Here is a 1,119,266-nt window from a genome sequence, read left to right on the forward strand (position 1 = left end):
CCTGCTCTGTTTGAACTGCTGTTTTCAAATTACCCTGTTGTCCTTTCCTGTGAATATCTGTTGGCTTTTTTGGGGTCTGCTGTTTTCAGGTGTGTCAGAGGCCCCAGTGTTTCGCTCTGCTCTCTCCCACACAAATGCTGACACCATGCCAGTCTTTTAACTGTTGGTGGTTTGTCCCCACTCACTTGTTTTTGGATTCATGGGGATACCTTGTCATGTCATTTTGTAATTGTTGGAAATGCTGTTGATGGGATTTTGGCTTTGCTGTCTAGTTGTTCTGTTTTTATGAGAGAATTGGGTGAGATTCAAAAACTATATAATCATCGTTGTTCCAGAATCCTGTGCTTTGTTTTTATGATGTACAAATACAGAAAAGTGTACAGTAGAAAACAAACTCACCCATTAGTGAATTTTAGTGTATGTAAATTATACATCAATAAAGTTGATTTTAGATGTTAAAAACAAAATTTAAGTGTTAGCTCCACTATCCAGAGATAACCATTCTTAACATATTGACATAGTTCCTTCCAAGATATCTACAATGATTGTGTATTTTACCTTACCAATACTGTTAATTTGTTTATTTTAGGGAAATATTTTTTCTTCAAAGATAAAGTAAATGTCAAACGATACAAATATGTCTTTCCAAAATTAATAATCTCCTTCTTCTCTCCAATCCCACTGGCCCCAGGTAAACAATGTTAGCAATTTGGTAGATGTATTTCCATTTTTTCTCCATGCTCATGCTCATAGGAATATAGAAATCACAAACAGTGATTCGATATTTCTATACATTTCAAAATGATCACCATAAGTCTAGTTGTCACCCATCACCATACAAAGATATTATATAATCATTGACTATATTCCCCTCATGGTACATTTCATACCTGTGACTCATTTATTTTGTAACTGAAAGTTTGTACCTCTTAATCTTCCTTACCTATTTCTCTCCTTTCCTGACCCTCGTCCCCTCTGGCAACTACCTGTTTATTCTCTGTATCTGTAACTCTGTTTCTATTTAGTTATGTCTGTTCCTTTGTTTTGTTTTTTAGATTCCATGTATAAGTGAAATCATATAGTATTTGTCTTTCTCTGTCTGATTTATTTCACTTAGCATAATACCCTCTAGGTCCTTCCATGTTGTCACAAATGGCAAGATTTTCATTTTTTTATGGCTGAAAATATTCCATTGTATATAATATACACCACATCTTCTTTATCCATTCACCTATTGATGGACACTGAAGTTGCTTTCATATCTTGGCTAATGTGAATAATGCTGCTATGAACATGAGGGTGCATACATCTTTTTGAGTTAGTACTTTCATTTTCTTTGGATAGATACCCAGAAGTAGAATTGCTGGATCATATGGTAGTTCTATTTTTAATTTTTTGAGGAATCTCCATACTGTTTTCTACAGTGGCTGCACCAATTTACATTCACCAGCAGTGCACGAGGATTCCCTATTCTCCACATCCTCACCAACACTTGTTACTCATTGTCTTTTTGATAATAACGATTCTGACAGGTGTGAGGTGATATCTCATTATGGTTTTGATTTGCTTTTCCCTGATAATTACTGATGTTGAGCCTCCTTTTATGTACCTATTGGCCATCTGTTTATCTTCTTCAGAAAAATGTCTATTCAGGTCCTCTGCCCATTTTTTAATCAGGTTGGTTGTTTTTTTGATGTAGACTTTATGCGTTCTTTATATATTTTGGATATTAACCCTTGTCAGATATATTGTTTGCAAATATCTTCTCCCATTCAGTAGGCAGCCTTTTTGTTTTGTTGATAGTTTCCTTCACTGTGCAAAAGCTTTTAGTGTGATGTAGTCCCATTTGTTTATTTTTGCTTTTGTTTCCCTTGCCTGAGGAGACATATCCAAAAAAAATATTACTAAGACCGATGTCAAAGAGGGTACTGCCTGTGTTTTCTTCTAGAAGTTTTATGGTTTTAGGTCTTACATTTAAGTCTTTAATCCATTTTGAGTTCATTTTTGTATGTGGTGTGAGAAAGTAGTCCAATTTGATTCTTTTGCATGTAGCTGTCCAGTTTTCACATCACCATTTATTGAAGAGGCTGTCTTTTCCCCATTGTATATTCTTGATTCCTTTGTTGCAGTTTAATTGCTCACATAAGTTTGGGTTGATGGGCTCTCTATTCTGTTCAATTGATCTGTTTTTGTGTCGATACCATACTGCTTTGATTACTGTAGCTTTGTAATATAGTTTGAAACCAGGGAGTGTGATACCTCTTGTTTTGTTTTCCTTGGATTGTTTTGGCTATTCGGGGACTTTTGTGTTTCCATACAAATTTTAGAATTGTTTGATCTAGTTCTGTGAAAAATGCCATTGGTATTTTGATAGGGATTACATTGAATCTGTAGATTGGCTTGAGTAGTGTGGTCATTTTAACAATATTAATTATTTCAGTTCATGAGCACAGTATATCTCTCCATCTCTCTGTAACATCTTCAACTTCTTTCATCAGTACCTTTATATTTTTCCATAGTTCTAAAACTATAGTTTTATAGTTTTCTGAATACAGATCTTTTACTTCCTTAGTTAGATTTATTCCCAGGTAGTTTATTCTATTTGATGTGATTGTGAATGGGATTGTTTTCTTAATTTCTCTTTCTGATAATTCATGTTAGTGTATAGAAATGCAACAGATTTCTGTATATTAATTTTGTATCTTGTAACTACCCTTTAACATTTTTTGTAAAACTGGTTTCATGGTGCCAAACTCTTTTAGCTTTTGCTTATCTGTAAAACTTGAGCTCGCCTTCAAATCTGAATGAAAGCCTTTGGGTAGTACATTCCTGGTTGTATGTTTTTTTCCTTTTCATCACTATAATTATATCATGCCCCTCCCTTCTGGCCTGCAGAATTTCTGCTGAAAAGTCAGCTGATAGCCTTATGGGATTTCCCTTGTATATAACTTGTTGTTTTTCCCTTGCTGTTATTTTTAAATTAATTTATTTATTATTTTTATTTTTTAAAATATATTTATTTATTTATTTATTTATTTATTTTTGGCCTGCGTTGGGTCTTTGTTGCTGTGCGCAGGCTTTCTCTAGCTGTGGCAAGCAGGGGCTACTCTTCATTGCAGTGAGCAGGCTTCTCATTACTGTGGGTTCTCTGTTGCAGAGCATGGGCTGTAGGCACGTGGGCTTCAGGCACGCGGGCTTCAGTAGTTGTGGCTCACAGGCTCTAGAGCACAAGCTCAGTAGTTGTGGCACACGGGCTTAGTTGCTCCATGGCATGTGGGATCTTCCCAGACCAGGGCTCGAACCCATGTCCCCTGCATTGGCAGGCGGATTCTTAACCACTGCGCCACCAGGGAAGTCCTCCCTTGCTGTTTCTAATATTCCTTCTTTATCTTTAATTTTGGCTATTTTAATTACAGTATGTCTTGGTATGGTCCTCTTTGGGTTGATCTTATTTGGGATTCTCTGTGCTTCCTGGACCTGGATGTCTGTTTCCTCTCCCAAGTTAGGGAAGTTTTCAGCTATTATGTCTTCAGATATGTTCTCTGTACGTTTCTCTCTCTCTTCTCCTTCTGGGACCTTTATAATGTGAATGTTAGTATGCTTGATGTTTTCCCAGAGGTCTCTTAAACTGTCTTCATTTTTTAAAATTCTTTTTTCTTTTTTTCTGATCAGCTTGAGTGATTTCCACTACTCTGTCTTCCAGTTTGCTGATCTGTTCCTCTGTATCATTTAATCTACCGTTGATTCCTTCTAGTGTTATTTTTTATTTCAGTTATTGTATTCTTTCAGCTCTGTTTTGTTCTTCTTTATATTTTCTAACTCTTTGTTAAAAACTTCTAACTTCTCACTCTGTTCATCCATTCTTCTCCTGAGTTCTTTGAGAATCTTTATGAGTATTGCCTTAAACTCTTTATTGGTAAATTGCTTATCTCCACTTAAATTAGTTTTTCTTCTGGCGTTTCATCTTATTGCTTCATTTGGAACATATTCCATTGTTGCCTCATTTTACCTAACTTGCTGTTTTTATTTCTATGTGTTTGGTAAGTTGTTTATGTTTCCCAATCTTGAAGAAGTGACCTTATGTAGGAAATGTCCTTTGGGGCCCAGCAGCACACTCCCCTTTGGTCACCAGAGCTATATGCTTTGGGGTTGCTCTCTATATGTGCTGCGTGGGTCCTTTTGTTGTGTCTGGCTGACTACTTTGGGTGCATTGGTAGACATGGCTGGTCCCTGGTCTGGTTGGTTGCCAGGCCCTGCCTTGTGTGGAGGCTGCCAGCTGCTGGTGGTTGGGGCCGGGTCCTGGCTGCAGCTGCCTACATGGCCAGGGGAATCCCAGTCCTGGTGCCAGCCCACAGGTTGGTAGAGCCAGGTCCTGGTGTGACGGGCTACAGGGCTGGGGTTCTCAGAGCTCATGTCAGACTGCTGATGGGCAGGACTGTAGCCTGGAGGGAGGTTCAGGGACTGTTGTTGGCCTGCTGGTGGGAAGGGCCAATTCCTGACATGGCTGGCTGCAGGGTCTGGAGTGACCTGGAGCTGGTGATGGCCTGCTGGTGGGTGAGGCCAGGTCGCAGAGCTAGTGCCAGCCTTCTGGTGGTCAGGGCTGGGTCTAATGGCTAACTGCAAGGGGCCCAGGGCTAATGCTGGTACACTAGTGGGAAGGTCTGGGTCCTGGACCCCCTGGTATGTGGGGCCAGGTCCCCAGGCAGCTGGGGACTCAGGGGGTCCTAGCGCAACTAGCCTGCTGGTGAGTGGGACTGTGTCCTCATTCAGCTAAGTGCTTGGCCTGGGACATCCCAGGATGGGTGCCAACTGGCTGGTGGGCAGGGCCAGGGCCGGCACTAATAAGCTAGAAGGAAGATTCCAAAATGGTCCTTACCACCACCAGTGTCCTTGTGGTGGGATGCACTCCCAAAAACAGCTGCTGCCAGCATCTATGTCCCCAGGGTGAGTTTCAGTTGCCTCCTGCCTCTCTGGGAGGCTCTCTGAGATCAGCAAGTGGGTCTGACCCTCTCAAATCACTGCTTCTGCCCTGGGTCTCGGAGTATGTGAGATTTTGTGAGTGCCCTTTAAGAGTGGAGTCTATTTCCTACATCCCTCTGGCTCTCCCAAAAGCAAGCCCTGCTGGTCTTCAAAGCCAAATGTTCTGGGGGCTTGTCTTCCTGATGCAGGATCCCCTGGCCTGGGGAGTCTGATGTGGGGCCTGGACCCCTTGCTTCTTAGGGAAAACCTCTGCAATTATAATTATCCTCCTGTTTGTGGGTTGCCCACCCAGGGGTATGGGTCTTGACTATACCCCCATCTCCCCCTCTCTACCCCTCCTGTCTCATTGTGGTTCCTTCCTTATATTTTTAGCTGTAGAAGATCTTTTCCACTAGTTCTGAGGTCACTTTCATGGATAGTTGCTCTATAAATGTTGCAGTTTTGATGTGCTTGTGGGAGGAGGTGAGCTCAGGGTCTTCGTACTCTGCCATCCTGGCCACATCCCCCATTGGGGTTCTTAATGGAAAATAATCAGTTGAGAAGGATCGACATTTTTATATTAAATTTTCCCTTCTAGAAATACAGTTTACCTTTCCATAGTCATTTCTTGATCTTTAAAGTAAGATTTCATCTTTTTCCTTATATAAACCATGGACTTTAAGTTTAATACTTTTTACTAATGTTGTCAACATAATTCACTATATCAATAAAATAAGGGAGAGAACCCATAAGATTGTATCAATAGATACCCCAAAGTAGCACTGTGTGAAAATCAGCCGCCATTCCTAATAAAACTCTATGCAAAATAGGAATAGAAATAGAAATTGTAAACATAACAGTGTCTATTTGCCAAAAACCAGCAACAAACACATTAACTGCTGAAGTATTCAAATTAAGAACTAGACCAGGGGACTTCCCTGGCAGTCCAGTGGTTAAGATTCCACACTTCTACTGCAGGGGACGCCGGTTCAATCCCTGGTCTGGGAACTAAGATCCCGAATGCTGCAGGCCGTGGCCAAAAAAAAAAAGAACTAGAGAGGGAAGTCTACTGTTAGCATAAATATTCAACGTTATTTTGAAGATTTTATCTGATTTATTTATTCATTCAACAAATGTTTATTGAGTGTTTGCTATGAACTGTTTTAGGCAAACAGTCTATAGAGTAGTGAATAAAATTCTTGCCTTTGTGGAGCTTATAGATGAAGCAATGAGACAATAAAGTGGAAAGAGTGGCATAAATATTTGAAAAGAAGAGATAAAATTATTTATACTTTCAAATATGATTGTACTTCTAGAAATCCTAATCAATTAAAAACTATAAAAATTTATAAGAGAATTTAATAAAGTGACTGATAAAAAATAAAGGTACACAAGCTTTTGAGAGTAGCAATGACCAGTGAAATAGACATGATTAAAATATCCCACTTATTGAAGTATTTTTTATTCATACTCACAGATTCACTGTATTTAAGAGTCCTAAATTTAAAAGAGCAAGCAGATGTTCACAACACATGCTCTCCCCAAACAACTCGGCCTGACCCATCCCATTCAGAGCACCCCTCATGCTGTGAAAGCTCATCTCCTGGAGTGCCCAGAAGAAAAGCCAACTATTTGCACAGTCAGTTCTATTGCCTCTGTTCTTTGTGTTGGGGGGCCCATAGCTTGTGTATTAAATTAAGACTATGCAGACTATGACCTGCTGAATGAAGAGGCACAAACCACCCACATAGGTTAACAGGTAGCTCCTTCAGCATCTGTGCTCACAATTTGGGGAAGTAAAACCCTGGGGTCGTTTTGACTGAAGGCACGGTCTCAGTCCACTCACACAAAGGGAGTCGCAAGACATTACTTACAGTTCCCAGAAACAGGGGGCAACAGGGGCATGCACAATGAACCAGGGAAAGGTCAGTTCTCTGTCCCACATCACAAACAAGCAAGACATAGAGAGCAAGGTAGCAAGCAAGGGGCAGAGGTCACCAACTTTGTGGACCTCAACTCTAAGTGGTTATTTTAAAAGATTCCTACCAACTAGAGTAATGAAAATAAAAACAAAAATAAACAAATGGGACCTAATTAAACTTAAAAGCTTTTGCACAGCAAAGGAAACCATAAACAAAACGAAAAGACAACCCACAGAATGGGAGAAAATATTTGCAAATGAAGCAACCTACAAGAGATTAATCTCCAAAATATACAAACAGCTCATGCAGCTCAACATCAAAAAAACAAACAACCCAATCAAAAAATGGGCAGAAGATCTAAATAGACATTTCTCCAAGGAAGACACAGATGGCCAAGAGGCACATGAAAAGATGCTCAACATCACTAATTATCAGAGAAATGCAAATCAAAACTGACTGGTATCACCTCACACCAGTCAGAATGGCCATTGCCAAAAAATCTGCAAACAATGAATGCTGGAGACTGTGTGGAGAAAAGGGAACCCTCCTACACTGTTGGTTGGAAGGTAAATTGGTACAGCCACTATGGAGAACAGTGTGGAGGTTCCTTAAAAAACTAAAAATAGAGCTACCATATGATCCAGCAATCCCACTCCTGGGCATATACCCAGAGAAAACCATAATTTGAAAAGATACATGTACCCCAATGTTCGTTGCAGCACTCTTTACAATAGCCAGGTCATGGAAGCAGCCTAAATGCCCATCGACAGAGGAATGGATAAAGAAGAAGTGGTACATATATACAATGGAATATTACTCAGCCATAAAAAGGAACTAAATTGAGTCATTTGTTGAGACGTGGACGGATCTAGAGACTGTCATACAGAGTGAAGTAAGTCAGAAAGAGAAAAACAAATATCGTATATTAACGCATGTAGTTGGAACCTAGAAAAATGGTACAGATGAGCCAGTTTGCAGGGCAGAAGTTGAGACACAGATGTAGAGAACAGACGTATGGACACCAAGGGGGGAAAACCGCAGTGGGGTGGGGATGGTGGTGTGCTGAATTGGGCGATTGGGATTGACATGTATACACTGATGTGTATAAAATTGATGACTGATAAGAAAAAAAAAAAAGAAGTCAGGGCAAAATCTGAAAAATGAACCCATAAACAAACTAGTTTGATAGCCCATGACTAAGAGGGACCACAGGGGCTTATTTGTAAAAAAGAAAAAAAAAAAGTTAAAGATGAAAATATCCTTTCTCCAAATCCCAGCCAGCAATAGCTGTACTAGCTCTTTTACATTTTTTGCCTGTCTGACAAGGTGGAGTGTGATATCTCATTGTTACTTTAAATTGCATTTCCTGGACTAATGGTGAATTTAAGCATCTTTTCATTATTTCTTGGCAGAAAATTTTCTCCTCTCTGCATTGTTTATTCATATTGTTTGTTCATTCTTATATTGACTTAATTTATAAGAGCTTTTGATATATTATGGATATTAATCCATTGTCTGCTTGGAGTATTCTTTCTTTCTTTCTGGCCACGCCGTGTGGCTTGCAGGATCTTAGTTCCCAACCATGGATCGAACCTGGCCCTGACAGTGAAACCGCTGAGTCCTAACCACTGGACTGCCAGGGAATTCCCTGTTTATTCTTTAGGATCATTTTATCCAATTAAAAAAAAAACACCAGGACTTCCCTGGTGGCGCAGTGGTTAAGAATCCACCTGCCAATGCAGGGGACACAGGTTCGAGCCCTGGTCCGGGAAGATCCCACATGCTGCGGAACAACTAAGCCCATGTGCCACAACTACTGAAACCCATGCGCCTAGAGCCCGTGCTCCGCAACAAGAGAAACCACTGCAATGAGAAGCCTGTGCACCGCAATGAAGAGTAGTCCCCGCTCGCCGCACCTAGCGAAAGCCCGTGCGCAGCAATGAAGACCCAATGCGGCCAAACATAAATAAATAAATGATTTTTTAAAAACTTAAAAAAAGCCCACCAAATCATATTGGGATTCTAATTGAATCTAATTGAAATTGAAATTACATTAAATATATACATTAATTTTGGGAGAATTAATATTTTATGATAGTAAATAAATTCCTAAAACATGATTCAAACCGGTAAAGGAAATGATTGATAAATTTGATATCAAAATTTAAAAAAATTTTATGACCCAAGATACTATTACAAAGTAAAATATAAGTGACAGGGAAACAAATACACTATATAAAGAACTAGAATTCAGAACACTTTTACATATCAATAGGAAAAACATAACCAATCCTAAGAAAACAAGGAAATAATATAAATAACAATGTATAGGAAAGACATCCAAATGATAAATTAAAATATAAAAGATCCTCACTTAACAAAATACAAGTTAAAATATTGAGATACTATTTTTTCACCAATAAGATTATCAGAAATGAATTATTTGGCAATATCAACTGTTGGAGAAGGTATGGCGAAAGGTACTTTTATAGACTGCTGATAGGGAGTCTACGTTGAAGCAGGCACCTTGAAAACAACTTGTTAGCATCTAATAAAATTGAAAAATATACATGCTAACTGACTGTATGACCTATAGACAATCACACATATGCACAAGGAAACAGGTTCAAGGATGTTTATTGGAGCATTATTTGTAATAGCAAAAAATTGGAAACCATCTAAATGCCCATCAAAGGGGAAATGAATAAAGTAAATACAATGTATTATTACAAATAAACACTATAAGGTGGCTAAAGAGAAAGAACCTAACATATAACACATTGTTGTGTGAAAAGGGCAAACCACAGAATGATATGAATGGTGTGATACCATTTGTGTTAATTTAAACACACGAAATACACTAGGCATGTATATATAATGGGCTAATGGGCTCATGATGGCGGTTGAAAGTGACTGTTACATAATCTTATTTATAATGACACTCCAGGGCAAAATTCAAGGAATCTCTGAAAAATGTCCAAGCAATAAAAGATTTGGAAATTCCCTGGTGGTCCAGTGATTAGGACTCCACGCTTCCACTGCAGGGGGCAAGGGTTCAATCCCTGGTGGGGAATTAAGATCACACAAGCCACGTGGCACAGTCCAAAACAAAAACAAACAAACAAAAAAGATCAAGAAAATCTGCCAATCAAAATGGAATTAAAGCAGAAAGTATGCTTTGCTGGAGTGAGGGGAATAACTTGGTCCCTGGAGAGGAAAATAGAGTTGGAAGAAGTTATATGCGATTTTTGCTTTACTGTAATTTTTTTAAAAGAATATAATTATTGCTGCTGTAATTAATTTTTAAGGTGTACATAAGACTTTTGGTTTTAAGATGGTAAAGCAAGAACGTCTTATCCTAAAAATCTTAGAATTTGGAGGCAATGGCTACCTTGAAAGGCTGGGCTGAGATGGACGTGCTGAAAATTCTGATTTAAATATAAACAGGATCACCAGGGATCACTAGATATTTGAGGAAAGGCTCCAACATGAAAGAGAAAGAAATCCCCCTCCTCAATCAAACAGAAAAATATATCTCACCATTCCTATGTATATATACTCAAGAGAAATGAAAACATATGTCCAGAGGAAAACTAGTTCACAAATGTTCATAGTAACATTATTCATAGTCGCTAAAAAGTGGAAACAACCCATATGTCAATCAACTGATGAATGGATAAACAAAATGTGGTATAGCCAAACAATGGAATATTATTTGGACATGAAATATAATGAAGTACTAATGCATGCTACAACGTGGGTGGACCTTGAAATCATCGTGCAAAGTGAAATAAGCCAGACACAGAAGGCCACATATTATATGGTTCCATTTATATAAAATGTCCAGAAAAAACAAATCTATATATGAGCGGCTGCCTAGGGCTGGGGGTGGAGAATGGAAAGTGGCTGCTAATGGATATTATTTTCTTTTTGAGATTATGAAAATATTCTAAAATTAAATTGTGTTGATGATTGCATCGCCTGTGAATATACTAAAAACCACTGAACTGTACACTTTATTTATTTGTTTTTTTCAGACTTAAGACTTTTATTTTTTCACACCCAAGCAAGCCTGGGCAGTTGACTCATCCTGCCCCCAAACCCCCTACCCTTCATAATGAGAAGAAATATTTACTTTCACTCCACGGGTCAGGGAGTACCTAAGCTTTGGCGGCGGCCTTGTAATGGGTCAGAGTGCGGGCGGAAGGGTCAGTGGCGCTAGTGCACCTGGGCATCCAGTAATGAGGCAGCCAGTAGGCGCAGCCCGGGTAGTGACGTTCAAAGATCTGACGGTAGTAATAGCCTTCTTTCATTTTGGGAGTACTGACGGGAAATTTGGGGCTGCGCTTGCCATCGCTGCATCATCAACCTGATGGTCAATGTACTCCTGTGAAGTCCTAAACCAGGAATTCTTAACTGAGGTTATTCCATCACTGAAGGCTTCTTTTGGTCGCCAGAGAATCTCTTTAGGTATCAGATTGGAGTCCTCACACGTCTCTCTCAGGAGATGTTTTTCTATCCCGTTCTTGGGGGTTCTCATATCTGGTGGCAGAGACAAGTAATAGGAAGAAAATCGATGATCCAGGAAGGGGACTCTCAGTTCAAGGCCATGGGCAGCAGTAGTTGATCTGCTCAGAGAACATCAAACAAATAGAGTTCCTTCAGAAGCCGCTCACTCTCCTCCTCGGCCTTCTCAGGGGAAGGAGCCTTGTGAAAATATATGTAACCCTGTGTAAGTTCATCTGAACCTTCTCCAGAGAAGATCACTACGCTATCCGTGTTCTTCCGAATGTACTTCGAAATTAAGTACATACCTACTGAAGCACGGACTGTTGTAATATCATAATATCAAGGAAATATCAAGGTAAATGTAATATTTCCTTGATGTAATATCAAGGAAAATATGACTTCATCCAGGACCTGAATGCCTTCCTCAGAGTTAAAGAGGACTTCATGGTGTTCGCTCCCAATATGCTTTGCCACCTTTCTAGCAGCTGGTAAATCGGGACTGTCTTCCATGCCAATCGCAAATGTCTGGAGAGGATACTGTACTTGGGCCTCTTTTAGCTGCTTCAACAGGATGGCAGCAACCAAACTGGAATCCAAGCCACCTGATAAAAGGCAGCCAATCCTTCTGTCCATCATCAAACGTTTCTTAATGGCATTGTCAAAAAGGATTCGTAGGTTGTTCTTCACAGTTTCTATCTCAAAACCTGGGAAGTTTCTCCACGCTGTCATACAGGGCATGCAGAGGTTCATCTCTACAGTGATGATATTTAACCATTTCCACTGATGCTACTTTGCCATTTGGCTTTAAATCCAAAACTTTATAGTGTCCTGGGAGAAAAAGCTCCACTTTTAAAAAAGGAGTCATAGAGTGCTTCAAGGTAATGAGACCTTTAGCTTCTGAACACACGGCCAAAAATCCATCTTCTGTCCCGTCTTTAAACAAAGGTCTGACTCCATAGGTATCTCTGCCCAAGAACACTTTCTTATTGGCAGTATCCAGTAAAATAAATGCAAATACCCCATCCAACATACAAACTGTTTGCTCAATTCCTCCTTTGTCATAAAGATGAAAGATTATCTCACCATCCACTTTGGTCTGGTATTCAAATTCAAAACGGTGTTGCAGCTTCTTATGGTTGTAGATTTCACCGTCGTAACAGAGCCACAAGTAAGGATATTTCTTCACTCGAATTGGCTGCATTCCAAACAGCTGGTCAACCACCGGCAACCAGTGAAATCCAAAGCAGCAGTTGGTGTATCCATTGACATTCTCAAAAAGAAATGCATCTGGACCTCTGTGTGCAATCTTCATAGCACTCAGACACTGAACAGAAAGGCAGTCGTCGCTGCCAAAGAGGGCCCAAAAGCCACACATGGTGCAATGGAGCTATGGGCTCTCTCCAAGTGACTTATTCAAATACGATCAAAGAAATTCTGGGCTCCAGCGGGGTGGGCGGGTGGGCGAGCGTGAGGTGAGCAGGCTGCGACTTGCAGTCTCTGTACACTTTAAATGGATTAATTTTATGGTATGTGAATTATATCTCAATAAAGCTGTTTTATAAAGTCAACTAAAAGGAAGCAAAGAATTTGGAGAGCAAAGGGGAAAGCTTCAGCCCTCCTCCTTTCATGTTTGGAACAAGCCCTTCAAAAATCCTACTTCAGAGAACTTATCTCTGCAGCCACATTAGTTGCTTCTGATGCCTTACTATTTTCATTCTCACTAAGATAATTTATGATCTAATTACTAGGCTTTATTTCAGTGACTGTCCTTCTCTTCTGAGTCACTCTCTTTTTTAGGGTCCCTGGCCTTGAGACAGTTCTCTCTATGAACCTTATGAAATGTTCCCTTTTCAGGCCTGCTTGGGCCCAAAATTAGTCTTAGAAAATATAAACCATATCTGTTTATTGTAAAAAAGTAAAATTAAATTAAAAATACAGAAATATACAAAGTAAAGGGAATTCCCTGGCAGTCCAGTGGTTAGGATTCCGTGTTTCCGCTGCAGGGCTCACAGGTTTTATCCCTGGTCGGGGAATTAGGATGACTGTAAGCCACACGGTGTGGCCAAAAAAAACCAACCAAACAAATAAACAAACATAAATATACAAAGTAAAAACTATTCGTAGTGAGGTGGATGGACCTAGACACTGTCATACAGAGTGAAGTAAGTCAGAAAGAGAAAAACAAATACCGTATGCTAACACATATATATGGAATCTAAAAAAAAAAAAAAAAAAAGGTCATGAAGAACCTAGGGGCAGGACGAGAATAAAGACGCAGACCTACTAGAGAATGGACTTGAGGATACGGGGAGGGGGAATGGTAAGCTGGGACAAAGTGAGAGATTTGCATGGACATATATACACTACCAAACGTAAAATAGGTAGTTAGTGGGAAACAGCCGCATAGCACAGGGAGATCAGCTCGGTGCTTTGTGACCACCTAGAGGGGTGGGATAGGGAGGGTGGGAGGGAGGGAGACGCAAGGAGGAAGAGATATGGGGACATATGTATATGTATAACTGATTCACTTTGTTATAAAGCAGAAACGAACACACCATTGTAAAGCAATTACACTCCAATAAAGATGTTAAAAAAAAAACCAAACAACTATTCAGTTTCACTCTTCCCGAGAAGTAACCTTCACTTACATTTTGTTGTGCCTTTCTAGACTGCTTTTGTCCACATGCAAACAAAGAGTTGTTTACTTAAAAAAAAAAAAAGGAAAAAAAATAGAATCATATTGCACAGACAGTACGGCAGCCTGCTTTTGCACTCAAATATCTTGACTCTCCTTCCATGCCAGCATGTATGGTCTACTTTCTTTGTTGTGATTACTTCACAGTATTCCACAACACAGATATATCATGAATTGGTTTTCTTTTTTTTTTTTTTAATTTATTTATTTTATTTATTTTTATTTTTGACTGAGCTGGGTCTTTTTTTTTTTTTTTTAGTCATCTATTTTATGCACATCACTGTATACATGTCAATCCCAATCGCCCAATTCATCACACCCCCACCCCCACCCCCACCCGCCACTTTCCCCACTTGGTGTCCATACATTTGTTTTCTACATCTGTGTCTCAATTTCTGCCCTGAAAACCAGTTCATCTGTACCATTTTTCTAGGTTCCACATATATGCGTTAATATACAATATTTGTTTTTCTCTTTCTGACTTACTTCTCTCTGTATGACAGTCTCTAGATCCATCCACGTCTCAACAAATGACCCAATTTCGTTCCTTTTTATAGCTGAGTAATATTCCATTGTATATATGTACCACTTCTTCTTTATCCATTTGTCTGTCGATGGGCATTTAGGTTGCTTCCATGACGTGGCTATTGTAAATAGTGCTGCAATGAACATTGGGGTGCATGTGTCTTTTTGAATTACGATTTTCTCTGGGTATATGCCCAGTAGTGGGATTGCTGGGTCATATGGTAATTCTATTTTTAGTTTTTTAAGGAACCTCCACACTGTTCTCCATAGTGGCTGTATCAATTTACATTCCCACCAACAGGGCAAGAGGGTTCCCTTTTCTCCACACCCTCTCCAGCATTTGTTGTCTGTAGATTTTCTGATGATGCCCATTCAAACTGGTGTGAGGTGATACCTCATTGTAGTTTTGATTTGCATTTCTCTAATAATTAGTGATGTTGAGCAGAGTTTCATGTGCTTCTTGGCCAACTGTATGTCTTCTTTGGAGAAATGTCTATTTAGGTCTTCTGCCCATTTTTGGATTGGGGTGTTTGTTTCTTTAATATTGAGCTGCATGAGCTGCTTATATATTTTGGAGATTAATCCTTTGTCCGTTGATTCATTTGCGAATATTTTCTCCCATTCTGAGGGTTGTCTTTTCGTCTTGCTTATGGTTTCCTTTGCTGTGCAAAAGCTTTGAAGTTTCTTTAGGTCCCATTTGTTTATTTTTGTTTTTATTTCCATTATTCTAGGAGGTGGATCAAAAAAGATCTTGCTGTGATTTATGTCAAAGAGTGTTCTTCCTATGTTTTCCTCTAAGAGTTTTACAGTGTCTGGTCTTACATTTAGGTCTCGAATCCATTTTGAGTTTATTTTTGTGTAGGGTGTTAGGGAGTGTTCTAATTTCATTCTTTTACATGTAGCTGTCCAGTTTTCCCAGCACCACTTATTGAAGAGACTGTCTTTTCTCCATTGTATATCTTTGCCTCCTTTGTCATAGATTAGTTGACCATAGGTGCGTGGGTTTATCTCTGGGCTTTCTATCTTGTTCCATTGATCTATGTTTCTGGTTTTGTGCCAGTACCATATTGTCTTGATTACTGTAGCTTTGTAGTATAGTCTGAAGTCAGGGAGTCTGATTCCTCCAGCTCCGTTTTTTTCCCTCAAGACTGCTTTGGCTATTTGGGGTCTTTTGTGTCTCCATACAAATTTTAAGATGATTTGTTCTAGTTCTGTAAAAAATGCCATTGGTAATTTGATAGGGATTGCACTGAATCTGTAGATTGCTTTGGGTAGTATAGTCATTTTCACAATATTGATTCTTCCAATCCAGGAACATGGTATATCTCTCCATCTGTTGGTATCATCTTTAATTTCTTTCATCAGTGTCTTATAGTTTTCTGCATACACATCTTTTGTCTCCCTAGGTAGGTTTATTCCTAGATATTTTATTCTTTTTGTTGAAATGGTAAATGGGAGTGTTTCCATACTTTCTCTTTCAGATTTTTCATCATTAGTGTATAGGAATGCAAGAGATTTCTGTGCATTAATTTTGTATCCTGCAACTTTACCAAATTCATTGATTAGCTCTAGTAGTTTTCTGGTGGCATTTTTAGGATTCTCTATGTATAGTATCATGTCATCTGCAAACAGTGACAGTTTTACTTCTTCTTTTCCAATTTGTATTCCTTTTATTTCTTTTCCTTCTCTGATTGCTGTGGCTAGGACTTCCAAAACTATGTTGAATAATAGTGGTGAGAGTGGACATCCTTGTCTCGTTCCTGAACTTATAGGAAATGCTTTCAGTTTTTCACCATTGAGAATGATGTTTGCTGTGGGTTTGTTGTATATGGCCTTTATTATGTTGAGGTAGGTTCCCTCTATGCCCACTTTCTGGAGAGTTTTTATCATAAATGGGTGTTGAATTTTGTCAAAAGCTTTTTCTGCATCTATTGAGATGATCATATGGCTTTTATTCTTCAATTTGTTAATATGGTGTATCACATTGATTGGTTTGCGTATATTGAAGAATCGTTGCATCCCTGGGATAAAGCCCACTTGATCATGGTGTATCATCCTTTTAATGTGTTATTGGATTCTCTTTGCTAGTATTTTGTTGAGGATTTTTGCATCTATATCATCAGTGATATTGGTCTGTAATTTTCTTTTTTTGTAGTGTCTTTGTCTGGTTTTGGTATCGGGGTGATGGTGGCCTCATAGAATGAGTTTGGGAGTGTTCCTTCCTCTGCAATTTTTTGGAAGAGTTTGAGAGGGATGGGTGTTAGCTCTTCTCTAAATGTTTGATAGAATTCACCTGTGAAACCATCTGGTCCTGGACTTTTGTTTGTTGGAAGATTTTTAATCACAGTTTCAATTTCATTACTTGTGATTGGTCTGTTCATATTTTCTATTTCTTCCTGGTTCAGTCTTGGAAGGTCACTAAACCTTTCTAAGAATTTGTCCGTTTCTTCCAGGTTGTCCATTTTATTGGCATAGAGTTGCTTGTAGTAGTCTCTTAGGATGCTTTGTATTTCTGCGGTGTCTGTTGTAACTTCTCCTTTTTCATTTCTAATTTTATTGATTTGAGTCCTCTCCCTCTTTTTCTTGATGAGTCTGGCTAATGGTTTATCAATTTTGTTTATCTTCTCAAAGAACCAGCTTTTAGTTTTATTGATCTTTGCTATTGTTTTCTTTGTTTCTATTTCATTTATTTCTGCTCTGATCTTTGTGATTTCTTTCCTTCTGCTAACTTTGGGTTTTGTTTGTTCTTCTTTCTCTAGTTCCTTTAGGTGGAAGGTTAGATTGTTTACCTGAGATTTTTCTTGTTTCTTGAGGTAGGCTTGTATAGCTATAAACTTCCCTCTTAGAACTGCTTTTGCTGCATCCCATAGGTTTTGGATCGTCGTGTTTTCATTGTCATTTGTCTCTAGGTATTTTTTGATTTCCTCTTTGATTTCTTCAGTGATCTCTTGGTTATTTAGTAACGTATTGTTTAGCCTCCATGTGTTTGTCTTTTTTACGTTTTTTTCCCTGTAATTCATTTCTAATCTCATAGCATTGTGGTCAGAAAAGATGCTTGATATGATTTCAATTTTCTTAAATTTACTGAGGCTTGATTTGTGACCCAAGATGTGATCTATCCTGGAGAATGTTCCGTGCGCACTTGAGAAGAAAGTGTAATCTGCTGTTTTTGGATGGAATGTCCTATAAATATCAATTAAATCTATTTGGTCTATTGTGTCATTTAAAGCTTCTGTTTCCTTATTTATTTTCATTTTGGATGATCTGTCCATTGGTGTAAGTGAGGTGTTAAAGTCCTCCACTATTACTGTGTTACTGTCGATTTCCTCTTTTATAGCTGTTAGCAGTTGCCCTATGTATTGAGGTGCTCCTATGTTGGGTGCATATATATTTATAATTGTTATGTCTTCTTCTTGGATTCATCCCTTGATCATTATGTAGTGTCCTTCCTTGTCTCTTGTAACATTCTTTATTTTAAAGTCTATTTTATCTGATATGAGTATAGCTACTCCAGCTTTCTTTTGATTTCCATTTGCATGGAATATCTTTTTCCAGCCCCTCACTTTCAGTCTGTATGTGTCCCTAGGTCTGAAGTGGGTCTCTTGTAGACAGCATATAGATGGGTCTTGTTTTTGTATCCATTCAGCAAGCCTGTGTCTTTTGGTTGGAGCATTTAATCCATTCACGTTTAAGGTAATTATCGATATGTATGTTCCTATGACCATTGTCTTAATTGTTTTGCGTTTGTTTTTGTAGGTCCTTTTCTTCTCTTGTGTTTCCCAGTTAGGGAAGTTCCTTTAGCATTTGTTGTAGAGCTGGTTTGGTGGTGCTGAATTCTCTTGGCTTTTGCTTGTCTGTAAAGGTTTTGATTTCTCCATCGAATCTGAATGAGATCCTTGCTGGGTAGAGTAATCTTGGTTGTAGGTTCTTCCCTTTCATCACTTTAAGTATATCATGCCACTCCCTTCTGGCTTGTAGAGTTTCTGCTGAGAAATCAGCTGTTAACCTTATGGGAGTTCCCTTGTATGTTATTTGTCATTTTTCCCTTGCTTCTTTCAATAATTTTTCTTTGTCTTTAATTTTGCCAATTTGATTACTATGTGTCTCAGCATGTTTCTCCTTGGGTTTATCCTGTGTGGGACTCGCTGTGCTTCCTGGACTTGGGTGGCTATTTCCTTTCCCATGTTAGGGAAGTTTTCGACTATAATCTCTTCAAATATTTTCTCGGATCCTTTCTCTCTCTCTTCTCCTTCTGGAACCCCTATAATGCAAATGTTGTTGTGTTTAATGTTGTCCCAGAGGTCTCTTAGGCTGTCTTCATTTCTTTTCATTCTTTTTTCTTTATTCTGTTCCGCAGCAGTGAATTCCACCATTCTGTCTTCCAGGTCACTTATCCGTTTTTCTGCCTCAGTTATTCTGCTATTGATTCCTTCTAGTATAGTTTTCATTTCAGTTATTGTATTGTTCATCTTTGTTTGTTTGTTCTTTAATTCTTCTAGGTCTTTGTTAAACTTTTCTTGCATCTTCTCGATCTTTGCCTCCATTCTTTTTCCGAGGTCCTGGATCATCTTCACTATCATTATTCTGAATTCTTTTTCTGGAAGGTTACCTATCTCCACTTCATTTAGTTGTTTTTCTGGAGTTTTATCTTGTTCCTTCATCTGGTACATAACCCTCTGCCTTTTCATCTTGTCTATCTTTCTGTGAATATGGTTTTTGTTCCACAGGCTGCAGGATTGTAGTTCTTCTTGCTTCTGCTGTCTACCCTCTGGTGGATGAGGCTATCTAAGAGGCTTCTGTAAGCTTCCTGATGGGAGGGACTGGTGGTAGGTAGAGCTGACTGTTGCTCTGGTGGGCAGAGCTCAGTAAAACTTTAATCCGCTTGACTGTTGATGGGTGGGGCTGGGTTCCCTCCCTGTTGGTTGTTTTGCCTGAGGCAACCCAACACTGGAGCCTACCTGGGCTCTTTGGTGGGGCTAATGACAGACTCTGGGAGTGCTCACGCCAAGGAGTACTTCCCAGGACTTCTGCTGCCAGTGTCCTTGTCCCCACAGTGTCAGTTCTGTATTTCTTAAAAGTCTCTTCTTTGCATCCCTTAGAGCATCCTGTCACTTTCAAGATCACGGTGCCACTTAACTTTCTCTGCCTTTCCGGATCTCCCAGAGAGCACCTGCAGGTCCCCAAATTGCAGCCAATAATGTTTCGGATCCTCAGGGAATACAGCCTTTTCCTGGGGGCCGCTGAAGAGCCCCTCTCCTGAGAGTACCACAGGTCTTCCTGGGACACCTCCATCCTCTCTACACAGCCATCTGTAAGCTTGGCCCAGGAGAATGTGTAGGGGACCTGCGGGTCTCAGCCAGCAGTGCAGTGCAAGTCCACATCCTCCAAACAGGCCACCTTCACCTCCCAGGCGGGAGGCGCCACGCTGCAGGCGCAGCTCAGGAGCAGGAGCTGGAGGCCGCGCGCCATCGCTGAGGGCTGCCCGCCTGGGACCGTGGTGCATGCCTCCACTTGTAGCTGCACCCCACCTGCGCTTCATTGTGCTTTTGTTTGCATTTCCCTGATGATGAGTGATGCTGAGCACCTTTTCATGTGCCTGTTGGCCACCTGTATGTCTTCTTTGGAAAAGTGTCTATTCAGATTCTTTGCCCATTTATTAATCAGATTGTTTGGTTTTTTGCAGTTAAGTTGTATGAGCTTTTTATAAATTTTGGACATTAACCTCTTATCAGATAGATAATTTACAAGTATTTTCTCCCATTCCATAGGTTACCTTTTCATTCTGATGGTTTCTTTCTCTGTGCAATAGTTCATTTCTTCTTACTGCTGCAATCTACCATGGTGTGATGTACCACAGTTTATGTAATCACATACTGCCGAACATCTGGATTGTTTCTGACTAGTTTTTGGCTCTTACAAATAAAACTGGTATAAACATTCCTGTACTGTTTTCATTTTTGCAACTGAGCCCGAGGCTGTCACTGGTATTTATGACTTTCCTCTGTTGCTTCTCATTCCTTTGTCTTAATAATAGCTAACATTTATAGAGTGTTTACTACATGCCAGACCCTGTTCTATGTGTTTTATAAGTATTACTCAATTCTCAAAATAACGATTTGAGATATCAACTATTATTATCCCCATTTTACAGGTGTGGAAACTAAAGTAGACACAGGTACACAGCCAGCATGTGTTAGCACTCAGATTTAAATCCAGGTAGTCTGGTACCAGAGCTCAGGCTCTAAACCACTATGTTATACAGCCAGGACTTAAGATGGTTGGGTTCTTTTCTTATGGAGTGACTGAAACCTTCACTCCTGGAGGATAACTAGCTTTTATCTTGCTTCTGCTGGTTTAGTCTTCTGTTAACTTTAACCATTGGACATGATGGTATAAGATATCCCTGGGGTGCCGCTGGGTTGCACACATCCTCCTCTCTTTCCCTGCTGTGTAACAGTAACCTTATTTTCTCTAAATCATCAGGATCAATCATCCCAGCTAACATCTTATTCCCCTTCTTTGCCTGTTTACTCAATGGCTTAAAAAGCCCCAAATGGCCAGGTCTCTGTCTCAGGTTCCACTGCAATGGGCCTATTGGTGTCTCCTCTTTGTGGAAGCAAACATCCTTGGGATACCAAACCTCTAAACCAGCAGAGCCCAGAGTCATGGGGCTACACACAAAAATGTTGTGAATAGGTTATTAGGTGTAGTAGTGAGAGGCCCCGCTCCCACCTCTATCTCTCTCTTCCTGGGGCCACCATGTATCCTGGCTGAGAGAGAAATGGTGCCATAGAATGGCTGCTGGTTCAGAGCATACACTGCACTCCACTCTGTGGTCAGCACTCCATTCTCAGAAGGTTTTGCCATAACTCAGTCTCTACAAAGCCAACTGCTTCTGAGGGATGGAGTACATAAGATCCATGACTCCCATGGGCCCTTCCAGGGTAAAGAACATGGACTCTGGAGCCAAACTGTTTAGATTCATATATTGGCCTCACCACTCACTTACCTACTGTGACTTTGAGCCATTTACAAAACTTCTCTGTAACTCAGTTTCCTTATCTGTAAAATGGAGATAATAATGGTATTTAGCTTAATATGGTTTCTGTGAAGATTAGATGAGCCAATGAAACGGAGGAGGACCCTATGGTCCTTCCCCACCATGTCCTCCACCTTCCTCTTGTCTGTGGAAAATCTTAGCCAAAGAATAAGTTTAGTCAGAGAAGTGAGACATGCAGAAGCAAAGAAAAGCAGTCAAACAGGACAAAACAATAATAGTTTAGTCCATAAGCAAAGTCAAGGACCTTTAGTTCCTTCTCAAAGGCTATAGATAACATTCAGAGCCACATCCTGTGAGCTGTCTTGTAGATACTGAAACCCCCACCAGGTGCAAGAAGTTAACTACATGATGACCAGACTGTAGCCATGACATAAGATGCCACAATTCCAAGAATTGGCCTCAAGGAAATGGGAACAAACCAACCCTGGAGCTGAAGATTAACTGTACTTAAGACAATCTAAGGACTTCCCTGGTGGTCCAGTGGGTAAAGACTCCACTCTCCCAATGCAGGGAGCCCGGGTTCGATCCCTGGTCCAGGAACTAGATCCCGCATGCATACTGCAACAAAGATCCCACATGCCGTAACTAAGACCAGGCGGAGCCAAAATAATAAATAAATAATAAATATATTTTTAAAAATCAAGACGATGCCGGTCAGACCACCACATGACCAATTTCAAGATGACTGTCAGAGCTGACTGCGCTGTTTCTGCATGTAGCCCCTCCCTACATCTATAAAAGCTCTTGCCCACTGATTGTCAGTGGGGGTGGGGGGGAGGGGGAGGGGAGGGGGAGGGGGAATCCACCCTACCCCCCGGTTGCCAGCTTCCAAAATAAAGCAAAATTTCCTTTCCACCAACTTGCCTCTTTATGGGCTTTTGAGCACTGAGCAGCTGGACCCCACTTTTGGTTACACTAATACTTGCAGAGCACTTCACGTGCTAGACACTGTCAACACTCTTTCACTGTACAGTGAGATCTTGGTCAGAAGCCACGCGTGTGGGGAGCCACGATAGCGTATGAGGCATCTGGAATGTCCACAGATGGTGGGGGGGGGAGATGGATGGGAGTAGGGAAAATAAATCCATGGCTTAAAATGCGTAATTGCCTTCTAGAGAGAACAAATTTCTGCCCCTTCCTTATTGGAAGAGAGCTAACATAAGCACCCTTCATCAAGTAGGTGGGCTGAATTGGTAGCTTTTGTGGGCCAAGCTGACCTTCAGCAGTAGCCCCCACTAGGTCTGACTTGGTAAGGGGAGGTCCATCCTGTGAAGACCACATACAGCCTGTGTCCTTGCCACCACAGCTGTTTGGTTCATAGAATGTCTCAGGGAGAAACAGAATGACATCCATAAAGCAGGTTCACATTACCCATCTGACCACCAGGAGCAGCCTCTAGGGAGACAGCCTTATGATGGTGAGTGGCTATACTAGACACAAATATTCTTGTGTTCTGGGGCCCTCCTAAGAGGTCCATTCACAAGACTTCTTCCCAAACCTCTTTTCCCCAACCCTCTGATTTTGTTCCATCTGAGTTTGTCCACCCAGCCAAATCACTGGCCTTGCACATGAATCAGTATAGATCCTCTGTGTCTTCTCCCAAAAGAGCCAATGATGTATTCTACTTAAAATTTTGCCCATTGGAGGATTTTCTTTCTCCATTAACTTCCAGGACCATCTCTCAGAAGGGCTTTATTATTATTTTTTTTAATAAAGAGGCATTTATTAATTATGTACAATTTAAGAAAAAGGCCACCGAGTCTCTAGATTTGAAAGTAAATATCTTATAAAATTCCAGGGAATTCCTTGGCGGTCGGTGGTTAAGTCTCCGCACTTCCACTGCAGGGGGTCCGGGTCCCATCCCTAGTCGGAGAAATAAGATCCCACAAGCCACGTGGCTCAGCCAAAATAAATAAATGAATAAATAAATAAATAAAGCTCCATCAAAAAAAAAAAAATTCCATGTTAAAAACTTCTGTTTTCCTAAGGGTTAAAACATTTTTTAATTGTGGTAAAAAACCTATAACATTAAATTTACTGTCTTAACCATTTATTTTTTTTTTATTTTTTAAATTTATTTTATTTTATGTTTTTAATGCTACTCTTGTCTGCTTACATTCTTTTTTTATGTATGTATGTATGTATGTATGTATGGCTGTGTTGGGTCTTCGTTTCTGTGCGAGGGCTTTCTCTAGTTGTGGCAAGCGGGGGCCACTCTTCTTTGCGGTGCGGGGGCCACTCTTCATCGCGGTGCACAGGCCTCTCACTATCGCGGCCTCTCGTTGCTGAGCACAGGCTCCAGACGCACAGGCTCAGTAATTGTGGCTCATGGGCCGAGTTGCTCCGCGGCATGTGGGATCTTCCCAGACCAGGGCTCGAACCCGTGTCCCCTGCATTGGCAGGCAGACTCTCAACCACTGCGCCACCAGGGAAGCCCCAACCATTTTTAAATGTACAGTTCAATAGTGTTAAGTATATTCACGTTGTTGTGCAATAGATCTCTAGAATTTTTTCTCAGAAGGGCTTTGTTACCGCAATAATAACAGGAACACTTAGTGCATGTACTATTCGAAGAGTTTTACATACATTAAGTTATTTAATTTTTAAAGCAACCTACGAGGGTAGGTATTTTTATTATTTCTCTTTTAGAGATAAGGAAACAGAGGTTCAGAGGGATTAAAACACTTGCCCAAATTCATATAGCTAGGAACTAGTGGAACCAGAATTCAAATACAGGCAGTCTGGTTCTAGAATTCTTCTATTAATCTTTTTTTTTTAACTGTGGTGGTTTTTTTTAACCATTTTTAAAAATTTAAGTATAGTTCATTTACAATGTTGTGTTAGTTTCAGGTATACGACAAAGTGATTCAGTTTTACATATACATATATATATATATTCTTTTTCAGATTCTTTTCCATTATAGGTTATTACAAGATATTGAATACAGTTCCCTGTGCTATACAGTAGTACCTTGTTTATCTATTTAGAATTCTTGCTGTTAATCTCTTAATAATAAGCCACTTCTGGCTGGTGATGGTGTATGGTGCAGAGCCAGTCTCCTGCAATCCAAGCTGGAATTTTTTTTGTAATATTTATTTATTTATTTGGCTGCGTTGGGTCATAGTTGCGGCACACGGGATCTTTGTTATGGCACGCGGGATCCTTCATTGCGGCGTGCGGGCTTCTCTCTAGTTGTGGCGCTCGGGCTCTAGAGCCACGGGCTCAGTAGTTGCAGCACACAGGCTTAGTTGCCCCGCAGCATGTGGGATCTTAGTTCCCCGACCAGGGATTGAACCCGCGTGCCCTGCATCGGAAGGCAGATTCTTAACCACTGGACCACCAGGGAAGTCCCCTGGAATTTTTTTTTTGTTTCCAGTGTCTTCATGCCTAACTTCTCCTGAAGCCACTGGAGTGGACTGAGGGAGGAGAGGTTATTTAGCAAGATATGGCAAGCTAGAAGGCACACCAGGGCATTCTGTGGCTCCTTTCTGCCTTTAGGATACTATCAGGCTCCAGCCAGCTCTATTTGAAGATGAGGAGCACCGGGGCTTGTGAGACCCTGGGCTGGCTAGGTGGATCAGATAATCCTCAGTTCATAAGGGGCTTGGCCCTATGTTTGGTTTCTACTGAGATCCAGAAACTCACAAGAAGCTATTTCTCAAGAGAAGAACTGTTACTTGCTGAAGTTGGCTGGGCCTCACCACCGCTTTGGGCCACCCTGAGGACTCTCCTTCTGGGACTTGCTTGCCACAGTCTCTAAGATCACCCCAGTATGTCAAGCACCACTGGATCCCCTGAGTCATAAGGCCCCAGTGACAGATGTGCCTGAACTGCAGCCAGGAGCAGCTGGAGAGCCTTTCCTTTTCTGAAACCCCATTCTCAGAACGCTGCTTCTGCCCCTCAAATTTCAAGTGCAGCCCTGGCACCACCACCATCATGGGACCCTGGGAGCTTCTGTAGCATGCTACCTGCCCAAACACTTGCGTGCCTCCCGCATCAACCAAAGCCCACTCCCCACTGTCCCTATTTCTCTGTGTCACAGTCCTCCTTCGGCACAGCTGGCTGTCCAAGACCGAGTCACATGCTTGCTCCCAGCTGCAAGGGGACCTGGGACAGTGAGTATCTGGTCTTTTGGTTCCGGAAGTGGTTGGTGGGTTCTGTCTCCCACCAAACTTAAAAAGAGATGTATGTGCTGGCCAGACCCAAACCATAAAACACAAAAACAACCTATCCCAAGGAGCTGTGAAGATTATATGATTTACTACGTTATTATAGTGTAGGAGTCACAGGCACAGAGTCTAACGCCAACTGCCTGGGTTCACTTCCTGGGCTCTGCCGCTCACTAGCTGTATGACTTTGTCAAGTTACTTCCCTTTGGTATGTGTAACTCCCTTATCTGTCAAGTGGACATGAGAGTGCTCATTTCACAGGGTTGTTGTGGCGATTAAACATACAGAGCGTGTAAAGAGCTTAGAGAAGTACCTGGCACAGGTAAGCTTCTATATGAGGCATGTGGTTCATGTCTCTTTCTTTGTCTTTAAGTCCTTAAAACAGCACCAAGGGCTTATTAAGTGTTTAATAAGTAATGGCTGTTGTTGTTATTGTCATTATTACCTGTGTCTTGCCTACTTGTCCAGGTATGTCTCTAGACTACATCCTAAAAGTGGAATTCCTAGGTAAAATGGTACACACAGTTTAACTTTTGATAGGTAGTGACAAATTGCATTTTGTTAATAAGGCACCAACCGGTACTCTCACCAATCCTGAATGAGCATGCCCTTTTCCTCCTGTCTCACCAATACTGGATTTTAACCTTTAAAAGTTTTGCTCTTGGGCTTCCCTGGTGGCACAGTGGTTGAGAATCTGCCTGCTAACGCAGGGGACACGGGTTCGAGCCCTGGTCTGGGAGGATCCCACGTGCCGCGGAGCAACTAGGCCCGTGAGCCACAACTACTGAGCCTGCGCGTCTGGAGCCTGTGCCCTGCAACAAGAGGGGCCGCGACAGTGAAAGGCCCGTGCACCACGATGAAGAGTGGCCCCCGCTTGCCACAACTAGAGAAAGCCCTCGTGCAGAAACGAAGACCCAACACAGCCAAAAATTAATTAATTAATTAATTAATTAATTAAGTTCCTCTTTAAAAAAAAAAAAGTTTTGCTCTTCTAATAAGAAACTGTGTTATTGTATTCTTTCATTATTTCAATTTTTAAATTACGTACGTATTTCAAGCTTACTATAAAAATTTTAAAACTCCATAACTGGGGAATTCCCTGGCAGTCCAGTGGTTAGGACTTGGCACTTTCACTGCCAAGGGTGCAGGTTCAATCCCTGGTCGGGAAACTAAGATCCCACAAGCTGTGTGACGCAGCCAAATAAAAAAATTTTTAATTAAAAAAATAAAAATAGGGACTTCCTTGGTGGCACAGTGGTTGAGAATCCGCCTGCCAATGCTGGGGACTGGAGTTCAAGCCCTGGTTCAGGAAGATCCCACATGCCGCGGAGAAACTAAGCCCGTGAGCCACAACTACTGAGCCCACGTGCCACAACTGCTGAAGCCTGCGCGCCTAGAGCCCGTGCTCCGCAACAAGAGAAGCTACCGCAATGAGAAGCCCGCGCACCACAACAAAGAGTGGCCCCTGCTTGCTGCAACTAGAGAAAGACTGCATGCAGCAACGATAACCCAATGCAACCAAAAATAAATAAATACATAAATTTATTTTAAAAAATTAAAAAACGTAATTGATATGTAATGTGAAAAATAAAAATTGCTCCCTATAATCCAAGTCCTCAGAGGTAACCACTGTCAGTTACATTTGGTATGTTTGGTATAATAAAGGATGATTTATCTCTACAAATCCTTTTTTAGGAACATATAAATATACATAGATATAATTTAAACATATATAATTTAAACTAGTTTAATATAAATTAAATTAATTTAAACAATTAATTAAATGGTTTAATTTTATATATAGTTTTAATTAAATGAGATTATACTATTTTTTGTTTTTTACCCCTTGACCATATTCCTTGGATATCCTTCCACATCAGTATATACAAAACTGTACATTATGACTGCCTGGTGTTCCATATTATTGATGTTACATAACATATTTAACCATTTCCCCTACTGATTGTTTCCAACTTCTTGCTATTACAAACAATGTTGCAATGAACATTCTATTCACATATGTGTGTGCTTGTCTATATTGCATACTCGTCTTTCCACAGAGCAGATCACTAAAATGGATTTCCCTTTAAAATGTTGCTAGGTATAGCTAAATTGCCTTCTTAAAATGTTCACCATTTTATACTCGTGCCAATAAAATACAAGCATGACCTTTTCACCACAGTCCTTCCAACCCTGAATATTATCAGTCTTTTTTTAAAATTTATTTATTTATTTATTTATTTTTGGCTGTGTTGGGTCTTCGTTTCTGTGCAAGGGCTTTCTCTAGTTGTGGCAAGCGGGGGCCACTCTTCATCGCGATGCACAGGCCTCTCACTATCGTGGCCTCTCTTGTTGAGGAGCACAGGCTCCAGACGCGCAGGCTCAGTAATTGTGGCTCACGGGCTTAGTTGCTCCGTGGCATGTGGGATCTTCCCAGACCAGGGCTCGAACCCCTGTCCCCTGCATTGGCAGGCGGATTCTCAACCACTGCGCCACCAGGGAAGCCCTATCAGTCTTTTTATTTTTGAAAATCATGTCATATTGTTGTTTTAACAAGCATTTCTCTGATTACTAATGAGATTGGGTAACTCTTTTTATGTTTATAAAGCCATTTATCTTTCATTTTCATATTCTTGGCACATTTTTCTGTTGCACTGTCTTTTTCTAATTGATTTGTTAGAGATTTTGGATCTTGGGAGCAATCATTGTTTTTCAGTTTAAGCCTTTTAAACTTCGGTTGACTTTTGACAAGCTGAGACAGGAACTCTCAAAGTATTCATTTCCCAAATAGCAATTATTAGTATTTCTACACATGGCTGTGACCCTGGGGAGATCCTAGTGGAAACAGCAGCTTAGATATGGTGTATGGAAGACACAGAATCCAGGATATGCATGAAGACTTTTTCCCAGGCCTCCCTCTGATTCCAAGTAGAACTGAGGACGTCTCCCCAAACCCTGGGACTCCTGCCTTTCTGGGGCACTGGGAGAAGTATACCCTACCTTCTTCCCAGTCAGCATCTGGGTGCCAAGGTGAGAAAGCAGAGGCCCTGGGCTCTGAAGGGAAGGAGAGGATTTGTTCCTGCCTGTCCTGAGTCTTAGTAGAGAAACTGTGACTCAGGAATATGACTCCAGGGACCAAAGGTCCTTCCAGCCTCAAATGGAAGGGCTTTTATTTTCCTTTGGATATTTTATTTACAGTATTGTAACGTGTCCAAAATGAAGACTTGATTAGGGGGTTTGATGGCTTAATTTGGGCCATTAACCAAGACTGATGCAATTCTTTCTTCCCAGGCTCTTAACTGAAAGGGTGCAAGCCAAGTGGGCCTCTGTAAAGGTGGAGATGATCGCATTAAAACCATTTTATGGCTCTTGTCTCAGCTCTTCTGGAGCCAGTCCTGGCACGGGAGGAAGGCTGTAGGGCAGGGGGGAGTGTGATGGCAAACTTTCACCTGTGTCCCTATAATCGACGTTACCTTTTCTAGACTACATAACTGGTTTTCAAACCCACTTCACCTTTTCTTCTTGTAGATTAGATGTATCACAAGATACATAATATCTGTTCTAGTCAGACTCTTCATTTAAACAGAAAATCAAGTCTTCAGTAGGCAGAGGTTAAAGAGATTAGGTTATAGAGATTTAAGAGATTTATTTTTTTAAGCATTTTAAAAATTTATTTTATTTATTTATTTATTTATTTATTTATTTTTGGCTGCGTTGGGTCTTCGTTGCTGCGTGCGGGCTTTCTCTAGTTGCGGCGAGCGGGGACTACTCTTTGTTGTGGTGCGCAGGCTTCTCATTGAGGTGGCTTCTCTTGTTGCAGAGCACAGGCTCTAGGCTCGCGGGCTTCAGTAGTTGTGGCACGTGGGCTCAGTAGTTGTGGTGCACAGGCTTAGTTGCTCTGTGGCATGTGGGATCTTCCCGGACCAGGCTCGAACCTGTGTCCCCTGCATTGGTAGGCGGATTCTCAACCACTGCACCACCCAGGAAGCCCCTAAGAGATTTATTGAGAAAGTCAACGGACAGTTATGGACCATCTAGATCTTGATGCAAATAAACTGTAAAACGAAAACTTACGAGACAATGGGGGAAATTTGAACACTGATTTAATATTTGATAATAGTAAAGATGTATTAATTTGTTTAGCTGTGATTATGGTATTGTGGTTTTTAAAAAAGAATTCTTATCTTGAAGGGATGCATACTGAAATATTAATTTAAGAAATAATATAATGTCTAGAGTTTGCTGCAAAAAAAATCCAAGGTAGAGGGAGGCTGGGAGGTATAGTTGAAACAAGATGGATTATGAGCTGAGTTTTATTGAAGGTGGATGGTGTACCTGTGTGTTCGTTATACTATTCACTCTACTTTTGTATTTATTGAAATTTTCCAGAATGAGAGAGAGAGAGGCGATCTCTCTATCTCACTTTCTATTCTTGTCTTCTCTCTCAAGAGATAGGGGTAAAATAGTTAAGGTAACAGTTGCTTTTAAAGCACTTTCTTTCCCCTCTTTAGCGTCTCCCTTGCTCTTGCGTTAGACCAGTAGCCACTCCTCAGCACTGCCCACTGGGAGGCATGCATCTGACCACACTGCTAAAATCCTAGTGGCTTAACACCCCAGGGGTAATCCCTGCTCAGAGGTGAGAAGAGGCCATCACATAACAGAAAGACATAAACTGCTGGTGGTGAAGTTTCAGGCATCAGCGGCAGGCCAGAAGGGAGGCTATTTCTGAGTGGATTAGAGGTGGGGAGGAAGCCCTCTCAAATTATGCCCTTTGTGGGAAGCCCTGGCAGAGGGCATTGTTGTTTTTTCTTTATTTCTCTTCTCTGAGCTTCCCTGTTGCTCTGAGCAGCAGGCCCTGAATTCAGCATTGTTCAGAGATGGGGAGGTGCTGTGAGATGAGCACGAGCAACTGGATTGAATTAGTAAAACTTTGTTTCCTTAAGGTGAGATGAAGAAGAAAGCTACTTGCCTCTCCAGGTGTGCTGTGGGCCGTGCCTGAGCCATTTCCTAGAGTGCAGTGCCCAGCCTGGCACCAGTCACGCCTGGTAATGGGTTCTCAGTAAACGCTACTCTCTTCCTCTGAGGGCATGGAGTTGGCCTATTAAAACAATGAGAGGGCTTCCCTGGTGGCGCAGTGGTTGAGAATCTGCCTGCTAATGCAGGGGACATGGCTTCGAGCCCTGGTCTGGGAAGATCCCACATGCCGTGGAGCAACTAGGCCCGTGAGCCACAACTACTGAGCCTGCACGTCTGGAGCCTGTGCTTCGCAGCAAGAGAGGCCGCGATAGTGAGAGGCCCGCGCACCGCGATGAAGAGTGGCCCCCGGTCGCCGCAACTAGAGAAAGCCCTTGCACAGAAACGAAGACCCAACACAGCCAAAAATAAAAATTAAAAAAAAAAAAAAAGTCACTCAACACATATTTAAAAAACAAAACAAAACAAGGAGAAATGAGCAGGCCAGGGCTCAGAAATCCTGAGCAGGCCAAAACTTCAACCTGTCTAGCCAGTTCTGCTTCAGGCCGCCGCAGGCTGCTACCTTATGCACTACAGGCATTTTTGTATACGTTTGTGTGTTCTTGCTTCTTAGTTTGCTTACGCTGTTCGTTTGCACGCAAACCTGTACGTGTATATACCAGACAACCCTTTCGAATGTTGTACTCTCAGTCACCCTTGCACTATCTTCCTTCCTTCCTAGCAGTTATATGAAATGATCTTATTTATTTATACATTTACTTGATTATTGGCTGTCTCCCTTAGAATGTCATCTCTTTGATGGCAGAAACTTTGTCTTGTTCACCACTTTGCCTACCAAAACAGGGCTCCAGAAATGTTTGTGGAGATTGAATGAGTGAATGACCATGCACATGTGTGTCTTCAAAGGAGAGGGCAGACAGGTTGGTGGGACAGCTGCTGGGTGAAGGGCCCAGGGCCAGTCCTTCTCCCTAGCATGGGCTCCCACTGTGGCCCTGACTGCACTGCACTGATCTTCCATCCTGCTTTTCTTTTCTTCCTCTCTTCCTTCCTCTCTTCCTTCCTCTCTTCCTTCCTCCCTTCCTTCCTTCCTTTCTTTCTTTCTTTCCCTCTCTCTCTCTCTCAATATATATATGTTTTGTTTTGTTTTAATACCTTTATTTGGTGTTTGGTTACAGAAGTAATACATGCTTTTTTTTTTGTTTTTGGCCGTGCCACACAACTTGTGGGATCTTAGTTCCCCGACCAGGGCTTGAACCCGGGCCACTGCAGTGACAGCGCAGAGTCCTAACCACTGGACCACCAGGGAATTCCCCATGCTTTTTATCTTTTAAAATTCAGAAGTATATAAAGAAAAAGTGGAAAATCATCCCCTTCCTTCCATTGCGTCTCTCCAGAGGTAACCACGGCTGGCGCTTAGATGTACCTGCTCCCAGTCTTTCCCAGAGCACAGGGGGGTCTCCGCCACTCCCCCTACCAAGACCGCACAGCTGCAAGCTGGAGACATCTGCTTCCTCACTCCTCTCCCCCTTTCAGAGAAGAAGTCTCTCTGTTCCGAGGTTTCCAAGAAACAAAACGTCACAGCTTTCCACGTTCCTTCTGGTTCTTCTCTCCCCACCCTCCTCCTCCTGAAACCAAACAAAGCAAAACAAAACACAAAAACGCCAAGGATGGATTAGAGAAACTGCGAGCTCCAGAGTCAGGCGCACCTGGGTGGAAATCCTGCTCTGCCATCTGTCAGAGGCCTTGGCCCTCTCTGAGCCTCAGTTTCTTCATGAGTGAAAGGAGGGTGCCTTACTTACAAGACTGGGTGGTGTCAAGGATTAAACTGGGTGCTGCAGGCAAGGGCTAGTGCACGGGAGGTGGTTTCACAAGTTAATTTTCCTTTCTCCCCATTATCACTCTGGGGCGGACTTTGACTGCTTCCCTGTCATTTTTGTTTTGCTAGAGATGAAGAACACCAAGTTTTTTGTTTTTTCTTTCTCTCTTTCTTTTTTTTTTTTTTTAACACATCAAGTTATTCTTAGAGACTCTGACTTCATCATCTCCTCTACTTTCCCTTAGCTGGGTTTAGTCCTTCTTCCCTCACTTCCCCATTTCCCCATCAGTGATCTCAGGGCCTGTTTAAAGAGGCTGAGGGTGGAAGAAAAGGGGGAACCATAAGCGCCCTGCGCCCTCCCTGTGCAGCTGAGATTCCAGGACCCACCGTGGCCATGAGAACCCACTTCCTGTTTGTGGAGGCCCAGCCAAAGTTCAGGCAGCGGTTACATAATCGCCTGGCTGTCCAACTGTCAACCTGATAACCTATCGCCTCTAATACTTAACTGTGCTTCTCTAGGGCTTAAAAGGAACAGAAGGAACGTGGGCCACAACCACCCCGCCAGCCTTCCCAAGCACCTTGCTTCAGGCTGGGGGGTGCCCGGCGTCGGGGCGCCGTGCAGGGCCTCCCTGGTTAGCAGATCTGAGCTGAAGTCCAACTCACACAACTCTGGTTGGCCTCTGGCTAGGGAAGGGCAGCCCTAAAATTCCTGAGAAGCAGCATTAGGGATGCTCAGGAGACCCATGCTGATGGGGGTGCTGTTCACGGTGGAAGCCCAAGCCCTGCTCATGTCAAAAGAAGCAAGTATACCATGGGCGCTTCTCTGTTATCAGCCTGAACCCTGACCCTGGACTCCCTCCACCTGCAGCCTGGATTGGGACAGCTTTCCCCAGCACCCTGCAGGCTCTGGAGTAAGAATTCTGGAAGAAAGCCACAGCAGGAGGTTAGGGGTGCCAAAGAGGAGCTGCAGGGACCTGCCAGATCAGAGCCACAGGACATGAAAGAACTTGCAGTCAGTGACAGAGTCTGGAACAGCTCTGAAGTAACAACTTCTTTGGACTTACGAACTTTTGATAAGAGGGTCTTGGGGATAGGGTTTCTTTCTCTTTCAGATCTTGGATGTTGGGCTACCTGAAGCCAAAAAGTAGAAGAGTAGAGAGGAGGTAGGTGATGGAGACCTCAGGAGGAGGAGGGCCAGAGAGATTAGGTAGGGTGAGTGGAGACAGCCAGGAGGCAGGAAGCTGGCAAAGGCAAAGAAGCAGCCCTCAGGGGCCACCCCTGTGGGGCAGCTGCACCCATGAGGCTCACTTTGATAGCTGCCTGGCTGACAGTACAATGGCGAGGGTATAGAAGTAGGAAAGAGCCAAGAGGGGTTGCGTGACACTGGGGATGAGGGGATAAGGGAGGACCCCTGCCCTGGGCAGCCACAGGGCATCTTCCTCTGTGGGCAAATGATCCCTCATCCATGGGAACCAGGAGGACAGAAACCCATCACACTGAAGCCCAGGTTTGCTCTCCTTCCCTCCACTCTGGTTTGGAAACCTCGTGGCTCTTTTCTACTGGCAATCTCAAGCCCAAAGTTTGTTCCTTTCACTATCCAATAAAAACTTCACCCCAGAGCTTTCATCCAAGGAGATGAAAGTGGCTTCTGTGGACCAGAGCCAGCAGGCTCCTAGAAGAGTGGGGCAGGGGTTTGAGGAAAGAGGGCACCCTCGGCTTCAAGATGGAGAGCAAGTTGTGTGGGTCCCCTTGTCCAGCTCCCTGGATGAGGGCAGCCCCAGAGAAAGTTAAAGGGATCAGGCCTCAACCCTGCCTCAGCTCTTCAGCAAGTAGTTGTCATTTGCCTGAGGGGCTGGGACACTATATGAGCAGGCTCAGCAGTCATGGAATTCTCCAGGTGGAGGACTCTTTCCTGGATAGATGGAGAGCCTGAGTTTTATGGCTTGTCAGGGTCAGCTAGGGACAGTGGCATCAGGCTGGGCTACCCTTGGGCGCTTCTACCCTGCCCTGGGGAGCTATCGAGGCACCAGGCTGGGAGAAGAGGGGGAGGCGCTCCACTTTCACCTTCTGAGGTTTATAAGGGTAGTAGAGGGTAATAATGGCACTGCCAACTTTCCTTCCTCTTCAAAGCTCAAGAGGATGGGTCTGGAGAAAGTGGAACCTGGACACACAACCCTGACCTGGCTCCTGTCAGGGCAGCTGTGGCAGGAAGACATGGGTGAGCAGTCCTTGGGGAACATGTTTGTCTGGAATAGGAAGGCAGTCTTAGGAGAGAGCTGACCCTGGCTGTGGATGCAGGAGCAAATGGGCCCACAGCCCTCGGTGCCCCTAAATGCCAAGAGATAGGTCCAAGTACAGAGATGAGCACTTAGAGACCAGGAACTTGGCACATACACACTCACGCAAACACACACACATACACACACACACAGGCACACACGCACGTGCCCTCACAGGCATAAATATTCTGGCAGGCACACACTCAGGAACACACCGACGTGCACAGGCACACATACATACACAAGCACAGGTTTTTACACACAAGCATCCTCACACAGGCACACAGACACAGATACACACTCATGCAGGCACATGCATAAAAGTACACACACAGGAAACACCCAGGTACACAGGAGCAAGCACACACAAATGCACATGCCCAGGCACCCACTCCACTAAAGAGAAACGTGCGCAGGCACAGCATATATCTGCACATGCACACGCTCCTGCGCACACACACTTGTACACACATACAAGCACACAGCCAGTAACTCAAACACAGCCGCCCAGGCCACTTGAGAGCGCCCTGCCCAGGAACTATCCATCATCCACTCCGGGCGGCGGCCGGGCCCTCCCCCTGCCCCGCCCACCCCCAGTTGGTGGTATAAATTCCGTCCCTTTGCCCCTTCCCCGCACAGCCTGCCTCGGACACCAGCACAGCCCTCCGTCTCTGCCCACTCCTGGCAGACCCGTCGGGAGCAAAGCGCACCAGCAAGCAGCATGGGTAAGGAGGGGGGCGTCTGACAACCGTCCGCTGACCACCAATGGCCCACCCCGCAGGAAGTGACAGAAAACCTGGAGGGGGAGCTGGTTAGGGGAGGGAGCGCCAGGCTCCGCTCCACCGGCCCCGCCCCACCCCCACCCCTGCATTTCCCAGCTTAGCCGAAGTACTGGAGGCGTCTGGGAAGGAAGGCAGAGGGACTGCTGGGAAAGGTGACTTTGGGCTCCCCGCCGACCTCCGTTCCCCAGCTGCAGCCTGCGGCCAGGGAGCCTTTCTGCAGCTGAGAAAATAAGGGTAGGGGTACTTAGGAGGAGCTCTATGTCTCTGTCTGTTACCGTAGGAGACAGACAACCCTGATTTCAGCCCTAAGCCAACTTCTTACTGCAGGGAGTAGGGAACCCAGGCCTTTGTGGCCAGGTTGCTCTTTAGCTACCCTGCCCCACCAATCACTTTGGGAGGGAAATCAGGGAGCCCCCCTCTCTCGGGGTGGGAGAGGGGCTGTTTCAGTGCCTCCCACCCTCTCAGTCCGCCAAGTCCTCCTACCCCCTCATCCATGGACTCCTGGATGTCAGGCTGAGGAAGAGTCTGGGTCTGGCTGGGAGTATCGAGGTCCTTGCCCCCTGTGGATCTGGGTCTTTTCTGGCAGAATGCCCAACAAACCAGCCTGGCCTTGGGAAAACCCAACGAGCTTTCCCTGGGCTCATCTCAAACCCAAAGGCATTCAGAGATCTTGCTTGAGACGCTTAAGACAGGGGGAATGTTCCCCCAGAAAGAGGACTGACGCTCAGTGGGGCCTGAGTGGCACGCAGGGCCTGACCCTGACTCTCAGAAATGCTGTGCAGGATGCGGCAGTTAGGGTCTGGGATGGGGAGATGGTGCTGAGGGGCAATACCTCCTTCACACACCTCTTTCATACCTTTACTTCTCTCTCAGTCTCTGATTTTGCAGATTTTGCATCTCTGTCTTGATGTCTCGGAGTTTTGAATCTCCTTCCCCTCCGCCTCACCTCCTGTGCCAAACCCTGACACAGCTTGGTTGTATAGCACAAGTCTCCTTAATTCCTTTGGACTGGACCTCACCGTGTCCCATCCCAGCCCCAGCCCTCTCTCTGGGCACCAGGCACTGCCTGGGATTTCTGGCACAGCGCTACCCGTATTTATACAACACCTCTCACTTATAAAAGAACTTCTGAATACTTTGTCTTATTTGGCCTTCATAGCCACTTAGAGAAGAAGGTAAGATATTACCCCTTTTAGGCGAACACAGGGGAGAAAATGGAGAGAGTAGATGTCACACCTGGACCTTGACACCACGCTTCTGGACTCTAAAATGCTGTTGATGCCTCTCAGCCTCCTAAGTCACTTGGCTGCTGCAAGTAGGGGGACCTGGCTCCCTGGCTGAGGGCCTGAGCCCAGACACCAGTGGAGGCTCGATTCTGGGGCAGTAGCCAGACTGGCCATGGGACCAGGCAGGGAGGCAGTGTCAAGTCCTGTGAACTCCACTCCGGGATTTCTTTCGGCCTACAGCTCCCTCTGTTTATTCCTCAGCCCTTCCTCCTGGTTAGGCCCCAAATCCTGATGCTTAATGCCTGGTGGCAGCCCTCCTTCTCAGCGACTGACTTTGGTTCCTGACTTTGGTCCTGTAGATCCACGTGGCTTCTCTTGCCAGACTTCAGGGGACAAGGAGGGCCACTTCCTATAGCTCTGGTGGGTGGGCCTCTGAGTTTTCCAGGGTTGGGCCAAACAACTTGCTTTACAGATAAAGGAGGTGGATGGGGCCCACCCAGGGGTAGAAACTGGTCTAAGGACATTCAGTTAGTATCAGTCCTGCAGCCTTGAACTTCAGCCTCCTATCCCTTACCAGACCCTTGGTTATATAACCCAGGCTCTAGCCAGCAGCCTGGGGTCAGGACCCAGAGGGGAGGGAAGCAGGAAGTGTTCCACCTCCTGGTTTAGATAACTTTCAGTGAAAGGAGCTGAACAGGCACCACCGTCACTCCCTGATGGCTGTTCCTTAAGAACAGCCAGGGTTTATGGGCTCCTACCATGCAAGTACAAAGCTGCACACTTGACTGCAGCTTCTTGTTTATTTCTCATAAAAGCCCATTGTGGTATTCTTATTACCCTCTTTTTACAGATGATGTGGAAACTGAGGCCAGGGAGGTTAGGTGATTTGCCTAAGCTCCCATGGCTAGTCAGTGACCAGCTGGGATTGGGGCCCAAGTCAATGTCATAACCACTGCACCACACCGCCTCCCCTGCACTCACCCTTCTCCTGCCTCCCCTGGGTCCTGCTCAAGGGTCTGTGCACCTTCAGGTCATAGCTCTGCAGCTCTTCCTGCCATACCCACACACTCATCAGGGTTTTGAGGGTCTGGAGGGGACCTGAGACAGTGCCTCTGCCTTGGCCGGTGGCGGGCCGGTGGTTTGGGGGGCTCGGGTTGCAGCATGTGAGGAAGGAGACTTCACCCTCCAGAGCGCGGTGCGGCCAGCATGCCCCATTGTTTCCACAGCTACGGAATGTGGGAAGTGTGGACCTGGCTACCCTTCACCTCTGGAGGCCATGAAAGGTAAGTGTGAGAAGACTGAGAGCCAGCACCCCCAGGAGTAGGCAAGCCAGTGCCTGCTACCGATTCCACTGCTGACACACACCCTGCCTTGCCCCGGCCCTTGTCCCCACCCCGCCCACCCCACCGCCTGCTTTCTGCCCTCTAGGACCCAGGGAGGAGATTGTCTACCTGCCCTGTATCTACCGAAACACGAACACTGAGGCCCCGGATTATCTGGCCACTGTGGACGTTGACCCCAAGTCTCCCCAGTATTGCCAGGTGAGGTGGGGCTTGGGCACCAGAGGACCCTCAGACCCCTCCTCTAGCCCTGGCCCTGGCAGTGCCCTTTCCCTGCTCCATCCTTCTTCACCCTCCCTGGGTATGGTTGTTCAGGCTGTTCACTGCACAAGGGCACCCCCAACCCATGGGCGAGGGCAGTGCTGAAAATGAAGTCTGTGCTGTGCTGCCAAGATGAAGTGGGTCCAGAGGGCCCCTTCTCCGAAAGCGCACAGAGGCGTGGTCTGGGTGAGCACCACCCCTGCCCGCTCTCCTATCCTAGGTCATCCATCGGCTGCCCATGCCCCACCTGAAGGACGAGCTGCATCACTCAGGGTGGAACACCTGCAGCAGCTGCTTCGGGGACAGCACCAAGTCGCGCACCAAGCTGCTGCTGCCCAGTCTCATCTCCTCCCGAATTTATGTGGTGGATGTGGGCACCGAGCCCCGCGCTCCGAAGCTGCACAAGGCACGTCCTCTGCCCTAGCCAGCTCTGGGCCCCTAATATGCCCGCCACCCAGGGCAGCCTGTGAGCAAGGAAGCCGGCCCTAAAGCAGCTCCCTCCAGCTCTTGTGCAGGGTCGGGGCTCAACAGCAGCGAGTGGGGCTAGACTTTGGAGGAGAGTTACCAGATGTGCTGGGTCATCATCACCCAGGGGCACCACAGGGGAGGAAGGAGGCTCTCGTTTTTCACTCCGAGCTGGAGAAGGAGCCATTTCTGCCCCAGCCGGTTAGGAGCCCAGGGCCTCCCTTAGGCGGGAGCCTCTGATCCTTCCTTTCAACACTTTGTTGAGTGCCTTCTTTGTGCTAGGCACTCAGTGCTGGGCGCTGGTGATACAAAGTTGACACTGGCATCCTCCCAGCCTGGGAGGAGCTTATGGTCTCAAAGGGCTGTGAGTGCCCTCAAGACAGGCAGGGTGAGAGAAGTCCATGTTTTCTGCTGGGGAGTTATCAGTCTCTGTGACGCCCCTGCTGCTCTGCAGACTCAGCCTTTGCCATATTCCTGCAGGGAAAATTGTGTCTATGTTTCAGAGGAAAAGAGGGCAGGGTCAGTAGGTAGAAGTGTGGGAGGGGAGGAGTAAGGAGTGGGGACTCCTGGCCCTGTATGATTCTGACACCATTCCTTACCCTCTCCAGGTTGTTGAGCCCAAGGACATCCATGCCAAGTGTGACCTGGGCTACCTCCACACCACCCACTGCCTGGCCAGTGGGGAGGTGATGATCAGTTCCTTGGGAGACCCCAAGGGCAATGGCAAAGGTACCTGCCAGCATTGTAGGCACATCTGTGAGGGAAGCAGATCCCAAACTGAGGGAGGGATGGAATGACCTTCCAGGGAGACCCAGAGGGCGGAGTCTCATCCAATATTTAAACTATAGTCAAGTAACTTCAGTTGTTTCAATTATTTTTATGAAGGTGAGCCTTGAATGATGAATTCACTTACAAGTTATAGTCAGAACTGTCTGCCGTGGGAAATGTGAGCAAATACAGACATGGCCCCAGAAAACACATGCATTTAATATCGGCCTTCGTGAATTCATGAGCAAATCTCACAGTCCTTGAGATCCTTAATTGTCACAGCTACTTTCTCATTTATGTTATGATCAGAGCTTTCACATAAAGTGTCTACTATGTGCCAGACACAACCTATGAGATAGATGCTACTGTGATCCCTGTGTTACAGATTAGGAAGCTGGGGCACAGACTGGCTAAGTAATTTACCCGAAGTCAGCCAGCTGTTAAGTCACAGAGCTGGAACTCAAGCCCAGCAACATGGCTCCAGAATCTATGTCCTAATCACCATGCTGTGCTGCTTCTCTCCCAGCCTTACGTATTTCACCAGAACTCCCCATCCAAGGGCTTGGAGTGAAGTATCAGTTAAGGTCATCCAGTTAAGGTTACTGCATTAGACTCTATTTAACTGCTTTTTCCAGGAGATGGGATGCATGACATTCCTAGATTTAAGAACACTTAGGAGTAGACATCTACTTACATTTGCAAAGAAGTGGCAAGGTGTCATGACATACTCAGCTAGGGAAAAACATAGTGGGCATTCGTGTTGAATTACAAATAATTTTCTCTCTAAAAAAAATGGAGTGAGTGAGCAGAATGGAGTCTAGACTCTGGCAGGAACCCTACCCTGAAAGTAGGAGGCTAGGCAAAGGAAGCACAGGGTAAAGAGTCCCAGAAGATCTTGGCTCAAGGGAGGAAAAATTTACCCTGTGGTCTGGGAGAGGGATGAACTTGATGGGAGGTAGGGGCACCAGAGTAAGTCCCCACCTCTCACCCGGCCCTCTGGGTGGGACCCTTTGGACAGGTGTCCAAATTCAGCTCCTGAATTTAAGGATCTGGCAAACCCAGTGGGAGGAGGGGCACCAGGCAATGGGCTTGGAGCCTCTTGGACAGGCCTGGGGGTGAGGGCTGGGTGCGGGTCGCACTTCCACCAACTCTACCTACCACCCTACTTCCTTCCCTGCTCAGGGGGTTTTGTGCTGCTGGATGGAGAGACGTTTGAGGTGAAGGGCACGTGGGAGCGGCCTGGAGGTGCTGCGCCTATGGGCTATGACTTCTGGTACCAGCCTCGACACAATGTCATGGTCAGCACTGAATGGGCAGCTCCCAATGTCTTACAAGATGGCTTCAACCCCGCTGATGTTGAGGCGGGTGAGAATCCCCCACTACCCGCGGGCTGGCAGGAGCCTGGTCACACAAACCCCTGCTCTCTATTCCAAACCCCTACTCTCCAGCCCTCTAGCTTCCCTCTTGTGGACCCCAGACTCTTGGGGTGATGATATAGGATGTGCTGAGCGCTCTGACTTGCTCAAGTGTCTCTCTGATCCCTCCAACCCATTTTTCAACCTTCTCCCCTGTGCTGTGCCCCAGCCTTGGCCCATGCCCTCCCGCCCCGATCCTGATTCCACCTTCCGGCTGCATCCCCACCCCAGGGCTGTATGGGAACCACTTACATGTGTGGGACTGGCAGCGCCATGAGAGGGTGCAGACCCTGACTCTACAGGACGGCCTCATCCCCCTGGAGATCCGCTTCCTGCACAACCCGGCCGCTGATCAGGGCTTCGTGGGCTGTGCCCTCAGCTCCAACATCCAGCGCTTCTATAAGAATGAGGTGACGTGCGCTCCGGCCCTCTCCTCCTGGCAGTCCTGTCAGCGCTCTGCCCAGCTTCCATAGCCATGACGCTCCCTTCTCCCTAGGAGTGACCCAGGCCTCCTCTGCCGGGCTCCACCAACCCAGCCTTCCCAGGAATAAAAAACAAGACCACCTGCCCTGCCTGTCTCCTCTCAGCCCTAGGCTAATTTCTCCCTAAGCCCTAACTGGCTATATTGATTTATTCATTCATTCAAAAAATATTTAGTGAGTCAGGCACTGTGTTAGGTGCTGGGAATACAGTGGTGAAGCAGACATGATCCCTGCCTTAAGGGGTTTGCATGGAGGTTAGACCCTAGTGGCAAGAAGGCCCTGCATCTACTCTCTCCCTGTAGACTGTATGCCCTGGGGAGACCCAGATCTGACACTCATCGCCCAGCTCTGACGGGCTCACCTCTCTGCCTCTTGACCCCAATGCAGGGAGGTACTTGGTCAGTGGAGAAGGTGATCCAGGTGCCCCCCAAGAAAGTGAAGGGCTGGATGCTGCCTGAAATGCCAGGTGAGTGCTCAGGGGAGTGTGGGAATCGGAAGGTTGATTCTCAGGCTGGGGAACAAGCGTCTTAAGGTGCCTCTGAACTGCAACCCCCCACCCAGGCCTGATCACTGACATCCTGCTGTCCCTGGACGACCGCTTCCTCTACTTCAGCAACTGGCTGCATGGGGATCTGCGGCAGTATGACATCTCTGACCCGCAGAGGCCCCGCCTCACGGGACAGGTGGGTCCTAGCAGGATGGAGAGGAAAGGAGGGAGGAAGTAGAAGTCTGGGCATGAGCTGGAGGGTATGAACTGGCTGGGGGATGATAAGGGAGGTGCAGGAAAAGCAAAGATGGGGGCTGAGGGATGGTTCGGGCCAGGACCATGGGGAATCGTGGCTAGACGCGGGGAACGTGAGGGAGTGAGGTTCTCTTCCTGCAACGTCCTTACCTCCCGCCACTGTCCTCCTTTATGCCCTGCACCTCCCCACCCAGCTCTTCCTCGGGGGCAGCATTGTTAAGGGAGGCCCCGTGCAGGTGCTGGAGGACCAGGAGCTAAACTCCCAGCCAGAACCCCTGGTGGTCAAGGTGAGGATCTCTCCGCCTGCTCACGGGCCCCTCAGACCCGTGCTGGAGAAGTATGGGGGAGGGGGCTGGGCAGCCGCTGAGCACGTCCTTGGGGTTTGGGTGGTGCCACTGATTCCCGCCTAGGATCTGTATGTAACCCTGGGGTCTGACCCCTGGTTTTCCCAAGGGGAAACAAGTGGCCGGAGGCCCTCAGATGATCCAGCTTAGCCTGGATGGGAAGCGTCTCTACGTCACCACGTCGCTGTACAGTGCCTGGGACAAGCAGTTTTACCCTGATCTCATCAGGTAAGAAGTAGACAGCCTGGGCTCCCCTCCCAGAGGGGTTTGGCTTTCTGAAGACTCCTTGGCTCCACTTCCAGACTCTGCTCCCTCCTCAGGAACCCCTCTCCCTGCCCTCACACTTACCTAATTCTTGGGGGAAGGGGATGGGCCCCCTCTGACCTCTTTCTTCTCCCTCCTGTTTCTACCAGGGAAGGCTCTGTGATGCTGCAGATCGATGTAGACACAGTAAAGGGAGGGCTGAAGTTGAACCCCAACTTCCTGGTAGACTTTGGGAAGGAGCCCCTCGGCCCAGCCCTGGCCCATGAGCTCCGCTACCCTGGGGGCGACTGCAGCTCTGACATCTGGCTCTGAAGTCCGCTCCTCCTAGCCCCACTCCACATCCTGCGCCCTCACTTCTGCAGGGACCCGGCTTCACTCTGCTCTCTCAGTCCCCGACCCTTGGCAGCTTGTCCTCCCAAAGCCAAACTCAGGCTGTTGAAACGAATTGAGCCGTGTCTCTATCTAACCACCAATGCTGCAAGCTGCTCACTGAGCTCTTGGAAATTATTTCACTAAGAAATAAACTGGTGAAACTTTTCCTGAGATCACCTTGTCTTTCGGGGCACCGGGCCTATGACTCCTCCTCTGCTGACCCTCTGTATCTTGCACGGGAAAGTCCTGAAGAGGACCAGGGGGTGGGATGGTTATGATGACTAGTTCATACCAGTGATCACAGCACGATGCTAAGGGTGCCAGAATCTCACTTTTATGGCCAGACAGAACCTGAAGATTTTGGAGGTGGTCGTCGCAAGGAGAGCTGACAGGAAGGAAGCTGTCAATCAGTGTTCCTAAACTTTTTTTTTTTTTTTTTAACTCATGCTTTCTTTTAATGAACCTAAAATCTCACCCACCACCCCCAGGAGAATGTAATGTGCCCCCTCACACACAGGAGATACCCTAGACCCCTGACGTAGATGGTGCCATCAGTTGAACACACTGTTCTGAGGAGGTTAGGTGTGTCACCTCCTACCTGGAAGACAGGAACACGACGGGGCAGGAGGGCTGGGAACATCAAGGTAACCAACCCAACACACTAGGCCCTGGCATTCTTGTCTCCTCACCTGGACAGTGTTTTAGAACCTTGCCCAAATCAGAGATGCCTCCTTTCTCTGCACTAAGTCTTTAGTTGTTTATAAGAGGAATGGGATGGAAGTTTCAGGAACCTAAGAGACAGCAGCCAAGCAGTAATTCTAAGGTAATTTTTTTTTAAATTTTATTTATTTATTTTTGGCTGCGTTGGGTCTTTGTCGCTGTGCGCGGGCTTTCTCTAGTTGCGGTGAGCAGGGGCTACTCTTCGCTGCCGTGCGCAGGCTTCTCACTGCGGTGGCTTCTCTTGTTGCGGAGCACGGGCTCTAGGCACGCGGGCTCCAGTAGTTGTGGCACATGGGCTCAGTAGTTGTGGCTCGTGGGCTTTAGACCACAGGCTCCGTAGTTGTAGTGCACAGGCTTAGTTGCTCCATGGCATGTGGGATCTTCCCGGACCAGGGCTTGAACCCATGTCCCCTGCATTGGCAGGCAGATTCCTAACCACTGCGCCACCAGGGAAGCCCCCAAGCAGTAATTCTATTGATTCCTTTACTCTCTACCCAAGACAGTACCAAGCAACATTCAGGTATTAATCTACATTCTTTTCAGTCTTCCGCAAAGGTGTCTTTGTTTTAAACACTGGAGCAATCTAAGACCCCCGAGATGGCCAGGTCCCCCCAAGAATGTATTACACTTTCTTTCCCTTTGAGGTCTTTAAACATGCCCCCTGAAACATTTACCTCAACTCAAGTCCTGATTCCCTCCCGCTGCCTTACCTGCCATCTGGGCCAGGCTGCCATATCCCTGGGAAAGCCCTTCTTCCCTGACAGCTCCGGGTTAGGGGCCTCCTGCACTTTACCTCAGCATGAACATATGTCACATTATATTGAAAATCCCTGCTTCCTCCCAATACCCAGCTTGGATAGTAGCACATAGTGTGCCTTAATGAATAAGTGACTATAAAAGATGATTAAGTTACAGGGAGCCTTGGGATTTACTGGGTCTTAACAGAAGTCTATCCTAGGTTTCTACCCTGTTCTTTTCAATAACGAAACTTCTTCAGAAAGAATTTGCCTTGGGATAAGCAAATAGTTGATGAGGAAACATCCTTTACAAAATTTCAGCTAGTAGACAGGAATGCATGGTCCTGGTGAGTCACCACCCCAGCACCCCAGGTGGTTAGGCCCCGGGGATCCGGCCTTGTGGGGAGGGGTAGCCACTAGCTCCCCCAGTGTGTGAAAGCCTGTGGGAGCTGGATTCCACGTCCTCTCATTCCCCGGGACATCAACCACTGCCCCTAAATCGATGCCCCCAACCCCAAAGCCCCCCAACCTGATGCAAACATAAAACGAAAAAGACAACCAACCAACCAAACAACAACAACAAAGAATTTCAGCTAGTAAATTCAGAAGGAGTGACAGAATTTGGATAGTACCAATTTGTAACCTCTAATGACAATTGGATCCAGGCAATGATCATCAGTGGCTGCTAAAACCATTCAATGAAAGACTGAAATGGGGCTTCATAATGCATAGATCAGGCGACAAAACCTGAATACACTATTCAATCTTTACGTCACGAAAAGCATACCTCCTGTGATGCAATAGGAAGTACACAGCACCACCTATGAAGTATTCTTGCCAAAAAGCCAAAATTAATCTGATGAAGCCTGCAGAGCTCACAATCAGTTTACAGGAAATACAGGAGACAGAAGAACAAGTTTTAAAAACACTATAAAGGTGAAATCATAAAAATGCAGAATGTGGGAAATTCTATAGAGCAAATGACCAGTTTCCTCAACAAATAAATAGAGAGAGAGAGAGAGAGCGTATAGATTAGAAAGGTTTAAGAAACATCAACCAAAACCAAATGTAATGCAATGTGCGGCCCTTGCTGATACTGATTTGAACATATCAACAGAAGAGTAGCCCCCACTCGCCGCAACTAGAGAAAGCCCATGCACAGCAACAAAGACCCAACGCAGTCAAAAACAAAGTAAATAAATTTAAAAAATATATATTAGTAGGCAATGTATAATAGTGCTTAAGAGCAAATTCTGAATCCAGGCAGCCCAGTTCAGATCCTAACTCCATCACTTACTGTGTAAACTTGGGCAAATTATTAATCTCTCAGTCTCCTTATCTGTAAAATGGGGATAATCTATCAGATTATCCTATCTGATAGAGTTGCTACAAGATAAAAAGGTAACATATGTGAGGCCCTTAGAACAATCCTCAGCACATGTTAAGCTCTATATCAATATTTGCTGTTATGATGATGCTTATCAGACAATTTTTATTGTTACTTCTCAGGGCAAGGACCATTGTACGTTATTCAGCTTTGTATCCCCAGCTCTTAGCATAACACCTGGCATAAATGAATAGTCAGTTGCCTGTTTTTCCCATCTCTAGCCTCCCCGGCCTCCCCACTCAACCTCACCTTTCTACAGTGCTGTCAAAATAATCTCCCTTACATAGCTATGATACTTTTTCTCCCTTTGCTAAAGCTTCCACTTATTCTCTGCCACCTGCAAATTCCTATGCCAGCATAATTTACCCCAAATTCTTTTTCCAGTTAAAGTGCTCTATATTCCCCTTCATACCAAACAGTGGTGTTTGGGGTATCTTTCCATCAGTCTATACCCATATTTGTATCTGAGCACCTGCAAATCTATGCAGTCTAGGGCAGTGTTCAAGAGAATGGGCTCTGGGACTTCCCTGGTGGTACAGTAGTTAAGAATCCACCTGCCAATGCAGGCTACATGGGTTCGAGCCCTGGTCTGGGAAGATCCCACATGCCACGGAACAACTAAGCCCGTGTGCCACAACTACTGAGCCCACGTGCTGCAACTACTGAAGCCCGTGCACCTAAAGCCCGAGCTCCGCAACAAGAGAAGCCACCCAATAAGAAGCCTGCGCACCACAACAAAGAGTAGCCCCCGCTCAACGCAACTAGAGAAAGCCCGCGCACAGCAGCTCGCAGCAATGAAGACCCAACGCAGCCAAAAATAAATAAATAAAATAAATAAATTTATTTTAAAAAAAGAGAGAGAGAATGGGCTCCGAAGGCAGACTGTCTGACTTTGGATCCTGATTCCAGCACTAATTACAATGTAACTGTGGACAGGTCCCTTCACCTCTCCAAATCTGTTTCCTTGTCTGTAAAATGGAGGCAATAATAGTTCCTACTTCAAACCGAGGTGTTTAACATTTGGTCTGCTATCTGGCACATAGTTAACAAATAAATTTTAGCTGTTATTAGAAAACCTTCCTGCCAGTATATCCTTATTTCCCCAACTCCGTGATCCTCTGGGTTCCCCCGCTACCCACAGAAGCTGGTAGTAGGGAAATGGAAGCTGCAAAGGGCGATGGTCATGAAATCAGGCAACACTCTTGTCCGCTTTACAAAAGCACAATGACGATGCGACTGGAGAACTATAATTCAGGACTATAAATATACTGATAGTTTTGGGTGTAACATATCTGCTGTGCAAAACAAAATACTGTACTCCATTCAAAGGGTGGTTACCCTTGAGTCTGTGACCTCTGAAATTAGATGCACCGCTTGGTCTGTTCCTGCATTTTTCATGGCAGAGGGTTCATTGCTTTCATCTGATTCATGACCTTAAAAAGCCTTAACTAAGAGAGTGAAGAACCCTTGACCTTTCAGTACAATGTTCTCTGAGGAGAAAAAATTCATGTGGGCGTCCAGCACCCCCTGGGGAAGTCAGTCGAAATTCCAGTGTTCACTGACTACAGAACTTTGGGGATGCAAAGGCATTAGCAACTCTTTGGAAGGAGATAAGGTACACTCGGGAAACCTAGGAACACTACGGGAACTTTAGCTTAATGTGGTACAGCTACTGAGGTTTGGCGGCCTCCATCAATGAGGAATGTGAGCCCGTGTTTGCAGGTTTCTTGTTAGTGTCTTCATGCGTGTTGGCTGGTGAGGGCTGGGGGGAATGGTTCAACTTGTTTTTCATCAAAAGGGGATAATGTGAGCTTACAGCGAACTTCCATCACTACTACCTATAATTTTCTAGTTATTTTATCATCCATTGACTCTTTTCTTCCAGTAGCTCTGACGACCGAAGGCAAAACTGAAACACGGAAGGAGAAAGCAAAAGCAAAGAAAGCTCCAAAAGGAGGCGAGCACCCGGTCTTTCGTCCTGCGGTCCCTTTAAGAGAAGAACCTCTTGGGACCGGCAGTCCTAACCGACCCCAGTTTTAACCGAAACCTAACCCGGACTTCCCCCTCTTGACTCAAATAAGACCAACTTTGGATTTTCCCTCCCCTATTGACCAATCAGATTCTGTTACCAGGCAGACTTTAGCTGCCGCCGGTGCGAGCCCGGCGCCTTCTGTCTCCGGGTGGCAGCAACAACCAATGGTAGAACAGGCCGTCCGAGTATCTAGGCAGATCGGGGCTGTTCCAGCCATTCAGAAAAAAGAAAATAAAGCAACGCACGAGCCCGCTGGGCCAGGACCGTGGGGCTGGGCTGGAGTGAAGGTGGCTGCGAGGTAGTTTCTCTTTCTCCCTTACCTTTATTGTTGCTTGTGTTGGAAGGCGACTGTTCAAAGGTAGGGAGGGCGCAATATGAGTTGGGAGGAGAGCAGAAAAAGATTTTGGCTGTATTTTCAACTGCTTCTTCACCCATGTGCACGTGCCCCGAATCTGGGACCCCATTCCCCCAGCCGGGTTTCCTACGCCCAGCCCAGGAGTTCCGCTACCCTGAACCCCTCACTTTGCAGCAACGCGGGATTGAATGGAGGGGGAAGGGAGGGAGGTGGGGGCGCGCATCAGGATGGGATGTTGAGGGAGATGACGTAGGGGCCGGCGACGTGGGGAGGGGAGCTGCGGGGGAAGCCGTGGCGAGATTAAGTAATGAGAACTTGGGCCCAGTTTTTTCCAAGCCTGGAAGGGCAGAAAATGTTCGTATCCTTTCTGACCTCCCAGGCAAATTCAGTGGTGAGGAGCATATTAGAGAATTAAACAACTTTGTCTTGTGGTTGTTATTGTTGTTTTTGAGGGGAAGGAGGGCAGTATGGGGTCAGAGGCAGAAATGAAATTTTCTTTCTAACGTGGATTCCCAATCCCCCCTATCTCTTCCTTTACAGTTTTCCACATTTAGGAGACTGCAGAAAGGTGGGGCAGATAGAATGGAGATGGCAAAGATCTCTGGGTATATATGGCCCTGGAGAAGTAATGGAATAATTTCTAATTTTTGGAGAAGGCGAGTTTTAGAAAAAGACCACTGGGGAAATTTGGAGGCTTTCTTTCTGTTTTTCCATCTTTCTGGGTAGAGAGATGAGGAGTGCCCTGGGGCCTTGGGGGGGTGCAGGGAGGGAAGTTAAATCTTCTTGTCCTGTCTTCTCCCAACTCCAGCCCTCATGCCGGGATGGCAGAAGATGAACCTGATGCTAAGAGCCCAAAAACTGGGGGAAGGGCCCCCTCAGGTAGTGCTGAGGCAGGGGAACCCACCACCCTCCTTCAGAGGCTCCGAGGTACCATTTCGTAAGTACTCATCACCACCTCTAAACCTCGTTCCGGACCTGGGGATAGATCCCTGTAGCACTTCACTTCCTCTGTAGATGATCTCCCCCTCCCAAGCAAGTGCATCTGAACAGGGGAGATTCTTAATCATGGTAACAGTTCTTGAGCACCTGCTAGGCTTTTCAGACCTCTTCCTCTCCCTGGCAATCAGACATAGGGATGGGGAAAAATCTTGTGCATGACCTCCAGCTTTCTCCTCTTCTCCACAGCAAGGCCGTGCAGAACAAAGTAGAGGGAATCCTGGTGAGTATTCTGGGGAAGAGGGCAACAGGGAGATAGAATTGGTGGGAGATGAGGATGGTGAGGATATGGGTAAGAAAGGTTTATGCGAGTCAGTGTTGTCTACCCTGTCAGAAGATAATTGGCCTTGCAACTTGCTATCACTTTGACCTTGAGCATCTCACTTCATCTCTGTGACTTCTTGTGTAGAAGCCCAATAGAAATAAAATCAGGTGATCCCCTCCACTCCCCTTCTCACCTTGGTAGCTCCTAAGGGCTCCTCAGGGTACAGTGAATGCAAAACCTCAAATCATTTCTAAGGTCCTTTGTCAGCCTGCCAGTCACTAAGTCAGCTGGACTTTTTAGTAAGCATCAGTGGGTCCTACCTTGGGTCCTTCTTGGCCTTATTATTTCTCCTGCCTCTGTTCCTCCCTACCTCAGCAAGATGTACAGAAATTCTCAGACAACGACAAGCTGTATCTCTACCTTCAGCTCCCCTCAGGGCCCAGTACTGGAGACAAAAGGTAGGTTTGGTGCTAGAATTTTAGATATCAGAGGTTCTGATTCTTAAAGAAAGGCTCCCTAAAAAGGGGCAGGGTGAATAGGAATCCTCATAACAGTATCCTTAGTGGGGAAGAAAAGTCCCTGACCTGCCTTGGTTTACCAGGGAAAGGTGGATTCTGGATGAACTGATTCAGTCCAGCACTACTGAGGTGATAATCTGGATAGAACCAGGGCAACTGTTGGGATGTTAGTAATACATGTCTCTTTTACTTCTCTTGCAGCTCAGAGCCAAGTACACTCAGCAATGAGGAGTACATGTATGCTTATAGGTGGATCCGCAACCACCTAGAAGAGCATACTGACACCTGCCTGCCAAAACAAAGTGTTTACGATGCCTATCGGTGGGTGGATGGGGGGTGGGTGGGATGATGGGCATAGGGCTACCCCCTCATCCCTGGAGAGCTCCCTGCCTTGACAGAGCCTGACTTCTTAAAGGGTTTCCCAACCTTCATCCCCAGGGACCCTCTGAACCCACTCCCAAACCTCCTTCTCTGAGTATCTTCCCACTCTGTCCCCCACGCACTCAGGAAGTACTGTGAGAGTCTCGCCTGTTGCCGCCCACTCAGCACAGCCAACTTTGGCAAAATCATCAGAGAGATCTTCCCTGACATCAAAGCCCGAAGGCTTGGTGGCCGGGGCCAGTCCAAGTATCCTTGACTGGAGAGGTTGTGCTAGAGGACCTGGGGAGGAAAACTTAGTATGTGAAGAGACAGGACTGGAAACAGCCTAACCTTCCTAAGGGGCTTGGAGACCCCCATGTGTTGGTTGCCCCTTAACTTAAACGTCAGATATTGCTACAGTGGCATACGAAGGAAGACCTTGGTATCTATGCCGCCCTTGCCCGGACTTGACCTAAAGGGCTCTGAGAGTGTAAGTAACAACCCTCCAACTGCACTCTTCTCTCCAAGGTAGAAGTCAGAGGACTTGGGGAGACGTTTTGAGGCCTGACCCAGCCTAGGTCATTCTGCACACAGTTTCTGGGTATATAGAACATGCCCTTCTGCCTACCCTACTGCTGAGGCAGAGGAGGGAGAGAATTTGTGGGTTTCTGGGATGGGTTGATAGAGGCTACTCCCATCCCTAGTCTGGTCTTACTTATGGTCAACACTGTGTCTGAGAGGGGTGGAGGGTCCTTTGTTCAGAGTGTGATTGGGCATGTCCTTCCCCCCTGCAGCCAGAAATGGGCCCAGAAGTAACCCCAGCACCTCGGGATGAACTGGTTGAAGCAGCCTGTGCCCTGACCTGTGACTGGGCAGAGCGAATCCTGAAACGGTCCTTCAGTTCCATCGTTGAGGTCGCCCGCTTCCTGCTGCAGCAGCATCTCATCTCTGCCCGCTCTGCACACGCCAATGTGCTCAAGGCTATGGGGCTTGCTGGTGAGTGGACCCCTTCTTATGTTCTGAGAAACCCTCAGCCACTTTCAACATCAAAGGCCCTCCCACATCCTAGGATAGAGACACCTTGGATTTGCCTTCTATTCCTAGAGAGCCTTCTGGGACATACCTTAGACCACCTTCTTTCCCCTGCCTCTACCAGTCAGTCAATCAGAATCGCCTCCCTCCTCCATTCTGTTTCCTCCTCACCTTGTTACCTTTTCTGGCACCTCTGCAGAAGAGGATGAACATGCCCCTCGGGAACGGTCATCTAAATCCAAGAATGGTGTAGAGAATCTGGAGGGCGGAGCCCATAAGAGACCAGAGAGACAGGCCCAGGTAAGGAAGTTGATGCCCTTGACCTTGCTCCCCTGGGTTGGGGGTTTAGTATATCCTTCCACCAGTGGATCCAGTACTTTTTCACCTCCTGTGTCTATTTTTCCTCCACTGTCCAGTCTTCCCACTTTTTGTGTTCTTCTCTTTACTTTTTAGCCTCCTAAGGAGCTGGACCCCCGGGCTGGGGCTGGACCCCCAGCACGCGGCGAGCGAAAGAAGAGTGTAGTGGAGAGCCCAGCGCCAGCAGCCAATAACCCACAGGTTAATGCCCTAGTGGCCCGGCTGCCTCTGCTTCTCCCTCGGGCCCCTCGCTCACTTATTCCACCAATCCGAGTCTCTCCACCCGTCCTGGCCCCCAAGCTTTCTTCAAGCACTCTGAAAATGGCTACACTGCCTCTGCCCCCTAGAGCTGGGGGACCCCAAGCAGCTGTGCCCATCATTAACATGATCTTACCAACTGTTCCTGCTTTGCCTGGACCTGGACCCGGGCCTGGGCCTGGGCAGGCTCCACCTGGGGGGCTCACTCAGCCGAGGGGCACAGAGAACAGGGAAGTGGGCATAGGTGGTGAGCTGGGACCCCATGACAAGGGTGTGAAGAGGACAGCTGAAGTACCTGTGAGTGAGGCCAGTGGGCAGGACCCACCAGCTAAAGCAACAAAGCAGGATATAGAGGATACAGGAAGTGATGCCAAAAGAAAACGGGGGCGCCCTCGAAAAAAATCAGGTGGAAGTAGGGAAAGGAATTCTACCCCTGACAAGTCAGCAGCTGCCGTGGACTCTGCCCAGTCCTCAAGGTTACCACTGGAGACGTGGGCCTCTGGAGGGGAAGGCAACTCAGCTGGAGGGTCAGAGAGGCCAGGGCCAATGGGAGAGGCTGAGAAGGAGATGCTTGCCCAAGGTCAGGAGGATGGTGCTGTTTCCAGAGGAGGAAGGGGCCCCAGTTCCCGGCATGCCAAAGAAGCAGAAGATAAAATTCCTCCTGTCACCCCGAAAGTGAGTGTCATCAAGGGCAGTAGAAGCCAAAAGGAGGCTCTTCATTTGGTCAAGGAAGAGGTAGACACTGCAGCACAGGGTAATAAAGACTTAAAGGGGCATGTGCTTCAAAGCTCCTTACCCCATGAGTGAAAAGACCCCAAAGCAACACCCCCATGTTAGGTATGTGGGGAAGAGTGCTATGTTAACTCTACCTGTCTGCCTAGTAGAGGCCCTTCTTTGCACTTGCTTCTCACTTGGCTCTTCATTCTCTTCTGTATAGACAGCTGAGGCACCCTGTCTTGCATAGTGCCTGGTTCTTGCCTCTTACCTTTCCAGCTCAACACCCTTGGCTTTAGAGTCACTAATAAATCTGTAGTGACCATCTTACCTGGATCCCTGTGCTATCCTGTGGAAATACAGGGATGGAGTATGATGAATGTATAGGTTAGGCATCTTTCAATTTTAAATCATAGAAAACCTAACTCAAACTGGCTTAAAAATAAAAATGTATTGGCTCATGTGACTGGAAAGTCCAGAGGTAGTGCTGGCTCCAGCACTAAAGCTGATCCAATGGCTCAGTATGTCTCTAAATACCTGATTGATTTTCTTCCCCTACTGTTCTACCTTCTGTAGGATCAAGCCTGGTCCACCTCATGGCTGCCAGCACTCCTAGGATTACATATTTTCCTCATTTATGTCCAGCCAGAAAGAGAGGGCATCTTTGTGCCAGGAATCCTAGCAAAAGCCCTAAGATTCACTCTGGTTAGGCCAGCCTGGGTCACATGCCTGCCCCTAACCAGTCACTGTAGCCAGGAGTTTGGTAAATGCTAATTTGCTTATTTATTCTACATCATGGACTGTACCTTTCGAAAAAAGGGCAGGATCAGCCTCCTTAGAATCACATAGATCTCTAAATGGAAACTGGGAGTGGGGAGTTCCTGGGGAGACAGCTGACACCTAGCCACTGCTATGAAGTACCTGTGGTTTTAGCTTGCTAGGCTGAGATCAGCTATACCTGCTTCCTCTTTTCCAAATAGTCTTGCATTTTCCTTACTGCAGCTATAATCTCTTTCATCTTGTTCCAGTCTCAGAAGGAATGAGAGGGAAATCATTCTTCTTTAGGGACTATCTCTTTAGTCTCATTTAGATGACAATCCCCTTTCTTTACATCTCAGAGATGGATATCCTTCCTTTTCCTGTTTCCGAATTTTAGTTTCTACTCATTCCTGCTTCCCTGTCCCCCACCCTACTGCTCTTTCACCATGTAGAGTGAAAGATTTACTCCCTAGTCGTTTTATTAAATTCATTCTGTATCCACCAGGTGTCAGTCTCTTGTCATGTATGTGTCAGGACTTAGCCAGGATTGTAGGGCTTAGGCTATGTGTATGGAAGGGGGTAGCTGCGCATATCAGGGAGCACCAGTAGGAAGGGAATCCAGGTATGTATTTGGAAAAAGCAGTAAACCAGCTGATATTACTTGAGGACCTACTGTGTCTTTTGCATAGGGTAGCTTCTGTCAGGGATTCTCAGTTTTCTTTCAGGGAGCCTTCATTCATTTGTTCATTTATTTCCACCATTGCAGATTTTTAAAAATTATAATATGTAATGTTTGATATCTATAAAGAATATATTTAAAATGGATAAATTATGAAGCATAATAATTAAATGATCCATCACCCAATTTGTACATTAAAACATTAGAAATACCACTGAATTTCTTGTGTTCTTCCCCTATCCTATCCTTCTGCCTCTCCCTAGAGGTAACCACTATCCTTAATTTCGTGTTTATTAATTACCTGCCATATATATATATATATATATATATATATATATAGCCTTTCCATATATGTAGATATTCTTTAAAAATGTATTGTTCAGTTTTGCTTTTTAGCTTTACAAAATTTTATTCCCTAATACTCCCCTGTGGTTTGCTTTTTTATTTCACGTAACATTATTTCTAAGACTCATCCATGTTGTAGATAGCTATTATTCGTTCGTTTTTATCCATATAATATTTCAAGTGCATAAACCACAATTTACCCATCCACCTATCAGTGGACATTTGGGTTCCCAGTTTTTTGCTGTTACAAATAATGCTGCTACTAACATTCTTGTACAGGTTAGTGCCTTTGTTTTTATCATTTATTTACTTATTTATTTATTGGCCGTGTTGGGTCTTCATTGCTGTGCACGGGCTTCCTCTAGTTGTGGTGAGCAGGGGCTACTCCTCGTTGCAGTGCACGGGCTTCTCATTGCAGTGGCGCTGAGGAGCACAGGCTCTAGGCATGCGGGCTTCAGTAGTTGTGGTGCACGGGCTCTAGAGCACAGGCTGAGTAGTTGTGGCGCATGGGCTTAGTTGCTCCACGGCAAGTGGGATCTTCCTGGACCAGGGGTCAAACCTGTGTCCCCTGCATTGGCAGGCAGATTCTTAACCACCGTGCCACCAGCGAAGTCCCAGTGCCTTTGTTTTTAGTAAGATTTCTAAGGTTTCTAAGATGGTTCCTTTGGTCTGTACACCCTCTGAGTTGGAGACTGTTCCCTCTTGTCTCATTCTCTAAAAGGGTTTACATCAGATTGAAATGAACCGTCCCTTGAAATTTTGATAAAACTTACTTGGTAAGCCCTCTGAACCTGGCATTTCTTTGTGGGAAATATTTTAACTATTGATTTAATTTCTTTAATAATTATAGGCTATTTGGGCTTTCTATTTCTTCTTGAGTCTATTTAGGTAAAATGTTTTTCTAGAATTTTGTGCATTTTATGTCATTTTTTTAAAATGAAATTTCTTCCATGTTCCTTTTTGCCTCTGCTCCCTGGGTAGTTGTGTCCTCCTTTACATTTCTTCTGTTTACTTGCGCCTTCTTTTATCCCCCCTTGACCAGCTACACCAGAAATTTATTTTACTTGTCTGATTTTAGCTGCCACTTTGGGCTTTGTTGATCCTCTGCCTTATATATTTGTTTTCTACTTCATTAATTGTGGATCTTATCTATAGTATTTCCTTCTGCTTTCTTTAGATTTAATTTTAGGTTCTTTTACAACATCTTAATTTTAATCTTAATTTTTATCTAATTAATTTTCAAGCTGTCTTTTTTCTAAGCTTTTAAAGACCCACTTCCCTATATTCTCCAAATTTTTCTGTTTAAAGTATTTAAATTATTACTTAGTTCTAAGAATATTTAAATTACCTTTATGACTTTTTTGATTCATGATTTAGAAAAGTTTTATAAATTTCTAAAATCTGGATATTTAAAATTTTATCTTTTTGATATTGATTTTCAGTTTAATCATTTGTGCTCAGAAAATGTGGTCTCTATGATACCAATTCTTTGAAATTTGTTGGGAGTGTTATTTTATATTCTGTAACTTATCTTGGATGTCTAAATCTGTTTTGTTGTTTTCTGCTGACTCCTGTCCATGGCAGCTTATTTCCTTGTATATTTTGTATTTTTGTATTTTGAGCTCCTATTTTGAGCTCTTAATCTTAGATTAAGATTCCTTAATCTAAGGGAATCCAGTAGGCCTAAATTGGGTGTACTTTCCTCCAGAGAGGATATGCATTTGTTTCTGCCAGGAGACAAAGGGTGCTCCTTACCTGGGACTGTGTTAGCCCCTTCAAGAGTCCCTATTTGGGCTTCCCTGGTGGTGCAGTGGTTAAGAATTTGCCTGCCAATGCAGGGGACACGGGTTCGAGCTCTGGTCCAGGAAGATCCCACATGCTGCGGAATAACTAAGCCCGCGAGCCACAACTACTGAGCCCGCGTGCCTAGAGCCCGAGCTCCGCAACAAAAGAAGCCACCGCAATAAGAAGCCTGCACACCACAATGAAGAGTAGCCCCCGCTCGCCGCAACTAGAGAAAGACCACGCGCAGCAACGGAGACCCAACGCAGCCAAAAATGAATAAAATAAAATAAAATCTATCTTTTAAAAAAAAAAAAAGGGTCCCGATTTAATTCAGGAGTCCCAGGTTTTCTCCCCTGCTTTGGCCAGGCCCAGGGCTTAGCCTGTGTTCACAATAATGATACTGGCATTTGTCCCCAGGGCAAGCCAGCTTCTCCTACTGCACATTACTCATCCTTCATAAGGTTTCAGCTCAATGTTATTTTTCCTTCCTCTAGTGATCTCTTCTACTTTCTGATGAGGCCAGCGATGTGCTAAACATTATGTTTGCTGTAATTTATCCAGGATCCAGTTGTATTCTAATGGGGCAGCCCTTTTTCTTCTCCATGCTGCCAGAAGTAGGAGTCCATTACTGTGGTTTTGACATTTCCCTTCTTGTTTTTTAAGGCCTAGGTATTTGTTGGAAGCTAGTTGACTTAGGCACTGTCTTCAAGTCAATAGTGATCATAGCACAGTGTGAGTTATGTTAGCAGTAAGCACAGAGAGCTATGGGAGCCCAGAGGAATAGCATATAGATCAGAAATGACTTCCTAGTAGAGGTGGGTAGGACAAGTCTAATTGATAAAGCAAGGACAGAACAACAGAAGACATATGGTAAAAAGAGCTAAATCATGATACTCATTCTGCTGCATAAGAGGTGTAAATTCAAAGAGATTGAGTAATTTGGGAAGGCTTCATGGAAAAGGTAGGCTTGAGTTAAGCCTTTAAGGTAAGTAGAGCTTAAATAGGTAAAAAAGAGGAGGGCATTCCAGGAAAAGCAGGGGTTTGGGGATAAGGGACGTGAGCAAAGACATGGCAGTACAACCCAGTAAAGAGACCTGGCAGAAGGGATGTGTGTGAACAAGAGTGAGAAACTGGAAGGAGAAACTGGATGAAGAACACACAAACATTGAATGAATGGTTGAAAGTTATCCGTTGATTGAATGAATGAATGAATGAAAGGTATGAAGTCTGCATTAGAGGATGGAGGAACTGAAGTCAAATAGAACCAGCCAGGCAGCTGTTGCCATTATCCATGTGGGAGGAGATGAGGGACTGGACCAGGCTGCTGACATGTTAGAGATCATAGGCATATGGAAAGATAAACCACTGGTGCTAGAATAGATAGAAGCATCCAAAGAAATATTGCCCTCACCATGATTGGGTTTGGGGATGTATCCATTCACTTAGGGAGTCCAGACCACTGGATGATTTTGAGATTTACATGAATATTAAGGGGCTTTTAAGTAGCCTATTTTAAATCTTTACCCTATTTTAAAAATCTAACATGAAACAAGTTACTCTTCTGTAGTTCAGGCAATCTTCAGTTTATTAGATGAAGGGCTAAACTAAGGGTTTGGGGACTGCCTACTGCTTCCTCTGTACCATTCCCTATTCTCTCCCCAATACCCTGTTCCCCACTCCCATTGTTGTCTTTTTTCATTTTAGCCCTATTATAAATTGTTAGAGGTAATTTATAATTTACTAAAATTTGAAATAATCTTTTGCTATTAAACCAAGTCAAACTCAATATGTTTAGTCTATGGCCTCAAATAAATGAATTTATTGTTTATTTTTGTGGGCAACAATCAATTTTCTTAATAAAATCAAAGCAAATACCACATGCTAAACAGAGGAATTAATGTCATTATATATTTGTCTAAGTGTTTTGTCTCATGTTGTGGTTCATCAGTAGGCCTAAGTCCTTTGTCTAGGATCATCCTGCTGGCTGTATCCTATGAGGTAAAGCTAATCTTAATATATATATATATATATATAAAACGCAGTATTTCTTAAGAAATGTTCATGAAGAGGCATTTGCTTACTGGAAAGAGCATGAATTCAGTTCAAATCTTAGCTTTACCAGTTTCCATATGATTTTGAACACTTAGTCCAGTTTTTTCAAACTGGAATCAAAAATAGATCGCGACTCATTAGTGGGTGGTGAAACTGATTTAGCAGGATGCAAAACAGTGTTTTTAAGAAGTGAAATAGAATAGAAAATATCAGCATGCATTGCCTATAGTAAGGGTAAGTATTGTTTCATGAAACTTTTATTTCAGTGAAGACATGTGTATGTGCTCTTCAGTGGTCCTGATTATAAAATCTATTTCTTATTGTGGGTTGAAGTAAAACAGTTTCAAAAAACAATGACTTAACCATTCTGAAGCTCAGTCTCCATAAAATAAAATCTCTTTCACAGGGTTTTAGTGAGGAATAAATGAGGTAACGTTTGTATTCATACACAGTAGGAGCCCCCAAGCAATAACTGCTAGTAGCTTCTTTTTCTTTTCTCTGAAAAAAAGCCCATAATATCTATGGTTCAGGAGAAAAATTACTCTTTATAATTTCTTTAACCATAGGGGTGTTTAAAATATAACTGGAGCTGGGTCCTCTAGTTTTACCAACTTTTGATGAAGAAGCCAACTTCTTTCCCCAGTTTGATGACATTTAAGTAAATAAATGACATTCCTTGACCCTGTTGGTACTTTCCTGCCCTCACACCCCAAGGTGCCACATGCGTACATGCTTTCCCACCAAAGTAAGAGGCTTCACGTGCATACATGACAGTATGGGGTTCCTATAGGGTCACCATGTACATGGGTCATCCATGAACAACCATCTATACCTGTAGCAGCTTCCTGGGACCTAAGATAGAGGTAAGTGGTGCTTTTTTTCTATCGAAAGAGAATCTAAAAAATAGTTTCAGTGTGGTGAGGAATTTTAGAGAATATTATAAATGTTATGCTTTTAAATTAAATATGGGAAACAGAATAGCATTCAGTTTTATAATCTGACAATTAAGGAGACAGGAGAAAAGAAGAAAAGCAAACAGGAAGGGAGGGGAATAATTTAGTCAAAACATTTGTTTGTAAATATTCTTATTAATTCATTTAAGAAAGATAACTATTTTCCCAGAACAACTACGACAACAAACAATCAGACAATTGGCCCTGTTCTGCATTTTTGGAAATCTCTCTAATGCTTGACTGGATTCTCGTATCTGCTTCTGCATTCAATCTGTTGCTGTATCAACAAATATAAACATTTTTTCCTGTGGTAGAAACTAAGGATACAGCTAGGATACAAAGATAAATCCTTTCCTGCCTTGAGGAACTCAGACTAGAGGAGGTTGGAGACCCAGAAATAGAGGGAAACAAAGAAAATTCCAAAAGAAGGCAGAAAGACAAAGTCATAAAGAGATGCACAGAAATTTACACATAAGAGCCCTTAGAGCTATAAACACAGAAAACTTGAAACAAAATCTTCTACCTAATAATACGGTGTGTGTGTGTGTATGGGGTGGGGGTGGGTCTCAGTTAATAAAGGACTTATAACTGCTGTAGCTACAAAAAGTTCCTACTTGAAGTTTGAACAGAGATGTTACTGGAAAATAAAAAACTTCCTACTATAAAAAGTAAGGTGGTCACATATCTTTTTACAATGTTTCAAAAAGCCGGCTTACAGCCCTTGGGATCCCTATCCCTTGAGGGGATGGATGTGTGACATTTTAAACTCTAGGGTAAAGCAGGGTCATCACCTCTCCGTACTTGCCAGACAGCTGACTGGGAGCTGGCCAAGAGCTGCTAGGCCTGACAGATGGACTGGTGATTCCCCACTCCAGATGAGCGGTGACAAATTTAAACTATCTTTGGCACTCTTGGCCTCTTTCTCTGCTCATCTTTCATTACTGTACTCCTGATTTAACCTAGCTTATCAACTTGTCCTCCCATGATATGAGCAAATTCCCTTCAGGATGCTCTCTCCTCTTTTTTCTTTGGCTGGATCATTTCTAGCAACTTTTCTTTGTGCTGGCTCACAGTATTTTTGAGAAACCTTTCATTCATTCATTCATTCATCATATACAGAGTGGCCTTCTGTATTAACAATGTGTTCCTTCAGCAATCAGGTACCCCATTTGTTCTACTTTTGTACATACTGCATGTTTTACAGAGGTATTTTCAAGCTATTAATCTTTATTCGGCCTCCCAAACACTGAAGCAGTGACCCTCTTTCCTTTCGTCATCTATCCTATATTATTGTCCCAATAATAGTAATATAGTACTATGTATAGTAGTAACCTGTACTCTCTTTTAATCCTCACAAAATCCTGTAAAGTGTCAATATTCTTGGATCCACTTTGCAGACATAGAAACGGAGGTTCACAGAGGTTAAATCAGTCATTCCAAATCAAACAGCCTTTAAGTGGCAGGGAAGGTGGCATCCAGGATCTGGGCTCAAACAACTAGCCCCAGTGTAGAATATTAAGTAAGGCCCTATGAGGGTTGGGACAGAGGTTCTGACGTAAAGGGTTCCTAGTCAATAAGCTATCTGATAAATACACAAAACCAACACCATAAGTCCATTTGCGGGGCATATTTTTTATTTGTTTAGTTTTATATGGTTTTGTTTTGTTTGGAAGGCGTGATTATGCCCTCCACGCTTTTGTCATTTCACTCACCTCTCCCGACCTGGCCCTGTTCAGCCCCTCCCTGGCTGGATCGAGGTCCGGAGGCTGGAGGCCAAAGGCTGCCCAGGCAGGTGGTGACCTCGGAGGCAGAACCGCCGCCTCGAGTCGCGCCGCTAACGGCGAAAGACTGACGCGGTTGGACCGCGCCATTCCCCAAGCGATAAGGGGCGTAATCTTGGCATCATCCTTAAAGATGAGTAGGAAAAGGATAGTGAAGGTGACTATCTTCCCCGCCTGCCCTTTGTCTTTCTGCTGTCCAGCTGGATCCCCAGCGTCCATCCCCTGACCTGATTTACTAAAGAAATCGAGTGGAATAACGGAGGGGGAAAGCCATTGATTGCAATTACGGTAACTCGGTTGCTAAGCCGAACGGGCTCATTTACATATAATTTGCATGCTCCTGTGCTTACTTAAGTACGCGATAAGTCTGCACTCCTCTAACAGGGCACCCACGCCCACCTGCCACACTGCCGCTCACTGCTCTAGGCCGGGAGCCCCTTCCCCTTATCCAGCAAATTTTACTTCCCTTTCGGCTTCCTTAGCCTCGCAAACGCTGCCTCTTAGGTCCGCCTCCCAAAGATTGGCCCCTCCTCCCACCCGTAAGCTCCTCCCTCCGTCTTCTCCTCCCTCCCCAGCTGCCAAATCTCTCTTCCCCGCCCCCTTCTCTATTTCTGAACAGGCATGTTCCAGGCAGCTCACCCGACTCCCTAGATTACTATGGGATCGGTAGGGTCCTGAGCGTCGGAGAAGCAAGAAAGCATAGCCCACGAAGAAGGGCCTGAACTCAGAAGAAAAATCGAGATCTGCTGGGGATTTTTTTTTTTTTTTTTTTTTTTTTTGGTCTTGGTTGTGCGAGGGAGGAAGAGAAAGTTGTGAGGCCCGGTCGAAAGTGAGGCAGCGCGAAGGCCCCCTCAGGCGGCGCCGAGGGCAGCCCCGGCAGCCGGGGCCTGGTGCAGCCGCCGCGGCCGCTGTCAGGGAAGCGCAGGCGGCCAATGGAACCCGGGAGCTGCCGCTGCTGCTGAGGCGGCGGTGTCGGCAGCCCGACCCCGACCGCCCGCACCCCCTCCGCCGGGGTCCCCCGGAGGTGAGCTGCTCCTACCCCGTGAGTGCCCCCTGCTCTGTGTGTGAAGGGGCCCCTCTCCCACCCTGTCCCGCACAGCGTCCCCCGCCCCCACACCTGGGTTTGACTACAAAACTGCCCTCCCGGTGGCAGCTGCACCCCGGGTTCCTTCTCCACCCTTTCTTCCCAAGCCTGGGGTCCTCCTCTGCTTTTTGGCTTCCTCTTCTGTTTAGCTCCTCCCTCTGCCCGGGGATTCCCCCCTCCCTCACTCTTATCCCTGTTGCCTCCGTCCCGAATTATTTTAAGTCGTCAACCCTTTCCACATCACGACGCCTTTTATAATGTCCATCCTTGTTTGTCTTTCCTCGTTGTCTGTGCTCCAGCCCCGAATCTTTCCCATGGCCTCCGCCTTTACCCCTTTTCCTATTTTGTCCCTTTCCTCCGATGTCTCTATGCCACCCCAGCACTGGGTTCCCTTTTCCCTGATCTAAAGATTGTGGCCCTCTCTTCCTCTGCTGCTTCGGATTCCGTTACCTCACTGCCAGCCACCCACCCAGCTCCTGGCTTCCAAGAATTGTCTATTCCCTTCTCCTTAAGGCATCTAGGCTCTCACCATCATTCCCAAAGTACTACTTACAGTCTCCTTTGACCTTAAGCCTTACCCTTCTTCTCTGGAGTGCTTTATGATTCCTGTAACTTTCTTTAGCTTCCCTCTACCCTTCCTCAATTCCCCCAACCTCTGGAGGTTTGTTCCTGTAGAAGAGAGATCTGACAGTGCCTCTTCCCATTCAGGATTTCCAACTTCGACACCTCCCTCGAGTTTAAAGGGTTTTGCTGATCCTTGTGACACTTGGTTCTGTTTTCCTTATGGTCTTTACGTGTTCTCTGTCATACTCTTTACCTTTACATACCACTGATTTCTGGATCAGCTAAACCTTGAGCTAAGAAGAAAATGTGTTGGGAGGAGAGGGAGCCTCAGCTGTCTCAGGCTTTTCTCTGGACAGAAGGGTGTTTCTGAAGGATGGAGCAAGTTTAAAAGAAGTTCCTATCAGACTACACTTTGTTGGAGGAACGAACAGTCCTGCATGGAAACTGAATGAGGTTGTGAGAAATTTTGTTTTGGATTATTTAATTTTAGGCTTGTCTTAAAGGGATCACAGAATAGAGTCTCCTCCCACTCCTAAGAGGAATCAGTTTACTGTCTGTGGCTTCACTAGAATGGTTTTGGTTGATTCCTTAAGAGTTTAGGCCTGGAGTGGGGTTGGTCAGGGGGTAACTGGGAAAAGGAACATGAGACAATGGAAAGAGCTTGTATATTCAGAATCAGGACTCCTGAGTTCAGCATGTGACTTCCTCACTTGACCTTTAGAGTGACTTTTTTTGGGAAAATGGTCCACTCTGTAGGCATCAGGGTAGTAATAGGCTTATAGCAGGATGTGGGTTGGGGGAAAAAATTAGACTTAATTATTTGTTTACAAAACATTCTGGGTTCCTCAGACACAAGGTATTTATGAGTAGTGATTTAGTTGTTCTGATAATTTTCTTTCATTCTGGTCTCTCTGTTGGGCCTTTCTAGTCTTACAACCATTGGAGTAAATCAGTTTGAAAGACAGGCTCCAGGCCAGCTTCTTTCATCTGCCTTGCTTTTTTCCGCCACAGCTGTAAGTTGCTGACCACCTTTGCTGTTCCTCTTGTACTTGAACCATAACTCCAGATTCTGTAGATGGAAAGTATGTTTGTGGGAAAGTCCTTTGAAGAAACTGGCTGGAAAAGAAAACTTGGAGTGAGTTAGGACTTAGGAAACTAGTTGCTTCCTTGTATGCCATGTCTCTTGGCCTGCGATAGCAAAGAGGGCATATGAAGTTCCATTCATCTTCCTACTCTAGGCTTGTTTGAAAGTAATCATGCTACCTCATCCCACTTCTCCCTTTGTCTCCCTCCTCGTTAGCCAGTGTCCAATCTCATAATTCCCCTTTTTAGGAGCAGCTTCACTCCTTGGAAGCACCCCCAAAGAGAAGTCATATTTCCCCTAGTTTCCCTGCTTCCTTCTCAGAGCTGGGTCCACACTGCATGAGAACATGTTTGTTGAATGCCATCTAAAGCAGCAAATTGAGATTCTTTGATTTGGGGAAGAAGTTTGAGAGGGACCTCTCAGTAACTGGCATGAGACAAGAGAGGGCCTAGTTCAAGTGCATTTGGAGCTTGCAGCAGGAAGGAACAATTCAGAGAGAGGTGAGTGTACAGGTTGCTTTCTTTGCCATCTGTCTGTTACAGCAGGGGCTCCCAGAGCTGGCTTGGGCTGTCTGGCTGGAATCTGCTTATACCAGCTCTATAGCCCTGAACAGAATTTCAGCCTGATTCAATATTGACTTAACTACCCAGAGACCACTGCTCTCCCTACCCTCGTGTTGGTAGCTTGAGAATGCCCTCTCCCCTGATGCCACCCTGCCTTGGGGCCTTGGGTAAGTGTTTACCTGGTTCCTGGTAGGGCTTGAGCCTGTTTGGCTGCTCGGCTCTTTGTTTCTACAAGGAGAAGGTTGTACTCAATCTCCATTTTTACCGTTAAGGTTAAGGGGGAAAGGTGAGCTCAGACCTCCTTAAAGAAAGGTTTGAATTAAACCTTGAGATGTGAGGAGGAAATTCTCAACCACAGAACAGGCAGCTTAGGATGATTAGGAGTCTCTTTAGAAGAGCAACTTCTTTTTAAAAATTACTACTAAAGGCATACATGCATTTGAACAAATCCAATTGTACTTAAAGAGTTTATGATGAAAATCAATACTTCCTTTCCCTTCATCCCTACTCCTAGAGTTAACGTGTTAATTATTTCAGTGTTTCTCTCTGACAGTTATTGCCATAACCTTAGATAAAATGCTTGTGCCTTTGTTTCTTGGTTTATTAATTGTTACAAAAGAAGATTGCGCTTTAGAAGATTCATACCTCTTGCTTATATATTGTCATTTTTATTTCTACTGGAAGCCTGTGTAACTTTTTTTTTTTTTTGGCTGCGTTGGGTCTTCGTTGCGGTGTGCAGGCTTCTCACTGCGGTGGCTTCTCTTGTTGCGGAGCACGGGCTCTAGGCGTGCAGGCTTCAGTAGTTGTGGCACTTAGGCTCAGTAAGTAGTTGTGGTTCACGGGCTCTAGAGCACAGGCTCAGTAGTTGTGGCACACGGGCATAGTTGCTCTGCAGCATGTGGGATCTTCCCAGACCAGGGCTCGAACCCGTGCCCCTGCATTGACAGGCGGATTCTTAACCACTGCACCACCAGAGAAGTCCCCTGTGTAACTTTAAATAACATATTTGAATCTTCTGTTCTTTCCATTAACTTTTAATAACCTCTCTTAACTATCTACCTTGTAGGATGAAGATATTGGCTCCACTACTCTTTTTTCCAATTCACATGATCCATCTCAAAGGGGTCTTTTTTTTTTTTCAAAGTGATCTTTTAAAAGGAAGTGGAAAATTGAGCTCACCTCTCTGCTTGGAGGCAGAGCACTAAATTAGATGATCTCTTAAGGGTCATTCTATGAAAATACAGAAACGTATAAAAACGTGAGGATTGATCTGAAGCAATTGTATTTATCTAGTTCATGGAAAAAGATTTTAAGAAGGGAATGGTGATTAACTGAGTGAGGAAATTGATTTGGGGCTCTTTATATCCTGTCCTACCAGAAACCAATCCACCAAGTCCTTTAACGGAGGCCATGGAGGGTTGTTTGCCTAGAATCTTTTGAGGTGATGAGAGGCGGGAAGCCACGTTAAGTGATAGCATTCCCTTCCCCCAGAGTCTTCTGCAGACATTTACTTAAATGCTCAGTCACAGAACACATGCATATGTACCCTCTCTGTCCTCTCTCACTGCTGCTGTTCTCTGCTTTGCCCTGAACAACCCTCTGATGCTCAGCTGAAGATTCCCTGCATTGCCCAGACATAACGTGTGGAGCCAGTCGGTTGTCAACATGCCCCCCACCCCCCCCACACACCCCTTTCCTAGAAGCCAGCTGCTAGTCCGGGGCGGGGTCGGCCTCTTCAGTTCCCTTCCAGTCTCCCTGGAAGGCCAGTTTAGGCTCCCAGTGTGAAATGTGGAGCCTCAGTTTTCTGAATGTCCTTGAGAGCCATAGGAGTCATTTGATACTAAAGGTTTGGATTTCCTTCTCTCGTGTTTTTCTTGTTCTCTGACTTATAAGGGGAAGGGTGGTGAATACAGAAACTGTTTCTTCCTTTTTTGCTTTCTAGTCCTTTCTCTCTCTTTAGAATAGTTACTGGGGCTTCCCTGGTGGCGCAGTGGTTGAGAATCTGCTTGCCAATGCAGGAGACACGGGTTCGAGCCCTGGTCTGGGAAGATCCCACATGCCGTGGAGCAACTAGGCCCGTGAGCCACAACTACTGAGCCTGCGTGTCTGGAGCCTGTGCTCCGCAACAAGAGAGGCCGTGATAGTGAGAGGCCCGCGCACCGCAATGAAGAGTGGCCCCGGCTCGCTGCAACTAGAGAAAGCCCTCGCACAGAAACGAAGACCCAACACAGCCAAAAATAAAAATAAATAAATAAAAATTTTTTTAAAAAAATAGTAAATATATATTAAAAAAAAAAAAGTTGGGTACTCTGCCCGTTTTAAAAAAAAAAGAATAGTTACTTATCAAAGCTATATTTTCTTTGCATTTGAAAATGAATGAATTGATGTTGAGGACCATTTCTGGATTTAGGTTTGGAAGAATCCATTTTTTATTTCTTATTGCCTAAATTGCCAAAACAACCTAAATTTCCTTCAACTCCTCCTTTTCCCCATGACTTGCTTCAGATGCCGGCAGTTCCTGAGGCTCAGAAAGGCCAGGAGGGAGGCCTAGCTCCAGTTTGGTAGTTTCTAGTGGCAGAGCTGCCTATACCGGAGAGGAGTTTGGTTTTCCTCCTTCTCTTGACATTGTCTGTTCCCTGGAGAGTAGAGGCTGCCAAACTGGGGACCTGTTCTCTTCAGCGGGAAGTCCCCTGAATACTGTGATGTGGGATTTCTAACTGAGCCCTGGAAAAAAAAAAATGATGGTCTCCTTTCCTTCCTTCCTGGTGCCAGTAATAATCCCAATTGTGACCATTTCCAAATTTTCTGTGTTTCCTAGTGAAGTCTGAGATGCTGTTTGTGGAGAATGTCTGAACTTCATTTCCCTTGCAAGTTTTGAAAAGTGGATTTTTAGGAGCTTTTGGTGACTTGGAAGTCTCTGGAGTAGAGGAAAAAAGAAAAATGTGCCAAGCCTAGAGAGATTGAGAAAAAAGAGTTGGTTGTATAAAGTGATTGAGGTTGTTGTGTGAGTTTCTAAGCAGACCTAAAAGGTAGTGGTCCCAGTTGAATTTGAGTGACCCTCTGGTGCAGAGTGTCCTACAAAGGTGCAGCAGGGAATGACTAAAGCTTCATTCTTATTATTCCTGTGCAACCCATAGTTGCGAGTAGAGACAGATCCGCACAGGCAGCCATGCTGGTTCTGCTGCTCAGAGGGCACTGCCTAATTTGGGAGAGGGCATAGTGAAAGAGTTGCCACCTTTTTGCTGATCCCAAGCTCAAAACTGCATCAAAGAAATTAAATTTGGGGTTGAACTTCTTGCTTGACAGAGTTGGGAGAAAGATAAACCAAAGTAGCCATTTTTGATGCTTTCTGAGAACTTGAGTTCCCCATCTGTCTTCCTGCAAAACTTTAGTGGTTGACTGCTAGGAGTCAGGGAGCTGTACTATATAATGTTGGGCAAATGAAGGTAACCTTGAGTCTTAACATTTCAGAGGTGCAAGAAGAGGCACTGGAAGAGTGGCAGTGGAAACCATGGCTTTGCAGAGTGACTAGAGAATCTGTATCTTGAGCCTCCTTCCACTTACCCAAAGTATATGCACCCAGGTTGACTAGTGTCAAAGCTGATGTCACTATCAGTTGGAAATTACCTGCATTCCAGCTCCACAGCTGCTTCTGCCTTCCTCTTGCTCATGCTCTTGAGTGTGTCTTAGATTCACTCTATTTGTATTTTTGTGAAGAGGCCTCTGAGTCCATTGCTGACTGCAGCCAGACTCCGGAGCTGGGTTGATCTGACATTAACAGTGTGCCTCTCCCAGTCCTTGCTTTGAAATTTCCTCCTGTTCTGCACTGATTCTCCTGATTTGGATTTGGTGAGGCTCTGAAGAATCATTCTAGAAAAGCAATGGCTTTTATCAACAGTGTTCTCTCACTGACTTTCCTTCTGAGAGTCCCTCCAGAGAGGGATTCTTGGTTATGTGCTTCCTGCCCCTCCCTGTTCTTTGGACATTCTAGACACATGAGTTCCAGCCTGATATCTTTTTGCCTTCTCACAGCCCCTCCAGTTCTTGGAGTGTGTGTATGAGAATGGGGAAAGTAGTGTTGGGATAATTGTTTTGGAAGAGTCTCAAGTAACGAGTATTAACTACAATTCACTTCCCTTATAAACAACATGTGTGTGTGCACATGCATTGTTTACTAACCTTTTAGGTGATTAGGATTCAACTAGCATTTGTTAAGTACTACTGTGTGCCAGGGACTGTGTTAGATCCTTTTACACACATAAAGTTATTTATTCTACACAGCAATAATAAGAAGTAGATATGTTTTTCCCATTTTGCAGTTGAGGAAACTGAAACTCAGAAGATACGTGGTTTGTATAAGTTTACACATCTCATAATGGCAGAGCCAGGATTTTGAACCTCAGCCTATTTGACTCCAAGTTCAGGAGTTTTTCCACTATCCTTCAGCTGCCACAGCACTTGAGAAAGGGAGAATGATGTCATGAAGTCAGACGAACAGAGAAATGGCACACTTCAGCAGGGATGATTGTTGTTTTAGAGCTTTTTCTTCTCAGTGAAGCCTGGTGTGGTATTTGCTGGGCCTTATTTCTTGGGAACTTTGAGTCTAAAAGGGAAGGTAAGAAAGTATCTGTAACTAGAAAAATACATCCAGATTTTAACACTAAATAAAGGTGAGATGTTCAGGACCAGTGTATGGAGTGTTATATGAGTAAGAAAATACAGTTCAAAGAGGAAAAGGAAAAGGTTATTGGCAGGCATTTAAAGGGAGATATGGAGATAGAAAAGCATTTGAAGAGTTGGGGACAAGGGAATTAAAACCAGAATTGCTTCCCAGTCTACCTGAAGAATTTGTAAACCTATATGAACAAAACACATATAAAGCAGCATTCTGCAAATACAAGTTAAGAATAGAGGCTAAGCTGAGTAAGTAAGTGCAGAAGGAATGAAGAGTAACGTAGCAATCAGAAGTGGAGGGAGGTAGTCAGGGAAAGCTTCCTGGGAGGAGAGGACTTTTCATCTGATTTTGAATGAGTCCAGGAAGGCATAGAGAGAGGAGGTGCCAGGGAAGATTTCATGGTGAAGGGAAGACCTGAGGATGGCACCACTAACCAGTGTGTGTACGTGTCTCCCTTTCTGTTCCTTTCTCCCTCCCTCCTTCCTTCCGTAGCCTGGAAGCTCGAAGTCTGGCTGTGGCCATGGGAGACACGGTAGTGGAGCCTGCCCCGCTGAAGCCAACTTCTGAGCCCACTCCTGGCCCATCAGGGAACAATGGGGGCTCCTTGCTAAGTGTCATCACGGAGGGGGTCGGGGAACTATCAGTGATTGACCCTGAGGTGGCCCAGAAGGCCTGCCAGGAGGTGCTGGAGAAAGTCAAGCTTTTGCATGGAGGCGTGGCCATCTCTAGCAGAGGCACTCCACTGGAGTTGGTCAATGGGGATGGTGTGGACAGTGAGATCCGTTGCCTGGACGACCCACCCTCCCAGATAAGGGAGGAGGAAGATGAGATGGGGGCCACGGTGGCCTCGGGCACAGCCAAGGGAGCAAGAAGGCGGCGGCAGAACAACTCAGCCAAACAGTCTTGGCTGCTGAGGCTGTTTGAGTCAAAACTATTTGACATCTCCATGGCCATTTCATACCTGTATAACTCCAAGGAGCCTGGGGTGCAAGCGTACATCGGCAACCGGCTCTTCTGCTTTCGTAATGAGGACGTGGACTTCTATCTGCCCCAGTTGCTTAACATGTACATTCACATGGATGAGGACGTGGGTGATGCCATCAAGCCCTACATCGTCCACCGTTGCCGCCAGAGCATTAACTTTTCTCTCCAGTGTGCCCTGTTGCTGGGGGCCTACTCTTCAGACATGCACATTTCCACTCAACGACACTCCCGCGGGACCAAGCTACGGAAGCTGATCCTCTCAGATGAGCTGAAGCCAGCTCACCGAAAGAGGGAGCTGCCCTCCTTGAGCCCAGCCCCTGACACAGGGCTGTCTCCCTCTAAAAGGACTCACCAGCGCTCTAAGTCAGATGCCACCGCCAGCATAAGTCTCAGCAGCAACCTGAAACGAACAGCCAGCAATCCTAAAGTGGAGAATGAGGATGAGGTAAAATTCCCGGGAGGGCCAGGGGTAAGCAAGGCGGCGTGGAGACAGGATGTCTGACATAGGGTTACTCTGTCCTTTTCTCTCCGTCCCTCTGTTTCATTTCATCGATAAAAGCATGGAATGTTAGAATGGAAAAAGACCTTAGAATTCATGTATTCCAGCTGCCTCATTTTACAAAGGAAGAACTCGGAGACCCAGAGAGATAAAGTGACTTTCCTCAGGTCATATAGCTAACAGCAAGGCTGATACTCCTGACTCTGTCCAATGTGTTTTTACTAAACTGCACTGCCATTCTCTTACTGAGAACTGTGGCAGAGACCCTCCCCAGCCTGACTTGAAACCTGGGCTATCTACCAGGACCTCGCAGAGCAGCAACCATGGGGGAGGAGAAGGGACCCTGTGTGTGAATTTTGTGTGTGCTGGGGGAGGGGAGATGTTAAGTAGAACCTCAGCTTCATTCTCCTAGCCACTCCTCCTCATAATCCTTCTCGCCCACTCCCTGAAGATCCTGCTGTTTGTTGACATAAGGGTAAGGTTCATTCCCTATCATTGAGGCATCTGCAGAATGCCCTCCCACCTGCCTTTCCTTGGGGGAAAGGATGTCTTGCTTGTCTTTTTCCCATATCATTTGGGAGAAGCACAAAAGGAAGAGGGAAGCAGTCCTGGTAATAGAGTAAATCTTGGGCATACCCAGTGTCTAGTCAAGGACCTGAAACCTAAAGAAGAGAAAGCAGCAGTCAGGGTATCCCATTTAGGATATAGAGCAGGGATGAGATAAGCACATCAGTAGGTTATACCCACCTTTCATTCCATATCTGGACAGATAGCAGGGGAAGTTGCCCGGTGGACAACCAGTAGTATCAGTGACCTGATGTCCCAGCCAGACAATGGTGCCCCAGTCCCCACCCCACCCCCGACTCACCACCAGCCACGCTCCCATCCTGTCTGCCAGCCTAGCCTAGGAAAGAAGGGAGAAAAGAACGAGGAATTTGCATTGTTGGAAAATGCATATAGTTGTGCTGGCATCTGCCTCTGTGGGGGCACATAACCCACCCACGTTTTTGATACAGTGGGACTTCTTTCAACTAGAGAGAGGTCAGAGTGACTAGGGAAGGGAAAAGGCAAGAGCAGGGGAGACTACAGAGCCTGGTCTCTCTGGAAATTCGGTATTTTATTATGAGAATAATAGTGAAGCTAAAGGTACTAACATTTATTGAGCACTTACTACGTGCCAAGCATCATGTCAAATACTTTACGTTTAATCCTCACAACACCCCTAAGAGACAGGTATTATTTTACCATTGAGGAAACAGCTTAGAGCGGTTAGATGATTTGCCCCAGGTCTCTCAACCAGTGCATATCAGACCAGGCCTCAGCTGTCAGAGTCCATATGGGGAAGAACAGCCTAGGCCTTAGCCATGAAGGTTTCCACATCCATGCACAGGCAGAGCCCAAGTGTTCTCAGAACCAGAATAGACCATTTTCATTTCTGGTTGAGCTTGGCAGGGCAGCCCAGGGTCATGAAGGGAGGCTGTTGCACAGCAAGAAGAATCATCCAGAGCCGGTGGGACTAAGGTCGTGAAGTGTTCGGGAGCTCCTCCTCTTGGGGTATCAGAGGGAGCCTGTATCAGTATGAGTGGGAGCAGCTGCAAGTGAATCCCTTGGTGCCTCTTGGCTTTTCTCTGTAGGCATTTTGTAGTTCTCATCTTAGGACCAGAAAAACTGAGGCCTCTGGCTTTTCTTACTCTGTGTTGGTCCTCAGTCCCTCTTCCTTGCATCTAACTCCTGCCAAGGGTGGGATTTGGGGTGATGCTGAGACACAGTTATTCTGTGAGTGCTTAAATCCTCTAGGTTGGCTTCTCCAGCTGCCATTCTTCCCAACCTGGCTCCTTTATCTTGGGTCAGTAGATCCAGGAAAGGGAGGAGATACCACGTCCCCAGGCACTCCCATGTTATCTGATGCTGGCAGAAAGAGACACCTGAATCCACTGTGGCTCCTCAGGAAATGTGAGAGTGAGAGTCACCAGGAGTCTAAGCGTTGGAGTCTTCAGCACAGAGGTCTCTCCAAACCCCTTTGGCATTTTGAGGATACATCTTTCAAGACCTTTGTCTCCCAAATACCAAGGGAATTGTTTTTCTTTCTTTCTAATACTCCTTCTCCCTGTCATGCAACATTTATTCACTCAACATATAGCTCTTGAGCTTGTATACTGTGTGGAGCCCTGCACTAGAGGCAGTGGAGGATGTAGGATAAAATGCTGTCCTTCACTCCAGGAACTTACAAGGTAGTATGGAGAGCGCATTAACTAGGAAATTGTTTACTTTGTGACTCTTGATTTTGTATCCTGAAACTTTACTGAATTTATTAGTTCTAACAGTTTCTTGGTGGAGCTTGTGACTCTCTGGAAATGTTGATTCCTGCATGTGAGGAGGAAGTATACAGCTTCCTAAAACAAAACATAATTATCTCAGGTCTGAGCAGAGACTCCAGAAGGAGAGACACACCGCTCCCCATCTCTCGCTTTCCCGTGGGTTCGGAGTTTAATCCTACCCTCCTGCCACCAGTAGGGAAGCTCTGGAGGGTGAAGAGAGGCCTCAGAGAAAAGGCCCAGGTGCTCATATAAGTCTCTTCCTGCCTGGGGTATCCCTACAGAGTTCTTCTCTGCCCAGATCTCGCAGAAGGTTGTTTTCTTTTAATGAGAAATCCTTTACACTCTTCCCTACATTCAGAGGGCTCTAGCACTGATTCCTTCCATCTTCCGCCATTCCCCACCCCTCCAAGCCCACTCCTTCAAAGCAGTTTCTCTCAGTCTAGTCAGGGAACTCTGTTCAGGCAGTTTTGCAGTTGTAACCAAATGGTAAATATTCTGGCGTAGGGTTGGGGGTGCAGGGGGCAGTAATTTAGCTGCTAGCCCCACACCCCACATAATGATACTTGTAGATCAGCTTTGTCTTCTCAGGGCTATAACCTTTGTACAGAGAAATATGCTGCATATCACACTGTAAGCCCCAGCAGGCCTTTCAGCCTAATAGAGTGTGATGTCAGCTTCTTGGCCTCAAGCTTTTCTCCTTGGAGCTGACTCAGTTTGAGTGACTCAAGCCTACAGAGTAGGAGAGAGGAGCAGGTCATGATATACCTCCCTTCCCCCAAGGCTGTTAATGAGTCAGGACCGTCCTGTCTGTAGGAGAGTCAGCTGGAGCGTGGCTCATGGAACCAATATCCTGCCTGCTGTTCCTTCCCCACCCAGCTCATGAGTAAAAATTGAACCAGTAAGTGACCATAGCCTCTAGCATCCTCACTGCCTCAATTCTCCTTCCCACCCCTGCCCAAAGCAGTTGTTGCCTTGGGAGAGTGTTCGGCTTGGCTTCTCCCTCAAAGTGCCCCTCTCCCTAGGTTCTTCAAAGAAAGACCTGACTAGAGGACCTCCAGCTAGAATAGAACTTAAACCGTGGAATTAAGTAGATGCTTGAAACGCGGATTGCAGAGTAGCTCAGTGACCACTGCCCTCCTGCCCTGGGAGTTCCCGGGACTTTGTCTCTCAAGTCCAGGCCCCTCCCTTGCTGCACATTTGTGCACACATACTGCCCCTTCTTCCTGCTCTGGGAGACCTTGGTGGACAGAACCCAGGATGGGCCTGTGCACGAGCTGCAGCAGAGCCGCTGAATGAGCTTCAGGACCGGCCCTTTCCCCTGTTTTGCTTACAGACACCAGTAAGACATAGGAATGGGGTGAGGTTTAGCTAAATCCCCTGGGCTGGGACTAGGACAGCTGCTGCTGGTCAGCTACTCAGCTTTCTCAGATGGATTCAGCTGGTACCTGGCTCCCCAACTTATGTCAAAAAAATTGTAATTTATTGAGTATCATGTGAAATACCCTGATAGGAAGCCTACAGAAGTTTGGTAGGTAAGAAAGTTATTCATCCTTAACTCCCAGCAGCATCTAGCCCAGAAGTTTCATGCTCATGGGTCCATGGTATCCCTTGTCACATGATTGAAGGTTGGGATTAGGTTTCCCAGGGTGATAATGAGGCTGATTAGAGAGGAGATGTACCTGGCACTGAAAGTTTAGCTCTTCTGCTTCCTCCTTGACGTTTCCAAGAAGCTGGAGGAACATGGGATTTCCAGCGTGGGGGCCATGAAGCTTGTTAAAGTCAGTCTCTCGATGGTGGTCTCCGTGGAGAAGGGGTTGGTTGCGAGCATGTGAGTGGATGAAGAGAAAGCAGGGAAGCTTGGCAGCGTGGTTACCTCCCTGAGGGATCCAGCTTCCGGATTTGTCCCAGAAGGAAGACTTGTGCAGGCAAGAAGAGAAGGGAAGAAAGTGAAAAGCAGAGGACAGTGTCTCTTCAACCCTTCTGACCTCAGGGTTTGCACTAGCCTTCCAGCATCTTCCACAGGTGTCAAGATTCTGGACAAGTGGCATTTGTGGGTTGACTTTCTTTCATTAAAGCAGAAAGGTAGAGCTACACAAGAGAAGCAGTTATGATCCAAGTTGGAGCTAAATTCTTTGCCTTTGTCTCTCTCCCTTCCCTCCCCGCCCCCTCCTTCTCCCCTTGCCCTCCGGCCCTTTCCCAGGAGCTCTCCTCCAGCACCGAGAGTATTGATATTTCATTCAGTTCCGTAAGTGGGGCCAGGCTGGGACTGGGTGGCAGGCTCCCCCCATGGCCGCATTTCCTCTCCGTCCCCAGGTCTTCTGAGTCCCCAGGCCAAGGCTGGAGTTAAAAGGTGCCTTTTCTTCCTGGGACATCAGCTCCTCCCTCCCAGGCCTCCCAGACCTGGAGGAGCCCCTGCTGTTTATTGCCAGTGCTCTGAGCCCAGGCTGAGTGGGGCTCAGCTGATCCTTCTCCCAGAGACAGCCGGGGTGCAGTGCAACTCAGCCCCCAGCTCCTGGGTCTCCAGAGCGAACAGCTGGGAGGGAGGGAGAGTTTATCCCTGGACTGGAGCCGAAAACTGCTTGGCAGGAAACCCTGAGGATCCTGTTTCTCCCACCCAGAACCCTTTCCCCATGGCTTCTGCCATCAGACCATCAAATACTTATTCAGTGTCTTCCAAATGCTAGGCCCTGTGCTGGGTGAGCTGACTCGAAAAGCAAACAGGATTTGGCCTGAAGGAAAGTTTTGCCTCCCCACAGCCAGTTTTCTTTTTAACTTCAACCACATTTCTTCCAGGTCTGAGTTCTTCCCTTTCCCAGCTCACTGCCCATGATGTTCCTTAATCCTCATTCTCCTTTCTTGTTCCCTCTGAACTAACCCCTGACCCTCTGGTCCCACAGGGTCTCGGACCTTGTTGCTGGGCAGAGACGTGAGAGGAAATGCTGGACCCTCTGGGAGTTTGGATGACTTTTTTACACTTTATTTTTGATTTGTCTACCCAATCAGTTTGTTCTGTGCTGATCCCCTTTCAATCATGATTCCTATCTCCTCCCATGTGGCTGTGCCTCTCTCTCGAGGCCTGGGGTCATGTTTCCAACATGCTGACGTAACTTAGGGGCCCCCGACCCAAATGCTGAAGTGAGGATGGGAAGGAATTCTTTTGTTTCTAATCTGAGATAACTATGAATTGTTTGGGGTGGAGGGTCCTTGGGACCGTGACCATTTGCCACCTGAGTGGATGGATTAGGAGATAAGGATGAACGAAGGAGTGAGTCTCCAAATTTCCTTTTCCTTTCTTTCTCTTTCTCTATTAAGCCCCTGGGATATTTCCAGGGACCACAGAGGTCTAGTTCTATTGTCTTCCTGTCTTTATCTCTGTTCAACCCTGCCTCCCAAAGCATTCCTGACTGATTCAGACACCCTGTTTTTCATTATTGTATGGGGACCTGAGCCAGCCTGCTGTGGGGTAGAGGCTGAGAGATGAGCCGCTCCTTTGAACCCTGGCTCTGTGCACATGCAGAGGTGGGCATGGCACTGCCCAGCTCTCAAAAGAAGTTCTTTTTTGCAGTGTGAGGGAGTGAGGGTAGAAATTCTCACTCAGGAAACTAAGCAAGATACAGAGAGGGAGAGAAGCCTGGTGAGTGAAATACTACTGTTACTATAAGAGGAAGAGATACTGTTCGTATCTAGGTGAGGAGAGATGGAACGGGGTGGCTATCCTGATAAAATGCCCCTTACGGTAGAAGGACTTAGGCTGGGAAAAGAGCCCTTCTTCCTGTCTAGCTGAGTCCATCTTTTTCCCCACCCCCGCCTTACTCCCTAGACTGACTTTGCCCTTTCTGAGAATGAAGCGCCCAACGTGGGCAGCCAGCCTCACAGGAGGGAGCTAATATGGGGAGCCTAGTCCCTGAGAGGTAGGGGAAGAGGATCTGAGGAGGATTCACTGAAAAAGACAGGTCTTGAGGGCCCTCATCAGGGGCTGAAAGGAGCTGTTGTTTTCTCCACCCACCTGCCCACCCCTACCTCCCTCCATCTGCTTTTTCTTTCCCCACTGACTGTTCCCTCATTAGGGCAAAGTCAGCTCATCCTTCCCTCATCCCCTGCATGTGCATTGACCCACTGTGAGAGATTGTGGGGTGGACGGGGATGCCGTGGAAAGCAACAGAAGTCACTTATGGATTGAGTCCTCCTTTGAAAGGGGAGATCCTGACTCGCCATTCCCCTCCTTAGCCTTGTGGGCCCTGGTGGAGACCCAGCCCAAGCACCCAGGTGGGGAGAGGGACAGCCTCATTCTTGAGATGGGCGAAGCACTTCAGGTGTAAGCAGCATTTCTCTCTGCATCCCTGGCTGACCTCTCTGGATGTCATCCCCCCACCCATCTTGAAGCCTTGGGACAGTTTCTCAGAACCTCAAGTCCAAGAGAAGAGGGGTGCACCTGGTGACCTGGATTCACACATCCCCCCCTTACCCTCAAGAAGTAGCCTGTGGAGGACTGTGCTGGCTTTTCCACCTGTTCCCAATTCAAGTTGACAGGGGTGGGTGGGATCTCCTACGAGGGCCTAAAGGTAGCTCCTTCCCTGGTGTTCTAGAGACACTGAGACTCCTGCCCTGCATGGCCAGGAGTGACTGGGCCACTTTTTTCTATGGTTTCTTCACTATCTTTTACTTCACCCCAACCCCCTGTAGCCCGTCAGACTGGCTCCCGAGCGAGAATTCATCAAGTCCCTGATGGCGATTGGCAAGCGGCTGGCCACGCTCCCCACCAAGGAACAGAAAACACAGCGGCTGATCTCAGAGCTCTCCCTGCTCAACCATAAGCTCCCTGCCCGAGTCTGGCTGCCCACTGCTGGCTTTGACCACCACGTGGTCCGCGTGCCCCACACCCAGGCTGTTGTCCTCAACTCTAAGGACAAGGTAGGTGGGCTCTGGCCCAAACCATTCCCCTCATCTGACTCTACTCCTGTCGTTGTCCGGGGTGTGTGTATGTGCCCAGGGGTGCCCCACCAGCATCCTAGACTCCCTCCATAGCTCACGTGCACGTGTCAGCCTTGACTTCACCTGAGTACTGTTGTGATTCCCAGGGCCCTCCTGTCCCCATTCTTGGGCTTTGTTTTTCTGGATCAAAGAGGCCTGATCTTTTCAGCTTGCCTCTTGCCATGTCTCAGGAGAGAGCCGCTCTCCTCCCCTCCTTACAGTCCTTTTGGTAGCTCTTCTCCAGCCCTTCTGTAACTCTTAGGCTTTCCAGGTACAGCAACAATGAGAGTAGAGAAATCTTTGTTTCTAAGACCTTTTCTGATCACAGTGGGCAGGGAGAAGGAGAGAATTAGCTAAATTAGTCTGCTGGTTGAAATGAGCACTAATGGTTCAGATTTTTTTCCCAGAAGACGTATTGAAGATTAGAATCCTGCTTGGAATGGTGCCCAACTTTTTCCCAGTCTTTTTGTCTGTTTTTAGGACAAGCCCACAGAGGCATTCAGGCCTCTCTGAATGGGTGGTAATTGATGGTTTGGAATGGTTTTGCCCCGGTGCATTATCTATACATTTTGAAGCTCAGCTGAAACATTTTAAAGACCTGCGTACTCTCTCAGCCAAATTCTTTTTTTTTTTTTTTTAAGACAGTGATGTAACAGTTTTATTTTTAAAATATCAATATTTACATGACACCAGAAAGTATATACTTTGGCAAGTAACTTCTCATGAAAAATTTTAGCTGTCAACTTAAAACTGAGGGGATACATGATTTTTCAGAATACTTTTAGGAAGTACATAAGCAGAATAATGTGTGGACCACTGCTTTACAAGACTGTGTCCTGTTCAGTTTGGGCGACACCTCTTGTAGTAGAACCACCTGGGGAAGGTGGACACCTTTTAAAAAATGCAGATTCCTGGGCTCCAGCCCCAGGCTGAGTTACTAGATTTGGGTTGGGCCCCAAGTAAGTCAGTTTTCAACATGCACCCCAGGTGGTTCTCATGCAAACCAACATTTAAGAAGCACTATTTCCAGGGAAAAAACTAGTATTTTACAGTATTTCAGCCATGGCTGAAGAGGGTAACACCTCAGGTATGTTTTTGATTAAGGAGAGAACTCAAAGACGCTAAGAATTGGAGCTCACAAAGTAGCAGCACCCATAGGATAAGTTCCTGCCCTAAATATGGCATTCCTGCTGCCAGGGGACTGATGGATTCAGGTTGGAGCAGGAGTGGGCAGCAGGAAGAACCGTGTTAGCAGAGTTGAGGTTTGGGGGGAACAGTGGTGGAGGTAAGTTGCAAATACTGCTCTCACTTACCCCCAGGCTCCCTACCTGATCTATGTGGAAGTCCTCGAATGTGAAAACTTCGACACCACCAACGTCCCCGCCCGGATCCCGGAGAACCGAATTCGTAGCACCCGGTCGGTAGAGAACCTGCCCGAATGCGGCATCACCCACGAGCAGCGGGCAGGCAGCTTCAGCACTGTGCCCAACTATGACAACGATGATGAGGCCTGGTCGGTGGATGACATAGGCGAGCTGCAGGTGGAGGTGAGGGAGCTGCAAGGGCACAGCACCTATTCTGGAACTTTCAGTGTATTTGAGACAACACAGCACACCCTGAGACAGGCTGAAGCAAGTACCCAAATGAGTGCCGTAGGTAGTGACAGGTGTGAGAGGGGACAGCTCTGAACAGCTCTAGTCTGGAACAGATTCAGGTGGAGCTCGTTTTCCTGCAAGAAGAATTTAGGCCTACTGTAAGAAGGAACTTCTAAGCCCAGGGGAGTGTGAAAAATTTAATCAAAATATATATTGAACACCTGCGATATAAAGTTGTCTTAGGAACGCAGAGAAGAATCAGTCATACATTCATTCATTCAAGGAATGTTTATGGAGGGCCTTCTTTGTGCCAGCCCTGAGTGCTGTGTGCTAGTAAACAAGGCTTGGCCCCTGCCTGCAAGGGGCTTATGAGCTAATAGGAGAGAGAACGAAGCCAGTCAGCAGGTAGATGTAGTGTGGTGTGATCCAGGTTGTGCTGGAGAGGATGGGGTGTCATGGGAGCACCTGAGGGTGGAGGTAGCACTTATTCCAGACTTGGGGTTGGACATGCCCCAAAAGATTTCCTGGAGGAAATAATATCTCAGCTGAGGCCTGAAGGTAGGTAGGAATTAGCTGTACAGAGTATTCCAGGCAGAGGAGACAGCAAGTGCAAAGACTGGAAGACATGAGAGAGCTTGGCCCCTTTTAAGAATAGAAAGAAATTTTGTGTGGCTGTGATGTGTGGTCGTGAGATGACGAGGTGGTGAAGAATGAGGCTGGAGAGGCCGTCATGGGCCAGATTGTAAGAAGGATCCTGTAAACTGTGGAAAGAAACCTGGATTTTGTTCTGGGGTTGTAGGGATCCAGAGCAGGATTTTATTAGAGCTGTAGCACAACCAGATTTCACTTTGTGAAAAGGCAGACTCTCTGTACTTGAGCTTACAGTCCAAATGGGGAGACTGGATGCAGACATTTAAGAAAAAAATCTATGTATAAGATACACAACAAGGCAATGTGCAGTAAGTGATCAATGGGGTTAAGGAGAAATGCACTTGTACAAAGGAAAGAGTAAAGAAGGGACTTGATATGGACCTTGGGGTCTGGTAGAGTATTTTATAGTTAGAGAGAGATGGGGAGATAAGACTGAATGGCTTAGGTTGAAGAAATGCTCAGAGGAACCTAGCCTGGAGAGGTTCTGTTCTGGACCCTAAGGGAGAATGCATCCCTGGCCTTGGGGAGCTCTCAATATAAGGCTGAAAATTCAGCTTTCTGTGATGGTCATGGCAGTGGTTTGCAAACTTGAGTGCATTCGAAGTCTTCTGGAGAACTTGTTAGAAATTCAGACTTCCAGATCCCATTCCCAGTAATTCTAATTCAGATTGATGGTGGGGTTTGGGATCTGCATTTTAGCAGCACTCCAGGTAATTCTGATGCAGGTAGTTGACACATTGAAAAACACTGCTAGAGGATCTGTGTGCGGGGTAGGGGGGGTGCCTAGGCAGTTTGGGGTCCAAGTGGTCGGGATGGTGCGTAACCAGGGGAGGCTTTTTGGAGCAGGGTTTGGAAGGGAGGACTGATCGTGTCGTGGAGATGGCAGCACACAGGGTGATCTGAGGAGGAGGTGAAAGAGGCAACCCCTGTGCTCAGCGCTTCTGACCTGCAGTCCCCTGCTCTCCCCAGCTCCCTGAAGTGCACACCAACAGCTGTGACAACATCTCCCAGTTCTCCGTGGACAGCATCACCAGCCAAGAGAGCAAGGAGCCTGTGTTCATTGCAGCAGGTGACATCCGGTATGGCCAGACCATGTTGCCCGTCATTTTTCATCCCTCTCTTAGGCACTGCCTATCTCTTTGTCCCCTTCCTGTCTGTCAACCTGTATCTTTCTCTCTTCTCTCTCCTTACTCTGTCCTTGTCCTGAGGCCACCAAACTTGAGGCGTTGAAGGTGTGGGTTGAGAAATTACTGGGCTACTACAGAAAGAAGTTAAATTTTAAAAGGACTCTAAAGGAATGAAAGCACCAGAGGAAAGAATTACAACAGCGTTTCCCAGAGTGGGTCTGAGGACACACATGTCAGAATCCAGGGAGAGGGAGGAGATCTTGTTGGAAATGCAGATGCGGGAGCCACACCTGTTCTGAATGCAGAATCTTGGTAGGAGAATGGGCAGGGCCTGGTAATCTGCATTGAACATGATTACAAACCACCAGGTTAGCAAAAAGATATCAGTGGTGTGTTTCCTTCCATGAGTCTCTCTCAGCCCAGGTTTCTATCTCTGTGTGCCCAGAATCAAGAAAACAGTGCAGGAAACGCTGGCATAGACAGGGACATGAGGATCTGGGGTAACTCCTCCAAGCAAATGATATAGTTTCTTCCTGCTAGACGGCGCCTTTCGGAGCAGCTGGCTCACACCCCCACAGCCTTCAAACGAGACCCAGAAGACCCTTCTGCAGTTGCTCTCAAAGAGCCCTGGCAGGAGAAAGTGCGGTGAGTTGGGTGGGGTCCACCATCCATATTGTCTCTCAGCCCACCACCCACCGCAAAATCCATCAGGCCCCCAGGCGGTCTGAGTCCTTACCTTGTCAGGAGTTTGATTTGGATTTTTGATAGAAGCCGTGTCTCTGTCCTCAACCTGGCATCACCCTTTGACATCTTTTTGCTTCTCTTCACAGGCGCATTAGAGAGGGCTCCCCCTATGGCCATCTCCCCAATTGGCGGCTCCTGTCAGTCATTGTCAAGTGTGGGGATGACCTTCGGCAGGAGCTGCTGGCCTTCCAGGTGTTGAAGCAACTGCAGGTAAGAGAAGGGAGCGAGAAAGAAGGGAAACTCAGCCCATCTGCAGGCCACCTGAGGTGATCACTCAGGTCCTTCTGCAGGGAGCTCTGCTGGGGACCATCTTCCTGCCCAGGTCTAAGTTGGATTTACGTTAAACTAAGCTGGTGCTCCTACCAGGAAGTACAGCCCCGGGAGCAGCTCCACAGCGACCTCTTGTGGCCCTTTTGTGACTGGCACCTGTTCTGATCACTGATCGGAACTCCCAACTGATTTGCAGCAAGTGGGTTGCAGTGGGCTGAGATGTCAATCCCTGACCCCCAGGTTAGTTGCCTACAAGCAACTTCACCTGTTTAATCAGTTCTTTATATAAATATTTTCATTTTCTGGAGAAACTTTCTCTGACCCTAAATCCTTTTTGGTCTTTTTCCCTGTTCTTTCAACTTGGGTTAATAGCTCCCACTCACCCAGCTTGGGAGGTGACAGCGAGGTTTCCTCTTCTCCCTCCCGTTTTTGGACATCTCTATGAGATACCTTTTCCCACATGCCACCTGTGTCTTGTCAGACCCTGGACTCCGTTCAAAACTTCCTGGTTCTCAGTGGGATCGGGGGTTTTACTCACTTGGTGGCCTAGAATTCAAAGCCACTAAAGATGGGAACTGTCCAAGGTTGGGGACAGAGGGGAATTTAGCCTCCTCCCCCCATTTAGAGAGTCACAATGCCTCTGTGTTTTCTCACAGTCCATTTGGGAACAGGAGCGAGTACCCCTGTGGATCAAGCCATACAAGATTCTTGTGATTTCGGCCGACAGTGGCATGATTGAACCAGTGGTCAATGCTGTGTCTATCCACCAGGTGAAGAAACAGTCACAGCTCTCCTTGCTCGATTACTTCCTGCAGGAGCATGGCAGTTACACTACTGAGGCATTCCTCAGTGCCCAGCGCAATTTTGTGCAGAGTTGTGCTGGCTACTGCTTGGTCTGCTACCTGCTGCAAGTCAAGGACAGGTAGGTGAATTCCTGTCCCTCGTCCTAACCTTTTCTTCAGGGTTCCCTCTGTCCTTTCATTTATTCATCACGACCTTCCATTGCCAAAATGTAAAGATGAAACAAACAACATATTTTAAGCAGAGACAGACACGTTCATGTGCCATTAAGGCTAGGAGGCAGACTGACAAGTACCGGGGTAAGGGCCAAAGAAGTGAAGGATTTATGCGAGGAGCAAGGGTTTGAGCAAGCAGGGTCTTGAAGGACGAATGGGAATGAGGACAGAGAAAGCTGTGGGGGAAGGATGTCCCAGGCAGAGGAAACCGCTCGAGGTGATTAAAGCTTGGGCCACACTGCATGGCACAGTAGGAGCAGTGACGTCAGATAAGTTGAGGCCAGATTAGTGGGGCCTTCTTATGAGGCTGAGGAGTTTTATTCTGCAGGCAGAGGGAATGCCATGATCCAGTCTGTGTTGAGTGAATGTGCCCTTTGGCACTGTGGGTGAGGTTGGATGTAAGTGGGCCTTTGCAGTGAAGCTAGAGGTAATGAGGCCTGGCCTGAGGGCAGTGGTGGTGACTGACGGCAGAAAGGAGCAGATGGATGTGAGAGACGTGGTGGACACAGAGTTGAAACCCCCAGCCCTAAACGCTCCTCCTTGTTCCAACATATGATTTCCAAACTCTTAAGTATCTGTTGTTTTGCCCAGAGCTGTCATTTCTCTCGATATCATGTGACCTTTATGAAGCTCAACTTCGCATATAGATGAACAACATACCATACAAAGATAATTACACCCTTGAGGCTCTGCTTTTTAAGACTGTCTCCAGACAGTGACTCAGGGTCAATACCTAGAATGCTCCTGTGAGTTGTGCCTCTCCGAGGGCGTAGGGCAGCTGTCCTGGGAAGGCACTAATTCAGTGGCCTGTGCTTCCAGTGATATGGCAGCACATTAAGATCAGCTAAACAGAGCCGCTTATCAGAAATCTAGCATCTATTAAGTGCCTATGATGGCCTAACATTCTTTTTTTTTTTTTAATTGACGTATAGTTGATTTGCAATATTGTGTTAGTTTCAGGTGTATAGCAAAGTGATTCAGGTATACACACACACACACACACACACACATATACACATATATTCTTTTTCAGATTCTTTTCCATTATAGGTTTATAAAAGATATTGACTACACTTCCCGGTGCTATACAGTAAATCCTTGCTGTTTATTTTATTATTTTTTTTTTTAAATTTATTTATTTATTTTATTATTTGGCTGCATTGGGTCCTCACTGCTGCGCGTGGGCTTTCTTTTAGTTGCAGCGAGCAGGGGCTACTCTTCACTGCGGTGTGTGGGCTTCTCATTGCGGTGGTTTCTCTTGTTGCGGAGCACAGGTTCTAGGTGCGTGGGCTTCAGTAGTTGTGGCACGCGGGCTCAGTAGTTGTGGCACGCAGGCTCTAGAGCGCAGGCTCAGTAGTTGGGGCAAACAGGCTTAGTTGCTTCCACGGCATGTGGGATCTTCCCGGACCAGGGCTCGAACATGTATCCCCTGCATTGGCAGGCGGATTCTTAACCACTGCACCACCAGGGAAGCCCCTGTTTATTTTATGTATGGTAGTGTGTATCTGTTAATCCCATACTCCTAATTTATCGCCCCCTTCCCCTTTGGTAATCATAAATTTGTTTTCTGTGTCTGTGAGTCTGTTTCTGTTTTGTGATAAGTTCATTTGTATTAGTTTTTTAGATTCCACATAGAAGTGATACCACATAATATTTGTCTTTCTGTCTGACTTACTTCATTTAGTATGATGATCTCTAGGTCCATCCCTGTTGCTGCAAATGGCATTATTTCGTTCTTTTTTGTGGCTGAGTAATATTCCATTTGTGTGTGTGTGTGTGTGTGTGTATGTGTGTGTGTGTGTGTGTGTGTGTGTGTATACATACACACATACACACCACATCTTATTTATCCATTGATCTGTTGATGGACATTTAGGTTGCTTCCTTGCCTTGGCTATTGTAAATAATGCTGCAGTGAACATTGAGGTGCATGTGTCTTTTTTTTTTCCTTTTAATTAATTAATTTATTTATTTTCGGCTGCATTGGGCCTTCGTTGCTGAGCGTGGGCTTTCTCTAGTTGCTGCGAGCGGGGGCTACTCTTCGTTGCGGTGCGTGGGCTTCTCATTGCAGTGGCTTCTCTTATTGTGGAGCACGGCGTCTAGGCATGTGAGCTTCAGTAGTTGTGGCTCACCAGCTCTAGAGCTCAGGCTCAGTAGTTGTGGCACATGGGCTTAGTTGCTCCGCGGCATGTGGGATCTTCCCGGACCAGGGCTTGAACCCATGTCCCCTGCATTGGCAGGCAGATTCTTAACCACTGCACCACCAGGGAAGTCCAGTGCATGTATCTTTTCTTTTCTTTTTTTTTTTATAATTTTTATTTTTATTTTTATTTATTTATGGCTGTGTTGGGTCTTCGTTTCTGTGCGAGGGCTTTCTCTAGTTGTGGCAAGTGGGGGCCACTCTTCATCGCGGTGCGCGGGCCTCTCACTATCGCGGCCTCTCTTGTTGCAGAGCACAGGCTCCAGACGCGCAGGCTCAGTAATTGCGGCTCACGGGCCCAGTTGCTCCGCGGCATGTGGGATCTTCCCAGACCAGGGCACGAACCCGTGTCCCCAGCATTGGCAGGCAGAATTAGAGTTTTTGTCTTTTCCGGATACAGCCCAGGAGGGGGATTGCTGGATCATATGATAACTCTAATTTTAGGGGTTTTTTTTTTATAGTTTTATTTTATTTTATTTTATTTTTTATTTACTTATTTTTGGCTGTGTTGGGTCTTCTTTGCTGCACATGGGCTTTCTCTAGTTGTGGTGAGCGGGGGCTACTCTTTGCTGCAGTGCACGTGCTTCTCACTGTGGTGGCTTCTCTTTGATGTGGAACACGGGCTCTAGGGTGTGCAGACTTCAGTAATTGTGGCACACAGGCTCAGTAGTTGTGGCATGCAGGGTCAGTAGTTGTGGCGCACGGGCTTCGTTGCTCCAGGGCATGTGGGATCTTCCAGGACCAGGGATTGAACCCGTGTCCCCTGCTTTGGCAGGCGGATTCTTAACCACTGTGCCACCAGGGAAGTCCTAATTTTAGTTTTTTAAGGAACCTCCATACTGTTTTCCATAGTGGCTCCACCAATTTACATTCCCTTTTCTCCACACCCTCTCCAGCATTTATTATTTGTAGACTTTTTAATGATGGCCATTCTGACTGGTATGAGGTGTTACCTTATTTTGGTTTTGATTTGCATTTCTCTAATAATTAGCAATGTTGAGCATCTTTTCACGGGCCTGTTTGGCCTGACATTCTTATACTGAAACCAGATGAAAATGCTGTCAGACAGGTGTTTCCTCAGGAGGGAAATAAGTAAGGGTCAGGGAACTTTCAGAACCTGTGCTCCTTCCACCCTGCCAGCCTTACAGATAAAGCCAGCAGAGGCTTTGCATTTGAGGACTGAGGGAAATGTCATTATTTATAAGGAATCTGGTTGCAAGCTTTAGACTGTCCCTAAAGAGTCAGCATTTGGAACCCAGGGCCCAGAGAGTCTGGAGCCTGAACCCCCTGGGTTGAGTAAGTGGAGGCAGGGAAGCAGGTGCTAGTCAGGCCTCTGGGCTTTTCCTTAGGAGACTAATATATTTGGAAGATGGGAGTCCATCCTTTAAAAGGGGGAGAGGGGGACAGGCAGCTGGTAAACCTTTCATAACTCAAAAAAGAGTAGATGTAGTCAAGTCATGAATGGACTCATCCACTGGAGAGAAGTGGCAGCAGTGAAGGGGGCCCCAAGCTGGAAGCAGTTGAAGGTCTCCTTAACTGCTTCAGAATGAGTCCCCCGTAGCTTTGCGGCTGGAGCTAACTCCAGCACTTAAGGAGAGAGAGAAACTGCCTCTCACTGGCCTGGGACCTTGGCCAAGTAAGTCAGTTTTCCTCTCAGGGCCTCTGTTTCCTCACCTCTCACCTGTAAAATGAGAGGCTGGACTAGGACATCTAGAACTTTCTGGCTTTCAAGATTGTGTGTGTTGCTAAATTTGTCATGCTTTCCCAGAGGGGGAGGACTCGGGTGGGACTGGGTTCTCCCTCTGTCCCCTGTCTTTTGGCCAGTCAGACCAACCCCAGAGAAGGTGGCCTCAGACCGTGAGCTCTTAGCCTAACAAAGCCTCTGTTGACACTGAGGAGGTCTGTTATGGGCCAGGCCTCACATGCTTTGCATGTTAATTGTTCCTCTTTCGACTGGCCATTCATGTCGGAATCACAGAGACCTAGGATTTATCTCCCTTTAACTGTTCTTCCAGCAGCTAGCCTGTAGGAATTGCCTCCTGAGAATTTTTTTACATAAGTGGTTTTACCAGATAGTTAAAACTGACTCCTCGAAGCCCCACACTATTTCACATTTAAACTCCACTCAGCCTGGGATCTCTGCTCCCTTCCGTTGGGGTGGGGCTTCTGATATGCAATGGGCCGATAGGAATTACAAACAGAACACAAGGTAATTAAGTTGTGACTGGAGGCCTCCCCCTAAGCCAAGGGCTTGGCCTCTGTAACGTTGGTTGGAGCGCAGAGGCCTTCTTTCCTAGCTTCCCAGTTCTCTGCTAGATTGGGATTGGCTTGGGTGCTTAGAATCACAATTACTGGGAAATTTGGATAATCTTAACCTATTTTATTAAGCTCTTAATGATAGCAAATGAGACCCCACAGGCTTTGTTAGCAGTTTACTTTTCTGATTTCCTTTCTTCTCATTGCTAGCTTTGGGTTCTAGGAGGTTGGACCCAGAGTTATAGGCAGCAGGAAATGTGGCAGGGCCCTCGCCTGGTGTCATGTGGCCAGTGTGTTGCAGCTTGAAGCTCCCACCTCAGTGGGACTTACTACTGCCTCTTCCTCTCCTCTGCCCCCTCCTCAGACACAATGGGAATATCCTGTTGGACGCAGAAGGCCACATCATCCACATCGACTTTGGCTTCATCCTGTCCAGCTCACCCCGAAACCTGGGCTTTGAGACATCAGCCTTTAAGCTGACCACAGAGTTTGTAGACGTGAGTCAGGAAGGAGAGTTGCCTCACTGTGTTCTTTCTGTCGTGGGATGGGGAGCTGATGGGCTCCCCCCAAATGGGGACAAACAGAACAGATATGGCAATAAGTCAGGGTGAGGTTGGATGTCCTGGGAGGCTTCCTGCCTGATAAGAGTTGGGGAAGTAACGGAGTTTGGCACGTTTGCCCAAGGGAGGAAGTTCTGACACTGAGCCCCTTTGCGCACACAGCTCTCTCCTCTCCTCCCAGGTGATGGGCGGCCTGGATGGCGACATGTTCAACTACTACAAGATGCTGATGCTGCAGGGGCTGATTGCTGCCCGGAAACACATGGATAAGGTGGTGCAGATTGTGGAGATCATGCAGCAAGGTGGGGCTGGGGAGAAGCCAGGCGTTCGGATAGGGCGGTACCCATAGTGCCCCGGGATTCCCACTTACATTGGGGCCCTGGGGCATGGAACCTCCAGAAAGTTGATTACACCTCAAGACTGGGGGTGGGGCCTCCCAGAGGGTTTCCAGCTCTTGATCCGGTGCCCTGTTTCTCCTTTGGCACATTCCTCCTGATTCCTGACAGAGCTAGTCCTGGGGGTGGGAGGGCGAGGCAGCAGAAACTACGTCCTAGGCGCACTCAGGGGAAGAACAGTCCCAGCTCCAGCCTCCTGGTCCCTTCTCATCTCCCCGCCCCTTGTTTAACTTCCATCGCTCAGCTCTTCACCAGCTCAGGTGTTTTCAGTCATTGGCCTTTGACCTCTGATTGCCCTCTCCTCAGACCCCTTCCCTGTCCCAATACTCACCCCTTCTGCTCTGAGCCGAGATGGGTTCCTCTCTCATCTTTATCTACTTTCACTGCTGTTTCCTCACGGCCTTGCCATCTACAGTCTTTTGTCCAGGATCCCTGGGCCCTCGTCCCCATTTCCTCAAGGCTGTGGTGTCCACCCGGTCTGAGCTGCCAGTCTCCTCCTCCCCATCCCTGCCCCCACCCCACAGGTTGTCGCCGTTGCTCAGGAGCATCCCCGTCTGGCCCCGTGATGACGGTGGCCCAGGTCATCTGTGAGTGTCAGACGTAGCGTAGGCAGAGGCCTGCAACCAGATAAGTGCCCAGTTCAGGGCCCATTCCCTGGACTCTTCCCAGCCTTCCCTCTGGGTCCTAAGGCTGCTCCTTCCGCCCTTACTGGGGGAGATGTGTTGGCCCTCTGCCCTCGTGCCCTCACCTAGAGGGGCTTAGGATTGTGGGATAAAGAAGGGCTCAAGAAGGGCCTCCTAACAATTCTCCCTTCTCTGCCCAAGCAGAACCGCATCCACACTTGTCAGGGATCTCTCTGAGGTGGGAGGGAAGGGGCACCTTAGATACCCCGGCTCTGCACTGGCTACGGCGGCTGTTACCACTGCCGCTCCCTCCTTTCCATCCGTGACCCTGTTCCCTTGCTGCTGCCCCCAGGTTCTCAGCTTCCTTGCTTCCATGGCTCCAGTACCATCCGCAACCTCAAGGAGAGGTTCCACATGAGCATGACTGAGGAGCAGCTCCAGCTGCTGGTGGAGCAGATGGTGGACGGCAGCATGCGGTCTATCACCACCAAACTCTACGATGGCTTCCAGTACCTCACCAACGGCATCATGTGACATCCTCCTTCTCAGGCCCCGGAGCAGTGGGGGATTCAGGGGACCCTCCCTGGGAAGGCCCTTGTCAGAGAAACCCTAAACCAGGAAGCCCTACCCACCCAGCCATCCACCAAGGGAAATGGAAGGCAAGAAATACAGAGGATCATGTGGTAACTGTAGAGCTTGCCAGGGGGGTTGGGAGAACCAGCCGTGGGGTCCAGACTTGCTGGGGCTTCCCTGCTGCACCCCGCCAGCTGTGTCAGTATTACCACCTGACAGACTCCAGGGCTCACTGCCCTCCAGAGAACAGAAGTGATAAATGTGAGGGACACTGGGGCCTTTCTTCTCCTCACTAGGGTTTGAGAGGTTTTTTCCGCAGGCCATCCTCTTAATGTGTCCTGGGTCCCAGGAAGGAGAAAAGAGTAGGTTCTTGGTACTAAGGACTTGATCCTGTGGTTGGCCTTCGGCCATGCTGCTGCCCAACTCTGTCACCTCCCAGGGACTGACCCCTAGCCCGAGTTCCCCTTGGTAGGTGGGCTTTGGCATAGGGTCCTGCACTTGCTGAGGTTCCCCATCCCAGGAGTGAGGAAGGGAATGATCACAGCCCCTCCAGTCTGAGGGTATTGGCCTAGCCATGGGGAATTCCTTGCCCTTATCCCTTCCCCACACCCAGGGAAATAGCTCTGTTTTTTATTTTTAATTTTTGTTTGAAATAAAGTCCTTAGTTAGCCATCTGTGTCATTTCTGAGTTGTATTTCTTTTCAGGGGTAGGGAGTGAACAGATGCCTCAGTGTCCAGGATACAAACGGCACCACACAGAACGAGGTGGAGGAAGATAGATTGCTTTTTCCCTGCCTGTCTCGGTCAATACCACCTCTTCCCTGAAGAAGGGCCTTCCCAGCTTTGTCACTCACCCCCTCCCAGACACGTCCACATTGTCTAAGTAAGTCACATAAAAAGAGGAGCTTGAATGGGGATTAAACCACGAGCAGTTTTAATGGTCTGGTTTTCTCCTTCCCATTTCCCCCAGTTTGTTAGTATTATTATTACTACAAGAATAAAGGATTCCTGAGAGCCTGTCCCCTCCTCTCCCTGGGACCCCCTTGACAGGACTCATCTCCACCAACCCCCCTCCCCCCCCCCGATTTCTGGGGGAAAAAAAAAAAGATAAGTGAAAGGCACTGCAGGGGTGGAGGGCTTGAGTGCCAGGGAGTCTGCGGGGGGGCACTAGGGCAAGGCCAGGGCTGCCATCTGTGCCCACAGGGGTTGAGGAGAGTGCCCCTGACCACCCCAGCATTGGGCCTTCCCGTCCTCCCACACCCCCCGTCCCACATGGGGGGCTGCAGCAAGAAAATAATTAGTGTTGGGCTCAGAAAAAAGGAATGGAGGACCCACTCTACTAGGACCCAAGGGCCAAACCCAAGGCAGGGACCTCAAATAACTACCATTCTCAAAAGCTTGTCCTTGGGGGCTAGCGGGAGAGGAGTTGAACAAAACATGAATTCTAATGGAACTCCCCAGCCCAGGGACCAGGCGGCAGCAGTGACCCAGGCTCCCAAGGAAGAGGGAAGGGGCTAGTGAGTCCAGGCCTGGGCCCTAGTTGTCCCCACTGCCCCCTTGCCGAGCCCTGATGAACGCCATGCCATGTGTGCGGAAATGGGTCTTGAGGTTGAGAGGGCTGTCGCAGCTCTTGCCACAGACCTTACATGTCAGTGGGCCTCCAGAAGCTGGCAAGGGTGAATCTCCCCCCTCTGGGTCAGACCTGGAAGGAGGGGGGGCTTCTTCCTCCCCATCCCCCAGGCCCAGGGCACTGGCACTCCCCACACCCCGTTTCTTCTTGTGGCTGATGAAACGGTGCCGGCTCAGGGAGCCAGGGGAGGCGAAGCACAAGCCGCAGTCGAGGCACTGCTGGGCGCCGCCATCCACCCTCAACCCCACCATGAGGCTCTGCTCCGCTGAGCTGCTGCTCCGGTAGCGCAGGGGGCCGTGGCCTCCCGCCGCGGGGCCGCCCCTGGGGGACTTGGCTGGAGGTGTCGTGCTGTCAGGCTCCTCACTGCAAGAGTCAGAGGACTGGCGGCGTTTCCGTCCCGGCCCCTGGAGAAGAGAGTGAAGAAACTGGGCCTCCCCGTCAGCCCCCACCGTCCCTGGCACCCCTGCCCAGCTTCCTGAGGCCTCGGCTATAACCGCGCAGGCTCCCGCTCCCACGGCCCTCACGCAGCAGCATGGGCCTCCGCCTACCTGGGCTCTGGCACCAGGGCCCCGAGCCAGGGCGCTCCCCCGGCCAGGGGACTGGGCCCCGAGCGGCAAGCCGTGCCGGACCTGGACGTGTTTCTCCAGGATCAGGCGGCTGCTGAAGGTGCGTTTTCCCTCTGTGCAATACCTAAAGGGGAGAGCGGGCGGGGTGGGCTCCAGCGGCACAGCCCAAAGACCAAGGCTCGTGGCTTGAGCAGAGGGAGGCCTCAACCGTCAGTCCACTCAGACCTAAGAGGCAGGTGGGAAGGTATTTTGGGGAACCAGGGTTGGGGGCACCCTGCCGGACAGAAAAGAGAAAGGGGGTGAGGGGGTAAGGGTTACCTGCATGGGTAAACTCGCTTGATACCCTCGTGATTGACCCTGACGTGGCGCCTCAGGCTGGGGGCGGAGCAGAAGGAGCGCTCACACAGGCGACAGGGAAACTTCTTCACTGACTAGGAGAACAGGGGTTGGGGGGTCTCAGAGCCAGGCTCCACGCAGGACCCCATCCCCACTGCCACACAGGTCAATCCCAATGCTGCCCCTCCAGCCCATCCTGCTCCCCGGGGGCACCCCACTCACCTTGCCATGCTCCTTCTTCATGTGGCCCACATACTCGTCACGCTCAGGGAACCAGGAGTGACAAAGGCCACAGGTCCAGCCTCCAGGGCCCCCACCCCCGCCCTTGACGCCTTTGCTCCCCAGTTCTCGCCGGGGCCGTTTGGTTGGGCGAGGGGGCTCAGGGGAGCTGGGCAGTTCTTCCTCTTCTGAGGATGAAGAAGATTCCTCAGTAGGGGCAGCTGCTCCTCCCCGAGACACAGCCAGCTCCTCAGGCTCAGTCTTGGGGGTCAGAAGGGCACCCCCGGCCCCTTTCCCAGGAGTCTCCTCCCCCGAGCGCCCAGACTGATGGGTGTTCTGTGAGAGGGAGACAAGGGGGGATGGCTGGTGTGGGGGAGGGCCTGGCTTTGCCAGAGTCCCGGCTTCTCCCCTGCTCCCACTTCCGGAGGGGTCCCCGGTCAACACAGCGGAGCACCCTGCCTCCGTCCCTCGACTCCTGTACCTTGAGATGTTCCAGCATGGTCCTTTTTTGGGCAAAAAGCAGAGGACAAGATGGGCACTTAAAGACGCTGACACGCTGGGGCAGCAAGTGCTGGTCGAAGTGCGAGGAGAGGAGGGGCTTGTGAGTGAAGACTGTGTCACACATGGCGCACTTGTAGATCATCCTGGGCGGGTGGAGAAGACAGTGCAGACATCCTGCCCCATCGAGGCCCAGCCCCCCCACCCGCCCCTCCTCACGCTCCCTCCCCAGGTCTCACTTGGCCTGCTGCGTGTGGAAGCTGGGATGCTGGGTGTAGAGGTGGGCGTGGGCGCTGGGTGCAGACTTGAAGGCCATGGGGCAGATGGGGCACTTGTGGAAAACCTCGCAGTGTGACGTCTGGATGTGGGACTTGATGGAGTTCACACCCCCAAACACCACTGCACAGCTGGGGCACCTTGGGGAGTAAGCAGGAGGCGCCGTGGTGAGCTGGGGGCATCTCCACGGCCACCTCCAGCCCCACACTCCTTCTCGGGGACTGGGTGGACCCTAAGAAGCTCATCAGCGGTGGAACACGAGCCAGTGGAGGAAGGAGGGAGCTGCAGTACCCAGTTCCCCAAGGGAGGCCTGCGGAGGCAGAGAGGCAGAGCTGATGCTCCGGAGGGGGCCCCGCTTGCTCCCTCTGCGTGGGGAACGAAGGGAAGGCAGAGAGCGCTCTGGCTGCATCTGCTAACACACCAGGGCTGAGTGATTCAACAGGAGACGGGGCTCAACACCGTGAGAGGCCATCTGAAAGGCTGGTCCCAGGAGCCATGAGACCACCAAGTACAGGAGGAAAAGTGTTGAGAGACTATGGGGAGGAGAGGTGGGAGGCACCTGTATCCTACGCGGCGAGAGAAATGCAGACAGGCCTCCCGGAGGTGGGTCTGAAAATTGGCTTGCAGAAAGTTGCCCCCACACTCCGGGCAGACGTGGGGAGGCCGGTTCTTATGCATGCGCTGGTGGGCACTGAAGCTGCAGCGATTGGGGAGCATCATGGGGCAGGTTGGGCACACCTGTCGAGGGGGTTGAAACCAGGTGAGTCTGTGAGGATTGGCCTGTCCCCCACTCCTTCTCCTAACCAAGTCCCCACACCTTCCTAGATCCTGTCCTCGTGGCATCTGGCTGTCCCCGTCCCAGGGAGGGGCTGGGAAAGGTAACTCACATTGCTGGTGGCGCCAGGGGCGGGGGGCCCGAGCTGCTGGAAGTGGGTAGCCATGCCGGCCTTGTCCCGGCACTGCTCCTTGCACTCCAGGCAGCGGAAGCAGGTGTAAGCAGAGGTGGCCGGGGCGGCAGGCGGCTCAGCTGAGAGTGGCAGCACAGGGGCCTCAGCGGCAACTGCAGTAACGGCGGAGGAGGTGACGGCCCCGTCACCCTTGCCCAAGGCAGGCAAGGCTGGAGGTCCGAGGGCAGGTGGGACAGCCAGCAGGGGCGTGATGTCCGGCTGCCCCACCATCTGGTCCAGGGCCACCGGCCTCATGACCAGGTGCGAGCACTGCATGACGAGCCCCTTGTCCTTGTGCTCACGGGCGTGCAGCAGCAGGCTGCACTTGTTGAAGAAGACTAGGCGGCGGGCGCAGTGGTTGCAGGTGACCTCGATGCGCATGCTCCGGCGGTCATAGTGTCGCGCCAGGCTCTTCTCCAACGAGAAGGCGTCCCCACACTCGAGGCAGCGGTAGCCCGTGGGCGGCAGGGCCAGCCCGGCCTCAGCCGGTGGACTCAGGTTTGGCCGGTAGGCAGGCAGCAAGTTCTTGCTGTTGAGGATCTTGTTGAAGGCCTCCACCAGGCTGGACTGGGTCCGTGAGATCACGGTGCCACCCCCTGCCCCCGGCCCAGTGGCCGGCTTAGAGGGCTGCACCATCACCACCGAGGCACCGTTCACCTTCTGCCCCCCAGCCCCCAGCCCTGCCCTCCCCTCAGCCTTGGGCAGCGCTTGGGGCACTAGACCCAGCACATTCTTAGCCATCGTCTTAGGGCTGGGGGCAGTGCCTCCAGGCAGAACCACGGCTTTGCGGGCCACACTGGCTGCCATCAGCATGGCAGTGCTTGCATTCTGGATGGTGGCCACGGGCAGCACGGTGCCCTTTAGCCTCGTGCCATCACCCAGCTGGACACTCACCACCTTTGGACCCTCAGGGGTCGGGGTTGCGGGGGACAGCTTCAGGAGGCTAGCCTCTGCCAGGAAGCCCCGTTCAGGCAAGGGGGCAGGGGGATCAGGGTCTGAGGGGACCCGGGTTACAGTCCTTGTGATATTCCCGCAGGATGTTTTAATGGTCTTAATCCGTACCTTGAGGGGCCTAGAGGAGCTGGAGGAGGCAGGGGAGTCATTGCTGTCCTCATCTGCAGCCTCGGCTCCACTAGAGGGACTCTGGGGACTTCCTGGGGGAGACTTGTCCACTGGTCCCTCGTCCTCTTCTTCCTTTAGGGGCTGACAGCTGGGCACTTTAGGGGAGGCAAGAGGGCTCTGGTGCCCTGGAGACTTCTTGAAGAAGGACACCCCTGCAACCCGGGAAGGGGAGACACTGGCAGGGACGCCCGTGGCCTCAGGGCTAGAGCCTGAGCCTGAGCCTGGTAGGCTCTGGGGATGAAGAGGGCTGCAGCTTTCCTGCTTCAAGGCCCCCAGCAGTGGGGGAGAACCAGGGGGCAGCAGGGCTGGGCCATTCTCCCGGGCCAGCTCAAAGGGAGAGGAGAAAGGAGGTGGGGTCAGGGCCCCTTCCCGAGGTGGGGAGGGCGCAGAGGGAGGAAGGGGATCGGGGTGCTCCCCTGGCTCAGGCCCAAAATGAGCAAAGAGGTCCAGGGGAGCTTTGCCTTCCATGGATTTTTCTTTCCAGGTACCCCCACTGGGAGGAGCTGGAGAGTGCGGGGTTCCTGGAAGGGATGGCTCAGGGCCCCCAAAACCATTTTGCATTAGACGAGGTCCCATAGACCCTTCCTTAGTCACTCCCCCAGCCCGGGCCCCTTCCCCTCCTGAACTCCCAGCCAGGGACTCCGACTGCTCAGGACACACAGTGTTCTTGACAATGACGCTGACTGCCGAGACGTCTGGCGGTGGCAGGCCATGGTCAGAGGCCTGGGCGGGCAACCCAGGGCCATCCCCGGCAGCCACTGCTGTTGCTGCTCCAGATTCACCTCCTACACTGGGTTCTGGCTTCCCTGAGCCTCCTGGCCCCTCATTTTCTTCTGGCCCAGAGTGGATGGCTTCATTTGCATCAATGTCGGGGATGTCAAAGGCAGCAAGCAGGTCATCAAAATCAGGGGTCTTCATGTCCCCCATGGCAACAGGTCCCAGACCTGAGGAAAACAGGAAAAAGAGGGAGAAACTGAGACCTCTGGAAGCAGGAACACTGGACCTCCTCCCTCAAGATCTCCAAATTCATCTGCTCTCAGAACCCACGCACACTCTGACTTGGGTACACCTCCACCATAGGGCAAATCCTAGAGAGCTGGTGGAGGCACCTGTTTTGCCAAACCCTAAAATTGAAAGGAATGTAGTATGCACATTCCAGGGAGGACACCAAGATCCAGAGAAAGCAAAGGAAAAGAGACTTCTCAGAAATACAGATAAAAGAGACTTCCCTGGTGGTCCAGCGGTAAAGAATCCACCTTCCAACGCAGGGGACACGGGTTTGATCCCTGGTCAGGGAACTAAGATCCCACATGCCCTGGGGGCAACTAAGCCCGCGCGCCACAAATACTGAGCTTGTACGCCTCAACTAGAGATCCTGCAGGCCGCAAACTGCAGAGCCCACGTTTTCTGGAACCCGCGCACCACAACTACAGAGCCCACGCGCCCTGGAGCCTGCGTGCCACAACTAGAGAGCAGCCCACGCACCGCAACGAAAGATACTACATGCCTCAACGAAGATCCCGCATGCCGCGACTAAGACCTGACGCAGCCAAAAATAAATAAAATAAAATAAAATAAATACAGATAAGAGATAAGGGAGTAGAGATGGAGGGAGTTCAGTGAGCATCTTAGTTGAAACCACTTCAACCCCTCCTGTGCCCAGCACAGAATCAATTAATCAATACTACTATTAAGGAGGAGGATGTACATGATGCTCTAGGTTTAAGGGCTCATTCATGGCAGCATGGGATCCATTCATATTCTTCATGGATCTTCTGGGGGTCCAGAGATCTGAAAGGCCATGTGTACAAAGGGGCATGTGACTTAAGACAAGATGTAAGAATTGATTCTAGTTCCAGCCTTATCAATGGCCTGCTGTATAAGCAAGTTACTCCACCGCCTTACTTTTGCTGTCTGAAAGAGGGGATAAGTAATCTATATATCATAGGGTTGTTCTGAGCATGATATGAATCATAAATGTGAGAGCCAGAACCCAGAGTATGATTTATTATTACAGCTAGGACAACAAGGATATGCCAGGCCGAAAAGGAGCTGGGAGGGAATAAGCACTGGAAATCTAGGGTTGGGGTCAGAGACAAGAGCCAGGGGTCATGTAAGCTCAAGTCTGGGCCACTTGGGGTCATTAATGGCACCTGGAGATCTAGCTTGGTTAAGAGGGAGAAGTGGGCTCAGGGAAGTTACCCAAGAGACCAAGATGGAAAGAATAAGACACAGGAACAGAAAGAGACGAAAAGAAGAAATGGGAAAACCATAACAGCAGTCTGGTCACAAGGGCCCCAGCCTAGGCCTCTCCTGTCACAAACACCTGCTGCTCGCTCACCTACCTTCCCAAGAGTGCCTGGCCCTCCCCTAGCCAACCCCTCCTCCTTCCCTCCCTCCCTCCTTCTCCATCTTGCTCTCTCAGGGCTAAAACTCCAGGGTATGCGCTTATCCAGCACAGCTGCCACAACGGGGAAAAGCCAGGCCCCTCACCCCTGTCATTTCTGCTCTGAGCTCCTCACCCCAGTTTATCCCCAACTCACACTCCTCATCCTTTTCATTTTCCCTTGGCAACAGTGGCCCAGGAAGTCTCACCCAACCCCCATCTGTCCCAGTACAAAAAAAAAAAAGTCCCACAAGACTTATGTGGCACTAAACCAACAAGAAGGCCAGCCTAGAGCTTGTGGGGAACCCAGGTGTGTTCCCTACCCATTTCTTCCAAGTGTTTCTATACCTAGGAAGAAGCAACTGAAGAAGTCTCTTTCCCTCCACATTCCCTGCCCACAAGGCAAGCCATTTCCCAGGGCCAATTCTCTCACCTCTTTCCAGCCTTTAGACTGTAACTGGAGATAGTCCCAGCAGGTGGCAGCTGGCATTGCTGGGACCAAGATGGGGGTGGAGGGAGAGGGTACCAACTACAGGAAGAACGAAAGGGGAGTGCTCCTCTCATCCCCCTCTACTTAATTTACAGGATCTGGGTTTAAACAAAGCCCTCCGCCCCTTGCCTCTGCCCAGCTGGATCGCTAGGGCCCTCCCCTGGCCGGCTCCCTCCCGACCCCGAGACCAAAGCTACCTTCCGCTCAGGCCCTCAGAAAAGTGGGCTGGTGGAGCACAGATCAGTGGGGACTATGAGCAAACATCTGCAAACTTGCCTCCCCCAAGCAACTCCCCCTTTGGCGTCCAAGTGACTTAGAGGTCATCGGAGAGCCAGGAGCAGACAGTAGATCAAGCAGCGGAGCTCAAGGCCGAAGAGGCTTCCCCGCCCCACGGCTCAGGCCTTTCTGCGGCTGCTGCGCCCTGTCTCTTGGGCTCCAGCCCCCCTCCTTCCCTCTGTTCTTCCCCAAAAGCCAAAGGAAGGGGCTGAACAGGAAGAGGGTGAACTGGCCTGGGTCGGGTGGGGGCTCCGCGTCCCTTTCCCTGGCCCGGGGCCTGCTGCGCAGAGGAGGGCGAGGGGCCGGCGGCCGGGGGCGATTAGGCTGCCGCCAAGCTGGGCAGCGGCCGGAATTAAGTCCCTGCCATCTGCCGATGACCGGCGCGGGGAGCATGTCCAGGGTTGCGGAAAGGGGGCGGGGTGTACATGGGAGAAGCCAGAGGGGAAACTGAGGCGCGCCGCGCTTTTCTAGCTCTCACCAGCGTGCTAAGGGAAGAACGGGCCTTGGCCAGGCCAGGCCCTCGGGGAGCTGCCGCGCAGCACCTCCCGGCCCAAAACTACACCGGAGCAGGGGAGGCGTGGAAAGAGAGAAGTGGGGAGGGGACAGTTTTTGCCAGACTCGCAGCTCTCCAGCCGGGGTCCGTCCCAACTCCGACCTCCTCCCCTCCCTCCCTGCGCAGCGCAGCCTCCTCCCCTCGAGGGCTCCCGAGGCTCTCTCGAGACTGGGGAGGAATCGGAAGGCACGCCGCGGCCTGGGGCACGAGCCTGGGTCCCGTCCGGGCCCGGACGCTGACCCGTGCCCAGTCGGGGTGCAGGCTCCGCTCCGGCCTGGCCCAGTTCCCCCGCCCCCACCCCCGGACACGGACACCATTTTAGGTCGCGACATCCCGCAGCTTCCAGTCCCCGGGCCGCGCTTCGGACGCCTCTCGGGCTGGGGGCGCCAGGAGTTGGGGACCCCGACCCCCCCCTCCACGTTTACCCTGCTAGGGGCTGTGCTTTCAACAGGCTAGGAGTTTCGCCCACGGGCCCCAAGGAATGGAGGCGACGTCGGGGCCCCGGTAGAAGCCATCCCGGGGGGCGGCGCGGCGAGGGGGGTAGTTGACCAAGTGGGGGAGGGGCGGGGGTATTTACCCGCCCCCCCAGGGGGCGGGGCCAAAGGCGGGTATTTACCCCAGGCACGCTTACTTGTTCCGCTCCCCGTGCGGGCCGAGACCCGGCGGTCTCTTCCCTGCTCCGGTCGCTGCCGCCGCCGCCGTCGCCGCCGCCGCCCTCCCCACGACCGCCGCTACTTCCTGCTTCTCTCCCGGTTCAGCCTCCCCCTCCCTCAGCTCCTTTCGCGTTCCAGGTCTGGGCTGCCCGCTTTCGCACTCGCCATTGGCCAATACCCCCATCGTTCAGTACTGCGCCCCGCCCAGCTCCATACTGGGTTGGTCTTAAGTACTGCCGCTCGGAAACAGCTCCGCACAGGCTTCCCAGCCTCATTGGGCAAGAAGCCTAGTCCTTCTGGAGATGCTTCTTCCCATTGGTTGCGCCGGGGCCCACTGCCCCATCTGTGCATCTCAAAAATGATTGGCCTCCGCCACTGTCGTTTAAAAAGAAGCCAGTCTGATTCCCTTTCCTACCGGAGGCGGTGACTATCCCAGGTGCGTCTCCGCCCCCTCACTCCCTATTGGCCGCGATCCCTGAAGCCTGCAGTTCACTTATGCAAATTTAGAGAACTCTCTGCTTCTATTTGTTGGGCAGGTTGAGGAGAACCGCGTTGGCCCCGAGTGGAGCCCGGATGTGTTGATCCATTTGCGGTGTTTTCTCAAGCTAAACCCCAATGTCAGTCATGCCGTGCAGAAGTCACAGAATGGGACGTCACCGAAAGCATCACGTCATCTGGTTGACCATTTCCTCGCGGTTTTCCCACTGCCTAAATCGTCATATAATCTGAATGGATGGGGTCCTCGCACGGGCTAGCTCCTGGGCCATGGCGTCACCCACTGCTCCTCCCTCTGCAGGAGGGCTTGTAGCGGGGGCGGGATTTGGAGTGTGGAAGGCACCGGCACCTGAAGCCTGGGACGGGCTTGCAGACCGGAAGTAGGGGAGAGGTGACGTTAGTGTGCTGGCGTGGCCTGGGCCATTTCCAAAGGGATCTTAAAGCGGCATTGTGGAACGCTTCCTAAGCACGGAGATGGGGGAGGGGGAAACCCGCCCCGTGTCCATTACCCATTTAAGAGTTCTCCTTTCCCCGCCCCCAGCACGGGGTAGGGGGTGGAGTCGAGGCCGGTTTTCCCGCGCTTTGTTGCCCCGCCCCCTGGAGGCGGGGGAAGGGGAGGGGATGCTAGGAAATTGAGTTACCTTGATACTCTCTAATCCGCAAGCGCTTGCAGAATTCGTCTGCAAGTCCAGCGTGCCAGCTTTCGCACACCCTAGCCGGCCGGCGAGCCTGCACATCCTGCCTTGCACACAGCCGCTGACAACCTGGATGTTGTTATTAAGGTGGTTCTGTTACCCTGTCCAGGACCCCTGGACCCCGGACACTCTGGCGCGCCCTGAGAGTTTTCGTGGGTAATAGCGACTGTATTGAGGTGTGAATCAGAACCTCTGGATGGGAATATTGGGGCCACCACTTATCACATGGTTCCATCGGGCAAGTCGTTCAACCTCCCCGAACCAGTTTTCTCATGTATAAAATTGGGATCATAATGCCCACCAGACATAATTGTGAGGATTTCAAGCGTTTAGAATGTAAAAGTGCTTTGTAAAGCGTTGGGGAAATGGGATTAGTGCTCCCCTTTCCGGCGCCGTCTTTCTCAAGGTTGCCTGCAATTGCTCCAGCGCACGGCGCCTCGTCCACCTCTGAACAACTAACTAGAATCGCATACTGGATGTAGCCAACCGGCATTTCATTCTCATCTCCTTCTCTGAGTCTTCCTGTATGGAGCCATAATTACTACTCATATACACGTACTATGTGTGGGACCTATTATGAGAATTTATGTATAGTAACTCATTTAATCGCTACCAAAACCCTGTGAGGGAAGTGCTATTATTAGCTCCATTTTACTGAGCAGGAAACTGGCACAGACAGGTTCGGTTAGGTCACTTGCCCAAGGTCGAAGGCAGTGGAGTTGAAATTCTTAGAGTGCAGACAGCTAAACACTTTTTCACATATTCCCTTGCCAGGAGGGTTCTGGATAGGTTTGTTCTTCAATTAGATACACTAATTGTATTCAAGAAATATTTTAGTTCAACTAATACTTCTTGAGCACAGTCTATAAGACACTGTTGTGGGCACTGGGGATACAGCAGTGAACAGAACAGACAAGAATCCCTGTCCTTGTGACACATACATTCCTGTGGACAAGACAATAAATATGGTAAGTGAAAAATATACAGAACCATGTAAGAAATTGCCGAGGAGAAAAATAAAGCAGGGCTATCAAGCCATGAAAAGACATGGAAGAACTTTAAATGCACATTGCTAAGTGAAAGAAGCTAATCTGAAAGGGCTATATACTGTATGATTCCAACTATGTGACATTCTGGAAAAGTCAAAACTATGGAAACAATAAAAAGATCAGTATTTGCTAAGGTTTTGGATGGAGGGAGGGATGAACGGGTGGAGTATAGGGGATTTTTAGTGTAGTAAAACTATTCTTGGGACTTCCCTGGTGGCGCAGTGGTTAAGAATCCACCTGCCAATGCAGGGTACACGGGTTCCATCCCTGGTCCAGGAAGATCCCACATGCCACGGAGCAACTAAGCCCATGTGCCACAACTACTGGGCCCGCGCACCTAGAGCCCGTGGTCCGCAACAAGAGAAACCACTGCAATGAGAAGCCCGCACACCGCAATGAAGAGTAACCCCCGCTCATAACGAGAAAAAGCACGCAGCAGCAAAAATCCAAGGCAGCCAAAAATAAATTATTAATTAAAAAAAAAACTCTTCTTTATGACACTGTAATAGTTGTTACATGACATTATACATTTGTCAAAAGCCCTAGCGTAAGAAATGGACTTTAGTTAATAATGTACCAATATTGATTCATTAATTGTAACAAATGTACCACTAATACAAGATGTTAATAACAGGAGAAACTAAGGGAAAGGAAGCATATGGAAACTCTGTAATTTCTGCTCAACTTTTCTATAACCTAAAACTGCTCTTAGAAATAAAGTCTATTAATTTTTTTTAAATGTGAAAAAGCAAAGCAGGGAAGGAGGACAAGACGTGTGAGGAGGGGTGCAATTTTAGACAGGGTAGACAGTGAAGGCCTTTCTGAGAAGGTGGCATTTAAGTAAAGACTGAAAAGTTGTGAATGAGCCATGCAGGTATCTGGGACAAGAACATACCAGGAAGAGGGAACAACTACAAGGTTTTGAGGTGGGAGCATTTTCCAGAGAGGTAAGGGGGTGGGAGGAGTGGATCAGATCATGGGATGCTTAGGGGGTTAATGGAAGGACTTTGGCTTTCTCTCAAAGTACGATGGGAAGGTGACAAATGACATGGTGGCCTGACTTACCTTTTTTTTTAAATAAATAAATTTATTTATTTATTTATTTATTTATTTTTGGCTGTGTTGGGTCTTCGTTGCTTTGCACGGGCTCTCTCTAGTTGTGGCGAACGGAGGCTACTCTTCATTGTGGTGCGGTGTGCGGGCTTCTCATTGCAGTGGCCTCTCCTGTTGCGGAGCACGGGCTCTAGGCATGTGGGCTCAGTAGTTGTGGCACGCAGGCTCAGTAGTTGTGGCTCACAGGCTCCAGAGTGCAGGCTCAGTAGTTGTGTCGCATGGGCTTAGTTGCTCCGTGGCATGTGGGATCTTCCTGGACCAGGGATGGAACCCGTGTCCCCTGCATTGGCAGGCGGATTCTTAACCACTGCACCACCAGGGAAGTCTCCTCACTTACCTTTTAAAAGGGTAGGATGTGGGGTACAAGAAAAAGAAACTCAAAGCTTTGGGGCCTGAGGAAGTAGAAGAATGATGTTACCATTTCCTCAGCTGGGAAGACTGCAGGAGAAGCAGGTTCTGGGGTAAGTTCAGCAGCTCAACATATATATATATATATATATATACTTGAGAGATATAAATTTGAGTGTCATCAGCTTTTAGAAAGTATTTAAAATCTGGATCTTTACACTAACAATGAAATATCAGAAAGAGAAAGTAAAAAAAAATCCCTTTTAAAGTCACATCAAAAAAATAAAAATAAAATACTTAAGAATAAACGTGACCAAGGAGGTGAAAGACTTATATGCTGAAAACCATAAAACAATAAAGGAAACTGAAGATGATTCAAAGAAATGGAAAGATATCCCATACTCTTGATTGGAATAATTAATATTGTTAAAATGGCCATACTACCCAAAGCAATCTATAGATTTAATGCAATCCCTATCAAATTAAGCATGACATTTTTCACAGAACTAGAACAAACAATCCTAAAATGTATATGGAACCATAAAAGATTCAGAATTGCCAAAGCAATCCTGAGGAAAAAGAAAAGAGCTGGAGGCATAACCCTCCCAGATTTCAGTCAATACTACAAAGTTACAGTAATCAAAACAGCATGATATTGGCACAAAAACAGACATATATATCAATGGAACAGAATAGAGAGCCCAGCAATAAACCCCCATACCTACGGTCAATTAATCTTCCACAAAGGAGGCAAGAGTATACAATATGCAACACCACCTTCTCTTCAGTAAGTGGTGTTGGGAAAGCTGGACAGCTGCATGTAAATCAATGAAGTTAGAACACACCCTCACACCATACACAAAAATAAACTCAAAATGGCTTAAAGACTTAAATATAAGACATGACACCATAAAAATCCTAGAAGAGAACAGAGGCAAAACATTCTCTGTCATAAATCTTACCAATGTTTTCTTAGGTCAGTCTCCTAAGGCAGTAGAAATAAAAGCAAAAATAAACAAATGGGACCTAATCAAACTGATGAGCTTTTGCACAGCAAAGGAAACCATAAACAAAATGAAAAGACAACCTACAGACTGGGAGAAAATATTTGCAAATGATGCAACTGACAAGGGTTTAATTTCCAAAATATACAAATAGCTCATACAACTCAATAACAAAAAAACAAACAACCCAATCCAAAAAATGGACGGAAGACCTAAATAGACATTTCTCCAAAGAAAACATACAGACGGCCAACAGGCACTTGAAAAGATGCTCAACATTGCTAATTACAGAAATGCAAATCAAAGCTATAATGAGGTACCACCTCACACTGGTCAGAATAGCTGTCATTAAAAAGTCTACAGGGACTTCCCTGGTGGCACAGTGGATAAGATTTCACGCTCCCAATGCAGGGGGCCCAGGTTCGATCCCTGGTCAGGGAACTAGATCCCACACGCATGTCACAACTAAGAATTCGCATGCCACAACTAAGGAGCCCGCATGCCACAACTAAGGAGCCTGCCTGCCACAACGAAGGAGCCCATGTGCTGCAACTAAGGAGCCGGCGATTCATGACTAAGACCTGGTGCAACCAAAATAAATAAATAAATAATTATTTTAAAAATGTTTACAAATAACCGATGGAGAGGGTGCAAAAAAAAGGGAACTCTCCTACACTGTTGGTCGGAATGTAAATTGGTGCAGCCACTATGGAAAACAGTATGGAGGTTCCTCAAAAATCTAAAAATAGAGTTGCCATATGATCCAGCAATCTCACTTCCAGACATATATCCAGACAAAACTATAATTTGAAAAGATACATACACTCCAGTGTTCATAGCAGCACAATTTAAAATAGCCAAGACATGGAAGCAACCTAAATGTCCATCGACAGATAAATGGATAAAGAAGATGTGATATTAAAAAAAAGATGTGGTGTATATATGTATATATATATAAAATGAAATAATGCCATTTGCAGCAACACGGATGGACCTAGAGATTATCATACTAAGTGAAGTGCCAAAGAGAGAAAGACAAATACCATATGATATCACTTATATGTGGAATCTAAAATATGACAGAAATGAACTTATTTACAAAACAGAAACAGACTCACAGACATGGAAAACAAAGTTATGGTTACCAAAGGGGAAAGGGAGTGGGGGAGGGATAAATCTGGAGTTTGGGATTAGCAGATACAAACTATTATATACAAAGTAGATAAACAACAAGAATTTACTGTATAGCACAGGGAACCATATTCAGTATCCTGTAGTAAACCATAATGGAAAAGAATATGAAAAAGAATATATGTATAATATAAATACTATATATGTATATAACTGAAGCACTTTGCTGTACACCAGAAACTAACACATTGTAAATCAACCATACTTTAATAAAAAAATAAAATAAGGGCTTCCCTGGTGGCGCAGTGGTTGGGAGTCTGCCTGCCAATGCAGGGCACACGGGTTCGAGCCCTGGTCTGGGAAGATTCCACATGCCGCGGAGCAGCTGGGTCCGTGAGCCACAACTACTGAGCCTGCGCGTCTGGAGCCTGTGCTCCGCAACAAGAGAGGCCGCGTTAATGAGAGGCCCGCGCACCGCGATGAAGAGTGGCCCCCACTTGCCGCAACTGGAGAGGGCCCCCGCACAGGGGCGAGGACCCAACACAGCCAAAAATAAATAAACAAATAAATTAATTTAAAAAAAATAAAAAATAAAAAAATAATAAAATAAAATAAAATAAAAATCTGGGTCAGAGTGGATGAGATTACCAAGGGAATGTAGAGAAAAAGTCCAAGGACTGAGCCATGGGGAACTCTAAAGTTTAAAGGTCAGGGAGGTGAACAGAATCAGTAAAGGAGACTGAGAAAGATCAAAGAGGAAGGAGGGAACCAGGAAAGGGTTGTGTCCTTGAAGTCAAATAAAGAATGTTTCAAGGAGGAGGAAAGAATAATGACCTGTCAGATGCCACTAGAAGATCAAATAAGATGAAGCCTGAGAACTGACCAATGAATTAAGCCAAATGGAGGTCATGGGTGATCATGATAAGAACAGATTAGGTGGATTGAGGGCAACAAAAACTTGCCTGTAGTGGGTTCAAAAGAATGGACTAGGGGTTGCAAAAAAATTTTTTTAAAAAAGGAGACAGTGACTATAGACAATTTTTTCAAAGGAGGGAAGGTAAGAAATGGGGTGGTAACTGGAGGAAAAAGACAGGAAAGGACTATTTCAAGATGAAGAAATTGCAGTATGTTAGTACACTGGTAGAAAAGATCCTGTAGAGAGGAAAAACTGACATTGCAGTAAAGAGACAGAGAAAATTTCCTGGAGCCAAGTGCTTAAAAAGGTGAAGGGTGGGGTCTAGTTCACAAATAGAGGAACATGGATAGTTCACCCATAATAAAGGACAGAAGGCAGAGTAAGTGGACATGGTGAGGAAGCTGTGGAAGGTCTCTCAGTATTGTCACAGTTGGTATTGTCACAGCTAAAGAAACAAGATCATCCCCTAAGAGCTCATGAGGATGATGAAGGAACTAGAGATCTGAGGAGAGAGAAGGTAGGAAATAGGCATTCAGGAGAGAGGAATGAACTGGGAGACGGAGCAGCCAGGGGGTTAGAAGGCTCATTTACAAGGATATTGAAATCAAGAATTATAACAGGAGTTGTGTAGGAGAGAGTGACAGAGTGGGGTGAGGGCAGTAGATGGCTGCAACAAGGAGTGGCGGTGGGTGGTATAATCATGTGTGCGCGCGCATTCCTGGCTCCACAAAGCTTCCCTCTTAGCTTTTCCCACACAATAGTTACTACTATTCTGCTTCTACCACCATTGACTTGTTTTGCCTGTTCTTGAACTTCTTATAAAAGAAATTGTAATATATAATTTTTGTGTATCTAGCTTCTTTCAACATTTTGTTTGTGAGATCTAATCATGTTATAGTATTAGTTTTTTTCTCTTTTTATTGCTATGTATTATTTCATTTCATGAATAAACCACAATTTATCCATTCTACTGTTGATTGTATCCAGTTTTTGGCTGTAAAACTACTATGGGGACTTCCCCGGCGGTCCAGTGCTTAAGGCTCTGTGCTTCCACTGCAGGGGGTGCGGGTTCGATCCCTGGTTGGGGAAATAAGATCCCACAAGCCACGTGGCATGGTCAAAAACAACAACAAAAAAAGTAAAAACTACTATGAACATTTTTGTATCTCTATTTTGATGGACAGGTGCACTAATTTTTCCTGAGTATATACTCAAGTATAGTGGGTCTAGATATGTATGTCTCCTTTGACTAAGTAGTACCAGCTTTCCTAAGTGTTCCAGTTTATACTCCCACCAGCAATTTATGAGTGTTCCAGTTGTCCTACAGTATCTTCACCAACACTTGGCATTGTCAATCCTTTTAGTTTTAGGTATTTTGGTGAGTATGTTGTGGTATTTCATTGCGGTTTTCATTTGTATTACCCTGATGAAAAATGATGTTAAGCACCTTTTCATAACTCTTATTGGCCATTTGTATCATCTCTTTTATAAAGTGCTTTGTCCAGGATTTTTTTGTTGTTTTGTTGTTGTTTTGTTGTTGTTGTTTGGCCTCACCTTGCAGGCATGCGAGATCTTAGTTCCCCACCCAGGGATTGACCCTGCATCCCCCTGCAGTGGAAGCTCAGAGTCTTAACCACTTCCCTGGACAAAGCCAGGAAAGTCCATTTTGTTTGTTTGTTTTTGTTTTATCTTGTTTTGCTTATTGATTTGTAGTTTTTTATATATTATTGACACAAGTCCTTTGTTAAGAATGTTAATTCCAGATATTTTCTTCCAGTCTGTCGCTTGCCTTTCTGCTTTCTTAGTGATGTTTTTTGGTGAACATAAATTCTTAATTTTTTTGGTGTGGTGAAATTCACATAATATAAAATTAACATTTTAAAGTGAACGACTGAGTAACATTTAGCATATTCATATTGCTGTGTAACCACCACATCTATCTAGTTCCAAAACATTTTCGTCACCCCAGAAGGACACGCCATACCCATTAAGCAGTTGTTCCCATTCCCCAGCCTCCCAGCCCTTGGCAACCACCAACCTCTGTTCTGTTTCTATAGATTTAACTATCTAGATATTTCATACAAATGGAATCTTACAATATATGACCTTTTAAGTCTGGTTTCTTTCATTTAGCAGAATGTTTTCCAAGTTCATCCAAGAAGTTCTTAATTTTGTTCTTGTTCTTGTTGTCACTTTGGGCCATGCCTGGCAGGCATGCGGGATCTTAGCTCCCCGACCAGGCAGTGACCCCGCGTCCCCTGCAGTGGAAGCGCAGAGTCCTAACCACTGCCAGGGAAGTCCCAGAAGTTTTTAATTTTAATAAAGCTCAATTTATCAACCTTTCTCTTAAGGTTAGTGTTTTTCATGTCCTGGTTAAGGTCAAGAAACTTTTTTTTCCCCAGAAGCCTTATTTGTTTTACTTTTTTTTTTTTTTTAATATATATATATATATATTTTTTGTTGTTGTTGTTGTTGGCTGTGTTGGGTCTTCGTTTCTGTGCGAGGGCTTTCTCTAGTTGCGGCAAGCGGGGGCCACTCTTCATCGCGGTGCGCCGGCCTCTCACTATCGCGGCCTCTCTTGTTGCGGAGCACAGGCTCCAGACGCGCAGGCTCAGTAATTGTGGCTCACGGGCCTAGTTGCTCCGCGGCATGTGGGATCTTCCCAGACCAGGGCTCGAACCCGTGTCCCCTGCATTGGCAGGCAGATTCCCAACCACTGCGCCACCAGGGAAGCCCTGTTTTACTTTTCACGTTTAGGTTTACGACCTATTGCTTTTTCGGTTTTTTGGTTTTTATTTTTTGTTTTCACATTTTTGGTTTTTATTGGAGTATAATTGCTTTGCAATGTTGTATTAGTTTCTGGTGTACAACAAAGTGAATCAGCTATATGTATACATATATCCCCATATCGCCTCCCTCTTGAACCTCCCTCCTACCCTCCCTATCCCACCCCTCTAGGTCGTCACAAAGCATTGAGTTGATATCCCTGTGTGACGTATTGTGAATTAATGTTTGAATACGGTGTGAGGTTAAGGATCAAAGTTCATTTTTCCCCCAAGTGCATATTCACCACTTATTGAAAAGACCAACCTCTCCCCCACTGAATTGCAATGGAGCAGTATTGTGTTCTTTTTCTTTTTAAATAAATGGTGTTTTGGGGGGTGGTTTGCGGGGCCATGCTATGCAGCTTGCGGGATCTTAGTTCCCCAACCAGGGATTGAACCCGTGCCCCCTGCAGTGGAAGTGCAAAGTCCTAACCACTGGACCACCAAGGAACTCCCAGTATTGTGTTCTTGAACTGGATAGTTCCAGTAACCTCCTGATAGCCTCCCAGCTTTCTGATTGTGGCCAAGATCAGCCTACCAGACAGACTGGTTCTGCCATGTTCTGAGAATTATTCATGGAAGTCCAGAGTAGAGCCCCTCTCGTACAGCCCTTCTAACAACTTTGTAAACATCTAATTCAATAAATCCCCTTCTCCTTAAAATATCTAGACTGGATGTTGTTTATGGTACTGAACCCTGACCAATCAAGCCCTCACAGTTGTTTGTCCTCAGTGCTGTTGGTGGCATATATTATTGCCTGGAGCTTAAATTTATCTTATTCATTTCCCCAGCAGCTGCCTTGTTAAAGGTAGATGGGACTGTGGCAACAAAGAAGGGAAAAGCTTTCCTGTGGTTTATTTTATTTATTTATTTTTGGCTGCGTTGGGTCTTCGTTGCTGCACGTGGGCTTTCTCTAGTTGCGGCGAGCAGGGGCTACTCTTCGTTGCGGTGCACGGGCTTCTCATTGCAATGGCTTCTCTTGTTGCAGAGCACAGGCTCTAGGTGCACAGGCTTCAGTAGTTGTGGCACGTGGGCTCGAGAGCGCAGGCTCAGTAGTTGTGGCGCACGGGCTTAGTTGCTCTGCAGCATGTGGGATCTTCCCAGACCAGGGCTTGAACCCGTGTCCCCTGCATTGGCAGGTGGATTCTTAACCACTGCGCCACCAGGGAAGCTCCTGTGGTTTATTTTAAATTGTTGCTACCTAAGGGAAAACCGAGGCACTGAAACTACCATATGTGCGTGTACAGAGTCCAACAAAAGTCCCTTCAGCCCACTAGACAACACTCTCATTCAGGTAGGCTTACTCTTCAGAAACTAGAAGTCCTTACACCCCCAACTCTAACACTCCCTCTCCAATCCACACCCTCTCCCTATGTGACCTCAGACACAAACATTTATCACCTTGGCCTAACAACTCTGCATCACTCACTTAGATCTTCCACCTGAGTTCCAGAGCGCCACTGGAAATACCACAGACACTTCCAAGGCCCCACAATGAGAACCAAATTCACTGCTTTATACCAAACATTCTCTTGTTCCTGGACTTGCATCTCAGGGAAACTTAGCACCACTAACCCGCACACAGAAACCTGAGAGCTGTCTTTTACTCATCCCTCTTCCTTATCCCCTGTGATGACCAAGGCTTGTCCATTCCACCTCCTTAATATCTCTCAAATCCACCCCTCAAGCCCACGACCACAACCTTATTCCAGCCGCCATCATATCTAGCCTGGTGGTTTGCAACAGTTTCCTCATTCTTGCCCCATCCCAAATGAAATTTTTTTCTATCAAACAAAGCTAATCATATTCAAATGCTTAAAACGCTTCACTCTCTCCAATTGCCTGCATGATAAAAGTCCAAACTCCTTGGCATGTATGATGGTGAAATATAGACATTTTACATCAACAAAAACAGAGAGTTTACTACCAACATATCTTCACAATAAGAAGTGTACAGGATTTTCTTCCAGAAGAATAAAAATTATCCCAGAAAGAAGATCTGTGAAGTAAACATTTGTGAAAAAAAAAAATTAGTAAAGTCAGGAGTAAATCTAAATCAACACTGCTTATATATGACAATAGTGATAATATCTGATTTACGTGGTTTAAAAACAAGACAGATTTTGGGGGTATAGAGGGTACATTGTATACACTTATTTATTTTTGTTCCTTTCTGAAATCTACTGAAATGACGATAAAGAGATTTTTTTGTCCCAAAGACAAAGAGAATGGAAAAGACAACAACAGTGTAATATCAGATGCTAAAAAAGCAGATGAATGTGTGTGACTGACTAGAGAGATCAAAGAGAACTGAATTCTAAGTCTAAGTCAGTGGGCAAAGCTGAAAAACAAGCTGATTACACTGCAGATGCAGAACCCCCATGATTATCAGGAATCAGCAACGCCAGATACCTCTGAAGGGGATGGTAAATGTGGGATGAAAAACAGGAGAATTATTTGAAAATCTGTTTAAGGAAGGGTGTATCCCTGGTCCACACAGCAATTTGACAGCCCCTTCTCCACCATAGCAGAAACCTGGAAATTTATGCTCCAGAGAGGGCAGGAATATTATTCTAAAAACAGGAGGACTGAAAGAACATTTACATCCTATATTCTGAGAACCCCAGCCCTTTCCCCCAGCTCAGTACCCAGAACACTAGCAATCAGAACTATAGTCTCCAAGCAGGAGACTGGAATAGGTTTGCTTTGGAGAATCTGATCTAAGGATACTTACACTGGGGGTTCCCCCAGGAAAAGACCTGGCTAGATCATCCTACAGAGAACCTTACAGCTAACAGCTCCCCAAAAAGGCTCAAAAATATTGTCTCCCACACACCCTGAGAAAGTAAAACGTACCCGTGACTGAGACAGTGCAATTCTGGCCTGCCATTCATCAAGCTGGGATAATAGACACAGAAAGCCAGTAAAGTTAACAAGAAACACTATTTTCCCCAAGCTATGCAGCAGTAAAATTCATAACGACCCCTTTCTGTGACTACTGCTCCCTTACTCACTGAAAAACTTTGTTCTCTAAAATCATAAACTATAAAAAAACATTGCTCTTTGAAAGCATATCAGTAAGAATGAATCATTCTTCTTTTGCCTGAAGGATCCAAGTCACATTGAGACAGAGAAGCAGCCTTGATTTACAGCCCAGGTGCAGAGCTTTAGACAAGGGATTTCTGGACACAGTATTCTACAACAGTGTTTACTTCATAGTCCAGACCTGATATTAACCTCTTTACACAGATCCCTATTTACTTTGAACCTCTAAGAACACTGCTTCATTTAAATTTCACCTAAGCTTCACCCTTGCCCCCAATCCTGCAGCACACATATCTTTTCCACTGTTTTGTGAGATCCTCACATTTCGCCTGGTCTGTGATCTCCCTCACTGCCACAGGCCAATAAGCCCATCCTGATCGTTGGCTGGTTGGGCTAGAACAACTCTCTCAAAGAAAACTGGAGGCTTTGGTCCACCAAAGCAAGAGTAAACCAAGAAGGAAGTCCAGTGGAATATGGGAAATAGGATGCAACACAGAGAAGAAGCCAGGAGAATCCCCAGGATGAGAGTGAAGGGGGATCACAGGAGAAAGTAAGATTGACTGATGCTTTCAGAGGAGATCCAGGCAGTTGGAGAAGAGTTTGGGGTCAATTAGTAATAGCTAGAGAACGAAAAGCATTTCAAGGAAGAGAAGGTATCATATTGACTCATCTATGAATATCATTTGCATAGTCAAAATAATGTAAATTCTGAATAGTCCTTTAACCAAAATTGTTACATAATTATGTAACAATTATGGGAAAACAATTATGGGAAAATGGGGGAGGGAGGAGGAGGATTGAAACAGCTGAGTCCTTATCTTCCATTTTAGAAATCAGTGCATAATACTATTAAGTAAAAAATCAAGTAGTCACTATATGTTATATAGAGACATGAAAAGAGATAATTAATAAAATACCAGGTACAAGATTTGAAGGTGGTTGCTTCTAGGTAGGAGGAAATGGGGAGTGTGGGCCAGGACGTGTTGTTTACAAGTATTATAACTGTTTAACTCCAAATTATGTGCATATATAACTAAAAACAAAAACAAAACTAAAATAGGAAAACATAGAAATAAAATCTTGAGCATAACTGCATATTGGTTGGAAGGGACTGATTAAAGTTATTCTAATGTTTTTGTTTTGATATATTAATTGATTTTTTTTTTTTTTTTTCCCCACACAGTGCTGCCTGCGGGATCTTAGTTCCCCGACCAGGAATTGAACCTGTGCACCCTGCAGTGGAAGCGCGGAATCCTAACCACTGGACCGCCAAGGAATTCCCTTAATTAATTTTGATTGTTAAATGTTCATGTTAAAATTTTTAATTTAAATATTAATGGAACCAGAGTGTGTACTTTCCAAACATGTAAGAAGAAAAAAAAGAATAAGGTGTGAAAAACCTCAAATAGTCCAAAAGAAGACAAGAAAGGGGAAAAATAAGAGAAAAATCTGGACAGATTAAAAGCACCAAATTTTTTTTGTAGAAATGAATCCAGTGATAACATAATCACAACCAATATAAATGGAGTAAATTCTCCAGTCAAAATACAGAGTTTGTTAGACTAAATAAAAATTAATATCCAGCTATATGTCGGTTACAAGAGATATAACTAAAACATAAGAAAAAAGGTTAAAAGTAAAAGAACAGAAAACATATATGTGCCAGGCAAATACTAAACAAACAAAAAAAACCTTGTGTAGATATATTAATATTAGATAAAATAAAATTTATGACTAGAAGTATGAACTAGAGATAAAAAGACCTGCCACATTGATATGTTTTAATTCACCACGAAGACATAATTATAAACCTATATTTCTTTTTTTTTTTAATATTTATTTATTTATTTGGTTGTGCCGGGTCTTAGACACAGCACGTGGGCTCCTTAGTTGCGAACTCTTTATTTATTTATTTATTTATTTATTTATTTATTTATTTTTGGCTGTGTTGGGTCTTCGTTTCTGTGAGAGGGCTTTCTCCAGTTGCGGCAAGCGAGGGCCACTCTTCATCACAGTGCGCGGGCCTCTCACTGTCGCGGCCTCTCTTGTTGTGGAGCACAGGCTCCAGACGCGCAGGCTCAGTAGTTGTGGCTCACGGGCCCAGTTGCTCTGCGGCATGTGGGATCTTCCCAGACCAGGGCTCGAACCCGTGTCCCCTGCATTGGCAGGCAGATTCTCAACCACTGCGCCACCAGGGAAGCCCAAAACCTATATTTCTTAATGATACAGCTTCAAATTTATAAAGAAAAACTGTCAGAACTCCCAGGAGAAATTGACAAATCCACTACAATTGTGGGAAATTTTAACATGTTTCCCTCAGTTAATTGATGGATCAAGAAAAAAAAGTGTTTTTCAGTAAGGTTATAGGAGATTTGAACAACACAGGTAAAGGTTTGGCATATTGAACTTATCTAAAACCCTGCAGCCAATAATTGGGAGCACATATTCTTTTCTTGTACACATACAACATTTTAAACAGATTTATTGAGGTACAACTGACATACAATACGCTGCATGTATTTAAAATGCACAATATGATAAGTTTTGATACATCCATGAAATCATCACCACCATCAAGATAATGAACATACTCATCAACCCCAAAAGTTTACTCAGGCCCCTGTTATCTCAGGTGGCAGCATAACCCGCTTAAATATTACATATACCACCTCTTGCAGCTAATTGTGACCATGTGACTACATTCTAACTATGTATGTAAACATAAAAAAGATGTGAGTAGCGTTTGCTGGATGGATCTTTCAGAAAACTCCTTGAAGGAAGGTCAGACATCTGGCATATACTCTCTTTAATTCTTTAGTCCTTTTTTCCCATCTCCCCTCTTTCTGTTTCCTGTCTAGAGCGATGATCGAAGGATCTTTTGATTTGGAGGCACACTGAGGATGGAAGCCACAGGCTAAGGACTGTAGAGAGACAGTTACAGGGAGTCTGAGAACCTGATGAATCCCTGGGGACATTACGTCAGCCCTGAGCTGTCTACACCCAGACTTTATCACCTGTCAGGAAAAACTAACTTCCATCTAGTTTATGTCTCTGCTATTTCCAGTCTCTGTAACAGACATAAATGCAATCCAAGTTGATACATAGTTGGTACTAGAAGTGGGGTAGTGCCTTAACAGTTTCTAGAATGTGGCATTAGTTTAGGGGAAGTTTGTTGGGCAAGTGTGTAGGGAGGATCCACTCCTTTGCAGCCTGGAAAGCTGGCAACCCTCAGGATTTGCAAACCACTTGGTCAAATGGTTGCTCATCGTATCTTAGAAAGCCATTAAGAAGGGCTTCCCTGGTGGCACAGTGGTTAAGAATCCGCCTGCCATTGCAGGGGACACAGGTTCAAATGGAAGCTGTTCAGAATGGTAGCTGCTAAATAGTCACCCCGCCAGGATCTAACACTGTGGACCCAACCCTTTCTCAAGCACCTTCTGTTAAGAGGTCTGTGCCTACCCAGTGCAAGACTCCCAGCAAAGGCCAGATTAACAATGTTATCTTCCCCTTCAAACCCTGGGGAGTAGTTAGGGAAGATGGTCAGAGCACAGAAACCAACATGCAGAATATGAATTTTTAGGGCTAAAATGATGTGTAAGATCTTTGGCCATAGTAACTCATGCTTAAGAATTGACTGGAAGCTTACTAATTATTTTAGGAAGCTATGTTAACAAAAACACACACACAAAACCCATATCTGGCCTGCAACAGCTATGGCTGTAAGCTAAAACATCCTGAACCTCCTACACAGAAGTGGCTCCCTCTAGAGGTGCTGCCAAAGCTGTGTAGCCCTTAAAGTGGGTGTCACCCACAGGGGCCTGTTCAGATGGGCCATGAGGGATCATGGACAAGAAACAACCTCCCTGAGGACAGAGCAAGGGACCATGGGAAACTGAGGATTTTCCCAGGGGGCAGAACCAGGGGAAGCCAGATAGACCAACCAAGGAACTTACTCCTGTGTTGGGGCAGGTGGTCCTTGACCCCCAGATCTGATATACACTGTTGTTCTGGTTATCTATTGCCACCTCAAAATTTAGTGGATTAAAATAACAATTATTTGTTGGGACCTAATCAAACTTACAAGCTTTTGCACAGCAAAGGAAGCCATTAAAAAAAAAAAAAAAAAAAAAAAAGGACAACCTACAGAATGGGAGAGAGTATTTGCAAATGATGCAATGAACAAGGGCTTAATCTCCAAAATATACAAACAGCTTATATAACTCAACAACAAAAAAACAAATAACTGAGGCTTCCCTGGTGGCACAGTGGTTGGGAGTCCGCCTGCCAAAGCAGGGGACACGGGTTCGAGCCCTGGTCCAGGAGGATCCCACATGCCCCAGAGCAACTAGGCCCGTGCGCCACAACTACTGGGGCCTGAGTGCCTGGAGCCCATGCTCTGCAACAAGAGAAGCCACCACAATGAGAAGCCCACGCACCACAACGAAGAGTAGCCCCTGCTCGAGGCAGCTAGAGAAAGCCAGTGCGCAGCAACGAAGACCAAATGCAGCCAAAAATAAAATAAATAAAACAAACAAACAACCCAATCGAAAAATGGGCAGAAGATCTTAATAGATATTTCTCCAAAGAAGACATACAGATGGCCAGTAGGCACATGAAACGATGCTCAACGTCACTAATTATTAGAGAAATGCAAATCAGAGCTACAATGAGGTACCACCTCACACCAGTAAGAATGGCCATCACTAAAAAGCCTACAAGGGACTTCCCTGGTGGCTCAGTGGTTAAGAATCTGCCTGCCAATGCAAGGGACACGGGTTCAAGCCCTGGTCCGGGAAGATCCCACATGCCGTGGAGCAACTAAGCCCGTGCACCACAACTACTGAGCCTGCGCTCTAGAGCCCACGAGCCACAACTACTGAGCCCATGTGCCACAACTACTGAAGCCCGTGCACCTAGAGCCCATGCTCTGCAATAAGAGAAGTCACCACAATGAGAAGCCCTCGCACCGCAACGAAGAGTAGCCCCAGCTTGCCGCAACTAGAGAAAGCCTGCACGCAGCAACGAAGACCCAACGCGGCCAAAAATAAATAAATTAAATAAATAAAAATTCTATGGATAACAAATACTGGAGAGGGTGTGGAGAGAAGGGAACCCTCCTACACTGTTGGTGGAAATGTAACTTGGTGCAGCCATTATGGAAAACAGTATGGAGGTTCCTCAGAAAACTAAAAATAGAATTACCATATGATTCAGCAATCCCACTCCTGGGCATATACCTGAACGAGACTTTAATTCAAAAAGATACATGCACCCCTATGATGATAGCAGCATTATTCACAATAGCCAAGACATGGAAACAACCTAAATGTCCACTGACAGAGGAATGGATAAAGAAGATGTGGTACCTATATACAGTGAAATACTCCTCAGCCATAAGAAAGAACAAAATAATGCCAATTGCAGCAACATGGATACAACTAAAGATTATCATACTAAGTGAAGTAAGTCAGAAAGTGAAAGACGAATACCATATCACATCACTTACATGTGGAATCTAAAATGCGGCACAAATGAACCTATCTATAAAACAGGAACAGACTCACAGACATAGGGATCAGACTTGTTGTTGCCAAGGCAGGGAGGGAGGGAGGGAGATGGATGGGCTGGGAATTTGGGATTAGTAGATGCAAACTATTATATTTTTTTAAAATTTTATTTAATTAATTATTTTTTTAATTTTTGGCTGCGTTGGGTCTTCCTTGCTGCGCGCGGGCTTTCTCTAGTTGTGGCGAACGGGGGCTACTCTTCATTGTGGAGCACAGGCTCTAGGTGCACGGGCTTCAGTAGTTGTGGTACACGGGCTCAGCAGTTGTGGCACATGGGCTCAGTAGTTGTGGCTCGCAGGCTTTAGAGAACAGGCTCAGTAGCTGTTGCACACGGGCTTAGTTGCTCCGCAGCATGTGGAATCTCCCCGGACCAGGGCTTGAACCTGTGTCCCCTGCATTGGCAGGGGGATTCCTAACCACTGCACCACCAGGGAAGCTCACAAACTATTACATTTAGAATGGATAAACAACAAGGTCCTACTGTACAGTACAGGGAACTATATCCAATCTCCTGGGATAAACCATAATGGAAAAGAATATTTAAAAAAAGAATGTCTATATGTATAAAACTGAGTCACTTTGCTGTTCAGCAGAGACTGGCACAACATTGTAAACCAACTATACTTCAATTTTTAAAAATAACAATTATTTGTTATCCCCACAGTTCCTTTGGCTCCAGAGGGCTTCGTTGGGCACTCTGGCTCAGGGTATCTCATGTGATTATAGTTACAGAGCTGAAGCTGGAGCAGCTAGGGGCTGACTGGGCATCTCACTTTCTTCATATATTCTCGGAGCTTCTCAGTGGCTCTCTGTGTAGGCAAATTTGGGTTTCCTCACAAGATGGTGGCCTCAGGCCAGTTGGAATGCTAACTTAGGGGGTCCCAGCATAAGTGTTCCAGCAAACGAGGCAGAAGCTGCATTGCCTTTCAGGACCTAGCCTCAGAGGCTATAGAGCATTACTTCCTCTGTGTTCTACTGGTCAAGCAGCCACTGGCACATCCAGGTTCAAGGGATGAGAACATACACAAGCCACTCAATGGTCAATAGATTAGTGACTAGTGACTGCTGGGTGTTTCCTAGGCTTTCATTTTCTGAATGAGAGTTTTGCTTGTGGTTGACATTTCCTGTTCCACCATTGTATATCAGGTGTGTTGGGGGCTGACAATTTGTCTTTGGTTTATAGTTTACCGGACCACAAAGAGCCACGTGAGGAACTGATAGATTTTGAGTAGCTGAAGGGATGTACTGCTGCACAGTTTGGTGGTTATCTATCTAAACTCCATTCTCCTCTTCTTCCTCAATAAAACAATTCTTATATTTCCCACATTCCCTTGCATCTAAGAGTGGTCATGTGAGAAAATTCTGGCCAATGAGATGTCAGCCAAAGTTGTTGGATGAGACATCCAAGAAGGCTTTTTAAAAGGGGGCCAAAAAGCTGATATTGATCCTCTTCTGCCCTTTCCCCTTTCCTCCTGATTTCTGTCTGGAATGCAGATATGAAAGCTGGAGCCCCATTCAGTCACCTTGGACCATGAGTTAACCTTAAGAATGAAAACCACAGTCTGAGAATGGTGATACAAATAGATAGAATGGTGATAGAGATAGAGATAAAGAGGTAGAGAATGGTGATAGAGATAGATGGGCTCTGTTGATGATGGAGCTACTGTGAACTACTTACCCATGGACATTCTTTACACAAAAGAAAAATAAAACTCCAGTCTTATTTCTGGTCTCCATTATTAGCAGCTAAATGCAGTTTCTACCTTAGACAGTATGTCTTCCTCACTTGATTATCCAAAGCAGGGGCTCCTTTGGTTTCACTCATTATTTTTATTCCCTGAAACTTACATAGAATCTGGCACAGAGTAGGCACTCAATAAATGCTGATTGAATGAATGCCTAGCACTTTAAGTTGTAGCTGATTTATTTAACTGTCTGGGTTTGATAAGGTGCAAAGAATCTCCCCCCACCCTATCTTGCCATCAACTGCTGCCTTCAACCCTGCTCTGTCAGCAGGCTTCCCCACCCTGGAACACATTTCTCAAGTACACCTCATGGTTTTCTTGTCATTTTCATGGAATACAAGTCTTGAACAGTCCAGTTTTAAAATTACAGTCTTATATTCAATTCCCAGGTCACACCCCCCCAGCTCAGGTTGGACCCACAGCCCAGAGACCTGAAATGGCAAAGGATGGGGGGTACCTTTATCTTCGCTCTTCTTCCACCCTCCCTCCACTTCCTGCCTCTGGCTTCTAGAGGGCTGGAATGGTGGGAGAAAGGAAAAAGGGTAATTTTATATGACCAAGGCTGTTAGAACCTTCTGTATGACAGGTGCCTAAGTTCTGGCTTTCTCTTCGGGGGTGGTATTTGAGGAGACTCACGGGGCCTCCACACTGCATAGTCCTTGATGTCTGCAGTGCATCTCCAATTGACATCTTGCACAGTACCCTGAGCTTCTAGCCCACAGTACCTTGCCATTAGAGTCTTCTTGCCCTGCAGGGGTCTCTCTTGGACAGGGTCCCATCTAGATGGTTAAAGCCCAGGTACTTTCTATGATGTCCTCTTGGCCCATGAGAAACTCCCACATCCTTCCCATGCCAGGTGCTGGAAGTACAGGCTGCTCTTGAGCAGTGCTGTTCCAGGGCCAGGCTCCTGTCAATCTCTAATATGCCCCATTCACCAAACTATCAGCATATACTCATCTCTATGTTCATATGCATCTCCCAAATGCCAGTAAACTCATGTCAGTTTCTCCAAAACTCTCTCACAGTGCTTTGCTTGAGCTCTGTAGCAGCACTAGGACAATAATTCCATTACACAAGAATCATCCAGCCAAGGACTGAGTTACCTGCAAGCACCTGCAATCTCTTGGTACTCTCCTTACTTGGTCTGTAGCCTCTGCTCACCTACCTAAGAATGAGGAAGGGGAAATAACAATGCATTACAGAACAGACCAAAAACCTTATCTCCGTAACTCTCCATTCCCTTGTCAATATTCTCATTTATAGAGGCTGAAGATGATGATAAGGGACCATCATTGTTAGAGGAGTTGTTCTCTTTTGTCTGTCCAGTAAAGTCTTTCTCTACAATGTGGAGTACCTACATGCTCTTCTCTCCTTGAGGACTTAGCTCAAACTCTAAGACAACAAGAAAAATCTCTTTGAACATCATGTTACACATGCACTACCAACTTTAATTTTTACAACCATGTCATGAGTTAGAGAAAAAAGGTAATTAAGACTTAAGGAGGTAGGAACTTCTGGTTAAACATGGTGGATTGAGCACACACATTTATCTCTGCTTCATCCAGAAACCACATCAAAATGAGAGTAAGGAAATTTAAAAACATAGAGGAGAAGATGAGAGATGTAATTTTGAAAAATGGAAAGTCATATGCGTAAAGTTTTAAATCCTTAAGTTTGAATATTTTCCATTCTACTCATGAGGTAGGGAGTGGAAAACCAAACAGGAATAAAATAATTGGAGTCTTAGAACTTGTAAAGACTTTAAAGATTAAAAGTTCTTTGTCCTCTGGAAGCAGGGGCAAGGGGACTGAAAATTCCTTTTTGGGGATAATGATTGGCCCAGGAGACAAAGTTTACAGGAGCTAGAAGACTGATCTCTCCCTCACCCACCACACAGTGAGTCACCCCCAGCTGACCATCTCTGGTACCTCCACGGGGCTTCCAGGCAGCTCTTTTGGACCTCATGCTTAAGTTGGAACAGACAGCCAAGGCTCGCCGGAGAGTTGAAGGCAGCCTCAAACATAAAAAGTCAGAAGCCAAAAGAAAAGGAACCTGGAGGGTAATGAAGGGACCAGAAGAAAATGTCCAAAAAACTGCAATTAATATCTTCAGAAATCAAGAGAAGATATTGCACCCATGATAAAAGAAAGGATGCTATTTTTAAAAGGAACATTCAGAAAATAATAAAGACTTGTGCTCGCTTTGGCAGCACATATACTAAAGTTGGAACGGTACAGAGACGATAAGCATGGCCCCTGCACAAGGATGACACGTAAATTCGTGAAGTGTTCCAAATTTTTTTTTTTAAAGGAAGAGAAAGTGAGGCAAGCGGACCCAAGGCCTGGGGTTGGCTGATGGTATGGAGTAGTTGCCATTTCTCACTAGCTGATGGCATTTTATTTTATTTTATTTTATTTTATTTTATTTTATTTATTTATTTAATTTTATTTATTTATTTTTTTGGCTGCGTTTGGTCTTCGCTGCTGTGCGTGGGCTTTCTCTAGTTGCGGTGAGTGGGGGTTACTCTTCGTTGTGCTGCATGGGCTTCTCATTGCAGTGGCTTCTCTTGTTGCGGAGCACAGGCTCTAGGCACACGGGCTTCAGTAGTTGTGGCACGTGGGCTCTGTAGTTGTGGTGCACGGGCTTAGTTGCTCCGCGGCATATGGGATCTTCCGGAACCAGGGATCAAACCTGTGTCCCCTTCATTGGCGGGCGGATTCTTAACCACTGCACCACCAGGGAAGTCCCTGTTCCATATTTTTTGTATAACTGATTCACTTTGCTGTACACCTGAAACTAATACAACACTTAAATCAACTATACTCCAATAAAAATTTTTTAAAAAAGAAAATAATAAAGACTTCTTGGAAATTAAAAATAAGAAGTGAGAAACTTCCCTGGCAGTCCAGTGGTTAACACTCCACCCTTCCACTGCAGGGGGCATGGGTTCGATACCTGGTCAGGGAACTAAGATCCCATATGTCTGTCCAGCCAAAAATAAATAAATAAATAAATAAAATAAATAAAAATAAAAATATGGAAGTGGAGGGAATTCCCTGGCAGTCCAGTGGTTAAGACGCGGCACTTTCACTGCGTGGGCTGAGTTCGATCCCTGATCAAGTAACTAAGATTCCCACAAGCTGCACGGCATGGGCGAAAAAAACGAAGGAAAAAAATGGAAGTAGAAGTTAGTAATTTAATAAAAAAGATTCTAAGATAAAGTTGAAGAAATATCCTGGAGAGTAGAATAAAAATACAAAGAAATAGAAAATATGAAATAAATGTAAGAAAATAAGAGGTTCAGTCTAGGAGACAGAATATCTGGGTAAAAGGAGTTATAGAAAGAGAGAAGAAATAAAATAGCCAGTGGGAAAATTATTAAAGAAATAATTCAATAACAACTTCCTGCACTGAAGGACATGAGTTTCCAGATTGAAAGGGCCCATTAAATGCCCAGCACATTAAATTTAAAAAAACAAAGAAAAATTTTAAAAAATCAAACACCCAAGGGATTTTCATCATGTAATTTTAGAGTAAATATTAAGAGCAACTTCTAAAGTTTTCCAGAGAGAAAATCAGGTTGCATACAAAAGATACTCAGTTGCATATTCAGAATGGCATTGGATTTAATAATACTCCTAAAAACTAGAAAACAAGGGACAATGCCCTCAAAATTCTAAACAAACATTATTTTTAATCTAAAATTGTATACTCCGCCAAGATGTTTTCAGGCATGCAAAGACAGGAAATTTGCTTTCTGGGCTCCCTTCCTCAGGAAGCTAGTGGATGATGAATTCCACTAACACAGAGCATGAAACCAGGGAAAATCAGAACATGGTATCTAGGAGACAGAGGATCCACACAGAAGAGAAACAAAGGGATTCCCTGGATGACGGTGTAGGGAAGAGCCAGGACAACTTTGCAGCAGGCCTCATGCAACCAGCCAGATTGGAACAGAAGGCCATCACATGAGGTCATCAGGCTACCTACTTTGTTTGACAAATTTGAGAGGTTTACACTTCTAACAGAGGAAATGAAAATGAAACAAAGAAACAAAAGAGCCCAAGGCAATTATAAATTCTGGGAAAAACAAAACTGTGCATCAGAGTCAAATTTAATAGTGGCTTAATAGTGAACAGAGTTTACATAGTCATAATTATACAAACAGTAAATACCAATTTACCCAAAAATCATTGTCTACTATTGGAAGAGGGGATGAGTGTTGCATGTGGAGTAAAGAGCTAAATCCCAATCTTCTATCGTAAAAAGCGTACTAAGTGAACTAGGGGTTTTATTGATTTTATTACCAAAATTTACAAAGCAACATTTCCTAAAAGCAGTAGGTTGGAGAAGTTTATTTTGTTTCTGATGAGCTATAGGTTTAGGTTTTTTTCTCAAAAAACTGCAGATGGGCTTCCCTAGCGGTCCAGTGGTTAAGACTCTGCCCTCCCAGTGCAGGGGGCACGCGTTCAAATCCTGTTTGGGGAACTAAGATCCCACATGCTGTAGCAGCATGGCCAAAAAAAAATTAAATAAATAAATAAATAAAATGCGCAAAAAATGCTGAAATTTCCTACATCTATTATAGAATTTCATTGAGGTCTCTCTCTATATACATTAAAAGCAGCTATTAGAATTGTATAGGGAATTCCCTGGCGGTCCAGTGGTTAGGACTCCACACTTTCACTGCCAAGGGCACGGGTTCAATTCCTGGTCAGGAAAATAAGATCCAGGAAGCCTCGCAGCCAAAAAAAAAAGGAAGTGCATAAATTGTCATTCATCTCTCACACAATATGAAAACAGTGTTATCTCTGAAACAGCCTAAGTCGGTTTTACTTGTGATGGTGATTAAAAATGCAGATTAATTACCCCACCCAAGATGTACTGAACCAGTATATCTCTGAGAACCAGAAGTGACATATGACTGCATCTCCCAATGATTGTTAGGTGTCCTAATGGAATCTATTAGAAAAACACATTTTGGATTACTCTAATGTGTTTTCACATTATAATAATTTATTTTGCATCAAATTTGTCCTCTCAGGATAGGAAGTTACTTTCCTCATAACTCTGAGGTGCATAAAGTGTTGATTCTATCAATATTTCAAACAATACCTCATTCTGTTGTTTCATCATTATAGTCTTAACTCATTTGTCATATAGCTCTGATTTCTCTATCCTGACTTATCAGATAATGGCCTTGTGTTTTATTCATATTTTAACTCCATTCCATTCTCAGGAATGTCAGTAAAAGAATATCTCATGGGACTTCCCTGGTGGTGCAGTGGTTAAGAATCCGCCTGCCAATGCAGGGGACATGGGTTCGAGCCCTGGTCCAGGAAGATCTCACATGCCACGGAGCAACTAAGCCTGTGTGCCACAACTACTGAGCCTGCGCTCTAGAGCCCTCACACCACAACTACTGAGTCCACGCGCTGCAACTACTGAAGCCCGTGCGCCTAGAGCCTGTGCGCCGCAACAAAGAGAAGCCACCGCAATGAGAAGCCCATGCACCGCTACAAAGAGTAGCCCCTGCTCGCCGCAACTAGAGAAAGCCTGCACGCAGCAACGAAGACCCAACGCAGCCATAAATAAATAAATTTATTTTAAAAAAAGAATATCTCACAAGTATTGTCAAAATATGACATTGTAGTATAAAATAAAATCTGAGGAAAAATGTATTTTATAAAACTATATGAAAATTGACCAAACAAGGAAACAATAAAGACTAAAAAATAATGAGCTAATTGCCAATTTAAGAAGGTAAAAAAAAAACAGCAGAGTAAACCCAAAGAAAATGGGAGCGTATAATAGAATTCCAGGCTGATGTTTATTTTCCATCAAGACTTTACATACAATTCCAATGTGGTTTTGTATCTATTGTTGCCAATTAGAAGCCTGTTGTCCAACCTTCTTTTTTTCTTTTCTCTTTTTTCTTTTCTTTTCTTTTCCTTCCTTCCTTCCTTCTTTCCTTCCTTCCTTCCTTCCTTCCTTCCTTCCTTCCTTCCTTCCTTTCTTTCATAGATAATCTTTTCATGACTCTAATGTGTGTAGGGGGATGATAAGAGAGGATGAATTTGGGGTATTTTGAGGTAAAAAGGACAGGACTTCAACATTGCTTAGCAGTAAGGATGGAAGAAAAGAGAAAAACAAAAGATGATTCACCCCCTTAGAAAAAAACGAAAACAAGAACAGGCAAGGGCATGGGGAAGAAGATGGGTTGGGTGTTGTGGGACATTTAATTAAAAATTCCTGTATCTGGATGGCTCTATGGATTTGAAACTCTGGAATGCATTTTGACCTATAGGCTGAAGCTACAAATGCAGACGTCAGCAGCATAAAAAAATGACGGATGTTGGAGATCCAGAGAATGAGATGTTGGGGATGTTGAGAGAGAGAGGGCATAGAGTGAGAAGTAAGAAAGCCCAGGATGGAACTCCCAAGGAATACTAATGTTTAAGGAAAAAGCAGAGAAAGAGGAGCCTGAAAAGAAAGTTGAAATAGAGGGGCCAAAAAATGGGGGTGGAGAGTGGAGAGAGTGCCATCACGGAAACCAGGAGAAGAAGCAAGTTTCAAGAAGAAAATGCTTAACAGGGCCACATGCTATGGAGAGAGCAAGCAAGATAAGGGTTAGAGTCGATAAGGAGGATGTCACTGGTGACCTTGGCAAGAGAGGTTTCTTCAGGGATGCAGGAGGTGGAGGAAGAGCGATTGTAACGGGCTGAGGGGTGAGCAGAAGGTTTGGAGGTGGAGAAGACTGCTCTTTGGAATAGCGGAGATGTGAAAAAGAAAGAGACCGGGGGAATTCGCTGGCAGTCCAGTGGTTAGGACTCCATGCTTTCACTGCCGAGGGCCCGGGTTCAATCCCTGGTCAGGGAACTAAGATCCCACAAGCCTCACAGCATGGCAAAAAAAATAAAAAGAGAGAGAAAGAGACAGGGTGGTGGCTGAAAAAAGGAGTGGGGGATTTGATTGTCTCTTTTTAAAAATTTTTTATTGAAGTATAGTTGATTTACAACGTTGTGTTAGTTTCGGGTGTACAGCAAAGTGAATCAGTTATACATATACATATATCTACTCTTTTTTTTTTTTTTAAAGATTCTTTTCCCATATAGGCCATTACGGAGTATTGAGCAGAGCTCTCTGTGCTATACAGCAGGTTCTTGTTTGTTATCTATTCTTATATAGATATATATATATATATATGTATAGTAGTGTGTATACGTCAATCTCAGTCTCCCAATTTATCCCTCCCCCCCATCCCCCGGTAACCATAAGTCTGTTTTCTACATCCGTGACTCTACTTCTGTTTTGTAAATAAGTTCAGTTGTACCCTTTTTTTTAGATTCCACATATAAACGATATCTTATGATATTTGTCTTTCTGTGTCTGACTTACTTCACTCAGTATGACAATCTCTAGGTCCATCCATGTTGGTGCAAATGGAATTATTTTGTTCTTTTTCATGGTTTAGTAATATTCCATTGTATATGTACCACATCTTCTTTATCCATTCCTCTACTGATGGACATTTAGGTTGCTTCCATGTCCTGGTTATTATAAATAGTGCTGCAATGAGCACTGGGGTGCATGTATCTTTTTGAATTATGGTTTTCTCTAGTATATGCCCAGGAGTGGAATTGCTGGATCATATGGTAGTTCTATTCTTAGTTTTTTAAGGAAACTCCATACTGTTCTCCATAGTGGCTGTACCAATTACATTCCCACCAACAGTGTAAGAGGGTTCCCTTTTCTCCACACCCTCTCTGGCATTTATTGTTTGTAGATTTTTTGATGATGGCCATTCTGACCAGTGTGAGGTGATACCTCATTGTTGTTTTGATTTGCATTTCTCTAATAATTAGTGATGAAGAGCATCTTTTCATGTGCTTTTGACCATCTGTATGTCTTCTTTGGAGAAATGTCTATTTAGATCTTTTTTACTTGGGTAATTTGTTTTTTTGATACTGAGCTGCATGAGCTGTTTGTATATTTTGGAGATGAATCATTTGTCGGTTGCTTCATTTGCAAATATTTTCTCCCATTCTGAGGGTTGTCTTTTTGTTTTGTTTATGGTTTCCTTTGCTATGCAAAATCTTTTAAGTTTAATTAGATCCCATTTGTTTATATTTGTTTTTATTTTCATTACTCTAGGAGGTGGGTCAAAAAAGATCTTGTCAAAGAGTGTTCTGCCTATGTTTTCCTCTAAGAGTTTTATAATGTTCGGCTTTACATTTAGGTCTTTAATCCGTTTTGAGGTTATTTTTGTGTACTGTGTTAGGGAGTGTTCTAATTTCATTCTTTTACATGTAGCTGTCCAGTTTTCCCAGAACCACTTATTGAAGAGACTGTCTTTTCTCCATTGTATATTCTTGCCTCCTTTATCATAGATTAGGTTACCATAGGTGTGTGGCTTTATCTTTGGGCTTTCTATCCTGTTCCATTGATCTATATTTCTGTTTTTGTGCCAGTACCATACTGTTTTGATTACTGTAGCTTTGTAGTATAGTCTGAGGTCAGGGAGCCGGATTCCTCCAGCTCCATCTTTTTTAAAGAATTTTTTAAATTAATTAATTTATTTATATATTTTGGCTGCATTGGGTCTTCATTGCTGTGCGTGGGCTTTCTCTAGTTGCGGTGAGCGGAGGCTACTCTTCGTTGCTGTGTGTGGGCTTCTCATTGCGGTGGCTTCTCTTGTTGCGGAACACAGGCTCTAGGTGCGCAGGCTTCAGTAGTTGTGGCATGAGGGCTCAGTAATTGTGTCTCGCGAGCTCTAGAGCACAGGCTCAGCAGTTGTGGTGCACTAGCTTAGTTGCTCCATGGCATGTGGGATCCTCCCAGACCAGGGACTGAACCCGTGTCCCCTGCATGGGCAGGCAGATTCCTAACCATTGTGTCACCAGGGAAGTCCCGGTGATTTTATTTTTGAAAGACAACATGTGAGCTTTTCTGATTACAAAAGTAGTTACATATTCTTTTCATGCAACTCAGAAAGCACAGAAAGGACTTCCTTGGTGGTCCAGTGGTAAAGAATACACCTTACAATGCAGGGGACGCGGGTTCAATCCTTTGTCAGGGAACTAAGATCCCACATGCCGCGGGCAACTAAGCCCCTGCGTCGCAACTACTGAGCTTGTGCACCTCAACTAGAGAGCCCACGTGCCGCAAACTGCAGAGCCCACGTGCTCTGGAGCCTGTGCACCACAACTAGAGAAGAGAAAACCCACACGCCACAACTAGAGAGAAGCCCGCGTGCCGCAACGAAAGATCCTGTGTGCCGCAACTAAGACCAGATGTAGCCAAAAATAAATAATAAATAAACCTTAAAAAAAAAAAGCTCAGAAAAGTGAAAAGAATAGACAATTCTTCTATAAGCCCAGTTGACAGAGGTGACATCATCCTTATGTGATGGTCCTTTAATTCACCTACATGTATTTGAATAAAAATTGGCAACTTTGAAGGATGCTTGTTTCATTTCATACATCATGAGCATTTTCCCTTTCCATAAATAACCTATAATATTTTTGTTATTATGAAGGAAATATTCATTGTAAAATAAAACATCAACCAGCAAAGTATAAAGTCTCAGGTAAGGTTATTGATAGCATGGACTTGATGTGTACATGCCAAGTGGAAAGCACTGGCAGAGCAGATGCTGAAGACAGAAGAGACAGGAGAGAGGACATAACTGCTGCCAGGAGCGGCTGGAGGAGGTGGGAGGGGAGGGGTTCAGACTTCCTGAGGGCCTTGCTTCCCTCTGTAATGGTGACATCTTCTGCTGAGAGTGACAGGGGAGTAAAGGAAGGTGTGATGAAGTCGTTGCGGCAGGGAAGTGGTGAGAGGGCTGCTGATAATGGGAAATAGCTGTTTTGTGGTGGCTCACATTCCAGTGAGATAGACTGGGTTTTGGTCTTGGTTCTGACCCCTAATTAGCTAAGCGTCCTTGCTCAAATGACTTAACCTCTCTGAACCTGACAAGTTCAGATGCAAAAGCTGAAAAGGTAGATGGTTGAGAACCAATCCATGCTTGGGGTTTAGCCGGGCAAGTGCGGGGTAAAACGGAGCTGGGGAGATGAAGTTATTGGCAAGATAGTGCTTTAAATGATAGGTTATGAGGTCTTTGCTCCTTACAGATGGAAACTAAGCAAGGAAGAAGCTACCAGTAAAAGAAATTTAATTCAAAGAAGTAAAGTTATTTTTACATGTTTCCCTGGACTACAAAAGTAACATTCTGGGGCTTCCCTGGTGGCGCAGTGGTTGAGAATCTGCCTGCCAATGCAGGGGATGCGGGTTCGAGCCCTGGTCTGGGAAGATCCCACATGCCGCGGAGCAACTCGGCCCGTGAGCCACAATTACTGAGCCTGCGTGTCTGGAGCCTGTGCTTGGCAATGAGAGGCCCGCGCACCGCGATGAAGAGTGGCCCCCGCACCGTTATGAAGAGTGGCCCCCGCTTGCCACAACTAGAGAAAGCCCTCGCACAGAAACGAAGACCCAACACAGCCATACATACATACATACATACATACATACATTAAAAAAAAGAATGTAAGCAGACAAGAATAGCATTAAAAAAAAAAAAAAAAGTAACATTCTGAAACATTTTCAAACATTCATAAAAGCAACACCTCCCCCCAAATCTGGGTTTCTATCCTCCAGAAATAAATACTAAGACATTTTCACCTCTGTCTTGGCAGGCCTCGTGTTAATCTTGGAAACAATAGGTATAATTAAACATTTAAGTGTCACCCATGCTCTGCAGCCCAGGCCTCAGGAGCAGAAACTGACAGCCTACTTTTCTTTTATCAACAGGTTACAAAGGCCAGAGAAAAAAACCATACTGAACAGATTAGGTCCAAGGTGGTGGACAAAGTAGGCTAAAGGTTGCTGCTTTCCTTGCCTTGATTCATCTCTGTGTTTCCCTACCAACCCCTGAGAACTGAAGGACACTTGCCCTGATTTATCTGTGTTTGCTTCAAATGTACCTGGTATTTGGCAGAGATGCTTTGCAGCTGTACTTTGAGAGATACAGTGGTCAGCCGCCCCCCAAACCAAATCTGAATTGACCTCAGCAACCCACCTGCGTAGATGAAACCTGAAGGAGTCCGAGTGTTACCTCTGCTTCACTACCCTGCTAAGATCTCCACCCAAAGGGGGCATTTGCACTTTACCAGAACAGTTTATGCCATGTGCAAAGGAATGTGGAAGACTGCACATGCCACGGCTGCCCCTGAAAATCCCTGCCCCTTTCCTAGAGCCCTGATGACTGTCTGCCTCCTAACCCTTAAAATTCCCTTACACCCCTCCCTTTAGGTAGAAGGTGCTTTTAGAACCCCCCTTCTCTGTTCTCTGGCCATTGCATAAAAGCCTGTCTTGCTTGCACCAAACTCAGTTTCATTATTGGCCACTCGAACTTGAGCAGGAAAGAAGACCTTGAATAGCCAGGGGGACTTGGGTTCAGCTAGGGCCCCAAGAGGAGAGGTTTGTGTCTAATTCAGTCGCAAGAGCATGGATTCTGCAGCCAAACTTCCTGGGTACTGTCCTCTGCTCCATCACTCCCAGGCTGTAGAACGGTTCTCAGACTTTTTGGTCTTAGGATGTCTTTACCCTCTTAAAAACTGAAGATTCCCAAGAGCTTTTGTTTACATAAATCATATATATTGATATTTACTATATTAGAAACTAAAACAGAAAATTTTAAATATTAATCCATTAAGAAATAGCAACCATAAACCTATTACATGTTAACATAATTCAGTTTTCATGAAAAATAACTATATTTTCCAAAACAAAAATGTAATGAGAAGGATACACTGTTTTACATTTTTGCAAGTCTCTTTAACAGAATATAGCTGGATTCTCATATCTGTGTCTGCATTCAGTCTGTTGCAAAATGTTGCTGTAAATCCAGCCTCACAAATATGTTGTTAAAAAAGGGAGGAATATTTCAAAACCCTTTTCCAACAGCTGTGGATACTTTTGATACTACACCAAACCTTGATACACAGTAGTTTCTAAAAGATTAGTCACAATGTGGAATCCAAAACCGTATCAGTGAACTTTTTGCAATCTGTTACATTTGAATCCATTGCTTTTTTTTTTTTTTGCATTTGAAATGGATTATTTGGAGAATATTGGTTCACTGCATAATGCAGATCTTCCTAATGTTGGCACATGACAATATACAATTTTGATACATAATATAAATTAATATCCATCTAAAAGATTTTGAGAATGTCAAGTTCACTGTGGCACACGTAAGTTTTCCAAAATTCAAAATTTCACTCGAGAACTCAAATTTCATCACAGACAACAAAAACTGTAGTTGTTTTTCCTGAAATGAGGCTCACTTCATTTATTTTTGAGACAGTGTTTGCCAAACATCCAAGTCTGAGTAACCATAGCTTGTCTGGCAGTTGTTCAAGTAAAGATGTTATTCTGTGAAAAAGTGGCTAGTTCATCTCACGACTCAAAAAGCCGCACAAGCGCCCTTCCCCAGGTCAATCACTGTACTCCAGGATGCGGCCAAGTGCTCTATGGGTATTTCCCACTTTACCTCAGACATATTAAGTATGTAAACACAAGGGCTGAGATTTAATACAATTAATTTGTTTTAACGCTTCATCACGGACAGTTTTTGTGTTTTTTCAAGCCAGGAGTGTATGGGGGTGACGGACACAATGACCGCCAGCACAGCGTGGTGCCATCGCCTTGGATTCGTGCTAAGGCACCAACACTTTTACCCCCACTGCTTTGGCATCAGTGCCAGTGTCAACGCAGTGGAAGAGGCGAATAACATCATGGCATAGTATTATTATGAAAATAGTTTTGACCTCACAAACCCCCTGAAAGGGTCTTGGGGACCCTTAGGGGTTCACAGACCACACTGTCAGAACCATCACTGTAGAGTAAGTTACCTACCTTCTCTGGCTTTCAGTTTCCTTATTTATAAAACAGAACTAATAATGCTACAGCTAGCTCTTAGGGTTGTTGTGAAAGCTAAATGATTTAAAACATGAAAAGCATTTAGAATAGTCCCTGGCACATTGTGTTACACAAGCATTTGCTAATATTATAATCATATATGCAATGCCATTAAATGTTCTTCCAAAATAAATTTATTGATAGTGTATTATTCCATAATAATGTAACGTAATTGTTGGATATTACGTTGTTTTCATTTTTTCATCACCCTTGTACATGTCTTTGGCACATCACTGATTATTTAGAGTAAGTTCCTGAAGTGGAATTGCCCAGAGTACACACATTTTTCACAGTACTGTTGAAAAGCATACATGGAGTATTAATGTGGGAGATCTGAAAAGAGAGAGGTCCATGGGCCAAGTGAGTATTTGACTCCGGCAGGGAGCATTTCTTAAGGTGGACATGATCCAGGGTATTGCCGTTGAGTACAAAAGATTATGAACTGTGATGATGATCTCTGAATTGGAAGAGGCCAAGGTGTTGGCTGAGTCATCCTTGAACACTGAAGTCACCCAGTTGGTATGCAGAGGACCAGAGACTGGGACACAGGTCCCACCATGACTCGATGGGCAGACTTCGCCAGAACATGATTTTGCTGGGGAACTACTCACAAGCCCAGGAAAGCCAAAGTGACCAATATCTTTATAACCAACACCTATAAAAGATTCCCAAGCCCTAGATGATGAGACATTTCTTTCAAGTAATATTTGATTCAAAACAAAACTAGTCTCCCCCTAAAATTTAGACACAAGCATTTACAAATTCATTATTCAGAAATGGAACTCATCCAATATGAATATAATGTAAGCACAAAGTAGGTTTTCTAGCTTCATTTGGTGGAAGCTTGTTTACATTCAGGCTTTAAGGTCTGACTTCAGGATACTGGAAAAGAAATTCATGGAATCTTGGCCCAGGCAGAAGTAGTAGTACAGTGAGGGCTTCCCTGGTGGTGCAGTGGTTGAGAATCCACCTGCCAATGCAGGGGACACAGGTTCGAAACCTGGTCTGGGAAGATTCCACATGCTGCGGAGCAACTAAACCCATGCACCACAACTACTGAGCCTGCGCTCTAGAGCCCGCGAGCCACAACTACTGAGCCCGCGTGCCTAGAGCCCGGGCTCCGCAACAAGAGAAGCCACCGCAATGAGAAGCCTGTGCACCACAATGAAGAGTAGTCCCCACTCACTGCAACTAGAGAAAGCCCGTGTGCAGCAACGAAGACCCAAAAAAAAAAAGTAGTACAGTGAAAGGAGGGTTTTTTTTCCAATAAACAATGCCATAAGAAATGGTTTTCCATATTAAAAAATTGAAATTGGATCCCTTTCTCAGTGTACACAGAAATCAATTCTAGATGGAATAAGGAATTTCTATGTGAAAGGCAAAACCATAGAACTTTCAAAAGAAAACAATTATTTTTCTGACCTAGGGAAGAGTGTGCTGGATGCAGAAACACTAACCTTGAAAGAAAAGATTGAGAAATTTGACATTAAATTTAAGAATTTTGGTCACTAAAGGATACCTTTAAAAAAGGTGAAAAGAGGGCTTCCCTGGTGGCACAGTGGTTAAGAATCCGCCTGCCAATGCAGGGGACACGGGTTCGAGCCCTGGTCCAGGAAGATCCCACGTGCCGTGGAGCAACTAAGCCCATGCGCCACTACTGAACCCGCGCACCTAGAGCCCGCGAGCCACAACTACTGAGCCCGTGCACCTACAGCCCGTGCTCTGCAACAAGAGAAGCCACTGCAATGAGAAGCCTGCGCACCGCAATGAAGAGTAGCCCCCACTTGCCGCAACTAGAGAAAGCCCTTGCATAGAAACGAAGACCCAACACAGCCATAAATTAATTAATTAATTAATTAAAAGAAAAAAAAAAAAGAGACCATGAGTTATCATTTTATCCTCACCAGTTTGGAAGAAATTAAGAACTTTTAATGATCCTAAGGGCTGGAAAGGATGTGGTCGATAGGAATTCTTATACTGCAGGAAGGAGTGCAAATTCATACAACCACTTTGAAAAACAATTCAGCATTATCCTGTAAAGTATCCTAAAGAAACTCTTGTACAGGTGCATCCAGAGAGGTGTACGAAAAATTCCACTGTGATCCTGTTGGCAATTGAAAAATAACTGGAAGCAATGCCAGATCCATGCACAGGAAAATGGAGAGATTGTAGAATATTCACATAATATATATACAACCATGAAATATGAACACGCAGCAGCTTTGTGCAGCAACTCTGATGAACCTCAGAAACAAAACATTTGTTAAAAAAGCAAGTCCTGGAAGTCTCACAGTATAAAACTATTTTTAAATTTTTTTTGGCCATGCCACTCAGCCTGTGGGAGCTCAGTTCCCCGATGAGGGATTGAACCCGGGCCCCAGCTGTGAAAGCGCCGAGTCCTAACCACTGGACCACCAGAGAATTCCCTAAAACTATTTTTTATAAAGCTCAAACACATACAAAACTAAACATTCTCGTCAGAAATCTTTATGTACACGAGAAAACTGTGAAGGGGAAAAAATAATAAATGTGAAATTCAAGATAATAGTTATGTCTGAGGAGGCTGTAAAGAGGTGGGTTCAAGAAGGCATAGGTGAGGGAGGAGATATGGGAACATATGTATATGTATAACTGATTCACTCTGTTATAAAGCAGAAACTAACACACCATTGTAAAGCAATCATACTCCAATAAAGATGTTAAAAAAAAAAAAAGGCATAGGTATGCGACAAGGTGTTAGGAGTATTCCAGCTCTTACATTGAGTGGTTTCAGATATGTCAGTTTTCTTACACTTCACAATTTATATATAGGTTAAGTATTTTATGTGTAAAATATTATTTACCTCTTCAAATATAATAAACAAAGGGGGAGATTATGTGAATTGTGCATTCTAGTCCATGCCCCACAAAAAAACCTTCCTCTAAATTTGGTGCTCCAAGGAGACACATGTTTCTCCTTCACAGACCCCACCTTGTAAAAGTCAGGCCTCAAAGATCCCTGACCTCTGGTGTTGACTGTTGCCGACTTTTCCACCTCCATCTCCTGCCACTCGCCCAACCGGTCCCTGAGTGACACAGTGGCTCCGCGCCAGCAGCACACACTGGTCCTGCGGGCTGGGGGCAGCCCCATCTCCTGCTCGCTGGCTGATGAGGGCTCAAACGTTGCCTCCAGGAGCCTTCCCGGAGCCTGCAAGGGTTTGGCGCTCTCTCCTCATCATTTCCACAGTGCCTGTTCAGGCCTCTCTTTGGGCACTTATTAGACGCAGGTAACTGCTCATTTACAGGCTGGCCCTTCCGGTTTATACATATGGGGAAGGAGCTGGAGAGATAACAAGTGATACAGCAAACAAGGCCAGAGGCCAGTACTGTTTTCTATTCACCTCTGTGGCCCCAGTGCCTAGCACAAGTGGCTCTCAGCAAAGTTTCTCCTAAGGAAGGATTGTCAGGGGTGGAGATGGGCGGAAGGGGAATGGTCACACTCAAAGCTACCGTTGTTTGAAGCAAAAAAGAAAAAAAGTTGCCAAGCTTTATTTAGGTTGCAGTGGTCACAGACAGCACATCTAACTCTCTACCCCACCCCGCCCCACTCGGCCCCGCACAGGCTCGGCTCCCTTTTCCCTCCAGTCTCACTTCTTGTCCTCCTCCTTCTTGTCCTTCTTGCCATCCTTGGTGGCCTGGGAGGCCAGGGAGCCCATGGCATTTCGAATGGCCTCATTGTTGGGATCCACGCCTGGAAGGTTCTCCAGGACACTCTGAAGGAACTCGGGGTCCTGCATCACATCATAATCATCCTCCTCCTGAAAAAGGGCGGTGTCAGCTCGGGGCAGCGGGGGTAGGCTGGCCGGGGAGCAAGCAAGTGTAAGAGACGGGAGCGCACCTGACCGGGGGTGGAGGGCACCTCTGGCCAAGGATAGGAAGGAGGATTTGGGAAGATACCCAGCGCCTATACACAGTATGAACTCAAACATTTATTTTAGTTTAATTTTTCGGCCCCACTGGCGCGGCTTGCGAGATCTTAGTTCCCCGACCAGGGATCAAACCCAGGTCCCCGGCAGTGAAAGTGTCAAGTCCTAACCACTGGACCACCAGAGAAGTCCCCCAAACATTTATTACTGATCAATTAGAGGAGAAGCCTGAGAACTTTGCTTTCTGAGCTCAAAGGATAAAAATAGATGCCATCACCTTTAGGTTTCCTGCTGTCAGACACCCACTCCCCCCCCTTTTTTTTTCCTGGACCCTTTTTTCACCCTCCTGGGAAGATGATAACACTGAGTATTGTCCAGACTGCTCCCACCAGCAAGGAAGGAAAATTACAAAATACTAGGACACCTCTCCAACTCTGGCCACTAGCATTCTTGCCTTAGCAAGGTTGACACACAAGAAATGTACATCCATGTGTTTCTTTCCTTCTGCTCCTGCAAGAGCTCATCTATGAAACCCCAAGAGAGGAATGGTCCCAGGCCTAGTGGGCTGAGGATCTGAACACAAGGGGATTTTAAGCCTGATGGGGCAGGGAGTTATTGCTGGCCCTCACCTTGGTGGGCTCAGATGTGTCCATGGCTGAACTGGCGTCAATGTCAGCTGATTCTGCCTGGCCAAATTCTGAGGAAAAGAGGTCAGTCCATTCAGTTTCATGTCCTCATCAAATCTCTCTGCCTCAGCACGACCACCCAGGTTCTGGCTCACCTGCACCCTGTAGGGACATCTGCATCGCATATGCAATCTGTTCTTCCTCGGTCATACTGCTTAGGTCAGGGAGCCCGGTGCGGCCAAACTCCTGCTGGCTGATGGTCATCTTCAGCAGGGCATCGTCCGAGTCTGGGAAAAGGGAGAGAGCGGCGGGGTGGAACCACGCCATACTCCACAAAGACCCACCCCCAAGCCCACGTGTTCCCACACTGCCAGACCCCCCACCCCCATCTACACCAGGCCTCCACTGAGCACCCCACAGTCCCGGGACTTCAGATTCCACCTCTTTCACCTTCAGTCCCCGTCGTAGCGATTCCGGCCTCAGCGGCAGAGGCGGCAGCTGCCCGCCGCGCCTCCTCCTCCTGCCGCTGCCGCTGCTCTTCCATAGAAACACGAAGGGCCTGGCCAAGGGCAGGGAAAGTCAGACATTCTCCGGCCCTGGGCGCTGGGGAAGGCAGCTGGGGAAGGCAGCTGAGGGGTGGGAACAGACCGTAAAGGGGGAGCTTCTGGTTTATACACATGGGGAAGGGGCTGGAGAGATAACAGGTGATACAGCAAAAAAGGACGGACTTGGGAGAAGCCTGGGGTTGAACGGGGAGAAGCGAACAAGAGAGAGTCTGACATTGGTGCCCCTAGAGATCAGATAGAACTGTGGGGAAGAGGGACCAAGAGGGGGTCTGGGAAAACGAGCAAGGGTATTAGGACTGTCTAGCCCTAGAGAAGCTATGTGCCGTGTGGGCCAGTAGAGGAGGACAAAGAAGGTCCCCTGAGGTCAACGTCTGCTCACCAAGGCCAGCTCAGGATCAGCACTGGGATCCACTCCAAATTCAAAGTCACTGGCACCCAGACCCAGCATGGCACCGCCTTCCCCAGCCAGAATCGGAGAACTGATGAGGGCATCAGCCAAGCTGGGCCCAGGAGGCACTGTCACCAGATGAGAACCTGTTCCATCTTTGCCATTCAATGTGTTTACAAAGGCGGTCAGCTTTTCTGTGTTCACCTCCTGGGGAGGGAAGAATATAGGAGGCTCTCCTTCTCGCCCTGCTCCCCATTCTCTGCCATGTCAGCTCCTGTCTGTAGCTACTCTCCCACATGCAGACACTCCTCTGGGTAAGGACTGTTCTCTGTTTACAACCACAGCAGTCAGTGCCCCCCGATCGGTCCTTACTCACCTCTTCCCCAAAATTGATAATGTCAACATTTACTTTCTCCTTCTTGAGGCGTTTAGCCAGTTTCACCAGCTGGGAGGAAGGGGAGAGAAATAAGGAAATCTATTCCGTACCATGATGGGCGATGACACACCTCACAAAAGCATACAGGAACTGGTAGACCTCTCCTAGATCCCCCGACAGAAACACTGAGTTCTGCACATCCTCCTTTCCCCAAAGTGATGAACCCAACGCCTCTCTGGCTCTCCTAAGGGCCAACAGACCCCATTCCCAAACATGTGGTGCCCAAATTCCCCAGCTACCACCTGGACTCACATCCTTCTCATTGTCCTCCACGGGGCTTCCCACAAAGGCAATGATTCGCATCTTGTGATTCTTGCCCTGTCGGTGCTTCAGGGCCAGCTTGAAAAGGAAGAGGAAGTTGCTGGAGTCAGCCAGAGGAATCACCCAGCTCTTTCCTGTTACTCTGTTCTTTTTCTTATGGCTTCTGTGTACCTCGAGCCTACCATCATGCTCACACCAGGTCTAAACCCCCTCCTACACCCTTCCCTTCTTGCTGTGCCTCTCTGTGGCTAAGGAAGAGGGGTTAATTCTCAATTCTAGGGATGTTTCCCTTCATGATCTTCACCGATCCTGGGATTCATCCCATCATATCCTTTCTACTCCTTTCTCTAGGTCACCTCTCCTCCCTTGCGCTGGTTCTAGCTCAAGAGTCCAGGGGAAAAATGAACAAGGGTGGAGGCAGAAGCCCAGAGCAAGGAGGAACCACCAAAGGGATCCAGCAGGACTCACATGGGCCACGCGGATGCCAGTGCAGAAGGTGATCTTGCCCTTGGGTTGGACAGTGTGGAGCTTAGACAGGATGCGGCCGGTGTCAGGGGTGAGTGTGGTCAGCACTTCACAGTCACTGGGATGTGGGGAAAGCACCTTCTGTGATTTCAGGTCAGGACAAGTGCCTCCAAACTGTGCTTGACTAATCTTTTCTTTAGGGACCTTGATAATAACTGTAATCTTTATTTTTCTTAATCAAATATCTAGTGTTTAGAGAGTGGATCTTATAAGTTCTCATCACAAGGAAAAAAATTTGTAACTATGTGAGACATGGGTATTAATTAAACTTACTGTGGTGATCATTTTGCAATATACACATTTCTCAAATCATTATCTTGTACACCTTGAACTTCATGTCAATTATATCTCAATAAAACTAGAGAAAAACATCTAGTGTTTAGACATGAAACACAGAAAATAAGAAGTGGTTGATTTTGTGAGAAACTTGCCCTCTTCCTCCCAATATTACCCCCAACCTCTCTCATGCTACTTTGCTCTCAGAGCCCTGGGAATCCTCTACAATAGCTGGATGCTCCTTCTTATCTCTCCTACCCTCTCCATTTCTAGACCCATTTTCTAGCTAATAACACGTATACCGGGATGGGTGGTCACTCATTTGAGGATTATCAGTTCCTAAAACAAATCACTTTTGGGGTAATAGGCTGTGTGATATACGCCCTGGGGCTCTGACCCAAAACCGCTTTTTACTGCCTTTAAAATACACTGTGGGAACTTCCCTGGCGGTCCAGTGGTTAAGACTCCACGCTTCCACTAGAAGGGGCACGGGCTTGATCCCCGGTCAGGGAACTAAGATCCCACATGCTGCGCAGTACATCCAGAAAAAAGAAAAAATACACCGTGAAATTTTACCCCAGGAGATTTAGCTTCATAACTATATTAAATTCAGGTTAATATTAAAAACTAGTTGCTGTTTATATTTATACTGAACAGTGAAGAAGGTAGTCTAGGAAGTTCTCACGGAAGCCTCATGGAATCTACAAAAGGGTAGCAACCTGGGCACCACAGTGGGTCACATACAGGAAACACCCCCACCTCCCCCAAACCCCTCCTGCTCTGCCCCACGTACTTGGCCAGTGTGATGAGGCCCACGTTGTTCTCAGGGTTGCTACGGGTCTTGGAGTGACAGACTATGTTGACGGCATCCTGCTGGGCCTGTAGCCGGGTGGGTAGGAAGTCCCCGTTCCGCATATACTCGCTGTTGTCCACGCTGTCAGATTAGGGTGAAGGAGGAGAGAGAAGACACACTGCAGGATCTCTCTGAGACATGCTCTCCAGTTCCAGGGACCCCCACCTCCTTCAACAACTCTCCCGTGAGGGGCACCGTGGTGTATGGCAGCGGCTCTCAGTCTTTGCGGAACAGAGAATCACCTGCAATCTTTTTTCTTTTTCTTTTCTTTTTATGCAGATGACCAAGCCTTCTTCTAGACTTACTGCCTCAAAATAACCAAAGGAGGAAAAACTTTTTAAGTCTCCACAAGTGATAATGTAAGTACCCAAGGCTGCGAGCTACTAATGTACCACAACCACCTTCTTAGAGGGTGCATTAAGTGTTATTAATCATGGTCATGGAGGAACATGCTGTCTGCTATTAAAATAGGAGTATTCCAAAGGTAGGCAATGAAGAGGGCAACTTAAAAATATTTGTAAAATATTTGTAAAATAACACACACTTGGCAGCACTGAGTGCAGGAAGGCACAATGTAATTATCTGGTTAAATGTTTAACAGCTTTGGCAGCTGGACTGAACTGCAAAAATGAGGTTTCATAGATTTGGGGGTCTCGCCTATACTCTCCCTGCAATTTTTCACAATCGCGAAGAATCCAAATAACATGAAATACAAGGGCCAGCTTCCTGGAGACCAAAAGAAGGCAGGTAAGTGAAGCAGTTATATACACCCCAGCAGAGAATCAATTCTTGATGAACTGAGGTCCCTTAGAACTCTAAAAGGAAGCAGTGTCCTCGATGTGACACCTCATTTCTATTGGCAAGCAATATATGGGCTTGGGGGCAATTTTTTTCTTTAGTATCCTTTGCCTGGGAATAAATACAAATCAAAAATGACGAAGAGAGGTAATTAAGAAGCTACTGGAAGACAAGTAGAAAGGGAGGGAAGGGCACTGTTCAGGCACAGGCTCAAATCTCCACTCTGCTACTTACTTGTTCTGAGATCCTGAGGAAGCTACTTAATTTCTCTAAGGTCCAGTTACCTCATCTGTAAAATGGGTTTTATTATACCTACACTCATACGGTTGCTAGGAGGATTAAATGCATGGAAAGCACTTAGCACAGTGCCTAACAGTAAGCATGAAACACAGACTAGTTCTTATAGTGGAAATTCAATCTATATAAAGGAGGTCAAGGGCAGACTCTACTGACCATGCATTACATTCTTTTTTCCCTGAAACACCGTTTCCAATTACTTTCCCAGCAGGGAAGTAACTGCCTTTCCAGCTTCAAATACAGCAGGTGAGTCCAAATATAAAAACAATGGAAGCTTTGAGGATCATCCAGATGGAATAGCTACTAAGTATAAAGACTGTGGGCAAGACCAGCGGATGGATGAGGGCTGGAAGGAAGGTGTCAGAGGAAGAAGGGGGGGCCTGAGAGGGAGGGAGAACCCACAGTGCAGAACATGGCGGTAGTTCTCACACTGTCATGTGTGCATCAGAACCACTTGGAGGATGAAGGTGGTGCTGGTAGTGTTAAAAACACAGATGCCTTCACAACTATGTATGCATCCCTAAAAAGTGCGCTGTTTAGTTTTCCCAATGTTGAACTTTATATGAATGGAATAACATATGTATTTCCTGTGACTACTTTTGTGCAACGGTATGTTATTTTTCCCAACAAAAATTCATATCAAAAAGGGCTTACGATATTATCCAGCTATTCCATAAAGCCTTCATTTAAAAAAAGAATACAGATGCCTAAACTTCCCTGGCTGGGTGTCTGATTCAGCAGATCGAGAGTAGAGTCAAATATACACAATTTTTTAATAAGCTCCTCCAGAGAATTCTGATGCACAGCAAAGCATGAGAAAAGGAGTGGCTCTCATCGTTATTCTAAGGCTGGGCTAGTACAATAGGCCACCAATACGTCTCTCTGGACCTAATCTTTCCTCCTATACATCAAGCCAGATCAATATTCTTAAATTCCATTTTGTATACAGCTCTGCCTCGACCAACCTCAGAACTTTTTCAGTAGTCCTGTACTGAAGGGTACAGGACGGAACTCAACCTCCTCAGCCTGACACTTCTGGTCTTCTACCTGGTTGTATCTACCTTTCTCTAAAAAAATGGAACTACCTTAAACCAACAACCTAATAATAAAGTCATTAGTCTATTTCCTACTTCCTAAACATGCCCTGATAATTTACACTTCAGCAGCTTTCTTTATGCCCTTCTCCCTACCCGTAATGGCCTCTCCTTAACATTTGTCTAAGTCCCTTCAAGGTCCCTCTTAATTCTTTCTTGAGGACTCCTCAAGTCCATGGCAACTAACAGATGTACAGTGCTGTACAGTTTATAGTCCACCATGACCTACATTTTGCCTACCTGTGCTACAAGTAGATGTTACTATTATATCTCATTTTATAGATAAAGTGAGAGATTTACTACGTTCTCAAGAACATGCAGCTGGTAAGTACTAAAAACACAGGTTTTTGGATTCCAAACCTGTCCTCTTTCTACTCTTTAACATGCTCTCTCCCACAGGCTGCCATATTTAGCAAATGAAAATATAGGACTCCCAGTTAAATTTGAATTTCAGATAAACAATAACTTTTTAGTATAAGTATATCCCACGCAATATTTGTGACATACTTATAGCCACTTTTTGATATTAAAAACTACTGTTTATGTGAAATTCAAATTTAACTGGGCATCCAACATGTTATCTGGCAACGCTATCCTCCTGGCAAAAAGAAAACTCCTAGGTGTCTGTTCCATGCAATTGGAGATTTGTGTGTGTTTGTGTACTATTCTGTTTTCATTCTATGCTCACACTTAGAAGAAACTCTTGAAACCTTGCAAAAGTTTGGTCCTCAGCTTCTAATCTGACTCCCAATAGCTACTCAGCCAAGTCTGAGACTGATGAAGAGAGCTAGCTCACTGGATAAAAGCCTCTGTGTCAGATAATCCTGGGTTTAAACCTTGGCTTCACCACTTAATTAGATGTATGACTTTGTATAAGTCATTTAAAATTGCCAAGACTTGGTATCCTCATCTGCAAAAGGAAGCGATGTTTACCTTGAAGTACTGCGAGGTTTAAGGCAGATAAAGTAAATTAAATGTCTGACACTTCGAAAACAATCTATAAAGAGTACCTCTGAAGATGATACAGGGGAAGGCAATGGAGTTAGAGACGAGTGAATGGGGCGGGGAAGGGATTTATCATCTCTCTTTTTAACATCCATCATTCTGAAAAGAAGAGAGGAGGACAGAAGACTATCACGATGAGTCCGAGAAGTGGGACTCTGGCTAAGACAGGCCTGGGCTGGGCTAGAGAAGACAAAGCTGGAATAGAGAAAGGCAGCAAGGCCGATCAATGACTGTCCGCGGATTGAGGGTTAAGGGGAGTACCCCGGGCCTGTCCTCCGGGAACTACCTCCGGGGCCCCAGGATGACTCAGGGAGTCGATGGGGCTCCTTCCCTCCCAGCCCAAGGCCTCATCTCGCCCATCAGGCGCGCTCACCCACCCGAGGCCCGCCCGGCCTCCGAGCTACACGCGCCCCCGACCCAGTCCCGCTCCCCACGGGGGCCCGAGGTAGCTACTCACCAAACCATAGTGCTTTCCAACACCATCTTGCCGCCTTCCTCCCTCCCAGACCGGTTCTCCTGGACCACCTAACAACAACTCCTCCAATTGGCCAAGCGCTCATCACCAATCACTGGTCTCAGCTCCACCAGCTGGTTCCGCCTCCATCCTCCGCGTTGCGTTCTGGGAGTTGTAGGCGCCGCCAAAATAAAAGGGACGTTTGGGGCGGGGGGGGATATTGGGGAAGAGGCGAGATAACCTGAAAAAGAGGGTCCCACCTCCACCTGCCCTGACGTTCAGGTTTTCTGGTGGGGTTCCCTGCCGACAGGATCTAAGAGAAGCTGTGGAGGAACCTTTGAAAGTTCTGTGGCTATGTCTGTTCCAGCAACAGCATTTTAAAAAAGTGGTGGGATGACTAGTGACTTTCCAGCTCACTCTGTTCCCCATGGCACTTTGTTCATCAAACTACTAAGCCCTTATGCCCCTGAATTGCATTTGCTTGTGTATCTATCTTTCCCACTGCATTAAGGCAGGAAAGGTGGCAATCTCTGCTATCCCTGAGTCCACTACATAGCCTGACACATGGTAGGAATGCAGGAAAAGTTTGACGAATCAATAATTTTAACTAATCTCCCAAAGAATGGGAGACAACCTAGTCAACGGTTTTGGTTTCTTAATTAAGAATTACATTAAAAAATGCCTTGGCTGGGAATTTCCTGTCGGTCCAGTGGTTAGGACTCTGCGCTTCCACTGCAGAGGGCATGGGGTCCATCCCTGGTCAGGGAAGTAAGATCCCACATGCCACCGCGCGGCCAAAAATAAGATAAACAAATAAATGCCTTGGCTTACCTTCCCTTACACACACACACACACACACACACATCAAAAGTAAAACCGGAAATTCCAGGTCTCTATCTTGAAGGAAGCGGGGAAAGGAGCGGGGGACCAAGGCATGACTACAGAGATGGTAGATAGTAGATGGAGATGGCAAGTGTGTTGTAGATATTACCTAAATGTTGGTAAAGTTTTAACGGATATGTTCAAAAGTTATTGGTAACCATCACAGCTGGTATGAGTTAAATCTCTGTATCACTAGAGAAAAACAAAAAACAAAAAAAACCTGTCACTATAACCATAGACAGGATAGTAGACAGGAAAGGGAAGAAAAATAAGAAAGCACAGAAAAATAATTAGTGACAAGTTCAAACATAAACAAAATATTTTAAAAACAAGACAAGAATTACATTTTTTTGAAAAGGAGCTACACGATGTAGAGAACTTGGAAGGGAACAAAATAAAGTCTGCTCTTGTGGAGCTTGTATTCTATGGGGAAGGCAGATAATAAACCAATAAGTAAATATATTGTCAAATGATAAAACTAGGATGGATGTGTTTTCTTTTTTATATAAACAGAATATTAGGGAAGACTTACAGTTGAAAAGAGACCTGAAGGATACCTGGGGGAAAGAGAAAGTGCAAATGCCCTGAGGCAAGAGTGTACTTAAGACCATGAAGGCTGGAGTAGAGGGAGAGAGAGAGAAGAAATGAGGCCAGAGAGGCAAAGGGAGTGGAAAGGTTGAATCATGTACAGTCACAAAGATTATTTTAAGGACTCTGAGATAGGAGCTGTTGGAAATTTTCAGAAGAGGCTCACTCTGGCTGCTGCATTGAGAACAGACTGTGGGGGAAAAGAACAGGATATAGACCAGTTAGGAGACTGCTTCAGTGATCAGGTATGCTGGTGGCTTATTGTAGGGCGGTAACAAGACGTGAAAATAGTGACATATGGATGGATTTTGAGTATGTCATACGATACAGAACTTAGAAAATTTGCCAGTGGATTTGTTGGAGGATGTAAGAAACGGGAGTGTTAAGGAAAACACTAGAGTTGATTCTAAGCAACTAGAAGAATGGAGGCACTATTTCTGAAGATGGGCTAGGAGGGGCAGGAACCAGAAATTTAGCTTTGGACATATTAGATTTAAGATGCCTATTAGACACCTAAATGGAGATGTCAGGTAAGTGGGTAGATATATGAGTTTGCAGTTCAGAAAAAAGATCTGGGCTGGAGATAGCAATTTGGGAGTTTTTAGCTGATCATGAGGTGACCAGGGGTGTTTGACAAATTATACAGGGCCTTTAAAACTTCAAAACATTACCTAGGGAGTGAATGTAGACTAAAAGAAAGGGGCCTATGGTTGAGCCCTGGACATTTCAACATTTAGAGGTTAGAGAGGAAAGGAGGAACCAGAAAAGCGGATGGAGATGGAGCAGTGCAGCACTTTGGTAAGGACAACCGGGAGAAAACACGTAGTATCCCAGAAGCTAGACGAAGAAAATATTTCAAAGAGTAATAAACTGTCAGATGCTGCTGACATGTCAAGTAAGATGAGGACTGATATATTTAGCAACACTGAGGTCATCAGTGACCTTAATAAAAGATGTTTTGGTTGGGTGGTCGGGGTAAAAACTTGGAGTGAGTACAAGAGAGATTGGGGTCAAAAAAAACTATCTGTAAAAATTCACTTCGGGACTTCCCTGGTGGTCCAGGGGTTAGGACTCTGCACTTTCACTGCCGAGGGCACGGGTTCGATCCCTGGTCAGGGAACTAAGATCCCACAAGCCGCGCACAGCGCAGCCACAAAAAATTCATTTGTAAGACAATTGGCTAACATTGACCGCTGACTGGGTATTATTATGGAATTATCAATTTTTAAAGGCATGATAATGTTATGTTTAAAAAGAGCCCTTATCTCTTGAGTTATATATTGAGGTATTTATGCATGAACGGATATGATGTCTGGGATTTATTTTAATTTAATCCTTTGGAGGTGCAGAGAGAAAGGAGGGGTGGGGTAGAAAGTATACATAAAACAGATTGGCCTTATTTATGTTGACAATTATTGAAGCTGGGTGATGCATACATGTCAGTTTCCTATACTGTACTTTTGGTTTGGAAATTTCCATAATAAAATTTTTTTTTAAAAGTAAAAAAAAGAGGAGAAATTAGAAATAGCTCATGCTTTTTAATGAACTTTTAAGAAATAATTTTACAGGAGATGATATTGAACTGTTTTTGTGTCTTTGAAAAACTAAAGAATGAAGAGCTTGTTTTTTTTTTTTTTTTTAAAAACAAGACGTCCCTTTATTTATTTATTTTTTTGGCTGTGCCATGCAGCTTGTGATATCTTAGTTCCCCAACCAGGGATCAAACCCGGGCCCCCCGCAGTGGAAGCGCAGAGTCCTAAACCTGGACCACCAGGGAATTCCCAAGAATGAACAGGATAATCTGAAATCTATTTTAACTGGCTAATCTTTGTTTAAAGAGTGAATGAGGGGCTTCTCTGGTGGCGCAGTGGTTAAGAATCCGCCTGCCAATGCAGGGGACACGGGTTCGAGCCCTGGTCCGGGAAGATCCCACATGCCGCGGAGCAACTAAGCCTGTGCACCACAACTACTGAGCCTGCGCTCTAGAGCCCACGAGCCACATCTACTGAAGCCCGCGTGCCTAGAGCCCATGCTCTGCAACAAGAGAAGCCACCGCAATGAGAAGCCCGTGCACCACAACAAAGAGTAGCCCCCGCTCGCCACAACCAGAGAAAGCCCACGCGCAGCAACAAAGACCCAACGCAGCCATAAATAAATAAATAAATTTATATTAAAAAAAAAAAAGAGTGAATGAGACTCCAACTGCGGTGAGTAACTTTCAGAATAGCTGAGATTGACATGCTTAAGAGTAAAACATTAGACCAGGATTTCCAGCTTTATAATCCTATGGTTTTGATTTCCCTCATTTTTGGAACAGGCCCTACTTGCGTCTGAATACAGATGGCAGGGTACAGCTGTAGAATAAGTAGTAGCTGCTACCCACCACTAGAGGGACCCTCTGACCATCTAGTGCACCCACTCAGCAGCTGCCTGAGTATATGTTGAAGAGTGACGAGGTATGCAAAAGCTTTGAAGTTTCATTAGGTCCCATTTGTTTATTTTTATTTCCATTTCTCTAGGAGGTGGGTCAAAAAGGGTCTTGCTGTGATTTATGTCATAGAGTGTTCTGCCTATGTTTTCCTCTAAGAGTTTTATAGTGTCTGGCCTTACATTTAGGTCTTTAATCCATTTTGAGCTTATTTTTGTGTATGGTGTTAGGGAGTGTTCTAATTTCATTCTTTTACATGTAGCTGTCCAGTTTTCCCAGCACCACCTATTAAAGAGGCTGTCTTTTCTCCATTGTATATTCTTGCCTCCTTTATCAAAAATAAAGTGACCTTATGTGCATGGGTTTATCTCTGGGCTTTCTATCCTGTTCCATTGATCTATATTTCTGTTTTTGTGCCAGTACCATACTGTCTTGATTACTGTAGCTTTGTAGTATAGTCTGAAGTCAGGGAGCCTGATTCCTCCAGCTCCATTTTTCTTTCTCAAGATTGCTTTGGCTATCCAGGGTCAGTTTTTGCACAGCAAAGGAAAACATAAACAAGATGAAAAGACAACCCTCAGAATGGGAGAAAATATTTGCAAAATATTTGCAAATTTTGGATTAATCTCCAAAATTTACAAACAGCTCATGCAGCTCAATATAAAAAAAAACAAACAACCCAATCCAAAAATGGGCAGAAGACCTAAATAGACATTTCTCCAAAGAAGATATCTATATTGCCAACAAACACATGGAAGGATGCTCAACATCACTAATCATTAGAGAAATGCAAATCAAAACTACAATGAGGTATCAACTCACACCAGTCAGAATGGCCATCATCAAAAAATCTACAAACAATAAATGCTGGAGAGGGTGTGGAGAAAAGGGAATCCTCTTGCACAGTGGGTGGCAATGTAAATTGATACAGCCACTATGCAGAACAGTATGGAGGTTCCTTAAAAAACTAAAAATAGGACTACCATACGACCCAGCAATCCCACTACTGAGAAAGCCATAATTCAAAAAGAGTCATGTACCACAATGTTCACTGCAGCTCTATTTACAATAGCCAGGACATGGAAGCAACCTAAGTGTCCATCGACAGATGAATGGATAAAGATGTGGCACATATATACAATGGAATATTACTCAGCCATAAAAAGAAATGAAACTGAGTTATTTGTAGTGAGGTGGATGGACCTAGTGTCTGTCACACAGAGTGAAGTCAGAAAGAGAAAAACAAATACCGTATGCTAACCCATATATATGGAATCTAAAAAAAAATGGTTATAAAGAACCTAGGGTCAGGACAGGAATAAAGACGCAGACCTACTAGAGAATGGACCTGAGGACAGTGGGAGGGGGCAGGGTAAGCTGGGACAAAGTGAGAGAGTGGCATTGACATATACACACTACCAAATGTAAAATCGATAGCTAGTGGGAAGCAGCAGCATAGCACAGGGAGATCAGCTCGGCGCTTTGTGACCACCTAGAGGGGTGGGATAGGGAGGGTGGGAGGGAGGGAGATGCAAGAGGGAAGAGATATGGGGATATATGTATATGTATAGCTGATTCACTTTGTTATAAAGCAGAAACTAACACGCCATTGTAAAGCAATTATACTCCAATAAAGATTTTTTTTTTTTTTTAAAAAGAGTGACGAGGTAAGGGTAGCAGAAAGATCATTTTTTTTCCCTACCACATGTTCAGATTCAATTCCTTTTTGGGAAAAAGTCTTCTCCTTACCCAGCCTAAAGGAGGGCTGAGCCTGTGGCTTAAACTCAAATTCAAAACTTTTGAGAATACCCAATTCCTCCTTTATTCCAATTACTTGTTCTATCATAAAGTTGTTTTCCTTTTTATTACCATCACAATTCTCTCCCTTCCTCTCCCGTTGATACCACCACCATCCTAGACGCAGATCACCTCACACCTAAATTATTACAATCTAAACTGTCTGCTTTTTCTATCCACTGTGATAGAACTTTGTCAACAGATTAGTTTCGGAATTTTGTTTTGATCGTGTCCCACTTAGGGACAATAACGTTCTATGCTTCCCCATTGCCTACAGTTTAAAATAAAAATCCCTCAGCTTGTATCAGTCAGGGTTTCCAGTGTTGCCTCCACCTATACTTATTCCAATATTCTGACTCAGTTCTCCCTCCACCATTGCTTTCACCATGATCTCTTCCTTGTTCTCTAAAACAGATCATTCTCATACCTCTAGGCCCTTGTGCTCAAGTGAAACTTTCCCCAACACTTCAGGCCCACAATAACCTCTAATCTTCTTCGACCTTTATACTCTGTATCACTCTTTCAGAGAACTGAAATCCTTAACTGTATCACGTCTAACATGTTGTTTTTGTGTGCACGTATGTGTGTGCTCCTCCTGGACACTATAAACCCTTGAAGGTCAATTACTTCTTTTGACCTTCCACTGCCCCATGCAGTCATGGCTCTTGCTCATTAGCTGCTGCACAAATATTTGTAGAATGACCTTAACAAGGTATGGAATAGTGGTGTGGAAAGGAACATTATTTAGTTTGTTTCTCTCCAAATCTCCCCCATCGCCTTAGAACATCCCTTTTTGTCTAGTTTCCCATTCCAGTAAAATAGCCTAAGCTCAACCTCACAGAAGAGAAAAACACATAGCTGAGGAAAACAGTCTCTATGCTTTTCTAGGAGTGACAGACACCTGGGGCCAGGTCAAGGGAAGGAAAGGCAGAGAATCCTAGGGCCAACCAATCTCAAGCTTGCTTTTCCCACTGTCCCTCTCCTTTTCTCCTAAACCTGAGTAGAATTTTGAGCTTTGGATCCCCAAATCCCTAGGCAACAGACCCACATTAATTCCCTTCCTAGTCATTCACAGCTTTTCCTTGTCAAGTTTAAGTTGTTAAGATGGAGGAGGTGACCAGAAGGTAACGAATGAAGCCACTTCTCTCAGCCTGAGTTAGACCGAAGCTGGAGTGAGGAAAAACTGGAAAGGATGCATTTGTTTCAGGGTAACATGAACAAAACTGAGCCTGAGGTAGGTGGGTGGAGCAGATGGTATACGAGAAAGAACCAGGAAGTAGCAAGAAGTCTAAATAACTGATGAAAGTTTAATACATTAAAACCAGGTATTTATCACTTTTATATTGTATTTGCCATTTCTGAACAATACAAAGTAGAGGCAAATAGTGACACTTCATAAAAATGTTGATTCCCCATTCCCTTCCCTAAGACCCAGCCTCCCTCAAATATTCCCTCCCACCCCCTACAGAACTCTGTCCTGAATAAAACACTTAAATACATCATAAATAGTAAATTATGAAAAAAAAAAATAGCAAGAATTGTTTCTTTTCTTCTTGTAAAAAAGAACATGGCAGCAAAGACAGGCAGCCAGAAACTGGCTGGGGGTGTCTAATATAGACAGTTACTCGGGGTATGAGCTAACCTACTATCAAGGCAGGGTGGGACGGAGAGGGGACAGGATGGGGATTCAACAATCTGCCTGAGATGCCAGGCCCCCTTCTTCCCCTGACAGGGGTAGGAGGATCAGATGGAGAACATGGGGAGGAGAGGGATTACACAGCCCCCGTTTCCACGTTCTCTGCATGAAGAGAGGCGGCAGGGCATGTGGCACAGCAATGACCTCACTAAGGCAAGAATCTGCTGGCTCTCCATGAGTTTAAGAGAATATTCTCTAGCCTCACAGTTATGGACTACCTGTTAAACAGACACAGGTGTCCCCTTCTCCATCTCAGCTCCACGAACAGCAGAACACTGTTGGAAAAGGTGGTAAGAGCAAGGAAGAAATCTCCTTTGGAGAAGAATCTAAAATTCATTTGATAAGTCTTCATATTTAGAAAAACAAGCAGAATACATTTCAAATTGCAAAACAGTAATAATCATTATGGCCTGGCCATGAGTAGGGTCCTGCCTAGGAAGGGTTCTGACCTTTTAGCCCTATGACTGCCCCACTGTTTAACAAAAGGGGTAAAGATTACCCCACGTCCCACTCTCTCCATTCCTTCAGCTTTCAGAAATTCATTAAGAGAGGAGGAGTTAAAGAGGAGCCGCTCCTGGCAGAGCAGCTTCTGTTTCTCAAACACCAGGGCTCTTCTGAGGGAACCCTATGAATACGCATCTCTCCAATACTTATGGAGTTTTGATCTGAAACTGTCTGGCTTGAAATTGTGTGCTATTTTTCTTTTCCTTTTTTAAGGAACCAAAAGAAGGCGGCTGGGAGGTGGTTAAACACCCTTACCCCCCAAAAAAACTTTACAAAGATTACAGGGGTCTTCTTCCACAGAAAAAGAGCTAAGGTCGGGATAATGTACCAGCCGGTCTGTCCTGAGGAAATTAAGAGTCCAGCTCCTGGTGAAAGGTAGATGAGGGGGAAGAAAACCACCAAGTCCAGCAACCCCACTTCCAATAGGAAGAATGGGGGTTTGAAAACAATTCAGTTGTGGAAGCAAGGCTGGCTAGTTGAAAACTTGTGCCACCAGCTCAGGAGTACAGAGGATGCTGCTGTCCTCAACTGTCCGAGGCACTAACGCCCATTCATGAGGAAGGGGAAGTAGAAGAGGTTCTTCTTCAGGGAGGAGACGGAGAGCTCCCTTAGCCTCCATTACATTTTTTTTGATGACCAAGAAAAAGAAAACTCAGCATTGCTGGGTCAAGGGCTGACATCTTGGGATCACAGAGATGGTAGAATCTTGCTCCAGGTCTTCCGAGGATTTTTGTTCACTGAAAAGGGAAAGGGTTTAAAGTTAAGGATGTGCAATATGAGACAAGGAGGCAGGAAAGGAATTCAAGTTTCCTTCTAGTTCAGTCTCAGCTTCCAAGTACAAGGTATCAGAAACAAAAATTTTGAAAAGTAAGATTTAGGGGGGCACCCAGTCCCCCTAACCCTGCCAATTACTTTGTTGCTCCACTCCATCAGTGATGCTCTTTATACCCTTCCAAAGCATCCACCTCCCCCACATCCCAGACACTTACATGGATGAACTCTGACTCTGGAACTTCATGCTTTTCCAAGAGGGTTGAGCTAACAGGAGGGGGAAAAAAATGGAGGCAGAAAGAATTAGTAAATAAATGAGAAAAGGGACTCTCAGGTCAAATCTCATACTGCTTCTCCATTTCACTGGGAATCAATTTAGGATTCAAAAAGAAGGGGCTAAGAAGCTACTAGATTCCGAAGCACATTGTTTTAATTAACTATTTACTTTCTTGTCTTGACTTCTATAAAATATTTCCTAACACCCTCCTCTACCTTCTTCAATCCCCAGGTGTGGTAGGCACCCAATGAACACTGCAGCCTGATAGTCATGCCATTGTGTAATTTTCTCCTCTTTAGTGTGGGCTGAACTTAGTGACTTTCTTCTAGTGAACAGAATGCACCACAGGAGATGTAAAGTCAATTCTGAGATTAGGCTACAAAAAGACTATAGCTTCCTCTTGGGCACCTGCTCTCTCACTTGTTTGCTCTGAGGAAGCTAGCTGCCATGCAGTGAGCTGCCTTATGGAAAGGACCATGTGACAAGGAACTGAGGGAACTGGCCAACAGCCAACAAAGAACTGAGCCCTTAGCCCAACAGCCTACAAGAAACTGAATCCTGCCAACAACCATATAGATAAGCTTGGAAGCTGATCCTCCCCTGGGCGAGCCTTCAGATGAGACCACACTGCTGGCTAATAGCTTCACTGTAACCTCCTGAGAGACTTTAAGCCAAAGGCACCCAGCTAAGCCACACCCAGATTCTTAAGCTACATTAAATCTGAGATAATAATGTTTGTTGTTTTTAGCTGCTAAAATTTGGGGTAATTTGTCACACAATAGATAATATATATTTTTGTACCTGGAAGTGAAGTGCTGCTGTAATAAAAATCTAAAATGTGGAAGTGGCTTTGGAAGAGGGAACTGGGTTTGCGGACAGTTTTAGTGAAAGTTTAAAAGTGCCCTGAATATACTGTAGAATTCTGGACTTTAAGGGGATTGCCAGTAAGGGCTTAAAGTGAAAAAAATCTTATTAAAAATTGAAGGAAAGGGGATCTTTGCAATGTAGTGGAACAACGTTTAGCAACAGTGTCATCTACAGTTACACGAAAAGTAGACTACGTGCCTAATGAACTGGGTGATCTGGCTAGGGAGATTTCTAAACCAAGTGTTGAAGGTGCCACCTGGTTTCTTCTTAATGCTTATAGTTAAAATATGAGAGAAGAAAAATAATTTCAGGGAAGGACTATTAAACAAAAAGAAGCCAAGACTTGATGGTTTTGAAAATTCTGAGCCTCTCCAGATAGCAAATAATGCTAAAATTAAGAAATGGATAAAATCTAAGGCACTGCCAGGAAAATGTGGTCTACAGATGAAGCCAAGGGTATGACTGTAAAACATCTGTTAAGAACTCAAAGTACTATTCAGTCATACAAAAAGCGATTCAAAAGATTAAGGGTATGTCTCTCAGATCCTCTCAACTTAACAGGATCTCTAAGAAGCATAGAGCTTATCAAGAAGGAATTTGTGGAGTGGCTTCTGTCTAATAGCGTGAATCCCAATGAGATTCATAGGAGGCCCACAAAATCTTTGAGGGTATTAGAGCAGCAGAAACATTGTCCTGCTTGGGCTAAAAGGGACAGAAATAGTACACAATGAAAAGAGACCACTGGATCCCCAAAATTCTGGCAAGAAGCAGGCCGAGAAAATTACTCAGCTGCAAACACATTGTAGTTTTCATGAAAAAGGAAGACTCAGAAGGCAAAACCAAGAGTCCAAAAGGTAGAGCCAAGAGCCACGAATTATTCTCATGCTTTGAGACCTGATAAAAGAAACTCCAACATTTGCTGGATTTTACACTAGCTATGGATCAGACTCCTCTGTGCCTCCCGTTCTGCCTTTTTTATACAGGAATGTGTAAAGAGGTTGTCTGTTGTTTGTCTCATCATTGTATGCTGGGTGTGTGGGGAGAAGATAGCCTGTCTCTTTAGTGTCACAGGTCCACAGTGATCGCTGCTTCCTGATACACTCTTAGGTAATTCATTCCTCAAGTGTGGGCTAGATTAAGTGACTAGAATGCAGAATAGGAGATTTGGTTATGAAAGACTGTGGCTTCTGCTTAGGTGCATGTACTGTCACTTGCTCATGCTAAGGGAAGCGAGCTGCCATGTTCTTAGTTGTCCTATGGAGGGGCTCATGTGGCAAAGAACTGAGGGAGGCCCCCAGAAAACAGCCAGCAAGAAACTAAGACCCTCAGTCCAGCAACTCACCAGAAACTGAATCCTGTCAAAAACCACATAAATGAGCTTAGAAGTGAAGCCTCTCAGTTGAGCCTTCAGATGAGCCTATAGCCCTGGACAAAGAGCTTCACTATCATGAAAGACCTTGCGCCAGAGGACCCAGTTAAGCTGCACCCAGATTTCTAACTCACAGAAACTATGACATATGTTTGTTATTTTAAGTCACTAAGTTCTGGGGTAATATATTATGATGTAATAGATGATTAACACACCAAAACCAAAATTAAATCACAATCTTTACACTGGATCCTTTTGAAAGGTTAACTGTTCACTGTCTTCAGTGCCTGGGAATCTTTCCAGCCTTAAATCCTAAGCTAAGAATTCTCACTTAACTCACCAGGAGATGAAGCATTAGTTGGGGTATTTTGATTGAATACCAGAAAAGTCTGTACATAAAGACTTCCCACCACCCCCTAAAAATGCAGAGATGTTGATACACTTTTCCAAATCACTAAAGATGAGCTCTTAGGAAGATGAACATGCAAAAATCTAGCGAAGAGCAAAAGACAAACAATAGTCTCTGGAAAAAACAGAATTATGGAGGTTCTCAAGGACCTGAAGAGGGAGATGAGAAGATTACATGGAGAAAGGGGCCAAGGAACCAACCTTGTAGTTAGCATTTGCAAAGTCTCTCCAACTACAGGTGAGAAATAGGGGTCAGGAATAGTCGAGACCTCACTGATTTTCTCTAAAGGTGGAGTCTGAGGTAAAACATCAGGACGACCGAAGTGGACGCCTGGAAAAAAGAAAGGGGAAGAAAATCAATAAATAAAAAAGAAGAGAAAAGGGGGTGGGGAAAATATAGGAAAAAATATATAGCAACTTGGATTTTCGTGGACAGGAACGGGGAGTAGAGGTCCTAAGCAGACAAGGACTCAGAAGGAAGGGAGGGAGTGCCCCATCACACGGGGACCCCAACCCTGGCGCTGACCTGGCTCCACTTCCGCCTTTGTTGTCACTTGTGCCTTGTGTTCCCCAGAGACCGATGGCTGGTAAGTTACGCAGGAGTTGCCGCTGGGGCCTGCTCGCCGAGAGAAAGATGAGCCAGACCGAAACTTTTTGGAAGGAGAGGGCTTCACTTCAAAAGGGAAAGAGAGAGCCTACTTAGCACCCACCTCAGAAACCGTCACCAAGACATAGATACAACTTGCTAGCGTCCCCAACACAAACCCAAAGTTGTTCCTCTGCAAAGCAGGAAAAGGGGTTAATGTCAACAAAGATGGGCTCTATGAACTACTCTTCAGAGGAGGGGGCATCTCAGTCCACTTCACTTTGGAAAAGAAGCAGAGAACCTAGAGGAAAGGAGACACATATCTCTCCCCTCCTACATACAACCTCAATGGTTTTGCTTCCGCCTGATGACATGTCTCCTATTCTGTAATTCCTTTGTTCTTTAATAGTATCCTTCAGTTAAACCAGACAAAGATGACCCTTTCACTCTATATCCCTGTAGCACTTACACACACAGCACGATGGTGATACTTTACACTTGTTTATATATCACTTTGAAAAGACTTCGAAAGGATTTTTCCATGTTTCTTAAGACTGTTTGGCATGCCTAAGTCCGCTCTGCCTCACCGAGGGACAACTGATGCCTATGATGAGGAGACAGAGATGGGAAGGAGGAGCTGGAATTTGCCAGTGGCAGCAGCGTGAAAGGTTTGGAAAGAAGAACATTGGCACTTCCCAACCAAGAAAGTTGAGGGAAGAGACTAAGAACAACTGCTAAGCAGAAATGAATAAGTGCTTCTCCAACCTTTTGATCCTAATCTAAGAACTTCCTGGCCTTGGGGATATGGTAATATTCTTGCCTATCTCTGTCCATAAAAGTCCAGCTTTGCCTATCTCAGCCTGTGGCATGGGTCCTACACCCACAACTAAACATTTTTACAACCCCACCATTTTCTCAGAAATGCCCCTCCCCTCAATGACACATGTAGGGATTGCCAGGGGGAAAGCAGCAACTTGGAAACAACTGAGACAGACAAAGTGACCGACATAAGAATGGGCAGCAGCTCTCACGGGATGTGGGTAGAGTAGGAGAAGCCTCTGGCTTTGGCAATTCCCTGACAGAGGTGTCCTGCCCCCCATCTCTTGAAGTAAGGGAGCCATTGGAGGGTCATCTGGCAGAAGCCACTTACAGGGGATCTTCTTGAACACTGTAGTGCACATGAAGCGCTGGAACCGTTCGGCGTAGAAGCTTGGGCGATGCACTGATACGGTGTCCTGCAGAGCAAAAGAGATAGCTGCAGGGTTAGAGAGCAGGAGGCCCAGCAAGAGGATCTCTAGTCCAAGGGCCGTTTTTCCCTAGGCTGAGACCCTAGCAGAAGGGTAGAACCCACAAATGAAATAAGGTAAGAGGAAACTGAGGGGGCAAATCAGAAGTGAGAGAGGCAGAAAGAGGAGAGCCTCTAGCTGACTGCTACTCACCCCATCATGTACCAGAGCTTTCCAAGAGTGCTCCAACTTCTTAACAAACCTGCCAAGAAAAATGTATATCATGCATTCACATTAAATGAATGACCTTATAGTTTTCTACTTTACAGAGTTAAAAGAACAATCACGGGAGCAAAGAGAGAGACCGGGAAAGCACCCCCACTATTATGCTGGCTTTCCAAAGAACAGACAGGGTAGTGCTTATTCCACATGGAGATCGAAGCTGTTTCTAGATAAGTCGATTATTGCCCCCCTCAGAAAGGGGTAGTCAATATGTCCCGGCAAGTCAGGGACAAGAATATTTATTGTAAAAGGGGAGCTGGAGAGACAGATGGGCAAACCTGGAAGGGGGCCAAGTACTGTCCAGTCCTCATTAGTACCTGAAACCTTACAGGAGCAAAACTGGGGTCTAACATGTCCAGCTCTTCCTTCACTACCACTCCACTGCCTGAATTCCACAGGCTAATACTTTTCACAGAACACAGTGATCCTCTTGTTTTTCCTCCATGGAAAGGAGGGATGTGTTTCCAGCTGTATCCTAATGTAGAGTATGACTCATCTCACAGGTTTTCCACAAAAAGCCAGAGAGATGGCGTTTCTACCCTGGTGCTTCTAAGGACTGACTCAGCTTTCCACAGAGGTGTATGCTATGTTTGGGGAGATGGTGGGATAAGGAAGCCAACAGACAGGCATAATCAGGAAATAAAAAACCATCTGAAACCCAATGAGGCAAGCAGCCAGACTGCAACTTACTCTTCTTGCTTCAGGAAGAATTTGGTGACACCCATCTAAAAGAGCAATGTGAGTAAATCTACATCCACTCTGCCCCTAGGATCTATATGCTCCTCACCTGTAAGACTGCAGAATGTCAATGATCCCAATATAAAGCAGCAGCCTTTCCCCTTTACTATTCCGGGCCGGGATGCCACCCATACTGGGGAAGACAAGAAGGAAAGAGTAAGAAAATCTTTTGTCTAGCAGGCAGAGGTTTCTGCTAACCTCAAATCAGATCAGGACATGTAACTGAGACCTAAGCATAGTTAGAAGTCTCATCTTCCATAAACTGGGGAAGAGTGAGAGACTTCGCCCAGCCCCACCCACTTTGGCTTATGTATTATAACCTCTTTCTCTCCAAATCTCACCTGCCTGCTTCTCCCACCCCAAATTCACGGGAGAATCTAAAAATCACCCCTACTCAGCAATTTTAGGAATACTCTCCCAATTAACTCTAAACTTCCTTAGTACTCTACTCTTTTTTTTTTTTTTGGCTGCGCTGCAAGGCTTGTGGGATCTTAGTTCCCTGATCAGGGATCGAACTGGGGCTCTCAGCAGTGAAAGCATGGAGTCCTAACCACTGGACCGCCCGGGAATTCCTCCCCAGTACTTTCATATTTTAATTTATGCCCACTGAGACACTCTTCTGGAGAGTCATGGTAAAGAATACTTTAAAATGAAACCACTTAAAAGACATTTGATACTTTAGTAACTACACTTCCTTGATCCATGATGGTAACAAAGACACCTTCCATAAAGAAGTCTATAATAAATTGTTTTTGATGAAGTTCTAATATAATTTGCAGGCGTGCATCTAAGACTCTGAGTGAACATTTTTTTAAAAGTCTTGGACTTCCCTGGTGGCGCAGTAGTTAAGAAACTGCCTGCCAATGCAGGGAACACGGGTTCGATCCCTAGTCTGGGAAGATCCCACATGCTGCGAAGCAACTAAGCCCATGTGCCACAACTACTGAGTCTACACTCTAGAGGCCATAAGCCACAACTACTGAGCCCACGTGCCACAACTACTGAAGCCCATGCACTCTAGGGGCCCACATGCTGCAACTACTGAGCCTACATGCTGCAACTGCCGAAGCTCACACGCCTAGAGCCGGTGCTCCGCAACAAGAGAAGCCACCGCAATGAGAAGCCCGTGCACCACAACGAAGAGTAGCTCCCATTCGCCGCAACTAGAGAAAGCCCGTGCACAGCAACGAAGACCAAATGCAGCCAAAAGTAAATTAAAAAAAAAAAAAAAAAAAGGTCTCAGGACTTCCCTGGTGGTGCAGTGGTTAAGAATCTGCCTTCCAATGCAGAGGACATGGGTTCGACCCCTGTTCAGGGAACTAGATCCCACATGCATGCCTCAACTAAGAGTTTGCATGCCACAACTAAGGAGCCCACCAGCCGCAACTAAGGAGCACACATGCCGCAACTAAAGGAGCCAGTGAACCGCAACTAAGGAGCCAGCAAGCCGCAACTAAGGAGCCTGCCTGCCACAACTGAGACTCAGTGCAACCAAAAATAAAAAATAAATAAAATAAAAATAAAATAACAACAACAACAAAAAGAAATATGTTTGTTTAAAACTAAATAAGTAAATAAATAAATAAAATTCAAAAAAAAAGAAGTCTCTTAATTTTGAATAGTTCTCCTTCCCAGATGTACAAATCCCAAATTTAAGACATCTTCCTTTCCTTTTACATTCTTAGGAAAGCTCATCCTATAGTTCTGTAAGCATTAATGCTATTGACTTAACTGCTGAATAAAGGCTACTCCTTCTCAGAAGCTGCGTCCCTCCCTCAAGAAAAAGTGCTCTGAGCCTATACACTCCTTCCCAGCGCCCGAGTCCACTCACTGGTCATCAGTCTCCATGGTGCCACCTCGTCGAGCCTCGCCCTGGATAGATTCCATGGCTGTGGAATAGAGAGCCTTTTGGGGGGCTGGTCTACGAGTGTCAGTTGAATATTGTGCTTCATTGCCTAAAGGCTCTCGTTGTGCATGATCTATGTTATGGATTGACACCAGGAGGCTATAGTCCATTATCTTGAAGCTCTGCAGCACCTAATGGAAGGAAAAAACATGATCTGAGCCTTGGGAGGTACGAGAATCTTTTTTCAGGACCTCACAGCTTTCCTGATCTAATTGTTCTTGATAGTGAACCTCCAGAGCTAACCACAGGATTATCCTTTGCTCCTCCTACTCCTTGGAGAACAGTACATTGACCTCCTCTGGTCACCCTTCACTGATATCCCTTCAGCTTTCCTTCACCAGAGTACATACAAATTAGGCCACGGCCTAGCCCACAAGATCCTCTTTGTTTGTTCTTTCCTTGTATCTCTTCATGAAAAGAACATTATATTCTCAATGAAAGAAGAAACACATATCTGAGCTCTAAAAAATCCACAAGGAGGGTCTGGTAAAAGTAAACTTTGTGACAGAGCAGATCTGTGGCAGGTCCTTATATGGCTAGCTTCACTTCAGTTCATTATTTGCTGAATCCCTACCATCTGTAGGCACTGTGCCTGCTTATGTGGATACAAAGATACGTAAGAGAGCTTCTGTCCTCATGGATATTATAATTTAGAAAGGGAAACTAATGTAAAAATAAATACAATACAGTCTACTATGTGTAACAATGGAAGTGCATACATGATTGAGGAATACTACAGAGACGTACATAAATAGGTTTATGAGGGATCGATTAGAGAGAAAATACGTGCAAGTAAATAAAGGAAGGAAAGAAGAATGCCAAGGCCTGGAAGCATGAAACAGCAGGCTACGTGCAGGGAGGTATAATCTGGTGTTGCTAGAACATAAAATGCAAAGGCTAGGTGTTTGGCACATGAGAGAGGATGGTAGGGGCAAGAAATGACAGGCCTGATGTGTCATATTAAGGAGCCTGGATTGTTTCCTACAGTTCTCAACCTTGTATATTTCCACCAGTTCCAGTAGCTCACTTTGGGGGTTTTGGTAGGTGGATAGAGTAAGGGATAAAGAGAGTTCAGGACTGATTCTTATGTGTGGTTTGAAAAACCTCTCTGCTCCACCAAGTCTCCAGTCCTCACAACCAAAAGAGCCAAACTAAAATAGGCATTATCCTGGAAGTAGATGCAGAGTAAGCAAAGAAAGGCAAGGATGGATAACATCATGGACTGAATAGAAGATGACAATCCTACAAAAGCAGTTTGCAAAAAAAAAAAACAAAAACAAAAAAAAAGGTGAAAAAATCAGTAGGGAAAGATGTCACAAAAACCAACTGATGTTGAGAAAGTGGAATCAATCAACTGTCAAACACTGCAGAAAATTCAAGGAAGGACTGAGAAGTACTCTCTATTCGGCATCTAGGTGGTCATTGGAGAGAGCAGTTCAGTTGAAGTGGTGAGGGCAAAAGCCAGGACACAGTGGGTTGAGGCAGGAACAGGAGAAGAGAAAGGGAAAAGAGAAATGGAGGCATCATTAAATGAAGACATTGAAAAACATTCTCCTAATCTTAAAATAAAAAAGAGATAAACTTGTTTGTATATAGATAGAAAACAGTCAGTTGAGGCTGAAGCCAGAGGTGGGAAAGGAAGTAAGTGATGAAGCAGGATCCTAGAGAAACAGGAGGAAATGGATCTAGGTCACAAAGGGACTGACCTGGAATAATCGACCAAGTTGCGAAGAAAATATAGATTAAGGATGGTTAAGTGTAGATCCATTTATAAAGTGATGATGGGGGCAGGACAAAGGGATGGTACAGAATAGAAAGTTGAGGTAGTTTGTTGAGAAACAAGGCTGGGGGGATGAGAGTCAGAAAACTGTTTGAAGAGAGTGCCAATCATGTGCAATCTCTGGGAGGAACAGGAAATGGATTGATGAGGAATACTGAGGGCCCAGGTAGGGCTGGATATCATAAATCTGTAGAGATGCCAGTAAACACAGTTGTGTGATTTTTTTCAGCAGCACTCAGCTTCTAAGTTATAAATTTGGATTTGGCAGACAGGACCAAAAACTGAGCAATGGTGATGCTGGTATGAAAATAAGGAGAATGTATGCTTATGAGGCCCAGGACAGGTAGCAGGTAGAGAAAAAAAAGACAGGGGAGGGGAGTTAGACAAACGGGGAGAAAGTAAAAATGTAAAGGCATAAATGATCTAATATAAAAGTTATTTTAAATGAAGTCTGGCACAGATGGAGCTAAGGAACAGAGTCCCGTCTCCCACAGATTAGATGCCTAAGAATGACCAAGCTGTTTTAGAGTCTGAGATTTCTGGTGCCTGAGAGAGAAGGAAATATGACAAACTCACCAAACAGTCGCGCTGCAGGGTCTTGCACAGAGCATTGTACATATCGGCATCCAAAAAGAGACCATCAGGGATGTCTTGTAAGAAGTCCAGGTCTTTAAGGGTGGGGAGAGGCTTGTCTCGCTCTTTTTGGGAAGCCCGCCTTTTGTAGGTTGAGCCCTTGAGGTCATATTTGATATGCATCTTGACTGACCGTGGTAAGAGATTGTTCATCACCACAATTCGAATGTTCTTGCCACCTGCCTGCACACAGTACAGTCCATAGAACTTAGGCAGCAAAGTCCGAGGGTTCTGGTTGAGGTTCTGAGGGCAAGAAAGTAAAAAGAAGTAGAAGAGCAAGTTAGCTGATTTTCAATAAAACTCAAGGGCAAAAGCTGTCACCCCGCTTCCTTTGTCTGTTACATGGGATTCAGATACAATCTGCCCATAAGCCCACATTACATTTGTTTAAAATTTCCCAATGTATCTATCTCAATAATGAGATCACCACCAAGCCAAGTGGCAGGCCTACAATATAGTAAGCAGTCAGGATACTAAACATATGATGAACATGTTCCTTCAGAGAGGTTTAAGAGAAGACAGCACTGAAAAAGACTTAATGCTTAGCCTTCTGTATAGTATATTCTTGTGAGTATGAAAGGAGGCAAAGGAGAGTTCCCTAACTTCTCCAGAACCTCCAAGAGGTATCAGTCAGAGTAAGAAAAAATACAGTATTATCAAGGGAAGTAACCAACCTCATACTCTACTCTAGGAGCTGGACTAAGAATGGAAAGCAGAATCATCATTGAATAAAAACAAAATAAACAAATGGGACCTAATTAAACTTAGAAGCTTTCGCACAGCAAAGGAAACCATCAACAAAATGAAGAGAAAGCCCAAAAAATGGGAGAAAATATTTGCAAATGAAGTGACAGACAAGTGATTTTTCTCCAAAATATACAAACAGCTCATGCAGCTCAGTAAAAAAAAAAAAAAACAACCCAATCAAAAAATGGGTAGAAGATATAGACATTTCTCCAAAGAAGACATACAGATGTCCAAAAAGCACATGAAAAGATGCTCAACATCACTAATTATTAGAGAAATGCAAATCAAAACTACAATGGGGTATCACCGCACACTGGTCAGAATGGCCATCATCAAAAAATCTACAAACAATAAATGCTGGAGAGGGTGTGGAGAAAAGGGAACCCTCCTACACTGTTGGTGGGAATGTAAATTGGTACAGCCACTATGGAGAACAGTATGGAGATTCATTAAAAAACTAAAAATAGAGCTACCATATGATCCAGCAATTCCACTCCTGGGCATATATCCAGAAAAAACCATAATTCGAAAGGATACATGCACTCCAATGTTCTTTGCAGCCCTATTTACAACAGCCAGGACATCGAAGCAACCTAAATGTCCATCAACAGAGGAATGGATAAAGAAGATGTGGTACATATATACAATGGAATATTACTCAGCCATAAAAAAGAATGAAATAATGCCATTTGCAGCGACATGGATGGACCTAGAGATTGTCATACTGAGTGAAAGTAAGTCAGACAGAGAAAAATAAATATCATATGTTATCACTTATATGTGGAATTTAAAAAAATGGTACAAATGAACCTATTTACAAAACAGAAGTTGAGTCACTGATGTAGAAAACAAACTTGTGGTTACCAGGGGGAAAAGGCAGGGGGATAAACTGGGAGACTGGGATTGACATACACACACTATTATACACAGAACGGATAATTAATAAGAACCAACTGAATAGCACAGGGAACTCTATTCAATACTCTGTAATATGGGAATAGAATCTAAAAAAAGTGGATATATGTGTATGTACAACTGACTCACTTTGCTTGCTGTACAGCAGAAACAAAACACTGTAAATCAACTATACTCCAATAAAAAAAAATTTTTTTTTAAATCATCATTGAATCTTGTCGTTGGGTAGCAGGGTCTAAGCTAAAAACACTTAAAATGGGACAGATAAACAAAACCCCCTTTAGCCATAGAGAGACAAAAGAGATGGGAAAAGCACAAAGATGAACTACGTTTCTATGACAGAAGTGCTGACATTGTTTTGTCCCCCTGATGGCAGCCTCCCCAGCTTGTCCTGGAGTGGAGTGGGCAGCTCAGGCAGCCAGTGCTCCTGGTCCTCTCACCATGTAGTATCCTGGAAGCAGCTTCTGCAGAAACTCCGCCTCTTTGTGCTGGACTGTTTTAATGATGAATTCATCATCACTGGACACATAGAAGAGGGAACCACTAGCCCCAGAGTTGCAGAGTTCAATCAGCGGCTCATTGCAGAGGGAGTACTGGGCCCAGAGAAAAGAGAGCAAGAGGTTCAGAGATACAAGGGCATGCCCAACCAGAAATCAACTACAGATGCAATTCTATTCTAAAGGAAAACTAGAGCAAGAGTGTGGAGAGAGGGTCTTCCTTTGGAAGTATCCCTCTGATACTGGAGTCCCACAGTTCTGAAATCTGGAAGCTTACCAAGTAATCATCAGGGCGGATACCAAATAACTCCCGAAAGTAGCGGAAGGCAACAGGTGCATAGGTCTTGAACCGAAAGTCATTGTAGTGATGAGCAGGAGTCAGGTTGCTCCCTTCACTGTGGGGTTAAACAGAAGAAGCCATAACTTACCAGTCCCTGTAATTTAGGGAGTCCACACCCTGGAAGGACACTCAGTCACCCAGAGGCAGGTCAATACACCCCTCCTGAGAGAACCAAAGGGACTGGATGAGTCAGTTACATAATGGGACAAGGCGCAACATGGGGATTAAGACATGGGCACAGGGAATCGTATTACCTCCTCCCGATGCACTAAATTGTTTTTGAGGGCTCAGTCCACAGGCCAGAGGCTCATGGAAACATCCAAAGGAGAGCATGTGCTCTTCAAATTCTCCAGTCCCCATATCACCCTGATTAAAATCAGGTTAAGGATTGGATGCATGCCTAAATTAGACATGAACCCTAAAATGCCCTGATGATGATATAAAAAAGCCACATTTTCTAGGACATTCCCCTGAACATTAACCTCTGTACCTCGGGAAGAAGATACTCTCCACCACATAGAAGTCTTGCATGAGGACATCCCGCTCTGGTTTGGTACTCAGGCTCCCCACAGTGTGAGTAATGCCTAACTGGATGGCACCTTTTAAAGCTGATGAGGTTGTCTGAGAAACAAGAGGAAAGTTTCTAGTATTAAATCTGATCATAGCAATAAAAACTCAGGAGAGAAGAACCAGAAGCAACACCGGAGAGCAAATGCCTTTCTAGTAGTTCAGACTGAACTGGGGCAATCCAGTTTCCCCATCCCCACACTCTACATGGCAGTTAAGCCTGCAAAGATTGGAAGAGCATGAAGATACAGAGTAGCAAAGTGGGGACTCTCTAAACAAGGTGTTCCCTCCTATCCACATCTATATCTGGAAGATACATTGTACTGAGAGAACAATCCTAGGTCTCACTCCAAAGGTTCCTGCCCCCAGAGTATATGGAGTCCTCCAAACATTTTATTCATCTGATACAGAATGTAACTAAAATTAACTGATACTCTGATTCACTGCCTAGCTACTGAAGCTCAGTTCTCTCAGGCAAGGCCTGACTGGCGTTCCAAGGACAACTGAGTGGCAAAAAAAGCTCCTAACTGAAGAAGAAAGCCTGAAAGATTCAAATTATTTCTGAGAGAAGTATTTAGATTTAAAATTACCATACTATGGTCAAAACACAAATATAAGAGCCCCACTCTTACAACCCAGGATTTCAATGTCATGGTAAAATGTCGTATTATCTAGTTCTGTGCTGTCCAATATAGTAGCTACTAGCCACACTCGGCTATTTAATTTTAAGTTAAAGTTAATTTAATTTAAAAATCATTTCTTCAGTCTTACTAGCCACATTCAGGTATGATTAGTGGCTATCACACTGGATAACACAGATATAGCACATTTCAATCACTGTAGAAAGTTCTATTGGACAATTTTGTTCTAATTGATTTCCCTTATCCCCAAACCTCACCAAATATTACTTGTATCAATATTCTACCTAGTCCTCATTGGGCATTAAAGTTATAACTAGGGACTTCCCTGGTGGTCCAGTGGTTAAGAATCCGCCTTCCAATGCAGGGGATGCAGGTTCGATCCCTGGTCGGGGAACTAAGATCCCACATGCCATGGGGCAACTAAGCCCGTGCGCTCTGAAGCCCATGTGCCACAACTAGAGAGAAGCCTGTGAGCCGCAACGAAGTGCCCGCACACCACAACGAAAGATACCGTGTGCCACAGCGAAACCCGACGCAGCCAAATAAATAAATATTTTTAAAAATAAGAATAGGGATTTCCCTGGTGGCACACTGGCTGAGAATCCACCTGCCAATGCAGGGGACACGGGTTTGAGCCCTGGTCCAGGAAGATTCCACGTGCCGTGAAGCAACTAAGCCCATGCACCACAACTACTGAGCCCGCGCACCACAACTACTGAAGCCCACACGCCTCGAGCCTGTGCTCTGCAACAAGAGAAGCCACTGCAGTGAGAAGCCCGCACACTGCAACGAAGAGTAGCCCCTGCTTACCACAGCTAGAGAAAGCCCATGCACAGCAACGAAGACCCAACGCGGCCAAAATAAAGTTTAACACTTTAAAATAAACTTTAAAAAAAATTTAAAAATAAGAATATTTTTAAAAAATAAATAAAATTATAACAAATTTTTTAAGTGCTTGCCTCTCCAATTAGACTAGAAACTCATCTTTCTGTCTCAGTGTTCAGCACATAAAAAGAGCTCAATAAATGTCTGTTTAATTGACATGGGCCTCAGAGCCCATTCCCAGGGAGAGTCAGGTCCCTGACTGAGAATGAGTCAGTCCACCTCTATCACTTCGGACAATGCAATAAAGACAGAGAACAAACACAAGAAAAATTTACATGGGCTAGACAAGGTATAGATGCCAAATAGGAGGTTGAACACTGTACCCCAGGAAACCTAAGCATCTCCAATTAGTCCAGAACTGGGGAATTGGGTCACTCCAGGATGCTTCTCTCCTGTTTTCTCTTCACCAGTTCAATTTTCTCTTCTTGGCTATTACTACTATCTTTCCAATCCATTTGATATCTCTAGCTCAAAATCCGGTGTTCTAGGCCCTATTCACCAACTGAAACTACAATCTTAAAAAAAACAACCCCATGGACTTCCCTGGTGGTCCACTGGGTAAGACTCCATGCTCCCAATGCAGGGGGCCCGGGTTCGATCCCTGGGCGGGGAACTAGATCCCTCATGCATGCCACAACTGAGAGTCCACATGCCGCAACTAAGAGCCTGCATGCCACAACTAAGAGCCAGCATGTCACAATTAAGAGTCCACATGCCACAACTAAGAGTCCACATGCCACAACTAAGAGTCCACATGCCGCAACTAAGAAACCCACAAGCTGCAACTAAAGATCCCACATGCTGCAATGAAGACTCTGCATGCCACAACTAAGACCCAGCACAGACAAAAAAAATAAAACCAAAACAAAATATACACACACACAAAGAAAAATTCTTGACCTGCTGTCTATCTCTGTATCACCAAGCTGAATGGGATCCAGCCTTCACTTTATGTACATCCAGCACAAGAGACATGGTTCCCTAAAGCTAGGTAAGAACGGCCTTGGGGGCTTATTACATGTTTATATCTAACAGGAAAACACAATTTCTTCAGCTCAGTGAAAAAGCATCCAACACCAGATTTGTTCATTAAGAACATTCTCATTTAAACACATATACAGGGACTTCCTTGGTGGCACGGTGGATAAGAATCCGACTGCCAATGTAGGGTACACGGGTTCCATCCCTGGTCCGGGAAGATCCCACATGCCACAGAGCAACTAAGTCTGTATGCCACAACTACTGAGCCCACGTGCCACAACTACTGAAGCCTGCATGCCTAGAGCCCATGCTCTGCAACAAGAGAAGCCACCACAATGAGAAGTCCATGCACCGCAATGAAGAGTAGCCCCCTGCTTGCTGCAACTAGAGAAAGCTGGCGAGCAGCAACAAAGATCCAACTCAGCCAAAAACAAAAACAAAAACAAACAAAACGAAAAACACATATACAGGGCTTCCCTGGTGGCACAGTGGTTAAGAATCTGCCTGCCAATGCAGGGGACACGGGTTAGAGCCCTGGTCCGGGAATATCCCACATACTGCAGAGCAACTAAGCCCGTGCGCCACAACTACTGAGCCTGTGCTCTAGAGCCCATGAGCCACAACTACTGAGCCCGTGCGCCACAACTACTGAAGCCTGCGCGTCTAAAGCCCGTGTTCCGCAACAAGAGAAACCACCGCAATAAGAAGCCCGCGCACCGCAACGAAGAGTAGCTCCCACTCGTCACAACTAGAGAAAGCCCGCGCGCAGCAACGAAGAGCCAACGCAGCCAAAGATTAAATAAATAAATAAATAAATTTATAAAACAAAACAAAACCCATATATACAGATGGGAAATTATTGACCCTTTGTGAAGTAAATTCTAAAGTTCAAGTTGCAGGGCTTCCCTAGTGGCACAGTGGTTGGGAATCCGCCTGCCAATGCAGGGGACATGGGTTCGAGCCCTGGTCTGGAAGGATCCCACATGCCGCGGAGCAACTGTGCCCATGTGCCATGGCTACCGAGCCTGCGCTCTGGAGTCGCGAGCTACAGCTACTGAGCCGCGTACCACAACTGCTGGGGCCATGCGCCTGGAGCCCATGCTCCACAGCAGGAGAGGCCACCGCAGTGAGAGGCCCACGCGCCGCAGCGAAGAGTGGTCCCCGCTCGCCGTAACTAGGGAAAGCCCGCGCGCAGCAACGAAGACCCAACACAGCCAAAAATAAATAAAAATAAAATAAATAAATTAAATTTATAAAAAATAAATAAATAAAGTTCAAGTTGTATGATGGCTATTGTGCAAAGGTTTAGCGTATGAAGAAATGGGATGGAATGTGGAGAATAATATCAAGGAGACAGAACTATCCCTTCCTGGAGTAAGATGAATGGGTTTCACCCAGACACACCTTTTTATATGTTGTCTCTCCTGAGGAATCAACACCTCGGTGTCCTATTTTCTTCATGGACATGCTAGAGGCATAAGGCACCTAGAATAAGAAGAGTCAAGATTAGTACATGATTCCCACGTAACACACCAAACAGCTATCACGATGGTAAATCAAAAAAAACAAAACATGCAACACACCCTTTTTAGGTTAAGAACATTTTATAAAATCTTCAGAAGATCCCTCCCATGCAAACACACAGCTATAGTGTTGCTCCCCAAAGAACTAAACTGACTAAAAGAACACGAAGAAAACTCCAAAGGACACATATTTCACCTTTGGTTCTCAGAAAGATGACACAGAAAATTAAAATGATTATCATTAAAGAAAAGCAGAAACAGGAGAAGTAAGCAATAGCAGCCCCAGAAAAAATGAAAGACCCTCAGTTTACAAAAGCAAGACAGAAGCAGAGCTCCACAGATCCAGCTTCCTTTCAGAAACTACTACCCCTCTAATATTCAACCCGACCTGAACACTATTTGTTCAAACTGAATTCACCAGCAGAAATGATCTAGCCACTGGCAAATGCAAGTACTGCAAGCCCAAGTATTAAAAGGCTGTGGCAATAAGATGAATCCTCTAAGATAAGGGCCTCAGTGCCTCAAAGAGATTCCTGAGAATGTGGTATGGCTTTGTTTTCTACTCGCATACATCACAGCATCTGAAAAAAGGAAGAAGTAAAACCAGTGGAGCAGAGGCTAGAAGGCTATTCTCCACAGCCAAGATGCCAGCACAACAGACATGAAGGTATTCTTCATGATGTCGATACTCAAGTTAACAAGCCAGAAGGCAAAAAGACTACTGAAAATAGCATGCTACCATCTTAAAGCCTGATGATATTTAAGTTCTACTCTTCTTGCTAAGACCCTCAGTGCCAGAAAACCCTCAGTATATAACCTGACAGATCTTGGAAGATGTTCTGAGAAAAAAGCCTAAAATCCTACACCAAAATGGTCCGCACTCTGAGGCCCCGTCACAAAACCCAGGAGAGATGCAAGAAGTAAAAAGAGGAATGGGAAATACTCTGTGGGAAGAAAATTAAGCAAATACAAGATACTCTGCACAAAAGAGAAAAACTTAGAATATCAACAGCTTCAGTACGGTTAAAAGAAGTTCGCCACATTCACTGAAGCTACGCAATCAGGAGGTATTAACAGCAAAACAAGAGAATGAGCTTTAGTGTCAGACTGGCTTTGAATCCTAACCTTATTAATTACAGGACCTTGGGCAAGCTATAGAACCTCTGATCTTCACTTTTTCATCTATAAAACATGGATAACAACAGTACCTACACTCATAGAGGCTCTCTGCAGGATTAAATAAGAATACCTATAAAGAGCATTTAGGTACTTCACTCTTTGGTACATTAAAAAAAAGCTCAGCGGCTTCCCTGGTGGCGCAGTGGTTGGGAGTCCGCCTGCCAACGCAGGGGTCAAGCCCTGGTCCAGGAAGATCCTGCGTGCCGTGGAGCAACTGGGCCCGTGCGCCACAACTTCTGAGTCTGCCCTCTGGAGCCCGTGAGCCACAACTGCTGAGCCTGCGTGCTGCAATTGCTGAGGCCCGCGCGCCTGGAGCCCGTGCTCCACGACGGGAGAGGCCACCACATTGAGAAGCCCGCGCACTGCAGCGAGAAGTAGCCCCCACTCACCGCAACCAGAGAGAGCCTGCGTGCAGCAACGAAGACCCAAGAGATCCAAAAATAAATAAATAAAATAAATAAATTTAAAACATTAAAAAAAGAGCTCAGTAAATCTGAGCTATTATTAATATTCATAATAAACTGTGACAAAAGTAGAGTTGTATAATTACTAGCCTACCAAAGAGATGTGAGAACCCTACCTAGATTCCAAGACCCAAGTAGGGGGAAAATAAGGATGTTACAAACAGGTATCCTTCTATTCCAGAATTAAGGTTTTAGAACCATTGTATCAATATAAAACTCACCTCAGATGCCATGGGTCTCTTGATTCCAGATGCTGTGAAAAAAAAATAAACAAACACAACCATAAGTGTATACACACACTCACATGATCTCTATCAAGCACACTGAAACAATCAGGATTTGAGTCACACTAAACCTGACAATGAGCTCCTGCCTCTTGCTCATTGATACCATATCCTTTTGGATAGGGATTTTAAACGTCCCTTCTTTTTCCTCCTCCATACTCACAGAGCCCTTATGCATATTCCGTTCTCATTCTAGTCCTTTTTCTTACACAAGTGTTCATATTTTCTCTAGGAAATATATCTGTTCTTGATACATTTAACCATCAGAGCCAGAGGGTCTCATGTGATACCATGGCTGAAAGAGAAAGGGTGTAAGAGATACCTAAGACTTATTGGACAGCCTGGGCTTGATTAATAATTTTTCCTGTAGAGCTAAAAGGGTAGGTACTCTTAGAGCATATCTATGGTGCTTTATACTTCTACTAATTATTTCAGAAAAAAGGTAAAGAGTTGGTCTATGGAAGCTTTATTTACAGTAGCCAAGATATGGAAGCAACCTTAAGTGTCCATCAACAGATGAATGGATAAAGCAGCTGTGGTGTGTTTGTGTGTGTGTGTGTGTGTGTGTGTGTGTGTATACACATACATATTTATGCAAATGGAATATTACTCAGTCATAGAAAAGAATGAAATTCTGCCATCTGCAACAACGTGGATGTCCCTAGAGGGTATTATGCTTAGTGAAATAAGTCAGAGAAAAACAAATACTCTATGTTATCACTTATATGTGGAATCTAAAAAATAAAACAGATGAATGTATATAACAAAACAGAAACAGACTCACAGATATAGAAAACTAGTGGTTACCAGTGGGGAGGGAAAAGGGGGGAGGGACAAGCTAGGGGTAGGGGATTAAGAGACACAAACTACTGTGTATAAAATAAATAAGCAACAAGGATATATTGTACAGCACAGTGAAATATAGCCATTATTGTGTAATAACTTTAAATGGAGTATCATCTATAAAAATATTGAATAACTACATTGTACATCTAAAACTAATATATTATTATAAATCAACTATTCTTCAATTTTTAAAAAAAGTTGATCTATGGAGATGAGGAGGCTAAGGATGGGAAAATGCAATGTCAAAAAAATGGAAAAGCATAGAGTACAGGCAGAATCTGATTCTACATCCTTCCATCCTCATCTTGACTGCTGCTGTAAAAGCAACAGGAATTTGTTGGTGTGTACTTACTAAATATATAATCAGTGGAGATGTGTAAGATAAGTGTGTAGTTAAATCTCATAAATATTATGACTTTTATCCATTTAAATGCAGAAGATTTCAAGAATAAGTATGTTTAGAAAGTGACTAAAAGACCATTATCTATAGAAAAATACTCTAAAAGGTTAAATCAATTCTTAAGGGTCTGCGATCCCTATAACTTTCATCCATGATCACATTGGAAACATGGAGACAGAACTTTCTCTCCTTCATATTGAAGAATGTTGGCCTTTTTTCTTCAAAGACTACTGATATATTACTTTGATCTAGTTCTAAAGAATTCAAAATGAATAAAGATTAGCCATATTAAAGAAAATTAAAAAGAAGAATCCAATTCGGACGAATCCTCAATAATACCTGAGTAGGAAGACCCCAGTTCTGGTCCATATGTAAGGTTTAATGGTAAAACAGCAGCAGAGACAAGATGGGCTTAAACGGCAATCAGGTAAAGCTCTAATTACTATTGTTTAAGACCAACGATCAAGGGCCCTAAGAATTTCAGAATATAGCTGGGCTCAGAGGAGAGATTGTGGTAGACCCTAGTAGTACAAAGGCCACAGACTAAGCATTTCTGGTACCAAAAAGCAGAGCAGCAAATTTCCTTCCCCATAGTGAGTCAGAGTAGCAAAATTATGGGGAACAGATGGTTTTCATTCCTCTTCTCAAAAAAGGAGGTAAGGGAAATGTCATCTAGCTGTTAGGAAGATGTGCTGCATAAAATGGCCCAGAAAATTAGAAAAACAGCAGAGCCCAATAATCTATGCTTTTTGCAGGATGCTTCATCTTCAGTCAGGTCAAGTTCAGGTAGGTGAAAGACCATTTTAGAACTGGAACCCTAAGCTAAAGCTTCCAAGGAACAATAAGCCAGGACGAGTCAGATTTATGATTAAAACTGTTACTGACTTAAAACCTTTTAGACAAGAGCCAACATGCTGAGCTATTTAAAAATCAGAAGACCTGGGTTCAAATCCCTGTTACATCAGGTAAACTGTTCTCTATATTTAACTAAAAAAAGAGGAACCATATTAGAAGATTTATGTAAAGATTAGATAAGACAAACTAAATCAGGGACTTCCCTGGTGGTCCAGTGGTTTAAAATCCGTCTTGCAATGCAGGGATGCTGGTTCAATCCCTGGTCAAGGAACTAAGATCCCACATGCCATGGGGCAACTAAGCCCGTGTGCTGCGACTACTGAGCCCCCACGCTCTGGAGCCAGGGTGCCACAACTAGAGAGAAGCCCACGTGCTGCAATGAAAGATCCTGCGTGCTGCAACTAAGACCCACCCAACGCAGCCCAAAAAAAGATAAACTAAATCAAAGTACTTCATGGACTACAACGTGCTATACAAATATGTTGTCATATGTGAATTTTTTTTTTTTAAAGAAACCACAGACAGTGCAAGACGGTTTCTTTTTTTTTTAATTTTTTTAAAATTTATTTTATTTATTTAGGCTGTGTTGGGTCTTCGTTACTGCATGCAGGCTTTCTCTCGTTGCAGCGAGCAGGGGCTACTCTTTGTCGTGGTGTACATGCTTCTCTTTGTGGTGGCTTCCCGTGTTACGGAGCACAGGCTCTAAGCACGCAGGCTTCAGTAGTTGTGGCACACGGGCTCAGTAGTTGTAGCTTGCGGGCTCTAGAGCGCAGGCTCAGTAGTTGTGGCGCACGGGCTTAGTTGCTCCGCAGCATGTGGGATCTTCCTGGACCAGGGATCGAACACGTGTCCCCTGCACTGGCGGGCAGATTCTTAACCACTGCGCCACCAGGGAAGCCCCATATGTGATTTCTAATGCAAGAGTAAAGCTGGGCCCCCAGGAAGGTTTAATGTTCAATCACCTAGACCTTCATGAAATTCTAATTAGCACCTTAAAGTTCTTGGCTCCTCCCCAAACCCTCAGCCTACGCCTCCCCCCAACATAACCTGTGCAAGTGTACAGGCAACTGTAGAATTAGTAAGTCTCAATAAGGAAATCAGTATGCTTTCAGTTGAGAAGACAACACTGATTCTGGACTCCTTGGTCAGTACCTGGCTTATCCCTTCCTCTTTTACCCCAGAGGAAGGGGTTTGGAGAGAGCTGGCAGAACCAAGAGCCAACATCCAGTCCTAGGCTGACAGTCTCTCCTAGAACATAACCTCTTCTGCATGCAAGGAGTCACCGGACCAAGTTAAACAATGGAGAAAAAAAAGCAGGTAAGTGATTTCAAGGCAGAGAGTAGGTCTGGGGCTTTCTTACTCCCTAAAAAGTTCTACTTTGCTACCTTTCCTAGTTTTATCACACAAACACATAGCTCTAGGGCTGCTACCCTCTTACAAAGTACCCAGAATGAGGGTGGGAGGACTTCACTCAGTGGAATATGGTGCCAATTACTTAGCTATCTGCAACTGCAAAGCTTGGATTAATCCCAAGAACACTATAGCTGAAGCAGTTGGATGGATATTGGGGTCTAAATAATAATAATCAGAACAAGTAACACGGGGAGGAGAATCAGGACCCAAGACTTACTCTCTTCCTTGTCTGAAGTTTTGCCCCTAGGGCACAGGTCAGAGCTCCAACCTCCCAAAGAAGAATGGACAGGAATAGAAGAGTATCTAGAGAATTTTATCAATGTTGCTGTAACACCCAGCTTGTTCCAGAAGAAACCCAATGAAGAGCAGAGTGATATTTCAGGGAAGCAGGTACCATCTGCTAAGGCTTGACCATTTGGCCCAAGGCTCTGCCAATGAGAAACTGCCTACTGAGACTGAAGAGTCACCAGCACTGTACCTGTTCATCTCATAATCAAGCTTTCTCTTCAGAAGGAAGAGGAGGAGCAGAAACAGAGGAAGAGGTGGGAGGAGGACAGAGGGGGGAGGAGAAGTGAGGAAAAAAAAGAGAGAAAAGAAAAGAATACCAACTCAGCATGGCAACACCCGGCTTAGCAATGCCATCCAGCCAATGTTTAAGGAAAACGAGAGTCACCCTTATGGATAAGACTAGAATGTTATTCAACAGAAAGTTTGTTTTAGCATCTGTGTGAAAAATGATCTCTGATAAGTATATACTATCATCTTATAATCCCCATATCCACGATCCATATGTATCATCCTCTTTTTGGGTGGGGAAACTGAGAATAGGGCAGAGTTCCAATGTTAAATTTCCTCTTCCTCAGGGAAAAACGTTTCCATAGTTTGTTTCCTTCATGACTATGTAACTCCTACTTATTAACAGGCCCTAGACCAAGAAGCATTCTAAACAACCAGCTAATGTTGCTCTACTGGAAGCAAAAAATAAAGCCATGACAAACAGGCTGCCTCAGAAAAATAATGGCTCAAATAACTTAATTCTGAGTGGCTCAATAGATGATATAGAGCTAACCATGGTGATTTCAAGCCCTAGTTCCTCTGCAGAAAGATGGAAATGTAAAAGACCTAGAGGACATTATCAAGGATCAAGGTACAAAACTGTACTCAATTACATATTTACTAAAAAAAGACTGACTTGTTGTTCACCAAAAATATTAATAAATAAAAGACCTAGAGGAGCAAGGGTGTACTAACTTTGGGAATTTTTTTAAAATTCTGACCGGAGCAGGTTCAATCTGGCTGAAATTTATAGATATTAAATGAAAGTTGATTTTTAAATAGAACAAGTTGAGAACTTAGTTCCTTCAGCCACATATGAACCTACTTGCCCATTTTCAAGCAAATAAATCAATAACAATTTATATTAAGAAAAAAATCATTCAGCAAGGGCCTTTGAAATTTTAATCTAATCTTATTTATAAGTAAAAGTACAGAGCATAAGGGATGTGCTCAAAATCACAGAGCAAAGGCAGTGACAGAGCCAGAACTGGAATCCATATTCCTAAGCCCCAGTTCAACTCTCTTTCTTCTAAACTATCTTTTGTTTTCAATTTCCTGGCCACTTGGAGTCTAGGTAGGACAAGAAACCAAGGGAACTAGAATACTTTTACAAACTAAATAAATCTCAGAATTGCTAATGGACAATATGAACACATATTTTCTTCCCTTGAGGTATTTCCTTCCCTTCCATTTTCACTGATAAGAGGATTAAGAGCAGAGACCTCCTCCTTCAGTTCCTCTCAATGAAATGAATAACAACACTCTGTTCCTCCAGCAACAGTCATCAATGTCACTGGCAAAAACAGTAGGAAAGTATCTTTCATTTCTTTTAGTGAGATTATCCTTGTTCTGAATCAGACAATGCCAGTATTCTAGAGGAGCAGAAGCTATCTTTCAAGTCTGATACTTGAAAGAGCAGTTTCACAGATGTTAAGGTCCTCACTAGCAGTAGAAAGTACCTTTTTGTCTTTGTAATAAGACATGAACAACTTTAACAGAGAGAGAGAGAAAAAAAAAGTTTTTAATTCATCTCAGATTGGAGTTTTCTTTTTGGTGTAAGTGGAACCATGTCTTGCTCTGATTAAAAGCATAAGGGTTACAATCATTGAATTTGCAACGACAAAAAGAGGGCATCTGATGGGCACTCTTGTGTCAGTGATCTTGGAATTGACTGCAGAATCAGTTACCAATCCTTGGCAAAAATCCACATTAACTTCTAAAATATTTTCTTAAAGAATGATCAATAACTCCACATATTATGCACGGAGGAGCTCAGAATTTGGCTGCTTTTTTAAGACAGCTAAAGTCAGAAGGGGAAGTTCCCTTCTGCACTGTTCTTTTGTTGAACAACAAATATTTAATCTGGTTTAAAGTCAAGTTAGCTCACAAACAGACTTTCAGATTAGTGAGAGAGCAATAAGGTATAGTGGGTAGGAATGTGGGCTCTGAAACCAGAACACCTAGGTTGGCTAGATTTGAATACTAGATCTACCATTTACAACTAGGTAACTTTGGACAAGTTGGTTAAAATGCTCTAGGCCTTGGTTACCTCATCCATAAAATGGACATATAATAACATGTATTTCATAGGGTTGTTATGAGAATTAAATAAGTCCTGTATAGCACCTAACATGTAATAAATGCTCTATAAATACTAGCAATTATTACTACTATCATTGTGAATTATGAAACCCCATCTACAGGATGGGAAGGGTCAGGGGAAATGAGAGGTACAACAGAAAGGGAAAAGAAAAAGAGACTCATTTACTGAAACAAAAGGAAATGGAGTTATGGGAAGACTTCGAGGGAGACAAAAGATAGTGAACTGATTCATTTCATACTGTGGAACTGTGAGAAAAGAAGTTTCTGTGTTAAGACAGCATCTTTTTTGGAGAGGACAGAGGGGAATGGGAGCTAAAGTGAAATAATGCTTGCAAGACATCCACAGCCTTCTCAGAAGGCCATGCACTACTACTAAAAAAAAGTCTGCAATTGTTATGGGGAAGAGGAGTTGGCTGCTAGTAACTGCAAGGAGCTCATGCTTCTTCAGCACAAATACACATCGGTTCTACCTCTCTTACGGTTGACCCCACAGCACAGAAAGTTGAAACCTAAATGAGGAAAAACAGAAAATTATCACTTACTTCTGGGGTTCTACCTGCTTAACAGCAGAATAAGCACAGTTAAAAAAAAAACAAAAACAAAAACAAAACACACAACAACTCTAAAGTTTAAAATTATGAACAGGACCTGACCTGATGACCCCCAGCACCATACTGTGAAATGTTAGATGATTTTCTGCAGTTCTAGGTAAATGTCAAAAAAAAAGAGACAGAAGGAGAAGCTCAGGCAGAAAAATTCCAGGAAGAAAAAAAAAAAGAAAAAAGAAAAATTCCAGGAGTGATCACAAAACTTGTAACCCAAACAATTTCACACTGGAGTGATTTCAGATTGGCAAAAAAATTCCAGGTATAAAGCTCCTTGCATGCAGGCTTCTATCCTTTTAAAAAAGACTGTGTATACATTTTACTTGACTGTCTTCCACTTGTGACAGCAATTTGGTAATATCTAGCAAAAAGCCTTAAAAACAAATATGTACCATTTGTCCCACAAGTGGGAATTTATCCTAAGGAAATAATTAGTCAAGTGGACAAAGACATATATACAAAGATATTTATTGTAGCACTGTACATAATAACTATAATTGGGTAGATATAATGGGAAAGGATCTAAATGAACAATATAGGTGACGTAAGTTGTAGTGCAGTCATAAAATGGACTAGTATACAACCATTATTTTTATGTGTAGGATAAAATCCATTATTTTTATGGATAGGATGTCACAATAAATTGTTGAATGGAAAAAGGTAAAAAATTACATAATGCAATATTTTTCTAAAACACTTACCTATAAAGTCACATGTATTTATACACATAGAAAAGGTCCAAAAGATTATATACCAGAATGTTAAAATATGACTATACTGGATAGTGGGATTAAGTTGATATTGTAAGTTTAAGTTTCTATTTTTCCTTATCTATATAAATTTTCTGTAACAAATAATTAGATAATTTAACAATTAAAGGAAAGAGATACACACGGATGGCTTTATTATCTTTCTCTGTTTTATAACCATTTTTCCCAGTAAACTAGTGCTCAACAGTCCCACACATACAGACCACCATCAATCCCCTCCCCACACATTAACTCAAGCTCATTACAACATATTATGCTGCTGCAGAGATAGAGGAAAAATGTGAAAAGATGTCTAGAAACCTGCTGACAACTCCAAGCTACAAATAAGCATGACTCCTATACACTCCCTCCCATTCTTTATTATTACTTTGAGATGCCTATACAACCTGAAACAAACCTGTATCAGCACATATAAGAGGTTCCCTCTGAAGAATTTACCTTTCATATCCGTCAGAATATCAATTTTCTCCTATAAAACAGGTATACCTAATTTCAGCAGATCTCCTGGATACTTGAAAAATAAAGATCTAGCCTCAAAATTATCAAAATTAGCTGAGAAATCTTTAATGTTACTAAAATAATTTCACAACAGCTGAACTAGCCAAGTCAAGTGCCTAAGTGGAAACAACCCAATCAATTCCTGCTAAAATACAAATTTGAATCATCATACCATGTCACAGAAAATTTTTCTGAGTAACTCTGTACTGGTCTCAAGGAAGCACTCCATTTTGGTCCTTGGCCCCACCCTAAATTGTGTTTGTGATGAAAAAGGTAACCGAAGGCCTTAAAAGAGGAGATAATTGAAACAAAGATATTTTCAGACACTAAATAGCTCCAAAATATGAGTTGTTGTTCCCCTCCCCCCCCCCACCCCCGCTCTCAGTGTGTGGAACAAAACAGAGTTGGCCTTAATACCAGAGCCTCTCCCAGTGCTTTCAGAGCAGAAGCATTTCCGTCGGAGATGAGATGACATCATCTACCAGATGAGAAACTAAGAGGCAGTCTGTGACTGACTTCAATGTTTGAAGTACTCATATAATTTTGGGAGGCTAGAAGTTGGCCAGATGTGCATTCCTCAGACGAGTTTTGCCTGAACAGGTCATAGAGAAGCAATTCCAGAGACCTACCAACACTACTACAAAAATGTGTCAATAATTCTTATATAAAGCAGAAAGAGACAAGCAGACTTTTTGGAAGCAAAATGCTAATTCTTAGAGGGTCTCCTGGTTGATAATATTGAGAGCCAGAGATTTCAAAAGGAAAAAAAAAAAAAGCAAAAGCAAAAACCTGCACAAAATACAAGTCATCAGCCCAGCTGTTTGCTGGACTATCTCAAACAAGTTCTCTGGTCCTCTTTAACTTGAAATACTGAATTTTAATTATACCACTGCATGTAGGAGGCATAATATGATATCCAAATGAAAATACTCACAAATATGTCTGAAGTGTCAGCCTACCTAATGAGAAGTACTGCTGAGCACACAGCTCTAAGAGATAGTGTTAAAAGGAAAAAAAGAAAAGGCACTATTACTATGCCCTCAATAAGAACTAAACCAAGCCAATTAAGAAAACCAAGCCACATCTTAGAGAAGAGCTAAATTTTATTTCCTAGCAGGTGTCAATTTTTCCTAAGGATCTTCTAGAAAAAATGAGAAAGGCAAGGATGCCTTAGAAACAAAAGCTCAAAAGCAGTTTGATCTACCAGTCCTGGGGTCAGCTGAGAGCCAACCTGGCTCAGCTAAGAGCCAACTAAGTAAGTAGCAAGGAATGAGCCGCAAATTTACTAAGACCCATCTTGACAACATACAGATTTTATGCAAAGTCTTTGCCACTATTAACAATGTCTTTGAATCTCACTTTCCTAATTTGGAAAATGAGAGGGTTAAATTAAAATATCTCTACATTTCACTCTAGTGATAATTTTTTTTTTTTCATTTATTTATCTTTGGCTGCATTGGGTCTTCGTTGCTGCGTGCAGGCTTTCTCTAGTTGTGGTGAGCGGGGGCTGCTCTTCATTGTGGTGCGTGGGCTTCGCATTGCAGTGCTTGTTGCAGAGCACGGGCTCTAGGTGCACAGGCTTCAGTAGTTGTGGCACACAGGCTCAGTAGTTGGGGCTCGCGGGCTCTAGAGCGCAGGCTCAGTAGTTGTGGCACATGGGCTTAGTTGCTCCATGGCACATGGGATCTTCCCAGACCAGGGCTAGAACCCATGTCCCCTGCATTGGCAGGCGGATTCTTAACCACTGCGCCACCAGGGAAGCCCTAGTGATAAATTTTTGCTTCTAGTTCTATAAGCCAAATTTCACGGTTCGCAGGCCTCAAATATGTATCTCTTAGCAGCAAAATTTTGGTTGAAATTTGTGAAAAAAATCTGAGTCCTTCTTTAAAAGACCTGAGTCTCCTGGATAAGCCAACCCACAGCCAAGAAGCAGTTGAGATTTCTGGCAGATCACCACCTCCCAATTCTATTTCCAAACCTGGTTCTAACTATCTTGAAAAAAAGCAGTGGATATTGCTGGCTTAGAATGTACATATTTGAGCCGAGAAAGTAAGTTAAATGATATCATAATGAGCATAAATTACCTCAACAATGCACTTCAATCACCTCCCAGACACTAATGCAAGAAACTAAGAGATATGGCCAAGTTACTTCTCTGCCATCCCTTTTATACAGGTTCTTGTCAATGACAACTTGGAGTTTACCAGGGATGTTTACCTACACTGTGCACAGAAAAGCTAATATACTCTAAGCTATTTATATATCCCTAAAATAAAAAAAAAAAACCTCTTCCCATTCTCTTCCTGTAACTTCCCTTTGCCCACTCCCCATCAACATTACTGATCCTTTGGGATAGTGCTTACTCTTGGTTAACTCCATATTGCTCAGTTTAGTACACAAGGCAAATAATAAGATATATGGAACTCCCTACAAGGAATCTGCCCTTCTCTCTTTTTACCAGTCTTCTTCAGACTCCAACAATAAGGTGACTTTTTGGGAATCAGATATTTAAAAATTAATACATATTGTATCAGCCATTATAAACAAACAGACTAATTTCACAGGAGGCGAAAGAAAAATGATCAATAACAAAGTTTAAAAAGATGGAGGAGTTGAGGGAAAAAAGTTCACGTCAAACAAAAAAACAGTAAAAGAAACAACAGAAGCTCATAGAAGATATGAATGAAACAGAACCAACACATATGTAGAAACTAAACAATGTTCTCTTTTGATAGGAAAGGGTGGAGAAGTGAAGCGCAACAGGGGAAATGAACTAGGAAGGGGTTTCCTCTAGGAAACACCATCAGTCCAAACACTCTCTCTCTGAGACTGAATGATGGGCTGGGGTTTGGAACACAGAGAAACAGAGATTCTCTCTGCCGAGCTATCAGAAACAGCATACTTCCTGAAGCATACTTGTATCCTTGATCAAGAGGATACACCCAGTAAAAAGAAGAGAGAAGAAACTGACAACTGTGGTCTTTTTGCTTTCTTCATGTCAAGTAAGAATATCCCAAAATTCTAGGAAAGAAAATATCCAGCTTAAAGGACAAAATACTCCCCCACACTTTCCTTCTCCCCAGTTCTGAATGTGGCCTGGTGTTATCGCTGTTGTTCACTTCACAGGCTATAGTTTCCATTATTTATTATCAAAGAAAAATAGACTGATAAAATATTTAACAGCTAGTAGCTAGCACATATTTAAGCAAAGTTATTAATCAGAACAGTTTTATATCAAACCAGAACAGCACACAGAAATTATCAAACAAAACATAATATGTATTTTGATATTCAAAGCTAACTTATAAGTACACATAACCAATTAATATCAGATATTGGATACCTAATAAGTCTATATAATTATACTTGACAGTGGGCTTGAGCAGCCATGGCAGAAATAAATGGATAATTAAAAACAATGACATTCTAATGTCAGTTTTGCAGCAGAATCTACCAAGGGGACAAAAGAAAAAAGGAGGGGGTCGGTGGGTGTAAACCCTCTGCGGAGAAAGCAAAAAGAAAAATCTCTCCCTACTTAGAAAATACCAATCAAAACGAAACCTGGTGATATTCCGCCTACATGGCATTCTGTTCTATCTTTACATTTCCAAATTTCAGTTTCTCACTCCAATAAAGTGGCGTAAGTTGCTTTATTTTTCACTAGTATGGAAGAATTGAAGGGAAAGAGATCAGTCTACAAATGGCCTACACTGTACCAAAGAACACAGACAAAAAACCCCTACCATTTGGAGTTATCAGATTACAGCATACATTTACTGGTGGAGCTCTGCTGGGAAGAACAAAGCCACCAGAATCACGGACTGATAAGACTGGCTCTACTACAAAAGTTCCAAGCAAAAATCTTCTCTCCTGTGTCTTCCAGGATCTCCCTCAGTAGTTAAGGGAAAGTCAGAAAAGGAGCTGTAAAAGTTACCTCCAAATCATTTGTGCTCATGATAAAACCATTTGGTGATGTGTGACAATTTCAGAAATGTTCTGGTCTGAAGCAAAAGGAGCTATAGGTTCATGATCTTCTAAGGTTTCAAGTGCTTTTTCTTAGGGGAGTCACACATGATTTTATCACACAGCTCTTATTTCAGGGGAGCAAAGGACACCTCAACGCTCTAACTTTACTTTTTAACTCCTCCACTAACTTCAAATCAAGTCTCCAAAACAAAAACTCTTGACTCCCTTCCTGGTGGTAAAAAGGGGACTCAGTGGCTGAATTTCAAACTCTTGACGGACTAGTCAAACTGCAGACAGGGGGCTCTCTTACACTGGTGTGACAAATGGTCACACTGTCAACAGCACCTTATCAGGGCTGATTTTATTTTTTAAGTGGTGCCACTGTCCAAATAATGAGGATAGGAGGTAAAGGAAGAGAAGGAATACATTTCCTTTAACACATGAAACAGCTGACAGCAAACTGCATCACCTTTTCTTAACCAAAGTTTAAGAACAAGCACATGATAATGGCTGCTGTAAACTGATATTCATTTATAATTGCCTCCCTCCCACAAATCCAAACATGGTAATTACTCCACTGGGAAAAGATCTCTCAGACATCTCTCAAATATCTCTCAGAGTGAATGCTTTGCTCTACCTTCTGTATTTCACTCGTCAGCAGCTTAAAAGACCAGCTCTCGCTTAATGGTGAAATAATAGAGACAGAGGTTTAATACTGGCAGGGAACAACTGTCCTAAATTACCTGCCCTTCCTAATTTGAATGCCAAAAGATTTTGAGCCTCCAAAGGTTATGAGTGACTTATCTAAAACATCAATTTGTCCCTGAATCCTGACATTCTTATTCTGTATCCACTTTCAACACTGCCAGAGAATCTTGCCTTTAGGATTTCAGTTTCACCAATATTTGAGTTCAGCTAAACACCTAAGTACAGTAACTTGGTTTTAGGATGATTAAAACACAAACACACACAGTCCTACCTTGAATTTCTACAAAGCTAGCCTTTAACAATTTAGGAAATCATAAACCATTGTTTATTCCTGCCAATGTCTTAATTCCCCTGGTACCATCCCGACAGAGCACCACTCCCCTCCAATCACAAATAAAACACATTCTCAGTAGCCTTTTTTGCATCAGAATCAAACATCTTATCCTCTTCAAAAACATATCCTTGAAATGAAATATTCTATTAAATTAAATTCAGTAAGCCAAAACCTAAGTGAGCATGCAGATACACCAAAAAGTCAACACTGCATATCCACACACGATAATCCCATGTTTTCAGAAATATTTATGAGAATTTTTCTTAATTTCTTAATCCATTTCAGTATTTGCCAAAGAAGCAGAAAAGGAGGGTGTTAAGAAACAAAAGTAAAAAAAGGAATCTAAGCTATTTATTTTTAGTCATTTTTATATCTTGACTTCACATATGAACACAGTAGAGCCAAGGAGCTGTAAAGTCCACTAAAATCTAATATTTGATTTTCTGGTGAAAACACAATAGCAAAAAACACTTATTCAATCTGAATTACATCCTGCTAGTCCTCGGATCTGGCAGGAAATATAAAAACATACAAAAATATCAAATAGTGACATCTAAAATAGATAGTAGGACTTCCCTGGTGGCGCAGTGATTAAGAATCCGCCTGACAATGCAGGGGACACGGGTTCGAGCCCTGGTCCGGGAAGATCCCACGTGCCGCGGAGCAACTAAGCCCGTGCGCCACAACTACTGAGCCTGCGCTCTAGAGCCCGCGACCCACAACTACTGAAGCCTGTGCGCCTAGAGATCGTGCTCCGCAACAAGAGAAGCCACCGCAATGAGAAGCCCGCGCATTGCCAACGAAGAGTAGCCCCCGCTCGCCGTAACTAGAGAAAGCCCGCGCGCAGCAACAAAGACCCAAGGCAGCCGAAAATAAAAAATAAATTAATTAAAAAAAAAAAAAAGATCAACCTGGTTTCTAATCCCTGATTTGATAGTTAAGTCTGTTTAATGACTGTACACAACAATTCTTCTTTCAGCAGTGGGGGAGGGGGAGAAGAGGCTTTAAATTGAGGAGCTACTGTATTAAAAACACTGTCATTTTAACTTTATTCTTCTTCACATTTAGAATGCAACATGAGTTGTTCTGGCCTACTAATCCTTTATAGGAAAGGTAAAAATCACCTCTCAAGAAATTAAAAATAGATGTACATAAATAAAACTGCAGTTTGGAAAAAGATATTTGTGACCAAATATTTGCTCATCTGAACTGGAATATTAAAGGTGGAACCCTCTATTTAGTCAACTCAAAATGGGAAGGATGCAATCCCAGGCCTAAGGAAATGTCAATGTCTCAGGTAAAGCATCCATCATCTGGCAGCCTCTCCTGTTCACAGTGTAGAGGCAACAGTCACTGTGGAACCCCAGACATTTCTGATGGAAGCTCTAGAACAGTTTCTGACTCAAACTACCCCCCCTACCCCCCCCCCCACACAAACCCCAACACCACACATTTTCCCTCCTACACACAATCTGTTGCTTTTCTCGTGGGCTCCTCAGCCCTCCCTCAATCTTCAATAGTTTCTAACCACTTTGAGCTATATTCCCTGGCTCCCTTCTCCAAGTGCCAATGTCGTGCCTAATCATTCCTCCAGTCCATCTCCTATTATGCAATATTCGCCACAGCACTGAGAGCCACCCCCACCCCATCCTTCTCAGGCCTAATTCCCAGCATCACCTCCCTCAACCTTTACTGCAATTCGAGACGCCATCGTTCCGCCTTCTCTATCTGTTTTCAGGGTCTTTTAGCCCTGATTTTCCACATTCCTCAGGTTTTCTTCAAAACCTCCCATTCCTTCCCAAAGTTGGGCAGTCTAGAGATGGGAGTCTCCAAAGGAGAATGTTTGATAAAATGTGTACGTGTATCTGTGCGAGCGCACGCGTGTTTGCGGGCGGGGGGCACGAAGTGAGAAGGAATGACGCATTAGGGGAAGGCTCTGACGAAAAAGACGGCTCCAATAACTCCCACCCCCAACAAAATCCACAATTCCCTAACTCCCCAGCAATGGAAAGCGTCCCATAACGCTTCCATACCTTTTAAGTCCCATGCCTTCTCTTCCACAGTTTCATCCGATTAATCCCGCAATCAACTTGGTTTCTACCTGCCTCTCACACTACGTAATTCCTCCCTACTTATGAAGCCTCCATTTACTCTACTCCCTTCGGTTCCCTTTCTGTTGCCTTCCTACCCCCACCGTCAATCTCCATCCCTTCCTAACCCTACTCCTTCAAAGCCCTCAACCCGGTCTCCTCGAAGCCAGCCAATGTTCCTGACAGCTTCCCTTTTCTCAGTCAAATCCATCCGTTCCTCACACTCCCCCCGCCAGCTCAGAAAGCTAGGAAAGCCTAGTCCTCTGTCCTCCTTACCGGCAACGACTCGGACATCCCCAACTACAGGTGCCCTTCCTGGGTCTCGCTCTTCCTCCCATCGCACAGCTGTCAACAGCCCCCAGCCCACGCTCCGCCCTGATTACCTGAAGACGAGGTGCAGGGAGGGACCCCGGAATCCGCGGATGAAAACCCGACCGCCGACGACCCAGAAGAGGCCGACGCCATCTTGGCAGCCCCCTCCCCCTCAGCGGCCTCGCTCCCTTTCAATCCTCTTCCTCTTCTCCGAGTCGAATCTTCCCCACGTCTCTTCACAGAACCCGCGTTCTGCGGGCCACCTCCCCGCCCCCTCTCTCAGATACGTCGCGCCGGCTCCGGGACCAACTCAGGGCCGCACCATTCGGCGGGCATGGGGGAGAACTCTTGTCTCGCACCCTCTCCGCAACTTTAACCGCTTTCCGCGGGAGCTACTTTCCCCTTTCACAACAGAGGAAGCTCAAGCCAGCTGCCGGGACCCCGCGTCCGGACCAAACCACACCTAAAAGAACAGGGTGGGGAGTGAGAAGTCCCAGCGGAGCGAATGCCCCCTCCCCCTCCTCCCTAGCCACAGCCTGTTTATCGCCCAACCCCACCGCTCCACTCCCGGTGGCCAAGGCAATCCAGGCATCGCGCATGCGCCCAACCTTCTCCACGGCCTATCCCATCCAATGGGGGAGGAGGGAGGTCCCCAGAGAAATCAAGCCAATCAGGAGGCTGCTCCTGATCACATGACGCGGGTCCCTCGCGCCCTAACAAATCCAAGGGTCGAAGACGGCGCGCCCCTGTCTACGGTGCCTCGGTGAGTAAATCTACGTTCGACTCTTTGACGGGACTAGGTTGCGAAGTCTGAGCAGGGGATCAGAGTACGCGGGGCTGACCCTTTCAGTTCACAGCCCAGGAAGAACTCCCGATAGAAGCGCCGGTGTCAAGTCAAAGACGTTAAACAGTCGAATATCACAAAACATCACATTCCACCAAGTATTCTTCCGGCTTTACTGCCTTGTTTACCATTTAGTTTAACATGCGTGCATGTCTTGCCTTCCTCTGAATGACATTCGAAACAGATCTACACTTTGCCTCAAACGCAATACTGGGCACAGTGATTGAGTTGAGTAAATATTTGATAAATGAACGAATAACGCCCATTTATTTGATAAATGGACAGGAATAAAGACCTGTCCAAAAGGGCCACGGAAGGCGATCAGAAACCTAACACAATCTTCCTGTGATCCAAGCCCTTAGCCTCTCTCAGTTACCTATGCTCCAAAGGGCATGGAGACTCAGAGAAATTCCCCATTCTAGTCTAGTCTTCGTACTAACCCCGCTCAATTTTAACAAAATACCCTGGAGATTATGAACCCTGATGGGGATATGAAGACCTGACTCTCTCTGAACAGACTGTAAGCTGCTAGAGAGCAAGGACTGTGTTTCACCCTTGTATCTCCAGCTCCTCCCATGACGTAAGTCTGTACATAGTAGGGGCTCAATAATTATTCGTGGAATGAATAAATGAAGAGGAATGGAGGGAAAATCCTAGGTATTGCAGCCCCCAACATGGGCCTGGTTATCCTCTATCCGGATGTCTTCTGGGTCTTCGAGAGGGAACATAGGACCTGAACGTCCAGAAAATATCTCCAAGCATTTACCTCTGCCTTCTACCCCCTGCCTCATCAAGATCTAAAATAATTGTTTCCCTGCTGCCACCTGCTGGGTTATTCATCTTCCTTTAGGTCCTGAAGGTAGCCAAACTTCAAATGCTTGGATTACCACTTATAGCATAGCAGTGGGATTGTGTAACATTGAAGTATTTTATGATTCTGATTTTAAAATTGGAAATAGACCAATAAAACCCTGACTTACCAAGGCGGTAAGTCAACAGGGGAATCTTCTCCCTCGGATTTGATCTATGAATTAGATTTCAGCCCTCCTGAAAGAAGAGACCCCTGTTTTGTAGCTTCTTAGGCGTTTTTGTTTCTCCTTTACATACCAGAAAATAGCTACTGTTACTCCTACCACCTTGTATTATGTCAGTCTGTTTGCTTGTTCGTCTCCCTCATAAGACTGTGAACATTTCAGGGCAAAGATTACATCTTATCCATTTTTATATCTCAGACATCTAGAATAGTGCCTGGCACAGAGCAGGTGCCTAGTACATGCTCCTGAATATATGAATAGATGAAGGCAAAATTCAAAAACTGGGGCTAGGGGTGTTTTCCATATTTTCCCCAAAACCTTGTCTTTGCCTCCACTCCCAGTCAATCCCTGGGGTGGCCTCTGAGTCATAGAGCCACTCTTCCCCAGTAACATTCCTGGCATAGCAGTACTGGGGTGACGTGGCAGGGTGTGGAAGCAGGGGCAGAACAGCACACATTGGCTTGGTGTCCCCAAGGAAATGCAAAAGGGAGTTCACCAATATATCCTTTAGAAAGGGGGGTGGCAATCTGCTGATCTCAAAATAGAGCCACACATACAGACTTGAAGAAAATAGTGTATACACAGACACACACAAACACACACAGCCTTACTAAAGTGACCTTCGTGTCTTAGGACAGTTCCTAACGTCAAAATGGAGTGGCTAGGTCAACATAGAGGCAAAATAAGAGGATGGGTATCTTATTCACTCAATTAGTCATTATTTCATTCATTCATTGAATTAGCATTATTTAGCCTCAACTACATCCTAGGCACTATGGGAATTCCTGGTATACACAGATGAAGATAAAGTCCCTGGCCTCAAAAAGATCACAGATTAATGAGAAAGACAGACACAGAAATGATTAGAATAAAACATAATAGGTGCCATCACAGAGTATGCACAAATGCTGTGTTTTGAAAACCATATTTTCAGAATAAAAAATGGGAAGAGGGCTTCCCTGGTGGCGCAGTGGTTAAGAATCCACCTGCCAATGCAGGGGACACGGGTTCGATCCCTGGTCCGGGAAGATCCCACATGCCGCGGAGCAACTAAACTCGTGCGCCACAACTACTGAGCCTGTGCTCTAGAGCCCGTGAGCCACAACTACTGAGCCCGCGTGCCGCAACTATTGAAGCCCACGTGCCTAGAGCCCGTGCTCCACAACGAGAGAAGCCACCGCAATGAGAAGCCTGTGCACTGCAACAATGAGTAGCCCCTGCTCGCTGCAACTAGAGAAAGCCCGCGTGCAGCAACGAAAACCCAACAGAGCCAAAAATAAATAAATAAAATAAATTTATAAAAAAAAAATGGGAAGAGAAGTTGATACACTTTTTTTAAATTAATTTTTATTGGAGTATATTTGCTTTACAATGTTGTGTTAGTTTCTGCTGTACAGCAAAGTGAATCGGTTATACACATACATACATCCACTCTTTTTTAGATTTCCTTCCCATTTAGGTCACCACAGAGCATTGAGTAGAGTTCCCTGTGCTATACATAGGTTCTCATTAGTTATCTATTTTATGTATAGTAGTGTATATATGTCAATCCCAGTCTCCCAATTCATCCCACCTCTCTCCTTCCCTCCTTGGTAACCATAAGTTTGTTTGCTACATCTGTAACTTTATTTCTGCTTTGCAAATAAGTTCAGCTGTACCATTTTTCTAGATTCCACATATAAGTGATATACCATATTTGTCTTTCTTTTTTTGACTTACTTCACTCTGTATGACAATCTCTAGGTCCATGCATGTCGCTGTGAATGGCATTATTTTGATACATTCTTTTTTTTAATATTTATTTATTTATATTTTATTTGGCTGCCTCAGGTCTTAGTTGCGGTACACAGGATCTTCGTTGCCGCGTGTGGGCTCTTAGTTGCGGCATGTGGGATCTAGTTCCCTGACCAGGGATCGAACCCTGGGCCCACTGCATTGGGAGTGTGGAGACTTAGCCACTGGACCACCAGGGAAGTCCTGATACATTCTTGATAATACCACAAACTATTTGAGATTGGAACTATTCCCGAGGATTTAGGAGGCATGATCACAAGGGTTATAGGAGCTGTGACTGGGAAGAGAGAAATGGGTGTTGAGAAGACTCCACTGTCCTATAGAATTGGAATTTTGCCAGATAGACAAGAAAGGAAAGAGATTTTAAGGACAAGGAAAAGCATGGAGGCACGACAGTGAATTGGTGTCAGGGAAATGATGCTAGAATAGGATGATGTGGCAGGAGTCGAGGCTATGAAAGGCAGGGAGAGGCTAAATTATGAAGGACCTTGAGTGCCATGTGAATAATTATCACCTAGGGACTTCGCTGGTGGCGCAGTGGTTAAGACTCCACGCTCCCAATGCAGGGGGCCCAGGTTTGATCCCTGGTCAGGGAACTAGATCCCACATGCATGCCGCAACTAAGAGTTCACATGCCGCAACTAAGAGTTCACATGCCGCAACTAGGAGCCGGCAAGCTGCAACTAAGGAGGCTGCCTGACACAACTAAGACCCAGAGCAACCAGATAAATACAAAAAAATTAATAATTATCACCTACTAAACATCTATGTGCTTACTAAATACTGTGCTAAGCAGTTTACAAGGATTACATTTCTTAATCTTCTCAACCACCTTAAAGGGTAGGTATTATTATTAGTCCCACTTTACAGATGAGAAAACTGAAATTCAGCGGGGTAAAGCAACTTGTCCAAAGTCACACAGCTAGAAGACCTTAAGCTCAAACGCAAACTCAGGTCTGGCTGGCTCTAAAGCTGTGCTCTTAACCACACTACTATTCTGCCACAAGGATTTTGGACTTTATCCTGTAGTTGACGGGGAGCCATTAAAGATTTTTGAGCAGAAGAGTGACAAAATCTGGGTTTTTAGAAAGGTTTCTACTGACAGCAGAGTGGAAACGTACTGGAGCAGAGGGAGACTGACCTCTTCTAAATGAAAATTTCTACACTCCCAAATTCTGTACTTGGGGTAGTGGGGCTCCTGGTGTCACCGAGTGGAGTCATTCCACAGCCCAGATGGGCGCGCGAACTGGGGCGAGGAGCTTGGGGTGGTCTCTACGCAGGAGTGGGCGGGGCTGAAGCTTTGAGAAGGCCTAGGGGATGGGACTAGGAGCCTGTCGACGCTCTGCTACTTCTGCCTGTAGGCGACCGGCTTCCGCCGCCCGCCCGCAGGTAGTGGTGTCGAGCCCCGAGCCCAGAGAACGGTGCTGGGTGAGGGGCTGCTGGTGGCGACGCAGTTCGTGTAGGCCATATGAGCTTGGCTGGGGGTCGGGCCCCCCGGAAGACCGCGGGGAACCGGCTTTCTGGGCTCCTGGAGGCAGAGGAGGAAGATGAGTTCTACCAGACGACTTATGGGGGTTTCACAGAGGTAAGAGCCGGGCCCAGGAAGAGGGAGGGAAGAAAGGTAAAAGGAGTCCTGACGAAGGGAGAAACCTCGGACAAAGAAGGGAGCGGGGAAGAGAGAGGAGCCCTGGTAGCTGATCCTCGAGATGGGGGGATAAACTGGAGTCCTAGAAGGGGAGCCCTGGATGGGTTTGGAGGGGTCAGGAATGGTGAAGCTGTCCAGAGGACCCGAGAGTGTGGCTGAAACCTACTGTGTATTTCCCCAGTTGTGTCACTCAGTGCACTTTTGACGTGTCTAGCATACGCCAGGCACATCGTAGTCACGCGGTATATACTCGTTGGCCCACTACCTGGTTATTAACGTGAAGTATAGAAAGGAACCTCTCAAAAAAAAATTAGAGGGACTTAGCCTACTCCTTTTTCAGCTTTCAAATCTCGTTGTATAGATGTCTTAGATAACCGTTCCTTGGCTATCCAAAAAAGTGTCCCCGTATATTTCCTTCGTAAAACATATTTCAATTTGTAATTAGATTTGGTTTGCTTATTTGCTTATACTTTACCATTAGATTGTAAGCTCTGTAAGGTCAGAGGTGGTCTGTTTTGTTCAACAGTATATGTCCAGTGTCTGGATTGAGTTGGCACTTGTTAAATTTTTATTGATTGAATCTATCCATTCTTCAATGTTTTAAGCGCCTAGAGCAAGCCAATCACCGTGACAGGCTCTATGGAAACAGAATTAAAAACACCTCTTTATCTTTACATATTCCAGACTCCAGTGGGGGAATTAGCTGAGTTAACAGTCAGTTAAAATATTGTGTGATAAGAAGTAAAATAAGTGTTAAGCATAGGGTGCTGTGGTAACACATGGGAGCCAGAGTTGTTGTTTGGGATGGACATCCCTGGGGGACATGATGTTTAAGCTGAGGACAGTATGAAAAGTAGGTCTTGGGTGGATGAAGAGCCGTAGGACTGGAAGCAGGTAGAGGAGGAAGGTTAGTCCCGCGAGGGGGTGGGGCACAATATGTAAAGGCACTGAGATCCTTGTCTGGAACTCTCACATCTATTCTCATTCTCCAGGCCATGAAGGAGAATACAAGTTAGAGGGAGTAGGCATGGGCCAGATCCTGTACAGCCTTGTGAGCCATGTTAAGGAGTTTTGCTCTTCGTTCAAAGGACTGAGAAGATTATTTCATGATCAGATTTGTACTTTAGAAAGATCACTCTGTAATGAGGAAAATTATTTGAAGGAGGCAGTGGAAGTGGAGAAACATGGATAGGAGGGGTCAAGAGAAATTAAGGAAATAGAATCCACAGGAGTTGGTGACTGATTAGGAATCATTACTTACACAGCCCTGACCAATTAGTTTAAAATAGAATCTTCTCATCCCTCCTTCAAAAGCCATTTTCCTATTCCTGTCATTTTACGAGTCGTTATTTAATATGTACCCTTTGTGCTTCCAAAAAGGATTTAAGGAGGCTTACCATATAAACAAAAAGTAGGAACAGTAAAAATAGAGACAGATCAGAAGTAATTGTAGCAGGAGCCTCTGCTAAAATGGTAATAGCAGTTGATATTAAATTTAGCTGTGACTCTCCTGGCAGCCAAATCCTGAATTTCTTTTTTTAGTAAGAAAGAAGCATATAAGTTCTTTAAGAGAGATAAACTTATTCAGCATTAAACCTAGGAAGAATTGTATCCTTATATATAAAGTAACAGGGGTTTGGTAGATGATGTAAAAATATACTCTTATCTAGTCATGTCTCTTAATGACCCTCGATAAAAGCCAAAGGAATGGTAGTAAATACGTAACTTAGTGAAAGCATTTCAATTGGGCACTAAGCTAATGTGTAGTTGAACTACTACCCTCTGGTGATTTGACTTAATACCAGGTCAGGGCTGAGGGGATTAATGTGTTCCCAGGTTGTCTTTCACAAACATCAGTTGGGAGGAAATGATGGTCATCAGTGCAAGACTGAACGCTGGCTGGCTTGGAGTGTCAACTGTCTGTGTTATTTGCTTACTTTGGCACCATGTGTACCAAGATTAGCCCATTAATCTCATCATTGATTGAAGAGAAAGCCACATGTTTGAGGTGCAGCCCCACCCAATTAACTCTCCTGTCCCCAACTGGTTTTTTTTCCTCTTTCCTTTCCAGTGTGGCTGCCGTTTTAGCCCTAGCTTGTATCTCCTCAGGCCTTGGCTCTACTCCATGTTCTCTACTCCAGCGCATCCGACCACCTCCAGAGCTTTCTGAAACACCCCTTGTATACAGTTTTCCCCTCCCCCCAAATCTTCGGTGGCTTCCCATTATAGATAGTAGTAGTACCCAACTATTTTTCTGTCCCAACTCACCTGAGGAATGAGACATATTTCTCAGTAACTTTAGTTTACTTCAACAGTGATTATCAATGCTGGGACAAGTAAGGAGAGGGAGAGGATTGAGAATCACTGGCCTGCAAGTTAAAGTCATAAGTTTATTAGCCTGACACTTAAGTTTTTCTACAGATTGAATACAACCTTCTTTTCAAATCTTGTAGCTCTATAGGGCAATCAGTTAATGTTGGAAGGAGGCTGTACTGGAGCCAAAAGCAGTCAGCTAGGAAGACTTCTTGCCAGAGACAAACCTTCTGCTTTACTTAAGTCTAAATGCTTATTCTATCAACATGTTATACACATTCTTGCTTCTGAATCTTTGTTCCTGCCACTTGATCTGCCCATGATTCCTTCTCCCTCTTGGTTATCTAAATACTACCAGTATTTTAAACCATGGCTCAAGTCCTCTTCATTCTTTAGAGTCTAAACAGGGTTTAGTAAACTACAACCTGCTGGCTGAATCTGGCCCTTTACAGAAAAAGTTTGCCAGCCCTTGTTCTAAAGGAATAAACTCTAAAGTTTAGACCTTCCCAGTCCACCTATTCATAGCAGGTGTACCTTCCTCTGAACACCTGTAACATTTTATTGCCTTTGGTAGTTTATATGTTGCCTTGTATTAAAACTTCCTTTTATAATTATGCTGTGACATCTACTAGACTGTGAGACCCCTGAAGGTAGAGATCAAACCATATGCTTTTGTACCCCAGCACTTAACACAGTGTGCTACAGGAGAAGGGCAATCAATTAATGTTAGAAGGGGTGGTGCTGGAGCCATCAGCTAGGAAAGCTTCTTGCCTGAGGCAAATGAAAGGTTGGGATGGGAAGGAGAGTGGGGCAGCCATTATCAATAAGCAGAGGGATTCTGTTCCTCCTGGAGGGACATTAATAACTGATGCCAGTGAGAACCTCATCTCCCTATGTCCTCAGGAATCAGGAGATGATGAGTATCAAGGGGACCAGTCAGACACAGAGGATGAGGTGGACTCTGACTTTGACATCGACGAAGGGGATGAACCATCCAGTGATGGAGAAGCAGAAGAGCCGAGAAGGAAGCGCCGAGTAGTCACCAAAGCATATAAGGTGCAGGGGAGGCCTGGTTTTCTTGGACTTCCTTAATTTGTAGTCTCCCTTTCATCAGGTCCCAGTTGTCCCCACACCAATCTCATTTTCTACTGTGCTGGTTTTCTCTTCCTAAGATCTTCATCTTTCTTCTATTTCTTCTCTTCCCTGGTGTCTGATTCCAATCTGTCCCCAGGAGCCCCTGAAGAGCTTGAGGCCTCGAAAGGTCAGCACCCCAGCTGGTAGCTCTCAGAAGACCCGAGAAGAGAAGGCATTGCTTCCACTAGAACTACAGGATGATGGCTCTGACAGTGAGTGGGGATGTTTGGGTCAACTGACAAAATTGAAATATGGTGATAAAGTATTGTATTAGTGTTAAGTTTACTGAAGTTGGTAACTGTACTATGGGTATGTAAGGACAATTCTTATTCTTAGGAAATATACACCGAGTATTTAGGGGAAGAGAGCCATGATGTGTGCAACTTAACTCACAGGTTATTCAGAAAACACACACACACACACACACACACACACACACAGAATGCAAATAGGGCAAAATATTAACAGGTGATCTGGTAAAGGATACATGGGTGTTCTTTGTACTATTCTTACAAATTTTTTGTAAGTTTGACATGATTTCCAAACAAAAAGTTTTAAAATTAAAAAAAAAAAATACAGAGGAGGTAGACATGAATTCAAAGATTTCTCCCTCTCTTATTTTCTTCCCAGGTCGGAAGTCCATGCGGCAATCTACAGCTGAGCACACACGACAAACATTCCTTCGGGTACAAGAGAGGCAAGGCCAGTCACGGCGGCGAAAGGGGCCCCACTGTGAGCGGCCACTGACCCAGGAGGAGCTGCTCAGGGAGGCCAAGATCACAGAGGAGCTCAACTTACGTTCACTGGGTCAGTCTGGTTTTCAGAACAGTGGGTAGAGGGGCTAAGGAGCATGAGAAAAACTGAGACCTGGAGGACCCAAAGAACTGGAAAGATGGAGATTTGGGACAAGGGAATCAGAAGAAAGAAATGGGGAGAGTAAGTGATTAGGAGCAAGGAAGTAAGCAGTTATGAGGGCTCTGAAGAACAAGTTATACTGAAGTACTTTGGTCTAAAATAAGAATCATACAGAACTCAGTTCAGATCCTAGTTCTGCTGTTCATTTGCTGTAAGACTGCAGGCAAATTACTTGCAACCTACTTGCATCTTTCTCTCCTTGTTCACAAAATGGGGTGATGATGCCTACTTTAATGATCGTGAGAATTAGAAATTGAGTAGAATCAGTCAGTTCATGGGATACATTGCTATAAAGTAAGAATTCTTTAAAGTCTCTTCAGTTTATGTGCTATTGGGCACACAGTCATGTATGGTAACATATTGTACAAAAGCATACATTTCTTTGAAGGATGGTGAGGATTCTCAGATCACGAGAGGTACGTGAGAAATTGAGGGAACAGCAGATTTCGTACCTCCCATCACATGCTCACTCTGGGGCATACTTTCATTGAGTGAAACAACAGGTGAAATCTCCTACAATATTTAATTTGTTATTTCTCTCTCTCTGAATCTGTCTCTTTTTTGACTAAGCACATATAATTGAACGTGTATAACCCAAATACAATTTCACTGTGGAGTAGAAGATTGTTTACCCAGAATATCTGGACCCAACTCATTTCAGTTTAATGATAGTTTTGAAATTTAGATAACTTAACTCCAGAAGACCACAATGACTGAGAAAAGATTTAATTCATTTCCAACATTTTCAGGATGTATTCTCGTGACATTTTTTTTTTAATATATTAGCTTTAAAATGGGAAATATAATCTCTGTCTGTATAATGGCAATGCCGTGCTTTAAAACAGTAGCTATCTCTTAAAACATATAAATGAGAACCATCACAAATAACATGGTCACTTGCTGTCACTGTAATTACAATCTGTATCCTTTGACTACATTGATTGTTTCAGGCCACTGTAAAGAGAGTGATTCCCAGGCTTCTGATATCGGTAACTGACGTAGGAGATCCTGGAGGGGCTTGTTTGGCAGGAGAAGAAATAATAAGTTCATTTTTGAACATGTTGGATTTGAAGTGTCTATGGGCAATTCATGCAGTGCTGAGAAGTCAGTTAAACACACAAATCTGATGCTTGGACAAGATATCTGGGCTAGAAATATAAATTCGGAAGTTTTAGAATATGGATGGTAATTGACATGGGAGTGGATGAGATTACCCAGGGAGAAAGCATAGAGGGAGAAGAGTAGACAGAGGCTCAAGAAGGTCCTGCAGACACTAAAATGTAATGGTCTCCTATAAGAGGAGGAGCTTAGAAAAGAATATGAGGAGTGGCCAGAGAGTGGGAAACTCCAGGAGAGTTTGTCATAAGAGCACTAAGGAAAGAGACTGTTACAAGAGAGTAGTTGCTGAGAGCTGCTGAGACACCAGTGAAGAAAACTGAGAAGTGTCCATTGGTTTTGGTGACATGGAGGTCAGAGATGACCTTAACACTTTTTGGGGACCAAGCCATTTGGAAGTTGGTTGGGAAGCCAGACTTCTAAAATTTGGCCATGAAGGGTAGGAGAGGGAACATCAAAGATTGGAGAGTGTGTATTTTTGGTGAGATGCAACTGAAAGAATTTAAAGACAGAAAAGAAAGAAAGGATTGTTAGTAGTGTAGGGTTTTGGAGAAATGGGAGGCGGGGTGGGAGCTAGGGCATGGGTGGAAGAATTGGCCTCCATTAAGAGGAAGGAAGGAAGGGTGGCTCATAGTTGTAGGGTTGTAAATCCAGAGCAGGACAGTGCAGTAGTTTTCATCTGATGTCTTTTAGGCACTGTCATCTCTCAGGTGTTGGGAATAGAGTTGGAAGCTTGAGAGTGAAGACTGTTTGAAATAGTTGTGGAGATAGGATCATCTGCTGGTGTTGGCGGGTCTGTTGAAGTTTGGGACCATGAATTTCTGGGGTTCCACTCTACCTATTGTGTAACTTTTCTCCAGTAGCACTCAGCAATCCAGGTCTGGGCGAGGGAGTTTAGACTGACAAGAGAATGACTGATAGATTGAGGAACCTAAGCTCGATTTTAAAAGGAAAACAAGGGACTTCCCTGGCGGTCCAGCGGTTAAGACTCCGCGCTTCCATTGCAGGGGGCACGGGTTCGATCCCTGGTTGGGGAACTAAGATCCCCCATGCTGTGCTGTGCGGCCAAAAAATAAATAAAACAGAGGGTTTAAATTAATAAATAAATAACAAGGATAATGAAGGCTGGAAGGGGTGATAGATAGAATGAAGAGATATTCAGGTATTAGAAGTACTGAAGAACTAGAAGAACAGAAGTATCTAGAGTGTGGAGCAAAGAGACCTGAAGTGTGGGGCCCAGTAGGACACAGGCACATCCTGCCCAGGATGTGGGAGAATAATCAGCCTCTACCAGAGGAGAGTGGTGGCCTCCGTGGATGACAGGTTTCCCGTAAGGCAAGTTTTGGAAGGCATGCTGAGTGAGGAAATTGAGGAAATAGATGAGTTGGCTGATTATAGAGCAGGAGTTACAGAGGATACAGGGAAGTGTTCGAGAGAAGGGTTGGAAGGTTGGCTCAAGAGAAAGAAAGCAATATTACCAACCAGAATTCAAGTACAAAAGAGGTTAAATCACTGGGGGTGTGGGGGGGGCGGGAGGTGTGTAGTCCAGAGGACTCTTCTGCTCTTACTCTATCTAGAGGATTGTGTTCACAGTACCACGTTTAAGGAGGACAAAGGGACCAGGAGTATTTAGATCTGTTTATACATTAACAAATCTTTATTGAATTCCTGTAACGTGTGGAATGCCATGTGACCGTGATAATGTATAAGTAATATGAGTCACAGTCACTGCCCTTAAGGAAGAGACATATCTACCAACAATGAACTGCCATAGAGCAGTGTCACCGGGTCCAGCCAGGGCAACTGTGGTGAACTAGAGAGGAGTGCCTGAAAGGAGGAGCAGTTACTCAGCTCAGCTAATCGTTGCCCTGTGAGAATACAGACACAGGGTTGCCAGATTTTCTTGTTATTTTTAAAAGGGACCAGAAATCTCTGTATTTAAATGTAATTTCCTGACTTTTAAATGTCAGCAACTAATTCAAAATTTTCTTTAAAACGCTATACAAATCAAGCAGAACACGTAAGGGGGCTGCCATCTTGCAGCCTCTGCCATAGACTGTGATAAGTACAGGAATAGAAGAGTATTTTAGGCACAGGGGTGGCAAAGGAGGGAGTGACTCAGAACCATGTTGTATGAGGAATGGTTCAGTGGAAGGGGTGTTGTGATCAGCCTGGAGAGAGACGGACACTAATTTCTTTCTTTTTTTTTTTTTAATTGGGGTATAGTTGCTTTACAATGTTAGTTTCTGCTGTACAGAGAAGTGAATCAGCTATATGTATACATATATCCCCTCTTTTTTGGATTTCCTTCCCATTTAGGTCACCACAGAGCATTATGTAGAGTTCCCTATGCTATACAGCAGGGTCTCATTAGTTATCTATTTTATACATATTAGTGTATATATGTCAATCCCAATCTCCCAATTCATCCCACCTCCCCCTTTCCCCCCTTGATGTCCATACATTTGTTCTCTACGTCTGTGTCTCTATTTCTGCTTTGCAAACAGGTTCATCTGTACCATTTTTCTAGATTCCACATATATGTGTTAACATACGGTATTTGTTTTTCTCTTTCTGACTTACTTCACTCTGTATGACAGTCTCTAGGTCCATCCACGTCTCTACAAAAGACCCAATTTCGTTCCTTTTTATGGCTGAGTAATATTCCAGTGCATTTATATACCACATCTTTATCCATTCATCTGTTGATGGACGCTTAGGTTGCTTCCATGACCTGGTTATTGTAAATAGTGCTGCAGTGAACATTGGAATGCGTGTGTCTTTTTGAATTATGGTTTTCTCAGGGTATATGCCCAGTAGTGGGATTGCTGGGTCATATGATAATTCTATTTTTAATTTTTTAAGGAACTTCCATACTGTTCTCCATAGTGGCTGTATCAATTTACATTCCCACCAACAGTGCAAGAGGGTTCCCTTTTCTCCACACCCTCTCCAGCATTTATTGTTTGTAGATTTTTTGATAATGGCCATTCTGACCGGTGGGAGGTGATACCTCATTGTAGTTTTGATTTGCATTTCTCTAATAATTAGTGATGTTGAGCATCTTTTCATGTGCCTCTCGGCCATCTGTATGTTTTCTTTGGAGAAATGTCTATATAGGTCTTCCACCCATTTTTTGATTGGGGTGTTTGTTTTTTTGATATTGAGCTGCATGAGCTGTTTGTATATTTTGGAGATTAATCCCTTGTCTGTTGCTTCGTGGACACTAATTTCAACTATTTAAAGGACTGTCAAGTGGAAGACAGGTTAGACTTGTGTCCCTTATGGCCTTAAAAGGTAAAAACAGTGTCAACAGGAAGTATGTTTCAGCTCAAAATGGGAAAGAACTCTAATGATTAGAGATGCCTGAAGATGCAGTGTGCTGCCTTGGATGGGAGCAAGTTGACAGGGCAGTAACGGAGGGGTATCTGGGGAAATGAGTAGGCTCTTCATCAAAGGGTCCCTTTCAACTCTGAAGTCCTACAGTTCTGAGTGGGTGAGGAACCAAGTGGACCTAAGAAATGATGAGCAGAGAGGATGTCAAGAGGGGCAAGCAGAAAGCTTATGAAATGGCGGATGCTTGAGGGCCTTAGAGGACTTTCCTGATTGGCTTGGGTAGGCAGTGACTAGACAGCCAGGAAGATAAGAGACTGTAGGACAGAACTGGGGTTTGGGAAGACGGGAATTGACCATCCCCTCATTCCTTCCTGAAGAGACATATGAGCGGCTTGAGGCTGACAAAAAGAAGCAGGTCCACAAGAAGCGGAAGTGCCCTGGGCCCATAATCACCTACCATTCAGTGACAGTGCCACTAGTTGGGGAGCCAGGCCCTAAAGAAGAGAATGTCGACGTAGAAGGGTGAGTGAGTGAACCTCAAGGGGAGAAGAGGAGTGTGGTTTCTCCCTTCTGTATTCAGCTTGTATTCCCTCAGCCCCATCTCACTTGCTTTCCTCACACAGCTCTCTAACACCTGAGTATCTTTCAGATTCCTCTTCCTGTCATCTCCTATTTCTCTTTTAGCCTCTCTCTTCTCCTTTTCTGTTTTTCCATCCGGCTCTGCTTTGTTTTGTTCTGTCACTTAATAGATTCTCTCAGAATGTTGCCACCCACTGCCTCCTCCTCTTTCCTCACCTGTCTGATCTCTTTCTTTATCAGTTTTCTCTCCTCAGCTTTTTTTAATTTTAAAATTATTTATTTATTTGGCTGCGCTCAGTCTTAGTTGCGGTGTGCATGCGGGATCTAGTTCCCTGACCGGGGATCGAACCCAGGCCCCCCTGCATTGGGAGAGAGGAGTCTTAACCACTGGACCACCAGGGAAGTCCCTCGGCTCTTTGTGTTTTTCTCTGTCTTTTCCCTCAGACTTGATCCTGCTCCCACAGCTTCTGCATTGACACCCCGTGCTGGGACTGGACCCGTCATCCCTCCTGCTCGCTGCTCACGTACCTTCATCACTTTTAGTGATGATGCGACGTTTGAGGAATGGTTTCCCCAAGGGCGGCCTCCAAAGGTCCCTGTTCGGGAGGTCTGCCCAGTGACCCATCGCCCAGCCCTGTACCGGGACCCTGTTACAGACATACCCTACGCCACTGCTCGAGCCTTCAAGATCATCCGTGAGGCCTACAAGAAGTACATCACTGCCCACGGACTGCCGCCCACTGCTTCAGCCCTGGGCCCTGGCCCACCACCTCCTGAGCCCCTCCCTGGCTCTGGGCCCCGAGCCTTGCGCCAGAAAATTGTCATCAAATGAAGGGATGTCTAGTCCTTAGAAACCTCTTTCCTGTCCTAACTTGGGGCTCTTAAGTTAGGGCTCTTAAGAAGCCTGCTTCTCCCCTTTGTCATGCTGGTCTTTGTCCAGCCCTTCTCTGTATTTCTTTCCCTATCTTTTCCCCTAGTTCCTACTGCTTTTGTTTGTGTTTTTTAATCTAATAAAATAGAAAGATCCCTTTTGTCTGGTGTCTAATCTAGGTTGTGAGCAAAAAGTATTTGTGAATGAGTATATATGGGCCTTTATATTTGTTTAATAGCATTTGTTATGAGTTGCCCTTTTTACTTATTTATTTTTTTAAGGGTTATTTTTATTTTTTGGCCGTGCTGCGTGGCTTGTGGGATCTTAGTTCCCTGACCAGGGATTGACCCTAAGCCTTCAGCAGTGAAAGCGCCGAGTCCTAACCGTTGGACTGCCAGGCAATTCCTAGAGTTGCCCTTTTTGAATTGTAAAATATTCATTCCTCTAACAGTTTATAAACACCTTAAAATTAGACACCAAAACAAAATCCTTATCCTCACCTTTATATCTCTGTATAGTCACTGCTTTGAATATAGCAGGCACCAAATAAGTAGGAACTGTGTGATTCTCATAGAACTCCAGTTTCTAGGACTCGGGCTTGTATGAAGGGGAGGAGGTGCCATGGCTCTTAGTGGCCACTAGAGGCTCTCAGGGCTGGGCAGGGTATGGGGGCTGTGTATATGTGATCTCCCACTACCCCCACCTGGCCAGAGCTAAAATAATAAAATGCTGAGCTCACTGTTCCCCCACCCTCTCCCCCGTCACTGGGCTCCTCCTGCTGCCAGGACAGTGCTCCTGTAGAACAGACAGACCAACCGACAGAAGGGGAGGTGAGAACGGAGGTGGCCACCAGGACTGGTAGGTGGGGAAGGCAGGGGCCTCACGGGTCAGAGCCTGGTGGGAGATGGGAGGAGAAGAGTGGCTCCTACTGGGAATGAAATGGAGTGTGTGCCTCTGTCACTCAGCATGTTTCTGCCGCTGTCTTGTGTTCTCCTGTAACTGTAGGTTACGTTGTCAATGTAAGTATCTCACACATTCTCTGAATCTTTCATATTCAGCATGGTGTGTATGTGTGGCTTGTGTTTATTTTTCACATTGTAAAAGATCATGCGAGTTTAATCCTCTCACTGTTTTTAGAGAAACTTTATCCCATTTAGAAGGCATTTCCCACCCATTAGACTGGTGTCACCTTCCTGTCCAAAGCCAGGGACAAATTATGGGAACTCAGTACCTGCTTCTAAGGCCGTACCACCCTTCCCCCAACCTGGAAGTCCCCCAGCTCCTCTGAGCCCTTGCTTTGCCTTAGGATTTAGAATTTTAGCAAACAGTGAAATCTTGATCCAACGCAATAAAAGAGGACATGAGGGTAGAGTCAGAGCACTGTCTTTTCCCCCCTGCAATCCTCCTTGCTTTCTTAAACCAGTTTAGGAAAACTGGATTATGGGGAAGAGAGGAGGAATTTCCCTGAAGCTCTCTGCCTGCCCCCCTTCCTTTCAATAGGAGCTGGGCTTGGGGCCAGCTGTGCTTGCAGGGCTCCTGGCAGCTGTGCTAGGGCAAGAGGCACGGACAGTCGAGGTAATAGGGGAGAGGTACTGCCAGGGTTTCTTATACGCTGGGGAAGGCAAATTCAGCCTGGATGTCTGGTATCCCCGTCCGGAGTGGGTGGAAGCTGTGGGAGCCAGAAGGAGGCTCTGGTCCTAGCCGAGCAACCTAACCTTCCCCCGTCTTCCCATGCCCAACTAGGCCTGTCCTCCAAGGCAACCAGTTTATTGTTCTGCCCCACTGACCTGTCTCTCTGTGTCCCTACTGCGTCCATGTACATCTTTCCATCGTCCAACCACTTTCCCCATGTACCCCAGGCTCCGTGAGTGCCACACTGTGGGGAGGGGGTGGGGGCCGTCATGTCATCGTATCAGAAGGAACTGGAGAAATACAGAGACATAGATGAAGATGAGATCCTAAGGACCTTGAGCCCCGAGGAGCTAGAGCAGCTGGACTGCGAGCTACAGGAGATGGACCCCGAGGTAGGGGCTCTAGCACAGTGTACCAGGGGCAGTCCCCACGCATTTGGGAAGGGTGTGGGGCCCTGCGTGACTGAGACCAGGGCTATCTATAGGGCCTGGAGTCCCAAGAGGGTCAGGGGAATGGTGTCTGGAGATGTTTTAGGGAGGCTTGGAGGTGCCCCAGGTCAGAGGGGAGGTCTGACTTGCTCCCCAAAACTCATCCCTAAGAACATGCTCCTGCCAGCTGGACTAAGACAACGTGACCAGACAAAGAAGAGCCCAACGGGGCCGCTGGACCGAGAGGCCCTTTTGCAGTACCTGGAACAGCAGGCACTAGAGGTCAAAGAGCGTGATGACTTGGTTCCCTACACAGGCGAGAAGAAGGGTATGGAGACACTAACATCCATGCCTCCCAGAACCCAAATGGTTGTCTCTCAAATGTCCCCTCCAGCTTCCCTCTCACCTTCCAGCTCCTAGCTGCCCAGGGACTCAGCTGCCTACACCTGCATGCCAGCTTGCACTCTTCAGCTCTTAGACGAGATCAAGGGGACCCAGGAGTCCTGAGCTTGTAGAGGACTCAGGCTTTACAGTGGCTCCTAGTGACCCAGCATTCCACCTCCTGGAGAAGGAAAGGAATCTGGAGGCCAGGATCTTAGGAGAAATGACCTGTATCTGAACCATCCTCATCTCCCCATCAGGGAAACCCTACATTCAGCCCAAGAGAGAAATTCCAGCCCAGGAGCAGATCACTCTGGAGCCTGAGCTGGAGGAGGCACTGGCCCATGCCACAGATGCTGAGATGTGTGATCTAGCAGGTGGGCAGCTGCGGGAAGTTGAGGAGTTGGGAAGATCTGGGGCAGGGGCTCCTAACCATGGCATGGGGCTAGCAGGGAAGGCCCTGAACCAGGATGTGGACGTTTTTGAGAAAGCCTCAGGCAGTGGTTTTAAATTTTTCTTACTTGTTTATGTATGTATTCACTCATCTTTAAATTTAATAAGTTAACAACTCTAGGGCAATTTTACAGGGATTATAAGGCAAAACTATTCTGGCTGAAAACAGGAGGGTCTGACAGACTCCCTCACCCTGTAGTGTCTCCTTAGGGATCTTCCCTTAGCCCTGTCTCAATGTTTTAAAAACCACTGCCTTACGCAGTTTAATGGAAGGGACCCCTAGGACCAAGGGAGAGTGGAAGAGTTCAGGCTTCAAAAATGCAACAGATTCAGAATGAGGTCGGTGGGGGCCCTGGAACAAGTCCATTTTTCTCATTCCCTGTCTCCCCTCTGCCTACTCTCTCCAGCCATTCTGGGCATGTACACACTGATGAGCAACAAGCAATACTATGATGCTATCTGCAGCGGAGAAATCTGCAACACTGAAGGCATTAGCAGTGAGTGTGTTTGGGAGCATGGCACCCAGGGCTCTTGGCAGGCAGTCCCAGAGTCTGAGCAAAGGTAGCAAAGGGTGAAACAGGTGAATCAGGGAGAGGACATGATGCATAAGTCATGAGAACCAATGGGGAGGAGATTGTGGGGGACATGTTGGGGTTTCCTTCCTGCCCTCACCCACCAGGTGTGGTGCAGCCTGACAAGTATAAGCCAGTGCCAGATGAACCCCCAAATCCCACAAACATCGAGGAGATACTGAAGAGTGTTCGAAGCAATGACAAGGAGCTGGAGGAGGTGAACCTCAATAATATCCAGGTATCTGACCCCCATCCTCTAAGCAATAGCACTGGGATAACTCTGCTGACATGTGTGAGTCCCCTAGCCCACCATCCCCTATTCCCCTTTGATAGGACATCCCGATACCCATGCTAACTGAGCTGTGTGAAGCAATGAAGACAAATACCCATGTCCGGAGCTTCAGTCTGGTGGCCACAAGGAGTGGTGACCCCATTGCCAATGTAAGGCTAGTTGACATCCCTAGCCCTCTCCCTGCACCCTGACATGCCCCGCTGGCAGGGCTGACATAAAGGGTTGTGCTGGGGGTGCTATTCCCATCATGCTCTCTTAGGGGAGCCCTGCTGGAGACTCCTACCCTCAGTCCTATGACTCACCGCTCTGAAATCCTCAGCTCATCTTCCTGAAGAGCCACAACCCTCCTACCCACGCCAACTGCACCGCACACTTAATCTCCCTGCTTTCCTTGCTACCTACTCCCACACCTGCCTCCCTCAAGCCCCACCCACAGCTCAAGGACTCTTCCCCAAGAGCTGTGTTTCCCTCTTGCTCCTGTTCTGTCTCTCCTCAGTCATCTGTGAAACTGTCCCCTAATGCTAACCCAAGTTCCTACTACCCAGGCGGTGGCTGACATGTTGCGTGAGAATCGTAGCCTCCAGAGCCTGAACATTGAATCCAACTTCATTAGCAGCACAGGGCTCATGGCTGTGCTGAAGGCAGTTCGGGAGAATGCCACACTCACCGAGCTCCGCGTAGACAACCAGGTCAGCATTCCCTTCTCCTGGTCTTTGCAGTCAGCTAACACTCACTGAGCCTCCTCCCTGAGGCAGCCACTGGGGCAGGATCTCATCTGATCTTGTTTGAACTCTCCTCTTCTTTGTCCCTATGAGGGGAGCCAAGGCAGCGCCTCTCATCACCCACTCTGGAGAAACAAGCCTTTTGACCTCCCAAAGGGTCGGTGGTCTAGGACTGTGAACAACCCAGACAGGGTGGGTGACAGTTTCCATCTCTCCTTCCCCCAGCGCCAGTGGCCTGGCGACGCAGTGGAGATGGAGATGGCCACCGTGCTTGAACAGTGCCCCTCCATTGTCCGCTTTGGCTACCACTTTACACAGCAGGGGCCACGAACTCGGGCAGCCCAGGCCATGACCCGGAACAATGAACTGCGTGAGTAGCTGCAGACGTGGTGTGTGGGGGAGAGGGCACGTAGCTGCAGAAGCTGGTGGATGCTCCTGAAAGCTGACTTAGTGACTAACAGCCTGGGGTGCTGCCAAAGTGACTCACATGAGCAGCTCAAACCCCATAGGTGATCCGAAAGTAGACAGAAAAGCTCCTCTGCCCAAATATACCAGGAGAGAGGCGGAGGGAAGCTACACATACCTGTTTGGGGGAATGATATTTTTATTTGCTGCATTGTTTCTTATTTTGTTAATGTGAGGGGGGAAGGGCATGTTTGGTGGCCTAAAACATTACCTCTTTGTGAGTCTGGCCAAGGAACTAGAAAGAAGAAGAGCACCTTTGCAGGAAGCAAGAGATGGGATAATGACTTGTGTTTACTCTTCTTCCTTTACAGGTCGCCAGCAAAAGAAGAGATAACACTACCCTTCCCTTTACCAACTAGAGCTCGGAGCCCTAAAAGCTTAAATCCTCATCTTGTAAATAAAGGCCCTTCTGTCCGCTCTGCCTGCCTCCTTCCTTGGGCTTTGGGGTGGAAATCTTGGCGCTAACCCCCAAGGGTTACTGCCAGTTCATCAGGGGATTATTTATACTCTGGGCATCAGCAGGCAGGGAGGTTCAAGTTACCAGCAGGAGGTGGGGGAGCTCCCTCCCTTGGTGTTCCCCATAACCCTGCCAATGCCTTTAGTCTCTTCTACTTTCACAGGGTGGCCAGCCCTCGCCCTGTTTCTTGACATGTCCGGCCCCTCCCCCCGAACGCCTACCCACAACCCCCATGTTATTTGAAGGAGGAAAGGACTTTGCATGGAGGTGGAGAAGAAGGCAGAAAACATGAAGGGCAAAAACCTCCTTCTGACAGACTTATTAATAGGGCACCGGGCTGCATGCAGCTGACGCTTGGCATGACTTTGGTAGAAGGTGGGGGAGGGGTTAGAAGTATGGGGAGCTGTGTACATTGCAGAGAAGAACTGGCTGGGCTGAGAAGGTACAGATCTGAAATCCTGAAACAAGGAGCCAGACTCAAGGAAAGTTAGGCTCCCAGCACCCGCTCTAGTTTATTTGTGAACTGAACGGGGAAAGAGGGTGTCAGTCCAAGGGGAGATCAGGGGGTTCCTCTTCATCAGAGTCAAACTCAACATTTTCATCTTTTACCCATCGACCTCGTCCATCTGGGATCCATCCAGAGCTGGAAACATCAGAAAAAATAGAATTGGTCAGGAAAGGAAGTTTATTAAGAAATTAGTGGGGATAAGTAAAAACACTTGAGAAGCTTTGAAAAAAGGAGGGTCAGAGAGAAAAGGGGAAATCTGAGGAAAGTGATTCTGCATACTCACCTTCGAAGGGTGAGGTAATGATCCAGGGCCCGTCTTCTTGTGGGGCTCATAGGTGCAGGAGATGAGACAGTTGCTGATTCCTTGGTCTGTGAGCCAGCCTCAGGCTCAGGTTCTCTACTGATCTTCCCACTTTGGGGTTCAACCTCTGGGGGTGGCAAAGGGGAACGAGAGACAGAGGGACGAAGGGCTTCTGGTCTGTGTAGAGAAGAATCAAAGTCTGTAAAAGCAGTAAAGTAAAGGGCCAAATCTCCTGTGACTCTCAACCCCTTAAAGCAGTGCTTCCTAAACTGTGTTCCTCAAAATATTAATAAGCGTTCTGCATAAAAAGGATTTTGGGATCCAGTGAATTTAGGAAAGGCTAAGTTAACTTTTTTAAGGTTTTTTTTTTTTTTTAATCTTAAGACTTTGTAGAGCCCTTAAAATACACTAATATTACTATTCTTCAAATAGGATTACAAAGCACCACTTCCCAAACTTTTTTTTTAATTACAAGATTCTTTTTCCTGCCTGAAATACAAGGTAACACTTCCAGAACACTAGTATTTCTCAGATTACAATTAGGAAAACGATCACTTTAGAGCCATCTATCTCCTGTCCCTCCCTGTCTCTGGCTTTCCCACCCCACACACCTGTACTTCCGGCGGCAGCAACTGTTATAGTGAGGAGCTCTGTGCAGAGCACTCTGGGTGATAAGTCGAGTCTGGGTTAACAGAGGAGCCTGGCATGGAGATGGGAGACAGAGTCAGAGCCTTCAGAGCTAGAAAGAAGCCAAAGCCCTTCAAGCCTAAGGTGTGCAGCACAGACCTGCCTGGAACACAACCTCCCCACTCTGATTACCTCCGCTTTGGTCTCTTCCCTCCTCAGTTCATTCTGCTCTCTTGGATTCTGCTCCATGCCCTTTCCCGGCTGCTTGCCATAGAAAAGCTGCAGGCCTGAGGAGAAAGGGGAAGAGAATTAAAAGCAGAGCACCAAGGGTGGTCTGAAGAGATTTTAAGGGTTCATTCTCCATCCTCTGTCTTCTCCCAAACTTACTGGACAGATGTTTCTTGCCTGCACGGTGGGCAGTCAGCATGGCCAGAGTGTCCAGTACAGGTCGATGGGGACATATGGCACAAGCAAAGCTGGGGAGGAGGAAAGAAGAAGATAACTGGCCCCAGAGTAGTGGAGTCTTGGCCATAGGTCCCACCCCGTCCTAGCACTCCTTTCCAAAGCCCAACTCCCAAGTCTCCCAATGTCCACCAACCACATCCCTGTCGCTCACTCCTAGCTAAAGAATCCTAGATACTCCCGCTCTCCTCCTTAATAACAAAAGTTTGTTGGGCATCCCTGGTGGCACAGTGGTTGAGAGTCCACCTGCCAATGCAGGGGACACGGGTTCGAGCCCTGGTCCAGGAAGATCCCACATGCCACAGAGCAACTAAGCCTGTGCGCCACAACTACTGAGCCTGCGCTCTAGAGCCCGCGAGCCACAACTACTGAAGCCCGCGCACTTAGAGCCTGTGCTCCGCAACAAGAGAAGCCACCACAGTGAGAAGCCCGCGCACCACAACAAAGAGTAGCCCCCGCTCGCCGCAACTAGAGAAAGCCCGTGGGCAGCAACAAAGACCCAACGCAGCCAAAAAAAAAAAAAAAAAAGTTTATTGAGCCTCTAACCGCAGAACCCTTAGGCTTGATCCACTCCTCGCCCTCACCGTCCATCCCGTAGCATCAGCGCCTCATCCTCTGGGATATAACTGGCCAGCAGATCCCCAACTCTTCGTTTCTGCAAGATATAGGGGAAGAAGTCCGGACGGGATAAAAGTGAAACGATAGGGACGAGGACTCAAAGGGAATAAAGACCATGGGGAGAGCAGAGATCTGGGGCGAAGAAGGGGTCAACAGCAGCTCTAGTGGTCTGGCTCCCTCCGCACCACCCCCCACCAGTTGTTGTCACAGCAACAAAACAGCTCCTTCACAGCCTTCAGTGGGCAGGTGAAGCTGCTCCAGACGCTCTTCTCTCGCGCTTACTTTGAGCACATTGAGTTGACTCCAATCATCCCCTTCCCTCTTGAAAGACATCACGACTGTGAGCCCCAGAAATGTTCAATTCTACGGCTCCGCCTTCGCCACTCCTTTCAGGCCACCGTAGAGAGAGTGGGACTGCTTCCTTCCTTCCTGTCTCTTTCCGGTTGGCCCCCTTACTTCCGGGGACGCTCTTCCATGCATGCACTGCGCGATCCCGGAAGCCCGCCCCTTGCCTGCGGATGGGGACTGCATTTCCTATGGTGCCCTGCGACCCCGCCGGCGCGGAGCCTTTAGGGAAATGAAGTCTTTTTTTTCAAAGAACTTGCCGCCGGGCTGGATACAGGCCCCTGCATCTTGACAGATTCGAGGGTTTGGAGGGACAAGAACCTGGATGTGGAGCCCGAATTTGAGGGTGTGACTAATTTGATGCGGAGGGTACCTTTGAGGATCGCTGAGGGGAAAGTGTGCTGTAGACTCTCGCTTTCATCACGCGCTTCTCCTGCGGCCACAGCCCACCTGGGGTGGGCCTGATTTGTTCCTGACCCTAGCAAGCCCACCCCGGGACGGGGCGGAGACGGGGTGTTGTGGGACCGGGAGGTCGGGCTGTCGGACCTAGGGGCAAACTGAGCTGAGTGTTGAGGAGGCTGTCTAGAATTCAAAGGTCAGAGTTCAATGTCGCGAGTTGTTGTGGGGAATCGAAAGTCGGAGGGGTGCTAAGGAGAGACTCAGGTAGGGACTGAATAGTCGGAGTACAGATTGGTGGGAAAGGGGCTTGGAGGGAGGAGAAGCGAGGGCTGAGAGGTCGCGTAGTGCCTGGGGAGGCGGGGAGACTTAGGACAGAAGACTGAAGGGGAAAGGAATCCTCTAAGTCTTAGAGACCCCGGGCCCGTCACTATTGGTCACTTAGACGGGCCTCCCGCAGTTGCAACCCCAGTTGTCCGCAGGGTGAGGAGATGGCTTCTCCCTCTAGACAGGCCCCCCTTGGTGGGTCAGGACTGCTTCAAGGGAGCCGGGCTCGTTCTTATGGAAGCCTGGTGCAGTCTGCCTGCTCCCCGGTGAGGGAAAGACGCCTGGAGCATCAGTTGGCGCCCGGAGACACCCTGGCTGGACTAGCGCTCAAATACGGGGTGACGGTGAGTCTAACAGGATTGGGACGCAGACACCCACTTAGAAGAGACTTACTCCTCATGAGAAGGTAGTGGCCCTCTAGGCAACTTCCCCTGAAATTTTCTTAATTGTGTTTAAATTAACTAATTGTGATAAATTAATTGTGATGTAAGTCTGGTCCACCTTTGTCTTTTGGTTTGTGTTCCCATCTCAGTGTTACACTGTCTGGTTGGGACAAATCCTGTCCCACTATCCCAGTGGAGGGGAGCAACTCCTAGTTCTTACGCCAGTCACTATACTAAAGATTTTACATCTATTAGCCCATTTGATCCTCATATCGCTATCAAGCACACAATTATTGTCCCCTTTTTACAGATGAAGAAACCGAGACTTAGATTGGTTAACCAGTTTGACCAAGGTCAAATAACTAAAGTGTTGAAGTGAAAATTCAAACAGGTCTGTCTGACTCCAAAGCTTGTACTGTTAACCACATAACCACATAGAAACATTCATTGAGAGTGATTAAACATTTACAGCAAACAATGGAGAGCTAATTTTTAGTCCTAAGTTCCCTACGTGCCTGTCTCTTCTTGTTCTTTTTTCCTCAATGCTCTGCCCTCTTCTTTTCCGGAAGGTGGCCTGCTTGGTACAAAACAGGTACTCTCTATGCCAAGCATTTCAGCTCCTGCATAGGGTGTATTTGGTAGGTGTAAAAATACATTGTTTTAAAGTTGATAAAGGTTGGGTTTTTTTTTTTCCATATCCTGTTGAATTTAGCCAACATTTTAATGCTTGGTATGTTTAAAGCACTATGGTAACCACCTTGGGAGACAGAAACATAAATAAAGTGTATAGTTGCTGCCCTCATGTAATTTACAGTCTAGTGAGATATGGACAGGGACACAAATAATGATTGTAGGTGACAGAATGTGGTGAGTTCGTAGAGGTGTTAACAAAGAGGGGGAAGTCAGGAAAGAATGATTTTTATTTGGAAGGGGACATCAGTGCAGATTTTAAGGGAGCCATCGCAATGGGCCTTGAAAGACTTGGACATTCTTTCCTCTATGCTTCTCTCTATAAACCTATGTAATCCAGTGGTTTACACCTTTTACATCTTTGTCTCTCCGGTAGCCTGTACTCTCTTTAAGGGACAGAACTATTTCCTTTCAATTTTATATCTCTAGAGCCTGGCATAGTCCCCAGCACATAAAAGCTTAATAGATGTTTTTTGAATGAATGAAATTATGGCTAATATTTCCACACATGGAGATTTGGGAGTATAGTAAAGTGAACATTTCAAGTAGAGGGATGGCCTAAACAAAGGAAGTAGATGTGAAAGTACTGAGCAATGCTTTCATCCCAGCAGAGGCTCAGAGGCCATGCAATGAAGGAAACTGTGCTGCTAGTGAATCAACAATTTTTTTGGAGGTTTTCTTACAGCCCTGTACCTTTCTGAGTACAGAAAACCTCTGTAGTCTAGTGAAGAAGAGTTTTAGGTTCTGGCCTCATTCTGCTGCTTACTAGCTGAGTGACTGAATAGTCAATCACTTCCCCTGTTTGGGGCCTCAGTTTCTTATCATTTGTAAAATGAGGAAGACGTATTAAATTAAAAACTTAGATAAATCAATTACCTAAGTTATTACCTACCTGTCATTTAAGGAACACTTAGTATGCGCCAAGCCCTATATATTATCTCATATTTCTCTGTAAATCTTTATGAGGTAGATGTAACTATTTCCATTTAAAGGTAAGGAATATCACTGTGTTGTACATCTGAAACTAATAAAATATTGTAAGTCAATTATACTTCAATAAAAATAAAATTTTAAAGATAAGGAGACTGAAGCTTAGAGAGATAATTTGCCATAGACTATATACAACTAGTCTAATTAGTAGAGCTAGGATTCAGACCAGGTTGTCTCATTCTAAAATCCTCACTTTGAATTGCTCTATTAAACTAACTAGATTCTAATGACCTTTCTAGCTCTTGGCTCGATGGAAGTGGAACAATGTCCCCTTATATGGTACTTCTAGGAAATAATAAAAGCAACAGAAAAGGACCTAGGATATTATCAAGACAAAAGAGACCTACGATATTATCTAGGCAAAATAAAATGAATAGCATCAAAGCACTTGGTGAAGAAAAAGTACAAAACTGCAAGCCATTTTTAACTTTTTTTTATTGTTCAGATCAATCCAATTTTATTTTTAAACTCATTATAGCATAAGATTTTATAAGTCAACTTTATTATAGTAGCCTTGCCCTGGAGTGGAAACAGCTTTGATATTTGACAGATACAAGAATTATGATTTCCCAAACTGGTGCCATTATGGGATGAATTTTTAGTAAAACTGGCTGCCTGGCCTCGGATAATAAAATACTGACATACTGTGTCTGTGGTTCCTATATTTTATTATCTAGTTTATTTACTCATAAAGCATTAATGAGCCTCTGGTGTGTGCCAAGTTTGTGCGATGCTGAGGGGTGCGTTAGGCATACAGAGACAGCAAGTCACCAACCCTGCCCTTAAAGGACTCACAGTTTGGGCAAGACAAATATGCAGAGATGAATAACAATATAATAGGGTAGGTATTATTACAGCAATATTTACAGTATGCATTGGGAGCCCTGAAGAAGATAACACAAAGGGAATGAGAGTTGATGAGAAGTTTTCCAGGCAGAGAAGGGAGTAGTGGAGAAACATTCCAGGCAGATAAAGACACAAAAGTGTGAAAGATCATGAAATGTTGGAAGAAAAAAAGTTCAGGATGGCAAAATGTATAAGTGGCAGAAGAAGGGAGGTGTGGGTGGACTTCCTATGACAGCTAGATTGAGAATGCCCTCGAATGCTAGTTTGGAATTTTTTTTTTTGGCCGCACCACGTGGCTTGTGAGATCTTAGTTCCCCGACCAGGGATCGAACCCGGGCCCTGTGAGTGAAAGTGCTGAGTCCTAACCACTGGACTGCCAGAGAAGTCCTGCTAATTTGGATTTTATCTCTGAGCCAATGAGGAGCCATAGAAGGTTTATAAGCAAGGTAGTGGGTTGGGGCTTTACTGGTGGCACAGTGGTTAAGAATCCGCCTGCCAATGCAGGGGACACAGGTTCGAGCCCTGGTCCGGGAAGATCCCATGTGCCACGGAGCAACTAAGCCCGTGTGCCACAACTACTGAGCCTGCGCTGCTCTAGAGCCCACGAGTTACAACTACTGAGCCTGCGTGCCGCAACTACTGAAGCCCGCGCGCCTAGAGCCCATGCTCCACAACAAGAGAAGCCACCGCAGTGAGAAGAGTTCACGCACTGCAGTGAAGAGTAGCCCCCGCTCACCACAACTAGAGAAAGCCTGCGGACAGCAACGAAGACCGAACACAGCCAAAAATAAATAGATAAATAAATTTATAAAAAACAAAACAAAAAACTGTTACAATACCCAGATGAGAAATCTTGAGAGTCTCTTCTAAGTCAATGGCAGTGAATGTGAAGATGAGACCAGATGTGAGAGATTTTTGCAGCATTTTTGTTGACCTGTTAGGTATGGATCATGAAAGAAAAGTATGAGTTAAGGATGACATTGATATTTCTACCTTGGGAGGCAGGTAGATATAGATGGTGATGTCAGTCACTATGTTCAGTGATGAATAAATAGGTACTAAATAAATATTTGATCAGTGAAATTATTAACATAATAAGAAAAGCATCCCTGGAAGGAGTAAAAAGGCCCAGAATTCTAGTTCTAGCTCTGTCAATAACTTGCTAGGCAAGTAACTTAACCTCTCTGAACCTCAGTTCCTTCATCTTTAACAGTAGTTAAAGTGAGGTCCAGGGACCCCTAAGGGGGTCCCTAAGACTCTGTAGGGATCCACAAGGTCAAAACAATTTTCATGGTAATAATAACAAGACTTTATTTGTCTTTTTTATTCTCATGAGTGTACTGTGTTTTCCAGAGGCTATGTGACATGTGATATTGCAGCAGATGCATGTAGAGGTAGATATGAAAATCCTGTTGTCTTCCATTAAGTCGGACATTAAAGTGATTTAAAAAAATATAAAACAATGCCTCTGTTCTTGCTACATGTTTGTTGTTTTTGTTTTGGAAAATATAGTTATTTTTCATCAAAATATTTATGTTAATATGTCATGGAAGTGTTTTTAAATTTTTTCAGTTTTAATTTTATAATACCTTAAATATTGATAGATGTGATCAACATAAGTAAAAGCTTTTTTCCTCAATAATTTTTTAAAATGTAAAAGGGCCCTAAGACCAAAAAGTATGAAAGCTACTGATTAATAAAATAGGGATAATATCAGCCCACTGTAGTTTTGGTTGTTATAGGGTCAGATAAGACTTTGTACAATCACTTTAAAAAGCATGAGGTGCTATACAAATGTAAGATGGATTGTATTACTGTCATTAACTGTGGTGATTTTTTTTAAAGATGGAACAGATTAAGCGTGCAAACCGCCTTTATACTAATGACTCGATCTTCCTGAAGAAAACCCTCTACATCCCCATCCTGACAGAGCCCAGAGACCTGTTCAATGGTTTGGATTCTGAGGAAGAGAAGGATGGAGAGGAAGAGGTACAGCCAAGTAAGGATGAAGTTGGGCCACATTCAGCTGAGAGGAAGAAACAAGAGACAGGTTCGGGACGTGCCAATGGTGAAGTCCTTCCCACACCTGGCCAGGAGCCCCCCATTCATGACCTCTCTGCCTCTGATTTCCTTAAGAAGCTTGATTCACAGATCAGCTTGTCAAAGAAGGCTGCTGCCCAGAAGCTGAAAAAGGGGGAAAGTGGGTGAGTCTTGAATGAGTCCTTTTAAGTCCCTCCATAGACTCTGTTCCCCCAACCGTACCTGACCAGACACAAAGTAAGTAATTCCAGTGTCAGCAGAAGCAAGGTGAAACCTTTCCCTCAGGTGGCCACAAGACAATGAGCAGAGCCTGTGGCTGCTGAAATGGGTAGAGGCACTGGGTAATGGTTCTGTGTTCTCAGTGGAGTGAAATAGTTGACTGTTGTTACTGCTCTGATGTTCCATGAAGGAGCATTAGGATTAGGATTTATCCAGAGGGTACTGAGACCCCATCTTAAGGCAACCAGCTCATGTATATTAGAGAAGGACAGCTTCCCACATACTTCTTCACTCAGCCTAGTCTCAGCCTCTTCCCTTGATCTGTTGCTCTTTCCCCCTTTCCTCACCTGCAGGATACCTGGGGAGGATTCAGGTCTTCACCTGAGCTCTCCTCGGATGCAGCAACGAGCAGTCCTAGGTCCCGTGCCGCTGACCCGGACCTCTCGGACCCGGACACTTCGGGACCAGGAGGATGAAATCTTCAAACTCTGATGTCTCCACAACTGATTGAGAGAAGCCAGATGTTGAAGGAGCAGCTTGAGGGAGAGAGGAGCCTGAGGTGAGGCTCGGGAACATGGCCTCCCAGCCCACCTCCCTTACTTCTGCCATCTTCCGAGCCTTCTTGTCTGTCAAGAGTTCCTTGGTCTGGAGCAGTTCTATTGGCAAGGATAGGGGATGGGAAATAGACCCCTTCTCAGTTCTGGGGCTGAATCTAGAGTTGTCCTTTAGATTCAAAAGGCTCTTTTAACATCCCTGCTGCCTTTCCCATCCCTTTCACCATTCCTTGGCCTTAGAGCAGGGAGGCAAGGACTCTCACAGCCCCGAACTTCCTCCCCATCTCCAACTATGTTACCTAATTTATTTGGTGCTATATTGAAATATTATTTATTTGCTATATCTTATTCTTTCCCACTATTAGCTGAAAAATGGGATTTCTATAGCCCTGGGATGAGGGGAACCCAGGAACAGTAAGTGAGCCAGTGACTTCTGGCCCACCTTCCCCACCTTCGTAGCCAGCCATGTTACTGAGAATGGGCAATCAGTGATCTAGCCCCGCTGCAGGGAACGGCAGACTGTGCCTCGCCCCCAATCTCGAATGAAAGAATTTGGGCTCAGTCTTGACTAACCAGGTCACTATAACTTTTTCACAACTCTTGCTCTGAGGAAAAAACAGTGATGTAGGGTCCTGAACTCTCCATGCCACCAGTTCACCCTTCTAATCTGCTCCTCTGTTCAGCCTGTGTGAGGCTAAGGGATGGAAGAAGAATTGCTGTGGAGTTTGAAGAGGAGGACAGTTGTGGAAGTCTTTTTCTTATATCCTTTCCCGACCAGAGCCTATTGATCTATGTCTTGCTCCTCAATGCATATTTATTTGCAATTTGTAGCACTGATCTGCGGTACAGTTTTTTTGAGTTTCTTAAACAGAAGAAGTAGGCAAGGGAACCCCGGTGATGCTGGAAATATGCCTCAGTCTCCTGCATGGAAATGGTGAGAGGTGAGATGAGTGGTGTTTATATACCTCTTTCCTCTGTGATGATCATGAGATACAAGAAGCTGGAGAGATTAAACATTGAGCCCTGTGCATGTTTTAATAGTTTTATTTCCTCTGTGAGACTCTCCCCTGCCCTAGCCCCTTCTTCCTGCCCTCTGGAGCAGAGTCTCTGGTATCTGTCCAGACTCTGCCTAGAGCTGAAGGTCTAGGATGTCTCTAAAGGCTCCCTGCGCCCCCTGTCCTTAGTGTCCCCAGAGGAGTTAGATGGGCTATGCCCTCTTCCCCTGGTTCTGAGGGGAGGGGGCTTCCCTGTTTGAAAGGTCCCTTGTGGGGAAAATAGAGATCCAAGTTTCGCTTCATCTTTTTCAGGCAGCTTTGTTTCCTGTCTTGGGGCTGGAGTAGGAGAGAGGCCTCAACCCTCAGCATTGCTTCTTCTCCACCAGCAGTTGGGGGTGGGGTGGTCTCAGAGTCACAGGCACTCTTGGGAAAGACTGAAACCTGAGGGTTGAAAAGCATTAGTGCAGATGAGCAGGGTTAGAAAGCCCATTATCTGTTGTTTTCTCAGTCAGCCATTTTGCCAAGAAGGAACATGCTGGGGTCAGGGCTCTCAGAGCTTCCCCTCATCCAGCAGCTTCCTGAGCCCATCACAGATCTTGCCAAGGTGCTGAGTGTAGTCAGGCCCGTAGAGGGCTGTGAGCAGGCCTGGGTCAGAGAAGTGATCGAACACGTGGCGGATGCGGCCATGTGACTTGGGTGTGAGGTGGTGCTCCACCAGCTCCAGCAGCATATCCCGGCACTCGCTCAGCAGGCCGGCCAGCACAGCAGCCTCAAAGGTGAAGTCCACCTCGCCGAAGCTGAGCGCGGTCATGGCGCCCTGCTGCAGCTTCTGGCGAAAGCGGGTAGCCAAGGCCAGCTCGCTGGGGCTGAAGCAGCCACTGCGGTGCAGCACGGCCACCTTGACAGCCACCTTGATCAGGTCCTTGATAACCCGCTGGGCCTGGGGCCTGCTGTGTGTGTATTCTTTGGACACACGGTAGAGCTCATCTAACACCTCGCTGCTCGTCTCATCGATGAAGAGATGAGCCACAGACCGACCTGCCATCTTACTCAGTAGCTTCTTCTCTGCTTGCAGCGCCAGACTCTTTGAACTGAAGGACTCCATGATTCCTAGGGAAGGGTTAGATGGGGGGGTATGTGGTCATAGTCACTAGAAGAAAGGCCACAGGCTTCCTTAGAGAGAAATGGCTTTTCCCCTTTCTGTCTCTTTGGTTTCTATCTCATCTTCATCTTTGTTTGTCATCTTTCTCCCCCTGGGCCCCCTCAGTCCTCTGTGCTTTGTTCCCATTTTTTCTCCTTTTGTACTGTAGGAAATCATGATCTCTAAAACCAGAGGAGCAGTAATAGCTTTGGCTAGAGGAATGAGGGCACACCGGATGCTAGCGCACCACAAGTTAAGACCTTAGGGGAAGTAGGCTGTTGCTACTACAGTGGAGAAGATAAAGCTTACCTGGCAGATAGTTCTCACAGCTGCCATTTTTGGACACTGACTGGGTACCGTACATCTATGAGGTGTAGGTATTACTATCCTTGTTTTACAGCTGAGCAAACTGAGGCTTACGTTAAATAATTTACCCAAGGTCAAACACAACTGTTTCTCTGACTCCAAAAGCCCATGTCAGCTAGTGTGCTGTACTGCCTTTAAAGATGTGAGAAATATAGGGGTCCTGGGAGTCCTGATAAAAATAATAATGAACATTTATTGAGAACCTACTATGTGCCAAGTGCTTTATCTCAGTCTTCCCAACCCTTTGTAAGGTAGGTATCCCCAATTTGCAACGAGAAAAATGAAACTAAGAAAAATTAAGCAACTTGGCTAAAGTCACTAGCAAATGATAAAAGTGGGCTTTGAACCATATAATCCAGAGAAGCCTCCCTCCCTTGGAATGCTCTCAATGAGGTTGAAGCACACTGAGGAATCGTGAGAAACAAGCACCTCAAGACAGTCCTAGAGGTCTCAGGTCCTCTGCTGGGACTGTGCTGAGGACCTCCTGGTGGCACATCAGCTGCAAGTATCCAGGGCGCTCTCCCCATGGTCTTCGCCTGTGGTGGTTCTGCTTGTTTTGCTTCTTACTTCCCCCTCCCCTGCTCTGCAGGATGTGGCCCTGACCGCAGTGAGGAGCAGCCTTGCCCTCTCCCCCAAACAAAATAGGAGTCTGAAGAAGCAGGGGAGGTGGGTAACTGGGAGGAGGGGTGCCTCTCCCCCAGCTGAATTGGTCCAGTGGGAATCTGGAACCTTGCTCTGCTCCCGGCTTTGCCTGGGGCTTTCTGGACCACGCTCTACATCCGGAAGAGGAGATTGCTCCATGTGAGCCTTCCTTCCTCCTTGGCCTTCCTGCTACCCAGCTCTCCACTGCCCCCGTTACCATCTCACGTTTTGTCCACTGTCCTCTCCCCCTCTCCGTGTTTCAGTCTCCTGTTTTCTCTTGTCTGAGTCCTGCCCTGTGGTCCTCTGGCCATGCTCTCCTGCTGGCCCTTACGTCTACCTCCATGTCTCCTAAGATCTCCTTGCATCTCTCAGTGGTCTGTCACATACCCTTATCCACCGCCGTCCCTCAGCCCTGCCCCCACCCAAACCAAACTATGTCTTTCTGAGGCTGCCTGGACCCAGGAAGAACTGAGCTGGACCTCCCCACTGGGGGCTCAAGAATTCTATCAAATGAGAGTCTCACGATATGGAAAGCTCAGGCTGACAGAGCTAGGACTCTTCTGCCACCATCACCCCTAAAGCCTACCCTTCTGTCATTGCCCGGTCCCTCACCTGCTGCGCCCTGGGTGCCAGTCTTGCCTTGGATGTTCCGGGAGAGCTGACAGAATGGAGAAGCTCCTAAGTGAGAGGCCCTTTGGCCTGGCCCCACCCCCAAGCCCCGCCTACCTACTCTGTGCTCAACCTCCCGTTCATCACACTGTCACCGAGAAGGTCTATGACCCCGACAGCCTCCTAGAAATAAAAGGTCAAAAGGAATAGCACTCTGTAGGAAATAGTCTTGATTCTTTGAGGTGAGGAAGAGGAATTGTACATCTCCTGCTCCCAAGTTGTCTGCCTCTTTCTATCCTTGCTGCCCAGTTCCTTGAGATCTTGTTCTCCTTATATGTCTGTGGTAATGGGGGAAAATGTTAAGTACAGATTGCTGGGGTGGGGGGTCCGTGGGGAAAGTTCTGAAGATTGAACTGAACTTAGACTGGAGACACCAGAAGCAAATTAGAGATCAGGAGGTCGGAGTGTGTCCCTGGAGTCTCCAGGGATGGGTGGTGCTGTGGGGCGACATTACCACGAGCATACGCTTTCAGTGTCTGGCTGGGTAAGGGGGTCCCCACCCTTAATACTTAAGAGAGACGAAGGTGCTGGGATCAGGGCTGCCGAACTAGATATGACCAGCAGGTGTCAGCACATCATTGAACCACTAGAGGCAGCGCTCTCACTGTGCTTTATAGCTGCTAACAGGTTACAAGAATGAAGGTAGTGCTCGCTTCTGCAGCACATATACTAATCTCACCCCAGTCAGAATGGCCATCCTCAAAAAATCTACAAACAATAAATGCTGGAGAGGGTGTGGAGAAAAGGGAACCCTCTTGCACTGTTGGTGGGAATGTAAATTGATACAGCCACTATGGAGAACAGTATGGAGGTTCCTTAAAAAACTAAAAATAGAACTACCATACGACCCAGCAATCCCACTACTGGGCATATACCCAGAGAAAACCATAATTCAAAAAGAGTCATCTACCACAATGTTCATTGCAGCTCTATTTACAATAGCCAGGACATGGAAACAACCTAAGTGTCCATCGACAGATGAATGGATAAAGAAGATGTGGCACATATATACAATGGAATACTACTCAGCCATAAAAAGAAACAAAATGGAGTTATTTGTAGTGAGGTGGATGGACCTAGAGTCTGTCATACAGAGTGAAGTAAGTCAGAAAGAGAAAAATACCTTATGCTAACACATATATATGGAATCTAAAAAAAAAGAAAAAAGAAAAAAATGGTCATGAAGAACCTAGGGGCAAGACAGGAATAAAGACACAGACCTACTAGAGAATGGACTTGAGGACACGGGGAGGGGGAAGGGTAAGCTGGGACAAAGTGAGAGAGTGGCATGGACATATACACACTACCAAATGTAAAATAGATAGCTAGTGGGAAGCAGCGCATAGCACAGGGAGATTAGCTCAGTGCTTTGTGACCACCTAGAGGGATGGGATAGGGAGGGTGGGAGGGAGAGGCAAGAGGGAGGAGATATGGGAATATATGTATATGTATAGCTGATTCACTTTGTTATAAAGCAGAAACTAACACACCATTGTAAAGCAATTATAGTCCAATAAAGATGTTAAAAAAAAAAAAAAAAAAGAATGAAGGTAAGGGACTTCCCTGGTGGCGCAGTGGTTAAGAATCCACCTGCCAATGCAGGGAACATGGGTTTGAGCCCTGGTCCGGGAAGATCCCACATGTCGCGGAGCAACTAAGCCCACGAGCCACAACTACTGAGCCCGCGTTCCACAGCTACTGAAGCCCGAGCGCCTAGAGCCCATGCTCGGCAACAAGAGAAGCCACCGCAATGAACAGTAGCCCCGGCTCGCCGCAACTAGAGAAAGCCCATGTGCAGCAATGAAGACCCAATGCAGCCAAAAATAAATAAATGTGTAAAAAGAAGTTTGTTTGTTTTTTTTACAAAGAATCTTACGGGGACTTCCCTGGCAGTCCAGTGGTTAAGACTCCGCGCTTCCAAAAAAAAAGACCCCGTGCTTCCAACGCAGAGGGTGCAGGTTCAGTTCTGGTCAGGGAACTAAGATCTCACATGCCTCGCTAGCTAAGACCCCACATGCCCACACGGCCAAAAAAAAAAAAAGAAATGTGCTTACATTTATCTCCCAGCCTGGTCAGGGAGATAAATGTAAGCACACATAACTGTAATACAAGTCAAATGATGTCATTAGCTATAACAGAAGTTTAAGGAATTATGAGAGTAAAGAGAAATTTAGATTATTTCTGATAGGAGGGCTGAAGAGGTGGACTTAGAAGGATGGATTTAACTACTTACTAGGCAGAGTGTGGAAGAAATGCTTCTGCTTCCCAGATAATGGAGATAAGCATAAGCCATAGAGCAAACAAAGATAATACAGGGCATGTTCAGGAAGTGGTGATTTATTCTGTATGACTGGAGCATAGGTTGTTTGAAAGAGAAGTGAAGAAGGAAAAAGACCAGATCATGAAAGCCTTTAAGGGAGTTGCTCAACACTTCAGACTTTTGCTGTAGACAGTAGGGAGACATTAAAGGTTTTTGATCGGGGGAGTGAAATCATTAGCCCAGTGGGACTAGGTTAGAGGCTTCAGCGAAATTTTAGCTGAGGAAAGGGCATGCTTAAAAGGAAGTGATCACTGGTATAGCTTGCTTAAGCACAGTATGAGAACCAGTGAGAGACCTTGAGAGCTGGTGGTTTTATAAGAAGTTCTAACAGAAAGGGAAGAATTGGAACAGTGTCCGGTTGTGAAAAGTTGAAGAGTAAAGATTGAAGTTCAGAAGTGGAGGCAGTCAGCATACCAGTGACTCCAAAACCATTGGTTCTCCTCCTTGGAGACAGTGATTGGGTCTTGGCTCCTTTCTTATTCCCACCTCTCTCAGCCCAGGTTCCAGAGCTGAGGGTCCTTGATACAACTTGGATTGGGAAATGTTAACAACTCCTTTAAGGAGTATGGTGGTAAAGGGATGAAGAGAAATGGAAATGTAGCTTAAGGGGATGGGGAACTGGATTGACAGAGGGACTATTTTTAGTTTGGAGTTCGAGGACATTTGTAGGCTGAAAGGAAGGAGCCAGTGGAAAGGGAGGCTTAGAAAATGCAAAGGAGAGGTAATGTTTATGGAGCGAGGTGTGGGGGCAGATGGAGAAGAATGGACTGCGAGTTCAGGGGAGGGAAGCGAGAGGAAAGAACTGGAGCTGGCATTTGTTGGGTGCACTCTGCTAGATGTTATATAAATCTCTCACTTCATCCTCTGATACCTTTATGAACTAAATGTCACTATCTCCTTTTCGCTGATGAAAAAGACTGAGGCTTAAAGAGGTTAGATAACCTGTTCCCAAATTAGAGAGCTAATAAATGGCAGACTGAGGACTTGTGTGATTTCCAAGCCTATGCTTTTTCTGACAACTACCTCACAAGGTTAGGAGGTAATAACTTCAACCTTATAATGAATGTGGCAGCATTCTATTCCTATACGCTCTATTAATTCACTGATCACACACTCAAGGAACAATAGTAGGTGGCACTACCAAAATCACAGGAAAAGTAAAAGTCCTTTTTAAAAGAAATAGATAATCTAATTGGATAATAAGAAGAGGAATTAACATACAAGAAGATGCAAATACAGTAATACCTTCTGAATCCAGAATTCTGCTACCAGCTCCTTACCTGTTTACCTCTCCAGCTTTGCCTTATACTCTGTTCTAGCTGTGCTGTAATCCTCTCAGCTCCTCCAATATACATCGTGGTTGGCTTCTCTCTCCCCCTCTCCTTCTCCCTCTTCCTGTACTCTGGACTTTCCCACTTCTTGTGTCTCTGCCTGGAACTTTCTCCCCATGCATACCTCTGCCCTGCCTGGTTAATTCCCACCCATCCTTCAGGTCTCAGCTGGAAAGTCATCTGAAGCCATCATGACTGTGAAGCCATAGTGACTCCCTAAACTACACAGCACCCCTATATTCCATAGTCCTGTAGAACCGCATACCTCCCTTATCATGATAATTACTCTTTATTGTAATTTGTGATTTTATTAACTGCCTCCCTACTAGGCTGTAAACTCCATGAGGGCAGGGGTTATGCTTTAGCGCCTGGCACTACTGTGCTCAATAAATATTTGCTGAAAGAAGAAATTCAAAACACATCCAATAACCAGGAGATAAGGGGGAAATGGTAGGAACATAACAGTCACATGCAATAATGTTCGTTTGTTTCACTCATGTGGAAGTCTTTCTTTTATTTTCTCTTAATCTATACCCATTTCTAGTAATCTTCTCTGAACCCACAGCATATAATTAGCAGCAAGTTAAAAGAGGAAAGAGGAGCTTTTAGAAGCAAGAACACTGATAACAATGAGAATTAACACAAATAACAAGGGAAGAGAAGGAAAACAAAAAAGCTGACAATTGAAAATTGCAGCATTTTTGGCCATGTGGAGAAGAAGCAAACAGTATTAACTACATATATTCTAGACTTTGGGGTCCTCACTATTTACCTGGACAATTAAGTTTACAGTGCTTCCTCTGAGTAAGCAAAAATCTGGTTAAATGATGTCTTGAATGTGTGAAACACTTTGAGATTTACAAAACATTTCACCTACATTATCTTACTTCATCTTGTGAGTAAGCAGGCAGGTAAAGTGTCCACTCACAGGTGACAGACTCTGCCTTAGAGATAAAGTGGTTTATCTTACAAGGTCAGTCAGGGTCTTAATGACTCCTGGTTGTGGTCTTTCCACTATATAATCCACAGGAAATTAACAATATCTTTTTGAATAATCCCTATTTGAAACAGTTAACATGAAAATGTTTTGCACTTAATTTGGTAAAATCAAACTATCTGGAAAAATACTCAGAATGGAACATTCCTATGTTTCTGCTCAGCTGAGGTTTTACCATTGTTAGGATCAGTACTCTCATATCAGTTCAGAAAGAGAAAGTTCAGTGTGATCTGAAGCAGTTAAGCAAGACTTCAGCCTGACATAGCTGGAGGTAGCTTTCATCTTTGGTGCATTTATTTCTTCCTCTATTTACTATATGCCAGGCATTATGACTTAAGTGCTGGGAATACAAAGATAAAAGACAAGCTTCCTGTCCTTAGACTAAGTGGTAAGTACCTATGAACAATCCAAATGGAAGTATCCAATAAGCAATTATAAAAGTGAGTTTAGAGCTCAGGAGAAAGACTGAGATTGAATATCTATAAAGTTTATGGGGAGCCACATATAAATAGTTACTATAACTGTTGGTGCAGATTTTCTTGACCGGTGAGGGTATGTAGAGCAAGAAGAGGTAGCTAAGGACATGACCTAGGAAACACCAACATTTAAGGAGAGGTCAGAAAGGCTGAGAAAGAGAGGCCACATCAATAGAAGTGAAGCCATTCATTCATTTATAAAATGTATCTATTAAGTCCCTAGTCTTTGTTGAAAGAAAGAAGGACTCAGGAGCCAAAAGAGGAGAGTATTTCAAGGAAGGAAGGGTCAACAGGGCCAAATGCCATAAAGAGGGCCAAAGGATAAAGACTGAAGAGAGCTGTTCATTGAATGTGACAAGGAGGTCATTAGTGGCCTGGATGAGAACAATCTCAGTGGAGTGATGGGGGGCCAAAACGAAAATGATTGAGAAGGGGGAAAAATGGGTACAGCAAGAATAGATGACTCTACAAATTTAGCTGTGAAGGAAAGAGAGAAATTGAGTGTTGACTAAATACAAGCAAGGATTAAGAGAAAGTTTAGAATTTTTTTTCTTTTCATCATGGGAGATATTTGAGCATGTGTATATGCAGAAGGGAAGATGTCAGTAGAAAAGGAGAGATTAGAAATAAAGGAAGGAGAAAGTATTTGAAGACATGTGGCATAAAGCACCTAAGTAGGAGATACAGAGTCAGATTTGTTCAACCATGTGTTACTAGTTAACAGCTGCAATGTGCCAGGCACTGTGCTAACTGCAAAGGATAACTGCGGTGAGAGAGACAAGACAGCTGGGCCCTGTGTGGATGGAGCTTAGAGTAAAGCAGAAAGGTGAACCTTAGACAAGCAGTACAGACGCCCCACCTGCTGGGATGAGAGAGATGTGAGAATGCAGCTAAGTGCATCTCTAGAGGGCAAAATGTTGGTGGGATGCTCACTTTATTATCTCTATTTTTCTCTGAAGATGGATGTGGGTTCTGCTAAGATGAGCAAGGAAGCTGTGAGGAAAGGAACTTGAGAAAGGATTTGACACAGCTACTTGTAGGGGTTGGGAGAGGGTAATTTTCCAAGCTTGGAGATCCTGAATTTATTAAAGGCTCCAATCTGTGGGACTGTGATTTTCTCCAGAAGACCCTGGGGAGTAGGATTTGTCCTTTGAAACAGCTCTAAGACTCTTCCATTTCTTTCCATACCCAATGCCACCATCCTTGTCTCACTGCTTCTCTCCCCTCATCCTTGAACCTTCCTGTTTTCTTACCAGAAGGTCTCCTTATCTTGCTAAGATAAAGCATTTTGACAGTAACACCTTTATTCAAGAACTCGAAATGATGTCCTTTTCCTATCAAATTTTTTAACCTACTCACCTTGGTATTCCAGGTCTTCCATAGTTTGTCTCCCTCTTCCCCTGTCCTCTGCTTCTAACTAGTATCTCTCTTACGTATCAGTCACACAGGCCCTTTTGCTATCCATGCTTCAGGCTCCATGTTCACCAAGTAAAAGCTTTTGCTGAAACTACATTCTTTGGAAGATTTTCTCCTTTCTTTTGCACCAAGCCAACTCCCACCAAAGTTCTCCCGGCCTCCATGATAAAATGTATCCAACATCTTTCCCTGCAGTTATTATGAAGAGCACTTATTGTCTTTTCTTTCATTTATGAATTATATTCAATGTAGCTTTGGGGGGGGCTTTTTTTTTTTGAGACTTGGTATTGTTTTTTTTTTTAATTAATTAATTTTATTTATTTACTTTTGGCTGCATTGGGTCTTCATTGGTGCACAAGGGCTTTCTCTAGATGTGGCGAGTGGGGGCTACTCCTCATTGCGGTGCATTGGCTTCTCATTGCATTGGCTTCTCGTTGTGGAGCACAGGCGTGGGCTTCAGTAGTTGTGGCACGAGGTCTCAGTAGTTGTGGCGCACAGGCTTAGTTGCTCCGCGGCATGTGTGATCTTCCCAGACCAGGGCTCGAACCGGTGTCCCCTGCATTGGCAGGCGGATTCTTAACCACTGCACCACCAGGGAAGTCCCTTGGTATTGCTTTTTAATCATTTAGTACATGTAAGTCTTGTTTTAGTTCAAATGGTCATTTTCTTAAAGACTGGGACTACATCTCACAGTGGTTTGTATTTGAAGTAAGTGCTTAATATGTATTGGATTGAATTGAGATTTTAGTTGGGCCCTAAAACTTTAAGTGAGTTATACCTTAATCCCCATTCACTAATCTATTCAATAAGCACATATTTTAATACCTAAGCCCTGTGCTAGGAGCTGGGGACATTTCTTTCAATCTCTGAGTGCCTCTATATTTTGAGGTGTCTTTCTCCCAAAAACCTCTTTCCAGCCTTTAAACAGCCCCGACTGACCACTGAACCTTGGACCCAAGACCCCTCTGCAGTTATCTTTGTGTAAGTATTGTTCCATTGTTTCTGATTCTGTTTATCTCATTGCTTCACCTTCCATTTCTGTCTCTGTGATTGTGTGTGTATATGTCTATATCTCTTGCTTACTTTGGGGCTTAGCCCAGTCAGTGATGCTACCCACCCTGATCTCAGTCCATTAAAGACTGTCCAGAAGTAGCAAACCCCTGCCCCTCTTTTCCTTCAGTCCAGAGACCGGGCCATGTTTGTGTGTGTGTGTGTGGGGGGGTGCCTGCTTAGATAAAACTATCCAATAATGTCAATGTCTCCCATGCCACCCACTATCCTAGGAATTTTGAGAACGTCTTTTGTCCCAGTCCCCACACAGGGAAGAATCTTAGCAGGTGGGAGCCAAGCAGTGATGTTTGAAGTAGCCTCATTCTTCCTCCCCACTGACATTCCTGGAATCAAAGGGTCTTTATGGAGGGTGGGGATGGAGAAGGAGCAGTTAGTTCTGCTGTTTGGAGGGATGTCCAGGGCCCTCTGAGGAAAGATGGGACATCACTAATCCTTGTCTGCGGGGCAGTAAGTCTGTGTGGTGTTGGGGCAGCTGGTTATTTTCCCTCTTTCAGGTCTCCGTGTTGCTCCTCTTTCTGTGTGACTCTGAGTCAGTTGGTCCCGATCTCCACATCTCTCTTTTGGTTTCAGCCCCACTCACCTGTCCTCTTCCATCAACCAACATCCTCACTGCTGGCCACCCTGGCTTCCTGGCTCCTTAGTTCCTAGCCAACTGGCCCAACCCCATCTTGCTTTGACAGTAGGGGTGGGAGGGGAGATGATGGGGATAAGGAAAACTTCCTAGCGACATCTTCCTTTCCCTTCCCAGGCCTCAAGTCTTCAAGTGCATGCTAGGCCTCCCTTATCTGGGGCAGGATGAACCAGAGGAGGCACATGGGAAGAAATAAAGGGGTTGATTTAAAAAGAGTAGAGAGGAGGAACAGAGGTTTGCGGGCAGAGTAGGGGAGAGGTGTACCCAGGAGCAGGGTAGCCAAAGCCATTGGAGAGGAGAAAGGAGGGAGGGAGGGTCACGCCGGCTCTGACAGCCCAGCCCAGCCGAGGTCCTCGGGTTTCCTGTCTCTCCTCCCAGCTGCTGTTCCTTCCTCTCTTGTTGTGAGATTTCTCCCCAGGGCCTCTCCATGTTAAAGCGTGTGACCCCCTCCTCTGTCCGGGTCTCAGCGACTGTCCGTGGATCTCGCGCCTGGCTTTGGTCTCCAGCTCAACCTCCCGGCCAGGCCTTCTCGGTGGGCGGTGCTCCCGGCGTCCCTCCTCCTCCGAGGGCTATTGGTGGAGAGGTGTCGAGAAGGCGGTGTCTAGCCGGCCTCCGAGAGCCGGATTAGTTGTGCAGACCCCGAGGCGGGCCGGAGGCGGGTCCGGCCAGGAGGCGGGCGGGGCGGCTGGGGCCCGGCCCAGAGCTCCGGGCGGTCGCATTGTTTTCCTCCGCGGAGCCGCGGCGGGAGTGGGGTTTGCGACTGGGATCCAGGGCTCACCCGACCTGACAGCGCCCGGGAGCCCAGATCCAAGCTCCATCCAATTCAGACGTTCATCACGTCTCGCTAGAGCCCCAGCCACCGATTGCGAACTCGGCGCGGTGCGCGGCCGCTGCCCGCCCGCTGAGATCTCTATTCCACTGACCCGGATCTCGGAGCAAGTACCCCGGAGCAGGGCTGGGGCTGCAGGGCGTCGGGGAGGATCGGGGCGCCTAAGGCTGGGGGCAAGCTTCCGAAGTGCCAGAGGGACCCGCCTGGGAGGGTGCCAGAGCGATGTGTGCTTGGTTGACGGAGAGGGTCAGCGGAGTTGGGGTGCGTGGAGGGAAGAGGGGACCGTGGCCAAGCCCCGTCACGGGACTGTGGGGCTCAGGGTCTGGGCACCTCTTGCGACCCGGCTTCTCTGAGTCGCATCCCTTGGATTGGGGAGCGCGAAAGGAATTATTTGAGGCGCGCACCGTACAGAGGGTGGAAAACCTGGTCTCTTTCCTCTCCAGCAGAGAAATTAAGGCTTCGAGACCCGTGGAGAACTGGACCCTCTCGTTGCCCCTGCAGGGATGGGAAGGGGAACACGTCGTTCCAGACTTTGGTGTTACAGCTGCACCTCTGTCCTTGTGCAAGCGGGAGTCTGAGCACCTCCCAGGGGGTTGGCTTGGGCATAGAGTCGGGAATGGGGCCCCTGAGAAACACCAGTCCTAGTGCCCATATCCTTCCTTCTTCACCCCACTCGCCCTGGGGCTTTGTTAGACCGAGGTCTCCCAAGGAGGAGAGCCCAGCTGGTGACTGCATCTCGAGCCCGCGGTCCCCGCTCAGCCCTGGCCCCAGGCCCGCCCTCATCGGTTCCAAGCCTCTGGCCCTGTTTCCCTGGCCTCGGAGACCCGCCTCCACTCCCCAACCCCCGCTCCCATCCCCATTCGGTCTGCGCCTGCAGGCCCCTCCAGCCCCTCCTCCCGCTAACGTGGCTCTGGGACCCGGTCCCGGCCCAGACTCTCCTACCCGCCCCTCTCGGAGCCCCAGATCCAGTGAGGGGGAGACACGTAGAGCCCCTGGCCTCAGGCCCACCTCATGCGAGGCTCTAGACACCTGGATTATCCTCGTTGGGGACTGGGTGGGAGGGAGGGTAGGTAGCAAGCCTGGGGCTGAGAGCTAAGGGTGGGGGGCAACTGTCTTGGAGAAGGGAACGTGCCCGTTCCGTGAGGCTCCTTGGCGCGCCCCCCGCTCCTTAGAGGAAGGTGGACTGGGGCGGGCGACCAGCCCGAGGGCTTCCTGCTATTGTCCCCCGCCCAGTCTCCCCTTCTCCATCCCTTCCCCAGCCCCCGCTAGAATCTGGCTTTGACCCGGGCCACTCCCCAGAGGTGGCTGCGGGGCCAGGAGGAGACAGAAGGGCTGTTTCCTCTTCCCAGCAAGGGGAGAACCTAGGAAGGGGAGAAAGAGCCGGCCAGGCCTCCCCCATTCGCTCCAGAGGGGGGGTATGAAGCAGCTGGGATTGGTCCCGGCAGGGTAAGCCTTTCCCCAAGCCAGGGGTCGGATGGGGGCCGCTCAGATGCTGCTCCCTAAAATCAGCTATGGGAAGCCCCCTTAAAGATATGTCATAGTTAAGTCTAGGGGGCCAATGCAATGGCCAACCAAGTGTTTTTAGAGGCTGGACTAATCCAGTCTAAGGTGGGGGGCAGGGTGGAGAGAGACTGGGTGGGAGGGAGGCAGGGACTGCTCTCTGGGAAGAAGGAAGGGGCTGGGGGTGCTTGCTATCAGAGCATTTTGCCTAGAAATGAAGAGCATGCAAATGAGATGCAAATTAGCCTCTATTGTCCCCAGCTAGGGAGCTTTTGCTAAGAAGGCTGCTGGATTCTGAAGGTTTTAATGTGGGAGTGGTCGTCATGCCCTCCAAACTCTCCCAGTCACCCCTTTTCCCAAGACTGGTCCTGCAGTTCCAGGAGTTTCTGGGTAGGGGCCAGCACCAGCCCCTGCCCTCACATCTCTGGGCATGAAGCAGCCAGCGCCTTTGTAATTAAGCTCAATGTCAATGTGCCCCCGACTTCCAGGGCAGCATCTCCCCTACCCTAGCCTCATTAGACTTCTCCTGAATGTTCACATTCACTTTTATTGGATGTGGTAAGGAGGTATAGCTCAGCCTCTTCCCTCCTTCTGTCCCTTCTTCCATCAGGTCAGAGGTCTCCTATCCCCCTCAAACCCCCACAGGAGTCACCACCCCAGGTAAGGAAAGGGCAACAGCTCCTGAGGGCAGCGGATGGAAACAGGCATGGCCTGGGAGCAGAAAGAGGGTCTGACTGTCCTCCCCACTTGCCTGAAACTGAAGTTGTTTCCTGGGTGAAGATACCAGTTGCCCAGGGCAACCTGTGGGGGAGGGGGCAGGAGGGGGTGGATAGGAGACAAGCTGTGTCCCTTTCTCTTCCCCTGGGAGCACCAACATCCAGGAACATGGGGCGGGGGTGGCAGAGGGAGGCTTGGCCTTTCAGCACCAGAGGGTCTTTAGCTAGCTGACTGCTCTGCCCCTGGGGAGGGGGTCATCGTTAGGTGCTCCTACCCCTTCCCTTCCTCCAGCTCTCTTGGGACCCCATCTGGCGTCAGCCTCCCCACCAGTGACGCTGGATTGTGGGTGGGGTACACGTGGGTCCGGGCTCCGAGAGTGGAGTTGTTGGATGGAATGGGCTAAGCCTGGAAGCCCAGGGTCTCTTCTTTAGGGGACATGGCGGGACAGGCAACTAAGGATTAGTGAAGGATGACTGTCTGTTCACAGAAAGGAAGGAGTCTCACCCTTCCTGGCCTGATTTCCCGAGCCTACTCAGCCCTTCACTTCAACTTCAGGGGAAGGCAGGAAGCTGGTGTACACCTCCCACTGTGGGTTCCAGCCAGGGTCAGCTTGGCTGGGGGAGGCTGATGGAGGCTGATGGGTGGGAAGGAGGGCTGTCTCACCGTCCCTTCCACCATATCTATCTTTTCCTGGACTTTGGGCTACAATCGCCTGGCTGTCATTGAATTATTTATATTTTCATTCCAAGGCAGTCCGAAGAGGGAAGGGAAGGGAAGGAGAGACATGTTCAGCCATATCTCCTCACCAGTATAGCCCCTTCTATGCCTGGCTCCTAATAGCGGGTGGGTCTGCTCTTCCCCACATTAAGCACATGCAGTGGTTCTTAGGAGTCAGGGAGGGAACAGGGGGCTAGGGAGGCTGGGAGGGGGCACAGTGGTCGGGCAGACAGCTGCGGCCAGAGCTAAATTTAGCCTCTGATCTGGCTTTGATGCAGATTCATTTTTGGCTAAGACAGCCCCCCTCCCCCACTCCCCTCCCTACTCACTCAGCTTCTCCCTAGCAATGGGAAGGGCCCCAGAAGCGTGAGCTTAGACCAGGACAAAGACCCCTAGGCTGCCTCCCCAACTCTGTTCTTCCTCAACCCTAGACAATGATGGCTGCTTCGCAGCTGCCTCTACCAGGGCACAGCGCCTAAATTGCTCCCGGGTGCCATGGGGGTCCGGGAGGGAGGGGGGAGGCAGACATGGTGCCCTCTTCCTCCTCCCCAGTGCCAAGGAGTCACTATTTATAATTTTAAGGCTTCAGTGTCTAATTATAGCTGAGAAGAGGTTAGCAAGAGGGGGGCCAGGAGGTGTCACCTACTGAATGTCCCAGGCCCAGTCAGGAGAGAGGAGAAAAGGTTGAGTGAGAAGGCTGGGAGGGGGAGCAGGCGGGTTCTGTCCTTACCTGGGGTCATGCTGGCAGGCTTCGTACCAGCCAGTTTGGGCCAGTTGGACAGGGAAGGGCCTTGAGTGACAGTGACAGCTGGCTGGGACTGAGGCAGTGCCAGAGAGAGGGTTCTTCTCCCTACTGCACTGGGTCTTCTGGGGATAGACCTGGGAAGGAGTCCTCCTGCTTCAAAAGGTGGAGGAAATTTGACCCCTTCCCCCACTTTTCTGTCTTCCCTTTCAGGGCCAGCATATGGGTGAGGGGGCACCCCCTGGGGCCTGAGCTGCCCCACACAGGATGCCCCGTGCCCCCCGCTTCATGCCCTTGCTGCTACTGCTGTTGCTGCTGTCACTTCCCCACACCCAGGCTGCCTTTCCCCAGGACCCCCTCCCTCTGCTGACCTCTGACCTGCAAGGTGAGTGCTTGGTACCTCGCCCCCTCTATATGAGCTCAGCACTCAGTCTTGGCAGGTAGACAGACACTGAGACCCCGTGTGTGGGTGGCAAGGTGCAGGAAGGCTCTCAGTCTCAAGGAAGCTAAGAGCCTGACCAGAAAAGGGGAGAAGACAGGTAGAGTGAGCTGGCACCTCAGGTCAGTCACTTCTCCTCTGTGGGCCTACTTCCTTCACTTCCAGGCAGCATTGTTCAGTGATAAAGAATGTGGACTCTCGGCCAGACCAAACCTTAGCAGGTTTGAATCCCTGCTAAGCTGCTCACTAGCTGTGTGAGCTCTTCAAGTTATTTAACCTTTCTTTGCCTCAGTCTCCTCATCTGCAAAATGAAGATAGTCATAGTATTTTACCGGGAATTCCCTGGCGGTCCAATGGTTAGGACTCGGTGCTTTCACTGTGGTGGCCCGGGTTCAATCCCTGGTTGGGGAACTAAGATCCTGCAACCCATGCAGTGCAGCCGAAAAAAAAAAAAAAAAAAAAAATTACTAATAATAGTATTCTACCTCATAGAGTTATTTAGGGATTAAATGAGGTAATACAGGTAAAGTTCTGAGAACACTGTCTGGCACAAAGTAAATGATTTATATATGTTTGCTATTATTATTAGCTACAAAAGGAAGGCTTGAGACTAATTCAGTGGTTTCCAACACCTCTTGCCTCCCTTTCCACCACGTTATCACTACCAAGTCTAGGTCCCACCATGAGGGAAACCACCAGCCAACTTTTTCTGAGAAGGACCTTTATCTGTTTGCAGGTTCCTGTTATATATGCAGGATTTAGAGTAAATTTAAGGACGAAGGAATGGCAGTTAGGTTATTGGGAGTAACTGTTGGGGGATAGATAAGAGCAGCAAACACATGTGCCAGACATGGTACGAAGCACCATGTGAATGTTAAATCATCTCTCTCTGAACTCTGGGGTCCCTTTGAACGCTGATGACTGTGGTTTCCGTGATCAGGCCAGGTGGATGCTGGAGTTGGTCAGAGGAGGCAGAAACCTTGGAGGGCTGAGGTGGCCTGTGAAGAGCCTTGAGGGGAGGGTGCAAAGAGAGGGCTGGGAGAAATGGGGTGAGTAAATGGTCCACATGGGACAGTGTACAATGTGGGAGTGAAAGGGAATTGCTAGCCCTAAGGCAGTTCCAAGAAGGGGTTGGGCTCAATTCTGGAGTCAGACAGACCTGGATATCAATTGGGGTGCCTGCCACTTCCAAGCTAAACGAGCTGTGCAAATTTCTTAATGGCTTTAAGCCTCAGGTTCCTCATCTGTAAGATGGGGCCAATGTTAGTACCTGCCTCATAGGGTTGTTGTCTAAAGTGAGACAATGCATCTAACCTGCTAACATAGTGCTTGGCAGAGGTTAAGTGCTCAGAGTTAGCTGGTATTACATTTATTAATAGCCTTATTAATAGCTTTATTAATACCTCACAACTCATCTCACATATCCATTTTACGTCCTGTGGCTGGGTTTCATCTGGTTGGCGAGGGTGTTGAGGGAGTACGTGGTATTCTGGCTGGTCCTCAGCACCCACCTCTCTGTGCCTTCTAGGTATTTCCCCATTATCCTGGTTCCGGGGCCTGGAGGATGATGCTGTGGTGGCAGAACTTGGGCTGGACTTTCAGAGATTCCTGACCTTGAACCGGACCTTGCTAGTGGCTGCCCGGTAAACTGGCTGTGGCACCACTGTGGGGCTGACAGGCCTGCTCCTGGGCAGGCATGGGACCTGTGTGGCCACTGCAACATCTTGCAGGGGACACGTGCAGGTGTATAAGCCATGGGACGTGGGAATGCTAGGACCCAGAGCACAACTGCCAGGTTGTGGAGTCAGGGGGAGGAGAGAGGGCACTGTTTGTCCCTGAGCAGCTGAGCACGGGCAAGGTGGGAGGCTCAGGAGTTCGGGTGGGGATCCATGGCTTGGCTCTGATCCCTCCTTGCCTGTCTCTTCAGGGATCACGTTTTCTCCTTCGATCTTCAAGCCCAAGAAGAAGGGGAGGGGCTAGTGCCCAACAAGGTGAGGGGCTGTGTGGGAGGAGGTTGAGGCATGGAGATGAGGCTGGGAAAGGTCTAACCGGGATCAAGTGGGTAGGTAGAAGACTCCAGGAGGAGCCATAATGTGAGGTGGTTCCAGGTTGCCCCATGATTTTTCCCCTTCTACTTCTCCCTCCAGTATCTAACATGGAGGAGTCAAGACATGGAGAACTGTGCCGTGCGGGGAAAGCTGACGGTGAGGAGTGGGATGAGAATCTTGAGGGAAGGAGATGACCCTGCCTCCAGGCTCTGTCTAAGTGGCCCTCCACTGTGCCCACTTCCCCCCCCCACTTCTCTCATCTTGGTCCACAGAGGAAAATGTACAGGAAAGGGAGTTCATGATTTTTAGCTTCTTTCACACACCTCACACAAAAGGAAAGTGAGGCTCTGAGAGGCCAAAGAACTTGCCCAAGGCCACAGGACTAGGAGTAGATAGCTTAGTTGGGACTTTACCCCACACTGCTCTACCTGGCTCAAGTGGAGTAGCCCTACTTCCTGTGACCCCCCCACCCCATCCCAGTCCCAGGCAGCCCTGTCACTGACCGAGAATTTTGGATTTTCTAGGACGAGTGCTACAACTACATTCGTGTTCTCGTTCCCTGGGACTCCCAGACACTCCTTGCCTGTGGAACGAACTCATTCAGCCCCGTGTGCCGCAGCTATGGGGTACAAAGGCGAGGGCGGGGCATCAGGACTGGAGTGGGAGAAGAACCCAAGCTGGGCAATCAGTTCAGTGGGGATGGACCAGCAGGGGTAGGGGAACAGGAGTGCCCAGAGTGGAGGGGTCCGGAAGGGGTGGAGCGAGGAGGCAAGGGGACACGAGGAAGTGGGCTATGGAGCCAGACTCGCGACACCCCAAGGGTTCCAGGAACCTGTTTCCTCTGCCTCCAGATAACTTCGCTGCAGCAGGAGGGTGAGGAGCTGAGTGGGCAGGCTCGATGCCCCTTTGATGCCACCCAGTCCAACGTGGCCGTCTTTGCAGGTGTGCACCTGGGCATGTGAGCAGCAGGCATGTGGCTGGAGGGAACTCCCACGTTAGCCCCTTTCCTAATTTGGTCTTTCCCCCATGCTCCTGAGTGGAGGGTGAAGGTAGGGGCCAGGGTCAGGCCAAGGGAGGGGTGTGGGAGGTCCAAGAAGAGCCAAGATACGGATCCCTGAGCCCTCCCCTGACCCCACCCTACCCCTCCAGAGGGCAGCCTGTACTCAGCCACAGCTGCGGACTTCCAGGCCAGTGACGCTGTGGTTTACAGAAGCCTTGGGCCTCAGCCCCCACTCCGCTCCGCCAAGTACGACTCCAAGTGGCTCCGAGGTCAGGGCGGGCCTAGGGCAGGGAGGCTGCTCTTGGGGAGGAGGTGCAGGGGGCGGTCGATGGCAGGCAGATGGTGGTAGTGGTGAGCATGTATGCAGAGGGGAGAGGCTGTGGGGGGCCAGGAGCTTCTGAACAGGTGTAGTTTCTCTTCCGTACCTTTCCTCTCACTCCCCCTTCAGAGCCACACTTTGTCCACGCTTTGGAGCATGGAGACCATGTCTACTTTTTCTTCCGAGAAGTCTCTGTGGAGGACGCCCGGCTGGGGAGGGTAAGGAAGTGGGCACCAGGGGTGGGTAGCTAGAGGGCTCTGCTGGATGGTGAGGAGCCAGTCATTCAGGGGAGAGCGCCTGGCCCTAACCTCCACAACGCAATCCCCTGGACTCTGAGGCCCCAACTTGGAGTAGCCCCCAGGCCTCTGCCCCCGCATCCTGCTAGGTCCCTCACCTTGACCCACATTGACCGACCACACCCTTCCTTTGCTGTGCCCCTAACATTTGTCTCTTGGTGCTCTAACTCACCACATTGCTCTCACCCTGCTGGCCCTGGGGTTCTCTCTCACCGTTCTCCTCATCTCCGACTCTCCCCCACACAGGTGCAGTTCTCCCGTGTGGCCCGTGTGTGTAAGCGTGACATGGGCGGCTCACCTCGGGCCTTGGACCGCCACTGGACATCCTTCCTGAAGCTGCGGCTCAACTGCTCTGTCCCTGGGGACTCTACCTTCTATTTTGACGTCTTACAGGCCTTGACAGGGCCTGTGAACTTGTATGGCCGCTCTGCTCTCTTTGGGGTCTTCACCACCCAGACCAATAGGTTGGTACCAGACTAACCAATGTGGCCCAATCTGTCCCCTGCCCCACCAGCATCCAAGTTCCTCTCTCAACGCCTATTGATGAGGGCAGTGAGCAGAAGCTCCATTCAAAGCCAGTTTGCTGTTCTGCCCACCGTTTTTCTCCTAGCGCGGCCCCCAGGGGCTGCCCCACCCTCTCAGTCTCCGCCCTAATACGGTATATGAAGGGGAGCCGCCATGTCTTACCTAGGAGGAACTGTGCTGTCCCTTCCCACACCTAGCCCACATCCTTTTCTGGCTCCCTCAGCATCCCCGGCTCTGCGGTCTGTGCCTTCTACCTGGATGATATTGAGCGTGGGTTTGAGGGAAAGTTCAAGGAGCAGAGGAGTCTGGATGGGGCCTGGACCCCTGTGTCTGAGGACAGGGTCCCCTCCCCCAGGTACGCAGGGTGGGGGTGGCCTTTGTGGAGGTAGAAACAAGCAGTGTGTGCTCCCCAAATGGGATTATGAGAAGTGGGCAAGGTGTCCAAGGCCTGGGGAGGGGGCTGTAGCGGGTTGGCAGCAGGGAAGGGAAGCAGTAGTGTGAATGTCTGTGCGTAGGCAGAACAAGGGTTACCAATCATGTTTGGGAGCAGTGGGTAGCTGGTGGTCACAGAGCCTAACTAAGCCCCAGCTCCCTGTCCTAAGGCTCCCTCTCCCTTTGTGTCCACCAGGCCAGGATCCTGTGCAGGAGTAGGTGTGGCTGCATTGTTCCCCTCTTCTCGAGACCTCCCTGATGATGTCCTGACCTTCATCAAGGCTCACCCACTCCTGGACCCTGCCGTGCCGCCTGCCACCCATCAGCCTCTGCTCACCCTCACCAGCAGGTATGGGGCTAGAAAATGCTGACCACTGCCTTCCCCCCACCAGCCACTCTCTTTCCCTGACCCCACCATGTAAATCATATTGGTAGGAGGAAGAACCCGTGAAAGTGGAAGGGAGAGAGCTAAGAAGGAAACACTGGGCTGGGGGAAGGGTAGAGAAGGGGGTACCCAGACACATGTGCTGTCCTTGAAACACTCAAGCTTCCACTGGTCAGGTTGTCCTGACCTGAGGCCTATCCCTCCAGGGCCCTACTGACCCAGGTAGCTGTGGATGGCATGGCTGGTCCCTACAGTAATACCACAGTCCTGTTCCTTGGCTCCAACGATGGGACAGTGCTGAAGGTGCTGCCCCCATGGGGGCAATCTGGGGGCCCTGAGCCCATTCTGTTGGAAGAGATCGATGCCTACAGCCCCTCCCGGTGAGCCCTTTGTCCAGCAGGCCCCCTGCAGAGCAGGGATGGGATGTGAAGTGGTAGATGGGGATATGGGGATGGGGTGGGGACTCCCAATATTGGAAGTTGTGGGGAAGAGAGAGGGCCTTGGCGAGAAGCTGGACACTGTGTTGGGGCAGAGTAGCCCTGTGAGTTGTACTCAGTTGCTTGTATGCCTCCCCCCCTTCTGTTCTTTAACTCACCCAGGGAAAAAGGAGCCTCATCTGCTCCATCTCAGACTCCTTCTGGCCTCACCCTAGGTGCAGTGGGAAGCGGGCAGCCCAAACAGCACGGCGGGTCATAGGGCTGGAGCTGGACACTGAAGGTCACAGGCTCTTTGTGGCTTTTTCTGGCTGTGTCATCTACCTCCCTCTCAGTCGATGTGCCCGGCATGGGGCCTGTCGGAGGTGAGAGGGACCTGAGGTCAGGCCCTGCCTGGGTGGGCTCTCTGGGCCTGCAGGCACACAGGAACACAGGCATTGTGGGTGGCAGGGAAACGCAGGGGATGGTTTGGGGCTGGGTATCTCAAGCATTCTGCAGGTGGGCAGTAACCAGGGACTGGACTAGGGATTGGGGTGGATAGGATGGGAGTATCAGGCTAAGAGCCTCCTGCAAGCCAGGGTGAGAGTGGAAGAGGTAGGGGAATGGAATGTGATTAGGGTGGAGAGGGTCCCAGCCTCACATGACTCAGTTTTCCCTAGGAGCTGTCTGGCTTCTCAGGACCCATACTGTGGATGGGATAGCTCCAGAGGCTGTGTGGATATCAGGGGACCTGGTGGGTAAGTGAGAGGCTCCTGGATCTCCTGAGGAGAAAGTTCCCCACTAAGAGAGGAAGTTGAGGGCTAGGGTGGGGGATGGGGGCAAGATGTATACCTGCACTGAGCCACCTCCATTTCCTCCTAGGATTGATGTGCATCCAGCTGGGAACCAGGAATCCATGGAGCATGATGACTGCCAAGGTAAACAGAAGGGGCAGGGGTAGCTGTAGCCATTGTCGCGCATGGCTCTGATGGCCATAGACACCATCCCAGCTGTGGGCTTTTGTCTTTCTCTCCTTCTGTGGTACAGTCATGCCCATCGGTTCTTCATGAAGCTTCCCTCTGCCCCCATCTTTACCCTCTCTCTCCCTTTTTCATAGATGGAGCTACTGGGAGTCAGTCTGGCACAGGGGATTCTGCTTATGGTGAGTTCTATTGTCCCAACTTCACCTTGCTCAGCCCACACTCACCCAAGTCTGTGCCCCATGGCAGCAGCAGACCAGCACCCTGGACACCCTGAGAGAGTCTCAGAAAAGGGTTAGCATCCTCCAAATACCTAGCATATAGCTCAGTGCTTGGCACATAATAGGGTGCTTAATAGATAGTTTTTGAACAAATAAATGAAAGAATGCCTTGCATGGTGAGCCCTTCCCCATTTCCAGAGGAAAATGAAGGCTGCAGTTCTGGACCTTTGGGCTCCAAAGGGGGTGTGGGGACCCACTGAATGGGTATCAGAGGTGGAGAGCAGGAGCCTCACTGGCTCTGACCTGGTCTCTGTTACCAGTGCTTCTGAGTCCTGGCCCTTCCCCTGAGACCCCAAGCCCCCCCAGTGATGCCCACCCCCGGCCCCAGTCTTCCACTCTTGGAGCTCACACTCAGGGTAAGGGGGCTGGCTGGGAGGGACAGGAGTGAAGTGTGGGGCTGCTGATTCTTGAAGAATTCTAAGCCCCTCCCTGATCGCTGTTTGGTGCTCACTAATAACGCCTGTTTGGATCCTCCCCTCCCAGCCCCGCCTCCCTCAGCACGGGCAGAGTTTTGCAGTTGCTCTTGGCATGGCTACAGGGGCCAGAGCTGGGATGGGGACTCCCCAGGCCCAAGCTCTAGCTTGCGTGTGAAAGGTAGTTCGGTGGGTTGTGTGTGTTGAGGGGTCAGGGGAGGTGGTGACTCCTGAAGAGGGTCAAAGCTGCGTTGGAGCTAAGCAGCAGCAGGAGAGAGGCGACACTTCAGAACCTGCCATCCCGCTGGCCTACCTTCGCTGAGCCTCCCTCCTTCCTCTCGGTCGGCAGGCGTGCGACGGGACCTCCCGCCAGCCTCAGTCTCCCGCTCCGTCCCCATCCCACTCCTCCTGGCCTGTGTGGCCGCAGCCTTCGCCCTGGGCGCCTCGGTCTCTGGCCTCCTGGTCTCCTGCGCTTGTCGCCGCGCCCACAGACGTCGGAGCAAGGATATCGAGACTGCGGGGCTCCCGCGCCCTCTCTCCCTTCGCAGCTTGGCCCGTCTGCACGGGGCGGGCCCAGAGCCGCAGCCAACGTCCAAGGACGGAGAGGGGGCACAGACACCCCAGCTTTACACCACCTTCCTGCCTCCTCCCGAGGGCGTACCCCCGCCGGAGCTGGCCTGCCTGCCCACCCCGGAGTCCACGCCGGAGCTGCCGGTCAAGCACCTCCGCCACGCCGGGGGTCCCTGGGAGTGGAACCAGAACGGGAACAACGCCAAGGAGGGCCGGGGCCGCGCCCGGGGCGGCAACACGGCGGGCGGCCCCGCGCCGCGCGTGCTGGTGAGGCCGCCGCCGCCCGGCTGTCCCGGGCAAGCCGTGGAAGTCACCACCCTGGAGGAACTGCTGCGCTACCTGCACGGCCCGCAGCCGCCCAGGAAGGAGGCCGAGCCCCCGGCCGCCGCCCCTTTCACCTCGCGGGCGCTGCCGCCCGAGCCCGCCCCCGCCCCCACCCTCTTTGCCGGCCCCAGCCTGCTCCCCCGGGACTGTGCAACGCCTCGGAGGCTGGACGTGCCCCCGGAGGGCAAGCGCCCGGCCCCCGCCACCCGGCCTGCTCTCTCCGCCCCAGCTCCCCGGCTCGGGGTGGGCGGCAGCCGGAGGTTGCCCTTCTCCACGCACCGTGCACCCCCCGCGCTGCTCACCCGCGTCCCCTCGGGAGGCCCCTCCAGGTACTCCGGGGGTGCCGGGAGACACCTCCTGTACCTGGGCCGGCCTGAGGGGCACCGGGGCCGCGCCCTGAAGAGGGTGGACGTCGAGAAGCCCCAGGTGCCCCTGAAGCCTCCCCTCGTCGGGCCTTCCTCGCAGCCGGCCGTCCCTACTGGCAACCATTTTAACTTTTAAAGGGAGCTGCTCCAAGGCCTCAAATGGGACCCTCGAGGCCCATGCCCTCAAAGGCCGTGAGCGTGGACGCATGTCCAAGGACAGGTCACCTCCCTCTCTCCTTGTTCCACACCTCCAGCCTTCCTGGACTCTGAGAGTCTCCCGGGGTCCCTGCCCGCCCCGGGTTTATTTATTGACTGCCGACTGTCTTTCCCCCTGTCCTCGAGAGAGGAGTGGGAGGTGAGAAGCTCGCCCCCTCAGTGAGCCAGCTTTTCGGGGGGAACTGGCACACTCCCACTCCCCCACCTCCCTCAGCCAAGCTGCCTTAACTCGCCCCTCCGAGCCTCCAGAGACTGGGCCCCGGGCGGGCCGCACGGCGGACGGACGGGGCTGCGCCACGCCCGTTGTGTACAGAGTCCTCGGGCCTCCTGGGACGTGCCTCCTCCTACTGTGTAGGAGCCTCCCCTTCCCAATACAGCTGTGTCCCCGAGCCGCTGCCTGACTTTACTCGCGGAGGGGGCGGGGCGGGAGTCGGTCGGCTGCTCTGAGCCCTTTTTCTCCAGAATCTCTGCCTTCAACTTGGCCTTGAGCTCTCTCCCGAATAATTGGGATGGCTGCGCTCCCACCGGGGTTAATCAGGAAAGATTTCCTGAAGCAGGCAAGCTAAGAAATGGTGCGTGGAGATGAACCAGGGCCCAGGAGACCCCGGCTAGAATTTAGGTGGGGTTAGGGAGGGTACTCCGAGCACGTTTCTGGACCGAGATAAGAGGGACTTTTTCGTAGAATGCTCTGGGGTGGGGGGAGGGTATTTTTGGAGAAATAAAATGAAGCTGCAGCGTAAGTGACTTTAGTGTCGCATCAGGAAATCTTGTCATAAAGGGAATTTGGCTGGAAAAACCTGGGTCGCAAGAGGGGTAGGCTGCAAAAAAAACCCCAGCAAAGTCCTGGTGAAGTTAGGGGTTTGCCCCAGCAGTTCCCTCAGGAGCACTTCCCCTTCGCGGAGCCAGAGGGGTGCCGAGAAGCGTATTTTATTGCACGCATGCGTAGCCTCCTCTCCCGGACTCCCGGGCCGCACTCCAGCCCCGCGCGCGGAAGATCAGCTAGCTTGTGTCGTGAGGTTCCTCTGGCCCGGGCTGGGTGCAGATACCTGTCCGTTACTCCCGAGGGCCAATGAGAGGGACGAACAGGACGGCCTGCCCCGCCCACTACCTGGAGCTAAAGACGCTTAAGGCCTCGCGCGGGCGGTGGCTGCTTTTGCGGCTTTACAAGTCTGGTTTTTACCGGCGCGTGGCGGGGATATCCACCGGGTTGGAGCCCTAGGCCGCCCTGCCGCTGGCGCCGCCTGGAGGCCAGACCACGCCTTGCAGCTAAGGAAGCCTCGCCAGTTCCTCTCCCGGTTTTTTGCCTAAAAGCCCTCGGCAGGAATCCGCTGGGAACAGTTTGAAGAACCCTGAGATGGTTTCTAGCTCCGCCCTTTACTGCTTGTGATCCTGCCTAGTCAAAGCTCTACCCTAAGCCTCTGTTTCCTCACCTGAAAAATGGGGTTGAGAGGCTCAAGAACGATAATGTACGTGAAAACCCTTTCTAAAGGAGAAAACATGGTATCTTGTGAGATGGTGGTTCCTTCAAACTCACCTTGGGCTGTTATTCCTAACTTTGCGATCTGCTTCTACTCAGCAATCCGTTTCCCTTTGTATCCTTACAAACTTCGTTTATAGATTTTACCCTCAAGGTTTTAAAATGCCCTCTGAACACTTCTCATACATCGGATAGCTTGTTCCACCAAATTTGGCTGTCCTCCAGAGTCTACCCTCTTTCTGCTTGGAGCTTGTTTCACCGGGCTGGAGAGGTCCTTTAGATCTCAATTTTTTCTCTCACTGGATGCCTTACTTAAACCGAGATACTTTGAAATCATTGCTAGTTGCTAGATAGTGGAGGAGAGAAAGGAAGAAGTAAAGAATCTTTCCAGTCGCCTGACTTCATTATCCTTTTCAAACCAAGCCAGGACAAAGAAAAATTCTAAGACTGCAACCTTTCATAGCCCTCTAAGGGCCAAGTCTCACAGATACTTCAGTTCTTGCCCTGATGGTGGTCACAAAGGGGTAAAAGATCCTCAGGTTTAACTGTAGACCCAAAAGAGAAGTACAATAGAAATTTAACCTTGTGACTCTGCAGGAAGCAGCAATTTACAGGTTAAAGTCCTGGTTTCAGTTTAATTGTAAAGGATGTTCATTTATTCGTATTTCTAAACTATGGGGACTTTCCTGGTGGTCCAGTGGTTAAGAATCCGCTTTCCAGTGCAGGGGACGCTGGTACAATCCCTGGTAGGGGAACTAAGATCCCACATGCTGTGGGGCAACTAAGCCCGTGTGGCAACGAAAGATCCCGCCTGCGGCAACTAAGACCTGACGCAGCCAAAAATAAATAAATATTAACAGACAAACAAAAACACTATGGCAACTTCTCTAGCCAAGAATGCCTAAGCTGGACTCTCAGAACCTTCTCAGGGCTAGTGAAAGCAACTATGTTGCAGTGAGAGCAACAGTCCTTGGACTCCGCCACTTAATAATTTTATGGGTGACCTTGGCAATTCCACTAACCTCTCCGCGCCTCAATTTCTTTTGTAAAGTATGGAAAGAACATATGCCAACATGGGGTTTATAAAGCACCATATAAATATATACGCTTAAATTAAGTGCTTTGTGGGAAATGGTTATTTGCCCAAAATAGACTATTAAGAATGCAATTCATTAGCACTCATCCTGAAACACCTCATCCTGACAGAGTAGTGAATAATAAATTAGGGATAAACTGAAAGAAATTATTATCACTGTCAACACAGGGATAAACATGATCCTAACCCAGGAATCTGCTGATAGTCTTTTTTTTTTTTTAATAATTTACTTTATTTATTTTTGGCTGTGTTGGGTCTTCGTTGCTGCTGCATTCAGGCTTTCTCTAGTTGCGGTGAGCGGGGGCTACTCTTCTTTGTGGTGCACGGGCTTCTCATTGCGGTGGCTTCTCTTACTGCTGAGCATGGGCTCTAGGCACGCAGGCTTCAGTAGTTGTGGCTTGCGGGCTCTAGAGCGCAGGCTCGGTAGTTGTGGCACACGGGCTTAGCTGCTCCGCAGCATGTGGGATCTTCACGGACCAGGGCTCGAACCCGTGTCCCCTGCATTGGCAGGCGGATTCTTAACTACTCTGCCACCAGGGAAGCCCTGATAGTCTTTTTCTAAAATTAGGATATTAGCTCAGACTTTGTCTTTAGAAAAAACAGAATGTACCAACAGGATAAAGTTATCATCCTGAGGGATTTCTAAGCTGATTTCTCAGAGGTATCCTGGGAGGTTATGGAGAAACCAGGGCCCCAGGAGGCAGAGTCCATCAGCTTGTATAAAGCTTTGGGGACCTGAAACAGAGAAGGTTCCACAGTTGCAAAGCTTGAAAAGCTGTTCAGCATCTTGGGTTCTTTGGTAGCTAAGTCCCAGGGGCCTGAGCTATTATTATCTCTCAGATTTATGTCTCCTTGATGCTACTACCCCACACTTGGGAACCACACAGGTATGAGTCACTCCCTGTTACTTAATCCAGCAGTTGACCCTTCAGAACTGTTGACTCATAAGAATTTAAGGTCACATGTATGAGAGTAAGATTGAAGTACATGGATAAAATATGAAGTCTATGAATCCAAAAGATCACCTATCTTCACCAGGTGCATTAGGGTCCCAACAGAAAATAGTTGACATGCTCAAAATAATGAAGGGCTACTTTTAAAAAGTGTTGGCAAGGGATAGGTCAGTAACTGGAGGCTAGTAACAGCCTTACACCTGAAAGGACAAAGGGAGGTAATGGCTACTGAGACTTGGAAGGAGAGATTGCACTGAGTGGAGCAGTGGCCTTTAATCAAAGGATACAGCTAGGTCCAGGTGACCCCAAGGGAGGGAACCTGGGAAATCAATACACTGATTTCAGTCTTTTCTCTCCATCCCGTCTCCTGCCCAGAGCTCCCTACTGACTGAATCCAACTGGAAGCCAAAGCACAGGGAACCCGTTGATGAAATTCATACAGGTTAGCCTCCCAGGATAGAGAACGAGATACAGGAAGGAGGAAAGTGATCTAAAGGAAAGACAGAAGAATCCAGCACACCATCCATTTCCTGCAACAGAGGTTATCTTTGACTCTCCTTGCTCAAGTGTTGCTGACCAGCAGCTTTATGGAGATGCCTCCTGAATTAGTTCTGAAGCAAAACTTAATTTGGGGATTTTGCTAGAAAGGCTGCTTGGAGAATTTACTTCTCTCCAGTTTCTTAACTGCAATTTGAGATGAATTAAGCTGCCCAAAGTCAAGTGAGACGGTATTGTGACTAAAGGACAAACTACAGAGGAAAAAACGCTACTAACTCTATGTAGAAACTGTAGTTTTAGAAAGAAAAAAAAATTTTTAAGCTGAGGGACTTGGGGCAAAGTCACAGCCGTTTTTTTAATATCTATATACTGAAGATAATACACACCTTGCAAGATAGGTATGTTTGTGTGCATGCAAAGTTCCTAGCTCACTGACTGACACGTAGCACAAACTAAAAGCATGTTATTATTTATGATATTGGCCTCTAAAATATCATTTTACTTTACAGTAAGAACTTTCTTAAACTTTAGGACTGTTTATGGTAGCAGAGTGCAGCCCCACACAGGGCTCAGGGGTCCCCTATAGTCTAAACTTACTGTTAGCTATCAGACATCTTGCATAAACTCCTACATAGGTGTAATTATCACTAGGCTGCTCCCACTTCAACCTTCTCTTGTATTTTCTACCTACTGATCTTGGAGTAGAGGGCTCACTTTCACAGAGAGAGAAAATCTTAGGCAAGTTACCCTAGTTCATGGTTTTTTCCATCATTTAAGAATATTTACCCTTCAGAGAACTCTAGGTTCCTATCTCTCCAATTCCCTTCCAACTTTCCCATATGCCTGATGATTTTTCTCACTAGGATTTTTTTTTAATTTTTGGCTGCACTGGGTCTTTGTTGCTACATGCGGGCTTTCTCTAGTTGTGGTGAGCGGGGGCTACTCTTCGTTGCGGTGCGTGGGCTTCTCATTGCGGTGGCTTCTCTTGTTGCAGAGCACAGGCTCTAGGCGTGCAGGTTTCAGTAGTTGTGGCACGTGGGCTCAGTAATTGTGGCTCCTGGGCTCTAGAGCGCAGGCTCAGTAGTTGTGGCGCACGGGCTTAGTTGCTCCGCGGCATGTGGGATCTTCCCGGACCAGGGCTTGAACCCATGTCCCCTGCATTGGCACGTGGATTTTTAACCACTGCGCCACCAGGGAAGCCCTCTCGCTAGGATTTTAATTCAACACTTTCAGTTCTTTGCTTCTCAAGGCTTTCTGAGTTCCTGCTCTTTTTCTCTCAGCAGAGCAAAGACCATATATACATTTATGAGGTACCTGCCAGATGTACCTTATAGTTAATATGTACACAGTATTGTTTACCAAAAAGCAATTATCCACATGCAGCCTAGTACATGGTAAGTGTTCAATTTCCTAAATATTGACTTTGAGAGCTTACCTGGAGATTCTAATGTTGAACACTGATACTTATTATATGTCCTTGACTTTGGTATTACCCTCCTTTATTTATTTATTTTAAATTTATTAATTTTATTTATTTATTTATTTTTGGCTGTGTTGGGTCTTCGTTGCTGTGCGCGGGCTTTCTCTAGTTGCGGCGAGCGGGGGGCTACTCTTCGTTGCAGTGCGCAGGCTTCTCACTGTGGTGGCTTCTCTTGTCGTGGAGCAGGGACTCTAGGCACGCGGGCTTCAGTAGTTGTGGTGCGCAGGCTCTAGAGCGCAGGCTCAGTAGTTGTGGCGCACGGGCTTAGTTGCTCTGCGGCATGTGGGATCTTCCCGGACCAGGGCTCAAACCCGTGTCCCCTGCATTGGCACGTGGATTCTTAACCACTGCGCCACCAGGGAAGCCCTACCCTCCTTTATCTGAGAAAGGCATCTTTATTGCCAATGGAGCAGCTTTTGAGAACACTATACACTAGACTAGAACACCCAAGTAGCCAGCCAGGTGGGTCTGTTCAACCCTGGCTATCAACAGGGATTGCGCCACAACCAGACTGCTACTCATATTTACTTAATAAATATGTGCTGAATTAGACTGAGATAACAACAAGCACCTTATTAACTAAGAGTAGCTTAGAAGCCAGCAGAGCAAATGCACTATGTCCAAGCCTCCCTGGGCCTGATGTTCTTCCCGCACCCCGCCCCTTATCTTGGCATTGACTTTACACAAGGCACAGAATCATTTACTTCAGCTACTATTCTCCTCTCTTGGTGGTTTGCTTTTAGGGAAGGGAGTGGGGGATAAAAGAAGGAAAGAAGATGCAAATTAATAAGCCAGTCAAAAGTTCTCTCCATTCTCACTTCTTACCTCAACTTGCTCTGCCTGTTAAGAATACCAGCTGACGAGTAGCTAGATAAGGAAAAGGTAGAGAGTGTGAATGGGTCAGAAGAAGGCACCAAGAGGGGAAAGAAGATGCCCCCCACAAAACCACCCTCCCACTGCTCCACCCTCATTAGCTCAGTAGGATGGGGAAAACTTGCTCTTAAGGATTATCTGTGACCAGGGAGTAGATACAATTTTTGCCCAGGAGACGGAAAAAATTTCAATGACACCTGAAATGGTAAGACTTTGACATTTTAGTAAGAAACATTTTTTTATTTTAAATGATAGTACAAAAATTGTATATATAATATAGATCTGTATAGGTGTACATACACACAAATGCTCACACACACACACACACACAAACTTGCTCATCAGAATCAAACCCTATTTAATTAAAATCCTAAATAAAAAAGAGAAGTATACTTAAGTTTTCTTAAAACATACTGTACATAAAGCTGTCAGACAACCTGAAAAACTGAAGATGTTTTGAGAAGAAGCTAGGCACCCCACCTACCCTTTCTCTGCTCCCCCCAACACAAATGGCCTTGGCAGAAGGACAGTACACAGGGCAAAGCCAGAGAAGGGAGCTGCTGCTATCATTACTGTTGATAGAGCAAGATGCCTGAAACCAACTAGGAAGCACAGGATATCGGGTATGACCTAGATTAATTCTCAGAAACAAACCACTTAAGAATAAACAGAAAATATGTGGTAGGGAAGGAGGGGAACAGAAAGAGGAAAGACAAGGCCCATAGATTAGAAATGACCTATTAATTAAATTCTAGTGCCTGGGAAAGACTCAATGAGATAAGAACAATGGGGTCACAGACGCAGAAGTAGTTAGAGGGGAAAGGGGAGGAGAGAGACAGGGAATCACAATTTCCTGCCATTAACAAGCCAAATTGCTATGTAGTAGTCTGGAGTCTAGGGATATCACCCCACCTCCTAATCTTAAGAGAGGCTTTAAAAAAAAAAAAAGGCAGCACCAGAGGTTTAAAGCTACTTAATTCAAATTCACATCCTTCTTGCTCCTGGTCTCTTGTTAAATATATTGGCATAGGAAATAGAGTACTAACTCAGAAGGAGAAAAGATCACATAAAGTGGAAATAGATAAGAGCCTAGAGCAGCACATAGGCGGTCTTAAGATGTATTCCATTCTAAAGCTCCTTTTCTGGCCATACAGAGATGTCTATATAACAAGTAGAGAACAGGAGGCCATTCTCCAACAAATCTGGACAAAAACCGATTCCCACTCAATATTAAACTTCTGGGAATAGTTCACTATATGCCTCATGTCTTCTAGCTCTGGGGGTCCATAATGTTGTTTGTTAGGAAAGAGCCACAGAAGCTTTCTCAAAATGATCATTCCTTCAAAGGCTGAGATGTCTAAACTGGGAAGCAGATGTATAGAATGTCTGCTCCTTCTGCCATGGAACTTTATCTAGGGTTTCTTTCCTTTTCAGAGGTGTAAGAAATTATACAAATGCCAGTCAAAACAGCTACCATAGGAGCTGAAAGGAGGTTTGCTCTGTGGAAAGGCAGCTCCATCTCTACCCCTGACCCTGCTCTGAATCTTTCAGTTTACGCGATGTCATCACACTGTATGCTAAAGAAATCTCTGCAAAGCTAGGTACTAGCTCTCCCTAGGGCCTCACTCCTCAGGTTTCTCATTACTGCCTGTTGAGCATGCCTCTCAGAAAAAGGGCCAAAGTAATGCTTTTTCTTCCTCAGTGCCTTTACTCAATTGAAAGAAACCCTCTCTAATGTTTTTAATGAAATAAAAATATTTCCAGCTTTTACCAGGTACTTTAGAGTTGAACCTCAAATAAACAAAGAGAAAAGTGGGAAAATTCATATGTATTTATAAACATACACAATATATACATGCAGCAAAGGGGTGTTAAAAATGCCCTGGTCACAAAACACCTAACTTCAACGGGAGAGCCCTCTGTTAAATTCATTCCTTTTACAGCAATATAAAGAAAGAAAGTCATTTTGCATGCCACAGATTTCTAATATTACTAAGCAGACATAAACATTTTAATAATGCAGTGCTAAGGCTGAAAAAGGGGGAGAAGCAAAGGCAAAAATTACGAAACACAGATCTGACAGAGAAAAAGAACATCTTTTAAGGTGCTGAGTTCAATATACAGAAAACCTAAAGCCAAGTTCTCCCATATTTCAATTAAGAGACCTCAACTCTGGCATTACAATTAAGGGATCCCACAGAGGTAATGATAGGAAGGGAATGTACATTTATACATCTGTAAGTAATTTCCCTGAAGCCAGGAACAAGAACAGAAATATTAAGATTTATTTCTTTCTCCTTTTTAGGGGAAAGCTTAAAACTAAAATGTAAATGTAGGGTCTAATATTCCTATATTAATACTGATATTATTAAAGCAGCTTTATTTTAAAGTAGGCAATCATCCTAGGCTTCAGGTTTCTCCTGCTCAAGTACCATCTCTGAACCATTTGTCTGTTTGATTCTCTGTAATCCAACCTTACCAATAAGCCAGTTGGAATCCCCAAACCCAGAAGATATAGCAACATTTTTCCAACTTCCATGGCTGATCCAGAAAAATACGCAAAATCATACAACGGTACTGCCATTCATGTCTTTAATATTTAATCTAACTACTTCAAGGGATCCTGACCTACCGTTCTCTCTATGACAATACAATTAGAGATCAAGTCCTATTTCCCTTCTCTGGGATGCTAAAAGGTCTATTCCAAGTAAATAAAAACAAATGCCCTTTTGCTACCCACCCCTTTCTAGACATTTCCCTTCTCTCTCTCCCTATCCCAACCCCCCCTTTAACTCCCTATCTCAGAGACCCCATCATCAAAAATGACTTGGGCTGTATTAGATATTTTACTGGGTGGGAATGATAGGCTCTTACAAAAAAAGAATAATAAGAAACTCTAAACAGTTCCCCCAAACAGTAGGGACTCTGTATGCTCAGAAGGGAGTGTTGGATGGAAACTCCCTGCCCTCAATCAGAAGCTACCTCAGAGAGTGAGGTGGTTGGGGCCTGCATATTTTCTACACAGTTAACCTCCACTCCCTTAACAGGAAAGAATAAAAGAAGGAATTAAAGTCAATGTATGCACCAAGAACACACACAAAACACATCTAAAATAACACTTGGTCCCTCTATAGTTAAGCTAAAGCTTTGAAATGGCACACAATAGCAGCTTATTGTTAGCACCTGATTCACAAAGGGACTCAGAAAAAGGAAAAATACTGCAAACAGAAATAGGACGATTTGACAGCAGATACCACAATTTTACCCTCTCCCTTACCTAGGCTGCTCCACTGCATTTCTCCATCATCCCCAACAGTGCAGACTAATCTCTGATCATCCGGGAAGTGCTTAGTACTTGGTCCATGGAGAAAACCTAGCTACGGTGGCCCACAGCCAAGATTAATTTCAAAACTGATATTTTTGGGCCTTCCTGGTGGCACAGTGGTTAAGAATCAGCCTGCCAACACAGGGGACATGGGTTCAAGCTCTGGTCCAGGAAGATCCCACATGCCGCAGAGCAACTAAGCCCGTGCGCCACAACTACTGAACCTGCGCTCTAGAGCCCGCAAGCCACAACTACTGAGCCCACGTGCTGCAACCACTGAAGCCTGCGCACCTAGAGCCCGTGCTCCACAACAAAGGAAGCCACCGCAATGAGAAGCCCGTGCGCCGCAACGAAGAGTAGCCCCCGCTCGCCTCAACTAGAGAAAGCCCGCGCACATCAACAAAGACCCAACGCAGCCAAAATAAATAAATAAATAAATTTAAAAAAACAAACAAAAAAAACTGATATTTTTGTCTATAAACCTCTAATAGCCAATTCTGTTTGTTAAATTTGGTTTGGGGAGTTATGTTTTCAGTCTATTTTGAGCCCCAAATGATTCTGCACCTCTGGAAAACTGCAGCAAATTACTTCACTAATCAAGGTAAACAGAACCATGTTAACTGTCACATTTTATTCCAAATTAAAAATGTATGTTTTCCCCGTGATTGATAATTAAGAAAACCATATTCTAAACAGTCATTCAAATGTTTACTTGGCACAGCTCCCTCTGGTTGCTTCTAATTTACAACAAAGCAAGCAAGCAAGCAAGTCCAGGATGATGACCTCTCCATAACCTCTCTCTCTCCATCCGTATTCCCTTTTTTTTTAAAAAAACTCCAAGAAATCCCAGCAATGAAATACTTTCAAAAGTATATAGGCAAAGGGAGCAGGCATAGTGGGAGAGAAGACAGTAAGGTGACGAAGCATCTGGTCAGAATCTTTGGTTCCTTACATTACGGCACTGGTAGTTCTCACTCCCTCTGCCAGCACACACTGAGCACCTATAAGGCACAAAAGCTCTGCACAAGGCCCGACCTTAAGGAAACAGAGCGATTTACTCAACCCAAATAAGATGGAGAAAGCTATACAACGTCCTCAGCATTCATCTCTCCCCCTGTCTTTTCTTGCATATGAGAGGATACCACGTAAGTTCCACAGAAAGGCACACTTAGAAAACTCAACAAAGTTTTATAAAATTAAAAAGTTGATATTAAAGCTTGACATTACATAAATAAATGGTTGGAAGCAAGTTGTTCTGACAACAGACTACCCTCCTGATTGCAATTTCATAAAATCCAGCCAGAGCAAAGTTGGTATCTCAGGATCAGATTGTTTCCTAACCCCACGAGCCTCTTTCTGGCCACTTTCCAGCACTGCAGAGGCACAGCCTGGAGGATTTTGGATTTATATACACTTCTCTCCTTTCCAGTTTTTAAAAATTCTATTTCAGTTTCTTAAACTGGCATCTGAGCTATGGACACACAATGGATGCAAATTTAGTCAGGCAATCACACATTTCTTTTCAGTGAAATTAACTCAGGATAGTGGGGAGTGCCTGCCCGCTCCTTCGGAAGTGGAATATATTTCTTTCTCTTCCCCAAAACTTGCGTCTAATCCCTCCTCCCAATTAGGTTTCTCCTCTAACAGGTACACATCATAAACCTAAGGCAAAGTTTCAGGTCACTTGATGGTACAACTATAATATTAAAGGCTCTGGGTGTGTCCATATTAGGGATATTATTTTAAAATCTTTTGATAGAAAGTCAGTTATTTAAAAAACAATCAATCTGCAACATCCAGGATTCTTTTACCTCTATGCTTCAAGCAATGATGTGAGCTGAGAAATTTGGTCCTTATTCTTTTGGTCCCTCAGAAGACTTGTTCCCTAAATTTGGCTTTGAATTTTCCAGTTGCATAGAGAGCCTTCCTGAGCCCAAACTCTGTACCCTGCTATAGTTTTCTTCTTTAGGACATTCTTAATTTTTATACAATGTTTGTCCTTAGTATTTTCTTTTAAAAAGAGGAAAAAGATGGACACAGCACAAGCTGTGGCCCTTGCACATTAAGTTGAAACAGTTTCCATGGAAACTCCAGTATGAGGCTCTGTGGTCCCTACTGCTCCAGTCATTTCTGTCTCTCTCTCCTCCATCTCCCCCTCTGTAACTACTACAGCATCTACCTCAGCCACCTCTTCAACCATGGTGAAATCAACTCCATTGGGCTGTTGTCGGGCCATGGCCTCTAGCTTGAGGCGGTACTGTTCTGCCTCCTGCTCTTTCTTTAGGAGCTGGTGTCGGTATTCCTGGGCTCTTCGATTAGCCTCCTGGAGTTGCTGCTGAAGTAGCTCTCTTTCAGTGCCTTCCTGTAAAAGTAAACCACCACAGGTAAGAATTCCTGAGAGTAGACAAAAAAAGAAGGGTTTGGGCCTTGAAAGTTCTGGCTTTTGAATCTTTGCCTTCTCTTCTCTCCACCACTGCTAAAAACATTACCTTGCTTTCCTCCACACTGTTTGTCATCTCTTCTATCCTTGGTTTCTTAGTCAGTGGCAATTTCTCTGCTTCTTCTGCCTCTTCTTCAATGACAGTCTCCTCTGCAACCTGACCAGCAGGTACAGTTAGAACTATAAGCCAAAGGACACCAATTGGAGGTGATGAATACATAGTAAAACAAAGAGACTTTGCTTACTTTGAATCAGACAATAAACTAAAATATAGGGCTTCCCTGGTGGCGCAGTGGTTAAGAATCCACCTGCCGATGCAGGGGACACGGGCTCAAGCCCTGGTCTGGGAAGATCCCACATGCCACGGAGCAACTAAGCCCGTGCTCCACAACTACTGAGCCTGCGCTCTAGAGGCTGTGAGCCACAACTACTGAAGCCCATCCACCTAGAGCCCGTGCTCTGCAACAAGAGAGGCTACCGCAATGAGAAACCCATGCACCGCAATGAAGAGTAACCCCTGCTCACCGCAACTAGAGAAAGCCCGCACACAGCAACAAAGACCCAACGCAGCCAAAAAAAAAAAAAAAAAATCATCTAAACTAAAATATATTCTCTGATATCTCACTGTTCATATCTCTTTGGATTTTAGAATCAACAGGCAAGGCATGGCTTTACAGAGAGAAACCAAAAAGATTAGAGGCACTAAGAAGACCTCAGAAAGGAAGGGTGAAGATTTGCAGGTTTGGAAGCCATGCAGTTAAGACCCAACTCTGAGGCTTTTATATAGAAATGTCTAACTGTAGATCAGAAGCTGTGACCACTTAGCTTACAATTCTGCAGGAATAACTTATCTAAAGTAGGTCTGATATCTTAAATAAGAATTTTGAGAAACCTTTCATGAAAGCAGTTTGCCATTAGCTGTGTCTAATTTAACGATTTCTCTTATAGATAAGTGAGAAAAGGGTCAACACACATATGCACACAACACACATGATGCACTACACACCTATCCGAATGGCTAAAATTAAAAAAAAAAAATAGTGATACCACCAAACGCTGGCAAGAATGTGGGAAACTGGATTATTAATAAATTGCTGGTGGAAATGTAAAATGGTACAGTCACTGTAGAAAATAATTTGGCAGTGTTTTATAAAAGTAAACATGCATTTACCATATGACCCGGAAATTTTACTTTTGGAAATTTACCCCAAAATTGAAAACTTATGTTCCCATACAACCTGTACATGATTGATCATAACAGCTTTACTCAGATATAGCCAAAACCTGGAGACAGATTAAGTAGGTAAATGGTTAAACAAACTATGGTACATCCATACCATGGAATACTACTCAGCAATAAAAAGAAATGAACTATTGATACAAACATAAACTTGGATAGACCTTAAGGGAATTATGCTGAGAGAAAAAAGCCAATCTCAAAAGGCTATATACTGTATGATTCCATTTATATAACATTCTTGAAATGACAAAAGTATAAAGATAGAGAACAGATGAGTGAGTTAGTGGTTGCCAGTGGTTAGGAATGAGGTGGGAAGGGAAGTGGCTATAACACAAGGGATACAGAGTAGCACAAGGAATCTTGGTGATGGAACTGTTTTGTATCTCAGCTTTGGTGGTGCTCATGCATTAAATTGCATAGAACACAAACTCACAAATGAATGCATATAAAACTGGAAAAAATCTCAATAAGGTTGGTGGATTGTACCAATGTCAATTTCCCATCTGTAATATTGTACTAGAGTTATACAAAATGTTACCATTGGGAGAAACTGGGTGATAGGTATACGGGATCTTTCTGTATTACTTCTTACAACTACACATGAATGAATATATGATTATCTCAAAATAAAAAGTTAAAATTATACTTAGGTTTTAGGATACATTACGATTTTTGTTTAAAGCAGATTTACCTAGTTATTTGTTTTGGTTGATTTTAAGATTAGCTAGTATTCCTTGAACACTCATCAACTGATAGCAGTAGAAAGCAGCTTGGATATCTGCTAAGTGGAAATGGAAATTCTGTCTGGGATTAAAAATTTCTTACAATTAATTCACAAAATTTCAGCTCTCCTTCTTTGGGCCTGGTTAAATGCATCTGTAAAAAGTAGTGTAGTGGACTTCCCTGGTGGCGCAGTGGTTAAGAATTCGCCTGTCAAGGCAGGGGACACGGGTCTGAGCCCTGGTCAGGGACGATCCCACATGCTGCGGAGCAACTAAGCCCGTGCACCACAACTACTGAGCCTGCACTCTAGAGCCCGTGAGCCACAACTACTGAACCCGTGTGCCACAACTACTGAAGCCCATGCGCCTAGAGCCCGTGCTCTGGGCTCAATGAGAAACCCTGCACACTGCAACGAAAAGTAGCCCCCGCTCGCCGCAACTAGAGAAAGCCCGCATGCAGCAACAAAGACCCAACGCAGCCAAAAATAAATAAATAAGTAATTTTTTTAAAAAAAATTTAAAAAAAAGTAGTGTAGTTTATCTAGGCAAAACCTCAAATTTTATTTTTTCCTTAAAACAACTTCATTCTCATTTATTTAACTCCATTACAAGCAGAGTCTCTCACTTACTCAATGAGCCCCCCAAAACTTTAAATGATAATCATGTCCACAAAAATATCAGTGGTATATTTCCAAATAAAGCTCCAAGAACTTACGATACCAAAGCCTGAATTATAAAGGTTTAATTTCTACTCTTTCTTCCCATACTGCAAAGATCCATCAACTCAAATATTTTGAAAATTATAAAATCCCCATAATTATTTAGGCCAAGTCAAAATTTTGATGACACAAAAGGTAATTATACCAACCCTCTTTCTCCAGCATTTCTGAGGAATGAAGTTGTAATGATTAGTTTCTTTCTTTTTTCAAAAAAAATTTACTTATGTATTTTTTGAATAAGTAATACATTCACATGGTTCAAAGATTAAAAGCGATAAAAGCATATACATTGAAAAGCTTCCTATCCATCCCTAGCTACCCAGGTGCCCTGCCACAAGGAAACCAATGTTATCACTGTTGTTTCTGAATGTTCTTCCAGAGATAGTCTAAGTCTACGAACATATTAGCAAATATACATATATTTCCCTTTTTAAAAAATACAAATGTAGCATACTCTACACACCCCTGCATCTTGCTCTTGTCACTTAATATATTTTGGAGATCAGACCATACTTGTATACAAGAATCTTCCTCATTGTTTTTTATAGCTGCATAGTATTCCATTGCATGGGTGGGGTGTATCATAATTTATTTATCCAGTTCCTTAATGACTTCTACTTAGGTTCTTTTTAATCTCTGATGATTACAAATAATGCTGTAATGAACAATTTAGTATATATGTCATTTCTGTGTGTGTGAATATAAATTCATAGAAAAATAACTTTTTAGCCAAAAGGTATATGCATCTTCAATACTGATATATATTGACAGTTTGCTCTTCAGAGGATGCAGTAATTTACACTCTCACCAGTGGTTTATAAGACTGCCTGTTTCCCCATACCCTTGACAATATAGTGTTTTAATGGTATCTTGCTGCAGTATTTATTTATATTTCTCTTGCATGAAAGAAGTAGGTTGAATGTATTTTCCTATTTTTAAGAACCATCAGTATTTTCTTTTCTGTGAACTACTAGTTGACATTATTTGCTCTTTCTTCCACCAGATTATTGGTTTTACTCACAGATTTTATATATATTAGGAGAATTAGCCTTTGCCAGCCTGGCTTCTGTTTCTTTTCCTTTTTCAGAGCTTCTTTGTCCCATCTGGCATCTGGCTTTCTCCCATTCCCACTACTTGCCTTAATGCCTCTTTTTTTTTTTTTTTTTTTTTGGCCATACCACGTGGCATGTGGGATCTTAGTTCCCCAACCAGGGATTGAACCCGCGCCCCCTGCACTGGAAGTGCGGAGTCTTAACTACTGGACCGCCAGGGAAGTCCCCCTAATGCCTCATTTTTAGAGGTGTGTTGAGTGTCTAAAGTATCTTTTAATAAACAATTGTCTAAATGGTATAACTCACCTTGCTGTCCATCTTGCATAGTTACAATAAATGGCTGGCCAATGCCTCCAGTAGGGATTGCAGTTTGGATATTACCCAGAGGGACTCCATCGGTCACTATGGTGATGACCCTCTGGCCTCCACTCCCCACCACTTGCTGGATTGATGAGTCAACAGAATTTCCTTCTATGATTTCCTCTGAATTAGCTACAGATGACAAAAGGAAACATAACATTTCAGCTTTAAAAAAAATAGGAGTATAGTAATTTCAGCCCCCTTAAAACTGATAATATCAGGGATAGAAAAACTTGAAAAAAAAAGTTAGATTCAACAGTTCACAAAAGCAAGCTCCTGTAAACAATGCTAAGTCAGAGGCGAAAAGAAAACAGGGAGGGCTTCCCTGGTGGCGCAGTGGTTAAGAATCCGCCTGCTAATGCAGGGGAGATGGGTTCAAGCCCGGGAAGATCCCACATGCTGCGGAGCAACTAAGCCTGTGTACCACAACTACTGAGCCTGCGTGCCACAACTACTGAAGCCTGCGAGCCTAGAGCCCGTACTCCGCAACGAGAAGCCACCGCAAAGCCTGTGCACCGCAATGAAAAGTAGCCCCCGCTCGCCACAACTAGACAAAGCCCGCACACAGCAATGATAGACCCAACACAGCCAAAAATAATATAAATAAAAATAAATTAAAAATTTTTTTTAAAAAAGAAAGAAAACAGGGAATGCATTAGAACAGTATTTTCTAAAATGTCTTCAGGGACTTCCCTGGTGGTGCAGTGGTTAAGAATCCGCCTGCCCATGCAGGGAACACGGGTTCGAGCCCTGGTCCAGGAGGATCCCACATGCCGCGGAGCAACTAAACCCATGTGTCACAACTACCGAAGCCCGCACGCCTAGAGCCCGTGCTCCGCAGCAAGAGAGGCCACCGCAGTGAGAAGCCCGTGCACCCCAACGAAGAGCAGCCCCCGCTCGCCGCAACTAGAGAAAGCCCAGGCACAGCAACGAAGACCCAACAAAGCCAAAAATAAAAATAAATAAATAAATAAAATGTCTTCATTGACATGTTAGCTTTCACTAAAGATAGGTTCTACGTACAAATACATTTTCAAAATGCTCGTTTAAATATGCTTAAATTTTTGTGTTTGTTTATTTTGTAGGAAGTATCAGAGACCCTAATAGACTAATGAGCATTGTGACTCTCTAATATAAAATAAGATATGCTGAGTTTCCCAAACATATTTTATCTCGGAACTCCTTTTTCAGAAAGCATCTTGAAAGTCTAAATAACTTTAGAGAGCTTAGAAAAGTAACTATAAATTAGAGTAGATCTATTTCTATAAGAAATAAAGGCATTTAATAGTGAATTAACAAAATAATATGTCAAGAAGTCAAAACACTGAAGAAGTCTGATAGACAAAAATAGTAGATGGCTTCTCTCATCTGACACATCAACAATAACATTAACAGCAATGACACTACGTGCCAGGTACTTTCTAAGAGCTTTACACGTATCATGTTGAATAAAGAATTCCAGTTTGGTTAGTCAGTATCCCCAATAACTATTAGGGGAAACAGCTCCTACCACTATGAAATTTCTATATCTAAAGAGTCACAAGTAGAACTTTGCAATAAGTGGGGTAGGGACTATCCATATGAGACACATTCAGGCAGTTCAGTGGAAATAGAGCATTCACACCTCTTAGAAACAAAGAACAGTTAAATGTTATAGCTGAAAGGACCCTGACAGGTAATCTAATCCAACCATCATGTCAGAGATGAGGAGACTGAGACCTGGAGAAGTTAAATGATTTAACCAACATCAAAGAACAAATCAAAAGAATAACAAGCACAAGTTTAATACATTGCTTTTTCCTCTGCCATGCTGTTCACTCATACACATCTGAGTAGAGATCTTTATGATTGTTGCCAGTTGGAAAAATAGGATTGGAGGAATGTTCTCAGCATCCAAATGTCAACAGCAGAAAGAAATCAACAATCTGCTTTCATTTATGATGGAGCAGACTGCCAGAGGTTTCCAGAAAGATTCCTAAATGACTATTTAGCCTTACCTATGACTATTTGTCCCCTACCTATATGAAGCCTTAAGTCTTTTCCCTGTGGGTCACTAGCTCTGGCTAAGTGACCTGAAACCTTTCTGTTTTAAAATAAGAAGGGCACTATACATTATGTATCTTCACAAATCCACTGGAAATGCCAAAATAACATCTCCAGTGAAAATAAAAGCAAGCCAACCTGAGGTACAAAGAATATAAAAATGAGCGAGGTAGCAGTCCCATGTATTTTGATGCTTTAATACAAGATATTTAGGCTGCTATTTTGAATCATTCTATGATAGCATCAGACAAAACATAACATAGAGTATTTCCAAAACTCTGCTAATATAAGACTAAACATTTCAATCTGATGCAACTGGAGTCAGGGTAAACAAACTTGAAGCTGCAAAACTACAAAGGAATAACTTAGTCATTCTCTGATATTATTCAGCTGACTGATTATATCACTTAGCGATTTTTCTTTCTGATGCTCAATGACTCTACATCCCTTTATCCTAGCTGTCTCTAACCATAATTCTTTAACATTTCATGCAAATTAAATCTGCTGGAGATTCAAAAGCAAAAGAAGAAATGGTGATTCACCCAGCAGATATCCCTTACCTACCTGTGGCTCTGTGTGAGTTGCAGAGGGGGGCTGATGCCTCAGCAAGAGCTGCAAGGGTGGCCAGCACTGAGGTGGTAGAATTTGAGAAGTGTACTGTTGAGGAGGCATGGGGGTCACCTATTTCGGTAAAAAAGGCAAATGAGGTCCAGCGGAGAGAATAAATGGAGATGAACTAAAAATGTCTTATTAAATCAAAACCTCAGCTTTTCACTCTAATGTGCTTAATCTTGCTCTCTAATACAAACTTACAAAAACCAATTATCATGGTGTTAAAACTCTTTTAAGGTTTAAAGTCTTCCCTTTAAAGTGGATTAAGGTAATATGCTTGGTATAGGGCCACACTACATTCCCTTCATTTGATCATTCTCTTGGCATTGCCAATGCTGAGCATCAGTAGCTAACAGACCAGGAGTGCCACCCACTCCCTAGGCTGGCTATGCAGAGCTCTCCTTGGCAGCAGGCAGTAAGCGTACAAAGCATGCCTCACCCCAGACTAAGCAGTGGTGAGGGAATAGGCCCCTCCTGGGCTTTACTCAACCATGCTACTTCTATTCATCAGCTAGAGAGGTGAGAAGACTAGGACTGACCTCAAGTGCAAAAACATTAAAAACCTGAAGTTTCACATATTGAATGTCAAAGGCTAAACAATTACCTACTTTACTTACTTCAGTTATGTCATGATGTGCTTTTAAAAAACAATTTGTTCATAACCTTTTTCTCTTGTATCTGTGTGATATCCTTACAGCTAAGTTCCAAGAGGGAAGTGTATTAGATCTGGCAATAGGCACTCCTAACTTTATGAACTGAAAGTATTACTCAACAGTTTTGCATAAATCAAACTTTTATAACATGAATTTCATTTCCCTAAGTCTTTCACTATAATTTCAGAGATACTTATTGTACCAGTTGTGAATTAATTGCTTCTTGGCTGCAGATCCACTCTTCTTTGCCATATCTTGTGATACTGAAGCTGGACCCCCATAAATATTTCTTGTCATCTGGCATGAGATTAAGTTTTGTCATACAGAAGTAGCGGCTGCTCCCCATACTGGCTATTCCTGTTTTCTTTAGAGTTCTCCTCCGCTCGCGGTAGTTACTCCACTGTTACTAACAAGTGTTTATAAATTAAGTTTATAAGCTTATAAATTATATACTTATATATATATATTTTTATCATATATGTATAATAAAATAGATATATTTATTTTATATGTATAATAAAATTACGTATAATAAAACTACACCATATGTAGCTTTGTCTCCTGACTGAAATGTGACTGATACACTTATTTTCTTCTTAAATGTGCTCTTTTTTTTTTCTTAATTTCATTTATTTTATTTTTGGCTGCATTGGGTCTTCACTGCTGCACGCAGGCTTTCTCTAGTTGTGGCAAGTGGGGGTTACGCTTTGTTGCGGTGCGCAGGCTTCTCAATGTGGTGGCTTCTCTTGATGCGGAGCGTGGGCTCTAGGTGTGCAGGCTCAGTAGTTGTGGCTCACGGGCTTAGGTGCTCGGCGGCATGTGGGATCTTCCCGGATCAGGGCTTGAACCCATGTCCCCTGCATTGGCAGGCGGATACCTAACCACTGTGCCACCAGGGAAGCCCTAAATGTACTCTTAAGTTCTTCTACTACTATGCTTAAAAAAAGTCAATTATCTGTAAAATACTTAAAAAAAACTTAAAGTCCTTTTCTGATATGATTAATCTAGTTAGTTTAACTGGTTTATAAATTTAAATTTCAGAAGATTTTTCCATAAAAAGGTGGATTACTTGTATAATACACATAGCTGCAAACTATCTTTTTTTTTAATTAATTAATTAATTAATTTATTTATTTATTTATGGCTGTGTTGGGTCTTCGTTTCTGTGCGAGGGCTCTCTCCAGTTGTGGCAAGTGGGGGCCACTCTTCATCGCGGTGCGCGGGCCTCTCACTATCGCGGCCTCTCTTGTTGCGGAGCACAGGCTCCAGACGCGCAGGCTCAGTAACTGTGGCTCACGGGCCCAGTTGCTCCACGGCATGTGGGATCTTCCCAGACCAGGGCTTGAACCCATGTCCCCTGCATTGGCAGGCAGATTCTCAACCACGGCGCCACCAGGGAAGCCCTGCAAACTATCTTACTCAAAGCTTTTGGATGACGACTGTGGGAGTGAAGATAAGGGTAGAGATAGTAATGATATCCTTATTTTAATTTCTCATAAAATACTCAGGGAACCAAATGGTCTGAGTAGAACACAGTGCTTGACCTCTAGAAAGGAGCCTGTGTCTATCTAATGACTTCAGTAAGAGCAAGATTCAGCTATAGCCTATACTCTAATTTTCCTGCTTAGTTCATGTTTTTCTTATCACTCAGACTATCGTACCAAGTGCTGACATAAAACTCAGAGATGAAACAAACAAGGAACAAGCAATTTTCAGATATATGCCTCATGGAGGTTGGAATATATGTGACAATAAGTCACTAACAATAAAAAAAAAAGGCTGTTATTATTTTACCACAGTTAAAACACACACATACACACACAGACACACACACAAGCAACGCTGTTATAATTAAAGTTCTAGGACAGGGCTTCTTTGGTGGCACAATGGTTAAGAATCCGCCTGCCAATGCAGGGGACACGGGTTCAAGCCGTAGTCTGGGAAGATCCCACATGCCACGGAGCAACTAAGCCCGTGCGCCACAGCTACTGAGCCTGCGCTCTAGAGGCCTCGAGCCACAACTACTGAGCCCGCGAGCCACAACTACTGAAGCCCGCACGCCTAGAGCCCGTGCTCCGCAACAAGAGAAGCCACTGCAATGAGAAGCCCACGCACCGCAACCAAGAGTAGCCCCCGCTCGCCACAACTAGAGAAAGCCTGCGCACAGCAACAAAGACACAATGCAGCCAAAAATAAAAATAAATAAATTTATTAAAAAAAAAAAAAAAGTTCTAGGACAAACATCAGGTAGGCCACCAAGCTAAAGGAGAATACCTGGGTAGAACTGCTTCATGAGAAAGGCATTATATACTTCTTAGCATATAATGATTCCAACCTAAGGGTGCTCTCCCTTTGATTCAAACATAATGACTCACCCAACTTCCCCTCAATAGCAAAATGAAGAACTTACGTGAAAAATTACGTTTAGTATTCTGACATATACAGTTGAAACTGAAGAGATGATGCAAATTACCTCTTTAGACTTACCCCAGGGAGTTCTAGGAAAATAAAGTACTTTATTGTTAAATAATGTTAATTCCTTCATTCTCTTTCATATAAGACCCCCACATCAAATAAAGTGAAATGTGCACGGTTGCTCTTGTTTTTGGAAGGGAAATGGCATTGTTAGTGACAACTTTTTACCTATTCAGAATGAGGCTTATATAAATAAATAAGCTCTTCAGACCAGGATTTAGGGTAGTGTGCTATGGTTGGCTAGGCAACCTCAGCAAACTAGATCCAGAAAAATTAAGTAACTTGCCCAGGGTCATGCAGCTAGTAAATGTCAGAGCCCAGATTAGAACCTAATTATTAGATTCCAAAGCCTGTACTCTTTATGAACCAACATAAGGCAATTTATATTTGATTTTGGAGTGCATCTTATGATTCTACAGAAACAGGAAATTCATCTTCATAACTTTGTTTTGCTCTGATTAATGTTTAAATTAGTCTGCCTTCCCAAATCACTGCAGTTTGATGGTGGCACTGATGACTGATATCTTTAGTCACAAATGGAAAATTGAAAGCAAACTTTATAATCTGGATTTTGCTATCAAAAATAATCCACCGGGCTTCCCTGGTGGCGCAGTGGTTGAGAGTCTGCCTGTCAATGCAGGGGACACGGGTTCGAGCCCTGGTCTGGGAAGATCCCACATGCCGCGGAGCAACTGGGCCCATGAGCCACAATTACTGAGCCTGCGCGTCTGGAGCCTGTGCTCCACAACAAGAGAGGCCGCAACAGTGAGAGGCCCGCGCACCGCGATGAAGAGTGGCCCCCCCTTGCCACAACTGGAGAAAGCCCTCGCACAGAAACGAAGACCCAACACAGCCAAAAATAAATAAAAACATCTGATTGTCTTTAAAAAAAAAAAATAATAATCCACCAAGGAGTTCCCTGGCAGTCCAGTGGTTAAGACTCCGGGCTTCCAATGCAGGGGGCATGGGTTCAATCCCTGGTCGGGGAACTAAGATCCCACATGGTGTGGGGCGCAGTAAAAAAAAAAATCCACCAAAATGATAATCCTAGGATACTTTCAGTTAATTCTTTTTTTTTTTTTTTTAAGGTCTTTTCAGTTAATTCTTTTTTTTTTTTTTTTTTTTTAAGTATACAATTCCCTATCCTCTCTCAGGTGGTTTGTTTCGTTTTGTTTCAAGGAAATTTCTATATCCTACTCCAGACCTGATACGTTGGACCTTCAGGGAATAGACTCTAGGAATCTGTATTTTTATTTATTTATTTATTTACTTATGGCTGTGTTGGGTCTTTGTTTCTGTGCGAGGGCTTTCTCTAGTTGCGGCAAGTGGGGGCCACTCTTCGTCGCGGTGCGCGGGCCTCTCATTATCGTGGCCTCTCTTGTTGCGGAGCACAGGCCCCAGACGCGCAGGCTCAGTAGTTGTGGCTCACGGGCCTAGTTGCTCCGCGGCATGTGGGATCTTCCCAGACCAGGGCTCGAACCCGTGTCCCCTGCATTGACAGGCAGACTCTCAACCACTGCGCCACCAGGGAAGCCCCAGTTAATTCTTAAAAATATTACTGGATGATGGGAAACAAGAGGCCTGCCCCGCCATTCAGGAAAAGAAAATCCTTTAACCCAGTTCAATAACACAACCTGAATTTGGCTTATAACTTTTCTCCTTTTATCTGCACTGATTAAACATCAGATAGGCCAATCCCCTAAAGGGGAATAGCTAGGTAGAAACGCTTCATGAGTAAGATGACACTGGAGAGATCAGCTCTAATTATGTGACGGTTTAGCAATTTCAATTTGCCGTTATCAACATACAGAAGAGAGAAAGAAGAGTAGGTTTGCCAAAAGCAACAGGACAAGCATGATATAGGTCCATGGGAATCAAGGCTAAGAATCTCTATCCTGAATGTCTTCAACTTTGCTTATCATTCCAGATAAGAATCTGGAGAATTTCAGTAGTTAGACTAAAGACTTAACTCTAGTTCTTTTTATTCAATACGTGTTTGTGAACGTATAACTTTATTGGCTTCTACAAACTTTTGGATTAAAAAAGCACTTGTTCTAATCAGTGTGGCCTGAACCACAACAAATCCAAATGGCTGTGAATATTCTGATTACAGTGATTTTAAACAAGTTGATAGTTTACAAAATGAAGGTGACTACTGCCCCCTTGTGGGCATGATGGACTAAACCTTCACTGAGAAGTTATACTTCCACTTAACATTAGCTATTATTGAAGCCCTACTATAAAATGGGTACTGAAATACAAAATCTCAATCTCACAACAACCTCATAAAGTAGATTATTATATACCAATTTTATATATGAGTACAGAAGGCTTAGAGAAGTAATTTTTCCAAGGTCAAGCATCTTAGTCAAGTAATAAATCAGTATTTGAAAGCAGTTCTGAATGCAAAATTCTAGGTATAGTGTGTATATGTTCTTTCTATTTTACAATGCCTCTCAATAATAATACCTCATTCAAGATCTTCCTTTGATATTTTACAAACTTAACTATGAATACAGTTGCGTATTTTTAAATGAAAGTCAGAAACAGAAAAAGAAACCAAGAGTCAGTAGGAAAATTTATTTAAATGAGGACACAAGTTCCTTCATTGTAAAACAAGTATTTGTAAGGAGATGTTGAAAATAAACTCAATTTGCTCCTTTTTATTTTTATTTTTTAAAAATTTTTATTAGAGTATAGTTGATTTATAATGTTGTATTAGTTTCTGCTGTACAGCAAAGTGGATTTGCTCCTTTTTAGATAGATATTTTTGTTAAAAACATACACGTCTCAAAAGATCAACACCAAGTGCTTTTCTTTGCTATTTTGTTGTTATATATGTTCTCAAGAACAAATCAAGACTCTTACACTTTAGTCAAATAATCACATGTACCTCTTTTATATCAACATTCCAACAACCATTTATGTTTATTCTGCTTTGTTACTGCCTTAGACTATAAATATTTAACTATTTTCCTTAGCAGTACCATATTAAAGCACCCGTACATTTTCATTTTGGGGTCAGACATAACCCTTCAACAGATTAATCTGTAGAATATTTTACTTTTAACACAGCAAACACTTATGTACAATCCCAATGTATGATTTTCCCTTCCCCTAGAAAGAATAAGTGCATTAGCTTTTAAATCTATTATAAATCTTCCATTTGGGGAATACCTTAATAAAGGAGTGGGTATCAGACAGGGTACCTATTCATCTCATAAGAAAACCTGTAATTCTGTTCATTTAAGTCTAAAATAAATGTCACATTATCAGAACATTACCTGAGGTTGTTTTGGTGCTGGCTGAAGAAACAAGGCTTGCAAGGTTGACAACTTCTCCTGACGTGAAGATGAATGGGGTACCCATAGTCACAGGGTTGGCTCTCTCAGGATTAGCATTCACCTGATTCTGCATTGCTTCCTATAAAACAATGCAAGATATTTCAAAGTCAGAACACTTACTAACCAGCCTTAGTTATACAGTTACTGAACAGCCCCCCCCACAATGCTCTGTCAAGCAGAACTAGTTCCGGCGCACAATGTCCCAGGGACCTCACAGTTCTCATTAAGACGACTGTTTTTTCTCAGACCAGGGCAACAGAGACGTTAGATTGCTTTCCCAAGCTTATCTCTACTTTAGAAAAAAAAAAAAAAGGCGTTATTATTTGCAAAAACTTCTAGACAATTCACTTAACCTCTCTGGATATTGGTTTTTAATTTGAAAAATAAAGGGGGTGGCCTAAAAAGTAATTTCCAGCACTAATATTCTATGATCAATTATGTACAGCACAATGTGCTAGCTGGAGATCCCTGCAGAGAATCTACAGAGAACAATATTCTCCAGAGTTTTGTCCAACTACTTATTCCATTCTGCCATTGAAGAAATCCCTAAGAGAATATATAACAAGCAAATAAATGAGTGCCGGATTTTAAAGTCTAGTTCCATATGCTGCACTTCTGCTTCTAGAGATATCTGCACAATTTCGGTATAAAGATGCTTATCTTTATTTTATTTTTTTACTTTCATAAGCAGTTTTCTACAAACATGATCACTACTAAAAAAAAGTCGAATTATAAAAGGGCTCTAAACAAGGAATTGAAAGTTGAAGAGAATAACCAGTCTATAGGGAACCATTTCAGAAAAAACCAACCAACCAACCAACCACTGATAATACAGTAGAAATGGCTATTTTTTTACATATAATTATCCCCTTGCTAAGAGCTTCAATTGAAACGGATTATCCATTCTCTGATTACTGTAAAATTCCTTCTTGAATCTGCCCCTCTACCCTCCATTATCACTACCTTAATTCAAGCCTTCATTGGCTCTTGCCTGGCCTAATGAAGGTCTTCGGCATTAAGTGTCTTCTCTCTCAAGTCTGTACCACACTCCAAAGAATCATCGTTTTAAAAAATCTTATCATATCAATTCTCTACTTAAAAGCTTCTATTGGATCCCCCTTGCCCACAAAATAGTCCATACTCTTTTGCATGCCATCTAACAACCCTATGTTCAGAACTCAGCCTCTCAAGCCTTAGCTCCTGCCACTCCCAAACTCTGCTTCTCTTGCCCAATCTCTGGTCACAGAACTACTTACTCCTTCCTGAATATTCCATGTCCTTTCCCACCTCTGTGTCTTTGATTTGCTTTTTCTAGCCTAGAATATCATTTTCTCACATCTCTGCCTACTACTCCTTCAAAACTCAGTTCAGAGTCTACATATACTTTAATCCTTGCCTTAAGCATTATCAATACTCCCTCCTGTAACACTTCCTAGGTATCTGTTTACCACCATAGTATTGTAATGCTTTATATCTTGTCTTTACCTTCATCATACTGTAAACACTCCAAGGACAGGGCTATGTCCTATTAATCTTTGTATCTCTCATCCTGTTATTTCCTGCTATACCAGTGCTGGCTTAGGAAATCAATGGATGATATCATCACAGCTGATTTTTAATTCTGAGATGGCTTCCTTATGACTCAATATGCTTTAGAGCTATGTACTACCTCACAAGAGCTGATGTATATTCATAAAATATAAAGAGGATTTTAATATTATCCCAAGTCAAGTTTAATTAGAAAGGGAAATTTTCATGGAGAAAAAAACATTCTAAAGCCAAATAAAGCTTATTTTTGTACTGGCCACAACATTGTTCTTCAATCACCATGAATAATTCAGGGCCTTATAGAATATTATTATTATTTTTAAAGATACTAATGACACTGAGTCACAAGATTGAGACATAGTGGAAGTACTACTTTGATAAGATAGAGAAAATTCAGTTTTGATTCAGTTCCTACAAAAAATCCTTAACTTCAACTGAAGTATACTGTGGTGTATAAAAAGAACAGGACCTGAAGGATGACCAGAATCTCAGCATTGTTTTTCTCCAGGGCTATGTCAAAGGCAGATTTATCAAACTTGCTGAAAGCATGGACATCAGCTCCATATTTGATAAGTAGCTCTACAACATCTCGATGGTGGTGCTCTGTGGCCCAGTGCAAAGCTGTCATCTTCAGCATGTCCTTGGCATTCACATCTGCACCATTCTGTCACAGAAAAGTAATTTTTTTCAAAGAGACACTGGTTACAGTAGCACAGGTGCAATATCCCATCACCATATACAGAGGATTTCCATAGAGATTACACATATTCAAATTTAGAAATGTTTAAGAAATATCAAAGGGAAAAACATGTCTCCTGAATTCAAATTCTCCTGAATGCTGATAGACACAATGCCTTAAATGAAAGGACCTTTTAAGGACATAATTGGAAATTATAACAGATGGGAGAGGAAGGGGAAAAGAACAGATTTTTGTTGCATTTATTAACAGAGAGCTGAGTGCCTGAAAAAATAGGCATAAGACCAGAGAACACCTGCAGAAGAAAAATGAAGAAAGATCAATAAAGTCTGTTTAGCCTTTAAAAAATTAGAAAATAAAATCCTCATAGCCATGATGACTCTTGAAAGAGAGGCAATTCAATGCTATAAACTGTCCTAAACTTAATCTTTCCCAACCTAGTTTCCTACCACCTGTTTAAGTAAAAAAACAGGGAGGTATTTGTCTTTCTTACAATATAGACCCCTCACTCTTCTTGCTTTACCCTAACAAGTAGTTCCACGATGTGTGCATGTCCATCAGCTGCAGCCATGTGCAAGGGAGTCCTGTCCACTTTGGTCCGGGCATCCCTGCTAACGCCTGCTCGAAGGAGCACTTCTGCTGTGGAATAATGACCATACTGGGCTGCAAGGTGGAGGGGTGATGTTCCAAGCTGTGGGAAAATAATACTCATTTAATATCAACTGTGTGCAGAGTCCTAAATCATTACTGGAGGGATACAAATGAACAACAGGTGACGCCTAGGTTCCTGTCCTTGGAGAGAGAATCTGGCTGGACAGATAAGCTGAAGAAATTATTTCATTAAAATTAATACACTAATGGACAAATAAATATACAACCAATTAAAGAAGCGCTAAGTATAATGGATTTAAGTCAGGTGGACTTACCAGGTAAAATTCCATAAAGGGTATGATTTTTAAATAGGGCTTAGAAGAAGGTTAAAAAAAATGGATAGAAAAGAGCATTCTGAGTCAGGGATAAAGGAAAGGGATAGGCAAGTTCAAAACAATTCTAGGAAAAGGGCAGAGACTAGAAAGTTACATGTGAAATTTAGGGTACAAATTTAATTGGTTGAAATAGAAGTTTGTTACCACAGTAAAGCAAAGCAAAAAGACTGATAAGATGAAGTGCCTCCTACCCACACCCGCAGAAAAAAATAGCAATTGTGTGTCAATAGCAATAAGCAAGTCTGTATCATCTCAAAGTAAGTCTTGTTACTAATCACAGTTATCTATCAGCATCCATTTTGGCCAGAGATGTATTCCTTTCTCGTGTTATGCTCTCTATTTTAAAACCTATTTCGTTTATTCTTTGCTTTTCATATATTCACTCTCTTTACCTGATTGGATTTAATTCACATTGCTCTTTTCAGGTCTATTTATAGAAATGCTAATCTCATGGGTTTCCTTTCTTCCTTTTTGTGAAGTTCTAAGAAACTGCTGGCCTCTAAAGTTATGAATTAATCACCCCAAAATAGAGGACAGTGCTTATCGAATTGTTAAAATTAGGCAATGCTTACAAAATCTATGAATGCTAAGCAAGCCCATGTTATAACCTGGACCTGGATCTTCTGACACTCTGCTCTCCAAGTTGACTGTCTGAACTCATGAAATTACACCTTCCTCTTTAATGTTTTTTAACAGTGGTAAAGGAAACAAAATGGCTAGACTATTCCTTATTAATGAGGACATTTTAGAGAAAAGGAAACAAGGAGTTTCATTAGTTTAGAAATGCACTCAGTATACTGATTTTGTTCAATTTCTAGCTAATTACAGCCTATAACCCAAGTACACTCCAGGCAGAAGTAAACCTTTAGAAAATACTCTAAAAAAACATTATAGAAAATCACAAGTATATAGTATCTTACAATTACCACCCATATATCCACAGGAGATTCTTTCAATTTGGAAAACTAAAAGAAAAGGAAAACCACATATTCAGATGAGGCAAAGAAAATGAAATGCTTGTAAGGAGACTGAGTCAGAAAGAGAATGAAGAAAAATCAATACAGACTGTTTAGCCTTTAAGAAAAAGGTTGGTAACAGCGCACGCTGGGAATAATTAAGAGAGCTTACCCAGTCTGTGGTGAATGGGGCACCATTTGCCATCAATGTTCTCACTTCATCATCTTGGCCTTTTCTTGCTGCTTCTAGCAACCTCTTCCCCAAGTCCACCAAAGACATCTTTATGCATAGGAACACAAATTTTTGGGAAGCTGTCACTCAAACACAAGGAAAGCTGCCTGTAAAATGTTTTTAGAAGACCTCTTGTGTATGTATGTTTTTAGCAGACCTCTTGTATATATGTAAGATATTCTCAAGCGGACTATCTGATAAGGCACTTCTTTTCTACTTCATCTAACACAAACAGTCAGATATTTGGGAAGTTTCAGGCCCTAAACCACAGTTCCCTCACTTTCAATCTCCAGAAAAATACTTTGGAAATATGTGAAACACATTACTGCCTTTCTAGCTTAAGGAATCAATAAAACAGCATTTCACCCCTTTGAAACAACCATGGGTAGAAATAGTATGTTACAACAAAAAATGAATAGATAAACCAAGGATATTGAAACTCAGGTACATGGCAGACACTTTTTCAAAAATGAACAGAGACGTCACTGCACCTGTTGGAGGTGTCTCAGCAACACCTAGAGTTTTTTTTAAACAAAGTCATCAGCTTGGCCAGATTACATACTTTGTTTAAAAGTATAGTTATAAAAAAAAAAAGTATAGTTATGTCTAAAATCATTATAGCTTTTCACTTAATAATGTGGGCATTATTAAATCTTTGTGAAAGCTCGTAGTAAAAAAAGCATCTCAGTAGGAGAGATTTTTTTATTCCCTGTAAAAGGCATGTAGCCAACTCTCAGTTATTTAGGGTAAAAGAAAAAACAAAACTGTTGCTAAACACATGAAATCAAAGGTAATGGTGGAGATTAAGTCTGAAGAGCATGCAAAATGGTCATTTAAATGGATGGTTACTGGGACTTCCCTGGTGGCGCAGTGGTTAAGAATCCCCCTGCTAATGCAGGGGACACGGGTTTGATCCCTGGTCCAGGAAGGTCCCACATGCCGCGGAGCAACTAAGCCCGTGTGCCACAACTACTGAGCCTGCGCTCTAGAGCCCATGAGCCACAACTACCGAAGCCCGTGCGCCTAGAGCCCGTGCTCCGCAACAAGAGAAGCCACGACAATGAGAAGCCCGCCCACTGCAACAAAGACTAGCCCCTGCTCGCCGCAAATAGAGAAAGCCCTCGGGCAGCAACGGAGACCCGTTGCAGCGCCCCCCCACCGCCCCCCCCCCCAAAATGATAGTTACTGTAAATTAGAAACTGGCCTGGGTATAAAGGATACCCAGGATAGTGAGAAGTTCCTATATGCAATGTAGAATTGTCTGAATGGTATATAATCACCACTCACTACAAATCTTCCAACCAATGAGGAAACGGCTATTCTTGATAAATTTAATTTTTATTATCTGTTTCCTTTCATCTTGTACTGCTTTGTCCATATTGTAAAAAGTAATTTCTCATTAAAAAAATGAACAAAGAGAGTCTGCCATTTCAAGGAAGACAATCGGCAGTATTTACTGCCAATTATCAATTATAATTTCAGCTTCCATGCAAAAAACAGAATTTTGGGAATATCCACCACCATGAGTTGATAGCTTACTACAAACTTTTCTCATAAAAGTAGTGGTGATACTAATGAATGTGATTTTTTATATTGTATAAAATGCATCAACATTTGGAGGATGGGAATTATTTGGTGAACCAATATTTTTCAAATGACCGATGCATGTTACAAAATCATGCTCAGGTAAAAAGATTCGTTCAAAGTGAGAGCAGATCAATGGGTTTTAAGGTAATCAAGTATAAAACATTCATTGACATGGTTTCAGATTCCTCACTGCAACTAACTTTTAAGAAATTGCCACTTGTTGAGTTTTTGTGTAACATCAAAGAATATCCACAATTACCTGAACAAGCTATTAAAATACTCCTCCTTTCTCCAAGTACATATTGCAAAAGACTGAATGTAGAATAGATATGAAAATAAGGAATACATATGAAAATTATTAAGCCAGAAGTTAAAGAGATTTGCAAAAATATAAAACAATGCCATTCTTTTTTTTTTGGCCGTGCTTGTGGGATCTTAGTTCCCCCCGGCCAGGGATTGAACCCAGACAGTGAAAGCGCCAAGTCCTAACCACTGGACTGCCAGGTAATTCCCAAACAATGTCATTCTTCTCACTATTTCTTTAACTTGGAAGTTATTTACTTTCATAAAATTTTGTTATTTATGTTAACATGTAATGGATTTATTATTATATTTTAATTAACATTTAACAATTAATTTCTAAACAGTAAACAGCAATAGATACAGCAGATTGGAGTCCTTAATAATTTTTAAGAATATTAAAACATGAAAACCAAAAATTTTGAGAATCATCTAGCCACTATGTGATTTAGATTTATTTTATTTAATATTCCAATCTATATCATAGAATATTGTGCTCAAACATGGGTATCCAGGAGACCACCAGGGGAGTTTATTCAAAATGAATATATAGTCCAGGCCCTGTGACTGGACTGGAGCAGAGGATGAATTTTAATAGTGTGAAAGTCTATAACCTGATCTAAGTTTTTACGACTTAAGAAAATGTTACAGAAAAAATGATAGCATACCCTTCTTACAGAAAACTTATATTTGCATTCCTCCATGGTTATCTTTCTTTTAAAATATCAAACCTGCCTTTCAATTTAGTTATTACTATTTATTTATTTATTTATTTATTTATGGCTGTGTTGGGTCTTCGTTGCTGTACGCAGGCTTTCTCTAGTTGCGGCGAGCGGGGGCTACTCTTCCTTGCGGTGCTCGGGCTTCTCACTGCAGTGGCTTCTCTTGTTGTGGAGCACGGGCTCTAGGCACGCGGGCTCAGTAGTTGTGGCTCCTGGGCTCTAGAGTGCAGGTTCAGTGGTTGTGGCGCACGGGCTTAGTTGCTCCGCGGTATGTGGGATCTTCCCGGACCAGGGCTCGAACCCGTGTCCCGTGCACTGGCAGGTGGATTCTTAACCACTGCTCCACCAGGGAAGTCCCTACTAATAGTTTTCGTTTTTGGCTGCACCCATGCCCGCCGTTGTGGAAGCGCAGTCTTAACCACTGGACTGCCAGGGAAGTCCCAACTAATAGTTTAAAACAAGAACAAACATTGTTAATCAACTATACTCCAATATAAAATAAAAAGTTAAAAAAAAACAAAAAACAAAAAATAAACTGACAGAAACAGTGACAAAAAAATAAGAACAAAATTTTAGGTGGTTCATTAGCAGAAATGACTCTCACATTTTCTCAAATTATACTATATATAAAAAGTATATCACCAAGACCTAAACACCTCTACTGGGAATTCCCTGACGGTCCAGTGGTTAGGACTTGGCGCTTTCACTGCCGGGGCCAGGGTTCAATCCCTGGTTGGGGAACTAAGATCCCACCAGCGCACAAGGCGTGGCCAAAAAAAGAAAAGGAAAGTCATAGAATGTCCTTTTCCCGAGATGTTTTCAAAAGAGAGATGAGAGAGGAAAGTCCTCCTGGGAAGGGGGAGTAGAATAAGATGATGTCAGCTGGCTCAAGGAAATCTGTGAGAATAGGAGAAAGCTAACGGGAAGGAGAAATGGAAGCGAAGAATCCATGATCTGACGACTTTTTTTCTTCTTTTTCTATTGCACACGTCCCCACTGGGCCGCCAGCTGTATAAACAACTGTGCAAGAACTGGAGGCGGGGCCCTTACTGCTCTTGCTCAGTTTACTGAGCTCACTAATAATCTTTAGGCTATTACTGGGGTCAGAGAATTAGGGTCTCCGTTTTCTCCTCTATCACAACTCATCCCGTGCCTCACAGCGATGTTCTGTCTTTCTGGAAGAAGGGGCAGGGAGCCACGGTCTCAGCCTAGGGGGCAGCCCCCGGTACGGGCTCCGCGCTGCCCCCTAGTGGTCACCTCTGTGGCCTTGGTTTCCCTCGGTCCAGCTCCCCAGCCCCAGGTCTTACACCCACCCCGTTCTTCACCTCCTCCCAGTCCCCTCCCCTTCCTCCCGGCAGCATCCCCTTCCTCTCCTTCCCCCAGCCGCCCCCGCTCTGGTGAAGGGGCACCGCTCAGTCTGCACCCAGAAGTCCGGGGCTGGGCTGGGAAGCGGTGCAAATTTTCAAGGCAGTCTCCCTCCCAGCCGTGACACCCCCCGATTCCACGCATCTCTTCTTCCCCCTCACCTCCTCGTCCGGGACGCTGCCGGCTGTGTTTTCACCGAGCCCGCCAGTTTGGTCCTGTTTCCTTCTCTAGTTAAGACTCCCTGTCACTGACGGTTACTTTTTGACCTTTTCACATATGCATATTTTGGGGGCCTTTAACCCCCCCCTCGCGGAGAAATGGAGGCAGCAAAATGGCGGACCCGGAAGTGCAGACTCGGAGAATATAATTTCTGGCGGAGGAATCTATGAAGAGAAAACGATTAGAAAACCCACATTTGCATTCAGAAAGAAGGGTGGTGTACCCCAGAGGCTCATTTTCTATGCTCGGAAGGGCTTTGAGATAAAATAGTGTGTATCCGAGACATTTTAGACAGGACTATTTAGCGAGGCGGAGGATTATCGATTACGTGTCTTATAGTTCCGGCAGGGGACGGACCCGATGGTTTGTTTTGGCGCCAAGAACCCCGCAAACCGCTGAGAAATCGGATTCTGCATCGGTCCTGCTCTCTTGGCTGTTTTTAGGGGGCCACCCTTAGGGTTGATGAGAAAACCCTATTTCTCTGTCTCAACCTCGGGTGAAGATGTTTGGGACATTGCTGGCTTTGCGCCATGAATTGAGCTCTGGTGCCGGACGGCCACATTTCCAGATACAGCCTTAATATAAGGAGCCCAGAGCCAAGCTGTCAGCGCGAATATTGAAACAACGGCGTCATTTCTTTGTGGGGGGCCTGGAAGAGGATGGAGCATGAGTTTGCAAATCCATTTGGGTACTTTATTTACCAAACAGTTGATTCCCATCTCCACCCACCGTTCTCCTTGAACTAAAGGACAGCGAGAAGTCGGGAAGGAAGACCTTCAAAAATAAGTAAAAATAGAGGACATATCACTGCTCCACGCTTTATTCGATTTTGGCTTTTGTCGTTGATGGTGGGCCTTTCAAAGTCTACGGGGAAGATTTACATGATTCCTCCTTCTCTGGATTTCTTTCTTTTTTTGTAATTTATTTTATTGTAGTTGATTTACGATGTTGTGTTAATTTCTGCTGTACAGCAAAGTGATTCAATTGTACATATATATTTTTTATATTCTTTTCTATTCTGGTTTATCACAGGATATTGAATATAGTTCCCTGTGCTATACAGTGGGACCTTGTTGTTTATCCATTCTATATAGTTTGCATCTGCTAATCCCAAACTACTAATCCACCCCTTTTCTGAATTTCTCTAGATCCTGTTCATGTACTTTAAAGGACTTACGGCATACTGCCCAAATTGGTATTTGCAGCTTCCCTTTTTGAGGGTCAAAATCATTGTCTCATTCTTGTTTACAACCTCTCTGTTGTCCGACTCTGTCTCATATAGTAGGCACCCATAAACTACTTGTAAATTAGTACAAATAGTTTTTTTTTTTTTTTTTAATGAGGTGAGTTATAAGTAAGCAGATAATGTATTTGGGTTAATTCGTTTATTTTGTTAGGCACCCAGGCTGAGATAATTCAGTGCAGATTTAATGCCATAGGTGCCTTCTGAGGCATCTGGAATTGTTACCTCAAATACGTTGGTAGTCAGTGGGCAAGCACAAGAGTGGTTGGTTACAGCTTTCTCCCAAAATACTTTAAATAATTTTAAGCTGATTTCACCCTTGTTATCTATCTGTTCAACCTGAAATTCATCATTTTAATGTATAAAGGCTACTCAAACCCTCCTCAAAGTTGAATATTAGATAAAATATATAAGCTGAACTTGGAAGCAAGGCTAATTTTTGAGATCTATACTGCTTCCTTGTGAAGAGAGAAAACTAGAATCCAGTCCTGGGATTGAATGTCTTTATTAAAGAAGTGATTAAGTGGCAGCACAAATCAGCAGCAATAATTTCGGAAGGAGTGGAGACAAGGTGTAGGGTCAGAGTTGATTGTTCATTTCATGGTATCAAGGTAGCTGAAGAACTGTGCCTGAGGCCCATTTGATCATTCATTATTCTACATTGCAAATGCAGGAGGGCAAAACTCAAATACTAAGGACCAAACCCTACTACGCCTTTTAGAAACTGCATAAAACCCTACAAATTATCATAATAGTCAGCAGGATTGCCTCTTAAGATTTGAAATCCCAGTGGTTTTCCCTCAGCTAGAGTTTTCAGCCCACAGGAGCAAAATTGTAAGGTAAGCTTGAAGAAGGAAAACCCTTTTGAGAGAGCATAGCTATTTCTGAAATGATTCAGTGCTTTCCCCTATTGTCATCTCCCATGATGTATTATTTCCCCTTGTTTTAAACCTTTATCCCCAATTTCTCTGAGAAAAAGAGTGTATTACAAGAAGGAGCAGGATCGCCTTAGCCTTTTAGAGATCCTACAGTCTTATAGCAGGTAATCTCAAACTAAAACTTACAGGGTTTTCATCAACCCTTGAAGAAATATTTGTGTTTACTGGCCTGGAGCAAGAAATTAGGAAGGTTTGAGCAATCTCTGAAGCTGATTAAAATGAAGTAAAAAAAAAATCAGTCCTCCATTTTGCACTCCATACTACTCTCTGGTGCCGTCATCAGGCCTGTTTTCTGGAATTAATATCTGGGGGGAGGAAAGGAATCCCTGTGACCCAATACTCCATTGCTTGAACCCTTTACTTTGTGGCTTGATGGTTTTTGAGAGAAACTGATAAGAAAGAAAAATAGATAGATAAATTAAATAAATAAATAAATAAATAAATAAATCACAACTCTGGCAGATTCATCAGCACCACCTCAACACAATAGAGGGGAGAGAGCAAGACTGATAGGGTAAAAGGGTGGAAAGGAGGGGCTTGAAAGGGCAGGAAAGGAGGGCAAGGTGGTGGGAGAGAGGTCTTGGGCTTAGAGCAAGTCCAATTCAAAGGAGTGGATGCTGGCAATGGGAGCTCTCCAAAAGTTGAAGGTGCTGTACTCGAGGAGGGCATCGCCTTCAGGGTTCTTCTCCTGCTCTGCTCCGGTTGCTTGCCCCGTCGTTTTGCCAACGCTGCTGTCCTTGATCTTGTAGGTGGACGTATCTGACAGACCCAGGCCTTCCAGCTCCGACAGATCCAGTTCTGGAATGGGCATCCTCCAGAAAAGAAAGGAGCTGTACTGGCTACTCACAGGGTCCCTCATAACTTCCTAGAAAGAAACCACTTATCAGTCTTCGTGGTATTGCCACCTCTTTGCGGCCCATGGCCTTTCCTTACTGAGAAACTTTACATCCCCATTTGCCTCTGTACATAATCCAAGTTCCCTAGGACAAGCTTCAGGAATCTTCCTCTATTACCATTTTCTACCATTTCCTAACTCCTCCCCATCTTGGAATGACTTATTTACTGCCTACTGCTTGGGTCTGGTTTTCAAGGCCTTCCAGAATCTGGCCCCATTCTTCCTAGCAGTAGTACGTTCTCTGCTACAGCTATGCTTATTCCTGTCTTTCTTAACTCTCTCCACTCTCCACCTTAAAATACTATCGAAGTTTCAAGACTCCATTCAAGTCCCTAGAGGAATCTTTCCCCTGAACTCTTACTATATTTCATATTCTTGATTTCTTCCTGCCTTTGGTTTAATAGGTCATGGTACCTCTGAAAAGAGTTTCCATGATTTTTCTACTTTCTGTTTTCCTCCCTGCTTTCTAAACCCTACTGTAAACTCACCTCTTCCTGGACATCCTTAAACTTACTCAGCTCCATCTACCCTATTTCTTCCAGTATCTCCCACAATGCCTGTAGAGTTTTACCTGACTATATCAGTTTGGGGTTACAGATCACTGTTACATGTCTTGTATAGGGATAATCTTATCTCCTTCAAGGAACTGAGAGTTTCCCCAAGGGTAAAAACCAGTCTACTTTGTACCTTCTTCACAAGTGCTGGGCTTTAAACACAAAAAACACTCAAGGCTGCTGACTAATTTTCCCTTAGTATTTAATACAATGAATACCTTGCCACTCTCATTTATAACCCCACAGATAAACCTTAACAGCCCATCTATTTCTCTCTAGCCTACCTCCCCTTCAGAACAAAATGCAGGTGCTAAAAGAATTTTCCTATGCCATAACAGGATCGCTTCTCTGACCCAGTGCTAGAATACACCTGATGATAGAGCAAATGGATTGGAAATTTCGGGTAAGGAAAGTAAAGTTTAGATTCGAAGGAGAAAATCTTTTAACAGAATTAGATACTTTTCCATGTTTTAATGAGTACTTCTCTCACCTTTCCTGCCCGTTCCACCCACACCCTGAACTTAGCCTATTATACCTCCCTGCAGCCTCCACCCTGCTGCTTACTAACCAAGGGAAGGGGCAAGAAGCATTAGTTGAAATGTTCCCAAAGGAGCAGAAAGAACATTCCACTGCCTCCAAAAATAGAACCCCCATTTCACAAGGCCTTCCTCCAACAGAGTCCATTGGCTCTCGCCAGGCCTTGAGACTCCTAAATAGTGGCCTTAAATAGGTTCCACAATGCCCCCATATAATGTGGCAGAAAAAGTAGGCCTTAATCTAGAATTCAGTTATGTGTGAGTGTAGGGGCTTTAGGAATGGTAAGTGGGTAGACTAGGATGTTTTTAATGTTAGAGTTACTCTTTTTCTTCTTAGGTTCAAGCTCCAAAATAAACCCTGGGAACTGAGCATTACTCAGCAGACAAGCTGCTTAAAAGGAGGGTAATTCGGGGGCTGGAAAAGGGTGGGGGAGCATGTTGAAAAGGTGAGGTCATCATCCTATGATATTCAGCCCTGATCATCTCCACAGTAATTTGCAGAGGCAAGTGCACAGAAAGCTACAAAAAATGTTGTTCCTATCAACCAGCCAACCCTGGCTTAGTCTGGGACTGTAGAGATTGTAAGAAGCAAACCTTAGGCGTCAGCAGCATTACTGACTTCTTCCCATGGGGATTTTTTTAAACTAACAGTACTAGTTGTTTCCCAATCTAGCTGGCTTCTTTTATATCCCCTCCCTTACCAGTCCCCTCCAGAGTGAGCTTAGTATAATGCTGGGCACATAATAGGCTCTTTAAAAAATAGAATCATAGGGGGGAAAAAAAAGCATAGAATTTTAAAACTAGAAAACACCTTAGAAATTATCCAGTCAGTTTGGATAGGGTCTCATAATTTCCAGTCTGATTCTTTTTTGATGTGTTGTACATAGATAGTTGCCTGCAGCTTTTTATAATCCTATACCAATATTCTCAAAACTTGCAAGAATTTTTAGTTCCTGAAGAACAGATATTCAGTGGGTTAAGTGTGATTCTGATATGAATGGTGAAAATGCAAAAGGCAGAAGAGAGGAAGATAGGATCTGAGAAAGGGAAAAAGCTCTTTGACAAACTGACTTCTTTTCTTCAATCAGTATATGTATAAAAACAGTCCAAACAATTCTGAGTGTCTGGCAGAGCTTCTCTTGCAATTAAAAAAGGTAAAGGAAATTGTACAAAATATTAACTTAAGGCCCAAAATCTCTAGCCATGCCATTGATTCAGAGACATGTACAGAGTACCAAATGCATTTCGGAAAGGCACTCAATCAAGTATATACAGCATTTAAAATCAAGTCAAGAACATTGACTGCACCGAAAATTGACGCTAAAATACCCGAACATTTTAAATTTAACATAGTATGGATTTAATTCCCAAATACCCAAATTTTGCACAGGGTCCCTTTTCAGCTAGCTTTCTCTTCCCCAAATATTTTCTACCCATAGCTCATCTATCTTTATATCTCTCATTTACTTATCTTAAAGGGCTTGGACAGTGCCTTGTACCACAATATATGTTCAATAAATGCTTCCCACTATCCTTCATTTTAAATTATTCAGGTATTTTAGGCAAAGGTAATTTCTAAATATCACTGTCTAGTCTTAGAGATACACAATTAGCAAATACATAGCATAAAGTGGCTCTCTCTGAGCCACACAGACACGCCCAGATACCCTTTGTCCAGATCCTCAGTGGGACTCTAGGGCCTACCCAACAGGGCCTTGCTGTGTCATGCTGCCACTGTAGAGGGGAGGACAAGGGATGGTGGTGGAGGGGAATGGAACCTCTCTGGCATCTCATTATATGTGTCTCATTCTGCTGCAAATAAGCATTCCTTTTCCAGAATCTGCCCCCATACCTAGCTCTTGTGGACTGTACTGATTTCAATATGGGATCAGGCAGTTCTCCAGCACAGAAGCCCTTACCTTCCTACCTCAAACTGCCTCTTTCTTTGGAGAAAAGGTTTGGGAATGGGAGAAGGAGACTGTTAAAAGAAAGATCAGGATTAATCTCAATATTATCTCAATATTATCGCATATCTCTCCCTCCAAACTCCTTCCTATGGAGACAAATAAGTTTGGGGTGAGGGTAGACACATCAGTGGAACACAACAGAAAACATTTGAAAATACAGGGAAGTAGAGGCTAGAGTGGTACAGCAGGACTAGAGATTCATCAAAAACCTGGAAGAACAAATTGACAGCTTGAAAAGGAAGATGTAGATTACTAAACTGAAGATAATAAAATTAATAATTTTATTATCTTCAGGACAATAAGTTATAGGCAAACTGACAATTGAAATAAGGAGATAAATGCTGAGAAATAACTACATGTAAAATGTTAGAAATTAATATCTGTGTAAAGGATTATAAGGCATGGATGGAGATCTTAGCAAAGATGTAAAACGGTGAACAAATAACTACCTATTGTTCACAGCGCCGCCTTCGCTTCTCTTGAACTGTACCCCAACCCCATCCTCATTTGGGGTCTTCAACCTAACTAGAAGCACCTACTATCTTTTCTGCCCCTTGCCGCCGCCCCGGTTTCGTTTACCTGTTATCAGTGAATTATTAGCGTGTTCCAAAGATGGAGGGAGTACTTCGGGGGCTCCGACGTCTGCTCTGGGCTGGAGAACAAGAAAGCTGTTGGGGCTTTGACGGCTTTGTCTTCTCACCCCCTCTCTGTTCGGTGACTGAGTCAGTCTGCTCAGTCTCCCCCTGCAATGCAGCCCCTCCTAAGAATGGCGGAAGGACTCCCCGCCCCCTCCCGGCCTGACTCGGCTAATTCAAATGATAGGTTCCAGAACACTTGAGGGAGGGAGACAGGACTAAAGCATCTCCGTAGGCTTATTGGTCTGATTCCCGAGCTCTTCCAGCTCCCCCGTGCAGACTGAGGGTGTAATGAATGAGTAGTTAATTGTCCTCTAATTTTAGGTGTATGGATTAAAAATCTTGACTCTAGACAACGTGGAGAAGAGGAGTGTCCCTTTATTCCCCAATTTAAGGATTTCAGGTTACCCGAAGTGTTTTTGAGATCACAAAAATTTTCCCTCCGTCCCTCCCGATTTGCCTTCCCACCCTCACAATGGGTAAATAAACCTAGCCCTATTGCATTTGCGGTAGGGCACAGGAACATCGGGGATGCGTGTGCTTCTGCCAATCTCTGAACTAGGTGGGGGGCCGGAGGATTTAGGGGCTCCGCTTCCTTTCGCCCCGCAACGCCTGACGCGCAAACGGAACGCACGATTCTGGAGAGTCCAGCTTCGGTGCCAGGCCTTCCTCGAGGGTCCGCTTTCCCGGGTTTTCCCGGCAGGGGCGGCGGCCCTCGGGGGCTTCCGAGGCCCCTCCCACGTCCCTCCGTCGTGCAGCGCCACCTCAGTCCAGAGCGGGGCTGTGCGCCCGGCTCCCAGCCGGACGGGTTTCGTAATCGCGTCGCGGCCGTTTCCGCCCTCAGCCAGCCGCACCTCTGCCGCTCCGCCCTCGGCTCCCCCACCGCGCCGAGGAGCGAGCCCGGGAACCCCACGCTGGCGGGCACCGAGCGGGAGCCCCCCACCAGCTGGCGCCGGACGCCTGGATGCCGGAGCAGAGCAGGTGAGGCCTCGGGCTCGGTCCCTCGGCCCGTGCGCCCCGCCTGCCCAGTCAGGCGGAGGCGCACCGGATGCTGGGGGTGGGGGAGGAGGGCGTCCACGGCTGTCGAGATGCTGGGTCGGTGGCGAAAGGGGTGCGCCGGCTGAGGAGCCGTCCCTGTCCGTGCTCCGGCGGTGCGCAGGTGAGGCCGGTGAAGAGCAGAAGGGAAGACGGGTCTGGAGTGTTGGGGGGGAGACGGGAGGTGGGAAGAAGGTCTCTTTTGAGACTCACCAACCTCGGTGCTGGCGTGTGCCAGCAAACTGAAGCAGAGCTGGTCCGGGAAGGTCTAAATCTGAGACAAGCAGCCACGCCAGACAGTGACAAAGTCGGAAAGATTCACAGAGAGGCCCAATGTTAGTTCAGCCTTGGGAGGAGCAGAGAATTTCTGGGTAGAGTCCGGGGGTGGGCAGAAATGGAGCCTATGTGACTGAACCTATTGGGCAGGGGGAGCTGAGGGCCTAGCCCTGTTTCCTCTTAAGCCTCCACAGGACCTTGCCTGGGGAAGGGCACGGTCGGTGCTGGGGCAAATGCCTGTCACTTGACTGAAAGTTGGGGGCCACCCCCACTTCTCCAGAGCCCCGCAGCAGCCCTCATGTCTGGAGGTCTCCATAGGGGACCAGCTGCAGCCCTGGGCTCAAAGCCAGAATTGCCCGCTCCATTTTCTCAATTCTCTTTCTCTTTCTCTCCAGCTGCTTCTTGTGAAGGCTTGTCAGGCAGCGGGTAGGAGGCCTTGGGGCTGGAGTCAGCGGGACCGGGAAAACCGGTTTGGGGCTAGAACAGGACCAGGGAACTACCTCTGTACATCCTTCCTCCCTGGAACCTTTCTCCCATCCATTCTCCTGCTCACTCCCCAATAGTTTTAAAGCTCTTAAGCTCTACTGTGACCTTGGTGTCTTTTCCAGCTCTGTATTTCACCCTTCCTACTTGGGACTCAGGCCCAGGTCACAGCACTACTTGGCTGTCAGGGTATGGCCTTATACGATCTAATCCTGACCCCTCCTACTGTTTACCCAGCCCTTCTCCTTCGTTGTGGAGTTGAAATAGCGTGTAGTGGGTTCAGGTGCCTCTTCTTCCTGGGCTGACCACTTGAGGACTTCATTTTTCCTCAACCCACTCTTCTCTAGATATTTTAAAGGAGAGTGGCAGCCAATCACTCTTACTTCCTTTTCTGGCCTGTTCCCCTCCCCCCTCACCACCACCACCACCACCACCACCACATTCACCCTGCCCAGTCTTCTCCTCACGCTGACCCCACCCCCAGGTTTCAGAGACCCTTATGTCCTGTGTCCTAGGGAATGGAATTTCCTGGTCACTTCTCATCATCATTGGTCATTTCATGCCAAGTCCCACACACACACTTTCCCTCCACCCAGCCCTGGCCAGGTCCCTGGAAAAGGAACAGAAACGTCCTTGTTCCCTCCACTGCCCCTTTCCCTCTCTCCTCCTCCCCCTCTTCTCTCCTTTTCCCTCCCACCATCCACTTCTGTTCACTCAGCTTTGAGCAAGGAGGGTGTTGGGGGAGAGTCCAGTCTCAGTACAGCGTGTCTGGTAGTGTTGGGGGTTTCCTCTGATTCTTCATTGTTTTCTTCATCCCCTTCCACCCCCCCCCCCAACCCTTACCACCCAACACCACCACCATCACGACAAACCCTGTGACTGACTGACTTCCCCACTGACCACAGCTCCCCTCTCTGGACAGCCGTGTTCTGACTTCCGCCCTGTCTCATTACTCCTCCCCTCCAGTGGTGGGAAGGGAAGTAAGAGAAAGCCTGGACTCTCGGGTCCTTCCATCCCTCAGAAGCTGTGTCACAGTGTTTGTGTGATCTCATCTCAAGGCTGAGAAAAAACCCTCTCAGTTCTTAGATCAGTGTAGGGTGCCAGAGCATCAGGGTTCCAATCTTGGAGGGAGGGGAGATTCCTATTCAGGCTAAAGTGTAATGTGCATGAAACTGCCCTGTTTGGAATCTTTGAGGTTGGTTGTATTATAGGACTAGGGGAATGCAGTGAAAATAGAGGAAACCTATATGTGCCCTACCCTGGCTGGCAGTAATGAAGAGGGGAGGAAGTTCTTCCTTGGACACTAATGCTGTTGGGAAGTTCCTCATGTCTGGTTGGCTGATGAAGATTGGGGGTGGAAGTGGTAAGGAGGGAAGAGAGAACAGGTCACAGCATGAGGGGAGGAGGGAGGGAGGGAGGCCCAGGCCCTATGGGGTGTGAGACAGAGCAGAGTGGCACGACAGGACATGTGAAGAGGGTGGGGAGGCTGGAAAAAGATTCCTCATGGGACAGAAGATACCTGGCACGTGTACCCACAACCTGTGCACAGATGATCTCCACAAGACACACACATGGTGATAGGGTCATGCCACATATGTGCAAACAGAGGTGCACACAGAGGAGTGCATTGATACAGAACACAGATAAAACAGTGTAGGCAGCCCTCAGGAAGGATCTCAAGGTCAAGTAATAAACTGCTAAATGGCTTCTGGGAGGGGTTGGATCTCAGTTGAGGGAAATGAGGAGGAACAAGGGCAGGGAACGGAGAGGGAAGAAATTCCTCACTGTAGAAAGTCTTAGGTTCCAACCTGCTGCAGTTGGTCACCTAGGACCTAGGTAGTCAAGGCCTCTCTTGGTCTTAAAGAAAATCTAGGTGTTCAGAGTAAGGTAAGGAAAAAGGGAGGGTCAGGGGTGGAGGCCTTGTTTGTGAGAACAAAAAACCACCATTTCCTCTTCAAAGTCACTTAAATGCCCCTCCCCTTCTGCCTTAAACCAAGGGAGAAGGGAGGTGGAGCTTGTAGCACCCCCAAACTTTGCTCATTTCTGCCAGTATCATTTAGTCCCCTCCCATCCTCTCTTCCTAGCTTCCAGCCCCCTTCCTCTCCCCTCCGTGGGTACCAGCAGCTACTGTTCCTTAACCCTTTGGTGCCCTTTTGGTTCTTTGCCTTTCTCTGAGAGTCAGACTTCGAGGTTCTTATGTTTGGAGAAGGTTAGTGTTGGTTGTAGGACTAGGGCCTTTACAGGGGAGCAAGAAGATATGGGCTCCTCAGGAGCCTTCTCAAAGAGTGGGGGAGTGGAGATTTCTCATTAACTTTTCTTCTCTCTTTACTTTCTGCTCATCCAGGGTTCCAGGTCTGTGGAAGACATAACCTTGTACCTGCTTGCCCACGCCACTCTCCGACCTTGCTAGTCTCTCAGGGTCTGAGACACTGACCTTCAGCGCTCAGCTTAAGGGCTCCGAGGACTCCACTTTCTCTAGACCTGTCCAGCTGAGTAAACCCAGGGTGTTGTTACACCTGAGGGGAGTGAGGAGTGGGCGGTCAAGGCACCAGAGCAAGAGCCCTCTGGGGCCTCAGGCAGAGGCGTGAAACTGGAACCATCGGGGAACATGAGTGAATTTTGGCACAAACTGGGCTGCTGTGTGGTAGAGAAACCCCAGCCGGTAAGTCTCCCCCACCCCACCCCAACACACAGAAACCAGTTACCGTATACTGGGACGTAGATACGTCAGTCTAAGATCCGCCGTCTAAAAAGCACACTTCTTGCCTCCTTCTCTGTCAGGATAGCTTCTATGGCCTGGCAGGTGTGTACATGGAATGAAGGGGACTGGGTGAGGGAGGAAGTGAACAGTCCTAGCTATCACTTCTTTTTCCCGTCCATTTTGAGTTGGACAGGGGTTGTAGGTGGAGCTTAATACCTGTCAGTTTTCCCCACTGTTTCCTTATCAGCCAGAGGTGACTTTGACATGTCCTTTCTTTGTCCAGTGTTCACTCTGCAGGCCACTGCCCTTACCACCCTGCCTGTGTCCTCTCTCTGTTTGTGTTGTTCTAACCTTGCCTTTCATACCCTAGTGATTTCCCTGCTATAATGCCGTATCCCCTTTCCCACCAGGCCCTTAGCTCGTCCCTTAGTGGTTTTCAACTCTTTTCCCTTTCTCCACTGTGACGTAACTCCCTGTCTTCTCCAATCAGAAGAAGAAGAGGAGACGGATTGACCGGACCATGATTGGGGAACCAATGAATTTTGTCCACCTGACTCACATTGGCTCTGGGGAGATGGGTGCCGGAGATGGACTTGGCATGGTAACAAGGGAATGGGGAGAGGTTGATATGAGGTTGTGGGCTAGAACTGTGCCCTTTTTTGAAAGTTTAAGCTGAGGGCATAACAGAATACTCGATGGGAAGCAAGAAGCTAGGATTCTAGTCCTGGTCACAGGCTGCATAAATCTGAGATCTGACATTTCAAGTCTCTGGCCTAGGCTCCCTCATCTTTACAATTAGCAGATTGTTCTTCATTGGATGGAGGATATATATACTTAATAGTTACTTGGAGGGCTTTTTTCCAAAAACCATAACCCTTCCTTCTATTAATTAAGAACTGCTGTCTCAGCGCCACAGTAAGTCATATTGTGGTTGGGAGTGTTGGGACAGGGAAAAGGCTGAGCACCTCTATCCTAAGTAATGTTTAATATGCATTTCTGCTCTCAAAATAAGGGAAATGGGCTTGGAGGTAGTGAAGGAATCTTTTCACCAGTTATGAAACACAGATAAATATGGGAGAGTCCTTTGTGAGAGAATCTTACTAGTAAAAGACCCACTTTGTCTCATCCTCATGAAGGTCATTGTGAAGGGAGGCATTGAGACTTCCCTTGGAGGAATAGAGATTAGTTTTAACCTTTTCAGATTGATTTTATTGTCAAGGAGATGGGGTCAACCTCTTCCCCGGAGGGCACAGGGGAGCTCTTTTACCATGCCATATGAAGATTTAGGAGAGGGTCTCACATGTGCTTTTTCACAGACAGGTGCAGTTCAGGAGCAGATGAGATCCAAGGGAAACCGAGACAGACCGTGGAGCAATTCTAGGGGCTTGTAGCTCCAATACGACTGGTGAGTGATTAGAGAAACCCATCCAACACCTCCAGCCCCCTGCCTCAGAACCGTGATCCTCTGCAAGAATGGAAAGTGAAGGGAGGAAGAAAGAATTAGAATGGAAGAGTCAAAAATGTAGGATCCAGAAAAGCAGAGAGAAAGGAATGTGCAGACAGATAGAAATAGAAAAAAAGAGCGCACTGTGGAAATAGTTAAGTGTGAACCAGGTGGTACCCTCTCCCTAAGGTTTTCTTCGAGGCTAATCTTCCTTCTTCTCTTTTTCCTTTAATCAGGTTCTGCTGTGTGTCCAGCCTTCACCCTGTCCAGCCCAGAAGAGATGCCGGCCCTACCAGTTTCCCTCCTAGAATCAGTAACCCCAGGGCCCCTCTTTTCCCTATCTGTCTAATAGTGCCTCAAATGGCTTGGGGGCTGGACTCCCTCTACTCCCTCTGGCTGTAGCCCCTCCTGGAGATGGGGTCAAGGCAGCAGGACTGACCAAGTGACTACTGGTTGGCCAGAAGGAGCTCAGCTGAAGCCCTGGACACTATCAGATCTGAGATAGGAGTTTTCTGGGAACTTGGAATGAGTTCCCTTCTCCTGAATGACGGTCTAGGTGCCATATGTTTTTAAACTCTTAACCTGGAACTCCTTAAATGTGGTGGGTAGGTGAGATTACCAAAGCTGAAGCCGGCTTTGCTAAGAAGCTCCCTACCTCCCTGCCCTTATCTTTCGTCCTGGAATGAACTGAAGCAGACGTCAAGCAGGGTCTGGGAGGGTGACCACTGGCTAGTCTACTTTTTCTCTTTAGATCTCAGACTTGAAACTCAGTCCCTCAGTATCTGTCTGCCGATACCAGGGTCTTTCTCTAGGTAGGCCTCTAACCCTATGTTTCTGTAGCATTGCTGGCTCCCTAAGATCTTTCCCTTTTTTTTTTAAATTAATTAAAAATTCAATTTAAGATGAGTTCTCTTAATTACCCCCATCCTGCTACTACCTCTATCCTTAACCCCATCCCTGTCAGGAGCCTTATTGTTTCCCACTGGATAAGAGTTAAGAGGTGGGTCTTAACCTGAAGTCTTGGGGATCTGCCCTCTGCCCACCTCCCCGCTGGCCTAGAGAGCAAGAAGAGGGATCTTGGAGAGAAACCCAGAATGCAGCAAAACTAGGAGTTATGTCTCAGGGTAGACTTACTGATCACTGAGAATGGGAGTGGTGGTGAAATAAATAGGTTGAAAACAATCATCCTTGAGTGATCTTAAGATTCTCCGGCATGAGAGCCGGAAGACCTCTAGAGCAAGTTTTCTCAAACTAGGCACTTTTGACATTTTGGGCTGGATAATTCTTGGTAGTGAGGGACTGTCCTGTGCATTATAGGATGTTTAGCAGCATACCTGGCCCACCCTAGTTATAACAACAAAAAATGTCCCCACATATGGCCAAATGTCTCCGAGGGGGCAAAATCACCCCCAGTTGAGAGCCACTGCGCTATAGAGTCGAGATATTTTTCTCTCAGATGATTTCTACTTGTTCATCCTAAGCCTGAGTCATGGATGAACTAGGGCCCTGTGTAAAGTAGGTTCAATAAGGCTGCACATAATCTCCAAACACTTCTTTATTGTGTGTTGCTTGTGCTTGCATGGGTTCATGTCTCTGTGATGGACGTGTACTGTGCTTCTCCATCCTTATGCTCCCTGGAGGAGGGGTTCCTGCAGTGTGGAGACATGAACAGGGTATGGGGGGATTGGGGAAGGGAGGGAGTGAAAAACAGTAGAGCTATAGATACCCCAGCTTATCCTCCCCAAATTTTAAGCTCTGTTTCTGTGCCCTAGTCCTAGAACCAGACACAAATAAGACTCAGGGAGTTTTGTCTGAAGACCAGGTCCCACTGCCCACCTGGCTGAAGAGTCTGCTTTAGGTGGGAAAATAATGTAGGAGTAGTAGGGTCTTTAGGCATTTTCAGTTTTCTCAGGTGTTTTGTTCTGGCCCCTTCCTTGCAGGGTGATTAGGAGGGCAGAACAGATGAGCTCCTGCCTGCTCTGAGATGAGAAGGCGGAGGTCTCATTAGCTCAGTAACAGGAAGAATCCTGTTTAATGGTAGTGGGGGTCAGGAATGTGAGAACTAAGATCCACTCTGCTGATTCCACCATCCATCCAGTTTGCCCCCACCTATAGTGACTGAGGTTCTAATTTCAGTGTATTTCCTGCAGATTTTTTTTTTAGTGTTTAAGCTTGGTTATAGAGATACATTCCCAATGTACTCAATTCCAGTCTAGCTAGTTGCTCTGAAAGTAGCTCATCTTGTTGGCCTAAAGTAGCTGAATAGCCTGAGGGTTATACTAGATCTAAAGGGTTAACAGGATAGGGCAGAAAGATGGGGGAACTCCTGGAATCTCCGGTCACCCTGATCTTGAGCCTTATTGTACTGCCTATTCTTTTCTTTTTGGCTACGCCACGCGGCACGTGGGATCTTAGTTCCCAGGCCAGGGATGGAACCCACACCCCCTGCAGTGGAAGCAGGAGTCTCAACCACTGGACGGCCAGGGAAGTCCCTCTACTGCCTATTCTTTAGACACAATCTTTTCTTTGGTGCTCTCTCACCTTTAGCTACCTTCTGTAATGTGTATGCTACCATCACTTTAACAATATTTAGAGTGATGGGAATGGGTTTGAGAGTCATAATTTATATTAAAAATTGTTGGACTTTTAAATACATTTTCAAATAAAAAAAGTTTAAGCAAAATAGTCCCAGAGTAATCACTACAGGTGTGTGTTGGGTTAAAGGGTAGACGTGGTTAATGAAGGCAACTCCTAGAAAGTGGCTGTCATGGAATTTTGTGCCAACCTTGCCCTTTCTGAGGAGAGAAGGCCAAGTGTCGTGAAGGCAAGGAGAAGATAACCATCACCTCCCAAGGGCTCAACTCATTGTTCTTCCTGTTCCTTTTTCTTGGCATTCATCTGAGATTTTTCAAGTCTTTAAAGAAGTACTTGTTTAAAAACAACTTTGGAAATGAAGAAGATGAGCAATATCAACATTTTTATCCTGGGGGACAGTGGAAGGGACCAAGCCAGATGCTGCTAGTACACAGTTCAGTCTTAAGGTTCAAGAGATTTATGGTCTCCCCTCCCTCAGGTACCTCTGTAGAAAGACACAAGACCAAAAAATGTTTTTTTTTTCTAGTTTTGTTTTTCTGTACTAAAAATATCCAGTGGGTGCTGGGATTGAAAGGGGAAGAGAGGTTGAGATGCTGACACCTCCTCTTGTGGTTGAAGTGGCCATTACCTCCGATTTCTGTTTATCTGGGTAAGGAAACAAAATAGAGAAAAGGGAAAATATAACCACATCCATATTCTTTTCCCCTCCTTGCCTCATCTCCCTCTCCCCACAAACCCTCATTCCGTTAACACTGCTGCCCACTATTTATGCTTCTTTTTTATATTGAATAATGGTATTAGACACAGCAAGGAGAGAGACGAAAACAGAAACTGACAGAATGACCAAGTATATATTTTATTGTCCTTCTCCTTTCCCCAAAGGTCCTGTCATCCTGAGACCTTGAGAATATTTTATCAGGTCGATCAGGAACTTTGGTAGCTCTTTTGGTGAAGTAGAGGACTATCCTTCCCTGAGAATTCTTAAGTTTCTGGGAATAATCCCAGGAGGACAGTTCTTTGGGTTAGTAGTGGTTAAGAGCATTGGCACTAGTGTCAAACAAACCTGGTTTAAATCCTGCTGTGACTCCACTACTTACTAACTTTGTAAACCCCCTGTTTCTTCATCTGTAAAGTGGTAATAATAATACCATAGAGTTGTTGTGAGGACTGATCCAGGTAGAGTGCACATAAGAAGACCTCAGATATTGGCAGCTGTTACTGTTAAGCTGCGTTAATAAGCTGAAAACTACGAAATCTTCCACATCCATCAACTATCTCCACATCAAGAGTTCTTTATATATCTACAATCTTAACAGTTTGGTCAATAATCATCTAATGACCTACATGTTGCCTAATAGCCAAACAGCAGTTGCTCAAGAAATGATAGGTGGAATCAATGGCTAACAATAATGTGAATAACCAATGCATTTTATGAATCAATAACCAAACATAAGCAACAGTTCACGCAGACACACTGGCTGGCTTAGCAACAGGGTTCTGGATATCAGGACTTTTCAGATGCCTTAACAAAGATGCTGGCTCATCACTAGACACTTACTGGTTGCATCTCTGTGAACACTGTAGACAGACTGTTCCAAATATCCTCCAGCCCAGTCCGGACCCTTTTCCAAAAAGCAAGGGCTGGGTTGGGCCTGAGACTGGGGATGAAGGGGGTGGGTCTGAGTCGGCTGACTAGTGGGGGAAAGGGAGTAGTGGTGGTGGCCCTGGTGGTGGTCTGAGTGGTGCAGCTGGTGTCAGGACAGAGACCTGCATCGAGGGGGCACTCCTCCCGCTCGCGGTTGCAGGGGCACTGGTGGTAGGTGCAGGGCCGGTGCTCAGTGCGGAGTTGGCTCAGCGCCCCAACTCGCAGGCGCCCCGAAAGGCCACGCAGTTTCCCGGCTCGGGTCCGGCTCATGGTGCCGGACTTGCAGTGGCAGTGCCACGGGCCCCAGGGCATCAGCACCAGCCGCAGATCCTCGGGAGCTGGCATGGCTGTGGGCGAGGGCGGTGGCCACTGGTTCCGGGTGGACCGTGCTGTTGACCACTGGTTCAGGGTAGTGTCGGAGAGCAGCTGGTCCACGTTAGCCTTCCAGGTGGAGGGCCGCTGGCTTGAACTCATCCTGATTTCGGAATCCTGGTCATTCGCTGTAAACCCTGGGCTAGGCCCCCCAGGTGTACTGGAAGTCGTATTGTGAGTCTCCAACTCGGTGTTATTCTTTCTGGCGTAAATCACAACCCCCTCTTCCAAAGACCCATCCTCCTCCGCCGACAAACGCGACCGGCTACCTGTGGACACCGTGGAGGCCAAGAGCTCGGCAGCGGCCGGGCCTGCCAGGCTGTCGGCCACGGCCACGACGTCGTCCTCATCCTCCATTGTTACCCTCATCTTCTGGGAAACAACGCTCCGGGTGCTCCGGGCGGTGGTCCGGTAGCTGCGGGTCATAGGGCCCCCGAAGCGGAGACTGTTCCGCGGCATCGCGGTCGAAGTCAAGCCTTCGGCCCCCGCCGCCCGGGGCCCCAGACTCAGCAGCAGGGCGCAAAGCAGCGCGCCGGCGGCGGGGACCATGGGGCTGGACGGTGTGGGGCTGGGAGGGAGGCCAGTGAGGAAGGCCGGGGCTCCCACCTTCTCTCCCTCCCTTCGGCTCTCGACCCACCGGGTCGTTAGAACCGAGGCCCGCGGGGGAGGGGAGGGGGGCTCTGACGCGCGCGCCACGCCCCTCCCCCAGGCCCTCTCCCCCCGGGTCAGCTCCGGCAGGCCCAGGGGCTCAGCTGAAAATCCCAGGGAACTTCTGCAGCAAGAACTCCTGTGCCAGAACCGACAGACGGATTGTGATGCAAGGGGCTGGGGAAAGAGTAGTACACTTCCTCGGCGCGGCGCTTGAATCTCTCATCGCAGTTTATTAATCACTACAGATCTGAATTTACTAAAGAGGACAAAATACAGGTTTTGAAAATGCCCCTCCCCAGGCTCACAGGCAGCAGATGAGACTACTGAAGGAAAGAGGGAAACAGAATGGCTCGTCAACATTTAGGGCACTGACTCCTGGCTCCCAGCAGGAGCCCTGCCCTCCCCATCCACCCCTCACCTTCACAGACTGCTAGAATACCCCAGGTGGAAAGGATCTCAGACTCAAAGAGAGGAGGTTATTTGCCCAAGGTTCTACAGCTAAAGCAGCACAGCTTTGCACTGTCCTATATAAAATGCCACAACATGCACCCCTCCAGCTGAAATGAAAGTCACCCAGCACATCAGGTTCCCAACCTCAGAGCCCTGCTTTGAAGTCAGGGTCATGGAAGGAACGACATCCCATTGAGATGTGAAGATCCAGTGGTACGGGATTGAGGATGAGTTGATTTACAAAACAGCTCAGATGTTTCAGGGTTTAGGGTGTAAGCAGATCAATATCTTTGCTTGGTTCTTAAGCTCATTATTCCAGTCCTATGCTAGGTCCCTCCTGAGCCATGGAGATCCTGGTCCAGCCTAGGAGAAAGAGAGGGGAAAAAAGTGGTAAAGGAGCAGACTGGGTTTTACTCGGGGGTTTAGGGAGAGAAGCCAGGTGAACTGGAAGAGGTAGATTAGATGCTTGGGTCGGTCATCATGTAGGATCCTTTGCTCTCTAGCAACCCTCCCCCACTGGATATTCTCTCCTATTCACTGCCAACATATCCCTTCTTAATTTCTAGGGCTGGTCTGAATTTCCTCTAAATTCTGTGCTGTGATTACTCCTTTATTCCTTGATGCACTTATAGGATTAATTTTTTCCATTTGTTCTTGTTGGATACAGTAGTGTCCTGCATGTATGGAGTCTTCCCAGATACACTGAAGCCTCTGAAAGCAGAGCCTCTGTCTTTTAGTTCCTTTGTTCCAACAAGGCATTAAGAAAGTGGGAGTTGGCTCTTACACATCCCATCCCAAACTTTTATCCTTAAGCCAGGACTCACCGTCTGACAGCTTCTGGGATGTGGACCTGATCCAAGGAGATGAGTTGGGCCAGCTCTCCAAGGCTATTCAGAAAACGGATCTTCCGTGTGAACTTGGAACTAAAAAGAGAGGATCAACCAAGTGTGTTTTATATGGGGAAGAGGGCTCCTGGAGATCCTTACAAAGGGAAACATAATAAGTAGAGAGTGGTTAAGGCTAGAAAGAGTCAGGGTGGGGCAAGAAGTTCTTAATCTTGATTGTGAAAATGGGGAGAGCGGAAACGGGGTCTTTGTCCCCCAAGCTAGTACCTGATGAAGGGCCGAAGCAGTGTCAGGAATGCCTTCACATACCATGTAGCATGGACAACCACCAGGGCATGCAGGTTTTTCCGGAGCCTGAAGAAGAACATGAGACCATTCCACTCTCCTTCCACCTTCATGCCTGAAGATCAGGTGGAGCTACCTTCTGTACTTTAACTTCCTTCCCTTCTTCTCTAATTTCTAGATTTCTCTGATAGTTGGGTCGAATCCCCATTCCTTTAACTGCAATCTCAGCTCCATCCATCTTGCTTAGCCTCCTCATTTTTAGGAAACTCTCTTCTTGGAATACCTAAGCCTGGCCTTCTCTACCCCACTTCTTTCCTGTGCCCTACGCTCCCATAGTTCCTTTTGTATACTCCTCCATCCCTCCATGATCAGGTGAAGACCAATGAGGAGAAAAAAAAAGGAACAAGAAGAGAAAAGTGAGCAAATGGAAGACGGAGGGAAGAAAGGAAACAAGAAAAGGGATATCAAGGAAAAAAGGCATAAGGGTCAGGGATGAAGGCAGACAAGAAAAGAAGACAATGGAGATGTGAAAAGTGAAATAAATGGCAAGACTATGAGAAAAGGAAGGGCTGCCTTCCATGTGCCAGGCAATGCGCCATGTTGATTTGATTCAAATACTCAGTGGCAAAGGTATTATCATTGACATTTTACAGAGAAGGAAACTGAGTCCCAGAAAGTTAAGTGACTTGTCCACAGTTATAAAGGTAGTAAGTGATAAAGGCAAGATTTGAAACTAGATTTCCATGACTCCAAGAGAGGACAGAAGATAGGAGAGGCTTGGAAAGGGGTATAGAGGGACAAAGAAAAGTGGAAGAGGGAGTTCCCTGGTGGCTAAGTGGTTAGGATTCCGGACTTTCACTGACAGGGCCCCGGTTCAATCCCTGGTCAGGGAACTGAGATCCTGCAAACCACATGGCGCGGTCAAAAAAAAAGTGGAAGAGATTGAATGGAAGAAAGTATGGAAAGATGGAAAAGAAAAAGATAAGATAGAGCATGGTAGCCCTCTTGTCCTAGAGGCTCACCGCCGATCCAGGGTGTGGTAACACTGGCGTATCCAGCTCAGAGGTGGAACTTGGGCCCTACTTGTGCCTCCACTCAGGTGAACAAGCAGATAATTTTCAGCTATCAGCAGCTCCAGGGTACCCACCATATACCTGGGGAGATGAAATTGTCAGGGAAGGTATGCGTTTGGGGTTGTGGGGAGTGAGAGGCACATTACTGTAGACTCTACAATCAGTTACTGATCAGAGAAGGGGTTCTTTTGAATGTTTCCCTCTCTAACATCCACTCTGGAGCACTTTAAGCCTTCCACCTCACCTAAACAAGTGTTCCATGACATAGGTGTAGTCGGGGATGCTGCTTCTGGGTAGATAACAGGAAGCAAAGAGGATGACAACATTGAGGCCATCACCATGGTAGCCTGGGGAGGAGAAGGGGAAAACTCATTCAGTCAACAAATAAGTATTGATGGACAGTACATCTGTTTAGGTTGAGAGACTCTGAGGGTCTCTAGAAGTTGCAGGAAGGATTCTGAACCCATAACTGAATTTCCAGCTTCGGCATTTTACTTAAGAAGTCACAGTTCTTACCCCTCCATTACCTCCATGAGATAGGACTTTCTTATAGGGCTCAATGACGGTCATGTCCACTCGCTGCTCCCGCTGTCCTGTTCGGAACACCCTCCAGCAATGACCGTCTTCTCCAGCCACATCCCACATACAACCCTGGCCCAGCCTTTCAGCTGCCTCACTGGCCCCCAGGCCCTCTGCCTGGGGCAGCTCATCTAAAAAAGAGGGATGGGGAAGGATCAACAAGGCAGAATACATACCTTCAGTATCTTGTAAGTTCCTCAGATTCTTAGAGTTTATTACCTCAACATCTAATTCCTCATTTTTTACCCATGACTCTAGCCCTAGTTTGTCCGATCAACCCAACCCCTTGCTGGTTTCTCTTTCCTGTGACTCATTATCTTCACTTTTTCACTAGACAATGGCCTGGAGGTAACCTTACACTATGGTAGGTTGATGGCCCTTGCCATTTTTCCAGATTCTTTCTGCCCATGCTTTTCCTTCCTTGGGTGAGCTTGTTTATTCCCATGTCTTCAATTACTGCCAGTAAGGCGATGATTCCTTTCTAACCCAGACTTCTCTCCTACCACCAGACCCATATCCCTAAATGCCTAGAGTGGACATCACTATTTTGTGTTTCTCTGTCATCTCCAAGTCACCAGACTCCAAATGCAACTCAAACTCATTCTCTTCCTCCTCTCTCTCATATTCTTTCTTGATGAATGACACCATCCATCTAGTTTCCTGAGAGAGAAAACTCTTTGTCAACAGAGACTCTTTCTTCTCTACCAGCCGTCAAGCCAACAGGACCCCAGATCCTCCTCCATCTATCTCCATTATATCCTTTTATCATTCTTTCCACTATTAGTGTCCCGGTACAGGTTCTGAGCCTTTCTCATCTGGCCTTAGTACTAGCCTCCTAACTCGTCTCCCTGCCTCTTGTCTGTTTTCCTCCAGTCTACCCTTTACACCACTGCTGGAGCAAGGTTTCTTTTCTTCTCTCCCTTTTTCACTCAAATGGCAATATACATAAAATACAATATACTATACTCACTAATTTTGCATGATCTTTCCATAGAAATAAAAAGAACTGCTTCATCTTAAAAAATAGTGCCTAGTATTTAGTATTCCATGGTATGGATGTACTGTAATATTGTAGAACTAACATCCTATTTATGGACCTTTAGGTTGTTTTCAATCTTTTGAAAGCCATCAAATCTGATCATGTTAGTCCCTTGATTAAAACCATTCAAGGGACTCCCCATTGCCTACAGGATAAAATCTAAACTCAATGTGGCAGCAAGGACCTCCATGATTTAACCCTTGCCTACTTAACAGTCTTTTGTCATTCTCTCTTCACCTCCCAGCCACAGAATATATATTATATTCTGTGATATAATAATATATATTTTGGTTTTGTTCCTGGCTTCTAAAACAGCTCCTGATGATAAAGGTAAAAGAGGTATCTTTTCCTATTCATAACAAGCCCCTTTCAACCACAGAAGTTTATGTTAATGAGGTGACTTTGGAAAACTTCTGTGGATGAGTGGCTGGTTGCCAGGCCAACCAACCACATGATTAGAGGTTTGGAACTTTTACCCTCTGACCTCTGAGGAGGGGAGAGAGACTGGAGGTTGTGCTAAATCACTAATGGTCAGTGATTCAATCAATCATACCTACATATGAAGCCTCCATAAAAAAAACCCTAACTGAAGGGGTTCTGAGAGGTTCTGCGTTGGTGAACACATGGAGGTGCTGGGAGGGTGGTGCACCCACGGAGCTCCACACCCCCTTTCATATAACTTGTCCTATGTATTGCTTCCTTCTGGTTGTTCCTGATCTGTATCCTCTTATAATAAACCTGTAATCTAGTAAGTAAACTGTTTCCCCAAGTTCTGTGAGCTGTTTTAGCACATTATCAAAACTGAGGAGGGGGTGGCAGGCACCTCTGATTTATCACCTGTCAGTCAGAAGCACAGGTGACAACCTGGACGTGTGATTGGTGTCTGAAGTCTGGGGCAGTCTTGTGGGTGAGCCCTTAACCTGTGGTGTCTGTGCTAACTCCAGTTAAGTGTCGTGACTGAATTGTAGGACACCCAATTTGTGTCTGGAGAGTTGGAGAATTGGTTGGTGTGGGGAAAACCCATACATTTGGTGTCAAAAGTGCTGTGAGTAGAGAAGAAACAAAGTTTTCCTTAATACCTAAATAGTCATACTTAATACTCTGAATTCCCCACCATGCCATGCTATTGCCCAATTTGCTTCTTCCACCTAGAATGCCTCTCCAATTACCTGATAAGCTCAGAATGGCATCCTCTGTGAAGTCTTTCTTAACACCTCTCAGGTGGAACTGACCTTTGCCTTCTCCCTGCTTACACTGTACCCTATACACATGTAGATCATAACCTTTAACTGCATTTATTTGTGTATGTGTTTATTTCATACTAAACAGAGAATTCCCTGAGGGTAGGGATTATCTTATTCATCTTTATAACTCAGTTCTAGCTCAATGATAGCAATGTAACAGCTATTCAATAAAATTTCCCTCAATAAATGAAGTACCCCCTTCTCCCCCTATACTGACTACTCTCACATTGGACCAATAAGCTCTACCTTTCCATTCTGAGGAAATTTTGCTGGTCTTACCTCTTGGTCCCCCCTTATTAGTTCTAACTTCAGTCCCATTAAATCCATCCTGAGCTTTTTTAACACTGGCCTCTACTTCTACCAGCTCAGTCTTCAGCTTTCTTTCCCACCTTCCCGTTCAAATTCATGTCCACTGTCCAGCTGCTCCGAGTCTGAAGGTGTCTCCAACTCGTCTACCTCCAGGTCAGAACTGCCATCAGGAGAGGAAGGTACAGAGTGGGTGGGAGAAGCTCCGTTATCTCCAGGCCCCTTAGTCAGATTCAGTCGCAACTCTGGGGCACAAAGACGCTTACGCATGGGGCGCTGGCCACACGGGGCTAAAGTGTTGGGGGTTCCTGGGTTTGGAGGAGGGAAAAAAAAAGAAGAGAAAGATGGGTTTGTGTTGGTGGGGGATACTAGAATTCCTGTCTATGTAAGTGATAATATGGTGTGAATTCTAAAGAAGGACTAACACGGGACATTTGGGAAGTAGAACTGCAAAGGGATAGGGTGGCATAACCCTTCCCTGGACCAGAATCAGGGAGGCCTGGGTTCTAATTTACGTACCTGCCTGTGAGTCTCTTTCAGGATTATGAGGATCTCCAGAAGGGTCAGCCTCTTCAGGAAGCAATCTAGAGGGGAAAAGATGAAAAGGGGGAAGAAATATAGGCTAAAGGCATTAAGCTGGTATCAACTTATCAATTCCATCTCCCCGCCATGATGTTATCACCTCTTCTTTATTTTCCCCACCTCTTTCCTTCAAGTCCCAGTTTACCATCGCTGCCCTCCATTTGTGACCAGCCCTCCCTTTTCCCAGCCTCGCTCATACTTCCTCACCTAGGGAATTCTTCATCCTGCCAGTCTTCCTTCAGCTCCAGTTCCTCAAGTCTCAAGGATGCTCCTAGTACAGCTGTTTCTGCATTCTCCCCGACCCTATAGATAGTCTCCCAGAAAAAAAGATTATTATGAGACAAACCAGGCAGTGTCTTAAGGGAACTGGAATGAAGAGCAGTAATGAAGGTACAGAGCAGAGGGCAGGCCTTAAAAAGAAGTCAGATCTCTTGTCTCCTAGATGTTTCTACCACCTTCACCACTTGTTAGAAAGCCATCACCCCTAGTTGGGTTTAGGAGCAGAGCAGGCATGGAAGGTAAAGCTAATTATTTTTACCTGTTGGCAGTTGCTCCACCTGCACAGTAGGGGTGAGAGGTATTTCACATTACAATTGGCTGGAACCCGACAGACCTGCCCAGCTGTCACTGGGCAAAGTTGGGGAAGATGTCACCTAGTCAGGCCTGCCTTTCCTCCACCACACTAGGGAGTGGTGAGGGGAAACCATGGCAGAGGGGTAGGGGAAGAAGGTAAGGAGGAAGAGAGATTTGCTGGGAAGGAGAACCTGGACCTTAATTTAGTTCTGGGTCAGCTTTCCTGATGGCCATTCTGGAGGGTGGGTATTAGAAAGCGGAAAACGGGGCAGATTTATCAAAAACAAAACATAGAAACTTCCTTAAAAAAAAAAAAAAAGCAATAGGGAATTATCCTGGAATCCCTTGTTCCCTAATTCCCATACCTCACTGATATTTCCTACCTAAAGCCACCTCCATCCCTTCTCTGCAAATTAATTCTCTTACAGTCTTATCTCCTCTAGGAACCCGAGATTTGACTTGGAAAGAGCTGGATGGTGGGAAAGTCCCTTAAGACTATTCACTCCTTGTTTCCAATCAAGTTAGCCAGCGTCTTCCTTACCTGAGATCTAATGTCTTTTCTCCTTCCTCTTGTACAGTTCCCATCTTCAGAAGTCTTCCTGTCGCCTTTAAACACTTGGAGTTGTCGGGGAGCCGGATATCTCAGCTCCCCAACACGTCTGTATCCCCTTATTCTGTCTCAGCTGTTGTTGCTCTTGCCTCCAAGGAGGAGGGAAGGGTGGAAGGCAGGTAAGTAACCTCACCTTCAAACAGGTTTTGCCACCTCCCTTCCCAAGAAGCAGGTTTGCACAAAAGAGAAACCATGCCTATTGGGGCGGGTTCTGGGGAGGAGACTACATATTCTAAAGCGGCTAGTCTTGGGTGAGTCGAGGAAGGCAATTTTCTAGACTCCTTAAAACCTTCTGGAAGCTGCTTTAAAAAAAAAAAGTAATGGTAGCAACCATTTTAGTTTTAAGACTATCGTGGGCCTACTTTTCAAGCATAAGCAAAATCAAGGACACAGAAGTATGTTATAAAGAGGGTTCTGGAAGAAACAAACTAAAGGAAAGGCTGAGGATGAGGGGAGACATAAGACTGTTGCTCCTTATTCCCAAAAAGAGTCAACAGAAGGAAGACAGTAAGTACAGCAGAAAGAAGGGAAATGAATCTTGAGGAGGTTAAAACAATTATCAGAGGGAAAGGCCTGATTATAGTTGTAAAAAGAGACAATAAGGCCCCAAACAGGAAAAAAGTATTTAATACTTTAACAAAATGCAAAATAAAAGTACCCAAGTTACACAACATAAATTCCTTTGGTTCAGTAATCACGCCACTATTTTACCTTCCAATGGCTACAAACATCCCCTCAAAGTCAAGTCAGTTTCCCTCATATGAAGACATCATGCCAAAACCATCACATACCCCACTGTTCAGCGAAACTGTTGAAAACGTACAGGGAACAGAGCTGTGGGGTAGGAAAAGGGGGAACAGGTTGGTCTGAAGAGAAAAGGGAGACTCTACACATGCAGAACAAGTCAGTGGAAGGGAGCTCTTTGCTGGGTCACCATGGTATGAATCATACCCCTGTACATGCTACATGAGGCTGAGTACCTTGGTACACAATCACAAATAAACAGACAATTCAGTGACCCTGAGCATTCCCAGGGAAACAGAAACAAACAAACAAACAAAAAACCAGAGAAGCGGAGGCAAGAAAGGACGGTGTGGCAACAGGCAGATCACAGAAACCAGGGAACATCAGTTTTGCAGATGGGGAAATGAGATCTAGAGGAGTGAGTGTCTGGACAAAAGACACACAGTTTATGGCACTCGGTATGAACTCCATGTTTCCTTCTACTATGCTCAAGGAGAAAATTAGATGGATAAGAAATCGACAGAGCCGGGGGTCTCATTGTAGTTCTACTGTCTTTTGCGAAGAGTGCCCATGAGGTCTTAAGGCTTTCCCAGGTGTCTCCTGAACTCTCAAGAACAAGGGGTCTTCTGGGTCTCTTCAGGGTCCCTGTGGTTCTGAGACAGAGGGATCCAAAGAAACTGAGAGCCAGGCCAGCTGATCAGGACAGAAGATAATAGCCTCCAATCTGCTCCCAAACAATCCTGAAACAGTCACAATAAGCTCAGAATAGAAATTCAGCAAACTGGGAATCAGACACCATCACCTAATTGGGGGCAGAAAGAGGAGTCATGGAGGTGAAAATCAACTAAAGGCTAAAAACTGGAAGAAGCTAAAAGTAGGTATTGTGTTCAATAAATACTTGAATTCATAAGAAAATAAATGAACACTGGAGACAATGAATGTTTGGTTCCATAAGAAATACTGGTTCTGTTAAAAAGCCTGACTTAGGGCACTTTTGGGGTATACATTCTTTCTGTGCCACTCTGCTGGAACTGTGTATGTTATTACATCATGACCCTGGCAAATGGAATAGAGGAGAGTCAGTGCAGATTTAAGGAGTTAAATTAAATAATAAAATTTGTTTGATTGGTAGACTGTGGGGAAAAGGTAGAAAGCCAGCTCAGCTTTCCTTTACTTCTTTCTCCTCCTAGGTTTATGATAACAGTATACCAGATCCTGGAACAATGAAGACAAAATTGCTGAAACATCTCAAAACATGCATTCAGGTGGTTCAAACAATCTCTCTCACTTGCCCCTCCCCTCCCAACAGTCATTTCTTGGACTGGGAGGCAGTGGTAGATTCTGACAGCGAGATCTGACTACATTTCTCAAAGATGACCTCGGCTGAGAATTTCGGCAGCCCCTGATCCAGAGGGCACTCATCCACCAGGCTGTTCATGGGTGTGGGGGGCAGTGGAGGCTCCTCCTCATCTTGACTCAGTCCAGGAATCAGGGAGTTACCTGCCCTGTCCAATTCCTTGTCTACCTGCTCCCTGGACACACCCTCTGTCTCAGGCTGTCCTGAAGGGATGTTCGTGGAGTCAAAATATGCTGACAGGGCTTCCTGGAGCAGAGGCAGAAGTTTCTTTCGAGAGACCTGGGTGTTGCCTTGAAGATAGGCTTGGAGGTTAGGGTGGATGCTTGGGGCAGGGGTCAGCTTCAGGGACGGAGAGTGGGAGCGTTCCAGGACTCCACAGACCTAAAAAGGAGACAAGATGGGGAGGTGGTACATAAGGTGGTGAAGCAAAAAGCTGAGACTTCTAAGAGACTTCTCTTATAGAGGAGAAAAAATATATTTTTTAAATTAAGTCATCCAGGGTTGTTTTATTGCTTACAACAAAGGCACATCAGCTAATACACATAGTATTTTAGAAACAGAAGAAACATTTGAGATGATATATTTCATTTTATTAATAAGTAGACCAAAGCCCAGAGAGATTAAGTGCCTTGAATGTAGACGATGGTAGAGTCTGAACCAGAACCTGGGATTCCCAGCTCCTAGGATACTGTTATTTCCAAGGGTATTCCTGTGCTCAAAAACTTGAACTCTATCCTTAGCTGAAATGGGACAAGCATCTACTATACTGAGGTCAGGAGAACAATACAGGCAGAAAGAATAAATAGATCAAGTGGGGGTGGGAAGTATGCCAGGCATCATGCCACGTCTGGCCATTTTCAAATATTAATTTCCTCATTTAATCCTCACAACTACCTTACAGTTTGGTATTACTATTACCTTCATTTACAGGTAGGGAAACTGAGGATTAGATTAGGTAACTTGCTGAAGGTCAAGTTTTTTTTTTTTTTTTTTGAATTTTATTTATTTTTTATACAGCAGGTTCTTGTTAATTATCTATTTTATACATATTAGTGTATATATGTCAATCCCAATCTCCCAATTCATCCCACCACCACCTCGCCCCTGCTGTCCCCCCTTGGTGTCCATACGTTTGTTCTCGACATCTGTGTCTCTATTTCTGCCTTGCAAACCAGTTCATCTGTACCATTTTTCTAGATTCCACATATATGTGTTAACATACGGTATTTGTTTTTCTCTTTCTGACTTACTTCACTCTGTATGACAGTCTCTAGGTCCATCCGTGTCTCTACAAATGACCCAGTTTTGTTCCTTTTTATGGCTGAGTAATATTCCATTGTATATATGTATCACATCTTCTGTATCCATTCATCTGTCGATGGACACTTAGGTTGCTTCCATGACCTGGCTATTGTAAGTAGTGCTGCAATGAACACTGGGGTGCATGTGTCTTTTTGAATTACGGTTTTCTCTGGGTATATGCTCAGTAGTGGAATTGCTGGGTCATATGGTAATTCTATGTTTAGTTTTTTAAGGAACCTCCATACTGTTCTCCATAGTGGCTGTATCAATTTACATTCCCACCAACAGTGCAAGAGGGTTCCCTTTTCTCCACACCCTCTCCAGCATTTGTTGTTTGTAGATTTTCTGATGATGCCCATTCTAACCGGTGTGAGGTAATACCTCATTGTAGTTTTGATCTGCATTTCTCTAATGATTAGTGATGTTGAGCAGCTTTTCAAGTGCTTCTTGGCCATCTGTATGTCTTCTTTGGAGAAATGTCTATTTAGCTCTTCTGCCCATTTTTGGATTGGGTAGTTTGTTTTTTTAATATTGAGCTGCATGCACTGTTTATATATTTTGGAGATTAATCCTTTGTCCATTGATTCATTTGCAAATATTTTCTCCCATTCTGAGGGTTGTCTTTTCGTCTTGTTTACAGTTTCCTTTGCTGTGCAAAAGCTTTTAAGTTTCATTAGGTCCCATTTGTTTATTTTTGTTTTTATTTCCATTACTCTAGGAGGTGGATCAAAAAAGATCTTGCTGTGATTTATGTCAAAGAGTGTTCTTCCTATGTTTTCCTCTAAGAGTTTTATAGTGTCCCGTCTTACATTTAGGAATCTAATCCATTTTGAGTTTTTTTTTGTGTATGGTGTTAGGGAGTGTCCTAATTTCATTCTTTTACATGTAGCTGTCCAGTTTTCCCAGCACCACTTATTGAAGAGACTGTCTTTTCTCCATCGTATATCCTTGCCTCCTTTGTCATAGATTAGTTGACCATAGGTGCGTAGGTTTATCTCTGGGCTTTCTGTCTTGTTCCATTGATCTATGTTTCTGCTTTTTTGCCAGTACCATATTGTCTTGATTACTGTAGCTTTGTAGTATAGTCTGAAGTCAGGGAGTCTGATTCCTCCAGCTCCATTCTTTTGCCTCAAGACTGCTTTGGCTATTCGGGGTCTTTTGTGTCTCCATACAAATTTTAAGGTGATTTGTTCTAGCTCCATAAAAAATGCCATTGGTAATTTGATAGGGATTGCATTGAATCTGTAGATTGCTTTGGGTAGTAGAGTCATTTTCACAATGTTGATTCTTCCAATCCAAGAACATGGTATATCTCTCCACCTGTTGGTATCATCTTTAATTTCTTTCATCAGTGTCTTATAGTTTTCTGCATACAGGTCTTTTGTCTCCCTAGGTAGGTTTATTCCTAGGTATTTTATTCTTTTTGTTGTAATGGTAAATGGGATTGTTTCCTTAATTTCTCTTTCAGATTTTGCATCATTAGTGTATAGGAATGCAAGAGATTTCTGTGCATTAATTTTGTATCCTGCAACTTTACCAAATTCATTGATTAGCTCTAGTAATTTTCTGGTGGCATCTTTAGGATTCTCTATGTACAGTATCATGTCATCTGCAAACAGTGACAGGTTTACTTCTTCTTTTCCAATTTGTATTCCTTTTATTTCTTTTTCTTCTCTGATTGCCGTGGCTAGGGCTTCCAAAACTATGTTGAATAATAGTGGCGAGAGTGGACGTCCTTATCTTGTTCCTGATCTTAGAGGAAATACTTCCAGTTTTTCACCATTGAGAGTGATGTTTGCTGTGGGTTTGTCATATATGGCCTTTATTATGTTGAGGTAGGTTCCCTCTATGCCCACTTTCTGGAGAGTTTTTTATCATAAATCGGTGTTGAATTTTGTCAAAAACTTTTTCTGCATCTATTGAGATGATCGTATGGTTTTTATTCTTCAATTTGTTAATATGGTGTATCACATTGATTGATTTGCGTATACTGAAGAATCCTTGCATCCCTGGGATAAATCCCACTTGATCATGGTGTATGACCTTTTAGTGTGTTGTTGGATTCTGTTTGCTAGTATTTTGTTGAGGAGTTTTGCATCTATATTCATCAGTGATATTGGTCTGTAATTTTCTTTTTTTGTAGCATCTTTGTCTGGTTTTGGTATCAGGGTGATGGTGGCCTCATAGAATGAGTTTGGGAGTGTTCCTTCCTCTGCAATTTTTGGGAAGAGTTTGAGAAGGATGGGTGTTAGCTCTTCTCTAAATGTTTGATAGAATTCACCTGTGAAGCCATCTGGTCCTGGACTTTTGTTTGTTGTAAGATTTTTAATCACAGTTTCAATTTCATTACTTCTGATTGGTCTGTTCATATTTTCTATTTCTTCCTGGTTCAGTCTCGGAAGGCTACATCTTTCTAAGAATTTGTCCATTTCTTCCAGGTTGTCCATTTTATTGGCGCAGAGTTGCCTGTAGTAGTCTCTTATGATGCTTTGTATTTCTGCGATGTCCGCTGTAACCTCTTTTTCATTTCTAATTTTGTTTTTTTTAAATTTATTTAATTTATTTATTTTTGGCTGCGTTGTATCTTCGTTGCTGCAAGTGGGCTTTCTCTAGTTGCAGCAAGTGGGGGCTACTCTTCGTTGTGGTGCGTGGGCTTCTCATTGTGGTGGCTTCTCTTGTTGCAAAGCACAGGCTCTAGGCACGTGGGCTTCAGTAGTTGTGGCACATGGGTTCAGTAATTGTGGCTTGTGGCCTCTAGAGCACAGGCTCAGCAGTTGTGGTGCACGGGCTTAGTTGCTCTGTGGTATGTGGGATCTTCCTGGAGCAGGGATCAAACCCTGCACTGGCAGATGGATTCTTTTTTTATTTTTTATTTATTTTTTCTTATTAGTCATCCATTTTATACACATCAATGTATACATGTCAATCCCAATCTCCCAATTCATCACACCACAACCCCCACCCCCCCGCCGCTTTCCCCCCATGGTGTCCACACGTTTTTTCTCTACCTCTGTGTCTCAATTTCTGCTCTGCAAACCAGTTCATCTGTACCATTTTCTACAGTCCACATATATGCGTTAATACATGATATTTGTTTTTCTCTTTCTGACTTACTTCACTCTGTATGACAGTCTCCAGATGCATCTACGTCTCTACAAATGACCCAATTTCATTCCTTTTTAATGGCTGAGTAATATTCCATTGTATATATGTGCCACATCTTCTTTATCCATTCGTCTGTCGGTGGGCATTTATGGCAGGTGGATTCTTAACCACTGCTCCACCAGGGAAGTCCCTCATTTCTAATTTTATTGATTTGAGTCCTCTTCCTCTTTTTCTTGATGAGTCTGGCTAAAGGTTTATCAATTTTATTTTCTCAAAGAACCAGCTTTTAGTTTTATTGATCTTTGCTATTGTTTTCTTTGTTTTTATTTCATTTATTTCTGCTCTGATCTTTTTCTTTCCTTCTACTAACTTTGGCTTTTGCTTGTTCTTCTTTCTCTAGCTCCTTTAGGTGTAAGGTTAGATTGATTACTTGAGATTTTTCTTGTTTCTTGAGGTAGTATTGTATTGCTATAAACTTCCCTCTTAGAACTGCTTTTGCTGCATCCCACAGGTTTTGGATCGTCATGTTTTCATTGTCATTTGTATCTAGGTATTTTTTGATTTCCTCCTTGATTTCTTCAGTGATCTCTTGGTTATTTAGTAACGTATTGTTAAGCCTCCATGTGTTTGTGTTTTTTACATTTTTTTCCCTGTAACTTATTTCTAATGTCATACTGTTGTGGTCGGAAAAGATGCTTGATATGATTTCAATTTTCTTAAATTTACCGAGGCTTGATTTGTAACTCAAGGTGTGATCTATCCTGGAGAATGTTCTGTGTGCACTTGAGAAGGAAGTATAATCTGCTGTTTTCGAATGGAATGTCCTATAAATATCAATTAAATCTATCTGGTCTAGTGTGTCATTTAAAGCTGTGTTTCCTTATTAATTTTCTGTCTGGATGATCCGTCCATTGGTGTAAGGGAGGTGTTAAAGTCGCCCACTATTATTGTGTTACTGTCGATTTTCTCTTTTATAGCTGTTAGCATTTGCCTTATGTATTTAGGTGCTCCTATGTTGGGTGCATATATATCTATAATTGTTTTATCTTCTTCTTAGATTGATCCCTTGATCATTATGTAGTGTTCTTCCTTGTCTCTTGTAACATTCCTTATTTTAAAGTCTATTTTATCTGATATGAGTATTGCTACTCCAGCTTTCTTCTGATTTCCATTTGCATGGAATATCTTTTTCCATCCCCTCACTTTCAGTCTGTATGTGTCCCTAGGTCTGAAATGGGTCTCTTGTAGATAGCATATATATGGGTCTTGTTTTTGTATCCATTCAGTGAGCCTGTGTCTTTTGGTTGGAGCATTTAATCCATTCACATTTAAGGTAATTATCGATATGTATGTTCCTATTACCATTTTCTTAATTGTTTTGGGTTTGTTTCTGTAGGTCCTTTTCCTCTCTTGTGTTTCCCACTTAGAGAAATTCCTTTAGCGTTTGTTGTAGAGCTGGTTTGGTGGTGCTGAATTCTCTTAGCTTTTGCTCATCTGTAAAGCTTTTGATTTCTCCATCGAATCTGAATGAGATCCTTGCCGGATAGAGTAATCTTGGTTGTAGGTTCTTCCCTTTCATCATTTTAAATACATCGTGCCACTCCCTTGTTGCTTGTGGAGTTTCTGCTGAGAAATCAGCTGTTAAGCTTACGGGAGTTCCCTTGTATGTTATTTGTCATTTTTCCCTTGTTGTGTTTAATAGTTTTTCTTTGTCTTTAATTCTTGTCAGTTTGATTACTATGTGTCGCCAAAGGTCAAGTTTGAATGAAACAAAGCTGATACTTGAACTCAGGTCTGTCATCAGAGCTGGTGTTCTAAATTCCTATATTATACTATTCCTAACAAAGGAGGATGAGAGGAAATGGTAGGGCAGACCGTGAAAAGAGGACTACCATTTCCCAGCACAGAGGCAGCCCGGGCAATGGTAGAGTTATCAGATACCTACAGAGTTCCAGAGGGACCATGGTGGGGAGAAGGAGGGGAGATTTCGGAAGGTGGGGAGAGGTACTTCTTACGGTCAAAGCACCCTTTCCTTCATGACATGATTAGTAAGAGAACATTGTGCCCAGCAATGAACCTTACATATGATATTATGTTTAATGATTACATCACACTAATTAGTAGGTGGTAATATGACATTTACAGAATCAGAAGTCAACTGACTTGCCTTTGGTCAAAGAGCAAGTAAGTGGCAAATCTGGGACAGAAAAGCCTATCTATCTGCCTTTAAAAGCTGTAGTTCTTTCCACAATGCCAAACTACTTTCCACTGAATGAAATTACATTTGCTTCCTGGAGGAGAAGATAAAGGCAAAGAGAGGTGGGAAGGGGCAGACATACCTTTTATGCACAAAAAAGATTATCCAGCTGTATTCAGACCAGTCTTCAGCAGTCCTCACTGCTAAGAAATCCGAAGAATCCCTGGACTGCCTTAAGTCCACTTTTAAATTCTTCCCTGGGCTTATCAGTAACCAACAGAGGAAAAGAAAGGGGAGGAGGTGGGAAAGGTGGCCAAATGGAAGATCAGGGAAAAAAAACAAACCTGCTCCTAGACCACTTCTCTACAGAGTTAGCACAAACTGGTTAAGTAGTAGAAAAGGTTTCTCGTCTGTTTCCAATTTTCAAGGCAATAAGGTAAAAAGAAAGGAATTGATTTTCAGGGGTGAGGAATTAATGATTAAACCAAAGATCAAGTTTTAACTCCAGATTTATAACACGTCCTTTTAACCTGAGTTCAATTCCTTCTAAGTAGGAATTGTGTCTCCAGTTCTCTTTGGAATCTCCCTTTCTCAACAAGAGTATGATTAAGGATATTCACACATAGAGAGAATGGAAAAAAGCGGGTAGTGGAGATTCTGGAAACAGATCAAGGACCTCTGGATAAATACAAGAATGAAGGAGAGGTCTTTACAGCACAGGACAGTGCGTATAGGCAGAACTCTGTAGGGTCCTGAGGCTGGAGAAGGGACAGGGACTCACCGTCACTCGGAGTGCTGCGTGGGGACAGAAAACTGCCAACTGCCGCACTGGCTCATTGTAAGTGTTGAAAAAGATAGTCATGGCGACCAGGGCATCGTAGCTGTGAGCCTGGCAGAAGGCATGGAGATCTGCAATGAGGCCAGACCTCTGCAGAAAGGCCTAAAACAGAAGAAATGGACAGGGATGAGGGCTGCCGCTGGATCCTCATTATCTCCCTCAACAGAAGATGCTTATGAAGGGTTTCTTTGCATGTTAACCTGGGACTTGTACTCCATAAAAAAGGTATCTAATGTTTACTCTGTGCTATTTATGTGCTAGAAGGCAATATATAGAATGAGGAGAATGAGCCTTTCTATGAGGCCATTCTATGAGCCTCACAGAGTGAGGCTTCGGGCTCAGACAGAATTGGTTTGAAAATCAGCTCTGTTACCTATCAGCTATATGATCAAGGATCCCTGGACTTAAGTTTCCTCATCTGTAAAATGAGGATAAATCATTTACCAAACTTGATTGTTTTAAGAATTAAAAAATGATAATGTACACAATGTGCCTGGTATGTCCAAGGCTATCCTGCTCTTGCAATCAATCAAGCAAGGTCTCTACCTTGAGGGTATTTTTATTCTAAAACAGAACAAGGGCGCATACAAATAAGTACAGACACATGACAACTGCATCCTTGGCTCTTCATTCTTTGTCTATCTATCTATATTCTTCTCCAAAATCTCACGCAGTATTTCCTCCAATGAATAATACTACCAGCTGCTTTAGATCAGGGTTTTTCTTTATCCTTAGCATTTCTAATGAGTCAATTTGTACTATGATTATGGTACTCGGCAAGCCTTTTGTGTTCTTATGTTTGGTTACCAAACTAGGTTATAAGTAGCAAGGGAAGAGGCCATGCTATTCTGTTTCAGTTAATTATTTAGTAAAAATTTTTACATGTTATTTAGGAGAAAGCTGTGCAGTCTATGAGAGTACGTGTTCAGATCAGTTGAATGATTTAAACCAATAAGATATGGAACCAGGTATTAAAATACCACTATCAGGGTTATATTCACTCACCCATTTGACAAAATTCACTGAGCATCCACTATGTGCCAGGCATTGTCAAAGGTGCTGGAGATACAGCAGAAACAAAAGAAATAGGGTCTCTGCTCTTGTGGAGCTGATAAACTAGCAGAGGAATATAGACAATAAACAAGGAAACCATGAAACATCATTATTTCAGTGTGCTAAGTGCTATGAAGAAAACAAAATGGGAATTCCCTGGCAGTCCAGTGGTTAGGACTCCGTACTTCCACTGCAGGGGGCCCAGGTTCAATCCCTGGTTAGGGAACTAAGATCCCACAAGCTGCATGTACAAAAAAAGAAGTAATATTTAGAGATTTTTGAGCACGGAGGATATTACTTTAGTTAGGGTGGTCAGGAAAAACCTCTTAAAAGAGAAGACACCTGAGCTAAGTCCTGAATGAAAAGAGGGAGCCAGCTCTGCAAAAGGAGTGCAAAAGCTCTGAGTTGAGAGCTTAGAGTGAACTTAATGGTTCTGAAAAACAGAAAGAAAACTGGGGTGGCTACAGTACTGTGAGTGTAGGAATGGGGCTGGAATGAAGAAGAAGTCAGAGAAAAGGACAAAGGCCTGATAAAGGAGGGCCCTATAAACCACTGTAAGGCCTTTAGATTTTATTAGAAGTGCAATGAAAAGGCAGTAAAGGGAGGGGGCCAATAGGATCTGACATATCTTTTTTTTTTTATCTCAGTTCCCTGACCAGGGACTGAACCCAGGCCACAGCAGTGAAAGCGTTGAGTCCTAACCACTAGACCACCAGGTTACTCCCCTCGATCTGACATGTCTTAAAGAGATCACTCTGGCTGCTGTGGGGAGAACAGTTTGCAGGGGTCAAAAGTGGAGGCAGGGAAACCAGCATGGGCGCCATTACAGTAGTGCAGTGAGAGACGATGGACTGTGGAGTAGAGATGGAGAAAAGGAGGGGTAAGATACATTTTGGAGGTGAGCCAGGAGTGAGGGGCAAAGTTACATACAAAACTAAAGGTTTTCTCTCTCCACCCACAACTACATCTTGCTCTTACCTCCAAATCCATATATATTGCACTAATGGCCACCTTAGTGCCTTGTCTGGAGATGGTCTTCTGGTCCTTTCTCAGCATCTGCTCTGTGGTCAGTCCTAGAAAGTGGATGTGAGACTAAGGGTGAAACAAAAGAACCAAGAGAACCCAGGGTCCCAAGACCAGGAAGGTGAGGACACCAAGACAGGTCAAGGAAGAGGAAAAACACAGCCTCTCTTTGGGGCAATGAACAGGGCTAGTAACTCAGGATGTAATTATATAATAGAAATTTATTTATTCATTTAAAATAATATTTATTTATTTATTTTGGCTGCACCGGGTCTTAGTTGTGGCATGCAGGATCTTCATTGTGGCATGCATGTGGGATCTAGTTCCCCGACCAGGGATCGAACCCGGGCCTTCTGCATTGGGAGCGTGGAGTCTTACCCACTGAACCACCAGGGAAGTCCCAATAGAAATTTACTCTAAATAAAAAATTACTTTCGATTACTGGGTCACAATAGGTACCTTTAGAGCAAGGGACTCTGGGGAGAAGGGTAAATGGAAGAAGAGAGGCTTTTATTCCTGATTTTCCCCATTCTGTGTTGCTTTACTTTTCTAAAAGTACAAGTGGGACCTCTCTTTTTTTTTTTTTTTTACGTCAACAGGTGGTAGCTGGGTAACAAATCATGGAAGTTTTTTTGTTCTCTTCCTTCGTCCTTTGTATATTCACCCTAAATGTTTCTTCTGCTTCCCTAACTATTTATCTAGATCTCACTCTGATAATTCAGTAGAGTTGGCCCTCTGTATCCACAGGCTTCACATTCACGGATAAGGAGGGCCGACTGTATTCATTATACTATGCCATTTTATGTAAGGGGCTTGAGTATCCGAGGATTTTGGTATCTGTGGGGGATCCTGGAACCAATTCTCTGCAGATACCAAGGGACGACTGTATTCCCTCAGCATACTTTATTTATATGTCTATATTCTCTAATTAGACTGGAAACCTCTGAGACTCTTAATATATTCCTTCTCATCCACCCAATAGCCAGGATAGAACAATCCAGTAAATGACTGATTAATTCATGATCAGATTCACACACTACCTAGCTTCTTTCTGGTATAAAGCTTAAATCATTATGAACGCTCTGAAATTGTTTTGATGGTATTCAAGAACATAACGAACAAGGCTTTTGTCCACCAGTTTAACACTTCATACCTGATACATCAAACTTTGCTTTTTGCAGAGAATCAAAGATATCGTTTCTGTTGGGCAGATCTGGGAAGAGGGCCTCTAGTTTCTCCACATACCGGTTGTCCTTTAGGGTTGCCTTTCCAATTTTAAGGTCCATGTTCACACAGTCCAGGATGATTGCTCCTGTGGAGAAGGAGGATGGCAGAACTCAAATCCTGTGGCCTCCATGCCTGACAACTAGAACACACATAACCCTCAAATCAAATGGACACAACACCAAAGGAGACTGTATGGCAACTCACTGAAGACAAAACAAACTGGGACAATGTCCTGAGTAAGACAGCCCAAATCCAAACTAAAATGTAGGCAGGGAAATGGGGAAAAGGTAGAAAGGAAGTGTAAATATCTCAATTCTTGGAGATTTTGAAACCTAGTCAGAGAGAGATGACCTCTCTTCCATAGGCCAAATTCCAGCTGGAAGAGATAGTCTAATCCAATTCTCTCTCTCTTTCTCTTTCTTTTTTTTTTACAAATGGAGAAAATAAGAACAAAAAAGGTTAAGAGATTTGCTCAAGGTCATATAACTACTTCCTGGGCAGAAATGGTATTAGAATTCATTTCCTGCTTCTTTGGCTAGTCCTCTTTCCATTATACAATGCTACTAATAGGCAGCTTCTAGGTCTGTTGTTCTGTGCTTCCTTTCTGCTTTCTCCAACAAAGTATTCCACAGGCCTCCAAAGGACAAAGTATCCCACAGCCTTTTTAATGCCTAACTGCCCCCTGAAAGAATCCCCTCCCTCATATCTACTAAATGGCTTTGAGAGGGTGTGGTCAGGCTGGAAGAGTCTAGACTTCTCCACTTTCCCTTCTCTGGCATGGGAATAAAGGAACTAATCAGGTCCCAACCCCCAAGCCACCCTCACCATGAAGAAGGGCTGCAGTTTGCCTGTCCAAGATCTCTGGTGCCCTCTGCAGGATTCTCTCGGCCACCAGGGTAGCGCAGGACCCCACCAGCTCAACTGAAACATGGCAGGGAGGGCAGTGTTTCTGATCGATGGGCCGATGGTCTAGCACCTCTGCTACTGCCTCCTCTAAGGCTGCGTCACTTCTGTGTGGGAAAGGGGGGAGGTGTGGGGGAAAAGAGAAAGAAAGATAGGTAGGGGCACTCCAGCTGCACCTTACTCATGAAGAAAACAGACATCTTAGGCAGACACTTAGACCTTTGATCACTTCTACCTCTGCCTCACTTCTCTCAGTTCTTCTCTTAAATATTATAACTGAAGCCATCTTTAAACATCGTATAGGTGAATTTGATGAAGTATCTGCTACCAGTATCTCACCCACATATTTGATATCCTTTAGGGTTGTCTTTCCAGTTGACACCTGGACACCCAACATCTAAATCTCTCCTGTTCCCTCAATTCACTTAATATCCAAATTTCATGCAGGTCATCTGTGGCTTCTGGCTCAATTCCCATCCATTCCCTCCTTTCCAACCCTCTGCTGCTGCCTTATTCTTGGCCCTCAACCTCTCTCATCTGAACTACTCCAATAGTTCCTTAACCAAACACCTCTTCCAGTGCCCTCCTAAACTGTCCTCCATAAGACTACCTGAAAGATCATTTGAAAAATGCAAATTTGGTTCTGCTAGGATCTGGAATAAATAGAATTAACAATAGTTCCTCACTGCTCAAAATAAAGTCTAATCTCCTTGGCAAGGCCTACAAGATCTCCATGATCTGGCCCCTGCCTACCTCTCTAGTCTTATCTTTTTTATGTCCTACTCCTCCCTCATATTTTATGTTCCAGTTATGCAAAACAAATCTCAGTTCTCCCAACTCACCATGCTATTTCATACCTGCCTGCGTTTTGCTTTTCTTAACTACCTCAACTCCTCATTCACCAAGCAAATACCTAGTCTTTCAAGACTGAGATCAAGGATCAACTCCATTAGGAAACCTTTCCTGACACTCCCCTCTACTCTCCTCTTGCATATTTAACCACTCCATCCTGCATGTAACTACTGTCCCCTAGAGTGACGGTCACCACTTACCTCTAACACCCATTACAATGACCTGTTTACCTAGTTCCCTCCTCTGACTGACAGCTTCTTGAGAGCAGAGATTCTACCTCACCTTCGTCCTCTAAATAGAAATTTATTAGTGAGCGAGTGGATAGATGGGTTATTACCCTTAGGCTGTCCTCTGTCAACGTCCTGCTATAACCAGTGTGCTTAAGGAAAAAATATTCATATTACTATTAGCAGGAGCCAGACACACTTGGGAAGGTCTTGTACTTGTATTGCTTTGTTGGCAGTTTTTTTCCAGTCCTAAATTAGGGATGGGATTATCATAGATGTGTACGTTTGTTAAATAGCATTAAAGAGATATTGCTTTATGGAGGAAATGATCTTGCTAACTTTTTAAAAGTTAAAAATGCAGTTGTAACCATTATTCAAAGGTTTCTATTGTAATAAATCTGCCATGAAATCTTAAAACAATGATACCAAAGGTAGATTTACAATATTTCTGAGTTATCCTTTAGTTTGAACTCTCCATGTTTCTATTTCTTTTTATTACTTGTATAACTAGAGAACTGACAATATTTTGTATTGTCTTTCTATATCTGATATCATCCATCAACAATGCTTAGCCTGTGAGATCCTGTGAGAAAACATTCTTTCTTCTACCCTTTAAAAACCTTACTCATCACAGCCCAGGGCACATGGTAAGTATCAGCTTAACTTTCTTCCACTTACTTGGGTAAGACATGATGGTCAACAAGGATGAGGGTGAGCTGGCCAGCCTGCTGCAATGCATGGAGGTCAATCTCATCCCGGAAAATCAAGAGGGACTCTGGAATGTGAGTCTTCTGAAGGAAGAAGACATTGTCACCTCGTAGAGGTAGCTCAGAACGTTTTATATTTAAAACTGGCACAAAGACTTCTTCAGCCTCAGTTGTCTAGAGAGGAAAGTGAAAAGAAGGTATGGCTATGTTATGTAATAGGACAGGAAAAGTCACAAGACTATTGGGACCAAGGGAGACATGATCTTGGGTAAGTTACTGCCTTCCTCAAAGCCGCAGTTACCCAGTCTTATCAAAATAAAAGGATGACTCTTGCCCTCTCTCCTTCTTAGCAATAGCACGAAGGTCAACAAGACAACTCATGGAAAAGACCTACTTCTAGATGCTGGAGAGAAGGCAATATCAGTCCTCCAGAGCTGACATGGGCATGAGGAACATACACAGACCACTGATACCCATAAGGAATTCAATAATTAACTGTTTGAATATTGTTTTATAGTTTACAAATTCTTCAAAATACATTTGTTCATTTGATCCTCACAGCAACACTGCAAAATATTACCATTTCAGATTTTATAGGTGGTGACAGGAGACTCAGCAAAGTTCAGGGATCTGACTTACCCAAGGCTAAATGCTGTTAAGTAGCAGAGCTGGGTCTTGAATCCAAATCTTTTCATTTTAAGGCACTCTGTTCCTAGGTACTCACCTTTGCCAGATAAAAAGCCAGGGCGAGAGCTGACACCATGGAGTCCAAGTCACAGGCTTCATTTCCCAGCACAACATGTATGGGTCGGGACTCCTAGAGAGGCAGGACAGTGGGAAATTAACAGAAGCATCTCTATCCATTTCCTGTTACCTTATACTCATGTAGGGCTGCACACACATCCTCTCACTGATCTCCACAGAGGAGGTAGGTCATATAGTCTTATGGGTCCTCATTTCATGGATAAGGATATTAGCTAAGAGGGCATAAGTGTTTTAGCTAAGCTTTAAGCATTCCACGCATATCTAGTTAGTGGAAAAGTGCTCCTTCCTCTCTACTACACTGTCTCCTTGAATGTTAACTTTCAGAAGAACAGCAGTAAATCATTCTCTGATTCTTATGCTTCTTTGGGCACTTGGGGAGAAGTCAAAAGTAAAGCATCTGGGATAGCTGATGTATTCAAACCGTATCAACCCTGGTTTGTACTTTTCCCCCATTTTTAAAATAGGGAAAAGAATCCTTGCACTTCTAAATCATGAGAATAGGTGAACAGACTTTGAAAATAAAGGTAAAAGTAAGATCCAGTCCATTATTTAGATATCTAGTCCATGAAAACTCCCCCTACCCAGAGGAGCTTCAACCATAACCAGATATAAACAACACTCTCACACCCAAGAAACAGACACTTTCTGCAGCAGGTTCAGATTAAAGCAAGAACAGTTGCTGCTGCTGCTGGAACTTTTATTTTTAAAGCTTTGGAAAGTTTCTGCTGATAAGAACTCTGAGGAGGGAGGCATATCTGTCGTTATTATTAATCTTGTTCCCTTGCATCTCCCTACCAGAATTTTAAATAAAATTCATTAAAACCTAAAGGTGCCCACAATAGCAAAGAGAGGGGTTTTGTTTTGAAATATCTATTGAGTGTGCCATGTATTAAAAAAATTTTTTTTCGGCTGCGTTGGGTCTCTGTTGCTGTGTGAGGGCTTCCTCTAGTTGCGGCAAGCAGGGGCTACTCTTCATTGCGGTGCTTGGGCTTCTCATTGTGGTGGCTTCTCTAGTCATGGAGCACGGGCTCTAGGCGCACGGGCTCAGTAGTTGTGGCGCGCGGGCTCCAGAGCGCAGGCTCAGTAGTTGTGGCGCACGGGCTTTGTTGCTCTGTGGCATGTGGGATCTTCCCGGCCCAGGAATTGAACCCGTGTCCCCTGCATTGGCAGGCGGATTCTTAACCACTGCACCGCCAGGGAAGTCCCCCATGTACTGTTCTAATATTTTTACATGCATTAGCTAATCATTTAATCCTCAAAACAACCCAAGGGGTAGGCACTGTAAGAATTATTATTTCATCCCCAGTAGAAGCATTTGGCCAGGTGGAATGAGACTATACAGTCCATGGCTCGGCTTAGGCACAAGGATTCTATCTTACCAGTTTACTTTTGAATTTCTATCTCAGCCTACTCCTGAAAGAGAGGAAGGAATAAGAGAGACGAAAGTGACACACTAGTTTCTTGATTTCAGCACGGGGCTGCTGTCCTGTGCATTGCACGGTGTGTGGCAGAATCCCCCAAACTCCACCCACTAGATGCTAGCAGCACCTCCAGTCATGGCAATCAAAAATGTCTCCAGACTTTGCCAAATATTCCCTGCGGCGCAAAGTCACCCCCAGTTGAGAACTACTGGGTTACAGAAAGGTGAAAATCCACTCTGGCTTCTTCAATCAGGGAAGATTTGCTAGATAGAAGAGTTTAGAAAAGTGGGAAAGGTGTTCAGAGGAGTAAAACATAACAAGGAACAGTTTATCAAGTAATGTAACTTTAGGAAAAAAGAGAATCTAGGAGAACCTAGAATCATCTTCCTTGTATTGGCTGTTACCTACTCCCCTCACTTGCCCAGAAAGCCAAAGCCAGAAAGGGACAATTTTAGAAGACTTCTGGTGGTATAAATTGTCCTATCTCGTAACTAGAAAGGTTTTTATTTTTAAACCACCCTCTTCTCCATCTCCTACTCCCATCCCTAGAGAGAAGGACAAAAGGCAGAGGTTATCTATCAAGGTTTTGGGCAAAGGGCCTCTGGGGAAAGTCTGCCCTTAGGTTCTCCCCTGTGCCCATTTCTCTAAGCCTATTTCAAGAGGGTGGCAGCCAAGACCCATTCATACTGAACAGCATGGGAGTGGGAAGATTCTTTTCAATATTAAACTCTTTGCCAACACAATATGAGAATTCTGTACCCAAGACCCAAGGCCTATATTAACTCCTCTGACTTGCAATTCGTCCTCCTGATACCAGAGAAGGCCCTTCTGTTTCCTGGATACCAAGAACTGCCCAGATGGCTGTGGACCAAAGTGGCAACAAAGCACTTGAGATAAGTGGCTGCTGAGATAACTTGATCACTGAAGCAGTAAGGGAGGGCACCATGTTCTCTAGAGAGGGAACTATACAAACATGAGAGGCCATATGGCCCTGACTCTGGAGAATAAAGGGAAGAGAAACAGAGAAAAGGCAGAGCAAGGGGGAGAGGCCTATTGCTGGGCTTGAAGAGGCCCTCGGAGAATCTTTCCAAAACTCATGTTAATGCTGTTTCATTCCAAGTGGCAGCCGAATCAGGATCAGTCAGATCCCCAGCACCAAGAGAAGATAAAGCAGAAAAGCAGAAAGTAGGGACCAAATGCAACTTCATGGCTCTGAGGGGGGGAGAAATGACCCCCAGAGGAAGGTGAATAACTAATCCCTTGTGCTCAGTCAAGCTCAGAGAACGACCAAAAGGAACTAACACGAAAGGAATACTCTGGGACTTTCAGCAAATCTTGGAACAGGAACAACCAAGGGAGGTGGTGGCATTCCTTTCCCCTGTCAGCACCCACCACTACCCCACCCTGACTGGTCCATTTGCCACCCACAATACATGACGTGCACATTCCCAGCTCTGTCCTTTGCACTATTTGTTCTTCTCTGTCTGAAAGCAGCAGAACTGCCATTTGAAAAGACCACAGACTGGAGCTGAATCTCAGCTCTGCTTCATGTTGTGGGACTTTGGCCTCTCTAAGCCTCTTTTTTCCTCATATAAAAATAAGGATACTACTGTAACCAATTTCATGAAGTTGTTATGAGGATTAAATGAGATCGCACACAAGAGCCTACTCTGTAGTAGTACAGATGAGCTCCCTTCCGTCTTCTCCTTTCTCTAGCCCTTGCTGTCCAGTCAAGCCCGACCGAAAGCCCCTTCTCTCTGTGAAGCCTTCCCTGCACCTGGGCCACAGCAGTCTCTTCCCCTGCACTTCCAGCTTCTGGCACTTGGGATTCTCATACAGAACTTAACTATTACCTTAAGGAGCTCGCTATCTTTTCATGGGCATGTATCACAAATCCTTAACGTAGCATACAAGTTAGGTGACTATATACTTTGTTGTTCAAACCAGTACACTTTTGAGAATGAAAAGGGGTGCATTTAATGATTGTGTCTCAATAAACTGACTGTCCTGGGCAAGTCGGGTATATGGATGCCTAACTTACAAGGTACCATTCTCCTCTTCGTTTAGGAAAAACATGTGTTAACTCTTAACCCCCACCCCATCCCCCACTAGCTGAAAGCACAAGCTTCAGTTTTCTGACCATCAGAGGAAGAGTTCAGGGCAAATATAGCTATACTTAGAGCATAAGGAAACCTGAGCTGCCAATGGAAGAAATACAATCTGACAGCCACCAGTAGATATAAATTTTTTTCTTCTTTTAAAAAACCTGGGGCTTCCCTGGTGGAGCAGTGGTTAAGAAGCCGCCTGCCAATGCAGGGGACACGGGTTCGAGCCCTGGTCCGGGAAGGTCCCACATGCCACGGAGCAACTAAGCCCATGTGCCACAACTACTGAGCCTGCGCTCTAGAGCCCGTGAGCCACAACTACTGAGCTTGCGTGCCACAACTACTGAAGCCTGCGAGCCTAGAGCCCGTGCTCCGCAACGAGAAGCCACTGCAATGAGAAGCCCGCACAGCACAACGAAGAGTAGCTCCCACTCACAACTAGAGAAAGTCCACGTGCAGCAACAAAGACCCAACGCAGCCAAAACAAAACAAAACAACCCAAAAAACAAAGAAAAACCCACTAGCTGAAATGACTGTATCCTGATGTTCTTTGTGGCCTCAACATGGGGGGAGAGGGGATGGGTTTCAGGGCTGGCAAAGCCAACCACTTCCCTTCCAAGGCTGCATATGGTCTGATGCCTACTCTACAAATTAGTTAATGAGGGAGAAATAAAAAAAGGAGACAAGGAGCCAGAGATAGAGAAGCCTTCCCAGCAGGGAAAATGGGACTGACTGATACTGATGCAAGGACTGCAAATTTCTAAGGATAGTCAGCCACTCCTGATTCCTGCCTCATTCCTGAGAAGTGCAGACAACACAGATTATGCAAAGCTTCTGGATGAACACCTAAACTTGAATGCAGCCCCACCCTGAGCAAAGATTGTTTTTTCCCTACTAAAAGTGAAAGATGACTCACCATGAATAGGACATTAAGTTAAACAGGATTTCTTGTAAATGGAACAACCTACTATCATTGTGGCAGAGACTGTAGAAAATTTCTCTGGTATCAAAAGCTGAAAATATGGTATCAGCAGGAGAGGTGGCTGGTTTATCAGCTGTTTCTGTCTTGTGTAAAAGGCAAGCATTCACAATTTCCTAAAACTTATATGTGGTTTAATAGCAACACTCAAACTTAATAGTGTCTCTGTCTAAATCATGTCTTTCTTTACACAAGAAACAACAGTGTGGCCTCTGGGGAATTGGATAGGGAGAAGAAAAAGGATCTTTTTCTTTTTCTAATTTCATATCCTTTTTGTATTAACATTTTTCCCTATGTACATTTACTACTTCTATAATTAAAAGCAATCTAAATTGTTGGTGTCCACCTGTATGTCCTGCCACCAGTTCACCCACTAACATTGCTAGAGTCTAATTTTCTCATTTCTCCTGGCCCCGGCCAGGTTGTGTGGTAAGAGCGCTAAGATATGACCTCACCTTCACAAGTTCACAAGTTTGGAAAAAGGAAGATCTAGATCTTGCTCCTTGGGGGATGAATGCAGACAGAGAAAGGTCAGGATATCAGTAATACTGAAAAAATCCAGTATTTTTCAGCTTCATATTCCTGAGGAAGATATACTCTTAAGCTGGGGCACTTCTGGAGGGTAGATGTTGTAGTCTAGATGCACGCAATGAAATGCTATCTGGTGAGGTTTCAGGTTCAAGGACTCTTTACCAAATGGTGGAAAACAGACTGGTCATTTGGGTTATTGGGGGAAACAAAATCCAACTTCTTGGCCCTTGGAATGGTGCCACAAAGACTCTATATTAGTCCTCCAATGAGTTCCCTGTGGTGGAAATCAGAGGTAACCAAAATGAATTGGTCCCAAATTGCCTTATGCATTAAAACAACTTTCCCCAAATTTGTATTTCACAAGGAAAAATTTGGTGTAATTGGTGTTAAAATTGAACTTCACCCCTATTCTTCAGGTGAGGACATTCATTTATGACAGCAGCTGAGTCTGCAGGAGGAATTCGGTGACTTTTAGGATTTGTTAAAGACCAGAATCTTATCGCCCAGGGGAGTTTGTAGAGTTTAAGATATTTAAAAGGGAAACAAAGTCAACCATCTGTCTAGGTTTCTCCAGCGGCAGTGTAACTTGAAGTAGTGGGGGCCAGGTGACCTCCTGGAGCCTCTCTCTGGCCAGCTTTTTGCTGCTAACTGCGGATAGCGGCTTAAGGCTGCATGACCAGTCAGCAAGGCTGCGAGATTCCAACTGGCTCAGAGAGTACCAAAAATAAGCCACAAAGCATTCAGGAGTCATGCTTATAGTTTTGATTCCAAACACACTTTGTGCTTATCCAGTCCAGGCCATGGATTTTTATGTAATTTGTGTGTGTTAAGGCCAATGAAGAAAACTGGAGGCAAAGGAATGCAAGTTGTCGTCAACAGACATGCCTGCTGTATTGTGTGTGTTTACCTTAAAAACAGATTTAAAGCAAAACACCACGACCATTTTTAATTCAGAATGAGTTAGGCCCACCAGACAGAAACCGCCGTTCAGAGGCAACAAAGCCGTGGGCACAGCTTCCCTCGTACCCCCGGGGTTCACCAGTGGGCCAGGGAGGCCTCGTGAGCGGAGAACTGAAAGAGGGGCGGTGAGAAAGGAACAAATACACCTCGCGCAGGCACAGCTCCGATCCTTCTGACGGAACTGACCCAGCGGCAGCGAGCAGCGGCTCAGAGGCAGGACCCAGACCCACAATTCCGCCTCCCCGCTCTCGGGCAGACCCCAAAGGCAGGAGCCCCCAGCTCAGGAGTGGGGTGACCGAGCAGCATTCCCACTCTCAAGGGCTAGGTTCTCGTTCCTCACTCCTCAGGCCCCAAGCCTGATCAGATCCCAAGCCCCCACCCCACAATTCCGCGTTCCCTCCACATAGACCCTCGGAGCTCCCCAGGTCCCACATCTTCGTCCTTCCGGAACCCCCGGATCCATTCCTTACGATCACAGACAGGGGTCCGTTACCTGCAGAGCAGCTCGACAACCCTGCAGATAGTCCTCCATGGTGAAGCCCAAGGTGTGCCACCGCCCCTCGCCGCGGAGAGGTTAACTGGCGAATGAGCCCCGCCCCGGGTTCAGGGGCTTGAGGCGAGTCGGGAGGTGGGACTCGAACCCGCCACACAGCGACTCGGCCCGGACCCCGGGAGGAAGTGCGTAAGCAAGGGCCCCGGGAGTCCGACGTCGCCCCGCCCCCAGCGGCGGAGGCCGAGTTCTGCGCCCAGGGACTCACGGGAGGAGCGAAGTGGGGGCCGGAGGCGCGAAATGGGGCGTGGTGAAGGGCGTCCTGGGAAATGTAGTCTCGAAGCGCCGAAATGGCCCCAAGAATTGAGGGAAGGAGAATTTTCTGAGATCACAAGTGTGTATGTGTCACATAACCTATCTTTGTGGCATCTGAACTTTCCCTCTTGAGTCAGGCTAAGTATAGCATCTTTCCGTATATTACACCGCCCATCTGGTTGACATCTTAAATTACACCGGGCAAAAACAGCTCTTCATCTCTCTCTCGAATTCTCTTCCTTACCAAACTGACCCATTGCCACCAACTGCGTGATTATCCATGTTATAAAAACATTAGAATAGTCTTTGACCTCTCTTCTTTACTTAATACCTACAGTCTCTCGCCAACTCCTGCTGCTTCTTTTCTGTAGCCTGTTTTTTTCTACAGCGTCGGCAAATGTCTCATTCCTTTCCTGGACTGTTGTAACCTGGGTTCTTTGCTCCCTGCCTCCCTCATTGTTCCAACTGCTCTTTCAGCCTTCGGAGTTGCTTGAAGTTTCATCCTGCGGCAGCCCTGTACGTAGAGCTTGGAGGGCCCTTCGGAACGTAGAGTAGGGTTCCAGCCTCCTTTAACTGGCACCTTCCAGCCCCAGGGTAGTGCAGAGTACTGCAAATAAAGATATTCTCATCATCAAACGTTCCCCCATTTATTAACCCATCCCTTTATTTCCTACCACCAGTCTCACACCAGCTTTTCCTGCTCCCCAAGCTAGGAATTGAGAGGAGGTGACAGATGAGAAGCTGAGGCCCGTGGTGGGAACAAGGACTAGAGCACAGGGGTGTTGGATCTCCTGCTTGCTCAGCTAGTTTTCTCCCTGCTGCACTCTTCCCTAGAGCCTGGGGCTTCTTCCACACCTTCTGCATTACCCAGGCACAGCCCAACCGGTTTCATTTCTAGACTAAAAAAATGATACGGTAAGGACTTGGAAGGGATCGGGATTTTTTCACTTTATTGAATAAATATGGAAATATCACGCTCTTTGGCCCTGCTTCTGTGGATCCAGGGCAAAGGACTGCCATGCCCGGGGAGATCCAACAAGCTGCTGCTGTCCAGCCCTGCTCCTCCCCACTCTGCAAGGGCCCTTGCTCTTCCCTATTCTCACCAGAGAGGCACAAGTGCTCAGTCCCTTCCAGCGGCAGGCGGAGGGAAGAGAAAGGGTCTGTTGTTTTTCTCTCCTTGTTTCTCTCCCTCACTGCTGATCACCAAGCTGCTGACCAGGTCAGAAAGCCCTAATGGAAATCCTCCAGTGCTGGGCAGGCTCCTCCTCCTTTGGGGAGCTTGTCCTTGACTGATTTTTCTTTGTCCTGATGGGAAAAAAGAGAGAGAGAGAAAGAAGAAAAAAGAAAACCCACAAACTTCCTTTGAAAACCAGCTTGTAGACAGGGCCTGGAGCGCACGCCCTAGACTCGGCGACTCAGAAACCCCGAAGACGCTCTGAGCGACCTGGGAGCACCTGGGCTGCACCCCTGCCTGCCTGCACCCTCCTCCAGTGCCCCCCGGTCGTGGGCGTGAGTCCGGAAGTAGCCACAATCCAGCCAGGACCGCCGCTCGTAAACCTGGGTAAACCTGTATAAGCTCTGGCGTTGACAGCTGGAAGGCAGCTGGGACTGTGGCGGCGCCCCTCCCTGTACCCACCTCCGCCATCGCATTGCCAGAGTTGAACACCCTTCTAAGTCCTGGAACAGCACCCACTTCTGTAAGGTAAAAACTGTTTTAACCATTTCCTTCGCCTTTTCTCCTAACCCCCACTGCTCTTTTTCCTCTCCAGCTCTGGGGAGGTGACACTGGCTGTCCTTCCACCTTGGATCTCTTTAAGTCTGGATTTCGAGCGGAGCTCAGGCAGGAGTATGTAAAAGAGATGCTGCTTGGTCCCTACACTTCCTCCTTTTAATGACACCTTCCCCCTCTCCCTTGCTAGCAAGTAGACAGGGCACTGTGGTTGCCTTATTCTGAGGGGAAAATCTACATCATTAGTTGCATGAAGATTTGGGTCAGAGTGAGAGGGAGATTAGAGTGGGGCAGTCAGCACTTGAGGGGAGAGTAAAGTTCCTGGGGAGCCAGGGCAGGGGGCGAGGGTGTCTTCTTGAAGCTACATACCCGGTTTATATGCTTCTTCCAACTTTTGGCTATTTACTGCCTCTGGCTATAGGGAGGGGCCAGGGCTGTTTTGACTCCCTTACCGCCACCAGAGGATAATTCCAGCTGGAGAGAAAGTGTAGGACTTGAGTTAAGAAAAGAGGAAAAGCATGAAATCCTGATTTGTTTGAGTACCTATGAGTCTCAGAGTCTCTCCTGCTCTGAAATACTCCATGCCCAACCCACCAGGCGTGCTCCCTGTAGAGTGGAACTCCTCCATCACACTTCTGGCCCCTCTTCTGAAGCCTTAGCCCACTTAGCTTTTTGCCCAGATTCTCTGAGACCCAGCTCCCTCTGGTATCCAGCTCCTGGGTTCTTTTGGCCCACTGGCCTGGCCAACTAGTGGCCCAACCCCCGCTTAATTATTGATCATTTCTGGCATTGGACAGAAAAGCTAAGAAATAAGTGCTGTTTTTCTCCAAGCTTTTAAAAAAGTGTCCCAGGCTCTGGTTTCTGCTTCTAAGACTCATCCTAAGTGTCATTTGGGAAGGGAGGAAAAAAGGAGAGAGAGGAAAAAAAAAGCATAAGGCCTGCAGGCAATTTTTGCTACTATGATTCTAAATCAACAACATGTAAATGAGATGCAGCTAGCATAAATTATATTCGAATCAGGAGGATGATCAATTTGGGTGACTAGGCTTATTTCGGTGACTTTTCTGTTCCTCAACTTCACCCCCCAGGCTTTACCCTAGCCCTAAATTCCTGCCGGATTGCAAAAGGAAGCATGGTCTCAGGTTAGGAGGAAGCAAGAGAAAAGATTTCTAACAAGTTTAATTTCTCCCCCTTTCTCACCCTGATCAAGGGGGCGAGGGGAGTAAGGAGGTTGAAGGGAGATGTCTTCCAGGGGGCAGGGTTTGTGGCTTTTTATTATCTACGATCCATGGTGTTAATTAAATGTCTATGCTTAGCGCTGGTAGTGAGCGGGTTAAACAGGTCCAGAGTTGACATCTAAAATGACCTAGATGGGAATAGATGGAAAGAACATATGCACAGGTAGAGGAGTGGAGACGGAGCATTTTTTGTTTTACAGAAATCAATAATCAGTATTTTCATATTCCATGTAGTGGGCAAGAGAGTATCTCTGGGTTTGGGCAGTTTTTGGAGCATAGAGGACCTGAGGAGACGTCACTATCCCAACTCTAGCTGTCAAGAGAAACTTACTGGAAGAATGGGGTCGGGTGGGATGTGTGTGTGTGTGTGTGTGTGTGTTTTGTACGTCTAATCTGAAATTACTTATCAGAACCGATCTCTGATTCAAGTCCCCAGGGCCTGCATTTCCCCTCTCCAGCCTACAGGAAGCTCCTCCCAGGATCTTTTTGTTGTGGTTTGCGATTGTGTAAAGCTGGAGTTGTGAAGGTGGAGTCCTTTGAGGAGAGAGACTTCTTTCTCACCAGTGTTTCTCCTTTAGGGGCATGGTACTGACTCTCTTTATTCTTCACCCCAAGCACTATATGACTGTTCATCTTTTTGCCCTTGGGATGAGGCAGAGAGAAGATGGCCCTAAAGATATAAGCCATTTGTGCTCAGGATGTTTCCTGAACAGCCAAGGGACAGGGTTCGGGTAGGGTAGAGGAATTACTCTCATTCTGGCTATGGTGGGGTTTACTGACATGATGCCTATTACAGGGTGAGCTAAAGATCACTGTATTAATAATCATTAGTATAGTTTTAACATTTCTTTCTCCTCCTCTTTTTCTTCTTTCTCCTTTTACCCGCCCTTTCTGTCTTGTCTCCATTCCTTGTCCTTCCTGTTTTAGGGAAGCTGACGCCACCCAATGTCTTCAGTCTCACCGGAATCATCCCCCCCAAGCCTGAAAGTCCTGTACCCTTGTTGGTCCTATCTGGTCACAGCAAGTTAGAGGTGAAAGAGCCTGGCCTGGGGCCCTTCTGTTTACCCCAAAGCTGTACTACCTGTAGCCAGGAGTGGCTAACAGACGCTAACCGAGCCTTTTGCACTACATTCCTTTTCCAAGACTTTTCTGGCTCTGTTTGCGTTCCAGCCCAATGATTTCCTTCTTATTGGATCGTTCTCTCTTTTGCACATCAAGCCTAGATTAAGCCAGTCCCTGAGGACAGTAAAGTCCTTTGGTGGCCCTCAGTTGACCCCTCCTGACCATGGAACACAATCAGCCTGAGCATCCAGTCCGTGGTGAGGCCAGGACTGCAGAGGTGGTCAGCCCTGAAAACCACGAGGTCCTGTCAGAACCCAATGAGCCCCCTCAGGACAAGGATGCCGAAGAGGCTGCTGGGGCAGCTGGAGAACAGGAGCCAGTAGATGAAGCTTTGCTGCCGGCCCAGGGCCAGGATAACCTCGAGTCTCCTCCACCTGATGCTAGCTCAAGCCAACAAGGGCCAGCCCAGGGGACACAGCCTGAGGTAGAGACAGTGGGGGCCTGCTCCTGGCCCCAAGAGCTTCCCCAGTCCCCCAGGTCCCGACAACCTGAGCTAGACTTCTACTGTGTAAAGTGGATCCCCTGGAAGGGAGAACGGACACCCATCATCACCCAGAGCACTAACGGCCCTTGCCCTCTCATCGCCATCATGAACATCCTTTTTCTTCAGTGGAAGGTAAGAGAGAGCTTGGATGGGGGCTCAGAAAACCTTGATCATTCTGATTTTCTCAAACCAAACTTTCCAGATTATTCTTCCTATTTCTCCAGCTTGAACAAATGAGATAAGATATTCGTAAAAACAAAACAAAACAATTATCTGTCCTACTCCTCTGTCTTCTACTGTCTAGCAAATGGGAATGCCTTGCAGTTTTCCACATTCATTCCCTTGCTCCAGTTGCAAGCCTTTCTTTTCCACCACACCTGACTGCTGGACAACCCCTGCCCTCCCCCTGCCTTTCTGTGGGTTCCTCCTTCAGTGCTCCATGAAGGAAAGCACACACCTGGCTAACACTTTGATCACTCTTTGCCTCCAGGTGAAGCTGCCACCTCAGAAGGAAGTGATCACATCAGATGAGCTCATGGCCCATCTTGGTGAGTGACGGGGCCTTGAAGAGCAATTACCCAAAAGCTTCCAGTGCTATCTACTCAGCCAGAAATCCAGAGTGTTGAGGGACTCCCCATTCGGGGATCTTATGTGGCAGGGAAGGTAAAGATCTGTGGGGCTTCTCTGCAAGGCTGGGGAATGAAAATGAAAAGTCAAGGTGTCAGGAGTCCTGGGTTGTCACCCCAATTCTTCCCTTAGCTTTCACATGTGACCTTGCGTGTACCCTTCACCTTTGTGGGCCCATTTCTTCCTCTGAGAAACTAAGGCCCTTTGCATCTCTGAAAATCTGTGGTTCTGTGACATTACCTCCATTCTCCTGAAGAAGAGGAAGCAGCTTTTGGGACTGTTGGCAGGGTAAGCTGATAAGGAATCCTGTCTTGTAGGAGACTGCCTTCTGTCCATCAAACCCCAGGAGAAGTCAGAAGGACTTCAGCTTAATTTTCAGCAGGTGAGGCGAAAGGTCTGTGGACATGGGGGTTTGCAGGCTTATAAGGGGACACCCAGGCTATTAAGAGAGGCCTTTCTGATGCTTCTCAGGAGGGTTCCTTGAACCATAATTTCTTTCTGCAGGAGGGGGAGGGTGTATCTCTGCCCTAGAAAATATGTTCATTTACATAAGATAAAGAAGGGTTGAGACAAGGGAGGAATTTCCATTGTAAGAGAACACCAGGGAAGAAAAGCAACAAGATTAAAATTTTTTTTTTTTTTCCTGGAGGTGGGAGTAGAGTGGGGGGAGGGGAGGCTAGAATATCCATCATTTTCTTTTTTTTTCCAGTTTTACTGGGATTTAATTGACATATAACACTGTGTAAGGTTCTTTTTTTCCATTTTATTTTGTTTTTTAAATTGAAGTATAGTTGATTTATAATATTGTGTTAGTTTCAGGTGTACAGAGTAGTGATTCAGTATTTTGCACATTATATTCCATAATAGGTTATTATAAGATACTAGGTATAATTCCATGTGCTATACAGTATATCCTTGTTGTTTACCTATAGCACTGTGTAAGTTTAAAATATACAATGTGTTGATTTGATCTATCCATTATTTTCTTTTCTACCCCAGAATGTGGACGATGCAATGACAGTGCTGCCTAAACTGGCCACAGGTCTGGATGTCAATGTGCGATTCACAGGTGTCTCTGATTTTGAGTATACACCTGAGTGCAGCGTCTTTGACCTACTAGGCGTACCTCTGTACCATGGCTGGCTTGTTGATCCACAGGTGAGGGTAGGGGGCGCAAGTGAGACTCAGTCAGCTCAAGCTGAGAGAGAAGCAAAATTTTGTGTGGAGGGGTTTAGGGAGGTAGGGAGTAGATTGGCTTGGGAGGGGATTAGGGCTTAGAGGCTGGATCCAGTGCAGAATTCCTTTAATTTTCACCTTTTTGGGGGGTAACATTCAAATACAAGCAAACAATATGGAAATAGGTCAATTCTTCAGACCTCAAAAGTTTCAGGAAGCTTTGGTCGTAGGGTTGCCGTCCTTGTGGGCTTGCTTCATTTCCTTCCTGAAAAAGATCTCCATTTTTTTGATACCACCCCACCCCGCTGCTCATGCAGAGTCCTGAGGCTGTGAGTGCAGTTGGGAAACTGAGTTACAACCAACTGGTAGAGAAGATCATCACCTGCAAGCACTCCAGTGACACCAACCTCGTGACAGAAGGTGACCTCCCTCCCTTCTCTTCTGTGGATCTTATGTGGAGGGAATGATGGCTACTTAGGTTTAGTATTTATTGTCTGTCTCCCCACCATCATGTCCCACTAGAATGTGAGCTCCATGAGAGGGAGTTTGGGGAATTGTCTATTTAGATCACTGACGTATCCCCCGGTACCTAGTGCGATGCCTGGCAAAAAGTAGCTGCTCAGTTAGAATCTGTTGAATGAATGAATACAGCCAGGCTTCAAGGAAGCGATTTCGCAAGGTGGGACTGACCCCTAGGGCTTTGACAGGGGCTCTCTGGATGATCCTACCGTGGACTTTGCATTTAAGCCACCCGCCCCCCCCTTTCTTGTGCCCTGCTGCCAGGCCTGATTGCAGAGCAGTTCCTGGAGACCACCGCCGCACAGCTGACCTACCATGGTCTGTGTGAGCTAACAACAGCTGCCAAGGAGGGCGAACTTAGCGTCTTTTTCCGGAACAACCACTTTAGCACTATGACTAAGCACAAGGTGATGAGGGTTTAGGAGGTGGGGGGTTGGAGTGCTGTCATTCCCTCATGCCTTTTTCTTCTGGGTCAGTGTTTCAGTCAGGATAAAGTAGCTTAAGCTGTGATAACAAATGACCCCTGACTCCCTGTGGTTTACCGCAACAAAGGTTTATTTCTTTTTTCAAAAAAATATTTATCTATCTATTTATTTATTTATTTTGGCTGTGCTGGTCTTAGTTGCGGCACACGGGATCTTCGTTGCAGCATGCAGACTTCTTAGTTGCGGTATGCGGACTCTTAGTTGCGGCATGTGTTCGGGATCTAGTTCCCCGACCAGGCATCAAACCCGAACCCCCTGCATTGGGAGCACGGAGTCTTACCCACTGGACCACCAGGGGAGTCCCCAAAGGTTTATTTCTCACTCATGTTGCACGTCCGCTGCAGATTGGCTGCAGCTCTGTCCCACATCATCTTCACTCTGGGGCCCAGGCTGACAAAACAGCCTTTATCTGGAACATAGGAGGGGAAAGTGCGGGGGTGGGGAACACACCGCACGCGTGCTTTTAGTGCTTCTGCCTGGAAATGACAATGTCAGTTCTGCTAACATCTCACTGGCCAGAGCGAGCCATAAGGAGTAAGCGTGCCATCAGTGGGACAAGAAAGTGTAAATCCTCTCCCAGGAAGGGGCAGTGGAATTTTTGAACAATACTATAGTTTTCCAAAGCTAAAAATTGTCTAAGCTCTCTAGGAATTGAGTAGAAGAGGGAAAGGTCTTTGGTTCTCAAAGGATTTATCCTTATAAACATCAGGCGAGCCCAGAGAACCATGGGAAGTAGGGTAGGAAGCAGGGTCGTATGCGGGACTTTAGCCCGAGGACTCCATGTTTGACCACAGTGACCACCATACTCACATCCAGCTGACCACGACTCAGACAGCCCTTCCTTCTCCCCACAGCCGCGCATATTTATAAAAGATCCCCATCCCCACACTGACACGTTCCAGCTAGCACACCGATTGATTCCAATGGTCTCTGTGCATCTCAGATAGGTGCCTCTGTCACCTGTCCCACCAATGCACTTTGTCCTCCTCTTTGCAGGGTCACTTGTACCTACTGGTCACCGACCAGGGCTTTCTACAGGAGGAGCAAGTGGTGTGGGAGAGCCTGCACAACGTGGACGGAGACAGCTGTTTCTGTGACTCTGACTTTCACCTAAGTCACTCCCTAGGCAAGGGACCTGGAGCAGAAGGTGGGAGTGGCTCCCCAGAAAAGCAGCGGCAGGTGGACCAGGTGTGTGGGGCCTCTGGGGAGGGTGCAGAGAGCATGTCCGCCTCAGAGAGCTTCTTGCCACAGGTGCGAGCTGCCTGCATCTTATTATCTAGAGACTGTGACGTATGACAGCCATGCCCCTCTCCTCTCTGTTACCTTTCGGACCATCTCAGCACTTGGTGTGTATTCTCTGGCACCAGAGGTAAAATACTTGGCTGTCTGTGTTGCTCTGGAGGAGAAGGAACTGGAGAATTGGAAGGATGAGGAAAGGCTGCTTTTGTTGTTGTCGTTATTTATTTATTTATTTTTTTGGCCACACAGCTTGTGGGATCTTAGTTCCCTGACCAGGGATTGAACCCGTGCCCCCTGCCAGTGGAAGCTCAGAGTCCTAACCACTGGACTGCCAGGGAACTCCCAGGAAAGGCTGGTTTGGAAACCTAAACGCAGCCTGGACATCCCCCCGCCCCAGCCTCCCTCACCACCCCTGTCCTTTCCCCTCTCCAGGACTACCTGATCGCCTTGTCCCTGCAGCAGCAGCCGTCGCAAGGCACATTGGGTCTTAGCGACCTGGAGCTGGCCCAACAACTTCAGCAAGAGGAGTACCAACAGCACCAAGCCGCCCAGCCCGCGGGAGCACGGGCCCTGTCACCGCAGGTGGGTCTGCTCCCCCTGCCCTTAGCGCTGCCCCTCCAGCGTTCCCACATCCCTGGCGTGCCACTCCTGCTTCCCCTGGTCCGGACACTTGTTATTCCTGCCATGTCTCTTCACGGTTTCCCTCACGGCCTTTCTCCTGTCTGTCCCTCTCCCCTGGGTCCCTTCCTGTCTTTCTCTCCCCACTGCCCCTCCCAATCCTGACCCTGCTTCCATCTAGAGTCTCTGTCCTGGGCTCTTCCACAGTTGATGGGTGACCAACTGTTAAATCTGATACAGGGGAGAGGAGCTGCATTTGGACGCCCAGCTGCCGAGCGTCGGCAAAGGCCGAAGCAAGAGTCCGACTGTGTCCTCCTGTAGCCCCGCTCAGTGCCAGGCTGCCTTGCCTCCGCTTTCAGAGGCTGGGGCTATTTTGCTTGCTCCCCAGCTCAACTTGAGATATGCAGGGTAACTTATTTATGGGACGTTGGGGATCAGAGCAGGCAGTAAATGCCAAGGTCAGACTTGGTGACGTCTTTGCCCTCACGTGCTGCCTCCTCTTCCTCCCAACCATCCCGGGCAACATTGGGGTTGGTGGGGTGAGGATTTCTGATTCCCAACTCCCTTTCCCCAGAATAGTCACATTAATATACAGACTCAGGCTCCAGGGTGAGGTCCCTGTCTAGAACCCATCTCCCCTACTTTCTGCTCCTGCAGGCCCACCCGTATCCATCCATTTGTTTCAGGGTTTAATTTTGGGTTTCTATCTCCATTATTTGTAATGCCTTCCTAGGGGTTTGGAAATAAAACTTCTTTCCTGAGGTCTGTTGTTTGCCTTACCCTGCAGCTATGGGGTTAAGTATTTGACTCAGTTGAGGAATGCAAAAAGGGGGAGGGGGAGGTAAAAAGATGTGAAGGGGTGGCCTGTCATTTCTAATACAAGCAGCAGGGGGAGCCAAAGCCTGCTTTTTCCTTTTTTGTTTTTTATCTGTTTTCGATAGGTCTTCTTTTGGAAGTAGTACTATAATTTGGGAGGTGGGTTTCCAAGTTCCTGCTTTGGACAGATGAATTTGGGGATTGTGCACCCTGCTAACCCAATCTTCCCATGCAGGGGAGGGGTAGCTTGATCCTCTGCTTGCTTCTCAGGTCATACAGATGGTCCTTTGCTACCTCTAACCATTTCTGACCTCATTGTGGTTCCTGGTTCTCAATTATTTTACCTGAAATTTCCTGGGGAAGAGAGATTAATGGCGGTGAGGGGAGACACCGAGGGGAGGGGGGTTGTTGACAACTGCAGTCTAGAGCCTCAAACAGGACTCCTGTTGAATATCCAAGTGCACATGAAAGGCACCTCCAGCTTCAAGGCCTCCTCCCAGCCCATGTCCTGCTCCACCCAAACTTCAATCAGGGAACACAAATGACAGTGAAGCTTGCCAAAAGAATCCAAATATCAGTGAGATGTGCTGGCCAGAATACGGAAAGAATGAGTAGAGCAGAAACTATCAAAGAGATCCCATTATCGCATACCCAAGACAGAGCTAGGGGACCCAGGTGCAGACATCACTTTGAGATGAGGGAAATTAAGGGATTTAAGAGGAACTTCGAGTTCCAGACTCCACAAGAAGCTGGAACATGTGGTGCTCAAGTGAGGGGTTATCTTATTTGGAGGCCCAGCTGGTCTCCTGCAGGCTCAGCCATCCATGGGAATCTCAGATCCTTGAAGGTCATGTGGGGATGAGGCCTCAAAGGTCTTCAGCCCTGCACAGGGCTAGTAGGGCTGACCGGCAGTTGCCTTTCACTGCATTCTGCAGACAAGAAAGTCAAGTATTAGAAAGACCCACCACCACTATGGCTCAGGTACTCTGTCCTCTCCCTCGTGCTGGCCCAGAGCTTGTGTGGTGCCTGGAGTCCTGCACTAAATTCACCAAGGACCCATGAGTTCTCCAGGACGTGACTATGCTCCACTGTGCGCAGTGTGGAGGTTAGGGGTGAAGCTCCGGGGCTCCAGGTTAAGAACCAGCGAAGTCTCACCTGGAGGGAAGAGTAGAGGGACTTCCCAAATTTCTTTTTGAACTCAACTCGGATACTTAAAAGATCAGTCTCACTTCGAGAAATAAGGATGCGCATCAGGACTTGGTAATTGTCTCAGTTTCCTGGTGGAGGAAGAAACAGAATGTGGATGTGGTGGTAGTGACATTCTCACAGAGTAGGGATTGGACCGCATGGTGAATTATTCTAGAGAGTGTTGGTGAGGAGAGAGTCAAGGAAAAGAGAAATATGCATTATGTGAGGGTAAAAGTTATCTGTCCATCCTCATAGGAGATGATGTGGCAGGAAAGATCGGTTGCTGTGGGGAATATTACTGGAATATTACTTGTTCCATCCATGTCTTTCCTGGCCCTGCCACTAGCTTAGAGCCTCGCTCCAAGGGCAGGTACTCAAGAAAAGATAGAGGAGACTGGCTACCTATAAAGACTTACAGCATGAGGAATTTCCCTAGTGGCGCAGTGGTTAAGAATCCGCCTGCCAGTGCAGGGGACACGGGTTCGAGCCCTGGTCCGGGAAGGTCCCACATGCAGAGCAACTAAGCCCATGTGCCACAACTACTGAGCCCACATGCCACAACTACTGAAGCCTGCACGCCTAGAGCCCGCGCTCCGCAACAAGAGAAGCCACCGCAATGAGAAGCCCGTGCACCACAATGAAGAGTAGCTCCCGCTCCCCACAACCAGAGAAAGACTGCATGCAGCAACAAAGACTCAATGCAGCAAAAAAAAAAAAAAATCTTAAAAAAAAAAAAAAAGATTTACAGCATGAAATCCAGAAAGACTGTTTTTAACTTACAAGTTCGAGAAAGTCCAAGGAGGATACACCCACCCTGTCCTTAAACTGAGTTGATGGGGCTCTGATAGGGAGCAGGGTCATGTGACTTCCCGTTCTGATCCTGACCTACCAGGGTCGTCTTATTATCCTCATCTTTATACATCAGTTTCTCCTGGTTGGACCCCTGGGGTTCAGCATCATTGTCCTTCTCTCATTCCTGCACCAGGCCTCTTGCCTTTTGGTTAAAGATGGTAATGGAGGGTTCAGTTTAGAAATAATAGAGATATAGTACATATTCAAATCATGAGCTATAACTGATTATAATAAAATATTTTGGGGACTTCCCTGGTGGTCCAGTGGCTAAGACTCTACAATCCCAATGCAGGGGGCCCAGGTTCGATCCCTGGTCAGGGAACTAGATCCTGCATACTGCAACTAAGACCCAGTGCAGCCAAATAAATAAATAAATGTTTTTTTTTTAAAAAAAGAAAGAAATGTTAAAAAAAATTTTTTTTTGGTTGCAAAAAACCTGTTTGTGTCATGAGCTGTGCACTGGTGCTGTCATCATTTCCTATTATCCTCTTTTTCAGAGTTTTCTCAGTCACTTGACTCCTGAGACCCTTCCCAGAACTGCCTGAAACCTACACTTAGGGCAGCCCCATAGATCATAAACTCCCACAAAGAAACCAAAAAAAAAAGATGAAGTGAATACAGGATGCTATATTTTATTTGGACTCATTCATTACCTAATTGTCAGTGGGCCTGATGGCTACTCTTTGTTTTTTTTTCACTTTAAATTAAATTTAATTAATTAATTAATTTTTTGGCTGTGGCTTGTGGGATTTTAGTTCCCCGACCAGGGATGGAACCCAGGCCCTCAGCAGTGAGAACACGGAGCCCTAACTACTGGACCGCCAGGGAATTCCCTGATGGCTACTCTTTTGAATTCCATGTATCATTGGTTTTATGTTGTGATGAAGACTGCCAAATGCTTCCCAGTATCCATTCTTCCCTTCTTCCAACTCTTGTTACTCCTTAGTTATAGAATTGGGGTAGGAGTCACTCATTAACTGAATATTCCCAATGGTGTACAAGTACCCTCTACACCAAACCTATATCAAACATAATTCTTGTCTTGTTACTTGAGAATATATTTGGCATCTCATACTACCCTAGGATCTTTATAATGAACCTTCATTTTATGGTTCAGATTGGTCTGAATTTGTCCTGAATCAGCTGTCATTTAAAGGTCATTTTTCTGAATAAATATTCATCACAATTATGTTTTCACATTTCTCTCATAAAAGAATAGTTTGGAAGTGTCTTGATTGAGTTTTTCCTTTTTAAAAATTTGTTCAGAAAAATAGGCCTGTATTATTTTTTGACTCCTACTTCTAAGATAAATCCGGCATTTACATCCAGGAGTCTAGGTCCTGTAATCCAAATACTTTACAATCATTTACTGCTGTGGTATAAGTTTGTTTTTATGACAGGAATTTAGATAACCACAACTCTTCAAATGAATCTTAGTGTTCACTCATTATAATAGTACAGGCTTTATTGGATGAGTACAGTAATCTACTGTCAAAATGGAAATCTCTGGATGATAAAATAAATGCTTCTATGTACTGTCTTGAATAGCTGTTAACAGGCATGATGGTTTCTCAACCAGTATACAAAAAGCTATTCCATCTTCAAATTTTTGGTGAGCTTTTTTATTTATAGGTTTTTGGGGACAGTTGTACTAGGAGACCTAGCTCAACGAGCACAATGACCGGATTCTGTTTACGAAATTACTCAAACCAAGATCACCAATTTAAGTTTGGATAACACGGAACAAAGTCTGACCAGTGTGGAGAAAGGTGGTCTTGGGTGCCAAGAGTACGCTATAGCTTATAGGATAGACCAACACCTATGATATAGACCAGGAATTGATACATGGCAGTTACATGTCCTATAGGATCATTATGTGTATTGTAGGAGACTAGGTGACTTAATAGCTGTGTGACCTTGGGCAAGGTATTTAACCTCTCTGTACTTCAGTTTTTTCATCTATAAAACAAGGATGTGAGTGTGGATGTGAGGATTCACTGAAACGTGTAATGTGCTCGGCATAGGCCCTGGCACAAAAGGAGCCCCTAAGAAATGGTGGCTCTTTTGTTATTTTTTCTAGTGTTATCACCATCCTCATTCTGGCAACTGAATCCATATCTGTATTTGGCCACCTAGACATTAATTGGGCCAAAAATTTTAGCTTTGGTGCCCTGGTGGGTCAACTAACCTATCTCTAACCACAGCTCACTCCTCTACTCTTGACAAGACAGTTTGTAAACCTAGGAAAAGAGAGCTGCTCTATGTTTACAAAATAATATGAGATTGTTACATCAGCAGCAGTGTGAAACTTCCTCTCTCGTGCCCAGGAGATACTCTATTGAGTATCGTCAGTTCCTCCTTCCGGGCTCCTTCTCGGTCTACAGACTGGTTTCTAAAAGGTAATATGCCCAAGTGCAGAGGGAAGGGGCTCACCTTGGCCTGCAATGGCCCTCAGCAGCCTCTGCACATCCTTGTCTATACTGAAGCTCAAGAAGGTTCTGAGGGTGCCCCAAGCTGCAGTCTGTAAGAGCACGGGGGTACCAGAGTCTGCCCGTTCCCCAGTGCCCCGGCCAGGCCTTGGGCATGGCCTCAGGGCCAGCTCTCCCTTTCCTATTCCCCGTCCCACCCCCCAGCCCCTGTGCTGACGTAATAAAAAAAAAGATTCCTACAATCCCAGCAGCGCCTACCGTGTTGGCAAGGCCTAGGTGGCTGAAGATCTCCTGAGCCAGGGATAGTCCCATCTTCCCGCTGGTCACAGACATGGTGCGACTGGATGCCCTGGGGGGGAGGGACACAGGAGCCAATTCAGGGGAACGTCCCAGCCTTTCTGGGCCGCTTTATGACCCCAGGTCCGGGAGCCTGGACTCCCTTTACCCATTCTTTTCCCTTGTTGCAGAAAAAAAGAACAACCTGCTTGGCAGGTTTGGGAGCCCAAGTGGGCTTGCCTCCACCTTCCCCACCACTCACCATCCTTCCGGAAGCAAGTTTGATCAGGGGTGCTGCTAGAACTAGCACCAAACAAACCCTCCCAGACTCTAGGGTTGGTCCCAAGGCTCCCCAGCCCTTGGTCTGAGGTGGATGATCCCCTTTTGAGGTCACCTCCCTTCCTTCCATGGCCTGGCTGGGTATTCCTGGGGTAGTGTAAGGGAGGCGAGGCGAGGCAGAGGGATTAAGTATGTGCGGCGGGAGGTAACAGCATCTTCCCCCACCTTCAGCCCCAGCCTCCAAGTAAGCCCCCCGCCCTGCCCACAGAGCTTCCACCACTGTGCGCCTTTCACCCTCGGAGTCTCCAGCTGGGATCTTTAGGTCAGCAGGTGCAGTCTCTGAGCTGATATGAGTATGTGTTCTTGTGGGTACATGGGGGCCTGGAGAAGGAAGCAGGCACTCATGTTAGAAAAGGAAAACTCCTTTCTCCCTCGCTCAAGTGATCAACAAGTTCCTCCCTCCCCCCCGAGCCCCAGCATGAGAGCCCAGGTCCAGTGCTTACCAGAGGTGCTGGGGGTGAAGTGGGTGTCCTCAGAGCCCGGCAGCGCACCGTGTATGGGCACCAGCTCCTGTGTGGCCTGTACAGGGGAGGGTGTGTGTGCAGCCCAAGCTGAACAGCCGGTCAGAGGACCTCTCCAGCAGACCAGCCCAGCTATCCTCTCAGCCCCTCCCAAATGCGGGAGAGGACCAGGCTGCACAAGGTCCCACGTGCCAACACCTCCCTACCCAGCATCTCTCCTCCCAGGAACTGGCCTTAACCCATGCGGAGAACTCCGCTGACCTCTCAGCAGCTCAGCCCCGACACAGGAGGCTTTGTGCACTGCCGTCCCGGCGGGGCCAGGTGGGACCACAGAAGCCCAGTCTCTAAGTCCAGCTTCTGACCTGGCTCTGCCTCTGACTCCAGCTCCCTGGAAAGGGGGGTGGGGGGTGCAGGTCAGACAGGCTCCAGGCTGATTTGGAGGCTGGTACGGAAAAACCTGTTGGGGCACATACCAGCAGGGCACCCCAGCCTGCATCCCAGAGGGGTATTAGAGCAGTAGCGAGCGGGAGTGATTGGAAGAGAGTAGTAGAGTGAGGAGGCGGGGGGAGGGGACTGTGTAAATCTTCAGGGAAGGAAGGGCACAGGTATTCCGGGGATAGGAGCAGCTCAGAGTCAAGAGAGAAAAATGCACAGGGTGTTCCCTGTGGGCAGAAGCACCATGCTTCCAAAAGGCAACAGGGAGATGAAAGAGGCTCCCTGGGTCCCTGTGTCTTAGATTCCTTGTGTTGCCTTTTGGCCGCCAGGGCTGTTTTAGCTGCAGGTGATGCAACCCCAGCAGCTGGGCTGGAGGCTGTCTGTGCACAGAGCAGCAGGTAAACAGTCTTGGGGAGCCTCAGGGGCCCCTGAGTAGACACGTACTCGAATCTCACAGCCAACTCCCTAGGGTCTGGGAGCAGTCTCCTTCCTGCTGCCCTAGACAGGTCTGCTGGGGGCTGGGCACAGAAGCCAGAGACCTGTCTCCATTCCTCTGTCGCTCTCCCACCCTAGGAAGGTCCTCACTGGTTTTCTGAGGAGGGACCGGCAGCTCTTCCTCAGAGCAGACCAGGCCTAAGGAGATGCTATAAAGGGAGATTTCCACGGTGGCAATCACTGCTTCTCACTTTTCTTTCCTGTTAAAGTGGAAAACACGCACCAATTTTTGCTGGAGAATGTGGGTTCAGTCCCAGCTCTGCCACTTGTTATGTTCTGCAACCTCAGCTAGTCACTTCAGGTCTCTATCATGTCTCTGTTTCTTTTTCTTTTTTTTGGCCATGCCACGTGGCATGCGGGATCTTCCCTGACCAGGGATCGAACCTGTGCCCCCTGCGTTGGGTTCGCAGAGTCTTAACCATTGGATCGCCAGGAAAGTCCCTCTGTTTTCTTTACCTGAAAAAAAAAAAAGGGAATATTGGGAGAAGATGAAGTGTGGGGGGGTGGGGATGGGGAGGGGGAATCCTGGGGCACCTGAGAATAGGCTTCCTGGGAGGATTAAATGAGGTAATATGTGTGATGGCATTTGGCAGAGAAAAGTGCCTTGTAAATTAGGGTTGCCTGATTTAGTAAATACAACACATAATTTGTTAGTATTAAGTATGACCCATATATTTCATAGGATATACTATGCTAATAAGTTACTTGTTGTTTGTCTGAAATTGTAATTTAACTGAGCATCCTATATTTTACCTGGCAACCTGAAAAATGGGATGCAGTTTCAGCATGGTGATTAAAAGCAAAGGTTCTGAAGCCAGGTTCCTTAGACTTAGAATTCTGGTCTGCTGTGTGACCTTGGCAACCACCTTAACCTTTCTGTGCTCAGTTTCCTCCTTGTCAAAATGGAGATAATAACAGTGTTTATATTATAGGCTATTGTGAGAATTAAATAAATTAATACATGTAAAGCACTTTAGAAGAGTGCTGGGCACAGAATGGTAGGTACACATGTCAAAATGTTAACTAATATGTAATAATTAATATTGTTATGTTATTTTATAGAGATAACTGTTATTAGCATCTCCCTAAGAATTCCAACCTTGGCTCTCTTCTGCAACTTCTTTCTTGCCAATCCCCAATCTGGCCACAAGAGGCCATCGAAACCCACTGAGAGAGAGCCTCGAGACCCCTGGCGGCCACTTGAGGTCTCTGAGGCTCTGGCTCCACCCACAGATATCCAGGGGCTCTCTTGGCCCACTTGTTGGGAAGTGCAGTCTCCCGAGGACATCAGGTTACTAGGTGAACTTGGTGGGCAGGCAGGGTCGGGGAAGAGCCTCAGGTAGACATCTACGCAAGCAACCCTGCTGAGACAGACCTCAGGACACATGCAGGAGACTTCTAGGCTGGGTTACCGTAGTACAGCGGCTCCACAGCCAGGGTCCCTGTGCCTTTGGTTTTCTGTACCCTTCAGAATCTCTTTTGGGCGCACGTTCCAAGTAGGCTAAGGGGGAAATGAAGGGCGAGAGAGGGCTCCTGTTTCCGCAGTCCAAACCTCTGCAAGGTACTGCTGGCTGACCTGCAAGGCTGAATCCTGAATTTGGAGGCAGAAGAGTGGTCCCAGTTGCCTAGGAGTGTGTGTGTGATGTGTTCACAAATGCTCGCCTGAAGCTGGTGGAATCTCACTCCTTTTGTCCCTGGGTTTTGTTTTGTTCAACTCCAGGGCCAGATTGAGGTTGTTTTCAGATTTACTAAATCACCCTCCACCCACGTGCTCTAAATTTTAGAATTTCAGAGTTGGAGGAGATCTTAGGGATGACCTGGTCTACCACCCTCTTGTTACTGACTCAAGGAAGCTGAGTGACTTCCAGAGCCCGTAGTGTTAGAACCAGAATCCAGGTCTCCTAACTTTTCAGTGTTTTCCTCATCACTCAGATGAGGGTGTCGACTGAAAAAAAACGCACAACATAAAAGTTGAGAATTATGTTTTATTTGGCAGACAATACTGAGGGCTTAAGCCTGGGACGCAGCCTCTCAGACAGCTCTGGGGGACTGCTCTGAAGAGGTGAGGGAGGAGCAGGATATATAGGAGTTTTGTAACAAGAACCAGGCAGTCAGAATATCAAAAGAGGGACTTCCCTGGTGGCGCAGTGGTTAAGAATCCTCCTGCCAATGCAGGGGACATGGGTTCGAGCCGTGGTCTGGGAAGATCCCACATGCTTCGGAGCAACTAAGCCCGTGTGCCACAACTACTGAGGCTGCGCTCTAGAGCCTGCGAGCCACAGCTACTGAGCCTGCGTGGCGCAACTACTGAAGCCCGCGTGCCTAGAGCCCGTGCTGCGCAACAAGAGAAGCCACCACAATGAGAAGCCTGCGCACCGCAACGAAGACCCAACGCAGACAAATAAATAAATAATTAATTAAATTTATTTAAAAAAAAAAGAATATCAAAAGATTACTGTTCATTAAAGAAAATAAGACATGTCAAGTTAATGAATTTAGCACTTTTCTATGTATGGAAAGATGCAAAAGTCTGGGCTCACTGAAATCATTCCTCTGATATGTATCTCAGCTATCTGGGGCCAGTATCCTGTGTTTTCCCATCCTGAGTCTCCTCAGGGTGCATTGTTGGGGGTGTGTGTGTGGCTGCAGTGGCTGATAGCTTGATGGTGGGCATCCCGTTTCCGTCCTGAGTTCTCTCAGGATTCACTGTCAGGGCAGCTGTAATGTGATGCCTTTTCTCTTTTTAAAAATTATTTATTTATTTATTTGGCTGCGTCGGGTCTTAGTTGAGGCATGCAGGATCTTCGTTGCGGTACGTGGGATCCAGTTCCCTGGCCAGGGATCGAACCCAGGCCGCCTGCATTGGGAGCTCAGAGTCTTAGCCACTGGACCGCCAGGGAAGTCCCTGTAACGTGATGTCTTGCTGGCTGCAACATCCTTTGTTTACTGATATGGCAGGCAACATTTTTTCATTCACAAGGGCATGGCTGACTTGGGGTCCCTCTTAGTGGAATGCAGGAGGATAAGCAGTAAGTAACATACAGAGTCTTAGCTGTTGACTCATGAAAACTTGTTCAACTCTAAGTCCATATTGCTTTTCTGCAAATACTTTGCATTGCATGGTTTCAGAATACATAGAAACTCCTCCTGGCCATTTTTCCTCTTGCTATAAAACTTTTTCTCCCCAGAATTCCTGGCACCTCAATCCCTCTGCTCACGTACTAGCCATGCTCTACTCTTTTATCCAAATAGGTTTCTGTGTTGCACGAGCCGGCCTGACCTGGGAAGACCAAGATCCACTTTCCACAACTGGGGTCCATGTCTTTGCCTGTCCCAGATACCTAAATCCCAGGCCAAAGGCCTAGTTGTGTCCTCAGCCTCGCCTCCGGACACCTCAGCAGCCCATACAGAGGAAGTGAGTCACAACAAGGCGGGCAGCTTGGGGCACTGTGGGCGTGGCCATGCCAGCCCAGGGTGGTGGGGGATGGGTCAGAGTGATCTAAATCTCTTGGTCCAAAACAGGCAGAGAGAGAGAGAGAGAGAGAGAGAGAGAGAGAGAGAGAGAGAGAGAGAGGGAGAGAGGGAGAGAGAGTGTGTGTGTGTGTGTGTGTGTGTGTGTGTTTGTGTTTCTAAACTGGTAGCATCATTCTAATGCTGCCTGAGGCCGTTTCCCTTTCTCCATCCACCTTCTCCTTTGTCTCCTGGGGGAGGGGTACACCCTCTTATCTTTATTTTTCAGGCCTTGTCTATTCAGCTTCTGCCCCAAACTTCCCCTCCCACTGCTATCTTAAAAGAAAGTTAACTGGTCTTCAGTTCTCTGAGGAATCATTTAAAAAGTCTGGTGAGGACTTGGGAAAGTCTAGGAAAAACGCCCGAGAAAAGGGTTCAGAAACTAAAGGAGGGGCGCCAAGTAGGACAGACATGGGGAGGGGGAAGAGGGGTACCCAAAGTTTAGCTGGGGCCCTAAGAGGAGACACTGGAACCCTGCTGGAAAAGGGAATCTGGGAAGGGCACTCAAGACAGATAGAGGGGACTTAGGAATTGGAAGGCAAAGGAAGGGGGGGTAGAAAGATATGATATGCTAATAAAGTTCAGCCTGGGGCAAAGAAATTAAGGGCTGGAGGGGTTGCTGGGAACTGGAAAATCAGGCAAGTCTGGGGCTGAAAAAAGGCTGGAGAGTCCCCTGGGTACCGGTTCAGGGGGCGAGGGGCCAGGGGCCAGGGGGTGGACCAAGTCTCATTTCCCCAATGTAGGCCTGGGCCGGGGGTCCCACTGCAAAGAGCAAAGGAAAAGTTTGTAAGTCAGTCAGCCTCTGCCTCTCTACCTCTCCAGATAGCGTCTTAAGCGAGGGCCAAGCTCTCAAACTGGATTAGTGGGAGGTCACATTCTTTCCTAAGAGAACTGTCAAAGCACCTGAACTTGTCTAGATAAACCATGAAACAAGCTACTGTCACAGGTTCTAACGGTGACAGTATAAAAACGCCATTTCATTAAGGTAAAAAAATAAGTTACCTCTACTAGGCGGGCTCTCTCTCTAAACAAACCCTCGAACACATCTTAGTCACACTCTGTCCTCATTAGGAATCAAGGCCAGTTTTCTAGGATAAACATGTTGCCTCTTCATGAAACATCAGTTTTACCAGTCCAAGGGAAAAACATTTTAAAACATGACTTTGAATACGGATAAACGTGGTCTAGATTTAAAACTCAAATACATTTTACACAACAAAAGTTGGGGTTTGGCTCCTTCAGAGTCTGCTACTGTAGGTTATGTGTGCCACTGGGGGTAGGTTTTACAGCACTTGGGTGGAAACGCTGTGAGTTTTAAGGCAGGTCTTGGGTGGGGGACGCCCTAGGGGTCGCAGGCTCTGCGCTGGGAAGGGCAGCCGATTCTCGAGGGTCCGCAGCCTGGGTCGGCCCTGGAGAGGTGCTCGGCCTCGGCGCGCGGCACTTGGGATGGATTCGCAGAGGCTGTGCCGGCCGGGAGCCGGGGAGCCCCCCTCCCTCCGCTGCCCAGTGGGGCTGGAGGGGGGGAAGTGTGGCAATCGGTCGGGCAGAGAATTGGGGGCCGCAGCCGGGCGGAGGTCGAGGACCTCAGTTGGGGGCGGGCGGAGTGGTGCAGCGGCCCGACCGCTCCGCGCCCCGATCCCCGGGCACCTCGCGGGTCTGTCCCAGGGTGCCCCGGGACTACAGCGCACCTCTAACGGAGAGACTGGGAGAGTCCCCACACTGCCCGCCCTCATCGGGGACTTCTCCCCCAGTGCGGTGATTCTACTGGGCTAGGCCGCCGGCCGGGCGCCGCGAGGGCTCGGGTCCTCGCCTCGGGCTCCGCCGCCCGCCCCGGGCCGCGGGCCGGGAAGGGGGCGGTGGCAGGCGGCGGGGGCTGGGCGCGGCTGTCCCGCGCCGAGGCCCCGGTCCCGCCGCCCGCCCTCCTTTCCCCTTTCGTCGCCGGGCCGCAGGCCCACGCCCAGTCTCCCGGCTCCTGTGTTGCTCGCGGCCTTTCTTTCCCGGGCTGCCTGGGCTCGCTCTCAGCTCGGCTAGGCTCGGCGGGCGGGGGGAGGAGGAGGGAGGAGGGAGGGAGGAGGGAGGGAGGGAGGAGGGAGCGGGCAGGCGGGCGGGCGGAAGGGGGAGGAGGGAGGGAGCTGGCAGGCGGGCGGGCGGAAGGGGGAGGAGAGGAGTGAGCGGAGCCAGTCCGGAGGGGGCACGGAGCTCGGACGAGAGGAGAGACGGAGCAGCGGCTCCCGGCCCGGCCAGCTCCGCGACGCCGCTGCCGCCGCCGCCGCCGCCGCCGCCGCCGAGTGAGTCGGGACGGCCTCCCGGGACCCCGAGGCGCCGCGCGCAGGGGTGGGGCGGGACGCGGCGCGGAAAAAGTTGGGAGAACTGGGGGCCCGCGAGGACGCGGCTCCACGGACAGGGCCGGCGGGGAAGGCAGCGGGCCGAGGAGGGGAGAGGGGCCCGGGCGCGGGGCGCCGCAGCTGGCTCGGGGCCTCTGCCGGGCGCGCTCATGGCGGCGGGCCTGGGGGAGGGCGGGCCGGAGCGCCTCGCGGGAGCGGCCGGGCCCCCAGCGCCGTCCGAGGGCAGGCTGGCCGTGCGCCTGGGCGTCCCCGGGCGCGCCGCCCCGAGCCCGGAGGAGCCCTCCTGGGCAACAGGTAGGGGCCGGGAGGTGGGGACGCGGGGCTGCTCGCGGACAGCCGAGCCCCAGGCGCCCCTTTGTCGCGGAGTAGGCAGCTCCGGTGACCACTTGCATGAGAGCCCCCTGCCTGGCTGCGGGCCCGCGGCGTGGCCCCTGGCCCGGAGGGTCCCGTGGCTATAGAGTGGGAGGAGAGTGGAGGGTCTTGCTTTTTCTTACCGGTTCACTGTGCCCACTCCGGGAGGGAGGTCAGAGCGTCCATGTGCTTAACGGGAAACAGGAAGGTGCGGCTCTGAGTGTCTATCCCGGCCCCCCAAGGCTAAGGCTCTTATACCGTTATGGGGTGTGTGGCTGCGGTCCGTGGGAGCTGCTGGTGAAACTGGTTTTCTGGGCCTCACCTCCTGGCTAATTTTTGGCCCGGAAGCTCTCTGGTGAGTAGGTTAATTGCATGTGTGTGATGATAGTCTTTGGTCTCAGCTTAGGGGTTCACTTCCCAAGCCAGGTTCTTGGCATCAAAATCTGGTCTGTCACCTGAGTAGCCAGGTCCAGGAAGCATGGGGTTCTGAGGATCCTGAGCAATGGATTGAGCCCCTCTTTCCAGAGAATTGAATCAGGGAAGGCTTCCAGCAGGCAATCACTCCCTCCCACATCTGTGTTGGAAGGGTTGCTGTCCCGTACCAGAGTCGAGGTGACTGGGCCCGATGTGGGTGGCTCACAGTGCTTGTGATGGGACTCCTAAGGGTAAGGGCTTGTCTGCAGCCTCCTCCCGCTGGGCCTGGCCCTAACCATACAGTGACCTGCACACCCTCTGTTTTGAAGAGAGAGAGTTCCTTGTCTGCCGTGATACCCCACAATCCACTCCCTTCACTGGGGCCTCTGGCCAGCTTTCCCCCTGGGAAGGAGGGCCACTTTCCCCTGTCACTAGCCACAGGCTGGCTGATCCTTTACTGTGCCTTCTGCACACACCCCCTCCCACCCCCCATCTTCCTCTTCCACCTGCCCCTGGGGGCTGTAGTCTCATGCAGTATTTGGGTGTGTTGGGGCCTCTGGTGGGGCAGCCCAGAAAAACGAAAATTTTGGGACCTATACTGCAGCCTGGAGCAATGACACACCTCTTCTTGGCTTCATCCATTGCTCACTGCCTTCTAGTTCATGACCTGCTGTCGCTCCCTGAAAAAGTTTTCAACAAGGAGGACTATTCAGGTCCTCTTTCACTTCTTTTTTGTAGTCCCTCAGGCTTCAGTGGAAGCTGGGAGTCTGTGGGACCCTCTCTTTGTCACTCTCTCTTCCCTTACTTACTGATCCTGTTATATTTTCCTCAATTATTCCTCCAACCTGAGAGCTGCTGGGACCGTTATCACATTGAGTCTGTGAGATCCCTTCGTCCCAGACTCAAACTTCTGCCCTCCTAGCCAGCTGGGTCTACAAGCCCCCATGGGGACTTTCTGCCCCTTTTCATCCATTGGTGAGGGTCTGGGATAGGTCAGTCAGAGTTGGGGCAAAAGTTGGGGGCTGGGCGGAGCCCTGTTCAAGTTGCTGGTAATCCAGTGCCCACGAAATCCCCGCTCTGCTGGCCCCTCTCCAGCCTGTGCCTCAGAAAATGGTGTCTGGGTCTCTGGGGCAGAATGTGTGTCTGTGAGAGAGAGAGAGACAGAGAGATACACACACACCCTATTGTCTTGTCGTGTGTGTGGGAGTAAATTCTGTAAGTGGAAAAATATCTATAGGTGTGATTTTCTCCACCAGGAGATTAAGTAACGTGACCCAGAAAAGCAGGGTTGTCTCCCTATCCTGAGGGAACATCCCCTTTTCTTGACCCAGCTTTTTGTTTGTGGGATCCCTTTACTTGGCTGGGTGTGCCAGGGATGCCACTGGGAGCAGACTGATTGGTTCTGTGGGGAAGTGTAAATGAGGCCGGCTGGGAGCCCCTGTTGTGTTCCCTTCCCCCTCACATGGAGTCAGAAGTCCTGACCCTGCTGAATCTGGTGCCTCTCCCTGCTGGGCTAGGCCCTGGGGGGTGACGGGCAGGGCTGGGGCAGTTGCTCCTCTGCTAATGGAAGTACTGGGTGGCAAGGGAGGGCTATGGTCACAGACAGCCTGAAACCCACGTGTGAGAGAGCCCTCGTTCAGAATTTGCCTCTCTGAACTCCTGACACATCATGCCCTCCTGCTCACACCATCTTCCACTCTCCTTGCTTGGAGCAGGAAGGGGACAGGTGCTGTCTTGTGCTGGGGTTGAGATCTTGTCCAGGCGCTTGCCCTTGACCTCTCTCTGACCCTCTGCCTACTTCCCCAGCTCCTCACCTTCTTTGTAGGGATCAGACTGGCATAAGACATTCCTGGACCCCAGGAATCAGTGAGAGGGGCTCCACTCATACCCTCCAGGACCCCAGCCAGCCCTCTGAATCTTTAATCCTCAAAATATCTGTGATGAGAGAAACTTCCCTGCCGGTTTCCACTGACCGAAAACCGGGTCAGGGATGGGACCCAATTTCTAGGCCTGACAGTGCCCTTGGCTTTAAACCTCAATGCAGGAGAAGTTGGGCTCCAAGAGATATAGCAGTGAGGTAGGTGACTGGGGCAGGTCTATTTCCTCACCTCCAATCAAGCTAAGCAAAAAAGTTGGAAAAGAAGAGCCAGAGGTGTGCCACCACATCTAGGCATTCTGCCTTGTCCCTTCTCGACTAAATTTTTTACAACTTCTCTCCAGGAGAAGGGTGTGTGTGCGCACGCCTGGTTGCGTGGGAAGAGTTCTACTGTGGATAATTGTGTTTTAATTTTGTTCAGTTCAAAAGACTTCCATCTCTTTAACTAATTAAGTATTTCTTCTGGCTGAGGTGGAGGGGGAAGGGGCAGTACCCTCAGGAGCTGAGGCCTGGAATATGTGTGTGTGTGTGTGTGTGTGTGTGTGTGTGTGTGTGTGTGTGTGTTGCTGGGGGCGGGTGGAGCTGAAGCTCCTTTACTGTCGGTGCTGACCTACGAGAGAGCAGTGACCAGGAGTGGGGACAAGAGGGTAAAGTCCTTGAGCTGGAATACAGACCCGTGACAGGCTGAGAGGGATTTCGCAAGTGCTTCTGTGGTGGGTGGGGGCGGAGCCGTCAGAGGAGCAGCCCAGCTCAGCTGTGATATGATCAGCCTTCAGCTGGAGAGCAGCACCAATTGGTCTCCAGTTCACAGCAGAGAACAATCTCCCAACTCTCTTTCCTCCCTGACACCTTCCTTCTGTGTCAGCTTTTAGTCTCAAGGCCAGCCTGGATACCACCCACCGAGCCTCCCTCCTGGGAGGACGAGGGGTCGGGAGCCTGGCAGATTTGCCCTTGTCATCCTACTGGGTTCACTGCTGAGTCCCAGGACTGCCAGGTGTTGTGTGGTCCCAGCATCACTGTCTCTTCAGGATCATCTAGCTGCTTCTCTCAGCTCCAAGCAGCTGCTGTCCCCGCTTGGGCCCCAGATCATTCCCTTATTCATTCAGGTATTCAAGTAGTCACTAACACCCTGTAGATCCTTTCTCTTTCAGTGGAGGAAAGGGGGGAGGCGGGGGAAAGCAGCAGCTCTTTCCTAGCTGAGGGTATTTGTGATGGGTGTTCCCCACGCAGACTAGTATTTTATTTTCTAGATGAGCCTTAATAAGAAATAGCTCCTAATTCTACCAGCTGTCTTAGTCTGCTGTCTCGACTCTCTGTCCCCCAATTCCTGACTCCCTGAAGCCTTGTCTTCATTTTGTTTCTGAGGATAGGCTTCAGATAGGGCTCTTCTGCCTTATGTTTAGGAACTGGATGGCTTGGCATGGGGTATTAATCTTGTGTGCAATATTTTGATGTCCATTGATTGTCCTGGAGCTCAGCATTCTTTGGGAGCATAATTTTGCTTTACTCAGGCCTCTTAATTTTCCCTAAGACCTGCTGCCTCAGTGGGTTATAGGGAAGGAGGAGGAAGGGTTTGCCCCAACCCTGCAATCCTTTCTTGGGCTTCCCTGGCAAGGAAGCTTCCAGTTATGGGTTGCTTGGGGGCACTAGGGGGAGGCTGGAGAGTGCGGGGAAGGGAGGATGCCTCTGACTTTAGTTAAGATTGTTGGCTACAGCTTCTAGGGCCAGATCCCGCCTGTCCTCCACATGAGGATAGCAAAATGATGGAGAGACCCCAAGATTCTTAAGTCTAGGGAATCAGGACTTCTACGGGGTGTTAGCATCACCTTTGGTTGATGTGCATAGTAAATGTTAGAACTGGAAAGCCACCATATTTCGGATGGGGAAACTGATTTGTCCACACGGCCAGGACCAAAACCCAGGGCTTGAGTCTTTGCCCCTGCTCTTTCTGTTAACACTGAAAATTTTCATCTGTCTCTTCTTGCACTGCTGCCTGCTTTGATGCCCTCTACCTTCCCCTTCCTCACTCAGGATGCTCCAGACCTTATATGACTACTTCTGGTGGGAACGGCTGTGGCTCCCTGTGAACTTAACCTGGGCTGATCTAGAAGACCGAGATGGACGTGTCTACGCCAAAGCCTCAGACCTCTATATCACTCTACCCCTGGCCTTGCTCTTCCTCATCATTCGATACTTCTTTGAGCTGTGAGCATACCAACATACCCCTATGCCTTCCCTGGCTGCCAGCCACACAGTTTCTTGTACTTCAAGTTTGTCTCTTGCTGTTTAATTGGTCCTGGACCCTGGTGTTCTCACCACCCAGGTCCCTGCCTACTGTGTGCCCCCCACTGAAGGCAGCATTGTCTTTCTGAGGGCTCAGCACCCCCAGGCCCTTTCCTTCAATGGTTATTTGTTCTCACCCTCCACCCGCCTGGTCGCTAGTGAACACAGGCAGCTTTGTCAGCTATGGGCAGCCCAAGGCAGCCAGAGAGGGGGTTGCCGGGAAACTGAGGCCCAGGATAAAGTTGTCTGAGCTTGCAGTCCCACCCCGCCAGCCCCCTAGCTTAGGGGCTACGAGGAGACTGAGGTGCTTCAAGAGATCCCGACGGTCCTCACTCATATCCCTTCCCCAGTTACGTGGCTACACCACTGGCTGCCCTCCTGAATGTAAAAGAGAAAACTCGGCTGCGGGCACCTCTCAACCCCACTTTGGAGCATTTCTACCTGACCAGTGGCAAGCAGCCCAAACAGGTATGAGCTGCAGACCCTGTTCTGGGAGTTAAGAGTTCTGGTGGGGAGTGAGGAGGAGATAGGGTTGGGATGCCAGCTCTGGTGGCGGAAGAGATGGGAAGGCAGTGGGGGCAACTTGGGTCATTACTGGCAGAGGGTGGGGTGCTGCTGAGTTCTGAAGCGGAGTGTAATGGGCTTCTTCACTACACTCAGGCAGAGGTAGAGCTTCTGTCACGGCAGAGCGGGCTCTCTGGCCGCCAGGTAGAGCGCTGGTTCCGCCGCCGCCGCAACCAGGACCGGCCCAGTCTCCTCAAGAAGTTCCGAGAAGCAAGGTAGGGGAGGTTGGAGCAAGAGAAACTGGGTGGCAGAGGAAGGTCTGATGTATTTTGCTGGGAGGGGTGGGTCATAGCTGTATGCAGGGAGATTATACCCGGCTGAGGAGGGAAATTTGGTTATTAATATCCGTGAGAGGGTATCTGGAGGGAGGTACTTGGGGGTTGGTTGGAGGGCTGTGCCATTCTCCCACCCCTCTCTCCTAGCTATTTCTGCTTCCTCTTCCAGCTGGAGATTCACGTTTTACCTGATTGCTTTCATTGCCGGCATGGCTGTCATTGTAGACGTGAGTGGGGATTCCTGGGAGGTGGGAGTAGATTCTCTGGCAAGGTGGGATGAGGCCACAGAATTTGGGTCCTTCCTCCTTTAACCTCTCACCATCTCTCTGCAGAAACCCTGGTTCTATGACATGAGGAAAGTTTGGGAGGGATATCCCATACAGGTACGAGATGGGTCCCGATTCCTTACACGGGGTGATTAAGAGAACCAGTGTAGGATAGGATTAGGACATACACATTCATGTGAAGAGATGATCTCGGAACATGTGACAGAAAGGACTGGAGTCATGGTGCTAAACATAACCTCAGGTTCTGGGAGGGCTGGGTTTGGAGAGGTGAGACCCTTGAGTCCAGTTGCTCTGGGGTCCCTTACCTTCCTCTTTTCTCTCCCCTCTCCCAGAGCCTCATCCCTTCCCAGTATTGGTACTACATGATTGAACTGTCTTTCTACTGGTCCCTGCTCTTCAGCATTGCTTCTGATGTCAAGCGAAAGGTGGGTCAAGGGGCTGTGCCATTAAGCCTAGGAGCCAAAATGAAGCCCTGGGATGAATAGCCTCCCCTTTGACTTCTGGGTGCTTTGGATGGAGTTGTGGGATAAGTAGAATTAAAGGTGAGGGGGAGGAAGAATGTAGGCTAGGGACCAGGAAAAGGTCCTCTGGAGGCTGCATCTTTTCTACAGGATTTCAAGGAACAGATCATCCACCACGTGGCCACCATCATCCTCATTAGCTTCTCCTGGTTTGCCAGTTACGTCCGAGCAGGGACTCTTATCATGGCTCTGCATGACTCTTCTGACTACCTGTTAGAGGTCAGGATTTCTGGGCATTTCTTCAAGCCTAGAGACCCTGGTGCAGGTTCTTCTGTCCCTCTATCCATTTTCGGTGGGGTGGGGGTGGGGGGGTAGTGGTTGGGGGGGGGGTGGATGTTCCTGGGATCAAGAAGCTGGGGGCACAGAGCCAGTGTGGTAACTGGGGCGTACATATGAACGTATACGGGAGAGTCAGGAGCTCATGATGGATGGGGGCTATCTACACAGTCAGCCAAGATGTTTAACTATGCGGGATGGAAAAACACCTGCAACAACATCTTCATCGTCTTCGCCATTGTCTTCATCATCACCCGACTGGTCATCCTGCCCTTCTGGTGAGTAGGAGGCCACACTATAGTCCTGTTTTCAAGAAATCAGGAGTCTCCCCGCTCTGCACCCACATTTTCAATCCTCCATCTTAATCCCTTCTTTTCTGTGTTCACAGTTCTTGTCTCTCCCTTTTCATCCCAAGGATCCTGCACTGCACCCTGGTGTACCCACTGGAGCTCTATCCGGCCTTCTTTGGCTATTACTTCTTCAATTTCATGATGGGAGTGCTACAGCTGCTGCATATCTTCTGGGCCTACCTCATTTTGCGCATGGCCCACAAGTTCATAACTGGAAAGGTGAAGCTTCTGTCCCCATTGTGTAGGCCCTACTCCCCTCAACTCTAGTACTGCCCAAATTCCCTTCCCGTATCAGCAACCCTCTAAAAACTACTGTGGGGCCCTGGGTGTAGCTGGAAAAAGCCTACGGAGAGAGGCAGTCCTTAGGGGTTTGTAACCCTTCCCATCCCTTTCCACAGCTGGTAGAAGATGAACGCAGTGACCGGGAAGAAACAGAGAGCTCAGAGGGGGAGGAGGCTGCAGCTGGGGGAGGAGCAAAGAGCCGGCCCCTAGCCAACGGCCACCCCATCCTCAATAACAACCATCGTAAGAATGACTGAACCGTTGTCCCTGCTGCCCCTCAGATTAAAGCATAAAGCCAAGGAACTACCCCACTCTCCCCACAGGGTCGCCTGAAGTTCTGGGGAGAAAGGAGGAAGCAAGAGGAGGGTGTTCTCTGTGCCCCCACCCCTGCTGCTTTTTCACCCAGTTGCCTTTAAACCAAATGCTAACCAGCCTATCCCCAGGGAAGGGGAGGCTGGTTATATCCTTGTTAGAGGGGGGGATGGTCTTATTTTCCTCTCTACTTTCCAAGTTGTCCTTTCTATTGCTTTCGAGACCTTTCCTCAGCTCCGGGGGTGGGTGTCACAACTCACATTCCTTATTCTTCAGAATCTGGCCCTAGCTGTCTGCCTTTGACTCCCGGACCTCCAGAGCCAGGGTCGTGCCTTACTGTCCCACCCGTGGGCCTCATTCTGCCAAAGTTGGACCAAGGCTCACCTTTCTATTCTCCCTAACTTGGACCAGAAACCAAAGCTGAGCTTTTAACTTTTTCCCTCCTAAGATACAAATGAACTTGAGCGTAGGAGGGTGCACATGACCCTTATCCTACCTCTGCCAAAAAGTGGGGGCCACAATGGGGACTGTTCAGACAGTCTTTTGTTACTTCTCTGCCAGCTGTCCCTGTAGTCACAGGTCCAAGACCTTACTGCCTCCTTTCTCTGGCCTCTTTCCCTAGGCTAGCTGGTTTGGAATAGAATGGCAACTAGTTCTAATTTTTATTTATTAAACATTTGGGGTTTTGGTTTTAAAGCCAGAATTACAGCTAGCGCCTGGCATTTCAGCAGAGGGACCACTTCAGACCAAAATGTACTGTTAATGGTTTTTTTAATTAAAATATATTAAAGATTAAGTAAAACATGGCAACAAGTGTTTGAGACTCTTAAGAACTGAGAAGAGGGATCAACTAAATAAACTAAGGTAGTCTTCCTCATGCCTTCCTCACAGTTATGTAACATTTAAAAATTTCAGATGGCAAGTAAGAAAAAGCAAAAGTAGAGAAAGGTCAAGATTAATGACAGCTGCCCACTGGGAAGGATGGGGGCAAAACAGATCTTTCATCAAAAGACCCAGAATTGGGAGCTGAGGGAGAGAAATCAAATCACAATCTTAGTTTTAACATCTTGTTAAAAGACTTTCAAGAAACAATACAAACCAGGGATAATAAAATACACAGCCCTCATTCTAGGAATAAAGTCTGTTAGAAGCATGAACACGTGAACAAACGTAGGATGGGAGGGGTGAGCAACAGGAGGACTGAAGGGATGTCAGGCCCAGCTTAGAGTGGTGACGTCTCCCACCTCTACGCCTCAGGAGGTGGGGAGGGGCCCTGCCTGCTAGCACCACAGTGGAAGGGGTCTCCTGATCCAGAACCCCCATTTCTATCTACTAGGAGCTGGGGGAGTAGCCAGACTAGAGACTTGGGGGTCAGAATTCATCAGTCAGGAAGACCCAGTTCCTGAGGAAAGGGCAGTTCAGGAAGGGTTGGGAAGGTTAGGAAGAAGGCTGTCCTCTAAAGAAGACGCCCTCTGCATTCGATGGCCCCACAGCAGCAAAGCAGCTCCTTGCCCTCCACGCTGCCCACCTCGTAGTTGTAGTCCCAGGTGAGTTCTGTCCCAGCCCGGATTCTCCTGAAGAGGAAGAAAAGGAAGGAGTGTGGTGAAACAGCAGATAACCCAGGCACCTGGGGTGACTGAGCATGCAGGTGGCGCTGGATCACAGATGGAGGAGCGGCCCTTCAAATTTCTGTAGTCCTTGCCCCTCCCCAACCTTGGGCTTCTTTTCCTACCCAACCATCCCCTTCCCTGACTCCCTCTTACTTGCTGGCAAAGAAGGCCACCCATGGGAAGCGAAGATCATGAGTATCCACGAAGACATTCTGGACAAACAGGTTGGGGCTGCAGCTGTGCTATAGGGTTAAGGACAGATTCAAATAAGAACTAAGGAAACAGAATCTGGCTTTGTGGGGTGAGTGAGAGTTGGATGAAAACAATGCCATTTGATCCTCCCCATCACAACAGAGAAGTTTTGAAAGATCCTTTGAGATCAAGAATTTATAACAAGAAAAGGTGGGTTTATATAGTTGTGTTAGAAGAACTAGAAATGTGAGGACCATGGGATTATCAGCACATACAGGTAAGGGAAAGGGGTCTCACGTTGAGGTAGCGGCCCAGGTTGCCTTCAAGCTTGGCATCGATGATGTAGCAAGACTCCTCCCCATCGTAGAACTGGCGTGTGTTCTTACGAACAGGTGCACTCTCCCCCTTTTCCACGGATGCCATGTTGGTTGATTTAATGGCAATCCCATGGGTTGATTTAAGAGCAAAACCCCGGGTTGATTTTACTGCCACTTGGCGCTTCATTGGACCTGGACAGGAAGGAGAATGGGGTTAGGCCTGTCCTGCCTCATGACTGGACATTCTACTTCCATTTTTATCCCACCCAGGGCAGCTCAGGAATACCAATAAGCTGGGACTCTGAGGCAAAGAGCCTAGGTGGCATTTTTTTCAAGCAGGATTAGATCTGCTGGATAAAGGAGCTGAGGGAAAAGACTAGGGAACTGGGAAGAAGAGAGGGAAGGGATGTGTCAAACATTGATATTAACAGTTTAGGTGGGAGTCAGGGAGTCCTCCCAGAGATGCTTCAACTCTCAGGATCTGAATTTTCCCTCGAACTGGTTCTTTCCTACTACCCCCCAAATTCTTCCAGACTACCAGACATGTTCTTCTTGTCCTCAAAGTCATCGCCTTCAGAGCCAGAGGAGATAGTCTGGATATCATCACTGTCAACGGCTGTGGCTGAAGTCTGACCAGCAGTGGGCTTTCGGCTGGTCCCACTTTCCCCCTCACTTTCTGTGCTGCTGGACAGTGTCAGGATGTCCTGGGGAAGCGGAAGGGTGAAAAGAAGGAATAAGGGTAAATGGAGAGGGCCCTTTTGAATCCCTGCTTTTACCTATGGTTACGCAGAAAGGGGCTCAGACTACAGCAAGATTAGATGCTGGGTGAAGGAAAATGAGGCAGGAAGTCAAGGCAGAGAAATAAGATATGTAACAGTAATTATGGTGACAGACTTGATGAGGTGAGAATGTTCCTTTACTCAGACTCTGAATAAAACAGAAGGCTGGGTAAGGTACAGCTTGAGAAAGGTCACTTACGTCAGGGTTTGACTGAGCAGAGGCCATGAGTCGTCGGCTCTGATGCATGCTAGTCTTACTTGGTGGGCGGCGAAGTCCTTCAGCCTTCACGGGACAAGGATTGTAACCATAATTTCGAGAGCTTTCAGTAACTCTGATGGGAGAGGAAGACATGAGAGGGGTCAGGTTACTGGCAGTTTCTTAGGCTACTTCTGTAGGCTTTAGAGAAGGTAGACTTGGAAAAAGGTCAAAGAGAGAGGCACTTACATTGACATCTTGTTTCGGTCATCAGGGTCCTGGAAAAGAGAGCAAGTGAAGGGTTAAATGTTTTCATGGTCCTGGATAACAAACCCAACGATGACAGACTTCACCTCAAATGACCTCCAAAGACATTAGCCAGTAAGAGGTACACTATCTAAAGTGGGGTGTGTGTGAAGAAATTACTCTGCAAGTTAAGAGTAACAATCATTCTCATCAGAAAGCCCCCCTGGGAGGGGTCTTTAACCCTTCCCAACAATAGGGCATTAATGTACACGGAAAACACCATGGGCAGAATCTTACGAGGACAAGGGACAGTTCACCACCTGTAATGTGCTAAATTTCAACATCATTAAAAATACACGTACGATCAATTCTTGTAAGATCATTCTACTATACAATTCACGTAAGATCATTCTACTGTAATAAAAGAAAGCAATGATGTAGATAACTTGAAATAGCAATTAAAAAAATTACTTATAAACCCTTCACTTTGGAATAAATCAGATACTTTCCCCCCAGCAGGCTGATTTTAAAATAATTTGGTTCTTTAAACCAACACTAGGAATGTATTAGGGGTAGGTTAATCAGATTTGCCACAGAAATATCCATCAAGTAAATAATCTGCATGTGAAGACTCATGAGGGAATTCCCTGGCGGTCCAGTGGTTAGAACTCCACGCTTCCACTGCAGGGGGCACAGGTTTGATATCTGGTCAGGGAACTAAGATCCCGCAAGCCGCGTGGCACGGCCAAAAAAAAAAAAAGACCCATGGTGAGACTACATTGTAACCACAAAAAAGTTATACAAAAGCCACAATTCTCAAGAGTTTCCTGCCACTGCTTACCTCTTTCTTGGGCTGCTTGATGTCTCCCTCATCCTTGAAGCCCAGCCCTGAGGTGGAAGCCTTCTCAGCCTCCCCTCTGCCTCCCCCAGCGTGACCTTCCCCACCTTCACTAGTTTTGAAGGATGAACGGCTATCAGAGTCAGCAAAGCCACCTTCACTGACACTATTGCAGCTCAACCACGAGGCCACTTTGTTCTTGGGTGTCTCTTCAGAGGAAGGTGGATTGCAGCCACCTACAGGTATCGATGGAGGGACAGGAACACGTGGGGGCCCAAGGTCTGGGGGGCGAGAGTCCTTGGAAGGCATCTCAGACAATCCATTCTCCTTCTGGCCCCGGGTCTGCCGCCGGGTAGCATAGCTGCGCCACACCGAGCTGGTGCTGAAGTCCTCATCCTTACAGAAGTTATCATCTGAGCTATCGTCATTGGACTCTTCGGGGTCCTCTGTACCGCTGTTGCCGTCTTCCTGGTCCTTCAAGTCTACACCACTGCTGTCAGAGGAACAGGGGGCATCACTCTCATATCCTTCCTTGAAGTTCTCCACGCTCTCGATATGGTCCAGATTGGCAAAATACTCATCACCCATTTCCAGGCCCTCCTTGTCGGCAAAGTCATCTGTCAGGATTTTGCCTGGGAATGAAGAGAAAGACCTTCTAGGGTTATGAGGTGCTTTTAGAAAGAATAAAGTTCATTCCATCAATATCCAGCCCACCAGCAAAGAGAGTCAAATCGCCTCCATTATGGTGTCTCATTTCTCTTTGATGATACCTCCTTCTTAGTGTCTTAACTATGAGAGTAAAGGGAACTTACTATAGTTTTAAATCTTGCCCTTTCTGCCATCCCATTCTTCCTCTTTACTTTGTTTACCAAAAGAGAGTTCTTCAGTTATGCTAAATCTCTGGGTGGAGTGGAGTGATGTGGGAAAAAATGACACACTGGACTCTACTATCATGTCTCTCTGCTGAAACATCATGTCCACAATTTCATCCCTTTTTGTTCTCATCCTCCTGAAGCACTTTTGTCCCTTCTTGATCCACCCAGACAGGCACATCGCTCATGTTCTTTATAGAAGAAAATCCTGGCTTCCCCTCCCCCAGTTCACATGTTAAGCATTCTTAAGTTCAACTTGTCTATGATTCAATGTCCCACCATGTCCTAACCCCAGAAAGCAACCCTTTCATTTCATCACCAACCTGCATAAATACAGACAAAGGAGCCTTTGGCAATGTCATCCAAGCAGCGGATACCCCAGCCCTTGTTCTGGGTCTTGAAGAGCTGCAGTCGAACCTGCAGTCCATGCTGAACCAACCGGTTTGTGCACATGTTTGGGTCACATTTGCAGCGTTTGTTACACTCATAAACTCTGGGAGGAGGTCACAATAAAATCAATCATAACACGATCACTAGAGCATCCATTACATCCACAGAACTTTTATAATTTTTAAGGTGTCATCATTTATCAGGTAATGATCTAAATGAGCAGACTTACTGAACTGTCTATGCTCTTTGATTCATTTGGGAATATAGCCCAAAGAAATAACTCAGAAGGGGGAAAAGTGACTGATACAGATATTTATAGCACTACAGATAGTAACAGTGAATGACAGAATGCCTAACAACTGGAGAAAAGCTAAGCAAACTATGAGGTGAATATGGATTCAGAGCCATTAACATAAGTCAATTTGTAGAAATAGATACATAAAATAAACACATTTAAGGGACTTCCCTGGTGGTCCAGTGGTTAAGAATCCACCTTACAAGGCAGGGAACGCAGGTTCAATCCCTGGTTAGGGAACTAAGATCCCACGTGCTGCGGGGCAACTAAGCCTGCGCACCACAACTACTGAGCTCGCGCACCTCAACTAGAGCTCATGTGCCACCAACTACAGAGCCCACGCGCCCTGGAGCCTGTGTGCCACAACTAGAGAAAGAAAAAAACCCTGCACGCCACAACTAGAGAGAAGTCTATGTGCTGCTACAAAGAGCCCATGCGCTGCAACTAAGACCCGATGCAGCCAAAAATAAATGAAAATAAATAAATCTTAAAAAAAAAAAGAAACAAAACATCTTTGTTAGGTCCCTTAAAACCCCACCGGGGTTGGGAAGGTATTAGCGCTCATATCCTCTGTTTAGAGCTGATAAAACAGGATCAGCTTGGAAGCAACAAGGCCAGAATTTGAACTCAGGTCTAACCACCACATGAGATTTTCAGAGTAGCTATACTGAGTATCATTCATTCATTCATTCAACAAAATTTGAATGGTTACTATATGCCATACACTGGGTAAATCAGCTGCTGGTGATACAATGGTGAGCAAGAGAGACAAGGTTCCTGCCCTCATGGAGATTACCTTCTAGCAGAAAAGAGAACAAAAACAAGTCAACAAATAAAATAAAGTTGTCACAGATACTAAAGGACACACTCTCAATGAGAGAATTAAGGGAGTGAAAATGACCTAGTTTTAGAGTGACCAGGAAAGGCTTCTCTGAGGAGGTGAGATTAAAGCTGAGAACTCAAGGTTAAAGAAGATAATCATGCAAACAACGGTGGAAGGATGCCCAGAAGAGGGCACAGTACGTACAAAGCCTCTTGAGGTAGGCTGGCAAACACTGGGTGAACTGGATCCGGGCACTGAAGAATATCAGTGTGGTTGGAACAGTTTTCGAAGTAGAGAGATAGGAAGGGGCCAGATAGTACATTGTCTTGTGATCCAAGATTAAGAGTTAGAATAATATCCAAAGTGCAGTGGAAAGCTTTTAAAGAGTTTTAAGCAGGGGAGTGACATATTTGTGGTTATTTGAAAATATTCTTATGAAACATTTCAAACATGTAAAAAAGATATAATGAACAGGAACCTACTACTCAGCATTATCAAATCTAAGTGTTGTTAAAAGATTCAATTTTCTTTGTTTATAATTAAAACATAAATGATACAATGCAGCTAAAGCTAACAGGTGTCTTTTCCTTTGTTTAGTTTTCAATATGCACTCAGCTCAAATTTATGTCCTGATTTTCCCAGTAGTCTCAATCTCCTCTGAAGATACTCAAACCCATCAGGTTTTCTATCAAACCCCCTTTCCCAGAAGTCTCTCCTGCAGCCAAATCTGACCTGCTCTGACACTGGCTGTTCTCTACATCTGGTGCACAGCTGTCAGCCTGGAAGCCCCCCTGACTTCCCTATCATGTGGGATTCCCCTCACTCCTCTTTTGAGCTGGAGCCTCTGTTTCCTGGATCAGTATATGCCTTCTTCTCTCTTGTCTTTTTCCCCCATTTTAGTAAACATTTCCAGTAATTTTCTGAGAGGGAAAATAATGGAAAATTTTGAGGTATTTCATGTCTAAAAAATGTCTTTAGGGACTCCCCTGGTGGCGCAGTGGTTAACAATCTGCCTGCCAATGCAGGAGACAAAGGTTTGATCCCTGGTCCGGGAAGATCCCACATGCCACGGAGCAACTAAGCCCATGTGCCACAACTACTGAGCCTGTGCTCTAGAGCCCACAAGCCACAACTATTGAGCCCACGAGCCCTAGAGCCCGCACACCTCAACTACCGAAGCCTACGCACTCTAAGGCCCACGTGCCACAACTACTGAGCCTGCGTGCTGCAACAATTGAAGCCCGCGTGTGTAGAGTCTGCGCTCCGCAACAAAAGAAGCCTGCGCAACACAATGAAGAGTAGCCCCCGCTCGCCACAACTAGAGAAAGCCTGTGTGCAGCAACGAAGACCCAACGCAGCCAAAACCAAATAAATTAAAAAAAAAAAAAAAAAAAAGGCTTTAGCCTACTTTAACCAACAACTGATAGCTTTCCTGGGTTTAGAACTCTAGGTTAGAAATAATTTTCCTTAGAATTCTGAACAGATTCCTAATTGCCATCTAGCTTCCAATGTTATTTTGAGAAGGCCGAAGTCACTTTGAATTCTTTTCTTTTTTTTTTTGAATTCTTGTTTCTTTTGTGGTCTCTTTCTCTTCTCTAGAAGGTTTTAGTATTTTCTTTTTGTCCTCAGTGTTCTGCGGACACAACGATCACATTTTATCATCATGTGTTTTAGTGGGGATCTATTTTCATCCGTTATGCTAGGACCTGATTGGCCTTTTCACTTTGGAAACACAGTCCCTTCCATTATGGGAAAACATCTGAATTATTTCACTGATGATTCTTTCCTTTTCTGTCCTCTCTGTTAATTATGTATCTTGAGCACTAGGCTAATTAGTTCACATATTCATATAGACTCAGCTTACCACATTATATCCCACTTTTTTCACTGTCCTCCTCTTTCCCTGATCTGTCCTTCTCAATCTCACATGCTGGCTCCACCTCCTCTGCTCAATTTCTAGTTGGAGAGCCCAGGGCTTACTCTGTGCCCCTTCTCTTTTCTATTATCAATATTCTCTCTAGATGAACTCGTCCAGGCTTTAACTACCACTCCTGAGCTGATGACTCCTAATTCTTTATGCCCAATCCTTACACTTCTCTTCAGAAGTCTCAATGCCTTTTTTTCTTAAAAAAAAAAAAAATTAAATAAATAAATTTATTTGGCTGCGTTGGGTCTTTGTTGCTGCGCGCAGGCTTTCTCTAGTTGCAGCGAGTGGGGGCTACTCTTTGTTGCGGTGTGCGGGCTTCTCATTGTGGTGGCTTCTCTTGTTGCTGAGCACGGGCTCTAGGCTCACGGGTTTCAGTAGTTGTGGCACATGGTCTCAGTAGTTGTGGCTCACAGGCTCTAGAGTGCCAGCTCAGTAGTTGTGGCACATGGGCTTAGTTGCTCTGCGGCATGTGGGATCTTCCTGGGGCAGGGCTCGAACCTGTGTCCCCTGCACTGGCAGCCGGATTCTTAACCACTGCTCCACCAGGGAAGTCCTCAATGCCTTCTTGACATTTCCACTTGGGTTGCCTGACGGGCATCTCAGACTTAACATGGCCAGAACAGAAGCTGAATTTTACTCAGACCTGACACTCTAGCTCTAGTCTTCCATCTCGGTAAAAAGCACCAGCATCCACTTAGTTGCTCAAGTATAAAATTTAGGACTTGTCCTTGATTCTGTTCTTTCCCTCCCATTCCGCAATCTATGAAGTTCTGCAGCTCTGCCTCCAAGTGCATCCCCAAGTGTATCCGCTTTCATCTCTACTGCCACCTTCATTCTAGTACAAGCCCCAGCAACCACCACTTCTTACCTATGGTTCCTGAAAGTATCTAATTGGTCTACCAAATTCTACTTTTGCTGCCCTAAAGACTTATTTTTCATAGAGAAGTCAGAGTAATCTTTGAAAGGCAGATCACATCATTTGCCTGCTTAAAATTCTCTAACAGCTTCCCATCACATCATGAATTTGACTCTAATTTTTATTCTGATTTACAAAGTCCTATATAATCAGGTCTCCTCTCTGAACACATCTTGCTTGCCAGAGTAAACCACAATCTGTTAGAATAATCGTACAGCTCTGAAATCAAGGTGATCTTTTACTGCAACAAAAAATTGCTAGATACTATTCAATCATTATATGTATTCATTTCGAGGAAAGCTCAAGGAAGAAACATGTGCTGGGAATTCAGTAACTAAGGCTTAATTGATAAAATGTCTGTATCAGTTATCCTATTTTTGGCTCCAATTTTTAGAATTCTGATGGTTGTTACAAGCACAGAAAAACAAGAATTCAGTCTCTGAGGTGCTTCACTTTCCCCTGACTACTTACCCTGTGGGCAGACACTCTTCTAGTCTCTTGTACTGGTAGCCAGAGTTAGGGTTGATTTGGCCGCCTGGGGTGCAGGCTGTAGCCTGGATAGTTAGCTGATGGCAGGCACACTTAGACCTGTATAAAATAGAAGGGTACAACAGCTACAGCTGTGAGACTTTCTTTAGAGGCAGGAAGTTACTACTGATAAAAGGATGGTGATAAAGTAGTGAAATTTCTTTTTCTTTTTGCATACATGTAAATGAGAAAGGAAAAGACAGTAAGAATATGACAGAGTGAGAATAAGATAAAGAGACAGAGAACAAAACAAGTGGCAACCAAAAGCATAATGGAGGGAAGCAAAAGAAAAGGAGAATCAGAGAAACGAACATAAGACACATGCACCCAAGGTTAAGCTGTGGGGCCCCAGCCTCTCAGTCTCATAGTTTTCATGGAGGCCTTATGGCAGGAGCTCCAGCTAAGGAGGTAAAGGGAGGTAAGGAAAGGAGGAGTGCAGTATAAGGCACAGAAGTGGAAAGAAAGACAATCACAACAAAGTTGGAGGCATGGCCAGCAATTCCTTAACCAACTCACTTGTCCCGGCACCCATCTTTGCAGTCACAGCCAACCAGAAATTCAGGGCCTGTGTTAATGAAAACACCCTTGCCCGGGATTCGTTCCTTGCTGTAGGCCACCTGAGGTGGGGGAGTTGTGTCAATCTCATTGACACAGGACAGAGGAACATCTTCCTTCCCATAGGTGATGTCCAAAATATAGTAAAAAGGCTTATAGGGCTGAAACTTTCGGTCCACAAGAACATATGGATCCAAACAGAACATCTCCAGGAAGAGGAAGTCACAGCCAGTCTCAAAAAGGTAGCGCTCAATCTCTTGCATTGTCCGAAGGCAGAGGCCACAGGGTGTCTTATAGATAACATGAAAGCCCATCTTGCGGTTAACTCGGCGCCGGGCTGTCATCCGCCGGAAGTCATATAGTAGTGGGACTAGGAGAGGGTTCTTGCCCCGATACTGCTCATTTCTCATAGGTCTGACTCGAGACAGACAAGTATAGCTGCAGACATGAGGTAAGTAGAAAAGCTTCTCCATGGGGGCGCGGTAGGAGGGCTCTGCCGGGGCCCGCTCCAGCATGCCATGGAAGGCTGGGGGTGCTGGGGGAGCTGGTGGTGCTGGGGCAGAGGTTGTGGATCCTAAAGGTGATCTGCAAATGAGATGCAAGAATTCAGATAAGAAAGCAATAGCACCTCTCTGGTGTACACTTAGCCCATCAGCTGGCTCAACCACTTCTCTAACCTTTCAAATAGCTGTCCTCTTAAAGCTAAAGATGATACAAGAAAGTCAAATTTCCCCTTGCCTTACTAAACCTGGACAATGACACGCTCTGGTTACTCTTCAGTGACTGATAATATCTCTATTTCAACAGCATACATTTTCCTAAAATTTTTTTGCCTGTGACTTATGGAAGTAGAGTCCAGTCTTCTACTAATGCTAGTTTTTCCTGCTATGTGTCCTATAAATGCCCTGACTCCCATGATTCAAGGAAAGAGGCTACAGAGTTCCCTTTCTATTGTATCAATGATGACACCATATTCAATAAGCAATCTTAACAAATGACTTTCTGGTGATTGTATTTTTAGGCACCTAGTTTCTAATTCAATTATTTTTACATTCTGTTTCCTGGAAACGTCCAAGGTTAAAGCTTCCTTTTCAAGTTCAAACTTCTCACCATCATAATCTTAACTAGACCCCTTGTGGCCAAGGAACCTCCCTATACAGTGACCACTCAGTCCACACTGCCAACACCCCCAACAGAGAGCCTGAGATTTTCTCACCTATGTGTCTGACTGATCCCAGGTTTCCCACCAGGGGCATTTTCACTGAGTGCAGGGGATGTAGGGGAGGAATGACCAGAGCCCACAGATCCTGGCCGGAAGGATGTGCTTTTTTTGGCTACCTGCTTCCGAGATTGGGCAAGCTGGCTTTCCAAGCTTCTAGGAGATTAGAGATCATATAGTAAGGGATACAGAAAATACAATATGAAAGAAACCGGCGAAAAAGAAGGAATAGCACTCACTCACTGTCACCTGCCTGGGGAGACAGAGGTGGACCAGGTGGGGCAGGTGGGGCAGGTGGGGCAGGTGGAGCTGTAGGCTGAGGGGGCTCCACTGGCTTGAACTGGGTGCCAGTACTGGTCAGATCCTGAGTGTACTGGACCACGGGACCTTTGCTCCTCACAGCACCTATAGGAAAAAGGAAATTGACCATTGAGAAGATAAAAGCTGTGTCATTTATATTCATGCACACATCTAATCCTCAATTTATATAATCTAAAAAAGCAACAATGGAAACATTTTGACTAAGTGCTAAGACTGTCGGATCTCACTATTTACACCAATGAGTGGGAATATTGGCACAGGCTGACTTTTACTTAAATAACAAGATTTTATCTTCCTGCCTCAGACGATTTACATTAGTAATTATGTTATACTTTGGTAAAATTTTTCAAAAACGCATTCTTCGATCAACTAATGTTGTCAGGAAAAATTAACCAGAAAGTATGCCAGGAATATATAAAAACAAAAACAAAACCGGTTTGGGCTTTAAAAAAATTGACCACAGATAACACACAAAGCATATAATCTTCACGTGGATAACAGAGGTAATTACTACCAACAATACCCCTAACCTAAGCCAGTTGTTTCAGATTTTTATGTGTTTTTTAGAACAAATCAGAGCCATATAGCATGTGGAGGCAGCATCACAACTCCATCACCACTACTGGAAACAATTCAGGGCACATGTCCTGCTTTCAGTGAGTCAGTAGTGTCATCCTGGCAAACAAAGGATATAGCCATTGTACATACACCCCTTTGCTGGTCTGTCCATTTCTTCCTTCTCCCAGGGTATCTTTCAGGACATACCCATATTTGGACGTGTCCTGAGCTGTCCGCCTTGCTTCTTCTCTAGTGCAGAGGCTGAGGATGTCTTCATGCTGAACATGGGCTCCAGCCGTGTGGAGCCTCGATAGATCCATTCACATCTTTTGTCATCCTGGGGGATTGGGAGGAAGGAAAAGTGGCGGGGGGAGTGGGTTAAAGGCTAGAATCTACACCGCCGCTTGTGAAGAATATATACTATGTGCCTCCCTTGGGCGAAATCTCTCTGATGAGCCCTGAATTCCCTATCTATTCAATAAACTTATGTGCCAGGCTCCATGACAGGCATCAGGAATTCAACGACAACAAAAAACAAAAAAAAACCCCCAAAACAAAAACACATACATTCCTTGTGTAAAAAATTATAAGAGGGATAGATGTTTATATGAGTATAAGAAGTGTAACAAGGATCATAAGGCCTTAGGATCAAAGGGCTGAAATAGTTCAGACAAGAAATATAATTCTAAGAAAGGCATGAGACAGAAGAAAAGGATAGGTATAGAAGATCTAAGAGTTAAACTGGGCCTTGAAAGATCATTAAGATCTTGAATTCACTGATCCTTCTTTTTTGTCCCACTATGCTCTCAAAGCCCTAACCCTGGCAAACAGAACTAGCCGCCTTCTCTGTACCTACATGCATTGTGGATACTCCTGGAGAAAAACAAAAACACTGTCATGCAGATTAGTGTCATAATTAAATTCAGGGAAATTATTTTTAATAACCACTCATACAGGAACCAAAAAAGAGATAAAGTAAAATTTGACCCAAAACAGCAAGAACAGGTAAGCGGGTTAGAAAGAGGAAAACTATGGCATTTCTACAAAATCATCATCATTATTGCCTCTTATGCTCCCCCATCTCACCCATATCCCTGCCTCTAAAACTCTAGGGAAGAAGAGTACCAGGAAGAGGATCCTGACTAGGCTGCCGTCCACCTCCTCAACTCGGGACTTCCACCACGTGCCTTCCCACTCAGTCTTGATAAGCTGTCCACTCTTGAGCAAAACCATGGGGCGGTTGGGGTAAGCAGTGATATACTCCTCTATGAAGTCTCGGCAGGAGATGTCTTCTATGTCCTCCCAAGTCTTTTTCACTGTCCCAAGGAAGAAGTAGGGCTGAGAGAGGGCAGGTAGGGCATGTCTTGATAGGGGAAAATGGTTGGCAAGGAGACGTTTGGTATTTTTCAGGTTGGGAGGGAGAGAAAAAATAAACGAAGAAATCATAACCTCAAGGGAAGCAAAACCAAGATCACCTAAAAGTATTGAACCTAATGTGTAGATATACACTCAAATCAAGTAAATACTAGATAAGCAATATGAAAACATAGGTGAGGCACTAATTTCATAAAAATGGATGTTTCTTCTTAGGAAAAGTCAAGTGGAAATTCTTGCTAACTTGGTAAGTCTAAAGGTAAATCAAAAAGAATCAGGTGGCACCATGAAATTGATTTAAAAAAACCTGTCCTTCCTTCTCATGCTCTATCAGGCTTTTAAGGGACCCTGAATGTATTTACTGCCATGTTATGTGGAAACACAGCCATGTTAGTTGACTCTTCTGCAATTAAAAACAGTCGCTTCTGTTAAGAGTCTCTCCCAAGCCAGAGTCACAAGTATAGAGGACACTATGAAGCCCCCATCTAATACAGCTTCTATAGAAAGCACCATGAGAAAGTGCTATGAAAGCACTATGCAGACTACAGATTTATACAAATGTTAGATTAAGCATGAGACTAGGAAAGAAGTAATATCTTCTCAAACCTAAATCACTCAGAAATGAAATCAAAAGACATCTACAATATGAGCATCCACTCAAGGTCAGTCATGATCTTCTAGTGTCTGACTCTTTGGCTGCAAAGACCCAGCACTAGAGATGAGCAAATAAAACTGCAACTCTCAAAGGACATTAATCAAACTTATCCTCTTTGAGACTAAAGCACCAAAAACATTAGGGCCTTTTAATTGGTTGTCTTAAGAAGAAATACAAGGTAAAGGAGGAAATGGATAGAACTAAGGAAGAAAGGAGGGACACTCACGTGGCCGGCAAATGGGATACAGTTCAGACTGTGTAACATAGGAAGCGTAGCCATCATCAAAGAAAATGAGAAACCTATAAGGAAAGAGTGATGGTAGAAAGATTGGGGGTTATGATATTTAACATGACCGACAGAAATTATCTTATCATAGCTTCCACGCCTCTGGATCACAAACAGGACACACTCCAGGGAAGATGTTTGGGGCACTACTTTCTTCCTACTATTCTCTCTTCCCACCCCAAGAGTTAAGAATTCTCCCTTAGGTTAGCAGATGCAAACTATTACATATAGAATGGATAAACAATAAGGTCCTACTGTATGGCACAGGGAACTATATTTAATATCTTGTGATAAACCATAATGGAAAAGAATATTAGAATTCTCCCTTAATCTAACCAACATATCCCCACTTTCCCCAAAGTTATTTATTCTCATTACACTGTCGGATTCCTACACTGCTGAAAAACATTTAGTCTCCATTTCTTCCTTCTATATGTATTCTCTATTCCCCCTAACCATTAATCAATCTGAATTATTCTCCCCTACCTAGTTTTCTCCTTGAGAAAAGGAGAAAAAAGGGGTGGGGGGGGGGAAGCGAGAAAGAATCATCCACATGACTCCATGGCAAAGAAAGCGTTTCTGGCCACTGGGGACTAAGAACACAAAAGCTAATTGTAAGATCTGGACTGTGGCTTGAACAGGGCAGGTGCTGTGCTCCCGGCTCCCACTCTCTTTACAATCCTCTGTCCAGGTACCTGAGCTTGTTTTTGACGTTTGGTGTCTCAGCTACAATGCCAGCGTAGAGCCAGACCTGATTCCCATCTTTGTATTTGGCCACTACTCGACTGCCCACATACAGCTTGTCAGCAGGAGGGTGGTAATCATAGGCAATATGGTTCCCTGACAGAAGACTCTTTCCTTTGTTGTCAAATTTCACCTTGTACTTCTTTCCTGGCCCTGAGTAAAAGGGAAAGATAAACAAAAAATTTTAAAAACCATCAGTTTCTGTGTGAATCCTGGTTGCTACGTGAGAGACAAAAGGCAAGGCTATGGGGAAAAGAAACAATCAGCATTGGAGACCTGCAGGTTGTCTTTCATTAGTTCTTCCTCTAGCTTGAACATACCAACCGTCTGGATGGCAATAAGGGTGCCTTTGTGCCACGTCTTAGTTCTCTTCTTGCCCAGAATGCGCATGCTAACTACCAGGTCACCATCTTTACTCAATTCTCCAGACATTTGACTCAAGGTTCCTAGGAAGAAAGCATAAAGAGATATGGCATAGACTGGGGAAAGAATGGAAAAATAAAGAGAGTACTGGGTTATTGGGGCAAGTGGGGTAATCTTTTGATCCTTAGCCACTTTTACTGCTCTCTTGGCCAAGGGCAGAAATGTAAGACACAGCCGAATCAACTGTTTATGCTAACACGAAAAACTTGAATTGAAATTCACATGTAACTCAAGACCATCTCACTTTAACCAAATATTTCCAACTCCTTATTAATAACATTAATTACCACTCATTAAATGCCACATAGCATTTTATAAAACATTTTCCTGGGAGGGATCTCTTAACAGCCACACTCTACAAACAAAGCTTCCCTCAGACCTCTTTTTAAGGGTTTGAGTTACTCTCTTCTCTTTAACCTTCATCTGGAAGAAGAAATCATGAGCATGGAGCTAAAAAGGTATTTGGACAAAGCCATCACACAGTTGAAAACCAGCAGACAAAAGACTTAAGCCAAGGGACTTCCCCGGTGGTCCAGTGGTTAGGACTCCGCACTTTCACTGCCGTGGGCCTAGGTTCAATACCTGGTTGGGGAACTAAGATCCCGTAAGCTATTCAGCGGGGGGAGAAAAGACAAGCAGACAGCAAGGAAAATCTGTGGTGTTAAAAGAACCAAACAGAGGTGGAGAAGGATTCTGAAATGCTAAAACAAAGCCAGTTATCCATGAAATCTCTGTGTAGGATTTCACGCCCGCACCTATACCAAGGTGCCTCCTGACTCTAACCTTTGTGTAGATCCTGGGAACTGCTCTTCTTGTTGACAGCATCCATGAACTTCTGGACATCTTGAGCTGACTTTCTTAAGGCAGCCATAGCTTCACGGAGCTGTAAGGAAGGGGATGAGGGAAACAAGTTTTAAAATAGTAGCACCGGTTCTTTTTTAACATCTTTATTGGAATATAATTGCTTTACAATGTTGTGTTAGTTTCTGCTGTACAACAAAGTGAATCAGTTGTATGTATACATATATCGCCATATCCCCTCCCTCTTGCGTCTCCCTCCCACACTCCCTATCCCCCCCCACCAGGTGGTCACAAAGCACCAAGCTGATCTCCCTGTGCAATGCAGCTGCTTCCCACTAGCCATCTATTTTACATTTGGTAGGGTATGTATGTCAATGCCACTCTCTCACTTCATCCCAGTTTACCCTTCCCCCTCCCTGTGTCCTCACGTCCATTCTCTACGTCTGCGTCTTTACTCCTGTCCTGACCCTAGGTTCATCAGAACCATTTTTTTTTTTTTTAGATTCCATATATATGTGTTGGCATACAGTATTTGTTTTTCTCTTTCTGATTTACTTCACTCTGTATGACAGACTCTAGGTCCACCCGCCTCACTACAAATAACTCGATTTCGTTTCTTTTTATGGCTGAGTAATATTCCATTGTATATATGTAGCACCAGTTCTCGAGAATAAGAACTTGTCTTTTAAAAAGCAAAATAGAATGAGTTATGTTTAGAAGCTTATAGTTACTTTATCAGGCAAAACCTGCCCTTTCTTACAAATCTCGTTCAGAAATCAGCTTTAGGAAGCTATCCTTGATTAATTTAACTGCCAAATTCTACATTCATATAGCACTCAGTGCATGCATCTATAAGAAACTTTTGCATTCTTTTAACACCTATTAGAGAACTGCAACCCATAGGGCTGATTATGAAGGGTGAATGATAATATGCTGATGGCTGAACTGACTGAATGGTCAGGCCAGAAGTTTCTCCCATTTTCAGTGTCTTATCTCTCACCCTTCTCTTACCCATCCCAACTTACCTTCTGGTCTTTTGGAGTTCTGCTCCCAGCATCACCTACAGATGAGAAAAACTCTGAGTGTAAGGGACTTACACATAAGAATTTCCAAGAAATCAAGAACTAAGCTACTTAACAGGATTACCATGGAAACATTATTGGTAACAACTGAAAACTAGATATAGATATACATATCTATGTGAAAGTACCAAAAGCATTCAGAAAGATACACAGCAAATAGGTAACAGTGCTTACCTGGGGATAAAGTACTGGGACAGGTGATATTCTGTGGGATTTGGGGTTTTCAAATATTTGAATTCTTTTTTTAAAAATTTATTTGTTTATTTTTATTTTTTGGCTGTGTTGGGTCTTCGTTGCTATGCGCGGCCTTTCTCTAGTTGCGGCGAGCGGGGGCTACTCTTCGTTGCGGTGCATGGGCTTCTCATTGTGGTGGCTTCTCTTGTTGAGGAGTACAGGCTCTAGGCACTTGGGCTTCAGTAGTTGTGGCACACGGGCTCAGGAGTTGTGGCTCGCGGGCTCTAGAGCACAAGCTCAGCAGTTGTGGCACATGGGCTTAGTTGCTCCACGGCATGTGGGATCTTCCCAGACCAGGGCTCGAACCCGTGTCCCCTGCATTGGCAGGTGGATTCTTAACCACTGCACCACCAGGGAAGCCCAAATATTTGAATTCTTATAACAATAATTTATTTATGGGTTATTTGCATGATTTGAAAAATGAAATATAGTCAGTGAATTAAGCAAAAATGTTTCTTCTTGAGTAGTGCTGTCCAACAGAACTTCCTGCCATGATAAACATGTTCTGTATCTACACTGTCCAATATGTTAAAATTTGGCTACTAAGCACGTGAAATGAATTTTAAATTTTACTAAAAAATTTTTAAAAATCAGGTATAATTCACATACCAAGAAATTTACCCATTTAAAATGTTTAATTCAGTGGTTTTTAGTGTATTCACAAGGTTGTACAACCACCACCACTATCTAATTCTAGAACATTTTCATCACCCTGAAAAGAAACCCCACTAACGAGTATGGGGTTTCTTTTCGGAGTGATGAAAATACCCATTAGCACTCACTCCCCATTCCACCCTTCCCACAACCCCCAGCAACCATTAATCTACTTTGTGTCTCTATGGATTTGCCTATTCTGGATATTTCATATAAACGGAGTCATATTATATGTGGTGCATCATATCAGATTCATGTATGTTGCAACATTTATCAGCACTTCATTCCTTTATATGATTGAATAATATTCCATTGTATGGCTATGCCATATTTTATTTATCCATTCATCAGTTGATGGACATTTGGGTTGTTTCCGCTTTTTGGCTGTTATGAATAATGTTGATAGGCACACTTGAGTATCAGTTTTTATGTGGGCATATGTTCTCATTTCTCTTGGGTATATGGCTAGGAGTGGAATTGCTAGGCCATAAGATTTAACCTTTTGGGGAACTGAAAGATTTGTCCAAACTGGCTGTACCATTTTACATTCCCACAAGCAATTTAGAGGGTTCCAATTTCTCCACATCCTTGTCAACACTTATTACTGTCTATCTTTTTAACTACAGCTATCCTAATAAGTATAAAGTAGTTTTGACTTGCCTTTCCTTAACAACTAATGATGTTGAACATCTTTTCATATACTTATTGGTCATTTTCACATCTTCTTTGAAGAAATATCTATTCAAATCTTTTGCCCATTTTTAATTGGGTCATTTGTCGTTTTACTCTTGAGTTGTAAGAGTTCTTTATACATTCTGGAAAATACTAGGCTTCACATTTCACATAATTTATTTTTTTATTTTTGGCCACACCACGTGGCTTGCGGGATCTTAGTTCCCTGACCAGGGATTGAACCTGGGCCCTTGGCAGTGAAAGTGTGGAGTTCTAACCACTGGACTGCCAGGGAATTCCCACATTTCACATAATTTAAATAGCCATATGTGGATAGTGGCTACTGTATCGTACAGTGAAATTTTAGATATTTATAACATATATTTAAAAATGGGGGGACTTCCTTGGTGGTCCAATGGTTAAGAATCCGCCTTCCAACGCAGGGGACGCAGGTTTGATCCTGGTCGGGGAACTAAGATCCCACATGCTGTGGAGCAACTAAACCTGCACACTGCAACTACTGAGCCTGTGTGCTCTGTAGCCCACACACAACTAGAGAGAAGCCCGCACACTGTGACGAAAGATCCTGCATGCTGCAATGAAGATCCCATGAGCCACAACTAAGACCTGACGCAGCCAAATAATAAATTAAAAAAAAAAAGGAAGGCAATGGTGGTAATCATTTTGCAATAAACATACATATCAAATCATTATGTCTTATACCTTAAACTAATACTGTATTATTTGTCAATTATATCTCAATAAAACTGGGGGGGGGGAGTAGCAAAAATAAATAAATAAAAACAAAAATGGAAAGCAATGTAAATTTCTGAAAATAACAAAAATAGTTAAATAAACTACAACATATCTAAATGAGGTTCATAAAGAATCTTCAATAACGCGAGGCAATGCTAATGATATATATTAAGTTTTAAAAGTTAGGATACGAAATTATTTATTTGATATGAACTCAACCTTGGAGAGAATACACAGACACACCTGTCCATGTGCACACATTCCTCAAAGAACTGTGACTATGGCATATGATTAATACCTGTTATCTTAGAACTCCACAACTGTAAAAGGCTTCAAAACACATGTTCTATATTTGAGGACAAATTAAGGAAGAACGGTTATTAATCTTGCAGGGATTTTTACCTTTAAAATGTATTTAGATACATTCATGTGGTAAAAAATTCAAACATTATAAACGGACACACAATCAAAAATAAGTCTCCCTCCCACCCCTGCTTCTCGTTACTTGCCTCAGAAATAACCAATATTAACAGTATCTTTTGCAGCCAAAGATATTCTGCAAAGTTACATATGTATTCTAGCCTGCCTTCATCCTTTTACTCACACTCAACATGCAGTTTTTTTTAATATATTTATTTATTTATGTATGTATGTATGTATGTATGTCTGTCTGCACTGGGTCTTTGTTGCTGCGTGCAGGCTTTCTCTATTTGTGGCAAGCGGGGGTTACTCTTTGTTGCAGTGCGCGGGTTTCTCATTGCAATGACTTCTCTTGTTGTGGAGCATGGGCTCTAGGTGCGTGGGCTTCAGTAGTTGTGGCACACAGGCTCAGTAGTTGTGGCTCGCGGGCTCTAGAGCACAGGCTCAGGAGTTGTGGCGCATGGGCTTAGTTGCTCCATGGCATGTGGGATCTTCCCAGACCAGGGCTCGAACCCGTGTCCTCTGCATTGGCAGGCAGATTCTTTATTTATTTATTTATTTATGGCTGTGTTGGGTCTTCGTTTCTGTGCGAGGGTTTTCTCCAGTTGCGGCAAGCGGGGGCCACTCTTCATCGCGGTGCGCGGGCTTCTCACTATCGCGGCCTCTCTTGTTGCGGAGCACAGGCTCCAGACACGCAGGCTCAGTAATTGTGGCTCACGGGCTTAGTTGCTCCGCGGCATGTGGAATCTTCCCAGACCAGGGCTCGAACCCGTGTCCCCTGCATTGGCAGGCAGATTCTCAACCACTGCACCACCAGGGAAGCCCAACAGGCAGATTCTTAACCACTGCGCCACCAGGGAAGTCCCAACATGCAGTTTTTTTGTTTTTATTTTTGGCTGCATTGGGTCTTAGCTGCAGCATGCAGGATCTTTGTTGTGGCATGCAGGATCTTTCGTTACGGTGCGTGGGCTCTTCGTTGTGGCACACGGGATGGCACACGGGATTCTCTAGTTGTGGTGCACAGGCTCCAGAGCGTGCATGCTCTAGAGCTCGTGGGCTCTGTAGTTTGCGGCATGTGGGCTCTCTGGTTGAGGCGCACAGGCTTAGCTGCCCCACGGCATGTGGGATCTTAGTTCCCCAACCAGGGATTGAACCTGCATCCCCTGCATTGGAAGGCGTATTCTTAACCACTGGACCACCAGGGAAGTCCCCTTCATGCAGTTTTTATGTTGCTTTTTATCTCCACCCTTAAAATAACTAGGAAAGTATTCCCTATCAGGACCTACAAATCTGATTCTTTTTTCCCCCAATTTTTTTTATTGTGGCAAAATACACATAACACAGAATTTACCACCTTAACCATTTTTAAGTGCACAGTTCAGTGGTATTAAGTACATTCATGTCACTGTGCAACTATTACCATCAGTCATCTCCAGAACTCTAAGTCACCAAGTTAAGACATGAGGAACAGGACAGAGGGAGCATGAGGGAGTATAGTCATCTGCATGAAAGGTCTGACAAAATGGCCAGCTTTGCTAAATATAAGCAGAAACTTTACACCAATAAATTAAATACTTAAGAAAAAATATAAATTACTAGAAAATTACAAGTTACCAAATCTGACTCAAAGAAATAGAAAAGCTTTGCGCAAAGTAAATAGATTCCTAGATGGCTTCACAGGCAAATTCTATCAAACACTCAAGGGATACATAATTCCAATTTTGCAAACACTTCCCAAAAACTAAAAGGAGAAATACTGCCTATTCCATTCTACAAGGCCACCAAAATCTCAATATTGAAATCACAGAAGGGCAGTAGCAAAAAAAAAAAAAATTATAGGCCTATCTCTGTTATAAAAGTGAAGATGCAAAAATCCTAAATATCAGCACAACAAATCCAGAAATGTTTAAAAAAGATATATTTAGTTGGAGTCATCCAAGGACTATAAGGTTGGAAAACTTAGTGATTTAAAGAAAAATATCCACATAATAATTTTACTAGATATATAAGGTATGTTCAATAAAATCAACATCTACTCATGATAAAAACTCCCAGCAAACTAAGAATACGGGACAAGTTCTATTACCTGACAAATGACATCTTCGAAAACCTGTAACAAGCTATCAGCCTTAATAGTATAAGATGAAAACATGCCCTTTAAAACAAGCCACAAGGGCCGCTCTCGCCTTCTGAGATGGCCCACACTCTGTCTGTGGACTGTGTTTCTCTCTACATAAATCCACTTCTTACCTATCAAAAACAAAACAACCAAAAAAAACCACCAAACAAGCCACAAGACAAGGAAGTCCTTGTCATCATCATCACTCCCATTTAACATTATAATAAAGGTCTTAGCTGGTGAAATATGACAAGAAAAACAAGACTTATCTGCCATAAGTATAGGAAAGGAGGAAAAACTGCAATTATTTTCAGATGACAGTCTACATAGAAAACTTAAATGAAATCATAGAAATAAAAATTTAGTAAGATTGCCAGATACAAAAATCTATATGCAAAAGTCAACTGCATGTCTATATACCAGCAGCAACTAGTTGGAAATGTATTTTCTTAAAAAAGATATTTTTTGTGGCTACTGAAAATGGTAGTTGGGAATAAATCTGACAAAAGACGTGCAAGCTTTCCGCGGAGAAAATTAATCAACTCTCCTGAAAAATGTTAAGGACTACATAAATGATCTTTGTATAGGAGAGTCAAATACTATGAATTTATCAACTCTTCCTAAATTGATCTTGTGATAATGTCAATGGTTTGGGAGTTCTTATTGGTGGGGGGGGGGGAAATGGGGAACATGACAAGCTAACTCTCAAATATAAATATAAGCACAACAGGTGAAAAAGAACCAAGACATCTGTGAAGAAGAACAAGAAACTGAGGTTACTAGAGTTAAAAGATATTATAAAGCCACAGTGATAGGCTCTATAGAAACAGGAGGAAATGACAGACCAGTGAAACAGAACAGAAAGTCCAGAAACAAACCCACACAAATATATGGAAATAATTTATGATAGAGTAGGCAATGTAAATCAACAGGAGGGGATGCATTTCAATAATGGTGCTGGAAAACTGTTTAAGAACAACATAAAAAAAGAAAATACCTTGAATATTACACAAAAAATAAATTCCATTTGGAATTCAGACTTAAATGTGAAAGACAAAACTATGAAACTTTCAAAGGCAATGTAAGACCTTTATAGACTCAGGGCAGTAAGGATATAAAAAGCAATGACCATAAAAGAAAATGTTAATGTTAGAACTTCTGTTTATTAACAAATAACATAAAAAGTAAAGACAAAACATAAGCTTGGAGTGATATGTGCATTTTATAACTGCAAAGGATTAGTAATTATAATTATAGGAATAATAGGTAGACTTCCTATGAATTAAAAAAAAGTTGAGCAAATGAGCAAGATACATGAACAGACATAAAAAAGAAAACCTACAGATGACTCACAAACACATGAAAAGATTCCCAAGTTCATCTGTAGACAGGGAAATCAAATTTTAAAATGACAGTGCTAAGTGTTGTCAAGGATGTGGAACACAGGCCACTCTCAGCCACTGGTGGTATAAATATAAATTGGCACAACCACTTTGGAAAGCTGTTTGGTCACTAATTATCCAGTAAGGTTGAAAATTCCATATCCTATCTTACAGTACCCTAGGATATCCTAAAAAGATTCTTGCACATGTGCATCAAGAATCATTTACAAGAATATTTAGGGCATTATTTACAATTGCAAAAAAACTGAAAACAAATGAAATGTCAACTCTTCAGAGACTAGATAAACTGTGGCATATTCACATAATGGAACACCATACTGCAGTAGCAACTGAACCAAGCATCACACATCAGCATGATGTTGAAGAAGTCATTGAAGAATGCATACAGTGTCTAAGATTCCATTTATACAGTTCAAAAATAGGCAAAACTACAGCACTTCTGGTAATAGTGATGTGACAAGATTGGACAATCCCCCTATGCAGAAAACAAGTATAAAACCAGACAAAATTGTCAAAAGCAATCATTTCAGGATATCCCTGGTGGTGCAGTGGTTAAGAATCCCCTTGCCAATGCATGGGATTGATCCCTGGTCCGGGAAGATCCCACACGCCGCAGAGCAACTAAGCCCGTGCACCACAACTACTGAGCCTGAGCTCTAGAGCCCGCGAGCCACAACTACTGAGCCCACGCACCGCAACTACTGAAGCCTGTGCGCCTAGCGCCCGTGCTCTGCAACAAGAGAAGCCACCACAGTGAGAAGCCCATGCACTGCAATGAAGAGTAGCCCCTGCTCGCTGCAACTAGAGGAAGTCTGTGTGCAGCAACGAAGACCCAATGTAGCCAAAAAATTTAAAAAAAAATCATTTTAGGACACTGGAAATTTGACCAAAGGCAAACAATAGATTGATAAGTATTCCTGAAAAACTGCTAAAGCTTCTGGTAACAAAGGTGGGAGTCTATGGATCTCTTGCCTGGGGCAGCTCCCATCCCTGCTCCACCTCTAGCTTGGTGGGCAAAAACTGTAGCTTTATCACTGAGGTGCTAGCCGTAACAAGCAGCTTTGCTAATTTGAGGTTGTAGCTCTTGTTTAGGGTAAGCAGCAAACCAGTAAATTTAACGAGGAGATTCTGAAAATGAGAGAGCCACAGACAGGCTTAGATAAATTCTCTATACATTTTTGGGTAACTGCTAAAATATGCATACGCAAAGAGGACCCAAGAGTGCCTGGTTAAAAATGAAACCCAAGGTCAAAGAAAAAAATCACAAAGGAAATTAAAATTTATGAGTTACATGAAAATGAAAATTCAACATATAAAAATTTATGAGATGCAGCAAAGCAATGCTCAGAGGGAAATTTATAGCTTTAAATGTTTATATTAGAAAGGAAGAAAGGTCTAAAGTCAATAGTCTCAGCTTTGACTTTAAGAAACTAGAAAAAGAAGAGCAAATGAAACCCAAAAAAAGTGGAAGGAAGAAAATAGAGATCAGAGTAGAAATCGATGAAATAGAAAAGAGAAACAGTAGCAAAAATAAATCAATGAATCCCCAATACTGGTTCCTTGTAAAAGAACAAAAATTGATAAACCTGTATCTAGACTAATCAAGAAAAAAAAGAGGAGATCTAAATAACCAATATCAGGAATGAACGGGACATCACTACAGAACCTATAGAAATTAAAAAGGATCATAAGGGAATACTATGAACAACTTTATGGCAATAATTTAGACAACTTTGATAAAGTGAACAAATTCCTAGAAAGACACAAATGAACAAAATCAACTTGAGAAGAAATAGAAAATCTAAATAGATATATCAGGTAAAGAAAATGGATTAGTGATTATATTAAAATAGATATATCAGGTAAAGAAAATGGATTAGTGATTTATCTCCCCACGATAAATTCAATGTGATATCCTGGATTGGATCCTGGAACAGAAAAAGTCCACAAATTGAATAAAGTCTGGAGTTTAGATAAAAGTAATGTACCAATGTTTGTTTCTTAGTTTTGACCAATATATACCATGGTAACATTAACATTAGAAGAAACTGGTGAAAGGTATGCAGGAACTCTCTATTACCTTTGCAATTTTTCCATAAATCTAAAATGATTCCAAACTAAAAAGCTTATTTTAAAAAAATCTTTCCACAAAGAAAAGTCCAGGCCAAGATGGTCTCATTGCTTAATTTATCAAACATTTAAGGAAGAAATAATACCATTCCACACAACTCAGTGGAAGGAACACCTCCCAACTCATCTTATAAGGCCCATATTACCTGCTACCAAAGCCAAAGATATCACAATAAAACTACAAACCAATAGCCCTCAAACATATGTGCAAAAATTGTTAAAACATCTGCAAATCCAATACAGCAACATATAAAAAGGATTATACACTAAGACAAAGTGGGGGGTGGGGATGCGAGAGTTATTCCAGGAACAAAAGATTGGTTTAACATATAAAAAATAATTATTGTAATACATCCTATTAATAGGATAAAGGACAAAAGCCATATGATCACCTGAGGACAACAGAGAAAAAGTAGCTGACAAAATCTGAAATCGAATCCAGCTATTATAAAAACTCTCAGCAAACTAGGAATAGAAGCAACTTCTCTCAACCCGATAAAGGATACCTACAGCTCACATCATAATTAATGCCTAAACATAAAATGCTTCCCTGATAAAATCAGGAACAAGGAAAGGATGTCTGCTCTTTTTTCAACATCATACTGGAGGTTCTAGCAAGCATAATAAGGCAAGGGAAAAACACAAGACATCTAGATTAGAAAGGAAGAAGTAAAATGACTATTTGCAGACAGCATGGTCTAATACATAGAAAATCCTAAGGGAGCCACAAAAAACTTCTAGTAAACTGTTAAGCTGATGCTAAAATTTATTTGGATTATATATGAAATACAAATGAATTTGGAGGACTTTCACTAAGTGATTTTAATACTTACTGTAAAGCTACAGTAATTAAGACAGTGTGGTGCTGGTATAAAAATAAACATTTAGTTCAATGTGACCCTCAAATACAACATATGGCCAGCTGATTTTTGACAAGGATACCAAAAGAATAGTCTTTTCAACAAATGGTGGTGGAACAACTGGATAGCCATAAGCAAAACAAACCAACCAACTACCCTCAACTCTTACGTTAAGAATTTTTATTCTTCAAAAGACACCATTAAGAAAATGAAAAGACCACATCTGGGAAAATGTTTGTAAAATAGATCTGATAAATGAATTGTACCTAAAGTATAATAAGTCAGAAGACTTATATATTGATTTAGAAAAGTCAATAATAAAAAAAACCCCAATTTTTTAAAAAAGGCAAAACGATTTGAATAGATATTTCCTCAAAGAACATACATAAATGGCAAATAAGTATGTGAAAAGATGCTCAATGTCTTTAGGAACATGCAAACTACAATCACAATGTGAGGGAGTCCCCTAGTGGCCTAATGGTTAGGATTCCGGCTTCCACTGCTGTGGCCTGGGTTCAGTCCCTGGTTGGAGAACAGAGATCCCACAAGCCATGCAGCATGGCCAAAAAAAAAAAAAGCTACAATCCCACTTTGCTAGTGGGAATGTAAAATGATATGGCCACTTTGGAAAACACAATAGCGGTTTCTTAAAAACTCAAACATACACTTACCTAAGACTTAGCAATTCCACTCCTAGGTGGAGTATCCAACAGACATGAAACATAACGTGGACATTAAGACTTACACACTAGGGACTTCCCTGGTGGCGCAGTGGTTAAGAATCCACCTGCCAATGCAGGAGGCACGGGTTTGATCCCTGGTCCGGGAAGATCCCAAGTCGCACGGGGCAACCAAGCCCATGCGCCACAACTACTGAGCCTGCGCTCTACAGCCTGCGAGCCACAACTACTGAGCCTGTGTGTCACAACTACTGAAGCCCGTGTGCCTAGAGAGCCTGTGCTCCACAACACAGAAAAGCCACCACAATGAGAAGCCCGCATACTGCAACAAAGAGTAGCTCCCGCTCGCCGCAACTAGAGAAAGCCCGTGCGCAGCAATGAAGACCCAACACAGCCAAAAATAAATTAATAAACTAAAAACAAACAAACAAAAAACTGTTAAAGAATAGACAAAACCAAATAATCTGTTTTGAGATATATACATAGGTGCTAATGCCACCTATAAAGAAAAGCAAGGGAATTCAGAATACAGGTTACATAGAATGGGGAAAGGAGAATAATTCAATCAGGAAGTAGCAAGAAGTGAAAATCTATGATATCAATACTAACAATCTTCTATTTTTTTTTTCTGTAACAGACAAGTCCAACAGTTAGGAATATGGAGTTAGTGAGAATGGTTTCTCCTCTCTTTTATCTTCTATTTGCTCATCTTCCCACGTTTCAATTTTAATCCTGAGACTTTCCTGTCCATAGCCTCATCTCTTACCTGAATCAATACTGAGGACATCATCATCTTCATCAGGAATCTCAATTATTTCTGTAGGCCGGGAAGCTTCATCTTCAGAGCTACTGTCCCGGTACTGTAGTCCCAGTTTGGAGTAAAAGTCCTTCACCAAAGACTCACAATTAGTCACTGCCCTAATATTGGAACACACGTAGAAAAGGTCAAAGCCAGCAGAAGCAGGTGTAAAAGCTATTAGAATTTATATATATTTCAGTATACACTGACCTCTATTTAAACAGGCCATATTCCAAAGAGTTTCTGTTTTGAATTTTAAATGCTTATCCCATAGAAAAATGTTTAAATAGTGGTTTCCAGACTAGTTCTTCAAAAATCCAAAATAAGCCCAAAGCACGGTCCTTTCAACCTTACCTCATTATTTACCTTGTTGTTATTTGGAAATATGTTCTAAGTGACAACTAGGGCAGGAGAAACAAATCTTCTGGGCGTTTAGGAGTAGAAACAGGGCTCTAGGAACTTATTAAAGCTTCTCAGTTACATAAAACAGCAAGTCTTTATAATATGCACTCCCTAGATGATTCTACTAAGAAAACAAAACAATTGCTCTGAAGTAGAGTGAAGTATAAAGAAGGGGAAGGGAGTCAAGACTTGGACTCCCCTACTGTTGAGCATATTAGCCTCTGATAGATGAATATTATATTATATGGGTGGTTGTGAGGTCAGATTATGGTCCTTAACCCTTGAGGAAGAGTAAGGTTCTACATATCTGTACCTTCTAAAGTACAAAGTGCACAATGTCATGAACAATTATACTACTTTAAAAATGTCTGCCAATAGGTAGATTTCCTCCTATTTCCTACGTGGTTCTTACCTGGATGCATCATCAAAGAGCTGGTCAACATGGGCCACCTCGGATTCCTTCTGTATTACCCACGTCTCCAACTCTGCTAGCTGCTTCTTGCGCTGCTGTATACAGTCCATCTTTTCCAGTTCGTCATCAATGAACTGCCGAAGTTCCTCCATAGAGATACCCAGCTCCTCAACCACTGCTTGTTGCAGCTCTGCAATCTCTTCAGACTCCACTGCAGCTGTTGCTGCATCCAAACCAATGCACCCAGGGAGGGAGGACATACTGTTGTCCTCTACATGGAGCAGGAAACTAGAATTACTTTTGGAGTTATTATGACTGCAATAGAGAATTTCAGTCCCCTAATAAAACTCATTCCTACTCCGCTACTTGTTACTCAAATATACGTAGTTAGGTTTAATTCTATATTCTCTTTCCCCATTCTCCAGTATCTGAAGCTGAGATTTTGTAGAGTTCTCATCTCCTGTAGGCTATAGACTATCGGCCTGAATAAAATGTAAAAGTTTGAGAGGGCACGGAAGACATATATTATGCAACAGGGAGCTACCGAAAATAATGTTTTAGGAAACTGAAGAGAACCAATTTATTGAGGAAGATATTTCTGTGGTCTGTGTTCTTTAACTGACTAATGAGATAAATCTTTGTTTGCACGCTCTGCCTAATTTGAACAAATACTCCCCACCTGGAGGGGAGGGTTTGGTCTACAACTCCCTAATTCGTTGTTTTCTCTTTAATTACTTTTCCCCTTACATTACTTTGCTTTTGTGTGGAAATTTCCTGTTTGAAAAGTCTATAATACTTAAGGACACAAAAGCTTGCAGCAGAGGTTTCCCCAAAGTAAAAGGAAATAAAGCAATTTGGGAATAAAAACGTGGCTACCTAAAATCGACAATTCAAATACTCCCACATACAACTTACATTGGTGTTAACTGCTTTTTCGATCAAACGGTTAAAGCAAAACTGATGCCATAACGCCGTGCGACCCCAGCGCCAGTTCTCACTGCCTCCATTTTTCTTTGGCCCACACACCGCCCCACCCCCGCGCTATCCATTTTAGGGGTGCGTCCCACCCACCCGCAAAGCCAGCTCAACCCCGCCCCCGCTAGTCTCCCGGGGAAGACCTCCTTCCCACCCTCGCCCGACCTCCTACCACAAACAAAACAGTCCATACAAGCCCTTGGTCTCCAAATACCTCAATTAACAGTATTTCCCACACCTCCCAGCTTCCAGCTATGATGGCTCTTTCTCACCAACCAGAGCCCAGACTCACGACTCAGGGGTCGGCCTCGGTAGGAAAGAACGAAACCAAAGGGAAAAGGGAGCAGGGGGAGGGGAAGAAGCGTGAGGGAGGGAAGGGGAAGCCAAAAAAAAAAAAAAAAAAAAAAAGACGCCGGAAGCAAACCTGAGGTGCCGTTCCGGTTGTCGCGACGGTAGCCTGACGGGGTCAAACCCAAAGGTGCAGGGCGCCCCTCAAAGGCTGGGCAAACTCAGGCGAGTACGCATGCGTCGAGGCAGAGCCTTCCAGGGCACACGTGAGAAACGGCTGGCCGGGTAAAGTGGGCGTGGCCTAGAGTATATTACAGAAGCTCCGCCTCTTCCACCACCCCCAACTGGTGGCAGCAATACTAAGTTTATTGTGTAAAGGCTCAGTTGGCAAACACTCTTAGGTTTAGAATTGTTTCTCACTTTTACTTGAGTTTGTTTTATTACGTAAGTTGTACAAATTGTAACAAGTCGAATATTAAGATGTAATAAAAATATGAAAATTTCCTCTCCACCCCATCACTTAACCATCCCTTGCTCCTTTGAGATAAAACAGCTTACTTTTCTAGGCTTGGGTGTACAAGGTCAAACATGTGGATTTTTTTGTTATGTTTTGTTTTCATTTAACATGTGGACATCACATGAAGTCAATAAAAAGGATAAAAGTTGTCTTTTTAACAGTTGCATAATATTTCATAATATGGCTAAACCATATTTAGGAATTTAGATTGTTTTCAATTTTTAGGCACTACAAATAACTCAACAATAAACATTAACATCCGTTTGCTGTAGTACTTTAATTTCTGTGAAAGAGATTCCCCAAAATGGAATCTGAGTAAAAAAATAATGTACTTTCTCCCATTTTTATTAGGATCTGCTGTCAAATTACTTTTCAAAAGGTTGAAACAATTTTTACTTCCACTAGCAAATCTGTGAAAGTATCTCTTCCCCCACACCCTCATTAGGACTATTTGTTAACTATTTATTAAAAATATTTATTTAGGGGGCTTCCCTGGTGGCACAGTGGTTGAGAGTCTGCCTGCCAATGCAGGGGACACGGGTTCGAGCCCTGGTCTGGGAGGATCCCACATGCCGCGGAGCAACTGGGCCCGTGAGCCACAACTACTGAGCCTGTGTGTCTGGAGCCTGTGCTCCGCAACAAGAGAGGCCGCGACGGTGAGAGGCCCGCGCACCGCGATGAAGAGTGGCCCCCACTCGCCGCAACTGGAGGAAGCCCTCGCACAGAAACGAAGACCCAACACAGCCAAAAATAAATAAATAAATTAAAAAAACTATTTATTTGGTTGCACCAGGTCTTAGTTGCGGCAGGTGGGCTCCTTAGTTGTGGCATGCGAACTCTTAGTTGCTGCATGCATGTGGGATCTAGCTCCCTGACCAGAGATTGAACCCAGGCTCCCTGCATTGGGAGCACGGAGTCCTATCCACTGCGTCACCAGGGAAGTCCCTGGTAACTGTTTAGTTTTTAAGAATTTGATATGTGTTTAAATAGTATCTGTATCAGGATAGACTATGCTACGTGCAGAAACAACTCCAAAAGCTTAAAACAAAAACACATATTACTTGCTCACACCGCATAATCATCTCTAGAAAGTTGACAGTGGAGCTCTGCTCATGATAGCTACTCAGAAACCCAGGCTGATGAGCTGTCTTGCCAAAAGGAGAGAACACTAGAGGGTCTCACGTTGGCAATTACAGTGACTCAGGACACTTTAATTTTCACCTCATTGGCTTGAATGAGTCATAAGGCCCTACCCAAACACAAGGGGGCCAGGAAGAACAGTCACGTCTCATCTCTGGAAGGAGGGAGAAGCAGATGTATTTGATGAATCAGCACTATTGACTACCACAGACTCTCATTATTGCTTTAATTTGTTCAGCTATATTTACACTAACTGCATCTAACTTCATCTAAAAAGTATAAAACAGAACCTCCTTCCTTTTTTTTTTTTTGGCCGTGCCGCATGCATGTGGGATCTTAGTTTCCCAACTAGGGATAGAACCCGTGCCCGCAGCATTGGAAGCCTGGAGTGTTAACAACTGGACCACCAGGGAAGTCCCCAGAACCTGCTCTGTAAGACTGGAAATAGGCCCTGAGCAGCCGGGATCATCAGAGTTTTTAAAATCCTCTCCTGGTAACCACACTTTCACCTATGCTCATATCACCTGCCCACCAGTTTCCTGGGACCACGCTAAGTGCCTATTTCTAATTGTTAAGACACCAGGAATTGAGGTACAGAGAAATAAATGTCTCCTCTAGATATTTGAAATTCAGAATATTCCAGACTCCCCTCATGATCGTATTATTTTCTAACCTGAGCTAGAAATTTTAGACATATTACTCCTTATAAAACACACACACACACACACACACACACACACACACACACACACACACACGATATCTATTGAGTGTTTACTTCATACCAGGCACTGTTCTAAGCACTTTACAGTCATTAATTTAATGCTCATAATAATCCTATGAGGTAGGAACTATTATTATTGTCTCCTTTTTTTAAATTAAATTTTTAAAACTGAGGTATAATTGACTTACAACGTTATGTTAGTTCCAGGTGTATCAAATAATTTTTTTGATATTTGTGTATATTGCAAAATGATCACCAAAATAATTCTAGTTAACATGCTACCATACATAATTTTTTCTTGTGATGAGAAATTTTATGATTTTTTTTCTTAGCAACTTTCAAATATGCAATACAGTATTATTAACTATAGTTGCCATGCTGTATATTACATCACCATGACTTCTTTATTTTATAACTAGAAGTTTGTACCTTTCAACTCCCTTCACCCATTTCACCTAACCCCCCCCCGCCCCGACCCCCACCATGTCTGGAAACCATCAATTTGTTCTCTGTACAAATTGGTTTTTGGTGGTCTTTTTTTTTTTTTATGATTCCACATATAAATGAGATTATACAGTATTTATCTTTCTCTGTCTGAATTACTTCACTTAGCATTATGCCCTCAGATCCATTCATATTGTCTCAAATGGCAAGATTTCATCCATTTTTATGGGTGAATAACATTCCATTGTATATATTATTGTCTCTTTTTTTATGGATGAGAAAACTGAGGCACAGAATTAAATAAATTTCCCAAAGCCACAAAGTTAAAAAGTGTCAGAGCACGGCAGTTTGGCCTTACAGCTTGTGGTTTTAAACCTTTATACAATACAGCTTGTTTATCCTAGCTTATGAATGCTTTTTATATCTTTTCCTCCTTTCTTTTCCTATTCTACTGCCTTTATTTTGTTCTTCTTTCTTTCTATTTTTTTTTGGACACACCACGCAGCATGTGGGATCTTAGTTCCCCAACCAGGGATTGAACCCGCGCCCCTTGCATTGAAAGCCTAGAGTCTTAACCACTGGACCACCAGGGAAGTCCCCTAGATCTTATTTCTTGCCAGGACAAAATAGTCTCCTAATTGATAGGCCTTATTGTAGATCAGTTCTATCAGTAGCTCTGATCATGTCACTCCCCTGCTTTAAAACTGTTTTCTTTATGTTTAAACTTTACAGTATAAAATTTGAGGCTCTTCATAATTTGGCCCCAATTTACCTCTCAGGCCGTGTTTCCCATTTCTCCTTTCACACGCCTGATTATGTGCTATTTACCCAACAAGTTTATGCATTTCACTTATATATCTTCATACTTTTGTTTACTGTGATCTATATCCTGGAATGACCCTTCCCTTTCTGTTGGTGAAATATTAATTCTCTAAGGTCCAACTCAAATGTCTTCTCTGTGAAGTTTTCATAGACCAGCAGTTGTCAAACTTTAGTATGTATCAGAATCACCCGGAGGGCTTGTTAAACCACAGATTGCTGTCCCCACACCACACTTGGAGTAGGTCTGGGTGGAGTCTGAGAATTTGCATGTCTAAGATTTTCCCAGTTGATGCCCATGCCATTGGTACTGGGACCAGAGTTTAAGAATCATTGTTCTAGGGACTTCCCTGGTGGCACAGTGGTTAAGAATCTGCCTGCCAATGCAGGAGACACGGGTTCAATCCCTGGTCCGGGAAGATCCCACATGCCGCAGAGCAACTAAGCCCCTGCCCCGCAACTACTGAGCCTGCGCTCTAGAGCCTGCATGCCACAACTACTGAGCCTGCGAGCCACAACTACTGAAGCCCGCGCGCCTGGAGTCCATACTCTGCAAGAAGAGAAGCCACCGCAATGAAAAGTGCACGCACCACAAGGAAGAGTACGCCCTGATCACTGCAATTAGAGAAAGCCCATGCACAGCAACAAAGCCCCAACACAGCCAAAAAAAAAAAAATCATTGTTCTAGACCATCATTTACCCCCTGCAGAATTAACTCTTGCCTCTGTTCTTCTGTTACCTTAGTTCCTTTCCACTTGTCTGTTATCTGTGTATGTGTGTTTCCTCTGCTGGTTTGAGATCATCTCAAGACTGAGTTCCTATCTTAATCATCTTTCCCCTAGCAACTGACCTATTGCCCCGTACATGCGGTGCTCTGTAATGTGTGATGATTAAAGGGAAATCTTTGCTCTGCCCTGATTATGTTTCTATTAGTTAGATTCCTTCAGCTTTCTGATGTGTGTGTGGGTGGGCTGGGGGTGGAAATGAGGAATGGGGATGTTGAAGAGAAACAGGGGCTATTTGGAGCATCACATTCCAGTCTGATTTCTTCATTGCCCTGAGGAGGTGAAGTGATCAGTTCAGTAGATCAGCAGTGGGACTCAGGGAAGTGTCTTCTAAGGACTTGTTGCTAAACATGCAATCATGGAGCCTGCTAGAGAACCTAAATCTCTGGCCCCACTCCGGATGTACTGAATCAGAATCTGAATTTTAATAAGACCTCCAAGTAATTTGTTTGCTCACTAAAATTTGAGAAGCACTATAGGAAAGGCAGGTTTGAGCTGTATAATCCTTTCCAGGGCAATATTTAGGGAGCCAAGCTCTGGCTTCGTTTTTGTTAAGTATTGAAGACTAACTCTTGTCAGAGATGATGAGGCCCTGATATAAATGACTCACATTATTAAAATTTACAAATTATTGAAGTAGACAGCTTATTGTCAGCTTAATAATATGAAGTAATAAATAACTGATACACCAATTGGAATGCTCATGTTGGTGTGCTCAGCATATTCACTCCTGTAATCTATTGTGATATGTTGAAAAATCACAACCATATGCTACTTAGTACTTGATCATGAGAAATCATAGTATGGGGGCCAGAACCTTGGAATGCCAAATGATCCTTTCCTTGGAGACAGACTTGGGGGAAATTAGATCATAATCTGAAGGTTACTGTGTGATCTCAGAATCAAAACAAAGGAACATAGGGATTAAAAACTCAGAGGGTTTCAGGCATCAGGAAAGTATTGTAAAGGAGCAAAATGGGGTGAGTGAGGACTGTGGTCACCTGGGAAATACGTGTCTCACCTACAGGGAGCAGTTGATGATATTTAGCTCTAGCTAATTTTTGTCCTGTGTGACACATACAATGCTGCCAGATCTCCAATTTTTCAAGTGAACTTAAAAACCCATATTTTTTTTTAATGAAAGCTTCTGAGTTTTGAATATTGACAACTAATTCAAAAATTTTGTAAATTCTGCAATACTCTGAATCAGCATTCAAATTCTAGGAATTAAAATACATACCCTCGAAATGACATACAGTGCTAAATTATCTTCTGCAACATTGTTTGAAATAACAAAATATTTAGAAACAAAATAAATTTTCATCAGCAAGGGTTGGTTAAACAAACTATGGCACACCGAAACAGGGGCATACTTTTCAGCTGTGTTTTTAAAAAAAGGCTAAGGAATCTCTTTGTGTATTAATATGAAGTGATCTTTAAGATACTTTATTAAATGAGAAAAACAAGTGCAGAACATGGTATACACCATGCTATTAGTTGTTAAATAATAGTAAAAATATACATTTTTATACATATACATAAAATATCACTGGATGGATACCTAAGAAATTAACAGTGGTTGTCTCTGAAGAGGGCAAATGGAAGGGTGGGGGACAAGAGTGAGAGTAAGAGTTTTTACAGTACACCATTTTATACCTTTTGATTTTTGAAACATGAAAATAGATAGTTTATTCAAAAATATTACTTTAAAAATAAAAAGAAAAGAAGAATGTCTGGAAAGATACACATATATGCAAAAACAAACTACTTTAATTGCAGTTACCTCTAGAAAGAAGGATTGGGAAACAAGGCAATGTCTAGGAACTTTCTGCATTTTTATCCTTAGGTAATGATTGAAAAAAATTTTTTTTATTATGTGCATTTGTTACTTTTACAATAATAATTTTAAAATGTCAACTCAAAAAGCAAATACAAAACCCAACACACAACCACACACGCTTTGTAGATTACACTGGAGGGGGTCTGGCCCAATAAAACTTCTTTGCAGACCCACTGGATTTCTAAGCCGCCAGTTTAAGGTAAGTGAAAGGAATGTTTAAGGACACCAGATTAACAGAGGTAATGTGGGCAATAAAACCAGACAGACCCAAGGTCTGTGGGCTGCAGCTCCCTGAATGTCCACACCAAGGACTATCTGGCTACTGAGCCTAGAAATACTCAGCTGTCCAATGGCTAATTGCCTTCTTTCCTGAACAGCATTCACACTGGCCCTGTGTGAGTTTGCCTTGGGTTGCTCCTCTTTTTCTGCTTCCACATATGATCCATTTCTTCTGACTGATGCATTTTTTTTTTCCCTTGGATAGGTTACTGGAGAAAGTAGGATAACAATCAAACCTGTCACTCTCTAGTGACTATATATGGATGCTCTCATTAACCATGTGTTTGTCTTGCATTTTATTTTAGAAGGCGGAGAAAAGGTTAATTTCTGAGCTTCTGGAGGGGAACACATGTAACCCTCAAGTACTGCTTCAATCTTAATCTGCTTTCATTTTACCCTGACCTGCACCTTGCCCTGAATTTCTTTTCATCCAATAAGGGTACAATCATCTCTTTCTCTCTTTCTCCAGTTTAACCAATACAGCACCATCTGTTCTGGTGAAGGCAAAGTCTAGTATCTCCAGTGGAAGGCTCCAGTTTCCCTGCCTCCATTTTCAAATAATCCTGAGCATTTACTCAGGCCAAGCAGGGGGGCAGCCCTGCTTCCAGGAATCAGGAACACAGACAATTATCAAGTCTCTGCTAACAGTGCATGGCTAGAGTTATGTCTCCATACCATTTCGTATTGCTGCTAAAGCCTGGTTCAGCATGGTCCCAAGGATACAAGTCTCCTCTGAAGTGACTGCATGCTGGTACAAGTCCCTGCACAAGCCCAAGTGATGCCCCACACTTAGATTCCAAGGTTATGACTCTCTTAGTTCACATTCCTGTGCGAGGTCACTGTTGCCTAGAACATTTGGCCAGCCTGGCTGGACTTGAGAGCTTTAGTCTCTATTACTTACTGTGCTAGAACCAATTCTCTTCAGCCAAACCTGTGTTGAGCCTTGGTCAGTGGCCTAGATGCCTCCTTTCCTTCTAGTGAATTGTCTTATAGACTTTCCTGCCGGTTAGCCCTAGTTCACTCTACCAAATTTCCGTAACTTCAGACTTTGGAGAGTAGGCATTATGATTTCCTTCTCTTTTCTCTTAAAAGGTCCCTGGGATGCTGATTGTGACACTCATCATCATCATCATCATCATCATGTATTATATATTAACTTCCTGTGACTGCCATAACAAATTATCATAAACTAGGTGGCTTAAAACAATAGAATTTTGTCTCAGAGTTCTGGAGCCTGGAAGTCCAAAATCAAGGTGTTGGCAGGGCTGCACTCCCTCCAAAGGCTCTGGGGAGAATACTTCCTTGCCTCTTCCAGCTTCTGATGGCTCCCACCAAGGATTCTTTAGCTGTGGTTGCAGAACTCCAATCTCTGCTCTCATCTTCACATGACCTTTTCATCTCTCTCTCTCTCTCTCTCTGTGTCTTCTCTTCTGTCTTTTATAAAGACACTTGTCGTTGGATTTAGGGCTCACCCCACTAATCCAGGTTGAGTTCATCTTGAGATCCTTAACTTTCCATCTGCAAAGACCCTTTATCCAAATAAGGTCACATTCATAGATTTCAGGGGTAAGGACATGGACATATCATTTTGAAGGCCTCTTTTCAACCCACTAGATGTTATTTTATAAATGAGCAAATGAGGAAATGTAGGCTGAGGGAGATTAAGGGGCTCACCCAAGGCAAATTTGTTCCCCTCTACCACAGAGCTCTGCCTGCTTGAGAAGGGCATCAGCTTTTTTTTTTTGGCTGCGTTGGGTCTTCGTTGCTGCGCACGGGCTTTCTCTAGTTGCAGCGAGTGGGGGCTACTCTCCGTTGTGGTGCATGGTCTTTTCATTGCGGTGGCTTCTCTTGTTGAGGAGCTCGGGGTCTAGGCGCATGGGCTTCAGTAGCTGTGGCTCGCGGGCTCTAGGTGCGCGGGCTCAGTAGTTGTGGCGCATGGCTTAGTTGTTCCGCGGCACGTGGGATCTTCCCGGACCAGGGCTTGAACCCGCGACCCCTGCACTGGCAGGCAGATTCTCAACCACTGTGCCACCAGGGAAGCCCCAGGGCATCACCTTTTATAAAACCTCACACACTAAAAAGGTCCTGTAAGACTCTTCCCTTATAAGGTTCCTGCTGGCCTTATATTTGCATAACTAAAGGGACTTCCTAGGGCCACCTCTAGGAGGGCTTCTAGTTTTAGATGCACCTTACCAAGCATCATGATATTATATTACATTACCTCATAAAATTATGGCCAACTGTCTTATCTTAAGAATATTAGATACTGGAGGATTGAAACCCATGGCCTTATTTTAATCAATAAGTTCAACCTGTCTCTGTCCCACTTTGGTAACTATTTTCCTGAATAGGAACAACACAGACTGGCTTGTGTTTCATCCTTGTTATTATTCTCAACTTAACCTCATGTGCCTATTGTGGAATGCAAGAGTGAGAAGGCTGAGAAATAGGGAGGTGAAATAATAAAAAGTCTGTTTCATAAATGTCTGTATAAAAGATTTCAAATCTCCTGTGAAGGGAGGTCTACCAGGCTTTTTCATAGTTCAGCTCAGAGATGGTTCTGTGGTTGTAGAGCTGACCTTATAGGGATTCTTCACCAACTTGGCACACCGAAAAATCATCACCATTAGGAACAAAAAAAGAAGAAGAACAAAGGCAATGGCAAAGCCTTTGTCTACATCAACACTGCTGGACAGGCTTGAATCATCCATGAGAACACACACCTCTTTACCCTTGTCCAGCTGTAGCTACTTCCTCAGGAATGTCTTCAGATTTGTCATATTCCTAGGCAAAAAAGGATAAAACAAGTTTACTGGTTTGTATATGTATATATGTATTTTCTTAATAATGCTATGTTGAAACCAGAGGGTTTTCAAAAAAAAAATTAGCAAGATTTATTTGAGGCACTTGTGAAACTGATAACATTAGTATAGGTGACCTTCAAGAAATACACACATGCAAGATCGGAAGAAATACTCCAAGGCAAAACATGAGCAATTATGTGTATCTCAGAAATCAACTGGGGCTTCCTTGCTCTGTTAAATCCAGGTAAAATTGTCTTGAACACCCCAATTCTGTGTGAAGTTCAAATCGTTCTCTAATATTTATTCAAATTCTGAGTACTTACTCTAGGTAATTTCTTGTAGAGTCTAAACTTATTAGGTATGAACATAAAATTGTTTTATTTTTTCTAATCACTATGTTTGTGCTGTCATTCCCATGTCTTAATTAAAAATCAGGTATGTTGCAGAAGTGATCAGGTTCAGTTATTAAAACTTAATCGGACTTCCCTGGTGGTCCAGTGGTTAAGAACCTGAGCTTCCAATGCACGTGGTGTGGGTTCAATCCCTGGTCAGGGAACTAAGATCCTACATGCCATGTGGTGCAGCAAAAAAACCCCAAAAAACAAAAAACAAAAGACAGCTTAATCCACCAAAACAATACTGAAAAGAACAAAGTCAGAGGACTCCCTCTTCTCAATTTCAAAACTCACCATAAAGCTACAGTTATTGAGATAGTGTCGTATTGGCATAAGGATAGACATATAGATCAATGGAATAGAACTGAGAGTACAGAAATAAACTCATATATGTATTGTCAACTGATTTTTGAGAAGGGTGCCAATACCATTCAATGAGGAAAGAAAACAAATGGTGCTTGGACAACTGAATAGCCATATGCAAAAGAATGAAGTTGGATCCTTTCTTCACACCATATATAAATATTAACTCAAAATAGATCAAAGACCCAAATGTAAGAACTAAAACTATAAAACTCAGAAGAAAAAAAAGGAGTAAATTTTCATAACTTTGGATTTGGCAAAGAATTTTTAGATATGACATCAAAATCACAGGCAACAAAAGAAAAAAAATAGATAAATTGGACTTCTTCAAAATTTAAAACTTTTGAGCTTCAAAAGACACTATCACGAAAGTGAAAAAACCCACACAATGGAAGAAAATTTTCGCAAATCTTATATCTGATAAGAGATTTGTATCTAGAATATCTAAAGTATTCTTACAACTAAATAATAAGACAACCCAATTAAAAATTGGGCAAAGGATGTGAACAGATATTTCTGTAAGGAAGATATACAAATGGCCGATAAGTACATGAAAAAATGCTCAACATCATTAGTCATGGGGAATTACTAATCAAGAGGCATAAAGTTTCAGTGAAGCAAGATGGATAAACCCTAGAGATCTGCTGTATGACATTGTACGTGTAGTTAATGATAATGTATCATACACTTAAAAATTTGTTAAGAAGGTATATCTCATGTTAAGTGTTCTTACCATAGTAAAACAAAATTTGAAAAAAGAAAGAAAGAAAAGAGGTTGGCTGAAGAAGCCTGTGGCAGTAGAGAAGAAGGCAGTGTTGAGATTGAATTGATCAAGGGGAATTTTTTTTTTCTTGAGGACCAGATATGGACCACAGAGAGGGACCAGCCTGGGGGTCACATAAAAGAGGATCTAGCCCAACAGAGCTTCCTGCTAAGATGATGGTTACCTTAATAGAAAATGGCTGGAGGTAAACTCGGATTCAGCATTGTAAAGACCAGTCAGAGGAGAAACATTGACCTGGAGGGATCTGCAGTTAGATAACCCTAGTGAGCTCATGAAAAGCACATCATGAGAGAAAGAGCCCTGAACATTATCCAAGCCTAGAGAGAAAAAATGCCGATAGATTTGTTGTGAAAACTGGTTTAATGGGACTTTTGATGACACATAGAGAAAGCTAAAATATTGTTTTATAAAAGATTAATTGGGATGGTGAGGAACTAAATTGCTCTGTGAAAGAATATCAAGAATTGCGTTCATAATGGGCAGAGTTGTACCTTGGCAGAGAATTGTAAGGAAGTGTTCCTAAACTGAAGATGAGAGAAAAACTAGTCTGGTAGCTGGAAAATGGGGGAAGACTGGTAGATATTTGTACCGTCTTTAAGATATGTATCTCATTTACGTATGTATTACATTCTTTATGTGCCTTATCCTTTCTACAGTGCTCTTTCAGGGCAGGGTCATGTGTATTTTTGCGTTCCACATTTCAGTGGCTTATCACGCTCTACCTCTGTCAATATCCTTTTGGGCCTACTTTCCAAATATGCCTCAGATCAATTCCCTTTTCTTTATCCCTATGGCCACCCCTGTGCTCTAGGCCACCAAATGCCAGACACCTGCAAATACTCTCTGATCTCCTGAAAACACTCTTATTCTCCTCCAAACCACAAAGCAATCTTTAACAAATGTAAATCAATCAGTCTTCTGATTAAAATCCTTCAGCAGCTTCCCACTGTCTTCAAACTTCTTGATGGGGTTTCAAGGCTGTCCACGATTTGGTCTCATCTTGTTTCTTGCCACTCTCTTCTTTGTACTTTTTTACCCAGCAGTGCTGGGCTTCTCACAGTTCCATGAGTTTTGCATGATCCTCGTTTGCCTCCATGCCTTTTCTATTAACATTATCTTTGCATTACTCCCATCCTTCTATATTCAACTTTTAGGCCTTAGCTTAAATGTTAATTTCCTAGGGAGATATTCTAGTAACATTCACTATAGTTTATTATCGTTAGTTTCTGTCTAGTCTCATAAAACAGTAATCCTACATGAGACTAAAGACCCTATATAATTTGTTTTTTTATCTAAAAGTCTGGCATACATTAGATGTTCAATAAGTATCTGTTCAATGAATGACCGTAATACTACACTTTGCAAAAGTGAGCATGTAAAGATGCTCATTGAATGAATGAATGACTTTGAGAATGTGGCATTGAATTAAGAAAGGAGAAGACTGTTGCTGATGTAAAAGGATAGTGTTAGCTGAGTGGTAAAGAAGGAATCCAGACTTCAGTGGATTAAGCAGGAAAGGGCAGTGAGGAAATGAAGACACCACGATTTTAAATAGTTTATGAGGAGTTCAACTAGGAAAGAAAGAATAGCAGCTAAAAGCCTATTGCAGAATCAAACGAGGGATTCCTTTTCAAAGGCAGAATGGAAAGGTATCAGGTAGGATGTGTTTGGTTGCAAGACACAGAAAAGTCCACTTAAGTGAGATTAAATAATACATGAAATTTATTGACTTATAAGACTGAAGTCCAGAGTAAGGATAACTTTAGGTATGGTTGGATCCAGAGATTCAAGGCGTTATCAGGGTTCTGCCTTTTTATGTCTACCTTTCTTCTATGTTGATTTTATACCGAGGCTGGCTTTCCTGTTGTAACAAGAATGGCTCCAGAAAATCCAGACCTCACATATTCCCCTTTCATATTATCTCCTCTTCATCAATTCCAGAGGAAGAAAGAACACTTTTAAATCAGTCAGGATTTTTGTTTGCAAGCGATAGAAACAGGGTTTCCTTTACTTAAGCAAAAAAGGGTATTTATTATAAAGAGATCAGGTGACTTCCAGAATCAAGCAGAAGGAGAACTGGTCCTATAAAACAAGCAGAAACCAAGAGAGGCCAGGCATTGAGAACCACAGCCAAGGTCAGCACAGGAAAAGTCTGGTTAGGGCACTGTCGGCACTGGATACTACCACCACTGGACACTGCTGTTGCTGAGCACTGCTGCTACCGTCATTGGATACTGCTGCCTCTGCCATGCCTGAATTATAAATTGTGTCATCTTTGTGTCATTCAATATTCCAGACCCTGGCTGGAGCATCCGACTGGTCAAGGCTGAGTCATGCCCCAGCACTTTAGCCACCACAGGGTGGAAGAGGGAATATTTGGTATCTCTAGGCACTGTAATGAAAATGATGTTCTGCCTCTCACAGACTCACATAAAGGAAGATTTCCGTCAAGTAAGAAGAGGTTTTGGATGTTGAGCAGACAAAAAATGACAAACATCTATTTTTCGGTCTTGGCCCCAATCCAACTATATGCTGTTTATAAGAGACTCACCTAAAATTTAAAGGCATAAAAACATTGAAAGTAAAATGTATACTAAGTAAATACTCACCAAAAGAAAACTGAGGTGCTGTATTAATGTCAGACAAAATAGACCTTAAGACCAGAAGCATTATTAGGGATACAGAGGAATAACATTACGATGAAGGGCAAAATTCAGTAGGAAGATGTAACAGTTCTAAATTGTATGCACCTAATAAAATAGTCTCAAGAGAAATAAGAAAACAATAGGACTATAGGGAGAAATTGATAAAAATTGTAGTGGATAATAAACACATTCTTCTCAATGATTGATAGGTCAACTAGACAGAAATCAGTGAAGATATAGAATATTTGATTAATACAATTAACAAGCTTGATTTATAGAACCAGGCATTCAACACTGAGCAAACTCATACTTTTCCATATATTGTTTAATCACATTTGAGTTGGCTTTGGGGGTTTTTTTGGTAATGTGAAACTAAAAACATCCTAATTCCATGTATTAAATCCCTTTCTGCTTAGAATAGCTAGAATGGTTTCTGTTCTCTGCAAGTTAGCCTTGATGGATATAGATACCAAGCTGAGTTTATCCCAGAAGTAGAAGTGTAGCATGTATATATATATATATAAACCATATGAATACGTCAGTTGTTGCAGAAAAAGCATTTGATAAATTTCAATACTAATATAAAATGCCCATATTAATATTCTTAGCAAAATAGGGGTAGAAGGGAACACCTTTAACCCAATAAAGGTACCACCAACAACAAAAAATGTATAGCAAATATCCTACTTAATGGTCAAAAGTTGAAAGATTTTCCTTTTAAAATCAGGAACAAGACAAAGATGTTCACTAGCTTCACTTTATTCAACATCATTCTGGAGGTTCTAGCCAGTGCAGTAAAATAAGATAAAGAAAGAAAAAAAAGAAAAAAGAAATAAAGATTTAAAAGGAAAAAACAAAAATGTTCATTATTCACAGATGTCATTTCCTTCAGAATAGTCTACAGAAAATATGAGAAATAGGCAATTTAGCAAGGTGTCTGGATGAGATACACAAGTCAATTGCATTTCTAAATGCCAGTAACAAACAATAAGCAAATGTAATTTAAAAAAGACACCGTTGGGAATTCCCTAGCGGTCCAGTGGTTAGGACTCAGCGCTTTCACTGCCGTGGCCCAGGTTCAATCCCTGGTCGGGGAACTAAGATCTTGCAAGCCATGTGACGTGGTCAAAGAAAAAACACAACAACACATTATTTACAATAGCATAAGAATATATAAGGTATTTAAAAATAAATCTAAGAAAAGTTGAGCAGGACCTGTTTGGAAGAAATTATCAAACTTTACTGAAAGTCATTAAAAACACCTAAGTAAATAGAGAGATATGCCATATTTATGGATTCAACATGGTAGAACTGTTAATTCCAACTCTCCCCAAATTAACCTTTAGAGGCAGTGTAACTCCACCAAAATCCCATCAGGGTTTTTTGAGAAAACTGACAAACTGATTTTCTTAATTGTGTATGGGAGCTCACAGGCCCAAGAATTAAAAAGACATTCTAAAGAAGAAGAATAGGGTGGGGAGATTTCCCATATCAGTTATTAAGGTCTATTACAGAGCTATGGTATTTTTTTTTAAATAAATTTATTTATTTATTTATTTTTGGCTGTGTTGGGTCTTGTGTGAGGGCTTTCTCCAGTTGCGCGAGCGGGGGCCACTCTTCATCGCGGTGCGCGGGCCTATCACTGTCGCAGCCTGTCCCGTTGCGGAGCACAGGCTCCAGACGCGCAGGCTCAGTAGTTGTGGCTCACGGGCTTAAGTTGCTCCGCGGCATGTGGGATCTTCCCAGACCAGGGCTCGAACCCGTGTACCCTGCATTGGCAGGCGGATTCTTAACCACTGCACCACCAGGGAAGCCTGCTATAGCATTTTTGACATGGGGTATATGTGCATGTGTAGATAATAGACCATTTGAGCAGACTAGAAAGCCCAGAAACAAATTGCACATTTAGGGAAACTTGAGTTATAACAGAATGGGCATTTTTGACTGCAGAAAAAGAATGGACTATTTAATAAGTGATACTGGAAAATAGGATATCGATTTTAAAAAACACATCTATGGTCAAGAGCAAACTTTAAAAGGTTTAGAAGAAAATACAGAATGTTTTTATGACCTCAGGATAGGAAAAGATCTCTTAAACCAGACACAAATGGCACAACATATATTTTAAAAGATGGATAAGTTTAACTTCAGAGTTAAGAACTCCTGATCACCACAGACACGATAAAGTAAGTTAAAATACAAATCACAAACTCGGAGAAACATATTTCTAAAAAAGGATTAGTATCCAAAGTTAGAAAAATAACTCCTCCAACTGAATAAGTAAAGGACAAATAATAGGAAAATTAGCAAAAGACATGAACTGGCGTTAAAAAAAAGAAACATTAAAGGTACAAAAATATATGAAAAGGTGTTCAAGTTCACTAGTAATCATTGAAATACAGATATTATTTTTTTATCCACTAGATTGGTAGACATTAAGAAGTCTGATAATACAAAGTGTTGGCAAGGATGTAACTCATGCAAAGTTCTTATACACTCACTGCCCATCAGTGGTATCGAAGTACAAATTGATAAAAATCCCCTGTAGAAAACCATTTAGCATTACCTCGTAAAGTTGAATATACATATTCTCCACAACCCAACAATTCCACTCCCGTGTATATACCAGGAGAAATATAAAAGAATGCTACTGTGGCATTGTACATACAAGCAAAAACCAAACAACTCAAATGACCACAGCCTGGAGAATTATCACAAAAATTATGGTATAGTCACAATCGAATATTATAAAGCAGTGAAAAGAATGAGTGAACGAACTAGAGTTGCATCCAATAATATGGGTGACTCTTAGAAACATATTAGTGAGTGAAAGAAGCAAATTACAGAACATTGCATACATTATTATATTATTTTTATAAATCTCAAAATAAAACACTATTTACAATAACAATACACTATTTAGGGATGCATACCTATGTGATAAATCTATTTTTGAAAAAGCAAAGGAGGGATTTCCCTGGCAGTCCAGTGGTTGAGACTTGACGCTTTCACTGCTGTGGCCCGGGTGCACAGCCAAAAAAAAAGAAAAAGCAAAGGAGTGATATAGAAAATTCATGATAATGATCACTTCTGGGAGGGAGGCAGGAAGATGATTTAAAGGAAAGAACACACAGGTAGATGCACTGAAATGGTAATGCTATATGTTTTAAACTGGGCCATGGGTTCATAACAGTTCATTTATTACTATGTTTCATAACTAATATGTTACATATCTTCTTTTGAATGTATCAAGGGACTTCCCTGGTGGTCCAGTGGGTAAAACTTCCCGCTCCCAACGGAGGGGTCATGGGTTTGATTCCTGGTCGGGGAACTAGATCCTGCATGCTGCAACTAAGAAGCCCACATGCCACAACTAAGGATCCTGCACGCCCCAACGAAGATCCTGTGTGCAGCAACTAAGACCCGGCGCAGCCAAAATAAATAAATAAATATTAAAAAAAAGTATTAGGCTTGATGAAGGCAGGGAAAAGAACAATTTTCCTGCACTGCAAGTATATTATCAGAAATCAAAAATTCTTTGGCATACAGAACTCATTGGCTCCAGAGATCACTATGTGTTCGTGGGGGTGTCCTCTGAAGAGCCGAAGAGGGACCAGCTTAGAGAGAGCTCATTGGAAATTCTTGCTTGCCCGTGCAATTCTTGGTTTTGGAGGGGCAAAGGGCTTTCCTTCCAGATAAGTCAATCCCCAATGAGAACAATTCAATAGCAGTCATGAAATATAAGATGGTAGTGGAGAACATGAATTCTGTAGTCAGTCCCTCTGGATTTGGATCCTGGCTCTAATAAAGCTTGGTGATCCTGAGCAAGTTACTTAACTTTTTAGAGCCTTGGTTTCCTCATCTGTAAAATGGGGATAATAATACAATAATCGTATGACGCAGATGTTGAAATTAAATAAATAAGTGTATGTAGAACACAGCACAGTGCCTGGCACTTAACAACTGCTATATAAGTGTTCGCTATTATTATCCTCTCTGAGTTTACTATGTTCCTCATTTCTTGCACCTTTTCTCTTGCTATGGAGTGTCTGGAAGTCAATGCTGTTTTACTTTTTCATTCAAGTGGAGTTCTAGAGCAAACTCTTCCCATATCACAGTTGTGCTGTATTGATAGTGTGTAACAGCAGCAGAGAGGGGAGGCTAAGAAGTTCCACAGTTCAAAGTGCTGACAACTACTCTGGGTTACATATGGTTCATTTGGTGCTAGAAATGCAATAGATATTCAATGTATGATATGACTTGAAGAAAGGATTCCAGTTTAAGCTTAGCCTGTGTGTGTCCCAGAATTTAAGTGTCAAAACAAGTCTTGGGACTTCCCTGGTGGTGCAATGGATAAGAATCCACCTGCCAATGCGGGGGATGCGGCTTTGAGCCCTGTTCTGGGAAGATCCCACATGCCGCGGAGCAACTAAGCCTGTGCACCACAACTACTGAGCCTGCACTCTACAGCCCGCAAGCCACAACTACTGAGCCCACGTGCCACAGCTACTGAAGCCCGTGCACCTAGAGCCCGTGCTCCATAACAAGAGAAGCCACCACAAGGAGAAGCCCGCACATGGCAATGAAGAGTAGCCCCCGCTCACCACAAACTAGAGAAAGCCCGGCGCAGCAACGAAGACCCAACATAGCCAAAAATAAATAAAATTAAATCTTTAAAACAAACAAAAAAACAAGTCTTTATGATGGTTGGGAATTGGTCTTCCAGACATCTGGTTTATTTCTAACTAGAAATTTCCCTGGTGAAAAATTCATCCTAAGGGAAGAAATAGTCTAGGTTGTGGGTTTAGCTAGAGTCAGAGCAGAGGTAATATTCTGACAATACAGTCTCTATGAGGCAAAGTGTTTTTTGACCCACCTCCCCTGAGTTCACTCAAACCTCAGTCCTAGGGTATGGGAGAGTCAAGAAATTCTCCTTTATCATTGCTCTTGTCACTTTATTTTACCTACAGACTTGTGTGGTTTGGGAACTAGAGATTGCAAACAGATCTGTCTCTATTACTATATGAACTCTATCAACTTTCAATTTGCTTTCAGTGCACCATTTACCATTTAATAAGTAAAGCACAAAAACTAGGTTCTGTGGGCATAAAAAGATACGTAGCATAACAAGGCCTGATTTCTGTCTTTAGGAAACCTACAGTCTGGTATGGGAGATGACATATCCATACAACTATGACACCGGTATTAGAATGATAAATGCCAGAACAGAAGGTAGTGGGCCTCTATGAAATTGTCTGCCCCACACTTCCCCTCCTGTCCATCCATATGGCTATTGTGAGAGCTGCCGTGTTCTGACATGGCTCCACCATGCTGGCTGCCACAGTTCAGCAGTCTGGGGTAGACATCCAAGCTGGGCCAAAGCTCTTCTCTTGAATTTTTGTAACTGGAATGGGAAATGCATCCTAGCACTTACTGGGTATTCAATATGTACTTGCTGATAACTGAGTTGTAGTGAGAAAAGCAATTTCATTGCAGTTTTAATACCATGCCTGTGTCTTTATCCATTTGTATATACCTCAGATGTCACTTTCTAGATATATTTCTTTACTATCTCATTACATTTGCAGGCATGTACCTTCTCTTTATCCATTACAGTCCCTCAAAAAGGTCATATTATTTTACCCTGGTACTTACATATCTCACTAGACCCTTTACAGTCTGGATAGTTCATAATTTTCCAACTTCTCTCCGTTATTGCGTTTCAAGAGACTTGTGTTTCTATCATTTATTCTCCTTACTACAGATTTCTAGCTATGATTTTATATACTATGTAAACCATCTCCATTTTATAAAGTTAAAGAGAAAAATAAAGAAAAATATATACCTCCTGAATGAAAATAAATAATTCCAAAGCAATCGCTGATAAAAGTGTGAAAGGAACCCAAAGGGAAGAATCAGGAAGGTTTCACTGAAGAGGCAAATACCTGAATTGAATTGAGGCCTGAGAATGAGTAGGAGTTTACCGAGCTGATAAAAGTGGGAAAGGGGAGAAGCAGGAGAGAAGATATTTCAAGTACAAACATGAAAGTTTAAGGGAGGACAGCATAGTATGTTTGAGAAACAGTCAGTGTTCAGTAAGTATTTGAGATGTATTCTCCCACCGAATGGGCAGAAGCAGTATCCTAGGGGCCTTATATGTCACTTTAAAGACTCTGGACTCAACTTTGCAATCAGTGGGGAGCCATTAAAAGCTTTTAAGCATGGAAATTATACCATTAGATGGTGGTTTTAGAAATATTAGACTGGCAGGAATGTGGAGGGTGCATGAGACAACAATTAACCTGAAATTCTTCCATTAATATGAGCTTCTAGAGGGCAAAAATCTAAAAGTTTTTGGTTTTTTTTTTTTGTGACTTCTCGCAACATAGATTAACACAGTGCCCACACCTAGTAGGAAATGTTTGTTGATGTAGAGACTCCAGTGTCAGAAGGAACACTCTGCTTCTGTTGGGTGATGAGAATGGACAGGATGACCCTTGTCTGATTAACAAACTCAGCTGGGGTAGGATTAGTCACAGAAGTCTTTCTACAAGTGATGGTCAAGCTCAATCTGGAGTAAGGAAAGTACACTCCAGATGAAGGAACAGTGATAGAGACAAGGAAGCATGGGAACTTGTGGGGAAATACTGCTTAATTCAGTATGTTGGAGCTGACAATACATGAAAATGAAAGGTATAAAATCATAGAATCTCAGAGTTGGAAGGAACCTTTAAAAGTAATCTTGTCGCATCAGCCTTCTAATCATTCCTGCAAAGCCCCTGAGGGTAGGGTGAATTTAAAGGTACTGGTGTGGCTTATGCTCAGGAGGCAAAAACATGGGACTGAAGTTTAGGCGTAAAGAAGAGCGAGATCTTTAGAGCTGATAGTCACCCAAGGACAGGATAGTTGAATCACAGGAGTAGATGAGATGGTCAAAGTAGAATTAGAAACAAGGGAATGTCTGCATTTATGGTGGAGGAAGGAGGTCAAGGAACCACAGATGGAATAGTTACAAGTAGGAAAACTAGAAGACATGAGAGAATTTCAGGTAGGGGGCGGTTTGCAAACAGCCTTGTATGCTACAGAGGGACGGATAACCTTCAATGTCTGGAAATTTGAAAACATCAAGTTATCTTTGATTCTTCTTCTCCTCCAATTAAATCTGAATTCCTGAACTTTGAATCAAAGTTCTCTAGTTTACTTATTCAAACTTCTCACTCATAGCTGCCAAATTTCAACAAACTAATTTTGCCCCTGTTAGGCTATCTTTCCTCTCTCTCCCTTAAAAAGTAAAACACGGGCTTCCCTGGTGGCGCAGTGGTTGAGAATCTGCCTCCTAATTCAGGGGACACGGGTTCGAGCCCTGGTCTGGGAAAATCCCACATGCCGCGGAGCAACTAGGCCCGTGAGCCACAACTACTGAGCCTGCGCGTCTGGAGCCTGTGCTCCGCAACAAGAGAGGCTGCGATAGTGAAAAGGCCCGCGCACCGCGATGAAGAGTGGCCCCCGCTTGCTGCAACTAGAGGAAGCCCTCGCACAGAAACGAAGACCCAACACAGCCAAAAATAAATATAAAAATAAATAAATAAATAAAAGAGCCTTCCCTAAATTAAAAAAAAAAAAAAAGAAAGAAAAGCAGCTTCATTATTAAAAAAAAAAAAGTAAAACCCATTCTTATTGAAAAGAGAAAAGAAAAAGGATGATGTTCTTTTGGTTTCAAGTATGACGTATGTTCTTGGCTCTTATTTTCAAATGTAAGGATCTGATCCAGGTTTTATAGGGTCTGAAGTTTATACAAGTTGGAGGTCTCTCTTTAAGAAAAAGAAAACAAGATTTTTAATACAAAATTAGGTTTAAAGTTTTTAGAATGGGAAAAGATCACAATAAATTATTGGAGACTTGGATATTCAGTTTCCATTCTTCTGAAAACCCTTAGATAAAATAGCTTTTCTTGACAGATACAAATGACAGATAAAGTGGTAAATTCAAGATCTGTTTTCCAAAGATAAGAACTGCCTTAGAATTTTTGAAAGTAGCACTTAAGTTCCTGTTTTGTTTGGGTTGAATAGCAGCACTGCTCGGGACTAGCATAGGGAAAAAGAGGTAGGGCCTGAATCTATTGGTTTATGTAAAATTTGGTCTTGCTAAAGTAAGAAACAGAATAACCGTACTTACTTACAGATCTATAGCAATGTCAGTCCCTCTTTCACTTAACACTTTCCAGAAAGATCAATCACCTTCTCCTTTCCTTGTGTTCTCTTCCCAAGTCATTTAATTTTTCCCATCTGTAGTGCCCTATATTTCTTAAAAAAAACCCAAAAAACAAAAAACCCAAAACTTAAAAAGACCCAGATTCTTTCATGGCCATAAGTTTAGTCTGAAGGGAGAGGTGATGGTGAAGAAATACAATAATGAAGCTTTCTTAACGATAATCCCTAAAATCAAAGACTTCCTCTAGCTAATAGGACTAACAGAAGTTCCCCCTAATTTGCCTCAAACACGACTGTGCCCAAGACATCCCTTCTCAAATGAAAATTTCGCTTTTCAAAAAATCTCTAAGGAAGAAAAGCTCTTTACTTCCCTCAGTCATTTCCCTAGTATTCCCCAAGCTTGTAGAAAGGTGTTATTCAATTCAGAAGAATTGTTGGAATTATTCCCATAAAAACTTTACCAGGAAGGCAATACAGGTAGTTATTTACCTTTTGAGAGAGTGATATCCAAAGCTGGCTGTTGATAGGGCAGTCTCCTCCTACTCAAGCACTGTCTCTTGGCAGCCTCTCCTCTTTTCATCAACCCCTTCTTACAAAAGGAGAGTGGTTGGTGGCTCTCTCCCTTCCCCACTCCCACACTGAACTCAGAAGCATCATGAATAGTTCAACTAAAACAGGATCAAGTTTCAGACACTCCCATATTGAGTGAGAAAATGATCCCACTAGATTAAATTGGAGCCTAGATCAGTAGAAGTATATTTCCACAACTCTGCTAGGGCTGGGGCAGCCAAGGTTAATGGCTCAAGTAATACCTTTTAAGTAGGATCACATGGGTGGTAGAAGTTGGGTCAGTAGCCAGCTTCTTTGGTCTCTGCGATGATTCTCTGCACTAGTAGCATAACCTGAGAAATTGTTAGAAATGTGAATTCTTGAACCCCCATTCCAGCTTTAATGAATCAGGAACTTTGGAGGTGTCAGCACCTGTGTTTTAACCAGCCCTTCTAGGTGACTGCAATGTATGCTCAAGTTTGAGAATTACTTGCCAACAAGAACAGTGAAGCTCTAAAATCTCCCCTTTTCCTCAAAAAGAATTTACTTAGGACATTTGGATCAGAAAAGTCAAAACTATTTCACTTAGCATTAGTTATTATACATGTACATATACTTCAAATGCAAAATTTACTACTATTTCCTCTAAGGTTTTATTTGGTTCATTTAAAAAAACTTCCATAGGATGTGTGTGCATGTGTGTGTGCGTTTGTGTGTGTGTGTGTGTGTGTGTGTATGCTTATAAGTATACAGAATATTTCTGGAGGGATGCACTCCAGGGCTTCAAGGTGAGAATTGGGTGGCTTATATTGTACCATGGGCATATCATGTAGTCAAAATTAATTTGTTTCAATTAGACAAAATTTTAAACTATCATCACACCTTAAAAAAGTAACTCTCCTGAAAGATGTGCTATATTTATTAAATATTTACTGAATGCCTACTGTGTGTCAATCACTGTGCTGGATCCTCAGGACAGAATGGAGAATGAGGTATAGTCCCAGCCCCCAAACTTTTATTTTCCCAGGTAACACTAATTATAGCGATTAAAAAATATTTTCAGTTTCCAAATTTCTCTTGCCCTTGACCATACCATTTCAAATTGTGTGAAGGAACTGAGGGAAGGCAAGGGTATTATCCCTTTCTTTCCAGGAAAAACTAAAGCCTGAAACAAAACCACTCACTATAATAGGTACCATCTATTTAGTGATGGACCTTAAAACAAAATTGTTATATCTTTCTGTTTTGCATAATTATAAATGTAATGTAAAGTCATAGTACATTCAAACATTACAGAGATACACACCAAAAGATAGAAATCTCCTATTAATCCCACTCTCTAGAGATATACTGTTAACAGTTTGGTGGATTTCTCCAGCTTCAATTTCTATATTTACCATAATTTATTATTATTTACAAAATAATACTTACTTTATGCTTTTTCATTTAACAGTATATCTTGGACATCTTTCCATTTTAATACATATAAATCCATTTCATTCTTTTTAATGGCTGTTGAGCACGCAGGTATTCCATTACATAGATATCCCATGGTCCATTTTCTCTATAAATAGGCATTTGGGCTGTCTCAAATTTCTTCTTTTTTTAATTAATTAATTAATTTGTTTCTGGCTGCATTGGGTCTGCGTTGCTGCACACAGACTTTCTCTAGTTGTGGTGAGCGGGGGCTACTCTTCGTTGCAGTGCGTGGGCTTCTCATTGCGGTGGCTTCTCTTGTTGCGGAGCACGGGCTCTAGGCGCGCGGGCTTCAGTACTTGTGGAACGCAGGCTTCAGTACTTGTGGCTCACAGGCTCTAGAGCGCAGGCTCAGTAATTGTGGTGCGCAGGCTTAGTTGCTCCGTGGCATCTTGCTTTGTGGGATCTTCCCGGACCAGCATTGGCAGGCGGATTCTTAACTGCTGCGCCGCCAGGGAAGTCCCTCGAATTTATTATTATTATACCAACATTGCAATGGATATCCTGTACATATATCTCTGGGTACTTGTGGAAATATTTTGTGGGCTACATTCCTCAAAATATTAGAAATATAAATGCTGGGTTACAGGATATGAACATCCAGAATTTTAATAGGTATTGCCAAATTACACACCAAAACGGTTATAGCAATTTATGCTTCATTCTTGTTTTTTTAAGTGTCACCAATATAGATTACTTTCAATCTCTGAATACTTGTCCATCTAATAGGCAAAAAATAATATCTTATTTTCTTAAAAACTTACATTTCCCTAAATACTATGGTATTTGAAGTTCTATTGTTTGAACATCTTTTGTAGATTTCCTGTAACCTATCCTTTCCCTTCTTTTAACTGGGCTATTCATCTTTCACTTACTGATTTGAAGAATATATGTATTCTTATATATTCTTTTATATATATATATATATATATATATATACATATACATATATATTAAAATATATTTTTACTTATAACTTTTTTTGATTTGTGCTTTTCCTCATTCCTATCCTCTACCACTCCCAATCCCTCATTTTTGAATCTGCTCTTTATCAACATCAGCTTCCAGAATTCAACCTCTTTTCTCAGCCCAATAACCTCTTTCTGGCTTCTCTTGTTTCCCTGAGCAGTCTCACCCCCTTCCACACACTTGTAAACTGTACTTCTTCTGCAGCTCTAGAATCTTCCATTCCCAAGATACTGATCTAATTTGTCAGTCATTTCTCCAATTCTGGGTAAATTGCTCTGTTTCCTTTCTTTCCTCAGGCTTCTGAGTATTGGCAGAGAAAGTAATAACAATGCTCCATAGTTTCACAAAACTTTATGCCTTCTCACTTTGGGCCCTCAGAGCATTTGACAATCTTTGTATTCATACTTTTTTATCCATACACTTTCTAACCAATTGCCTACAGCTGTACGGCTGCAACCAACACCATTTCTACCTCTTATTCTCAGTGGAAGTTTCAGCTATTATTTCTCTTTGAGAATTGAAGCCATTGCACATGAGTTGTCAATTTCTCTTTCTTCTAGTTCAAAATGTTTATACATTTTCAGTAAAAGGATGCCTTGATTTTTATGAGAGTAACACTTCCGCATGCAGCCCAACCTATCTCCTGGTCCCTACTAAGATCAGTCTTAGTTGTATTCTTGAGCACGTATATTTTATTGCATTTTTAAATTGTACTTTTCATTTGCCCCTTTCCACAAGCTCAGTCTATAGACATATTTTTATATGTCTACCCCTACCCTATGCCTCACCCCAAACTAACGTTTGATTATATTCTCTTAATTGCCATATTTCTTGAGAAAATGGAGTATGCTAACAACCTGCCTGTATTTACTCACTTTCTATTCACGTCTCACTCATCTGAACTATGGGTTTCACTCCTTCTACTTCCCTTAGGTTTGTTCATCTTCATCTCTGAACATATGATGCTGTTGCTCAAACTCTTTTATCTTGAAATTCCTTTGGCTTCCATTGCCCTGTTCTTTCCAGGTTGCCTCTTCCTTCTTCCATAACCTGAAACAGGCATTTTTTTGTTTTTTAATTGAAGTACAGTTGATTTACAATGTTGTATTAGTTTCTGATGTACAGCAAAGTGATTCTGCTATACATACATATATATATATATATTCTTTCTCATATTCTTTTCCATTATGGTTTATTACAGGATATTGAATAGAGTTCCCTGTGCTATACAGTGGGACCTTGTTGTTTATCTATGTTATATATAATAGTTTGTATCTGCTACTCTCAAACTCCTAATTTCTCTCTCCTCCCTTTCCCGTTTGGTAACCATAAGTTTGTTTTCTATGTCTGTGAGTCTGTTGCTGTTTTGTAAATAAGTTCATTTGTATCATATCTTAGATTCCACATATATGTGTTATCATATGATATTTGTCTTTCTCTTTCTGAATTACCTCAGTATGATAACCGCTAGGTTCATTCGTGTTGCTGCAAATGGTATTATTTCATTCTTTTTTTTATGACTGAGTAGTATTCCATTGTATGTATATACCACATGTTCTTTGTTCATTCATCTGTTGATGGACATTTAGGTTGCTTCCATGTCTTGGCTACTGTAAATAGTGCCGCTATGAACATTGGGATGCATGTATCTTCTCGAATTATAGCTTTGTCTGGTTATATACCCAGGAGTGGGATTACTGGATAATATGGCAACTCTTAGCTTTTTAAGTAACCCCAATACTGTTTTCCATAGTGGCTGTACCAATTTACATTCCCACCAACAATGTAGGAGGGTTTCCTTTTCTCCACACCCTCTCCAGCATTTATTATTTGTAGACTTTTTAATGATGGCCATTCTGACTGGTGTGAGGTGATACCTCATTGTAGATTTGATTTGCATTTCTCTAATAATTAGCGAAGTTGAGGATATTTTCATGTGTCTATTGGCCATCTGCATGTCTTCTTTGGAGAAATGTGAATTTAGGTCTTCTGCCCATTTTTGACTGGGTTCTTTTTTGTTATTGAGTTGTATGAGTTGTTTGTATATTTTGGAAATTAAGCCCTTGTTGGTCGCATTGTTTGCAAATATTTTCTACCATTCCATAGGTTGTTGTTTCATTTTGTTTATGGTTTCCTTTTCTGTGCAAAAGCTTATAAGTTTGATTAGGTCCCATTTGTTTATTTTTGCTTGTATTTCTATTGCCTTGGGAGACTGACATAAGAAAATGTTGCTACAATTTACATCAGAGAATGTTTTGCTTATGTTCTCTTCTCGGAGTTTTATGGTGTCATGTCTTATTAAATATATTTAAGTCTTTAAGCCATTTTAAGTTTATTTTTGTGTAGGGTGTGAAGGAGTGTTCTAATGTCATTGATTTACTTGTGACTGTAACAGGCATTTCTTGAGGTGTTCTTTGTGTCCTTTTTCTTACCTGTTTTAGTTTTTGTGCTATCATCCCTGCAACCACAAGTCTCTTGTTGCTGATGCACAAATTTAGGTCTAGGTCTTGTCCTCTCTTTTGCGCAGATGTCCTGTAATTCCGTATGCTTAATAAGCATTTTTACCTGGTTTTCCTACCAACCAATCTAACAACTGAACTTCAACTGAACAAATCTGAACTTCCAGTTAGCATCTGTCTCTGTCATTGATATCATCCAAAAGACTTCTTTGACATCACAGCTTCCTTTCATTCCATATACAATTACATGGTAGGCCTTGTTGATTATTCTGTCACAACAGTATTTGGGGCAATCATTTTCTTTTCAGTTCCATTGACCTATGTCAAGTCCTTGTAATTTCTCCCCTGGATTTCTGCAGAAGTAGAATCCACCTAAGTGGATTTCCTGCTTCTAGTCTCTCCCCTCCCCGAAATAACCTGGATCAGTGTTCCTTAAAATCTTAACTTCGAGAAGTAGTATTTCCAGATAAAAGATGAATATTTTTAATTATAAATATGTCACATGCAATATTTAGAACACACTGATACTAAAAAATTATTTGTTGTTTATCTGAAATTCAAATTGACTGGCCAGCTTATATTTTTATTAGCTAAATCTGGCAACTCTATCCGGAGAGACTAAGTAAAACTGATGTATCTGCAGACCACCATTTTAAGTAATTTAAAAAACTGGCTTACCATGAACTTACCAAAAAACTTGTGATAGTTAAAAATTTAATAGTAGTAATGGTGGCCTCCCATCAAGCCTCTTAGATAGCCTCAACCACCAGAGGGCAGTCAGCAGAAACAAGAAAAACTACAATCCTGCAGCCTGTGGACCAAAAACCACAGTTACAGAAAGATAGACAAGATGAAAAGGCAGAGGGCTATGTACCAGATGAAGGAACAAGAAAAAACCCCAGAAAAACAACTAAATGAAGTGGAGATAGGCAACCTTCCAGAAAAAGAGTTCAGAATAATGATAGTGAAGATGATCCAGGACCTCAGAATAAGAATGGAGGCAAAGATTGAGAAGATGCAAGAAATGATTAACAAAGACCTAGAAGAATTAAAGAACAAACAAACAGAGATGACCAATACAATAACTGAAATGAAAACTACACTAGAAGGAATCAAGAGCAGAATAACTGAGGCAGAAGAACGGATAAGTGACCTGGAAGACAGAATGGTGGAATTCACTGCTGCGGAACAGACTAAAGAAAAAAGAATGAAAAGAAATGAAGACAGCCTAAGAGACCTCTGGGACAACATTAAACGCAACAACATTCGCATTATAGGTGTCCCAGAAGGTGAAGAGAGAGAGAAAGGACCAGAGAAAATATTTGAAGAGATTATAGTCAAAAACTTCCCTAACATGGGAAAGGAAATAGCCACCCAAGTCCAGGAAGCGCAGAGAGTCCCATACAGGATAAACCCAAGGAGAAACACGCCGAGACACATAGTAATCAAAGTGGCAAAAATTAAAGACAAAGAAAAATTATTGAAAGCAGCAAGGGAAAAACGACAAATAACATACAAGGGAACTCCCATAAGGTTAACAGCTGATTTCTCAGCAGAAACTCTGCAAGACAGAAGGGAGTGGCATGATATACTTAAAGTGATGAAAGGGAAGAACCTACAACCAAGATTACTCTACCCGGCAAGGATCTCATTTAGATTTGATGGAGAAATCAAAAGCTTTACAGACAAGCAAAAGCTAAGAGAATTCAGCACCACCAAACCAGCTCTACAACAAATGCTAAAGGAACTTCTCTAAGTGGGAAACACAAGAGAAGAAAGGACTTACAAAAACAAACCCAAAACAATTAAGAAAATGGTCATAGGAACATACATATCGATAATTACCTTAAACGTGAATGTATTAAATGCCCCAACCAAAAGACATAGACTGGCTGAATGGATACAAAAACAAGACCCAGATTTATGCTGTCTACAAGAGACCCACTTTAGACCTAGGGACACATACAGACTGAAAGTGAGGGGATGGAAAAAGATATTCCATGCAAATGGAAATCAAAAGAAAGCTGGAGTAGCTATACTCATATCAGATAAAATAGACTTTAAAATAAAGAATGTTACAAGAGACAAGGAAGGACACTACATAATGATCAAGGGATCAATCCAAGAAGAAGATATAACAATTATAAATATATATGCACCCAACATAGGAGCACCTCAATACATAAGGCAACTGCTAACAGCTATAAAAGAGGAAATCGACAGTAACACAATCATAGTGGGGGACTTTAACACCTCACTTACACCAGTGGACAGATCATCCAAAATGAAAATAAATAAGGAAACAGAAGCTTTAAATGACACAATAGACCAGATAGATTTAATTGATATTTATAGGACATTCCATCCAAAAACAGCAGATTACACGTTCTTCTCAAGTGCGCACGGAACATTCTCCAGGATAGATCACATCTTGGGTCACAAATCCAGCCTCAGTAAATTTAAGAAAATTGAGATCATATCAAGCATCTTTTCTGACCACAAGGCTATGAAATTAGAAATGAATTACAGGGGAAAAAACGTAAAAAACACAAACACATGGAGGCTAAACAATACGTTACTAAATAACCAAGAGATCACTGAAGAAATCAAAGAGGAAATCAAAAAATACCTAGAGACAACTGACAATGAAAACACGACAATCCAAAAGCTATGGAATGCAGCAAAAGCAGTTCTAAGAGGAAAATTTACAGCCAAACAAGCCTACCTCAAGAAACAAGAAAAACCTCAAATAAACAATCCAACCTTACACCTAAAGGAACGAGAGAAAGAAGAACAAACAAAACCCAAAGTTAGCAGAAGGAAAGAAATCATAAAGATCAGAGCAGAAATAAATGAAATAGAAACAAAGAAAACAATAGCAAAGATCAATAAAACTAAAAGCTGGTTCTTTGAGAAGATAAACAAAATTGATAAACCATTAGCCAGACTCATCAAGAAAAAGAGGGAGAGGACTCAAATCAATAAAATTAGAAATGATAAAGGAGAAGTTACAACAGACACTGCGGAAATACAAAGCATCCTAAGAGACTACTACAAGCAACTCTATGCCAATAAAATGGACAACCTGGAAGAAATGGACAAATTCTTAGAAAGGTATAACCTTCCAAGACTGAACCAGGAAGAAACAGAAAATATGAACAGACCAATCACAAGTAATGAAATTGAAACTGTGATTAAAAATCTTCCAACAAACAAAAGTCCAGGACCAGATGGCTTCACAGGTGAATTCTATCAAACATTTAGAGAAGAGCTAATACCCATCCTTCTCAAACTCTTCCAAAAAATTGCAGAGGAAGGAACACTCCCAAACTCATTCTATGAGGCCACCATCACCCTGATACCAAAACCAGACAAAGACACTACAAAAAAAGAAAATTACAGACCAATATCACTCATGAATATAGATGCAAAAATCCTCAACAAAATACTAGCAAACAGAATCCAACAACACATTAAAAGGATCATACACCACGATCAAGTGGGATTTATCCCAGGGATGCAAGGATTCTTCAATATACGCAAATCAATCAATGTGATACACCATATTAACGAATTGAAGAAGAAAAACCATATGATCATCTCAATAGATGCAGAAAAAGCTTTTGACAAAATTCAACACCCATTTATGATAAAAACTCTCCAGAAAGTGGGCATAGAGGGAACCTACCTCAACATAATAAAGGCCATATATGACAAACCCACAGCAAACATCATTCTCAATGGTGAAAAACTGAAAGCATTTCCTCTAAGATCAGGAATGAGACAAGGATGTCCACTCTCACCACTATTATTCAACATAGTTCTGGAAGTCCTAGCCACGGCAATCAGAGAAGAAAAAGAAATAAAGGAATACAAATTGGAAAAGAAGAAGTAAAACTGTCACTGTTTGCGGATGACATGATACTATACATAGAGAATCCTAAAACTGCCACCAGAAAACTGCTAGAGCTAATTAATGAATATGGTAACGTTGCAGGATACAAAATTAATGCACAGAAATCTCTTGCATTCCTATACACTAATGATGAAAAATCTGAAAGAGAAATTATGGAAACACTCCCATTTACCATTGCAACAAAAAGAATAAAATACCTAGGAATAAACCTACCTAGGGAGACAAAAGACCTGTATGCAGAAAACTATAAGACACTGATGAAAGAAATTAAAGATGATACCAACAGATGGAGAGATATACCATGTTCTTGGATTGGAAGAATCAACATTGTGAAAATGACTCTACTACCCAAAGCAATCTACAGATTCAATGCAATCCCTATCAAATTACCAATGGCATTTTTTATGGAGCTAGAACAAATCACCTTAAAATTTGTATGGAGACACAAAAGACCCCGAATAGCCAAAGCAGTCTTGAGGCAAAAGAATGGAGCTGGAGGAATCAGACTCCCTGACTTCAGACTATACTACAAAGCTACAGTAATCAAGACAATATGGTACTGGCACAAAAACAGAAACATAGATCAATGGAACAAGATAGAAAGCCCAGAGATTAACCCACGCACCTATGGTCAACTAATCTATGACAAAGGAGGCAAGGATATACAATGGAGAAAAGACAGTCTCTTCAATAAGTGGTGCTGGGAAAACTGGACAGCTACATGTAAAAGAATGAAATTAGAATACTCCCTAACACCATACACAAAAATAAACTCAAAATGGATTAGAGACCTAAATATAAGACTGGACACTATAAAACTCTTAGAGGAAAACATAGGAAGAACACTCTTTGACATAAATCACAGCAAGATCTTTTTTGATCCACCTCCTAGAGTAATGGAAATAAAAACAAAAATAAACAAATGGGACCTAATGAAACTTCAAAGCTTTTGCACAGCAAAGGAAACCATAAACAAGACAAAAGACAACCCTCAGAGTGGGAGAAAATATTTGCACATGAAACAACAGACAAAGGATTAATCTCCAAAATATATAAACAGCTCATTCAGCTCAATATTAAAGAAACAAACACCCCAATCCAAAAATGGGCAGAAGACCTAAATAAACATTTCTCCAAAGAAGACATACAGACGGCCACAAAGCACATGAAAAGATGCTCAACATCACTAATTATTAGAGAAATGCAAATCAAAACTACAATGAGGTATCACCTCACTCCTGTTAGAATGGGCATCATCAGAAAATCTACAAACAACAAATGCTGGAGAGGGTGTGGAGAAAAGGGAACCCTCTTGCACTGTTGGTGAGAATGTAAATTGATACAGCCACTATGGAGAACAATATGGAGGTTCCTTAAAAAACTAAAAATAGAATTACCATATCACCCAGCAATCCCACTACTGGGCATGTACCCAGAGAAAACCGTAATTCAAAAAGACACATGCACCCGAATGTTCATTGCAGCACTATTTACAATAGCCAGGTCATGGAAGCAACCTAAATGCCCATCAACGGACGAATGGATAAAGAAGATGTGGTACATATATACAATGGAATATTACTCAGCCATAAAAAGGAACGAAATTGAGTCATTTGTTGAGAAGTGGATGGATCTAGAGACTGTCATACAGAGTGAAGTAAGTCAGAAAGAGAAAAACAAATATCGTATATTAATGCATGTATGTGGAACCTAGAAAAATGGTACAGATTAGCTGGTTTGCAGGGCAGAAGTTGAGACACAGATGTAGAGAATGGACATGTGGACACCAAGGGGGGAAAACTGCGGTGGGGTGGGTATGGTGGTGTGCTGAACTGGGCGATTGGGATTGACATGTATACACTGATGTGTATAAAATTGATGCCTAATAAGAACCTGCAGTATAAACAAACAAACAAAACAACTAATACTAAACTTTCATTGGGGTATTTGTATGGAAATATGTTAATATAAATGTTTCAGACATTACATGAAATTTCTAAAAATCTTATATTTGTATTTGTATGGAAAAAAAATAGTAGTAATGGTAACTGTTTAATATTGGCAAGCTGAAAACACGTGCAATAGGGCAGGTTTCACAATCGACTTCTTAATTTTTATTTCTACTAAAATTAGAAAATCTAAATGCACAATGAGCTTGTCAGATATTGCAATGAGTGTTTGGTGGCTACTAGATAATTCTGAACAGTTGAATCTAGCAAGGATCTAGCGTCATGGGGAGCTTCTAATTGAAGACAGCTTTTAGTAGTGTTAGATCCTAAGTAGAAGAGCATATGGCAACCTAAAAAACTGAAGATTTCAATTTGGGAAAGAGTAGTTGTATTCAATTGCATGGATTGCATTCAGCTCTGAAAAGCATTTTTTCCATACAGTTGCAACATTTGGATGTGGTTGAAAATATGTTGAATAATGTGTCATCCATTTTTTTCTCTTAATAAGAAAGAAAATTATCATGTATTGGGAAATAATAAACTCCTGGCAGTAAAGGCATTTGCATAAAAGTCTCGTTTTCTTACAAAATCCTGATACTTTGTTCTTTTTTAAAAAAAATTAATTTATTTATTTTTGGCTGCGTTGGGTCTTTGTTGCTGCGCACAGGCTTTCTCCAGTTGCAGAGAGGGGGCGGTACTCTTCGTTGCGGTGCATGGGCTTCTCATTGCGGTGGCTTCTCTTGTTGCGGAGCACAGGCTCTAGGCGCGTGGGCTTCAGTAGTTGTGGCTTGCGGGCTCTAGAGTGCAGGCTCAGTAGTTGTGGCACACGGGCTTAATTGCTCCACAGCATGTGGGATCTTCCCGCACTAGGGCTTGAACCCGTGTCCCCTGCATTGGCAGGGGGATTCTTAACCACTGCGCCACCAGGGAAGTCCCGAAAAATCCTGATACTTTGTTCTTAACATTAAAAATATGGCATTTAGAATTTCAAGTAATAATTCAGGTTAATAAAAGTAATGAAAATGTTGCTCAGATAAGCCATTTGAACAAGCCTACTTGGAAAAATTAAAATAGTTTTTGTTAGCATTATCTGTATAGTAAAGAAGGGATTTTTACTCCAGCCCTTATTTAGAAACTTGTGAGAGCACCTTCCCCATTACTGGCCTCCATATTTTATTGTGGAAAAAGCAGTGTTCTAACAGTTGCCTGTTTCTTCTCAATGATTATGCTTACTGGCTGCTATTACTATATACATAGTGATATATTTACAGTTTACACTACTTTGTTATATGTTGAATCAGAATCAGGAGAAATATTGTTTGACTACCAATGTTCTCTGAATAAAACACGAAGTGGGCTGACATTTCGCTTATTGTAGGAATAATATCCTTTGTACACCCAAAGCTACAACCCCATCAGTTTTGATCATAAGCTACCTTTTTCAGATTTTCTCATACCTCTCAAAATAATTTTTTAAGTGAAAATTTTTCTAAATGAAAATGTCTTCTTCTATAACCTGAATTTTTAATGATAAACCAAACAGGAAGTTTCTGGGCATTTTTCCTTGTGTACCACATATACACTGTGAAATGATTCATATTGTGTACATCAGTGTGTCCACTCGTAAGATAAACGTCTGTTTAGCAAGTACAGGGTGATACTGCCCTTTCATGTTGTATACCATGATTTTGTATGATATTGATATTTGATTAGGGATTTTTGCCAATAGCTTGTTATACTTTCTCCAAGCAAAATATTTATTATTAACTGTGTAGCTAGTTGCACCAAGTTATCTCTGAAACAAAGTGACCTTTACCATTTTTTTTAAAAATGAGGGATATAACTTGATCATTTTTTATCCACAAGTTCATCTATTTCATTCTGGAAAACATTACTTTGCTTTTATTCCAGAATAATACATTTCTTGGCAATGAGGTTATTGTATTTGGGTCAAAACTGACTTGAAGGCTTTGATGGCTTTCCAAGTCATTGACAAAATTTCCTGACAGTCGAGGTGTAGTGGGCAAGGGACAAATGGATGCTAGCCCAATAAAATCCAATTTTTAGATCTTCATAGTTGTACTTCCTATTTACTGTTTATTTGTTTATTTTTTGTTGCTTGGATCAACTTACCACATTTAAAGCCACATAATAATTCATATTCTATATCTGCACTGCAGTCTTGTTTAATAGCTAGCTACCTTTAATACGTAATTTGAATTGAAGTACTTGTTACCTTTATTCACCACTACTTCTAATGCTTCAATGTACTTCATTTGAGTGAATGATTTTTCTCTTTTTGGTGAATTGGAAATATAACACAACAAAATGGTAACAAAGAAAAATTTAATTTTAACAAATGTAAACAATAATATACAAATTATGTTAAAATACCTTGGCTGAGATAAACTATACTGATAACTAAATGAGAGAAATGGATCTGTGTAATCTTTGTAGTACATATACAACCTACAAGAATTCAAAGATGCTCAATAGCATAATGGGATTTCTGTTAAAATTAGAATAAATGTATGTTAGACAATTTGTGAAAGATGTGTGAAAAGGTAGTACACTGTAGTGCTAAAACAGGGGGATGGGTGGAATATATTCCCAGAGTCAGCCTTCTTCAGTTTGCCTCCCGCACCACTACTTACCAGCTGGGTGTCCCTTGCTTAACCTCTTTGCTTCTGTTTCCTTATCTGCAAAATGTAAATAATAGAATCTACCTCACAGTGTTGTTATGAGGATTAAATGAGTAAGTACTTATAAAGCAGTGTGGACAGTGTCTGGCTCGAAGTGCTCAATGCTTCCTATTATTAGAAAATAAATCTGTGCAATCATCTTACCACTTCTCTACTAAAAACCCGTCACTATGTCCCTATCGTTGATCAAAGGAAGTTATCCCACTCTTAATCAAAATACATTGCCTCCTGTTTAGGCTGTCGGTATCTCCCCTACCAGACATTAAGCGCCCAGATCCTCTTACACTACCAGTTCTATAGCAGGCATTCAAAACTTGCTGAACTTTTTCCCACCAGGGACAAAGGTCCTTAAAAGAGGGAAAAACTAGAAAGGATTACAAATCACTAAGTGAAGTTTAAGCAGTAGGGCACCTAAAGAAGATTTACAAAACAAATCATCTGCAGAGTGGCCAACCAGGCGAATCCACCACCCTGCGAAGCTTTTTAGTAAAATTATTTTTCACTGACGTCACTCGATCGCTGACCTCTAAGGTAGAAGAGGCGGAATTAGAAAGACAGCTGGACTTCTTCCTCGCCCTCCCTCCTCCACTGGACAGGCTGGCGGCTCCGTGGCCAGCCCTGCTTCTGGTCGACTTGCGATTCCATTGGTCAGTTTTCCCGAGGAGGCTGGCCTTGGGGCTGACCCCGCCCCCTCTAGGGGCGGGTCTCTCCGTCGTAGGGGCTGGGGACGGTGGGGCGGGGGGGCGGTTGCTGCAGCCGCCATCTTGGATTCCGCGGTAGCGTTGGCGGCAGTACGGCGCCGCGTCTGGGGAGTGGCTCTCCCCTCCCCCTCCCCCCGGTTCCTTGGCGGTGGCTCCTCCCACTGGGGGGGGGTGCGGCGGCGGTGGCATCTACAGCTATGGCGGCGACTACTGCTAACCCTGGTGAGGAGACGGAGGACTGGGGTGCCTCTCAAGGAGGAGGGGCTGAAGGGGTTGGCAACTGGGTAGACCCAGCGCTGAGGGGCCGTAGTTGCGCCTGAGGGCGCTGGGACGCGCGGGGGTGGCTACGGGGCGGTGGGGGAGGGGAGTGACCTGGGGGAGGGGCCCGCCCCTGGGGAACAGGGGAGACCCGAGGTGGAGGGAGGGAGCAGGCGGGTGGGAGTTGGGGATTCCTTGCCCCGAGTTCTGTTCGAGCAGCTGTCCGTGCGGGGCTGGCCCACCTCCACTCTTGTGGCGGCGTTCTGGTGTGCGTTGTGGTCCTCTTTCAGCCTTCTGCCCACTGTGGACCTGCTTGATGCCGAATAACTGTGGGCAGTGTGGCTCGTTTTACTTTAAAAGTAGTTGGTACTCATAGGACCACGTTGCTGTTTAGCTGAGGTGTTACTTCCAAACGTTTAGATTTTAAATTTTAAAAATCTTTGAATTCATACTCAGTTTCTTAAAATAAAAAAGCTGTACCTCCTCCCTCCCTACCGAGGGCTATCCTTTGAAACTTGTGTTTATGTATTAAGAGGTGCCTCTAGTGTCATTAGCTGCTGAAGGCAGAGGTTTGTGTAATGTTTGAGTTACAGGATAGATCTTGCCAACAGCAAGCATCCAGGACCCAGATTTAAATCTTGTTAGGTGGGTCAAGGCAGTTCCCATTCTTTAAGAAAAGTTCAGTTCATGCTATTTCTCAATGAACATCTCTTCTAAAGTGGGAGCTTGAACGTTAAAAATCTAGTCAGTCATGTCTAAAAGATGGAATGGGGTGTAGTGCAGCAGGTCTAGACAGATCAGGTCTTCAAATTCCTAGTCCCAGTCCTCTTTCCAGTACATTACAGTTATTTCTCCCTAGGAAGTATTTCATTTTAGGGATCCTAGTTTACTTTGCTGACCTTGGCTATTTCCCAGAAATCCCTATCTTTGATAGCCTTAAAAAAGAAGTGAGAGGTGGGGGTGAATAACTTGAAAATATGGTAGTGGGAAGGATTCACTGCTCTTCCCTTGTTAAAACTTAAATTGGATTTTTTTCGTGTCTCTGAAAGGCAGTAGTATTTTACAATACTCAGCTTTTGCTATTACAATTGAGTCACTGAAATTTACTGTCTTTCCTACCATGTTTCTGGGAACAGACCTATTTAAAGAAGTTAATTTGTCACATGTCAATATCATATTTTTAAATCTTTTAAATTTTTTAAGAGGAAAAGGAGATAAAGTTAATGGCTAAAATTGCATTGCAGGAAGTGCTGAGTGATGGAATAAAATCGGAAAGATGCTATTATTATGGCAGACCTGACCTTGAAGTAAAATAACCTGTTAACTAGGGAGTAAATAAACAAGATTTTAAACTGATAACACATTGCAAAATACTTATATAACCCTAGTCAAGTTGCAAAGCATTTCTCCTATTAAGAGGTGGCCTGGGTAAACAAGTTTAGTGCATATGTCAGAAGCTTTTTTCCCAGCAGCGTGGGTGGGGTTGCTTTATTTTGTTTTGTTTTTTAAACAACAGTAACCAGAATGACAATCTCTTGACCACATTTTCATTAGCTGATCAATATCAACTTAAATCTGTAAGCAGAAAATAACATTCATTTGTGCAGAATCCTTGCTTATGATGAAACAGTTACTTTGTTTATTGCCCTTTGTCAGCCTGCTTCTGCAATTTTTAGGGTTCTTTTTTGATGTTGGATAATTCTCCCATCTCTTCCAAGTTATTGATCCCAAGTTCAACACATGATAATTAAATTAGAAAGTGCATTTTCCTCCTTCAATTCTCGTTTTGCCCCTTTGTATCAAAAGGAAGAGATGATAGCTGCATTGTGGAGTTTTGGTAGCCTGTTGCATTTTGGGAAGTGAGGACCATAAATGTAGGGACACAGGGTGGAAATGAACTGTGCTCAGTGAAAAGAAAGTAAATGGTTTTCAGGTCAGAATTCTTTGTTGCATGGTCAAACCTTTTCTCCTTAGAGTCATTTTAGGGACTAGGGACATCAGACTGATTTCTTTGAGTTTTTTCTACTTTGTCATTTTGCTAGTTAAGTTTCCCTATGGTTCTTGTTTGTTCTGTCCTCACATACGTCTGCAAAGAATTTTGGTAATAATTATTTAACTCTTCTAAGCTTCATTTAAGTTAATCCTTAGTGTTAATAACAATACTTGATGATCATTTTGGTTGTATTTAGAGTTTGATTTAGAGACTGTTGGTGGCCCTTCAGGGTCTTGCAGGGGACCTGGTTCCTTTGCATTTTTCTCTATGTCTTAACATGGTGCTGGATCAAAAGAAGAGTAAGATATGGTTTATACTCCACAATCTAAGAGTTATGTTTAAGTAATAGTTCTAATGTGGTGGTGGCTTTTTTCTGCGTAATTGATAATTCTTCATATTCTATTATTTTTCACTAATTCTACTTACCATTGGCAAGTAGAAGTGAGTGGGTAGGTGGTCCATGAAGTCTTAGGCTATATCTTTCTTGTCTATGGAATACTAAAAATTTTGAGAAACATTTAAAAAATTGCATGTGTGATTTGTAATGCATTGGCTAAGGCACTGTTTGGGAACAGATTAGTTATTTGATTTATAATTCAGTATTCAAACCAGAGATGTGAATGAATTTTTAGGAGAGCAGTTTTCTCCTCCCTTGATTCTGGTCTCTTTCCCAGGGACCTCTTTTTGTGGTATTAGGTACCATTTATTGTGGGTAGAGAATGGGTAGAAGGCAAAGGAAGGAACACTTGTTTGGGTTTGTAAGGCTGACACTTAGGAAAACTTTTTTTTTTTCACATAATTTTTACTTCCATAAATTACAGTTTTTAAAGCATCAATTAGCAGAATTCTTACCCATTACCTTTACTTAACCTTTTTCAGATACGGGAAAATAGGAATTTATGCAGTATAAAATTACGATGCCAAGATACTTTAAAAATTATATTGTATTGCAAAAACCTATTTCAAAAGTGTTTAAATATAGTTTACTAATTCAGCAATTGAAATACAATTAACATTTTTGAAAAAGAACCTTAATCCATATACTTTTTATGCTGTTCGAATTGTGGCACCAAACTGAATCTTTTCTGTTTTTTTAGAAATTAAGAAGTAGATACTTCTGCATTCTTGGAACTTTAGTTTTCTTGTTGTTTTGAAATAGTGGTCTCTCACTTTAGTTTTTTGCATTCCAGCCCTACTCCTCTACTCAAACAATCCAGTAACAGATGAGAATACGTTGTTCCATGGATGTTTTGTGAAAGTCTTTTGTGGTTGTCTGCTATGGATGACTTTCTTCCAAGGCAGTAACAATAGGGATTTCCACAGTACCAAGTGGTGGTTGATCTTCAAAAAACTAAATTGCAACACTCAAGGAAACTAAACATTTTTTTCCTTGATTTTACTTAGGTTATGACATTTGGAGCATATTTAGTTTCAAAACCAGTAAAATTTGAATCCTTAATTGTAGAAACTGTCTTTGGAACCATCTTTTTTTTTTTTTCCCTTCAGGCTATTTACAATATTTATTTTAAATGTTAATTCCCTGGCGGTATAGTCCTGTATAGAGGTGCAAGGGTGACATTTCTGTCAGTGCTATCCAGTGTCTCTGTGGTTGTATAGCTGATCTTATTTAGATGTAACAGTAAAGGAATACATTTAAAGCTCTTGTGAAATGCAAGGCCTGAGCTCAGTGGAGTCTATTTGGGCCCATCATCCACACCCAGTGATAGGCCCTGCCTGTACAGCCATCTGTTTTTAAGAATGCTGCCTAATATGCTCTGATGATTTCAATAAGTAGACATCAACGAATGTTGAAGTTGGATTCAAGATAACTCCTATCATTTTACATGTAAGAAAACAAACCTAGAGAGAGGAACTGGCACATTTAGTAAACATCTATTAAGTTCTTACTACATGCCAGGCTACACTTTCCTGTTTTGTTGGCTATTCTGTATGTTAGAAACCATCTCTTAGTTTCCAAATAAATTCTCTAAATTTGCATCTCTTTTCATCATTTCTTCGTTTTGTATTTGTCCCTTCACATTTTCTCTGTAGTTGAGTAGACAAACTAAGTTTATGACTTTAACAACTTAATTAGAATTTAAGTTCCATGAGAATAGGACCTTTACCTCCCTTGTTCACGACAGCACCCTACTGCTCTCAGGGGTGCCTAGTATGTAGGACTACAGTTCAGTAAATGTTTGTTGAATAAATGAATGTTGTAAAACCTGGCATTGGAGGTTCATATCTTTATGCACTGTTAATATGAAAATACCTTTGAAAGTATAACACTAATTAAGCCATTAACATCATGAATTAATTTATAATAGCTAACAATAATTATATGCCAGATATTGTTCTAAATATATTATCTCACTTAATATTCATATATTTATCTCATTTAATCTTTTTCTTTAAAAAAATTATTTATTTTTTTAATTTTAGCTGCGTCTGGTCTTAGTTGTGGCGCGCAGACTCCAGAGCACACGGGCTCAGTAGTTGTGGCATGTGGACTCTCTAGTTGTGGTGTGGAGGCTCAGTAGTTGTGGCATGCGGACTTAGTTGCCCTGCAGCATGTGGGATCTTAGTTGCCTGACCAGGGGTCGAACCTGGGTCCCCTGCATTGGAAGGTGGATTCTTAATCGTTGGACCACCAGGGAAGTCCCCTCATTTAATCTTTACAAGACTCCCATGAGGTATATATTAATATTCTTGTTTTCAGATGAGGAAACTAAGGCACAGAGTGAATAATTAGTTTGTCTGAAGTCACATAGCTAGTAGGGGGTAGAGACAGTTTTTTTTAGGGGGTGGGTAGAGACATTTTGATTGCTGGCAGTCCATCTACACAGTCACATTTTTTTTTATAGGAGTTTTTTTTTCTTTTTTTAAATTAAAATATAGTTGATGTACAATATTATATGTTTCAGGTGTACAACATAGTGATTCACAATTTTAAAGGTTATATTCCATTTATAGTTATTATTAAATATTGGCTGTATGCCCTTTGTTGTACTATAGATCCTTGTAGCTTATTTATTTTATATATAGTAGTTTGTAGCTCTTAATCCTCTACCCTTATCTTGTCCCTCCCCTCTTCCCTCTCCCTGCCAATAACCACTAGTTTGTTTCTATATCTGTGAGTCTGTTTCTTGTTTCTTACATTCAGGAGTATGTTTTATTTTTTAGATTACACATATAAGTGATATCATACACTGTTTGTCTTTCTCTGACTTATTTCACTTAACATAATACCCTCCAAGTCCATCCATGTTTTTGCAAATGGCAAAATTTCATTCTTTTTTATGGCTGAATAGTATTCCATTGTATATATGTACTACATCTTCTTTATCCATTTGTCTGTTGATGGACACTTAGGTTGCTTCCATATCTTGGCAGTTGTAAATAATGCTGCTGTGAACATTGGAGTACAAGTATCTTTTCGAATTAGTTTTTTTTTTTTTTTTTTGGATAAATTCCCCCGAGTGGGATTGCTGGGTCATATGGTAGTTTTATTTTTAGTCTTTTTTGGGAAACCTCCATACTGTTTTGCACAGTGGCTACGCCATTTTACATTTCCACTAACAGTGTCTGAGGATTCCCATTTTTCCACATCCTCACCCACATTTATTATTTGTGGTCTTTACACAGTCAGTATTCTTAATTACTAAGTTATAAGACTTTCTCCATTGTGACTTAAAGTCACTTCCTACAGAAATGTGGCACAATGGATACTTTTTGAGGAGGAGGAGGGTGGGGTATTGTCTTTTTTAGTAGATGAAGAAGGTGAAATACTTCATCGGACAGCCAGGATGGCACAGTTGCTTGGATGGAGAAGTGAGTGCAAGGTGCTGAAAAAGTTGCTGGAAGAGTGTTGCAGTTCCTAAAATCTTTTCTATAACTTCTTGTATTCTTTCTTCATAGTTGTTTTTCAGCTCTTTAAATAACTTTTACTGGAATCCTTAACTCTTACTGGAATCCTTCTCCTAGTTCTTCATATCCCATAATTGTCCCTTTTTGATGAACTTCTTGAATTTGGCTTCAGAGACACTGCATTGCTTGTTCTTTCTCACTGGCTCTTCCTTCTTTGTTCCTTAGTCCTGCTCATTTTCTTTTTCTTGTTCATTATGCTTCTCCTTTTCTAGTCTCACTCCTGGGACTGGAACTCTTAATTGATTAATTAATTAGTAAGCCAATCAACTTCCTTCATTTCTATTTGCCCACCTACCTGCCACAATTAAACATTTATTTGGTAACTACTGTATCTCCTTCCCTTCATTTATCTTTTATATATTGAAGACTCTCTAAAATTTTTATTCCTGTCTTCTTACATAAGCTTTTTTTCCTGTATTTTCATCTATTTAAAAAAACCTCTATTTGAATAAGTGTAACATGTTATTTTTACATATATGGTCACCAGTATTTCCTTCAGATCTGCTGACCTTCCTAACTTTTCTGTATCTTTTGTGACTATTGCAGTTTTTCCAGTTCCCCAGGCTAAGCAATTAGATGTGTTTGGATTCTTTTATGTATTTATCTGATTGTTATCACATCTTGTTTTTTTTGCATTTTTAAACATATAAGGATATTAAAACATATAAAACATTTTAACAATATAAACTATATACCAAAAAAGATGTATTTATTAATTTTTTAAAATTGATTTTTATTGGATTATAGTTGATTTACAATGTTGTATTAGTTTCTGCTGTACAGCAAAGTGTATCAGTTATACATATACGTATATGTACTCTTTTTTAGATTCTTTTCCCATATAAGTCATTACAGAGTATTGAGTATAGTTCCCTGTGCTATTCAGTAGGTTCTTAATTAGTTATCTGTTTTATATATAGTAGTGTGTATATGTCAGTCCTAATCTCCCAAACTATTCTTCTCCCCCTTTCCCCCTTGGTAACCATAAGTTTGTTTTCTACATCTGTGACTCTTAAAATAGATTTATTTAAACATATATATGTTAAAAATTATTTTAATAAAAATTACCCATGCATATATTTAATGACTTAGTTTTACATGATTTGTTATAAAAACAGCAGTCCTCTACCCCCTTCTCTCAGCTCCTTCTCCCCAATGACATCCATTTTTATTTCTTTTAACCAAACTTTTAACTTTTGATTAAATAAAATGTCCCAGAAGTAAAAGGCAAGAGTTTTCAAATTGAAGGAGCCAGAACAATGAATGAAAAACTCACCCACTCAAGGCACATTATTATGAAATTTCAGTATCAGATACAAAGAGTATCCTATAAGCTCCAGAGAGAAGAAAATTGCTCAGTTAAAAATAAGAAGGAATCAGATTAGTTTTGCTTCTCAGTAGTCACACTGGAAGATAGATGACAATGGAGCAATGCCTTCAAAATTCTGAAGGAAAGTTATCTCCAACTTAGAACTCCATACCTAGGCAAACTATCAGTTAGTGAAGTGGAAGAAAGATATTTTCACATACCCAAGGTCTCCCTTATACTCTTTCTCAGGAACTTACTAGGGGATGAGCTTTACCAATAGGCGAGAGTAAACCAAGAAAGAGGAAACATGGAATACAGGAAAGAAGCAGTACAACAGGATACGTCCATTTTGCATACATTGCTGTTAGTTTCCCTGTTTTCAGTATCGTAACCTCACTTTTAAATTTGCCTGGTGTTCCCCAGTCCAGAGGACCTCTGGTTTACACTCTCCAGAGAATAAATCAGTTTTTTGACTGGGTGGTGGAGGGGCATTTTCCCTGCTGGAAGAGACAGGGAGAGGATCTGGGAATCCATCTGCTGCTTAAACAGATATCAAATTAATCCTTTTTATTTTAGCTTAGCTTTTGCCCTGCCTTCTACACCCCCCACCTCATTTTTGATTAGTCTAATTAGTTTCCCTGCTTCTATTCAAATTTTAAATCTGTCAAATTAATCTTTTAATTTACATTTTCTTCTTGTCACTCTGACTTAATATATTTTGTCTTTCAGTTGCTTATTGAATCAGATTTAAGATTTCATCTTGGCATTCAAGGCCTTCTTACAGTTGGCTAGCATTTGACATCTTATATTTTCTCCTGAATACAGACTCTATGCTCTTTATAGGCCTGTTTCCCTACAGCTCCTCACAGCTATGTTCATACCTCCCTTTATGATTTGCTCATGTTCTTTTGTCTATGTGGAATGCCTTTTTCCTTTTCTTTAGTTTTTCTGAAGTCCAGCTTGACCTACTTTTCTGAAACTTCCTGGCTGGCTGTCTGGCTGGCTGGTGGCTTTATTTCCTTTAGTTTTTCCTTCCCATTGAGTACCTTCTCTGTGCTAGGGACTGTGTCAGACCTTAATTTAAACCATCTCAATTATCTTTTTTTTCTCTAAATTTCTCTAACCTTTAGATCCCATAAAAACCTATTATTGAAAGTATGGAATTTATTTTTTATGGGAAAATTTTTTTTTTCTTAGGGTAGTTACATATATTAGCTATTTAAAATTTAACTAGAAAAAGTTAATAGTAATAACATATAAAGTAAACTCAGTCTTACTAATAATAGAGAAATCCACATCAAACCAACAATGATAATCATTTTATACCTGGAAAATTAGTAAAAATTTGAAGATTGCTAAGGTCCAGTGCTGTTGGAGGTATGGATAATTTGATACCATTGGTGAGGTTCTTAATTGATATGACCTTTTTGGAGGGTAATGGACAGTTTTAAATGTGCTCCTTTAGATCCAGCGAGTCATTTTTAGAAATTTTTTAGTTGTAGGTAATACTGGCATCTTTGCTTAAAGATATACAAGGATGTTCATTGAAACAAATGTCGTAAATGTGTACTTTTGTACTATGAAATACTGTGTAACTTAAAAAGAATGAGCTAACAGTGTTTATTGACATGATATACCTTCCAAGATACATTGTTAATTGAAAAAAATAAAAGTTTCAGAATAAATATAATATGGTCCCTCTCCTTTGTTATGTAAAAATTGCTAAAACCCTGTAATATATGGTGTATAGGAAAAGGTCTGGAAGGATTCATATCAAAATGTTAACAGCAGTTTCCCATGGGGGAAGTTGGGGTATATGTGTGGAGGATTTTACTTTTGACTGTTTGCTTCTGTGTTGTTTGCGTATTTTTAGAGACGTCTACATCTGATTTTCTGTATATCCATATTTTAATATATTACTTTTGTAATGTAAAAATTAGTAATGGCAAAACCAGTTAAAAAATTGGTGGTCAATATATTTTTACAAAGCTACTATTTAAGGCGTACTTTACAATGTGTCAGGCACTATTCACATGCAGTATCTAATTTAATCTTCCCCAAAGGTAGGTACTGTTATTAGCTACATTTTACAGATAAACCCTGAGAGATTAAATAATTTGCCCAAGGTCATATGTAGTAAGTGGTAACCTAAGGATTGGAATCTAGATTTATCTCACTTTAGAGTTTGAGCTGTGTTCTCTCAGATTTTCAACGCATGCCACAAACATAGACACATGCACATAAATTTTCTTTTTAAAAAATTGGGATCATGCATTTTCTGATTGTAAAAGTAATATATGTTTAATGTAAAAGAGAAAACGAAATGGATATGTAGAAAATCAAATATAGGAGTCTCTAAATGCCATCCCATAGATAACCACTGTTAATAGTTTATTGTGTAACATTTGCTCGCTCCATTCTAGCCATGATGTCATCCACACCATTTCTAGAACTTAGGCATGCTCTCACCTCTGGGTCTTTGCACTCTGCCTGGAATGCATTTCTCCCAGATACGTGCATGGTTTGTTCCTTTACCTCCTTCTGACCTTTCCTTAAATGTTAACCTTTTCAGCGAGGTCTTCCCTCAATATCTAAAATTGCTTGAACCTTTATGTATTTCTGAGTTGACTCCCCTAGTTTATTTTTCTCCACATTTATCACTATATAACATATTGTTAGGTCAAACCAAATGAAATGACTATCCATTTTTTACCTATAAAATGTCAGTTTCATATTATCAACCCATTTTATATTTTAATCATTTCTCAATTTATCTTTCTCTTCCACTAACATGTAAAAAAAAAGTTAGGATTTTTGTTTCTTTTATTTATTGTTTTATCTCTAGGGCCTGCAACAATGCCTGGCATATAATAGGCATGCAGTAAATAGAAATGCATTCTTCCAGGCTTTTGTTATGCATATAAACTTTATAAAGGATTATATTATATATAATTTTCTGTAGCTTATTTTTCCATAATCATATATGGTGAATAACTTTCCATCTCAATGATATAGATCCACCTCAAAAATTTTTTTTATATATTGAAATTTTTTTATTGTGGCAAAATACACATAAAATTTGCCTTTTTATGCAGCTCAATAACAAAAAAACAAACAACCCAATCCAAAAATGGGCAGAAGACCTAAACAGACATTTCTCCAAAGAAGATATACAGATTGCCAACACACACATGAAAGAATGCTCAACATCATTAATCATTAGAGAAATGCAAATCAAAACTACAATGAGATATCATCTCACACCGGTCAGAATGGCCATCATCAAAAAATCTAGAAACAATAAATGCTGGAGAGGGTGTGGAGAAAAGGGAACACTCTTGCACTGTTGGTGGGAATGTAAATTGATACAGCCACTATGGAGAACAGTATGGAGGTTCCTTAAAAAACTAAAAATAGAACTACCATACGACCCAGCAATCCCACTACTGGGCATATACCCTGAGAAAACCGTAATTCAAAAAGAGTCATGTACCAAAATGTTCATTGCAGCTCTATTTACAATAGCCAGGACGTGGAAGCAACCTAAGTGTCCATCATCGGATGAATGGATAAAGAAGATGTGGCACATATATACAATGGAATATTACTCAGCCATAAAAAGAAATGAAATGGAGGTATTTGTAGTGAGGTGGATGGAGTTAGAGTCTGTCATACAGAGTGAAGTAAGTCAGAAAGAGAAAAACAAATACAGTATGCTAACACATATATATGGAATCTAAGGGAAAAAAAAAAGTCATGAAGAACCTAGTGGCAAGACGGGAATAAAGACACAGACCTACTAGAGAATGGACTTGAGGATATGGGGAGGGGGAGGGGTAAGATGTGACAGGGTGAGAGAGTGGCATGGACATATATACACTACAAAATGTAAAATAGATAGCTAGTGGGAAGCAGCCGCATAGCACAGGGAGATCAGCTCGGTGCTTTGTGACCACCTAGAGGGGTGGGATAGGGAGGGTGGGAGGGAGGGAGATGCAAGAGGGAAGAGATATGGGAACATATGTATATGTATAACTGATTCACTTTGTTATAAAGCAGAAACTAACACACCATTGTAAAGCAATTATACTCCAATAAAGATGTTTAAAAAAAATTATTTAAAAAAAAATTTGCGGGCTTCCCTGGTGGCGCAGTGGTTGACAATCTGCCTGCCGATGCAGGGGACGCGGGTTCGAGCCCTGGTCTGGGAGGATCCCGTGTGCCGCGGAGCGACTGGGCCCGTGAGCCACGGCTGCTGAGCCTGCGCGTCTGGAGCCTGTGCTCCGCAGCGGGAGGGGCCGCGACGGTGAGAGGCCCGTGCACCGCGGTGAGGAGTGGCCCCCGCTTGCTGCAACTGGAGGGGGCCCTCGCGCGGAGACGAGGACCCAACACAGCCAAAAAATAAATTAAAAAAAAAAAATTTGCCTTTTTAACTTTTAAAAAGTTTATTTATATTAACAATTTAAAAACAATTTTTATTTTATTTATTTATTTTTGGCTGTGTCGGGTCTTTGTTGCTGCACACGGGCTTTCTCTAGTTGCAGTGAGCGGGGGCCACTCTTTGCTGTGGTGCGCGGGCCTCCCATCGCGGTGACCTCTCCTGTTGTGGAGCCTGGGCTCTAGGCACACGAGCTCGGTAGTTGTGGCTCATGGGCTCTCGAGCGCAGGCTCAGTAGTTGTGGCGCATGGGCTTAGTTGCTCTGCGGCATGTGGGATCCTCCCGGACCAAGGACCAGGGAACCCATGTCCCCCACATTGTCAGGCAGACTCTTATCCACTGCACCACCAGGGAAGCCCCTAAAATTTATTTTTAATTGAAGTATAGCTGAATTACAGTGTTGTGTTAATCACTGATGTACAGCAAAATGACTCAGTTATACCTATATATGTACATCTTTTTCATATTCTTTTTAACTATTTTTAAGTGTACAGGTCAGTGGCATTAGTATAGTCACATTGTTGTGCAGCCGTCACCACCATCCACCTCCAGAACTTTTTCATCTTGGAAAATTAAAACTCTGTACCTATTAAACAATTACTTCTTGTTCCCCAGTCCCTCCAGCCCACCCCGCCATTCTACACTCTGTGAATCTGACGATTCTAGGTACCTTATATAAGTGGAATCCTGTAGTAGTCATCTTTTTGTGACTGGATTATTTCACTTAGCATAATATTTTCAAGGTTCATCCATGTTGTAGCATGTTGCAGAATTTCCTTCTTTTTAAAGGCTGAATAGTATTCCATTGGATGTATATGCTACATATTTTAAAATCCATTCATCTTGATCAACACTGTGTTGCTTCTTCCTCTTGGCTATTGTGACTAATGCTGCTTTGAACATGGGTGTTGTACAAGTGTCTCTTCAAGACCCTGCTTTCAAATTTCAGTTCTTTTTAGTATATGCCCAGAAGTGGAATTACTGGATTATATATTCATTCTAGTTTTAATTTTTTGAGGAATTTCCATACTATTCTCAATAGTGGCTGCAGCTTTTACATTCCTACCAAAAGTGTACAAGAGTTTCAATTCCCTCACATCCTTGTTAACACATATTATTATTTTTTTTCTTTTTCATGGTGGCCATCCTAATGGGTGCAAGGTGATATCTCAGTGTAGTTTTGATTTGCATTTCTCTAATGATTAGTGATGTTAGGCATCTTTTCATGTGCTTATTGGCCATTTGTATATTTTCTTTGGAGAAACATATGTTCAAGTCCTTTGTCCATTTTTTAAATAGGTTGTCTTTTTTTGTTGTTGTTGAGACATAGGAGTTCTTTATGTATTCTGGATTTTAATCTCATAACATATATGGTTCACAACTGTTTTCTCCCATTCTGTGGGTTGCCTTTTTACTTTGTTGATACAGTGTTCTTTGATGCACAAAATTTCTAATTTCAATGAAGTCCAATTTATCTATTTTTTACTTTTGTTGCTTGTGCTTTTGATATATCCAAGAAATTGCCACATCCAGTGTCATGAAGCTTTTTCCCTATGTTTTCTTCTATGAGTTGCATAGTTTTCGCTCTTACATTTAGGTCTTTGATCCACTTTGAGTTAATTTTTGTATATGAGGTAATGTAAGGAAGGATACAACTTCATTTTTTTTAACATGTGGGTATCCAGTTTTCCCAGCACCATTTGTTGAAAAGATTATCCTTTCCCCATTGAACGGTTGTGACACCCTTGTTGAAAATCGTTTGACCGTATATGTGAGGGTTTATTTCTGGGCTCTGTATTCTATTCTGTTGGTCTATGTGTCTGTCTTTATGCCAGTGTCACACTATTTTGATTACTGTAGCTTTGTGATGCATCAACATTTTAACGGTGAGTATTTGAGTACTCTCTTTGTCCAGTATTAAAGGCAGTTATAATGCTGGGGCATGGAACAAAAGACATGCATAAAAGAGGTTTTGTATTTTGAGTTTAGATGCAGTTTATTATAAATATAATTTGGAGGTAGGTTTTAGGAATAATAAGTAAAATATTAAAAAACACATCCAGGACTTCCCTGGTGGCACAGTGGTTGGGAGTCTGCCTGCCGGTGCAGGGGACATGGGTTCGATCCCTGGCCCGGGAGGATCCCACATGCTGCGGAGCAGCTGGGCCCGTGTGCCATGACTGCTGAGCCTGCGCTCTAGAGCCCGAGAGCCACAACTACTGAGCCCCTGCACCTAGAGCCGGTGCTCCGCAGCGGGAGAGGCCACAGCAATGAGAGGCCCGTGCACCACAGGGAAGAGTGGTCCCCGCTCCCCACAACTGGAGAGGGCCCGCGTGTAGCAGCAAAGACACAGCGCAGCCAAAAATAAAAATGAGTGAATAAATAAATAGGTTTATGAAAAAAAGAAAACACATCCAAAGTGGTTCATATTTTATACAAGGTAGGAATATGATGAATTATTGTTAACAACATTTCTTTTTGAACATTTCATTATCTATTCAACTTTTAATGCTTCGTTTATCATTTCTGTTTTCCTCATTCATGTTTTCAATGACTTAGTTTTATATTATTTCTCCTATTTCAGGAAAGGAAGTCACATTTAGAGGTAGCTTTTTAAAAAATTATTTATTTATTTATTTGGCTGTGCTGGGTCTTAGTTGCAGCACGTGGGATCTTCATTGCCATGTGCAGGATCTTTTTTGCAGCATGCGGGATCTTTAGGTGCAGTATGCGGGATCTAGTTCCCTGACCAGGGATCGAACCTGGGCCCCCTGCATTAGGAGTGCGGAGTCTTCACCACTGGACCATGAGGGAAGTCCCAAGAAGTAGCTTTTCTATAAATTTGGGAGACTGTGTTGACTGACTAAAATATTTACTATTTTTCTGTAATTTCTGTCAAGTTATGATTTTAATAGAAGGTGCTTAGATTCGGTGCACTAAGAATACTCCTTAACTGTGCTACACTTAACATCACACTAAGTTCCTCTTCCATTTAAAAGGAGCTAATCTTAGTAAGTTAAATCTAGAGTATGTTAAAAGAATCATACATCATTATTATATTAGGTCCTTAGGCCTGTAGTGCCAAATTACCACAAACTAGAGGGCTTAAAACAACAGAAATTTATTCTCTTGCAGCTCTGGAGACTCAACGTCCGAAATGAAGATATTGGCTGGTTAGGTTCCCTCTTTTTTAGCTTGTAGACACATCACTCCAGTCTCTGTATCCAAATGTCTGTCTCATTGCTTTTATAAAAACAGCAGTCATTGGATTTAGAGCCCATCCTAAGATCTCCGTCTTCACTAATTATATCTTCAGAGACCCTATTTCCAAGTAAGGTCACATTCTGAGTCTCTGTGGACATGCATTTTTACACTCTTCAGCCCACTACAATTTATTGAGCAAGATTTATTCCAGGAACTCAAGGATCGGTCACCCTGAGAAAACCTATATACTTTGTGTCATTAACAAACTAAAGGGGGAAAAATGATTGTATCAATAAATGCTTTATAAAAACAGTTGTTTCTGATTTTAAAAAGTCCATTCCTGATTTTTTTAAAAAAAGACTATTAAATCAGAATATGGGAATTCCTGGGCGGTCCAGTGGTTAAGACTTGGTGCTTTGCTGTCACTGCTGTGGGCCTGGGTTCAATCCCTGGTCAGGGAACTAAGATCCCACAAGCTGCATGGCGTGGCCAAAAAAAAAAAGTGAATAAATAAAGAGATTCTTAACCTTTTGTATCACGTGGACCCCTATGACTGGTGACATCTGTTGAACCCTTCTTCAACCTCATTGGGTCATTGTGGGAATAAAGGAGAGGCACACAAGTTGCCCAGCACAGTGCCTGGCACACAGTGAGGGCTTAGAAAAAAATAAGTTATTATTATCACTGATTATCCATGCACTCACTGTAAAGGCAAGGAGTAACACTTTTGCTTCGAGGCTTCAAAAGTTCTTATCACACTTTTTGTGTTGCATCCATGACTAAATAAAAACCTCCTCTGGTCTGGGCCAAGTTGGAGACCCTGGTGAGGGGCAGAAAGACTTGCACATGGGAGGAAACTCTGGTGAGCTGGTGGGGCAGGTCCCTAGGCCCCCAGGTCACCCTGGCATGCAGCTTGCTCTCCCTGTTGAACCCATAGAATGTTGTTCAGAGTGTAAATAACACTACATAGTATTATGAAAAATCAATTCTATTAAAAATATAGTTATCAAAATATAAAAAACTACAGATTTGTAATACAAAAATTAATGTTTCTTCTTTATTAACACAATAAATAAGATGTAGTGACAAGTCTAATAATTGCCATATTCTCAAAGTAGTATTGAATGTAGCAGTAATTCTAGATATCCATAATAACCGTCATGTGATATCTGATTTTATTGATGACAAAATCACAGATACTGCTAAAATTACTGTGTTTTACTGTACTTTCATGATTGAAGGAAATGCTAAATTTCAGTTAGAGATTAATGAAAGTAAAGAAAGAAAATTGTTCTTCATCCAAGTTTACCAGTGGATTTTATCCCTTGACCCACAGATTAAGAACCCTTGCAATAATGCAGTAAGAGAAGGAAACTAAATACTAGTGTAAATATTGAGTAAAGAAAGGTAAAATAATCATTCCTTGCAGATAATGTGATTGTATATTAAGAAAGTCCAATAGGGACTTCCCTGGTGGCACAGTGGTTAAGAATCCACCTGCCAGTGCAGGGGACACGGGTTCGAGCCCTGGTCTGGGAAGATCCCACATGCCGCGGAGCAACTAAGCCTGTGTACCACAACTACTGAGCCTGCACTCTAGAGCCTGCGAGCCACAACTACTGAGCCCATGTGCCACAACTACTGAAGCCCGCATGCCTAGAGCCCATGCTCCACAACAAGAGAAGCCACTGCAATGAGAAGCCCACACACCGCAATGAAGAGTAGCCCCCGCTGGACACAACTAGAGAAAGCCCGTGTGCAATGAAGACCCAATGCAGCCAAAAATAAATAAATAAATAAATAAAGTCCAATAAACTAAATGCTTTTAGATAAGGTAATTTAGTAAAGTTATTTGAGTACAATATAAACACACTGAAGTCAATAGCTTTCTCTTATTCTAGCAATAACCAGTTAGAAGTTGAAATGGAAAAGATTTCATTCACAGTAGTATTAAGAGCTCTAAAATACCTAAAAATAATATAACAAGAAAGATGTAAGACATGTGAAGAAAACTGTAAAATTTTATTAAAGGACATTAGGAAATGTCTGAATAATATTCCTAGATGATGAAATGCAATATCATGCTACTGGTCCCTCAAAATTATTATATAAATTTAATGTAATTGAATTAACCTCAAGCGTTTTTTTGTTGTTAGAACTTTATATAGGGGCTTCCCTGGTGGCGCAGTGGTTGAGAATCTGCCTGCTAATGCAGGGGACATGGGTTCGAGCCCTGGTCTGGGAAGATCCCACATGCCACGGAGTGGCTGGGCCCGTCAGCCACAACTACTGAGCCTGCGCGTCTGGAGCCTGTGCCCCGCAACGGGAGGGGCCGCGATAGTGAAAGGCCCGCGCACCGCGATGAAGAGCGGTCCCCGCACCGCGATGAAGAGTGGCCCCCGCTTGCCGCAACTGGAGAAAGCCCTCGCACGAACCGAAGACCCAACACAGCCAAAATAAATAAATAAATAAATAAATAAAGTAGCTATAAAAAAAAAAAAAAAAAGGGTGTTACATTTAAAAAAAAAAAAAAGAACTTTATATAGATTTTAAAGTTCAAAAGGAGGATGAAGTATATGACATTAAAAGGTTTTTAAAACTTTTAAACTTTCTTTTGAGATGATTTTATATTCATATTCAATTATGAGAAATAATACAGAGATCCCCTACCCTTAGCCCAGTTTCCCCCAGTGGTTGTACCTTGCAAAACTGTAGTGTAATATCATGACCAGGATATTGACATTGGTACAGTCAAGATACAGAATACTTCTATCATTGCAAGGGTCCCTTGTGGTGCCCTTTTAAAGCAACACCCACGTTCCTCATACTTCCACCCTCTCCTTAATCCCCAGAAGCTACTAACCTGTTCTCTATTTCTATAATTTTGTTATTTCAAGAATGTTCTACAAATGGAATTGTACAGTGTGTAGCCTTTTGCAGTTGGCTTTTTTCATTCACCGTGATACTCTGGAGATTCATCCAGGTTCTGTGTATCAGTAGTTCACTTCTTTTTGTTGCTGAGTAGGGGTATATATATCAGTTTAACCATTTACTTGTTGAAGGACATCTGGATTTTTCCTCCAGTTTTTGGCTATTACAAATAAAAGCACTATAAATATTTGTGTACAGGTTTTTGTATGAATGTAAGTCTTCATTTTTCTGGGATATATACCCACAAGTGCAGTGCTGGATTGTATGTTAATTGCATGTTTAGTTTTTAAAGAAACTCCCATACTGTTTCCCGAAGTGGCTGCACTATATTATATTCTCACCAGCAGTGTATAAGTGATCTTTTTCTGTATCCTTCCCAGCATTTGGTATTTATTATTATTTTTTTTTAGCCATTATGATAGGTATGTAGTGCATCTTATTGTGGCTTTAATTTGCATTTCCCTCTTGGCTAATGATGTTGAACATCTTTTCATATGCTTATTTACCATTTGTGTGTCTTCTTTGGTAAAATGTCTGTTCAAGACTGCTTTTTTACTGTTGAGCTTTGAGAGTTCTTTTTATATTCTAGATACAAGTCCTTTGTCCTTTGTTGCAATGTTTTTCCCACTCTGTAACTTGTCTTTTGATCCTCTCACAGTCTTTCACAGAGCAAAAGTTTTTAATTTCGGTGATGTCCAATTTACCAGTTTTTCCTTTCATGGATCTTGCTTATGGTACCAAGTCTGAGAACTCTTTGACTAGCCCCTAGATCCTGAAGATTTTCTCCTATTTTTTAAAAAATTTATTTTACTTTATTTATTTTTGGCTGTGTTGGGTCTTCATTGCTGCGCGCGGGCTTTCTCTAGTTCCAGCGAGCAGGGGCTACTCTTCTTTGCTGTGCACGGGCTTCTTATGCGGTGGCTTCTCTTGTTGCGGAGCACAGGCTCTAGGTGCACAGGCTTCAGTAGTTGTGGCACATGGGCTCAGTAGTTGTGGCTCACGGGCTCTAGAGTGCAGGCTCAGTAGTTGTGGCACACGGGCTTAATTGCTCCGCAGCATGTGGGATCTTCCCAGAGCAGGGATCGAACCCGTGTCCCCTGCACTGGCAGGCGGATTCTTAACCACCGCACCACCAGGGAAGTCCATCTCCTGTGGTTTTTTCTAAAAGTTACATAGTTACACTTTACATATAAGTCCATGATCCATTTTGATTAATTTTTGTATAAGGGGTCAAGGTTCATTTTTTTGCCTATGGATGTCTAGTTGCTCTAGCACCATTGAAAAGGCTATCTTTCCTCCATTGAATTGCTTTTTCACTTTTGTCAAAATCATTTGGGCATATTTGTGTGGGTCTGTTTCTGGGTTCCATTGATCTACGTGTCTGTCCCTTTGCCAGGGCCACACAGTCTTAATTGCTGTAGCTATATTAGAAGTCTTTCAGGTAGACTCTTTTCTCCCACTTTTTCTTTGTTTTAGCTATTATAGTTTCCTTACCTTCCTGTATAAATTTTAGAATGGTCATGTTTAATTTTCTAAAAAATTTTTTAGTTGAAAAAATTTTGTTTATACAATTAGTTTTTATTTATTTTTATTTTTGGCTCCGTTGGGTCTTCGCTGCTGTGCGCGGGCTTTCTCCAGTTGCGGCGAACAGGGGCTACTCTTCATTGCAGTGCACGGGCTTCTCATTGCGGTGGCTTCTCTTGTTGTGGAGCATGGGCTCTAGGCATGCGGGCTTCAGTAGTTGAGGCACGTGGGCTCAGTAGTTGTGGCTTGTGGGCTTAGTTGCTCTGTGGCATGTGGGATCTTCCTGGTCCAGGGATTGAACCTGTGTCCCCTGCATTGGCAGGCGGATTCTTAACCACTGTGTCACCAGGGAAGTCCCTAGAATGGTCATGTTTATATCTTCAAAAACATCTGGGTAGAATTTTGATAGGAATTGCATTAAACCTGTTTATCAGTTTGAAGAGAATTGACATCTTTTGTTGAGTCTTCCAATCCATGAACATGGTATGTCTCTCCATTTATTTAGGTCTTTGATTCTTTGATCAGCATTCTTTCAGCATACAAATCTTGTGCCTGTTTGATAGATTTACACTTAAATATTTTTTCTATTTTGAAGTGGTTATGAATGGTTTTATATTTTAAATTTTGATGCCCATGTGTTAATTGCTAGTATATAGAAACACAATTGATTTTTGTATATTAATTTTATATACTGCAACTTTGTTGAATTCACTTATTTGTTCTAGGAAGGTTTTTTTGTTTATTTTGGTAGATTCCTTAGGATTTTCTAGAAAGACAATCATGTAATCTGCAAATGGGGACAGTTTTATTTTTTCCTTTCTGATCTGTATGCCTTCTATTTCCTTTTCCTGCACTTTTGCACAGGCTAGAACTTCCCACACTATGTTTAAATAAGTGATGAGAGTGAACATTTTTTCCTAGTTCCCAAATCTTAGGGAGAAAACATTGTCTTTCACCATTAAGTATAATATTAGCAGCAGTTTTTTTTTTTCTTTCTTTCTTTTTGTAGATACTTTTATCAAGGTGAGGACATTTCACTTTATTTTAATTTTTCTATGTTTTTATCAGAATGGGTATTGAATTTTAGCAAATACTTTTTATGCATAGGCTGATATGATCATGTTATTTTTCTTCTTAGCCAATTAATATGTTGATTGATTTTAAGTATTGAACAAGTTTACTTCCCTTGAATAAAACACATATGGTCACGTTGTATAGTTCTTTTGCGTATTGCTAAATTCTGTTTGCTAGAATTGCTAAATTTTATTTACTAATATTTTGTTAAGGATTTTTGCATCAATTTTCATGAGGAACATTGATCTCTAGTTTTTGTTTTGTTTTTATACTGTCTTTGTCTGGTTTTTGTATCAGGGTAATACCAGCTTCAAAAGATGAATTGGTAAGTGTCCCCTTCCTCAAATAGTTTCTGGAGGAGATTGTGTAGCATTGCTGTTAGTTCTTTAAATGTTGGTAGAATTCTCCAGTGAAATCACTGGAAAAAATTCTAGACCTAAAAATTTTTTTTTTTTGAGAGTGCTTAAATTATGAATTCAGTTTTCTAATAGGTATGAGGCCGTTCATATCACCTATTTTGTGTTTGGACAGTTGTTTTAGTTTGTATTTTTTAAGGAATTGATCGTTTTGGTCTAAGTTGTCAAATTTATGTGTGTAAGTTTTAGTATTCCTAATTATCTCTTAGATTTCTTCAGGGTCTCTAGTGATATCCCTGGGGTTTTTTTTCCTGATTTTGGTAGTTTGTGTGTTGTTTGTCTTGCTAGAGGTTTGTCAATTTTATTGATCTATTTAAAGAACTCTTTGTTTTATTTTTAAATTGTTCTTCTGTTTTAAAATTTTATTATTTTGTGTTTTCTATTATTTCCTTCCTTTTGCTTCCTTTGGGTTTATTTATTTATTTATTTATTTATCCTAGGTTCTTGAGGTGGAAGTTTAAATGATTTATTTGACTTTTCCTCTTTTCTAATATAGCATTTTAGTGACTATAGCTTTTGGGGTGTCCCACAAACTTTGCCATCTTGTAATTTCATTTAAAGTTTTTTTAAAAAATAAATTTATTTATTTATTTATTTTTGGCTGTGTTGGGTCTTCGTTGCTGTACATGGGCTTTCTCTAGTTGCAGCGAGTGGGGGCTGCTCTTCGTTGTAGTGCATGAGCTTTTCATGCAGTGGCTTCTTGTGTTGTGGAGCACGGGCTCTAGGCACACAGGCTTCACTAGTTGTGGCACGTGGGCTCAGCAGTTGTGGCTTGTGGGCTGTAGAGCGCAGGTTCAGTAGTTGTGGTGCACGGGCTTAGTTGCTCTGCGGCATGTGGGATCTTCCCGGACCAGGACTTGAACCTGTGTCCCCTGCATTGGCAGGCGGATTCTTAACCACTGCGCCATGAGGGAAGTCCTCATTTTAATTTTAGTTCACTGTACTTTTTATTCCCTTTGAGGCTTCCTCTTTGACTGATTATTTAGAAATGTGTTATTTAGTGTCCAAGTGAATGGAGATTTTCCTGTTATCTTTCTGTTACTGATTTCTAAATAGTTTGATTCCACTGTGGTTGGAGAATCCAATCTATGATTATTTTATTTATTTATTTGTTTTTAAAATTTTTGGCCGCACTGGGTCTTTCTTGCAGTGTGTGGGCTCTTTGTTGCGGGCTTCTCTCTAGTTGTGGGCTCAAGAGCACGTGGGCTCAGTAGTTGTGGCATGCAGGCTTCTCTCCAGTTGTGGCTCGCAGTTTTGGTTGCCCCGTGGCATGTGGGATCTTAGTTCCCCGACCAGGGATCGAAGCCGCATCCCCTGCATTGGAAGGTGGATTCTTAACCACTGGACCACCAGGGAATTCCCGCAATTCTTTTATACTTGTTGAGGTTTGTTGAAAGGCCCAGGATATGGTCTGTCTTGGTATATGTTCTGGAGACACTTGAAAAGAATGTTTATCTGCTGTTGTTGGATGTAGTGTTTTTATAAATGTTAATTGGACCCTGTTGATTGAGGTATCATTGAGAACTTCTATAACTTTGCTGATTTTCTTTTAAGTTTTTTTTAATACTTAACTTATTTTATTTTTGGCTGTGTTGAGTCTTAGTTGAGGTATGCGGGATCTTTGTTGGCGGCATGCAGGATCCTCCCCTGTGGCGTGGACTCCTCGTTGTGGTGCGCGAGCTTCTCTGTAGTTGTGGCATGTGGGCTGCAGAGTATGTGGGCTCTGTAGTTGTGGTGTGCGGGCTCCAGAGCGTGTGGGCTCTATAGTTTGCGGCACGCAGGCTCTCTAGTTGTGGCCCGCATGCTTAGAAGTTGCAGCGTGCAGGCTTAGTTGCCCCGCAGCATGCGGGATCTTAGTTCCCTGACCAGGGATCGAACCCACGTCCCCTGTATTGGAAGGTGGATTCTTAACCTCTGGACCACCAGGGAAGTCCCTGTTTAGCTATTCTTTTAGGATAGGTCTGCTGGTGACAAATCCTCCTTAGTTTTCCATCATCAGAGAAGGTATTGATTTCCCACTCATTTCTTAAACTTTTTTTTAATTTTTAAAACTTTTAAAAATTTTATTTATTTATTTTTGGCTGAAGCAGAAGTAGTATATGACATTTAATAAGAAAATTTTGTAAAATAAATTAATGGAGAGTGGAGGACTTTCCTATTAGATAATTCAAATGTACTATAAAGCTGTTGTTATCAAACATGTTCAGTATTGACATAGGAGCTGGAAAATATATTAATACAGAATAAAAGTATAGAAAGAGATCAATTATTTGTAGACACCTAAAAGTAAAGTAAAGTAAGTAAAGTAGTAAAGTAAAAGTAAAAGTAAAGTAGTAAAGGAGTCATTTCCGATAAGTGGGGAAAGGATGGATTATCTCATAAATGATATTAGAATAATTATCTAACCATGTATAAGAAAATAATCAGAGTCCTGCCTTGTGCCAGGTAGGCATAAGTGGTAAATTCCAGATGGATTAAAAATCTAAATGTGAAACACAAAAGTATTTTAAGAAAATATAGAAATAATCTCGAGGGTGGGGAGCTTTTCTAGGTAAGACAGAAATCCCAGAATTATTTAGGAAAACACTGATAACTTTTACAGCATAAAATTGTGAAATGTTATATATTTAAAGGCTAAGGTAGGTGATGAAAAAATATTTGTAATACATAACAGTCATATATTATCCTTTATATATTGATATTCTTTAATATCGTTTATATACTGATAGATATTACAAATTCATTAGAAAAAGATATTCAATATAAAAATATCAAATATATGAAGAGTCACCTCATTGATTTCAGATGACTAATGTAAAAAGATATAAGAATTAAAACAAATACTGTACCATTTTTACCTGTCAGGTTTGGTGAAATTAAAAAGTATAATATGCAGTCCTGGTGAGGGAAATAGGTACTCTCATATCCTGTTAGTGGGAGCAAAAATTGTAGCAGGCTTTTTGGAACATAATTAGCCATGACCAAATGTGCCTGTTTTTGAGCAGAGAGATAGGTGTATATAATCTGAGGGAAAAAATAAGAAATAAAATGAGCTCAACTTAAAAAAAACCACATTTATTTATTTATTTATTTGACTGCACTGGGTCTTCGTTGCAGCACGCAGGATCTTCGTTGTGGCATGTGGGATCTAGTTCTCTGACCAGGGATCGAACCCGGGCCCCCTGCATTGGGAGTGCAGAGTCTTTACCACTGGACCACCAGGGAAGTCCCTGGTGGGGACTGGTAGTCCCTCTATATAATTTTTTTTGAGTATTGGAATTTAGGTGATTTTTTTATTTTGGGTTTTTTTGTATTTTCCAAAAAAAGTAAATCAGAGGAGCTAAGTTATATATACTTGTTGCATGAGTGAAATATGTAAACCAATTTGTGTGTGTGTTTTAGATTAATATTATGTCACTATTACCAGCTTTTAAAAGAGAAGGCTATAGAATGTAGTACTACCTCTTCCAAACTGTATTAAGTTGGGGGAACTGAAGTGTAAGGACATCTTTTCCCAGGGTAAGAATTCAAGAAAAGCAGTCTGGACGTGAGCATTTTTGGGTTTTCTAGCAAACTCCTGAGATTTTATCCATAGCTTGAGCCTTTCTTCTAGCCAGTTTGATGATGATGATGATGATAAGCAAGGACAATCTTTTTAAAATCTGTATTTCTGTTTTTCTCTGACAGAAATGACATCAGATGTACCATCACTGGGTCCAGCCATTGCCTCTGGAAACCCTGGGCCTGGGATTCAAGGTGGAGGAGCCATTGTCCAGAGGGCTATTAAGCGGCGACCAGGGTGAGTTTGAGCGTAGTATGTTACAAACGTCTCTCCTTTAAACCAGCCTGATTTTGTTAGTCGCTGAACCATCTGTTCCTAACCCTCTCACTTCTTCTGGCTACTTACTACACTCCTATCAGATAACTTTCTTTAGTCCCAAGATTTTTCTCTGTATTGAATTGATTTTTTTATCTTAGTTTCTTAGGAGCAGTTTTGTTTTTTTAAAACAAAAATCTCTAAGAGGTAAAGGACTCTGGCTAAGCCCAAAGATTTCACCATTGCTGAGAAAATTTCACTGCTTTCATTAAGCTTTGTATCTGCATTCTCAAAATTTTTTTGGTAGGCCTTTTTTTTTTTGGCTGCGTTGGGTCTTCGTTGCTGCACATGGGCTTTCTCTAGTTGCGGCAGGCAAGGGCTACTCTTCGTAGCGATGCATGGGCTTCTCATTGCAGTGGCTTCTCTTGTTGCACAGCACGGGCTGTAGGTGTGTAGGCGTCAGTAGTTGCAGCACACGGGCTTAATAGTTGCGGCGCAAGGGCTCTAGGGCACGTGGGCTTCAGTAGTTGTGGTGCTCAGGCTCCGTAGTGGTGGCTTGTGGGCCCTAGAGCGCAGGCTCAGTAGTTGTGGTGCACGGGCTTAGTTGCTCCGCGGCATGTGGGATCTTCCCAGACCAGGGATCGAACCTATGTCCCCTGCATTGGCAGGTGGATTCTTAACCACTGTGCCACCAGGGAAGTCCCTGGTAGGCTTTTTACTTTTCTGAATTTAGAGAATGCTGAACTGTAGAATATGTCTCCTTTAAGTTATTGATACGTTGCCTTGTTTGGAACCTAGAGTCCATTCAGTTCCAAAATTATTTATTAGATGCCTCATTAGTGTAAGTCATTGTGGCGATTGCTACTAGGATACAAAGGTAAATAAGGCACAGTCTTCGTCTTTTAGTTGCTTATGTTCTGAAAGGGATAATCATTACACACATAAATATAATTCAAGATAGAATACGCCAGGTTTGCTAAGAAAGGAACAAATACACTGCTGTGTGTTTCAGTGTATGGAAATACCACCATTGGTTGGTAGAAATTGGGAAAGGCTTCAGAAAAGAGGTTGCTTTAGAAAGGCCTGGAAGAATGGGTAGTATTTTACCTACTTTTTAAAGCATTAAAGTATTGAATTTTTTTTCTTTCTTTTGCTTTTAATAATTATGTAGCTAGTGTTATAACTAGTCTTTAAGTTTCCTCTTACCAGTAGTAATGCAAGAGTGATCCCTGGGTTAAGGTGTTAACATGAGTAACATATTAAGACTTGCTATGTCTCCAAGAGCTTTATACATTTTAACTCATTTATTGAGGTAGCTGGTGAATAAGTAACTTACCCAAGGTTTTAAAGCTAGTAAGTGGAAGATCTATGATATGAACCTTGGGAGGTTAGCTTTATTGTCTACTCTCTTAAACACAGTGTTATGGTTATATATAATAGCAAACAATTAGAAGCAGTATTATCAAAATTAGGGGATTGGTTGAGAAAGTTGTATTGAAAATGTACAGAAAATATATTAGAAGTGACAAATATGTATTGGTACAGAAAAATGTTTACAGTATATTGAGAAAAGAGGTTACAGGGGCTTACCTGGTGGCGCAGTGGTTAAGAATCCGCCTGCCAATGCAGGGGACACGGGTTCAAGCCCTGTCCGGAAGATCCCACATGCCACGGAGCAACTAAGCCCGTGTGCCACAACTACTGAGCCTGCGCTCTAGAGCCCGCGAGCCACAACAACTGAAGCCCATGTGCCACAACTACTGAAGCCTGCGTGCCTAGAGCCTGTGCTCTGCAACAAGAGAAGCCACCACAATGAGAAGCCCTCGCACCACAACGAAGAGTAGCCCCCGCTCACCGCAACTAGAGAAAGGCACACAGCAACGGAAGACCCAATGCAGCCAATAAATAAATAAATAAATAAAATAAAGAAATATATTTTTTAAAAAAAGAATAAAATTAAAAAAAAGAGGTTACAGTGTATGTAATATACCAACTCTATCAGAAAGAAATACATAAATAACGTGTGCATAGCAAAAAAACTGAAAGGATACTCATCAGATGTATGGGTGATGGGATTATGGGTGATTTATTTTTTCTTTTGTTTTTAGTTATTTCTAGATATTCTGAAGTGAGTGTGTTTTATTGATAATCAGGAAAATATATTAAAATAAATAATATACATTTTTTAAAAGAAAGATTGGAAAATATAGAAAGAAGACTAACAGAGCAATAATCCTACTACCCAAAGTCATCTCCCATCAGTTTTTTTAGTGTAATTACTTCATTCTTTATTCTATATGTAGATTTCTTTAAATAGTTATAATCATATAATTATGTAGGTTTATATAGCCTGGTCTTTTCACCTAATTGTATAAAATAACCTTTTTTCCATATTGTTACATATGCTATAGAAACATAATTTAAAATACTTACATAGAGGGGATGTACTTAATTGCTATTTTGGGACACTTAAACTGTTTTGAAGATTTGCTGTTATATGTAATGCTTAATGAATATCTTTGTACATAAATTTTTTTCTCTGAGTTATTTCTTTAGGATAGATTCTTAGAAATGGAGTTATTGGGTAAATAGGTAGACTTTGACAGGTGATCTGGGGCTACAGAGAGGAAGAGGAATGGACACTTTCAGGGTTGATGCTATGTACTTTATATATAACCCATTTAGAGGCCCATAATATCAGGTTATCACACTAGTAGAGATCATTGGGTTAAGGTGGTAACATGAGTAGTGTTTTAGTTTAATGGAGTACAGAAATTAATAGGAGATTGGCCTGTCTCGTTACCTATAATGTTGCCTAATCCCTTGAAATGAAAGTCACCTCTGCTTTCACTAAACATTTAAAGCTTAGTGATTGTGCTCTCCATATGACGCTTTCTCATTCTCACTTGTATATTTATTTGTCTAGGCAAAGAATCCCTTGAGGGCAAGTCTTTTGTTTTCACCTCATCTAGTACAGTATCCGGAATGTAGCATATATTACATGTTCATTAGGTGAATGAAGGAGAGAAACATTATTTAACAACCTTCGGGGAATCCCCTGTTGGTTCAGTGGTTAGAACTCCGCGCTTTCACTGCTGAGGGCACGGGTTCAATCCTGGGTTCAGTCCCTGGGAACTAAGATCCCACAAGCTGTGCAGCACAGCCAAAAAACAACCAACCAACCAACCAGCCACCCTCCAGAGGTCTTAAAATCACTCCCTATGGAACATCACTGTTTTGAGAGATGTTTCAGAGAGCTTAACATAGCCTAAAGCAGACTATAGAAGTGAAAAACGGACCTGAATTATTCATATTAATTTTTTCTTGTCTTTTTGAGTTGATCCTGCTCCTTTTGTAGAGGTTGTACTGTGATGTAAAACTTTGGCAAAGGTGGATTGCTACCCTAGGAAAATGAAAGGTAGCAATAGGTATTCCTTTTTGATTGGCCAATTTCTTTGCCCAGTTTGGTACAACAAGGAAGAGGTAATATAGCTTTACTTATTCCACTTCCTCTTTTCCTTCTTCCATCTGAGTGGGTGTTCAGATAGCTTGTGGATTTAGAATTTTAATTTTTTTAATGTTCTGCATTTTCAATAAGCTTATAATATTTTTTGTTGGCTTTCCCCAGATTGGATTTTGATGATGATGGAGAAGGGAACAGTAAATTTTTGAGGTAAGATCTTAAAAAACTTTCTCTAGATTTCTGATATTAAAAATTAGTTCATTATCTTTATATTTCTGACTCATAATATTTTTGTCTTTAGGCCTAAGGAGAGTGCTTCATCCTAAAACTAAAATTACCTATTATATTATACCCCATAAAATTTTCAAGCATTCTGGTAATAGCTCCAGAGGAAAGAGCTCAATGAGGGGAGAGCAGAGAATTTACAAGACCCTCTGTATCAGTTATCTATTGTTGTGTGGCTTAAAAAGAACAATGATTTATTATTTCTCACAATTCTGTGGATTGGTTAGATGGTTATTCTGCTGATCTTGCCTAGACTCACTCATAAGACTGCATTCAGCTGCCTTGTCAGCTGGGAACTGGACTCAGCTGATAAGGCTGGGTATCTCTTTCTTTGTGGTCTTTTATCCTTAAGGAGGGCAGACTGAGTGTCTTTACATGGTGATGGCTGCAATCCAAAGGGCAAGTCCCAGTCTAAATGCTTATCAAGCTATTGCTTTGGATTGACATTTGCTGTTGTCCTATTGGCTAAAGCAAGTCATGTGTCCGAGTCCTGATTCAGTACACGATGGTGCTACACCAGGTAGTGAATACTGCAAAGTGTAATTAGTTTGGGGGTCATTAATGTACTAATCTTTCATGCCCTCTAATACTCATTGACTTCTCCTACAGAGCAGGAATTGGAATTTGTATCCTTGAGTAGTGAATCTTCTGGAGAACTGAAAATGGACTTTTCAATATATTGATGAAGGAGTTCTTTCAGAGAAGGGAAATTTTATTTTTGCTTATGACCAGTTACTTGGCTTTGTTTTTAAGTAAGGAAAGCAATAAGAGTCAAAGAATGGAAGATAACCTTGACTGCAACCTGCCTTTTTTCTTTTCAAATTTGAAAATATTACCTAGGTAGTGTCTACATTGCAGAATAACAAATATTTGAGAAATAAATAAAGGAGCCCTGTTTTTTAAACAATTTATTTTATTATGTGAGCGCCCAGGCTTCATTATTTGTTTGTTTTATTAACTAAGTTCTTAAAAAAATATAAACATTATTTTGCAAAATTTTTAAACAGTGCAAAGTTATATGTAATGAAAGTACATCTTCCCTCACTTCAGACCTTCAGAATCCTTCCCCTTAGACAATTATAGTTTCCAGTTTATTAAGTATCCTTCTAGAAATATTCAGTGCATATGTAAGTGTATTTAAATGCACGTATATGTGTGCACATACACACACTCATTATCTCCTCAGGTTTTGTTTTTACACAGAGGATGCCCATATTGTAAACTGCTTGCCATTGTTTAGTTTTATATTGCTTAGTTTAGTCAGTTACATCTATCTGTGTGTCTTTTTTTATTATTGTTGTTGTTTTTGCAATGTTTAAAGTGAAAGCTTGTGTTTCTAGCTACTGCCTAGTCGCAGAACACTGCCATATATTCTTGAAAACAACAACCATGATTTGGCCACCATAAAGAGGTAGTTGCAAAATATTGGAGAAAGCAGTTCTCCAAGAGAGCTCTTGAGACTTAATGAGTGTCAACAAATGTGAAGAGGGGTAGAGATTTCAATTTCTGTTCAAGAATAGACTTTTTTCATACAGTTCCATTGGGAATTCCTCCAATTAGGAACCCCTAATTATAATGATAAATACTGTTAGTGGAACTGTGTTGTGCATATGAATGGGATAGAGGTAAACGCTAGTCTTATTTATACCTATCAGTTAGCTCTATCCCTGAGTCATTGCTTCCATTTCCACAAAATCTGGTAGTCACAAACTATATGCAAATTTTAAAAGGTTTATTTGTCTTTTCCCCAACCATAAAAAAAAGGTTTTCATAATTCATCTTACCAAGTAGGTCATTATGCCCAAGTGAGGCATCACCAATTTTTTTTATTTGACCATCAGTACTTTTTTTTTTGGCCTCACAGCTTGTGGGATCTTAGTTCCCCAACCAGGGATCGAACCCATGTCTCCTGCAGTGGAAGCGTGGAGTCCTAACCATTGGGCCGCCAGGGAATTCCCAGTAAATTTTTTTTTTTTTTAATTGGAATTCTCCACTTTGGTCAATGAGTGAAAGTCTTATTTGCATTGTATCTGTAAATCAATATTAAATCTCCTTGGTGGATGAAAGCTGTAATTTATTACCTCTTTTCATCACTTTGTTCAAGTGTCATTTTTTTAAAAAATTTATTTATTTAATTTATTTATTTTTGGCTGCATTGGGTCTTCATTGCTGTGCGTGGGCTTTCTCTAGTTGCGGCGAGCGGGGGCTACTCTTCATTGTGGTGCACATGCTTCTCATTGCAGTGGCTTCTCTTGTTGCAGAGCACAGGCTATAGGCATGCGGGCTTCAGTAGTTGTGGCACATGGGATCTACTAACTAACTAACTACTGATAGTTGTGGCTCGTGGGCTCGAGAGTGCAGGCTCGGTAGTTGTGGCACACAGGTTTAGTTGCTCTGCGGCATGTGAGATCTTCCGGGACCAGGGCTCGAACCTGTGCCCCCTGTGTTGACAGGCAGATTCTTAACCACTGTGCAACCAGTGAAGTCCCAAGTGTCATTTTGTTATATTCTCCAGACAACATCTATAAAATAATTTTTAAGAATATGAAGGCTTTGAAATTCTAGGTATAATATCAGAGTTGCTAGTATCTAAAATAATGCTTCTCAAATTCAAACAAATGCATGTACAAATCTGCCAGGGGTTCTTGATAAGATAAAGATTATAATTCATTAGGTCTGTGGTAGTGCCCAAGATTCTGCATTCTAATAGATTACTAAGTGATGCTGCTGCTTCTGGTCCACTGACCACACTTTGAGTAGCAAATATCTGGAAGATTCATTCTTGAGATTCAAAATTAATATGAAAGGACTTCCGTGGTAGTGCAGTGGTTAAGAATCTGCCTGCCAATGCAGGGAACACTGGTTCAAGCCCTGGTCCGGGAAAATCCCACATGCCGCGGAGCAACTAAGCCTGTGCGCTGCAGCTACTGAGCCCACGTGCCACAACTACTGAAGCCTGCGTGCTTAGAGCCTGTGCTCCGCGACAAGAGAAGCCACTACAGTGAGAAACCCACACACTGCAATGAAAAGTAGCCCCTGCTAGCCGCAACTACAGAAAGCCTGTGCACAGCAACGAAGACCCAACGCAGCCAAAAGTAAATTGAAACAAACAAACAAACAAACAAAATTAATATGTAAATTATAGGTCTCTTTTTTTCAGCTTAGATCACTGTTTTCATTAAAAGTTTGTAGCATCTGATTTACAGTATATTTTGTGTCTTAGAAACCCTTTGTCCTTGAGCCCAAATTCCACCATACCTCCATGTTTGCCCGTCGTTCTACTTCTGCTTTCCAGTTATTTTCAAAAATTTTGAAAATTCTTGGGGTCAAATTAGTTGAGGATTTATAGCCTGCGAAGGAGCAGTATAAATTCTGGCTGTAATTTTTAAAAATTTATTTATTTATTTATTTATTTATGGCTGCGTGGGGTCTTTGTTGCTGCTCGCGGGCTTTTCTCTAGTTGCGGCGAGCGGGGGCTACTCTTCGTTGCAGTGCGTGGGCTTCTCATTGAGGTGGCTTCTCTTGTTGCGGAGCATGGGCTCTAGGCATGTGGGCTTCAGTAGTTGTGGCTTGCGGGCTCTAGAGCGCAGGCTCAGTAGTTGTGGGGCACGGGCTTAGTTGCTCTGCGGCATGTGGGATCTTCCCGGACCACAGCTCGAATCCGTGTCCCCTGCATTGGCAGGCGGATTCTCAACCACTGCGCCACCAGGGAAGCCCTGGCTGTAATTTAATAACTGGTTTAACTGCAAATTTTGTGAGTCTTACATATCTCCCAAAAGCTCTTTCTGCCCAAAGTTGATAGGTCTTTGCTATATCCTGTGACAGTGAGTGAGAAGAGGAAAATTTAGATCATCCAGAGAGTAGAGTAATGTTTTCAGAGTTAGGTTTTCCTCCTTCAACACATCCTCCTTTGCGGTTTCTGTAGTAGTAAACAAGATTTATCAGCTTATTAAATAGAAGTTGTTGAGATGAATGGATTGTGTTTCCTTAATCAAAGAGGTATAAAGTTCATTGTTTAAATCATAATTTAAGACTCTTAGAAACTTTTGCACATCAAAGGAAACAGAGTGAAAAGGTAACCCATGGAATGGAAGAACGTATTTGCCAGTCCTATATCTGTTAAGGGGTTAATTTCCATGATACTTGAAGAACTCCTGCAACTCAATAACAAAAAAACAACCTGATTAAAAAATGGGCAAAGGACTTTTAATAGACATTTCTCCAAAGAAGATATACAAATGGCCAAAAAGCATATGGAAAGATGCTCATGATCACTAATCAGAGAAATGTAAATCAAAACCACAATGAGTAGGCCATTAGGCTGGCCACCATCAAAAAACCTGGAAAATAACAAGTGTTGGTGAGGATATGGGGGAATTGGAACTCTTGTGTACTGTGGGTGGGAATGTAAAATGGTGCGGCCACTTTGGAAAACAGTATGGAGGTTCCTTGAAACATTAAAAACAGAATTATATGATCCAGCAGTGCCACTTCTGGTTATATATCCAAAAGAATTGAAAGCAGGATCTTGGAGAGATATTTGCACACTTATGTTCACTGCCCGATTTTTCACAGTAGCTCAGAGGTGGAAGCACCCCAAATATCCATTGACAAATGAATAGATAAAGAAATGTGGTATATACAGCTAGTGGAATATTATTCAGCCTTAAAAAAGAAGGAAATTCCATCACATAGTACAACATGGATGAACCTTGAGGACATTATACTAAATGAAATGAGCCAGTCACAAAAAGATAAATACTGTATGATTTCACTTATATGAGGATCTAAAGTAGCCGAAATCAGAGAGACAGAAAGTAGAATGGTGGTTGCCAGGAGCTGGGCGTGGGATGGAGGTGGGGAGAGTGGGAAGATGGTGTTCAGTAGCTATAGAATTTCAGTTTTTCAAGGTGAAAAAGTTCTAGAGATATTTTGTACAACAGTGTGAATATATTGTAGTTAGCACTACCAAATTGTACACTTAAAAATGGTTAAGATGGTAAATTTTGTGTTACACGTTTTTTGCCATAATTAATGAAAAACAAAAACAAAACAATCTCTAACCTCAGTGGTGTTGACAGGGTAGTCAGCTGTGCCCTCATGAGATCATCATCTTTTTTTGGAATGTCTGATAAGTAAGAGTAAAGGACACTTTAGAAACCAGACAAATAATAGTCATGGGTTTTTAAGTTCTGTGGGATGCTGTTATTAGCTCTATTGCTTTGTGATGCCTTTTCATTGGCTTTTTTTTGTTGAATATTTTTTATCCCTTTCTAGTTTTCCTTTCAGAGTGAAATAGATATAACAAGTGTAATGCCTTGGACTAAGCCCCTTTTTTTCTCCTTCAGGTGTGATGACGATCAGATGTCTAATGATAAGGAGCGGTTTGCCAGGTAATGTAGTAGAGCATCTTGGTCCTTGTCGTGGGACCAGGCGATTCAAAAATACTGAGTTTTAATTTTATCTCAATGAGAGTTAATTTCTCTATCCAGTCTGTTTCTTCTTCTGAAAGCTGGTGAAACTTAGTATTACACTTGTTGTTTACGTTCGGGTAACAGGGCTTCAGACTTACAGCTTCAAACTAATGGTATATTTTACACAGTGTTTTTATGTATGTGATAGATATCTATACAGTGTGCTTGCTGGGTGTCCACAGGGACACAAACAATATGAATTTCTTTGTTGCATTTATTATTAAGTGGATCTACAAAATCTGTATAGATAATGGTTTTATTCTTTTAAAAATAACAGCAAAGAAATGATTTATGTGAAGACTGGAGTTTTTATTGAAAAAAATATGTTTATCTGTCAAGAGGATGAAAAATACTTTGCTTTATTAAACAGATCCTTCTCAAGTCAAATATTGGTTTATTTTTAGAAAGTTTATTCTATATATTATTAAGTAGTAAATTATTTGTTTTTTAAAAATCGAGTTTGCAGCCATCTCAGAAAAGTGAATAATCCAAAATCCAGTGCTTAACTAATAAGCACTTACTATTTATTCATTGCTGATACTGCTGGTCTGGGGCCCATACATTGAGAAAAATTGATGTAGAGGGCTAAGAAATATCAGTCAGAGTAGTTTAAAACTACTCTGAAGCAGTGAGATGCCATCATAAGCTTTGAATGAGATGCTACTATATAAAATGCATATGGGATTTTTCTCTAGTAGCATTATATAGGACTGATTAAACAGAAGCACTGTAGTCAGGGAGGTAGATAGGAGGCTACTGAAATAATAAGACAGTGATAAAATCGTGAGGGCCTGGGCTAGAATGGTGGCAATGACAGTAGGAAAGGAGTGGATTTAAGAGGTTTTTGAAGAATTTGTTTATCGAAGTAGATACTTGTAAACATTTTAGGATGTGAACCATCTCTAAAATGAGAAGTTAATAATAGGGATCTGGGGAGTAGTTTTTCAAAAGCTGCATTAGAAAGTGAAGCCATCAAATAGTAGTGGTGGTACAGGTTCACAGTCTCTTGACTGAAATTCCTAAAAGCTATGAAAACATGAACTGAACTGTTTTAGCCTTCATTTGTCTTGCTTAATGTGAATATTTATACATTCATGTATTTCACTTGGAAATATTAGAGTGTAAGGGATTATGGATCTGTAGGGGTAGGAGTAGTAATAGGAATTTTAGATATTTAACTGTCAAACAAAAGAACTCATTTCTTTTTCTTTTCTTTTTTCTTTTTGGCCACACTGTGTGGCTTGTGGGATCTTAGTTTGCTGACCAGGGGTTGAACCCGTGCCCTCAGCAGTGAAAGTGCAGAGTCCTAACCACTGGACTGCCAGGGAATTCCCAGAACTCATTTCTTTTAAGATATGATTTGTTAAGCTAGTTCACCTCACATATCCTCCTTCGGAATTCAGTTAGAGGGTCTTCAGAAGCTTAAATGAATTTTCCCAACTTTTTGAAAAAATGATTTGTAGTTTGTTAAGGAATTATAACAACCCAGTGAACATGAAACTTCACTTAATATCACTGTTTTCTTTCTCTTCTGGTCAGTATGCATAAGTTTTCACATGGTTCTTATCATTACTATGTTATTTTTTGTCTCTCTCTCTCTTTTTTTTTTTCCTGCTGGCCATTTTTTAGAAACTTTCCCATATATTGATAAAGTCATTATACTTGTCATTTTTTTTTAAATTAATTAATTAATTAATTTATTTATTTTATTTATGGCTGTGTTGGGTCTTCGTTTCTGTGTGAGGGCTTTCTCTAGTTGTGGGAAGCGGGAGCCATTCTTCATCACGGTGTGCGGGCCTCTCACTATCGCGGCCTCTCTTGTTGCGGAGCACAGGCTCCAGACGCGCAGGCTCAGTAATTGTGGCTCACGGGCCTAGTTGCTCTGCGGCATGTGGGATCTTCCCAGACCAGGGCTCGAACCCGTGTCCCCTGCATTAGCAGGCAGATTCTCAACCACTGTGCCACCAGGGAAGCCCTATACTTGTCATTTTTAATAACTAGTCTTTCAGCCTGTTATGTCATACTTAGACTTTTTTTCTTACTCTATTTATTGTTAATCTCTTTATATTTATATATATATTTAAGATGGAATTGATTACTGATAAACTGGTCTACCAACACCTTATTTCTTCAGTTGCCACCAACCCTTATAGTATTTTAGTTATCCAGAGAAATTTAGTGATAATCTTTGTAGCCCACTCCAGGGAAGGGGGAGTTGGTACTAGGATCCGGCAATGTTATGGCTTTATTGCAGAGAAATGGGAAAGTGACTGAATAGAAATTTACTACTTTAGGATCAAATCATTGATAGGGGATATATCAGAAACTTAGCTCTTAGTTTTATTTATGTAATTTCTCCAGTGAAGCTGTTGGGCTATTTTGTCTGTGAGTGAATGTGTGCTGTATGTGTGTTATAGAAAGATTGTGATCACTTGTTTGACATTCTTATCATGATTTACTGTTTGATTTTTTTTCATTACAGAATAGCATATGTGGATATCATTTTCTTTTCAGATTGGGAGCAGTGTGTGAGAATGGTATTCCCTTGTTTGTTTATTGTTCAAACTGTATATCCTTGGTTTCTACAGAGAATGATTGGCTTTCTGTGCTCAGATTATGTTAATTTATAATGAATATTGGCCTTGCTTTTATGTTGACCTTTGTCCTGTAAGTTACTTTTTCTTAATCCTAACAGATGGCTTTGTAGAGTTACAGGCAAGGTTCTTGTCCATATTTCCATTTTCCCCTCTCTTCTCTGCATCTGTTCTATTTCTTTTCTTTCCTTCCCTTCCCTTTTTTTTCTGTCCCTTCCCTCTCTCCTTCCATTCCTCCCTCCCTTCCTTTCTTCCTTCCTCTCTCTTCCCTTCTTCCCTTCCTCCCTCTCTCCCTTCCTTCCTTCCTTCTTTCTTTTTATTTTACTTTTAGCTTAGTTCGTTAATTCTGTTTTTAGGTCGGATGATGAGCAGAGCTCTGCGGATAAGGAGAGACTCGCCAGGTAGGAGAACAGTGTCTTTTGGCATGATGAAGCAGATCATGCTGCTTTTTCTATCCTTTTTCTTATTCTGCTCTTTTCTTCCCCTTTCTCTTCGTGTTTTTCCTTGTCTGTGGCAAGAGAGGACAAGATTTTTAGAAGTTTGTGTGTAACAGGAACTTTGGCTTCCCCCATCAGAAAGTGGGTGGTTGAGGGAACTTTACTTAGGAATTTAAGAAATTGCTATTAGTTTTTATCGATTTCTCTTTTCATCTTTATCTTAGCACTAAGTGTCACAGAATAAAAAGCTTTCAGAAACCGTGCAGCTGTGCCAGTTGGTGCTTTAGCAGGGAAATACTCCTTTATCAGAAAACCAATAAATATATCTGTGTTTGCAATTAGTTCCCAGTCTTTAGGCCTCAGTATTTACTCCACACCTCTCTAGAAGGCTCACCCTTATTTTCCTATGTAGACTCACAGCCTAGATTACTTTGTCTCGGCAGTACTGGTGTTGCTTTGGTGCTTGAATCTTTTGTGTTTCCCAGAAAAGCTTAGCAGCCTAGATGTGGCTATTTAAAAGATCAGCCTTATGGATTTCAGTGTCAGAAATCTGTCAGATACTAGGAAAATGGGTGCTTTATGTTTGAGCGTAGAATTTTATGTTTCTCAGGCAAAGTAACTAAATGTGAATCTATGTTGTGAGACCTTTTCAGTAAAGGAGACTATGGAGTTCTCTTTGGAGACTGTTGTCGATAATGTAGAAATACTGTGGAAGAAATGTTGTGCCCAAATTTTCCTGTTTTTTGGTCTCTGTGATTTGGGATGACTCAGTAGGAGATAGATCACTAATACCAGTACCAGTTTTTATTACTTCCCCCCTCTTACCTACCATTTCCTCTTTCAGCTGGGCCACAAGCTCATTTTGCTGCCATTTCAATTTATGGCCTCCTACGAACTCTTTCACTCTTCATAAAACTGATTGGTGTGGTATGGTGGGAAGAACATTGCATTCATTGGGAATGAGGGCAGCCCTTAGAAGAGTCAATTAGCTGCTTGACCTTAGTTTGCTCTTATCATTAAAAAAGAGATTTATGTTAGATTTGTTGTGTTCTTTTTGTTTTGGCAGAGAACTTTTGTTCCTATAGAATCCTTAAGTAGTAATAGAAGTCAATAAAAAAGACAAAAGCAAAGCTGCTCAAGTAAAAACAGTAATGTAGCATGTTGTTTGGGTCTCTCCTTGAAGCAGTCCCATAGAAGACACTGAGGAACTATTAGGCTTTCCAGAAATCCAGTTTGAAAACTACTGGATTATTATTTTTAACGATGATATTCTGTTTGATTTTGAGGAAGTCATTATTGGAGATATGTTCTACTTACCCTGGTGAGATCCAGATTGTATGTTTTCCGGTCTTTAAACATCTTCCTGTCCACTTCCTCCTATTCTCCAGTTCACTTTGTCCCAAATTGGGCGCCCATGAGGGACCTCTAGTAGATGGTATCTTACAAATCTCATGAGCTCAGTGTACTGGCACCACATCCAGATAGAGAAGGTAGGGCTTTGTGCATTAGTGGGACAAGTAAAACTTCCAATTCTGCCGTCTAGTGTTGAGAATAAGACAGATGTTTAGAACAAACAGCATTTTATATACCAAGGGAATCTATACTATCAATTCTTGTATCAGCTGTTGAGCAACATAATTATGTTGGAAAAAATTGGTCATTTTATGTTTTCAGCCTTTAAAAAGTTGAATTGGTAGACATGAAATCAGCCAAGCTGCTTTCGACATTTTTTAAGACTGTCATTTCTTAAAACACATTTTGTGCTGAGGGAGTGGTAATTTACATAGGAAGTGAAGTTTCCAGGAGTTAGAATTGCTGGTATCTGCTTGTACCCTGTCTGCCTCATTAGTTTCTATTCCATACTTGCTCTGCATGAGAAGTTTGGCAAACCTTACTTTAACTTCTGAGACTTAAGCATCACTAAATCTAAATACCACATTTCTTCAGCAGCTCACTTGGTATTCATATCTCTCTCCCAGCTCCCAAATGGCCAGATGTGACCACCTGGATGGGGCTTCTCCTCTCTCTCTCTCCATGCAGGGAAAATCATAGTGAAATTGAACGGCGCCGACGGAACAAGATGACAGCCTACATAACAGAACTGTCAGACATGGTACCCACCTGTAGTGCCCTGGCTCGAAAACCAGACAAGCTAACCATCTTACGCATGGCGGTTTCTCACATGAAGTCCTTGCGAGGAACTGGCAACACATCCACTGATGGCACCTACAAGCCGTCTTTCCTCACTGATCAGGTCTCTGGGAAGCACAGCTGAGAGAGTCTAGAATCTTTTGAAGGTTTTGATCTTTTTGGGGTAGATGACCATAATCCTGAATAGCGCATTATACTGGGAGTCAGAGCAGAGCTGAGTCTGTAGTTACTTATTTATTTATTAATTTATTTATTTAATTTATTTTTCGACTGCTTTGGGTCTTCGTTGCTGCACGCAGGCTTTTTCTAGTTGCGGCGAGCAGGGACTACTCTTAGTTGTGGTGCTCAGGCTTCTCATTGCAGTGGCTTCTCTTGTTGTGGAGCATGGGCTCTAGGAGCGCGGGCTTCAGTAGTTGTGGCTCGCGGGCTCAGTAGTTGTGGTTTGCAGGCTCTAGAGAACAGGCTCAGTAGTTGTGGCACATGGGCTTAGTTGCTCCACAGCATATGGGATCTTCCCGGACTAGGGCTCAAACCCGTGTCCCCTGTATTGGCAGGCAGATTCTTAACCACTGTGCCACTAGGGAAGTCCCTGTAGATTCTTTAAAGCACAAGAATTCCACTCTGAAGGAAATATTCAGACCATGGGAAAGTGAGTTTTGATCCCTGACTATACCATTTATTAGCTTTGGAGCAGTGAGAAGTAGAGAAGAATTGTGAAAGCTATTTAGCAAAACTTATAGGTACTTTAGAACTGTACTCATGAAGAACAGTGGAATCGCAGGGAGAAGAGATGACTGTGTCCATGAACCAGTCCTTTTCCTTGGCTTTAGGGTTGTAGAAGATGGAAGGAATCTATTTTTTATTCTGGAAGCAGCTTCCAGTTTTAGTGATACAAGGAGTCTAATAGGAAGTTGTTGTTGCTTAGAAATGTGCTCTGTTACATTTGATGCACTATGAGAAAAATAGAGAAGGCAAAAACATTTCCAGCCTTTCAGGAACTCAGTCTGAATATGAATATGTGAGTGGTAGGATACACACATAAGTGAAAAATGATAGGAAATGGGTACGGAGAAGAAATGCCTTAAAAAAACTTATTAATAATTTATATAGGATTAGATATGTGTGTGTGTATATATATATATATACTAGAGGGATAGCTAAAGTGAATAGAATGGCCAGGCCTGAGTGAGAATAGTCAGCAAAAACTTCAAAGAGTAAGGAAGCCATGTTGTGTTTTATTAAAAATAACACTTGGTTATTGCAGAAAAATTTGTAAAATATAGGAAGTATAGGTAAGAAAAAATTGACCTATGATGCCGTGCTTTTATTCAGAGGATTAGAAGGAAAGAAAGAATATAATTTGGAAGAAAGCAATAAGAATTTTCCAAATAGGATGGTCTATATGAAAGTACATATAGCACAGATTTTATATATATGTACATTGAAATAGCTAATCAGTTTGTTCTAACAGAATACATACAGATACTGATTCAACAAACTCCAGTAATGCACATTTTGTAAGCTAACCAGCTGCTTTGTGCTATTAGAAATGTAAAGAATGGTAAGAGATAGTCACTGGTAGAAACAGACATGTAAGTAAATCAATCATAATATAAACACAGAATCAGTTTTGTATCAGAAGGAGGTACAATAATAAGTCCTGTAGAAGTGCAAATATGGAAAGCGAAGAATAGGGGAATAGTGTTGTAAATATTGGAAATAACTTGATCAAAAGCATAGTGAGAATAATCAGGTTATTCAAGGAAAATCAGGTAGTTTAGCATGCCTTGGGAGATGGTAATAGAAAAGTAGGCTGGGACCTGATGATGGAATATTTAGGTGTTATGTTAAATAATTTAGATTTTAATTTTTAGGCAATGGGGAGCTATAAAAAATGTGGTAGCATTTTAAGGATGGATTGGAGACAGTGAAAGCAGGAAGACCATTTGACTTGGCATGAGATGACTAGGACAGTGACATTGTATTTGAAAATAGAATTGATAAAACTGAGTTACCCCTGGAGTGTGAGAAAAAGGAGTTAGAGTTTTGAGGCCTGTATCCTGAGAGGAAGGGGATACTGTTAATCAAGAAAGGGAATGCTAGAAGAGCACAGAGGATTGTTTTCGAAGGGGGAAATGACAGGTTTTGAGATGTTGAAATTGAATTGCTGGTAAAATGTCTATTTGGAGATGCTTAATAGATTTTAGGCAAGTCTAGGCATATAGATTTGGGTATCATTTCTTAGTGGAAGAGTGGATATGATTTCTCAGGGAGAGAGTATGGAATAGAGAAGAGAACTTAAGATAGAACCTTGGAAATGCCTACACTTGAGACTTGAACAAAGGAAAGGGAATCTGAAACAGAGAAGGCACATTTGGAAAGGAAGTATAAGTTGGAGTGCAGTGTCATAGAAGCTAGGGAGAAATAAAATTTAAAGGATAAAATGAACAACACTATCAGATATGCAGTGAGATTGAGTAAAATGATATGGACTCAGGAAAGGGGACTTGAGTTGGCAGTTAGGAATACATTAGTAACCTGAAAAAACATGAATGTAGTGGTTTAGAGTGAAGATTGCAGTGGGTTTGAGAAATAAGTGAAAAGTAAGAGAGTAGAGCCAGTGAGTGTAACATTACTCTTAATTTAGGCTCGGCGCTGAAAGATGAATTGGGCAAAGTTGAGGGAAGTTTTGTATATAATTGAGAAAACTTGATCATGTTTAAGATCTGAGGGGAGGGACTTCCCTCGTGGCGCAGTGGTTAAGAATCCACCTGCCAGTGCAGAGGACACAGGTTTGAGCCCTCGTCCAGGAAGATCCCACATGCTGCGGAGCAACTAAGCCCGTGCGCCACAACTACTGAGTCTGCGCTTTAGAGCCCATGACCCACAATGACTGAAGCCCGTGCGCCAAGAGCCCGTGCTCCGCAACAAGAGAAGCCACCGCAATGAGAAGCCCGCGCACCACAACGAAGAGTAACCCCCGCTCGCCACAACTAGAGAAAGCCCGCGTACAGCAACGAAGGCCCAACGCAGCCAAAAATAAATAAATAAATAAATGTATTTTTTAAAAAAAAAGATCTGAGGGGAAAGAGAGAGAAAAACGCATATATTTGTAGAGCAAGATCCTAAAAAGAGACCAGAGAGAGTGAGATCAAGAACTCAATTATTTATTTATTTTAAAAATAATTTTTAAAAATTTATTTATTTATTTAATTTATTTATTTTTGGCTGTGTTGGGTCTTCATTGCTGTGTGCGGTCTTTCTCTAGTTGTGGAGAGTGGGGGCTACTCTTTGTTGCGGTGCGCGGGCTTCTCATTGCGGTGGCTTTTCTTGTGGCGGAGCATGGGCTCTAGGCACGCGGGCTTCAGTAGTTGTGGCGAGCGGGCTCTAGAGCGCAGGCTCAGTAGTTGTGGCACATGGGCTTCATTGCTCCGCAGCATGTGGGAACTTCCCGGACCAGGGCTTGAACCCGTGTCCCCTGCATTGGCAGGCGGACTCTTAACCACTGTGCCACCCGGGAAGCCCAAGAACTCAATTATTGTTAATGGTAAGCCTTTTTATTCCCTGTCTTGAGTTCTAAGGTAAAGAGGAGGAGATGGATAGTGACATAGACACATTGAGGAAATACCTATTGGAAAAAACTCTCTTGTCAGTGAAGGCAGTTACATTTAGGTTGCAAAGCCGTGCCTGTGGATTAGACAGAAGCGAGCAATTACTTATGGAGAGATACATATGGCCTGAAGTGTCTTACTTCTTTCCATGAATAATATTTGGTTTTTCAAAAGAGTTCAGAATTAACTTGTATTTCTCTTCCTTGGGCAGGAACTGAAACATTTGATCTTGGAGGCAGCAGATGGCTTTCTGTTTATTGTCTCATGTGAGACAGGCCGGGTGGTATATGTCTCTGACTCAGTGACCCCTGTTTTGAACCAGCCGCAGTCTGAATGGTTTGGTAGCACACTCTATGATCAGGTGCACCCAGATGATGTGGACAAACTTCGTGAGCAGCTTTCCACTTCGGAAAATGCCTTGACAGGTATGAGTTAATGTGGAAGGAAAATGAATGGCAAATTCTTTATTCTTTTTTTTTCTGAGATAGAAGAGGTGTTTTAACTCTTAAATTTTTTGATTGAATCTGGCAAAACTTTTAGAATTTTCTCCTTTAATGAATATAATCTGTTCTTTTTATCCATATGCAGGTAATATATTTTGTAGCTCATCTTTAGAAAATGTTTCATTAGTGACAATGCTCGTAAAAAGTTTACTTTGATCTTAATATTAGTGTAAATACACAGTAAAGGCCAAGCCTACAATAACCCCCACCCTCACCCCTCCAGCCATTCCAGAAGAATGAAATTATCCATGTTTCTGTCTCATTTGTATGGGTAAATACCTGGTATTTTTTCTACCCAGTTGTGCTTGGCTTTGGCTTGGTATTAGGTTCTATGATAGTAGATTTTTATTTTTAGAGGGGAATGATTATCAGTGTATAAGGTGTTTTTTTTGTATTTATACTATCTTTCTGTATTGTTTTTGCCCCCACCTCCATCCCCCATTTAATGTTATTCAGTCCTTTTGCCCTAAGGAAACAAGTCACATCTGCTCCTAAGTGATCTAGAAAAAATTTTAATGTGGAAGCAGATTAAAACTGGTAATTAAAATAAAATCCATTATGGTCATATTAATGTTGGTATTTAGCTTTCATTTATGTTTTTATGGATTTCATTTTTCTAGTTCTTCTTTTTCCCAAAAGTTCCCACTGGTTTCTATATAATAAAGGGAGGAACAATTTTAGCATGAGACAGATGGGTGTTTCTGTAGCATATAAAATTATTTGTTATTAAACCAGTGGCATTCACTGCATGCGTGTGTGTGCGCGTGCATACGCACATGCATGCGTGTTTATAAAAATAATCAGACCTAAGGATGTAGCCTTGCTCTTGCTTGCCAACTTTACCTACTTCTACTCCTGTCTTGCCTTGCAGAAAGTTATTTCCAGTGCTTTGAACTGAAGAGTAAGATTCACTGATGGGAATTGAGGTGTTTTAGGCTTGAAAAAAATCCATCTCCTACTTGGTTTATTCTCTTATAAGCAAGGAGATTGAAGAGCATGAATAGGCTACTTACTTTTCTTTGCCTGCAGTATCTCTCTCTCCCTCTTCCCCACACACAAGAATGTACTCCAGACTGTTCTTCACATCCTTCTTCAGGGCGTATCCTTGATTTGAAGACTGGAACAGTGAAAAAGGAAGGTCAACAGTCTTCCATGAGGATGTGTATGGGCTCAAGGAGATCTTTTATTTGCCGTATGAGGTGAGTGTCAGGATGAGGATTGTGATTTGCCATAGGAAGAATTAAGAGCTGAGGGTTTGATTTCTGGTCAGAGGAGTTAAACTTCTAAATCCAAGCTCCAGTTAGATTAAATTTAGCTCTCAAGACCCACGTGAGTTGTAACACAGAATAAAGTGTTAAGGAAACTAACATTCACTGAACTCCTCCTATGCCAAACATTATGATAGGTGCTTTATGTCTGTCATCTCATTTCCCACAACTGCCCAATAGGGTAGAATTCATGGTTACTATTTTGCTGATTTAAAAAAAAAAAAAAAAGACTCAAAGAAATTGACTTCCCAGGATTACACAGATAATGTTTGATACAGGATTTTATTTTAATCCATAGTAGTCGGATGCCAGTACCTATTTTTTTTCCCAGTATATCACGAGGCAACATCCATATACTCAGACCATTTCTGCACCCCTCCTTTTTTTGTAGAAATTTAAGACTTTATTATGTCTTTCACTTAATATTTAGCATTAATAAATTATATACTATACATTTTAGGATTCTGAAGAAAGGATGGTGATACTTTTCTTCACAGCTAGAGAAAACACCTCTTAAAGTCACAAAATAAATTCAGGTTGTATAATGGAAATTGACTACATTGTACGAGAGGATGCTTCTTAGAAATGATGAATAGGATATTAAGAAAGGTTTCCTGGGGGAGTTACAAAATTGAATATTATGTGGCTTAGTGGTTTAGAGTAGTTTCTGGACCCAGACTACTGGATTTATCACTTATCTTTTGAGACCTTGAGCAGATTAAATGACTGCTTTGTGTTTGCTTTTTTAAAAAAATATTTATTTATTTATTTATTTATTTTTGGCTGCGTCGGGTCTTAGTTGCAGCGCATGAGCTCTTCGTTGCAGTGCGTGGGCTTCTCTCTATTTGTGGTGTGCAGGCTCCAGAGCACATGGGCTCAGTAGTTGTGACGTGTGGGCTCTCTGGTTGTGGTGCGCGGGCTCCAGAGCGGGTGGTCTCAGTAGTTGTGGCTCACAGGCTTAGTTGCTCCATGGCATCTGGGATCTTAGTTCCCTGATGAGGGATCGAACCTGCATCTCCTGCATTGGAAGGCAGATTCTTAACCACTGGACCACCAAGGAGGTCCCCCTGCTTTGTGTTTTTATTTCTTCATCTAATATTGGGAGTTATATCAACCTCATAAAGTTGTTATAGGATTAGATGAATAAATATATGTAAAGATGCTTAAAATAGTGCATGACACATTTAAAATTCTATGTAAATTTTATTTATTATTATTAAAGAAGTGAAAGAAAGAAAGTAGAGAGGATGGGAGAGAGTGTCGCAATATGTGGACATGGCTAATGCAAAGACATAGGCAGGAGCAAAATAAATAATAACGAAATATAGCAAATAGATTGTGTTGCAGCATAGTGCTGGAGTCAACAAACCACAACTCTTTGTTTGTAAATAAATCTTTATTAGAACATAGCCATGCCCATTTGTTCACATACTGTCTATGGCTGCTTTTGTGCTATAATAGCAGAGTTGACTAGTTACAACAGATTGTATGGCCCACAAAGCTGAAAATATTTACTGTCTGGTCATTTACAGAAAAAGTATACTAACCCCTGGTGTAGAGAATCTCTGCATTTGCAGAGCATGTAGAACATTTTGACTTAAAACTCTGGGACAGTTACAAGTTTTAGAAATACCAAACCTGACTTCTTTATCCTTCCTTGTTAGGAGCATTGTTACCAATTTTCTTTGTCAAGTTGTATTCAGAGCTTGTTATCTGGCTGTTAACTGATGGAAGCTTCTTTGATAGTGTAGTGCAACTTTTTTTTTAATTTATTTTTTTATTGAAGTATAGTTGAATTACAATGTTGTGTTAATTACTGCTGTACAGCAAAGTGACTCAGTTATACATATATATATTCTTTTTCATATTCTTTTCCATTATAGTTTATCACAGGATATTGAATATAGTTCTCTGTGCTATACAGTAGGACCTTGTTGTTTATCCATTCTACATATACCAGTTTGCATCTGCTAATCCCAGACTCCCAATCCAGTCCTCTCCTACCTCCCTCCCCCTTGGCAACCTCCAGTCTGTTCTCTATGTCCCTGATTCTGTTTCTGTTTCATAGATAGGTTCATTTGTGTCATATTTTGGATTCCACATATAGGTGATGTCATATGGTATTTGTCTTTTTCTGTTTTACTTCACTTAATATGATGATCTCTAGTTGCATCCATGTTGCTGCAAATGGCATTATTTCATTCTTTTTTGTGGCTGAGTAGTATTCCATTGTATATATGTACCACATCTTCTTTATCCATTGTTCTTTCAGTGGACATTTAGGTTGTTTCCATGTCTTGGCTATTGTGAAAAGTGCTGCTGTGAACATAGGGGTGCATGTATAATACCTTTTTGAATTATAGTTTTGTCTGGATATATTCCCAGGAGTGGGATTGCTAGATCATATGGTAATTCTATTTTTAGTTTTCTGAGGAACCTCCATACTGTTTTCCACAGTGGCTGCACCAACTTACATTCCCACCAACAGTGTAGGAGGGTTCCCTTTTCTCCATACCCTCTCCAGCATTTGTTATTTGTAGACATTTTAATGATGGCCATTCTAACCGGCATGAAGTGGTACCTCATTGTAGTTTTGATTTGCATTTCTCTAATAATTAGCGATGTTGAGCATCTTTTCATGTGCCTATTGGCCATCTGTATTTCTTCTTTGGAGAAGTGTCTCTTTAAGTCTTCTGCCCATTTTTCCATTGGGGTGTTTGTTTTTTTGTTGAGTTGTATGAATGATAGTGCAACTTAATTGCTTTTAATCTCTCTGTTCATTGAAACAGGTGTGGCAGTAGCGCTGTGGACCCAGTCTCCATGAATAGACTGAGCTTTGTGAGAAACAGATGCAGGTGAGATCCTAAGCTGTAAAAAAAAAAAACCAAAGGGATGGCCAAGTACCTTTAGAGATCGTCACATTTTCAACTATTTTACTATCATACTTCCTTCAGCAGCCCTCACCCTCATCCCTCACTTCCCAGTTACTTTTTTTCTGGCAATATTTTCCTGAACTTCTAAAGCTTTTGCTCATCCTGTTTAAGGAAGTTATGCTACCACTTTACCTATTGATACTTTCTTCCTGCTGCAGTACCTTTCAGTTGCTTTACTTTGGCAAAGGTAAAAAATATGCTGGTCACTTTTGGGTGGGAAAGGTCCAAGTACAGTCATCCTGTTTTATAAACACCCAAGAGCCTAAAGTTAAAGGTACTAAGCCAGCATTGCCTTTTAAATGTTACTGGGTAGGGTTTTCTCCTCACACCTGTAATTTTTCTAGGAATGGACTTGGCTCTGTGAAGGATGGGGAACCTCATTTCGTGGTGGTCCACTGCACAGGCTATATCAAGGCCTGGCCCCCAGCAGGTAGGAAAGTTGAATAGTGACTTCTTCCTGGGTGCAGCAAGTTCCTCACAGAGTCCAAGAAAGTTAGCTAATATTTATCATGTACCTGTAGTATATGAAATGTACTTTGGTATAAACTGTAATAGGAAAGAAAAAGTGGACTCCTTCCCTTCCTTTATGGATCTTATATTCCAGTTAGGGAGATGGATTACTCAGACTTAAAAATGATTTGGTGATGGCTGTGTCACAGAATGTAGTTTTTAAATGTCCAAATAGTAATGTATACTGAATACCTGTATCTAAGTATTTGTGTGCAAAGAAGCAGTTGACATTGAATGCAGTTGATTTGGGAAAGTTTTCTAAAGTAGGAGCAAGACTTGGATGGAGAAGGGGGGAAATGGCTTGGTTGTAGTAACTTGTAAAGGGGATATTCTCTGCAAAGACTTTAAATCAGGATGTGAGCAGATTAATTTTACTAGAACTTGAAGTCAAAAAGGGAATGTGAGAAAAGTGGTTGGGGTACAAGGATCAGCCTTTTAACCTGGCTTGTCAGAATTTCCAAATCGTAGCAACTTTATTACCTCCCTGCTGGCTAAGTGTGCCTGGGAAGTGGGGGTTGTAGGGAGATAGAAACTAAGAGAGGCAAGGTGGTGTATTTTGGTAAGAGGTTAAACTTTGGATTTGGAAAAACCTGGGTTTGATTCTGGCATTGTTATTTATTAGTGATATAACTTAGGGTAAGTTGCTTGACTTTTATGGGGAAAAAAACCACTCAATTTTCTCATCTATAATTTAGAGATAATATAACCCATATAGAGTTATTGTGAGGATTAGATTTAATGTAAGAAAAACACCCAGCCTAGTGCCTGGCATATGGTAGGCACCCAATAAATGGTAGTTAAATGTAATTAAGAAAAATTAATTTTAAGTCGTAATGAAGTTTGAACTTTTTAGTTTATATACTGTATAAACCATGCATTTGAGATATACATGATCTTTTATACTTCTGTGTAGCTCTCAAAGAAATACTATTTTTCTTGGTAAAAAGAAGAAAAATATGCAAAGAGTAGAGGGAAAATGCAACCTTCTTCCCTTTCCACATAAACATTGAAACACTAGCTTGTCTCTTTTCCAAAAGACATAAATAACTATTGGTGTTTGGTTTAATTTCATTTTTGGTTGTTTGCTTACTTTGAAAGTCACAGGTTAGGCAAGACATCCGTTCTCTGCCTGTGATATGGTCACAGAGTAAATGGCTGTCTTCATATGTATTTGGTTTGGCCAGCATAGTCTTTTAGAATACTTTGAGTGGGACCTGTACTCTGCAGTTTATTATAATTAATGTGAGTATAATATATGAATTAATATATATAAAAGTACTTAAAATAGTACCTGATATATATGGTAAGTTCTTTGGGTTGTTTACCTTTATTCTTATCTTTCAGCAGTCTGTATTGTTTCATACCTAGTCTCTTCATACCTGCATGTGTTTTAAATCTTTACATATCTGACTTTTGAAGGCAATTTAGTTTGAGATACCTGTTAAACCTTTTAACTTCACCTTCCTGAAGGTGTCTCCCTCCCAGATGATGACCCAGAGGCTGGCCAGGGGAGCAAGTTTTGCCTAGTGGCTATTGGCAGACTACAGGCAAGTATGAATTTTCCACATCTATATCACCCATTTTCAGTGGGAGAAAATCTCCTTCAGGATGTGTTCATGTTATTTTTTCTTTTACTCTCTGAATACAAATGAAGAATTCCGAAAAACTCTGAATATTTTGAGGAATATGGTATTCATAGTTAACATTGCTTCTCTTGGATTTAGCAGAAGCTGAAGAGAGTGAGAGAGAGAGATCTTTTCCTCTTTCATACTTTTAGCTTTGCAGTGCTGAATTTTCTATTTCCAACTAATTTCTTTTGCTCCTATACAATAGCAGAGAGATCTTTTCATTTTTCATTACATGACTAACAGTAGAGAATTGGAATTATTTTGATTCTCCTTATAAAAACAGATGTTTCTTGGTTACTTGGGAGTATAATTTTCCAATCTGAATAATGAATACCACCTAGCTAAATGAAAGTAAGTGGGTTTTAGGTTGAATGAATTATTATCTTTCTTTACAAAGTTCGTGAAGAATACATGTGTAGGGAATGGAGCTAGGCCTCATGCCCTATCTGTAATGATCACTTTTTCCTTTCTGGATGGGTTGTGAAAGTTTAGAAATTCCTAAAATTGGAAACCTGGTGGGAAATACGTCTGTAAAGAATGGTGTCATTTTATCTCATTTTTATCTCTTTTCTTTCAGGTAACTAGTTCTCCCAACTGTACAGACATGAGTAATGTTTGTCAACCAACAGAGTTCATCTCTCGACACAATATTGAGGGAATCTTCACTTTTGTGGATCATCGCTGTGTGGCTACTGTTGGCTACCAACCACAGGTGAGGAGCTGGAGCTATTACACCACTGATATTTAGGCCTCTGTTTTCCCTTTGCTATGCTGAGATTATTCAATCATATAATTCCAGAGATAGCCAAAACATGTCAGCCCCAATTCAGAAAAAGAGATGATCCTAGTCTGTTGATAGCTAAATATAATTTCAGCTTCCTACCAAGGTTATCATCTGATCTAGAAAAATATGGCTTGTGAAACCAGGCTGGAGCAGCAGGTACAAATATGTATTTCTTTTTTGTTAGTGATATTAATACAGATAATGATACAAAAGTGCTCATTTTAACTAGTTATAATGATATGGCCACCTTTAGGTGATTCATAATCATCTAGTTGCATAGTAACCCATAAAGTATGCAAATTTAGCACCAGTTATTATGATTTATTTAGATATCTCATTCAGCAGACCAGGTAACTATGTCTGAATTGAGAAACAAGTCATTATATAAACTTTCAAAATTATAGCTGCCAGGAGGGACTTCTGTAAAGAGGTTGGTGAAAAAGAGATCTTGAAAAAGGAGAACAAAGTCAGAGAGCATTTACACTACCTGATGCAACACCTGTTGTAAAGCTGTTGTTACCAACACAGCGTGGTGTTGGTGTAGGAATAGTTACATAGATCAGTAGATGAGAATCGAGTCTGTTCTCATATTTATGGTCAACTGATTTTCAACAAAGATGCCAAGACAATTCAAGGGGAAAAGAAGCTTTTCCAATAGATGGTGACGGAACAGTTGGATACTCATAGGCAAAACAAAACAAAAAGAACTTAGACTCTTACCTCACACCGTACACAGAAATCAACTTGAAGATATAAAGGTGTAAGTGCCAAAGTTATAAAACTTCTAGAAGAAAATAGGATAAAATCTTTGTGATCTTGAGTTAGGCAAAGATTTTTTTTTTTGGCCACATTGTGCAGCTTGCAGGATCTTAATTCCCCCACCAGGGATTGAACCCAGGCCACAGCAGTGAAAGCGCCACGTCCTAACGACTGGACTGCCAGGGAATTCCCTAGGCAAAGATTTTTTATATGACACTAAAAGCATGATTCACAAAAGAAAAAATTTGGTAAGTTGGGTTTCATAAAAGTTAAAATTTGCCCTCTTAAAAGGGCATCATTAAGAAAGTGAAAAGGCCAGCCACAAATTGGGAGAAAATATTTGTAAATCATATATCTGAAAAAGGATTTGTATCCAGACTAAAGAACTCTTAGAACTCATTAAGACAACCAGCCAGTAAAAAAGGGGCACAAGATTTGAATAGACATTTCACCAAAGAAACAATATGAATGGCATATAAATAGTTGCTCGTCATTAGGAAAGTACAGATTAAAGCCACAATGAGATACCACTATATGCCCATTAGAATGGCTATCATCAAAAAGTATTGGCAAGAACATGGAGAAACAGAACCTTCATATATTGTTAGTAGATAAGTAAAATGGTATAACTACTTCGGAAAACCATTTTGGCAGTTTCTTAAAAAGTTAAACATACACTTACCCTACAAATTAGCAATTCCACTCCTAAGTATTTACCTAAGAGAAATGAAAACATGTTCACACAAAGATTTATACACAGATGTTCATATCTGTATTATTCATAATAGCCAAAAAGTGGAATGTCCATTAACTAGTGAGTGGATACACACTGTGGTATATCCATGTTAGAATACTTATGAGCAATAAAAGGGATATACTATTGATACATGGAACAACATAGATGAACTTGAAAAATATTGTGTTAAATGAAAGAAGCCAGACACAGAAGACTACCTATTGTATGATTCCATTTGTATAGAGAAGGCAAAACTAAAGAAGCAGAAGCAGATCAGTGGTTGGCCAAGGGATTAGAAGCAGGGATTGACTACAAACGGGCAGAAGGGAACTTTTGGGTGCAGTGGACATGTTCTCAAACTGAATTGTGATAATGGTTGTACAACTGTATAGATTTATTATAGGTCATCAAATTAGAATTATAAAATTCATTAAGAATGAGTGAGTTTATCTAAATTATACCTCAAATCTGTAAAAAATTCAGTTAAAATAAATGTACAATATCCTGAAAAAGAAGAATGCTCTAGAGGTCAGTTGTTTAGCAGATTCCATCTTTTTTTGTTTATCTTTTTTTTCCCCCCCTCCACTCTTATCCATAATCCTAGGATAAAAGCAAGAGAAATGAAATCCAAGTCCCCTGCTAATGGCCCAGGAAAGTTAGATGATCATAAAAGTGTCAATTTTACTCTTCTTTTTCTCTTTTAGGAACTCTTAGGAAAGAATATTGTAGAATTCTGTCATCCTGAAGACCAGCAGCTTCTAAGAGACAGCTTCCAACAGGTAACTTTTTTTCCTGGTTTGGATTGGAATAGTATTTTAATCTAATATCTATTACTACATTCATTCCACAAATATTTATTGACTGCTGATTAATCGAGTACTGTGGCAGGTCCTGCAGTTTTATGTTCTTTAGTACTTAGCTTGTATTTTTAAGAAACAGAAAAGGACCAGTACTTTGAAACTATGGATAATGTTCAAGGTATTTTTGTTTGGCTTTGGCTACTCAGTGTCTTATATCCAAGGGGCTGTCTTTAAAGTATTTAAAATATTCTACACTTCACTGAACAGTGGATAGTAGTTGAAAAATTCATTTGACGGTTCTTTTATAGATAAGTGAAAGTTGGCTCTTAATTGTAAGCAAACTCTTAATTTCAGGCCCTAGATCCTGAAAACATCTGGTGAATTTAATTTCAGGACAGACTTGGCTTTAGATAGTAGCTCTTACTTTATATTAGACTGGTTAATTTTCCTCTTTAAGCCTCAGTAGTGTTTTTACTGATACAATGGGTATATAAGATAAAGCATTTAAAGCACAAAGCCCAACTTCTAGAGGAAATCAGACAATGGCAGTAAAAAGTCTCTCTGTCTCTCTAATTCCTCAGCATCACCTGTTCCATCCACTCACATTCCATGTATGGGTAGTCTTTTTTTTTTTTGTATGTGTAGTCTTAGAAAAGCTATTCTGACTTCTGTTGAAACCATTCAAAGCTAAGGACGTGGACTTCTGGCAGTGCGAGAAGATGTTGTACAGTATATTTTAAATCCATGAAATTCATAATTCTGATGCTTTGGGCCACAGAGTATCACTTTATCACTTCTAGAAAAATGTTTATTCCAAAGCAATGGGCCATATATACACTCTGTAATCTCATGGTTTTTATTCTGACATCAGTTGCTGCTATGATACTAGAGTACAGAAGCAAAGGTATTTTTTAATGTGCAGACTAGTTGCTGCTTACTAGTTACTGATTTCTAGATTTTGATGTTTCTTAAGTCTAGATGGATTTGTATTTCTTTTTGCTTTTCAGTACATAAATTTAGTTGCTATTTCTAATGAAGGTTGTTTTCCTCTTTTTTTTTTCCTTCCCATTTTGGTTCTTGTCGTGCTTTGTTTCACATTTGATTTTTTAAAGTTTTATTTATGTATTTTAAATGTGCCATTTTATTATTGCTAAGTGAAGTATGTCCCGTTTTCTGTTATAATTATTTCTCAGGCAGATTGTAATGTCAGCAGTTACTGCCACACTCTTGTCAACTTAAACACAAATGTTATCACTTAACTTTTTCTTAAAAAGCAATTTAAAGTGTAGGTATTTTGAATTACTGGGCTTATACTTCATTGGCATGGATATGTACAGTAATAATCAGGTTTCAAATCCAGTACTTAGTTTGTATACAAATGTAATGATGTTCATTGTGCATATGTTATACAGTGAGCACATGTAAGTATTAAAGACTACTTATTATTGTTTAAATGTAGATGTTCATATCTCATTTCTTTTTTATAATGTTAAATAAATGTTGTTCTTAAAAAAAGAAAAAAACACATAGCCTAGTGCTTGACATATAGTAAGTACCAAATAAATGTTAGCTGCTAATATTATTTTTTTTACTGTTAAGGAGGGGGTTCAAAATATTATTTTCTGTTCTTTGAGGTTAGAAACTAAAATGATCTAAAATTGCTTTCTTTTAAAAAATAAAAGTAAAACAAAACTAAAGCCAACTTAGTTTTATTTATAGAAACCTTCATGGGTGCTATGAAAGCAGAAATTCTCAGGCTTGGCAGAAAAAGCTAGGATTGAGGGGCAACATGTAAGCTATGTTCAGTGTCATTAAACTTATAAACTAGTAAATTTGCTAGATCAGTGTATCTTTAAGGGACTTTCCAAAGGAAGTGGGGAAAGGTAGTCTTTTCTCTCCTGGAATAATTGTTACTCCTGTTTGATATTGACAAGAGTGGTTAGATAGCTTGGGACTCTGAGAAGAAACATGATAAATATACCTCCTTATTGTTTAGTCACTTATTTTTACTCCCCAAAACAACCAAATGTTGTTTTGTTAGTAACACTGCAAGAGACTGTTACTTCAAGGACAGTGACACAAGGATCTTAAGGTTGGTAAATGTCTAAAGAAAATTTTTTGTGGGTTTCAACTGATAGCATGAAAACTTTTTCAGGTGGTGAAGTTAAAAGGCCAGGTGCTATCTGTCATGTTCCGGTTTCGGTCTAAGAACCGAGAATGGCTCTGGATGAGAACCAGCTCTTTTACTTTCCAGAACCCTTACTCAGATGAAATTGAGTACATCATCTGTACCAACACCAATGTGAAGTATGTACCATAAAGACCTTTTCCAATGTTGGGATTTCTCACGGGCCAAGTCTGCTTAGCCTTATCAGGTTACCTCCTCTTCTACTTTTCTAGTAGTAAACACCATTATTTCTTCATCTTCCAACTTCTTAGAATTTGGGGTAGTTCATCCAGGTAGAGTAAAATTTTTTTTAATTTAATTTTTTACTGGAGTATAGTTGATTTATACAGGTAGAGTAAAATTTTAACAAACAGTAGCTTAGAGACTAGATTCTGAAATGTGAAGGGTTTGGTCAGTTGACCTTTGAACAACATGAGTTTGAACTGTGTGGGTCCACTTATATGCAGATTTTTTTCAATAGTAAATGCTACAGTACTACGTGATCTGCATATACGGAGGGCCGACTATAAGTTATACTCAGATTTTCGACTGCTCAGAGTGTCGGTGCCCCTAACCCCCATGTTGTTCAAGGGTCAACTGTATTTCAACTTTATGTTTCAACCCTTTCTAGAAAGGATTTTGTTTTATACACCCGTTTATTACTCTAGTCTGACAGGAATTTTTTCTAGAGCAGGTATCTGCAAACTTTCTGTAAAAGACCAGATACTAAATATTTTAGCATTGTGGGGCATACAGTCTCTATTGCAGCTTCTCAATTCTGCTGTTATAGCACAAAAACAGTTCTAGACAAATGAAATGAATAAAGATGGCTGTGTTCCAGTAAACTTTTATTTACAAAAACAGGCAATGGACTGGATTTGGCCCATGGACCATAGTTTGCTTTTAGAGCATAGCTATATTCACTCTTTTGTTAGCTTCTCTTTCTCTGTTCCTTGATTCTTTTCTCTTTGAACTTTCTCAGCTTTGTAAGAAACAATTTTATTAAAATAGATTTCATATACCATACAGTTTACTCATTTAAAGTGTACAATTTCTTAAGTATGTCACAGGGTTGTGCAAGTATTACCACACACACACAAAAAACTATTACCTCCAAAGAAATCCTGTACTAATTAACGGTCATCCTCCCCAAGCCCTATGTAACAACTATTCTATTCTGTGTCTCTATAAATTTGCCTGTTCTTATAAATGGAAACATATAATATATGGTTCTTTTGTGACTGGGCCTCTTTCACTTAGTATAATATTTTAAGGATCATCCATGTTGTAGCATGTATCTGTACTTCATTTCTTTTTATTGCCAAATAATATTGCTTTGTATTGGTATACCACATTTTGTTTATCCATTCATCAGTTGATGGATATTGAGTTGTTTACACTTTCTGGCTACTAAGAATGCTGCTATGAACATTTGTGTACTAGTTTTTGTGTGGATATGTTTTTATTCTCTTTGGTGTACACCTAGGAGTAGAATTGCTGGGTCACATGGTGACTCTATGTTTAATCTTTTGAGGAACTCCCAAACTGTTTTCCAAAGCTGCTGTACCATTTTACATTCTCATCAGTAATGTATGAGGGTTCCAGCTTCTCCACATTCTTGCTGTCTTTTTTTATTGTACCCATCCTAGTGGGTGTTGGTTGTCAAGGTACTTCTTTTCCATTTAATCTATCTGTGTAGAATTGGCCTTAAACCCATGTGTGAAGATCTGATTATAAATAATTAGCCAAGTGTGAATAATATCGGTGACAACATTGAGTCTCTGTCCTCCAATTCAACTTTTAGGGCTTGTAAAGTTTAGTTCTTTGCTAATTAATTTTAGTATAACAGAGTGGATTCAGTTAGAAATTTTCATTAACTTAGGACTCAGGTCATTGTAGTTTTTTGGGTTTTTGATTTTGTATCTTTATATTACAAAACAACAACTGTTTTGTGTTTCTGTTTTGCTTAAATTTTGAAATGTTTAAGTCTTTTTAAGAAGTTGTTTCTGGAAATAATGGCTTTCCCCATTTTTGCATACTACAGTTTTTCCCACTACAGTAAGTTTTAGTTGAGTCTTAATATTTTATTTTGTAATAAATACTCTTTGTAGAAAATTCGGAAAGTATTGAAAATAGTAAAGAGAAGGAAAAAAATTCTCACTATCCAGAAATAGTCTTTGTTAATGTTTCATTGTGTATTTTCAGTTTTTTACTTACGCTTTTTTTAAAACACAATATATGGATATACAACATATACATACACACATCCACAACGACTAGGTATTGAATACCTGGAAGGAGTTAGAGCCCAAACAGGATGAACTCTTGTTCCATAGGACATAGTTTCTGTTTGTACCATGTTTTCTGTAGTGTGAATTATTTGCTGAATCTGAAGTTACAGGTTATCGTAGGATTGGACTTGAAAGGGGAATTTATCAGTGATTACCCCATGTACAGGTGAATCTATAATGTCTTAGGTACAAACAGAGTCAGATACTTTTTGTTTCTTTGTTCTCTCTACTCTTCATTTTCCTAGGAACTCTAGCCAGGAACCACGGCCTACACTGCCCAACGCAATCCAGAGGCCACAGCTAGGTCCCACAGCTAATTTATCCCTGGAGATGGGCTCAGGGCAGCTGGCACCCAGGTGAGAAATGGTCGAAGAATCATTTATTGAGCAGTGACTAGCCTGCGGTGGTGGCCGTATACAGTCCCACTTTTTTGTTTATTTGTTTGTTTTAAGCCCTTTCCCCAGATTCTTTTTAAAAATCTCTTTTCCCGTTTCTCTCTTTACTTGCCTTTAACATACAGGCAGCAGCAACAGCAAACAGAATTGGATGTGGTACCAGGAAGAGATGGACTAGCCAGCTACAATCATTCCCAGGTTAGTGTGTCTTCTTTGAAGGATGGTGAGCATTTTCTTAAGAAGTATCCCCGAGAGCCAGTTAGAGTATATGTGTATCTTTACATGAGTTTTAGGGTTATTGAGTTGTCATGTTAAACCTTCTTGTTTATCATTGTATTTCCACAGGTTTCTGTTCAGCCTGTGACAACCACAGGGCCAGAACACAGCAAGCCCCTCGAGAAGTCAGAGGGTCTATTTGCCCAAGATAGAGATCCAAGATTTTCAGAAATCTACTCCAACATCAATACGGGTATGTTTCTTCCTTATTCTTATTTTAAATTCTCATTTTCATCACTTACTGATGGGCCTACAATTGCCCAATCAGTAGTCTCCCAGTATATTTCCATTTAATTCTAATACCTCATGCGTAAATAGGAACTTGCTGAACTAATATACTACAGCCCTTTGACTGGCCCTCCCCCAACTCCTTTTGGTCCACAGATCAGAGTAAAGGCATCTCCTCCAGCACTGTCCCTGCCACCCAACAGTTATTCTCCCAGGGCAACACATTCCCTCCTACCTCCCGGCCGGCAGAGAATTTCAGGTGAGCCCCATATGTATGTGCTGCTTTACATGGCAACTGAGGGATTCAGTTACTGGATCCAAGTTTTATTCTTCCCTAGCTTTCTCTGGTTATTTCAGACAAAGCAGTGGAACTTGTAGGCCTAGGATGAGACAAGCTTGCTTTTCTTCCTCCTTTTTCTTTGCACCTGTCCTGTTGCGATGTTCTAGGTTCCATCTCTGTGTGTCCTGATCAGTGTGTGACTGTCAGTCTTTCTTGTCTTTTCCAAATTCTGTTATCAAGTTTTCCTTGACCCCAGGGAGTCAAGGGAATCTAGGTATAGCACTAGATTGTCCTGTGATTCCTAGATTCTGTGATAAATGCACCTTTTTAATCCTTACCTCACTATTTGTTCACTCCTAGAAATAGTGGTCTGGCCCCTCCTGTAACCATTGTCCAGCCATCAGCTTCTGCAGGGCAGATGTTGGCCCAGATTTCTCGCCACTCCAATCCTACCCAGGGAGCAGCCCCAGCTTGGACCCCTAGCACCCGCCCAGGCTTCTCTGCCCAGGTAAACCTTCTCATCTGTCCCTTTTGTCTGTCCCTTGTGTATTTTTTGTTTGTTTGTTAGGCTTTTCTACATATGTAAAATTATTGCTGTCTGTCTTAGACATCTTCTTTCCACCCCTCCCATCCCCTTCCTTCCAATTTTTATCTTTATTGGGAGCAGCTAGGTAATTAAAAACCATAGATAATACAAACATCTCAGAGTCCATGGTTTTCACATTCACCTTAAATCAAAATTGGTCACAAACATCTTGAACAGGTTTCAGTTTCAGATTTGTTTTGGAGTAGATTCTGAGAAGTTTCCACTTTGGTTAGGGCTACAAAATACAGGAACAAAGGAGAAAATTAATCACTAATTTATACACAGTGATATCTATTTACCAAAAAAAAAAATTGTGTTGAAAAATCCTCATATAGTATATATGTGTATATATAAAATATATGTTAAGGCTAAAGCTAATGTCCTGTCATATGTTGATATATACTTATATTGCATAAGTAATATCTTAAATAAAAAAGCCAAAACCAGAAGTAAGCTCCAGAATTGTTATATGCAGTATGACCTCATTGTATAAAAAATGCATAGGAAAATAAAAACTGGAAGAAGTTATCCAAAAATGTTAACCATGGGTCTTTGGTGGTAGAATTATGGATGATTATTTCCTTTTTATTTTCCTTCCTTTTGAAAATATCCCACAGTGCATATGCATTACTACTGTAGTGAGAAAAATGTTTAGTTACCAAAAAAAAAAAAACATCATTAGGAACAAACAAATGTGGTACAGACTAAATAAAATGATACAAAGTGTTTTTTCTCTATATATAATGCTATACTATTATTAATACCTCTAGTTTTTGTATAACGTTACAGTTTATAAAATGCTTTCGTTTAAGTCATTTTCGTTTAATTCTCACAACTCTAAACGTGTACTATTACTAATCCCATAGTTCTTTGTTTTTTGCAATTTATCACAAGTGTTTAAAAATAGTGTCAAGGGAGATTGGGAGTTAATTGGAAGAAATATACAATGGGATATAAGTAATGAGCTTGGCTCAAAAGAATCCAGTGATTGACAGAGGTAATGTTAACTCTCACAGGAATGGCCTGTGCAATAATGTTAATGTTCCATTTGCTCTCTACCCCTTTCTTTCTTTTAGCAGGTGGCTACCCAGGCTACAGCCAAGACTCGTTCTTCCCAATTTGGTGTAGGCAACTTTCAGACTCCATCCTCCTTCAGCCCCATGTCCCTCCCTGGAGCTTCCACTGCATCACCTGGTGCCGCTGCCTACCCAAGTCTCACCAATCGTGGATCCAACTTTGGTGAGTTCAGACTAGGAGAAAAATCACACCACTAAAGAGAAAGGATTTTGGGCTTCCCTGGTGGCGCAGTGGTTAAGAGTCCGCCTGCCAATGCAGGGGACACGGGTTCGAGCCCTGGTCCGGGAAGATCCCACATGCCGCGGAGCAACTAAGCCCATGGGCCACAACTACTGAGCCTGCGCTCTAGAGCCCACAAGCCACAACTACTGAAGCCCGCGCGCCTAGAGCCCGTGCTCCACAGCAAAGAGAAGCCACTGCAATGAGAAGCCCATGCACCACAACGAAGAGTAGCCCCCGCTCGTCGCAACTGGAGAAAGCCTGTGCGCAGCAATGAAGACCCAACGCAGCCAAATATAAATAAATAAAATAAATAAATTTATTTTTAAAAAAAGAGAGAGAAAGGATTTTGTAGTTAAAATGGCTTGCTTTTGTCACGGCTGTACTGACCTAATTATAGGAAAATGCAAGGTGACAGTCCATTTGGAATATAAAACCTACCCACATGAAAAAGACTTTAGCACATATAACAAAAAGCATGTAAAGTATTATACATTTAATAATATGCAAGTATAGTCTGAATGAGCAAAGGACTCTTTGGAAAGGGTACCTAGAGAAGAAAAATGAATCTGGGACCAGGGTTTGAAATAGAAGAGGCATTGATTTGCAGAAAGAAGGGCAGAAAGTATCTGGGTAAAATTAATGATTTGCATGTGATAATGTGCTAGTTTCTCCTCTCTAGTGGAGTTAGCAGATTGAAGTTGTTTATTCTTCCTTGCTGTATTTTTAGCTCCTGAGACTGGACAGACTGCAGGACAATTCCAGACACGGACAGCAGAGGGTGTGAGTGTCTGGCCACAGTGGCAGGGCCAGCAGCCTCATCATCGTTCAACTTCTAATGAGCAACATGTTCAACAGCCATCAGCACAGCAACCTGGCCAGCCAGAGGTCTTCCAGGTGAGAGGGTGAACAGACTTCAGAAAACCAGAAACTGGGGGAGAGTCAGGGAGGAGAGACAGAGAAGAAAGCATGCATGGATTCAGGTGTTTGATTGAGGTTAGTAAGAAGAGAAGAAAAGAGTCAAGACATATAGGAATAGATGTCATTAATTGAAAAGATTGTGAACTTAGTGTGCTGCACAGTCTTTAACCAGACCATCATTAGTGATGTGAAGCGCCATGTGAAGACATCAAAAAAAGTAATTTTGACCCATTCACGGAGAACCATGTACCCACTTGATAGTACTTTAGGTATAAAAATACTGAATACAGCTATTAAGGTCTATTTACATACATCCTGAGGGGACTGCAAGAGTCAGTGGAGTAATCTCAGGTGGGACAAAGGAGGAGCTTAGTTTAAAACACAGGTTGAAAGAAGGCAAAACAAGGTTTTGGTGGAAAACATAATAGGATAAGAGATATTCCATATGTATCCAGAGGGGGGTTTTATGAAATGTGACAAACAGATTTTTCTCCTTTTGAAAATACTGAGGTCTAGAAAAGAGGGAAAATGTGGAACTGTAGGAGGAAGACAGAGAAGGAACTAGGAAAAAAGGTTGTCATCTAAAGGAGTCAGTGTTGCTGGGAGTAAGGAAGACTAAGAGAACTCAGCGCAGCAGAAACTCTCTGGGGCCAGAGATGACAGTTCAGGGGAATGTTGGGAGGCAGCTTGATAAATGTAAAGGATCAAGGTGTGTGACCCAAACTTATTCTTTTTCTCTTATTAGGAGATGCTGTCCATGCTGGGAGACCAGAGCAACAGTTACAACAATGAAGAATTTCCTGATCTAACTATGTTTCCCTCCTTTTCAGAATAGAACTATTGGGGTGAGGATAAGGGGTGGGGGAGAAAAAAAAAAGATCACCATTTGTTTTTAAAAAGCAAATCTTTCTATAAACAGAATAAAAGTTCCTCTCCCTTCCCTTCCCTCACCCCTGATGTATACCCCCTTTTCCTTCTGACCTTTCCCTTGTCTTCCTTGTTTCTCTCTGAGATAACATTTATAGAAGAAATGGAGTGAATCCTCAAGGCTTTGGGGACCCTTTGAAAAATTGAGACTGGATAAGGTTAAGAATGCCTTTCCTTATGTCTCCTGACCAGAAATTTTGTGCACAGATGATTTGTGCTGGGTCAAGGGGCAGGTTAGAGAACCTGGCATCCACTATTTGCCTTGGATACTATGGCTTATTTCTGGAAAGAAATTCTGAATAAGGTGGAGGAGGGGAGAAATGTCCTCATGTTTGAGGACCATGAAACATGGTAGGTATACATGGGGCTTTAGGAAGTGAGCATAGGCTCTTTCTGCTGCCTGTGAGCAATTCCTCTGGAAAGAAACATGAGTAAGGAAGTGTGAGAGAGAGAGGGAAAGAGAGTGTGTGTGTGTGTGTGTGTGTGTGTGTGTGTGCATGCATGCATGTGCACATATGTGTGCATGAGCACGTGCACGTTTGTTTCTGTGTTTCTTTCTCCCTATTGGGGAGTTATGCAAAATTTGTCCCAGATTTTGTCTTTCTTTGTGTTTTTTAAAGAGTCCTAAGGAGTTAACTCTTCCATGTATTTTCCACTTAGTATTGCAGCCAAAGAGTATTTAAATAAATGTCTTTGCTGCACTTATATCTATGCCCAGCCAATAGGCAACTATAAGCAAATATATAAAGTCTTCTATTGAAATCGTTGGTCTCTCATCGAACACATATAGTGATAAAGCTGGGTCATTCCTGCTTTTGGTGCTCTCACCTTATATGGAAGATCTGCAAACATTACAGAAGTAGGCTGGCAAGATAAACACTTTTAGAAACCCCCTACTTGGCCGTAAGGATAATGCTGCATTTTTCTGTCAGAATCACATATGATGTGTGTTCTGTAGAGGTTATATATGCACGGAAACTCAACTTCTTGGATTAGCAGTCCCAGTGAAAATCCTCACTGGTGGAGTTTAAACCAAATACCAAGCCTTCTTGCAAAGTAACCTCTTTCATCCCATTCTCAAAGTATCCAGTCTGCAGGAAACGGAGATTTAGGTCTCTTCTGGGCCTATAGTTCTTTCCTCTTTGCTCCCTTTCCAATCTTGAGATTGGATTTTGCTTTATAGTACAAGTGTAATAAATCCATGTGATAAATGGGACCTGGACTCCCATCCCAACAGGGTCACTGAGCAATTAACTATAGCCATATAAACGCGGATACAGGTTACTACTCTCACTCTTTACCTTCCTCAGGTAACAGCCATGTGTATCGGCCTTTTTTTGTTTATTTGTTTGGCTCGGGCCAGTATCTTAAGTGCAAGATTGAATAAGAAGACATACTAAATGTAGCCATAGGGGACTGAGGAACATAGGTGGCCTTGGAGAGGCTGAAAGAATGTCATTAGGTTTCCCTCCCTTTTGTCTCCAATCTGGTGCCAGGTAGTGGAGTGGAAAAGGAGACAGTTTATTTTTTTATTCTATGTGCACACATACAATATACATATATATTTATATCACAGTTTAAGAAACCAAAAAGTTGAGTTTCCAATGAAATCCTTGTTTTTTAATAATCAGCTGTTTTTAAATGTGATCAGGACTATAATATTGTACAGTTATTATAGGGCTTCTGGGGAAGGGGAGGGGCGGGAGAAGATGCTCTGGGGGTTTTGTTTCTGCTTTTCCTTCAGGGTTTTATTTTTGATTGTTTTTTTTTTTTTCCTTGTTGGCCGTTTCTGTACTGCTGGCATCTGTGCTGAGCCTTACAGTGGCGAAAATAATGACATGTAGCAAAGATTTTAAAACAAAATATTTTTTCCTTTTGTAAACTTTCCTGTGTTGTGTGATCTTGATTGCGGCTTTATTATTCCCTCCCAGCTCATAAACAACAAACAGCCACAACTAGTTGAATCCATAGCTTGCGCTTCAAATATACAAACATAAAGCACAGTATGTCTATAATTTCAGGAATCAGAAATCATAGGGCTCTGATCACTCAGCATTCCTTGGTTGTCCTCCTGATCTTGACTCATTCTGAGTAAAATCATCAGAGACATCTGACCATGGGATGGGGGGTGGGGGATTGCTCAAGTCCTTGGGAGAGGGGGTAAGTTGGGACTTGAGACCAAGAGGGCACTTCTGGATTTAAAGGAATTAGGGATGGGGAAATTTAAACTATTCAGGTCTAGACCTAGTTTCCCTCTAGGACAATGTGTTTCATTAGGAAATTTTAAAAACCCATTAGCATAAGCCTGTGTTCTTGAGGGTCTATGTGTGTAATCCAGCTAGAAACTGACTCTAGATGCCATGTGTTATCCTTTTTGTTCCAAGGACCCCTTTTCCTCTTCCCACACATCTGTTTATGGAAGAAAATGTTTGGGGTTGTGGTTTAGGGACTGAACTAGATTCTTATGATCTGTCACATGCCTGGATGTTGAGGGAAGCATTTGGTGAAGCTCATATGACTGGACCTGGATCGGGGATTTTAATAATTGAGACATAATGTTCATCAGGCATCCCACCATCTGAGAGTTTTAGCAACAAAGAAGTCACATGTGAATTTGTCAGTGCTTATGGCATTGATTCAAGTGCTGTCATGAATAACCAGGAATACTGTTTCTGGTTACTTTTAGAACTGGTTTCATCTGGACTTTTCTGGGTGTATCCTTCCTCAGCAAAACCATGTTAGTCTGGGAAAGATATTCCCCTGCCTGGAAGCAATGACAACTTTTAGTCAACACGTTTATAAAATACAAATGATTTTGGAGGCTGTGACTTCCCTTACATACTTTTTTCTAGCCTTTTGTGTTCATTTCCTCATCCCTCATGTGAGGGTCAGACATATTGGAAAACTGAGGTTTCAAAGTTGGAGAGATGAATAATAACAGGAAAGGGGCTGGGAAAATTGTAATCCACCAGCGTAATAAATAATATTTTGTCCACGAAAGAGAAGGTAAGCCACAACTTGGATAATATGTACTGAGGTCTTTTTTTGTCTGCTCTCAAAGGCAGGCAGCCACGTGAAACTAAATACCTAACAACACTCTGCCCTGGCACACATGCTCCACATGCACACGCAGAAAGGATGCAAATCTGCTGCCTCCTTCCCTCCTCCCTAATCCCCCTCTCTTAGCATTTCTATTTCCACTGCCCTCCCCATCCAAATTTTCCAGCCAACAGCTGGAGTTGACTTCCGCAATCCTGGTGGAATAAATCCAGCACCCCTAGTCATCCGCCCACATTATCCACACTTCTCTGCTGAGACGAGCCCAGAGAACAGATCCCCATCAGCAGGTAACATTTTCAACTTCCTAGGTCTTTTAGCTTCTCATTCCTTTCAGTTCTCCATTTTTAGGAATATTAGGAATGTAGTGACTTGGGGATCAAAATGAACTTTATAGGCTTTGCAGATGAAAACAGTGATGCCCTTCTTAGGTTATTTCCTGGCTAAGTAAAATCTGCCTGGAAATCTTTAGGACTCCTTTTATGGTTTGTGTGTAGGTATACATGGTTATTAGTGAAAGCAAAGAATATAGGGCATCCTTTACCCATCCCTCAAGGAGTGACCTCTCAAGGTTGGTTTTTTTTTGGAGGGGGGGTGCGGGGGTGGGTGTGCAGGTACCAAAAGGGTTAACTTACTAGCCAGGAGGAGGAGTGGTGCAGGGAGGTGGTAGCTCAGTAAGGTCTTCCTACTGTTTGAGACATCCCAAAGCCCTTAACACTCCAGATATTAAATGTCCTCCTGGACATTTTGCCACTTTGCAAAGATTACACAAAAATGGACTATAAATTCAAAAATTATGCAAGCTGTGTGACTTGATGCAGACTAACTTGCTCTTAAAATGGAGGGCATGAAATTAGCAAGACACTGTGAGAAGTGGATGAAGCTAGAGTAAACTGAAAAGCTGTGTATCTAACAATCACAGAACATTGCTTTTCTGTCTTACATTCTTCTAACAAACTTTGGTTCTGAGGCTTTTTGTCCCGTGAGGCAGTCACAGAGGTTTTGTGGGTTTTTTGGTCAGAAAAAGAAAGAAAAACTTTCCTGCCCACAGCAGCTGGTTGAGATTAGGACAGTTTCCTGCCTGAGGAAGGAGCAGGAAGAGAAAGGAGGAAGAAATGCATAAGAAGACTGAGGAGACAGTAAACATCTCATAGTTAGAGAATAGGAAATGCTGTCAAGTTTTCCGTTGTCCTCTCCTGGCAAGATCAGGAGAAGTATCAGAATTTAGGCAAGGAACAAAAGAATGCCTTGAAGAAATGATCAGGAAGCAAAACTTAGCTGAAAAATCTCTCCTTTGTGTATTCTCTGACCCCACTCATCCCACCCTGCACTTACCTTGTCTATCTCCTCCAAGTCTGCTGGGGACACTGGAGCAGACAGGTGCTGTCCCATCCTGACTGTCCATTTTCTACCCCATTTCTGGTTATCTGTGCAAGTGTATCTGTGTGTGTGTGTGTGTGTGTGTGTGTGTGTGTGTGTGTGTGTGTAATCTCCCTAGGTCAAAATACTTGTAACCAGATGTATCAGCATCCCACCCAAACCCAGAACCCTCCTGACTATCACTGTTTTTATCATATGGAAGTCATCCTCAGTCTCTGTCTACCTTCCTTATAAAGCCTAGTTTTCCTCTGCCTCGTGGTCCAGAGGAAGGCGTTCTTAACTTCGGGTTCATGAACTCCCCAGAATTATTGTGTGTGCATTCATTTTTCTGGTGAGAGGGACTATAGTGGGTTGAAAATTTTTATTAGCTTGTCATGGGAGTCTATGTGTCCCAAAGGTTAAGAACCACCTGTCTGAGAATATGGTTCCAGCTATTTCCTCATCCCAAGCCAGGTTAGGAACCTCTGGGCAAATAGAAGAGTGTCCCCTAATTATCCCCTTCTCCAGGATGTGGGGGCTCAAGGTTCTACTACTGCTGCCTGTGGTGAGCCTTGCTCTGTACCCCGAAGAGATGCTGAACACCCAGTGGGAGCTATGGAAGAAGACCTACAGAAAGCAGTATAACAGCAAGGTGCCTGGGAACCTGGAGGGGAACATGGTGGGAGGGCTGGAACCTGAGACATCTAATCCTAGCTTCCAGACTCCCTTCTTCAACCCCAATACTTTAACCACTACAACCAAGCAAACCTGCCCCTGGTCCCTAACTGTTAACATATACTTTCCATTACTACTCCTCAATTCACCCTCCATCAAGTCCTATCCTTCCTTTTCTTCATAACTGTCTTATATTTCTCTTTTGGGAAGCCTTCTCAGATTAATGCTATTAATCCGTAAGCAATTTTTTTCCTATATGTCTCTCCAGAGCTTTGCATTCTATTATTTGTTTTATATATTTCTTTTGCATGCTCTTAATAATCCCATGGTCAGTTCCCCAACTAGATTATAAACCCTCTATGATTGTAAATTTAATATCTTCTAGAAACCTCCACAGTATTATGTAGATAACTTTGTACATAGGACACAGTCTATGCCAATACTGACAATGCTCTGTTTAGGTGGATGAAATCTCTCGGCGTTTAATTTGGGAAAAAAACCTGAAGCATATTTCCATCCATAATCTTGAGGCCTCTCTTGGTGTCCATACATATGAACTGGCCATGAACCACTTGGGGGATATGGTAAGTTGATCCTTAGCTCCTGGTCTACCTGCCCTGTTTGTCTTGGTTCCCTGCTTATGCCTGGCCTCTTTCTTCTTTGTCCCAGACCAGTGAAGAAGTGGTTCAGAAGATGACTGGACTCAAAATACCCCCCTCTCATTCCCGCAGTAATGACACCCTCTATATCCCAGACTGGGAAGGCAGCCCAGACTCTATTGATTATCGGAAGAAGGGATATGTTACTCCTGTCAAAAACCAGGTACCCTTCTTTCTCTTGGGTGTGGGTATGGAAACTGGCATGACCTCTCCCTTCTGCTTCTTTGTTCTTAAGGTAGGAGGGCATCAGGAAAAGAGGGCAAAGAATTAAGTTACCTCTCCCCCTGCTAAGAGAATAAAGTCTATTCTGTTATTTAACTCATCATCTGTTTTTGTAGATTTAGGTTATTTCTGTTTTTTCTTCTCTACAAAGTGTTGCTGTAAGCACCTGTGTGCATATATTTTTGTGAATATGTACAAATATTTATGCAAAGCCAATCCCAAAATTGGAATCAGTAGGTCACAGAATCCTTTCCAAAAAAGTTTGTACAATCTTACATTCTTACCAGCATGAGAATGTAAGTTTTCCCACAACCTTAACAAGGCTGATTTATCCACCAGATGAACACTTGATTTAACATTCATTCAACAAACACATTTTTTTCAGAACCTACCAGATATAGTGCTAGGCAGTAGAGATTCAAGATGACTAAGACATAACCTGTGTCCTCAAGAAATCCCCAATCTTAAAAAATAGAACAGGAAAGAAAGAAAAATGTATAATCTAGCTGAACAAACACTAATAATAATAGCTAGCACTTTTTGAGAGATTATTATTACACACAATAATTCATCCTTTACATGAATTAACTTTTTAAATTCTCATGATTCCATTAAGTATATTGTTATTATCCACAATTTATACAGAAAGAAAGGTACAGAGAGGTTTAGTAATTTACCCAAGGTTACACATCTAGTGCATTGCAAAACCAGTACAGATGGTCCCCGGCTCCTGATGGTTCACCTTATGATTTTTTGACTTCATGATGGTGTGAAAGTGATAGGCATTCCATAGAAACTGTACTTCAAATTTTGAACTTTGATCTTTTCCCAGGCTAGCGATATGTGGTACGAAACCTTTTCTTGATGTTGGCCTGTGGTAGAGAGCAGCTGCTCCCAGTCAGCCACATGATCTGATCATGAGGGTAAACAACCAGTACACTTACAACCATTCTGTTTTTCACTTTCAGTACAGTATTCAATAAATTACATGAGATATGCAACACTGGATTATAAAATAGGCTTTGTGTTAGATGATTTTACCCAACTGAAGGCTAACGTAAGTGCACTGAGCACATTTAAGGTAGGCTAGGCTAAGTTTTGATGTTCAGTAGGTTAGGGGTGTTAAATGCATTTTCGACTTACTATATTTTCAATTTATGATGGATTCATTGGAGGAAGAGCTGTACTCTGCTTTACTACAGCTAATGGTAACAATAGTAACAACAGTTATCAATAGCAACAATAGCAATAGAACACTGAAACAAAGGTTAAATGAAGGGAAATAGGAAGACTTCACAGCAAAGGGGACAGGTGCTGGAATTTATAAAACATGGAATTTCATCAGGCAGGTAGAAGGAAGAAACAAAAAGTGTGAACAGCAATGACTGATAGTTTCTCTGTTATGCCTCTCAGGGTCAGTGTGGTTCCTGTTGGGCTTTTAGCTCTGTGGGTGCCCTGGAGGGCCAACTCAAGAAGAAAACTGGCAAACTCTTAAATCTGAGTCCACAGAACCTGGTGGATTGTGTGTCTGAGAATGATGGCTGCGGAGGGGGCTACATGACCAATGCCTTCCAGTATGTGCAGAAGAACCGGGGCATTGACTCTGAAGATGCCTACCCGTATGTGGGACAGGTGAGACTGTCCCGTGCGGTCATACAGCTCTGTAATGGCTCCTCCTTCCCCAGCATGACATTTTGTACCGGAAACAAGTCCAGAAATCTTGTTTTCTGTTACCCTATCCAGCCTTCTTGATGGGATAATTTCCCACAGAAGGCCAAGAAGATTCCCACAGTCTGGGAGAATTTGGGGAGCTTAGGCTACCATGGTTCCTATCTGCCTCTCTGCCCTGAAGAAAAAACAGAGGACAGGTTATCCCATACATCTCTGAGTCGGTCTCTGTAACTCTCTGCTCAACTCCTCCACTCCCATCACAAATCTCCAAGCCCACCATGCTAATTTCATGAATCACTTGGCCTTATTTTGTATGATCTCAGTGTGGGTTTGGGGAACATTTAAGCAAATTATGTAAGTTAACATGCTAACATGTATAAAATGAGAGAAAAAGCAAGTTGCTTCATATTTATTGCAGTTTTAGAGATCAACTCACTTCCTCCTATAAGGTCCTTTAGTAATAGGAAGATCTTTCTTATCTAAAAGGAAGAAGATCTGAGGGCTTTTTATATACATGGGGTTGATAGATAATATAATGTGGGGCCTTTGCAATAAGAGCCTTTGAAGCAGGGATAACAGGTCTGAGTAATACAAATGGTGGCTACCATGTGCTAAGCCATGTACTTAGTGCATGTTCTCATTTAATCCTCATAAAAGCCCTGTAAGGTACCCTTATCCTCACTTTATAGTTGAGGACATTGACACTTAAGGAGATATAGTAGCATATTCAAACTCACACCTCTAGTTATGTAGCAGAGCCAAGATCTATCTATTGGATCTGTTTATCTGCTGCAAACATTCCCGGGCATGTCTTCTGTGCACATGTACAAGAATTTCTTTACCCGAATATAATATCTAGGAACAGAATTGTCTGAGTCTTGGGGTATGTGCATCTTCCTCTCTACTAGATAATGTCAAATTGTTTACCAAAGTGTTTGGAAAAATTTGTATTTCCCACCTGCACAGTATAAGAAATCCTATTGATTCATCTCTTCATTGGTATGCTTATCTGGCCATTTGCATTTCTTCTTCAGTGAATTGACTGTTTATATCTTTTCCCATCTTTAATTAGGTTGTGTTCTCTTTCTTACTGATTTTTAGGAATTTAAAAAAGATATTTGGATACTAATACTATGTGTGTTGTGAGTCTATTTTTCTTTTCATTCTCTTTATGATGTCTTTCAATCCAGAAAAGTTCTTAATTTTAGTGTAGAAAAATTATTAATTTTTTTTCCTTTGCAATTTGTGCCTTTAAAAAATCCAGTAACAACGAGTTTTATTTATTCGTGTTTAGTCATCTGAAATGGTATCCCCTGCAACAAAAATGCTTATTAATGTAAATGACTGAACAGATCCATTTTACTGGATACTCAGCAACCTACATAGTAATGTCACTTCAGCACATCATCGTGACATTGGCCACATCAAAACTACTGCATTTCATAAATGTCATGCCATTAGTATTCCATGTTATGGTTTCTTTAGCTGTCAGGTAAGTAAGTCAGAGAAGTTGGAGGTTGTGTGTGGAAAGCTTTTTCTTTACTCTGTGTACAGTTCTCAGAACTGCTGGGTCCCCAGTCCATATTTGACCCTGGGGCTGCTGCCGTAAGGTGCAGCACACTGAAGCTGTCCTAAAAGGTTAGCTTTTGAATTCTGAGTACATCAGGCCAGTCAGTGAGATAACCTGGGCGTGGCAAAATATTCTTTTTAAAACTGTCAAATATTCTTCTGACAACTTTTTGTTGTCACTTGACATCAAAAAAATTAAACACATCCTAACAGTGTATACAAAAAAACAGATTCATGTTTATAACTTTTTTCATATTGATTAATCCAGGCAACCAATTTAAAGGGTTGTCTAACTATATTAAAAACATAACTTAAATATTATTAGAGCTAGTAGTTGATCACTTATCCATTGACAGCTTGCATCATTTATTCAGTACTATATTAACCAGTTTGTTGAGAGACAGTTTAATAACTCAGAAACTCTGAATAATTTAAAGGAAAATTACATAACATTTGAAACCCTATTTTGGAATAGAAGGAGCAATTGACTTATAATCTCTGTTCTCCTACCCCCTCAAATGATCTCGTCAGCATTTTAGAGAAATGTGCAATGATTTTGGTCTCATAATCAATTAAAATGAAGAATTAGCCGTATAAGACATGTGTTCCATTTTTAACATTCTGAATCTTGGACAACTGTTCTCTTTTCTACTTTACAGTTTTAAAAAGCAGTTATTGTCCAAAACTGAAAGAACTTCTTATATGAACGTGTAAATGAATGGAAGGAGGTAAAGAAAAACAAAATTAAAAAAAAGAAGAGATCTGATAGGGCAGCAGCCAGATAATGCAGTAATTTAAGTTCATTCCAGCCATAATGCAGGTTATTTTTACTTTAAATTATCATCACGTGGTATCCTTCCAAATCCATTCCCTAGATATTTTATTTTACTTGCAGATCTATGCAATTTTTGGCACTAGGAGGCATCAAGGGTTTGGATCATATGGCAGATAACAAAGGAATCTTGAGAAATTATTAAGACAGGAGACTACTGTAATCTTAGAATATCATGTCAACTCCTGCCATTATTGTTAATATTTAGATAACGTATTCTTGTAGATGCAACTTTAGGGTTTTGAAGGGGTAGTCTGTAGGAAAATGAACTGCCAAAAAGAATACACCGCCTTGATGTGGGTTCCCATTAGATTCCATAATTGTGGCTTGACAATGAAACATATCATCGTTAACTAGACCTGCAAAACATAACATTGGAAATTCACAGACTAAATTGCTAAGTTCTTTATTAATTTGTTTTAGTGTCATGTTATGTGCTTTTATCTCATGAGAGCACAAGGGTCCAGCCAAAACTCTTTGCCTGTTATGTGTGCATGGGACCAAGGTCCTCCCTCTAGCTGGGTCTTGGCCTTGGCCTTCTCCCCACACAGCAGCTGCTGCCTCCCTGCCTACTGAGGATCACACATACTACATTGCCGGAAGATGATTTGTGCTTTTAAAAAAATCTTATTTCAGAAATCTTTCTCTACCCTGAGGTAGAAATAAAAAATATTCTCTTTTTTAAGTTTTACAGTGTTTCCTTTCACATTTATGTTTTAACCACCTGGAGCTGATTTTTGTGTACGGTACAAGGTATCCACTTTTCATATTCTTTTTTTTTTAATTAATTTATTTATTTTTGGCTGTGTTGGGTCTTCGTTTCTGTGCGAGGGCTTTCCCCAGTTGTGGCAAGCAGGGGCCACTCTTCATCGCGGTGCGCGGGCCTCTCACCATCGCGGCCTCTCTTGTTGCGGAGCACAGGCTCCAGACACGCAGGCTCAGCAACTGTGGCTCACGGGCCCAGCTGCTCCGCGGCATGTGGGATCTTCCCAGACCAGGGCTCGAACCCGCGTCCCCTGCATTGGCAGGCAGATTCTCAACCACTGCGCCACCAGGGAAGCCCCATATTCTTTTTTTTATAGTTTCTAAAATGGTGAGGAGAGAACAGACCCTTTCTAGAGACTCTAGTCTGCTGCCCCTGTTAGTGCACTGACATCGCCCAAAACATTGGCAGAATTCCTCACTCACTGATTCGCTGCCTGTTGCTTAGTCCTAGTCCTATTTCAACCTGTTTTTTCCAGGATGAAAGTTGTATGTACAACCCAACAGGCAAGGCAGCTAAGTGCAGAGGGTACAGAGAGATCCCTGAGGGAAATGAAAAAGCCCTGAAGAGGGCAGTGGCCCGAGTGGGACCCGTCTCTGTGGCCATTGATGCAAGCCTGACCTCCTTCCAGTTTTACAGAAAAGGTAAGGCACTATTCCTGTGGAGCACAATCAACCTTCTCTTATGACGTGGGCTGGGCAGCTTCTCGAAGGGTACTGAGCATTTTCAGTACTTGTTTCCATAAAGACTGAGTCTGCCAGGGAGAAACAGCTGCCACAGCACAGAGCATCTCTGTCGTAAGCCCGCCTGACTGGGATGGCATTCTACAGAGGGTCTCCTAGAGTGGGAGACCCCACAGGGCGACCCTTGTATTGCAGAAAGCTTCACCTTGATAGTTTGTTTCCTAGGTGTGTATTACGATGAAAACTGCAATAGCGATAATCTGAACCATGCCGTTTTGGCAGTGGGATACGGGATCCAGAAGGGAAACAAGCACTGGATAATTAAAAACAGGTAATGATGAGAACACTACATGTCATCCTCTTAACACTTACCCTCAACTCCAACTTCCCAATATTTCTTTCTTTCTCGTAAATCAAGAGAAAGTTTTCTCAGGTGTTTCAATTCTACCTTCCCAATCAGAGGCTATTAATTCTAACATTTAACGACCAGACAAGAGTACTAAAGGTATGTGTTGGGCAGCTGCTATATGTTCAAGGTGCTTAGTCACATACACAAACACATGAGCAGATGTCTGCCTTCAGTGATCTCATAGCCCCCTAAGAAAGACAGACCTAGCTAATGAGAACATAAAGTAGCACCAAGAACCAGCAGGAGCTTTGGAATTATGTTTTTTTCTTTCTTTTCTCTCTAATGTGATTGATTTTTTAGGGAGGTTTCCATCATCAGTCTGTCTATAAGCAGTAGGGTACAGTATAAACAAAGTAAAAGTTTAATATCCTCTTGTGCATCTTTTTGCCCTTCCAGATACACTTAGGATAGACATATATAAGAACTGGCCAAAGATTTTGAAGGCTGTGAAGAGAAATGCTTTTCAGAAAGTAGATATGAGCAACAACAACAAAAATTAGTGTTTCCCTCTCTATTATTGGGAACAAATAAAACTACACGTTATTAGTAGTTGGCTCCCCATTTCTCTTTAGCCCCTTGTGACTTTGTAGGGGAGCAGATTTAGGGTAGTTATTCTTTTTCTTTCCTAATTGGTCAACACCAGGCTAGCAGCAGCACTGATTAAATTTTCTGTCCTTGGTGCCCTCCAAAGAGCAGGGGTCCTAGACTCTGGGGAGTGCACAGGCCAATGCAGTAGTATAACCAAGTTGGGTTTGCTGCCTGGAGGGCTGGCAGGATAGAATGTAAGGCTGGGAGTTGCTTCAAACCTGAAGCAACTTTTTATATCACAGTCCCAATTAAGAGTGAACCTGAGCACCTTTCTAAGAGGATGTTCCTTCTCCCACAGCTTCTGTCTTGTGTTCTCCCTTTCTCGACTCCCAGCCCAAGCACTTACCCTGTCCTTTCTTGATCAAGTGCCAAGAGAGCTGGGAAGAATAAAGGACACACCTAGGCAGGATCAGGATCATTGGGGACCCCTGGAGAAGGGAACGGTGGAAGGGTAAAGGTCTTAAGTAAAATGTACCGGGTAACTGGTGAATTTTCTTGTTGGGGAAAAAGGACAGAAAGCTCATGAAAACAATTTAGGAAGATGTATAGACCAATCTTCCCTCTCTCTGTCTCTCTCTGTCTCTGTCTTTGTCTACCTATATCTAATCTTCCAGTCTCTCCACTTGTCTCCTTAGCAATCTCATCAATTCTCATAGCTTCATTCATTTCTTCTGTGAAACCAAGATCACCAGCTTCAGCCTCTCTTGCCTCTTTCTTATGCTCTAGACTCACGTTTTCAAGATTACTCTTCATAAAACACAAGTTGAATGATTTTACTCTCCCAATCAGAAAACTTCAGTGTCTCCTCTACTATCATGGGCCAGAGTCAAACTCTTTAGCCTGGCAGTAAAGATCACTCAACCTGATCTCCCACTACACCCTGTCAAGCACCCTGTTTTTCAGCTACATGATCCTAACACATGTCCCATGCTTTCCTGCCTCTGTTACTCATTTCACACTCCCCTGCTGGCTTCCATTTCCACAGGTCCAAATTCTATCCACCTTTGGGCTCAGCTCAAATGCCACCTTTTTTGTTAAGCCCTTTTTGATCCCCTTGGTCAGAAGCAATTTCTCCTATAGCACTATGTCTCCATTTCTTGACTTTAAACTGTTTAAAGGTAAAAACTGTCTTATTCATTTTTGTAAAACATTGGTACCTATACTCAGGTACAATACTCAGTAAATGTTTTATTGAATAAACTGAGGGTACTAAGTATTTTCCTTGCTTGGTCCTACAGCTGGGGAGAAAACTGGGGAAACAAAGGCTATATCCTCATGGCCCGGAATAAGAACAACGCTTGTGGCATTGCCAACCTGGCCAGCTTCCCCAAGATGTGACTTCAGCCAGCCAACCCCATCCTGCTCTTCCATTCCTTCCACAATGGTGCAACATACTGATATACCTTGGAAGGGAATTGGTGTGCCTTTCTTGAAGAAGATGTAATGATACAGAGATTGTCTGTTCAGTTTCCATGTTTGTTTGTGCTTCAAGTGACACTCCTACTACTTTTCTTCTCTCCACCCGAGGTCTTTATTTTTTCATTAGAAATAGGAAATTTCCCTAACAGGTATGCATTCTTAGGCTAAGAGATGTGACCACAGCCTGCCCAGACTGTGTTGTCCTGGGGCCAATGCTGTGTAAATAGAGGCTAGAGATCTTCAGCTAGGCTACATTGTCATTCACAGGGACTAGTTAGCTTTAACCACTCTAGAGGACTAAGGTGACCTGACTTCTCAGTCTCCACATTTACTTCTATATCTTCAAGGTAGAAATTCCACCCCATTAATAAATCTATTCATAAATCTTTGGTACAAGGTTACATGATACAACAAATGTGTTTTGTTTTTCCTTCTTTGCATTTATAAAGTAAACTGTATTTATCGCTTATCTCTAATTTAATAAATAGCTATTTAGTAAACATTCATTTTGTGTCAGATACCATGCTAGGTGCTGGAGACAAAAAGATGAACAAAACATATTCCTTATATGTGATGTGCTCACAGTTTGTCTGGAGATTCTGTTGCATAAACAATTTGTCCTAATTCATTTATTTGTTCATTCCTTCAACCAACATTTTTATTATTTTTTTAATAGATCTTTATTGGAGTAGAATTGCTTCACAATACTGTGTTAGTTTCTGTTGTACAACAAAGTGAATCAGCCATATGCATACATATATCCCCATATCCCCTCCCTCTTGAGCCTCCCTCTCACCCTCCCTATCCCACCCCTCTAGGTCTTTGCAAAGCACCAAGCTGATCTCCCTGTGCTATGCTGCTGCTTCCCACTAGCTATCTATTTTACATTTGGTAGTGTATATATGTCGATGCTACTCTCACTTCACCCCAGCTTCCCCCTCTCCCGCTGTGTCCTCAAGTCCATTCTCTATGTCTACGTTTTTATTCCTGCCCTGCAGGTTCATCAGTGAGATGAACATTTTTTTTTTTTTTTTAGATTCCATATATATGTGTTAGCATATGGTATTTGTTTTTCTCTTTTTGACTTCACTCTGTCTGACAGACTCTAGGTCCATCCACCTCACTACAAATAACTCAATTTCATTTCTTTCTATGGCTGAGTAATATTCCATGTATATATGTGCCACATCTTCTTTATCCATTCATCTGCTGATGGACATTTACAACCAACATTTTTAAAGTGCTTACTCAGTATTAAGAATTGTACTGAGACTGGTTCAAGATGGTGGAGTAGAAGGACGTGCGCTCACTCCCTCTTGCGAGAGCACCGGAATCACAACTAACTGCTGAACAATCACGGGCAGGAAGACAGCGGAACTCACCAAAAAAGATACCCCACATCCAAAGACAAAGGAGAAGCCGCAATAAGACGGTATCAAGAGCTGCACTGGGGTCTAAAGATTCTTGCCAACCGCTCCTGTTCCTTTTCCCATTACCCTTCAGAAGCATTGACCCCCAGTAACTGTCTTGCACTTCTAATTCCCTCTTGGTGTCTGCTTCTTGGAGGACCTGAACAGACATAGCCTATAAATAACAGAAGACTAGTATCTAGAATGTATATGTAAAAACAAACAAACTACAGATTGATGAGATAAAAACAAATAACTCAATAGAAAATTAGGCAAAAGATACAAACAGGCAATCCACAGAAGAAATCTAAAAAGCCAATGAATACAGGAAAAGATGCCTGATCTCATAGAGAAAGCCAGGGAATCGCAACGAAAACCCAAAGCAGCCGAAAAAACAAATAAATAAATAAATATATTAAAAAAAAAAAAGATGAGAAAGTACTTACCCATCTTTAGAGACTTTCCCACACGTGCATAAGGAGACACACAGAAGAATACATTGCAGAATTACTTGAAAGAGGAAAAGAACCTAGAACAATCTAAATGTCCAGCAAGAGAAAAATGGATGAATACACTGTGAAACAGATACGCTACGGAATATCATGCTGCTGTGAAAACAAATAAGCCACAGCAAAAATTTCCACGTGGAATGGAAGTGAAAAACTGACTTTTGGCTGTGAAAAGTCCTAATAACATATACTTTATTTATCTTGAAAAGTTACAAAAAAAGAGAGAGAAGTTAAAAAAAAAGAAAAGAGAGAGACTTGTTTATCCTCTAGTCTACAGGAAGTAAGTTGACAAGTACTTTTGATGTGATTTGTCTTGGCCACACTAGCTGCTGATGGAGACTAATTATGATTTTGTAAATCTTTCATCTATTAAAAACAGACAGAAAAGTGTAAAAAAAAAAAGAATTATACTAAGTTTCAGGGATTAAATGGATATAAAAAGATTTCAATATTTAATTCTATCTGTATGGGGACCAGATTAAGTGACACATGAACCTAGGTCTTGAAAAATATCTTAAGGCCCTTTCTGAGGTTCTGGAACCTAAAATATTGCTGTCACCAAAAGAAGAAATTGAAACTCTTTATAATGATTCCCAAGCAGTATCAATTCTAAAATAACTTAGCTGGCTAATAATAAATCAGCACAACTGGTTTTGCCATTTTTCACAGAATGTTTATTGAGCATCTGTTATTACCACTAGAAAGAGTTCACATTTATTGAATGCTTACCATGTGTCAGGCGCTACTTTATTTCTTGCTGTGCAAAAATTATTTATTTTTGTGTGTCAGTATTTATTACCATGTGGTAAGCAGTGTATTTAAAGCTACCAGGATGAAACAAATTAGTAAGACATGGCCCTGACTTCTATGAATGTTATAGACTAGTGACAGACATATAAACAACTGATATCAATATTATTAATAATATCAACCATAATAAAATAAATATGAATTATGGAAGCTCAGGAGTGAGTCATTCTTAATCGATTTTAGATGTGGTTTCATTGAAAACAGCTTTGAAAAATCTCAGTGAGCAGAGAAGACTAGGGATTGGGGTGGATGAGGGATTGGAGAGATTTGGGTTGGGGGTGAGGAGTAGGGTTAGGGGAGGGAGGTCGGCATATCAGGCTGAAGGTTCTGGGTGAACAAAGGCACCAAGAGAGCTGTGTGTGTGAATGGTAAGGGCTGCAGTGGCTCTAAATATAGGGTGCTAACACATATACATGGTAGAGCTGAGGACAGAAAGTAGGTTGGAGGTGAGTCCTGGAAGGCCTTGAAAGCCTCTCATGTCCCTAGAAGTTCATATTTTATTTTATAGACACTCAGGCATTTAGTAGGCATCAACTATTTTTTAGTAGGAGAAAGACACTATCAGATCTATATTTTAGCAATATTCCTCTGGCAGTGGTATAAAGAAAAAATAACAGATGAAGAACAAAATGGAGATGCAAGAAATTGGTAAGTCAACGTTTAGGAGACACTGCACATACTCTATTTCGTCTCAAAGAAAGAATACTTAATGGAAGAATGACTCCTGAACTTTTTTGAAGCTTGGGTATGGATTTGGCAGATTGGGAGATGTAAAATGGTATTCAGATACAAAGAACAGTATACTGAAATGTGTAGCATGAGAGACCACATTCGATAATCTGCAAGTAGTTTTTGTTGAGCTTTGTAAAGACCAAAGACAAGCTTGAGAGATGTCTGACTTCCAACTAGGCAAATTTACACATTTCTATTATTTTTATTTTTATTTTTTTTGTCTTTCTGCATAAAGAACATCCCTTAGAACTTCCTTTTGTATGGATATGTGGGCAACAAATTTATTTCATTCCTGTATGTATTTGGGTTTATTTCTAGATTTTCTATTCTGGTACATCAATATGTATATCTATCCTTGACCAGTATCACACATTTATAATGTTTTAATATCTAGTCAGGTTAGTCTTCCCCTTATTACTCTCTTTTTTTAGATTTTTTCCTGAAGATTCTTGCTTTTTATTTTTTCCATGTGATCTATTGAATTAGCTTGTCAAGTTGTCTAAAATTCTGCTGGTATTTTTATTTGGATGACATTAAATTTATATCTTTAATTAGGGAAAATTGACCTCTTTATACTATTGAACCTTCCTATCTAAGAATAAGAGGTGCCTTTATATTTTGTCAAGTATTCTTTTGTGCCCTTCTTATAGATATTGCCCATTTCTTGCTAACCTCTTCTCTAGGGAGTTTATCTTTTATTATTTTTGCAGTTTAAATGGGGTCTTTTCCAATATAATTTCTAATTGGATGTATATTTGAAAGCTATTGATTTCTATTATATTAGTTTTTGTACTCAGCTACCTTACTTTGAATTCTCTTTTGGTTTATACATTTTTCAGTTGATTCTTTTGATTTTTTTTTTTTTTGAGTATGTAAGCATATCATCCACAGAGGTAAATTTTACCTTTTTCTTTCTCATTTTTACCTCTAATTTCTTTCTTGTCTGTTTGCATTAGGTAGTATCTCCAAAATGATGCTAAGTGATAGAATTGATAGGTCTTGACTTAGAAATATGATTATTTTTATAGATGCATGAAATTCCCTTATAAAAATGTATATAATTTATTTACTTAAACTCCAATAAATGAATATCTATATTATTTCCAGTGTTCTCAGTTACAAATTATTCTGTAATTAATGATTGATATTTTGACACAAAGAAGTTTTAAAATTATTGTAAATCAAATCTGTTATTACATATTTTTTATTTCTTTCATAATAACAATATTAGGTAACATTTATTGAGCTTAACTATGCAGCCCATACTGTGTTAAATGCTTTACGTATCCTTATTATTGCCATTCTACAGATATCAAATAGCTCCCCCAAGGTAACCTAGCTAGTAAGAGGCTGAGCCAGGAAGCAGACCACGTCTTTTTTGTTTTTCTCTCTTTTTATATATTTTATTATTTATTTTTATTTTTAACTTGGTTATAGAATATTTTAAACATATATATGAAAGGAGAAAGAGAGTAGTAAAGTGAAGCGCCACATACCCATCATCTAGTGTTAACAATTATCAACATTTTCCAGTCTTGTTTCATCTATCCCTCCTCATTTTTTTTCAGTATTTTAAAGCAAATCCCGGATATTACTTTACTCATATAATGAGGGATTATGTGTAATCCTTCATTATACATCTCTGAGTGAGAAATTTTTTAATATAACCACCATGCCATTAGCACATCCAACAAAATTAATAATTATTTCTTAATATCATTTAATATTTAGTCCATTTAAAAGCCTCTCCTATTGTTTAAGGTGTCTTTTTACTGTTCGTTTACTCAAATTAGTATCCAAACAGTTTTACACATCGCATTTAGTTGTTAAGTCTACTGTATTCTTTGACAGTCACCTCCTCACCCTACACTCCCCCAAAACACACATACTTTTTTTTCCCTTGTAATTGATTTCATGGAGAAGCCAGGTTATTTGTCCAGTAGACTGTCTCATGCTCTGGATTTGGCCGATTGCTTGCTCTTTCTGAATCCAAGGTCCTAGTGCTCTTAGCTACCACAATATACTCTATTTCTCATTATCCTTCATAGATGTTGTGAGGAGTAAATGAAAACTTACAAGTGACAGCCCAGTAACTTTTTAAAATTTAATTTAATTTATTTATTTTTGGCTGCTTTGGGTCTTCCTTGCTGCGCGTGGGCTTTCTCTAGTTGTGGTGTGCGGGCTTCTCATTGCGGTGGCTTCTCTTGTTGCAGAGCATGGGCTCTAGGCACACGGGCTTCAGTAGTTGTGGCATGCAGGCTCAAGTAGTTGTGGCTTGCAGGCTCTAGAGCGCAGGCTCAGTAGTTGTGGCATACGGGCTTAGTTGCTCTGTGGCACGTGGAATCTTCCTGGACCAGGGATTGAACCCGTGTCCCCTGCACTGGCAGGCGGATTCTTAAGCACTGCACCACCAGGGAAGACCAGCCCATTAACTTGTAGTGGCACAGGTATTATAATACTCCTGGCCAATTTTATTTTTTTACAGTACATATCCTTTTTTGCTGAACCTTCAGGCTCTAATGCCCTTGAAAAGCCTTTATGAGTCAATGACAGCCTTCATAATACTTACAAACTAAGTTTGTCCACAGACTTCAGGAATCTAATTCTTCACCTCTGGACATTTATAGCCTAAGGTCTGCTTTCCTGTGTCGACTTAAAGAAAAACACACAAGGTAAAAGTTGTGAGTTAAGTTTTATTCAGGGAACTTACTGAGGACCATAGCCTGGGAAATAGCCTCTCAGTAGCTCTGAGGGGACTGCTCCAAAGAGAAAGGGGGAGGAGCCAATATGTATATGATTTTTTTTGGCTGGAAAATACATGTAGTCAAGCATACATCTTGGTAAAAGATTACTGCAAATCACAAAGAACAGATATCTCAAGTTAATTATTTTAGTGCTTTTCTATACATGGAAGATGCAAGAATCTGGGGACATTGAAATTCTTGCTTAGCTATGCATCTTAACTATCTGTTAAGCACAGAATGTTTCATCCTATTTTTCCCATCCTGAATTCCCCTCAGGGAGCACTGTTGGTGGGAGGGCCACTGCACTGGGTTACCATTTAACCCTTTGTGTAATGGGATAATGAGCGACACTCTTTGTTCTTTTTGTTTACACCTGAGACTCTACATGTGGATTTAACAGAGCAAAGATGCTATGCTTTTGTAGATAACAGAAAATTCTAAGGAATTAACTGAAAAATTATTAGAACTAATAAATGAGCTCAGCAAAGTTGCAGGGTACAAGATCACTATACAAAAATCAATTTGATCTCTATACAGTAGCAGAACAAACTGAAAATGAAATTAAGGCAATTCCATTTACTATAGCATCAAAAAGAATAAAATACTTAGGAACAAATTTGAAGAAGTGCAACAAACTTCAGTTATAAAATAAATAAGTCATGGGTGATCTCAGAGAGGCAGCAGTGAGTGGTGGCTCAAAGCGAGATCTTAATTCCCTGCCCAGGAATTGAACCTGGGTAGCCTGGATGAAAACCGGGAATCCTAGCCACCAGACCAGCAAGGGCTAGAGGCTAGAAGCTATTTTTCTCTGGCTCTTGCCCCCAGTGAAAAATGCATTTCTCATGGAGGTAAAAAAACTGTAAAAACAGGTACAAAGTTTATTATTAGAGACATAGCACAACAACAAGTGGGAAAGCACACAGAGAAACAGTTTGTTTAGTTAAGATAGAAGCAAGGCAGAGATGCCCACCCGGAGAGAAAGGGTGTGGGCATCCTCCCTGATCAGGAGGAGCGCAGTAAAGAGGCTATTAAGTCATTTATATAGGGCAGTTCTTCGGGGTCTTTGTCTTCCTTCTGGCCGATCGTCTTGTTTTTGTCCCCCCTGGCTAATTTGTTTCAGGACCCTCCCCCTAGGTGCGCATATACCTCTCAGCCTAGATGGATCTCGATGAAAAGGCATCTGGGAGAAGCAAGACTCATTATGGCCTGGCGTTGTCCCCGGACTTTTGACCCCCCCAAGGAGCCTTTCTGCGCATGTATAGTGTCTCCCTTGCCCCAAGGAGAGGGGGGAAGCTGAGACTCTTGATCCTTTACTCAATCGAGGTTTTGCCCCTCTTTGTTAGTGCCATGACTGTTATCTTAAGGTGTCCACAAGAGACAAAGCCTGGCTATCTACCCTGTTTCTGTTGTTACTTCCATTTTGGAGGGCAAACAGGAGGCTGATTGTAAATGCCTAACCTGGAGCCCACCTACCTCCTGTCTCAGGAAATGCAAACAGGAGGCTAATAGTAAGTGTCCGACCTGAAGCTCGTCTTTTTATCGCCGCAAGAAATGTAAATAGGAGGCCAGTTGTAAATGTCTAACCTGGAGCCCATCTATCTCCTGCCTCATGGGGATGTAATGTACAGCATGACAGCTATAGTTAATAATACCGTATTGCATATTTGGAAGTTGCTAAGAAAGTAGGTCTTAAAAGTTTTCATCACTAGAAAAAAAATTCTGTAACTGTATATGGTGATGGATGTTAACTAGATTTATTGTGGTGATAATTTTGCAATCCATACAGATGCTGAATCATTACGTTGTACACCTGAAACTAATATAATGTTGTTTGTCAATTATACCTCAATAAAAAAAAAAAGAAAGAAAAAAAAGTGCAAAACTTATACTCTGAAAACTACAAAACACTGTTGGAAAGAAATTCAGAAGACCTAAATAAATGGAAAGACATTGCATGTTCATGGACTACAAGATAATATTAAGATGTCAATACTCCCCCAAATTGATCTATAGGTTCAAAACAATCCCTATCAAAATCCTAGCTGGCTTCGCTCTCGTGGTTCCTCTGGGGAAATAAGGATGAAGCAGGGAGCGGGGCGATTGCGCAGGGGGCGGATCCAGCCGTGGCTTCTGCCACCGCCGCCACCACCATCTCCGTGCTCGTGGCGTGGGAAAGGAGGTGTGAATCCGGGGCGCGAGCCGGCGGCGGCGCCGCTGCTGCAGGGTCGGCGAAGGGAAGGCGATGGCGGATACAGATACACTCAACATCGACTGCATCATCCAACGGCCGCTGAAAGTGAGAGGGTCCAAGCCTGGTAAGAATATGTAGCTACAGGAGAATGAAATCAGAGGACTGTGCTTAAAGTCTGGGGAGATCTTTCTCAGTCAGCCTATCCTACTAGAACTTGAAGCACCGCTCAAAATATGTGGTGATATCCATGGGCAATACTATGAGTTGCTTCGCCTTTTTAAGTATGGTGGTTTCCCGCCAGAAAGCAATTACCTGTTTCTTGGGGACTATGTGGGCAGGGGAAAGTCTCATTGGAGACTATCTGCCTCTTACTGGCTTACAAAATCAAATATTCCGAGAATTTTTTTCTTCTTAGAGGAAACCATGAATGTGCCAGCATCAATAGAATTTATGGATTTTATGATGAATGTAAAAGAAGATATAACATTAAACTATGGAAAACTTTCACAGACTGCTTTAACTGTTTACGGATAGCAGCCTTGGTGCATGAGAAAATATTCTGCTGTCATGGAGGTTTATCACCAGATCTTCAGTCTATGGAGCATATTCGGAGAATTATTCGACCAACTGATGTACCAGATCAAGGTCTTCCTTGTGATCTTTTGTGGTCTGATGCCAATAAAGGTGCCTTAGGCTGGGGTGAAAATGACAGAGGAGTGTTCACATTTGGTGCAGAAGTGGTTGCAAAATTTCTCCATAAGCATGATTTAGATCTTATATGTAGAGCACATTCGGTGGTTAAAGATGGATATGAATTTTTTGCAAAGAGGCAGTTGGTCACTCTGTTTTCTGCACCCGATTATTGTGGAGAGTTTGACGATGCAGGTGCCATGATGAGTGTGGTTGAAACACTAATGTGTTCTTTTCAGATTTTAAAGCCTGCAGAGAAAAAGAAGCCGGATGCCACGAGACCCGTAACACCTCTGAGAGGTATGATCACAAAGCAAGCAAAGAAATAGATGTCATTTTGACACTCTCTGTTGGGACTTATAACATATAGTATATAACCTTCATTTTTAAAACTGTAATGTGTGTTGGTCAGCTTGTTCAAATAGTGTTTGTGGCCCCGCCCTCTTCCATTTTTGGCTTAATAAATGGTATTTGCTGGTTATAACAGCAAATGACTCTCCACTCCCAAGGAAAAATGTTTTGTTTTGTTTAGTTCTCTGTTCCTTTTGCAAACAACTTTAATGAAGGTGTTAAAGCTGTACACCCCAGGACAGTTTATCCTGTCTAAGGGGTGAGTGTACAACTGATCTTTTTTTAATTCAGTACAGCCCATGAATAATGTAAATGTTCATTTTCTTTAGGATATAAAGAGGGCCCTAGGGTGCCCAATCTGTACCTGTTATTGTCATAAAATGCATACTATTGGATAAAAAAAAAATCCTAGCTGGCTTCTTTGTAGGAATTGACATGCTGACCCTAAAATTCATATGAATATTAAAGAGATCCAGAATAGCCAAAACAATCTTGAAAAAGAATAGAGTTGAAAGAATAAAGTTCTTGAAAAAGAATATACTTCCCAATTTCAAAACTTACTACAAACCAACATAGTAACCAAGACCGTGTATTACTGGCCTAAGGATAGATTTATAGATCAATGGAATAGAATTAAGAATACAGAAATAAACTTTTATTTATGTTCAGTTGAGTTTCGACAAGGGTGCCAAGACAATATGACAGGGAAAGGAATAGTCTTTTCAACAAATGGTGCTGGGACAACTGGATGACAACATGTAAAAGAATGAATTTGGAATGGTACCTCACACCATATATAAAAATTAATTCAAAATGGTTTAAGAAAACTAAATATAAGAGCTAAAACTATAAAACTCTTAGGAAAAAACATAGGGTCTTCCTGACCTTGTCTTAGACATGACACCACCAGTACAAGCAACAACAAAATAAATTGGACTTCATCAAAATTTAGAACTTTTGTGCATTAAAGTGTCTCAAGTGAGACACTTAAAGTGACTCAAGAGAGTCAAAAGACAACCCACAAAATAAGAGAAAATGTCTGCAAATCATATATCTGATTTTAAAAGTAATATCCAGAATATATAAAGAGCTACAACTCAAAAAACCCAATGCAAAAATGGGCAAAGGATTTGAACAGACTTTTTTCCAAAGATGGACAAAGATAGTCAATAAGCACGTGAAAATATGCTCATCGCTAGCCTTTAGAGAAATGCAAATCATAACCACGATGAGATTATCACTTCACACCCATTATGGTGGCTATTACAAAAAAAGCAAAAAATAGCAAGTGTGGGAAGGATGTGGAAAAATTGGAACTCTGGTACATTGCTGGTGGGAACATAAAGTGGTGCAACTGTTGTGGTTTTGAAGGTTCCCCGAAAAGTTAAACATAGAATTACCTTTTTTTTTTTTTGCCATGCTGCTGGGCTTGTGGGATCCAATTCTCCAACCAGGGACTGAACCCCGGCCTTTGGCAGGAGAGCATGGAGTCCTAACCATTGGACCGCCAGGGAATTCCCTATCAAATTACAATATTGATCTAGCAATTTCACTCCTAGATACACATCCAAAAGAATTGAAAACATAGACTCAGACAGATACTTGTACACCAATGTTCTTAGCAGCATAATTCACAATAGCCAAAAGGTAGAAACAATCAAAGTGTTCATCAACAGATGAATGGATTAACAAAATGTGGTATATACACACAATGGAATATTATTCAGCCTTAAAAAGGAATGAAGTGTTGATACCTACTACAACATGGAAGAACAGTGCAAACATAAGTGAAATAAGCCAAACGCAAAAGGACAAATGATTACACTTACATGAGACATTTAAAATAGACTAATTCATAGAGACAGAAAGTAGAATAGATTAGAGGTATTACCAGGGGCTGGGTGGGGGCAAAATGGGGAGTTATTTCTCAAATTTTCTGTTTGGAATGATGAACAATTTCTAAATGAGGGAGGTTATGAGTATGTGGGGGTGAGGAGTATATTGGAACTCTTTGTAGTTTCAGCTCAATTTTGCTGTGAACCTAGAACTATTCTAAAAAATAAAGTCTATTTTTTTTTTAAAAAAAGTTCTGGAAATAGACTGTGGCAATAATTATACAATATTGTGAATGTACTTAATGCCACTTAATTGTATACTTAAAAATAGCTAAAATGGTAAATTTTATGTTATGTATTTTTTACTACAATAAAAAAAAGAACCAAAGAGAGAAGTTCTAGTAACTAGTTAAAGCTTTATTATCTAGCCATGTGATTTTGAATTAAACATTGCTCCATGTTTAATAACAACTGTTTTGTTGTTATTCCTGTCTTCTCTGCTTCTCTTACAATCCATATTAGAAAATTCTGTCCCTCTGTCTTCAAAATATAATATGAATCTGGCCATGTCTTTACCTCCACCACAACACACACCCTCCACCCCCATCACTTCTCCCCTGGATTCTGTGGTAGGACTCCTAACTTCCCTACTTCCACGCTACACTCCCTCTACTGTAGGCACACTGTAGTCTATTCTCTGGACAGCAAGCAGGTCATATCACTCCCCTGTGCAAAGCCCTTCCATCATACATTCATTTATTTAACATGCTAGACTGTTCTGGGACAGTGACAAAAATCCATGACCTCATGGAGCTTATACTTTAGTGAATTTAGAATATAATACAAAATTCTTAAGTGACCTACAAGTATGATCTGGTTCCAGCTTACCTCTCTGACTTCATTTTAGCCCATGGCCCTGTGGAGAGCATTTCTCTAAACAAGATTAGAATTCTGTTGGAAAGGAAGTAAGGGGTGAATGGTTGTTAAAAACTGTTCATACCTACATTAAAAAGTGCTTACCAAAGTCCCCTCCCCAGTGAGACAACCCAGGGCCTTATCTGGTTCCTGTGTTCAGCTCCAAGACCAGAATTTTTGGCTAATATATATAGTCTTCCTCGTCAAGTTGGGATATGGCCCCTTGAGGCCTGGCAACCTAAAACTTAAGTTATCTATATCTAAGCTATCTTAAAAATGATGGAGAAGAAGAAATAGTATAATTACAGTGAAAGTCTAATTCTGGAAAAGGGAGAATGGATGAAAAAATAGTACACAGTTATCATTGATCCATAGCATACATTATACCAACTAGGCAGGAATACGGAAGACTCCCTCCCTGGGGGTGGAGTGAGTTTCTTGGCCAGCCAATTGGGAACCTCCAAATTTGTTCTCTGTGGGAATCTTCCTTATTGCCACCATGGCCCCTGTTTTTTCCTGCTAGATAGATGGTCTTGCTTGTCCTTATTCTCCATGGCTATGCCAGAGGTGGGCATGGGGCAAATGCCTTTTCTGGAGATGGACTACTCAACTTTAGCTGTGGTACAAGTTGGGAGCCTAGAAAGGCAATAGACTGCTAGGCTTAGGGATTCTTTGGCACTACAGTTTCTATGACAGCTCAGTAGCCTTTGGTTCAGTTCCTTCTGCTAGTTCCCACAGCCAAAGATTTTTTTCCTAGTCTCTGTAGCCAGAAGGATACAAAGCCCTGATGGGCTAACCTTGGGACCTACACGTACCACTGGAGCTAGGGAAGAATGTTGCTTCTCTCTTAATCCCATGAGTGTGTGTGGGGGGGAGTTCCCCATTTTAAAATCAGGATGTTATTGCCACAAGAAGGGGAAATGGAGGCTAGGTGGCAAATAATGTACACTTAAAGACATGCTTTAGCTCAAGTGTTCTCCACCTCTATAGAGAAGACTGATGTTCACATTTGTGACACATTTCCATGGGTACACTCACAAAATAATGTCAGTCTCTGGTAGCTATCTATAAACCCCCCTTTCTTCTCCCAGAAAGCATATTGGAATGTACCTATATCAGAGTGATGTTATTACAGAGATAACCTTAATCTCCTCTAATTTTTAAATGTATCATTTGCAAATTTTGGCACTTTATTATTACTAACAAATTTCTTGTGACTTACCTTGTGTCACCTTGTTGTGACACAAGTGTGTCACAATTGTTATACATTTGTTGGGGGAAGGGTCTTATCTGTGGCACCCCAGTACTCCTGAGTTATGTCTTGTTTTGATCTCTTAGTAAAATTAACCTTCCTTCTTTGAGCACATGGTGCCACATGACAGAGAGAGGCACCCAGGATAATGGGGGATGTCTACTGGGATCAAATATTTCCAGAATAATGCACCAAGCAGATAATCTATACAGAAAGTATTAGAAATACTGTATGTTTTCAGTTAAAACATTCCTATCTTTCCCAATGTTTCAAGAATCCTATTTTCTTTCTTCAGAAAATGTAAACTAGATAATTAATTAATTTTCTAGTCTCCTATACTCTATTAAGGGTGTTCTTCACCTCACCTTTGTGTACTTCTTGGGCAAAAGGGTCAGTAACAAGCGACCTATCTTAACTATAGAAATAATGTACGTTATTAAATTCCCAGCACAAAGTTAGTCACTTGGGTAAATTAACAGAGAGTAAAACTAGCATCAGTATCATCCTGAAATTCAGAGTCCTTTTCTTTAAGATCAAGTAAGATTGTTCCTCAAAGAAACTTGAAACAGCTAACTTTCAGGGTGCATAAGCCTGAGAGATGGTGACTTTAAAACCTGGAGAAGGGGGATTTCCCTGGTGGCACAGTGGTTAAGAATCTGCCTGCCAATGCAAGGGACACGGGTTCAAGCCCTGGCCCAGGAAGATCCTACATGCCGCAGAGTAACTAAGCCCGTGAGCCACAACTACTGAGCTCGCATGCCACAACTACTGAAGCCTGCACGCCTAGAGCCCATGCTCCCAACAAGAGAAGCCACCACAATGAGAAGCCTGCACACCGCAACAAAGAGTAGACCCTGCTCACCGTAACCAGAGAAAGCCCGTGTACAGCAACAAAGACCCAATGCAGCCAAAAATAATAATAAATAATAAAATAAATTAATTTAAAAAAACCTGGAGAAGGCACTAGGCTTCCTTATTTGGCTTTCATTTTCCTTTTCGACATCATTCAGGAAATGTTTCCTCATCTGTGATGGAAGGGAGGCAGCATTCTAGAGAAGATTAAGTACTGTACTATTGCAGATTTCCTCTTTTAAAAAAAATCTCTAGTTAAATTTGCAACAGCAAGTTTGCCCCATTTCAAAGGAAACTAATGTGCAAAAATCCAATTTACAGGTTTAAAATGTTGCAGAATGAGTTTTAATTTTATGAAAGGCACTAAGTGTACCTGAGGATAGACTATATAATGATGTGTTCCCCTAATGTTTTTAAATACTGTAGTATGATTGTTTACAGACTTTTATATACGAAGAGGAGAGCAAAAGAAGCAGAGAAACCTAAGGTTAAAGCCTTAGAAGCCATGGCCGAATGGGTGATGAATCAGAAGTGAAGATAAAACATGTAGAAGATTATAATTAGAAAATTAATCCAATAAATATTTATTTGTTTTTGCCTAAACATGTATTAAACAGAACAATACAAAGATAAGTAAGACAGGATCCTTTATTCTCAAGTCAGCTGGTGAGATGAAACCATCTTATGTGATACAAATAGAGAATAAGTTCAAAACTGCATGGTACAATTTGTTTCTTAAAAGTATATAGAATATATGTGTATGTATAACTGAATCACTTTGCTGTACACCTGAAACTAACACAACACTGTAAATCAAATATACTCTAATATAAAATAAAAATTAAATTTAAAAAAGTATATAGAAATGGAAGATGGTGAGGTAGTCAGAGAAGACTGGGAAAGGCGATACTTGAAGTAGAACTTGCAAGGTAGAGAGGCCAAGGAACAGAGAGAGTCATTTCAGAAAGACACGAATGACCGTGCAATGTGGGGGCCCAAGAAACCAGTTTGACTACAACAGAGGGTGAAAGTTTATAAAAATCTACTCTATATTGAATAAAGTGCCTAAGGATGGGCCAGATTATGGGGAAATGCAACAGGCAACAGAAAGCATTTGTAGAAAATAGCTTGATAAAATGTGGTGTTTTTTATTTTATTTATTTATTTTTGGCTGCGTTGGGTCTTCATTGCTGCGCAGGCTTTCTCTAGTTGCTGCGAGCGGGGTCTACTCTTTGTTGCGGTGCACAGGCTTCTCATTGCATGGCTTCTCTTTGTTGCAGAGCACGGGCTATAGGCGCGTGGGCTTCACTAGTTGTGGCACATGGGCTCAGCAGTTGTGGCTCGCAGGCTCTAGAGCACAGGCTCAGTAGTTGTGGTGCACAGGCTTAGTTGCTCTGAGGCATGTGGGATCTTCCCGGACCAGGGCTTGAACCTGTGTCCCCTGAATTGGCAGGCGGATTCTTAACCACTGCGCCACCAGTGAAGTCCCTAAAAATGTGTTTTAAGAGAACAATTTGGCAGTGATGTACAGGATGAGATTGCAAGGTAGATTGGATTGAAGGCTGTTGAAATAATTTAAATCTTGTCAGTAAATATTTATTGAGCGCCTACTAACTATATCATTGCATTCTATACTGTGGAGGATACAAAGAAGAGTAAGATATACATAACTCCTGTACTTAAGGGGCCAACAGGTAGATTTGTATGACAAAGACATAAATTAGGTAGAGAATTCAGAGGATGATTTTTCTGGTCTCAGAATCTTTGAGTTTGCCATAAGAGAGCCTCAAAGTACTGTAGAGGCTCAAAAAGAGACATTAAGCTGGGGATAAAGAAAGGTTTTTTTGAAAGAGGTATCTTTTGAGATGGGCCATGAAGAAGGAACAGGATTTCAAGAGACAGCGATGAGGGAAGGAAATTCCAGACAGTGGGAAGCAAAATCATTCTGTTGCGAAAGTACTACTTTAAAACTGGGTTCAATCCCAGGTCAGCAACCAGTTCTGTCCTCTTGAACAAACTATACAGCCTCTCAGAACTTTAATTTCCCCTCTGTAAAATGAGGATAATAATTGTCCTACCTCACAGTGTTGTAAAGATTAAATAATAATATATAAAGAGTATAACACGCTCGCTGGCATATAATTGGTGCATCCAACAAATGTTAGCTAAGACTGTTATAATAATAAAGTGAGTAAAAAGTGCAGAGGATAATAAGCATAAATGTCTTGGAAACATGAAGAAAACTACCTACTTTGAGTGTAAGATTTATGTGAGGATAGTTGTCTTGGTCTGTTCGGACTGCTATAACAAAATACCATAAACTGGGTGGCTTATAAATGACAGAAATTTATTTCTCACAGTTGTGGAGGCTGGGAAGTCTAAGATCAAGACACTGGCAGATTCAGTGTCTGCTGAGGCCCCCTTCCTGGTTCACAGATGCCTGTCTTTTCGCTGTGTCCTCACATGATGGAAAGGCCAAGGGAGCTCTCTAGGCCGGAACTGTTCAACATAAGCCTGCAATGGGTTGTCATATTAGAAAGAAAAGAATCTATTAAAGAGCACTAATCTCATGCCAAACACAGAGACTCAGGACTCAGAAGCCAATTTGAATGTTTTCGCTGACCAAAGATGGGACAATATGAATATCAATAAGGATAAAACTGCATTGAATTGAAGCACATAAAATTTGGTTAAATCCATGAATTCATAATGATACAAGAAAAACTCAATGGTTTTGCAATGTATGGACCTTATTTGGATCTCAATAATTCAAACAAACCATTTTTTTAAATGTATAAGATAGGGAAATGTAAATACTGACATGTTTGAGGACATTAAGAAATTATTGTTAATTTATTTTAGATGTAATAATGGTATTGGGGTTTTATTTATTTCAGAGTCTTTATCTTTTAGAGATACACACTGGAATATTTACATGTGAAAGAATCTGATATCTAGTATTTGGTTCAAAATAATCTGGATAGTGGGATGGTAAATAAAGGAAGACTGGCCACGTATTGATAATTATTGAAACAGGATAATGGTCTCATGGGTGTTCATTTTGCTATTATTGCTCCCATTTACCATTGCAACAAAAAGAATAAAATACCTAGGAATAAACCTACCTAAGAAGACAAAAGACCTGTATGCAGAAAACTATAAGACACTGATGAAAGAAATTAAAGAAGATACAAACAGATGGAGAGATATACCATGTTCTTGGATTGGAAGAATCAACATTGTGAAAATGACTATACTACCAAAGCAATCTACAGATTCAATGCAATCCCTGTCAAACTACCAATGGCACTTTTCACAGAACTAGAACAAAAAATTTTACAATTTGTATGGAAACAAAAAAGACCCTGAATAGCAAAAGCAATCTTGAGAAAGAAAAACGGAGCTGGAGGAATCAGGCTCCCTGACTTCAGACTATACTACAAAGCCACAGTAATCAAGACAATATGGTACTGGCACAGAAACAGAAATATAGATCAATGGAACAGGATAGAAAACCCAGAGATAAACCCACACACATATGGTCACCTTATCTTTGATAAAGGAGGCAAGAATATACAATGGAGAAAAGACAACCTCTTTAATAGGTGATGCTGGGAAAACTGGACAGCTACATGTAAAAGAATGAAATTAGAACACTCCCTAACACCATACACAAAAATAAACTCAAAATGGATCAAAGACCTAAATGTAAGACTGGACACTATAAAACTCTTAGAGGAAAACATAGGCAGAACACTCTATGACATAAATCACAGCAAGATCCTTTTTGACTCACCTCCTAGAGAAATGGAAATAAAAACAAAAATAAACAAATGGGACCTAATGAAACTTAAAAGCTTTTGCACAGCAAAGGAAACCATAAACAAGCTGAAAAGACAACCCTCAGAATGGGAGAAAATATTTGCAAATGAATCAACTGACAAAGGATTAATCTCCAAAATATACAAGCAGCTCATGGAGCTCAATATCAAAAAACAAACAAACAACCCAATCAAAAAATTGGTGGAAGACCTAAATAGACATTTCTCCAAAGAAATATACAGATTACCAACAAACATGAAAAGATGCTCAGCATCACTAATCATTAGAGATATGCAAATCAAAACCACAATGAGTTATCACCACACACCAGTCAGAATGGCTATCATCAAAAAATCTACAAACAATAAATGCTGGAGAGGGTATGGAGAAAAGGGAACCCTCTTGCGCTGTTGGTGGGAATGTAAATTGATACAGCCACTATGGAGAACAGTATGGAGGTTCCTTAAAAAACTAAAAATAGAACTACCATATGACACAGCAATCCCACTACTGGGCATATACCCTGAGAAAACCATAATTCAAAAAGAGACATGTACCCCAATGTTCATTGCAGCACTATTTACAATAGCCAGGACATGGTACCAACCTAAATGTCCATTGACAGATGAATGGATAAAGAAGATGTGGCACATATATACAATGGAATATTACTCAGCCATAAAAAGAAACGAAATTGAGTTATTTGTAGTGAGGTGGATGGACCTAGAGTCTGTCATACAGAGTGAAGTAAGTCAGAAAGAGAAAAACAAATACCGTATGCTAACATATATATATGGAATCTAAAAAAAAAATGGCTCTGATGAACCTAGGGGCAGGACAGGAATAAAGACACAGACGTAGAGAATGGACTTAAGGACACGGGGAGGGGGAAGGGTAAGCTGGGACAAAGTGAGAGCGTGGCATGGACATATATATACACTACCAAATGTAAAATAGCTAGCTAGGTGGAAGCAGCCGCAGAGCACCGGGAGATCACCTCGGTGCTTTGTGACCACCTAGAGGGGTGGGAGGGAGATGCAAGAGGGAGGGGATATGGGGATATATGTATACATATAGCTGATTCACTTTGTTATACAGCAGAAGCTAACACAACATTGTAAAGCAATTATACTCCAGTAAAGATGTTAAAAAAATTTTTTTCCATAATAAAAATCTTTTTTTAAAAAAAGCTAGATGGGGGACTTCCCTGGTGGTCCAGTGGGTAAGACTCTGTGCTCCCAATGCAGGGGGCCTGGGTTCAATCCCTGGTCGGGGAACTAGATCCCACATGCATGCCACAACTTAGTTCGCATGTTGCAACTAAGAGTCCGCATGCCTCAACTGAGAGTCCACATGCCACAGTGAAGATCCTGGGTGCTGCAACTAAGACCCAGCGCAGCCAAAATAAATAAATAAATAAATAAATAAATAAATATCTTTTAAAAAATAAATAAAAAAATAAAAATAAAAAAGCTAGATGGCCACAAACATGAAAATGTCTGCTACAGGTAAGAATATTCAACATTGTAATGATACCAAGTCTCCACAAATTCATCTATGTGTGTGTGTATTAAACTTTATTTATAATACATATAGTAATTTAATATAAATATATCAATTTAAATAAAAACTCTGACAGAATTTTTCAGGAAGCTTGATAAACTGATTTGTAAAACTCATATGGAAAAGTTAACAGGCACAAAATGTTAAGACAACTTTGAAAAAGAAGAACAAACATAGGAGTGACAGGGGTGACTTACTTACCCTATTAGACATCGAGACATATTCAAAGCTATTTTAATTAAAATTGTGTGGTATTGAAGGGGCAACAGATTAGAAAAACAGATCAGTGGGCTCAGAAACTGACCCATGTATAAATGGGAATTCTCATCTGGGTGAGAATTAGGCAACAGTAGATCATGGATGAGTTGTGTTAAAAAGAATGAAGTGGTTTTTCCTAGTAAATCATGGAGGAAGCTGGGATTTCAGGAACTTAATCCTAATCTCTTCATAGCTAAAGTTTTCCATCTGAAAATTGTTGTTTCTAGATAAAGCGAATGATCAAAATGATGAAAAATAAAAGGGTAAACGTGTACTGGTGTTATTTTGCTGAGTTTTTTCTACTGATCTCCTCTATTGGGGGCTCTTTTTGATGGTTTACTGCACCCGCTTTATCTCCAAAACTGCAGCAAGAAAGCCAGAGGTAGCAAATCTAGTTAGATTTTAAATGAAAGTGAAATGAAAGTTCACTTCCTCTTTGTGGATACCTCATGTGACAAGTTCCAATTTCTTTATAAAGTCACTTTAACTGAAGTCTCTTTGCTGCCTTTGAAATCTTTGGAGAGAGCCCACCATCAAGCATTCTTAGTATGGGAGCACCTGCTGGTTCTATCATGTATGTACTGTCTGTTCTTTTTCTCGTACTTGGTCCTTAAATCCTTCATTTGTGTTTTTAGCTTGCTCTGCCTGCCAGGTTTTACATCGCTTGTTTCAGGAAGTAAACTAAAAAATCATTGTTGCTCAATTTGCCTCTTCTTTTTTTGACTAAAAAGAGTCTGTTTTTGAAAAGTTAATGTCTGCTTAAACATCTAAAGCCTGAGGCGGACACATAGCTTTCTTTGGAATATAATTTGAAGATATACATGGTTAAAAATCCAGCTGTTTTGAATGAAAAAGAAGTGGAAAAGAAAGTAGAATCCAGTTTGAGGGAGTTAGTCACTGAATTTCTGTTAAAGTCTCTTTGTATTAAATATAGAAGTGGTGTTTTCAAAAGCAGTTAACCTCTTCTTTTGAAATAGATATTTTGATTTTTAGGGGAAAAAAGAGGTTAAAAGGTAAAAATGATCCAAGGATGGGAAAGCAATACACAGGAGTTGTCTTTTAACTGTCTCTGAAGGTTGTGGATAGACCAGTTAAGAGGAGCTCATGTATTCAAAAATTATGAAGACAAACTGATTTTTCAAAGGTATGCCTTCTTCTTAAGGATTTTTTTTTTTTTTTCTGGAAAGGAGGAAAGAGGATTTCCCTTGGTTAGATTTGTTGTCAAATCCTGTAAAGTCTCTGCTTCCTCATCTCCACATCCCCCCAAACTTAGATGTAAATTTGGCTTACCAGATACCAGGAAACTTTTTGAAAATCACTTTTACAGTGCTACTAAGAATTGGGAGTGGTATTTCAGACAAAAATCTGCAGTTACTCCCTGTCACTATATAATCCAGAAAGTTTCCTGCATAATTCTGCTTTGTAATATTCCGTCCCTTTGACAGACTCTGCATTCCTACTTTTTATTGTGAAAAAAATATGGTCACAATAGATGCAGCTAACAGCTACTCTTCCTATGTTACCTTTCCTTTAACAGAATGAAATGGCTGGTGTGGGCGCTCCTGCTGTGCTCCTCTGTGATGGCACAACAGCACAGAGACTCCACTCTGGATCATCACTGGAATCTCTGGAAGAAAACCTATGGGAAACAATACAAGGAACAGGTAGATGGGCTGCCACTTGAGCAATTTGCTTTTACTCAAGTACCCTACATATTGTGACAAGCAGTGTTTTCAATAAATGTTACACACTCCTCTCTTGCCAAATTCTGTTCTTGGTACTAGAGATACATCAGGAAACAAAATAAAGTTCCTGTTGTTGTTTTTTTTTTAAATATATTTATTTATTTTAGGCTGCGTTGGGTCTTTGTTGCTGTGCACGGGCTTTCTCTAGTTGTGGCGAGTGGGGGCTTCTCTTCGTTGCAGTGCGTGGGCTTCTCATTGCGGTGGCTTCTCTTGTTGCGGAGCACGGCTTCTTGGCGCACGGGCTTCAGTAGTTGTGGCATGTGGGGTCAGTAGTTGTGGCTCACGGGCTCTAGAGCTCAGGCTCAGTAGTTGTGGCACACGGGCTTAGTTGCTCCGCAGCATGTGGGATCTCCCTGGACCAGAGCTCGAACCCGTAACCCCTGCATTGGCAGGCAGATCCTTAACCACGGTGCCACCAGAGACGTCCCAAAGTTCCTGTTTTTATGGAGCTTATATCCTAAAAGGAGAGACAGGAAAGAAGTAGAGAAAAATAAAGCAAAGCATGGGGGGGTAGGAAGGGTCCTGTGTGATGGCTGTGAGGGGTTGGGAGTGATTATTTTATACATATGATAGAAAGGTCAGGGAAGCCTTCACCTGTAAGGTGACATTTGAGCAGAGAATGGATAGAAGTCAGGGAGCAAGCAAAGTAGAAAACTGGAGTGAAAGTCCCAGGCCAAGAGGGAAGGAGTGCATGTTTGAGGAACAAAAAAGGCCTCTTTCAGTCCCTGGCATAGAGAAGCACTGGCAGATATTATTTCTTGACTCTCACTTCCCAGTTTGTACTTTTATTTTTATTTCAAAACATACTTCTTGATTGATTTTAAGATTTTAACCCTGGTGCTTCAAATAACTAAGTCCTATAACTGTATAATATTTCTGAGTTTGTAAGCAAGGATTATATATTTACTTATTTGATGTATGGTTTTTGTATGAAAATGCTCTGAGTTGTTTTCTTAGTGATGAATTTCACCCTCACCCACTCCCCTTTAGGACCAGACCTCTAATTTCAACATTAACTAGAGTTAGATGTGCAGTTAGCACCACTCTTTGGTTAAATGAATATTATCTCGCTTTTTAATGATTCTAGTCCATCAGGAGGAATGAAAATGACTTTTGATTAGTATCCTACCATTAAAATGTATCTCAAAGTTCTCTTCTTTTTTTTCTTTTCTATACTTCATTAGATTTATTTTTTTCTTTATTTCATTTTTTCCCTCTAGTGGTTTGGAAGTATATCTGTACATGTCCGTTACTGGGGTAACAGTAAAATCTTGCTCCAAGACAGAGGGACTGCATCCAGACTTACTACCTTGAACCAGGGCCTAGGCCTGTGTTCTAATACTCAATGAAATGAGGCAGAAAAGAGTTATTGCTGACTGCTCATTGGGCTACAGCTTGTCGTAAATTCCGGCTTTGGGGGTGGAGGTGAGGGTCAGCGATTCTAGGAGGCACCATGTACATTGCATTCTATGTAAATGAAGTTCCTGGAGGGCAACAAAATCAACAGTCTGAATATGAATTCACTCTGGATAAAATTAGGATAATAGGACCAAAATTATTTTTAAAACTATGTATAATGGAATAACATCTGCATGAATGAACAAGAAATTGTGAAATGTATTAGAAATCCAATTAGAAATCTCAGAAATGAAAGAATATAGTCATTGAAATAAGAACTCAATAAAAGGGATAAACTCCAGACTAGAAAGAGCTGGATAGAATCAGCAATCTGAAAGATAGTACTGAGGCTTTCATCAAGAAGGCAGCACACAAAAATAAAAAGGAGAAACTGAAAATGCAGGTAAAGAGATGAAAGAGAGTTTGTGGCTCCATCTCATGGAATGGTGTAGAAGCAATATTTGAAGAGATACTGGTTGAAAATTTTCCATATATGAAAAAAAATGTTCCTGAGTCCTCCAGTCAAAAGTGCTTTCCAATTAAAAGTACCCAGGAGAGGAAAATAAAGAAACCCACACCCACAAACACGTAATGAAGCTGCAAAACATCAAAGAGAAAGGAAATCGCAAAAGTTACCAAAGTTAAAAACATTACAACAATTAGATTGACAACAGACCTCTAATCTGCAATAATAGATATCAGAAGACAATGGAGAAATATCTTCAAATAACTGAATAAAAAGAGCTAGAAATTTATAATCAGCTAAACTATTTTTCAAGAGTGAGAGAAAAAAAGAAAATATTTTAAAAAGGCCTATAATGATTAAGTGAGTTTACCACTTACAAAGGATATACTTCAACAAACTGCAATTTCTAAAAAAAACTTTTTAGCAAATTGAGGAAGTTCATTGTGTATATCTAAAATGATATTAATCACCATCAGAGCAATTAAGAGGAAGAGTTAAGATTAGTGTGCAATTTTACCAGTTATATTGGATATATTCATTTATTTGCATGCTCCCAAACAGATCCACACTTAATAGGATGCTTCATAATATGTTTATTTTCATTATTGAACACATTTTTGAAGGGTTCAGTATTACTATGTTCTTTTTCCTTATATTTTAGAATGAGGAAGTAGCACGGCGTCTCATCTGGGAAAAGAATCTAAAAACTGTGATGCTTCACAATCTGGAGCATTCAATGGGAATGCATTCATATGATCTAGGCATGAACCACCTGGGAGACATGGTAGGTAAATTATAAATAATCCTATTTTCATCTCTGGGTAAACAGGATTTCTGTCTCCCCAAAGGCAATTTGAAGGTAAACAACAAAGGAGTGTTTTCTGTATGTGTATAAAATTAGAAAACAGAATTTAAGGACATAAGAATTTGTACAGATTCCTTGTTTGGTCCTACTGTGATCACTTTCCTTAACAAATCCCTTCTTTAAAGGAGTAGACCACTGTTATTTTTATTTTTATTAATTCTAGAAAGCATTGCCTAAAGGCTACTCAAAATATTTTAGAATAAGTTACCATAGTTATGTAAGTCTGAATTGATAATTTAATATGGTCCACCTGCTTTCTTAATGGGGGAGTGTGGGTATTTAATATCACAAATAATCTCCCATTAGTTATTAGATTCTGTTCTACCCTACAAGACTTTTTCACTGTGGCCAAAATTAAGAGTCATAGTACCCCTTGGAAGGGAACACCCTAAGTAGATTAAATGCAGGAATCTCTTTTATAATTCTTTCTCACAAGGAAAACCAGTTTAGTCCACTTTTTAGACAACCCTTTTATAAAATTCTGCCTTGCTTTGAACCAAAAATCTGCCTCTCTGTAACCTAGTTTTTATCATTTTCTTCTCCTCCTTCCCAATGCCTAACTGGGATGCTAATGGCAAAGTGTAAGACTAAAGAGACCCAGATAATTCACCTACCAGATAGTTACCTATGTTAGTCACAGCTACCACTTGTTTCTCTCAGTTGTTAAATATATTCACAGTTACGGTTATCAGGATATTGAAAAGAAGGGTATAAGTAAAAGGAGCTATGTATATATCTTTGTAGACCAGTGAAGAAGTGATAACTTTGATGAGTTCCCTGAGAGTTCCCAGCCAATGGCAGAGAAATGTCACTTACAAGTCAAACCCTAATCAGAAATTGCCTGATTCTCTGGACTGGAGAGAGAAGGGTTGTGTTACTGAAGTGAAATACCAGGTGAGTATTGTCATCCCAGGCCTCTGTACCCCAGATCGAGATCTCTCTTCCTTAAATACTGAGTCTAGCTACGTAATCTGGCAGTGAATCTCATAGTCCCTTAGGTCCCTTTCTAAGTTTGTTTGCTATTCTTGTCTTCCCAACTACATTGTGAGCTCCTGAAGGGCCAGGACCACATATGATACTTTTTGTATTCCCCACAGTGCTGAGAACATCAAAGGTTACAGCCATCAAGATTAGACTAAGCAAAAAACTGAATTAAGCAAATAGGTCTTTAAGACAGACCTTTGGTGTTCATGCTATCCATCAACTGCACTGGACCCTCCACCAAGCCAATTACTTGAGAAATAGTATCATCTGTGTGAGAGAATTTCGATCAGGAAGTTTATTCCTCCATCTCACTTATGAATTTCAGGGTTGAAGGAGAGGAAAAACTAGAGCTAAGAGTGGCCTGTAAATTGTAGTGGTCAAGTTAATTCATGACTAGGCTTACGTTGTTAGAATAAGAAATATGGACTTTATAAATTTGTTCCTATGTTTTTGTATTTCCTTTAATTTGCTTGTAAAAAAAAAAAAAAAAGAAAGAAAGCTACAAAATCCTAAATTAGTTAGGGATAACTAAGGATAAAACACATGTATCACCTTAGAGGTCAGGATAAGGGAAAAGAATCAGTGTCCTGAGCAGCTGCCCCGGCTTGTGACCAAAGAAGAATAGAAAAGTTAAGAAGTGAATGATACTGCTAATCTCTTATTCTTTTCCACCTAGATATTCTTCTTTCAACTAGTTTTGAGTTTCTTACTGGAGCTTCCCTAAAACAAAAGTATAAGAAGACCCAATAAACTACATACCTAAGTGTTAACTATAAATAATTTAATGAGATCCTTTCTCTGAGTGCTTGCATTTTAGGGGGTGATTTTGCTTTGACCAAAAGCAAATTGAATTTGCTTCCTTACACTAGAGAGCAGAGTGGGATGAGGTGGAGAGAGAGAGAACAATTATGATGTGGCTTAGAACACTCTGTACCTTTTTAAACTAAAGCAACTTTGTGTTTTTCTGTTTGTTTATGCTTCCCTGTAAAATATCTTATGACCAAAAAAATTCTATAGCTAAAAATGTCTGAAAAATGCTAACCTTATGTTTCAGGCATTATTTGGCAGGAGGAAGAGTATTTTAGGTCAAGGGAATCATCCCAGTTCCTCTCAAAAATCACTTTACTATTAGCGTTTATCTCCCTTACTATGGGGTGAAAATAGCTGGGATTTGGTACATGCTCAGTAAGTACTGTCTCTTAATATATTTGAATATGGCAATTATGCTCTGAGCTCAGCCATTCGTAAATATTTATTAAGGTCAGACCTTGCCCAGAGAACAATCAAGTATTTAGTCTTCATTGCCATGGCCTAAGGGAAGAGGAAACTGTAGTGGGGGGAGCTCTTCCTGGAACTGCTGAAAGTGCTGACATGTTGAGAGTTGCCCAGTTTGTGTTATGGAAGTCATCCTTACTGACTCTGTGATTGCCCTTGTGACTTTGTCTCTGTTTTAGGGTTCCTGTGGTGCTTGTTGGGCTTTCAGTGCTGTGGGAGCCCTGGAAGCACAAGTGAAGCTGAAAACAGGAAAGCTGGTGTCTCTGAGTGCACAGAACCTGGTGGATTGCTCAAATGAAAAATATGGGAATAAAGGCTGCAATGGTGGCTTCATGACAGAGGCTTTCCAATATATCATTGATAACAACGGCATCGATTCAGACGCTTCCTATCCCTACAAAGCCATGGTGTGCCACAAGCAAACTTTTTGTGCTGCCCCTTGACCTCATGCTATCCCTCCAACTCACTGTACTAAACTTATCACCAAGCCAATTGCTTGAGAAGCAGTGCTGCTTGGTGTGTGTGTGTGTGTGTGTGTGTGTGTCTGTATGAGAGAGAGAGAGAGAGAGAGAGAGAGAATGAACCTCCATCAAGAATTCTTAAATTCTCAAGAGTTCTCTTTCTTATGCAGCAGCCTGCTTAATTTATCAGTGGCACAATGATTTTTAAACAAGCAAGCAGAGTTCATGATTAAAAATAGATTTTCAGGGACTTCCATGGTCCAGTGGTTGAGAATCCGCCTGCCAATGCAGGGTACATGGGTTCGAGCCCTGGTCCAGGAAGATCCCACGTGCCACGGAGCAACTAAGCCCGTGCACCACAACGACTGAGCCTATGCTCTGGAGCCTGCGAGCCACAACTACTGAGCCTGCATGCCACAACTACTGAAGCCCATGCTCCTAGAGCCCATGCACTGCAACAAAGAGTAGCCCCCGCTCGCCGCAACTAGAGAAAGCCCACGTGCAGCAATGAAGACCCAACGCAGCCAAAAATAATAATAATACAAATAAATTAATTATTAAAAAAAAGATTTTCAGCAAAACTTCCTTAAAATTCTTTCTGTATATCTGCCTGGTATTTAAACTTTTTTGTCCCACAACCTCCTATCCTCAACCTTATTCTCAGATCAGCAACCATCTTTCTTCTACCTACTAAAAAGCTAAATAATGCTCTCCTCCTCCTCACAGGTTCATCACACTTTTCTGTCCATATGACAGAAAATTTAGAAAAGATAAAAAAATCATTCAAAAACTTCTTACCTTAACCGCTATTTTTTTTGGTTTATTTCTTTCAAGTTCTTTTTCCTTTTAAGCATTTTAAAAACATAGTTGTATATACAACAAACATGAATTTGTAAACTCCCCTTTCTCACTTGAAATATGGTGTTTTTAAACCAATATTTAAACTGCAGATCATTTTTTTTAAGACTGGTTTATTATGTTTTGATTCAAATTTGTTATAGTTAGATTTTTGTTTTGAGACTTGTTATGGCATTTAAAAAAAATTATGTTATTTATTTATTTATTTATTTGCTGTGTGGGCTTTCTCTAGTTGCGGCGAGCGGGGGCTACTCTTCATTGTGGTGCGCGGGCTTCTCGTTGCAGTGGCTTCTCTTGTTGCAGAGCACGGGCTCTAGACGCACGGGCTTCAGTAGTTGCAGCTCGTGGACTCAGTAGTTGTGGCTCACGGGCTTAGTTGCTCCACGGCATGTGGGATCTTCCTGGACCAGGGATTAAACCCGTGTCCTGCACTGACAGGCGGATTCTTAACCACTGTGCCACCAGGGAAGTCCCTAAACTGCAGATCATCTTGCAGGTATTATACCATCAAAAAGATCTTAAAGCTCTAGTCTCGAGTCTTGATGTAGTATGCCCCTAACAATCCACCTTAGAGTCTGAGAGACATTACCCTGGCAAATTTGCACATATGAAGATGTATACAATTTAAAGCAATAGAACGGTTCTGTATTTCCTGTGTTATTGGTGAAACATAGAACTATTAGGGTTTGGAAGATTTTATTTTTCTTTCTTTAAAAGGAAGAAGGAGCCTTAGACACTTGAAAAGACTAAATGAGGAAAGAAAGCATATTTGAAATCCAGACTTAGGATACTGTCGATTTATAAAGGAAATTGAAGTATACTTCTTTATCTGATTTATCCTTTTTCCACAGGATGAAAAGTGCCAGTATGATGCAAAAAATCGAGCTGCCACGTGTTCAAGATATATTGAACTTCCCTTCGGCAGTGAAGATGCCTTAAAAGAAGCTGTGGCCAACAAAGGACCTGTGTCTGTTGCTATAGATGCACGCCATTCTTCTTTCTTCCTCTACAGAAGTGGTAAAAATCCAGACATGTTATCCTCGTGCTTTATACTGCCCTTGCACCATAAGAAAGAATATTCTTCTTCCCCATTACTATGCCTCTGGATGCTTAGATTAGGTTAAACGGAATCCTCCACCTCATATCATTTCATATACATATTTTTATACCCAGTTCTAATTAGTAAAGTAACAGTTGTCAAAATTTACTAAGAGTACAGGCCAGGTACTATGCTAAATTCTTTCTGTGCATTATCTCATTTAATCCTTACAATAGCCCTATTTTACAGATGAAAAAACTAAGTCTTATGTTAGCTTGCCTAAAGTCATACAGTCTGCAAGTGGTCAGCTGGAATTAGAAACTGTGCTGCCTGACTCCAGAGCCTGAGCTCCTAGCTGCTGTAGCCGCTGTGGAGCGTAGGTGCAACACAGTAGTGTACAAGGAGGGCGCCCACTAAGGGTAGAGCATTGTATTAGACAAACTAGAAGGTTATCATCTTTTTTTTTTTTTTAAACCTCACCTTAAAGATCATTTAATTTAGTAAAGGATGAAAATGTATAGAACAAACAATTTAGGAATATATACATAGAAATACAACAATATAAGTTAAAAAATAATTAGAAAAAGGTGGCAGTTCATCAAAGAAGATTTCTGAGGGAACTGTGATTAGACTGATGCCAAACTTGACTAAACAAACAAACAAACAAAACAACAACAACAACAAAAATCCCTGACAAATACAGCATTGATGGCAAAGAATCATGAACTCTAAATAGTTTAAATGTGAGAGTATATGTTCCTGACATATACCCAAAACAGTCTAATAAAATAGCATTTTCAAATGTCCTTCATTGCCACACATCACTTACTCTTTTGCTCTACCCATATTTTATTCTCAGGTGTCTACTATGACCCCTTGTGTACTCAGGCTGTGAATCATGGTGTACTGGTGATTGGCTATGGTAACCTTAACGGGAGAGACTACTGGCTTGTGAAAAACAGGTACTCACACTTTAATGTATATTTAAATAAAATCAGGAATTTGAGGGAGCCTCAACCAATGCTTTCTTGTGATTATGATGATGATCATCATGATATTGAAAATGGTGAATATTTATAGCTTCTTATAAAGTGACATTTTAAATTACTCAGAATTCTTCACTTCCTATTCTGCGGTCAGCACTTAGTTTTCATGATTTATCTTCTACAATACTTCTCTGATCATTCCTTGTTGGTCTCCTTTATGAATACCCATTCCTCTGCTTAGCCCCCAGTCGTTGGTCTTTCCTCCAGGGCCCCATCCTCTGCCCATTACTCTTCTTATTCTACATCTTTCTTGGATACAATCATTCCATTCTTATGATTTCAGCTCTAACTATATGCTGATGGCTTTCAGATCTCTAGCTCTAGCTCTGACCTCTGCCCTGAACTTCAGACATATTTATCTGGACACGTGCACTTCCACGTATCTTAGTTTCTCCAAATTCAGTATGTCCAGGGAACCCAGTACCCTCCCTACCATTTCGTTCCTTCTCAGGACTTCCCATCTCACTAAAAGGCAACACCACACAACATAGTTACCCAATTAGATACTATGGATTTGTCTTAGATCCTCCAGACCCAATCAAGCAACAAGTTGAACTAATTTTACCTCATATCTGTCCTTGATTCTGCCCCCTCTCCATTTCTTCTATTATTGTTCTAGTTGAGACATCTCTTGCCTGGACTCTCCCTGTAGCCATCTAACTGGTTTCCTTTACTCTTTCTTTTTCTTTTTTAATTAAAAAAATTTTTAAATTATTTTATACAATTTTTAAAGGTTACTTTCCATTTACAGTTATTACAAAATATTGGCTATATTCCCTGGCTTGTACAATACACCCTTGAGCCTATCTTACACCCAATACTTAGTACCGCCCACTCCCCCACCCTGCCACTGGTAACCACTACTTTGTTCTCTATATCTGTGAGTCTGCTTCTTTTATGTTATACTCACTAGTTTATTGTATTTTTTAGATTCTACATATAAGCAATATCATACAGTATTTATTTTTCTGTCTGCCTTATTTCATTTAGCATAATGTCCTCCAAGTCCATCCACGTTGCTGCAAATGGCAAAATTTTCATTCTTTTTTATGGCTGAGTGGTATTCCATTATATATATACCACATCTTCTTTATCCATTCATCTGTTGATGGACACTTAGGTTGTTTCCATGTCTTGGCTGTTATAAATAATGCTGCTATGAACATTCGGGTGCATGTATCTTTTTGAATTAGTGTTTTTGTTTTTTGTTTTGGATATATACCCAGGTCTCCTTTACTCTTAAATCTATCTTTTATACTGCTTCCAATCTGGTTTGTCTAAAATATAAGTCTGGGCTTATACCTCTTATACTTAGTACCATTCATTGTGAGATGAATGTTCCCTAGTAGAAACGATGAGTCGCTATGTCTGGTCCCTACCTGCCTTGCCAGCCCCAATTCCTGGCACTTGTCTCACATTTTTCATTCTCGTTATATGGAAACATACACAGTTATAGTTCCCATACATATCATTTTACCTTTAATATCTTCATATCTTGGTTATGCTGGCCCCTCTGCCTGAAACATCCTTTCTCCTCACTTGGTTTAGTCCTCCTTTCCCTTCAAAACCAGCTCAGGCATTATCTATACCAGAAAGTTTTCCCTAAATTCTTGGGCTAGGCAAAATGTCTTTTTTTCTATGCTCCTAAAATATCCTATGCATACTGGAATATTTTACACATTATATTTAAATTGTATGTTCACCTAACTATCACTCCAATGTTCTGTATGTGCCTTTGGGGCAGAGATTATGTTTTGTCTTTGAATCCTCAGCACAGTATGTGGCACCTAACAGCCCCTCAACACATGAATTAGCTGACATCCATAAAACCCACAAACAAAAGTAATGTAGCTTTCAGAGGGAAAAAAAGAGGAAATATGAAGAGTTGAGACTTAAACGTGTCTGAAGTTTCTCCTTGTATTAGTTTTCCAGGGCTCCCATAACAAAGTATCACAAACTGAGTGGCTTAAACAACAGAAATTTATTGTCTCACAGTTCTAGAGGCTAGAAGTCAGAAGGGCTGTCACTTTCCTCTAGCTTCTGAAGTTTTGCTGGCAATCTTTGGTTTTCCTTGGCTTGTAGAAGCATCACCTGATCTCTGCCTTCATTTCCACATGACATTCTCCCTGTGTGCATGTGTATTTCTGTCCAATGTTCTCTTTTTATAAGACCAGTCATATTGGATTAGGGCCCACCCTAATGACCTGTTCTTGGCTAATTATATCTGCAATGCTTCTATTTCCAAATAAGGTCACATTCTGAAGTATTGGGAGTTAGGGTTCCAACATATTAATTTGTAAGGGACACAATTCAACCCATAACCCCCCTCAAATCTTTACTGGAAGTACCTAGTCTACAAATCATAAATAAACAAACAAAAAGTTACTTTCCTATCTTCTTCATGTTGTGGCCCACAAAGATGATGATATTTGCATGGCCCATTGGGAAAGTAGTTGAGGTGATTAATATCTTGGTTCATTTATAACCCGTTCATGGTACTGATCAGCTTGGGTCTAGACCGGTGATAACTTTTTTAAATGGAGCAATACTTTCACTTATATATATATCTTGTTTACTCCCTACAGTAGGTATTGTAAATCCTCTTCTCTATTGAAGTTTCTTCTTGAAGATTATATATCTTATGGGGTTTTAATTCAAAACATCTTCTTAGCACTTACTAATTTAACAAGCATTTTCTAGGCATCTACAATGTGACAGACATTATCTAGGCCTTGGAAATACAAAAATTAATGAGAAATCATCCTATCCTGTAAGGGCTCAAAGTCCACTTGGGAATTAGATATATTTTTAAGCAATAAAATACAACACATCATGGTATAATGTGTCTAAATGGCTATGGGGCCATAGAGGAGATGCCTAACTGCTTAAAGCTCCAGAGAGAAGGCACTACTTGCACCAAGTTTTCAGATGAATGGAACTGCTCATGTGTTGGAGGAGGGAAGTAAGTTGCCCAATGACCCAAAAAGGATATGCAATGGCACAGAAATGTGAGAGACTTCTCTGCTTTATAAACTCTCTATTGCATTTAGTTCTATGACATCTATGACATATCACTTTCCTGGCTTGTTTTGCTATATCAGCTTTAGCCTCATTTCTTAGGTTATTTTCTTCCACCTGTCCCTTACACTCTAGCTCTAGCCATGCCAAAGCAAACTCCTCTGATCCTTGAGCTTCATCTATCGCCATTATGTGCATGATACCCAGTTCACAATTTCTAAAAATTACCTTTCTACTAAGCAGCAGACTTCTATGTCCAACTTCCAACTTTAGCTCTACTTTAAAAATCAAAATTCCCCACCCACCTGCCCTACTTCCACTTACAGCACATACACACACACACACACACACACACACATTCTCTCTCTCTCTCACTCAACAAATCTAAAATCAAATTCCCCCTCTCCCTATCCCAATTTGCCCTATATCCCCCATCCATGAAAATGACTTCAGAGTAAGTTCAAGGGAAAATTATTCTCTATTTTGAGTAATACATCATCATCTTCAGATCATCAAGGCCTTGGTATCATCTTGGGCTCTTCCTTCTCTCCCTAAACCCACACAGCCCTGTCCTTTAAGCCTCTGCATCATACTTTATATGTATTTTCTCTTTTCCATTCCTAATGACATTAATTCAGATTCTCTTCTCACCCAGCTATGGAAGTATCTTCTTAAAATATGTATCATCCAAACCCAAGGTCAAAATTCTAAACAGTCTACCATTTTCGTCAAAATAAAGTCCAAACTCCTGGCCAGGCATTCAAGGGTCTCCACTAGGTAGCTTCCAACATAGCCTTTTACACTTTTCTTCCACTATATTCTCATGTACCCATACTCACACTCTGGCCGCAGCAAACTACTTTCTCATCATTCTTTAAGTTTAGAGACACTTAGCTATTTCTTTTCTCTTCTATTTTTTCTAATGATGTTTTCTTTAATTAATTAATTTTTGGCTGCATTGGGTCTTCGTTGCTGTGCACGGGCTTTCTCTAGTTGCGGCGAGCGGGGGCTACTCTTCGTTGTGGTGCACGGGCTTATTGCGGTGGCTTCTCTTGTTGAGGAGCATGGGCTCTAGGTGCAGGCTTCAGTAGTTGTGGCACAAGGGCTCAGTAGTTGTGGCTCGTGGGCTCTAGAGCGCAGGCTCAGTAGTTGTGGTGCACGGGCTTAGTTGCTCCAAGGCATGTGGGATCTTCCCAGACTAGGGCTCGAACCCGTGTCCCCTGCATTGACAGGCATTGCACCACCAGGGAAGCCCTACTTAGCTATTTCTAATTTGTTACTTGTGCCGTTTCATCTTTCTGAAATGCCCTTAAAGCCCATTGCCGCCTACAGAAACCCCACTGTCTGTGGTGAAATGGGCACCCTTATACATTCTGGTGGAAGAGTAAAGTTTTACAATCCTTCTTGAAAGCAGTTTGATAATATGAATCAGGAACTTTTTAACTGTTCATATTCTTCATCCAATTATTTCCATTTCTTGGAATCTATATGAAGAAAATAATCCTAAATTTGGGGCAAACTTCACACCTGACTTATGTAAATTGTAGCATTCTTCTCCTTTAATAGTGAAAACTAGTAAGCAAACAAAAATGCCTAACAATAGAAATAGTGTTAAATAAATTATGACATAATCAGTCCATGTGTCAGAAATTATATTTATTCAGACCATTATTAATAACCTAATAAAATACTTGGAATATATGTTTAAATGAAAAAATACATATAAATACAACATTTATATACAGTATAAGTATTAAGTTTAAAATAGTATACACCATTTCTCTGATATATGTTATACTAAAGGACCAGAAGGAATTATACCAAATGTTAATAATGGTTGTCCTTGGGACCTCCCTGTCAGTCCAGTGGTTAAGACTCTGCACTTCCACTGCAGGGGGCATGGGTTTGATCCCTGGTCAGGGAACTAAGATCCCACATGCCACAGCTTGGCCCCCCAAAAAAAAAATCTAATCTAGGATCCCACCTGCCCCGTGGCACAGCAAAAAAAAAAAAAAAAAAAAGGTTGTCTTTGTCTGCCTATACGTATTTTCAAAATTGTCTTTAACAAACCACTTATTACTTTTAAAATGAAAAAAAAAACCTTAAAAAAATCATTAAAATCCTATTCATTCTTCAAAAAACACCTACCTCAAATGCTATCTCTTCCATACCCCATTCATTTACTCAGAATTGTTTCTCTAACTTCTAAGCTTTAGCAATGCTTTATAAATTCTCTTATAGCATTTAACAAATTGTACCTTCTGTTATAGCTATTTCTATAAATCATGTTCCATTCACTAAAATATAAACTCCTCAAAGGTAGAACAGTCTCTTGTTCATTTTTGCATCTTTGTTCATACATTGATTCAACAAACATATATTAGTACCTACCGTGTGCCAAGCACAGCGCTAGGCAATGAAAAATACAGCCTTCCTATCATCCTTCAAGATACTCATAGTTTAATACGTAGAGTCAAGGAAACAGGTGTGTGCATGTACAGACCATCACAATAGAATGTAATAAATGCTAAGATGGAGGTATGCATCCGTTGCAGTGGAAGCACAGAATAAGAGTACCTGGCATAGCCTGGGGAGTCTGGGAGGGCCTTTTAGCCAGATTATTTGACTGAATCTTGAAGGATGAGAAAGAAATAACCAGACGAAAAAGGGCAATCAGAACAGAGGAAGGTAAATGTGCCAAAGTCTAGAACTGAGAGAAAGTAAATGAGTTAAGGGAACTGCATGTTCTTTTATAAAGGTAGTAGTATAAGAAGCCTGTTAGAGAGAGATGTGAGATAGGAAGGGAACAAATTATGAATGACCACAGCGATTCTGGCACTAAATCCCAGCAAGGACAGATTGGATATGTTCATGAATTCCAGGCTCCACAGAGGTTGACTCAAGCAAAACCCTCTTATATTATCAAACTTGTTCTTAATGATTTCTTAAAAGGTTAGATTCTATGTCATTCCAGTGCTACCAAGTTAACCTTAAGTAAAAGAATGTGGAGTCTTCCTCTATTTGGCCTCTTCTTTTTTATCTTCCTTTTGTTTATGCTTAATCTTCTTGGTATATATATAACACTGATCCAATGTCCCTGAATTTTTCTACCTTTCTGTACGTGAGTATTTAGCTTCTTTTTATAATACAGTATAGCATAGCAAGTAAAAGCATTTACTTTGAAGCCAGGCAGAACTTGCTTAGAATCCTAGCTCCTTAACTGTCCGTGTGACCTTAGGCAGATTATTTAATATCTTTAACTTTCAATTTTCCCATTTGTAAAATGGGAATAATAGTTTCAAGATTACTATAAGGATTTAACAAGATAATGTATGTAAAACACTTAGCACATAGTGTCTGGCACATAATATGTCCAATAAATCATAGTTATTATTTCTATTATTATTCCTCCTTTGAAGCTCTATAAAGAGAATACAATCTAATGCAGAAAACTATGCCCTTAGTAACATCCCAACCGTAAATGCAGCTAGAAGTTTTACAGAATGCTTTCAGAATGTCTAGCATATAAGCAAATGATTTAATACCAGGCATAACTGAGTAAAAATTATTTTATGGGGACCAAAATAATGCAAAATACCTTATTATACAACACTCTGATGGTTTGACTTAATTCAGGAATAAAACTAGAGCATCTAAGTGAGGAATGATGAACTACATATTTTTCAGGGACATCTCCCTAAATATTAGGCAGTAGAGATTTTGAGGTTAAACTATCTAGAAGATCCTTAAGTATTTGGATAGTCTATGTTGCCAATGATGGGCAGATCTATAAATTTAGAAAGCTAGCTGAGCTAGAGATACAACGGCTATGTACTTAGAAAAGTTTAGGAGCCTAAACTTGGTCAGAAGGCCACCCCAGTCTAAGGGACTGCCCACAAGATGGGCCAAGATTGTCTTTGCAAAAAAAAGGGAGGAGTTTAATTTAACATACAGATCAATGAGTAATGAAGGCTCCACAGTTACTGGGCATGAGACAACTTTGGCCTGAGGAAAACATATTAAAGATGTTAACTATGTGCCCATTAGAACCTTAAACACACACACACACACCCGCATGCATGCACACACACATACACAACCATGCATGCAAACACACACACCAAAAAACTAAGTAAGCACCCAGGACCCCTTTAAGCAATATCTGGTGAACTCTCTAAAATAAACAGTTGCAAAATAGATGGGCCTCTAGGTCATGCAGTAAGTTGATGGATTGGGTTGGGGGTGGGTACAGAAATGACTCTTCTTCATCCATAAGTGGCATTAAGTTATTAAAATATAAGTTAGGGGGCTTCCCTGGTGGCACAGTGGTTGACAATCTGCCTGCCAATGCAGGGGACACGGGTTCGAGCCCTGGTCTGGGAAGATCCCACATGCCGCGGAGCAACTAGGCCCGTGTGCCACAATTACTGAGCCTGCGCGTCTGGAGCCTGTGCTCTGCAACAAGAGAGGCCACCATAGTGAGAGGCCCGTGCACCGCGATGAGGAGTGGCCCCCACTTGCCACAGCTGGAGAGGGCCCTCGCACAGAAACGAGGACCCAACACAGCCAAAAATAAATTAATTAATTAATTTTAAAAAATTTCAATTTGCCAAGTGCCATATTTAAAAAAAAAAATGTATATATATATATATAAGTTAGAAGAAAGAACATATTCCATTTTCCTTCACTGAAAACTGTTGAATGATCTCTCAAGAGAGCCTGATTTTTTTTTTTTGGCTGCATTGGGTCTTTGTTGCTGCACGCGGGCTTTTCTCTAGTTGTGGCAAGCGGGGGCTACTCTTCGTTGCAGTGAGCGGGCTTCTCATTGCGGTGGCTTCTCTTGTTGCAGAGCACGGGCTCTAGGCGAGCGGGCTTCAGTAGTTCCGGCATGTGGGCTCAGCAGTTGTGGTTCACGGGCTCTAGAGCGCAGGCTCAGTAGTTGTGGCACACGGGCTTAGTTGCTCGGCGGCATGTGGGATCTTCCCAGACCAGGGCTGGAACCTGTGTCCCCTGCATTGGCAGATGGATTCTATTTTTTTTTTATTTTTAAATTTAATTTTATTTATTTTTTTATACAGCAGGTTCTTATTAGTCATCAGTTTTATACGCATCAGTGTATACATGTCAATCCCAATTGCCCAATTCATCACACCACCACCCCTACCCACCGCCGCTTTCCCCCCTTGGTGTCCATACGTTTGTTCTCTACATCTGTGTCTCAACTTCTGCCCTGCAAACAAGTTCATCTGTACCATTTTTCTAGGTTCCACAAACATGCGTTAATATACGGTATTTGTTTTTCTCTTTCTGACTTACTTCACTCTGTATGACAGTCTCTAGATCCATCCACGTCTCAACAAATGACCCAATTTCATTCCTTTTTATGGCTGAGTAATATTCCATTGTATATATGTACCACAACTTCTTTATCCATTCATCTGTTGATGGGCATTTAGGTTGCTTCCATGACCTGGCTATTGTAAATAGTGCTGCAATGAACATTGGGGTGCATGTGTCTTTTTGAATTATGGTTTTCTCTGGGTATATGCCCAGTAGTGGGATTGCTGGATCACATGGTAATTCTATTTTTAGTTTTTTAAGGAATCTCCATACTGTTCTCCATAGTGGCTGTATCAATTTACATTCCCACCAACAGTGCAAGAGGGTTCCCTTTTCTCCACGCCCTCTCCAGCATTTGTTGTTTGTAGGTTTTCTGATGATGCCCATTCTAACTGGCGTGAGGTGATACCTCATTGTTGTTTTGATTTGCATTTCTCTAATAATTAGTGATGTTGAGCAGCTTTTCATGTGCTTCGTGGCCATCTGTATGTCTTCTTTGGAGAAATGTCTATTTAGGTCTTCTGCCCATTTTTGGATTGGGTAGTTTGTTTTTTTAATATTGAGCTGCATGCACTGTTTATATATTTTGGAGATTAATCCTTTGTCCATTGATTCATTTGCAAATATTTTCTCCCATTCTGAGGGTTGTCTTTTCGTCTTGTTTATAGTTTCCTTTGCTGTGCAAAAGCTTTTAAGTTTCATTAGGTCCCATTTGTTTATTTTTGTTTTTATTTCCATTACTCTAGGAGGTGGATCAAAAAAGATCTTGCTGTGATTTATGTCAAAGAGTGTTCTTCCTATGTTTTCCTCTAAGAGTTTTATAGTGTCCCATCTTACATTTAGGAATCTAATCCATTTTGAGGTTTTTTTTGTGTATGGTGTTAGGGAGTGTCCTAATTTCATTCTTTTACATGTAGCTGTCCAGTTTTCCCAGCACCACTTATTGAAGAGACTGTCTTTTCTCCATCGTATATTCTTGCCTCCTTTGTCATAGATTAGTTGACCATAGGTGCGTAGGTTTATCTCTGGGCTTTCTGTCTTGTTCCATTGATCTATGTTTCTGCTTTTTTGCCAGTACCATATTGTCTTGATTACTGTAGCTTTGTAGCATAGTCTGAAGTCAGGGAGTCTGATTCCTCCAGCTCCGTTTTTTTCCCTCAAGACTGCTTTGGCTATTCGGGGTCTTTTGTGTCTCCATAGAAATATTAAGATTTTTTGTTCTAGTTCCGTAAAAAATGCCATTGGTAATTTGATAGGGATTGCATTGAATGTGTAGATTGCTTTGGGTAGTATAGTCATTTTCACAATATTGATTCTTCCAATCCAAGAACATGGTATATCTCTCCACCTGTTGGTATCATCTTTAATTTCTTTCATCAGTGTCTTATAGTTTTCTGCATACAGGTCTTTTGTCTCCCTAGGTAGGTTTATTCCTAGGTATTTTATTCTTTTTGTTGTAATGGTAAATGGGATTGTTTCCTTAATTTCTCTTTCAGATTTTTCATCATTAGTGTATAGGAATGCAAGAGATTTCTGTGCATTAATTTTGTATCCTGCAACTTTACCAAATTCATTGATTAGCTCTAGTAATTTTCTGGTGGCATCTTTAGGATTCTCTATGTACAGTATCATGTCATCTGCAAACAGTGACAGGTTTACTTCTTCTTTTCCAATTTGTATTCCTTTTATTTCTTTTTCTTCTCTGATTGCCGTGGCTAGGACTTCCAGAACTATGTTGAATAATAGCGGTGAGAGTGGACATCCTTGTGTTGTTCCTGATCTTAGAGGAAATGCTTTCAGTTTTTCACCATTGAGAATGATGTTTGCTGTGGGTTTGTTGTATATGGCCTTTATTATGTTGAGGTAGGTTCCCTCTATGCCCACTTTCTGGAGAGTTTTTTTCATAAATGGGTGTTGAATTTTGTCAAAAGCTTTTTCTGCATCTATTGAGATGATCATATGGTTTTTATCCTTCAATTTGTTAATATGATGTATCACATTGATTGATTTGCGTATATTGAAGAAGCCTTGAATCCTAGGATAAATCCCACTTGATCATGGTGTATGATCCTTTTAATATGTTGTTGGATTCTGTTTGCTAGTATTTTGTTGAGGATTTTTGCATCTATATTCATCAGTGATATTGGTCTGTAATTTTCTTTTTTTGTAGTATCTTTGTCTGCTTTTGGTATCAGGGTGATGGTGGCCTCATAGAATGTGTTTGGGAGTGTGCCTTCCTCTGCAATTTTTTGGAAGAGTTTGAGAAGGATGGGTGTTAGCTTTTCTCTAAATGTTTGATAGAATTCACCTGTGAAGCCATCTGGTCCTGGACTTTTGTTTGTTGGAAGATTTTTAATCACAGTTTCAATTTCATTACTTGTGATTGGTCTGTTCATATTTTCTGTTTCTTCCTGGTTCAGTCTTGGAAGGTTATACCTTTCTAAGAATTTGTCCATTTCTTCCAGGTTGTCCATTTTATTGGCATAGAGTTGCTTGTAGTAGTCTCTTAGGATGCTTTGTATTTCTGCAGTGTCTGTTGTAACTTCTCCTTTATCATTTCTAATTTTATTGATTTGAGTCCTCTCCCTCTTTTTCTTGATGAGTCTGGCTAATGGTTTATCAATTTCGTTTATCTTCTCAAAGAACCAGCTTTTAGTTTTATTGATCTTTGCTATTGTTTTCTTTGTTTCTATTTCATTTATTTCTGCTCTGATCTTTATGATTTCTTTCCTTCTGCTAACTTTGGGTTTTGTTTGTTCTTCTTTCTCTCGTTCCTTTAGGTGTAAGGTTGGATTGTTTATTTGAGGTTTTTCTTGTTTCTTGAGGTAGGCTTGTTTGGCTGTAAATTTTCCTCTTAGAACTGCTTTTGCTGCATTCCATAGCTTTTGGATTGTCGTGTTTTCATTGTCAGTTGTCTCTAGGTATTTTTTGATTTCCTCTTTGATTTCTTCAGTGATCTCTTGGTTATTTAGTAACGTATTGTTTAGCCTCCATGTGTTTGTGTTTTTTACGTTTTTTCCCCTGTAATTCATTTCTAATTTCATAGCCTTGTGGTCAGAAAAGATGCTTGATATGATCTCAATTTTCTTAAATTTACTGAGGCTGGATTTGTGACCCAAGATGTGATCTATCCTGGAGAATGTTCCATGCGCACTTGAGAAGAAAGTGTAATCTGTTGTTTTTGGATGGAATGTCCTATAAATATCAATTAAATCTATCTGGTCTATTGTGTCATTTAAAGCTTGTGTTTCCTTATTTATTTTCATTTTGGATGATCTGTTCATTGGTGTAAGTGAGGTGTTAAAGTCCCCCACTATTATTGTGTTACTGTTGATTTCCTCTTTTATAGCTGTTAGCAGTTGCCTTATGTATTGAGGTGCTCCTATGTTGGGTGCATTCATATTTACCATTGTTATGTCTTCTTCTTGGATTGTTCCCTTGATCATTATGTAGTGTCCTTCCTTGTCTCTTGTAACATTCTTTATTTTAAAGTCTATTTTATCTGATATGAGTATTGCTTCTCCAGCTTTCTTTTGATTTCCATTTGCATGGAATATCTTTTTCCATCCCCTCACTTTCAGTCTGTATGTGTCCCTAGGTCTGAAGTGGGTCTCTTGTAGACAGCATATATATGGGTCTTGTTTTTGTATCCATTCAGCCAGTCTGTGTCTTTTGGTTGGAGCATTTAATCCATTCACGTTTAAGGTAATTATCGATATGTATGTTCCTATGACCATTTTCTTAATTGTTTTGGGTTTGTTTTTGTAGGTCCTTTTCTTCTCTTGTGTTTCCCACTTAGAGAAGTTCCTTTAGCATTTGTTGTAGAGCTGGTTTGGTGGCGCTGAATTCTTTCAGCTTTTGCTTCTCTGTAAAACTTTTGATTTCTCCATCGAATCTGAATGAGATCCTTGCCAGGTAGAGTAATCTTGGTTGTAGGTTCTTCCCTTTCATCACTTTAAATATGTCATGCCACTCCCTTCTGGCTTGTAGAGTTTCTGCTGAGAAATCAGCTGTTAGCCTTATGGGAGTTCCCTTGTATGTTATTTGTCATTTTTCCCTTGCTGCTTTCAATAATTTTTCTTTGTCTTTAATTTTTGCCACTTTGATTACTATGTGTCTCGGCGTGTTTCTCCTTGGGTTTATCCTGTATGGGACTTGCTGTGCTTCCTGGACTTGGGTGGCTATTTCCTTTCCCATGTTAGGGAAGTTTTCGACTATAATCTCTTCAAATATTTTCTTGGGTCCTTTCTCTCTCTCTTCTCCTTCTGGGACCCCTATAATGTGAATGTTGTTGGGTTTAATGTTGTCCAGAGGTCTCTTAGGCTGTCTTCATTTCTTTTCATTCTTTTTTCTTTATTCTGTTCCACAGCAGTGAATTCCACCATTCTGTCTTCCAGGTCACTTATCCGTTCTTCTGCCTCAGTTATTCTGCTATTGATTCCTTCTAGTGTAGTTTTCATTTCAGTTATTGTGTTGTTCATCTCTGTTTGTTTGTTCTTTAATTCTTCTAGATCTTTGTTAAACATTTCTTGCATCTTCTATATCTTTGCCTCCATTCTTTTTCTGAGGTCCTGGATCATCTTCACTATCATTATTCTGAATTCTTTTTCTGGAAGGTTGCCTATCTCCACTTCATTTAGTTGTTTTTCTGGGGTTTTATCTTGTTCCTTTGTCTGGTACATAGCCCTCTGCCTTTTCATCTTGTCTATCTTTCTGTGAATGTGGTTTTTGTTCCACAGGCTGCAGGATTGTAGTTCTTCTTGCTTCTGCTCGCCCTGTAGCCTACTAGTGTTGGAGGTTCTCCTGCAGAGGCAGGGGGTGGCTGTGGCTCACTGCAGGGACAAGGACACTGGCAGCAGAAGTTCTGGGAAGTACTCCTTGGCGTGAGCCCTCCCAGAGTCTGGCAGGTGGATTCTTAACCACTGTGCCACCAGGGAAGCCCGAGCCTGATCTTAAAGTAGAGTTAGGGTAAACGTTTTATACTAAACCTTATAGGAATTTATATTAAATTCATACATACTGCCTCTTCTCCATGGAATCGAAGGCTGAAAAAAAGATGTAAAAAGAAAAAAGTTGTAGCCTAGTGGTTTTCCTTAGAGATTTCTCTATAAAGAGATTAAGAGGGCTTTCCTGGTGGCGCAGTGGTTAAGAATCCGCCTGCCAATGCAGGGGACACGGGTTCGAGCCCTGGTCCGGGAAGATCCCACATGCCGCGGAGCCACTAAGCCCGTGCGCCACAACTACTGAGCCTGCGCTCTAGAGCCTGCGAGCCACAACTACTGAAGCCCGTGTGCCACAACTACTGAAGCCCGCGTGCCTAGAGCCACTGCTCCACAACAAGAGCAGCCACCGCAATGAGAAGCCTGCACACCACAACAAGAGTAGCCCCCACTCTCAGCAGCTAGAGAAAACCCACGTGCAGCAGCGAAGACCCAATGCAGCCAAAAATTAAATAACTGGGAAAAAAAAGAGATTAAGAATGTGCATATTGGTTTATAACTCAGAACAGGTATTTATTACACCACTTCATTGAAATCACTCTTGCCGAGATTGCCACTCACTTCCATCTTGCCTCATTAAACAGTTTTCAAAGTCTCACCTTACCTGTCCTCTTAACATTTGATATATAATTACTCTCTCCTTTCTGAAACACTCTTTATTTGACTTTCAGGGGACCACATTCTCCTGGTTTTCTTCCTGCTCTACTTCTCAGTCTCCTGAGTTCCTTAGTTCCTTTTATTACTTCTTGCTTATAAATATTAGACTGCCCCAGGCCTCAGTTCCCCCTCTCTCTAGGCTTACTCCTTAAGTAATCTCATTTAGTCTCATGGTTTTAAATACCAGGTATGTGTTGATGACTCTCATCTTTGTATCTTTAGCCCTAATCTCTCCCCTGAGCTCCAGATTCCACGTCCAGCAGTCTACCAGCTGTGTGTCTACAGGTCTCTTTAACTTAACATGTTCAAAATAGAACTCTTGACTCCCTGCTACTGCCCCAATTTTCCCCATCTTAGTAAATGCCAACAGCACTTACCCCAGGCCAAAAAACATTGGAGCCATCTCTTCTTTCTTCATATGATACCCTACATCTAAACCATCAGCAAATCCTGTCATTTCTACCATCATTAAATTATCCCAAACCTTATCACTTCTCAATATCTCTACTGTTACCACTCTAGTTCAAGCCACTGTCCATCTCTCTTTGTCTATTGCAGTAAATCTCCCAACTGATAATCACTTTCCCTCTTATTTGCCTATAGTCAATCCTCTACACTGTAGCCAGAATGAGCTTTTTTAAATCAGAAAGCAGATGTTATTACTCTTCTACTCCAAACCCTCTAATAGCTTTCCTTCACACTCAGAATAAGACCCATGTCTGTTAAAAGCAGGACATTATCTGGTTTCAGCCTGCCTCTCCAACCACCTCTCCAATTGCTTTCCCCTCTCTCACTGAGATCTAGGTACACTAGCCTTGTTGTTGTTTCCCAGACACACCAAGCTTATTCCCAGCTCTTTTCCCAGATTTTTGTATCACTTGCACCTTCAGTTTACTTAGCTCTTTGCTCAAATATTTCCTCAGATAAGCATCCCCTGACTACACCATCTAAAATGTAGCCCATGGGACTTCCCTAGCGGTCCAGTGGTTAGAACTCTGCGCTTTCACTGCTGGGCCCCGGTTCGATCACTGGTTGGGGAACTAAGATCCTGCAAGCCGCACGGCATGGCCAAAAAATAAAATAAATTAAAAAAAAAAAAATGTAGCCCGGATTCCCAACACTCTGTATCCCCTTACCCTTTATTTTTCTTTATAGTACTTATCATATCATATCATATCATATTATGTATTTCTTTGTTTATTATATGTTTCCCATATAGAATGCATAGGCTTTAAAAAGACTTTGTCTACCTTGTTTAGTTCCATAATCCTAACGCCTAGAATAGTGTCTGGCACAGCCTAAGAAGTTCAAGGCTGCAATTTATTACAAAGGAAATTGGCATATATTTTAGAAGGAATATCTAATAAGTTAGTAGTCTATAATATGCAGGGAGAATGTAGGGGGACAAACCATCTTGCTTTGTCACTGAGTAAGGGGTTTCCCAGGCCATAGGACTTTATTTTTAAAACCAGGACAATCCTAGGGAAAGTGGAACTGTTGGTCACCCTAGAAAAACACTACATACTTTTAAAGGGGATGGACTTGAGTCAAATCAGATGGACTTATACTTGGATAAGAACAAAAATAGCTACCTCTACTTGTTGAGCATTTACTACAGACACTGTGCAAGCACTTTAAATACATTTTCTCATTTAATTTTTAAGGTAATCTATGAGATAGGCATTTTATCCCCATAACACAGAATAGGAAACTCCTGATACTAAGAGAGTTAAGAAACTTGCCCAGAATTGAACAGTTTGAGTGAAAGGGCTATAGAGTTGATAAAAATAAACAACTTGGTAAGGACTGGAATGAGCATTTGGAACTGAACTTGAACAGTTCTGAAGACAAGAATTTGTCCTCAAATATTTATTTAGCTTGAGATTTTTAATCAGCTGTATTTTTAAAAGGAGGGTTAGCAGTACTCCGCCAAAAAAGAGGTCTGGGATCTACAAAGTTTGGGCCAGTTGATCTCGTCCAGATACTGAGTGGGATCTGGGACTCCTAGCTCTCACTGACTGAGTTCATATTACTACTCCTAAGAGCCTCAATTCAACTTTCATTACCAGAACTTAGGTCTAAACTCAGCTTATCTAAAAATTTTTACCTTGTTTTTAGGCAGTGAAATAACTATATAGTAACATATAGCAATATACTAATTATATAAGATCCTGGATGTTCTGGTTTGAATTTCATTCCCCATACTACCTCTCTCACAGGAAGATAGTATAAAAGTTAGAGTAGGCTTTGGAATAAAACAACCCTAGATTTGAACCCTTGATTCACAATTAACCATCTGTGTGACTTTGGGCAAGCCACTTTACCTCTGCCAGTTTTTCTCTTTAGTAAAAAGAAGATAATACCTACCTCACAGGATGATGATTAAATGAGATAATATATGTTAAGCTGCTTAGCACAGAGTAAGTGCTCAATAAGTGGTGGCTATTGCTATTAATAATAATAGCTTAGCCAGAATTTATTATCGCTTTTGCTTATCAAACCGGATACTAAAAAAGCACTGCATCCATTGATGAGAGGTGACAGCGGAGTTTGGATTTTTTTCTCAAGGTGTTGGTGAGGCATTAAAGGATTTTGAGCAGGGGAGTGGCAATAAATGAAAGGAATCAAAAAAGGAGCCCAGGGAATTCCCTGGAGGTCCAGTGGTTAGGACTTGGCGCTTTCACTGCTGAGGGCCCTGGTTCAATTGCTGGTCAATCCCGTAAGACGCTTGGTGCGGCCAAAAAAAAATAAAGAAGGAGCCCATAAGAGAGTTTAAGAAAGAGTGACCAGAGAGAGAAGAGAAAATCAGGACACAGTAGTGTCTTAAAGCCAAGAGAGAAGTGAGGTGAGAGTAGACAACTGTGTTAAATGGTACAAGAGAGAGAGAAATAAGACCGGAAGAGTCCAGTGAATGGCTGATACATAGAACATTTAAGGCCTATTGAAGCACAGTTGTTTTAAATTATGCCACTTGTCTTCTTCCAATAGTCCAGCATTTCTTAGTTTCTCCACTGCATGCAAAAACACAACCTTCCTTTGAGTTCTGAGCAGAAGTTTGCAATGGCTTCCCTCTGACTATGGACTTAAACAAGTTCCTCAGTCTGCTGTCCTAAGCTCTGCACAATATGGCCCCAAACCAACTTTCTATCTTCTTTTCACACTACTCCCCTAAAGATGTTCAGTTTTCCCTTCAACTAAATTTCCTGCTGCTCTCCAAATACAAACACAGTATTTCATGCTTTTATTTGTATACTAGTTATAGCACAATTCATACAGAATATGAATTCTGCCTCATAATTATTTGTACACCTACAATTATAAAATCTCACAATCATAAAAGACTTCACAAGTCATTTCTCTTACAAGAATTTTGTCAATTTTTTCACTAGTATGTGAAAAAGGGAGAAAAAAGAATATTTTGGTAAATCTTTCATAGATCTAAATTTATTTGTCTCAAAGGACTATACTTAAATTAGAGGTTATGTCCTCTTAAGTTTTGTTTTTGGTGTTAAAATGTCCTTTCTTTTACAATTTGATGGTGATAATAAAGGGTTTTGTTTTTTTTAATGTCTGTACTTGCTAACTTAAAAACTGGTAACCTTATGTCAATCTGCAAAATTTTTTGAAATTCTCAAAGTCCATGAAATGAAAAAGTGAGGAACCATTGATCTCCTCTAACCCTTATCTGACCCATGAATTCCCCCTGCAACATCTCTGACAAGTTATGTAAATCTCTAATTGAACACTTCCAGTGCCAGGGAGCTCATCTTCTCCCAAGGTAGCATATTCCATTTTTTACAGCTTTAACTATGAGCAAGTCTTACCTTATCTCAGCTCCACTTCCAGGTCAAAAAGGTGTTTGAGAGCTGCTCTTTTTTGAGAATCCCCTGCCCTGTGCCTTTTCCATAGTGGTCTATAAAAAATCTTTCTTAATTGACACTCTCTAAAGAAATTGAAGTTTGACAGGAAATCATCACCTATGATCCTATTATGCAAAAACACTTAAAGATGGGGTCTTGGAAAGGATAATAAAACTCTTTCCCTGCAGAAATAGGAGGATTTAAAGGTTTAGGATGGACCTTATATTGTTTTCCTTAGGTATTAAATCTATTCATTAATATAACATTAAAACCTACCAAACCATCCTTTGAAAATTGCCTAAAAGCCCTGGGGAAATTATTATATTATTTTGTTCCAACTGTATTTTACAGCTTTTCATATATAATCTCTTTAGGAGAAAAGCAATCTAAGAGATAAAAAGTTGATAATGTGATTTGATTATATTCATTTGTAATTTTGTGTTACTTCTTTTTCTAAAGCTGGGGCCTCAACTTTGGTGAACAAGGATATATACGGATGGCAAGAAATATTGGAAATCACTGTGGGATTGCTAGTTATCCCTCTTACCCGGAAATCTAGAGGACCTCTTTGTTTTATAACAATTCAAGAAAGAAGAAACACTTTCTCACAATTTATTTTTACCTGCTGTAACCAGTAGAAATGTGTGTCATGATCAATGTATACTTACTGTACTAACAGAATATATAGTTTGATTCATCTACTTTTTTAACTTTGCAAATCTTGGGGAAAAGTTTGCTAAGTAAATTAATAATGTACTATAGATATAACTATGAAAATTGGTCAACCTGAGATAATCTGTCATGTTTGTCATTGTCTTATTTTATTTGTCCTTTTAAGTCCCCTGATATCCTGCTGAACCTCGATGGCATATAGATGCTTAATAAATAACTGCCTTTTCAACTTTGTATCATTACCATGAGGCAGGAGACAGATGGGCCCCCGGGGCAAATGGTTTGAGTTCTTTCCTTGTGGACTGATACTCTGACAAGGGAATAACAGGACAATTGAGAGAGGAGGCTGGGCCCTGCCCAGATAGAAGATAAGAGACCACATATTTCTCATTCCTGAAGTCAGGAGACCTCCCCAACTACACATGCGCAGAAAGCCTCCTTGGAGGTCAAAAGGAGAGTGATGCCAAGTGGCCAAATCTACCCATAGACCTCTTCGGTAGAATCCATCTTGGCTAAGAGATGTGCATGCACACATGGGAAAATCCTGAGCTATACCAAATTCAGACTTTGAACCAGGCAAATCAAAATGATTTGCCAAAGGAAACCTGGAAAAAATGCCACATATAAGTGATTTAAACTGCCACCAGGGTGCGACTCTTTCTGCGCCCGCTCGTGTGTCTATCCACAAGTACTGTACTTTTTTCTCCAAATTAATACTTGTTTCACCACTTTCCATCTTTGCGGGAATACTTTTTCTGCAAAGCCTTAGGGCCCGGGCCTTTCACTGACAGTGCCTAAGATTCGGTGCTCTCACCGCTGCGACCCGACCTCAATCACTGGCCTGGAACCAAAACCCTGCTTCAAGCCGTTGCAGGCCGAGGCCACCCGAGATCAACCACATACCATTCTTTCCTTATTCTTAGGTAACTATTATAATCTATCATGAAAATCTAAATTGTAGTATGCTGGTGATATGCTATGGCAACTTTTTTTTAATAGATCTTTAACGGAGTATAATTGCTTCACAATACTGTGTTAGTTTCTGTTGTACACCAAAATGAATCAGCCATATGCATACATATGTCCCCATATTCCCACTCTCTTGAACCTCCCTCCCACCCTCCCTATCCCACCCCTCTAGGACATCGCAAAGCACTGAGCTGATCTCCCTGTGCTATGCTGCTTCTTCCCACTAGCTAACTACTTTATATTTGGTAGTGCATATATGTCGATGCTATTCTCACTTCGCCCCAGCTTCCCCCTCCCACCCCGTGTCCTCAAGTCCATTATCTATGTCTACATCTTTATTCCTGCCCTGCAACTAGGTTCATCAGTACCATTTTTTTTTATATTCCATATATATGCATTAGCATATGGTATTTGTTTTTCTCTTTCTGACTTATTTCACTCTGTATGACAGACTCTAGGTCCATCCACCTCACTACAAATAACTCAATTTCATTTATTTTTATGGCTGAGTAATATTCCATTGAATATATGTGCCACACCCTCTTTATCCATTCATCTGTCGATGAACATTTAGGTTGGTTCCATGTCCTGGCTACTGTAAATAGTGCTGCAATGAACATTGGGGTGCATGTATCTTTTTGAATTATGGTTTTCTCTGGGTATATGCCGAGTAGTGGGATTGCTGGGTCATATGGTAGTTCTATTTTTAGTTTTTAAAGGAAGCTCCATACTGTTTTCCATAGCGGTTGTATCAATTTACATTCTCACCAACAGTGCAGGAAGATTCCCTTTTCACCACAACCTTTCCAGCATTTATTGTTTCTAGATTTTTTGATAATGGCCACCTGACCAGCGTTAGGTGATACCTCATTGTAGTTTTGAATTGCATTTCTCTAATAATTAGTGATGCTGAGCATCTTTTCATGTGCCTCTTGGCCATCTGTATGTCTTCCTTGGAGAAATGTCTATTTACGTCTTCTACCCATTTTTTAATTGGATTGTTTGTTTTTTTGATATTGAGCTCCATGAGCTGTTTGTATATTTTGGAGATTAATCCTTTGTCTGTTGTTTCATGTGCAAATATTTTCTCCCACTCTGAGGGTTGTCTTTTGTCTTGTTTATGGTTTCCTTTGCTGTGCAAAAGCTTTTAAGTTTCATGAGGTCCCATTTGTTTATTTTTTGTTTTTATTTCCATTACTCTAGGAGGTGGGTCAAAAAAGATCTTGCTGTGATTTATGTCAAAGAGTGTTTTTCCTATGTTTTCCTCTAAGAGTTTTATAGTGTCCAGTCTTACATTTAGGTCTTTAATCCATTTTGAGTTTATTTTTGTGTATGGTGTTAGGAAGTGTTCTAATTTCTTTTTTTTTTTTTTTCACACACACACACTGTATTTTATTTTTACAAGAGATAAATAGACTGACACCAAGCATTGTACATGGATGACCACAACAAAAGGAACAATGATTGCAATTACCAAACAAGAAACACACTCATACTATGTCATAATATTGACATTCAGTCCAGTAATCCTCCACTGTAACAGCTCCTTTACTTTGCAGTGAAAATTGTTTTGTATATTCTTTGCCTCTGAGTCCTAGTGGGATTTTTTTTTTTAATTCAAACAGAAAGTCACAAAAATTATACTCATCCTCATCAGTTCACTCAGTCCCATGTAATTAATATTTTTTTTATCTTGATCTTTTGTTAGCACTTTTATGACTTCATCAGTTTTTCATTAGAGTTCTGAAAATGCTTATTCATTCAGTTCAGCAGTACAGTCAGTTACCAGAAACCTGTACTTGTCAGAGTCTTTTCCTTGAATTTCTTGAAGATGAAACCCTTTTATAGGAACATATTTGCAAAAGCATCAGAGTACACCCAGAACTGTCTGTAAATGACAAAAGACTTAAAAATGACCACTGTTAAAGATTTGATGAAAGTTCAAAATAATGCAGTTGACAAGAAAATTAGTTATTTTTGAGATATACATTTTAAAGTAATAACTAGGATTATTCCTTATAACATTATACCAGAACATATAAGATTTTTAGAAATTTCATGTAATGTCTGAAACATTTATATTAACATATTTCCATACAAATAACCCAATGAAAGTTTAGTTGTTTTGTTTGTTTGTTTTTTTATACTGCAGGTTCTTATTAGTCATCAATTTCATACACATCAGTGTATACATGTCAATCCCAATCGCCCAATTCAGCACACCACCATCCCCACCCCACCGCAGTTTTCCCCCCTTGGTGTCCATATGTCTGTTCTCTACATCTGTGTCTCAACTTCTGCCCTGCAAATCGGCTCATCTGTACCATTTTTCTAGGTTCCACATACATGCGTTAATATACGATATTTGTTTTTCTCTTTCTGACTTACTTCACTCTGTATGACAGTCTCTAGATCCATCCACTTCTCAACAAATGACTCAATTTCTTTCCTTTTTATGGCTGAGTAATATTCCATTGTATATATGTACCACAACTTCTTTATCCATTCGTCCGTTGATGGGCATTTAGGTTGCTTCCATGACCTGGCTATTGTAAATAGTGCTGCAATGAACATTCGGGTGCATGTGTCTTTTTGAATTACGGTTTTCTCTGGGTATATGCCCAGTAGTGGGATTGCTGGGTGATATGGTAATTCTATTTTTAGTTTTTTAAGGAACCTCCATATTGTTCTCCATAGTGGCTGTATCAATTTACATTCTCACCAACAGTGCAAGAGGGTTCCTTTTTCTCCACACCCTCTCCAGCATTTGTTGTTCGTAGATTTTCTGATGATGCCCATTCTAACTGGTGTGAGGTGATACCTCATTGTAGTTTTGATTTGCATTTCTCTAATAATTAGTGATGTTGAGCATCTTTTCATGTGCTTCGTGGCCGTCTGTATGTCTTCTTTGGAGAAATGTTTATTTAGGTCTTCTGCCCATTTTTGGATTGGGGTGTTTGTTTCTTTAATATTGAGCTGAATGAGCTGTTTATATATTTTGGAGATTAATCCTTTGTCTGTTGTTTCATGTGCAAATATTTTCTCCCACTCTGAGGGTTGTCTTTTGTCTTGTTTATGGTTTCCTTTGCTGTGCAAAAGCTTTTAAGTTTCATGAGGTCCCATTTGTTTATTTTTTGTTTTTATTTCCATTACTCTAGGAGGTGGGTCAAAAAAGATCTTGCTGTGATTTATGTCAAAGAGTGTTTTTCCTATGTTTTCCTCTAAGTGTTTTACAGTGTCCAGTCTTACATTTAGGTCTTTAATCCATTTTGAGTTTATTTTTGTGTATGGTGTTAGGAAGTGTTCTAATTTCATTCTTTTACATGTAGCCATCCAGGTTTCCCAGCACCACTTATTGAAGAGGCTGTCTTTTCTCCATTGTATGTTCATGCCTCCTTTGTCATAAATTAGGTGACCATATGTGCATGGGTTTATCTCTGGGCATTCTAACCTATACCATTGATCTATATTTCTATTTCTGTGCCAGTACCATACTGTCTTGATTACTGTAGCTTTGTGGTCTAGTTTGAAGTTGGGGAGTCTGATTCCTCCAATTCCGTTTTTCTTTCTCAAGATTGCTTTGGCTATTCGGGGTCTTTTGTGTTTCCATACGAATTGTAAAATTTTTTGTTCTAATTCTCTGAAGAATACCAAAGAATTCTGTGAAGAATGCCATAGTTTGATAGGGATTGCATTGGGTAGTATAGTCATTTTCACAATACTGACTCTTCCATTCCAAGAACATGGTATATTTCTCCATCTGTTTATGTCATCTTTGATTTCTTTCATCAGTGTTTTATAGTTTTCTGAGTACAAGTCTTTCACTTCCTTAGGTGGGTTTATTCCTAGGTATTTTATTCTTTTTGTTGCGATGGTAAATGGGATTGTTTCCTTAATTTCTCTTTCAGATTTTTCATCATTAGTGTATAGGAATGCAAGAGATTTCTGTGCATTAATTTCGTATCCTGAAACCTTACCAAATTCATTGATTAGCTCTAGTAGTTTTCTGGTGGCATCTTTAGGATTTTCTATGTATAGTATCATGTCATCTGCAAACAGTGACAGTTTTATTTCTTTTCCAATTTGTATTCCTTTTATTTCTTTTTCTTCTCTGATTGCCGTGGATAAGACTTCCAAAACTATGCTGAATAAGAGTGGCGAGAGCTGACATCTTTGTCTTGTTCCTGATCTTAGTGGAAATGCTTTCAGTTTTTCACCATTGAGTATGATGCTTGCTGTGGGTTTGTCATATATGGCCTTTATTATGTTGAGGTAGGTTCCCTCTATGCCCATTTTCTGGAGAGTTTTTATCATAAATTCATGTTGAATTTTGTCAAAAGCTTTTTCTGCATCTATTGAGATGATCATATGGTTTCTATTCCTTAATCTGTTAGTGTGGTGTATCACATTGACTGATTTACATATATTGAAGAATCCTTGCATCCCTGGGATAAATCCCACTTGATCATGGTGAATGATCCTTTTAATGTGTTGTTGGATTCTGTTTGTTAGTATTTTGTTGAGGATTTTTGCATCTATATTCATCAGTGATATCAGTCTTCCCTCCAAAGCCTCCTCCAGGCCGCGTGGGTCCTAGGGGCATAAGAGGGAGGCTGAGGAGATCAGGAGAGGCAGGCAGAAGGGGCCCTCTGGGAGGAGCAGGAGAGGAGTGGAGGGTGTTTGCCCCGCCCACTGGAGCCCAAGAAGCCTGCTGGGCTCCCAGGTGAGGTCCCCCACCCTCTGAGACCAGGGGTGGGGGATACACCTGGGCCCCTTCTGTTCCTGTTGAGCCTATGCCCCACCCCCCCACAGCCCCTAGCCCCTTTTCCAGCCTTGTGGGTCCTAAGCATAGGCCCCGCCCACCACCCAAACCTCACCCTTGCTTAGGCCCTGCCCTCCACAGCCAAGCCTTTCCCCCCCTTTTTTTTTCCCTCCTCCTCTTTTTTACTGTTGTGGTACTGTTTTACCTCCTGGTTTTTGATTCATCTATATTTTAATTTTTATATTGTTTCTAACATATCTGTTAGTTTCCTAGTCTAATTTTGTTTTTTACTTTGGTATCGTTCTCTTTTTTTTTTTGCTGCCCCACACAGCTTGCAGGATCTTGGTTCATGAGCTGGGGGTGGGGCCGAAGCTCCTGTGGTGGGAGCTCTGTGTCTGAAACACTGGACTAACAGAGAACTTCAGATCCCAGGGACTATTCATCAGAGTGAGGTCTCAAGGAGGTCCTCATCTCTGCACCAAGACCCAGCTCTTCCCAACAGCTTACAAACTCCAGTGTTGGAAGCCTCAGGCCAAACAACCAGGAAGAGAAGAACACAATCCCACTCATAAAAGAAAAAAGAAAGAAAGAAAGAAAAATGAGATGGAAAAAAAAATATGTTACAGATGAAGGAGTAAGGTAAAAACCTACAAGACCAAATAAATGAAGAGGTAATAGGCAATCTACCTGAAAAACAATTCAGAGTAATGATAGTAAAGATGACCCACAATCTCAGAAATAAAATGGAGGCACAGATTGAGAAAATACAAGAAATGTTTAACAAACATCTAGAAGAACTAAAGAACAAACAAACTGAGGTGAACAACACAAAAACTGAAACGAAAATACACTAGAAGGAATCAATAACAGAATAACTGAGGCAGAAGAATGAATAAGTGAGCTGGAAGACAAAATGGTGGAAATAACTGCTGAGGAGCAGAATAAAGAAAAAATAATGAAAAGAATTAAAGACAATCTCAGAGACCTCTGGGACAACACTAAACGCACGAACATTCGAATTATAGGGGTCCCAGAAGAAGAAGAGAAAAAGAAAGGGTCTGAAAAATATTTCAAGAGATTATAGGTGAAAAATTCCCTAACCTGGGAAAGGAAATAGTTACCCAAGTCCAGGAAGCACAGAGAATCCCATACAGGATAAACCCTAGGAAAAACACACCAAGACACATATTAATCAAACTAATAAAAATTAAATTCAAAGAAAAAATATTAAAAGCAGCAAGGATAAAACAAAAAGTAACATACAAGGGAATCTCCATAACGTTATCAGCTGATATTTCAGCAGAAACTCTGCAGGTCAGAAGGGAGTGGCAGGATATACTTAAAGTGATGAAAGAAAAAAACCTACAACCAAGATTACTCTACCCAGCAAGGATCTCATTCAGATTCGATGGAGAAATCAAAAGTTTTTCAGACAAGCAAAAACTAAGAGAATTCAGCACCACCAAACGAGCTTTACCACAAATGCTAAAGAAACTTCTCTAGTCTGGAAACACAAGAGATGAAAAAGACCCACAAAAACAAACCCAAAACAACTAAGAAAATGGTAATAGGAACATACATATGGATAATAACCTTGAATGTAAATGGATTAAATGCCCCAACCAAAAGACACAGACTGGCTGAATGGATACAAAAACAAGACCCATATATATGCTGTCTACAAGAGACCCACTTCAGACCTAGGGACACATACAGACTGAAAGTGAAGGGATGGAAAAAGATATTCCATGCAAATGGAAATCAAAAGAAAGCTGAGTAGCAATACTCGTATCAGATAAAAGAAACTTTAAAATAAAGACTGTTACAATGGATAAGGAGGGACACTACATAATGATCAAGGGATCAATCCAAGAAGAAGATATAACAATTATAAATGTTTATGCACCCAACATAGGAGCACCTCAATACATAAGGCAAATGCTAACAACCATGAAAGGAGAAATCGACAGTAACACAATAATAGTAGGGGACCCACTTACACCAATGGACAGATCATCCAAACAGAAAATAAATAAGGAAACACAAGCTTTAAATGACACAATAGACCAGATAGATTTAACTGGTATTTATAGAACATTCCACCCAAAGTGGCAGAATACACTTTCTTCTCAAGTGCACATGGAACATTCTCCAGTATAGATCACATCTTGTGTCACAAATCAAGCCTCGGAAAATTTAAGAAAATTGAAGTTGTATCAAGCATCTTTTCTGACCACAACGCTATGAGATTGGAAATCAATTACAGGAAAAAAACTGTAAAAAACACAAATACATGGAGGCCAAACAGTGCCCTACTACATAACCAAGAGATCACTGAAGGAATCAAAGAAGAAATAAAAAAATACATAGAAACAAATAACAATGAAAACACAATGACCCAAAATCTATGGGATGCAGCAAAAGCAGTTCTAACAGGGAAGTTTATAGCAATTCAATCTCACCTCAAGAAACAAGAAAAATCTCAAATAAACTATCTAACCCTACACTTAAAACAACTAGAGAAAGAAGAACAAAGAAAACCCAAAGTCAGTAGAAGGAAAGAAATCATAAAGATCAGAGAATAAATAAATGAAATGGAAACGAAGAAAACAATAGCAAAGATCAATACAACTAAAAGCTGCTTCTTTGAGAAGATAAACAAAATTGATAAACCCTTAGCCAGAATCTTCAAGAAAAAAAAGGGAGAGGATGCAAATCAATAAAATTAGAAATGAAAAAGAAGAAATCACAACTGACACTGCAGAAATACAAAGGATTATAAGAGACTACTACAAACAACTATATGCCAATAAAATGGACAACCATGAAGAAATGGACAAATTCTCGGAAAGGTACAGTTTTCCAAGACTGAACCAGGAAGAATTAGAAAATATAAACAGGGCTTCCCTGGTGGCGCAGTAGTTAAGAGTCCTCCTGCTAATGCAGGGGACACAGGTTTGAGCCCTGGTCCGGGAAGATCCCACATGCCGCGGAGTGGCTAGGCCTGTGCGCCAAAACTACTGAGCCTGCGTGACACAACTACTGAGGCCCACGTGCCTGGAGCCTGTGCTCCACAACAGGGGAGGCCACTGTAATGGGGGCCCCACCCACCGCAGGGAGGAATGGCCCCCGCTCGCCGCAACTGGGGAGGGCCCGCATGCAACAACAAAGAGCCAACACAGCCAAAAAAATAAAAAAATAAATAAAATAAATTAAAAAAAAAAAGAAAAGCATTAAAAAAAAATATATATATATATATCTTAAAAATGTATATATGTAAACAGACCTATCACAAGTAATGAAATTGAAACTGTGATTAAACATCTTCCAACAAACAAAATTCCAGGACCAGATGGCTTCACAGGTGAATTCTATCAAACATTTAGAGAAGAGCTAACACTGATCCTTCTCAAACTCTTCCAAAAAATTGCAGAGGGAGAAACACTCCCAAAGTCATTCTATAAAGCCACCATCACCCTGATACCAAAACCAGAAAAAGACATCACAAAAAAAGAAAATTATAGACCAATATAACTGATGAACACAGATGCAAAAATCCTGAACAAAATACTAGCAAACAGAATCCAAGAACATATTAAAAGGATCATATACCATGATCAAGTGGGATTTATCCCAGGGATGCAAGGATTCTTCAATATACACAAATCAATCAATGTGATACATCACATGCTATGGCAACTTTTTTTTAAATACATTTATTTATTTATTTATTTATTTTTGACTGCATTGGGTCTTCGTTGCTGCACGCAGGCTTTCTCTAGTTGCAGCAAGCAGGGGCTACTCTTTCGTTGTGGTGCGCAGGCTTCCCATTGCGGTGGCTTCTCTTTGTTATGGAGCACGGGCTGTAGGCACACAGGCTCAGTAGTTGTGGCGCACGGGCTTAGTTGCTCCACGACACGTGGGATCTTCCCGTCCCAGGGCTTGAACCCATGTCCCCTGCATTGGCAGGTGGATTCTTAACCACTGCACACTATGGCAAGTTTAATGGAAGAAACTATTAGGTTATTCATGTCCTGAGATTGTATCTTTTCACATAAAAGGATTCAGTAAATGTTTTTAAATAAATGATGTCAAAGTAGACACATGCTAAAGAGACAATCTGTTTTCAAGCGCTTTGTAATAATTATTTTAATGATCAACAATAATTATACTAATTCAAAGTATTTTTACCTAGTCATTAGCAATTGGCCAGTACCTTCTGGGGACAAATTATTAGTCAACCTGAAAAAATAACCAAACTGCATTTCTTTAAAAATATTCCATTACTCATATTTTTATGAGTAATTCAGATTGATATTCCTCACAACTGCTCTAGATTAGTAGACAGGTTCTGAAGAGGTAGCAGGAATTTTAAATTTTATAAGTTCATGTCTATGACATGAAAAATGTATGGGATGATGTCATTAATATATCTTAAACTGAACTTAAACTAATTTTACTATCTTTGGTTCCCTTTCCACAAAGTACATTTTAAAGAACAAGAATTGCTCACTATAAAAACATGGTAATAATATATGAATATCATCAAAAGTGTAGAGAAACATTGTAGTTAAAAAGTATTTAGTTGGACTTCCCTGGTGGCACAGTGGTTAAGAATCTGCCTGCCAACACAGAGCACACGGGTTCAATCCCTGGTCTGGTAAGATCCCACACGCCGTGGAGCAACCAAGCCCGTGTGCCACAACTACTGAGCCCACGTGCCACAACTACTGAAGCTCGTGCACCTACAGCCCATGCCCCACAACAAGAGAAGCCACTGCAATGAGAAGCCCACACACCACAACGAAGAGTAGCCCCCACTAGCCACAACTAGAGAAAGCCCGTGCACCACAGCGGAGACCCAATGCAGACAAAATAAATAAATTAATTAAATTAAATTAAAATAAAAAGTATTTAGTTGATTATTCTTTAATTTTTATTTCGCCCACAATTTTTCAAGCACTGTAAATGGAACAAAAACATAGGTTCTTAACCTTTGTCAGTCTCATTAAGCCTATGGACACCTTCTCAGAATAATGTTTTTAAATCCATAAAATAAAACGCATAGAATTACAAAGGATGCTGATTATATTGAAATACAGTTATTAAAATTTTTAAATATAACTTTGTGTTATAGTAATAAACATGTTTCTTTTTTTTTCAAGAATGCTTTCACCTTTATTTTTCTTGATATACTCAAGATATAGACATTTCATCCACAAACAGGGTTAAGTGACGTGTGTATGTTTTACATAAACTGGAGGCACAACCATGGCTAAAATAACACTTGGCTCAGCAACTTACATCACTGAGAAGGATACTGGGAAGTTCATCATAAACATGCTTCTTTAAAAATGCATTAAATAACAAGAGTTAATAACTATCTTAAATTTGAAATAGTGACAAGTATAAATGATATTTGAAGATACCTGAAAAAACTGTAATGTGATACAAAAATATCTGAGTTTTCTTTGGGTGATAGAATTACAAGTATTGCTAATATTACTGTGGTTTATGAACTATGTTCAGAATTGAAGGAAATGCTTTCAGTTAGAGGTTAATGAAAATAAAGATGTTATTGTTTTCCCCATAAAAATCCACAGATTTTCTGAATTATATCCATGGATCCTTTAGGAATCCGTGGATCCCAGGTGAAGAAACTCTGAACTAGTAAGTAGAATAATGAAATATTTAACAAAAATCTTTATTGTATGTCTAACATAAGGAGAAATTTTTAGCCATAAGTAATTTCAAACTTACAGAAATAAGAAGCCTTTTTTAAAAAATAAAATAGTTTATACAAAAAATAAAATAAAATAAAAATGTTAAATCAAAAAAGAAATTTTAAAAAAGTCTTACTCTGGAAACTATATAGGATGATTTGAAGAAAATAAAAAGAAGAATACTAGCTTGAAGGTATTACAGCAAGTATACGCGTGGTGCTAAAACCCTGGACAAATTTTGTAACTGTGAAAAAAAGGAAAAAATTTACAAACAAATCAAAAACAAAGAGCAAATCTGGGAGACACCATAGAAGTTGACAAAACTTTTAACTGGATAAAAAAAAGGTAAAGAAACAAGAGGACTTAAACATTCCGGAACTAGGAGTCCACTGGACAATGCCATTAAAAACATATAAGACTCTTTGGGGCTATTCGGACCCCGAATAGCCAAAGCAGTCTTGAGGGAAGAAAATGGAGCTGGAGGAATCAGACTCCCTGACTTCACCCTATACTACAAAGCTACAGTAACTAAGACAATATGGTACTGGCACAAAAACAGAAATATAGATCAATGGAACAGGATAGAAAGCCCAGAGATAAACCCATGCACCTATGGTCAACTAATCTATGACAAAGGAGGCAAGGATATACAATGGAGAAAAGACAGTCTCTTCAATAAGTGGTGCTGGGAAAACTGGACAACTACATGTAAAAGAATGAAATTAGGACACTCCCTAACACCATAAACAAAAATAAACTCAAAATGGATTAAGACGTAGATGTAAGACTGGACACTATAAAACTCTTAGAGGAAAACATAGGAAGAACACTCTTTGACATAAATCACAGCAAGATCTTTTTTGATCCACCTCTTAGAATAATGGAAATAAAAATAAAAATAAACAAATGGGACCTAATGAAACTTCAAAGCTTTTGCAAAGCAAAGGAAACTACAAACAAGATGAAAAGACAACCCTCAGAATGGGAGAAAATATTTGCAAATGAATCAACAAAGGATTAATCTCCAAAATATATAAACAGTGCATGCAGCTCAATATTAAAAAAACAGACAACCCAATCCAAAAGTGGGCAGAAGAGCTAAATAGACATTTCTCCAAAGAAGACATACAGATGTCCAATAAGCACATGAAAAACTGCTCAACATCACTAATTATTAGAGAAATGCAAATCAAAACTACAATGAGGTATCACCTCACACCAGTTAGAATGGGCATCATCAGAAAATCTACAAACAACAAATGCTGGAGAGGGTGTGGAGAAAAGGTAATCCTCCTACACTGTTGGTAGGAATGTAAAGTGATACAGCCACTATGGAGAACAGTATGGAGGTTCCTTAAAAAACTAAAAATAGAACTACCATATGACCCAGCAATCCCACTACTGGGCATATACCCAGAGAAAACCATAATTCAAAAAGACACATGCACCCCAATGTTCATTGCAGCACTATTTACAATAGCCAGGTCATGGAAGCAACCTAAATGCCCATCAACAGGTGAATGGATAAAGAAGATGTGGTACATATATACAATAGAATATTACTCAGCCATAAAAAGGAATGAAATTGGGTCATTTGTAGAGACTGTCATGCAGAGTGAAGTAAATCAGAAAGAGAAAAACAAATATCATATATTAACACATATATGTGGAACCTAGAAAAATGGTACAGATGAACCGGTTTGCAGGGCAGAAATTGAGACACAGATGTAGAGAACAAACGTATGGACACCAAGGGGGGAAAGCCGTGGGGGGTGGGGGTGGTGGTGGGGGTGGTGGTGTGATGAATTGGGAGATTGGGATTGACATGTATACGCTGATGTGTATAAAATTGATGACTAATAAGGACCTGCTGTACAAAAAAATAAATAAAATTAAATTAAAAAAAATTTTTTTAAACCCTGCTGTATAAAAAAATAAATTAAATTAAATTAAAAAAAACAACAACATATAAGAGACTCCCTCTTGCGAGAACACCAGAATCACAACTAACTGGTGAACAGTCATCCACAGGAAGACACTGGAACTCACCAAAAAAGATACCCCACATCCAAAGACAAAGGAGAAGCCGCAATGAAACGGTAGGAGGGACGCAATCACAATAAAATCAAATCCCATAACCACTGGGTGGGTGACTCACAAACTGGAGAACAATTATACCACATAAGTCCACCCACTGGAGTGAAGGTTCTGAGCCCCACGTCAGGCTTCCCAACCTGCGGATCCGGCAACGGGAGGAGGAATTCCTAGAGAATCAGACTTCGAAGCCTAGTGGGATTTGACTGCAGGACTTCGACAGGACTGGGGGAAACAGAGACTCCACTCTTGGAGGGCACACACAAAGTAGTGCGTGCATTGGGATCCAAGGGAAGGAGCAGTGACCCCATAGGAGACTGAACCAGACCTACCTCTTAGTGTTGGGGGGTCTCCTGCAGAGGCAGAGGGCGGCTGTGGCTCACCGTGGGGACAAGGACACTGGCAGCAGAAGTCCTGGGAAGTACTCTTTGGAGTCCTTCCTATTGGACTCTGCTCCCTCTCAGGGCATGAGAACTCCCCATTCTGATCTCCCAACTCTATTTAATTGAGGTTTCTGTTTAATTATTTACAAAACTTTAAGTGTAAGGGAAATATGAAGCAAAATAAATAGACCAGGGGATTTTCACTATTTTTGACCCTGAAAACAGGGTTCTGGTCTTCATTCCTCTCCTAATTGACTCTGGGAAAATCTTTTCATATCTGGGGTGGCTGTTTTCTAACTGGTAATGCAGACATACCAAAGTTTATGAGTAATTAATATATGTCTACACTACTAACACAACTTATTTGCATATATAACAATCTGCAAACTAAGAAGTTTGTATTACTAGACAATCTCCAACTACCTACCAGCTCTGAGTTTATTATTTTGCTTCTAAATGAGACATTAATTACAGTAAAGCTAACACTGTCCCCACAGACATAGCACAGTGGAAACATCTAGGTAGGAGACTGCTAGGGCAGCTGGTTTCCTGAAGACACAGGAACTGTGAAGCGTGAATGCAGTATGTGGTAGATCCAATAACAAAATCAAAAGTTAGAAAATAATCAGAAATTAATTTGACTAATTAAATGGCCGTTGAGAACACTTTGGTCACTGTAAGACGGCTATGTATATCGGGAATGCTTAGCACATGCAATTAACCTTCCCCCGCTGATATGCGGCTTTTCTGGCTGAGACGAGTCCTTCAGGCTCTCGGGGTTCCCAGCGCACCTTGCGCTGCTCTTGGCGGGAAAGGTGACCCCGACCAAAGGTCAAAAGGCTACTGTCTCGCCTCCGCTGGCTACCGTTGAAGGAAGGCGCAAGCGCATTGGGCAAAGCGCGTGCCACGTCGTGCCTCTCTCCTGGTCGCTGCCGCCGGACCCTCAGACGTTACGTAATACATGTTTGTTTTCTTTATTTCCTTTCTTTCCCTTTTCTTTTATTCTTTTGCTTTTTAATGTCTTTTCCTGTTACCTCCCACCTACTTTTAAGTTTCTTAACGTCTTAACGGCGAAACATTCGGGGGAGGGGGAAAATGTGTACCTACTTATTTTTCACAGAGGTTCTTGAGAATAGGTGAGTTCTGGCCTCTGGTCCAGAATTATCAGGATAAATTTAAATGTTTACAGTAAATAGACTCTTCTGTGAAGTCTTCTAGATGAATTGTCTGGTTAAGAAAGATAAAATTGGAACCAAAAATATCGAAACTTATTTCAAAATATCAAAGAATTGAGAAATCAAAATCAGTCCAAAATATCTAGAATATTTTCTGTTGTTCTTTTATTGTTGTTCCACAGAATAAGACAATGTGTTATATCCAGAGCCATGCTCAAGTTCCGGGGAGGAAAGTTAACCTGATTTGGTCATTTTGAAACTACAAATTTAAAACAAAGATTAAAAGATTATTTTAAAGGATTTGGCAGGGGTAGTTTTTCATTACCTACTTGTGCAATGTTGTCAATGTTTGAATACTGTGAAGAAAAATAGAAGATTTTGCTTTTTTAAAAAGGTCTTTTAAAGAGCTTTCTTAATAACCCTTTTATGTGAGGGTTGCTAGTCAAAGGGTTTAAAATTAGCACTTTACTCAAAAGAGTTCTATAGCAAAATGAATCTGTTTTCAAAGATTCCATTTTAAGTTAAAAAACATCCTGTCATTTGGTCACATAAAATTCTTTCTGACTTTACATATAATAAACCAAATTAGTGATAAAAATAAGATCTGAAGTTAAAGCTTGTATTTGTGTCACAAGGTTGAATTAAAGAAAATACTTTATCAGAGGATGGCCACTGCACAATTGCAGAGAATCTCCATGGTATGATTTCTTGTATTTTTTTATAATCTTGTATTGTACTATATTTTGATTTAGCTAATTTTATTGTTTCTTGAAGTCTCAACTATTTTTATGTTTGAAAGTTAGAGTCAACTCTTTGAGGGTTTAATGATATCAGTAAACTCAATGTTTTAAGAAATGAAGATATTTGCTAAACTAAGTTGAATTAGTGGAGAATTCTATTGGATGCTTGATGCATTGTATTAAATTGCTGGTTCAAATTCAGTTCACATTAGGTATCAATGAATGCTATTAGGTTCCTTTGATGAAATTATCACTCATGCAGTCCGCTCCTAGAAAATGAATTTTTATGCCCCACAGGCAAACATAAAATTGTCTTCCCTTCACAGATCTTGCATTACAGTTACCTGTGTTAAACCCAGTCAGTGACTAAAGAGAAAATCAGTGTTATCTATCCATGTATTATGCAGTTACAGACAGTTAACCTGCAAGGGATTTCTAACACGATTCTTAAGCATTTTTTGCATGTTACCTTTAGGCTGCTACCCTGCAAACACCCTCACATTTTAGAAGCCACTCTGATTTTGGGGGGACTACTAACTGCTATGGTTAAAAATTCTTTGGGAAAGTACCATGCTTATGCAAAAAATTAGATCTACTTTTTTTTTTAATGAATATCATTTTTGTAACATATAATTATGCTACTTTATAATTCTTTATTTTAGTTATTTATTTTTGGCTGTGTTAGGTCTTCGTTTCTGTGCGAGGGCTTTCTCTAGTTGCGGAGAGCGGGGGCCACTCTTCATCGCGGTGCGCGGGCCTCTCACTGTCGCAGCCTCTCTTGTTGCGGAGCACAGGCTCCAGACGCGCAGGCTCAGTAGTTGTGGCTCACGGGCCTAGTTGCTCCGCGGCACGTGGGATCTTCCCAGACCAGGGCTCGAACCCGTGTCCCCTGAATTGGCAGGCAGATTCTCAACCACTGCACCACCAGGGAAGCCCTAGATCTACTTTTAAGTTCAGGAAGACTGTATTTTTAGTAAATCTAAATAAAATGTTTTAATTTCCCTTGAATTTAGAGTGCGTTGGTATTTCCCAGTAAGATGTCAACTGAGCAGCAGTCTTTAATGTTAGTGAAGAGGCTTCTAGCAGTTTCAATATCCTGCATCACGTATTTGAGAGGAATATTCCCAGAATGTGCTTATGGAACAAGATACCTAGATGGTAATATAATGTTAATTTAAAGACTTTCTTTAAAGATGTTATTTTTATTTTGGCTTGCTCTAAAATGATAATTTTTGACTTAGGGATTTTGTTTTTATAATAACAGCTTTATTGAGATATGATTCGCATATTTAACAATTCACTCATTTAAAGTGCACAATTCATTGATTTTGGGTATATTCACCACAGTCAGTTTTAGAACATTTCATCACCTTAAAAGGAAACCCCATACCCATTAAGTCACTCTCCACTTCCCCCACTTCCCAGTCCTAGGCAACCACCGATCTGCTTTCTGTCTTTATGGATTTGCCTATTCTAGCCATTTCAAATAAATGAAATCATACAATATGTGGTCCTTTGTGACTGGCTTCTTTCACTTGGCATAATGTTGTTAAGGTTCATCCATTTTGTAGCATGGATTAGTACTTCATTTTTTATGGCTGAATAATATTCCATTATATGAATATACCACATTTTATTTATCCACTCATCAATTGATGAACATTGGGTTGTTTCCACTTTTTGGCATTATAAATAATGCCACATTCCTGTACAAGTTTTTGTGTGGACATCTAAGTGATTTTTTTAAAAAGTATATTCAATACCTTTGAAAGCACTTAACATAAAAATTTCCCTTAATCTCTCAAGTATAATATCACCTGACATTATTCTTATAATGATGAAGTAAATAGTAAAAACATCCTATTTATAACCTCCTACAGTGGTAGTGTATGTTCTTGTGTTATTTTAAAGAAGTAAAAGTAATGGAGCCAGTTTATACTATAATAATAACTTATTGCCTAGCACATAATGTATACCTAACATTGTACACCAACTCTGTGGGCAATATGTTAAGCACCATGTTATGTATGATATCTTGTTAGTTCACATTACAGACCTATGAGTTAGATATTATTCCTATTTTTCTGATAAGGAACCTGAGACTGAGAGATCTCGTCCTTTCCTCTATATTACTTGTTGCTTCCTTACAGGGCTCTGATAGCCTGTTAACTTCTTGGCCTTTTACAAGTATTTTACTGGGATAAGAGTCCATAGCAAATATGCTAAGACTCTTGGATAACAATGGCATGAAAGTGTTATATCTAAGTTTCTATAGTTTTTGTTTATTTTTTATTTTTTTAAAAATTTATTTATTTATTTATTTATTTATTTATGGCTGTGTTGGGTCTTCGTTTCTGTGCGAGGGCTTTCTCTAGTTGCAGCAAGCGGAGGCCACTCTTCATCGCGGTGCGCGGGCCTCTTCACTATCGCGGCCTCTCTTGTTGCATCATTATGATGCCATTTTATAATAAGGATAAAAAGATTATTTGTTTCCACGTAAACTTTCTTCCTTTAATTATATTAACATCAATCATCTGGAAGTTAATTGCCATTAATAATAAACCTGTAATACACAGCTGAAGAAAATAATCTTCATTTAAATTTCTAGTTGTTTGCTAATCTTTTTTTTTTTTTTTTAAATGCAAAGGCAGACTTTTCTACACATGACTTTTTTTTTTTTTTAATAAATTTATTTATTTATTTTATTTTTGGCTGTGTTGGGTCTTCGTTTCTGTGCGAGGGCTTTCTCCAGTTCTGGCAAGCGGGGGCCACTCTTCATCGCGGTGCGCGGGCCTCTCACTGCCGCGGCCTCTCCCATTGCGGAGCACAGGCTCCAGACGCGCAGGCTCAGCAGTTGTGGCTCACGGGCCCAGCCGCTCTGCGGCACGTGGGATCTTCCCAGACCAGGGCTCGAACCCATGTGCCCGGCATTGGCAGGCAGATTCTCAACCACTGCGCCACTAAGGAAGCCCTGTTTGCTAATCTTAAGTAGCTCTATATTTATATCATTATTTTTGCATTTAGATCTGTATGTCAAAATTCTGAGAGAAGATAAGAATTGTCCAGGATCTACACAGTTAGTGAAGTGGTAAGTGAAATACCTAATGAAAGAAAATTATTTTTTCTTAAATCACATTTTTTTGTGCCTTGGATACCTTTAAGTGTTTAACCCAGTTTTAGTGATTCCCTCTTTAACTCTGGATACCATTTTTGCAGGTCTTTGGATTTTTGCATTAAAATTTTACTTTATTTCATGCTCCATGTGAGCAGGCTTCACTTTCCTATTATTGTTCCTCACAAATAGCTGCCAGATATTTTCTATCTTCCTTTCCTTCCATCCCCTATTGACATTTTATATTTCTGCCACATTGTTTTATTATTTTAAGCTAGTTAATAAGAAGGAAGCTTTAATAATAAAACTGTGTATTATTTAGTAATGAGATAATATGGAGACTTATTAAAAGAACTATTTTCTGGAAGTGCGTTCAGTCTAAAAATGAATCCTTGATTATTTTTTAGGATGTTAGGATGCTATGATGCTTTACAGAAAAAATATGTAAGTCGGTATCTCTTTATCCTTTTTTTCTACAGTTTATATTCTACAAATGTAACAGCCATTACATGTAGTAAAAGATTAACTTAAACTAACTTGGGCATAAGCCAGTCCAAAGCTGAAAATTTGAATATTTTAAAGACTGATTTTCAACTCATTTAAAGCAAACAGAATTAATACTTTACAGATTTTGCCAAGTTTTGGTTGTTAACACTCATTTGTATTAATAACGCATATTAACTTACAAAAACTTAATGAATTAAAAAGTCTTTTAAAATAGTTTATTCATTAGTTTCACATGCCTTCTATAATCATGTTTTTACTAATAATTTAATAAATTATTTCTTCATGAGAGTTCAGAAATAAATTTACATGTAGTCTAGGTTAAATTGTGACAAGCCTTTTTGTATACTTACTTAGCTTATGTTTGTATCAACATATACAAAGAAGTCCAACTCTAAAATAAATTATGAAAAAGATAAAATTTTATACATGGTCACCAACCTCCCTCATTAAGACATTATGTATTTAATATTCATTAAATATTGAGTGCCTGCTCTGTGCTAGGCACGTATTCTAGGTAGGATCTGGGTAAGCTAACAATGGTCAACAAGACAAAGAGTGTCCCTTCTATAATGGGAAAATAGTCAATAAAACAAGGAAATTAGATAACATCCAATAGTGTTAACTGCCATTAACATTTTAAGAAAAAGTATGTGGCAAATGGAGAGATGGGATAACTTTAGATAGGGTAGTCTGAGGAGCTTCTCTGAGGGGGTGATATTTAAGCTGAGACTTGAATTAGAAGAAACCAGCTAGGCACTGATTTTGGGAGAATATTCCTGACAGAGCAGCAAATGCAAAGAGTTGGAGTGGGGTTTGGAGAGTTCAAGGAACAAACAGAAGGCCAGAATGATTAGAGTGTGATGAGCAGCGCAAGAGAGCGGCAGGAGATGAACCTGTGGAGATGGACAGGGCCAGAGCATTCAGAACTGTGTAGGTAAAGAGTTTGGATTTTGGGACTTCCCTGGAGGTCCAGTGGTTAAGACTTTGCTTTCCAATGCAGTGGGTGCGGGTTCAATCCCTGATCAGGGAGCTAAGATCTCACATGCCTCAGGGCCAAAAAACCAAAACATAAAACAGAAGCAATATTGTAACAAATTCAATGAAGAGTTTAAAAATGGTCCACATCAAAAAAATAAAAAGTATTTAAACAAAAAAGAGTTTGGATTTTATTTTAGGTGTAAATAAAGGCCATTTGAAGGTTTTGAGTAGAACTGTAACATCATTTGATTTATATTCTAAATTAAAAGAAAAATCACTCTGAACTACTATTTAGAGAATGTACTGTAGAAGAAGAATAAGATTGGAATTAAGGAGAATGGCACTTAATCCATTACTACAGTACTGATAAAAAATAATGGTGGCTTAGACCAGGATGGCAAAGGAGAAAAATGAGAAGATTCAGGATATATCTGGCAGAACTGACTGGACTTGTTGACGATTGGTTCTGGAGTATAAGGAAAAGATCCAAATCAAGGATGACTCAGATTATGGCAGATTACTTGAGTGAATGATTTCCTGTGATTCTCTTTTCCTATAGTCTCCAAAGCCTCTTCCCTTTACTAAATGAGCAGGGCCCTGAACTCTCTTTTTTCTCTTTTCAAAATCAGTTCTCATACTGGTAATATTTAATGTGTTATTTCACAATATATATTTTCCTTGTAACTGGCAGTAATGCCCCTGTTTGCTTAAGTTAGTGATATGAATTTCAGCCTTCAGTAAGTCAACTAGAAATAGATATTTTGGGGAATAGAGAAAGATATCTGAGGTATTGCTTTACCTGCATCATATGAAGTCTATTTAATGCAAGATTATTTTTATTAGGAATAAATTTGAAATAGGACAAAGAATTCTTATGGTCCATCATGCAAAAATATTTTATAGAATAAAAATAAGATTTTTATAAACTACTATGTATAAAATAAATAAGCTGTAAGGATATATTGTATAGCACAGGGAATATAGCCAATATTTTATAATAACTATAAATGGAGTATAACCTTTAAAAATTGTGAGTCACTATGTTGTATACCTGAAACATAATATTTAAACTATGATAATAAAAATTTAATTAATTTTAAAAAATAATAAGATTTTTGTTCTTTGTTATGTTTCAGCTAAGGATGGTTGTTCTAGCTGTAAGTATTTTTAAATTGTATATTCTTTTTTAAAGACTGTCAAATTCAGCCTTGCTTAATTAAATAACATTAAAACCACCTATTGATCATGTCACTTGATACAAACTACTGATCTATTCAATGGAAAAGTAGCGAATATTTTGAGGGGGTCATTTTGTATTTTGTTTTACTGAATTCATTTACTATTTTAGTCTAAATATCCAATTTAGTTCTCCTTGAATACTTAGCCTCTACAATTTACTAAATTGTAAATTATTTTTAAATAGGTATACACTAATCCAGAAGACCCTCAGGTAAGTATGCTTAAGTTAGTAAAAAAAACATAATGCCAAAAAAAAAAAACCATAATGCCTCTAATATCTATAAGTAACATAAAAATATAATATAATAATATCCAGTGCTTTTAACTTTGCTTTTATCAATGCACTTTCACATATATTTTCAAAATTTGAACCTCATAAAGACTTTTTTGAGGTAAGACAGGGCTTGTATTGTTATCTTTAAACAGATTAATACACTTACTACAAGAGAGATTACGTGACTGAGCCTAGGCCACAAAGACAAACCATTAGAAATAACCTAAATCTCCTGACTTCTGGTTCTTTGCAATATTTTTTAATTATATTTTTTTTAGAATTATAGAATGTTTGAGTTTGAGAAAAATAAGATACTCATCCTTAATCTTTGAATATTCACCCCAATCCAGTCACATCTACCTGTTCATCTGACAATCAAAGGAAAGAAAGGGTTATAATAAATGAAAGGGAAAACCAGAGGACAAGAAACAAAGGGGAAAGATCTACTGAGTGCTTACTATTCCTAGGCTCTGTTCTTTGGGGTTTCATGTGCATTATCTCCTTTATTCATTATAACCATCATGAGGTAATATATCATTATCATATCCACTTTATAGATGAGGAAACCTAGATACAAGGTTTCCTGTGTAAGGTCATAGTGGCAGAACCAGAATTTGGACCTAAGAAGACCAGTTCATGATCTGAGTGCTTACCCATTACACTATAGCTGTTACAATATAGTGTTTCATTCAGTCATGGAGAAGCAGATTTTTAAAAAAGAAAGAGAAAGCTAACCCCATCCCTAAGTGAGCAATGGAATATAAAGAAAGCAATAAAAGTATTAGAGCTTCAAGAGAGCTAGGAATGTCTTTTCTTTGATACTACAAATTAAGCCTACAATTAATGCTTAATATATGCCCATGGTGACAAAATCATATGGGCAAAGGCTATGAATTATTTGATTGTTCAGAAACTAACTGTTCAGAAAGTGTACAGAAAATGTACATGTGAAGATGTTTTATAGTTGCACATTTTTTCTTTCAGTAAAAGAGCAACATTGCTGATGCACTAATATTTATTGAATGCTTAGTGTGCCAGATACTTTATTAAGGGCTGTATATAAATTATCCCATTTGATAAATATTCATAGGCACCAATGAGATAGGTACTATTTTCAACCCCTTTTATTAGCTGGGGAAACTGAGACTTAGGAGGCTTAAATGACTTGCTGTGGTTACCAAGGATTGAAGCCCTGTGCTTAGCCATTCTGTTAGAGGAAGAGATGTGCTGCCTCCCTCACCTGCCTGCTGAGTTCCTTCTCTCTGGTATATAAAACATACATTGCAATGACTGGGGGAATAACTATCTCTCCAACACTGAAGCCCCAAATCCCAGACCCTGGGAATTGACTATTAGGACTGGAAAGTTTCAATGAACGAATAGGGATTAACATGCAGAAAAAATTATTAAATAAATGGTGAGTCATACAAAAGCTATATATAGCTACTTGGCCACAGGTACTGTATATCAGATTCATAACTGCAGTATTTTCTATTTAAGACAATTTCAGAATGTTACCAGTTTAAATTCAAGTACACCAGTAATGGACCAATCATGGACTTCATGAGGTATTGTTCTATAGTTTTCTTTTTGTATTACAGATTACCACTTACTAATATTAATACTATATACCTAAACTTCAGGAATAATTCTGAAACTTCTCAAACATCCCCAATTAACCATCAAGGATACAAAATATCCTTGGAGTGGCTGCAAGCCAGAATTCTGTGGCTAATTATATACTGTTTTGATTGTGAAACAGAGCCAAAGAGTAGGAAAGCGACTGTATGCTTAAGTGATTAGAAATACAATAAAGGGCTTCCCTGGTGGCGCAGTGGTTAAGAATCCACCTGACAATGCAGGGGACACGGGTTCGAGCCCTGGTCCACAAAGATCCCACATGCCGTGGAGCAACTAAGCCTGTGCGCCACAACTACTGAGCCTGTGTTCTAGAGCCCGTGGGCCACAACTGCTGAGCCCGCGTGCCACAACTGCTGAAGCCTGCATGCCTAGAGCCTGTGTTCCACAAGAGAATCCACCGCAATGAGAAGCCCATGCACCACAACGAGGAGGAGCCCCCGCTCGCCGCAACTAGAGAAAGCCCGCACGCAGCAATGAAGACCCAGTGCAGCCAAAAATAAAATAAATAAATTTTTAAAAATTAAAAAAAAAAGAAATACAATAAAAGTCCATCATTTGTTTCCTTTAAACATCTTGTATAAAATGCATATTAATTTAATATATGTAAATTAGTTTATAATAATAATATTAACAGTGATATTAATTTTTATAATAGTGGCATTAAAACACATTATATCACCATTTTTAACTTAACAACTTAATGCTTTAATGGGAATAAGAATCTCAAGTAGTAAAATGTGGAGTTATGTTATTAGAAGCCATGGGTGCTATAAAAGAAATTAATGTGATTCTCTTCCAGTAAAAACCAAATCAGTGAATCTAGTATGTCATCTGCTGACACCAAGAAAGCAAGTATTCTTCTCATTCGCAAGATTTATGTTCTAATGCAAAATCTGGGACCTTTACCTAATGATGTTTGTTTGACCATGAAACTTTTTTACTACGATGAAGGTACTATTTCCAGTTCATCCTGTTTCAGTTGGTATCTGTATATTTTCTTGTCATTGAAACAGTTTCCATCCCAAATGTTTGTAAGCACCTAAATTGTTATATATATTTTCGAAATTATAAAATTTACATTTAATATCAGTATTTGAAAAAATATACACAACTTCTCCAGTGGTCTGAACATGTCCACGTGAAGTTCAACCTCATTCATAACTAAGGAAGTGAAGCAATGAGATACCATTTTTCAGTTATCGGATCAGTAAAACTTGTAAAATCATTGTTGGCAAGGGTGTGGGGGTAAGCAGGTACTTTTGTATACTCTTGAGGGAATGTATATAGGTGCCATGTAACATTTTAAGAGAACAGTTTGGCAGTATCAAAATTTGGCACATTCTCTTTAATACAGAAATTCTGTAGCTAGAAGAGTATCTTGGGAATATACTTAGACAAACTTGCAAGGTTATATGTTTATGAGGATATTCATAATGTATTGGTTAAACTAGGAACAAACTGGAAACAACCTTGAGTTGTTTATTGGAGGACTGAGTAAATAAATTATGGTGCATCTATATAGTAGTGCTGTGCAAGCTATTTAAAAGAATGTGCTGATAAATTGTTATCCAAAAAATATTAAAAACAGATTAAAAAGTGATGTTAAAGGGCTTCCCTGGTGGCGCAGTGGTTAAGAATCTGCCTGCCAATGCAGGGGACACAGGTTTGAGCCCTGGCCCGGGCAGATCCCACATGCCGCGGAGCAACTAAGCCCGTGCGCCACAACTACTGAAGCCCGCGCGCCGTGCTCCGCAATAAGAGAAGCCACTGCAATGAGAAGCCCGCGCACCGCAACGAAGACCCAACGCAGCCAAAAATAAAAATAAATAAATTTTTTTAAAAAAGTGATGTTAAAAACAGCTAGGTACAGAAGAGTATGACCTCGTTTGTGTTTTTTAAGGAGATATACATGTATTAATTATATAATGTAAATATTTATTATATATTTATTATATAAATATATAACATATTATATACTTTACATGCATCGTATCTTCTAGAAGAACATAAAGCATCAACAATAATAACTAACATTTATTGAATACTTACTCTGTGCCAGTTCTGTTCTGAGCATTTTACAGACTTTAATACCACAGTGACCCTATGAGGTAGGTACTAGTATTTACCCCACTTGACAGATGAGAAAACCAAATCAAGGATGACAAGTAGTTTCCTCAAGGTCACACAGTCAGTCAAGTGTAGGGAAAAAAGTTTACCTTTAAGGAATAAAATAGGAACTTGGAGATAGTAGGAGAGTGATTTTTACTTTTTATTATATGTCCTTCTATACTATTTGAAATTTCTTTAATCTGCATATATTTTATAATAATAAAAACTAATGTATTTTCTTCAATTTCATGAACAGCACAGTTTATACTTACTTTTCTGCAGTTACACCCCCAGATTACCAACCTCCTGGTTTTAAGGATGGTGATTGTGAAGGAGTGATATTTGAAGGGGAGCCTATGTACTTAAATGTGGGAGAAGTCCCAACACCTTTTCACACCTTCAAAGTAAAAGTGACCACTGAGAAAGAACGAATGGAAAATATTGATTCAGCTATATTATCACTAAAACAATTAAAAACACCACTTCAAAAAATTCTCATGGACAAAGATGATTTTGAAGATGAACAGGAGCATTACGTAAGTGTAAGTATATTCAAAGAGTTATGAAGAACAATAGTAATGAATGTTTGATTCAATTCTGAGGACTTTAATAGCTATAAATATTTATTACAATCATAAACTCAAGTTTGGAAGGGACCTTAAAGAAGGTTAAGGTTTGTGGTTTTAAAGCTTTTTACCTGGATGCAAACAACATTATTCTCAGAAATTTAAAACACAACTATTGTAAATGAAGTAAGGAATGGTCCTGGAGGCCCAGCCACTCACCACCTCACCTACCCTCATGGTGGACTCTGAGGAAACCCCTTGGTCTGGAGCGTAATTTGAAAACCACGGAATTCCCTGGTGGTCCAGTGTTTAGGACTCAGTGCTTTCACTGCCAGGGCCTGGTTTCAGTCCCTGGTTGGGGAACTAAGATCCCGTGGCGTGGCCAAAAAAAAAAAGAAAAGAAGACCACTGAACTACTCCAATCCCCCAACTAATGCTGGAATCTTTTCTACCATACAACACCCCTGTTAAGTGCTCATGCTTGAATTTCTTCAGGGCCTGGAAGGTCAGTGTCCTGAAGCAGCCTGGAAGTTCCTGGAAGGCAGGAAAAGTGTCTTATTCATCTTTTTAATCCTCCTGTCCCTAACGCTTAGATTTTTTTTTTTTTTACAGTTTTAAAATTCTTTCGTAGTTACATGTTTCATTAATCGTGTCTGAGAAAAGTCATTGATTTTCATTTTGTAAGCATTATTTTGTAAGGACAAGATACAGTGACAACTTCCAAGCTTTTTGCATATCAGAGCTGAAACTGAAATTATCTCCATAATTGAATTTTCACTTCTTATTTGTAATAAGTTTATCCTTAGGAGGATACTTTCATAGTGTTTGATCACAGATGAGTTTGGGCATTGCTATCACTCAATAACGTTAAGCATCTGTCCTAACGCTTAGATTTACGGAATGCATTCTCCGTATTGGTTGAATGAATGGATGAATTGAAGTATAAAAAAAGCTTTTTTTGTTATAGCCTCACTCCCAGAAAATCTTTCATCATTAATACAATTGTTCTTTAATCTCATCTTTGTTGTTTTCTCTTGTCTCATTTTATTCTAAATTATGACCACAGTTCTTATGTATAGAGACTGACTATTCTGATTTAGGCTCTGTGGCCACATCCTTACAAGTAGAAAATTCAGTTTTTAACGAATTCAGTCAAAGAAGAAGGAATCTTCTTCCTAAAACCTAAATCCCAGTCTTGCCTTATAAACAAATATGGCTGGGATTTATGAAGTGTTCTTTAAAATATTTAAAGCTCTTTGACAAATGTCACAAAGGGAATAATAATTATAGACATTAAACCTTTGCTATTTCTACCATACCATAACTGTGCTTATCCTTCCCCAACTCCCTGAAGAGGGTTGGGTCATATTCAGAGTTTATGCTAATATCTATACAGAAATTCCAGAGCTACAGAAGTGGTAGCTTGTTGTGTGACCATGTCTAATTCAGTGCTCTCAAACAATAGTAAGATCTAAGTGTTCTTAGAACCATCATACATTTTTGAGAAAGTTGTATATTTTTATCATCTGCCTTAAAGCAACCCTGCAAAGTAAAAAAAATAGGATTTTATACTTTGGATAAATAAGTTGCCTTATTATAGTAATTATAGGGCCACTTTATTTCTAGCAAGTGTAAGGTCGTTGTAGTGTTATGTTATATTTAACCTTCACATAAAACAAATTTGTTCATAAATATTCTACCCAGTTGTTTTAGTTTCTTTTTGAAATGTGTCCATTTTCTCCTTCATGTAATTATGTAGGGTGATTTTGACATTGAAACTAAAAGGGAAGAGCAGAAAAAAAACCCTGGATCTTCTGAACTTGGAGGTGAGGAGTTAATGAAAATGTAAATTAATTCACTTCCAATTCAATTTTATACCATTTTAACTTTTTTTTTTTTTTAACAGAACCAGGTGTAGTTTGTGAAGAAGATGAAACTATGAGGTCTAAAGAAAGTCCAGATCTTTCAATTTCTCATTCTCAGGTATAAATTTGACAGTTCTATCTCACTTCTAATTTGATTTTTTTCAAAAGAAAGGTGCTTACATGCTTATTTAGTTATTTCTCAGATTTTCTTATATTCTAGGTCTTTTAGAAGAAAATTAGGTATTAAGAATGCTTATTAATAAAATTCGAGAATTATACGTTGAAAAGTTTTGAGTATATTATTGGTTGATTTGTTTAGTAATGAACGTAAATACTGTTCAGAGAATCTCAGAATTTCAGGCTAAATAAAATCTTAAGCAATTATTAACTCCACCACCCTTTGTATTTACAAATGGACTATATAATACATTTTTGTTGCCTTGGAGCAGAACATGTTTAATTTTGTTTTCTACACACAGTAAAATACTGAAACAACATTTAGATAAAATCAACATGAAAATAATGGGACTGATGGTTGTCTGCCTTCCTTTGCGCAGCCCTTCTCCAATGGGGGTGGGCTGAAGTTCTTATCTTCTGGAAGAGTGGTGCCTAGTGATAATTTGGGACTTTCTGAATTCAGTGAATGGTCAATTGTGTACAGTGTCAGTTTCACTATCTTTACCTTTGCACTTTTTATGACAGTAAGAACCAACACAAAATTATTGGTTTTCATTAACTCAACATAGCAAGACCCTAAATTTTATGTGATTGAATTTTTGACCCCCATTATTGTTATGAAAAACTTTTATTATATTATTTTATGTGGTTTTGTGTAATTATTTTCTTTTCTAGGTTGAGCAGTTAGTCAGTAAAACATCTGAACTTGATGTGTCTGAAAGCAAAACAAGAAGTGGAAAAATCTTTCAGAATAAAATGGTAAAAGCATCTCTTTAGATTTGTTTTTCATTCTAACCTTGTAATTTCCCCCCATATTTGAGTTTATTTTGCTTTTAATACTTCATTTATTGGACCAACGTTTGGTAAGCACATACTATGTGTCAGGTACTTTACTAGGTGCTGGAGGTGTAACTTGCTCTTAGATGAAAGTCTAGTAATTGGAGGTCAACAAGCAGTGATACAGGGCCATAATAGCAGTCTGAATAGGCTACATAGAGGCACAAAAGAAAGAATGGTTAATTTTACTGAAGGTACAATAGAGAGCGGAGGGACTTCCCTGGTGGCGCAGTGGCTAAGAATCCGCCTGCCAATGCATGGGACACAGGTTCGAGCCCTGGTCCAGGAAGATCCCACATGCCCCAGAGCAACTAAGCCCGTGCACCACAACTACTGAGCCTACGCTCTAGAGCCCGCGAGCCACAACTACTGAAGCCCACATGCCTAGAACCCATGCTCTGCAACAAGAAAAGCCACCCTAATGGAAAGCCCGCGTGCCACAACGAAGAGTAGCCCCCACTTGCCCCAACTAGAGAAAGCCCACGTGCAGCAATGAAGACCCAACGCAGCCAAAAATAAATAAATTTATTTTTTTAAAAAATAGAAAGGGGAATCCAGGAAAGGCTTTGAAAAGTGATGCTATCATCCAGACTCCCAAGGAAATTTCCTAGAACACCAAACTGTTCCCATGTTCTATCTTGTAAATGGACTATCTTGTTAATAAGACATTAAAAATGACTGTTTTATGTATATCTTACATAAAGTGAATCTCTTATTTTTTAAGAAAAAAACCCCTACTGCTTTATTTTAGTTTTTGGTATGAGTTGTACTGAATAGAAATCTGTATTTTATTTAGACCCTTAAGTTACTCTCAAAGGTTCAGAAGTGAAGAAAAAGCATTCTGTAAAATGTAAGGAAACAAATAGCACACTCTAACAGTGGTATGCTGGAGCATTTGTTTCCAACTCTTTATTCAGTGACATCATGTTGACAGCTTGAAACTGGACATGATGAGAGTATTCATAGCATGGAAATCAGCAAATGCCTCAACTCAGGATTTCTTTCTCCCAGAGAACTGTTTGTTAAACATTTACCAGAACACCACTGATGATAGTGCCATTTTTAGGTATCCTTTTTTTTTTAATTAATTTATTTATTTTTGGCTGTGTTGGATCTTCGTTGCTGTGTGCGGGCTTCTCATTGTCGTGGCTTCTCCTGTTGCGGAGCACGGGCTCTAGGCACGCAGGCTTCAGTAGTTGTGGCACGTGGGCTCAGTACTTGTGGCTTGCGGGCTCTAGAGCGCAGGCTCAGTAGTTGTGGCGCACAGGCTTAGTGGCTCTGCAGTATGTGGGATCTTCCTGGGCCAGGGCTCGAAACCGTGTCCCCTGCATTGACAGGCAGATTCTTAACCACTGCGCCACCAGGGAAGCCCCTAGGTATCCTTTTTTTCCACATTCTCGATGGGAAGTTAGAACTGGTAGAAGGCAGCATTCAAACTAGTGTGCTGAGAAAAGCAAGAGATAAAAGAATTTCAAAAATTACTACCTCTAGCAGCAAAATGTTCTTCCTAGGCAGCTTCTTTAGGATGAGTATCCTTTACTATCCTTTACTCCACCAAAGTACTCCTGTATTTGACAATAATGACTGAATTATGGTTAGAAAAGGGCAGGAAATGAAAATATTTAATAATATATATACTAAGGAAGTTATCATTGAAAAGTGCATTTCAAGCATCAGAAAATAAGTATGTACTTTTAGAGAATAATACTATGACAGCTAATAATTTGTCACCATCTAATATTCATTTTAAAAACTGCATATGTAGCATTATTCACAATAGCCAAAAGGTGGGGAAAAAAACCTAAATGTTTGTAACAGATGAATGGATAAACAAAATGTGGTATTTATACAGTAGACTATTATTATTCAGCCATAAAAAGGAATGAAGTACCAGTATGTGCTACAACTTGGATGAACCTTAAAATCATTATGTTAAGTGAAAGAACCCAGTCACACACACACACACACACACACACACACACACTCTCTCTCTCTCTCTCTCTCTCTCTCTCTCTCTATATATATATATATATATATATTATATGGTTCCATTTATATGAAAGTCCAGAATAGGGATTTGTATAGAAACAGAAGGTCTTAATGCTGGTGGGAGGATGGGGGAATAGGGGAGTGATAGCTATAAGGGTACAGGATTCCTTTTTGGAGGATGAAAGTGCTGTAAAATTGACTGTGGTGATGGTTGCACAACTCTGTGAATATACTTAAAATCACTGAATTTTGTACACTTTTAAATGGATGAATTGTATGGTATCTGAATTATATCGCAGTAAAGTTGTTTTTTTAAAAACCGCATATAGCTGCCTGCGGTTGAAAAAGCATGTTGGTTGTTCTTTGAGAAAAAACCAATTAGTAATTATTCTATCTTTGTGCAGGCTAATGGAAATCAACAAGTAAAATCTTCTAAGGAAAATCGGAAGAGAAGTCAGCTTAAATCTGCGAAAACAGTAAGTCTTATAATAATATATAGGCTGAATAAAATAGCAAGTATCAGAATATCATTACTATAGATTAAATTTAATGATAAATATGATTATATTCCTGGATATACCTCAGAGCTCTGGTACCCAAATCTTGTTTAAATATATTTGATTCTAAAAAATGGGGTGATTTTAAAATAAAATATGCTATGTGGTTTATTAATTTTTCCATGTAAACATTTACTATCTTATTCCATGAATGATTTGAAATAGTTGGAGGAATTTATAAAATAAAAATCAATGTCAGGGGACTTCCCTGGTGGCGCAGTGGTTAAGAATCCGCCTGCCAATTCAGGGGACACAGGTTTGATCCCTGGTCCGGGAAGATCCCACATGCCGCAGACCAACTAGGTCCATGCGCCACAACTACTGAGCCTGCACTCTAGAGCCCGCGTGCCACAACTACTGAAGCCCGCACGCCTAGAGCCTGTGCTCCGCAACAAGAGAAGCCACTGCAATGAGAAGCCCACACACCGCAACTAGAGAAAGCCCACGCGCAGCAACAAAGACCCAATGCAGCCAAGAATAAATAAAAATAAAATAAAATTTTAGGGCTTCCCTGGTGGCGCAGTGGTTGAGAATCTGCCTGCCAATTCAGGGGACATGGGTTCGAGCCCTGGTCTGGGAAGATCCCACATGCCGCGGAGCAGCTGGGCCCGTGAGCCACAATTACTGAGCCTGCGCATCTGGAGCCTGTTCTCCGCAACAAGAGAGGCCGCGATAGTGAGAGGCCCGCGCACCGCGATGAAGAGTGGCCCCCACTTGCCGCAACTAGAGAAAGCCCTCGCACAGAAACGAAGACCCAACACTGCCAAAAATAAAATAAGTAAATAAATAATAAAAAAAAAGAAAGAGTGGCCCCCACTTGCCGCAACTAGAGAAAAAGCCCTCGCACAGAAACGAAGACCCAACACAGCCTAAATAAATTAATTAATATTTTAAAAAATGGAGTATCATTAATAATAACTAAGTATTAAAAATGCTAAATAAAATAAAATAAAATAAAATTTTAAAAGATCTATGTCAGGAAAAATATGAATAGAATGAGAAAATGAGAGTACAAGAATATTCAGGCCATTTTATTTATATAGAATTAAAATTGGGCCACAGATTTGATCTGAGCTTTCTAGAGAAAGTAGAAACAAGATAAGTTACCAAATCCACATGTTCTCTAATAATATAGCATCTCCTCCTAGTACCTTAGAAGAAAGAAAATTTTCTTGACCTAAATCTTGTAACAGTTGTCTTATATTTGGAACCTTATTTTACCAAATCAGATAATGTATTTGTCATTTCTGAGATAAATATTTATATTTTTTCAACCAGAATTTTTATTATTAGTAGTAGGTTAAAATTAGATAACTGAAAACTTAAGATTATTTTTAGAAATCAAGTGTTAAAGGGGTAATCTCAAAAATATACTAGTTGGTTAATACTGTTTTCAATTTATATATCTTAAGAAGGGAATGGAATAACCTGATATATTAGGTTCTTTAATTTTTTCCCCAGTATATTAAGCCTTGATTTTTTTCTGCAAAATCATAATCCAATTTGTATCATTAGTGAGTTTTACCAGAAAAATAAAACTTTGATAACTCAGAATCTTGTTAGCAATTTTCCTAATTCACCCTCCCATTCATTCAAGGGTGCATTGAATTTCTAAAATCTATCAGGCACTGCTAAAGCACCATATACAAAAACAAAACATGATTTAAATCTTACATGATGCCAAAGTGGAATGTTTCTCTATTTGCTGCTCATTTTTTAATCTTTCCCCCCTCATTCCCCTCAAAATATTTTACTATTTTGAGAACATAATGTCAAATCTATCTTTCTAACTACTCCAACATCCCTAATGAAAATCTTATACTTTGTAAGGCTATACTTTCAGCAGCCATCAGGATATATAAATATGTCAATAATAAAATTTACCTACTTTTAGAGGACCCAGCTAGCGTATCTTAGGAAATGGTATGTTAGTTACAATTTTTTAAAAGAAGAAAGGAAAGAAGGAAGCAAGGGAGGGCCCTCAGAGACATGAAAAAGCTCGAAATTTAAAGACATTTAAACTGGAAAGTATCTATTCTTAGTAGTTGTTTTCTTTTGACAGGTCCTTCATCACTTTGATTCTTCTAGTCAAGAGTCAGTGCCAAAAAGAAGAAAGTTTAGTGAACCAAAGAAAAATACATAAAAAAATTTTTTTCTGCATGTTTGCAAAGTTCTTCACAACATTTAAAGGACATTATATTACTGTTTTAAGGTGTGTTTGCCCTACCTCTGAAAACTTACATGTAGTCTTAAGCAGTTAGTACACTAAAATTAATCCTTAGCTGACTATCATATTGTGATCCTTAATCTTATCTGAGACAAACTCAGGAGAACTTTTGAGTAAAAAGTACCAGTGTCATAATTTATTCTGTGAATTATCTACTCAATATTGATCTATCTTCCATTTTGGTGGACACTTCCTTTTAACATATATTAACGTTTAAGGTCCTCTAAAGCCATTTTTTGAAGTAAATAATGTTTATTTTGGTATTAACTTTTGATAGTAATTCACTTTTTACTTATGTTAAAACTATACAATTTAACTGGCTATGTCTGTCATGTTATTAAAACAATGTTCTTCAGTACTTTGATATAGTGTATTAACATGATAATATATAATGTACAATTAAAAAGTGGTGCTTTAACTTTTTTAACATTTTTTACTACAAGACAAAATGATTTTAAAGTCTGGCATTTTTGGCAGCATAAATAAAATATTGTTCAGCATCTAGATTCTTTCATGGCTTCCAATTTTTATTTAAATAGCAGAAAATTTTTAGGCACTAATTTTGAGATCATTTCAGTAGATGTTACTTTGCAAGAGTTGAGCACACTTTCTAGAACTTCTGAGTGGTAGTGAAAGATACTGTGCTTTTAGTGAGAAACCTGGGACCCAGTTCCAGACTTGACTGTTTTCTGTGCTCTAGAAAAGGAAAGCTTAAAACTTGGTCTGTTTGCCTCTTGCATTTTCAGCAGCCATATTCTAAAAACATACATTATCCATGGGCTTGCCAGTAACAAGCACTAATAGAGAATGTTAGAATGAATGCTATGGTAGAAATGTGCCTATCCTGTTTAATGTAAACCAAGTAAATGTCCACAAACTGACCCAGATCGGGTTTTTCTGGAACAGGAAAGTTAGGGATAAGCTAATTGTCGAAAACAACCAATTTTTAAATGTTTATGTATTCTTAGCTCTATTGGATCCCAACCCGTCTCACCTAATTGTCACAGTATACACTGCTACAGTAACACACCTGCTACACTGAGGTTGACCAACAGAAATCTTTGTAGATCGGCAGCTGGTGATAGCTCACTGAACGCTTTGATTGGCCGGTTTAATGGGGGTGGGGAGCGCAGCCCTCTTTCCTTTCTCTACCAAGGTTCCTTCATTGGATTCACCAGCTGTCAGGTTGAGCCCAAACCTGCCTCCTTTTGGTGGTGTTTGTCTGGATCGCAACGCAATAGCCGGGCGGGGGGAGAGCCTCCCCTCGTAAGCTCCGATTGGCTGAACTCAACCTTGGAGGTTTCTGATTGGTCCAATGAAGAAACACCAAGGTAGGTTGCCTAGTGATCCTGAGGAAGCTGATGTGTTATTCCTTCTCTGCATCGAAGGATCAGGAAGTTTGTTCTCTCTGCGTGGCTGAGAAGTTTTTCACCTACTCGGACGGGGGTGGGGGGTGGGGGTGGGGACAGGTGTCCCCCTGAAATAGAGCGCAAGCTGCAGCCTGAGTTTGGCCGTAACCCAGGAAGTAACGTCAGGTAAGCAACGGGGGAAATATCAATACATTTTCTAACGTCGAAAAAAAAAAAAAACCTCCAAATTTTTCATTTTGTGGGGAGAGGGAGGTTTTTATTTATTTAATTTTGGGACCCTTGGGAGTTTTTTTTCAAATAGGGTCTTTAGTAAATGTCCAAGGGCGATTAATTTTTCAAAGAAAATGCCCCATTATTTTTTTGCCCTGAAGATTTAGTTTCTTGGACTGGATTAGGATATAAGCTCTATTCACGGTGCCAGATAGGGTTAGTGCCCTTAAGCATTTATTTCATGCTTCTCTTCCTCTTTCACTCTTCTTCCCACCTCCCGCCAAGAATTATTTGAAATATAGCCTTGTACAAAGAATCTTTTGTAAGTCACTTCATTTGTATTTCTTTTTTAAATGTTTACATGCATTTCTGAGTATTCATTTTAATCGGTATATATTTATCGAGCAGTTACAACGTTAAAGACATTGTGCTAGTTGCTATGGAGAATATAAAAACCCAAGAAGACAATATCCCTGCCCTCAAGAAGTTTACAGTTGAGAGGCAGCCATACCAAAAGAAAGACTATAATAAATACTTTAAAGGAAGTAAGTATAAATAAAGTTGTGTGAAAGTACAGCTGAGGAGAGACCTATTCTGGCTGTGGGACATAGGGGTAATGGAGAAGCAGATTCACTGAAGGCTTTACAGTGAGTCCTCAATAGGACTTTGAAGAATGTGTAGAATTTAGAAAGGAAGGGAAAAGGGAGAGAAATCCAGCCTGTACAAAGGAGAGAGGTGGAAGGCATGGACATGTTTGAGAAATGGTTTAACAGTACATAATTGGGAGTAATGGAAGATGTTGTAGAAGATAGAATGGGATCCAGTCACAGAGGCTCTTGAATGCATTCTTTTGATCTTGAAAAAGCTATTTTCAATAATTGCTGATTTAAAATATTTATTGTATTTCATCTTAAAAAATGACATTTAGATTTATCTAAAGTATGCTAACTTTAAACTTTATCACACATGGTAGTGCAATTTCTCTTGACTGTAGATTTTTAAAACAACTATAGTGCATGGTATAAAAGGGCTTGTGCTCTGATTTTTTTTGTACTTGAGAAAGAATCTGCTAATCTTTTAACATTCTCTTGCCAGTGCTTTTTGTTGCCAGCTGTTTGTGTATTTGCAAGGTGGCTAGCCTAGGGATAGAGATGAAAGTTTTCTAGCTATATGGAATTACTACACACGATCTTCTGAGTGTTATCCTCTAGACTGGTAATCTCCAAAGTGAATGCATGAAATGAGTCATTAGGGTTTGGGAAGGAAATATTGGAACATATATTTCTATTTAGTTTTTCTTAATTTTTTTAACTTTTTTTTGTATGTTTTATAATGAACTTGAATATTTATAGAAATTGCACATAAATTACTGTATGCTTTTTGGAGCTGGATGCTCACAATTTTTTGCTGTTCCATATTATTTAACTTGGGGAGAATCCATTTTGTGAAAGGATCACAATGATTATGTGATTAGGTTATGCACAAGAAATCAGCAGGCTTAAAAGTCGGTCCTTTCTACTGGTCTTTAGAATTAATGATTTGATTTCTTGTCAATGCCTCCAGTGGAGTTCAACCTATTGTACTTTGGAAAAGATATTGTTATCCACGTAATTTTTTCTGGTCATTACTCTTTCCTTTATTTAAGTTTGTAAATATTTCTTACCTGTATACATTTTTAGTATGCATGTATGAATATCTAGATGTTTATTTACATAAGCACACATATAGATATTTTTTCATCACCCCCTCCAGAGACAGGTAAGAATGACCACTTTAACTCACCGGGCCCGTCGTACAGAAGTAGGGAAGAACTCTGAAAAGAAGGTGGAAAGTGAGGAAGACGCTAATCAAGACAGAAGTCAAGACAATGAGGACACTGAAGACTCTAAGGATATCCGCCTCACGCTTATGGAAGAAGTATTGCTCCTGGGACTAAAAGATAAAGAGGTAATGCAATTGGATTTGCTAGACTGTCTCAAAGACTTAAATATTGGAATGTTTTTAGGAAGTAATCTGATAAAATATTTTCATTAATACTAAATTGGCCTTAGAATTGTGCTTCAGCCATCTGGGGGATGGGGGAGTTTGGGAGTGTGGTTGATACTTGGAGGGTAAAATCCAGAAGTATAATTACTTGAAGTATAATTTAATTACAAAATTACTCCAGAATTTTAGAAGATATAACACAGTGTAAAGTGTTTGTACTTGTAGTTTCCCAAGTGAGATTGATGGTGAAATAACCTCTTATTAAACTAAGAAAGAGGGCTCACACATTGAAGTCTTCTTGAGTTTTGGGGAGAAAAGTCTTTTAAATGAGAAGACAAGGAACATGTATGATTAGCTGTCTTACAAAAATAAACAGGGGTTGGTTTCTTATAATACAGTAAGAATAACTTTTATTCTATACTGTGTGTCTTTATTTTTATTTTTATTAGTGGTTTTGAACAAGCAGAACAGCTATTTTTTAAAAAAATATTTATTTATTTATTTGGCTGTGCCGGGTCTTAGTTGCAGCATGTGGGATCTTTGTTGCCACGTGCAGGTTTTCGTTGCCGCGTGCGGGATCTTTAGTTGAGGGCACGTGGGATCTTTAATTGCAGCATGAAAACCTAAGTTGTGGCCTGTGGGATCTAGTTCCCTGACCAGGAACCTGGGCCCCTTGCACTGGGAGCGAGGAGTCTTAACCACTGGACCACCAGGGAAGTCCCTCTATTCTGTGGATTTTTAGAAGTTAAATATCAACAATTGATGAGGATTATTTTAGAAAATGTTTTAAAATTAATTACAGCTTTCCCTTTTCTTCTAATTTTTCCCTTATTAACAGAACATCTATTTTATAATGAAATTAGTGGAGATAGCAAATCTTGTGATACAACCAAATATTTTCTTGGCTTTTCTACTAGTAGTATACATTATCCTTCACTTGTCATTTAACTTTTTATTGTGTTTTCCCATCACTTTCTTCGCTAATGAAGAGGTTATAAAAATATACAAATAGGGGCTTCCCTGGTGGTCCAGTGGTTAAGACTCCACGCTTCCAAAGTAGGGGGCGAGGGTTTGATCCCTGGTTGGGGAACTAAGATCCCACATACTGTACAGTGCAGCCAAAAAAAAAAAGGATATACAAATAATATTTTAAACAATCTACTTCCTTTTTAAGAAGACTTTGGTGAGTACAAAAAGAGGCATATTTATTATTGGCCTCAGTTTTGAAAACTTATCAAATTAAAATGTTACTTTATATTAAAAAAATACTAAATGTGGCTTTTAGCATTGTTCTTAGAAATGAATTGGTTACATACATCTAGTAATATCTCTTCTTTTCTACATTGACTCCTCAACTTGAGAATACCCTTATTTTATTTTAGTTTAGTTTAGTTTTTCTTTACCACTTTTCCCTTCTCTGATTTTTGTCATGTCAAATTACCAACTTGAACAGAAATTACAAGACTTGTTATAGCCTGTGTATTATTAAAACTAACGTTAGAGACATGCCCATGTGTACTTGGCCAAGATGCAAATATATCATAAAATCTTGCCCGGAAGTATATTTTCCTGTTTGCTGAGAAGGTTGGTGAGGCTCTAGTTTTATAAAAGTCAAATAAATGAAAAAGCAAAACTGACTCTCTAAGAGAAAGTCAGAGTAGGTCTGAAGATTAGGTGGTATAAATACTATTTTGAGATGTTTACACGGTGCCTAGGAAACATTCACTCACTAAAACAGAAGAGCATATTAGATCTAAAAAGCTGTTTTGTTTGTTTTAGTTTTGAATAGGAATGATTAATTTCCTGCTGAACCTAGGTACTAGAATTTTTGCTTCTGTTCTGTAGCGAAACTGCCTTTGGACTTCTCTTTGTGTGTTTCTAAATTTATAATAGTTAATATAAACTTAAGGAAATAGGATAAAAAAAGGAGCTTGTTTAGAGCTATGATCATAGTACGTATTCAACATATTGGTGAAATACTGTATAAAGACGGGCAGATAATATCCACCTTTTGAATTGTTTGAATTTTATTTTTGGAGATAGCTGATAAATTAAGTTTTTAGCTTTCAGTTGGCTCAGAAAGAATGAGAAATGATAAATCCTTAGGCGTACATAAATAGGAGAGGTCAAACCTTCTGATTTATTAAAGTAGTAATAGTTGCTCCAAAATGCCAGTTACATAACTTTCTCTAAAAAATACTACATTGATTTCCAGCTCAACTTATTTTCTTCTTATCTCTCAAACCACTTGTTGATTTATTTAATCAATGTTTAATGTGTTTAGCATTATACAAATACTAAGGTAAATATAAAGTAGTATAATATATTGTCCCTGTCCTCCAGAAACTTGCATTCTAGCTGGGGAAACAAATAATACGTCTTTTTAAAAATTAAGTAACCCAAAGCTCCATCAACAGAAGAGTGGATAAAAATGAATCATTCATTTATTTAAATGAGTATAAATATATTTTCTATATAGAATGGAAATGAACATTGTTACAAAACATGTATGATTCTCATATATGTTCAATAAAGGAAGCCAGACACAAAAGAATACATATTGTATGATTATGTGTATATAAAATTCAAAAAACTAAACTATGGTATCTGGGATTGCATATTTAGGTGGTAAAATATACAGAAAAGCAAGAAGGGGATTACCATAGTTGTTAGAGTAGTGACGAGCAGGGGAGGAGGGGAGTTTTAGTGATTAGACAAGAGCATGAAGGGGTTTCTGGGTGCTAACAGTTTTCTGTTTCTCTACTTGGGGAAAGTTTCATGGATATGCACTTAGGGATAAATCATTGAGCTTTTCACTTTTGTGTACTCTTCTGTGTGTGCATTATATTTCACAATTCAAAAGATTTTTAAAGAAGTAAATGACAACTAAAAAACAGCAAGTGTTACCAAGTTAGAACAGTAAGAGCAGAGGAAGTTGGAGGGAGGAGAGATCATCATAAGTGGGAATAATCTGGGGAAGAACAGAAGGCAGTAAAACCAGCTGGGCCTGTAAGAACGGATAGGATTTACATAAATGGAAGAAGGGAAGGGAACACATTCTGGATGAGTGAGCAAAGGTTTCATAAGCTTGATGAATTTGGGAGATAATTGAGTACCAGTATGACTGAAGTAGATGGTGTTCTTAGAAAACCGTGAGATTCAGAATTGACAAATTAGACTCGGATCAGAGTAGGAATGATTTTAAGTGCCAGGCGAGACTTAGACTCTTTCCTTTAAGTAAAAGGGGATCAGCCTGATGAAAACAGCAATGTCCATTTCATTTTTGTATCCAATTGAAGAATATTTTTGCTCTATGTTCTTTGTGAATATATGTTTTGGTATGTATGTAATTTCTTGTTTTTTCATGGTTTATTTGTGACATGTCAAAAAAAAAAAAAAAGCCAATGTTAAACTTTGCATCCCAATGTCTCAAAGTTAACTTTTGCTGAAGAGTTTCATAAAGTTTTCAGTATAGAACCTAATGCTATAATTTTTTAAATTATGTTTTAAAAAGCCTATACGTAGAAAATAACATAATGACACTAATATTTCAAGAATTGTAGGCCTAGAAAAAAATGACAGCAGGTCATATAGTCAGATTGCTTGTGAAATATTACTGTCATCCTTTCTTAAGAGTCTTCTGAGTAGTAGCTGCCACAGACTGGTTTAAAATATTAAGCTTCATTGTCTTGTGAAATAATCAAGAAATTTTTATGTTGAAGAGTCTAACCTTTCAAATACGTTTAAAATTATATGTTACCTCAGTTCAATAACACTGACCTCAACTGAGAAAATTAAACTTGAGCACCAGCCTGACCAAAATAAAATAGATTTATTTCCTGTTGAAATCAAGATCCTGTTTATTTGTCATTATTGCCTTTGTTAAGAGTTTTGATATAGATATTTGTATTGATTCATGGACAGTTAATGCTTTAATTAAATTGCTAATATATTTAAAACTTGTTCTTTATGAAAATCTTTATAATTAAGTTACCTGTAAGAGGAGTGAACCTACTAATGCTTTTGACTTTTGGCCATAATCTTTTAAATTTGGGTAGTGTTTTTTAACCCTCTTCCCTTCCTTGCAAAGCTCTTGCTTAATAATGCCATTTATTGAGTGCTTACTAAGCACTGTGACATAAAAGCTTTTCACCATATTTCTCATGTCACTGGAGTAAAAATCGACAAGAAGTGTTGTTCATTGGTATTAGGGAAATATATTTTCATTCATTTGTTTAGTCACCAAAAATTTATTGAATGTCTCATATATGTCAAGTGCTGAATATTAGAAGAGAACAAAAACAATAGTCCCTGCTTTTGAGATTATTTATAGTCTAGTGGCCTGGGGATGGCTGGAGAAGTTAGGAGGGGGTCAGGAAAGTCAGCGGACTGTTGGAGTACAGTGCGATATATGCATAACTATGTTCTGAGTACTGAGGGAACAAAGAAAGACACCTAACTTGGATGGGTGTGGAAAGTAGTAGGTGGGAGAGGGAAGGAGAAGAGATACTGGGAAAGACTTCTGGGATGGGATAACTCTTAACCTGAATTCTGAAGATAAGCAGAGTTAGTCTGTGAAGAGAGACAGTTTCTAGGAAAAAAGAACATGAGCTGGATGTTTGTAATAATTTCAGTGATTTGCAGCTGGAAAAATCACAAATATTTGAAAGCATCCCATCTCCTTTAAATGAACTCAGATGTTTTGAAACAAGTACCAGAGCTGGACATCCAGTTGTGTGTTTTATTGTTTAACTTTTCAAAAATTGTGAAATATAGCACATCCAAAAAAGTGTATAAAACACATATGTAAAATTTAACAAGCAATTTTAAAGCAAACATTCATGTAACCACCATCAATAGAACATTGTCAGAATCCTGGAGGCATCATCTTGTGCCCTTCCCTAATCACATGCTGTCCTACCTCCCTGTAGTTTTAACATGTGTATATATCCCTAAACAATATATTTTAGTTTTGCCTGTTTTTAAACTTTATGTTTTAGGATTAATACTGTCATGTATTCTTTTGTCCAATATGTTTGAAATTCATCCATGTTGTTGCATATAATTTAATTCAGTTTATTGCAATATAGTATTTCATTATATGAATATATGACCATTCATTCTACTGGTAGATGGATATTCAGGAGTCCATTATGAATAGTGCTGCTAACAATATTCTTGTACTTACCAACTATGTTCTTTCAAACAATGTCACCGTACATATATAAAAATGATAAATCAAACTGAATAAAACTTTCATTTTAAATTATAAATATAAAATATGTTAATGCTATGCTTTTCAAGCTTACTAATGATCCTTCATCAGTTATAATTTACTCATTGTAATTTATTAGTGATGGGAGATTGGAAGTGCAAACATTTTTGAAGCTGGTAAAAAAAATCTCAGTGAACAATCAGTAAGTTAAAAAAAAAATCAGTCACAATAAGTCAGTACACAACTTGTGGATGAATGGCTATAGATGGAGAAAATTGCTCCTCTTTGAAAGTTGCTGAGTTCTAAAACATTTTATTAAAATCAAAAGATTAAAAGCATAATTTATAATTTAGGTCACAACCTGGTCTTTTAGTTTCCTGATAGCACAAAATGAACAATAAATCTCTTGTCACTAGTATTGCCATTGTGAATAGGGCAAGTGTATCAGAAAGACTCGTTTGTCAGGTTTTGTGGTTTTTATTAACACAGGCTGTTATTAAAAAAGAAAAAGTTTTGTTTTTCTTTTTTAAAATTATATCTAGTCATATAACCGCAAAGAATTATTTACTATTGGTACAAAAGGAAATAAACTGCGAGACCAATGTCCTATTTTAACAGTAGGAAAATATAGTTTAAGCTGTTTCATTGAGAGCCTGCCTCTCTGTATGCTCCCCCAACCACCAGTTGCACACTGTTGTCTTCTAAAATATCTGGTATTGATATTAAGACAAAATCCTGTCTTGCTTAAATTTGGACTTTTGGCAGTAACCACTGACTCTGTAAACTTGATGGGAGCCATTTCATCTCTTTTCTCTCCCTCTTCATATTTTATTAGTATAACATAGAGTTTTCAAAACATTTTGCACTTTCTCTTGCTTGATCCTGCAAGGCAAATATTATCCTCTCTTTATGGGAGTCAAAGTTAAACTGGCCAATAAATTGTGGAATTTATGTTCAAACCAAACATAAGTATACTAAAATGTTTTAATTCTCTTCTCATTTCGTTTTCTGTATATTCTGTAACTATTTTCTTTGTTGTTACCATGGGGATTACATTTAACATCCTAAAGTTATAACACTTTAATTTGAATTTATACCAACTTAACTTGAATAAAATAGGAAAACTCTGCCTCTGTATAGCTCTATCCCACCCCTTTTAGTTCTTGATGTTACAGAATTAGATCTTTATACATTTGTGCCCCGAAAGTTAAACTAATTATGATGCATTAGTCTCTTAAATTATGTACAAAACAGAATGTAGAGTAACAAACCAAAGTTATACTAACTTTATCGTTTTTAGACTAATGTTTTAAAGTGTATTAGTCTCAAAAAAAAGAAAGTATATACCTCATTGGGAAAAAAAATAATAAAGTGTATTAGTCTCTTAAATCATGTAGAAAACAAAAAATGGAGTTACAAACCATTTTTACTATAATACTAGCTTTTGTAATTGCCCATATGTTTACCTTTACTGACATCTTTATTTCTTCATACTGCTTTGGGTTACTGTCCAGTGTCCTTTCTTTTGTACCTGTAGGACTCTCTTTAGCATTTCTTGCAGGGCAGGCCTAGTGGTAAAGACTCCCTGAGTTTTTGTTTATCTGGGAATGTCTTAATTTCTCCTTCACTTTCGAAAGATAGTGTTGCCAGATATAGAATTCTTGGTTGACAGGTTTGTTGGGGTTTTTTTCTCTTTTAGCATTTTGAATATATCAGCTCATTGCCTTCTGGCCTCCAAAGTTTCTGATGAGAAATTTGTTGACAATCTTATTGAGCATCTCTTGTATGGGACAAGTGGCTTATCTTCTGTTGCTTTCAAGATCTCTCTTTGTCTTTGACTTTCAACAGTTTGATTTTAATGTGACTCAGTGTGCGTCTCTTTGAGTTCATCCTATTTGGAGTTCATTTAGCTTTTGGATATTTATATGTATATCTTTCATCAAACTTGGGAAGTTTTTGGCCATTATTTCTTCAAATAATCTCTCTGCCCCTTTTGCTCTCTCTTCTGGAAGGCCCAAAATGTGTACGTTGGTTTACTTTTGTTGATATCCCACAGTTCCCTAGGATCTGTTCATTATTCTTCAATCTTTTTTCTTTCTGTTCCTCAGACTCAATAATTTCAGTTTGTCCTGTCTCCAAGTTTGTTAATTCTTTTGTCTGCTCAAATCTTCCTTTGAATCCCTCTAGTAAATTTTTTTATTTCAGTTATTATACTTTCAGCTCCAGAATTCCTTTTTGGTTTCTTTTTAGGTTTTCTGCCTCTTTACCGATATTTCCATTTTGTTCATACATCATTTTCCTGACTTTCTCCACATCTTCCTTTAGTTCTTTGCGAATCTTTAAAATAGTTGTTTTAAAGTCTTTGTCTACTAGGTCTGCCATCTGGTCTTTCTGGGACAGTTTCTGTCATTTTTTTTTTTCCTTTGAGTCGGCATACTGAACAGTTTCTTTATATGTCTTATGATTTTTTTGACTGAAAATTAGACATTTGAATCTAATGATATGGTAACTCTGGAAATCAGATTATGCCCCTTACCCAGAGTTTCCTGGTTTTTGTTTTGTTTTGTCTTTATTTTTTTCAGATTTATTTAGGTATAACTGACAAAATTGTAAAATATTTAAAATATATAACGTGATGATTTGATATATGTATACATTGCGATAAGATTCCCCCCATCATGTTAATTAACACATCCATCACCTAACATATATTTACCTTTGTGTGTGTGTGAGAGAGAACAATTATGATCTATTCTTTTAGCAGATTTCAGCTGTACAATACAGTGTTATCAGATACACATCACCATATATAAAATAAACAAGTATTTACTGTAACAACGCAGGGAACTATATTCAGCATCTGTAATAACCTATAATAGAAAAGAATCAGAAAAAAAGAATATATCTATCTATATCTATCTATCTATCTATATCTATATATCAATCTATCTATCTAACCGAATCACTTTGTTGTATACCTGCAACTAACACAATATTGTAAATCAACTCTACTTAAAAAAAGAAAAAGTAGATAGCAATACAGTGTTATCAACTATAGTCACCACATTAGACCCTCAAACCTTATTCATCATGTAACTGAAAGTTTGTACCCTTTTACCAACCTCTCCCTATTTCCCCCCACCCCCCAGTCCCTGGCAAACATTTTTCTACTTTCTGTTTCTAGGAGCTCAGATTTTTTAGATTTTACATGTAAGTGATACTATGCAATGTTTGTCTTTCTCTCTGGCTTATTTCACCTCCAGGTGAAATATCTCCAGGGCATAATGCCCTCCAGATTCTTCCATGTTGTCACAAATGTCAGGATTTCTGTCTTTTTTAAGACTGAGTAACATTTTTTTTCCTTGATCCATTTATCCATTGATGGATACTTAGATTGTTTCTGTACTTTGGCTACTGTGAAAAATGCTGCAATAAACATGACAATACAGATATCTCTGAAATAATGATTTTTTTTCCTTTGGATGTACACCCAGAAATGGGGTTGTTAGATCATATGGTAGTTCTATTTTTAATTTCTTGAGAAACCTCCATACTGTTTTCCATAGTGACTGTACCAGTTTACGTTCCCACCAACAGTGTACAAAGTTTCCCTTTTATCCACATTCTTGCTAGCATTTGTTATCTCTTATCTTTTTGATAATACCATCCTAACAGGTATGAAGCATTATCTCATTGTGGTTTTGATTTGTATTTCCCTGATGATTAATGATGTTGAGCACCTTTTCCTATACCTTTCGGTCACTTACATGTTTTCTTTGGAAAAATGTCTGTTCCGGTCCTTTGCCCATTTTTAAATTGGGTTATTTGGTTTTTTGCTGTTGAGTTATTAATATGTGTGTCCCTTGTGTATTTTAGATATTAATCACTTATTGGATATGTGGTTTGTAAATATTTTCTCCCATTCCATGTGTTGCTTTTTCATTTTATTGATGGTTTCCTTTGCTGTGCAGAAGCTTTTTAGTTTGATGTAGTCCTGCTTGTTGATTTTTTTGCTTTTGTTGCTTGTACTTTTGGTGTCAAGTCCAAAAAAAACATTGCCAAGACCAATGTCAAGGAGCTTACTCTGTTTTCTTCTTGTAGTTTTACTGTTTCAGGAGTTACGGTCAAGTCTAATCCGTTTTGAGTTGATTTTTGTGTATGGTGTAATGCTTTTTTTTTTTTTTTAAATTGTTGTAGGCTATTTTTGTGCTGAGGATCAGCCTAAAGTGTAAAATTAAGGTCTTCTCAAGTCTTTTCTGAGCCTGTGCCTTTCCTTGGGCATTTACAATAACCTTCTAATTTCCCCTGTGTATGTAGTTACTTTTGAATGTCCTAGTCTTTGGTATCTGGCTCCAAAAAGAGGGGAAAGGAAAATGAAGAGGAGGGAAAAAGCATAAGCCCTTTAAATCACCTGGAAGTCACCAGAAGGGGAAGGGCTTGCAGCAAACCAGGGAGGTTACAATAATGGCCTCTGTGTCTGCACTTCCATGATCAGAATGCAGATCCCTGATATCTGATATTTGGAGGACAGAGTCCTTATTGCCCACCCTAGATCCTAGTAGGGGCATGTAAGCTGCTCTAAGAACATATGCATAGCTGCCTGCCATGGGGTGAGGGGATGGGAGATGGGTAGCCTCTGCTAAACTAAGATTTGAAATTGACTGGAATTAACTGTAATTTATGATTCACATCTTCCCCTGGAAGTTGCAAGCCTTCGGTAGCCTCCAGAGTTCCAAAATAGTTATGTCAGACAGATTCTACTGATACAGTTGTTGTCTAGGTGGGAAGACAAATTTCTGGTGCTTCCTACTCTGCAACTTCCCAGAATCCCCACATTTGTTTTTTATATATTCCTACCATGTTACTGTCCCCATAGTTTGTTTTAATTTAAATTCTACATTTCCTTTCAAAGCCTATCACAAATCAAACAGTGATCTTTCCATTCTCTAAATTCCCTTGCGTTTATCATACATCTCAATGTGATTATTTACTGCATTTTCTAATTTTCTTATGGGCAGTGTTTAAAGACACAGGCTTTGGGGGCTTCCCTGGTGGTGCAGTGGTTAGGAATCCGCCTGCCAGTGCAGGGGACATGGGTTCGAGCCCTGGTCCGGGAAGATCCCACATGCCGCGGGACAACTAAGCCCGTGCGCTACAACTACTGAGCCTGTGCTCTAGAGCCCACGAGCCACAACTACTGAGCCCGTGCACCGCAACTACTGAGCCCGCATGCCTGGAGCCCGTGCTCTGCAACAGGAGAAGCCACTGCAATGAGAAGCCCATGCACCGCAACAAAGAGTAGTAGCCCCCACTCGCTGCAACTAGAGAAAGCCTGCATGCAGCAATGAAGACCCAGTGTGGCCAAAAATAAATAAATAAATTTATTTTTTAAAAAAAAACAACACAGGCTTTGGAAGCAGACATAGCTACATTAAAGTGCAAAGTCTACCACTTACTAAATATTTGACTTGGCCTCGGTTTCCACATTATTTCCTTATACTCATTTTATAGAGAAAATAATATTGACTTCATAGTGCTATTGTAAGAATTAAATTACTTCTATAAAATGTTTAAATCAACCTGACACATATAAATACTCAATAAATAATAAACAAAGTGAACTGAAATAAGTCAGACAAAAGATACTGCATGATCTCACCTATATGAAGAATTAAAAAAAAAACAAAACTCATAGACACATAGAACAGATTGATGGTTGCCAGAGGTAGGGATTGGGGGTGGGTAGGTGAAATGAGTGAAGGTAATCAAAAAGGTACAAACTTCCAGTTATAAAATAAGTCCTGGAGAAGTAATCTTTGGCATGGTAGCTATAGTTAATAATACTGTATTGTATATATTAAAGTTGCTGAGAGTAGATATTAAAAGTTCTCATCACAAGAAAAAATTTGTAGTTAACTATGTTTGATGATGGATGTTAAGTAGATTTATTGTGAGGATCATTTCACAATATATACATATATAGAATCATGTTGTACACCTGAAACTAATATAAAGTTATATGTCAATTATATCAATAAAAAATAATAGCCATATAAATTTATAATTAAAAAATTGGGAAGTAAAGGAATAAAGATGGGAGAAAGCATAGGAGAAATATTAACTTTTATTTTTTATAGTAAGAGGTCAATTAGATGTTGTCTAATATTGAAACATTTACTTTAAACAAAAAACTCAACCTCTTAATCTAATTTCTTAACCTTAGAAATGAGTCTTTTAGGAAAATCTCTTGTAATAAGGAAATGTTTGAAGTTCAGTAATTCCTTCAGTTTCAGTTCATTTTCTTTTTATGTTAAATTTAAGTAAAATTATATTTATTACATTTTACTTTAAAAATAGCACATGTAGTATGATTTACTCCATTTTTTTAAAATGTTGAGTGTAATGTTACTTGAATTTGACATAAAAGGGAAATTGAGGTTAAACTGAATATTGCTTTTCTTCATCACAAGATATCATTTACTAAAAGACCCCACTAAGGTTAAAAAAGAGCTTATGAAAAAAATAAGACTATGTGTGGACCTTGTTTGGCTCCTAATTCAAACAAACCAGGTATTCTAAAAATGCATTAAACAATTGATGGAATTTGAACGCTTACTGAATATTTGATAGTATTAAGGAATTATTAATTTTTTTAGGTGTGAAGTATTGCATTTTTTTTCCTTCATCTCTTGGAGAGATTATTGTAATATTTTATGGATGATATGTTTCAGCGGCTGGGATTTGCACTGAAATAATCTGGAGTTGGGGTGAGAGGTATAGATGAAAGATTGTACTGGTAGCTATTGAAGCTAGATGATGGATACATAGAGGTTAATAATCTCTATAGTTTGTGTATGTTTAGAAATGTTAAACCAAAAATGTGTTTAGAAAATGGTGTTGGAGTCATGTTTTCTTAAACCACATGATTCCAATTTAGGCAATATCCTATTGACTCCCTGTTATGAAAGATTAAGAAATTACCTCTCTCACAGTTTCTTTTACTTCTACTCCCCAGTATTTTATGAAAATTTATAGTGTATATGTTCTGTTCCATAATTTACACAAAGCTGTTCTATGAAAGGAAGCCCCACAACTGGGGTGGGGGGAGAAGCAGATGGGAAAATTGGTGGGTATGAGAGAAGATATGTGTATTGCATATATAAAGAAAAATCTGGTTTTACATACACCAAAATGATGATAAGATGATAGAATTTATGAGCAATTTTTATTTTATTTTTTATGATTCTTTTTTTCTTTCCATATTTTCTAAAATATATGTATATTACTTTTTAATCAGGGAGAAAAGATCTATTTGAAGACAAAAGATATATCTGCATTTACCTAGTTTGGCTCTTCTGAGGTTTGAACATACCATAAATGCCTTTATGTGTTTCTAAATCTATTTTAAATCATTTGAGGAGTTGTAGGGAAGTAGATTTAGTGCCTTACACACATTTTCAGATTTTTTACTCCCCCTTTTCAACTTTCTTTGGATGGTGTGTAGCAATGAAAATTCCATTTTCTCATAAGTAACAGATTGTGGGAAAAGAAAGGCATGTAAGTTACTGTTACTGTTTTTGGTGCTACAATCATTTAAAAATTTTTTAGAATAAAAAATTGAGTACATTTTTACTGGCCAAAATGAGATTTAAAGCTTATGTAGAAATATTCAAAGATTACCAGTTACTTTCCTTTATTTTGGATTTCCTTTTCACTGACAAGGCATTTCCATGTTGTTTTTATTTTCTGAACTTTTGATAGTGGTTTTTATTTTAAAAAGGGCACAGGGGGAGTTCCCTGGTGGCCTAGTGATTAGGATTCCTGGCTTTCACGGCTTGAGAAATTGTATCCATTTGTCTAGGTTTATAATCCATTCTTCACAATCATGCTGAAATCATCTGTTAAACCAGAATAACATCCAGGTCACAGTTCCTTATTCCCCATTATGATTAAGCAGAGTGAGCTTTTGTTAATGCTTAATCTCTTTTCTAAAATGTCTCTTTTGACTTGGATGGACCTAGTGACTGTCATACACAGGGAAGTAAGTCAGAAAGAGAAAAACAAATATCACATATTAATGCATATATTTGGAATCTGAAAAAATTGGTATAGATGATCCTATTTACAAAGCAGAAATAGAGACACAGACCTAGAGAACAAACGTATGGATACCAAGGTGGAAGGTGGGGGAATGAATTGGGAGATTGGGACTGACATATAGTATAGCACAGGGAACTCTACTCAGTGCTCTGTGGTGACCTAAATGAGAAGGAAATCCAAAAAAGAGGGGATATATGTATACGTATAGCTGATTCACTTTGCTGTACAGTATAAGCTAACACAATATTGTAAAGCAACTATACTCCAATAAAAATAAATAAATAAAATGTCTCTTTTGGATCTGTGGACATAGAAATATTAATTGGAGTTAGAATGAATCACATTAATTTATAAAAGAGGAATTTAGATCAAATCCTGGAAGCCACTCTTTTTATAGAGCACTTCAAAGGAAAATAGTAAATTAACTCTTCTTAAAGTAATTTTTTAGAGGAAAAAAATGAATTAAAATTCGTTTTGCTTGTAAAACTTCTTTTTTCTTGTATAATTTTTGATAACCCTGGAGATCATCATGCAGACATTGGGCTTTGGAACTGGGCATATAGAAAAGGCTTCAAGAAGAAACAGTAAAATTCTTTCTCTCATGGAAAGTGAAGCAATTTTTATGTTGAATCCTCAGATTTGGTCGGGGAGAAACATTTTTTTTTCAGTGTAGATAATTTGGAAAAATTAGAAAACCACTTTTTTGGTTGGTTTGTAGACAGTATTTTACATAATTGTGATAATCCTGAATATACAATTATGTATTTGCCTGTTTTTCATTCAAATTTATCATAAGGATTTTCGAACCATATTTTTTAAAACTCCTTTTAATGATGCTTTAAGTTTCTTTGCTTTCTTTCCTCTTTTTACCCCAAGCAGGCAACTTTAAAATCTTTAACCTTCATTGTTGTTATAAAGTGTGTCTTTAAAAAGGTTTGAATAACGAATACTTCACTAGGCAGAAATTCAGTGCAAAGTGTTGACTGTCTGAATTTATTGAAACCTTATTGTCCAACCTTTTACAAGAATAAAATAGCATTATAAAAAATTTCTATATGTATAATCTTTGACTCAAAAATTTCTTCTGGGAATTTATTCAACAGAAATACACATACAAATGAATATTTCTTTATAGCATTTTTTTTTATAATGGCAAAAATTTGTAAGCAACCGATACATACATCAGTAAGGACTTGGGTAGATAAACTATAGTGCATTTAGGGGCTTCCCTCGTGGCGCAGTTTTTGAGAATCTGCCTGCCAATGCAGGGGACACAGGTTCGAGCCATGGTCCAGGAAGATCCCACATGCCATGGAGCAACTAAGCCCGTGCACCACAACTGCTGAGCCTGCGCTCTAGAGCCTGCGAGCCACAACTGCTGAAACCCGTGAGCCTTGAGCCCGTGCTCCGCAACAGGAGAAGCCACTGCAATGAGAAGCCCGTGCACCGCAACGAAGAGTAGCCCCCGCTCACCGCAACTAGAGAAAGCCCATACACAGCAACGAAGACCCAACGCAGTCAAAAATAACTAAATAAATTTACTAACAAAAACAAAAAACTATAGTGCATCTAAAATGCAGTACTATGCAGTCGTAACAATGATTGAGGTAGCTCTGTGTTTAGTGATGTGGAAAGATATCCAAAATAATAGCTAAGTGGAAAAGTTGCCACTCAATATGATCTTATTTCTGTATGTAATATTAACAAATATATAATAGACTATGTATGTAAAATCTAGAAAATGTCCACTAAACTGTTATGTGGAGGTGATAAGATTATAGGAGACTTTTACTTTCTAAATTATACATTTCTAAAATACGATCTTTTTTTTTTTGACAATCATCTATTACGTTTATAATCAAGACAAAAAAAAAATCTACTATCCAAAGATCTCATTCTGCCAATTCTCCAATAGTCTCTATTGGTCATGAAGTAGTGTGCAATTTTGGTATTTTTAGTAGATCCTAAAATTTTTCTTTTTCTCTTTTCCTTCATGTATATAGCCTTTGGTAATTAAATTTAATGACTGAATGCTGAATTTCAGTATACATGTGCTAGATCATCCTGCATACTAAAGCAGTGGCCCTTTAACACAGCATCTTTATTATAGATGGTTTGAGAATTTACCAAGACAGCTCCATATATTTAGAGCAAAATGGACTTACAGTTATAATCATTTTTAAAACTCTTCATGTGTACTTTTATACTTTTTTCTATTATGGCATATGATTCAATAAAAAGAAAGTTAAAAAACATTTGAAGAGTTTTATATAATATGAGATACTATGATGGGGAAAGGTAATATTGAAAAACATACAGTTTATACATCCTGGTCTCCATTGCTTCTTTTCTTTTTTTTTTTTTAATTCATTTTTGGCTGCCTTGGGTCTTCATTGCTGCGCACGGGCTTTCTCTAGTTGCGGCAAGTGGGGGCTACTCTTCCTAGCGGTGCGCCAGCTTCTCATTGTGGTGGCTTCTCTTGTTGCTCTAGGCGTGTGGGCTTCAGTAGTTGTGGCACGTGGGCTCAGTAGTTGTGGCTCACGAGCTCTAGAACGCAGGCTCAGTAGTTGTGGCACACAGGCTTAGTTGCTCCACAGCATTTGGGATCATCCCAGACCAGGGCTCGAACCCATGCCCCCTGCATTGGCAGGCAGATTCTTAACCACTGCGCCACCAGGGAAGCATCCATTGCTTCTTTATTTGCAGTGATTCTCATTTATAGTTCTGTCGACAGTCTGACATCATTGTTACTGAAACAGAAATTATATGGTCAGGCAGAAATGAAAAAACAAGAAAAACTTTCCTCTAATTGCTTTAATACTGGCTGAAATGTTTGCACACCTGTTGAGATTCATAAAGTCACCAGGATTATATAAAAGTTATGCCTAAGTATATTATATATTGTAAAATAAAGTTATAGTTTAACCTTCATGAGGCAGCTAACTTGTATAAACCAAGTATTAATGGGGAAAAAAAAAGGCTTACTGCCTCCTTAAAGAGGAGTTACAAGTATTACTCCTGAAGTAGCCACAAGGCAGGCAGTGGAGAGAATTAATCCCAGCTTTTAGTCTAAGATCAGGCCCTCAGGAAATTTGGATATGTCTAGGGATGCTTATGATTCAAGCTGACCTTTTGCCAGGTTAACATATTTACTCTGAATCATAAATTTATGCTTTCAAAAAACATTTATTGATAAATACTGTATATCACTCTCTCCCTAAGGAGTTTATAGTCTACTGAGGACAAGCAGTTGGTTGCAATGTGATATAATAAATGATAGGGGAGAAGTAGACACACACACACACACCCAGGTGAGGAATCTAACCCAGAGGATGGAGTGGAGGGAAAGATAATATTGGAGAAGGTGACATGGAAGATGTGACCCTTGTACTCAATCCTTAAGAACAAGGAGGAGTTGAGTAAAGAAGAGTATTGGTTCTTCTAGACAGAGTGAACTGTGTGTGCAAAGGCCAGTAGGCAAAAAAGATGCATTAAGAGTACTTAACATGGTTCCAGAAAGCTGGGGCATAGTGTTCTAGGGGAAAGAAGCCAGAGAGAGACTAGTAAGCAGCCTCCTGATTTAAGTGCTATTACTAAAAAATTTGGATTTGACTGGGAGGAGCATTTGAAATATTTTTAAGCAGAAGGGAAGGGAGTTATATGATTAGCTTTGAGCTTAAAGATCATCCTGGCTGTGGGAAAAATGGAATTAGAAGACCTCTACTTCTGGCAGTATAGTGGTAAGACTTAATTTTTCCTTTGGAATGGAAAGGAAATCTTCAGGGCCCCCAAACAAACACCAAAATTAAAATCCTAGACTTGAGCGAAAAACAAACATGAAAACCAGATTGCTCTGGGGCAAATTACCAGATCAGTCCAGAGATTCAGGAATTAGGTGGTCAGCAGTAAACTTTTGGGTTGAAATAAAATGGAGAAGCTAGGTTTAAACGTGGTCCCTGTTGTGTGGCAGTCTCCCAGTCCCACCATGCCTTACTCTCAGCAGAAGCAAGTGCAGATCTTCCTCTCTAGAGGAAGATATCCTCAATTTAGGCCTCCAGAATCTCATAGATTCAAAAAAAATTAAATATGGACCTCTTAATCAAATATCATCAAACATACAAAGAAAAATACACGTGAGAAAGAATCAGCAGAAATAACAAATAACAGGTCATTCAAAGACCTTAGATATTAAAATGATCAACCAATATGAAGTATCTATGATATTTTTAAAGAAATATAAGAATCACAAAATGAACAAGAAGAAATGATCACAAATGACCAGGCAAATGTGAAAAATAACTAAATAAAACTTTTAGAGATGAAAAATAGTTGAAATCAAAATCTCAGGGATAGTTTAACATATTAAATATAAATGGAGAGAGTACATTGGAAGCCAGATAGGAACTAACTCTTGTGAAATCAATATAGAGACAAAGGAAAATGGAAAATATAAAGGAGAGATTAAAAGACATGGAGGTTAGAATAAGAAAGATTGAAAGAAAGAAAAAAGGAAATGAAGGAAAGCCAAAATTCTTAGAGATAAGAATTGAGAATTTTTGAGAAGTAAAAAATGAACGTACAGACACAGGAAGCATATTACCAAACAGGACGCGTAAGTTCACACACAGTCATGTTGTAGTCAAACTGCAAAACACCAAGAGAGAAAACCTTAAAGAACCTAAAAGAAAAAAGACAAATCGCCTACCACAATCAATAAGAGTGATAGATTTCTCACTGCAACAATGGAAGTTAGGAGGGCATAATATCTTCAATGTGATAAAGAGAAAACTATCAACCTAGAATTTTATGTCCAGAGAAGCAGTATTTTAAAAACAATGGTAAAATAAAGATATTTCATATAAACAAAATAGAGTTTGCCTCCAACAGACTTTCATTTAAGGAAATTCTACTTTAGGAGGAAGGAAAATGGTACCAGAAAGGAGGTCTGAGATGGAAGAAGGAATGGTGAGCAAAGAATTTGGTAAGCAACTGAGTAAATCTAGACAAGGGCTACCTCTATAAAATAATGATGATGCTAATAATGATGTCTAATTTGTGAGGTTAAAAAAAAGATAAAATATTGGCAAACTAGGAGAGTGATAAATATATTGATTTGTTTTAATAATAAATTAGATCTTGTATGAATTTTAAATGATCATGCATGTTAAAATTTCAAAGATAACTTCCTAAAGAAAAGTGAATGTATAACTTCCAAATCAATAAAGAGGAAAACTGGAATTTTTAAAAGGTGTTTTTTAATTCTTTGCCACCACTTAGCTTTGTGACCTCTATCATATTACATAACCTCCATAAGCCTTAATTTCCTCATCTTTAAAATGTGGATAATAGTAATACCTCCCTTATAAGATTGTTGTGAAGATGTAATCATATAGTGCATGCAAAAAAGCTTAGCACAAATCTACTGCATAATAAGTGTTCAAAAAATATTAGACATTACTGTTATTACTAGTGACTTAGTCTTGGTGATGCTTTAAAGCCATGCTAGAATCTGCCAACATCACACCCACCTTCTCTCCAGTGAGAGGGAATGCTACACACAAAGATAGCTAGAGTGTTAAACAGTTCTGATAACACCGATGGGTCTTCCTTGTGTTAATCATAACTCCTTGTTCAGAACGTTCAGAATTTAATATTGCCTTTCAATAAAAAGTTCAGAGCATCAAGGCTTTCCACAGCCTAGCCCAACCAACTTGATCTCATGAGTTCTCTTTAAATTCTTGAGTTAAATCTGTAAACATATTTGAGGTCTCCTTCCTTGACACTTTTGCTTGGAACGCCCTTTTGAAGAAGAGGTAAAATTTGGATGACTTCCTTCATCTGGAAAATCCACCCTCTCTGCTAAATTCAACCTGTTCTTCAAACCCCAGCTCAAGTCCCGTAAGAGTTTCTGACTACTCTAGCCCAAAAGTGATTTATAATTTGAAAAGCTATCATCTAAACCAAACTTCCGGGACTTCCCTGGTGGCGCAGCGGTTAAGAATCCACCTGCCAGTGCAGGGGACACGGGTTTGAGCCCTGGTCAGGGAAGATCCCACATGCTTCGGAGCAACTAAACCTGTGCGCCACAACTACTGAGTCTGCACTCTAGAGCCCGCAAGCCACAACTACTGAGCCTGCGTGCCACAACTACTGAAGCCCACATGTCTAGAGCCCGTGCTTCACAACAAGAGAAGCCACTGCAATGAAGCCCACGTACCACAACGAAGGGCAGCCCCCGCTCTCCACAACTAGAGAAAGCCTGCGCACAGCAATGAAGGCCCAATGCAACCAATAAATAAATAAATAAATTGATTGATTAATTAAAAATAAACAAATAAGCCAAACTTCCTATAGTGATTTATGCCTGTCTCTTCTACTCCATTTTCGGTTGAGCTTTTATTTAAATTTTATATTATCACAGAAAATTTTCCTGGAGTTTGCATGGTCTTTCCAGCTACATTTTCAGCTCCTTAAGACAGTGGCTATTAACTATATACCTTTGTATTCCCTATAGTTCCTAGGGAAGAGAAACTAACATTTAAGTGCCTATGATATGCCAGCTACTATACTAAATGGTTTCTTATCTATATCTCACTTATTCCTCACAATAAACTTATAAAGATAGATATCAGTGCCCCCATTTTACAGATGAGGACATTGCACTTGAGAAAGGCTAAGTAACATACCCAAGGCACTTAACTAGTCAGTGGCAGAGCTGACTACACCACCCATCAAAATAGCTTGCAAATAATACATATCTTGGAGGCGTAAAAGGCTCAAATGATTTATACATTTTTCTACCTGACTTAATTTGTATCCCACTCTGAAATTTAGAGTGTCATGGAAACAGATTTCAAAGAAGACAAAAGTCTTCTCAAAAATTAAAATTTGACATGCCAGTTGTTAACTAACAGCCAAACCATAGGAATTCACAAAGACCTTGAAGTTAGACAGAAAGTCATACTTTGGGGCAGGAGGGTTAGATTAAGGGACTTAAAGAGATTTTTTTCATTTATTTTATACGTTGCCTTGAGTTCATGTAATGTGAAGTGAAATGAATCACACAACAAAGTGGACCATTCTTTGGGTGCTTGATGCAAGTCCATATCCCTTTCAGAACATTCTTTCTCTTCTCTTTTCCCCTTTCCTAGGGTTACACATCTTTCTGGAATGACTGCATATCATCTGGCCTGCGAGGGGGCATCCTGATAGAGCTGGCCATGCGAGGTCGAATCTATCTAGAACCCCCCACCATGCGTAAGAAGCGACTACTAGACAGAAAGGTAGAGCGTCCTCTGCGAACATCCTCTTATGAAAGGGCAGATACCAACAGTCCATTTCGGATGAATAGGAAGATTTGAGTAGTGAGACAATATAAATATCACTTATTCAGTTGTCCCATTGTCTAGCAGGTTTAATTATCCTGTAGCAGAGAAAGAAATCCAAGTATCCATGGTCAAAAGAGTTATAAGAAATTCATGATTTTGTCTTCCATTTTTATGCAGAAAAATCACATTTAGGGTGGTGTTGATTATTTTTCTCTCTATATCTGTACCTATAATATTATGAAATAGAGTATTGTGTATGAAGAGGCAAACATGTGGGTCAGGTGCAGTCTTTACTTAACTCTGGTCATCCTCAGATAACCATTCAATTTCCCTCCTTCCAAGTATTTTGCAAGTTCTCTCTAGCTTATGAGGTATACCGCTCTCTCCATTTTCTTACTACTCATTTTTTCCACTCACAACTTCACTGTCATACTCAGCACTCTACTGAAACTACATTCTTAGGTGTCACCAGCTAATTTTCAGTCTTCAATTTATTTTTCTCTTTTAACCTATATGTGGTGTTCAACACTTTTGACTACCTCTTACTTGAAACTTTCTGTTCTTTTTAAAAAATATTTATTTATTTTTATTTATTTATTTGGCTGCGTCGTGTCTTAGTTGCGGCATGCGGGATCCTCTTGGCAGCGTGCGGGCTTCTCTAATTGTGGTGCATAGGCTTCTCTCTAGTTGTGGCACGTGGGCTCAGTAGTTGCAGCACACGGACTTAATTGCCCCACAGCATGTGGGATCTTAGTTCCACGACCAGGGATCAAACCTGCATCCCCTGCATTGGAAGGTGGATTCTTAACCACTGGACCACCAGCAAAGTCCTATCTGTTCTTGACCTTTGTTATATTACATCCTCTTGCTTCTCTGGCTGTACCCTATTTCCTTTACTTTTCCATTCCTTAACATCTAAGTCTCAGTTTGTATCACTTTGTATAACTTTTGGAGATATCATTTACTTTTACAGCTTCATCTATCACCCCCATGATATATTAACTCCCAAATTTCTAGGTCTGTCTTCTTTTAACACCCCCAGGAACATAGTTAAGTATTGTCCAGACATTTCAACTTGGCTATCCCGTATCAGTTAAAACCAAACTTCATCAACTTTTCCTGACTTTCCTATCCTTATTAATTGTTTCACAAGTTGGTTTTCCAGGCTCAAAGAGTTATTATTGAATCTTTTCTCCATTATCATTTATATCCAGTTTGTCATTGGGGCCCACTTCAAATGTTTTTTTTTTTTATCTCCCTATTATCACCCCATACTAGATTTTAAATTCCTGAGGACAGAGAAAATATGTTATGCTGCTTTGCATTTCCTATGACTTAACCAATAATATATGTATAGCATATTGAATAACTTTAATTTGAATGAAGTATATCAACCAGGGTCTCTTGTTTCTTCTTTTCTGAAAGGTACTACTAAAGTCAGACAGCCCAACGGGTGATGTTTTACTGGATGAAACTCTAAAACACATCAAAGCAACTGAACCCACAGAAACTGTCCAAACATGGATAGAGCTACTCACTGGTAAGATGACTCAGAATGATTTAAAAATCCCACATTTTATAATTTTTATCCTACTGTTAAGGTTGGGAGAAGAAGTATAGAAGGTCAGCGTGCTGCATAAGATATATATGGTTCACTGTTTAACTGTACTAATGAGGGACAAAAAAGACACGATTAATCAGTACATAAAGTTTTCCAAAGCTTCATCTTACCTCTGTCCACCTCATAAGCTCACAAGAAATTTTTTAACAACCATGTTGATGTATAATTCACATACCATACAGTTGACCCATTTAAAGTATACAATTAAATGGATTTTAGTATATTCACACAATTGTGCAACCATCATCACAACCTAAGTTTAGAACATTTTTATCGTCCCCAAAATAAACCCCATACTCATTAGCAGTTTTCCCCACATTTCCCCAACCCTCCTGCCCAGCTACAGGCAACCACTAATCTACGTTCTATCTCTGTAGATTTGCCTATTCTGGATATTCCATATAAACGAAATCATACAACTTATGGTTTTTTGTGACTAACTTCCGAGGATAATATTTTCAAGGTTCATCCATGTTGTGGCATGTATTAGCACTTCATTCCTTCTTTTCTCAAGGGCAAGTTCAAAAACTTTAATATGAATAATCAAGCCTAAGGCATAATATTTTAGGAGAATATTCCACAGGACACTTTGAGATCACAGCCAGTGTCACCTTCTGGAACAATTTTTTTAACTGAAGTTTTTATTGAGACATTTGTATATTCACATGCAGTTGTAAGAAATAATACAGAAAGATCCCTTTATATGCTTTGTCCAGAATCCGCCACTGGTAACATTTCTCAAAATTTTAATATATGACAACCAGGATACTGAAATTGATACAATCCACCAATCTTATTAGAATTTCCCCTATTTTTTTTTTTTTTTTGCCCACACTGCATAGCATGCAGAATCTTAGTTCCCCAACCAAGGATCAAGCTTGTGTCCCCTGCAATGGAAGTGCAGAGTCTTAACCACTGGACCACCAGGGAAGTCCCAAGAATTTCCCCAGTTTTAATTTGACTCCTTTTTATTGCCAAATAATATTTCATTGTATGGTTATACAACTTTAATTACTTATTCATCAGTTGATGGACATTTCAGTTATTTCCACTTTTGGGCTATTATGAATAGCGCTGCTATGAACATTCATAGACAAGTTTTTGTGTGGACATGTTTTAACTTTGGGGGTGTATATAGTTAACTTTTTATTGTGGTAAAATATACGTATTTATTATCTTAATCATAAGTGTACAATTCAGTGACATTAAATACAGGCACAGTGTTATATAACCATCACTTCTCTCTACACTCAAAGCTTTCACATCATCGCAAACACCCCTCTTCCTCCCTCCCCTCATTCCATCTACTTTCTGTCTCTACGAATTTGCCTGTACTAAGTAACTCATATAAGTGGAATCATATAATATTTCTCCTTCTATGTCTGGCTTATTTCACTAAGCATGTTTTCAAAGTCCATTCATTTTGTAGCATACATCAAAATCTCATTCCTTTTTATGGTTGAATAACATTCTACTGTATGAGTATACCACATTTTGTTCATTTCATCTGTTGATGGACACTTGGGTGTTTCCATCTTTTGGCTATTGTGGATAATGCTGCTGTGAACATTTTTGTACATATATCTGTTCAAGTCACTGCTTTCCATTCTTTTGGATGTATATCTTGGAGTAGAATTACTGGGTATGTGATAGTTCAATGTTTTGAGAAACCACCAAACTGTTTTCTACAGAGGCTGCACTCTTTTACACTCTTACCAGCCAAGTGTGAAGGTTGCAGTTTCTCCACATCCTCATCAGCACTTTTTAATATTCTAATTTTTGTTTTGTTTTGTTTTTAATTATAGCCATCCTAGTAGGTGTGAAGTGGTATCTCACTGTGGTTTTGATTTGCATTTCCCTAATGATTAATGATGTTGAGCATCTTTTCATGGACCATTTATATATCTTCTTTGGAGAAATGTCTATTCAAGTCCTTTGCCCATTTTTGAATTGGCTTCTGTTGTTGTTGTTGAGCTTTAGAAGCTCTTTCTATATTCTAGATAGTAATCCCTTATCAGATATATGATTTGCAAATATTTTCTCTCATTCTGTAAGTTATCTCTTCACTTTATTGATAATAACTCTTGATGTACAAAAGTTCTTAATTTTGATGAAGTCCAACTTATCTACTTGTTGCCTGTACTTTTGGTGTCATATCCATGAAATCTTTGCCAAATCTAATGTCATAAAGATTTTCCCCAGTGCTTTCTTCTAAAAGTTTTATAGTTTTAGTTCTTAAATTTGGTTCTTTGATCCATTTTGACTTAATTTTTGTATATGATGTAAGGTAAAGGTTCAGCTTCATTCTTTTGCATGTGGATATGCAGTTTCTCAGAACCATTTGTTAAAAATACTATTCTTTCCCCCTTGAATGGTGTTGGCAGCCTTGTTGAAAAATCAGTTGACCATATCTGTGAGGGTTTATTTCTGGGCTCTCTATTCTATTGCATTAATCTGTATGTTTGTCCTTATGCCAGTACCATACTGTTTTACTTACTGTAGCTTTGTAGTAAGTTTTGAAGTTGGGTAACTATGAGTCCACTAACTTTATTCTTCTTTTTCAAGTTATTTTGGCTGTTCTGGGTCCCTTGCAATTCCATATGAATTTGAGGATCAGCTTTTCCACTTTTGTGGAAAAGACTGTTAGAATTTGATAGGGATTGTGTTGAACCTGTAGATCTCTTTGGGTGGTATTGCCATTTTAACAGTGTTAAGTCTTCCTGTCCATTAAAAGAAGCTCAGGCTGTCTTTCCATTATTTATGTCTTCTTTAATTTCTTTCAGCAGTGTTTTATAGTTTTCAGAGTACAAATCTTCCACCTCCCTGGTTAGACTTATTCCTAAATATTTAATTTTCTTCGACACTACTATAAATGAGATTGCTTTCTTAATTTCATTTTCAGATTATTCATTTCTGATATATAGAAACAACTGATTTTTTGTGTGTTCATCTTGTACCCTGCAACTTAGCTGAGTTTATTAGCTCTAGTAGCTTTTTGCGTACTTCGGGGGATTTTCTATGTATAGGGTTATGTCATCTGCAAACAGAGATAGTTTTAGTTTTTCCTTTACAATTTAGATGCCTTTAATTTTTTCTTTCTTGTCTACTAGCTCTGGCCAGAACTTCCAGTAAATTGTTGAATAGCAGTGGTGAAAGCAGGCATCCTTGTCTTTCTTGTTCCTTGACCTTTGGGGGATCTTTCAGCCTTTTACCATTGAATATGTTATTAGCTGTGAGGTTTTCATAAATACTCTTTATCATGTTGAGGAATTTTTCTTTTATTCCTAGTTTCCTAGAAGCTTTTATCCTGAAATGGTGTTTGTTTTTCTCAAGTTGCTTTTCTGAGTCAAGTGAGACGATCATGTGGGGTTTTTTCCATTCTATTAAATGATGTATTACATTGTTTGACTTTTTATTGAGATATAATTGGCATAAACATTATATTAATTTCAGGTGTACATCATATTGATTCGATATTTGTACATATTATGAAATGATCACCACAATAAGTCTAGTTAGCATCCATCATCACTCATAGTTTTTTTTTTCTTGTGTGAGAACTTTAAAAAAAAAATTATTTATTTATTTATGTATTTATTTGGCTGCACCGGGTCTTAGTTGCAGCACGTGGGATCTTCATTGCTGCATGCAGGATCTTCGTTGCGGCATATGGGACCTTTTAGTTGTGGCAAGTAGGATCTTTAGTTGTGGCATGTGAGCTCTTAGTTGTGGCATGCGGGATCTAGTTCTCCGACCAGGGATCTAACCCAGGCCCCCTGCATTGGGAGCATGGAGTCTTAACCACTGGACCACCAGGGAAGTCCTGAGAACTTTTAAGATCTGTTTTCTTAGAACTTTCAAATATATAATACAGTGTTATTAACTATAGTCACCATGCTGTACATTACATCCCCAGGATTTATTTATTTTCTAACTAGAATTTTGTATCTTTTGATCTCCTTCACCCATTCTGGCATTCTCCCCCTCCCTGCCCCTAGCAACTACCAATCTGTTCTCTGTATCTATGATTTTGGAATTTTTTGTTTTTGTTTTAGATTCCACATATAAGTGAGATCATATAGTATTTGTCTTTCTCTGTCTGACTTTTTTTTTTTATAGGTTTATGCAGGCATTCAGCCTCACTTATTTATTTTATTTTATTTTTTAAAAAATATTTATTTATTTATTTGGTTGTGCCGGGTCTTTGTTGCAGCAGGCAGGCTCCTTAGTTGCAGCTCACAGGCTCCTTAGTTGCGGCTCGAGGGCTCCTTAGTTGCAGCATGTAACTCTGAGTTGTGGCATGCATGTGGGATCTAGTTCCCTGACCAGGGATTGAACCCAGGCCCCCTGCGTTGGGAGCACGGAGTCTTCACCACTACCACCAGGGAAGTCCCTCTGTCTGACTTACTTCACTTAGCATAATGCCCTCAAGGTCCATCCAGGTTGTTATGAATGGCAAGATTTCCTGTTTTTTATGGTTGAATAATATTCTATTGTATGTATATGTGTGCATATATGTATGTGTGTGGTGTGTGTATATACATATACCACATTTTCTTTATCCATTCATCCATAATTGATATTTAAGTTGCTTCCATGTCTTGGCTATTATAAATAATGCTGCAGTGAACATGGGGTGCATATATCTTTTCAATTCTACTCAGAAGTAGAATTACTAGATTATATGGTAGTTGTAATTTTAATTTTTTGAGAAACCTTTATACTGTTTTCTTTTTTTTAATTAAAAAAATTTATTTTATTTTATTTATTTTTTTGGCTACATTGGGTCTTCATTGCTGCACGTGGGCTTTCTCTAGTTGCGGTGAGTGGGGGCTACTTTTCGTTGCAGTGCATGGACTTCTCATTGCAGTGGCTTCTCTTGTTGCGGAGCACGGGCTCTAGGCACGCGGGCTTCAGTAGTTGTGGCATGCGGGCTCAGTAATTGTGGCTCACGGGCTGTAGAGCACAGGCTCAGTAGTTGTGGCACACGGGCTTAGGTACTCTGCGACATGTGGGATCTTCCCAGACCAGGGATTAAACCCATGTGCCCTGCATTGGCAGGCAGATTCTCAACCACTGCACCACCAGGGAAGTCCTATACTGTTTTCTGTAGTGACTGGGCCAATTTACATGTTCACTAACAGTGCACAAGGGTTCCCTTTTCTCTGTATCCTCACCAACAGTTGTTATTTTTGGTCTTTTTAATATTAGCCATCTTAACAAATGTGTAGTGTTATCGCACTATGGTTTTGATTTGCATTTCCTTGATGATTAGTGATGTTGAGCGCGTTTTCATGTGTCTTTTGGCCATTTATATGTCTTCTTTAGAAAAATGTCTATTCAGATCCTCAGTCCATTTGATTTTCTGTTACATTCCTGGGATAAATTTTACTTGATCAAGGTGAATAATCATTTTATTATGCTGTTGGATTCAATTTGCTAATATTTTATTAAGAATTTTGCATGTATATTCATAAGACTTATTGGTCTGTAACTTTCTTTTCTTGTGATTTTTTTTTAAATTTATTAATTTATTATTTATTTTTGGCTGCATTGGGTCTTTGCTGCTGTGCACGGGCTTTCTCTAGTTACATTGAGTGGGGGCTACTCTTCGTAGCAATTCACAGGCTTCTCATTGCGGTGGCTTCTCTTGTTGTGGAGCACAGGCTCTAGGCACACAGGCTTCAGTAGTTGTGGCACACGGACTCAGTAGTTGTGGCTTATGAGCTGGGCTTAGTTGCTCCACGGCACATGGGATCTTCCCGGACCAGGGCTCGAACCCGTGTCCCCTGCATTGACAGGCAGATTCTTAACCACTGTGCCACCAGTGAAGTCCTCTTGTGATGTCTTTATCTGGCTCTAGTATCAGGATAATCCTTGCCTCACAGAATGAGTTAGGAGGTGTTCCCTCTTCAGTTTTTTGGAAGACTTTGAGAAGGATTTGTGTTAATTCTTGTTTAAATGTTAGGTAGAATTCACTGATGAAGCCATCTGGTCCAGGACTTTTCTTTTTGGGGAGGTTTTTGATTACTGATTTCATCTTTTTACTTGCTATAAATCTGTTGAAATTTTCTATTTCATCATCAGTCAGTTTAGATAATTTGAGTGTTTCAGGGAATTTGTCCATTTCGCTGAAGAAATTTGTCCATTTCTTCTAGGTTATGTAATTTGTTGGCTTACCATTATTCATAGTATTCTCTTATAATCCTTTTTTTAATCTCTGCAAGGTCAGTTGTAATGTCCCCACTTTAATTTCTCATTTTAGTTGTTTGTATCTTTTGTCTTTTTCTTTGGCAGTCTACCTAAAGGTTTGTGAATTTTGTTGATCTTTTCAAAAAACCAACTCTTTGTTTCTTTGGTCTTCTTTGTTGTTTTTCTGATCTCTCTTTTTGTTCATCTCTTCTCTAATCTTTATTTCGTTCCTTCTGTTAGCTTTGGGTTTACTTTGCTCTTCTTTTTCTAGTCCATTAAAGTGTAAAGTTAGGTGATTGATTTGAGACTTACTTTTTTAATTTAGGCATTTACAGTTATAAATTTCCCTCTGAGCACTGCTTTCACTCTATCCCATACATTTTAGTGCATTGTGTTTTCATCCATTTCTAAGTATTTTCTAATTTCCCTGTAATTTCTTCTTTGACCCATTGGTTGTTTAAGCTTGTTTAATTTACACATATAGGCAAATTTTCATTTTCCTTCTTTTACTGATTTCTAATTTCATCCCATTGTGGTCAGAGGAGATACTTTGTATGTATCTTTTGAAATCTATTGAGATTTATTTTATGGCCTAACAAGTGGTCTGTCCTGGAGAATGTGCCATGTACACTTGAGAAGAATGTGTATTCTGCTGTTAGGTGGAGTGTTCTGTATATGTCTGTTAGGCTTAGTGAGTTTATTATGTTGTTGAAATCTTCTATTTTTAAATTATTTTCTGTCTACTTGATCTAAGCCTCATTGAAAGTGGGGTGTTATAAAACTGTCTACTTCTGACTGTTCTGTCCATTTTGCTTCATATATTTTGAGTCTGTTCTTAGGAGTGTAAATATTTATACTTGTTATATCTTCTTGTTGTACTGAACCTTTTATTAATATATCATGTCTTTCTCTGTCTCTTTTACCTTATATGATTTTAAATCTATTTTGTCCAAAATTAGTATAGCCACCCCTGCTGTCTTTTGGTTACTATTTGAATGGAATATCTTTTTCCATCCATTCACTTTCAGCCTATCTGTGTCCTTTGATCTAAAGTGAATCTCTCATAGCATATAATTGGATCATGTTTTTTAACCCATTCTGCCAATTTGTTTTGTTATTATTAAATAGTTTAATCCATTTACATTTAAAGTAATTACTGATAAGGAGACAGTTAATTCTGCCATTTTGCTATTTGTTTTCTTTTTTTAATAAAAAAAATTTTTTTTAATTAATTTTTTTTTATTTATTTTATTTTTGGCTGCATTTGGTCTTCATTGCTGCACACAGGCTTTCTTTAGTTGTGGCGAGCGGGGGCTACTCTTCGTTGTGGCACACGAGCTTCTCATTGCAGTGGCTTCTCTTGTTGTGGATCATGGGCTCTAGGCCCATAGGCTTCAGTAGTTGTGGCACACAGACTCAGTAGTTGTGGCTCACAGGCTCTAGAGTGCAGGCTCAGTAGTTGTGGCACACGGGCTTAGTTGCTCCACGGCATGTGGGATCTTCCCGAACCAGGACTTGAACCCGTGTCCCCTGCATTGGCAGGCTGATTCTTAACCACTGCATCACTAGGGAAGCCCCAGCTATTTGTTTTCCATTACTATATGGCCTATAGATTTTTGTCCTCATTTCCCGCATTACTGTCTTGCTTTATGTTTGGTTGATTTTTTGTAGTGAAACATTTTCATTCCCCTCTCATTTTCTTTTGTGTATATTCTATAGACATTTTCTTTATTGTACCATGGGGATTACATTTAACATCCTAAAGTTAATGACAACCTAATCTGAATTTATACCAACTTAACTTCAATAACACAAAAACTGTTCCTATATAGCTTCGTTCCACTCTGTCTGTTTTGATGTCACAGATTATACCTTTATAAATTGTGTGACCAATAATATAGATTAATAATTGTTTTTTAATGCATTTGTCTTTTAAAGTATATAGAACATAAAAAAATGGAGTTATGAAACAAAATTAGTTTTTATGGTTGTCCCTGTATTTAGCCTTTATTGGATATCTTTATTTCTTCATACTGCTTCAAGTTACTTCTAGCTTCCCTTCATTTCAACCTGCAGCACTCCTTTTTAGCATTTCTCGTAGGGCAAGTCTAGTGGTAACAAACTTCCTCAGTTTTTGTTTATCTGGGAAAGTCTTAATTTCACTTTTGAAGGACACTTTTTCTGGATATAGAATTCTCAGGTGACAGATTTTTTTTCTTTCAGCTCTTTGAATATATCAGCCCACTGTCTTCTAGCCTCCAAAGTTTCTGATGAGAAGTCTGGTGATAATCTTATTGAAGACACCTTGTGTGTGACAACTCACTTCTTTCTTCCTGCTTTCAAGATTCTTTATCTTTGTAAACTACATATAATGCTGGTGAGGGTGTGGAGAAAAAGGAACCCTCCTACACTGTTGGTAGGATTGCAAATTGGTGCAGCCACTATGGAGAACAGTATGGCGTTTCCTTAAAAAACTAAAAATAGAGTTACCATACAATCCATCAATCACATTCCTGGGCATATATCTGAGAAAACTCTAATTCAAAAACATACATGCACCCCAATGTTCATAGCAGCACTATTTACAATAGCCAAGACATGGAAGCAACCTAAATGTCCATCAACAGCTGATGAATGGATAAAGAAGATGTGGTATATATACACAATGGAACATTACTCAGCCATAAAAAAGAATGACATAATGCCATCTGCATCAACATGGATGGACCTAGAGATTATCATATTAAGTGAAGTAACTCAGACAGAGAAAGACAAATATCATATGATATCACTTATATGTAGAATCTAAAAAAAAAATGATACAAATGAACTATTTATAAAACAGAAATAGACTCACACATAGAAAACAAACTTATGGTTACCAAAGTGGATAGCGGAGGCAGGGTGTGGGGGAGATAAATTAGGAGTTTGGGATTAACATATACACACCATTATATATAAAATAGATAAACAACAAGAACCTACTGTATAGCACAGGGAACTATATTCAATATATCATAATAACCTATAATGGAAAAGAATCTGAAAAAAGAATATAGGTATATACATGTAACTGAATCACTGTGCTCTATACCTGAAACAAACACAACATTGTAAATTAACTATACTTCAATTTTAAAAATGGTTTAAAAAAAGATTATTTATCTTTGGCTTTCAATAGTTTGATTATGATGTGTCTCAGATGGATGTTTTAGTCAACATTGAGCTCATTAAGCTTCTTAGATTTGTAGATTCGTGTCTTTCATGAAATTTGGAAAGTTTTCAGCCATTAGTTTTTCAAATATTTTTTCTGCCCTTTTTTCTCTCTCTTCTCCTCTGGGATTCCTACAATGAAAATATTTGTCCGTTTGGTGGTGTCTCAGAGGTCCCTTAGGGCTCCATTCACTTTTTTTTTTTTTTTTTTTAATAAGAGGCTCTTTTTTTTTTTTAATTTATTTATTTATTTATGGCTGTGTTGGGTCTTCATTTCTGTGCGAGGGCTTTCTCTAGTTGTGGCAAGCGGGGGCCACTCTTCATCGCGGTGCGCGGGCCTCTCACTGTCGCGGCCTCTCTTGTTGCGGAGCACAGGCTCCAGACGCGCAGGCTCAGTAGCTGTGGCGCACGGGCCCAGTTGCTCCGCGGCATGTGGGATCTTCCCAGACCAGGGCTCGAACCCGTGTCCGCTGCATTGGCAGGCAGATTCCCAACCACTGCGCCACCAGGGAAGCCCTCCATTCACTTTTTTTGCTGTTGTTCCCCAGACTTTATTACTTCAGTTGTCCTATCTTCAAATTTGCTAATTCTTTCTTCTGCCTGCTTAAATCTGTTTTTGAACCCGTATAGTGTATTCTTCATTTTAGTTATTGTATTTAAGCTCCAGACTTTCTTTTTGGTTCCTTTTTATAATTTCTATCTCTTTATTGGTATTCTAATTTTGTTCATACATCATTTTCCTGTCTTTGTCCATGTCTTCCTTTAGCTATTTGCTAAAGGAAGCATCATAAAGGAACAACTCTAAGTCAGTTGTTTTCAAGTCTTTGTCTAGTAAACTTGACACCTGGACTTCCTCAAGTGCAAATTATGTCATTTTCTTTTTTTCCTTTTAATGGGCCATACCTTTCTCCTTCTCTATATGCCTTGTGATTTTTGTTGTTGTTGTTGAAAACTGGACATTTAATCTTATAATGTGGTACCTCTGGAAAACAGATTTTCCCCATCCCCCAGGCTTTGCTGTTTTTGTTTTTGTTTTTTCCTGAGGTTACACCTTTTCTTGAGCAAGCACAGTGGCTTTCTATAATACTGTGTACATGTAGTTGTTTTTGAATGTAAAAAAACAAAAAGCTGCTTTTTTAAATCCCCTGGAAGCTGCTTCAGCTGGTGGGAATTGGGACAATAGCAGCCTTTAGCTGCATGTCAGCCATCAGAAGCTGCAATCCATAATCAGAACACTGATCCTGATATTTCAGAGACAAGGTCCTTATTGCCCACCCTGACTCAAACAAGCTACACCAAAACAACAGATTGCTCTCCCCACAGCTGCCTATCGTAGGGCTGGGGGCTGAGTAGTCACTACTGCACTGAAGGCTGAAATCGACTGATATTAACCACAATTTGCCAGCCTAGCCTTTCCCTGGAACCTACAAGTGTTCACAGAAACTCCAGAGTTCCAAAAATAGTTGTTTCAGACAGATTCTACTAGTATAATTATTGTCTAGGTGGAGAGATGAGTTTCTGGTGTTTGTTACTCTGCCATTGTCCCAGATGTAATATCTCAGTGATTAACATTTTAAAGACCCTTATCGGGCTTCCCTGGTGGAGCCATGGTTAAGAATCCACCTGCCAATGCAGGGGACACGGGTTTGAGCCCTGGTCTGGGAAGATCCCACATGCCGCGGAGAAACTAAGCCCATGAGCCACAAGTACTGAGCCTGAGCTCTAGAGCCTGCCAGCCATAACTACTGAGCCCATGTGCCACAACTACTTAAGCTCGCACACCTAGAGCCCGTGCTCCACAGCAAGAGAAGCCACTGCAATGAGAAGCCCGTGCACCGCAACAAAGAGTAGCCCCCGCTTGCTGCAACTAGAGGAAGCCTGGGCACAGCAACAAAGACCCAACTCAGGCATTAATTAATTAATTAATTAATTAATTAATTTAAAAGACCCTTATCAACTATACCCAGTTTTTCTTTAGGGCCCACTTCAAATATTATTTTTGTGTCCCCACTTTCACCTCATTCTAGATTGTAAATTTCTTGAGGACAGAAATAGGGACTGTTTTTCAAAGTGGCTATACTGTTTTACATTCCCACCACCAGTGTGTGAGAGTTTCAATTCCTCCACATCCTCGTCAATACTTGTTATTCTCTGCCTTTGTAATTTTATTTTAGCCATCCTAGTGAGTATATAGTGGTATGGCATTGTGATTTTTATTTGCAATCCCCTAATGACTAATGATGTTGAGCATGTTTATATGTGCTTATTGGCCATTTGTATATCTTCTTTGGAGAATTGTCTATTCAGATCCTTTGCCCATTTTTAAATTGGATTTGCTTTTTACTATTGAGTTGTACTGTTAAAATGTGTTCTAAATACAAATCTTTTCAGATACATGATTTGCAAAATTTTTCTCCCATTTTGTGGGTTGTCTTTTCAGTTTCTTGATTGTGTCCTTTGAAGCATAAAAGTTTTTGATTTTGATACATTTCAACTAATCTTTTTTTTCTTTTGTTGCTTGTAATTTTGTTATAATATCTAAGAAACCATTGCCTAACCCAACATCATAAAAATTTATTCCCATATTTTCTTCTAGGAGTTATATAGCTTTAGCTCTTTCATTTGTGTCTATTATCCTTTTTGAGATTAATTGTTGTATATGATGTGAGGTAGGGCTCTAATGTCATTCTTTTGCATGAAGATATATATACAGTTGTCCTACCGCTATTGTTAAAAAGACTGTTTCCCCCATGAACTGTCATGGTACCATTGTCAGAAATCATTTGACCATAAATGTATGGGTTTATTTCTGGACTCTTCCACTGATCTATATGTCTGTCATTATGCCAGTACCACACTTCTCGATTGTTGTAGCTTTGTAGTAATTTTGAAATCAGGAAGTGTGAGTCTTCCAACTTTGTTCTTTTTCAGGATTATTTTGGCCATTCTGGGTCCTTTGCATTTCCATATGAATTTTGGGATCAACTTGTCAATTTCTGCAATAAAGCAAGCTAGGATTTTGATAGCGATTGTGTTGAATCTGTAAATCAATTTGGGGAATAGTGAGTGATATCTTAATAATATTAAGTCTTCCAATGCATGAACATGGGATAGCTTTTCATTTATTTAGATCTTTAATTTCAACGATATTTTGTAATTTTCAGTATACATGTCTTATACTTCTTTTGTTAAATTTATTCCTAAGTATTTTCTTTTTGATGCTCTTGTAAATGTAGTTGTTTTCTTAATTTCTTTTTCAGGTTGTTCATTGTTAATATATAGAAGTTAAGTTCATTTTTGAGTATTAATCTTGTATCCTGAAACCTTGCTGTACTTATTAGCTGTAATACTTTTAAAGCAGATTTCTTAGATTTTTCTGTACACAAGATCATGTCATCTGAAAATAAAAATAGTTTAACTTGTTCTTGTCTAATCTGGATGCCTTTTATTTCTTTTTCTTACCTAATTACCCTGGCTAGAACCTTCAGTACAGTGCTGAATAGGAGTGATGAGAATGACTTCCTTGTCTTATCCCTGATCTTAGAAGGACAACATTCAGTCTTTCCGCATTAAGTATTATGCTAGCTGTACGTTTTTCACAAATTCCCTCTATCAAGTTGAGAAAGTTTCTGTCTATTCCTAGCTTGTGGAGTGTTTTTATCATGTAAGGGTGTTGGATTTTATCAAATGCTTTTTTTTGTGTCTATTGAGATGATCACTTCGTTTTTGCTTTTTACTCTATTGACATGACATATTACTTGATTTTTATATTTTAAAGCAACCTTGCATTTCTGGTTTAAGTCCCCCTGATCATATTACATAGTTTGGGAGGGTTTTTTGTTTCTTTTCTTTTATTTATTTATTTATTTTTGGCTGCATTGGGTCTTCGTTGCTGCATGTGGGCTTTCTCTAGTTGTGGCGAGCAGGGGCTGCTCTTCGTTGCAGTGCGCGGGCTTCTCATTGTGGTGGATTCTCTTGTTGCAGAGCATGGGCTCTAGGAGCACAGGCTTCAGTAGTTGTGGCACGCGGGCTCAGTAGTTGTGGCTCATGGGCTCTAGAGTGCAGGCTCAGTAGTTGTGGCACACGGGCTTAGTTGCTCCACAGCATGTGGGATCTTCCCATACCAGGGTGTGAACCTGTGTCCCCTGCATTGGCAGGCGGATTCTTAACCACTGCGCCACCAGGGAAGTCCCATTTTTTTTGTTTTTTGTTTGTTTTTTCCTTCAGCCTCGCCACGCAGCTTTCAGGATCTTAGTTCCCTGACCAGGGATTGAACCCACACCCTTGGCAGTGAAAGCAGAGTCCTAACCACTGGGCCACCAGGAAATCCCCTACATAGTGTTTATTATATGTTGCTAGATTTGTTTGCTAGTATTTTGTTGAGCATTTTTGTACCTATATTTATAAGGGATATTGGTCTATAGTTTTCTTGTGAAGTCTTTGTCTCCTTTTACTATCAGAGTAATACTTACTGTGTAGACTAAGGAAGTGTTCCCTCCTCTTCCTCTTCTTTTTTTTTAAGCATTTGTGAAGGATTGGCATTAATTCTTCATTAATGTTTGGTAGAATTACCAGTAAAGCCATCTTGACCACACTTTTCTTTGTGGGAAGTTTTAAAGTTACTATTCAATCTATTTACTTGTTATATATATATTCAAATTCTCTCTTTCTTGTTGAGTTGGTTTAGGTAATTTGTGTATTTCAAAGAATTTGTCCATTCTTCTAGGTTGTCTAATTTGTTGGCATCCTGTTTTTCATACTATTTCCTTATAATCCTTTTTATTTTTGTAAGGTCAGTAGTGATGTCTCCTCTTTCATTCCTAATTGTAGTAATTTTGAGTCTTCTCTCTTTTTTCCTTGGTCACTCTAGGTTTGTCCTTTTTTTATCTTTTCATTGAACCAAGTTTTGATTTTATTGATTTTTTTCTGTTTCCTCTCTAATCTTTATTATTTCCTTTCTCCTGCTTGCTTTGGGTTTAGTATGATCTTCTTTTTCTAGTTTTTTAAGATAGAATGTTAGGTTATTGATTTGACATCTCCTTTTCTAATATAGCATTTGGATCATAAATTTCCCTCTTCATACTGCTTTAAGCTGCATCCCATAAGTTTTGGTATGTTGTGGGGTTTCTTTCATTCAACTCAAAAGTATTTTTTAAATTTTCCTTGTGATTTCTTCTTTGACTCATTGGTTATTTCAGATTGTGTTGTTTAATTTCCACATATTTTTTAATTTCCCGTATTTCCTTCTGTTATTAATTTCTAGTTTAATTCCATTGTGATTGTATAGCATACTTTGTACGTTTTCAGTCCTTTTAAATTTATTAAGGCTTTTTTGTTTTATGGCCTAGCATATGGTCTATCCTGGAGAATGTTTCATGTGCACTTGAGAAGAATGTACATTCTACTGTTATAGGGTAGAATATTCTATAGATGTTTTCTTAGGTCTAGTTGGTTTATAGTGTTGTTCAAGCCTTCTATTTATTTTTCCCATAGGTGAGACCTGGAACCCTTTCAAATTACAGTACCAGCTGAGAAATGTAAGAGAGAGAATTGCAAAGAACCTAGTAGAGAAGGGTATTCTAACCACTGAGAAGCAGAATTTCCTCCTATTTGACATGACTACTCACCCAGTGACCAATACAACAGAGAAGCAGCGACTAGTGAAAAAGCTTCAAGACAGTGTCCTAGAGCGGTGGGTAAATGACCCTCAGCGTATGGACAAGCGAACACTAGCACTACTGGTGCTAGCCCACTCCTCTGATGTGCTAGAGAATGTCTTCTCCTCTCTGACAGATGACAAGTATGATGTGGCAATGAATCGGGCCAAGGACCTAGTGGAACTGGACCCTGAGGTAGAGGGGACAAAGCACAGTGCCACAGAGATGATCTGGGCTGTGCTGGCAGCCTTCAATAAATCCTAAAGCCAGCAGGTGGGTTTCTCCTTTTCCCTTGCTGGCCAGTGACTGTCAGAGACACCATCACCAAGCTTTGTGTGATGAGATGTTTTCCATCATGTTTTTTCCTTCTCTTGAATCAAACTCGTTATTTGGGGAGAGCAACTTCAAGGCTCCTGTATAGACCTTGACCATTATAAGCAGACTTTATTTTTCCCTGTACTTCCACTCCAGAGGTGAATAAACTGGGTGAACCAACACACACCCAATAAATAAACATTTTCTCTCATTTCTTGGTTTACTTCCATCTAGTGTGCTTTTGCATTAGCAGGAACATCTAAGTGAGATTTGGATTTCTCTAGCCACAGAATGTGAATGAGATGTAGAGCAAACCATTTATCATATTTTTAAAATTTTATTTTCCATTTTAAATATATGTTTTCAGTCTGTCTCTCAGGCTCTGCTAAGTAATGTAGCTTGTTGAAGTAACCATCTCTTTGAATAAGGGGCAATGGAAACAAAACTAATTTTTGGAGCATATGGTCTCTGGGATATAAATGCATGTCCCGCTAGTGGTTTTCTCATTTTTCCTTTTCTAACCTAATGAGAATATTCCAAACGTGATTACCTGGTTCTCACAGTCCTAGAACCAGAAATATATTCTCTACTCTCTCTCAGCATTATCCTACTCCATCATTCATTAGAACAGAAGTCTAAATGAAAAAAATGTCTCTCTCAACCACCTCCTTCAAGCAGTCAGCAATACAATTTGCAAAGGGAGGTGGCATCAGAATTTCCACTCTTTAGCACATGACTGTCCGGATTCCTCCAGACTACTTTAAATGTCCCTACTCTGATTGAATTTAGGGAGTTGTAAATTTCAATTGCCCAATAGCAGCATCCTGAGTCCAGACAATGTATCTAAACTCTAGATGATCTTGTTCCCTATTTTGGCTTCCTACATAAATTGATAGATTCTGTCTATATTTAAGGGTTCTGGAGGTAGTTTTATCTATATTTAATCCACAGATACCCTTCCAGTCATTAGTCTTGTCTCAACACAACCATCTGTCTAACCAAATCGCTAAAACATTTTTTAATTCAGTAGTGAATGCAAACAGAAGCTTATTAAGAAAAATCCTGTTTAGAAGGGCAACTTGATCTTAAAAGCATCCTGATATAAAGTCCAGTATTTGGGAATATAAAGAGGACAGGCACCAAACTGTGCTAATGTCAAGCATTTGTTATGCTGATACTTTTAATGGATCTTGCCTCTTGACAACTACAGAGAAACCGGCTATCAAAGGGCTAATACAGATGATCCAGACCTGATATCAAATCTTCCTGATCAGAAGTAATTAAATGAATGATTGTAACTTTCATCTTCTCCCCTAAACCTGTCTAGCTCCACAAAATTCCCCAACTCAATTAACTTTCTTTTTTCACTTTAGGTATCACTTAGGTGACTAGAGATATAAATTTTAAAGTGAAACAAATTCTTAAATGTGAAGCTGAGTAGAGCTTCAGTCTGGCTCTCTAAAAGTATAAAAACCAGTCCCTGGTTGTCTCTCCCTGACTTAGTTTTTTCTTTCCATTTGAAAACAGTTCGGCATGAATTGAAACCAGGTTTTCCTGTGGAAAGTTTCAGCTTGATTGGGAGAGTAGAAGTTGAGTTCTTTCTAGCAACTCTTGGTCAGTGTTATTTTTATATTGTATCTCAATAAGATGACGATGTCTTCAGTTTGAATCTGCATAATGTTCATTGCAAAACACCTTTTCATTTAATGCATATGGCCTTCACATTTCTGTATAATAAAGATCAATTATTGTCTCTGGTATCTCTGTGCAGTTTTACAACTTCAGTTATTTTAACTGGAAATTAGAACTTTTCACACAAGGCCAGTAACACTCCCCGTTTACACTAGGATACCAGCCTCTGTTTCATCCTGTGTGGAAAATTAGGGATACACAAATATTATAATTGTAACATATATATACTGGAGGGCAGGGCACGTTAAGTCTAACCCAAACACCAGCTAATGTAAAGTCTGAATGGTGTCTCCATCTTGAGCAAAATAAGTTACCCAATTACACCATTATTACCATGAAGAGAATGAGTATATTCTGTTCTATTAATAACTACTTGCACATGACACCTGAACTTACTGAAGAGCTGAAAGTCTTAGGTTCCAAGTGTAGGTAACATACCTAACTATAACAGAGTTAACAACGTGCGAAAAGAAAGATAATTGAGCTTGTAATTGGCTTATTGTTCTTCACTTCTTTTATAATGTCTACAGCATAAGGGAGCTTGTAATTGGCTTATTGTTCTTCACTTCTTTTATAATGTCTACAGCATAAAGGACAATAAGAAATGTATTTACTAGGATTGTTTATACTTGTTATTTTTATTTCAGAAAAAGTATTGTTTTCCCATAAGTCATCCTTTGTAACAATGTTTCTTAAAATGTGGTGCATCAAAATAAGCTTTGTGGGGGTGAGTACTTTGCCAAAATACAGGTTCCTAGTAAATCAGTCTCTGGGGTTGGGGGCTTAGGAAGCTGCATTTTAAACAGTCTCTAAAAGCTTACACGTTAAAATTTGGGAACACTGCTTTATATTTTATTGCCTATAATTCATTCATCCAAAAAATATTGAGTACTTACAAATTAAATGGCACTTGCTAGGTGTGACAATAAAAAACTGTGTAGGACACAATTTCGGCCCCCGAGAACTCACATTTAAGTGGGCAAATAAGATACTTTGTGATAAATGCTCATATGGAAGTATAAACTTAATTTTTAGAAGCGCAAAGCAGTAGCATTCTTCCTGGGAACATTAAGAAAGACTTAGAAGAGGTTATTTATTATAGTGGCTTTCATATATTGAGTACTTTTCTTGTGAGGTACTATACTAACCACTTCATATATTTTCTCATTTAGTCCTCAACACTAAAAAAACCATAGAAGATTATTTTAAAGAAAATTCAGAGAGGTAGTGAGGCTTGCCTAAGGACACTGTGCAGAGCTTGAGTTCAAACACAGGCTTTTAACCACTACTCTCTCCTGCCTTCATTTAAGCTCAGTCTTGAAGAATCTTCTTAGGTTGAAAAGGAAGAGCCAAGGCTATGCTGGGCTAGGGAAACAAAATACAGAATGTACAAAGTAATTTGTTATGTGCTAGAATTTCATGAATGTGTGTGCTTTTCACATATCTCTATCTCTCAAAAGAGATTGTTCTAAGAGAATATATTCAAGTTGTAGACTAAAGAAGGGTTTTTGAAACTAGCAAATTATCTGTTTTTGTTTACCTTCATTTATTCCTTCTCTGATGCTTTTCTTATATAAAACTTCTCTGGCATATCATTTTCCTTCTCCCTTAACTTCTTTTAACACTTCTTACAGGGCAAGTGTGCTGGACATAAATTCCCTCAGTTTTTATCTGAGAAAGTATTTATCCTTCCCTTTTGAAGGATAATTTTACTGGATATAGAATTCTAGATTGCTGGGTGTTTTTTTGTTTTTGTTTTACAACACTTTTTTATTTTTTATTTTTTTAAATATGTATTTATTTATTTGGCTGCGCCGGGTGTTTGTTGTGGCATGCCAGATGAGGGATCTGTAGTTGTGGCATGCAGGATCTAGTTCCCTGACCAGGGATCGAGCCCAGGCCCCCTGCATTGGGAGTGCAGAGTCTTAACCACTGGACCACCAGGGAAGTCCCCAACACTTTAAATATTTCACTGTACTCTCTTCTTGCATGAGTGTTTTCTGATATCAAATTTTAACAAAACTGGGCTTCCCTGTTGGCTCAGTGGTTGAGAATCTGCCTGCCAATGCAGGGGACACGGGTTCAAGCCCTGGTCTGGGAAGATCTCACCTGCCGCGGAGCAACTAGGCCCATGAGCCACAACTACTGAGCCTGCGCATCTGGAGCCTGTGCTCCGCAACAAGAGAGGCCACGATAGTGAGAGGCCCGCACACCGCGATGAAGAGTGGCCCCCGCTTGCCGCAACTAGAGAAAGCCCTCGCACAGAAACGAAGACCCAACACAGCCATAAATTAATTAATTAATTAATTAAAAAAAAAAAAAACTTTTTCCCCCAGCTCTGTCACCCCAGCCTTTCTTGAACTCCCAAGTGGAGGCCAGAAAGGTCTTAGATAACTTAGTTTAAACTGATTTATATTAAACTAAATTGGATTCCTTTCATTTGAGAGCAGGGAGGAAGAGATGTTTATGATCAAAGAGGGGAAGACTAGAGAAGGTAACAGAATAGTTGACTAGATTCTTAACATTATGAACATTTAAAAGACTGAACAAATACTTTTTATGTTAAAATGTTCATGTTTTAAAAATCAGATGACTTAATTCAGTCTTTCACTTCTCTCCTCCGTCTTACTCTTCACATTAGATACCTTTTAAAACTTTTTATGGAATCATAACCAGAGAAAAATGCTTAAATCAAAATAAATAAAAATGTACGACTCAATAATGAATAGTGAGCATTCCTATGTAACCAGCACCCCAGTCAAGAAACAAAACATTACTAGCTCCCCAAAAGCTCCCTTCATGCCCTCTCCCAGTCACTATATCCCTCCTTCAAGCTAACTACAATCCTGACTTTTAATACAATAGATTGGTTTTGCTTTTGAACGTTATTTAAATGAAATCATCCAATATGTATTTTTTGTGACGGTTGATTCTTTTATTTTGAACATTTGGGTTGTTCCAGTTTGGAGCAATTATAAATAGAGCTGCTGTGAATACTTGTTTTGGTGAACATGAGAATGCATTTCAGTTGGATATATGTACCTAGGAGTGGAATTGCTGGGCTATAGGGTTTGAACTACATTTAGCTTTAGTATATAGTGCCACCAGTTTTCCAAAGTATGGTTGTACCAATTTACACTCCCACCAACCATACTACAGAGCTTTTAAATTGTCAAATCATAAATTTGGGGCACATAACTGGGCTGAACACAAATCTGAATAAATGAAGGCCACTGTAAATTCCTGTGACAATGCTTTAATTTATGGAAACAACTTCTCTGGTGGGCTTCAGTGGGTCTCTGTACACCCTGAAAATATGTACAATATTTTTGCATGCATGCATGTGTGTATACATGCACTTTGAGGAGAGAAGAAACAGCTTGTATTAGACTCTCAAAGATCATATTTTCCATACTTCGGAAAACTGGTGGCTGTGTATACTAAAGCTAAACATAATCCAATCCTTCACACACTCACACACACACACACACACACACACACATGCACACACACACACACACATGCACACACACACACACACACACACACACACACACATATTAAGAATGATTGCTTTATGGGAGCCCAGCAATCAAGAAGCTATTTGCTTGCTATTAGCAAACTGTTCTACATTGGTTATGGTGCATTGACATAGACAGTCTGAATAGGCAGGTTTCCTGTGGTTAACAGAGAAGGATTAGCACCCTTGACCACTTAATTTTCCTTTTATTTTTAGCAGGTTAAAATCCTTTATTAAAATAGCTTCATAATGTTTTGATAACTACATATTTTGATAACTATTTTTATAACAGCTTTATTGATATAAAATGCACATACCATATAACATACCTACTTAAAGTGAATAATTTGATGGTTTTTTAGTATATTCACAGCATCATGCTATCACCACAATCAATTTTAGAACATGTCATCACCCTAGAAAAAAACACATACCCATTAGCAGTCATTCCCCATTTCCCTCCGTCCTAATGTACTTTCTGTCTCTGCAGATTTGCCTATTCTGGACATTTCATATAAATGGAATCACACAATATGTTTCTTTTGTGACTGCTTCTTTCACTTAGCATAATGTTTTCAAGGTTCATCCATGTTGTAGTATGTATCAGTGCTTCATTTATTTTTACTGGCAAATAATATTACACTGTATAGAAATACCACATTTTTGGACTTCCCTGGTGGTCCAGTGGTTGAGACTCCATGCTTCCACTGCACGGGGCACGGGTTCAATCCCTGGTCGGGGAAGTTCCACACTCCGTGTGATGCCTCCAAAAGAAAAGTGCTCTCCTCACCAGTGTGTCAAAAAATAAATAAATAAAGCAATGTGGATATTAAAAAAAAAAAAACTCTTAAAAAAAAAAGAAATACCACATTTTAAATGATGTCTTTAGAGAATATAATGTGTCCAAAACAAAATCTATATTTCTTCTCCTAAACCTCCTACTTTCATATTTCCCCCTATTAGTAAATGGTGCCATCGTTCACCTAGCTGCTCAGGCCAAAAGCTTTGAAGTTATCCTGGATTCATAACAGCAAATTCTGTTGGTTGTGCCTTCAAAACTCCACATCCAGCCATTTTCAACCTTCTCTGTAGCTACTACCTCCTAGTCCAAACCACTGTCATCTCTCCTAATTGTTGTCCTGCTGCTGCTTCCACTTCAATGCAGTGTACGGCAGAGGTGAGATATTTATGAGAAGAGAGGCTTTTCTGTTCTCAGGGGGACAATCATTTTAAAAACTTTGAAATGGGCAAAAACATTATTGGGTATTGTCTAGAGGAGTCTTTGGCATAATCGATCTATGGCTTTCATTGTCTTTGAACTATTTTACAATTTGTAAATTGAGAAAACTGATGGCAGTGCGAATGATTCTTATACATAGAGAGACAAATGAATTTTGGCCAGTGAGATACAATTTCCACCCTGTGAAAAAGATAACTCCAAACATAATATTTTATGCCCTGTAGATATTGGCCAATTTTATATCTATTAGCAATTTCAGCATTCTTAATTGCCTATATATGCGTCTGTCTTCAGATTCTCTTTTGAACCAGTTTAACATCTTACTGGTTCCCTCATTTGTATGAGTTATGATTTTACTTTTTTGAAAATTATCTTTAACACTGTGTTATTCTGATCATTTAGCTACTTTTCTTAGGCTACACTTAAGGCCAGCCCTAAGAGTATACATTTCTAAAAGAGACAAGGAGAGGATTGAGCTTGGTTAATTCCCTGGTATTCTCAGTCTGGCCCATCAGAGAGAGCTAATGGCATGTGTCTTAAACCCAGATATTTCTGCAGTTTTCTGGCCACGCTGTGCGGCATGGGCATGTGGGATCTTAGTTCCCCGCAGGGATCGACGAGGGATGGAACCCGTGCCCCTGAATTGGAAGCACGGAGTCTTATCCAGTGGACCACCAGGGAAGTCCCCAGTTTCACTTTTTCTATTCTTTTTATATTCCATTCTTCTGTAGAATCTTGCTTAAGCACTGATGAATTTTACAGTGTTATTCCAAGATACCTCATCTCTCATACTCTGAAAAGATTTAGGTCTTCCCCTGAAAAATTCAAACATAAACAAGAAAAAAGACGAACAGACTAGGAATAAACAAGAAGTTCAGGTCCTCTTCTCTCCTCACTTTCCCCCCTCCAATCTGCTCTTCTCCCTGTATTTGCTTTTTGGTAAATGGCACCACCATTTACTCAGGAATTTGGGATTCATCCTTAATTCTCTGTCACCTTCATTCCCTACATCCAATATCATTTGTCTCTTCAGCTTCTCTTCATTCACACGGCCCTGCCTTTGATCAGGCCTTTCAAGTCTTGCCTGGATTACTGCAATCCTGGAGTCTCCCTCTCCACTTCAGTCCAATCTCCACGTGGCTACTGTTGTCAAAAAACCTTGGCTCTCTGTGCACCGATGCCGAACAGAAATACGGAGACTGAGATTTTGAAGGATAAGGCTTTGAAGGCTTTATTCCTCTGCCATGCAAAGGAAAGACAGAGCAGGCTAGCGCCTCAAGAACTGTGCCCCCCTCCCTGGGGAATTGAGAGAGAGGTTATATAGCCAGGGCTCATAGTCTATGGTAGGTGATAAGGCTCTAGTAATGAAGCTCTTGTATTCTTCTTCTTCCTGTGTTAGTTCAAAACAGTCACAGCTGGCTCAGGCAAGCCAGGTAATTGGGTCCGTTTGTCTCTGGGTTATCGGCCTGCAAACTTCTTTCTGAAATGCAAATGCTACAAGGGGTGATTTGCTACAGGGGAGTGCAGGGTGTAATTCACATAGTGTTAAGGAGTGATAGGTTAGCTTCATGAAGTACAAATCTAGTTACAGACACTATAGATTAGTAACAGTTAAAATAAAACTAGGAGTGATTGACTCTTTCGGGCCAGTTTGTTTCTTCTCTAGCCTGTTCACTGTTCCCTTGTTTTCTTTTTTTTTTAATTAATTAATTAATTAATCTGGCTGCATTGGGTCTTAGTTACGGCTCACGGGCTCTTCGTTGCGGCACGCGGGCTCCAGAGCGAGCAGGCTCAGTAGTTGCGGCACACGGGCCTAGTTGCTCCGCGGCATGTGGGATCTTAGTTCCCAGGCCAGGGATTGAACTCGTGTCCCCTGCATTGGAAGGCAGATTCTCAACCACTGGACCACCAGGGAAGTCCCCTCTTTTTTTTTTTTTTAATATTTTATTTATTTATTTATTTATTTGGTTGTGCTGGGTCTTAGTTGTGGCAGGCAGGCTCCTTAGCTGTGGCTCACCAGCTCCTTAGTTGTGGTATGTGGGCTCCTTAGTTGTGGCAGGTGGGCTCCCTAGTTGCAGTTCAAGGGTTCCTTAGTTGCAGCACGTGGGCTTTTTAGTTGCAGCAGGTGGGCTCCTTAGTTGCGGCCATGGGCTTCTTAGTTGCAGCACGTGGGCTCCTTAGTTGTGGCATGCGAACTCTTAGTTGCAGCATGCATGTGGGATCTAGTTCCCTGACCAGGGATTGAACCCAGGCCCCCTGCATTGGGAGCACGTAGTCTTAACCACTGTGCCACCAGGGAAGTCCCGGGAAGTCCCCTCTTGTTTTCTTTGTTTATCAGAAAAGTCTCATTTCTCTTCTTGCTGCAACACTACCACAGTTATATCTTTCCAAATCCCAAGTCTAACAATACCATTTCCCTGCTTGAAATCAGAGGTTCCCCCTTTGTCTTCATGAAACCCCAACACTTTAGCATGACTTACAAGTCTCCCCAGGACCCTAGCAACCTGAACAGTGTCATGTCTTGCTGCTCCACAGGGGTTCCAAATCAGCCTTATTTGCAGTTTCTCCTTAGGGAGCTTTTTAAAAGTATAGATTTCCAGGCCCCAGCCCAGAGATGCTGATTCAACTGGGGTGAAAGAGGGCTGAGGAAATCCGTTTTTTTAAGAAGTTCCCTGGGAACTTCTAATCAACCGAGTCTGAGAACCAAGGATCCAGAACATGGAGTTTCTTATGGCTCTATGTCTTTTCACATGAGGCTCCTTCTGCTTGAAAATGGCTTCTCCACACTCCCTTTTTTTTTACCTTGAGTATTCCTATACTTCCTTAAATGTCATCTCCTCCAAGAAGCTGCTTTTAATAGTCTTCGCCAGTGTAAACCGTCTTCATCTCTTATCTTCTTACTCATCTGTGAACAACTTGAAGGCAGGGACTGACCTTTATCTTTGCATCCATCCATGGTGCCTGAAATTGAGCAGGAACTTGCAGGGCCTTCTCAGGGACAGATCCCACTGTGTCCCTCACCTCTTGTTTATAGAAAAGCTTTAGCCTCCTAGGCCTTCCCCAAGTTCCAAAGAGCAAATTTAATCAAGAAAAGTGAGAAATGCAGAAACAAAGGAAATCAGTCGAGCAAGACAAAAAAATAATAGTTTAGCCATAAAATAAAGTCAAGGACCTTTAGTTCCTCCTCAAGGGCTGTAGATAATATCATGAGCCATATCCTTGAGTTCTTTTTCAGATACTAAAATCCCCACCAGGCAGAGAAAGTTAACTGCATGCTGACCACCAGCACACAGACCCCAGACCAGTTGGAACCAGAAGGTTGATGACTGAGATTCACAAAACATCATCCTGTTACCTCACCATCACCAATTAGAGAATTGTGTAGGAACTGATCACACACCCTATGACCCTCTCCCTCACACTGGCATTAAAACTCTTCTCTGAAAGCCATGGGGGGTAGGGAGGTTTGGGTACTTTGAACACTAACTACCCATTCTCCTGTGTGGTGCCCTGCAATAAACACTGTACTTTTCTTCATCACAACCCAGTGTCAGTATATAGGCTTTGCTGTGCATCCCAAGCACAGCAGACCCAAGTTTTGTTTGGTAACATGCCCAGCACAATACATAACACGTAATGAGTGCTCAATGAAATTTGTTGGATGAAAGAGGAGTCTTGCTGGGCTAGTAGGATCTCACTCCCTGTAGAAACTCTTGCTATAGATACTTTCTCCTCAGTCAGGGGTCAGTCACCCTCTAAACTTTTATAAGATAGGGTGGTCCTCTAAATTGTCTTCCTTTCCTCCCCCCTCCTGCTAATCTCCAACTTTCCTATTCATCTTCATAGTCCCAGTTTAGGTTCTCTAACATCTAAAACATTCCTTGACCAGCTCAGCCAGAAATGATCTTTGAAACACTTACAAATACAACTCATTTGGTAAGTGTCATACATTACCTAATATTATAGTTACTTCCACACAGTGTGGTACCTTATATACTTAAATACACGTGTTGGTGACCTATAGCTCATTCCAACATATGGGTCGCAGACACCCTGTCCTAACCACCTTCCCTATCATGCTCTGGAACTTCAAATTTTGTGACTTCACATTTGCTTGATTGTATCAACAGTGACTACTATAGCCATATCTGGCACCAATTATAATTATTATAGGCTAGAGCTCATCATAACCTACAATGTCTCCACCTTCCCAGATACAAACTGAAATTTCCCTCGCACTGCAACTTCCTATTCATCTGCCTCTCAGTCATTCCCACCAAATCTGAGCTTCATCTGTCTCATAACCAGTTCTTCAACTCTTTTCTACTCCTCCCAGTTCATCAATCTCATTCTGTCTTTCCTAAAGAGCCTAGATGCCACAGTCAGCTATTTCAACAAACTGGCAAACCATTCTAGACTTCCTCATTGTCCTCCCTCCACTGTTCCTTCTTTACCAGTCCTTTGTCCTGGTTAATTAACTCAGGCTGTCTGTTTTCTCCATCCCAAGGCAGCCAGGAGTTACTGACCAAAGTCACAAAGCCATGCTGATTAGGACTACTACACATTCACTCTTTTTTTTTTCTTTTTTTTTTTTAATATTTATTTATTTTTGGCTGCATTGGGTCTTCATTGCTGTGCGTGGGCTTTCTCTAGTTGCAGCGAGCAGTGGCTTCTCGTTGTGGAGCACGGGCTCAGTAGTTGTGGCTCACAGGCTCTAGAACACAGGCTCAGTAGTTGTGGTGCACGGATTAGTTGCTCCGTGGCATGTGGGATCTTCCCAGACCAGGGCTCGAACCCGTGTTCCCTGCATTGGCAGGCGAATTCTTAACCACTGCGCCACCAGGGAAGCCCTACACATTCACTCTTATCTAATCTCAGGTAGATCTTTCTTGCTGTTTTGCATCATTGCCATTTTCTATAGCACAGTTTCTACCCCATTTTTCCTAGATCCTCTATCCCACCCATCATCCTTTTTATTCTCAAAAGATTAACCGCAGAAAAGCAAGTCCATTCAATATGACTTCTCTAAATGTTTAGCCACCTCAAAATCTCTCTGTACATTTCCCTTCCCATTCTTCCTTTTCAGTGGCCAAAGCCGACCTGTCTGCCTCTCTCCCTCCTGATCTAATGATCTCCTCTGAGACTTTAACTTTTTTTTTAATTGAAGTATAGTTGATTTACCATGTTGTGTTTGTTTCAGGTATACAGCAGAGTGATTCAGTTATGCATGTGTGTGTGTGTGTGTGTGTATATATATATATATATATATTCTTTTTCAGATTCTTTTCCCTTATAGGTTATTACAAACTATTTAGTTCCCTGTGCTATACAGTAGGTCCTTGTTGGTTATCTATTTTGTACATAGTAGTGTGTATATGTTAGTCCCAAACTCCTAATTTATCCCTCCCCGCTCTTTCCTCTTTGGTAACCGTAAGTTTGTTTTCTATGAGACTGTAATTATTTATTTTCTCTTTAAAGTAGTTAATTATATTTTTAGTTTTTCTCTCAATTAGCCCTTCCCCTTTTCTAAAACTTGCTTAAATCTTGCCTACTCTCCAAAAAAAGAAAAGTCCTCTGCTGCTTCCTCTTCAGTTCATTGTCCTCATTCCTTTCTTTGCTTTATTGTTAAATATTGCTACCACCTCTTCACTCTTTAACCACTTGCAATTAGCTTTTGTCCCCTTCAACTTTAACTTCTCTGTTACTTCTCTCTTCTTACCACTCTGATCATTTGTCTCTGTGTCCCTTGCCAACTTTTCCCCAGGTTTCTGTCTTGGGACTTCTTTTTTTTTCTACTTTCTCCTTTGTTGATCCCATCTAATTCCACAACTTTACTTATAGTTATGTGAAGAAGTCCAAATTTCATTCATATTTGGCTACTACTTTTATTCCAAACTCCAGATCTATATTTCCTAGAACGCTAAAATTTCAGCTATGGAGATCTCAGAGGACATTTATCCTAAGTCTTCATCGCCTGGATATCTCCACCAAATGGCTCATTGGCTTTTAAAAAGTCAATGATTTCAAAACTGAACACCTCATTTTCTGTCTGCTTCCAATTCCATTTCCAAATCGACTCCTCTTCTTGAATTTGTTTCTACAAACAGTCAACTGAGGCACATGGTCTCCTCATTCCCTATATTCAATCAGCTGCTAATCTAGTAGATTCCATTGCCACAGACTCTCTCAATTAGGTTCACTGTTTTCCATTCTAAACTATCATGTTTCTAGTTTAAATCCTAATTATCTCCTACCCAGAGTATTGCAGTGGACTCCTGGCTAGACTGTCCACCCCCACTATCTTTCTGCTTGGAATTCTGAATGATTTTTATTCATTACCACTAGATTAATCTTCCTAATGAACAGTTCTGATCTGCCACTCTCTGGCCTAAAACCCTTAAATGTCTCCCCTGGATAACTAAATTATTCACTAGTTCCTTATCCTGGCATTCAGAGTCCTCCATGTTCTGGACTCAGTTCTATTTTTCTAGCCTTCATGCTGACCCCATCACCTAGAATACCCTTCCTTCACCTTTACCTGGCAAACTCCTAAATTATTTAAAGCTGATTTCAAATACCCACTTCCATCACAAAGTCTTTTTTTTGTGGGGGGGACCCTAAACTGAATATGAACCTTCCTTTGAACCCCTATACCACTTTATTAATACTTTTACTTCAATGCTGACCAGATTTGTGTGATGATAATCTGTGTATTCTATGCTTCTCAAACTTTTCCATTAGAAGTGTACCTAATTATACAGGAAAATGAACAGCCCCAAGGCTATCTGTCACAACAGGCTGCCTGGAAAATTAAAATTTAATATGAATTTTTCAGTGTTATTAGTATTAGACTGTCTTAATATAAAAATGTCGTGCTTTTTGACTAACACTCTAGGAAGACGTGTCTATTTAATATTGAGGATTTAAGGTACACCTGGCACACTGTGAAAACCCTCCCACAAGCCCACTAAACTTTACAAGCCCACTAAACTTTCTATGGCAGAGACTGCCTTACTACATATGTATCCCCTGTAAAACTAAAACAGTACCGTCTTCAAATAGACACTCAAAAAAATATTGTTGAACTGTGACTCAGATACGTTAGCAAGTATTTACTAAATGTTTACCAGGTACCTAGACCTGTACTGTTTCAAGGAGCTCAAGTCTCCATGGGATGACTGTGAACAAGTAAAAAACTGTACATAGGAGTTAAATCATGAAACGTAAGCCATTTGTGTTCCACAAGACGACTCAGTCTCTCCATTCCACACCCCAAGTGACACACTGGAATAGTGTGGAGTACCACGTTAAAGTCCACTCTGACCTCTTAATTATTTTCTGGTGATTGATAATTTTCTGCTAACACTGCGCAAAGCTTAATCCTCTTCACCTGGAAATAAAAGGTTTCCATCATTTCGCTCTCCAATTTGAAGCTCAGCAAAGCCTCCTGGTCGCGGGGCGGTGGAGCCGAAGGAAGTCTGACCCCATCAAAGGAGCAAAAATGCCAGAGCTACCAGCACCACCCCCTCACATCCCCCGCGCCCTTCCAATTGGTCCTTGTGGGTCACTCTCTTTCCAGGTTGGCCTTCCAGCTTGCCCGTCGCCTCCATAGAACCCACATTTAGCCAGCAACTATTGGTAGGTCGTTACGTCATTGCGCTATCTACCCCGCTCCCATTGGCTCCCATAGGAAGGGGCGGCCGCAACGTCACAGGCAAGAGCCGCCATTTTGACTGAGCAACCCTAGTGACAGGAGCCGAAGAAGCTGCTCAGGTTGTCCCGTTTCCCCTCCCCCTTCCCTTCTCCGGGTGACTTCCTGGGTCCCCTACACTCCACAGTCCCGGTCCCGCCATGTCCCAGAAACAAGAGGAGGAGAACCCTGCGGAGGAGACTGGCGAGGAGAAGCAGGTGAAATGGAGGGGGTGCGGTGGGCGAGCTGGGGGCGACCGTGATGGGGCGAGAGACGGTCTGCCACCAGCGCGGATTGGTCGCCATGGTCTCGGGCTCTGCAGGGGTTGGCCACTTCTCGCGTCATGCAGGGTGAGCTTCAATACGGCTTGCTGCTTTGGCGCTGGTTAGTTGGGTGGATTGTCAATCAGTGCGGTACTCTTCTTGATTGGCCAGTAGACCTACCGCTCAACTCATTGAAGCTGTGCTATAATTGGCCGAGCCTGGGCGCGGGGCGGGTGTTTAGAAAGACTGGGTGAATGAAAGGGGGTTGGTGGTCCCGGGACGAGATGTGTGTTATTGGTTAGTAGGGGTAAGATGACCCAACAACTAGGCTTGGGGCTCGCATTCTAAATCCCCAGAAAGATACAAGTCGAGGTAAAGACGTTTAAAAAGGACCAGCACTGGGGGAAGGGAGAAGAGTAATTATTATCATGGCTAGTTAAAGGCGGCAACTTTCTCAAAGAGACCTGTTTTGACCGCTGGAGATGGTCTGTTGCCTACCTTCAAAGAGGACCTTACAAAATTGAAGAGGACTAGAGTTCCAAACAGAATAATGGAGGTTAAACCTAGAAAAGACGCCGACAGAGTCGTGACAAGAAAGACACCACCATATTCCCCCCAGACTTCCAAGGTAGTGGGACTTAGTTAACCCGCAATTCTGTGATGAAAACACGCCACCCTCTTTAGGGGTTTGTATTTGACTTATAACATTTAGTACTGGATTCGGGTTCATGAAATACACCTGGTGTTATGTCTGTGCCAGGTTTTCAAGGGAAGGGAATGTAATTCCACTAAAAAGAACCACAAATTGGCTTCATGTCCTTTTTTAAAAAGTCAGTAAAGAAAAGGGCAGCAGGGCCTACAAAAAGCAAGCAGAGAGTAACAGCAAGAGCCCCCCGCAAGCTAATTGAGCTCTTGGCATGTTCCCCAAACTTCCGTCACTAGGGAAGGTGTTGATTTTTTGGCAAAGCTGGTAGGTAAATACTAGTGAACCTACTGTACCTTAATTTTCTTGAGGTTAAAAAGTGTCATTTTAATCTCTGTTTACCTGTCACCTTCCAACTACAGTGTTTATGGAAGCAATGCTGTCCCATTACTAAGGTGGCGGTGTCTGGAGATGGCTACATAGCTGGCCTCCTCCGTAGAGAGACTTATCTGCTGACTAGCTTAGGAGGGAACATCTCAGCAGTTACCCCTTGATTTCCCATTTGACCTGTACTGCATTTTAGGGACAGCTAGGGAGCTTTCCTACTAATTTTGTATCACCAGAAGCCCTGCTAGCTCTTTTCTCTGTCTTTCCTAGCTTCTGTTCTGAGTGAGATATCACTTGCTCTTTGAGTGAAGTACTGTGTTTAGGTTTAGGTATAGGTCACTCACAGGTCACTGGGGTGGTTCCCTGGGTTTCGTGTGAGAAGCAACTTATCTTTTCTTCTCACCATACAGTCATCTTGAGCTTTAGGGATTTGAACAAAGGTCTAGCTTTATTTAAGAACAGAGTGCTTCCCTAGTGGCGCAGTGGTTAAGAATCCGCCTGCCAGTGCAGGGGACATGGGTTTGAGCCCTGGTCCGGGAGGATCCCACATGCCACGGAGCAACTAAGCCTGTGTGCCACAACTACTGAGCCTGCGCTCTAGAGCCCATGAGCCACAACTACTGAGCCTGCGTGCTGCAACTACTGAAGCCCATGTGCCTAGAGCCGGTGCTCCACAACAAGAGAAGCCACCGCAATGAGAAGCCTGCGCACCGCAACGAACAGTAGCCCCTGCTCGACGCAACTAGAGAAAGCCCGTGCACAGCAACGAAGATCCAGTGCAGCTAAAAATATAAATAAATAAATAAATAAATAAAAAGATTTAAAAAAAAAAAAAAAAGAACAGAGTGGAAATAGCATGTTTACTAATGGGTAGACCTCCAGGAAAAGGTAATAGTATAAAAGTTATCAGATATTAGAAGCAGTTGCTTCTTAGTGTTTAATTTTGTTGGCCCATTTGTTTCCTCCAGGACACACAGGAGAAAGAAGGTATGCTCCCTGAGAGAGCCGAGGAGGCAAAGCTAAAGGCCAAATATCCAAGCCTAGGACAAAAGCCTGGAGGCTCCGACTTCCTCATGAAGAGACTCCAGAAAGGGGTATGGGGCACAATCTCTTACCGTCTTATTTCGGAGCCAAAGGGGGCCTTAGGGATGAGATCTGTGGAAGTTCTACTGAACACCGATATGAAGGTTTTGTTGTGGGGCAGTAGCAGAGAAAAATTAGAAACTTGTATAAAGAAAGGCAAATATTGTAAATCCCTGAAATGGTATCAGTTATCTTCTGATTTCCCACGTAGGATATTCAGGCTTAATGTAGGGACATTTGGGCATGGGGTTGGGGGGAGTGAGGTGAGGGAAGGATGTTAGAGTCTGGAATGCTGACAGCCTCCAGACATTTGCCTGGTTTGGATGGTGGGAGTTTTAGGATTGCACATTTAGGATTAGAGCTAAATTTTGGGGTGTGTTATTTCAGAAAAAGATCAGCCCATCTGTCCTACAGATTTCCTCAACTTGAAATGAATAGTAGATGTCTTTAGACCCTTGAAGTTAGCACCAACTATTAACTATGCTCCCTGAAGAGACTTATTTTTCCTGTCCAGAATGGTGGTCCTCCTCCCAAGGCAGAGTCTTACCTTCATAGCCATCTAGCTCCTGATAAGGTTTCTCAGTCCTCAGAGGTACCAAAAGCCGACTGAGGGATTGTATGTCATTAACCTGGAATGTGTTTCTCTATGTGGATGAAATGGAGAGGGAAGCAGATCCCTGTGGAGAATCCCGGTTACTGAGTCTTAGTCACAGATGATGATGTGATGCTGATTTGCAGTTTACCTTGCTGTAAGCAAGGCAGGCGTGGGCAGGCTGTCAGAGCCATGGAACATGTGTGGGAGTGCTTGCAGTCAGAGGAAAGTACATTATTCTCATGAACAAACCCAGTTTCTATTTATAGTCTGAGAGAATAATTTTTAATTTTGAGGTTGTTAGCTTGAGGTTGATCTCCTGCTGATAGCCCCAGATCGACCCTTCTGTGTATCTCATTCATTTCTGTTCCCCCAGCACCAAGCCCATTGGAGGCTAATAGGTCCTCATAAGCCTTAGTGAATAAAGTCAGTAATTTGGTTGAACCATCCTGTACTCATGGGGCTACAAAAGATATGGGTACAGAGGATGTAGGAGCTATCTCTTAACTCCAAAAATAACACACCCTAGCTGGGAAACTGCTTCCATACCTGAAAAAGTCAGAACACACTGGGGAGAAGACATAAGTAAATGTAATTAATGCTAAGCTCTGTATGCAAGAGACTAATCCAAAAGAGACTTGAAAGATCTGAGCGTGGATGAAGGTTTATAGTGGATGTGAGTCTCCTTGTTTTTGAGGAAGACCAGAGCTCCTCACTCACCTAAACCTCCCTCTTTTCTCTTAGCAAAAGTACTTTGACTCAGGAGACTACAACATGGCCAAAGCCAAGATGAAGAATAAGCAGCTGCCAAGTGCAGGACCAGACAAGAACCTGGTGACTGGTGACCACATCCCCACCCCACAGGATCTGCCCCAGAGAAAGTCCTCACTCGTCACCAGCAAGCTTGCGGGGTAACCAGGGCCCCCTTCTGCTCCCCTTCCTCACCCACTGGACTTTTGTATATCATAGGCAGGGATGGAATGGGCACCTAGTTATATCTTCTCAGCTTGCTAGCCAGAAATGACTGTGATTCTCCTGGGGGCTGCTGAGAAGGTAATGCGGGCTGAAGAGAGGCTCTGAGTTCATTTCTTTGGATAAATTGATATTTCCACACCCTCATGTAGCCCAGGTAGGGGCTCAGAAATAGGAGACTAGGATTGGATAATGCTGCAAACTCTCTTTTTCTTTTGTACAAGAAACTGGGGAGATGTGACTTCTCCTTTTGGAAGAGAATATCCCAAAATTGGTTAGGCTAGGCCTTGGGAATAATATGACAGGTTTAACATCCCAAGGCTAACCTGACATGGTTGGGAAAGGTAGATTGAATGGGATCTGTTTTCTGTGCTTTAAGTGTTTTGTCCCTTGGGCTGCTACTGCTTCATGTTTCCATTATGGCAGGTTTAGAGAAGCCTCAAAAAGAAAAACTGATTTGCTTGCCTAAAACTATAATGCCCACTTAACCTCCTTTACTCAGTCAGTGTCTTTTACAGTTTGCCCTGGTTCTTAAATAATGTAAAGATTGGAGGATATAATTCACATAAAATGGGCACCTTCTCTCTCTCTCTCCCAGCATGTTGCTTTTTGAAAGTATCATGGGATAGTGGAAAGAACACTGGGTTAAGAGTCAAGATATCTGGGTTCTAGTTCCACTCAGTCTAGGCAGAATTGACGTGTAACCTTGGTCAAGTCATTTAACCTCTCTGGATTTCTATTTCCTCATCTGTAAAACAGCTGAATATAGATAAGATTGATTCTGATTCTAAAATCCTGAAAAAAACTGTGCTGTTCATTGTAAAGCCGAAAGTGAGGAAGGCCCATAGGTGAGCCTACAGAGGGGAACTATTTGAAGCCTACATGGGGAGAGAAGTTGAGGTTTGGGGGTTATAAATTCAGGCAAGAGGGCCTCATAAGTATCATGGTCTTGAGGGTCAAGAAAAAAAAATTCTAAGAAGCTAGCCATGAAAGCTCTTGCCTCTGCCCTCACCTGCTTTCGTACAATCTGGGCCCTTGCTGCTAAAAAGCTGCTCTGGCAGCCAGGCTGTGGGCCTGAAGAAACATGCCCAGTCATGCACATTTGGAGTCCCATATTTCAGATGTTATCAGCTGCCAGGTGTATTGTTAGGGAGACAAGAAGAAAAGGGATGAACTGAGCGAGCCTCCGGGGCTTAGTGCCACTGCAGGGCTGGAGCAGCAGGTTCTCAGGAGATGAATCACCTTGGAGGAAGCTGGGGAAGGTGGTTAGGGAGAAAGAGAAGGAGCACTGAGAAATCTCTGCCTTCCTAGAGCTCAGTAACCCAGCTCCTGTGCTCTGAGAAGTAGCAACGCTGATCGTGAACCAGGTGGAGGAAAGGGGCTGCAGGTGGCCAGCATCGTCCATCTAGTTATCACTAGCTTGGCCTGAATGTTACTGAATGCAGCCTGCTAGTTCTCACAGAGAGGGCAGGGTGAGAACTAGCTGTTCAGGAGGGGAAGATTCTATAATCCTCTTGCCCTCTCAGCTCACCAGTTCTGATGTACCACACATCTGGCCTGATGAGAACGACTGATGAACTTGCTAATGCACGTGGTGGTGGGGGTGGGGGGGTTGGGGTGTGTCTCTGCTGCTTTCCTGACCAGCCATTCACTTTTCAGGCCATCATTCAGATTGGATAGGAAAAAGTTGGTGAGGAGGGAATGGGGAGAGCAGGATCCTGTGATTCCCTGGCCCCCAAACTCCTTGGCTGTCACTTGTAATTGTATATAATTTTTGTGTTTCTTGCTCCATTTCCTCATGCTGTCTTCCTTAGTCTAAAGTCCATGTGGGAAGGGGAAAATGCTGAACATCCTTGTATAGTTTCCTCAACTGTCCCAGACATGTTGTACATAGATATGTCATGTTATTATATATATAAATATATATATAATTTTGTACGTTTTCTTCATCTCCGATCTTCTCAAATTTTGTATTCTTTTCTTTTCTGTCTGAGCTGCTTTCTCTATCGGTCAGTATGACTCCTCAAGACTGAGGCCACAGTGAGTCTGGTTTTTAGGAAGGAATAGAAGAAATAGGGAAATCAGAAAAACTGTTGGTCTCTGTCTCCACCTGGTCATCTTCAAGGCTAAGAAAACAAAGAAGCAAGCTACGTTCTGTATACGCCACCTGTTTCCACAGCGTGAAGTACATAGCTTCCATGGCAAAGAAGGGTCATTTCAAAATCCAAATCCAAATTGCTTTGATTAAACCTAGATTACTAAGTCCACTCAAAACAACATGTGTGTTGTCTGGCCCTGACCTCCGTGCAGTTACCGCCTCATCGCTGTGTGCCCCCGTCCGTCTCCGCTGCTGCAGGTGGCTCTGGCTGTGCCTCTGAAACCAAGCCTGCTCTGATCCAGGCAGCTTAGACCCCTGAAAACCTCCAGTTGTTTTGATCTTGTCTAAAGAATTTTTTTTTCTGTTTTTGTTTTCATGGGTATCTCCAAAAAGACAGAGAACATTTTGTTTTGAAAACAGGAAAAGACTGAAATTCTTTTTTTTTTTTTTTTTTTTAAACAAACTCGCTGGATAGGATTGAGACATGTGCCAGGTAGCCCTAATGATTGTTAAGTGTGGAAGAGTGATGGGGTAGAGACTGGGGTGGAACTTAGGGTTCTTTCCCTTACTGCTTGACAGTGTTTTCTTTTTCTTCTGTGTTCGTCCGCAGTGGCCAAGTTGAATGATGCTGCCCGGGGCTCCGCCAGATCCTGAGACGCTGCCCCCCTGGGTCCTGTGCTGGCTCCTGCCCCTCCCTGCTTTGGCAGCCGGGGGTCAGGAGGTGGCTCGGGCGCGGGCCGGAGAGGCAGAAGCCCCTGCCCGTCGGTGTCCCAGCGCATGGAGCCCCTTGGGCTGAGCACCAAGACCTTGAACCTTTTTTGTTTTCCCTTTTTTTCCAAATAATTGTTGGGAGACATCTCAGTGAAATCCTGGGGGTGGGGTGGGGGGTTGGGAGGGTGGAGTGGGAGATTTGGGGGAATATGATTTAGGGCTTGGAGTTGATAAAAACATTCTTGACTATCCTCCTTAACCATGTGGCTGGTGTGGGGTGGGTGTGAGGAGGAGGAAGTAAAATGGACAAAAGATGAGAGGCTCTAATTCAGCTCTGTAGAAGAATGCCTTGTTTGCTTGGATGTGGCTGGGGACCTGGTGTGAGATAAAAGAAACTGACCGTCTAAATATGAAAGATGCAGACAGCTCCTCTGGTTCTGCAGAGCAAGCTGAGAACTCAGTTGTTCATAAAAAAAAAAAAAAAGTGCTGTCCTTGAAATAGATTTGTTGTGGGAAGAAGGGCAGTGAGCATGGGAGAAGGGGGCTATGAGCGTGGGGAGCCCCATAGAGCCCAGGGGACTTTTTCAGTTTGAAATAAAAAACAAAAGAAGACCCACAAAAAAAAAACCCAACCCAGAAATACTCTGAAGCAGTTGGTGTGTTTTATTGGGGTTTGGGGAAAGGGAAGAAAACAAGACTGAAGACACCATTCAAGGGGAGAAGCCAATGTGGGGACCTAAGTTTCTAAGGAACAGGGGCCCTTCATGTGGGATGTGTCTGGGTTCCCCGTTTCCCTAATTTACGGAGAGGGAGCAGGGACGTTGGCATATAGACTAGGACTTTTCCTGACTCCTGTCCAAGCTACTGTTTCTATAGCTAATGCAGAAGACGCAGCCACCTCAGGTTTTGACTCACAGAATAAGGGGTTTGCGGTATTTGATCTAAATGGTTTATTGACACCTAAAGCTCAGTCCAGGCTAAGCAAAAAAGGAAGCCTGCTCTTCCTTTTCCCTTTCAGTCTTCCATTCCTTCACAAGCTCTCATGTCTGTGAAGGAGAAATGTGACCTCTAGTAGTAAGCTAAAAGGAACTCAAGCCTTTCTGCTAGTGGCCGGCAGGGGGCAGAGTCACTTCTTTCCTCGTGATGTCCTAACCATCACTGGAATCCTGCCACTGAAAAAAGTTTAAAACTACTTGTGAGTGTAATATACAAAAGAAATGTTACCCAAGGAGAAACAAACTCACTTGTCTCCTCTCACACTCACACCAATCTACCATGTGTGAAGACTGAAACTTGCCCATTTGCCCAAGTTTGATTAGGAGAATTTATCATGGTATTTTCCCAAATGTGATTGGCGTCTCAAATGAGTATGCATCAAGGAAGATAAACAGGGTCCAGGAGACATAAGATAGTCCAGAGAAATCTCTATCATGTTGAGGGGGAGGAGTACTTCTAAACTAGAGAAGGAATGTTCTCAGTATCTAACTCATTCTCTCTTCTTAATCAGAAACTTTCCAAATAAGTTTTCAGCTACTCGGGATGTTACACTGACTTGCTCTCTCCTGATTTAGCCAGGGGATTGTGATGCCTCCTAACCATCAGCCTTTCTGAACAGCATGCTAGACACTAAGTGAGCCAGGTGATTTGGAGAAATATATTAAAGGCATTCCCTGCCTTTGTGGGGTTTATTGTCTAACTGGAAGAAAATATATGAAAAAGTTCATATACTTTAAAAGGTATAGACTTTATATCTTTTTTTTTTTTATACAGAGAACATTTTAAATTTTTACTTAGCGATTAGAGCCATTTTTCTCTGGTCTCCACGTTTTGGGGTTGTTTTTAGATACTTCTTCATTTCTTTTTTTTTTTTTTTTGGTCACGCGGCACATGGGATCTTAGTTCCCCGACCAGGGATCGAACCCACGCCCCCTGCATTGGAAACACGGAGTCTTAACCACTGGACTGCCAGGGACTTCCCTAAACTTTATATCTTAAAGCTAGGAGATGTATGAATGTTTATTGTGGTGGGGTTTCTGAGCCTTCTCATCCTTATTCCCCTTAAACCAGTCCCATGACTTCTTTTTGAGCATGTTGTCCCTAGTTTTATGTTTGCCAGGTGGCTACAGCTGGGGAATGAGGCCAGCAAGTCTCAAGATGTGGAATCATCTAGTTAGTGCAGTTTCATTTAATATACAGGTAACGGAAGTTGACATATAGAAATAAGTTACTTACAAGGTGGCAGTGCTAGTTTACTGAAGAGCTTGAGTTAATATCTAGGCTTTTATATGATTTTTCCATTATTCTTGGCTTCCCTGGCCCTTAGGTTTAAGCGTAGCATTAGGGATCCTGGGGTGCCAAGAAATGTTTGTTCCCATTTCTGTTTCAGTTTAAAACTTGCCATTCCTTTTCCTTCACTCCCATACTATAGGGCTAGGCAGTCAGGGAAGACTGATTCTGCAGTGCTTCAAATACCTGTTCCTGCCCATTATTTTAGTTCGGTGTTTTCTAAAATCTTTATTCCAAAGAGTGGGTTCAAGGGTTCTTCTACTCCTCCAACATGCTTGAGTGATGATTGTGCTGACAAGCCTCTCAGTTGAGCCATCTGATATGCAGGGTGGCAGGGATGAAGTCACCATTATTATTGTCCAGCAGCATTTATTTTAAGCTGTTGTGGCCCTAGCATGGAAAACACAGGCAAAAGAAAAATAGCTCGGAGAATTGCCATTGACGATATCTACAGTCAGCCAGTGGCACCCACACTAGCAGCCCTTGTGTGTATAGTGCCCTCTACTGGGCCTTGAGGGAGGTTAACAAGGAAAAGGGAAGATCTGTTCCCTTGGAAGCTAAGACATGACAGTGGCATACAGATAAAAGCAAATTAATGTAAGATCCCGAGTGGCGGGAATTTCCCTGGTGGCGCAGTGGATGAGACTCCATGCTCCCAAGGCAGGGGGCCCAGGTTCGATCCCTGGTCAGGGAACTAGATCCCACATGCATGCCGCAACTAAGAGTTTGCATGCCACAACTTAGGAGCCGGCGAGCCACAACTTAGGAGCCTGCCTCCAGCAACTAAGACCCGGTGCAACCAAATAAATAAATAAGATCCCGCGTGGCATGCGGCATCTTAGTTCCCTGACCAAGGATTGAACCCATGCCCCCTGCAGCGGAAGCGCAGAGTCTTAACCACTGGACCTCCAGGGAAGTCTCCAAATTAATGTAGTTCTAAGCGGAATTCCCACAAGCTAAGAGAAGGAGGGTCAGGAGATGAGTTGTTAGGTGAATTTTCTTAGAGATGGGTGACTTACTAATAAAGATAAGATGAGGCTGCCCATGCTTGGGCAGCAATGTTTTAATTCACAAGTATTGGGTTGGCCAAAAAGTTCGTTCGGGTTTTTCCGTTAGCTCTTTCGGAAAAACCCACACGAACTTTTTGGCCAACCCCAATAATTGTTGAACTATAACTTTGCGATTGGAAATATTAGCAGTTGTTGGGCAGATAAACAGTGTAAGAAATGGTGTCTGCCCTGAAAGAACTTGAAGCCTCATTGAGACAACACTTCTACATATAATGCATGTCAGTGGTAAAAGAAGTCTGAGAAGGGGAAATTCAAAGGGCTGGAATCATTAGGTAAGTATTAGCGGAAGAAATGGAGATTGAACTGGGCCTTGAAAGATGGGTAGTATTAAATTGTCTAGTTCAATTATCAGTTAATAAGTGCCTATAATATACCAGGCATTGTGCTAAAATATAAATGATATGTGGGTGCTTCTTTCAAGGAGATTCCACTCTGGTGGGGAAACTACACATGAGGAAATCATATTGCAGTGTTAAACTTGCAGCAGTAGAAGCCCAGCTACATAGAGGAATAGGAACAAGTATTTAATAGTAATTGCACCTAGCCCATTGCTAAGTACTCAATTTACATCATCTCATTTAGTCCTCACAACAATTCTACAAAGTAGGTAGTCTTAGTCTTGCCATTATACAAATGAGAAAACTAAATCAGTAACTTGGCCAAGTCACATAGCTTCCGAGAGTGGAGGCAGGATTCCACTGCCTGCAATGGGGTGGGGAAAAGAGTGATCAGGAAGCACTTCCACTGCCGGGCCGGTTCAGTCCCTGGTCGGGGAACTAAGATCTCACAAGCTGCACAGTGCAACCAAAAAAACACAAAAAAAGAGTGATCTGGGGACTTCCCTGGTGGTCCAGTGGTAAATAATCCGCCTTACAATGCAGGGGACGTGGGTTCGATCCCTGATCAGGGAACTAAGATCCCACATGCCGTGGAGCAACTAAGCCTGTGTGCCACAACCACTGAGCTCGCACGCCACAACTAGAAGCCTTCGCACCACAACGAAGAGCCCACGCACCACAACAAAGACCCGACGCAGCCAAAAATAAATAACTGAATTAATAAATCTTTTTAAAGAAAAAGTGATCAGGAAAGGTTTCATGGAGCAAATTCTGAAGGAGGAACAGGATTTCTCCAGAAAGGTAAGGTGAGAAAGGGCATTTTTGTACAGGGACCAACACTTAGAGAAGGATGAATGTGTGGAATCTGTGGTGACTCTGCAGTAGCAGTATCAAGTGAGTCCTGGGGAGTGACTGGAGACCAGGCCAGGAAGGTAGACAAGGATGTGGCCTGCCCGCAGGCATAGGAACCACTGAGGGGATTACAAAGAAGAAATCTTGTCAGTTCTGTGTTTTAGATAGGTCACTGCCAAATTGTGTGGAGAAGGGATTTAAAGGTAATAGATTTAGTGATGGACTGGTTCTAGTGTCAGGTTTCCTGGTTTTGGTAACTTGGGACAAGTTTCTTAAACTCTCTTTGCTTCAGTTTACTTATTTTGTAAAATAGGAATGATGTCGTACCCACCACAAATGACTGTTGTGACGATTAAACAAGATAAAGCATGAAAAGCCCTTACTTCAGGGACTACAGCAGTGCCTAAGATATGGTTCCTGCCCCCAGGGAGCTTACAGACTATTGGGGGATATAATAAAGATAGGTAGACTGACAATTATTAGAATACAAGGATTCGGCGCTAAAATAGGGATAAGCACAAAATGCTCTGGAAGCACAGAATACACACCTAATTTGGGCAGGTGGGAGAAGAACAGTCAGGAAAATCCCTTCACAGAAAGTAGCTTCTAAGCTGAAATATGATGGAGTAGTAGGACTTAGGTAAAGGGATTAGACTGGGAAAGGTCTTCCAGGTGGAAGAAACAGTATGTGAAAAGATGCAGAGGTATTACATTCTGGAAACTTAAAATAACTGAGAGTAGCTGTAGCATAGCGTGCAAGGAATGAGGCCAGATGTCGGTGGAGGGAAGCAAGGGTTAGATCACAAAGGGCCCTTTAGACTTTATTCTGGAGGCAATGTGAAGCTGCTGAATAAAGATTTTGAGCAAGGAAGTGACATGATCAGATTGGCTCCTTAGAATATTCTTTCTGATTGCAGTGTCAGGAAGAGATTGGAGAGGGTAAAATGGATGTATTACCATTATTAATTATTATTAATGGGATGGAAAAGTTGGGAAGAGTTAAGGCTATTGTGAAGAGGAAGATGATGAATTCAATTTCAGACATAATAAGTTTAAAGTAACAAACATCTAAGTGGAGAATTCTGTACTAAGTAAACTGTTACCATGGGTTAGTTGAGTTATGAGTGAGACAGACTACGTTGCTACAGTACTGTAGGTTAGATATGACTGGGAAATAAAGAAGGTAATGATAGTGGGGATGAAGAAGAGTGAACAGATTCAAGAGATATATGAGAAGTACAATCAACAGAACTTCATGGGGGTGGGACTCGGGAAGAGACAGGACTCCAATAAAAAATTCCGAGGTTTCCGGCCTGAGTTACTGGGTAAATGATGATGCCATAATCCAGAGAGAGAATACAGCTGGAAGAGCAAGTTTAGCAAGGAAGACAATGAGTTCAGTTTTGCAGAAGAGTTGATATGAGGTGCCTATAGAACATCCGAGAGTAGATGACTAGAAAGTTACTGGATTTATGAGTCTAGAGGTTGGAGAAAAAGTCAGAATAGGAGATACAGATTCTGTAGACTTCAAGATGTACTAGTAAAGCCATGGCCGTGAAAATATATAGAGCAGAAAGACTGAAGAACTGATCCTGATGAAGGCTAACATCTGAAGGGAATAGAGAAAAGGGCCCAACAAAATAGGAGGATCAGGAAGATGTCAAGCCCAAGGACAGAGTTTAATGGAGAAACTCAATCAGTCAATAGTGTAAAATGCTATTAGAAGTTAAGTTTAAAAACAAGACTATCTCACCTATGTAATAAAAAGTGCCCCCAAATTTCAGGAAAGCAGTGTGCCAAAATCGTGAATAACTATTTGCCAGGATTATGGTTTAAGGTGTGTGTATGTGTGTGTGTGTCCACTTTCTGTACTTTTCAGGATTTTGGCAGTGAGCATGTATTTTTTTTTTTTTTTTTTTTTATAAATTTATTTATTTATTTATGGCTGTGTTGGGTCTTCGTTTCTGTGCGAGGGCTTTCTCTTGTTGCGGCGAGCGGGGGCCACTCTTCATCGCGGTGCGCGGGCCTCTCACTGTCGCGGCCTCTCCCGTTGCGGAGCACAGGCTCCAGACGCGCAGGCTCAGTAGTTGTGGCTCACGGGCCCAGTTGCTCCACGGCATGTGGGATCTTCCCAGACCAGGGCTCGAACCCGTGTGCCCTGCATTGGCAGGCAGATTCTCAACCACTGCGCCACCAGGGAAGCCCAGTGAGCATGTATTTGATCACTAGAGGTAATTTTAATTCTAAAAGCAAGAATAAAATCAGAAAATGTTTTTTTTTAATGGACTAAAAGGGGCTTCCCTGGTGGTGCAGTGGTTAAGAATCCACCTGCCAATGCAGGGGACACGGGTTCGAGCCCTGGTCCGGGAGGATCCCACATGCCACGGAGCAACTAAGCCCATGTGCCACAACTACTGAAGCCCACACACCTAGAGCCCATGCTCTGCAACAAGAGAATCCACCGCAATGAGAAGCCTGCGCGCAGCAACGAAGACCCAACGCAGCCACAAAAAAAAAAAAAAATCAACTAAAGGGTGTCCATCTGATTTGCCAGTTAGTAACCTTTTTGAAACCAGTTGCAATGGATTGGTAGAGGTAGAATCTTGCTTGTAAAACTGAGTGGTGTGTGAAGGTTTTGTTGTTTGCTGTTGTTTTAGGATGGGAATGATAGGCATGTATATTTACCAAGTGAAAGGAACAAGTAAAAGTAGAAGCTCAATAGAGAATGATGATAACCAAAAAGCAGGGTTCCAAAAAGAAACGGGGAGTTGGGGGGCAAGCAAGAGCTCAGGTGGATGTGGTTAATTAAAGAATAGTTCAGCAAACATTTATTGAGCACTTATTATGTGCCAGCCACTGTACAAGGTGAGGTGCTGAGGTTAGTCTAGTTAGCAAGTCAGCTGAGTAAGGAATTGGTCTGAAGCAGGAGGATATATACCTCATCCTGCATGAGACTCAAGGTGAAGATGTAACAAAGCGTAAACTCACAGCTGTTTGTGAATAGGGGTAGGTAATTGATGGGAGTCCTTGTCTGACAGCTTCCTTGTTCTTTGTGGAATAGGATGTGAGGTTGATACTTGAGAGGGAAGTGGGAGTTAGGGGGCTTAAGAAAAGTGGCCATAGTGTTGGAGAGAGGATGAAAGGGAGGAGGATGAAAGAGTGATGATAAAAAATACTAAGTAGGGCTTCCCTGGTGGTGCAGTGGTTAAGAATCCGCCTGCCAATGCAGGAGACACTGGTTCGAGCCCCGGTCTGGGAAGATCCCACATGCCGCGGAGCAACTAAGCCCACGTGCCACAACTACTGAGCCTGTGTGCCACAACTACTGAAGCCCCTGCACCTAGAGCCCGTGCTCCCAACAAGAGAAGCCACGACAATGAGAAGCCTGCGCACCACACAAAGAGTAGACCCCGCTCGCCGCATCCAGAGAAAAGCCTGCGTGCAGCAACGAAGACACAACACAGCCAAAAATAAAATACATTAATTAAAAAAAAAAAAAACTAAAAGAGTTAGGCAACAATGTTGAGGGTATAACAGAAACCATGAATGTGTGATCCTTGGAATGCATCATGCATTGGAATGGTATCAATCCATATATTTCTGCTGTCTTCTCTAGCAACACCCAGCTGCCTGGGTACAAGAGCAGAGAAGACACATTATTGTACAGATCCTGGATCATGATTTGTAGACAGATGAAGAGGATTGACAAGGGAACAAGGGGATTGAAGGTGCTGGTGAAAGATGGAAGCCACCCAATTCAGACTGGCAAGGTATGTTAAACTCTGGTCAAGAGAAGTCTTGATAAGGTCAAAGAGCAGATGATTTAGAAGTGAAAGTGGTAAAACTTGAAGCCCACGCAGGACATGGTGGCAGAATGATGTTGGAGTTTAAGATTTCAGAGTTGGAACTCTTCCATAGAATGACAAGGGCAATAGGAATGGGTGTTTTAAGTGGAGTAAAGGTAAAGATCATTGGAGAGTTAAAGAACTAAGGGAGTTTCCATATCCAACTGCCAGGGTAGGTGGCTCATGTGTTTGAGATTTTGTACTGTTATCTCTTATTAAACCCAACTGTATTTTTTTTTTTATAGCTACTCTATTTATTTATTTATTTATTTATTTATTTTTAGCTGTGTTGGGTCTTCGTTTCGTGCGAGGGCTTTCTCTCGTTGAGGCAAGCGGGGGCCACTCCTCATCGCGGTGCGCGGGCCTCTCACTATCGCGGCCCCTCCCGTTGCGGGGCACAGGCTCCAGACGCGCAGGCTCAGTAGTTGTGGCCCACGGGCCTAGCTGCTCCGCGGCATGTGGGATCCTCCCGGACCAGGGCCCGAACCCGTGTCCCCTGCATCGGCAGGCAGATTCTCAACCACTGCGCCACCAGGGAAGCCCTGTATTTTTTTTTATAAAAGGAAAATGAAAGTGTCTAGCTTAGTAAATGACAACAGTAACAACAAAAGAATTATGGGCTTAGAGTGTTGGGTCAGTAAATCAAGGTGTTTAAATGAATCCAGAATTGTGCAAGCCTAGGGGGGAGAAGATGAAGCCAGCTGCCAGTCCTGGTGTAGGAGTGACCAAGAATAGCAGAGAATATGAAGGAGAGTTTAGCTTGATGGGATGAACTCCAAAGCAGGAGAGGTAGCATGCAAATATCTTGGAAAAATAAGGGCCTGAACAATGACACGAGGGAACCAGGAGTATCTCTGTTCCCCCACTTTCTGATATAGGAGGGAAAAACCCTCTAGGTCTGCAAATAAAGCTGTGTTTGGGGATAACCTCAGTGTAATTTGAATGAGTGGGTTGAGGGAAATTCTCTAAAGAGGAGTTTCTGTGTGAGGCATCAGAGAAATGAGGGGACCAGGGATGAAAGTATAAGTAGGAGAGATCTGCACTTGGGGCAGGGTCCAAAGATTATAGAGATGGGAACCACTTGTGCAGTGAATTAGCCTAAGGTTCCCAACTTTGGTTCAAAAGTTGTTTGGTACCAGTCTTGACTGAAGGCCCCATAGGGCTATGGAGTCCAATCTCCTCAGGCCTCCCTCTCAGGGTTCTGAGGGGAAGATTAAGCATTCCATCTCTGAGAAGACATCCTAGGAGAAAGAGAATGGAACAGTAGCTTGAACAATGATTACAAAGAGGAACAAGTAAGCTAGACTAAAGCGAACAACTGGAGGAGGGTCCTTCATTCACACCTTTATCAAATATTTATTGAACTCCTACCAGGGCTTTGTCTTGTTCATTGCTATATCCCCAGCATCAAGTGTTTGGCACATATGGGTTCAATAAGTATTTGTTGAAGGAATAAATTGTTCACTAACTTATGTTCAGATTAATCTATAAGTATTCAGAAAACAATAAAAAGAGTTTGACCTCTTTCAACAGTCTCTGAATGGCAGCAGCAGTGGATAAGCAGGGAAATGAGACTTCTAAATGAGAGAACAATGTTGGAAGGGTACTCCCCACACAAAGCTGGGTCTCTCTTTTGGAAAACTTCTAGATGAGCCACATGACTAAGAACAGGTAAAGGCCGAGTGCTCAGAAGGTCAACCAAGCATAGCTTTTCTGTAAAACATTAACTTATGACAGGAAGAGAGCACCAAATACTGATAACCACATTGTGGTAAAGTGGCCTCTTCAGGTAAAAGAAAAGTTTTGGTATAAACGGAAGTTTAGTGACAGAGGCACTTAGTGTTTTTAGATGGACTTTTTTTGAACCTTCTTCTGACATATATTTATCATGGGTAGATAATAGAGATTAATGCAAAATATGAACTCCTAGTTATTAAATCTTTATTATTATATTTAGATTGAAAAGATTGAACTGAATAGAATTTACACAGTACAAGAACTTTTCTCAAGTTATTCATATTAACTGCTAGAGCTACATACCTATCAAGAAGCATCATTCTTGATCAAGTGCCAGCTACCTACCTACCTTACAGTCCCAAACCCAATTAGTAACATCAAACTGATACTTACGCTAAAATATTTATATTTTTAACTGCATATAAAACTCTCATGGTAGAAATTCGAACATAAGCAGACCTATGGGGGAAATATTTTTTGGGGGGGTGGGGGGCAGGTAGAGACAACTTTATCTTCTTACCCAGTCTGAATCAGGTGGATTCCTTGAACTGTCTTTCACCAGCACCTTTAATCACCCCACGTAGATACCACCTACTCAAATATACAAAGGAAAGACCTGGAATCATTCAGCGATCATGAGTCCTGGTTTGACATTAAAGTCCATGTCTGGGACTTCCCCGGTGGCGCAGTGGTTAAGAATCCGCCTGCCAATGCAGGGGACACGGGTTCGAGCCCTGGTCCGGGAAGATCCCACATGCCGCAGAGCAACTAAGCCCGTGCACCGCAACTACTAAGCATGCGCTCTAGAGCCCGCAAGCCACAACTACTGAGCCCACATGCTGCAACTACTGAAGGCTGCGTGCCTAGAGCCCGTGCTCTGCAACAAGAGAAGCCACTGCAATGAGAGGCCTGCGCACTGCAACAAAGAGTAGCCCCCGCTCCCAGCAACTAGAGAAAGCCCGTGTGCAGCAACGAAGACCCAACGCAGCCGAAAATAAATTTAAAAAAAACAACAAAACTGGTAAAGTCCATGTCTGAAGCACCTTTTATGATTAGGAAAGTCTGAATCACCCTCAGACTTCCCTCCATTGCATTTCTGAGTCATTTCCTTGTCCAGTGACCCAAATTGTGTACAGCTACATGCAAGAATTATCCAAAAGTACAGAGTTTAAAACTAAAGGAACATTTGAGATCATTGAGTTCAGTGAAACACTGGCCAAGAGATCATGCCTTTTGTCCAGTTGCACAGCCTCCATCAGGCAGCTTTTCCAATACCCAAGGCCCTCTTCTCTAGAAGCTGACTTTACAGCAAATTTGGGACTCCAGCTTAAACTTGTTTTTGTTAGGAGTAAACAAACAAAATACTTGAGTTGGAAGTTTGAGAGGAACTCAGGGCCCAGGGTAACAAGCTGGCATCCCATGGTATTCCCTTCAAGTAATTTGACCTATCACTGGTGCTCCTGTAATGGACCGAGGAGAGGACTCATGTAGGACCAGAATATTCTAACTTTCAACCTTGGGACTATTGACATTTTGGACTAGATATTTTGTTATGGGAGCTGTCCTGTGTATTTTAGGATGTTAACAGCATCTCTGTGCTCTACCCACTAGATGCTCAGTCAGGACAATCAAAAAAGTCCCCAGACATTGCCACATGTTCCCTGGGATCCCGTGGTTGGGAACCACTGTGCTGACTAAAGGAAGAGGTTCTTGTAACTCAAGCCTGGGGCTATTTAATCCTCTCAGCAGTGCCTATTCTTATTCCTACACCCTGGTGCCTGGTTTCTCGCCCTCACCTTTCCCTCTGGGGCCACCTTGCCTTCATCAGATGGGATCCTCCGACCTCTCTCTACCCTCAGTGGCCCTGAAAGTGGCACCTGGGGTGAAAATGGGAAGCAAAAGTTTCTACCCTTCCCCTCTTGCACCAAGGGGATCCCCCTGGCTGGATAGGAATTTACATAATTGGTTAAAATAAGACAACGTGTATGCAAGGCTTAGCTCTTACCTGTAACTGCTGTGAATCAAGGAGAGAGCAGGGCTTTAAGCCCCTTTCCTATCTTGAGGGTGGGCTGGGAGGGAGAGATGAGGGCATACCAAAGGAATCTGCCCTTTCTGCACAATTTCCCCTTGACTCAGCGGTCCTACTTCCCCTCCCCAGCCCACACTCATCCTCACCAGTGCCCATATTTAGACACTGCAAGCCTATGTTGTCATAGAGAGACATAAACCAGCTGGTTGCTATGAAGGTTTATACACACACACACAAACACACCCTAGGGTACGGCCCAGGCTGAGCAGTGGGGATGAATGGCAGTTCTCACTGGGACATGCATTTTTTCTTTCTCTTAATTTGCTATTGTCCTACCTCTTCTATTCTCCCCACATTTTCATGCTTCTCATTCCTGCTCCCAGATGACACTTCCCACCGACCAGTACTGTTCTTAAACATCTCTCTTGCCTCAGGAAGTCACAGTTTAAGAACAGAATTACTTAACCTTTTTGAACTTCAGTCCCTTAATCTGTAATATGAGGATAATTATAATAAAAACCTTATATGGCTTTTGCTAGAATTAAATTGGATATATGTAAAGAAACTTGTATCATGGCTGGCAAAGTACATGCTCAATAAATGGAATTTGTTCTTATGCTAAAATAAAAGCCTGCTCGGGGGCACCTGGGAACCAACCACAGGTGCCTTTGGAAATCTTGGCTTGTGTGTCCTCTCTGATAGTAGAAAAAAGCTATTGTGGGAGTGTCCCTTGTCCTGTAGAATGATGGAAGAACAGAATTGTGTGGGAAGATTGCTTTGTTCTTTGCCTTTGTTGTACTCAGCTGGAAAGCTGCTTTGGGAAGGAAAATCTGGGTATATGATCTCTTCCTTTCTGTAGTTTGAAATGAAAGCCACAGGAAAGAAAAGACACAATACATAAAATCACTGCCTGGCTGAAATGGAAGAGTATAATGGAGGCAGAGTGCTCTCTGGGCCTTTGGCTCTGGCTACCCTTCTCCAGCAGACCCCTATCCAAGAGCAGGCTGCCTGTGCTGGTGTAACAGGCTGGGGCTTATTCCTACTGTAGATTCTGTGCATGATGTCTACTGAATTTTTTTTGAAAAAAAAATAAACAAAAAAACCTGGAACTTTCTAATATCAGATAAAGGGCAGGTATTTCCAAACCTGAAAATAGGTAAGATTTCTCTTCTTCAGCTTGAATTTAGTGTACAGCTATGTTCCTGCAGGAGGTCTCAGTTCCTCCCAACACACTGAGAAAATAGAAGAAAACATTATGCACCTTGCATTTTCACCTCTGTCCTATTTCACAGAATAGATATTACTATCCTATTTTTACAGGTTAAAACAGATTTGATTGAAAAAGGAAAGATAATTTCTAAACTAAGAATTGTGGTTACATCTGGAAGGGAGTTAGGGGAATGGGATTGAAGGTGATAACCAAAGGAAAGTTAGTCTCATCTTAATGTTTTGCTTTTTTTATGAGAGTATTTATGCATTAATTATGTGATTAAAATTAAATTTTGAATTAGAAGGTAAGACTATTTTACAGATGTTTAATGAAGCTCAGAAAAGGTAATTTATCTAAGGTCATTTGGTAATTGACAGACTCCAGGGTCCATGGCTCTCCCCCCAAACAACAATGTCCTAGGTACACCCTCATGGAGAACTAGGTTTGGAGCCAAGAGGGAGTCCTGAGCGTTCCCTCTCATGGGCGGTGGGGTCATTGTACTGGGCCCAAGAGATTAGCTTGGCTTTTTTATCACTAAAGGGAGGCATAACCAAACCATGTCTGACCAACTTGATGACTACCCTGTGACTTGGCCTGTGAAGTATGACTAAATCACATAGATTTGAAGGTAGGGAATGGGTAAGGATGTAAAGCAGGTTGATAAAGGAGATTATGTGTTACACTTAAGATTTTAACTGGATGTTTCAGCTGGGGTACCAAGATATAATAGGTATGAAATTCCAAAGGGAGACACCAGACAGAAATGCAAAGGTTTAAAGGAAATTAACAAGGACCAGTTCCACAAGTCTTGAATCCTCATTTCAAGAGTATAAAAAGTGGGGATAGGGCTTCCCTGGTGGCGCAGTGGTTGGGAATCTGCCTGCCAATGCAGGGGACACGGGTTCAAGCCCTGGTCTGGGAGGATCCCACATGCCGCGGAGCAACTAGGCCCGTGAGCCACAATTACTGAGCCTGCGCGTCTGGAGCCTGTGCTCCGCAACAAGAGAGGCCGCGATAGTGAGAGGCCCGCGCACCACGATGAAGAGTGGCCCCCGCTTGCTGCAACTAGAGAAAGCCCTCGCACAGAAACAAAGACCCAACACAGCCAAAAATAAATGAATAAATAAATTTAAAAAAATTAAAAAAAAAAAGCATTAAGAAAAAAGATAACATTTAAAAAAAAAAAAAAGTGGGGATAGGGTTTACAAATGAGATTTCTTTGGAGAGAGCTACTACTGTGTTGTGATCCACATCCAATATGGAGGAGAGGGTGTGGGGAGTACTCCCCTCTTCTCAAGCCTAGAAGGAGGGGCCTTACGGGACAGCTGCATCTTGGAAGCAACTGCACTTCCTTCTGACAAAGGGTCAAATATACATGAATCCTGGGAACCAAGTATGAAGCCAGTGTAAATCCTGCTCAAGAGAACTTCCTGGACACATAGTGGGACTCTTTACAAAAGGTTCCGTGTAGAATGGACCTCTGGAAAACAGAAAGATGAGGGGGTAGTGGTGGCCATAGAAATACAATGCATCATCTCACTTAAGGGAAGCTGATATTGCCATTGAAAGGCCCAGCAGGGAAGCCTCTGATGGATCCACACAAATGCCCATGAGACAGTCAGCTTTCAACATCAGCATGAGGAGAGCATGAAGCCACCAAGAATATTCCTCCCTTTTCCTTCTGCCCCGTTCTCGGAGGTGTCAGTGTCAGCATCTAGGAAGTGGAGGAGAAGCCAACGACCACTCTTCCACAAAGGCAAGCTTGCAGGCTACACCGATCCTAGCTGTGGGGTGAAGACTCTGTTCTGCTACTTAAAGTGATCGCAAGACTGTCACCCAAAGGTGAAGAAATGTTGGGGGGGGGGGGATGCTGGAATTTTCATCCAGATCAGAGGGAAACATCTCCTACTGAAATAAATTTTTCAGTGGCAGGAGACAAAATTAAACTTTAATTTTTACTACATCCCTTCAGTTGGTACTTGTTAAACATTCCAACTATCATCTTTATATTCTCTGAGGCATTTAACTGGCACGCATGGAATGAGATTATTCCTTCCAGTTTGTAGTCCAAAGAGCCTTTGAAAGGCTAAGATCCTCTCCACCATAAAACAACTCAAAAGAAGGGAGGTTTAGGGATTTGGGGTTTGGTAAATCTGGCTGAGACCAAGGGAATTTAAAGTAGACTCTTAGAGTTAGTTGGAACCTTGAAGATCATCTAGTTCTAATTCCTCCTGAATTAATCTTTTCCAGAGCATCCCTGACAAGTGATCATTTAGTTTTTTCTTGAATAACTCCAGTGTCTTAGAATTTACTACTATCTTCACCCTCATTAAAACTCTTCGAGGGACTTCCCTGGTGGTCCAGTGGCTAAGGCTGTGCGCTCCCAATGCAGGGGACCGAGGTTCCATCCTTGGTCAGCGAACTAGACCCCGCACGCCACAACGAAGATCCCACATGCCGTAACTAAGACCCAGCACAGCCAAATAAATAATTTTTAAAAATAAAATAAAATAATACATCAATCGACCCTCATTATAAAAAACAAAACAGGGACTTCCCTGGTGGCGCAGTGGTTAAGAATCCGCCTGCCAATGCAGGGGACACGGGTTCGAGCCCTGGTCCGGGAAGATCCCACATGCTGCGGAGCATCTAAGCCCGTGTGCCACAACTACTGAGCCTGCGCTCTAGAGCCCGTGAGCCACAACTACTGAGCCTGCACGCCACAACTACTGAAGCCTGCACGCTCTAGGGCCCGTGTGCTGCAACTACTGAGGCCCGTGCGACTAGAGCCCATGCTCTGCAACGAGAAGCCACCACAATGAGAAACCCACACACTGCAACGAAGAGTAGCCCCCACTAGAGAGCAGCAGCAACTAGAGAAACCCCCCTGCCCGCCAAAAAAAAAAAAAACACTCTTCATTTGAGGACCACTTCTCTCTACATCTCATTTCACTAGTCTAAACATTCTCCCTTCCTTCAGTTATTGCTCCTTGACATGGTATGGACTCCTGGCATCTCCCTGACTATTTTCTAGATGAGCTCAAATTGTGTCAATGTACCTCTCTAAGTCTGGTCCAGATGTGACCTGAATCAAGTAGAAATAAATCATCACCTCCTGGTTGTAGACTTGGACTGTGAGAGAGCCTTAGGTCCGCTTAGATTTTCTTCAGTACTAACCCTATCACACTACTGACTCATTAAAACTAACTAAAACCTAGAGATGTAATTTTGGGGATGAGATAGGGTTGTTTTGATTTTATAAATAATATATGAATACAATTACTTTATAAAACTTGTAAATAATAGAGATTAAAATCGTCATTCAAAAAAACTACAGACAAAGGCAAAGTCTTCCTTGATCATTAACCCAAATCCTGGTCCTCTAGTTATGTATCCTTCCAGACTTTTTTCTATGTATTTACATGGATATACAGTTACATGTAAAAATATGTAGTTGTACAGGATTTTTAAAACATAAATGGTATCAGATGGTTTGTGTTATTCTACGTCTTCTTTTTTCACTTAACATGATTCAGAGACCTTTTCATATCTGCACATATAAAGCTATCTCACTCTTTGTAGCTGCTATAGTAAGGATCCCATAGTATGAATGTATCACAGTTTATCTAACCATTCTGTTGTTGGACATATAGATTGTTTCCAGTGTTTTGCTATTACAATGTTTCACAGAAAATCGAATTGAACAATTGCAGGCTCCACTGTCAGACTTCACAGAGGAGAAGTCTGAGTTACATATCCCAGGCCAAGAGGAGAAAAATTAAAATTGAGTAGTAAACCAAGTTTACTACCCCTTTCATGGCTAGTCCCCTCATTGTTGTTCCTTTTTTTTTTTTTTTTTTCAAGAGCCTCTTGGCTAGTCTTGGCCCTTTGGTCTTACATGTAAGTTTTAGGATCAACTTATCAATTTCCTTATCTGGAACTGCATTTAGTCTATACATCAGTTTGAAGGAGAACTGACATTTTTACAATTATGAGTCTTCCTATATGTGAATACGGTTTGTGTCTCTATTGGGTTTTGCTTAATGTATTTCAATAGAATTTTATAACATTCTCCATATAGTTTTACACATAGTGGTAGAGACTGCTGGTTATGCTTCCTTCCTTCTATAGTACAGAATCCTCAATTTTTAGCTGGGCACACAGACACTCACAATAATGACTGTATTCTTAGAATAAAGACTCCCTTGCAGGTAGGAGATGATGTAACTAATTTCTAGCTAACAGGATATTAACAAAAAAAGGTATGCAACTTCAGGGAAGTGTCAATAAAGAAAGCTAGATACCCTTTGCTTTCCCTTTTCTATTGTATTTCCCGCTGGTTGGAATGCAGATAAGATGGGTAAGGCTAGCTGTCTTGGACCATGAGGTAGAAAAGTATGTATGAGGATAGCAGAAGAACACAATAGAAGGAATATGAGTTCCTGATCATTATGGAACCACTATGCCAACTCTGGGTTTGTCAGAAAGGAATAAGAATGAATATTGGATAAAGCAACTAGCAATGTCTGTCACACCTTATGAAAGGCTACTGAACCCTAGTTCTATGCTAGTGTTACCTGTGGAGACTAGGGCCCGAAATTATAATCTTATAGGCAAAGATGATAGATTACAGTGTTGTGATGGCAAGGTAGGAAGATACTGATACTGAAGGCACAGTATGAAAGAGTATGGTATTCAGTAAGAAGTGTAAGAAATGTCCAACTAAGCAAGAAGTTCAATTAATGATTTTGACATAAAAACACGAGATCAACTTTTTAGTGTGTGATCAAGAATAATCTTTAGAAATTATTTATGGTCACGGGGGGAATGTTTGGGAAAAATTACCTACATTTTAGAAATAAGGCAAAAAGATGACTACATGATCTTTTAATATCATGTTAGAGCATTTTCAAATAAGTCCACCTGAGGGTCACTAGATTACCTTGGTGAATGTTATTTTATTTGATTAGCACCCAGGAGTTTTACAACCCTCAAAAATTAGAGGGGGCTTCCCTGGTGGCGCAGTGGTTGAGAATCTGCCTGCTAACACAGGGGACACGGGTTCGAGCCCTGGTCTGGGAAGATCCCACCTGCCGCGGAGCAACTAGGCCCGTGAGCCACAACTACTGAGCCTGCGCTCTAGAGCCTGTGCTCCGCAGCAAGAGAGGCCGCGATACTGAGAGGCCCACGCACCGCGATGAAGAGTGGCTCCCGCTTGCCACAACTAGAGAAAGCCCTCGCACAGAAACGAAGACCCAACACAGCCAAAAATAAATAAATAAATAAGTAAAAAGTTGGAGCCTTCCCGCCCCACCCCACCAGTCCCTTTAAAAAAAAAAAAAAAATTAGAGGATAATGTGATTGAGTATGGTATGAAGAAGCCTTAGAAATAGTTTATAAGCAAAAGATTAGCCTCAATTTAGAGAAAGAGAACAAGGTGCTCCAGTAGTTCTGGAAATTTCTATCAGTCGAGTAGAGAGTCTCCCCAAACTTGAGTTACATACAGGGCCTCAAAACAAAACAAAACAAAAACAAAAACGCTGCTTTATTAGGCTGAGGAATAAAAGGGTTGAGTAATTAAGAGAGACGGTAAGGATAAGAGCAAGAGTTTTTTTTTAAAGATTTTTTTATATTTATTTTATTTATTATTATTTATTTTTGGCTGCTTTGGGTCTTTGTGCCCAGGCATGGGCTTTCTCTAGCTGCAGTGAGCGGGAGCCACTCTTCGTTGAGGGGCACAGGCTTCTCATTGCAGCGGCTTCTCTTATTGCAAAGCACAGGCTCTAAGCGCGTGGGCTTCACTAGTTGTGGCACATGGGCTCAGTAGTTGTGGCTCGCGGGCTTAGTTGCTCCGTGGCATGTGGGATCTTCTGGGACCAGGGCTCGAACCCGTGTGCCCTGCATTGGCAGGCAGATTCTTAACCACTGCACCACCAGGGAAGCCCAAGAGCAAGAGATTTTTAATTAGGAGGGAAGGCAACATGAGATATTAAGTATGCCCAATTTCAGGCCCCAAAGAGTGGAGAACAAGACTATTAGAGTGGACTTCCCTGGCTGTCCAGTGGTTAAGACTCCACGCTTCCACTGCAGGGGGCAGGTTTGATCCTTGGTTGGAGAACTAAGATCCCATATGCCAGGACTTCCCTGGTGGCACAGTGGTTAAGAATCCACCTGCCAATGCAGGGGACATGGGTTGGATTCCTGGTCCGGGAAGATCCCACATGCCACGGAGCAACTAAGCCCGTGCTCTGTAACAAGAGAAGCCACTGCAATGAGAAGCCCGTGCACCGCAACAAAGAGTAGCCCCCCACTTGCCACAATTAGAGAGAGCCCACGTGCAGCAACTAATACCCAACGCAGCCAAAAATACATAAATAAATAAATAAATAAATAAATAAATAAATAAATAATCGATCCCACATACCTCATGGTGTGGCAAAAAAAAAAAAAAAAAGACTACTGGAGTACCTCTTAGATCCTATATTAAGACCTTTTCTTTGTCTATTTTGAAAGAAATTATGCAAATGAATTCTCTGAAACAAAGGCACATTTTAAGGAGGAAATGTGCTCACAATTTGGGGACATTTCAAAGCATTCATGCCTACAAGAAAGAATGACATAATCAAGATGTCAACAATGCTTTCTTTTCCGGTTCAGGACTGTGGCCAATATAGTTATCCTAAGAACAAGAGCCATTCTTGATATGGAGTGTGTACAAATCCAGAGGCTCCTGTGACTCTGAATAATGCTAGGGATCAGAAGACCCTCTAAGTGAAGTAAAATTCCCTGAGGACAGGACCTCCCAGACATCCTGGAAACATGCTGACTCCTTGCCTCTAAGCTGCATAGATCCTTTCCCCCACTGGTGAGAGTAGTGGCTTTCTAGGGTAGCCCATAGTAGTCTGGAAGGTGGTCTACCTGTTGATCGTGTATAATATGGATGCCTGTTTTATGATGTCACACTCCATTCTTTCATCCTCTTAGTCATCAAGCCCTGTAGACTCTGCCTCCACAGTGTCATGTTATTTTTTCCATTTCCACTACCACCACCTGAGTTCAGGTCACCACTAATTCTTTTTTTTTTTTAATATTTATTTATTTATTTGGTTGCGCCGGATCTTAGTTGCAGCAGGCGGGCTCCTTAGTTGTGGCATGCTAACTCTTAGTTGCAGCATGCATGTGGGATCTAGTTCTCTGACCAGGGATGAACCGAGGTCCCCTGCATTGGGAGTGGAGTCTTATCCACTGTGCCACCAGGGAAGTCCCTAATTCTTGCCTATCATATTGCAGTAGCCTCCTAATTTATTTACTTCCAATCCTTTCTCTCTCGATCCATTCTAAAACCAACAACTAGAGTAATGAACCTAAATAAGAGCATATATCATGGCACTCTAGTTCTCAGAGGTTCCCAACTGTCTAGAAAAGTTCTACGCTCTTCAACTGGCTTTCAAAGCCCTCAATAATATGACCCCATCCCGCTTTTCTAGCTTTTGTATATCCCATATTAGTAAACATTCAGATTTAGCCATTCAACAATGGAGTGTTTGACATGGGTCAGGCATAGCTAGAGTTACAAAGGGAAACACTGTAAGTGTCCTCATCAAGTGGACAGCCAGTGGAAAAGAATAAAACTGAAGAGTAGCCCGCGTGGAAGAAGGAAAACCAGGAGAGTATTGTTCCCTAAAAAGCACATGAAGAAAGTGTTTCAAGAAGGGAATGATTAAATACATGTTAAATACTGCTGAGAGGTCAAGTAAAATGAGGACTGCAAATTAACCACTGGAGTCTGGTCATGTGGAGGTCATTGCTGACACTGACAAGAATGGTTTCAGTGGAGTGGGGGGAATGAAAGCTTGATTGGAGTGGGTTCAAGAGAGAAAAGAAAGTAAGGAGGCTGAAGATTTTTGCTACAAAGGGGAACATCAAGAATTTAGGTTCAAAAAAAAAAAAAAAAAAGAATTTAGGTTCTAGGGACTTTCCTGGAGGTCCAGTGGTTAAGAATCTGCGCTTCCACTGCAGGGGGCACAGGTTCGATCCCTGGTCGGGGAGCTAAGGTCCCGCATGCCGTGCAGTGCGGCCAAAAAGAAAAAAAAGAATTTAGGTTCTAGGGAAGGCTTTCTAAACATGTGAGAGAGAATATCAAGTTTGTATGCTGATTGATGAAATGATTCCATAGGGAGACAGAAAGTGATGATGCAAGGGATAACTGCAAGTACTTGAGTAGGCAAAGAAGATGGGATCCAGTGCACAAGAGGTTGATCTGAGATAGCAGAGAAGGTTCAATCATTTTAAGCGCAGGAATGGCGGAAAGAATGGAAACAGAAGGAGTAAATTAGTAGATTTGGTGGTGAGAAATGAAGTTTTTCTCTTCTGATTGCTTCCATTTTCTCAGTGAAGTAAGTCAACAGCTGAGAGTGAGGAAGGGAGGAGGGAATTATGGAGGCTTAAGGATAGAAGAGATGATGTGCAACAGTCACCTTGGATCACAGGAGAGTGAGTTGATTAAGGAAATGCAATAGGATTACTGAGCACTTGAGATTTCTGGCTGTAATTAAGGTGAAACCTGCAATGCATTTCCTTTTTCAGCCTCTGAAGAAGAAAATGCTTTTGCACGTCAATTTGCTCAACCTCTCTCCCCTTGATAAAATCGCATTCTAGAAAGCAAAGCAGAAAAAGCTACCTCTTCCATAAAGTCTTCTTCCTCTAGCTCTCCTAGCCCAAAGTGAATTTTCCAACCTCTCAACTCCAATATTAAGTTGTTGATGCCTCCTATAGAGCATAAATTCTATCTCACATTATGGTTAGTTGCTGTGCAAGACTGAAAGTTCCTTAAATAGAGAAACCGTTTCTTATTCACTACAGCCACAAGATGTTTCTCTCCATCCTCTCTGCCACATATAAATCTCCATGGTTCTAGGTCTTGCCCAAATATATAATTGTGTGGTATGGATGCCCTATTTCCTTACTAAACTGATATTTTCGGGAATAGGAACCTTGCTCACCTTTCCTGCTTATGTCCCTCAAATATTTTGCTCTTGAATTTTAGCTATTATTATTTTTACAGGGCTTTTAACAAAAAGAGGTTGCTTCAATTAATGTTAATTCATACATACGGTATATACCAGGATCCTTGTCCTCAAGGGGTTGACCGCTAGCGTCAAATGTCTCAGAAGAGGTGCTGACAGAGCAAGGCTTGTATGTAAATAGCACCAGAGGGTAGAGATGGGGAATGGGAGAAAGCAAACAGGGAGACAGGAATAAAATTTAGGTGGAGCAGAACAATTTCGTTTTGTCAACTTACATAAAATGATTCTATAGGGCAGTCCATGGAGCGTCCCCATTTCCAAAGAGCTGAAGATGTACAAAATAACGACAGGTCCCCAACAGTGCCCTCTTATTTATCCATGTTATCTAAGACTGTTGTTCCCCATCCGTGTTAGAATTTACTCATTCCCTTTTCTCAAAGTCTGAGCGACTCGATGGTTAAGGCTTTGGTGTGGGGAAAAAACCTCTGGCACAAAAACAACAGCAGGGGCTCGCAAATCAGGGTTCAGGGAAGCCCAGAGAGAGCCATCATTAGCAGGCCCAGGTGAGCGCGGGGCAAGAGAGCGAGTCCACCAGCCCAAGCGCCTGAGCCGCCGTTACGTAACCGGCCGCGAGAGGTTCCGGAGAGCCGGAAGCCCCGCCCGGCCCCAGGCCCCGCCCCTGCCCTAACCCGCCGCTTAGGTGTCGTGCGCAACCCTCCGGAAGATTCCGCCCTTTTCACCATTTTAGGATACAATTTTTTTTTAAAGAGTTGCTGACGCCATTGCGTAGGACTGGCCCTAAAACCGTGATCTAGGAGCGCCTCTCTCAGTTGTTACTTCCGCTCTTCAAGAGAGGGGTCTGGGGCTGCCCCATTTTTCTCAGTAGGCGGCGGCGGCGGTTTGAGATGTTCGGCCTCAAGAGAAACGCAGTAATCGGACTCAACCTCTACTGTGGGGGGGCCGGATTGGGACCGGATAGCGGCAGCGGCGCCTCCGCTCCAGGAAGGCGGCTTTTGGCTGCGGGAAAGGAGGCCACGGCCGGGCGAGAGGTAGGGGGAGGGGAAACCGGCGAGGTGATTGGCGGAAGCGCCGGCCCGAGCCCCCCGGCCACTCTCGCGCCCGACGCCCGGAGGGTCGCGCGGCCCTCGCCCATTGGCGCCGAGGGCCCCGACGTCACCGCGACCCCCGCTAGGCTGCTGTTCTTCGCGCCCACCCGCCGCGCCTCGCCGCCCGAAGAGATGGAATCCTCGGCCTCCGACGCCATCATGTCGCCCGAGGAGGAGCTGGACGGGTGCGAGCCGGAGCCTCTAGGGAAGCGGCCGGCCGTCCTGCCTTTGCTGGAGTTGGTCGGCGAGGCCAGTAACAGCGCCGGCAAGGACGGCTCACTCCCCTCGACGCCGCCCCCAGCAGAGGAGGAGGAGGACGAGTTGTACCGGCAGTCCCTGGAGATTATCTCTCGATACCTCCGGGAGCAGGCAACCGGCACCAAGGACGCGAAGCCACTGGGCAGGTCTGGGGCCGCCAGCCGGAAGGCGTTAGAGACCCTGCGACGGGTCGGGGACGGTGTGCAACGGAACCACGAGACGGCCTTCCAAGGTAAGGGGGTTATTCGCGAAGGCCGCGCTGCCTTTTTTCAGCTCTCTGGACTCACCCACCTTTGGTGGGTGGAAACCGAAACGAGTCAGTGTTGAAATGACTCTCATCCTATTTCAGAAACCAGAATATTCTGGCCGTGAGTCATTGTTTCCACCCACTTGATTCTTTTGGAAATGGCAGCTCTGCTCAAAGCCCGGAAAGGGTGGGATGTCAATTTTCAAGTGGGATCAGCCTGAATTCTATAGAGCCCGAATAGCGATTTCCCCCGCCGTGGGTGGGCAGGCGAATCGTGCCCTGGTTTAGACAAAAGAGGCCGTGAGAACCTGCATGCTTTTCTTCCTCTCAGGCATGCTTCGGAAACTGGACATCAAAAACGAAGACGATGTCAAATCTTTGTCTCGAGTGATGGTCCATGTTTTCAGTGACGGAGTAACAAACTGGGGCAGGATTGTGACTCTCATTTCTTTTGGTGCCTTTGTGGCCAAACACTTGAAGAGTATAAACCAAGAAAGCTGCATCGAACCATTAGCAGAAAGCATCACAGATGTTCTCGTAAGGACAAAACGAGACTGGCTAGTCAAACAAAGAGGCTGGGTAAGTTTGTTTTAAGGTTGAGGAGGGGTCTTGGAGTGAAAATGAAATGGAAGATTTTATAGAGAAAGAGGGAATAGCTAAAGGTTTTTAAGATGTACAACTCGGTTTTCAACGCCCTAACTTATGGACCTCTGGTTGCTTGATGTTGATTTAAGTAGTTGGTCCTTAGAGATGGTGGTATGACTGTCTTGAATTGTTGTATCAAAAATCCTGGTTTTCTGTAGGCTGTTTTACTGGTTAAGAAATAAGAATCACCTGGGCGTGATAGCAAATACATTTTTGAGCGTGCCCCACCTCCCTTTTAATTGCATAATGTGTCTCCTTTGCAGTCTGGAGGTAAATAATAATTGGTTCGTCATTGCGTTTTGGGGGGAAACCTTAGGTATTTTAATTAATGTTTTCTTTGTAAATAGTGTTTTTAAGCCACTGGAAGCCCATACTTGAAACTGCTTTTTGTTTGTTTTCTAGGATGGGTTTGTGGACTTCTTCCATGTAGAGGACCTAGAAGGCGGCATCAGAAATGTGCTGCTGGCTTTTGCAGGTGTTGCCGGAGTAGGAGCTGGTTTGGCGTATCTAATAAGATAGCCTTTTAAGTGCAATAATTGACTCTTAACCAACTCCAGCCACCAAAACCACATACGCCTGCTGTGAAATCAGATGTATTTATGAAGTTGGACTTAAAGCTGTGCAGGCCATAACCTCCAGGAGTTCTAGTCTAGCAACGGAGAAAAGCAAGCGGCAGGAGGCTTATGGCTAACAGGAATAAATACATGGGAAAAGTAGTCCCTCTTGAAGAGTCACTGTCTGAAAGAAGTGAAAGAAGCGGAGTTCAGTTTCAGCAACAGGCAAACTTTGGGAGGCCACGGAGGAGGACTTTTAGATTTAGTGAAGACGGTAGGGTGGAGAGACTTTAATTACTTTGCCTAGAACAGGAAAGTGGCCAGTAGCCAGGCTAGTCATAGAGTTCATTAAATATGCCCACTGAATCCATTAACTTCTATAGTGTTAAAATAGAAGCACTAACAACGCCAGCGGCATGTGTAAAATGGATTTAAGCTATAAGTAATAGAACCTATGACTAGAAGCCTCAACACTGTACAACAGAGTGTGAAGGGAAGCTTTATCCTCTATAATTAGCTTTCCTAGATGTGCTTCTTGAATAGAAAGTCCAATGCTCAGGATGTTTATACCTGTTCTACTCTGGTTTGGTTTGAGTGATTCCTAGTTTATTAGCCTAGTGTCATGGCCAAGAATACTTGACTTAAGGCTCAATTACAAATCTGGAATATGCTGTTTTTAAGACAAAAACTTGTAACCGTCTGTAAAAATTGTATATATTTTTACAGAACATCTGTTTGAAATGTAAAGGGAGAAAAGTCTGAAATTACATTAGTTTTTTCATACCCTTTTGAAATTTACAACTTCTGTAGTTAGGAACCTGTTTCTTATAGCTTTTTCTATTCTAAATTTTGTGCTAGTCAGTTCTAGATTGTATACAGAACCAACTGATGTAATTGTATGCAACCTGGTTGTAGTACAACAATTCTGATTCATAACTATGCAGGCTTTAATTTTCCTATCTGATTTTGGTAAGTATTTCTTAAATAGCTGTTTGGGTTTTTTGTTTTTGTTTTTAACCTGGGGCTGAGAAATTGAGGAATGGAAATTAATCCTTTCACTTTGTTACATGTGGGTTTTCAATAATTGAGTCAAGGTTTTAAGGATTTATTGAGGGGGGGCAGGGCACACAGGCTGATGACTTACAAATAATGGGCTCTGATTGGGCAACTACTCATTTGAGTTCCTTCCATTTGACTTAATTTAACTGGTGAAATTTTAACTGAGTTCATGAGCTCATCTTCAAAGCTTTTGCTAAAAGATTTTCAGCTGTTCCAAATGGGACTTATTAGGAGTATGTATAAAAAGATCACATTGGGTGGATGAGAGACATTTGATCCCTTGTTTGCTTAATAAATTGTACAATGATGGCTTGGAAAAGCAGGCTATAGTCTAACCATGGTGCTATTACTAGGCTTGCTTGTTAAACGCAGGTCTAAGCCTAGTGAGTTAATAAAACGAATACTTATTTCTTTTCTATTAATGATTCTCAAACTTTGTTTCAAATTTTTGCATTGGCATCTCTATGGACTTCAGACTTGATGTTTTATCAAACTTACCGTTTATTTCCTATCCTTCCTTGAAATATTTGCTGCTTGTTCGGCTCCCTCTACAGATATTTATAGTTCCTACAAATTTACCTTGCCATCCCTGAACTCTTACTAGCCCTTTTAGTTTTTGGCACTAGGAACCTAAGTGACCGCCCAAGGAGTCCACAGACCTTCATCCTTCTTGAATTTTATCCTTAGGAGGTGGCAGTACAATGGGTGCCGACAGTAACAGTGATGAGGTGAGAAGAGTCCCTTTTCCTTGGACTAGAATCTTATTGGTTGTTGCTTAATCCTGTCTTTGGGGAGAAATTTTCAAAATCCCCTTAGGGATTTTCAGAGGAGGGGATGATAGGTGACTTTCTCTAGGTTCTTTTGCATTTGAATATGCTCACTTAAAATTATAGAAATTGATGGGCTGTTAAACCTCAGAGTTATATAAAAGCTACTAGTAAACTGAAGAAAACTTCTATAGTGGAACCAGGGTCATTTTGAAACTTTCAGCTTCTGAAGGTGACCTTTAGTATGTAGACTCCAGACAAAAATAGGCATGAATAAAATGACTAAGAATGTAATAAGGGAACAATTGCCCTGCCCGCCCATCTCCAAGCCTTAAGGTCATCTAGCTAGAGCTATTTTTATCTGTGTATTTATCATTCTTGATCATAAACCACTTATTTATATCATGTCTATCTCTAAGGACCTAAAAGCACTTTATATAGTTAATTAATCTTAAGATCTAGTTAAGGTGACTAAAAAGGCCTGTCTCCCCATAGCCAGTTGTGGAAATAAGCACAGAGCTGTAGATTGATGGAGTTTAGGGGCCCCACTTCCCAATTTACTAGGTGTGACTGCTGAAATGTAGATGAGAATCTTCAGTTGCTATTTTGGGTCAGAGGCTGTGAGGGCTTAGGGAGCCCAAGTGCTTTGGGGCAGGGTGGGTGATTCTGTAGGGAGAAGAGGCACATGTTTTAAGTGCTGACTAGCTGCATAGTTCAGGCAAATCCTCCAAAATGGAAAGGGAGGGGCTGCTTGGAAAGATGGCTCTCTCAGCAACTTCTGTCTGTCTGATGCTTCTCTCAGGGAAAACCCTGCAGTCCTCTAGTGTCGTCTGTGTACATTCTGTTGGGGGTGAACACCTTGGTTCTGGTTAAAACAGCTAATGCTGTTGACATCTGTGCCAGGAAGGGTTAGGACCAACTACAAACTAATGTGGGCTGTAAAATGTAGTGTGTTTCCCTAACTTCCTGTTTTTCCTGAGACGAAAATAATAAATCTTTTATTCAAATGCAAGGTGTGGTACGGGTGTTTTCTAATCAATGCCTGTTTTCCTTCCCCCTCTTAGGCAAGCATCTGAGGGAAGTCAGCTGAGCAAACAAGTATAGGTGAATTAACCAGCAAAAGCCCCATAAAGCTGATTTGCCTTAGAGCAAAGGTCAGTTCCATTCAGAATAACCTCTTCTTTCATTCAAATTAGAGCTGTTGGGCTTTTTTTTTAATATTTTTTTGGCCACACCGCATGGCATGTGGGATCTTAGTTCCCTGACCAGGGATCAAACCCGCACCCCCTGCATTGGAAGCACAGAGTCTTCACCACTGGACCAGCAGGGAAGTCCCGGGCTTTTAATTACATGTATTACTGTTGTACTTTGGAGTAGTTCAAAAGTGCAACAGTATATTTAAATACAAAAATCATAATCCCCATCCCGATTTCTTTTAGTCACCAAATGTTGGTATAACTTGGGGGTAAGAGGGTTCACTACAACAGTTATTGTATCTCCCTATCTCACTCAACCTTGTGAGTAAAGGAGCTAGAAGAATTAACACCCAAAGTTAAGTTTCCGTAAGGTTGTTGGTACTGACCTTTCAGTACCTTTCCCCTTTCCTCCCAAAAAGGAGGTGAGAATAAGCAAGTCGATTTCAGAAGCCCTATCCTGTCTTTATTTTCAGCTACCTTGAAAGGGAGCAGAATCACCATGGAAATGTGCAAATATGAGGTTTGCATATTGGTTTTAAGCCCTGAGCACCAAATGCTAATCATGCAAACAGGATTCTGCGCTTTTCCCCCTTCAGGTTTTGTGCATTTCTGTTTGGCAGCCCCTCTTTTTCTGCAGCCTAACTACCAGAAGATGGCAGTTTTTTCTCATTACAAAGAAAGCTGTTTTGTACAAATGAACTCCCGAACAGGTGTGGAGGGAGAATGTAGCACAGGACATGCGAGCCCAAATAGTGGTCAGGGTCAAGTCCTGCTGTGCAAATACTATTGCTCCCATTGCTCTGTTGTGATGTGAAGCTATTTCTGTGTCAATATTCCTTAGTTTAACACCTTAAAAACTTGGGTCAAATGGTAACCAGTAACATGAGTCACTGAGGGAGTCAAAATAATCAACACTTCCCCTCATTTGACACAACCAGACTTTTTCTTTCAGTTCCTGTTTTGCGACTTTAGTGCTAGCTCTTGCTTCAGACTGTTTCAGAACATTTTTCTTAAAGCAGTTGTGACAGCTGGAGGGTTTTACAAAAGTTAAAGTGAAATAATTTGTACAACTGGTGTGTAGCACGGCTCCAGCCAGATGCCCAGAGCACAGGCCATTAATTCCTGGAGTTCAAGATGATCAGCTGAGTCTGTCTTCATTTATCCTAGTTCTTTTTGGCCCCACTTTTTCAATGATTACAGAGCTTTGTCTTCTGGAACCCTCCCACACTCTTTAAAGGCTTCTCAGTTTCAAGATTTGAAAGCTTAACTCTGTCCCTCTTCTTTAGTTTCAAAGTTGTTACAGTGTTATCTTAGTTATGTGAAGCATGTGGAAAGTTGGGAGTTGGGAATCTGCCTGCAGGCAGATGTAACAGACCTCTCAGGGATTCTGTGTTCTTTACTAATGATTCTTGTGAGGTTAAAAAAAAAGGGGGGGGGGCAGGCTTTTGTTCCCACGCTATACCTGGTCTTTTCTTTTGCAGTTCCTTTCTTTACCTGCATAGCATAATAGTTCTTGACTGTTGGGAAATGTGTTTGGGCCAAGAATACTACTCTGGATTTTACCCCTTCCAAGTATCCATTTCCATGGCTTGTCTCTGCCATTGGATTTCTGTATTCTTACCCACTTTGCCTTCTCTCCTTTTCCCCTGTTCAGGGGTTACTTTAGTTTATTAAGAATGTTTCAATACTTCAATGAACTGGGACATTTAATGAGCTCAAGGCAGCCAAATGTTTGTTGAGTCTCTTCATTTGTCCATTACCTGGCAGGGGACTGCTTACTATGCACCATGCACTTTTGGATGCTGGAGTTATGAAAAGACTAATTCTTACCCTCAACACAATCAAAAAAGACTAGGGTGGAGTGGGAGGTTGGGGTTAGCAGATGTAAGCTTTTATGTATAGAATGGAAAAAAAAAACAACCAGGGAACACTTGAAAGAAACATGACAACTAAATGCAGGGTGATTTTTGATTGGATCCTGGATGAAAAAAGCTATAAAGGACTTGGGAACAATTGGGAAAATTTTAATATGGGCAATATGTTAGTACTGTATCAATGTTAAATTTCTTGAATGTGTTAATTGTGGTTATATAAGAAAATGTTCTCGTTTTTAGGAAATACATCTGAAGAATTTATGCATAACAAATCCATGGAAAGAGCAATTGTAGCACAACGTTAAAGCTCACAGTCTAATAGGAGTGATAACGTAGACAAAAATAATTAGGATACAGTACACAAAATACTATAATAAAGATATAAGACGAGGTGAGACAAAGCAGGGTAACAACTTCTGGAAGTAGAAGGTGGTCAAGAAGGCTTCAAAATAAACATTTGAGGTTGGACCTTAAAATGAGTAGGAAACATGCACAAAAGCACAACTGGGAAAGAACCTCTGGTGGGGGGTAGGAGAAGGGGGAGATGTGTAGATATTTTTCTTCTCATTTCATCTTCCCTCCCTGCCTTCCTTCCCCTTCACCATACATGGCCAGTGAAGGTAGTATCTCTTCAGTTTCTTCCATTTAGGGCCTTATATAAAAGTATTGGAAAACACTGGTAGGAAAAAAAAAAAGATGTCTCTTTGGTCTTAGAAGTCTGAATTTGGTATAAATACACACAGCTGGGTGGACTGCATTTATTTGGGAAGTAAAGAAGATAGACTCTATTGGCCGTTTCCTCTGTCTTGTTAAAGTGGTAGCCCTGAACACACACAACATAAGGATCATAGTCATCACTGGATCCTGGTGTAGGAGCTGGCATTGGCAGACCTGCTTTGAATAAAGTTGTCTTAAGAGCATCACCTAAGTTCGCTCACACATCTCACCAGCCATCTTCACCCACCGAAGTTCACATAGTCAGGGAAAGGAACCAGGTTTTTGAACATGGACCCGAGACTGCTCTGCTCTCTGCAGAACAATTTAATAAAGAACAGCCCCCAAAAGTTATTTAACTGGACCCTAAGATACTGAATGATGGCTCCACTCTCCCTAATCCTGTTCCCGTGGGAGACTCAATTACAGCTATTCCCGTCCTGGTTCAAAAACGCGTTTGCTCTGACTGCCCGGACTTCCCCACAGGCTGCATTCTTGCCCATGAGCTCATTGTTTTGGCTTCTCTGCCTGTATAAATCCACAGACAGGGCCCGAAGTCTCAGTCCCAGCCCCCTAGCTAGCTGGGGCTGCATTCCATTCAGAATTTCCCCACCCCCACTTGGTCTCCCCTCCCCCCACCCTCTGTGGTCACATGTGTATGTTTATTGAAGTTATTCTGGAACAAGGTGTGCTGGGAAAGAGCCAAGGAAGCAGACAAGGAAGAGAGTATTTAACCGTTGGGTTTCTACCTGAATGAGATAAGTTTTCTACTTTATTTTGATTAAGAAACGCCTTCAATTCTGTGCCCCTAAAAACAGTTCGTTTCCTAGTCTAATAGGAGGAGCTGGTTTCAGAAATCTTGCTACACATTTTATAGACACCCCTGCGGGGCTGGCATGACTCAGGTGTTCAGATTTGGGGTCGGGGGGGCGGGGGGGGTAGGGGTTTTCCCTAAGAAACATTGGTTTCATAAACATTTTATTCCTGAATCTCTATGCCCAGATCTTTCATGCATTCCATACTCAGTTCACACCTCTATTCCTGAGGTTGCCTGGAGTGGTTCCCACCCATCTCTAGACCCTGAAAGCCCAGATCTAAGGCAAGGTGGGGCCCACTTAGGCTGAAGCGCTATGGGAAGGGCATTTTGCTTACTTTGTAAGGCTTTGGGTTAATACTGTATGCCCAGTGTACGCCTTTCCTGTCTCTCCTCTTCATCATACAAAAAAAAAAAAAAACCCAAAAAACAAAACTGCAGACTGAGACTGTGGGAGGTGACTTTTTTCATTTCTCAGAAATCCTCCGTGAGGCAAAGTAGAGAAACAGAAAGAGGGAAACAACTTCGTGTCGAAATGAAGTGAGGTTGTCTGTGTGTGTGTTTTGAAATGAGGTGGCTTGTTTTCAGCTTTAAGGAACAACAGCTGTACAGAGGAGCTTGGTAATGGTGGGGGAGTGGTTGATTACCTGCTTCTTTGCCCCTTTCTCCCACTTCAAAGTTTGATAGTTGGGGTCAGGTCTGAAACAGGATAGAGGTTCTGTATCTTCCTTTCCCCCCTCATGAACCATGATGGATAGATAACGTCAGTCCATCACGGTACTATTGAGTGAAAGAAAACCTCTAATACAAAAGAAGGATTTGGTAAGCAATCCCAGAAATAGGTTATTTTAAAAAGAAATGCAGCTGCATTGCTTTTAAGTCCAGAACATAATTAACATACAACTTTGATTAAGTTTGTTCTAGGGAAAAAAACTGTGACTCAATTAGTAATATATAAGCCTATGTTTGTATGACAGTGTGTGTACCTTACACAAAGACCATGTATATTTATTTTAATTTTTTCCTGGGGCCTAAACACTGAATATATTTGAAAGGATTTTTAATTCCTTGAAACTTTGAGTTGAAAAATGAAATTTAGACAGGATTTTCCTAAAATGCAGAGAAGTCATGAAAGACATTTGAAAACAACAAAAACACTTGATCACATCCAACTTCCAGATCACTGTGGCCCAAAGAACTGAGTATTTTGATAAAGGGTGCTCTGTGGGAATGAAATTGAATAGCAGATCAAAGGAATTAGAATTTTAAAAGTTAAAAGACTAGACTTAATTTTCTCCCCTGTAAACTGGATTTAATTGTCTTCCCCCATCTTATTATTGAGAAGATTTAAAGAGAGAATATATACAAGTGCTTTACCTTAAAGCACTAAACAAAGTGCTTTAAGGAATTTCGGGAAACGTCCCTTAAGGATTTACTCTATCAGCCATGTCCAAGTCATTGAATTCCCAGGGAGAAACCACTAAGAAGCCGATGTCAATAAATAGGATGTTGAATTAAAAGGGTCTACAGCTGTATTTTGAAGCAGAGGGGATACAACAGGACTTTCCATGGCTGGGCATTGTGGGAGTTCAACCAGATGGAAGAAATCCCAGGGGTAAGTAAACTCCCTGCCAGCCAAATCTGCCCTATTGCCTGTTTCTGTATGGCTCAAAAGCTAAGAATGGTTTTTGCATTTTTAAATGGTTGAAAAAAGATATTTGGTGACACGTTAAAATTATATGAAATTAAGATTTCAGTGCCATAAATAAAGTTTGGTTGGAACACAGCCATGCCCATTTGTTTACAAACTGTGTAGGGCTGCTTCTGTGCTACAGCAGCAGAGTCAAGTAGTTGCAACAGAGATTCTATGCCCTGCAAAGCCGAAAATATTTACGGCTGGTCCTTAAGGGAAAAAGGTTGCCCACTCCTCTGCTAGAGCTAAAAAGGCATCTTATGATGTCATGAAAGAGGCAGGCAACCAAGAATCAATAGTAGTGAGGGGAGGGAGGAAGAGATGAAAGAGGGGGTCTGGTTCCAGGGCAGATTAACTCTGCCCCTCCCATCAAGGGCAGGGCCTCTTGCCTTTTAGCCTAGGGATCCCAGGGACACACACAGTCTTCTTTTTATGAGTAACCCCACCCTCTCACCCCCAGTTTCTTTTCCTTCTCACTCAAAGTTCTGTAGAGCTGTCTCTTAAAAAGATTCCGGCAAGGCTCAGAGGAGTACAACACACACACAGACATCCTAACCCCAACCTGGGACATTCCTGAAATTGAACCCATCTCTCCTCTAACACTGAGGTTCTTTCCCAGGACATTCAAACACAGCTCTCTGGTGCTCGCTGAGAAAGTGCTCTGGTCTGGTTCCTAGCCATCCATCCCTACACCTCCCCTTCAGCTGGTGTGGCTGATTGGTTGCCTAGGATCTGACTGCTATGGCTCATGCATACCTTGTTTTGGACTAATTTTGCACATTTCTCCCTCCAATCCTTTCTACTTTCTGACCTCAGCCATGAAACAACCCCCTCTAGAGCTTTCCCCAATCTCCAGGGTCAAGGAGCCCAAAGTCAGATTGAAGATTTGCGCTGTCTAGTTTGGTTAACCCAAACTGTTTCTCTCTTGTTGACTGACTTAGTCTTAGGTACTTTCCTGAGGCTTTCTACTTCCTGTAGAAGGTGCCTCTCACCCTTTAAAGCTGACATCTCTTCATCACCTGCCTGTGACAGATAAGCCCCCTCCGCTCTAACTTCCTCACCCACCTAACTCCCAGAACCAGAGGTGATGGATTTGAGGGATGCTGGTCAGAGAGAGGGTGGGAATGCAGGAACCCACGCCCCCACTCCACCTCCAAACTACTGAGGTACTCTTCAGCATGACTCCCCATGCTTCAAGGAGAGGAGAGGTCTCTGATTCAGTTTACTCTGGTGGGGGAAGGGTGTTAAGTTCAAATGAAGCCTCTGTTTGTAAAACTGGGGAGAAGGGGAAACAGGAAATGAAAGAGGATCTGGTTGGAGGGAATCTGGAAGGGACCTTCTCCTTGCATTTTGTTCTCACTCTCATCCCTCTGCCCTCCTGCCGCCCTCCAGGTCTATCGAGATCCTCCCCTAAAGGGCTCCTGAGGGAGGGTGTCTTCAGGTTGAGACACTCATGCCGTAGGTCAGCAACTGGGGCCCTGTGCTCTGCTTCACTCCTAGTTAACCACAGAGGTTGAATCTGGATGAGTGAAGAGTGTGGGTCTGGTCTCCTCAGACTCACCCCTGCAGCTGTGAGCACCTGCTTGCAGGGAGGCCCCTGGTTGGGGAAGTATAGAAGCTAAATTTAGTCTGAAGGCTGAAGCTTAATTGGGTGGGTAATTACCCTGGGGAAACTGGGAGGGGGGAGGGGAGAGGAATTCTGACCCAGCTGAACTGAGACCTCACAAGTTCACCCCTAAGTCCACTGACACAGAACCACAATCCCCTTCCCCCAACAAACACCGAGAAAACGAGAAGCCCTAGCAATTTGCTGGCCTTCTGCACGCTTGATCTCTCTTGTGCACATCAAGATTGTTCCCATCACCACCCCACCCCCACCTCGATTCTCAGGGGTCCAGTTCCTCTGAGTCCTTCCCTAAATTCCACCCAGGGCACCAAACCTAGGGGCCCCTCTAGCACATCTCCCTGACCTTGGGTTGCAGCTTCCTCTCTCCCAGCCCTCCAGAGGGTTTCAGAGGTCATCAAAGAGGTATCTGGCCACACTACTCCCCTCTAAGGGGCCAGGAAAAGGGGTGCTTGGGGTCAGGTTTCCCTTCCTGAAAACTTTCACATTGACACCCCCCCCCCCAATACTGACCTCAGTGACCAGAGAAAAAAATCCTTAGGGGCTGCACTGAATCCTAGCTTTAAAATAAGGTGAAAGGGGGCGACCCCCCAGATGAAAGCCCACATCCTGAGCAGTCAGAGGCTGGAGCCTATGAGGGAGCTGGGGGCTATCAGAAAGAGAAGGGAGTTACTGAAGCTGGGGGAGCCCTTAGAGGGGCTGTGGCTGCATTCCCCACCTGTGATTGGTTCTCAGGCTCAGGCCAAACTCCAAACCTGCCCGGCAACAGCCCAGAGAGGCCCAAAGAGGGAGGAGGAACTTCGGGGAAGTCAGCTGAGCAGGGGCCACCGCCCAGCGTTCAGCTTCCAGGAATCGCTGGGAGGGCCCCAGCTATTCACCACACCCCTCCCTCGGTCTCAGGGCTCCGCCTTCAGCCCTCCGTATCTACAGGGCTGGCTCAGGTCCCACTTCCCTGGTCCCCCCGCGTCTCTGATCCCCTAAGGGGTTCACCAAAGAGAGAAACACATCTGATGCCTTCTCTTTACACTAAGCAGAGACACTAAGACTGGGCTTTCCTTGTACCCCCTTCCTTACTCCTCGCCCTGGACTAAAGTCAGTTTCATTTTCCTTTCCCCCCATTTTCTTTTGCCTCCTTCCTCATGCACTGTCCTCCCAAGATGTTGTCCGGAGTCTTCCTTCTCAGCCACTTCCAACCCAGGGAAAGCCTGCTTCCCAAGGCAACAGTATGATGTGAGGGAGCTGCCAGAGCAGAGAAGTCCTGTCTCCTCAGGCAACTCTGGGGTCCTGCCCAGTGTCTGGGTGTCTGGGTGTGCATGCTCAGGAAACAGTAGTCACCGAGTTCAGCTGTTTCTGCAGTCCTTTATTTACGGTCTTACTCGGCCAGACGTGTAGAGGCGCGGGGATGGGGGAGGGATGCTTCTAATGGGGAGAGAAGCTCAATTCTATTGCACTTCCCCTCTTCCTAGGCATGGGGACCCCTGGGAAGTCTGGCTTCCACAAGTGGAGATCTGGACTCAGACCTCAGAATTGTAGGGGTCAGGGAGAATCTGTGTTACGGAAAAGGCTGCCCACTCTCACACCACCTCTAGCAAGCTATTTACCTTGAGAGTGGACATGGGCGGGGGAGGGAGGAGGGAGGAGAGTAGGGTGAGACATCTCTGAAGAATGTGTCTTTGGCAGGACATCCAGTACTGCCTTGGCTCCACCCTCGACTCCACCCCCAAGTCCCCTAGAGCCGGGCCAGGCTCCTCCTCCGGCCGTTTCTGCTGAGGGAGAGGGGTGTGGGGTGTGAATCATTTCCTTTCCTCCCACCCTATAAAAAGCAATAAACCAAGAGCTTAATAGGGAAATGGGTAATAGCAGAAAGGATGAGAGGGGCAGGAAGGCAGGGCCAAAGAAAGGGAACAGGAAAAAGGAGCCCTGAAAAGGCAGCCGCCATTCAGCTCAGCCCCAGATGGGAAAAAAGTGCTACTAGATTCCAAGAGACTGTACAGAAAGACTCAGCCTACCAAGAAACCCACCATAGGCCAGGCAGTTTCTTCTTCAGCTCTGGACCCAAGCGCCCAACTCCATACCTAAACTGGGAGAAGTGGTGACCTCTAGTGGTCAATGACCAACTTGCAGGGCCTGAGGTCGGCCAGGATCCTCTCCCTCTCTGACCAAGGCTCCTGGTCTCAGGTGACTGGGGCTCACTCATTAGCCTTTCTGGACCCAAACTCTCTCCACCTGGGCTCCAAGTACCGTTCCCCTTCCCACCCTTCATTCTGATCTCACACTGCTTGCTTAGGTGGCCTGTATGGCTGGGTTCCCACGAGGACAATGAAGAGCCTGTTTCTCATTTGTCATAATCATCTTTAATAAAAAATAAATTAGTTCTGGGGTGGGAACCATTTTAGGAGGTGGGGAGCGGGAGCAGGGGCTAGGGTGTCTTATTCTAACCTTTCTCTTTTCCATCCTCTGCCCAGCTGGTCCCTGCTCTGGGGAGATAGTCTCTCTTCCTGGGGAAAAGCAGGATTGGCAATGGCTCACCCCATCCCTAGCTAACTATGAGAGGGAGGGATAGAGAGACTAAGTAAGGGGAGAAAGGGTCAGAGGACAAAAGGATGGTTTAGATGATGTGTGGCCTGAACAGGAGAAATGAGGTTTAGGACACAAAGTTGGGATTAATGGGGAGGCCAGGCTCTAAGTAGCTCAGATTCCCAAAGAGTTGCAAACTTGCTTTCCTTTCAGCCTAGAAAACTCTCACGGAAACAGGCATTGTCCCCTCTCCCGGTTCCTTCTCAGTCTGTGTAACTTCTTTTTGAGAAGTGATACAGATTTATGGGCGCACACACATCCACACAGGCCCAGATACACATCTGGGGGCATATGTGCACACACACCATCACACCACCGCACAGACCCAACCACACGTCCTGACAGTTACTGTCCGTCATCTTGCCACCTTTGACCACCCTGGGGGACGTCCCTAGTGAGACCAGGACAGGCTAGAGAGCCAGAGGGTACAGAGTGGGCTGACTGACAGGTGACTGATGGTGGCATGAGAAAACCACGAGGAGAGGGCCTCCTGGGCCCATTTCAGGCGGGCTCCGGGGGAGACCGCTCCAGGACATGGGCGCAAGAGCGGCAACAGGTAGCTGTGTAGTAGGGATAGACGCAGAGCCGGGCCTGCACCACCAGGGGGCAATGTGGAGAGCTGTCCTTGCATTGATCATCTGGGGACAGAGAAGGCCGTTGGGCACAAGAAGTCACCAAGATCCATCCCGCTGGAGGTGTGTTGCCCACTCCCACTCGTCCTTCCTAATCTCCACCCACACTTCAGCTAACTCCGCTCTGCTGGGGATTGGGGAGAGGGAGCTCTTTACCTGGGCGCTGGCTGCAGGGTTGGCTGTTACAGGATCGTTTCCTGGAGGGCCGCAGGTGAGGAGGGCATCGGATGCTGAGTGTCTGGTTGGCGGTCAGGCACTGGACCTCCCTTGTCTGCATGCCCCCCTGGCAGGAGCGAGAACACTGGGGAGAGCCCAGCTATCAAATCAGACCTTTGCTGTGTCCCAGGCTCCTCCTGAACCCCAGGCCTCCTCCTCCTCTGAAAGGAGTTGGGGGGCTCTCCGGGAGCATTATGAAACCCCACGTGGAGGGGGCCCACCTGTCCTCCTGGTCTAGGAAATGGGACAAGTTAAAGTGCCGCTGGCCTTAGCCTGGGGCACAGAGGGAGGTACAAGGAGGGAAGCCTCCCCTCCCCTGGAAGTCCATGCTGAGCAGGGCAAGGGTGCCAGGCACTCACCGGACTCCAGGGTGTAGAAAACCATTGGTCCTGGCAGTCCTGCCCCTGACAGGGCTGCAGGGCAGGGGGCCTGGGCAGGTGGGAACAGTTGCTAGGAGAAGTCACATTGAACTCAGTCCCCAGTTTGGACACGCAGATGATGTCTCTACGCTGCGTGCCAGAGCCACATTCTGAGGAGCACTGACGGAGAAGACGGGAAGGGAGAGCAGGATTACTCCTACCTCCCCCCAGGGAATCCCACCGACGGGTCCCCTCCCGGGCTCTCAGCTCACCTCTGCCCAGGGCCCCGTGTACCAGCACCACGTCACCTCACAGGGCCCCAAGCTGCAGGCACGCATGTCAGGGGGGCGGCTTCCTGGTGCACAGGTCTGCTCAGTGGCTCCTGCCCTTGCTTCCTCCTGGCCCTCCCCATGGGTCTCCCCACTCCCGAGGCAGACGACAGAACGTCGCTGGATTCCCGTCCCACACTCAGCTGAGCACTGTTGGGAAGCAGAGTGTGAAGGGAGGCTGGAGTGACAAGTAGGGGAAGGGGAGGGGGCTGAGGACAGACACATCCCGGATCCGGGAGTTAGGGAATGCCCCAGGGGTACCAGCCAGATACGGGGAAACTTTGCCAGGCAGGGGTCAGGATGTCAGCATAAGTTTTTCTCTGAGTCCCCAACATCAGCAGTGTCTAGCAGACGGCAGGTGCTTGCTCAATCAACGTTTATGCAACCGTGCTGGAAAGGCCCCGGGAGGGTGTCCTGGGTGGGGGTACCGGGGGCGTGGGGCTCGGCTGAGGGGGTGTGGGGCCCACCTTGGAGCTCCAGTCGCTGTGGAACCAGGCTGTGGTGCAGGGCCCCATGTCACAGGCCTCTCTGCTGGGGGGCCGCGGGGGACCTGAGACGCACTCCTGCTCGCTCACTTCATCACCGTTGTTGCCGACGCAGCGGACCTGTCGGCTCCTCTGGCCGCGCCCGCACCGCACAGAGCACTGAGGGGACGAGGGGCATTCAGGCCTGGGCTTCCCGGCTGCCTCACCAGCCTCCAGCTCTGGGGCCTCTGGACCAGGATCTGCCTTTGATGCCTGGCTCAGCGGTTACAGGGCTTCGTGGGCTGAGGAGCAGGCTGAGTATGGGGCTCTGGGCCCCCAAGCCCCAGTTCTGTCTCTTCGCAGACTTACAGATGGAGGTTCTACATGAGATCTCATTTGTAAAAGTTTCTGCTGATTAGAACGGAGTTGGAAAAACCACTGCTCTAGCTCACTGGTGCCCACGCCTCCAGGATCTTCCCGCTCCAAGAGCTTCCTTGCCTGGGGCCACTCACCTGGCTCCAGGGGGAGCGGACCTCCCAGCGGCCGCAGAGGCGCAGCTGGCACGGCTGGGTGATGTTGGGCCGGGGCAGATGTCCGCAGCGCTCCAGGGGCACCGACGAGCCGCCGCCCCCAAACTCCTGCCGGCAGCGCAGCTGACGGTGCTGGGTGCCGGGGCCACAGGAGCGGCTGCAGGACGTCCACTCGCCGGCCTCCCAGCTATGGGCGTGGGCAGGGAGGGGAAGGGACAGAGACACAGAGGGCAAAAACAGAGATGTGTGGGGCTGCCATGTTTGGGGAAGGGGACGACAGACTGGGGCTGGGGACCCCTCAGAGGAGAGTGGGCATATTTGGAGTCTGGGATCCCTTGTGGGGCTCAGGGTTTCCTTGTTGTCTATGGAATGTCAGCCTTTCTCACTGAATAACGTCTCTCTGAAGCCAGGAGATCTTGTGTTGAGTGCAGAGTCCAGGTGAGATCCTATGGGGGCGAGGATGTGTTTCCCCGGGGCAACCATCGTGTCCCTAGGACCCTAACCCTCCCGTGGGGTGCACTCACTACGGTGGGCACGGGGGGCCGTGGCAGGGTTCCTGGGAGGCTGGGGGCCTGGTGCCCACGGCACAGCTGCGTTCATCCAGTTCCTCTCCTGACTCACGAGAAATGCAGAGGAAGACAGGGCGCCAGACACCTGAAAGGGATAAAAGGGAAGCCAGGGGAGGCAGGATAGCCCGGCATCCAGTGTCAGTGGGGTCCCAGGCACTGAAGTCCGATTCGGCACAGAGTCAAGGTGTGGACCCACAATCCAGGCTATGGGGTCAGGAGTGCCAAGCTGGGGATCTGGGCTGAGGGTGCCAGGAATACAGGCTGGTGCGTGAAGTCTCACCTTTTCCACAGGAGGCCGAGCACTCAGAGTGTCCCACCCGTTTCCAGTATCCGGCTGGAGACCCCAGGGGTGTCCTGGGATGGGGCGGGGCGGGCATCTGGGGGATCCGCACCTGACGCTGGAGGGTGCCTGGGGTGCGGGCAGGGCGGGGTACTGAAGCAGGTGGGGGCTCTCCCCTCAAAACCTCTGCGCAGGGAGAGTCGGGTAGACAAATTAGATGCATCCCCATTGCCTCGAGCTCCCCTCAGCCTCTCCTCACCTCCTTTTAGGTCTGGGGACCAAAGTCTTACCAGGCTGGAGTTGGGGGAGACGGGGCTCTGGCGTGGGGTTCTCAAGGTTTGGAGGAGGTGAAGAGATGACATACTGGTAGAAAACACCTGGGTTTTCCTCCTGAAAGATCATCTGGGGAGAAAAAGAGAAGGTAATGAATGTTTGGGGGTGGCCAGGGGGGCATCCACTAGCCTTCTGCCCATCTTGAGACCCACAGCTTTCCCCTCAGAGGAGAGGCAGTGGGGCGGCCTCCTCCTCCAGCCCAGGCGCAGGCCCCTCGCTCACATAGACATCCACAGGCTGGGTCGTGGGGCCTTCCGCGGACAGACTCTCTCCCACGCCCTCCTCTCGAGGAGGACGGCTGTACCGGAAGACAGTCCCGCCAGCAGCGTAGGACCCAGGGGGATCCACAGCCCAGTTTCCATTAATGATGGACCGGCCCCCAGGGCCACGAAGTGCTGGAGGTGGCAGATCAGGACATGCGAGGTTAGTCATACTGTCCTCCTCTCCCACCACTTCCCTGACAGCACAGAACCCCACATACCCCGCGCCCACGCGGGAGGGAGGAAGGGAGCCCTGACTTCCCGGGTGGCTCATTTGCCGTGCTGAATGGGGGTGTGAAGGGCAGAGCCAATAGGCCAGGAATGGAACGGGGGACCAAGACTCGGGGAACCCAGGGACTCACCGAGGTAGTTGGAGCTGGGCCGGAGCTGGGCGATCTGGAGCCGGGAGGCTCCAGCAGGAATCAACAGGATTTTCTGATAGCCCAGAGGGCCCCCCCGGTCACTGAGGTTCCCCGAGACGAGGCGACAGGTAGAATCATCACCCCCACAGACTCCACAGCCATCTGGACGCCGGCCCGAGCCAAGGATCCCGTCACAGCCAGGGCTCTGGGGGAAAGCGGAGTGAGGCAGGGGCTGCCAGAAGCCAGACACCACCTCCAACCCTGGCCTGGTCGTCTTGGAGCCTTCAGCTCACCGCGTGCCTTGACCTTTGCACTATAAGTGAGACTTGTAGGTTCTCTGTCAGCCCCACCATCCCCAGCCAGCCTTTGGGAAGCTTGGATGGGCTTAAGGGGGTCTTTCTTGCAGTTCGACTCTTGACTCTGCTCAGCCCTGCTTGGCAGGTAAGAACTTTCCTCTCTGCAACCTGAGTCTGGTGTTTTGCCATTGTGATGATGAGCAAGGAGACTCTGTGTGTGTGCCTGTAGCAGTTATTAACACTGCCTCTCTCCCCATGTGCGCACCCCGTCCCCCCTCACCAGACAGTGTCCGGCCACACAGATGTCTGGGGCTCCAGGCTGACACAGGGTCCCGTCCTGGACCTTTTCGGTGTGACGGACATAGAAGCGGAAGCCACGGGGACGGCAGTTCAGTTCACAGCGCTGGGAACCCTGAACTAAGAGACAGGGTAGAAGGGTGGTTAGCTGGGGTCCCTGGCAGGAGGTTAACTGAGAAAGAACCCAAGGCCCTGAGAGCGGCTTGGCTTGCCTTATATTAGCAATAGGGCATCCTGAGGTTGCCGAGGTCACTGTGGATGAAGGGAACACGACAATTCTGTACTCTGAAAGGTCAGTTTGAGGGTCACACAAAAGTTGGGTCAGATCAATTGAGGTCACTAAGACCAGAAAAGGGGTTGTGAGCTCTGAGAGAGGACAGATACGTGAAACTATGATTATGTGAGTTCAGAGCTCATAAGGGCTTGTGTCAAGGTGACACAGGCTGAAAATCAAACGGATGGATGGTAACTTGGGAGAAAGTGATACAACACTGTCCAGCATCCATGGGGTACCTCCACCAAGCTGTCACCACTGGACAGGATCTCTCTGACCATACCCTGCTCATGTCACATCCATCCCACCTCCTGGGTTGGGCTTCTTCCCAGAGGAGACCAGCCAAAGGGCACCTCTGGACACATCCCTCCTCCTAGCCTGACCCCTCTGCTGACCATACACTGCCATCTGACAGCTAGGGCTCTGTCTGAAACCCCCAGCCCTTTCTGGGCCTGTTCTGTCTCTTCACCCCAGCACTGGGAAATAAGGAAGACAATATGACACAGGAGAAATACAAGAGCCTACAGAGAAGTAAAAGAGGGGCTGAGTGTCTCCCTCCCCATCATCCCCCAATCTCCAGCCCCCCTGTCCAGGGAGTGGGCTAGAAACCTCACCTTCTGTGAAGGGCTCCCACTGGTACAGCTGACCCATGAACTCCTGGGAGTCAAAGGCTGCACACTGCAGGGCCCGGGGGTCTGGCTGCTCAGGGGGGCAGGGCTGAGGTGGGGGATACAGAGGAGTCAAAGCTGGGGAGGAAAATGGGGGTGTGGGTCAGGGCTGGATTGGGGAGATAGGGAGGCAGGTCAGGTCTATGGAAGAGCTCCAAGGTCCCTACCCTGAAGAGGTCAGATGCCAGGCCCTTCTCCCTCAGGTCCAGATCTGACAGGCTGAGGACCCAGGCTCAGGGTCAGGGAAGCAGAATTGGAAGTCTGGGAGGGGTCCAAGAAGGAACTCACCGCTTGGCTGCAGGCTCTCAGCTGCTCACTCTCCCCAGAACATCTTGGGACAGGGCTACTGGGAGCAAAGAGGCTCCAGAGGGGGCTGGAATGGGGGCCAGTACTCAGCAGAGGCAACCAGCCATCTGGGTAGTGAGGAACAGACTCCGTGAGGGACCCGTGAAGATTCCCCCCAGGTCTCCAGTGCTCCCGGCTTTGCTGGCCTCGGCTCCGAGGGACAGAAAGGAAAGGATTAGGGTGTCTCTCTGCCAGCCGGGGACCGGCCCAACCCTGGGAACTTGGCCTTCTTGGCTGAGGGGACATGTGAAAGGAGCTACCTTCTCCTGGGGATGGAGGGAACAAGGAGGGCTCTGTGCCAGAGGCCTGGGCTCTGGGGTGGGGCCGTGTGAGGGCAGGCCTGGTTCTAGAGGGCATCTCTGTCTGAGCAGCTTCGGGGCTTGGGGGTTCTCCTGGGGGGGACAGGGTGTGGGCAGACGGTTCAGTAGGAGGGAGTTCAGTTTGCGGGGTGTGGTTTGCAGAAGATGGCTCTGTTCTTGGAGTCAGGGATGGAAGATCTGAGGTCTTCGAGAGCTCAGAGCTGGGCGGTCTCCTGGGGTGCCTGCGGTTCCGATGGAGCGGCAAAGCAAAGGGCACTCTCCCATAACCGAACATTCCTGGCTTGATGGGGTCTCGAACCCGGGACCTGAGAAAGTGTTGCAGACGTGGGGTCACAGCGCTGGCTACCTCGGAGCCTGCCTCCCCAGGCGACTCCCTAGCACCAAAGATAAGCCTTTATAAATGCTGGATCCTTTGCTCCCCTTTCCTTCATCCCTAGCTCCGCCCCTTGCCTAAGGCCCCGCCTCTTCCCTCAAAGCCCCACCCCTCACCTCCTGGCTCCTTCAATCTCCTGGGCCTCCTCTCTCCCTAAATGAGAAGCAGGACCTCGAAGGGGGCCACCTCTTCCCCGAGGTGGTGGCCTGTACAGGGGAAGGGTTTCTCGGGAAGTATGAGGTCTGGTGCCTTGACCCCGGGGGAGCAGGGCTTCTGGATGTCTTGGGGGCCGGGGTGGGAGGGGCAGGCCCTGGTGGAGTTGAGCTGTAGGGAGCTGACACGTCCGGCTCCTGCGCTGCACCCCAACCCCGCAGGGCTGGGAGCAAGAGGCCCACTGGTCCCAAGGACCCCAGACACCCTCAGGGCCCTGGTTCTCCTCGGGAGGTGTCTGAAGAGAGTGCCCAGGCAACACCTGTGTAGACAAAAAGTTCAGCCAAAATTAGAATGATTTTCGAGGGAACTGTACAGAATATCTAGTCCAACGCTAGAGGCTTGGGGCAGTAGTGACTGGCCCAAGGTCACATTCAGTAGCAGAGGTGGGACTTGAAGTGATTTGGCAAGGAGTTAGGGAGTTGGGGAGGCTGGGAGGCTGGGAGGGCCAAGTGTGAGAGAAAGGGGCCGCGGCTTATCAGAGGCTGCGGGAAATGCAGACGCGGCCTGGAGACTGTGGGAAGCAGGGAGGCAGGGAGAGGAAAGGATCGTAGTCTCTGGTCCCTGGCTCACCTCCTGATCCAGGCAGAGCTGAGGGAGGAACAGAAGCAGCATCAGACACAACCGGGACCTGCAAACCAAAGGCAGGAGTGAAGGTGTCAGCCAGGAGCCGGAGGAGGTGTTACGACACCGCCCTCAGCCCAAGGAGGCTCCGCACATCCTGATACCAATTGCTCAGAAATCAGAAGTTACTCATCACTTCCCCCAGCCCCTCCCAGAGAGCTCCTTTCCCTCACTTCCAGAGACCCAGCCATCCCTCCTCCAGGGCCGCCCCACCTCTTACCTGCCCGCCCACTTCTCCATCGCTCCTCCCTTGATGGCCCCGGGGCCAGGGAGGAGGGGACCGGAAATAAACTCTACTCCGGCATCTGGGCGTGGGGTGGGGGATGCGCTCTGCAGGGACCGAAGCCTGGTCCAGTCTCCAGAAAGCTGGGGGTTGGGAGGGATGACTCCTCAGAAGGACATCTCAGAGTGAGAATGGATGGGTGAAGACTGGCCCACCCCTTTATGATCCTAAGGGAGGGAGGGAGAAGGCACACTGCCCTTGTCCATCCTCCCAGGCTGGAGGGGTGGCGGTCTGCCCTCAGCCTCCCAACTCAGGCTCAGTCCCCCTCCTCAGCTGCAGGAACTTCTCAGCTCCTCCATGTCCTAACTAGGAACTGTCTCTAGGTCAGCTCAGGCACACGCATCTTTCTTAAGATGGTTTTCATCTGGCTCCCCCTCCTGCCCTCCCAGAGGTCCTGGAAAGCTGAGGAGGGAGGCTCAATGAGGACTTACCAGACACCCCCTCTGAGCTGCTGACTGGAAGCCCCTTGCGCTTTCCGTTTCCTACCTGACTCCCAGCTTTTTCTTCCCTTCTTAGCTAATAAAGCTCCTTCTGGAACACTCAGGCACATCTCTGCCTGCCTCAAACACTTTCCAGTCAAGGGATAAACTAAATGGGCTGATGGTTTAATCTCTAGAGAAGCAGGTGATTTTTCCCACTGAGATTTAACCTCCCTCTAGGGGCCAGCATCCAGCATTAGATCAATGAGGCCTTACTTCAGGCAAGACTCTGATGGGCTAGGGAAACCTGGGAAGGGGATATGCAGCTAGAGATGCCGTTGCTCCCCAATCATGCACGGTCTACCTTCTGAAGAGCCAGGAAGTCCCTCCTGAAGTCTAAACTTGATCCTTGGGGAAGTGGAGCTTGGAACCTTCCCCTGGTCTAAGCCTGACTCTCCCATCGCTCCCCCTTGCCCTCCAGCCCCTTCCTGCTCACAATGAGCCCTTCCCACCCCCACTCCTCATGCTGCTCGGAGTTCTGCTTTCCAGGAAAAAAAAAAATGTTTCTGTTGGATCCAAAAGGCACCCGGGAGAGGAATCCAAGGAGCTAATGCCGAGGAGGACCAGCTCAGGGGCAGGAAAATGACAGAGGGAAGGGCAGGAATGTGCTTGGGGGTAGTAACTCTCAGCCCCACTTCCCTCCCTGAGACCCCAGGACTTGGGAAGTTAAGGGAGGGATCACAGTGGTTGAGCCTGAGCTGCAGGGTCTCCTCAGCTGCTTGGGGTTGGGAAGGGGGTTGCTGATGGCTGCTCCTTCCCTTGGCTGGGCTGACCACTGAGGTCAGCAACTCCGCCCTGATGGGGGGGGGCGGGTAGGGGCTCCAGAGGAGGGCCAACGTTCCACCCAAAACTTCAGCTCTCTGCCTGGCTCTGTTACTGGAGGTTGAAGGGAAGGAGAGATGGGGTGATGATCACTGCCGCTTCTTGCTGCCGGGTCCGGGTCCCCTCTCTACTCCCTCTCTGCCTCTGCTTCTCTCTGCTACCTCTTTCTCCATGGGTCTACCCAGTACACATAATCCTGTCCTGAGCTGGGTTTGGCTTTGGCAGTTCCCTGGAGAAGTAAGGGGTGGGGTGGCGTGAGCTCTTGGGGCCAGGGCCAGGCCTGGCTCCCTCTCTGGAAAAGTCCTACCCCACCCCCTGCATAGCTGGGCAGGGGGCCGACACTCCCCCTCCACCCCTGCAGAAACAGATACACATTTGTGGTTTTCACCCCTTCTCATGTTCCTCATCTGGTGTGTCTCACTGCCCAGGGTGAAGAAAGGAGAGGTCAGAAGTGGTCACTCTTGGGCCAGGCTGACTCTGGTCTAGACAAACCTGAGCTCCTCCCGGCCATACCTCCACACTGGCCAGTGAAGATCAAGGAAGAGAGACCTGGGCAGAACTAACCCCTTCACCCCCAGGGGACCCGCCTCTGGGAAATGGGTGGTGCTGCGGGGCAGGGCGCCCCACAGCAGGCTCCAGGGCTAGCTGGAGAGTCCCTATCTTGGATGAGAACTCCCTGGTCCTCCTTGGGCCCTCCACTCCTGGGTCCTGGAGGCCCATCCCAACAGGCATCTTTCCTTTCTAGTCGTCAGGCTGAGCTGGATCAAGGGCACCCACATGCGTCCCTCATAGCGTCCCTGTCCCCCAACTCCAGGACAGAAGAGAGTGGCGGGGCTGGGGGATGAGGGGAACACATCCTCCAGGAGCACCCATCTAGAGGAGGAGGGCAGGAGGCGCCGGGCGTGTGCCGGGAGGTCCTGGCTACGTTTTCCAATTTTACTCTGTAACTTCGTAGGAATTTTGGCTGATTCTCCGCCCGAGTGATGGGGGCCAGTGTTCCAAGGGATAAGAACCCCTCCCCAGGAATTCGACCCCAGGGACTTCCGAGGCTATAAAAGCTATAAGAGCTGGGGCTGGGGTCGTGGCTGGGGCGCGACCGCGGGGCGCAGGGAACAGGGACGGCGCGTGCGCGCAGGGCGGGGGGTCTAACGGGACCGGGGAGAGAGGGCGGCCGGGGCCGGGGGTCCCAGGGAAGATCTGTACCTGCTCTGCTCGGCCCCGGCGGCCCGTTAACCCCTCCGCGCCCGGGCGCTCTCTCCAGGCAGCCTTGCTCTGCGGCGGCCACTGCTGCCCCTGAGCCCGGCTCCGGACACTGCCGCCTCCGGCCGCGGCTCCGCCCTCGCCCCGCCCCCCGCTCCGCCCACCCGCCCGCCACGCGCCCAGCCCGCGCCCCGAGCCGGCCCCCGGGTCGGGGCGGCCCACCCCGAACCCCTTACCCGCCAGGGCCACCCACCCCGGGCTTCGGGCCTTGGCCACCCCAGCCCGGGACCCGCCAACGGCTCGAGGGGGCGAAGCCGAGGGGGTCCCAGCTCGCTTCGGACGGAGCCATCGCTCCCGGGCTGTCCCCAGGCCCGGCTGGAGTTCAGGACTCCCGGACCCCGGCCTCCAGACCGGCTCCGAGTGGGCGGTGCGAGCGCTGCGCCTGCCCAGGCCAGGCGGCCGCGAGTGGCGCCAAGGGGCTGGGTGGTGCCTGTACCCGAGCGGCGTGGGCGAGCCCCGGGCCCCAGATCTGGGCGTTGCTGGACCGAGATGGTCCCGCCCGACCCCAGATCCGCGTTGGTCCAGGCCCTCTCCTCCACGCAGCCTCCCATGCAAGCCCAGTCACCCCTGCCTCTCCCGAGTTGGGCTGTGAACCATGTGGTTCTGACTGCTCAGGGACCTCTATGGGCCTCGGTTTCTTCATCCATAAAATTTTACACACAGGGCATAGCGGAAGGAATGCGCTGATTTAGGAATCAGACGAGCTGGATTTGAATCTCAGCTCGAGTACTTATCAGCTCTGTGGTCTTGGATGAATACTACAACTTTTCTGTGCTGCACTTTCCTCATCTGTAAAATGGGGCTAATCTGATATATAAGAATAAGCTTGGAGATATGTCTGTCTATTCATTTATATCTGGAAGAATACACCCCAAACTCGGAATTGGGGGCAACACCTGGGCAGGGGCTGTGGGGTTGGGAGAGAAAAAAAAACAGCCTTTCACTTTTTACTCTACATGTTTATATGCTGTTGAATTTTTAACCACAAGCATTATCTATGTTTTTAGTTATGTTAAAGAAATAAATAATATACATGAAAGTGTATGACAAAGTAGATAATAAATGGTCACTTCTATTTTTAAAGTTGTATTTGCCATTTATTCATGAACCACGGTCCTGTATTGCTGGGTCTACTCAGTATTTGAAAGGTTTTGGCTTTTTTTCAGTGACTTGTCAGTATTTTATTTTATTTTATTTATTTTAACTTTTTGGCGGCACCGCCCAGCATGCAGGATCTTAGTTCCCCAACCCAGGGATCCAAGCCACGCCCCGCGCCGTGGAAGTGCAGAGTCTTAACCACTGGACCACCAGGGAAGCCCTGAAATGCTTTGAAGTGTAACAGGTATACCCTTATTTGAAGTTTAACATCCATATTTTGTTTTCTCAGTAAATCCCTAAGTTTTTTCAACACAAGGAAAGAACTTTAGGCTACTTTGTGTCATCTATATTTTTTCATATTTTGTTTCTATGTTTTGTTTTTTTTTATTTGTAGAGTTAAAAGAAATATTTGAATTGGAATGATATAGAACAGACAAATGAGTCCCAGGTGCCCAGGCCTGCTTTCCAACTTTTTTACCCAAGCTCAGGCCCACAGGATGGTGGGTAAGCTGGCTGGGAACCCCTAAGACCCCTGTTATTTTGTGCGGGTACAGGACAATGTTGCTAGAGCTTTTTTATTAAGTTTTTATTTTTTAAGAGACATTATAAAGTATCCTGGTTTTAAAATATTGACAAGTCACTAAAAAAACAACTTTAAGACATCAAGTACAACCTACAAAACATGACTGTTGCTCAGATTTGTCTGCAGGCCTTAAGTTTGTGCCTCTTCTGAAAACATCCTCAGTCTTGGTCTCATGCTCCTAAAGAGCTTGGGAAGATAGTGGGTTAAGGCCCCCTCCCGATAGGGGTGGTTTATCATGGGACTGTTGGTGACATGCAGTCCTAACCCAGAGGCATATTTATAGTCCTGGATTTGGAGTGGGAAGCCCCTTTGCTCAGACCTCAGAGTACAATGATGATGAGATGCCCAGTCCACAGGGACAGAGGAAGATATTTTAGGTCAGGGACCTTTCAGTGCCCCCAAGTCACACTCCAGCAGCATTCACTTATCTACCAGGAGGCAAGCTGCAGGACCAGAAGGTGTGACCGAAGACAGAAGAGTGGGAAGGAAGCCTGGCCGGAGGGAAAGGTCCGCCTTTGACATTTGTAATGCTGTGAACTGAGGGTCAGATATAGTCCTTTCCATTAAGAAGTGGCTGTGAGCCAAAGAGCTCACGAGATTTATTACAGCTGTCACCTCCCATGACTTGGTGGTCTGAAAATATTGTATAAGGAAAGGAATTTCCTATGCCTCGGCACTGTGCAAAATGCCAGATGAAATTTGTGGACACTGTCTCAAGGATTAAAAGAAATTTCTAAAAAGATTATGCAATAAGTAGATGTTCACCCAAAAGTACCTGTAGGGCTAGGACAAACGAAGGACGAAAAGGGAACAGTCTAAGTATTCGTCTGACTTTGAGCTTAACATAGTGATTTAATAATAATAATAATATAGCTAACATGTATATAGCACTTACTCTGTGTGCAGGCCTCATTGTAACAGATTTGGAAACAAAGACACAGGGAATTCCAGGGGTCTGGGTTTGATCCCTGGTCAGGGAACTAAGATCCAGCAAGCCTCATGGGGTGGCCAAAAAATAAAAGAAACAAAGACACAAAGAAAAATTCGGTAATTTGCCCCAAACCTCACAGTGAGAAGTTATTACCTGTGTATGTTGTGTGCAAGTGAAATGTTTGAGAAATTTAGCTAAGTTCACTTAATAATTTTTTTTTCTGGTAGTAGATTAAGGAAGTTTTATTTGTGTTGAACCGAATAACATTTTAAACTCATGTTTCCTTTGAGACGTTGTCCCTACTCCAACATAATGCTGATGCCGATACCAGTGTGCACAGGTGGGGCCCGGAAACTAGTGTGAAACTGTGTGTCTTTTGGTTTGTGGTCATAGTACCCATTTTCAGAAAGCCCAGTGCTTGCCTTTCTGCCTCTGGGAATCATGGTTTGCTCAACTCCTTTGTTCCAGAAGAGCCACTCTATTACCAGTTGCTACACACCAGGCTGGTCTCCAGCCGTTGATTCTCAGTGTCCTGTCACGTTGTTCCGCACTTTCTGTCACTGATGCCATTCTGCTGACCATCGGCCTAGTTAGCTTACTCCCCACAACAGTTATGAGAAGAGCCTATTGTGACCTGTTCTCTACAAGGAACCTGGAGGGTGGGGGCCACCCGGCCATGTTTACCTTTGTGTCCGCCACCTCGCCTGGCATTTAATAAATGCTTGTGGGATAAGCCATGAACGAGAAATGATGATCCCTGCCTCAGCTCTGGCCACATTCCAGCACTTTCTGATTGTTGTGTCAACCCATTTTGGCTGAGCTGGTTCTAGGATGATGAAATCATGAAGAAACAGGATGTGACCCATTTGGTAAGATGAGGTCCAAGACGAGGATGGGACTTTCTGGTCTCCCAGTCACTGCTCTGGAGACATTACATTTGGTCAGAAACTCTCAAAGCCAGCATTCTTTTTTTTTTTTGGCTGCCTTGGGTCTTCGTTGCTGCCCATAGGCTTTCTCTAGTTGCGGTGAGTGGTGCGCGGGCTTCTCATTGCAGTGGCATCTCTTGTTGCGGAGCACAGGCTCTAGGTGCACGGGCTTCAGTAGTTGTGGCACAAGGGCTCAGTAGTTGTGGCTCGCGGGCTCTAGAGCACAGGCTGAGTAGTTGTGGCGCACGGGCTTAGTTGCTCCGCTGCATGTGGGATCTTCCTGGACCAGGGCTCGAACCCGTGTCCCTGAATTGGCAGGAGGATTATTAACCACTGTGCCACCAGGGAAGTCCCAGGATTCTTTTTAATTTGATTACCATATTTCAATCTTCCAGGGCCTCTCAGGCAGGTCCTGGGGTCCTTGGTGACAGACTTTGCCTCAGTACCGCCCTGAGCCATGTGTCTGTCTGTCCATCGGCATTCGAAAAACAGGAAGTCCTCAGTAAATGTTTATGGAATTGAATGAATTGATCAAACATAACCTTGGCAGCCATTAAGTTTACAAAATCGTCAGTACTTTGACAACTATGTTAAGTGGTTTGAACTCATGTGCACATCTTCTTACATATGTGTTTGGGAAACATGGCCATAAGCTAGAGCTTCTGGATTAGGCCTCCAGAATGTTTGAGAATATTCATTGTTTGCTAAATTGGGAAGATTTTCAGATGATATTCTTCCTCTGTTATAGTCTCAATATAACCAATTTACAGATTTAATAAAATGGTACCCATCACCAGGCATGGGGAACAATTAGCCAGGGCCCATTCCTCTGATACAAGCCTCCACTTAGTCCTGTCCTTAGGATCTTGGAGAACATTCTCAAGTAGCCACATTCCCCTCGGCTGCTAGGGCCTGGGGAGCCCAGGGCAGTCGGCTGTCCCATGCTGCCACTGCTGCTACTGCTGCAGTAGCAGATCCAGCCCTGGGTCCTAAAGAGATTAAGCGCTGATCCAGATTCCACCCCAACTTTGCCATTCAGGGGCTGTGTGACCTTGGGCATGCTAAGCTTCAGGCTTCTCACCTCTAAAATTGGAGTAACAACAGTACTCAGTTTATCTACTTCATGGATTATTGCAAAAGCCAAAATAAAAATAAGAGCAGGTGTGTGAAGCTGTAGAGTCATAGAGAAAAAAGTCAGTCAGTGTTATGATTAATGATGCATTTAAAATTTTATTTTAGTTGATGTGCCGCGTAAATCAAGACTCTGCACTGTGTAAAGCCTGAGACCTGCCCCATCGCGATGCCCACGTTCTGTGCTGAGGATCCTCTCTCAGAGCCCAACAAGATTCAGCAAGGATTTGCCAGTGACAGAGCACATATTAAATGTGTTCTCACAGCAGGTTGACAACGGTGGCCCAGCCTCTGTGCCAGGGATTGGGGAAAAAAGTTATGTTGCTGTCTGGGTAGAAGCTATCTTCCTTACTAAGAAATCTGGCAGCAGATTGGCCACCAGGACTGAGTTCTGTGATGTCTTCCCAGCTTGGCAGGCTCCTTGTGCCTTGGGGTTCGTGGACCAGAAGGTGAGGTGCTCTGGACTGGCACAGGTTCAGCAGCGGCTGAGGGCAAAGATGCACTGGGAAGACATTGTCCCAGAGTCACAGAAAAAAGGGCAGGCCCTGCTTGGTGGAGGTAGGGCGAGGGTTGAGGCCTCCAAACATTTTGAGAAAACAGAGAAACCTATTGTTTTGTTCTTGAGTCTGGAATTGCACTTAATGTACTGGCCACACATAGTACTGTGACCAATTCCAAGATCAACTGCAGATGTGAATTAAGAGCAAGGAAACAGTGTGTTTTATCCCAATTAAGGAAGGTGGCAGAAGCCCATCTTTCCTCTCCAAAGGGGCTCCTACAGAGAGAATAAATGTCCGTGTGATAATTGGGCCCAGTGTCCAACCCCTCACCTAATTCCAGAAGTAAATTAAGAATTTCTGCAAGCAGAGCAGAGGTATACAGAGAGGCAGGCTCTGGAGGTGATGTGGGTCCTGTTTGTGGTTTGAACAGGGCACCCCTTTCAGAGTTATAGAGCAGAGCGGGGAGATCAGCTCATGTGCTGGACTCCATGGGCCAGAATCTGAGCAAGTTATTTCCACCACTTGAGCCTCAAGCAATGGCTTCTTTCTTTAGTGGACTGTCGCTGGAGACAGAGGATTCTAACCTCAGGACTGCCCTAAGGAAAGGGCCATGGTAATTCTCCCCACATGAATCTCGCTCTCGTGCCTAGAAGTTTCCCTGAATTTCTAGAGAAAGCCAGCTTGGTGTCAAATTAATTTTGACAAATTGTGCTGAAGGCCTAAGAAAGGCAGACATAAAAGGGTAGGAATCAGGGTACAAAACTCAAAACTGCAGCCAGAGAGGCGGGCAGGGCAGCCAAAAGAGAGGCAAGAATTTTGTACATACCAAGGACTTGAAGTCAGAAATGGAAGACTCAGAGCTGGCTCTGAAGGAAATGAGTCGAGGCAGGAGGTAGTGCGGGCTTGCCCCTCTGACCACAGGCCCAGGCTCATCTCAGAGACCTTGAAGGCCCTGTGTGGACAAGCAGGGGGCCACATCTGCTCCTGGTGCTGGAAAGGTCTCCCTTCTCTTGCTCACAGCCTTCCCTGCTCCTGGCAGCTTCAGGATCTAGTCCAGCTCTAAGCATGGCATTCAAAGCCTTGCCCTCTTGGCCACAGCCTGCCCCTCTGGCTTCACCACCCCAAACAGGCAAAGCCCCCAGCCAGGGCCTGTGTGCCTCCTTGCCTGAAATGCCCACCCCCATCCATCTCCTCTGAGGTTGGAACCTTCCATGCCCCAGCAGAGTCTCTCTATGAGTGAGCCCCTCACCTCCCAGGACCACCTCTGTCCCTCTCTCTCCTTAGCCCAAAGCCCTGGCCCTGGCAGCTCTCTAGGCCCAGGAGTCTCTCACTTAGGTGTGTCTGACAGTTGCCTGCGAGGATATTAAAATACAGCTGCCTGGTCCCCAGTCTGGGTGATCTCGTTCCTGACCTCCACGGGGGCTCTGTGCACACCCACGGGGGAGGTCCACTGGTCTAAACCACTCCTTGGGAACTTTGCCTGTGAACCAGGTACCCATCTGGGTCCTCCAACCCAGGTATGCAGGAACCACACTTCATTTCTCAATAACAGCCTCATTTCTGTTTCAAGCCCCCCTTCCTCTGGGGGTGATGGAAACTTAATTGTAAGTTTAGGGGCTTCCCACCCTCACCTGTGGGCACTGGGCAGCCATTCATTTCCTAGCAAGATTGTGTTGGTGATGGAGAAGGTGTTTATTCACAGAGGAGAAGCTGACAGATCTCCTGGAGCAAAGGCCAGGTCCTCTTCCTTACTCTGGCCTTGATGCAGCAGGGTCACGCTCTCCCAGGGGAGGGAAGCAGCAGATGCCAGGCAAGACGAAGAACAGATCGGCCTATGGCAGTGGGAACCAGAACCCAGTGGAAGGAAGGGTCATGAAGGGGTACACTCAAATTTATGTAAAACTGACATCCTCTCCCCAAACCTTGCTTCCTCTCCTGACTTCTCACCTCCTGTTGTTGGGACTGTTCTTCAAAACCCTAGAGTCATCTTTACTCCTTTCTCTCCTTTAATTCCAGAATAGTACGGAAATTTAGAGGTTATTTTGCCCAGTCCCTCCATTTTCCAGGTGAAGAGATTGTGGCAATTTCTGGCAAACCCAGAATTAGATCCCAGATCATGTCATGGACATGAAGTCCAGTCCTCTTAGCCCAAAGACTTCCTGTCCTTCACATAGTTATGTGTCCTCATCCCTTCTGTGGCCACCACCTGACAAAGCTCTCCTCACTTCCTGCGTGGATCACAGTGACAGTGACCAATACTAATGCGTGACACTTTGCTCCTGGCGTCCATGGAATGCCTTCTCTCCTTCCCATCCCTTACATCCTACTCATCCTCCAAGGTCAGCTCAAATGCCACCTCTTCCAAAATCAGGTGCTGGTCCGACGTGTCCTCTTCCCCTCCAGCTGCATTTAGCACCACGCCCCAACGGCTCATGGCAGGTGAGACCGTAGGCAGGCTGCACCTGTATGCTATTCAGTTTTCCGTAATTAGATGATAAACTCCTAAGAGCAGGGACTTGCCTTACACTTCTTGGTTTCCCCTACAGGGCCTCGGGGACCACATGATAAAATTTCAGTTGCTGCTTGTGTGGTGTATGCTAAGAGGGGAAACTTTAGCAAAATGCTTAGAGGTGGCCACTGAGCCGCTGGCCCAAGTGAACTGGGAACACAAACTGAGAAGGAAATGTTTAATTTCTGGGGTAAGCAAGCTCCAAGAGTGGCTGAGGGTGAGGGAAAGAACTGATACAGTCCAGCAGGCGTCTTCTTCCAGGACAAGAGGAAAGACTCTACATACCAAGGACCTGATGTCAGAAATGGGAGGCTGGAGGCTCGCTGCAGGGGGGGGGGACGCGGGGGAGGTGCAGGTGGAGGCAGGAGGTAACCAGCTCGCCACTCGGACCTGCCCCCAGATGCACAGATGTGCCTGGACTCCGGCTGAGCCACTGGCCCCAGCTGGACTTCTGGGGCTCTAAGGTGACCACTGCTCTTCCTGGGGCTGGGAAGCCTAAGGGTCCCTGCTCTGCGGCCTCACGTTCAGTCTGGGACTGCAGCCTGGGTCCCCAGCTTCCCTAGTCTGGCTTCAGCCGCTGCTCCCACTTGATTCTCTTCAGTCCACGTTCCCGGACAGGCCCCACACGGTCCCCACACGGTCCCTGGGCTCTGCTGGCTCAGTCAGTGCGCAGGGGACCCCGAGACTCACCCGCCGGACATCCACCTTGGGCACTTGGGAGCTCATTGTTTTCCAGTGTCTGGTACCCGGTAGGTGCTCAATTACATTGTTTAATGAGTGAGTCATCATTCTGGGGTTCAGCTCCCTGAGCCTCCCCTTTGAAGCCCCGACAGTCAGCCCAGGGTCAGCATCAGAAAGAAAATCCCTGTTTCTGAGTCCTTGTGTCTTCTCCTCACCTCAGCCCCCTGCTCTCTGGCTGTCCTCTCACCATGGGGAGGGGCTGCTGCCCCAGGAGGGGGGGCCTGGCAGACAGGGCGACCTTGGTGGAGGGTGAGGGGCGGTTATGCCCAGCACTGCCTGCCAGTCTCTCACTTCAGGGCCTGTCCTCATCTCAGAAACGCCAGGATGCAGAGGGTAAGAGAGCTGCCTTGGCCCCGGTTCTTCACTGTGCACAGAACCTCCAGTCTCCAAGGGCTTTTTATTTTTTCTTTTTTGGCCGTGCCACGCAGTTTTCGGGACCTTAGTTCCTGACCAGGGATCAAACCCGTGTCCCCTGCAGTGGAAGCACAAAGTCCTAACCACTGGACCACCAGGGAATTCCCTCCAAGGGCTTTTTTAGATTCATCATCTCATTTTATCTTCTCCCCAAACCTTATAAAGTGGGGGTGGGCCTGTGGACATTACTTCCATTTATCAGATGAGAAAAATGAGGCAGGAGAGGATGCCAAGCGCTTGACTTAGGAAGCAGAACTGGAGCCAGAACCCAGGTCCCCCCACCCCTGGCCCAGCAGCTTCCCGGCACCGTTCTGCGCCGCTGGGGCAAGGAGAAGTGTTGGCAGGCCTGGTAGTGGTTTTCCCAGCCAGCATCCCAGCAGGAGGAGCTCACACTTTTCTGGGAAGTAACCTGCAGCCTTTCAGAGCTGGGAGCGCTGGCGCAGTACAGGCTGTCCCCTTATTTTACAGAGAAAACGGCAGCCTGGGGCCCCTGACTCCAGGCCGGCAGCCGGTATCCGCACTGCCTGCTTGTGTGCAACAGTCAGGACCCTCAAGTTTCCTGGGCCCGGATTGCATCCTCTCTGATTACTGGGCCCAGATTGCATCCCATTTGATGCAAGACTGTGGGGCCCTTCTGCGAACCGCTTTATTTTTATTGATGCAGCTATAGGCACAGTGTTCCCAGGATGCCTGGGTTCACATGCCAGCTCCTTGACCAACAGGCTGCGTGACAGGGGGACGTGACCATGCCACTACCTCGGGGCTCAGTGGGTTTTTTTTTTTTTTTTTGTAATTTTATTTTATTTATTTATTTATTTTTGGCTGCGTTGGGTCTTCATTGGTGTGCACGGGCTTCCTCTAGTTGTGGTGAGCGGGGGTACTCTTTGTTGCGGTGTGTCGGCTTCTCATTGCGGTGGTTTAGGCTCTAGGCACTTGGGCTTCAGTAGTTGTGGCTCGCAGGCTCCAGAGCGCAGGCTCAGTAGTTGTGGCGCACGGGCTTAGTTGCTCCGCGGCATGTGGGATCTTCCCGGACCAGGGCTCGAACCCGTGTCCCCTACATTGGCAGGCGGATTCTTAACCACGGCGCCACCAGGGAAGACCCTCAGTGGGGGTTTAAATGGGATGATACACGTAGTCTTTAACTGAATACTACCTGATCCATAGTAAGTAAGTAAGTAAATATTGGATGGTATTATTATTTAATTTAGAGTTAGAAGACTGAGTGGTAAAATTCTATTAGGCTACGCAATTATAAATGCCTGTGCTGACACCACAGAGGTGGCCCCAGGAGGAAGCTATTGAAAGGTCTGAATTTTTTCCCAGCAGGAGAGCAGCTCTGCGGTTTAATTGGCCTGCACAAAGCCACCCTGATACCTTCCCCCAGTGTGGACAAGGAGGCCCTGGCCTGCTCTGCACCCTGCCAGGAACCTGTCATCAGCAGCTGATTCCACTCCCCAGCTCATGGACCGGGATTGCTGCGGATCTGAACACCCTAGGGAGGCAAGCCCCTGCCCACTTACTGATCACTGAGAACAGGTGGGTCCTGAAGGTCGGGCCAGACCTATCTGTGGGGAGGCAAAGCACAAGATTCTGGAGAGAATTAAGAGAAAACATTCCCATCTCAGCCTCCATCTGCCTGGCTAGGGCTGGGCATGGACGTCAGGCAGAGCAAGGGAACTTTTACTCAAAGCAAGATGAGCAACAAAGATCATTTGTTGGGGATGGACCCCTCATAAAAGAAGCTGAGAGATGCATTCAGATCTGAGCCCAAGGCTCCTGGTGGGGTCGGCAGCGTGCCGTGCTCCGGAAGCCCCGGCTTCTCTTGGTGAAGTTGCAGGGCTCAGAGGAGCCTGGGGCTCAGGCAGAGGACAGTGGCCTCAGGTCCTGAGCAAGGCATCTCCAGGGGATCTATTCTGACTGAGGCAGGAGACAGATGGGCCCCCGGGGCAAACAGTTTGAGTTCGTTCCTTGTGGACCGATACTCCGAGAGGGAATAACAGGACAGTTGAGAGAGGAGGCTGGGCCCTGCCCAGATAGAAGATAAGAGACCACATATTCCTCATTCTCGAAGTCAGGAGACCTCCCCGACTACACATGCACAGAAAGGCTCCTTGGAGGTCAAAAGGGGTGTGATGCCAACTAATGCTCACTTATCCATAAGCCTCTTCGGTAGAATCCATCTTGGCTAAGAGATGTGCAGGCACACATGGGAAAATCCTGAGCTATACCAAATTCAGACTTTGAACCAGGCAAATCAAAATGATTGGCCAAAGGAAACCTGGAAAAAATGCCCCATATAAGTGATTTAAACTGCCACGAGGGCACGACTCTTTCTGCGCCCGCCCATGTGTCTATCCACACGTACTGTACTTCTTTTTTCTCCTAATAAATACTTGTTTCACCACTTTCCATCTCTGTGGGAATTCTTTTTGTGCAAAGCCGTAGGGCCCGGGCCTTGTCACTGACCACTGATCTAGTGCCTAGGATTCGGTGCTCTCACCGCCGCAACCCGACCTCAATCACTGGTCGGGAACCGAAACCCTGCTTCAAGCCGCTGCAGGCCGAGGCCACCCGAGATCATGACCACTCTCCCAAAGCAGTGCAGTTGGCGCTCGCTGGGCCGCCGAGCCCTCCTGCACAGACCCACATCTCTGGGACAAGCTCTCCAGAGTTGAGGGCTGTGAGCACAGGTTAGCAGTGGGGTGGGTCAAGTTAGGACCAGCAGGTACGTCACTGCCCTGCCCTGGGCACAACCAAGACTTTTGCACCTTCCTCCTCACCCTATCCATTCTCCTCTGGCTTCAGTCCTTTACACTGAAGCGGATTTTTAAAAATAGGTAAAGCAGTGGTGATCATTTTGTAATGTATAAAAATATTGAATCACTATGTTGTACGCCTGAAACTAACATAATGTTTTAAGTCAATTATACTTCAATTAAAAAAAATAAAAATAGGTAAAGCACATGGTGCACAGTACAACGCGTCTCCCCGCTTTCCTCCCCTACCCCTGCCCCTCGCTGGCCACATCCGCGGGTGCTTACTAAGATGGCACATGCGTGCACAAGCATACAAGTCAGCAGCCTCCTTTTCTATCTTCTTTTGGTTACAGAGACTCCTCTGAGAATCTGACAAAGCCTTCCCTAAAATAGGGTACACACATGCACAAAATTAGTGTACAACTTCAGGGGTTCACACACTCTCTGTGGCCCATTTTGTTCTCCTGAACAAGGGATTCTGGTTGTGATTTAAAGCAACTGGGCCTGAGCCACCTCGCATCTCCTCAGTGCCATCCCCCCACATACACACATCCCCCGACTACCAGGATCTTGACAAAATCTCAACAAGGGAGCTCTTCTAAGGCTTTGACAAAACGGCTGAAGCAGGCAAGCTGTTTAGTGCCTTCTCTCAATAGCTTCCTATTATATTTAGAATAAAATAAAATCTAAACTCTTAACATGGCCTCGAAAGCCCTCCTTTCATGCCTGGTCTGACCTGAGCTTCCTTTCCGGGTCTCATCCCACCACTAGTACCCTCCCCTCACGCTGCTCTAGCCACACCCACCTTCCTTCTGTTCCACCTTCTTTCTGTTCCATATTGAACGTATCAAACCCAGTCCCACTTCAGGGCCTTTGCCTAAGTTGCTCCCTCTGCCTGGAAAACGACTTCCCCTGGGAGAATTATTGCTGGTTCCTTCTGGTGTCAGTGCAAATGTCATTCCTCAGACAGGTCTCCCCCAACCACATTTCCGTATGCTGTGCTGCCAACCCCAGCACCCCTTCTCTCTGTCCAACATCCTATTTTACTTTCCTCAGGGCACTTACCACTTCTGAAATTATATATATATTTAAAAAAATTAATATATATATAAACTTTTTTTTAGTCATTTATTGTCTGTCTTCCCCCACTAGGGTGTGAGCTCCATGAAGTCAGTGGCCGTGCCTGGTACGAACTACGGCACTCAGTAAATATCTGTGTTTTGGATAAAGGATTTTGGTGGAGGTTAGAAAAGAATCTTGACTCAAATCTCCATCCCACCCAAGCAGCTCCAGGCAATTCTTGCTCTGGTTCTAGGCAAGATTCCTGCCTTTCCCTCATTTCTCTATTCCCAGTTGTCCTATCCTTTTCCCAGATCTTTGGAGCCTCTCCCTCCCAATCAGCATCTAACAAAAACTCTTTTGTGATTTTTATGCCTGGGGGATTTAATCTGAGTCAATTTGGCTTCCCCAGCTCTCACTCAGTTGAGTCCAAAGGTCTGCTCAGCATTTCCAGTGGATCAGCCAGCAGCTCTGCTGTTTGAGGGCTCAGAGCTCCACCCCAGGGGAAACCAGGGAACTGACAGAGGTCTGGGTCTCTGCTCCCTGCGCTTTCATTCCGGGGTCTCATGGAAATAACCAGCCAAATGAGAAAAGCACGGGCAGGCTATGTATTCTGTCCTTGCTATAGCAAGGGAGTCAGCCAAGGTCACTTGTGTTTTAGGAGAGAATCAAAGGCAGGCAGAGGAATGGGAAAGCTTCATAGTGGATAAAATGGAAGGTTTCAGGTGTGCCCTGATTGAGGCTGTTGGCATGGGGAAGCTTGTAGGCGGGCTAGCTAGAAATGGGGCATCCTGGGGCATGACTGGTTAGGGGTACCTATTTGGCTTTGTATGGTTCCTCCCACATTGGAAGTGGGGACCAAAATTAGGGAAGTTGTCAGTTATTAATCAAGTCCTGGCCTTTTTGATCCAATTGTTATAGAAGTTATTGGTTTTTTGTTTGTTTGTTTTTGGCTGCATCGGGTCTTAGTTGAGGCACATGGGATCTTTGTTGAGGTATGCAGGATCTTTTTCGTTAGGGCGTGAGGTCTGCTCGGGTTTCTCTCTAGTTGCAGGGCGTGGCCTTCTCTCTCGTTGAGGCGCGCGAGCTCAATGGTTGTGGTACGCAGGCTTAGTTGCCCCGTGGCATGTGGGATTTTAGTTCCCTGACCAGGGATGGAACCTACGTTCCCTGCATTGTAAGGCGGATTCTTTACCACTGCCCCACGGCGGATTCTTTACCACTGCGCCACCAGGGAAGTCCCTAGAAGTTATTGTTTAGCTTCCCGTATTGTTGCTAAAGATAGTCCAACTTCCTACAAATCTGATTTATAGACTTCCTGGGTGGTTTACTGTAGATAAGAGGTTGGTTTCCTGGGCAGCTTTCAGAAGGTTGTGGGTGAGTTCTCTTTTTCCATAGGATCTGGCCACTGTTTATGTGCTCAGTCTCTTGGTCTACAGGGCAGATCAGCCTTTCAGTGTCTCTTCCTCCCTTCCCTTAGACATGTGAATACCTTGGAATAGTAGAATCATCAAGTATTTAATTTCCTTCACTCAGCAGCTCTCTAGAGAAGGCATTTTCTGCCCAAAGAGCAGTGATAGGTGCAATAAAAGGAGTAGGACTGGGCCTGGGAGTCTGCAGCTTAGTGGGGAGGTGAGCCATGAGGTCACTGCAGAACTGTGAGCATGTCATGAAGTTGGTTCCAAACCGGGATTCTGATTAGGGGAACCAGAAAGGCTTTGTAGTCGGTGTGGGATTTCACAAGTAGGATTGTTGTAGATGGAAACCAGGGAGAGGAAGGGATGCCATGAGGAAGGGGGCAGGTGGAGGGGCCTTAGGTTTAGTCCCTTACTCTGTTTGGGTCTCAAGTCTTCACCTCAATGAGCTGCTGTGAGGTAGACACGGTATGTGTGAGGTGCTTTGTGAGTTGTGAAGGTTTCAGTGTGAGGGAAGGCTTGGGAGCCAGCTGCAAAGAGCCGCTCTCATCAAAATGAGGAGCTTGAATATACCTAGGCAGTAATAATAATATTAATAATAATAATAATACCAGCATTTAGTGAGTTGGACTCACTGCTCTGAGCCCATATAGAAGGCCTACGGACTTCCCTGGTGGCGCAGCGGTTAAGAATCCGCCTGCCAATGCAGGGGACAAGGGTTCGAGCCCTGGTCCGGGAAGATCCCCCATGCCACGGAGCAACAAAGCCTGTGCGCTACAACTACTGAGCCTGCGCTCTAGAGCCTGCGAGCCACAAGTACTGAGCCCACGTGCCACAACTACTGAAGCCCGCACACCTAGAGCCCGTGCTCCATAACAAAGACAAGCCACCGCAATGAGAAGCACGTGCACTGCAATGAAGAGTAGTCCCTGCTCGCCTCAACTAGAGAAAGCCCGCGCACAGCAACGAAGACCAAACGCAGCCAAAAATAAATAAATTTTTTTTTTTTAAAGTGAACTTTATAAAAAAAAAAAAAAGAAGGCCTACAACAATCCTATGAGGTAGTTACTATTACTAACTCCACATTACAGATAAGACAACTGAGGCACAGACCGGTTAAGGAACTTACCCCAGATCACACAGTAAATTATCAGGGAGAAGAGACTGCTCCCCCAAATGATGCCTCCTGATTCAACCTCTTTGTCCTGAATGTGGGTCCTGACACATCGCTAACCATTAGGTATAATAAAAACCAGCTCTTACTAAGTGCCAGGCATGGTCCTAAGCACTTACATGTACTAACTCATTTAATCTTTGCAACAGCTCTCTGAGATAAGGAACTGTGATTATCATTCCCATTTGATAAGAAACTGAGGAGCTAAGTGGCATAGCCCAGGCCTCTGACCCTGGAGTCTACACATCTACCACTGTGCCATGCCACCTCTCGTTAATAAGCAGGGCTGTGACCACCCATCAGTCAAGCCCTGATGGACACAGTGGATTCACACCGTGGCTCACGGCTAGGAGCTAACCCCAAGTCAGCGGTTCTTGCCTTTCTGGATCACAGACCCTTTTGAGAATCTGGTGGAAACTATAGACACTCACCCCAGAAAAATGCACAAGCGCGCGCGTACACACACACAACACACTTTAGGAAATTCACACATCCCCCTCATAAGCCTTTCCATGGCAAGTGGGAGATGGGGGCAGACCTCTGCAGTGAGTGCTTCAGCCAAGGGATATTCTCCAGTCTGGAATGAAAGGGCAGGCCTTTTGAGTTCTACAAGGTTTAATCTATTGAGAGATTAAATAAATTAAATAAAATTCCATATCTACTTTTACTTACTTTACCAGAGACCAGAACAGAAAGCAGCCTGTCCTGAGAGCCCCCATCTTTGGATCAATCTAACTACGCAACTTCTTTCCCACACCCAGACAGCTGACCACTGCTGGGGGAAACCTCATAATTCTGCCGACTGATGCCAATGCACGTACACGGTTTCTAATCCCAGCTGGGTCTTTAACACTACTTGGCAACTCTTACTTTTCCCAGATGAACACTCATACCCAGTTCTCACGATGGTCATTCCAACTCTTCTGTAATGATCCTTTTTATTTATTTATTTATTTCTGGCTGTGTCATGGGCTTTCTCTAGTTGCGGTGAGCAAGGGCTACTCTTCGTTGCAGTGCGCAGGCTTCTCATTGAGGTGGCTTCTCTTGTTGCAGAGCACAGGCTGTAGGCATGTGGGCTTCAGTAGTTGCAGGATGCGGGCTCAGTAGTTGTGGCTTGCAGGCTCTAGAGCGCAGGCTCAGTAGTTGTGGCGCATGGACTTAGTTGCTCTGCGGCATGTGGAATCTTCCCGGGCCAGGGCTTGAACCCGTGTTCCCTGCATTGGCAGGCGGATTCTTAACCACTGTGCCACCAGGGAAGCCCTGTATTGATTCTTTGAGCTTTAAGAGTTTTCGTCTGTTAGAAGAAGAACAGTTGCACAAATTTAAATTCACATCCTCCAGGGTTTTTATCTAGTTTCTCCCTCCACTTGTGCTCTTGATGCTTTTATTTATTTGTCTATTTGGATAGTTATTTATTTATAAGAGGCTGCCATGCCTGGCACTGGGCTGGGCTCTAGGATACCTACCATGGTCTCTGTTCTCATAGAGCTTACAGCCCAGAGAGAGATTATCATTCAACAGATATTAGAAATATGATGAGGGGCACTAAAGGGAAAGTAGCGTGTATTATTGAATGTATTGATCTGGAGGTTTCAGAAAGGCTTCCCTGAGGAAATGTTATTTAAAGCTGAGTCTTGAAGGATGATATGTCAATTAGGAACACTTTGGACAGCACATAACAGAAAACCTGACTAACAGTGAAACCATAAGAATATTTCAGAAGCTTGGAAGCAAAGGGTTCCAGGATTTTTAAGTGGCTCCACAATATAAAAAACCATGAGTTGGGGCTTCCCTGGTGGCGCAGTGGTTGAGAATCTGCCTGCCAATGCAGGGGACACGGGTTTGAGCCCTGGTCTGGGAAGATCCCACATGCCGCGGAGCAACTGGGCCCGTGAGCCACAACTACTGAGCCTGCGCGTCTGGAGCCTGTGCTCCGCAACGAGAGAGGCCGCGATAATGAGGCCCGCGCACCGCAGTGAAGAGTGGCCCACACTCGCCGCAACTAGAGAAAGCCCTCGCACAGAAACGAAGACCCAACACAGCCAAAAATTAATTAATTAATTAATTAATTTAAAAAAAAAAAAGCCATGAGTTGACACTTCTGCAATTTTCTTGGCTTTTCCCTCAGTCGTAAGAGGGGTGCCACAGACTCAAGTGTGACTTCCTTCCATAACATCACCCCAAAGCACAAAAAAGAGAAAGGGCTCTGGTTCCCGATCAGCTCCCTTTTAAAAGGGCACAAAAATTCATCCACAAGTTCTCAGGAATTTTCCTCTTGTGTCTTTTTTTTCCCTCAGAAGTGGGTCATATGCCCACCTCAGGCATAGAAGAAGGGGGTTACCATGACTGACCTAGCCCAATTATGATTCATCCTATAGCACAGTGAAGATATTGCTGCCTATTGGATCCCTCAAATGAGGGTCATAGGGACCACCAGTTCTGGATATGGAAGCCTAGATAGTTCAGACAAACCCTCATACCAATAAAAACAAAACAAAACAAAACAAAAACTTTAAAAAGTCATTTTAAAAGCATCGGAGAAATAAGGAGATTTGAAGAATTGCTGAATTGAGATGCTGAGATACTGAAGAGCATGAGAAAGTGAAGTGAAACCTTCCCTACAGGCTGCTTATGCCTTGGGGTTCTTGTTTTGGAAAAGGCTGAGCTGCGGTACTGGCAGCCTCAAGGGGCTAGGGTGAAAATTTCAGACTTATGTGGTTCCAGATTGCTAGTGCCCTCAGGAGCTGGCAAAATAAGTTCTGTTTAGTGGAGATGATATTATCTTGAGCCTCAAGGAATTTCTATAAATAATTTCTCAAAAACAATGTCCAGCACACAGATATAACCCAAGGGTATAAAACAGCATAAATAAGAATAGGGGGACTTCCCTGGTTGTCCAGTGGTAAAGAATCTGCCTTACAATGCAGGGGACGTGGGTTCCATCCCTGGCTAGGGAACTAAGATTCCACATGCCGCGGAGCAACTAAGCCTGCGTGCCGCAACTATTGAGCTCACGCGCCTCAACTAGAGCCCATGTGCCGCAAACTACAGAGCCCACACGCCACAGCCCCTGGAAACTGCGTGCCACAACTAAAGAAGAGAAAAACCCACATGCCATAACTAGAGAGAAGCCCGTGCGCCACAACGAAGAGCCCATGCACTGCAACTAAGACCCGACACAGTCAAAAATAAATAAAATAAATAAATAATAAATAAAATCTAAAAAAAAAAAAAAGAACAATAGGTACCATAGATAATAGAGAGGCAGATGCCACTATATCTTTCACTTCCTAGCCTCAGAAGTGACATACCATCACTTCTGCCATGCTTGATTGGCCACAAAAACAACATGAGAGAGGGACTACACAAGGGTGTGAACACCAGTAGGCAAGGGTCAGTGGGGACCATCCTGGAGGCTGCCTGCCACAATCAAGAACCACACAAGGTCAGGATGCCCTCAATCTCTGCTTCCCATCAGTGTTCCTTCGAAGTCTATCCAGGGGAGTAAAAAAGAAAAAGAAATAAAAGACAAGAGGATTAGAAGGAAGAAACAAAACTATTGATACTCATAGTGGTTGCGATTGTGTGCATAGAAAATCCCAAAGACTCTACAGTTAAGGCACATCTTCTTTCCCTCCCACAGTCACCTCTGGGATGCCAGCGCCTAAGACCACATCCTGCAGTTCACAGGCCAGTTCCACTGCCAGTTCCACCGAAGGCGAGTTAGAATCCACGGCAGATGTACAAGGTTGCCCTGAAAAAGTTGAAGCCAATCAAAAGAGACAGGGAAGGATAAATCTCCAGATTTTTTTTTTTAAGAAGTCTAAACAATATAAAAAATGAGGAAAAGCAAAAGAGAGAGTTCAATAAGAAAAAAAACACCCAAACCAAGAATGGTATGTAAAGAATACCTCAAAGAAAAGGGAGGAGAAGGAGGAAGAGAGGAAGACTTACTAGAGAAAACGAGGAGGGTTTTGGTGCAGCCTTGGGTACACAGGAGATAGGAAGTCACGTCTGGGACATTTTACATCAGGTTTATCAGTGGTCCTTGTATTGATACTAACCCTCAAAATAGTTTGTAAATGGCTTTGTAAATGTATATTTTCAGTAGCCCTGGAAACATTAGGTTGTTTAGTAGCTAAAAACAAATTTTCAAGAGGGAGGAAATTCTACCTCACCTCATTATTTTTCACAAATTTAGATAAATGTAAATGCATGTGTGTGTGTTTTAAATGAGGCTGTTGATATTTCTGCACAACCATAAATTAGTGGCATATCAAATTAAGGGAGACATATCACCTTGAGTGCAAACTTAACATTCCATAGGCAGGGAAGGGGAGTAGTTTCTATAATGGATAAATAAATTTTGGTGAAATACAAAGCATAAATCAATGGCAATTTGGAATCATAATTATGTATTTAACATGTCTTAAGTATTTTAAATGGTCTATCTTCTATACCCATGTTTAAAAAAATAACTTTAGGGACTTCCTTGGTGGTGCAATGGTTAAGAATCCACCTGCCAATGCAGGGGACACAGGTTCAAGCCCGGGTCCAGGAAGATCCCATATGCTGCAGAGCAACTAAACCCATGTGCCACAACTATTGAGCCTGCGCTCTAGAGCCCGTGAGCCACAACTACTGAAGCCCGCGCTCTCTAGGGCCTGCATGCCACAGCTGCTGAGCCGGCGTGCTGCAACTACTGAAGCCCCTGTGCCTAGAGCCCGTGCTCCGCAACGAGAAGCCACCACAATGAGAAGCCCGCGCACCGCAACGAACACCCAATGCAGCCAAAATAAATAATTAAAAATAAGTTTAAAAAATAACTTTATTAAAGCCTATTCTGCATATCATTTAATTCACCTTTTTCAAGTGTACAATTCAACGACATTTTAAAAAGTTTACCAAGTTGGGTAACCACCACCATAAATCAGTTTAAAAATATTTTCGGGAATTCCCTGGTGGTCCAGTGGTTAGGACTCTGTGCTTTCACTGCTGAGGGCCTGGGTTCAACCCCTGGTTGGGGAACTAAGATCCCACAAGCTGTGTGGTGCGGCCAAAAAAAATTTTTTTTTCATCACTCTAATAGGATCCCTCATGGCACATTTACTCTTAATCCTGTTCTCCCTCTCCTACCCCAGGCAACCACTAATCTACTCTTTGTCTCTATAGCTTTGCCTTCTCTGGAAAGTTCCTATAAATAGAATCATACAATATGAGGTCTCTTGTGTTTGACTTCTTTCACTGAGCATGCTTTTTGATGTTCATCCATGCCATAACATGTATTTTGTTCCTTTTAATTGTTGAATTGTATTCCATTGTATGGACATACCAGATTTTATCTATCCATTCTCCAGTTGATGGACATTTAGGATGTTTCCAATTTGGTTTCCTTTTTGGCTATTATATTATGGAATAATATTGCTAGGAACATTTGTGTGCAAGTCCTTATGTGGATATATATGTTTTCATAGCTCTTGGGAAGACACCAAAGATTGGAATTGCTGGGTCATATGGTAAACATATTTCAACCTTTTGAGAAACTTCCAGTTTTCTGAAGTGACTGTACCATTTTTTATTCCCATCAGGAATGTCTAAGGCTTCCTGTTTTTCCACAACCTTGCCAACATTTGTTTTTATCTGTCTTTTGTTTTGGGATTTGTTTTCTTTGGCTGACGCGCGGGCACGAGGGATCTTAGTTCCCCGACTAGGGATCAAACCCCGCCCCCTGCAGTGGAAGCGCGGAGTCTTAACCACTGGACCACCAGGGAAGTCCTTCTGTCTTTTTTTTTTTTTTTTTAAATGAATATATTTATTTATTTATTTATGGCTGTGTTGGATCTTCATTGCTGCGCGTGGGCTTTCTCTAGCTGCGGCCAGCAGGGGTTACTCTTGGTTGCGGTGCGCGGGCTTCTCATTGCGGTGGCTTCTCTTGTTGCAGAGCACGGGCTCTAGGCACAAGGGCTTCAGTAGTTGTGGCACGCGAGCTCAGTAGTTGTGGCTTGCGGGCTCTAGAGCGCAGGCTCAGTGGTTGTGGCGCACGGGCTTAGTTGCTCCACGGCATGTGGGATCTTCCTGGGTCAGGGATCGAACCACTGTCCCCTGCAATGGCAGGCAGATTCTTAACCACTGCACCACCAGGGAAGTCTCTGTCTTTTTGATTATAGCCTTTTTAGTGGGTGTGAAATGGTACCTCATTGTGGTTCTGATTTGCATGTCCCTAATCACGAATGATATTGAGCATCTTGTCATATGCTTACTAACAATTTTTGTATCTTCCTATGTGAAATGTCTATTCAAATCTTTTGCCCATAGTTTGATTGGATTGTTTGTTTTCTTAGTATTGAGGTGTAAGAGTTTGGCTATTCTCTTCTGTATATACACCATGCTGTTCTTTTTTTTTTCATTATTTTTTTTTCGGTGAGAATAACAACTTTTATTGGGAGTTGTGGGATCTGGGTGCCCTGCCAGATTATCAGAACAGTAACATGAGATGACTCTGCACAACCCCCAGGGCAGCTCGGCCCCGCCCTCCACGGCAGGTGCAGGGTTAGGCCCCCACCCCCAGGCACTGCTGGGCCCTCCGCATCCCATCCTGCAGCCCGTGGCCAGCTCCTGCCAGGCGCCCCCACTGCCCACTGCGGCGGGAAGCCTGGGACACCCTGCCAGGCTGCGGGGGGCTCGTTTTATTTTTAAGTCAGTCAGGTTTGCAGCCTGGCTCAAGACCAGCTCCCAGGGCCACCAGGCAGCTAAAACCCTGTCTGGCCAGCCCAGCTCCAGACCCACATTTGTCCCCAGAGCCTCGGAGACCCTCTCCTGCGCTGGATAAAAAGTGCAAACATGTGGCTCTATCTGCGTTTGTTAAATAATGGATAAAAACAGGCTCAGAGCCTGTGGCTCCCAGCCCAGCCCTCGGTCCTCACGGCGTCTGGAGTCACGGCCCCTGCAGGCAGAGACCCCGTCTGAGGCCTTATTGCTGTGCGTGGGGCTGGACCCTCGAGGCCCACCCGGAGTCAGGCAAGAGAAATGCAGGCTGGGCTGCCCGACTGGTTCCAACAGTCAGCTTTACCAATGCAGCATTTATTTTTAAATTAAATATAATTTAATTTAAAAAGATGAACTGTGTCACCAGGTAGTTTTCTTGGCTGGGGCGCCAAAGCTGGGTGGCGGCAGCAGCATCACACGAGGCTATTTAAGGCGGCTCCTGCAGGCGGCGGCCCGTCAGTCTGCCTGTCCTTTGTCACCGTCCCTAGGGCGGCCGCCATGGAGACAGCTGGGCCAGCTGGGGCTGCAGCGGTGACGGCCACGGCCAGCACAGGAGAGACTGCCAGGGCGGCCAGGGAGGGGCCGGCGTTGCTCGGTACCGTGGTGGCCGCCATGGCAGCCTCGGGAAGGACGGCCACGACCGGGGCAGAGGTCACTTCCACAGGCGCAAGGGAGGCCAGGCCTGGAGGCGTGCTGGTGGCGCACTCAGCCCACTCTGTGGGCCACACGGGCCCAGGGCCCTTCCCTGGACACCTCGCAGGCCACGTCTGTCCACAACACTCCCGCCCACACCTGGGGACTGACATGGGCGGCGGGGCGCGGCCTCCCGACCGGGACCCACACTAACGGCCTCCGAGGCAACAGCCACCATCTGCTTGTCCTCACGGCTCTTGCAGGGCACCAGGGGCGCCTTCCTGGTAACACATGCATTCCAGGCACCCGGAGTGGCCGGGCCAAGGGTTCTCTCTGGGCCCTGGTTCAGGCCACCCTGGGCATCGCCATGACCTCTGTCCACCGAGGAGCTGCACCTGGGCCCCGACTCAGGGCAGCAGAAAGGCTGGAAGTCAGCGAACTCGGCCCAGCCTTTCTCCTCTGGAGCCAAGGCACTGGGGGAGCTGGCCGCCCACACACTGGAACCCACGCCCATCGCCACTGCCGGGGCCGGGCCCGAGGCCATGGAACTCTCCGGCTCATCAAACACCGTCCACGGGGCACCTGCTTCAGAGCCACCATCAACACGAGGACCTTCCTTCTGGGTGGCAGCCCGAGGGGCGCCCGCCCGAGCCGTGTCCCCGTCTGCTCCCGAGCTCTCCTCCCGCCCTGGCCTCAGCGCTCCGGGCCGTCCTTCCGGCAGCTCTCTGAAGCATGAGGGCCCCTGAACCTGGCTCTGGTCACTTGGGCCACACGGTGTGCCTCCTCGTCCTCCCAGAGGTCGTCGTCCTTGTCGAAGGGCTGGATGTGGTCACTGCAGCAGGCCTCAAACAGAGTGGCACCGGGGCTGTCGACGCTGAAGTTGATCTCCACGATCCTGTCAAATGGGGCGTTGACGCTGTTGTCCTGCTCGGCAAACTCCTCGTTGCTGAAGCCAAACGGGTCCACGAAGGCGGCCGTCATCTGCTGGACCTGGTACTCGGAGAAAGCCTGCTGAAGGGACAGCTCACTAGGGAAAACGCCCTCCACGTCCTCTTCCTCACTTGAGGGGTGACGATGGTGGGTGCTAACCAGGTCCACCGCGTTCCTGCGGTTGGCCTCCGTCATTGTCTCCTCCACAAAGCTCTCCCAGCGCCTGCGGCAGTCCCAGGGGAGCCCTCGGATGACCTCGCTGACCTGGGTCTGCATGGGGCCCCCCTCCAGGTTCTGCACCACCGTGTTGGCGATCCGGGTGAGGTGGCCCATGTTCCCGTGCCTCATGCCACCTGCTGTCTGTGTGTGGTCATTGGCTTCCCAGGCCTCCAGGATCCTCTGGACCAGGCAACACTTCTGGAACAGGTGGGTCACCATCGTGCTCTCGGGGCGGCTGGCGGCAGGCTGGGGGGTCTCTGGGTCCCCGATGGAGGGTGGAGGCTCCACCCCGTCCTCAGGTCCACTGGCCACGGCCCTGTCCTCCCGGGCAGCGTGGGACAGGATGGCGGCCAGGCACAGCTCCACTTGGAAGTGCAGGAAGTTATTCCAGGAGCACTTAACAAACAGGTCCAGCAGCAAGCCCATGGTGTTGAGCCGGCAGAGCTCCTGGTTGACGCTGGGCATGTCGGTGTGCAGCAGAGCGGCCACGAGGCGGGCTCCGTGCAGGCGGGCTTTACCCGGGGGCTCCTCCAGCACGCCGATGGTGGTCAGGATCGCTGTTTTCTTTGGCGGGCTGAGCAGAAGCTGGTGGAAGTCCTTCAGCCACGGCTCGATGCCACGCAGGACGCTGGAGCCGATGGCACACAGCCTGTCCAGTCCCAGGGAGCAGGAGCCCAGCAAGCCCTCCATCCCCGCCCTCCTGGGCTCAAGCAAGGTCAGTAACACCTGGGTCCCACTGACGAGGCAGAGCTCAGTCTGGGCTCCGTCAGACATGTTCTTCAGCAGCTGCTGCATGCAGTCCTGCGACTCCAGCACCGTGAGGAGGGGGTCTGGCTCCGGAGCCTCCTGCAGCTGGCTGCCCTGCTCCCTGCCCAGCCTGACGATGTCGCAGAGCGCCTGAGAAGCATTGGACTGCCTCTCTTCATCCTGACTCGCATGGATCAATTCCTCGAGTCTCTGGATGATCATCTCTTCATTAAGCCAGTGCAGGACCTCCTGCCGGAGCCCGGCGGGCTCTACGCAGCTGACCAGGTGCAGCAGCAGGTCCATGAGGGCCGAGGTGCCAATGTGCTTCAATACCAGGCTGAGGAACTTGTCCTTCTTCCTCAAGAACATAATCACCTGTTCAGTTCTTCTTGCAATGAGACTGCCAATGGTCTTGCTGAAAAAACTGGCGAGGAGAGGATTGACGGGCGGCTCACCGTTCAAGAAGTCGTAAAGAAGGTTGAGCAAAGTCTCGTCCCCTCCCAGCCGGTCGTTGATCTGCGGCACGTCACACGGCAGCAGCTCACAGGCTGTATTTGGGTACTTGAAGTGGACCTTCTCTTCCATGTCCAGGCCGGGTCCTGTGTGACGAGGCTCACCAGCTCCTCCATGCTCCGCTGCCTGCACAGAAGTCCAGCAGCTTCCGGTTCTGGGCCTTGCACTCCTACAAGATGTCATCTTCGTCCATTAACTCTCGCAGCGTCACGTCCTCCTTATCCAGCAGCTTGTCGACGTGGGACGTGGTGTTCAAGTCAAACTTCCAGAACATGGTGATGGCCACAGAGCAGTGTATTTGGGGAGAAGCTTCGAGAACAAGTTGAGGAGTGGCTGTCCTTCTATGAGACTGGAGAGATTCCACGAAACAATCTGCATGTCATGAAGGAGGTGTTCAGGCAGGGGAAGCAGCTGCCGAGATTACTAGGAAGCAGCATCTTCTAGACTCTTATCCAACAGCCAAATGAGAGGAACTTCAAGTTCTGCCTCTTCATTTACTTTTTCTGGTTAGTATAACCATCAGACAGAAGGCAGTTTCCAAAGAGAAATGTTGTCCGTGTGATCATGCAGTTCCATGCACAGAGCCCTGTAAACTGGGGGCAAGGAGCACCCTCCGCATAGAGCTGCTGTGAGGATGAACTGAGCTACCCGATGAGGAGCCCAGAACAGGGGCTGGCACACTTTCTCCTCAGAGGTCCTGACTTCTGTGAAACTCCTTGTTTAAATTTTGTATTTAGGCAAAATATAAAAACACTTGGGATTTTCTCTTGGAGTATATGCAACTTTAAGAAAAATTTTTTCATTCAGTAGATTTATAATCTCTTCACCTGCCCCGCGGGCCGGGCGTCGCGGCGGCTCCTCGGAGGCCCGGGTGACGTCCAGGGCGCGGGCGGCCTGGGGCGGGACGCGCGCACATGGGCCCGGCCGGGCGATGCGCCCACGGACACGGCGCCCGCAGACTCAGCGCGGCGGGCCGGCGGCTCGGGACCTGCGGCTCGGGATCGGCTTGGGCCGTGGGCGGCGCTCCGGTCGGTCCAAAATGGCGGCGGCGGCGGCGGCGACCGGGCGCGCGCATGCCGTTAAGTAGAATTGCCTCTTACACACAACTATACTATGGTCTTGGATCTCCCTCTCAGAATCATGTGCTATCCTTGACATCTTTGGCAGTGCAGTCTAGTTTTTCCTAATAACTTTGATATGTGCTATGAAAGTCTAGAAATTTTTATTGAATATATGGTGTGTATAATATTAAAAATAATTTTAGAAGCACATTGTCTGTATTAGTTTCCTATGGCTGCTGTTACAAATTACCACAAATTTAGTGGCTTACAACAGAAAGTTATTCTCTTACAGTTCCAGAGGCCAGAATTCCAGAAGTCTGGAAGCCAGAGTCTTACAGAGCTAAAATCAAGGTGTTAGCAAGGCTCCTGAAGCAGCCTTTTGGAGGGCCCAGGAAAGAATCTTTTGCTTTTTTCTTCCAGTTTCTGGTAGCTGCCTACATGAATCACTCCAATCTCTGCTTCCATAGTTGAAGTCCTTCTCTCTTGTTGTCATCTCACTCTGCCTGCTTCTTATGAAGACCTTTGTAATTACATGTAGGGTCTGCCCAGATAATCCAAGATAATCGCCCCATCTAAAGGTCCATACCCTAAGTCACATCTGCAAAGTCCCTTTGGCCATGTAAGGTAACATTCACAGGTTCCAGAGATTAGGACCTGGATATTTTTGGGGGCCACTTGTCAGCACCCCCGGATGTTGTCCAATAGAAATATAATATAGTGTGTGGGACTTCCCTGGTGGTCCAGTGGTTAATACTCTGCGCTCCCAATGCAGGGGGCACAGGTTAAATCCCTGGTCGGGGAACTAAGACCCCACATGCCACACCGTGTGGCCAAAAGTTAAAAATAAATAAATAAATAAAAAGAAATATAGTGTGAGACAAGCCACGTATGTAATTTTAAATTTTTTAGTAGTCACATTAAGAAAAAGTAAAATGAGACAGGTAAAATTAATTTTAATAATATATTCATTTAACCCAATATATCCAAAAGATCATGTCAACATGTAATCAAAAGAAAAACTATTAGTGAGATATCTTGCATTCTTTTTTTCATGCTGAGTCTTTGAAATCTGGTGTTTTTTTACACCAGGACATTGCACTTCAGGCTAGCCACATTTCCAGTGCTTGAGACCCACGAGTGACTGGCAGCTACTGTACTGGATAGCATGGCCAACTACTAAACCGGAAAGTCACTGTAATAACTGTTCAGAAAACACAACATGGCTCTTCTATTTTCAATACTTACATAAAAGAATCTGTACAAATTTGTGACTGATCATTAAACAGCAGTCAAGACACTCTTAAAAAAGAACAAAGTGGGAGGGACTTGCCCTATAGATATCAAAATTTGTCATAGAGCTACAGACTGTGTAGTATTGTGCAAAGATGAACAAATAATAGAACAGAGGGTCCAGAAAGAAACCCATGCACATATGGACACTTGACTTATGACAAATGTGGCTCTGCAGAGCAGTGGGAAAACAGCAGTCTTTTCAACAAATGGTGCTGGGATAACAATCTCCAAATGGAATAAAATATGAATCATGACCCCAGTATAAACAAACATCATCTCCTGGTGGATACCAGTCTTAAATGAGATAGGCCAAACAATAATACTTTTCAGAAGATAAAATAAGAGAGGATTGGGGCTTACCTGGTGGTGCAGTGGTTAGGAATCTGCCTGCCAATGCAGGGGACACGGGTTCGATCCCTGGTCTGGGAAGATCCCACATGCCATGGAGCAACTAAGCCCGTGTGCCACAACTACTGAGCCTGCGCTCTAGAGCCTGCGTGCCACAACTACTGAAGTCCCTGCGCCTAGAAGCCGTGATCCGCAACAAGAGAAGCCACTGCAATGAGAAGTACACACACCGCAGCGAAGAGTAGCCCCCGCTCACCGCAACTCACGCGCAGCATCAAAAACCCAATGCAGCCAAAAATAAATAAATAAAAAATAAAATAAAATAAAAGAATAAGAGAGGATCTTTGTGATCTGGGGGTAGGAGATTTTTAAAAACAGATGGAAAAAGCACTAAACATATTAACAATTACATTAAATTTAAGAACATCTTTTCATCAAAGACACTATTAAGAGAGTGAACAAATTTCCAACATATTACATGCCAAAGAGTTAATATCCAGAATAAAGAACTACAAACCAATAAGGAAAAGTCTAATAGAAAAATATGCGAGAGACTTGAGCAGGCATCTGACAGAGGATATCCAAATGGCCAATCAACATATAAAAACGTGTTCAACCTCATTTAGAGTCATGGAGATGCAGATTACATCTGCACTGAGATATCAACATAAATTCATCAGAATGGCTAAACAGACAGACAACCTTAAGAGTTGGTGAGGATATGGAACAAAGGAAACACTCATACCCTGTTGGTGGGAGTAAAAATTAGCACAACCACTGTGGCATTATCTAGTCAGGTTGAACAGCTTCTATGACCCAGCAATTCAACTCCTAGCTGTATATTCAACAAAAATGCATACAATATGCACCATTTTTATAGTAGCATATTTGAAATAGCCTAAAACTGGAAGCTATCCAAATATCCTTCAACAGTAGAATGGTAAGTTGTGGTATATTTCTAAAATGGAAATCTATATGCAAATGAATAAACTACAGGTATATGAAATAACATGAATGCGTGCTTTATTTTTATTTTTTAAAATAAATTTATTTATTTTATTTATTTATTTTTGGCTGTGTTGGGTCTTCGTTGCTGTGCGCGGGCTTTCTCTAGTTGTGGCAAGAGGGGGCTACTCTTTGTTGCACTGCACGGGCTTCTCATTGCGGTGGCTTCTCTCGTTGTGGAGCACGGGCTCTAGGTGCATGGGCTTCAGTAGTTGCGGCACGCGGGCTCAGTAGTTGTGGGTCGCGGGCTCTAGAGCACAGGCTCAGTAGTTGTGGTGCTCGGGCTTAGCTGCTCCGCAACATGTGGGATCTCCCCGGACCAGGGATCGATCCCGTGTCCTCTGCATTGGCAGGCGATTCTCAACCACTGAGCCACCAGGGAAGCCCCGAATGCATGCTTTAAAAGCCAGACATAACAAAGAATATATTCTGTCCCGTTCCATTCTCATAAAATTCAAAAATGGGCAAAATTAAATGATTGTGCATTATTCACAATAGCCAAAAGATGGAAACAACTAAAGTGTTCATCAACAGATGAATGGGGGGCTTCCCTGGTGGGGCAATGGTTAAGAATCCGCCTGCCAAAGCAGGGAACATGGGTTCAAGACCCGGCCTGGGAAGATCCCACATGCCGCGGAGCAGCTAAGCCCGTGCACCACAACTACTGAGCCTGCGTTCTAGAGCCCGCGAGCCACAGCTACTGAGCTCATGCGCTGCAACTACTGAAGGCCGTGCGCCTAGAGCCTGTGCACCGCAACGAAGAGTAGCCCCTGCTCGCCGCAACTAGAGAAAGCCCGTGAGCAGCAACGAAGACCCAATGCAGCCAAAAAAAGAAGTACCTACAAATAGTGTACATGAGATTGCTAGAATAGGCAAATTCATAGAGACAGAAAGTGGATTAGAAATTACCAGGGGGACTTCCCTGGTGGTGCACTGGTTAAGAATCCACCTGCCAATGCAGGTGACATGGGTTTGAGCCCTGGTCCGGGAAGATCCCACATGCTGCGGAGCAGTTAAGCCCGTGAGCCACAACTACTGAGTCTGTGCTCTAGAGCCCATGAGCCACAACTACTGAGCCCGCATGCCACAACTACTGAAGCCTGCACACCTAGAGCCCGTGCTCCACAACAAGAGAAGTCACCGCAATGAGAAGCCCATGCAGTGCAATGAAGAGTAGCTCCCGCTCACCGCAACTAGAGAAAGCCCGCGCACAGCAACGAAGACCCAATGCAGCCACAAATTAATTAATTAATTTAAAAAAAAAGTTACCAGGGGCTGGGGAGAGGTGGAAATGGGGCATAATTGCTTAATGGTTGTAGAGTTTCTATTTGGGGTGACAAAAATGTTTTGGAAATTATATAGTAGTGATGTTTGCACAACATTGTAAATGTAATTAATGGCACTGAATTGTACACTCAAAAATGGTTAAAATGACAAATTTTATGTTCTATATATTTTACCACAATCTTAAAAAGTTAATAATGGAATATATTGAAAACCATTGCATTGTACACTTTAAATGGGTGAATTGTATGGTACGTGAATTATATCTCAATAAAGGTTTTTTGAAAACCTAAATGATTGTTTTTAGGATTCATATTTAGGTGGTAAAACAATAAAGAAAAAGCAAGTAAATGGTTACGATAAATATCAGGACAGTAGGACAGTGGTTACTTTGTGAGGGTTGAAGGAGTCTATGACCAGCAAGCAGTATTATGGGGGATTTCTGGGGTGAAGGCAATGTCCTTTTTCTTGACCTGGGTTGTTGTTGCAGGGGGGTTTCATTTTATAATAATCCATTGAAATATACATTTATGTTTAGTGCATTTTAAATATGTGGATTATTTTTCACAATGTTTTTTTTTTTTAATTTAAAATTCAGCAAGGGGACTTCCCTGGCAGTCCAGCAGTTAAGATTCCGTGCTTCCAATGCAGGGGACACAAGTCCGATCCCTGCTCGGGGATCCCACATGCTGCGCGGCCAAAATATAAAAATAAGTAAAAAAGTTTAAAATAATAAAATTTCGCAAGAACAAAGTATTGGGGGGTTGAGGTGGATGGTTCGTTGAGTAGATAAGAAGTGTTTGTTAACCATTTGAGCAGAGTGGGGTAAGAGAGTTCTTTGCGGACAGAGCAGCATGGGAAAGTCCCTGAAGCACAAAAGAGTATGGTGAACCTGAGGAACAGAAAGCCCAATTCTGACAGGGCTTAGAGAACAAGAGGAAAGAGGTGTGTGTGACATGAAGTCCAGAGACTGGGCAGAGGCCAGATGGCAGAAGGCTGGGGCAGCCATATGCGGGTGTTTTAAACCTTGTCCTAAGGGACAAGTGGGATGTCATTGAGGGGTTTTAAAGCAGTAAAGTGACCTGCTCAAACCAGTTAGCAGGTCAATCTGCCTGGAGTGTAGGGCATGGATTGGACAGGCTCAGGAGAAGGAGCCAGGAGGCTAGTTGGGAAGCTGTTTCAATAATCCCGAGGGTTGATGGAAGCTTGGACTAGGGTACAGGCAGTGAAGAGGTGAGAAATGCAGCATCCCTGTGCCCTGTGTACATTTAACAACTATATGCAGCACTATCTCACTTTTTTTTTTTTTTTTTTTTTTTAAGATCAACAAGTTTATTGAAAGACAAGGGCAGAGCCCCTCCTCTCCCCTTGAGGTCCTGGCAGCGTTGGCCTCAGGCTCTGAGCTTCCAGGTGTCCTGCAGCTGGAGCACTATCTCATTTTTGTATGTAGTTGAAAATACTTTAATGTTATATTGTATACCTTATTATATACTGTACATTACTATACCAGGCTTATATATACATGCTTGCACATACATTTTGTTTACAGAGTTGTGCACACAAAACCATGGCTGCTGTATTTTTTTTTTTTTTTTTTTACCTTTTTGGCCCCACGGTGTGGCCTGAGGGATCTTAGTTCCCCGACCAGGGATTCAACCCGTGCCCCATGCAGTGGAAGTGCCAAGTCTTAACCACTGGACCGCCAGGGAAGTCCCATGACTGCTGTATTTTATGAGTGATTTAAGGGATTTCCAAAGGTTATGTTGACTATGTAACTTTTGCCTTATGTACTGACTTTAGAACCTAACCTTGGTATAAGGTGCAACTACATTGTTGCTGGATGTAAGAGATATTTAGGAGATTTGGTGACTGACTGGAATAGAAGGGAGGAGAGGGACTAATTAAATGACATTCCCAGGTCTGTTGCCTAAATAACTGAGTAGATGGTGGTTCTGTTTATTGAGATGGGGTTCACAGGGGGTAGGGATAGTTGGAAGGTAGAGATGATGAGCTCATGTCAAAAATGCAGAAAAAGGTTGACTGAATAGTGAACACCCATATGTCCACCACCTAGATTCTACAGGTCACTTATTGCTACATTTTCTTTTTCACATCTCCCCATATACCCAGAGGAATTCATTTTTGAACAAGCTGAATTTGTGCTATCTAAGGGACTTCCAAGTGTCGTGTCTAGAAGGACATTCAAAGAGCAGGCTACACATGCTGACTCCTCTTTTTCACCTCCCATTCACAATCAATTCCCTAGAATTTGGCTTTTGACATCTTCCTCCTGAAGGTGCTTTTCACTAAGGACACTAACTACTGAGGACTCAAAAACTGAACTCTTATCATCCTCCTGTAAAACTTGCTCCTCGTCCTGCATATCCTTACCCAAACCTCAAACTTGGGAGTCTTCCTAGACATCTCCTGTAGCAAACAGGTTCTGTCAATCCCATCTCCTAAATGTCTTTAAAAGATGTCCCCTCCCTTTTCATCCTCTCTACCATTAACAAAGTTCTGGATATCAGAGTTTCTCAATTTTATTAATATTGAAGAATTACAATTTCAACCTCTGAACAGGTTCGGGTCTCCACCCTCTCTCCAGCTCATCTACTCCTATCCACCTGTCTGTCCATCTAATTTATCTTTTTTTTTTTTAATTAATTAATTTATTTATTTTTGGCTGTGTTGGGTTTTCGTTTCTGTGCGGGGGCTTTCTTTGGTTGTGGCGAGCGGGGGCCACTCCTCATCGCGGTGCGCGGGCCTCTCACCGTCGCGGCCTCTCTTGTTGCGGAGCACAGGCTCCAGACGCGCAGGCTCAGCAGTTGTGGCCCACGGGCCCAGCCGCTCCGCGGCATGTGGGATCTTCCCAGACCAGGGCTCGAACCCGTGTCCCCTGCATTGGCAGGCAGACTCTCAACCACTGCGCCACCAGGGAAGCCCTAATTTATTTATTTATTTATTTTTTTTTTTCACACACACACACTGTATTTTATTTTTACAAGAGATAAATCGACTGACACCAAGCATTGTACATGGATGACCACAACAAAAGCAACAATGATTGCAATTACCAAACATGAAACACACTCATACTATGTCATAGTATTGACATTCAGTCCAGTAATCCTCCACTGTAACAGCTCCTTTACTTTGCAGTGAAAATTGATTTGTATATTCTTTGCCTCTGAGTCCTTGTGGAATTTTTTTTTTTTTTTTTTAAATTCAGACAGAAAGTCACAAAAATTATACTCATCCTCATCAGTTCACTCAGTCCCATGTAATTATTATTTTTTTTTTTTTCATCTTGAGAAGCCCTAATTTATCTTTTTAAAAAATAAATTTGTTCACATCACTTTTCTTTTACAACCCTTTATAGGTGTTTATCCCCAAGTTGGCGTGACTTCTATCGTGTTTCAAGATCTTCCAGAAAGTCTGAAATTTCCAACCTCATGCCTAGCTACTCCCCCACACTATTTTTACTACTTAGTGGCTCTTCAAATATACCAACCACAATTCCTGCTTTATTTCCTCCTCCAGAAGACCTACCTGAAAGCCAGGCTAGGTGGCTCCCAAAGAATCCTGAGAATATCTATAATTAGATATTCAAGTCTCCATAGAGCTAAAACTCCTTGAGGACGATTTTTTAATATTCTTTATAGCCAGAATACTTAGCACTCTGTTTAACAAAAACATATACTCTGTTTACTTTAGCTGAACTTTGCATACACCCAGTGCTTTGTTCATCCTCCCTTTCCCTTCCAGCAAAATCCTACTCAAGCCTGCATTCCTCCATAAAGCATTCCCAGCCCCTCCAAGTAGTTAGGGTCTCTGACTCCTTTATCTGAACTTAGTACATTTTATTTTACTTATTTTTTTCTTCCAGTTTTATTGAGATATAATTGACATACAGCACTGTATAGAATTTAATATATTTTAAGTTTTTCTATACAACGAATTGCCATAAATGTTAACACGTTCACCATTTGGTAACTAACAGCAATCCTATCCATGCTTCGGGGCTCTGTGGAAAGCCACCTCCTCCATTTAACAGTACCCCGATTCCTACAGATAATTACCTCTTTTAACTCTCAGTTCTTGATGCTTATATCTATTTAGCACTTGATATTTTTTTCATGATAGCTGCTTACTACTGCTTTCCTGGTTTCCTTCCTCTCCTCCCCGGCAGACTGTAAACTCCTCGGGGCTGGGACTGTGGTCCAACGCGTCTCGGACTCCCTCTCCAGACTTGGCGGGGCGCTTTGCAAACGCAGTACGAAAGCATCTCCGGGAAGCTCCTGGAGGGACAGAGCCCGTTAGTGGTGCCTCTGCCGGTGGAGCTGCCCGCCCGTCCCTCCATCGGCCGGGGCTCCGCCCCGCGAGCTGGTTTGGACCCGTACACCGAGGGCGGACGAGCGGACGGTGTGGGGGAAAGAGGGAGCCCTGCCTCTGCCAGCCCGGTCCCTGGCGCCCAGAGGCGATCAGAAATGGTCCAGACGTCCGCGCATACAAGCTGACGCCCTCCGAGAGCGCTACCCGAGCGCGCAGCCGGGGTCGCGCAGGCCCGCGCTGGCCGGGTTGCCGTCGCAGGGGCGGGGCACGGAGTGTCTCTCGCCCGCTCATTGGCCCCCGTGCTGACGGACAGGCGAAGGAGCTGCTAAGACGCTGATGAGTTAAAAACTGCTATGCGGGCAAAGTGTAAGTAAATAAATAAAAGGCGGTGGAGGAGCGGAGGGAACGGCGGGTGTCAGTTTTAGAGCTGCTGGGGCTCATCTAGTCCCCGGCTGGGGAAGGACGGCAGTCCCTGTTTCACCCTCTTCCTCCATAAGCCGGGCCGGGGACGTCCTGCTTTCTGGAAAGTTGTGCAGGCAGCAGAATCACAGAGGACTCATCCCCACGGGACTAAGCCTTCATTCCAGTTCTTTCAGCTCCACCCTGGAGGCTCCGGTTTCCTGTGGTCAACCTCGAAGGGCCGCAGGGTCCCGCCACCCTGTGGTCTAGCTCCAGTCTGGGTGCTACGGCGCCCTCCCCTCAAGCATTGGCACGACACTGTCCGAACTGGCCTCCCAGGTTCCTGCCTGGCTGGCTGCCGACTAGACATCGTAAAAGGCAAATCTGAACACATATTCTGCTTGAAACCGCCGGTGCCCTAGCGGGCAGAGGTGCCAAGATGCCCTTTAAGCCGGGCAGATGAGTCACTCGTGATGAGCTCCTGCTCATCTTTCCAGCCTCATCTGGGAGGAACAACCACCAGTCAGGTCCTTTCAGCCTTTGTGCTTCTGCATGAGTTGCCCCTTCGCCTGGTCCGTACCTGCCCCTTGTACCCTCTACCTCTCCTGGAGAAGCTCCGACCTCACCCCTGCAGAGGCCTTCCCTGGTGCACCCCTACTGCCCCCGGCCCTACTCCCAGCTCTGGCCTGGTTATCAAGTGCTCCGAGCATACTGGCACTCTGGCAGCCCTGTACCACAACACTTATCACACCTGCTAGGTTCCTGGAATGTGAGCAACCTGAAGGAAGGAACTGTGTGTTTTCCGAACGTGTATCCTGCAGTCTAGCACAGTGCACATCGACAGGAGTTCAGTCAATGTATACTGAATGAATAAACACATGGACTCCAAGGATCAAAAGTGAAGATTAAAAAATGTCAGGCAGGGCTGTGCATTTTGGGGGCTCAACAAAGACATGAATCATATCTTTTCCACTTCTGAATCCTGATAGCCAACTAACAAAGTGACATTCCTTTTAAATGTGTGAATAAATTCAATGACAAATACTGAAGTTAAACCATTTAGTTTTGGTCCCAACAAAGCCTGTGGAAAGACTTCTGCTCAGTTAGTGGGGGTGGGGCAGTGGGCCTCAGGGGCCAGACACTGAAGAAAATCGGGCAGGCTTAGGAGGGTGTGTTTGTGTGAGACAACAGACACGATGAGGCCAAATCCAAGAGGTGTTTACTGTAATGAGTGTTCCAGGAGGGTGGGGTCCCCCAATCTGATCCTCCAAGGCTCTGGGGTGACTCACTCTTCCTTGGGCTCAGGGGTGGGGCTGATATTTGTTCCCCAAGTTGGGCCCTGCTCCCCCTGGTCCTTGGCATCCCTAATGTCTCCAGCCACTACAGCCACATTCCTCAGATAATTAGTGTTGAAGCAGTTGATCTGTTCATCCCCAGGACTCAGATTACAGCAGAAGGCAGAGTCTTGCCAGAAGTTACGTCGGGGACCACACAGGTCATCAATAAAGGCGGCTTTCTGATGAAGGAGTAAAGCAGACATGATAGGCGAGGAGGGTTGTCAGAGGTCAGGCCTGGTTACTTGGATGTCCAAAGTCCCCCTTCCCTCAGCTTCTACTGCTCTCTCCCTAGATCCCTTCTGGGGCTCAGAGAGAGTACAAGGCTGCCTTTCACAGCTAGACTCCTTGTGATGGACAGATGTGAACATCTGGAAATGCCAGAAGCTAGAGGCCCAGAGAAGGCATGATAGGCACTTAGAGATGGGGAGCAGGTCAGGTCAGGAGTGAAGACTCCTGGAACCAAGGAAAAAGATCTCCCCAGTAGTCCTCATTATTTCAGTGGGCTGGTTTGAGGTACTAAAAGAAGGGGCATCCTGCAGTTCCAGCCCTCTCACTCCCCTCCTCTGCATTCCTCTGGAGACTATGACGCCCTGCCCTCACACTCACTTCCTCCTCAGCACAGCAGGCCTGCTCTGGAAACGGCAGGTCACAGCAGCGGGCAGTCACGTTCTGGATCAGCCCAGGAATCTGCTTACTATGTTGGTGGGAAACGGGTAGGGGTCAGGGTCTTTGGGTGTCTCCAGGCATCAAAATGGTGCTTGCAGACCATGATTTTGCTCTTCCCAAGAGTGCCCCAGAGGGTGTCCCAAAAGGGAGGTTTTGGAGAAGGGAAAAGAGTTGGGGAAGAACTGGGCAAGACTCACTGCTTGGTGAGAACTCTTTGATTTCCACAGAGATGACTCATGAAGTTGGGGGTAATTCGGCTGAGGTCCAGGGTCAAGATGTCCCGGTCATAGTTGGGATAGGGAGCCTGCCGGGCAAAGCACTCATCTCGGGCAGGGCTAGGAGGGTAGTGGCAACACGAGTAGTGGTGGGTATTTGTAGCCTTTTCCTGATCACAGTAGCTATCAAGGGTATCCTCCCACTGTGGGCCAGAAAAAGGAAAATCAGAAGCCTGGACACTTGGCCCTCCTGACCCACTGCTTCCCTCACTGCCCTACGCTATGAGATGAGGGACTCTCAGCCCCAGGTGCCAAAAGGGAAGGGCAAAGAACCAGAGGGCAAGGAGGCAGCTGTGGATGTATGGGATCGGGAAGGTGGAAGGGGAGAAGAACAGATGAGGTTCGGAGCTGGCCACAGGAGATGTGCTGGAACGGTAGACAGAGAGGGTCGGGTGAGGCCAGAGCTGGATAGATGGATGGCAGACAGGTACATGTGTAGGGGATTGGGTGGACGAGGCCAGGAGTGCAGGATGAAGGTGCACGATGAACAGACTCAGACGAAGAACACAGTGGATGGACGGACATTCACAAGCAGATGAATGGGCAGACATGCTCACAGGGGGTAGGTACATGGATGATGAATAGGCTGGTGGGATCAGAGGTCAGAGACAGGTGGGCAGGCAGACAGGTTCTCAGGATGCTGGGATGCCCACTTACGGCCTTCCATGTACAGGTGTGGTTGTTCCCCTGCTGGCAGCAGTGCTGGAACTCCCCCTCCAGCCGGGTCAGAGCCTGCAGCTGCCTTTGGATGGGGTCAGTAGCTGGGAGGTTGCGTGGCACAGAGCGGAAGCGTCTTAGGTGGCAGATGTTCTTGATATTGTCCAGTGTGGGTAGCCCAGGGGGAAAAGGCAGCTCAGGACCCGAGGAAATACCAGGCTGGTGGCTGGGGCAGGCCTTGAGCTGGTAGTGTGGCCGGGGAGCTTCGTCTTGGAAGCAGGAGAATCGAGCCTCCCCCCGACGTTTGCAGCACCAATGGGCTCGGGTCTTGACAGAAAACTCAGCCTCACAGAACCGGGTCATTGCGTCCTCCCACTAGAGCAAGAGGAGTAGATCAGCCTGGTAGCCCACTCTCCACATACCTGTTTTCCTCCCAGGCTCCAAAAAGGACCCTGGGTATGCAGATAATAAAGAAGCAGAGGCTGTCCTCTGCTCTTCTGGCACAATGAGGAGGCCCAAGGTAGGGCCAATGAAAGGGACCTGAGGTTCCTGCATACCCAGGCCTAGGCCTCTAGTCCTTGAAACACACACATACTGTCTGGGGGTTAAAGGACATCCCCAGGATCAAGAGCCCAACCCTTACCATGACTTTTGCACAGTCCAAGCGGTTTGTGTAGCTGTGACAGCGGCAGCAGCGGGAATATCCAGTCTCCAGCAAATTGAGGGTCTCACCCTGACGAACAAGGTGGGAAAAGCCAGTCTTTGGCAGGTTCCAAGGGCCGTACACCACATGCTGACGATTAGGAAGGCAGATCTGGTTCAGATTGTCCGGAGAAGGCCGCCCAGGGGGGAAGCCATCCAGCCGGTGGCCCCAGCCCCCTTGGTATCGGCCCCGTTGGCAGTGCTGGGCTGGATTCCAAGACTCAGGCTCTGGGTGGCTGTGGTCCATGAAGCGAGCCAGCTTTTCTAGAATGGGGAGAACAGAGTGGGAAGGGGGAACATGCAGAGGGCTAGAGAAAGGCTGGATTGAGTTGGGAGGATTGAAAGAAGTTGGGGTTGAGGAGAAAGTGTTGGGAGGATATAGAGGAAAAGGGGACAAATGAATTCGTGGCTCTTAACTTCAGAATGACTGACCAAAAGGAAAAGAGACCTGAGTCATGAAAGGTGTCACCCTTATAGCTCCCTGACCCCAAATCACGCCTGCTCCCTGTGCTGCTTCCCAAGGCTCAGAATACCTGCTCCCCCACCCCACTACCCCGACCAGGGTCTGAGCATTAAAGCTGGGGGATGGACAGACTAAAGCTGTCACTCACTCTCTCTCTGCTTAGATTAGAAGGTCATCTCTTGATAAAGGAAAGATGGGTCTACTGGGGTAGAAGGAGATGCGTAAAAAACATTCATGTTGGGACGGGCATCTCTAGAAGACAGGCCAGTTCCCAATCATAAAAAGTAACTCAATAGAGGGACTTTCCTGGTGGTCCAGTGGTAAAGAATCCGCCTTCCAATGTAGGGGATGCGGGTTCGATCCCTGGTCAGGGAACTAAGATCCCACATGCCACAGGGCAACTAAACCTGCACGCCACAACTACTGAGCTCGCACACCTCAACGAGAGAGCCCATGCATTCTGGAACCCGCGTGCCACAACTACAGAGCCCATGTGCCCTGGAGCCTATGCGCCACAACTAGAAAAGAGAGAAAAACTCGCATGCCACAACTAGAGAGAAACCTGCACGCCGCAACGAAAGATCCCGCATGCCTCAACAAAGATCCCGCGTGCTGCAACAAAGACCCAACGCAGCCCAAAATCAATCAATAAATAAAATTTTTTTAAAAAAGAAAGAAATAGCATATGCTTTAAAAAAAAAAGTAACTCAATAGAGAAGTGAAAATAAATGCTACTTTTGTGTCATGTAATCTTATAATTTTATAAAATAGGTATTATTTCCCCAATTTTACAAATAAAGAAACTAAGGCTTGGAGAGGTAACTTACCCAAGGTTATTACACAGCTAATAAGTGGCAAAAGCCCCAAAGCCCATGCTGTCAGCCACGCGTAGGCAGGAGGAGGGTAAAGAGGGGAAGGAGTCACTTACCTTCCTTCTGTTCAGTAGGGACCTGGGGAGGGAATAGCTCTTCTTGGAGGGGGACGGCCTCTTGAGGGAGAGGCGGATCCCCTGCAAGATAGGGGTGAGGACACAAAAGAGCAAGGATCAGGCTGATGTCAGCCAGATGCAGTGGGTGGGAGTGAGGGAAAGGGCAAGCACTCACCTTTCTTCTCCACAGGGAGTCGGGGAGGGGGCAGCTCCTCTTGGACAGGGCTGGCTTTCTGAGATGGAGATGGCTGTACTATACAGAAAGCGGAGTGTGTAAGTAGCCCACTCCTTCTTCCCCTCCCATTCTGAAGATCAGGAAGTAAGTCAGACTAGAAACCTAGAGGTGCAACTGAGACTTACCTTCACTCTGTCCTTCAAAGTGAGGGCTATGCTGAGAGGTGTCAGGGTGATCCATGGGGAGAGCTCTGGTCAGAGGTGGGGAAGGGGGTGCAGCATAGCCAACTACCAGCAAGAAGGGAGATGGTCAGAGCCTACATTTCCTCCTGGAGCCCCAATCCCATGCCACTCCCCCAAACTCTTACCTTCTTGAAGGGGGTGGGTGAGGTGCACTGGCCCCAGCTCCCTCTGCCCCGAAGCCTTGATGTCTGGAAGAGGAAGGGTGAGTCAGGGGTGGTTTTGAGGGGCCCTTTCCTGGCCCTGAGCATGGGAAGGGGAGGCAGTAGAGGTTAAGAGCTTAGAAAAGATGACCAAGACACCAGAAGCCTCTCTGTACTGCTCCTGCCCCACGTCCCCTAAGCCACCCCCCAAACACACCTGGTCAAGACCGATTGGGTGTGATAATCTGACAGCCTCACCTCTACCACGCTCAAAGCCTTGGGTCTCCCAAGTCCAGGCCTAAAGGGAGTGTGACACATGGGGCTGGGAAGGAAGGCCTTAATCTTGTGTCAGTGTCTTTCCCTTACAGATTCTGGGCTCTCTCCACAGTCCAGACCTTGAACTGGCTGGAGCCTCACCTGCCCATCTCCTCCACCCTCCTGCCTACCACAGGCCCTTTAAACATCTTTGGGCCTTCTGGTAAGGAGCCCACACAGAAGTTGAAGTGCCTCCCCTTCAGCTAGTCTCAGATCCCCCTTAGTTCAGGTCTCAATTTAGGACCTGGGAAACTGGGATGGTTCAGGACTCCTGAGGCAATTCACGCCACAGCCACAGGGAAAGGAATCACCTGTAGCTGATCTGCAGTCACAAAGACCAAGACCTGGGAAGGACAAGACAGGGTCTTCCAGATAGATTAGATCTATGACACTCTTGCAATAGTTCCCCACAGTAACATTTTGTTTGGTATCTAAGCGGATAATGTGTGTGTGAGCTAGAGAGTGGCTGTGCCTGGTCCCCTGTAGATGGATGAAGCCCTCTTCTCCTAACCAGGTAGGGAGTCACTCAAGGCTCTCTGGGTCAGTAAACTGGTTTTGAGCAGCCTGGGAGTTCCTCTTCTTCTCACTTCTGGCTAATAGGTGCCACATATACATCAGGCCCCCTCACTCTGTGAATCTATCCACCCCCGCAGTTGTCCGTTTTGACTCCAATATGTGTTTCTTGGCAGCAATCTCTAGGAACCCCTTTCCTTCTGTACCCCTGCTCCCCTCCCTGGTTAAAGGCTCCAGTGCCTAGGCCCACCACAGGCCTGCTCAGAAACAGGCAGCCAAATGGGGCACCCTTTTGCTGGTGATGAGCCATCCGGGATGGCTGGACCCAGGCCCCAGGCCCATGCTGGCCAGGCCCCCTTTCCAAGTGCTGGCTCCGACCCCAACTCACCTCCCTTAGAGGCTACAGAAGCAACAGCTAAACAGGCCAAGACCAAGGCTGCTCTGGACGTGGTCCCCATCCTGGGGCAAGGACTGGTCGACGGCCACCCAAGTAGGTCCTCTCAGGCAGATCCGATTTGAAGGGCTGCGCTGCTGGGAGCTTGCTTCTCCAGTTACTGTTACTGCTGTTGTGAACTTCAGGGCTGGTTCCTTCTCCTCTTTATAGTCTATCTGGGGATAGCTACCGCCCTCCTCAGCTTCCTGCCGTGACTCAGTCCCAGCTGCTCCTCCTCTGGCAGACACTCCTCCCACACACCCTGAGGGCTCCTGAGAGGACTGAGAAGAATGGTGAACCCAATCCCAAGAGAAACTGATTCTGAGAATCCTGGAGCAAGAGAGGTCTGAGACTTTGTTTTGTGCCTCAATTTCTCCATTTGGTCTTCTTTGGAGAATGGATCTGACAACCTGCTGAACTGGGGCTGGGGAAACAGGGCACTGAGGAGTTTAGACAGGGGAACAGGACAGCTATCCCAGGGAGCTCCCCAACCAGTGAGAGCCATGGGCTGCCCCTTTTCAATTACCCCAATCCCCTAGGACAAAACAGTGGGAGACAGAGTCAAACTCCCTTTTATGTCCCCATCAGGAGTCAGAGATGAAGACACATTCCCAGTAGTTTCAAGTTTATTATTTTTAGTTTCGCTCTCCTCACATCCAAACAGCTACAGCTTCCCCCAGACCAAATCTCTTTCCATGACAGCAGATTCATGCCTCCACACGAGTTCTGAGGGGTCTGGGGAACTTCAGACTATTGTCAGTTAGGTTGGGCCCCTCCGTGTTAAGGGGGCCTGATAGCTCCTACAGGTCTTTGCCACATCTATACACAAAAGCTCAGAAAATTTCTTCAGCATTTGGGACCCTGGTGTTCTGTAGCTCCAGTAGCCGCTGTACAGCCTCGGCCAAGTCCCGTTCCCCAAGTCGACGATTATCTCGAGTCCGAATGTTCACTGTTCTCTTACTCTGCTCTTTCTGGCCAACCACTGCAGAAAGAGGGGAGGTTTGCGAATCTCAGGGCAAATTTATCCAGAGGATATCTCCTTTTGCTATGCAGAAATGTAAGAGACCGAAATCTTTAGGAAGAGCAGAGCTCAGACATGGTTCCGGGAAAGGATATATTTAGCTATCTCTTGCTCTCCAGGTTCCCTGGTCATCCTGAGGAGATAAAGAAATATTCCACACATTCTCCTACATGCCTTATCACTTCCACTCAGGAGCCCAGGGGTCAGAGATAGTAGGGTCAGCCAAAGAAAGACAAACAGATCAAGAAGCAGATCCAGAGAGAGAGAGAGAGAGAGAGAGAGAGAGAGAGACGGAGTGTGTGTGTGTGTGTGTGCGTGTGTGTGTACATTACAGAAAGGGGAGGGTGGCAGGGTGGATGATACATGTGCAAGTCCACGGGATCATGGGCAGCTTGCTCCAAGGCTGGCAGGATGAGTGGATGTGTAAAACTAGAGAATCAGGTAATCTGGCTGAGACGTTCCTACTTCTTGCCTTCAAGACAGAGCTCTGAACCTTGGAAAATGAAAAAAAGGAGCAAGGTAGGCCTAGACTTTTTTTCTTGAGGTCTTTTTCCTCATCCCTTAGGGCTGACTCTATCTAGGTCTAGAATAAGCAAAGCTAACTAATTAATGCCTTATTAACCCTTCCTGTTCCTGTCTGATGCTCCCTTGGCTAATTACTAACAGACACCAAGAGCTAGGGTGGGGGTCAGAAGAAAACTGTTCTGAGGGTCAGAGGTGCTGGTCAGGGGGTGAAGGAGCCTAGGGCCCAAGTGGCTCAGGAGTTCTGAATCCTGGCTCCTGCCCAGCTCAGGTAACGAGCTGCAATTTACCCAAATACACGGATGACCGAACGTAGTAGACAGGAAAGAACAACATACAGGCCAAGTGGAAGAGTGCAAGGCTCTGAGGGCTGTGCTGACCCGGTCTTACCGAACTGAAAATTGTAGTGGGCAAGCTGAGCCCGGCGGATCCTCCGGCCGAGGGTCAGTCCGGAGTCAGCGTCCAGGTCGCCAACCAGTCCTGCAGCTCGCAGGCTCCGCTGTGCCTGGGGCAGAGGATCATTGACAGGAACCTGATTTAATGGAAGGCTGAGGGGCTGGAACAGGCTGATGCCAGTTTTCCTCAAGCTCCCCCATCTGCTCCTCCTTCCTCTGCCTCAAGGCTCTCCCTTCTCAGGGACAAACCCTCCTCACTCTCTACATTGAGGCTTCTCCCCAGCCCCCCAGCCTCCCTGTCGGTCTCCTCCTGGAGCCAGGCCTCCCTGCACTCTGCCCAACCAGCTGCTCGACTCTAGTACTGTCCATATCCTTACTTCTCTCTAGAGAGGAAAAATAAAAGAAACGTTTCTGCAAGCCCCCTTTTGTGCCAAGTGCTCAGCTGTCAGCATTTAACATTTATTAATTTGAGTCCAGTCTTGTGATTCCAAGTGCCGTGCCCCTTTCACTACCCCATGTGGCCTCTGCTACCCATTGCTCGTCCCCAGCCTCCCTATTAGTCTTGCTTTGGCCCCCAGCCTCACCCCCAACTCCTCACCTCCCTGGCATATTCCTCTTGCTCAGTCCCCACAGGTATGACCACCACCTGGAATGGTGACAGCCATAGTGGCCTGATTGAGAGAACAGAGGAAGGCAAGTTATTTATCCTGGCTCAGACCCCAAGTGTGGCTGCAGGGAGCAGATTCTAGAAGGAACCAGAAGCTGGAGTCTGAAGGGAGCCAGGATGTGGAGCATGCACTACCTGGCTTGAGGGCCAGAACAGGAATCGGGGGTCAGAGGTCTCACCATTTTCCCCCGCAGCTTTCCGCCAGCACTCCCAACATCCTTTCCACAGAACCTAGCACTGCTCGATGAATGAGGACTGGACGCTCCAGGGCCCCCGCCTGCCTTGGAGGGAAAGACGGGGGGGTGGATGGAATGGAAAAGTGTCACACAATGTGCACCCAAGATCACCTTCCAGTTTCCAAGAATCTTCAGCCCTGGCAAGGGAGGGTGTGGAGGATGTGGTTTAGTTTTTAGGGTCAAAGGCAGAAAGGGAAGTTGTCCTCCACCTATTCCATGGGCCAAGGGAAAAGGGGACAGGACAAGGTTCTGTACCCCTTGTACTGGAGGTCAAATCTCAGGGGCAGTTGGAAGTCAAGCTGGATTGTCCCACACTGATGGGGCCGACCCAGGGCATCGCGGAGGTGCACGTCAATCTGGAGGAGACAGAAGGGAGGACATGAGAGAAACCAGAACCAGTATCCTCCATTACGCATGCCACCCCCTTCTACCTAGCCACATCCCAGGCTGTGTGGAGAGACGTGTCACCCAGCTGCATCGTGCTGTCCGTCACTCGCTGCAGACTCTGGCGGTGGCTCTTTCCGCTTAATAGTGGTGTATTATTAGGGAACATCAATATTCACATGAATGGCCCATCCTCACCCTGGCCTCTCAATTCCTTGAGTTCCTCATCTCAGAGACCTTCATCCGCGCCCACACTATGGCTACATCCTTCATGCTGTCACCGCCCAGAATGGCTGTGCCTCTGAAACAGTCCATCAGACACCTGCTCTGATTACTATCTCTTGTCCTTCCAGCTCTGACAATTATTCCTATTAATGGCTCTTCAGTCTCTCGGCTCCTTAACTCCTCATTTTTCTTCCCACTCACAGGCCTCTCAGCCTCTCCCACCTCTCCTTCCCCATGCAGCTGTAACCACTCTCCCTGGTTCCCTGGTATCACTGTTCTTCTGTCACATCCACATGACAAAACCCCACCCTGGTGGCACCCTCGCCTCCCACCTCCTTGGCCCTGGAACAGAAGTGCCCAGTGCTGCCCAGCACGCCACACACCACACAGACGCAAAAACAGCGACTGATGCAAGTTGCTGTTGTGAACCTCAACTGAACCCTTGCTGCTGCCTGCAATCCTTTGGCTGCCCTAATCAGCTCTGCGTCGTTCTCCTCAAGGATTTTCAAGCTTTCTCCTCTCTTCCCATCTTCAACCCCCTCACTGACAACTCTCCTATTCCCCAATCCTATCTCAGCAAATGATCCTGCCTCCTATCTCATGGAGAATTCTGACAGTTGGTATCATGAGATAGGAAAATGTCTCAACTTCTGTCACCACACCTATAAATATCCTGGCACCTACCCCCAAGCCTTTCCTTCTACCCCCTAAACAACAGCACAGGTGGTTCTTTCTGTGGAGGGCTCTGGATCCCACCCCTCAAGACTCCCCAGAAACTTTCCTCTACTGAAACCCCTTCTACAACTTCAACTTCTCCCTGACCCAAACAGGCTCCCTCTCATCACAGCATTTAAACATTCTCAAGTCTCTCCCTTCATCAACATCTCTTTGGATCTGTCAGCTACTCTCCTTTGCCTTTATAAGAGCCAATGTTCTTGGAAGTGTTAGGTTCATTCATTCACTTCTGACTCCACGTCCAGTCCCCACTTTACTGAAAAATGGACCCTCAAAACCTAACAGCCTTTTCACTAAATCCAGCAGACACTTTACAGTCCCTTTTCCCTGACTTCTTTCACCTCTTCCAAATTGCTGTGTGAGTTTTTACTCTTCGCCCCAGCCTCTGCCTACAACGTTCCCTCCTGAAGCACCTTTTTACTTGGCCAACGATTACCTTTCAGATCGGAAAGAGATTCCTATGGGAAGCCTTTCCTGACCCTCCTGAGTAACGTGCCCCCTTAGTACCTACACAGCACTGATCCCACGGTGCTGAAACACCCTATTTACCTCCCAGAGCCCTCACCAGACCTAAGTTCCATGAGAGCAGGAGATGTACTGCTCTGCTTTATATCTTACACAAATTTAAAAAACATTCCTTCGTATCTATTAAACAGTTAATAAAACAAAACAAAAAAAGGAATAAATAAGACTCTAACCACGGTCCCCAGCTTACCTTAGGCCCATAGAAGGCACCATCTCCAGGGTTAAGGTCCCAGGGTTCTCCAAATTCTTCTAGGGCCTGTTGAAGGACCTTCAGAGGAAAGGATACAAGAGAGGAATATGTCATCTTCAACTTTATGAACAACAGATCCCTTAGTCCCCCACAGTGACCCTCTCAGCACATGCCTCTGCCAGGGACCCTGATTCCCATCTCCCCTCTCCTTCCATCAGAGACTGGTTTATCTGCCTCTGCTTCCCTACCACCTGCTCACCTGCTCAGCCTGGTCCCAAAGGCAAGGCTCTCCCAGGAAGCCAGATGGCCGGGTAGACAGTGCCAGGCGGAAAGAGAACCCAAGGACAGTGTACACAGAGCGGAGGAAATCAAGACAGCCTCGGATCTCTGCTTCCAGCTGGGGGAATAAGGGCAGGTGAGCTGCGTGCTAGCTAGAGCTCTGGGGTGGTGGTAGTTTGGGGAAAAGAGGGCAAAAACATAAAGGAAAGGTTGCGATAGAATGTAGTTAAATTATCATATATAAAGAGGGCAACTGAGGGTCAGGAATGTTGGCAGTTCACAAGGAGAATGCAAGGCGGCTTAGAAATGCTTTGGTGGAGCTGGGGAAGGGCCACCTGATCGGGTGCACAGAAGATGTGAGCGTCATCCTGCTGGAAGCGCCGCAGCCGGGTCAGTCCCCCAAGACTGCCAGAGGCCTCGGCCCGGTGCAAGGCCCCGAAGTCGGCCAGTCGCAGGGGCAGCTCTCGCCAGGATCTGGGCCGGTGGGCGAACATCAGGCTGAGTTGGGGTGGGGAGGAGTCAGGGCCACAGGGAAAACTAGCCCCTGAAGACTGCTCCTCCGCCCAGGCTGCTTGCTTCCCTTCTCTGCACCATCAGCTAACGCGCTCTCCAGCCTCGGCATGCCTGAGTCCTGTCAATCCCACTCATCACAATCTGGGCCCTGCCTGGTTCAAAAGTGAATCTCAGTAACAACAATAACAGACATCACTTACTGTGCCCCTGTTCTGTGATAGGCACTGAACTGAAAGAACGTTAGAGAGCAACTCCAAACCCTTGATATTACACATGAGGAGACTGAGGCTTAGGGAGGTGCAATGATTTTCCCAAATTCACATGGTGAGCTAGAGGGCAGATTCAAGACTCAAATCAGGTGTTCCAATACGATTCCAAGTTTTCTACAACTTAGTATTTAGTAACCCAGCTGCCTAGCCCTAGCCCTGGGAGGACCCAGGTCTCCTGGATGCCAGCTCACCAGTGCGCAGGGCAGTTCATGGGCTTGAGGGCGAGCGTGTCTGCGGGCTGGCCGGTAGAGGGGTCACTCTGGGAGCCGGCGTGGCTGTCAGAGCCCGGGGGCTGCAGGGCAAACATGTCTTCCCGGTAATGCTCCCAGTGCCCTGACAGTTCCCAGAGCTTCGTAGAAAACAGCGTGGGGGTTTTCACTTCCGAGAAACCACGGCGGGTGTACTCGGCCTAGAGAGGAGGGTGCAGACATGGAAGGCCAGAGTGACTGGGGGGAGAGGAGGCAGGATGGCGGCTGTGTGATTCTTCTGGGCCCTCAGTTCATGCTGAGCACAGCTACAACCTAGCAAGCACCATCCTCCCTCGGTATGCTCCTCACTGCAGACCACACATTTCTAGGCCCTTGATAAAGGTTACTAGCACTTTACGATATTTACATTTAAACTTCTAATCCCCCTCTTCTAACACCTGGCTTCTTCTAGGCCCTCAGTCCCTCCCCAGTCTTCCTTCCCCTGAACATGGGTCCTCCTTACCCTGATAAAAGCCATGAGTACATTATACACCCTTGTCCCTCGAGGCAGGAAGAAGCAGCTCCCGGGGCTCAGTTCATGGAAGAAGAAGAGCTCCTGTTCCTGGAGTCGGGACGGCAATGGTCACTTCAACGGGGAAGCGGGGGCTTGGGAACCCAGAAGAGATAACTGACCAAGCTGCTCAGTCTGCAGGATTCCGAATCTACTCTCAACTTCACAGTCAGGTTCCTGCATCTCTCTCCAACCCTTATCATCACCCCCACCCTGCCCCCATCTTCCCAGTCTCTGTACCTTCCCAATGCGCCGGTGGTCCCGTAACTCTGCTTCCTCCCTCCACTCTTCCCAGGCCCTCAGCTCCTCTGCAGTGGGGAAGGAAATCCCTGACACTCTCTGCAGTGTCTCTGGGGTGCCGGAAAACCTCCATAAGGATGATGAGTTCTGTGGGAGGACAAAGGGAGTCAAAGGGAAGATGAGAACAACCTCTCTTTCAATCCTCATATGATACTCTGAGCGTAAGCATCACAGGTATGACACTTGACAACGATCCCATCTCATCTCTCTCTCTACTTTTCCCGCCATCACCACCGGGAGGATGGCCACCGCCATCCTCCAGACACCCCCTGCCATGTTTACCACCCTGGAGGTGCCTGAGCCTTGATTTCTACATATGTCCTGCTGAATTCTAACCTTACCCTGCCACCTCTTTTTGTCCCCATTCTCACTACCACTGCCCTACCAGCACCCGTGTACTTTGTTCCTTTCCCTTCTCATCAATGACTGCTCAGGGAAGTAACCCTAAGTTCTGGTCAAATATTAGTCTATCCATCCCCTTATCAATCTCCCATACAGCTGCTAGAAAACTCAGTCTCCCACACTAGGTCCTATTCCTGGATCCATGAAATTCAAATGCCTCTGCTTGTTCTTTCCTTGAACAATTGTATGGTACTAATAAGAAACAGCCCGCATTTTATAGCACTTTTAACTTTTCCTCACTTTCTCTTGTGTTAGTTGGTTTTGTCTCTTTGATGTCGATTTACTGGTAGGACAGGAATCAGCTTCATTTTATAGATGGGGAAAACGGGTAAGGAGATTTACCCAAGGCCGCATACTTCATCAATGGCAGAGACAGGACTAAGAGCGGATGCCTAGGTTTTCAGTCCAGGGTTTTCTGCTCTGCATATCTGCCTCTCCCCTCTCTCCCTGCTCCTATTCCAACTAATAGCTCACCTTGCCCAGGAGCAATATTTTCAGAAAGGGCAGGCCTTTGACTTCAGAGTATTCTCTCTGTGCCTGTCAAATGGTGTTCCACACTGGCTCTCTCCACAGGAGCTTTCCCTACATGACCGTGTCCAGCCTGTTCATGCCCTCCCTCGCCATCTCCCTTAGTGCTAATGTCTGACTATGGACTCGGAATTGGCTTCTGGGCCCTGGCAGGATGTCCAGTATCTGTCATCAGATGGGGATTTCTAAAAGGCAGGGACAAAGTTTCTTTCTATTTCTGGATTCCCCCCTTAGCTATCAGAGCAGAAAAGGGGCTGAGAGAGAGGATCACCTTCCCATTCCCCAGCTCACTCCAGTGAAAACAGGAATCTCAACCTAATCCAGCCCTCACAACTGACCGTTAGCAGCTTCAGGCCTCCAATCTGTCCAGTATGCCGAAGGTGGGGGCCTCTGCACAGATCAACCAACATACCACACCTGGGAGAAAGAAGGGGCCAGTTAGTGACTTCCAGGTTTTTGAGCTTCTAGGATTCTCCCTCTAGGGTGTTTAGCTGACAGAAAGAGACATAAAGAACTATTCCACAGAGAAAGCAATGGAAGATAAAAATCAATTCCCATTTCTTTTTTGGGAGCAACAGATTACCTTCTATCTTCTTTCCCTTATCCCATTTCTGGCCTTCTTTAGTGCATCCCCACCTCTCCCTGTTTCCCTCAATCTTGACAGCTCTCACCCATATACTGTTGCCGTTGGACCTGTCACTTTCTCCTCGATCAGGTGAAGCTTAAACGGGTTATCCTGGAAGAAGGGAAGAGTGAAGACAAGTCTTTATTCCCACGAAGAAGTCCTGAGAGAGAGCCACTCCTTCCCTCACGTCTCTAGATTATCCTCCTAAACTTGTGTGTCTCCACCCCACCTTGAAGAGCTGCCGAAGCTGATCCTGGGAAGCCTCTAGTCTCCGGAAGGGTTGAGCAGCAGCTGCAAGTTCCTGACAAATCCGTTCCAAAACAGGCAGCTCTGAGCCCTTGATTGTCCTGGAAAGATGAGGGTTGGTTGGCTTCCATCCTCTAAGGAGTATCACCTGGGTGTTGGCCAGGGGATGAAATCCTGCCTTCCAAAAACATCTAAAATTATTGGCAAAGACAAACAGACTAGGGGAAAACAAATAGGAAATCAGGTACAAAGTTTACAGCTGGAGCAAAAGCTCTCTGTACTAAATTAAATGTTGTGTGCAGGCAATCTGGATAAAGAAAACTAGAGCAACAGTAATGAGGGATGAAGTAAAAGTTGAAGAATTCATAAAAGCTAGAGAAGGTAAGTTTCAAGCAGATTTAGAAAAGGAAGGACATGGACTAGTGGAGAAAGTGGTACCTATGTCACAGTTGAGGCATGGAGGGACCTGCCCCAAGCTTTCTTTCTCCTCCAAACTTAACATGCCTGAGGCCCCAGAAAAAGGTCTCAGAAAACACCCCAGGAAAGAGGTATAAACTTTCAGTTATAAGATGAATAAGGTCTGAGAAACTGATGTATAGCATGGTGACTATAGTTGATAAATTCTGTATTGCATAAGTAAAATTTGCTAAGAGCAGATCTTAAGCATTCTCACACACACAAAAAAAGCATGTGATAATTAAATCGATTGTGGGAATCCTTTCACAATGTATACATGCATCAAATCACCACGTGTACACTTTATATTACAACTTTGTCAACTATAGCTCAAAAAAACAGAAAAATAAAGTAAAATATGGTGAAATCTTTGAAAACGAAACCACCCCAGAATCATTCTCCTCCTTCCTTGCACTACTCACCGTTCCTTTCCAAGGAAGAAATCATGGTAAAAGCCACATCCTGTGCTTGGACCTTGGCAGAGGACAGCACCTAGAAGTTGTTCAGCTGCTGCCCCCAGGACATGGGTACTGGAGTGCCAGAATACCTGGGTTCACAAGAAAGGAGTTCATGAGTTCATAACCTTCTCCTTCAGCCCCTAGCTCTCGGATCCTCTCCTCAGAGAAGCTGGCATGAAACCAGTATGAATAACTATCACAAAATGGGGAACCTGACTTTGGGGTGACCACTAAATAGTAAAAAGTAAAACGAAAACAAAAACAACTGAATAGAAAAGAAAGAAGGCCACTAGAAGCAATGCACAGAAGAGAGCAAGCCTCACTCCTCAGTGCTTCCGGTTCTAGAGCATAGTAGGAGGCTAGTCAGTTTTCATGCCATCCAAGCTGACATAAAAAAGTGGAGATGAGGCCAGGTGATGTGCTCGGTTGTGCAAGCCACATTAAAATTAAATATATGCTACAGATGACTTATAATGCATGTCTCAAGAGTTGGAGGGCTAACGTGGCATTATTATCCTCTGTTTTCAACTTTATATCTCTCCCTTTCACTAGCACAATGATCACGCTTAATAGACCCAGGCTAAGTAAAAACTTTCACCCTAAGTTTCCAGCTTAGCCAGGAATAATCAAGACAAGCAATCTGTGGTAGGCCTCCCTCCCAACTGCAAATGGAGAAACTGAGGCAAAAGAAATAAATGCTAGAAGTGCCCACTTAAACATCTCTTAAGTTTAGTAGCCACTGTATCCCTGATAAGGAAGAAACTTACTGCTTTCCCCTCTGCAGAATCGAATGTCAGAAATCTGAGGTCAGAATCTGTCTCTAAGGGCCGCTCCAGATCATAAGGTTCTCCATTCACTTGAGCAGCCACTGCAGTATCTGCCAGTTTAGAACTTCAGCAGTGGGGGATGGGGAAAAAGAGAAAAACAAGGTTACCATCCAAAGGGGTAGAGAGGGACTAATCTCTTAGCAACTCCAAACTTGAAAGGGGAAATGTGTTACCAGAGCAAAAGAACCTATCGTTTTTTTCCGCGATGCATAATAGAGGAAGGGCAGAGACTATGAAACTATGAAATGCAGATAAAAAGGAATCAGCAGGAAAAGCTGTCTTGATGCGAATGGAATAAACATACAGAGCTCTTTCCCTGCTCAAATCGAGAAAGTACAGAGATAGAAGGATTATCCTGGTAGGTAAAGAATGGGCCTGGTACCTGATCTGCTGGGCTAGTTGGTAAGGGGTTGTGTTCCATGCCACAGCATCCACTTTCTGGCCTCCAGGAAGTGATATCTTAATAGTCCGGTGTTCCTTCTGTGCCATGCTTGCTAACCTCTTTACCTGAGCAGTCCATAGCTCCTCAAAAAGGCCAAGCCGCTCTACCAACCAGTGTGGAGGGGTCGGCACAGCTGCCTGGAGGGAAAGATGTTAGGAGGTAACACATGTCCCACCGTTCCTTCTTGGGATTGGGGACAGTGGGAAATTAGAACATTTAAGTGGCCGTGGTCCTAATCCCTAGTCTTTAAAAGGACTGGGTGATAACGGGTCCTAGGCTGGGAGCCCTAGGCCCCCCAGGCTGCTGACCCTAGGAAAAAGATGGCGCATCTAAGGGCTAGGGTAGCCGGGTCTGGAGACGCAGGGCGGGAGTAGAGGGGGTCAGGCTGGGTTGAGAGCCTACACTTTGGGGTTCCGCTGGGCTGGGTCCAATGTGGTTCGGAATCTTTGGGTACCTCACGCACCGTGTGCAGCCCGCAGGCTTGTAACCCTGGGATCCGAAGCCGCCGCCACCTCTGATACAGCCCCATTTTCCTTCAGACCCGTCCTACATCCTCAAATAAATGATCGCAGCTTCTCCATCGCCAGATTCCTCATTGGCTTCCGGCCCAACAATGTCCATGCCTATTGGTTATTACAGCTGCCACTCCAGTCTGGGACCACCTCCAGGAACTCCGACGAGGTACACCCCACACAGCGCGAGCAGCGATGCGGGTGGTTCCGGCTGACCGGAAGACCTAAACTGTTACACATATGGGCAATTCCCGAGACCTGCAGTTTCAGACCAAAGTAGCAATAAGATATCCCGCGGCTTTGAGGGCAGGGGCAGGAAAATTCTCCAGAGTGCGAGCGGGAGAAAAACAGATTAGAAAGGGTAGTCATTTTCTTTTAACCATTAAGTTTTCTTTTACGTAGTCTTCACTGGCAGGTAGGAAACAGGTAAAAGCATAGACTTTGGGACAAGACAGACCTAGTGTAAATCCTGGATCGCTATGTAATTTTGGGTAAATTAATTTCTTCTAAGCTTCAATTTTCTTATCTATAAAATGGGAGTAATAATAGTTATCATTCTGAATTGTTGAGGTTAATTTTATGTAAATCGTTTAATATACTGCATGGTACATAGTAATGGGCAACAATAGCTACAAGCTATGAGAACAAATGAATATAACCGCTTTGGGGCTAGAGCGAAAAATCTGCAGAGGGCACTCCTTGGAGTCCCTTCATACTCATCGTGCTTAAATAGGGACCTTAGAAACCTCTTAATCTTACAGATGAAGAATTTAAGGTCAGAGAAGGTTAAGTGGTTTAAGGCCAAACAGTAAGCACTGACGCTGGATTCTGAATCCACATCTTGTATTCCTCTACCACACCAGACTTTCTCTGGTAATAGAGTTTACTCCAATGCAATTCCCTCTTCACTTCAGAAAGAAGTGCCTGACCCTAGAATCTTAGCTCTCTGCTTCCTACACAAGACCTTTGCCTCTCATTCCCATCCTAGCTCTCAACTTCCTTTATCCCTTCTCTTCCCTCTCCCTGCTATATCCAGAACACAGGACTAGGTATATTTGATTTGTTTTACACAATAAAAATTGAAACACAACCAGATATGTAGTAAAGTATGAGGGGAAGTGGATTTGGGGACAGCTGTGAGGTTCTCAGTAATTCCCATTAGTCCCCTCACCTGGGGATGGGGCTGGTTGGAGTTGGTTCTCAAGTTTCCAATGGTGATGTTATCAAGGATTGTGGAGGAAAAGCTGTCAGAGAAAGATGTTTAATCTAAGTTTCCAGAGGTTCTGAGAGAGGCAGCAGTTGATCTGAGTCACAGGCACCACCCTGGATCTTGGCTCCATCTTCTGGTATGTTAGACACCCTGAAATACAAAAAGAAATAAACAAGACTGTGGAAGAGGAAGATTACTTGTGTGTGTGTGTGTGTGTGTGTGTGTGTGTGTGGTTGGGAGAAGGTAGGGAGAATTTTTAAATGGCATTCAGAAAGTCTGACAACAGGCAGAACTTTCCCCATGGCTCTGCACCAAAAGGGACAGGGGAGTGTTACATTGCAGGCAACAAATTGGTAGCTGCTCAATAAATAATTATTGATTTAAGAATGCACCAATCACTGTACGGACTCGAAACTCCAAAGTATTGATATACTGATACACACCTTCTTCAATCATTCTACCTTGTAAGGATAGTAGAAGGATGGTGGAATAAGTAGATTACACTGTTATGGTAGCTCCCGGCACTCATCCCTCAAACATTTACTGACTGCTTACTGTGTGCAATGCACTGAGCTGAGTGCTCAGGAAGTGCCAATCAATCAACTACTATATCATCACCTATGTAACCTGTTTTGAAGTGGAGGGAGGAAGGAAGGAATGTCAAGTTATTCCATTCCTCCGTATGGCAAGCAAGCCAGCAAGCAAGCAGACAAAAGCAAGCTAGCTAAGGCCAACGCATTAAGCCCTGGTTCTTCACAGTGATTTTGATCTATGACTAGCATGTCTCAGCCTCGGAATTTTACTATGTGCCAAGTGCCATGCTTCACTATCTCATTTAACTCCTAGAACCCCGACAAGTAGTAGCTCTTCTTATGCTCCCTTTAAAACATTGAAAAGGACTCTCAGACAAGTCAAGCCGCAGTCCGTCTGAAACCAAGGCCTGTGTTCTGCCATGCTATGCTGTCTCTCAGGGACCAGGATAATCATAATGCATCATGTTTGGTAGCACAGCTCCTTTTTTTCTCTCCAGGGTACACTTCTAGGAGCCTTTGGGGCCTAAGAGATCTTTAATATAGGGTGGAGAGAAAGGTCCAATAAAAAGCCAAGAAAAGAGGCAAAGAGGCATCTTACCAAATATCCTCTACCACACTAAGGTTAAGAAAAAAGAAAAGTTTAGGAAATAATGGCAGAAGATTTCACAGAAGTCTAGGGAAAAGGGAATCCTCAGTAAAGGGTATACTAGACCCTTAATCAATTTTGGGAAATTCTCAGCTTTACTCCACTTTTAGAATAGACATCCTGTTAGCTAAAGCTTTGGTTGAGGAGGTATTGTTTTTATAACGTTAAACTATTTGTAAGAATTCTCTCCATTGAAGGTAAAGTACATTTTCCACTTGTTATCAGGATCAACACATTACCTCCAAATCTTAGTTTTTAGAAGCAAAATTTCCCTGCACCAAAGAAATTTTAAAAGGTATTGGAGGTAAAAGAGAGAAACGTAAGAAGGTAAAATACATAAAGAAAGGTTTACATCATTGCCACCAAATGCTTTTGAGGCCCAAAGAACTAGCCAAGTGGTTAAGCCTACAGGAGGTACTGTGGGGAGTTTAGGTTAAAAATAAAAGTTTTTTCTTCCTTAGTAATGAAGATCTAGGACGCAGCCAAACTTTAACTTTGCTTTAAAGATGCTACAAAGAGAAAGTCCAGCCAACTTTGCTGAATAAATCAAGAGGGGGAAGCTTCCTACCCAGAGCATGGGGATAAATTGAACTTTGAAGACAAAACCTTAGGCTCACCTAAAAATCTCTACTAACATTTCCCTTTCCCAAGACATTTCTTGAGTCTGAGAAACAAGGAAACAGCTACCTCCACCCTGCCTTTTAAATGACCCTGGTTGGTCAGGTCAACACCAAAGGAAAAATATGAAGTCTCCCAAACACAGGAGTCAGTGCCAACTTAAGTTTGATGCTGAAGTGAAAAAAACAAAACAAAACACAAAAGCAAAGAGCAAAGTACTCTGAAGGAAGGCCCTAGCTACATCTACGGAAGACTACATACAACTATGGCCCACTACCCAAAAAACCAAGATTTGAAATTAATACTTCACTAATCTCTACTGCCTTTGACAATGATTGGCTACCTAGAAAATGGGACCTTAAGCATTGCCTCATGTGGGTGCAAAGGATTCCTAGCCAGAGGAGGAGAAAACAGAAGGAACTGGATGCTGCCCATCTCCTTTCTACCCATTCCAACTGAAATACTCCAAGAACAATGTAGGAAGTTTCAAGTCTTATCTCCTTCCCACAAATTATGTGGCAAAGGACTTAATTCTCAAAAAGAAGGGGATCCAATGGGGAAGGGAAAGGAAGTAATGTGGTTGGAACATCTAATTTGCTAGGAACCCCAGCAGATCCAGGGTGTACTGGTTTAGCCAACACCCTTTTCGGTCAAACACAAACAACTGCAGCCTGTATTTGTTCTGTTGGCACTGCTTACTAGCCTCTCCACCCATATCTGTGTTCTCAACGTTTGACTCTTGCCACACTGATAACAAAGGGAAAGGACAGGAAAAAAATAATAGAACCGTAAGGTAACTGTAATATGTTTCTAGATAGATCTCAGCCTTCTTATCCCCTTCCCCTCAAACTTGTAACTAAGCATTAAAGGTTTCTTCTGTCCTCCCCCAGCAGTTCGTCAGAAATTGATATTTAATTTTACATTGCACTTGCTCCTTTCCTTTAAAGCATTACGTGCTTCTTTCTACTTCTACGTGGGGGGAGAACAGGATGTTTACTTAGGAGTCATCTCACTTATGGGTATCCCTCTTGCAGCTTTGTCTATGCAGACTCAATGAGTTATTACTCAGCAATTGTGAACAGCATCTGACCGGACTTGTCCATACAGTTACTCATAAACAAGTATGAGAAACGCCTCAATACCCTAAAACTCATTCAGATAGTGTTTGTGTTATTCTGTCTACATACATGAGGGGGTAACTCATTCCTTCTATACCATATTGGCTTAACTAGAACAATTTTGGGGAAGTTATGTATTTTCAACATGCCCAGAAAGGCCGATGAGGAATTCTAAAAGCTGTTGCTTCCTTGGGGTGGAGACAGGAATCAGGTGGGCAAGTCAAGGTCCCAACTGGGGACCAGGAAGTAAGGGTGAGCCAGATTCCAGAAGCAGCTAGCATAGTGGTACGCCCTACCTGCTGGGTGTGTTCCTAGGCTGCTGCTATTTCTGAAGTGTCTGGTGACACATCTGTAGCTTCACGTATTCAAGGCTGCTATTTAGAGCATTCTATCCTGCCAGTGACCCAGCCTGGTCTAGATGCAGCAACTCTCTTCACCCCTTAAGCCAACATTCCATTTATTAAGCCTCACTGGGTTATGAAAAATGGATGGGGTTAAGAGAGAGGGTTTGAGTGTAGCTTCTGTATGACAGACTGTCAATATGCAAGAAGGGTAGATGTGGGCAAAGAATTGGCCAGAATGATCCCTATCACCACTACCCCAATTTTATGTTTGCTTTAAAAATGCTTCTTCACTCACAACTGTACAACTTTTTGAAGACATAACACAAGCTACCATCCATACAGTATGCCCACTTCATTACCAACCATTCCCTGAACATCTTGATCTCACCCCACCCAACATCCCTTTCAAAATTGAATTTCGTAAAGGATCAAAGAGAAAACCACAAGGCCATAAAGATCTCAAGAGGCTCAGACTGCCTTCAGTGACACTGAGTGCAGAAGTCAAAGGGGACGACAGCTGGACAAGATCAGTGCGAGAGGGGAAAAGTCAACCACACAACAAAGGAAACCATACTTTATTAAACAGGAAAACAAAAACATAATTTTGGGGGCAAAGAGATTAAAAAAAAAAAAAAAAGAGGAATGGCTGGAAGAGAGGAAAGGGCAAGTGGTCACAAGGAAGGGATGAGACGGGTGGTCTGTGGCATCTGTGTTTGCCTTAGAACCGTGCAGGCACACACACCAGCCCCTCTACCCTCCATGCACTCTTAGACCAAAAGCCAATACAACTGTATCTTCAGAGATATATCCAGGCTTTTCTTCCTGCATTCTGTAGCTGGTTTCACCTTCAGCCCTGGACAGTCATGTAGGGTCTTTGCTGAAGAAAATTTAGGTCTTTCCAACCATAGGCCTGTTCCACAAAGCAGCAGTTTCAACTCCTGGAGAAGTTCCCTCCTATTTGCACTCACCAGAGAAGCCAGGGACCCTTGGTCAAAGCCCCAGATCTCAAAGAAAAATGTCAAACCTTTAGAACTAGTTATTTTATTAAATGATATTAATACACATTTCAAAAGGATTTCATTGTTGTTGCCTCTAAAGCATGTACTTGTTTTGTTTTCCACACTGAACACGTGAGAATATCAATCCAACATATCTAATTTTAATCTTAACAGGCACCCCAGCCCATTCGAAAAAAGGGGGGAGGGGGAGGAGGGGAAGAAAAAAGGGGAAAAAGCAGTAATTTACAGCGGCTTCAAAACAATAACAGCTGAAGCTTAATTCTGCATGAACCAGTAACTTCAAGATTGATAGTGAATATTTTGCAATTAGAAGTTTAGCATATTCACATTATCTAGATAGGTTTGCTGTACCATATATATCACAAACATTGTATTCCTGGGATAGGAAAGGATAAAAGGCCTATTCTCTTATCATTTTACCTTCCCTGGAAACAAACCAAATTCTAGTTATCCTCAACTTTTGGGAGGGCAGAGGGGAGCAGGGAGAGAGGTTTCATCTAAGCTGACTGAAGAGTAACTCTTACAAAATACTTAAGGACTCAATTTCTGATACTGTATCACTGTGTTTTAAGTGGTACCAGTGTATTCATGACCCCCACCCACTGATTCTCTGTCTGTGATTTTACAGTGAGCACCAAGGACGTTAGTAACAACTTCACATATTCTGCTTGCATATGAATCATGTCCTTGCCAAGATACACTATGCTATGCTTTCTTTAAAAAAATCTTGTTTATTTTTTAAACTCAGGTTGAAATACAAAAGTCAGAGCACGGAGTTTTAAATCACAGACACAGAAAGAATAAAACCCCTTTGTTTCATGTTATGAATACCAGAATTGTCTTTTTTGTTTCACTATATCACATATATACATTGTTGTCTTCATTTACTGCTGTAGACAGATTTCCTTAAAGTTAACAACAGCTGACAAGTCACATACAAATCCTCACTTCCATCTTGAAACAAATGCATTGAGGATTTTGTGGCTTAAAAAAAAATAAAAAATCACTCCACCAAAAAACCAACCCTTAAAAGTCCATCTTTTAAACTGTACAACAAGGTCCTTCTTTCATGGATTAGCTATCATGCTTCTGAGGACAACAGCCCTGCCCCAACATTCAGGAAGCCACTGTCCTGACAACCCCGCATTTTCTGATAAAATCAAATGGTCAGAGAGCTTTTTCAAGTAAACACTACTTTTAGCTTAAACGAGAGCAGCAAAAAGAATTCACATTCTTTTATTCTAGAATTAAAAAAAAATCCCACTTTCCTGCAAAGGAAAAAAAAAACCTATCTCAGTTTCGAGTCAGAGAGAACTCTCCCTTTCCCTCCCCCCTCCCCCAACCCTCACACTCTCTTATACTTTTCTCTAAACAAATGTCTTAGGACTCAATATAACTGTACTGTTTCTTTGCTTTGCTACACTATATACCCCACCCCACTTACAAGGTCATGGTATCATGCATTTTTGGGGGGGGAGAGCTACAGGGCAGAGAGGCTTGAGAAGGTCAAAGAAAGAAAGAACAGTTGGCTTAAAACCAGAAATGCATTAGGAAGATGAATGACTTGCAGGATCCTAACCAAAGAAAACATGGCGAGCCCAAATAAATAATATGGAATAAATTACACAAAAACTCCCCAACTATGATGCACACCTGGTTTAAGCTGCTCTTTATCTGAAACGCTCTTTATCTGAAAAGCAAGTTTATTCTGAGACAAATAATCTTCTGTCACTACACTACCCACTCTCTCCCATCTTTAATATTTCGCTGGAGGAATCCAAAGCAATCCCCATACTTCCTACAGTTACTCCTATACTAACTTGGAAGAAAATATAGAACTTGCTAGAATTTCCTTTTCTTTTACTCATCTGGCTGGAGATGACCAGTGTGTACCTTGGGGTAACACACTAAATAAAAAATAGTAGTAAAGCAACATTTGCCTTTCAGTGTCCCTAGATAAAAAGACATAAACACTCAGAATGCAGTGATTGTCTTTTTCCCAGTACTAGTTGTAGAAATACAAATAAGAAGCCTTTCAGTTCAGGGACAAGAAAAGCACTCCTTTCTCGTGGAAAATGACTAAGGGCAGAAACATTATTTTCTATTGAGAGTGGGAGGTGAGGTTAAGGATTGAGCCTTGAGATGTGACAGGCTGCAATCTGTAGAGTGGGGTAAATTTGAATTTATCAGGTCCTCCTGTTTCTCTGTAAAGATACAAATAATAATATGCACTGGTCACTAAGACAGATCTAAAGAGGTATAATACAAAGAAAGATGCTACTGAACTTCCTCCTTTGAAATACCAAGAAGAGGGGTGAATACAGGACTAGGTCAAGGGGAAAAGAAAGATAAAGACAAATATTTCCTTTTCCCTTGTAGTTAACTTTTGCTGAAAACTACCAACAAATGTCACTTACGTTAGGGAGGCACCATGGTAAAAATGTCTACTTCTTATTAAAAAATACAGGGATAATATTTGATAACATTTCAGTTACACCTTCATATCAATTGTCAACTGTAGTGACTTTCTTTCTGGCTAAAGCAGAAATGAAAACTGAGGGAGGAAAAACTCAAGAAAGAAAAGCAGGAAGCAAGAGTTTGGTGCAAGATGTGTGAAACTACCTCAGAAATGTTTCCTTGTTTATGACAGATGGGCAGGTCACAACACACCATTTAACAGTTCCTTTCTCTAGCTCTCAATATTGTAGCTACTCCTTATTTTAACCTTTAAATTATATCCAGTCCCCTTTCTTTCACTCCAAGTATAAAGAGGAAAATTTTTTACTAGGATAAAATGAGGTCCGTATCTCCTCAAAGTTACTGCCTGATAGTACTTTAGAAGAGGAAAAAAAAGAAGAAAAAAAAAAGCTTTAGATTTTAGGAGAGAGGTAAAGAACTCAACTGCAACATGCCTTTAAAAACAAAACAAAGCAGAACAAAACAACTTGACAGGTCCAAGGTCTCCCACATTTCTCCCCTGCAACATCTCCTGGCTGTCAGCAGGCCACAGAGCATACAGGGAGGAGCGCCACACTGGTTACAGCAGTAACAGAGCTGGAGAGAGAAGGGGACAGGAATCCTTCCACTGACTACTTTTGACATGCCAAGCCCAAAATAACATCCCAACATTGCACATTATTATCTGTACTGATGGAAGTTTTATTTCAAATGTAATAATACTCTTCCATAGATGGGGTAAGATAAGAGCTGTTTTCCTCCCCACCCCTCAAACCCCCAGCCAAATGAAGTGGCTTTGGTTGTGTTTCTTTGCCCCCCACCCCCTTAAAATACAAACAACTTGGAGAAGGTGGGTGTAAGTGCAGTGGGAGGCAGGACTGGATGGAATAGTGAAATGTGAGCATATGCACATGGGACTTTTTAATTTGGAAGGGAGGTCCTCTGTCATAATAAAAAAAAGAAAAAATAAATCAAAGGAGGGAAAACAAACAAAAACAACAACAATAAACCAAACTCCTACTTCCAATTCTCTCTAGACTGTTCAAAATGCCTTTCCCTTAGTTTCCATCAGTACCTGGGAGGGAAGAATGGGCGTTTTGGTGCAAAGAACGGAGGGCCCCTAGCGAAAGGTGGCCTGGGTCTCTTTAAACTGTGAAAAGGGTCTCTGCTGAGAAAAGGTTCCCTAGGCCGGAAGTCTGGCCGGGGACTCCGCAAGATCATACCACTCCGGTTGATGGCGTCTCTGTGTGAGGGACCCAAGGGGGGGCCGCTGCTGTTGCTGCTGCCTCCCCCACCTCCTCCTCCATGGGCTGGGCCCAAGTGCTCCAGAGAAAGGGAGGGTAGGCTCAGGCTCTCACGTACACGGCTAAGGCCAGGGCCGTTGAGGTCCCGTTGGGTGGGGCCCCCATGGTCCCTGGGCCCTGGGAGCACCCCAAAATGATCAGCCAGGGTCCCTTGAAGGAGGGAACTATGGTCCTTGGGAAATACTGCCACAGCCCCTGCCACTCCGTGCTCTGCCAGTGGTGGGGTTGGGAAGGGTACAACCCCAGAGTGGTCAACAGGAGGTGGAGGAGGAGGAGGAGTAGAAAAAGGGACGCCACTCCCGCCACTGCTGCTATGTTCCCCAGGGGGTGGAGGAGGGGGTGGGGTGGGGAAAGGAACTCCGCTGTGCTCTCCAGGAGGAGGTGGGGCAGCATGGGCCAGGGCTGCCTCCTTTGTGAAGGGGTTCGAAAGATCCACAGAGGGTAGATGAGTGGGTGCATCTCGAGAGAAGATACCACCATGATCCTTAGGAGGGGCAGGTGGGGCAGATGATGGCCCCACTGGCTCTCTCTGGAAGGGTGTCCCATGTTCCAACGGGGACGGGGGGAGATGATGCTCAAATGTTGAGTTGAAACTGTTGGAACGAAAGCTGCCGACACTTTCCTGAAATTGGGGTGCTCGTTCTTTGTATGGTGCTGTTTTAAAGCCAGTGAGGCCTCCGCTGCCCCCACCCCCAAGGGATGCCAACTCAGAGGCACTTGAGGGGCCATTGTCAAAGGAGCTGCCTGAGGTGCTCAGATCAAACCAACCCACCCTTGAAGCCTCACGCCCATGTCCTCTATTTCCCTTCCCAGGAACTCGGATGGACTCTACAGTCTGTATTGGCTCCCCTGACATCCTCCTATTGGATGCGTTATGATAACCCAAGGTTTCTATAGGGGCCCCCTTTTCTTCCGTACTATCAGGCAAGTCTAAGCAGGAGGAGGAGACTCGGGTCTCTATGCGGTAGTGCTCTTCTTGTTGCTGCTGATCAGTGGCTGTCAAGCTGGGCTGGGAGAGGTTTGAGAGACTGACACCATCACTTGAAGTGCCCTTGCTGGGGGCCTGGCCAAAATGTTTATCATCTGAGGGCTTTCGTGAGGCATTTTTAAGCATATTCTTAAACTCAATCGTCGATGTGGTGGAAATGGTGGAGGCCAGGACTTTCTCCACGCCTGACGTGGGTGGGTGGCCCGTGGGAGCAGCAAGGGTATTCTGCGGAGAGAAAAGGGAACGATGTGGAACTGGGTGAGGAGAGTCTGGGTACTGCTTCTGAGGCAAACTGAGATGCCCAGTGGTAGACTGAGACAAGCTATTGTGGTTGGAGTCAGGGGTGAAAAATGAATCATTCTTACTCGGTGATGGTGACCGGTCAGACCCAGGTTCATTCCCTCTTATGCCGAAGGCACCAAAGAGCCCAGGGGAAGACGAGAGACGGTCACAGTTCTCACTAGAGTCCAGGAGGGCCCTTACAGATGGAGGGAAGGCAGACTTTACCCCAAATTCTTGGCCCCTGTGACTATAACTGGATAAGATGGGCTGGTACTCGGTGGTATCAGAAAGCTTGCTTGATTTCAGGATAGATTTGGCTGGTTTCTTCTCTAGGTTCATCATGGCAGAGGGTGGAGGCCCTGAATACTCAAAATCTCGGTAATCTTCATCTTCCTGGAAAGAAGTATCTGGATAGAATTTCTCCTGTGAAGAGTCCATCAGGGAAGATGGTCTCTCCATTCCATCAGAAGGCTGCTTATAGGGTGATTCACTGCCCAGGCCAAAGGGTCGATATGTAGATACAGAATTGGAGAGCTCTCGGGGGTAGCTTTCCTCTCTCCCAGGGGGTGGTGATCTTGTACTGCTGGGTGTTGAGGAACCAGGGCTAATGATCTTAGAAAGCAGGGACATGGTATCTACACTGCTGGATGTGGGCTTGTCCATCATCTCATCCTGGGTGGGCGTCCCACTCCGTTCATCCCGCACAGGGGTTCCATCAATGTTGTCGATTGATGTGCTAGTAGGGCCACGCTGGAAGTCTGAGGGATGGCTTTCTGCTGGGGCACTGGATCCCAAACTGCTCAGGATTGGGATGTTTAAGTTTAAGCCACTGAAACCAGGATTACCTTTTAAGAAGTTGTGGATCTTCATTTCCAGGCTTGGGGAGGTGGACTCTGACTCCAGCTTTGGCTTGGAGATCTCTGAAGATTGGCACATGGCAACTTCAGTAGGTGGGGCAGCAGGGCTAGTATTGTGGGTACCTGTAAACCCCAGAGTGTTTGATGGTAGCTTGAAAGTAGAGCTTGGGAGCCCTGGGCTTTGCCCAATTGAGGCCTTGCTGGCTGATGTTGAAGAGACTTCAGAAGTTGATGAATTAGGGGAATAGCTGAAGCTTTTCGGAATAAAGGATTGGGTATTGGAGGGCAGATTTCTTCCTTTTATGCTAGAGACTGTGGTGTTGGCAGGGGAAGCTGAAGTGCTCTGGGATGCAGCTTCGCTGGATGGAACTGGGTTCCCAGTAACACTTTGAAGTAAAGATGACAGGCCTGTAGAAACAAAGATTAGAGGAGTTAAAAAGAACTCCCTACCTTCCAATGAAAACAATGTAGGCTAATTGGATATTCTCATTCATTCCAGTCGGAACTAGATAGACATTAAAATATGAGATCAAAGGGAATCCAGACCAAACAAGTAATGGCTAAATGTCATAGAAAACACTGGACCTATTTATCAATATAAGAAGAGCAAATTACTGAAATGTTTCTAGTAGTCATGAAACAAGTCCAACATGGCAAAATAAAAGGCAACAGGATGGGGGAGATTTTAGTGTCAGAATCATTCACAGCTTAAACAAGACAAAGCAGGAAAAGAAAGGGTGCAAAATTACTTTCAAAATAACACTTTAAGCCAGTATTTCTTAATGTTTGGTCTGTGGAACTGTTTCTCTAAATGCAAATAGATATTCTGCCCTATCCTTCCTTTCCAACCTCCACAACTGTCTCTAACAAGTTAACCTACACTGTTATTCTCAGGAGAGAGACAGCAATATGCAAATTGCAGGAATTTATTTGAACTGGGACGCTTTTTTCAAGGAGCATCTCTTGCCGCACTGGTGTTATCTTTGGGGAAACAAAGCTTTGGTTGTAAAAATTTTAGTTGTAAAATGTAGCAATAATAAATATACAAACATACACCACAAAGCTTATACAGCTAGACCACTGGGGCACTGATTCTTTCACAAGAAAACATACAATCCCCTTCTTATAGCTTGGAAAATTCAAGGATTATTCAGGCTGCCACTGATGAGATTCAACCCCACTCACTGACAAAACCTTCTCAGAAGCACTGAGAAAGAATTCTTTGGGGCAAAGAAGACTGAAGTTCACCAAAGCAAACTGCTCTTGCAGAAAAATGCTTGGAAAAGTACTTGATAAAGAGATAACAGAAGGTCCTTTAAATTCAATCACATTTTGGAAATTTTCCTCAATTTCTGATCACAAATGAAAAGTTTATGTATACTTCACCTGAATTTATAGCTTTCAGTCATACACTAAAACTGTTCCTTCAAAATGATTGAAGGAAAATATTTCATATGATACTTCAATTAATGTTTCTTCAAAATTTCAATATTTATCCTTATTTGCTAAGAGATTTAAGGTCTTAAGAATTTTAAGGTTGCTCCATCCTTGCAACATTTTCAAATGCCATCAACTTCTAAATAATGATGCATGGCTTTTATTATTATCCAGTGTTTGATAATATCCAAATAATTGAAACATTGTTTATTTCAGTTATTATCCTCCTGAAAAAAAAAAAATCCATGTTTCATTTCCAAAAAGGTCCCTGGCTATATAAATTTCCCCTTCCTAACAGTTTGATTTAATTCTTAGTAGTAACTGCTCCTACCAAAACCAGAAGTCTTCAAGCACTGGAAAGTGAGATATGATAATATCATGATTTAAAAAAGGTATTTCAGTATTATCTTTCAGCTGTTGTGAAATAAATTATTCAGAAGACCATCTTCTTAACAAAGATACTACTCAGATTTCTGGTAATAGGTGAAATAGTCTCTTACCACTAAATATTACTTTTCTTCAATCTTAAACCATAGTCTATGGCCTCTGCCTACTGAAGTCATTCTTTTGTGCTGAAAATCAGTCAATAAGGGCTATGGGTGACACATTCAGAGCAAAGTTCTAAGAGATTTCCTTTATGGTCTTTGAAGAAATTATCTATTTAAGTTGCCGGACACAGTTCTTTTAAAAGGCAAAGAGAATTCCACTTTCCATAAGGAACTGAAAGGTGATAAACTGCCCTGTTATTCCACAAAGCTTGTTTCCTGAGATTCCCACTTTTCATTTTGTCATAACACACCTAGTTCTGTTCAAATTTTGCCTGATGAGAAGGTCCACATGATACTATTGTAACAATCTGCTGAAAGAAAAAGCTTCTTCTTTAAGATCTAAGTATTATATCTATATAAGAAGTTAAAATACAAGTGACTTCAAAATTTTTACTGTAACTATAGGATGGTGATAGAAGAGGGAGTGGAAGGGAGAAATCATATAAACATGCCAATCTCTCAAACTAATTATCCCTGAAATCAGTAGTATGAGATGCACTGTAGCATCATCATTAGTTCTTTTGCTGGTTCCAATATGTAGAGCTGTGGATTACTATTTCATAGTATTTAGTTATGTGTAACAAAATTCTCTTACATGGTAAGACAAAGCTCACTATAATACAGTGCCTGGTGGATCCACTTACAGAACAGTTTAGGAAATAAGAAAATTAACAGATACCTGTACTGCTGCTCTCTATTCACATAAAGCAGGATCTCAGCACCACTGACATTTGGGTGGGATACTTCTTTGTTGTTGGGACTGTCCTATGCATTGTAGGGTTAAGCAGCATCCCTGGCTTCCACCCCCTAGAGGTACAGCACCCCCACCCTGATCCCTGCTGTGACCAACAAAAAAGTCTTCAGACATTGCCAAATGTCCCCTGGAGGCTCCTGGTTGAGAACTATTGATAAAGAGTAAGTCACTGTATTGAAGCTGAAATTCACTGCATAATTATACTGAGGTTGGTATCTGGAGGGTCTGAGAACAAAGAGCAAGGTAAGCTTTATGAAAAAATGTTAGAAGCAGACAGTTTTAGCACAAAACAAGATACTTAGCAAAGCTGAAGAGAGAGGTTCAAATAAGATAGCGATAATAGCTAGGCAGAAAATAAAAAAAGGTATGATATCTGTAGAGGCCTCTATAAAACATTAGGACATAAAAAAAAGAGATAATCATGTCTCATAAGAATTCTGATAGTAGATTGATCTTTCTTACTGTCTTTAGCTTCAGTTAACATTAAAATGTGTAAACCTCAACATGTACTAACTTATACTAAGAGGTTGGGATACATGGTGTAAGTGAAAGAATACTGGACTCCAGTCAAGAAATCTGGCTTTTAGTCTCAGCTCTTCATTGAACAGACAGATGTGTGATCTTAAGCAGGTCACATCACCTCACTGAGTGTTAATTTCCTCACCTGAGGAGGGTATCGGACTAGAGGATATTTAAAGTCTCCTTCAGCTTTGACATTTCAGAATTCTATAAATGTCAGTTTGTACATGATAAAGAGAATAATGAATTAACTGTATTATATATTTCATAGCTTTGGATTCCTCAGAAATGGAATCCAGGATTAAGCCAGAGACAAACATTCACAATTCAAGTCCCTCTAGCGCATGTCAGTTTACCTTGCAGTGCAGGGGCTGACTGTGTCTGGGTTTTGGAAAGAGCAGACAGAATGCTCTCTGGGGTGATCTCCACCTTCGAGAGGATATTTGCTAGAGGGTTATGAGATGTTGTCGTGGCAGGTGCAGGTGTTTTCAGACCACTGGTGAGGTTGCTGGGACTTGTAGGAGTTCCTGGAGAAGGTCTTGATGCAGGACTGACCCCTGGTGGCAGAAAGATTAACTCAAGAAAATGCAATTCAAAATGACCTTTAAATTCATGATACTTTCCAGTCACTTAATTGAGTATGGTATGTTTAATAGGAATTCTTCTGTGAATGATCCACAAATTGTCCATCTTGTACAAAGAAAAAATCTGAAAATTAGATTAAGACTTGCTCCTATCTACTTGGAACACCGTTAAATTCGATTAAGTATTAAGTTATTTTTTTTCATATGTATTTACTAGTTTTCAGAGCCCCAATAGAAAGAGACCAGAGAACCTATTTCTTTTTTCTCTACCAAATGGAACCTACACCTCAGACTCCTCTAAGTGCTCAATAGATATTGCTGGCTAATTATGATCAGACTTGACCACTGTATAATTCTATGTGATAAGTAAGTTATTTCCTTTTGAAATGGACTTTAAAATGAGGTTATATAAGCAATCTTTACATTTTTACATTTTAAAATACTGGGTTGATTCTTAACATAGGAAAAATGGTATATAAAGAAGAAATGATTTTTGATTTTTTTAACAATCAAAAATATAAACAGGTATTTCACACACACAAAAAATGATAAGCATATGAAAGAAATTTTAACCACATCTTTAATCAAAGGAATGAAAACGAACAATTTTTTTAAGATTGAATTTGACAAAGTATAAAACAAAACAGTGTTGGAGAGGTTGAGGAACAATGGGAACTTTCATATACTTGGTACATAAAATAGTACGTTTTTTGGAGAACATTTTAGTTATAACATGAAAAGACTTAACCTACATGTTGAATTTTTTGGAGTCTTTATCTTTTAGAAATAAATACTTAGTTATTTATGAAGAAATGAAATAATTGGGATTTTCTTCAAAATAATCAGGATTGGATAGGGCACAGCAGAAACAAGATGGGCCATGTGTTTACAGTGTTGAAGATGAGTGATGAGCATGTAGAGGGGCTCTACTTTATATATCTTCATTAAAACTTCCATTAAAAAAAGTCCCATATACTTATCAACCCTTTTAAGAAGGGTTGTGCATAAAATTTTAGCATCAAGGTTGTTCATTACAGTATTCTTTTTTTTTTAATTTTTTAAAAGGAATTCCTTTATTTTATTTATTTATTTATTTATTTATTTATTTATTTATTTATTTATTTATTTATTTATTTATGGCTGTGTTGGGTCTTCGTTTCTGTGCAAGGGCTTTCTCTAGTTGCGGCAAGCGGGGGCCACTCTTCATTGCGGTGCGCAGACCTCTCACTATCGCGGCCTCTCTTGTTGCGGAGCACAGGCTCCAGACGCGCAGGCTCAGTAATTGTGGCTCACAGGCCTAGTTGCATGTGGGATCTTCCCAGACCAGGGCTCGAACCCGTGTCCCCTGCATTGGCAGGCAGATTCTCAACCATTGCGCCACCAGGGAAGCCCCTACAGTATTCTTTATAACAGCGAAAAATTGGAAACACACTAGATGTTCTGATAATAAAGGCTTACATAAAGTATTGAATGCTATATAGCTATTAAATGATATAGCTGAATGTTTAATGACTTACAAAAATGTCCATGATATGTAGTTAAATTTTAAGTCGCTGCTTTCAAAAGAGTACAGTTGTCCCTCGGTACCCATGGAGGATTGGTTTCAGGACTCCTGAATATATCAAAATCTGTGGATAATCAAGTCCCTTATAAAATGGTATAGTATTTGCATGTAACCTATGCACATCCTTCCATATACTTTATTTATTTTTGTTTGTTTGTTTGCCGTGCCACATGGCTTGCGGGATCTTTGTTCCCTGATCAGAGATTAAACCTGGGCCATGGCAGTGAAAGCGCCGAGACCTAACCACTGGACCGCCAGGGAACTCCCCGTCCTTCCATATACTTTAAATAATCTCTAGATTACTCATAATACATAATACAATATAAATAGTTGTAAATAGAATGTAAATGCTATATAAATAGTTGTTGGGGCATGACAAGTTCAAGTTTTGCTTTTTGGAACTTTCTGAAAAAATATTCCCCCCAAATATTTTCAATCCATGGTTGGTTGAATCCTTGGAAGTGGAACCTGCAGATGCAGAACCGGTGAATATGGAGGACCGACTGTATACACAATATGCTTCAATTACTGAAAGAAAAATTATACTAACATTTTATTTCCCAAAACACACACACACACACACACACTTGTGTTAAACACAAGTGGTTTCCTTTGGGATGGCAGAATTATGGATATTTATTTTATTCTTTTAACTTATCTTCTAATTTTCCTATGATGACCATGTATTGGTATGTATGTATGTATGTATGTATTTATTTATTACTTATGGCTGCACTGGGTCTTAGTTGCGGCATGCATGCGGGATCTAGCTCCCAGGGATGGAACACAGGACCCCTGCACTGGGAGCGTGGAGTCTTACCCACTGGACCACCAGGGAAGTCCCTATGTTTATTTTTTAATTAAAAAATTACTTTTAATTAAAAAACAAAAACAAAACCCAGATTGATGGTTCAATTAGAAAGGTGGAAATAGGCCTTTTATCTTCTTTACTGGGGCTACTTACCAGTATTTTTCATGACTGATGTCAGGCTGCTAAGGATGGAACTGATCTTTGCCAGATCCACATTAGCCAGGTTTGGCAAAGCCAGTGCTGGAGTAGGGGAGAGAAGAGAAGTATTCACAGGCTTTGGAAGAGGTGGGGTTGCTGTCACGGTCACAGGCACTGGAGTACATGAAGAGGCCTTTGAGATACTTTCTGTTGGCTTTGTAGGTACAGCAGTGGATACAGCTGACTTCTCCACAGGTTTTTCCTTCCTGTCTTCTACTGTTTAAAAAAAGAAAAGAGATGGTATTGCATCCTACTACTTTCCAGACTCTGCTTGCAATATGAAATAACATGTCCCAATATTTCCTAAAAAGTACTATACTTTAGAGAAAAATAATTCACTTCATGATTTTTTTTAAAAAGTCATGCTCTTTATAATTTATGAACCTTCCCAGCTTTAATATCTGCTTAAAATGAATTCCCCAAATGCATCTTTTATCTTACTTTTTAATGATTTCTTTTCATCTTCTTAGTATCTGTATATTAAATTTGTACATTTCTGGAAGCATGTTATTATTTGGTACACATTTGTGTTCTGTCTTTCAGTAATATTTATGTCATAAATTGTCCTGTCTTTTCTTTGCCATTATTAACCTGAGAGCTTTCTAAGAAACAGAAACTCTCTACATATGTTAATGTATTATCCTTTGGTCTCCTGAAATTGGTCTGGCACTGGGGGTGCAATCAGGCACTGATGCAATGTTTTAACTCTCGATGTCTCTGCAATACATTCCTCTTAATGCTTTAAAGGCAATGAATGCACTATATGGATAGTGCATTAAATTCAACCTAAGTCAAACTGCCTAATAAGAATAATTATAGGGCTTCCCTGGTGGCGCAGTGGTTGAGAGTCTGCCTGCCAATGCAGGGGACAGGGGTTCGTGCCCTGGTCTGGGAGGATCCCACATGCCGCGGAGCCCGTGGTCTGGGCCCGTGAACCGCAATTACTGAGCCTGCGCGTCTGGAGCCTGTGCTCCGCAACAGGGGGGGCCGCAATAGTGAGAGGCCCGCGCACCGCGATGAGGAGTGGCCCCCACTTGCCACAACTGGAGAAAGCCCTCGCACAGAAACGAAGACCCAACACAGCCATAAATAAATAAAAATAAATAAATAAATTAAAAAAAAAAAAAAAAAAAAAAAGAATAATTATAAAAGCTGGGGATGTCAGAGAAACAATTCACCAATCCAGGTTAATTCTGAAAGTGTGGTTAACAAAATGTGGCTTTGGAATCTTGAAGGTCAAGAGTGACAGAGAATAAGGAATTCCAGCATAAGTGGCTCTTTAGAGCAGTGCTGTTCAAAAGAAATGTAATTTACGCCACATATGTAAGTTTAAATTTTCTAGTAACCATATCAAAAAAAGAAAAAAAGGTAAAATTAATTTTAATAATATATTTTACTTATCTCAATATATCCCAAATATTTTCATTTTAATAAGTTATAAATATAAACAATTATTAATGAGATATTTTCACTCTTTTTTAAAGCACTAAGTTCCTAGAATCCAGTGTGTATTTTGTTTTGTTTTTGTTTTTGCCACACCACGAGGCTTGCAGGATCTTGGGTCCCTGGCAGCGGAAGCGTGGATTCCTAACCACTGGACCACCAGGGAATTCCCTGAACAGCACAGATCTTGAGCAATGATTCTCAACGTACATGGCATACCAAATCCTGAACCACTGCTCTACAGACAATACTACCACCTTGGTGTTCTAATTTTATAAGGATTAAACCATCTTTTAATACCTGCCTGTGATAGATTTATTGGTGGGGAAGGCAAAACAGATAAGGAGCAAGTTGTCTACTAATCATATAGGACATACCAATGATTTTTGACCCATCATCTTCCACATCTGAGAGTTCCATGTCTTCCACATCACGATTATCTGTGGCAGGCTCAGGTGTGGCAGATTTCTCACTCTCCACGGTTGGTGACTGGGATTCCTCACCCCCCATTCCTTGAAAAGGAGACTCAGAGCCAGTTGGGGAGGGAGCATCCATGCTTGGGGAAGGGACTGGTGATTCCTCAGGATCAGGAAGGGTTGACTTCAATTGATCCAGCTTTTTCTTTAAATTGTTCACTCGATTAGCAAAGGTTTTATAGGCCTAAAAGAGAAAAAGAAGAGTTTACTCCTCTGAGAAGTAACCAAGAAGCTACCACTTTGACTTGATCAGATTTCTTCATTATTATTAACTATATCACTGGTATAAAATAAGAAAATATCATCTGTCAAGCATGGAGTAGTTTCCAGTCTCTGCTTTTTATATTCCCTAAGTCAATATTACCATCCACAGTTGCCCAAGTTAGAGACTTAGAAGTTATCTGCAATTCATCCTCCCTTGCTCCCCTGTATCCCTCCAAGCAACCAATATTTATCAAGAGCCTAAATGTGCTGGCCACTCTTCTAGGTACTGGAGATACAGCAATGACTAAGAAGACAAAAATCAAATCAATAAATAAAGCATAGCCTGAGAGGTCAAATACTATTGATTTTTTTAAAAAAAGAAACTGTTTATTTTAAAAGGTTTAGGTGTACAAAATTACTCTGTAGATAAAATAGAGTTCCCATATAACCCACACCCAATTTTCCCTATTATTAACACCTAACATTAGTATGATACATTTGTCACAATTAATAAACCAATTTTGATAATTATTATTAACTAAAGCCCATACTTTATGCATATTTCCTCAGTTTTTATCTGATGTTCTTTTTCTATTCCAGGATCCCATAATTTAGTAGTCACATCTCCTAGGCTTCTCTTGTTTGTGATGGTTTATTAGATTTTCCTTACTTTTGACGAACTTGACAGTTTTAAAGAGTACTGGTCAGGTATTTTGCAGACTATCTCTTAACTGAGGTTTGTCTAATGTTTTTCTCATGGTTAGACTGGGGTTATGGGTTTTGGGGAGGAAGACCACAGAGGTAAAGTGTGATTGTCATCACATCATATCAAGGGTACATACAATCAATACAATGTAACACTGTTGTTGTTAACCTTGATCATCTGGCTTAAATCCTATTCATCTGATTATCTTAACTGCCAGTGTCTTGAAACTGTGTGTCTTTTTCTTTTTTTTTGTTAAGGGTGTTGGAACATTAGATCGTGGAATAATTTTGGTTGGTTGAACAAGAAGCATTATTTAAAAAATGGAGTGGAACGGAAAATAATATGCTAGAATTGAGCTTTTGTTTCTAGATATAATTGAGTAGTTTGTAGCACAGCAATGCTCCCATCAAGAACAACTAGAAAAGCCAGATATATACACATACATATCTATACACACTCACACGCATGTGCGTACGTGCACACACACATATTTGAATGTACCGTAGAGTGCTAAGGCAACGAAAACCCAAGTGGCAAATTCTATAGCAGGGGGAAACCATGAGGAGAGTCAAGCTGACATTCTGCAGTTGCCTTTTCTCTCAGGGTCCTACTGATTTTGGGGAACTAGGCAAGAATTTGAGAATTCAGGCAAAAGGAAAAGGCAGAGGGTTACTACTAAATAATATAAAGAAAAAAGGAGAACTTTTAAAAGTCCTGCTGGCCTGTAGAGATAAATTAGAAAAAATTAGAAAGGCCAAAATTGTGATGAAAGAGGAAGGACAGAACTGGCTCAACAATATGCTATTGTTTTTCCTTCAAGATATTTGCTGATAGATAACCAACAAGGACCTACTGTATAGCACAGGGAACTCTACTCAATATCCTGTAATAACCTACAGGGGAAAAGAATCTGAAAAAGAACAAATATATGTATATGTATAACTGAATCACTATGCTGTACACCTGAAATTAGCAGAACACTGTAAATCAACTATACTCCAATTAAAAAAAAAGATATTTGCTGAATTATGAAGCTTGCTTAAGAGGGAATTAAAGAAGTCAAGCAGAAAAATTCTGAAAAGCAAAGCAGAGTTAAACATAGTCTCATGGTACAGAAGAGACAAGGATTAGCGTTCAAATCACACAACGAAGGAGGGGCCCCTAGTGATGTCGCAGGCTCTCAGTGGGAAAAATCTGTGACTTAGAAGTTGGATGAACCCGAAGAAATCAAAAGTTTGCCCAAACTGCAATTCAGCCTGAAGTCAGTTCAGTTTCAGATTTGATTAATATGATTAGCTCTTGGACTTCCCTGGTGGCGCAGTGGTTAAGAATCCGCCTGCCAATGCAAGGGACACAGGTTCGATCCCTGGTCCGGGAAGATCCCACATGCCAGGGAGCAATGAAGTCCATGTGCCACAACTACTGAGCCTGTGCTCTAGAGTCTGCGTGCCACAACTACTGAGCCTGCGTGCCACAACTACTGAAGCCTGTGCGCCTAGAGCCTGTGCTCCGTAACAAGAGAAGCCACTGCAATGAGAAGCCCGTGCACTGCAGCGAAGAGTAGCCCCCGCCTACTGCAACTAGAGAAAGTTGTGCACAGCAATGAAGACCCAACGCAGCCAAAATAAATACATAAAAAATGAATAAATTAAAAAATATATATGATAAGCTCTCACAATATCTGCCTAGCAAAGGAAAGGGTGAATCCTTTCTGGAGGAAGAGAAATCACTGAGACTCTAGAAATATTTTCATATACAATGTTCAGTATTCAATAAAAAATTAGCAAGCATGCCAAGAGATAAAAGAAAAGACAGACACTATGAACAGACTCAAAACAAGTATAGCCAATATTGGAGTTACCTAGCAAAACCCAAATAGCTATGATTTATATGTTCAAGAAAATACAGAAAATCCCATCTTGAACAATTCAGTCCAAAATTCATTAGCAAGAGTTGAAGGGAAGCGTTGGTCGCCTAGGTTAGGTAACGGAGTCAAAATGGGGTGAGGAAAATGACTGCATGGGAGGAAGGCATTGCATGGGATGTTGAAGCCTAAGTGAGATAAAAAGAAAGCCAACAGAGATGGCTGGGAGGGATGGAAGTGCTGGAAAACTGGCTATACACGTGGGCAATGATCAAATAAGTGATTATGTTGAAGATAAGGGGAGCAAGATTTTACATTTTTAGAAAAAGCAATTATAAATGTGGAAATGGAGAAAACTAGAATGAACCTCGTAGTGTTAGACTGGGATCGGAGATAATAGTGTGAACTCACGGTTTTTGACATATATAGACAGATACAGAAATATATATAGATGTAAATGTGTGTATATAGGTTAAATACACACACACACACACACACACACACACACACACACACAAATTTCCTACCTCTGTACACTGATATGGTCTGGAAGCAGTGATATCCCAATAGTAATAAGTACACCTAGTACTCAGATCTTGGTTTCGAAATGTGGTTTTTCACTAAAAGGAACCAAGGCTCCTTAGAGAAATGACTGATTCCCGGGCTGGACAGAAAAGTGCAAGATGAACCTGGAATACCTTGCTCCAAAAGTAAGGAAACGCTCAAAAAATGATGGGGATATGTCAAAAGAACACAGAAAGCGGCTTGAGAGGAGCTCCCACTGGGACAATCTGAGCATCAAAATAATTATTTTGCAATGAAATCAGTAGTTAGTAATGAATTAGAACACTGACTAAATACGACTGAGTCCATACTGATATAAATAAATGAATAAACTGAAACTTTGAGGAGGAACAAAATATTTGCCTAGTTTCAAAACGCCTCCCCACAAGACACTTACTAATTAGTGTATAGCTTCCTAGTGTTGTGGTACTTTATTACTGAGTGGCTTAAAACAACAGAAATTTATTGTCTCATAATTCTGGAGGCTAAAAGTCCAAAATCAAGGTGTGAGCAGGGCTATGATCCCTCTGTGACTGAGCAGGATCCTTCCCTGCCTTTTCCTAGCTTCTGGGGGTGGCCATCAACCCTTGGAATTCCTTGGTTTGCAGATGCATCACTGCAGTATCTGTCTTGGTTGTCACATGATATTATTCCTGTGTGCATCTGTATCCAAATTTCCATCTTCTTATAAGGACACCAGTTATACTGGATTAAGGCTCATCCTAATGACCTCATCTTAACTTGAGTACATCTGTAAAGACCCTATTTCCAAGTAAGGTCATTTTCACATGTACCAGAGAGTTAGGGCTTCAACATTATCTTCTGGGGTACACAATTCAACCCACAGCAACTACCAAGTGAAAACTTTTCAGTGGACAAGCTGGGAAGATGCCACACTTAATAAGATACCAAAGGGAATGTTGTTACAGGTAGTAAAACAAATCAAACTTGTGTGCTAACTGAAGGATGAAATGAGAAGAACACAATTACTTCTGTGATATTCCTACTAAAGATATATAACCTCAATCTGATCACAAAGAAACATCATATAAATCCAAATTGGGGGACACTGGACAAACTATTTTGACTTGTAATCTCCAAACATATTTAGGTCATGAAAATTAAAGAAAAGACTGAGGAACTGTTCCAGATCAATGGAAAACAGAAATGCAATAAATGCAACTTGTGATTCTGGACAGGAAATTTTGTTATAAAAACTGGTCAATTTGAATAGGGGCTGAGGATTAGATAATAATGCATGAAATGTATCAATTAATTTCATGATTAAACAGCTATACCTTATGGTTATGAAGGAGAAAATAATTGTCTTGGAGGAAAATACTCATGAAAATATTTGTGGGTAACGGGGTGTCAGCAACTTCTTTTCTTTTTTTTGGGGTGTGTGTTTATTTTTATTTTATTTATTTATGTATGTATTTACTTATCTTCATTCTTTTAAAATTTTTATTGGAGTATAGCTGCTTTACAATGTTGTGTTCGTTTTTGCTGTACAGCAAAGTAAATCAGTTATACTTATTTTCAAATGACTCCAAAAAAAAAGGTCTTCATAATATACTTAAGGTATTTCTTTAACTTTGAGAGTGTTACAAAATAAAAAAAAGAAGACTGAAAAAAATGAGAGAGGAAAAAATGAAAATAGATTGACAGAATTTTACCAGAAAAATCGAATTATTTCTGAAGAAAAATCAAATGGCAATTCTAGAACTGAAAAATAAGCCAACTAAATTAACTGATGGGTTAAACAATAGACAAGATTCAGCAGAAGAGAAAATTAATGAATCAGAAGACTGGTTAATAGAAAATATCTAGAAGGGAAGCACCGAGGGGAAAAGGATAGAAAATACAGAAACTAACATAAAAAGACATTTGGAACACTGATGAGATCTAGTATACAAATTAGTAGAGTTCCAGGAGGAGAGGAGATATAATGGAATAGAAACAATACTTGACAAGAAAACATCCCAAAATTTATAAGAAACATTAAGCCACTCATTATGGGTTGAATTGTGCCCCTCAAATCATACACTGACAGTCCTAACTGTATACCTCAGAATGTTACCTTATTTGGAGACAGTTTTTACAGAGGTAATCAAGTTAAAACAAGGTCATTAGGATGGGCCCTAATCCAATATGACTGGTATCCTTAACAAAAAAGCGAAAATTTGGAAACAGAGGGAAGGCAATGTGAAGAGACATAGGGAAGAAACAGCCATCTACAAGTTAAACAGGAGAAGCCAGGAACAGAATCTTCCCTCACAGCCCTCAGAAGAATCAACCCTGCTAATAATAACACTTTGATTTTGGACTTATAGCCTTACAGTATGAGACAATAAATTAACGTAGTTTGAGCTACCCACTCTCAGGTACTTTGTTATAGCAGCCCTAGTAAATTAATACACCACTGACTCAAAAAGTTCTGCAAACCCTAAACCAGATGAATATGAAGAAGACTACACGTAGGCAGATCACTGTATAACTACTGAAAACCAAAGATAAAGAGAAAATATTAATAGCAAACCAAATGCAGTACAATAAAAAGGCTAATAAACACTAAATAAATACTGGCTACATAAAACAACTGTAGAATATGTATGTGTATAATTAAAATATATAACAATAAAAACATATAAATCTGAATGGTGGAAATAGTTCCTTTGATGCTATCTCCAAGGAAGCTATGAAGTTAAAGACCTAAGCAATGATTTCAGCAGCTGCCCAGTGCCAGGCAAAGAGTTTAGAGTTTATGCACTGTCAATTTAGAGAGGCTTAGTAAACACCTTCACTTCCTATTAAAACCCCACAAAGGCCATGGATTAGGAGTAAGGACCATGTCCCAGGACTAAGGGTTATGTTCAAACAAACCTAAAACCAAGCCTTCACATCACAGTGATCCACTGATAATTTAACTGATTGCCAGAAAAAAACCTCAACACTTTTTAAAGGTAAAATGATACAATTCACAGTTTCCACAAGTATCACCCAAAAGGTCTCCTATGAAATAAATTCTTAGACAAGCAGATAGGATATATAGGTATGATTAAAGTACACACACACACAAATTATAGAAAAAACAGTCAATAGGAGTATACCTAGAAATGACCCAGATACTGGAATTAACATATAAGGTCTTTAAGACAGTGATTACAAATATTACGTTAAAGAATTTTTAGGAAAAGATGAAGAACGGATGAGTAGATGGGAAATTTCAACAAAGAAAAGGAGCTCTAAGAAAGAACGAAATGAAAATTCTAGAACTGAAAAATACAGCATACTGGGCTCAGCAGAACAAAGAATATTTGAAGACAAGTAAATATAAAGTAGCCAAAAATCAGTCCAGAGAGAAAAAAGAATGAACAGAACAGACAGAAATCTAAGAACACATGGGATGTATAACTGGAGTCCCAGAAGGAAAAGAGAAAGAATGAAAAAGAAGGAATATTTTAAAAGATAATTGTCGAATAGGTTCTAAAATTGATGAACAATATCAAACCACAGATCCAAAAAGGTCAGTGAACCCCTTTTATCCCTTTGTAGCAGGATAAGTATAAAGAAGAAATCTAGGCACAGCTGACTTCTCAAGGGACGACAGGTAGAGAAACATTTTTAGGTAATGAAAGAAAAAAACTGCCAACTTAGAATTCTTTATCCAGTGAAAACATTTCTCAAAAATGAAGGTACAATAAAGACATTTTAAGGTAAACAAAATCTGAGAAATTCATCACCAACAGTCCTGCACTATAAGAAATGTTAAAGACTTTAGGCTGAAGGAAAATGATCCCAGAGGGAAACATGGATCTGCAAAGAGGAATGAAAAACACCAGAAATAGTAAATATAAAAGACTATTTGCCCCTTAATTTCTTTAAAAGTCTACTCACCGTTTAAGAAAAATAATAAAAATTATACTACATAAAATATACATAAGTAAAATAGTTAACAATAGCATAAAGACCTAGGGGAAGGGAATCCTACTACTGTTAAGGTTCCTAATTATATATGAAGTAACAGAATATTAATTTAAGGTTTTATTATAACAATATTAAGATAGTAATATTAAATTAAGATAATTTAATTTAAGGCAATAAGTTAAGAGTGTCAGATTTGATTAAAAAACAATAACCATAAAACAAAACCAAGATCCAACTATATGCTGTTTGTAAAAGACACATTTAAGTATACAAACTTGTGAGATGTGGGACTTCCCTGGTGGTCCAGTGGCTAAGACTCCGAGCTCCCAATGCAAGGGGCCCGGGTTCGATCCCTGATCAGGGAACTAGATCCCACATGCCTCAACTAAGAGTTTGCATGCCACAACTAAAGATCGTGCATGCCGCAACTAAAAGATCCCGCATACCACAACGAAGATCCTGCATGCCACAACTAAGACCTGGCAAGGCCAAAAACAAACAAATAAAAAACTTGTGAGATGCAGCTTAGAGGGAAGTTTATTGTATTAAATATACATATTTTTAAAAAGCTGAAAATCAATTATCTAAGTATTTATCTTAAAAAATCAGAAAAAGTATAGGAAATGAAATAATACAGAAGAAAGAATATCTCCCAGTATATTGCATATAACAAGAGTAAGTTTTATTTTGTGAAACTTTTGCTGTATATGTGCACGTGTGTGTGGTTCTTAGTTTCCATGTAAAATCTTTCTTTCATACGGACTGTGGTCAAAATCTTTTTGAGAATATTGCTTTAAGGTTTAACTGTTTCCACAAGTCAACCTAGATTATTTCAATAACCTACTAACTTGTCTCCCTATCTCTAATAGTCTCCTATTCTCCATTCTGCTATCTTGATTCCAAAATGCAGACTTGATCACATCATCAGCAAAATTAAAATCCTACAACTGCCTTCCATTGCTTTCAGGGTAAAATTCAAAGACCTTAGAATAAATATAGGCCTTTCAGGACCATGTTCCCGACTTCCTCTCCAGGTTTATTTATCACTTCCTCATAAGTGCCTACCTATAAGAAACTACTTGCAGGTCCACCAATTTTGCCATGCTCTCTTTCATTCCCATGCTTTGAAAATGCTCTTCAGAGAATATGGTCTTTCATTTAGCCAATTACTGCAACTTCAGAGTTTAGCTCCTTTGGGAAAAATTTTCTCCATATCCTCCAATCCCACTCCCAAATTAGCTAAAGCACCTTTTCAATCTGCTCTCCTAGCACCTTATAGTTACCTTCATTATAGCGTTTATTACACAGAATTGCAATTATGTGTGCTCAATGAATGCCTGCTGAACAAACTTCTCCCAGCCATTTGCTAAGGATCCTCCAAAACAGACTAAATGATTTTATATAATTTCATAAATAAGTAACGATGGTTCACTTCTCAAAAATTATAAAATGGTCTTTTGAGTAAAAATGGTAAACTAATCACTCCTGTTCAGTGTCTCTCCTTCCTGGGACTCCTATAAAATGAATAGTAGAAGTTGAGACACAGATGTAGAGAACAAACATATGGACACCAAGGGGGGAAAACTGCGGTGGGGTGGGGATGGTGGTGTGCTGAATTGGGCGATTGGGATTGACAAGTATACAGTGATGTGTATAAAATTGATGACTGATAAAAAAAAAAAAAAAAAAGAAAGAAAAATGAATAGTAAAGGAACACAAAGGTATAAACCAGTAACAAGGAAAAGGTTTTGTAAGAGTAAGAAGTAATGAGGCAGGGTAGAGAAAAATGAGGTTAGGAGCATGCAGAAAGGGAGTTATACCTGGGAAAGGAGCTGATCTGTCTTGCAGAATCCCTGAGAAGTTTTGATCCAGGAAATGATGAGTATAAAAAAGTAGAGTGAATAGTGGGATTGAAATCAGAAATTAAAAGTGTGAATACCTTGGGGACTTCCCTGGTGGTGCAGTGGTTAAGAATCCGCCTGCCAATGCAGGGGAAATGGGTTCGAGCCCTGGTCCAGGAAGATCCTACATGCCGCGGAGCAACTAAGCCTGCGCGCCACAACTACTGAGCCTGTGCCCTAGAGCCTGTGAGCCACAACTACTGAGCCCGCATGTCACAACTACTAAAGCCCGTGTGCCTAGAGCCCATGCTCCGCAACGAGAAGCCACCACAATGAGAAGCCCACGCACCGCAATGAAGAGTAGCGCCCACGCAGCAACAAAGATTCAACACGGCCCAAAAAAAAAAAAAAAGGTGTGAATACCAAACACTCAATACCACCTCCTCTGTAATCTTTTTTTTTTTTAAACATCTTTATTGAAGTATAATTGCTTTACAATGGTGTGTTAGTTTCTGCTTTATAACAAAGTGTATCAGTTATACATATACATATGTTCCCATATCTCTTCCCTCTTGCATCTCCCTCCCTCCCACCCTCCCCATCCCACCCCTCTAGGTGGTCACAAAGCACCAAGCTGATCTCCCTGTGCTATGCGGCTGCTTCCCACTAACTATCTATTTTACATTTGGTAGTGTATATATGTCCATGACACTCTCTTACCCTCTCACATCTCACCCCTCCCCCTCCCCATATCCTCAAGTCCATTCTCTAGTAGGTCTGTGTCTTTATTCCCGTCTTGCCACTAGGTTCTTCATGGTTTTTTTTTTTTTCTTCCTTAGATTCCATATATATGTGTTAGCATACTGTATTTGTTTTTCTCTTTCTGACTTACTTCACTCTGTATGACAGACTCTAACTCCATCCACCTCATTACAAATACCTCCATTTCATTTCTTTTTATGGCTGAGTAATATTCCATTGTATATATGTGCCACATCTTCTTTATCCATTCATCTGTCAGTGGACATTTAGGTTGCTTCCATGTCCTGGCTATTGTAAATAGAGCTGCAATGAACATTTTGGTACATGACTCTTTTTGAACTATGGTTTTCTCAGGGTATATGCCCAGTAGTGGGATTGCTGGGTCGTATGGTAGTTCTATTTTTAGTTTTTTAAGGAACCTCCATACTGTTCTCCATAGTGGCTGTATCAATTTACATTCCCACCAACAGTGCAAGAGTGTTCCCTTTCCTCCACACCCTCTCCAGCATTTATTGTTTCTAGATTTTTTGATGATGGCCATTCTGACTGGTGTGAGGTGTTATCTCATTGTAGTTTTGATTTGCATTTCTCTAATGATTAATGATGTTGAGCACTCTTTCATGTGTCTGTTGGCAATCTGTATATCTTCTTTGGAGAAATGTCTATTTAGGTCTTCCGCCCATTTTTGGATTGCGTTGTAAATCTTGGAGATTAATCCTTTGTCAGTCGCTTCATTTGCAAATATTTTCCCCCATTCTGATGGTTGTCTTTTGGTCTTGTTTATGGTTTCCTTTGCTGTGCAAAAGCTTTTAAGTTTCATTAGGTCCCATTTGTTTATTTGTGTTCTTATTTCCATTTCTCTAGGAGCTGGGTCAAAAAGAATCTTGCTGTGATGTATGTCATAGAGTGTTCTGCCTATGTTTTCCTCTAAGAGTTTGATAGTGTCTGGCCTTACACTTAGGTCTTTAATCCATTTTGAGTTTATTTTTGTGCATGGTGTCAGGGAGTGTTCTAATTTCATACTTTTACATGTATCTGTCCAATTTTCCCAGCACCACTTATTGAAGAGGCTGTCTTTTCTCCATTGTATATGCTTGCCTCCTTTATCAAAGATAAGGTGACCATATGTGCGTGGGTTTATCTCTGGGCTTTCTATCCTGTTCCATTGATCTATATTTCTGTTTTTGTGCCAGTACCAAACTGTCTTGATTACTGTAGCTTTGTAATATAGTCTGAAGTCAGGGAGCCTGATTCCCCCAGCTCCATTTTTCGTTCTCAAGATTGCTTTGGCTATTCGGGGTCTTTTGTGTTTCCATACAAATTGTGAAATTTTTTGTTCTCGTTCTGTGAAAAATGCCAGTGGTAGTTTGATAGGGATTGCATTGAATCTGTAGATCCTCTGTAATCTTGATACTCGGCAGCCAAGGCACTATGCCCCAGGCAAAAAAAAATATGACTTCTTCTCTAAAGAGTTACAATATTCTGGCAAAAAGACTCCAGCCTTCTGACATTTAGGGCTCCTCCCACCCTGACTAACAGCCAGCTCCTTACCTAAGCAGATTTTACTATTATTCATTCTTGGGTTAAACTCAGAGTAGATAATTCCTATCTATGTACAGAGAGCCCTCCCAATCAATTTTTTCATACCTCATTCTTAAATATGAATAGGACAGAGATATTACCTGATTTTTGAGGAAAGCCAGAATCATATAAAAGAAAACCAAATAACTAGAGGGAAGGAAAAAAGACTCTAGATCTTCCAGAAAGCAGAACAAAAAGATCAAGGCTGATAAAACATAAGAAAACACAGGACACATAGAGGATCAATCTAGGAGGTCTAACAAATGATTAATTGATGTCCAAGAAAGGGAAAACGGAGATAAAGAAATTATCCCAGATTAAAGAATATCAGCCTTTAGACTGAAAAAGCCCTCCACTAACCCATAATGAATGCAAAACAAAACCTCACAGGTAGATACATCATTGTAAAAATTCCAGAACACCACATAAAATGTCCCTAAAAAGATCTTGCAAAGATTTCATATCAACAATACTAATGACAATGGAGTGACACCTTCTAAGCTGTGAGGGAAAATGATTTCCAACCAGCCAACCTATCAGAGCAAATGTGAAAACAGAAGAAAGACATTTTTAAATATAAGGACTCAGAAAATTCATCTCTTACAAACTCTTTTTTTTGGGAAATTGAGGATGTGCTCCAGCAAAACAGGAGAGAAAGCCAAGAAAAGAAGACATGGAAATTGGCAAACAGAGGCCTCAGCTCAGAACAGCAGTAAAGAATAGTCCTAGGATGAGATCTAGAGACCTAAAATGGAGCAGGAGAATGTAAGCTCTGGTAGGGAGGTCTCTGGGGGAAAACATGGATTCAGAATATCTGATATGATACAGAATCTAGAGAGAGACCAAAAAAAAAAAAAAAAAAAGATGCTAAAAGGCAAACAATGCAAGAAAAATAGAAATTCTAGGAAAAAACAAAAACTCTCTAATATAACCATAGTTACCAAAAGACCTTGCAGTGAACAATGTTCAAACAGTTATGATGTAAGCTTTATTAATTTTCAGTCTTTAGAGCAAGGAAGACATAATTATAAAATAGAATGTAAATATTATCAACCTAGACAATATAAAAGTATTGTTTAGTGATGTTGGGAAACTGAAGGGACAGAAGAAAAGTAATGGGAAAGAATAGGAATGTTAATATTTTCATTTTACAAAGTGGGGCATCTAGAGTTAGTGGTCAAAAAAATAGTAAATTTAGTACTTCAATTTACAGGGCAATCAACAGATTTAAAGAATTATATAATGATATTGGGAGAAGGGGGAAGGGAGGTGAATATAAGCTAAATCCTCATTTGTCACACCAAGAAGTTAATAGATATTTCTTTTTTTTTTTTTGGTCACACTCATAGCATGCGGGATCTTAGTTCCCCTACCAGGGATGGAACCCATGCCCCATGCAGCGGAAGCACTGAGTCTTTTTTTTTTTTTTTTAAATGATATTCTTGTCTGCTTACATTCTTTTTATTTATGTATGTATGTATGGCTGTGCTGGGTCTTCGTTTCTGTGCGAGGGCTTTCTCTAGTTGTGGCAAGCGGGGGCCACTCTTCATCATGGTGTGGGGGCCACTCTTCATCGCGGTGTGTGGGCCTCTCACTATCACGGCCTCTCGTTGCCGCGCACAGGCTCCAGACGCGCAGGCTCAGTAACTGTGGCTCACGGGCCGAGTTGCTCTGCGGCATGTGGGATCTTCCCAGACCAGGGCTCGAACCCACGTCCCCTCCATTGGCAGGCAGATTCTCAACCACCGCGCCACCAGGGAAGCCCAAGCACGGAGTCTTAACCACTGGGCTGCCAGGGAAGTCCCAACAGATATTTCTTATATAGTATAAATCAAGAAAGAAAAATAGGAGTACATTATTAAGAAATATGAAGGCAAATACCAGAAAAAATAGCTAAATGAGTTACAAGAAACTGCTTCTAGGAAGTGGGACTGGTGGGATCTAAAGTACTATATACTGGGAGGGACTTCCCTGGTGGCACAGTGGTTAAGAATCCTCCTGCCAGGGGCTACCCTGGTGGCGCAGTGGTTAAGAATCCGCCTGCCAATGCAGGGGACACGGGTTCGAGCCCTGATCCTTGTCCTGGAAGATCCCGCCAGATCATGCCACGGAGCAACTAAGCCCGTGCGCTGCAACTATTGAAGCCACGCACCTAGAGCCCATGCTGCACGAGAAGCCACCGCAACGAGAGCCCATGCTGCACGAGAAGCCACCGCAACGAGAAGCCCACCCACTGCAACGAAGAGTAGCCCCCATTCACCTCAACTAGAGAAAGCCCATGTGCAGCAACAAAGACCCAACACGGCCAAAAATAAATAAATAAATAAATAAATTTATTTAAAAAAAAAAAAGTATATATACTGGGAATTCCCTGGAGGTCCAGTGGTTAGGACTCCCTGCTTTCACTGCCAAGGGCGCAGGTTCAGTCCCTGGTTGAGGAGCTAAGATCCCACAAGCTGGGTGGTGCAGCCAAAAAACAAAAGTACTTAAAGTACTATATACTTTTATAACCATGTATAGTGATTAAAACTAAAAAATAAATAAAAATAAAGTACAAAACAGTTTCTTTCAGGGGCCATTAGACAAATGTCTAATTATCAACCCCTCTTCCAGTTGAGGTGGGGAGAAAGAGGTTCCTTAATTGAGTTGATGAAATTCAGAAACAATGTTTCCATCTAGTATCTGGATTTAAAAAAATATATATACATACTTCTGCCCAATTTTATATCCCTTAACAGTAACTTGGCACACTCCCACTGAAACGCTAAGACGTAAGGCTTTAGCAAAGCTTAATGGTCAGGGTATTCACAAGCTTTAGCATCAGAAAGACCTAGGTCTTAATTCAGACACCTTCACTTGCTAGCTATAATATTCTACCTTGTACAAGGTTACTAACCCTCTTCAAAAGTAACTTCTTCATCTGTGAACTGGAGATAATAATGCTTATCCTAATAGAGTTAGATAACACATATAAACAGTCACAGATATATGGTAAGCAATTGATGTAAGACAGCTTTAATCATTACTTACATTGGCCACCACTTTTACTTCTTTGTACTGTGCTTCATAGAAAATTCCAGCATTTTCAAGTGCTTCTGTTAGTGAGGGCCCATTTTTCACCTGCTTATCTAGTCCATTCACAAATTCCTCCAGCTTGGCACTTGCCTCTTCAAATTCTTTGGAGAATTTCTTCCCACCTGTCTTATCTAAAATAACAAGAGGAAGTATTCTGTAAAATTCTTAGTCTCATAGTTTCACCTTAAAGAAGCTTCTCTAAATCACAAAAATCACAAAACAGATTATTTAAATGGTTTGTGTGATCCTGCTGGAGTGAGGCAAGAGTGCATGATGAAGGCACTTGCAATTAAGGTAAAGAAAAGAAAGTTCAACTAAATGAAAGTTTGTTGACTGCTTTTATTCACAAATTTGATGTCACACTGCTACGTAGGAATAATGGAATGAGGCTCAATTCTGTACACTTAGACCATTAACTTTTATACTACAGATTGTAATAAGATATCTCTCTTAGATGAGAAAACAGAGGTTCAGAAAAGTAAAGATAAAGTGACTTCTTTGTGTATCAGGCTTAAAAATTATCCTTTCCTATCTGAAGATCTCTGGTAATCTGATATTAGAAGAGTACCATGAATTATTTTTCAACAATAGTGACATTGTATGACATTGTAAACTGTTTCTTACTCTCCTAAGTACTTTTTTTCCCAGTGATGTTGGAATATGGCCTTAGGTGTGGATATAAATTTAGGCTTTGCATTTTATCAGCTGTGTAACTTGGGCAAGCTTCTTATCTCCTTATGAAGCCTCAGATTTCTCATGTCCAAAATGGAGGTTTTTAACATGCTTCTGAGTTGTTGTGAGGACTAAATTAGATAACATATGTTAAATTTAAAGCATGGTACAAGAACAAAATAGGTGCCAAAACAAATAGCTGGTAGTCATTTACTCATTATTTCAAAAATATTTATCAAATGCCTATTATGTGCCAGGTATTGCTCTAGGCACTAGGATACAGCAAGAACAAATAAGGATAATTTCTACTTTCATGAGATTTACATTCTAATAAATTAATATGATTATTATTTATAATCTACAATGTAAGGAAAAGAGAGCACGTCACTAGATTTTATGAGGCATTACAGTGACCTTATTTATTTATTATTATTATTTTTGTGGCTGCACCATGTGGCTCGCAGGATCTTAGTTCCCTGACCAGGGATCGAACCCAGGCCCAGAGCAGTGGAAGTGCCACATCCTAACCACTGGACCGCCAGGGAATTCCCTACAGTGACCTTATTGAAGAGCATAGCCAAACCAGTTAATCACTCATGTGAAATACCCCATCATAATCCAATACATCAAGAAAGGACTAGAAGTGGGGAAAAGGACAGAATTTACTTATTTAAAAAAATTTTTTAAAATTTACTTCTTCTCCAGCTTTATTGAGATATAACTGGCATATAACATTGTTTAAGGTGTACGATTTGAAGGCTAGGAATTTACTTATGAAATTGACATGTATGAAATCACCACCTGGGAAAGAGGTGCCACAACTATTCTCTGTAACGTGAGGTTGTCTTTATGGAAGGAGTCAGTCTGATCACTTGAAGATGACATATCTAGAAAGAAAATCTGACTTATTCTATTTATAAGGATGTAGGTATTACCTTTTAAGCATTTGAGAGTTTCTGTGCTGCACACATCCACCCTCATGGTTGACAGCTGTTTTTCTTTCAATTCTATCTGATCTTCTGAGCGCTTGTACAGCAACAGCTCTTCAATGAGGGCCTGAGACTGAACACAGACCAGGGTCATATTTAATTTATGAAATCATCCACTTATTCTACCTTTCCACACTAAAGTAAAACATGAATAAAACCTAACAAAGCCATGAGAGGCAAAAACCCTTCATATTTCCTCATAATCAGGGATATCAAATATCAACACCAATTCTCATGTCAAAACCATATTTTCAGTTACATACTTTAAAAGATCCTTTTCCTTATTTATTCAAAGCTAATTTATGGATACAGAGTTAAGACTGAAACAGACAAAGGTCCACTAATATCTTCTTTAAATTTTAACTAGATAAACGGTCTTATTATGTTAACTTTAAGCAAATTTTAATTTAATACAGTTTTATAGAAAGATGAATCCCTTGTTGGGACTCAACACAAAATTCAGCTGGTAATAGATATTTCAGAAGAAGGTTACTTTGTCCTTTAGAGGTACAGATAAACCTCTTAAGTTTTAGACAGTTTGAACATGTTTAAAATATAACTGATGCATAACTGAATAAAAATAAATCTTTCAGGATGGACTATACAGAAAACTAACACAAAAGGGGTGAATAATATTTTGGCATGTTGAACATATTCTGTAACTTACTCGAAATTCAGCAACTATCTTAGACTTGAGAGCAGCTTTTGGATTCGTGGATGCTGTTGGAATTAAACAAAAGGTCATTTAAGAAAATAGACACAAAATGTTGACTAATATTCAGGAAAATTTCCAGTTTTATAGTTAAGGCTGTACTCTTTGAATATATGTCGAACATGCACATTTAAATCATGGTATAATTCTTAGAATAAATAGTGGAATATGAAATTTGAACACTCCCAAGCATAGTAAATATAAAAATACACTATTTAGATAGGTCTAACCTACTTACCTCCAACATAACCTGTAAGTCTGAAGTCCTAGAATTATTGATTTGGAGATACTGAGATACATGAAGTACCTTTTTGCCTAGTCTGACTGAGTGTAAGAGGATCTTAACACCTCAGATTAAGAGTGTTCAGGAGCAGGACATCCGATTAATCCTGAGCACTGGCTGAAGAAAATTTACTTAGAAGCATCAACTCTATTCCTATGTATTTAATTTTGGATTTCTTTTTCTGCTGACTCAATTCATAGCAAAAATAGGCAGGGAAAGTTCTAAGTACAATACCACTGTGGTTGAACTTTGGCTGAAATGATGACTCTTGTTGTTCCTAAGCATGCAACTTACGACCAAAAGGATGTGAGAGGACTCCCTTAATCATGATGAATATCACATGCTTGCTGGAGCAAAACCATCCCAAGTGTCTTGTTTCACCTCCCAATTCTCACTGTCTTTTACCTTGTTCCCTCCACACCTTCAAGTCTTTCTCAATATTCCTCAGTTTGGCCCACAGCAGCCTATCACATGCAGTATTCCACTCCCTTGATCTCATGCTGGGTAAACATGATAAACACAGCAGGAGCTCCTGTTAGAGAATGAGCTTCTGGCCAGGATTTGAGGCCCATGTCTAATCTGGTAGAGTATATCCCCAAATCTGAAGGATTTCATGGCTCCCACAGAAATGCTTCTTAATGCCTAGTCTCCTCTTCAGCTCTGTTGTTTAATGCCAGCTGCCTCTAACTTCATATATCTTTGAACCTGAAAGTTAGCCTGGGCACTATCACGTATTTTTTTCTTCTTTCAATCCCCCAACTACTCTTGAATCTTCACTCATTTAAACCCTTTTTCTGCATTTCCTTTGTTTAAAAGTAGTTTTATTTTTATTTTTTTAAAGAAGCAACTCCATGATGGCTTGTTTAGTGTAAGTCACTGGGAGCCTCCCAGGCCTGGAAAACACAGGGTTGCCCATGGTTTATGCCAGGTACGATGTCAAATGGTCTACATTTTCTTCTGCTCCAAAAAGAGGAGGTAATTTATATTAGTTGAGATTTTGTTCCTTACTTTGTGATTTCTTCCACTGCTTATTCGGTTGTTTGTTCAGATTTTCTTTCAGCTGCTTCTGAGTTTTGAAAGTGGTACCTGGAAAACATTTCAGTTTTTGCAATCTGGCGTTATGGGAAGCTGTTCTGTCTGTCCACTTCAGTGTCAAAGTTGTAGCATGAAAAAAGGCAATCCGAGACTGTGTGTTGTTTCTTTCTCTCCTTTTCTTTCATTTTTATAAAAAGATAAAAACACCCACCAGATCTAAGAAGCTGTCAAATAAACATGATTTCTACATCAATGAAATAACAAATTTTGAGAATAGGGTAGAAGCTTAAAAACACCAGGTAACACATTCAAATGAAGAATTTAACAGCTTCTTAGAAGATGCTATTTTTAAAGCAAATTTCTAGTCAATTTATGGTCATGGTATCAGATACCACCTACTGCTATTCAATGACTTAATTACATGTATCTAATACACAGGAACTAAGTAATTTAAATAACACCAGTACACAACTTACTGCAAATCTAAACCAAAAGAGAGACCGAAGAATGCCAATATATGCTTAGTATCAAACAGCTTACTGAAAACTGAAACCCTGTCCAAAAATTGTCCCATAAGTAAGAGGACAGGGCAGTAATTATTAAACACAAAAGATGAACAGTTTAAAGCATTCAACTAAAGTAAAGCAAATGCCGGAAAATAATTAGATGGTCATCATCACTTAATATGCTTGACTTTCTTTAGTCAATAAAAACGAAATTCAACCCTCCCCAAACCAATTCTACTTAAATTTTAATGCAAACCGATTTTACAATTATTTAATTTTAAACAAACAGGGCCAGATCCAAAAGTTTATTTTTCGTTATTAAGCAAAAGGACCAAATCTATAAAATATATATAATTTTAAAGACTGAACAATGACTCAATCTTTCTTTTAGGAGAGAAAAAATACTTACTCAAAGCTTCTCTTAACGCCATAATCATTTCTTCTGGGTATACATTTCTATCTTCCCAGATTTTAAAGATTCGTTCTATAGACTTAGAGACAGATGGATCCCTGAGAAGAAAGAAAAAGTGAGACAGACATATAAAAATGTTAACTTACATCTCAAATTAGAAATCTGAAAATAAAGTTGTCAATAAAATTATTTTCCAAATGTCTTCTCATGTTTATTTTAAAACATCTTTTTCTGGTGTCTAGGGCTAAAATCTTAAAAACTCTTATTCAACACTTTTTACTACTGACATAGATGAGGCTATGGATAACATATTGAACTTTTAAAAAATTTACTGAGAGTAATATTGGTTCATAATATAAGTTTCATGAGTATATTATATTTCTACTTCTGTATACACTAATGATTATACACTCATGAGCATGCTCATGATCAAAAGTTTAAGTTTCCATCCATCACCATACAGTTGACTCCCTTCATCCATTTCACGCTCCCTCCACCACCCTGACACGCTGGTAACCACTACTCGGTCCTCTGGATCTATGTGTGTGTTTGGTTTGGTTTGTTCAGTTATTTTATTTTTAATTTTTAAAACATATTCCATGTATGAGTGAAAACATAAGGTACGTCTTTCTTCACCTAACTTCACTTAGCATAATACCCTCAAGGTCCATCTGTGTTGTCTCAGACAGCAAGATTTCGTCTTTTTTTTTAAATGGCTGAATAGTATTCCACTGTGTGTGTGTGTGTGTGTGTGTGTGTGTGTGTGTGTGTGTGTGTGTGTGTGTGTGTGTGTGTATATATATATATATATATCTCTCTCTCTCTCTCACACACCTTCTTTATCCATTCATCCATCGATGGGCACTTAGGTTGTTTTCCTATCTTGGCTATTGTAAAAAATGCTGCAATGAACAGAGGGGTGCATATATCTTTTCAAATTAGTATTTTCATATTCTTTGGATAAATACTCAGAAGTAGGATATCTGGACATGCGGTAGTTCTATTCTTAATTTTTTGAGGACTCTCCATACTGTTTTCCATAGTGGCTGCACGGATTTACACTCCCACCAGCAGTGTATGAGGGTTCCATTTTTTCCACATCCTCTCCAACACTTGTTATTTCTTGCCTTTTTGATAACAGCCATTCTAATGGGTGTGAGGTGATATCTCACTGTGGTTTTGATTTGCATTTCTCTAATAATTAGTGATGGTCAACATTTTTTCACGTGCTTGTTGGCCATTTGTATGTCTTCTCTGGAAAAATGTCTGTTCAGCACCTCTGCTCATTTTTTAAACAGGTTATTAGTTTTGCTGTTGTTGAGTTGTATGAGTTCTTATATTTTGGATATTAACCCCATTATCAGATATTTGATTTGCAAATACCTTCTCCTATTCAGTAGGCTGTCTTTTTGTTTTATTGATGGTTTCCTTTGCTGTGCTGAAACTTTTTAGTTTGATGTAGCCCCATTTGTTTATTTTTCCTTTTGTTTCCCTTGCCTGAGGAGGAGATATATCCAGAAAAGTAATGTTAAGACCAATGTCAAAGACTGTACAGCCTAAAATTTCTTCTAGGAGTTTTATAGTTTCAGGTCTTACATCAAGTCTTTAATCCATTTTGAGTTAATTTTTGTGTCTGTCGTGAGACAGTGGCCTAGTTTTGGGGTTTTTTTGTATGTTGCTGTCTTGTTTTTCCCACCACCATTTACTGAAGAGACTATCCTTCCTCCATTGTATGTTCTTTGCTCCTTTGTTGTAAATTAGTTGTCCATAAATGCATAGGCTTATCTCTGGGCTTTCAATTTTGTTCCACTGATCAAGGTATTTGTTTTTCTGTCAATACCATGCTGTTTTGGTTACTATGGCTTTGTAATATCATTTGATATCAGGGTGTGTGATACCTACAGATTTGTTCTTTCTTCTCAGGATTACTTTGGCTATTCAGGGTCTTTTGTGGTTCCATACAAATTTTAGAATTTTTGTTCTATTTTGGTGAAAAACGTCCTTCAGATTTTGATTGGAATTGCACTGAATCTGCAGATTGCTTTAGGTAATATGAACATTCTGACAACATTAATTTTTTCAATCCATGAGCGTGGAATATCTTTTCATTTATTTGTGTCTTCTTCAATTTCTTTCAACAATGTCTTATAGTTTTCAACGTACTGGTCTTTCACCTCCTTGGTTAAATTCATTCAAGGTATTTCATTCTTTTTTGTTGCGATTGTAAATGGGATTGTTTTGTTTTCTTAATTTCTTTTTCTGCTAGCTCATTGTTAACATACAGAAATGAAACCAATTTTTGTATACTGATTTCATATTCTAAAATTTTACTGTATTTGTTTATTGATTCTAATAGGTTTTTAAAACAAATTTTTTTAAAATTAATTACTTATTTAGTTTTGGCTGTGCTGGGTCTTCATTGCCGCACGCAAGCTTTCTCTAGTAGTGGCGAGCAGGGGTTACTCTTTGCTGCGGTGCGCGGGCTTCTCATTGCAGTGGCTTCTCTTGTCGCGGAGCACAGGCTCTAGGCTCGTGGGCTCAGTAGTTGTGGCTCGTGGGCTCTAGAGTGCAGGCTCAGTACTTGTGCATGGGCTTAGTTGTTCCATGGCATGTGGGATCTTCCCGGACCAAGGCTCGAACCCGTGTCCCCTGCATTGGCAGGCGGATTCTTAACCATTGCGCCATCAGGGAAGTCCCTGATTCTAATAGGTTTTTGGTGGAGTCTTTAGGATTTTCTATATATAAAATCATGTCATCTGCAAATAGTGACAGTTATACTTCTTCTGTTCCAATGCCTTTTATTTCTTTTTCCTGCCTAATTGCTCTGGCTAGAACTACCAGTACTATATTGAATAAGAATGGCAAGAGTATACATCATTGCCTTGTTCCTATTCTTAGAAGGACAGCTTTCAATTCTTCACCATTGAGTATTATGTTAGCTGTGGGTTTGTCATACACTGCCTATATTATGTTGAGAAACGTTCCTTCTGTACCCACTCTATTTTTTAAAAAAATTAATTAATTAATTTATTTTTGGTTGCGTTGGGTCTTCGTTGCTGCGCGTGGGCTTTCTCTAGTTGCGGCGAGCAGGGGCTACTCTTCGTTGTGGTGCGTGGGCATCTCGTTGCAGTGGCTTCTCTTGTTGCAGAGCACAGGCTCCAGGTGCGTGGGCTTCAGCAGTTGTGGTGCACGGGCTCAGGAGTTGTGGCGCATGGGCTTGTTGTTCCGCAGCATGTGGGATCTCCCCAGACCAGGGATCGAACCCGTGTCCCCTGCACTGGCAGGCAGATTCTTAACCACTGCGCAACCAGGGAAGTCCCACAAATCCATGCTGACAGCTATTTTCAATGCTATAAAAATATTTTTCATAACTGCCTTCTGGTTTCACTGTTGCAGTTTAGAAGTCTGTTGTCAGTCTAACTGTAGTCCTTGCGCATGTGATCTGACTTTGTCTTTTCTCTTGACTACTTTGTTTTTTTGTTTACTTTTTTTTTAACTGTCATAAAATAATAACATAAAATTTGCCATTTTAACCATTTTTAAATGTACAACTCAGTGGCATTAGTTATATCCACAATGTTGTACAACGACCTCTATCTGTTTCCAACAATTTTCACTGCCCTAAACAGAAACTCTGTACCCATTAAACAATTAACTCCCTATTACCCCTTTCCTCCAGCTCCTAACAACTTCTAATCTACTTTCTGTCTCTATGGATTTACCTATTCTAGACATTTCCTATAAATGGAATCATACAATATTTCCCGTACAACCACAATTCTACCTTCTGTTTCTGTGAATCTGACTACTGTAGTTACTTCATATAAGTGGAATCATACAACAGTTGTGCTTCTGTGATTGGTTTATTTCACTTAGCATAATGTCTTCAAGATTCATCTATGTTGTAGCATGTGTCAGAATTCTCCCCTTTTTAAGGTTGAATGATATTCCGTTTTATGTATATACCATATTTTGTTTATCTGTTCATCTGAAAATTGGGCTGGTTCCTTCTTTTCGCTATTGTAAAAAGTGCTGTTATGAACACGGGTGTACAAACATAAATTCAATTTCCTGCTTTCGTTTCTTTTTTTGTATATACCCAGGAGTAGAACTGCTGGATCACATAGTAATTCTGTGTTTAACTTTTTGAAGAACCATCAAACTTTTTCCATAGCAGCTGCACCATTTTACATTCCTACAGAAATGCAGAAGTTTTTCCTCATTCTCTCTAACACTTGTTATTTTCTGGTTTTATTTTGTTTTTAAATTAGTTATCCTAGTAGGTGTGAACGCTTTGGCTGCTTTTAAAAATCTTTTTGTTTTGTAATTTCATCACAATGAATGACTAGGTGTAAATTTTTTATTTATCCTGCTTAGTGTATGTTGTGCTTCCTATGTTTGAAGATTCATGTTTTGTTTTGTTTATTTCATTACTTTCAAAGTGTTCTCAGCCATTACCTCTCTGAAGGAACTCAGAAGGTCTCTCCTCCAAGATTCTCATTTGACGTTAAATAGGCCTTTCATTCTATCCTTCATTTTTCCACTTCCTTCTCTCTACTGCTGCATTCTAATTTCTTCAGAACTATTTTCTAGCTTAATCTCTTTTTCCTTTCTAGAATTCCTACTGGTTCTTTTGCCCAAATATCTTATCCATTGTTCATTTTATTCCATTTAATCTTTCTTTAACATCTTTTGTAATTGTCTTATATACCCTGTCTGATAATTCTAATATCTGAAGCTCACTGTGAGGGGATCTAAATCTGATGATTCTCCTTCGTGGTGCTTTGTTTCCCAATGTATTTGGCGACCTCTGATGGTGAGCACATATTTTTTTCATCTATGAGATTCCTGGTGATCTAAGTAGGAAATGTGTTCCTTGAGAGCAAATCTATACTGGAAGCCAGGGGGACTTATGACTCAAGACTACTTTATCCCCTTTCCAGAGCCCAGATCATGTGATAGGTACTCTGAGATAGGCATACTAATTAATGTCAGCTCTACCATTCTAATATGTCCACTGTTGTTGGTTCAGCTTATATTTTGTCAACAATATAATTGTTTTACAAAAAAGGACCCTTTGGAATAGATGGCTGGCCATTCAGCCAGAAGCCAAGTCATAATTATCTGTAAATGTCTGTTTACAGAGCTTCCTCCTGGCAGAAGTTGTAATTTATTTACTGTTGCTTCTTCAGCACCTACAAAGTGTTCACTAAATAGTAAATGAATGAATGACAACTGGATTTTGTCATTTTCAAACCCAACTATTCATTATGAAGTCCCAACAGCTATTCACCAAAGTCTCAAGTAAAATATGCTGGAAAAACAGCAACTGCTAAGAAATCATAAAAATAAGACCAGGGTATAATATAGTAAAAAATAGCACTAGATTGGGAAACTAGAGGTTTTAGTTCTGGTTTCAGTGAGAAGTTTTTTGGAAACTAGGTTTCTTCATTTTTAAAATGATTTTTACTAAACAATTTCTGTTAGCTCTAAAATTCTTGGCTAGATTCGTTCTTTATATGAACACCGAACTCTCAAACTTCCATAATCCAACCATCTCTTGAATTTACAAATTCAACTAAAATAAAAAACCAAAACAAGATCCAAAATAGCAGTTTTACTTACCTTGTAATTCTAGACCTCTATTTCAGCCATTACTGATCACAACCTTAATTTCTACAGAACATACAATTATTACCACACACAACATAAAATAATTAAATATAAACTTTGTTGTTTGACTTATAAGTAACAAAAAAACTGACTGACTTGCAGAATTGCTAGGATGTTGAATAGATGCTTTCTATGCTAGCAACCCTCACCCCTGGACCACTTTTAAAACAGCAAGGTATTAGCAAATTATTTCAAGGCATGAAGTTGATAAGGAGTACAAGAGGTGCCCAGGTATCACAGATAAAATAAAGAGAACTAGGGGCTTCCCTGGTGGCTCAGTGGTTGAGAATCTGCCTGCCAATGCAGGGGACACGGGTTCGAGCCCTGGTCTGGGAAGATCCCACATGCCGCGGAGCAACTAGGCCCGTGAGCCACAACTAACTGAGCCTGCGCGTCTGGAGCCTGTGCTCCGCAACAAGAGAGGCCGCGATAGTGAGAGGCCCGTGCACCGCGATGAAGAGTGGCCCCCGCTTGCCGCAACTAGAGAAAGCCCTCGCACAGAAGTGAAGACCCAACACAGCCAAAAAAATAAATAAATAAATAAATAAATTTAAAAAAAAAAAAATAAAGAGAACTAGGGAATTTCCTGGAGGTCCAATGGTTAGGACTCTGCACTCTCACTGCCGAGGGCCCAGGTTTAGTCCTTGGTTGGGGAACTGACATCCCACAAGCTGCGCAGAGTGGCAAAAAAACAAAACAAAACAAAACAAAACAGAACCAGAACCAATCAGCATAATCTTGTGCCTCACTCAAGAATATCTTTTCTTTATCAGTATCTTATTTCTGGGACACCATCAGAATAATGTGCTATATATCTTGCAGGTTCTTAATAAATATTTGCCAACTGACTGAATGGAAGACCAAATACTGGGTCAACTCAAGGAGGAGGCAGTCAATACTTAATCAAAAAAATCTTGGAGCTCAGAAATTAGATGGAGAGAGATTTTTATCTCTAAAAACTTGCTACTCTGTATCTCCTAAAATAATCCCCATTTATAAAACTTATCTTTTTTATTTGCCTATAACAAATGTTTTCCCTAGTGTGTCACTTGTCCTTAATTTTATGGTGTCTTCTATAATGCAGAAGTTTAATTCTGATGTACTTAAATTTATAAATACTTTTCTTTATTATCTGTTCTTGGTGTCTTAAAAGCTTTCTAAACTAACCCTTATAGTCATGAAAACATTCATATTTTCTTCTAACATTTTAACGTTTTGTTTTATACATCAAGGTAATTCATTTGGGATATATTTTTGTGTACTGTGTTGGGAAACATTTAATTTTATTTTTTCCACACAGGAAGTCCATGTCCCAGAATCACTTATTGAAGAGTTCATCTCCCCCCCAATGAACTGTAATGCAAATGCTACCATTTACAGAGGTCCCATATATGTATGAGTCCATTTGTGGGCTCTCTGTTTTGCTCCTTAAATCTATTTGTCTACCCTTGTATTAATACCATATTCTTTTAATTACTATAGCCAAATAATAATTCTTGATATTTCATAGGTTAAGTCCTACTTGGCTTTTTATCAACAGTCTTGACTACTCCTAAGACACTGACTCCTCTATATGAATTTTCGAATCAGTATAACAAACTTCTTAAAATGTCCTACTGGGAACTTGATTAAAGTGTACTGTATTTACATGCTGACTTTTGTCTTTTTGAAACAGTTTATAATTTTCTTCATAAAGGTCTCAACACACTTTTGTTCTAGGTACCTATAAGCTTTTGTTGTTACTGCTAATAATATCCCTTTTTTAAATTATATTTTAATTGGTTATTTCTGATATACTGAGATGCTATTGATTCCTATATATTGACTTGTATCCAGCAACCTGGCTGAATCCTCATTAGTCTGTAAATTCTCTTGGATTTCCTATGAATATGATCGCAAAGTCTCCATATTATCTTTTTACCCTATGATTCCCCTGAAAACATTTTATAGTTCTTCAACAACTATAAATCAGAATTTGCAAATTAAACAAAAATACAGTAAATACCATTCATATTAACATTGATTTAAAGTGATAAATATTTTGTTGAAACCAAGTACAAGTTGCAATGTAAACATGATACTGAATATATACACTGAATTTAATACATTGTTTTTAATTTATCAAGCCTATAATACTATTATCATTCAATTATTTCACCATTTTTCTCCATTTGAACTACTATGAACTTTTTTTTTAGTGTATGTCGAAATTATTAGTGCCTTCAACTGATACAAACCATTATTTATATATTAAAGCCATCTTTAACCTTTCCTCATTAGCCTTTGATAAAGTAATATTATCTTATGTCAAAATACAAACACATGATAACACAGTCACTGAAAATGAGTCACAGAACTGTTAATAAGGTAATCATACGGATGACACTGAATATGCTTAGACAATCCACAGACCCTTTAAACTATATCCATGGACCCACCTAGGAATACCTAGGCCTGTACTTAAGAAACACAGCTTTACAGCTCTCCATGGTATTTCCATCCATGCATCAAGCTAACCAACCACCTATGAGGTGACAAGCGTTGTGCTGGGAGCAGAATGTCTGGGAAATAGAAACTGGTGACAAAAAGCATGTGTATCAATTACAAGGCAGTGTGCTAGGTGCTATGACAGAAGTAGAGACAGGTATAACGGTAGCAAAGAAGAATTGTTTAATCCAGACTAGGAAGTAGAAGTCAGGAAGGGAAAATTTCTTGAGGATATTAAATGTATAAGGAAGGTGAAAGGATAGAGCAAACAAAACTCTACAGAGTTTATACCTAATCGGGAATACTGTATTGCTCTACGGTTGATTATACAATTTGTTCTACTAGGCTGCCAATTTGATTTTCAAAAGGAATCAACTTCTTAAATTCATTTACTTAATACTGTAGTTTGAAAATTGTTTAGTCCAAATAAATCTTATATTATGGAAAAGTTGCATATAATATATAATTACATATGATATATATTATAAACAAATGATTAAAAAGTGAACAGCCATGTAATCACAACCCAGGTCAAGAAATAAAACATCGCTAGCTCCCCAGAGGACCTGAGTGGCCCCTGCAAGATCACAATTCCTTCCATCTACCTGGGATGGTAGGCTTTTGTGATAATTGTTTCCTTACTTTTCTTTGTTTTAACATATAGGTAGGTATAAACAATAGTTCATTTTTTGCCAAATTTGAACTTTATATAAATGGATTCATACTATATATACATAAATATTCCTTTGTACTTTCAATCAATATTTTGTGAAATTTGTCTATGTCATTGCATATAACTGAAATTCATTAATTTTCCTTGCCGTCTGGTATTCCAGTATGCCACAATTCATTCACTTTACTGTAGGAAAAAAATGTTTCCAAATTTTTTTTATTAGGGTTTTCACTTTATTAATTTATTTTCTGGCTGTGCTGAGCGGCTTGTGAGATCTTAGTTCTCCAACCAGGGATCGAACCTGGTCCCCCTAAAGTGGAAGCACAGAGTCCTAACCAATGGACCACCAGGGAATTCCCCAAATTTTTATTACCATAGACAATGTTGCTATAAAAATGCCCTTCCACTGATCTTGCTGCACATGTGCAAAAGTTTCTCAGGGGTAAAAGCCTAGGGGTGGAATCGCAAGATCTGTACATAAACTTTTAAAAATTAGGTTGTTTTATACCAATCAACCCTCAAAGCAACAGTAATATAAGAGTTTCCACTGTGCCACAATCTTGCTAATGTTCGTACTGGTGGACTTTAAGATTTATGCCTTATCTGGTACGTATGTGTGCTAGTTATTAACTTACTGCCTCTCAGCTCTAACATGCCCTTCCCTTGCGGTATCGGAGCCAGACTCTGCAAACTCTTTTTCCCCTTGGTTCAGTGTTGGACTCTGACAACAGAGAGCCCTAGAGTGACACTGAGAGGCTAGAAGAGGCAGTACTGATTCTTCTTTTGGTGTTCTATTTTCAAGTGGATCAGCTTAGAGGCATCCTGGGTGCATTTTACCATAGCTTTTGTAGTTCAGTGGTGAGTGCTCTCCAGCCTGTTTCTTAACCACTAGTGACAGGCAGTATGTTCTTACAGCAATCCACTCTTTCCTCAGGTCTGAATCTTAGCTTGGGGTGGGGTGGGGTGAGTCCTTATTTACTTTTCCCTCAGGTTCAGAGGTAGTAGCTGCTTTCAGCAGATACTATTCCATAACACCTTAGAGTCAGTTTATTCTTTCTAGTAGTTAGCTACCTTTTACCTACGTAACAATTCTTCATATTAAATTTTCCCTGTTTAAATTACTGATATGTGATTTATCTCTCCTGATTGGGACTCAACTTATATGATATGTAATTATATATCTCAGCAGTTCTAGGGCTATATGACATGATATCAGAACAGACTGAATGCAAAAAGTAGGTAAGAAAATATAGCTGTCTGATATTAAGCCACACATTAAAGAGATCTGGCAAGAATGCAAAACACCACCACTCTTCTCACTAAAATTTTAAGTGTTGGTTATTAACGTTTATTGTTTTAAAAATTATTGATATATATTTAAATAATTTCTGGTTTGATTTCTAATATAAGTGCCAGGTAAAACTAAAATCTTCAAATTTTTTGTCTTTCTCTTATTATTTTGTAATTCTTTATATATTCTGGATATGATCCTTTTGTTGACTGCATAAAAATATTTTCTCCCACTTTGTGGCTTGTCTTTTCACTCTTTTTTTAATTTATTTTTGGCTGCATTGGGTCTTCGTTGCTGCGTGCAGGCTTTCTCTAGTTGTGGCGAGGGGGGGCTACTCTTCATTGCAGTGCGTGGGCTTCTCATTGCAGTGGCTTCTCTTGTTGCGGAGCATGGGCTCTAGGTGCCCAGGCTTCAGTAGTTGTGTCACATTGGCTTAACTGCTCCACAGCACATGGGATCTTCCCAGACCAGGGCTTGAACCTGTGTCCCCTGCATTGGCAGGCGGATTCTTAACCACTGCGTCACCAGGGAAGCCCCGTGTCTTTTCACTCTTTATAGTGTCTTTCAATTAAATGGAAGGGTCTTCATTTTAATGTAGCTGTATTTATTAATCTTATGAGGTAAGGTCATGAAAAATTCTCCTACATTGTCTTCAAAAGATTTGTAGTTCTTTCATGTTTAAGTATTTAATATGCAATTGATTTTTGTGTATGATGTGAGTGGGATCTAATTTTTTCTATATAGCCAATTTGTCCCAGCAATATTTATGAAACAGTTCTTCCTTTTCTACTACCTAATAGTTTCATACAGAGACCAAGTATATACACTGGTCTGTTTCTAGACTTTGTATTATGTTCTACCGGTTTCTTTGGCTATCTCTGGGCAAATATCACACTGCTTTATTTATCATAGCTTTATAATCAGTCTTGAAATCTGGTAGAGCCAGTCTTCCCACCTTGTTGCTCTTCAAGAGTTTCTAGGCTTTCCCTTTGTGGGGGAAGGGGAGGAGGGAGCTCTCTGCACTTCCATACAAAATTCAAAATCAATTAATAAAATAGGGGGGAAAAACACTACTGAGATCCTAATTAAGACTGCTTTGGATTTATAAATCAATTTGGGAAGAAATGACAGTAAACATTGAGTCTTCCCTATCCACAAATTATTTCTTTAGGTTTTCTATACTGTTTCTCAATTATGTTTTATAATTTTTTCAATAGAGACTTTATACATCTTTTGTTAAGATTTATTTCTAGATACAGTTGATTCTCATTAATTGCAAATTCTGTATTTGAAAATTCACCCACTTGCTAAAATTTATTTGTAACTCCAAAATTTAGTCATCAGATGTGTTTTGTTTGGCTAGCAATAAATTTTTTAGAATGTGATTTAGCTTCACACATTTAAAAATTGGGAGGCTTCATATAAGAATCTAGATTTTGACCTAGCTTAAAAAATGAGAAAGTCTTTGGAAGGTCTGACAGCATAGGTCAACAGTTTTCTTTATGGCCATAGGCTAGGGCTGAGTAGTTGTTGCCCCTTTTAGATGGGTTTTTCCTTGTAGTCCACCCACTTCACTCACCTGGGTTAACTGTCTAGAACTTCTAAACATTTGCCCCTCAATTAAAGGGATTTAAATGATAGCCTTAAATTAAGAGAAATGAATTCACAAAAGGGTAGAAATGAGTCTAAAGTATAACCGTGAACAGAAATTTAAAAGGGGGATGGGATGGGGTTGTTTATGGAATACTAAAGCTCATATCCTAATATCCTCTCATTTATCATATACTTTATAATTAATTTCTTTATAAGTGAGAATATATTCTGTTTCACTGATATAATCTTCTACTCCTGATTCTATTATTGTTTTAAAATATATACAGATAATTGACAGGGGAACTCTGACTTTGATGTTCTTATAAACAATTATCTTGGATATATATCCTTCCACATCAAACCCTACTGAGATTCTGACTGGGATTACACAATGAATTTATAGATTACATATTGGGAGAGAATCATATTTTTAGCAACACCAAATCTTTCCCTTCAAAAGTATGTATTTATCTCTTCATTTATCCAGGTCTTCTTATAAAATTTTCTCTATAAAAGCCTTACATACTTCTTATATTTATTTTTGGGTGGGGTTTCCTTTATTTGGGGGGGAAAGGCAGTACTTTTTGTTGCAAAAGGAATCTTTTTTTCCTAATTACATTTTTAATAGGTTACTGCTAGCATATATAGGAAATCTACTGCCTTTCTATGTTGAACTTGAATCTGGCTATTTAACTGAACTCTCTTATTAGTTGATTCTACGTAGGCCAGGGGTCAGCAAACTACAAACCTCAGGCCAAATCTGGCCAGCTGCCTGTTTTGTAAATAAAGTTTTAGGAACACAGCCACACCCATTTGCTTATGGCTGCTTTTATGCTAGAATGGCAGAGTTGAGTAGTGGCAACAGAGATCCTATGGCCTGCAAAGCCTAAAATACTATCTGGTCTTTTATAGAAAGAAAGATATAAAGATATAGAAATCTATATCTATAGATATAGAGTCTATCTCTTCTAAATGCCTTCTTCTTATTTATTTATTTATTTAGAAATGAATGGAATCTCAACATAATGGTGAATAGTAATGATGATAGAGGGCATTGCTGTCCTGAAATGCTTTTATTGTTTCACCATTAAGTCTGATTTTATCATAGGTTTCTCAAGATATCCTTCATTGAGTTAAAAACATTTTCGGAGTTTAAAATTTTAAAGGACTGTACTTTATTCTGAGATTATGCCATTCCTACGTTTTTCTGTGAAATAGTAATACAAAGTAGTTGTTTTTAAAAATATCTTTACATAGTAAAATAAAAGGTGACAACCCTATATTAATCCATGAACTAGGTCATGAAATCTAAGCCTAGGATACATTAGGTTAAGTTTTTAAGACTATAATGATATTTACAGCAGAAACTCTAAGTAGTGGAGATCATGTAGCACACTGCTTTTCTTACTCAAAATTATACTGGATTTATATATGTAAAGAAACAGCACAGACTAGTGGTCAGGTGGCAAAGAACATAAGCTTTGGGGTCTAGACAGGCTTGGGTAGGAATTCTGCCAAATGCCAGCCCCCCCGCCCCCTAACCCGGTAGCTGTGAGAGCTTAGGCAAGTTACTTAATATCTCTAAGCCAGTTTCCTCCTCCTTAAAATGGGGGTAATAGTAGTAGCCACTTTAAATGTTGTTCTCAGGTTTAAACAACCTGAAGTACACAAAGCACTTTGTATAATAATAATAATATCTGGTCAATTATGACTGCTCAATAAATGTAGGTGCTATTACTGTTATTATTTTATGTACTTCTGACGTGCATAAATCTTTATTACTTAGTATATAAAGATAAGACCACATTTTAATCTTTTGTAATACCAAAGTAGACATCTTAAGTTTACAATCCAAAGGAAGGAACAAGGATCATTCCATTCTAACTGGGTTAATACTAACAAATGGATCAATAATATACCATAGTCATATATTCAAATATATATTATGCTAATAAGTACATAATTTGAGGAAATATTTAGCTATTTTGATTTTTCCATATAATTGTTTATCCTCCAATTGTGTGTAGATGTGCGTGTTTCTCACACCAAGCAAACAGCTTACAAATATGGATGAAACACAAGGAAAGCACTACTAATACAGGGCAAAAATAAGATCAAATATAAGTGTTCCAGCACTTTGGGAAATGCTGGATACAACTTTGCAAATGGAGTAAATCAATATGGAATTAAGAATTAATATTTTCATTTCTCCCTAATTACACAGATTTCATGAAGGGGGCAAGATTTCAGAAAGACTCTGAAAGAAAAATGGAAATGTGTAAAAAACACAAAAACAGAAAAAGCAGTTAGAAAGAAGTACAGCCAGAGAGTATGACCAGGAGATACACTCTCCTGGTCAAGTTAGGAGAGAAGAGGCGGAGCATAAATAACAGACAAGTTTTCAAAAAGGGAGGAAAGAGTCTTTAAAAGAAAAGTGTATTACCAGGAAAGTTACAATGAACAATTTGGACAAAATATCCTTGGATCTTCAAGCATGTGCAACTAACTATTACAGTTCTTACTAACGGGAAACTAAAATTCTAAATTTTCTAAGCTTAGATCCCAAAGAGGAGTAAGAATTTACTTACTTCACTAGAGCAGCTGCTTCAGGAAGTACATCAGCAAACGATTCACGGAATATGATTGCGTTTTTCCTTTTACAGTTCTGTATGACATCATTGGCAAGGTAAAAGAGATTCAAACGGTGGGGATAGGCAGCTGGAGATGACAAAAGACAATAAATAAGACCAAATGAGTCAATTTATACTTAGTGCAACTTATTCCAAATACAGTGTTCTCAAACTGTATAACTGCTACTACAAGGATGGATGATGAATAAACAGACAAATGAGCTAATGGATCAAGTTACTGAACCTAATGCCTAAAAACCTTGACTGCTTCAGGTTAAGTTTCTGTTCAAGGTATTGCTTTAGTAAATTTCTACTTCACTTTGTATGTATTTGGCACTAAAAAATCCATTAACTCTGGAGAAGCTCAAATAAAACAAAACTGTTCTCCCAAACATTTGGGAAGATAAAAAATTGAGTTGAAGTAGTTCAATTTGTTGCAAAAACACCAGGGTTAGTGGAAGGAGAATGGTTTTAGAATCCAATCAGAATGTGACCTTAAGGCAAGCAAATTGCTTAACCTCCTCTACATTATTATTGCAGACAGACTCTTTTCATCAACCAGTCCAGATACACCTAAGTCCTCCCATCTACCGGAAGAGAGGCTCTGCTGCCACTTTCATCACTAGGCGAATGTCCTGGGAAATAAGTAATTTGAGCCCATAAACCCACCCACGTCAACCTTTTTTAAGGTCCAGGACAGGGCCCAATCAATTTACTATCTGGAACCTTGAGCAAAGCCACCCTAAGTTTTATTATTATCCTGAAAATTTTTACTGTCCATACGGATGATTCATCATGTTTTCTAGTCTCGACCTCAAATGCAGCGACCTCCAAGAACCACTTCTTTCTACATTTTAAAATCACCCTTTCTGACCACAGCCGCCCACTCCATTATATTTGTACTTCAATTTCATCAAGATTTCAGTTCTTTATTTTCTCTAACTCACATATAGTCTCTTCCAGTACTCAATTCTTTCTCTCAAGATTCCAGAGTCTTTCTGATCCATTATCGAAACCACTCATATCAAAACCTTCCTTTACTTTTCATCCTCCCTACAATTTAGGCTTTCTATCACATGTATTCAACAAAATCCTAAATCTGGATCAATCTAACTGAATGCCTTTACTGCACCTTTGTTTCTGCCTCTGGGTTCTGCTGAAGAAAAATCATACCACCAGAAGTACTGAAACAATGTAAATTCAGTCCCTTCCTTCAGTGGGCCCTCCTCCCACATGTCTTTAATCAGCATCCTCTCTCATTTGCTGTAAGAGCTATTTCAAACTTTTACCACTCTTGTCAAGCGCCCTCTCTTACCACATTCTTTCTCACTCTCAGGAGATAAGCTTAATATGCTATTTCACAGAGAAGCAGAAATCATTAGATGGGAATTATGTTCTCTCAAAAAATGTACCCAGGGACTTCCCTGGTGGCGCAGTGGTTAAGAATCCGCCTGCCAATGCAGGGGACATGGGTTCGATCCCTGGTCCAGGAAGATCCCACATGCTGCGGAGCAACTAAGCCTGTATGCCACAACTACTGAGCCCGCGTGCCACAACTACTGAAGCCTGCGTGCCTAGAGCCCATGCTCCGCAACGAGAAGCCACCGCAATGAGAGACCTGCGCACCGCAACGAAGAGTAGCCCCCACTCGCCGCAACTAGAGAAAGCCCGCGCACAGCAACGAAGACCCAAAGCAGCCAAAATTAAATAAATAAATAAATTTATTTTTTTTAAAAATGTACCCATATGTAAGTAAACCCATCCAGATCAATTTACCTGAGTCAGTTAAGATCTTTCAGATAGGGATCTGAAAGAGTGTTATTATACGCACTGTCTCTAATTTCTAGTAACTCCATAATTATAGGAGCTACCTTTTTTCTGTACTTAAAAAATATGCAATCTACTATGTGAGGAGTCTTATATAAATTATGCTATCTCATTTATGTTGCCATCACTTCACTCAAACAGCAATTGCCAATATTACCAATAACCTCCAATTTATTAAACCCAAAGGAGATTTTTCTTTAATATATTTATTTTATTTATTTATTTTTGGCTGTGTTGGGTCTTCGTTGCTGTGTGCGGGCTTTCTCCAGTTGCGGCGAGCAGGGGCTTCTCTTTGTTGCGGTGCGCAGGCTTCTCATTGCAGTGGCTTCTCTTGTTGGGAAGCACGGGCTCTTGGAGCGTGGGCTCAGTAGTTGTGGCCTGCAGGCTCTAGAGCACAGGCTCAGTAGTTAGTGGCACTCAGGCTTAGTTGCTCCGTGGCACCTTCCCGGACCAGGGCTCGAACCTGTGTCCCCTACATTGGCAGGCGGATTCTTAACCACTGCACCACTAGGGAAGCCCCAAAAGGAGATTTTTCTAAATGCTATTTCTACAAAGAACTATCATTTCCACCAGGCTTTGGCACACAGAATAATGTGCTATAGTAATCCCTTTTTGTTTCTGTTATAATCATTCTCTTAGTTCTCCTCTGACGTCTCTAGCTCTTCCTCCATATATATACACAGGTGGACATGATAGGTAGGCAGCTCTGCCTGTGATCATCCTCCTTTATTTATTTCTTTTTTAAAAATATTTATTTATTTATTTGCAGGTCGCAGGCTCCTTAGTTGTGGCATGCAGGTTTCTTAGTTGCGGTACACGGGCTTAGTTGTGGCATGCTAACTCTCAGCTGCAGCATGCGTGTGGGATCTAGTTCCCTGACCAGGGATCAAACCCAGGCCCCCTGCACTGGGAGTGTGGAGTCTTATCCACCGCGCCACCAGTGAAGTCCCCATCCTCCTTTAAATGTTGATGCTCCCCAGGGTTCTCCCCTGAGCACTCTTCTCGATTCACCCGTAGCATAGAGTTGTAAGATTTCAGGTTCAAAATCAGATAGTCTGTTCTTTTCCTTGCTTTGTCACTTATTAGCTTTAGGGTCTTATACATTACCTAACTTCTATATATTACTTTTTTTTCCTTTGCAAAATGACAAACTCATGGGTTGTTATAAGAATTAAATAAAACAATGTATGCAAAGCATTTAGGACTGTGCTTAGCCAACAGAAAATGGAATGCTATCAGCATAATTATCCACATTTAACTACTACCACCTAAGTACCAATGACTCCCATATCCATAGATTTCATGCTTGGATTTCCCTTTACCAGTCAATGCACACATCTACTTCAAAGTCTCAGAGATACCTTGAACTTGATTTTTCAATATTTTATTAATAATCTTCCTCCTCTTCCATCTGTTACTGCTCTTATATTTAGCTAGAATTTCAGCAGTCTTTTTTGGCTCTTCTTCCTCCCTACCTGACCCTCAACCCCCTTTTGATAAACCTCCAAGTCCAGCCAATTTTGTCTCCAATAATATTTTTCAAATTTATCCCCTCTTCTCCTTCTCTTCCTACCATTGCTCTTTGTTGGGTCATCACTTTTGACCCGTACTACTACTGAAATAGCCTCCTAACTGGTTATCCTGCCTTGGACTTGGTCTTCTCAAATTTATTCTCTACGTTGTTGCTGAATTCATCTTCTAATACGTAAACAGTATCCAACTATTTCTCAGATCAAATCTGTCAATGATTTCCAACTGCTTACTAGAAAATGCCCAAACACCTTAGTCTTCATTTACATTCTGGATCTTACCTTCTCTTCCAGTCTCATCTCTTCCCCCTTCAAATTCAAAATTCCACCTTTAATGAATTACTCAGTTCCCAGAAACACACCTCTCTCTCTCCCTCTCTCTCTCTCACAGAACTTCCCTTTTCTACGATAACCCATCCTAAATAATCTTCAGTGTTTTCTACTCACCCATAGGAAAAAGTCAAAAATTTTAAATTTAATTCATGTCAGATTCTGACCCCTCTCTACCTCGACCTCCCAAAACAAATCACCCCAGACTTTTTTTTTTTTGGCCGTGCCACGTGGCTTGCAGGCTCTTAGTTCCCCCACCAGGGACTGAACCCAAGCCCTTGGCAGTGAAAGCTTGGAGTCCTAACCAGGAAATTCCCGCCCTACACTATTATTGGAGAGATTAAGAGACTCAAGGTACAGAGCAATCTGATGTAACTAATGTGTGTTTCTGAAATGGATATAGGTTTGGACTAGCCAGCTGTAAATGACATTTCTGGATCAACTGAAGAAATGTGAATATGGTCTGGGATCAGATAAAATGAAAATTTACGGAAATGGAAATAAATCATCAACTGGGTGGAAAAAACAGTAATTATAAAATGATCTCATGTTAGAAAAAAAATCTGTGAAAGAGATCAGAAAGAATCAGGAATTAAGCTTTAACAGTATTGATCTCTATTTTTTTCACTTTTGTTTGCCTGTATTATAATTTTCTGTAATACATATTTGCTGCTTCCATTATTGATTAAGGAAATATAATCGTTTTTGTCCAAAAAGTTTAACTGATTGTCTTAAACTAATTTGTATTTCAGCCTGGACCTGTTCTTTGAACTGCAGACTCAAATATCCAACTTCCTACCCAACATCTCTCTTGGATGTTTAATACACAGCTCAGACTCAGCATGTGATATTCTGATCTCTTCCTCTTAATCCTCTCCTCCTATAGTCTTCTCCATCCCAGTAAATGGCATTTCTTCTGTGGTGGCTTTTTTCAGCCAAAAATCGGGTCATCCTTGACTCCCCTCTTTCACACTCCATATCCAAACTCACAATGCAGATCTCAGTAATGCTACCTTTGAAATATATACAGATTTAGGAAGTTACAAATGCGGAAAGAAGGAGGTTAGAATAAACCCCGTGGTGCTGGACTGTAACTGGAAGTCTTGGTATGAATTCACAGTTATATATAGAAAACATATACTTATTCAAGTGATAAAAGTTAATGTCACTATTAATGGGGCAGATTGACATTATGTTCCTCCAAATACATATAATGCTTTAAGAACACAGCACCACTTCTGTGGTATTCCTGCCCAAAACTGCATAACCTGAATCTAAAAAAAAAAAACAAAAACAAAAAAACAGACAAACACAAATTTATGGATTATTTTACAAATTACTGGTCTATAGTCTTCAAAAATTTCAGGGTCATGAAAGATAAGGAAAGACTAAAGAACTGTTTCAGACTGAAGAAAACTAAAGAGATATGACAATTCACTCTAACAAATGACCCTGGACTTTTAAAGACCATTATTGGGATAACTGGCAAAATTCAATTAAGGTCTATGGATTCGATGGTAGTACTGTATCAGTTTTCATTTCCTGATTTTGGTGGTTGTACAGATGTTACATTAACAACTGTTGCAATGTACTGAACTGTGTCTCCCCAAAATCCATATGTTGAAGTCCTAACCCCCGATGTTACTGTATGTGGAGATAAGGTCTATAAGGAGGTAATTAAGGTTACATGAGGACATAATGGTGGGGCCTTGGTAAGACGACACAAGTGTCCCTATAAGAGACATCAGAGGAACTCTCCCTCCCTCCAAACCCTCCTCCACCACGTGAGGACACAGTAAGAAGGTGGCCATCTACAAGCCAGGAAGAGAACTTTCACCAGAAACTGAACCCTGTCAGACCTTGATGTTAGCCTTTCCACCCTCTAGAACTGTGAGAAAGTAAATTTCTGCTGTTTAAGCCACACAGTTTGTGGTATTTTGTTATGGCAGCCCAAGCTTATTAATACAACTATATAAGGAAATTAACTGTTTTTAAGGACACTGAAGTATTAAACAGGGCATCATGTCTGCAACATACTCTCAAATAGCTCTGAAGAAAGTGTGTGTGTGTGTGTGTGTGTGTGTGTGTGTGTATGTGTATATGAAGAGAGCAATAAGAGATTAAAGTAAGTATGGTAAAACGTTAATTACTGGGGAATCTGGTGAAAGGCACACAGAGGTATCTGTAATATACTGCAGCTTTAAATTTGAAATTATTTAAAAATAACAAATTTTTAAAAATACATAGACTCCAACTACTACTTACCATTGCCTCCTGGTTTAAGTCATATCATCTTTTGCTTGAATTATTGAATTAGCCTCTTAACTGGTCTCCCTGCTTCTACCTTTGCCCCACTTCAGTCTAGATCCTTTCAAAATATAAATCTGATCATATTATTTTGTTGCTTTAAATCCCTCCAATAATGGCTCTCGTCCTTACTCAGAGTAAAGATCAAAGTCCTTACTATGGCCTGCAAGTCCTAAACAATCTGACTTTGCATTATCTCTCTGATCCCCAGTCCTGGTAACCATTCATTCCATTCCAGCCACTCTGGCCACCTTGCGACTGCAAGACCTACAACACACCTGGCATACTCTTGCTTCAGGGTCCTTTGAGCTCCCTGCTCCCTCTGCTTGGAACATTCTTTTCCCATATAATCTCATGGTTTACTCTCTCACTGCCTTTAAATCTTTGCCCAAATGTCATTTTCTCAGTGACTTTCTGTATTTCCCTGACCAGGAAAACTGCAACATCAAACCACCAACACTCCTATCACCCCTTGTTTTTTTCCCCCAATATACTATAATTTACTTACTTTATCTTTTGCCTGTCTCCCCCGCTGAGGACAAGGATTTTTGTCAGTTTTGTTTAGTGTTGAATTCTCAGCACCTAGGACCATGCCTAACACATAGTAGGCTTTCAGTAACTATTTCTTGAATAAATAAATTAGAAAAAAAGAGAAGGAAAATACAAAGAAAAGAAAAAGTACTCATGAAAATGAGTACTATAGTCTTCTATTCAGTTTGGTTAATAATCCCATAAGGTAGCTGGCTTCTGAGTACCTATACAGAGTAGATAGGGACTAGATTTCATCTAAGATACCGTTAGGTACTGTAATTAGTGCACGATTTTAAGAATTAATCTTTTGTCTTAGGTACTGATTTTAGAACCCGAGTCCCGAGTAAATGACTTCAATGTACACTGAAAGAGCCACATCTAAGCTAAAAAATTCAAAATGGTCTCTCAACATTTGTAAAGTATCAACTCAGAAGTTCTTTGGCTAATTTGCCACTAGGAACATCTGTTAAATATCATTATATATAATTATCTAGAAATCTACTAAATCCAAACATTCCCTAACTCTAAACAGAAAACTACTCAGTGTTATCAATGATCTGTCAAGAGCCAAAAGAAAATCAGAATCTAAATATCCACCAGTAGTAGAGTTGACAATCATTAATCAAATATGAAGACCATAGAGAAAATAGAAAAATGGTTTACATATTGAAAGTGAAGAAAACAAAAAATATATCTCAACCTTGCCTCTTGCTTCCCCTTACTTTCTACATTTAAGTCCTGTTAATCTTACCATCTTATTACTGCGTATTTCTGAATTTAAGATAAGATTGTTGGGCTTCCCTGGTGACGCAGTGGTTAAGAACCTGTTTGCCAATGCAGGGCTCACGGGTTCGAGCCCTGATCTGGGAAAATCCCACATGCCATGGAGCAACTAAGCCCGTGCGCCTCAAGTACTGAGCCTGCAAGCCACAACTACTGAGCCCATGTGCTGCCACTACTGAAGCCCGCACGGCCTAGAGCCCATGCTCCGCAACAAGAGAAGTCACCGCAATGAGAAGCCTGTGCACCGCAACGAAGAGTAGCCCCCGCTCACCACAACTAGAGAAAGCCCGCGCGCAGCAACGAAGACCCAACGCAACCAAATATAACTAATTAATTAATTTAAAAAATAAAAATAAAAATCTTTACTTTAAAAAAAATGATAAGATTGTTTATAACATGCACATTTTATATACCACCAAGAAATTTTAAAAGTACTTCCAATTAGCTGAATGAAACCATCAACTGTAAAATATATACTGATTTCAAACATGTTAAAATGTGAAAAGATGATGTACATCCTAGAATTGATGAAGTACATTAATTTCTAGTTCATTTTTTCCCTCCCCATTTCTTTTGCCACTACCCTACTTTAGTTTCTCATCATTACTACAACAAACTTCTTAATAACTGATCTCTGTCTGTAGTTTCAATGCATTCTCCAGACTGCTGGGAATTAATTCCACGAGTATGCTTGTCCCTGTGTACAAAGATATTCTTGCAGCACTATTTCCAACAAAAGTCTGGAAAAATCCTAAAAGTTCTTAATAGGGGCTTCGCTAAATAAATTGTTACCTCCATCTAGCTGAAAAGTACGTAACTATTAAAAAACTTGTGTTTTTAATAGTTCATTTTATAGTTTATTTAGAACTAACTCCAAGATATAAAGCAAAAACAAGATATAGTGAGTCTACTTTGCTAGTATATGTGTACAGAAAGTACAAACGAGCATATACTTCATATTTATAGAGAATACCTCTGGGAAGAGATATAAGAAACTGCTAACAGTGATGCCTCTACAGAAGGAAACCAAGGGATCAAGAGAGACAGAGACAGTCATGACAGAGGAATTCATCTTCCATTGTACACTTTTTGGAATTTGACTTGGGCATGTATTTACTTATTCAAAATAATACATTAAAAATTAAAAAGAAAACACCCCTATGCCACTACATTTTATGTCCTTCCTCAATACTGCTAAAGCACCTTGTATATAGATACTGTACGTTTTCACTTAGAATTTAAAACATCCATTTATAAATGTTTCCTCATCAGACCATGAGTTCTTTCAGCACACTGGCTTGGTACCTCAATGCCAATCAACTATTTATCAGGTATACAATTACTATCTTCTATTGAATAAATGAATACTAACCAAAGCCTCCCTTCTAAAATCATCCCCATCCAGGCCTCATCTTCCCCCATGCTCCAAATTATCTGTTTCTCTCTCTTATCAATTATCCCCAAATGTTTTGGGGTCTCCTAGATAACACCAAGCAATAATCTAGGATGTGAAGGAGACTGAACCTTTTACTCCTGTCCCTTGTTAACCAAATCCATCTTCTGTTAAGTCTATATTACAGAATCTTAAACAACAACCCCCCACCATTGCTCTTTCATAACATTTACTCTTTCAAGCTTACCCTAATCTCACTAATATGAAAATGCTGGTGAAAAGAGAAATACCAAATAAATAATATAATCTGCCCCACCTCAGTGCTAAGGAGAGTCTTGTCTCAAATACATATAGCAGAATTCTCATTCCTTTCAGAGGATGGTATAGCAGAAAGAAAACAGAAATTGGACTCAGACATACATCAATTCAAATTTTACCTCAATAACTGAGTCATGACCTTGACTAAAATTATATGTCTCTGAGCCTTAACTTCCATACCTTAAAATGAATATAATAGCTTGAAAGACTTTGGAAGGAATAAATAATATATGTTAAATGTCTGTTTATAGTACCTACTAGAGAACAAGTCAAATACTTCACTAACAGCAATTGTTTTCTCCCAGTTTTCCTTCCCTGTAAGCTAGTATATATCAGGTGAGTATGAGGGGAAAATGCCATTTGATTAAACTAATCTAAATTAAGATATGTATGACAATAGTTTCTTTCTCTTTAACCCTGGCCTCCGAAAATGGGGAGAAAAAAGGCTATTTTATTCTTAGCTCCTCCAGTTCCAGGACTCCCTTGCTCTAGTCTGGCTCCTGATATCTAGGAGGCTTGTGAAACATCTAGGTTGCAAAAAAATCAGAAGCGGAATCACTTGGGAACCCTAGTCTTCAGAGAAGTCCGAGGGCTTCAACTCAACGTTTTCTTCTCAGCTGACCTCAGAATGCTTGGTCTTTCTATAGTAATACTAAATACAGAGATTTATATGAGTTGTTTAATTGCTTACACCTAATAACTATGCAGAGTAACTATGTACATATCATTTAATAAGCGAAATGTTTTAAAAAGTTGATTATAACCAAAACTCTGTTCAGGAACGATTCAAATGTTGGTTAATTACATAGCCAAGCTGTCCGTTCATGGATTAAAAAAAATGTTCACACTACTTCTTCCATCTAAAATGACATTACTCTTCTCCTTTTATTATTTGAATTCTCATCTCAAAACCCAAGTCAAAACCCTGGTCCTCAAAGACAGCTCTTGAAACCACTTCCATCTTTCTTAACTCTGAACTTACACTGCTCTTATATTTAACATCATGTACTGCTTCACACATTAGCTTTCCCTTGGCTTGATTGTAAATTCTTTGAAACAGAATTATATCATTTACTTCTTTTCCATCTTTCATAGTGCTGAATACAAACTAGGCTTTTATTATGTTTTTTTTTTGTTTTTATTGTTTTTTTAATTTAATTTATTTATTTATTTATTTTTGGCTGCGTCGGGTCTTTGTTGCTGTGCGCGGGCTTTCTCTAGTTGAGGCGAGCGGGGGCTACTCTTCGTTGCGGTGTGCAGGCTTCTCATTGCGGTGGCTTCACTTGTTTCGAAGCATGGGCTCTAGGCAGGCGGGCTTCAGTAGTTGTGGCACACAGGCTCAGTAGTTGTGGCTCGAGGGCTCTAGAGCGCAGGCTCAGTAGTTGTGGTGCACGGACTTAGCTGCTCTGCGGCATGTGGGATCTTCCCGGACCAGGGCTCGAACCTGTGTCCCCTGCATTGGCAGGAGGATTCTTAACCACTGCGTCACCAGGGAAGCCCTTTTATTATGTTTTTATTGACCGACTGCCTACTTCCATAGTCTAACTTGAGGTCAAAAAAAGCAGATTATTCCTTTTCATCTTCAATGAGTATTAGCACAACTATTTATTATTTACATTAATGAAGGGAAATACTAGTGTGGCTAATCCCAACAAATTAATTCCCAAAACATTTCCACTGTACATTTAGAATATATCATATCAATTCTTTTAACAAATTTATCTTGGTAATTATGTACTTAAGTTTATATCACAATAATCTACCTTACTCTCCACACCTTATACTTCTCTAACAGAGAAGGAAGAGAGATGCCACAAAGATTAAGAAAGAGTAACTTGTGAGAAAACAATCAACTTTTTATAACCAGGGTGTCATATATTTCAACATCAATGTCGCCACCACCACCAAGAAAATATATGTGAAACCAAGAGTTATAAACTTACACATTTACCAAAAACTTAGAGGAATTACTTTCCATAACACTTTCATAATATAATGTCTGCCAATCAGCTGTCAGAGTCAGGTACTGTGCCCTTTTTTCTCCATCTATCTAATAAGTATAGAAAAATTTCCAAGAAGCAGTATAATATGGCCTGGTGCAGCGGTTCCCAAATTCTGGCCATAGCCTGTGATGAAATTTCCATTGGTTTGCAGAGAAATGAGAAAAATAAGGACATAGCAGCTTATTTTTCCTAAAGCAAAATGTATCCAAGTTAAAGAATGGTTCTCTATTATCTTCTTCCTATTTTTCTGGTAATTAAAATATCTTTATGAAATGATGGTAATGATTTTAATGTCAACTGGAAATATGAACAATCCTATTTCAGCACCTTTAGTTTTTTTATTTTCTTAAATTGATTGGCCCATGTCTAGAAGCTACTAGTCCAATAGATCTTCTCTGATCCTGACTCATTGTGAGCTACCAAAATAAATGAATGCTTAAACACTTCATTGCTTAGTTTGCTTTTTACTATCAATAATTAGACTTGTGTGTTAACTGTGCTGGGAAAATTTCTTTCTTGAGATTACATGGACCCATGATCTGTGGATCACAAAAATGCCAGAAGCAGCATTAGTGTATGAAGATGGTCTTTTATTTATCCCAAGAACTCAAGGATGGCTTTATCGTAGAAAATCTGTAAATATCATTCACTATATTTACAGAAAAATTCTTGATAAAATTCTGTGTCCGCTGAAGTAGATACTGTTAGCAAATAACAATTTCCGTTAGAAATAAAAAGGAACCACATAACGTGATAATGAAGTCTTAAATACAAAGAGTGAAGTACCATAGGGATAAGACTATCATATATATCAGATCAGTTCTTCCACATTGATCAACACATTCAATAGAATTCCAGTCAAAATCCTAATAAAATACATTAAGGAATCTGACAAGCTGATTCTCCATTTTATATGTTAAGTGCAAAGGCCTAAGAATAAAAAGACACAAGGTAGAAGAATGTGACCTCCCAGATACCATGACGTCATATAACAGGCTATGGAATTTGCGCAGGTATGGCCAAATTGACCATTAGAACCAAATGGAGGGCCCATAAACAGATCTGTGTTAACTGACATTTATGACAAGGGTAGCACTGCAGATCACTGGGAAAAAGGAGAATGCTATTCATTAAAGTAGATAGGACAATGGTGTTTCTACATAGAAAAAAAATGAAAATGAACTCTATCATGTCATATACAAAAATCAGTTCTGAATGGAATAAGGACAAATACAATAGGCTAACCAAAGGCTTCAGCAGAAAACACAGGAGAACATCTCTATGACCATAAGATAGGGAAAGAGTTCTTAACCCAAACACAGTGTGCCAACCATAATAAAAAGTGGGTTAACCACAATACATATATAAATCTAATATTATTAAAATTAAGAACCTCTCTTCATCAAAAAGACATCATAAAGAGAGTACAAAGACATACCTCTAACTGGGAGAAACTCCTTGTAACTTCTTATGTGGACAAAAGAAACAAATGGGCATTTCACAGAATAGGAATCTTGAATAGCCAATCAAAAAAGAACTTCATTAATAATCAGAAAAATCCAAATTAAGATCAGGAGACAGCATTTACCCGCCCCACAAACCTGGCAAAAAATTAAAGAGAGCTGACAGTACCAAGATTTGGCAAAGATGTGGAGAAACAGAAAGTCATTTTATTTATTGTGTTGGTGTTTTGCTTTTTTAAAAAAAAAAAAATCAGGTTTATTATTGAGGTTTGATTTACATACACCAAAATTCACCCTTTTTAATGTACAGGTATATAAATTACGACACATTTTGCGGTGTAACCCCCACAGTTCTATTACCCCCCAAATCCTTCCTGCCCATTCTTAGTGAACCCCTCTCCCTACCTCCACTCTCTAACCATATAGTTTTGTCCCTTCCAGAGAGTTATATAAATGAAATTATATAATACATAACCTTTGAGTCACTTGGCATAATACATTTGACATGTATCTATGTGTGTGTAGCAGTACTTCATTTCTTTTTTTAAGTCTTTTTTTTTTTTTTTTGGCCATGCTGTGCAGCATTCAGGATCTTAGTTCCCAGACCAGGGATCGAACCCGTGCCCCCTGCAGTGGAAGCGCAGAGTCCTAACTACTGGACCGCCAGGGAATTCCCTTAAGTCATTTTTTTAAAAATTGTGGTAAAATATACAAAACATAACATTTCATTTCTTTTTATTCTAAGATAATATTCCATTTCAAGGATGTCCTAAAGTTTGTTTGTATCACAGTTTGTTTGTTGAAGGGTATTTGGGTTTTTTTGGTTTTGGTAATTATGAATAAAACCACTATAAACATCTCTTAATAGCATCTTTAAAACAGCAAAATTTCATAATTTTGATGAAGTCCAACTTATAAAAAAAATTTTTTTAATGGATTGTGTTGTTGGTGTCCTAAGAAATCTTTGCCTATCCCAAGATCACAGACTTTCTCATACATAAAGGTGAAATACTGAAAGCTGCAGGATGTTCACTTTCACCCTTTCTCTACAACTAGAGGTTCTAGCCAGTGCAGTAAGACAAGGGAAAGGAATAAAGGCATATAAATTGGGAGGAAGAAATTACGACTGTCTTTTGTTGCAGACATGATTTGTCTACATAGAAAAACCACAAAGAATCTACAAAATAGGTACAAGAACTAGTGAGTGAGTTTAGTAGAGTTGAAGAACACATGATAGAAAAAAATTTTTTTTTACGTAGAACCATTTATAACAGCAAGAAAGACTTAGGTAGAATCTAGCAAAATAAGATATGCATGCAGAGAAAAAAATACAAAACACTGATGAAAGAAATCAAAGAAGACCTAAATAAGTGGAGAGATATACCATATTTATGGGTTGGAAGACTCAACATTGTTAGGATATCAATTCTCTCCCAAATTAATGTATAGATTCAATATAATCCTAATCAAAATCCCAGCATGATTTTTGGAAAAAACAAACTAATTCTAAAATTTAAATGGGGGACTTACCTGGTGGCGCAATGGTTATGGTTAAGAATCCGCCTGCCAAAAAAAAAAGAATCCACTTGCCAATGCAGGGGACACGGGTTCAAGCCCTGGTCTGGGAAGATTCCACATGCCATGGATCAACTAAGCCTGTGTGCCACAACTACTGAGCCTGTGCTCTAGAACCCGCGAGTCACAGCTACTGAGCCTGCGTGCCACAACTACTGAAGCCCACGTGCCTAGAGCCCATGCTCCGCAACAAGAGAAGCCCCTGCTCGCTGCAACTAGAGATAGCCTGCACGCAGCAACGAAGACCCAACAGGGCCAAAAATAAATAAATTAATTAATTTTAAAAATAAATAAAATTTAAATGGAAAGACAACAGACCTAGAATAGCTAAAATAATTTTGAAAATCTTGTTGGAGGATTCACATTACCTGATTTCAAAACGAGATATAGTAATCAAGGCAGCGAGGCATTAGCAAAAGGACAGACACAGATCAATGGGACAAAACAGAGTTCAGAAATAGACTCATATGGTTAACTGATTTTTGACAAAGGTGCGTAGGCAATTTAATGAAGAAATAAAGAAAGGACAGTCTTTCCAACAAATGGCACTGGAACAGTTGGACATCCATTTAAAAAAAACAAAGAACAACCTTGACCCACACTTTGTACCATTTGCAAAAATTAACTCGAAATGCATTATAGACCTAACTGTAAAATCTAACTACAAAATTTCTGGAAGTTCAATGTCTGCAGGATCTGTACTGTTGTTCCTTTTTCATTCCTGCTATTAGTAATTAGCATCTTCTTTTTTTTTCCTTTGTCTGGCTAAAGATTTGTCAGTTTTATTGATCATTTTAAAGTACTTTTAATGGGATTTTAAATGAGAAACAAATTGACAACACACACTTGTAAAGTCAAACAGTGGCATCCCTTCAATGTGGCGATTCCTCTCTTGCACATGTGCCCAAAAGTATCCATAGCAGCATTATTCATCACAGACAAATAACTATAATACAGACTGAATTCTGAGTAGTTACAACCTTGAATGTAAGTCATAGAGATTATTTTTTAATTTGATGAGATCCGATGCAGCCCGGCAAAGACATCCACTTGGATACGAAAAACAGCCTTGTTTAAAATTTTGAAGACAAAAAATTATTTCAAACTAATACTCAGCCACAGAACACGTTAATAAAAGCAAACACACTTACATGATCATACAATGTATGGCTGCTAAACCAGCTGGGTTCTAGGCCTTTCTCAGGTTTTCTATTTCTTAAGCCAATAAGGGTTCTATATATTAAGAATATAGGGACTTCCCTAGTGGCTCAGTGGTTAGGAGTCTGCCTGCCAACGCAGGGGACGCCGGTTCGAGCCCTGGTCCGGGAAGATCCCACATGCTGCGGAGCAACTGGGCCCGAGCACCATAACTAGGGAGCCTGCGCTCTAGAGCCCGCGTGCCACAACTACTGAAGCCCGCGCACCTAGAGCCCGAGCTCCGCAACAAGAGAAGCCACCGCGATGAGAAGCCTGCGCACAGCAACGAAGAGTAGCCCCCTGCTCTCCGCAATTAGAGAAAGCCCGCGTGCAGCAATGAAGAACCAACGCAGCCATAAATAAATTAAAAAAAAAAAAGAATATATATATTCTATATATTAAGCCAATATTTTTATGGACATTTTCTCCATTTCCTTTAGGCTTTAAAAATTATTAATGTAAAGCTGAAGATGTATTTGTTTGTAATTTTAAAAAGTCTATGTCTATAGTCAGTTCTCTTTTAAGAACACACTGGGTAAACAAAATGTGATACACATATATACAAATTTCACACACATAATGGAATATTATTCAGCCTTAAAAAGGACAGAAACTCTGACACATGCCATAATATGGATGAATCTTAAAGAGACATTATGCTAAGTAAAATAAGCCAGTCACAAAAAGAAAAATACTATATGATTCCACTTATATGAGGTACCTAGAGTAGTCAAAGTCATAGAAAGAGGAAGTAGAATGGTGGTTGCTAGGGGCTATGGGATGGGAGGAATGGGTAGTTACTGTTTAATGAGTACAGAGTTTCAGTTTGGGAAGATGAAAAAAAGTTCTGGAGATGATGTTGGTGATGGTTGCACAACAATGTTAACGTATATAAGAAAAAAATAAGAAACTGTTAATAATGGAACTTGGTATATAGAGGAAGGTGATGGGTAACTTACTTTTCATTTTGTAACACATGTATAGTTTGAATTTTACAATGTACTTTTATAATCATAAAAAGTTTGTTAAAAAACAAACTAGTTAATGGCTCCCTAATTCTGTATACTGAAGTGACTTTCATTTGAAAATAACCCTCCCTTAATTACATAATCCATCATAGCTACCTTCTCACTTCTTACCTTCCCTCCTCCTTCAAATATTTGGAACACTGTCTACTACAATGGCCAGATGTCTCTCCATGTCCTCACCTAGGACAAGCTATTTATTATTAAAAAAAAAAAAGTATACATATATATTAGTTATTTAACATTAAACATACAAAAAGTATGCAATTTATTAGATGACATTCTTCTATAAAGAGTTTTTCTTTCTTGCCCCTCCCTTGTTCTCTTTCTCTTTTCTTTTAATGAATATAACTATAGACACAGGGATTTTTTTTCCTCATTCATTACTGTCATTCTTTTTGATGTACAAACTGTCCCACAGTTAGCCAGTAAAATCCCTTTCAAGCCAGCCCTTCATCCTTTTGATATGATCTCATTCATCTTTGAGCTCTTCTGAGACCTTCTTGCCCTCCTGCCAAAGACGTTCATTCCATGAGCCTGATGTTTTCTTCATAGGAAGATTTTACAAACTACTAACTCAGTCTGGTTAATACTTACAGAGCTATTCAAATTTTCTAATTCTTCTTGGATTATTAATTTTTAAAGGAATTTGTCCATTTCATCTGAGTTTTCAAATTTATTGGCATAAAGTTGTTCGTATGATTTTTAAATTTCTACTTTATCTGTAGTCATGCCCCCTCTCCATTCCTAATATTGTTTATTTATGCTTCCTCTTTTTTTCTTCCTTGATCAATCCTGACAAAAGGTTTATCTTTTACTTTTTTTTTTAGTATTATTTTTAAATTTTATTTATTTTATTTTTGGCTGCATTGGGTCTTTGTTGCGGTGTGTGGGCTTCTCACTGCAGTGGCTTCTCTTGTTGCGGAGCGCAGGCTCTAGGTGCACGGGCTCAGTAGTTGTGACCTGCGGGCCCTAGAGCACCGGCTCATTCTCTGTGGCACATGGACTTAGTTGCTCCACAGCACGTGGGATCTTCCTGGACCAGGGCTCGAACCCATGTCCCCTGCATTGGCAGACGGATTCTTAACCACTGTGCCACCAGGGAAGCCCCTACTGGGCTTTTTGAAGAAGCAAGTTTTGTCTTTGCTGACTTCTCTATTTTATCTTTCTTTTGTACTTATTCTTTGTTCTTATTTTTAATCTCCTTCCTTCTACTCTCCTTGGCTGGGCCTATTCTGTTGTTCTTTGTCTGTTTTGTTTTTTTTTTTAAACAAAAGATGCTTAGCTTATTAAGTTTCAGCCTCTTGCATTTAAGGTTACAAATTTCCCTTAGGTACAGCTTTACTGCATCCCAGTCCAGACTTAACTCAAGACCCATATACCTACTTGTGTAACATGACATCTCCACCAAAGTATCTAGAAGATATCTCAAACTCAACATGTTAAAAACTAAACTCTTGGGGCTTCCCTGGTGGTGCAGTGGTTGAGAATCTGCCTGCCAATGCAGGGGACACGGGTTCGAGCCCTGGTCTGGGAAGATCCCACATGCCACGGAGCAACTAGGCCCGTGAGCCACAACTACTGAGCCTGCGCATCTGGAGCCTGTGCTCCGCAACAAGAGAGGCCGCGATAGTGAGAGGCCCGCGCACCGCGATGAAGAGTGGCCCCTGCTTGCCGCAACTGGAGAAAGCCCTCGCACAGAAACGAAGACCCAACACAGCCATAAATAAATAAACAAAACAAAACAAAACAAAAAAAGCCACCTCTCAAAAAAAAGAAAAAAGAAAAAAACAAAAAACAAAAAACTAAACTCTTGATCTTTCCCAAATCTTGTCTACTCAAAGCCTTCATCACGTAGTTAATGACAACTCCATCCTTCTATCACTCAGGACACAAACCTTGGAATTATCTTTAATTCCTCCTTTTTCTCAAACTGTCAGCAATTTGTTCTGTCTTCAAAACGTATCCAGAAATCATTTACTTCTTATGACCTTTATCCCTGTCACTGCAATCTAAGCCATCATCATCTCTCACCTAGACTATTACATTACTCTTATAATAGGTCTCTCTGCTTCTGTCCATTCCTCCTTATAGTCTATTCTTGCCACGGCAGTGGAGAATTCTTTTAAAAGGTAAGTCAGAGCATGCTCAAAACTCTCTGCTCAAAACTCTCCAATGGTTACTACTTCCACTCTAAGTAAAAGCCAAAGACTTTTGCCCTACGTGATCTGCCATCTCCTTTATCTCTTTGACCTCATCTACTTTCACTCCATTCCAGCCATAGTGTTCTGGAACACTATTCTTTGAACATACCAGATATACTCATAATTTAGCGTCTTAATTCTAACTGTTCCCTTTACCTAGAATCCTCTTCCTCCAGATGTGCACCCGGTAACTCAGTGTCTTCAGGTCTTTACTCAATTCTCACTCTCTCAATGAAGCCTATTTTAAGTGCTTCCTTTAATACTGCAACCGGTCCCCCAATCTCCACCGTTAATTCCAATGCCCTTTACCCTGCTCTTTTTACTTTTTTCCCATACGATTTTTTCATTTTCTACCATAATAGGTAATTTACTTTTTCATTATATTTATTGATCCACAAGGTCAGAAATCTTGATGTATTCACTGATGGATCCCAAATAAACAAATGGTAAGCACTCAATAAAATGAGTTATTAGTTTCGATGTAGTGTTCTTATTACTATTCAGTGCTATGTATTTTTAAATTTCCACTATGATTTATTCTCTGATCCATGAGTTATCTGGAAATGCACATTTTAATTTCCAAGCAAAGGGGAAATATTTGTTTTGGCTATTAAATTCTAAGTTAAAAGTACTATATGGCTAAAGAACATGAATCTGCATGATACAAAGGATCTAAAATTATACTAATCTTGCATTAGGGGCCAGTACACATCACTAATTGGTTTAAATATTCCTTGTTTGTTCAAAAAAGAATGCACATTTTCTAATTTTGGAGCACAGGGTTCTCTATATGTGAGTCAATTAAATCAGATATGGTAGTATAATATAAATTCTCTATATTTTTACATATTTTGTATCTGCTTAAACTACCAATAATTAACAGCTACATTTTAACTCTCTCACTAGGATAACAAAGCTGGTAAATTCTCCTTTCAGTTCAGGCATACTTCTGAGATATCGTGGGTTCGGTTCCAGACCACCACAATAAAGTTCCAAATATAGAAATAAAGTGAGTCACATGAATTTTCTGGTTTCCCAGTGCATATAAAAGTTATGTTTACACTACACTGTAGTCTATTAAGTGTGCAATAGCATTATGTCTTAAAAAAAAACAATGTACACACCTTAATTTTAAAATGCTGTTGGGGGACTTCCCTGGTGGTCCAGTGGTTAAGAATCCGCCTTCCAGGACTTCACTAGTGGTGCGGTGGTTAAGAATCCGCCTGCCAATGCAGGGGACACGGGTTCGATCCCTGGTCCGGGAAGATCCCACATGCTGCGGAGCAACAAAGCCTGTGCGCCACAACTACTGAGCCTGTGCTCTAGAGCCTCCAAGCCACAGCTACTGAGCCTGTGCGCTGCAACTACTGAAGCCTGCACACTCTAGGGCCCGTGTGCCGCAACTACTGAGCCTGCACGCCACAACTACTGAAGCCCGTGCACCTAGAGCCCACACTCCGCAACAAGAGAAGCCACCGCAATGAGAAGCCCGTGCACCGCAATGAAGAGCAGCCCCTTTTATTTTATTTATTTATTTATTCTTTTAATTAATTAATTAATTAATTTTTGGCTGTGCTGGGTCTTCGTTTCTGTGTGAGGGTTTTCTCCAGTTGCGGCGAGCAGGGGCCACCCTTCATCGCGGTGCGCGGGCCTCTCACTATCGTGGCCTCTCTTGTTGCGGAGCACAGGCTCCAGACGCACAGGCTCCAGACGCGCAGGCTCAGTAGCTGTGGCTCACGGGCCCAGTTGCTCTGCGGCATGTGGGATCTTCCCAGACGTGGGATCTTCCCAGACCAGGGCTCGAACCCGTGTCCCCTGCATTGGCAGGCAGACTCTCAACCACCGCGCCACCAGGGAAGCCCCTAGCCCCTTTTATTAATTTAAACATTTTATACATGATTATTTTATATTTTGTATCTTATTAATAGTTTAAGTCTTTAGGGGTTTGTTTCTACCAAATCTCACTCAAAGTGACTTATTTCCTTGTGTTTGGTAATTCTCTGTTGAATTTTATCTGTGGGAATTCAAAGAGCCAAACCAGAAAAAACTTTCTCTCAAAGTGTACTTGCAAGTGCTATGGCAGAATCAGGATAGTACTGACCTTGGTCCAATTTAGCATCTTTCTCAGAGGGTTCTTCCACTTTGCTGTGGGCCAAAGGCTTAGGTTCCCATTAGTGCTAATATGGGCATTTGCCTTTGAGAGCAACCTTGCCTTTTCTGTTTGCTCACAGCTCATTGTTCCTGCTTCAGCTGACTCTTCACTTTTGTGAGAAGAGACCCTTGAGAGAGCGCCCTAACTTTTTTAGCATACTCAGTAATGCATTAAAAATTAAGCTTGTAACCTTCCATGCACAAAGATACTGCCCCCTCAAGGAGGTGGAACATCAACTCTGCACTCCTTAAGTGTGTACTGTGCACAGTGACTTCTTTCCAAAGTGTGTAGTTTGATAAGGGGGTGGGGGGAGACAGTGATTTTACAGTGAAGAAACCTGATAAATACTGCCTCAGCCAGGTGATCAAGGTTAGCATCATCAGTGATAAGTCATGTTGACAGGATACTCTTGACGTGATGTGATGCAAATGGCACTTTTCCTGTGTTCTCTCCAAGAACCTATAGCCCCAGTTAATCATGAAAAAAAAAATGTATCAGACAAACGCATATTTTTGTTTATTCATTTGGGCCGCGCCTAGCGGCTTGAGGGATCTTAGTTCCCCAACCAGGGATCAAACTCAGGCCCTCTTGCAGTGGAAGCGCAGAGTCCTAACCACTAGACCACCAGGGAATTCCCCAGACAAATCCATATGGAGGAACATTCTACAAAATACCTGATCAATACTCCTCAAAACTGTTACAGTCTAAAGGAGCCTGAAGTGACATGATGACTAAATGTAATGTGGAATTTTGGATGGGATCTTGGGACAGAAAAAGACATATGGCAAAAACTAAGGAAATCCACAAATAAAGTATGGACTCTAGTTAATAATGACCTATCAGTATTGGTTCATTAGCAGTAACAAATGTACCATATACCAATGTAAGATGTTAACAACAGGGGAAATTGGGTGCAGGGTATACTAGAACCCTCTATACCATCTTTGCAACTTCTCTGTAAATCTAAAGCTATTCTAGAATAAAGCTTATTTTTAAAAGTTATGTTTGTTACAATTTCTGCAGGATTTAGTTATTTTTTAGGGCAAAAAAAATATAGTCTCTCTGCAAAATATCTAGTCTGTCATACCATCAGAAACAGAAATTGTCCTATTCACCCTTCTCCCCAGTACAATCATGCCCTTTCCCAGAACCATGTTCCTTGGAAACTCCACTGGCAAACTTTCTCTTCCCTTAATTTCTGAGAAATTACTTTGCTCTGATCTTCTCCTCTACCTAAGATACCTTTTCTTCTGAAACTCTGGTGTTTCCCAAATTCTTTCACTGGCCCTATTCTCTTCTCACTTAAAATACTGTGTCCCTTGAAGTGCTCATTCATTAACTACTACCAATATAATTACAATTCCTAAGTCTCCATCTCTAGTCCAAAGCTCCCTCCCAAATACAATATAGTGGTTATGAACATATTTAAGTTAGTCAGAACTAGTTTCAAAGCCCAGCCCCTATTTCCAACTGCATGACCTTTTCTCATCTATACAATGAGATGCTTTTCACATCTATACAATGAAATAATAGTACCTACTTATTCAAAGGTTTTTCTCAAGATTACATGACAAAATACACAAAAAATTCCTAGAATTGCATTAAGTATATAACTGTCAATAAATATTAGCCAATATTAGGATTATAAGCACTATCAAAATGGTTAATTATCTATTAAACAACTTGTCTCAGATGCCCTCCAGACACTCCAACTCCATGTGTGCAAGCCTGCTTTTATCATCTATTTCCTCCCAAATTTCCTGTCACCCAAGACAGAATCCACAGGATCCATCTTCCAAGCTTTCCTCTAACTTCATCCTGTACATCCAACTGGTCAGCAAGTTCTGTCAAATTCTATTTTCTAAATACCTCTTAGATCTTATCTGTCCTCTCCACTACCACTTATATTCTTTCAAATCTTTGTCATTTGGTTAGATTATTATAGTGGCTCCTGAACACTTCCCCCAAACATATTATCATTTATTTTTGGAAACTGTAATATCAGTTTCAGGTATTGCTATTTTAAAGACCAAAATACAATATTTTTGTTGGTATAATACAAAAGCAGTTCATTCGTCGTCCTTGGTTGCCTTTATCTCTTTCCTACCAACTCACCCACCCCCATTCCTCTCACTTTCACCACAAACTCCTTACCCTACTAACTATGCAGTTCAGGAAACTCCCCTGACTCACCCCCCTCTACCTTTGTCCTGGCCCACTTATAGGGAGAGTCTGCACCTGAGGGAAAGAACCTTCCATAACAAAGAATCTCTCCTAGGGAAAAGAAAGGATTTAAACTCCATTAGGGAAACATTTCCCAAGTTGGCCAAGAAAAGTCAAAACTTCGGCAATTTTGAACTACTGAACATAGACAGGTGGTTCCGAAAGCACTGGTCAGGGGAGTTAAATATGGCAAGAAGATACTAAAGTCCAACCCAACCAGCTACATCACACAAAGCAATTATAAAGGTACCTCAGACAAAAAGACCAAAGTCAAAGGAAGCAGCAAAGGCAGGAAGAGCTGATGATTTACATTACAATGATAATCTATGTTTAATATTTATGTTTTTATAAATTTACATTTTTACTTGATGTTTTAAAATATGAAATACATTAAAAATCTGGGCTCACAGACGTAACTTCAATTTTTGAATTCTAAAAGCTTCGAATAAATCCGAAAATATACTAATACCAGTATTACAAAAAAGTAATTTTTGTCCAGTGTTACAATCACTATCTATTGTAGCTTTTGTGCCTATACATAGTTACTTTGTTTTCAACATACCTTCCCTCCCCACCATGTCTTAAAAATCATGGCTTTTATTGCTTCTCTTTGTCTTTTCCATCCTCACTTGTCTATGTGTACTTCTGATTGTTCACTCTCTGCTTCTGATTCTTTTACACCTTTGTTTGTATTTGAGATGCCTTCTTTCACCTGCTTCACATCTTTTTTGAACAAATGTTTCCTCCATGAAGCCTTTCTTACTTACACACAAATATAAATAGGTTCTCTCTGCTCTTTAATTGGGGGTTTCCTAGAAAAACATCCATAACAAAGCTTCCCAATGTGTGTTCCATGGAACAGTAATCACATGAGATGGCTAGAAAAGAAAGTAACTCCATGGTCAAATAAGTTTGGAAAATACTGAATAGCCTATCCCCCACTCCTTCTGGAAATTCATGAAGCATTTTTATTAAAGGTACTAAAGTCTAGCAACATGAAACAGGTTTAACTTTAACTTCGTAGGACCTAAGCTTTGACAGTGACAACCTAAACTAAACATCACCACTTTCTAGAAAATGCTGTTGTACAAAGTCAAATTCATACTGTATTTTTTGTTTACTGCTATGTTTTATTTTCTCTGTATCTTATCCACATTTATCAGTTTATAACATATGTACTGTACATGGCAATCTGAGGATAAGAATGAATAGGAGAATAGAAATGAATTCTTATCCTAGTTTATACTAAACACAGTATATATGTGTAAGGATGACCTATAAATGGATTTCAAAAAGCTATTCACTTTTCTATTATCAGGTTTTTAAAGACTTTTAAAACAAAGTGAAATTGATCTTCCAAAATGTATCTTGAAATGAAATTTTCTTTTTAAAAAATCTTTAATTTCAAATTTAAAATGAAAATATGATTAATATTTGGTCTTTATTATTCCAACTTAAATTTTTATAAACTCCTTGTTTTTGATAGGCTATTTTTAAAAATCCAGCAGCACTAAAGATATTGCTGTCCCTGTGAAATCCCTTCTTTGAGATGCATTTTCATATTAGCACAACAGCTATAAAAATACACGAAAGATTCTTAAATTCTATGAACTTCTAGAACTGCAAGATATTGTTATACAAATAGGTACATGAAATACTCAAAATAGGTAAATTGTTTCCAAATTAGTGTGTTTTCCAGGCATTCTCTAGTATTAATAAAAAGGCCTAAAAAATCTGTGTTCATTCCTTTGGATTATTAACCTTAAAATTTCACCTAGGGCATGCAGGATTAACTGGAAGAATTTAAAGCTTAAACACACAGGCCTGCATGAAACATGGTGTAATAAAAATGCATACCATAATTGCATTTAAAAACAACAATAGTTACCATTTGCTGAGCTTTCTTTATATATATATATATATATATATATATATATATATATATATATATATATTTTATTGAAGTGTAGTTGATTTACAATGTTGTGTTAATTTCTGTTGTACAGTGCTGAGCTTTCTAAATGTCAGGTAGTTTGCAAAGCACTTTATATGAATTATCTTTTTTAATACCACCAACAATCACATAAGGTGTGTTGTATTATTATTATCCCTATTTAAAGGCTTTAAGAGGTTAAGTAACAATTATAATGCCTATTGGAGTCCAAAGCCCATGTACTTTGCCAATTAACCACTATACAATATTGTATATCCCCCTACATATGTAAATCTATGTAAACAAAACTATGTAAAACCTCTATAGCAACAATTCTCGAAGTGTGCTCTGTGGTCAGATATAAGAAAGTCATTAATTAAGCACTTTCTATGTTCTACACCATCTTCAAGGTGCTGAGGAGGTAGTGGTGGGCAAAACAAAGTCCCTGCTGTCATGGGCTTACATTCTAGTTGGGGGTGACGGGACATGCATCTCAGTAAATAAACAAATAAATAAGGTAATATCTTATAATGGGAAAACGTACATAGAGAAAATAAAATAGGGTGATGCAATAAGAGAATGACAGGTAGGAGCAAAGCGGGGTAGGCTCTGGCTAGGACGATAGGGCTCAACCTCTAAGGAGATGACATTTGAGCTAAGACCTGAAAGACAAGGACATTAAGGCAAATTTTTCATATAAAGTGGTAATTTATAAAATGATAGTGATAATATAAATGGTAGTGTATTTTACATCCTTATTTGGCAAAATAAAAAGTTACCAAACTTATGATCTCACAAATTAAAAAACAGTAATTAAATGGTTATAAAATAACATCTGGTAACCCCTGGGCAATACACAGTATTAAGATGAGAGACAATGGATGTGTACGTTGCAGAAACTTGATAAAGGTCATTCTACAACATATCAATAAATCAGTGAATTCTCAAACCTTTTGGTTTCAGGATACCTTTACCCTCCTAAAAATTACTGAAGACCCCAAAGAGCTTTTGCTTATGTGGGTTAGTTATATTTATGCTCTTTACTGTATTATAAATTAAAACTAAGAATTTTAAAATATCTATTAATTTATTAAAAATAATAAAACCATTCAGTTAATAAGTTATACATATTTTATTAAAAATAACTATATTTGCAAGAGAAAAAATTTAGTGAGGAGAGTAGCACTGTTTTACATTCTTGAAAATCTAATGTTCGGCTTAATAGAAGACAACTAAGTTTTCATATCTGCTTCTATATTCAATTTATTGCTATATACGAGTTAATGAATTTTTTTCACCTCTGCAGCTCCGTGAAATCCTCAAAATAGACAGGCACAGAACTCACAGAAACAGAGTAAAATGGTGGTTGCCAGGAGCCAGGGAGTGGGGGAACGGGAAGACGTTGGTCAAAGGGTACAAACTTGCAGTTATAAGATGAATAAGTTCTGGGGATCTAACGTACAACATGGTGACTATAGTTAACAATATGGCATTATATACTTGAAAGTTACTAGAAGAGTACATCTTGTGGTAATCATTTTGCAATTTATACATGTATCTAATCATCACAACTTACACAATGTTACACGTCAATAATATATAAAAAAGCTGGGAAAAAACAGGCACAAGGGCTGTTTGGGAACCATTATACTATATATACCACACTATGGAACACTACAAAATACCAATAAACTTTGAAAGAAGTGGAACGCAGTCTAGCACAAAGGTAGAGAGTAGGCTCTGGAGTCAAGACTGCTTAGATTTTCATTCTGGCTCTACTGTTTACTAGCTATGAAACTTGAACAATTAATTTTACCTCACTGAGCCTTCAAGTGCTTCAGTTATATCATCTATAACATTTTCTTTATTATTTTCCCTTCATCAGCGTAATTTTACATATATATCACTAATAGCCTTACTAAGTAATAAAAATTACATAATATCAATACCTCATGAATTGTTATATTAAATGAGATCACATGATAAGAACTCAGGAAATGTTAACTATTTATTACTAAATCTATTAGTGATAATGTTTGTGAAGTTAACTGTATTAATGATTGGAAATTTAATAAAGAACATTGTTAAATAATAACAAAGTACTTGTAAGCAACTCAGGCTTTGAACCCACCGTATTTCTTGTACTTCTCCCACTGACTCTCACCTTCTGCCTTCAGAGAACAAAACCAAGGGTGGAAAAAAAATTAAGCTTATGCTTAGCCACCCTGAAACCAGGCAGTCTCCCTTTCCTATGCTATAAAAATGTTCTGACAATTTCCTCAAAATAATCAGTTGACTTCCCTAAGCCTCGGTTTATAAGAATTTTAAGTGGGGACAACTCCTACCTTACAGAGCTTATGTTAGGATTATAAGAATATATATATATATATATATATATATGTGTGTGTGTGTGTGTGTGTGTGTGTGTGTGATATCTAGTAAGGGTGCTCAGTGAATCATACCTTCACTCCAACCAAAAAGTGATAACTCTTCGAAACTGGTACAGCATATAAAAACTCATATTATCATACTTCCCAGAACAAGTTATTTTTGTTCAATTCTTATCTTAGTTACGAAATGTTAAGTTCCTCATAATTCCATCTCTTTCAGCGAGCGACCTAACAAAGTTTTACGTAGAGTAAGCACCCAATATTTCTAAATTAATTTTCTGAATTCTGTATCTTTAGACATAAGAATACACTATAAAAGAAATGTTAATAACTCAAGTAATGCTGACTGCCTCTTAGAGATCATCATTTTAAAATAATGTGTTATGCTACCATTTTAAAACTATCATGACAGTAAAGGGAACACAAAAACAGCACAGGATCCATTCGGGTCTTTTTTTAATTAAAAATGATAAGTTATAATGCCTAACATTAAAAAATCTTTTCCCTTCTAACAGTGAAACTTTCACTAAAGGAAATAATCAATCTCCTTTCTCCCCCCAGCCACCTCTGGTGGGTACCAAAGAAACCATAGGGTGAAAGTAAGTGAAACTAATCACTAGCAAGTGAAGTGAAGGAAGAGAGATGAGGGAAAGATAAAAGGCTGCAACCAAAATTTAAACCCACGGGCTTCCCTGGTGGCGCAGTGGTTGAGAGTCTGCCTGCCAATGCAGGGGACACGGGTTCGAGTCCTGGTCTGGGAAGATCCCACATGCCACGGAGCAACTGGGCCCGTAAGCCACAATTACTGAGCCTGCGCGTCTGGAGCCTGTGCTCCGCAACAAGAGAGGCCGCGATAGTGAGAGGCCCGCGCACCGCGATGAAGAGTGGTCCCCACTTGCCGCAACTAGAGAAAGCCCTCGCACAGAAACGAAGACTCAACACAGTCATAAATAAATAAATAAAAGAACGTGAATTTCTTTAAAAAAAAAAAATACTATAGTTTGGGAAGCAGGAATCCACTGAAGGTTTTAAAAAAAAAAAAAAAAAAAAAATTTTAACCCAGCATATTAAACATTTTATTTCTTTCATCAAACAGCCTCTATTTCAATGTTTCTAAGAGAACAAGAAAAACAATGAGTTTTTTTTTTAGACTATCTTTATCTTAGCCAGAAAGACTTTAATGTTCTAAAGCACAAATGGAATTGTTGCCTTTTTCCAAAAGGAGTAACTAGGTTCTACTACTTCTCCACAAGATGTGCATCTCTCCAGTGTTCTATAACTAAAATCTGTGCATGCAGTGGAATCAAAAGCACTACAAAGCACCAACTCCTTTTTGTTTCCTTGACAAACAGATGAGAAACTCAGTCAAGGTGGTTTGTGCAACGGTGTTAAGTTTTTGAGTAATTTTTTTTTTACTAGGGTCTCTGAGCTCCTTCTACACATTAAAAAACCTCATGTAGTCTTAGTTCTCAGACGAAATTTTAAAACAACTAACCCAAAATATCCCCTTCGGACTTTTTAAAGTACTGCTGTAGAACACTAAACACTTGGGAAAAGTGAGAAAAAAAAAAGATTAAAAAAAAAGATCATAACTTGGGCTTCCCTGGTGGCGCAGTGGTTGAGAATCCACTGCCAATGCAGGGGACACGGGTTCGAGCCCTGGTCCGGAAGGATCCCACATTCCGCGGAGCAACTGGGTCCGTGCACCACAACTACTGAGCCTGCTCTGGAGCTCGCGAGCCACAACTGCTGAGGCCCATGTGCCTGGAGCCTGTGCTCCGCAACAAGAGAAGCCACCGCAATGAGAAGCGGGCGCACAGCAAGGAGCGGCCCCAGCTCGTCGCAAATGAAGGGGGCCCACGTGCAGCAACAGAGACCCAACGCAGCCCAAAAATTAATTAATTAATTTTTAAAAAAAGAGCCTCACAGCCCCTTCAGCCCCCTCTTTATCTTCCCACCAGCTGGCTTCACACTTGCAAATTGGTTTCCATCACCTGCCTGGTAGACAGAGGCTATTGCCAGCTGTACCTTGAATCCGGAGACCAGGGTGTTAGGAATCTTGGAATTGTAGCTTTCTCTGTCCATGACTGATGCCAGGGGGGTTAAAAAAATTAATTAATTAATTTAAAAATAAAAATTTAAAAAAAGATCATAACTGAATGACAAAAGCTTAGGAGAAAAGGGAGTTTGGATGCATCTATTATTTATTAGTTTATCAAAGGCAGGAAGCCAAATCACTAAGAATAAAATCATAAGTCTCCACTCTCGAAGAAATTACACACATACATACACTCACCCCTTCTCTACCAACAGAACTGAAATTTTGGGGTGGCCTGTTTAAGGAAATGTTAATATTAGTAATTTTCCATTGGAAATGGAAATTTCCAATGGAATTTTCAAGATATTTCCACACCACAAAATCACTTGAAGTTTGTCAATACTGTTTCACACTTTGATTTATGGGAATGTTTATTTGCTATATAATTTAACATTTAGCTTACTATGGGATGTACAGCAAAAGAATGTTTTACATATTGCTTTAAATCCACCTAAGGCCATGTATATAATACAACCCTTCTGCATTTGAGAGACAAAGCAGCTAAATGAAGAATATAACAACTGCTTGTGAAGTCTCATAATACACATTAAAAGGCTCATTTAGTATACACCATCACAATAATTACATGTAATAATTACGGTAGCTCATGTTTTGAAACACTGTCAGAAAACATGGAAATTACCTACATCTCTATGAACCTAGGGCAATGGATGGAAGAAAAGGTGACCTAGGCATCCAAAGGGCAGAGAGAATATTGATTATGCAATAATTTTACAACTGGGAATTATAACAGACCTAATGCCTAACTAATCCAGAAGTGACATTAAACCTAAACCAAGAGTAGAAATATGCAAGAGATCAAAATAGATTTATTACTTCTTTGGGGAGCTGAAAGTTTACCTTGAACCTCAGAAAGAACCAAACACAATAACACATTAGACCAAGTAAATAGAAAGAGGTATCTGAAATACCAGAATGCCCCAGAGCCTTCTCTCTGGACCTCTTCTCTATCTATACTTATTACTCTGTCTTACTACACTTACTTCTCTATCTACACTTACTTCCTAGTACATCTCTTCCAGGCTGATGGCTCCAAGGACAATTTACATACTAAGCAGATACCCTGTGGTGACTGTCGCACAACTTTGTGAATATACTAAAACAAATGAACTGTACACTTTAAATGAGTGAAGTCTGTCAATAAATGTCAACTCTTTCTAGTCACTCAGCCAAAAAAACCCCAGAGTCATTCTTGATAACTCTCCTCTCTTACCCCACATTTAATTCATCTAGAAAGCCGTTTGGATCTACCTTCAAAACAGATCTAGAATTAAATTACTTCTTATAACTTTCACAAGCTTGTCCAAACCACCAATATTTTATCCCAGGATTACTTCAATAGCCACCTACTGGCATCCCTGTTTCTGCAGCAACTAGAATGATCTTTTAAAAACAGAAATCTGTTCACATCACTTCTCTGCCCCATCTCATTCAAAATAAAAGCCCAAGAATGCCTATAAAATTCTTTGTGATCTGCCCCTTCTGCCGTATCACCCACCATAATCTCCGAGTTCATCTGCTAATCCTTACTTTCACTACTCCTTTCCAGCCACAAAAGCTTTCTTGTTGTTCCTTCAACTCACCAGGCACACTCTAACCTCAAGATCTTTGTATTTTTCTGTTCTTTGTCTTGGAACATTCTCCTGTCACACTCTCCTATCTATATTGCCTATACCTCACTTTCCTGCTCAAATGTCCACATTCTCAGTGAGGCCTTCCCTTAGCACCTAATTTAAAACTACAAACTCTTGGGCTTCCCTGGTGGCGCAGTGGTTGAGAATCTGCCTGCCAATGCAGGGGACACGGGTTCGAGCCCTGGTCTGGGAAGATCCCACATGCCGCGGAGCAACTAGGCCCGTGAGCCACAACTACTGAGCCTGCGTGTCTGGAGCCTGTGCTCCGCAACAAGAGAGGCCGCGATAGTGAGAGGCCCACACACAGCGATGAAGAGTGGTCCCCACTTGCCGCAACTAGAGAAAGCCCTCGCACAGAAACGAAGACCCAACACAGCCATAAATAAATAAATTAAAAAAAAAAACAAAAGTACAAACTCTTGTAATACTCTGTATTCCCCTTCCCTGCTTTATATTTCTTTTTAGCACTCCTAATATTTTTTACCTTCTAATATATTTAATATTTTGTTTGTTTGGTGCTTGTCTCCTCTTCTGACAGTATAGGCTCTGAGAGGACAAAAATTTTTCTCTATTTTATTCACCTGCTTGTGTCCCCAGTGCCTGGCACAGTAGGTATTCAATAAATATTTGTTAAAAGAACTGAATGTAAACTAGGGATTTATAAGCAAAATTCACCTAGAAACTTAAAGTAAGAATTTGTACCTAGTCCACCTACATTTGTATACATGTGACATGTGATTAAAAAGCTATGGCAGGGGGCTTCCCTGGTGGCGCAGTGGTTGAGAATCTGCCTGCCAATGCAGGGGACACGGGTTCGAGCCCTGGTCTGGGAAGATCCCACATGCCGCAGAGCGACTAAGCCCGTGAGCCACAATTGCTGAGCCTGCGCGTCTGGAGCCTGTGCTCCGCGACAAGAGAGGCCGTGATAGTGAGAGGCCTGCGCACCGCGATGAAGAGTGGCCCCCACTTGCCACAACTGGAGAAAGCCCTCGCACAGAAACGAAGACCCAACACAGCCATAAATAAATAAATAAATAAATAAATAAAAAATTAAAAAAAAAAAAAAAGCTATGGCAGGGACTTCCCCAGTGGCGCAGTGGTTATGAATCCGCCTGCCAATGCAGGGGACAGGGGTTCGATCCCTGGTCTGGGAAGATCCCACATGCCGCGGAGCAGCTTGGCCCATGAGCCACAACTACCGAGCCTGCGCTCTAGAGTCCACGAGCCACAACTACTGAGCCCGTGTGCTACAACTACTGAAGCCCGTGCACCTAGAGCCCGTGCTCCACAACAAGAGAAGCCAGGGCAATGAGAAGCCCGCGCATCGCAACGAAGAATAGCCCCTGCTCGCCGCAACTAGAGAAAGCCCGCGCGCAGCAACGAAGACACAACACAGCCAAAAAAATAAGTAAATAAAATAAAATAATTAAAAAAAAAAAAAGCTATGGCAGTACTGTTATACTCTGTATGTGTAGCCAACATATCTGCTACAAAGGATGAATTACAAGGAAAGTAAACAGTTAAAGGAATAGCTACATTTCAGATACCAGAGCTGCAGAAAATAGTTCCAGACCCTCAGATTTGTGCAATATCAAATACAAGATTATAGATTTCACTCTCCACTGACCAATGGAGGTACCAGTGTGGTACCCCAAACTTTTTGCCACCATAAAAATCCTTCTATTATTTAATCTAAAACACCTAACATTTAGAAATTTTTATCAAGTAGACAACTTTAGTAACTAACATGTTCAATTTGTTCTCCTTTTTAATTATAAATGACTATCAGAACTTCAAATCTATACAAGATAATCAGTTTTCCCACAGAAAGCAAAAATAAAAACAAAAATATCCACAAAGCTTCAAAATCTAGACATTATAGTTAATCTGCATGGCCTAATATTGTAGAAAATATTTTATGAATAGGAAAGGCTGTGTAGTACAGTGGCTAAGAGCGTATGCTCTAAATCAAGAATGCCTGGGTTGAATCCCGGATCTACCACTTATTAGCTCTCTAACCATGGGCAAGTTACTCAACCTCTCAGTGCCTCTGTTTTCCCATCTGTAAAGTGGGGATCATAACAATACCTACTTCAAAGAAGTATGAAGATTGAATGAATTAATACATGCAAAATGCTTGGAACAGTGCCTGGCACATAATAAGCACTGGATAAAAGTTAGCTAGAAAATTATTACCATCTTCACGGTCCATTCAAGGATCTGAGAAACCACTGCCGTACATCAAAAATAGTAAATTGCACTTTTCGAATTCTCTGCAACAAATTAATCCTGTATTAAGAGATTTTTTTTTTTTTTTTTTTTTGGTCAGTCCATGTTTATGTAACAGTTTCTCTTGTGGAGAAAATACCAGATTGTACTGAGATTTTCTTCAAATGAGGAGGAGGAGAAGGGAAAGTAAAGGGGACAGAAGAAAAAAGATCGGCCATTAAAATAACTACTGGGACTTCCCTGGTGGCGCAGTGGTTAAGAATCCACCTGCCAATGCAGGGGACACGGGTTCGAGCCCTGTTCTGGGAAGGTCCCACATGCTGTGGAGCAACTAAGCCCATGGGCCACAACTACTGAGCCTGCGCTCTACAGCCCACGAGCCACAACTCCTGAAGCCCGTGCTCCGCAACAAGAGAAGCCACCGCAATGAGAAGCCGGCGCACCGCAACGAAGAGTAGCCCCCGCTCGCCGCAACTAGACAAAGCCCGCGCACAGCAATTAAGACCCAACGCAGCCAAAAATAAATTGATTAATTAAAAGAAAAAAGATAACTACTGAAGTGGGGTGATCAGTGGTGGCGGGAATGTTATTACTTTTCTAATCTTGTACATACTTAAAGTTCGTACCAAAAACAGCTGAAGGGAAATCTTAACAGCTTTTCTGCTCTACAAATGATTCTACTTTCCTATAACCCCCTTTTCTTCAAAAACTCATTTCAATTCTCATACACCTTCTAAAACAGACCAGCCCATTCAATGGTTAGAAGCAAAACAACTTGGAGATATCATGAACACAGTATTTTCCATTTTGTCCTACTAGTTCTTCAGAGAACTTGCTAATTCACTACAGAAAGGCTGATCCAAATCATCTCCCCCTGACTGGGAATGTAATTTCCAGCACTGTTCCCAAAACAAAGTAATTATTTCGAATAGTCAGGACCTTAAGACTATCTACATCATCACTGTCATCATAATAATCTGAACATATACATATATGCTAGGACCTATACTAAAATACCTGCATTATCTTCTTAAGTCTAGACAACAAGCCTATGAGAGATAATTATCTCTACTCACAGATCAGAAATTGAGACTCACAATTTAAGTACTGTGCCCAGGTATTAACTGATGGAATTAAGATTTGAACCTAGGTCTAATTCTAAAGTCTGTGTTTTTCTACTTTTCCATACTGATTTCCATGTTACATTAAAAATGGGACGGATGAACAAAATACAGAAATGACAGTCTAGTCAAATTGCACATCAAGCTCATATAAGAGCCATATTTTGAAACTGCCAACAACCATACCTATCATTTCTTTTACTAAATTATAAACGCTGCCTTCTGATAAACAGAAATTAAAACAATTCAAGTTCTTGATTAACTATTCCACAAAATTATATTGGCAAATATTTATTGATTACTTATTGTATGCCAAACACTGTTCTAGTTGCTTGGGGATGTAGCAGCAAAGAAGACATAGCCCTGTCATCCGGTGGAAGAAAATAAATAGTAAGCATATAAACAAATAAATAAGGTAATTTCATATACTGAAAATAAAGTGATGTGTTAGAATGCAACTGAAGGAACCATGTTAAATAAGATCATTAGGGAAGGCCTTTCTGAGGAGGTAATATTTGAGCTTGGATCTAAATGATGGGAAGATAGGATTGGAAGAAGCCTGAGAGGTAGTATGCAGGGCAGGTGGTGTAGGAACTTGTAGACCTTTTACTTGTAGTAAAAAGAAGTTTAACCCTTAAAGCCTGTTGCAATGGGATATCACTGAAGGATTTTAAAGCACAGAAATGACATCGGTTTAGGCTACAGAAAGATCACTTTTGAAAAATGATAGCAATGGAAGCTTCAATCAAACAAATTAAAACAAGTCTGAAAAAAATCAGTAGAACCCACCATGGAGTGTGTCTTCAGGAAGACTACTTGCCTTCTCTAAGTTATTTCCTTTATTGTTTTTTTAATTTTTATTTATTTATTTTTTGGCCATACTGCACAGCTTGCGGGCTCTCAGTTCCCCGACCAGGGATTGAACCTGGGCCACAGCAGTGAAAGCCCGGAATCCTAACCACTAGGCCACCAGAGAACTCCCTCAATTATTTCCTTTAAAGTGAACAAAAGTCTCTTATTACACATTATGAAATAAAGGATAAAAATGAAAATATCTCAGAAAGAGTTAACAGTTACTTAAACTCACACTGAGGTCTAAATATAAATTACTAAATAATGGATGTCAAAAGAAAAAAAGGACAAGCAAAAGGGGCATCAGGAAGATGGACAGAAAGGCTGGGAATGCCAAAGACACCTATTTCACAAATTTGCCTAAAGCTGACTTAAAAACCAAACTCGAACTAAAATAATTCTAACACCAATCTCCTGAATATTTCTCTCAAAAGGCTTTACTTACAATAAGATAAACGATGTTCACTCAATGTAAATATAAAACAACTACAAATTACCCTTAACCATTTTAGAAAGTTAAGTTGCATTCCACCAGACAAAAAAAAAAATCAGGTTTATAGAAAGCCAAAAGCATTTAACTATACAAACTATATATAATGCACTTCAAATGAAGTACTGTCTTCCTAGAGCAATCATTTTTTTCACTCTTAAAATATCAACAAGGGAAATAAGCTCAGGCACAATATCAAAAGTAGAGGCAGAAAAATTCTGGCTCCAGTGTATCTCGTTATCGCTGACTGGAAAAAATATTGTAATTGCATTTGTAATCCCACAGGCAGGGATGGCGACCAACTTATCCTTGCAAATGATGTAACCATACAGTTAAAGCACCAGAGCCCAAAGGGAGGAAAAGTAAAAATGTTTTAAAACAGGAAGAAAAATATGTTTAAGGAGAATACGTCCTCAGGCTTGAGCACTGCTTGCTACCACTGGTGTACCAAAAACATTGAAGAATAATCATGAAAACATTACTTTACAAAGTTAAATGTGGCCACTGTCATCTGATATGGTGGAGTCAAATCCCAACTCCACCATTTTACTGTATAAATTTAAGCAGCTTACTTAACATTTCTGAGGCTTAGTTTCCACATCTGTAAATCAATTATTAAAAAATCTGCTTCTTAGCGTTAGTTTAAGGTATAATGAGATACTAGATATATTGTAAATGACAAAGGGCTGGGCACATAGTAGATACTATGTGAGTCTTTGATAATGACTGGTACTTGATATTGTATGTTCTAATTTTACCTCTTGGAAAGAAGTAACTTTGATCTGCTATTGGTAAATATAGGTAATCCTGCCTTGGTTATACAACCCTTTCTGCATATATTATTCAAAGAGCCACAAAACATCTCTCCCAACAATAACTTTATACACAAATGATTTGAAGTTTGGGGTCTATGATTTTTTAAGTTTTATCCATCTGTTCCCTAAAAGTAAACACAAATTAAAACACTATAGGGTCAATAGCAAAAGTGGAATAAGAAGAATAAGTGGACGATGGGTCTCACTGGTGACATGCCATAGACAGGAAGCAACAACAGACCTAAAATTCAAATAGATATACATGGATTTAGGGTCAACCCTCTCTTCTCAGCAGGAAGCAACAAATGACTTCTCCACACTTTGTCCTAAAAGATCTGAAATTTTCTGCAAACAAGCCATGCTTCCTGACAGTCTAATAGACCTCTTTTCTGCAGTAACGCAGCAAAGTGAAAAAAACTCCACGATGTAGACAAAAAAACAATTAACTGGGGTAAAAGAGTAGTACCTATTCAAAAGCACACTTCCTGATTCTTTGTTTTGATCACCTATGAAACCAATTCCTATTCTTTAAAAAGGTATCTGAACTGGTTGAAAAGTAGCCGGATATGTTTTCCATTTTATGGTGTTAGTGGCGATACTGACTACGGTTGTTTCCGGTCAGTATCAAGAAGCCTGTATTTTACCGCAGCAAATATAGCTACAAAAACCTCTCAGGTGGTCGCCTCAGCTCTATGTGGAGCTCACGTTACCTCTTCATCTAGGTAAGGCCCTTCTAATTACACATCACAAGTTTTAGGTCAGTGGAAAATAGAATGGTCCCACATATTCCAGCGAAATAGGTGCATTTACTACTGCTTAAACCATAGCGTGTCTACTATCATCAGGAAAACAAGAAATCATTAACACGTCAGGGCCTATAAGAAATAAACGGACGCGACAATTTCTGTGAAGGTTCAGTAAAAACAACATCACCTTACAAGGCTCTAAAACAACATGTAAATCTCAACAGACTTGGGCCCAACGGCCCAAGGTCACACCAAGTCAGTCGCTATAAAATCCAAGAAATGATGAGCCTCCTGCAGTTCAGGACAGTCCTGGCTAGGAATAGGGTCTGAGTTTGTGTACACTCTGGTCGAAGATTTAATATGAACAACCCCAACCGAATGCAGCGGCTCCACAGGGAAACCCTAAGCGTTTCGGGTAGTATTTCCTTCCATCCCCCGTCTTCCCTTCCCTAGTCACCCCTCAACACTCACATCTCCGGAGCCACTTCATCCAATGGTAGACGATAGTAGTGTGGTGTTTCTTGTTCTCTATACACCAAGACGACAGGCCTTGAATAGATTCCATGGTGTTAGTTACCGACTGGAATTTTCGATCCAACGAGGACTCCAGAGCCCCTGCCGAAGAGGCCGACGAGGAGGAGGCCTTACTGCCGCCTCCGCCGCCGCCGGCCGCCATCTTCCCGGTTTGCACAAGCGCTGCTGCTCCTCTGGCGGCCGCGGCGGCGGCGGCGACGGCGGCGGGAGCGGGCAAAACAATCACTGCGAGTGCGTGAAAGCCGCAGGTGGGGAGGGAGGCCAGGGGGTGGGGATGGTGCACGCGCTAGGCTCTTCTGGAGGTAGGACGGGAGGACCAGTTGCTGGGCACGCTGGCGGCTCCTACACGCTGCAAAGAGGGGCTGCGGGTTTCGAAGGTTTATCGGAATTGTTCAAGGGATTGTGTTTAAACCAGTCAGTAATCACGGAAGAATTAAGCAGAAAACAGGTCCTGCAAAGCCTTTCTAAACGCCTAGCCCGGAAATTAATGGTTTTATACTCTTCGGCTCTCAACGCTTAAGGCCCTTCCCCACACTCCTCTAAGAGCGGGCATGAATATCTTAAAGTTAATACTACCCGACTGCCCCTTCAGATGCAGAAATCTTTCTCTCTCCTTTAGATCCTCTAGAACAGAAAGGCCCAAGGCTACCTAGTCAGGATTTTTTTTGCAACGCAATAGCAGCAAAGGGACAGCAACACTATCGCGCACGCGCTGCTTGGCCCCGCCCCCCTGCTTCCTTCTCAACCTAGAAAAAGCAGAGGGAGGTGTGATGGCGGGGCAATCTGGCCAATCAAGGGAGAAGAACGAGAAGCGCGCGCAGAAGCCCACAAGCCCCAAGGGCTAAGGAGGCGCTTCGATTATTCGTGCGCCTGCGCAGCAGGCCAGCGCGTAGCGGGTTGGGAGGAAAAACGGGGAGAGAAGGGTGGGAGAGGGAGTTGGTCAAACTAAGGAGAGGTTGGGGGAGGGGCTTCACCGCTCCGCCCCGCGTTTTGCTTCCTAGCGAGGTGTCTCTCTTGGGGCTGTCCAGCTCACACAGCAAGGCCGAGAAACTCCCACCGCTCAGCGGCCACTGTTATTTTCTGGCACCTGCAGCTGCCGCCGCCGCCGCTGCTAATTCCTCGGGGCACCAACGCGCCACAAAGTCGCTGGCAGCCATCTTGCAGTGCCTCAGAGGATGCGCATGCGCCAGCTCAAGCGAGCCATTCACTACGCAGACTCCCAGACCAAACAATTTTTTACACTCCCCTGAGACGATAACACTCAGAGCCACTTGACTTTTTGGATTATAGGAAGAGGAAGTAAATGAAGTGAAACGAAAATTTTCCCCGTAGAATTTTCGAGACGCGGAAACAATAAATGGCAAGATGTGATCTCACCTTCGCCAGTTATGATACAGTCTCACAATTGCATAATACATTATAGTTTACAAAAGCCTTAGATATTTATTGTTACACTGATTAGCACAACCTAGATTAACCGTGCAATTGCATATGCCTATGTAAATCCTCTGGGCAGATTTGGAGACTTCTTTGTTCCACTGAACACATGCAGTTAGTGTATTTTAATTCTTTCACGTCTTCCCAGTAGACTCACGTTTTTTGAGGCAGGGAACCTGTTTTGTCAAGCTCACATATAGTATTTGTTAATTCAACAAAAAGTTGTTGAACGTCTTGTGCCAAGTACAGTTTTAGATGTGGGGGAGTAACATAGCAAAATAGACAAAAATCCCTTTCAGCTGGGGCTCATTGGCAGCAGACCATAAAAAATATATATCAGGGAGTAATAAGTTCTATGAAGTAGCATGAAGCAGGGTAAGGAAGAGAGAGGGGTTGTGTGTGTGGTCCTTAAGGGAATGGGAATGGTGGTTTGGTGATCAAGGAAGGCTTCTGGAAGGAAGTGATACTTGATCTGAATGTTGAGCACAAGGTAACCAAGCAAATATGGGGGAGGGGGAGAAAAACATGCTGACAGGTGGAACAGCAAGTGTAAAGGACCTAAAACAGGAATGTCTTGATATATTAGAGGAAGAATAAGGAGGCCATTGTGGCTAGAGAAGAAGACAAGTGATAGAATATGAGATCTGAGAGGTGAAGGGAGAGAGTTCATGTAGAGCCTGGAAGGCCACTGTAAAGACTTTGGCTTTTAACTTTGAGGTGGGGAACACTTAGGCAGAGCAGTTTTAAGCAGAAAAGTTACATAGCATTCTTTTTAAAAGATTACGTTGGTTGCTATGTTGAAAATAGACTGACTGCAGAGCCACCAGTTAAGGAGGCTATTGGAGTAATCCAGACAAGGAAATGATGGTGGCTTCTACTAGCATGGCAAAAAAAAAAAAGAGAAGTGGCGTCAGATCCTGGATATAGTTTGAAGGTAGAGTCGAAAGGATTGCTTATGGACTTGAGGGGAATATGAGAAGAAGAAAAAAAAAAGAGTCAAATATGACACCAAGGTTTCTGACCTGATTAACTAGAACAGTGTTTCTCAGCCTTTTTTTCCATTGCTGTTGACCCTAAAGATTCTTCTTAGATATTTTTTCCTATTCCCTCAACCCCCATGAAATATTAATGCCACAGTTATATTGTATATCTGTTTATGTACTGTCTGTATATTTGTGCTTTATACAAGAGTAAGCATGAAGTTTACTTTTTATTCAATGCAGAGTTGAGTGACTAAAATCTTTGTTAAAAATTAAAAAAAAATTTTTTTTATAGAGACTGCAGCTTTAAATTTATTTTATTTTTATTTATTTATGGCTGTGTTGAGTCTTCGTTTCTGTGCAAGGGCTTTCTCTAGTTGCGGCAAGCGGGGGCCACTCTTCATCACGGTGCGCAGGCCTCTCACTATCGCAGCCTCTCTTGTTGCGGAGCACAGGCTCCAGACGCGCAGGCTCAGTAGTTGTGGCTCACGGGCCCAGCTGCTCCACGGCATGCGGGATCTTCCCAGACCAGGGCTCGAACCCATGTCCCCTGCATTGGCAGGCAGATTCTCAACCACTGCGCCACCAGGGAAGCCCCTAAAAAAAAAAAATTTTTTTTTTGATGTCTTTCTTCCATTGAATTCTTTTTTTTTTTTTGATATTTATTTATTTATTTGGTTGTGCCAGGTCAGTTGCGGCTCGCGGACTTCTTAGTTGTGACATGCAAACTCTTAGTTGCGGCATGCATGTGGGATCTAGTTCCATGACGAGGGATCGAACCCGGGCCCCCTGCATTGGGAGCGCGGAGTCTTATCCACTGCGCCACCAGGGAAGTCCCAAAACTTAAAAAATTTTAATGCTAATAATATTTAACTTTATAACTGTATTTGCTGAGTAAACTTTAATGTAATTTATGTATATAAATTGTAATTCACTGCATTACATATGTAAATTAACAATTTATATAAATACATAATAGCAATGAAATCAGTTTTTGATTTTTTTTTTTTTTGGCCACACCGCGCGGCTTGTGGGATCTTAGTTCCTTGACCAGGGATCAAACCCGGGCCATGGCAGTGAAAGCGCCGAGTCCTAACCACTGGACCACCAGGGAATCAGTTTTTTTTTTTTTAATTTATTTTATTTATTTATTTATTTTTGGCTGCGTTTGGTCTTCGTTGCTGTGCATGGGCTTTCTCTAGTTGCGGCTGGCAGGGGCTACTCTTCGTTGCGGTGCGCGGGCTTCTCATTGCGGTGGCTTCTCTTGTTGCGGAGCATGGGCTCTAGGCACGCGGGCTCAGTAGTTGTGGCGCACGGGCTTACTGACTTTGCATACAATTTTTGTATCTTCCATGAACTCAATGTCATTGCTGCTTGTGTCACAGCCAAGAAAATGAGAGAAATTAAATAAGGAGTAAGATTTTGTTGGGTAGAGTTGAGCTTTGGAAGGTGACAAAGCATTGTAATATCTAAGACTTTTTCATCCCCCAAGAGCCAACTTTTTCCCCATGTGGGGTGATATTGCTCCCTCGGAGAATGGATTGCCATTTTCTCAGACGGACCAGGGGAGGAAAGGGGAAGGAGCAGTCCTGTGAGAAATGAGTAGAAATAGGGATTTCAGTTAAATATCTTGAGTTTGAGATGTCAGAGGCATAAATGGCACCAGATATTGTGAGTCTAAAGTTCATGAAAAAGTTCTTGGTAGGAAACATCAGTTTGAGAACTGTCAGTATATAGATGATCTTAAAGCCATGAGATGGATGAGGTTGCCCAGAAGTGAGTGAGCGTAGATAGAATAGAGGACCAAGGACTGGGCTATAAGGAACAAGTTTCAAAGGATATTGAAAAGGAACGACCAGCGAAGGAGAACCCAGAAAGTAATGTTCTGAAAGCCATGTAATGAATATTTGTCAAGCAGGAGGGAGTAATTGTGTCAGGTGTTGCTGCATAGGTTGCATAAGTTGAGGACTGAGATAACCACTGAATCTGGCAAACACAGTAGTCACTGGTGGTCTTGACAAGGGCTGTTTCCAGGAAGTGAAGTGATTGGAGAGGGTTCTAGAGAGAATGGGAGATGTGGAGTTATCATGTGTAGACAACTCTTTCAAGAAATAAAATGGGAGCAGAGAAATGGAGCTGAAGCTGGCGGGAAATGTGGGTTCAAAAGGTCATTTCTTTTTTCCAAGGTGGGAAATAATGTAGCTATTATCAGATGCTACAGTTGATACAGGATAGAGATGGGAGAATTGCTGGCTGATTTCCTTGAGTAAGTGGGAGAGGATAGGATCAGGTGATAGGTCCATAGACAGTTCCTTTCTTGTAACAGGAAGGTAGAGAATCTAGGTAGAGATTCAGGTAGGTTGATAGACTTGTTGGTGAGAATGTGCAGAAATTCTCTTCAATTGCTTCTCTTTTCTCAGTGAAATAGGTAGGCACTGCAATAGGTGCTGAGGAAGCACACTCTTAAAAAGCATCAAAGATCTATTAATTGCTAATTCCAGTGCACTGTTTACAGTCTCAGCCTTCAGCTTTTTCTGTTAGTGCAATAGTTTAGAGTAAGACACTTAGAACCAGACTGCTCAAATTCAGCCTCTGCCTCTTGCCATTGGCAATTTACTCTCTGTGGTGCTATAATTATTAAATGAGTTAATGTGTGTAGAGTGCTTAAAGTAGTGCCTGGCTTAGTAAAGGCTTGATGACGTTGATGTCAGCTATTATTTTACTTAAATCTTTCTTAAAATTCATTTCCCTTTGCTTCTGTTAAATATACAATCATTAATCAGATCCCACTAAATGGATCCTTTCTCTGCCCATTGCTAGTTTTCTTACCCCCTTGTGTTTGCCAAAATTCCATTTTTAGCCCTTCTCTCATTTTTCTGCTCATTCTCTCCCAAAGATTAAATTTATCACCTGCATTCAGATTTATTCAAGTTGGATATCCTAGTTATCTTTGATTCTACCCCTTCAACTGGTTATCAAATCTTGTAGACTTCTACCTATATATTTCTTGCATGAATTCCCTTTTCATTCCCCTTGCCCTCTACCTAGATTATCATCACCTTTCTAATCTATATATCAACAGCATCACGATCAGCTTCCTAGTATATCTCTTCAGCTTATATACATTACCAGACTAATCTCCTAGTTTTCCTCTACTCAAAAAACAAAACCAAAAAACTTCTTCCTTGTTATGTACCAAGTTAAGTAAAAGCCCTAACTTTTAAGACCCTCCACAATGGTTCCAATCTAACTTCCCAGTATTATCTCAAATGCCTTTCCTCCAAGATTCCTTGGGCTCCAAACTGTTCCTTTTCCTTAAATGTATCCTGTAATTTTCTATTTATAATTAATTCTGCCTAAAATATCCTCTTCTATTACCAAAATTCTACCTATCTTTCAAGAACTATCTTAAATTGCCTCTTTCAGGCAAACTTCCCTGATCATTCCAACTGGATCGAATCTCTCTTTTGAACAGTAGCATTTTCTGCCCTGAATAAAATTACATGTATCTTAACTACAGAATATTGCATTGAATAACATGCAAAAGCACCCTGATTGCTAAACAGTGTTAGTTATGACTGAATTGTCTTATCCAAAAATAATTATTTGGTACCTATATTACAATGATATTGCCATTGTTCAAGATATTTCTGGAAATTCAAGGTAAGCCACATATAGGAAGGAAAAAATCAGTCCAGTAACTTTATATTTGCATTTTTTAACAAAGAAAGCTATTATCTACTTTGATCATCTCACTTAATTCTCCATGATAAATTCCAAATGACTTTTAAAGTTCTTTCCAGAACGCTACAGAGCACAAATAACTGCCGTTAACTACAGATATACATATAGCTTCAGATTATGAAAGATATTACTAAAGTTCACAATGTATTCTAAGTGATAACAGCATCCCAAGATAGGAACTATTCTGAGTCTAGCATTCATTTGAAAGAACACATGTTCCTACCACCTATTTCACAAATGAAGCAGCATGTGTAGGAACTACGTTTGGGTTTTAGTCAAACCTGGGTTCAAATTAAACTCCATCACTTACCAGCCATAACCTTGGAGCAAATTACTTACTCACTGTTAACTTCAGATTTCTCACCTCTAAAATCTACTTTCCTCATAAATTTGTTCTGATAAAGGAGGCAATGCTTATCGAGCACAATGCTTAATACAGTACAGGATCAGATAAATTAAAAAACCACCACCGCCCTGAAGCACACGGAGTTAAGACTTAAAACAAGGATTAAGTCTCATTATGGGTACAGTAAGCCCCCTACAGACGAACCTTCAAGTTCAGAACTTTCAAAGATGCAAACATGCCCCTGTATGCCAGCTGTTGTACTGTACTACTGTACTTTTCAAGGTACTGTACTGTAAGATTCAAGATGTTTTGTTTGTTATGTATTATCTGTGTGAAAAGTATTATAAACCGATTACAGTACAGCAATTGTGTGAGTTGGGTACCTAGGCTTTGTTGGATTTACGAACAAATTGGACTCATGAACGTGCTTTCGGAATGGAACTCATTCTTTTATGTAGGGAACTTACTGAACTTTATAATGAACAAAGACTCCTTTTAGGTCTTCAGCAAACAATACATTTTTGAAGTTGTGTATAAATTATTTACACGCATATTTGTAATAAATCCTTTAATAGAAGCAAAAGCACTTACTTCTGACAATGAAGATTTCCCCCTGGATTTGTTTAAATCACGAAATATCAATTCTCTAGCTCCTAAGTCTCACAGATATAGGCTTTAGATTTCTTCCTGCTCTAGGAATTAGTTGTCATCTGTCTGGGTTATAGTTTGCTTATCTCTAAAAAAGAGAGGTTGTACAGTTTTTCCGTAAGTCCTTTTGCAGTCCCTTGTCTCTTTCCACCTTTTTTATCCTAGCACTCTCTAATACTGCCTTAAAATTGGAACTCTAACTAGGGCCTGAAACAGTAACTTTTTAATTCTTAAAAATTATATTTATTTTTGGCCATGCCACGTGGCATGCGGGATCTTAGTTCCCCAGCCAACGATCCAAACCGTGCCCCCTGCATTGGGAGCACGGAGTCTTAATCACTGGACCACCAGGGAGGTCCCCACATTTTTTTTAAAGGGGTTAATTTGATAACATAGAATGTTTTAACTTCTGGTCAAGTATTCATTCTGACACTACTTCCTAGTAAACTCCAATTAGCAGGGAGGAACTCTAATGGCTCCTATGTTCAATCCGTTCTCAATACATCCTCAACAGGCAACATGAAATGGAAGGATATTTATGGTAAGAATTTTGGACTTCTATGGATACTTATTCTGACCCAAATACTCCTAAAACCAATCCAGAAACATTAAATGCTTAAACAGAACTGCATCTTGTCAGATTCTTGGGGGCGGGTGGGAAAAAGAAATTACACATTGTCTTTTAGAAAAGGATTGGTTTCTTTAATTAGTAAAGAGAAGAAATAGGCTAAATTCCCAAATCCTATTCCCTTTTACAAACTGACCCATAACATCCTCTTTGGACTCTCCTTCTGTGTCCATTTCACCCACGACACACATTCTCATATATTCACCCATATGAGGAACTAATTTCCTGTTAAGACTACTCAGCCAAGACCAGAAGTAATCTGTCAACCTCGTGACTATCCACTGAAGGTTAAGAGATGGAAATTCCCTCTCCCCTATCCACTTAATACCTTTTCCTTCTTCACTCTGCTCCAGGAAAACGGTATTTATCATTCTTGCTCTAAGATGAGGTCAGAAATTTCCATTATCCAATCATCCATCCATTCGTTCATCCATTTATATATACATAAATATCAATGACAAAATTTTCTTTTTCCACAGCAATTGCTAGAAGTCTGGAGAAAAGATCACCTGAAGACCCATACTCCAATACCTTTGAACGTGTGAAAAATATCATACCGACTTTAAAAATAACTCTTTAATCATATTCACATAAGGGGAATAAAGGGCAGCACCAGGCTGTCTGGGGAAGGAAGCAAGGTGTTCTCCCTTTGTCCCAATGTCAGCCTGGCACAGTTCTGAGATCACACACACAAGTAGGGCTGGGTTTGGAAGTAGACTAAGGGAGAGGACTGAAGAGACAAAGGCAAGAAGGGAGAGGCAAGGGCTTGCAGTAGTCTCAGTCGGTGGACTCCAACACAGATTCACTCAGCGCAAGGTCCCAGTAGTGCTCAGCCCCATGCTTTTTGAAATGCTCCCGAGCCATGTTCTCTGTAGGGCACTGTTTGAACTTCATCTCCCCAAAGCTCCGGTCTTTGGCTGTACCCTGGGAAAGAGACAAAATTTTTAATAGAAACACTGCAACTTCTAATTTAAATCAGATATAATATTCCTTTATAAAGCCTAATAACATCTGTGTAGCAATGTGCCTACCTGAATATAATTTTATGGTAAAAACAATTCTAGGGACTTCCCTGGTGGTCCCGTGGGTAAGACTCCATGCTCCCAATGCAGGGGGCCCGCGTTCGATCCCTGGTCAGGGAACTAGATCCCGCATGCATGCCGCAACTAAGAAGCCCACATGCCGCAACTAAAGATCCCTCATGCCTCAAATAAAAGATCCCGAGTGCCGCAACTAAGACCTGGTGCAGCCTAAATAAATAAATAAATAAATATTAAACAAACAAAACAAAACAAACAATTCTAACCTCCACCCCCTTGGATATTTGCTGAGTTTCCATGACTTTATATGGGTTTGTTTTTTTGACTGAATGGAGGATGAGTTCTGTGCTCTGGTGCCTGGATGGAAGAGTAAGTCAGGAAGGACTAGGGAGGGTGACATGGGATGAACTTGCCTCCTACCAGGCCTCCAGATTGGGGCATTTAAGGAGAAAGGAGTTAGAGGCTAAAAGGACTCTTTTCACAAGACTTAGTGAGACTGTGTATATAAGCAGGAGGTTCTGGGGCCCAGTGACAAAGAACAATACAGGGGTTCGGGGGAGAGAGGAATGGGAGCCAGGGGGGATAACCTGCAGACAACTACAATAGAAAGATTCAGTATTTAATGGAACCGCATTCTCACCAAAGGGACCAGCTGCAATGGCAGTCACAAAGTGCTACCTCAAGAGGCTTTCAGGGATCAGATTCCCAAAAGGAGGCTAAAGCACAACTTGGCTTATTTCTGAACCTGAGAAATAATTCCTGAGGACTCTCAGAGATAAATGGAACAGAATTTTAAAGAGATGAAGGGGCTGGGGGATATTAAATATGCAGATGGGGACTTATGAGACAGAGAAACAGTTATTATGGTTATTATTACCTACTTAGTATGCATAAATTGGAGGAATCTGGGGTAAGACAGAAGGATACGTGAAAAACAGTAGCAATTACCTATAGAGTGGTCTTAAAAAATGAGGGAATCGGAAGGGACTATTTCAGTAAGTGCTCTTCTGTGTTGTCAGAATTTATTTTAATGAGCATTCACTACTTTTGTAGTAAAGTACTACTTTTTTTGTTTTCGGGCCGTGCCGCATGGCATGTGGGATCTTAGTTCCCCGACCAGGGATCGAACCCGAGCCCCCTGCAGGAGAAGTGCGGAGTCTTAACCGCTGGACTGCCAGGGAAGTCCCAAAGTACTACTTCTATAATAAAGAACTAGTTACTAAATATGAGCACATTTAAAAAATAGAAGATACACACACGCATGCAACCTAAAAGAATAAAATGAAAACATTAAATCAACACAAAGGTAGAAAATATTTACAATGTATAAAATGTATTTTGGAGTGGGAATAAAAGGATTACTGCAGTACACCAGGATAAGAATATAGTTACTGAGGAAAGAAACTTTTAATGCTTCCTGGAGAAATAGGATGATATTTTACACTTCACAAAGGGTGAATGATCCTTAGTTCACAACTTGGTCTGAACAAGCATATTCACTCATTCATTCATTCTTCAGAATAGTGTGGCTCACTAAGAAAATTTGAGGGATGAAAGAACTGTATAACCATAAAAAAATTCCATTTTAAGAGTGATTTAGTCACATTTTGCAAAGCATCATTACATAATAATCAAATTAGGTTCTCAAAAAAAAACTGACAATAGGGAGAGACAATAATATCCACATTTTATAGACAAAGCAACAGTTTTTGACATTTAAGTGTCTTGCCCGGTTACACAGCTAGTAAGTGATACTGCCCAGACTCCCAACTTTGTATTCTTAAGTCTAGTACTTCTTTCACTATATCCAAAGAAAAATTCTACAATTCATTTCCCTCTTTCCAAGTCTCACATCCATGACTGTGAAATAAATAAATAGAGAATTTGTATTCTTGCCACCAGTTTCCATACTTTTCCCCAGATGGCATAAACTATATACCCATCAATTTAACTAAAATATAATCAGGAAGGATTTGCTGCCAAATACTTAACAATGAATTCCAAAAAGAAATACAAATTACTTAAGGGATTAGTCATTATTTAGTTTTACCATTATATTGCTCCATTTGCATAGTATAAGCAATCAGGAATTAGCTAAAGTTCTGCTTCAGTGTTTAACAAAGGATCACCTACCTCCCAGACTAGTACACATTTGTTGGTTTTCTTCACAGCTTCCTCATCAGATTCCTCATCATCTGGAAAAGACAATATAGCTAAATCTTGCTCTAGACTTAGATGAGACACCAAGATTTAGGTTCTAAACAAACAGTATTCAAGCCTACCCAAATTCTTTTAAATATTATCACCTTTTCTCATGTATTGGGATCAAATGTCTTCTGTTACTCTTTATTTCCCCCCAATTAGACTGAAATCTCCAAACAGGCAGGGACATTAATTAATTCAACAAACATGTATTGAGGACCAATTACGTGTCAAGAGCTGTGACAGGTATTGGGAATAAGGAGATAAATAAAAGAACAATAAAAACTTGTCCTAAGCACTTCAGATGCCAAAATGATAAGAGTCCATTCTCAAGGAGTTTTTAGTCTAATGAAGGAGGACAGATATAATGAATGAAAATATCTTAGGAACACTTGCGAAACAAAATAAAATATAGGTCAATTATAGTAAAAAGTGTACTTTAAGTACAAAAATAGGGAAGAACGAAAAGTATAAAAGGGCCAAAGTTAAGGAAAGTAAGGTTCTCTGCACGTGTTAAATGCTAACCCAGGTCTTCAAAGAAGGGAAGAATGAATATTGATGGAAGAATGATGGCCTGGAGGATGTCAAATATATATACAAGATGAACTTGGGCAAAAGAATAAAAGTTTATTTTCTTGAATGAAGCAGAGAGCTTTTTTTGATCTGAAAAATATTTTTTGCTCTCAACCCTTTAAAAAACTTTTTATCAAAAAATCATATAATATAGACAGTGCACATATGAATGCGCAGCTTGCTGAAATTTCACAAACTAAATACACTCATGTAGCCAATATCCAGATTCTGGGCTAACAGGGAAACCAGCTGGTTAGAAAGGCCTTAAAGGACAGGCAGGAGAATAACTAATACTCGTGCATATGATCATATAATAAATACTGTATGAATGTCTAGCATGCTTAAAGTCCAAATGGGTCTAAAATTCTTGAACATTATCTGGTATTTGCAAGAGTGTCAGAGAGAGGGAACAGATGAATGGACAGAGTACCATCCCACCTCCCACTTAATCCCCTCTAACCCCCATTCACCATCTCCCTTTGTGTTAGATGTCTGTTCATCCCACTTTATCCGATGCAGCATAAGACGCTTAAATTTCTTCTGGGCCTTGGGGCCTAGAAACAGAGAAGGAGAATTTTGCCAGAGTTGTGGAAGACAATGGGGTAGAAAGAACGTTTGAGTGCATTCAATGCTCAGACATTAATGTGGTAGCTGAAGCAATCCCAGGAACCACATCTTAGGTCCTTCTACTCCAATAAACACAGAAACAGAGGCCCAAGATATTAAAGCCAGGTATGGCTCTAAAATACTATCTTTTTCTCCTTTCTTCCCACCATGTTAATCACTTCAAGGCCTAGGGTTGCCTCAATTTTTTCAGACTCACCCCCTTCCACTACTACCACGTTGACATCCTTGTGCAGTACCACCACCCCTGTCAGGTACAGCTGCCCAGCATTGGCCTCAATCTTGAACTTCTTGGCTGGGTTGCTCAAATTTCGAACTCTGGAGAAGGGAAAGTTTAGTTATGGCTTTCATTTTAGCATCAGCAGCTGCCTGAATGGAATGGCAAATAAAAATGGATCCAAAATAGTTTTCTCTCTAAAAACAAAGGCATTTGGAGTAAGCAAATATACTAATGCTTAAAGGTAAAATTGATGAATCCAGAAGTATTTCTACTGTCTTAAACTTCTTCAAAGTCTAGCACTGTACACTTTACAACAAATAGCAGGTAATCAAAATTTACTCTAAGAATGAAGGAGAGATATTTACCATCATCCAAAAATATTTATATGCTAGTTGTTCTTGACAGTATAAAGACCAACAAATTCTTTGCTCTCTAGATGCTTATAATATAAAGTAGTCACAATGCTATGCCTGAAAAACTTCTAGAAGAATATACGAAAAACTGTCAGTGGCAGTTACCCACCGTGAGTGGTCCTAAGGGATCAGAGAATAGGAACGAGACTTTTTCAGTAAATGTCCTTCTGTATTGTTAGAATGTTTTTCATCTTAGTAAGCATTCACTACTTTTATAATAATGTGCCGTTTTTATAATAAAGAACTAAACATGAGCGCATCTAAACAGAAGATACACATGTACTTGACATAAAAGAATAAAATGAAAACATTAAATCAACACAAAAGGTAGAAAATATTTACAACATATAAAGTCCAGGGCTTCCTTAGTGGTGCAGTGGTTAAGAATCCGCCTGCCAATTCAGGGGACATGGGTTCGAGCCCTGGTCCGGGAAGATCCCACATGCCACGGAGCAACTAAGCCCGTGAGCCACAACTACTGAGCCTGAGTGCCTAGAGCCTGTGCTCCACAACAAGAGAAGCCACAACAAGAAGCCTGTGCACTGCAATGAAGAGTAGCCCCCACTCGCCGCAACTAGATAAAGCCCGCGCGCAGCAACGAAGACCCAATGCAGCCAAAAATAAAAACAAATAAATAAATCAAAAATAAATAAATAAATAAATAAAGTCCATTTTGGAGTGGGAATAAAAGGATTACTGCAATACATTAGGATAAGGATATAGTTAACTGAGGAAAAAAACTTTTAATGCTTCCTAAAAAAATAATATTTTATGCTTCATAAAGGATGAATGATCCCTAGTTCACATCTTGGCCTGAATAAGCATATTCGTTCATTCATTCTTCAGAACTAATATTAGTTCACTAAGACCTCAGAGATAGAAGACTAAGTTTTTAACCCTCACCAATGAAAAAGATCTACTAGCTCTTGATTTACACTAGGGTCGTTAAGAGAGTAGAACTGATTGATATTAGGTATGCTTTACACCAGTGATTCTGCCTCAGTCACTTGGAAAATGTTTTGGTATTTCTAAGGAAGGCTGGCCCAGTTTGGACACCTACCTATAAACAGATATGTGTACCCCCTGTGAAATGTCTTCTTTAAGCTTTTTAATTTTCTTGACCTTTCTCTGTTCTGCTGTAAGTTTTCGGGCAGCGTTGGCCTCTTCATGCGCTCTGTCGTGACAGGAAGGACATCCACAAGTGAGAAAGGCATTGAAGATCAGAGGCAGGGCTGAGGGAAAGAGAGAGCAACGGAGAACTCTCCCCTCCCTCCAAATATGGATCCCCCAGAAGAGTCTGGGAAAGGTACTTGCCCTGGGTTTCCACCCAATCCCATGGCACTTACTTCTGTCTTTTTGCCATCTGAGCTCTGACATGGGCTTCTACCTTCGTGGGGTCTTGAACAGCTTCTGTTCCTAATACTCGCATCAAATTTGAAATTCTCACTGCAGTGAAGAGATGATAAAAATCAATCTCCTAAGTCATTACTCCAGCTGGGATAACCTGTCAATCTCTTCTCTACTAATTCATATCATTCACCTATTTCAAATCTCTGCTCAAAACTCACTTCCTCCAAATACTCTTACCTTGAAAGCCCATCCAATTAATTCAGCATTTGAGGGAGGTCACATAATTAATCTAAATAATTGGTATGCGTTTATTCACATTGTTTGAAAATTTATGAAAGACAAGGAACTTAATTTCTTTGGCATTTTTCACTCTTATCATAGCATTTAGTGAAAGATCCTATACATAACAGTGCTCACTCAAAATATTACTAACTGATAATGGAAACTACAGGAGTGAGGTTTTTGAAACTGCATTTTCATTTTTCAAACATTTAAGAATTATGTACGTAACAACTCTATGCAAATACGCCAACTACTATCTTCATGAATTTCAAGCCTATTATTCTTCCAGGAATATAGGAATGTTTTATGGTCAATATTAGTTTTTTTAAAAAAAAAAGCCTTAAATGACCTCTACAATGGCTATGTTGACCTGTCTCAATAAGGAAAGACAATAGAAAATTTAGGAAAGGAAGAACCAATGAATGATTCTGAGAAACAAAAAGCACCCATATAGAGAGAGATGCTAAAGTTCCTCTAGAATGACAGAGATAAACTTGTCACCCTTTCTTCCCTGCCTCTAAGATATGTACCTTTGGGTTCGGGAGGAGGCATCAGGCCTAGCCTGACTTTCTCTTGTAGCTCCTTCTGTGCTTCCCTCCTTGTTTGCCTTCGAAGTTTCTTCTGTTCCTTCTTGGTCAGATATACCCCCAGAGTAACTGGTGTGTCATTGTCGACTGTCAGGCAGAGAAATGAATGTACCAAAGTAATAAGCATATTAGAGGGATATAGGTGAATATTAATCACATTAAAAGGAACTTTACAGCAACATGGATTGACCTAGAGATTGTCATAATGAGTGAAATAAGTCAGACAGAGAAAGACAAATATATGATATCGCTTATATGTGGAATCTGAAAAAAGGGTACAAATGAACTTATCTACAAAACAGAAACAGAGTTACGGATGTAGAAAACAGACTTATGGTTACCAGGGGGTAAGGGGGAAGGGATAAATTGGAAGACTGGGATTGACATATACACACTACTAATAAGGACCTACTTACTGTATAGCACAGGGAACTCTACTCAATACTCTGTAATGGCCTATATGAGAAAATAATCTAAAAAATAGTGGATATCTGTATATGTGTAGCTGATTAACTTTGCTGTATGCCTGAAACTAACACAACATTGTAAATCAACTATACTCCAATTAAGATTAAAAAAAAAAAAAAGAAAAAGAAAGGACCTCTAGTTTGTTTTTAGTTAATTTTAGGTTGTGATAATGGTATTATGGTTGTCTTTAAAAAGCATTCTTTGGGGGCTTCCCTGGTGGCGCAGTGGTTGGGAATCTGCCTGCCAATGCAGGGGACACGGGTTCGAGCCCTGGTCTGGGAAGATTCCCACATGCCGCGGAGCAACTAAGCCCGTGAGCCACAACTACTGAGCCTGCGCATCTGGAGCCTGTGCTCCGCAACGGGAGAGGCCGCGACAGTGAGGCCCACGCACCGCGATTAAGAGTGGTCCCCACTTGCCGCAACTGGAGAAAGCCCTCGCACAGAAACGAAGACCCAACACAGCCAAAAATAAATAAATTTATATTAAAAAAAAAGCATTCTTATCTTTCATGAGTAATGTTCTAACTTGTTTTTCTTTAAGCAGTTGAACCCTTTTATAAACTGAAATGTGGCAAATATAGAAAACAAAATTAGAGCTGCTCCGGCTGCTCTGTGTGAGGATTTGGGGTAGGTGGTGGGTATCCAGAATTCCATTTGGATCCTACTTATTGAACCTCAACGTGCCTATGGAATACAATTTGAAAACCACTGGCCAACATTATGAAATTTATAATGTAAGAGTCATAGAGATTGGGAAAAAATCTTCTGAGCTCCCAAAGCAGATTTACTCAATTTGTTAAAACAAACAAAATCCCCCACTTTCTTCTAATGATTCACGCTGATGACAGCTAAGTACATTCTGATTAAGTATAATTCAATAATTATTATCCTTTTATTATCACAGGGTCTCAATCTACTTTTCTGAACTTATTAGAGATACTGGCAAGCAAATTTACTGAGTAAATTTACTAACTGAGTAAAAGCTAACCTCCTCTATTCATCTCAAATTTGATGAAAATGTTAAAATCTTCTGTGATTGCTTAAGAAGGAATATCAGTTAGTATTATCTCTACATATGAGGAAATTCTTTATTATAAGTGATCTACCCAAGGGATTTAGCTAGTTCACAGCCACAACTAAAACCCATCTCTTCTGACTAAGCCAACAGACTTTCACTACAAAAATGATAAAGAGAAAGGCTGAAGAAAAAGAAGATTGAAGAAGGCCAGCAGTTTAGTGGTGGTGTACTAGACTGGAGTTGGGAGTCAACACTATGGCAAAAGCCCAATTTGTAATATACATCAGTGAGGCCATCTATAGATTAGACCTCAATCCTCTACAGCTGCACTGTCCAATACTGTAGCCACTAGCTACATGTACTATTTCAATTTAAATTAAAATTGAATAAAATTAAAAATTCAGTCCCTCAGCTGTATTAATGCAACTTGGTTTTCAAGTTCTCAATAGTCATGTGTGCACAGCAGCTACAGTATAGACAGCCCAGATAGAGAACATGCCCATTATCACATACATTTCTATTGGCTAATACTTCTCTAGAGCTTTGATTGAGTAATCTCTACATTACCTGGAGGGTTGAGCTGGGCTGGATGTTCAACAAGATTTGTGATTCCAAAATAATCTTCTCTCTTGGGATTTTCCTCTGTACTAAAATTGGAGGAAGAAGGGAAAATAGGATATGTGGGTAGAGATGATTCCAAGAGAGAGGGAATCTCAGAAACACAATGAAAAAATCCACTCTCCACAATGCATTCTAGAATTTTTTAAAGTATTTGCATGTCTATAATATGTAATATATTACATATAATTTTCAAGATGAGAGAACGGTCCCACTAAGGTTGGATGCACTCTCTACACCAGTCATTGTCAAACTTTTTTTTCTACCCTAACACCCCTGATGGACACCATATTCTCTCATTAGTAACAATAATTCGCTGGGACAGCGGTTGACAAAGGAAGCATAAGGAAAGGCTGAGACAGTCTCCTAAAGCCATGTATCAGAATAATGGAGCAGATATGATTGAAGCTCGCCAAATGTTTCTTATATGCTTTATTTATCATTCTCTCCCCCATCAACTAAGAATCCTTGCTCTATTCTAGGACTGGATCTTTAAGAAATGTAAACACCTATTATAAGTAGCAAAAGAAGGTAATTAAGAAAACAAATATGGTAAAAACAAATAACAATGTATAACAAAGCAAGCAGAAATTTTACAGATTATTTGTATAGATTATTTAGACTATATGTGCCCAATCCTCCTACATTAACCCAAAAAACTAAAACAACCCATACAACATATTCTTTACAAATATATGAGCTTGTATATGGTTATCTATCTTCCTTGGATTTAAAATTTTTACTTAATGCACAAGTACCATCTTTCCCATTAAAACTCTAGCCTTATTAAAAGGTATTAACCAACAAACTCACAGGTCAAAGCCATTGGGGATGATATAAGAGTCCCACCACTCAATTTCAGGGATATCACCTTCCTTCAACTCCTTCTTAGGAGCAATGAGGGCCAGCCTAGTTGAAGTATGAATGCCTGTTTTTCGAGCTGCTTGTGAGATCTCTGCCTGCAGCTTCTCCAGTTGAGCCTAAAGACAAGACAAGAAGATAAACTGAAGTCAAAGAAAACAGGGAAGTAGTAGAATCCCAAACTTTAAAACACTCCTTTGTTGAACTCTTTACATCTAATGCAACAAATTCATACTTTCTGAAAGCTTAGAAAAAGGAGGTGTTCTTTACTTTATCCTTTACTTGGTTGATTTACATACATTTCACCCTCATCACTATCCCTTTACCCCACAGTGCCTGCCTGCAGCAAATATGCAGAAATGGAATTTTATGGAAAACCTCATTCTGAGAGGATGAAAACAAGAAGGTAAAAGTCATCACATATACAGTCAATTAAACTATCCAAGTGTGTGGACTGTCTGCCGTAAATTTTAACACCAGACTAGCTTTCATCAGTTGCCCTGAGGGTTCTCAACGGTTTCCCTCCACTGACCGTTGTATGTGGAGAATTTTCAAATTCAATTTTATTTCTACCTAAGTAGAATGAAAGTAATCGAGAAGACAAATCAGCTAAAAATCAAGTATTCCAGGAAAAAATATAGTATTTTAAAAATTACTCATTGCTTTACTACTTGTTTATCTAATTGCCAAAAACATAGAGAACTGAGTTGACGGTTATTTCAGGACTATATTCAATTTCCTTTGTCACCTTCCTAACTTCTTCAAAATTCTTGATTATATTCTAAGCCAGATACCTTTGTCCGTAATCGCTGGGCAATCTTTTCAAATTTGCCCTTGTCGTGGAATTTAAAAGTGCGTCTCTGGCGCTGGGAAGGGGCAATTGAGACTCGGGGGTCAAAAAAGGTATTAGACTCCATGTCTTCTGATGGCTTTTCTTTTAGCTGTTGCTTGAATTGTTCCCTCTTCACAGCCCGAATATTGGCCTTCAGAGTAGGCATACGGTGTGTCAGCTCAATTTCCTTGCCGGTTGCATCTACAGTTCGACCTTGTTCATCAAGAATCAGTGGTGTAGGTTTAGTTTGATCTTTTAACTCCACCTTCCTGAAAAATAGCCCACAAAGGAATAAATCCCATTTGGAACAATAAGTCAAGCAAAAAAAAAACAAGCAGAAAATAAAAAACAGGACTTCCCTGGTGGCGCAGTGATTAAGAATCAGCCTGCCAATGCAGGGGACACGGGTTCAATCCCTGGTCCAGGAAGATCCCACGTGCTGTGGAGCAACTAAGCCCGCGCGCCACGACTACTGAGCCTGTGCTCTAGAGTCTGTGAGGCCCAACTGCTAAGCCCACGTGCCTATGCTCAACAAGAAAAGCCACCACAATGAGAAGCCCACACAGCGTGATGAAGAGTAGCCCCCGCTCGCCACAACTACAGAAAGCTCACGCACAGCAACGAAGACCCAATGCAGCCCAAAATAAATAAAATTAAAAAAAAAAAAAAAAAAAAGAAAGGAAAAATCAAAACCCAACAAAGACAACTAGGTTACAAAATTCTAAGGAACATAAACCCATCAGTGAATAATAACATCTTGATTGAAACTATCAAACTGGACAGTTGAGTATAGAGTACAATCAGGTGAAATGAACTTATAAATTACAATGTTAAGAAGTTGGAATCATATCTTCCTTTACTCCTTAATTCTTGAGTCAGACAGGGGATGGCAAACCAATTAAGGTGCTAAAAATGAAGTCTATCACCTTTACCCAGTTGTAGAGAGCTCTCAGATCTGGTCTCACTCAATGTGGTTTAATGGATATAGTTCTGACTTATGAACTAGGAAACCTGACTCTATTCCTAGCTCCAATATTAGAGGAATAATCTTAACTTCAGTTCTACCAATTGTAAAAAGAAGATAATTAAACTCTGCAACAAGGTAACCAAGAGAATAAATTCAATTGGTATTTATTGAGTATATGTAAGAAATATGAAACTGTCTAAGAAATTATTTAAGTTCCTTGCAAGAAGAGGATCAATAACATTCAAAGGTATTTATTGCTTCTCAAGCTTCAGAAACGAGTTCCATAAAACAGATACTCACGGGGGAGCAATGCCCATAGCATGGAGATTGGCCAGGCCCACCATGTTGGCATTGCCGATGAGCCCTGGCTTCAGTGCCAGCTGGGCTTGGATGCGGGCTTGTAGTTCAGCTGCTTTCCTTGCCTTCTCAATGGCATCATTCATGAAAGTGGCGGCCTGGGAGGGCTGAATAGTGTTGCCAATTGGAAGTCGCTCTGTTTGGGAGGAAGAAGGAGTCTTTGGCTGTGAGACAGAAAAAAAGAAATCAGAATCAGAAAAATTAGACAAGCAGACAGATCTCCCCCGGCCCCCACCCCCACGACAGAGTGGTAGACTGTGGTAAATTGGGGGTGGAACATGCAGTCATCTTCTGGACTCTCATTTGAGTGGGTGGCAAGAAATTCTGTGCTAAAGATTCTTATTTTCAGAGAAATCTGGTTACAATACCTGAGGCGTAGGGGGACTAATGAAACTTAGTTGTTTTTTCCTTTCCTCGATTTGCCGTGTTGCTGCCTCCATCATCTGTTTGATCTGCTCTCAGTGGGGGAAAAAGTTGAAAAACTGTTAACATCTTTTTTATTTCTCTCATACAGGTTCCTAAACTCAAAGGGCTTTCAGGTTTAGAGAACAAAAAATTTTGAATGACCCCATCACATTCTGCTTGTACCACAGGCTAGAAAGTGTAATAAAGATAAGCCTACACAGCTGAGCACTGGAATTTTTCAACCTATCTTCCCAAGGCAGGATTGGCATGTTAAGTATTGATAGTAACATAGCTTGCTAATTAAGACTCTGGAGTCAGGGAAACCTGAGTTTGAATCTTAACTCTGCCATTTAATGCTTGTGTGTCCTTGAACATGGTATTTAATTTCTAAACCTCCAAGTGTCTAAAAGGGGTAAAAATGGTACCTACCTTACAGGGCAACTGTGAACATTTAAAAAATGCATGCAAAACTGACAGAACCCATAAACATTATTACACTTAAAAAAAAAAAAAAATCACACTATTGGACCCTGAATTCCTAGTTTGGGTAACGGGAGCCAACAATGTAAAGACTTACTTCCTAATCTCTGTAAATCCCTTCCTCTGCCCTAAAGAAGTTCAGAATAATAAGCTTTGAGGACATGATCAAATAACTCTTCTTGAATTTTCCAAAAGAGTCCTGTGTCAAGGCGCTTCAAGATATTTTAAAAAATTTATTTTTAACATTTTTTTGAATAGGTGGTATATTTACATAGTTTAAAATGCAAAAAAGTACAAAAGGGTATACTGTGAATTCTTGACCCCATTTTCTGTAAAAAAACATCACCATCAGTTTCTTTCCTTTCAGAAATATCATACATAATATGCAAATCCACCCATCCACCCACCCATCCATATATATGTATATATTCTATTTCTTCTGTAACAAGTTTTAAGTGGTACAAGAAATATTTACTAATTACATGGTATCAAAATTTTTTAACAGTGCCCATTTTAAATGCACAGATAATTCCTATTAAAAACATACAAAGTGAACTCAAAATTATTTAAGTGGATTATATCTTTTCTGTGTTATAGTATTTGGAAATTCTTCTCTGCCATCATGTTGAGTTCTAGTCATTTCAATAATTCTCTTACTGACACAGTGAGGTAGATATTTGGGCAAATGATGTATGTAACACACCTTCCCTGCCACATAACAGGTGCTCAGTAAATGCTATTTCAATAGCCTTCAACTGGAATACTCCTGGTTAAACCAAAAAATGATGAAACATAAAGCAGGACATAAAATTTTCCCAATGCTAACAATTAATTCAAATTAAGGTCACGAGAAATCTGGACCCATCCATCTCTTACTTCTTCAACTCTCAAAAGCACCGCTTCCAGTTCTTAATTACTAACCTGGAGCTTAGTCAGCATGCCAGGACTCTCTGAGGGAGGCCCAGGGATTACTTCTGGCTCCTCTTCCACCTCCTCAAAACGGGGTATCCGTCGCTTTTTTACTCCTGATGATTCCTTGGAGATCTCAGAGTCATCACCAAACACTTCCTAAGGGAACCCAAGATGAAAGAAGAGTTGTATCCCTGCCCATGGGAGAAGGGAAGAATAATCCTAGTCCTTATCAGCATTTTGTGGCTTTTCCCAGAGTCTTCTAGACCCTCCACCAAATGGACCATCTCACCCATCTCAACTTCATTATTCTCCTACTCCAGTCAAACAAATTTCATCCCATGTTCTTATAAATGTTCCCATCCCAAGGTCTTTGCAAATCTTACTGCCCACATTTGTAATGATCTCCCTTAACTTTTCCCCCAGTCCAAATCCTGCCTAAAACTCACCTCCTCCAGGAAGTTTTTCTCATTAATAATCTCATCCCACTCTGATCAAACTGTTGTTTCACATCCTTTTAGCGCTTAAGAGCTTGGTTCATACTAAGTAAAATTACACTGCTGATATTCTGTTTGCCAAGTGTTAAGTCTTTCAATGTTAGTACGTACTTTCTCCCAACTAGTGTCTAAGCTCTTCCAGGACAGGGGCTTTCTCTCTTTTTCAGTATTCCCCAATAACACTTTGTTCTCATCAAACAATGGGAACTCAAATATGTTGACTAATTTGCAAGGTGAACTTAACAGGACCAAGAGTGGCCAACTGGAAGGGACAATGGGAAAAAGCAAATGTACACACCGGTGGTAGGCTTTGGGTGACATCCCCTCTTCACTAGGAGGGCTCGTGTTTTGCAAGGACATATCCTCGGCCAGGGGCGAGCGCTTCCTGGAACTCCTACAGTTCAAGAAAAAGGACTCTCCCATAATATATTGTGTGGGGTGGGGACTGAATGGACCAAAATGGGACCCGAATCCCAAGGCTATCTAGATACCTCCTTCAAGAAACCATTTTTATTAATCCCACCCAATGTAGTCACTTTATTCACAGCAGGCCCTCAGCACTTATACAGTAGCACGCCCTATCAAAACATAATCTTCACTCTACAGATCTGTGTATACTATGGATCAAGCATTCCCCCTTAAATGTAACAAAATTCAACGAAAGTCTGAAACTCTATAGTCAACCCTAAAATTTACATGAAACGGCTACTCAGATTTTATAATTTGTGACTGTATTTTGTTGTGCCCTTCCATCCCCCAACCCTTAAACTGCAAATTCCTTTAAGGCAAGGACTATCTTGCATTCCTCTGATAACCCTACAAAACTCTAAACACAAAAAGCACACAAATCTCTATTTCTCTTGGTTCCACAGCCTGGCCAGGGACCAAGCAGACACTGCTTATTCATTCTTGTGCCTCAGGAAAAACAAAAGGATAGCCAGGATATCAAAAGCACTTTGGAAGGTTTGATGGGAGTCACAGAAAAGATTTTTTTTTTAAGAGACAGACAGAGAAAAGAGATAGATCAGCTACTTGACACTGCTAATATTGAAAGAGGCCATGACCAATCAGCAACTATAGGATAAAAAGTGAAGGAGGTAAGGGAGGTAATGATGGTCCCTTTAAGTATCCCACTCATGGGGCCAGATGACTGGCAATATGCTATGTGGAAAACAGTAGGCTCTCAAGACACACAGGAAAAAATCAATTGCTGTTAGGTGTCCCATCTACAAGCCCATTGCAGAGTAATATCTCTAAAGGACCAACAATGAGGTCTATGGCTCAGGTAGCAGTGACGTCACATTCTGAAGCAATCTATTAGGTCTCAAGTAAATCAAAGCGTAAAATCTTAGAGCAATCAATTTATTAAAAAAAAACGAGAGAGACTTAGGGAAACATGAGAACCAAAACTCCTAACTGTATATGAAAAAGGACAAAGCTACCTACTGTTTCCTTGGAACGTTTCAACCCATGAACTTAGGTAGTTCATCACCATAAGATGGTGATAATACATGTTCACCCCCTCTACTTCAATGTCTAAGTACCTCTCTTAAATATTAGGTATTCTAATAGGGGATATTAAAGTGTGAGCCAGGTAAGCTCAGCAACTTTGTTACCATTCAAAACACTCCAAGCTCGTCATATAGTTGACTGTAACCTACCTTTAGCTCTCGTTTTCTGCTCCTGTCACTGCTGGACTTGGAATGCCTAGAGCTTCGGCCTTCCTCCACAGCCTCAAACAGTTTGTCCACAAATCGGAGAGTAGAATCATCAAGAAAAGGTTTCAGATGGTCTGGCAAGAGAAAAAGAGGTGGCAAGGTTAAAAAGGTAAAAGTACTTAGTCCAATACTAGGCATACAACAGATGCCAACACTGGAATTTTATCCCTAAGAGGGAGGGAAATGCTTTCTTAAGTTCTTTGTAGGATTCTCATACATTCTCTTACACTGAATAACCTTGCCCCATGAGACAAAAATAGTTATAATTTTTTGGCATAGGAAGTAGCATAGCCAGAGCAACCTGTTTAGGTTGAGCATCAAAGTTTAAGATGAATAACCACTCTAACTTTTCCCAAACAGCAGTTGGAGGAGACTACCTTAACAAAATCTGCCTCCCTCAACTTTTTTCATGTATTTTATAGAGACTGCTATATGTTTAGGTGTCGATCTGAATCTGCATATACCCATCTGACTTTAGTATATTTCCTAAGTAAATACAATTTAGGTAACTCAGTGCAGTGGTCAAAGGAAATCAGTCTGAGATTCAAAATATGTCACAAATAGTATAAAAAATGAAAAATAAGAGAAAAAGCAATATTAATTATTTAGGCTATTTCCATTATAATGCAAGAGAAAATAAACTGTGGCCTGACATTTTCTTAGACACTCCCAACAGAGAGAACTTTGGAGAAGTTCAAAGCAGTATTTGGGGCCATCTTACATGTTAAGCCAGAAGTTTCAGAAAGGTACATACCAGCTGCCTTCTTCTTGTCCATGCCCTTCCCCACACAGTTCAGTGCTGCTGTGACCACTGTGGGCTCTGAGAAACCCAGTACCCTCTTCACTGTCTTCTCTATCCATGGTTTCAGCTCATCCAGCTCCCTCTTAGACAGCGCCATTCTTCAGGAAAAGGAGGATAGCTCAAAATAGGATTCAATACTGCACCTAAAAAGAAACCAGTAAAGAGTTAAGTTAGAGGACAGGAGAAGACTAAAATGATCCCAGGCAACAGTTAGTATATCAGGAATGCCTTCCCCACCTCTATTCTCAATCCTAGGCAAGTTCCTCTACTTCATTTCAAGCCAAATACTTTCCCTACAACTCATACTTCAAAACAGAAAGAACTACATTCTGTTTGATTTTTAACCCTAACTCAGTAAGTATCAGTGGATCAGTGAAACCTGTGGAATAAACAAACAAACCTTGGGAATAACCTAGTCTGAGAAATGAGTCCTAGCTTCTTTTTTGATTCTGTCATATTCAACAAGGACTGGCAAGCATATAACATTAAATCAAGACTGAAATAGCCCACTCAGAGCCCAGCCATTCTATTCTTCCTACTTCTGGGCAAGCATTCCTTAACCCAGGCCTTCTTTTAAGGGACACAAATAAGAGAGGGCTTATCCAGGTCAGTCATCCTATATTAAAACTCATAATCCTTAAGACTGTTCTATCACATTTCTCTGTACTCATATTCATCCCAGTGGGAATTCTGTACCTAGATACTTTTCTCTCATGTTCTACAGGGTCTCTGTCATAACTAATCCCTCAGTTCAGAAAAGATTACCCTCGTTTTGGATGTACTCTCTCTCTTTTCACCTTTATTCTTCTACTTTTTAGCTTGATAGAGAAAACACCATCATAAAAGACTCTCTACAACAATCTTAATTTGTTGTTTAATATAAGTTAGGACAGTTCTTAAATTTTATTCATGTTTACATTTTTATCTCCTACTTAAATCTCAAAACTCTTCATGAGCATACAGAATATTTTTATTTCCCTGATTTTCTCCATACTGCCTAAAAGTCAATAAACTAGACTGACCTCAATTCCAAGCTAACCTCCTCCCAGCAGCGCCACACATCAGGGTCCGATCTGGGATTCAATCTGTTAAGATGTTTTAAGACATCCTTTCTCCTATAAGGTACAGTCTGATTATCTTCTACATTTTTGGCAGGTTTATCCTCTATAAGAACTGTTGCTAAATAGTGTATTTAATTTTGGTATAACCATATGAAGCTAGTAGATTAAAGTCATGAAACTAGGAGTGAAAGATTTTGTGCCTCAGTGACATGTTATATGAATACAGTGGCTCTATTTACCCATCATGAGATAGCAGTAGAGCCTATCAATCTCAACATGTGCATTGCTCAAAAGCATATTCAGACACCACAGAGAATTAAGAGCTCACAGCGAGCTCTCCCATTTACCAGCCTTCTGACAAGTAATTCCTCTCAGACTGGGTTCATTCATCTTACAAAATGAGGACGACTGCCATTCCTATATGGCACTTAATTCATTCAATAACTATTTAGTGCATAACTAATTCTATCAGATGAAATGTGTGCCCAAGCACCATACGAATAAATGTACTCAACTTCAACCCATTCCTCCATAAGATAACGTGCAAACTAAACAGCCAGTGGCCAAAATAAAAGTTCCAAACGGTAACTAGCTTTGTCACTAATCAAATATTCAACAATAACTGCGTGGGGCGGGGTTGGGGTGGGGTGTGGTTATGGTGTGGAAGGAGAGGAAGGCAGCATTCTGCCTCTGCCTCAGCTCTCTGAATGAGCTGGTAGCAGGTTCTAATCTTCTGAAGGACTTCTTTACTCTGTGCTCTCCTTTGCTACAAGTCCAATTTCCTCCCTGAAACTCCCATTCTTCTCTTTTTGCTCTTTCCGTCTCTGACCCGCCCCCAACCCAGCCTCGTTCTACCCCAACTCCTCATCTCAGAGGTAGTCTCCTCAGCTCGTCCCTTTCCCGCCCCCGCCCTTCTCCTCTCAACAATCTCATTCCAACCCGTTCACCCACAGAACCTTGTTCTTTTCTCAGCTTCCTTTCCACCGAACCTTCCCGCCTCTGTCCTCCCCTTGGATTGAACCCTAGCCCCAGTCACTAGGACGCAAGGATACCCTCTCTGGGCCCGGGGCCACTACTCACCTCACAAACTTCAGCCCCTGAGACGGAGCCCGAACGTTACACCGGAACCGGAAACCTTCTGACCGCCCTATGGCCTGCCGTCGCTACCGCCACTGCCGCCGCCACGCCGCGGTCCCACAGCACGTGACGCGGGAGGGCGGGGCCGCCAATTCGCGCAGCCGTAGTGGGTACTTTCCCGGCGGCGGAGCGCCTGCGTGGCGGTGCCCTAAAGTTTTCCGCTTGCGAGTTCCTTGCCTCCTTCGGTTTCCCCAGGTAAATCTGTTAACTAGGTTATTGCAAAGTTAATGTTCCCTGAAGCATAAATTGGGCTGCTTGTAGGATTCCTAGTGTGGAGAATAAGTGCGCTAAGGTCATGCTAGAACTAAAAACGGGGCTTCTGCGTTTGGGCTAAACCTGGACTTTGTGGTAGAAAGTAAACCCTGCGAGAGTCGTGATCACTAGCATTAGCCGCCCCCCGCCCCCTCCTTAGCCTTTTTCCCTAACTTCGCAGTGGTGCCAGAGATCACCCAGAAAGAAAACGAGTGTAGGAGGACTCTGAAGATAGTAGCCCACCCCTCCTCTACTGTTTTTTCTTCCATTCATTCACGCAACAAATAACTACCGAGTGTCTATTGCTATGTGTCAGGCATCCACTGAGATTCAGTATTACTTAATGATTAAGCAAGAGCACGAGTTTTAAAGCCAAAGTGTCTGTATTTGTATTCCAGCTCTCCCACTCATTAGCTGCGACATTAGGCAAGTTACTTAAGCCCTCTTTCCTCACTTGTAAAAAAAAAAATCCACCTCATAGCGTTGCTGTGAAGACAAGAGTGACAGTGCTTCTCACAGAGTTCAATAAAGCTACTTGGTATATAATAATATATCCAGTTGGCTACATAAATGTATAGTAGACATCCTAAACTTACATGATGAAAACTAAGCTTCTGATTCTAACCACCACCATCCCCAAAGACCAGCTCCCAACACAGTCTTCCTCATCTCAGTTAATGGCAACCATATTCTTACAGTTGATGACAAATTGAAATTATAATGGAGTAACCACAGTTCAGGTATACAAAAATGGAGTTGGGAGGCCATTGAGGATCTGGTCTCAGACACAATTCTGCCCCACTGAGAACTTGAACTTTCTTTGAACTGTACAGAACCCAAGGACACCACTGGTCATATTCAGAACAACACATGCCACTGCAACCTTATGGTCTCAAGGTCTCCCCTTGTAACTGTGCAACCAATTCGGACCCCAACCAACCCTTATTTAACAAGCACCCTTGGGAATTTCCTGGCGGTCCAGTGATTATGACTTGGCGCTTTCACTGCCAGGGCCTGGGTTCAGAACTAAGATTGTGTAAGCCGTGTGGTGCAGCCAAAAAAAACCCCCCAAAAACAAGCACCCTTACTTCTTGCCAGCTCCAATTATAATTCTTGATAAAGAACTCATGTAACTAACTGTAACCTTGTGGTTTTTGCCTTTATAAGCCTCCCCCATTTTGTAGTCTGGTGGAACACATTTCAAGTGCTTCTTGAACATGTGTCTCCCTCAGTAAGACCCTGTATATAACTAAACTCACAACTCTCATGTTGTGCATTTTTCTTTCAGTTGAGAGTTATGCAGGCCAATAATCTCAGTCATCCTCAACCCCTCTTTTTCTCCAGCCAATCAGCAAGTTCCATTGGCCCTACTTTCAGAATATATACAGAAACCATCTACTTCTCACCACCCTACGCTACTATCACCTTTATGCTTGGATTATTTTAGTAGTCTTACTGCTTTCTCTTGCTTCCACCTTGTCCTCACTTAGTCTAGTTTCATCACAGTAGCCATCATCATGTTAACACATCAGAAAGATTATATCACTTCCCTGCTCAAAACTATCCACTGGCTTTACATAGCACTCAGAGCAAAATGCCCTACAAGATCTGCCCCACTCCATTATCTCTGTGATCTCACCTACTACTCTTTACTTCGCTCATGCACCTCCAGGATCTTACCCCTTGTTGTTCCTTGAACATGCCAAGCATAATTTCACCTCAAGGCCTTTGCACTTGTTGCTTTCTGCCTGAATTGCTCTTCATCCAGATATATGCATGGTTTGCTCCCTCACTCCTTCAGATTTTTATTCAAAATTAACCTCAGAGAAGTCTTCCCCAACCACCCTATTTAATTCTGAAGTCTGCTTGGCACAGTTAACTATCCCATTTTTTTTTTTCCTTTTTTCTTTTTCCATAGTACTTATCACCACTTATGGTACTAGTACTAGGTAATTTTATTATATTTATTGCTTATCATCTGACTCCCTCTGCTAGAATGTCAACTCCATAAAGGCAGGAATCATTGTTTATTGATATATCTTAAATGCCTACAATACCACCTGGCACAATTAAATATTTGTTGAATTAAAGTACAGATCTTTTTTAGCAGTGGATCTTACAGGCCTCAGAACCTGCTGAAGTCTGGTGTCCTAAAGAATGGAAATTCCTAGGAATTCCCTGGCAGTCCATGGTTAAGACTCCATGCTTCCACTGCATGGGGTGCAGTTTCAATCCCGGGTCCAGGAACTGAGACCAGGGAACTGAGATCCTGCATGCCACAGGATGCGGCCAAAAAAAAAAAAAAAAAAAAAAAAAAGAATATGGGGGAGATGCTTGGCGACTACATAAATGTCATGTTTCTCATCAAATTTTCACCTTCTAATTTTAGCATTCATTGATGATCTTGCCTGAAATAATAATGTGATTTCAAAAAAAAAAAAAAAAGAATGGAAATTTCTTACAGACAGGAATTGTGTTACAGTGTATCTCCAGGACCTAGGATAGTGACAGGCATAGTAAGGGCTCAATGTTTTTCTCATTCTACCAATAAGCCTGTATTTTTCCCTTTCTTCAAAATGAGGCTTTAAACCTACTTTAAATGCCCTTTTAACCAGTGTTTCTGAAAAGCATTGTGTGTGGGTGAAGTATAGTTTGGAAAAAGCATGCCCAAAAATTGACACAATTTTATACATGGAAAATTCAAAAAAAAGTGTTATTTCCAGATTATAAATGACAGAAATGAAAATTCTAAGACGTTTTCTTAGATAGTAGGTTCACTGGAAAATGCAGTTATTCTCTAGGGAGGTTATTAGAATTTCCCAGGGAGCACCAGATTTTTGTATTTAAAATCTGGTTTTTAATAAGCTTGAGAAGTATGTACCAAAATCTACCTTCCCTGATGGTGCAGCATGAAACAATGAATAAATCCTGGCTTTGAGTAGCAAACTGAGGGTGCTTCTTGCTCAGCTAATTCATGCCTCAGTTTCCTCATTGTATCTACAGCACCTAAAACCAATGTCTCATATAAGTAGTCACTCCAGAAAGTCTGTTGAATGGGTTAATGAGTTCCAACTCTGCAGAGTTATAAATTTAGTTTCAGTGCTTTTAACTACCTGGATTCAATTCCCCATAGGGATTTTCTTTTTTTTTAGGAACTGATTTCATTTCCAATATTTGGAATCAGATGGGTTTAAATCTTAGTCTCTCAGTTACTAGCTGTGATTCTGTGATTCCTTCAGGTAATAAATTTTTCTAAGGTTGTTTCCCCAATTATAAAATGAGAATAAGTCTCTACTTTAAAAGAATATTGTGAGGATTAAATGTAACTTATAAAACATATTTAGGGACTTCCCTGGCGGCGCAGTGATTAAGAATCCGCCTACCAATGCAGGGGACACAAGTTCGAGCCCTGGTCCGGGAAGGTCCCACATGCCATGGAGCAACTAAGCCCGTGCCCCACAACTACTAAGCCCGCGTGCCTAGAGCCCGTGCTCCACAACAAGAGAAGCCATCGCATTGAGAAGCCCACGCACCACAACGAAGAGTAGCCCCCACTCGCCGCAACTAGAGAAAGCCCGCGCAGCAACGAAGACCCAACGCAGCCAAAAATAAAATAGATTTAAAAAAACAACAACAGAAAACAAAACATATTTAGTGTGACACTGGCATAAGGATGGACATATAGATCAACAGAATAGATTAGACAGCCCAGAAGTAAACCTCACAGATACTGTCAGTTGTTGTTTTGTTTTGTTTTTTTTTTTTGGCTGCGTTGGGTCTTTGTTACTGCACGTGGGCTTTCTCTAGTTGTGGCGAGTGGGGGCTACTCTTTGTTGCGGTGCGCGGGCTTCTCATTGAGGTGGCTTCTCTTGTTGTGGAGCATGGGCTCTAGGTGTGCAGGCTTCAGTAGTTGTGGCACGTGGGCTCAGTAGTTGTGGCTTGCGGGCTCTAGATCGCAGTCTCAGTAGTTGTGGCACATGGGCTTAGTTGCTCCGCGGCATGTGGGATCCTCCCGGACCAGGGCTTGAACCTGTGTCCCCTGCATTGGCAGGCAGATGCTTAACCATTGTGCCACCAGGGAAGTCCACGGTCAGTTGAATTTTTTAAAGGGTGTCAAGACCATGCAATGGAAAAAGGACAGTCTTTCATCAGATGGTGGAGGGAAAACTGGACATCCACATGCAAAAGAATGAGACCCCTTCCTCATTCCATATACAAAAATTAACCCAAAGTGGATCAAAGACCTAAACTTAAGAGCAAAAACTATAAAAAGTCTTAGAAGGAAACGGGAAAATCTTCATGACATTGAATTTGGCAATGATTTCTTGGACATAACACCAAAAACACAGCAACAAAAGAAAATAGATAAATTGGATTTCAAAATTAAAAACTTCTGTGCATCAAAGGACAGCATCACGAGAGAGATAAGGTCATCCACAGAATGGGAGAAAATATTTGTAAGTTATATGTATAATAAGGGATTAATGTATAGAATATATAGAGAACTCCTATAACTCAACAAAAAACAAATAACCCAGTTAAAACATGGGCAAAGGACTTAACTACACATTTCTCCAAAGAAGATATACAGGTGGCCAAAAAGCACATGAAAAGATGCTGAACATCATTAGTCATTAGGGAAACAAAAATCTAAATCACAAGGAGATACCACCTCACATCCATTAGGTTGGTTACTATCAAAAAACCCAGAAAATAACAAGGATTGACAAGGATATGGAGAAATTGGAACCCTGCACACTGTTAGTGGGAATGTAAGATGGTGCAACCACTATGGAAAAATGCACAGTGGTTTCTCAGAAAATAGAATTACTCTATAATCCAGCAATTCTCCTTCTGGGTATATACCCTAAGAACTAAAAGTAGGGTCTCAAAGAGATACTTGTACATCCATGTTCATAGCAGCATTATTCACATTAGTGAAAAGGTGGAAGCAACCCAAGTGTTCGATGACATGAATGAATAAGCAAAATGTGGCATATATATATATATATATATATATATATATATATATATACACACACACATATATATACACACACACGTGTGTGTATATATATATATATATATATATATATATATATATATATACACAATGGAATATTTTTCCTCCATAAAAAGGAATGAATTTCTGATACATGGTACAACATAGATAAACCTTGAAAATATGCTAAGTGAAATAAGCCAGACACAGAAGGCCAAATATTGTATGATCTGACTTATATGAAGTATCTAGAATAGACAAATAGAATAGACAAATACCAGGGGCTATGGGGAGGCAGGGGGTGGAGGGTGGGAAATTATTGCTTAATGGTTAGTTTATTTCAGGTGATGAAAAAGTTTTGGAAATATATAGTGGTAATAGTTACATAACAACACTCAATTGTACATTTAAAAATGGTTAAAATGGTAAACTTCATGTTATATATTTTTAAAATATTTATTTATGCATTTGGCTGCGCTGTGTCTTAGTTGCGGCATGTGGGATCTTCATTGCCGTGTGCAGGATCTTCGTTGTGGCATTTGGGATCTTAGCTGAAGCATGCAGGATCTTTAGTTGTGGCATGTGGGATCTTTAGTTGCGGCATGCAGGATCAAGTTCCCTAACCAGGGATCGAACCCGGGCCCCCTGCACTGGGAGTGAGGAGTCTTAACGACTGGACCACCAGGGAAGTCCCTGCATCTAGATCTTTTTGACTGTAAAAAACTATGCATATAAGGTAGCTGGCACATACTAGAAGCTCCAGCCTTTTCCTTTTCCTTCAACTACCTACATTTAATACAGTCTGAAGTAATAGTCCCCTACATATGAACGAGTTCCGTTCCAAGAGAACGTTCGTAAGTCCAGTTTGTTCGTTAAGTCCAACAAAGTTAGCCTAGGTACCCAACTAACACAATCAGCTATATAGTACTGTACTGTGATAGGTTTATAATACTTTTCACACAAATAATATGTACATAAACACAAAAAATAAAACATTTTTAATCTTACAGTATAGTACCTTGAAAAGTACAGTAGTACAGTACAACAGCTGGCATACAGGGGCTGGCACGCATATTCACATCTTTAAAAGTTCGCAACTTGACGGTTTGTATGTAGGGGACTTACTGTATACAGTGAGTAGTTATTCCTTAGTATTTTCAGTTAACATATAGGCAAACTTATTTTGTACTTAGTGCACTTCTGAAAACTTTAAAGTACAATGTCAAAGTTACTCAACAGAGTCCAATTTTAAAGGGGTACCTGTTTCCAGAGTACTAAACGTGCCTGACAGAGGTAATCCAGTGGACATCTAAGAGATGTCATAGGTGCCTAAGATCAAGGTAGGAGGTGTCGTATCTATTGCCCTGTAACTGTGTAAATACTAAAGCACCCCTCTCCTGAAGTTGATGCAGGAATAAAAAGATTAGGGCAATCCCCACTCATTAAGTGACCATGAGGTATCTTCTAGCTTCCCAGAGCAGGGAGTGGAAGGTTTTTCTTCCTTCCATGACAGCACAAGCTGATTGGGACCTCACCCAGCCAGCTACCCCCTTCTCACACATGAGGCCTTTTCAGCTGGCTACCTGCTACAACCCATCATTGTTCACTGCTCCAGGGAACATGGACAGTGGTCAGGACTGGAGATTAGGACAAGCAGGGGATAATTTCAGAGACGAATTCCAGACCTTAGCCACCCCTTAGTATTTTGGAGAGAAGACAGAAGCAACTTTAGCCTCAGAGAAAAGCTGCCAAGTAACAGACCTAGTTCTGCTATCACAAACATACCCTACCATTTTGGCAGAAGCCAGGTCTTTATTCTTTAGCAACAGCAATTGGCAACAGGTGATACCATGCTGTGGCTCAAAATCATTCAAAAGTAATGTACTGAAGACCAAATTCAGAGATTGAAAGGTGATTCAGAAGTATCAATGTCTAATTTGTTAACTTATTAAAATGAGGTTGTACAAAAGTAACAGAGTTGAAGACAGTCTGTATATAGAATTTCTCAAACCACAATGTAAGTTTCTAGAGGGCAAGGACCACATCTTCAATTTATAAGCTGTTTCTATGTTGTGCCCAATAATATGATTTATTCACCATGGGCCTTGTTCCTGATGAGTGGAAGACAGACAATCAAGCCCTGAGAAACAAGGTACACTGGTTCCATCATATCTGCTGTTTAATCAGTAAGTATGGTTACTGTGAAAGAGAGAAAAAGACACTGAAGACAGAATTAAGACTAGAAGAAATCTGAAGCCACGCTACTGTACCACAAGGGGGCAATATTTGAACACTAGTAATCTGGAGAGATAGGAGGCTTGGCAGTCGGCTCTGTTTACTTCCTTTTTTAACACTATGCTGAGTGGGCTCCACTCAGGGTGAGGAGAGGTGGGCTAGCCACTTCCACCTACCCTCTGCATTCTCCTACAGGGTTTGGCACCAACTCTCCTTATACTAGCAGGCATGGCTGTTAGGGGACCAAGATCAGAGGAAACACAGCAGGAGAGGAAGCAGAGCAGCTGGTCTTCCCACAGTGGTGAGATGCCCCAGCTGTCAAGAGTCCCATGCCCAGGAATGCCTGTTAAGGAGAGGCAGGGGTGGTAGCTGAGTGAGACCTCCACCTGGAATCTCTTTTGAGTACTATAGGGCAATGGTTCTCCAATTTCAGCCTGCATCAGAATCACCTGCAGGGCTTGTTAAAATAGATTGCCATGACAGGCTTCGACCTGAATTTCCAGTTCAGAAGGTCTAAAGTAGGGTCCCAAATTTTGCATTTCTAGCAGTTTCTCAGGTGATGCTACTGATCTGAAGATCCCACTTTGAGAACCACTGCTGTAGGTATTTCAGGCTCTGTGCCCTTCTTTCTCTTAACACTCCCCCATTCTCTCTTTCCTACCATCCATCTACTGCTTTCTTTTCCACCAACCCTCCACTAGCCTCCTTTAGGAAAACCACAGGAAAGACAAAACAGGGGTGAATGTTAGATTGTGTTAAGGATTCCTTTGGGGAAGGGTTTCAGCTCTCTACCCTGGTTGATGGGTGTTTCTGAATTAGAATTTATTCCAAATATATACATGTTTCCTCTTCCTTTTACCTAATAGCTGGAAGGCAGTTCAGTAAAGAGGAATAGATCCTTTTCCAATAATAAGATCTTGCTTTGGGTTTCATAAAAATTAGACACGGTAGATATATTCCACTACATTTTAGAAAAATTTCCCACTTCAGACTTTTTAAAAAATTACAATAAAATATAGGGACTTCCCTGGTGGTCCAGCAGCTAAGGCTCCATGTGCCCAATGTAGGGAGCCCAGATTCGATCCCTGGTCAGGGAACTAGATCCCTCATGCCACAATTAAAGATCCCGCATGCGGCAACGAAGATCCTGTGTGCTGCAACTAAGACCTGGCGCAGCCAAATAAATAAATAAATATTTTTAAAAAATTACAGTAAAATATACAAAACATAAAATTTATTTTAATCATTTAAGTGTACAGTTCAGTGGCATTAAGTACATTCACGTTGTTGTGCAAGTATCACCACTATCCACCTCCAGAACTTTTTCATCTTCCCAAACTGAAACTCTGCTCTCATGAAACAATAATTTCCCATTCCCCTCCTCCCAACACCAGCCCTTGGCAACCACCATTCTACTCCCAGACTACTTTTGGACTCGGTTTCTCTTTGACTTAATACAAGAAAGTGTCCATTGCTGACTAGTGGGATTGCTTCTATATCTGCAGGCCTTCTTGCATATATGTGATTGAGTTTATTGTAAGAAAGGTAAGAGAAAATGGGGTGGGAGAAGAAAAGAGGTGGAGACAGCTGGATAAGGATTTTCACATGGGGCCTCCTATCCACAGGCCTCAGCAGCCCTGCCATGGATCCGCCCGATTCTTTCGCATCAAGAAGTTGATCTTGCGAGCCATTTCCATGTTGTAGATTCGCCGGCAGGTTTCATAGCTTTCCCTCTGTCGCCGGCGGCAAGGCTTCTCGTAGTATCGCCGTCGCTTTATGTCCTCAATGAGCCCATCCATGGTAAGGATTCTGTATAAAGACAGGAAACGAAGTTAGAGGCTTAGGCTCATTATTGTTCTTTTCCAGTTTCACAATGATTAGAAGTCAATTGACCAAATAACTGGTGTCTGTAAGAATGGTGTGAAATGGTGACAATACAGCATTAACTGCCAACATATAGAGGACAGGCACCAAAGAGTAATATGTGGGGAAATAAAAAGGCAATTAATTATATAGTCCTTGCTCTTGGGGAGTTTATAGTCATGGTCATGTTCTCAACCTTTTTTTTCTTCTACCACAACACACCTGAGGGATATGGCACAGTCCCAAAAGAACAGTGGCTCCCTATGGCAGTGAGTCTCAACCAAGGGGCCATTTCAGAATTTTCAAATGGGGTAAGTCATTTGCAGTAGGAAAAAATAACTAGGGGTGATTCCTACGTGGTCCTTAGTGGAGAATGTAGTGCCACCCCTACTGTGTTTAAGAGCTGATGCAGCTGAGGTCTGTAAGTCTGAGAAATATCTGGGCCCACTTAATACAGGGAAAGAAGAGGCCCTTATCACACCAGTGACACAAATGGGAGCATTAAAATAACAGCCTCAACCATCATTTTTCCATGTACCACATGCTCCAACCACACTACTTTACTGACTACTCCCTGAACACACATTAATACCAAGTCCTTACTCACGCTGCTTCCTCAGCCTAGAATGCCATCCCCAACCTGTAGCTGCCAACCTGAGATTTTCCACATCTTTTTGATGCTAAATCCAGATGCCATCTCTCCACAAAAGCTTTCTCATCTTCTTAGAGAAAATAATTTATTTTGTTGTATACCTATTTAGAGATTATTTCATTTTGCCATTCTGTTAGTTATTTATACAAATGTCTCCCTCATTAGACTAATAACCCCTGAAGGCAGAAACCGTATTTTATTAATCTTAATTTAGTTCAATTTGTTTTTTTCCTGCCCACCTAATTCCTTACAACACGGTTTCTCTTGGATTCATAACACGCTTAACTCAAACTAACCTCTTTGTTCTCACTGAGCCAAGAGGACACGGGGGGTTATTCTATAACCTACCTTATCCCTGGGCTCCTGAGAGCTCTGGCTCCAGTCTGCAACTTGTCTCTCCCTCTCAACCCATCATCAGTTGGTCCTGAGGAGGTCTGGAGGCACCTGCTGCTACTGCCCTCCATCCTGGCACTGTTTGCATGACCCCATTCCTGCCTACCCTTTCCTTTCATTACATGTAAAAAGTAAGTCAAAAACACAATTGGAGGTAGAGAAATTGAGACATGGCTATTATAACTGGAAGGGGGACAGCAGAAGGAAATAAAAATAAGAGAAACTACCAGCTACTTCTGCTCAGTGGGAAACACTATTTATTGCTGGTATGTTATACCAAAAGCCCAAGATAACAATAATAGATTGAACATGTACTTGAAAAGATTTGAGCTTTGGGTACATTACAAATGTGAATAGACATGGGAACCACTGTCCTTTGGGATCCTCTCCTAGGCTCCTGCTGATTTGTAAGATCAGTTTGTCTAGGTTTTAGTGGCAGGGAGATGGGAGGCAAGGGAATTGTTGCCAACTCCCAGAAGTGGGAGGAGTAGATAATTCAGGTTCTGCTGAAAACACAGTCATGCCCAGAAGTCATGTGGATCCAACACTAGAGTTGTACAATAGAAAAGTAGGGCACCAGGGGACTTCCCTGGTGGCACAGTGGTTAAGAATCTACCTGCCAGTGCAGGGGACACAGGTTCAATCCTTGGTCCAGGAAGATCCCACATGCCACGGAGCAACTAAGCCCGTGTGCCACAACTTCTGAGCCTGCGCTCTAGAACCCGTTAGCCACAACTACTGAGCCCATATGCCACAACTACTGAAGTCCATGCGCTGTAGGACCCACGTGCCACAACTACTGAGCCCACATGCTGCAACTACTGAAACCCACGCGCCTAGAGCCCGTGCTCCACAACGAGAAGCCACCGCAATGACAAGCCCACACACCGCAATAAAGAGTAGCCTCCACTCGCCGCAACTAGAGAAAGCCTGCGCGCAGCAACGAAGACCCAATGCAGCCAAAGAAAAGTAGGGCACCAAAGACTCAGTATCTTGGCCCACAAAAGGGTCTCCATTGCTGGCTTTCTTCCTAATTTACCCTTAACTGTTGGTATCCCTCCAGATTCTGACTGTAAACCTCCTCCTTTTTGGTTCTCCATGATTCCCTTAAACTTTACCATGGGCTTCAACCCTGTGCACAATGGAATCATTTCCTGAAGAGCCTTTAAAAAGTATTCATGCCTGGGCTTCCCTGGTGGCGCAGTGGTTGAGAATCCGCCTGCCAATGCAGGGGACACGGGTTCGAGCCCTGGTCTGGGAAGATCCCACATGCCGGGGAGCAACTGGGCCCGTGAGCCACAACTACTGAGCCTGCGCGTCTGGAGCCTGTGCTCCGCAACAAGAGAGGCCACTGCAATGAGAAGCCTGCGCATCGCAACAAAGAGTAGCCCCCGGTCGCCGCAACTAGAGAAATCCTGCACGCAGCAGCGAAGACCCAATGCAGCCAAAAATAGATAAATAAAATAAATAAATTTATAAAAAATAAATCAGATTGTGTACTCTGATGTTAAAAAATCTTTCCCAGTAAATAAAATAGTCTAAGCCAGTGGTTCCCAAACTTGTTTGCACATTAGAATCACTTGGGGATCTTTTAAAAATTCCAACTAAGTCACAAGTGGGGAGGGACATGGGCAGGGTTTGTTAAGTTCCCTAGGTAATTGCAATGTGCAGATAAATTTGGGAACCACTAGTCTAAGCTCAAAGTCCTAAACAATTGAGCTTCACCCTCTCGCTCTAGCTTTATCTTTAATAACTTGCCCTAAAAAGCCTACGTCTAGTCATATTGAACTAGGTGTTTTCCAAACACACTACACATCTATTTTTTACATTTGTTCATGATGTTCGCTGAGAATATGATTCCTTTCTTTTTCTGTTTTATGAAAGGCTATTTATTCTTCAAAGGCACAAATCAATGGATAACGACATTTATAAACTGGTCCAGGAGATATTAATCACTCCTTCCCTCTGTTCCCAACGCACAGCGGTTCTCAAACTTTGAGACTCATGCAACAGTCACCTGTAAAACTTGTTAAAACACTGACTGCTGTGCCACCTCGTTTCTGATTCCATAGGTCTAGGGTGGGGCCCGTGAATCTGCATTTCTAACAAGTTCCCAAGTGATTTTGCTGCTAATGGTCCAGGGAGAACCAATGCCACAGTACACACTTTTTTTTTTTTTTTTTTAATTTTATTTATTTATTTATTTATTTATGGCTGTGTTGGGTCTTCGTTTCTGTGCGAGGGCTTTCTCCAGTTGTGGCAAGTGGGGGCCACTCCTCATCGCGGTGCGCGGGCCTCTCACTATCGCGGCCTCTCTTGTCGCGGAGCACAGGCTCCAGACGCGCAGGCTCAGTAATTGTGGCTCACGGGCCCAGCTGCTCCGTGGCATGTGGGATCTTCCCAGACCAGGGCTCGAACCCGTGTCCCCTGCATTGGCAGGCAGATTCTCAACCACTGCGCCACCAGGGAAGCCCAGTACACACTTTTAAAGCACTGATCAGACGGTATTATATTTAGTCATGTTTGGTTTTTTAGTTTTTAAAATCTCCCTTACTGGGTTGTGTGCTTTCTAAGGTTAGAGATTAAGTCTTTCATTTTTGCATTTAATATAATACTTGGCAAAGAGCAAATATCAGTAAATGTATGACAAATCCTCTTGGTGACTGACAAATGTCTACAGCTCAAGGGATTAAGTTACTTTCTAACAGACACAGTTCTTGGGAATATTAGCTCAGAAGGCCTCAATATTACCTTTACTAAAATGGCACATTAGACTTTAGATAGCATTTTCATATCCATGATCCTAATCATTATCCTATGAAACTGATTAAACAGGTAATGTCATCTTTTTTTTTTTTTTGGCCGCACCACGCGGCATGCGGGATCTTACCACTGGACCACCAGGGGAGTTCCCGTCGTCTCTTTACAGATTAGAAAACTGAAGTTTAGAGAGGCTGACCTGCCCAAGATCACAAAATGGAGCTAGCAGTAGAATTCAGGTCTTTAGTGCAGTGCTCTATAATAGCACTCTGCTTCTCAAACAAAAACCACTGAGGTTTGAAAGACAAATTACTGCGGTGCCCATGGGCAAAGCGAAAAATGAGGGAGGAAAGAGCTGGGCCAGGCTCCTTAATTAGAGTAAAAAGATGCAAGCCAAGAAGACATGGCACACTAAGGGAAAAGAATTGATCCAAACAATTAAGTATTTATTTCTGTCTAGACCTTGTTTACTGCTATTTAATGAAGGCCACTTTTTGGACTAGAGACTAGTATATTAGAGAAAAAACAGAAAAAAAAAAGTGCCTGAAAGGGAAAGACTGGAAATATAAAAAGGGCAAGGAGACTGGATTTGAGGAGAGACTATGAAAAGAACAGAGACCCTAGATATGACTTCACCTAGGAAGAAGAGCCTACTGGAATGACAAAGACAGTTTAAAGTAGTATGAAAGAAAACAGCAAAAGGACGAGGAGTTTAGAAACATACTCAGGTATCCTACTGGAGTTTCAAAAGGGTTCTGAAACAGAAGTGATCATCTTACCAAGTAAGTGCCTGTGTGGTCAGGCAGAAAAGACAGACAAGAAAAAAGTACCAAAGGAATATAAGAGTAGAGGAGGGGAAAAAAATGAAAAGATCGGTGGCCCCCAACATAATGATGGGGTTGCTAAATGGTGTTCCTTGGATGGTTCTATTTCCAAAACACAAACCAAATAAATTCCAAGGTGCCAGGTGAGGATCTCCTTCCTTACCTTGCACTTTCTAGGTATCCTGAAAAAGCACAGATTATCTTCAAATGTTCCAGAATCCCTACAGTAGAGGCATCTACTCAACTCATTTCTAATAAAGGATGTAGGAAGAGTTTTGTAGAACTCATGAAGTAAACAGGGTGTTACTAATGATGCTTCTGCTTTCACAGGTAGTTCAAGGACTAGTCAACCAAGAGGTTTAGAGTAAACAGATCAGCCTGGAGTTTGGGCACCTGGCAACCTAACATTTAAGGAGAACTTAGCTGCCAGTTCAACAGATTATGTAAAAGGAGCTGAGCTGCCTGGGCTGGGGAATTTGGGGGTGGCAGACTCACATGTCAGTGTAGCCAGCCTACATCAGGATCAACATGTACACAGAAGAACTCAATGGGCCCAGAAGCTCACCTACCAGGAATAAAAGGGGTCGACTGGGCATGCTTCCAGTGTGCTTGCCTTTCTTTACTTGGGCGCCAGCCAATCAGGCAGGGCTTCCTAGCGACCCCCACTCTCCATCTCTTCATCCCAGGGCACCAATGGGGGCCCTTGGTTATATAAAAAGCATTTTGTGGTGGTCTCACTGTGCAGACACATAGGCTGTTTCCTTTATAAGACTACATCTGTGCTCCAAACATGCTAAAGCTTTAACCACCCTCTCCTCTCATTTGCTCTCATACCTATTGTTGTAATTAGACCGCAGAACATGCAACTTATTTTTAAACTACCAACTATCAGAAAGCTGAGAGAAACGAGGAGAAGCCTGGGATTTAAGAGAGATATACAGAAAAGGCAGCTAGAGGACATTATGGAAAACCAGAGGAAAAGAAGTAAAGTGTCAGAAAATACTGTGTTTGGATGGACTTGGAAGGCATTATGCTTAAGTGAAATAAGTCAGATAGAGAAAGACAAATACTGTATAATCTCACTTATATGTGGCATCTAAAAAATACAATAAACTAGTGAAAATAACAAAAAGAAGCAGACCCACAGATAACAGAGAACAAACTAGTGGTTACCAGTGGGGAGAGGGTAGGGGAGGAGCAATATAGGGGTAGAGGATTAAGAAGTACAAACTATTAGGTATAAAATAAGTTACAAGAGGAATTCCCTGGCGGTCCAGTGGTTAGGAATCACCACTTTCAATGCCAGGGCCCAGGTTTGATCCCTGGTCAGGAAACTAAGGTCTCCAAAGCTGCACAGCACAGCCAAATAAATAAATAAATAAGCTACAAGAATATACTGTACAACGTGGGGAATATAGCCAATATTTTACAATAACTATAAATGGAGTATAACCTTTAAAAAATTGTGAATCACTATATTGTACACCTGTAACTTATATAATATCATACAGTAACTATACTTCAATACAAGAAAAAAAAGGGCTTCCCTGGTAGCTCAGTGGTTAAGAATCCGCCTGCCAATGCAGGGCACACGGGTTCAAGCCCTGGTCCAGGAAGATCCCACATGCTGTGGAGCAACTAAGCCATGTGCCACAACAACTGAGCCTGCGCTCTAGAGCCTGTGAGCCACAACTACTGAGCCTGAGTGCCACAGCTACTGAAGCCTGTGTGCCTAGAGCCCGTGCTCTGCAACAAGAGAAGCCACCGCAATGAGAAGCCCGCGCACCTCAACGAAGAGTAGCCCCCGCTCACCTCAACTAGGGAAAGCCCACATGCAGCAACGAAGACCCAACGCAGCCAAAAAATAAATAAAAAAAAGAAATTAAAAAAAAAAAAAAATGAAACAAAAAGAAAACACTGGGCTTCCCTGGTGGCTCAGTGGTTAAGAATCCACCTGCCAATGCAGGGGACATGGGTTCGAGCCCTAGTCCGGGAAGATCCCACACGCCATGGAGCAACTAAGCCCGTGAGCCACAACTACCGAGCCTGCACTCTAGAGTCCGTGAGCCACAACTACTGAAGCCTGTGCGCCTAGAGCCTGTGCTCCGCAACAAGAAGCCACTGCAATGAGAAGCCTGTGCACCACAATGAAGAGTAGCCCCCGCTCCCCGCAACTAGAGAAAGCCCACACGCAGCAATGAAGACCCAGTGTAGCCAAAAATAAATAAAATAAATAAATTTATAAAAAAAAGAAAGAAAATACTGTGTTTACTGTGTCTGACAGACTGACAGATAGGAAGGCTGGGACACTCCAGAACCAACCTGCTCACATTTGGATGCTTAAAAGTCCTTGCCTATCCTAAGAACGAAATATTTGTTCACTTTTTTCTCCTGAGGCTAAAATACAATTTAAGGATATATATCTAACACTCCAAGGTAAAAAGGAACATAAATGCAGCTTCCTAAAGAATAAATCTACATTGACAAAATACATATCCTCCCCAAAGATTATAAAAATCACTGCCATAATACTTGCTCCAAGCTGGCTTCTTCCAACCACGCACTTCTTGCACTGTTTTCCTGGATAACCTTAGTCACAAAGTTTGAATTTTCCAAATTCATAAGGAAGCCTAAAACGAGATCACACGTCAGGCCCTGAGTGTCTGGGACCAGAATTTCTTTTTTTTTTTTCTGCCTAACCATGCCTCTCCTTTCTGATCAAATTCTTTTCTTTTTCAGCAATGTAAATTGTTTTTCCCCCCAAATCTATTCGTATGTTGGTGTTTTAATCCCTGAAGTGAGGAAAAAGTAATACCACGTTTCTTACCTAGGATACTTGATAGAATGCCAAGGGTACTATCCAAAGACAGAAATCTCTGGATAAATTCAATGCATCTGCCTGGAGGACCAACTTTAACTACAGTGGAGGTGGGGGTGCTAGCCCTAAAACAAACGTAAAGACAACAAATAAAAATCACCTAAAATTTTGATTAAAAAAAAGAAATTCCATGTTTGCTTGTGGTGGAAGAACCCCTTATAGTTCCTTCACTCTCCTCTCCTGTTAAGTATACTTCAGTGGAAAGGTTTGACAAACACTAAATTTAGGGAGTGACGGAAGATAAAGGAACATTTATATTCATTAAGTAGACATTTATTGAGAGCTTTCTATGCACCCGACACTTCGGTAAATGCAAGGGATATACAAATGAAAAAGCATAGGTCTCTACCCTTAAGACTATTAAAATCCTAGCTGAATATTAAAATCTCATGAGACATTGTAAAAAATGCTGCTGGAAAAAAAAAAAAAAAAAATGCTGCTGGTCAGACGCCACCACCGAGAGATTGATTTAGTCTCAGGTTGGGCCCTGACATAAAGAGGGTTTCTGTTTTTTGTTTTTTTTTTTAAATAAAGATTCCCCCAGGTGATTGGCAGCAGGGTCAAAAACCACACAGCATTATACTGACCAGTTTCCTGCTGTTTCTGACTAAAATAAGCATTTCTACCCAGGAAAAAAGTATGCATAAACTGCAATTCACCTATAAAAAGAGAATCTTAAAAGTATGGGGCTCTTGTTTAACAAAAAGGAGGAAGGAGGGAAGAAGAAAGGAAAGAAGGAAGAAATCAATTTAGAGATATTTGAAAACAGATTCTCAGGAACAAGAAGGTATGAGATAGTACTAGGCCAGGCCAGATGACAGAAGGTATCCAAACACACCTCACCTTCTGTCATTTATTTCTTTTTTTCTCACCTACACCCACTCCACACCTGGGATCAGGAAAGATTTTCAGATAAAATGAAAAAAAAAAAAAAAGAAAAAACAGGAAAAGCAAAACCCTCATGTTGCTTAAATAAAAAGGTATTTGCTAAATTAGGATTTCATAAGAGGCGGAGATACAGAGATTTGTTTCCAGGTTAATTAGAACAATCCCAGGCAAAAAAATAGCGGAACAGTCTTCTCTCAGAAGGTGAGTTGGCCTTATGCTTTCTGCAGACTTGGCATCAATAGAGAGATGATCAACTCCTTTAGGCAGGAAGTTAGAAATATTTTGTTTTTCAGGTTTTAAATTTTTATAAGTGGAAATGGGGGATGAGGGAGCAGTGTATACAGAGGGAATAAATGCTGTTATTTCAAAATGAGATTAGCATTAGCATATAGAGAAGAAGCCTTGGTTGGAAAGTATCAGCGTGTATAGGAAAAGTCATTCCAATACCAGTAGCCAACTAGAGCCTCAGGACAAAATAAAGCTAAATTATTTTCTCATTTTTTCACCTCCAGGCCACCTTGAGCATAACTTGATGATCAGGGAGCATAAGAGAAAAAACAGTTAAAGCAAACTGTCAATCTCTCAAAACAAATGAATAAACAAATCACCCACAAAGTAAAACCAAAAGGGTAAAAACTCCCTTACATTTACTTCCAAATTATGATAATAGCTAACACATAATGCCTACTATGTGCCAAGCACTGTCCTAAGCAATTTATTTATATTACTAACTTAATCCTCCCATCAACCCTATGAGGTGGGCACTATTAGTAGTTCCATTTTACTGAAGAAACGGAGGCAGAGACATTAAGTAGCTAATCACAGATTATGAGGCCAAAAAATGGCAAAGCAGGGATCTGAACCAGTCAGCTGGCTCTGTGCTCTAAACCACTAAGTTATGCTGCCTCATTTATGTGAGAAAACTATTTTCAGGCCTGGCTTTGGTCAAAAGTATTAAAGTTGTAGCTACTTTCTTTCTTTCTTTCTTTTTTTGGCCTTGTGGCCATGCAGTGCAGCATGTGGGATCTTAGTTCACGCCCCCACCCCCCCCACCCCCAATCGTGCCCCCTGCAGTGGAAGGGCACAGTCCTAACCACTGGACTGCCAGGGAATTCCCTGTAGCTACTTTCTTGATACAACTGTAAGAAATGGTTCAATAAATAATGCTGCACAAATTATTTTTTGGTTCTTCATCAGAGTAGTTAATTTCCTAAAAACAAAATTCTTGCTTTTCTGTTATTCTTTAAGAATAAAAGAGGTGAGGGGAGCTAAAGCTGAGCCTTTGGAAATTTGTTTTACCATCAGGTTAACAGCTGCCCTTTGACATCCCTTAACAATACAAACATCACAGTCACCCTAGTTAGAAGACCCATCTAAATCCACCAAAATAAATCATACAGAAAAAAATTTGGGATTCCCTGGCGGCCCAGTGGTTAGGACTCTGCGCTGGCACTGCAGGGGGCCCAGGTTCGATCCCTGGTCGGGGAACTAAGATCCTGCAAGCTGCACTGCACAACCAAAAAACAAACAAACAAACAAAAAACTTACAGGAAGAGGTCAGAAGAAGGGTGAGGTAATCTACAAGACTTCCTTTCCCCAAATTCAGCATTTCATCTCACTAGCTAATTCACTTCAGATTCTATAAAGACATTCACTTGGTGCTTCCAGTATATGGGCAGAGAAAGATCATTAGACATCTCAACCCTCCCACAGACATGCCACTTAAAGGTCTGAAATAGGAGAGTAGGGAATGAGCAGCAATACAAAAACATGAAATAGGATTATCTTACTGCCCTGTACTTAACTGATTATCTTTACTTTCAACGCAAGTGAAAATGCAGAGGGAAAAGCTTCTGCCCAAGGATATGACTGGCATGCACAGTCCTTGAAAGTAAAGAGGCTGACCCAAGACCAGATCCTTTTAAAAGACATACAAGTCATCCTCAGCCTGCAACTGCTTCTCAATTACATAGCTTCTGACAGCATCTTTGTCCTCATTTACTATGGTCTTCTGCCATCCAGCCCTCCATACCTAGAACTCTTTGCTTGGATAAGAATTGGTTCTCTTTCATTTACCTTCTCAGTCCCCAAGAACCCCACTTATATTTAAACCCAATCAAATACGGATTCTTAACTGGAGAGTGACTGCCATAGGTCTCTCCATTTCCAGAGAAACTAGTCAATAATGTAGGAACAGAGCAAAGAACACTGCACTAGAAAAATGTGATTTATGCTTCTTTCCACCATTCAACAATTGTAACCCAAGGAATGTAACTTCATCTCCCTAGGCTTCTCTTACTTCTGACATAAAGCTACCACCTTAGTGGCCTTAAGGCAGAGGACCAGCTCATATATTAACATCTCTTTCATATAATTATTTGATAATTCAACTCAACTAGCATTTGTTTCTCCAAACTCTGCTTCACTGGGGAGAGAAAATGATAAATGAAAGTCAAAATCCTTACAACTAGTGATAAGGGAAGCTTAAGGAACTATTTTCTTGAGAAACCACAACTCTGAGGCGTTCTTTATTAGAGTCATTCTACACCTCTTACCCTAGCATTCAAAACCTTTCAATACAGCTCCTCCACTCCAGCCAGTTCATTTCCATCTTCATGTTTTTGCTTGTGTTAACCTTTTTCTGAACCTGTAACACTTTTCTATCTCTCGCTTGCTTCTCTAAGATCCCAAATCTGAGTTCATCTTTTCCATTTGCCTTGTCCCATACCAATCCCTCACTCAGCTTTTTATATATCATGTACTATGTTTTCGCTTACTAGCAATTTATAACTTGATTTTCCCTTTGGGCTCTTTTTAAAGTCTTGGATAGAATTCAGGTTCATTATCAAAGGAATGACTGCTGATAAGTAAGCCTCACAGTTAGGTTTGGGAAAGAATTTCATTTTTAATATAGTAAACTGAGGGTCTGAGAAGTTTCAAGGCTGTGAACACCTGGGCTGGCACTGGTTTGAGACAACCTACGACAGGGGAAGTGAGAGAATAACCACCGCACTTCTCAAGAGTTGGTCTAGGCATGATTCTGGTCCCTAACCAGTTACCTGTTTAGGGTCCTGTATGCACCTTCCACGTTCCCTTCCTGTACCATCACAGTCCTGGCAATGAACTTCAAATGTTTTGCCATGACCTTGGATTTAAGTCTTCAGTCTGCAGGACCTAAAGTATGACGGAGAAAGGGGCAGTAAAGTATAAAGACCAGCTAATAAAGAGACACAACAGAATACACAACGACGTAGCTTATTCAGGGCCTGGAAATGCAACGGGCTCTGGAACATGCGCGACAGGGGCACGTGCAAGTCCTCATGTCCTAGAAAGTATACGCGACTTGTTATCAAGAGTCGCCCGATCTCTTTGCCAATACAAACCCTACCATAGGGAAGAAGACAGACGGTAGCAGGGCGTCCCCATGGAGATTTATCTGGCCGGTCACGGGAGACCGGGACGCGCCGCAGGCGCCCCCTCTCCCTCCCAACTACCGCTCCTCGTCCCAGGACGGTTTGGGGTGGGAGTCGGGAACACAGTCTCTCCGTGCTTGGAAGGGGGGAATCGCGAGGAACCGCGCCCTCCCGCCACACCCGCCTCACTTTATCCTACCCCCGCACAAGGTCCTCACCCCTCAGCGCCCGGCCGACTGGAAGCCCGCCCCGACCGGAAGCGGAAGTTGCGTGTTCTCTAGCGCCGCGCGAAGACAACGAGGCTGAAAGGGAAATGAAGCTACGTGGAAACCATGGCAACCGTCCTTCTGGCCGGGGTTGGCTGTTTCTCTAATCCTCCTCCACCACCGCCAACCCCCGGGTCTGGACTCAACACCTGACAAAGCGAAATACTTGTTGCCTTAAATTCCGCCCTAAGCAGACTCCTCGCTTTCTCGTGGAGTCGCCGTCTTTCGGCCTCAGAGGTCAGCCCGATTCCGTACCACTTAATCCTATTAAATCTTTTTTTTTCAATTGAAGTATAGTTGATTTAAAATGTGGTGCCAATCTCTGCTGTAATCCTATTAAACCTTAAATAGATGTTTAATCCATTTCTTTTTCTGGAAGGAAAATAAGAAAAATAGGCGAAGCTTCCTGAGCATGCTTCCTGTTTTCGCCAAGGACAGATTCCTTGAGATCTTTTCTCCGGATGGAAAAGAGCTTTACCCCCTCATCTGCCTGAAAACTAAGGGAAAAAAATGAAATGAACATACTATCAGATTCCTATAACATTACCTTCTCAGACATTTCACTAAATAAAGTGAAATCACTGAAGAAAGAATTGGGAGGGTCTTCCCTGGTGGTGCAGTGGTTAAGAATCCGCCTGCCAATGCAGGGCATACGGGTTTGAGCCCTGGTCTGGGAAGATCCCACATGCCGCGGAGCAAATAAGCCCGCGCCTAGGGCCGGTGCTCTGCAACAAAAGAAGCCACCGCAATGAAAAGCCCGTGCACCACATCAAAAAGTAGTACCCCCTCGCCTCAACTAGAGAAAGCCTGCGAGCAGCAACGAAGATCCAACGCAGACAAAAATATAAATTAAAAAAAAAAAAAGAATTGGGAAACACCTGCAAGATTTAAAATCAAAGACTCTTTTATGTCAGCTTCTATCCCATTTGTCTCCTAGTGACACTTAGTATAAACAACTCCTTTTTTATTTCTTCCTCATTGTGGAAACAGCTTTCCTTTTATTTTATTCGTATGTTACTTCTACATATATATCATTTTATGGTTATTCACATATGTTCGGATCTACTGTAAGTGGCTACTGGAAAACAGTAGGGAAAGGCACAGAAGAAAGTAGGTCCCAACCAGGTACTTGTGTAATAAGATTCTTTGGCTACCTCCCCTAAAACACAGAGGCACATACACACACACAGATGCATCCTCATCAATTATGCTAATAGAACTCACACAAAAACTGAAGCCCTGGACTTCCTTGGTGGCGCAGTGGTTGAGAATCCACCTGCCAATGCAGGGGACATGGGTTCGAGCCTTGGTCTGGGAAGATCCCACACGCCGCAGAGCAACTAAGCCCGTGCGCCACAACTACTGAGCCTGCGCTCTAGAGCCTGTGAGCCACAACCACTGAGCCCACGTGCCTAGAGCCCACGCTCTGCAACAAGAGAAACCACCACAATGAGAAGCCCACGCACCACAAGGAAGAGTAGCCCCCGCAACTAGAGAAAGCCTGCGCACAGCAACGAAGATCCAATGCAGCCAAAAATAAATAAAGATAAATAAATAAATAAATTTATTTTAAAAAACATCTAGAAACAAAAAAACAAAAAACCCCTGAAGCCCGCCTTAGAGTAAGCCAGGTTCAAAGTACCAAAATAGAGCTAGACTGGGACATGATTATGCTTATCAACAAACTTTTATTGAATGCCTACTTTGTGTCATGCCACTGACTCTTGGACTACCAAAAGACAGTAAGTAGCCATAAAAGATAAATAGTAAAACAAGGTAGCATATATTGAATGCAAAATAAATTATATAGGCAGCAGCATAATATAGTGTAAAGCACTGGATTGGAAGTCAGGAGATCTGGATTCTACGCAAATTCTGATACTGAGGCATATGACCTTGAACAAGTCACTTAAACCAGTAGTCTACAAAGTACTGCCTACCGGTCAAATCCAGCTCCACGCTTGCTTTTGTAAATAAAACTTTATTGGAACACAGCTGTGCTGTTTGTTTATATATTAGGTATAGCTGCTTTGGGCTACAACAGCAGAGTTGGGTAGTTGCAGCAGAGATGTATGGCCCACAAAGCATATATCTATCTGGCTCTTGCTGACCCCTGACTTAAACGCTCAGTCTATTTCCTCATTTGTAAAATGGAACTAATATCTGCTGTCAATCACACAAAATTCGTCATGGGAATCAAATGGGATAAAATATAAAAATACTTTGAAAGAAAAGAAGAGGAAAAGTAGCATTTTTGAGAACCTACAATATACCAAACCTTGTACTAAGCAGTTTATGTACCTGATTTCATTTAATGGAGTAAAGGGCCAAAGACTAAGCATATATATCTTTAATGGAGTGAATAATTGGGAGAAGGACTTGAGTTAGTCATTGAAAGAAGGGTAGGGCTTAGTTAACATAAGCAGGAAAGGCTGGGCAAGGTGAATGGCATGAACAAGAGTTTAGAGGCAAAAAGGCTTACAGTGTTCAGGGCAAACAACAAAAACTAAAAACAAAAACCTGGAACAGAGGGATCATACAGGGGAGCAGAGGGAGAAACAGAGACCTTGACTAAAGGTTCTGGACTTTCTTCTCAAAATACCAGGGAGCCATTGAATAGGTAATGACATGCAAAACATTGTTCCAGGAAGATTAATCTTGTTATCAGTGAGAAGGGTTTAGAGGTAAGAGAGGCTATTGCTATAGTCAAGGTTTAGACCAGAGAGGTGGCAATGGAATGGATAGGAAGAAACAGATTTCAAGAGACATTCCAAATACAGAATAAAAGGGATTTGGTGATTAAATACACCACGTTTTAAGCCTAGTTATATAGAAAAATGATGGTACTGGGGCTTCCCTGGTGGTCCAGTGGGTAAGACTCTGTGCTCCCAATGCAGGGGGCCCGGATTCAATTCCTGGTCGGGGAACTAGATCCCGCATGCCACAACTAAGAGTTCGCATGCCGCAATTAAGAGTCCACACGCCACTAATAAAGAGCCCGCACGTGGCAACGAAGATCCTGTGTGCCGCAACTAAGACCCAGCGCAGCCTCAATAAATAAGTAATAAATAAATAAATAAATATTTTAAAGAATTAAAAGAAGAATGATGGTACCATCATTTACAGAAGAAAAAGAGGTTGTAAAAAGGCAGAACGGGACATCTCTAAAAGAAGGATAATAGTTTGATTGGTGAACACTATAAAAGGTACCAGACTGGAAAATGAGTTCTGTATGATACATTGTGTTGTCTTACACAAGCTACCTAAGTTTTCTCATCTATAAAATGAAGGGGTTGAATTAGATACAGATGGTACCCTCTTGGCTCTAAAATGCTGAAATTTTCAATGTTTTAGTGTTAGTAATAAGTAAATGGAACTGTCCAGCAAAAATGTAGACATTCAGTATGTCATCTCAGGGGAAAGACTGGGACTGGAGATGAAGCTTCAGAAGTCTTCTACTTGAGGCAATAATTAGAACCATGAAAGGAGATGAAACCTTGAAGTGAAGGAATGTAGTTAGAGAAAAGAGCCAAGGGCTGACTGAGACTAAGGGAACATGCATACTCTGGAGTGGGCAGAAGTGAGGCTATTAAGAGATATAGAAGTTGTTGCCAGATAGGTAAGAGGAGAATTAGGATAGCGTGCTGACATGGGATCCAAGGGAGGAGAGTTTCAGTAGGCATTACCAAGAGTGTCAAATGATACCGAGAGCATGGAGTACCTAGGCTTTGTAAAAGCCCCTGGATCTAGCTATTGACTGGATGGAAGCTACATTATAATACTTTAATTCTGTAAGATCTTCTTAGTGACTTAAGAAGGTGCAGTAGAGTGATAGCAGTGGACGCTAGGCTGCAAGAATTTAAGGACTGAGTGGTGGAAAGGAGTCAGAAAGAGTATGATTAGACTACTCTTTTTGGGGGGGGTTGTTTGTTTTTGTTTTTTAATTTTTTGGCTGCACTGCACGGCATGGGGGATCTTAGTTCCCCGACCAGGGATCAAACCCATGCCCACTACAGTGGAAGCACAGAGTCTTAACCACTGGACTGCCAGGGAAGTCCCTAGACTACTCTGTCAAGAATTATAGAGAAAAGATGAGAAAGAGGGCAATTGGGCTCAAGAGATATTTTCTTTTTTTAAAAATTATTTTTAAATTTATTTATTTATTTATTTTTGGCTATGTTGGGTCTTCATTGCTGCACGCGGGCTTTCTCTAGTTGCGGCGAGCGGGGGCTACTCTTCGTTTTGGCGTGCAGGCTTCTCATTGCGGTGGCTTTTCTTATTGCAGAGCATGGGCTCTAGAAGTGTGGGCTTCAGTAGTTGTGGCTCACAGACTCTAGAGCGCAGGCTCAGTAGTTGTGGCGCATGGGCTTAGTTGCTCCATGGCATATGGGATCTTCCTGGACCAGGGATCTAACCCGTGTCCCCTGTATCGGCAGGCAGATTCTTAACCACTGTGCCACCAGGGAAGTCCCTCGAGAGATATTTTCAAGAAGGGGGTACCTGATCATACTTGCGGGAGGAATAATTATTACTTGTAGGAGAACGAAAGAATAAATAATTCAGTAACAAATGGAAGTTACAAGGTAAAGAGGGCATAAGTGACTCAGCAAAAGTTCCAGAGGTGCAAGGTAATCAAAAGCACAACTGGAGAAGTTTGCCTTAGGGGGAGGGCATGTTGTCTGAAATAAAATGAGACAATAATTCACTGAGAACAGAGGACTTGAGAAACAGGTGAAAGACGCATAACTAGCTATGAGGAATATGCTAAGTAGCCAATATGCAATAACTAAAATGACTAAGTAGTCTGAAACACTGCCAAGGCTGGGAGAGGACATGGTTTTGATGGAAACTGTGACAAATCAGAAAGAGTAATACATGGAGAAGGGTAGATGTAGGTAAATTCACAGACTTCAGTTTTGCCCTTTGATGACACTGGGTAGCATACATTTAGCAGCTGCAGTTTTTTGAATAAGGAGGCCCAGCATCTGAGGGGACTTCCCATTCTGACAGTTCTGGGGCACTGCTTCCTCTTCAAAACTGGCAACCACAGTGGCTGTTCGGGCTTTTGTGTCCCTCCTCTGGCAGCAGTAGATTACATATGCATTTAGCCACAAGCCATCAACAGCTCCCAACAAAGCAAAGAGCTACCCCAGAGCAGTAGAACCTGCTAGTCTGGGCCAGCTGGAAGGTTACAAGAGTGAGAGACACAAACAGAAAGGTACTAGTCTCTGAGCCTGAATGAAAAAACAACCCAACTCTGAACCCTGTAACTGTCCCAAGGGTGTTCCCTAGGAAGATAGCAGCAGAGAGTCCCTTTTCCTTTCCCGCAGGACGTATATTGTCCCATCCAGACTTCTAATTTGGTGGAGCTCGGGTTCACAAACATTCCCATCCCCTTTCCTGCAGCTCAGAGGATAAATATTGGAATTCGAGGCAGAAGGTTTCAATTTCCCCCAGTCAGCAAACTGTTTAGGTATAAAATTTATTTAATCAGAAAGGATTTCTCTTCCCTCAACACAAATTCACACATTAACAGTTAAAAAAGTATATAGAGAGACATATATTTACACAAATTAGAAACTACAGTCTCAAGTCCTGCATTAGGGATTGAGAGGAGGGACATCAGGAGCAACAGAAGGGTGGCTTCTCATCTGTCCTAGGTCTCCCACGGTCATCTCTCTGGTCATGGTGGGTACACCAGGAGGGGATGGGGTACAGCTCCAGTCTGATGGCAGAGTTACTGGCAAATTGTGGCAACAAGGCCCCTCTCCAGAGAGTATCTTAGGATCACCAGGGATGACAGGAGATGCTGTAGTAGTAGATGGAACTGGAGTGGTTGGGGCTGAGTGGGTGAAGGGCCGTACTCCATGCTGGAGGAAAAGGATGACACCAATGCTGGTTCCAGTGCCTAAAGGACCATGGCTAAAGGAGATGGTACCTGGGGAACTGAGAGGGGGATTGCAAATTGGAGTAGTGTGGATCCAAGTGAGGTTCATAGCTGGCCATTCAGTGAGGTGCCAAGGCTGCTTTGGTTTCAATATTAGCTGTCCTAGCTGTGTCTGGTCCATCTTTTCCACAGAAAGTGCAGGAGAGGAAGCAGCTGGATAACTGTGGTGGCCTGGAGAATGCTAGGGAGGGGGAGAAAAGAGAAAAAATTATGTGAGAAAGCTTTCAGATTAACTCCACCTGGTTGCTTAAACATTTGCTTTCCTTGGGAACTCTGTAATGCTAACATACCTTGTTTTATGCAATAGATAATTTCCTGTCAGGCCATGATTAAGTAAAAGTTTTAATAACCAAACTGTACTTTCATTTATTTAACAAATTCTTGTACCACACACTATATAGGCACTGGCTATTCACATGTATACAAAATAAAACAAACAGTCCCATAGATTCTCACTATTTATAAACTGATTTATTTTAGAACTTCTTTCTAAAAAGTCTATTTTTAACTGGAATCATCATTTCCCAACTTCTGTATTTTAAGTTCTAATTTCCTATGTTGAGTTCCTTAAGAAGTGTAGATTAATATGCAGGCAAGATCCTCCTGCTTATGTTTATGTATTTATTTTTTAATTTTTAAAATAAATTTATTTCATTTATTTATTTTTTTGGCTGCCTTGGGTCTTCGTTGCTGCACGCGGGCTTTCTCTAGTTGCGGCGAGCGGGGGCTACTCTTTGTTGTGGTGCACGGGCTTCTCATTGCGGTGGCTTCTCTTGTTGTGGAGCATGGGCTCTAGGCGCGCGGGCTTCGGCAGTTGTGGCACTTAGGCTCAGTAAGTAGGTGTGGTTCACGGGCTCTAGAGCGCAGACTCAGTAGTTGTGGCACACGGGCTTAGTGGCTCTGTGGCATGTGGGATCTTCCCAGACCAGGGCTCGAACCCGTGCCCCCTGCATTGGCAGGCAGATTCTTAACCACTGCACCACCAGGGAAGTCCCCCTCCTGCTTTTTTTAAAAATTTATTTATTTGTTTATTTTTGGCTGCGTTGGGTCTTCGTTGCTGCGTGGGCTTTCTCTAGTTGTGGTGAGCGGGGGCTACTCTTCGTTGCGGTGCACGGGTTTCTCATTGCAGTGGTTTCTCTTGTTGAGGAGCACAGGCTCCAGGCACGCAGGCTTCAGTAGTTGTGGCACGTGGGCTCAGTAGTTGTGGCTCATGGGCTCTAGAGCGCAGGCTCAGTAGTTGTGGCACACGGGCTTAGTTGCTCTGTGGAATGTGGGATCTTCCCAGACCACGGCTTGAACCCATGTCCCCTGCGTTAGCAGGCAGATTCTTTTTTTTTTTTTTTTTGTTTCACACACACACACTGTATTTTATTTTTACAAGAGATAAATAGACTGACACCAAGCATTGTACATGGATGACCACAACAAAAGCAACAATGATAGCAGGCAGATTCTTAACCACTGTGCCACCAGGGAAGTCCCCTCCTGCTTATTTTTAAATCAATTATTCCCACAGCAGTTGAAAACAAGGACTGTCCATTAGCTACAGGAGACTTTCCTCTCCCTCTCATTTGAGTGCCCCCTACATACTCTATTATTTGAAGGCACAGAAAATAGGTCATTCCACACTAGATCTAAGAATCTTTTCAGGGACTTCCCTGGTGGTGCAGTGGTTAAGAATCCGCCTTCCAAGGCAGGGGACATGGGTCCAGGAAGATCCCACATGCAGCAGAGCAACTAAGCCCGTGCACCACAACTACTGAGTCCGCATACCACAACAACTGAAGCCTGTGCGCCTAGAGCCCGTGCTCCACAACAAGAGAAGCCACCGCAGTGAGAAGCCCGCGCACCACAACGAAGACTGGCATCCGCTCGCCGCAACTAGAGAAAGCCCGCGCGCAGCAACGAAGACCCAACGCAGCCAAAAATAAATAAAAAAGAATAAAAAAAAAAGAATCTTTGCAACACTCTCCTTATGGGTGCCCCATGGGTGCCTTCACCCCTCCCAGTGATGTACTTCTTGTGACCAGTCCTCAAAACCCATGCTTCCAGAGGGATACAAGGGTACTTGGGAAGGAGTAAAAAGAGGGAGAGGAAAAGGGGTTTAGGGGCAGCAGAAGAGAAAAGATTTGCAGAGAGAAGCTGAGGAATCTTCCTGCATGATTCATTTGTCCAGGTAAAAAGCATTCTGTATCTATGCAGAAAGCAGATAAGCTACAACATGAGGAACAGGGCTAAATTCCATGGAGTTCCTTGAAATGATCCAAACAAAATAGAACCCCAAAACACCTAGAAATCAAGACAATGAAGGAAGTTTAGGCATTCCCTTCCCTGAAAAGAAAACTTGTTGAAAAGATGAAAAGATCCAAAAGAAAATGGAAGAGGGAGGCCATTTCTGCGTGTCCACTTCATTTCTTTGGTTATTTCCCCACCTTTTCCTCAGGTTTATAAGTTCTCACCTTGGTCAGCTGACTACGCAATGATGACTTCTGGGCAGCTATATGAGGAAACCAAGTCTTTAACATTCCTTCTACCTGTAGCAGGGTTCCTAGATAACGCTCTCTGTGGGGGAAAAAAAAAAAGCCATTAGGTGTGAAAAAAGCAACAGGACAGGATTGGAGATAGCTCCTTTTTTATGAAGTACTGAGGAAAGAATCAAGAATCAAGAATCAATTACCCCATCTGTGGCTTCTGCAAAACACCTACTATGCGCTGGATCCTGTCCATTGCCACGCTCTGCTGGAAACTGCTCAATCCTGGGGTCAGGAAAGAGAAAGAGAGATCAAGGATTGAGATTCAAGAATTTAATCAGGTAAAGGAAAGACAGAAGGGCTTAAAATGGATTCACCTAAAGAAATTGTCACAGGAGAAAAAGGGAATCATCCAGGCCCCAAACAAAGACTTAAGAGAAATACACATTCAAAACATATTTTGAGAGACAGAGAGATGAATGTAGCTCAAATGAATACAAGTAATCAGATAACTACCTCTCTCAAATCGACCCATCTTCAGTCCATTCAGTAGGTCTGTGAGAGGGGGTATGAATCCTCGGAGCTCTTTACACTGTAGAAAAACAGGACAAAGGGTATGAGAAGACCAAGAACTGCCCACACCAGTACTTATTCTTCCATCTCCCAATCTGAGAGCCAATACTATCCTCATGGGGTCCTTACCAACCAACTGGGTGCTAAGCCACTTGGTCGTATCTCCTTTCCCCAGCTTTCTCTTACCTTCTGAGCAAACAGCAGGTCTCCTTCTGTGGTACAACCCTGGATGTTTAGACCGGTCTCCAATTCACCACCTCTTGATCTTTTGACCCCAGATCCTGACATAGAAGAAGCCAAGCCCCGCTGTTCCGAGTGAGATGCTGTAGGTTGCTTACTGGAAACCTTGGGTCGTTGCCTGCAGCGGATAGGACCAGGGCTGGGCCGAGAACCTCCCCTCTGACCAACAGTGTCTGGCCTGGGGCCATGAGCCCACTTGTCCTCCCTCTCACTATCGGAGGGGAAGCCAGAGTCACTGTTCACTGGGGAGGTGGAAAAAGAGGAATAAAGAGAGTAGGAAGAAACGCTAGATGGAGAATCCATAGGTTCAGAAGCAGGGGCTGGAGAGCAGCTCCCGGAGTGCCCAAACATCGGGACCTGCAACTGAAGAGCAAAGCGAGGGAGTTTGAAACCAGAATCTGAGTATTAGGAAAGGGACTGGGAGACTAGGGTGTACTGTCTGCGATCATAATATCTCTTCTCTCCCTCCCCAATATTACCTGTCTCAGGGACAATAAAAAAAGTCATCTTCCCCGCCTCCCCTCCTCCATTAAGAACCTGGATTGCCTCTCTGGCCTCCGCAGAGCAGCTCAGCCTGACACAGACTCTTTTCCCTCAGTTCAGAGTAAATATAATGATTTGACACCTTTCCCCGGTTCGCCTCTTCTGGTCTCATCCTGACGCCGCAGCGAGCCTCCCTACCTGAGATCACGCCACCGGCAAGCCGGAAATCTGCGGCACCCGAACCCACCTAGGGACCCGGCAGCAACCTCCCTCCTCTTGCCAATCTTTCTGACCAGGATCCCTGGGCCGGACCATCTCCAGTCGCGCCTGCCACGTGATGCGATCCCTCGCAATACCAATATCCGCGTTGAGTCCCTAAGCCCACTCCCACCGGGTCTGATCCTCCTGCGCGGATCGCTCCCTGACCTGAGTCTCCTCACCTGTGTCGGTCGGCTCAGCCCAGGGTGTCTCCAGCTCCTACTCCGACTCTCGGGTCAGGGCTACCCACCTCCGCCTCCCTCCCACTGGGTCCCGCCCCTTCCCCCTCCCAGACACGTGCAGCTCCGCACGTGCCTTCCCCCGGCGTACACAGACCTCGCACCCTCATTGGTTGTCTAGCCGGTGGCACGTGACTCTCGTTACTGAAGTTCACATTCCATTTGTTACAGCATACAGGGGCTCGGCCAATAAAGATGCAGTCAGGTGACGATTGGTTGGAAGGTAAGCATTCCGTGCTCCGCCCCTACATGCGGCTAGCGAGGAGGACCCGGTGATGAGAGAAGGAGGAGGATGGAAAAAGAGTGGAAAAGAAGGGAGGGGAGGAAAAGGGCGGAGCCTGTGGCTTTAAATAGGATGGTGGTGTGCCGGAGCCGCGCAGCTGGAGTGTGCAGACTGGTTGTGTGACCTAAGGGGTGAGCCTTGAGATGTGGGACTCTTGGCTCTTCCTTGGGAACCGACCCCTCTGCCCCCTCTTTCAGCGCCTCCGCTCACGAGTGCAGCACGTGGAAACGATCAGCGACTTGCGTCTGCAACGTGTGTGAGAGAATGGATGTGTGCCACTATGTATACTCTCCCCCTCTCGGCGGCCCAGCTCTCGTGACTGCCCCGTCTCTGTTTCACCCTCCCCTCCTCCTCCTTCTCTTTCAAGTTGGGTGCCTCCTGCCCTGCTGGGTGAGGAGGGTGGGGATTGCTGCCGAGAACACCGCGTCCTCTCCCGGGCTCCCGCTGGGGCGGCTCCACCAGCCCTTTCCTTATGTAACCCGCCACGCACGTTACCAGCTCAGATGCCAGCCCGCCACGACTCCAGAGGTCAAAGCCCCGCTGGGTTGTTCCTGACTTTTCTACCCTGGTTCCCCGAGCCCTGTACCCTTAGTTCTGTGTTTCTTAGCACAAGAAAAGGAGAGTGGGTAGGTCTCTGATCTCCTAGATTATGTACTTGTCCAGCTTCAGTTTCTTCATTTGTCCTCTGGAGAAGATTTGAAGGACGGAGGGTGGCAAGTCCGGAGTTTACTATTCACTGGCCCTTGCAGTGCTTTGTTTTGTTTTGTTTGTTTGTTTTCTTTTGCTGTGCCGGGAGGCTTGCGGGATCTCAGCTCCCCAACCAGGAATTGAATCCGGGTGACCGCAGCGAAAGCCCGGAGTGCTAACCACTAAGCCACCGGGGAACTCCCCCTTGCAGTATTGAGAGCACAGTGGAGAGAAGGGGACAGGACCCAGGGACTGTGGGCTAATTGAAGCTAAAACATCCAAGAGACCGCAAGGGGGCAGCCCAGTTCTGATTAGGGTCGAAGGATAAAAGGAAAAAAATTTTTTTTCTTTTTAAAGTTTGTCCCTGGGCTTCCCTGGTGACTCAGTGGTTAAGAATCCGCCTGCCGATGCAGGGGACACAGGTTCGAGCCCTGGTCGAGGAAGATCCCACGTGCCGCGGAGCAACTAAGCCCATGTGCCACAATTATTGAGCCTGCACTCTAAAGCCCGCAAGCCACAACTACTGAAGCCCACGCGTCTAGAGCCCGTGCTCCACAACAAGAGAAGCCACTGCTACGAGAAGCCCGCGCACCGCAACCAAGAGTAGCCCCCGCTCGCCGCAACTAGAGAAAGCCTGCAGCAACAAAGACCCAAAGCAGCCAAAAATAAATAAATAAATTTATAAGAAGAAAAAAACAGTTTGTCCCCGAATGCCTTAATTACTAAATGAAAAGGGTACATAGTTAGGAGCTGCAGTGGGGAGATAAGTGGAGGAGGGTGTGAATTTTAAAAATCTATTCTAAGTAGTTTTGATATTTTACGTATGTTTAACAATGTGCTTATTTTATAAAAAGGAAAAAAGGGTTCCACTTCAACTTTCTTTCTGCAAACATACTGTCTCAACACCATATATGATAAAGCAAAACAGTAGAATTAGAGGGAATTATAGGCTGTGAATAAACCTGTTGTTTGTGGGTGTTTTTCTCCATTATTCCCAAAATTTCAGGGTTTATTTTTTCACAGCCCTAATAATTCCCTCTAACTCTACTGTCGCCTAACTCCCTTTCTAACCTACCCTTCCCACACCTATATCCTGGTGCTCTCTTCAGTGTTGCAGCTTTAGAACTGACCCTCATAAAGGAGTAGAGAGTAACCAGATTACTTCATTTATTTATTTAATCTTCCACTCTCCTCTTCCCAAATCCCCATCCAATGAGTCGTAGCAGCCTTCCCTCTCCTAAAAAAAAACAAAAAAAAAACAAAAAAAAAAAAAACGAAGAAAGGGAAAAACAAAAAAACAAGGTCAGGGGACTCAGGAAGCCCCTCCCACCTCTATGGAAACCCCCCAGATTTCTTATTTTGAGCTAGATTTCCCCATGACATCCACTAGATGTGTCCCCCTCCCCTCTTCACTCCTTCCTTCTGCTAAACCCCTTCATGCCCATAGTTATTTAGATTACCAACTTAAATTCCTTCCCTATAATACAGGTTTCTCTTCCTTCCCCCTTTCCACCATCTCTCCCCTACACTAGGGAACCACCCCCACTTCTGCCTCTTGACTCTGCCAGGTTGTAGGGCCCCTCCCATTTTGCCCTCTATCACCTGAAGAGCCTTAAACCAGGCCAGCTGGAACCAGCTTTGATTCCTCGAGGCAGACTGGAAACCTGGAGAAGTTTCTTCTCCATTCCACCTGCTTCTGCTCTAGGAGGTCCTGAAATCCTCCCAGTTCAGAAAAAGTAATGACTCTTATTACAAAGGCCTTTGCCTCAACATCTCCTAAACCTCCTTAAAGTTAGATAAGATTTTTCTATATGTGATCCCTCTTTAAGCAGCTGAGAGAGAATTGACCAGGCTGGAAACACTAGCCAGAGATACTGGTAAAATTGCTTCACAGACTCCCCCAAGGCCAGTGGCTGCACTCTCACCTTCTACATGAAATACATCCCCCCCTGAACGAGGGCCCAGGACAGGAGGAGTGCACCAGGACTCTGCAGACTGGATACAGCATTGTTCAGATCTGGACTCTGCTAAAATACAGACATCTCCTCATAGTAGGCTAGTGTCATCCTTCCTACTGCCCACCTCCCACTCTGGAAGGATAACCATCTCTTTACACCAATCTCTGTCTTCTTTCCTCTGAGCTTAGAGAAAGATCCAGCCCTCCTCCCCATCACTATAAGAAGTCCTTTCCTCTGTGCCTTTCAGCCATTGACCATACCAGGGAGACCTGACTCAATTCAATGAGATGTTTTTTGTTTTGTTTTTTAAGCTATGTGCATGACACTATGCTAGTCACTGCGCTAGGTGCCATAGGGGGGATATAAATATAATTAAGACAGTGGTTCTGTCCTCACAGAGTTTACAATCTAAAGGGAGCCTACTATATATTTTAAAATATTTATCTGTCCTTGTCAAGCATCAGCTTTCCATTTCTACTAATTCTTCCCATCTGTGTTCAACTATATTCAGACTGCACTTTGATCCTGTTGCCCTTTCTAGCTGTTGCTTCTCTTTTTGCATTACCAGATTTCTCAGATGGTTGGTCTATCCTCTCCCTCCACTTCCTCACAATGTATTGCCGCTCTAACGCCACAAAATCTAGCTTTTGCTACATCCACCCAATTAAAACTGCTTTCTCTGTGATTATCAATCACCTCCTTCTCCTTGGCCTCTTGGTAGCTTTTGATTGATTGTATTAAGCTGTCTCTTCTAGACTTTATAATACAAATTTGGCTATCTGCCTACCTCTCCAATCAGCTTGTCTCCATTTCCTTGGTTGATTCCTCTTCTACTAACTACCGGCACAGTCATTGGCCTTTTGGTCTTCTGTGTGTACTGGCTCTAATGAGCTCATCTACTTTTGTAACTGTGACTTTGCACTTAGAACTGTAGCACTGACTTAATTCAGCTACCTTTACGACACCCTCATAGGGCTGTCACTATAAATTCAGCTTGGCCAATACCAAATTTGTAACTTCACTCCTAAATCACTCTGATCTCCCACAGTTCCCATTTTGGTCAACCATTTTCCCAGATATCCATGTTTAAAACTTTTAAGTTATTTTAACTCTCTCCTCATTTATTGCCCATATGAAATTATCACTGGAGCAAGGCATTTTTTTCAAAATGTTTCTTATTTTTCTCCTCTCCATTTAAAATGCCACTTCCCTAGTCCAGACCTTTAATGGATTGTTTCTGGAATGATGCAAATCTCATGAGTCTCTCTCCACTCCACTGCATCCTTCATACAACCAGATAAATCATTTTTCAAAAATACCACTTTCATTGTGTGTTTACCACACTGAAGAACTTACTAGGCTCCCTATTGCTTATAAGTCTGAACCTTACCCTGATACTTCAGACTCTGTAATTTGGCCCTATCTTCCCATATGTGAGATTACCAAGCAAATATTTGGAGCATTGTAAATTTTATTTCCTAATTTCCCACTGTTCCTTTCCATATACCCTCTCCTTCAATCTCCATCCACTAAACATACCCTGCTTGTTCTATCCCCCTTGTCTATGCAGCTCTTTCACTCTTGGAATAACTATTCTTCCCCCTAATTGCTTTCATCCTTTCATAACTTCCTGCCAATCAAAAGCTCACCTATTCTTCAAAGTGTATTTCAAGCACAATTACCTCCTAAAAGTCTTCCAGACAACTTCAGCCTGTGCTAATCTCTCTCCTTCCACAGCCTAAAGCACTTGTTTGTCATATGCTGTCACATGTATATGCAATTTAACATTGTGACAAATCTTTTCATTTTGTTTTAAATGTTTCATAAGTGTAAACTTGAGTTTTATGAATACTCTGAGGACAATAACAACATCACAGATTTCTTTTTCAGCATCATCAGCATCATCAGCAGCTTTAGGCAGGTTACTTACACATTAAATACTATTCAGCTGAAATTTAACTGCACCAAATCTTCCCAGTGTTCTGTATACAGGGTTAGTGTTAAATCTCAGTGAAAGAAATGATGGCCAAGCTGAGATGAACACCTGCATTGTAGTACTAGTTATTTGGTTCCCCCATCCACCAAAGCCTCCCTCTGCTGCACGTCACCAGCCCTGGGATCTATCCAGGGTAAGGGCTGTCTGTCTCCCTCCCCCCTTATCCCCAATCCACTCACTGGTTCCACTGTCACTGGTTTCTCTGTTACAGGCTTCTGATGGTCTGCAGGGTCTGTTTCACGACTAATGGTAGTCTCTACTGCTTCCATTACCTCCTTATCCAACTTGTTCTGCCCTCAGTAGGATTAGGAAACACAGAGTTATCACTGCCTCCATTCAACATCCTCATAGATTTTCTATTTAGAGTTCTTTTCTCCTTCACCACCTCTTCTCCCCCCTCCCCATCCCCCAAGACTTAAACTCAGGGATCTTCCCTACTTCATGTTTGCATGGATTATGTACCCATCCCATTCACCAATTCCCTTGACTCAAGGATTGTTCCTCCCTTTCAGTGTCTTAGCAAACCTACTGCATTCTGGCTTCATCCCCAGCTTTGGTTAACAAATTTGTTTTGGGCTCACTACCTAGTTTCACTTCACCTAACTAATTTTTATTCCTGTTCGTCATTTACATTTCAACAATGCCCAGTTTCTTTTTAACTGTTACCTATCCTGATCCTCCTAGAGGGTCATGTAGATATCACTCACCAGCCTGTTCTCTGACTCAAACATAGAGTAATCAACAGTGAAGTTTGCACCAAAGTCATCTGGGGAGGAGAAAAAAAATCAGTAGTAACAAAGGTAGCACTAGATCTGGAAATGAGAAGAGGAAGAAATTGTTCAGAATACTTCAATTTGCTCAAGTTGTAAAATTTACTGGTATAATTCTAATGAACTTTTGATGTTAAAATGTTTGTGGGGGCTTCCCTGGTGGCGTAGTGGTTGAGAATCTGCCTGCCAATGCAGGGGACACGGGTTCGAGCCCTGGTCTGGGAGGATCCCACATGCCACGGAGCAACTAGGCCCGTGAGCCACAATTACTGAGCCTGCGCGTCTGGAGCCTGTGCTCCGCAACAAGAGAGGCCGCGATAATGAGGCCCGCGCACCGCGATGAAGAGTGGCCCCCACTTGCCGCAACTAGAGAAAGCCCTCGCACAGAAATGAAGACCCAACACAGCCATAAATAAATAAATAAACAAATAAATAAACCCAAAAATTCAAAAAAAAAAAGAAATTGCTGAACTGTCTATACCACTATACCATTTAAAAAAAAATGTTTGTGAATGTGTATGCATTTATATTTTCAATCTGGTGTCTAAAATCATGTACAAATTTGAAAAATTTCAAGTTGTTTCAATCAATTCCTAAAGGATTGAAAATCACTAGTTTGAGACATGACATCATGAGCTTGATAGTTTTTGCTCATAGCCACATTTCTCTCTGACCTAGTTATACCATTGTAAAGGAAAAGTCAAAGTGTCAGAAGTGAGCATCTCCCAAACCTCTCTCCATCCTGCGAAGGGTCAGAACCTTATACATACTCACCATAGTTGGGGGTGACTGTGTAATAATAGACCACCTGATAATAGTCATCCTCTTCCAGTCCTTCTTCATCCTCATATTCTTGTCCTAGGGGGACAAGGACTAGAGGTCAGGGGGCATCTGGAACTCCTTAGCAATAGAAGGACACCTGACGTTGACCTCAGCTCTATCAGTTTCCTTTCCTTCTGCCTCCCCTCTACTATCTCCCTGCCTCTGCACCTCTAAACCTTTCTCAGTCTTCTGGGCTCCATAACTCTGATGAGACCTGTTACACTGTGCCCTTTCAATCCGGGAACTCCCAGAAGAGAAAATGGGTCCCTTCACATACTATAACCCAAACTAAGCCTTAAGAAGGTAGGAAGCAGAGAGACACCAGAAATTAAGACCTCCAAATCCACTCCTCAGTATGCTCTAGACCTACTTTATTTGTGAGAGATGTTCTCTTAGCAGTGGCTCCCACAACTAACACACACACACAGCCTCTTGGACTTGGACTTTAGTTCCAGTTTCAATGCTAACTAGTAGAATATCTCTGAACAAGCCAGTTAACATCCGCTCTCTTAAAATGAGTCAGCTGGACTAAATGATCCATCTGCATTAGTTTTTCTTCCTTTCCAGGATTAAAAATATGTGGCTTGGACTTGATTGGGTCAGGAATTCTAGGCCTCCTGCTAAATATTTCCCTAAGCTCCTTGAATGCTCTCTCTTAACCCCAAGCAATGACACAGAGTCTGGAGGAAAGGGAAACAATGAGAGCACCTGGCAGACTGGGAACAAAGGAGGGAAGGAGCCAAGCTACTTTTGGGACCTTGTCCCTGAAGGCAGACAGTACTCACTATCCTAAAGGCCACCCCTTCTGTGTCTTTACTAATACAAAGCTTTTCTCCAACTCGCTGGGAAAGAAGATACCCTGGCTTCCCTCGCTAGTTTCAGACTGCCCCACCTTCAAAGAGTCCACCTCTCTCCACTCTCACTTTAGTCCTTCTCATCTTGTTCAACTCTGTGGTGATGGTGAGCTGAGTTCACTCTTGTTAGGACCTCCCCATGGCTGGGGCTCCATCCCCGTCAGCTGTCTCTTCTTTGACAGGACTATGCTCTCCTCCCCTTTTCCTGGCCCTAATTTCCAGGTTCCCCCTCTGCCCCTGACATCTAACACAGTTGAGAAAGTGTTATCACTCCTTTTGAACTGCACCTCTCGCCCTCTCCTCATTTTCTTTTCTCCCACCCCATTTATGGTAGAAGACCTGGCTCAAAAGCTCACGGAGAGACGTGTACTTACCCAGGATGAGTGGCACAGCAAGGATGGCTACAAAGAGGACATCCATTCTGGATTCTGCACTAGTGCCTTGAAAGTAAAAAAGGAAATTACAGCGTTTCCCACCAAACTTACCCCGCCTTCTGCCCTCCTCCAAAGCAGGGAAGGAGCTGCAGCAACCCTTCTCCCAGGGGGGGGAATTCCCCGCCCACTTGCTGACTGACTGGGCCATCAGTTACTACCAGTGCGGTCCTCAGCCACAGCTGCCCAGATCAAGAGAGGCAAAGTGAACTTTGATGGAAACATGTTCATTGAGACCCTCTGGCTCTAGACTAGATCCATTTAGGCCTCCTGCTGCCACTTCCAGAAAAACAAAACAAACAAACAAACCCACGAAAAACCCAAAGAAACCCAAACCAAACAACAACAAAAACCCCAGCCTACCAAGGAGTTTCCCCTCTCCCCTACTTTGCTTCCTTGTTCCCAGTCCTCACAAAAAGCTCACCCTCCCTCTCGCTGTCCCTGACTTACTATCACTATCCAGAACTGCCCTTCTCTCCGAGGCTTCATCACAATCTCTTTCTTCACAGTCAAATTATTCTGAGGAAGGGATGAGCATTTTTCCTAGACTGAAAATAGTCTCCCTTCTCTGCGTGTCTTGGACTACGAAGTATGGGAACAACATCAACATCATTGTCTGACTCTCCAAGCACCTGCTGCATTGTTTCTGATTTCAAAAAAAAAAAACAACTTTCAGTCAAGACTAGTTACTTCCTCTCTGCTAAGTACTGATCTCACCTCACCTCCTTCTCAACTTTCTGCACACAGGATAGGAAAAGGGAGGAAGCAGGTAGTCTCTTTCCCTGCTGTATATGCGACACCCCTTCTCCCACTTTCAGTCACTTGGTATGTTCCCTTCATTCTAGCCTACAGGGGTGGAGTTCATCTTATCCTTCTCTCTGCTTTTATATTTCCCATTTTCATTCAATTCAATTTAGAAACATCAAACATAACGTATGTGCTAGGCACAGTGTGCTAGGCCTAGTCTGATAGGCAATTCAGGGTTCAGAGGCAAGGGAATAAGAAAAGAATGCAGGTATTTTTTTTTAAGGGAGTTAATAAACATCCATTCAACATCTACTATGAGTCAGACACTATGCAAGTCTCTGTGGAACTACCAATGAACAAGATAGGTTTGATTCCCGTTATTAAGTCAGCAAATGCTGTGGTAACAGCTCAAAGGAGAAATGAGAAGAGTTGTCTTATCCCTATCTCTTCTGGTTTGCTATGCTCAGAAGCAAGACAATAGAGTCTTGAGCACTGGCCAGGATGTTCCCACCCTCTTAACCTTATTGGGGGAGGATTTGCATGGTGGCTTCTCACGTACATCTATCTAATCTATTCCTTCAGCTCCTTTCAAGAATTTTCTGGAAAAAAATGTAAAACTCTTATGTGGATGTACATCTATGCATTGCCATAAATCATTTCCAGGAAGGAAAGTAAGCCTGGTTCTCTCTGAAGAATTTCTATAGTTTTTTTGGGTACTTTGATTACTCTCTCAAGAACAATATTCCAGTTTCCCTCACTTTCCCATCCTGGTACTCTTTTTCCTAAACATCCTCCCTAAGGACTAACCCCACCTGCATACAAATGAGGATACAATACCCTCTTCTCATACTTTAACTTTCTTTCGCTCTAATATGCATCCCCTGCGCCTACCCTTCCCCCCAGCCTGAGGAAAAGACACCACTGAGGTTCATTTTCAGAAAATAAATGGAGGAAGTATGACATAAAAGGAACTGAGTAACTTGGCGGGGTGGGGGTGGGGGGGTGTCATTTTCCAACTCCATAGCTCTAATTGCTTTTTACAAACAACTTTAACTCTCGATTTTAACTCAAAATCCCCTCTAACCCTCCTAACATTGCTCTCCAGGCTCCTTTTACTTCGCTCTGATTCTCCTGTCATTACGGATGAAGGCTTCATTAGCGATACACTGTATTGCATGCTTCCTATAGTAGCCTGTTCAAAGAGCTCCTACTTTTAAGTGCAACCTTCATCTCTTAGGCAGTAGCTCTAGCTCATTTCCTCTCATTCAAGTAAGAACAATACCCGTCCCTATCTCCCTGCACCCTCTATCCTGTGCTTTCTTTGTATTTGTCCTTTAGGTTCCAACAGGATCTTCCCCCCTCTGCAGCTCTTCAAGAAGCGTAGGACTGCTACCACCCTGCCCCATAAAATAACGAAAGGGAACAGCGACCAAGGTCGAACCGAACCCAGGAACCTGGTTTAACCGGCTGGAGCCACTCCCAGGGCCGAGGTCCAGGAGGAGGGCATGACTACAACTCCCAGCACGTCGTGAAGCCACGCCCCCGCCTCCGCAGCTCCGCCCCCGCGGGTTCTCCATTGGCCTCCAGGGGGTGGGGATGAGATGGGAGGTGGCCATGGGGCCGCGGCAGGGGTTTGTCCCCTCCTCGGCTTCCGTAGAGGAAGTCGCGCCGACCTGTATCTGGGGTTTCGGTGTCCCCGCCTTCCCGGGGGTCCGGGGTGACATTGCACCGCGCCCCTCACGGGGTCGCGTCGCCACCCCACGCGGACTCCCTGGCTGGCGTGCTTCACCCCTTCGCCTCTCTTGGCCGGGCCCCCACCTCGCCCCCAGCTGCCCAGCCATGGGGGCCGCAGTGTTTTTCGGATGCACTTTCGTCGCTTTCGGCCCGGCCTTTGCGCTTTTCTTGATCACTGTGGCAGGAGACCCGCTTCGCGTCATCATCTTGGTCGCCGGGTGAGTTAAGGGGTTGGGGAGACGCGGGAGGACGCCGAAGAGAGAGATCCGAAAGGGGCTGGAGGAACTGGGGTGAGCCTGGAAGCCTGAGAGGGGGAGACAAGTCGGAGGTGAAGATTGGAGAGGGTCGAGTCAGGGATCTGGGTGATTTGCCCTTTCCCGCAGTTGGTTTCCGCCTTCCAGAGATCGCACAGATTCCTCCTATACTCCTCCCGCGACGTCCGAGGAGGCCCAAGGCGAAGACTTGGAAGGGGGCTGTGCTGACCTCGGCCGGCCCTAAGGGAGTATCCAGGAATGGATACCTCGCCCTCCTGATCTCCTACACTCTGGCTCTCATCACTCTGAAGACTCTTTAATCAGATTTCTTACCCTTTCCCTGCGTTCGGATCCCTACAAACTCCCTTGGTGGAGACACCTATCCTATCTCCTCCCTGTCTCCCTGGACAATCCGGAAGTCTAACTTCCACTTTTTATGCTGCAGCCTTGGTTGGTTCCCCTCTTTGATTTCCCTGGATGCCCCCTACCCTTGCTTGTCTGATTGCCTTGGTCTTTCCTCAGGGCATTTTTCTGGCTGGTCTCCCTGCTCTTGGCCTCTGTGGTCTGGTTCATCTTGGTCCATGTGACCGACCGGTCAGATGCCCGACTCCAGTATGGCCTCCTGATTTTTGGTGCTGCAGTCTCTGTCCTTCTACAGGAGGTGTTCCGCTTTGCCTACTACAAGCTGCTTAAGTAAGAAGATGGGGTGGTCTGGAGGGGAGAAGGGCAGAGGACTGAACTATAAGTGGGGCAGCCCTGTGTGGTGGTTTGGACGAGGAGGTACTAAGGGCAGATATTAGAGGGGAAGGCGATTCCTGCCCTCCCTCATGTTTCCCCTATCCCACCCACCCCACCCCAGGAAGGCAGATGAGGGGTTAGCATCGCTGAGTGAGGACGGAAGATCACCCATCTCCATCCGCCAGATGGCCTATGGTGAGCCAAGGGAGAGGGACTGGAGGAGGGAGTTGGACACTCCTCTCTCCCAGGGAAGTCTCTAAACATCCACATGTCCTAAGCGGCTTCTTGTTTTTCTTCATACCTGACTTCCAAGGAGAGGTGGTCTGGAGGGAGAGTAGGTGTGGGGGAACTGTGACTGGGAATGGGGAGGGATCACTGGTAATAAGGCTACAGTGATCTTTGACATTGATGAAACCCTCCCTCCCCCCAGTTTCTGGTCTTTCCTTCGGTATCATCAGTGGTGTCTTCTCTGTTATCAATATTTTGGCCGATGCACTTGGGCCAGGTGTGGTTGGGATCCATGGAGACTCACCCTATTACTTCTTGACTTCAGGTAAGATCCACTTTCTTTCTTGCCTTCATGCCCCATTCATCCCTGACCCTGATCTGATTTATTGGCCTTCCCTGGGAGACTTCTTTGGCTCAACATCTCAGGAGGCTGGGAGAAGATGAGGGATGTATCTCATCCCCATCTCCCTCCCTGCAGCCTTTCTGACAGCAGCCATTATCCTGCTCCATACCTTTTGGGGAGTTGTGTTCTTTGATGCCTGTGAGAGGAGACGGTACTGGGCTTTGGGCCTGGTGGTTGGGAGTCACCTACTGACATCGGGACTGGTGAGTTGGGGACAGGGGCCTGAGTTAGAGAGAAAAGAACTTAATGGTGAGTGGGATGGAGGGGAAATATATTCTCACTTCTTAACATTTAAAAACTTATCTTGGGAGGAGGCAGAAAGGTGAGTCTTTAGACGTCTCTCACCTCAGCATCAATTGTATAACCTGCTCTGCGGATGCTCTAGGGAGGAGTTTGAATGGATTAGTCAAACTAATGCAGATGGCCTGAGGTGAGCAGGAGTGGCAGAAACCTCTGAGGGGGCTGAAAAATCACAAATGCCCTTAACCACAAGATATCGGTGTTCTGAAGGACTGGGAGATATGAGTGAGATATCTGGGGGAGATTTGGGTCAAAGGCACAAAGAGAATATGGGGATTAGAGGAGGAATCTAACCTCTTTTCTACTCTTCCCCCCATCCCCAGACATTCCTGAACCCCTGGTACGAGGCCAGCCTGCTGCCCATCTATGCAGTCACTGTTTCCATGGGGCTCTGGGCCTTCATCACAGCTGGAGGGTCCTTCCGAAGTATCCAGCGCAGTCTCTCGTGTAAGGACTGACTACCTGGACTGATCGCCTGACAGATCCCATCTGCCTGCCCACTGCCCATGACTGAGCCCAGCCCTAGCCCGGGTCCATTGCCCACCATTCTCTGTCTCCTCGTCGGTCTATTCCACCACCTTCAGGGTTTTGCTTTGTCCACTCATGACCTTTAGTCTCTAGGCTTTACCAGGAGCAGTCTGGGTTCAGCCAGTCAGTGACTGGTGGGTTTGAATCTGCACTTATCCCCACCATCTGGGGACCCCCTCCCCTTGTTGTCCAGGACTCCCCATGTGTCAGTGCTCTGCTCTCACCCTGCCCAAGACTCACCCCCATTCCCCTCTGCAGGCCGACGGCAGGAGGACAGTCGGGTGATGGTGTATTCTGCCCTGCGCATCCCACCCGAGGACTGAGGGAACCTTGGGGGGGACCCCTGGGCCTGGGGTGCCCTCCTGATCTCCTCGCCCTGTATTTCTCCATCTCCTGTTCTGGACAGTGCAGGTTGCCAAGAAAAGGGACCTAGTTTAGCCATTGCTGTGGAGATGAAGTCAATTGGAGGTTCAAGGGTAGACGAGCTCTGAGTTTCCCAGTACCCCCTCCCCAGACTGGATATCTTAGTCTTTTTCTCAGGTCTGAGGGGAACCATTTCTGGTGTGATAAAGACCCCCAAATTGCCTTTTTTTTTTTTGAGCGGGAGGAGGGAGGAAGTATGTTGGAATTCTTCTCCTAACGTCCTTGGACTATGTTTTCCCTCCTCAAATTGCTCCTTATGGCTGGGCTTATATCTATCCAGCTTTCCCCTTGGTCCCAGGCTTTGGGGGAAAGGAAGGAAGTGCATGTTTGGGAACTGGTATTACTGGAACTAATGTTTCAACCTCCTTGACCACCAGCATCCCTCCTCTCCCCAAGGTGTACTGGAGGGTGCTGCGGGGAGCTGGCCCACCCCAGAGCCGCAGTGCCACTGGGGAGTCAGCCTACCGTGACATCGCAGGGAAGGAGGGCAGATTTTTTTCTAGTTTTTAATTGGGGGGTGTTGGGGGGGGCGGGGAGGTTTTCTATAAACTGTATCATTTTCTGCTGAGGATGGCATATCCTATCCTTTTAATCAAGGTGATTGTGATTTTGACTAATAAAAAGGACTTTATAATTGTGGGGGAACTTGGCTTTAAAAGGAGGGGATAACATGTTAATTGAGGTTTCTGCCCTCTCATGTCTCTTTTCCAACCGCCCTCCTAACCTGGCAACCTCTGGTTCCCTCCAAGCATAGCTTCGATACAGGGCAGAAATCTGGGCTGGGTGTCTAACATGTCAGAAGCTCTGGGTTAAGCATTTTCCAGAAGTGGATCTCCCCTTCTCCAGAATTGGGGTAAAAGGAGTTATTCACCCATTCTTCCTTTTCCCTACCCTTTGCCCACCTCTGCCATCTGAGGCATTAAGGAACTCTCCCGTTCTCAAGAGCCCCCAAAGTAAGGCCGGAGGCGGGGTCGGCAAATTTAATTTCCTAATATATTGAGGGAAAAAAATATAACAGCAGCAACCCTTTTTCCTAAGGGGAGATCTTGTACTATATCTAGGGACAGGGATATAAGGATGAGGGGGTGGGGGACTTTGGGGCACATCCCCAGCTTCCCCTACAACTAAACACAGTTTACCCTCTGCATTGTCAACATAGGGCTGTCCTGATCTACATGTTTTGAGAGGCTGAAGGTTCTGTTGTTCTTCCTTGAATGAGAGCCTGTCCATACCTCTGTGTAGGGGCTGTCTGGAGGAAGGAGGGATGTCAGCCGACTCCTACAGTATTTTCTGGCCAGTCCCTGCACCCCACTTTAGAAGCTCCCTGATAGGCGAGGGGAAGGCATCTGTGGTGACTGGGAAGGAGTCTATGCCTCGGTGGCTCGTGCTGAGGTGAAGACCACACTTTTCCGGTTTCCTAGTCTCTTCTTCCTGGAAGAGGGAGAATGGTTAGTGGAAATGACTAATGTCCTAGGCGAAACGGGTTAGAGGTGGAGTAGGCGAATGCTTTTCAACGCCAAAGAAGGGACTGGAGGATGGAGAATAGGACCTCACCGAATCTTTCTAGCAATGAAATAAACAGCCAGCAGAAGGCAGAGACAGCCAACCAGGATTCCCACTCCCAGACTCAGCATTTCACCTGGGAGAGATAAAGATAGAAGGTGTCAGCCTAAGACTAACATAGATATTGAGCTTTTCCCTAACTCACTGAGGAGAACCCCACCCCGCACTCCACCCCTCGATACCTGGGTATGCCTGTCTTACCTGTGGTATACAAGGATCCCACTGTTAAGGGAAGAAAACTTGGGTCAGTGAGACTAGATCCCCACCCCAGTTGGGAGTAGCACACTGTACCAGTACTCGGGGTTGGGGCGTGGTTCCCAGTCCAAGCAAGTCCTGGAAATCCCTTCCCCTGTTAGCCTTCTTTTCCTTCCCAGGGGTTCCCTAGTTCCTGCCATTGAGCCCCCCAGTTTCCCGTCTCCTTTTCTGAGCCCTGTACAGTTACCTTGGATGAACGAAGCAAAGACCGTTCGCTGATTGAGAGACTGGGGGGCTCGGTAGTTCTGTACCAGGAGCTTAGAGGGCTCCTCTTCTGTGGAGAACAGTGTCTCTTGAAGCTTTTCCAGCTGAGAAGTAGAAGAGTGGGATTAAGGGACAAGTGGCACTCGCTCTCGGGAGTGGGAAAGGGTTTGAGGTTACAACTATGTCTTTGCTGTCTCACCTCTCCACCACTCACCTGTCCCATTGAAATCTGGGCCCTTCGACTGAAGACTGTCCAGAGCACACTCTGGTAGCAGGGCGGTGTGGTGAGCGAGCCATTGTAACGGAAGAACTGCGCCAGCAGTGGGGGGAACAACTCTCTCAGGTTGAAGGGAGGCACTGAGGTCTTCTGATCTGGGCAAGAACAGACTAGGACTCATCTCCCTCTCACTGCGCCCTCGCTTACCTAGACAGGGCTCCTAGAAGCGAACACCCCGCCCACCTCCGGCCCCAACTCACTGCCTCGTTCCAGGCCTCTTAGGCCTTTGTGAGAAATTTCCCTGAAGCCTAATTAATGTTACTTTGTCTTAAGATAGATTTTTAGGGCTCACCTTTATGCCTGATTTCATGCAAGTGACTCAGAATGTGTTCATAAGCTGGATTCTTAGTCTCACCCACCTGTACGGGGAGGAAAGGGCGAGAGAGTTCGGGATGAGTCCATGTTTGGAGTAAGACATTTGTGTATAGGATAAATGGTCAGAATGGGTTGCTGACTTGTCTTGAGACGGCGACCAGCAACAGACATGGGCAAAATAGGACTGAGGGGTGCAGAGGAAGTGGAGAGAGACCAAGGAGGGATTGCGGGCCACTGACCTCAATGAGGATGCCCAAGACAGCCAGGCCCTGAGGCCTCTGAGCAGCCTCACTTAAGCTTTCGTAGGAATCAGAATCATAATGTACGATGTGGAGCTGAGGGAGGGGAGAGGGAATTGAATCGTTTAATGTTTCTCCACTACCCCCTCCCAAAAGCTTTTATCCTAGCCACCACCACCACCTCTAGCATGTCCTAAATCTGTCCCACAAAGCTTGCCCTTTCCCCCCAAGTATGACTTTTCCCAGTTTCCAGATCCTTCCTTTCCCCCGGCACCGACAGTGCCTACCACTGTGTCCTAATCCAGGCTTTGCTCCCTGGTACCTCTGCAGCTGTGGCTTCGCCATTGATCTGGTGCTCTGACCCCCCCGGGGATCCTTTCTGACCCCAGTGCAGGTGGAGCTGGGCAGCTACGTATTTTCGGGGAAGTCCTTCCAGATACAGGGTAGGGGGCAGAGAGAGTTGCACTGTGAGGGAAAGAGAGCGAGTTAGGGTTGGTGGACGAACGTGGATACGTTCCCACCCCTGGGTTGCCACCACTTTTGGGAAATTTGGCCAGCCTTTTCTGTCTCCCTGCACAGCACCCACTTCTTCGCATAGGCCACTGCTTTTCTTTTTTCTTTTTAGCCGCGCCCTGCGTGCGGCATGTGGGATCTTAGTTCCCCGACCAGGGATCAAACCCGTGCCCCCTGCAGTGGGAGCTTGGAGTTTTAACCACTGGACCACTGGCTGGAAGTCCTAGCCACTGCTTTTCTAGTAAAGATCAAGTCAGTGCTGTGATGCTAACCCACCCATAGAGCTTGATCATACACATTCAGTTCCCGCCTTTGGCTACAGGAGCCTGATCCCCGTTCTCATGTCTCCAAATTTATAGATGAAACCTTCTGAGAATTTAGAAGTTAGGAGAATGCTTCTTCACCTCTGACTCCTAAGATTGGAACTGGAGCTTATATCTCCTTGGAGGCCTGGTCTTTTTACCTGTGTGGCCATTATTGTGCAGGTCCAAAGGCTCGGTGCCAGGCTGTTCATATCCATGGGGCTGCAGAGGTAGCAACTCACGGTCAAAAGTCACACTGTCTGTCTGAATGTTGATGGGGGACTGGGCGTTGCTTCCACACTCAGGGTAGGAGGCTGGCCAGTGGTCTTGACCATGTGGACCTGGTGGGGGTTACCACAGACATCTGTCCTGTCCTCCAGCCCCTAACCACCCTTCAGCAACCCTCCACCAAGCTATACACCCGTGTGGAGGCAGAAATGCACTTCTCTCCACCCCAGATGAAGCTCCCAGTTGTGCGGGGCTGGGTGAGCAGGGCGTCCCTGCTGGACTTGCTGCTGCAGTCCCTTCACCTACGCAGAGGCAGTGATGATTCCCCAGCTCTCCTGATGAACGGGGAGAGTTGCTTTTACTTACTTGTCCTCTTGTTGGAAGGCAAAAAAGCTAAATGAGAGGAAGAGGGGATGGATAGAAAGCCCGCATACCCAGGAAGGTGGGATTTGAGTAGGAGCAGGAAAACTGGGGAAATGAAATGATCCTAGAGAGGTAGGGTCTCCTTGGGACCCCCCCTATCAGGTGGCCTTAAGACTCAGATCTGCTGACTTTCCATCATTCACTTCTTGCTTTCGCACTGGACCTTGCATTGACTCTGGAATTCGGTTAAGTTATTAATCAGAAACGCAAAGGAATTGGGTTCCACTTCTGCCAGGGTCACAAACTGTCTTGCCGGCCTCTTCCTCACCCCTGACCTCAAGCTCTGTCCCAATTCCAGATTCAGGTGGGGGTAGGATCCATCAGGATAGAGAGAGAGCCAGGAGGAGAATTGGCAGCTAAGCTTATGGCGCCTTTCCCCACCCAGTTCCCTTTCCACTCCAGCTCCCTCACTCCCGCACGGATTGACTGAGGACATAACTGGCTTTTCTGCTGAATCAGGGTGTGTGGGATTTGATTGTTAGAACAGGGTCTAGGAATCATATATGTGAAAGCTGGGGCATGGGGAGTCGGGGAAGGGAAGAGCTAGGGTGAGGAGCTGGAGGAAACCTCCCCACCCACGTGGCTAAGTCTTCCCGCCAGGTGAAGAGGTCCCAGTGGGGAAGGGGTGTCGGTAGGCCTTGGGTTCTGCTCTCACCGTCATATGTCCAGTGTTGACCTGCAAGGCAGAGTAATTTGAGTTACAGCCAGCGCAGCCTGGGGCAGGGCCCTCCTCCACACCGCCCCCCTTTCTCCTCCCTCTGCTCTAGCACTTCCCAAAGGAAGCCCTGAAACTGGACACCTCAGTGGAAAGGTCGAGGGGGGGGGCTATTTAAAATCACCAGCCAGGCTGTGCTTGTGCTCGCTGAGTAAAGGGGGAGGAGAAATGAAAAGAGATAAATCCAGGAGACTAAAATTAACCTGGATCCAAATGTGCAAAATACCCAACCCTCACTTTTCTACAGCCTCTGCCAAACCAATCTAACCCTTAGAAGATGGGGCTGAGGTGACGGTGTAGGGTTTGGAGGAAAGGGACTGGAACAAAGAGAGGGGCAAGAAGTTCAGCGTGGGCGGGCAGTGCTGCTGAGGGAAGAGGGCGATTATTCCTTTGCTTGGAAGCATTGCACGGAAGAAGGCACTGAGCTGTAAATGAACATTTAAGTTCCTCCTCTGGTCCCAGGAACTCTAAAGGAAACTTTTCCCATCACCAGGAAGCTCTGCTCCCTAGATTCCCAGATGGCTGGGGAAGGTGGGAATCGGGCAGGGTCTGCTCCACGTTGAGGGTAGTGGGTGGGCACAGGCTGCCAGGCTGGCAGGGACAGGATCAAAGTGAAGCGTTGTGTGTGGAAAAGAGCACTGCCAGCTGGGTCACATGCCAGGCTCTCGTGCAGTCCTGTCTCCAGCTAAAAGGTCGGGGGTCTGCTGGTCCAGCTCTCACCCAGGGCCAAACTGCTTCAAGGGGAAAGGGATGCCTTCCTGCAGGTTGTCTCTGCATTATTCAAATTGCTAGAAACTTTGGAGAAAAATTCTAACTTCCTCCCTGTCTCTCTCTCTCTCTTATTCCCTTAAATAAATGCCTCAGACTTCCAAGATATCCTTGATCTCATCGTTGGGCTCTTCTGCTGGCCCATCCCTTCGTTCAGACGATTCTGAAAAGGATCGCAAGGGAGGGCTGGAGGCAGCCTCTCACTCACCAGCTCAGTGGGACACTTCAACAACTCGAATTCCCTGGTTCTGGGCAGGCTGAGAGCCTTGCCCTTCCCCTCCCACCAAATCCTCAACACAGTAGTTTTACATCTCTTCCTCCTCTTTCCCAATGTGTTCCTTTCTCCTCAGGTGCAATTTACAACTATCCTCGGCTGGGTGCCCCCCCCCTCATCATCTTCTTTGTGTTCCCCTTCTGCCCTCTGGATACCCCCCTCATCCTGTTCTTCTAACAAATTTTAATTACACACCTGCTATGTGCTAGGCACAGGGATCACAAAAATGAGGAGTAGGGGTTCTGGGGACATTCCTGGAGCACTTCGGCCTGTTCCCCCCAAGAATCCTTCCTCCTCTCCTGGGAGTTCCTGAAAGTCCTGTGTAAATTGTAAAGGGCCCAACAGTGTCGACTGTTATTGCTACAGCTTTCAGGAAAAACCAGGAAATTAGTCGCCCCATAGAACGGAGAGGGGACTTTGGCCATGAGGTTCATAGTCAGGGATCAGGGTGTGAGTTTGGCAGGAGGCGTAGGAGTATTCCCCCACCCCATCAGTCCTCTATCCTTGCACTCCAGGCCTCTTTGGCTCCCTAATTGGATGAGTTTGTAAATAAAGAAGAACAGGAGGGTTGCCTGGGACCAGGGCAGTGGGGGAAAGAGCTCCGGAGAGAATTTGTAGCCTGCAAAGTGACTCCCGCAGTGTATGTACACATCCTGACCCAGGCTAGTTTGCCCCCATCCCCACGAACAGCAAGGCTGGAATGGCAAAGGGAATAGAAGGAAAGTGGCCTCCTCCCCAGTCCTGTCTTTTTCCCTGCATCCCTGAGCCTATTATTCTAGCCCTAGGCTTCCTCTTACACTCCTCCTCCTCCATTAAGCATGCATGGCAACATGTGTACATCAGCACACACAGACACACACACAGACATCCAGATGTACCTACCCCCGTTGGCAGCCAGGGTCCAAATCACCTCTAGCAGGAGGGTGAAGAACAACATGGTATCCCTGGAAGGAACACAAGGTACTGGGAGTTTGGGGACTAGAGGACTAGGGCAGGGGGAGGGGGGAAGAGAGGAGGGGAGAGAGAGAGGCGGAGGGGTGGCGGAGAGAGAAGAGAAGTTTCCTGGAGTTGCGTGTATTTAACTTTTTCTCTTGCTTTCTTTGTGTCTCTGCGGGCTTCCAGGGGATTTGGTTTTCAGTGGGGTACCATGAGTTTCTGGGTCCCCAGGATAAATCTCTCTCTGCCTCTCTTTCTGCCCTCTCTTTTTTATATCTCCCTCTGCAGTCTTCACTCCACTTGCTGGCCAGCTACTTCACAATTGCCTCCCGCTTTTAAGGTGGCTCTGGACGGGTGTACGTGGGGAGTGGGGACTGTCTGGGTTGCTGGCGAACAGCTCCTTAAATAGCCGATTAAGCATGCAGGATGGCCTTGCTCAGAGCGAAGCGCGGCGGGTTTCACAGGAGCCCTGGCCCTGGCTCAGGAGCCCAGCTGGGGTGAGCTCTTCCTTCCTCTGCTATTCACACAGACACTGTTGAGAAGGGTGTCCCCTGGAATGGGCTGGGGCAGGAACGGAGGGTTTGGGGGTCCGATCCTTTGGGGTCCCATCCAGCTCCCTCAGGGGTTCTTCTTCTCCATCTGGCTTCTCCTCTGAGGAGCACCTCCCTGGATGGCGTAGGGCAGATGGTGGGAGGACCCGTTCCTCATGCCCTGCAGAATGTGAGCAGCCCTGGAATAGGAAGAGCGCAGAGTTAGGAGAGAGGTAAACCAGAAGGAGCTGGGAGACTCAGGGTGCGGGTGGAGGGGAGGAAGTCAAGGACCAGAACCTGGGTTGTGGAAAATAAGGAAGAGAAGTGAGGCAAAGAGAATTTGTTTGGAGCAATCTCTTTCTCCTGCGCCTGTCGCCACCCGCTTCCCACGGTGAGGTTGGGTCCACGTGCCTGTGTGGCCTGGGAGGGGGGGTGGTTTTGTTTGCTGAATAAAGCCCATTTGTGTGCCCAGCGGGGGGAGGGGCTGCAGCAACACCATAGAGAGACAGCGGCTCCAACTGTCAGGCCCAGCCATCTCCCTCCCCAGGGAGCCCAGATCTAGGGCGGCTTTTGTCACCAAAGAGGACACTGACCCCTGGCACGGTGGCCAGGGCAGGAGGAGAGACGGGGTGACCTTAGAAACAATCACTACCACCATCAGAAAAAAGGCGGACTCCAGGGAAAGAGAGGGGAGGGAGCAGAGAGAGACCATGTGATCCCGCTGGAGTGGAAGAGGGGCCCAGGGTCTTCCCTCCTGCCCAACAAAGGGCTGAGGCAGGACTTTTGGGACTGAGCAAAACCTGCCACCAGAGAGCTGGGCAAGTGGAGCATAGAGGCTGCCGAGTCTCAGGAATGTGGGCTGGTGCTTGTCCCCCCACGGGACTGGAAATCCCGATTGGAATGTACATCCTAAATCCCTCATTACAGAATGTGAAACCCAAAGATAACTTCAGGCCAGACTTCGAAACCTCTTTTTCCTCCATACCCTTCACCGGAGTCACAGCCAGAAGGATGCACCCGTTTGAGCTCCCTCTGCCCTCCTTGCTTCTGCCAAGTAGCAATAAATAGCCAAAACAAAGGGAGCGGGAGCTAAATAAGGGTGCAGGATAAAAGCCAAGTGAACAGAGTAATGCATATGCTAGATCATCAGCCCCTGCAGAGGCAGGAGTCTACCATGCTTTTCTGTCCACTGTGATTGATTTGCAAAGCAAAGCCATTTTGCAGATGTCATTTCCTTTTTAATTCTTTCATCACCCTCCGAATTACTTTTCCCTTACAGATAAGTTTTATGTTTTGAAGTTCCCCCAAAGCCCCACTCATCCCATCTAAGAAGAAGAAAAGGCTTAAAGTGTAAATTAGACTTCCTGGGAATCAGGACAGTTAACACAGAGGAACAGAAAAAAGAAAGAAAGCAGAGACATCTTTTGCAAGGTAGGAAAGAAGAGTCCCGTACAGAATGACCTCTGCCAGGACAGAGTTCCCCTGGAGTGTCTGGGGCTGTGATGCAGCCTCCCAAGGTAGGTAATGTGTCTTACCAGGCGCCACATCCTGGTTGTCTATGAAGTTTTTAATTTTTAAAGTTTCAGTTCAAAATGTTTTGCGTGTGATTCCTCCTGGGAAGTGTTTCACTGCTGGTGGGCTTTGGGATTTTGCCTACACAACTGAATAATGTTTCACAAAGATGTCTTAGCCCCAAATCAGCACCTTCCCACTTCTGAGTGAGCAGCCCCTCCAGGCCCTCATGCTTCCCAAAGGGACAAAGGCCCTGGTATCTAGGAGAGGGGGAAGGGAGGCAAACTCCAGGGACTTGCCTTTATTTATTTATTTTTTAACATTTTTATTGGAGTTGCCTTTATTTTTACCTTTGGCTTTACTGTGGATATTTCTGTTGTCACCAGGCTGATTTGCAGTAGTGTCAGGAGGATCCCTACATGTTTAAAAAAAAAAAAAAGCCCCCCCCAGTTGCTACTCAAACTCTGACGCCTTTGTTTTAATTCCTACCTCTCCCTCTCTAGCCCTTTGCTCACTCTGGGGTTGGCTAAAACCCTACTAAAACCAAGGCATTCTGCTGCCTTCTGGCGCCATCTCCTGTCCTTCCAAATGCAGTGAAATGTGAACCAGTCAGAGAGTCAAAGGTATCCAAGTGTGGTGACTTTTGGGTTTGTTTTTTCTTGCCTTGTTTTATTTATTTATTTATTTGGCTGTGCCGGGTCTTAGTCGCGGCACGTGGGATCTTTGTTCTGGAATGCATGTGGGATCCAGTTCCCTGACCAGAGATCGAACCCGGCCCCCCTGCATTGGGAGCGTGGAGTTGTAAGCACTGGACCACAAGGGAAGTCCCAAGGGTTTGTTTTTTCTTAAGAGGTCCTTTTTTTTCTTTTTAATAAATTTATTTATTTATTTACTTTTGGCTGCGTTGGGTCTTCCTCTAGCTGCGGCGAGCGTGGGCTACTCTTTGTTGCGGTGCGTGGGCTTCTCGTTGCGGTGGCTTCTCTTGTTGCGGAGCACGGGCTCTAGGCGCGTGGGCTTCAGTAGTTGTGGCACGCAGGCTCAGTTGTTGTGTCTTGAGGGCTTCAGTAGTTGTGGCTCACGGGCTCTAGAGCACAGGCTCAGTAATTGTGGTGCACAGGCTTAGTTGCCCCGAGGCATGTGGGATCTTCCCGGACCAGGGCTCGAACCCGTGTCCCCTGCATTGGCAGGCTGATTCTTAACCACTGCGTCACCAGGGAAGTCCCTTAAAGGGTCCTTTTTTAAAAGGATATTTAAACTTACTAAATATGGTAAATAGTCTAAAACACCTTACAGTAACCCACTAAGTGCTCTGAGTTTGTGTGGTGGGGAATATGAGAGTTCAGTGAGGGAGGGAGGCAGATCAAAAGGAAAGAGGAATGGTCAACACAGGAATTTGCTCAAACAGTACAGGTGGTGACTAATTGCCTAGAAGAGAGAATCGATGAGGAGACAGAATTAGATGGATTCAGTTTCCTAAAAGGGCAAGCAACTTTGCACGGTGAGTAACATAGACCCAGAGATAGTCTATTTTGATAATCACATTTATTATCACATGCTTGTCTTCTAACACACTGGTACTGAAGTCCCTTAAGCAAACACAAAAGCTTTCAAGAATTAAAGTCAAAGTAATTTGGGGGAGGGTCTGGTCAGAACTCTGGATCATTTTCTCGGTTTTCCAGTTCACATCGCATGACAGATGCAGTATGAGAATCTTGTAGACAGAAGACAGGTCAAAGTTTGTGGTCTGAAATGTTGCAACTTTAATTAAAAAGGAGTAACTTTGTGTCATGCGTTGATTCCATGCTCAGAACACTGCCTGGTACATAAATATTTGCTGATTGAATGAATGAGTCTAGTCACTGGAATATTTATTTACTTTCTTTCTGCCTTTTCCAAGAATTTTAGGCCAGGAGGGTCCTCAGGCATCATTTCAACTCCCTTGTTATACCCTATAAAGACTGAGTTTTGAGGGATTTATGGATTCTCCCATGGCTAGTCATAGAGCTGCTAAGCTAAACCAGAAAAAGGACATAGGCGCCATTGAACTTTCTCTTTTTGGTTTTCAAACGTCATTGTACATCAGAATCACCTGGAAAGCTTGTTAAAATACGGATTTCTGGGCCTCTGCCCCAAGGTTTCTGATTCTGTAGGTTTGGGGTATGTCCAGAGATTTGCATTTTTTGATAGGTAAAAAGTAGATTTATTAATAACGCTTTGTAAAGAGGTTGGAGAAAAGTGGGGCACAAGAGGATGGTCATGTCCCAGGTCTTGGGCAAGTTCCTGGGACAGGCTGCCAAGTGAGGGTCCTTGGCTTCACTCAGGAAAGAATTCAAGAGAGAGCCATAGTAAAGTGAAAGCAGAGAGACACATTCCATAGGCAGAATGTGGTCCTTCTCAGTAGGTGAGAACGGCCCAGAGATTTGCGTTTCTAATAGGTCCCCGGGTGACCTGTTAGATGGTACTGGTCTGAGGGCCCACGCTTGAGAATCAGTGCTCTACACCTATTGGAGGAGCAGAGGTGGTAAGGAGTTTGCCTTTTTTTTTTTTTTTTGCCGCGCCGCGTGGCTTGATCTTAGTTCCCCAGCCAGGGATTGAACCTGGGCCACGGCAGTGAAAGTACCAAGACCTAACCACTGGACTGCCAGGGAATTCCCAGGAGTTTGCCATTCTTTGTAGAGATTCCAGCCATCTGGAATTGTTCTTTGCAGTCCCTTTTGCAAAGGTTAGCAACAATACTTTCACTAGTTTACAAACATATATTGAGTACTTCTAGGTGCTAGGCAACATGGCAGGCCCTAGAAATAAAAAATTAATGACATAATCCCAGCCCTCAAGAACTTCACAGTCTCTTTAGGGGATGCAGATACCTTACCCAATTACAAGAATACAACAGTGAGAAGTTCTAAATAGTGGTAGAACGAAGTGTTATGTGAACCAAGGGGGGTGGGCAATTAGCAGTGAGATTTTCTTTAGCTGATGTCAACAATCTTTCCACAGGATGGGTGCATAACCAGGGCCTATAGTTATATATGAGAACATAAAAAGTGCCACTCCACAGCAGGCAGACCCATGCTTCACTGTCTCTGAGATGACACCAAAGGATATGTTATGTCAAAGCAGGATTCTCCTTAATATATTTAATAAACTGCTTCCTCTGCAAGGAAGGATATCATGGCGCCCTGGAATTATAATAATTTGTTCCATCTGCTCTGGTGGCCTCCTCATTCTGCCTGACTTCTCCCTTTTCTTTTTATTCTCTACCATTCATCTAACTCAAATGAAGGTTGTGTTCCAACCCAAGCAAAAGACAGTAACACTTATGCCTCTTCCCTTTAATAGTGAGAAGATTCTAGTTAAAGATACCTTTTTCTTTGTTTTTTAAAGAATTGTTATGTCTGAATTGCTATAGGAATAGAAATCAGATGATAATATAGCAAAATCTTGTGACGATGGTAGCTTATTACTGGTTTAATCATCCCCCAAATAAGAAGTCTGTTCTCAGATCAGATTGTGACAAATGATTTGGGTTTTCTTTGAAACCTTAAAGGAAAAGAGCTTGCTGTGCTTTCATCGACATTTTATTTGCTTCAAAATATCTATACTTTTTTAAAAAAAGAGCATGAGTCTTGAAGGGTAAAATGACTTGGCTGGGGTCATGCAGAAATATTACTAGGACAAAGCAGCAGGCTCTGACAGACCCACCACTCAAAATGTAAGATACTTTAAAAACAAAACCAAAAACCTTTAAAGGAAACAGACATTTTTGACTCTGGCTGCTTCTGCCTCAGTTAATTCCCTGTAGCTGGTGGGGAGTCATTGCTTTGAGGATGAAATACAAATACAAAACCAACAAACCTTATTTATTTATTTTTTTTAAAGGTTCAAGTCATTTCTAAGGCAATACCTGCAAAAGTGAAATGCAATTATTTATGAGCTCATAGATCCTGCATTCTCCCCATTTTTCTACCATCAAACATGCTTATTGTTTCATGTATTACATATATTTTATTTAAATAGCACCATCACTGGCTGGTTACAAATCCATGCACATTGGCAAGAATTTCTTTTTGTTCCTTTTTTAAAAAATAAAAAGGAAATGTTGGAGTTGGCTCCAGAATGGTAGAGAATATCAGATCTTAGCAATGGCTTGTCACTTTTCCTCTTAATTATTATTTTACAATATACAAATAATACCTGATTATTTTAAGGAAAAGAGAAGATTCCAAAAAGCAAAAAAGAAAAATAACATCACTCAAAATTCTCCCAATTAGAGATAACCACTGTTACCATTCTGCTAACTTACAATCTTTTTTCTATGATGCTATATCTAAATGCATATATTTTGTGTGTATAAATATTATTCTTTTTACAAAAATAGGACCAAGCTATATACATAATGGGCCTATAACCTTTTTTTCTTGACACTGTTTTGTGAACATTCTTCTGTGTCAATAAATATATATCCCTGTCAGCAATTTAAACTGCATAGTATTGTATAGTAGAAACCCAATGTGTTTAAGTTAATCCTCTGCCTTTGGACTGGTAGGTTTTTTTTGTTTTTTGTTTTTAAAAAAATTTTTACCTATGACAAACAATACTTCAATCAGAATATTCTTGTTCATATATATTTACACATTTGTCCAACTCTTTCCCAGAAGTAGAATTGAAAGAGGGTGTATACTTTTTGAAAGAACTCTTTATTATGAAAAACTTCAAACTCATTCCTTTTGTTAAAGTCAGGTTTCTGGAGGTATAATTTACATGGAGTAAAATTCACCCTTTTTAGTGTAGAGTTCTATGAGTTTTGACAAATGCATAAAGCCGTGTAACCACCATCATAATCAGGACATCACCCTGTTCCGGACATAATTCCTGATCTGTTTCTGACCCTATAAGTTTGCCTTTTCCAGAGTGTCTTATGCATTAAATTATACAGCATGTAGCCTTTTGAGTCAGGTTTCTTTCACTCAGCATTCATTCGTGTTGTTGCGTATCAGGAGTTTGCTTCATTTTACTGCTGAGTTTTTCCGTTATACAGACGTACACAGTTGGTTTATCCATTCACTAGTTGAAGAATATGTGGGCTGTTTTTAGTTTTCAGCAACCACAAGTAAAACCACTATAAACATTCAAGTACAGGTTTTTGAGTGTACATATGTTTTTGTTGTTCTTAACTAAATACCTAGTGCTGGGTCATGCGGTAAGTGTATGTTTAACTTTGTGAAAACTGCCAAACAGTTCTTAATAGTATTTTTTATTCCCACCAGCAGTGTTTGAGAGCTCCAGTTGCTCCAGCACTTGATAGTCAGTTGAAAAAAAAGTAGCCAATCTAATAGGTGTGTAGTGATATTTCATTTTGGTTTTAATTTGGGGTGTGTACTATTTATTTATTTATTTATTTTTGGCTGCGTTGGGTCTTCGTTGCTGCGCGTGGGCTTTCTCTAGTTGCGGCGAGCGGGGGCTACTCTTCGTTGCGTTGTGCGGGCCTCTCATTGCAGTGGCTTCTCTTGCTGTGGAGCACGGGCTCTAGGCGTGCGGGCTTCAGTAGTTGTGGCATGCGGGCTCAGTAGTTGTGGCTCACGGGCTTTAGAGCGCAGGTTCAGTAGTTGTGGCGCATGGGCTTAGTTGCTCCGCGGCATGTGGGATCTTCCCGGACCAGGGCTCGAACCCGTGTCCCCTGCATTGACAGGCAGATTCTTAACCACTGCGCCACCAGGGAAGCCCTGTTTCTTCTGTTTTAGCCCTATGCTCACCCTCATCTTCAAGGGTTCTTAGTGTTTCCAAATTCAAAATCTTTGTGGGGTTCTACAGAGTAAATCAATTTGTCTCTCAATCTCCTGCAGGCAATAAGGTTTCAACTTTCTCCTCTCTGCTAAGACAATTACCTCTAGTCTAATGGGGTCTCTGAGGGGGTCTCAATAATAGCATTCCTTCTTTGTGCAAGCATCCTGAACAAGTTGAGAAATAAAGCAAAAAGTAAATATGGAGGTCAACATATCTCCTTTATTACTGTTGGAGGCCAGATTGGAGCATGCAGCTTGGTTTGAGAGTCAGTGGGCCAGCTAACGTACCCCAGAATCAAGCAGCCTGTATTGGGGCAGACCTCGGTGTGGAGTAGCACAGCAGAATGTGTGTTCTAATGAACAGGCTCCCTCTCCCAGGAGCACAGAGGATGGAGGGGAGTGGAATACTCCACTTAGGGTGGATGAACAAAGGACTGGGAGAGGCCCAGCTGTACTAACTGAGCTCTTTTTTTCAAGAAGGAAAACATCAGAAGTGAGGAGAAAGCATTTCTGAACTATACGGTTCATCAGCTTTACAGATTCCATAATTCTGTTGAGCTCTCTCATCAACTGTATTCTCTTTGTTCAGTCTCTTTGTCCTTTTGGGTTTAGGTTTATTCCTTCAACGTCATTTTAGTAGGTTTGGGAAGGAATGGAGGTAAGTATGTACTGTATTAAATTCTCCATGTTTAACTAGAAGTTTCAAGTTATTATTATTATTTTTTTAATTTTTATTTATTTATTTATTTATTTATTTATGGCTGTGTTGGGTCTTCATTTCTGTGCGAGGGCTTTCTCTAGTTGTGGCAAGTGGGGGCCACTCTTCATCGCGGTGCGCGGGCCTCTCATTATCGCGGCCTCTCTTGCTGCGGAGCACAGGCTCCAGACGCACAGGCTCAGTAATTGTGGCTCACGGGCCTAGTTGCTCCGCGGCATGTGGGATCTTCCCAGACCAGGGCTCGAACCCGTGTCCCCTGAATTGGCAGGCAGATTCTCAACCACTGCGCCACCAGGGAAGCCCTCAAGTTATTTTTTGAAAGTTACCTTGTTATCAAGGTTACACATTTCTTTTAAGGTAACTATTATCTGTGCTACTGGAGAAATGCAATGATGCAATAATTCTTAGAGTGCATAATCTCTAAGTCATTTCTATTTGATATTGCAATATAGATTTATTTCTAGGAGACTTACTCTCCCAATTTTGTTTTACTTTGACTAATGTTAAAACTGGTTTGTACTCCCTTAGCATATAAAGAGGTGACTCAAACTGGGGAATATCAACCTAGAATTTTAACCTTTTGCAGATATTTCATAGAATTTGGTATTCATACTGCAAAAATCAAGAGTTTATTGTAATGGTATGCTTCCCTCTTCGCCACTCACTGAAAATCCCTACAGAGAAAAGGTTCTCAAATTAAAGAAAGAATGGGATTGGAAAAAACCTGGAAAATGTGTGGCAGTTCAATCATTTTATAGTATTCATGGTGCCAATCAAAACCTTTTCTCAAAAAAAATCTGATAAATATCTTCAACTAAGTTTTAATAGAATAATTAAGTTTACTTATTAATTATCGTGGAATGCTTACATCTCAACAGGGGTCATAAGATTGAACATCTATGTGTGGCATTTTGGGCATTAATGGGGGTAAAAATATTTTAGGGAGCAAAACATTTTGTGCACATGAATTAAACAGGATTATAATGGTCACCCTCGGAAAAAGATGTGAACTTTGATCAGAGGAACCGGGTTTGAGATTCATCTTCACAAAGCACTAATCATAGGACCTTGAGTATATCCCTAGTTTTGCTATTGTTATCCATTGCTAACAAATCACCTCAAAACTGAGTAGTTTAAAACAACAACCGTGGGGCTTCCCTGGTGGTGCAGTGGTTGAGAATCCGCTTGCCAGTGCAGGGGACACGGGTTCGATCCCTGGTCCAGGAAGATCCCGCATGCCGCGGAGCAACTAAGCCCGTGCGCCACAACTACTGAGCCTGTGCTCTAGAGCCCACAAGCCACAACTACTGAGCCCGCATGCCGTGACTACTGAAGTCCACGCGCCTAGAGCCCGTGCTCTGCAATGAGAAGCCACTGCAATGAGAAGCCCACGCACTGCAATGAAGAGTAGCCCCCGCTCGCTGCAACTGGAGAAAGCCTGCGCGCAGCAGCGAAGACCCAACACAGCCAAAAAAACCAAAAAAAGCAAAAAAACCCCACAACAACAACCGTGCTGGGAACTCCCTGGTGGTCCAGTGGTTAGGACTTGGTGCTTTCACTGCTGGGCCCAAGTTCAGTCCCTGGTCAGGGAACTAAGATCCTGCAAGCCATGCGACATGGCCGGAAAAAACCAAAACCAAAACCAAAACCATGCTTTATTTACTTCAGATTCTGAAATTTGGGCAGGGCATGGTAGAATGGCTCATCTCTACTCCACATGATGTTGGCTGGGACAGCTTGACAAGGGCTGGACGATCCAAGATGGCTTCACTCACATGGCTGGGGCCTCCACTGGGGTGGCTGGGACAGCTTGGGGGATGTCTGGGCTCTCTCTCTCTTTATAGTCTCTCATCCTCTAGGGCCTCTCTCTAAATATGGCCTCTCTCTCCAGCAACCTAGTTGAACTTCTTTATTTGAGAACTGATCCCTATGAGAGGAAAAACAGAAAATACCTGTCCTCTTAAGGGCTAGGCCCAGAACTTGCACAGTGTTATTTCCACTACATTCTATTGGTTAAAGCAAATCACAAGGCTATCCCAGATTCAATGGGAGGGCAAATACACTCCACTTCTTGATGGGATGAGTGCCATATATGAACAGGGTGGGAGAAATTGTCCATGGCCATTTTTGGAGACAATTTACCCTACCATTTAGCCGTAATAAACTTCAGGGTTTTTTCCTTTGGAAAGGTAGCTCATTTTAGATAGATATAGATATAGATATAGATATAGAGATATATAGCCCTTAACTCTAAGATCCTATACAAACATAACAACTTACTTTGCCTTGGCGGGTGTTGACCTGGAAGCTTTTCACAGAATATTAACACGATGAGCCTGTAGACTTGTTCATATTCTTTGAGTATTGATCATCTATCCTGGTGCCAAGAGGGGCAGTAGTGACCCTGTTGGATGGTTTCTGGGATTTCTCAGAGGTATGGGTAGGAAAAATTTCTCATGGTTCTAAATCAGTCTGAACTCTGGAGAAAATGCACTGGCACCAGCTTAGTTTTGTCTTGAGACTGCAAATTAACTAGTTTGGAAAAGGGAAAGGTAAAAAGTTAAGAGGAAGAGAAGTTTGAAGTTATCCTTAACTCCTATTACTTATTCCTCAAGAAGGCATCAACCAAACTCTATATTTCCTAATGGAAGTATGAATTTAAACTACCATCTCAGAGATATTTGAGACATAATCAATTACCGAACATGTCTTGAGTACCCACTGTGTGCTCAGCACTGTGCTAAGGCCTGTGAGTGATGCCAGAGGAAGCCAAGTTACTGACTTGGTTTTTCTCTAGGAAATTCCAATCTGGTTGGGCAAACTTGAGTTAGATAACACCTATGAGACATTGCAAGGCAGCATAGGATAAACACTGAATACATTTAATAAGTCCTAAGGATTCAGAGGGGGTAAAAATCACTTTGGTTAAAGTAGAAGAACAGCATAAGCAAAACTAAAAAGAGTAGAATGACTATCACCAGTACAGAGCAAAAGGGCACTAGTGAGACTTGATCAGAAAAATGTGATCGAGGGGGTTGTTCAAGTTACTATTGCTGTATAACAACTCCGAATTTAGAGGTTTAAATGATCATTTTAAACCTCTAATGATCATTTTATTCTCTCTCGTGGTTTTTGTGGGACAGGAATTGGGGACGGGTTCAGCTGGGTGGTCTGGCTCCGGATTTCTTATGTGGTTGCAATCAGACAGTGGCTGGAGCTGGAAACAGTGGGGCCTGGAGAAACTGAGGGCTGGCTGGGTACCTCTCACCTCTTCATGTAGGCTGGAGGCTTCTCCATGTAGTTTCTCCCATAGGTCAGTTTGGGCTTTCTCAGAGGGTAGCTATGTGGAGAGGGGCTCTGTCACATGTTTGGTTCCCTAGGAACTCAACTGTGAGATGGAAATAGCATTCAGGATATTTACCGGGGAATGCTCTTGGGACCAATACCTGTGGAAGGGAGGAGAAGGAAGCAGGATTAAGCTGTGGGAGAAACTGAATGGCAATGCAGTCCAACAAAGGCCTCAGTCAACCCCTGGGGGTGCTCTAGAGCTGGGATGAATGAGTCTTGAGTTTGTTTAAGTCAGGGCAAAAGGGCTGGCTGGGTCTTTATACCTCAGTGTTGATCACTCACTGGATGTAGGATGCCCCCAGAAGGAGGTATAACCTTGGGCAAGGCAACTTTCTTCAGCTGAGGCAACCCCTACAAGTACTGACAGCTGAAGGTCATCTTCCGGCAGTACTCCCAGTACTATGGAATAAGTCCTCGTTCCTGAAGGAAAATCTGGGTGGTGCATCACAGTGCTGGCTATAGCCCCAAACAGATCTGTGGCTTTCAGTAGAAGGAGTTGGTGCTCTTGTACCCACCCGACACAGAGGCAGTTGGGGAAAAAATACTCCAACCTCAGTCTCCTGCAGACTTCCGATTTCCTGTCAGTGCCCCTCCCCCATGGACCAAATGCAGGAAGTCATAGGACTTGATGCAGTTCATGTGGGTTTTGGGTAGCAGAGCAGGGTGGAGAAGGGTGAAGAGTGGATCTGGAGAGGCAACAGAAGATATTCGGCAGCAGAAGATTAGTTTTTGAACATTAAAGATGTTGAGTTAATAATATCCTGATGCGTGCTTCTTATTGGTTCATTAAAGGAATGTTCTGAACCGTCCTCTCATTCATTCCACTCCTCGCTCCTTTGCTCCTGAATCCTTAACCTCACTCTTTATTCTACCATTTAAACCCTGCCTCATTACTTCAGCTTAAAACATGTTTTACTTCACGAGTTTGGCCTTTTTCCTGACTCTATTTCTTTTTTTTTAAATTTAAACAAATTTTAAAAAATTAAAGTATGGTTGATTTACAATGTTGTGTTAGTTTCTGCTGTACAGCAAAGTGATTCAGTTATATATATATATGTATATATTCTTTTATTTATTTATTTATTTATTTGGTTGCGCCAGGTCTTAGTTGTGGCAGGCAGGCTCCTTAGTTGCGGCTCACAGCCTCTTTATTTGTGGCATGCGAACTCTTAGTTGCGGCATGCCTGTGAGATCTAGTTTCCTGACCAGGCATCGAACTCCGGCTCCCTGCATTGGGAGCGTGGTGTCTTAACCACTGAGCCACCAGGGAAGTCCCTATATATATATTCTTTTTCATATGCTTTTCCATTATGGTTTATTATAGGACATTGAATATAGTTCCCTGTGCTATACAATAGGACCTTGTTGTGTATTCATTCTATATATAATAGTTTGCATCTGCTAGTCCCAAACTCCCAATCCATCCCTCCCCCTTGGCAACCACAAGTCTGTTCTCTATGTCTGTGAGTTTGTTTCTGTGTCATAGATAAGTTCATTTGTGTCATATTTTAGCATCCACATATAAGTGATATCAAATGGTATTTGTCTTTTTCTTTATGACTTACTTCACTTAGTATGATAATCTCTAGGTCCAGCCATGTAGCTACAAATGGCATTATTTCATTTTTTTATGGTATATATATATATATATATATATATATATATATACACACACACACACACACACACACACACACATACATACACATACACACTACATCTTCTTTATCCATTCATCAGTAATGGACATTTAGGTTGTTTCCATGTCTGACTGTATTTCATTCTTTTATCCTTCATTTAGCTCCATACACCTGTCTGCTAGCCTAGTAGTATTCTTCTTCATCCAGCCCCTTCCCGGGCACCTTTCTTTCTGTGTACTAGCCCTGTGGGGAATTTTTATTCCCCTGCATCTTATTTATCCTGGCTTCTTGATTAAGACTAGAAAGTTTCAGGGTATTGAGGTAATGGAGATAAGAGATGATATGAGGGTGGGGACAATGGGTATGGGGGGTAAGGCCCACTTTCGTGGATCCCTGTCTATGCTTACTATGGTGTACTTTGTGCAGTTACTATCCAGTGGTGAAATGAATTCATGGCCTTTCCTCACATTCATTATTTCTAGCCCACTCTCCCATTCTGTCTACTATGTTCTGTTACAAAAGCCCTACCATTTAACTCCCCAAATCATCTCTCCCTTGAAATTCTTTGGCTTCCATACATTTTTTTTCACAAATTCACCTCCTTTTCTACCTGCTCCTCAATTTCTTTGACAACTATGGTAGACAACTTAACTTCTCTCTCCTCTTTCCCCTCAACCATGTTTTGCTCTCCTTTGCCTGATAAGTCTTCTTATATACATTCTCTGTGGACATCTTATTTTGTTCTAATGCCCTCAACTATCACTCATATGTGGATGACTCCCAAATCTGAATCTCCCTCCCTGAACTCTCTCTGAGATTCCATTCCAGAATTCCAGACTCTGCAATGGCTAGTGGGATCAGAACACAGGACTTCTTCCTAAGCTGGTACTAAAATGTGCTTCCAGGTTTCTTTGTACCCCTTTTTTCCTTCTCTTGTTTTTTAAACTCTTCCTTGAACTTTTCCTCAGTTCATTTTGGTTCAGTTTTATATCATCTTGGCTTCCTTTGGCCTGTATTCAAACAAACAAACAAACAAACAAACTAAACTAACTCCAAATACCTGCCCCCCCCCCCCCCCCCCCCGCCATGTCATTTTATACCAAAAGCTCTCCCTCTCCCGCTTTTTCATTTTCATAAAATTTTCTTTTCAGGGAATTCAAAGGAAACACTTGGCAAGGAAAAGACAATCACTATTTTGTTTTCCTTTAAAGTACTTAACATGCCAAATACCAGATATTTACATTTTAAATGTAAGCCTATTTGAGGAGCTGTGTGTCTCGGTATGGGAGGAGGGGTGATGTGGAGTGGTTAGAAATCTGTTAGGAAACCCTAAGGTCTCTAACTTGAGAAACTGGAAAAATAGCAAATAAAACACTCAGCTCTGGGAGAGGTTGTACTAAGTCACCCACTTCCTTCCCCAAATCATCTGGAATTTCTTTGGGTATTTATCCTGAGAAAGGTATAAGGAATGGAAAAGACAGAATTTAAGCAAGACCTAAGAAAAACTAGACTCTCAAGACAAAATTTTTAAAAATCATTCTTACACCTCTTTTATATTCCACATTGACAGACTTTTAAAAGCACATTTAAACTACAGATTTCCATGGAAACCAACCAAAGGGATTTTAGAAAGGAGAGGCATTGCAGTACCATTTCTATGCGCGTTGATGTCTGATTTTCGTTAGGCCAGCACTGTTTTCCCTCCAACGTCTTAGTGTTTATTACAGCAACAATTACCTCAGTAACAATTCCTCCAGGGTAGTTTTATTTAAAGGTGCCTAACTTATACCTCACCCAACTGCTTTCAAAATCGTTCAGTCCTTCCTGCTGGAAGTTAAACTACCATCTTTATCCCTGCTCTGGTTCTGCACCAGAAGCCTATCTCCGGCAGGACAGTGCCACGAAGGCGTCCTTTTTATGTGATGTGCACGTTGCTGTACACTTTGGCTGCAAAGCAGGAGCTGTGCTTTAAAACCGCCAAGAGCGGGTGGGTGCCGTGTGCTAAATTATCTGTCTCGCAACTTCCACACGTAAGAAGGATGCTTTCTTCCTTCCTTTAACACTAAAAACAGGCAAAACAAAAACAAAAAGAAACCCGACAGGCTTCAAAACCGTCCGATCGCCTAGGGAAAGCGCGCCAATCACACAAAGAAAAGGAGGGGGGCTATTGGGATTCAAAATCATTTCCCCGGGACGAACACCTTCCTGGACCTATCGGAGTTAACTGCGCGCTTGGTCGTAGCCAATAGGCACAGTGTTTCTGGCTCAGGTCCACCCTAAAGACTGATAGACATTTATGTAACCCAGTGGAGTAGTGAGATGCTGAAGAATCAACCAATACATTCGGGAGGTGGGTGGAGTGTAGGCCAGGGGGTTGGCGGTGCCGTGTCATGGAGGCTCAGTCTCCGAGCAGCCATTGAAGGGGAAGGAACTGCGGGTGTGTGTATGTGTGTGCGTGTGAGTGCGCGCGCGAGTGTGTGGACAAGGAGGTGGGGGCAGCTGAGTTAGAGTCCCAACTCCTTGGACTCCATTTGCTATTCCCTTCTTTCTCCCCCACACCTATCTGGTGGTGGTGGTGGGCGTTTATATTTGCGTTTCTTTTCATTCATTTCCAAATCTTTTAAAATTTTAGGGTTGGGGGTAGTGGGAAAGGCAGGAAAAGGTAAGGGAGGAGAGTAGTAGCAGAAGAGCAGGAGGAGGACATGGAGATGAAGAAGAGGATTAACCTGGAGTTAAGGGACAGAGCCCCGGAGGAGGTGAGATGACTCAGCCCCCTCCCCTTCCTCACCAGCCCTGTATTCGGAGGATCGGGTTTCTGGGGGTCCTGGTGGGTGTGTGGGGCGGGGTAATGAATTAACCCCCATCTGGGGGTAGGACTGGGGGAAAATATTTAATTTTAACTTTTAAATCATTAAAATCTTTTACTTAAAATGGCGAAGGGTTTAAGTTTCTAGGGGCGTTTTTGTGTGTGCTTGGGGGCTTAGCCCCTTCTCCTCTCCTCGAGTCAGGCGTCCTGGCCTCGTGGAGGCGGGAAGCGGGGTGTTGGGGGCCGCTCGGCCGCTTCGTTCCTCACGTTCCAGCTCCTTGGGGCCGGCGGCGTGGGCGCGATCCCCCAGTCCCACTCGCCTCTGCCGCAGCCATCGTCGCCTGAGAAGTTAGTCCAACTTTTCTGCAGTGCTGCCAACTCTTTTTTTTGGGCTGGGGGGCGTCTCTGGCCTCGAGTCCCCTGGGCGTTGGACGACGTCGCGCCGGGCGCGGGCTGGGGTCGCTCGCGGAGTCCGCGGACGGCCCACTGCTGGCGGCGCCCACTCCCCCGGGAAGCGGCGCGCGCCGCCCGCCGCCAGGCGGAATCTGGGTCAGCGGCCCGTTCTTCGGCCGCGGGTAAGTTTTGGGACTCGTCGCAGTGACCGGAGGTGGGGAGAGGACACGAGGCTTTATCCTCTTCGTCCCCCCGCGGTGTAACGAAATTCGGCGTGTCGTATCGTGGTGGCTGCAACTCCAATTTTGATCCCTGGAGACCGTTTCACAAAACTCAACAAATGGGTCGTAGAAGTTTCGTGTTTTCAAGATGGGCTCGGCGGAACTAAATGATGCGCTCTCGCTGCTGTCGCCTTAGTTAAAGAGACGGGGTTGGGAGGGGCCACGTGAGGCGGGGTCGTGGTCAACTTTTCGGGGGTCGGGCGGGAGGCGTTTCCGCCTCCTTTTCGCGGGCGCCTCCTCGGCTTCACCCAGCTCTCCTCGCCCGGGCCGGAGTCGCTAGGGGAACGCGGGCTGGGAGGCGACCCCCTTTTTCCTTGCGGAGTCCCCGCCCCTTGTGGGGTTTCCCGTCGGTCGGAGCGGCGGGTCGCGAGAGCGGGGCCCATGGCCAACGAGGAACCTCGCATTTCTGGTCGCAGAGGAAAATGTCTATAGGGTCTTGCTAATTGCGGCCTCCGAAATAAACTCCAGAATTGCAATATAAGGGATATAATTTTTTTCCAGCAGGGGTGGAGGTGGTGCTTGTGCATACCAGCGTGGAGGATGAGTAGGGTTTGTTCGGTGGGCTGTGGCGGCGTGAAGGGTGGGAATCCAAGGTCTTTATGTACTTTTAAAAAAGTCTCTGTTTCGCTGAAATTGGTAGATAGCAGGGAGGAGGAAACAGTCAGTACTATCATCCCACAGATAACTTGAAGTTTCCTAGGGCCTAGTCTTTAGGGGCTTAAGGAAAAAACAAACAAAATCAAAGTTAAAATGCTGTCTCGAAGAAGCACACATTTCGAATACTCTTTTATGTCTTGGGTTGGAAAAGTGGGTTTGCCCCTCCTTCCCCATTCTTATACCTATCCTATCCCTAGTAATTTCCTTGCCAGTTTTGGGGAGTGCCGGATGTTGCCTTTTTGCAGCCTCTCCTCCTTCCCCTGTGGTGTAATAACGGTCTCCTATTTGTATAGTCCTTTACAGTTTACGAAGCGCTTCTCCTGTTTGTTGTTTCCTCCTTCCGACAGACTTGTAAGGTGGATGGTATTGTTGTAGACTCCAAATTAGCAAACGGAGTCTCAGGGCAGTGAAGTTACTTACTCAAGTGGAAGAACTGGTTTTCTGACACCAAACCTAGTGGCCCTCTCTCCTCCACTCAGCTAGACTAGGAGTCAGAAGACTTACAGTGGAGGCACAGCTCCGCCACATACTGTGACTGACCCTAGGCAGTCATTCTTACCTTCTGGGCCTTGGCTTCCTCCTCTCTAAACAGATTATGATGCCTTCTTTGCTTCCTGAAATAATTATGTCATGTTCAAATAGAGAAGGTAGCATTCCTTGTTGCTAATTTTTATTTCTCAAAATACCTCAAACATATTTTTGCATTGAGAATGGAGAGCCAGGGTTTCCTGCCTCCCTCGTAAGATTAAGTCCATTTAGGCCCACAACAGGAAGTTTTGTTACAACTCTGACCTAAGAGAGGATCCAGCACCCCCTTCCCAAGACTGGGGAGAAGTCACAAAAATTCTACCAGGGTGGCAGGGAAAAATAACATTTTGTCAAGGATGTGTTGTTCTGGGTGATATTGTTTCGCCTCGATATTAGAACAAATAACATCTGAACGCTGGGCTGTCTCAGAAGGAGCTTTCTAACATTTCTTCATGAAGGGTAACAAGATATTTTTGAGTTATAGTGACATTTATCAACCAAAATAAGGGGGTTTAATCTGAAAAAGTGAATAAAACAATTTCCTTTCTTCTCCCTGCTGTTTTAGGACTCACTTAAATCCTTTCTCAGTAGCCTTGGTATCCCCTCATGCATAAGTATATGCCCTGATGTTGAGGGTCTTTTTCATGAGGGTCAGAAACTATTTTCACATGGGACCTTTTTCAAAGTCTTATTTTTTATGCAATTAAAATTTTTTTATTAGTGATTTGAAGCAGGCATTGAACTTCTTAGTCCAAGTTTAAATTTTAAAAAGTTAACTTATAATGATGACTTAAGACTGTATGTCAATTTGGGGGTAGAATGAAAAGGATCTATATGAGGGAGTTGGTGGTTTTAATATTCACATTTCCAGAGTGTCAGGACCCAGGTCTTTTGCTAAACAGACTGCAAACTAAAGAATCATTCATATTCTCTCTTATAGGTGACAGAGTTGGTCCTTGATAATTGCCTCTGTGTCAATGGGGAAATTGAGGGCCTGAATGATACTTTTAAAAAACTAGAGTTTCTGAGTATGGCTAATGTGGAACTAAGTTCACTGGCCCGGCTGCCCAGCTTAAATAAACTTCGAAAGGTAAGCTGGCACTAGGCGTGAAAGCATCATGATTTTGATGCCGTGGGCTATTATGTATATTTTTTTCCCAAATGAAACAACCATTCTGCCTTTTAATTAGAAGGTTCTAAGTTTCTAGAGGTAAGAAAACGGGTTATGTAGGATTTTGAAATCAGCTGTCATATTACTTTTGGAAATTTAAATTGACTAATGAAATCGCTTATGGCATGAATTTAACATCTACCAAATGTTTTTCTTTGAAACATAAAATCCAACTATTATACAACTGGAACCAAACCTGAGTTAGAAGTCTGTTATATAGAGATTCTAATATTTTATTTGGCAGTCATAGGTGGGATTTTGGAAATTAAAGACTGTGACAGTCCCTTGAAGCCAGAGAGAATGACAATTGTTTTCTTTAAATTGATACATTTGAGAAATCTTTGATTTGTCCTAAGCCTTCACCATTCTTTGTTTTCTCCCCATGTTGAATATGTAGTTGGAACTTAGTGACAATATAATTTCTGGAGGCTTGGAAGTCCTGGCAGAGAAATGTCCAAACCTTACCTACCTCAATTTGAGTGGAAACAAAATCAAAGATCTCAGTACAGTAGAAGCTCTGGTAAGTGGAAAGGTTTGTCTCTGGACTTGCTATTTTTGGTTGAATTTTTCTGAGATTTGCTTGAATTTTATCTTACTGACTTGTATTTATGTCACTCTTTTGAAACTTCTGAATTTCTTATATGTTGTGATCTAGATGATACTGCTTTATTTTCCTTTGGAGTAAAACATTCAGATAAATTTTTTAAAAATAAATTTATTAAAAAAAAATAAATAAATTTATTTACTTTACGATTTTATTTTATTTTTTTTGGCTGCATTGGGTCTTTGTTGCTGCGCACGGGCTTTCTCTACTTGCGGAGAGCGGGGGCTACTCTGCGGTGCGTGGGTTTCTCATTGCGGTGGCTTCTCTTGTTGCGGAGCACAGGCTGTAGGGGGCTCAGTAGTTGTGGCTTGCAGGCTCTAGAGCACAGGCTCAGTAGTTGTGGCGCACGGGCTTAGTTGCTCCGCGGCATGTGGGATCTTCCCAGACCAGGGCTCGAACCTGTGTCCCCTGCATTGGCAGGCGGATTCCTAACCACTGCGCCACCAGGGAAGCCCCAGATAAATTTTTAAATCAGTGAGAAATTTATTTTATCATCAACTTCAGGAGCTGAATATCTGGTTTTAAAATTTCCAATATTTTCTTAAATTCTATTCCTTTTTCGTTCTTCTTGATTATTTTTATTTGCTCCTTTGTTTCCTGATATGAGGGAAGGAAAAGGAGATGAAGTGAAACTCTGAAAATCGTTGCTCTGATTTTTTAAAAAAAGCTTGGGAGGAGGTTGAAATTGTTGAAAATAAGCTTGACTGTGGATTTAAACTAACCATGTTATTGTTGTTGCCTATTTAGGCAGAGATTCAGTCAACAAAGTATACTGAGTGCATACTATGAGTAAGGCACTAAGCCAGGTGCTAGAGATACAGCAGTTACCAAAACAAAGTTCCTACTCCCGTGGAGTTTACGTGCCAGGGCCTCATTAAAAGAATTAGCTGTGCTTGATATAATAACCCTTCATTATAAAATTCTAAAAATCCAAAAAATCATTCTCTTGATTTAAAGTTATATACATGTTCATGAATTAAAAATAAATAGGGCTTCCCTGGTGGCTCAGTGGTTGAGAATCTGCCTGCCAATGCAGGGGACACGGGTTCGAGCCCTGGTCTGGGAAGATCCCACATGCCGCGGAGCAACTAGGCCCGTGAGCCACAATTACTGAGCCTGCCCGTCTGGAGCCTGTGCTCCGCAACAAGAGAGGCCGCGATAGTGAGAGGCTCGCGCACCGCGATGAAGAGTGGCCCCCACTTGCTGCAACTAGAGAAAGCCCTCTCACAGAAAGGAAGACCCAACGCAGCCATAAATAAATAAATAAAATTAAAAATAAATAAATAAATAAATAACATGAGATTTTAAATCTTGAACGTAATTTTTAACTTTTTACTTTTCCAGCAAAATCTTAAAAATTTGAAGAGTCTTGACTTGTTTAACTGTGAGATCACAAACCTGGAAGATTATAGAGAAAGTATTTTTGAACTGCTACAGCAAATCACGTACTTAGATGGATTTGACCAGGAGGATAATGAAGCACCAGACTCAGAAGAAGAGGATGATGAAGGTAATCATTCTTAATACGCATAAATGTGTCACAGTTATAGCCTCCACTCTAGCTGGCAAATTAGATTGGGCCTGGGTATTTAGGTGTGGGAAAAATAAGACGTTAGTAAGACAAAAATTTAAAAACTCATAGCCCTAGTCCTGTATTCGTTCAGATTTCTGATAGCTTTGGGGAATTTAATGATTGTTATAATATTAAGCTCCATGATATTTTATATTTGTGTAAACTTAACCACCACCCAGTAAAAGTGGTAACTTATAAAATAGTACTAAAAAAAATAAAGAACCATTCATCACATAATTATCCATACAAGTCACAAAGTAGAAACAACCCAAGTGTCTATCAACTGGTGAATAAACAAAATGTGATAGATCCATACAATGGAATATTATTCAGCCACAAAAATGACTGAAGTACTGATACATGCTACAGTGTGTGAACCTTGAAAACATTCTGCTAAGTGAAAGAAGCCATACTCAAGCCACATATTGTGTGATACCATTTATATGAAATGCCCAGAAGAGGCAAATTCGTAGAGACAGAAAGTAGATTAACGGTTGTCAGGGCTGCGGGAGAGGATGGTGAGTGACTGTTAATGGATATGTTTTTTTTTTTTGGGGGTGGATGATGGAAATGCTCTAGAGAGTTGAATATACATTTTTGGATAAATGGGTGACTAATAGATCAGATGACAGAAAAGCTGTTGTCAGTAATGGGACACTGTTACTACTGGTTGAAAAGTTTTTCACATGTAAGAAGAAATTTGATAGATAAACAGTGTTATAAAATGATGGAATGATGGACAGGCAGGTTTTGAAGTGTCCACGAAGTAAAATAAACTTTAGTCCATGTAATGTTTTGATGAAAAATCTATACGTTGGGAAAATTTTAATATTTAGACACCATATTTCTCAAACAGTAAATGGGATGTTATAAAAGAGAAATCTTAAAAAAAAAAAAAATCACCCTGAGCTACTTTCTACCCATTGGCTTATGAGTTTGAGGGGCCAAGGCAAAAACATTTGCCCAGACATTTGCTTATCTTTTAAAATATTTTTAAAGATGGAGATGAAGATGATGAAGAGGAAGAGGAAGATGAAGCTGGTCCACCTGAAGGATATGAGGAAGAGGAAGAAGAAGAGGAGGATGAGGATGAGGATGAGGATGAAGATGAAGCAGGCTCAGAACTGGGAGAGGGAGAAGAGGAGGTGGGCCTGTCATACTTAATGAAAGAAGAAATTCAGGTGAATAGACCTTCTTATGTGCACTGAAAATTAACTATTTAGGCATAGGGTTAAGTAATATAAAAAGTAAGTTGTGTAGAAATCTGAGAGTTGTTTCTAACTTGTGTGTGTGTGTCTGCCTGTCTTTTTTCCCACTGCCCCCCAGTTCATATTATATCCAGATAATCATAAACCCTATGATTTTACCTCCTAGATAGCTTTCAAATCCGTTCTTCCCTCAGCAGCCTGGGATAGTGGAAACATTTTACAAATGTTTCTGAGCCTCAGTTTCTGCATTTATAAAACTGAGATTATACCAACTTCATAGGGTCGTTAAGGATTTAACAAACTAATATGTGTAAAGTATCTAGTTGCTGGCACGTTATAGGCACTCATGAAAACTTTCCTTTCCCCTAATTATTTCTTGCTTATGCTTTTCTAGTAGTTTTCTAAATGGTCTCTTTGAGAACAGCGTCACCACTTTGTTGTATCCTCTATAGTGCTTGCCTGTGTAGTCTGCATGCAAATGTGATCATATCAGTAGCCTGCTTGAAACCCTTTAATGTTTCCCTGTTGCCACCAAGACATACAAGGCCCTTCTTTATCTAGCCTCTGCTACCTTCTCTAGCTTCATCTCCCTCAATACCAAATTAAATCATCACACGAAGCTATTATTGCCTTTCTGTATACACATTGTTTACTCATCTGAAATGACTTTCTACCCATGCCTTCTAATGAACTTTACTTTCTTTTTTCTCAGGTAAACATAAATGTACTAAAGCATGTAAAGTGGACTGATTTTATGTACAGCTCCATGAAATTTTATATATGTACATACTTGTGTAACTACCACTCAAATCATGCCTCGTGATTCTTATCTTTAAACACTCAACTCTGGCGTTGCCTCATTATTGAAGCTTTCTGTAATTTTTAAGAGACAGTCACTCCTTCCTCTGTTACCTTTGAACCTTGATTAGGTGTATGTTGCCTGTAGACACTTCTGTAAAAACTTGTTTATTTGGCCACTTCCTACTAGATAGCTCCTTCAGGGGAGGGCTGTTCATTTTACTATCTCAGCATCCAGTACATTGACTGGGACATAGTAGGTTCACAGGAAATCAGTTGACTTGAACAAATGATCTTTAGTCCCTGGGAGTTTAGATAAGTTATTTTCTTCTAATGTTAAATTATTGAGTTTTGTTTTCATAATTCATAAAGTAATATTTATTATTAAAAATAACATCTCTTATTTAGACTAGAAATTGTATTTTTATTTGTTCTCCTAATGACTTTTACATTAGTTAGATAGACAGTATCACCGATTAATGATGATTTTTCTCTGATACCATTTTTAAAAAAAATTATTTTATTATTTATTTATTTATTTTTGGCAGTGTTGGGTCTTCTTTGCTGCGCGCAGTCTTTCTCTAGTTGCGGTGAGCAGGGGCTGCTCTTCGTTGCTGTGCACGGGCTTCTCATTGCGGTGGCTTCTCTCGTTGTGGAGCACGGGCTCTAGGCGTGCGGGCTTCAGTAGTTGCGGCACGCGGGCTCAGTAGTTGTGGCTCACAGGCTCTAGAGCACACGGGCTCAGTAGTTGTGGCTCACAGGCTCTAGAGCACAGGCTCAGTAGTTGTGGCGCACCGGCTTAGTTGCTCCACGGCCTGTGGGATCTTCCCGGACCAGGGATTGAACCCGTGTCCCCTGCATTGGCAGGCGGATTCTCAACCACTGTGCCACCAGGGAAGCCCTCTGATACCATTTTAAATATGAAACTAGTGTAGAAAAAATGGGACTTAAACTTGTTTGGGGCTTTCGTGAGTTAGCTTTACAATAGTGAAGAACAGAACTTTTTAAGTATTTTAAGTATTCAGGGAGAAAGGCAACCTATTCAGTTTACATCAGCATACAACTTGAATATTTTTCCCCTAAGTTTTAATTTACTTAGTAAAGTAATGGACTTGTTATTTTGCAGTTTGACTTTGTTTTATTTTGTTTGTTTGTTTGTTTGGCTGTGCTGCACTGCTTGCGGGATCTTAGTTCCCTGACCGGGGATCGAACCCATGCCCCCTGCAGTGGAAGCGTGGAGTCCTAACCACTGGACCACCAGGGAATTCCCTGCAATTGACTTTTTATTTTCTCTGCCAGTAATTCTTCTTTAAATAGTATTAAGTCATTTAAAAATGACCTTCAGCTAACTGCAAATGTTTATGTTTATCATTCCATTGAGTACTGGGAAATATTAACTAAAAATGATGTGGTGGAGTATAGAGCAAACATCTCTAAGATAATACATACAACATTAAGTCAATGTGGTACCCAAGTAGCTGGGACCAGAAGTTTTCAATCATGATGAGATAATTTGGATGTTTTTTAAAATGAAGTCTTGTTTTTATTTTTATTTTTTAAAATAAATTTATTTATTTTATTTTTATGTATTCTGGCTGCATTGGGTCTTTGTTGCTGCACGCTGGCTTTCTCTAGTTGCGGCGAGCAGGGGCTACTCTTTGTTGCGGAGCACGGGCTCTAGAATGCGGGCTCAGTAGTTGTGGCACACGGGCTTAGTTGCTCCGCGGCATGTAGGATCTTCCCAGACCAGGGCTCAAACCCGTGTCCCCTGCATTGGCAGGCGGATTCTTAACCACTGCGCCACCAGGGAAGCCCGAAGCCTTGTTTTTAGAAGCTAAGAGCCAAAGAAACTTCAGAGACTATAAGATTTAAAAAAGAAATTAGAAGGAAGTAGAAATGGTATTTGATTAGTTATGTTTTGTTTGAGTCTTATTTCTATTTCAGCTGCTCTTCAGAGGTAAGGAATTAATATGTATAAAGAAGGACTTATGTATGTGTAGTATACTTCATTAAAAATGGAGATGGGGGCTTTAGAAGAATTGGGAATTATGGTGTTCTTGCACTATTCATAGTACAAATGAAGAAACATTTTATTACCCACTAGTTAGGAACTAAGACCATAATCCTTACAGAGCAAGTCTCTGGTAATCTAATAGATGATATTTTTTTAAAAAGGCATAAAAACATGAATTGATTAATCATGTTTTGTTTAAAACAAAATCCAGAGAAGTAATTTGCTTTTTAGACTTGGGCTTTTCTAAATTATCATGAATAAATGTGATTAGTATTTCAAGTGGCTTTTAAAAAATTATAAATATTTAAATACCCTCATTTATCATTCCTTACAGATTTGAAATGTTTAAAATGTCGTTTTCTTTCTCCTTCTTTTCCTCTCTCTTTCCCCACTCTTCCATCCCCTCTCTCCTCTACCCCTCTTCTCTTCCTTTCTTTTCTTCTTTAAATGTAAGCCCACATGTTCTCCTGATTTTTACTATAGTTCCTTAGTTTATTTGCTACCCCATCTATTGCTTATGCTCCTGGCAGCTTGGGTGTTCTGGTATGGAATGTTTTAGTGTTTGAATTGACTGTATAAGAATGATTTCTGATATAAGTGTCATACAGTTTAGTTTCTCAGGGGCTTTAAGCTAAATGCTGAAAACATAGGTTCTGTTTAATATTTCTAGACACAAATAGAGCTGTGGATACTTTGAAAAGTGTGGTTTGTCCAAGTTTTTCCTAACTACCCAGCAGTTCTTAACATTTGCCATTTAAACTATTTTTAAGGAGTAAACTATTTTGGGGTTGGAGGGGGGACCCTAGCTTGATTCCATTTTTTCAAACATATATTGGAACTTAACCGTTTGGAACACAACCAAGCACAAGGCGGTAACTGTAAAAGGTATACGTAACAAAAGACATTTTCTTTGTAGGAGATTATTCAAGCCATTATTCTAATCCTGTTTTCTCTTTTATATTCAGTTCTCTGGTAAGCTTGTTGATCTATTTTCTGAATCCGTAGCAGATTAAAATTGAAATAGTAACTAACTGCAAAAGAGAAGGCATAAAAACTAGGGGAAGATACAACTCAAAGTAGAGGCCAGGGTCATTTTAAAAAGGAGAAAACCATCTTATATATATTAATAGGCTTTGAGAGAATTGGCGTATACTAATTAGCGTACTGCTCATGGTCACAATGGTGACTATGACAATTCAAGAAAAAGATTTGTTAGGTTTAGCATAAAATGGTAGAAGTGTGCAATGCACTTTAGAGATTTTATCCCAGTTGGCTAAAGTAAAAAAAAAATGGTTATGATGTTTCAAAGCTATGTTTAAATCTTAGCTATCCAGAACAACTCATTCCACAGGAGTTGTAGATCAAGTTTTATTGTGATTTTTATTGACTTTTGCTATTTTGATGTGTAGATTTTTAGATGTAGAAGGAACTTAGAGATCTTTCTATATGAATACTTTCTTTCATTGATTGGAAAACTAAGGTCCAGAGAGATTAAGTGACTTATTCAACACGTGTAGCTGTGTTCAGGCTAAGATTCAGGTGATCCTTCCTCAGTCTATAAAACAGAAGACTGTGTCTTTGAAATAGTCAAAAGTTACTCTGTCCATTAGCCACTATGCACATTTGTTTATTTAGTTAAAGTAAAATAAAATTAAAATTCAGTTCCTTATTTGCACTGGTCACATTTCAAATGCTCAGGAGCCACCTGTGGCTAGTGGTTACTGTATTGGACAGCACAGATACAGAACATTTCCATTGTTGCAGAAAGTTCTTTTGAACATTTCTGGTCTCAAACATAACTTGTTTTCACGAAGAAACTAGATTTAGTTGGGTTTTTAAAAAGACCTCTGTAAGTGAGGCAGAGGTTGTCAGAACACAGGATGACCATAGTTTTTGCTCCTGTTGGAATGTATTATTATCAAACAGTGAATAGCCCATGTCATGGCTTATTTATTCTCAAACTGAATTTTTTTTCTTTTAATTGAAGTATAGTTGATTTACAATGTTGTGTTAGTTTCTGGTATATGGCAAAGTGATTCAGTTATACATATATATGTATACATATACATACTCTTTTTCATATTCTTTTTCATTATGGTTTATTGCGGGATATTGAATATAGTTCCCTGTGCTATACAGTAAGACCTTGTTGTTTATCTATTTTATATATAGTAGTTTGTATCTGCTAATCCCAAACTCCTAATTTATCCCTCCGCCACCCCCTTTCCCCTTTGGTAACCGTAAGTTTGTTTTCTGTGTCTGTGAGTCTATTTCTGTTTCGAAAATAAGTTCATTTGCATCATATTCAAACTGAATATTTGAATCTCAAGGATGAAGAAGATGATGATGACTATGTTGAAGAAGGGGAAGAAGAAGAAGAAGAGGGTGAGTTACATTAGCCATTCAAAAATCCTAAAAAGCTATTATTCATGGATTTTAAAGAATGAGTCTATAATTCAAATTATCACTGATCTCTTTGATGCTGGTAACATATAATAGAATTCCTTGAAAGGTGTAAAACCTTTTTTAAAGAGGAGTTTTCTCAGGGTATTCATTAATTCCATTTAAAATAAAAAAACAGCTTGTAACATTTATTTTCTAAACAGTAATGAAGAGATAATGGAACCGTAAGCTCAATTTATTATTTTCTTAAGGCCTTTCATTTTGGAGGGGGTGAAACCTTATTTATAAGAGAAGAACAGTTGACCTCCAGATAATGCCCGTTTTAGATTTGCTCTCTGCTTCTCTTTACCTAGGCTTTTCAAGAAATTTAAAAATTCACTAACAATTCCAATGATGTCAGGCCCTTGGTTTCTTGATCTGTACTTCATGATTTGGCCACAAGGGTGCATAGCAAGCTGTCATTATTTATGGATTTCTAAGTCTATTAAGGCTGTTTCAATACTGAAATTGAAAGTAATGCAGAGGGGAAACTTAACCTATAATTTTCTTACGCCATTAACTTTTCACTAAGATTCAAAATTCTGTAGCTTAACAAATATTCATTTGTTAAAATTAAGTATTTTACAGTTTTCCTTTTACTCTTTCAGAAGAAGAAGGTGTTAGAGGGGAAAAGAGGAAACGAGATGCTGAAGATGATGGAGAGGAAGAAGATGACTAGATCATTCTAAGACCAGATTCCCTAATGTTCCTGGGTGTGCAATAGAGTGATCACATCTTCTTTGTTTCTTCATGTATGATAGCTATCCCTACAGAAGATAATGTGTAACTTTTTATAGGAAAAGTGTGGTTTTACTATTTTTGCCTTACCATTCCAAATAAGATTAACTAGTCTGTTAATGATCATATTGTATGTAGAGAAAATTTTTCATTGACCCCATTGTGAAATTCCCTAGCAATTTATTTAGAATCTTAATTTTTCTAATTAAAGCTCACTGTGTTAGTCATTTTTAGCATAATTAAAACATGATTGCTTTTACACAGGCGTAATATGGTGCATTTCATTCATAGGGTTTTAAAGTTATTTATAAATTAACTGAAATCACAGTTGGCTGGAATCTGGAACGAAAATAGTCTCTTGAATGATAAGTTGGTTATTTTTTTAGAGGCAACCCAGAGATCTTTAGTTTGAAGGCAGTGGCTTTTTTTTTTTGGCTGAGGGTATTTGGGTGCTTTTTTGTCACATGAGTAGCTTGGAAAGTAGGAGCAGAATAGTAAAGGTTCTATTCAGCAATATAGTTCATGGCTTTTGTGAAGGCTTCTAAAACCTTTTAAGCCAGGTGACTAAGAAGATTTTAGTTTTCAAGGAAAAATTGCTTATACTGAGTTCAGAGACATGTAGGGGAGCCCTTTCTTCTTCAAGTCGAAGGTCATGACCTGCCAACGGTTGTTATTTTGTTTTGTTTTAAGTGTGCATTCTTCGTTTTCCTCTCAGTGTTTCTTTTATGATCACCTCCCTTTCTTGTTTCACTCCCCTCTTCTCAAAAAAGAGTTGGAAAACTTATGGATACCCAAGATGACTTTGTCTTATACCTCAACCACCTTTTCAGACCTGTCTTAGCTTTAAACAAGCTAAGTGAAAGAAACTGAGTATTTTCTGAAATACGAATATTATTATCAATACAGTTTTATGCAACAGACTCTGCTTACTGTAAATCTCTTTCTTGACAAGATGTACAGACTGTATTAGGAGGATGAAGAAAGAAAAGAAGCAGAGGAGGCTCTTGGAAGCAGCATGTGTGTTCCTCAAAAGTCAGAACAATTGCCTGTTGATAATTAATGAGACATTCAAATCAGATTAGCTTCCCAAATGATTTAGATACCACTCTGCAAAGTATTTCTAATTTTCCTGAGTAGAACCTTTAATTATTCTTTCTATAGTTTTAAAACATTACCAGATATAGCATTTAATTGAAATATACTGGACAGTTGGAAAAATATTTGAAACTAAATCAATATTAAAATTAAGATTTGGTTTCAGGTGGATGTCCATTAAAAATAGAAAAATATTTGGGAGAACTGTGAGTGTGTGTTTCCTTATACAGCTACTAAATATAATATTATGAGTAGGCAAGTACATCTCCTTTTTTTGTTGTGGAGGCTCCATGTTCAAGGCAATTGCTTTCTTAATTTTGGCTATCTAAAAATTTTTCCCCCTTTGTTTTGAATATTTGTAAGTTTTTCAAAAGTTAGTATCAGCAAATTAATGGAAGTTATACTTTCGTACTGGGACACATTTAAATTACTGAATATAGTATTGCTTCTTTTTTGGTTTAAAATGTATGACGGGGTTTTAAAGTAAAAAATGATAAAGTTATTTGTGGATAAACTAAAAAAGTTGCATAACTGACTGAAATAAAACTGTTGGGATAAGTTTAGTGGGGGGGTTGGAATCTCCAAAAGGCTAACATTTTACTCCTTTTTAACAATTATAATGCCCTGTTTTAGTCTGTTAAGGGTTCTCATTGCATAGTATGCCAGATTATAAAATACTTATTTTAAAAGTTAAATCTATATATTGACTTTCTTATCAATCATCTTATTGTGCAATCAAAATGAGAGTTCTTTGGTTTGAAAACAACACTTAGAGCCTCCAAAAAACTTTTTAAGACTTACTTAGCTTTGTGGGTGGTATTTTCATGCAAATAAGTAAGGGTGGGTTTTATATTTTGTAGAAGTTTTTGGTCCTATTTTAATGCTCTTTGTATGGCAGTATGTATATAGTGTGTTGAATTCCTCAAAACCCTCCTTAAAAACTTTGAAGTTAATACTTTTGTGCAACTGTGTTTTGAATAAAGCCATGACAGTGTTAAAAACAAACAAAAAAATGCAGTACTCCTGATTATTCTTTTATTATTTCTGACTGTTCTGTGTTTTTTTTTCTGTGACTGCTGTAACTTAAAGTTTTTGAAACTGAATTGCTTCAAATAAATTGAAGATTTGTTGTTAATGATTAGTTTCACTGTATGACATTCATTTTTTGAACACCACCATTGGGGGCTTTGAAGGTCTTTTTAGAAACAGAATCAGCTTGAAAGTTAACATTCAAACGCTTGGATGTGATATGAGGTACTACAATGTAATAGTTTAACTCATCAGCTTACTAACTTTTTTTCCAAAGAGCAGAAAAAATTGATTTTCCTTTTGGAGTTGCAAATTGAGCCAGTACTTTTTGTATTTTGATTTGAAGTAATAACTTATTACCTACAGTTGAAGTAACTATATCTATAGTTAACTAAAGTGATTATAAACCTCTTGTACACCAAATAGTTTTCTAAAATGAGTCCAAAGTCTCCATTAGTACTGTATAATGTTTATCTTCAGAGTCCTTAGGTAATGTAAATATAAATAATTCTTGCATGTTAACCTTGAGTAAATCCAACCTGAATCAAACATTTTTTCTGCTCTCATTTTGGCTTTCCTGTGATGAGTGATTTTTAAAATGTTTCATTTGTAGACAAGTCTGGAATCTATAAAGTCAAGGCGTAAGTGTAATGTTAAGTAATGTTTTCATGATTGCTTTTCAGTTTAATATCGAAAGGGTATTTTAATTATGGAATTCTGCTTCCTGAGAGATGGAAAATACTGAAGTATATTTCAAATGCAGGAATTATTTATTGAAATTAGTATGGTATTTTTTGGTTTTATGGCTTAAAATATTCAAAGCCTTTCCCCTCTTGGTTAAAGAAGATGGTAGAAATACACTAAAAGTTTTTGGTGGAGGTGTTAGGTAAAGAAGCAATTCTGTGACAGATTGTGATTCAAAAATACTTTTAAGTATTGTTTATTCCTTGTTCTATATTTTAAAGAGAGGCTTTAGAACACGTGACATTTATTCTCCCCGTTGCTGAAAATTTCCCCTCTGTTCCTAGTACTGGATGCAATGATATTCTGCAGCTATTGCTTAATAATAGCATTCTACTACTGTATTCCTTTTTCATGTACTAATCAGCCTAAGATTTGAGAACCAGGCTTGGGTAATTTGGCCTGAGGCAGTTACTTGTGTTACTACTAGTCTAATGAAGAGCCCTAACTTGAAGGAGAACAGGTTCTACCACAAAATGGAGATTACAAAATGATTTCCAGGAGAATCTGTAAAAAGGCTTCATATATTGGTAAAATACTTTTATACAAATCTAGCCACTTTTTTGGGTGGTAAGACCCTGAAGCAGGGTTATCCCATGACAGCAGTTCTGCTTGAGTAGGAATCAGAAGCAAGTATGACTTTCAATTTTATGAATATTTACAAATAATTTAGATTTTTGTTGAGGCATCATCTGTACCTGGTTACTTATAAAATGGGCACATCCACATTACTTGTCAATACTGACACAGGCCACCAAATAGGCACACAACACTGGTGAAAACAACTCATTCTAGCTGTTCAAGAAGTGACTTTGTAAACAGTTCCCTATTTTCTCTGATTCTCCTACTAAATACTCAGACTGCACCATCTTGCAGATGAAGGCCATGACCTGTGCCCTCCACTTTAGTTGTAACTTTTCCTGGTTAGACTCACTCCACAGCTCCAGAATTAACTCACAGAGGCTATTGGGTTTCTCCACTGGAAGGCATTTTCTCCCACAGTCGTCTTCTCTTGGCACCAAGAAGCCAGTAACAGTGTACTCAATGGAGCTCAATGTCATTTATATAGACAGCTGTGTCTGAGGAATACTGGGGTTGGTAGAAGAATCTATAAGTATCATGGAAGGAACTGAAGTTGGAGCAACTATATTTCTTAAGAACCAGTGACAGCAGCAACAGAGGAAGCTAGTGTCTGCAAGGGAAGCAGCAATTACCATCACGCTGCAACTCTAGCAGAAAAGCCAGTGCAGGTTCAGAGCTTTTAGCTGTGCACCCCGCCCCCGTTTTCTGAGAATATTCTGAGTTATGAACAAACTCATTTCTGCAGTGTTGAGGATTTATTATTTGTAGGAAATGAGTGAACTCTTCCTGAACAGGATTCCAGGTGAGGGGTCTTATTTTTACCAAGCTATCCATATTGCGATACGTGGAGGGAAATTTCCTTTTTTTATTGTTTCGACATATTTGGCATTTTATCCTTTTGCAGTACTGCTTGATTTCCCAATGCTAAGGTTCTTGGGCTGTAAAAGTCAGTTCATGATGGATCAGAACCCTAGAAATCAGCCCCATCCATCTTGCTTTCACTCCATGCCCTTCTCACTTCAAGGACGCCAGCTTTAAGACTGAGTTTCTCTAAAGCCTGTTTCTCGCCACACTCCTCTGGGGCGAACCAACCACATCTTGCAGGTAATCTTATCCCAGTATCATTACTTCATATTCTTGATAGCAGCCTGGAATAAACAGAGCGGGAGATTTTACTTAAACGCTTATATTTAAATAAAGTAGTCTTTTAGGGTATGTCTTTGAGGTTATCTGTGGTAGTCCTATGGGACACTTGCCTCTTTAAATTTTTACCTTAATTTCCCTAATCCTCTACCACTAAGATATAAAGCAGTTTTTCTCTTCCTAGGGGATTGATTTTACAGAAAGGCGCCCTCCAGCGATTCTGGAGTCTCACGCAGTAGGAAGAGGACTTGAGCGTACTGGGGAGAGAGCAACAGGACTTGAAATTACAGAAATACACTCTAGTTATAGAGAAAAATAAATAAAAAGCGCCAGTCACTTTAGAGTGTGCCACTAAGTTGACTCACGGAACACACGGCAGAAAGTTCTGACAAACTAAATTCTTAAATTCAAGAGCGGAGTCAAAAAGCCAGGAAATTACGGACGAACAGGCGCCACCCGAATTGCTCCGCAAGGGCGCTTTCCGAAACGCCTCGGATTGGGCCAGAAATGCCGCAACCCGGTCACGTGTTTTCGCCCCGCCCTCCCCCGCCTCTAGATAAACGAGGGTCGGGGCGCCCTTTCGTCTTTAGGTCAGCGAGTTGCGCATGCGTCAACGAGTTGCTGCAAGTCGCGCTGGGAGCTTGGGCGCCAGTGGTCCCGCTGAAGGGTTCCCTCCTCCTCCTCCTCCTCCTCCTCCTCCTCCTCCTCCTCCTCCTCCTCCTCCTCCTCCTCCTCCTCCTCTTCTTGAGTCCGCCAGCTAACGCGGACTGGAACTCTCTCGGAAGGTGGGGTCCTTACAACCTTCCTTTTCTTCACTCACGTTTTACAGCCCTCGCTTAACGGTTTACAGAGCTTCTGTTTCCTTTCTAATTTTCAAATATTGAATGATTCTTAGTCCCACATTCACGAATATCATCCGATTTAACGACTATAAACTGAGATGTGTTATACCTGTTTTCTAGATCTCTAAATGCGATTCGAGCTGAGGCCACTTTGTTCCTCCCTCTCCTTGTGCCTTTCTGCTTCAAGTTTGCACTTGAGTGACCTTCGTTTGGTGGTGAACTTTGCTTCTTGTCCCTAGGGGTTAGCCTGCTCTGCGGTTCCTATTCCCATTTTCCCTATCTTAAAGCCGGACTTTCTGGATTGATCTGAGCCTTAATAGTTCAGTCAAGTCGGTACCTAAGGACGAATCAATTCTGGAAAACATTAGAGCAACCAACTAACCGGAGGGAAGTCACTAAAAAATGACGCTCAGCCTATATGTAAAATGATAAAGAGCTGTAACATATGTACGATCTTTTCTCTCTCCTAGAAGGAAAGAACGGTTCTATTGGGGAAATTTTGTAAAGGTCAGTTTGCAGGCTTTTAGTTAAGGCAACTGAATTGTAGTTTGTTAGAAGTATCTCAAACTATTGAAGAGAAATTGTCATCAAATTGTACTTTTTATTGGAATCGGTAAGTCACCTTTCAGAGACTATTTGATTCAGTTTGTCTTGTACAACAGAAAGGTTTCTTTGGAGGTATGGAAAATGAAGGCAAACGAATTCTTGTATACACAATTTTTATAAAAATATTAAAGGATGGGGAATTCCCTGACAGTCCAGTGGTTGGGACACCGCCCTTTCATTGCCGAGGGCACGGGTTCCATCCCAGGTCGGGGAATTAGGAGCCCGCAAGCCGCGTGGTGAAGAAAAAAAAAAAAAGGGTTCATGATTTTACAGAATTAGCAACTATAAATATTAAACCTCAGTAAAACTGATGCCAATCGTTTCTCAGGCATTTTCAATGGCTTTTACAAAACAGTCAAAAAATTGGGTAAAACAAAGGCCATCTTCTTCATTTAAAATAAAAGATGAGAACATACCTGGGTTTTTAGAAGCCAAGATCTTCTGTTGGGTAACAGCATTTCTCAGAAAAGGATTTTCCTTTTGTCAGAAGTAAATATTTAGAAGTTTATTTATTTATTTCTCCTTGTGTGGAGGGATTGTGTGTGTTTTCAGCATTGTTTTGATACTGCCACAGTACTCAGAAATAATTATTAGCAGAGGAGGTTGATAGTGAATTTGTTTTTTACAACCCATAGGACATTGAGAAGCCACCTGCTGAGAAAGGGGCTATTGCCATCTGGTCTATGTTATGAAGCCAAATCATTACACTGATCCCATAATAAACCTCCTTTTCTTTTTGTGTCATCTGTTTTCCCTTTCACCACTGTTTTATATTAGCCTCAGGTTGCTGTTGGAGTTCAGGGACAAATAAGAGGTCATATAATGTAGGTCATTGCATAATGATGAAATATCAATTCTGTAGTCTGTCTCTAAGGCTCTGTCCTTGATAATATAGTGTGCTGTGATGCTTATGAAGCTTTCACTCCACATTAGGTATTATTATTTTTAACTCACATGACTGTATAACTTCACTTTCAGGTTTTTATGTGTTCAATCTTTATAAGCGGCAATTAACGGATGAAGAAATGAGGAGGTTATGCACAGTATTTCAAGGCAAGGAGGCCTGTAGCTATGATCAAAGGCAAAGGATGTAGAAAAATGTTCATTTAACAAACTTTTTAATATCTTTGTTTAAAGCACCTAAGTGCTAGGAAAACAAAGATAAATAATACACAACCCTATCCTTTGAAAAACACAGTCTAAACACAAGATTATGAACTGAGAGAGAAAATGATGGAAGGTAGAGAAATGACTGAGCTGACAGCTTGTGCCCAGGAAGCTCAGAGGATGCCAGAACCTTGACTTGCTCACTTCAGTGAAGGTCTCATCTTCCATTTAGCATGGCTTAATTTTGTCAACGCAAAGTTGATCAGCCTGTGAGGGACAGGCTTGTGCCATGAAAACTCACAAGAGGCTAATGTCTAAACCAGAGGGTCAATTTATTGCTTTATAGGGAGATGGTATAATTACATTGACTGCAGTGTTCTTTTTTTTTTTTTTTTTTTTTGATTTTTTTGATGTGGACCATTTTTAAAGTCTCTATTGAATTTGTTACCATATTGCTTCTGTTTTATGTTTTGGTTTTTTGGCCGCAAGGCATGTGGGATTTAGCTCCCCAACCAGGGATTGAATCCACACCCCCTGCATTGGAAGGTGAAGTCTTAACCACTGGACCGCCAGGGAAGTCCCAACTGCAGTATTCTTGTTCAGTGTTCTTGTTCAATAGGAATATAATAATATCCACAAATGTGAGCCACAAAAGTAATTTAAAATTTTCTTTTTAGCCATATTAAAAAAATAAAAAGAAACAGGTAAAATTAATTTTAACAACATATTTTATTTAACCCAACTTATCCAAAATGTTATAATTTCAACAGGTAATCAAGAAAATTATTACTGAGGTAGTTTATTTATTTATTTTTTCATACAGAGTCTTCAAAATCTGGGGTGGATTTTATACCTACAGCACATGTCAATTCAGATTAGCCCTATTTCAAGTACTCACGTGGCTATGTGAAGGTCTAGGATATGCCTTTCCTAGAAGAAGTTAACTGGGAGGCCAAGATAATAATCAGAAGACTCTCTGGTGAGCATGGATCAGAACAGGGGGTGCTGGATAGTCTTGAAGGATATTTTATTGGCCTGACAAGCATGATGAACCTACCCTGATCCAGTAGAGTATACCTTTTTGGTGGTTTTAGAGTTTGTTGCATTTAACATGTCTTGCATCAGCAGTAATACACTGATACTGCCAAATTCTTCTTTTGATTTTATGTAAATCACTTTTTTCTATTAACATTTTATTCAAACAGGTTTAAAATTTTTTTACCTCTTTTTTATTTAGTCATATTTGAATGCAGACTAGTCAATATTTGATTTGTATGTTCCTAATCTCTTCAGCCAAACAGTTATTCTTTCATGGGGTTAATACTTTCTACATCTAGCTAATTTCATCCATGATGTGTTTTCTAAAAATAAATATAAATTTATTATAGATGTATTTTAAGAATGTAAATTACAACTATATTACCAACAATTTGGTAAATAGAGAAGAACAAAATTTGCCCCAATACAATAATTGCTTATTACAGTGCATATTTTTATTTAGTTGGACTCATAGACTGTAAATTTATATTGTTTGTTTTTTCCCTTCATGCAATAATACATTAAAGCAAGCAGTTTCCTGCATTATTAGAATTTCAAATGAAATGAAATTTCAAAACAAATGGAATTTCAAATGAAATAGAATTTTTTTTAATGTGTTTAATTCCATATCTGTACACATACACAGATTGGCATGATAGATTTTTTTAAACATCCTTTACATGTAATTGTATATATTTTATAGCCTTTTTCTTCTTGTGATAAAAAACCAACATGAGATCTACCCTCTTAACAAAATTTTAACTGTAAAATTTAACTACATTGTTAACTATAAACACAATGTTGTACAGCAGGTCTCTAGAACTTTTTCATCTTGCATAATTGAAACTTTATACCTATAGCCTTATTTTAAATTAATATATTAATTAATTTTTTTTTCTTTTACATCACCTGGGTGCCCCAGTGTTGGAGGCCCCTTGTCCCAGACTCCTCCGTAAGGAGTGTGGCTCATGCCGCCTATTAAGCAAACCCCGGTCCTCCTCAGTGCCTTCCCTCCTACTCAGAGTCACAGCGCAGCGCTGCCTCGGCTCAGGGCCTGTGGCCAGGTGTCCGGGACAGGGCTCTGGCTCAGAGGCTGTGCAGGGGCAGGACTGCCGGAGGCCAGAAACTGCACACGCAAGGGGCGCAAGTCTCTTCTGGGGCAGTGACGTGAGCCCCTGGCCAGGAACCATGGTGCCCCAAGGTCCAAGGCCAAAGCAACCCGAACGCACATCGCTGGGGCCGGTGGTTCCTCCCAGCAGTAGTGAGGTGTCTAGAATTCGTCTCAGGAGACCATCGCTGCCTGTACCTGGAGCCTTTCCCCTGAAGAACAGACTCAGGGCACCGGTCTCTCGGACCCAGCCCAACTGCCAGCACCCTGTGATGGGGAAACTGGCCCATTTAACCAAGCCCCTGCATCTGGAAATGTTCTCTTTTCAACAGCATAGGGGACACCTGCAGGCCGGGGCGAGGGCCAGGGCCTGGTCCGGGTGGGTGGAGTGTGGGGTTTCCCAGGAAGGTAAAAACAGAGTGCAGTTGGAGCGCGCAGGGTACACTTTGTGGCTTCGGGTGTGTGTGGAGGTGTAAATGTGGGTACAGACGGGGCACGGAGAGAATGGGCTGGGACGCGCTGACTGCGAGAGGTGGCTCAGAGGATGGCGGAATTTGAAATAGAATTTTAATCTGTGGATATGGCATAATTTATACAATGCTTTTTGAATATTTCTCTCTTTTATTATTATTTTTTTTGTATAAATAACGCTCTAGTGAACACCTTGACATTGTGATTACTCCCCCATATTTTAGGATAGTTCCTTAGACTAAATTCCCAGAAGTGGAATTTATAGGTTAAAGGATATCAATATTTTTATGACTTTCAATTCCAAAAGGATTTTTAACAAACTATCATTGATGATGAGAGTAACAGTTTTATTTCACCGGTCCTTGTAATGGTTATATCTTTCTTCAAACATTTATTTAACAGGCTTATCCATTTATTCATTCATTATTTATTGAGCACTTGCTGTGTTCCAGCAATGTTCTAAGCGCTCATGACACAGCAGTGAATAAAACAGACAAAAATTCCTGCCCTCATAGATCCTCCTGGGTGAAACAATCAACTAGATAAATAAATGAAATATGTTTGCTAAAGGTAAAAAATAAAGCAGAAAGGAGAATGTGAAGTGTCATTGGGGTGAGCATTTTAGAGTGGCTAGTAAAGGTCTCATTGAATAAGTGACAAAATTCTAAAAAATGTTTTAAATTTAAATCACAAACCTACAGAAAACTTGCAAGCATAGTAGCAAAACCTTTTTTTTCCTGAACCATTTGAAAGTCTGTTACTTACCTATATAATGTTCCACCTTCCCCAAATACTTCAGGGTGTCTTTCCTATAAACAAAGACATTCTTTTACTTAACCAAAATGTAACCATCAAAATAAGGATATTAACACTGATACATTATTACTGTCTTATCCTCCTCACCCCCCCACCCCCACCCCCCCACCCCTCCACCCCACCCCCAATCCCCCCCACCCCCGTCAAATTTTGTCAGCTGTCTCAATAATGCCCTTCCTAGCAAAGATCCAGTTCTCCATTATGATTTATTACATTTAGTTATCTTGTCTCTTTAGTCTCCTTCAGTTTGAAACAGTTTCTCAGTGTTTCTTCAACTTTTATGACCTTGACACTGTTGAAAATTTCAGGCCACTTACTTTGTAGAATAGCCCTTAATTTAGGTTTGTCTGCTGTTTCCTTATGATTAGACTTAAGGTTATGCATTTTTGGCAGGAATATCACAGAAGCAATGCTGTATTCTTGTTGTATCTTATCAGATGGCACATAATTTCTATTTGGCCCATTACTGATACTGTTTACTTTGATCACTTGATTTAAATGGTGTCTTCCAAACTTCTCCACTTTAAAGTTAGTCTTCTTCTCTTTGTAATTAAGTATTTTGTGGGGAGATACTTAATGACATTTCTCATCAAATTTTCAGTTTATTTGTCTATGTCTATATGAGCTCATAGTTTCCTATTTTAATCAGTGAGCTAGTATCATTATTTTGGTGGTAAAACTATTTTCAATTTTCCCGTTGGAACATTTCAAGCTAAGCTTCTGTGTCTTTTCATCATGTCCCGATCATTCTTTGAACATGTTCTTGCTTTCTGGCATACCAAGCTGTTCCAGGCTTATCTTGTACTTTCCTGCTCCAACCCTGGAATCAGGCATTTCTCCAAGGAGCCCTTGAGAATGCTGTCTTGAAGCCACACTCTGTGTGCTAGGTATGCTCATTGCTATTGGCATTTTGCTCCTTCCAGGTACTCTCAGTGGACCGAGAATATTTGTGTATGTATACATTTACATATACATATATATAAACAATATACACATATATTTATTTATACTATAAGTATATTATTTATACTATATTTATTTATACTATAACTATATTGAAAACCATGAGTTCACTTCAATTTCAATCCAACACTTCAGTTTTCATTCTAGTTTTATCCCTTTCCATCTTTGTACCTCTATACTCTATTAGTGAGAAATTAGCTGTCTTTATCCTCAATGTATTTACTTATTTGATCAAACCCTCTGTGTATAAATAATCTCTTCCTCTGCTGCCACCCTTTCCCCTGCCTCGATGCCCTTCTGACTGAATATGGGCTCAATATGGGCTCCACCCACTCCATGTAAGAAGATCTTCACCCTGCTCAGGTCTGACACCCCATGCCAGGCCATCCCTCTGCATGGGTGCCCTCTTGGTCCTGCTTGGCTCTGACATACCACTATGGGCCAGTGTACCTTGTTCTGCCCCACTGAATATCTTTAAGACTGAATTGCCAGGAAAGGAAGGAAAGGGGAGGAGGAAAATTAAGGCAAATTTTTAGTAAAGACCCAAAGGAAATTAGAAAGTGAGCTATTTGATATCTTGGTAAGAGCATTCCAGATAAAGAATAGCAAATGCAAAGGCTCTGTGGTAGGAGCATGGCTTGTGTGGTTAGAGGGACACCAAAGCCACATGGCTAGAAGAAGGTAAGCAAGAGGGATAGCAATATTAGATGAAGTCATGGCGATAAGGGGTGAGGTAGGGTAAGAAGGGAATAGATCATGTAGGGCTTGTAAAGTCTTTGGATTTTACTTTGAATGGGAATGGGCAACTATTGGAGAGTTGAGCAAAGGAGTGAGAGCATCTGCCTTAGGTTTTAACAGGTTCACTCTGGCTACTCTCCTGAGAACAGAGGAAGGGGGGCAAGGACAGAAGCCAGCACACCAGTTAAGAGGTTATTGCAATAATCCAGGTGAAAGATGATGGTGGCTTGGATCCTGGTGGGGGTCGGGGAAGTGAATTGAATTCTGGGTGTATTTTGGAGGTGGAGCTGACAGAAATTGCTGACTGATGAGATGTGGCATATGAGAGAGAGGAGTCAAGATGGTACCAAGATTTGTGGCCTGAGCAACAGGAAGAATGGAGTTGCCATCAACTGAGAAGGAGAAGGCTGCAGGAGAAGCTGGTTTGGGAGAGAGAGGCATTATCAGTAGTACAGAATGAGATATATTTGCATTAGGTTTGAGTCTGTTGTTAAAAATTCAAGTGTTGATGGCAAGTAGGCAGCTGGATATTCCAGTCTGAGTTGGAGATATAAATTTTGGGAATCAGTGATAAATAGATGCTGTGTAAAGCCATGAGACTGGTTGAGGTCATTAGGTAATGAGTCTAAATACTATTGAATTCCTAGAGCACTTCAGCATACAGAGGTTGGGGAGATGAAGAGCAAAAGAGCGTAAGAAGGAGCTGTCAGAAAAGTAGGAGAAAAAGTAGGTTAAAATGGTACCTTGTTGTTGCTTTCATTTGCATTTCTTTGGTTACTGGTTGCATGGTCCTTTGTAGATTGGTTATAACCTTTATCAATTAGGCTTCAATGATTTGATTTAAAAAAATCAATTGTATTAATTTTTTATGTAATAGGGATTTTAACCTTTTGTCATATTAGATGAAATATTTCTTCTCTTCTTTGTCTTTTTGTTGTTATATGAATGTTTAAAATATTTATGTAGTAAGCAGTAAATCAATTAGTGTTTTTATTTGTGATTTATCTTCTTATGAAGCCTAGAAATTTGTCTCACCCTCCAGAGATTTGGAAATCATTTAATTCTACTTTATTCTAGCTTTTCATTGTCTTTATTTATTTTTATTAACCTTTTTTGTTGTTGTTGTTAACTTTATTTTACTGACCTTATTTTGTTTACCTTCCAGAATTAGTTTTGGTGCATAATGTGAGGTCAGGGATTAAACCCATTTCCTCAAGCAAAGGACTCAGGCAATCAACACCAAGTATTATTTGGTTCAAGCAGGAATTCATAAATAGAAGGGTCAGCAGGATGCAAGGGGCCATGCACTCACTCTCCAGGAGAGTGGTGTACTTGCTTGAGTGCACCAGGTGTGCTGTGGTTGCTGTGGTCAAACATGGGAGTGGCCTGAGAGTGGAGCTGAATTTGGGTGTCAAATAGCCTAAGCTTGGGTGCCAGCTCTTTAGAGAGCTGCTGGAAACACTAGCTGTCCAGCACTTGGAGACTGGAGGAAGGTAAGATCAGGCACCTCCAGATACCAGCCAGCTCACTGTCAGGCAACCCTGGGGGAGCCCCTGGGCCCATTCTTTGGACACTCTTTTTGGTCTCTCCATGCTCCCAAATTGTTAGTTTTTCCAGCACTATTTATTATTGAATCATCTATCCCTTTGCCAGTGATTTTTGATATCTCCTTTTTAGCATATATTAAATTTTTATGGTTATATTTTACTTATGTCTAATTATTTAAAAATATTAATATCATTAACAGCAGGATAGTAAACTTCATGAAGTCAGATGTTAAACATATATTAATTAAAAAAATTAATTTATTTTATTTATTTATTTTTGGCTGTGTTGGGTCCCGTTGCTGTGCGCGGGCTTTCTCTAGTTGTGGCGAGCGGGGGCTACTCTTCGTTGCGGTGCGCGGGCTGCTCATTGCAGTGGCTTCTCTCGCTGGGGAGCACGGGCTCTAGGCACGCGGGCTTCAGTAGTGGCTCACGGGGTGCAGAGTGCAGGCTCAGTAGTTGTGGCACACAGGCTTAGTTGCTCTGCGGCACGTGGGATCTTCCGGACCAGGGCTTGAACCCGTGTCCCCTGCATTGGCAGGCGGATTCTTAACCACTGCGCCACCAGGGAAGGCCAAACATATATTAATTTGATATGCAAAACATATACTCTCATTAAATACAGGAACAGGTTAGCGTTAAAAGAAAGCATTATTTTATGTATTTACTACTCTTATTTCTGAGAAGTCTTAAGTTTTGTCCCTAATATCAATAGACTTTTCTCTTTAGCTTGAGTGCTATGGTTCTCTACAGTAGAGAATTTTCCAATAAAGACAATGCTTAAAATAATGGTTTTCTATTTAATTAAAGCAGATATTTGCAAGTAGGTTTATTTTCACCTCACTTTTGAATACATTTGAATTGTTGTTATACTCTTTTTTTTTTTTTGGCCGTGCCGCTTGGCGTGTGGGATCGAACCCACTCCCCCTGCAGTGGAAGCACGGAGTCTTAACTACTGGACTGCCAGGGAAGCCCCATGTTGTTATACTCTTGAAGGTGAGGCATTTGTTTATTATTCCTTTATAATTATAGGTGGCTGCTAACATTCTGGTTTATCTTTTTTAAGTACCTAAAAGATGCCCTCTCAGTCTGAAAATAAAATTATCCATTGGAAAATAAAACTAGTAAGGTTAATACTGAATACCAAAAATGAGTCTTGCCTATAAATATAGACTTCGAATCTTAAATAAAAAGACAAGCAAATAAATATTAAAATATATTGAAAGAATAATTAATCACAACTGAGAAATGCTTATCTCAGAAATTTGAGGATGGCTTAATAATAAGAAATCTAATCTTAAAACATAGAAAATGAAAAATACAAGATCTTTTCAGATGCTGAAAAGATATCTGATAAAAAGTAAACATTCTATTTTAAGTACGTATTAGGAATGGAATAGAAGAATACTTCAATATGATAAAAATATTTTTCAAAATAACAATATTCTTCCTTCTTTTTTTTTTTTTTCTTCTTTCTTTTTTTAATTGAAGTATAGTTGATTTACAATGATGTGTTAATTTCTGCTGTAGAGCGAAGTGATTCAGTTATACATATATATACATTCTTTTTTATATTATTTTCCATTATGGTTTATCACAGGAAATTGAATATAGTTCCTTGTGCTATGCAATAGGGCCTGGTTGTTTATCCATTCTTAAAATAACAGTATTATTCTTTTTTTTTTTTTAAACACTTTTATTATTTATTTATTTATTTATTGGCTGTGTTGGGTCTTCGTTTCTGTGCGAGGGCTTTCTCTAGTTGTGGCAAGCGGAGGCCACTCTCTTCATCACGGTGCGTGGGTCTCTCACTATCGCGGCCTCTCTTGTTGCGGAGCACAGGCTCCAGTCGCGCAGGCTCAGCAGTTGTGGCTCACGGGCCTAGTTGCTCCGCGGCATGTGGGATCTTCCCAGACCAGGGCTCGAACCCGTGTGCCCTGCATTGGCAGGCAGATTCTCAACCACTGCGCCACCAGGGAAGCCCAACAGTATTATTCTTAATGGCAAAAAAAAAATTAAGGATGTTTCCATTAAGATGAGGAGCAAAATTAAGGAAGCCTGCTATTGCCTGTGCAAATAAATGAAGACCAACCAAATGAGAAAAGCAAAGGCTATTTATTCTGAGCTTGCTATAGCAAAGGAATCAGCCTCTGTTACCTGAGTTTTGTCAGTGACTCAAAATCAGGTGCAGAAATGGGAAAGCTTCATAGTGGAAAAAGGGAAGGCTTCAGGTGTGTGCTGATTGGAGGCTGCTGGCATGGAGAAGCTTGTAGGCAGGCTAACTAGAAATGGGGCATCCTGTGTGATTGGTTAGGGGTGCATATTTGGCTTTCTATGGTTGGTCCCACATTGGAAGTGGGGACCAAAATTAGGGAAGCCGTCAGTTATTAATGAAGTCCTGGCCATTTTGAGCCATTTGTTACAGAAGTTATTGTTTAGCTTCTAGGATTGTCACTATAGATAGCAACCTGGCTTCCTGCAAGTCTGACATAGCAGGCTGGCTTCCTGCGTTGTTTATTGTAGATAAGGGGTTGGTTTCCTGAGCAGGTGGGTGCAGCTTGTGGGTCAGGTTTCTATTTTCTATATGGTCTGGCCATTATCCATTTTTATATTTAGTCTCTCAGTCACTATAATTTAAAATTGTTTTGAAATTTCTGACTCATGCAATAAGATAGTAAATAAATAAGTGGTTTAAATCCTAGGGGAAAATAGATGATAGAATTTTTATGTTAAACTGAGCATTTGAATTAATAAAGTAGTTCAGAAAAAAAAATCACTCAACTATTCTGGCAATAATTAGGTAGAAAATGTAATGAAAAATATCTCATTCACTGTATCAACAAATAAAATTCATAGGCATGCCTTTATTGAGGAATGTGTTTGACCTATATAATCCAAACTATCAAATTATTACCAGAGAGAAAAAATATTGGAAACACCCTTTAATAGAAACACCCTTAGTTTTTCACCACTGAATGAAAGGAGAGGCATGCTAAGTTTTGGATGGAAACCCTAAACGTTTTGAAGATTTCACACCATCTTAAGTCAACTTAAAAATTCAATACAATTCCCATTTAAATTCCTTATGGAGTTCTTTTTAGGGGGGAACTGAAAATTTTTTATAAAGTTAGTCTGAAAGAATAAACAAAAAGACCAAGACAAGTTTATTCATTCAATAAGTTCTTATTGATTTCTATGTTCTAAGCCCTAGGGATACATCTGTGAATAAGGTGTTACAATTTAAAAGTAATCAGGTGTAAGTATAATGTGTTATCTTCTCTTCTTATGAATTGTTATTATCATTAACAAGTATAATTTTATGAAGATAAGAAGACGTAGACCTGATATTAAAAAATTAGTGATAAAAATTTTTAAAGAAATCAAGTTAAAATAAAATGTGTTATTTTTTTCTTACTAAATTCCTATTGTAGCATAATATTGCCTTTTAAAAGCAGGTATATTAAAATGATAATTTAAAATTCTCATTAGATTAAGAAAATTAAAAAAAATCCTTATTACTGAAATATATTTACATAGGATTATTTCTAAGAATTTATTCTAAGGAAATAATCTGTAAAGCAGATAGTGAGTGCACTGGGATGTTCACTGCAGGGTTAATTATATTAAGGAAAAACTGGAAGCAGCCTAAATGTCCAACAGCAGAGTAATAGTAAATCATTCTTTACTCATAAGTAGGATACTGTGGTGTTTTGAAACAATTTAAATGAAAAAGGGAAACACTGGAGTTGAAAGGAACATTGGTAATCATAGCCTCTTCATTTTACTAGATAGTCTGGAGAGGTAAAGTGATTTGCCCAAGGGTACACAGTAAGGAAGTATGCATTGTGGTTACCAGCATGGGCTCTGGAGTAAACTGACCTGACTTCGAATCTTTACCATTTACTAGTGTTATGAAGTTGGGGCTCATATGATCCCTGAGACTTAATCTCCTAATTTGTAAAATGGAGATGATAATAATAAGGCTTTGTGAGAGTTAAATGTACCTGTTGCAGATCAAGTCCTTAATAAATAGTTGTTTTTTTTAAGAAATTCACGTTCTTTTATTTATTTATTTATTTATGACTGTGTTGAGCCTTCGTTTCTGTGCGAGGGCTTTCTCTAGTTGCGGCAAGTGGGGACCACTCTTCATCGCGGTGCGCGGGCCTCTCACCATCGCGGCCTCTCTTGTTGCGGAGCACAGGCTCCAGACGCGCAGGCTCAGTAATTGTGGCTCACGGGCCCAGTTGCTCCGTGGCATGTGGGATCTTCCCAGACCAGGGCTCGAACCCGTGTCCCCTGCATTGGCAGGCAGATTCTCAACCACTGCACCACCAGGGAAGCCCTAAATAGTTGTTATTAATATGCATGTAATATAATAAAGAATATATCTAGTCTTTGTCGCCAGTTCCTGGCACAAGCTTCAAAAACTTGGAATTTCCTGAGTATCTTTTGTTATTCATTACAATCCCCTTTCTACCATACCTGAATTTATGCTAATGAAATGACTCTTGGTGGGCCCTTAGATAGTTTCAAGTGAGGGACTGGCCATACCAGAAAGACCTGGCACATGATTAAAGGATTGGAACTTTCAACCGCACTCCCCTAACCCCCACTCCCAACCTCCTGGGAGGGGAGAGGGACTGGAAATTGGATTCAGTCACGTGGCCAGTGATTTAGTCAATCATACCTATGTGGTGAAACCCCAATAAATATTCTGGATCTGAGGCTCAGTGGAGCTTCCTGGTTCATAGACACATTAATGTGCCAGGATGGTGCTGCACTGGATTGCATAAGGAGAAGGCATGGAAACTCTGTGTCCCCCTCCTCTCGTCCCCCACCCCAGACCTTGTCCTATGTTTCTCTTCCATTTAGCTATTCCTGAATGGTATTTTTTATAATAAAATTGTAATTGTAACTACAGTGCTTTCAGTGAATTCAGTGAGTTGTTCTGGCAAATTATCAAACCTGAGGGGTTGTAAGAAACCTGAGAATTTGTAGTCAGCAGATGTGCGGGTGGCTGGTGTCTGAAGCAAGGGCAGTCTTGTGAAGGACTTTGCCCTTTACTTGTGTGGCCTGCACTAACTCTCAGTAGATAGTGTCAGAGTCGAATTGTAGGACACCCAGTTAGTGTCAGAGAATTGGTGTTAAAATGCAATACAATTAACATACTGATAATAATCGTACCACTATTCTCCAAGTCCTCAAATTCAGTCTTACCTCATCTCTTATCTCCTATAACCAGTCTCTCTCGTATGTGCTATTCTTTATAGACCTTATGAGACCATTTTATTTGAGGCATCACAAACACGTTCTATTCCTAAAGTAACTCTCTGACTTTGCATGTTATTTTGTCTTTTTCTCACATGAGTTTTACATAATAATGACAACTTAATTTTCCCAAATGGATAGTTTCATTAGTAATACTCTTTTACCTAAAAATATTCTGTGGGGGAATTCCCTGGTGGTCCAGTGGTTAAGATACTGGGCGTTCATTGCCGGGGCCCGGGTTCAATCCCTGGTTGGCGAACTGAGATCCCGCAAGCTGCATGGCATGGCCAAAAAAATTATAAATAAATAAATAAATAAATAAATAATAAATTTACGAAGAAAACAATTCTGTGGCACAACCCATTGCTTATTCATCAAGGTCTTCTACAACTCTTTCCTGTGTTATTTTCATTCTTCCCCAAGATGTAGTCTACTTTCTAGCCACATTGAACTTCTCATTACCATATGTTGTGGGTTGAATTGTGTCCCCCCAAAACACATGTCCAAGTCCTAACCCCCAGTACCTGTGAATGTGATCTTATTTGGTAATAGAGTCTCTGTAGATGTAATCTTTGTAGAGATAGTTAAGATGAGGTCATCCTGGATTAGGGTGGGCCCTAATCCCATATGACTGGTAACCTTATAAGAATAGGAGAAGAGACACAGACACACATGGAAGACAGTCATGTGAAGAGAGACACACACAGGAGAATGTGATGATGGAGGCAGAGATTGGACTGATGTGTCTATAAGCCAAGGAACACCAAGGATTTCAGGCAACCATGAGACGCTAGGAAGAGGCAAGGAAAATTCTCCTCTAAAGCCTTTAGAGAGAGCATGGCCCTGATAACACCTTGATTTTTTATATTTATCGTTCAGAACTATGGGAGAATAGATTTTTGTTATGTCAAGCCACTTAATTTGTGGTACTTTGTTACAGCACCCCTTGGAAAACAATATACCATATTTCTCTGGTTTTGGTCACACTTTCCCCTTTGTCTGGAATGTCCCCCATCTCTATTCACTAAGATCCTATCCATCGTCAGGGCAGTTTCTTTTATGGATCCCTCTGGATACAGTCTTTCTCTAACATATCCTTGGATTGCTTGTCTAGAGCTCCCACATGATGGGGCTGTTAGTCTCTTATCATCATTCTTCTGGTCCCCACCAAAATGAAAACTCCTGGAGGGCAGGAATTGTCTTTGCATCTTCCACCTTTTGCAGCAGTGCCTTGTTTATAATGCTTGTTTAGATTTTTAGAATTCCCTTAGTTATCAGTTGCCTCATTACAGAAGTACAAGAAGGGAAAAATTTCAAGTATAGGTTAAAAATGGCTAGAGTTTACTTTTCTTGAAATATTTTTCCTTAAACTCATACTTTACTTGTTGCACTTTTATGTAACTTTATGTTACATAAACCATAAAGTTCTCTAGAGGCATTTTACCATATCACAGAAGGAGAAAAAATAAATTGTATAAAGCATTCCATAAGAGAAATACAGTAAAATCTCTAAATTACTATATATATATGTAATCCATATATTGCCAATTCAGATTAAACTGCTTAGTACAAAGGACACCTTGATGCCCAAAGTGATGCCAGGTGAAAATAAAGAAAATGTTCTGTAACGAATTAATTTACTCTGTAGACACTATTTTAAAAGTTTAACTCACCAGATGATATTGAAACCTGACAGGAGGAGATGAAGCAAGAGAATTTCTGAAGCTTACTTTCTTAAACAACAAGTGCTAAGCTAAAATAATTTCTTCCATTTCAAATCAAGGAATACACCTTTTGGCCAATTTAGGAAACAGCATCTGGATTAAAAATTCTTGTTTTTCATAAGTACTTTGGAAAAGATGAGAAAATAATCTGTATACAGAGTTTTCTTCATAAAGTTTCAAGAGTCAAAATCATAAGCAGTAATGAACATTGTTTGGAATTGTATCTTTTCCAAATTTGTCAGTGGGTTGGCAAAGGTAGGAAAGTTGTTTTCTTCTGGGAGTATATGCCATTGTTTAGTTATTTGAAGGTATTGTAACCCTTAAAGATTGTAATTATAATTCCTTCAAGAGTGTCTGAATAATACTTCTCCATGAAAAGGAAGAGTTTATGGATACTTGCCATCAAAAGGATTATTGGGAATTGCTATATCAGAATGAGGCACCGCAGGTGCTGTGTAATGAGCCTTCACAGTGACAGCTTTCACTGTTAAAATAGTAGTGAAATGAGGTGAGAATAAAATTTCAGCCAGTTCTCTCTACCTACATGAAAGGGATAGGCCTATTTTTCATAATATATCAAGCTCAGTTCTCTCCTACAATGACTTTACTTGTTTTCAACAACTGCTACAAAGGTCAGCTTTCTGCTAAAGGGTCACATCAAAGTAGCATTGTTAACTTTGCCATTTTTGTCTTTTGAAGTCAGATTCTATTTTATGAATCAAATTTCAACTTGTTTAACAGCCAGTATAGTTGGGCTACTGGACTTTTTTTATCTCTTGAGATTTGATAGGTAGCTATTGCCACATACTTAAATGCATGTTTCATGTCCACTAAATTTTTCTTGCAGTGCTAGAGTAGATTCTCCTCATTGTATGTGTACTAGCCTCCAGGTTTTAATCTTGAGATTCATGTTTTTAAAGGTAAATAGCAAGTATGTTTTAGTAAAATGTGATAGTTATTAGCAACCAGAGAAAGAGAGCACCTGTACCTTTAAAAATTATAAACATGGGGGCTTCCCTGGTGGCACAGTGGTTGAGAATCTGCCTGCCAATGCAGGGGACACGGGTTCGAGCCCTGGTCTGGGAAGATCCCACATGCCGCAGAGCAACTGGGCCCGTGAGCCACAATTACTGAGCCTGCGCGTCTAGAGCCTGTGCTCTGCAACAAGAGAGGCCGCGATAGTGAGAGGCCCGCGCACCGCGATGAAGAGTGGCCCCCGCTTGCCACAACTAGAGAAAGCCCTCGCACAGAAACGAAGACCCAACACAGGCATAAATAAATAAATAAATTAATTAAAAAAAATAAAAATAAAAAATAAAAGGAGCTTTAAAAAAAAATTATAAACATGGTAATAATATGAGAGGTAATTACTCAAATGCTGAAATTCTGAATTAACAGGATATTAAAAGTTCTAAAAGAGTAATGAAATGTTCCTGTATTAGTTTCTTAGTGCTGCTACAACAAATTACCACAAACTTAGTCACTTTAAGTAATACAAATTACTTTTTGTATAGTTCTGGAGGTCAGAAGCCTGAAATGGGTATTATGGGAATAAAATCAAGGTGTCGGCAGAGCTGTGTTCCTTCTGGAGGCTCTAGTGGGGAATTCATTCCTTGCCTTTTCCAGCTTCTAGACATGGCCCACATTCCTCAGCATGTAGCCTCTTCATCTTCAAAGCCAGCTATTGCATCACTGAGACCTCCACTTCCATCATTATATCTCCTCTGACTTTCCTGTCTCCCTCTTTCACTTATAAGGACCTTATGATTGCATTTGGCTCAGCCAGATTATCTAGGATATGCTTCCCATCTCAAAATTGTTAATGTAATCATACCAGCAAAATCCCTTTTGCCATGTAGGGTAGCATATTCACAGGTTCTGGGGATTAGGACATGGACTTCGGAGGAGAGGTGGGGCAGTTATTCTGCCCACAGTGCACGGGCTTCTATTTGTGGTGGCTTCTCTTGTTGCAGAGCACCGGCTCTAGGTGTGCAGGCTTCAGTAGTTGTGGCACGCAGGCTCAGTAGTTGTGGTGCACGGGCTTAGTTCCTCCACGGCATGTGGGATCTTCCCGGACCAGGGCCCGAACCCGTGTGCCCTGCATTGGCAGGCAGATTCTTAACCACTGTGCCAGCAGGGAAATCCCTTCCTTTAGCTTTTTACTTTGATCCAAGTCATGTAACTTTTCTATGTTATTGTTTTTAACTTTTCTATGTACATTGTATTTAAACAATATACATTCTAAATCATTTGGTTGTCCTTTAAAAGATCAGAGCCTAAAACCTCTTTGTCCCTGGCTTTATTATATGACTAGAAGACTTTCTAACTGAATTTAATTAGAGAGGATAGAATGAAACCAACATGAACATTCAGCAAAGCAACAGCCTCTAAGAAGAGGTCAGGAGTGATCACAAACTGCTCTGTGCAGCTAAGATAGATATCCATTCCAAGGTTCTGCTAATAAGAGCTTGACAATTGTAGAGCTTTAATACTTTCAATTTCATTAAGCAATGAATAAAATATTAGATCTGAATGTGTTAATAAAAATATGTTTTTAATTATATAAGTGAATTAAAATTGTTTATTGATTCTTATTTCTTGTTTATTTCTCCAGTAAAACCAATTGGGCCAGTGAGAAATTTGATGAGGGGAGGAAGTTTCATTCAATGTCAGTCCAAACTATTTTTTATTTTAAAAATATCTAGTCCTCAGTCATTTGTAGGCTTTAAAATTCATAGAATCAGGACTTACACACATAAAGCACTTACATGAGGAAAAAGTCATCCGTAGCAGATCTGAATAAACCCTCCTAATTAAACTTCCTAAAGTCCAGATTTGAAACATCCTCTGGTATTTTATAAGAATTTTCATATTATGTTTACGATCAATACAGATTCTCTGTTGCCTGACCCTCTAAATTTTGCTAGAACACAGTACAGACACTCATACCTCCCCCCACCCTTTCCCGATCATGCTCCCTATATTCAGCTAGAAGCGCAAGCTTTATTTTCTAAGCACTTTGAAAGGAAGTGAATAGATCTAAGAAGTGAAGCTGGAACATAAAGGTGTAAAGAATTTCCCACCAGCCGAGATTTTGGGGGTGGGGGGAAGAGCTGAAAATCTTAATTCTCTATTTTTTTTTGTTTTTCATGCAGAAATGAAAGTTTTATTTCACTCAAATGAATGAATCTAGAGAGACTATTTTTGTTTATAATTTTCAGGACTAATATGAACGTTTTGGACAGCCTTTAGCAGTTCTCAACCAGGGATGATTTTGCTCCCCAAGGGACAGTTAGCAATGCCTGGAGACATTTTTGTTTGCCACAATTGAGGTAGGGGTGCTACTGCATCTAGTGGGTAGAGAGGCTGGGGATGCTGTTCAACATCCAACATTGCACAGGGCTGCCCCCACAGCAAAGACTTATTGGCCCCAAATGTCAATAGTGTGAAGTTGAAAAATCTTTGGTCAAGAGGATGCTATCTAATTTTTGACAGACTTTGATATGTCAGTATTTAAAAATTTTATTCTAAAAGTGTAAGCACTAGAGGGCAGTACCTGCCCAACAGTTGTGACTGATATTACTTTACTTTGGGGGTCTTTGAAGTTAAAAAGGAGCTCGTGATTTAGGTTACTTGAAGATAAGTGACTTTAGGAGACCCTTAAAGAATTATTTAAGTAATTCTAGACCAAAAGGCAGTTTTAATGACTACTCTTTCTGAAATCAGTAAAAGCAGAGCAAGCGTTTTTTTTTTTTTCTTCTTTTTATAACTGATGCCTTGTGAAATTTTACCAGAGAAAGGGGAAAATTCACGCTAGGTTTTTCACACACAGAAACACTAATGTCATTGCCACCTACACTTCTATTTGCTCTGTCAAAGCAGGTGGTGGAAAGTCGCTGTTCCTAGGGCATGTGGATCATTGTAATGCTGTGGAGGATGTGTCTGGAACAGGGGGACTAAGAGCAGACAGGCAGAGCTGATTGAACCAATTAAATGAGGTAGAGAGAGTCTGACTCAGCTCTTTGAGTCTCTGAAACAGATAAATAATAACCAGTTTGTTTGAAGGTATTTACATTAGTTAACTATGTAAGAACGCAATACCATTTTCTGTTTTTTTCCTAAGGGTTAGTCCACATATTTAGAATGAAACAATATTTTCTCTTTTTAGTGTGAGACATCCAGGCTGAAGCCTAAGATTTTGGGTATTTTAATAAAAGTTGAACCTCCTTCCCCTAAACAGGACAAACCATTTGCTAAACTCACATTAAACCTACACATTCCTTTTTATTTATTATTAAACATTCAAGGTATACAACACAGTATAAAGAATGGACATTTATGAACCAATCCAACTGAAACCCTCTGTGCACCCTTCTCCAATTGCATCCTTCTCTTCCTGTCTCTCACCCGCCATCATGCTCAGGTGCCCAGGTAAATGACTTTGATGTTAAACAATCCCATCTATTTCTTCATAGTTTTATTATATATGCTAAATATGCACAGTAATATATAATTTTTGCATATTTAAAAACTTTCTATAAATGGCATTAACTAAACTGTAATTTGTGTTTCCCTTTCAACATTATGTTCATAAGATTTATCCATGTTGATACAAGTATCTCCAGTTATACCAATATTATTTATCATCCTCCTATTATGGTTATTTCCAATTATTTGCTAATCCAAATAATGATGTTATGTATGTTCTCATATGTAGCTGCTTTTGTGCATGTGTGAGAGTTCTCTAAGGCAGGAGTCAGCAAACTATGACCTGGCCCATAGGGCTTTCCACCTGTGTTTGTATGATCCAGAAGCTAAGAATGGTTTTTACATTATTGAATGGCTTTTAAAAGTTTAAAAAGAAACACTGATATTTTAGGACACATGAAAATTACATGAAAATTTAAGTTTCAGTGTCCATAAATGAAATTTTATTGGAACAGCCGTGCTCATTTGTTTATATATTGTCTATGGCTGTTTTCAGGTCCAGTGAGTAGTTGCAACAGAGATTGGATGCCCTGCAAAGACTGAAATATTTACTATCTGACCCATTATAGAAAAAGTTTGCTGCTTTCTGCTCTAGTGTATACGCATAGGATGGACTTGCTAGGTGGCACATATTCATATTTTGCTCTCTTATCAATTAAATCTAAGTTTAAAAATGCAAAATCCTATAATCTGTTGCATCAGATTGTATATTTTCTCAAACTCTGAAACAGATATGAAAAGAATTCTCTGAATCTTATGCTTTCATTTGGTTTAAGTAATGAGCTTAAACACATCTTTGTTGTAGCTTCTTTCCCCTTAGCTCTGGGTAGGTACTAATTGGTGCAGTGGTACAGAATACTAATTAGGTTTATCATTCTTTTGAAAGGGTGCTGGGAATGGGGAAAAGACTAGGAAAATTTTTATAATTTTTGAGCTTACTTTTAAGGCCTTTTTGTAAAAATGAATTCATTTATTTTTGTCTGTGTTGGGTCTTCGTTGCTGCAGGCGGGCTTTCTCTAGTTGTGGCGAGTGGGGACCACTCCTCGCTGTGGTGCGTGGGCTCCTCACTACAGTGGCTTCTCCTGCTGCAGAGCATGGGCTGTAGGCGAGCGGGCCTCAGTAGTTGTGGCTCGCGGGCTCAGTAGTTGTGGCGCACGGGCCTAGTTGCTCCGCGGCATGTGGGACCTTCCTGGACCAGGGCTCGAACCCGTGTCCCCTGCATTGGCAGGCTGATTCTTAACCACTGCGCCACCAGGGAAGTCCCTTAAGGCCTCTTTTAAATATCCAAGAATATGTGATCTTAAAAAAACCCAAGTAGTTCAGATTGACTTTATTGGTCATTGGCTTTACTGCCCTCTACTAGAATGTAAACCCCATGAAGACAGCAATTTTTGTCTATTTTTGTTTATACTTGTAAAAATGCCTAGCACATAGTAGATGTTCAAGGAATACTTAGTAGTTGAATGAATAGATATATAGAACATAATCCATCTGAATTAAAGCTTGAAATTCATTGAACGACCTGGATATTTATAATACATCCCTTAATATTAAGCAACACTATATTTGGAATTATACAAGATATTTCCTGTTTTCATCTAGGTATTTTAAACAGTAAGCGCATTGTTTGTGACTTTGCTCTCCTTGATGAATAATAATGATGATGAAAATAGCTAACACTAGTCTGTAAGTGCTAGGCACAGTTCTAAGTGCATTACATGTGTACACTCATTTAATCCATACATTGATAAGAGCTCTAGGAGCTAGGTACTATCATTATCGTCATCTCCATTTTTACCAGTGAGGAAACTAAACACAGAGAGTTTAAATAACTGCCTAGGATTATAAAGCTAGTAAGTGGTAAAACAGAGATTTGAAGCCAAACAAATTTTGGAAGAATATATGTATATATTTTTTGCCAAGTCACATGGCTTGAGGATCTTAGTTCCCCCACCAAAGATTGAACCCGTGCCCTCCGCAGTGAAAGCGTGGAGTCCTAACCACTGGACCGCCAGGGAATTCCCTGGAAGACTGTTTAAATCCAGGAGGAGGGGTCTTTGAAGTCCTGTAGTCCCTCAGGGCAAGCTGTATAATAGGAATATAACGTGAGCCAATTTTTAAAAAATTAATTAATTTATTTATTTTTGGCTACGTTGGGTCTTCATTGCTGTGTGCGGGCTTTCTCCAGTTGAGGAGCGCGGGGGCTACTCTTCATTGCGGTGCGAGGACTTCTCATTGCAGTGGCTTCTCTTGTTGTGGGGCACGGGCTCTAGGCGCACAGGCTTCAGTAGTTGTAGCACACGGGCTCAGTAGTTGTGACTCACAGGCTCTAGAGCACAGGCTCAGTAGTTGTGGTGCACAGGCTTAGTTGCCCTGTGGTACGTGGGATCTTCTCGGACCAGGGCTTGAACCCATGTCCCCTGCATTGGCAGACGGATTCTTAACCACTGCTCCACCAGGGAAGCCCCTGAGTCACGTTATTTACTTTTAAAATTTTCTAGTAGACACGTTTAAAAAGTGTTTTAAAAATTGGTGAAATTTTAATAATATATTTTATTTAACCTAATTAACAAAATATTATCATTTAAATATATGATCAATATAAAGACGGTTAATATTTTTACATTATTTTTTCATACCAAGTCTATAAAATGTGATATGTATTTTACACTTACAGCATATCTGAGTTTGCAGGAGGCGCATTTCGAGTGCTCCATAGCCACATGTAGCTAATAGCTACTTTAACTGAACAGTGTAGCTCTAAGTTATAGAAGAGGGAATGTAAACCTTGGAAGCACATAAGTTGTCCAAAGTCACGCAATTAGTTGGGTGGCTCACAGGTAAAGGTAAAAATTTTATGATTTTGGAGGTTGTGGGAGCAATGCCAGGGATGATGGCCAATGAGAGTTTCTAAAACTCTGAGAAATGGACTGGGACCAGGGCAGACCTGTAGAAATACAGGGGTAATGTGAAGTCCTCTAGAACCACTAAGTAGGTCTCAAATGGATTGATTTTAATGGCCAAGAGGTTATTTGTTCACATTCTGAATTGAGGTTCATTTAGTCGTCTGGCATTTATTTGTCTGCCTAATATGGCGAGAGTAGTATTAATATACTGCATTTTTAGTAACTACCTGTCAATTATAGAAACTGGTCTCAATTATATTTGATCACTTCGCTAGCTGCACTCTACTTACTAGCTCTTTACCAATTAGAGAAACAAACAGTCATCATCACGAAGTTCTGATTATATGCAGAAGAGCTGGGGAGTGGGGTGGTAGGTTCACTACGTAAAAAACATATGATCTTGGCTCTCATTAAGCTTGAAATCGAGTGGGAAAGTAATATTAGTATAGAGATTTAGTTAAATTTTAAACTATAATCCTAAAGTGCTAAACTCCCAAAGTACTAAATTCATGGTTCCAGAAATGCAAGAGAGAGAGTTCATCATGGATTCTGAGTTAAAATGAAATAACTAGTTATTTCAAAAACAACTTCATATTCATCCTAGCAGTCACACTGGCATTATTTACACATTATAGAGACAGTATGTTTTAAAGTTAAGCTTAATCTGTTTTGTTCCATTATGAAAAGGACCCTTTGAAAATTTTGAAAATATGAAAGAATGAAAAACATTAATCCATAATTCTAAAGACAACTATTTCTGTATATTTCCTTCCAAGTCTTTTAAAAACATTAAAAATACTTGTGATCATGAAATAGAATTGTTTATTTTGTTTTTTTCCTTAAAATTATATCACAAGCATTAAAAATATTCATATATATCATTTAAAATACCTACTTGACAATAGTGAGATGTGTCATCATTTGTTCAGCCATGCCCATTTGATGCTTCAGTGACCATCTTTGTAAACAAACTCTTTTTTGTATTTAGGTTTTCTTCTTTAGGTCCAATTCCTGGAAGTTGAGCTGCCAAGCTAAAGAGTATACCATTTTTAAGGTTCCTGATATATTTTGACACATTGCTTACTGGAAGTATTGTCCCCATCAGTGAGGCCCATTTCACGGCAGTCAACAGCACTGAAGTAGTCTCATTTGTTTTTCATTTGCTAAGTTGGGAGACAAAAAATGTTATTTTATTGTTTTAATATCAATTATTTGATGACTACTATTTTTTATTTTTATTTTTATTTTTTTTTATTTTTTATTTTTTTTTATTTTATTTATTTATTTATTTTTGGCTGTGTTGGGTCTTTGTTGCTGTGCGCGGGCTTTCTCTAGTTGCGGCGAGCCAGGGCTACTCTTTGTTGCGGTGCGTGGGCTTCTCATTGTGGTGGCTTCTCTTGTTGTGGAGCAGGGTCTCTAGGTGTACGGGCTTTAGTAGTTGTGGCACGTGGGCTCAGTAGTTGTGGCTCGCGGGCTCTAGAGCACGGGCTCAGTAGTTGTGGCGCACGGGCTTAGTTGCTCCGCAGCATGTAGGATCTTCCCTGACCAGGGCTCGAACCCATGTCCCCTGCATTGGTAGGCAGATTCTTAACCACTGTGCCACCAGGGAAGTCCCTGATGACTACTATTAAGTATGAACAATTCCTCATATTTATGGTTATTTCTTATTTATTTATATTATTATATACTTTGTAATTTTCTCAGGTTTTATCAGTTTGTTTGAGTTCTTGATGTGTTATGACATTGCTAGTTTTTTTTTTTAATGGATAGTGTTGATAGTTCTTTTAAAATAATATTCCTTTAAACACCAGTTTTCAACATGTAGGGTTTTTGGGTTTTAAAAAATATATTATTTGGGGAAAACATTTAGTTTCCATTCTTTTTAGGCACTCTTTGAACTGCTTTCTTATGCTGTCAATGGGTGTGGGCTCAAGTGGTGTAAACTACTTATACTAAGCAATTAAGAAAAATAAAATTACAAAGATACATTTTCTGTAAAACATACATTGGGCATACCAAAATGTGGTAAAAAAATGTTTTTGGGAAAAAAATGCTTTGGGGAATATTTACTACTTTGAATTATCTGCACTGTTTTCCTACGGTAGTGCCAATAGAGTAGATTGTATGTGAAAAGATTTTTTGAGTTTATTTATTTATTTATTTATTTAAGTTTATCTTTTGAGATAAAATTCACATGTGAAAAGATTTTTACCTTCAAATTTTGGAAGGCTATATTGTTTGATTTAGAAAGGAAGCATGGACTGTGTACCTCTTCTTTTGTACCCCAAAACCTGAAGTATGCCTTATTGTTAATTCTTAGTGCTCAGGACTGACTTTTTTTTGTTTTAAATTAGTGCTCGTTTCTATGGGCTGCAAACTTTTCCCAATAGCTGAAGCAGAGACTTCTGGGCACTGTTTTATTTCTTCTTTCTTCACAGTTTTAAAAGAGCCCCTTGCCTCCTCTGTTTGTCATTACGTGTACTGAAGTACAGAATAGAAAATGCAAAACAAGACAGCTGTGCAGGAGGTTTTTCTTTTTAAAGAAGTTGATAGACAAATGGCACAGGGTTCACTGTTCTCGCCAGCTGAGAGTTTAGCTTCTAGAAACCGCTACTTTAGGGGAACAAGTGAAGTAGTGTGGAAGGCCTGAAAGGCTTCATTGACACAACAGCCGGGAGGCTCTTGTACTACTTTGTCTGGTATGCAGTGCCCTTCGGAAACCAGCTCTTCAGATCTCTACACCCCCAACATCACCAAAAGCTTAAAATATTAGGCTTTTTTATTTTTGGTGGGGTTTTTTTTTTTTTTTTTTTGCCACTATACTTGGTTTTCTAAGTGAAATTACTGAAAAGGAGTTTGTTTTTGTTTATCTTTTGCCTTTGAGTGTCAGTCAGTGATTCACATAATCTCTTGGCTTGCTTAGTGGTAACACTGGGGGTCTGGGCAGTAGGGCCAAATAGTTGTCCCTAGCAAATTAGTGGCCCAGCATTAGTATTTGCTTTCTGAACTAGAATCTAAGTGCTGCAGCAAAAAGGAGTCCTTGGGTGGGGGAAATAAGACAAATTTGAAGCTGATGATTCTCAGCTGTCTTGAAAGTTGATCTGGAGAGATTTAAGTTTATGCTAAGGAATAACTTTCCAGTAGAATAAGGTATTAAAAGTTGTTAGATTTGTATCAGTGAAGTTGTAGACTCACTTGTAGACTTTGAGAGAGTGCTTCAAGGAAGACACAATCATCTGTGGCATGTTGGTTTGGTATAGAAGGGCTGAGGCCAGGCAACCTTTTCATCAATGGTTTTCATTCAAGTATTAATAGAGCTCCTATTATGTGTCTAGCCTTGAGAAAGGATGTGGCCTGTGCTCCCGAACTTTGAGGAGCTCAGAGTCATTGACCCATAGACTATGGAAGAGCCTTAGAGATAAGCAGTTCAGCCTTATTCTGCAGGGAGCACTGAGGCCCGGAAAGTTGACTTGCTCGAGATTACATGGAGTTAGTGGCAGATTTTTGACTGGAAGCTAGATCATTTTACTCCCAGTTTGGTATTTTTCCATTCGACTATTGTTGAAAGTGCCTATCGTTGTCAGAGAACAATTCAAGATGAGATATGCTGAAGTGTAAATTGAATAATCAATTGCCATTGCACATGGGGAGAGTTCATTGTTACCTGGTGTTATCTGGAAGTGTGACAGATTTTGAAGAATGGGTATGGTGTGGACATTACAAAAGAACTAGAAAAATCTGGTCTCTGTTCTGTGTTGTTGGGGGATATTTACATCCTTCAGTTCAAGTACGAGCCTTTAAATGTTCTCTCTGTTGGAGCACGTGCACACAGGAAGTTCCCTTAGTAAACATCAAAATGAAAGCTGGGTGAGGATTGGGAGGTTGGAGGTGGGAGGGGAAGTGGAGTCCAAGTGATTCACAGATTTCTGAGTAAACTTGGCCATCACACACTGGAGGATGAACTTTGAGTTCATTGCTAGAACTTTGAGTCTATGACAAGAGGGGCCCTTGTGGAGGTCTTGTGGAGGTCTTGACGTAAAGAACTTGAGCGACCCCCCTGGAACTTCTGCCTGGCTGCTAGGAATTAGTTCTTGGCCTTAATATGTGATCTCTTCTCACTCTATGCCTATGCCTATGGTTTCCTTTCCCATTTAAGAGCATTGCTAAAAGCAAAAGTAACAGTCTTAACCATCTGCTACTTAAACAAGAGGAGATGTATTACTTTTAATCGAAAGGATACTTGTTCCAACAGGAGAAGTGTATGCCTCGGAGAGGAAAGCCTGTGACAGCACATGTATTTTGGTCACTGCTCTGCAGTCAAGTTGTGTGTGTGTGGGGTGCTCCCCAAAGTGCAAGCAGCAGATACAAGAGTTTAAGGCCGGAGAGAGCACTGCTGGTTCAGGGAACAGAAAATTTAGTGCACATGCAATATGGCTGGAGTATAGAGCAGGGGGCGGGGCCCTGAGGCATCTAGCAAAGGGAGTGGGGAGAGGGAGATTGAGGCTGAAGAATCCAGATCTGGAGGGCCTTGTAAACCGTGTTAAAGAAAGTAGACTTTGGGCTTCCCTGGTGGCGCAGTGGTTGAGAATCTGCCTGCCAATGCAGGGGACACGGGTTCGAGCCCTGGTCTGGGAAGATCCCACATGCCGCGGAGCAACTAGGCCCGTGAGCCACAACTACTGAGCCTGCACGTCTGGAGCCTGTGCTCCGCAACAAAAGAGGCCGCGATAGTGAGAGGCCCGCGCACCGCGATGAAGAGTGGCCCCCGCTTGCCACAAGTAGAGAAAGCCCTCGCACAGGAATGAAGACCCAACACAGCCAAAAATAAATAAATAAATAAATAAATTACAAAAAAAAAAAGAAAGTAGACTTTAACTCAAGGGCAATGGGGATATGACTATGAGATTTAAATTTTAGATCTCACTGATTGCTGTATTGGGTTGGATTATAGGAGAGGGAGAATGAGAAACAGTAGAATCAGTGAGACTAATTAGAAGAATGTTGCATTAGTTGAAGAGAGAAGGGTTGATGGCCTGAACCTGCAGGGACAGAACTGTGAAAAGCAATTTTGGCACTCAAGGCAAACAGCTAAAAATTGACCTTCAAACAATTCTGTAATTCAAGATATGGCTTGTAAGTGGGTGTGACTGTGATGTGCATTCCAATAGCTTTCAATTTAACTAAATATTGTGGATAACCAGGTGCTATTCTTTTAAAATAATTGTGTAAAAAAAAAAACCCCCCCAGAACAAAAAAACTTCCCTCTCTGCATTTTTGTCTCCAAGGGAAAAGCACCGTCACTCCCTAGCAGTTAGTCTGGGGCAGAGGCAGGGGGAGGGAGGGAGGTGATCAGATTTAGGAGATAGTTGAAAAGTAGGATGGACAAGGAAATCTTTTGCGGGAAAAAATTTTGAGTTCATTTTTAAAGTTGTTTTTTAATTGAAAGAGTAATACATGCCACGGCAAAATTCAAACCGTACTAAAGCTGTACAATGAAAATTATGTCTCCTTAACCAGAGTCAACCACTGTTACTAGTTCTTGTGTATTCTTCTAGAAGTTTTCTGTACCACTGTAAGCTTAAATTTTTAGTATTTTCATTAAAAATATCTCTTTTTATTAAAACATTTAATATTTTTCTTTTTATAAAAATGGGAACATACCATACACCCTGCTCTTCCCTTTACTAATTCACTTAACATTATATTGTGGCAGTCTTGCCACATCTGCTTCATTCTTTTTAACGACTGTTTAATAGTCTGTTGAATGGGGACTTCCCTGGTGGCGCAGTGGTTAAGAATCCACCTGCCAGTGCAGGGGACACGGGTTTGAGCCCTGGTCCGGGAAGATCCCACATGCTGTGGAGCAACTAAGCCCGTGCGCCACAACTACTGAGTCTGCGCTCTAGATCCCACAAGCCACAACTACGGAGCCTGCATGCCACAACTACTGAAGCCTGTGAGCCTAGAGCCCATGCTCCACAACAAGAGAAGCCACCGCGAGGAGAAGCCCACGCACCGCAACAAAGAGTAGCCCCCACTCGCCACAACTAGAGAAAGCCTGCGCACAGCAACGAAGACCCAACACAGCCAAAAATAAATAAAAAGTAAAATAAATTTATAAAAAAAAAGAATGATGCATTTAAAAAAAAATAGTCCACTGAACGAATGTGTTATCGTAATTTATTTAAATTGGTCTCCAAACTGATGGACATTGGGGCTATTTCCAATTTTTGGTATTTGAATTAGATTTTTACATAAGAGAAGAGACATGAATTAATAAAGAAAGAATTTCAGGTCATGAAAAAAGGTTTATATATAAACAGGGACCCCTGGCATTTTTGTGACTGAGGAACTACTCTTGACTTGCCTAAGCCTTAGGGTGAATGTAATTATGAGGGTGGAGGTGGGAGAGTAGTGAGTGTTTATGCAGACCTTTGAATCTATGTGACTTAAGAACTGGGCATGTCTAACAGGGATGGATTGAAGCTGGCATAGTCACATCTTCACCAAGTAAAGATCTTTCAGGGGAGGAGGCTGCCACAGCTGTGAACACTGACCATATTTCCCTCCAGTAGAAATGCCCTCTTGTCCACCCATGGCTGTCAGTCACTGTATTGTATCCTAAATCTACCTGCTGTCACAGTTGTTTATCTGGGCCCCCTAGCCATCGTGAGAAACAGGAAGTATTTGTAAAAGACAGAGAGTAGGTCTGATAGCTTGGGAGGCATGAGAAATGGGCCATTTTGTAAGGCTACCGCCCACTTGTTCTTCCCTTTGGTTTAAGCACACTTTGTCCTCTCCCACTGATGTTGGAAGAGTTAGTTTCAGATGCAACCATTTACCAGTTGCATGATCTTGGGAAAGTCTCAATATCTCCAAACTTCAGTTCTCCCATCAGCAAAATGGGTATAATAATTCCTGGTTGGCACGGTGTTGGTAAGATTTAATAAGCCAATGGATGTGAAAGGGCCTGTGTTTCATTTTACTTTTTTCCAAGACCTTGCCAGAATGGAGTTTGTAAAGCAATATGTAATCCAACCCAAGACAGTGAAGCATATTCTGTTCTTTCCTGGGATGTGCCTCCCAGTGTAAGCCTCCCATACCCTCGGCTTTTATGCTTTATTGAAGCTATTCCTGAAAGTTCATCACCTTTAGGAAAATATTACCAGATTTCTTTATATTTCTATAGCACTATGGCTGGCAAAGAGACCTTAGCAACAATGATCTAATTTGAGCCTCCCATCAAACCATCTGGGGTAAATAGGGCATGTTTTATTCCCATGTAAAAGATGGTGTAACTGAGGCTCAGAGAAATTGATATAAAGAAACTGAGACTCACAGAAGACACATTGGTAATAAATAGCAGAGAGCAGGAAGAGGTCCCTCTAGACTACTACAGGACTGATGAGGTGAGAGGTAGCTTCCCTGATCTCAATCTGCTTAGGCTTGGAATTCTTGAGTCTGTTTCCCCAATCATATTTTACATCCTAGTAAAATACATGTAACTGTAAATATTTGTTTATTTATTTATTTATTTGGCTGCGCTGGATCTTAGTTGTGGCATGCAGGCTCTTAGTTGTGGCATGTGGGATCTGGTTCCCCCAGCAGAGATTGAACCCAGGCCCCCTGCATTGGGAGTGTGAAGTCTTAACCACTGGACCACCAGGGAAGTCCCCTTGTCACTTAATTAATTAATTAATTAATTAATTAATTTATTTATTTTTAAAGATTTTTTTGATGTGGACCATTGTTAAAGTCTTTATTGAACTTGTTACAATACTGCTTCTGTTTTATGTTTTGGTTTTTTGGCCACAAGGCATATGGGATCTCAACTCCCCGACCAGGGATCGAACCAGCACCCCCTGCATTGGAAAGTGAAGTATTAACCACTGGACCGCCAGGGAAGTCCCCCCATGTCACTTTAAAAGTAATTTCTCACTGGAAAAAAAAAGTTGTATTAGTAAGATATTTTACAGTTTGCAAAATACCTTAAAATCCACGTATGCATTTGATTCTTACAATAACCCTATGAAGTAAGTAGAGAAAATGTGAGTAATTCCATTTTGCAGATGCAGAAATAGATTTAGGAATTGAGACCTGCCCAAGGTCAAACAATCAGTAAGGAGAAGAGCCAGAATGGGAACCTGGCCTTCTGGCCAGCAATTTCAATGCCTTTTTAAAAAAAAAAAAATTTATTTATTTTATTTATTTTTATTCTTGGCTGCATTGGGTCTTCGTTGCTGCATGTGGGCTTTCTCTAGTTGCGGCGAGCAGGGGCTACTGTTTCTTGCGGTGTGTGGGTTTCTCTTGTTGTAGAGCACGGGCTCTAGGCACGCGGGCTCAGTAGTTTTGGCTCACGGGCTCTAGAGCGCAGGCTCAGTAGTTGTGGCGCACGGGCTTAGTTGCTCCGTGGCATGTGGGGTCTTCTGGGACCAGGGCTCGAACCTGTGTCTCCTGCATTGGCAGGCGGATTCTTAACCACTGCGCCGCCAGTGAAGCCCCTTAAAAAATATTTATTGGGGGCTTCCCTGGTGGCGCAGTGGTTGAGAATCTGCCTGCCAATGCAGGGGACACGGGTTCGAGCCCCGGTCCGGGAAGATTCTACATGCCGCGGAGCAACTACGCCCGTGAGCCACAACTACTGAGCCTGTGTGTCTGGAGCCTGTGCTCCGCAACAAGAGAGGCCGCGACAGTGAAAGGCCCACGCACCGCGATGAAGAGTGGCCCCCGCTTGCCGCAACTGGAGGAAGCCCTCGCACAGAAACGAAGACCCAACACAGCCAAAAATAAATAAATAAATAAATAAATAAATAAATAAATAAAAAATGTTTATTGAGTACCTTTGTAAACTGCCCACTATCTAGTTGGGAGAACGGTAAATAAACAAATGGTTACAATCAAAGACAAAATATACTTTGCAGTTTGGAGACTTAATAAGTGGTTTTTAATGACAGCGTGATGACAACTTTTCCTCGAAAGTTAATGATCACTATTGACTTTTGTAAAGAGTGGGAGAAAGAAGCCACACATACACATACCCATAACGAGCCCCCACTCCCTGATATCAGTGAAAATCATCTGAATTTTACATTCCAATAAGTAACTGGCATTTTCTTGGCATGTTAATCTGTAGGGAATTACAGGCTGCAGGGTAGTAGTGTATCATCAGAGAATGTCAACTAGATTACAGTATTATGTTACTTTGATGTCACTGCCCAGCATTGTTTTAGTCTTTTCCTTACTAACAGCTACATTTGCTAGATCTTATTTCAGCAACATCATGTGAAAAAAAAAAAAGAGAATTTGTAATAATTTTCTTTATAAACAGCATATTTCTTGCTTGATAATAAAGACTTTGCTTACTTCTGTCCTCTTGTTTTCTCGGGGCCATAATTGGTTGTAGGTCTGCTCATCCTTCTCAGTTCTCCAGGGCAACATGTGACCTGAAGCAGACTCTAAAAGAGGAAAGATAGGTCAGACTTAGAGATTCAAGATTAAACAGAGCAGTGTGTTTAGAGCACTAGGCTTAGAATTAAAAAAAAAAAGGAAGAGTAAATCTCCCTTGTATAATGAAGAATTAACTTTACCCAAAGAGAGGCCTGGCCTTTGCCCTCAGCTACTGGGAGGTAATATCTAGGCCCCTAAAATGTCCTACCTGATAGGAGTGTCTTTGTCTGCCTGGGGGGTTTGGCCACTGACCAGTCTAACAATGTGATCTATGATGGTGGCTTTGGAATATGCTGTATCAGTTCTGACCTCCAGAGGAGCAGGAGACTACAGGTCAGAGGTGTGGGCAGTGTGTGACTGAACCTCAATAAAAACTCTGGACACCAGAGACTTGGGTAAACATCTCTGCTTGGCAACACTCTTGAATGTCGGCACACGGTGTAACCGGGAGGAGGTAATGCTATCCAGGGCTCCATGGGAGATGACCCGAAGCTTCATGTTTGGGTCTCTCCCACATTTCACCCCATCTGTCTCTTCTTTCAGCTTGTCCTGATTTGTATCCTTTGGTAATAATACTTTAATAGTAAGTACAGTGCTTTTCTGAGTTCTCTCTCAAACTTGACGGAGTAGTGGGACTCCTGCTCTTGTGACTGGTATCTGAAGTGAGGGCAGCCTTGTGGAGGGCTGGGCCCATAACCTGTGAAGTTTGGCCTAAACCTGGTAGCTGGTGCTGGGCATCACTGCGTTTTCCCAAAACCTGATTTTAGATTTAGATTTTGGCACTTTCTAGCTTGGTTACTTCTCTCAGCTTCAAATTTTTTTTTTTTTATCTTTAATTTGGTGTCATCTCTGCCCTACTTTCCTCACAGGGTTAATTCTTAAGATCAAAATAAGTAATGTATGTAAAAGCTATTAATAGCAAACAAGAATATGCTATTTAAAAACTGTAATGGGTCATCAAAATATATTAATATTATTACAATGGAACTAAATGGTTGCGATGAATTTGGTGGATGCGGGCACGGGTTAGGCACCATTTTATTCAGTCATTCATTACGCAAACAATTTTTGCATTTATATTGTGTGCAGAGTGCTAGGGAGAGAACAGTGAACAAGTCAAGGCCCTGCCCCTATGGGGCTTATAGTCTACTCAGGGAGAGAGATAATAACACAGTAAATGAGGCAAATAATGAGACTGTGCTAATTGTTGTGAAAGAAGTAGATAGAGTGACGTGATAGGGAGCAGTTCCATTGGAAGACAGAGTGGCCAGTAAAGAGCTCTCAGAGGAGCTGACATTTGAAAAAAGATTTTAAGGAAGAGAAGTAGTGCTTTTTTAGGCGGAAGGACTAGGAAGGGCAAAGGTCTTGAGGTAGGAAAGAGGTTGGTGTGTTTGCAGAACAGACATGAAGTCTGTGTGGCTGCTTCTGGGCAACATAAAGTGGGAGATGTGCATGGGTCAGATGATGAAGGGGAAGAAGTTTGGATTTTTATTTTGAGAGTGACGAGAAGCTTGGATGGCTTTGTGTGTGTGTGTGTGTGTGTGTGTGTGTGTGTAAAATTTTTTTATTTATTTGGCTGTGCTGGGTCTTAGTTGCCGCATGCGGGATCTTAGTTGCCGCGTGCAGGATCTAGTTCCCTGACTAGGGATAGAACCCACACCCCCTGCCTTGGCAGCTCAGAGTCTTAACCACTGGATCACCAGGGAAGTCCCTTGGATGGTTTTAAGTAGGCAAGTAACATGAAGTGCTCTAAGAATTCCAGCTGCTGAGTGGGGAAGAGGAGAAGCAGGGGGAGCTCTCCAGGGTCCTAAGGGACTTCGAAAAAGGCGGTCTATGGGACAACCACTGGCTGTTGCTGTGGTTGGTCTTGGGGCTACAGCTGGTAACTTATTGTCTCCCTGCTCCGTTATCTACTCTAAATTCCACTCTCCCTCTCTTTTGGAGACAAGCAGGGCTTCCTGTGGTGGTTCAGGTGAGAGATGGTGGTTGGGGCCAAGGAGGTGGCCATGGAAATACTTCTTCTTGCTAGACTACAAACTCCAGGAAGGCTCGGAGCTGTCTCTTTTGTGTAACTTATGTATTCCAAGCTTCTAGAACAGTGCCTGGCACATAGGAGGTACTCAAAAAATATTAGTTGAAGTGAATAGTTACTTTCTGGAGTTAGACTGGAATCAGGTTTAGGATAAATAAAAGTGTAAGCTCTTCTAAAAAAGAAAAAAGCTGCAACTTCGTATGTCTCCCAGTATATGGCCTACAGCAGTATTCTTAGGGGGTGGAACATACTGTCTCCAGAACAAAGAGGTCCACCAGGGATTGTGTTTCCTTCTTTGCGGATGCAAGATGCAGCAATTTGCCTTTTCTTTAGATGGGTGTCCTAGCATACCCCTACCACTGGACCCCAAATGACTTTACTGAAGGGGCAGTTCCCTGAATCTTCATAGAGTTTATATCCCACCCTCTTGAGTGCTTGTGTCTCACCAAGGCTTTAAGGTGCTAACCACCTTTTGCTCAGTCTCCTGAAAGAGCATAATGTCATTGATGCAATGGATCGATGTGATATTCTGTGGGATGTCGAGATGGTCTAGATCTTTTCTGAATATATCACAACATAGATTTGGAGAGTTACCACAGCCTGGGGAAAAAACTAAATGAACGCTGTTCAGTCCACCTGAATGCTGTTTCTGATCCTCTTTCCTGATTGGGATAAAGAGGAATGCATTTGCTAAATCAGTGGCCACATATCATGTACTTGAAGTCATATTTATATGCTCTAGCAATGAAACCATGTCCAGCATGGTGGCTGCAATCGGGGTTGAGTTGAACTGGCAACAGTCTACAGTCATTCTCCAGGATCCATCTGTTTTCTGCAGGGCCCAGACTGGTGAATTAAACAGAGGTATGGTAGCGACCACCATCTCTGCATCCTTAATATCCTAAAGAGTGGCACTGATTTCTATCTTCCCTCCAAAATGGGATATTGTTTTCTATTTACCATCTTGTCTGGAGAGCAGAGGAGTGGGGAGAAGTGCACAGTTTTGGAGGTTTCCATTTGTCCTTCTCTACTGTGAAAGCGCTTATCACATAAACCAATAACCTAACGTGGGGGCTTAGCCAACTGCCAAATATAGCAATCCCAGCTACACGTTCAGGGACTGGGGCAACGACCACTAGGTGGGGCCATGGACCCAGTGGACCCCCTTTAAGCTGACTTCAGCCAGGACTCCATTTTGACCTGGCCCATGTCCCATCACTCTAATGGGGTCCACAATGACATTTTAGGTCTCTGAATATCAGTATCACTTCAGAGCCTGTGTCTTGCTGGATATTCCCCCCCAACCCCCTAGTTTACAGTCACCCAAGTAAAATGGCTGTGAGTCCCTTTGCAAGAAGGACTGGTAGAATTATTACAGTGTATACTTGCTGTGACATTGCAGGCTCCTTTCTCCTGGGGACTTGGACACTTTTTCATTCAATAGATTTCAGGTCTGAAAGCAGTTTCAGGTCTTTGAACTGGACAAGGGATTATGACTTTTTTATAAAGTGTTTTTAAAAAAATATATTTAGCTGTGGTAAAAAACACATAAAATTTATCATCTTAACCATTTTTAACTGTACAGTTGAGTAGTGTTAAGCATATTCACAACGTTGTGCAACCCAGCTCCAGTAATTTTTCATTTTGCAATATTGAAGCTGCATCCATTAAAAAACAACCCATTTCCCCCTCCCTGCAGCCCCTGGAAACCACCATTCTACTTCCTGTTTATATGATTTTGACTATTTTAGATACTTCGTATAAGTGGGAGCACACAGTATTTGTCTTTTTGTGACTGGCTTTCTTAGCAGTCCTCAAGGTTCATCCATGGTGTAGTATATAACAGGATTTCCTTCCTTTTTTAAGGTTGAATAATATTCCATTGTATGTATATACCACATTTTGTTTATCCATTCATCCTTTGGTGAACACTTGAGTTACTTCCACCTCTGGCCCACTGTTAATAATGCTGCTATGAACATGGATGTGCAAATATCTCTTTAAGATCCTGCTTTCATTCTTTTGGATATATACCAGGAGTGGGATTGCTGGATCATATGGTAATTCTATTTTTATTTTTTTGAGGAACTACCATATTGTTTTCTATAGTGGCTGCACCATTTTACACTCCCACCAACAGTGCACAAGGGTTCCAATTTCTCCACATCAAGGGATCATGATTTTTTTTTTTATTGGGGCAACAGTGTTCAGCTCCCTGTTCACCTAGTCTTGCATTCTTTTTATATATTAAACATTGCCCATCTATTTTGTCCCTAGGGATATCGTGTTCTATTAACCAACTCAAATCTCTGTGGGTTAAGCCCCCTTGGTTGGCCCTTCAATCTTGCTGTTCATTAAGATAATTGTGACCCCCTGGCTCCTACTGTTGCCACTTGGCCTCAACTGATGGAGACAGGGAGGCGGGTTTGCTTATCTCTATTGCTGTCAATGATCCCAGCTCTGTGATTGCCTCTCCTGCTCTGCAGAGACGATCCACCACTGAACTTAGTGATGCTGGTGCCCCTCTAATGGCTGTGGTGAATGGTTTGTCTTCTGGACCTTCCATGAAATATAATCCTTTGGTGGGTCTTCAGGCCTCAAATAATAGATCCATTCCACTATGCCCACTCCCTAAGCTTTTTAATCCTTTCCTCCACTGTCTGATGTGGCAATTCCGCCATTCCAACTTTGCTCAGTGTGGGACATCACTTTTTCCAGGCTTCTAGGAGCACTCTAAGAACACATTGGAACCACCACCTCTGGTGTCCGTGCTGGAATGTAAACCCTATATCCCAAGAGAGTGCCCCTAAGTTAGTAAACTCTTTCTTATCCAGTTTTATATTCGGTACCCTTCATCAAGCACACTCAAAATCTAATCCATGGCATCCTCTCCTGCTCCTGCTGTTACATGCTGGGTGTTAGTTCCTTTTCTTCCTTCTGAGGTCCAGCATGTTCTCAGCTGAATTGTGCTGTGACTTAGCACCAGTTATCATCCTGGCAGCCAGAAAAGGAGGTGGGGTCAGATCCTGACCTCTGCCACCTTTTAGGGAGGGGCCTTTACTGGGCACAGGTGGTGCTAGCTCTTAATGGGGAGGGGTGGATCACTTTTGTATGGGAAACCAAAATCTTCAGGGACATCTACCATCCGAGGATACCAGATGTCCCCACTCCATGTGTCAGGGTTCCAGTACAGGTTTTCTCAACTAGGGCCCTGGCCCTGGCACAACAGACCTACCCTATCTGAAGGTTCTAGTTTCCTGCCTCAGGTGAAAGTTTGTCTTTGAAGTTCTGCATCTCTACTAGTTTCTGAGTTGGGTCTTCATTCTCTACTGCTCTCTTAACAGCAGGAGAGAAGAACCTCTTTGTAAGCTACCAAAGAAGTCTCAGGCTTTCACGCTTAATTTCAATTGGTCGGTAATTGCTTTTCCTTGTCTCCCCATAAGATGCCAAAGCTGTTTAGTAACAATCAGCCAATTTTCATGTCCTTGTATGAGTCATTTCCCTATACTTTTCAAATACCTGAATCATTTCACTGGCCAGGAGGGTCTCCTCCATCAGATCATTCTCCTGAATTACCACTGGTGAAAGTTTTTCTGGCTGGAGACTGTTCCTGTCTCTCATTATTTTTCCAATAAATTTTGCTTGCAAACTGAATGGTTCCTTCTTTGGTTCCTTTCTCTTGCAATACCTTATCATTTACAGCTAAGAAAAGCTTACTGGTACAAAGTACCATAGGTGACAGTTTCATAAATTATTCCACCACTATTTAACACAAGGTAACCCTTTCTCCAGTGTCCAATGGTAATTTCCTCCCCGATCATCCAGCCTCTACTAATAGTCTCTTGGCTGCCCTTCTAGCCTCTGTTTGCTGCCTGGTCCCAATGCCAATGTCCTGTGTTTTGGGTTTTAAGTATGGCAGTTTCCCACTTCAGTGTTTCAGTTTCTACTGCTGAATAACAAACCACCCTCAAACTTAGTGGCTTAAGACAACAATGATTTATTAATTTCTCACAATTCTGTGGGCTGACTGGATGGTTGGTCTTTGGTCTTGCATGTTGTGCTGCATTTAGCTTGTGTTTGCCCAGAGGCTCGGATGTTTGGGATGGTTTCGCGGGTTTCAATGCCTCTTTCTCCATGTGGTCGCATATCCCAAAGATGCTTGGCCAGGTTTCTTACTTGCAGCTAAATTTTAAGAGGGCCAGAGAGGACACTGTGAGACCTCTTAGGGCCTAAACTCTGGAACTTACACAATTGCACATTCTACTGGTCAAAGCAAGTCACAAGGCAAACCCAGATTCAGACAGCACTTGGAGAAATAGCAATGCCTCTTGAGTGGGAGGAGCAGTAAACTCACAATGCAAGAGCATGGATGGAGGTTGATTCATTGAGGGCCATTATTTAAGGATCTACCACACTTAAATTTAAGGTGCCTGTTAAAATGGAATACTATTCAGCTATAAAAAAGAATAAAATTTTGCCATTTGCAGCAACATGGATGGACTTGGAGGGCATTATGCTAAGTGAAATAAGTCAGACAGAGAAAGACAAATACTGTATGATATCAGTTATATGTGGAATCTAAAAAAATATAACAAACTAGGGAATCTAACAAAAAAAGCAGCAGACTCACAGATATAGAGAACAAAGTAGTGGTTACCAGTGGAGCGGGGGATATAGGAGTGGGGGAGTGGGAGGTACAAACTATTGGGTATAAGATAGGCTCAAGGATGTATTGTACAACATGGGAAATATAGCCAATATTTTGTTACAACTGTGAATGGAGTGTAACCTTTAAAATTGTATTAAAAGAAGTTAATAGATACTAAGAGTTCTCATCACAAGAAAAAAAAAAAAAGATGCCTGTTAGACACCCAAGTAAAGATGCCAAATAAGTACTTAGCTGTAAGTGCCTTGATCCCAGAGCCGGGGGTTAGGCCAGGGAAGGAAATTGGGAATCATCAACATACAGGCCTGATGCTTATGTGAATCATCCTGCCCTGCAGGTTCCTGGTTGCTGCGGCAGGGGACTGTGGAGGAGTCGGGGTGCTAGCAGGGTGCAGCGCTCTGAACGAGGCTGGGTAAAGGCTGGGGGAAGAAGAACATTTTGCTCTTGTGGTGCCTCCAAGTCCACTTCCCCACTCGGGTGTAGAGGATTCCACTAGCCCTCTCCTTCCACCAGCCCTCTCCTTCCACCTCCCACCTTGATAGAGCCACAGGTGCTAGGGATGAGGTTAGGACAACTGGTCTGCACGCAGAGGATATAGGACAGGCAACCATTCCACTGCCTTGTTTTGCCATCTAAAGAAAGGAACCCAGTAAAACGGGGAACGAGCCACATTGCCCTGCTCAATCTTCTTTTTGTTGCGCTGCATTTGCTGCCAGGTAGGACAAATTTGCAAAAGCAACTGCATTCCCATTGTTACCACTTCTGGCCGTTTCCTCTCATTCTTCATCTAGAAGACAGTTTAGGCATCATCCCCAAATGTCCGACAACACTTTGTTAACCCAAAACTGATTACCCTTATTTTAGATTTTTCTGTGTTTCTTAGGAGGAAGGGGCTGTTTGCTGTCATGGTTTTACTATCTGGAAGAGGAAAAGCAAGAATGAGGTTGAGTCTAGTATGTTTGAAAGAAAGAGGTGATTTCAGAGCTATTCCAAACCAGCAGGAAAGACAGGGGAGATAAATCCAACTTGTCCAAAGGAGAAAGCAAAGAGAAGGAGGGAATAAGTCGGAGGCTGTGATGCAGATCAAGAGTTCTATGTTACCTGCTCTTCTCTAAGTTACTCTTCTCCGTATTGTCTTTACGAAAATGAAAACTGCCTATGTCCCTCCTTTCTGTAGCTGCATCAGCCTCTCCCTCCTGATAACTTAGGAAGAGCAGGGAATCTATATTCTCCAATTCTCCCCAACCTTAACGCAGTTCTCTCCATACTCGTTAACTCTCCAAGATCTTATTTTTAAGCTGGTTTTGCTAATTTTTGCATTCTCCTCAAGCCTGCTTTCAAGCCCAGGCTGGGGCTGGGGCCGGGGTGAGGCAAGTACAAGAGTTTCTGGCTCCATCTCTCATTTCCTGAGCTGAGCTGGGCTGTACTAATTGACCTCGAGGGTCTCAGCTGTGCTAAGTTGTGTGTTTGTTAGATCTCGTTAGGATTGTAATTAGTGCAGAGAATCTAGGTCAGAGGCAACTGGTTGGATTGATGGTCTCAGGGGGCATGAATAAAGGCCGGGAATAGCAAACAGGTTCCTCGTTCTTGGGTGGGGTGAGCCAGGGGCAGGGAATGGTGGGACTTGTGTCAAACACACAGACAAATAGACACAGGGTCACGTGCAGAGAGGCGCTCAAAAACTGTTAGCGTGTGTGTGTGTGTTAGGGTGTGTGTGTGTGTTAGGGTGTGTGTGTGTGTGTGTGTGTGTGTGTGTTCGCTCCCGCATTTACTCGGGTTTCTTTTCAACCTCTCCATATATGGTGTGGCTCTAGAGCAGCCTGGGGATTGGCTGCTGTTGTTGGGAGACTCGGAGGTAGGAAGAAAGCAGAAAAAAGAACGAACCCAGCAAGGGGAGGGAGTGTCAAGGGGAGGGGCTGTAGCCGAGCTTTGAGGGTTGCAGAATGGGGCTGGGTCCCCTTGCCTGTAAGGTTTAGAAAGGGGAGAGATTCTTTGCGACTGCTTTTTGTGTGTAATGAGGTAGAGCTTACTGTTGGCAGAGGGTCTGGGAGAGGGCAGGGAAGGAGGCAAAGCTATTTCCCTAGGGTCGGCACGGCATGGTTTGTGAAGGCTGGAGCGGGAGTTAGAGAAACTTGGTTTTTTTTCCTTTTCTTTTCACCCTAAACAACCTACAGCTATGCTGTGGAAGTAGCATGCAAATTAATTCATCAGCTTTCCAGGTCAACACCTCAGATATTCTTCCTAATGGAAGCCAATCAGGACTGTACCGCACTCTGTTCCCCAAACCTCTACAAGTTAATGGGGGAAGAACAGGAAAAGTTGAGGAAAATGTCATTGAAATAGGAAATGGCATTTAGTTCTTTACCTGTCTCTACCCCTCACCCCATTTCAACTCTGTGTACTGGCTTTCCTCATCTCCCTTGCCTGGCGCCTCCCAAAAGATTCTCCCTTTTCCAGTTCATTTGTGTAAGAAAAGAATATAGCAAAGATGTTGGAAGAGAGGAAAGGAGGAAGAAAAATACACATCCTGAAAAACGTCTATCGGCAACTGTGTAGTAAGCAGGTTGCCCCACACCCCTACTCAATCCACCCATTTGCCCCAGAACACGTGACTGAGAGGAAGTAAGGGAAATATTTCATGTAAAGAAACTGGAGTGATGCAGTGAGGGAAGAGGGATCTGGGAGGAGGGAAAAGCTAGGGTTCCAGCATGATTATCCTCCAGCCACAGTGCCTGTGCTCATGCTTCCTTAACAGAGCTCACGCTAGCAGCCCACCACCAGCGTACGCTCTAAGCTGTTTTTCTAGCGGGGAGCCTGGCTTTGTGCTAAGCTCTGAAATTCTTGAAGACAGGAGATCAAGCTTTCCCCCTTCTTTCTATCTCTGGCCTTTAGCCCAGTACCTGGTATTCTCTCTCCTTGAAGAAAGGCTTATGGGCACAGTCCGTGGACTGGATCAGCTCGTGTACCAGAACACAGTGACAGTAACCCCATCCCCTAAGCCTCATTCAAACTGTACTCCTACCACCTGAGCTACTGTTAATAGCCCACTGAGTCAAACTAATAATAGCAGCAGCTGCCACAGCAGCTACTTACCAGCTGGCAGGCATTTTCCATACATTGTCTTTACACTTCCACTTTGCAGATGAGACAAATGACACTTGGAAAGCTTGTGCCTTGCCCAGGGTCTCATAACTAAAAAGTCAGAATTTGAACCCAGATCGGTCTGGTTCCAAAGCTGGCCTCATTTTACCACCTTGTGGCCTGGTTTTGGTGCCTTAAGACTCCAGGAGCCCAGTGCCCAACTCTTAGTCTCCCGGGGTCCCTGATCTTTTCTGCTTCCCCTCACCTTTCTCCTCTCCGGTGTCTCCCTCCATCCTCTAGCTCCCCTGGGAGCCACAGATAATTGGCATGTTGGGATATACATGTCATTCTTGCTTTTGTCTTTTTCTTCATTATGTGGGAGCGACAAGGAAGAGAAAGAGAGAAAAGGGAAAATGCTGGTAAAATAAATTAATACAAGAATGCAGACTTACATATAGAAAGTAAATATCATTTTAACCTAGACTTTCAATATTTGTGACAACGGGTAGCTCTGCTGACCGTGCTTAGAGTTTAGGTGAGCGAAACTTGTTTGGAGGACAGGAAGTCTGGAGACCCAGGCTTCCTCCCCTCCTACCCCAGGAGACTCCGGGAATGACATGTAGGTGGCACTCTGGTGTACTCTCCTCACTCAAGGATACATGTGATTTAGTTAACTACAGGGTATATCTAGGGAAAATCTTCATGACTGTGAGTGGTGGGGACCGAAAGAGCATGAGAATCTCTCTTCCCTACAGATGTTCAACTTGGACAGATTCCCCCATCTTGCTTACGGGAGTTATGGAGTAACGTCAGAGCAGAAGAGTGGCAATTGAGGGTCTGTGTTTTGCCCGAAGGATTTTCCTTGTTTCCCTCCTACCCCACCTTCCTGAATGTCACACGAGAGCAGCTTTGTGGCCAGGATGTACACACAGTTTGTCCCCATTTTCTCCTCTTCTCCCCTCTCACCCTTAGGTGAACTCTAGGTTTTGGCTCTTGGAGGTGAGAGGGGATCTAGGGAAGAGGATCAAGAAGCAAGCAAGGGGTCTACAAGTGACCCTTGAACAACATAAGTTTGAACTGCGCAGATCCACTTACATGCGGTTATTTTTCAATAAACACTACAGTACTACACAGTCTGCGGTTGGTTGAGCCTTCAGATGCAGAAGAACCATGGATATGGAGGGCTGACTGTTAAGTTACACGTGGATTAACCCTCGCACTTTTCAAGGGTCAACTGTACTTCAAAGTGTTTTTTTTAACCCTTCATTACTTGATTCATGGGACTGTCCCCTTCTTTCCAAAAATCATTCATATGTCGCCTTCTTCTTCTCTGGACACTATCACTGTTATTAAACCTGATCTTAGAAACTTCAGAGGGAAGAAGCAATCAAAATGAGTTGTGTAGTATCTACCACAGACAAGAATGTTGGGGTGTCTGGCAGCTCCAGAGGTGGTCAGGAGGGTGGTGGTGTGAGCATAAAGATGGTTTTCTAAAGCTGGGGCTTGATTAGTGTTGGAAGCAAGGTTCGAGGACGGAGAGGGAGAGGCTACAGGAAACCCTAGCTTGGCTGAAAGAGGAACCTGGGCATATATTTGGTTTTCCCCTTCATCCTACCCAGCTTGCATCACAAATCAGTTTCCTTTTTAGTTTGGTTCTTCCGTGGGGCTGACTGTCCCCGGTTCCCCTGTGCTAGGCGCCCCTAGCCAAATGACCAAATCCATCCCATCCGTCCAGGGCTGTATCTCTGAATCAGTGTTGGGAAGGGTGTGAGAGATGAAGGGAAGAAACACCTCATACAAGAAAGCCAGGCAGCTTGATCTCAATCAGAGGCTGCTAGGCGTGAGAAGCCAGTGCCTGGCGGCGGGGTTGGGGGTGTTTTAATTGCACAAACCCTCCTCGGGGCTGGGATAAATTTCACTTGTGTGTGCGTGGAGAGGTGGCACTGGCTCCCACATCTCTCGAGCTACGGCTGAGTGGCTGAAATTTCACCCTCAGATCGAAAACTTGGAATGGGACACAAGAGACGCCCCACACCTCCCCCTCTAAACTTAGGAGCCCAGATACATCCTCGGGAGCAGCAGTATATTCCTCACCACACCCCAGAGGGCTGGTGCGTGTAACATGGTCAGACTGTGCCTTCGTTACCCTCTCTCTCTTCATCCAGGTGAAAGCTTCTTAATACTGCTGTAGGGGTCACCTCCTCCCCAGATCTGAGGCAATTTAGGTCTCAGAGAGATAGATGGGGGAAAAGGAGTTTGGGAAATAAGGGCTGTAGGAGGGTCGGGCAGCAGCAAGAGCAACGAATTTGATTGTGTTTTTGTTTTCTTTTTTGACTGAGGTAAATAAAAAAGCTGTATCCTGCAACACTTGGAGATAAGAGTCTGTCCACCCCCACACGTTCCAGACTCTGTCACCTTCCTCTACATCAGGCTCTTCCGGTACTGGCTATGCTGGCTGGGCTGTCTGAGATGGGAGTCGGGGGTCTGCAGGTCCATCTGTCTGTACAGGTCCCTCAGCTCCCTGACTTCCTGCAGCACCCTCTTCGCCTGGCTCCAATTTGATGACGCCTCTCCCAGCAGCCGCTCTGTCTCCAGCAGCAGCTGTTCTGACTCAGAATCAGGAGGAGACCGAGGGGGGTCCTTGGCCTTTCGCTTCCCGTCTCCCAGTCCCTGAACCTCTGCCAGCAGCTCCTGAGTCTTCTCCAGTTTCCTCGCTACCAGGTCCTGGATCCGGGACAGCTGCCCCGGGTGGGGTGGGATGGGGGTCGGGGGGTCCTCGGCCCGCAGTTGGAGGTTGCGGGCTGCGGCAGTGTCCCGCTGAGACAGGATCTCCTCCAGGGAGGCACAGCGGCCTTTTTCTGAGGGGCTCAACTTCTTGGGTGCCTGGGGGGTGTAGGTGGCCCCTCTGTCTGGCTTTTCCCAAAGTCGGGGAAGGCCGCTTGCCCGGTCCGAGGAGGGCTGGATGCGGTCTGAGTCTGCCCTCCGCCGGCTGCCTGCCAGCTGGGCCACAGACTTGTCCAGGTCGACTCGAAAGCTCTCAGCACAGGAGGTTGGTTCCTCAGGGGAAGGGTCTTCCTCCTGGATCAGGTCCAAGGTCAGCATGCCATCCGAGGTAGAGGTTGAAGCCTGGAGAGGGAGAAGGAGGGAATGAAGGGGGAAGATTGTCGTCAGTGAGCATTTCAGGACTGCCTGAAAGAGAAGCAGGCTGTGGTCATTTCCCTCCTCAACATGCCTTCCCTGAATGAGAAGCCCCCACTCCTGACACAGCCCTCTGACTTTGTTTGCTATTTCTTATTCCTTTGATAGTGACTTTAACTTCTTTCTTTTATTTTTCTGTGATTTAAAGTAATTTCTCCTGGGGGACTTCCCTGGTGGTCCAGTGGGTAAGACTCCGCGCTCCCAATGCAGGGTGTCTGAGTTCGATCCCTGGTCAGGGAACTAGATCCCACATGCCGCAACTAAGAGTCAGCATGCCGCAACTAAAGACCCTGCGTGCCGCAACTAAGACCCAGCACAGCCAAAGTAAATTAGCAAATAAATAAGTATTTTTTAAAAATTCCCAATTTATTAAAAAAAATAATTTATCCTGCTTGTTTCCCGTATTTTCCACTTTACTACGAGCTTCCTGAAGAGTGTGTTTTTCCTCTGTATTGTGGACTCTAAGCATCAGTTGGGTGTGACACACACAGGATGTCTGGCATGGCAGGGTACCGGTCCTTTTCCACCTGTGTCCTCTGAGCCACACACCCCAACCCCCTCTGCTACTCTGACCTCAGAACCTCTTGCCTTCAAATAAAACTTGTTCTATTTCCAGAATACTGTAATTTTTAAAAAAGTGATAAGGGTATTCAGCACCTTATATGTATTGATACATATGTTGTTTCAATCATTCCTCACAGCAACCGTTCAAGTGGGCATGATTACTGCCCCACTTTACAGTTGGAGGCGGGCAGCTTCAGAGTACACTGCAAAGCTAGGTTCCAACCCAGCTCTGTCTGATTCCAAAGCCCATGTTCTTTCTTTCTTTCTTTTTTTTAATTAATTAATTTAATTTTATTTATTTTATTTTTAGCTGTGTTGGGTCTTCATTGCTGTGTGCGGGCTTTCTCTAGTTGGCGGCGAGTGGGGCCTACTCTTCATTGTGGTGCACAGGTTCCTACCGTGGTGGCTTCTCTTGTTGGAAGCATGGGCTCTAGGTGCACGGGCTTCAGTAGTTGTGGCATGCGGCTCAGTAGTTGTGGCACATGGGCTTAGCTGCTCTGCGGCATGTGGGATCTTCCCGGACCAGGGCTCGAACCTGTGCCTTCTGCATTGGCTGGCGGATTCTTAACCACTGCGCCACCAGGGAGGCCCCCATGTTCTTTCTACTATACCTGAGCACCTCTTTCCCTAGACACTTAGCGCTCAGACAAATGAAAGAAAATCCTTGCTCCTCTAAGTGCCTGTGATACATAATGCTGTTATCCGTCAGGATAGCTAGCCACCAGACAGTAGCTTATGTTGCCTTGTACTGTATTCATCTCTTCTACTTTTCACTTCCCTTGTGGGTATATCTCATTTTCCCCAAAGGATGATACATTTATTGAGGGCAGGACTTTCAAATTCACAGTAGGTGCTGACTAAATATTTTTGGTTTGGAGGAATCAAGGAAGGGAACAGGGTGGAGGGACTTCCCTAGCCTTTGACCTTGGTACACAAATGCCTCTGGTGGGCTGTCTGAGATACAGTCCTGTCTGAGATGAAATGACATGGAGTTGGCCCTTCAGCAATTTTTACTTTTTTATAGTCTTACATACCACAGCCATTAGGTGTCCCCGAGTTGGGGGGCGCCGGGAGTGCTGGATTTTTGCCCTGTCTCGAGTTGGGTGTGCGAGATAGCTGTCCTCCTCAACGGTGACCTGAAGAGATGCACTGTGAGTCATAGGTGCTATTTGGAGACTCTGTCCCAACCCAGCTTCCCCTGAGACCTGAACATGCCTGGACTGGGAAGTAATCCCACCTCATGAACCGTTACTGAGCAAATCCAAGGGCAAGGGATGTATTGGACATGAAGCTTAAGCTCCTTAAGCTGGCCCATGCATCAGAAAGCAGGGAAAGAGGAGTTGGCAGAAAAGACTTAGAAGTTAGAAGGAGAATAGGGTTTCAAAAGGGAAATAAAGGAGCAGAGCTGGTGGGGAGCTAGTAAGTGGGGCCCACACCATCCTCTTCCCTCTTCAGTGAGTCATCCTGCTCCCTCTGCCTCAGCGTCCCCTTCCCCACAATAAGTCTCCTGACCTCATCCAAGATGCGGTTCTTGGCTCGGGTGATGGCGGAGTTGAGGGCATTGATCCATGATTCCTTCTCTTCTGGACTCACTGCCAGGAAGATCAAGTTGGGTGCCTGTGAGGAGAAGATTCTTGTTTCAGTCAGGGGTTTACAGTTGGCCTCACCTTGACAGTGAAGAAATAAGAAATTATAATCTCATTCTCTTAGACCCAGCTCTTGGAAGGAGAGAGATTCTACTTCTGGAGTCATCCGTAACTTAAGGAAATCAGCCTCTATTCCTGCAAATTGCCATTGCTTGGAGGCTGTTTTAGAAACGACCAATGAGGAGCTTAGAAGGGTACCAGATATTAATACGGCACTGGAGATAATGAGAGGAGGTTTGGTAAAGGACAGGTACTAAAACAAAGATCTTTAAATGTTTGAAGAAATAGAATGTGACAGGAATGGCTTCCCTGGGTTTCCTCAGACAAGAGAAATTAGATTCAGAATTTCAACCACCTATCACGGTCCAGGGAAAAGTGGCTGTCTCCCAAGAGAGGGGTGTGTGTGTGTGTGTGTGTGTGTGTGTGTGTGTGTGTGTGTGTGTGTGTGTGTGTGTGTGTGTGTGTGTGTGTGTGTGTGTGTGTGTGTGTGTGTGTGTGTGTGTGTGTTTGACAGAGAGAGAGACAGAGAGACAGAGAGAGGGAGAGAGATATGGTCTTTGTGGCTGGACAGTTTAAAGGCTAGCTTGCCTGGAAGGAAGGAAATGGCCATGATATTCTCAGGTTAAATAATAAAAGCTGGCAGGAGAGCAATCATTCAGGGCCTCTGAGCCAAGAGAGCCGAGAGAGAGGTCCTGAAGGGGAAGGATCTGCTTCCCACACCCTGAGCTGGTCAGCGTCCCTGTGGCTGAGGCGGCAGAGTGGCATACCGTGGTCCCGGGCTGCTTGGAACGGGCAAGCGTGAACTTGCTGTGATTCTTCTTGCTCCTGCTCTTGGATTTCCGGAGCTCTTCACACTTCTCGTAGTCACTCAGGTCAAACACCTCTTGAATAGTTTTCTCATCTTTTACCTAGGGGAGGGTTGGAGGTGAGGTGCTGAGGATGAAATTACTTAGTCCCTTCTCCCAAATTGTTAGTTATAGACCAGTCTTGGGAACCAGAAGAAGCCTGAGAGGGGAGGGATGACCATAGGTTAGGAAAAGGCTGTCCTACCCAAGGCCCACAGAGGCCTGACAGTGGGGGGCAGCCCCCACGTCCTGATTCCTCAGGTGGGTTTCCATTTAAACCCCTTGTCCCCACTCCCCTCAGCCAAGCTACTGTTTCCAGAGCCCCAGGAGGTCTCTCTTCACTGTGACTCCCACTTTGTCCTTCAAAGGACATGGTTACAGGGCTAACAGTTTAATCCTATCATCCTGAAGTAAGCAAAACCCGGATGGCCCTTGATTGTCCAGAGGGAGGAGGTAAAGGCAGGGCCAATATCAGGGGATGTCTGGAGGGAACAAAGGGCTGCCTCCGCCCTTCCCTGTCTTTTGTTTATGCTGTTGCTTTCTTATCCCATTATCCCTTGGCTCCTTCCTTAAATATATACTATTATGAAGAGACTGATCTATCTCCTTCTTTTCAGAAGCTTCAGCACCACAGGAACAGCAGCCTCTGTGTTCAGTTTGTTGAGTTTGTTCAGACAGGGTGAAAAATACACCTGTAGTTCCTACCCCTCCTTCTTCCTTCCAAGGTACTGTGACAACCCAACCTAGCTCCTGTGGGCTTGAGAAGCCACTTAAATCATCCACTGCTCTCTAGGCAAAGATGCATTTATACTCTCCCTGGAGGACTACTTGGAAAAAAGTGTTCTGCTACCAGTTTCCATGATTCCAGTTTGAGCCCTTACTGCCAGGAAGTTCTTCCTTGTGTCTAAACTGAGCCCTTCCTGCTTGTAGACTCTATCTTGCACCCGGTTCCACTCTCAGCATTTCTATCCATCATTTGGCTCTTAACTCTCTTGTTGAATGTCTAATCAGAGACCACAGTTCCATCTACATCCTCCAACCCCAACCAGCCTTTTATGAGTGCCACAAAGCAAATTCTACTAACATTTCTGCCAAGGTCCGTTTTAAACTTCTCAGGGTTTTTTCTCCTCTCCCCTAAGGTATTCCCATAGCCCTGATCCTCTGAAGCTGTGATTTGGCTTGCAAGAGGAAAGAAGCCTTCATCACTGGCCTGGACGGAGCAGCCTGTGATCAGAAAACCCTTTCACCCTCTGCTACTTACGCCTGGGATTGGAAGACCCTGTGGGATGAGCTGTCCAGGCTTTCCTGGGATGAGGATGGAAACCACCAGCACTTGTCTTGTTAAAACTAAACAAACAGTCAAAAGTAGCCTCATATGTTCCTTGGAAGACATCTGACCTCCCTGACTGGAGGTACTTCACAAAAGAGTCCCCACGTCTCAAGCTCTGAAATAGGAATTGTGTGCCTGGAGGTGACTTCATCTATCCACCTGGTTCTCTCTTCCATCCCCCAGCCAATCTCTGCTCTTGTATCTGCCTATCCTTCTGACTTGGCGCTGGACCCAGGGGGCTGACACAGACTCATTCAGGTGAATGGCTGCTCATACACCCATCTTTCTTTGTTTCCATGTGGCCTGGCTCCTCCAGGGCTCTCCCCTATCCTGGGCTCCCGGGTTTTGGACTAGGAAGTGACCAGAAGCCTTGAAGGCTTGTAGGTGAAAGTGGACAAGATGCTGGCAAGGGGTGTCCCAGAACAATTCCCAGAAACATGGAAGCAGGGATGCAGGGTGATGCATCACTCCTCTTCCCCTCCTCCCTCAGAGCTGAGACTATCAGCAGAGGCCAGAAATCTTGGAGAGGAAAGTGCTGGGTGTGTGTATGTAGCCAGGGGAAGAGAGTTACTTGTTCTGTTTTCCTTAGGGGAGGGGAACGGAAGGGGAGGGGAACAGAGGGGAAGGGAAGGGAAAGGGAGATATTCTGGCTTGGACACGAGTGATAAGGAGCTCTGGGGAGCAGAAGACATTGACAGTGGTTAGCCCCTCATAAGGCAGGGGTAGGAGATGGGGTAAGGCAAGCAGTGAAACAAGCATATTCCAGTGCCCAGGGAAGATGGACAACTCCAAGACCCTAGTTCTCCACTGTATTGTTTTTGCCCATCTAATTCCCACAGTCTCATTTATAATTACCACCCACAAAAGTCAACCCTTTCCCCTGATTCTTTCTCCTTAGCCCACAGAAAGGAATTTTTCCCATGCTTGCCAAAAAAAGATGCCCTGAACTCAATTTCCTCTACCATGAGGTCTCCCTAAGGTCTAGTTTCTGTTCCTATACATCAGCTCCATGATCATAAGGTGCCCTTTGACTAAGAATGAAGAAAACGATTATTAACAACAAATACAGAAGGATTTCTTCGGTGGGGGCAGTTGCAAAAAAAGACTGTCGCAAATTCTAGGGGAGAGGGTTAGGGATTTCCTGCATTAACATGTAAATTACTGGGACTTCCCTGGTGGTCCAGAGGGTAAGACTCCGAGCTTCCCAATGCAGGAGGCCAGGGTTCAATCCCTGGTCAGGGAACTAGATCCTGCATGCATGCTGCAACTAAGAGTCCGCATGCCACAACTAAAGATCCCACAGGACGCAACGAAGATCCTGCGCACCGCAACTAAGACCCAGTGCAGCCAAAATAAATAAATAAATATTAAAAAAAAAAAGCCCATGTAAATTACAAACATCATACTATATTAAAAAAAATCTTGACTCTGTTGGCTCTGGAGCTTTTGGGAAGTGGACAGAATAAAGCCTATAGTCCTTGATCAGTTTCACCTTTAACCTAGGCCTTTGTAGCGTGGAAACTGGCCCCAAAGAAGAGTACTACCAACAGGCTTGTTCCCTCTTCTCCTATGCCTTTCTCAGCAGTGGGCAGTTGGCCCCATGATCGGTCAGATGCTCCTGACTCACAGGACACCAGACATCCTAAGCTGAGGTCATTCCGTCCTTTCCCCTGTCTCAGTACCCCTTCCTCCACAAACAAGGGTCAACTACGCTCTTTTGCCCCCTGACTCTGTTCTTTGAACAAATACAAACAAGAAAAAGATGTCTTGTTCCTTCTACCCTTTCCCTGATCACATGTTTTCCCCACTGACGTGTGGGAAGTTCTCCCTGATTGCTCACTAGAGTTTCCTGCCATTATGGAGTTCAGGGAAGACAGGAGATACACTTTGACACTTGCCTAAGAAAAAAAAAAAAAAAAAGCCAGAAAAAAACCCTGGAAAGCCCACAAATTGTGGAAAAACCTTGGGCAGGATTTGGGGTTGGGTAGAGGTGACCCTTAAAAATAAATTCTCCTGTCAAAGTGTTTTCTCACCTCGCTCCATCACCAAGTTCTCAGCTTAGTGTAAACAGCAAGGTTTAAATACCCTTATGAGGGATCTCTTTGGCCCTGGCACAGCTTAGTTCTTTCTTAGCTGCCTCAGTAGATGTCCTGTTCAGATGAATACTTTCTCTAGGACTGCGCATGTGTCTATTTCAATACCATAAAAGGATTTATTTACCTAAATATAGTCTATGCAGAAAGCAGAAGAGGTTAGAACTCAGGGAGGACTTCCCAGTTAGCCCTGGGTGAGGGAATACAGAATGGGGGCGGGTGGAGGGTCATCCTACCAGGGGAACTCAGGACAGTCTCCTAGGCGATGCTGACACAGTCGCAAAGGTAGGGACTGGAATGACTTCTAACCCACGGAGGGGCAATTTCAGTTTCTCAATATTACTATGTGTCATTTATCCCAAGAATTAGAGATAACGGAGAGAATAATCTGGATTCAATATGTGGGCGCAGGTTCTGACCCAATGTGGACTGTGGTTTTCATTTTAACTATAGCCCCAAAGACACAGAGACACACAGGGGTTCATAACTCCATTCTCCCTTCTGATATAACTGGTGGGGGGCAGCTGGGCAGGAAGGAATGGAGAATGAGTTCCTTGCTTCTTTTTTTTCAGTGGAGTGGGGATGGGGAACAGAGAACATGTTGGTTAGGGACATTGGCTTCAACAGAAATAACTGCCACTTACAAATACTCTACCTGGGGTCATGTGAGACTGACCCTGGGTTGTATGTGTGTTTTCTGTGATTCAGGGCAGCTGTACTACTGATATGACTTGCATATGTCCCTGTGAGAGACAGGAAAGGGGAGGCTAGCTGGGTTGGGGTGGGGAGGGCAGGAGGGAGTGGAGAATAAGCTGAACAGTGTTTCAGCAGCAACAGCAAAGAAAAAATAACCCTACGGTCACCTAGAGGCCAGGATAGGGTAGGGGCCAGCAGGGGACACTTAAAACTTTTGGGACATTCTTGGGAGGGAGTTATCATGGTTGTCAGAAAGGTATTTCCAAAGAAAAATTTTTAAATAAGATGCAAACTCAACTTCTAATTCTAACTCCGGTCTCCTCATTAAAGGGTGACCTTTCTCTGCAGATAAGATGGGGGTAGAGACCAACCAGACGGCTGAACTAGCTTTTGGAACAAAATGAGGGATGAGGTAAGGGGGAGATGAGAAGTAGATAAGACCCCTGCGGAGAGACAAAGTGGGGGCTGAGAAAACAAGGATAGTTAGCGGCAAAGGGCACCTACCTCTTTTTCGGAGATGTAGAGCTGGTCCCCTTTCAGAACCACGTAGCGGTTTTTCCAAATCTCCCTGAAAATCCCTTTCCCGCAGAATTTCCGGACCCAGCCGACCTTCTCAGGCGGTGCAGACTGATGATTTCCATCCTGAGGCCCCTGCCCCCCGAGCCAGATGAGAACCACACGGTTAGGTGATCACAGCTTTTTCCTCCTCCCGTTCCGTCCCCGGCGCCCCCCTCAGTCCCCGGTCCCCTCCTTCCCGCGTCCGCCCCGCCGCAGCTGGAGTCTGGGAGACCCGCGTTCGCTCCCCACTTCTTCAAAGCCTTTCACTCCAAGGAACTCGCTTCCCCATCGCTCCCCTCCCCCTTCTCCCAAATAAACAACTGGAACTGCCAGTGGAAGGGGTGAGGGCCGGGCTGGAGCCGAGGGGTGGCCTTCGGGTCTCCGCCGGGCCCCCCGCCCCCTCCCCCAGCCTCCCTCCTCGCCGCGCCGGGATTAACGGCATTTTATCTTATTTCTCATTGTCTTCTCGCCGCTGCAGAGCGCGATGCCGGCGGCCGCCCGCCGCCCGAGGAAGGGGATGCCGGGGGTCGGGCAGAAACTCAGCCAAGTTAACCCCCAGCCCAAGTAAACAAACAAAAGCCCCCGCCGGTGCCTCGTCGTGGGGCCCAGCGCGCCGAGGCCGAGGCTAAGGGGACCGGCGACCGGGCCACGGGCCGGAAGGAGGGGGCTGGCGCGGGGCGTCCCCGGCCCCCAACCCAGCCGCCCGCGGCCTCGACGGGGCTGGGGTCCTCGGGGCACAAAGTCAGCGGCGGGCACGGGGCGGGCGGGCGCACTCACCCGCTTGGTGGAATTGTTCTTCTTCATCATTCCGGGCGGGCGGGCGCGGGCGCCGAGGGGCGGCCCCGCGTCGGGGGCCGAGGCCGCTTCGAGGGGGCTCCTGCCCAGGGGGAGGGTGCGGAGAGGCCCCCGGAGCCGCCGCCGCCGCTCCTCCCTCCCTCCCTCTCCCCTTCTTTGTAGCTCCGGTTACACTAAAGGCCGGCCTCCCTCGCGCTCGCACACACACGCACGCCCGCTCCCCGCCCCTCGGCGCCCTCCATCCCGGCGCCCACGCGGCCCGGGCCCCCGAAAGCTCCCCCGCCGCCCGCCCGCCCGGCCCGGCCCGGCCGCTCCCCCGGCCCGGCGCGCTGTGGGCGGCCCAGCCCGCGCCCCGCAGCTCCATCCACCCGCCCGCTGACGTTGTGAGTTCAGAATAAAGGGCGAATCGCCGAGCCGGAGAGAGTGCGCTCCCTCCACCCCCCCTCCTTTGTTTCTGACTCACTGAGGGTGAAGAAGACAGACCTAAACCCCGCCGAAGGACGGCGTCTGGAGGGGCAGGGAGACCGAGACTCGCACAGACCGCCGGAGCGAGAGGTGGAGCCAGAAAAGACAGTCCGGGCCGACCTGCCGAGACAGACGGCAGGGGAGGATGGAGCGGATGATAGAGAGACAGGGAGGTTTATAAGACCGGCGATAACCTAGATCGGGATCCTCTCCCCCTCAAAGCCAAAACAAAAACAAGAACGTGAGCTGGGAGGGCGCGTTACCCAGGACTGGCAACTGGAATTCACACTCCCTAGGTGGTACAGATAGTGGTCTGGGCAGGTCAACCGTTGGGGAAAAGTTTTATGCTTCGGAGAGTACCGATGTGTAGGGCGACTCCGTGGAAGAGAAGTTAATATTAATACACATTTCTTACAGTTTACAAAGCCTCAGGCCTTATTTGAGCCTCAGGAGAATAGCCATAAGTATGAGGTACATATTATGATCTCCATTGCACAGAGAGAAAAGTGAGATTCAGAATGGCTGAGGGATTTGCAGACACACTGTAAGTGCTGGCAGGAATAGAACTGTCTGTCTCCAGAGCCCTGGTCTGTTAGACCAAGTGGCTTTAAAGACAAGCTCCAGGTGAGGCTTAAACTTCCTACTACCTGGTACCTCTCCCTGATGCACTGACGTGTAAAAATTCCATCCTGTCTACCGCAATGCCCAGAGGATGCCCTGGCTGGGGAAGGCTCTGCTGATCACCCCTAAGCCAGATCTGCCTCAGAGCCCACACACCAGCATCTTGGTAACTTCATTTTTTCCCCCAGTACCCATTTAATGGGAAGAGGAAAGTCAGGAAACCTAGGTTTGGGTACTAGTTTCATCACTGCCCCGTGGCCTTTGGTCAAGTCACTGAATTTCTTTGGGCCTCAGTTCCTCTACATATTAAGTACTGACTGCCAATTCCATCAACAAGGAAAGATAGGGGAATATATGAGATAACCCATGAAAGTCCTTTAAAAATACAGTATTGCCCTCTAGGGCTAATTACTAAATAATAATGAGCTAACGAACACATTGCCTGGCATATGGTAGGCAGGCAGTAACTTCAAAATGAATAAAAATCCCTGGCACAGAGAAGCAGGAAAAAGAAAGAACCCCTTTTTTCGGAGATGTCTCAAGATAAAAGAAAATGTTGGCCAAATTAAGGAGTGGAGTGGTCTTGGCTTTTTCTGGTATCTGTCAAATAAAGGAGGGGGCTTCTCTCTTTTCCAAGCCCCCCTTTCCCCTAATCCAATAATATTCCTCTTAACCTCTTTTCATTTACCATACTAATTAATTCCTGTATTTTAGACTCATATAGAAATGTATCCTTTCAAAATGCTCTCATATATCATTTCTTTAAATCTTTAGTGCCACCTTGTGAGGTATATATCAATAGAATAAATATTATTCCCACTTGGAAAATGAGGAAACAGGGCATGGCAAATCAATGGACTTGCCCAAGTTTACACAGCAAGTTACTGGCTAAATAGATTAGAATCCAGGTTTTCTGACTCCACTCTGTTTAGGTTTCATACACACACACACACACACACACACACACACACACACACACACACACACACACACTCCCCTTCCCACCATCTCTATTTCCCACCCTCTCTATTTAAAAAGTGATTTAAAAAGAATGAGAAAATCCAGGGTATCTTCATAAGTAAGGAAGCAAAATGTCCCATCGTACTGGTGAGAACACTACACTGTTTAATCTTTTGAGGGCTTGCTTGCCAGGTAGATAGGAGTGGTTTGGACTTTTAGTTTAAATAGATTCCGGTTTATGAGGAAAAAAGTAATTCATGACTTGCCCCATCTTCCTTTAGTCAGCAAATATTTGAGTATGTCCTGTATGCAAGGTACTAGAGTCCTATGTGCTATATCAGGCAGGAGCTGGAGCTTTGTGGAACATCAGGCAGAGGGACTCCTAAAAAATCAAAACCCTCCAAAGTTAATTTTCAGATTCCAGAACAGATGCATGTGGGCTGGAGAACCTTCCCTGCCTATTTGCTCCTGGAGATGTTACATAAATCTCTGGTTTTCTCTCTCATTAACCTGCACCGCTGCACTGCCTCATCTTATCATCCTGCCCCTACCTTCCCTTACTCTGTCTCCCTTTGTCTTGCTACTCATCCCTCTTCCCATAAGCCATACTCCTCCCCTGGCCTGTTCTTCAAGCTTTACTTCTCTCCACCAGGTGAACCTTGTGGCACCTGACTTGGGATCTATGAATTGAGACTATTTCTGAAGACCAACTCATAAGTGAGAAATCTCAGAGTAACAGCTTATGGGTTCCTTTTCTCATTTTCACAGCACTGTCTCCTCAGTGAGCTTGACATTACCGCACATACAAACCACAAAAATAACTCAGATAACTCAATGTCCTTCTTTGGTGGAGATAAGATACTGGGAGTACTCATGGTGGGGTTACCTCCCTAACTGCATCACCATGGATAAGACACAACTGTCAGTAGCTTTATTCTTAAATTGACTATTTTATAAGTAACTCCACTTAAGCGATGAAGAAGTGAGCCATCAGAGATAAGGATTTTGAATTGCTGCCTGCATATTTACTGGGCAAAAACTGTTATCCAAACAGTGGTTTACCTAAAAACAAGCACCTTGGCTTTTGTAGAGTAAATGGGACATGGAGGTTTTGACTAGGCATTTCAATCTCTGGAAGAGAGGTCATTAAAAGCATGAGACCTTAATTAAAATGACGTTTTTAGGGACTTCCCTAGCGGTCCAGTGGTTAAGAGTCCACGCTTCCACTGGCAGGGGCCCCTGGTCAGGGAACTAAGATCCCACATGCCGCGTGGTGCGGCCAAAAGATTGAAGAAAAAATAAAGGACCGGTAATAATGTAATCAGCTCTGTAAATCTTAAATAAAAATATGAATCTTTGATCCTTAATAAAGAAATGCCAACTTCTGGCATAAAACATCCTGAAGGTAAGGCTCATTTCTTAGACTTAAAAAAAATTTATTTTTGGCTGCACTGCACGGCATGTGGGATCTTAGTTCCCTGACCAGGGCCCCCTGCAGTGGAAGCGTGGAGTCTTAACCACTGGACCGCCAGGGACGTCCCTAGACTTCTTGATATTGTTAGCTGAGTAGGCTCAATGGAAGCAAGTGAATAATGAGGAGAATGATATTAGAAAAGTCTCTGTTCTTATTCTTATTCCAGAGTTATCTTGCCAAGAGAAAGGCAAGCACAGGTAATCCTGCTTGGAGGAAGGAGGTTTCTGTTTATGTGAAAAGACTACGTAACTTGTAAAATGCTGCATTTAAAACTTGTCTCCCCTAGCCTTAAAAGTAAGGCTGCCTCACTTTTTTTTATTATTAAAAAAAAAAAAACCCAAAACAGAACTTATTAGATCTTAGCTCTTAGCTGTAATATAGACAAAAGGCTTAGGGCTTCGCATGAGTGTAAGGCGAAGAAACAGTGGTCGAGAGCTGAGAGGAATGGGGAAAGGGGGGATGGATCAGATGACCCTTCAGCTCTTCCCTCTACTTCTTGAACTGCTGATTAATGTAGTGGGAGGATGACAGGATCCAACCATTTTGTGTAGTGATTTTGTATCCCCAACTTGGAGACAGCAATCAATCTTATTTACTATTAGTAGTCAAATTTCCTTGGGTGGTTTACTATGTACCAAAGTTCTAAGTGTTTTAAATGTATTCTCTCATTTCATTTAGTCCTTATGCTCCTATGAGGAGGTACTTTATTACTCTCTTTTTATAGATGAGGAACCTGAGCCACAAAGAGACTTAGTAACATTCCCAAAGCCACATCACTTGACACAGACTTGAGCCTAGGCTATCTGATGCTAGAGAATGTTAATCAACATAAAAGAAAGGTTTAAAAAATTTATTACAGAGCACCAAGGAGGGACTGTGATATGATTTGAGCACACCATAATTTCCTGATATTAATGACATTATCACCTTCCACTGTTTTCAAGAGAAGTGAAATTGACACCAGATTTTAAAAAAATAAACAAACAAACAAATAAATTTATTTATTTATTTACGGCTGCATTAGGTCTTTGTTGCTGCACGCGAGCTTTCTCCAGTTGCGGCGATCGGGGGTGACTCTTCGTTGCAGTGTGTGGGCTTCTCATTGCAGTGGCTTCTCTTGTTGCGGAGCACGGGCTCTAGGTGCATGGGCTTCAGTAGTTGTGGCACGTGAGCTCAGTAGTTGTGGCTCGCGGGCTCTAGAGCGCAGGCTCAGTAGTTGTGGCGCACGGGCTTAGTTGCTCCGCGGCATGTGGAATCTTCCCAGACCAGAGATTGAACCCGAGTCCCCTGCATTGGCAGGTGGATTCTTAACCACTGTGCCACTAGGGAAGTCCCATTGACACCAGAATTTATTATTTGCCTTGACATACTTTAAATATCCTTTGGGTAGAGGCAATGCCTTTTCTAAGTTTGGTGTAAAGCCAGCTCATGGCTCATCACATAAATTCCCATAAATAGTTATTAACCCCAAAGAAACAAAAACAAATCACTTGTGTCTTTTCACAAAATGGATTTTTATTGTAGTCATACATGGTTTCTCAGTTCCACAGAAAATTGCAATTTAGGGACAATTTTTGGATGGTTCTTACAGAAATATGATGGGTTTTCAGAAATGAGTTGTTCAGGAATGTGGTTAATGAAAAATAAAAGGGGTCAAGAGAAGAGTCTACAGTATGTGCATCTGATTTTTACTTTTTAAAACTCCTTTAACCTCTGATAACCCTTTTCTCAAGTAAGATCCCAACAAAATTCGCCAGAAACTGAAGTGATTGTGCTATCAAATACAAGGAATACATTTATTTATTTGATAAAGAAAACATGAGAAAAGTGGGTTGGAATGGGCTCAGACTTATTCTCAACTCACCACTGGAGTCTTGGTGTCTGTGCCAACAGTTCAGGAATCAGCAGGCTACCTGGAGATGGGTTATAACAAGAAGCACAAAACCCAAGGCTCTTCTCCAACACCCTTCTGGTCAGTGGAGAAAGCCTGCAGCGAGGCAAGAGGGGAAGTTGCGCCATTCTTCTCACCTCTCCATCTTCATTTCATCTTCTGCTTGCTAACCTTGATGTAACTTGGGAGCGCTCCTTGCTTCGGCTGTGCAGTCCAGAAGCCAGAACTTCCTCTAGGAAACTGACCGGTAGACTTGAGTTTACTCAAGGGAAAAAAAAAAGCATCTCCAAAACAGAATGTCTTGCTCATGACATTTAACTAGATGAAAGGATATCATGAACAGAACGGAAGAAGCACTGGTCTGATATTTGGGTGCAGAATAGAAGCATCAGTTGAGCACTAAAACATCCAGACTAGAAGGAGAGCCCCTTTGTGCGCTTCCCCAGGGTTCTCACTGTGTCTTTTAGCGTTAAACTTGGAAGATCTGTTAAGACTAATATTTCAAGTTTGAAATTTCTAGTCAGGAACCCAGAATTTTTAAGGGCAAGGCTACTATTGTACATCAACTCAGAACCATGTTATATCGGCACCTCTTATCTAAACTCTTGAAACTGCCTCAGAACTTGTATTGTGCCTCTAGCTTTTCTTTATCCAGTCTACTCTCCAAAGTGGCACCAATTTTCTAAGATACAGATTATATCCTGTTGCATACTCTCCTCTCTTCTGCTTTAAAACCTTTCTTTTGCTTACAGAATAACATACAGATTAAAATTCAAGGCCCTTCATAATGTGGTCTCATAATACTACTTGTATTTCTTTTGTTCTGAGAACTGGTTTAAGCTGTGTGTGTATACATATAAATGTAGTATATGTATATATGCTATTATCCTCATTTAAAAAATGAAGAAACCAAGCTATAGAGAAGTTAAGTGACTTGCCAAGGTCACAACAGCTAGTTAGCGTCTTAGCTGGGATTCAAACCCAGCTCTAGAATCCGTGCCCTTCAGTACCACACAATACTCTCACTTGTCTGGTTCTATCTCCCACCAACCACGCAGCCTATGTGCCTTCCATGCCCAACCATTCACTGTTCCCTAAACATGTCTTGAGCTTTCATACCTTTATGCCTTTGCTCTTATTATGTCCTATGCCTGAAATGATAGACTACCCCTTCTTTGTCTGATGAAATCCCTTTTATCCTTTAAGGCTGAGGATTAAAAGCCACCTTTTCTGTGAAGCCTTCCCAAACTCTCCTCCATGCTGAACTAATCACCGCCATCATTATTATCACTTTGTCCTAGTGCTATTTTAGCACCATATTATTATTAATTAGGTACTCTGTACATTATTGATGCCAAAATAGACTCTGAGTTACTTAGGGTGGGACTAACACTTATTCATCTTGGATCTCCAGGGTTTATCACAGAGGCTGACACCTAGTAGGTACCCAATAAAGGTATACGGAATAAATGAAGTAATTAAAATAGCTACCCATTGGCAAGAAAGCCTTCTCTATAACACAGGAGTTTGGGGGGCATAACTTATAAGTATGCTGGACTCGTTCTCAGGATACAGGTCTATAGCAGATTGAGGGTTGGAGAAATGACCAGGTACCTTATTATTACCACAGCTGTGCAGTCTTAGACCTGGAAGATTCTAGGCTTAGAAAATTTAAATTCCAAACTCCTTTGCAAAAGAAGAAAATGGTGAAGTAGAGGGAAAGGAGTAGAAGCTAAATTCATCTATTCCTCTACTGAACACCTCTGTTATACTGGCACCTCTGTCTAGCCTGGCTCTTTGGCCAGTTGGACAGGAGACACTTTGAGGTCAGAAAACAAGCGTCAGGAAATGAGGCAGCATTGCCTTTTTTTTTTGAAAGATAACACAAGAAGTTATTGATTAGGGACTTTTAGTAAGAATGAAACAAACATGCTGGGAAACCCTATAGGAATTTATGAGGTGATCTTTGCTTCACATGAGACTCCTACATGTGCAAAGGAAAGGAGTAACTTTCCTGAAATTATACTTAAAGATCCTCCTCTGTGTATCAACAAGACCCACATTCTCTTTTTTTTTTTTTTAATTTTAGGTGTTTTAGGTATCTTTTTTTAAAAAATTAGTTTAATTTATTTATTTATTATTTTTGGCTGCGTTGGGTATTTGTTGCTGCACACAGGCTTTCTCTAGTTGCGGCAAGCAGGGCTACTCTTTGTTGCAGTGCGTGGGCTTCTCACTGGGGTGGCTTCCTTGTTGCGGAGCATGGGCTCTAGGCACACGGGCTTCAGTAGCTGTGGGTGACGGGCTCTAGGGCGCAGGCTCAGTTAGTTGTGGCGCACGGGCTTAGCTGCTCCGCGGCATGTGGGATCTTCCCGGACTAGGGCTCAAACACGTATCCCCTGCATTGGCAGGCGGATTCTTAACCACGGCGCCACCAGGGAAGCCCAAGACCCCACATTCTTGACTGCAAAGAGAAAACACTATTTATATTTGCCAGGCCTAATTTTGTTCCCAGGGCCATTGTGGCTTTTTAAAAAGTATCTATTTGGGGACTCTGATGAGTCATTGCAGAATGCTTTAAAAATTATAGGTGATGAACATATTGGTATCTGTACCCCAAACTTTAGACTATGTTTAAAAATAACAAAAAAGAATGATTTTTCTTTTCTAGATTTGTTTTAAATCAGTCTTACTTAAAAAGCAAACTCAAAAATCCCCTTCCCCTGTGGTACTATAATCCAATTCAATTCAGCTCAGTTCAATTAAATTTAACAAGTATTTACTGAGCATCCATTATGCGGTAGGCACTGAACTAGGTGTACATATGAACACTTGTTATGACTCCTAACTTTAAGGGGCTCTCAGAGAGATACACAATCACAATGCAACATGAGAGATGGTATAAACAGTGATGGTACCAGGAGCTAATCTAGTGGATTAGCGCTATTGCTTGCCTTGGTTTGTGCTGTCATCAAGGGTGCTTTCCCAGCTCTACGCAGGGAAGGAAGGTGGGCAGAAAAAATCCCTGATTTTAAAAAGTCAACCTCAAAAAGTCTTGCATCATACATTGAAAAACAAGTTTCTTCACTTTTAAGTCTTTGGTAAGGGACTAGACACTAACATTTATAGGATTTTAAATTTTAATTACTAAAATAATTGAGCTGAACAACTGTGTTCCTAAACAAAGTTACATCTTATAACAAAACTTTATCTTACCTATCTATCTATTTCCTCTTTTTTTTTACTATACTCCACAGATAGAAATTACATGTGAGTTTCTTATTATAACAAAGACATTGGAGGAATTTAGAATCAAATCTGAAGAGTGGTATGATGAAAAAATAAATGGACATTCTGGGGAGCAGGAAAATAGAAAAAGACTTACAGGAAAATAATGAGAAAATAACCCAAGATATTTGCCTTAATGTAGTAAAAAGCTTCTAATTACAGCCAAATACTTAGCTGGAACATAGGAATTAGTGAGAGAGAAGGATAAGATGGAACTTTTATTTTTCTTTTTAAGACTTATTATTATTTATTTATTTTATTTTATTTTTGGCCGCGTCGGGTCTTAGTTGCGGCACTTGGGATCTTTCATTGCGGTGCATGGGCTTCTCTCTAGTTGTGGCGTGCGGGTTTTCTCTTCTCTAGTTGTGGCCCACGGGCTCCAGAGCACGCAGGCTCTAGCTGGGGCGTGCGAGCTCAGTAGTTGTGGTGCATGGGCTTAGTTGCCCCACAGCATGTGGGATCTTAGTTCCCTGACCAGGGATGGAACTCATGTCCCCTGCATTGTAAGGCAGATTCTTTACTACTGGACCACCAGGGAAGTCCCAAGATGGAACTTTTTTTTTTTAAACATCTTTATTGCGGAGTATAATTGCTTTACAATGTTGTGTTAGTTTCTGCTGTATAACAAAGTGAATCAGCTGTATGTATACATATATCCCCATATCCCCTCCCTCTTGCATCTCCCTCCCACCCTCCCTATCCCGTCCCTCTAGGTGGTCACAAAGCACCGAGCTGATCTCCCTGTACTATGCAGCTTCTTCCCACTAACCACCTATTTTACATTTGGTAGTGTATATATGTCAGTGTTACTGTCTCACTTCATCCCAGCTTACCCTTCCCCCTCCCCGTGTCCTCAAGTCCATTCTTTATGTCTGTGTCTTTATTCCTGTCCTGCCCCTAGGTTCATCAGAACTTTTTTTTTTTTTTTTTAGATTCCATATATATGTGTTAGCATACGGTATTTGTTTTTCTCTTTCTGACTGACTTCACTTTGTATGACAGACTCTAGGTCCACCCACCTCACTACAAATAACTCAATTTTGTTTCTTTTTATGGCTGAGTAATATTCCATTGTATATATGTGCCACATCTTCTTTATCCATTCACCAAGATGGAACTTATAATACATCAAAATACTGATTACAGTTGTCAGAGCTACCGCTGTGTTTTATACCTCTTTGCTTTTTGCACATACTACTCCCTCTGTCTAGAAAGCTGTCCCACCCCTCTCGCATTTTATCTAGTGGAACGATGCATCTTTTAAAACCCAACTCGCTCTCACAATATTCCTCTAGGAATTTATTTGTTTACATGTCTATTTTCCATGTAAGCCTATGAGTTTTTTGAGGGCACAAGTAATACATGAATACTTTCTTTTTGTAAAAGTTTTAAATAGTATACATAAAGCTCAAGTCTTCTTTGACTCTTCTTCTCCCCATTAGTCTTTCTAGAGATAACAATTTGATCAACAGACATTTATTAAGCACCTATGTGCCAGGCACTGTTCCAGAAGCTGTGAATATAGCAGTAAGTGAAGTAAAAAAATTCTGCTCTCATGGAATTTATATTCCACTGGGGGAGGAGGGAAGATAAGCAAAATTGATAAGTAAAATATAATAATAATAATAATGGTGAAAACATATCACTTACTATATGCGAGGTACTATTCTAATGAGATAGAAACTATCCTACTTTACAAAGAAATTGAGGCACAGGAATCAAGTCTTATATCTTGAAAGTGACCAGGTTGGGATGCAAACCCAGATAATCTTGTTCTCTTATTCAAGAGAACTCTCTCTAGTATGTTAGATGACTCTCTCTAGTATGTTAGATGAAGAAAATGCTATGGAGAAAAATAAAGCAGGTTTGAAGGAGACTTGGAGGTGATAGTGGTGGTGTGAGATTTTAAATCTAGTGGTCAAGGAAGACCTCACTGAGAAACTGACATTTGAGCCAAGACTTGAATAAGGCAATGGAAGGCATATCTGGGAGAGGAGCAAGTGCAAGGGGTCCAAGGCCTGGTACGTTCAGGGCACAGAAAGGAGGCCGGTGTGGCTGGAGTGAAGTCGGGTAGTAAGAGATGAGATTAGAGCGATTAAGGGAAGGGGATGGAAGGGAGTGTGAAGATGAGATCATGTAAGGCCTGGTAAGGATTGTAAGAATTTTGATTTTTACTTTAAGTAAGATGGGAAACATCTGGAGGGTTTTGTGCAGAGATGTGACATGCCCTGAATTACATATTTTCTCAGGATCGCTCTACTGCTGTATTGAGAACAGACTATAGGGGTTAAGGGTAAGGCAGCTGTAATGATCCTGATGGGAAGTGATGGTGGCATGAACCAGGGTGGTAGTGGTGAGGGGGCCTCAGATTCTGGACACACTTTGAAGGGAAGGATCACAAGATTTACTGGTAAATCAGGATGTAGGTGAGAGAAAGAGGGGAGTCACGAAGACAACAAGGTTTTTGGCCTAAGAAACTAGAAGAATGGATAAGTCTGAGGGGTATTATATTTAAGAAGAAATATCAGAAGCTTGGTTTGATCATTGTTAAATATGGATGTTTATTAGACATTCAAGTAGAAGTGTCAAATAGTTGGATATATAAATCTGGAGTCTGGGGGAGAAGCTCAGACTAAAAATAGAGGTTCTCAATGGGGAAGGGTGTGATTTTATGCCCAGAGGATATTTGGCAATGTCTGGAAACATTTTTGGTTGCCATAACTGCTGGAGTGCTACTGGCATCTGGTGTGTAGAGGCCAGGGATGTTGCTGACCATCCTATAATGCACAGGACAGTTCCCCACAACAAAGAATTATCTGTCCTCAAATACTAACAGTGCTGAAGTTGAAAAACTCTAGACTAGAGATGTAAATCTGGGAGTCATTAGAGGATAAAATTTAAAGCCATGAGACTAGATGGGAGTGAGGTGCAGACAAGAAGAGAGGTAGTCCAAGGACAGAGTTCCAGGGATTCCAAAAACAGGAGAAATGAACAAAAGAGACAGAGAAGGAATGGCAAGTGAGGTAGGAGGACTAGGAGAGTACAGTTTCGGGAAGCTAAGTGACAAAAGTCTTTCAAAGTGAAGGAACTGATCAACTGTGTCAAATGCTGCTGGTATGTCAAGTAAAATGAGTACTAAAAGTTGACTCTGACTTTAGCCATGTGGAGATCCCTGGAACCACAACAGAAGCAATTTTGGGGATTGATGGGCATGAAAGCCTGAATGGAGTGGCTTAAGAGAAGAGGTAAGGTTTAAAAGAAGATGGAGGTTTAAGAGAATATATAAGGAGAGGAATCAGAGGCAGTGAGTAAAAACAAGTCTTGAAGAATTTTGCTATAAAAGAGAACAGAGAAATAGTACAGAACGTGGAAAGAGATAGGAGGTTAATAGAAGGTTTTTAAAGATGGGGAAAAAACCTAGCATGTTTCTACGCTTCTGTGAATGATCCAATAGGGTGGGAAAAACCCATTCAGGATTGAGAGAGGAGCAGGTTTGCAGTGATGCCCTGGGGTAGGTGAGGGGATGGAATCTGGCGCCCCAGTAGGAGGGCTGGGCTTAGCCAGGAGCATTCTCCACTGTGATGTGAAGGCAGAGGATAGCAGCGGTAGTGGGAGCCGTGGAAGTTCTCTTCTAATGACTTCTCTTACCAGTTAATGTACACCTCGAGTAATAGCTTCTTGATGTGTGTATCCTTAGTATAAAGTAGATGTTGAATTAAGTATTTGCTGAAGGAATACATGAATCAGATTCATATTTTTTAAAGAAGTTAAGACCTCAGCTTAAATGTCACCTATCGTGCTACACTTTTCCGAAATATTCAACAGCAATTTTGTCAGGAGTAAGCAAAAAAGGCTGGCATTCAACATTTATGTCGGAAAATATTAGGAATCTCACACACACAGATTATCTTGCTCCTCACTGGATGTATATACTTTACCCAGAAAGAACTCATTATTTCTCAAATGGGCGGCACCTTTCCCCACCACCTCCTGTCCTCAATTATGCTGTTTTCTCAGTCCTGAATGCTCTTTCTTCCTATGGAAATCCAACTTACTCTTTAAGGTCTAGCACAAATGCTATCTCCACTGTGAAGCATTTCCTGATTACTCTGCCAGAATTAATTATATCTATTTTGGATGCATTTTATTTAACTTACATACATTAACACTTCTCAAATTTCTGTTCCTAAGAACCCGTAACAACAGAAGACAATGAATTTATTAGTCCTGAGGGTACAGTCCAAATTGGTTTACCAGCTTACATCTTTCTTTGAGGTCTGGTATTTTGTTTTAAAAATACATAACGATTTTGTTACTTTTCATAAAAGGACCTTTTACATTTCAACATAAACATATTTTTGATAAGGAATTTACCAGTTAAATTACTTAATTCTACCCCTGAACATCCCCTCCCCCCAGCAATTCTAAGAAAACAGACACTCCAAAAGATGTGTCATGTTTATTTTGTGCCTTTGTGTGTCCCTGGTACTAATCATATCCTCTGAAGTTTCTCACAATCTTTAGCATGCTAATGTGAATATCTCTCCTTTCCAGGAGGATACAGTGACTTTTCCAAACTTAGCTGGCTAAGAATCTTTTAAAATGGAATATCTATCAATATCTCCCCAAACAAATTTTCTATAGAACAGACCTTGGGAAACACTGAATTAAGATATAAAATATTTCCTTGATTATAACCAATTCCATTGAGGTTACTTTACCCCATGATACTTTCTTACAAACAGTGTAACTGCCTATTAAAAAACGTAGCTACTCCTTCCCAGTTCCCACCTTAGTACTGGACACCTGATTTATGAAAAAACAAAAAGCAAAGCAAAGCAAAACAAATAAATAGGAGCCCTTGGTCCTACTTCCTCTCCCCTTGTGAAGAAACAGGACAGAAAAGCAACCAATGGGATTCTGCATGCACCCAGCACCGTGCATGTATCATTCATTGGAGTATCATGGGAGGAGAAAGGATTATCCTCATAGTCCACAGGGCAAAAGATGGACTCCTCAAGACTGAACCGCCTGTCATATCAGTTACATAAAGATATGAAAGGAGGTTATCATCTGAGAATGAAGAGAGCTACAGATGTACTTTCTCACCACTGGGAACATTCAAGACCACGTCAATTTGTCAGAGCAACCACAACTAGAGGAGTAGAATGGTGACCGCCATACCAAAACAAACAAACAGCCCCCCCAAACCCAACAAGAAACAAAGCTCCAAATAACCTATCTGTAGCAAACATGATTGTTGAAGACTCTGTGCAAGTCTATTAATTATAGAGGTACTGAGTCTGGAGGCTTCAAAGGGGAAATTCGTGTGAGCACAAATGGAAATCAAGCTACTACAGCTTTTTCTCCAAAGACCACAAAAGTCACCTGGAAATTGGACTACAGTCAGAGTAAATTTTACCACTGCCCCAGTATATTCCTACCTGGCATAATAATATAATTCTGCTCTTGAATTACATTAAAGTAGCTTTCAAAACAAGTGATTTGGAAGTATGGGTGACAATAGAGGTGGTGACAATGAGTATCCAAAGTCTTTTTTACTTTACTTCCCCCAAATGTAATAGTAATAACAACAGCAGCAGCAAGCAACACATATTAAGTGCTTACCCTGCACCAGATTCTCCTCTAATATTTTATATATATCACCCAATCATCATAACAACGATATAAGGAGCTATTATTACCTCCATTTTACAGTTGAGAAAACTGAGGCCCAAAAAAGTTAAATAATTTGCCTAAGTTCATACAAGTGGACATATGACAAAACTAGGATTTAAAAAAGGTAGTCAGTCTGTCACTAGAGCCCTTGCTCTTAATTGCTGTGCTACACTGCCTCTTAGAGCAAAGAGTACAATAAGGTGATTTATAAATAACAGGTCTCGTTCAAGCCCAGAAATTCTAATGATAATCCTAGTGAAAGAACTTATGTCCTAAAGGATGCATCATTCAATTGGGGAAGGTAATACAGTTTTGCAGGACTGTGTAGAGGATAATCAACTACATACTTTACTACTTAATAATCCCAAGGGACATCAAATTGACCTTTAAAAATTTGTAGAACATCTTAATATTTTTCTCATCATTAAAAAACATTAAAATGTAGATAACATAGGAAATAAAGAGTAAACGAGTCACTCGTGTGTCACTACACAGAATTAGCATTTCTGAGCTTTTCCTTTCATTTAAAGTTTTTTGTCTAACCCTAAAGTTTTTGTCTAACCCAACAAATCCTGAAACAAATATGCAAACACTGGAGAGGGTCTTACATACTACACAAAAAGGCACATCCTACAAACTTGTAAAAGATAATATCATTTTCCTAAACTGCAACCTTCTGGCTGCAAGAGACAGAAACCCATTCAAACTAGCTTAAGCAAAAGAAAAAAAGTATACTCAACGACATGGGGGTGGGGGTCTATCACTGAACCAGTGTAAGATCAGTGCCTCATAAGAGGCTGGAATCTGGAACTGGAGGCTGCTTTGAAACCAGACAGTACATACCTCTCTGACTCTGTCTCTATTTCTGACTTTTTCATTTATTGGTCTCTTCTTTTAGCTTCGCATTATTTATCTGCTTTTTTCTTCTTTCTTTTGAGTTGAAGTAAAATGTTTTTTAACTAATTTTCTCCATACAAATTGATGATTTTTTTCTTTTCTTTAATCTATTTTTTAAAAATTATTAGTTTTATTTGTTTATCTTTTGGCTGCGTTGGGTCTTCGTTGTTGCGCGCGGGGCTTTCTCTAGTCGCGGTGAGCGGGGGCCACTCTTCGTTGCAGTGTACAGGCTTCTCATTGCGGTGGCTTCTCTCATTGCAGAGCACGGGCTCTAGGTGCGTTGGCTTCCGTAGTTGTGGCTCACAGGCTCTAGAGCACATGCTCAGTGGTTGTGCCGCTCGGGCTTAGTTGCTCCGTGGCATGTGGGATCTTCCTGGACCAGGGCTCAAACCCGTGTCCCCTGCATTGGCAGGCAGATTCTTAACCGCTGCGCCACCAGGGAAGTCCCAAATTGATGATTTTTAAAATTTGTTTATTTTTAAGAATCAGGAGCAGTTAACTTCAGGGTTGAAAGGGCATGGTGTGAAGCTATGAACGTAAAATTTTTCTGGCTGGCAAATTAGTATTTAAGCATCTTAAAAATGTTAATATTCTCTGATGCAGTAATTTCATCTCAACATTGCTAGTAGCGCATTGAATCTAGGACCACAAAAATCTGAACCTGAATTCTAGCTTTGCACTTCCTTGCTATATGACCTAAGGCAAACTACTTAATTGTCTTCTCTTAATGTTCCAGTTTCTTCACTTGAAAATTGGAACCACAACAATATTACCTTTCGAATCACGAAGATTAAATGAGATAATATATGAAATGAAGTCAGCAGATTGGCATATAGTAAATGCCCAATTACTATTATCCCAAGTGAACAAATGGACAAGTGTGTAAAGATGTATATAAAATCATGTTTGTTACAGCACTGTTTATAAGAGTAAAAAAATTATAAACAATGAATATCAAAAAATATTTGTTTTGTTCACTGCCATATATCATAGGTGCTCAATAAGTACTTGTTGAGTGAACAAAAAACAGGATTGGTTAAATAAGTTGTGGCACAATTGGACAATAGAATGCTATTCAGTTATTAAAAATGACATATATACATATTTTCATTGGAAGTACATGTATAGTATATTCCACTTTATTTAAACATACATGTGTATACATTAATAGGAAAAAACCTAAAAGGGCATACATCAAGATGGTTGACATTTCCAATGGTGTGATGGTGGTAGTATGAATATTTTTATTACCTTATTTTTGCTTAACTGTATTAAATTTTTTTCCTATAAGGATTACGTATTGATTTTGTAACAAAAAGCTATTTTTAATTAAAAAATATGTTTCAATGTACAAATAAATTGGAATCAGGGGACACAGATTTGAATCTTGGATTAAATTTAGTTTTTTTAAGAAGCATCTTGTTAGAGTTATTCATTTATATGCCTATTTCTCCATTAGACACTGAGATCTTTAACGACATAGAATATGTCTTCATCTTTCTAACACCTTGCACAGAACTTTACACATAACAGCGCTCAATAAATGCTTGTCAGTGACAGGTGATACACTCCATCACAGCTCTTGGCAATGGTGTTTTAACACTTTGGTTACAGGAGAAAAGTAAACTCTCCCAAAAATCTCTACCAAGAGATGGTAGATGGTGATGGTTCCAACAGTTTCAAAACTGATTCTGAAATACCTACAAGTGAAGAAGTGTCCTCTGAATTCCTCTTCCTTTGAAATGTAAATTCTGTCACAGGATCCTAATTTTTCAGTAAATAATTCAGAGATCAAACCAACTCGTGGTTATAGGAGAAGGTCCAAGTTTCTAGTGTTACTTGTTTAGGTAGAAATCTATAAAGAACCTGTTGATAATATGAATCGGCATCCTCCCAGCTTCAAATCTATCTACAGAAATTCAAAATGCCAACTGTTTTCTAAGCTCTAAACTGTACTCTCTACAAAAAAACACTAATGTCCTGCCTTTGTCAGAATTATGTTATTACCAAAGCTCAGGCATCATCTCGGGTAGTAATGAAACTAACAGCTGCCACTAGTTAATCATGTTAGTCATTTTTATCCAAAGGGCAACACTGTCTTAAATCTCATTCTTAATTATCTCTGGATGACAGAAATCTTTAAACAAAACTAAATGATTCCTTACTTTTATACTGTTTTTTCCCTGCTTTGGTTTACAATATTTTTTAGTAGGCAGAAAGCTTCACATATTTTCCATTAGGTAAAAACATATTTTGCTATCTTATAAGTGACATTTATAAGCAAGGGATTTAAAAAAATTATAGCTAGATAAATCTTCCTAAAATATTATTTCAACTGAGTGCCCAGATTGGAAACAAACTGAGTTCAATTCCAGCTTTGCCACTTACTAGCTCTATGACTTTGGACAAAGTACTTAACTACTCTACGTCTCATCTGAAAAATAAGGTTGATGATAATAATAAAAATACCTACCTCACTGGGTTGTTATGAGAATTAAATAAAAATTTAATGAATAAAGCAGCACTATCCAACAGAAATGCAAAGCAAGTCACAAATGTGAGTGGCTATGTAATTTTAAATGTTCTAGTAAGCACATTAAAAAGGTAAAAAGAAGTAAGTAACATCAATTTTAATAGCATATTTGACTTAATCCATATATCTAAAACATTATCAACTTAAAAAATTATTAATGAGATATTTTACACTTTTTGTGTACTAAGTCTTTGAAATCCAATATGTATTTTATACTTGTGGCACACCTCAAACTAGACTAGCCACATTTCAAGTGTTCAGTAGTTACAAAGGCTAGTGGCTACATTTTGGATAGCACGGGTATAAAGTATTAAAACCGTGTCTAACACATAGTATATGCTAAATAAATTTTCCTTCTTAGTGTCATCATAATCCCCTCTTAGGAGCTGCTATGGATCAGTGTTTCTCAAATCATGTGCTCGTAACACCAGCTAATATCTGGTGGTTCTAGGGCATGTCACTAAATAACACTGAAATACATAGTAAGAAAACGATTTCTTTTTATCTTTTTAGCTTTCTATCTTTCTAACCATATCAAGGAAAAAATGTCAGTTTGGTACTACAGTGCTTTGTTTTTTAAAATTTTAATTTTTTAATTGAGATATAATTCATAGGCAATAAAATGTACCACTTTTAAGGATATCATCTGATGATTCTGACAAATGTATACAGTCATGTAACCATCTCCTTGATCAAGATATAGAACACTTCCAACACCTGAGTTAGGGCTTCTAAAAAATCAAGAAACTAAAAAAAAACCTCAGTAACAACAAGGGCCATGAAGTCAACCCCATGCCCTTGAATATATAATGTCAAATTGCTTTCCAGAAAAGTTATGGATTTACACTTCTACTAGCAATATTTGAGACTGTCTCACTGTACATTTATCTTGAGGAAATATTCAGAGATAGGACAAGGGTTTATCAATATACAAGATGTTTACTGCGGTATTTATATCAAGCAAAAAATTGTAAACAATCTAAATGTCAAATGGTAATGGTTAAACAGAGATACATCCTTAAAATTGAAACTATAGAGCCATTAGGATCATTTTAAGTAATTTTAATAACATGGTAAAATGTTCTCAGTATAATTAAAAGTGGGCAAAACAAGTACAAAACTTTATAGACAATGTAATGTGATCCTTATTATGTCAAAAACAAACATAACACACACAAAACTCAAAAACCTTCAGGTAAAGAAAAAAACACTAGGAGAAAATATACCAAAATATTAACAGTGGTTAGCTCTGAGTTGTGTGGTAGTATGAATGATTTTGACTATTATATTTAATTTTTTTTATTACAATGAGCATGAATTACTTGGGGGGGTGCCTATTTTTCTTCATCTGTCTTTGCTAGTTAGAGAGAAAATAACTGAAAAATGAGACCATTAATTATTGTGCAGGCTTGTTAATGAGGGTTTATTTGAATCCAGTAGTGTTATAGAGAACCTACTATGTGTAGTCATTATTATTGGTTTGAAAGGGAATCTGGCAGTAAGAGGATTGTTGATCTAGGGTTACTTTTCCTCCTTGTCAAAAGTCTTAAGAAAGTACTGAACTGACTGACAACACTGGGAAAGACTAAAGAGCTCTCTTCATCCGCAGTTCAGGCAGGGCTCAGGTAATGTTGGCAGCACTACTGACTAATACATTCACCTCACCTCCCTTTTCTACTCCACTTCTATCCTGTTTCTGAGAAGACAGAGGGATTTCTTCTATTGGGAGAACAATTCCATCCGTACTGATCTGGTTCTTGGCCTCTCAGCTCACACAGCTAACCTAACATGTCAACTGCTGCCAGCAAGGACCAGAACTCTTTAACACTGATTGACTTGTGAAGTGATAAGGCAAGCCAGCTCAAAACCCAAACCAAGATGCTCATTTATTTGCAAGGTACGATCATGTGCTTCAGAAACACAACAAGAATAATGACTCAGTAGGTGAATACGTAATGGGTATAGTTCATTTATATATGTCTAGGAAACTTGCATTTTTATAATAACCCATATTCATTCTGAATATTTTAAGATAAATAATACTTCTCAATTCATATTAACTTGATCTCCAGGGTGATTCTGCTAAAATATAAGTCAGATGCCATGGTTCTACTCAAAACTCTACAATACACACAAAAACTTGTACACAAATGTATATAGCAGCATTATTCATAATAGCCAAAAGGTGGAAATGACTCAAATGTCCATCACTGACATATGGATAAACAAAATATGGTATTTCATTTCACACAATGAAATATTATTCATCCGTAGAAAGGAAAGAAGTATTGATCAGGCTACAACATGGATGAACCTTGAAAACATTATACTAAGTAAAAGAAGCCACTCACAAAAGACTATATATTGTATGATTCCATTTATATGAAATGTCCAGAACAGCGAAGTCTATAGAGACAGAAAGTAGATTAGTGGTTGCTTAAGGCTGGGGGATTCTTTCTGAGGTGATGAAAATGTTCTAAAATTGACTGTGGTGGTAGTTGCACATATCTGTGAATATACCAAAAACCAATGAATTGTATACTTTAAAGGGGTGAATTGTATGGTATATGAATTTTACTTCAATAAAGCTGTTAAAAAAAACCCCAATGTCCTACAATGCTCTCTAACTCATAGTGAAAACCAGTCCTCAAAATAGTCTACAAGGCCCTCCACGATCAGGTGCCTGATACCTCCCTGACTGCAACCCCAGACTCTTCAGTCTCCTTGAACATACTGCATGATCCTGCCTTAGGACACAGCGCTGCTGTGCCTGAGATTCTCTTCCCCGCATCTGTTTCTGGCTCATTGCCTCACCTCCTCCAAGTCTTTGCTCAAATCTCTTCTTAATGAGGCCTTTCCTGATACCATACTGAGTAGTGTGACTGAACCCTACTGCCTCTATGCATTACTGATTTCCCTTCACCTTGCTCTGCTTTTTTCCCCCATAGAATTGATCATCTTTGATTTACTATAAAATATACTTATTTATTAAGTTATTGTTTATTTCTGTCTCTGCATTAAAATGTAAGCTTCTTGAGGATTAGGATATTTGCTTTTATTCACAGAGGTATACCAATATTCAGTAAATATTTGCTGAAAGAGTGAATGAACTATTGACTTTATGCTCTTCTCATTTGTTCAATAAATGTTTATCTATTCTAGAACTCATAACTAGGGCAATATTACTTCTGACTGTTTCACAAAGACTTTGGTGAAAATATTCGTGGTGAGTAGAACAACCCATGTCATATATAATTTCAGAAGTTGAAATTTGACTTATTCCCCGCTAACTGAGGATCTATTAGGCCAGTATGACTAATGAGACAAATGAAGAGGGAAGTAGTAAGGGCCAGGGGGAAGTATATCCATAAGATGTGCAAATACTGACACAGGAGATGACAGTCTGCACACTGCAAACCTGCATGGACCCCAGAGACATAACAGACTAACTGCTTAGGGCAAGCACTTGCATGTGTTCAGGCCACTGCTGAATCTATTTACCTAGATCCTTTTTCAGGGCAGGTTCTCTGCTTTGAAAAAGGCATGAAAATTATGCCTGTAAAGAGGTCCCTGTGATCAGTTACTATCTTTTATTTCTTTGATTTCATTATGTATAAAAGGAGAAGGGAAAGCAATACAAAATTCATATTAAACTTCATATGGCTATGGAGAGAGAAGAAAATATTGACTACCTCTCTCCATTCAGAAAGCAGTTTTATTAAGAATGTTGCTAAGGAGATAATTAGTTTCTGCAAAGTTCCTTGGTGTCTTAGCAAACACACACCATCTATTTTAAATAGTGTTTAAAGCTAAACAAAGATAATTACAATTACACATCATCAGAGCAGGTCCTATAGAAACAATTCATATAACTACAAAAGGCCTGTAGAACTCTGTTTCACTGTGATCAGTGCTTGAAGCACTGAAAAATATTGTCACAAAAGAACTATTTTAAAGAAATAAGGTACTTAAGAGAGAGCAGCTGAAATTAGAACTCTAAATGGCAAGTTGAATTTCAGATTCAACTAATGTATATTTCCTTTTAAAATCTAAGGGACATTTTAAGTAAAACAAAAAACTTAAGAAATAAAAAATGTTAGAATTTTCAATGCTTTCACAGAGAATGGCAACCACATTTAACATGGAATAATAGTCCTTTATTCTTAAAAATAAAGCAGATATTTTATAATAAAAAAAAAAACCTCTAAGTGACATTTATCTTCAGCTACCTCCTGGCTTAAAACTTAGCTTACTTATACACAGGTCCTATTCTCTCACCAAAAGTTACTTTCATTTCTGGAAATACATACGTCAGGGAGGGAAGGAAAGAATTGCTTTTCATTTTTTTGTTTTGTTTAACACAGATTTTGTTTCAATTCACAGTGAAGGCAATCACAATGTATTTTAGAAACAGAAGGTATCCCAGGATGAAGGCTGTTCAAATTGCTACATGAGAGGTTCATGTGATTTTCTAAGATGCAAGAGATGAGTTTTGACCCATCTACCTATTACATTAAGTATCTTGCTCCAAATCGTAAACTAGTAAGTGGTAGTGCTGGGATCTGACTGCAAAATAAATCTGTCATAATCGCAGATTTTATTTAATACATCAGGGAAATCAAGTGACCTGTATCACAGAAATATCTTGCAATAGGTATTTCCCACTCTGGAAGGATAGTAGCTTCTATATCAGCATATAACACTCTGAGCTACAAGATATGATTTCTTTTTTCTTTTTTTTTTTTCAGTTGCACCGCAGGGCTTGCGGTATCTTAGTTCCCCAACCAGGGATTGAACCCAGGCCATGGCAGTGAAAGCGCGGAGTCCTAACCACTGGACCGCCAGGGAATTCCCAAGATATGATTTCTTTTCTGCTTATTGCAATGCTCACCAATCCAGATCTTTGTGGGGCATATCATATTTTACATAATTCCAAGTATAAAAAGAGGGCACGGAGCTTCCCTGGTGGTGCAGTGGTTAAGAATCCGCCTGCCAATGCAGGGAACACAGGTTCAAGCCCTGGTCCAGGAAGATCCCATATGACGTGGAGCAACTAAGCCCATGAGCCACAACGACTGAACCTGCATGCCACAACTACTGAAGCCCACGTGCCTAGAGACTGTGCTCCCCAACAAGAGAAGCCACCGCAACGAGAAGCCTGCGCACTGCAACGAAGAGTAGCCCCCACTAGCTGCAACTAGAGAAAGCCCGCGCACAGCAGCAAAGACCCAACACAGCCAAAAATAAATAAATTAAATAAATTAAAAAAAAAAAAAGAAAAGCTTAAAGAGAGGGCACTCATCATGGCACATCTAAAAGTATACTCTGTTTCCTGGTTGCCATAGTCTCTCAAAATAATACTTCTGTATGGTAGAGTTTTGAGGTTAAGGCTGTGTCTTTGTCACTTATTCCTTTGGACTTTTAAGAAATAATCCATGTATTACATAGGAAATTGCACAGACTCCCACAAAAATTAAACCCTAACAATTCACAGAAACAAATTGTTCAACTTCTCCCCCCATATTTTATTGCTGCTCACAGCAGTCCTACTATATGCAGGTATAAAACTGAGTTTTAAAAAATATTAACCTTCCCATTTACTGAGAGTCTGGGATTTCAATATGTATTAAGAGTTGTGAACTCTTAATTACTTAACAGTCTAATAATACCCAAGGTAAACCACATTCATCATGAAAATTGAGCCTTTCCTCTAAAAGTTCAAACTGTTGCTTTCAATTACTTAAGCCTTTACAATAACTGGACTCTGAAATACAAATTGCACTATCTTTTTACTGATAGTGAAAAATTTCACTATTTACTTATTGCTGGAGGCTATATATTTATGAAAGTAAATTAAAAAAACCAGATTTTGGAACATTTATGTATCACAAACATAAAATTTTTTCCAGGTTGGTAATTACCATAGCAACACCCTCTTCCTAAAAATTTCATTGATCGGGGACCAGTGAACAATCCCATTCAAGATTTTATTGACCCTTCTATTGCTTAAGGATATCTGCTCAAATGTAATTTAGTGTACTGCTTAGCATATTGTTAGGTCAGACAAAGAAATACTGAGCTGGCTAGTTGGAAGAATCTAGTATAAAGCTTTTACAAAGCTGCCTTACTTTTTTTTTTTTTTCTGCCTTTCTTAATTTTACATTAAAGATTATTTTCTCAGGACCTGGGACACTAATTTAAGGAAAAACCTAGATGTTTAGGTCCCCCCCCCCCATTTTTAATAGTAAAATGCAGTTTTATTCACAGTACTATTAATTAGCCAAACACATATATGCATTTTTATTTGTATGTAATATGACTAAATTACAAAGAAATATATAAAAATCTTTGCCAATCTATCTTTCCATCTAAATCCAAAGTATTTTCAAAATTGAGATACAGATGTTTAGTTTTAAATGTCTGTTTCAAGTTAAAGAGAAAATGCTATAGTTCTTTTTTTTTTTTAATATAAATTTATTTATTTTTGGCTGCTTTGGGTCTTAGTTGCTGCACGCGGGCTTTCTCTAGTTGTGGTGAGCAGGGGCTACTCTTTGTTGTGGTGCGCGGGCTTCTCATTGTGGTGGCTTTTCTTGTTGCGGAGCATGGGCCCTAGGCGCGCAGGCTTCAGTAGTTGTGGCACGTGGGCTCAGTAGTTGTGGCACGTGGGCTTCAGTAGTTGTGGTGCACAGGCTCCGCAGCACGTGGGATCTTCCCAGACCAGGGCTCGAACCCGTGTCCCCTGCATTGGCAGGCGGATTCTTAACCACTGCGCCACTAGGGAAGCCCGCTATAGTTCTTAAGTATGGGCCATGGGGCTACAAATACTCAGTGGGAAATATTAACTCGCAGAAAGATCATTTAAAAGTCAATTAGTGTGGGCTTCCCTGGTGGCACAGTGGTTGAGAATCTGCCTGCCAATGCAGGGGACACGGGTTCGAGCCCTGGTCTGGGAAGAGCCCACATGCCACGGAGCAACTAGGCCCGTGAGCCACAATTACTGAGCCTGCACATCTGGAGCCTGTGCTCCGCAACAAGAGAGGCCTTGATAGTGAGAGGCCCGCGCACCGCGATGAAGATTGGCCCCCGCTCGGCGGAACAAGAGAAAGCCCTCGCACAGGAACGAAGACCCAACACAGCTAAAAAAAAAAAAAAAAAGTCAATTAGCCTTTCTGAATTCTGATATTAAAGCCTATTTAAAAGCAGATAATTATATATGCATTCATGAGAGAACTCATTTAGATTAAGAAAATAAAATCCATTATGACTATCTAGTAATAAAACATTTTGAACACTAAATTATTAAATATTATTTAGAGAACAATACAGTGTCAGGCATTCAAGTAATACTTATGAAGGAAATGCATAGTGATTAAAAGCATGGACTCTGGCTTTGAGTCTCTAACTCTTAGTAGCCATGTTTACTTCGGCAAGTTATTTAATCTCTCTGCCTCAGTTTCCATATACAGAGTGGAGATAATAATAGTACATACCTTATATGAGGATTAAATGACTTAATATATGTAAAGTACTTAGTAAAGTGCCTAGCACATAGTAGATGCTCAATAAATATTTATTATGATTATTTTTATTAGCAGCAGCAGGAACAAAGGGAAAAACTTGCATAAAATAGTTCTGATAGTATTGTGTCACTCTGTGCTCAAAATTATTTAATGGTACCCCACAGACTACTGAATTAGGTACAGAATCCTCAGTCTGACATTTTAGGATGCACGGTTAAGCTTCCAAATACTACCTAAGAGTTTTCAAATTAGAGTAAACTTCGCATAATGTCATTACCATTTTAAACTTTTCCAAGATCATAACCACACTTATACTTCGACTTCTGAAATCAAGGCCAACTAGATAAGGCGAAATTAAATAAAATACATAGAAATGCTGGATAAAAAATGACCTACATACTTTTAAATGAATAGCTTTACCTCTTAAGAAATTAAGGGAAATCTCCAAGAGTCATCACAAAAAGGGAACCAAAATTTAGGTTGATAAGTATAAACCAATGCTTGCGACTACCCGATAGGTATATGCCAATGTTCATAATATGCCAATGTTCATAAACAAGGGCACTGTATTTTAACAGCTGCAGAGGGTCAGAAGACAGGGCTTAGGCCTCAGTAAGAAAGGGAATTAGAATTAAGACTCTCGCATAATGTAGAGGCCCTCACTGAAAAGAGAGAATAGAAAAACAAAAATCTTCTATCTGCACAGGAAGATGACAAGGAAACTTGAAAATAAACCAGTATAAGCTCTGCATGGTTCAGGAACCCTTCAGTACAGAAATTAACATTAAAAAAAGTTCTGAACTGATAATACTCTTTGGGTACCTGGCATAAATGAAAGACAAACTATGCAGAAGAGATATATCTTCAACTTAGGCTCCTCATGAGTCCTGCGAGTCTTCTTTAAGATAACTCGTAATACAAAATTACATGCAGAAATGAGCCATCATGAGCTAATGTCAGCAGACACAACAGCAGAATTAGACCTCCAAGTACTTCAGATTACAGAATTAATGTGGTTAAAGAAAAATTTGAAAAGGATTTGAAAACATGAGAAGAGAAGAAATTAATGAAAAATCAGGCAAATCTGAAAAAGAAGCAAATAGAAATTACAGGTGTAAAAATATTATCTTTGAAATTAAAAACTGAATGGACAAATTAAACACAGATTATACATAGCTGAAGAGAGAATTACTGAACTGAAATACTAATGTGAAAAAAATTACACAGAAGGCAGCACAGAGAGATAACAGGTGGATAATATAAATAAGAGGTTAAGTGACATGAAAAATAGATAAATGCCTAACATATAGCTCCCAGGAGTTCCAGAAGGAGAGAACAGAATAATTGGGGAAAAAATGCAATATTCAAAGAAATAACAACTGGAAAATTTCCAGAAATTATGCCAAACATGTATTTTCATACTAAGTAACATAAATAAAAATAAATCCACATTTAGATACATAATACTGAAACAAGAACACCGAAGACAAAAAGATAATCTTAAAAAGAGCCAGAGAAGAAAATATTGCCTACAGATGAAAAACAATTGTATTGAGAGTAGACTTCTTAACAGCAACAATTGAAAATAGTATTCCCTTGTCTTCTTTTTTTTTGGGGGGGGCCACACAGTACTGGCATGCGGGATCTTAGCTCCCCAGGGATCGAACCCACGCCTCCCTGCAGTGGAAGCATGGAGTCTTAACCACTGGACTGCCAGGGAAGTACCAGTATTCCACTGTCTTCTGATTTCTAAGTGCTGAAAAAAACTATCAACCTGAAATTCTAAACTTAGCTAAACTAAGATATTTTTAGACAAAAACGTCAAGTTGACCAGAACCTGAAAGAACTACTAAAAGAGGTTCTTTAGTAAGAAGAATATTGGATCAGAAAGAAGGGCCAGGATGAAGAGGGGGGAGAGGCAAATATGTAGGTAAATCTAAACAAATATTGACTATTGAAAATAATAATGATGGATTATAAAAACAAAGTGGAACCAATATGCTGGACAATGATAGCTTGTAAGTTGGGAGGAAGGTGATTAGAGATTCTTCTAAGGATCTGTTTGCGAGAAAGGTAGAAATAGATTAATTTTAACCACTGTTTCTTCATTCATTCAACAATTACCTTTTACGGACAGGTAAAACTAATCTATAATAACAGAAGTCATAATATTATTTTGTGTGGAGTTGTGCAAAGGAGGGGACATGAGGAATAAGGGAGGCTTCTAGAGGTACTGGTAACATTCTATTATTTGATCTGTGTGGTGGTTACATAGATGTATTCACTTTGTGCTATTTCATGGCTTATCATTTGTATACTTTTCTGTATGTAATGAAGTATGTACATGTAATATTTCTATAAAATTTATAAAAGGAAACTACTGCACAGTTTACACCAAAATAAAATTTTGATAGATTATAAATATATAACTTTAAATACAAGTCCTAAAAATAATGGAAAAAATAGAGGTTAGTATTTATATAATCTTGACTGGGAAAGAACTTTCTAAGCATGACATCAAAGGCAGAAATCACTGGTAACTTTGACTACATAAAAGTAAAAAAAAGAAAAGTTTTATACAACAAAACACGGTGAATAATATAAAACAAAAATATCAAATAGAGGAAAATATATTTTGCAAATACATAATATTAGAAAAATGGTCACTATCCTTAATTATACAGATATAATTCTTGCAAAGAATATGAACTGGCAATTCACAAACAGAAATATATAAATGGCCAGTGAGCTCTGGAAATTGACCAAGAGGTTAACTAATCTGCCTAAATTCACAAAAATAGTAAGAGGGAAATATTCAAATCCAGCCAATCTTACCTTTCAATTAATATTTGTTTAATGAATGAATGATTATATATTTAAGACTATAAGATGTTTTTATCATAGACTACAAAATGCAGGTTATAAAACAGAATGTACAATGAGGCAAATAATAATACAAAGTGAAAAGTACACAAACACCTCTAATGCCTCCCTGTGTATCTATGTATACATGGCTCAGCATGGATCTCTCAGGGTCCCAATCATTAAATTCAATTATCATGCCGTCGGTCTCTAGTTTCCTCCTCATCCTGTCTTTCCTACTTAGTTTCCAAATTAATCTTCCTAAAATACTACGACCTTCTTGTAATTTTACTGCTTAAAACTTTCAATGATTCCTCACTTTCTACACAAGAAAGTAGAAACAAATTCCTCAGCATGGAATTCAAGACCTTCTACAATTATGGCATTCAATCAACATTTTCACTTATTACACACATTCCAGCTAATTGACTACTCGCTGTTCTTTTTCTATGTATGTTGCCTGTAGCTTTCTGTAACTTGTTCATGTGGCTAAATCTGCCTAAAATGTACTCTCCCTCCATATGTCCATTTTTTATCCAAGGCTCAGGCTATACACTATCTTCTCCATGAAACATTTGCTAGTTTCTCTTAGCCACTCTGAGAATCCATGGCTCTTTTACCTCTCTCTCCAGGCACTTATTTTCTTATTTTTTATGTTCTATCTTTCCTAATAGACAATGACTTACTTGAGGCAGGATCTTTATCTTCTTCATCTTTGTATTCTTCTTACTAAATATTTACTTAATCAACTTAATGAATGTACTTAATCAACAAAACAGAAAAACTCACAGAATTCAATAGTATTATGTTTGGGTATCTTTAAAATGCCAGTCTGTTCCTTGAACATAGGAAACAAAACTGTTAACAGTGCAGGTTGGTCATTACTCTCCAGGTCTTTGACCGAATTAACTGATTTATGAACTTAATAGAGTATATACATCCTTCATCTCACACAAACTCTAAATTATTCTATGAACTGATGCATTTTGGTCTACAGCAGTTTGGTCAGCACTGGCCTTACTTTTCCTAGATAAAGGGAATTTAAGCCTTCCTCTCTGGGAAAGGGGAAAGAGTTATAGGACTGAATGTTCTCCCTTACCTTTTCGTGTTATGCACAGTGGTTCCCCCCAGGACAATCCTCACTCCAGGAGTGGTACGGTTCAGGTTATAAACTGTTAGAGCCTCTTCATAGGTGGCTCCTCCAATTATAAACACAATGATATCCTGAGGTCTACAATAATGAAGGAAGTTAATATCATAGGATAAGGGGGAAAAAAGGCAAAATTTGCTGTTACTATCATATACAAAGTTTTAATTTCTGAATCTTTCTTTTTTGGTAAAGGAAGCAGAATTAAAGCAGAATAGAATAAAAGGTTTAAAAAAAGTTTTAATTATCTGAAATTGGCAGGAAACAGAGCAGGAAATGCTGAATAGTGATTTGCTTTCTGTTTATGAGCGGATGTCATAATTTCTGTGCTGTGGATTTCAGAATAGCACAATAGTATTTGCTGGAACCAAATGTAGGAATATTCTTTTATATTCAAGAGGCTGAAGAGTACTTCACTGTGATATGGTATCAATATAGCAGTAATTTATGCTTGTACTACACATCTCCTTTCATGTATAAGCCGTTCATCAAATACTTAGTACAGTGTCATTACAATGGCCTCTGTCCAAGGACCTCAAAGTATTTTGGAAAGTACTGGTATATTTGGATGTCCCCATAACACAGGAACAAGAAACATTTAGTATTTTGAGTGCAAAAAAAGAATGGGATACATAAATTAATGGCGCTTCTAGAAATCCACCTCTTCTTAAAATCTTTGTTCCTCAATCCTTTGATAAACCAAGAAAAAGAAACCATGGAAACAAACAAAAAACCCGTGGGTGTAGTTTTGATACTGGACATGCTGACGCATCAGCTCAGTCACTAGCCTCATTTAGGTTGCACTGTGTAGTTTTACGGTGTTTCAACCTTTATCAAAATAGCTTTATAACAAAAGTGAGTGGTCCTCCTATTAGATCCTTCTGAAGATATGAACAAGAAGGAGATCACATTATTTTCAAAACTGTTTAAGTTTGCCTTGTTTTTCTTTTCTCATGCCACCAAGAGAAGATAAAATTACTTAATCTTAGTAGGCAAATAATTTTGTTAAATCACTTACTGGCCATTATTTAAAATGACATCAAGCAGAAGCAACCATTTTGGAGGTTATAGCACAAAACTAAATAGAAATATCTTTAGTCAAAGGATGTACATGCTTATGTATAAATCATGGAAAAAAAACCAACAACCAACCCTACATTTCCTTTCTGTTTGTCTCTCTGTCTCTTTCTAAAACACCTTGAAGGAATCACTAACTGAGAGAGTATTTGTTCTTGTGGGACTTCATGAAAACAGAATCAGATGTTGTGGCTATTTAAAAATGTTCTGGTGCAGCCACTATGGAAAACAGTATGGAGGTTCCTCAAAAAACTAAAAATAGAGTTGCCATATGGTACAGCAACCCCACTCCTGGGCATATATCCAGACAAAACTATAATTCAAAAAGATACATGCACCCCTATGTTCACAGCAGCATTATTCACAATAGCCAAGACATGGAAACAACCTAAATGTCCACTGACAGATGAATGGATAAAGAAGATGTGGTACATATATACAATGGAATACTATTCAGCCATAAAAATGAATGAACTAATGCCACTTGCAGCAACATGGATGGACCTAGAGATTATCACTTACTAAGTGAAGTAAGTCAGAAAGAGAAAGACAAATACCATATGATATCACTTATATGTGGAATCTAAAATATGACACAAATGAACTTATTATGAAATAGAAACAGACTCAGAGACATAGAGAACAGACTTGTGGTTGCCAAGGGGGGGAGGGGGGATGGGGGAGGGATGGACTGGGAAGTTGGGATCAGTAGATGCAAACTATTACATATAGAATGGATAAACAACCAGGTGCACAAGGAACTATGTTCAGTATCCTGTGATAAACCATAATGGAAAAGAATATAAAAAAGGATATATATTTGTATAACAGAATCACTTTGCTGTACAGCAGAAATTAACACAACATTGAAAATCAACTATACTTCAATAAAAAAAGAACTTAAAAAATAAATATAAGAATGTTCAGATAATCTCTGAATTGCAGAGATACCCAACAAAGGCTCCCAATAATGAAGGGGTGGTTATTTTGCAATTGATTTAGCAGAGTCAATTATGACATTTCTATGTGAACTTGGGACTTAAAATCATGCCTTTGAAATGCTACTTTTTAAGACAAGGTAAGCTTCATTCGAATCTACCCACCTGAAACAATGTATTTAGCATCACGATGCTTTAAGTGTTCCATAGTGTTATATATTCTACAATCATTTTTTGTTACTTTAAAATATACTGTTTTGGGGGCTTCCCTGGTGGCGCAGTGGTTGAGAATCTGCCTGCCAATGCAGGGGACACGGGTTCGAGCCCTGGTCTGGGAGAATCCCACATGCCGCGGAGCAACTAAGCCCGTGCGCCACAACTACTGAGCCTGCGCGTCTGGAGCCTGTGCTCTGCAACAGGAGAGGCCGCTATAGTGGGAGGCCCGCGCACCACGATGAAGAGTGGCGCCCGCTTGCCGCAACTGGAGAAGGCCCTCGCACAGAAACGAAGACCCAACACAGCCAAAAATAAATAAATAAATAAATAAATTTAAAAATAGAGCAATAAAGTCATCAATTAAAAAAAAAAATACTGTTTTGGGAGGCAGAAGCAGTCAAGGGTAGCTTAGGGTTAGTGTTAGGGTTAGGGTTAGGGTTAGGGTTAGGTTACAGCTTAGGGTACGGGTTCGGGTACGTGTAAAAAAAAAAAAAAATATATATATATATATATATATATACTGTTTTGGGGAATTCCCTGGCAGTCTGGTGGGTGGGACTCTGTGCCTCCACTGCAGGGGGCCCTGGTTCCATCCCTGGTCAGGGAACTAAGATCTTGAAAGCTGCGTGGCACGGCCAAAAAAAAAAATTATAAAGTAAAATATCTGTTTTTGACTAGATAAATGTTTGCACATGGTATAATATAAAAAAAGGGCATACTGTAAAAAAAAGTAAGTTTCCTTCTCACCTCAGTCCTCTTGCACCCCAGTTTCTCTCTAGAGGCAAATACTATTACTCATCTCTTATGAATATCCTTTCAGAGATACTATGTGTATATACATATATTTACAAATTTACATATTCATATTATAAGATACATGCATATGTATATATATATTTAACATATATTTTATATACAGTCTATAAACTGCATTTTATATACAGTTGTGTGGACATACTGTGCATTTTAAATTTTGGTAGGTATCTCCAAGGTGTTCTACAGATGTCATTCTACCAGCAATTCAGGAAAGTGCCTATTTTTCCACATCCTGTCAGTACTGTGTATTATCAAGGCTTCTGGTCCTTTCAAACTAAGTGGATCACTTGCTCCTCCTCAATACTTTCTTTACTTGGTTTCCAGGACATCACATTCTTTTGGTTTTCTTCTTACTTCATTAGTTGACATTTTTCAGTATCTCTTGATGGTCTCATCTCATCTCCCTGATCTCTTTATTTCTTTTCTTTTCTTTTTTTTTTGGCTGTGTGGGGTCTTAGCTGCGGCACACAGAATCTTTCGTTGTGGCACGCTGGCCCTTTGTTGTGGTGTGCAGGCTTCTCTCTAGTTGTGGCGCACGGGATTCTCTCTAGTAGTGGCATGTGGGTTTTCTCTCCCTAGTTGTGGTGCGAGGGCTCCAGAGCGTGGGCTCTGTAGTTTGTGGCGCGTGAGCTCAGTAGTTGTGGCATGTGGGCTTAGTTGCCTCGCGGCGTGTGGGATCTTAGTTCCCTGACCAGGGATCAAACCCACATCCACTGCATTGGAAGGCAGATTCTCTACCACTGGACCACCAGGGAAGTCCCTCCCTGAACCTCTTAATGGTAGAGTGTCCAGAATCCATTCACTGGTCCTCCTTTCTTCTTGATCTACACTTACTCCCTGTATCTGTGTAATGTAGTAGCTACTAGCCACATATGGCTATTTAAATTTAAATTTAAATTAATTAAAATAAAATAAAAAATTCAGTTCCTCAGTGGAACCAGCCATATTTCAAGTGCTCAATAGTCACATGTAGCTAGTAGCTACCTTATTAGATAGCATGGATATAGTACATTTCCATCATTGTAGAAAGTTCTATTGAACTGCACTTCCCTAGATGATCTCACCCAGTTTTGTGGTTTTTAAATACATTTATCTGCTGATGACTCCCAAATCTCTATCTCCAGCCCAGAATGCTCTCCTAAATGCTAGACTTAAGCATCTGTCTATTCGACATTTCTACTTGGCTGTTTAGTTTATTTCTGAATTCGGCATGTCCAAATCCCTAATCCTCTCTCCCAAGCTTGTTCCACATATAGCTCTCCCCATCTTAGTGGATGGCTAACCTATCTTTTCACTTGCTTAGGACAAAACTTTGGAGCCATCCTAACTTCTCCTTTATGGCTGCAGATATAGTGAGAGGAAGAGAGGGAGAATCTTGAATCTTATAGGCCATGGGGGGATCACCGAAGGGTTTTAACAGGTTACCATGATCAAACTTGCTTTTCTGAAGGATAATTTTGGCAGCTATGTGAGAATGAATTGGGGGTTGCTGGTGGGAAAACCTGGAGGACAAAAGGCTACTGTTAAGACTTTTGGGAAGATATGATAAAAGTTGGAACTAAAGAAATACCAGAAGTGGAGGGGTAAGGACTGGATATAGGAGACACAAAAAATGTAGACTCTTCATTCAGTAGTTGGTCAATGATTAAATGTGAAGGATGAGGATAAAGGAAGAATCTGTGATAACTTTAAGTATTCTGGTTTTGGTGACTAGGTATAGTGGTTTAAGTGTGAGAACAAAGAAAGCAAGACTGACTGACTTAAAGGAAGACAAAAACATGCTGTTTCTGAGATACCTGTGGAACATCCCAATGGAGATGTCCACCAGACATCTGGACATTGAGACCTGATGTCCCTGAATACAGGTGGCAGCTGAAGCCACGGGAATAGATGAGTTCTACCTAGGGGGATCATGTAGGATGAGAAGAGAACCAAAAGACAGAGTTTGGGAGGATTCTTTAACATCTACAGGATAAGCAAGAAGAGTAGCTAGCAAAGGCAATTGAGAAGGAAACTGTCAGAAAGGTAGGAGGAGAACCAGAGGGAGAGGCCAAGGGACAAATGAGTTTGAAGAAGAACAGAATGGTTAAGTGTTAAATGCAGTAGTGAGGTAAGTAAGTGAGGATTGAAAGAGACCACTGTGCACATTCCTGCAATGTGATTTTGCAAGAAGAGTTTCAGTGTATTATAGTGGAGCAAGAAGCCAGGGTACATGGATTGAAGAGGTGAGAAGTGAAGATAGTGACTTTATCCAAGAAGCTTGACTGAAGAGAAGACAGGTTAGAGGAGAACCCAGGCTCAAGGGCTTTAAATACTTTACTTAACAGGAGAAACATGAGTATGCATGTAGTCTGTGGAAAAGTAATTAGAGGAAGACAAGCCGAAAATACAGAAGAAGGAAGGAGGGAGAGGGAGAAGAAGGGGGAGAGAAAGAGAGAGAGGAGAGGAAGTACAAATAATTACAAATAATTACAGAAAGTGCAAGTAAATGATGGTAGGAGTCTAAAACGAGTGTTGGCAGAGAGGTTAGTTCTGAATTGGAAAAGAGGATGTATTTCCCTTAGAATGAAGGAAGGAGATTAAGGTAAATATATGTAACTAAGTTTATAAACATGGGGGCTAGACACTGAGGGAGCTAATGTCTGACAGACTCAATTTTTTCCACTGTGAAGTAGGAAACACTGGTGTGGGTTTGGTGACTTAGACATTATGGAAAACATTCTAAACTGATGTAGTGAATGAGACAGAAAGAGAACTACTAAGTTTGACTGAGTATCCCTGAAGGCCCAAGTGAAGTGAGAAACAATGAATTTGTAGTGGCCCTAATCTATAATTTGTATGATTTCCTCTAGTAGCACAGCAAGGAGATATGAGCCTTAAGCCTAAATTATTAATCCAATATTAATCTGGTGCTTTAGGCTGCAGGGAAAGAGGTTCTTTATAAACTTATAGGAAAGCATTACCACTGTTCACGAATGACTAAAATTTTCTATACTATCAAGGTTTTTTCCTTCAAGTATTTGCCTCCAGTTACTGGCCAGCTTTTTCTTGCTGAAAAAGGTCATTTGCTTAGGACGAGTTGTATAATTGTGATAGCAATATTTTTCTACCAAGTATGATAAACTCTCAATTATTTGGGGACTGAATATTCAGGCAAAATACAGGTTCTTGTCTTTTTCTACATCTGATATGTGTTGTTTCAATACTTACTAATATTTCTACAGAAGGGGAAGGGGAATATGAACATCTAAAACTCAAGTTCAGTTCTTGTCAGCATCTTTAGGGGTGTATTGCATAAGAAAGAGATCAAATAAACTACAATTGGTTGTAATTTTAAAAACTGATAGGAGTCCCTGTAACTTTTACCATAGTATTACCCTCAAGAATATACACTAAATTTCTAAGGACATATATTTTTAAATCTTCCCACTATATTGGTTCTAGAGGTACCAATGATCTGAGATAATAATGGCTTCTGAAGTGCAGTCCCAACTGGTTTAATATTCATTAAAGGATGAGTTCTTTGGAAAAAAAAAATTCCAGTGTTATAAGAATGTGCCATCAAGGAGACAGAGGACACTCTACCAATAGTTTGGTCTGTGTTGTAACTATCTAGGGTCAGCCTAGGTGGAAAACAGGAGAAAAAAAAAAAGGCTGTTACAGTATTCAGAAACAATAAAATCCTCAAAACTGAAATGAGTTTTTTTGCCAGAAAATGAGTATTTTTTACAGTAACATTCCATAAGCAGTGCTCCTGATGTTGAGGGACAAATCTAGCTTGAGACCCATTATGCAGCTTATCTTGAGTAAATACTCATGAATTACACAGAATACTCCATTAAGAAGAAGGGAAGTAGGTTTCTCCCTTACAGGGGTACAGTGACTGATGAGAAGAATTAGACAGTAACACGTTTGTTTTGAGCTCTTGATCTGGTAAGTCAATTTAAAAAGCAGCTGAGGGACTTCCCTGCTGGTCCAGTGGTAAAGAATCCGCCTTCCAATGCAGGGGACGCGGATTTGACCCCTGGTCAGGGAACTAAGACCCCACATGCCACAGGGCAACTAAGCCCATGCGCCACAACTACTGAGCTTGCATGCCTCAATGAGAGAGCCCACGTGCTGCAACTAAGACCCAACACAGCCAAAAATAAATAAAATAAAATAAATAATAAATAAATCTTAAAAAAAAAAGAAAAGCAGCCGAGTGGAGTAATAAGGATCACCCTGGAAAATGATGTCGCTTTTCCATAGCTGCCCTCTGCCTATCACCTGCCTCTAGAGTACATATCTTTCTTACGGAAAAGAAAGGCAAGAACTGGGAAGGAATAAATTCAAGCAGGTTTCTAACATAGCCAGAGAACACTATCCTTTAGTCTTATAATTTCAGGGTGCCAGAGTATTTCGTATTGATGGAGAGGGAAGAAGATGCCACGGGTAGTAACGGTGGGTGTAGGTTATATCAATGTAAGGACAAAACTTACATGTAGGGATAGGCTCTTAGAGCTTGACTCAGTTGTGTACCTAACAAAGATGACTATGTCACATTTGGTTATGAAAACATTAATAAATGTTTTCCTGAGCCTCCTACTACTTAGTCAGGCTGGCTTAAGGAGGGACATTGGTGAAAAAAAAATTTAAAAAAACATCCCTGACATTTTTCCTTTTAATTCCTTCCCCTGGTGAATTTTAAAAGTAGATGTTCTGATGAGGCCAACAGTAAAACATACAGCAAATCATTTTTATATGATGGTTGAAGCTAAGTGGAATACACAAGTTCAATTCTTTGTACACATCTTCCTGTGCTCTGTAATTCACCATAGCAACCAAAAGCATTAATTAATGCAGATAGCAAACATTAGAAAACAGCAGTCTGTTCATGCTGTGTGTGTGTATATATATATATATATATATACACACACACACACATACAAGGACACCTTGAGAACCCAACCAATTTATATCTTATTGTATTAGAAAAATAAAAATATTTTCACACATAGTGTTTCTGGAAATCATTACTTTAATCGTTAATCATTCAGTTAAGCAGAAAAACAAACTTTTAAGGGGCAGTATTTTATCTACTTTGTGGACTGTTACACTTATGGCTAAAATTCAAATTTTTGAATCTAGTACTTACAGGTAGTAAAGATCATATGAGCATCGACTGTAGGAAAAAAGGCCAATGAGAAAGGACTGCTGCTTTCATAGAAACAGTAACAACAAGATTCTACTAAATTTGTATAAATGTGAAAGAGTACTTCCTTTTTGAATTGACTAATTCTGGAATGCATGACCAGATAGCTCCCTTTTCTCACCAAATGTTTAAGTTGCTTGTTTTTATCAGGGGTAAGAAGCAATTCTGGAGTGAGAAAAAAAAAATCTAGCCTGATAAATAGGATATGTGGGAGTCCCATCTGCCGAGAAAGAGCAAACCCAATTTGTGGATATAGCTATACTGCCAAACAGGTTAACCACTAACTTAAAGCTAAGGGCTAAAACATTCCTACAACTGTTCCTGGTTTTGCAAAGTTGTGTTCTTGCCAGATCTCCTTTGATATCTTCTAATATGACAATAACAACAAAACCAAGAAGTTCTATCATGATGAGACTTAAGTTAACCATAAAGATGACTAAAATCAATGACTCTTTTAAATGTGATAACCCAGTGTGGAGATGGTGCCTAGAGCCGAGGGTGGGTCTAAGTGAATACAGAGCCAAAATACCGTACAGGAAAACTGCAAAAGTCGAAATTGTCTGGTAACATCAACCAAATTTACTCTCTAGTTTATATTTCCCAACTGTAAATCTTGTCATATCAACTACTACAGATGCCTACATAAGAAATCTGACAATATCTATTGAACATCTATATGTAAAGCACTGTGTTAAATATTGTGAAAAACCCAAATATTAATAAAACATAGTTCTTACTTCAAGATTACAATACTTAATACAATACCTAGTGGGAAGGATAGATATGTATAAAACTAACCACTGTCTCAGTATCCAGAGGTAACCATTATTAACAATTTCTTATTTATTATTTCAGAAATATTTACTGTATACATAAACATATACATGCTTGCACATATATATTATATATATGTATAGTCAAGCACAGACATTTATATACACATATGTACACAATCATGTTTATGCTTATATAAAGCTTTTTTTTTTTACACAAAAGGGATATTATAGCATCTTAATTTTCTATCTAATATATCTTCAAAAGTTGTGATATTATCCCATGAAGAGTTATGCCATTTCTTAAGAAGAATGCACAGTAATGTATTGTAATCTAGGTAACCAGTTCTCTATTGATAAATATTTAGCTTCTTTCTGTTTTTTTACCATTACAAATAATGTTTTGGTAAATATCCTTGTGTACATGTCTTTGTGTATTTGTGCCGGTATATCTACATGGCAAACTAAGAAGTGAATTGTTTAGTAGGTCTTTTCAAGTCCTCTGTGGTCTTCTTTCTGTTAAACAGGGCCAGGAGGTGGCATAGGTATCCTCTGTGCCCCCTACTATAGTTTCATAACCATTTCTCTGCCTTCTTCAAAATTTCCACTATCTTAGAAGCTTATGATATAGTTGCACTGTTTTCTCCTGACCTCCTTTCCTGGTCACTTTCTTATTCCCTGAAGACTTCAGCTCTGGTTTACTGTCCTCCTTTTCATTCCTGCTCCTTTCAAGATTTTCAGTGACTTTAACACCAATGTGGATTACTCATCTCACGTCCTGGTCTCCTCACCCACACTGATTCGTTCTTTCATCCCTCACAGCCACCAACATCCATGATTATAACATAAACTTTTACATTACAAGTATCCACAATATGAAATCTTGAATTGAAGACCTTTTTCTCTAATAACCACTCCCTCAACTTTTAATTCACTTATGCTAATGCCTCTACTGTAATATTTCTTTGACCTCATCAATACCTCCAATTCATTCAACAATATTTTTTTCACTATCCAATACCCTCCTTCTTTTTTTGTTTCCTAAAATCCTGGTTGGACCCAGCTATCAGCCTTCTCCTCATTTAATCTAGTGCAGCTAAAAGTTGCTAGAGAAAACCACACAACTAGGCTCATGGGCTGTATTTTAAATTAATGACCACAGAACTCCAGTGGGCACTCAGTCGTGCCTAGAAGTCCTACTACATTTCCCTAGTAAATCTGATTACAAGCCTACAAGATAACAATTTCACAGTGTTTTCTCTTTTTATCCTGTACTTTAGCTGATAACTTGATGTCATATTTTACTGAGAAAATAGAAGTAATCAAACAAGATGGCCCCCATGTTCTCAACATCAAAGCTGTCACAGTGGGGACTTCCCTGGTGGCGCAGTGGTTAAGCATCCACTTGCCAATGCAGGGGACATGGGTTCGAACCCTGGTCCAGGAAGATCCCACATGCTGCGGAGCAACTAAGCCCGTGCGCCACAACTACCGAGCCTGTGCTCTAGAGCCCGTGAGCCACAACTACTGAGCCCATATGCCACAACTACTGAAGCCCGTATGCTTAGAGCCTGTGCTCTGCAACAAGACAAGCCATCGCAATTGAGAAGCCCGTGCACCGCAACAAAGAGTAGCCCCTGCTCGCTGCAACTAGAGAAAGCCCACGTGCAGTAGTGAAGACCCAATGCAGCCAAAAATAAATAAATTAATTAAAAAAAAAAAAAGCTGTTACAGTGAAAGAAGTACCTCTGCTCCTATCAAAATCTTCTCCGCTTGTGTTCTAGATCTCATAAAGACTTCACTTCTGCAACTCTTGCCCTTTCTCTTCTGCATTACCTATTTCTCCTTCTTTAGGATAATTCTCATCAGGTTATAAGTATGCTCTAGAATCTCTCATTCCCCTGAGCCTACAATCTCTTCTAGCTACAATCCCATTCTCTGACCCCTTCAAGCAAAACTTCTTAAAAAGTGTTACATACTGTTTGTTATCTCCATTTTGTCTTATCTCTTGTAACCCTCTCTAATTTGGCTTCCAAACTCATTGAACCTGGGGAACAGTCTGATGGATTTTTCACTGTCCTCACCCTTTTTATGTCTCAGAAGACTGGTCTCAGGTAACCACTCACTTCTTGATATTTATGACACCAAGTTTTTCTGGTTTTCCTCCTATCTTTCTGTCTCTTCTTCAGTCTCCATTGCTGACTCCAATCCTCTATTCAGTGCTTAGTCCTGCGTCCTCTTCTTTTCCCCTAAGTGATCTAGTCTAGTCCCATGGCTTTAAATCACCAAAATCTTGTTGACTCCCAATTTAGCATCGGACATTTCCATTTGAATATCTACCAGGCATCTGCAATTTAACAACAAAACTCTTGATTTCCCCCCAAAACCTGAGAGTTATTCTTGGTTTCTCTCTTACCCTTGTCCCATTACTCTACTCCATTAAGTAAGTCTATTGATTCTACCTTCTCTCCTAGGTTCCTTATCCAAAGCACTTTCATTTCTTACCTGGACTACTGCAGCCACCTCCTAAGTAGTCTTTCTGCTTCTAACTTTGTCTTCAATAATCCATTCTCCCCACAAGGTGATCTCTTAATACATAATTCAGTTTATGTCACTTGAATGCTTAAAGCTCTTCAGTGGGTTCCTATGACATTTAAAAATTTTAAAAACCTCTTTACCAGAGCCTATAAGACCCTATGTGATCCAGCCCTACTTATCTTCTCAACTTCTTATTTCCTTACTTGTTATGCTCCCACCACACTGGACTTCTTTCTGTTCCATGAACTTGCCAAGTTCTCTTTCTTCAAGGACTTTGTTCTGGTGTTCCCTCTACTTGTGATGCTTTTCCTCCTAATCATTATAAGATTGGTTCTTTCTTGTAATTCAAAGCTCATCTTAAGTATCACTTCTTCAGAGAGGTTCTCTCCATCTAAAGTAGCCCTCCCCACCTCTACAAAGTTACTTTGTAGCTTATTACCCTATTTATTTCCTCAATAGCACTTATCTCATTCAAATTATATTCTTTATTTGTTTACTAGTTTACTGTCTGTCTCCTTCATGTAAGTTCCTTGAGGGTCAGGTACCTTGTCTTTCCTGTCACTTCTATTTCCCCAGCAGTTCTTGACATATTGAAGGCATTCAAATATTTGTTATATAAAAGGATGAAGTAACTGAATTATTAACTATATATATATTTAGGTAATAGTGACAAATGCCAACAGATGCTGACAACTGATAAATGTGCGTTTCGTTGGAAGAGCCTCATTTTGAACTCTGTTTGGAAATGAATTCCCCAAATTAGAAAGGTTTGCTGTCGTGAACTAATCATCCACAATATTCTTCTGGTGGTCTATTATGTCCCTTTAGCAATAAGTGGCTAATTTCTTATTCAATAATTCTTATATGAAATTCATAAGAAAATTAATATTTTTACTTTTATCATGTTAATTAGAAGGCTATTTAACAGAGTTATACTGTTTTTCAAAAAGCCTCTCAGGCAGGTGAATAGCTTTGGGCTGGTTTTCATTCTTACCACTTAGCTGACATTTCTAAATTTTGATGCCAAATGAGTATACTCTCTGAATTTAACCCCAGATGTTCTGCTTCTCAACCTTGGATTTTTAAAAAGATTTCTTTCTTTCTTTTTTTTTCTTTCTGTTCTGTTACCAAATTACAGAGTTTTTTTTTTTTTTTAAGGAAAAAAGTGAAAAAATATATTTTATCATACAAGAGTTATTTATGTACCTCAAAATATTTTTCTCCTTTCAGAAATTCATTACATTTATAAAACACTATTCTTCCAAGGCCTTAGATTATGATTAGCTGAAATAATATAAGAATTATACCAACAGTAACAATTCTCACATCAATCTATCCAATAGGATTCAGCTACATATATTAGGCTCTTTATAATATGTGGTCCCAATAAAAAATACACAAGAATATAATTTATAACTAGGTAGAATTTGTGTATATTTAAAATTTCAGGTTGGCCTATGTAAGTTGTTCTGGACAACTTTTGTTTTTATTAAAACTAACAAATCACTGGATTAAAATGACAATTAATTGCTTCCTTCAGTTAATACTCAAAAAGAAAGCCATCCTTTTCTCCTGTGTGACAAAAGGCCTTTGTCAATTAGGTCTCAGTTTACATACTGGCCACATTTGGCAAAGTCCAGTCCTCACCAAAAATAGTAACAACCTGCTCTGGATGGCAATCAAGCAGCAAATCTATTTTCGGCCTTAATGTTTGAAACTCCAAATGCTAGATGCCATGGAGCTGAACCTTAAATGGCATAAGTAAACTGGTCTGATACTAAAGGACAGGACACAGTATTTGGGGCTCTCCAAAATATCTGTTTCTTTATTCCAAAAGAAATAATGTTTCAGGCTTAGTAGGGGAATTTAAATCTAACTTTGACACATGTAAAACCAAAAGAATCTTAGAACTGAAACAACTGGGGAAGGAAGATTAGAATGATATAACCTTTGTTGTAGTCTCTTACATTACCCTAAATTTCCTATTTTCTTAGTGTCTCTGGTTTTTATTATTAATATCTTTGTTATCTTACCTGTCTCTGAGTGTGCTGGGGCCTAGATAAGGATACAGGTTTTCCTTGAGCTTTCCTTTGATGAGATGGTCCAGGGTCTCATGTAAGAAAGGCTGATGCTGAGTATACACATTTTCTACTCCCTAAGACAGGGGGAAATGGTTCTTATGTCATTTTTTTTGGAACTTGCAATATAACAGTTAATGATACTCATATCAGAAAAGGACAGGTACTCAATAGAGATTTCATGGGACAAGAGTCAAGCAGGAATTTTAGGAGAATTTTATAGTTTATTTTCATCAATTAGAAATGATCTAATCTTATGAAAAACTGTAATTTAAGGTTAGCTATTATAAAGGAATTTTTTAAATGCAGTTGCTTAACTCCTTTATTATCTCTTCACTGACACCCTTCCTTTTGTGGAAATATTATATGATATGTAGAGCAAATAAAAGAAAAGGACTATGTAGCAAAGGAGACTAGAAACACTCAGGAAAATGGAAAAATTTCAGGAAACATAAGCAAGGCTAGCAGATTAAAACTAATTTTTGACCATTTTAAGAAAATAGATTAGTATTTTTAAAAGATCTACAATTGTTTGCTTCATCTTTAATTTCCGTCAAAAAAACACAACCGAACAAATCTTAAACAAATGGAGTAAAATAGCTATGACTAACAGAACTGTCTGCCTTTTTACTCTTGGGTATTTCCTGGAAATATCTCATTATTCCCTTCTCAGCTATTTGGGCCAATGATGATGCGGTTCCAATACAGAAAGTATTTAAACAAAAAGCTTTCAAGAGGATGTCTGCTTTAATTTCCTTTAACTGACATAGTACTAGATCAGCAGCAATCCTGAAGTTACTTTGAAGATCATATTCATTCACTCTCAGCTTCAGGGACTTCAACTGTTTCTCATTTAGGAAAGCATAGAGATATCATACCTTCAGTCCTTTGAGGAACTGTTTGGTAATAGCCACAGCATCTTTGGGGCTGAAGAGGTCACTTCCTCTGACCCGTTTACCACCATATTCAACAACTGTACACACAAGCTATTTTTTTTAAAAAAAAGAGAAACAACCTCTTATTGCTTGTGGAACAGGAAGAAAATAACTTTATTACGGAAATGAAAACATGAGAGGACAGAATTATACATTTCTGTGAAAAAAAACAGTATGACATCATTTGTCAGAGTTAAGGCTATAATACTAGAGTTTGGTTCCTGTTTGGTGGGATTAATATATAAATCTGGTTACCTTTCGATACTTCTCAGAAACACCTTTATTCCTAAGGTCCATCATTAATCCTGGTAGGCTATTGCTGCTGTGTCGCTCATAATGTAGCGCATAAAGCATCACCAGGCGCGCAGCATCAAACTCTGTCACTTTGGGGTTCTGCAGGAGCCTCTTTACATTCTGAAGAAAGAGAGAACTAATATTTATCCTCCCTTCACTTGGGTGATGTATAATATCTTAGTTCTAATAATTATTGAATGGTAGTGATACATCTGACTAAAATACATATGACTAAGATCACTACTATGGCAATGTACAAGTCATAGGTTTAGCAACTGTTTCAACTACAGAAAATTAAATGCGTTTTGCCTAAGATAAGAATTAAATAAGGACATAAATTCTCATTGCAATTGCTTTAAGACAAATATGAATTTAACTATGGTTATTTCCCCTTTTCTTTCCTTTGATTGAGATGGTCCAGGGTCTCATGTAGGAAAGGTTGCAATTTCCTCACTGAAATAAGGAACACATACTATTTCCACCACTATTTCTACCACTTCAATCAATACAGCACAGAAGAGAACTGACCAGTTGACTTGTAAAACTCTACTGCCTTTTTTAGTGTCAGTGACCGACCAGTGAAATGGAGACAATTTGGTAGAATTTTACATAGGAGGACTGGGCTTAATCTCCAAGAAGCATCATATATAACAATATGTCTCAACATGGCTGACAGAGATATGAATATGTAACAGCATATAATCTCTAAACTGAATACGTAAGATCTTAAGAGGGCAGGTACTGACAGCAAAGGAAGCTGGACAAAATCATGTTTAGGTTGTATCAGTCCTCACATTAAGGGACTTCCCTATACTATAGATTTATATTTATTATGCAGCAGAACAAACTAATTAGAGCCAACAAATACTTTTTTGATCGCTCTCTAAGCAAAAGGCACTATGCCAGGCACTGGAGGGGATACAGAGATGAGCTGGAGACAGTTTCTGTCCTCAGTGAGTTCATAGACAATGGGGTAAAGGGGGATAAAACAAGTATGTTCCATTCTGCTATAAAGTATGTTTCTTAATGCACTTAGCTCTATGAGATTGGTAACTATGGGAATAACACAGAAGGCATATTGGTTTACATGTAAATTTTTCAGCAAGTTAATATTTAGAAAAGATCAGGCACAAGTTTCCTCTTTAAAGAGGAAGCTTTACCAATATGTTAAGGAAAAAAGATGAAAATCCTACAGAAGTGTTTTTTTTAGAAGTAACTGGTTTTGTAGCTTTAAGAACTGCTGTGCTTTCCACAATGTTAAGCTATGTGGGGAAAGGGCAAGTGCAAATGAAAAGGATGCAAAGATATTTCTGTGTTAAAAAGCAAAACAAAACAATAACCCCAAACTGACTGATATCCCCATATTGTATTTTTAATTTTGATGACACAAGTCTCTATGAGAAGCAAATATTTTTGAGACCTTATATGTCGAAGAATAAAACATGAGCCCCAGGAGTAACCACAAAGGATGGTCTGAGTGCATTTCTAGGTGCAAATGCCAGCGAAATTTAACTGTGCTAGCATTTTAATTAGGATTATTATTTTATCAGGGCTCTGATTACAAAGTTATATAGATTTTTCTTTTTCTTTCTTAGTTCTATAAATTTTAAGTGATCTGCTTATAATCCTATTTTCCCATAACCTTTGTTTATTTTTAGTGCATGATTTTGCAGAATGTGAGGTTTTTTCAGGAACACATATGTGGTATTATAACAGAAACATATGCATGCAAAAACCAAAAACTGAAAATCAGTGCAATGGGGGACAGGGGACACAAAGTGAAGAGAAGTTCATCTGGTTACTGAGGGATCAATTATAAAAGGTCTTAAAAACTAAATTTTGGAATTAGTGTGAGAGACTGAAAGAGATGCTATTAATAGGAATATGGAAATCAGAGAAAGAAATGAGCTGGGTTGAAAGACTAGTAAGAGCCTTGGAGGGCAATGGATTCTGAGGACATAACAACTAACATCTGTATAGTTTTCTGCAACTTACAAGATGCATTTACATACATTGTCCTTTTAGTACTTCACAACAACCAGGTCTAATGACTAAGAACTCTTTTTTTCACACTAAAGAGGGACTATGATGAAATGGGCAACCTCCCAGGTAGCTTTCAAGTAGAAAGTTCTCTGGGTAGGATTCTTATTGTTGCTTTTCAGGTGAACATTTCACTACCATCGTCCTTACAGGATCAAAAAGGAATAAATTTCTCTTCTACAGATTTAAACCCTGCAGTCATAAAATTTTCCTTACCTCTTTTTCCTTTTGTGGTAACGTTTCCACACAGCAGTGACTAAATACAGACTATTTAGAATATTTGTTTAAATGTTCCACTAATTTCTACTATAATATGGAGAAAGTTCAGGATACAAATTAATTATCAAGTAAAAATACACAATTTCATATGTATCTCAGTCAACCTGGCATAAGTTTAAAACATCCATCTGGGATCTCTGTTGTCGCTTTTCTTACAGGCACAATGTTTCATTTTCTGCCCTTGCAGTCACTCTCTTTTTACCTTAAATCTACTCAACTTCTGACTGACCTGTCCCTGTACTTCTAAGCAAATCTGAGATACTCAAGTAACTGTAAACCCACAAAAACTGGTACGGGGACAGTCAAAGACTATTTGCAGCAATCAGTTTATACCCTTCCTATTTGCTCCTTTCTAATTACCTTTCCTTGAATCTTGACTCTTGGCTCTGTTTCCCATTTAAAAAATCCACTTCTAATCCTTGCGATTTGGTACTGGTATTTAGAGTCCCCGGCTTGACTCTTAGCTCTCCCTCAATGGGAGGCCTTCTGATCCGATAGCCCAGATCTGGTCCAAGACTACGCTGAGTAGAGTATTTACTTACTTTTGAGCTCTTAGGACCCAACCCATGGCTCAGGTCAGTGTTCCAGTTAGACTTATCTATTCCCTCATGAAAAGAAACCTGTAGATACAAGCTGAATTCTTTCTTCTTTTTCAGCTATATAAGTACTTGAAGAAGCAGGGCCTTTTTGTCTGCCTGGATCCCACGTTATCCTTTGACTTAATTTTGAACTATTTCCCTCATGGCTACTTGACTCATCAACTTGACTGACAGTGACATACATTATATTGAGATTCCAGGGTACTAACCAGAGAAGAGGAGAAAAAGAATCTGAGAGACTTTAATTACATAGGAGGTATGTGTTACACGGTGGTATTTATATGTTGGAAATATGACTGAATTATATAATGAACTTTTTGGTATCTCTTTTCTCATTAAATTTCCTGTAAACCTTGAGATAATCAAGGGAGAAAAGTATACTGTTACATAATAACAACGGCTGAATAAAGAGTGAAACAGAAAACTATTGTCCACTTATGAAGATGAGATTCAAAAATCTTCCATTGAATTCTAACATTAGTGTAGGCCCAATGAAGGAATAGGAAAAGAAATGCAAAAACACTATCTTTGAAGGTCAAGTTTCAAAAGGGAGCTAATGTTCATTCAAAAGACATTGATTAAAAAACAATTCTTTTCTTCTGATATTTAGAGATTCTTCCATTATTTTGGCCTGAGTACTTTTATACTTTTCTGTTTTCTTCTACCAAAACTATGATATAGCAGTACAAGAAAAAACTTTTGTAACGACATACCTATACTTTAAACCATTGTACAAATTACAGTTGAAGTCTGCAATTAAAGATAGTCCCCATTTTTTTTTTTGCTTTAATTTAACCTAAAGAATAGGATCTGTACCTTGTTATCAACTGTCACAGTAATGTAGTAAAACACTCAATGAATAGCATTATAAGCCAAAAGATCAGAACAGCAAGATGAAATTGGTGGACGTCTTCAACATGCTGATATGATTAAATAATGAGTCTAATCTAACAGTTTGAGAGAACAGTGTTATGGGACTATAAAGAGCTTATCTAGGAAAAATGACAGAAAGTAGGCAGGACCCAATTCCACTAACTGGTAAATACATGAGTCAGTGTTCTTTTACTTAATGACTAGTCAGATTTAGCTTTGGTGTAGGTCTTCTGCTGGTCAACACTGTTTCTGAAATACTTAGTCAAATGATAGTTTAGAGAGAAAAGGATCATTTTTACTCTTAGTTGGTAAAAGTAAAATTGTCAGCTCAATGTGTCCAAAACAATTTTCTTACAATTTTAATGAGAAGCAAAAAAACCCTTCTAAAATCAGGGAGAGTTCCAAGATCATGAGTGAATTAAAAAACATGTCCTAGATGCCATAAAGAAAAGAGAATGTACCATCAAACAATAATACTGAAAATAGTGATAGTTAATATTCATTGAATGTTGTAAGTACCAGGTACCGTATTAAGTGCTTTACATGTATTAGCTCATTACACCCTCACAAAAATTTTTGAAGTAAGTACTGATATTTCCCCCTATTTTACAGACAAAGAGACTAAGACTTGGAGTGGTTAAGAATCATTTTCAAACTCAAGCCATCAAAGATTCAAGCTCTTAGCCACTATTCTATACTGCTTCAAACAGAACTCTTTATCTTTATTTCTCTAATGAATATTTATTGTCCTTACTACGTGTTATTAATGGGATGATTTGAGATCTTTTACCCAAGGTCAGGAAAGAAGGATATAAAAAGGCTAGATCCTCCTTCCAAATGAAAAGCTGTAATATGACAACAAAAGGGGGAGAAATTATTTACTTTCTGAAGATTTTTCTCTCTATGGTATGAAAAAAAATCTTCCTTACTAATCAAATGAGTCTTTTCCAAGGCTATGCATATGTCCCAATGATAGTACATTGCAGTTTGGTTCTAGTGAAATTCTTCTGAATCAAATTTTTTGTTACCCTGTAGGATAACTGGTTAGAAGTGGCAGCAATTTATAGGTTAATTTTTAGCAATGTATGAGCTTTTTTTGCCTCACCATGATACAGTTACTATTCAATAAAGCAAACCTCATCTTTACTCAAAAGTCAATTCATTGCTTATTATCACCTAAGGTCAAGCCAAGGAATGCTGTAACCCATCTAGGGGTCAGGCCCCTGGCATCTACTCATTATTAAACAAAAGTTCTCTTTATTGACTATTTAAATCATGTTGTCAAAGAAATCCTTTATGATGGGGAAGTCCAAATCAACTGCTCACTGTAAAACCCTAATACCCTGGGCAAGAAAACCTTCAAAAGATAATTTTTAAAAATATAAAGTGGATCACAAATGGAATTCATATTTTAAAGTATCTGTTCTTCTTTTAAAATGAACAAAAAATAAGATTTCAGGCAAGGAATTACAGTAGCCTTTTCTAACTGCTTTCCATATGGTGAGATACAGATAAAGATACTAAAATTGGCTAGTGATTAAGTTTGGTTCTATTGTTTTAAAGGGAAAAATAAAATGATAAAGAAACATAAGGAAATTTAAATTTAGTTACAGGACACAATTCTATTTTTATTTAATAAGAGAAAAAAATTCATTTTATTGAGAAAAATAAAAAGTTTTCACAGGAATACTTCTATTAGGCCCACAAACCAACTATAAACTGTTATTAATAGTGCTGTTTAAAGTAAGTTGGCCAAGTTAAATAGATTGTGATGTATCTTTACAAAGAAATACTATTTAGTGATTTAATAGAATGAGTGTTTAGGTTCTGGTCTGGAACAATCTCTGAGATACACAGTTAAGTGAAAAGCAAAATGCAGAGCTATGTGTACAGTATGGTATCATCTGAATTTTAAAAAGAGAGAGAAGGAAATATACACACTCATAGAGGCTTGCACACACACAGAATAACTGTAAGGATGCAAGTGAAACTAACAGACTCAGTTTTTACTATGTATCTCTTTCATCAAGTACTTATATTATCTATTTAAGAATTAGAATTTATGATAAACCATAATGGTTTATCATAACAATGATATAAATAATATAAAACAATGCTGATATATGTATAACTGAATCACTTTGCTGTACAGCAGAAATTAATACAACAGTGTAAATCAACTATACTTCAATAAAAAAATAGATTAAAAAAAATTAGCATTTAATACAACTAAAAATATAAAGTCAGCCTAAAAGTTCTTTGTGAAGATTTAAGAACACAGAGATAAAATTAAGTGTTGACAGAAATACTTTTCATAAATATAAAGCAAATAGCATCGTTATGATTTTCAAAATGATGGTGTTTTCAGAGGAACTCTTGATAAACATTTTTAAAAATTAAAAACCAACAACTATCAACATAAATCACAGTGAAGACTTTGGTATAACTAGAGCAACCACAGGTGGGTGAATTTCTTTCTTTTGATTGTACCATATCTTTAAAAAATTATGCTTAGAGGAAGGAAACTAACCTTTACAAAGTACCTACCATATGGGAAGCATTTTATAGCTCATTAAATCCTGATAACGACCTAAAAGTTTGAAATCATTATCCCTGAGGCTTGGGCAAAATAAGTAATTTTCCCAGAGAAACTTTGATACATAGAGATAGGACATAAGCCAGGACAGTCTGGCTCCAAAGCCTGTGTTATTTCCATTATACCATGCTGGCTTTATTTTATAAAGCAGAATTGCAGCAGGGAAAGAAACAGACTAAGTTTTAGAATATAGGGTCCTATTAATAAGGAAATGTGCTTCTTATAATAAGTGGCTTAGAAACAGCTATTTCCCAAAGGACTCTCATTCCCAAGTTACTTACTGTCAGTGATACCACATTTTGCCACTTCTCAGGAATTTTGGAATTATCTCTGATTTGTTCTGTCTTGTTATCCTTATATCTAATCTGTCACTAAATAGTTATTTTCTCCCTTTGAAATGTCTTTCATATTTGCCCTTCTGTACATTTTTACTACTATCACTATGAGTCTTCTAGCCTCTCTGACTTTAAATTTTTTCATCTCCAAAGCATCCTTACTAGATTAAATTTCCTAAAATACTGCTTTCATCATATCAACTTCTACATAAGACTCTACACTGGATCTCTTTGCCTATCTCAGCAAGTACAAATCCCCCTTACAAGCGTCTTCATAAACTAGTTCCTGTTTACCAATTCAATTTTATCTCCTATGTCTCTTGCACACCCACACCCACTCTCAACAGGTCATGCTGTTTATTATTTTCTGCATAGCTCTGCATCTTTTCTTTGCTGAAATCCTCCTCCAGATTCTATTCATTATTTATGGTCCATCTTAATATAACCTTCTCTAAGAAACTGTCCCTAATAACCTCAAATCTTATTATAGTCAGTACCACAATTTTGACTTAATTAAATATTAATGTGAAACACTGCCTAATTGTTACTCATGCTTTAGTTTTGTCTCTTCAACTTATACTGTAAATTTCATGAGGCTAGGGTTTGATTATGTCACTTTTTTCTAAAATCCTCTGATAGCTCTCATCATTTTAAGATTAAAGCCCAACCTCCTTTCAATGGCCATAACCAGGCCTCAATCTGTCCTTCTGGCTTATCTAAGACCACTCCTCATCTTATATCCAGCACTGGCTACATTGAATTAGTCTCTGTTCCCTTAAAAAAAATTTTTTTTTTTTTTCACATCTCCATGCCTGCATTCCCTCTGCTGAGAATTTCCTTCCTTTTCTCTGGTTGGTGCACTTCTACTTATTTACTTGTCCGGAACCAAACCTAATATCATCGTCTCTAAGAAGCTCTAAGAAGACTCATCCTTAGGGAAAACAGTTGTCCTTCCTCTGTATTTCCATATCCCTTTGTAATACCTCTAGTATAGCACTTATTGCATATATTATAATTCCTGGTTTAAATTTCTTTCTCCCCTACTAAAATGTGAACTTTTTTTTTTTTTTTTAATGTGAACTTTTTGAGGAAAAGGATGGTATCTTATTCATTTTTGTACCACTAGATCCTCACAGCACCATGAACATGGAGCAGGCATTCACATGTTTGTGGAATAAACAGCAGATGTTCAATAATAAAAACCTAGATAATGCATTTTAATATATTATATCTTTAAAATCTTCCTAACAACGCTGTGAGATAAATATCATTATACTTATTTAACAAATGAGGAAAATGGCTCAGAGATTAAGCCAACAGCTCTAGGTCACAAAGCCAGCAGTGGCAAATCAAACACTGACATTCAGATCTTCTGATTTTAGTCTAGCATTCTTTCTAGTTGACTAGGCTGCCCTCCTAAACAATTAATTGCCTGAACCCTTTGAGATTGCACATTTTTCTTCTACTATCCCTCTTATCATACATCTATCTTAAATAATACTAATTTGTGTTCTTGTCTCAACTCCCTCTTACACTGTAAATTCCATGTTGGTTAAGAAGGATTACTTGCCTTTGTATCTCTTGCTCTGCCTGGCACAGTGCCTTACACATAGTAGGTGCTCATCAAATTGTATTGAATAGATACCTGGAGAGCACTAGAATGGTCATTTTGACAGGCCAGTTCTTGCTCAACCTCCGAAACCTCCAGCAGATTCCGCTCACTGACCAACCGAGACAGCTCTCCAACCACTGTCACGTGCTTTGATACAGTTCCAGACATCTTCTTGAATTGTGGGTAATTCTCAACAAAGGCCTGCCATGGGAAAAACATCAGTTGGGGGTTCTGTTATTTCTTGATGAGGATAGGCATGTATGAAGAAGGAAAAAACAAAAAAAAAAGGCAGAGATTATTCTTCTGCCCAGACTAAGGCATCTAATACTTTCAGTCACATGGCATTTTGTTATGCTTAAGAAGAGAAGAATGAGTATATGTCAGTAGACTGAGTCTTTAAATAGTCCAAATATGACTGATGAATGGAAAGAAGTACATGGCTTATTATGAAGTTTTCACTACATTTTTTCCCAAAGAGAAGTATTACAGAAAATAATCTCAAACCAAACAAAAGGAATCAAGGCAGAAATCAGACCCAGAATAGTACAGAAATGCTGATTACATGAATAGTTCCAAAGTCTTGCATGTTAATCATCCATGTACATGTTCAATTTACCTTCATGTCTGCTATTGATTCTAGTTTTTGCTGTTCTTTTGGTTTCTTCTTCTGAAAGTCTTCCATGAGATTCTTTATGTTGCTACCAATCTCAGCAAAGTTCAGGTACATATTCTATGAAAAAGGAAGTTGGAAACACAGTTCTATCAACAAGTCTGACTTTCAGACAATTTAAAAGAAGTGAAAAAGAACACTGAATACAGTTAGAACTGAAGGGCAAGAAAATTTCATTATCATTACCAAATCTGGATATTGGCCAGGACACTGGTGATGAATACCATTACCATTTTCACAAAGGGCTAAGGACAGGAGGGAAGTAAATAAATTGGGTTCTAATTTTAAAAGTACAAAACTAAGTATGTGATTACTGTGAAAAAATACTGTTAAAGGGTCAGAAAAAAGTCTGCCTTCCCTTGAGATGCAGTTTATCTACAGGATGCCTCTGTCATCCTTCTACATGAAATCCCAAACCTGCTCTCATTCTAACAAATCAATATTAACCTTCTTACATAAAAACAACTAAAAAAATTTAAAAGAATTTTAAACCACTTACGTTAGCGTAGAATTCATCATTTTCAGCAGATAGGACCACCTCTCTCAAGTCTTTACTGATCCCTGGCACTCTGGAAAGATCAATCCGATTGTTGTTTATGCCCAGTAGTTCATGGACCATGGCCTGATATGTCCACTAAATAAAGAATTATGACAAAAAAAGAAATTGGTAACTGACAAAACATGGAAATAGTAAACATTCAGGAAAACAAATAAAAACTGATAACATTCTTAGTAACTAGTCTTGTTTACATGGAGGTTCTCTATTTAGCTCAAATTTTATTAATATTTTGAGCTATACTAAGCATTAAGATTGTCATTTTAATTGGTTAAACATCTGAAAGTCAAAATACTTTTAGATTTCACACTTTTGGAAGAAGGGCAGCCAGATTAATATTCCTGATAGAAAGAAAACAAATTAGATCTATCATTAGCTCCAACTTTTGTCTGTGAATTAAGAGTATATTTTTGGCTTCATAGATAGGGCTATATTGGTACTGCAGTTACAAGCTGTACCATTTTCTGTACACTTCTGTGGTTTTCTGCAGCATGAGAAGTGTGCTCTTGCAGATCTGAGTGGTGCTATATTTATCCTGGGAACACTAATATTACCAGAAAAAAACCTTGTGAGTTGATCAAAACACACATATTCAGAAGCTTGCCTCTGAATCCATTTTACTTTATAGCTTTACTTAATATGCATTGTGAAGAAGGACCAGTTTCCAGTCTTACAAAATGGGAACTTATTTCGTAAAACTGGAAAGGAGAAACCCCCAAATTTGCCTTCTCACCTTTTATGGAGAACAGGTTACTTTTAGTCACAGGTCCATTAGAGAAAACTAAGTATTTTCCAGCAAATTACCCTCTAAATCTAAACACTAGATTTGTTAAAATAACTTCAGAGGTTATAAAAGTAGGTGCTTTATTTCCTAAAATATTTGCCAATGAGTCCTTGAAAAAGCAAGTTTCATTATAGCATTTAAAGTAAGTACAACAAAATGTTTTATGCTTCCATAGACAGCATCCTCTGCATGCTTTTGCCATTAGCACATACTTCATAATTAAAATGATGTTTACTTTCTCCTCATTGGATCATGAACTCTTTGAAAGCAGAGACTGTACCTTTTAACCTTTTATCTCTAGTACTTAATACAGTACCTGGCACATAATAGGTCCTCAGTGAAATTTGTTGAATGAATGATTGCTTTTCTTTGGGAAGCTAAATTATAAGCAATTATTTTTCTTTCTACTTTTTTATATCGTCAAAATTTCTTTAGTTATATTATTAAAATGTATATAAAATATGTAACATATAATATGTAATATATAGAATATTATTAAGTTATATTACTTTGAATTTTAGGAATATAAGGCTATCTATCATATCATAGAGAAGTTGCATTCCACAGCACAGATTTCCCCTAGCATTAACATTATTATAAGCTGGGATGGAACTGAAATATAGACTGTGCCTTTTCCTATAAATTTAAAGTCACTATTAATAAAGTGTCTACAAAGTGTAAGGCACTGTGCTTGTATTCACAGAAGAACAAACATTAGTAAGACACAGTCTGCCTTGAAGGAATGTATAACCTAGGAGACTGTGAAAACAATCAAAGGTACAACATAGAAAGTGCAGCATGAGACATAAGATGTTTCAAAAACACTTAAAAGATGTTTCAAGTGGTTTTAAAGGATAAGAATTTTGAGAGGTGAAGATGGGAAGAGAATGTATTCCAAACATGCCAGAGTTCAAAGAGAGGTCACAACATGAATAAAATGATGGCAGGAAATCCTGAGGTATAGCTACACAGTAGTGAGCTGCAGGTTTTCTATAACGTTGAGCCTACATTGTGAAGGCTCATGGACGCCAAGTTCAGGAGTCTGTATTTCATCCAGTAGGCAAATGGGAAACAATTAAGATTTTTAAGCCAGGAGTAATAGGATCAGAACTGTGCTATAGTAAAAGTAATTTAACAACATTGTGTCCGTGAGATACGTTAGAGTGGAGAGAAATTAAAAGTGGGGAATCAAGAAGATGACTATTTGAGGATTCCTATAAGAGATTAGATACACCAAGATAATGGCAATATGAATGGAAAAGAACAGACACTGGAAAAGTAGAATCTACAGAACCCAGAAGTTGCCTTAATTAGGGATGGTGGCAGAAAGGGACAGGAAGGATGAGGCAGAAGAAAGAGCTGAAGATGACTGTGGCTGGAAGAACACTGATACCAGAATGCTAGGAAACACAAGGCAAAAACAAGAATAGCTGAAAATAAGGAGGCAAATAAATGGACCATGTTGTTCATTTCCACATCTGCATTTTGATGAATACCACTTGAAATCATCCTTTCATTATGCTAACAAAGGGCTCTGCACCTGGTTTAGCAATGGGGTGATGGCATCATCGCAGCGATCTAAAATAAGTAGCAATGGAGGAACCTCAGTCCGCCGGAATTCAAACAGTTCATATTCTTTAGTTATCACTTGCTGTGGGTAAGAGAGAAAGACGGTTTGGTGAACCAATTAGTAGCAGATAGAGACGATATAAATAGAAAATTAATACACAAAAACCACATTTAACAATAGTTTCTTGCACTTTCATAGGCCTTCCATAAAAGGATTCAAAAGCTTGACAAAGTTTAGTAGCATTCTGTTTAAGGGGTTAGGATTTGAAACTCTATTTTACAAGCGGTTTAATAGGATCAAAAGAAGTTAAGTAGCTTGCAAATGTTTCTTGGGTTAAACCTAAGAATCTTAGCTCTAATTTGTTGCTTTTGGTCTTGAATTACAAATGCCTACCTCTTTGCCAGTAAACCTAACACATCATCTCCTTAGTTTTAGATAAAACATTCCTTTAATTTCTGAAATATGAAAAAGAAATGAATGGTCTTGATGTTTTGGAACTGGAGATAGAGAATGCCATACCTTAACGCATTCTGCAAGTCTCTTTGCTGTCTCTGATGAAAGCTGGTAACGAATCATGGGACATTTCTTCAGAGATAAAAGGAGAGCTGTCAGTCCTTGAGTTGCTCTGGATAGTTGGACTGGATCCCAATTTCGACCCTTTTTGTTAAAACATATATTCAGAGAAAATATTTGAATTTTATCTTACAAGTCCAATTACTTACTGAATTAACTCCTACCTGATAAATAAACTTAAAAAAAAAATCCTTTCTTTCCATACCTGGCAGCACCCCAGAATATTGAGGGAAAACAAATGTGGATTCACAGCAATGTAATCACCATAAAATTCCTGCAAACAAAGCACCAGGATCAGTCAGTCATTCCATAAACTCCTAACTGTATCATGCAATAATATTTTTCATATGTGATATAATACTATGTGATACAATCAAATTTGAGGAAATGCAGGTATAAAAGAGAAAAACTGATCAATTAACAATTGAGTAACAATAGTCAATGTGAGCGAATTAATAAGATAATCATAAAATAGTAGCAATAATAATAAATCTTTAACAAAAAAACCAAAAAAACAAAGTTGTATAAATATACATATCATACTTAAGGAGATTTATCAATTAGTAAAAATAAAACACTGCTGAAGATATACAATGTTACACTCAGTTAGATGAATAAGAACTTTGCTGTCCAGTGTATTCTCATGAGGGAGAATATGATTTAAAATAGGTCATTCTTTTTTCATTCATTTATCACCTAGCACATTCTCCTGAAAATCCAAAACTTGTTTATTTGCTTCCCTGAGGACTATATTCTTCACTTAGGTGATAAATGTATTCAAACATCTATGATAAATGTATTCAAGAACACTAAAGGGTTTAAGAAGGAAAAGGTAACATGAAATGTTCTAATGTGAAGTATTACATAGCATGCAGTATAAATATTTAGGAGTTTCAAGTTTTAACCTAATGACAAATCTGCTTACTACTTCCCAAAGCAAGATAATCACAAACAGAACTTTAAGAAACCTCATTCACATCCTTTACTTCCTATTCTCTCCCAATCAGACATAAACTATAACTGTTTAGATGAATATTCTTATAGTATAGCTCATAAAACTAGCATAAGACATATCTGACTCTGTCCCCAACCCTGTGAAACCCTCCCTACCAACCCAGTACCTTTCCAATCTCCTCATTCCCACTGCCTCCTTTAATTCTATTCCCACTCAATTTGATACCTCTTCCAAACTTTCTAAATATGAGTATAGTCTGGTGCAATGCACATTTGTTGTGTCTGATCAATAGCTTCCTTTCTTATGAGACAACACCTTCCTTATTTTTAGACTCAAATCTTTAGAAAGGGCCAATATAAGATATGTATTAGAGGACCAATACCTTTACCTGAACCTCAGCCACAACTTCCTGTTCATCAGCTTCAGCTAATGACTTCACATCACTCTTGCTGATCACATTACTGAAATCTGAAACAGACATATAAGTTGTGGTTGACTCAGAGGAGATCATCTCTGCTGCAATTAGACATAAATGGGCCTGACAGTTAAAGTCTAATGACTAAGTGAAATTTAGTATACATTGTGGTATATGTCAAACACCTTCACATTGGAATGAACAGCACAAATACGTTTAAATCTGTAAATTCATAATACTTAAAAAAAAAAAAAAAAAAAGGGAACCACCATTGTAGGCATTGGAGGATGCTAGGGAACCAAATCATTATATTGAAAATAGCAAATACTGGGAAAGAAGTAAGCTTTTATCCTTTTATATGCAAACTGTACCACCAGATAACCAAACGGTAGATGAGGGGAAACTCCTCTTTTAAGAAATTTTCCAGCTAAAAAGCAAAGAAGGAATGATAATGATAGAATTAAAACACCATCATTTTGGGACTTCCCTGTTGGCACAGTGGTTAAGAATCCGCCTGCCAATGCAGGGGACACGGGTTCGAGCCCTGGTCTGGGAAGATCCCACATGCCATGGAGCAACTAAGCTCGTGCGCCAAAACTACTGAGCCTGCACTCTAGAGCCCGCGAGTGACAACTACTGAAGCCCACGCGCCACAACTACTGAAGCCCATGTGCCTAGAGCCGGTGCTCAGCAACAAGAGAAGCCACCGCAATGAGAAGCCCGCGTACCGCAACGAAGAGAAGCCCCCGCTCGCCGCAACTAGGGAAAACCCACGCACAGCAACGAAGACCCAACACAGCCAAAAATAAATAAATTAAATAAATAAATTTATAAAAAAAAAAAGCAAAACAAAACACCATCATTTTTTTCAACCCCTAATGAATCAATGGATGGAACTAGGCATTGGGCATTGACCTCTGCTAGTATCATAGTAAGAGACAATCAGTGGAAGCACACAACACTACCTATGAAATATTCTCGTCAAAAAGAAATCAAATCTGAATCTAATTAAGCCTCTGTATCCAAGTACCAATTTACAAGAACTAGAGGACAGAGGGAACATTTTAAATTGCAAAGAACATGTTAAAATACCCCATGCAGACGCAATCAGCAAGATCCAGGCTGTGGGAAACTTTAATAGAACAATGTAGTTTCTTCAATAAATAGACTGCATGGGGGTTGGGGTAGAGAGAGGACTTATAGAAGATTAAAGAAACTTAAACAACATATCAACCAATAGCAATGTGTGGACCTTACTATGATCCTGATTCAAACAAACAGTGGTGAAAAAAAAAGGCATGAAAGAATCTGAAATTTGAACACTGAATGAATATTTGAATAAATAGGAATTTTTTTCATTATTTGGATATAATAATGGTACTTTTTAAAACAAGTCCTTATCATTTAGAGATGCACATGGAAATATTTATGGATGAAATCATGTGATGTCTTAGATTATCTTCAATATAATATTGATGGGGGAGTAGATAGCAGTATAGCTAAAACAAGATTGGCTATGGTACGATAATTGTAGAAACTGGGTGATGGGTACATTGGGATTTATTAGACTATTCTATTTTTACATATTTGAAAACTTCCATAATAAAGAAGTTTTTTTTTAAATAAAGGAAGGGAGGAGCCTGTTATACAAGAGTATACAAAAATAGAATTATTAAAAAATGACATGAGCAGAAGGCCAGTTTTGTGCTAATTAATATAAATTGTGCTGAAAGTCTGTAAAGAATAAAATCACCATATATAAACTCATTTTAGTTTATTTCAATCAAATAAAACTGTGAAATTGATTGCTCCACCCAAGACATTTCAACAGTCCATTTTTCCTAGGCTTTAGTGCTAACTACTTTAACATATATAATTTTTTTCGACTTCATAGATTTACAGCCCAAATCAAACAAACTGTACAACCAGAAGAGTAAATATTAGACTTATTATTGGTTATTAATCTCAACCACTGCATCAAATAACTCTTTTCAGAGGAAAAGGGAGTCTTTCATCTCATGATCTATTCAATTTTTAGCTAAGAGACTCAGCAAAACAGTAATTTTGTTAGATGTCCAGATAAATTTGACAGCATGGGGAATCAATCTCTCTCTCTCTATAAATATATGTGTGTGTATGTGTGTCTATGTGTGTCATTGAATACAAAAGTTTTTATACTTTCCTATCCTCAGTACCTAGCTTGTAATCAGACTTAAAAAATACTGGAATGACTACACACCTAGCAGGATGGCTAAAATGAAAAACAGGGACAACACTAAATGCTTGTGAGGATACAAAGAAATTAGATCACCTGTACACTGCTAATGGAAATGTAAAATGGCATAGTCATGCCAGAAAACATTTAGCAGTTTCTTAAAACACTAAACATGCAACTACCATATGACCCAGCAATTGCTCCCTGGGTATTATTTATTACAGAGAAATAAAGACTTATGTTCACACAAAAACCTATACACAAATATTTATAACAACTTTATTTGTATTAGCCCAAACTAGAAACAACTCAGATGTCCTTCAACAGGTGAACAGTTAAACAAATTGTGGTACATCCATACCATGGAATACTACTCAGTAATTAAAAAAAAAAAAAAAAAGGACTTCCCTGGTGGCGCAGTGGTTAAGAATCTGCCTGCCAATGCAGGGGACACAGGTTTGAGCCCTGGGCCGGGAAGATCCCACATGCCGCGGAGCAATTAAGCCTGTGCACCACAACTAATGAGCCTGTGCTCTAGAGCCCGTGAGCCACAACTACTGAGCCTGCGTGCCACAACTACTTAAGCCCATGCACCTAGAGCCCATGCTCTGCAACAAGAGAAGCCACCGCAATGAGAAGCCTGCACACCGCAATGAAGAGTAGCCCCCGCTTGCAGCAACTAGAGGAAGCCCGTGCACAGCAACAAAGACCCAATGCAGCCAAAGATAAAATCAAACAAATTTAAAAAAATAAAAGAAAATAAAAAAAGAAAAAAAAAACCTTAATTGAAAAAGAAAACCCATGATTATTAGCCAAAAATAAAACAATTACAAAAACAAAAGTAGGATGACAGAAAAGAATACAATTGCCTGTTTTTACCTCCTGGGGTTGTTTTAAGGGCTGAATAAAATATGAGAGAGTTCTTATAAACTACAGTGTCTTATCACAAATGTTAATTTTTTGTACCATTATTAAATTGTAGTATATGCGGAAGAAAGTATATATCTTAGACCATAGTTTAAGCCCTAAAACTCCAAAGCCTTCAAGTAAACAATACAAATGCTATGAAGATCAATAATGACATCTAGAGGAGAAAAGATGTAACTTCCAAAGCAGAATGTATTACATTAAAAAAATCCATATAAATTGTATAGTAACCACAAACCCAGTTTATTTCCAGGCCTCCACCCCCTTTCCTCTCCCCAAAAGTTATGCAAATAGGAGATATCTACCTGATGACTTGTACTTTCAAGTATTACATAAAGTTGCAAAGAGAAGTAGACTGTTTTCATCTGGTATGTAAAGTAAATCTCTGCTTTTCCAACAAACTCAAGTATATCCTCCCTCCAAATAAATAAATCAGCTTCTATGCCTCAGTTCATAAGAGTGTAAAATAGAAATAAGTATACATACTTTTTTGGCAAAGGTGGAATGTGAAAGTTGACTACTTATAACTTTTGACTTATAAAGAAACTTGAAGGGCAAAGTAAAACTTAAAAAAAAATTTGTTTTTAACCTAAGCAGTCTATGATGAGTGGAAATCACATTTAGCTCTCAGAAACAGAATGTTGGTCCAACACTTTTAATACTTGGAAAGGACAAAAAAACTTACCAGACTCTTACAGTGATGGATTCAATTAACTTACCGATGATATGAAGTACCCAATAGAACATATTAGCTAGGATTTAGTTACATGATTGAACAGGTGAAATAACATACTTACAAATAAAATATATACTGTATTTGGGTCTTCGGAGCTCCTGAATCAGATAATCCACATTCTCCTAGAAAAGAACAAGCAAACAAAATATGAGAACTGCTTAAGTGAAAAAGTAATAAATACGTATCATCCACTGATTTATTTAAGTATTTACTGAGTGCCTACTGTGTGCTGAGGTCTAGATTAAGTGTGTGTATGTTGGGAGGGGTGAGGGCTGAGGATAAAAAAGAGACACATTAAATATAATGATCAGGAATCATATATAACATTAACTAGCTGCACTGCCTTGGCCAAATTAAGATTAAAAAACATAAAGGACATAGATGTTGAAATATAACATAAGATAGATAATAATTCTGCAAATTTGCCTCAAGCTGTTTGCTTATAAATTTTATTCATCTGATCAAAATTCTTATGTGGAACATCAAAATGTGTCTAGTCCTTTAAAAACCAACATTCAAGAGAAAATATAGGGGCTTCCCCAGTGGCACAGTGGTTGAGAATCCACCTACCAATGCAGGGGACATGGGTTCGATCCCTGGTCCGGGAAGATTCCACATGCCGCGGAGCAACTAAGCTCGTGTGTCACAACTACTAAGCCTGTGCTCTAGAGCTCGTGAGCCACAACTACTGAGCCCACGTGCCGCAACTACTGAAGCCCGCACGCCTAGAGCCCGTGCTCCACAATGAGAGAAGCCACTGCAATGAGAAGCCCGCGCACTGCAACGAAGAGTAGCCCCCGCTCACCTCAACTAGAGAAAGCCCGCGCGCAGCAACAAAGACCCAACACAGCCAAAAATAAATAAATAAATAAAATAAATTAAAAAAAAAAAAAAGAGAAAATATAGTTAAATATATTCACTTGGGCTTTTAACTAATTGGGACCAGAGGCTGCAGAACTTCAATATTTGTGAAGTATTTGCAAACAGTAGGCTAAGACCTTTTGTATAATTACATTATTTAAAAATAAAACATGAAATTTAGAACTAAAAAACAGTTGATTTTCAAATGGTCAAAACATAATAATTCCAATTACATACGATCATAATGCAGGTCTTATCTACTTTTGATACCATAACATATGGTTAAATTTCAGTATAAAGTTGATCCCCAAATTATACATGATATAAAATATCATTTTTGAATGTTAAAAAAACATACATTTCCTTACAGAATTAAAAGTAATGTAAGCAATACATATTGCTTGTGAAATGGGAAAAAGACTTTAACAACTGTCATTTAAATTTAAAAAACACATTAAAAATTAACTTTATAATGTAATCTTAAGGAAAAATTGTTTTTAACAACACATTTGAGTTTGAGAGAACATACGTATGGCGCTGAAAGAGCTTCTCTAATAAAAAATGTTAGGAAATGATGGACTGATAATCTCTAAGATCCCTCCCAGAGCCAAAATTTCATGACTAATATGAAGCAATTGGAAACTACTGTATCAAAGAATTAATTGATGTATTAATTAATTCAGGAACTATTTATTGAGTATCCATTATGTGGCAGGCATTGGGGACATAACAGTGTGAAAATACGGACATCATCTCTGCTCTCCTGGAGCTTACTGCTGGTAGGCGAGACATATTAATTAATCACACAAACCATATGAGACTTCAACCACAACAAGTAATAGGGAGAGGAAGATGGTGCTATAAGTGTTTATGAGAGGGGGGTTTGACCTGGTCAGCAAGGCCAGGAAAGATTTGCTTGAGGGAGTGAAAATGTTCCAGGCAAAGAGAAGAACCTGTGCAAAGGTCCTGCAGCATGACAGAATATAGTGGACTGAAAGATTAGTGTGGCTAAGAGCAAAAAGGGGAATGGTTTGAAATGAGGCTATAGAAATAGTAGGAGCTAGACCATACAGGGCCTTGCAGGCCACACTTAATGGAGTTTTGTCTTTATCATAAAAGCAATGAGAAATCATTCAAGGATTTCAAGTGTGGTGACATGGTCAGATTTGTATATTGGAAAGTAGATAATGTACAAGTACTGGAGTTAAGAACATGAATATAAAACAAGAGAATATACAAAATAAGATTGAAATAGTAAAGGATTTTTAAAGCAGGACTCAAGTTAGATTTAGAAGATGATGGATGAAAACTGACAGAAGGCTAAAGAATCTTTAATCAGGGGAAGAGAACAAACAGAGGACAGGAATGAGCATGTAGAGGGATCATAAAAAGGCCTATCTGGCCGCAGTGGAGGAGCAGAGGTAGGACATAGGAGGTTGAATACATAAGGGCAGACCAGACCAGCTAATGGAGGGCTCTGAGGGCTACTAAATATAAATTTAATCATGGAAGTAAAATTGAGCCATTAAAGGTTCCTGAGCATAGATGTGAATAAAATGATAAAGACTCAAAACACTGATATAAGTATGTAAGATTAAATGGCAATGGTGGCCCTGAACCAAGATGGCGGAGTAGAAGGACATGCTCTCACTCCCTCTTGTGAGAACACCAAAATCACAACTAGCTGCTGGACAATCATCAACAGGAAGACACTGGAACTCACCAAAAAAGATACCCCACATCCAAAGACAAAGGAGAAGCCACAATGAGATGGTAGGAGGGGCGCAATCACAGTAAAATCAAATCCCATAACTGCTGGGTGGGTGACTCACAGACTGGAGAACACTTAGACCACAGAAGTCCACCCACTGGAGTGAAGGTTCTGAGCTCCACGTCAGGCTTCCCAACCTGGGGGTCCAGCAATAGGAGGAGGAATTCCTAGAGAATCAGACTTTGAAGGCTAGTGGGATTTGATTGCAGGACTTCGACAGGACTGGGGGAAACAGAGACTCCACTCTTGGAGGGCACACACAAAGTAGTGTGCATATCAGGACCCAGGGGAAGGAGCAGTGACCCCAGGGGAGACTGAACCAGACCTACCTGCTAGTGTGGGAGGGTCTCCTGCAGAGGCAGAGGGTGGCTGTGGCTCACCATGGGGGCAAGGACACTGGCAGCAGAAGTTCTGGGAAGTACTCCTTAGCGTGAGCCCTCCCAGAGCCTGTCATTAGCCCCACCAAAGAGCCCAGGTAGGCTCCAGTGTTGGGTTGCCTCAGGCCAAACAACCAACAGGGAGGGAACCCAGCCCCACCCATCAGCAGTCAAGCAGATTAAAGTTTTACTGAGCTCTGCTCACCAGAGCAACAGTCAGCTCTACCCACCACCAGTCCCTCCCATCAGGAAACTTGCACAAGCCTCTTAGATAGCCTCATCCACCAGAGGGCAGACAGCAGAAGCAGAAGTTCTTCTAACTACAATCCTGCAGCCTGTGGAACAAAAACCACATTCACAGAAAGATAGACAAAATGCAAAGGTAGAGGGCTACGTACCAGATGAAGGAACAAGATAAAACCCCAGAAAAACAACTAAATGAAGTGGACATAGGCAACCTTCCAGAAAAAGAATTCAGAATAATGATAGTGAAGATGATCAAGGACCTCAGAAAAGAATGGAGGCAAAGATCGAGAAGATGCAAGAAATGTTTAACAAAGACCTACAAGATTAAAGAACAAACAAACAGAGATGAACAATACAATAACTGAAATGAAAACTATACTAGAAGGAATCAATAGCAGAATAATTGAGGCAGAAGAACGGATAAGTGACCTGGAAGACAGAATGGTGGAATTCACTGCTGCAGAACAGACTAAAGAAAAAAGGATGAAAAGAAATGAAGACAGCCTAAGAGACCTCTGGGACAACATTAAACGCAACAACATTTGCATTACAGGTGTCCCAGAAGGAGAAGAGAGAGAGAAAGGACCCAAGAAAATATTTGAAGAGATTATAGTCGAAAACTTCCCTAACATGGGAAAGGAAATAGCCACCCAAGTCCAGGAAGCACAGAGAGTCCCATACAGGATAAACCCAAGGAGAAACACGCTGAGACACACAGTAATCAAATTGGCAAAAATTAAAGACAAAAAAAAATTATTGAAAGCAGCAAGGGAAAAACAACAAATAACATACAAGGGAACTCCCATAAGGTTAACAGCTGATTTCTCAGCAGAAACACTACAAGCCAGAAGCAAGTGGCATGATATACTTAAAGTGATGAAAAGGAAGAACCTACAACCAAGATTACTCTACCCAGCAAGGATCTCATTCAGATTCGATGGAGAAATCAAAAGCTTTACAGACAAGCAAAAGCTAAGAGAATTCAGCACCACCAAACCAGCTCTACAACAAATGCTAAAGGAACTTCTCTCAGCAGGAAATACAAGAGAAGAAAAGGACCTACAAAAACAAACCCAAAACAATTAAGAAGATGGTCATAGGAACATACATATCGATAATTACCTTAAACGTGAATGGATTAAACGCTCCAACCAAAAGACACAGGCTTGCTGAATGGATACAAAAACAAGACTCATATATATGCTGTCTATAATAGACCCACTTCAGACCTAGGGACACATACAGATTGAAAGTGAGGGGATGGAAAAAGATATTCCATGCAAATGGAAACCAAAAGAAAGCTCGAGTAGCAATACTCATATCAGATAAAATAGACTTTAAAATAAAGAATGTTACAAGAGACAAGGAAGGACACTACATAATGATCAAGGGATCAATCCAAGAAGAAGATATAACAATTATAAATATATATGCACCCAACATAGGAGCACCTCAATACATAAGGCAACTGCTAACAGCTATAAAAGAGGAAATTGACAGTAACACAATCATAGTGGGGGACTTTAACACCTCACTTACACCAATGGACAGATCATCGAAAATGAAAATAAATAAGGAAACACAAGCTTTAAATGACACAATAGACCAGATAGATTTAATTGATATTTATAGGACATTCCATCCAAAAACAGCAGATTACACGTTCTTCTCAAGTGTGCATGGAACATTCTCCAGGATAGATCACATCTTGGGTCACAAATCAAGCCTCAGTAAATTTAAGAAAATTGAAATCATATCAAGCATATTTTCTGACCACAACGCTATGAGATTAGAAATGAATTACAGGGAAAAAAACGTAAAAAACACAAACACATGGAGGCTAAACAATACGTTACTAAATAACCAAGAGATCACTGAAGAAATCAAAGAGGAAATCAAAAAATACCTAGAGACAAATGACAATGAAAACACGACGACCCAAGACTTATGGAATGCAGCAAAAGCAGTTCTAAGAGGGAAGTTTATAGCTATACAAGCCTACCTAAAGAAACAAGAAAAATCTGAAGTAAGCAACCTAACCTTACACCTAAAGCAACTAGAGAAAGAAGAACAAACAAAACCCAAAGTTAGCAGAAGGAAAGAAATCATAAAGATCAGAGTGGAAATAAATGAAATAGAAACAAAGAAAACAATAGCAAAGATCAATAAAACTAAAAGGTGGTTCTTTGAGAAGATAAACAAAATTGATAAGCCATTAGCCAGACTCATCAAGAAAAAGAGGGAGAGGACTCAAATCAATAAAATCAGAAATGGACTCATCTCTGCAGAATCTGGATAACTCTTCCCAAGATGGATTTGAACAGCACTGCAAGTGACATACTATTACAAAAAGAAACCTGGCAAGGCAAGATTATGTACAACCAGAGTCAAAAGAATATCCTCCAAGCATGGTTTGAACATGACCCTTACCCTGAAAAAGCAAGCAGGAAACAACTGGCCAAGGAAATTGGCATTCCAGAATCTAAAATTCAGATTTGGTTTAAAAACCACAGAGCAGGGACTTCCCTGGTGGCGCAGTGGTTAAGAATCCGCCTGCCAATGCAGCGGACACAGGTTCGGGCCCTGGTCCGGGAAGATCCCACATGCCGCGGAGCAGCTGGGCCCGTGCGCCACAACTACTGAGCCCATGTGCTACAACTACTGAAGCCTGCGCACCTGGAGCCCGTGCTCCGCAATGAGAGAGGCCACCGCAATGAGAGGCCTGCGCATCACAACGAGGAGTAGCCCCCGCTCACAGCAACTAGAGAAAGCCCAAACGCAGCAACGAAAACCCAACACTGCCATAAATAAATAAATAATAAAATAAATAAAATTAAAAAAAAAAATAAATAAATAAAATAAAATCAGAAATGAAAAAGGAGAAGTTACAACAGACACCACAGAAATACAAAGCATCCTAAGAGACTACTACAAGCAACTTTTTGCCAATAAAATGGACAACCTGGAAGAAATGGACAAATTCTTAGAAAGGTATAACCTTCCAAGACTGAACCAGGAAGAAACAGAAAATATGAACAGACCAATCACAAGTAATGAAATTGAAACTGTGATTAAAAATCTTCCAACAAACAAAAGTCCAGGACCAGATGGCTTCACAGGTGAATTCTATCAAACATTTAGAGAAGAGCTAACACCTATCCTTCTCAAACTCTTCCATAAAATTGCAGAGGAAGGAACACTCCCAAACTCATTCTATGAGGCCACCATCACCCTGATACCAAAACCAGAGAAAGATACTACAAAAAAAGAAAATTACAGACCAATATCACTGATGAATATAGTTGTAAAAATCCTCAACAAAATACTAGCAAACAGAATCCAACAACACATTAAAAGGATCATACACCACGATCAAGTGGGATTTATCCCAGGGATGCAAGGATTCTTCAATATATGCAAATCAATCAATGTGATACACCATATTAACAAATTGAAGAAGAAAAACCATATGATCATCTCAATAGATGCAGAAAAAGCTTTTGACAAAATTCAACACCCATTTATGATAAAAACTCTCCAGAAAGTGGGCATAGAGGGAACCTACCTCAACATAATAAAGGCCATATATGACAAACCCACAGCAAACATCATTCTCAATGGTGAAAAACTGAAAGCATTTCCTCGAAGATCAGGAACGAGACAAGGATGTCCACTCTCACCACTATTATTCAACATAGTTCTGGAAGTCCTAGCCACGGCAATCAGAGAAGAAAAAGAAATAAAAGGAATACAAATTGGAAAAGAAGAAGTAAAACTGTCACTGTTTGCAGATGACACGATACTATACATAGAGAATCCTAAAACTGCCACCAGAAAACTGCTAGAGCTAATTAATGAATATGGTAAAGTTGCAGGATACAAAATTAATGCACAGAAATCTCTTGCATTCCTATACATTAATGATGAAAAATCTGAAAGAGAAATTATGGAAACACTCCCATTTACCATTGCAACAAAACGAATAAAATACCTAGGAATAAACCTGCCTAGGGAGACAAAAGACCTGTACGCAGAAAACTATAAGACACTGATGAAAGAAATTAAAGATGATACCAGCAGATGGAGAGATATACCATGTTCTTGGATTGGAAGAATCAACATTGTGAAAATGACTATACTACCCAAAGCAATCTACAGATTCAATGCAATCCCTATCAAATTACCAATGGCATTTTTTACGGAGCTAGAACAAATCATCTTAAAATTTGTATGGAGACACAAAAGACCCCGAATAGCCAAAGCAGTCTTGAGGGAAAAAAACGGAGGTGGAGGAATCAGACTCCCTGACTTCAGACTATACTACAAAGCTACAGTTATCAAGACAATATGGTACTGGCACAAAAACAGAAACATAGATCAATGGAACAAGATAGAAAGCCCAGAGATAAACCCACGTACCTATGGTCAACTAATCTATGACAAAGGAGGCAAAGATATACAATGCAGAAAAGACAGTCTCTTCAATAAGTGGTGCTGGGAAAACTAGACAGCTACATGTAAAAGAATGAAATTAGAATATTCCCTAACACCATACACAAAAATAAACTCAAAATGGATTAGAGACCTAAATGTAAGACTGGACACTATAAAACTCTTAGAGGAAAACATAGGAAGAACACTCTTTGACATAAATCACAGCAAGATCTTTTTTGATCCACCTCCTAGAGTAATGGAAATAAAAACAAAAATAAACAAATGGGACCTAATGAAACTTCAAAGCTTTTGCACAGCAAAGGAAACCGTAAACAAGACGAAAAGACAACCCTCAGAATGGGAGAAAATATCTGTAAACGAAATCAACGGACAAAGGATTAATCTCCAAAATATATAAACAGCTCATTCAGCTCAATATTAAAGAAACAAACACCCCAATCCAAAAATGGGCAGAAGACCTAAATAGACATTTCTCCAAAGAAGACATACAGGTGGCCAAGAAGCACATGAAAAGCTGCTCAACATCACTAATTATTAGAGAAATGCAAATCAAAACTACAATGAGGTATCACCTCACACCAGTTAGAATGGGCATCATCAGAAAATCTACAAACAACAAATGCTGGAGAGGGTGTGGAGAAAAGGGAACCCTCTTGCACTGTTGGTGGGAATGTAAATTGATACAGCCACTATGGAGAACAATATGGAGGTTCCTTAAAAAACTAAAAATAGAATTACCATATGACCCAGCAATCCCACTACTGGGCATATACCCAGAGAAAACCATAATTCAAAAAGACACATGCACCCGAATGTTCATTGCAGCACTATTTACAATAGCCAGGTCATGGAAGCAACCTAAATGCCCATCGACAGATGAATGGATAAAGAAGATGTGGTACATATATACAATGGCATATTACTCAGCCATGCAAAGTAACAAAATTGGGTCATTTGTTGAGACGTGGATGGATCTAGAGACTGTCATACAGAGTGAAGTAAGTCAGAAAGAGAAAAACAAATATCATATATTAATGCATATATGTGGAAGCTAGAAAAATGGTACAGATGAACCGGTTTGCAGGGCAGAAATGGAGACACAGATGTAGAGAACAAACGTATGGACACCAAGGGGGGAAAGCCGTAGGGGGTGGTGGTGGTGGTGTGATGAATTGGGCGATTGGGATTGACATGTATACACTGATGTGTATAAAATTGATGACTAATAAGAACCTGCTGTATAAAAAAATAATTAAAATAAAATTCAAAAATTAAAAATAAATAAATAAATAAATGGCAATGGTGTTCAGTGTGATAGGTATGGAGGTTAATCCAGGAATAAAGTGACGTGGGTCTCTGTTAGTATAGTTAGTGGCTTTGGAAGTAGCTGAGAACCTTAAAGACATCTTGAAGGAAAAACTGGCTGTAAGCAGTGACTGAGATGTGGAAAGGAGGAGAATCATGGTTATAACTCTGATAAACCAGGATAATTATGATGCCACAGATGATGATAATATAAATTTATTTTGCCTTAATAATACTTCCAGATCATAGTGTGCTGTATTTGCCTAGGCAGACGGCAGCTGTTTATGTAGTACCTTTGTAGGTCGAAGAAAACAAATTGCTTTCAGGTGTTTCATGATCTCTCGATTTTGAGAATCAATGCGTTCAAAAAGGTACACTTCCTTCTGGAGAATTTCCGATTGTGTGTATACCATACTCACTATGCCGGTCTGTAAAGAAAAAGAATTAACTAATATTATGCTAGTCCAGAATAATAAGAACAAGCAGCCATACCTAAGCCTTAAAATTTTTTTTTCATTAATACTACTTAGTTGGATAACTTCAATACTAACATATGTAATAACATTTACTGAGCATCTAAAATAATAAGTAATGTACCACAAGGAAACGCTCTCTCTGAACACGGACAACCCATAAATTTGCAAATAAAAAATTTCCCATCACTTTAAAGAGTTCTTTTTTTAAATTTTGTAACCAATAAATAATAACCTGTCACCTCAGTTTGAGCCCTAACAGCTTTCCTTTAAAAACATAATGCTGAGTGGAAATAACAGGACCATCCCAAAGTCCTCCAAGTGCGCTGTCTTATATATTATTTCTTGGCAGAGGCATTTAGAAAACGATTTCTGATTTCAATAAATTGTTCTGGGTACAAGAACCTCTGGCAGTGGTTAGAGCCATTCAGACTGAAATCCTTCTAGGCAAGCTTTATACAACCTTTCAGTTCCACACTGAACTGACCCTCACTTATAAATCTTTAATTAAATACTAAATCCTACAGTGGAATGGGACCAGCTATTCCAAGGGAGGAGGGTTCCCTCACAAACACCGAGCAAAAGCAAACTCACCGTCTCTTTATCCATGAGAAGTACTTTCATGCCCGGTCCGCTGTCCTCTATCATTTTGGAAATGTACTGCTTCACAGCAAAAACCACGTTCATGGTGGCGAATTGACAGGTTAGCCCTATAGCTCTTCCCGCCCCCCGTTTTTCTTGCTAAATTAACCCCCGGCCTCTTGGCCGGATCTCAACAGCTTCCTCCCCGCCCGGCTTTGGCTTCCGGAAGTCCGGTCAGCTGTGGTCCTGGGAGTTGTAGTTCAGCTACGCGGTTCGGACATACAGCCTCCCGGCTGCATGGAAGAATTCGGCTGAGACACCCTAGGCCGCCACGCCCGGACTTGATTCTCGACCCACCTCCAGCCCGGAGGTGTTTGAGGCCCGGACGCTCAGATCTCTCCCAGCCCTTGGCCCGGGGTCCGGGCCGCGGCCTGACGCCCCTCCTGCTGGCTTGGGGAGAGGGTGGCGCCTCGCGGTGTGGAGGAACTTGGCATAATGCTGGCTCGGAGGCAAGAACAGCAGAGCTTGGCCGTGGTCGCTATTTGCCATTAACGTTTTCTTGGGTGGCAGTGAAGGATGGAGGGAAGGGAGGTGGCTTTATGTTCCCGGCAGATGCTAGGGACTCGGAGGGACGGCATTTGGTAAATCTCATGCGGTATTTGCTAAATAGTGGCCGAGATTCGTCTTCCCCGGCATATTTGTGTCATTAACAAGGCGAGGACACTGCACTGCAAGGTGAGGCCCGAATTGCTTTTCCGAAGACTGAGGGGCATCGGAAATTGAACAAATACTTATTGAACGAATAAACAGAGGGAACGCCCTTTAGGAATGTTCTGGGAGAGGCCTCGGATCTCCCAGGAGGGCCTGGAGGTGGGGTCTGCCGCCGAACTCGCAGGCCGTGGGTCCAGCGGAGCCCGGAACCACCCAGTTTTCGGCTCCCTGGGCGTTTGGATTCCGTGGGCTTCAACTCTCCCGGGGTGCTGGGGACTTGAGATGCTTAAACAGCGGCAGGAGAAGAGTTAACAGGGTCAAAAATGGGTAGGGGGCATGTATTCGGTGGGGCTAAAGCAAAGTAGCGCGGGGATTTTAAGGAAAAACTCAAAATTTTAATTTAAGAAACGACAGAAACTTAGCAACAAAATGAATCTTAAAGCCATCAACTTCCACATGTCTGCATTTGTGTTTCTAACCCGCAGGTCTTCTCTCCATCATGCCATTTCTCGAAAAGGATGGTAAATGTCAGTTTTCTGCACCTTTGCGTTGGGGAATTGTAAAATCAGGAAGACAACAAGAAACAGCTGCAAGAAATCAGTGATTTTAATTGCTTGTAAATATTTCTACCCAAAAAATGACCAGTGTTTGCTGTGTTCACAGTTTAATCAATAGGTTCAGCATTACCAAATCAATTTTCTTTCATTACATTGTATGAAGTTTACAGTTAAAACTAGACCCAGAGCACGTCAACAGGAATCGGGCTGTTAAGATTAATTTATAAAACTTTGTATACAATTTTCAAATCCTTTAAGGGAGATCAGAAACCACTTGAAATACCATAGGTTTTTGTCACCTCTGAAATTGTGAAAATGTGTTTATTTTCTTTCCTTTTCAATTTTTCTACCACATAAATAAAACTTTGGGCATTTTTTTCTATTTTTGAGATATATTTTGCAAGAAAAGTTATATTAAAATGAAAATGAATCTTTAAATGGATACAAATGAGAAAAATCTAATGTTATCTGAAAATTCTATTCTTATTCATTTAAAATGTTTAAAAAATTTTTTAGTACATTAAATATTTTCTTTAAAGTATATTACAATTTAAAATATAGAAAACAGCAAACCAATGCTAATGAAAAATTAAGTAACTGCAAATCCTGTAAGTTACCAATATTTGAAAATTAATTTCCACTCGTGTCATTTGGTTTTTGTTTTTTCTTACCTATAATTTGGATTTCAGTATAGTATAAGGTTGTTTTCCATTTTATGCATTTTTTAGAAAGAACAAGGAGAGAGAGGCTTGTCTATGAACTTTGTGCTTTTTTTAGACAATTGTCAATCTGTAAGTAATACATGGAAACTGCATCCTTTTAAGTATTTATATTTGGACAATTATAACATTTTAGAGGAGTAGGAAAAATGCCTATTTTGACAAGACTTACTGACTCATTCCGTTGCCCATGAAATTCCACTGATGTCAGTGGCAGTGTTATTTTACACGTGGGTAAGATACAATGTTGAATAGAGTGTAAACATTTTGTACAAAATATTTATTATATATTTAATGGATTCTCTGATGGTCCTGAAGTTTGGCAGCCCTTTTCCTTTCTGAAGAAAACCAAAAAAGCCATTTTAAATGTCTCCAGATTAAGAACTTGTTTTGTATTCCCATACCTCTAAAAATAGGACTGAAACCAATGATCAAGTCCAAACTGTTGCTCTGTGACTCATCCAGGATAAACCCAGTGACTTGTTTTGTTGTAGGCAAGACAGCAAATCCAGAAGCCAATATGAAGCACCTTACTTATTTTTTTAAAAATCAAGGGTGTAAATAAACTGTAATAATAAGAAATATTTTTAATAATAGAAACTTCAAATTTAAAAAATAAATACTTCAAATATAAATGATTACATTAATTATAAACTTTCTAATGCAGTTACTTGAAAATTTTTTTACTAGGTTCAAGGAATCAGTGCTTTAAGGGTGGAAAACAGGAAGTTAAAAATTATGGTGTTTATATCTGTACATTTTGTTTAGACTTGTGAAGATGTGTGTAAATGAAGTAATCAAGAATGATTACCTTAATAATGACATGTGCTTCAGCTTCTTACAAAGTGTGTACTATTTAGAGGTTTAACTGTCCATTTTATATTTAATCAAAATCATGTTTCTCCTCCATAAGAACTCAAAGTCTGATATAAAACAAAGGATATGTAAATAAGTTCAGTATAATTATACTAACAATATGGCCAACTCTTAATTATCTTAGATTATTAATTATTTACCATTCTCCTTGTTGCTGTGTGTTAACATAGCCCTGCATAGGAGGGACGTGAAGATGAAAGTCAATGAAACTCAAATTAACTAGATTTTCTGCTTGTTAGCAATTGGAAAAATATTTAGAAAAAGAATGACAGTATTGCTTGTGTCAGACAACCCATCCTTATGCAGTGTTTTTAACCTTTCTAGCCATTTACTCATCTGAGAAGTGGTGGTAATATAATCTACCTTATGAAATTGTGAGAATTTAATGAAATAATGTGCAAGAAAAAAGTGTGCCTGGTACATAGTAAAGGCTCAATAAATATCAGCTTTAATTATTTGAAATCAAAAGGTACACATACCTTTTATTTTTTTACATATGGCATATTTCAGTTTCCTTTGTCAATAATATTTAAAAATAGAATGGATTTCAGAATTTGTAAACTATAGCTTCCAAATATAATTTCCATAATAACTGTATCTTGCATTGCTATACGATAATAGAAATATTAATGGGAATATTTGGCCTGCTCCATCATAATTTCTTTAAGGCATACAGTTTTCACGAAGACAAAACTTAGGAAAAATGCTTCAAGTGATTTCAGAGACTTAGTGCCTACCCAGCCTCAAATCAAACAGAATTTGTTAAGTTTTGGTCACAGTTGGTAGTTTAGTACCAAACTTTATGGTAACAAAAACACTGAAGAGCTTTAAATCATTAAGTAAAAATTATTTGCATGGAGAGTTCTGTCTGTACATTCAGTAATTACAGTGATTCCACCTTTCTGGTGGTGATGTTAACTTTGATCACTTTATTTAGGTTGTGTCTGCTGGGTTTCTCCACCGTAAATTTACTATTTTTCTCCTTATAATTAATAAATATCATATGGAGAGATGCCGTGGTGAGTTGCAAATATCCTATTCTCATCATACACCTGTTAATTTTAACTGGAATCCGTTGATGGTTCTTCCTTGCAACAGTTGGTGTTTACTGAATGATAATTATTTTCCTCATTCCTTCTATAGTTATTATTTGGAATTCTTCTGTAAAAAAGTGATCCTTTTCCCCCATTTATTTATACAATCATTTATGTCAGACTCATGGATATTTAAGAAAATTGTCACTTTTAAGTAATAGAAAGGTATAGATAGAGGTTGAGAGTGCAGACTCTGGAATCAGGCAGCCTGGATTTGATTCTGCTGTGTACTAGTTGCAGGACATTGGTAAGTTACATAAGCGATTAGTGACTCAGTTTCCCCATTTGTAAATGGAGAAAATAGCACCTATATCAGGTTAATGTGAGAATTGAGATAATACATGTAGTCTTTAGCCTAGCTTTAACTATTTTTTCTTAGTGAATATTTTGTACTGTGCTTAGTTTTGCTATTTATGTTTCCCCACCTACAAACTGAATAAAAAATTTTTTGTTATGTGCTTGCCCCCCCGAGAAATTATTAAAATTCACAAAATAAATTTTAAAGTGCTTTGTAATGTTAAGGAGATGCATAAGTTCTTATTTCTAAAAAGAAAAAAAAAAGATTGAACTAGAAGTTGCTAAGATCCCTTTTATGATCATGATTCTGTTCTTGGGCTGCTTTTATGCTAGAAATGTAGCTGATCATGAAACACAATGAAATTATTTTCAACATTTTAGATATTTCAAGAGAATAGGCAAGGCATATGAAGTAAGTACCAGAAAATGCATGTTCTTATGAATCCTAAATTTTGGTAGTGGTAAAGGAGTCTTAACTATATTTTTTATACTGAAATAATTCCTTTAGAAATGGCTAATTATTGATTTAATCAAGCACTTGATCAGGATCACTTATTTTTCTTCACTAGAAAGAATAATGTTGAAAAAAATGAGATACAAAATATTTTGTTTACGCATCTTTCCATTTGAAGCAAGTGAAATTTAATGTAGGATGCTGTTATTTAAGATTTCTCTTAATATTAATAAATAAAAACAACCACCTTTTACTGAGCTTTTACTATATGCTGAGTCCTTTGCAAATATCTCAGTTAATGTGTGCAACTTTCCTTTGAGGTGAGTATTATCTCCATATTACAGATAAACTGAGGTTCAGAGAAGTTGAATAACTTTCCTGAGGTAACACAGAAAGCAGCACTGAGAGAAGCATATCTTTTTCAGTGGACATCTTACCCTATATTTCTTTGTTCACATCCTTATTAAGAAAGTAGATTGCCATTTCTTTGAGAATAGAGAATTTTTTCCCGATCCTTTTCACCGAGTGCAGTGTCCTGTACACAGAGATGCCCAATAAATATTTAACATTGGTGATACTCATTACTGGGCAAACGGCTACAATGGCATGTTAAATAAAGTATAGAGTTTTACATGGACAGAACAAACAAAGAGGTCAATATACTTATGTAGGTGATCCATGCCAACAATTTTATTGAATGATGTGGAATAAATTCTGGGGAAAATAGCATGGGTTTTCTTTCCAATTCCCAGGTAAATTATAGGGATGTAAGACCTGACCGTTCTGGTACTCTTGTAACAATGACATTGTCTTTTCTGACAATGTGTTAGCAGTGATTAAAGAGAAGATTAATTTCATAGACTTGTTAAGAATTTACTTGAAAAGCATCAGCTTTAAAAAAGTAATTTAGCATTGAACTTTTTCTGCACCCAGACAGAGGGCGCCCTTGGACCACTAAGAAGGTATCAATAATTTACAGGATCTTTTCTTCTTCCACTTACAATGGGGTTACATCCCAATAAACCCCATTGTAAGTTGAAAATATCATAAGTTGAAAATGCATTGACTATACCTAACCTACCAAACTTTATAACTTAGCCTAGCCTACTTTAAATGTACTCAGAACACTTACACTAGCCTATAGTGGGGCAAAATTATCGATCACAAAGCCTATTTTATAATAAAGTGTTGAATATCACACACACACACACAAAAAACTTACAAGATCTTTGTAACATTGGGTGCTGGTTCACCAAGTAATGGTTACACGAATGAGGGAAAAATGCATTGTTTTGGCCAAAATAGATCACAAAATGCTTTAATGTTGAGTATAATCTGTTTTGGTTTTAAATCTTATTGAACTGTTACATGAATTCACTGCTTTATAATTTTTTCATTTCTTGAAGAACTAGATAAAGGTAATAGCTACCAGGTTCAAATCAACAGGCATTCTGTTTGGGAGATTATTTTAATAAACATAAAGTCTAAAATTTGAAGGGTGGGAATCTGATTATAACTTCTATTCATGTCTGACTGCAGTTGACAGTAGATCTGTCAACATGAATATGTATGTTTTAGGCCATGTGCTGAGTACTTTCCATGCAACTAAATACAGCATGTGATCCTATTTTTTTTTTTTTTTTTTTTTTGCCACATGGCTTGCAGGATCTTAGTTCCCCAACCGGAGATTGAACCTGGGCCCTCGGCAGTGAAAGTGCAGAGTCCTACCCCTGGATTGCCAGGGAATTCCCTGTTAACCTCTTTTTAAAAATGAGAAGATTGAAGCTTAGAGAGATTAAGAAGATTTCTGCTAAAAAGTGACGGAACTGGGATATGAACCTGGGAGATGTGAACACCAGAATTCATGTTTATACCAGAAAACTATACTGCAAATGACAGTTTCCTCTGTTCATGGCAGGAAATATGCAATTAATTGTGAAACTGGTTTTTTTCCCAGTTATTGTTGAAAGACTACAGCAACATCCAGGCTCACCACAACTTAATTTAGGCATAATATTGGGAAATTAGACTTTTAATTTCCTGGTGATGTAGTAATTTAAACTCAGATGCTATAGAACTCCTGGTCAAGGAACACTCAAATTTAGAGAGTACCATGATAGAATGAAAAGAGTAATGAATATGGAGCCAAGTAATCTGATTTATAGCTTGTTTCACTACTAATATTTAGATGAGTTTCAGAGATGATTTAAGCTCACTAGACCTCTGTGTTTCAAATGAAGGAAACGGACTAGAAAACCTCAGTTCATAAATCTTTGAGTTTTATATTTTGCATATGGAAATCATTGTTTTGTATCTTCATATTATACATCTTATTCAATTTCTGGGAGCAGTATGTTAATAGAAATCTAACAGTGTCATGCGTCTGCTTTAGCACTGGTGTGGAGCCCCCAGAATAGTTCTACATAGGCATCTAGTTCTCAACACTGGTTACTAGAGGATTTGTGGAGGGTATTTATTCTATCAACAAGCATTGAACACCTACTATGTACTAGCCATGGAAATACAGTCATTTGTCTTTGACGTTTCTTAGGACATGCTGTCATTTTCTTTCTTTGCATAGGTTCCTGGGGATAGCTTGTTCTTGCTTTCTTAAATTTTGGTTAAAGCATTTCCTTAAGTGTGGGAAGAAGAAGGATGTATCTCCCTTCTTAAACTCCTGGAGGGAGGTGTGAATTTTATCAACTTTTTGAAGAAAGACTGTAAATGTAAGGGCAGAGTATCTCTATTAATATTCTTCTGCTTTCTCCTGCAGAATATTTAGGAACTATTTCTTTCTGGAAGTAAAGTAATGGCATCCAGACTTAAGATAGGAAAGTGGTAAAGGGAATGGTGGTCTAATTTTTATGTGACTATTTAATGCTGCTATTTTTAATTGAGTTAAAACATCTAAATTGAATGACACTTAACTTCCCCAAAGTCATTTTTCTGTGTGGTTCTTAGAGAAAATTGTCTGGGTCACCTATATAAGCATCTAGTTCTCAACTCTGGTTACTAGAGGATTTGTAGAGTGTATTCATTCTTTCAAAAAGCATTTATTTAATACCTACTATGTGCTAGCTGTGGAAATAAGCATTGCAGGAATTCCCTGGTGGTCCAGTGGTTAGGACTTGGCACTTTCACTGCCCTGGGCTGGGGTTCAATCCCTGGTCGGGGAACTAAGATCCTGCAAGCCATGCAGCTCGGCCAAAAAAAAAAAAAAAAAGAAACAAGCATTAAACAAAACAGACAAAAATTCCTAACCTCATGGAGTTTACAATCTAGTGAGGATAGTCAGACAAAGAAAATAGGAAAAATTTATGGTAATTAGATGGTAATAAATTCTATAGAGAAAAACAAAACAGGTTTAAAGAAGGGAGATGGAGGAGTATTTATAGATTATAGATAAATTATAGATAAATCTATAAATTATAAAATATAAATTATAGATAAATCTATAATTTATTTTAATACTAAGTGTCTCTTTTTTATAAAGTTCACAGTGATAGATAGGGTGGTCAGGGAATCATTCACTGAGAAGTGGGCATTGAGCAAAAACCTCAAGGAGGTGAGAGGAGTAAGCCATGTGTTATCTAAATGAAGAAACTTCCAGGTATCAATCAACCATACTCCAATAAAAAAAATTTTTTTAAAGATATTTTCACTGGGTACAGAATTCTAAAAAAAAGAAAAGAAAGAAAGAAAAGAAACTTCCTGGTAAAAGGAAGAACAATTGCAAAACCCCTGAGGTGAGAGTCACCTGTTCATAAAAGAGCAAAGTGGCCAGTGTAGCTGGAATTGAGGCCGGGAGGGGGAAAGATAGATAATGGGAAACAGTTTGTGTAGGACCCTATTGTGAGAGCGTTGACTTTTATTTTGAATGAGATGAGAAGTCACTGGGGAGCTTTAAGGAGTGGATCAATCCAGCTGCTGGGTTGCAAGTAAACTGCAAAGAGCAAAGGCAACAAGCAGGGAGACTAGTTAGCAGCATTTACAATGATCCAGGTGAGAGGTAGGAGGTCTTAACCAGGGAGACGGAGATGGTGAGGAAGTGGATGGATTCTGGAGAGTGTGACAGAATTAGCTGGTGGTTTGGATGAAGGATATGTGAGACAGAGAGGAGTCCCCGCAAGATACCAGGTTTTATTTAGCCTGAACAACTAGCAGGATGAAGCTGCCATGAACTGAGATGGAGAAGACTGCAGGAAAAGAGGTTTTGCGAGGGAAGATTGCCCCTCCCCCTTCAATTTCACTGTGACTACATCATTCACATGCCACACACCAGGAACTCTACAACAACAGATTTTTAGCTTCTTCCTTTTCCAATCCACCCTGTATGCCATAGGAATTAAGATTAGTTTGTTTAGATTGGGGAAAAGCAAATGCTGGATCAATAACTAATGCATTTATTTTGTTTCTATAATAAGGATTTGCCTTTGTATTTGTTTTTGAAGTTTTTAATTGTTCAATGAACGCTGAATAGAACTACAAGCAATATAATTATTGCCTCCGCTTTATTAGATGGTTTATAATCATGTTAATTATGTTTTAACTAAAAAAGGATTGCATCTCTTCTTTATAATTGATGTTTATACCTTCTGTAAGATAAATATAAAGCCTGTTGTTCACATTTTAATATTCTTGAGGACCGGCTGTAAGATTGCAGGGAGTTTAAAAGTTGGCAGTGGAGTGGATTTGTATTATTAGTATGATCTTAATGTTGTAACATACTGATCATGTAAAATATGATCAGTTTTTGTTATATGATATGTTTTTGTTATTTCACATGCAGAACTGTAACAACACAAACTAGAGAAGATGACATAACGTACAAGAAAGCAAGTAAATTACTATCTAATTAAAACATTTAATTCTAATATTAGCAGAGTTCTCTAGAAAATGTTATCTTTCTCAATGCTTTTTTGTCTCCTTTTTCCAAAAACTTCCCTCAACTCTGGAAGGTGACTGTTGAGGAATATTTCTGATTTTAAGAGCTTAGTTTAAGAGCTTAGCTTAGTTTAAAAACAAATAAAATGTTATCTTTTTTCAACTAGAACTTGAAATCTGAATCTAACACTTCTTGATACTATTACGATCCCCTTGGCACCGCTGGACAATATTCTGTTTAGGGACCTTGGCTACAACTACTACATAAACATAGTGATATATAATTTATCCATTTTAATACTAAGTGTCTTTTTTTTCTATTAAAGGTATACAATTGAAGAACCATTTTCACAGATTAATACATCTTGTCTCTGCTTTAAATTTTAAACTCATTTTTTCACCTTATAAAGATGGAAGGAGTAGATGAGTTATTGTGTAGATAGATTGTAATATTGGCTTGTTATATATAGTTTTCTTTGCCACATTTCCTTGACTTTCAGGTAAGCAATGAATGAGTTTATTTGTTCATTGCATACCTGATTTTGATGAGAGTTTTGTATTTTTAGCTCTTAGGTTGGGATTAGCCATCACATATATATATGCAGAAATATGATCTAAACTAAACCTTTAACAACTCTTAAATTTGAAAAAAATATAATAGTGTGAGATTTTATTTACTCAGACCAGTTTTTGTATACATTGTATTAAACCACCAAATGTATTTGAATACTTGATTATGGAGAAATAGGCTTCCAGTATCGTCTGGAAGTGTTATAATGATTATAACTCTTACTGAGATCATGAACCTAAAATTAGAGAATCTTAAGAATCTTAGGAGTTGGAAGGGAATGTAGAAATCATCTGGCCTGGTGTAAAGTCTCTCTTCAACATCTCTGGCACAAAATCATCTGTGATCTGCTTGAATATGTCCAAATAGAAGTGAACTCACTAATTCACAAGAAGGCTATTCCATTTTTGAAGAGTTCAAATTGTTAGATATCTGTCTACCTCTAATTTTTGCCCTTTGGACTTACCCTCTAAAAATGATATGGCATAAATTTAAAGTATCTTTCATATGAGTGCCATCTCTTTTGTTCTTCCTATCAAGTTTTTTTCTAGCTTTAAACATCCTAGGTTTCTTCAAAATTCTTTATGTGACATGGCTCCTAAGACCTTCCTACCTGGTTGACTTGCTCTGAACTTACTGAAGTTTATCAGGGTTTCATGTAAAGCAATAGTTGTTAAATTTCAGTGTGCTAGAATAGACTCACATGGGGTGCTTGTTAAAAAATGTAGATTCCAGGACTTCCCTGGTGGCGCAGTGGTTAAGAATCCGCCTGCTAATGCAGTGGAGACGGGTTCGAGCCCTGGTCCAGGAAGATCCCACATGCCGCGGAGCAACTAAGCCTGTGCGCCACAACTACTGAGCCTGTGCTCTAGAGCCCGCGAGCCACAACTACTGAGCCCGTGCACCTAGAGCCGGTGCTCGCAACAAGAGAGGCCACCGCAATGAGAAGCCCACGCACCCCAACGAAGAGTAGCCCCCGCTCGCCGCAACTAGAGAAAGCCCGCGTGCAGCAACGAAGACCCAATGCAGCCGAAATAAGTGAATTTATTTTTTTTAAAAATGTAGATTCCTGGATCCTATTCCCCAGAGATTCTGACTTACTAGATCTGAGATGGGGCTGTAGAAGCTCTGCTTTTAATTAGTACTGCCTGGTAATTCTGAAGCGTGAAGTCTCTGGGCCTCCTTTTGAGAAATATTGCTTCAAAATGAAGTACTAAGAGATCTCTGAATTCCTTACCAAAAGACCTCAGCTGGTGAGAAAGATGAATGTGTAAAATGACCCTTAGAAGGCAGAACAGGGTGAAATGAACGTTGGGGACCACAGGCTGGACAAAGCTTGCTGATCTTTAGCTAAATTGATGGCGCCAGTCTTGGGGGCAGTCTTCCCTGAAGTGGGTGCTGGTTCTCTGGGCAGATATATGGGAGGGGAGGGGTGGGAGGAAAAAAATGTATACTGCCAACAAGCAGCTAGAAAATAACTACCTGCTTGTAAGGTAAGAAGAACTCTTGTAAATAACTTTTGGGTTGAAAAAAAGCAAAATTGAAATTGAAGACAATACTGAGAACATTACATAGCAAAACCTATAGCATACAGAAAGTAGTATTAAAAAGAAAATATATAGCTTTAGAAACGCACTTAGAGGGCTTCCCTGGTGGCGCAGTGGTTAAGAATCCGCCTGCCAAGGCAGGGGACACAGGTTCGATTCCTGGTCCGGGAAGATCCCACATGCTGCGGAGCAACTAAGCCCAGGTGCCACAACTACTCAGCCTGCGCTCTAGAGCCCGTGAGCCACAACTACTGAGTCCGCGTGCCACAACTACTGCGTGCCTAGAGCTGGTATTCTGCAACAAGAGAAGCCACCACAATGAGAAGCCCGTGCACCCTAACGAAGAGTAGGCCCTGCTCGCCGCAACTAGAGAAAAGCCTGTGTGCAGCAGCGAAGACCCAACGCAGCCCAAAATAAATAAATTAGAAAAAACCCCAAAAAAACTCTATACTGGGCTTTCCTGGTGGCGCAGTGGTTGAGAGTCTGCCTGCCGATGCAGGGGACCCGGGTTCAAGCCCTGGTCTGGGAGGATCCCACATGCCACGGAGCAATTGGGCCCGTGAGCCACAACTACTGAGCCTGCGTGTCTGGAGCCTGTGCTTTGCAACAAGGGAGGCCGCTACAGTGAGAGGCCCGCGCACCGCAATGAAGAGTGGCCCCCGCTCGCCGCAACTGGAGAAAGCTCTCGCACAGAAACTAAGACCCAACACAGCCAAAAATAAATAAAAAAATAAAAAAACCCAAAAAACTCTATACTGTCCAGATTATACCCAGAGTATTGACTTTTTATAATTAGCAAGTATTCATGTAATTTTTTAACTAAAAAAAAAGGGAAATATATGATAAGGCCTGAAATTTGTGAAATAAGATGTGAAGTTTGTTAAAGTAGATACTTATTATCCAACTTTCAAGATTTTGTTGCTGTCATCTTGTCTCTCATTCTATTTGTTCCGGAACGCATATGTTTTTATTGCCATTTTAGTGGGGTTTACACAAGGTAAACACTTGAATCCACTGTCTATAATCTTTTTCTTCAGATTAAAAAATGAGCAATAAGATAAAAAAGCTTCTATTTTAAAAGGGAGGTGGTAGTATTTTGTGCTACTTGTTGAACATTTTGAGATCTATTCTACCAAGGGCAGCTAGCATACGTTCTTAGAGATTGATCTTCAGTATCACTTTCATTAGATAAAATTCTGAGTTGACTGGACCATATCTGACCTAATTTTTGCTAGCTCTTATTTTCTCATATATGCTTGAAAATATGCATAACTAAAGAAAATACCTGATGTAAAAATTAGCTATTGTATTTTGTGTCTATAGTATGAATATTAGCACTGGAAAAGCAGTTTACCATTACTTTTTAAAGGCCTGGACCACAGAGTATTTATATTGCTTTAGTATAAATCTACCTGAATAATTCAATTCTAGGAATGAATTAAAGACATACATGAGCTCAAACGATTCAGTTTTATGGCTGTTGTTGTTAAATTGTTGTGGGGCAAATATTTGTTAAGTAAGATGAGTTAATTATTTCTATCAATATGAAAATCACCCTAAAGCATATCTTAATTTCACAACATTTTTCTGGATTCATTCCCTTGTGGATTATTCCATTGAAATGATTTTTCTTATATTCACCATAGCTTTATTTATGATCATAAAAATTTCAGCAATGGATAAATGATTGATTACATAATGATGGCTGTCCTCCTTGGACTACTGAGCAGTCATAAAAGTTGTGATGAAGAACACACTTACATGGTAAATTCTCACAAGAGAACAATGTGTGAGCAAGTAGCAGGCAAAGATATTTCATGCGGGAGGCAGTGTGATGTCATGAAAAGACACTGACTTTGAACCAAAAGCAACCAAGGTCTCAGTCTCAGCTTAACCCCCTCACAAGTTGTGTGGCTTGGCTCCCTGGACCTGTGTCCCCATCTATCCAATGAGATATTGTTAGCTACTCTGCAAGTTTATTGTGAAGATGAGAATTAAACCCCTACCTAGCACTGCCCTTGGCACACAGTGGTAACATTATTTGAGCACCTACTAATATTGCAACCATAAAAAAGACTTAAACCTAAGGGAGCTAGCAGAAACATACAAATATGGTAACCCCAGTGCTAGGGATATGGTTGGCATGTTGCTTTTCTAGAAACTGGAACCCAGGCAGTTGACAGTTCCGTGTAAGAGGACATTAGATGTTCTAAATGTCACTGTATTTTGTAAGTGAGGGCACCCATGCCACCCACACCTGCACCCTGTGTTCCTCTCTCTGAGGCTTTGGCCTCGGGGACTCAGGCTGCCTTTTTCTTCCCCAGTGCAACACCACTGGGCTCAATCTCTTCCAAGCCTAGCTCTGGATTGGAAGACTGTATTTATCATTCCTCCCAGGCCTTTTTCATTTAAAAATTTTTATTACAAACCACTTTGGGGAGTCACAAAGAGCAAACACTGGGAAATTACAAAGCACATGAAGGTCTTGTAATAGTGGCATTGGGCTATGGTGCCTGCTTCTCTTTGGGATGGTAACTCAAGGGTGGAGCTCACTATGGTAAGCTGAAAAATGCCCTCCTCCTGAAAGATTTTCTCATTAGCATTAGGATACTTGGAACTTGTGAATATGTCATGTTAGATGGCAAAGGAGCATTAAGGTTGCAGATGGAATTAAGGTTGCTAATCAGTAGACCTTAGTTAGCAAGAGTATCACTGACAATAGTAGTTGGTGACTACTATAGTAGTATAGTATATTGGTGACTATAGGAGTTGCAAGGTTAAACTACTTTCAAAAAATTTTTAGACATGATGTACCTTTTTCCCCCTTCTGTTGATATTACACTGATGGTGCAAAAGCAATTGTGGATAAAACTGTTAGTCCTTTAACACAAATTAAGCAATGGCACCAAACTATACTATTTGTAGTCATTATATTCTTCACTGCCAGGCAATTGCAGAAATAAAGAAGGGAGAGGGGAAGAGAGGAGAGAAGGAGCAAGGAAGGGAGGGTGGGAAAGAAAGGAAGGAAGGAAGGAAGAAGAAGGAAGGAAGGAAAGAAAGAAAAAAGAAAGAGGAAAGAAGGAAGAGAGAAAGCAAGAGAAAGAAAGAAATGCCAGTTTCACTTAAGACTGCTGATGAAGCAGGAAATTTTATTTTATTAAACTTCGACCACTGAGTACATGTGTTTTTGATATGCTGGGTGATGAAATAGGTGAACATAAGCACTCCTGCTGTATATCAAGGTATGAAGGTTGTTTTGTGGAAAAGCATTTGTGCAATTGTTTGAATTGTGAGTTGAACTAGCCACTTTTTTGGTCATGGAACACCATTTTACTTGAAAGAATGTCTGACAGTCTATGGATATTGAGACATGGGTATACGGCAGGTATTTTCTCAAAAATGAGCAAACTGAGCCCATCACTTCAAGGAAAACAACTGACCAAATTTGTTGCCAATGATAAAATCTGGGCTTTCAAATAAATACAGGAATTTTGGGAAAGTTGTATCTGCCATTGTAAACTTGACAGCTTCCCACACTTAAAGATTTTCTAATGAGATTATATTCGTAAATGTAATATATTGATATTATACAATGAAGTGTGTTAACATTTGGAAGATCTGCATAATTCAGTGGCTCAGTATTTTTCAAATGACCAGTACAAAATAAGTGCAAGATAGAGTAATGGGTTTTAATGTAACAGAGTGTGAAAAATTCATTGATATGCTTTCAGATTCCATATTGCAACTAGCCTTTTAGAAACTACTACTTGTTGAGTTTTGGTGTAGTATCAAAGAAAAATATCCACAATTATTTGAAGAAACCCTTGAAATATTCCTCCTTTTTATAACTATACATCTGTGTGAGGCTGGATTTTCTTCAACTATTTTAACCTTTTAAAATAACATATCCCAACAAATTGAATGGAAAAGAGATATGAGAGAGAATCCAGATGTCTTCTATTAAACCATATATTAAAGAGATTTGCAAAAATGTAAAACAATGCCATCCTCTTCTTTATTTTGAAAAATTTAGTTATTTTTCTTAAAACGTTGTCTATGTTAACATATATTGGGTTTATTTTAAAATGAATTAATAAGTAGTTTTGACCAGATGAACTGTTGAGGTATCACTATGGCAGCACTGTGTTCAGGAAACTCTTATTTGACTTAAAAATGGCCCCAAACTGCAAGAGTAGCGATGCTGGCAATTCAGATATGCCAAAGAGAAGGTGTAAAGTGCTTCCTTTGAGTGAAAAGTGAAGGTTCTCGACTTAAGAAGAAGAGAAAAAAAATCGTATGCTGAGGTTGCTAAGATCTATGATCACGTGGAACAGAAACGACACACTTACAGAGAGTTGGCCTCATCCTCGAAGTTTCTGATGTTTTTTCCAGCATTTGCTAAATAGGTAAATATTTATAGAGCTCAAAACTTATTACAAGTTATTTTAAAGGTTTGGCTGATACAGATTTTCCACTTGTACCGGCAGTGTGACCACCAGTTAACAAAGCATCTCAGCTCATGAATCTCTCCTGCCACTCATCCGGACAAGTTGGAGAAGAAGAGGCTGCCTACAGATGGTGTTTCAACCGTGTGGTTGACAGGGTCTTGGTGCTCTGGCCACGTATCAGGCCTGAGCCTCTGAGGTGGGAGAGCCAAGTTCAGGACATTGCTCCACCAGAGACGTCCTGGCCCCAGGTAATATCAAACAGAGAAACCTCTCCCAGAGGTCTCCATTTCAATGCTAAGACCCAGCTCCACTCAATGACCAACGAGCTACAGTGCTGGACACCCCATGCCAAACAACTAGCAAGACAGGAACACTAGCCCACCCATTAGCAGAAAGGCTGCCTAAAATCATAACAAATTCACAGACACCCCAAAACACACCACCAGATGCGGTCCTGCCCACCAGAAAGACAAGATCCAGCCTCATCCACCAGAACACAGGCACCAGTCCCCTTCACCAGGAAGCCTACACAACCCACTGAACCAACCTTACCCACTGGGGGCAGACACCAAAAACAACGGGAACTATGAACCTGCAACCTGTGAAAAGGAGACCCCCAAACACAGTGAGTTAAGCAAAATGAGAAGACAGAGAAATACACAACAGATGAAGGAGCAAGGTAAAAACCCACCAGACCAAACAAATGAAGAGGAAATAGGCAGTCTACCTGAAAAAGAATTCAGAGTAATGATAGTAAACATGATCCAAAATCTTGGAAATAGAATGGAGAAAATACAAGAAACGTTTAACAAGGACCTAGTAGAACTAAAGAGCAAACAAACAATGATGAACAACACAATAAATGAAACTAAAAATTCTCTAGAAGGAATCAATAGCAGAATAACTGAGGCAGAAGAACAGATAAGTGACTTGGAAGATAAAATAGTGGAAATAACTACTGCAGAGCAGAATAAAGAAAAAAGAATGAAGAGAACTGAGACAGTCTCAGAGATCTCTGGGACAACATTAAATGCACCAACATTTGAATTATAGGGGTCCCAGAAGAAGAAGAGAAAAAAAAAAGGGACTGAGAAAATATTTGAAGAGATTATAGTTGAAAACTTCCCTAATATGGGAAAGGAAATATTCAATAAAGTCCAGGAAGCTCAAAGAATCCCATACAGGATAAATCCAAGGAGAAACATGCCAAGACACATATTAATCAAACTATCAAAAATGAAATACAAAGAAAAAATATTAAAAGCAGCAAAGGAAAAGCAACAAATAACATACAAGGGAATACCCATAAGGTTTACAGCTGATCTTTCAGCAGAAACGCTGCAAGCCAGAAGGGAGTGGCAGGACATATTTAAAGTGATGAAAGGGAAAAACCTACAACCAAGATTACTCTGCCCAGCAAGGATCTTATTCAGGTTCGACAGAGAAATTAAAACACTTACAGACAAGCAAAAGCGAAGATAATTCAGCACCACCAAATGAGCTTTACAACAAATGCTAAAGGAACTTCTCTCAGCAGGAAACACAAGAGAAGGATAAGACCTACAATAACAAATCCAAAACAATTAAGAAAATGGCAATAGGAACATACATATCGATAACAACCTTAAACGTAAATGGATTAAATGCTCCAACCAGAAGACATAGACTGGCTGAATGGATACAAAAACAAGACCCGTATATATGCTGTCTACAAGAGACCCACTTCAGACCTAGGGACACATACAGACTGAAAGTGAGGGATGGAAAAAGATATTCCATGCAAATGGAAATCAAAAGAAAGCTGGAGTAGCAATTCTCATATCAGATAAAATAGACTTTAAAATAAAAACTATTACAAGAGACAAAGAAGGACATTACGTAATGATCAAGGGATCAATCCAAGAAGAAGATATAACAATTGTAAATATTTATGCACCCAACATAGGAGCACCTCAATATGTAAGGCAAATACTAACAGCCATAAAAGGGGAAATCGACAGTAACACAATCATAGTAGGGGACTTTAACAGCCCACTTTCACCAATGGACAGATCTTCCAAAATGAAAGTAAATAAGGAAACACAAGCTTTAAATGATACATTAAACAAGATGGACTTAATTGATATTTATAGGACATTCCATCCAAAAACAACAGAATACACTTTCTTGTCAAGTGCTCATGGAACATTCTCCAGGATAGATCATATCTTGGGTCACAAATCAAGCCTTGATAAATTTAAGAAAATTGAAATCGTATCAAGTATCTTTTCTGACCACAACGTTATGAGACTAGATATCAATTACAGAAAAAAAATCTGTAAAAAATACGAACACATGGGGGCTAAAAAATACACTACTAAATAACCAAGAGATCACTGCAGAAATCAAAGAGGAAATCAAAAAATACCTAGAAACAAATGACAATGAAAATAGGATGACCCAAAACGTATGGGATGCAGCAAAAGCAGTTCTAAGAGGGAAGTTTATAGCAATACAATCCTACATCAAGAAACAAGAAAAAAATCTCAAATAAACAACCTAACCTTACATCTAAAGCAATTAGAGAAAGAAGAAAAAAAAAACCCTAAAGTTAGCAGAAGGAAAGAAATCATAAAAATCAGATCAGAAATAAATGAAAAAGAAACGAAGGACACAATATCAAAGGTCAATAAAACTAAAAGCTGGGTCTTTGAGAAGACAAACAAAATTGATAAACCGTTAGCCAGACTCACCAAGAAAAAAAGGGAGTAGACTCAAGTCAACAGAATTAGAAATGAAAAGGAGAAGTAACAACTGATACTGCAGAAATACAAAGGATCATGAGCGATTACTACAAGCAACTATATGCCAATAAAATGGACAACCTGGAAGAAATGGACAAATTCTTAGAAAAGCACAACCTTCCAAGACTGAACCAGGAAGAAATAGAAAATATAAACAGACCAATCACAAGCACTGCAATTGAAACTGTGATTAAAAATCTTCCAGCAAACAAAAGCCCAGGACCAGACGTCATCACAGGTGAATTCTATCAAACATTTAGAGAAGAGCTAACAACTAACCTTCTCAAACTCTTCCAAACTATAGCAGAGGGAGGGACACTCCCAAACTCATTCTACGAGGCCACCATAACCCTGATACCAAAACCAGACAAAGATGTCACAAAAAAGAAAACTACAGGCCAATATCACTGGTGAACATAGATGCAAAAATCCTCAACAAAATACTAGCAAACAGAATCCAACAGCACATTGAAAGGATCATACACCATGATCTAGTGGGGTTTATCCCAGGAATGCAAGGATTCTTCAATACACACAAATCAATCAATGTAATACACCATATTAACAAATTAAAGGAGAAAAACCATATGATTATCTCAATAGATGCAGAAAAAGCTTTTGACAAAATTCAACACCCATTTATGATAAAAACCCTCCAGAAAGTAAGCATAGAGGGAACTTACCTCAACATAATAAAGGCCATATATGACAAATTCACAGCCAACATCGTTCTCAATAGCGAAAAACTGAAAGCACTTCCACTAAGATCAGGAACAAGACAAGGTTGCCCACTCTCACCACTATTATCCAACATAGTTTTGGAAGTTTTAGCCACAGCAATCAGAGAAGAAAAAGAAATAAAAGGAATCCAAATCGGAAAAGAAGAAGTAAAACTGTCACTGTTTGCAGATGACATGATACTATACATAGAGAATCCTAAAACTGCCACCAGAAAACTGCTAGAGCTAATTAATGAATATGGTAAAGTTGCAGGATACAAAATTAATGCACAGAAATCTCTTGCATTCCTATACACTGATGATGAAAAATCTGAAAGAGAAATTAAGGAAACACTCTCATTTACCACTGCAACAAAAAGAATAAAATACCTAGGAATAAACCTACTTAAGGAGACAAAAGACCTGTATGCAGAAAACTATAAGACACTGATGAAAGAAATTAAAGATGATACAAACAGATGGAGAGATATACCATGTTCTTGGATTGGAAGAATCAACATTGTGAAAATGACTATACTACCCAAAACAATCTACAGATTCAATGCAATCCCTATCAAACTACCAATGGCATTTTTCACAGAACTAGAACAAAAAATTTCACAATTTATATGGACACACAAAAGACTCCGAATAGCCAAAGCAATCTTGAGAAAGAAAAACGGAGCTGGAGGAATCAGGCTCCCGGACTTCTGACTATAATACAAAGCCACAGTAATCAAGAAAGTATGGTACTGGCACAAAAACAGAAATATAGATCAATGGAACAGGATAGAAAGTCCAGAGATAAATCCATGCACATACGGTCACCTTATCTTTGATAAAGGAGGCAAGAATATACAATGGGGAAAAGACAGACTCTTCAATAAGTGGTGCTGGGAAAACTGGACAGCTACATGTAAAAGAATGAAATTAGAACACTCCCTAACACCATACACAAAAATAAACTCAAAATGGATTAAAGACCTAAATGTAAGGCCAGACACTATCAAACTCTTAGAGGAAAACATGGGCTGAACACTCTTTGACATAAATCACAGCAATATCTTTTATGAATCACCTCCTAGAGAAATGGAAATAAAAACAAAAATAAACAAATGGGACCTAATGAAACTTAAAAGCTTTTGCACAGCAAAGGAAACCATAAACAAGACTAAAAGACAACCCTCAGAATGGAAGAAAATATTTGCAGACGAAGCAACTGGCAAAGGATTAATTTCCAAAGTATACAAGCAGCTCATGCAGCTCAATATTAAAAAAACAAACAACCCAATCCAAAAATGGACAGAAGACCTAAATAGACATTTCTCCAGAGAAGACATACAGATGGCCAACAAACACATGAAAGGATGCTCAACATCACTAATCATTAGAGAAATGCAAATCAAACTACAATGAAGTATCACCTCACACCAGTCAGAATGGCCATCATCAAAAAATCTACAAATATTAAATGCTGGAGAGGGTGTGGAAAAAGGGAACCCTCTTGCACTGTTGGTGGGAATGTAAATTGATACAGCCACTATGGAGAACAGTATGGAGGTTCCTTAACAAACTAAAAATAGAACTACCATACGACCCAGCAATCCCACTACTGGGCATATACCCTGAGAAAACCATAATTCAAAAAGAGACATGTACCACAATGTTCATTGCAGCTCTATTTACAATAGTCAGGACATGGAAACAACCTAAGTGTCCATCGACAGATGAATGGATAAAGAAGATGTGGCACATATATACAATGGAATATTACTCAGCCATAAAAAGAAATGAAATTGAGTTATTTATAGTGAGGTGGATGGACCTAGAGACTGTCATACAGAGTGAAGTAAGTCAGAAAGAGAAAAGCATATACTGTATGCTAACACATATATATGGAATCTAAAAAAAAAAAAAAGTTCTGATGAACCTAGGGGCAGGACAGGAAGAAAGATGCAGAGGTAAAGAATGGACTTGAGGACACGGGAAGTGGGAAGGGTAAGCTGGGATGAAGTGAAAGAGTGGCATGGACATATATACACTACCAAATGTAAAATAGATAGCTAGTGGGAAGCAGCTGCATAGCACAGGGAGATCAGCTCGTTGATTTGTAACCACCTAGAGGGGTAGGATAGGGAGAGTGGGAGAGAGACGCCAGAAGGAGGGGTTATGGGGATATATGTATATGTGTAGCTGATTCACTTTGTTATACAGCAGAAACTAACACACCATTGTAAAGCAATTATACTCCAATAAAGATGTTAAAATAAATAAGTAAATAAATAAAAGTTAGTAAAAAAATAAGTAGTTTTGAAATATCTGTTTTAATTTTTAATATGGTAAATATCAGTAGCTATAACCCACATAATAAAAAAACTCTTTGAAGTCCTCAATAATTTTTTAGCGTATAGTGTTCCTGAGACCAAAAAATTGAGAGCACTGAAACAGAAGCTTAATATGACATTTTATTGTGTGTTGATCTTATGAAGAAAGCTGCTAAAATTAAGTATGCAATGAACCTTGTTATTACTCTAAATCTTATTGACATTTTTTAAAGGCCCCTAAGTAAATAAAAAAAAATAAAATATGCTATTTTGGACAAGTCAAAGCTTGCATTTATATTTATATTTTTGGCCTAATCTAATGCCATAACAGCCCCCAAAAATTTATAGTAAAAAACTTAGGAACTTTTATACAAGCATTGGAAAACAGATTTCTAGATTATTCTGACAGAGTCCTATTATGCTAAAAGCCAGAGGGCTGAGCTGCTTCGAATGTTTGCAGAAATGATTTCTTTTTTTAAAGTAGCTCTGTCAGCTGGAGAACAGAAAAAGAACAAACTTGCTGAACGAGGATGGTTTGGAGTAGGCCAGAACTCCTGTCATAATTCTGTAATTGGCATTCCTGCTGCCGCTAGGAGAAACCTAATTGTGTGGGAGATCTATAAGGCTGTCATCTACATCTAACTCAAAGTGCTGATGTGAGTAATTTTTAAGTTCTAATGCAAGTATAGAACTGGTTATGACCTTAATGGAGAGTAATGACCATGTGAGATGTTGTGTTTCTTGTTATCCTGCAACAGACGGCTGCAGTTACCTAATCTGTGAACTGATCACGAGGTCTCTTCATTATGTTCCACAGACTTATTATCATCAGCACCAAATGATATATGTGAAATCCTTTTGAGAAATTAAAAGCATTTAATGAAAGAGATTTATTTTTGATAACAATATTCTTAGAGACATTTTAGTATAGTGGTTTTGGAGTTAGACTAGCAAGGCTTGCATTCTGGCTTTGCCACCGATGATCATGTAACTTGAAACGAGTTTCTTTAACCTGTGTGACCCTCAGTTTTATCTGTTATAATACTTAAAATAATACTTATCTCCTGGGCTACTGTGAGGATTACTGAAATTATATTACAGCCCCTCAACATAATAAAGTGTACAGTAGATGATAGCTGCTGTTATTAACGATTACAATAATAATTACACTGATGGTAATAGCATACCTTAATGATAGAGGTTAGGAGAGACTGAAGATATTCCATATCTTACTCCTATTATTTACCACTGGCAAGTTCTTTGAGACATAGAGACATTTGGGTAATGTTGATATCAGTTAAGGACATAGCTAAGATTCTTATCTTCTTCTGACCATTTCACTTAGTTGTCTGGACAGCAAGGAAAAGAATGAGGTTGGCCAGCTGGAGGAAAAAATATTTTGTCCTCAAAAGGCCACGTTTAAATGATGCTTATTATTGTTTAGTAGACCTTTTCTGGGCAGTATCAATAGCTGTTCAAGGAAATGAGCCAGTGGAAAGGTAAAGCGGTACAATATTTTGGTCAGGCAATTCAGCAATACGTACTAAAGATCTTTAACCCAGCATTTCTATCCTTTAGGAAATTTTTCTAAGGGAAAGAGACAAGGATGTATAAAAAGATATGTGTTTATAGATGTTCTTCACAGCATTATTTACAATAGTGAGTTGGAAACAAGTTAAAAGCCTAACAATAGAAACAGCTTATGTAAAGTATGGCCTAGTCATAGAATGAAAGAATATGTAACTACTAAAAATCATGTTGGGTATAAAAAGCTTAGCCAGTAAACTAAATGTGTGAAGCATCTGAGTATGAGACTCTAGCAAGTGGTGAGGACAATGATAAACTGGAGAGTTCGTGCACCACTCTAAGGCATTAAAATTCAAATTATAAAACAATACTTTTTGGCCAAAAAAGGGTGAAGTCTGAATTCTGCCCATAGGTTTACCAGCTTGAGAGACCTACTGTTGAAGAATATTAAAATGTGGGAAAATATTCATGGCATACTTAAAAGTATTTTTATTTTATTGAAGTATAGTTGATTTACAATGTTAATTTCTGCTGTACAGCAAGGTGATTCAGTTATACATATATATACATTCTTTTTCATATTCTTTTCCATTACGGTTTATCACAGGATACTGAATATAGTTCCCTGTGCTATACAGTAGGACCTTGCTGTTTATCCCTTCCATATATAATAGTTTGCATTTGTTAATCCCAAATACCCCATCCATCCCTCCCAAACCCACCTCTCCCTTGGCAACCACAAGTCTCTTCTCTATGTCTGTGAGTCTGTTTCTGTTACCTAGATAAGTTCATTTGTGCCATATTTTAGATTCCACATAAAGTGGTATCATATGGTATTTGTCTTTCTCTCTCTTTTTTTTTTTTTTTTTGGCTGCACCGTGCGGCTGGCAGGATCCTAGTTCCCTGGCCAGGGACTGAACCCACGCCCCCTGCAGTGGAAGCGCTGAGTCTTAACCACTGGACCGCCAGGGAAGTCCTGTCTTTCTCTTTCTGACTTACTTCACTTAGTATGATAATCTCTAGGTCCATCCATGTTGCTGCAAATGGCATTATTTCAATGCATGGTATACTTTTAAGTGACAAAAGCAAATAAGAAAAGTGGTATAGTAAAGGATGATTCCAATATTTTTTTAAAAACATGTTTTTATAGACCTATCCTTTTCTTGTCTGTTGGTTGGTCTTATCTATCTGGAAGAATGATTGCCAAAACAACAATACCAAACACTTACATAGAACTTACAATTTGTCTCGGATTCTTTTGAGCACCTTATACATGCTAATTCATTTAATCCTCAGGGCAAAAATAGATTCTATCACTACCCCTATTTTATAGATGATAAAGCCGAAGCACAGAGAGGTTAAGTAATCTGCTCAAGGTCACACAGCTAGAAAGTAGTAGAGGTGGGATTCAAGCTAAGGCAGTAGAGTCTGGGCTCTTAACTACTAAGCTATACTAACACAAAAAAGTTATGATTTCTTCTCTGAGATTTTTTGTGTGGTTTTTATTTTCTTTATGTTTTTTGGTAGTTAAAATGTCTTCCATAAAAAATATGTATTTTACATTAGAGAAATGCAAATCAAAACTACAAAGACGTATCACCTCACACCAGTCAGAATGGCCATCATCAAAAAATCTACAAACAATAAATTCTGGAGAGGGTGTGGAGAAAAGGAACTCTCTTGCACTGTTGGTGGGAATGTAAATTGATACAGCCACTATGGAGAACAGTATGGAGGTTCCTTAAAAAACTAAAAATAGAACTACCATACGACCCAGCAATCCCACTACTGGGCATATACCCTGAGAAAACCATAATTCAAAAAGAATCATGTACCACAATGTTCACTGCAGCTCTATTTATAATAGCTGGGACATGGAAGCAACCTAAGTGTCCATCGACAGATGAATGGATAAAGAAGATGTGGCACATATATACAATGGAATATTACTCAGCCATAAAAAGAAATGAAATTGAGTTATTTGTAGTGAGGGGGATGGACCTAGAGTCTGTCCTACAGAGTGAAGTAAGTCAGGAAGAGAAAAACAAATACCATATGCTAACACATATTTATGGAATCTAAAAAAAAATTAAAGGATTCTGATGAATCTAGGGTCAGGACAGGAATAAAGACACAGACGTAGAGAATGGACTTGAGGACACCGGGAGGGGGAAGGGGAAGCTGGGACGAAGTGAGAGAGTGGCATGGACATATATACACTACCAAATGTAAAATAGATAGCTAGTGGGAAGCAGCCGCATAGCACAGGGAGATCAGCTCTGTGCTTTGTGGTCACCTAGAGGGGTGAGATAGGGAGGGTGGGAGGGAGGCAAGAGGGAGGAGATATGGGGATATATGTATATGTATAGCTGATTCACTTTGTTATAAAGCAGAAACTAACACACCATTGTAAAGCAATTATACTCCAATAAAGATGTTAAAAAATATATGTATTTTATAATCAGAAAAAGCACAATATTTTATTAAAAGTGCACATTTATTGCCTAAGTGTGTGCTCCTTTTGGCTTCTCTAATTACTGTTCTCCATTAATGAAAATTAGTTTGTCTGATTTGCTGGCTGAAACCTCAGGCCCTGAGGAAATAAAAAATAGGACAGGTAAATTTTATGGAGGTGAAAGGGAAAGCACATCAGTAACAGGTTCTTTGGGACAGCAGAAGAGCACTGAGCAAGAAAGAACAAGACTAGGTTAATGAGGAATGCAGTGCAGGGGGCTATTGCTGGAGAACAGTTTTGTTTGGGCCTGCCCCTATACCTCATCTAAAATATGATGTTACAGTGCTCTTCCATATCACTTAAAATTTTCATTGATGTATTTAACAAATAATCGTTAGATTCCTCCTTGCTAGGCACAATCAGGCACACAATTAAAAGTTGTTTAAGGAGTCTATAACTTAGTAAGCGAGGTTAGGGAGTACTAGAAAATGATCACTACGGTAAAAAGATACTATGTACCTTGAGAGGTCAAAGTGGGGAGAGCTTTATTGTATTTTTCCAGCTTTATTGAGATATAATTGATATATAACTGTATAAATTTAAGGAATACAAGGTGATGATTTGACACACTTATATGTTGCAAAATGTTTACCACAATAAGGCTAGTTAACACCTCCATCACCTCACTTAATTACCATTTGTGTGTGTGTGTGTGTGTGTGTGTGGTGAGAACACTTAAGATCTACTGTCTTAGCAACTTTCAAGCATGTAATACAGTATTGTTAACTATAGTCACCATCGCTGTACATTAGATGTGCAGGGAGAACTTGCTTTATCCAAATTTTTTTGAGCCCCTGCCAGCTGTTAAGCACTGTTCTTGGTACTGGGAAGATTGCAGATGACAAGACAAACACAGTTCCTGCTCTCACTGAGCTTATATTCCCACATTGAAGACAGAGAAGTAATTATAACTTAGCCTAGTGTAAAGCCACAGAAAAAGAAAGAAAATGCTCCAGTTCACTTTATAACCTGGCAAAGCCAGGATATCAAAAACATACAAATTAGCACCAGAAAAGAATGTTATCCGCCATTTTTACTTATTAACACAGTGCAAAATCTTAAATATTAGCAAATAAAGTCAATAGCGTATTTTTTAAAAATAAATATATTTATTTATTTATTTTTGGCTGCATTGGGTCTTCGTTGCTGCGTGTGGGCTTTCTCTAGTTGCGGGGAGCAGGGACTACTCTTCCTTGCAGTGCACAGGCTTCTCATTGCATGGCTTCTCCTGTTGCAGAGCATGGGCTCTAGGTGCACAGGCTTCAGTAGTGTGGCTCACGGGCTCTAGAGCGCAGGCTCAGTATTCGTGGTGCACGGGCTTAGTTGCTCTGCGGCATGTGGAATCTTCCCGGACCAGGGCTCGAACCTGTGTCCCCTGCATTGGCAGGTGGGTTCTTAAGCACTGCACCACTAGGGAAGCCCAAATGTGTATTAAAAGAATAATCCATCGTGACCAAGTAGGATTTATTCCACATTTATAGAATAGTTCAATATTAGAAAGTCTATAAATATAATTCACTAGATTAATGTACTAAAAGGGGAAAGATCATTTCAGTAGATGGATAAAAATGATTTGATAAAATTCAACACCCATTCCTGAATAAATAATAAAAATTCTTAGCAAAAAAGGAATAGAAAGAAAAATTCTTAACTTGATAAAGAGTTCTTAATATATACACAGACATTATACTTAATAGTGCAACTTTAGAAGAATTTCCAGACAGGGGAATTCATCACTACTATTCAACATTCATTGGGAGGCAAACAAATATGATAACATGAGAACAATAAAAGGCATACAGACTGTAAAAAGAAAATTGTTTTTAGTTGAAGATGACATGATGATCTACATAGACAAGAAAATAAATGGGCAAACTATTTTTAAAAACACCATACACAAAAATAAACTCAAAATAGATTAAAGACCTAAATTTAAGGCCAGACACTATAAAACTCTTAGAGGAAAACATAGGAAGAACACTCTATGACATCAATCACAGCAAGATCCTTTTGACCCACCTCCAAGAGAAATGGAAATAAAAACAAAAATAAACAAATGGGACCTAATGAAACTTAAAAGCTTTTGCACAGCAAAGGAAACCATAAACAAGACTAAAAGACAACCCTCAGAATGGGAGAAAATATTTGCAAACAAAGCAACTGACAAAGGGTTAATCTCCAAAATATACAAGCAGCTCATGCAGCTCAATATCAAAAAAACAAACAACCCAATCCAAAAATGGGCAGAAGACCTAAATAGACATTTCTCCAAAGAAGACATACAGGTGGCCAAGAAGCACATGAAAAGCTGCTCAACATCACTAAGTATTAGAGAAATGCAAATCAAAACTACAATGAGGTATCACCTCACACCAGTCAGAATGGCCATCATCAGAAAATCTACAAACAACAAATGCTGGAGAGGGTGTGGAGAAAAGGGAACCCTCTTGCACTGTTGGTGGGAATGTAAATTGATACAGCCACTATGGAGAACAGTATGGAGGTTCCTTAAAAAACTAAAAATAGAACTACCATAAGATCCAGCAATCCCACTACTGGGCATATACCCCGAGAAAACCATAATTCAAAAAGAGACGTGTACCACAAGGTTCACTGCAGCTCTATTTACAATAGTCAGGACATGGAAGCAACCTAAGTGTCCATCGACAGATGAATGGTTAAAGAAGATGTAGCACATATATACAATGGAATATTACTCAGCCGTAAAAAGAAATGAAATTGAGTTATTTGTAGTGAGGTGTATGGACCTAGAGTCTGTCCTACAGAGTGAAGTAAGTCAGGAAGAGAAAAACAAATACCGTTTGTTAACACATATATATGGAATCTAAAAAAAATATAAAATGATTCTGATAAACCTAGGGACAGGACAGGAATAAAGATGCAGCTGTAGAGAATGGACTTGAGGACACGGGGAGGGGGAAGGGTAAGCTGGGACGAAGTGAGAGAGTGGCAATGACATATATACACTACCGAATGTAAAATAGCTAGTGGGAAGCAGCCGCATAGCACAGGAAATCAGCTCGGTGCTTTGTGCCCACCTAGAGAGGTGGGATAGGGAGGGTGGGAGGGAGACGCAAGAGGGAGGAGATATGGGGATATATGTATATGTATAGCTGATTCACTTTGTTATAAAGCAGAAACTAACACAACATTGTAAAGCAATTATGCTACAATAAAGATGTTAAAAAAAAAAAGAGTAACCCCTACTCGCCGCAACTAGAGAAAGCCCGCACGCAGCAACGAAGACCCAATGCAGCCAAAAATAATAAATAAATTAAATTAAATTAAATTAAAATTCAGAGACGACAATGTGGTGCAGTAAAAAGAGCAAAGGCTTTGGAGAACCCATTGCAACTTCCTGGCTATCTGGCCTAGGATGACTTACTTAAATCACTCTGATCCTCTGTTTCCTTATATGAAAAATGGGAAGCCAGAAGAATGCTAATACCAAATTGCTTGTCTTCAGGAACTGTGGAGCCTGAAAGAATGAACAACCTCTGCTGGAGGCAGCTGTAAATAAATGTGTTCCTAGATTTGCTTTGGGTTAAATTCTGAAACTTCTCCTGGAATCTTTAATAAGTTCTACTTATTAAAGTATCTTAATAAGTAGAACTAAGTATACTTATTAAAATACTATCTAAGCTATTTAGTAGTACAAATCTAAAGCAATCTCAAGGGATAGGTCAAACTTCAGTTACCTATCTGCTGGAAATAAGACTTTACCTGAGTCACAGTTCAAATATAGACCTCACACAACCTTATACTAGGCCAAATGATCTTGATAGGATTTACTCCAGTGGTTACTATAGTGTAAGCCAGACTCTTTAGAGCTTGCTGCTACCTGCTTGGTTCCTTGTGCTTAGTTTCACGGTGTCTGTTGAATTAAGGACACAGTTGACAGCTGTATCCTAGAGCCTTGCCAAACCTGTTTGATTTAAACAAATAACTCTTTTGAGCAGAATGGTTATGTACAGGTCACCTAATGAAAACATGAATATCATTGAAGATTACCTACTATCTAATAACTTAATTTTTCTATCTGAAGGAATTCAACTTAAATTTCTGGTTGCATTTTCCCTGTATTAAAAATGTCTGAGGACTTCCCTGGTCAGTGGTTGGGAATCCGCAGTGGGTCTGAGCCCTGGTCTGGGAATATCCCACCTGCCGAGGTGCACCACAACTGCTGAGCCTGAGCTCTGGAGCCTGTGAGCCACAACTACTGAGCCCGTGTGCCACAACTACTGAGGCCCGCGTGCTTAGAGCCCATGCTCCGCAACAACAAAAGCCACCACAATGAGAGGCCCGCACACCGCAGCACGGAGCGGTCCCCGCTCGCTGAAACTGGAGGGGGCCCGCGTGCAGCAACGAAGACCCAATGCAGCCAAAAATAAATAATAAATAAATAAAAATTTTAAATGTCTTCTGGTCTTGGCTAATTAATCATCTTAATAATTTGAACTCATCAAATTAGTTGAGGAAGTTTCTTTTCTACTTGAAATCTCTCATGATAGAATAGAATAGAATTTATATATTTCATAGGGAAGGGATAAGGAAAAGAACTATTTCTAATTCGGAATTTTAAGAAGATGCACTTTGTCTTAGCACTTACTCTTTTAGCACTGGAGGAGACTAGTAGAGTAGTCAATTAATTATTATAAAGAATCTTCTTTGATAAATAAAGCTGGAAATGTCCAGCTGATCACTCCTTCCTTTGTACCATTGCCCACCTTTTACTTATCTCTATACTATTGTAACTATTTATTTCCTCTGCCTCCCCTACAGAGGATAGGGATAAAGGCATAATCTTATATCCCTGGAACCAACCTAACAGGGTGCCTATCGCATATAGAAGGCACTCAGTACAATACTATAGAACACAATATATTTGATTTACATTATCTGAAGCCCGAAAGTTAAAGATTATTTAAGCGGAAGCTCATCACACCATTAATGGCATACACTGTATATGCATACAGTACAGCTTTGTCTAGACATTAAAAATTTTTAAATATTTTAAATTTAAATACAAAAATACTTTTGATTACAAATTACAGAAAGCCAAATGGAATGAACTTAAGCAAGAAAGGGGATGTATTGGCTCGTATTGCCAAACTGAAGAAAGGGCAGGAGTCGAGTTGTTCTCATTCTGACTGGCTCCAAGAGCTTAGATATCATCCAGGGTCTCCTCATTTCTTTCTTTTCACTTTTCACCTCTGCTTCTTTCTCTGTGTTGGCTTTAATCTTTTAAGTTGCGGTCACCATATTTCAAGCACAGCCTTAAGTAGCCCTGAGCTATATTCTTATGACCTCACAACCTAAGAAAATTCCAACTAGAAAATTCCAGGGAGGGTCTCTGATATGTTGAATTTGGGTTATGTGTCATCTTTCTGCTAATCACTGAGGTCAAGGTGGATGGCGATGTTACATTTGAAAGAACTTGGGTCAGCAGCTCATCTCTGTGGCCAGGGAAGTGGAATACTATTATTGGCAAGCCCCTTCAATATCACATGGTTGCAGTTGGAGAGAAAAAGTTCCCCGAAGAAGATAAGTACTGTTATAGTCAGGCAAAATAGTAAATATTCATTGCATGGCTTATATTGCTAGTTTTCTTCTACTATTCCTTCCGATCTCCTTCCTTAGTAAAAGAATTTCTCATTTTAACTTGGCAAATGGCTACCCAGAATAAATAATATATTTACATTTATGAACTTCCTCTGCAGCTGGGTGTGGTCACGTGACCAAATTCTGGCCAATGATGTAAGCAGAACTATTGTGTGCAGTGTCTAGGAAGTATTCTAAAAGAACATGTGCTTCTTCCTTTTTTTCCTCCTCCCTTTGAGGAACACTGGAAAGCTCTCACTCAAGGCCACTGTTGCTCCAGAGCTCTCCAGATCCCCTTGCAGCCCTATAAGACTCTCCCCACTCTGCTTCCCCTATACTGTTTTGTTCCAAGTATGAACATAAGCCCCTGACCACGTTGCCTTCTCCAATCATGTAATTCTTATGGAGGCTTCCATGTTCTTTTTTTTTTTGGCTGTGCTACACTGCATGCTGCAGGATCCCCTTTTCCCAATCAGGAATTGAACCAGTGTCCCCTGCAGTGGAAGTATGGAGTCCTAACCACTAGGCTGCCAGGGAAGTCCCGGCTTCCATGTTCTTATATGACTCCATGTAGCTGGCCATGCTCATTGGTCTAGGGCCAGACACATGACTCAAACATAATATTTCACCATCCCCAACACTAGACATAATTCATTGGTCTGATAATGGGCACCAGACCCACTGTGGTTCAATAAAAGCCCTTCTTCCAGATTTTTTAACTTGGCCAGAGAAAGCTGGTCTCAGATCTTCTCTGGTGGTGGGAGCACTGTGAGACGTGTGGCTCTTGGAGTTGTTACTCCCTCTTGTGTGAAAGAAGCCAGTCTGTGCTGGGAGAGAGTAAAGCTCAAACGTAGAAAGAACTTGACTCATGATGAAGGCTGCAGAGAATCCTGGAAACATTTGAGTCCTTGGTTTCAGTCACTCCTTCCTGAGGTCGCTCATACGATGGACCTTCCGCAACTCAGCTCAGACCAGGTTGTGGTGTTTTATAAAACTTCACTGAAGACTTGGGGTTAAAAGAAGAATTGTTGAGAGGATTAAGTGAGAAAACCATCATCAGTCCTTTAGTTTTCTGTGCCTGGCATACAATACACTCTAAAATGATAGCTGCAATTATTTCTATTTATTGAGATATTTGTTCTCAAATCGCTATATTTATGTCTTTACAATTCTTGTCATATAATGTCATTCAGGCTAAACTCCTAAAAGATCAAAAATAATTTTTCTAGCTTTTGTGAAGAACATGGAAAGCAGCATACAGATCAATATCTTTAACTCTCTTTAGTGTTCTTCATCAAGCCCTCTGTTCCTAGGCTTTATCACCTTGTACTCAAATCCCTTATCCTCTTTATTGTTCTCCTCCTATTTAAGCTAATGTTCCCTCATAAGCCTGTGAGATCCTTTATTCCCCAGAGTGCAGAGGCAATAATCAGGGACAAGCTCCTGCCAGAAAAACTGTTACCTCAGACATTATTGTTTGCTGTGGTCTCATCCTTGACAATAAAAATGAAAATGGCTCTGTTTGAAGGGACTTATAATTTGTGATCTAAAATAGATCATAGGGGCTTAGAAAAGCTAAGCAAGGACTAGATTTGACTTGTAAAATGGAATATTTATTCCATTGCCTTATGCAGATAAATGCTTGTGAAGTGTTTTTTATTAATATGCTAAGTAGTGGTGCTCCACTGAGAAATAATTGCCTTTCATGTCCCTAGAACCCACCACTAACTGATGTGTCACAACTAGGAAGGAAATAGTTCTCGGCTAAAGTAGTTAAATTCTGTCATCACTCACTAACACGTGTAGAAGGAAGCAGGAAGTACGGATGTCACTAGGTCAGGTTACTATACCTTTCTGTATTTAAAGTCAATAGCCCTTCCTGATTCTGCTTTCACACTATACACCGGGTAAGAGAAGTCTCCCTGTCTTTTCTAGTGCCTAGTTCCCCACAGCCAGGTATCATTTAATTGTATAAATCTCTTGCCACAATGATGGCAAACAATAAAATCTTATTGGATACTAATGTCCCTTAGCTGAGGCTCCTGCAGATAATGTTCTGGGCTTTTAGAAAAGACTCCTTGGACTTTTTAGTAATAGGGCACTTTGAGGTGTTTCCTTTTTCTCTTACGTTCTTAAAAATATACCTACCATTGGACATAAGGTGAATCCGACGAAATATTAGATAGCTGAATAAAACTGAAGGTAAATGGAGAGTGACTCCTGACTGACTTGCCCAGGGGACAGACTCCCATCCATTGTTTGTGGTTTGCGGAGCCTGTTTTAGAGACATGGTGATAAGATGTCATTATATGGCCTGTGGAATCTGTCTATGCCCACAAGTCTACTTTCCAATGAACTCCCAGGTGATTGCTGTTGCTGGTCTGAGAACCATGTGAAGTACGCGCTCTGTTCACATGAGCACGTGTGGGCGTGGCTCTTTTACACAATTCCAGGTACCAAGGGCTGGAGTTGCTCCCTCAGCCAGATCAGCTGCTTCAGACTTAGGCATGAGGCTTTATAGTATTGGTTACAGTTGAAGACTGTGGAACTAACTCTGACTCATTACTACTTCCATTCTGAGTTCCAGAAGCTGGGGCAGGGAAGCAGGAAGAATAGTTTTTTTAAAAAGAGAGAGCTATGCTAGATTTTTCTTCATTTTGGAATAAGAAACTGTTGTTTCTTAACAACAGTTGAAACTGTTGAAATGACTGGGTCAGATGTTGTATTTGGTGGCAAGAGAAAGTCTAGTGTAACCACTGTGTCTGTAATGTTAGTGAATTTTAAATGTCCACGTTCACACCTTTTTCTCCCTTTTGCCTCTCTTCAGGAAAGCTGCTGAGTTTGCTGGCCATATGCTTATTCTAATACATCTTATATATTCTTCATACATATTGTTGACTAAATAATAAATGGATTTCATCATCTGAAAGTATCCATTGAGCACTAGAGCCTGGATTCCATTGGGCTGCTGCTGTCATGTCTTCTTCACTAAACCTGACCTGGGCTTAGCCCATGTTTGCTCATCCCATACCAGGGAGCTCTGGTGCTCAGTCTATTTCATTCTGTACTGGACCCTTTCACCTCATACCTGCCTTAATCATGGTACTTGAGTTTACTGAGTTCCTGCTCTCTGACCTCATCTTCTGTTTTTGGCTCTGAATTTGCCCCTCGGACTTGATGACAAGATTTTGCTTCTCCAGATTAATAATTAACCCCTGCCAGACCTCCCTAATTTAGTTTCACACTCACCCTCTGGCTTCATTCACTCCCAGCGGCTGTGAGTAAATACCTTTCTCAAGTCCTCCTAGCCTCTGGGACCCTGCCCAAGTCTGGCCTGCCTTCCTCCTCACCCCCACTGGAAAAAAAAATCAGACATCAAAAGCCTTACAATACACTATTAGAGCAAAACAGAGCATTTCCTACTAAAAGTATATGACCCAAAGGGGGAAACTCTGAGTCACTGAAAAAAAATTGTTAGATTTTTTTTCTTTTGAGAGAAAGGAATACAAAAGAGTCGATTCATTTGCTATTGAATAAAAAGTCTTTTAATCTATGTACTTAAAAAATATGTGACTTTCCCTTTATTAGAAGGCTGATGGAAGTGGAAGGAGGGAGACTGAGGCCAAGCAGAGGAGAAAAGATGGGAGCAGCAGCCGCAGCAGAGACCAGAGCAGGACCAGACAAGGCAGACTAGGGCCAGGATCCAAGCCCGTGTTTGGAAACTAAGAAATCAGCAAGTGCCCATAATTATTTTGTTACACCAAACATGTGTGGGGAAAGTATAATTTTTAGATACAGACAATTATTTGATAGGGGTCTACTTCACCTTAGAGAAGAATTTCCAGATAAATCAGTAGCTGTAAATAAAAATCTAGGTTTGTAGTCAAGTTTTAATCAATAGCAGGGAAGCATATTTTCTCTTAAATATATAGTTCTCTAGTCCCAAGCACTTTATTTTAAATAGGGTCACTCTTTACATTCATAGGCATGGGGCAAGAGTACAAATAGAGGCCCATATACCATATGCCTAAATATTTAAAAGTTATGCATAGAGCTAACAAGTTATTAGATAAAATATGTTTTATCTTCCTACCTTAACAAATATATGTGCATAACAACTTGGAAGGCAAGGTTCAAATTTAGAATTATTGGACTCCTGGGGTTGTGGCCTGGGGTGCGGCAGCGTGGGAGGATCTGGCCCACTGGTGTTGGTGATCACCCTCAGGAATCTTGACCCGGAAAGAGGCCCACACAGGCCCTGGAAGCGGGCTCAGGACATTTGGGCCGAGAATTCCAGATTCCCAAGCACCCAGAATGTGCTCTAGAAGTGGGTCCCAGGCTCCAGATGCATATGTCTCCTGATTCTACAGAATCCTATGGCCATCAGAGGAAGGTTAGAATGGTACCTTTTCAAGTTCAGGGCTCAAAGCAGAGGCCCCTTGCATGAGCCCAGTGGGTGGTATAATTTGTCACCTGGGAACCACCCTTTATAATTCCTACTCTACTACAAAACCCCTGTCTTTTGTTTCTTTTCTTGTCTACTGTCTTCCCTCCAAATACACAGAGGTTACCAATTATTCTGCTCAGATACTAGTTTTACTAAATAGGACACAAGGATGGTATCTTCCATTATTTCTCTCTTTGATTCCAATTCCCTCTACTAATTATCTGGGACCTTTCTTATTAGCAAAGTTAACCCAGGGGAAGAAAGAATGTGGGTGGCAATAAGTCTGGGGAAGAGACATGGCGTTTTGTTTTCACTGAGGAGAAGGCCTTAAGAATACTACTGTTCTCAGGGTTCGTGGCAGATTCCACCCCTGGGTAGAGGGGCGGTGGCCCCTGTAACAGTCACATTGGGAGGGAGGGAGCACTGCTTGCTGACCACAGCTGGAGGAACAGAAAACGCACGATGGAACAGGCCTCTGAGCAGACCATTTTGAATGAAAGGAAAATGAAAAATGTCAACACCATTATCAGATAGGTATTTATTTAGTACTCATGTGGTGGGCACTGAGCACACACTGGGCCCCCGGAATACTCACAGGGAACGGGAGTCAAAAGGGAATACACATCTCTCATCAAATCGTAACCCATGTTTCTGTGAAGGTTCCAGTGCTTTTGTACAGATACCAGTGAGATTCAAATGAAACTGCCTTAAGCCCATTCTCCTGTATGGTAAAAGCCCTCAGTCTCTCCTGGAATTCCGGAGGTGGGGGTGTGCCTTATGCCTTTGCTTGTTACTGATTGGTTCAATGGATGGATCTGTTCACCATCTATAGTGGGCTGTTGCTGTTTTCCACCACATTGCCCCAAGATGTGAAATGACCACTTTCATTTTCCCCAGAAAATACTCCTCGCACAGGATATTTGTGTATGTGTTAAGCTTTGCTGAAGATTTGGAGGTGATGAAGAAGTTTTATATTGCCATATTACTTGTTCCTTTCTCTTCCCTTAAAGATGCTTTGGGGATTCCCTGGTGGTCCAGTGGTTAGGACTCTGCTCTTTCACTGCTGAGGGTTTGAGTTCAATCCCTGGTCGGGGAACTAAGATCTCGCAAGCCACACGGTACAGACAGAAAATAAATAAAAAAGACTTCTCATTTTCCTGATCCCCTTCCACAGGGCTCCCCTTTTATAATTTTATTTTCCTTTTTTTGTTAGAGTCAAGGACTCAGTAATGTGTCATGCCAATTTGTGGATCATCAGTTCTAGTTCCCATCCTGAGACTCAGAAGGACCAACTGAGGCTTGCAAAGGCCACCACTCCCTTCTTCCATTTCTGTGAGGGGAAGCAGGCAGTGTGAAGAAATTTTTGTTTGCTATATGAATTACATCATTGCCTTTAAAAGGCAGCAGCTGTAGTCAATTTTGGTTTTAAATAACATTACATATTTTCTTTCTCAGTTTACGCAATGATCACAAAGTAATCTACGAGCTCTTTGAATTTTTTTGGTCCCTCAGGGATGTATAGTGCCAACCACATGGACCAAAAAAACGTATTCTATAAGTATATGATAGTATGATTATAATATAATAATATATGTAATAGAATTATAATATTTAATTTAATATTATAATATACCTATAATAATAATAATTATCATCATTATTATTATTGGCAGTAGATACATTTTGCTTCAAGGACAATTGAAGGTTTTTGAACAGGGGAATGATGTGACCAGACCTTAATTTTAGGCAGGGCATGAAGGATAGTAGCAGAAGAGAGAGATGAAAGGCAAGAGACCAGTGGTGGAGTTATTTTACAGTAGCTTAGGTCAGAGGTCATGAGCTAGGATTATGGCAGTGGGAATTGGGTGAAAGGAATAGATTTAATGATTCGATGTAGAGGTATTGACAATAGATTCAGACATTAAAAGAAAACTAACCTGGGTTTAAGCAGGGACACTAGTGACAAACTGAGTCTGTGGTGTAACCTAACTGTAGATGTGTGTATGTCCAGTGCTAGGGGTATCCCACAGAATAGGCCAGAGCACTGGGCTGTGCTTCAGTGTTAAGAAGTAACCACCATTATCTGAGTGTTAGAAGCAGTTTGCTGCATAAGGGCCTATAAATACTATTCATCTAGAGAAGGAGGCGAGGACGAAACTAAAGATCAAAAGGAAGTCATGTAGGAAGCAGGAAATCAGTGACAGAATGTACAGTACGGGCAGTAAGAATTGGCCCTTTCAGCTTCTTTTAGGAATGAATGTCTGTAGTCAAAGGCCACATTGTCCTTTTATAGTCTACATCACCTTCCTTTTTTTTTTTTAATATTTATTTATTTGTTTGGTTGTGCCGGGTCTTAGTTGCAGCACATGGGCTCCTTAGTTGTGGCAGGTGGGTTCCTTAGTTGCGGCTCGAGGGCTCCTTAGCTGTGGCATGCAAACTCTTAGTTGCAGCATGCATGTGGGATCTAGTTCCCTGACCAGGGATCGAAGCCGGGCCCCCTGCATTGGGAGTGAGGAGTCTTAACCACTGCGCCACCAGGGAAGTCCCACCTTCCTTTTTTTTTCTGGATTAGGTGAAGGCTATGTGTCAGAGAAGGATCTGGACTTCTAATGCCTGGTCTTGCTCATGAAACCTCCTTAAAGACTATGATTGTATTTTTGCATGCCTTACACATGGTGGGTGCCTAAAAATAGCAGAAGAATTCACTGAATGGTATTAATTCCCATTTTGTTGCTCCTGTAGAGGATCTAAATAAGGAGGCAAGCGTTCTGGCGCTATATTCAGTATCATTTACTGGCAAGTAAGAGCAGAGCTGCCACTTGTGTGTGATCTCTGCCCCAGGGGAGGAGAAAAAGGCCTCCGCCTGGGGGAAGCTAGCCCACTTAAACACTGTTGCAGGGCCAGCATCCCTGATTAGCACTTGTAACCTTCTTCGAGCAGGTCTCATTTTTCAGCCCCTCAGTTTTCCTTCCTTTCTTTTCCCATAGTCAATGTTTTCTCATAATCAATGTCCCTCAGGCCTTACACTTTTCTCTTGGGTGCTCCTAGAGTACTTTACTCATCCGTGGATCTCCCTAGTTCTTGGTCTTGTTCTCATTTCTTCTGACCTCAGGATTTCATCTCTTCTTCGACTAGGAAGGTTACCTAACATGCTAGGGTAAGTGTAACCTAAGGTAACATTTTGACGCTCTTCAAATCCAGATTTTTTTTTCCAGCAGAAAAAACTATCATCCATTTACTTCTCTATGAGGAGCTGCTATGATCTGCAGGCTTGTCTACAGACAATAAGCAACATGGGAAAAACCCTAATGCTGATCAGTTCAGTAACCTGGAAAGCGATAGTCAGAGGGTACCTATAGTCACTCAACTATACCACTTATAGCTGGATGATAGCTCTCCAAGGCAGGAAAGAAACACATATTTATAATTTAGAAAACATTCTTAGTGTGCAGTACCCACAGAGCTCAATATGGGCCATTCGTCTCATTAAAAAAGGAGAGTTTGGTGCAGTCTCACATCTCCTATCCCTTGAATGCTCTGTCAGTTTCCAGTAGCCTGAATTTGGCCTGCCTCCCAGTGCTGACCTAGTCAGGGGACAGAGTGACTTAGTCACTCCATTCCCCGGCCTCTCCTCATTGCCTCAGCCAATGTGTTGGCAGTCTAATTATTTGCTTTTACTCCAAACCTGAGGGTGTGTCACCTGTGAGGTGGAGATGAAGCTGACCCACCTGGATGACATTCCAATCAGGTAAGGTAGCACTTGCTCTCTTCAAAGCCTCAGGAACTGGCTTCTCTTCTTTACCTACCTGTTGCTAGGCCTCTGATGGCCTTAAACTCCCATTATTACATCCTCAGGGGATTTGTCAGGACCAGAATAGGAACAAGCCCAAATCTTGCCAACAGCCTTGTAGTTAATGTCCTAACATAGCTCTCCTGGGGACCAGCACTTGCAATAATTGAGAGCTGATAGGTTCTATTTACAACAATGTACCTCCAGTGAGCTTTACTACTATTAGGGCCTGGAGGCAGGATTTTCTGCTTAGTAGTTCCCCTAGTGCCTAATCTTAGGAACCCTTTAGAAGATGTGGGAACTTAAATGGTATCACTGAACTCTTCTCTCTTGCTGTTTTATTATTCCTAGGTTCTTAAAGTAATTGATTAAATAGTTGACTGATGAGCAAATGCTCGTGAAGACTAACAGTTCAAGGCAATTGTTAAGATTCCAATTGACTGGTAAAGCCATTTATAGTTTAGGATTTTATGGGAAGTCTTTAAAAGGACATGATACAGGTTGGGCCTTGAACTCTAGGGAGAAAACTTATAGACAGAAGAAAGGAAGGTGGGTAGTAGGTGCTCTAACTGGCTTGCTAGTGTTGATTGCAGGTCTCTTCCTGACTCTGTGTTCAGTGACATCATATTAGTGGCATGAAATATATCATGCTAGAAATATTTACACAATGGAAATTGGTAAAGGCTATAAATCAGGGTCTTTTCTACCTGGAGAGCTGGTTGTTAATATTTACCATTGATGGTAAAGAATGCAGAACACCACTGGAGAGATGGAAATTAGTAAGCCACATTCTGGAGTTAGTACTAGACTGGGGTCAGATTGTATAGGATCTTACAGGGCAGACTGAGGAATTTTGGCTTTATCCTATAGATATCGAGGAATTGTTGATGGCTTTATATTAGCTGAGATGCTTTTCGTTACAAGCAATAGAAAAGCTAAGTTCAAAATTGTTTAAACAATAAGGAAGACGTATTCTTATATAATAAGAATTTCAAGGAGGACGGCTGAGGGTTGGCTAATTCAGCAGTTCACCCAAGACCCAGATTCTTTTCATTTTTTTTGCTCTGCCATCCTTAGTATGTCACCTTGTCCTCCAAACAGAACAGCAGTTCCAAATCCAGCAACACTCAGCAGCAAAAGGGAATCATTTCTTATTTCTCTTTGTTTCTTTGTAGGAGCAAGGAAGTCCATCAGATTTCCTCAAATCTCACATTGAAGAGAATTTTATCATATTCCTAAACCAAGTACTGGCAAGGGGAATGGAACCCCGTGATTGGTTTAGATCCATCAGTATTTCACCCATCTCCCTCCCACTCAGCCCCCACCCCTCCACTGGAGTCAATCTCCCCTGAAGCCCATGGTCACATAGGGAAGGATGGCTGCTTAAACATGATCAGGATTGTATAAGCAAGGGCGGGGAAGGGGGATGGACATTGGTTAAGCAAGCAACATGCTGCTACAGCTTTTGAAAAGAGAGAAAATATCAGTGAAACATTTTAGGAAGCATAATCTAGCAATGGTATGCGAGCAGATAGAAGGCCTGGAAATAGACCCAGTTATATTATTACGAGTCTAGATGTGACTCTATTATAAAATAGAGTCTGATATGTACTACCAAAGCAATGGTTCTCAACTGCCAATTCATTCATTCATTCACTCAATAGATATCTAATGAATGACTGCCACGGGTAAAGCACTATGCTAGGTACTGTAGATAAAACGGTGAACATATCTGGTGGAGCTTCGCAATCTAACTGATGAATCAAATATCGATGAAATAATCTACAAGTAAATGTAAATTTATAACTTGGTTAAGTGTTATGAAGGAACCCAAGATGTTTGTTTTCTATTTTTTAAATTGAGGTAAAGTTCACACGGTGAAATGTGCAGATCTTAAGTACACAATTTGATGTACATGTGTAACAGCTACCTCATCAAGATATAGAACATTTCCGTCACCTCAAAAAGTTCCCTTATGCCCCCTTTCTATTCAATCCCCACTTCCCCCCAATATGCAACCATAGTTCTTTTTTTTTCTTTAATAAATCTATTTATTTATTTTTGGCTGCCTTGGGTCTTTGTTGCTGCGTGCGGGCTTTCTCTAGTTGTGACGAGCAGGGTATACTCTCCGTTGCCGCACGCGGGCTTCTCATTGCGGTGGCTTCTCTTGTTGCGGAGCACGGGCTCTAGGTGCACAGGCTTCAGTAGTTCTGGCACTCGGGCTCAGTAGTTGTGGCTTGCAGGCTCTAGAGCACAGACTCAGTACTTGTGGCACATGGGCTTAGTTACTCTGCGGCATGTGGGATCTTCCCGGACCAGGGCTCGAACCCATGTCCCCCTGCATTGGCAGGTGGATCCTTAACCACAGTGCCACCAGGGAAATCCCTGCAACCACAGTTCTGATTTCTATTATCATGGTTACTTTTGCCTGTTCTCGAATTTCATATAAATGGCTTCTTTTTCTCAACAAATGATTTTAAGATTTATCCATGTTGCTGTGTTTAAAGGGAATTTATTTTTTAAAAATTGTATGCCATTGTTTGATTAGTGTATTTGTCATTTTTCTGTTGGTAGACATATGAGATGTTTCCAGTTTGGGTCTATTATGAATAATGTTCCTATGAACATTTACGTAAAAGCTTTTTGTGCACATCTGTTTTCATTTCTATTGGGTAAATACCTACGAGTGGAATTGCTGGGTCACAGAGTAGGAAAGCGTTTCACTTTATAAGAACTGTGGATTTTTTAAAAAATATAGATTCATGGTCCTCAGTCCTAAGAATTCTGAGTTAGTCATCTGAGGTTCCTAGGCACATACGGTATGTAGTTTTTAAGACTCCACAGAACCACTGGTCTAAATTATAGTGGTAGTGGAAAGGAAGTTATTTTGGTTTGGTTTTCTGTTCTACCACAAAAGCATATAAATGCAAACAATTGCCGGGTGTTTTATTTTTGGTTTGTTTTTTGTTTTCCTGGTTAGCTGCAAAATAGCTTTCTCTGAACATTTCCCCCTACTCTATCCATTAGCCCAGGTGTTGAAATAATCTCTCCTTTTAGTTTCTCTGCTGAAAGGCAAAGCTCTGTTTTTTCTGCTCTTGCTTAAAGTGAAGTGAAAACTCAGGGAGCTCTTTGGAGTAGCCCTTAGAATTGCTAAAATGAGTAAACAGGCCTTTAGGGTGGAGGAGAACTCTGTACTGAATGGCAGATAAGGCTGTGTGGCCCTGTGTATACTGGTAGGGTTTTCTCTGCTGTTTTTACTTTCCTTACTGTTTTTCTACCTGTCAGCAAAAAATAATCACCTGTGTTCTGACTTCCCACAATGACACTGGACAGCTGCTTCTGAGCATTTAGCATAGTGATAGCCTGAATGGCTGCACATCACTACAAAAGAGGTCCCCTGCTTCTAGGCAGAGAAACTGACACATAGGAATAGGGAATCACTTAATGGATTAGGGGCTGGCTGAGCTGGGACCAGAACCCAGGTGGCCTGGCTCCCAGCCCGGCTGACCACACTGTTACCCATACAGCCTGGGCTGACCCAAAACAAGCAGCCCATTGAGCAACTGCACAAACAACAATGAGTGATGGATGGTCAGAGCAAGAAACAGGCACAAAGCAACTGCAACCCCATCACTTCCTGGCCCCTAAATTTCCAGGCAAGCCTATAAAGTGTGGTCACTTAAATGAGTTTGGCCAGCAACTTGGCCCAGCTTTCAAATTTGGAAACTTTTTGTAGTCACTGCCAAAAGTAAAAGTCGGCCTTGTACTGAGTGGTGGAGAATGCCTTTGAACGTCACACCTAGTCATAATAAGTCTGCGGTAGTGGAGTTAAGACTAGAAAGACATAGTTAACAGATGGGCATAACCTGGTCCTGGGAGGGCCTTGGTGAAACAAGACAGCTTTAGAATTTTGAGGCTCCTCATCTGTGGA

The 1,119,266-nt window shown here is 42.2% G+C and overlaps 43 protein-coding genes, 9 long non-coding RNA genes and 3 pseudogenes across 168 annotated transcripts; 26 read left to right on the forward strand and 29 right to left on the reverse strand.

Moving 5' to 3' along the window:
* Positions 1 to 4,768: 4,768 nt before the first annotated feature.
* LOC309622780 (asparagine synthetase [glutamine-hydrolyzing] pseudogene) lies at positions 4,769 to 15,981 on the reverse strand (annotated as a pseudogene). The gene has a single exon. The product of its transcript is annotated as an asparagine synthetase [glutamine-hydrolyzing] pseudogene (transcript).
* Positions 15,982 to 35,507: 19,526 nt separating this feature from the next.
* Positions 35,508 to 43,536, forward strand: SELENBP1 (selenium binding protein 1). Its single transcript, XM_082346764.1, has 12 exons — positions 35,508 to 35,634; positions 38,144 to 38,200; positions 38,346 to 38,458; positions 38,739 to 38,924; positions 39,592 to 39,712; positions 40,934 to 41,116; positions 41,398 to 41,576; positions 42,036 to 42,114; positions 42,210 to 42,331; positions 42,585 to 42,677; positions 42,844 to 42,962; positions 43,148 to 43,536. Exons 1-12 carry the CDS (start codon positions 35,631 to 35,633, stop codon positions 43,308 to 43,310), a joined length of 1,419 nt encoding a protein of 472 aa, XP_082202890.1. The 5' UTR covers positions 35,508 to 35,630; the 3' UTR covers positions 43,311 to 43,536.
* A 102-nt stretch (positions 43,537 to 43,638) lies between these two features.
* Positions 43,639 to 54,753, forward strand: RFX5 (regulatory factor X5). 2 transcript variants are annotated; one of them, XM_082346525.1, is made up of 11 exons: positions 48,485 to 48,604; positions 49,142 to 49,257; positions 49,410 to 49,538; positions 49,787 to 49,820; positions 50,238 to 50,320; positions 50,582 to 50,701; positions 50,888 to 51,007; positions 51,149 to 51,230; positions 51,535 to 51,736; positions 51,972 to 52,072; positions 52,226 to 54,753. In XM_082346525.1, the coding sequence occupies exons 2-11, from the start codon at positions 49,184 to 49,186 to the stop codon at positions 53,192 to 53,194; spliced, it is 1,914 nt and encodes a 637-aa protein (XP_082202651.1). In that variant the 5' UTR covers positions 48,485 to 48,604; positions 49,142 to 49,183; the 3' UTR covers positions 53,195 to 54,753. The 2 variants fall into 2 exon arrangements, with proteins under 2 accessions (XP_082202650.1, XP_082202651.1); XM_082346524.1 differs by lacking the exon at positions 49,142 to 49,257 and having other exon boundaries at positions 43,639 to 48,544.
* Positions 54,754 to 61,539: 6,786 nt separating this feature from the next.
* Positions 61,540 to 90,881, forward strand: PI4KB (phosphatidylinositol 4-kinase beta). 8 transcript variants are annotated; one of them, XM_082346435.1, is made up of 14 exons: positions 61,575 to 61,743; positions 62,075 to 62,479; positions 64,509 to 64,687; positions 69,918 to 70,854; positions 75,427 to 75,471; positions 77,910 to 78,137; positions 79,517 to 79,744; positions 81,413 to 81,522; positions 82,111 to 82,215; positions 82,401 to 82,524; positions 83,241 to 83,506; positions 88,421 to 88,553; positions 88,798 to 88,918; positions 89,987 to 90,881. In XM_082346435.1, the coding sequence occupies exons 4-14, from the start codon at positions 69,946 to 69,948 to the stop codon at positions 90,166 to 90,168; spliced, it is 2,451 nt and encodes an 816-aa protein (XP_082202561.1). In that variant the 5' UTR covers positions 61,575 to 61,743; positions 62,075 to 62,479; positions 64,509 to 64,687; positions 69,918 to 69,945; the 3' UTR covers positions 90,169 to 90,881. The 8 variants fall into 8 exon arrangements, with proteins under 8 accessions (XP_082202565.1, XP_082202561.1, XP_082202563.1 ...); XM_082346439.1 differs by lacking the exon at positions 64,509 to 64,687 and having other exon boundaries at positions 61,540 to 61,743; positions 88,779 to 88,918; positions 89,987 to 90,124; XM_082346437.1 differs by lacking the exon at positions 64,509 to 64,687 and having other exon boundaries at positions 62,075 to 62,497.
* Positions 90,882 to 91,118: 237 nt separating this feature from the next.
* ZNF687 (zinc finger protein 687) lies at positions 91,119 to 100,495 on the reverse strand. 4 transcript variants are annotated; one of them, XM_082346395.1, is made up of 9 exons: positions 100,123 to 100,495; positions 94,620 to 96,745; positions 94,292 to 94,470; positions 93,696 to 93,872; positions 93,440 to 93,602; positions 92,962 to 93,294; positions 92,722 to 92,834; positions 92,386 to 92,527; positions 91,119 to 92,241 (listed from the first exon to the last, which is right to left on the reverse strand). In XM_082346395.1, exons 2-9 carry the CDS (start codon positions 96,726 to 96,728, stop codon positions 91,744 to 91,746), a joined length of 3,714 nt encoding a protein of 1,237 aa, XP_082202521.1. In that variant the 5' UTR covers positions 96,729 to 96,745; positions 100,123 to 100,495; the 3' UTR covers positions 91,119 to 91,743. The 4 variants fall into 4 exon arrangements, with proteins under 4 accessions (XP_082202521.1, XP_082202520.1, XP_082202522.1 ...); XM_082346394.1 differs by having other exon boundaries at positions 100,138 to 100,492; XM_082346396.1 differs by lacking the exon at positions 100,123 to 100,495 and adding an exon at positions 99,932 to 100,056.
* Positions 100,496 to 133,189: 32,694 nt separating this feature from the next.
* On the reverse strand, positions 133,190 to 144,679 carry PSMD4 (proteasome 26S subunit ubiquitin receptor, non-ATPase 4). Of its 8 annotated transcripts, none has more exons than XR_014232574.1 (11): positions 144,561 to 144,678; positions 140,850 to 140,990; positions 139,724 to 139,838; positions 139,247 to 139,333; positions 138,935 to 139,003; positions 138,550 to 138,765; positions 138,046 to 138,163; positions 137,760 to 137,891; positions 137,608 to 137,675; positions 134,978 to 136,870; positions 133,190 to 133,728 (listed from the first exon to the last, which is right to left on the reverse strand). XR_014232574.1 is itself a non-coding variant. In XM_082346992.1 (11 exons), exons 3-11 carry the CDS (start codon positions 140,969 to 140,971, stop codon positions 136,700 to 136,702), a joined length of 1,098 nt encoding a protein of 365 aa, XP_082203118.1. In that variant the 5' UTR covers positions 140,972 to 140,990; positions 144,109 to 144,202; positions 144,561 to 144,630; the 3' UTR covers positions 133,190 to 136,699. The 8 variants fall into 8 exon arrangements, 7 of the variants coding, with proteins under 7 accessions (XP_082203118.1, XP_082203119.1, XP_082203116.1 ...); XM_082346992.1 differs by adding an exon at positions 144,109 to 144,202 and having other exon boundaries at positions 133,190 to 136,870; positions 144,561 to 144,630; XM_082346993.1 differs by adding an exon at positions 144,109 to 144,202 and having other exon boundaries at positions 133,190 to 136,870; positions 138,055 to 138,163; positions 144,561 to 144,627.
* An 88-nt stretch (positions 144,680 to 144,767) lies between these two features.
* On the forward strand, positions 144,768 to 150,103 carry LOC309608064. The gene is made up of 2 exons (XR_014232625.1): positions 144,768 to 146,272; positions 147,866 to 150,103. It is a non-coding gene; the product is annotated as an uncharacterized lncRNA (long non-coding RNA).
* A 1,436-nt stretch (positions 150,104 to 151,539) lies between these two features.
* PIP5K1A (phosphatidylinositol-4-phosphate 5-kinase type 1 alpha) lies at positions 151,540 to 188,383 on the reverse strand. 11 transcript variants are annotated; one of them, XM_082346605.1, is made up of 16 exons: positions 187,845 to 188,343; positions 178,961 to 178,999; positions 172,256 to 172,287; positions 170,273 to 170,353; positions 166,285 to 166,415; positions 165,732 to 165,849; positions 165,398 to 165,550; positions 163,239 to 163,538; positions 160,808 to 161,013; positions 159,026 to 159,109; positions 158,170 to 158,218; positions 157,881 to 157,965; positions 156,671 to 156,817; positions 156,346 to 156,475; positions 153,442 to 153,490; positions 151,540 to 153,189 (listed from the first exon to the last, which is right to left on the reverse strand). In XM_082346605.1, exons 1-16 carry the CDS (start codon positions 187,924 to 187,926, stop codon positions 153,187 to 153,189), a joined length of 1,689 nt encoding a protein of 562 aa, XP_082202731.1. In that variant the 5' UTR covers positions 187,927 to 188,343; the 3' UTR covers positions 151,540 to 153,186. The 11 variants fall into 11 exon arrangements, 10 of the variants coding, with proteins under 10 accessions (XP_082202731.1, XP_082202732.1, XP_082202734.1 ...); XM_082346606.1 differs by lacking the exon at positions 178,961 to 178,999 and having other exon boundaries at positions 187,845 to 188,383; XM_082346608.1 differs by lacking the exon at positions 165,398 to 165,550 and having other exon boundaries at positions 187,845 to 188,346.
* Positions 188,384 to 192,757: 4,374 nt separating this feature from the next.
* Positions 192,758 to 203,514, forward strand: VPS72 (vacuolar protein sorting 72 homolog). Of its 2 annotated transcripts, none has more exons than XM_082347078.1 (6): positions 192,758 to 193,030; positions 196,307 to 196,459; positions 196,635 to 196,749; positions 197,168 to 197,344; positions 202,282 to 202,426; positions 202,928 to 203,514. In XM_082347078.1, the coding sequence occupies exons 1-6, from the start codon at positions 192,914 to 192,916 to the stop codon at positions 203,313 to 203,315; spliced, it is 1,095 nt and encodes a 364-aa protein (XP_082203204.1). In that variant the 5' UTR covers positions 192,758 to 192,913; the 3' UTR covers positions 203,316 to 203,514. The 2 variants fall into 2 exon arrangements, with proteins under 2 accessions (XP_082203204.1, XP_082203205.1); XM_082347079.1 differs by having other exon boundaries at positions 192,784 to 193,030; positions 202,948 to 203,514.
* Positions 203,515 to 204,014: 500 nt separating this feature from the next.
* On the forward strand, positions 204,015 to 208,718 carry TMOD4 (tropomodulin 4). 4 transcript variants are annotated; one of them, XM_082346869.1, is made up of 9 exons: positions 204,015 to 204,212; positions 204,855 to 205,742; positions 206,056 to 206,172; positions 206,656 to 206,745; positions 206,928 to 207,058; positions 207,154 to 207,261; positions 207,658 to 207,801; positions 208,060 to 208,204; positions 208,611 to 208,718. In XM_082346869.1, exons 2-9 carry the CDS (start codon positions 205,256 to 205,258, stop codon positions 208,631 to 208,633), a joined length of 1,245 nt encoding a protein of 414 aa, XP_082202995.1. In that variant the 5' UTR covers positions 204,015 to 204,212; positions 204,855 to 205,255; the 3' UTR covers positions 208,634 to 208,718. The 4 variants fall into 4 exon arrangements, with proteins under 4 accessions (XP_082202995.1, XP_082202996.1, XP_082202997.1 ...); XM_082346870.1 differs by having other exon boundaries at positions 205,098 to 205,742; XM_082346871.1 differs by having other exon boundaries at positions 205,214 to 205,742.
* A 525-nt stretch (positions 208,719 to 209,243) lies between these two features.
* SCNM1 (sodium channel modifier 1) lies at positions 209,244 to 211,713 on the reverse strand. Its single transcript, XM_082347197.1, has 7 exons — positions 211,555 to 211,713; positions 211,239 to 211,309; positions 210,580 to 210,668; positions 210,385 to 210,479; positions 210,177 to 210,265; positions 209,548 to 209,742; positions 209,244 to 209,399 (listed from the first exon to the last, which is right to left on the reverse strand). Exons 1-7 carry the CDS (start codon positions 211,603 to 211,605, stop codon positions 209,300 to 209,302), a joined length of 690 nt encoding a protein of 229 aa, XP_082203323.1. The 5' UTR covers positions 211,606 to 211,713; the 3' UTR covers positions 209,244 to 209,299.
* A 94-nt stretch (positions 211,714 to 211,807) lies between these two features.
* LYSMD1 (LysM domain containing 1) lies at positions 211,808 to 219,090 on the forward strand. The gene is made up of 3 exons (XM_082347207.1): positions 211,808 to 212,684; positions 217,095 to 217,453; positions 217,862 to 219,090. Exons 1-3 carry the CDS (start codon positions 212,505 to 212,507, stop codon positions 217,998 to 218,000), a joined length of 678 nt encoding a protein of 225 aa, XP_082203333.1. The 5' UTR covers positions 211,808 to 212,504; the 3' UTR covers positions 218,001 to 219,090.
* Positions 219,091 to 227,092, reverse strand: TNFAIP8L2 (TNF alpha induced protein 8 like 2). Its single transcript, XM_082347220.1, has 2 exons — positions 221,819 to 227,092; positions 219,091 to 220,167 (listed from the first exon to the last, which is right to left on the reverse strand). Exon 2 carries the CDS (start codon positions 220,160 to 220,162, stop codon positions 219,608 to 219,610), a length of 555 nt encoding a protein of 184 aa, XP_082203346.1. The 5' UTR covers positions 220,163 to 220,167; positions 221,819 to 227,092; the 3' UTR covers positions 219,091 to 219,607.
* A 3,704-nt stretch (positions 227,093 to 230,796) lies between these two features.
* SEMA6C (semaphorin 6C) lies at positions 230,797 to 244,017 on the forward strand. Of its 8 annotated transcripts, none has more exons than XM_082361488.1 (20): positions 230,799 to 231,056; positions 233,057 to 233,106; positions 234,836 to 235,007; positions 236,590 to 236,704; positions 236,989 to 237,052; positions 237,209 to 237,265; positions 237,634 to 237,735; positions 237,961 to 238,051; positions 238,259 to 238,378; positions 238,558 to 238,646; positions 238,971 to 239,188; positions 239,473 to 239,604; positions 239,878 to 240,030; positions 240,273 to 240,446; positions 240,719 to 240,865; positions 241,160 to 241,237; positions 241,362 to 241,417; positions 241,597 to 241,641; positions 242,001 to 242,096; positions 242,503 to 244,017. In XM_082361488.1, exons 3-20 carry the CDS (start codon positions 234,890 to 234,892, stop codon positions 243,546 to 243,548), a joined length of 2,901 nt encoding a protein of 966 aa, XP_082217614.1. In that variant the 5' UTR covers positions 230,799 to 231,056; positions 233,057 to 233,106; positions 234,836 to 234,889; the 3' UTR covers positions 243,549 to 244,017. The 8 variants fall into 8 exon arrangements, with proteins under 8 accessions (XP_082217619.1, XP_082217614.1, XP_082217615.1 ...); XM_082361489.1 differs by having other exon boundaries at positions 230,799 to 231,052; XM_082361490.1 differs by lacking the exon at positions 230,799 to 231,056 and adding an exon at positions 232,048 to 232,392.
* Positions 240,813 to 242,597, reverse strand: LOC309614298. Its single transcript, XR_014236097.1, has 3 exons — positions 242,467 to 242,597; positions 241,332 to 241,409; positions 240,813 to 240,856 (listed from the first exon to the last, which is right to left on the reverse strand). It is a non-coding gene; the product is annotated as an uncharacterized lncRNA (long non-coding RNA).
* Positions 244,018 to 250,224: 6,207 nt separating the features above from the next.
* Positions 250,225 to 277,683, reverse strand: GABPB2 (GA binding protein transcription factor subunit beta 2). Of its 5 annotated transcripts, none has more exons than XM_082361859.1 (9): positions 277,545 to 277,683; positions 273,350 to 273,457; positions 271,759 to 271,926; positions 271,008 to 271,202; positions 268,931 to 269,069; positions 262,471 to 262,587; positions 259,810 to 259,995; positions 255,820 to 255,950; positions 250,225 to 255,692 (listed from the first exon to the last, which is right to left on the reverse strand). In XM_082361859.1, the coding sequence occupies exons 2-9, from the start codon at positions 273,455 to 273,457 to the stop codon at positions 255,393 to 255,395; spliced, it is 1,344 nt and encodes a 447-aa protein (XP_082217985.1). In that variant the 5' UTR covers positions 277,545 to 277,683; the 3' UTR covers positions 250,225 to 255,392. The 5 variants fall into 5 exon arrangements, with proteins under 5 accessions (XP_082217985.1, XP_082217986.1, XP_082217988.1 ...); XM_082361860.1 differs by having other exon boundaries at positions 273,350 to 273,516; XM_082361862.1 differs by lacking the exon at positions 271,759 to 271,926.
* On the reverse strand, positions 275,123 to 280,642 carry MLLT11 (MLLT11 transcription factor 7 cofactor; the record flags this gene model as incomplete). The annotated part of the gene is made up of 2 exons (XM_082362318.1): positions 275,123 to 276,462; positions 277,545 to 280,642. The coding sequence occupies one exon, from the start codon at positions 280,640 to 280,642 to the stop codon at positions 280,370 to 280,372; it is 273 nt and encodes a 90-aa protein (XP_082218444.1). The 3' UTR covers positions 275,123 to 276,462; positions 277,545 to 280,369.
* Positions 280,643 to 285,207: 4,565 nt separating this feature from the next.
* Positions 285,208 to 292,992, forward strand: CDC42SE1 (CDC42 small effector 1). 2 transcript variants are annotated; one of them, XM_082362362.1, is made up of 5 exons: positions 285,208 to 285,351; positions 288,509 to 288,826; positions 289,356 to 289,466; positions 290,182 to 290,270; positions 290,546 to 292,992. In XM_082362362.1, exons 2-4 carry the CDS (start codon positions 288,773 to 288,775, stop codon positions 290,254 to 290,256), a joined length of 240 nt encoding a protein of 79 aa, XP_082218488.1. In that variant the 5' UTR covers positions 285,208 to 285,351; positions 288,509 to 288,772; the 3' UTR covers positions 290,257 to 290,270; positions 290,546 to 292,992. The 2 variants fall into 2 exon arrangements, with proteins under 2 accessions (XP_082218488.1, XP_082218489.1); XM_082362363.1 differs by lacking the exon at positions 285,208 to 285,351 and adding an exon at positions 285,383 to 285,529.
* On the reverse strand, positions 292,424 to 295,644 carry LOC309614155 (protein MENT). The gene is made up of 2 exons (XM_082362094.1): positions 294,463 to 295,644; positions 292,424 to 293,549 (listed from the first exon to the last, which is right to left on the reverse strand). Exons 1-2 carry the CDS (start codon positions 295,468 to 295,470, stop codon positions 293,529 to 293,531), a joined length of 1,029 nt encoding a protein of 342 aa, XP_082218220.1. The 5' UTR covers positions 295,471 to 295,644; the 3' UTR covers positions 292,424 to 293,528.
* BNIPL (BCL2 interacting protein like) lies at positions 292,424 to 303,666 on the reverse strand. 9 transcript variants are annotated; one of them, XR_014236022.1, is made up of 11 exons: positions 303,090 to 303,666; positions 302,183 to 302,278; positions 301,913 to 301,977; positions 301,477 to 301,701; positions 298,753 to 298,935; positions 298,470 to 298,572; positions 298,175 to 298,306; positions 297,135 to 297,221; positions 296,847 to 296,945; positions 296,167 to 296,385; positions 292,424 to 293,549 (listed from the first exon to the last, which is right to left on the reverse strand). XR_014236022.1 is itself a non-coding variant. In XM_082361995.1 (10 exons), the coding sequence occupies exons 1-10, from the start codon at positions 303,131 to 303,133 to the stop codon at positions 296,349 to 296,351; spliced, it is 1,071 nt and encodes a 356-aa protein (XP_082218121.1). In that variant the 5' UTR covers positions 303,134 to 303,666; the 3' UTR covers positions 295,783 to 296,348. The 9 variants fall into 9 exon arrangements, 7 of the variants coding, with proteins under 7 accessions (XP_082218121.1, XP_082218127.1, XP_082218124.1 ...); XR_014236023.1 differs by lacking the exon at positions 292,424 to 293,549 and adding an exon at positions 295,783 to 295,819; XM_082361995.1 differs by lacking the exon at positions 292,424 to 293,549 and having other exon boundaries at positions 295,783 to 296,385.
* Positions 303,667 to 303,767: 101 nt separating this feature from the next.
* PRUNE1 (prune exopolyphosphatase 1) lies at positions 303,768 to 327,488 on the reverse strand. Its single transcript, XM_082361847.1, has 9 exons — positions 327,363 to 327,488; positions 325,948 to 326,866; positions 319,418 to 319,510; positions 318,665 to 318,867; positions 316,830 to 317,014; positions 315,931 to 316,089; positions 314,733 to 314,827; positions 312,645 to 312,803; positions 303,768 to 305,640 (listed from the first exon to the last, which is right to left on the reverse strand). The coding sequence occupies exons 2-9, from the start codon at positions 325,984 to 325,986 to the stop codon at positions 305,212 to 305,214; spliced, it is 1,362 nt and encodes a 453-aa protein (XP_082217973.1). The 5' UTR covers positions 325,987 to 326,866; positions 327,363 to 327,488; the 3' UTR covers positions 303,768 to 305,211.
* On the forward strand, positions 327,363 to 336,257 carry MINDY1 (MINDY lysine 48 deubiquitinase 1). Its single transcript, XM_082361835.1, has 10 exons — positions 327,363 to 327,961; positions 330,154 to 330,964; positions 331,323 to 331,380; positions 331,777 to 331,841; positions 332,459 to 332,617; positions 332,953 to 333,055; positions 333,419 to 333,561; positions 334,636 to 334,827; positions 335,311 to 335,460; positions 335,737 to 336,257. The coding sequence occupies exons 2-10, from the start codon at positions 330,512 to 330,514 to the stop codon at positions 335,815 to 335,817; spliced, it is 1,404 nt and encodes a 467-aa protein (XP_082217961.1). The 5' UTR covers positions 327,363 to 327,961; positions 330,154 to 330,511; the 3' UTR covers positions 335,818 to 336,257.
* Positions 336,258 to 336,933: 676 nt separating this feature from the next.
* ANXA9 (annexin A9) lies at positions 336,934 to 342,301 on the reverse strand. The gene is given in 6 exon segments (XM_082362348.1): positions 336,934 to 337,241; positions 337,468 to 337,580; positions 337,583 to 337,589; positions 341,040 to 341,130; positions 341,631 to 341,717; positions 341,840 to 342,301. Coding segments are annotated over 4 exon segments (258 nt in total). The 5' UTR covers positions 341,115 to 341,130; positions 341,631 to 341,717; positions 341,840 to 342,301; the 3' UTR covers positions 336,934 to 337,178.
* Positions 342,302 to 348,438: 6,137 nt separating this feature from the next.
* Positions 348,439 to 357,246, forward strand: CERS2 (ceramide synthase 2). Of its 4 annotated transcripts, XM_082361943.1 has the most exons (11): positions 348,440 to 348,585; positions 353,315 to 353,488; positions 353,917 to 354,034; positions 354,227 to 354,345; positions 354,575 to 354,632; positions 354,738 to 354,788; positions 355,025 to 355,117; positions 355,304 to 355,432; positions 355,661 to 355,767; positions 355,905 to 356,058; positions 356,238 to 357,246. In XM_082361943.1, exons 2-11 carry the CDS (start codon positions 353,316 to 353,318, stop codon positions 356,376 to 356,378), a joined length of 1,143 nt encoding a protein of 380 aa, XP_082218069.1. In that variant the 5' UTR covers positions 348,440 to 348,585; position 353,315; the 3' UTR covers positions 356,379 to 357,246. The 4 variants fall into 4 exon arrangements, with proteins under 4 accessions (XP_082218071.1, XP_082218072.1, XP_082218069.1 ...); XM_082361945.1 differs by lacking the exon at positions 355,304 to 355,432 and having other exon boundaries at positions 348,439 to 348,585; XM_082361944.1 differs by lacking the exon at positions 354,738 to 354,788.
* Positions 357,247 to 357,486: 240 nt separating this feature from the next.
* Positions 357,487 to 388,184, reverse strand: SETDB1 (SET domain bifurcated histone lysine methyltransferase 1). 6 transcript variants are annotated; one of them, XM_082361411.1, is made up of 22 exons: positions 387,321 to 388,183; positions 385,922 to 386,192; positions 385,075 to 385,226; positions 374,324 to 374,358; positions 373,281 to 373,380; positions 372,395 to 372,520; positions 372,026 to 372,227; positions 371,271 to 371,344; positions 370,141 to 370,331; positions 369,223 to 369,352; positions 368,376 to 368,541; positions 368,134 to 368,292; positions 366,879 to 367,502; positions 366,306 to 366,422; positions 361,807 to 361,976; positions 360,615 to 361,243; positions 359,777 to 359,805; positions 359,531 to 359,663; positions 359,091 to 359,256; positions 358,533 to 358,744; positions 358,197 to 358,285; positions 357,487 to 358,007 (listed from the first exon to the last, which is right to left on the reverse strand). In XM_082361411.1, exons 2-22 carry the CDS (start codon positions 386,179 to 386,181, stop codon positions 357,890 to 357,892), a joined length of 3,882 nt encoding a protein of 1,293 aa, XP_082217537.1. In that variant the 5' UTR covers positions 386,182 to 386,192; positions 387,321 to 388,183; the 3' UTR covers positions 357,487 to 357,889. The 6 variants fall into 6 exon arrangements, with proteins under 6 accessions (XP_082217537.1, XP_082217538.1, XP_082217535.1 ...); XM_082361412.1 differs by having other exon boundaries at positions 368,134 to 368,289; positions 387,111 to 388,183; XM_082361409.1 differs by having other exon boundaries at positions 387,111 to 388,183.
* Positions 359,155 to 360,514, forward strand: LOC309614297. The gene is made up of 2 exons (XR_014236096.1): positions 359,155 to 359,291; positions 359,802 to 360,514. It is a non-coding gene; the product is annotated as an uncharacterized lncRNA (long non-coding RNA).
* Positions 388,185 to 395,465: 7,281 nt separating the features above from the next.
* CTXND2 (cortexin domain containing 2) lies at positions 395,466 to 422,358 on the reverse strand. Its single transcript, XM_082362386.1, has 3 exons — positions 420,352 to 422,358; positions 409,423 to 415,120; positions 395,466 to 396,516 (listed from the first exon to the last, which is right to left on the reverse strand). Exon 3 carries the CDS (start codon positions 396,441 to 396,443, stop codon positions 396,276 to 396,278), a length of 168 nt encoding a protein of 55 aa, XP_082218512.1. The 5' UTR covers positions 396,444 to 396,516; positions 409,423 to 415,120; positions 420,352 to 422,358; the 3' UTR covers positions 395,466 to 396,275.
* Positions 422,359 to 423,706: 1,348 nt separating this feature from the next.
* On the forward strand, positions 423,707 to 487,730 carry ARNT (aryl hydrocarbon receptor nuclear translocator). 7 transcript variants are annotated; one of them, XM_082361557.1, is made up of 22 exons: positions 423,707 to 423,876; positions 448,416 to 448,527; positions 452,174 to 452,218; positions 457,642 to 457,686; positions 460,718 to 460,762; positions 462,839 to 463,052; positions 466,772 to 466,985; positions 468,124 to 468,262; positions 471,121 to 471,186; positions 471,609 to 471,694; positions 473,245 to 473,321; positions 473,980 to 474,114; positions 476,386 to 476,460; positions 478,637 to 478,788; positions 481,185 to 481,295; positions 481,460 to 481,532; positions 481,680 to 481,803; positions 481,995 to 482,097; positions 482,479 to 482,626; positions 483,784 to 483,943; positions 484,731 to 484,897; positions 485,667 to 487,730. In XM_082361557.1, exons 1-22 carry the CDS (start codon positions 423,852 to 423,854, stop codon positions 485,754 to 485,756), a joined length of 2,406 nt encoding a protein of 801 aa, XP_082217683.1. In that variant the 5' UTR covers positions 423,707 to 423,851; the 3' UTR covers positions 485,757 to 487,730. The 7 variants fall into 7 exon arrangements, with proteins under 7 accessions (XP_082217683.1, XP_082217686.1, XP_082217688.1 ...); XM_082361556.1 differs by having other exon boundaries at positions 423,708 to 423,876; positions 483,781 to 483,943; XM_082361559.1 differs by having other exon boundaries at positions 423,708 to 423,876; positions 468,160 to 468,262.
* Positions 487,731 to 489,037: 1,307 nt separating this feature from the next.
* CTSK (cathepsin K) lies at positions 489,038 to 500,260 on the forward strand. The gene is made up of 8 exons (XM_082362135.1): positions 489,038 to 489,195; positions 490,793 to 490,916; positions 491,401 to 491,523; positions 491,609 to 491,761; positions 493,234 to 493,452; positions 497,134 to 497,299; positions 497,564 to 497,669; positions 499,574 to 500,260. Exons 2-8 carry the CDS (start codon positions 490,794 to 490,796, stop codon positions 499,671 to 499,673), a joined length of 990 nt encoding a protein of 329 aa, XP_082218261.1. The 5' UTR covers positions 489,038 to 489,195; position 490,793; the 3' UTR covers positions 499,674 to 500,260.
* A 149-nt stretch (positions 500,261 to 500,409) lies between these two features.
* Positions 500,410 to 513,716, forward strand: LOC309614170 (serine/threonine-protein phosphatase PP1-gamma catalytic subunit pseudogene; annotated as a pseudogene). The gene has a single exon. The product of its transcript is annotated as a serine/threonine-protein phosphatase PP1-gamma catalytic subunit pseudogene (transcript).
* Positions 513,717 to 518,919: 5,203 nt separating this feature from the next.
* On the forward strand, positions 518,920 to 550,829 carry CTSS (cathepsin S). Of its 2 annotated transcripts, XM_082362099.1 has the most exons (9): positions 518,920 to 520,261; positions 520,681 to 520,831; positions 521,225 to 521,351; positions 523,958 to 524,080; positions 524,906 to 525,055; positions 526,600 to 526,827; positions 528,591 to 528,756; positions 529,638 to 529,740; positions 548,159 to 550,829. In XM_082362099.1, exons 3-9 carry the CDS (start codon positions 521,226 to 521,228, stop codon positions 548,256 to 548,258), a joined length of 996 nt encoding a protein of 331 aa, XP_082218225.1. In that variant the 5' UTR covers positions 518,920 to 520,261; positions 520,681 to 520,831; position 521,225; the 3' UTR covers positions 548,259 to 550,829. The 2 variants fall into 2 exon arrangements, with proteins under 2 accessions (XP_082218225.1, XP_082218224.1); XM_082362098.1 differs by lacking the exon at positions 520,681 to 520,831 and having other exon boundaries at positions 518,922 to 520,261.
* Positions 550,830 to 554,278: 3,449 nt separating this feature from the next.
* LOC309614300 lies at positions 554,279 to 831,194 on the forward strand. Its single transcript, XR_014236098.1, has 2 exons — positions 554,279 to 555,878; positions 830,509 to 831,194. It is a non-coding gene; the product is annotated as an uncharacterized lncRNA (long non-coding RNA).
* On the forward strand, positions 563,151 to 583,513 carry HORMAD1 (HORMA domain containing 1). Its single transcript, XM_082362296.1, has 15 exons — positions 563,151 to 563,256; positions 564,113 to 564,175; positions 565,231 to 565,375; positions 567,242 to 567,305; positions 567,737 to 567,773; positions 569,951 to 569,971; positions 570,238 to 570,264; positions 571,828 to 571,895; positions 572,768 to 572,919; positions 574,360 to 574,619; positions 576,403 to 576,469; positions 576,550 to 576,626; positions 577,361 to 577,444; positions 579,916 to 579,987; positions 582,131 to 583,513. The coding sequence occupies exons 2-15, from the start codon at positions 564,143 to 564,145 to the stop codon at positions 582,209 to 582,211; spliced, it is 1,188 nt and encodes a 395-aa protein (XP_082218422.1). The 5' UTR covers positions 563,151 to 563,256; positions 564,113 to 564,142; the 3' UTR covers positions 582,212 to 583,513.
* On the forward strand, positions 583,618 to 623,713 carry GOLPH3L (golgi phosphoprotein 3 like). 2 transcript variants are annotated; one of them, XM_082362221.1, is made up of 5 exons: positions 583,618 to 583,830; positions 585,628 to 585,822; positions 606,328 to 606,459; positions 607,930 to 608,044; positions 623,024 to 623,713. In XM_082362221.1, exons 2-5 carry the CDS (start codon positions 585,640 to 585,642, stop codon positions 623,449 to 623,451), a joined length of 858 nt encoding a protein of 285 aa, XP_082218347.1. In that variant the 5' UTR covers positions 583,618 to 583,830; positions 585,628 to 585,639; the 3' UTR covers positions 623,452 to 623,713. The 2 variants fall into 2 exon arrangements, with proteins under 2 accessions (XP_082218347.1, XP_082218348.1); XM_082362222.1 differs by lacking the exon at positions 606,328 to 606,459 and having other exon boundaries at positions 583,723 to 583,830.
* Positions 637,680 to 645,036, forward strand: ENSA (endosulfine alpha). Of its 2 annotated transcripts, XM_082362309.1 has the most exons (4): positions 637,680 to 637,862; positions 639,906 to 640,031; positions 641,357 to 641,523; positions 644,293 to 645,036. In XM_082362309.1, the coding sequence occupies exons 1-4, from the start codon at positions 637,806 to 637,808 to the stop codon at positions 644,306 to 644,308; spliced, it is 366 nt and encodes a 121-aa protein (XP_082218435.1). In that variant the 5' UTR covers positions 637,680 to 637,805; the 3' UTR covers positions 644,309 to 645,036. The 2 variants fall into 2 exon arrangements, with proteins under 2 accessions (XP_082218435.1, XP_082218436.1); XM_082362310.1 differs by lacking the exon at positions 644,293 to 645,036 and having other exon boundaries at positions 637,686 to 637,862; positions 641,357 to 641,614.
* On the reverse strand, positions 653,015 to 667,495 carry LOC309614286. 2 transcript variants are annotated; one of them, XR_014236091.1, is made up of 3 exons: positions 656,527 to 667,495; positions 655,042 to 655,112; positions 653,015 to 654,025 (listed from the first exon to the last, which is right to left on the reverse strand). It is a non-coding gene; the product is annotated as an uncharacterized lncRNA (long non-coding RNA). The 2 variants fall into 2 exon arrangements; XR_014236092.1 differs by having other exon boundaries at positions 655,042 to 667,495.
* Positions 667,626 to 671,077, forward strand: MCL1 (MCL1 apoptosis regulator, BCL2 family member). Of its 2 annotated transcripts, XM_082362068.1 has the most exons (3): positions 667,630 to 668,382; positions 668,729 to 668,976; positions 669,445 to 671,077. In XM_082362068.1, exons 1-3 carry the CDS (start codon positions 667,692 to 667,694, stop codon positions 669,559 to 669,561), a joined length of 1,056 nt encoding a protein of 351 aa, XP_082218194.1. In that variant the 5' UTR covers positions 667,630 to 667,691; the 3' UTR covers positions 669,562 to 671,077. The 2 variants fall into 2 exon arrangements, with proteins under 2 accessions (XP_082218195.1, XP_082218194.1); XM_082362069.1 differs by lacking the exon at positions 668,729 to 668,976 and having other exon boundaries at positions 667,626 to 668,382.
* LOC309614289 lies at positions 670,709 to 680,910 on the reverse strand. The gene is made up of 2 exons (XR_014236093.1): positions 676,668 to 680,910; positions 670,709 to 675,383 (listed from the first exon to the last, which is right to left on the reverse strand). It is a non-coding gene; the product is annotated as an uncharacterized lncRNA (long non-coding RNA).
* ADAMTSL4 (ADAMTS like 4) lies at positions 681,669 to 696,058 on the reverse strand. Its single transcript, XM_082361464.1, has 18 exons — positions 692,676 to 696,058; positions 689,876 to 690,021; positions 689,605 to 689,662; positions 688,938 to 689,293; positions 688,072 to 688,753; positions 687,730 to 687,832; positions 686,825 to 686,961; positions 686,249 to 686,453; positions 685,849 to 686,021; positions 685,584 to 685,695; positions 685,294 to 685,479; positions 684,969 to 685,098; positions 684,427 to 684,631; positions 683,918 to 684,094; positions 683,394 to 683,600; positions 683,122 to 683,301; positions 682,703 to 682,847; positions 681,669 to 682,552 (listed from the first exon to the last, which is right to left on the reverse strand). The coding sequence occupies exons 1-18, from the start codon at positions 693,048 to 693,050 to the stop codon at positions 682,416 to 682,418; spliced, it is 3,714 nt and encodes a 1,237-aa protein (XP_082217590.1). The 5' UTR covers positions 693,051 to 696,058; the 3' UTR covers positions 681,669 to 682,415.
* Positions 702,106 to 725,845, reverse strand: LOC309613924 (serine/threonine-protein phosphatase 6 regulatory subunit 2 pseudogene; annotated as a pseudogene). Its single transcript has one exon. The product of its transcript is annotated as a serine/threonine-protein phosphatase 6 regulatory subunit 2 pseudogene (transcript).
* ECM1 (extracellular matrix protein 1) lies at positions 725,885 to 734,342 on the reverse strand. Of its 4 annotated transcripts, XM_082361798.1 has the most exons (10): positions 734,067 to 734,342; positions 732,836 to 732,898; positions 732,654 to 732,755; positions 732,469 to 732,546; positions 732,294 to 732,374; positions 730,844 to 731,166; positions 730,201 to 730,575; positions 729,466 to 729,686; positions 729,209 to 729,296; positions 728,311 to 728,781 (listed from the first exon to the last, which is right to left on the reverse strand). In XM_082361798.1, the coding sequence occupies exons 1-10, from the start codon at positions 734,134 to 734,136 to the stop codon at positions 728,551 to 728,553; spliced, it is 1,632 nt and encodes a 543-aa protein (XP_082217924.1). In that variant the 5' UTR covers positions 734,137 to 734,342; the 3' UTR covers positions 728,311 to 728,550. The 4 variants fall into 4 exon arrangements, with proteins under 4 accessions (XP_082217926.1, XP_082217924.1, XP_082217927.1 ...); XM_082361800.1 differs by lacking the exons at positions 728,311 to 728,781; positions 729,209 to 729,296 and adding an exon at positions 725,885 to 726,832; XM_082361801.1 differs by lacking the exon at positions 729,209 to 729,296.
* On the reverse strand, positions 734,720 to 745,719 carry TARS2 (threonyl-tRNA synthetase 2, mitochondrial). Of its 7 annotated transcripts, none has more exons than XM_082361620.1 (18): positions 745,579 to 745,719; positions 745,056 to 745,252; positions 744,614 to 744,737; positions 743,811 to 743,935; positions 742,916 to 743,033; positions 742,733 to 742,797; positions 742,400 to 742,478; positions 741,072 to 741,218; positions 740,784 to 740,882; positions 740,264 to 740,481; positions 739,626 to 739,788; positions 739,271 to 739,408; positions 739,012 to 739,089; positions 737,208 to 737,308; positions 736,896 to 736,997; positions 736,648 to 736,720; positions 736,045 to 736,159; positions 734,720 to 735,093 (listed from the first exon to the last, which is right to left on the reverse strand). In XM_082361620.1, the coding sequence occupies exons 1-18, from the start codon at positions 745,642 to 745,644 to the stop codon at positions 734,945 to 734,947; spliced, it is 2,157 nt and encodes a 718-aa protein (XP_082217746.1). In that variant the 5' UTR covers positions 745,645 to 745,719; the 3' UTR covers positions 734,720 to 734,944. The 7 variants fall into 7 exon arrangements, 6 of the variants coding, with proteins under 6 accessions (XP_082217746.1, XP_082217745.1, XP_082217748.1 ...); XM_082361619.1 differs by having other exon boundaries at positions 745,570 to 745,659; XM_082361622.1 differs by lacking the exon at positions 734,720 to 735,093 and adding an exon at positions 735,246 to 735,265 and having other exon boundaries at positions 745,570 to 745,672.
* On the reverse strand, positions 745,964 to 839,175 carry RPRD2 (regulation of nuclear pre-mRNA domain containing 2). Of its 13 annotated transcripts, none has more exons than XM_082361302.1 (12): positions 836,478 to 839,175; positions 798,776 to 798,905; positions 784,468 to 784,568; positions 783,526 to 783,603; positions 782,190 to 782,242; positions 781,469 to 781,595; positions 779,817 to 779,992; positions 765,239 to 765,521; positions 763,374 to 763,634; positions 760,618 to 760,818; positions 754,648 to 757,411; positions 745,964 to 746,987 (listed from the first exon to the last, which is right to left on the reverse strand). In XM_082361302.1, exons 1-12 carry the CDS (start codon positions 836,680 to 836,682, stop codon positions 746,894 to 746,896), a joined length of 4,473 nt encoding a protein of 1,490 aa, XP_082217428.1. In that variant the 5' UTR covers positions 836,683 to 839,175; the 3' UTR covers positions 745,964 to 746,893. The 13 variants fall into 13 exon arrangements, with proteins under 13 accessions (XP_082217428.1, XP_082217431.1, XP_082217429.1 ...); XM_082361305.1 differs by lacking the exon at positions 745,964 to 746,987 and adding an exon at positions 819,792 to 819,913 and having other exon boundaries at positions 750,656 to 757,411; positions 836,478 to 836,588; XM_082361299.1 differs by lacking the exon at positions 745,964 to 746,987 and having other exon boundaries at positions 755,864 to 756,089; positions 756,992 to 757,411.
* A 5,709-nt stretch (positions 839,176 to 844,884) lies between these two features.
* On the reverse strand, positions 844,885 to 863,832 carry PRPF3 (pre-mRNA processing factor 3). 4 transcript variants are annotated; one of them, XM_082361684.1, is made up of 16 exons: positions 863,690 to 863,832; positions 861,501 to 861,691; positions 860,690 to 860,820; positions 858,544 to 858,690; positions 857,106 to 857,189; positions 856,681 to 856,901; positions 855,376 to 855,682; positions 854,534 to 854,700; positions 853,670 to 853,749; positions 851,558 to 851,701; positions 850,742 to 850,841; positions 850,456 to 850,569; positions 848,962 to 849,080; positions 848,609 to 848,692; positions 847,497 to 847,558; positions 844,885 to 845,247 (listed from the first exon to the last, which is right to left on the reverse strand). In XM_082361684.1, the coding sequence occupies exons 2-16, from the start codon at positions 861,643 to 861,645 to the stop codon at positions 845,101 to 845,103; spliced, it is 2,052 nt and encodes a 683-aa protein (XP_082217810.1). In that variant the 5' UTR covers positions 861,646 to 861,691; positions 863,690 to 863,832; the 3' UTR covers positions 844,885 to 845,100. The 4 variants fall into 4 exon arrangements, with proteins under 4 accessions (XP_082217810.1, XP_082217808.1, XP_082217809.1 ...); XM_082361682.1 differs by having other exon boundaries at positions 847,497 to 847,588; XM_082361683.1 differs by lacking the exon at positions 863,690 to 863,832 and adding an exon at positions 862,571 to 862,884 and having other exon boundaries at positions 847,497 to 847,588.
* An 8,622-nt stretch (positions 863,833 to 872,454) lies between these two features.
* Positions 872,455 to 885,230, reverse strand: MRPS21 (mitochondrial ribosomal protein S21). 4 transcript variants are annotated; one of them, XM_082362321.1, is made up of 3 exons: positions 885,125 to 885,230; positions 884,553 to 884,667; positions 872,455 to 873,044 (listed from the first exon to the last, which is right to left on the reverse strand). In XM_082362321.1, the coding sequence occupies exons 2-3, from the start codon at positions 884,633 to 884,635 to the stop codon at positions 872,864 to 872,866; spliced, it is 264 nt and encodes an 87-aa protein (XP_082218447.1). In that variant the 5' UTR covers positions 884,636 to 884,667; positions 885,125 to 885,230; the 3' UTR covers positions 872,455 to 872,863. The 4 variants fall into 4 exon arrangements, with proteins under 4 accessions (XP_082218447.1, XP_082218448.1, XP_082218450.1 ...); XM_082362322.1 differs by having other exon boundaries at positions 885,106 to 885,178; XM_082362324.1 differs by having other exon boundaries at positions 885,096 to 885,148.
* Positions 885,231 to 890,640: 5,410 nt separating this feature from the next.
* CIART (circadian associated repressor of transcription) lies at positions 890,641 to 895,439 on the reverse strand. 3 transcript variants are annotated; one of them, XM_082361913.1, is made up of 6 exons: positions 895,327 to 895,439; positions 894,350 to 894,766; positions 894,107 to 894,182; positions 893,797 to 893,875; positions 893,579 to 893,681; positions 890,641 to 891,300 (listed from the first exon to the last, which is right to left on the reverse strand). In XM_082361913.1, the coding sequence occupies exons 2-6, from the start codon at positions 894,752 to 894,754 to the stop codon at positions 890,773 to 890,775; spliced, it is 1,191 nt and encodes a 396-aa protein (XP_082218039.1). In that variant the 5' UTR covers positions 894,755 to 894,766; positions 895,327 to 895,439; the 3' UTR covers positions 890,641 to 890,772. The 3 variants fall into 3 exon arrangements, with proteins under 3 accessions (XP_082218039.1, XP_082218041.1, XP_082218040.1); XM_082361915.1 differs by having other exon boundaries at positions 894,350 to 894,645; positions 895,327 to 895,400; XM_082361914.1 differs by lacking the exon at positions 895,327 to 895,439 and adding an exon at positions 895,134 to 895,320.
* Positions 895,440 to 895,520: 81 nt separating this feature from the next.
* Positions 895,521 to 897,654, forward strand: LOC309614293. The gene is made up of 2 exons (XR_014236095.1): positions 895,521 to 895,606; positions 895,864 to 897,654. It is a non-coding gene; the product is annotated as an uncharacterized lncRNA (long non-coding RNA).
* Positions 897,512 to 905,443, reverse strand: LOC309614173 (uncharacterized protein C1orf54 homolog). 5 transcript variants are annotated; one of them, XM_082362176.1, is made up of 7 exons: positions 905,386 to 905,443; positions 903,128 to 903,193; positions 901,852 to 901,935; positions 901,015 to 901,073; positions 900,487 to 900,597; positions 898,279 to 898,380; positions 897,512 to 897,590 (listed from the first exon to the last, which is right to left on the reverse strand). In XM_082362176.1, exons 2-6 carry the CDS (start codon positions 903,171 to 903,173, stop codon positions 898,282 to 898,284), a joined length of 399 nt encoding a protein of 132 aa, XP_082218302.1. In that variant the 5' UTR covers positions 903,174 to 903,193; positions 905,386 to 905,443; the 3' UTR covers positions 897,512 to 897,590; positions 898,279 to 898,281. The 5 variants fall into 5 exon arrangements, with proteins under 5 accessions (XP_082218302.1, XP_082218301.1, XP_082218300.1 ...); XM_082362175.1 differs by having other exon boundaries at positions 905,362 to 905,386; XM_082362174.1 differs by lacking the exon at positions 905,386 to 905,443 and adding an exon at positions 903,635 to 905,256.
* Positions 905,444 to 905,572: 129 nt separating this feature from the next.
* APH1A (aph-1 homolog A, gamma-secretase subunit) lies at positions 905,573 to 909,173 on the forward strand. 2 transcript variants are annotated; one of them, XM_082362288.1, is made up of 7 exons: positions 905,573 to 905,883; positions 906,442 to 906,612; positions 906,779 to 906,852; positions 907,088 to 907,210; positions 907,364 to 907,491; positions 907,912 to 908,035; positions 908,375 to 909,173. In XM_082362288.1, the coding sequence occupies exons 1-7, from the start codon at positions 905,771 to 905,773 to the stop codon at positions 908,437 to 908,439; spliced, it is 798 nt and encodes a 265-aa protein (XP_082218414.1). In that variant the 5' UTR covers positions 905,573 to 905,770; the 3' UTR covers positions 908,440 to 909,173. The 2 variants fall into 2 exon arrangements, with proteins under 2 accessions (XP_082218414.1, XP_082218415.1); XM_082362289.1 differs by lacking the exon at positions 907,364 to 907,491 and having other exon boundaries at positions 905,751 to 905,883.
* Positions 908,647 to 915,559, reverse strand: CA14 (carbonic anhydrase 14). The gene is made up of 11 exons (XM_082362121.1): positions 915,498 to 915,559; positions 913,514 to 913,534; positions 912,369 to 912,548; positions 911,715 to 911,857; positions 911,393 to 911,488; positions 911,131 to 911,197; positions 910,776 to 910,933; positions 910,545 to 910,665; positions 910,304 to 910,324; positions 910,094 to 910,178; positions 908,647 to 909,970 (listed from the first exon to the last, which is right to left on the reverse strand). Exons 1-11 carry the CDS (start codon positions 915,550 to 915,552, stop codon positions 909,907 to 909,909), a joined length of 1,011 nt encoding a protein of 336 aa, XP_082218247.1. The 5' UTR covers positions 915,553 to 915,559; the 3' UTR covers positions 908,647 to 909,906.
* A 15,880-nt stretch (positions 915,560 to 931,439) lies between these two features.
* On the forward strand, positions 931,440 to 946,526 carry ANP32E (acidic nuclear phosphoprotein 32 family member E). 3 transcript variants are annotated; one of them, XM_082362235.1, is made up of 7 exons: positions 931,440 to 931,838; positions 934,688 to 934,837; positions 935,316 to 935,438; positions 936,867 to 937,032; positions 938,095 to 938,276; positions 943,446 to 943,500; positions 944,166 to 946,526. In XM_082362235.1, the coding sequence occupies exons 1-7, from the start codon at positions 931,785 to 931,787 to the stop codon at positions 944,234 to 944,236; spliced, it is 801 nt and encodes a 266-aa protein (XP_082218361.1). In that variant the 5' UTR covers positions 931,440 to 931,784; the 3' UTR covers positions 944,237 to 946,526. The 3 variants fall into 3 exon arrangements, with proteins under 3 accessions (XP_082218361.1, XP_082218362.1, XP_082218363.1); XM_082362237.1 differs by lacking the exon at positions 931,440 to 931,838 and adding an exon at positions 932,316 to 932,463; XM_082362236.1 differs by lacking the exon at positions 934,688 to 934,837 and having other exon boundaries at positions 931,465 to 931,838.
* Positions 946,527 to 949,678: 3,152 nt separating this feature from the next.
* Positions 949,679 to 1,002,600, forward strand: LOC309614303. The gene is made up of 3 exons (XR_014236099.1): positions 949,679 to 952,419; positions 959,052 to 959,114; positions 999,123 to 1,002,600. It is a non-coding gene; the product is annotated as an uncharacterized lncRNA (long non-coding RNA).
* On the reverse strand, positions 987,966 to 1,004,032 carry PLEKHO1 (pleckstrin homology domain containing O1). Of its 2 annotated transcripts, XR_014236021.1 has the most exons (9): positions 1,003,438 to 1,004,030; positions 1,002,607 to 1,002,753; positions 997,906 to 998,046; positions 997,005 to 997,109; positions 996,527 to 996,628; positions 992,826 to 994,856; positions 991,996 to 992,096; positions 988,955 to 989,068; positions 987,966 to 988,165 (listed from the first exon to the last, which is right to left on the reverse strand). XR_014236021.1 is itself a non-coding variant. In XM_082361912.1 (6 exons), exons 1-6 carry the CDS (start codon positions 1,003,465 to 1,003,467, stop codon positions 994,152 to 994,154), a joined length of 1,230 nt encoding a protein of 409 aa, XP_082218038.1. In that variant the 5' UTR covers positions 1,003,468 to 1,004,032; the 3' UTR covers positions 994,146 to 994,151. The 2 variants fall into 2 exon arrangements, 1 of the variants encoding a protein (XP_082218038.1); XM_082361912.1 differs by lacking the exons at positions 987,966 to 988,165; positions 988,955 to 989,068; positions 991,996 to 992,096 and having other exon boundaries at positions 994,146 to 994,856; positions 1,003,438 to 1,004,032.
* A 4,433-nt stretch (positions 1,004,033 to 1,008,465) lies between these two features.
* VPS45 (vacuolar protein sorting 45 homolog) lies at positions 1,008,466 to 1,075,602 on the reverse strand. Of its 6 annotated transcripts, none has more exons than XM_082361745.1 (16): positions 1,075,466 to 1,075,602; positions 1,074,692 to 1,074,826; positions 1,065,445 to 1,065,505; positions 1,061,479 to 1,061,558; positions 1,060,341 to 1,060,409; positions 1,060,082 to 1,060,219; positions 1,059,533 to 1,059,643; positions 1,057,152 to 1,057,286; positions 1,056,599 to 1,056,712; positions 1,056,016 to 1,056,183; positions 1,047,610 to 1,047,768; positions 1,047,298 to 1,047,405; positions 1,046,375 to 1,046,496; positions 1,040,974 to 1,041,000; positions 1,032,742 to 1,032,873; positions 1,008,466 to 1,009,106 (listed from the first exon to the last, which is right to left on the reverse strand). In XM_082361745.1, the coding sequence occupies exons 1-16, from the start codon at positions 1,075,556 to 1,075,558 to the stop codon at positions 1,009,019 to 1,009,021; spliced, it is 1,740 nt and encodes a 579-aa protein (XP_082217871.1). In that variant the 5' UTR covers positions 1,075,559 to 1,075,602; the 3' UTR covers positions 1,008,466 to 1,009,018. The 6 variants fall into 6 exon arrangements, with proteins under 6 accessions (XP_082217871.1, XP_082217870.1, XP_082217873.1 ...); XM_082361744.1 differs by having other exon boundaries at positions 1,061,473 to 1,061,558; XM_082361747.1 differs by lacking the exon at positions 1,040,974 to 1,041,000.
* Positions 1,075,603 to 1,076,054: 452 nt separating this feature from the next.
* Positions 1,076,055 to 1,085,214, forward strand: LOC309614284. Its single transcript, XR_014236090.1, has 2 exons — positions 1,076,055 to 1,076,188; positions 1,076,650 to 1,085,214. It is a non-coding gene; the product is annotated as an uncharacterized lncRNA (long non-coding RNA).
* The last annotated feature ends 34,052 nt before the right edge of the window (positions 1,085,215 to 1,119,266 follow it).

Source organism: Balaenoptera borealis, assembly GCF_965194805.1.
Source record: "Balaenoptera borealis genome assembly, chromosome: 1".
Taxonomy (NCBI): domain Eukaryota; kingdom Metazoa; phylum Chordata; class Mammalia; order Artiodactyla; family Balaenopteridae; genus Balaenoptera; species Balaenoptera borealis.

Excerpts from the sequence above, each read along its gene's own strand:
- SELENBP1 (XM_082346764.1), top strand. Across the intron at positions 41,577-42,035 it reads AGCGCTTCTATAAGAATGAG|GGAGGTACTTGGTCAGTGGA; the intron begins GTGACGTGCGCT and ends ACCCCAATGCAG. Across the intron at positions 42,678-42,843 it reads CAGAACCCCTGGTGGTCAAG|GGGAAACAAGTGGCCGGAGG; the intron begins GTGAGGATCTCT and ends GGTTTTCCCAAG.
- RFX5 (XM_082346524.1), top strand. The coding sequence starts at position 48,411 with ATGGTAGAACAGGCCGTCCGAGTATCTAGGCAGATCGGGGCTGTTCCA. Across the intron at positions 48,545-49,409 it reads GGAGTGAAGGTGGCTGCGAG|CCCTCATGCCGGGATGGCAG; the intron begins GTAGTTTCTCTT and ends TCCCAACTCCAG. Across the intron at positions 52,073-52,225 it reads GACCAGAGAGACAGGCCCAG|CCTCCTAAGGAGCTGGACCC; the intron begins GTAAGGAAGTTG and ends TTTACTTTTTAG.
- PI4KB (XM_082346437.1), top strand. The coding sequence starts at position 69,946 with ATGGGAGACACGGTAGTGGAGCCTGCCCCGCTGAAGCCAACTTCTGAG. Across the intron at positions 70,855-75,426 it reads AAGTGGAGAATGAGGATGAG|GAGCTCTCCTCCAGCACCGA; the intron begins GTAAAATTCCCG and ends GCCCTTTCCCAG. Across the intron at positions 88,919-89,986 it reads TGTGGAGATCATGCAGCAAG|GTTCTCAGCTTCCTTGCTTC; the intron begins GTGGGGCTGGGG and ends TGCTGCCCCCAG.
- ZNF687 (XM_082346395.1), bottom strand. The coding sequence starts at position 96,728 with ATGGGGGACATGAAGACCCCTGATTTTGATGACCTGCTTGCTGCCTTT. Across the intron at positions 93,873-94,291 it reads TCTCGCCGCGTAGGATACAG|GTGCCCCAGCTGTGCAGTGG; the intron begins GTGCCTCCCACC and ends TTACTCCCCAAG. Across the intron at positions 93,603-93,695 it reads TTCCACACGCAGCAGGCCAA|GATGATCTACAAGTGCGCCA; the intron begins GTGAGACCTGGG and ends CCACCCGCCCAG.
- PSMD4 (XM_082346990.1), bottom strand. The coding sequence starts at position 144,586 with ATGGTGTTGGAAAGCACTATGGTTTG. Across the intron at positions 139,839-140,849 it reads GGCCTCATCACACTGGCCAA|TGACTGTGAAGTGCTGACCA; the intron begins GTACGTGGGGCA and ends CCCACATCCCAG. Across the intron at positions 138,164-138,549 it reads CTGATCCTGAGCTGGCCTTG|GCCCTTCGTGTTTCTATGGA; the intron begins GTGAGCAGACGT and ends GCCCTTGGCCAG.
- PIP5K1A (XM_082346601.1), bottom strand. The coding sequence starts at position 187,926 with ATGGCGTCGGCCTCTTCTGGGTCGTCGGCGGTCGGGTTTTCATCCGCG. Across the intron at positions 165,551-165,731 it reads TCCGCCCTGATGATTACTTG|TACTCCCTCTGCAATGAGCC; the intron begins GTAAGCTTCCAG and ends CTCTGGGCCCAG. Across the intron at positions 161,014-163,238 it reads CCCTGCAGCGCGACTGTTTG|GTGCTGCAGAGCTTCAAGAT; the intron begins GTGAGTTTGTCA and ends TCCTTCCATTAG.
- VPS72 (XM_082347078.1), top strand. The coding sequence starts at position 192,914 with ATGAGCTTGGCTGGGGGTCGGGCCCCCCGGAAGACCGCGGGGAACCGG. Across the intron at positions 197,345-202,281 it reads GCTCAACTTACGTTCACTGG|AGACATATGAGCGGCTTGAG; the intron begins GTCAGTCTGGTT and ends TCCTTCCTGAAG. Across the intron at positions 202,427-202,927 it reads GAGAATGTCGACGTAGAAGG|ACTTGATCCTGCTCCCACAG; the intron begins GTGAGTGAGTGA and ends CTTTTCCCTCAG.
- TMOD4 (XM_082346869.1), top strand. The coding sequence starts at position 205,256 with ATGTCATCGTATCAGAAGGAACTGGAGAAATACAGAGACATAGATGAA. Across the intron at positions 205,743-206,055 it reads CTACACAGGCGAGAAGAAGG|GGAAACCCTACATTCAGCCC; the intron begins GTATGGAGACAC and ends TCTCCCCATCAG. Across the intron at positions 207,262-207,657 it reads GTGGTGACCCCATTGCCAAT|GCGGTGGCTGACATGTTGCG; the intron begins GTAAGGCTAGTT and ends CCTACTACCCAG.
- SCNM1 (XM_082347197.1), bottom strand. The coding sequence starts at position 211,605 with ATGTCTTTCAAGAGGGAAGGGGATGATTGGAGTCAACTCAATGTGCTC. Across the intron at positions 210,480-210,579 it reads AGGCAAGAAACATCTGTCCA|GCCTGCAGCTTTTCTATGGC; the intron begins GTAAGTTTGGGA and ends CTTTCTCCTCAG. Across the intron at positions 209,743-210,176 it reads TGCTGCCGCCGGAAGTACAG|ACCAGAAGCCCTTCGTCCCT; the intron begins GTGTGTGGGGTG and ends TTCTCTACACAG.
- LYSMD1 (XM_082347207.1), top strand. The coding sequence starts at position 212,505 with ATGGCTTCTCCCTCTAGACAGGCCCCCCTTGGTGGGTCAGGACTGCTT. Across the intron at positions 212,685-217,094 it reads CGCTCAAATACGGGGTGACG|ATGGAACAGATTAAGCGTGC; the intron begins GTGAGTCTAACA and ends TTTTTTTTAAAG. Across the intron at positions 217,454-217,861 it reads CTGAAAAAGGGGGAAAGTGG|GATACCTGGGGAGGATTCAG; the intron begins GTGAGTCTTGAA and ends CCTCACCTGCAG.
- TNFAIP8L2 (XM_082347220.1), bottom strand. The coding sequence starts at position 220,162 with ATGGAGTCCTTCAGTTCAAAGAGTCTGGCGCTGCAAGCAGAGAAGAAG.
- SEMA6C (XM_082361488.1), top strand. The coding sequence starts at position 234,890 with ATGCCCCGTGCCCCCCGCTTCATGCCCTTGCTGCTACTGCTGTTGCTG. Across the intron at positions 237,053-237,208 it reads AGGGGCTAGTGCCCAACAAG|TATCTAACATGGAGGAGTCA; the intron begins GTGAGGGGCTGT and ends TTCTCCCTCCAG. Across the intron at positions 237,736-237,960 it reads CCGTGTGCCGCAGCTATGGG|ATAACTTCGCTGCAGCAGGA; the intron begins GTACAAAGGCGA and ends CTCTGCCTCCAG.
- GABPB2 (XM_082361859.1), bottom strand. The coding sequence starts at position 273,457 with ATGTCTTTGGTGGACTTGGGGAAGAGGTTGCTAGAAGCAGCAAGAAAA. Across the intron at positions 271,203-271,758 it reads TCGTGGAACTACTTGTTAGG|AATGGTGCAGATGTGAATGC; the intron begins GTAAAGCAAGAA and ends TTTCTGTGACAG. Across the intron at positions 255,693-255,819 it reads ACAGTGTGGAGGAAAGCAAG|GAAGGCACTGAAAGAGAGCT; the intron begins GTAATGTTTTTA and ends TTACTTTTACAG.
- CDC42SE1 (XM_082362362.1), top strand. The coding sequence starts at position 288,773 with ATGAGTGAATTTTGGCACAAACTGGGCTGCTGTGTGGTAGAGAAACCC. Across the intron at positions 288,827-289,355 it reads TGGTAGAGAAACCCCAGCCG|AAGAAGAAGAGGAGACGGAT; the intron begins GTAAGTCTCCCC and ends TTCTCCAATCAG. Across the intron at positions 289,467-290,181 it reads CCGGAGATGGACTTGGCATG|ACAGGTGCAGTTCAGGAGCA; the intron begins GTAACAAGGGAA and ends GCTTTTTCACAG.
- LOC309614155 (XM_082362094.1), bottom strand. The coding sequence starts at position 295,470 with ATGGTCCCCGCCGCCGGCGCGCTGCTTTGCGCCCTGCTGCTGAGTCTG. Across the intron at positions 293,550-294,462 it reads TGTTCACAGAGATGCAACCA|ATAAACAGAAATCGGAGGTA; the intron begins GTAAGTGTCTAG and ends TTCCTTACCCAG.
- BNIPL (XM_082361995.1), bottom strand. The coding sequence starts at position 303,133 with ATGGGAACTGTACAAGAGGAAGGAGAAAAGACATTAGATCTCAG. Across the intron at positions 301,702-301,912 it reads TGAAAGAGACTCACAGGCAG|GAACCCCCAACACTTTAGCC; the intron begins GTACGTAAATTA and ends CTCCAAACCCAG. Across the intron at positions 298,307-298,469 it reads GTCATGGAACACTTGTTTAG|GTATATGGTGGGTACCCTGG; the intron begins GTGAGGTGGAAG and ends TCATCTCCCCAG.
- PRUNE1 (XM_082361847.1), bottom strand. The coding sequence starts at position 325,986 with ATGGAGGACTATCTGCAGGGTTGTCGAGCTGCTCTGCAG. Across the intron at positions 319,511-325,947 it reads GTTGTCGAGCTGCTCTGCAG|GAGTCCCGACCCATACATGT; the intron begins GTAACGGACCCC and ends CTGCCTCTCTAG. Across the intron at positions 317,015-318,664 it reads GACCATCATGTCTTACCCAA|AAGTGACGCAGCCTTAGAGG; the intron begins GTAAGTGGAAGA and ends TTTCCCACACAG.
- MINDY1 (XM_082361835.1), top strand. The coding sequence starts at position 330,512 with ATGGAACACAATCAGCCTGAGCATCCAGTCCGTGGTGAGGCCAGGACT. Across the intron at positions 333,056-333,418 it reads CACCAACCTCGTGACAGAAG|GCCTGATTGCAGAGCAGTTC; the intron begins GTGACCTCCCTC and ends CCCTGCTGCCAG. Across the intron at positions 335,461-335,736 it reads CACGGGCCCTGTCACCGCAG|GGGAGAGGAGCTGCATTTGG; the intron begins GTGGGTCTGCTC and ends AATCTGATACAG.
- CERS2 (XM_082361943.1), top strand. The coding sequence starts at position 353,316 with ATGCTCCAGACCTTATATGACTACTTCTGGTGGGAACGGCTGTGGCTC. Across the intron at positions 354,035-354,226 it reads GTGGCAAGCAGCCCAAACAG|GCAGAGGTAGAGCTTCTGTC; the intron begins GTATGAGCTGCA and ends CACTACACTCAG. Across the intron at positions 354,633-354,737 it reads GCATGGCTGTCATTGTAGAC|AAACCCTGGTTCTATGACAT; the intron begins GTGAGTGGGGAT and ends ATCTCTCTGCAG.
- SETDB1 (XM_082361411.1), bottom strand. The coding sequence starts at position 386,181 with ATGTCCTCCCTCCCTGGGTGCATTGGTTTGGATGCAGCAACAGCTGCA. Across the intron at positions 374,359-385,074 it reads TGTCCTCAGTATTGATTCAG|GTGATGCTGGGAGCAGAACT; the intron begins GTAAGAGATGAG and ends TCTCATCTGTAG. Across the intron at positions 361,977-366,305 it reads GAAGAGTGTCTGCCCACAGG|AGTTTATGAGTGTAACAAAC; the intron begins GTAAGTAGTCAG and ends ACCTCCTCCCAG.
- CTXND2 (XM_082362386.1), bottom strand. The coding sequence starts at position 396,443 with ATGGATGATTCAAGCCTGTCCAGCAGTGTTGATGTAGACAAAGGCTTT.
- ARNT (XM_082361556.1), top strand. The coding sequence starts at position 423,852 with ATGGCGGCGACTACTGCTAACCCTG. Across the intron at positions 481,533-481,679 it reads CCAGCTACAATCATTCCCAG|GTTTCTGTTCAGCCTGTGAC; the intron begins GTTAGTGTGTCT and ends GTATTTCCACAG. Across the intron at positions 482,098-482,478 it reads CGGCCGGCAGAGAATTTCAG|AAATAGTGGTCTGGCCCCTC; the intron begins GTGAGCCCCATA and ends GTTCACTCCTAG.
- CTSK (XM_082362135.1), top strand. The coding sequence starts at position 490,794 with ATGTGGGGGCTCAAGGTTCTACTACTGCTGCCTGTGGTGAGCCTTGCT. Across the intron at positions 491,524-491,608 it reads TGAACCACTTGGGGGATATG|ACCAGTGAAGAAGTGGTTCA; the intron begins GTAAGTTGATCC and ends TCTTTGTCCCAG. Across the intron at positions 497,300-497,563 it reads CTTCCAGTTTTACAGAAAAG|GTGTGTATTACGATGAAAAC; the intron begins GTAAGGCACTAT and ends TTTGTTTCCTAG.
- CTSS (XM_082362098.1), top strand. The coding sequence starts at position 520,236 with ATGGGAGCACCTGCTGGTTCTATCAT. Across the intron at positions 520,262-521,224 it reads GCACCTGCTGGTTCTATCAT|AATGAAATGGCTGGTGTGGG; the intron begins GTATGTACTGTC and ends TTCCTTTAACAG. Across the intron at positions 526,828-528,590 it reads CCTATCCCTACAAAGCCATG|GATGAAAAGTGCCAGTATGA; the intron begins GTGTGCCACAAG and ends CTTTTTCCACAG.
- HORMAD1 (XM_082362296.1), top strand. The coding sequence starts at position 564,143 with ATGGCCACTGCACAATTGCAGAGAATCTCCATG. Across the intron at positions 565,376-567,241 it reads TGGAACAAGATACCTAGATG|ATCTGTATGTCAAAATTCTG; the intron begins GTAATATAATGT and ends TTTTGCATTTAG. Across the intron at positions 576,470-576,549 it reads TGGATCTTCTGAACTTGGAG|AACCAGGTGTAGTTTGTGAA; the intron begins GTGAGGAGTTAA and ends TTTTTTTAACAG.
- GOLPH3L (XM_082362221.1), top strand. The coding sequence starts at position 585,640 with ATGACCACTTTAACTCACCGGGCCCGTCGTACAGAAGTAGGGAAGAAC. Across the intron at positions 585,823-606,327 it reads TGGGACTAAAAGATAAAGAG|GGTTACACATCTTTCTGGAA; the intron begins GTAATGCAATTG and ends CCCCTTTCCTAG. Across the intron at positions 606,460-607,929 it reads AGCGACTACTAGACAGAAAG|GTACTACTAAAGTCAGACAG; the intron begins GTAGAGCGTCCT and ends CTTTTCTGAAAG.
- ENSA (XM_082362309.1), top strand. The coding sequence starts at position 637,806 with ATGTCCCAGAAACAAGAGGAGGAGAACCCTGCGGAGGAGACTGGCGAG. Across the intron at positions 637,863-639,905 it reads AGACTGGCGAGGAGAAGCAG|GACACACAGGAGAAAGAAGG; the intron begins GTGAAATGGAGG and ends TGTTTCCTCCAG. Across the intron at positions 640,032-641,356 it reads TGAAGAGACTCCAGAAAGGG|CAAAAGTACTTTGACTCAGG; the intron begins GTATGGGGCACA and ends CTTTTCTCTTAG.
- MCL1 (XM_082362068.1), top strand. The coding sequence starts at position 667,692 with ATGTTCGGCCTCAAGAGAAACGCAGTAATCGGACTCAACCTCTACTGT. Across the intron at positions 668,383-668,728 it reads CCACGAGACGGCCTTCCAAG|GCATGCTTCGGAAACTGGAC; the intron begins GTAAGGGGGTTA and ends TCTTCCTCTCAG. Across the intron at positions 668,977-669,444 it reads TAGTCAAACAAAGAGGCTGG|GATGGGTTTGTGGACTTCTT; the intron begins GTAAGTTTGTTT and ends TTTGTTTTCTAG.
- ADAMTSL4 (XM_082361464.1), bottom strand. The coding sequence starts at position 693,050 with ATGGGAGGCTGCGTGGAGGAGAGGGCCTGGACCAACGCGGATCTGGGG. Across the intron at positions 683,601-683,917 it reads ACAGCGACTGGAGCTCCAAG|TGCTCAGCTGAGTGTGGGAC; the intron begins GTGGGCCCCACA and ends GCTTCCCAACAG. Across the intron at positions 682,553-682,702 it reads ACCCTGCAGCCAGCGCCCAG|ATGATCAATGCAAGGACAGC; the intron begins GTAAAGAGCTCC and ends CTCTGTCCCCAG.
- ECM1 (XM_082361798.1), bottom strand. The coding sequence starts at position 734,136 with ATGGGGACCACGTCCAGAGCAGCCTTGGTCTTGGCCTGTTTAGCTGTT. Across the intron at positions 732,547-732,653 it reads CTTTGAAGGACAGAGTGAAG|TACAGCCATCTCCATCTCAG; the intron begins GTAAGTCTCAGT and ends CTTTCTGTATAG. Across the intron at positions 732,375-732,468 it reads ACTCCCTGTGGAGAAGAAAG|GGGATCCGCCTCTCCCTCAA; the intron begins GTGAGTGCTTGC and ends CCTATCTTGCAG.
- TARS2 (XM_082361619.1), bottom strand. The coding sequence starts at position 745,644 with ATGGGGCTGTATCAGAGGTGGCGGCGGCTTCGGATCCCAGGGTTACAA. Across the intron at positions 740,482-740,783 it reads TACTCATGGCTTTTATCAGG|GCCGAGTACACCCGCCGTGG; the intron begins GTAAGGAGGACC and ends CCTCCTCTCTAG. Across the intron at positions 736,998-737,207 it reads TTTGACCTCCAGTACAAGGG|GCAGGCGGGGGCCCTGGAGC; the intron begins GTACAGAACCTT and ends TTTCCCTCCAAG.
- RPRD2 (XM_082361302.1), bottom strand. The coding sequence starts at position 836,682 with ATGGCGGCCGGCGGCGGCGGAGGCGGCAGTAAGGCCTCCTCCTCGTCG. Across the intron at positions 798,906-836,477 it reads GATGAAGTGGCTCCGGAGAT|CTGCCTATCCCCACCGTTTG; the intron begins GTGAGTGTTGAG and ends TGTCATCTCCAG. Across the intron at positions 757,412-760,617 it reads GTCAGCCCCTGCACTGCAAG|GCCTGTCATCTTTACTTCAA; the intron begins GTAAACTGACAT and ends TTGTTTCTACAG.
- PRPF3 (XM_082361682.1), bottom strand. The coding sequence starts at position 861,645 with ATGGCGCTGTCTAAGAGGGAGCTGGATGAGCTGAAACCATGGATAGAG. Across the intron at positions 853,750-854,533 it reads ATCCCCAATGGCTTTGACCT|TACAGAGGAAAATCCCAAGA; the intron begins GTGAGTTTGTTG and ends CTCCAATTTTAG. Across the intron at positions 845,248-847,496 it reads AATGTGTACTAGTCTGGGAG|GGTACAGCCAAAGACCGGAG; the intron begins GTAGGTGATCCT and ends TCTCTTTCCCAG.
- MRPS21 (XM_082362321.1), bottom strand. The coding sequence starts at position 884,635 with ATGGCAAAACATTTGAAGTTCATTGCCAGGACTGTGATGGTACAGGAA. Across the intron at positions 873,045-884,552 it reads GCATACAGGACCCTAAACAG|AATCCTTACCATGGATGGGC; the intron begins GTAACTGGTTAG and ends GTCTTTATACAG.
- CIART (XM_082361913.1), bottom strand. The coding sequence starts at position 894,754 with ATGTTTGGGCACTCCGGGAGCTGCTCTCCAGCCCCTGCTTCTGAACCT. Across the intron at positions 893,876-894,106 it reads GATGGGTCGATTTGAGAGAG|GATTGAGCAGTTTCCAGCAG; the intron begins GTAGTTATCTGA and ends TCCTGACCCCAG. Across the intron at positions 893,682-893,796 it reads TTGCAGAAGCCACAGATGGG|AGAGCGTTATCTAGGAACCC; the intron begins GTAATTGATTCT and ends TTTCCCCCACAG.
- LOC309614173 (XM_082362176.1), bottom strand. The coding sequence starts at position 903,173 with ATGGATGTCCTCTTTGTAGCCATCCTTGCTGTGCCACTCATCCTGG. Across the intron at positions 901,074-901,851 it reads CACAGTCACCCCCAACTATG|ATGACTTTGGTGCAAACTTC; the intron begins GTGAGTATGTAT and ends TCTCCTCCCCAG. Across the intron at positions 898,381-900,486 it reads AACCAGTGACAGTGGAACCA|CAGAGTCCAGATCTGAACAA; the intron begins GTGAGTGGATTG and ends TCTGTATTTTAG.
- APH1A (XM_082362288.1), top strand. The coding sequence starts at position 905,771 with ATGGGGGCCGCAGTGTTTTTCGGATGCACTTTCGTCGCTTTCGGCCCG. Across the intron at positions 906,613-906,778 it reads GCCTACTACAAGCTGCTTAA|GAAGGCAGATGAGGGGTTAG; the intron begins GTAAGAAGATGG and ends ACCCCACCCCAG. Across the intron at positions 907,211-907,363 it reads CTATTACTTCTTGACTTCAG|CCTTTCTGACAGCAGCCATT; the intron begins GTAAGATCCACT and ends CCCTCCCTGCAG.
- CA14 (XM_082362121.1), bottom strand. The coding sequence starts at position 915,552 with ATGTTGTTCTTCACCCTCCTGCTAGAGGTGATTTGGACCCTGGCTGCC. Across the intron at positions 912,549-913,513 it reads TCAACACTGGACATATGACG|GTCCACATGGTCAAGACCAC; the intron begins GTGAGAGCAGAA and ends AACCCCCACCAG. Across the intron at positions 910,666-910,775 it reads CCCAGATTTCAATGGGACAG|CTGGAAAAGCTTCAAGAGAC; the intron begins GTGAGTGGTGGA and ends TCTACTTCTCAG.
- ANP32E (XM_082362235.1), top strand. The coding sequence starts at position 931,785 with ATGGAGATGAAGAAGAGGATTAACCTGGAGTTAAGGGACAGAGCCCCG. Across the intron at positions 931,839-934,687 it reads GGGACAGAGCCCCGGAGGAG|GTGACAGAGTTGGTCCTTGA; the intron begins GTGAGATGACTC and ends TCTCTCTTATAG. Across the intron at positions 938,277-943,445 it reads TAATGAAAGAAGAAATTCAG|GATGAAGAAGATGATGATGA; the intron begins GTGAATAGACCT and ends TTGAATCTCAAG.
- PLEKHO1 (XM_082361912.1), bottom strand. The coding sequence starts at position 1,003,467 with ATGATGAAGAAGAACAATTCCACCAAGCGG. Across the intron at positions 997,110-997,905 it reads CCAAGCAGCCCGGGACCACG|GCACCCAACTTGATCTTCCT; the intron begins GTATGCCACTCT and ends TTCTCCTCACAG. Across the intron at positions 994,857-996,526 it reads GGGGACACCTAATGGCTGTG|GCTTCAACCTCTACCTCGGA; the intron begins GTATGTAAGACT and ends CTCCCTCTCCAG.
- VPS45 (XM_082361744.1), bottom strand. The coding sequence starts at position 1,075,558 with ATGAACGTGGTTTTTGCTGTGAAGCAGTACATTTCCAAAATGATAGAG. Across the intron at positions 1,061,559-1,065,444 it reads ATACAGTATATATTTTATTT|ATTTCAGTAATGTGATCAGC; the intron begins GTAAGTATGTTA and ends TGTCTGTTTCAG. Across the intron at positions 1,056,713-1,057,151 it reads ATGATGAATTCTACGCTAAC|AATATGTACCTGAACTTTGC; the intron begins GTAAGTGGTTTA and ends CCTTTTTCATAG.